This window comes from Vulpes vulpes, chromosome 3 (assembly GCF_048418805.1).
Source record: "Vulpes vulpes isolate BD-2025 chromosome 3, VulVul3, whole genome shotgun sequence".
Lineage (NCBI taxonomy): Eukaryota > Metazoa > Chordata > Mammalia > Carnivora > Canidae > Vulpes > Vulpes vulpes.
This window is the reverse complement of record NC_132782.1, coordinates 47,972,083-49,053,614: the sequence shown is the minus strand read 5'-3', so window position 1 is coordinate 49,053,614 and position 1,081,532 is coordinate 47,972,083. Positions and strand designations below refer to the sequence as shown.

General features: G+C 38.9%; 3 protein-coding genes across 15 annotated transcripts; 2 read left to right on the top strand and 1 right to left on the bottom strand.

The window, feature by feature from the left end:
• Positions 1–208,844: 208,844 nt before the first annotated feature.
• SCHIP1 (schwannomin interacting protein 1) lies at positions 208,845–932,548 on the top strand. Of its 12 annotated transcripts, XM_072752386.1 has the most exons (12): positions 208,845–209,206; positions 382,027–382,091; positions 388,350–388,430; positions 400,880–401,015; positions 811,947–812,153; positions 812,379–812,666; positions 904,121–904,239; positions 923,064–923,181; positions 924,097–924,294; positions 925,129–925,252; positions 927,783–927,876; positions 931,907–932,548. In XM_072752386.1, exons 1-12 carry the CDS (start codon positions 209,198–209,200, stop codon positions 931,956–931,958), a joined length of 1,491 nt encoding a protein of 496 aa, XP_072608487.1. In that variant the 5' UTR covers positions 208,845–209,197; the 3' UTR covers positions 931,959–932,548. The 12 variants fall into 12 exon arrangements, with proteins under 12 accessions (XP_072608487.1, XP_072608491.1, XP_072608486.1 ...); XM_072752390.1 differs by lacking the exon at positions 812,379–812,666; XM_072752385.1 differs by having other exon boundaries at positions 811,947–812,666.
• Positions 932,549–1,016,378: 83,830 nt separating this feature from the next.
• On the top strand, positions 1,016,379–1,024,941 carry IL12A (interleukin 12A). Of its 2 annotated transcripts, XM_026016468.2 has the most exons (7): positions 1,016,379–1,016,706; positions 1,018,305–1,018,459; positions 1,021,714–1,021,827; positions 1,022,377–1,022,418; positions 1,022,494–1,022,535; positions 1,022,632–1,022,775; positions 1,024,268–1,024,941. In XM_026016468.2, the coding sequence occupies exons 1-7, from the start codon at positions 1,016,691–1,016,693 to the stop codon at positions 1,024,421–1,024,423; spliced, it is 669 nt and encodes a 222-aa protein (XP_025872253.1). In that variant the 5' UTR covers positions 1,016,379–1,016,690; the 3' UTR covers positions 1,024,424–1,024,941. The 2 variants fall into 2 exon arrangements, with proteins under 2 accessions (XP_025872253.1, XP_025872252.1); XM_026016467.2 differs by lacking the exon at positions 1,016,379–1,016,706 and having other exon boundaries at positions 1,017,816–1,018,459.
• A 6,356-nt stretch (positions 1,024,942–1,031,297) lies between these two features.
• On the bottom strand, positions 1,031,298–1,065,315 carry LOC112933329 (uncharacterized). Its single transcript, XM_072751266.1, has 19 exons — positions 1,065,259–1,065,315; positions 1,064,847–1,064,939; positions 1,064,301–1,064,734; positions 1,054,000–1,054,034; positions 1,053,794–1,053,880; positions 1,051,566–1,051,622; positions 1,051,209–1,051,238; positions 1,047,938–1,047,982; positions 1,047,523–1,047,570; positions 1,047,309–1,047,355; positions 1,047,158–1,047,207; positions 1,046,667–1,046,884; positions 1,046,297–1,046,547; positions 1,044,354–1,044,488; positions 1,041,328–1,041,466; positions 1,037,973–1,038,026; positions 1,037,625–1,037,705; positions 1,034,544–1,034,813; positions 1,031,298–1,032,802 (listed from the first exon to the last, which is right to left on the bottom strand). The coding sequence occupies exons 1-19, from the start codon at positions 1,065,313–1,065,315 to the stop codon at positions 1,032,783–1,032,785; spliced, it is 2,151 nt and encodes a 716-aa protein (XP_072607367.1). The 3' UTR covers positions 1,031,298–1,032,782.
• Positions 1,065,316–1,081,532: the final 16,217 nt, after the last annotated feature.

The following is a 1,081,532-nucleotide window of genomic DNA, read 5'->3' as shown; positions in this document are numbered from 1 at the left end:
TATAACTCCTCCTTTTTTTTTTTTAAGATTTTACTTATTCATGAGAGAGAGAGAGAGAGAGAGAGTCAGAGATATAGGCAGAGGGAGAAGCAGGCTCTCTGTGGGGAGCCCGATGCAGGACTTGGTCCCAGGGCCCTGGGATCATGACCTGAGCTGAAGGCAGATGCTCAACCACTGAGCCACCCAGGTGCCCCCTCCTTTTCTTTTTCAGTAGCAGAATTCCTAGTTCTTAGCTGGGCACATGGCTGTGCAGAGTGAAGATGTATCTCTGAGCCTCCCCTGCAGCTAACTGTGGCCAGTGCCAAGTCTGGACAATGCTTTGTAAGAGGAACTGTTCCGTGGCAGCTTCTGAAACCCTTTCTTTGTCTGCTTTGCTCCTTTTGGCCTTTCTTTTTCAAGTCTTCTTCTTGCTCACTGGATGAGGATGTAACTGCTGGAGCTCCTGTGACCATATTGGGCCCTGCAGATGAGGAAAGTCATACCTCCATTCACCTAGGAATGAAAGACTGAAGTCTGAAAGGAACCTGGGGCCCTATGTTTTACGGGATTGCCTTGGGCAGCCTACCTCTGAGCTTCTATGTGAGAGAGCAATAAACTCCATCTGTCTGTTACTTTAGGTATCTGATACTTCCAGCCAAACATAATCTTGGCAGACACATCCTGCAAAGTGTACATTTTAAGTGTGGAGAGGACAATATACAGAACAGTGATCAGGCTGGGGAATTGCCATGAGGGAAGGCTTCCTGGAAGCAATTGCTCTCCCTCCCCCAACTCTTTTCTTACCCACTCATTGTTTCTTTCACCTCACCATTTCTTTGAATGTGACGACACTTTCTTCCTTACCTTTGCTCATGTTGTTCCTTCCACAATGCTTTCTCTATGCATCTTACTGCCTATCAAGTTAATTTTATAATTATATTAAATTATATAATCCCCATAAGTGCTGAACACAGTTAATTAGACTGTGTAAACACTGAGTACATTTAGCTGTTATCCTCATTGTTATTACAGGCCAGATTAAATTTTGCCTATGTTCTAAAACCTCTCTTGAATACTCTCCCCCCCTACACCCCCCAAAGGATTGTCCCCTTGATAACCTAAACCCTGGCACTAAACAATAGGGAACTGAACTGTTTGGAAAAGTGACTAGCTAATTATGTGTGTAACTACCTCTCAGGAGGAAGGGAGGGACAGGAGGAATGCAGCCGGCCTTCCAGCATTCCTTCTTTGCTTTCTGGCTGCTTCTTTGACGTTGTGGGCCCTCCCTGTCCCCAGGCTGATGTTTCTATAGCCACTTCTCAGAGGGAAAGCCATAGCAGTTCCTCGATCCTGAGCTTTGCCAACGTGAATCTCATATTTGCTATTTGGGGGGCAGGAGAGTGGCAGCAAACAGATTAGAGTATGGGGCTGGGGACAAGCAAGCTGTGTGTTTGTAAGATTACATCACCTCCTTTTTTTTTGGCAACTATAAGGCACCATAAGAACACCTTTAGGACCATGTTGTGCTGCTCTTTGTTTCCAGCTGTTTCTGCTATGGGATTGCTATGCCAGCATGACCTACATGTGGGGTTTACTCTCAGACACGCCACTCTCAGCTCTGCTCAGGTGTTCTCCATGTACTTTCTTCCCTCCACTCTATGCCCCTTTGATGTCCTGTGGGCTGGGACATGGTCACACAGGTGTCTGTGCAGCAGACCATGGGTGGTACAAGCAAGCACTATGCTGGAGCCTTGATTGGGCTGGCACGGAGATTTCTTAGTTTTTGGGAGTTCAAACACACTAAAAAAAAAAAAAAAAAAAAAAAAAAAAATCTCCCGCCAGGAATAATGAGAGCCTTGTCACTCACAGGATGAGGTGGATTTCACTCCAGATGGTGGTCTTTAGAAAAAGAAACTGTTACTGTCAGATTTGAGGTTTTCAGTCATTGAAAAAGAAGAACTGATTTTGAGAATCATTTCCACAGTCCCTCCCCTCTTTCTTGGTCTTGTCTGTAAGAGAACTGAGTGAAGGAAGATATTCCTTCAACTTCCTCCCATTGGTGCTGACATACTGATCCTGGCTGGATTTTTGCACCATGTTCCACAGTGGCTATGTCTCACTTCCCTGAGGCCAGCGTACGCAGGACGATATTTCATTGTAATTGTCTGTTTCATTGAGGCCTTTGTAATCTTACTTGTTTTATCCAGGAGAGCAAATTCTTCCTTATTTAAAAGCTTTCTCCTGATAATAGGTGATTATAATATTTGCTTCATCTAAGCTTATCCACCTGTGTTTCTCGAAGAACAAAGTTCTACAGGTGAATACCGGCTATCTTTTTTTTTTTTTAATTTTTATTTATTTATGATAGTCGCACACACACACACAGAGGAGAGAGAGAGGCAGAGACATAGGCAGAGGGAGAAGCAGGCTCCGTGCACCGGGAGCCCGACGCGGGATTCGATCCCGGATCTCCAGGATTGCGCCCTGGGCCGAAGGCAGGCGCCAAACCGCTGCGCCACTCAGGGATCCCGCTATCTTTTCTTTTAATAAAGAAGTTGGGAAGATTGAGCTCTGATATTTGAGTGCAATTGTTTTTCTGAGGTCTACATTGAGAGTTAAGGACATATTTTAAAAATACAGTTAGTCCAGGTATGTATGTATATATATGTGCATATATATGTTTATATCATTACTTGCATTTAGTAAACAATACCAATTGAATAGTTGAATTGAAGGTGTTTCTGGGATTGTTAAACTAGAAAATATGCTTAAAAAATCCTCAGCAGTAAAAAAAAAAAAAGTTTCTCAGCATACAGTGTGTAAGGAACCAGTTAATAGCTGAAATGTAAAGTAAGGATATCTGATGTCTTCATATATATACATATATATATTTTTTAAGCTGGATTAAGTTGGGTGTACAGAGCTGGGGGCAAATCTGGCCTCCATGTACTTGGTAAAATGCTTTTGCATTTCACTGCTAAGATCTTATAACCGTGCCCAGAGATCTCATGATCTTCTGAACAGCTCTGTTGGTTCATCGGGACCAAAAATCTTTGCATCTCTTATGTGAGAGATACGTGAGATTAGGGGAGCTAATCATTTCCTTTTTCAAGGAAAGCCTCCCCCCGACCCCACGGCCCTTCCACGCAGGTGGGACCAAGTGGCCCTGCAGGTGGTCCTCGCAGCAGCCCATGCGGACTGTGCCCAGTGCGGGGCGTTGTGGGAGCCACGAGGCAGGCCCCCCAGCATCCTGCCCAGCGGGCCCTCGGCCTGGAGCTTCGGATGGACCAGGGGGGCGACATTACCGCCTCAGGACCACCAACCTTGGTGACCTCCAGGTGGCTGCAGGTGCCTTGGAAGGAGGGAGTTCATGGCTGTAGCACTTCACGTGCCTGTCGCTCTGGGAGCATCCTCCGGGAAGGAAAGGCAGGTACTTGAGTTGCTGTCCCCAAATCAGGGGTCCTGAGAGGGCAGATGTGGCATCCGGGTCAGGTGAGGAGTGAATGTGCTGTTCTCAGAAACTGTTCTTTGTTGGATTCAGCTGCGGAATGTGGAGAATGGGAGTGGAGCTGTTAGCCGGGCCTGAACGGGAATGACCGGCCAAGGGGATTGCATTTCGCTGCGCACCATTCTTCGCACCTGGTCTTTAATGAGACCCGAATCCCAGAGGTGGGGGCACGGCTGGGAAATGCAGAAAATCTGTCAGTTCTTCATTAGGAAGCCTAAGGCTGAGGAACATGTTAGCTGCAGCTGCCGGTTTGTCCTCCGGCCTCAAAACCCGGGGCCCTGTAGGCAGGAGGTACTGGCACTACACTGATCCGGGCCAAAGACAAACACAGGTAGACCGCTTTCTCAGAGGATTATGAAAACTAGTATTTTGGTCAGTCTTCTCAACCCTCCTGTAAGGGAGTTGCTAGCTCTGGTATACAGGCTGGTCATTTTTGTTAATTTGGTTGTTTGGGCATGACCTTGGGAAATGACTGAAAATTAGCCTTCTTACTGTGATTTGCTTTTTCTCCACCTGACTCCTGGGTTGATATAATAGTGTAGCAAATGGCAACTCTAGAATGGCAAGTGGCCCACAGACTTGCTTTCTGTGTATCTTGAAGAGGATTTAACATTTGGGAGGAATTAGTTCCTAATTAGTAAGTGGGAAATTTCCTATAAAGATGATTTCCAACTTTTCCTGAAAAAGTTTCATTTGATGACAAATGAAATGATGTCTCATTTGATGACAGTCAGCTAGTACTGGGCAGTGACTGCCTCTCTTAGCTGAGGCATTTGCTCACCAGTTCAGCACGGCCCACATTTGTCCAAGTTTTGTTCATTATCTGTTCAGCCCCAGAAGGCTTTTGAGTTTGAAACCCTTGATATAGCACCCCCCCCCTTCCCAGTTCCCACACTTTTCAACTTTCCCTTTGCAACCCCTGCTATCTCAGGAGCTCCTTCGATTAGCCTGGTCCACATGTCCCATCATAGATCCTGTACAGCACCCCTCTGTTGTCTTCCTGGGGAGAGCTCTGTGCTTCATTGTCCTGCAGACGTTGTTGCAGGAGTTGGGAAGCCAAGTGCTGACCCCAGGTAACTATTGGGGTTCTGTTGCTGAGTGCAGGTGCTGGTTCTGAGTACTGTGTTACATGGGTCTGGACCTGAAGTTGTTGTTTGCTCCTGAACTCCCTGGAGGTGAGCTCGATTGCGGCCTAAAATCAGGAGCAGTGAAGTCTTTTTTTTTTTTTTTATCCTCTTGGAGAACTGTGGACCTTTCCATATAAAGGTTATAGTAATAACATAATTATATTTATATGTATATATGTGTGTGTGTGTGTGTGTGTGTGTGTGTGTATGATATATAAAGCCTTTTTAGAAATCATTTCTTTACACCTGACCATGACCTGCTTAAGTAGGGATTATTATTGCCTCTGTTTTGCAGATGAGCCCTAGAGAAGGGTCAGAGAACCTGCCCCAGGTCTTAGTCACTCAGCCCAGCAGGGCATCAGGAGCCTTTTAAAATTAAAAAAAAAAAAATTAAAACTAAAAAAATTTTATCTGCACGGTGCAGGGCCACAATTTTAGGCTTAAGTGTTTCTGTATAGAGAAATATATGTAATTTCTATGTATTTACATAAATGTAAAATATATATGTAAATGTCTATAGTCACAGCTTAGCACACAAATATCAGGATTATTACCCATATTCACCCTATCATAGGATAGGCCATTAAGGAACCCCAAGGAGGAAATATCCAGGACTACTTACACCTGTAAATTTCTCAATTTAAACTTTAGGCATACTTAACTATTACACTTTAAAAACAAATACATTTTTAGTAACAAAAAGAAGGCCTTGGCACCTCTTAATATTCAGGGATTTGCAAACCAACATTATCATTTTAACCATATCCACACTCTATTATATTAAGAGTTTTAAATTCCACTTTAAATTGACACATTAAAAATTAAAAATGTTTCCATTTAAATTTGAATTTAAAAAATTTAAAAATAGCCACATCTTAATAAAAATATGAAGTTGGTTTGCTAGTTGTATTTTTTAAATGTCCATGAAAATAAATATATAACTACTAATTTCATTTGAAGGTTCATTTGTGTATTATCTAAAATTGTGGCACATTTGCCACTGTTTGGGAAACTCTGCTTCTGATGGAAAAATCATGCAAATTGTAGCTTTTTATGTCTGTGTCACCAGTGAGTTTCCCTGGCTCAGTGCTGGAAATGTATAATGTATAATACAACAGGCATGGAATAAAATCTTTGGGGGACTTGGCAACATCTGTGTAGTTCTCACAATCTGTCATGTCTTCCTAGGATTTTGTGTGGTGATGGGCAAAGCTGGCTCTTTGGTGGATAAGGGATATGCTGGGCACATATAATGACCTATGCCCTTATGGTGAACCTGCCCCAAGGCTGAGGACCTGTATTCTTCCCCTGGCTTTGTGGAGAAATCTAAGTTCATCCCTGGTTGGTAACCTCCATCTATAAGAACTCCCAATGGGAACAATCCTATGAATATTTATTTTCTCTACTCTAAAATGTTAACTTGATTGGTTTAAGAGATGGTAGGAAAATAATCTTCATGTTTTGAATATTGAATTTAAATGCACTTTAGAGTTGTAGCAGTAACTCATTTATTTTATCTTATATATTTAGACTTTGAGCCTTTTGAACTCAATTAAGCAAATTTATGCACATCATAAGCCAGTTATTAATTTGAACAAAAGGTCCTGATCCTTTTTTAATAGATTTCAAGTACTGAAGATAAAGTGAGAAAATTTTTATGTATTTATTTTAAAATATCTGAGCACTAAAAGCAACACTAAAACCAACAGGAATTCTTGTGGTTTAGGTGCCAGAAATTCACATCGCCTAGATCCCAGTGTCTTCCCAAGCACTGACTTTATTGAGTTATCTATATGGTTCATATTGGTAGGGGAAGATGGAGACATCTTACAAGATCTAGGAAAATAAGAATTTGGAGATGCCCTTGGGACTACTTGCAAAGAAGAAGGCTCTGATAGCTCAGCATATATATCTCTATCTCTATCTCTATCTATCTCTATCTCTATCTCTATCTCTATCTCTATCTCTATCTCTATCTAGCTCAGCCTTTTGAAGACCAACAAAAAAATCACTGTGTGATGGTTTTTGAAAAGCTTATATTCTTTAAATATGTTTACCCATTATAATAGCCATTATAGTCTGAAAAATAATTCATAATTTGTAATTTGAGAGTGATTATATTTTTAGATGTGTACATTCAGTCTAAAATAACTCTCAAAGGATATGCTGCATATATAAATACCAGGTTTCAGACAGGATTTAGATTAACAGACCATGGAGAGCTATTTTTATGGAAAGTTTAAATGCATATTATTATTATTTCTAAACTGTGTTAATAAAAATAACATCCTACACATGTCCAGCATGCGTATGACATTTTACTATTCTACACAGTGCTGTTGCATATATTATCTCATTTGTTTCTCATGGCAATCCTGGGAAGAAAGTTTGGATGTTTTCAAATGTAGACACTGAAATCTTTTGCTGGAAATAAGTCCTAGTAATGGGGGGAAAAGATGCTGTAGAAACACAAGCATTCTTTTTACTATATTTTTGACCATTGGCATAGCAATTGCTTAGATTGGTTTTGGACGTGTTAGTCCCTATGGAGAGACAATATTTCATCACTTCTTCTACCTGGTAAGAAGAAAAAACAGAGCAAAGTATAGGAGTGCTTTCTTAGAGGAAAAATTGCAAGATTAAGGGATCCACTTCCACTTCACAGCAATTAACAGCAAACCTTTGGATTCCCTGTTGAGTACTTCTGTATATCCTTCTTGTTTAAAAACACTTTTTCTGTATCCCTCTTGTGCCAAATGTGGTAAAATCTGGAGAATCAAGTAAGCATGTAGAAATTGTCGGAGGAAACAAACTATTTTGTTATTATAGTCAATAGTGATTAAATCTAGACATATGTATTATTTATGTAATATTTTGGCCTTTCTTGTTTTACCAACAGCAACATGGCAACTCAGATACAACAAGCTGCATGTGAATTGATAGCCAGGCTGGAATAGTGAACCCAGGACTCTGGTTTCCTAGAATCTGTGCTGAGAAATGTTTAAATAGTTTATCATAATGATGATTTCTACAGGATAGAACTTCAGGATTAAATGATAATTTTATTAGACTTACATAAGGGGGAATTATTACTGCAGTTACTTTTAAAGAGCTCCCTGGGTTTGCAGGGAGTATCTGAATTAACAGAAAATGGAGTGCCATTACTTATTAATGGGGTCCAGCTGATTTATTCATGGTATATTTGGCAATTAGCCATTCTGCATAGTCCTTTTCGTTTGACCATTACTTTTTCACTATTGAGTGCAAGCTCAGAGATGAGCACCTTGAACCAATGGGGAAGTCTGCCTGTCAACCTAATAGGGCCTTGCATCATCTTAATGGTGAATTACGATCTGTCTTGAAGGATATTTGGACACACTTAATATCCTTTGGATGACAACCATTGGAGGCATAAGTGAAAGTACATGTTGTCATTGAACCACTAAAAATCTTTATTTAGTCACTAGATAGCCATTATATTATATGAATCTCTGTGGACATTTCTTTTATTTTTAAAAATTATATGCTTGGTTTTGGCTTTTGTGGCATTTATAGAATGAATTGTTGTGAGTGAGCTGTAGCAGAGCAAGTTATGGCCAATAGTATTTATTTGCAAGAGTCACTCTGGGGTGTCTAATTTGTCCTCAGGAGAAATATCTTTTGCTCAGCCTGCAAAATGTTGTAATAAAAATTAAAGATTGATGCTGATTATAAGATTAAATGGCTGGGCCACAGTGGCCAATGTCATAAATCAAAGCAGCCCAAAGTTGTGATTGGCCACTAGAGAAGGTTCTAAGTGGGAGTGTTTTTTTAATGAGTCACTATATTTCAAGTCTTTATAGTATTGACTCCTAAAGTTTCTTGAAACTGTATTTAAAACATCATTCTATAGTATTTTAAATAAGTTTCTAATACAGTTTGATTTTGCTTATCTAAGCATACAGTAGTGGAAGAAAATAGATGAAAATATTCTTCTTGTAGGGAAAACAGTTTAAAAGATGGTTAGCATAATGTTGATTGTTCAGCAAAAAACTTGGTCTTTTCGATCCATATTTTGTTTTTTCTTTCTTGTGTCATGGAAAATGCTTTTTGGATATCGAAAGAATGGACAGTGATAAAAGGTTTGAAGATGGGAGGTGATGTTATAAGAATTCTTCTGACTTTTTAAAAGCGATTGTGTTATACTTGGGGTCATAAAAGAACTTCCCTGTGAATTTTTTGAACTGATGCTCAGACTTTCCAAGGAACTATTCTGCTCCTAGCTGTAAATAAGAGAAGTCTGGTAGTTATAGTTGACCTGGACTTCATAAAGGAATTAGAGGATACTCTTTCTGATAGCTTCTGTCAGCTTATGAATTCTGAAAACACTTATTGATTCCTTATTATGTTATTTTATGTTGCCTATAACAAAAATACCATAGACATCACTTTCTAAAGGCCCCATGTCCTAATACCACCACACGGAGGACCAACCTTCACCATAGGATTTTTTTTGGAGGATACAGCATTCAGTCCATAGCACTTACAGTGGGTGAATCACAGAGGATTCAAATGAATAAAAAATGCTGTCAAGGAATTCACAGTATGAGTGAGAGATTATACATGAATAAATGTGATATCAAATGGGGTTGGCAGGCTATGGTCTATGAACCAAATACATCTTGCCACCTGTTTTGGGGAATAAAATTTTATTGGAACACAGACATATGTTTGGTTTATATATTGTCTATGGTTGTTTTCATGGTAAAATGGAAGGGTTGAATAGTTGCAACAGAAACTACCAAGCCCTTTACTGAGTCTTCTGACCTTGTTAGCAGAATTGCTGTTAGGAATAATCTCAAAATATTATAGAAACATGGAAAAGAAACCAATTAATTGTGGAGGTGGTGGGGTACCTTTGGGAAGTCTTCAAAAAATGGGAGCAGTTTAGTTAGACCTTAATAATATAATGAAAATTCCTAGAAGGCCATAACCCTCTCCCTCTCTTTTCTCTTTCTTCATACTCCAGCCTCCTTATTGTTCTCTATGTATATTCCTCCACCATTTTTTTTAAAGTTGCCTTTTCAGTATTTCATAAAGGTTTGATTCTATATGCTTCATGTTCTAGTCTACTTGGATATGGAAGTCAGCAAAAGTCTGTGAAGTATAAGGCCAGGAAGTGGTATTACTATGGTGAGGTTGGTGGTCAGAAATTCTTCATTTTAGTAGGCAGATATATGGAGAGGGCTCCAGAGTGGTATCTGGAAAAATGGCCTAAGAGTAATGTTATAGCCGCTCTTTGAATCTACTGTTGGTGCAGAGTTGGGTACTATTCTTGGCCATGGTAGACCAGCGTGGCTCCAAAATTTCTTGAAATTCCATGTTGTAGTACGTGTATTTCAAATTAGCGAATCATTGCATTAACTGTGTTTTTATACAGCCTGCCACTGAAGCCATTATCTCATAATTCTAACCTAGCTCCCTTTGGAGTTTCCCTCCTAATTTTAACAGAAGCCTGAATGATTGGTGACATAGCAGTGGTGGCTCTCTAGTCTCTGTCTTCCCCAGATACTCTTTTTCCTGATCAGTGAGATAACTTTATAATCTCTTTTAGCAACCGAGAGAGAATTTTCTTCTGCCTTCCATCTTTCCAGGTGCTAGTTTAAATTTGCAGACAATTTAAGTACAGTGGTCATGTACTCACTAACCACTTCATGAAGCTCAGAACTCATAAACATGGTTCAGAACACAAATAACTTTCTGTTACAGGGTCCATATCATTTCCTAGCAACAAATCCAAGCTTAACCAACACATAGATTTCCAAAACACATTCAGAAGGAATTTAAAAGTTTGTAAGAACAAAATTATAAAGAAGTTTCTCCAATATATTTGTTATTTATTTCAATTATACTCTTGCCTTTTTATCAGAAGCTCTCAGGAATTGAATCCAAAGCAATAAACAGTAGGATAATTTTTGGAATCTGGAAGGATTATAAATAAGAAGGAAGGTTTTCTTTCAGTAGGAAGGGTTTTGTTGCCCTTCAACTGCCATTTTAGGTGTTATTTACTCATAACCAGGTCTTATTTATAATCCCAAATGTTGATAGAGTGAAAATCCTATTGCTCATGGTTCCTGAATCAAATAAGAGAAAGCCACCAGAAAAACCCCAATGGTTCTGTGGCTCTACAAAAATAGAAGTTATGTCAGTTGAGAAAACCTAAGGAACAAAGCCTTTCTTTTCTTAGAACTGAACCACTAGTCGATCTGGCAATAGCATATTCCAACTAGAAATAAGCACATTTATCTTTTACTGTTGAGAACAAAGAAGAAACTCGAGATTGCAGCAAACAACTTTTTTCCCCTTACCAAATGAGTATGCCATGTAGGTTAATCTACTCAGCATTTATTTGTGCAAGGGCTGTTCTGGACAATGTGAAGATGTGAAGGTAAGTTCTAGGTTAGTCCTGAAGAAGTTGATTAGGAGGGCTCTGATTGAATTTATACATGCTTTGCATATGACAATGTAAATTTTGTATCTATTGAAGTAACATTAGAATGTTGGTCTTGTAAATATTCCTTATAAATACAACTATACATCTCTAAAATTATTTACCATAGACTAATATTTGGAAGTCAAATATTTGCTTACTTAGAAAGTTTGAAAAATTCTTTATTACAAATAGCTTATGTTTAGCATTATAAATAGAACAGTGCTTATTAAGGATATTTTAGGAAACAGACAACTGTACAGAAAAACATTTCTTTGCATTCCTATTAGGCTGAACTAATCTGTGTAAATTTTCTGGCCTTTATTTTTTTTTAAATAAGGTGTATATGCGTGTTTTTATGTTCACATAATTAGTTTTACTTTATACAGTGTTTTGTATCATGATTTTCTTCACTTTATATTTCATTGAAACTTCTAGAAAAGTTTATTTTTAGTGGCTACATAATATTTGATTTTGGATCTGAGCCATAACTTATTCAACTTACTCAACCTATTAATAGACATGTTTGCTTACATTTTTGGCGCACATTTAACTTCACCTTTCTGACTTTTCTTATATGGATTCCTTAAAGCAGAATTTCTGGGACAAAAGGTTTGATGCCATCTTTAAAGGTTACTTTAGTACCAACAAACAAATGTTGAACAGTTGAATTGAAGCAGATCTCATTTTTAGAGTCAGAGTATTATATTTGGATTATTTTTCTTTTCTTCTGTTCTCATTTGGTTTTCATGATGCTAGAGTTCTTTGGACTGTAGAACCATGAAGACCAAGATTCAAATTCTAGTGAGGCTGCTTTTTAGCTACTTGATGTTTGTTAATCAAATGCCTTAGCCCCTCTATCCACTGTTCTCAATTATAAAATCTATAAAATGGGATTAGTAATAGGTTTTCTGTGAGGATTGAATGCCTGTCTCTTACTAGAGGCTCAAGAAATGCTCATTCCCTTTCAAGGTGTGTACAGAGCTGGTAAAGATGTGATCATCAATTGGATGATAAGGGCAACAAAAATGCTTGCAGAGTCATATTTTAAGAAAACAGTTTCACATCATTTAAAATTTACCCTAATATGAGTATTTACAACATACAGGGATTAAAACCATATATCATTCAGGGGCACCTGGGTGGCTCAGTTGATTAATTGTCTGACTCTTGATTTTGGCTCAGGTCATGATCTTACGGTTGTGAGATTGTGGCCATACTCAGCCTGTTTAAGATTCTTTCTCTCTCTCTCTGCCCTCCCCCCAGCACTCACTCTCTCTCTCTAAGCAGTTAGGTTCCATGTTGACAGAATTGCTGGAAATCTGCCCTCTGGGGTTCAGGAAAGCATCCATAGGAAGGTGCTATATCTTGGAACTCACTTCAAGGCTACCCCAGGAGAGGCTGGGGAAAGCCATTCATAGACATGTGTTAACTACTGTGAAACTGCCTGAAGGGGTGCTAGGGGAAGCTCTTGGCCACTGGGTCTATCAGATGCTGTACACCACAGGAATTGGGTGCTGGAGAATCTACTTATGCTGTAGGAGCAGATTCTGGTAAGGCCATGTATGCTGTAGGACCTTCATGAGAGGAACATGCCAGACTAGAATAGGAATACCTTCCTCCTCCAGTGTACCTCCAGAACCAGCTGGCAAAGGAGAGATATTTAGAGATCTCAGTACCAAAGAGAAGGCAATAAAAGGTGGATCTACTCTTCAGAGATAGTACATTGATAATTGCTACAGTATAGTCCTTTGGTTAGTCAGCTTCCATATACACTCTTGTATACACATTTGAACTTCTGTACAACAATGAACAAATCCTTTTACGAGTGAAGGTCTTATCCTTTTCCCCAAATGAAGGGACACACAGTCTCAACAGTCATTGTCTATCATTGACTATATTTCTTACTTATCAAATTCTGTCAAAAACCTACAAAATATTTTGTTACTTACAAGTGAAATTCTAAAGTTAACCTCTAACAACTTGTATATAAAATAAAGATGAGAAGGAGGTAGAAGGAGAAAATTGTTAGCATATATAAATATACACATACATATGGCAAGCAAAGAGAAAATATGCAAAACTACTCTAGACCTTGTTTCTCTAAATGGTGATAAGGCTGTAATTGATATCAGTGGCTTCCTTTTTTCACTACCTTTATTATATGTCCTCCTTCATCCTGCTAGACCTCAGCTGTTTGGGGTTCTTTATCTGGTGGAGTAACCCAAACCTTCCTGAAGGCTCTGAATCCTCAGTTATCCTGCATTTTGTTTGGTTGCTATAGTTTTACATTAAGCTTTACTATTGTTCTAGGAAATACTGAGAGACACTTGCAAAGAATCTCTTGTTTTCCAGAAATAGTTCTTTTTGGCCTCATTTGTAGTAACAGCCTAATTTCCCCTTGATAATTGGGATCAATTACTCCAGCCAGAAGAGTAGTCTTTTTTTTTTTTTTTCTTGCTTGTTGGTTCAGTGGCATAGGCCTAAAATGGCCAATCTCATTTTCCAATTTAATGGAACCATTGTTTTGCCCTCTGATTGAAGCATTGCCCCTTTATGAACTAAAACCTTCAAACTAGCAGAGCTCAAGTTGCCAGGACAGAAAGCAACAATTCTGGGAGTGATTAGCTATAATAATAAGTGGAGCCACTCCCATATGTAGGTTCCTAACTGCTGTCATAACTGAATCTTCAGCAAATCATTACACCTTTTAACCAGCCAGTTTATTTTATAAGTCCATTGCTACACTTTGCTGTGGAATAAGTTCTGACCAATGGATTAGCAGCAACAGTATGGAGAATGCTGTGTCTATGAATAATACATTCTGTGGGTTTATGGATAATTATAACTCCACTACCACCTCCCTTTCAGTGGGAAAGGCAAATCCATACTCAGAATAGGTATCTATTGCAGTGATATGAATTCATAGTCCATCCATGTTGGATACAGTTCAATGTAATCATCCTGCCACCTGGTAGTGGTCTGCCTCCTGGAAATGGTGCCTTAACTGAGGTCAGTACTAAACTACTGACAAGTTAATCACACTTAGCCTAGTCATTTTTAGGTAAAGTCCATGTTGTTGAACATATGCATAGCCTTCACAGTCGCTTTGTTTATGGTCCCAGTGAGAAGGCCTTGGGGCATCAGTCACCCTAAGGTAATCTGATGCAAGAGAATGACTGGCATCATTTTGCCATCTGATTACTAAGAGCTTCTTCTGCAGTAGATAAATATGGGGATTCTTGTGGAACACAATATTTTTTTCAGGCACTGGTGTTTGAGAGAGATTGAGGATTGAGAGAGAGGAGGCAATGCAACTGGAGTTGTGTTGAAGAAGTCTGAGTGAACACTGCACTGCTAACCAATGCCGGAGGAGGACTCCAACTACATGGTTGATAGCAAAGATCATCATAAATGCTAGCCACCAGGAATAGAACTCAAACACTTCTACCCCACTATATTGGAGTCACCAAGAAAGGCACAGCACTGTCGTGCACTGGATGGAACAGTGCTATTCTTACATAGAAAAGAGACAGAGCAAGATCACCTCTAGTAGTGTGCTTTGGTCTCTTATGGCTAGTGGCTGCCCCTGGCAGTCAATGCAGGCAATTGGCTGATATACACCTTTGTCATACCTTAGCAGAAGGACTCCTTCCCCACCATCATGGAACCTAAATTCTGAAAGCTAGGGTCATGCCTTTGGGCTATTAAGGCACACACTTAAGGAGAACAAAGGAGGAGACATTGAGCCTGAAATAGGAAAAGATAATACGACATAAGGCAAAAAGCCCAGCACACTGCTGAATGAGCTTTTTATCTTTTGAGGACATGTTCCAGACCCAAGGCCCATTCTAACTTGGCTACATTAGAGCCAAAAGACTGTGCCCATGAGACTGCCTTTACCAGCTCAAATTTTTCATACCTTCCAAACCTTCTTTTTTGTTTTATATGTAGGTTGCTGCTGCACAGGCTTAACCTGTGTCTAGATAGCACTTAGTTCATCGTGGGAAGCTCAGGCCTCATGTTTGCCTGCGGTCCCCTGGTTAGGAGTTCAGTCTCTATCAGGGCCCAATAGCAGGCCAAAATATGTTTCTTGAAAGGATAATAGTTATCTACAGAAAAGGGCATACATTTTCTTCATAATCGGAGTGAGCTGCATTGCGAGTCTCTTATTGGTAGTTGCCAGAGGTTCTAAACAACATCTCCCTTTGCCTCAGAGATTTCAAGTGTCATTGAATTTCCTGGATAATAAAGGTCAAGTGATAGGCTTATACTGCAGCTTGAACTTACTGCAGTGCCTTTTCTTGTTCTGGTCCCCACTTGAAATTGGTAGACTTGTGTGTGGCTCTCCAAAGGACTTAAAGTAGCATGCTAAAATGTGGTATCTGTTGCTTCCAATATAAAAAGAAAAAAAGGGGGGGGGGGGCTCTCAATCATTGTGCCTTTTATTTCGTGGTAGGTAGTATGAAGTGCAAAAATTTTTTATTTATTTTTAACCAGGGAGGAAATATCTCAATTTCTTCCAGATTGTTAAACCCCTAAAAACTTTACTGAAATGGTGGTGGTGGGTTCTGAAATTTTCAGGGGTTTATCATCCATATGTCTTACTAAGACATTAAGTGCTGGCTTCTTTCTGCTCATTAGATCTCATCAGCATAATCTTGTCAATATTGTGTGAAGTTAGTGGAACATCAAGATCTCTGCATATTATATAATGGAAGAGAACAAGAAAATTTATTGGGTATTTCCTTTTTTTACAGTGTGCAGACACTCTAGTAAATGGCTATACGTCTTTTGGGGGAGACTTGGAGGAATTTATAGTGAGAAATTGTGGTTGCTTTTGAGGTAATTTCATCACAAATTTAAATAGCTAGGAAATGTAGTTTCCCTGAAGCAAGACTGTGAAGGTGTACTGTCTTCCCTTTGAAGTAAAACAAACTATTTTTGATGGTTTTTGCAAATTACTATGGGAAGAAAGACATTAGTTACAACCCACGTGACAGACTGTTTATTTGCTTTAGTAAAGATACTGCATTTGAATCAGCAGCTACATTTATAGTCACTACCTGATTAAGTCTGTGATAATCCACAGTCATTCTCCAAAATCTGTCTGATTTCTGCACAGGCCACATTGGTGGATTAAATGGGTGTGTAATAGGTACCACCATCCAGGGTTACCACCTTAGTAGGGAGAGGAAGTTCCCATAGCTTTCACCCCATAGAGATAGTTCCAGTTGCCAAATATGTCTATTCCAAATATACATTCAGGAATTGAAGAATAACTGCAAAGTAGGCCAATGGACCAGATAGGCCCACTGTAATTTGAAATTAATCTATCACATAACTACCATGAGCCCTGAATAGCTCAAAGTGATGTTTTTGGTTTCTTAGAAATTAGTGTCAGTTCAGAGCCAGGGTTTAGTAATTTTTGAAAGACTTGGGTATTTCCTTTTTTCTGGTGTATATACATTGTGGTAAATGGCCAGTCTTTTGGGGAAAACTTGGGGCAATATTTATAGTGAGAACTCATGGTCTCTTTCGAGGCAAATTCCATTACAAACTTAAATAGCTAGGAAATATGTAAGGATTAACATCTTTATCTGAAACTCAGTTTTTTTTTTTTTATAATTTTGTGGGTTTTTTTTTAAGATTTATTTATTTATGTATTTATGATAGAGAGGAGAGGCCGAGACACAGGCAGAGGAAGAAGCAGGCTCCATGCTGGGAGCCCGATGCGGGACTTGATCCTGGGACTCCAGGATCATGCCCTGGGCCAAAGGCAGGCACCAAACCGCTGAGCCACCCAGGGATCCCCTGAAACTCAGTTTTATTGGTTAATTTATCAATAGTATGATAAACATTTCCTCCAAAAGATATAGCAACAGGAGAAAACATTGCCTGACTTTTCCAACTGAAATTAAGGTCTGGGCCACTTCAAGGGCATCATCACTCAAACCCTGGTTCTTTGCAGACTTGCAGAATAATATTTATAACGACCCAGACCTGATATTGGGAACAATAAAATGAAAGCCAAAAGAATCATTCTCTTACAGGCCAGAAAGTGGCTGATTATTATGACAAAGGTCTTTGCAGCCAGCAAAGGTCAACTTGTCACCTTTGCTCTAGCTGCAAATCCTTTTCAACGAGTTGCCTTTGAAAAGCTACTTAGGGCAATAGTCAAAACATGTGCTTCCTGACTATCTGAAAAGACAAAGCAGTATTGAGCCTAGCCATTTTAAATATAAAGGCTGACCAATTTAAGGTGAGCAAGATGCTCCATAATGCTGCAAATGACACATAGGATAAGGGGTTAGTATCCAAAATCTTTAATGAACTTATCAAACTCAATGCCCAAAAAGCAATTAATCCAGTTAAGAAATGGGCAGAAGACGTGAAAATACACTTTTTCAAGGAGGATATCCATATGGCCAACAGACACATGAAAAGATGCTCAGTATCACTCATCATCAGGGAAATACAAATCAAAACCACAGTGAGATATCACCTCACACCTGTCAGAATGGCTAAAATTAACAACAAAAGAAATAACAGGTGTTGGTGAGGATGCAGAGAAAGGGGAACCCTTTTACACTGTTGGGGGAATGCAAACTGGTGCATTCTGGAGAACAGTATGGAATTTCCTCAGAAAGGGAAAAATAGAAGTACTGTATGAGCCAGCAATTCTATCAGTAGTTATTACACAAAGGATACAAAAATACAGAATAAAACCCTTCTGATGTTTATAGCAGCATTATCAATAATAGCCAATCTATGGAGAGAGCCCAAATGTCCATTGACTGATGAATGGACAAAGAAGATGTGGAGTGTGTGTGTGTATATGTGTATAATAATTATTATATATGTATTACTCAGCCATCAAAGTAAATAAAATCTTTCTATTTGCAACGACATGGATGGAACTAGAGTGCATTATGCTAAGGGAAATAAGTCAGAGAAGAAGAGATAACATAGGATCGCACTCATATGTGAATGAGTTTCTTTCTTAAGAAAGAAAACAGAACATATGGAAAGGACAGTGGGAAAGGGAGAGAGGAAAATAAACCAGAAGAGACTCTATATGATGGAGAGCAGAGTTGTTGGAGGTGGGTGGGGGGATGGGCTAGGTGGGTGATAGGCATTAAGGAGGGCACTTGTGATGAGCACTGGGTGTGGTAAGTAAATGATGAATCACTGAATTCTTTTTATGACATTTTTTTAATTGAAGTTCGATTGGCCAACATATAGTATAACACCCAGTGCTCATCCCATCAAGTGCCCTCCTCAGTGCCTGTCACCCAGTCACCTTCATCCCCCTGCCCACCTCCCCTTCCACTACACCTTGTTCGTTTCCCACAGTTAGGAATCTCTCATGTTTTGTTGCCATCTCTAATTTTTCCCACTCATTTTCCCTCCTTTCCCCTGTAATCCCTTTTACTATTTCTTATATTTCCCATATGAGTGAATTCTATTCCAGAAATCAATATTGCACTGTATGCTACTTAAGTAATATTTAAATTTTTAAAAATGACCAATTTAAGGTGAGCAAGTTGCTCTGCAATGTTGCCAAGTTAGGGAAGAACTCAAATCCACACCTGATCCCTAAAGCCTAGTTGAAAACTATATATTTACTTGTTCATCCCATTGCCTATTTTACTATTTCTACAAATTAATACCTACAGCACTTGGCTTGAGGGTCATCCTTCCCTTTTTGAATGTACACTGTTACTGCTAACGAGCAAGGACATAAGGACATGGCTCAAAGTGGGTGAGAATCAAAGAGCTTTGGAGAAACCACAAACTAGAAAACTTGACAAATAATTGACAGCTTAGCAGCCTATGCAAGTGCTGTCCAGAAGCCTGCTCCTCCAAGTACAGAGGCACAGCGTTACTTTCCTGGGAGGAAAAGTGACCTTTGAAATTATGTGCTAGAAGCTTTCACAGTTCAGATTGGGCTGCCCATTCTAGGGAATAATTTATTTTAAATGGCTCAGTTGAAATCTTTGTTGCTAAAGTTCATTTGTGTAAGGCCTCTTTTAAGAATAATCTCATTTCTAGTTTTTAGATAATTTAAAAATCATTGGTTTCTCATCTTTTCTCTGATTTAATAATAGATATGAATACTTATTTGATATTGCATCTGATTAAAGCTTAGATCTGGCTTGCTTTTCAAAACTGTTTCCATGTATTTAAAAATAGTAAACATTGGTGATGTTACATTGCTGGAACTTTTTTTCCCTCCACTCTTCATCTCTGGCCACTTTGCTAATTACAAAATAAGAAATGAGCAGAAAAATAAGACTAGGAAAATGAATTCTGTGACATACCATGCACAGGATGTCACACTTTAGAAACTCATTTATATTTTTAAGAGCCAGGATCACATTAGAATGTTATAGCATATAGCTTTAGTAATCAGCTCTATTGATTTTGAAAATGATAATTATACAAAGACAATTTTCTATACTTAATTTTTCCCTAATATTTTCCATGTAAATGTCTATTTAATCTCTGGCCATAATGTATAGTATAACTTTCAAATAAGTCCATGTGGTGGTGCATTCATTTCAAAATCATCCATTCAACAGCTTTGGACCTATGCTCAATATTTGTCACATACAATTCTGTCTTAAGAAATTTCCTTCTTTTGGCGTAGTAGTAGTATGGTCATTTGACTCTTGGGGGTAGAGGGAGACATTTAATAATAATACAAATGATCAACTTGCTATTCACTTATAGAAATTTGTAATTTGAGGCTCTGTAAAATGCCATTTACCTACTTACCTACTTCAAGAGGAATAGGGATTTATTTTGGGGAATAGAGATAATTATCTTCAGGTGATAAAGGGTAAAACATTAGGGCGAGGAGAGCCCAAGATACACTGGGCATTTATAGACCACCTCTCAGTTCTACTGAATAGATCTTGGTTCCTAAGAAAGCGAATAGAAACTGAAGTAAAGAAGGAAACTGCATAAGTGAGCTGTTAGTTGGAGAAGACTTGGGTAAATATCTTGATTTTGGAGGTAGAAAATAGTAGATTCTAGACACAATAGAATGGAACCAGTATAGATTCTCTAAGGAAGGTCTTGGTAACTTAATAAACAAACATTGGCTAGATATTACAGATGCTTTCACATAGGTTGAATCACATGAAATTGTTAATATTGGAAGCTTTTTGTCTTAGAAAAATGATAATTTCATAAGATTCAGCCTATTGACTACTGTGTTTTGATATTAACAAAACATTTTTTAAAAGCTTTCCGGGATCCCTGGGTGGCGCAGCGGTTTAGCGCCTGCCTTTGGCCCAGGGCGCGATCCTGGAGACCCAGGATCGAATCCCACGTAAGGCTCCCTGCATGGAGCCTGCTTCTCCCTCTGCCTATGTCTCTGCCTCTCTCTCCCTCTGTGATGGCTATCATAAATAAATAAAATTAAAAAACTAATAATAAAAAATAAAAAGCTTTCCCAGAGTGAGGTGATGAAATCTTAAGCTGAGTTAGTTGCATCAGCCCTAGTGTATGGATAATGGCTTAGTGTCACCCTGACTGGTGTCTCTCGAGTTCTAAGATAAAGGGCTCTAACTTTGGCTCCAGCTTGTCCAGTGTTTTCATCAGTGTCTTAGGTAAAGCTAAACAAAGCAGACTATTAAATTTAGAGGGAACATGAATTAAGAAGTATAACTAATGCTGAGTTTAGACTGCAAATGACCTCAACTAACTGAATCTCGAGGCTGATTAAAAAATTAAGTAAACATCAATGGATGGAGTTTCCTAAATTGAGATTTATTTAGTTTAGTGGCTCTTATTGAGTCCCTACCATGTGCTAGACACTGTTCCAGGTCCTGGCTTTACAGTGTTGATGAACAACCCAGCAAGGGTCCTGCTTTGAAGCTTGGACTAAAAAAATAGACAAAGACCAAACTACCCCTCACCAAAAATAGGAAAGAAAAGAAAGATCCTCAATCCAGCAGGTTCTTGTGTAACAATTTTGGTGTCATTTGATCATTAGGAGCTTTAAGGCCACAAACTTTCTTGATGTGTTAGGGGTTGTACTAAAATTGTTAAGCATGTGGTATGTTTGATAAAAGAAAAAGAGCCAATGAAATCTTAGGATTTATTGTCAAAAATGCAATGTTCAGCCCTTTGGAAGTGATTTTCCCACAGTTTTCTGTTTTTCTCAGACCACCACAAGGGTCATTCAGGGGTGGGATGGGAGGGAGGGATAACATTTTAGAGGGAATTTTGACAAACTAGAGTGTACCTAGACAAGGGAAATCAGGATATCAGTGGACTTGGAAGTCATGTATTTTAAGAAACCTGAAGGAACTATAGAAAAACACACACTAAAGGGAGACATGCTAATTGTCTTCAAATATTTGAAGAGCTGACAAGTAGACAGGGAAGGAGCTTATTTTTTGTTGCTCTACTTACAGAAGTAGCATAAACCAATGAAAATTTCAGAAAGAGATTTTTTATTTGGTATAATAATGACACTTCTTAGAGATAGAAGCTGTCCATTACTGGGACACATGGTGCTTGAGGTAGTGAGCATCCTGTCTCTGGAAGTATTTAACCAGAGGCTAGTTGATTCTTGGCCAGGGGACAATAAGACAGCATTCCTGCATTGGATAAGAGGTAGGAGGAGGTGCCCTGGTAGTGTATTTTCAGCTTCATATCTGTGATTCTTGTGGTATAATTTGTATGTGTTTATGCAGAGATGTGAGTGCTGTGTAGGTTTTCTTTTGTCCCCACAGGAAAAAAATACCAGTCTAAGTTGGAGTTGGAAGTAGGTTACCTCCAAATTTTGGGGACCAGTGTAAGAGTTGGAGAATCACTACAAATTAGGTAGAGAAATGCTAGGAAGGGGCAGGGAATGGGCCATGAGACTATTCTAGATGGTTTTATGTCTATGACCATAACAGAGCAAGCAAGACCCAGTACAAGAAGGTAAGATTTTACTCCAGTTACCAACCCTAGACTTTGAGGGTGAAAGTGGGGTACTATTTGGGACTGTTGACTGCATAGACAGAGACTCCAACTCAAATTCCCTTAACTGAAAAAGAGATTTACTGACTTATATTAACTAAAAAGTCCAGGGGTCAATCTGACTTTAGGCATGACTGAATCCAGATGTTCCAACCATCTGTCTCTTTTCTTCCCTCCCTTTTGTTTTCCTCTGTGGGCTTACATCTGCCATCGAGAAGGGTACTTAACAGGGTAGATATCTAGAAAGATTTGCTGAATGCACACATGAATGAGCCTCCACCTGAGCAATCTCAGTTAAAGGCCCCATAACCAAAGTTCCAGATGGACTTCAGTTTGGCCAGACTTGGACATGTGCTTGACTTTAAACCAATCACTAGTGATGGGAAGGATGGACACACTGATTTTAGGCCAGTAGGCTGGACTGACTAGACCTGGGAGTTAGCAGTATCTGGTTGCATTTTATTCTCCATCCTTTCTGTAGATTCATGAAAGGGAGAGGGAAGGCCCTCTTACTTACTTTTTTTTTTCTTTCCTTTTTTTTTTTTTGGTATCCCCGTAGAGACTAGTACTAAGTGCATCATTTTTAGTCAGCAAGTGTTTACTCTTTTTCTCAAGCCAATAATTTCAATATGCTGAAATAACTGAATTGTGGCATCTTTTTTGAAAACTGTACAACAAAAGATTTGAATGAATTCAGAATTTGATATATGGCTTTTTCAGATGATCTTCATGTGATGAATATAAGTGGTAAATAGGAATTCTGAATTCATTCTACTCACCACAGAAAGTTATCCTTTCAGCTGTTTTCGTACAATTAAAGGATTAAAATTGAATGGCTATTTCCTGCAAGTAAAATAATTTTCATGGAAAAATTTCATCTTTCCATTGAAGGTATCTGACTTTTATCCCTGGAACAAAATTAAAGGAATGGTTAAATTTTAAAAATATTCTTTCACACAATTTTTAGTTCCTCTATAGGAACAGGGCTGGGCTGTATGGATACTAGAAAAAGGCACAGAAAAATCAACTTGCGCAAATAAAGAGAACTTTACAAGTAGGGTTGTTTTAAAATATTGTGTGGAGACAGCCACCCGGGCCTCAGGCCACCCCGTCCCTACGGAGGCTGGGAAGTGGAGTCAGTGGGCTATTCTTTTTAAATCTATGGGGAGCTAAATGAACACTGGAGTGTATAGTGATTTGAACTGCAAGGATATGATGGGAAATATCCTGATACAGCATTTAGGGGACTATGTTTTTCTAACAGCAGAAGGAAATGATTCTTTTCCCTCCGAGAATCCTTCCATTTTATATTTGAAATGGCCTTGCCATGATACATCAGGACTACAATCTGTGTAGATTCTTTTTCCTCCCAGTCTAACAGAAAACTAAAATACACTCATGTTTGCTAGAAATTAAGTGCATTTGCAGTGTATTTATTCCACCTGGCCACTCTTTAGTTTTTTAATCATGTTCTTCCCATGTCACTATTACAGTATTCTCGGATACTGTAAGATATATAATGATTAAAAACAACAACAACAAACCATAAGACTGACACCTCTAATGATAACAGGCCTGTCATTATTTTATAGGCAGATCTGGTATTAGAGTGAAAATCAACAGACACTACATTGATATATAACTCAAGCATTCAAAATGAGCAGATATTAAACATCATTTTACTTGTGTATATATTTATCTTTTGTTAAATCTTGTCTTTCTCTGTCAGCTTCTCATAATTGAGATCAGATAACTGCTGGAGGGAATGAAAATGAGGAAAACATTGTAATGCAGTATAGCCAGAACCTGTTGAGAGAGTTTTATGAGTGTTGTTTTATTCGTATTCTGTATTTATATGACAGCAACAGATGTTGCCATTATTCTCACCTGTTAAGCTAGATGACATTTGTGGTGGAAAACAGGTGTATAATTAACTATTTGCAAATACTGTATTTTATAGCTAGATGGAAAAGTCTACTTATTAGGTCTAAGTATCTTATAATTTTCTATTCAAAAGTCTAATTATCTAAAGAACATCAGACTCACTACTACCAAAAGAACTCAACAGGTTAGAGGCATGACTAGTGATTTCCTATTGGTTTGACAAATGATCTTACCATAAGGAGCTGAGAAGTCTGTCTAGGAGATTGACTGAGCGGATTGCTTGTTCAAACCTTCCACTTTTATGCTTGTAGCATTTTGTAAGGGCTGTCAAACGACACTTTCCACTTGAGGAAATCATAGCTTAGTGCCTTCAGAATCTCTACAGTAACCACTTGGGTATTCAAATACTTTTCTAGCTGGGTTTTAAGCTAAAGTGCAATAGGTGGAAAAGGGCAAATGGAACATATTATAAACTCGAACACTTGTTTTTTAAACTGGCCTTTCAGAATTTTTACTGTAATTCTGAACACTAGATGCACTGTGGTGAATTTTAGTAAATAGAAAATATTCCTTCGAACCATAGTTTAATTTTTGAAATATTCAGACACCCACCTTTCTTATATAGGCTAAAACCAACAGATTATCATTTGAAACTTCAGTGATCTCCTACTAAATTGTGCTAAACAATGAAAATTTAGTCAATATTCTTTAGCATTCCTCTTGCTTAGTATAGCATTCCTCTTGCTTAGTAACTTATATTCATTTGTGGCTTTCTGATGTCAACCTGATGGATTTTGCATAATTTGGGTGCCTGTGCATCTTTTAGAAGGAAGGTTTGCTTTCCAGAATATATTAATATTGATTGTCACTACATTGTGGCCAGAGAGATTAATGTGCACTTCTTAGAATTTCACCCCATTTAGTCTTGGTTGACAGAATTTGATTTATGTATAGCTATTGTGGATGGTTCCTTACAGATATTATATGAGGGCGCTAGGAAAGCCCTCCCCAGAAATCTCTCTCATTTCTAGGATATCTGAAATTCCACTTCATGATATTTGTTATTTTGGGTTAAGCATTCTCTTATTTGACTAATCTTCTTTTAAAACTATAAAAACTTGGGGGCCTGGGTGGCTCAGTTGGTTAAGCCTCTGTCTTCAGGTTATGATCCCAGAGTCCATGTCATGACCTCAGGGTCCTGGGATGGAATCCTGCACAGCAGGGAACCTGCTTCTCCCTCTACTTGTACTCTCTAGTTCTATCTGTCAAATAAATAAAACCTTAAAAAAAAAACATAAAAACTTGATAGGAAATAATTTCTCTCAGTTATATTTGTTTTGTGTTATGGAAACACATATCATCTCGTTATTTTAGGACCCCAAAGCGAAGAAAAAGTATATAGGAAGAGTTTTGCTGAAGGTAAATTCAAGCTCCTTTCACAATTTTTGCTAATGGCCAACCTTGATGTGTGAAAGATCTTTTTCAGAAACATTGGCTTTCTTACTTATGTTTCTAATTACCTTTGTTTCTGATTCACCAATAAAATATGTTACAAAACAGTAAACACAAAACAAAAATGACCCCAGTGTTGCAAAAAAAGAAAATGATAAAGTAGGTAACAGATACTGCATATTGAAACAGATTGACTTTTTTTTTTTTGCAAATAAAATAAAAAACTTCTTAATTATCTGAGAAAGATTGAGATTTGGATGGACAGTGATAGAAATGCTACACAGTATACTAAAGAGTAGCATTTCTAAAATGATTGAAATAATGTACATATTAGAGACCTCTGTCTTTTGGAAATACATAGTAGCCCAATTACTCTATGACAGTAAATCAATTTTCTGGTGGAGAACAGGTGTGAAAATAATCTTAATTTCTAGCTTGACAGAGGTGGCTGTGAATTGAGGTTTGAGGCACTGAGGACTAATGATGATGTTATCTCTGGCTTAGAGTGGCCCTGGCCTGAAGTGAATGGAGGACAGTGACACTGTGATGTTCTCCCAGTGGGGGTTGGAGGTAAAGGCAGGGTTTATTAGAATGGTGATGTCTGGTGGACAGTGAGTAGAAACAGAGTCATGTCTAATGCTGGCTTTTATTGTCTGGGCCATCTTTCTGGGTTCTTTAGAAAGATGAGATCTAAAAAAAAAAAAAAGAAAGATGAGATCTGTCTTACTGATGGATAGGTGCTGTACAGGCTTTATATGAAATAAGGACAGATCAGCTATGAAATTGAGCAACAGTACAAGTGTATATAAAAGCAATCATAGAATAGTAAATATTAAAAAATGTTTCTATTATTAAATAAATGTGTGTCCTGTTGACTGTTTTTTTTTCCTGTGATTTGGGATGGACCATTACTTCCTTTTTCCCAAACCCCTGTTATTGTTAATTGTGTGCCAAGTATAGACCCCAGAGGGAAATGAACCAGAAGGTTTGCAGTGGTTACCTTTGGATAGAAGTATTATGGGTGATTTTTATTATCTTTGTTTTTGTTTTTCTCCATTTTCCCAATTTTCTGTCATGAATATTCATTACTTTTGTACTATGTAAAATAAAAGCTGTAATAGTAGTGGGATATTTTGATCTTGACATGGACAGCATGAATGGGTTGAGTCTCATTCTTTTTTTTTTTCTTTTTTTTCTTTCTTTTTTTTTTGTATATATATTTTTTATTGGCGTTCGATTTGACAACATATAGTATAACATCCAGTACTCATCTCATTAGGTGCCCTCTTCAGTGCCCCTCACCCCATCCCCCTACCCACCTCCCCTTCCACTACTCCTTGTTCATTTCTCATTCTGCTAGCCAAGGAGGCTGATTCCTTTGCACAAATTGGACTAGTGGGAAGACAGAGTTACAGTCTTCATAAATGTATCAAATCCCTCTCCACTACTCTAATTGCTTCCCTAAAGGGCTGAAACTGTTAAATTATCAAATGCTTAATTTACTGCAAGGGGTAATTTACTTACCATGTGGGGATTATATCAAACAAACATGTTTTATAATTGGTATTGGAAACCTAGCCCATTTATAAAAGACCAGTGCGCTGAAACTTTGACTTAGAATTTTATTTATTTATTTATTTATTTATTTTGTAGTTTTATGGTTTTATTAACACAAATACAAATGCATATAAGCTGTCTACTCATTTTCTTTGCTGTGCAGCCTGGCATTGGGATTGGCGACTGTGATGGCCAGCTGGGCTGCAATTTCCATAATGGCTTTGTCTGTCTTGGAGGAGACATTGTGAGCAATCTTTGCACATGCAGCACTAAAGAGGAGTGATTTAGAATTTTAAGACTAACAGATGAAAATTAAAAGGGGGAGAGGATTTTCTTAAGAAATATGACTTTTGAAACAATAGCATTAACTTAGTTTTTAAGAACTGCTTTAAAAGAGGTTTTTAGCTCACTGTTAACACAGATGTTTGTGTAGTCTCAGAATTTTTAAAAATAAAGATGAAATTGTTCTAGCTTAGCCAAGATCCTGCCACATATTATGTAGATGTGTATAATACACATATGTGAGTGTATCTTTTAAATATTTTATTTATAATTTATTAATATCCTGCTTAATTTTAGAAAAGGATTCAATGAAGCTTGTATCTACTTTCTATTGAAGGAAGTACAGTTTTGCTTCTTCATATTCCTTTTCTTTTTTTAAGATTTTATTTTATTTATTCATGAGAGATACACAGAGAGAGAAAGAGAGAGAGAGAGAGAGAGAGAGGGAGGGAGGGGCAGAGGGAGAAGCAGGCTCCATGCAGGGAACCTGATGTGGGACTCGATCCTGGGTCTCCAGGATCACGCCCTGGGCTGAAGGCGGCGCTAAACCGCTGAGCCACCCGGGCTGCCCACTTCTTCATATTCTTATTTTCTTTACTATCTTAAGCATAAGTAGCCAGAAGTAGGAGGTCAGATCATGGGCTTATTGGGCTGCAGTTGTGACTGTGTTCTCACAGCAGAATCTGAAAGTGTGTTCCTTTATTTTACCATGCTGGGTGTTCCTCCTCTTACAGGCTTGTTCCAGTCTCATCACTGAACAAAGGCATCTTGCTTTTACTTAATCTGCATTTTCTCAACTAGTGGTCAGGTCTTTACTGAGGTCATTTATTTTGTTCTTCTACCACTTGCCTAGTCTTCTGCCTTTGCCTACTTTTTGATTGATTGCATTTTCTTCTTATCAGTATGTAGTAGCCTTATGTATTTTATGAACAATAATCTTTTATTGTCCATCTGGATTATATTCTTTTTCACTGCCTATTGTTTGGGTTTTTTAATGATATGTTTTGCTAAAACAAATTGGGTAAATTTTTATGTCATCAAATATTTTCCTTTATGGTTTTTAGATATCCTGTCTAGCTAAGAAAGGTCACCTCAACTCCCAGGTTATAAAAGTATTTTCTTACGTGTTTTCTAATTTTAGAGTAACCTATTTATTTTATATATAAACATTTCATTCCTTTGGAATTTATATTTATAAGTGGTGTGAGGTAAAATTTCACTTTCTTTTTTTTTTCAAGATGCATAACCAGTTGTACTAGCATTATTTATTTTATGAATCACCTTTTTTTCATTTTGATTTAAGTACTACATTTATTATTCCTCAAAGGCTAATGCATACTAGAAGAGATCATTAAGACACAGGCTCTGAAATAAGTATTTTGTCCATTCAGTTGATAAATGCAATTTAATGATAAGTGAGATGTACATGCATGCACATAGAAATACTCTCCTAATATGACACTAGCATCTTTTACTAATTGCTCTTAGAATTCATATAATGGACATTGTTCACTAATTAACCTTGTTCACTCGTTTTTATTTCATTTTTAAAAAATATTTTATTTATTTATTCATGAGAGACAAAGAGGGAGGCAGAGACATAGCAGAGGGTTAAGCAGGCTCCCTGTGGGGAGCCTGATGTGGGACTCAATCCCAGGATCCTGGGATCACCACCTGAGCCAAAGGCCGATGCTCAACCACTGAGCTACTCAGGTGCCCCTGTTGACTAGTTTTTAATATGAATTTTCCAAATCATAGCTGGTCCAGGAAAGGTACTTTTTACTACCGGACATTGTTGAACATAGCCCATGCAGCATCAATCATAAAATTTTTTTGACATTGTATGAATTTTAAACAACAAAATCCAAAATCTAAGGAAGGAAATTAGTGTCTTTTTACTGTCTATGTATTTCCTTATTTTAGCTTTATAAGGTTCATCAGATATATTGTATATAATCAATTTGCCTTTGATTTAATGCTATTTTATTATGTATATATATATATATATCTTCAAGTAAATGAAATTGTATTGGCAATATTTCTAGACATAAATATAACCAAAAGTCATGAGATTTTATACACTGATAGAGGGTTTTAAATGGCAGAACTCTTACTTAATGTAATATTCTTGATCTTCTCAAATCAATTTGAGACTTTTTAAAAATTTTTATTTATTTATGATAGTCACACAGAGAGAGAGAGAGAGAGAGGCAGAGACATAGGCAGAGGGAGAAGCAGGCTCCATGCACCGGAAGCCTGATGTGGGACTCGATCCCAGGTCTCCAGGATCGCGCCCTGGGCCAAAGGCAGGCGCCAAACCGCTGCGCCACCCAGGGATCCCCTCAATTTGAGATTTTTATTTACACCACTGTAGCAGTTGATTTAATGAACAATGGTCCTGCAGGTTTATATGTCTCCTATATGACCGGGTTAGAACAAGTTCTGAAAAAAACAATTCTAGAAATTAAGTAGGTATATATAGTATCTTTTTACTAGAACTTAAAATCCTTAATTTTCTCTATTTTGATTTTGAAGATAGCTAATATAAATAAAAGTATAATTAAATTACTCTGTTTTTTCTCCGTTAACTGAGGAATACATGAGATGAAAAGAAATGACTGACTTTTTTAAAAGTTCTTCTTTTTTATTTTATTTAAAATTATTTTTATTATTTAAAAATATTTTATTTAAATTTAATTTGCTAACAAATAGTATAACACCCATGCTCATCCCATCTAGTCCCCTCCTTAGTGCACGTCACCCAGTTACCCCATCCCCCCCCTCGTCCCCTTCTGCAACCCTTAGTTTGTTTCCCAGAGTTAGGAGTCTCTCATGGTTTGTCTTCCTTTCTAATTTTCCCCACTCAGTTTCCTTCCTTTCCCTTATAGTCCCTTTCACTATTTCTTATATTCCACATATAAATGAAACCATATGATGATTGTCTTTCTGTGATTGACTTATTTCACTCAGCATAATATCCTCCAGTTCCATCCATGTGGAAGCAAATGGTGGGTATTTGTCCTTTTTGATGGGCGATTAAGTTTTTTGTTTTATTGAAGTATAATTAACATACAGTGTTATATTAGTTTTTATATTTATTTTATATTAATATGTTAATATACAGCATGATTTAACAATTCTATACTTAGTGTTCACAACAGGGAGTATATTTACATTACTCCCCATCACTGAGTAATGTAAATATAGTATTATTGACCATATTCTATATGCTGTACTTTTCATCTTTGTGACTTATTTGTTTTACAACTGAAAGTTTGTACCTCTTGACCTCTTTTATCTATTTTATGCATCCCCCTTCCACCTCCCATGTGGCAATCACTAATTTGTTCTGTTTTTGAAAGTCTGTTTGTTTGTTTTGTTTTTTAGATTCCACATGTGAGATCACATAGTATTTTTTTTCTCTGTATTACTTCATGTAGCATAATACCCTCTAGATCCATCCGTATTGTTGTAGATAGCAAGATCTCATTCTTTTTTATGGCTGAGTAATATTCCATTTTTTGTTTATGTATCTGTGTATGCATATACTACATTTTTATCTATTCATCTATTGGTGGATATTTGGGTGGTTTCCATATCATAGTTATTGTAAATAATGCTGTAATAAACATAGGGGTGTTTATATCTTTTCAAATTAGGGTTTTCTTTGGATAAATACCCAGTAGTGGAATTATTGGGTCATGTGGGCAGTTCTATTTTTAATTTTTTTGAGGAACTTTTATACTCTTTTCCAAGTTGCTGCGCCAACTTGCAATACAACCAGTAGTTCATAAGTGTTCCTTTTTATCCACATCCTTGAAGTGAATGTAAATGGAATAGCTGGATTCTAGCTTTTCTCCTGGCGTAATGTTCGGTGGTTTTCTAAATAAATGTGTTTTCTTACCCCAGCATCTTTGTCATGAGCCTTTGGGCTAGTCCTCACTGCTACTTATAGACAGCCTAGCTCTCCTCCTGCTGGACACATACCAGGATGATTCCTCTGTGGCTCTGTGAAATTAGGTGTTGTCATGTGACTTGCTTTGGCCAGTAAAATATGAATAGAAGTGACATATTTGCCTCTGAGCTAAGCAAGTGAGAGGTGTGTGTGGCAGCCATGTCCCTGTCCTCCATTTGACCAGGACATTTGTGAGGCTGGAGGCACTGTCAGCCTGGTTCCCAGAATGAGGATGATTTGGAGAAGAGCACCCTACTGACCTGAAGCAGACATGGTGTGTAAGTGGAAAAGAAAAGTTTGTTGTGGGGCAGCCCGGGTGGCTCAGTGGTTTAGCACCACCTTCAGCCCAGGCCTTGATCCTGGAGTCCCGGGATCAAGTCCCGCATCAGGCTCCCTGCATGGAGCCTGCTCCTCCCTCTATCCCTCTGTGTCTCTGCCTCTGTCTCTCTCTCTCTCTCTTAAAAAAAAAAAAAAAAGAAAAGAAAGAAAAGAAAAGAAAAAAGAAAAGAAGGAAGGAAGGAAGGAAGAAAAAAAAAAGAAATCTTTGTTGTTAGAGGACTTTTAAGATTTTGAGGTTGTTATTACAGCATAGTCTAGCTTATTTTTCTAGACACAAGCCTCTTACTAGTATAGTGTTGGGAAGCACTACAAGGCAATAGGTACCTATTTAGATTTCTTTCAAGCTCATTATAACACACTTCTCACCTTGATCCCCACCGACAGGGATGAGCACCTAAGAGCCAGGTTTAGACTATTTGCTAGACCTTGTCTTTTTTGTCTATAGTTGATGGGATACCTCATCCAAATCTGGGACAAATTATCTGTCAGAAGAATTTAGAGAACGCATTGAGAGAAGTGCAGTCCTGGATTTGAGTGTGTGGGTAACAAGTGACACTGACCAGGGGGCTGCTGGGCCCTTGTATGCAGAGAAGCAGAGGACAGCAATTTCAGAGAAAGCTGAATAATGTGCAGAGAGCAGCAGGCCAAGAGACTCTCAGAGAGAGGAAGGAGAGGGAGAGAGGGAGAAAGAGAGAGGAGGTGGGTAGATGTTCCGGGAAATGGGGAGAGAGGGAGAAGGAGGGGGCAGAGAAAGAGAATCTGAAGGAAAGGCTGCTGCTTTGGTTCCTGATTGCTCTTGAGCTTCTGGTTTTTATTTTTTCCTAAGATTCTGTAAGGCACATGCATATTGTAGTAAATTCTCTTCCTCTTTTGTCCCCTTAGATGGTTCAGAATGGGTTTCTGTTAATTAAAACAAAAAATCTTTGGTTAAGGCAGAATCCATTGCAAGTGCTACAACCCAGCCCTTCTGCCAATATTCCTAGGAAGGTTCAAGGCAGCAATTTCCATTTATGTTTGAAGGTCTGCTTTTGTCTGTGAGTGAGGATGTGCCACTCTGCCAAAGGGCTGCTTGGCAGAAAGCAGTAATAAGTCTGTTAATTGTGAAAACAAAACTAAAATAATCTCTTAATTGAATTGTGAGAAAAATAGGGAGTGGCAGATGCAAACAGAGAAAACTATTGAATTTTGTTACCTGTCAGAGATACCAATAGTATCTCTGAGAAAATCTGACTTTAAGACATAAACCATAGAACATTATTATGATGCTAATTTCAGAAGACTCCTGTTGCATATAGGGTTTCTCATTAGAAGGTAAGGAGTGCATGACATGAATACCATATCCAACATAGACCTACATAGTGGTGGGCTCCTTTCTGATACCGTGGGTAATTTTGGGATTTAGGTAGGAAGAAAATTCCTATCTCTCAGGTAACTTTCTACTAAGAAAGGCTGGGTGAAGAAACAAGATTATGCAGTGTCCAAATTGTGAAATAAAGATAATCAACGATGACCTACCCAAATCCAAATTGCATCCCTGATGCATCCAATTGTATTTACAGTAAGACCACTGATTGCCAAATAGTGTCTTGGGCCCAAAATTAGTAATTGCTGCTTTAAATTTTGAATTAAAGGTGTACAACCCAGAAGGGAGGCAGGGGTGTTGATTATGAAAGAAGTGGGAGCAGAGCAAGAATTGTAATTAGGCTTGATATTTACAGTTTTGTAAAAAAAAAAAAAAAAAAAAAAAAATTTCCCACAAAAAATTTGCATTGAAGTTGAGAGGACTCCAGCTAGATCTTATACTCTTTTTATGACTGCTTTAAACTGAAATAAAATTTTATAGTTTAATTAATTTTTTGTTCAGTCATACAAGTTTTTGTTAGGCCTGTACATTATTCTAGATAATATGTGGATCCTTTGATTATAACAGTTCTGTATTCTTAGATCTTTTTTGTCTAATTTGAAGACAAAAGCTGTAAAATTATATTTTGCTAATAAAGAAGTTACTTAAATCTATTCATACCCTATACTATTCCAAAAGGGACTTAAAGTAGGCTCAAAAATTATTATAATTTGCTCAGATGTGGACTGCATTTGAATTATTTAAGCCCCATTTATCAGAAGTAATGCAGACTGCTGTTCTAAACTTCCAGGCACATATGCTTGTCACCTAGTGAATAAATAATGAAAATAGATATAGGATCTTTAAAATTCACAGAAGAAAAAGAAGTCTTTGTTCTGACAGTATGTCTCCCTGTACAGATGATATCATATGACTATAGCATAAAAAGTCCATATAACTGGGAGATATATTTTTAAATTTACTTTTGAGTAGGTAATGCAGGTGCATGCTACACAATCCTAGATATAAAATGGTATATAGTAAAAAGTGAGTAAGTGAGTTTCCTGACTTCTGTCTCCCAGTTACCGAACTCTGTTTGGAAATCACTTTTTTTTTTGTTTGTTTGTTTGTTTGTTTTTTTGGGGGGGGTATTCTTCCCAAGATAATTTTTGCAATTTAAAAAAATAGTTGTACGGGTGTATTTATTAGTTCCTACATTAATGATAGCACACTTCATACTGTTTTGTATCTTACTCTTTTGTTTGTTTAATATATTTTGGAGACTATTCCTTATGTCATACTATCCCATTTTTTCTTTTTACATGGCTTCATTGTATTTCATTTTAAGGGTAAACTAGAATTTATTTACTAGTTACCTATTGTTGGTGGATGTTTAGGTTGTTTTAAATTTTTTGCTCCTGTGAAAAATGTTTCAATAAAGATCTCTGTATAAACATCTTGCATATAACTACCTAGGAGTAGAGCTACAGAGTCAAAGGGTATGTACACTTTTAAGTTTTGCTAGATATTGCCACATTGTCCTCCATATATGCTGTGTCAATTTCCAATCTAACTAGGAGTGCACAAATTTCCTTTTTCTCCAGGCTGTCTTTAATACTTTTTATTTTCAAGTATTTTTATCTTTGCCTAATATATTAAATCTCATTATGGTTTTAGCTTGCATTTCTCTTATTACAAATGAGATTGAATATCTTTTTGTATGTTTAAGATCAATTCATATTTCTTTTTTAGTGAGGTATCTGTTGCTTCTTTTTCTCTTAGGTTGTTGACATTTTTTATTGTTTGTGAGACCTCTTTATTAAAGAAATTGATTATTTGCAATATGAGTTGCAAATACTTTTCTCCAACTGTCATTTTTAAAACTTTATTTTTAACAACTGATAAATTTTAAATATTGGTCAAATTTATTGATCTTTTATTTATATTTTTTCCTGATTTTGTATCATGCATAGTAAGACCATTTCTATTCTGAGATTAGAAAAAATTATCCTGGGTTTTCTTATGCTGTTATGGTTTGATTTTTCAGATATATATCTTTGATCCATTTATAATTAATTTTATTAGAGAGTATAGAAAATTTTATTATGATTGATTTAATTAGAAAATTAAGTTTATTAGAAAGTGTATACTATAGAAAGTGTAATGATCCTATATTCTTATTTTTTCCACTGTCTGGCTAGCCAATGGTGTCACCATGCAGTACTTTGTAAGATGGCTTTAGAATGGTATAAGAAGTTTTTATGGCAGTAAGAGCAAGTGGAAAGACACTCTAGAGGGGCCATGTGATGAGTTCTGCCACTTTTTTTTTTTTTTTGCCTGGATTGTTTCTTCTTTTTCTCCCTGCTTTTACTTGGGCTGCTCTTGATTTTTGTTGGTCTAATCTGATCCCTGGGTGTTTCTACAAGGGTCTTCTATCCTAAGGGTGAATAGAATTAGCCTGTCTTGCTTCCTTTTGGAAAAAAGGAACAATCAGATACAGAATGCACTTATGTCTATGTGGTGAGGCCTTGACAAAACTGAAAGTAAACCTCAGGTGCATACAAGGCTAAATGGTACCTACTATTCGACATTCAAGCTTCTTGGATCTTTGAGTAGAGGCTGACTTCCTAGGGAGGTCACAGAGATGATCTTTGAGATTGAAGACTCCATGTATTTTTCAAGCCATTTTGCTATGACCTAAACAATTATTTATTATAGGACATTATTTAGAAGTTGGTATAACATATACTTAATGAATGTATTTGTATTTCTATGTAATATTTTTTTTATCAGTACAAGTAACTTGTTTTGTGGATTTTTTTATTCTTTGCATAGTTTTTAGTCAATAGGACTCTCAAGTTGGTGCAAAGGTTGACCTTATTTGTGTTATGATAGTGACTTTTCTAGGAAGGCACAGATGAATTAAAAAAATTATTTGGAAGAAAGCATACTGTCTAGAAAGCTGAAACTGGTATCAGGCTTAGTTCACCCTTTTTTGCTCTCGACACAGTGCCTTCTACTTCCTTTTTGACTCCATGCAGTCTCTCATCCCCTTGAATCTGGAACCTTCAACCTTCCTCATCTTCATAGCTTCTACCTTCCAGTTTATAAATACACTCAAATCACACATGTTTACAAAACAAAGTTGTAAAATAATTGCTCTCAACCTTTCAATTCCCCTTTGAACTAGTACATAATCCTTAACCCCCTTGTTATTCAACTTTCTTGAAATAATAGTCTACTCTTGTTACTTTTAATTATTCTTTCCTCAACTTGGTGTTTTCCAGGCTTACCACTATCATATTATTGAATATGACTCTTGTTTGGGCAATGATGACATTCTGTAGTTGCCAGATCTGATGGATATTTTCCAGTCTCTAGCCTTATGGAACATTCTCTGCTGGATCTGTATATTTGGCATTGCTCAATAACTTTTTCCTTCCAATTATGTTATGTTCCCTTTTTTCTCTGATTAGTCTTTCTCTTTCAAAGTTGGACTCCTTTTCCTCTTTACATGTCTTAAATTTCAAGGGATCCCAAGGTTCTGGCCTCAGCCATGGTTCTTACTGCATCACATGCTCTTTGTGGGTGATACCATGCATGCTTTGGGTACCAACTGTTGTACAACTGGGAAAAAACTTTTCCATCTTTATATGTCAGCAGACCTCCACCCTGAGTCCTAGATTAAAAAATCCATCCACCACTGGTGGTCTCATAGGCCCTCAAACACAGATGATGACTGGTCTCATTATTTACAGTCTACGTTAGCTTCTCTTCCTCCCTTCATCATTTAATTCAACAGCATCATCCTTCACTCAATTGCCAAGAACCCCAAACCAGGGCCTTAATGCCTCTTCCCTTTCCCTCACCCTTATATCCAATGAAGCAGCAGCCTTTGGCAATTTTGCCTCCCATGGTTTTTGTTTTTGTTTTTGTTTTTTTCTTAAAGATTTCATTTATTCATTATTTATTCATTCATCAGAGAGAGAGACAGACAGACAGACAGAGAAATAGGCAGAGGGAGAAGAGGCTCCCTGCAGGAAGCCTGATGTGGGACTCGATCCCAGGACTCTAGGATCATGCTCTGAGCCAAAGGCAGATGCTCAACCACTGAGCCACCCAGGTGGCCTGCCTCTCATGTTTTATTTGTTTATTTTTAAAAAGATTTTATTTATTTATGAGAGACACACAGAGAAGGGCAGAGACACAGGCAGAGGGAAAAGCAGGCTCCATGCAGGGAGCCCAATGTAGGACTCGATCTGGGGACTCCAGGATCACACCCTAGGCCAAAGGCTAAACTGCTGAACCACCCAGGGATCCCTGCCTCCCATGTTTTAATTTCTCCTTTCTTTTGCCATAGTTCAGGTTTCTCAATCCCTTTCCTCTGGACTATTTTTAATTGAGTGCTTTGATTCTGGTCAGACCCATTTTTTTGTACAGTTCTCACAAAGGTCTCTTAAAAATGCATATCTTACTGTATTACTTCTCTTATGTGGCTTATATTGCTTTTTGTTAAAGTCAGTCTTTGGACTGTTATCATAAGACCCTCTGATCTGCCCTGACCACCCCTCTACTCAACTCTTGCTATTCCTTGCCCAGCACTCTTTCACATCCCACAGTACAGAATAGCTGTAGTCTCTTCTGGTCTCTATTTCTTTGTACAGGCTGTACTCTCAGTACACTCCACTCTATCCTTGTTTTCCTCTAGGACAACTCCGGTGTCACACCCGGGAAAGTCCACCTTGATAGCTTCTCACTTTGTTTAGATAGTCTTCACAGGAGATTCAAAATAGCGCCTATCTCTATCATTGCACTTATCCTACTTTTTTCCCCCTTCTAATTAATTAGTATTTAGACATAGGGCATAGATGAACATTTTTATTTTGTATCTCCAATTCTGAACTCATAGCTTATCACATATTTTAACATGTTGAATTAATCTTGAATGAACAATTGGATGAATGAATGATTGAAATTCAACTATTTGTATACAGATAAGCAGGACATTGTTGACTTAGAAAATATCTCAGGGAGAATTTTTTATTAAACTGCATCTAAACATAAATGCACATTTTTGCTCATATTTATCAAGAATAAGAAGCAGAGAACCTTAGGGAAGTCTATGCTTCTCTGCCATTTCCTTTGTTCATTGGCTTGATTTTCCTTGCAATTGGTATTTGTTGGGAATTGCTAGGCATACTTGTATCTTTTATTGTGATGCTACCGAAAGACATGGATTGAGGGGGGAATGGAGATGTTGGCAAATGTAGGTAAGGACATTGAAATGGTTTCTTTACAATCTCCCTTCAAGGCTGTTCTAAACTATTTTGATAAAAAAAATTAACCAGCTTTTTTAAACATCCAGAAGGCATAGATACCTTCTTACTCCAGTAACAGGTGATATTACTTGAAGGAAGGGACATAGCAACTATGGTACCTTGTGAATTTCTCTGTGGAGCAATTATTCAATATACTGGCCTAGCTCTTGAATTAATGTGTTACTAGTAGAGTCTCTTAAAAGACTATGTTTATTGATTGACACTGTAATAACAGCACTGAATGCCCAGTGGTTGATATACGGTCTTTGATCATTGTTCCATAGTACTGAACCTTCATCCACACTCAATCAATCATCCAGCACACTCAACTGCATTAGGAAATGAAGGCCAGCTTTTGTTCAGCAATGCATTTGATAAGTTCAATCTTCTAAACCTGGAACTAGGTGATGATATGGCTAGTCTGTGTTCAAATGGAGAATAATTTATTGTGATTTTTGGCATGCAATTTCACCCCTGCTGGTCCGGAAACTCATTACATGGTGGAGATGATTGCTAATCAAAATTTCTGGGCTCTATTCTGTCCCTGATAAGTCTTCCCACCCCTCCTACTCTCTATATTTTATTTCAATTTTAAGCTGATATCAGCATGTAGCATGTCTTGCCATAAGCAATAAAGCATTAGAAAGGGGTATGTGATATTTTTAAATATCAGGGAATAGTTGTAAATCATGTAAAGTGATTTTCCTTTGTGTTTTCTAATCATGACATCTCTGTAATGGGAATGTCTGAATCTGAGGCATTAGAATATTAAAATGGCCCATTATCTGGAGACCTATCTTCTCATTGGTCTATAAAAGCTTGAAAGGTGTCTTATCGTGCCTATTCCATAGCCATCCATTCCTGGAGTCCTGACGAAGGGGAGCAGAAGAGTGCTAGTTGATAATGTACTGTGGTTGAAGCTGACATAGTATTTATGGCTGATAACTGGTATGGGATACTCCCAGAGCATTGAGAAATATGCGGGGGGGGGGGGGGGCATCTGGAATGAGACTTAGAATGGGACCATATGGGAAAAATGTTACATGTATACCATTCAATTATTTCACAGTGATTATTGTCAAAAAAATAAAAATTGCAATATGCTGTAATGATTTGATACTTAAAGCCCTTAACATGAAATTAATAATAGTTAATGCATATATCTCAGAGGGCAATGGCATTTTGTATATTTTGTATATTTTAGACAATACTACTGCCTTTATTATTATCTTAAACAGCTAGTCATTTGACAAATCATAGAATGTGGCTATTCTTTATACTTGGAAGGTTTTTGTTGTTTTGATACCTATGTTTTAGTAAAGTCTTAAGGAATATTATAAGTAAATAATGGGTAGATGGCATACTCACCTAATATCTTACCTGCATACCAGAAAGTATATTATATTTTCACAATTTATTTTTAAATTCATTCTGAGAAGGTTGCTAAAGGGATCCTTAGAGTTCTGTATAGCAAATTCTCACTCCTTAATCAGGACATTTATGTGTTGGGTTTGCTTAAAGCAAGGCACACAGTTACATGTAAAGTTCAAATAGAATTTTAGAATCCAAAAGACAGCATTTCTGAATTATGGGTAAATCCCAACATAAAATTATTTTGTTTTGATTCTTAATGAGATTTTATAGCACAAAGTATTTTCTTCCCCCAATAGAAAATAAATCTGAAGTTGAGAGTCTCTTTAGATGAGAATATTAGAAATGAATTCTCTATTGAGAACACTGTGTCCCTTATATCCCTCAAGGCTCAGGCAGCAGGTCCCTTGGCATGCAAAACTGCACTGCCTGTGCAAGAAGCTTGAGCAGAACCCAGTTTGGTTGTGGGCCTATGACTTGCTGGGCCTCTCCCTCTGTGTACAGGAGCAGCACTTCAAGTTGTGGCTGCTTTAAGTTGAAATTTGCAGTCATAAAATATTCAGGGTATTTTCTTTTCTCAAATTAAAGTGTTTGCTTCATGTTTTACCCAACCCCACAGAGAAATGTGCAGATCGGAAAGCCAGAACCTCATCCAACTTCACTCAAGATGCCACTTTGAAAAATTAAAAAAAAACAAAGGAACTCAAATTATAGTATGAACAAAAATGGCACTTCTAAGGAGTAAGCTGACCATTCTGTCAGATTTTTGTTACTTTAGGAGGTGACTGATTTCACCTTATTTGACGTTTGATAAAATGTCATTGCATCTATGACAGATCACGTACCCTCATCAGGCTCCATTGGTAGAGTTGCTTTCGGAGTAGGGTGATGAATGGCCTTGCCCTCTCTCTCAGTTCCCTTATCCAATCTTCATTGTGGCCACATTTGAAGATTTTGCTGGAGTTTAGAAAGTATGTTGATTATGATCTTCAGCTCTGTGGAATGAGAGAGCCACAGATACCCAAAGGTATTATGTTTGCGTAAACTCAACAACGTTTGGTTGCCTTAGGGTAAGACAGTATGATTTATTTAGTATTACTACTTGGTGATATTACTCTGTATTACTAAGTTTTAGTATTACTTGGGAATATATATACATGCATATGATTGATAAAACAGTAAAAGGAAAAAAAGCAATATGATAAAATGCCAGACAATTTAAACCAGAAGAAAATATATCTTAAAGGCAATGTGTTCCCCTTTCAACGGAATTTTCCAGGTGGTGTGGAGGGCAGTGATTTAGCCTAGCAGACAGTTTGCAGAGAACCTAGATGTCCCTCCTGCATGAGGTCTTTCTCCTCTAATTTCAAGTAGAATGAGAAAGCTAACCTCAATGTTGACAAATGGCAGTTTGTTTAATGATCAGTGGAAAAAATTTCTCTTTAAAACAAGTTATTATTCTAGGTTTAGAGTTCATATATGGAGCTAGGTATCTCTGACTTTTGAAGTTATATGCAAACATTTGTAGGTATTTGTATTTGTGCATATTTCTGGGAATAGGTTTGTAGGTGTGTACATTTTTCTAGGGATGGGTTCTGTACTTTTTATCAGATTCTCAAACTGGTATGTGAACATTCCCACACTGGTCAAACAATCTTGTCCTAAACCATTCAATATTTTAGATCACAGGGATGGTAGATTGTATAATTGTTCAAAACTTTTTTTACACCTGCCTGTTGGCCCCTTCCTCTGGAAGCTTTAGTGTCCCACCCCACTGCTACTGGAGTTGAATTTGCTTTGGCCAATGAGATGTGAGTGGAGGTGACATATGTCCCTCCTGAGCAAAAGCTTTAAGAACCATTGTATAGTTCCATCATTACTCTTTTACTCCTATGTGTAGGCACAACAACAGAGGGGGGTTGTGCCTACTGCCTGGGCTGGGGATGAAGATGGTAGAGGTGAAGTTGACTTTTGAATGTGCTACATAAGTGAGAACTGCACCATATTGTTATAAGTAACTGAGATTTGGGTTTTCTTTGCTGCTTAGCAGCATAACTGAGTCTAAACTGACTGCTCCAAAAGATGGAAGCCCTGAGTTACATTCAGAATCCAACAGGGCACACTGGAAAACACTAGCATAATAATGAGCTTCCTCTGGTTTGGTACATTTAGAAGTGACACATTTCTCCTATGGATTCTGTATGGTCCTTCAAGTTTTCCCCGTGGAGTCAGAAATAAGACGTTAGTCTTGTAGGGTTAGTCTATTAGGATCAGAGAGCCCATTTTGCTGAGTCAAAATCCTTTCTGGTGGAAGGGAGCCACTCTGGTCTGTTTCTTTCATCTACCCAGTGGCTAGTGTGTCCTGGGAAAGAACTACTAGTATGAGGAATGTCTGAGGTCAGGAGCAGCTCTCTGAAGTACAATACAAACTACCTAACACAGTAGATATGAACATATTGAGAAGTTATGGGGTGCATATCATTTGTGGTGTGAAGTATAGTGCAAATTCATTTTCTAAAATGCTCCCTTACTCCAGGCATGACAAGGATGAAGAATAGGTGTTACCATAGTAGAGCACAATGAAAGGCCACCCAAGAAAGAAAACATTTCAGAGGTGACTCATAAACAAAGTACTAACTTCAAGAAAATAAAAAAGCCATCCATTATCCACACAAAGTGCATAATAATAATGACAAGTGCTTCATCACTTCCTGTTTGACAGGTAGAGGTCAGAACTCCCATAAGGGAAACACTACAAAACCTCTTACTTCAGTCAGAATGGGCTGCACCTGAATCAAAGAACTGTTGTCTTTGGAGAGATTAGATTTACTCTCCACCCCCATTCCCTATTCTTAACTATTGCTACCATTAAGCCATTTTTAATAATTTTACTTTTTTAAAAAAAGATTTTATGTATTTATTTTAAAGAGAGAGAGCATGAGCACAAGCTGGGGAAAGATCAGAGGGAAAGGGAGAAGCAGACTCACAGCTGAGCCGGGCCCCTGATGCAGGACTTGATCCCAGGACCCTGAGACCATGACCTGAGCTGAAATCAGACACTTAACCACCTGAGCTACCATGGTGCCCCAACAATTTTATAGTTTTTAAAAAAAATCTGTACTAAGTTAATTATCCTTATGGACTTAAAAATAGAAGATTGATGGCTAGCTCATAAAAGATCTGCCCTGAAGCTTTTAACTCAATAAAAAATAATTCTAGGAAATTATATTGGGATACTTTCTTCCTGATCTAGTACATATAAGAAAATGTTCAGCTTCTTTTCATTATAGATTATAAGACTTTATTTTGTTATTACTCTATAGTATTTATTCACTTATTTAGCAGGTTATTTATTGATTGCCTACTCTTTGCCAGGGATTGTTCTTGGAGACGGATCACAGCAAACAAACTCTGCCCTCAAGGTGGTTGCATTCTACTGGGAGAAAATAGAAATTAAATGCCACCAATAAAAATAAATATGTAATTTGTCAGATGGCGATAAATACTCTGAAAATAAAAAGAGTAAGGAGAGGTAGAGAATTATAGGCATAGAATACTATTTCATAGAGTGGTCAGGGCAGTTCTTATGGTTAGAGGTATTTGAAAGTCCTGAGTGAAGTGAAGGAGTGGCCATGTAAGTCTCTGCTGGTAGAGTGGGGAGTTGGATTTATATCTTATTTTACTCAAATATATTCGTCACAAGTGGTTTGTAAATTGAGTTTTATTTTTAAGCACATTATGAGAATGTCTTTTTTTATAAGGATTTACCCAAGGACATTTTTTTTAAAATTTAATTTCAAAGTTGAAAGTATAAAGTATAACAGTATAAAGTATAAAGTATAAAGTATAACACCCAGTGCTCATCTCATCAAGTGCCCTCCTTAAGCCCATCACTCGGTTACCCCATGCCCCATCCACCTCCCCTTCTGCAACCCTCAGTTTGTTTCCCAGAGTTGAGAGGTTCTCATGGTTTATCTTCCTCTCTGATTTTTCTCCATTCAATTTTCGTTCCTCCCCAGTGGTCTCTTGCACTATTTCTTATATTCCACATATGAATGAAACCACATGATAATTGTCCTTCTCTGATTGATTTATTTCACTTAGCATAGTACCCTCCAGTTCCATCCACATTGATGTAAGTGGTAGGAATTCATCTTTTCTGATAGCTGAGTAATATTCCTGTGTGTGTGTGTGTGTGTGTGTGTGTGTGTGTGTGTGTGTGTGTGTGTATTGCATCTTCTTTATCCATTAATTTGTCAAAGGACATTTCAGCTCCTTCCACAGTTTGGCTATTGTGGACACTACTGCTATATGAACATTTGGGTGCATGTGTCACTTTATTTCACTGCATCTGTATCTTTGGGGTAAATACTCAGTAGTGCAATTTCTGGATTATAGGAAACTCTTTTTAACTTCTTGAGAAACCTCCACAGTGTTTTCCGGAGTGGCTGTACCAGCTTGCATTCCCACCAACAGTGGAAGAGGGTTCCCTTTTCTCCACATCCTCGCCAACATTTGTTGTTAATTTTAGCCATTCTCACTAGTGTAAAGTGGTATCTCATTGTGGTTTTGATTTGTATTTCCCTGAAGACAAGGGATGTGGAGGATTTTTTTCATGTGCCTGTTGGCCATTTGTAGGTCTTCTTTGGAGAAATGTCTGTTCATCATGTCTTCTGCCTATTTCATGACTGGATTGTTTATTTTTTGGGTGTTGAGTTTGTTAAGTTCTTTATTGATTTTGTGTACTAGTGCTTTATCTGATGTTACTTTTGTAAATATCTTCTCCCATTCTGTAAGTTACCTTTTAGTTTTGTTGACTTTCTTTTGCTGTGCAGAAGTTTTTTATCTTGATGAAGTCCCAATAGTTCATTTTTGCTTTTGTTTCCCTTCCCTTAGAGACATGTCTTGCAAGAAGTTGCTGTGGCTGAGATCAAAAAGGTTGCTGCCTGTGTTCTCTTCTAGAATTTTGATGGATTTCTATCTCACATTTAGATCTTTCATCCATTTTTGAATTTATCTTTGTGTATAATGTAAGAGAATGGTCTAGTTTCATTCTTCTGCATGTGGCTGTCCAATTTTCCCAACACCATTTATTGAAGAGACTGTCTTTTTTCCACTGGATCTTCTTTCCTGCTTTGTCGAGGATTAGTTGATCATAGAATTGAGGGTCCATTTCTGGGTTCTCAATTCTGTTTCATTGATCTGTGTGTCTGTTTTTATGCCAGTACCACACTGTCTTGATGATCACAGTTTTGTAATATAGCTTGAAGTAGGCATTGTGATGTTCCCAGCCTTGCTCTGGAGAACGTATTAAAACTTTCTTTTAGTGAATCTCTCTGTGAAATGAAGATCCCATTGATAAAATGAACAATTATGCCTTAAAAGTAATCTGCAATGTAAGTACAAGTTTAAACATATTGAATTCACTTTAAACAGGTTACACTTGTTAGATTAAGATATTATAGAGAAATGATGGACAGGAAGAACAGTTTGAGTGAAAAGTTTTGGTTATATATTTTATAAAAAGATTTATTATTTATTTTTAAATTTAATTTATTATTTTAAACTATGTGTAGTAATAAGCAAATCAATAATGTGTGGTTGAGGCTCTTTGAATTAATCAGAATACTTTGTTATTAACAATGCAAATCACAAAAAATGCTTTCAAAATATCTGAGATCCCTTAAAAATTATTTCTGTAGTTGAGTTGGCATTCTCTTTGTAGTTATATGTACCCTAAGGATGCACTTAAAAAATACAGAATTTTCCAGAACTAATGCAGATATAACTCAGGTCTTGGGCAGGTTATCACAATTTCAAAGAAAGGTGTTTAAACCTACAAGACTGTGCTTTTGCCCCTTAGCTTCACCCTTCCTGGATTCACTGATTGTTTTGAAACAAAAGGAAGCAAAACTGTTAATAGAACACAGTGAGACCAAACTTGTCATCATCCATTTAAAGTAACCCCTGTGTATAAGCTCTGACTTTATAACAAAAAATGCATGATCTCATGGTTGAACTTCAAACCTCAGGGAATATGAGCTCTGATTGCAAATGTTATTTTAAAAAATGAAGGTGGTTTTTAATCTGTAGAAGAATGCACCCATTGTGAAAGTGAGCAATCAATATAAGAAAAAGGATTCCTCATCCACTTCACTCTATGTGGCCTTCCCCTTGCATCCCCTTTCAATAAGTACAGTAAATTTCAGATGCTGAAGGGTTAGTCAGATCTATCCTTTTAGCATTTATGACCAGTCAGGATTGGACATTTCTGGGGTAGTGCTTATATGACACAGTCATTTCCCTTCTCCCCCACCGCAGAATAACTCTCAGTGAATTAACCTGATTACTATGTTTTTGCTATCCCAAGTTTTCAGTGCATAACCATCTTTCCTAGGGTTACCTGAAATGGTGTTTTGCATGTATTTCCTCTGTTGGGTTAAATAACACAGCTGTTACTTTTAATATGTAAAAACATTTGTCTCTTCATGGCAGAATGGTAATTTATAGGCAAAACACTTAATCTTTAATTTACAGGTGTAGCAGACCAAACTCTGTTTTAAAAAATGCCCAAGCTCAAGGTGCTGGCAGGGCTATGGTTTTTGACAAGGCTTTTAGGAAGAATCTTTCCTCACCTCTTCTAGCTTCTATTAGTTGCCAGCAACCCTTGGGGTTTCTTGTGTTGTAGACGTGTCACTCCAATTTCTGCCTCTGTCGTTGTATGGCATTCTCCCTGTGTACTCTGTTTTTATGTGGTGTTCTTTTCTCTTGTGTCCAAATTTTTTCTCTTCTTCTAAGTTTAGCAGTCATTGGGTTAGGGCCCATCCTAATCCAGTTAAGACCCTTGTCTTACTTGGTTATGTCTATAAAGACCCTATTTCCTGAAGAGGTCCCATTCTGAGGTTCTAGGTTAGCATAAATTTTGGGAGGCATTTTTCAACACAGTGCCCATATCTAGAGTTCCTGCCTACAGCTTATTCATGGTTAAATATAATCAATTTTAGTCTGAGGCTTTTCTTTTCATTAATGTTTCATATACATAGCATAATTCTCTTTTTTTCAATTTTTCTTTTCTATTTCAATAGAAAGTTAACATAAACGCAGAAAAGTCTGTAAATTATGATTGAATGATTTCTTACAGGGGAACAAAGTCCTGTAACTACCACTTAGATCAAGAAATAGAATGTTACTAGCAACCAAAAAGGCTTCATCATGCTTTTTCTAATTATTATCCTTCTACAATAATTTCTATTATGACATCTAGCAGCATAGAATAGCTTCACTTATTTTGAGTTTGATATGTATTATTATTTTTTGTCTAGCTTCCTCCCTGCCTCCCAGCCTTATGATTGTGGGTTTCATCCATGTTATGGCACATAGTTGTAGTTCATTCTCTTTGCTACATACTATTCCATTTTATTAATATGTTGTGATTATTTTTCTGTTATTGCTGATAAACATTTGAACTACTTCCAGTCTTTGCAGTTATGAACAATACTTTGTGGATATTTTGATGCATGTCTTTGGATACACATACATATGTGGCTGTGTTAGGTATGTGCTTATGTTACAAATAGAATTATTAGGTCATAGAGTGTGTATTTATTATTAGCAGATGCTGTTTTCCAAAGTGGCTGCATCTGTCTACATTCATACCATCAGTGTGTAAGAGTTTCAGTTGTTCTGTATCTTGGCCTATACTTGAATATTTAAGAAAAAAAATAACCTTTTGGTGAATGTATTTTGAGTTCTCACTGTGTTTTTTTTTTTAATTAATTTATTTATTTATTTATGATAGTCATACAGAGAGAGAGAGAGAGGCAGAGACACAGGCAGAGGGAGAAGCAGGCTCCATGCACCGAGAGCCCGACGTGGGATTCGATCCTGGGTCTCCAGGATCGCGCCCTGGGCCAAAGACAGGCGCCAAACCGCTGCGCCACCCAGGGATCCCCTCACTGTGGTTTTAATTTGCATTTCCCTAATTACTGATGATGATGAGCACCTTTTTATATGTTAATTTGCCATTTGGATGTCATCTTTTGTGTATTGATTTTTAAGTCTTTTGCCCTTCATTTAATTGGATTTAGTTATCATTTTATTATTAATGTATAATAGTATTTTACATATTCTAGATACGAATTCTTGTCAGATATATGTAGTTTAAAAATCTCCTAGGCTGTAGTTAGTTTTCTCTCTCTCTCTTTTATTTATTTCTTTTTTTAGAATCAACATTTATATTGTTGTCTTCTAAATAACATAAATGATATATTCCTCTATTCAGGATTTAGTGACTTTTTTTGTAAAAAAAAAAATGTGTCATCTTCAATTTCTTTCATAAGTATTTTATAGTTTTCAGAGTACAGATCTTTCCTCTCTTTGGTTAGGTTTATTCCTAGCTATCTTACTGTTTTTGGTACAATTGTAAATGGGAGTGTTTTTCTAATTTCTCTTTCTGTTGCTTCAGTATTCATGTATAGACATGCAACAGATTTCTGTATGTTGATTTTGTATCCTGTAGCTTTACTGAATGTGTTTATCAGTTCTAGCAGTTTTTTTTTGTTGAACTCTTTTGGGTTTCCTACATATAGTATCATGTCATCTGCAAGTAGTGAAAGTTTTACTTCTTCCTTCCCAATTTAGATGCCTTTTATTTCTTTTTGTTGTCTGATTATTATGACTAGAACTTCTGGTACTATATTGAATAAAAGTGGTGGGAGTGGGCATCTTTGTCTCATTCCTGATCTTAGGGGAAACACTGTCAGATTTTCCTCACTGAGTATGATGTTAGCTTGGGTTTTTCAAAGATGGCCTTTATTATCTTGAGGTACATTTCCTCTAAGCCTACTTTGTTGAGGCTTTTTAAAATCATGAGTGGAGTTATACCTTGTCAAATGCCTTTTCTGCATCTATTGGAATGGTTTCAATACTTTTTCTTATTGATGTGATGAATCACGTTGCTTTGTTTGTGAATATTGAGCTACCCTTACCATTCAGGAATAAATTTGATTTGATCTTGGTGAATGCTTCTTAAAATATATTGTTCAGCACCCAAAGCTGAAATTCTTTTTAAACTATTCCCTGACGTCCACATTAACTTATATATTACAACCACCACACTATGCCACCCCACACTTCCAAAATTTGCCCTATGTACGTCGTGCATTACTGCTATGCCCCATGCATATAAGCATGTACATATATTTACATAATTACATAAGACATACTATGTTTAATCTTACAATAACCTCTTTCAGGAACATACATAACTGCACGTCACTTAGTCCAATAAGGGATTTATCACCATGCCTCGAGAAACCATCAATCCTTGCCTGCAGTGTCCCTCTTCTGGCTCCGGGCCCATATCAACGTGGGGGTTTCTATCATGGAACTATACCTGGCATCTGGTTCTTACCTCAGGGCCATTCCGCTCGTTCACTCCAATCCTACTAATCCTCTCAAATGGGACATCTCGATGGACTAATGACTAATCAGCCCATGATCACACATAACTGTGGTGTCATGCATTTGGTATCTCTTTTTTGGGGGGGGGGGGGACTTGCTATCACTCAGCTATGACCGCAACGGCACTAACTCTAACCTACATCTGCACTCAGGGAATATGCCCGTCGCGGCCCCGACGCAGTCAGATGATCTGTAGCTGGACTTATTCATTATCATTTATCAACTCCGTGCACAATTCAAGGTGCTATTCAGTCAATGGTTTCAGGACATAAAGGTTTTACACACGTACACACGTACGCGTGTATGCGTACACGCAAGACATTGAGTTAACTCATACAAACCCCCCTTACCCCCCATAAACTCATGCCACTCGCTATACACCTATCTATGCCCTGCCAAACCCCAAAAACAGGACTAAGTATATATGATATTCATAAGCTTCATGTAAATATTGCACAAGTGTATTGCTACTCCAGTTAACCTAACTCAGCGGCTTTACATCCGCCAGATCTCGCTGTCTATCTATAGATATCATTTCCTTGATATTCCATTTTTACCACCCTCTATGATTTGCACCTACAATGCTATAAACAAAAGTTAATGTAGCTTAATTAGTAAAGCAAGGCACTGAAAATGCCAAGATGAGTCATAAGACTCCATAAACATAAAGGTTTGGTCCTGGCCCTCCTATTAGTCCTTAGTAGACTTACACATGCAAGCCTCCGCGCCCCAGTGAGAATGCCCTTAAAATCACTAACGATCTAAAGGAGCAGGTATCAAGCGCACTCTTAAGTAGCTCTTAACACCTTGCTAAGCCACACCCCCACGGGATACAGCAGTGATAAAAATTAAGCCATGAACGAAAGTTCGACTAAGTTATACTAAAGAGGGTTGGTAAATTTCGTGCCAGCCACCGCGGTCATACAATTAACCCAAACTAATAGGCCCACGGCGTAAAGCGTGTTTAAGATGACACAACACTAAAGTTAAAACTTAACTAAGCCGTAAAAAGCTACAGTTACAATAAAATATGCTACGAAGGTGACTTTAAAATTTTCTGACTACACAATAGCTAAGACCCAAACTGGGATTAGATACCCCACTATGCTTAGCCCTAAACATAAATAGTTCTACAACAAAACTATTCGCCAGAATTTTTTTTTTTTTTATATCCCAATTTTATTTACCTTTTCTGAATAGTCACAACATTAATCTACTGGGGATAATCTAGTTAGTCTATTTGAAATTCCATTTATTTTTTTTTCTATTGATATGCATGTGTTACACTTGTATATAATACAGAATTTCCAGTGTTGTTTTAAAGGACTCAGGTTAAAAAAAAATGAGAAGCATGATATACAATTTCAAACAAACCTAGGACAAATTCATAATTTCCAAAATAGTATAGTTTTCTACTTTGTTCCAAAGAAATAAATGATGTTATCATTGATGCAAAAATTCCAGCACAACTGTTATTTTTTCTTTCTGAATTCATACAGTCTTGAACTATTACAGAATCCACTCAGAGCCATCTAGTTTTATGTATAATGAAAATGGAGGGAGGAAGTCATCTCATTCCATGGACTTGTGGGGCAGTATACTTTGGTTCAGTGTCAAAAGTATACTTTACAAATTTAACTTTTAACAAATTTTACACTTGTAATTTGTCTGCCGAGAAGACATCCTGGGTAATGTACTGGTCTTTGAAATTTGATACCAACTAACAGACCAAAACTCTCTAAGGTATGTCAGCTTCCATCATGGAAACCAACAAAGACTTAATTGACCATGTCAATGAGTTCTAAAAATATGAAAGGTGGCCACATTTTCTATAACATAATGGAACTTCTAATAAGACAATTTATGAAAGACCTTCCTATTAAGCTAAGATGAGTAAACCAAGAAGTCTCCCCCATTACATCCCTTCAACTATACACTTACACAATAGGTTACAGAATGGCTATGTATTTTCAATTCTTTTCTCCCTTCACATAACAAATGAAATAAAATAAATGTAGTATAAAATTATACATTCTGTAATAACTTAGGAAAAAAGTACATGTTTAAGGCCTTTAAATATTTGTAAGACTATCCTATAGAACTGAAAAACAAAAATGTTAAAATGACTACAAAAATGTGGGCAGCAACTGATCTAAGAAATTGTTTGAATGAGACAACTATAAGCAAATATTTATAAATTTGATACCAAGGAAAATGAACAATTCTATTAACAGACTGAACAAATATATAAGCATCCAAATAGTCACTGGGAGCGAGCAAGGGACAGTCTATTAAAATGGTAGAAAGGACAGTTAAAAAAAAATTACTAGAAGAAATCTTAAGTGAATAACTCTCAAGCTAAGAAATCAGAAACCCACATGCATCCCTGGTGATTTTTTTGAAACCAAAGGCTACCTACATACTTGACTGCTCACTGCTGATTATTGATGTGATGAATCACGTTGCTTTGTTTGTGAATATTGAACTACCCTTACCATTCAGGAATAAATTTGATTTGATCTTGGTGAATGCTTTTTAAAATATATTGTTGGATTCAGTTTGCTAGTATTTTATTGTAGATTTTTGAATCTGTGTTCATCAGGCATATTGGCCTGTAGTTCTGTTTTTTAGCAGTATCTTTCTGTGGTTTTGGTATGAGGGTATGGCCTCATAGAATGAATTTGCAAATTTTCCTTTCTTTTCTGTTTTTGGAATAGTTTGAGAAGAATAGATATTAATTCTTCTTTAGTTGTTTGTTAGAATTAGCGTGTGAAGCCTTCTGGCCCTGGACTTTGTTTTTGGGAGTTTTTGATTACTGATTCAATTTATTTGACGGGTATTGGTCTTTTCAAATTTTCTATTTCTTCTTTTTTTAAAAAAATATTTATCTGAGGGAGAGAGAGTGAGAGAGTGAGTACAAGCAGGGGGAGTGTCAGAGGGAGAGGGAGAAGCAGGCTTCCTGCTCAGCAGGGAGCTCAAAGTGGAGCTCCATCCCAGGATGAGCTTAATTGACTAAGCCACCCAGGTGCCCCTAAATTTCTATTTCTTCCTGTTTTAGCTTTGGTAGTTTATATGTGTCTAGGAATTTATCATTTCTTTCAGGTTGTCCAGGTTGTTGGCATATAGTTTTTCATACTATTCTCATAATTTTTTGTAGTTCTGTGGTGTTGGTTGTTATTTGTCCTCTCTCATTAGTAACTTTATTTGAATTCTTCTCTTTTTTTGTTGATAAGTCTAGCTAGAATTTTATCAATTTTATTGATTTTTTTTCAGAGAATCAGCTCCTGGTTTCATTGATCTGTTATTTTTTGTTTTGTTTTGTTTTGTTTCTATATAATTTATTTCTGCTCTGATCTTTATTATTTTCTTCCTTCTGCTGATTTTAGGTTTTCTTTGTTGTTCTTTTCCTAACTTCTTTAGCTATAAGGTTAGGTCATTTATTTGAGATTTTTCTTGCTTCTTGAGATCAGCTTGTATCACTGTGAACTTCCTTCTAGAACAGCTTTTGCTGAATCCCATGGGTTTTGGACTATTGTGTTTTCATTTTCATTTGTTTCCCTGTAATTTTTAAATTTCTTCTTTGATTTCCTGGTTGACCCATCATTGTTCAGTAGCAGGTTATTTAACCTCCATGTATTTGTGGTCTTTCCAGTTTTTTCTTGTGGTTGACTTCTACTTTCATAACATATGGTCAGAAAAGATGTAGGGTATAACTTCAATCTTTTTGTTGAGGTTTGTTTTGTGAGCTAATATATGATGTATTCTGAAGAGTGTTCCATGTGCACTTGAAAGGAATGTGTATTATGCTGTTTTTAGGATGGAATGTTCTGAATATGTATGTTAAACTCTTCTGTTCCAATGTATCATTCAAAGCCATTGTTTCTTTGTTGATTTTCTGTTTAGTTGATCTGTGCATTGATGTAAATGTGGAGTTAAAGTCTTCTACTATTATTGTATTATTATCAATTAGTTTCTTTAGGCTTGTTATTAACTGTTATGTATTTCAGTGTGCCTATGTTGGGTACATAAATATTTACAATTGTTATATCTTCTTGTTGGATTGTCCCTGTTTATTATTCAGTATCCTTTTTGTCTCTTGTTAACAGTGTTTGTCATAGAGTCCACTTTGTCCCATATAAGTACTCCAGCTTTTTAAAAAATAGGCCCCATGCTGAATGTGGGACTTGAAATTATGACCCCAAGATCAGGAGTTGCATTCTCCACTCACTGAGCCAGCCAGGTCCCCCTCCAGCTTTTTTTTGATGTTCATTTGCATGATGTTTCTCCATCCCCTCACTTTCAATTTTTTAACAGGTGTCTTTGTGTCTAGAATGAGTCTTTGTAGGCAACGTATAGATGGATCTTGTTTTTTTATCCATTCTGTCAACCCATGACCTTTGGTTGGAACATTTGTTCCATTTATATTCAAAATAATTATTGATAGAATATGTATTTATGTCATTTTATTATTTGTTTTGTGGTTATTTATGAAGATTCTTTCTTTCTTTCTTTCTTTCTTTCTTTCTTTCTTTTCTTTCTTTCTTTCTTTCTTTCTTCTTTCTTTCTTTCTTTCTTTCTTTCTTTCTTTCTTTCTTTCTTTCTTTCTTGATATGCTGACTTTCTCTAGTGATATATTTGGATTTTTTTCTCTTTATTCTTTGCATCTTAGTAGTTTTTTATATATGGCACTATTAGGTTTGTATATAACCTCTTCTGCATATAGCAGTCTATATTAAGTTGATGATCATTTAACTTTGAACTCATTCTTTACTCCTGTCTATGTTTTAGGTATATGCTGTTATATTTTACATCCTTTTATTTTGTGAGTTCTTTGCCTCATATTTTTACAGAATATTTATTCTTACTACTTTTGTGTTTCCTACCTTTATACTGTCACTTTTGGTCCTTCCTTTCCACTCAAAGATTCTCCTTTAATATTTCTTTCAGGGCTGGTTTAGTAGTCATGGACTCCTTTAGTGTTTGTCTAGGAAAATCTTTATCTCTCCTATTTTGAATGATAGCCTTGCTGGAGAGAGTGTTCTTTGCTGAAGATTTTACTTATTCAGCGCTTTGAATATATCATGTCACTCTCTTCTGTCTTGGAAAGTTTCTGCTGAAAAATTCCCTGCCAGCCTTATGTGTTTTCCTTCTAAGATACTATCTTCTTTTGTGTCTCTGCTTTAAATTTTTTTATCACTGTATTTCTGCAAATTTAATTACAGCATATCTTGGTGTTCTGCTTTTGTTGATTTTTGTTGGGAGTTCTCTGTGCTCCTGAATCTGGATATCTATTGGGACTATCTATTGTCTTCCCCAGATTAAGGAAGTTAATAACCATAACCCATGAAATTTGGCCCATCTTGCTTTCCAAGCCAATTGCTATGGGGATTCATTTTCCCCATGCATCCCCCCTGCCCCCAGTGTGCTAGTTTGTCTTTTGTCCTTCTTCTCTACTATGGCTCCCTTTCCACTGCAGTGGCCATGGTCCATTTGTCTCCCAAACTGCGTCTCTACACTTTCTATTCTTCTATGTAGCTTCTTTTCTACCTTTAGTTGTGGAGTTTGTTCTGCCAGTTTTCAGGTCAATTTCTAGGGTATTTAAGATGATTTGATAGTTATCCAGTTGTATTCATGGGATGAAGTGACCCTAGGGTCCACCTACTCTGGCACCATCTTCCAATTTCCCCTATAAAGAGTATTTTTTTTTAAAAAAACTAATTTTTCCAATTGTTGCTTATGTTTAAAATTAAAATTGATTATTATGTATTTACTTTCTGCACACTGATTTTACTAAATTAATTAATTATAATAGTTTATCTGAGATTCTTTTGAAGTTTCTGCATAAAAATAATGCCATGTGCCAGCTATAGAGTTCTACATCTTGCTTTCCAAACTTTATAGCATTTTATTCGTTTTCTTATATTACTATACTGGCTAGACTTCCAGTATAATGTTGAATATAAGTGATGACTGTACACATATTTATCTTTTCAAGAGTGCATTTAAATGTTACATTTAAGTATAGTAGCTATAGAATTTTTTGTGTAGATACATTTGGGAGATTAAACTTGATTCCTATATTCTTAGTTTGCTAGGTTATTTTTAAATTGTTGATGAGCATTGACTTTTATCAATTGGTTTGTTTTCTACATCTATTAAGATGGTCATATTATTTTTCTTATTTATTAGTTAATGTGGTAAATTATACTTTTTAAGTTGTATTTTAGTTTCAAATGTTAGACTAGTCTTAGATTCTTGAGATAAATTCTATTTAGTAATTATGTATTATCCATTAATATCTGTATCTCTATTGCTGTTTTACTAGTGTGTATTTTCATGACAGAGATTAGACTGTAGTTTCTCCCTTTTTGAAATGTTCTTATGTTTTGATATAGAGGATATATTAACCTCTTTTCTATTCTCTTTCTCTTTATTTTATTCTCTTCCCTGAAACTACTTGTTTAGTGAGTGAAACTGTTTTGATCCTTCAAGTACAGCCCAGTTGCCAACTGAATATTAGTGACTGACTTCAGTCAGTGTTGCATGAAGCAGAACTGTCTAAGCTTTGTCTGAATTTATTACCCACAAAAACATAAAATAGAATTATGTGGTTTTTGTTTTTATCAACTAAGTTTTAAAGTACTGGGTGTGTAGTAGCATCTAATTGTAGTCTCAACTTGCATTTTCAAAATAGAATAATGATTTTGAGAAATCTGTGTATATTTCTGACATTCATATATATTTTTTGGTGAAGAGTCTCTTCAAATCGTTGGCTTAAAAAAATCATTGGCTTATTGGTTTCACTGGATCTTTTGTTATTATTGAGTTTTGAGAGTTCTTTATATATGCTGGATACCAGCCTTTATCAGAAATATGTTTTGCATATATTTTCTCCCAGTCTGTGACTTGCTTTTTAATTGCCTTATAAGTATATTAAAAAGAGCAAAAGTTTGAAAATTTTAAGAAGCTCAATTTATAATTTTTTTCTTTTACAGTTTTTCCTTTTTGTGCCTTATCTAATACATCTTTGCCTAACCAAGAAAATTTCAAATATTTTATTTTATTATCTTCTATGTATTTTATAATTTCATTATTAACATTATGGTTATGATCCATTATGACTTGATTTTTATTTATGGAGTGAGATAAGGTTTGATGTTTATATCTTTCCATATGTATATCCAATTGTTCTAATACCATTTGTTGAAAACTATCTTTTTCCTTTGAATTACTTTGGTAGCTTTGTTGAAAGTGAATTGACCATATATATGTACATCTCTTCCTAGACTTTCTACTTTCTTCCACTGCTCCATATGTAAACTTTACAGCTGGGCTATGTGCATTTTTTAACTTTCTTTTTCAAAGTTATTTTGCTATTGTATGCCTTCTGTTTCATATAAATTTTAGAATTAGCTTGTCAAGTTAAAAAAAAATTCCTGCTGGTATTTTGATAAGTATTGCATTGAATCTATAAATCAATTTGGAAAGATTTGATATCTTAAGGCGTGAACATGGCATATGTCTCCTTTTAAGTCATAATTGATTCAGGAATGTTTTATAGTTTTCTGTATACAGCTCATATACATAGTTTAAGTATTTCTAAGAATTTCATGTTTCTTGATACTATTGTAAATGATATTCATTTAAAATTATAAATCTGTTATTCATTTATAGTGTATAGAAAAACATTTAACTTTTGTATACTGATCTTGAAGCCTATAACATTGTTAAACTCATTTTTTAAATTCTAACAGCTTTTTGTAGATTCTTCAGGATTTTCCACATAATTTTTATTTTCAACAGTCACACATTTTAAAAAACATAAAGGATAAAAATGGTCTGTTTCACGTACCCAGATACTTACCATTTTTGTTGCTCTTTTATTCTTGAAGTTCCATATTTTCCTTTGGTATTGTGTGTGTGTGTGTGTGTGTGTGTGTGTGTGTGTTGACCAATAAAAAGAAATGAGAAGTAATTACATAGCCTTTAGTGGGAAGATTAAGTTTTCACTAGTAAAAAATAACAATTACTTAAGTCTGTGTTTCACTTAACGTTATACACACTTTTAAAAAAAGGTTTTATTTATTTATTCATGAGAGAAAGAGAAAGAGAGAGAGAGAGGCAGAGACATAGGCAGAGGGAGAAGCAGGCTCACGCAGGGAGCCCAATGTGGGACTCGATCCCAGGACTCCAGGATCACACCCTGAGCATAAGGCAGATGCTCAACCACTGAGCCATCCAGGCGTCCCTACACACTTTTTTAAAACACATTTTTACATATCTGTTTATCACAAATTTAAGTATACTGTGCTTAGAATCAAAAGACACCCAGGTGTCCCAATCTTTTTAAATCATTTTTTTCATTTTCATATTCTTTGGGTAAATACCCAGTAGTGGAACTACTGAATCATATGGTAATTCTATTTTTAATTTTTAAGGAACCTCTGTACTGTTTTCCACAGTAGCTGCACCAGTTTGCATTATCACCAATAGTGCACAAGGATTCGTTTTTCTCTACATGCTTGCCAATACTTGTTGTATCTTATGTTTTTTATTTTAACCATTTTGACACATGTGAGGTATATCTCATTGTGGTATTGATTTGCATTTCCGTGATGATGAATGATGTTGAGCATCATTTCATGCATCTGTTGGCCATCTGTACATCTTCATGTCATCTGCCCATTTTTATTGGAGTGTGTGTGTGTTTGTGTGTGTGTGTGTATGTGTTGAGTTGTATAAGCTCTTTATATATTTTGGATACTAACCCTTTACCAGGTATGTCACTTGCAAATATCTGCTTCCATTTAATAAGTTGTCTCTTTCTTTTTGTTTCCTTGGCTGTGCAGAAGTTTCTTATTTTGATGTAGTCCCAGTAATTTTTGCTTTTGTTACCCTTGCTCAGGAGGCACATCTGGAAAAGTGTTACTATGGTTGATGTCAGAGAAATTATGTCTGTGCTGTGTTCTAGGATTTTAATGGTGTCAGGTCTCACATTTAGGTCTTTAATCCATTTTTAATTTATTTTTGTGTATGATGTTAAAAAGTGCTCCAGTTTCATTCTTTTGCATTTAGCTGTTCAGTTTTCCCAGCACCATTTGTGAATACCTTTTTCTCATTGCATATTCTTGCGTCCTTTGTTAACCATATAATTGTGGGTTTATGTCTAGATTGCCTATTCTGTTTTATTGATTTATTGTCTATTTTTGTTTGGTACCGTGATGTTTTGATTACTAAAACTTTGGTAGTATATCTTGAAATCTAGGATTTTGGTACCTCCAATTTTGTTCTTTTTTAAGATTGCTTCTTTTGTGGTTCCACACAATTTTTTTTAAGATTTTATTTATTTATTCATGAGAGATAGAGGGGGAGAGAGAGAGGCACAGACACAGGCAGAGGAAGAAGCAGGCTCCATGTCAATGCATGGATCCCGGGTCTCCAGGATCACACCCTGGGCTGAAGGCGGCGCTAAACCACTGAGCCACCCGGGCTGCCCGGTTCCACACAAATTTTAAGATTATTTTTTCTAGTTCTGTGAAAAATTGTGTTGGTATTTTGATAGGGATTCATTAAATCTATAGATTGCTTTGGGTGGTATGGACATTTTAACAATATTTGTTTTTCTAATCCATGAGCATTCAGTATCTTTCCATTTGATTGTGTCTTCAGTTTCGTTTGTAAATGGGATTGTTTTCTTAATTTATCTTTCTGCTACTTCATTACAGAATGATTGTTTTATTTTTATTTTTTATTTTTTTTATTGAAGTTCAATTTGCCAACATATAGTATAACATCCAGTGCTCATCCTATCAAGTGCCCTCCTCAGTGCCCATCACCCAGTCAGAATGATTGTTTTAAAATATAATTGAGATCAATATTCCCCTGTATGTCTCCCCTCTGCATATGTAAATCCTTCATTGTCTCCCTAGTTCACTCAGAATAAGAGTCAAAGTTATTCAAGGGTATTGTAGATCATACCTGGTCATGGCCTCTTTTGATTCTATCTCCTTCTACTCTTCTCTCATTCTTTTCTAGCCACAGTGGCTTCCATGCTATTATTTAAATACAGCGGCAGGGTTCTGCCTTATGGCCTTTGAACTGACCATCTCCTTTGCCTTAAATACTCTTTCTTCAGAGATGCCTGGGTGGCTCAGTGGTTGAGCCTCTGCCTTTGGCTCAGGTCATGATCCCAGAGTCCTGAGATCAAGTCCCACATAGGGCTTCCTGCATGGAGCCTGCTTCTTTCTCTGCCTATGTCTCTCTCTCTGTCTCTCATGAATAAATAAAATATTTAATTAAAAAATATATAAATAAATATTCTTTCTTCAATTGTCTCATACTTAACCTCACCTCATTTGAGTTTTGAAGAAATGTCACCTTCTCAATTTGGCCTCCATGGCCTCTCATGAAAACAACGAAATCTAATCCCATCATCGTCTCTGCTTCAGTATTTCCAATTTGTCTTACCTTACTTTTTTTCTGTAACACTACCAGATTCTAACATACTGGCTATTAAACACATACACATTTTGCTTAGTATCTGTTATTTCTCTCCCACTAGAATGTAAACTCTTCAACGTCAGGGTTTGTTGTTTGTTTTATTCACTGATGCATCCCCAGTTCCTAGAACAGAGCCTGACACTTCATAGGTCTCTAATAAATATTTATTGAATGCATGTAAATATGATGTTCATATATCAGCTGCTTTGGCTCTTCTTAGTCATGTATACATGGGATGAAGTCCACACTCTTTACAAAGTGGAGTATGTTCTTCATAAGCTCCTCCCCTTCCCTGTGTTCACTTTTTTAGCTTCTCCATTCCTCCACTCCCTGAATTCCACCCATACTTAACTAGTAATTTCTAACCAATACAGGCTTTCTTACAATGAGATAGCACTCATTGCTTTAGGGTCACTTTTAGTCATTAGAACAATTTTACATTCAGATGTGAACAAGTCCAGGCCTGTATAAACCCAAACTTTATGATTTCATCCACTGTCAAGCTTTTCTTCCCCTTTCCCTGCTAAAGACATAGACTGAGGGATCTACAATGGAGAGGAGCATGTCATTTACTCTTCCATTTTTAATCCTTTTTGGTCACTCCACTTCTGTTCTTTCCACAGTCCAATGAAGAATGAAAGACAAAAGGTGGAGTCTGTCATTAATTGAGGTAGTAATCTGGCTATCGGTGCCTTCTCTGAGGCAGATGTTCATGTACATGTACATGTCATGCTCCCCTCCCCACCATTAAGGGACCTCCGAGATGCACAGAATCCTGATGTAGGTGACATTTCCTTGACTGATTTCTAGCAGGATGACCCACTTAGTACCTCTTTGCTGGGATAATCTCATGTTGGTAAAAGCCCTGTTGGGCAAGATCCTTCCAAGATGTCTTGAAAGAGATGATGGATATAAAGCTCAACTGCACAAAGAAAGACCTGACCTAAAGATAATTGTCAATACAGTTTATTTTGCTGCTGCTATTCCTGTCCTGAGCCATGATGCAATTAGGCAGAACCTAAGGAATGATTTGAATCTATGGACCAAACAGAGATATGGAAATAGTCCTAGGTGGGACTCAATCAGTGGCTTCTGGATCGGTACAAGTTTATAAACCTTAGTCTTCTTAACATTCAGGTGAACAAATAAGTATATACATAGTTATTCCACCAGTTGTGAGCCATGTGAAGTAACAAATTTAATTCACCTCTGGAACTCCCCATCATCCATAAAATGATGTTGTTGAATTTTTAAGTTAATGTTTATCTGTAATAGCCTATAATTCCCATTGATAATCTTTGTCTATTTCTTGGATACACTATGGAGATTGTGCTTGCAAAGTGTATTAAGCTCCCTTGTTTTACTCTTACTATGAGATAGCAGTTCTGGCATGCTGAAGCATTGCTTTTGGAATTTATATTGAATTATTAATAAAATACCACCTGAAGAAAGTAAGGCTAGAATACAATGAGCAGGCCAAAAAGCATGGAGATCTCAAATAGGGAATAGTCCATTCTTTTGTCTGCCAGTGACAGAATAACCACTAGAGATGATGAGAGGAGCTTGGCAGTGTATGCCAGGCATACCTGCCATAGGTCTTGGAAAACAGAGGCCACTCAGTAGATGGGGGAGATATATCTTCCTGACAAAGCTCCTGCCAGAAGAGAATGTACATAACTCAGCCCTGAGCCTTTCTATGAGCTCCGCCAAATGCGACAGGCAGTTAACAAAACACTGAAAAGAAAGTAATGTCAGTTGAGCCTAGCTATGGCCAATACTACACCTTAATTACTCTACCTAGTGACAAAGCTATTTATCAAGCTTGAAATAAAATGATTTTAAAGTCAGAAATTTATGTGCCAGAGAGTCAGAGGCTATAATTTTAGGGGGATTTGTTTATAAACTAAAATGAAAATAAATTGGAGAATTAAACAATTTTATGTATACACAATAGTTCTATAAGTTTGTCTGCTTCTTTCTGATTTTTCTACCATGTCATTGCATGCATATTTCTAGCCAATTACAATATTTCATCCAAGCCATGATTTCATTCTGATGCCAAAAGGATGACATTCAGTTTTGATTCATTTATCCAACAAATATTTATTGTATTAAATAAGTATAGTTGAAAAGAAGACTGAGTAGTACTGGAGAAATTAATTTCTTTATTCAACAAACACTTATTAAGTACCTACTATGTGCCAGGCATTGACTGAGAGGCTAAGTATAGTGGTAGTGAACAAGACAGCAAAGACTTCTTCATCACATGGGGCTCCCATATCCCATATGTATAAATGAGAACACATATAAACAAGTGAGGAAATATGGATAGTGATAAATGACAATGGTTGGGGAAGGGATGAGGAATGCAAGAAGAAACATGTGAAGACTGGGGACTAGAGAGTTCAAAGTGAAGGGAGCAACACTTATAAAAGCTCTAGAGTAGGAATAAATTTGGCTCATCTGGTGAATGGGGAAAAAAAAAAGAAAAAAAAAAGGTCAATGTGCCTAGAGTGGGAAAGAGTAGAAGCAGATAAAACCAGAGAGATAGGTAGGGGCCACATCAGAAAGAGCTTTATGGGCCAGTATGAAGAATATGGATTTTTTTTTTTTTAAGAATATGGATTTTATTCTAAGTATAGTGGGAGCCATTGGAGAGTTTTAAGCAGGGAGCAATGATGTGACGAACACTTCACTGGAAATGAGGGAGTAGAAAAGAATTTTGCAAAAGAAAAGGCATTAGGGCAGCCCTGGTGGCTCAGCGGTTTAGCGCTGCCTGCAGCCCAGGGTGTGATCCTGGAGACCAGGGATCGAGTCCCACATCAGGCTCCCTGCATGGAGCCTGCTTCTCCCTCTGCCTGTGTCTCTCTGCCTCTCTCTCTGCTCTGTGTATTCTCATGAAAATGAATAAAATCTTAAAAAAAAAAAACTTAAAAAAAAGGCATTAATTACTTACCAATTGATTAAATAAACATTATGAATTTCCCTATGTGCCAAGTGCTGATGACAGAAAGATTCAGAAGATTCCTCTTGTCCTTGGGATGCCTGTATGGCTCAGTGGTTGAGCATCTGCCTTTAGCTTAGGATGTGATCCCAGAGTTCTGAGATCAAGTCCCACACCAGGCTCCTGCGTGGAGCCTGCTTCTCCTCTCTCTGCTTATGTCTCTACCTCTCTCTGTGTCTCTCATGAACAAACAAATAAAATCTTAAAAACAAACAAACAAAAAAGATTCCTTTTGTCCTTAAGATGCTTACAGTCTTTTGATGACAGTCACGTGCATGAATAAGAACATGGCAATGGCCATTTGGGTTGCTTACAAATCTTGTACGTTATAAATAATGCTGCAATAAACATAGGGATGTATGTATCTTTTTGAACTGGTGTTTTAATTTTGGGGGGTAAATATCCAGTAGTGAAATTGGATCAGTCATAAGATGGGGTTCCCTTCACTGTGTGGTTGTGAGATGGAAGTAGATGTTATCAGGAATCTGGGCTTCACTTCATCGGTAAGAGTTGAAACAATTGCTCTGTAAAATCTCCTTTCACTCTATTTCTGTACCTTGGAGCATGCTTTGCCTTGATCATTCATTTTAGGCTATGTTTCTGCCATGATAATACAGAAGACTAACTCAACTCCAATTAAAATGTTACCCCTCAACAGAATTTTAGTCATCTTATTAGTAGATCTCATTGCAGAAAATTACATAGTTATGATTATTATGTTTTGAGTAGGTGAGGGAAATGGGTAAATGTGGCCAAAAAGTACAGACTCCCAATTACAAAATAAATAAGTCCTAGAGATATAATGTATAGCACGATAACTATAGGTGACCAAACCATACTGTACATTTGAAAGTTGCTAAAAGAGTAGATCTCTAAAGGTACTCTTCACATACACAAGTTTGTAATTTATATGTGGTGATGGATGTTAACTGAGTTACTGTGGTGATCATTTTGCAATATATACAAATATCAAATCCTTATTTTGTATACCTGAAACCAAAATGTTATATGTCAATTATACTTGACATATACTGTAATTATATAGTATAACTATAATTATACTCAATTAAAACTATTAAGCACATAAAACATATTAACTATAATACTCCAGAACTGGTAGGGCTATCACAGTTCCTGTGAACTGGCCTGGGTATTAATTCAGCATTATCATATTATTAGCTACCATTAATCATTTTACTATAAAAATATCAAAAAGTATATGAAAGAGTATAAAATATTGTTTTCCATCACCTTGCTCCCAAACTATTCCCACTTAACTGAGTTTTCTGCTGTTAACAGTTTATGTATCTCCCAGACATTTTCTAGGTATATATGAGTATAGTATGTATAAATTCTACAGGCATCATGGAAAGGCTGATATTTAAAGTGCCATTGAAGGAGGAAAGGAAAGAAGCCACATAGTTACCTGGGAGTGTTTGGAGGAGATTGCCAGACGGGGGGATCAGCAAGTGCAGAGTCCTAGGATTAGAGTGTGCTTGGTGCATTTGAAGAGCAACAAAGAGGCCATGGGGCTAGAGTGGGGGGTGGGGATAGGTGGGATGAGCTACGGAATCCACAAAGTTTTTTAGGTCATGGCAGAAACTTGAGCTTTTATTTTGAGTGAAATGAGCTCCATGAATAGAGGCATGACATGATCTGACTTGTAGGGATAATTATGAGGAGGCTGTTGTGTAATAATACAGGTGAAAGATGGTGGTACCATGAACCTTGGTAGTAGTGAAGTGGAGAAATGGTTGGATCCTGGACATACTTCACAGGAATAACTAATGCGATTTGTTGTTGTTGGACTGGTTGTGGAGTATGAGAAAATGAGAATGTAGGGTAACTTCCAGATTTGGTGGCTGAACAGCTAGAAGAATGGGGTTTCAAATTCATGGTGGGGCCAGTATTAAGAACCAAGTCTTCTAAGCTGTAAGGTCGTGTTCCCCACTGCATGTCTTGCCTCCTGCCCACCACACAGCCATGTAACATCATGCTGTGGCAGGATGCTGAGCTCTAAAGCAAAGAACAAAATTTTATTATTACCCTCTATTAAGTTGGGAACTTCTTAGCCCAAATCAGTTATCGTGTTTGAGAATATGTAATATTAGTCATTTCTGGTATTTTCAAGATGCTTATTAGAACCCACCTAATTCATGTTTAGAACTCTGGGCTCACTCGTTGGGAATGACTGCACCAGTTCATTATTCTGGAATCTTGTGTTTCTGCTTTTGGCAGCCATATTCTCTGTGCCCTGAGTTTCACTGTGCTTTCTTGTCCATTGATTACTTTCTGTGTTTTGTAATGCAAATACAGTGAAGACAAATGTGCTATTTATAATTTTCTTCCTGGAGCCATTTCAATTAAAAGTTAATTAAATGTCTTCACATCATAATTTTTAAGTATCCTTTCAGTAATAGCGAGACAATATGAGAGCTGTAAGAATCCCCAAGTCTAAAATAAACTTATGCAAATAACTTCCAAAATGCCGCTGTGTGTGTAGAGACAGCATTACATAAACATGGTTAGGATTTTTATGTCTTTATTAATTTTATGAATTAGAATATTAAAAGGGTGAGCCTGTGATTAGGGGTATTCACTTAAGGCATTCTTGAAGTGTTGGATTATAGCATGGGAGTGGGCTGCTGACCCTTCTGTAGCTATCTTTTCTTTAGAGCTATGGTTCTTATGTTCTACTGGCTGTAGGGAAACAAAGAACCAATAAAGAACACAAAGGCCTGAGCTTTTCTGTATTTCTATTAAGTTTCCAACATTATTCTGATACCCACCAAAGTGTAAGAACCACTGCTTTAGAGCATTATTAAGCTGCTGTAGTAGTTTCAGGTTGATTCTGGACATGATAAACTTTGAGACAAATCTATTGTGCGTTGCTTTAGGTGTGATGCTTTACTCACCACATTCCACGAGAGTGACTAAAATCGGCAGGGGCCTCAAAAACTTCATGCCTAGGAATAGCTCATGTACCCTTTCCTTTAAAGTTGAGCTGTGGAATCTGGAGTTCCATTAATAAGACTGCAGATGTGTGGATTTTCAGGCGATATATTGGTATGTGCCAAAGCAATTCCCTCATTTCCCTGCCAAATGTACCTTTAGCTGTATGATTCAGGGCAGGATTTCTAAAACTTGAGTAACATAAGAATTTCTCTTCAGGAAAAAAATTATAGCATATTTATAGTGTTATGTGAAATTAATCATATTATGTATGCTTTACATTTTTTAGTTGTACAGCTATAAAATCAAAACAATTTAGCAAAACTGAGTAAAGACAAAATTACAGTAGCAATAATATTCCAAATAGTGGCACTGATTTAATGTGATGGATGCTGTTTTGGTGAAACAGCCACAACTTACTGCATGCTTGTTGCTCTGACACTACAGGTTTTTTTGGACATTGTGACTTCTTATTCATGTGTCACTTATCCATCATCCTGCCAAGTTTGTCTAGAGGAGCAAGCACCAGGCCTCTGTTTGTATAGGGGCCTTGACTTGGCCTCCGCTGGGTGCAAAGATGTTATGTTAGTCTGGCACAATTCCATGGTGCTAAAGTGATCACAAAACTAAGCTTGAGTATGCTTGTTGTATGGCACTTCTTGGTGATAAAGGGATTGATTATATAGATGATAAAATGTATATTTACTTTGATTTTTTATGGATATTTATTTGGGATTGCATTCCAGGGGAATGTAAACTCTCATGAGAGCAAGGGCTTTGTTTTGTACCGTGCTATATTCTTGGTGCTAAGAATAGCACCAAGAATGGCTCTGTCCAACTGAAATATATAACAACCAAAAATATGAGCCACATATGTAATTTAATATTTTTTTGGTACCCACATTAAAAAAAAAACTAAAAAAGAAGAGGTGAAACTAGTAATATATTTTATTTAATCCAATATGTTCAAAATATTTTAACATGTAATCAATGTAGAAATTATTAATGTGAGATTTTATATTTTCTTTTTATGCTCAGTCTTCAAAATCTGGGTGTATTTTGCATTTAAAGCACTCTCAATTCAGACTAGCCACACTCCAAGTGCTCCATAGTCACCATAGTTAGTGGTTACTGTACTGGGCAGTGTAGGTATAGAAAATAATAGGCACTCAATAAACATGTTTTAAAAAGAAGATTGATGGATGACTTTAAAAAGAACTTTTAGACCCTCAGGATACTATTTTGATAAAAGCCAGCGCTTCCTCTTATATTACAGTGGGGAGAAGCAGAAGAACAAGAGGATATTATAGCATCCTCCACCTGGTCTCCCTGTATCCAGCCTTGCTCCTGTAATTGTCCACCCTAGGACAGCCAGAGTGCTTTTTCCTAAAATGCAGAACTAATCAAGTCACCCTTCTACTTAAAAACCCTTTGGTAACTTCTCTTCAACATTAAAATCGAGTCCAAGTTTCTTAGCATGGATTATGGGGCCTTGGCCCTAGAGTTTCTCTTCAGGGTATTCACTCCCACTGTCCTTGAACTCTGCCCCAGCCACACTGGGCTTGTTTAAATCCTTCCACATGGCAAGCTGCCTTCACGTTTGTGTCTTTGCACATGCTACTTTTATGCCTGTGACACTCCTTTCTCCACTCTCCATCCCTTCCTCATTACCTGGATAACTCCTACATATCCATAAGGTACAAGTTAAAATGTCACTGCCTTAAGGAAGCTCTCCCTGAACTCTTTGCATTGCTTGGCTGTCTGATCCCTGTTGCTGTGCGCTGCTCTGGTTGAATATTTTTTACTCTTGTCTCTCATGGCAGATCCTCCTTTTCAGGAGCTATGCCCTCTACCTGTTCAGACCTGGGACAATTTAGGGAAGAAAAAGACCAATTTGGATTACAGAAACCTGGGAAACTTTATTGTCACAAAGTGTGGCCAACAGTCTTAGGAGAAAAGGAACAGACATTTCTTTTTTTTTTTAATTTATTTTTTTATTGTTGTTCAATTTGCCAACAAATAGAATAACACCCAGTGCTCATCCCATCAAGTGCCCCCCTCAGTGCCTGTCACCCCGTCACCCCCACCCCCCGCCCACCTCCCTTTCTACCACCCCGAGTTTGTTTCCCAGAGTTAGGAGTCTCTCATGTTCTGAGGAACAGACATTTCTTACCTGATCTTAAAATGTGCATTATGAACAAGGCTTAAATAAATTGCAAAAATCCTGTTCCTCATAGCAACATTTGATAATCTCTTCCTTCTCTTCCATCACTTCCATCAAGGAGCAGGGGATTATTCTAGTTGGGGTCAGGTAGCCATTCCTTTGTCCTTTCCTGTGTCCTTTCCTCAACTGGAAGATGTCCGTTATTGGAAAGTTTGTGACTTGTCTGTCCTTGAATATTGAGAGTTTTTCCAGGTCCTCCCCCTCTTTAATTAAAATGACTCACATAGTAATTATATTTAGTGTACGTATCAATTAGAACAGTGGTTCTGAACCAGAGGAGCGTCTCGGAATCATTGGGGAGTTTTCCTAAAGTGTAGTTGTCCAATATCCATCCTCCCCCAATTCACCTACAGAGCTATGAATCAGAATCTCTTGGGATGGGGCAAATAGATATTGTGAATAGGCTTCTCGGCCAATTCTGGTATTTTATTTGTGGTGAAGAATCACTGGGCTTAAGATAAGAGAAAGGCAAAATAATCTAAAACCAAAGCCATTGCAGATTATGGTAGGTGCTTCTTTAATGAGGGACTACAGGGTGACTAAGGGTGCTGATATTTCTGACTCCCAGGGCACAATTTGGAAGAACTGTCAACCAGGGTTGAAATGAACAGCCAGTATGAAAGGCAAGAGAATTCTAAACTTGAATGATCAGGCTTTATCTGTTCCTATGCAGGTCATGATCTTAACTTTTTATTATTACACAGCTGCCAATTTGATTTTACAATGCAAATAAAAGTCTGATATGTTATGACACTGCATTTATTGCCCATGGTATCTATTAAGAGATGGAAGAGTTTATTAAAAATTCTTCTTAAACCATATTTAAATACCTTTGATAAGCAAGTCAACATAGTAAAATCTGATCATGGGGCTGTAGAGCTGAGGATAAAATGTAATACCTGTATATTTGGGGGCAGGGATGGGGGGAGACACACAGTGCTGGCTATTAGAGTATTTTATATTCACTCAGTAGGTACTTATTGAGGGCCAGTAATATGCCAGGTCCTGTTTCTAGTACTGAGAAAAAATCTGAACCCCTGTCGTATGAAGTGTACATTTTAGTGGAAGAGGTAAAAATAAGCAAAATAAATAGTTACATAAATTAACTATATAGTACCATAGATGTTGTAGTTGCTATGGGAAAAAAATAAAGCATTATTGTGTTTGGAGTGGTGATGGGCAGGAGTGGTGGTGACATTTGAGTACAGACCTAAAGGGAAAAGGGGGATGAACAATTAAGGTATTTGAGAATAAAATGTTTCATATGAAACAGTAAGTATAAAGGCCCAGAGGCAGGCAGGAGCATATTTGAAGTATCTGCAGAATCACCAACCAGTGAAGGTAGCATGGAGAGAAGAGGGAAAACATGGTAGGATGAGGTCAGGGCTTTAACAAGGGAGCTGAGAGAGCATGGAAGGTCACAGCAAGGAGTTTGCTTTTCCTCTGAGTAAGACAAGAAACTATTGTTGATTTTTGACCTGAGGTATAAGAGTTATGACTTAATTTCAAAAAGATCATCCTGATGGTAGATGGAAGCTACGCTCTATAGGAACAAAAGTGAAGCAAGAAGACCCTTTAGGAAATTGTTGCAATATTCTAAGTGAGTGATGGAAGTGGCTTGGGGGCAGCTCAGGTGGCTCAGTGGTTTAGCACCGCCTTCAGCCCAGGGCATGATCCTGGAGACCCGTGATTGAGTCCCACGTCAGACTCCCTGCATGGAGTCTGCTTCTCCCTCTGCCTGTGTCTCTGCCTCTCTCTCTCTCTCTCTCTCTCTCTCTCTCTCAATCTGTGAAAAAAGAAGTGGCTTGGATCAGGGTGGCAGAAGCAGAGGTGGTAAGAAGGGATAAGATTTACAATATATTTTAGAGGTAGAGTAAACAAGATTTGACAAGTATGGGGTGTCTGAGAGAAAGAGGAAAGTCAAGATGAGGCAGGTTTCTGACCTGGGCTGCTGGAGAGATGGAATGGCAGTTAACTGAGATAGGGAAGATCTCGAGGAAGCAGGGCACGGACAGTGCCAGAAGTGCAGGAATTTGATTTAGATCAGTTTATAAAAGCAAGTCTTGGTTCCATTGCAGCACTGATATTGCTACAGCACAGGGTTGCTGATTCTAAAGTCTTAATGCTTCTTATCACCTCACACTGGCTTAGGTCAGATGACTTTGTTGGTCATTTTTTTTGTGGGAAAATAGTTAAGATTCTTCAAAATTTTATTTCATTATCTACTTTTATTCCTTAAAAACTAAACTCTTGTTTGTAACATTTTCCCTAAACGTTATGTGATTAATTTCTTAGCCCCCAATATGACACTTTCCTTTGTATCTAATTAAATATTTCATCTTCCTTTTCAAAGTTCCAGCTTACAAGGAACTGAAGTAATTTCTCTCTTAAGCCATTACTTTTTGAGGTGGTACTACCCAGCTTCCTAACTTATAAGGATCTACTCCTTACTTATACACTTAGTGATGAGAACTTCATTGTAAGGATTTTGTAGGATCACCTCTGGGGAGAGGGGTTGGGGTATGTGTTTGTTTTTTTTACACTCTATTTACTTTTATAGTTTTTGCATATGTATATCATAGAAAGAATGGCCATAAGACTGCAGTTGAATAAATACACAAGATAGAAACAAATCTATGGGCTCACTGTGACACTAAAAATGAAATAAAAAATAAAACTCATTGGTTACCATGGAAGGTTACTAGGGCACTAACTCATTATTCTGAAAACGGTATAACAATAAGGAAGAAAAATCCAACATCTATTTTGCTTCCTTGTATATACTGTATTTGAAATTAACCACCTTATAGGAGAGTTTCAGCTAAAATGAAGAAGGAATTATACAATCACAAATAAATAGATCTAAGCCATGTGTATCAATATGTGGTAAAATATTGAGTGAAGAGCAGGTATAGAACTTCATAATGTATAGGTCAGGTTGACAATACCTGAACCCACTGAGTAGTCCATCTGAGCATTGCTCAAGGTCTAGTGCTAGGTGATAGGTATTGGTGTGTGTGGGGGGGTTCATTGTATTTTTATAAATGTTTTGCACTTTATAATAATATGTTTTTATTTTTAATTCTTTTAATATGTTTTTAAGAGACAAAAATGTTTATACATACACAAAAATATTTTTAACTACAAATAGGATTATACTCTATATACTGCTCTGCATTTTACTTTTATACACTGAATTGATTTTTGTGGGTTCAGTATTGTATGACTTACTGGCTTCTAGACTTTCATAAAGGTGGCTTTTCTGAGGGTTTTTATTTATCAAGACTGGCAGTGAGTATAGGAGATCAAAAGATTAGAGACAGACAAGCACATTTCTTTCCAGATAGGCTTGCAAAGTGCACTCCAGCAGGGACCTCTTGAGTCCTAAGAGGCAAAAAGGAATCTTGAGCAGTGTCAGGGAAACAAAAATACTCAAAGCTTTTTTCTTTAGCAGAGAAGAGATTCACAGACTGTTCACGATGCCATGTGATGCATGTAACCTTGGGAGCAGCTGGAGAAAGGAGGGCTGTTCCCTGGCCTTGGGTCTGAAGCCCTCTCCTCTGTATCTCCAGCTGTGCTGGAAGCCAATCAGTTTAAACCCATTTTCCCTGGATTCTATCTCTAACCTCAGCAGTTCTTCCCAGAGAGTTTGAATCTTTAGGTCTGAAGTCTGACATGCCAGAGGTTATAAATGTGGCCAGATACAAGAGGCAAGGGCAATAGATGGAAATCTAAAGAGGCAGCTCTGTTGAAAGATGTTCTGACAGATAAATGGGGAGAGCAGCTTGATATGTGTGGAAAGAACATGAGCTTTAGAGTCAGGCCTGCGTTTGAAGGTTTGTGTGTCTGTGGGCAAATCATTTAGTCACTGTGCTTCTGTTTTCCTCTTCTGTAAAATACTGACAAAAAAACCTCTTCTTATGGCTGTAGTAGGGCTCCATAAACACTATATAAACAAAAGCCTATGACAGTACCTAGCACTTGGGAGGTACTTACAAATGTGTAGTCCCCACTTCTCCCTTCTAAGAACAGGGTTGCTAGGTGTATCAGAGACCATGTTACAGAGATTGGAGCCGAAGAGATGAAAGTCAAGGGTGATTGGTCACTGAGAGATGGCACTATGTGGACCGAAATCTGGTTTCCAAAAGAGACTGGATCCAGAGCAAGCCTTCTCAGAGCTGAGAAGGCTATTTCAGGGAAGCTCAGCATTTACTAACGTTTCCTATATTGCTGGATCAGTTGTGTCCAGCTGTCATAAGCAGGAAGATCCAAAAAGATAGGGGAAACAGGGAGGTCCAAAATGATAGGGGCCGAAATGTCTCTTACTCACCATGGTATCCTACAGTGCCTCACATGCCACAGGGACTTAGTACTTATCTGTATGTGAGTGAATTAGTTTTAATGGTAGAAATTGCAAAAAAGGAAAATCATCCTTAACCTAATCATCTACACTTCCAGTGCTTTCTGTATGTTAAATTATAAAGTACACTTATAATTTATAAAACTGGTCATTTTCTTTTTTTGATCTGCTTTGTGAAAATATATTGTGAACATTTTTTCCAGGTTGTATGTTTTCCTATAAAATCTTTTTAGTGGCTGCATAGTATTTTTTGCATATACAATGCCACAATTTCTATAATGAACTAATCCCTTGCCTTTAGACATTTGGATAGTTTGTGCAGTATTTTGATGATATAAGCAGCATTATGAGGAACTTCCTTGTAGCTAAATCCCTGATTGAAGAACTGATTAGCCTTCTCCATTTGAAAATCAATTTTCTTCCCCCTGCCTTTTTTTTTGAGGTAATTTTTTGGGTTGATTTTCATGCAGTTTTAAAAAATAATGCAGGAAGATCCCTCATACCTTTCACCAATATCCCTCAATGGTCAGATAACATATTGCATGTCTGTGAGACAATATCATAATCAGGAAATTGACATTGATACAACCCTTCAATGCCTATTTTTAGATTTTGGTTTGCTTTGGCCAGACAGATATTGTAGACATGCTACTGGGAAGGTCTGGTTTTGCATTTTCAAGCACATTTCCTATCTTTGATCAACACCTTTCTCTGCTTTTCCCTTTCTTCAGCTGAGCTGTGTCTACTAGTTAGCCTACCTGGTTGGCAGTATTCCACTTGTCTTTGCACAGGTGTGTGAGTTCTAGATTCTCAGAATTCTAAGTGCTAATGTTCTTCAGAATCCCTGTGAGATAAGGTCAGAGAGTATTTCTTCTGCTTTGAAACTGTAACCATCTGTTGGTTTCTACTCTTTAATACCAATGCAGATAACACCAAGGGTATCAGAGCCGGCAGGCATAATAGATAAAGTCTGCTGCTGATCAGATTCACTAATGAAAGCTGTGAGCCAGACGGTAAGGTTACATTTCCTTTGTTCTTCAGTTTGTATAGTCATATTTTATGTGCATATGAAAGTGTGTCTATTAAATATTAACAAAAATTTCACCTTATGCACAAATAAAATAATGCAAATATTTCAAGAAAAATATCAATAATTGTGTAATTTCAAAGCAGCTTGAGTGAAATGGTAGCTGTGTTTAACTTTGGCTTCACTGGGGCCCCACTTCAGGCCCAATAAATGGACAAACCCACCATGGTTTGTCACAACAGAAACTTCTACAGGTGATGTTGGTTGCTGGTGTGCCTTTATTTGAATATTCACTGTTAGTATAAATGAGTCTTTTTTTTTTTTTTTGTAATCATGAAATAATGTCATACATGTTTTCATTAAGGGTGGTACTGGTGTTGCTGCTGGTTCTAAAAATATGCCTAAAAACCAATAGCTGTAAAGGAAAGTAGATGGTGATAAAACACTATTGAAACAAACACATGCTTCAATACACTGTACTCTTAGTGTCAGAGGGAGTACTTTATGAAATAGTATAGACAGTGCTGAGGAAATAAAAGACTGCTTTACAGCAAAATATTTCTACAATGGTTGTAGATTTATGTGCCAGCATCTTTACTTTGTATTTATTCCAATGGGAAAATTAGTTGTGAGTTATACAACTTTTCATTTATACAGAGTCTTCAGTAATTTATCCCTTACATAAAATACATCCCCCTGTGCTGGATTTACTTTGAACTTTGCCCATGATTCAAGTGGTATGCACATTTAAGATGCACATTTAGGATGGGAGTTTGAAATTTAGTCCTAATGGAATTTCTTTTTTATTTTTACAATTTATTTTTACAATTTTAAGCCAGTTGCTTAAAATTCAAAAATACATTTCTTAAAGAAACAGTCATTAATAGGAACTCACACTTGTTGATTACTACTTACTATGTATGTATCAGTGCTTCACATATTAATTTTATTTTTATCTAGTCCTTACAACTCTGGGGTCTAAATTTGTAGAAGAGACTTCCCAGAATCAGAGAGGTGAAGTCCAAGACCCTATGCCAAAGATGGGAGAGCCAAGATTTAGATATATGTCTGGTTTCAAACCCTGTGTTTCATCTAGGAGTTCATGGGCCCCTGGGAAGATAAGAGGTGGGATTGAGTTCACTGTCCCTAAAATTATAGGCAAAATTTTATTGCCCTGTGTATTGAGGCCTTCTGCTCTGCTCTGTCCATTGTTTTCACCTAACATTCAAGGGGCTTGTTGATCCTTTCTAGTGTCACACTCAAGAACCGCACTAAAATCCCTCCTACATGACCCATACAGCCCTACTAAGCTCTAAGCATGCATCAGCCATTGCAATCAGCCATATTAGATGTTAATTAAGCATTGATGTCTATGTGAAAACATTTGACAGCATGCAGTGCCTTTGGAAATAGGTTTTCTCTCTACTCTACACTTCCTCTCAGCAAGGTGAAGGGTGGGATAAAGTCCATTAGCTGTAGATTGAAACTCATGATGACCCTTGCAACTGCTTTACTCCCTGGGTTTCTAGGGACCTCAACATTGCTCTGGGCATCCATTTAAATATAAATATATAAGACTACCCAAATAAAAATACATCTGATTTCCTATAGCTCTTCATTTGTTTCTCTCTTGTGGCATTTTTTCACATAGCATGTTGCCTTAAAATGATTATGTTCATGCCTCATCTACCCATTCAAATTAGAGGGATTCTGAAAGCAGGTGCCATGTTTTGTTTATCTTAGAGTTTCCCGAATGCCCAGGATCATGTGTGACAGGGAGAAAAAAAAACAACACTGAAGGATCAGACGATCTTTCTCTTCAGGTCCTACTTAGTGTGGAGTCCTCTTTGCTTGCTGCTGTGGTTCCTCACCTCTGTGGTGTGTATGTGGTACTGGACAGGAGGTGCAATACAGCAATGGTGGGGTAGCCGATCAACTTCAACTACCTGTGGAAAAATGGAAACAACCAGGGAGAAAGGGGTAGGGCATGAAGGAATGAGGCGGTGAGTCAGTACAAGCAGGAGGTTTCAAAGGAGAGTGTGGAGATTGGAGGTGTCTGACAGAGAGGCTCTGGGGAGAGATATGACAAAGAGACTTATGTATCCTCTCATCTCCCACCTTCATGCTTTTGTCCAACTTTGAGATTGATTGATTTTCAAGGCTTTGGGATTAGGATTCCTGTTGCATTTATTTTTTTTCCTTTTTTTTTCCTGTTGCATTTAAATGTGTAGCTAGGCTTGTCATGATGGGGGACGTGAAGATTTAAGTTAATTACACATGTCTTTTAAGAGCAGAGTAAATATTAAATGAGAAAATCGATTGGGTTGGATTTTAGCAAATGTGTTTGCTTTTCAAAAAAATTTTTTTTAATTTATGATAGTCACAGAGAGCGAGAGAGAGAGAGAGAGAGAGGCAGAGATATAGGCAGAGGGAGAAGCAGGCTCCATGCACCGGGAGCCCAACGTGGGACTTGATCCCTGGTCTCCAGGATCGCGCCCTGGGCCAAAGGCAGGTGCTAAACCGCTGTGCCACCCAGGGATCCCTGTTTGCTTTTTTTAATTTAAAAAACTTAGTTATACAAAAAAAAAAAAAAACCTTAGTTATAGAACATGATATTTTCATACAATTTAAGCAACAATGAAATATATAAAATGAAAAAATAAAACTTATCTTTCTCTTCTTCTTCTCCTTTTCTCTTCCTCTTCCAGGTAACTTCTGCATTTAAATAATGGAGATTTCCCTCACCATACCTCTTTGTACAGTATTTGTCTTTCTGTGGACAAAGCCTTACAGAGTTTGGAAAAGAAAAAAAAATCTCTTCTTGAGGAACATGAACTCTGTCTGAGTAGTGACAGTCATAGAATTTCTTCACCCAGTTTGACCAGAAAAATATAATTGCTACTTCTGTCACACTTGAAAGACCACTTGTATCTCACTAGCAGGAAACTATCTGTGTAAGAAAGCTGAAGTTTGGAGGATGTGAACTCAGAGAATCACATAAAGAAATCCCTAAGTCTTCATTGCCCTCTCCTGACCACGCAGAAATTGCCTTCCTCCACTGTCATTCATTTGGTTAAGCTACAGCTGCTCTTAGGCCATTTTTCCTTTCTTCCTTTTTTTTTTTTTTTTTTTTTTGGCAGTATCCTCTCAGTCAAAACGCCTTAGTAAATGCTTTTCTTTGCTAAGCTCCCAAGGCCGTGTCAAATAGAGCATCAGGAACATCTGAAATAAAAACAGCATCCGTCACGGTGTTGATGCTGGCTTTAAATCAATGCATTGGCGTGGTTTACAAACCATGGCTGACACTTGTCAGGGGCTGCCCACATACTAGGGTGCAGACTTCTTTACTGATTTTATACATTTTATAAACTCCTAGCACTGTACCTGAGGCCTTTATGGAAGCTCATGTTTGGCTTACCTGTGCTTGTCTTCTTTCAACTCACTGCCTGTATCCTGGTGGGGTCTACTCTCTTGCCTTAGGTCCTTTGAACCTGCTGTGTCTTCCCTGGAAAGCTCTTATCTTGCTCTGCCTATCCCTGCTTGCATGCCCTTCTTATAGGGCTCAGCTTAATGTAATTTCCTCAGGTTCCCCAGATCAGGATAGGTGCTTTTCTTGTCCCTCCTCCCCTTAACAGTATCTTGTACTTCACCTAACACTTTTCACACTTGGAGTTTCTTGGTCAATATCTCTTTTCCTTGATAGGTGGCAGCCTTTATAAGGGTAGGGACGGTATCCACATCCATTTGCTGTATCTCCACCATCTTGCCTAGATTTGGCACAGAGGATATGCTTAATAAATAAGTTGCCAACTAATGGAATGAAGTGAGAACAGAGTTTCCCAAACTTGATTAATCAGAATCACCTTGAGAAGCTTGGTTGAAATACAAAGTTTGGGCTTTTCCACCCTGGAGATTATGACAGCAAGTCTCGGAAATGTGTGTTTTTAACAAGAACTTATTCTGATCTTTGTGGTCAAAGTAACTTGAAAGACTACTGGAAGATCCTTGAGGAGGAGCAGAGAGAGCAGAAGGAGCTTTGGCCTGGGTGTCTGAATATCTCCCACCAACTCTCTTTGTTTGCTCTGGGCCTTGCAGGAATCAGCTTTCTCAGTGTTCATCTCCTCACCATAAACCGTGATGTGGATTGAATAACCTTTGAAGTTCTTTCCAGCTCTGACAGTCCCCATTTCTAAAACCTTTTTCTTTTTCATTTCAGATGAGGAAAGAGGGACTCAGATTGGTTAAATGAGATTCCCACTATCAGATGGTTTCTGGCAGAGTTGGGACTATAAGGAGGGGTTTTCTACTGTTTAGTGCTCTTTCTGCAACACTAGGACTTATCAGATATAGTTGATTTATGTTTATAGGGCATAACAATACTTTATTCCAAATGTTTTAAAAGCCATGTAAGTATATTTTTTTTAATTTCATTTTTTTCTATCATTTTTTTCGATTTAAATTCAGTTTGCTGGGCAGCCTGGGTGGCTCAGCGGTTTAGCACCATCTTCAGCCTAGGGTGTGATCCTGGAGACCAGGGATCGAGGCCCACATTGGGCTCCTTACATGGAGGCTGCTTCTCCCTCTGCCTGTGTCTGTGTTCTCTCTCTCTGTCTCTCATGAATAAATAAATAAAATCTTTAAAATAAATAAATAAATAAATAAATAAATAAATAAATAAATTCAGTTTGCAGCATACAGTATAACACCCAGTGCTCATCCCATCAAGTGACCTACTTAGTACCCATCACCCAGTTACCCTATCCCCCCACGCACCTCCCCTTCCGAAACCCTCAGTTTGTTTCCCAGAGTTAGGAGTCTCTCATGGTTTGTCTCTCTCTCTCTAATTTTTCTCACTCAGTTTTTCTCCTTTCCCTTACAATCCCTTTCACTATTTCTTATATTCCACATATGAGTGAAACCATATGACGATTGTCCTTTTCCATTGACTTATTTCACTCAGCATAATACCCTCCAGTTCCATTCAGGTGGAAGTATTGGTGAGTATTCGTCTTTTCTGATGGCTGAGTAATATTGCATTGTATGTATACCCCACATCTTCTTTATTCATTCATCTGTTGAAGGACATTGTGGCTCCTTCCACAATTTGGCTATTGTGGACATTGCTGCTATAAACATTGGGGTGCAGGTGTCCCGGCATTTCACTACATCATATCTTTAGGGTAAATACCTGGTAGTGCACTTGCTGGGTCATAGGGTGGCTCTATTTTTAACTTCTTGAGGAACCTCCATACTGCTTTCCAGAGTGGCTGTACCAGTTTGCATTCCCATCAACAGTGCAAGAGGGTTCCCTTTCTTCACATCCTCTCCAATATTTGTTGTTTCCTGTCTTATTAATTTTAGCTATTCTCAATGGTGTGAAGTAGTATCTCATTGTGGTTTTGATTTTATTTCCCTGATGGGAAGTGATATGGAGCATTGTTTCATGTGGTTATTGGCCATGTATATGTCTTCTTTGGAGAAATGTATGTTCATGGATACAAAAATTCTTACTAAGATACTAGCCAATAGGATCCAACAGTACATTAAGAGGATTATTCACCATGACCAAGTGGGATTTATCCCTGAGATGCAAGGCTGGTTCAGCGTTGATAAAACAATCAATGTGAAAGATCACGTCAATAAGAGAAAAAAACAAGAACCATATGATCCTCTCAATAGAGCAGAGAAAGCATTTGACAAAATACAGCATCCATTCCTGATTAAAACTCTTCAGAGTATAGGGATAGAGGGAACATTCCTCAATAACATAAAAGCCATTTATGAAAAGCTCACAGCGAATATCATTCTCAACGGGGAAAAACTGAGAGCCTTTCCCCTAAGATCAGGAACACGACAGGGATGTCCACTCTCACAACTGTTATTCAATATGGTACTAGAAGTCCTATCCTCAGCAATCAGACAACAAAAAGAAATAAAAGGCATTCAAATTGGCAAAGAAGTCAAACTCTCCCTCTTTGCAGATGACATGATACAGTATATAGAAACCCAAGAAAATTCCACCCCAAGAGTTTCTGTATTCTTCTGTCATGCTTTTTTTTGCTAGAACTCCTATAGCAATTCAGCAATGTGGCAGGATATAAATTCAATGCACAGAAATCATGACATTTCTGTACACTAACCATTAGTCTGAAGAAAGAGAAATTAAGGAATCAATCCCATTTACAATTACACCCAAAACAATAAGGTACCTAAGAATAAAGCTAACCAAAGAGGTAAAGGATCTATATTCTAAAAACTACAGAACGCTAGTAAAAGAAATTGAGGAAGATCTAAAGAGATAGAGAAACATTCCATACACATGGATTGGAAGAATAAATATTGTGAAAACATCTATGCTACCCAGGGCAATTTATACATTCAGTGAAATCCCTATCAAAATACCATGGACTTTCTTCACAGAGCTGGAACAAATAAGATTTGAATGGAATCAGAAAAGACCCCAAATAGAAGACTATTGAAAAAGAGGACCAATGCTGGGGGCATCACAATGCCTGAATTCAAGCTGTATTACAAAGCTGTGATTGCCACATAAATATTTTAATCCATTCTGAACTGCTTCATTTCTTGAATATCCAGCTCCCTTATCCCAGGTCTTTTCTGTGGCTTTCCCTGACTCTTCCCAACCTACAATGTCCCTAAACCTAACACCTACTTAGTGTTCAATTTTTTATCTTAGCTTAAATTTTCACTCCTCTGAGAAGATTTCCTTGATTTGTGCTCTTTCTGTATTCTTCTGTCATGCTTTTCGCTTCTCTCTATGGTAGGAGCTAACCCAGTCTTACCCATCTCTCCATGGACTGTGAGTTCCCTAAAGTCAGGAGCTATGCTATGCCTTCCTTTAAACACAGCATGTGGATATATTGAACACCTAGTAAAGTTTGTTTACTGATTGGCTAATTATAATGCTTTTTGCTCATGGCTTCAGAAGCCATAATGCTCCTATTTATCTGTGAGTGACATTCTGCTCTAATTCTTTATCCTATTTTGTTTATTTTGCATAATCTGGTCTTGTTCCCCCCATTGTTAAGTAAATCTTAGATAATTCTTTTTTAAAAAAAAGATTTATCTATTTATTTGAGAGAGATAAGCAGAGAGGCAGAAGGAGAGAGAGTCTTAAGCAGATTCTGCACAGAGCACAGAGCCCAACTCAGGGTTTGATCTCATGACCCTGAGATCACAATCCTGAGATTGGACCTGAGCCAAAACCAAGAATCATGCTTAATTGACCATGTCACCCAGGCACCCTTTGACCTGGATAATTCTTAAGAGCTAATGAAGTGTTTTAGACAAAAAATAATAGAAAATGAGTGTTGGGTATGGCACAGAGAGTTCAGCTATCGAAATCCCGTTATTTTATTTTTTTTTTTTTTGGCAAGAACCAGGGCTTTAGGCCATATCATGAAAGCCCTGGATGGTCATATTTTAGATTCTAATCTGAGGGCAGTTATGAGTCACTGTGGTTTTAAGAGGAGATCAGCATGATCAAATGAGTGTAGATCTAAATGGCTGTGCAAGAGTGAATGAGGGATATCTATGAGAAGCTGTTGTTCTCCTGAGAGGGCCTATTGACTTTGACCACAGTAATGGTGGTAGGAGATGAGAGATGATGGTTTCTAGAGATAATGAACACTAGAACTTGTTGACTTTTGGATGGGGATGTGAAGTCCCTACTTGCTTGAGACATTTTGGGTTCTGTTTAAAAATAAAGGCAACCCTGGTGGCTCAGTGGTTTAGCGCCATCTTCAGCCCAGGGCGGGATACTGGAGACCCGGGATCCAGTCCCATATCAGGTTCCCTGCATGGTCCCTGCTTCTCCCTCTTCCTGTGTCTCTGCCTCTCTCACTCTCTCTCTCTCTCTTTCTGTGTGTGTGTGTGTGCGTCTCTCATGAATAAATAAATAAAATCTCTAAAAAAAGTTTAACTTCCAAAAATCTTAAAAATAAATAAATATAAAATAAATAAATAAAAATAAGAAGCCCAGTCCAGAAATCTGTGACCTAAAGAGAACAACTCTTATGTGTAAAAAGAATGGCCTTTGGAGTCAGAGATGTTACTTAACCTCTGAACTTCAGAACATACAATAAGGAAATAAAAATGTCCCTCAAAATTGAATGAGACAGTTATGTAAATGTGATCAATGGGTGGTGACTGCCATTGAACATTCTGAAATATCACCCCCCCAAAAAACACACGCACACTTGTTTGTATCTATTAAGTCTACGCATCCTTCATGACTCAGCTGAAATTGCTACTTATTCCCTGACCGCTCCTACCTGGTTCCTACCTCAGTCTCTGGAGTATTACCTGTATCTGATTCATGATGCCTGTTTCATTTGGCTTTGCTTTGTCTTCAAAGAGTTTATCATATTCATCACATCTGATATTATTAGTCTAAATAAGGCATTCTCTTGCTTTATGCCTTTTAATACTCTTCCTCTTCATGCCCTACCCCTTCAGCAACCATTCCCTAAGTGTTTCAATGTATATCTTTTTGTTCAAACATATTCTTGTAAAATGTCTATTGTTCTATGAACATATATGAGTATTTTTAATTTGTACAAGTGATACTGTGTTCTGTGTCTCATTTTCTTTCCTTTTCCTCAGAACTGAAATTTAAAGCTCTAGTCATGTTACTATGGTGTGCATCTAATTAATTCTATCTGATAGCTGCCCACTCTTCCATGCTAGGCATCCCTCACATTTTTATTTATGCATTTTCCCGATGACAGACACCATGGTGCCTCCAACTCCCCCTTTCACAAATGAAGACACAATGAACATCCTCAAGAATGTCACCTTATGGCAGTGGTTCTCAACTAGGAATGATTTTGCATCTCTAGGGATGTTTGGCAACGTCTAGAGACGTGTTTGGTTGTTTCTACTGGGGGAAGATGCTATTAGCATCTGGTGAGTGCAGGCTAGAGGTCTGAACATCTTGAAATGCACAGGACAGTCCCCCAAACAAGGAATTATTCAGCCCTAAATGTCAGTAGTTTTGAGATTGAAAAAATCTGCCTTGTGGACTAATGGGAGGACTTCTTAGGACAGGTTCCCAGGAGGAGGCTTGCTGGCTCACAGTATATACATATTCTTTATTTCAGCAAGTAGCAGCAGGCTGCTGTCCAGTGTGGCTATACCACGGTGCACTTCCACTGCAGTTTATAAGCCTTCAGTACCCCACATCCCTGACTATGCTTGGATTACCCAGCTTTTAAATTTTTGCCCTCTAATATGTGTAAAATGAGATTTTTATTTTAATTTACATTTTTCTGAATATTGAGGAGTTTGACATCTTTTCTTCATGGTATGATAACTTCTTGGAAGACTAAAATAACACATGGTTGTAAAGCTTGGAGCCTTTTCAACTGTCATTTTGTCTTTTATAAAATTTTCACCAATTACCTGTCTTTCTGAGTATCAGTTTTCTTATCTGTAAAATCTGGAATAAAAATAATAACCTTCTTATAGAATGATTGTTATCTCATGATCAAAATGAGATAATAAAAATAAGGTTTTGCCTGATACATAGTAAAAAAGTGCTATTATTTTAACGATGATATATCTTTCTTACTGAATTATATACCTTTCAGTACTTAGCACATGAGAGTACTTCATACTGTGTTACTGACTAAAGAGCCAAAGGCTGAAGGGAGAAGAGAATGAGGGAGGAGGGATAGGTACTCTTATAACTTGGCCCATTTTAGAGCTGGTGGTTTATTGCTTCCACAGATGTTATAAATCTCAGGGCAGCCCAATTCAAGGATACAAAAGACAACTCCTTTCCTCTCACTTTCTGATAATTAACAGTCACATAGATAGCAGAGTTTGCATCATAAGGGCAATTTTTATTTATTAAATGCCTACCAAGTCCTATGATAGGACATACAAATATGTCATTCGTGACTGCTCTGAAAGGTAGATATTTTTATTCCCATTTCCCTGGCAGTTTATGTAACCTGCCCAAGCCACCTCTTTTCATAAGTAGTGAAGGATTTGAACTTGGGACTTTCTGGTTCCACTTGCAATATTCCCTCTGGTCCTGAACTTAGGGAGGCTCTCAGAGAGTATGTGCTTTAGATGTGCAAGGGATCACACCACAGAGAATATAGCTGGGGAGTCCCATATCTCAAGTTCTTCATTTATTTGCAAATTTATCAGATGTGTCTGAATGTGTGCAAAGGGAAGAACTCAAAAAGGGGGGGGGCTGGGAAACTTGTACCCCGAAGTAGCTATATAAGAATCTCTGTGTGCTGTGATGTGAATTCCTCTAATGGCTCCAGGCAAACACAATACAAGAACAACGACTTGGTGTATATTGGAGGCAATGTTTTAATCCTGCTGCACAAAATGTTGTGCAGCTATGCAAAAGATCTCTGTAGTCTTGAGTCATCTCAGATTCAAAGCAAATTCCATGAACAATTTAGAAATAGAGATGAATATTGTATATGGTTTGTACTTCTGATCTTTGAGTTTCCTTCACAATTGGATTTTAAAAATGCCTTCATAATTCTGGTGATCTGATGGAAATACTGTTTGCCTAATCTCCATAAAATTTGACTTCAAGAAAGGTTAATTCTGGGCTATAAAATGACTAAATCTTTTCTTTAACAAGCTTATTTCCTGTGTAACAAATATAATGAGCTAATTAATAAACATGAACTCAATTTGGCCACTCTTATGAAGCCAGGCAGTCAGAGTTTTACTTCTGAGAGTTACAAAAGGACAAGGCTTTATTATTAAGTGCTAAGTGGAGTCACCTTCCTTTGTGCCTGGTTCCTTGTAACTATTTCTCTTATTTAAAGGGCAGAAGCTCAGATCTGACATCTGGGAAGTTGAAAACTTCAAGACAATACCAAAAGGAAAAAGGGATACTTAATTACTTTTTTGCACCTATCAGTTCCACAAGGAAGGCAGGCCCCAGGATAATGACATCGGCACCCTGAAAATGGTGTCTTTGTGCTTTTCTTTGATAGCCATAAAATCCACTGACATGTTTCACTGCAAATTACTTCTTAAGCCATTAACCATAACCTAATAAAGAGACATTTTGACAGAATAAAATGGGAGAGGTTATTTTTGTATAATGAAAAAACATTTATGATTTGATATAAAAATACAGTTTAAGTGACATACTTTGTCTGCCTCAGCATCCAGTATATATATATATATATATATATATATATATATATATATATATATATATATATAAAGAAGGTTCCTCCTTAGAATGGATTCAGCATTTTCGAATCTTTTGTAACCTGACCTAGGATGAATCACAAATTTGTTTTAGCATAGGAGGTTTTTCAAAGACCCAAGTTGTAGGATGGCTCAAGATCTAGATAATTAGGTGATAACGGAAACTTTTCCCACTTTAGAGCTGCCAAGGACAGTAGGCCTTAAAAAGTTGAACTTTGGATGAGTATGTGATGAAGTAAAGCTGTTAGTGGGTAGATTTCATTTTGTATTGTTTGGGCCTGCTGGCCTCCCAAAGGCTTCATCAGATCTACCACTTAAAAAAAAAAAAAAAAATATATATATATATATATATATATATATATTTATTTATTTATTTTAGAGACAGAGAGTGTGCAGTGGGGAGGGGCAGTGGGAGAGTGAGAGAGTCTTGAGCAGACTCCACACTGAGTGCAGAGTCCAATCTGGGGCTCTATCTCATGACCTGAGATCATGACCTGAGCTAAAACCAAGAGTCAAATGCTTAACCAGCTGTGCCAACCAGGTGCCCCCATGATAGCCATTCTGCAGAGGATAAGGCCAAAGGTATATGGAACCAAATATATTTTGCAGGGCCCTTAATATATAAACAAGTCTAGTTAAAATGTCTTACAAAATTCATGGGCCCATGTGAACTAAGTGTCTTATCAATGAAGATTTAGAATAATGGGTAGAGAGGGCTTATTGACTTAGGTATTAGTTTACTGTCTAGTCTGTGCCAGTGAAGACTCTTTGTGGTGTCCAGGCACCATGTCTTCCTGTTCACACCCAGAAACCATCTCTCTGTGTTCTTTATTGATAAATTTACTCTTCTGGCTAATTTCCTATTTCCCACAGTCTGGAAAATGTGCAGTGCAATTCTTGTTCACACTGCTTGGCTCCTCATAATCTATATGGAAGGCACCATCAGTGGAGAGGATAAGGGAAAATCCTATGGGAAGATTGAGAAGAAGGGCCCATGTGAGCAAGGACTATCCATTCCTCTTCTGGCACAGCTTAGCATCAAGCCGCTATGTCAGTGGGGCCAAGTGAGGACATGGATCAGAAAGGCCTGTTAGCCTTGCAGAGTAGTTGTCTTGAAAGCTCTTGGAGATAGAGGCAGAGCAGAACCTGTGGAACTGGGATGAGGGAATGGGGTCATTACTCTACTTGTCAGTAATGGGGGTTGTACAGGACAGAAGACCCCTGCTGCTCTGTCACTCTTGGGTGCCATGGATATGAGGTGGAACCCTGGTCAGAACACAGACAAGAATTGTAGCAGAGGCCCACACAGCTCAGGTTCACAGGATTGCTGTGACCCATCATAGGTGATGTGTCCAACATAAGTGAGAATCTCTCCAAATCAGTATGTTTGCACTTTTCATGGGTCAATCTTATCCCATGAAGAAACCCTCTTCTGGCCAGATGACTCACTTGGAACTGAAAGCTTCTCTAATAAACTGGAACTCTGGAGCTCTTTGAAGCATGGGGAAGTTTCCACATGCAAGGACTTAGAATAAGTGATCTGAGAGTTCCTTGAAGGAGAGGAATGGGAACTAGAACCATATGGCCCTGGTTCAAGTACGGAGAATGGCACTGTTGTTCCTGGCATGTCCCAGGTAGCAGAGGGATGCTTCTCTTGACTGGTATCCATGCAGGACCTGATCAAGACCTAGGGTGCTTCTCCAGAACAGTACTCCCCCCAAAATGGGGAAACCCTGAAGCCCAGGCCTAAGGTGTAGTTGTGGAGGAAGCAAAGGGTACAATGAACACAACTGCAAAGAGACTGAGCACTGGGTCTGTTGGTGAACACCAGGAAGGACAGAGCCAGGAATGGATGACATTTCAATGTGGATCCTCTTTGACTCACAGGGTGCCTTGTCAAGCCCCAGGCCACTTTGATGCTTGTCTTGTGGCCCTCCAGGGTATCTTGGATTCTGTGCTGTTTCTATATATTTGCTTTTGGCTATCTTCTTCAATGGTAACTAAAGAAATTTGTTTTTGCTTCCCCTATTCGTGTATTCTTATTCTCGTAATTGCACTTCCATTTTCCTTTAAGTAACCGATTATTTTCTTCAATACTTGGTCCACATTGCTGGAGCAGGTTCAGCAAACTTGTTCTATAAAGGGCCAGATGATACTTTTGGCTTTGTGGATTGTATGGTTTCTGTTGCAACACTCAACTCTGTCATCATGTGGTAGGAGCAACCATAAACAACACATAAGTGAGTGGGTATGGCTGTCTTCCAATAACATTTATTTACAAAGGAAAGCTAGATTTGTTCTTTGGATAATAGTTTGCTGACCCTTACCCTAGAAACTAGGGTCTAATGCAACTTTCAAATTATTTTGAACGTGACTTACAGAAAATACATATTTTACCTCACTAGTGTATATGCATATGTGTTGGAAATAAAAGTTTATAAAACTCTACTTATCTTTCTACTTTTGATAAACTCTGATCTTTTCTGTTCCTTTCCCACTAATTCCATTCTCTCTCATATTTAAAACATGTTAGTCCTTGACTTCCTAATTTGATTTCATGACTGACTAATAGTTGCAACCCACCCATTTGAAAAACACTGCCCTAAATGGGGTTGACTCAGCTGTATAGACCAGGAATGGCTACATGCTAGTCAACACATTTTATTTCTTTCTACTCCTGGGTCCCTTTATCATCCAATCAGCTAGGTATTCTATAGTTCATTTCTTTAAGGAAGGGATGGTCTACTGAACTGCTATGAGAAAAGGATCAATTCTTGGCTTTTGATACATCATCTAACTTAATGTAGATTTTGGAGACACAATCTGACCTGGAAAATGGTTTGTAGGGTCCAGTACAAAATGAAACTGTGAGATCCCTTGTTCAAAAACTAAGAATTTCAAATGGCAACAGTTGAGCATTAAACCTGGGGGCCCTTCCAAGAACTAGGTCCTGGGTGACTGCACATGTCTCATACATATTAAGCCATCCCTGTTTGGAGACATAATGAGTTATATAAAAGGTTGCCAAGCTGTGAGAAGGAAGTAATAGGAGAGGATGTGAGGTGAGAGAGGAGGGGATGAAGGATCTGGACATGGAACAGTGTGTAAATCAGATTGATCCAAGTTCTCTGATCTCTCCCAGACTCCTCTTGGGCTGTCCATGAGTGGAGCCTGAGTTAGTGCTAGGAACCAGCCTCCACTTGAGTGTATACACCACATTTTGCGTGCATGGCTGAGCTGTGCGAGTTGCTGTTCCTGTTTGTATCACATGTAGACTTCCCTTATGTAGTAACCAGCATGTCACCATTGGCCTTGGCTATGCTGGAAGATGCCCACCTGCGGTGAAGGACTGTCTTTGTGCTTTCACTTACCACTTATTGGCAACAGCCTCTTTAGCATTCCTGAATGCTAGTGAGCCCTGAGATGTAGGAGGTGCCCTGGTCACTTAGAGGGGTGGTGCCTATGTCTGGAAGGGTGGGGCTTATATTAGTTTGCCAGGGTAATTGTAGCAAGGTACCATAGACTGGATAGCCTGAATAACATACATTTATTGTCTCTTAGTTCTGGAGGCTAGAAGCCCAAGATCAAGGTATTAGAAAGGTTGGCTTCTTCTGAGGGCCGTGAGGAAGAATCTGTTCCATGCTTTTCACGTAGCTTCTGGTATTTTGCTGGCAGTTCGGGCATTCCTTGATTTCTGCTACATTACCCCCATCTCTGTCTTTACCTTCAAATAATGTTCTCCCTGTGTGCATGGCTGTATAAATCTCCCCCTTTTATCAAGACATCAGTCATATTGGAATAGGGGCTTATCCTATTCCAGTAGGACCACATCTTAACTAATTACATCGTCAGTGACCTTATTTCCAAATACAGTCATGTTCCAGGGTGTTATGTGCTAGAGCTTTAACATATGAATTTTGGGGAAACATAATTCAACCCATAAAATAAATTAAATAAACCAGCTTGTTTTTCTCCTGACCTGCCAAAATGGTCCATAACACTTAGAACAGTAACCCTAAGAAGGGCTGTGGCTATTGGTTGCATGTCCAACAGTTACTTCTAATCCTCCTTTTCTTGCCCACTTCCCACTAGAGGCTAGGAAAATCAGATATTATCTGAATTCTCAGCTTCCCTTGCAGTTAAGGGTATCTGTGTGATCTGGTTCTGGCTAATGGCATGTAAGGGAATGTCAGCTGATGATCTCTGGGAAAGATTCTCTTCCCAGGTGAAAGGAGAGAGAGGCCAGTAAGTGAGATTTTTTTCCTTCTCTTGGAATGTTGCTCTGTGAAACTGATGCTTGATGTTGCTCTAGTTTTCTGCCACCATGAGAGAAAGGCCAACAGAATCACAAAGCTTCACACTCAGCACTGTGACCTCCCTGAGCCCTTGGACCAAATAAGGAAAATGTTCTTCTGCACAGTGATATGTGAGCTTTTTAAATGTTTGTATTATTTAAGACATTATTGGCTAATATGGCCATTCATAGCCAATAGCATGCCAACTTTTACAGAAGTTATGTAAAAAGTGGTTAAATAGATTAGGGAAATGTTCAATATTACCATTTCTCTTAAAGCATTATAGTTCATAAAAGCAACTCAAAGGCTTTAAAGAAGTTCTGTTAACTCCAGTGTTTCCTAATTTTTTAAGGGGGAAGAGGCAGAGGGAGAGGGAGAGAGAGAATCTTAAGCAGGCTCCACACTCAGTGTGGAACCTGATGTGGGGCTTGATCTCACAATCCTGAGATCATGACCAGAGCCAGAACCAAGAGTCAGAGGCCAAACTGACTAGCCACTCAGCACCTCTCAAATATTTTTAATGAAAGATTTTCTCTCTCTTCCTCTCCTTCCTCCCCTTCCCCCCTCCTACAGCATCTGTGTCTTTTTAAGTATAACATCTCTTGATGAATCTCATTTTGGAAAACATTAAAAGTATGGTATCAGATATGCTCAAGCTCTTTGCTGCAGCCAGTTTCTGACTTTTTACTGCCACCTAAACTACCCCTGTAAATTACCACCTCCACCTCCAGCACATTCTTCTTCTTTTTTTTTTTTAAATTTTTATTTATTTATGATAGCCACACACACACAGAGAGAGAGAGAGAGAGAGAGAGAGAGAGGCAGAGACACAGGCAGAGGAAGAAGCAGGCTCCATGCACCGGGAGCCCGACGTGGGATTCGATCCCGGGTCTCCAGGATCGCGCCCTGGGCCAAAGGCAGGCGCCAAACCGCTGTGCCACCCAGGGATCCCTCCAGCACATTCTTCTTCCAAAAACAAGCACCTTGCTACCTTGCATGACACTGTGCCTGCACACATTGCCCCCTAACTTTGGGAAGATAACTGACTCGACTTATGCCCCTGGAGTGATCTTCCTAGATGAAGCAGTGACCTATTAACAACTCCTTTACCACATCACTGTGCTTCTCTCAGAAACAAGTAGAAAAATGTTGGATCCAGAGGCTGTCCTTAAAGTGTCATCTCCAGAAGAGCCATTGTCTCCCTGGAGCTAGCAAAGACTAAGTTCAGGAAGAATGTATGTGTTCCCTCTCTGGGAGACAGAATGGAGCAGATGGCCTATTAGCCAGAAAGGAGTTTTATTAGCATCAGCTAAACCAACTATAAAGAAGCAGCTTTCGTGAAAACCACTTGCAGCTTCTGCGGGGACTTAGTTGCTTGTGCACAAAACCCTCTAATTTCCTATTTTATGTTTTATTATTTCTGACATGGCAAGATGGAGAGTGAAGCTAGCTTATGCTGCTTTATATTTTGCATTCCGTGTATATGATGTTATTTTCATCTCCCCATGAGGAGTTCTGTCTGCTATCCCTTCATCATGCAGAGGAAAGTTTACCCTTTTTCACCCCTTAAGCCCACCAAAATTAGAATTTGTATCTTGTTAGTTGTTTAGTTCATTGAAGGGGATACCTTTATAAAGACATTTATCTCGACAACCTCAGAATGAAGTTCTTGTTGAACACAATGAAATTACACTGAGTAATGGATATCGATTCTCAATTTTGAATTAGACCAATCAGGCATGAATGGTGGACCTCTAATATATAGTTTTTTTTGTTTTGTTTTGTTTTTAATATATAGTTTTTAAATGTTATTTTAATTCCAGTATAGTAAACAAAGTGTTATATTAGTTTCAGGTGTACAATATAGTGATTCAACAATTCTGTACACTACTCAGTGCTCATGATGATACTTGTACATTTAATCCCCATCACCTATCCCACCCCCTCACCCACCTCCCTTCTTTAACCATCAATTTGTTCTTTATAGTTAAGAGTCTGTTTTTTGGTTTGTCTCATTTTTCTTTGTTCATTTGTTTTGTTTTTTAAATTCCACATATGAGTGAAATCATATGGTATTTGTCTTCCTCTGAATTATTTTGCTTAGCATTACACTCTCTGTAATGTTGCAAATAGCAAGATTTCATTCATTTTTATGACTGATATTCCGATGTGTGTGTGTGTGTGTGTGTGTGTGTGTGTGTATCTTTATCCATTCATTATCAATGGACACTTGGGCTGTTCCATAATTAGGCTATTGTAAATAATGCTGCAATAACCACAGGGGTGCATGCATCTTTTCAAATTAGTGTTTTTGTATTCTTTGGGTAAGTACCCAATAGTAGAATTACTAAATCATGTTTTTCTACTTTTAACTTTTTGAGCAGTCTCCATACTGCTTTCCATAGTGGCTGCAGCATTTTGCCTTCCCAACAACAGCACATGAAGATTTGGTTTTCTCCACATGCTCAACACTTATTGTTTCCTGTGTTTTTGATTTTAGCTTTTCTGACAGGTGTGAGGTGATATCTCATTGTGGATTTGATTTGCATTTCCCTGATGATGAGTGATGTTGAGCATCTTTTTATGTGACTATTGGTCAGCTATATAACTTCTTTTGAGAAATGTCTGTTCACATCTGTTGCCCGTGTTTCAATTAGATTATTTGTTTTTTGGTGTTGGGTTGTATACATTCTTTGCATATTTTGAGTAATAACCCTGTGTCATATATGTCATTTGCAAGTATCTTCTCTTATTCAGTAGGATGTCTTTTAGTTTTGTTGATTGTTTCTTTTCTATGCAGAAGATTTTCATTTTGGTATAGTCCCAATAGTTTATTTTTGCTTTTGTTTCCCTTGCCTCAGGAGACATATCAAGAAAGTTTTGCTATGGTCAATATCAGAGAAATTATAGCCTATGCTCTCTTCTAGGATTTTTATGGTTTCAGGTCTCACATTTAGATCGTTATCCATTTTGAATTTATTTTTGTATATGGCATAAGGAAGTGGGCCATTTTCACTCCTCTGCATATAGCTATCTGGTTTCCCCACCATTTTTTGAACAGACTTTTTCTCATTGCAGTCTTTCCTCCTTTGTTGATGATTAATTGACCATATAATTGTGGGTTTATTTCTAGGTTTTGTATTCTGTTATTTTTTTTTAATTTATTTTATGATAGTCACAGAGAGAGAGAGAATGGCAGAGACATAGGCAGAGGGAGAAGCAGGCTCCATGCACCGGGAGCCCGACGTGGGATTCGATCCCGGGTCTCCAGGATCGCGCCCTGGGCCAAAGGCAGGCGCCAAACCACTGCGCCACCCAGGGATCCCTATTCTGTTATTTTGATATATGTATCCATTTTTGTGCCAGTACCACACTGTTTTGATTATCATAGGTTTGTAGTAGATCTTGGAATCTGGGATTGTGAGAGTTTTGCTCTTCTTTTTAAAGATTGTTGGGGTTTTTTGTTTGTTTGTTTTTTTGTTTTTGTTTTTGGCTATTCAGGTTCTTTTATGATTCCACACAAATTTTAGGATTGTTTATTCTAGTTCTGTAAAAAATGATGTTGGTGTTTTGATAGGGATTGCATTAAATATATAGATTGCTTTGGGTAATATGGACATTTTAACAATACTATTTTTTCCAGTCCATGAACATGGACTATCTTTCCATTTGTTTGTGTTATCTTCAATTTCTTTCATAAGTGTTTTATAGTTTTCAGAATACAGATCTTTCACCCCCTTGATTAAGTTTATTCCTAGGTACTTTATTATTTTTGATGCAATTATAAATGGGATTGTTTTCTTAATTTCTCTTTCTGCTGTATCTTTATTAGTGCATAGAAATGTAATAGATTTCTGTATATTGCTTTTGTATCCAGTAGCCTTATTGAATTCATTTATTAGTTCTAGTAGTTTTTTGGTAGAGTCTTTAGCATTTTATATGTATAGATCATGTCATCTCCAAACAGTAAAAGTTTTACTTTTTCCTTCCCAATTCAGATGATTTTTATTTCTTTTTATTGTCCAATTGCTATGGCTAGGATTTCTAGTATTAAGTTAAATAAAAGTAGTGAGAGTGGACATCCTGTCTTGTTCCTGATCTTAGAGGAAATGCTTTCAGTTTTTCCCATTGAATGTGATGTTATCTGTGGGTTTTTCATAGATGGCCTTTATTATGTTTAGGCATAATATGTTCCCTCTAAACCTACTTTGTTGAGCATTTTTTTTTCATGAATTGGTATTATACTTTGTCAAATGCTTTTCCTGCATCTATTGAAATGAACATATGGTTTTTATCCTTTCTCTTGTTGATATGATGTATCATATTGATTGATTTGCAAATATTGAACCACTCTTGCATCCTAGGAATAGATCCCAATTGATTGTGGTGAATTATTTTTTTAAATGTATTTTTGGATTTAGTTTGCTTATATTTTGTTAAAGATTTTTATATCGATGTTCGTTAGAGATATTGGCCTATAGGGCTGTTTTTTTAGTGGTGTCTTTATCTGGTTATGGTATCAGGGTAGCATTGGCCTCATAGAGTGAATTTGGAAGTTTTCTTTCCTTTTCTATTTTTTGGAAGTGTTTAAGAAGAGTAGTTATTAACTCTTCTTTAAATGTTTGGTATAATTCATCTGTGAAGCCATCTGGTCCTGGACTTCTCTGTGTTGGGAGTTTTTGATTACTGAATTAATATCATTTCTGGTACTCAGTCTGTTCAAATTTTCTAATTCTTCCTGATTCAGTTTTAGGATGTTACATGGTTCTAGGAATGTATCTATCTCTTCTAGTTTGTCCAGCTTGTTGGCATGTAATTTTTCATAATATTCTCTTACAGTCCTTTGTATTTCTGTGGTGTCAGTTGTTATTTCTCCTCATTCATTTCTCGTCTTTTTTGTGTTCTCTTTCTCTCTTTTAATGAGTCTGGCTGAAAGCTTATCCACTTTGTTGATCTTGAAAAAAAAAATCCACATCCTGCTTTCATTGATCTGTTGTTTTTGTTTGTTTTACTTCATTTAGTTTTGCTAATCTTTATTATTTCCTTCCATCTCCTGGTTTGGGGTTTTGTTTGTTCTTTTTTCTCTCGTTCTTGAGGTATAAAGTGAGATTGTTTGAGATTTTTTTTTTTTTTATGATAGTCACACAGAGAGAGAGAGAGAGAGAGAGAGAGGCAGAGACACAGGCAGAGGGAGAAGCAGGCTCCATGCACCGGGAGCCTGACGTGGGATTCGATCCCGGGTCTCCAGGATCGCGCCCTGGGCCAAAGGCAGGCGCCAAACCGCTGCGCCACCCAGGGATCCCTGAGATTTTTTTCTTCCTGAGGTAGGCCTGTAATGCTATAAATTTCCCTTTAGAGTAGTTTTTCTACATCCCAAGGATTTTGGACTGTTGTGTTTTCATTTGTTTCCATATATTTCTTCATTACTTGTTTGATTTCTTGGTTGTCACATTTATTGTTTAGTAGCATGTTATTTACCCTCCATGAATTTGTGTTCTTTCCAGAATTTTTATTGTGGTTGATTTCTAGTTTCATAGTGTTGTGGTCAGAAATGACACATCGTATGGTTTAGATCTTTGTGAATTTGTTGAGACTTATTTTGTGTCATAATATGTGATCTATTCTGAAGAATGTTGCATATGCTCCTGAAAACAATGTGTATTCTGCTGTTTTAGGACAGAATATTCTGAATACATCTGCTCCAATGTGTCTTTCAAAGCCATTGTTACCATGTTGATTTACTGTTTGGATCATCTATCTATTGATGTAAGTGGGGTGTTGAAGTCTTCTCTTATTTTGTATTATTATTGCTCCGTTTATGTTTGTTATTAGCTGCTTTATGTATTTGGGTCCCATGCTGGGTGCCTAAATATTTGCAATTGTTACATCTTCTTGTTGGATTATTCCCTCTATAATTATATAGTTCCCTTCTTTGTCTCTTGTTATAGTCTTTGTTTTAAAGTCTATTTTGTATGATGTAAGTATTGCCACCTTGGCTTTCTTTTCACTTTTATTTACATGATAAATGCTTTTCCCTACCTTTACTTGCAGTCTGCATGTGTCTCTAGTTCTGAAATGAGTCTCTTGTAGGCAGCATGTATGGGTCTTGCTTTTTTATCCATTTTATCACCCTATGTCTTTTGTTTGGAGTATTTAGTCCACTTACATGCAAATTAATTGTTGATAGATATATACTTATTGCCATTTTTTGATTTATGGTTGTTTTGTAGTTCTTCTGTTATAGTTTGTTGGGTTTCTTTAGTTATATACTTGGTTTTATTTTTCTTCATCTTTATTCGTCTCCATTACTGGTTTTTTGTTTTGTTTTGTTTTAAAAGTTTATTTATTTATTTATTTATTTATTCATTCATTCATTCATTCATGAGAGACACAGAGAGACAGGCTGAGACACAGGCAGAGGAAGAAGCAGACTCCATGTAGGGAGCCTGATGTGGGACTCCATCACGGGACTCCAGGATCACAACCTGGGCCTAAGTTAGGTGCTCAACCACTGAGCCACCCACACATCCCTATTATTGGTTTTTGATTTCTAGTATTAGATTTATATATAACATCATGCTTAGAGAAGTCTATATTAAGTTGATGGTTGCTTAAGTTTGAACCCATTCTTTACTTTTCTTCCCCCTCACCCCACCATGTATTAGGTAAATGGTGTCATATATTACATCCTTTAATTTTGTGAGTCTCTTGGTTGATTTTTGTAGACGGACTTAATTTTACTGCTTTTGTCCTATCTACTTTTCTTTTTTTCTTTTTCTTTCTTTTTTTTTTTTTTTGTGGCTTTAAAGAGAAATTTATTGTCTCAAAGTTCTGGAAGTCTGAAGTCCAAAAATCAAGGGGTCTACAGGGTTGGTTCCTTCTGGGGAAGAATGTGTTTCAGGTCTCTGACCTAGCTTCTGGGGTTGGCAGCAATCTTTGGCTTGTGGCATCCCAAGTCCATTCTCTGCCTCCATCTGCACATGGCATTCTTTCCTGTAGGTTTCTTTTGTTTCTCAGTATCACCAGTTTTTTTTTCTCCACATAAGGACAACAGTTATTGTACTTAGGAAGGACCCACCTGAATCCAATATAGCCTTGTCTTAATTTTATTACCTCTTTAGAGATCCAAGTACAGGGAGATGGAACTACTTTTCTTACTCCTACTTAGGTCTTTCCTTTCCACTCTAAGAGTCCCCTTTAACATTTCTTGTAGGTCTGGTTTAGTAGTCACAAATTCCCTTAATTTTTATTTGTCTGGGAAACTCTTTCTGTCTATACTGAATGGTAGCTTTGCTGGATAGAGTATTCTTGGCTGCAGATTTTTCCTCTCAGCACTTTGAATATATCATGCCACTCTCTTCTGGCCGGCAACATTTCTGCTGAAAAATAATAATAAAAAAAAAACAGTTGATAGCCCTATGGGGTTTTCCTTCTGTGTAACTGTTTTATTTTCTCTTGATGCTTTATAATTTTCTCTTTATCACTACTTATTGCCATTTAATTTCTATGAATCTTGGTGTGGGCCGTCTTTGTTTGATTTTTTGGGGAGTTCTCTGTGACTCCTGGATCTGGATTTCTGTTTCCTTTTCCAGATTCAGGAAGCTTTCAGGTAGTATTTCTTCAAATAAATTTTCTGTCCCCCTCTTATCCTTCCAGGATCCCTATAATATAGAATTTATTATGCTTGACAGTGTTGCTGAGTTACCTAAGTCTATTTTCATATTTTATTATTTTTTTTTCTCTTTCCAGTTCAGCTGGATTGCTTTCTGACTCTGTTCTCCAGGTTGCTGATCCATTCTTCTTCCTCTTGTCTACTATTTATTCCCTCTAGTATATTTTTAATTTATTGGGTTCTTCATTTCTGATTGGTTCTTTTTATATTTTCTTTATCTTTGTTAAAGGTCTAAACTAAGGTCCTCCACTCAAAATTTTCTCAAGTCTTGTGAGTTTCTTTACGACCATTACTTTAAATTCTCTGTCATATTACTTATTTCTGTTTCATTTACCTGTCTTGCTGTGATTTTTTCTTGTTCTTTCATTTGAGACATATTCCTCTGTCTCCTCATTTTGTCTAACTCTCTGTGTCTGTTTCTATGCATTAGAAAAATCATTGATGTCTCCTGCTTTTGAAACTACTGGCCTTATGAAGAAGGGGTCTGCAGTGTCCTGTAGTGTAGTGTCTGTTCACCAGAACCTGGCACTTCAGGGGTGTTTCCTATGGGGCAGAAGTCACTCTGTAGGTAGTGCTGGCCCCTGTTGGTGCTGCTTGTATACATCCACATTTGTGGCACTGCTTTGGATGGGCTCTGGCCAAGGGCATATTGGAAGGAGCAAGTCTGCATGAGAATGCAGGGACTAGACTTGAGGTGTTAGCAAGGTTTGTGCAGTTTCTGCTGTGGAAGGGGACCTGGAGCCACTTCAGAGAACTCCTGCTGTAGGGCTGGAGAGAGTGAGCCCACAGGAGAGTGCAGGGACATTGCCTGTGGTATGTATAGACAAATTTTGAAGTTCTGCTGTGGGAATAGACCTGGAGATGAGGCCTGGTTCAAGGGGCCAAGTCTGCAGGAGAATGCAGGTGGCAGGGTCTGCTGTAGGCAAGTTAGGTGGAAAGTGTTGGCACTGTGCTAGTTCTTGTAGATATTTGTGTGTCTAGGCGAGGGGGCAGGGGCGGGAAATGGCACTTGGCAGGTCCTTTGTTCCTAGAGAAGTTTCCTAAGGATCCCTGCCCTACAGCACAAACTCTGAGATTAGTAAATAAATCTTTCTGTTTACCCGAGGCATTTCCAAACTGCTCCTTCTCTCCTGCTGTGCTATCTCTTTAAGGGTAGGGACTCCATTTCCCCTCACTCTCTAGAGTCTTCCAGAGTCGAACCCACTGATTTTATAAATTATTATTTTATAAAATTCCAGGTATTAAGCCCCATTGATTTTAAGAAATCTCAAAATTCTGCCCCTCTGATTTTCAAAGTTACATATTATGGGGATTTGTCTTCTCTGTGTGGTTCCCCATGCTTGGGGTACTTGATGTGAGAGTTTATTTCTGTCTATTCTTTCGGCCTGGGGTATCCCTTCCTTCCATTGACAGTCCTGGGTTTGTTTAGCTCCTGATGGGGTCTCCACCCTTCCTACCCTCTTTGATGTGGTCTCTTCTCAACATTTAGCTGTGGAGAGTCTATTCTGCCAATCTTTGGGTCATTTTTCTGGATTATGTACATTGATATGGGTATTACCTAATTGTATCTGTGGGATGAGGTGAATTTAGGATCTTCCTAGTCTGTCATTTTTTCAACTTCCTAGACTGTCACATGAAGTTGGCTTCCATGTGATTTTTAAGGAGGTGAGAGTTGTGTTTTCTAAACCCTGGTATCTCATTTGTAAAGTGGGAATGGTGGTATCTACCTTGACCACTCCATTGTATTGTTGTATGGATTCCATTGAGAAAGCTATCTTCAACTTGGCTTGTTCCTTGGCATGTAGGCAATATTCAATAAATGAATGTTGAATGAAAGAATGAATGAATAAGTGAGGATCACTGTTTCCCACCACACTTCTAAATGTTATTCCTAGCATGTATAGAAGTTTGCAATTATAGATGTGGTTGTTTGGTTTGTGGAATTACTTGTTTAATATTTTTGATTTGACATTTGCTTAACTATAAAATGACATATAAATATAATATTTTTAGCACAAATTATCTAGAATCAAGATAATTAAAATAGAAGTTAAGGGGCACTTGGGTGACTCAGTGGTTGACTGTCTGCCTCTGTCTCAGATCATGATCCTGGGTCATAGGATTGAGTCCTGCATCAGGCTCCCTGCAGGAAGCCTGCTTCTCCCTCTGCCTATGTCTCTAACTCTTTTTCTGTGTTTCTCATGAATAAGTAAATAAAATCTTTTTAAAAAAAGAAAGTTAAAAGATTCTAGATTCCTCCTCTCATATTTTACTCAGGTGTTTGTCATAATATCAGACTAATTCATACCTTTTTCTCATATCACACTCTGTTTTGTGTTTACCATTAGTATATGAAAGTTACAGGGTATATAAAACTTCCCAAGTTTAGATCTAGAAGATAGGGATAACAGAGTAATTTTTAGGATATGTTTGGGCAATCATGGGAAGAAAGGAGTGGCAATATTTCTTATTGACATGAAGGTGAAAATTCTTGCTATTTATATATTAATAAATACACTGAGCCCCCCCTTCTATGCTAGGCATTATGCTAGATACTGAGAAAAGGATGGCGAACAACACAGATACTCTCCATAAAGTATAACATCTCTTTCTGAACAGCAATTTTAAAAAAGCTATGTAAATAGGACTTTTTTCAAAAACACACAAACAAAACAAAATGAACCAAAAGCCAAAAGTATAAAGTCTAGTGGGAGGATGAATATTAAGCACATATTTGCACAAATAAGTCTATACATATAAACTATATGTATATGATATAGACATTATATCTAGTATACATATAGTACATATAATATGTGCTAGGAAGGAAATTTAAACAGTGTAATTAAACATTATAATAGAGGGGTGCCTGGGTGGCTCAGTGGTTTAAGCGTCTCTTTGTTTTGACTCAGGTCATGATTTCATGGGTCATGAGATCAAGTCCCCTGTTGGGCTCCACACTCATTGGGGAGTTCACTTAAAGGTTTTCTCCCTCTGACCACCCACCTCTGCCCTTTCAAATAAGTAAACTTTTAAAAAATCTGTAATGGAAAGAGATTTAGATTAGGGGACAGAGGGTGCTGGAGGGCTTGTGTGAGAAAGTAGGACAAGCTAAGGCTTAATGGATCAGTAGATTAGCCAGGCCAAAAGGAAGGATAAGAGCATTCTAGACAGAGGGAAGTTTCCCAAGCCCCAAGGTAGCCAAAGGACCTGCAGCATGGAGAGCAGGAGATAGGTGGTAGATGTTAAGTCTAGAGAAGTAAGCAGGACCAGGTGATTCAGAGCTTTGTAGACAAAATAAAGGGCTTAATTTTTTTAAACAAAATTCCCCAGCTTTTTTGAGATAAAATTGGCATATAATGTTTAAGATCTACAACATTATTATTTCATATATGGATACATTACAAAATTATTACTACAATAAGATTAGTTAACATATCCGTAATTATCTTGTGTGTGTGTGTGTGTGTGTGTGTGTGTGTGTGGTGATAACATTTAGGATCTACTATTTTAGCAATTTTTAAGTATATAATTCAGTATTTTTAACTATAGTCACCGTGCTGTACATTAAAGACCTAGAACTTGTTTGTCTTATATCTGGAATTTTGTGTACTTTGACCAATATCTCCCCATTTTTGCCCACCCCAAAACCTGGTAGCTACCATCCTACTCTCTGTTTCCATGAGTTTGGCTTTTTAGGTTCAGTGTATAAGTGATATCATAAAGTATTTGTCTTTCTCCTACTTATTTAGTATAATGCTCTCATGGTCCATGCATACCATACTGTCACAAATGGCAGGACTTCCTTCTTTGTTTATGTTTGAGTAATATTCCAGTGTGTGTGTGTGTGTGTGTGTGTGTGTGTGTGTGTGTGTGTTATATTCCTTACCCATTTATCTGTTGATGCACACTTAGGTTGTTTCTATATCTTGGCTATTGTGAAAAATGCTGCAGTGAACATGGGAATGCAGAAATCTCTTTGAAATACTAATTTTATTTCTTTTGGATATATACCAAGAAGTGGATTGATGGGTCCTATGGTAGTTCCACTTTTAAGTTTCTGAAGAGCCTCCTTACTGTTTTTCTTTTTTTTTAATTTTTAAATTTATTTATGAGAGAGGGAGAGAGAGAAAGGCAGAGACACAGGCAGAGGGAGAAGCAGGCTCCATGCAGGGAGCCCGACGTGGGACTTGATCCCTGGTCTCCAGGATCACACCCTGGGCTGAAAGCAGCGCTCAACTGCTGAGCCACCTGGGCTGCCCTCCTTACTGTTTTCCATGGTGACTGCACCAATTTACATTCCCATCAACAGTGCTCAAGGGGTCCCTTTTCTCCATATGCTCACCAACAGTTGTTATCTGTTGTCTTTTTGCTAATAGCCACTCTAATGGGTGTAAGGTGATAGTTTATTGTGAGTTTACTTTAACTGCAATTGAGAAGGTATTGAGCAGCTTTTAATAGGGAGTAAAATTTACATTTTTTCAAAGAATGTGTTGATTCATGTGTGGATAATGAATTGGGGTCAAGTAGGAGTAACCAATTAAGAGACCATTGCTATAAATTAGACAAGGAGTGATAGTGTTTTGGATGAGATGGGTGAGGGTAGAAAAAAATGAAAAAATTCAAAATGTATTTTGGAGGAAGTCTCTCTAAGACTGGTTGAGCTATTGGGCATTTGGGGATTGGAGGAGAGGGCGGATCATGGAAGAATGTAGAATTTGGGCCTGAGAAATCGGTTGGATTAAGGAGCTATTTACTGAAATGGAGACCATGGGAAGAGAAGCAATTTGATGGGAAGATTTAGAAATATGAACTCAGGATTTTTTTCTTTCTTTTGTTTTTTAAATTAAGACTTCATTATTATTTTTTAACAGAAATTTTAGATTTTAGGTAAAATTGAGGGAAGATACAGAGATTCTCAAATCACCCCACCATCACACATACATAACCTCCTCCATTCTCAACATTGCTTACCAGTGGGGTATATTTTTTTGCAGCTGATGGACCTACATTGACACATCATAATCACGCAGTGCATTCTTTACATTAGCATTCACTCCTAGTGTTATACATGCTGTGAGCTTGGACAAATGTATAATGACATGTATCCATCATTAGCATACAAAGTATTTTTACTGCCCTAAAAATCCCCTATATTCTATATATTCATTCTTGTCCCTCATCTCCCATCAAACCTTGACAACCAGTAATCTTTTTTGTCTCCATAGTTTTGCCTTAATAATGTCATATAGTTGGAATCATACAGTATATAGCTTTTTGGATGTTTTTTTACTTAATAATGTATATTTAAGATTCCTTTGTGTTTCTTCATGAATTGATGGTTCATTTCTTTTTATTTTATTTATTTTAATTTTTAAAAAATATTTGTTTATTTGAGAGAGAGAGAGAGAGTGTGTGTATTCAGGGAGGAGGGGCAGAGGGACAGAGAGTCTTAAACAGAATCCATGCTGAGCGTGGAGCCCATCAGGGGGCTCAATCTCACGATCCTGAGATCATGACCTGAGCCAAAACCAAGAGCTGGACACTTATCTGACTATGTCACCCATGCACCCCATATTTCTTTTTATCACTGAATAATATTCCATTGTCTGGATGTATCACAGTTTGTTTATACATTCATCTACTGAGGGATATCTTGGTTACCTCCAAGCTTTGACAATTATGACTAAAGCTGCTATAAGCATTTGTGTGCAGTTTTTTCCTACAGACACGTTTTCAACTTCAAGTAGTATCAGTCTTCCTCATTTGTTCTTCAATATTGTGTTGGTTATTTTGGGTCTTTTGCCTCACTATTAGACTTTAGAGTCATTTTATTAATATTCACAAAATAACTTTCTGGGAGTTTGGATTTCTATTAAATCTATAGATTAAGTTGGGAAGAAATGACATCTTGACAATGACAATATTGAGTCTTCCTACTCTTGAGCATAGAAGGATGTCCTTTCTTTAATATTTGGAAATATGTCTGGATTTTTTTTTTTTGGTTCAACTTTCTGTATTTTTGAAGCAGCTACAGAATATATTTATTGAGAAGGGAAATGAAATTTATGTTTATAATTCTCATATTTTGATTTTTAAAAACAAATTTATCATTGGTTATATTATATTATATGTTACATTTCTTAGTAACTGATGCAGATCTTTAAGCAGATAGGAATATATTAATTGCTGTACACTGATTCTGTTGAGCTGTGTCAAGAGACGTGAGAAATCAGTTATTCATAATGAAAGAAAGTCTACTTGTATTATATGACAAGGATGTTGGTTAGATTTCTCAGATTATAGGATATAAGGGTCAATTAAAGTGAAAATTTTTATTTACCTCTTCAGAATATAAGGAAGATTATTAAGAGTCAGTCATATTGGAATATATTTCATATCAAGGAAAGGTTAAAGGTTAGTTTAAGTGTTAAAATTTGCCAGTTTTTTTTTAAAGGTCTCTTTTGAGATTTTACCAGAATTTTTCCATATTTTGCAGCATTAGGCAAAAGACAATGGGTTCCATTCATATAAGGAACTGTTCTTTAGCCTTGAAAAGGGCTATGAGCTGCTTTCACCTCCCACTAAATGTTTACTTTCATGAAGAATGGTTTATTTTAATTCTTAGGCTTATAGATCAGTGCTTATTTACTTGGTAGTGATAAAATACATCTTCTTACATTTCACATAGAATTTTAAAACATTTTTCTTGAACAAAACCCATATTTATAGTTGCAGGCAAAGTGGTAGATTCAAAGAATATCTTTTTTAAAAAATTATTTATTTATGAGAGACACACACAAAGAGAGGCAGAGACATAGGCAGAGGGAGAAGCAGGCTCCATGCAGGAAGCCCGACGTGGGACTGGATCCCGGGTCTCCAGGATCAGGCTCTGGGCCAAAGGCGGTACTAAACCACTGAGCCACCCAGGCTGCCAGATATCTTAGTAAGAATCATATAACTTCATTTATTTGCTAATTGATAATCTGTATCAGATGAGATTGAAACACATTGCTAGTCACATCCTGAAATGTCAGAATTGGAAACCAATCACCACAAATTCTAGTGTCAACATATTTTGGAACATTTAATATAGTCCAAGTTTCTTGTTTATGGATTATACATCAAAACATGTAGTTCAAAACTAGCAAGCTTAAGATCTACTCTTTACCTGTTATTTATGTAATGTAAAAGTTAGGTCATTGTTAAAAAGACATTAAGTTGATATCAAGTTGAGAATGCCATGTACTTTTAAAATGCCTTAAAATGGGGCACCTGGGTGGCTCAGTGGTTTAGTGTCTGCCTTCAGCTCAGGTTGTGATCCTGGAGTCCTGGGATTGAGTGTTGCATCAGGCTCCCTGCAGAGATTCTGCTTCCCCCTCTGCCTGTCTCTGCCTTCCTCTGTGTTTTTCATGAATAAATAAAATCTTTAAAAAATATTTTTTAAAGTATTTAACATATGAAAATCCATCTGTGTCACTGTTTATGTAAAAAAGCTTTTTCTAGTTCCTTGGCAATATTAAGCTTTATTTTCTATGTCAAACTTAATAACCACAAAATTTGGTGCATATATTCAATAAATTTACTTATGAAGAATACCGAGTCCTCCTTGATCAATTAATTATCTTTGAAAACCTCCTTTGGAAATTTTAGATTTTTGAAAGACCATTTAAGAAATAATAAATTTAGAATGGAATGGAAGAGAGTGTAGTTGTAGGTCATAAGCCAAGGTAAAAAATAATTTTGCAATTAACCAGTTCCTTATTGAGAGTAAGCAGTGGTGATTGTACTCAGAATTGATAGACCATATTTTTAAATTTATTGTTGTTGCCTGTATGTGTTAGTTTCTTGGAGTTACTATAACAAAGCACCAGAAACGGAAGTGTCTTAAAACTACAGAAATGTATTCTTTCATAGTTTTGGAGGCCAAAAGTCCTAAATCAAGTTTTTTGTTTTTTTTTAAAGATTTATTTATTTATTTATGATAGAGAAAGAGAGAGGCAGAGACACAGGAGGAGGGAGAAGCAGGCTTCATGCCGGGAGCCCGACGTGGGACTCGATCCCCAGACTCCAGGATCGCGCCCTGGGCCAAAGGCAGGCGCTAAACCGCTGAGCCACCCAGGGATCCCCCTAAATCAACGTTTTGACAGGATTGGTTCCTTCCTAAACACTGTAGGGGAGGATCCTTCCTTGCCTCTGCCAACTTTTGGTTGATCCAAGTGTTCCTTGGCTTGTGGCAATGAAACTCAAATCTCTGCCTCTGTATATGGTGTCTCCCTTATCTCTTTTCTTCTGCCTGTGTCATCTTTTCTTAGGGCACTTGTCAATGAATTTAGGGTCCATCTTGCTAATCTAAGATGATCTTGAGATCCTTAATTATAGCTGGAAAGACCACTTAAAAAAATAAGGTTACATTCACATATGTTGAGACTTTAGACTTGGAGATATCTTTTTGGGGGCACAATTCAACCCACTACAATTAATAAAGAACATTGTGTAAATGTTAATTTTCTGATTTTGATAGTTGAACTATATATGTCTAAGATTAGGAAATCTGGGTGTATGATTTTTACAGCTTTTCAGTAAGTCTAAAATTATTTAAGAATGAAAAGTAAAAAAGAGGGAGAAAGGAAGAAAGCAAGCTAGTTCTTTATTTTTTTTTAAGATTTAATTTATTTATTCATGAGAGACAGAGAGAGAAAGAGGCAGGCAGAGGGAGAAGTAGGCTCCATGCACAGAGCCTGATGTGGGACTCAATCCCAGGACTCCAGAATCACGCCCTGGGCCAAAGGCAGCTACTAAACTGCAGAGCCACCCAGGCAGCAAGCTAGTTCTTTAAACCCCATTTCAAACTTGTTGAATCCAAATCTCCAAGGGAGGGGACAGGAAAATTTAATATTTATCAGTGCTCCAAAATACCCTATGTAGAATCACAAATTTTAATTCCCCATTTAGAGAAAAGAAATATGACATAAAAGAAGTGTCTTATTTTTTTTTTATTTATTTTTTACTTTTTTGGTCCAACATCGGTAATAGAATTGTAGATCACAATTAAGTATATAGCTTTTACAGATAAAAATGAATGATGCCTCCACCAGAGTTGGTGTGGTAGTCCTGGATTTCAAGAAGCTATTTAAGACTAAAATGTCAATGCTGCAACATATAGGAGTTTAACTCCTTATAAGTTTTCATTATCTTGGCAGTGCTGGAATTTACTTCATATTCTCTTATACAATGACTTATGTTTGTTTTATGTCATGACCATGGACTGATTGCTTTTGAGGCAGAGTTTCAACCATTATAGAGAGAAGAGTAATTCTACTTTACTGTAGTTCCCAAATGATAAATTTTTCAGCTTAGGCTGCAATGCAAAGTGTTTATCTACTTAGTTCTTTCAATACCCGGATAAACTATTACTGCAATGACTGCCCTGCAAAGTTACTAACTGGAAAGTGAAAGAGTTTAAAATTCAACCAGCTGTATTGTGGACTTGACATCAACACAATAATTTAACTGAAGTTTTCATTTGAATAACTGAATTTCTAAATTTTTTTCTTCTTTGTGATAATTGCCTGGTAGTTCTGATATCAACAATCTAAGCTTTAGCCTACTCCATAGGTGTGTATCATTTCAGTCCATTGCCTCTTTACAATTACTTTAGGAAGACCTTATCTAGGAGAACATGTAGCACAAGAGATATGTTCACGAAGCCCTTCTCAAATCCAGAAGGAGCTTCTGCATCTGTATGCACTGATGTGGGAAAACTGACCAAAGTATCTATATCTATATCTATATCTATATCTATATCTATATCTATATCTATATCTATCTATATCTATATCTATATCTATATCTATCTATCATCTATCTGTCTGTCTATCTATCTATCTATCTATCCATCCAGTACCACATCAAGGGATACGGTGAAAGGAAAGAATAAAGGAATTTTGCCTGTGTGATTGCATTTTCTTCTTGGAGCATGAATTTAGTTCACAGCTCATCTTATAAGTGAGGAGAGTATGAAGTTAGAAGAGTAAAGATGAAAGGGGGTTTGGTATAAAGGAGATGGAGGAGAGAATTGAGAGTGAAAGAAACCAGGGAGGAGATGAACCTTTTGAGTTGTCCTGAGTAGTCTTACTGTGAGGTAAACTCAAGACCTCCACCTGTATAAATCTTTGAACCCTGATTATTTTATTTTATTATTTTATTTTGTTTTATTTTATTTATTTTATATGTTTCGGTTTTTTTTTAAGATTTTATTTTATTTATTCATGAGAGAGAGAGGCAGAAACACAGGCAGAGGGAGAAGCAGGCTCCATGCAGGGAGCCGGACATGGTACTTGATCCCCGGTCTCCCGCCCTGGGCCGAAGGTGGCACTAAACCGCTGAGCCATTGGGACTGCCCGAACCCTGCTTTTAAATTTCAGTCATAGACTCATTACTTACCTATATATTTGACTTGTTCCATCACTCCGAATATCACAGCTTGACATGCTAGTTGTTTTGAATTGCCGGATAACAGAGTTCAATCCTGTGCTTGTATAAAATCAGCAGAAGGCTTTATAAATTCTCCTTTTGGAATTTAAATTCTAATCACGAATTCTGCAATCTGACAAAGATTATAAGTAACAGAGTATTTTACTCATACATGATATGCTGATGTTGAGCACTTCTTCCTCAGTGTTTATGAGCCCAGAGTTAGTGGTTGTCAAAGTCTTTTTCTACAAAACACAGCCTAGGATACTACTAGGAGGATGTATGGGGACATCTGGTAAGTGGTTAATTTTTTTAGTGCCCATTATAAGATGATGATGTGTATTAATGATTGAAATTAAATTATGTTAACCTGTTAACATATTGGTTATGAATGTGGGTTTCCATAAAAATGATAACTTTCATATTTTGAATCACCTCACATTAAGGATTATTTTTAAATTTATCCATTCCTATAGCACCTCTCCCTTCTTCTATATCTGTCTCAGTAACTTGCACATAGTAGGTCTCAAAGAAATGTTTACTTAAAAAAGTAATAATGGAATAGTTTTCAAAACTTTTAGCTACTACAAATATACAAGGCATATTTTTAGGGGAAAAGCAGGTGTGGAGGCGGAGAAAAAGCCAGGCCATTCCACCTCAAGTTTAGCCTTAGCACAAGTACAGCCATCCCAGGCCCCTGTGAATAAGAGCTGAACTTTACATTACTTCAGTTACAGGAAGAAAACAATTTACAGCTTAATGTCCTAGAAAGCCCCATATTAGAATAAGAACAGAGCTCAATGCCCTTGAAAGCCCCATATCAAAACGTAAACAGAACTTGAGAAATTCCTCCACCCCTTCTGGACCGGTCCCCTAGACCAGCCTATAAAGAACTAAGCTGAAACCCACCTCAGGGTCCAAGTCCCTGCTCAGCTGTGTGGGGTATACTTGGACCCAAGCTCGAGCTTGCAAATAAACCCTCCTGCGCTTGCATCGGTGTCTGCTCCTCGGTGGTTTCTCGGATTCGCAATCTTGGGCACAACACAAGCAGGTTTCTTTTAGGTATTCATTGAGCTAAAATTAGTATAAATTTGTTACATTCCAGATATTCCTGGGAAATCAGTGATGAATGGGACAAGGGCCTTGAGCTTACAGTCAAGTTAGGGAGATAGACATAAACGCAGGGCTATCACCAACTATATGATCCTGTTTATAGGTTTCTAGTTTGCTCAATAAGTGTACTTTCCCCACTCCTTAAGATAAATGGAGGTTTCCCCAATCACTGAGTGCTCAGAATCTCGTGCCCAGATGTCCTTATAGATTTCCTAGAGTGTGGGGAGGTTTGATGGAATGAGAACCAAGTAATATCTGCTGGCATGGGGTGTGTTGGCAGTTGAGAATGAGTACACTCAGAGGACAGGTGAGGGAAGGGAAATGGGGCATCCTCTTTGGTACAGAAGAGGATCAGATGCATAGACCGTGAATGCAGAGGGTGGGAAGCTCTCCTTGAAGATGAAAGCTGAGCTGCCCTTGGGTTTGGACTCAGTTTCAACATGGCTTCCATTGGTTCTCAGGCCTCAGGGACCCCATCATTTTCTATCTCCTTTCCTGCACCTGCTTCCCTTTCTCCCTAGTCCTCTTGGGTCCCATGTTTCCGTCTGTATTCTGCATATATTTTCTTCCATTCTCTTCTCTCATAATAGAACTTACTGGAAAGATATACCCTAAAGTTTCTGGAGGCCAGGAATTAAATCTTCTAATGCCCCCACATAGTCAGGGGATATATTTCCTTTCATTCTACAATTGTAGCAAAAGAGGGGAAGAAAACATAACATTTCGATTTACATATTAAAACAGGTTAGCATATTAATATTTACACCCACATAACAGCCTCGTGAGCTTCAATAGAGGCATACAGAAAAATCTATAAGAACAAAGAGGACAGACTGAGTGCAGCTTTCTCTCAAGAAGTTATGTTGAAACTGGGCCTTGGAAGATGCGTGGTTTATCTGAGGGAGAATTTCAGGTAGAAAAAAGGAGTGCATGGAGCCATAGAGGTAAGAATTTGGGGCAGATTCGAGTAGATTTGGTAGCAGAAAGGTGGGCACTAAGGCAAGGAAGCTAGGAAGAAGCCAGCTTGTGATCAGCTGTGTAAGATATGCTAAAGATTTAAGTCTTGACCTTCCAGGCAATGGGAAACTATTACCTGAAACTCACAAAGGCACCTCTTCCTACCCTCCCTCTAAATCAGTCTTGATGTTAATAGCATTCCCCAGCCTCACAATAAATATGGGGTCGTCCTGCCAACTTGGTCTCACCCTGAGAAGCTAGTGAGCAGCTGTCATCTAGTAAATGAACCACATGTTTAGCAGGAAAAGCTCTGCCTCCTCCCATTCCTCCCATCCTGTCTAGTTAATCAATACTTGTATATCAACAGAGAGCTGAAAAAAAAAAGAAAGGAAGATAAATTATAGTTGTTGAATAAGACGGAGCCTTCAGATTCATGGAGGCCTTCTAGGGAAAAGGAAGGTCTAATCGGCATTTCTTATCTTCCTGGCTTAGACTCAGGTGATAAATGAAAATGGATTGATGGACACAAGTGACAAAGCCTAATGCTCCCAGAGTGATGAACCCCTTCCAGGTTTGTCCACTCACTTTCCTGGAAAATGAGGAGTTGTCTTCACTTTTTCTTTGCTTTCTTTCCTCTTACTGTCAAATCATTAAAAAAAAAAAAAAATTTTTTTTTTAAATGAAGTAAATAGTTATCACTTGTCATGCTGTGGTGGTCAAAAGAGTAAGTTTAAATTTAAAAGTAGTGTTAAGATTAAAATAATCCATTTAGAGGTAAAGCCAAAAAGATGAAAATTTATCAGGAAAGACACAAAAACATTCAAGTTTTACCCTTTTTGGATATCACCTAGGGGCATATTTATCCTTTCAGGTCTCCACTTTATCTACACAATTTTTGTCCTGAAACTATTCTGGAAACTTGCAGTGCTGACCTGGTATATTTACTGTGGTGAAGCTTCTGTAAATCTCTTCGGATGATAGGCACAGCCAGAAATGGCCTGGGTGAATTATGTATGTGAGAGTGAAAATTAACTGTTCACTTGAAGGGCACAAATGTTGGAAGTTACCTGAGGGCATTTTGAAAATGGCAAGTGTCTGTAACTGATTTCAAAAAGGACATCTCATCTAATTAAAAGCAGTAGGCATCACATTAAATTTGCAAATCATATGCTTGGAGTTGCATTTAGAATTCTATTTGAAATTTCATTTACTTGGACATTTGAATCTGAGTGAGGTGAGAGTTGCCTCTGGACTCTATTTTTAAGGGCAGAAATCTATCCACTCCCATTGTATTAACTTCTAAACTTCTCCCCAGCCTATCCTCTCCTGCTGCTGATTTCTTTTCTCAATGATTAGAGGACTGGTGGTATCACCTTTAGGATGCAGATAGGCAGGTAATTGACTAATTACCATCACTGATGGTTGTGGGTGTGGAGTCTAGGAGTAAAGAAAGAGGTATTGCTGTTTCTTTTTTCTTTTCCCTTTCCTTTTCCTTTTTCTTTTTCTTTTTCTTTCTTTCTCTTTCTTCCTTTCTTTCTTTCTTTCTTTCTTTCTTTCTTTCTTTCTTTCTTTCTTTCTTCTTTCTTTCTTTCTTTCTCTTTCTTTTCTTTTCTTTTCTTTTCTTTTCTTTTCTTTTCTTTCTTTTCTTTTCTTTTCTTTTCTTTTCTTTCTTTTCTTTTCTTTTCTTTTCTTTCTTTTTTCTTTTTTTCTTTCTCCACTTCAGGAATAACCATCAAACTGAGGAAACAGAGGCCTGATTCATAATTCATGTAAATAAATGATGTTTTTTGGGGCTTGGGAAGCCAAGGTTCATAGACTGCATGGATTTCTTCCTAAATAGGATAGGAAGTTGCCCATGGGTGATTGCAGACACTGTATCTTGAGTCCTAGCATCTTAAAATCTCACGTGCCCAGACTCATGCTTGAGATTTGGATTCAGTAATTTTGAGTTGGGGGGGGGGGTCCCAAAATCTGATTTTTAAATATTCCAGGTGATTTTTAAAAATGAAATGTTATTTAAGAGAATTTTAAGTAGCCAGAAAAATGGATATAATTGAGGAATGAATCTTTATGCATCCATCATCTAGTTCCATTAATTATTAATATATTTCAATTCATCCATGTCTCCATAAAAATTTTTTTCCTAGATATTTTATTTTATTATTTTATTTTATTTTTCCTATATATTTTAAAGTAAATTCAGCCATTAGGTTATTTCATGAGTAAATATTTAAGTATTCATCTCCAATAACTTTTTTGTTTCTGCATACCACTATGGCATGTCACATCCAACAAAATTAATAATTCTACGTATCAATTAATATTCATTTTCAGATTTCCCTGGTTATTTCAAAGATGCCTTTCAATGATTTCTTTGTTTAAATTTATCCAAACAAGAGTCTTACATTGTAGCTGTCATAAATCTCTGTGTCATAATTCTCTTTATATTGGTCCCAATTTTCTTTTCTTTTATTTTTTTTTAAGATTTTATTTATTTATTCATGAGAGGCACAGAGAGAGAGAGGTAGAGACATAGGCAGAGAGAGAAGCAGGCTCCATGCAGGGAGCCTGATGTGGGACTGGATTCAGGGACTCCAGGATCACACCCTGGGCCAAAGGCAGCCACTCAACCACTGAGCCACCCAGGCATCCCCCGCCCCCTTTTTTAAAGACCCATTTTTCTTTTTTAAAGATTTTATTTATTTGAGAGAAAAAGGGTGAAAGAGAGCACAAGCAGGGGGAGTGGTAGAGAGAGAGAGAAAAGCTGGTTCTCAGGGAGCTCAATGCCGGGCTTGATCCCAGGACCCTGGGATCATGACCTAAGCCAAAGACAGATGCTTAACTGACTGAGCCACTCAGATGCCCATTTTTTTTAAGACATAGATTTGTAGTGAGACCAGACCTTCTCTAACTTTACTGTATGTATGAAACACATCATATGAAATAGATTTGGAATATCTTCATCACCTCAAACAGAAACCCCATATACGTTAGTTGTCATCCCCTTATCCTTATCTGCCTATCTTTTCCCCAGACCCAAGCAACCACTAATCTACTTTCTGTCTCTGTAGATTTCCTTGTTTTAGATATTACATATGACCGGAATTATGTCATCTTTTGTGTTGGCGTCTTTCACGTGGCATACTGTTTTCAAGGTTTATCTGTGTTGTAGCATGTATTAATACTTTATTCATTTTTATGGCTACCTCCTATTCCAATAGGGCACATTTGTATAGTGCATTTTGTTTTTATATTCATCATCAGTTGATGGATATTTGGGTTTTCATTTTCTGGCTATTATGAGTAACACTGCTAAAAAATTCTTGTGCAAGTTTTTGTGTCGACATATGTTTTCATTTATCTTAGAGTGGAATTACTGGTAACTCATATAGTAACTCTATATTTAATCATTTGAGGAATTGCCACACTATTTTCCAGAATGGCTGCACTATTTTTCATTCCAACTAGCAGTGTATGAGGATTCTGATTTCTCTACATCCTTGCCAAAATTTAATTTCCAGTAAAATTTTTTATTCTAGCCATCTAAGTACATGAGAAATGGTCTCTCGTTGTGCTTTTTTCTTTTGTTTTTCAGAACATTGTTATTTATTATTGAAGTGTCATTGACATAGTGTTATATTAATTTCATGTGTACAACATAATGATTTGACAATTTTGTATATTACTTAGTGCTCACCATAAGTATAGTCCTCATCTGTTACCATGTAACGTTATTACAGTATTATTGATTTTATTCCCTATGCTGTACTTTTCATCTCCTTGATTTATTTACTTTATGACTGGAAGTTTATACTTCTTAATCTCCATTATCTAGTTCACCTATCTTCCCACCCATCTTCCTATCCACCTCTTCTCTGGCAACCATCAGTTCTCTATATTTAATAGTTTTTTGTTTTTGTTTTTGTTTTTTTTAGATTCTACATATAAGTGAAACCATATGGTATTTTTCTTTCTCTGTCATATTTCACATAGCATAATACCCACTAGGTCCATTTATAATACCTGTTGGGTCCATTCATGTCCATTCATGTTATCTCTGTATGTCTCTTTAAGGATGAGTTGAGTCTCTTGTAGGGAGCATACCCCCTAGGCAAGATCTTCTTTTTATGACTGGCTAAGTAATATTATGATGCGTATATATACCATTTTTTTAATCCATATATTTATCAATATACACTTGGGCTGCTTCCATTTTATAGCTATTGTAAATAATGCTGCAGTAAACATAGGGGTAGATATATCTTTTTGAATTAGTGTTCTCTTTTTCTTTGGGTAAATGTAGTAGAATTACTGGATCATATGATAGTTCTATTTATAACTTTTTAAGGAATCTCTGCTATTTTCCACAGTGGCTGCACCAATTTACATTCCCACTAACTGCACAAGGGCTCTCTTTTCTTTCCATCTTTATTAACTTGTTTTTGATTTTAGTCTTTGATTTTCCTTCCTCTTCTATTTTTTGGAATAGTTGGAGAACTCTGCTTTGAATGTTTGGTAAAATATACTTGTGAAGCCATCTGGTCCTGGACTTTGGTTTTTTGGGAGTTTTGATTATTCAAATTTGATTATTCAATTTTGTTACTAGTAATCGTTCAAATTTTCTATATCTTCCTGATTCAGTTTTAGAGTATTATATCTTTTCTAGGAATTTATCTATTTTTTATAGGCACTCCAATAATTTTTCGTGATATAATCTTATAAGGTTTTTATTTCTATGGTGTCAGTTCTTATTTCTCCTCCTCCATTTCTGATTTTATTTATTTGAATGCTCTTCTTTTTTCTTGATGAATCTGGCTAAAGGTTTAGAATTTTTTTTTAAGATTTTATTTATTTATTCATGACAGACAGAGAGAGAGAGAGAGAGAGAGAGAGAGAGAGAGAGGCAAGACACAGGCAGATGGAGAAGCAGGCTCCATGCAGGGAGCCTGATGTGGGACTGGATCCAGGGACTCCAGGATCACACCCTGGGCCAAAGGCAGCACTAAACCCCTTTGCCACTGGGGCTGCCCATGGCTTAGAAATTTTGTTTATCTTTTCAAAGAACTTTATCTTGGTTTCACTGATCTTTTCTATTTTGGGGAGTCTCTTTCATTTATTTTCACCGTAATATTTATTATTTCCTTCCTTCTACTGGTTTTGGGTTTCATTTGTTCTTTTTCTAGCTCCTTTAGGTATAAGGTCAGGTTGCTTATTTGAGGTTTTGTCTTATTTCTTGAGACAGACCTCTATCATTATAAACTTGTCTCTTAGAACTCCTTTTGCTGTGTCCTAAAGATTTTGGACCACTGTGTTTTCATTTTCATTAGTCTCTGTGTATTTTTGATCATTTTCTTTTGATTTCTTTACTAACCCATTGGTTTTTTAGTAACATATTTTTTAGCTTCCCTGTTTTTTTTTTTTCAATTTTTCCCTTTTAATTGATTCAATTGATTTCTAATTTCATAACATTTTGGTTAGAAAAGATAATTTTTCAGTCTTAAATTTATTGACACTTGTTTTGTGGCCTAACATGTGTTCTGACCTTGAGAATGTTCTGCATTCACTAGAAAAGAATGTGTGTTCTGCTCTTTTAGGATGGAATGTTCTGTATATATCTGTTAGGTCCATCTGGTCCAATGTGTCATTCAAAGCCACTGTTTTCTTGTTGACTTTCTGTCTGGATAATCTACCACTGATGTAAGTAGAGGTGCTAAATTTCCCTATTAATGTCTTAATATTGATTTCTTTCTTCATGTCTGTTAATATTTGCTTTATGCATGTAGGTATTTTTGTGTTGGGTACTGAGATACTTAAAATTGTTACCTCCTCTTGTTGGATTGATTCCTTTCTCATTAATGCCATTCTTTGTCTTGCTATGGTCTTTGTGTTTTGTCTGAAAGAAGTATTACTACCTTGGCTTTTTTATTTTTCCTGGTTCCATTTGAATTCTATATCTTTTCTTTTTTTCTTTTAAGATTTTATTTATTTATTCATGAGAGACAGAGAGAGAGGGGCAGAGACACAGGCAGAAGGAGAAGCAGGCTCCATGCAAGGAGCCAGATGTGGGACTCGATCCCAGGTCTCCAGGATCACACCCTGGGCTGCAGGCAGCGCTAAACCGCTGCGCCACGGGGGCTGCCCGAATTCTATATCTTTTTCCATCCCTTAACTTTCAGTGTATATGTTTCTTTAGGGATGAATTGAGTCTCTTGTAGACAGCAGCATATATACATGGGTCTTTTTTTTTTTTTTAAGCCATTCATTCATCCTTTGTCTTTTGCTTGCAGCATTTAGTTCATTTACATTTAATTATTGATAGGTGTGTACTTCTTGTTTTATGTTCATTGTTTTCAGGTTGTTTTTTAATTCTATTTTGTTCCTTTCTTTTCTTGCTCTCTTTCTTTGTGATTTGATGGCTTTCTTTAGTGTTGGCTTGGATTCCTTTCTCTCTCTCTCTCTCTCTCTCTCTCTTTTTGTATCTTATAGGTTTTTGATTTTTGGTTACTGTTGTGTTCATATAGGACATCCTCTGTGTATAGCAGTCTATTAAGTTGATGATCACTTAATTTATTACCATTACTATATATTTAACGTGTGAATTTTTTTCCTTTCAGAATTTTCTTACTTCTAGTTATGGCCTTTTCTTTACACTTAAAGAATTCCTTTTAACACTTTTTGTAAGGCTGGTTTAGTGGTGATGGACTTCTTTAACTTTTGTTTGTCTGGGAGAGCCTTTATCTCTTTTCTCTTCTGAATGATAACCTTTCTGGGTAGATAGAGTATTCTTGGTAGGCTTTTTTTCCCTTTCAGCTGTTTGAATATATCATACCACTGCCTTCTGGCTTGCAAAGTTCCTGCTGAAACATCATATGATAGCCTTATGAGATTTCCCTTGTATATAACTGTTTTTTTTTTCTTCCTGATACTTTTAAAATTCTCCTTTTAGCATTCTTTTTTTTTTTTTTTTGCCATTTTAATTATTATGTCTTGGTGCAGACCTCTTTGGGTTCACCTTGTTAGGGCTCTCTGTACTTTCTGACCTGGACATATGTTTCCTTCCCGAGATTAGGGAAGTTTCAGCTACTATTTCTTTTTTAAAATATTTTATTTATGAGAGAGAGAGAGAGAGAGAGAGAGAGAGAGATGTGTGGAGACACAGACAGAGAGAGAAGCAGGCTCCCTTCAGGAAGCCCAATGTGGGACTCGATCCCAGGACTCTGGGATCATGCCCTGAGTCAAAGGCAGATGCTTAACTGCCAAGCCACCCAGACATTCCTCAGCTACTCTTTCTTTTTTTTTTTCAGCTATTATTTCTTCAAAAAGCTTTTTGCCCTTTCTCTCTCTTTTCTCCTTCTGGGATCCCTGTAATGCAAATAATGTAGCTTAGTTCCCTTAACCTATTTTCATTTTTTATTATTCTTTATTCTTTTTTGCTATTCAGCTTGGCTTCTTTCCATTACTCTGTTTTCCAGATTGCCAATCCATTCATCTATATTCTTTAATCTACTGTTGATCACTTCTAGCATATTTTTCATTTCAGTTATTGAATTGTTGAGCTCTATTTATTTTTTCTACTTTCCATGTTTGTTGTAGTTCTCACTGAGTTCATCCACTCTTTTCTCAGGTCTAATAAGTATTTTCACAGCCATTACTTTGAATTCTTTATCAGGCATATTGCTTACCTGTTTTATTTAGCTCTTTTACTGTGATTTTGTCTTGTTTCTTCATTTTGGTCATATTCCTCTGTCTCCTCACTTTATCTAACTTTTTCTGTTTGTTTCTATGTATTAGATAGGTCAAGTATGTCTCCTGGTCTTGAAAGTGGCCTTGTGTAGAAGAAATCCTTTGATGCCTTATAGTACCATCCCCCCCAGGTTACCAGAACCAGATGCTTTGGGGATATCACTGCTGTGGTCTCTGTTTCATACTGTTGTGGCTTAGCTGTTATTCCATGGGCACACTGGTGGATTGGGTGGCTTTCAATCTAGCTGGTGGCAATGATCCACTTTGCCTTGTGTACTATACTGGGCAGGGTTTGCTTTCATGCTATTGAGAGGCCTAGTTGTAGCTCATGGGCTTGCTGGTGGGTGGGGCTGGTACTCAACCTAGTTGTGTCTGCAAGTAGCCTCTTTGCCTCAGCCGCAGGCACACTAAAGATCAGGACTTGCTCCCTATGCAGTCAGCTGAGAGGCTAAGCTGCAGGAACTGTGACCCACTGGTGTGGGGGTTTATTTCCCCTACTCCCCAGAGCAGGAGTCACTTTGGAATGGTGCTGGTTCTGGCTAGAGTTGCCTGCCAGGTGTGATAGGGTGAGGCTACTTTAGTAGGATGCCTGCTGAGGCCTCAGATTCAGTGAGGAAAGTCCAAAGGGGATCGTCTGGATGTAGTGTGTAGTGCTAGAAAAGTGAATGGAGGATATTAGAACTGGCTCCCTCAAGTGTCAGGCTTTTAGGCTGGGGAAAGGAAAGAAAAATGGCATCTGTCAGCACTTTGTTCCTGGAGAAGTCTCCTGCAGATCACTGTCCCCTCAGTACATGTTGTAAAATTAATCAATAAATCTCCTTTACATATACTCCAGGTACTTTTCAAACTGCTGCTTCTGTCCCATATCTTGGGCCAAGATTTAATATGCTGTCTCTTTCATCACAGGGCCTTTTTCTTTTTTTTTCTTTTTTTTAATATAAATTTATTTTTATTGGTGTCAATTTGCCAACATATAGCATAACACCCAGTGCTCATCCCATCAAGTACCCCCCTCAGTGCCCGTCACCCAGTCACCCCCACCCCCCACCCACCTCCCCTTCCACCACCCCTAGTTCATTTCCCAGAGTTAGGAGTCTCTCATGTTCTGTTTCCTTTTCTGATATTTTCCACTCATTTTTTCTCCTTTCCCCTTTATTGCCTTTCACTATTTTTTATATTCCCCAAATGAATGAGACCGTATAATGTTTGTCCTTCTCCAATTGACTTATTTCACTCAGCATAATACCCTCCAGTTCCATCCACGTCAAAGCAAATGGTGGGTATTTGTCATTTCTAATGGCTGAGTAATATTCCATTGTATACATAAACCACAGCTTCTTTATCCATTCATCTTTCGATGGACACTGAGGCTCCTTCCACAGTTTGGCTATTGTGGACATTGCTGCTAGAAACATCGGGGTGCAGGTGTCCCAGCGTTTCATTGCATCTGTATCTTTGGGGTAAATCCTCAGCAGTGGGCCTTGCTTTTTCATGGCCATCCAACTCTCTTGGAATTAAACCCTGTTGGTTTTCAAAGCCACACACTATGGAGATTCACTTCCCAGCATAGATTCCCAGTGCTGGGGTACGAGGTATGGGGTCTCATTCCCTTGCTTCTTTGTGCTTGTGATGTCTTTCCCATTTATAGTTAGCCATGCCACGTGTTTGGTTCCCAACTACATCTCTGGCCCTTCCATCCTTTTATATGTGGCCTCTCTCTATGACTAGCTGTGGATGATCTGTTTTGCTAGTCTTCAGATCAGTTTTCAGAATTTGTTGCATAGATGTAGCTGTTGTCTTATATGTTCATGGGATGAGGTGAGCTTAGGATCCTCTTATTCTTAATTTTCCAGACTGTCATTGTGGTTTTAATTTGAATTTCCCTAACTACTAATGAGATCAGGTATCTTTTCATATGTCTACTATTCATTTGTATACCTTTCTTGTGGGTCTTTATTTTTAATATTTGGTTCTTAAGCTTCATTTATAAGAGGAGGTAATAATGCCTAGTTATTAATAGGATTAAATGGAATGGTACATATAAACATTTAGCTTGTATCCAGTTCTCAGTTGATGATTATAATTATTGTCATCACTTGCAACATCTCTGAACCTGTTTCTTTATTTCTATTGTACTTAAGTTCTGAGATTTTTCCCTACTATACCATAGTTATAAAAGCAATTACTAGTACTTAATATTAAATCATGTTCTGTGCTATATCCTGATGAATAGAATTATTTGACTTCTGCCAACTATGTTTTTGGTATCTGAGATTGACCCTCCCCAACCTGAAGCATTAGTGAATGAAATGGAGGATATCCTGTGAATTCATTTGGAGGCACAGTGTGTAAACGTCATATTCCATTGGGTACAAGGATGGTGTTAAAGGCCTGTGACTGGAATATCACACCAAAAAGCTCAAGAGTAAAGGAAGAACAAAATCTATAGTCATAGGTATGGATGAAAAAGTAGTGCCTAGCTCAGCTAACTCTAGTAATAATAACTGTCACTTGCATAGTACTTACTATCTATCATGCCTTGTTATAAGCTCTCTCTACATACACTTATTTAATCTCCACACAAAATTTTTGTGGAATAAATGAAATGAACAAGTTCTTATTGAGTGCCTACCATGTTCCAGGTCCTGTGCTACATGCTGATGAGTCAAGTGGTGAGCCAAAAGGATAAAATTTCTACCTTCAGAGACTACAATGTAGAGAGGGAAGTGACATTGCTTGAATAATTCCATCAATGAATGTAAATTACAATGAGATAGAATCCACTGGGGGACAGACAGGTGCCATTCAAATGTATCCTGGAGGGGAATTGCTTTTCTGGGGGAAATAATACCTGAACTGAAAGGTGAAAGGAGTGCCTTGGTTGAGGTAGAGGAGTGAGATGCCAGAAGGATGAGCATAAGCCAATGTTATATGATAGGAGGAAGCAAGATGATTTTTGAGAAAGTAAAAGAGGGTGGCTGGAAGATAGAGAGCAAGGGAGGCATGCAGTGAAATGTTCAAGAGCCCTGGAAGTCTCGAGAAGGATTTTGGTCTTAATTTTGAGAGCAATAGGAAATGATTAAACGATTGTAATTAGGATGATAACATGACTAGATTTCTGTTACTGTGATTGCAGTGTGGAAAACAAAAGGGAAGGGGCCTGAGGGGATTTGGGGCACCAGTATAAACAAAGACTTAAGTGTGCAAGTTGGAGAGATCCAAGTTAATAAAGCGGTTGACTCTGCTGGCACGAATCACTTTTGTAAGGCTTGGTTATTTGTCTTCCCAGTCATGCTGCAGACTGTCTTCCAGGTGCCAGCTAGCATCTGACAGGAAAACTCAATTTCCCAAACACATATACTTATGACCCACAGATAAAACCTGGAAATATTGAGCCTATTCTGAATACCATTCTATTATAAATCGTAGAATACCTGAAATATAGGTCCTCTCTCAGTACCATGTTAGTTGTAGGCATCCTGTAGGACCTAACATTAAGTCCATCTCTTTCTTTGATTTCTTTTCCTATCACTTCTCTGAACTTCTCTTGGCTTTTGTAATCTCTTTCTAGTTTGGGCTTTGCAAGGTCAGAGTTTAGTGTCTTTACTGTGGTTGGACCTCCTGCTGTCCCCAGGTAAATATACCTTCTTATGATTTTATGTTTCCAATAGCTAGGTTCTCCACCAGGAAAGTTAACAACAAAGGATAGTAGCATCCATTTCCCCTAAATGATACCCAAGAACAATAGGCATTAGATTGACTTTTATTAGACTCACTGAACATAGATATTAGCTTCTATGAATAATAATTGAATTTAAATAAGCAATTGCCACTACCATTGAGGTAGACACTTTTTTTTTTGGGGGGGGGGTCTGTTCTTAATACTTTAATCCAAATACCTAGAAAAGTACTTAGCATATAGTAGTTGTTCAGTAGGTTTGTTGAATGAATGACTAGATGAATGGATGGATGAGTGGATGAATGGATGAATGAGTGAGTAGATGATTGAATGGAAAACTTTCTACATGTCAAACACTGTTCTAATTGTTTAACTTGGATAATTTCATTTAATCCTTACAGCAATCCTAAAAGTTACTATCTCTGTAAAGCAGGCATTGTCCAACAGAAATATGACGTGAGCCATGTATGGCATTTCAAATTTTATGGTAGCTACATTTTAAAAAGTAAAAAAAAAAGTGAAATTAATTTTATAGTATATTTTATTTAACTTTATACATTTAAAATAATATTTTAACATGTAATCAATATAAAAAATATTAGTAAGATATATAACTTTTTTGGTATTACATTTTTGAATCCCAGTATGTATTTGATATTTACAGAACATTGTTACTCAGAATAGCCACATTTCTAGTGATCAATAGCCACATGTAGCTGCTGGTACCATATTGGCCAACAGAGCTCTAGAAAGTAGGATGGTTATTATGCGCAAAGTCCTGAGTTATCAAGTGGCATACCTGGAATTCGAATCTGGGCCACTGGGTTCTAGAACTATGGTCTTAATCACGTGCATATTGTCTTTTAATAAGTTACATTTTAAGGCATACTTAAAAAACACCTAGATGTAATTAGGCAGTGTATTATCCTTAATTATTATCACATTTTGGTCAGTATAACCCTGTGATTCTCTGAGGCATGAATAGAAGATATTTTCTGTCAAATTTCTTCTTAAAGACAGTTTCTTTGGAGCTTGCTGCCTGATCCAGACTTCAGGCCAGGTTGTTGTTAAAATCCTTCCAAGGGGATGCCGCAGGCATTGTTTCTTTCTGTGATAGGTACAAATGGTACAAACTGTCTGTTCACCTTGCTTAGACTGTTATAAGAAAAGGAAAACATGGCCTTCAGCTTGCCTGGTCCTGACCACTGGATCCCTCCTAGTTTCTTCTCGGCTCCCTATTTCCTATATATTATGATCAAATTAGAAAGGAAGAAAACTACAAAGTTGCCCTGATGAGTGTCTTTTCCACCAGAAAGAAGTCTTTTCCTATAACTTTGAATATAGAGTTGTATCATTTCTATATTTAAACTGAATAATTCTGGGACACCTGGGTGGCTCAGTTGGTTAAGAGGCTGCCTTTGGCTCAGTTCAGTATGGCTGCCTTTGAGCCCCATATTGGACTCCCTGCTCAATGGGAAGTTTGCTTCTCCCTCTGTACTGCTTGTGCTGTCTCTTAAGTGTGCTGTGTCTTAAAAAATAAATAAATAAATAAATAAATAAATAAATAAATAAATAAATAAATAAAATCTTTAAAACATAAACTTAATAATTCCTTGTCAACTATTACAACCATGGTTATAATATTTTTTATAATATAAAGGCTGCTTTTGAAAAGGGAGAATCTTTTTTTGTCTGTTACAAATTAGTGATTATATTTTAAGATAGATAGATAGATAGTAGATAGATTAGATATAGGAAGTAATTTACTGTTTCTACCATTTATCACTTAGTCATTGTTTGGCTTTCTATTGCTGTGAAACCACACCAAACTTTAGAGGCTTAAAACATTGATTTTATTTAGCTTATGATTTTGTGGGAATCATGGAATTTTGGAATGGCTTAACTGGGCATATCATCTCATGACTGGGGAAAGATCTGCTTCCTGGACAGCTTCTTCACCCACATGTCTGGTACTTCTTAGCTTCTTTTTCTTTCTACATGGCATCTCACCTTCCAAGGTCTCTCCAATATAGTTTGGGCTTCATGGAAGAGTGGTTTCATGGTGATTGCTATTCTTATATGGTGACTGGCTTCTAAGAGGTAGGAAGCAGAAGATGTCAGGAAGCTAAGGGTTATGGTTGGAACTGACATAGTATCATTTCTGTCATATTCTGTTGTTAAGCTAATCAACAGGCCCAGCCAGGTTTAAGAGTGTAGAGAAATAGATTCCACCTCTTAATGTGGATACGTTAAGGTCATGTTGATAAGTATAAGAGCATGTGGGATGCGATATATTGTAGTAATTTTAGAAAATACAGTCCACCAGGTATATGCCATTTTTTATAATATCCATTTATCTCATATCTTTTCTGTCATTGAGAGTTATAAGCATCTTCTTATACCCTCTTCTCTCCTTTTCTATAGAGGCCAAAAACCCCATAATAAACACTTACTAATTAATGTTGATTTGCTGAGAGAGCATCCCAAAATAAATCAATAATTGAAATTTTAGGGAAGAAAATGAATACCTATTTATACATTAAATGGAAACTAGTTGTAGCCAAATGGTTCAGTTGCCCAAATATGTTTTGTGATTTTCCTTACTGTGCCTGTTCTCATTACTTCCCACCTTTCTTATTTCAAGACTCATATCATATTATAGCCATCAACTCCATGAGATCTTTTTCAGTTAACTCAGCCTGTTGTATTCTATCCATTATCTCTACTCTAGCCATTTGTGTTGATTATGAAGATATTTTTTCTCAGCTCCACACCAACCCTTCTGTATCCTGCTTTGTGATACTGAGGCTGGCATCCTACAAACTAGATTTCTCTTTTATAGCTGATCTTCTTTCAGATTCCACCAATAGGACACAATACAGGGAGACTGGAAGATAAGAGTGGGATGGTATGGACTTGCTTCTTTCTGTTTGCTTACTCTAAACTTGCCTGGTCCTCAGCAATGGTTGTTACTCTGAAAGCAGTAGCTAGTTCTAGTTTCCAGCTCAGCTACCTATACTGTGGCCCCTCAGAGGACCAGTTCCATTTGGACAGTATCTTTCCTTGGGAATCTCTATCATAGCTCCACCAGGCCATCCCTCTGAGTTCCTAGTACCAGCACTGGCAGATAGTGCCCCCCCCCCCCCCCCCCCATCTAGAGGTCTGGGTCTCCAGTTGATTGGTCCTCTCCTCCAAGTTCCTAGGTCTTATATCTGATATCCTGACTGCTTCCTTTTATTCCTCAGTCCTAGGAATGGTAGCCGTCCTGCAGTTACTAGCTCTGTATTTCATCAGCTTTCCCTTTTTGTTTTAACCATCCTCTAACACAAATCTCTTATATTAACTTATCACTGTTGAAATACCTAGAGTGTTCTCTGTGTGCCTGACTGGACCCTGAGTGGTATACCATATATAATCCTGATTTGATAATTGTTTACTGCTTCGTGGCATGTTCTATGCCTTCCATAAGCTACTGATTTCATTTTTTAAAGATTTATTTATTAGAGAGAGAGAGAGAGAGAGACAGATCATGGGAAGAGGGGCAGAGAGAGAGAGGGAGAAGCAGACCCTACTGAGTGCAGAGCCTGATGGCAGGGTCCATCCCAGGGACCCTGAGATCATGACCTGAACTGCAATCAAGAGTCAGATGCTTAACTGACTGAGCTGTCCAGGCACCTCTGTTACTTACATATTTAATTATTATTTTTCCCATATTCTGCTTCTCTACTTTAAATTTTAAACCAACTTGAGACAAGATACCATGCTTCTTTGTGTTTTACGTGACATTTTATATGATGTTTTGTATTTATTGTTCCTGGATCATAGTGTGTAATAAATGTTTATCAAATTTTTGAATGGATTTGGCACTCAAAGAAAGCTGATGTGGAATTAAAATCTTTCCTGAATGGTCAGGGCAACACTTGATTGCTCATGGGGATGGAGATGTTTTCCTCCTTAACTGTCATTAATTATGAGCTGATGGTGAATGGGAGAGTTACAGAATGCTTATCCCAGGGTTAGTTTGGGAGGTCACAATCTGTGTCAACTGAAATCCTTTAAACCAATATTTGAAAATTTGAAGTAATTTTCTTTTCAAGTTGAAGCAATCCTGGTTGATGGACTCCTTGGTCCTGGAGTCTCGTGTTTTATTTGTTCAGGTTAGTTTTAAAAGTAGTTTGTCTTGAGTACACATCTTACTCAGGTTGTGAAATGTGAAATTATTTAAGTAAATTAATTTATTTAAATCTGGACTACTAAAGGGATGTGGGGTGTGGGGTGATTTTTATTTTGACATTTGTGACATTGTCCTTATTTGACCTTACCAATTTAGGGAAAAAAACTCTTTAGAGTTGTATTTAGTGGTCTTTTAAGACAACATGTGATTCAACATTTACTTATTTTCTTCTTGGTCAAATATGTTGATTAATCTGACTTTTGGTTACAAGATAGAAGTCATTTGAATTAACCTTTCTCTCTCTCTTTTTAAAACAATTCTCAATTCATTCCTGTCTGGACATATGTGTCATTTGAAGAAAGATTAATGACCACAGTTACATCAACACTGATTGTAAGCCAGACACCTGATGAGGAGCTTCTCTTCTGAGTATCAGAGTAAGCAGATAAAATGAAAAACTCTAACCTCCATGGCTTTCTTGGTATTAAAAAGTATAATTTTAATCATCCATTTCTTTATTTTGGCACTACTAAGAATCATGTTTTGTTTGTTTCATTTTGTTTTAATTACATTTTAACTTGAGGGACTATGTCCGTGAAATGAAGTTTATTACCAATAGTCATTATCCAATTTTATGCAGTTGACTACAAACCATCCTAGCACCTCTTCTGTTTGCCTGGAAAGCCAATTCATTTTTTTGTGTTCATAAATAATTTCTGTGCTTTAATAATGTTTGGTGCTTCTGGTTTTAGGGTGTGATTTAAAATAAATCTAATTTATTAAAAATTTAGGGTACTTTCACAGTTGTTTGTGAATCAGGAATTAGTGTTTCCATGGAGGGATAAATCAAGGCATGGAAGGAAAGCCCATGGGCTATTTTAAAGTTAAGAAGAGATGCCTTTATAGCTTTCAAAACTGTTTGAAAATTAAATGTTTGATTTATAAGGGCTATGTACACACAGGGCTCAAATTATTTATGTATCATTTGGAAAATGTAAAATGCTTAATGTTCTGACATTATGTGATAATTGCTATTCTAATATATAGTGTCTACTAAATCTTTTTGGGAGCTGGTGAGGGTGGCATTGATATACAGGAGCACATGCTTCATGTGCTAGTAAATCATTCTTCCATTGAATTAAGGCTGAGGAAAGAGCATAGAGTGGAACTTAAAGTGATATTACAGTATCTGGTGCTGTTCTAATCAAGAAGTATATAGCAGTGCTAGTGAAAAATGGGCAGAAACACACAAAAATCCACTAAGGAGAAAATGCAATCAGAAATTTATCACTGATGCTTTTGGCAAAGTTTCCAAGAATCATGGTCATCACTAGGTAGCTGCTTTTCAAGGTTGATGCTGCCTTAATTCTATCTTTTGCATTGGTACTCCCCTGAAAACATGCATTAAAATCTGCTCCTTGTGAGTGCTTATTAATTAATGAATTAGATCCCTCTGGCTCTGTCAGTAGCCAGGTAGGTGAACTTGGGTAAGTGGCTTTACTCTCTAAGCTTATATTTCCATAATTGTAATAGCTACCTTATGGAATTAGCATGAATGAGATAATTCATGTCAAGCACCTGGCACAGGACATGGCACAAAGTAATCACTTGATATTGATGCTATCAGTATTCACCTTCTGCAGATACCTACCCATAATTATTCTGACAAAAAGTGAAAGGATATATTATAAAAGAGATTAGGGAAAGAATTATGGAAAGACTACAGAATTGGTGACTTTATCCCCGTGATGCCAGTATTTGCAAATGGAACTCCCCAAGTAAACATAAGGGTGTAACAGGCCTAAACCTAATGTATATAAACAATAGTCAGCTAATTACAATTCTTTTTGAGTTATGGAAAAGAGCTCCAGGTGCACATTTCTATATACTCTGGCTTGTACCAATATGTGTCCATGACAGTTTAGAGCGCAGTACACAGGAGAAGGGGAAGTTCCCCTTAGCTACAGTTACTCTCTTTTCTTTTAATCAGAAATCAGAGTCAGGCAGCCTATCCCAATTGAGGAAAGTGATGCGTAGATATGTATTGGATGTGTAGGGATAAAGAGAAATAGGGAACAAATAAGACTAGGCATCCTATGTCACTTCAATATTAGGATGGTAAATTCATTAAGCATTTTCAAGAGTTAACCCTGTGAAGAATGTTTATAATCACCAATATAGGATAAAACCCAAAGATAGGAAAAAATCATGGACCTTCTTCTTGTAGATCTTACCACCTAATTTTTAGAAGTTCTCAGGGGTTCTAGAAATGAGAACATCTCTTTCTCTCTTGTCTTCCCCCTCCCTGACCCCACACATAAACACATAGGTGGAATGACCCATACCTCTGTATGGGGAAGGTGGTGACATTATTCATACCCATCTGGATTTCTTTGTGCTCTTTACCTTTTCCTTGTCCTTTGGTATCAGGATTGTTGAAGGCTCAACTTGTTATTCTTTCAGCTGGTGCTAGGGAGAGAGAAAGAGAGAGAGAAAAAGAGGGAGATACTTTAGACTCCATTGGAACTAAGGTTATTAGCAAATTTTCTGAAATAGTGGTTCTCAAACCTTTTTATCCTTAGGACCCATACAGTCTTAAAATTATTTTATATGTATATATATATTTTAAATAAATTTATTTTTTATTGGTGTTCAATTTGTCAACATACAGGATAACACCAAGTGCTCATCCCATCAAGTGCCCACCTCAGTGCCCATCACCCAGCCACCCCATCCCCCCACGCGCCTCCCCTTCCACTACCCCTTGTTCATTTCCCAGATTTAGGAGTCTCTCATATTTTCTCTCTTTCTGATTTTTCCCACTCATTTTCTCTCCTTTCCCCTATAATCCCTTTCACTATTTATTATATTCCCCGTATGAGTGAAACCATATAATGATTGTCCTTCTCTGATTGTCTTACTTCACTCAGCACAACACCCTCTAGTTCCATCCACATTGAAACAAATGGTGGGTATTCGTTGTTTCTAATGGCTGAGTAATATTCCATTGTATACATAAACCACATCTTCTTTATCCATTCATCTTTCGATGGACACCGAGGCTCCTTCCACAGTTTGGCTATTGTGGACATTGCTGCTATAAACATTGAGGTGTGGGTGTCCTGCCATTTCACTGAATCTGTATCTTTGGGGTAAATCCCCAGTAGTGCAATTGCTGGGTCATAGGGTAGCTCTATTTTTAACTCTTTGAGGAACCTCCACACAGTTTTCTGGAGTGGCTGCACCAGTTCACATTCCCACCAACAGTGCAAGAGGTTTCCCCTTTCTCCGCATCCTCTCCAACATTTGTGGTTTCCTGTCTTGTTGATTTTCCCCATTCTCACTGGTGTGAGGTGGGATCTTATTGTGGTTTTGATTTGTATTTCCCTGATGGCAAGTGATGCAGAGTATTTTCTCATGTGCTTGTTGGCCATATCTATGTCTTCTTTGGTGAAATTTCTGTTCATGTCTTTTGCCCATTTCATGATTGGATTGTTTGTTTCTTTGGTGTTGAGTTTAATAAGTTCTTTATAGATCTTGGATACTAGCCCTTTATCTGATACGGCATTTGTAAATATCTTCTCCCATTCCATAGGTTGTCTTTCTGTAGGACTGTTTCTTTTGCTGTGCAGAAGCTTCTTATCCCGATTAAGTCCCAACAGTTCATTTTTGCTTTTGTTTCCCTTGACTTCATAGATATATCTTGCAAGTTGCTGTGGCCAAGTTCAAAAAGAGTGTTGCCTGTGTTTTCTTTTAGGATTTTGATGGATTCTTGTCTCTCATTTAGAACTTTCATCATTTTGAGTTTTTGTATGGTTTAAGAGAATGGTCTAGTTTCATTCTACTGCATGTGGATGTCCAAATTTCCCAGCACCATTTATTGAAAAGACTGTCCTTTTTCCAGTGGATAGTCTTTCCTGCTTTGTCAAATATTAGTTGACCATGGAGTTGAGGGCCCATTTCTGGGTTCTCTCTTCTGTTCCATTGATCTATGTGTCTGTTTTTCTGCCAGTACCACACTGTCTTAATGACCACAGTTTTGTAGTACAACCTGAAATCTGGCATTGTGATTTCCCCCAGCTCTGGTTTTATTTTTCAATATTCCTCTGGCTATTTGGGGTCTTTTCTGATTCCACACAAATCTTAAGATGATTTATTCCAACTGTCTGAAGAAAGTCCATGGTATTTTGATAGGGATTGCATTGAATGTATAAATTGCCCTGGGTACCATTGACATTTTCACAATATTAATTCTTCCAATCCATGAGCATGGAATATTTTTCCATCTCTTTGTGTCTTTCTCAATTTCTTTCAGAAGTGTTCTGTAGTTTTTAGGGTATAGATCCTTTACCCCTTTGGTTAGGTTTCTTCCCGGGTATCTTATTTAAATGGGATTGGGTGCAATTATAAATGGGATTGACTCCTTAATTTATCTTTCTTCAGTTTCATTGTTAGTGTAGAGAAATGCCACTGATTTCTGGGCATTGATTTTGTATCCTGCCACATTGCCGAATTGCTGTATGAGTTCTAGCAATCTTGGGGTGGAGTCTTTCAGATTTTTTACATACAGTATCATGTCATCCACAAAGAAGGAGAGTTTGACTTCTTCTTTGCCAATTTGAATGCCTTTTATTCCTTTTTGTTGTCTGATTGCTGAGGCTAGGACTTCTAGTACTATGTTAAATAGCAGTGGTGAGAGTGGATATCCTGTCGTGTTCCTGATCTTAGAGGAATGGCTCTTAGTTTTTCCCCAGTGAGAATGATATTTGCTGTGGGCTTTTCGTAGATGGCTTTTAAGATGCTGAGGAATGCTCCCTCTATCCCTACACTCTGAAGAGTTTTGGTCAGGAATGGATGCTGTATTTTGTCAAATGCTTTCTCTGCATCCATTGACAGGATCATATGGTTCTTGTTTTTTTCTCTTGTTGATATGACCTATCATGTTGATTGTTTTATGAGTGTTGAACCAACCCTGTATCCTGGGGATAAATCCCACTTGGTCATGGTGAATAATCTTCTTAATGTACTGTTAGATCCTATTGGCTAGGAACTTGTTGAGAATTTTTGCATCTGTGTTCATTGTTGAGAATTTTTGCATCTGTGTTCATTAGGGATATTGTTCTATAATTCTCCTTTTTGGTGGGGTCTTTGGTTTTGGAATTAAGTTAGCTGGCCTCATAAAATGAGTTTGGAAGTATTCCATCTCTTTCTATCTTTCAGAACAGCTTTAGTTGAATAGGTATTATTTCTTCTTTAAACATTTGATAGAATTCCCCTGGCAGGCCACCTGGTCCTGGACTTTTGTGTCTTGGGAGATTTTTGATGACTGCTTCAATTTCCTTGGTTATTTTTTTTTCAATTTTATTTTATTTCTTTTTTTTATATATTTTTTTAATTTTTATTTATTTATGATAGTCACAGAGAGAGAGAGAGAGAGAGGGGCAGAGACACAGGCAGAGGGAGAAGCAGGCTCCATGCACCGGGAGCCCGATGTGGGATTCGATCCCGAGTCTCCAGGATAGCGCCCTGGGCCAAAGGCAGGCGCCAATCCGCTGCGCCACCCAGGGATCCCTCCTCGTTGGTTATTGGCCTGTTCAAGTTTTCTATTTCTTTGTGTTCCAGTTTTGGTAATCTCTGGTTTTCCAGAAATACATCCATTTCTTCTCGATTGCCTAATTTATTGGTGGATAGCTGCTCATAATATGTTTTTAAAATCCTTTGTATTTCCTTGGTATTCGTTGTGATCTCTTCTCTTTCATTCATGAGTTTATTAATTTGAATCTTTTTTTTTTCTTTTTAATAAGGCTGGCTAATGGTTTATCTATCTTACTGATTCTTTCAAAGAACCAACTCCTGGTTTGTTGATCTGTTCCACAGTTCTTCTGGTCTCTATTTCATTGAGTTCTGCTCAAATATTTTTTATCTTCTTCTGCTTAGTGTAGGCTTTATTTGCTATCCTTTCTCCAGCTTTTTTGGTGTGGGGTTAGCTTGTGTATTTGAGTTTTTTTTTCCAATTTTTTGAGGGATGCTTTTATTGTGATGTATTTTCCTCTTAGGACTGCTTTTGCTGTATACCAAGATTTTGAACAGTTGTATCTTCATTTTCATTAGTTTCCATGAATCTTTTTAATTCTTCTCTAATCTCCTGGTTGACCCTTTCCTCTTTTAGCAGGATGGTCTTTAACCTCCATGTGTTTGAATTTCTTCCAAATTTCTTCTTGTGGCTGAGTTCTAGTTTCAAAGCATTGTTGTCTGAAAATATGCAGGGACAATCCCAATCTTTAGGTAACGGTTGAGACCTGATTTTTTTTTTTTTTGAGACCTTATTTGTGACCCAGTATGTGGTCTATTCTGGAGAAAGTTCCATGTGCACTTGAGAGGAATGTTTATTCAGTTGCATTTGGAAGGAAAATTCTGTATATATCTACACTCTGAAAAATTATTGAGGGCACCATAGAGCTTTTGTTTATTTGTTGTATCTGTTGAGATTTACCTTCTTAGAAATTAAAATATTTATTAATTCACTTAAATTAGCACAAACAAATTCATTACTTATTACATAAATAAAATTTTAATTAAAAAATCACATTTTTCAAAACCAAATAAGAAGAGTAACATTGTTCTAATTTTTTCCCAACTCTCTTTAATATCTGGCTTAATAGAAGGCAGTTGTATTCTCAGATTGGCTTCTAAACTCAGAGTGCAGTCTTACACATTAAATTAGTTCTAGAATGCTCTAATGTACAATTGTGAAAGAATGTGAGTACAAAAGACATTATTTGTCAATCAATCTTAGTATTGATTTAAAAATAGTTTCGGCCTCATAGACCCTGGTGTTGAAGGCTGGAAACATACTCCTTAAACTAATTTTAAATGAAGGAAGAAGGGGGTTATAGTTTGAGGACCATCAGAGAGCTGGCAGGCAGTGTCAGGGACTGGAAGTTAGGGCCATGGTTCTACAATTAGAGCCCTGATACTACCACTGACTTACTAGCCATGCAACCTTGGAGAACTCATTTATGCCTCAGTTTTTCCATCTTTAAAATGACATCCTTAATAGGATTTGCCTCTAATGGCTGTTGTGAAGCTCAGTGAGATAATGTAGGCAAACTGTTTAGCTAACAATAAGTGTTCAATATTCACTTTGTTTCTTTGGTTTTTATTACTATTAATGTGCCAATCCATTATGAACCTCAGTTTCCTCGTCTGCCAAATGAGACCTGTCTGGATGGTCATGAAGGTCTTACCCAGCTTTAACATTCTGTTATTTTGCTCCAAAGTCTTCCTTTCCCACATTAGAGATGGGTATAGGGGGAAGGTATATACAATTTTAAGAAAAGCACTTAATTTTCTTTTGATTTTGATAATTAACCACTATCCCATCCCCTCTTCCCCCTGACATAAATCTATTAAAAACTTTCAAAGGCTTTAAGAATAAAACTTGGTGAAAAAAAATTGTTGTTTCCTTGAGAAAAATTAAATTTAGCCCTTTCAGTTGGAGCCAATATAGATATCAGAGCAAAAAGAAATTTGAAAGTTTGTTTCCAGGTCCCATGGTGGTTTCAGGTCCAAGTCATAATAAAGTTTATCTCGTGTCTAAATTTAATTGAAAGGTAAATGAAACTATTTTGAGAGATGTTGCTGACTCCTCAGTTTATGAAATACACAGAGTAGGTAATGACCTTTTAAATGGAAAAGGAACATAAGGACCCTGGATTCATAGAGCAGGGATAGAGGAGAAAAAACGGAGATGAAAAAAACATATTGAAAGGCAAACGTTAGACCTGCAGTTTGATTGAGGACCCAGATCAAAATAAATCAATACAAATGCTTTGGTGTATTTTTTCTCCATTTTCACTTAAGTAGTAGTCTCTAATACAATGACAAACAGGCACAAAGCATATTAGAAAGGAAATAAGACAAATGGTCTCAGAAGTAATAGGAAGTGTAGCACATGTTGCATGCTTAGTTTAAATATACTGGAGCCTTGTTGCAAGAGTCCTGTGGGAAGGCATGAGGATTTGCATATAAGGACTTTATTGCAAGGGGATCCTTTGAGGAAATCTTGAGAACACCATAGCTAAAGCACTATTGCTTGTCATGGCTCTCAAGAACAGTATAATAGCAAGGCTTGACTTTGGTGTGGAAATGTGCTAGGATCCAAATCATAGAAACTTATATTGATAATAAGAAATAATATCATGATGACAAACATAATGGGATAATGCTAAAATCATACATTTAGAAATGACTATCAGGATAGCAACTTTAGAGATTGTAGATAGTCATTTACCTGAAATGAAATCATATGGGTAATTTTGATACTTCTGACATTACTAGAGTGGTACTTAATGTCAACTTTTCCATCAAAAGCTGTTTGACACAATAATGAAAAACATGACGTCTTGCAGGGTAAGGACTAAGCTCAGATTGAACCAGCAAACCATTTCTGACAGAGATGTGTTTGTGCTCAAAATAAAAGGATAATAACTATAATTAGATAAAATAAGAACTTTTACTTGTAATCACTGAAAAAATGAATATTTTTCATCTTTTTAAAAAATATGTAGATATGAAAGAGCCAAATCTGTTATTTTGCCCTTTGCAACCTGCAATGATTATCTCTTGACCTTATCCTATATGGAACTAGAAGTTAGCCACTTGCAATTTGTTTCCTTGTCAAAGCTGTTATCTGCCTGAGTCTCTCATCTATCCCCGAGAGTATATGGAAAGAGTGCTGATGGCAGAGGGTCACAAGTACACCCCATGGGTCCCTCTTTTTGTGTTAAGCAAATATATTCCCAATTCTGCCCCCACACAACTCTCCTAAACTGGAGACACTCAACTCTGACCTATCCTTTTCAGAGAGCTGGGAAGTGGTTTTGCGGTTACATGGTGCTATGGCAGGTATGAGACACTGATAGCTGTGTCTGGGAGAAGGCGTCCAGACAAGAGCCCATCAAAATGGCAAGGGGGAATGAATAGCAAGAGAAGTAACATCTTTTCTCTCCAGAGGACTCAGTGAATTGACCAGTGGGAAGACAGACCTCTATTGATGCAATTAGAAGGTGCCTGGCATCCTTTTGGACACACTTTTGGTGCTTGAGCATCCTTTTGCTGCTCAAAAAATAGTTTGATTGAAGCCCCAGACAAGTACACTGAGCAGGACACATATATGTAATATATTTCTTTGATGATTAATTCAGAGAAAAGACTACAAACTGGTTTCTTTTCTTTATTTATACAGTAGGCAATCTGCTTCGGAAAGTATGACATTTAAATTCCAGTTCTGTCTGTCCTTTGTGATAACTGGCACTTTAGCGAAACTCTACTGAAATAGGAAGGGTGGTATGTTCACTTTCTTAAAACTGCTGGAGAGAACTTAGAGAGGAGTGTCCTATATTGACTTCAGTATGGATTTGTGAAAGTATCTCAACTTCTCTGTTACTTTTCATATTTCAAATTAGATGCTTTCTTATGGGAGCTATTTCCAGTGCTTAGCTCACTTATATCTAGTTCTTTTCACCATTTGGGTATGTGAAAGGTTTGCATTTTCCAACTTGTTTTGCAGTTCAGTAGGACCATGAAACCAATATTGGCCAACGAGGCATGGGTAGAAGTAAAGTGTGTCATTTCTAATCAGAGCATTTCATTGATAGTGGAAGACCTCTAGTGTTCTTTTGCCTGTGTTGCCGCAACTAGGAATGTTCCAGATGGAGCTTCCATAATCCTGGGTACTAGTGAGAAGCTATAGAACAGAGCTCCTTCCCCACCTTCACCTATGCCGTCGTCAGTGCCAGCTGGATATATAATGTGAGCAAAGAATAAAGTTTTGTTTCAAATCTCTAGGATATAAATATCAGTTGTCACCATAGCATAACTTATTCTGATTGATACATGCCAATTGCTTGATTCTTCAACTAAAGGATTATTTCATTAGTTTTTAATTTTTTTTTTTGACAGGCCCTTGGTTCTTAGGCTTTAGAATGCATCAGAATCACATCCTGCTTGTTTGATTTGCAGATTCCTGGGCCTTACTTCCAGAGGGTCAGACCTGATATGTCTCCTGTGAATTCTAGGAATCTGCTTTTTAAAACAAACAAACAAAACACAGGCTTTTTAAGTTATTCTGATTCAGGAGGGAGGACCACACTTCAAGAAATGTTGTAAATCTGTATCATGCTATAAAGACTCTAGCTGTTATTTCTCAAGTTCTCCTACTCAAATATGTTCAGATATTAGTAAAAGGTTAAAGGCATTTAGGGTAGGAATACGCATAATGAGTATAAAGTTCACCAGCTCTCTTTTAAGGCTGCATGAAGTAAAGATAAAGTGAAGACACAGGAGTAGTGATTAATAGATCCAAATACTTTCTAAATGAGAATTCTAAAGATTGTAAATCATTTGAAAATTGAAGTGATGACCTGGAAAACAAGTCAAAATTAAGAAATATCAAGTAAGAAATGGATTTGAAGAAGGGAAAATAGAAAGCATTGAGATAACTCCCTCGTAGTTGATTTGGGAGGGAGATGGAGAGTAGGAGCCAGAGGGATGTTAGACTCTATATTAAAGGGCCAGAGAAGGAGAAGGTTGTGTTTAGCTCCACTTGTGGGCTTTGTTCTGTATCTAGAATTCTGAGATTGACTCAATGTCTTGATATAGTACTGTCATTTACTAAGGTTGTGGGTTTCTGTGGCTCTCCTGTGTATATGCACAATGCACGTGTTAATAAACTTCTGTTTATTTTCTTCTTGTTGATCTATCTTTTGTCAGTCTAACAGAGCCCTAAGATGTTTTTTTTTCCTTTCCCTAAAACAAGATGTCCTATTTTTTGTGCCATAATTTTAATGATTTTTTATGTACTTGAGAGAGAGAGAGCATGAGCAGGGTGAGGGGCAGAGGGAAAAGCAGACACCCTGCTGAGCAGGTAGTCTGATGCTGTGTGGGGCTGGATCCCAAGACCCAGGGATCATGACCTGAGCTGAAGGCAAATGCTTAACCACCTGAGCCACTCAGGCACCCCTTTAATCTTAATGATTTTTAACCCATATAATTTAGAAGGAAAATTTTTGTTTCAAGAGAGAGAAAACCAAGTTAACCTAGAATATGCAGAAAAAAAAAAAGTGATTGCACAGATGTGTTGTGTGTGCATTCATGTTTAAATGTCATATACTTAGGGATCCCTGGGTGGCGCAGCGGTTTTTGTGCCTGCCTTTGGCCCAGGGCGCGATCCTGGAGACCGGGGATCGAATCCCACGTCGGGCTCCCGGTGCATGGAGCCTGCTTCTCCCTCTGCCTGTGTCTCTGCCTCTCTCTCTATCTCTCTGTGACTATCATAAATAAATAAAAATTTAAAAAAAATTAATAAATGTCATATACTTAAAGTCCAGGGGTATTTGAGTTCAGGTATGACTAGAGTTATATACTCAGTGCTGAAGAATCTGTTTTCCTTAGTCCTGCTTTCTTCTCAGTTGTTTTTCTCCATTAGATTCTCCTTAAGTGATGGTAAATATTCTCTTGACTTGCGTGCTCTTCTAGATTAGCAAAATCAGTGGAAGGAGAGTACCAATTTCTCTGGAATTCTAACAGAAGTCTTGGGCTGATGTCTGTTAGCTCTGACTGGCCTATTTTGAGTTCTATTCCATCCTTGAATCCTTGAATCATTTACTGTGAACAGTCAGGTGGATTATGCTAACTGACCAGGTCTTGGCTCCTCAGTATTGAAGGTGGGGTGAATTTCACCTGAACCATATGAAAAAAGACTAGGGAAGGGAGTGGTTCCCCAAAGGAAAATCAGAATATTCTTACCAGAAAAGGGAAAAATAGCTGCTAGAAGACAAAACTCCAAACTGTCCACAGCAGAAGGTATACTAAAATCTCCTGCTTAAAAGTGAAATTTGAGGTTTTTAGGTTCTAATAAATAGCCAAGAGAGGATAAGAATTGGATTTACTTCTTTCTCACCACTTTATTAACCAGTCCATATAGGAAGTGAAAAAAAATGCAGTTCTCAGGAGTAACATCCTTTATTTGACCTGATTCAGGAATCTTGAGAGAATTTGCCTAATAGGATTAATGTTGCTTCTTATTAGTGCTACATAGGCTGAAGCTCTTCAGGATTTCTATTATAAACTTCTACTTTACTCTAATATTTATAGGGAAGGAAAACTTTTTGCTTATACCCTGCTAGGATTTTTGGTTGATCTAATACTTAAATTGACAGAGTAATAGGAGAAAATTTAATTTTGAATGTATGAGTTCATAAAAATATGACACTCAAGTAAGTAGCTTAGAAAGGCAACTTTTATACTTTTTAAAGAAACAATTATTTGTGAAGAATTGACCAAGAGATTTGGATTTGGAGTAACAAATTAATGAAAAAGTAACAAGATTTGTTTATGCAGCCTTCTCGGCCCTGAATTCCTTATCTTTAGCAATAAAGATACCTTCTATCCTTCAGGTACAGGGACAGTCCCCTTCACATGGGAATATATTTCCTGCTTTTGGGAGGCAAAAGAAGGTCAGAGTGTCTTTCTTGCACCAGGTGTTTAAGTAACTTGAATTAAAAATGATCAATGTGCCAAAGTGGCATATTTTGACGTGGCATATTTTGCTTCTCCTCATATCCAAACTTGTCATTTTTGCCAATGAGACACATATTGTCCTATGCAGAGTTCATCATGTATTTCATTTTTTTATGTCATGCAAGATTCTTCACTGTTTTTTATAATTAAAGGCAGCTTTCATTGTTTCATTATTGTTTTTAAAGATGTAACTTACCTTTATATTGAGGAAATTCCACTGAAAATAAAAACTCTACAGAAATTTTCTTTGACAGAATCTTTTACAGTCTTAAGTGTAGTATTAATAAAGTGGGCTCTGGTTAAACCCCAACCCCCACTGAATGAATTGGGTGACCTTGGGTGAGTTACTTAGCCTCAAGTGTAAAATGGAATAAGATGAGAACCTGTCTCCTAGAGTTGCATGAGGATTAAAAAAGTGAATGCATGTAAAGACCTTACACTAGTGTCTGGCATATTGTTAGAATTTGATAGATATTAATTATTCTAACCTTTCAGATGTAGATGACCTGAATTGTTAATTCCTTTCACACAATTCTTTGATAATTTTATGTGCATGTTTTGGAACTGCTGGTTTGAGATTTGCAACCTAAATATTTCTTACCCCATTCTTTATAAAAAATTCCACACTGGGATGAAGTTTTAAGTGAAGCAAATTCTAACTTCCAAATGGTTATAGTTATCATGAAAAAGAAAAATAACCAAAAAATTGTTTTTAAAAAAAGTGGTTAACTCTTCATTATTGACAAAAATAAAAAACCAGGCATTTAAACACATAAGCAATTGGAGAAACTGATTAACGTACTTAAGATACAAAATATTCAGAAGCATGTGGGTTATGTAGTTTGTTCAGTGTTGGACTCTTGGTTTTGGCTGGGTTCATGATCCTCTGGGTCCTGGGATCCAGCCCTGCTTTGCGCTCCATGCTCAGCTTGGAATCTGCTTGATTTTCTCTCTCGTTCTGCTTCTCCCCAACCCTACACATTCTCTCCCTCTCTTTCAAATTAATACATTAATCTTTAAAAAGAAAGATACAAAACATTCAAAGGTATACATATTGTAAACTTCTCATGTAAATAATTACTCTCAAGGGGGAAGAGATGAAGGAGGAAAAAGAGTAGGAGAGACTATATACCAGTTTGGGGCCTGGTTAATTGTATGTTGATCTCTTCTTCATCTCAGATTCTACTCTTTGGTGTTTCTGATCCCAGGTTTGTGATCTGATGACTTCTTCGTATCTTCCTTTTCTGGCTTCATGATGCTGAACTGCTTCTGAATCTGATTTACTCTGACATAACACTTCAGGCATGTACCCCAAAGTGGATGTTTCAACCTAGGATCCAGTCCTGCTGAAACAAGGAGCACATTTGGTGAGTTCAGAGAAGGAAAAAAAAATTCCTTTTCGAGTTGTTTAACTAAATTGAGCTTTCAGTCCAAGAGAGTGGTAGGCCTGATATTTCCATTAGCAAATAATTTCAATAGACCAGTGAAAATATTGCAATTTAAGAATTCATCTGATATCAGCACAGCATCACGATTAATAAGACCATCCTTCAGTTGGTTAGTCAAAATATCACTTGTACTGAGTTTTTAACTAAATTGGCCCATGTGGTATTTGCTTTTATCTTTTTTTCCTACAAGGTTTTATGCTTGAAATTTGTGGATTTTACCAAGAGAAGTATTTGATATCTTGGCATCAATGACCAGGTTTCTACCAGATCTGTATAAAAGTAGAGCACAACCCAAATAATTTATTAAAGTAAAACAAAATTATTAATGGGTCTCTAACTTTTTATGTGGAAAAGCGATTTATAATATAAGTCAAAATTTAAAGAATGTCTAATGTAATGGGCTTTGTCATCTATTCTTGCTTACTTTACCCTGATTTTCCCAAATCGGCTTTAAAAAGAAAGCTTTTAAAAGTCATTTTTAAGTTTTTTTTTGTTTTAAAATTATAAAAGTGATAAATGTGGAACACCATGAAGCTATTAGAAGCAACAGACAAGATTTGCACATAATATGATATATCTTAATGTAGTTCTGAATGAAAACAGTAAAAATGAAATGAAATATCATAATACCACTTATGTAATTTAAAATACATATATAAAAGCAACAATACATTTTACTACATAGAACAATGATTTCCTATGGGAAAGGAATGGAAGTTAAAAAGATTAAAAAACAAGCAGATAAGAAAGAGGCCTTGTAAGAACAAATAATGACAATGTACATGCTCCTATAGACCAGTAAAAAAAAAATTAAGTGTAATAAATACTTACTATAAAAGGAAAATACAAACTTATCCATTAATTTGGTTCTATAAAGTAATCACCGTTGACATTTATCTATTCATTTACAGCCTTTTCCTTTTTCTTTTTTCAAGAGAAAAATCTCTAAGGCTTTCTATATGGTTTTCTGAGGATAAAAAGATATAGACACATTCATAGCAATTTGAAATTTGTACTTAACTATTACCTCTTTTCAGGTAACATACAAGCTGCTTTACTGTTTTATCTGTTTTCACCCCCTCCTAATTTACCATTTTCCCCCTTCTTTCTGTCTTCATGGAGAACATCTGAGTTGAAATGTTCAGGGATGGCTGAATCTCAAGAGAAGGGCCTAGATGATGATAATGATATGAGTGGTATCAGTTTTTAAATGCCATTCATTTAAGTGAGAGAAAGACAAATACCAAATGATTTCACTCAGATGTGGAATTTAAGATACAAAACAAAAGAAACCAAATGCAACAAGACGAATAAAAAAAAAAAAAAAAAACAGACTCTTAAATACAAATAATAAACTGATGGTTGCCAGAGGGGAGGTAGGTTGGGGGATGGGTGAAATAGATAAAAGTGATTAAGAAATACAAATTTCCAGTTATAAGATAAATAATGGAGATGGAAAGTATAGCATATGGAATATAGTCAATAAGGTTGTAATAATGTTTGGTGACAGATGGTGACTACACTTATTCTGTTGAACACTGGGTAATGTATAGAATAATTTTCTCTTTTTTTAGTAAAGTTGACATTAGTTTCAGGTATGTAAAGTAGTAATTGGACAAGTTTATACATTATGCTAAGCTTATCATAGGTGTAGCTACTGTCTGTCACCATACGTTGACATTACAGTATCACTGACTTTGCTTTTTAGTCCCATGAGTTATTCATTCTATAACTGGGAGCCTGTATATTCTACTCCCTTTCACCCATTTTGCACGCGTACATAAACATACACACACACCACTTTTTCCTTATCCTTTTTTTTAAAAGATGTTATTTATTTATTCATGAGAGACACAGAGAGACAGAGACACAGGCAGAGGGAGAAGCAGGCTCCGTGTAGGGAGCCTGATGTGGGACTCGATCCCAGGACCCCAGGATCATGCCCTGGGCCAAAGGCAAGTGTCAAACTGCTGAGCCACCCAGGGACTCCCCCCTTCCTTATCCTTTTATCTGTTATTGACCACTTAGGTTGCTTTCCTATGTAGGTTATTGAAAAATAAATATGCACTCCTATGTTTACTGCAGCATTCTTTTTGAATTAGTGCTTGCATTTTCTTTGGGTAAATGCCCAATAGTGAAATTACTGGATCATGTGTTATTTCTATTTTTAATTTTTTGAGGAACCTCAATACTGTTTTTCACAGCAGCTGCACCAATTTACATTCCTACCAACAGTGGATGAGGGTTCCTTTCTCCCCGCATCTTCACCAAAACTTGTTATTTCTGTGTGTGTGTGTGTGTGTGTGTGTGTGTGTGTGTGTTTAATTTTAGCCGTCTGACTGGTAATATCTCATTGTGGTTTTGATTTGCATTTTCCTGAGGTAATGAGTGATGTTGAGCATCTTTTCCCATGTATCTGTTGGCCATAATTATGTCTTCTTTGGAAAAATGACTCTTCAGGTCCTCTGACCATTTTAAATTGGATACTATTTTGGTGTTGAGTTGTAGAAGTTCTTTATATATTTTGGGTATTAACCCCTTATCAGATATATCATTTACAAATATCTTCTCCTATTCAGTAGATTACATTTTTGTTTTGTTGGTGGTTTCCTTCACTGTGCAAAAGCTTTTTATTTTGGTGTAGCCCCAATGGTTTATTTTTGCTTTGCTTTCTCTTGCCTTAGGAGACATATCTAGAAAAATATTGCTACAACTGATGTCAGAGAGATTACTACCTATGCTCTCTTTTAAGAATTTTATAGTTTCAGTTCTCATACTTAAGTATTTAATCCATTTTGAGTTTATTTTTGTGTATGGCATTAAAAAACTGGTTCAGTTTCATTCTTTTACATGTACCTGTCCAGTTTTCCAAGTACCATTTATTGAAGAAACTGTTCTTTTCCCTTTTTTTCTTTTTTTTTGTATATATTTTTTTTATTGGAGTTCTATTTGCCAACATATAACACCCAGTGCTCATCCCATTTTTTTCCATTGTATATTCTTCCCTCTTTTGTCATAGATTAATTGACCATATAATTGTGGATGTATTTCTCTCTCTCTATTCCATTGATCTATGTATCTATTTTTGTGTTAGTACTATACTGTTTTGAATTACTTCATTTTATAGTTTATCTTGAAATCTGGGATTGTGATACCTCCAGTTTTGTTTTTCTTCTCAATATTGCTTTGGCCATTTCAGGTCTTTTGTGGTCCCATACAAATTTTAGGACTATTTGTTATACTTTTGTGAAAAACACTGTTGGTATTTTGATAGGGATTGCATTAAATCTGCTGATTACTTTGGGTAATATGGATATTTTAACAATACAAATTCTTCTAATCCATGAGCACGGATTTTTTGTTTGTGTCATCTTCAGTTACTTCCATCAGTGTACTTTATTCTTTTTGGTGCAATTTTAAATGATGCTTTTTAATTATCATTCTGCTGATTCATTATTACAGTATAGAAATGCTATGATTTCTGGTATGATTTTTTATTCTGCCACTTTGCTGAATTCATTTTACTTCTGGTAGATCTTTGGTGGAGTCTCTAGCATTTTTCATGTATATTATAAAGTCATCTGCAATTAGTGATGATTTAACTTCTTTACCAATATGGATGCCTCTTCTTTTTCTTGTCTCCTCTGGCTGGACCTCCAATCCTGTGTTGAATAAAAGTGGCAAGAGGGGACTCCCTTGTTTTGTTCTTGATCTTAGAGGAAAAGCTCTCTCTCTCTCTCTCTCTCTCTCTCTCTCTTTTTCAATTAAGTAAGACTTAGCTGGGTTTTTCATATGTGGACTTTATCATGTCGAAGTATGTTCCCTCAAAGCCTAGTTTGTTGAGAGTTTTTATCATGAATAGATGCTGAATTTTGTCAAATGATTTTTCTTCATATATTGAGAGATGATTTTTATCCTTCCTTTATGTTGATGTATGATGCTGATTGATTTGCAAGTATTGAACCATCCATGCATCTATGGAGTAAATTTCACAGGATCATGGAGAAGGACCCTTTAACATATAGTTGAAGGTGGTTTGATAATATTTTGTTGAGGATTTTTGCACTGGTATTCATCAGGGATATTGGTCTGTAGTTTTTTGGTTTGTTTTTTTTTTTTTGTGGTATCTTTCTGTGGTTTTGGTATTATGGTAATGTTGGCTTTGTAGAATATATTTGGAAACTTTTATTCTATGTTTTGGAATAGTTTGAAGAGTATGGGTGATGAGCCCTGAGGGAGGCACTTGATGAGATAAGCACTGGGTGTTATACTGTATGTTGGCAAATCGAACTTCAAATCGAACTTAAATATTATATAATATTTAATATATACATTTTTTAAAAAGGCAGACACTCCATAAAGAAGAGTGTAGGTATTAACTCTTCTTTCAGTATTTGGTAGAATTCACTTGTGAATCCATCTGGTCTTGGACTGTTATTTTTTGGTAGTTTTTTGATTACCAGTTTTATTACTAGTAATCTGTCTGTTCCGATTTTCTATTTCTTCCTGATTCAGTTTTGGAAGATTGCATGTTTCTAGGAATTTAATTCATTTCTTCCAGGTTGCTTAATTTGTTGGTATATAATTTTTCATCATATTATCTTATAATCTTTTCTATTTCTATGGTGTCAGTTGTTACTTCTCTCTCATTTCTGGTTTTATTTCATTGAATTTTTTATTTTTCTTTGTTTTTATTTTTTTTCTTCTTGATGATCCAGCTGTATATTTAGGAATTTAGTTTTAGTTTATCTTTATTTTTTTTAAGATTTTATTTATTTATTCATGAGAGACAGAGAGACAGATGCAAATGTGAGAGAGAGGCAGAGACACAGGCAGAGGGAGAAGCAGGCTCCATGCAGGGAGCCTGATGTGGGACTTGATCCTGGGGCTCCAGGATCACACCCTGGGCCAAAGGCAAGCACTAAACTGCAGAGCCACCCAGGGATCCCCTTAGTTTATCTTTTCAAAGAATGAGCTCTTGTTGTCATTGGTGTTTTTTCTGTTTTTTTTTTTCCTTTTGTCTCTATGTTATTTATTTCTGCTCTGAACTTTATTATTCCATTTTTCTACTCATCTGGGGCCTTGTTTGTTTTTTTCTAGTTCCTTTAGGTGTAAGTTTGGAGTGTTTATTTGAGCTTTTTATTGATTCTTGGAATAAGCCTATATTGCTATATATTTCCCCCTAAAACTGCTTTTGGTGCTTCCCAAAGATTGTAGACCATTGTGCTTTTATTTTTTTTGTCTCCTTGTATGTTTTGACCTTTTTTGATTGCTTCATTGATCCATTGGTTTTTTAGTATCATTGGTTTAGCCTCCACTTGTTTGTGTTTTTTTTGCAGTTTTTTTCTTGTAACATTTTTAGTTTTATACCATTGAAATCAGATAAGATGTATGGTAAAGATTTCAATATTCTTAAGTTTATTGAGACCTGTTTTATGACCTAATGTGATCTATTCTGGAGAATGTTCCATGTGCACTTAAGAGGAATGTGTATCCTGTTGGTTTTGGATGGCATCTTCTATACATGTGTTAGATCCATCTGGTCCAGTGTGTCATTCAAAGATACAGCATTCAAAGAGACTTGATTCTCTGCGTGGATGATCTATCTCTGCCTGGTGTTAAAGTCCACTTCTATTATTGTATTACCATCAGTTTCTCCTTGTCTGTTAATATTTACTTTATGTATTTAGTTGCTCCAGTATTGGATGTGTAGATATTTATAATTGTTATATCCTCTTATTGGATTGATCTCTCTCTCATTATGTAATTCCCTTCTCTGTCTCTTTGTCACAGCTTTTGTTTTAAAATATATTTTGGCTTTTTAAAAAATGCCATTTGCATGGTAAATGTTTTTGCATTCTTTCCCTTGTACTTTGTATGTGTCTTTGGGGCTGAAGTGGGTCTGTGGTAGGCAGCATATAGACAGGTCTTTTATTTAATTTTAATTCATTCTGCCACTCTGTCTCTGATTTAAGCATTTGGTCTATTTACATTTAAAGTAGTTTTGAGATGTATGTACTTATTGCCATTTTGTTATTTGTTTTCTGGTTGTTTTTGTAGTTCTTCTCTTGCTCACTCTGTGATTGATGAGTTTCTGTCATGCTATATTTGCCTTTCTTTCTCTTTATTTAGTGTGTGTGTGTGTGTCTATTATAGGTTTGGGATTTGTGGTTACCATGAAGTTCACCTATAACATTCTAAGTATATAGGAATATATATTAATTTGATGGTCGTATAAGTTCAGACATATTCTAAAGGGAAAAAAAATAAGTTATTCTTTTTTTTTTACTTCCTCTTCCATGTTTTATGTTGTAATATTTTACATCTTTTTATTTCATGATTTTCTTATAGCCATTTATGGCCATTTCTTTCCACTTAAAGAAGTCCCTTTAGCAATACTTGTACAGCTAGTTTAGTGGTGATAAACTTCTTTGTCTTTTGTTTGTCTGAGAAAGTCTTTATCTCTCCTTTAAATCTGAATGATAGCCTTGGTGAGTAGAATATTCTTGGTTGTAGGTTTTTTCCTTTCAGCACTTTGAAATATAATACCACTCTCTCTTTTGCCCTGAAAAGTTTCTGCTGAAAAATTAGCTGATAGCCTTATAGTTTTCCCCTTGTGGTAACTTTTGCTCCTCTCCTGCTGCTCTTAAAATCGTTTTTTAAATCTTTAACCTTTAACATTTTATTATTATGTATATTGGTATGGACTTCCTTGGGTTCATCTTGTTAGGAACTCTGTGTGCTTCTTGGATGCAGATATCTCTTTCCTTCTCTAGGTTAGGGAAGTTTTCAGCTATTATTTAAGTTTGCTACCCCCTTTCTTTCTCTCTTCTTCTTATGGGATCCCCATAATTCAAATGTTTGTTTGCTTGATTTGTTCAAGAGATCCATTAATCTATCCTTGTTTTAAAAATTATTTTCTCTTTTTGTTGTTCAGCTTGGGTGTTTTCCATTACCCTGTCTTCCAGATCGCTGATTTGTTCTTTTGCATCCTCTGTTCTGTTGATTTCCTCTAGGGTGTTTTTTATTGCAGTTAATGTATTATTTAATTCTGTTTGGTTAACTTTTATGTTTTCTAACTTTTTAGTGAAGGTCTCACTGAGTTCTTTAGCTCTTCTCTCTAGCTTGGTGAGTATCTTTATGATCATTGCTTTAAGTTATTTATCAGATACATTGCTTATCTCCCTTTCAATTTGTTCTTTTTATGAGGGTTTTTTTTTTTTCATTTCTTTTGGAGCGTATTCCTCTGTCTCCCCATTTGCTTGACTTTCTGTGTTTGAATGGATTAGACAGAACAGCTACTTCTCTTAGCCTTGAAGGAATGGTTTTGTGTATGGTCATCCCTTATGTAGGCTGTGTGGTTGGTGACTTTTGTTGGCTGGAGCTGTGGCTGATATGGGCTAGAGGTCCTGGGGCTTTCCATGTAGCTAGTTTCCTGTCAGGACAGCTAAAGCTGAAGTGGATGCAGGCTGGGGTACCCCGGGGTTCTGTGTATTGAGGGTATCCTTACAGGAAGCTAAAGCTGAAATAGATGCAAACTGGGGTGTCCTGGGGCACTCTGTGAAAGGGGACCTTGGTGGGGAAGCTGGAGCTGATGTGTTATATGGGCTGGGAGAGCCATAAGCTTTATGTGCATTGGGTGCCCTGGCAGGATAGCTGAAACTAAAGTATGTGTATGTACATGTCAGGGGATACTGGGGCCCTACACCCAGAGGCCATCTTGACAAAATAGCTGAATTTGAAGTGTACATACACCAGGGTATTTCAGGACTCTCCACATAGAGGGTGCCCTGGAAGGACAGATGAAGTTCAAGGTGAGAGGTCTTGGGGTGATCTGGGTAGAAGGCTCCCTGGCAGGATAACTGAAGCTGAAGTGGTTGTAAACCACATTGTCCTGGGGTTCTCCATAGGGAAGATAGCTGGTGGGACACTTGGAGCTGAATTGGGTGGATCCTGTGGTGTCCCAAGGTATTTGTTCTGTGCGGGGGATTCCCTGACTGGATGACTAGAGTGTAGGCCAGTGCTCATGAGAGTGCTCTGGGGTGTTCCACACAGGTGATGCCCTGATACTGTGTTTAAAGCCAATGTAGGCACAGGCCTGGGGTTCTTGGTGTGCTCTACACAGGGGCACCCTGGCAGAGTGGCTAGATCTGAAGTAGATCAGCCAAGAGGTTTTGGAGTACTTTGCATTGTAGGTGCCCCAGTGAGCTATGTGAGGCCAAAACAGTACTGGAGTGTTCTGAAGGGTGCTTTGCACCTATGTCAACTTGACATGAAGGCTGGGGCTATAGTAGTATAGACCAGGGGTATCCTGGGGTGCACTGCCTTGTGGTCACCTTTGTGAGATGGTTGGGGCTGGCATGGGCTAGGAGCTCAGGATTCACTGAGGCAGCAGGCCAGTTAAGGCACCCAGAATGTAGATTAGTTTGTGCTTTCAAGGTGTAGGGATAGTGTAGACCATGTCTGTCAGTTCCTACCATTCCTAGAGTGTTCCAGTAGCTCCCCTTACTATTTGGTGGAGTTCTAGGGCTCTTTTATATGCCAGTTGTTTTTTTTAAACAGTGGCCTTTTGAATAAAAACAGGAGAAAAAAATGAAAGCATAAAAGAAAACATAAGAAAAAGAAGAAAAGGGGGGGGGGGAGAGAAAGAAAGAAAGAAAATAAAAGAAAAAAACTCCAAGGTTTATTTTCTATGCCCTAGAGTGACTGGGGCTGGTGTGGGCTTGGGAACCTGGGGGTTGCTGAAGTGGCAAGCTGGTTATAGGGACACAACTGTGCTCCCATCTGTGCTTTTAGGGTAGAGAGGAAACCCTGTCACTTTTTTTGGTAAGATTTGTTTATTTCTTTTGGGGGTGGGTGGGTGGGTGGAGGGGCAGAAGAAGAGGGAGAGAGAGAATCTAAAGCAGATTCCCTGCTGAGCATCCCTTCCCAGATGCAGGACTTGATCCCATAATCTTAAGATCCTGACTTGAGCCAAAGTCAAGCGTGGGATGTTTAACTGACTGAGTCACCCAGGCATCCCACCATTTCACTCTTTAATACCTCTGACCCAAAGAGCATTTCTGCAGTTCCTTGGCCCTTTTAAACCACGTCTTTCTGTGCCTTGGTACTTCCAGGGCTGGTATGGGCCTGTGGACCCAGGGTTTGCTGGGAGATCAAGCCAGTTATGATGTCCAAACCTTGTTCCAGTCTGGGCTTTTAAGGTGTAGGGGGAATATAAACTGAGCTCTCCAGTCCCTCTGACCCAGAGAGGATTCCACTATTCTTCTTTCCACTGCTATGTGGTGGAATTCTAGTGTGGTCTCTTTTATATGCTGGTTGCTCTTTACACTGTGGCTCTTTCTCTGTACCCAAGGGCAGAAGAGTCTGTTTCTGGTCCCTCAGTCCTTCCCCACTGTTGTCTGCAGCATTGGGGGGTCAGAGTTTCCTTTGTTACCATGTCTTTGTCTCTCTTGGTGTTCTCTTTTGCCAGTCTTTCTGTCTTTTGTTGTGCAGAAGCTGTTCAGTAAGCCCTCAGTTCTTCAGGAGGAATTGTTCTATATATAGATGTGTAATTTGGTGTGTTCCATCAAGTAAGTGAGTTCAGGGTCTTTCTACATTAACCCCTTGGACCAGAATCAAATGCATAGAAATGTTGAATCATTATGTCACACATCTGAAGCTAATATAACAGTGTATGTTAATTATAATTTAATTTAAAAATATCTTCCATAATTCCATATATAAAAAAATAAAGATCATTCATTTAGCACATAGTTATTAAGCACTCAATTTATTGATTGAAACAATTAATTCTATAGTTATTGAGAGCCAATTATGTACCAAGCACTGACTCACTAGAGGGGAGTAGGAAAGGATTAACAGTCTTATAATTGGCTAATTCTTTCTAATTATTTACTGTATGATTACTAGGTGTTTAGTCCTCTAACTTGCAGTTCTTAAGGTAACTTGCAATTTTTAAAGGTAAAGTAAAAGTGTGTATGAATAAAGTGAATATAAAACAAGTCTTATTGCTGGGAAGGAGTCTTTGCTTGTGGAGGAATTGCCTTCTGAACTCCAAAACACTTCAATCTACAGGTGGGCTATAAGAATTCCCTTAAGAAGACTATGTAGACTTTTAGCTTTGCTTAAACTATGAGGAAAGGGTTAAGTAAGAAAAAATTAACCTGTATACAAGATTGTGAGGGAATGCTTTAAACTACTTAGGGACACTTGTGTGTGTCCTTTAATTATTACTTTTTTACTTTGTGAAAATATACATAACAAAAAAATTATCATTTTAAGCATTTTCAGTGTGTAGTTCATTGCTGACATTGACATTATTGACCATCCATGACCATCATGACCATCCTCCATCTCTAGAACTTTCTCATCTTCTCAAATAAATTTCATACTCATTAAACAAAATCTTCCCATTCCTCCCTCCACCTAATCCTTGGCAATCATCATGCTATTATTTGTATTTATGAATTTGACTATCCTCATGCTATAGATAGAAGTTTTTTCTCCACAAAGTTCATATAACAAAGCCTAATTCCCAGTGTGATGTACTGGGAAGTGGGGCCATTGGGAGGTAAATTAGATCAAGAAGGTGGAGCCCTCATGAGAGGGATCAGTGCCCTTATAAAAGAGACCCCTGAGGGGGTATCTGGGTGGCTCAATTGGTTAAGCATCTGCCTTCTGCTTAGGTCATGATCCCAGAGTCCCAGGACTGAGCCCTGCATTGTGTTCCCTGCGCAGTGGGGAGTCTGCTTCTCCCTCTGACTCTCCCCTTTCTTGTGTTCTTTCCCTCTCACTCACTCACTCTCTCTCAAAAAAATAAAAAAAAAATAGAGAGAGAGATGAGCCCTGTGGATATGGTAAAAAGCTGTCTATGAACTAGGAAGTAAGATCCCACTCGCTGCCAAATCCACTAGTATCTTGATCTTGGATTTTCCAGCCTTCACAGTTATGAAAAATAAATGTTTACAGTTTATAAGTAGTCTATGGTATTTTATTATAGTAGCCCGAACTGGCAAAGATTTCTAGGTACTTCATATAAACGGCTTATACAATATTTGTCTCTTCGTGACTAGCTTATTTCACTTAGCATCATGTCTTCAAGGTTCATTTGCGTTGTAATGTGTGTTAGAATTTCCTCTTTTTTTAGGGCTGTATAACATTTTGTTGTGATGTATGTACATTTTATTTATTTTTTCATCTATCAATGGACATTTAGTTGCTTCTACCTTTTGACTATTGTAAGTAATGTTGCCGTGAACTTGGGTGTTCAAATATCCGTTTGAGTGCCTGCATTGTGTTTTTTTTTGGTAAACATCCAGAAGTGGAATTGCTGGATCATATGGTAATTCTGTGTTTAATCTTTTGCATAACCACCAAATTTTTCACAGTGGCAGTGTATTTTACATTCCCATCAGCAATGCACAAGATTCTCATTTCTCCTTGCCAACACTTGTTACTTATTTTTTGTCATTATTTTTGATAATAACTATTTTAATGGGTGTGCAGTGGTATCTTGTTTTGGTTTTGATTTGTATTTTCCAAATTATCAGTGATATTGAACATTTTTTCATGTGCTTATTGGCCATTTGTATATTTTCTTTGGAAAAACATCTATTCAAGGCCTTTGTTCACTTTTAAATCAGTTTGTTTGGTTTTTTTGTTGTTGGGTTGTAGCAGTTTGTTTACTCAAGATATGAATCCCTTATCAGATATGATTTGAAATACTTTCTCTCATTCTGTGGGTTACTATTTCATTTGCACATCTTTCAAGCATCTTTAATATGGCTTAGAAGCATGTATTTACATGGAAGTATTCAACATTCATTGAGGCACAGAGGCAGGAGAAAAGAAACTTTGCCTTGCACATTTCTCATAATCAAGTTGGTGGAAGAGAATAACAAACATGTAATTAGAAAACAATGTAATAGGGAACAACCAGGGCTAAAAGAGCACAGAGAAAAGAGCTCTGCTGCATTAAGTGTGAAGTGTTTATATCTACTCATTAAAGATGTTCCTCGAAAAACCTCCACTAGGGTTCTCATCCAACCCAGGGTATCAACAAATGCCCATATATGGATGGCCTATCAGAAGGTGAGAACCCAATTTCCATTTCTAGACTGAATTTTTTTTCCCTGGATGTCTTGCAGGTATGTCATAATCTTGTTCTGGCCAGTCTGTATATTTAAAAATAAAATGTGTGAATTTTATTTTATCAAAGAGTGTAATGATTCACCTTTTCATCAAATTCTGATTAAATTTATTTTCTTAAAAAAATCACTGAACTTTCACTTTCAAGGTCATTTTTGTATCTAGATGATGCTTCGATAATACAGAATAAATAAAAAGAAGTAATATTCAGTTCACTTTGTCACTGTCATATTTTTAAAGTTTGATTGAATATGAAACATTATTCACAATGATATTTAGAATTTCACCAGGAAGGTTAGAATAAATTACTTACAACTTCAAGTGATCGCTTTCAATATTCTAGAAAGATTTTGATAGAGTAAATATGTTAGTATTTTAAAAACTGGCAAGAGCTGTTGATCATAAAGAAAACAATATATGTGACTCCACTCTAAAGCTAGACTAAATTTTTAATCTTATCTTTAATTTATTTTAATCATTGAACATTCATTTTACTTATCTATTTAATAATTGATTTTGGATAGCATTATCCTTCCAAGGAGACCAAAACAGAGCAGATAAGTCAGATTTTTCTGATGCATAAGTGCTTTCCTATGAATACATTAGATGTTCAGAATCTATACAAATACCTTCTGTAAGGCTGCTTATTATTCATAGATGATGATAAAAATGATGACTAACAGTTATGTGTTTTTTATAGTTTATAAAGCATTTTTTACATATATTATCTCATTTTATCCTCATAGAAGATTTGTGAAATAGGCATTATTATCATCATTTCTACATTATAGGTGAGGAAATAAAGGCAGAGGGAGTTTAAGCAACTTGCTCAAGGTTACGGGACAAGGGCTTGGCTCTAACCCAAGCCAGCTAACTACAGATTGTGTTCCCTTTCCATCAGTTGTCACATCTCCTCTCATGTCTTTTGGTACATGAGTTTGCTTTTCTTTAAAGTTTTCTGGTGCCATTACCTGAACAAAATCACTTGTGAGAGTCTTCAAAGTTGTCTCACGTGGAGAAGTTGAGCCTTGTCATTCACAGGAGAAATTTGGTTATTATTGTGGAAGGAGTGAATTCTTAATCTGTCAGATGAATTACTTAATTTCGAATTTGTAGTCCCATGTTGCCAAATGTTTTCTAATAGAAAAGTTTAATCAATCAGGATAATATATTCCTTTGTATTTTCAGTCAAGATTTTCTTACACCATCATCTTTCTTATGAAGGCTGCTTCTAAATTCCCAGAGACTTCTCAGAGACTTTTCAGAATCAGGGCATCTAACAAGTGGAGGAAGCATTAGGTCTGTGAGTTTCATTTGTCCAGGCTGGCATCTGCTGAACAGTACATTGGCCCATCTGGTCCCTGAGCATCATTTCTTTCTGCCAGCATCTGCTGAGACTTCTGAGCTCCCAGCTGGCTTCTAGTAATCAGCCTCCTTTGGCATCTGCTGTGGTGTCCTTCTTGTTCTTAGAACAAGGTTCTTCAGAGTTGATTGCTTTTGATGCTGTATCTTCCTGGCTTTTGGCCACAAGGGCCAAAGGTCTTCTGCTCCTTCAGTCTTGCTCAGAAGCTGTGAACCCTTGTGTGCTCTCTGCAGACATAGCAATGCAACTGTTCACCAGCCCTGCAGTGCAGGGGAGCTTCTCTACAAGCCTTGCCCCACCCCAAAGTGCACCTGGAAAAGATATTGCCTTACCTATTATTTCCTCCCTTCTCTCCACTATAGGCCACATCTATGGGTGGGCAGTATGAGGGTTCTTTCCAAGGAATACTCACCATTGGCCATATATCTTGCTTCCCTAAGACTCACTATTCCATTCTCTAGTCCAAAGATTTATTTTTTCCTATGTGATTTCCTTGAATGTTCAACTCAATTTGTTACTTAAGTGTTAAGTACTAATTACTTATTTACTAAATTACTTAATGAATAATTTTCTTTTATCCCCATGATTCCTTCTATTCCTTCTTTACTTATGGACAACTATTTCAACCTATATAATGTATATTTTTGTTTGTATATCTTCTTAAAAATGCATATTGTTTTAAGTGCATTCATTTAATTTACATGGATTACTATTATTTATAATACATAGTAATAACAATAGCATTATAAATAATATTATTAAAATATTACCCTTTATCTGTTTTGTCCTCATAGTAGGTAGGTACTGATGGGGGACTGGCACAAGGAGACTATACATTCTTTTGTGAACATTGGAAATGTTTTTGCTTATTTGGATAGTTTACTCTTCTTTAAACAGATGTTGAGGACTTCACATTAGCTGGACAATGGTGGAAAAACAAATGCAGCCAACTTTTAACAGCATCTAGTCTTGAGTGTCATGTTGAAGCTCTGTGAGAAAAGATGCATGTACTGCCTCAAATCTCATTTCCAGAGGTGAAAGAGAAGCCAGGAAAGCGTTAATTAGTTGAGAAAATATTCCGTCACTAAAGTATCTGCAGAACCCATTACTATAGAGCCCCTGTGAGTTAGTTGGTGTCAGAGCTGCTGCTACTGCCGAGAAAGGAAGTCAGCTAGTTATAGAAAGACTTAGTCCTGGCTTATGTGAAAGAAAAATATTCTAGGAATCAGCAAGAAATTTAAAAACGCATATTGTAGGGTGAATGGGTGATGGGCACTGAGGGGGGGACTTGACGGGATGAGCACTGGATGTTATTCTGTATGTTGGCAAATTGAACACCAATAAAAAATAAATTTATTATTTAAAAAAAGGAAAAAAAAAACGCATATTGTAAATCAAAATTTTTTACCATACTCAAGCTTTATAAGTACTAAGCCTCAAACCTCAAATCCTTGCACTTCTGGGTTGAGTGTATTCTTTCTGCTGCTATAAGTAACACTTCAAGGCCACAAGTGAGTGTGGGGCTATTTAAGTATTATGATAATTAACCATTTTAGCCTCATTTTCTGGTTGCCAATACCATGGGGGTCAACATATGGCTCTTCTGTCTCTGTTAATGTTAACCTTCAGCACAAGGATAGCCAGACCAGAGAGGCAGAGAAGACAAATTTCTGTAAAATCCAAACATGTACATATGCATAGCCTTATAAGACAGAGGGATGGGATTGGAACAGGGTCGGTCCATATGGGGTGGAGTGATGAAGATGTGGTGAAAAGAGGCAAGAATTGCCATTGCTTCATCGGAAATAAGTCTAGCTTTAGTCCTCGAATCTTGGAAATATTTTTTTTTTCATTATTTCTAATGCTTGCTTCCTGAGTCTGAGTACTTCCATGCCACCAGATCCTCTGTGCCCCTTCCAGCATTTTGTGTGCCTGCATTCAGGAAGCATTCAAAACCACATGTAGATCATGCCTTATAAGAATTGTATTATTCCTTCTCTCCTTCCAGGAGGTTTTACATTGTTATTAGGAAATGGGGATGCAGAGCCCTTGGTCTGTGATGATTTGATTTGCATAAAACTCAATCACTTAGATATTTCTGAGATATTATGCTCTGGTAAAAAAAAAATATATATATATATATATATATATATATATATAGTCTGTATTTGGGAGAGCAGGGTGGTTCCTGTAATATGTTTCTGAATTTCTTGAGAAATTCAATTGCAAGGCCATCTGGTTCAGGGATTTATGTCCTTGTCTTGAGATAATTGCATTATCTATACATCAGCAGTGATATTCTCCTTAGCTAACTGAGTCATCTCACAATTTCTGAAAATATTTTGATTTGATCTTTACTTTTGATTAAAGGACCAGAACAATGGAATCCTAGTGGATGGTCACAAAAACATTGAATATAGTATTTTTCTAGCTTAACTTTTTAAAGTAGAGCTAAGGTGGATTTCTTTTGTTTTTTGTTGTTTCTTCCCTTCCCCAGTTAAATCTTTTAGAAAATTTTACTAGGACATAGCAGAAATGCAAACTGGTAAACATTGACTGTAGGTAAAGTACTCATTAAAAAAAATTATAAATGAGTGTAGTGATAGGAAAAGGCTAGAAGAATATAAGGGGGTTTGCAGTTCAGGCATTCAATGAATTGTGCCTAAAAGACAGAGAGACAACATATGTATGTATACTGGGGAACAGAATGAATCACAGTGGACAGACCTGAATGAAGGAAGAAAAATAACTTAAAGGTTAAGACAATAAGGGTACAGACAGGGAGCAGAGTGAAAATGAGGAGAGGTTAATATGAGAAGTTTGAGCCTAAAACATGAGAGAAAAACACCTTCCGATTATAATATAATGAAAATTTGAATTCAGTGTTTGTAATGAAAAACATTAATTTGACAAAAGGAACAAAAAAAGGAAGCAAGTTGAGAAGGAAATCAACCAGAGGAGAATAAGTCATCTGGGATGGTCTATTCATTTTTTATTGGAAACACTGCTATGAACTTGGTTGATATGAAAACCAGTAACCTAGAGTCTAATGCCATTGTTTCCAATTAGCAGTTTTTTAGTCATCATAAGGAAAACCTGAAGTGTAAATGAAATTGATCCAAAATAGCCTGGAATGATCAACTGAATAGGAAACTGAATGAGAAATCTGACTGGTTGAAATGAAAAAGCAGGTACCTTATCTGTTTCTCTAAAGAAGTTTCAAATTTGAAGAAAGTCCATGGTATTTTGATAGGGATTTCATTAAATGTATAAATTGCCCTGGGTATCATTGACATTTTCATAATATTAATTTTTCCAATTCATGAGCATGGAATATTTTTCCATCTCTTTGTGTCTTCCTCAATTTCTTTCAGAAGTGTTCTGTAGTTCTTAGGGTATAGATCCTTTACCTCTTTGGTTAGGTTTATTCCTAGGTATCTTATGCTTTGTGGTGCAGTTGTAAATGGGATTGACTCCTTAATTTCTCTTTCTTCAGTTTCAGTGTTAGTGTAGAGAAATGCCACTGATTTCTGGGTATTGATTTTGTATCCTGCCACACTGCCGAATTGCTGTATGAATTCTAGCAATCTTGGGGTGGAGTCTTTCAAGTTTTTTACATACAGTATCATGTCATCTACAGAGAAGGAGAGTTTGACTTCTTCTTTGCCAATCTGAATGCCTTTTATTTCTTTTTGTTGTCTGATTGCTGAGGCTAGGACTTCTAGTACTATGTTAAATAGCAGTGGTGAGAGTGGACATCCCTGTCGTGTTCCTGATCTTAGGGGAAATGTTCTCAGTTTTTCCCCATTGAGAATGATATTTGCTGTGGGCTTTTCATAGATGCCTTTTAAGACATTGAGGAATGTTCCCTCTATCCCTACACTCTGAAGAGTTTTGATCAGGAATGGATGCTGTATTTTGTCAAATGTTTTCTCTGCATCTATTGAGAGGATCATATGGTTCTTGTCTTTTCTCTTATTGATATGATCTATCACATTGATTGCGTTATGAGTGTTGAACCAGCCTTGCATCCCAGGGATAAATCCCACTTGGTCATGGTGAATAATCTCCTTAATGTACTGTTGGATCCTATTAGCTAGTATTTTATTGAGAATTTTTCATCTGTGTTCATCAGGGATATTGTTCTATAATTCTCCTTTTTGGTGGGGTCTTTGTCTGGTTTTGGAATTAAGGTGATGCTGACCTCATAAAACGAGTTTGGAAGTATTCTGTCCCTTTCTATCTTTCAGAACTGCTTGTAGAATAGGTATTGTTTCTTCTTTAAATGGTTGATAGAATTCCTCTGGGAAGCCATCAGAGAGTTGGAACAAATAATCTTAAGATTTGTGTGGAATCAGAAAAGACCCTGAATAGCCAGGGGAATATTGAAAAAGAAAACCAGAGCCGGGGGAATCACAATGCCGGATTTCAGGTTGTACTACAAAGATGTGATCATCAAGACAGTGTGGTACTGGCACAAAAACAGACACATAGATTAATGGAACAGAAGAGAGAACACGGAAATGGGCTCTCAACTCCATGGTCAACTAATATTCGACAAAGCCAGAAAGACTATCCACTGGAAAAAGGACAGTCTCTTCAATAAATGGTGCTGGGAAATTTGGACAGTCACATGCAGAAGAATGAAACTAGACCATTCTCTTACATCATACACAAAGATAAACTCAAAATGGATGAAAGATCTAAATCAGAGACAAGAATCCATCAAAATCCTAAAGGAGAACACTGGCAACACCCTTCTTGAAGTTGGCCACAGCAACTTCTTACAAGATATATCTGTGAAGGCAAGAGAAACAAAAGCAAGAATGAACTATTGGGACTAAATTAGGATAAAAAGCTTCTGCACAGCAAAAGAAACAGTCAACAAATCTAAAAAGACAACCTACAGAATGGGAGAAGATATTTGCAAATGACGTATCAGATAAAGGGCTAGTATCCAAGATCTATAAAGAACTTATTAAACTCAACACCAAAGAAGCAAACAATCCAATCATGAAATGGGCAAAAGACATGAACAGAAATTTCACAGAGGAAGACATAGACATGGCCAACATGCACATGAGAAAATGCTCCGCATCACTTGCCATCAGGGAAATACAAATCAAAACCACAATGAGATACCACCTCACACCCGTGAGAGTGGTGAAAATCAACAAGACAGGAAACCACAAATGTTGGAGAGGATGTGGAGAAAGGGGAACCCTCTTGCACTGTTGGTGGGAATGTGAACTGGTGCAGCCACTCTGGAAAACTGTGTGGAGGTTCCTCAAAGAGTTAAAAATAGAGCTACCCTATGACCCAGCAATTGCACTGCTGGGGATTTACCCCAAAGATACAGATTCAGTGAAATGACAGGACACCCACACCCCAATGTTTCTAGCAGCAATGTCCACAATAGCCAAACTGTGGAAGGAGCCTCGGTGTCCATCGAAAGATGAATGGATAAAGAAGATGTGGTCTATGTATACAATGGAATATTAGGCATTAGAAATGACAAATACCCACCATTTGCTTCGACATAGATGGAACTAGGGTATTGTGCTGAGTGAAGTAAGTCAATCTGAGAAGGACGAACATTATACGGTCTCATTCATTCGCAGAATATAAGAAATTGTAAACGGGATTATAGGGGAAAGGAGAGAAAATGAGTGGGAAATATCAGAGAGAGAGATAAAACATGAGAGACTCCTAACTCTGGGAAACGAGCAAGGGGTAGTGGAAGCAGAGGCGGGCGGGGCTTGGGGTAACTGGGTGATGGGCATTGAGGGGGGCACTTGATGGGATGAGCACTGGGTGTTATCCTATATGTTGGCAAATCAAACTCCAATAAAAAATATACAAAAAAAAGTTTCAAATTTGGCATGAGAGATATGAGTGATATCTGGATAAGTTGTTTTAGTAATGTTTTTGAGTCCTGTTCTCCCACACAGTTTCAAAGAGTTTTACTTCTCACTCCTCCTCCGCTACCCTTCCATTTTGACTTTTACGTTTTGCAAACGTTTTCCATAAATATAAATTTTTTAGCAATTCTTTTTTTCTAGGATTTTATGTTATTGACAAACTAGCACATGTAGGCAAATATATAGGTCTGATCTTGCAGCATTGTTTGTAATAGCAAAAGAAAGAAACATGTCCATCTACCTGAGTAAAAGGGCAATATTTAGAAAATTATTACTGTGTTTTTCTCTTTCTTCTTTTTGAATGCATGAGCATCTGCAGTTAGTCCAAGAAGCTCATCAGCCTGGGAAGGGAGAGTTCAGTTTCTGACTTGCAAAGTTGGATCATACAGCAAGGTAGGAAGCCAGGCAATTGTCTGAAGAGGATTTTGAAGATATCACTCTTTCTCTCCTTTGACATAGGAAGCAACCAGAGATGATCCTCCGGCCTTTAAAAGCAAAGTGATAGGGCTTTTCCCCCCATATCTTTAATGGTAGAAGGAGCAAGGGAAATCAGAGAAATCCCTGACTATTTTCTACCCTGGGAGATTTGGGGAAGAAGAGAAAAGAAGAAGAGATTTGGGGAAGGAAGGAAGTCAGTGGAATAAAAAAATATGCATCCTAGTGCTCCCCTTTCTGATTTTTGTGATGGGGAGTGGAACATTCTGCAAGAGTTTAACCCTGAGGTGAAAGAGTTCTCTGCTTCCACATCCCAGGTAGGATCTAGAGAGATCTCTGGGCCATGCCCTCATGCACCTGGGTAAGGCCACGTAACTTTGATATCACATCTTCAAATTCTACATGGTTCCAGAAAACAGGGCCAAAAGAACTGAAGTTTTGTTTTTTTTAAAGAATCTCTTAGTGAAAGCAAACAGGGTTTGGTGCTATTATTCTTATCTAAAAGCATTGGCCCTGTGGCAATGAAGCTGAACTTGGATAACTGACCACCTATGTGAAATTTCAGAAAGTAACAGCAATGCTCCAATCCTTATTAGTGACTGCCAAGGGTCTTTACCTATAATTAAAAGGATTGTCAAAGAGATATGGATAAAGTACTTTTCTTTGTCACTTGGGATGGGGTGGGGTGTGCAGTAGTGATTCCAAAACCTTTACACTGTTAATCCTTTTTCTCAGCTTCCTTTTGACCTGAGGCTGTTGCCCTTAGCCAGGACTCCTCCCCACTGCAGTAGGCTGCACTGATATTGCTCTGTGTCAGGGGAATGAAGATAAGTCACCATTTAGAACATTCCAGTTATTTACAGCATCACCATTCTGAGTAACTAAAAGGTTTACACTTAGAAATAAATGATGGTTTATCTTCATTTTTTTTTTTTTTTTTCTGCTGTGGGCTGGTATCAGCACATAGGCCCAACAGCAGCTGCTCTCCAAATGCCTGTACCCAGGAGTCTTTGAGAGCTGGGCTCAGTGCCCAAAAAAGTACAAGCACGAAAAATGAAAATACACACCGAAGAACATTGGGTAGAAAACAACCCTAGCTTGGAATTAATGAGCCCCAGAAGATCCCATTCTTATCAGGAAAATTTCATGTCTACTGTGTCTAGAGGTCAATTTTGCTTTAAAATAAAATTCTGATTCATTTCAAGGAGGGCTTAGAGATATTTATGATATGCATAGTATTTCTGAGCCTAGTGGCAAATTCTGATTCAGTATTCCTTGTCTTTTTTTTTTTTTCTCATTAATCAAGTTCTGGAAACAAGAAAAACACCTATCTCCCTCCTGTCACCCTGAGTTAAAATAAAGCTTAATATATATATACATATATATATTTTATAATTTGTATATTATATATGTTTTAAAGTAAGCACTTTATTGACAAATAGATGGAGAGATTCTATTTGCAGATTTCCCATTATCTGGTTCTGTGACGTTGAGCAAGTCACTTAATCTCTATGGCCTTCAGTTTCCTCACCTGAGAAGTAGGCATAGGCTTTGATGAATTTGCTCCAAGGTGCATTCTAGCCCTAAGAACCTCTGAATTCAGGCATGTACCCCACTCCCCCTTTCTGTGACCTTCTCTACCCTCTAAGATGCTGTTTTATCTTTCCAGACATTCAGTAATTTTAGGCTTGGGGCCTGCCCAGACCCCTGCCCTTTTCTACCTCCATAGTTTTTGTGTTCCCTGTCATCTCCCCTCCCACCTTATCTCAGTTGGCTTAAGAAGCCAGAAAGCATCTAATGTGGAAGACTACTGATAGCATTAGCATTTAACTATTTCAGTTCCTTCACTGAAGTTTTTGCCATGGTCACCAGCTGTAATCCTTTGTTTTTGTGGCTATGTGCTTGGTTAATGCCTGCCTCCCATATAGATAGTAAGCCTCAATGTGGGCAGACAGCATGTGCCTTTGGCTTGCCCTGGCCTGACATTCTTAGTACCCAGCCCAGTGTCTGGTACACAGTTGTTTTCCAATATATATTTGTTTGAATAAATGAATGTTTATTCATTTATTCCTGTTCAAGCAGTGCATCTGAACTCACATTTAGCAGGTAGCATAAGGTGGACCTTATTGGAATCCTTGTTCGTTTATGTAGGTCCATCCTATCTAAAGTAGCTACCAGCTTCTCTCCCTTCCATCCACCTCCCATCAACTTTCTCTATTCTTTAATCCTACCTTATTTTATTACTATCACTTAATACAACCTGAGTTTATTTATTACTTGCTTTATTATCTATCTCTTCTACTGTAATGTAAGATTTGTAAGGGCTAGGACCATCTTCACCTTATTCAAGGTTGTAACTTTAGCACCTAGAAGAGCACATAGGAAGCTTTTAATAAATGTTTTTTGGCTAAAAAAAATGAAAAATGACTTATTATTTGTAGCTCATTTAAGTGACATGGACTTCCTCTAGTTCTTTTTTTTCTCTTCCTTTATTTTAGTTCAATATAAATTATGGACTTCTGCCTCACAGTGTCCCAGACTATTACCAGGTACTGTCCTTTATCCTGCTGTCAAGAGCATATTGGCTTGTCATATTTTTGCCATTTCCCCTACAAGGCCCGGAGCAGAAGCCATGTTCTTGCATGACATAGTTCAGAATAGAGCATCATCTTCTTAACTTGCTCTACCCTCTTTGTCTTTATTGTAAATTTTCCACAACTCTGAAAAGAAAAAGAACAAGAGACTTGGACAGAGTGTACTAACTCCTCAATCTAATAATGTTTCCTTCACTAGGCAGGCAGGCATGCGTGGTACCCGGGCCTCTCTGGTGAATGAGAAACATCTGCCCTAACTAAGCCTGATGTCTTGCAAAACACTCAAGGCTCCTATTGGCTTTGAGCACAGTACCCAGGGTACCTTCTCTGCCTGCTGTTGCTGCTGCCTATTTGGTGGTTGCTTTTTCCTTTCTTTGTGCCCCTGGGTGTGTGTTTTTTGTTGTTATCTATAGAACCTCTGAGCTTTCTTATTGTAAAAGCCAAAAGAGGAATTGCAATAACAGATGTTTTTGTTTTGCTGTATAGAGGAGAATTAACGACTTCCTTGTTCAATAAAGGCCATTTTCACGCTGTTAAATATCTTGCTTAATTATGTTTTAAAATCAAAAGTGTCTCTGTTGGGGCAGGCACTGTTGGTGAGGCACTGGAGATGGGGCAGGGCAGTGGAACATTTGAAATCTTTTCTAAAGAAAGACTTCCTGGCTTCTAAAGATATCATAAACATATTTTTTATGCTTCTTATAAATTCTTACATTTGTCTGTGTAGCAGGCACAAATGAACTTGAATTTAGCCCAAAGTAGCTAAGTAGTTAACCTATGCTGCTCCTTAAAGTTTGAAAAAAGTCCTAAACATTGAGCAAATAAGAAAATAGATTAGGAAAAAGAAAATGCTTACATTGTAAACTGTTTCTCTACAAACTCTCTAATGAGTTTGATAGAATTAGGAGTCATGAAGCACTGACTGCTTTTCTTATTATGTTGGCCTTTAATACTAGCTTTCTAGGGTTAAAGTAAGCTTTAGTTTGGGAAAACATTCCATTTATAAAGTATCATGCTTTTCATGAATGCTTAACTTTCTTAAAATGGGTTATTTTTCTTAATAATACAGTGAATATTGGGAGCAGTTTCTTACTAATTTGATGTGGATTTCATGAAAAAGGCATTGTTTCTGTATACAATGTACTAACTCCTTAAAGAAAAAAAAACTATTGTTTAACCTGTTTACTCACTTGCTTTGTATTGGAATAGCACCATATAAATTATTCCTACGAAGGAATTGCTGTTTTATATGACTTCATTGTTAGCCTTCTCCTTCAGATTTCTTCTATAGCTAATTTAGCAAAACTGCATTCAAATCAGTCCCCGATGAGAGGACCTGGAGTTCACATTTTTGCTTTTAATAGACACATTAGTCTTCCTACATGGTAAGATTTCATAAATGGCTTCTTATTCTTTTCTTGGGAGATAGCTATTATATATCACTCAGTGCATTTCTGGTCTTACCTTAGGGAATTTACAGGGGTTGTCATTGCTTTGGCTTCAGCTGAAACATAAGATGTTTTAAATTAGATCTTGTATTTGTGTTCAGGATTGTTAAAACTCCTCGTGTATATTTTAACAAGAATCGTGTAAAGGTTATGTTGGCTAAGCTAATTTGAATAAGCAAATAATACTTTAATATTTAGTTATTTGAAGGTTGCATTATCCCCACCCCCAGTAAGGAGACTACTGGCAGGGTTATTTACATATTGGCATTGGGGCATAAAAGCTATGGAAAGCCATGAGTAGGGTATTATCCTGCTAGGTGAGAAGCTATGGTAGATTTTTAAACATTACACAGTGTAATTCATGTTCATATTAGAAATACAGATAATGCAAATTAACGAAAATGAGAAAAAAAAGATCATTCATAATGCTTCCATCCAGAAATAACTTAAAATATTGTGTATATCCTTTTGATACTTTTTAAAAATATTCGTTTTTTTTAACACAAAAATGGAATCCTCTCATTAGTTAGTAAAGGGTGCCCAACTAAAAATGTGTATCTTTTATCTGTTGCTTGATAAATACCCTTACTTTATGTCACATATTATACATAGTATTTACAAAGAGAAAATAATGTGGCCACCACCCTAGGTCACTAGCTTCCCAAGTGACTGGTTTGAGATGAATTGGAAAAGCATATGGAAACCCCACAGAGCCTTCAAAAAGAGAGCAATATCATGTAGAAAGCTGCATCAGTGAAGCCTTTAGTTAAAATGAAAGCAAAAAATCCTGATTATGCATGTTCAGTAGACACAAAGCAGGACTAGAACATTTGCATAAAGACTCATACCCAAAATGGTGGAATGGGCATTACATTTTACCTATTTACTTGCCATTTGTCAAAAACTAGAAAGGGTCTGATATTTGATCCTATTTTCAGGCTAATAAGTTAGCCTACTATAGCTTTATGGATGCAGCCATAAGACACAAATTGCCCAGATCTGAGGCAAAGGACTTTATTACTCATGGCACAGTAAGAAGCATGAGCTTCATGTTCATGTCAGTTTCCCTTGTCCCTGTAGTCTCATGACATGACACAGAGAGACCTATAAGTGGGTGTCCCTTATAAAAGTCGGGCATATTTTTTGGTTTATACAAAATGAATGTCCCATAAAACTATGCCCCAGTCCCCTTCTCTATATACATCTTCACACACATAGGAATTTTCCTTACCCTAATAAAATTTTCTGCCCTAGTAGAGTTTTGCCTTTAAAAAATATTGTTATGAAGCAGTTGCTGTATTTCTAAAGAGCCACCAGTTTTGAAGGACAGCTTACCTAAATATCAGTGAATGCAAACAAAACTAGGCAAGTTCTTTCCCTATTAAAAAGGAATGTGCTATGTATCTGGGCCTCCTGCAGAGTTTAGGGGCCTATTTTGGGCCTCGCATGGGGAAAATCAGTGATTAGGTTACTACTTAACGGGATACTAGATCATTAAGTCTCAGAGGAGACCTGGGTATTTTACATTTTAGGCTAACTGCTCCTTTTACGACTTCAGATGGCATCTAATTTGGAGAATAAACACCTTTGTAATTAGCCTAGAGACACGGAAAGGTAGTTGAGGTTTGCACCTTTGTTATCAGCATTGGCTCTGCCAGCCACAGTAAGTTTGAAAACTCTGAAGGTAGAGCCTGTATATATTTAGAAAACTCCATTTAGGGCATCCAGTAATTTAGTATTAATTTTCATCCTGGGTGTCCAATTAATATAATTAATATAGTACATTGTGACTTGATCTGAGGATATGAATTACAGTGTTTCTTATTTCACATTGTGAATTTGGGAGGTACATTTGGGTAGGGTTTGGAAGGTATTATTTCAAGCCTGGGGATATCCATGAGTTTGACTGGATTCCACTTGCCTTGTTGGTGAGAGAATCTTTAAAAAGTTGCTAATAATCTCCAGTCCTAACCTAACCTTCTTTCCCAACCTTATTGTTCATTATTTCCATTAGAAGGATTTGCTCAGCCAGGCTACTTTCTCTCTGGCAACAGAGTCAGTCAGTCAGTCATTCTCACCTTCACGACTTCGCCCATAACTTCTTCATGGAGGTATTTCCTAATAAAGCCCAGTGAAGTCCCGATTCTTCGTAAACCTCTCTATATTCGTGTTCCCTCCTCTTAGATCCAAAAGTATCTGTTCTCTTTACTATTTCATTCATTCATTCATTCCACAAATATTTTAAATCTTTTGCATCCAGGGAACAAGACAGATGCTAGTTCTATTTCTACTTGGAAGTTTATTTTCTAGTGGGAAAGATGGACTCTAAAAAATAATTACAGAATTAATTATTATTGTTATAATTCTGAAAAGGAGAAAGACTAGGTGTAAGGAGATTCTACTCATCTGGCACTTGTTTGATGCCATCTTTAGAGAAAGAAGATAGGCACTAGGCACATAGTATCTCATTCCAACCTGCCAACAGCCTTTTGCACGAGATAATGTTATCATTTTTCATAAGAGGAGCCAGCAGCTAGCCAAAGTAAAGGAATGTTGTCCTGTTAATAAATAGTAGAAATTTGACTATTACTTTTCAGAGCCTGTGTACCTATTTGTTATTGTTGTAGGTGAGTTTCTTAACTCCCTCAATTAGAGATTGAAATTTGAAGACAGGAACTTCACCTTGTGCCTTGTTTAATGTGCTGCCTTACTCGTAAGATCTCAGTGGCCAATGGGCTATCTGACTGGATTGAATTATGAAATGAAATAATCGTTTTATAGGAACTTGAGGAATTTAGGGGCTAATCTAAGAAAAAGATATGACCACAGAAGGTATTTAAGGGATGATCTAGGATAATAAAGGACACCAGCTTTATTGGTGCTTGTACAGGATTGCAGGAGAAGGAAAGTCCTCATATCCAGAGGCTTATGGTGAAGGGATGAGGGCATCTAGAAGGTGAGGAGGACAAGTGAATTCTTGGGGAGAAGGGAATTAGGAGGGATTTAACATCTACATGATGTCCATCAACAGCACAGTTTGGGGAATCTCTGGGTCAGAGAGTTCTTTAGATCAGAGAGCAGTTGTTTGTTGCCTGTAGTTACAAGCCCCTGTCCTAACACTAGGTAACATCTATTGGATTGAAGTTTTGTGGGGTATGCAAAGAAGATAGGCTCTGAATGGCTAAAAATTTGCTAGTTTGGGCTAATTTTAAATAATTGAAAGTGTTAAAGTTTAAGTTTGGCGCTGGCGAAATTTTAGCTAATGGACCTCAGACTGGAGTGAAGAAATAAATAGCCTAGTAGCCAAACACAGAGACCATCTTAAGCTCATTTATATAAAGTAGTGAAATGTGGCCCACATATTCTTCTGAAATTCAAACTCAGGCTAATTTGGTGGATGCTTTTGTGAGAGGAGTTACTTATTCCTGCTGTTGATTGCCAACAGCACCAAAAATTGTATTTTTGTAAGCATACTTACCTAAGAAAAGGCTTTGGGAGTTATGAGCTCTGCTCATTCCTTTTCTTGCTGTCCTTTATGATTATTTACTGGAGATGAAATGAAGGAGGAAGTGGGATAATTGTGGGCACTCAAGGAACTATCTGCTCTTGTTGGGAGTGATCAGTGCAGTCCTGATAGGGTAACTGTGGGTGGTCTTGCCTTTTTGGTGGGCAGAGTACTGGAACAAGGTTTGATTGTAAAAGATTAATCTTCAGGTTGTTATTTATTTTATTTCTTGGCTTCTGCATACTTTTCTCTATATCAGTAGCTTGAGTAGGATAATGCACTTGGCTTTAAAACTATAACCTTCTATCCTTGCAAACTATTCTTTCTCAGTCTGCCTTCTAGAAGGTTAAGGTATTCTGACTTTGACAGCTGCATATTACTCCATCATGTTATTGATGTTGCATTAAGGGATCTTTCCAATTTTTATCTTGTGTTTCTTCTGAGAGACATTAAAACCCAAGAAAAGACAATAGTGAAGCATTAATTATTTATCACTCTGTGTTGAAATAGTCATTGGTTCTATAAACAAAGCATTAACTGAGTGCTGATCATTTCAGTCTTATTCCTCATTCCTCTAAGAATAACTAAAGATCTCTATCTACCCCTCAAAAAAGTTAGACTGAAGAATTTAATTTGTGTGAACTTGCTAAACTACTGATAAACAAATATTTCTTTATTTTAGAGGAAGTGGACTTAATCCTATTGCTGAACAAGAACTAAAATGCTCATGACATGAAGGTTAATTAATTTTTATGTCATTAGTATTTAGAATACTCAGTAGATTTTTCTTATGACCATTTTCTAGTAAATCAAAATGGTATTGATTGGCCATCACTTCATACACTATTCATTTTGGAAAAAAGGACTAGACTAGTTCTTTGGAAAGGATTTGAGGTGATGTGGTAGTCATGTGGCTTAAATAGGCAACGATGTCTTTTCTCTCAAATTTACTGTATTGTACTCATTAATCATATTTCATTTTCTTCTCATTCAGCCCAAACCTTTCTATTCATTTGCCTTTTCCTCATTTTTCTCTCCTTTTCTTTTTTTCCCCTCTCTTTTTCATATTAACTTCCTTCCTCCTTGTATCATCTGTGCTGAAATTCATATACCTAATCCCAGAGTTAGTAGTTCAACATATAAGGGAAAAGAATGGTCTATCCTTGTCCTATCAATTTATCAAAGTGATAGGGGTGGAGGCTACTGGGGGAGGAGGAATGGGAATGGAGGTGATGGGAAGGATTAAGAGCTACCGTATTTCTTTTGCCTTTTCTAAACAAAGCACTCATTGTGGTAGATTACAGAAAAATCAAAATACCTGAGTTTTTCTCTCATTACATGACAGATAGATTCTCATAGACTTTTACACGGGAGCAGGGTGAGATCACTAAAGATGAGTGATATTGAGAAAGGAAGAGAGCATTGTAGGCTGGACCTCTAAAGACTGCCAATAACTGATGTAAGTAGAGCGGAGAAAGTCACCAAAGACAACCTAGGAGATGAGAAGCACACCAGGAGAGCATGAGGTCGTGGAAACCAACCAAAGGGAGTACTGGAAGTACAAGGGCTGCTGAGCCATCAAACATTCTGAGCTTAGCAATGCCTTCATTCCATTAGCTACATGGAAGTCTTTGGTGATTTTGCTAAGAAAGTTCAGAGATATAAAGAGCAGAAGACTGATTGGAGTGTATTGAGAATGAGACAGCTGGTGTGGTCATTTATACTCATTTCCCCTTCCTCTCCAACACATAGATATTTCAGGAGATATCTTATAATCGCTTTCGAGGATGTCTGCCAGCAGCCAGGTGGAGGAATGGATTGGGAAAGCTTGTCAGGACCTTGGGTATGTGTGGACTCAGCCTGGGCAGAAACTTTTCAACCAATTATGACTTCAGCTGAGCTCTGGGTTCTGATAGCAACATAGTCTATGGATTTTGACTTAAATTCCTATATTTAGCTGTGGGTTAAAATGTCTTCAAAAAGGATGAGACTGTGAGTCAACATTGAATTCAAGCATTGTTAGACACCAGAAATTGTTTATGCTAATAGTGACATTGAAGACTGTGGAAATGGCCAAATCTCTAATTCTAGGCTCCAAATTTTCAAAGCTAGGAGTTTAGGAGAGATGATTTGTGCTCCTGGACACCTATTTGTTAAACACATCTGGCTAACTTTCAAGGAAAGCTGTTTAGCACTACATTAAATAGACTTTTTAAAATGAAATTAAAATAATATACCTTATTCATATAATGGCACTTATTTTGAGCCTAAGTTTTTTCATCTAGAGATTCTGAATTACTTTTAGGCATTTTCTTACAGTTATATTTAGCCTTAGGAAGACATACTAATTTTAATAAGCTAAGCCCAAGACTTTGATTTCTTTATCACATATAAGATTTAGCGTATAGTTTTTCCCATAAAGTAGTCTTTCCCATACAATGATGAACTTTACTGACTAATATTTGTTAAAGATTTTTTTAATATTTACTTTTTAATTTAGGTATAACTTACGTTTAGCAAAGGATACAAATCTTATATGTATAGCTGACAATTTATACATATGCATATACATGTATAACCATACTCAGATCAAAATATAGAACATTTTTTGTACCCCAGAAGTCTCCCCACAAAGTAATTGCTATTCTGACTTTTACCACCATAGATTAATTGTGGCTATGTAAATTTAGGAGTACTGTGGCTTCCAGTTTTGCATGTAAGAAGCTTAGAAATTGCCACTTTATCCTAACATTATGTAAAAAGCTGAACAGACTAAAAAATAACAACTCTTATAGGATCTGTAAGAGAAGTGAGGTCAGAGGGAAATTAATGCCCTAAGATTGAGACATAGACAGGGAAATGCAAGAAATTATGTTTTCTAAAGCAGAGACTTATGAGAGGAGACTGCAGTGGGACCAGCGCTGGGGTAGAAAAACCTAAGCTATAATTGACAAATTATTAGGTACTCAGTGTGGACAACTCAGAGTCAAAAACTCCAGAGAGGGCCATAAATAGGGGTCCTTCACAATAATCCAAGTTTTATATCCAGCTCCATCAGGTTCTTACAGTGAATATCAGAGAAAAATCCCTTTATGCTTCTAGCAGGGGAGGGGAAGAGGAACTATTTTGAAATATTTCAGAGCATTCTGTTCTTAACAAAACCTGACCTCTATAGAAACTATTTTACTGGGGCCTAACCTTCTAGATTATTATCAGAGCCTAATTAACCTGGGTGTAGGAAAATACTGAACTCTAGCCCATTATAGTCATCCTGTCCCACCTAAGGGGGAAAAAAAATCTGAAGAACATAGTTCACACTCCAGAGGTATAGGTTCACTAAGAGATTGAGACCTAATCATACAGCTATAGAACACTTCTCCCCTAACACCTCACCAACACATTGCTAAAGTTTATTTATAATGGTTTCTTTTGCCCAGTACACCATATCTGGCTATTAAAAGAACTACAAGCATACCAAAAGACAAAAAGCACAGTTTGAAGAGGCAGAACAAGCATCAGAACTAGATATGGTTAGGGATGTTGGAATTATCAGACTGGGAATTTAAAACAACTATGATTAATATGCTAGGGCTCTAATGGAACATATAAGAACAGACAGGCAATGTAAGCAGAGATATGGAAATCTTAGGAAAGAACCAAAAGGAAATGCTATGGATAAAAACCACTATAACAGAAATGAAAACTGACTTTGATGGAATTATTACATAACTGGATATAATTGAGGAAAAAAATCTCTGAACTTAAGGATATTTCGGTAGAAACTTCCAAAACTGAAAAGCAAAAATAATAAAGGCAACAACAACAGCAAAACAAGCAAACAAGAAAAAAAAAAAGGAACAGAATATTCAAGGACTGTGGGACAACTACAAAAGACGTAACGTATTAAAACATATAAAATGGGAATATCATAAGGAGAAGAAAGAGAAGGATGGGAAGAAATATTTGAAACAATAATGACTGGGAATTTCTCCAAATAAATGTCAGATACCAAACCAGACTCAGGAAGCTCCGAGAGAACCAAGCTCAATGAGCACCAAATACATTCCCTGAAAACTATACCTAAATATATCATTTTCAAAATACAGAAAATTAAAGATAAAAAATCCTGAAATGGATGCCTGGGTGGCCCAATGGTTGAGCATCTGCGTTTGGCTCAGGACATGATACCAGGGTCCAGGATTGAGTCCTACATCGGGCTCCTGCATGGAGCCTGCTTCTCCCTCTGCCTGTGCCTCTGCCTCTCTCTCTCTGTGTCTCTCATGAATAAATAAATAAAATCTTTTTAAAAAATCCTGAAAAAAGCCAGAAGAGGGAAAAATGCCTTACTTACAGAGGAAAAAGAAGATAAGAATTACATCTAACTTCTCAGAAAACATTCAAGCAAGAAGATAGTGAGTGAAATATTTAAAATATTAAGGGAAAAAAATCACCAATCTAGACCTCTGCAGGCCTAAAAGAAATAAAGACTTGCTTAGACAAACAAAAATTAAGGTTTGTTGCCAGTAGCCCTGCTTTATAAGAAATATTTCCTTCAGAGGGAAGGAAAATGATAAAGGTTAATAACTCTGATCTACATGAAGAAAGAAACAACATTGAAGAAGGAAAGTAAAATAAATTTTGTTTTTCTTATTTTTTTCTTAATTCATCTAATGATAACAGGGTAACAGTTGGGAACAGTTGGGAATAATAATAAAATGTATTTGATTATGTATTTATATATATCTTTATCTATAAATGCATATGTGTATGCTTACATGTAAGTTAAATGATGATAATGATACAGAAAGGGAGGGAGAAATTAAGATTATTATTATTATTTTAAAGATTTTATTTATTTATTTGAGACAGAGCAAGAGAAAGGAAAGGCAGATGAAAAGGGAGAAGCAGGCTCTCTGCTGAGCAGGGAGCCCAAGGTGGGACTTGATCCCAGAACCCTGGGACCATGACCTGAGCCAAACATAGACACTTGACTGACCGAGCCACCTAGGCATCCCGAGATTATTTTTTTATTATTATTATAGTGTATACTATCTGTGAAGTGGAACAGTGGAAATTTTTTTAAAAGGGAAATTTATAGCATTCAATGAATATATTAGAAAAAAATCTAAAATCAATGATCTGAGTTTCCTTAGAAATCTTGGAAAAGTAGAAAAATAAGAGTAAATTAAATCCAAAGTGAACAAAAAACAGTGAAGGAAACAATTGACTAAAAAGCAGCCTACAGAATGGGAAAAAATAATTGCAAATGATCTATCTGATAAGGGTTGGTGCCTAAATTATATAAAGAACTTATCAAACTGAACATCCCAAAACCAATAATCCAATTAAAATTGGGTAGAAGGCATGATAGACATTTTTTTCTAAAGAAGACATACAGATGGCCAACAGACAATGGAAAGATGCTAAACGTCACTGATTATCAGGGAAATACAAATCAAAACTACACTGAGATATCACCTCACCTGTCAGAATGGCTAAAATCAACAATGCAAGAAACAGTAGATGTTGCCAAGGATGTGGCAAAAGGGTAACCCTGTTGCACCATTAAGAATGCAAACTAATGCAGCCTCTGTGGAAAACAGTATGCAGGTTCCTCAAAAGGTTAAAAATACTCCTTGGTTGACTACTTCATAGTTTCACTTCTTTAAGATGTCCATACTATAGCTTCTTTTTCCATCCCTACCTCCTCTGCTCACTCAGTCACATATAGCTGGAAGGCAAAGGCAAGAAGGGTTTATGTTTAGAGAATCTAAGGGGTTGCTTCAGCAGTAGAATTTGCCTGCCTTTAATTTCTTTGGTGCCTGATATCACTGCAATGAAGTGTCCTTTCGATTGAATGAGTTGTGTCTAGAGAGCAGCAGTATCAGGTTATTAGTATAAAGCAGCCTATTTGGATTCTTTCTTGTAGAGCAGCCAGGTAACAGGCTTTGATAGGGAAGAAGTAATGGAAAATTGAGTGTTTAGCAAATGCAGTCTGGAAGGAAGGAGTTTCATAAAGAGGAGAGAAGCTGAGTGTGGAGCTGGACAATAGCTGACTCCAGGCTACCCCTTCTCCTAGTCAGGTCTCCTAGGCTCCCATTTCTGATGATGCTGCCACAGGTCACCCTTCTCATGATCTTGCCTCTTTGTCTCCCCTTAGGCACCAAGCCCCTTCTGTTTTTTTTTTTTTTTTTTTTTTAATCTTAGAGTAGCTCCATGAGTTCTCCAATGCCCCAGTCCCCTGTGGTCAGCTACTCAGGGTTGTAATGGCTCAGCACTACTCACCATGGCCATGAAGATTATGGCTGGTGACTTGTGATGTTTCTATCCACAACATCTGTCAGAACCACTGGTGTGGGGAGATGGTTGGGATGTTTCTGTCACAGTGTGAAGTGATTTGAGATTATTTTCTTGCTCTTTAGCTAAAGGGATCCATCTCATTTATAGAAGATGCCTTAGGACTCTTTCTTTTTAAAAAATATTTTATTTAAATTCAATTTGCCAACATATAGTATAACATCCAGTGCTCATCTCATTATGTGCCCTCCCTAGTGCCTTTGTACTCTTTCTTATCCAAGTTTTGTCTTACGGTATCTGGAGAAATGTAACTCATGTCTGGCTTACATCATTGGACATTTTGAGACAGTTCAACTTTATGGCTGTCCTTGGCCAGGTAAAGGGTTGGGAAAATTCAGAATACATCCCTGCTTACTGTTATCTGCATTCCACTCATTTTCTTTAACATTTTTATTTTAGTGATCTCATATTAAAACCAAATGTAACCTGGAGCTGAGAAATGGATATCTCAAAATGGTGTCCAATAGTCTAGAACCCTGCATGTGAGAGGAAAGAGAAGGGGCTATTCAGCGTCCTCGATACTCTCCTTGCTTGATTATGGAACATAAACACCTCAAGTATTACTCTTTTTGGTCAAATATATATATTCTGTTTCTTGTTCCTGAAAACTCATGAGAGTTGTGTATGATACCTTGAATAGTAGTCACAATAGTCTTATTCTAAAGAGTCAGAATACAAAGGGTTTGGACATGGGCTATAGAATCATAGTACCTGGGTTCAAGTAGGTAGGTAGGTAGGTAGGTAGGGCCTCCTCAGAATGCTAAGGTCTGAATAATGAAAAAGGGGCACATATGCACAAATATGGGGGGAGAGCATCCTAAATAGAAGAATACTGCAAGTGCAGATATTGTGAATAAGCATGTCATATTTGAGAAATAAAAAAAGTATGGAGTAGAACTGGGTCACAGTGAATGGGGAGAAAGTAGTTGAAGAAACAGGTGGAGACAGCTTATGTACAGCCTTGTAAGCTAGTTTAGAGATTTGGATTTTACTGTAAATGCAATAAAAAAATTCCTGGAGAGTTTTAAACAAGGAACAATTGGAATTTGATTTGGGTACTTTAGATCACAATCAGTCTAGATGGATTAGGGATGAATAAGAGCAGAATGCGGGGACCAGTTAAAACCCACTGTAATAGTCTAAGGTAAGAGAAGAATGTATCTTGGACCAGACTGGTGAGGTGATGGAGTTAAGTGGAACAGTTTGGATATATTTTGGGTGTGGGTCCACAGAGTTATTCATAGGTTGAATGTGAGAGAAGATGGAGAAGGAGGATCAATGAAAACTCTAACATTTTGGCTTGAGCAATGACTGGGTGGGTGCTACTTATGATAGAGAAAACAAAATTTGGGGGAGAGAAGAGACTATGGGTACAATGTATGGAAATTAAGAGTTCAGCTTTGGTAATAACTGTGTGACATAGAACATTAAACACCTAAGTGGAAATGTCACGTAGGCAGTCGGATATAGGATTTGGTACTCAGCGAGGATATCAAGACTGGTGATATTTGGAAGTCATTGGTATGTAGGTGGCATTTACAGCCTCAGGAATGGATGTGATCTTGGGTATAGAGGGAGAAGAAAGGAGGGCTAAGATCTGAGCTCCAGCAATTTAGAGGTCAAGCAATAGAGAAGAAAACTGGGAGCACTCAGCCAGAGAGGTAAATAAAGTACTTTTTCCAGAGCTTGCCATGTAGTAATAGTAGGTACTATTTCAACCACTACTACTGCCACTGTTTTTATAGAGCTAAAATATATAAAATCTCTAATTTCACTTTTCCCTGTAGACATTATCTTTGATTATACAGTGCCAGCATTTCATGCATGTTCTTTAATTTTCTTATTTGCCTTCACAGTTGAAGACACAGGCAACTGGCTTGAGTCCAGTGAGCTTCCAATTGAGTCTAAAGATTCACTGTTTTTAGCACACCTAGTGATTTCCAATTTTATACCAATTATATTAACTTTATGAGAGCTGTACTCCCTATCACTAGTATTGGCACTTTCATTTCTACATTTCCCACTCATTTTATAAGCCAGAAAAGACAAAATGCAATAAAATATTTGCATAATTGCACAAATTGCTATACAAAGATGGTGACTGCCAAAATGGAACTGGTTGCAAGCAGGCAGTGCCATAGTGCGATAGATCTAAATATTTACTACTCAGTTGAGGTATGAAAATATGCATATGAAGACAGTTTTGTGGGGGCCTATATGTTATCGACAAATGCATTTTTCTTCCAGAAGTCACATATATAAAAGACAAGGCACAGTTGCACTTATATGTTCATCACCAAGTGGACCAACTTCCTTTCATATACTTCTTTAGCCCCTTTTCTTCATAGAAGACAAGGATCAAAAAGTTCGGCCTCCATATGTAGCACTGGTGCTTGACGCAGTAATCAATAGCTCAAAATATCGTTTGGTTGAATAGTCCTCTTGTTTAATAAGGAGTTAGAGATTGGCTAACAAAAGACATCACAGATGGGAAGCAACAGACTTAAAGGGAGCTATGCCAGCCACTAATTACTAAGACATACTTGGAGAGCATTGGTACTTGTCTTAACCCACAAATGAGAACTTCCACTGCTTCAGACTTCCTTCCATTCCAACAGCATTTAAAGCACGGTTTAAAGTCAAATTCTTTAGCAATTGGCTTGGCTTCCCAAATGTCAGGCCCATTTTAACTTTAAAAAAAGAATCTTTCTTATGCCATAAGAGATTAAAGAATTTTAATTTCTGTAAGAATCCCCACCCCCTGCACCCCATTACATATCTGCAAACAGTAGCTGCTTACTGATTTTAATCAGTGCATATTTTCTTTTGGACTCTTTATGTTGCTAAAAAGAAAAAAAAAGCCCTCAAGTTTACTTTTGTGACCCACTTCTGAAGGTTGATCATTGATAAGGGTTATCCCATTTTACAAAATTTGCTGGATATTGCAGTATTTATTTATATCTGGAGTGAAGAGATAACAGCACAAAAACACTTTTTAAAAAGTTTAGAAATATGTATCACATATATACATTTAAAGCACAGAAATAAAGTGAGCATTCATAAACTCATTTCCTGTTTAAGAAGGGGAACTTGACCAATGCTACTGATGTTTCCATGTATCGTTGCCCCTTTCCTTCTTTTTTTGCTATGTCATCTTTACATTGTCAGAGCATGCGGTACTTTCATACTTTTTTTTTTTTTTTTGCTCTATCATCTTTTTTTCTAAGGATTTATTTATTTAAGGGAGAGAGAGCAAAAGCATGCAGAGTTGCGGGGATCAGGGCAGGGGTGGAAGGAGAGAGAATCCCCAATGAGTGGGGAGCCCAACTCAAGGCTTGATCTCATCACCCAGAGATCATGACCTGAGCTGAACCCAAGAGTCCATCACTCAAGTGCCTGAGCCACGCAGGCACCCCTGTCCTATCATCATCTTTTAACCTTAATTCTTTAGTTAAATGTGTTCAATGCTCAATCCATTTTTTATATGCTGAAGCTTGTTCAATAATTTATTTGAAGCTCATTTTCCAGTAGAATACTCAGGAAAAGCTTACAGAATCAGTATGTCTGAGTATTTGTGTATTGATAATTTGGCTGAGGAATTCATTCTTTAAAGATGGGTATAAAATCCTTGGCTTATAGTTTCTTAGAATATCTTTTAGAATGTTGTTGAGTCTAAATTGACTCACAATTGTTCTCACTAGAAAATTTTGCTTTGAGAAGTCTGATGTCAGTTTTATTTTCTGCTTCTCATAAGTGACCTGGTCTATTGTTTGGATGTCCAAATAACGTTTTCCTTTTCTTTAAAATCTAGTAGTTTCCCTAGAATATATCTTGATGTTAACTATTGTGGGATAATTTCCTTGAGTACATGGTATGTTTTGAATAAAGATTTAAGTCTTTTTTTATTTTAGGCATGTTCTTTTAAATTAAAATTTTTTCCCTGTTTTATTTGCTTTAATTTTATTTTTTTGGGGGGGCCGCATTTATGCATATTAGAGCATTTTTTGCTTGTCATTTCTTTCTCTTGGATCTTATTGCTTTCTGTATTTTCCTGTGAATTTCTTTGTTTTCCCTCTTATTATATATTTAGTTCCCCAAATTTCCATGGGTTTGTTCTGAACAAAAGATTCTTAACAGCCATATTTTGGTTTCAAAAGGAAAGAAAATTTTATTATTACTATAGAAACCCAATAGTAACAGAAGAGGAAAGGAATCTACACATAGATAAAGGTAATAGTAGGCAATAAATGAGAATAAGGCAAAGTAACATCAAATCGGGTACTTATAACATCCAGCCTTATTAGCTGGAGAAGCCCCATAGAAACAGTGAGGCCAGAGTCCCAAGTGAGAAGCCTGAACACAGCATCTTTCCCTTAAGTGAGACTTTCAATTGACCAATTGGGTCATATTTATAGGGGAAATAACAGGGTTTGAAATTAAACATTTGTTCGCCTATATGCAGTTTGGAGCAAGGTACATTTAAAAAAAAACATTATTTATTCATGAGAGACACACACAGAGAGAGGCAGAGACATAGGCAGAGGGAGAAGCAGGCTCCCTGTAGGGAGCCTGATGCAGGACTCGATCCCAAGACCCCAGGATCACTCCTGAGCCAAAGGTAGACACTCAACCACTAAGCCACCCAGGTGTCCTGCAAGCTGCATTTCTATGTTATCATGTCTTTATATTTTCAAAGAGCCTGGACGGAGTGTGTCTGCCTCTCTCCTCAGATTCCATTCCAGGCCTCTAGACCAGCCTGGAACAGGAGGGGATATACAACAAGATTTGTAGCTCTTGATGTCCAGAAGAGAAGGGCCAGTTCTGACCTGGAGGCCAGATAATATATTTTAAATAACCAGGTTCCCAAGGTTACTTACATAGCATGAGTCTCACAACCAACATTTCCTAGCCTGCTTGTGTACATGCAAGTTCAAGTGGGTTCTGCACACAATCATAGAGACATCTATCCATATAGATCAGGGATCTATCTCCTCTTGTGTTCCTTTTGATCATTTTTTTTCTAATCTATCTCATCTTTTTCTACATTTCTAATAACAAATGTCCTTGAATTTTGTATTTCTTTTTATGTAATGTTATTGTCTTCAATAAAGAGAATTTGTCAATCGTGAAACAAAATGTAATTTGATTTTTTGTTCATTGAAAGTATTTTTTCACGTAAGTAACAAATTAGGAAAAAATTTATTGGATCATCTATTCTGATGGTAGGGTTGGCAGACAAGGCAGAGGTTAGGTTACCAGTGGAAATTTAGCTTTTAATTACCTTATGTTAAACTATGCTAGAGAGTTCTTCTTCTTCTTCATTGTCCTCCTCTTCTTCTTCTTCTTCCTTTTCCACTCCCCACCCCTCTCCTTCTTCTTTATCTTCTTTTGTTTTGTTTTATTCCCTCTACCCCTAAGACCTTGGGTACAAAATGGAATCCATAAGGAATTTGGGTAATTCAGCTAGGAAAGTGTGGCTTATGTCTTTGAAACTGTATAAAATTTACCAAACTATTTCCTTCCAAAGTAAAGGATAGATTAAAAAAGCACAGGATCTTTCCAAGGTTTTTTGTTTTTGTTTTTGTTTTAACCTTTTGACCCCCTCTCCATGCATTATTCTTCCAGTTCCACTCTTTGCCTGTAGCAACTACCAATCTTGTTTTGTGTCTGTGAGCTTGGTTTTGAGATCTCTTTTTCTCAATGTGTGTGTGTGTATATACACATATTTTTAATTTTTTTAGATTCCACATATAAGAGATTATGTGATATTTGTCTTTCTCTGTCTCACTTATTTCACTTAGTGTAATGCCCTCAAGGCCCATCCATGTTGTCACATATGGCAATATTTCATTCTTTAAAAATTTTTTTCATTCTTATGACTGAATAATATTCCATTGTGTATATATACCACAATTTGTTTATCCATTCATCTGTCAATGGATACTTAAATTGTTTCAATATCCTGTCTCTCTGATTAATGCTTTAATGAACATAGGGGTGCTGTTATCTTTTTTGAGTTAACATTTTTGTTTTTGGATAAATTCCCAGAAGTGGAAATGCTGGATCATACGATAGTTCTATTTTTAATTTTTTACAGAACCACCATGCTAGAGGTTTTCCATAGTGACTGAACCACTTTGCATTCCTACCAGCAGTATATAGGGTTCCCTTTTCTTCATGTTCTTGCCATTTCTTTTTTTTTTTTTTAATCTATTTGATGCTAACAGTTTTGACAGGTAGTTCATTGTGGTTTTGATTTAAATTTCCCTGATGATTAATGATGTTGAGCATCATTTCATGTACTCTTGATCATCTGTATGGCTTTTTTTTTCTTTTTTTGGAAAAAATATCTATTTAGAGCTGCTGCCCATTTTTAAATGGGATTGTTTGTGTTTTTGCCATTGAGTTGTACAAGTCCTTCATATACTTGAAGTAATGACTCTTTATCAGATATAAGATTTACAAATATTTTCTCCCATGCAATAGATTGCCTTTTCATTTTGTCAGCAGTGTCTTTTGCTGTGCCAAAACTTTTTAGTTTGTTGTAAACCCCCTTGTTTATTTTGATTTTGTTACTTTTACTGTTACTGTCAGAATAAAAAGAGGTCATTGCCAGGACCTATGTCAAGGAGCTCACCACCCATGTTTTCTTCTAGGAATTTTATAGTTTCAGGTCTTATGTTCAAGTCTTGAATCCATTTTGAGTTGGTATTTGCATATGATGTAAGATAGTGGTCCAGTTTCATTCTTAAGTATATGGCTGTCCATTTTTCCCAACACCACTTAAAGAGACTATCCTTTTCCTAATGTGTGTTCTTGCCTTCTATGTTATAAATTAATTGATCATATATGTGTGGGTTTATTTCTAGATTCTCTGTTCTGTTCCATTGATCTATGTATGTGTATACTGCCAATACCATACTATTTTAATTGGTAGCTTTGTAACTGAGCTCCAAATCACAGAATGTGTGGCATCCAGCTTTTTTATTCTTTGTCAAGATTGCTTTGGCTATTTGGTTTTTTTGTGGTTCCATACAAATTTTAGGATTTCTGATTGTACTTCTGTGAGAAATGCAGTTGGAATTTTTATAGGGATTACATTCAATCTGTAGATTGTTTTGGGTACTATGGACATCTTAACAATATTAATTCTTCCAATCCATGAGCACAGAATATCTTTCCATTTATTTTTGTATTCAATTTTTTCCCTTAATGTCTTGTAGTTTTTAGCATATAGGTCTTTCACCGGATTGGTTAAATTTATTCCTAGGTGTTTTATTATTTTTGGTGCAATTTTTTTTAATTAAATTAAATTAAATTAAATAATTAAATTAAATTAAATTTAAATTTATTTATTACAGAGAAAGCATGTGTGAGCAGGGCAGAAGAGCAGAGGGGGAGTGAGAAGGAGAGAATCCCCAGCAGACTCTGTACTAAGCTCAGAACCTGACTCAAGGCTTGATTTCACAACCCCAAGATCATGACCTGAGCTAAAACCAAGAAGAGTCCAAGGCTAAATGACTGAACCACCCAGATGCCCCTATTTTTATGCAATCATATATATATATATATATATATATATATAAAGATTTTAAATATATATATATTTTAAAGATTTTATTTATTTATTCATGAGAGACAGAGACACAGGCAGAGGGAGCTGCAGGCTCCCATAAGGACCCCAATTTGGGACTCGATCCCGGACTCTGGGATCACACCCTGAGCTGATGGCAGATGCTCAACCACAGAGCCATTCAGGCATCCCTTTTGATGCAATTATAAATGGAATTGTTTTCTTAATTTATTTTTCTTTTTAAGATTTTATTTATTTATTTCAGAGAGAGGGTGAGAGAGCATGAGCATGAGCAGGTGGAGGGGCAGAGGTAAAAGCAGACACTCTGCACTGAGCATGGAGTCCGATGCAGGGCTTGACCGTAGGACCCCAAGATCATGACCTGAGCCGAAGTCAGGTGCTCAACCAACTGAGCCACCTGCGTGCCCCTTAATTTCTGTTTTTGATAGTTTGTTATTAGTGTATAGAAAAGCAACAGATTTTTGTATATTGGCTTTGTATCCTGCAACATTTCTGTTCTGATATCTAATGATTTTTACATTTTATTCTTTTCTAACCATTTTATTTATGATACATGCTATATTTTTTAAAAGTATGTTTTCTTGATTCCTTTTAGCTCATTTGGATGTATTAAGTTTATAGTTTTCATCTGTTGAGTCTACATTTTTCTGATTTGTTGTCATTGGGATATTTTATAGTTCATTTTTTTCTGTTTTTTTTTTTTCTGGCAATCATTTAGTATGGAATTAGAGAGTATATTCCTTTCACATTTCATGAGATGGGTTTTCTTGGGTAATGAGAAGAAGGTTTCAAAGTGATGTGGGGATTGTCCAAAGTAGTTTTCATACCTTTATAGTTTAAAGGCTTTCTTTTCTATTGTTACTATAAGAGACTTAGGTATGGCTTTTCTGCACAGCTATTTCAAGACAAAATCTGGTTCAGGAAGGTTTTCTGCCCTTAGTTCTGTTTTTCTTAGAGCTTTAGAGACCTTGTCTTCAAAAGAAGTGCTCTTACCTTTAGATGGAGTATTTTTGCTCTTCACTATTACTTGAGTTCTGCTTCCTCTGGACTCTTCCTCACTATATAGTATTTGAAATGTCTTTTTCTGTGGCCTTTCAGGGTCCTGCCTTGCTCAACACTTTTTTTTTGTTAATTTCCACCAATTTTTTTCTTGGATGATGTTCCAATTTTCTAGAAGAGAATTCGCTATTTAATACCTTTTGTCTTAAAATCACTCTTTTTTTAAAAACCGATGTTGACATAGCTACCTCAGCTTTCTCTTGGTTAGTATTTGCACAATATATATTATCCTATAGAGTATTCCCCCTTTTATTTTTTTGTTATTTTTTAAAAAGATTTATTTATTTATTTTAGACAGAGCAAGAGAGATAGATAATAGTCCCATGGGCCCGAATGGGGGGAGGGGCAGACAGAAAGAATCCTCAAGCGGACTCCCTGCTGAGCACAGAGACCAATGCAGGGCTTGATGTGGGGCTCCAGGTGGGGCTGAATCCCAAGATCCCTGAGGGCATGACATGAGCCAAAACAAAGAATTGGGTGCCCAACTGATTGAGCCACCTAGGCACCCCGATACAGTATTCCCTTTTATTCATAGGGGATACAGTCCAAAAACCCCAATGAATGCCTGAAACCATAGATAGAACTGAACCCGATATGTATTATGTTTTGTCTTATATATATATGCCTATGATAAAGTTTAACTTATAAATTTAGCACTGTAAGATGTCAACAACGAATAATAAATAAAAATTATAACAATATATTGTGATAAAAGTTATGTGAATGTGGTTTCAGAATATCTTGTTGTATTATATTCACACTTTTTGTAGGAGATGAGATGAGATGATAAAATGCCTATGTGATGAGATGAAGCAAAGTAAATGACACAGGCATTGGGACATAGCATTAGGCTACTATTAACTGATGATATGTCAGAAGGAAGATCATCTGCTTCTAGACCCTAGTTGACCAGGTAACTGAAACCTCAGAAGTGAAACTTGGGATAAGAGGAGGGCTGCTTTCCTTTTTATTCAACTTTTCTGTAGCCTTCTCTTTCATGTATGTACTTGTAAACAGGCTGCAGTTTGTTTGTTTGTTTGTTTTTCCAATTAGACAACCTTTATAACTGCCAAATTAATTTTCTTCACATTATTTTATTACTAATATCTGGAACTGTTTCAACCATCTAACCTAGAGTTTATATTATACAATTTTTATTTTGCCTATGCTGTTTGTCCCTTCCTCCCTCTTTTTATGTTTTATTTATTTTCCTTTTCCAAGTTTCCCCCCTACAGGTTTGAATTTATATATTAAATTCTTTTAGTGTTTTTATTCTTTTTGACTGAAATCTTGCCATTGAATACTAAACAATCCAAGAAAGTCTAAAGTTCTTTAGTATGTCAGGCTCTTTCTTAAAATAAAAAAACACACATAGACCAAGATGCAATCTGGTCATTCTCCTGACTAGTTTACATACTAATATTGCTCATGATAATTATTTTTAATTTTTTGCTGTTAAAATTGGACTTGACCTTCATATGTTTTTGTTACTATCGTATCTGTTGATACTATCATATTGTATTATTTATGTTTCCATTTTCTTCCCTTACCATTCCTTCTTGCAACTTAAACCTTCCTATTCGGATCATTTTTGTTATGTAGCAATAGCTAACATACAGTATTTTTGATCAGTTATGGGAATTCTCAACCATTAGTTCTTTAGAAGTTTATTTACATTCTCTATATTTTCTTTCTTTGACCCTTCAGTTTGACCCTCCTTATATGATCTTGATCTGTCCATACTTCTGCTTTATATTTTTGACCATTACAGATTTAAGCTGTATTCTGTACCATCTACTGACCAATTATAATTCTCTTTCTTCAGCTCTCTCTTATCTACAATATAACTCATCTATTGTGTTTTTAATTTTAAAGGTATATTATTTATTTGGTATTTATTTATTTATTTATTTATTTATATTTAAAGATTTTTTATTTTATTTATTCATTAAAGACGGAGAGAGAGAGAGGCAGAGACAGAGGCAGAGGGAGAAGCAGGCTCCATGCAGGGAGCCCGATGTGGGACTCGATCCCCGGTCTCCAGGATCACACCCCGGGCTGAAGGCAGGCACTAAACCAATGAGCCACCCAGGGATCCCCTTTATTTGGTATTTAAAGGTATATTACTTATTGCTCAATTTTTTTTCTTTTCAAATTTCCTTGGTCATTTTGATAGTCTCTTATTCCATTCTCATTTTTTATTCTAAAATTTAAAGCATTCCTATTCAGGTATTTATTTTATATATGGTATCTAACAATTTCACTTTAGATATGCTTGGAGGTCTTTTTTGAAGTCTCTTGACTCTTACTTATGAAGGTTTATTTCCATCTGTGTTTGGTGGGTTTTGATTGTAAACTCATATATTACTGAGCTTATCCTGTGGAGATTTTGAGGGCTTAAATTTTAGTTGTTTTTCTACAGAAAAGATTTCCAATTGTATCTCCTGATATCTGGAAGGTATTGCCAACCTGGAAAGCTTTAGCCCCTTTAAAGATTCCTTGTTTAATGTGGGTGTTTAGGTTCATCTCTTTCACATTCTGAAAGGCAAGATTCCTGCTATCTTATCATCATTGGCTCCTGGAAAATCCTGACTTTGCTTCTTTATCAGTGTTAATGGAATGGCATTATGCAAGATTCAGCTCTTCATTTTTCTTTTTTTTCCTCTTGGTTTTTGGGGTTAACTCCTAAGCCTCAAAATGCCTTATAAAATATATTTAAATTAGTCTATGCTTTTGTTCTATTTCTTCAGAGTATCTGGTTCTGGTCCATCATACTCCTGGAATTGGATGTCAGGATTGTGGATCAGTCACTTTTCTCCAAAGCAAATAGTTTCTCCAGGATGTAGTACTTTAAGTATGTAAAATTCAGAGGGCAAAGATATAAGCTTTTGTATTAATAAACAAAGACCTAATGTTAGATCTTCAAAAGAAACCCCACAAGAATCAGCTGATAACATTATTTGTTCCTCTCTTCCAGCATTCCTCCAAGATGCTAATAATTATAATATGTAAATATATAATAATGTATAATTTTAAATTAATTATAATTTATAGTTTCTATGTAGTTTATTAAATAAACTTTTTTCTTTTGGTGTTACATGTGGGCATGGTTCAATAAAAGTGTATATTTTCTAAATTCTTTTTGAGACTATATTTTTAAATTCATCAAAGCAATAAAACATAACAGAAAATTTGGGGGACACAACTACAACTCTGCCTCCTTAACTGAGCTGAGACACCCAGAAAGCACAATTAGAGATGAGTTAGTAAACCCTAAATCAGTGATTCCCCCGATCACAGATCAGTCTGCTGGGGCACATGTATGAGAGGATCCATGAAGCCTCGAAGAAGACACATCCAGAAGGGAGAAGAGAAAAATCTTTCCCTTGATCCATGGGTACCAAAAATGTCAGAATGTCCATTTTTGAATCCTATCCACACTCCTCTGATCAGGATCTGAATTTTTGACAAACTCTTGGAATGACAAGTTGCCTAACAGCAAAGTTTTAGAACCACTGGTCTAAGGTTTCCCACTAATTTTTTAGCAAGAAGAAACGAGATGTTGAAATCAGACTCCTGAGTGCTCTCGGTTGTTCTAATATTTGTGCCTGAGTTAATATGGGATAGACATTTTATAGTTCTCATCTCAGATTATGAGTTCAGTCATTCTTAAAAACGTTGCTTGATACATTATTATGATTTTCATGTAACTGTCACTTTTAATTACAATATGATATTTTAACAAGGACAATAGATAATTTTCTTATGTTGTACATTTAATCCATTTCCAACTTTTGGCCATTATATGTAATACTATAATAAAACTTGATATGTGTGTAGACTTTTTTCTTAAAGCATTATTTCTTTGCACTTAGATACTTAGATTTGGAATTACTGGAAATGAAGACATTAACACACTTAAGACTCTTGTTGAGGATTTCCAAATTGCTTTCTGAAAGGTTATACCAATTCTAACTACTGCCAGCAATGTAAGAATATATTTCAGGGCACCCTGGCCAGCATTGGACATTATCATTTATCTATTAGGCAATTAGTGTTCTTATTGATTTTTAATTTTCTGCTGTTGAAGACCACGGTGTCTACTAAATGAGTCTTTAGAAAGGGTTGGGCTGAGTGAATAGTGAAGAGATGTAGGATGAGGGCATCCCAGTTGTTTGGACATTCATCATAGAATCTAACCAGACCTGTTTCTTCTTGGACTAACAGAATTCAGATTACTTCTCTTCTTTCAGCCTCTGTTTTTTTTTTTCTTTTTTTCATTCATAAAATGAAGAAGTAGGGCCAGCTGTCCCCAAGATCCCATTTGGGTTCAAGATTCTGATCCATCTCTTGGTGTGGACTTCACATTTCAAATTTGTGCAGACTTCTCTGGTTGTCTTATCAATAGCTACAGGAATCTACCTGTCCACCATGAATATTATTTTCTTTTCTTTGGTTTCCTCAGGAGAATGTATTTTAAATTTTGTTCCTCCTCTGCTTCCCCTTCCACTTTTGAAAATTCCAATTAAAAAAAAAAGATAATGCAAATATGGTATATGAATATTTACAATGTGATTTGCATTTAACAAATTACACATGATCACATAATTCCCAATGTGATTTTGCATCAGGGAAGAAATGGCAATATGTATTTTATATTAAATGCATAGTATTTAAATAGTTCAATACAAACAAACTGCATTTGAATATTAATCTCTCCAAAAAAGACCTTGCCAGACACGTTAAATATTTAGAACTTTTCCTTAATACAAAGTTCTCGAACTCCTTGAACATTTTCACTTTTCTCTATTATTTGTAATTTGGAGAATCCTATTTTTTACACATTTATTGTCAATTTTGAATATATACTTATGAAGTTTTTCCTCTACAAGGACAAAAGTGAATTAACAGGCCAAGAATCCCTTAGGGTAGAGAGATTTAACCTGTTATGCTAAATGCAGTAGTGGGGAAAGCTGAATATATGGTAAGGGGAAGGAAATTGGTAAGATAGTCTGATCAAGAATGACAGAAACATTGATTCTTAATATTGGACATGGCCTTGGAAATCATCAAGTTGAATCAACTATCTAATGCAGAATCCAGGTACCACATCTCCAGGCAGTTTGTCAGCCAGTTACTTCTTGAATACCTTCAGTGTTTGGGAGCTCACCACCTCATAAGCCAGCCCTGTCTATTAGTATAATTGGACAGTGTTTGGGAAAGTTCGTATTGTTTTGACTTTAATTCTATTTCTAAATGAGCCACTAATTTTAGTTTATTCTCTTGGAGCAATTACATGTGATTAGATAATTCTCAAAGGGATTTTGTATAAAATAATATTCTACAGGCATGTTCAGTGTTATTAATGGCTAAAAATATGTTTCACAAAAAGGAATGATTTGTCAAGTGTTCAGTGAGGAAATTGAACTCAAGAAGAAATTGGGTGATTTTTTGGATTTTACATCCAAAGCAAAGACAAAAAAAGCTAAAATAAATAAGTGGTACTACAACAGACTTAAAACCATGTGCATAGCAAAGGAAACCCTCAACAAAATAAAAAGGCAACCTACTGAATAGGAGACAATATTTATAAATCATATATCATTATTATAAAGACAAGCGTTAACAGGTATTGAAAGGAAGTATAGAAAAGGGAATCCTTGTGCACTGTTATGGGAAATGTAAATTGGTGCTGCAACCACTTTGGAAACAGCATGGAGCCTCCTCAAAGAGTTAAAAATAGTACTACTATATGACCCAGCAATTCTACTTCTGGGTATATATCTAAAGGAAATGAAATTTCTGTCTTGAAAAGATATCTGTATTCCTATGTTCATAGCAGCATTATTTATAATAGTCAAGACATAGCCACAACTTAACTGTCCATCAATAGATGATTGCATAAAGAAAATGTGGTGTATATACCCAATGGACTATTCTTCAGACTTAAAAAGAAGGAAACCCTGCCGTTTGCAACAACATGGATGGATATTGAGGGTATTATTATTAAGTGAAATAAGTCAGAGAAAGACAAGTATTTTATAATTTCACTTATATGTGGAATCTAAAAAACTGAATTCAACCAAAATAGAGAATACATTTGTGGTTGTCAAAGGCAGAGGGGTGTTAGGAGTATAGGAGAAATGGACAAATGTGGTCAAAGGATGTAAACTTCTCGTTAAAAATAAATTCTAGGGATGTAATGGTGACTGGTTAGCAATGATGTATTGTGTATGTGAAAGTTGCTAAGAGTAGATCTTCAAAGTTTTCATCACAAGAAAAAATTTTATAACTATGTGAGGTGATGGATAAAAGTAAATTTATTATAACCATTTAACAATATAAACAATATCTAATCACTGTTTTACGCTTTAATATGCCAATTATATTTCAATATCAGTAGAATGAAAGATCAGAAGTCAATAAAGAGATCTTTAAATCAGGATTACAACATACTAATAACGACCAGGAGATTGTTAGCTGTTAACAAGCACAGTACTTTCTTTTTTTTTTAAATCCCAAAATATGTTTATTTATTTATTTTTAATTTATTTTTTATTGGTGTTCAATTTACCAACATACAGAATAACCCCCAGTGCCTGTCACCCATTCACCCCCACCCCCCGCCCTCCTCCCCTTCCACCACCCCTAGTTCGTTTCCCAGAGTTAGGAGTCTTTATGTTCTGTCTCCCTTTCTGATATTTCCCACACATTTCTTCTCCCTTCCCTTATATTCCCTTTCACTATTATTTATATTCCCCAAATGAATGAGACCATATAATGTTTGTCCTTCTCCAATTGACTTACTTCACTCAGCATAATACCCTCCAGGGCACAGTACTTTCTCATCAGTAAATACTTATTTGGTTTATTTTTTAAAAAAAACTAGTTAAAGAGTTAACGGTGGTAACAACAACAAAAAATAATGATGGATAACAACAACAAACATCTAGCACTTAGTGTTTCCTCCATGCCAGGCAATGCTCTAACCACTTTACATACATGGAATCATTTAATCTTTACAACCACTTATATGTACTATTATCCCCATTTTACAGGTGAGGAAACTGAGATATGAAGAAATTAAATTTTCCAAGTTATAAATGACAGTGATTGGTTTTAACCATTTTGATTCAGAGTTTGTGTTCTTATCTATTATGCTATGCTTAGAGTGACTACGTTATTTATCGTTCAAACCAAGACGATTTTGAGAGTGATAGAGGGCACTAATAATAAGTACTTCCAGATAGCACCATAGCTATACTGCTTCTTAAATGACAGCCTGAGAACATCCTGAAATCTCTCAATATCACCCTGAGGGGCAGATCCAAGTTTTCTGAGGCCTGGATGTTATGCAATTTTGAGGGCCCTCTTTCAGAAAAACAACATGGTAGCTATGAATACATTAGGTATCAAAATGATTTTTTTTATGAGAAAGGGATCACAACAAATTAGTGAAATCTTGGGGATTCATATATCTTTCTTCTGAGATCTATTTGGGAAATTTACCAGAAACCCTTGTTGCAACTTGGCTTCCCTCCCTCCTTGAACATCATACAACTTACAGATTTCACAGGGGTGGTGCAAACTGGAGCTCTGCGTTAGTTTCATGGTAGGTCTGTCTCTGCTCACCATTTTCAGGTCACTTAGAAAATCAGTTGAACACCTAGAATTCTTGTGGTGCTTACTACTTGATAAGATAAAACAGCATTTTAAAATACATGTCCAAGGGTGACCACAGACATGTCAGAGTGGCCAATTTATAGTTCCCTAATCCCAGTAAGTTACCATTTGGAGCCTCTGGAACCTACTAGAACTGTTCCTATCTAGGCAAGTGTGGGGCGACTTCCTGTGAGTACTGGTTCAAGTTTTAGCACTAGCCAGTGTATTATTTTGACATAACCCCGCATCTCCCTCTTCCTATTCTTGATCTCTTTGACCCTTCCCCCCAGGTCAGAGAGAACTTCATAATCTTTATTTTTTAAAATGTTTTATTTATTTATTCATGACACACACACACACACACACACACACACACACACACACAGATACAGGCAGAGGGAGAAGCAGGCTCCGTGCAGGGAGCCTGACGTGGGACTTGATCCCGGGTCTCCAGGGTCACATCCTGGGCTAAAGGCGGTGCTAAACCGCTGAGCCCCCCAGGCTGCCCCATAATCTTTAATTTCCAGCCTTAGAATATCTGTTTTGTAAAGAAAAGATTAGTGATTCTGCAAGCCCCCTTATATCTAGGAATCTCATAGTGCCATATTCATTAGCAACATTAGATTATTACTAATAAAGGATAAGAGAGGCAAGTGCTCACTTATTTGTAGTCCTATGTAGACTTGAATGTTCTCAGAGATACAAATTAAATTCTTATGAATGTTCTACTACGTGGTGCCAAGTCTGTTCTTATTCTTTTCTTCTCCTTTACCTATTTTCTCCCCACTATCCCTTAATCTTCTAAGATAGTCAGTCCAGGAATCTGGGTTAAGAAAGAGTGAAAACCTATTTCAGTTTTTTTTTTTCATTTTTATGGTGAGGGGATAGATAATGGCTATCACATCTTACCTATTTTTTTTTCTATGATTACCCCTATTGCCTTTTTGTAAAAACAAGTATTAGAAATAGGAATTGGAAAAGTTCCTTCTTACTGTCCCAGTAAAGGACAGGAAGCCTAAAATCTGAATCTAACTACTGCCTGTCAGGCTAAGTTGTTCATTATATTCTTGTTTGTCCTGTTTAGATTATACATCCCCTGGGCAAGAGGCAGGGTGGTTTTATTACAGTACCCATCGTCTGTCAACACCATCTAAATTAAAGCAAACACTCTTCTCAAATGGCAGTTTTTGATCATGCCTCCCTATGCCTTAGGACTGAGAGCTTTGAGTTAGCTATGATACCATTAAAATGGACTGAACCCAAAATGACTAGGATGTTCTTGAGAAAATTCATTTTCTCATCCTGACATGGACTGCAGAAGACACATTGAAGCTGTAAAACACAGCTTGGAAATGACTAGACTAATTTTAGAACCCGTTTACACAGCTGCTCCACTGAAAAGCTGACTTTCATTGTAATTCTTGCTCTGGGAGGGCTTGCTCTGGGAGGGCTTGCCTTTTATTTAATTAAAAATGATCGGCAAGGCAGGCTTTTGATATAGTAATGTCCACAGTAAAACTGCAAAGTGAGTGTGGTTGCAGTAGCTCCCTGACATTCTGTTTTATTAGATGTCAGTTTATAATTAAAAGTTTGAGTGACAGAACTCTGAGTACCCAGCAAAATGGTTTTGAGGATCTTAATTATTTCCAGCCATCTTCCTAGCAAATATATGAGACTGTGAGATTTGACATGGAGGGACACATTCGGCATTTCCCAAACATTCCCTTTGAAAAATGCAAAAATAGGAAATGCTCTAGGGTTTAGAACCCAGGAGAAGGAAATTCATGTTTTGAAATGCAATTGAAATCATCCCCTGCTCAGTGAAAAAGTTACATGTTTGAAGCAGTAGATGTTAGAAGCAAAACAAAGGGAGTCAAATATCCTAGGGAAAGACATCAGTCTTGGTTATGAAGTTAATTAGAAAAACAAAAGTGCTTTTCCCTTCTAGTTATGCTTGTTATTACTTATGCCATGATATTCATTTTATGGAATGCTTTTTAGAAACACCTAAATTTTATTGAAAAGAATGTTTTGAGATTTTTTTTCCCCCATTTATGCAAACTAATGTAACAATACACTAAACTTTGGGACTCTTCAAATGCTTTCTTATTTTGTGACACCTAGGTGCCTAGAACTGAATTAATCACAGTCATCAAATCAAATGTTTTTCTCATAAGGGCTATTTATATATCTGAAACTTCACACTTAGAGAGTGAGCCAGTTAGGAATTTCTGGGGAACCAACCACCTCAATTGTTAATCTTATTAGCAAATTACATAACAGTCACGTGTACTTTATATTAATTGACTCAAGGCTACTGGTAATTTACTTAGGTTTGCTGCCTTCAATACTACCATATTTTAAAGATCAAGTCAAGCTTAACAATAAAACTGTCAAGGTTGCAGTTAAATCTATGTGAAGGCTCTTTTAATGGGTCAAAGTTAGGTTTGTGGACATCATTACTCTTTGTAACCCAGTATTGTTTAATAAAGGGACTGATTAGTTGATAAGGCAGAAACAGTGTAAAGAGAGATTACATGTTTCAAATGACAGATCTGGTGTGGAGTCTTTGCATCCTTGTTTTCTAGAAGGAAATACTAGCAAGCAAAGAGAAAACAGCCATTTTCTGCAGCCATCGCATTAACAAGTGGCTAAAATTTCTGCAAACTAAATTTTAAAGCTAAGTTCAGAAAATATTAAGCCGTATTAGTTTCCAACAACATCAAATTGGCAGATTTTTAGAACTGTCTGCTAATTTAAATGTGAGAGGTGAATTACAGATTTAAATGAAGTACATGTGGTGTTTGGAGATGACTTTTTTAGCATGCAAGTTCCCCACTAATTAGCTCCCAGGAGGTGAATGAGAGTTTTTGTTGTTCTTCTAGGTTCAGTTTTAAGCAAAGTGAACCAGCAAAGGTAGCCAGCCACAGGCATTCAAAGTATTGTTTAAAATACCACCTCCAGCCCCCACAAAAAAGAAAGAATGTTATATAAGTGATAAACTAACTTTGGTTTACAAAATATACTTTAAAATAATGTGTTTATTATGGCATCTTCTTATAATCATCTCATTTACAGAATCATAAAGTTAAATAATGTATTTTCTTCTAAAAAGTCTGCTGTGGCCTTTCAAAAAACTTCCAATTAGGGGTAAGTTCAAGTTGCACCATATTTTGGGAAACAAGCTGAGTCTGAAGTGGAGGCATTATGAAGGATGAAGAGACCATTAAACATGTTGATAGAGAACCTCTCAGCTGGCTGTTAGAGAACAACATCCCTCATCAAGTCTTCATCCAAATTCTGTAATGTCCTAGCCATCTTGGCTAAATCGCTCTCCTCGAGTTAATTAGTAATGTTGGGAAAAATAAAGGACTATTGAAGAAATTATTTACCTTCTGCAGTGTGTGTATGAAAGACCAGATTGGGTTTTAAAATTCTTGGCACAAATTGATAATGTTCTGTGCAATCTCCCACTCTTTCTTCCTTATCATTTTTTTCTTGATGCACAGTAAGTGTTGTAAAGTTTCCTTTAATTCCGTAAAAATAGCACCCAAACTGTATTGAAGTGAATTAAAGCTTTTCCTTTTTTCTAATTTTAATGACTACATGTGTTATATCCTTTAAAGGAGTTGGGCTGTATATTGATGAGAATCACTGTAGTAGCATTGGTCTGTTAATGAATTCATTCAAAGAGAGTTTACTAAGGTCCAACTGTGTGTTATGGATTAGTCAAGGTTCTGGAAATAAAAGTGAATAACGCATAGTCCCTGCCTTTTAAGGGAACAGTGAGTCAGGGCAAGATCTGGAGATGGATGAAGATAATCCACTGTAGTAGTGCTACAGATGGCAGACAATACAGGACATGTTTTATGCTTGAAGGGACTACTATACACACTTACGTGTATTAATGTTAATACGATCCTCACAGAAACTCAGTGAGTTTGGTACTATTATTAACCCCATTTTATAGCTGATAAAACTGAAGCAAAAGAAGTTAAGCAACTTATCCAATGTCACATAATCAGCAAGTAGCTGACCCAGAAAGCCTGGCACATGAATCACTTTATTTCTGCTCAGGAAGACAATGGCTCCATTTTGAACCCCATATTTTTTTATGCTTCATCTTTCTCCCTACTCCCCTCTCCTACACATGCAACAAGCCATTACTCTTGCAAGGCCCACAGGAGTGTGCAGTTCCTGTATTGTCATGACTTTCCTTGTCTGGGCTGGCTTTTGAATGGTCCCCTCGCTTTTTCCTTTCTCCTGATTTTGTACCACAAGACCTGGGTTGGCAGATGAGACATATGGACATCCACTTTCTTATACCTTCTGTATTAGACAAAGATAGACAAGACATGCCAGTAATGTCACTTTGAGATACAGGTTTGAGCTATCAAATAGTATTGGAGTGCATGGTTTTGAAGGAACTTGAGATCTGAAACAGTGACTGAAGTGATTTATGTTTCTAACATTCCCAAAGGTATATAAACAGGGAAACGGTATAATATGCTGATGTAGATGTGGCTTTAAATTTAAGCTTCTCCTTAGGTCCAGAAAGATCCTTATATAAGAGAAGGAAGATTCCGTTTATTCATTCAATATACATTAATGAAGTACATATGTTGTTTTACCTGGTTTTATGGTTTCTTTTCAGGAAACAAGACATGTATACAGTAATGCAATAATAGAATAATTCCGAGTGCCTGGGTTGCTCAGTAGGTTAAGTGTTCAACTCTTGATTGAGGCTCTGGTCATGACCTCAGGGTTATGAGATTCAGCCCTGCATTGAGCTGCATGCTGGGCATGGAGCCTGCTTAGGATTCTCTTTCTCCTTCCCCTCCTGCCCCTCCCCCTTCTAAAAAATAATAATATAGAACAATTCCAAGAGTCGTCTTAGCAACTAAGTGGCATAGACAGTGCTTCAAAATTTGCATTGATAGTGGATGCAAGGTTTCTGATCATTGGCTTATAGTTAGAATGAGAAAGGATCCTAGAAATAATTTAATCCACCATTTCTCAATTCTATGTAATTAGCACCTATATATATATTCTCTAGTTAACGTTTTTTTCTTAAACCAACTTCCAGTTTTTATTTGCATAAATTACATTATATTGTAATCAATTTTATATGCCATAAATAGAAAAAATATATATAACTTAATACAGTAAAGGTAAAGCAACATTTTAATTCTAGCTAAAGGCTGCCTTTGGAAGACTAAATTCAAGGTGTGCCCTCTGTTAAAAAAGGAGATTTGCTGGTATTAGGGAGGTGTCAAAGCTATACTAACACCAAGCTGAGACTTTCCTCTTGACCTTCTTAGAAAGTTAAAAGGAGAATTGAAAAGGAAATAATTTTCTTACTTAGAGATTCAGTATTATTTAATACTTTTAACCAGCTTGTCTACTCTTTCCACTAATAAAAAGAACCCAAACTTTGGGACATATTTTTAAAAAAAATTTTTTTTAATTTTCATTTATTTATGATAGTCACAGAGGGGGGGGGGCAGAGACACAGGCAGAGGGAGAAGCAGGCTCCATGCACCGGGAGCCCAATGTGGGATTCGATCCCGGGTCTCCAGGATCGTGCCCTGGGCCAAAGGCAGGAGCCAAACCGCTGCACCACCCAGGGATCCCCAACCTTGGGACATATTAATTTAATTGCATCTCCTTAGTTTTCAACTAGCAAACCTATATTCACAAAGATAAATTACTGGGCAAGTCAACATTGCAACTTGGGTTCCCTGATCCATGGTCTTTTTCTTGCCCCCTCTCCCTGCAATTAAAACAACAACAACAACAACAACAACAACACAGAAGTGGGATGCTTTTTAGAAGTAATCTTTCAATTTAGGGCAAGGCCCATCTGAACTCTCTTGTAACTAGTTATGGTTGATGCTTTTAGTAATGAAGTAACCATTGTTTTTCTGCCTTCTTTAAGTAGATTTACGATTCCCTTTACATATCTGCTTGCTTATTTGTATATACTTATTTATGTTTAAACACAGTATATGTGGAGTTTGAATTTTGAAGTTTCTCAAAATTAAGAGACTGAATTAAATTCAGCCTAAGCAAGATCCCCTCCTCTCCTGCTATCCCACTACATTGCCTATGATGAAATGATGAACAGCTGGAGTTTTGCCATTACCCTGGGAACAGTTTATTTTGACCTTGTCACAATCTACCTGTTCTCTATTCCTTGTTTAGTACATCCTCTCATCAGAGAACTTGAAGCATTATATTATGCTCTTTAAAATTCAAGCTAAAGTAGGGCTTAGGACTATACCAAAGCAATATACTTGAGGGGAGCAGTGCTAAGGCACATTATTTTCTCTGACACATTTCATCACATTTTAAAAAATATATTTTATACTTTATACCTCATTGTGAAAGAAAATGAGCTATTAAGCTGTCCAAAGAGGGCAGATTTAAAATCACATAAATGTTTTTTGAGTTTTTTTTTCCCCTGAAAATATTGTCCTATTTGGATCTTCTTGTTATTGTTACTTTTATTGTTCTTGGCTTGGGTTTACTTGTTTTATTGATGCTGCAACTAATTTTTAAGAGTACATTTTGTTTCTTTTTTAGTGAATCTGAGATTAATATCAAATAAATATAGTCTGTAGACTTTTAAACTGTTTTACCTTTGGATATCGGTATATTGCTGCTATAAAAAGTTACCACAATCTTAATGTGTTAAAACAACACAAATTCATTATCTTACATTTCTGGAGGTCAGAAGTCTGACACAGGCCTCACTGGCTAAAATCAAGATATCAGCAGAGCTACATTTCTTTTGAAGCTGTAGGGAAGAATCCATTTCCTTGCTTTTTTACAGCTTCCAGAGAGTACTTGCATTCCTTGGCTCATAGGCCTTCTTCTCCATCCTCAAAGCCAGCAGTGGCTGGCGGAGCCCTCTCACATTGTATCATGTTGACACTAATTTTTCTTCTTCCGTCTTCCACTTTTAAGGACCTTTGTCATTGCATTGGACCCACCTAGATAACCCAGGAAACTCCATCTCCTAAAATCAATTGATTAGCAGATTTATTTATTTTTTTAGGTTTTTTTTATTTATTTATTCATGAGAGATAGACAGAGAGCCAGAGACACAGGCAGAGGGAGAAGCAGGCTCCATGCAGGGAGCCCCATGTGGGACTCGATCCTAGGACTCCAGGATCATGCTCTGAGACAAAGGCAGATGCTCAACCGCTGAGACACCCAGGCATCCATGATTAGCAGATTTAATTGCACTGGCAGCCTTAATTCCCTTTTGCCATTTAGTTAGTTTCAAGGTTGTAGACATTTTTGGGGACCATTCATTATTCTGCCTACAACAGTCTTTTCTTCAAAGTATCTCTTTATACTTTTTTAAAAGAGATTTTTTATCTTATTTGTTTGAGAGAGAGAGACTGAGCACAAGAGTGGGGTTGAGGATCAGAGGGGGAGGGAGAAGCAGATTCCCCACTGAGCAGGGAGTCTGACTCAAGCTTGGTCTGAGATCATGACCTAAGCCTAAGGCATCCAGGAGCCCATCTCTTTATACTTTTAAAAATAAAAATATATCAAGCAAAATATGAATCTATTATAAGGTAATTATCAATTAAATTCATTTTAAAATCAAATATACCTCATTCTGTAGATTAGCATTTCCTGGAGACATGCATTTTACAGGCTTAAATTCATTATTAAATCTTCAGTTTTTATAATTAGGATGATATCATTGAAAGTTTTTCCCACTGACCATTCAGTCTTAATCTTTTATATGTTTTTGGTATTTGGATGTGAAGTTTACAGAGATATTAGTCAACTCTTTGGTAGGTGGATTTTATGAAGTTTGGTTGTGATGTGCTTTTCAATCCATTGGCGTTTCCTTCCTCCTCTAGTCTATTCTCTCCACATCATCCCTGTATTTACTTCTATTCAAAACTTTTCTTATAATTACTGATAAAAATCAACACCTCAGATCCTCAGTTTTAAGAAAAGACTTCAGATCCTCAGTTTTAAGAAAAGACTATATTCTCCTCTGGATTTACTTTTAATTTGTTCTGGCCTAATCTAAAAAAGATTCAAAGATTCTAAATTGATTCATCATATCAACAGATATTATAACTTGGCACCTACAAAAGTGTGCAAAGTGCTTTCAAAAAAGTCAAAACATGTATGTTTCTGTTCTCAGAGTGGCAAGATGAAGAAATTAAACTAGCATAAGAATAATGTATTAATACAGATTGACAAGACAAGAAATGTCACAGAGAGCACATGATCAGTGATTATTTGGCAAATCAGTGGAACAGGAAGTAAATATGAGTTCTGAGAAAGGATAATTCTCTTTATATTGTGTGCACCCCATGCCCATATATTACCCATTACCACTGAATTAACTATATCAAGCATGCCCCAAAAGTCACAGTAATTCTCCATATCATCATTAACTTATCCTTGTAAAAGAAAGTCTTAAGTACTAGATGCAAGTAAAGTTGTAAAGCTCATGCCAAGATATGGAGGAATTATGATTATTTTCTGATAACTGGGGTTAATAGGCTTATTTGCAGGGGTGGTCAGCATAAAATACTCAGGGTGAATGCTCAGCAAATATTTATTGAAATAAAATATGAGTCAGCTCTTACTTTTTTTTCAGACTGATGGACACTTTGCTAAAGTTTTCCTATGTATTATTTTAATCTTTTCATGAATTTTATTTAACATTTACTGTGGGAGGGTTTTTCAGTTGTTATGTGTATTACTCAATTAACAATCCACGATGGGTTTAATTTGCAGTGTTTTCTAGTCATTAATGAGTATTAAATACAATCCAACCTAATATAATTTTAAGTAATATTTTCTGTCAAAGGACCACTTTTATTCATCTCAAACCTTGAGATATTATCCATGTTATGTTTATCCATGCTATTGATATTGTTGCAGATACCTGTATAGGATGGGTTCATTTGACTTTACTTATATAATTTTTAGCCTAAGAATTTTAAAACTACAGAAGACTATGTTTTAAAAAGGCATTTTTACCTTATTAATTCAAGACAAAAGTGTAGAGTTTTCACACCATAGATTTTGTTCTTTAGTGATTATTTACATACTGACTTATTCCCTGGTAATCATGGTTTCCTTAGTTGGATATTACTTCGGGAAGTTTTAATTGGACTGGTTTTAGTATTGAAAAAGACTTTCTACAGAGTAATCCAGTTCTATTGTATGACTCTAATTTCTTGCCTCCCTAATGCAGATATTTTCTTTCCATTATTTGTAATTACATTTTATTAAAAAAAGGGGGGGGGGTGAGAGAGAGAGAAGGTATGACAAGGATATGGATACAGAGAAGGTGAGGCATTGGAATCATTAATCTATCACAACTGCTATGGATTACACTAATATATATAACCCTGACAGATGTCAATTTAAACAACTTCAATAAATTGATAGCATTATGTTCTCAATATCTACCTAGAGTACATTAAAAAGACCTCTATCTAGGTATACAGTTGCATTTTAGAACAACAATACCTAAATTTTATTATTGCATATATAATCTCTAAGTGATCCTCACAACAATCCTGCTAATGTGAGATACTGGAGTAAGTAAATTCGGAAAGCAGCTGGTTGCTGACTTGCAGATGGATCTTGTGAACCAGGGAGGCAGATGAAGTGGGCAGATGATTTTCTGTGTATGCAATATTCCTTCCTCATCACAACATATCTCTGCTTGTTCCTTTAATCCATTATAGGTATCTTTCTTGTTCTTGTATTCCCATCTTAGTAAGGTTACTTGACAGTAGAATATGTTTTAGCTGGCAGCAGATAACTAGGAATTCTTCAGTCTCCTGTCTTATATTATTATTAGTGGCAACTATGGCTCAGATAAAGACGACTTTATAGAGAGCATTATTTTCATGCATGCATCTGCAAAGGAAGAAAGCATAGCACTAAGAGGAAGGGGCCTTGGCCTGGTAGAGCCTAGCTAGCTTCTCACCAAATCCTTTGTCCTCATATTCCTGCTGGACTACATTTCCTATTTTCCTGTGTAATAGGTGGTAGTCAAGAGATTAGATGATAGTCAGCGAGTATGAGCAGAATTCGTGTGTGCCACTTCCAGGTTTGGCCCGTTATAAACCTCTTATATGTGATCCTCCATACTCTCTCCCTATCAGACACTGGAGATCTCACACTTGAAGTGAGCTGGAAGTCTTGTTTTGAAGATGGCAGAGATACAATATGGAAGCAGCCTGAGTCCCCTGGAGGAGAGTGCCCTGCTATTCTGGGACACTGGCAATATAAGCAAGACATATACTTCTAGAGTTTGAGTTTATGTTTATTTTGTTATAGCAGCTAAAATTAACTTAATTGATATATGTGGGTCTGTCAAAGTCATTTCTCAAGGCCTCAATTTCCTCTTTTATAAAATGAAAGAATTTGCTATTCTGGCCTTTCTGCTCTTCCCCCAAAACACAGAACATTTGGGACTTCTGCACTTGCTGTTTCCTCTCTCTAAAGACTCTTCTTGGAAACACACTGCTTGCCCCCTGAATCCTCAGTTCAGGCTAAATGTTACCTTATCGGGGCAGCCCGGGTGGCTCAGTGGTTTAGTGCAGCCTGCAGCCCAGGGCCTGATCCCGGAGACCTGGGATCGAGTCCCACATCAGGCTCCCTGCATGGAGCCTGCTTCTCCCTCTGCCTGTGTCTCTGCCTCTCTCTCTCTTTCTCTCTCTCTGTCTCTCATGAATAAATAAATTAAAAAATAAATCTTTAAATGTTACCTTATCAATGAGGCTTCCTTGGCCACTCTCGGTATAACATTTCCCCTTCTCCATCACTCTTTTCTCCTTTTATTTTGTGCTACTTTTCCTTATAATACAGTCACCAAACAATTTATTTGTTTGGCACTCAGTAAAATATTTGTTGAAGAATTGTGTGAATGAGGTACCCTCCAAGGTGCTAAACAGCTATAAAAGATTATGTTTTCTAAATTCAAGAATTTGTAATCTAAGGGGAAAAATAAAACATTTAAAAATCAATTTTAAATACACAAAAAGCATATACACTTTATCAACATTATATTGCCAAATATGTAAGGAAAAATAGAGATTCTAAGTATTGAGTACTCCTTAAGTATTATATACTAAAATTTTCAAGACATTATTTCATTTGATGACTAACGCAGAATTAGCATTATTTTACCTATTTTATAGATGAGGAAACAGGTTAAGAAGGCTGGAGTGGGAGCTTCGTAAGAGTAAGATCACATCTGTCATATTCTCTGGCATTTAGGAAAGTTTCCAATAGTTGGCAAGAAATAATTTTTTTGATAGAAAATGGGTTAAGTAGCTGATCCATAATAGATCAGTTGAGATTAGAACACATATTTACCTGAATACAGAGTCCATGCTTTTTTTACACTCCTAGGATGGGAAATATGTTTCACTTTGATCTAATTCCTGACTCTGGGCTGTAGCTTTTTCTGTTTCCTCTCATGAAAGGCTGTTCCCTTAGTAACCACTAGTCTGAGTTTCCATTTTATCAGACCTCAGCCTAACCATCACCTAGTGGAGAAGCTTTTCAGGCCCCACCCAGGCTTGTTGTTCCAGAACTTGCATGATAACAAGATCCCCAGATGATTCCTGTGCATATCGAAGTGTGAGCAACATGACTCTAGGAGAATAGGTAATATCAATCATTTAGCCTTGGCAGATAAGAACCCTCTTTACCATCTGTGTGCTTATCTATTGTACTTATCCAGAATCTGAGTTCTAACTTTGGCATTATTATATATTATCTCGACTGATTAGGACTGAGTGGAGTTAATGTGGAAATATTTCGAAAATATATCTTCAAGAGTTTAAAAACAAAAAGGTATTGGTTTGCTAAAAATCAGGAAGAGATGGATTCTGGGTCAAAGAAAATAGAACAAGTACATTTGGGATCAGCTAACCATGGCAGTAGATAAACATCTACATGACAAGTTGGAAGAATACTTGATCTAGAGCAGCACTTACCTTTAATAGATGGATATAGAACGGAGGGAAGTTAAAGTAGTGGCAGAATAAACAGATGAAAGTGGCATTAAAGGCACAAGGACAGAACAAGGCCATGTAGGGTCTAGGTGAAGACTGATCTTAGCAGTTAAAAATAGGAGGGGGAAAATGCCAGGGACAATTAAATTTGTTAAGAAGAAAACTATGAGTGTTCTTAGAGAAATAATTATACTCGGTAGTGAAAATTATGAGTGTTCTTACAGAAAATAATTACACTAGGTAGTGAGGACCCAGGTTATAATGTGACAGGTTGCAAAATCAAAGGCTAACAACAACAAAAAAGGCTGATGAAAAAATGAACCATGGATACAGATCATTTACTCATCAAATTTACCATTAAAGGAATCACAGAAGGAAGAGTGTTTAGATGGAAGGGCCATGGGTTCAAGAATTACCTCCTGAGACCTGGGTACCTAGACTCTCTGTGCTGAGTCCTGCATCTTAGAGGCCCCAGTTTGTATCCTTCCGTAGTTGTGCCCTTCCCTATTAGGTCAAGGATTAAGGAACCCAGGAACCTGCTCACCTGGAGTCTCTGGCCCCCGTTTTAGAGTATGGTCTCGTAAACTAGACTTCAGAAATCTCCACCTAAATGTCTCCAAGGTCATTTCCAGGACCCTTGAAGACTTCTTTCTCTGGTCTAAAATCTTGAGGCTAGGACTGCATAACTAGTGTGTACATATTTAAGCCCAAGGGGTGTGCAACAGGGGTGTTTATGGCCATGGTTTGGGAGTGATCTGAAAAGAGCTTGCACTTCTCTGGGTTGTCCACTCACATGCCTATGAGGCCCCACATATTGCTTGATAGAGGTGGGGATATGAAAAGAAAGGGGCTAGGCTAACGGGTGGGGGTGGTAAGTTCTAACCAGGTTATTATCCCAGCCTGGTATGGGATTCGAGTGAGGTTTTCACTCAGTTCTATAACCCATGAATCCTTTTTTTCTAAGAGAAAAGATGTCTTCATAATTTAGGAATTTAATTAATTTTGCTTGAATCATCAATTAAGGAAGTTGAGTAATACACAGCTGAATGCAGTTATATTTACTGATTCTTCAGACATTCAGAAGGCATCAATATGGTATTTTCAATAAATATTTGTAGTCTCAGTGCAGATGTGGGACTAATCAGAGTGCAATAGGGGAAAATATAGATTAAACTCAGCCCCTATTTGTAATGCACTTCCACTTTTAGAAAAGATCTTTTATCATGAGAGCCATTCCTACTATACTAAAATTAACTACCATGCGATTGTAGCATTTACTGTAACATCATGCTTGTGTCTGGCATCTGTGTTTGTCTCCCTGTTAATTCCTCAACCTTTCCATTTATTTTTCATGTTCACAAAGGTTAATTGACATCGACTACTGTTTATATGAGGAATTCCTTGGTGAGTCTTAGTGGTGGCCACTTTGTAAGGTTTCAGTTCAGTTGAGCAAGAATTCTGATCATCAATCTACAAAGCTCTCTGGAAGCCTAGCACTTAATTGAAGTGCATTACCCCCTGACTGGGCTGGATTGTTAGGCATGGGGGGTGGGAGTTTGATTTTCTTGTCTCTCTCTTTCTTATGGCTTAATCCTCCATACACTGATTCCCTCCTAAGGTTTTTATAGGCACTTTCTCCCTTTGCTAAGACATTATGTGGATAGAACAGTAATGATTTACTAGTGATCCTCTGATGCTTTGGTTTGAGGTAGGGCAATAAGACCACAATACATTTGTATGCATACATGTGTTTGGTTTGATATACAAATTGGTACACATGTTGTTGTTTTTCCATACATCAACACCATAAAGTAGTCTAGGTAGACAAAATACCCATCACACTGTTGGGAGATCTGAGGCTAAGGTCACAATGCTAGGTGATGGAGCAGCAACTGAGACCCTAGATCTCCTGACTCCTGGTCCATTGTTTGTCCCCTATCCCACATGGAACATGGGTCCATTTCCTCCGAAGTGAAGATTAACTGTGCTTGCTGTGGAACTCCTTCGTATTCTGTACACTTTGAGAATCACTGCATAGATGTCACTTCTTAATTTTGAGTTGGCAATTGACTCCTAGTCACTTGCCTTTCATACTTTGGATTTCTGTGGGTGGTACTTGCACACTGCTCTCATTTTATTCCACTGGCAGATCTTTCAGGGCTTGAAAGATTGTCACTCGCTGTTATCACTTAAATAATACAACATATTTGTTTTATAGCAAAATATGTAACAATAAATATAGAATTGTGTGTGTTATAGTATCTTGTGATTTTTTTAAAAGATTTTATTTATTTATTCACGAGAGACACACACAGAGAGAGAGAGAGAGAGAGAGAGAGAGAGAGAGAGGCAGAAACCTAAGCAGAGGGAAAAGCAGGCTCTCCATAGGGGGCCCAATGTGGGCCTCTATTCCAGGACTCCAGGATCACACCCTGAGCTGAAGACTGACGCTCAATCACTGAGCCACCCAGGCGTCCCATATCTTGTGATTTTATATCTACGATCACCAGATGGAATCAATGTAAAAAGCTTGGTTGGGGGTAATTTAGCCTAATCACTGTTGCTGTACCAGAGGGGGGAATTATATCAATTTTCCCTTAGGTAAATTAGTTTTTAGGGTTGAGATGTCTGTCTAGCATGACAATGTCTATTATCCTCTCATGAAATCACTTCCTTATCCTTTGCCATTTGGATCCAGAGAAACAATACCCATAATGCCAGGGAAAAGGGACTAATACCACTACCCCAGCTTCCTGTTAGGGCCACAGGCCCAGTAATGGCACCCAGCCAGCACTTTGGCTGGTGCTTCACGCAGACCCATGGCTGTCTGCCTCCCAGCTGTCTGTGCAGGACACCATCTGTGGCTGCTGGCCCCGTGGCAGTGACAACCTCTGGGGATGGGTGGACACCAGAGGCTTCCAAACCTCCAGCTTCTGCCTGAGATGGTAGCCAGCTCCTAACAAGTCTTCCACTAATGCCTCAATTTTATAGTATCTAAGGACCCCTGGATGGGCCTGAAGATGGACATGGGTGCACCATTGCCTGCATAGGCTTTCAGGCTCATGGAGGAAGCTGGGTGGCTTCTTTAGCTTCTTACTGGCTTGATGTATGAGAATTGTCAGGGATCTTCCAAGCAATAAGCATGAATTTCTCTTCATAAAGAGAAGTCACAGGTAGAATGATTTTGCTAAACTGTCACCTATGGTACTGAGGCTTTGTTTTATTTTAAACTCCTTTACCTATGAGTATGAGTGGCATGGAATTGCACGATCCACATGGTCTCATTAGGTATATGGTATACTTCTGCCAACCTCACTTGCAGAAGTTGGGTTCTTATTTAGTGCTGTTTGCATGAAGTCTTATAAACAAAGCCTTTTTTAAAATTTTTTTTATTTATTCATGAGACACACAGAGAGAGAGGCAGAGACATGGGCAGAGAGAGAAGCAGGCTCCATGCAGGGAACCCGATGTGGGACTCAATCCCAGGACCCAGGGATCATGCCCTGGGCTGAAGGCAGACACCCAACCGCTGAACCACCCAGGCGTCCCAGCAAAGCCTTTTAAATCAAAGGAAATCAGAGAGCACAAAAGGTAATCTGCCCTTAAGAGACAGGCCCTTATATTTTTCCATTAACTGTGTTTGTCTTAAATATCTGAATGGTTGAAGGAGCTAGAGAGCATTTGTCTCCCTGACTCTGTCCTCATTAGGCGGGATGAGCACTAAACACACACATGGGTGTGTGCATGCACACACATGTGTATACACATAATAAACCCTGCAGTTGGGTTCTTGTGAGGGTACAGTCCATGTCGCTGTTTACCATTTATCAAAATATGTGAGATCTCTGTTACGAAATGTTCTGTCTCCAAAAACAGATATTTCTTCTCTTTTAGAAAAATATCTTTGGCTGGATCTCTGGTACTTTAATTAAAATCCTGGTTGCTCTTTAAAAAAATGTTATTGCATTTCAGACAGCTTGGATGTAAAACAGTAAGGCCAGGAACCAGAACGTGTTGCCAGTGGGATAGAAGGGACCATGAGGACAGATCAAAGTGCTGCCTGGGCTAGCTAGCCTGACGGGTCTCTGGGGATGGCTCTTGGGGAGAAACCTGCCACTTAATGAGGATTAGCCCATCAGCCCGAGTCCCTAGGCTTGAAGGTAATTATTGGAAGCAGTCCCAAATTTTCTTCCATTTGTGCCCTTGACATTTTCTGGGCTGTTGTATGCAGGAAAAAAAAAAAAAGTAAAAGATAATCATTAAATAATTAATTAATTCATTTATATAGTGTTATGGACTGAATCCTTATGTCTCTTTAAAATTGATACATTTGAAGCCCGAACACTCAATATGATGGTTATTGGGAAGTGGGACCTTTGGGAAGTGGTTAGGTTTAGATGAGGTTATGAGATTGGAGCCCCCAAAATGAGATTAGTGTCCATGTAACAGAAGAAACCCAAGAACTTCCTCTCTCTGCCATGTGAGGTATAGTGAGAAGATGGCTGTCTCCAAGTCAGGAAGAAGTTCTTACCAGGAACCAAATCTGCTGGCACCTTGATGTCAGACTTCCCAGCCTCCTAGAACTCTGAGAAATAAATGTCTGTGGTTTAAACCACCCACTCTGTGGTATTTGTTATGGCAACCTGAGGAGACTAAGACATATTTTATTTATTCATGGCACTTATTTAACTGTTGTCTCCCACAGTAGACTGTGAGCCACATGAGGGCAGGAGCCACCACTGTCTTCCCCATTGCTGTGTCCCTGGCACCTAGCTGGGAATGTGGGAATGATAGATGCTCAAAAAAAACTTATGGAATGGATATGAAGGCACATGGCAGAGTAGGTAGGAGGAATATGAAAATGACTAAAACATAGTCCTTGTCTCTATAGGCTAATGGCATACTGAAGACAATTGGATACTTGGATACTTTTGATTATTATGAGTTACTATTTCTTAAGTAACTTATGATGCCTCAGGAACTTTTCATATTTAAACTCTCAAAATAACTTGATAAGGGGGGTATTTTTTCTTTTACAGAGAAAGAATCAGGATGAGGGAATTTTAAAATTTTTATATTTTTTAAAGATTATATTTATTTATTCCTGAGAGACACAGGAGAGAGGCAGAGACACAGACAGGGAGAAGCAGCCTCCCCACAGGGAGCCCACTGCAGAACTTGGTCCTGGGACCTGGGATCAAGCCCTGAGCCAAAGTGGTTGCTCAACCACTGAGCCACCCATGCATCCCAGGATGAGGGAATTTCAAAGGCTTACCCAAAGACACAAAGACCCTATTTAGAGAATAGTGTCTTCAAACTCAGGTCTGTGTGTCTTCAGTGCTACCATCTTTGGAAATTTGTGCCTTTCCTTCTCTTAGTGTTTCAAGGTCAGGCTTTTCAGACTTTCTTAACTGAGAACCGGAGTAGATAGAAAACATTTATTTTTTTAGTAGGATTGCTACATGAAGAGGATTATATTTTAGTTGGTCACCTGAGCTTTGCCTTAAAAATATCTGCTAAGGTTGGTTTCTTCTTGAGTGAATGAAGGTGGTGCTGAGCACAGGATAGTCAGTGGGGGAAAGAGGCTAAATGAGCCCTCCCTTTTGAGCTATTTTTATTGTCATGGTGAGTGGGCTTGTGGGACATAGAGTGAGCTGTGATGTAAGTCAAAGGGGGCAGGCAGACTGGCCTCTGAGGGTGTTGTGGCCATATTCTTCTCTTATACCTCTGAGGGGTGGCACAGAATACTCCTCCAGGCCATAGATTAGAAGTAGAGCCTAGAAGAGCTGTTCTCATAAGCCCCAAACCCGCCTTCTTAGGCCCTCACGCTTATTTGAATGGGATTGCCCATGGAGGCAGGAGGTCTGGCTATATGACCATTCTGTTTGATGGTTCCAGGATCTGCCATTCACCAGGGAGTCCTCCAGGCTGTAGCTGAGGCAGTTGCTGAAGCAAAGGCTGGAGTTGGCAGACAATATGCTTGTTTTCATGCTCTGAATTCCTCCATGGTTCCCTCTGGCCTCCTCTCCCCCCACCATCAACATGGGAAAATGGAGAAGGAGAGGCCTATGATTCTGGGCCCTAGAGCCTCAGGCTGAAGGTTCACCTTCATGAGATTTGATTTGATGACTAAGGACATAAAGCAGTAAGATAGTAGAAGTTGGGAATTCTAAGTTTTTAACCTCAGGTGTGCTCTTATGCAGGTGTCAATATAGCATAGGACTGGCTTTCTCAAAGAAAGTGCTCATACATTTTGGCAAAGAAATTATAGACTCAAAGCCAGTCCTGACTTCTCATTTTATAGATAAGGAAACAGGCTCAGAGAAGTTAAATGAGTGAACAAAAAGATTTGGGCTTTTTTCCCCCCCTTTCAGCTTTGGCTTCCAAATCTGTTAGAACCTTACAGACTCAGGCTCTGGGCCACACTGATTAAATATGGGCCATCCCCATAGTAGAGAGAGATGAGCAAAGACACAGAAGTACTGGTCAGTTTGAGTAGTTTGAGTCTATATGCAGCAGTGGATGGGATACCCTCCTCTCAGTTACTAGAGGGCTGATAATGATTGTCTTGAATTGCTGTTAGGTGTATGGAGTGGAGGAGGGGATTTAAATCTGAATCATTTGGGGAGATTTTCAAAACTTGTGTACAAACTCTGCTTGCCTCTCCCACCAAAAATGAATCCAAATAGGGGATCCCTGGGTGGCTCAGTGGTTTAGTGCCTGCCTTCAGTGTAGGGCATGATCCTAGAGACCTGGGATCGAGTCCCATGTCAGGCTTCCTGAATGGAGCCTGTTTCTCCCTCTGCCTGTGTCCCTGCCTCTCTCTCTCTCTCTGTGTCTCTCATGAATGAATAAATAAAATCTTAAAAAATGAATCCAGAATAGAAGAAGAGATAGCAGTGAGCATGGGTATTTGTAAATAATTCTGATATGCCTATCCCTCACTGGGACCCATTGTGGTATTACATGACAATGGTAAGCTCCTTGAGGGATGATCATGTCTTAAGTGTCTCTGTATTTTCCAAAGTGGAGTGTCTAATTCACTAGATATTTGCTGAATAAATGGATGAAGCAGATGGCAGTGGAGAGATAAGAAAAAATATCCTAGACAGAAAAGACTGGGCACTGGAACGTGAGGAAGTCCGGAGGCTGTTCAGTCAATATGTGTTTATTGAGTGTGCTTAAAGGTGAGCCCAGCCATCTTCAGCTGTCTTGCCATCGACCTTCTATCAATAAACATAAACACTGTTTTGCCCTTGACTGCAAGAGTTAAAATAATAAATAGCTTAATTGGTCATTATTAATTCCACTTGGAATTTATTATAGATAAATGTGGCCTTGAAAAGAGAATCACTCCTACATTCAGCCCATGCATTTTATCGTCGAGCCTCCCAAAGGTGCGTGTGTAGTAAAACAAATAAAATCGGCCTCCCACCTCCACCCTCCCATCGATAGCACATTTGCTATTGAGTCCAGGCAAATGGCCATTTGCAAGGTTGGATGAGTAGTTAAGCCACACAGGCACAATGTAATATGACAACATTCTTCATGGTAATATCGTCCTTCTCCTCATTACATTTGAATATAGATTGCCAGTGTGTGATGCTTCCAACCTCACTATTCATGAGCTGTGGAATTTTTCAGACAAGGTGAAGTCCATATGTGCTCCCCAGACATTATTGACTTATTTGTAAGCCTAAACAAAATCACAGCTATTGTCTCTAAGAAGTTAATTTGCCAAAGCTCTTTTCTTTCTACCCTTAATTATGTATATATTTATAGGCTTGAGCCACCTGCCTGCTCAATGCTCGTGTATAACCATATCTCTGTGTACCACTTAATGGCTCAGGGCTCTGCCTTTATGCTCTCTTTGCTTCAAATTCAACATTTAAATATCTGTACTCAGCTTACCTTCTGAGTATTAAAACATTTTTTCTTTACTTCCTTGAAAAGCTGCAAACAAGCCTTTTAACATTTTATCTGGACCAAACAGTAGTGGTTACACAAGAAACGAGAACTCTGTAAGTAAATCTGTGTATTTATATGACTAAAGTGCATTATAAAAAGAAGCAGTAAATCCAGTTTTCTACATAAAAGGAATTAGATTTTCCAGTTTACCTCTGCACTGGGATTAATAAAATGTGCAACAAATAGCTGATGGAATGATCCATTTGAAGTTTGTAAAGGCATCTTGGGAAGCTGGCTGGAGTAGCCTTTTTATTTTTTTCAAAAAGGATGCCTTTTAATTTTTTGATTCAGTCTTGTTCTTGAATGACTGTTTTAAAATGAGCTGAGAGACTGTTACCTGCCCATTTCTGCATGGCTGAGCAAATTCACCCGTAAATCCAAGTTTCTCTTCATTTCCATCACTATACGTCTCCAAATTACAGAGAATTCATTCCTGAGCTGGAGAGGTGCCAGAAGTTTCTCATCTAGCTGTCTGTGGGCTGCCTTTTTCTCTCCCCTCTTTGAGGCTTTCTGATGCTTAGAGTGAGCTCAACTCAAAGGTTTCCAGCCTCACACTCGCCTTACATTCCCCCACAGTCACACCGAGCTCTGTGATTCTGAGGAATACCGCGTGCCAGCACCCGATTCACAGTCTCCTTTTACCTGCAGGTGTTCCAGAAACTTCAAAATGCGTCTGGTAATGTATTTGCTTCTCTAAACATGCCACTTTGGCATGCATGATATGCAGCTGCTTATTCTTTTTTTAAAATCTGTCTTCTGAATAACATGCATGCTAAAAAATGTCAAAGGGGGCTTGTAGAACAGTGTAAGCTTAATTATTGGTCTAGGTGTGTGTGTGTGTGTGTGTGTGTGTGTCCTTGTTAATGTAGGCATGTTTGCATAAATATGTATGATTTATGCACATATATGTCTGCACAGGCAGATTTCACTAAAGAAATCTCACTGAAAGCACTACTTTTTATGTACATACAGGTTTTCTAATCAGATCTGTAAACATCTTACACAGCAGCAAGTAGAGGAAAAATACGTTTTTCATCCCCTTGCAAATGGCATGTTTTAGGTACCTATTTGAAAAACCCTCCTTTCTGTCTTAAAAAAAAGGTGATTATGTATGTGTGTGTATTTGGGGTGTGGGGGTGTTGGTTTTTGAGAATTTGGAGAGAAGAGTTATCTTCCTGCTGCATGAGAATTTCTACCCCGTATTACCTGCTTCTTAAAACTCACTAATCACTGAGGAGAAGAGATGTGGTTCTGCTTAGAAGTAACCCCAGGGGGATGTTGAGCCGCAGTGTTCAGCAGGCATTTTAGGTATTCTAAATACTACTGCTTGAATAATAAGTAGATGGGGTAGATTTGCTATTGCCGAGTCCTGCTCTGTTCTCTGGCTTGTAGAAATCACAATCACACTGTACATTTAGGATGTGCGTGTGTTTATTGAACTCTAGTAAAGCAGCAATGAGAGTCTGGGCTCATAAATCACATTATTTATTTGCCAGTGTTGGGTGGTAGATTTCTAAAATTAAGAAATTACTTAGCAATTAATAATACATTCAGCATCCCTTGTCTCATTGGGTGAGATTTACATCCTTGGGACTTGCTCTTCTAGTTATAGAGACAAATGATTTAAGGTTCAAGACTTAATTGCTATTTCAAATCCTTAAGCTAGAAAGATGCTTATAATACTTTATTTAAAAGACTTATTTTGAAAAATGTGTATGTATGTTTCTAACAGTGGTGGTGAGCTAATTATGCCTATAATGTGCTATATGTTTAAGATATACAACTTGATTATTATTCACTTGAATAATAGAAATTTTCTTTCTTCATTTTATAATAATTCTTTCACTTTGCATGATGTTCTTGCTCTTGAGAGATCAATAATTATTATTATAAAGATGAGGATAATGTAGCAACTTGGAATTCAAAGAAAAGTAGGTTGGACTAGCAGTTTTCTGAGAAATTAAATAATAATAGATTTTCCCAAGTAGGTTTTCTAAATGTACAGTGGGTTTGTTATTTGAAAATGGAAAGATCTTAAATGTAAACTTGTTAAGTGGAACAGGCTAGGATAATAGGAATGCCTTCTTGTTATAGTTCCTCACTACAATTAAAATGAGGTAGTAAGTAGGTTATTTTATATTGGCTATTAATTACTTTTGCTTCATGGTATTGATTATAAAACAAACAATTGATTTTTTTTATTGCCTTTGAATTGGAGATGACTGTAAACTTCAGTAAAATAGTTAACTGAATTGTAACAATAAAAATGTATATTCTTGAAAATCAATGTGAAAACTACTTTTACTTTTTAGCATTCAAAATCTAATATTTCACCACTTCTAGAGCTGTGTACTTACAGAAGGTTGTGTATATTTCAAGAAAATTGCCTGTTAATGCTGATTTTTGTCAACCTTGTCCAATTCATAATTACTCAAAGTAGCACTGTAAAAGTGCATTTCAATATGTATGAATGGTCTCTTGAAAGGGCATATTATATTAGGAGCCATTAAAAACCCATGTAGGCTATTAATGTTATACTCATGTATTGCTCTGTGCGTAAGGATTTTTATTTTAGGTACCATTCATTTCCAGTATTTAAATACACCTAAGATTGTGATCTATTTGATGTGGGAACCTTGTCTTTGAGTGTGAATATCTTGATACGGGTTTCAAACTGGATGTATAGGATGGCTGGAGATTTAGTAGCACTTTTTAAATATGTATTGCAATATGTATCAATGCATATATACAAATATTAGGCTACCTAAAAACATTCCTTGCATTCAGCCACATTACAAAGCACTTTCATCTTACCTTTGAAGTTGGTTATTTTGTTTGAAGCCACTTTCATAGGCATAAAAAGAGGTTTTATTTTTCTGAGCCTATATAGCACTGTGTAGTAGCAGGAAAACATTCAGTGCCATTTTGTAGGGAATATTACATCTACTAAATAGTGAGAGGAAAAATGCCTTGTTTCTGTTTCTAATTGTAATTTCCCACTGCCTTTTAGATGTATGGTAGACCAGGACTTTATTGTATAAAACAGATTTGTATTACCTACAATACTTGAAAGGATTGTAAAACACTTCTCCATACATTAGCTTTCCCATTATATGACCGAGGTTGTTTTATAAAACATTTCATTTTTAAAGCTGACATATAGAGAGAGGATATAGAAATATAATTTGTAGACTGACCATGCACCTACAACTGAAAGCATTCATCCTTAAAGTAAGCATTTATTGAGCATACCTTTGCCAAGCCATCTTCTATCCTTGGGCAAAAGAGTGAGTAGAGGAGAGGGGTTCTTATCTAAAGTCACAGGAGATGCTAGTCCTGCTATTTCATCGTTAACAAATATTTATGGACACACAGACACTTTCAACATAGCTTGAGAATTTTATGCATATCCGTGTGGTGTGTTTGTATGTGTATATATATGTATATGTATATATATATATATACACATACAAATATAGTTTGTTTATTTGTTCCTAGTTTCAAGATAATACCATTTTAGAGTTTGCTCATAGAGAGGACTGATCACAGTTGGAATGGGTAGAATAGAAAGGCTGGTCAAGGAAACTCTGGAGAAGGTGAGTTCTCAACCAGGTTTTAGAGGAGATTATTAGCAGGATCTGATAGATATGGGAAGAATAGACATTTGAAGTGAATGGCAAAGAATGATGTTGGCAGGAGACAACAAGGTGATGCCATTACCTGGAGGAGAGGTGCCATATTGGGAGTAATATGGAGGGAAATTGAAAAAAATCACAAGGTTGAGTTTGAAATATTTGAAGATAAAATAAATTGAAGATTTAAGTAATCTTCATTAGCTCTACCATATCCTGTGGAAAATTTTTCTCAAGTAAACATTTCTTCTATTTTATCATAATCAATAACCTCTATAAACAGCATTTCAAAGTCTATTCAGTGAAAAAATGTAACATTTCAAGAACATTTATTATGGGCCAGGCACTGTGTTTAATACTTTCAGTGCATTATCTTGTATAGTCTTCATATACTATTAAAATCCTCATACTGCAAATGAAGATGCTGAGGTACTGAAAAGTTATATAACTTGTCTAAGGTTGTACAAAGTCAGAAGTGGCTGAGCTGGGATTTGAACCTGGTGTCTAGAGCCCAGACTTTAAACTACTACATGACAAGACCACTAAAATTGATCCCTTCATCTCTAGTTCCAGGTCTAGATTGGTGTGATCAATTGCTCATTATATGCATAATTTAGGTCCTCTGAGAACAGTTGTTGAGAGAGAATTATTGAGCAAGTAGTTTATTGGGGAAAACAGTATAAAGATAAAAGGGGAGGAATCAGAATTGGACAGAGAATGCCTTTAGATCTGACAGTCTCATCCAACTTAATGGTAATCTTCAGGGGGAAGGATTGCCTGTTTAGAGGGCCCCACCTTGGACAGAAATTGCCAGGCTGAGTACCCTTAACCTACCTGGTCTCTGACTAGGTGTTCCTAGGAGGGGGTATGGCTGTGACTCAGAAGCTGAGACAGATCTGATCCTGAATGTTCTACAGGTACAGGCTCTTACCTAACTGCACTTTTTTGCAGCTCAATGGCAAGTTCTTTCTTGAAGGGGGATCTGAATGGTGTACCCCCTTAGTTGCCAAGGTGATGTCTCTACAAAATCTGTAAGAACTCAGGGTAAGGCAAGATAGGCACCTAGGATAAAGAATTGAAGGAGGCACTCAACTGCACTTAGTGCTGAGTGGATACCTGAGAAGTTAATTTTGCACCATGATTATTTTGCCTGCCTCACCCTAGTCCTCAGAACCCCAAATTCAAAACACTTAGAATTTTGTTCATCATTTTCCTCCCCCTAACACAGTTCTTTCAGTCTTCTCTCAGATCCAATAGCTGCTTAATGGGTCTTTCCATCTCTAGTCTCCTTGCTCCTCTAGTCTCCACTGCAACAGCACCATGAGGTAAATGCAACTCTAATTTATAATTTCAATGTGTAATACTCTTCATTGGGTCCCTGTATCCTAGAGAATAAATTTCAAGCTTCTTTCTATGGGCATAGAAAGACCTCACATGATCTGATGGTGTGAAAATCTGGACCCAGTGATGGAGGAATTTTAATACTACAGCTAAGTGCTTATTTTTATATGGAGAATAAGTTATATTTAATTTGGGGGTTGAAGGATAGGCAGAAATTTTTAGGACTGAGAAGAAGATATTCTAATGTGAAGGAAGCAGAATGAAGTAATTTGACAGAGATTAGAGGGAATGGGCTGTTTGTATGGAATTTGGAAGTATATAGGAGGTTAATGGAAATGGAAAAGTAAATCAGAACTGATCAAAGGACTGTAGCTGTGGATATATATTTTTCATCTGAAGGTTTTGGAGCAGAGGAGTGACATGATCGAAATGGTATTGTGTGAAGGTGAGTATGATCATGATGTAGGGACTGCACTGAATGGAGAGCAGTCAGGAGTCAGGGAGATCAGTTGGAAGGCTTTTTTGCTATTACAGGTAAGAGGAAATGAAATCTTGAACCAGGTGTGTAAAGAAGAAAAAGATATAAGAAAATATGATGTGCAAAAAAGGATTTCAGGACTGATTAAAGAAAGGGGGTAAGGAAGAGAGTACTCAAGAGGACTTTAAAGTTTGAATTGGGTGACAAGAGGCTGATGTATGGGAACCAGCAAGGGACACAGAAGAAACTCTTTTAAGGGAAGATGACAAGAGTTTCAGAGATCTCTGCAGATGAATCTCATTTATTTTCCCAAACAAATGACACACAGATCTTTCATTTTTCTCTCATCTCCGGCACTGCTTATTCAACTCCTCAAGTTTTGCCTGAGTTTAACTCACTGCCCTAATCCTTTGAATAGAATGTTGAGTCATAGAAGACAAAAATTACGTCTATAGACACCAGCCATTCTAACAGGGCTTAGGTTCTTTTTCTCTTAATTCAACTATACCTTTTTTTTTTTTTAAGATTTTATTTATTTGAGAGGGAGAGAGAAAGAGAACGAGTGAGCTAGAGCAGAAGAGCAGGGGGAGGGAGAAACAGACTCCCCGGTGAGTAAGGAGCCCAATGTGGGGTTCAATCCCAGGATGCTGGGATCATGACCTGAGCCTATGGCAGACATTTAACCGACTGAGCCATGCAGGCACCTCCAACTATACCTTTCTTTGTATCCTGCGGTTTCTAACTGCCAGTTTGAGTGAGTTATTATTAATTTTCAAGAAGACATTTTTGGCTTTATAGACCTGATCCAGGTTAGCAGAGCCTGGCAGGTTGGCCTAATTCATTGAAGGCTTATCTCATGAGGTAAATAGAAGAGCTAACACTGTTATCATGAGATGCAGACATCTTCTCATAGAGAAAACCCTGAAGCCACTGCCTCCCATTGCCCAGCTAACAAAAGGACAGAGGTAATTGATTGAACATAAACAGAAAAAAAGACTAAATTCTTGGCAAATGAAGATCCACATAATATAGGATTGTGACGTATAATTGAAAACATGATTTTTAGTGAAAGGGAAGTAATGACAAAGACTTAATGCTACCTAAGCTTTAGGTAGAGGAATGAATAATTTTTTTTATGGATTTGCAATGCAATGTGAGGAGCTCAAAGCAAATATTTAATTACCCTCAAAAGTAAACATAATAATGGTAAAATCTTTGTGTTCTTCCAGGCTGACTTGTTTTACTGTATAGCATAAGAAAATACTTGTTCTAATATTACATTGATATCCATGGGGTAAAAAAAAAAAAAGTAACTTTTAAGAGATGATCAAATTAATGTCCAAAGCCTAGTAAGCAACCACTCACAGATTTGTGCCTACCAAGATGTGTTTATCCAAAGATAAGCTCTTCACTGTGTTGTTTATTTGTTTGTTCTCAATGATAACATAGATCTGATGCCCCATTTATAACTAGGGCTGCCAGACACAGAAATATAGGAATTGCACACTCTGTTCTTCAGAATATGAAACTATCATAAGAAGATGAGTAGAAATCTCCTTCCCAGCCCCAGACTTAGATATAGGACAGTATGTTTTCCTGATTGCATTAAAACAAAAAAAAAGCAATAAGACACTGAAATATGAAGGCAAAGATTCCATCTCTGTGAACTTGGATGATTCTGTGCTTCACCCTCAACCTTCAGGGAAGTGATCTGTACTAGAAAATATTTAATCTTGTGACAGACTAATGTTGTCGATACTATTGATTATTACTAATTTTACAGATGAGGAAACTTGCTAGAGAGATTTAGTAACTTGCCCAAGGTCACACAGCAGGTAAGTAGCAGAACAAATTTTGAACCCAGAGCCTGTAAAACTCTCATATACTGTGCTGGACACTGGGTATAAGCAAAGCAGAAACAGGGCTTTCCTATCTAGAAGCCTCTTTTCTGTTGCATTTCCTCCTCTTGCTGCTCTTAGCCTCCTTGGATTCTATCTCTTTTCTGTATACTATAAGGAAATATTGTTGTAAACTCAGGAACCAGCACCAAGCTATTTTGTTAAGAACTGATAAGCATCTGCTTGCTAAGATTAAAAATATGTAGCTACCATATTCTTGTGATGCTTTCCCTGCAGTGTGGAATCTACCTGCTTATCCTTGCCCAACTATTTCACTCTTCTTAAAAGGGCTTTGTTGATGTTTAGAATTAGGAGACTATAATTCTGCCTTCAATTTTGGTTCACTTTGGACAATTTGAACTCACACTTTATGGGAGAGAGCAAATTGCCTCTCTATGGTACTGTGTAACCATATGCATATGAATTAAACCACATGCATAAACATTCTAACTTTATAGAACTCTGATGAAGGGAGAACTAGGTGTGATATAGCTCCTGGTAAGCTCTATTTGTTGACAGGGACAACCTCTATTTAGCCTCCTTATTCACCTCATTCTGAAGACTTGATTTCCTTAACTGTAAAATGGGTATCATGACAAGTAGCTTCTCTAAAGAAGTATGGTCCAGTAGAATAAATAGAAGTTTCAGAATTAGACATGTCTGCGTACTAATTCTCCCTCTGTCACTTTGGCAGGACACTTTAATATCCCTGAGGAATAGGGATAAGATTGTTGTGAGGATAAGGTGGTTCATGTGTTATTCCAAGCATAAAATAGGCATTTAATAATTATGTTTAACACATCATAGGTGCACAGAGGCAGATAGATGCATAAGTGGTTAAAAGCACCTCACTCTGGACTTACAACTCTGCAGTTCCAATCTGAACTCTATGACTTATCACCTGAGTGATGTTGAGAAATTTACTTCTTTGTGTTTAGTTTTCTTGTATGTAAAATGGGAATGATAAAAAGTACCTTCCTTATAGGGTTGGCAGGGGCAATACATGACTTAATGTAGGGAAAGCACTACAAATAGTGCCTGGCACATGGTAAGCATGAGTGTTAAGCCTCTCTTTAAGAAATTGAGTTCACTGCAATCTTGTTTCTTTCCAGAATGAGGAGCCTCGTAACTCACAGTATACCTAAAAACAGGAATTTACAATTTCTTGATATGCAGTGTCCACTGAATCATTGATATTATATACCTCAGTCTAACAGTTTCTCATACATTCTATACTGTTGTTGAAGAAAATCAGGCTTTTGCGTACCAATTGTAAAGAAAGAATAAATTGGTACAGCCACCTTTAAAATGGCAATTTCCAACATCTATCACCATTTTATCTTATTTTAATATTTTTATTTTAATTCCAATAAGTTAAAATACAGTGTTACATTAGTTTTGTGTTCAATATAGTGATTCAACAATTTTATATATTACTCAGTGCTCATCAAGATAAGTGCATTCTTAATCCTTTCCACCTGTTCCACCCATCCCACCCATCCCCCGTTCAACTCCCCCTCTGGCAGCCATCAGTTTGCTTCCATAGTTAAGAGTCTGTCATTTGATATTTCTCTTTTTTCCCTTTTGTTTATTTAATTTCCTAAATTCCACTTATATGTGACATATCTAGAAAAATGTTGCTATGGTTTGTGCATATGCTCTCTTCTAGTATTTTTATGGTTTCAAGTTTCACATCCTTTTTGTGTTTATTTTTGTATATGGCGAAAGATAGTGGTCCAGTTTTATTCTTTTCATATAGCAGTCCAGTTTTCCCAGCACCATTTTTTAAGAGACTGCTTTTTTCCCATTGCATAACCTTGCCTTCTTTGTCAAAGATTAATTGACTATGTATAATCATAGATTTATATGTGGACTTACTATTCTGTTCTGTTGTTCTATGTGTCTGTTTCTGTGCCAATACCATACTGTTTGATTACTATAGCTTTGTAGGATATCTTGAAATCTGGGATTGTGATGCCTTCAGTTTGTTTTTCTTTTTCAAGATTACTTTGGCTATTTGGGTATTTGGGGTCTTTTGTGATTCAGTACAAATTTAAGGATTGTTTGAGTTCTGTGAAAAATGCTATTGATGTATCTATTACTGTTTTAAGTGCACATATCTTTCGACCTATCAGTTTTACTTCTGAAAATTTACCTATAGATGTACTCACATAATTGAGTAAAGATGTGGAGTTGTTGCTTTGCAAAATTATTTGTGATGTTAGAAATCTATTCACTAAATATACATATACAGAGAAAAATATTTAAACAATTTATGGTATATCCATGCAATAAAATACTGCAGAGGAGATTTTAAAACTGTTAGAGTCATAGGAGTGGATATGAGACACTGTACAAGTGTATTTTTAAGAGGAAAAAAAGCATTTTTAAGAGCAATCTCTATAGAATGAGTGATATTGTTTGTGTTAAAAAATAGATATATTTATATCCTTTGCTTATTTAAGTATAGAAAAACTCTCCACATATATATGAGAAACCGTCAGTAGTGTTTACTAAGGAGAAGTGGAAATGTACATTGAGTGGGCACTTCAACCTTCCACTGTACATGTACTATTTGAATTGTTTAACACGGGCATGTATTGCTTTTACAACTTAAAGAAGTAGTCAAGAAAAATCCCTTTATTTCTCCTACCTCCAGATATTATTTTTTTAAGAAATTATTCCATCATGCAAATATCATGCTAAGCCTAGGTGTAATATTTTTGAATTATTGAGCCAAGTGTTATCCTAAGTTAAAACAGAATGTGTAGCAACTCAATCAGTGCCAAAGCTCCAATTGCCTCCCAGGGAGCAGAAACCAAAATGACTAAGGAGATTTCCTAACATCAAGTCACAGGAGAGTCGTAAGTCCTGTGACAAAAATTCCTGGTGTTCAAAAGTTCATGCACTTAGAGAAGAAACATGAAGTCAAACAGCATCAGATGGGGGAAGGTAACATCTATTCAGTGACTTTTCCTCAGGACTTATTTAATTGAATGCTAAACATGGGAAAACATTCCACATGGGATTTTTTTTGTATATATTAAGGTTTCTCTGTATTTCTGAAGCCCTTCACACAGTTTTTTGCAAAATGCTATATAAAAGTTACATTGCTTTTGGGTTTTGAGGGCAGAAGTAATTTGCATGGAGAGGTTAATCAAGATTTTTGCCCTTTGTACTTTTAAAAGTGCTTACACATACATTGTCTCATTTGATACTCACAAATGAGGTATTTAAGAGAAGTATTGTAAAACTCATTTTCCACATAAGGACCTGAGGTTTGGAGAGGTTAAGTGACAAGCTTAAGCAAGTCAGTGTGGAGCTGAACACATAAGGACTCTTGGTTATGTCTTGGCCGCCCTTGCCACTGGTAGCGAAGGGCATGGCTGTGTAGCAGAGTCATTTCTATGATTGTAATGTTGGTCTAATACTTTCTTGAAATCACTTTAATTCTGGTTTAGGAAGACCCAGGCATGACCAATTGAACTTTCTTCCCAATGTGAATTATAAACACACTTATTTAAATGGCTAAAGGACATCTAGTAAAATTGAGATAGACTCAAGTTCCCATTTTGATTCTACTCCTTATTAGCTATGTAATCTTGGGCAAATTGTTCTCTTATCTTTAAAATGGGAATAAGGATAGCATTAATCTTTCTGGGATGCTTCTAAGAGCTTAACAAAATAATGTATGAACAGTGCTTGATAAAATGCATGGAACATATAGCAAGGGTCAATAAACACCAGCTACAATAATAATTGTTAATAATACTATAAACAAGAGTTCAGGCAAGACTCTAATAGAGACCAGATCTTTTGTGCACTTGGAGATGACATCCAAGAGCTGCATCCCAGGGTGGACAGCAATCAGTTTCTTTCTTTTTGGAGAAAGCTACCTGGGAACCATAAAGAGCTAACTAAGCACAGGTAGAAAATTTGCTTAAAACTTCAGTAAGCATCATTGCAGGGGCTTGGGAATCTTGGACTTCAGAGACCCTCCCTGACCAGAAATAGAGCTCACCAGTTTTCCAGTTTGTGGTCAATAGTAGGAGGAGGTAGGCAAATCTCTTAAATTTCAACTTCTTAAGTCAGATTTTGGGGGAAATCTGAGAAACCAGAGCTCAGATAATTACAGCTCTGTGTAATGAATAGTGAAGGGATTTATTTGCTATTTAGCTTAAAACCACCTTACTAATTCTTTTGAACTCTTTAAACTTAATTTTCTTTACTATATAATTAATTTATGCATACTGCAGCAAATACACAGAACTTGAACAGAGAAAATAGAAGCTCTCTGAAACATATTAATTTTGGAATGCAGTTTTTGACACTTTTGTAAAAAGTGTATTTTTTAAAGCAAAACTTTACAACAGTCTGTGTATAGTTTATGACCTTCCAAATCCTAAGTATGTATATCATGCACATCTTTCCATGTCAATAAATGCTTTTCTAGAACTTCATTTTAATGATTATATAGTATTCCTTTGGATGGGCATTTCATAATTTAATCTTCTAATGTTGAATGCTTAGGTTGTTTTCTTCCAACAAGAAAAATTCCTGCAAGAAAAATTCTTCTTGAAAAATTATTGTACAAATCCTTAATTCTTTCTTTAAAATATATTCCTAGAAGTGGAATTTCTAGGTCAAATTGTAAATGTATTTTTAAGGATTTTGGTGTCAATTTGTCTTCAGGTTAAATTTGATCAATTTTATCCTTATTATTAGTGCACAAGTGTACTAAAATTATTGAATTTTTAGTATATTTTATTTATTTATTTATTCATAAGAGACACACAGAGGCAAAGACATAGGCAGAGGGAGAAGCAGACTCCCTGTGGGGAGCCCGATGCAGAACTTGATCCCAGCACCTGGGGATCATGACCTGAGCCGAAGGCAGACGCTCAACCACTGAGCCACTCAGGAGTCCTGAGATCATTGAATATCTAAGTAAACAAAATTTCTGTTCATTTAATTTAAAAGGTGAATACTTTTATAATAGCCTGTATTGCTATGCCAGGAGTAAAGAGTATTTCTTTTTAATGCCAACTTCTATTTTTTGTTTTCATACTCCAAACACAATATATCCATAAAATAGTGTGTTCATTTTTCTGGGGAGTTTGATAATGATATCAGTATAATATGATTAGCTTTTGATGAAATGTAACAAAATTTGGAAGTAATTTGGAGGAAAAGTTACTACAAGCACACTTCCACTGCAGTGCATTAATTCTACTCACATACCTTTTAAAGGTGTGAGAATAAAACAATCAAGGACATATAAATCCTTCCACTGTGGTTATCATCACATCAATTTTCTCTAGAGTTGAAAGTAACCCTGCCTGATCCTTTCGGCACCAACTAGGTTTTTCAGAGTGGAAATGTTAAGATTGGAACCTTTTCAGTAGAAATTACTCTTGATGACACCAGCTCTGCTGTCAGAGTAACTCCTGCTGGACAGAAAGTGTCTGAATTAATGGTCTAATAAACTGAGTTAGTGTTTCATTTTAGCAAAGGATTAATTAGGGGAAAAGAAACTAATATTTATTTGGGTTCGTATTTGACATATTACGTTTTTGCATTTAATACTCCCTATAAACCTATGAGGTAGGTATTACTGTGGGCATAATGAAGCAACTAAATAAATCATCTTCCCTAAGGCAGCATAGCTGGTGAGCTGCAAGCGTGGGATCTGAACCTGGGTTACCTGCTTCTGGAACCTATGCTCTTTACACTGCTCTTTCTTACCAGTTATACAGCAAACCTGACTGTTTCTTTCCTAGAATATTCATTTTAAGTGGAATACACTGTTAGCCAACTAAACTGTAGGTTCTCTCGTATAAATCAGCATGTCAGAGACTGGGTCCACTTATTAATGCTGTTTCAGTTAGGATACATTTGTAGACCCCAAACAGAAAACCCACTATCTTGCTTAACAAGATATCCTGAGACAGAGGATTTTTTGGGATATTTGCAGAGGCTTGGGGACTTCATTAGGGATCTACATTCTTTTCATCTTGCTGCTCTGCTACATTCAGTGCTGGCTCATACTTGCCTTTTATAGTTGTGTGGTGATTTCAGGAGCTCCAAGTACATCTTCATACAACAATATTTAGAGAGAAAAATGGAATAGCTCCTTCTCCCACACCTTTTTTTTTTTTTTTTTTTTTTTAGCAAGGCAAACTGCCCAGTAGATTCTCTTTTGTGTCTCATAATACAGAACAGTGTGGTGGGCTCCTTCCTAAACCAAACACTGGCATGGAGAATGGCTTAGGCCCATCAAGATATATCCCCAGGGCTGGAAAGAATGAACCCTGAAACCAGGGCCAGGTAGCAGGAAGAAGCAACTGAAAAGGCTACCAATAATGTTTTGTGGAGATTTTTTTTTTCCCTAAGTAATTGTGTATATACTTTGAGGTTCTTCAATGGGAGAAAAGTATATTGTTGCTTTTTCTGGAGAGATATATATATATATGTATATGTAATATACATAATATATATATATATATTTCCAATTTTCATCACCTTCTTCTAGTAGAGAACTAGGTAAAAGGTATATAAGATCTCTACGTATCATTTCTAACAACTGCATGCAAATTTATAATTATCTAAAAATAAAAAGTGGAAAAAAATGTGTGTGCTAGGGAAGATTTTTGTTTGGAAATGTCGAGTTTGGGGAGCTAAAGAAGCTGAGTAGAATGTTTTAGGACAGTTCTAGGATTTAAGGACAATGTTAAGGATGAAGGGAGTTAATAAATCTGGAGGCTGTTTGCATAAAAGTGGTTAGGGAAGTCTTTGGTGAGATTCCCTGGGGGTTAGAGTAAAGCCATAATAATAATAATAATAGGAGCTCATATAATTGATGAATTACTAAGTGCCAGGCATTATGCAACTCCTTTAGCCCTATAATGTACCTACTATTAATAGATCCAATTTCAGATGAGGAAACTAAGGCTTAGAAGAGTTAAGTAACTTTGTCAGGGTCACAGAGCTGGTAACCAGAGAAACTAGTCTGTGTGACTCCAGAGGTTACTCTACCTCCAACGGTAGAGAAGATCCTCTGTAAAAGCATAAGAAACATGATCATTACCAAATCTTGGCAGGAAAAGAGAAGCTCATGAAAGTGACAGAGATAGTAACCCTGTTTCATCCCGTTTCTGTAGCCTCAGTTTTAATGAGGCTTTATTCTTGTCCTCTCCTTCGGTTTTCAGAAAATCCCAGTGTGCTGGGAATGGATAGACTCTGTGCATGGGGTTGGTAGGTTGGCAGGTTGGTTCTAAAAGTATATGGTCCACAGAGCTGGTGGGTGGGGCTGCTACTGAATCTCTTACTGGAGCCAATGGACCAAGGCCCAAGGGAGGGAAGTAAGACCACTGATCAGGACACTTGGCCCAGGCTGAAAAGTAGGATGCATGCAGTGGAAAGAAGGGAAGGAGAGGAAGTAAAGGTCAGCTGTGAGGAAACCAATGTGCAAGAGGATGAAATTAGATCATTCTGGAGCTCAGTCCGGGGTTATGGAGAGCCTGCAGTGACCTTCCTTTCCATAAGATCTGAGATAGTCAGGGCCCCTCCTTTGAAGAGAGAGCTGAGTCCAACATAACCCATTTGTCTTGTCTCAGGCTTCCTGCCTTTTCTTTTCATTAAATTGGCCAACTGGAAAGAATCAAATTGATCACTTGTCTGGTTTCACATGGGCATAATATAAAAGCCTCACCAGATTTCAGGAAAAATAATTTAATTAATTAATTAATTAAAATTTTACTTAGTTAACATACAGGGCAGTATTAGTTTCTGAAGCAGAGTTCAGTGATTCATCACTTACATATAACACCCATTGCTCATCACAATAGGTGCCCTCCTTAATACCCTTCACGCATCTAGCTTTTAGTTTCTTGAGTGCCGATTTCACCAGTTGATTTGTATCTTAGCTCCTAAAGATGTAGCTTTAAAAAATAAACTAACTCCCTAAAGTATACTGAAAAGAACCAATTGAGGAATTTTAAAAATTATATTAATAATTAATGTTGACACACAATAACCCTAATTTGAATTATTCTTAGTGTTTTCTGAGTACTTCAGCACTGTTATTTTTATTTTTATTTTTATTTATTTTTATTTGAGAGAGAGAGGAATGAGGTGGGAGGGGGTGGACAGAGAAAGAGGGAAAAGCAGACTCCTTGCTGAGCAGGGAGCTTGACAAGGGACTGGATCTCAGGACCCCATTCACGACCCAAGCCAAATGCAGACACTTAACTGACTGAGTCACCTGGGTGCCCAGCCCTGTTATTTTTATAGTTTATCAGTTTTTACTACAATAACATTGCTTAAAAAAGAATACCCTTAGGATAAATGGATGATTATAGGTATAGAGTAGAGAAATGCAGGTGAGTCCATAGTGCCAGAAATCAAGGCAGTTCTCTTCCTGATTTCAAATTACCTTACAAAGCTATAGTAATGAGAACAGTAAGTTTTTGGTGTAAAATCAGATATATAGATCAATTGAACAGAATAGAGAGCCCAGAAATAAACTCAAGCATTTAAGGTCAATTAATTTTCAACACAGACACCAATAGTTCACAATGGAGCAAGGATAATCTCTTTCCTAAATGGTGTTGGGAAAACTAGATATTCACATACGAAAGAATGAAATTGAACCCCTATCTTATACCATACACAAAAATCAATTCAAAGTGGATTAAAGACCTAAATGTAAGATTGAAACCTATAAAACTCCTAGGAGTAAAAAGCTCCTTGATATTGGTCTTAGCAATGATTTTTTTTTTTTTTTTGGATTTGACAATGATACCAAAAACAAAGCCCAAAAAGCAAAAATAAACACATGGGACTCCATCAACCTAAATCTGTATAGCAAAGGAAACAATAAACAAAATGAGAAGATAATTTGTGGATTAGGAAAAAATATTTGTAAATCATATATCCATTAAAGAGTTAATATTCATATAAAATTATATTATTTAATAATATCATTAAATTATTCTATTCCATTCTACTTTATTCAATTATATATATGGGACTCATACAATACAGTGGCAAAAATACCAAAAAACTCAACTGAAAAATGGGCAAAGGACTTGAATAGAAAATTTTCCAAAGAATAGATACAAATGGTCAAGAGGTATATGAAAAATTGCTCAACATCACTAATAATCAGGGAAATACAAATCAAAACCACAGTGAGATATCACTTCACACCTGTTAGGATGTCTATTATCAAAAAGACAAGAGATAAACATAGGTCAAGGTACATGAAACAGGGAACCCTTGTATACTGTTGGTAGGACTATAAATTGGTACAGTCATTATAGAAAATAGTATGAAAGTTCTTTAAAAAATTGGAAACAGGGATCCCTGGGTGGCGCAGCGGTTTGGCGCCTGCCTTTGGCCCAGGGCGCGATCCTGGAGACCCGGGATCCAATCCCATATCGGACTCCCGGTCCATGGAGCCTGGTTCTCCCTCTGCCTGTGTCTCTGCGCCTCTCTCTCTCTCTCTGTGACTGTCATAAATAAATAAATTTTTAAAAATTGGAAACAGAACTATATGATCCAGCAATCCCACTATTAAGTTTATGTCTAAAGGAAACAAAATCACTATCTCAAAGAGGAATCTGTGCCTCCCATGTTTAAATTAGGATTATTCACAATAGCCAAGATATAGAAACAACCTAAATGACTATTGACTGATGAATGGATGAAGGAAATGTGATATATATATATATATATAAAATATTCCATTGTATATGTATACAATAGAATATTATCCAGTCTTTAAAAAGAAGGAAATCCTGGCATTTATGACAGTATGGATTAACTTGGAAGATATAGTAAGCCAGACTAAGACACATACTATGTATTACTTATATGTGAACTAATAGAAATGAACAGTAGAATGGTGGTTGCCAGGGGCCGGGGTGTGGGAGAGGAGGTAAAATGGAGAGAGATTGGCCAAAGGGCACACATTTTTAGTTATAAAATAAATAAGTTATAAGATGAATATAGTAACCATGGACAGCATGGTTACTATAATTAACGATACTGTATTGTATATTGAAATCTGCTAAGAGAAGATATCTTAACATTCTTCCTAAAAAAAAAAAAAAAAAAAAAAAGAAGTAATTGTGTGAGGTGATGGGTGTGTTAACTTGATTGTGGGAATCATTTTACAGTGTATGAAAATATCAAATCAGCAAAATATATTACATTTTTGTTTGCCAATTTTACCTCAACAAAGCTAGAAAAAAGAAATCAAGGAATTTCTGAAAACCTAGAAGTAGCATTAAACAGACAGACACACACAAAGATGATGTGAAGGAGCTCCCTTTGGCAAATTTTGGGACAGTTTGAATATCAAAATAATAATAGCATTAAAGGATTATAGCTCATTAAATAAAATTTTCAAAAGTCCATGGTTTGATAGTGATACTGAAAATAAAGGACGAAAGAGGAGTAAGGAAAGTTGTTCTTTGTAAAATACCAGCTAATCAGTGAAAACAATGATGGAATTAGACTACTATTTTTAAATTTCTAATAAAGTAGTCAAAGATTATCAGCGGATGTGAAAGTCATTTTGAAGACTCAGGACCTTCTCATAATCTTAACATATCACCCCTCAGATGACTTAAATTATTACAAAGGGGAAAATGTGCCTCTAGAGTGGAGAGATTCAGAGGACACCATCGTACCCAAATTAGCATTGCTGAGTATGGGACAAACAGACATTATCTATTTCCTCATGTGTAAGAAGAATACAATATCACTTCCATAGTACTCTTGAAAAAAATGTTAAACCAGAATATAATTATAGAAGTAATCTGACAAGTCCAAAATCCATTTTATAAGACAAGTGGCTGGTATCATTAAAAAACAAAATCCAGTATAGTTAACCTACAGTGTTACATTATTTTCAGATATACAATAAAATGATTCAACAATTCCATATATTACTCAGTGCTCATCAAGATAAGTGTACGCTTAATCCCTGTCAGCTATCTCACCACCCTGCTCCAGCCACCTCTGCTCTGGTAACCATAAGTTCATTGGCTATAGTTAAGAGTCTGTTTTTTGGTTTCTCTCTCTCTCTCTCTCCCCCAAAACCATTAGTTTTGTTTCTTAAATTGCACATATAAATGAAATCATATGGTATTTGTCTTTCTCTGACTTATTTTGCTTAGCACGATACTTTCTAGGCCCATTTTGTTGCTACAAATGACAATATTACATTGTGTTCTATGAGTACAATTCCATCGTATGTATATACCACATCTTTATCCATTCATCTATCAATGGACACTTGGGCAGTTTCCATAATTTGGCTATTGTAAATAATGATGCAATAAACATAGGGGTACATATATACTTTCCAACTAGTAGTTTTGTATTCTGTGGGTAAATACCCAGTAGTGTGATAACTGGGTCATATGGTAGTTTTATTTTTAATTTTTGAGGAGCCTCCATGCTGTTTTCCATAGAGGCTGCACCAGTTTGCATTCCAACCAGCCATGCGTGAGAGTTCCTTTTTTCTCCCCAATCCTCTCCAACACTTGTTGTTTCTTGTGTTTTTGATTCTAGCCATTTTCAAAGGTGTGATGTGATATCTCATTGGGATTTTGATTTGCATTTCCCTGATGATGAGTGATGTTGAGCATCTTTTCATATATCTGTTTGCCATCTGTATGTCTTGTTTGGAGAAGTGTCTGTTCATGTTTTTAATTGGATTATTTGGGAGTTTTGGATGTTAAGTTGTATAAGTTCTTTATATATTTTGGATACTAACCCTTTATCAAGTGTGTCATTTGCAAATATCTTCTATTCAGTAGGTGTCTTTTAGTTTTATTATTTCCTTTCCTTGGTAGGAGCTTTTTTTTTTTCTTTTTAAAAATTTTTTTTAATTTATTCATTTTATGAAAGAGAGAAAGACAGACAGACAGGCAGAGGCACAGGCAGAGACACAGGCAGCGGGAGAAGCAGGCTTCGTGTGGGAGCCCGATGTGGGACTCTATCTCGGGTCTCCAGGATCACTCCCTGGGCCAAAGGCAGGCGCTAAACCACTGAGCCACCCCAGGATCACCGAGCTTTTTCTTTAAATGTAATTTCAATAGTTTATTTTTGCTTTTGTTTCTCTTGCCTCAAGAGGCATCTAGGAGAATGTTAATATGACACATACTAGAGAAATTTGCAACCTGTGCTCTCTTCTAGATTTTTTAGGGTTTCGGGTCTCAGATTTAGGACCTCAGTCCATTTTGAGTTTATTTTTGTGTATGCTAAAAGAGATTGGTCTAGTTTTATTCTTTTTATATAACTGTCCAGTTTTCTGGACACTGTTGAAGAGACTTTTTCCCATTGCATATTCTTGCCTCCTTTGTCGAAGATTAATTGATTATGTAATTGTGAGTTTATATATGGACTTTCTATTCTGTTCTATTATCTATGTATCTATTTCTGTGCCAGAACTATACTATTGTGATTACTATAGCTTTGTATTATATCTTGAAATCTGGGATTTTTATATCTCCAGTGTTCTTATTTCTCAAAATTGCTTTGGCTCTTTAGAGTCTTTTGTGACTCCACACAAATTTTAATATTTTTTGTTCTAATTCTGTGAAAAATGGTGTTGACATTTTGATAGGGATTGCATTAAATCTTTAGATTGCTTTGGGTGGTACAGGACATTTTAACAATACTTGTTCTTCCAATCTGTGAGCTGGAATACCTTTCCATTTGTTTGTGTCATTTTCAATTTCTTTCATCAGTGTTTTATAGATGTTAGAGTATAGGTCTTTCACCTCCTTAGTTAAGTTTATTCCTAAATGTTTTACTATTTTTGGCACAATTGTCAATGGGATTAATTTCTTAATTTCTCTTTCTGCTACATCATCATTAATGTAGAGATATGCAATGGATTTCTGTATTTTGATTTTGTATTCTATACCCTTGCTGAATTCATTATCAGTTCTAGGAGTTTTTTGGTGGAGACTTTAGGTTTTTCTATATAGAGTATGTCATCTGCAAAAAAGTGAAAGTCTCACTTTTTCCTTACCAGTTTGTATACCTTTTATTTCTTTTTCTTGCCTGATTGCCGTGGCTAGGACTTTCAGTACCATGTTGAATAAAAGTGGTGAGAATGGACCTTGTCTTGTTCCTGACCTTGGGGAAAAGCTCTCAGCTTTTCACCATTGAATATAATGATCACTGTGGGTTTTTCATATATGGCTTTATTATGCTGAAGAATGTTCCCTGTAAACTTACTTCGTTGAGAATTTTTTTTTAAATCATGAATGGATGATGTGTTTTGTCAAATGTGTTTTCTGCATCTATTGAAATGATCCTATGGTTATTCATTCTCCTATTGATGTGATATATCACATTGATTAATGTGTGAATATTGAACCACCCTTGTATCCCAGGAATAAATTTCACTTGATCATGGTGAATAATTTTTTAATATATTATTGGATTCAGCTTGCTAATATTTTGTTGAAGATTTTTGTATTTATAGTCATTAGAGATATTGGTCTGTAATTCTTTGTGTTATGTGTTTATCTGGTTTTGGTATCAGGGTAACACTGGCCTCAGAATGAATTTGGAAGCTTTCCTCCTCTTCTATTTTTTTGGAATAGTTTGAGAAAAATAGGTAGTAACTCTTTAAACATTTGGTTGGATTCACCTATGAAGGCTTCTGGTTCTAGACTTTTGTTTTTTGGGAGTTTTTGATTATTGATTCAATTTCATTGCTGGTAATTGGTCTATTCAAATTTTCTATTTCTTCCTGATTCAGTTATGGGAGATTATGTGTTTCTAGGAATTTCTTCTCCATCTCTTCTAGGTGGTCCAATTTGTTGACATATGATTTTTATAATATTCTCTTACAATCCTTTGTATTTCTGTGGTATGAGTTGTTTATCTTTTTTGCTCATTTTGTTCATTTGAGTTCTCTATTTTTTTGATAAGTCTGGCTAAAGATTTATCAATTTTGTTGTTTTTTTCAAATAATCAATTCCTGGCTTATTAATCTCTGTTCCATTGTTTTTTCAGTTTCTATTTTGTTTATTTCTGCTCTAATCTTTATTTCCTTCTGTCCACTGGTTTTGGGTTTTTCTTTTTGTATTCTTTTTTTTCTAGGTCCACTAGGTATAAGGTGAGCTTCTTTATTTGAAACTTTTCTTGCTTCTGAGGTAGGCCTATATTGCTATAATCTTCCCTTGTAGAACAGCTTTTGCTGTATCCCAAAGATTTTGAGCTGTTGTGCTTTCATTTTCATTTGCCTCCATGTATTTGTTTATTTCCTCTTTGATTTCTTAGTAGAGATATTCATTGTTTAGTAGCTTGTATTTCTGTTCTTTCCAGAACTTTTCTTGTGATTGATTTCTAGTTTTCATAGTGTTGGGTTGAAAAAGATGCATGGTATGACCAATCTTTTTGAATTTGTTGAGACTTGTTTTGTGGCCTAATATGTGAGCTATCTGGAGAATGTTTAAAAGAGCGAGTATTCCATTATTTTACTATATTTTAATTTGGAATGTTCTGATTATACCGGTTAGATCCATCTTGTCCATTGTGTCATTCAAAGACACTGTTTCTTTGTTGATTTTCTGTTTGGATGATCGATTCATTGATGTAACTGGAATGTTAAAGTCCCATACTATTTTTGTTCTGTGTCAACTACTTTTTTTTTTTAATACAGTTTTTTTTTTAATTTTTATTTATTTATGATAGTCACAGAGAGAGAGAGAGAGAGAGGCAGAGACACAGGCAGAGGGAGAAGCAGGCTCCATGCACTGGGAGCCCAATGTGGGACTCCATCCCGGGTCTCCAGGATCGCGCCCTGGGCCAAAGGCAGGTACCAAACTGCTGCGCCACCCAGGGATCCCCTGTGTCAACTACTTTATGTTTGTCATTGTATTACTATCAGTTGCTTTCTTTATGTATATATTGGGTGCTCCCATGTTGAGTGTATAAATATTCACAATTGTTATATCGTCCTGTTGGACTGTTCCTTTTATGATTATATAATGTTTTTCTTTGTCTCTTTTTACAGTCCTTGTTTTGAAATCTATTTTGTTGGATGTAAGTATGCTAGGCTGGCTTTTTTTTTTTTTTTTCACTTCCATTTGCTTGATAAATGCTTTTCCATCCCTTCACTTCAATCTGCAGGTATCTTTAGGTCTGAGATGAGTCTCTTATAGTCAATATCCATTCTGTCATCCTATGTATACATATTTTTGGAGTGGTTAGTCCATTTACATTCAAAGTAATTATTGATAGGTACAACTTTTTGACATTTTGTTACTTGTTTTATGGTTGGTTTTGGATTTCTTCACTTCCTTTCTTCTCTTACTCTCTTCTCTGATAGTTGGCTTTCTTTAGTGATGTACTTGGATTATTTTCTCTTTATCTTTTGCATATATATTACTGGTTTTTGATTTGTGGTTACCATTAGGTTTATATATAACACCTTATGCATATAGCAATCTAATAAAATTGATGGTCATTTAAATTTTAACCCATTCTTTACTCCTGTCTCCCCAATGTATTAAGTAAATAGTATCATACATTGTATCCCTTTATTTTGTGAATCCCTTGACTAATTTTTTATACGTGCTTATTTTTATGGCTTCTGTGCTTCCTCCTTTTCTTACTCCTACTTTTGATCTTTGCTTTCCACTCAAAGAGTACCCTTTAACATTTCATATGGTGCTAGATTAGTGATAATGCATTCCTTTAATTTCTGTTTGTCTGCTAAGCTATCTATCCTCCTATTCTGAATGATAATCTTGCTGGATAGAGTATTCTTAGATGCAGGTTTGTTTTTTTTTCTCTCAGCACTTTGTATATAACATGCCACTCTCTTCTGACCTGTAAAGTTTCTGCTGAAATATCTGCTGATAGCCTTGTGAAGTTTTCCTTATAGTAACTATCTTCTTTTTTCTTGTTGCTTTTAAAATTCTCTCCTTATCACTATTAGCATTTTAGTTACTGTGTGGCTTGGTGTAGACCTTCTTGGCTTGATTTTTTTAAGGGTTCTCCGTACATCCTGGATCTAGCATTCTGTTTCCTTTCCCACATTCATGAAATTTTCAGCTATTATTTCCTCAAGTATTTTTTCTTCCTTTTCTCTCTTATCCTTTTGAGATCCCTATAATATAAATGTTATTACACTTGATGGTGTTGCTGAGTCCCTTAAGTCTGTTTTCATTTTTTATTATTTATTTCCTTATCTTTCCTTCTTCCTTGTTCACCTTATTTGCTTTCCATTACTCTGTCTTCCAGGTTGCTGATCTGTTTTCTGCTTCCTATATTTTACTGTTTATCTAATTTACTATATCTTTACTTTCCATTATTGAGTTTTTCATCTTATTGGTTCTTTTTTATGTCTCCTCTATCTTTGTTAAGGGTCTCACTGAGGTTCTCCACTTCTTTCTCAAGTATAATGAGTATCTTTATGACCATTACATTAAAGTATCTATAAGGCATATTACTAATCTCTATTTCCATTCAGGTCTCTTGCTATGATTTTGTTCTTTGCTTTCATTTGAGATATATTTCTCAGCTTCCTTGTTTTATCTAACTCTCTGTATCAGTTTCTATGTGTTAGGAGTATCAACAGTGTCACCTGCTCTTAAAAGTAGTGGCCAAGTGGCCTATTAGTAAGAATAGTTCCTGTCCTGTAGTGCAGTGTCCTCTGTTCACCAGAACTTGGCACATCAGAGGTATTTCCAATGTGTGTTGTGTATACTCTAATGTGGCTGAGCCACTTTTGTCTTCAGTCCAATTATCTGCAATGGCTGTCTTTGCCTATTGTGGGCATGGTTTTATTCCTGTGTTGTTAGTAGGCCAGTCTTGGTCTGCCTTGGTCTTAAGTTTTCAGACCAGGCATTTGCCAGAGATGCAGTACCACCAAACTGCAGGGCACTTTCCCTGTGTTGTCCCCTGAGAAACTTTTTTTTTTTGGTGGGCAGGGCTTGCATTTCATCTATATGGCCTGTGGAGTTGGATGGGTGTGTGGAGACCTTCCTTCCTGAAGCAGGAGTTACTTTGGTGTGGTACTGGTCCCTGTGTTCACTATTTGCACATTGCCAGACTTGTGGCACCACTTTGGATGGGCTCTGGCTAAGGGCATATTTGAGGGGGCAGATCCATAGGAGAATATAGGATGGGATGTGCTATGCCAGTAAGGTCTGCAATGGTCTGCTGCAGGAGGGGACCTGTACCCAGGGTCTGAGGCAAGCTAGATTGGAAGTGGTGGGTCTGCAGAAGTACGTGGGAATAGGGAAAGGTATTAGCAAGGTTTGTGAGTATCTGCATTGGGAAGGGACCTGGACATAAGGCCTGGCTGGAGTAGGTATGTCATCAGGAGAGCAAAGTGGGCAGGGCATTCTGTTAGCAAGTTAGGTAACATTGTTGCTGTGCTGGTTCCTGCAGATGTCTGTGTGTCTAGGCTAGGAGGTGCAGGAGGGATATTGCTTTACCATCTTATTTTTGTTCTTGGAAAAATCTCCCAAAGATCCCTGTTTCTCCATCACATACTCTGAGATTAGTAACAAATTTTCTTGTATACCCCAGGCAGTTTTCAGACTGCTGCTTCTATGCTGTATCTCCCACCCCTACTTTGTGCAAAAGCTGTAGAAAACATTTTAGAGAAAACAAGGGAAATTTAAACATGGACAGAATATAAGATAATGTTGAATTAATGTGATTTATCTTAGCTGGGATATTGCACTGAAGTCATGTAAGAGAATACTCTTATTCTTAGAAGATATATGCTGAAGTACTTAGGGTTGAAGTGTCATGATCTTTAATAACATACATATCAATATCTATTTTCAAATAACTAAATTTTTTTATGGACTTACAATTTGATGCAGTTGGTTTAGATATTTAATTTATTGGTTATTAACTTGGACTTTTCTCATTTCTCAAAGTTATGAGAATTCATTTAAAACCCTTCTATGAAGGATGCCTGGGTAGCTCAATGGTTGAGTGGCTACCTTTGGCCCAGGTTTAGGGATCAAGTCCTACATCAGTCTCCCTGCAGGGGGTCCTACTTCTCCTTCTGCCTATGTCTCTGCCTCTCCCTGTGTCTCTCCGAATAAATAAATAAAAATCTTTAAAAATAAAATCCCTCTATGGTAGTTTGAACTCTGTCTCCCATTTCATCAGTTTTTTTGTTTCTTTTCACCCTCATACTTTCTCAGCAATGATGAAGCAAATGCCTGGATTTGTATTAGCCTCCCGTGTCCTTTAGAATCCTTTCCCTGCACATTGGTATAATAAGCCTGCATGATCCTTACCATTTTATTAGATTCTTACAACAATTTTGCAAAAGGTATTTAAGTCTTTTCCTTCTTTCCAACTAGCCTTTGTTTGAAAATGAATCTATCTCATTAGTTTCCTAGAGAATAATCATTTAGAGAAAAGTCAGGGACTTTTATATCACCACTTCCAATGCCTTTTGTTAACTAATTATTATATAACAAAGGATACATATGAAAATTTTATGTATTTTCAAAATCCCAAGATTTAGCTCCCCCATTTTCCATAATATAGCAGCCACGGTTGACTACATTGCATACTGCCTTCCTAATGGATCTTCACCAAAACTAGTGAAACTGGAGGGACAGGGGGCCACCCTCTTTCTTTTCATGTTGGGGATATGGAGACTAGAAATGAGCTGTGCCACACAAGTAATTCATGGTTAAGTGATAGGAACAGGGTCTGAGCCCCTTGTACTCTAACTGAGGCTTCTTCTTTACATACTTCTCAGTAATGTCCCAGTCCTATACCTTCTAGCCATTCCTGCAATGGTATTTCTGTGAATCACAATTGTATAATGAGAATCTGCTGTATCTTCAGGCCAAAACTGGACATCAAAAACAAAGACAAATGCTTTATTGTCTCTGGCCTCAAAATGCTGTGTGATGAAAAGGACTAGATATTAGATATATCTTATAGAAATTAGGTATATTAGATATAAAAAAATAAGATGAAGAAATTGCTTAAAGTCACTTCTGTGATCTTTAGGATCTTACCTTTTACGTCTCTGGAGTTTTTCAGAGAGACTGTTATCCCTTTGAACAATGGATGTTTCTTTTCACTTTTGGGAATTGTGGCTAAACATGTATTTCTGATGATTCCTTTTATTCTAGAATTAAACCCAGGCCTGGAGAAGTGTCAAAAGAACAGATATCATACCACACCTCACACCATCACTTCCTTCACTTTTGTTTTTTTTTTAATTCATGAGAGACAGAGAAAGAGATAGAGACACAGGCTCTCTGCAGGAAGCCCGATGTGGAACTCGATCCTGGGACTCCAGGATCATGCTCTAAGCCAAAAGCAGACACTCGACCACTGAGCCACCCAGGCGTCTCACTTCCTTCACTGTTATCTTTCTTTGTACTTCTATAAAATGGAGAGAGCCAAATGTGTCATCACTGGATGGGTTCATGGAGGAACAGAGAGTGACAGAGGAGCCTCTTGTGAATCCTTAGAATAAAAGGATGAAATTAATGTTGCTAAAAGATATCTGGTAGTTATCCAGGTTTAAGTTTATGGAATTGTGTTTTAGGAGATAGAATTTGATCTTGGATAGATCAAATCATGAATGATGTTTTAAAGACACTTTCCTTATTATCAACTGTTTGTTGATGTAATTCATTTTCATTATAACTAGGTTGGTATTTATCTAGTATGCACCTGTACAGCAGGGCCAGTGTTGTTACAATATTGATATATTTCCACATTATTTGACAGTAACCATTGCTCTATATAACCACTGCTCTGTGAGATCCCTCATCTCCACTCTCCTTGAACTTCTCCAAAACTGGCTGTTCCATCTTTATCTCCAAAATTCATCAACCAAAAGATGAGTGCTTGGTACAGCAAGGAAACTGGTTGTTGTATATTTTGAATATCTTCCTTTCCCTACTAATTAGAGTTTCTAATTTCATTTCCATCAGTCATTCAGTTCTTCCTCTAAAATATTTTCACAGTTTATAGCTGGAAGAATGTTTAAGACTATTTCAAAATCATGACATTAAGTGAAAACTCAGTCTTAGTGGTTTTCTAATTATGATAGTAAGATTAAATGTGGATAGTGTTCATATTACTGAATGCTGGATAGAGAAAATCCTCTTTTTTATAGTATAGAGAATATCAGTCAAGAGGAAAATTAAGATGGGACCAAGCATGATGTAGTTTTGCATACTGGAGGTATTCCATGCATGTTGGCAGATCATCCTATAGGGAATGAGGCTGTTCTGTGTGGAAAAGAGTGCTGGTCAGTGGATATCAGCTATCTTATCAGTGTGTTTTACTTTAAAGGCAGCCTTCCCCAGTTACTGATTTCTCTTGATTCCATCTTTGTCCAGAGAACTCCTGATAGTGACCTTCAGGAGTTGGCCTTAGCTATCCCTCATGATGCTTTCTCTTGGACCGTGGCCTTAAACCTGTTGAATGTCTTCCAGACCTGGACTCTTTCTGTCTTGTGGTTTCACCAGATATAGCTCAGATCTTTCTGAGATCAACACTTTCCTAATGCTGGTACCTCTGTCCCTAGCCCATGTTCGGTTAAACATTTTTTTAAGGTGTCAGAAAAGCTAAATTCATTAACTTATTTTATAGTTCAAGTGAAAATATTTCTATCCAAATCTCCACGAGAGTGTGTTTTTGTATACAATTTCATTTATCTACTATTTATACATAGCAGCTGCACATATTTAGTGACTGGGATGTCAGATTGCCTTTCAGATTCAGAAAAAAGTAACCACAGCTGGCATGAGTTCTGCAGAATGGCTATCTTTGACTATATTTTCCCTAGCTCTTTCGCTATGATGAATGTCATACCAGTTAAAAGCATGTTTACCTGAAATGATTCTTTTCCCAAACAAGAAACATGACTTTGAGGGCTGTACATCAATTGCTAAGCTAATAAGATAATCCTCTTTTCATTTCAAAGTCTATAATCTTAAAACAGAAGTCTCTTTTTCTCTTCTCTTTGCAACAGTCACTGGATAAAGATTCTGCTATCGTAATCCTATTAAAATGTATTCACTTTTGCAATACACCTTGATAATAGTATTTATTCCTCTAAGCACCTAAGAAGAAGAGCGATAAGAAAAATCTATTTAAAATTTCAGGGAAAAATAGTTGCAGAGGGAGGGGAGATATGTTAAAAGCTTAGAAATGAATGGTAACTAATATCCATAGTAGGAAGAACAATCATTAATTTATGAGTTAGTTTCTATTTAGTCTCTAAGTGGGAAAGATAGTAATTTTCCAGTTGAAATTCCCTATACTGATCATATGTATCCACACAGGCAAGTGTTAGATAAACTGAATTTCCTAAGCACTGAACTAGACACTACTCCTCAACTGTGGCATCTCTAATATATCACCCTTTATGGGTCCTGATGGCTTTAAGGTTGCTAACACCATTTCAGAAATTAAACAAATGATTAGCTTTGACAGGAGGTGTGTAAACAGAGCTATAATTAGTGAATTGGTTCTGCTAAGAACTTTAGGTGGTACTGTCTCTTAAGTTGATATAGATACTGTGCTTTCGCTTCTTCATTTTGTATGGGAGCAATTAAAATTCTGGTAACTTCTGACATTTTTGCCTTGAGTGAGGGGATCTCTCTCTTTCTCTCTCTTTCTTTTTAAAGAAGAACCAATAGTAGTTAAGTTTAGTATTCTATTCCTGATATGATTATGTATTGATCCAACTTCATTTAGTAAGAGCTGCATAAAATGATTTGCCATTTTTTTCTAATTTTTTTTTGTTTTAAATCAAACTGCATTTCTACACACTTATGTATGTACCTTACATCTAGCACTGGGCTTTCATTTATTTTCATAATAGAGTTTAGGCTATCTTGTAGTAGTGTTATATTTGAGATATCTCTGTGGTTCAGATTACTGAGAAAATAGCACTTTTGTTTATAAAGTTTCAATGTGAAAGTTGCTCATAAGTTAGTAAAAACTTAATGCTTAAATTATTAAATGTCCTCTTAGTTGTAAAATGTGTACATAATTATAACTTTGCAGAAAACTTATAGTATCCATTTTATATTTTTAAAACCTGAAGAATTACTTATTTTGTAGGTAAATTCACTTGACTTGTGCTTTACACTGTTAGGCACTGATGTATGATTTGATGAACATTTATAAAGCTTTCTGAAATATATCATGTTCCACTCCTGAGGTGTTCAGTGACTAAAGAAAAATAGAGTCATAATAGCTTGTAGATTGATTTAAAGGTGTTTTAAGATCTACATTCTCCTCAAGTAAAGAACAAATACATAAAGCAACTATTAACAGACATTAAAGAAGAAATTAGCAGTAACACAATAATAGTAGGGGACATTAACACCCCACTTACATCAATGGCTAGATAACCCAGACAGAAAATCAACAATGAAACAGTGGCTTTGAATGACACATTGGAAAAGTAGCAGATACTTTCAGAACATTCCATCCTTAAAGAGCAGAATGCACATTCTTTTCAAGTGCACGTGGAGATTGTATGGTAGATCACGTTAGGCCACAAAACAAGTCTCAGTATACTTAAGTAGATTGAAATTATATCATGAATCTTTTTCAACCAAAATGCTATTAAACTAGAAATCAATCACAAGAAAAAATCTGGAAAGAACACAAATACATGGAAGCTAAATAACATGCTACTACAAATTGAATTGGTCAACCAAGAAATCAAAGAGGAAATAAAAAATAAATAGGGACAAATGAGAATGAAAGCACAATGGCACAAAATCTTTGGGATACAGAAAAAGCTGCTCTAAGAAAGATTATAGCAGTACAAGCTTTCCTCAAGAAGAAAAATCACAGGTAAACAACCTAGCCTTACACCCAAAGGAGCTAGAAAAGAAAGAAAAAAAACCCAAAACTAGGAGAAGGAAGGAAATAATAAAGATTATAGCAGAAATAAATGAAATAGAGACTAAAAAAATCAATACAACAGATTAATGAAGACAGAAACTAGTTCTTTGAAAAGATCAACAAAATTGATAAATCTGTAGTCAGACTCATAAAAAAGGGAAGAAAGAAGACTCAAATAAAACCAGAAATGAAAGAGGAGAAATAACAACTTACATCACAGAAATACAAAGAATTATAATACAATATTATAAAAAATCATATGCCAACAAATTGGACAACCTAGAAGAAGTGAATAAATTCCTAGAAATGTATCATCTTCCGAAATGAATCGGGAAGATATAGAAAATTTGAGCAGACCAATTTCTAGCAAACAAGTTGAATCAGTAATCAAAATACTCCCAACAAACAAAAGTCCAGGATGAGAAGTCTTCACAGGTGAGTTCTACCAATTATTTAGAGAAGTTAATACCTATTCTTCTCAACTATTCTAGAAAATAAAAGAGGAAGGAAAGTTTCTAAACTCATTCGACAAGGCCAGCATTATCATGATATAAAAACCGGAAAAGACACTATGAAAAAAGAGATATAGAGCAGTAAGTCTGATTAACATACAAACAAAAAATCTCAACAAAATATTAGCAAACTGAGTCCAACAAGACATTAAATATATATTCACCACAATCAAATGAGATTTACTTCTGGAATGCAAGTCCCAGGAATATTTGCCAATCAATCAACATGATACATCACATCAACAAGAGGAAGAATAAAAACTATATGATCATTTCAGTAAATGCAGAAAAAGCATTTGACGAAGTACAACATCCATTCATGATAAAAATTCTCAAAAACCTAGGTTAAGAGTAAACATATCTCAACATAATAAAGGCCATATGTGGAAAATCCACAGCTAATATCAAACTCAATGGTGAAAAACTGAGAACTAAAATCAGGAACAAGACAAGGATGTCTACTCTCACTGGTTTTATTCAACATAGTACTGGCAGTCCTACCCATAGCAAGCAGACAAGAAAAAGAAATAAAAGGTATCCAAGTTGGTAAGGAAAAAGTAAACCTTTCACTATTTGCAGATGACATGAAACTATAAAGAAAACCCTAAAGACCACATTAAAAAAACTACTGGAACTAATAAATTAATTCAGTAAAGTCACAGAACACTAAATTAATATACCCTAATATACAAAATTACACTAATAATGAGGTAGCAGAAAGAGAAATCAAGAAAACAATCCCATTGACAACTGCACCAAAAGTAATAATATATCTAGGAATAAACTTAACCAGGAGGTGAAAAAGCTGCACCCCCAAAACTACAAAACATTGATGAAAGAAAGAAAAGATGACACAAATCAAAAGATACTCCATGCTCATGGATTGGAAGAAACACTGTTGTTACAATATTGATACAACCCAAAACAATCTAAAGATTTAATGCAGTCCTTATCAAAATACCAAAAACATTTTTCACAGAACTAAAATAATCCAAAAGTTTGTATAGAACCACAAAAGCCAAAACAGTCTTAAGAAAAAACAAAAAAGCTGGAGGTTTCACAATCCCAGATTTCAGCATATTAATATAAGCTACAGTGGTTAAAATAGTATGGTACTGGCAGAAAAATAGACAGTAGTAGATCAGTAGAACATAATAGAGAGTCCAGAAATAAATCCATGCTTTTGTGGCCAAGTAATCTTCAAAAGAGAGACAAGAATATGCAATGGAAAAAACATAGTCTTTTCAACAAATGGTATTGGGAAAACTGAACAGTTATATGCAGAATAGTGAAACTGGAGCACTTTCCTACACCATACACTAAAATAAACTCAAAATGAATTAAAGACCTAAATGAAAAACCTGAAATCATAAAGATCCTAGAATGAAACATAGGCAGTAATTTCTTTGACAACAGCCATAGAAACATTTTTCTAGATAGGTCTCCTGAGACAAGGGAAACAAAAACAAAACTAAAGTACTGGGACTACAGTAAAATAAGAAGCCCTCATACAACAAAGGAAACCATCAACAAAACAAAAAGATAACCTACCGAATGGGAGAAGATATTTACAAATGATATATTCAGTAAGGGGTTAATATCCAAAATATAAAGAACTTAAACTACTCACCACCAAAACCCCAAACAATCCAATTAAAAAAAAAATGTGTGGAGACATGAATAGATGTTTTTTCAAGGAAGACATACAGATGGCCAACAAACATTGAAAAGAATGCTCAATCATTAGAGAAATGCAAATTAAAATTGCCATGAGATATCACTGCACATTTGTAATGATGGCTAAAATCAAAAACGCAAAAAATAACAGGTGTTGGTGAAAATGTGAAAAAGAAGGAACCCTCATGCATTGTCGGTGGTTTTGCAAACTAGTGTAGCCACTGTGGAAAACAGTATGAAGTTTCTTCAAAAAATTAAAAATAGGATTACTATATGATCCAGAAATTTTACTACTGAGTATTTATCTAAAGAAAATGAAAACACTAATTCAAAAAGCTATATGTACTCCTATATTTTTGCAACATTATTTACAATAGCAAAAATATGGAAGCATCTCATGTGTCCATTGATAAATAATGGATAAAGAGGATGTGATACACACACATACACATGCAGACACACACACACACAATGGACTATTACTCAGCTATAAAAAATGAAATCTTGCCATTTACAACAACATGGATGGACCTAGAATATATAATGCAAGTGAAATAGGTCATATGTGGAATTTAAGAAACAAAACAGATGAACCTGGGTGAAAGAAAAAAAAAAGAGGGAGGCAAACCATAAAAGACAATAATAGAGAACAAATTGAAGATTGTTGGAAGGGGGGTAATCAGGGGGATGGGCTAAATGTAATGAGTAATGGGTATTAAGGAAAGCAGTTGTGATGAGCACTGGGTATATATGTAAGTGATGAATCACTAAGTTCTACTCCTGAAACTAATATAACAGTATATGTTAGCTAACTGGAATTTAAATAAGAACTTGAAATAAGAACAAAAAAATAAAATAAAAAAGAGAGACAAAAAAACAGACTTTTAAATACAAAGAAGATGCTGGTAGTTGCTTAAGGGGAGGTGAGTGGGGTGAGGTGCAAAATAGGTAAAGGGGATTAAGAGTACACTTATCTTGATGAGCCCTGAGAAATGTGTAGAATTGATGAATCATTGTATTGTCCCCTGAAACTAACGTAACATTGTACATTAATTATATTTAAATAAAATAATTAAAAAGAAAAGCAAATACATTTTATAGAGTACTTTAGGGCAAAAAGTCCAAACTAAAACTTGCACTTTTGAAGTAAAATATTTATGAAACATGTTTTGTTTCATGTTTTCCTTTTTGGGGGCTAAATCTAAAATTCCATAATGCTGGTATTTCTTATAGAAGTTTGTGAAGGATCTTCCCAAAGTTGACATTTAATCACCCACTTGTCTGCAGCAGTTTTAAAAATATTTTATTTATTTATTCATGAGAGACACAGAGACAGAGAGACAAGACATAGGCAGAGGGAGAAGCAGGCTCCCTGCGGGAAGCCCAATGTGGGACTTGATCTCAGGACCCTGGGATCATGCCTTGAGCCAAAAGCAAATGCTCAACCACTGAGCCACCCAGGCATCCCATGTCTGCAGTATTTTATATCAAAGTTGGTGACATCCTGGGACAGATGCATCCCTCAGTTCTTTTTACATCAGACAGGGACACTTTATATTCCTGGTAACTGCTTAGGCTAAAATGTGGGGGATATATATATATATATTTTTTTTGAGAAGGAATAATGCTGTTTTAGTTTCCCATTTTTGAAATAGAAACCCTGCAGTGATTTAATTTCATGTATATTAAATTTGCACACACCTATATGGGTTTCTTTGTTTCATTTCAAGAACAAGCTAGTGAGGCAGAGAGAACCTCTGTCCAGATCTTGTGCTTCTTGGCCCACAAGGCTCAGCAGGGATAGTTAGTGGAGAATTGACAGATTAGAAATGAGCAAAGCAAATGTCTGTGATTTTAGGGGCATGTCAAGCTACACAGAACCATTTGCTCTTCTTCAAATGTGCCTTAAGTGTTCTCTAGTTTCTGGCCCTCTCCCACAACCCTCTTCCTTTTGTTCCTTCTCTTTGGACTCAGATTCAGAATTGAGTTAATCTCACTTCTCAGCTCATTTTATGCTCTCATCAACAGGTCATGCAAGGTCCCTTTCTTGTTTTATGAATTTATTTTCTCCTTAATCTCTGATCACCATACTCATTCTCCCTCTCCAAGACATACACTCAAATATGTTTGATGTGTGATTCTTTATAAAATATACAGTCATTGTGTATATTTAAATTCATATAAGTGTTATTGTGTTATAGCTCTCGTTCTTTCTTCCCTTTCCTCTCAATAAATTTTGCATATATATTCATGTGCATACAGCTAGTTCACTGCTACTAATTCTGCATAGGTTTTTATGTTAAAAATTTACCATATTTTACTTACTATTCTCCTAGAATTCCTGCTCACCTCAGTGACCTCCCCATCGTTTCTCCATATCCTGAAGTTTAGCCATATTGACTTCTTTACATTACGCTAAAGTAACAGAAGTCTGCTTCCTGTTGGCTCCCAAGCTCACCACCTAGATAACACCTGTAATTGTATATTCTTTATATTTTTCCTTAAATGTAATTTAGTTCAAGAAGTCTTTTCTGATATCCTGTCTAGAGTATGCTTTATTCCATGTTAATTGTATTTTCCTTGTTGAAATAAAAATGGCACTTTAAAAAAAAATGGCACTTTATTATAATGCTCTACTAGCCAGTAAACTCCCAAGGAGGCTAGATCATATCTGCTGTGCTCACTGTTGGATGGCTAACTTCTCCGTAACTAATTCAATGTCTAGAACATATTAGATATTCTATAAAAATGTTGTTGATTGAACAGACAAATGCATGTATGAAATCAAGACATGACCCCTGAATCCATGAACTCTTAATGCTCCTAATGACACAACACAAATAGTATCCTCATTTTATTGGAAACTGAAGCTCAGAAAGATTAAATAAATTGTTAAAGATATATACAGGTGAATAATGGAGATGAGATTCAAATAAATATATCTTTGTATGTGGTGATATTTTAGATTCAAAAGCCTTTAGGGACTAGCCGATGACTTTTTATTACTGATGATTTTGTTATATTGAGTTGTCTCCTAACTGCAGTTACCTAAGATATTTTTCTAGAGCTATAGACTGAAGAGGAAGATAGCAGATTAATTCATCAGGACATCTCTATTGAGGTCCTGCTATTTTCCAGGGATTGTCTTAGGAGTTGAGAATATAGTGGTGGAGGTAATAAGCAAAATCTCTATTTCATTTGGGATGCCTGAGTGGCTCAGTCTGTTAAGCATCTGCCTTCAGCTCAAGTCCTGATCTCAGGGTCCTGGGATTGAGCCCTCCCCCTCTTGCTCAGCAGGAAATCTATTTCTCCCTCTCCCTCTACCCTCTCCCCCTGCTTATACTCTTTTTCTCAAATAAATAAAAATATTTTTAAAAATTTCTTTAAAAATTTCTAAAAAAATATTGTATTCAAGTTCATATACTCATGAGATAGACAATGAATAAGTAAATATATAGTTTCAGGTAGTACTTAAGGGGCTTGAGAGAGATCTTGTATAGGTAGTAGATAATTTGAATTGATTGATCAAGACATTTGAATACATGACAAGAGTCTAGACACAGAAAAATCCAGGGCAAGAATGTTCCAGGCAGAAGGAAGAGAAAGTATGAAAACTGAGAGAGGAGAACAAGCTTGGTGGTTTGAGGAACAAATAGGAGGCCCCTGAGGTTGCAGCTTGGTGGACAAGTGGAGACACAGTAGATGGTATCTTAGTCCATTTGAGCTGCTATAACAAATACCATAGACTTAGTGGTTTATAAACAGTGAAAATTTGCTGCTCACAGTTGTGGATGCTGGGAGTCTAAGATCAGGGTGACAACATTGTTGGATTATGGTAAGAACCCTCTTCTGTGTTACGAACTGCCAACTTCCCATTTTATCCTACCTGAACAGGTGAAAGAGCTCTTTAATGCCTCATTGATAAGGACACAAATTCCATTCAAGAAAATAAAGCCCTCTTGACCCAATCACCTACAAGGTTTCCATTATATATATATATATAATCACCATATATATATATATATATATATATATATATATAATCACCATATATATATATATATAATCACCATATATATATATATATATAATCACCTTAGGAGTTAGGATTTATCATATGAATTTGGGCCGGGGAAGGACACAAGTATTAAAACTGTAGCAGATTGTTAGGCAGGTGATGGTATACATAGGTCTTATAGGCCATGATGAGGGCACTGTGAATGTGTTAGGAAGTCATCGTGAGGTTTTAAGCCACAGAGTTAACTGATCTGACTTACATTTTAAAAGGATCATTTTGAGTGATTATAGGGGCAAAAAAGGTGAAAGGTGAGATACCAATTAGGAGACTATTGCCATAGCCCAATGTGATAACTGCGGGAATGGTAAGTAGTGGTTACATATAATGGTAAAAAATGGTAAATATATTTCAAAGTATTACAAATAAGGTTTACTAATGCATTGAGTGTGTGTATGGAGGAAGGGAGGTGATTGGATGATAGATATGAGGGAAATTAAGGAACCAAAATAGGCTGCTTATAGGGAATGATGGAGCCACTGACAGAGATGGGAAAGATTTAGGATGGAACAGACTTCAAGTGAAAAGCCAGGAGCTCTGTCTTAGACATGCTTGGTTTGAGATATCTAGTAGACATCTAGGGACCTTATCAAGTAGAGACACAATCCAGAGCTTGAAGGAAAGTTTAGGCCTTAGAATACAAACTTGAGAGCTGTGTATAGATAGTTTTAAAATCAGGCTCAGAGAGTAAAGAAAGAGAAGTGGGTGAAGGATTGTAGTTCCAGAGTACTTCTACACTTGGAAGTCAGGAGGAGGAGGAATGCCCAGCAAAACACTGAGAAAGAGGTAGAAGGGAAGAGAGAAAAAGTAGAGAAAACATCCAAGAAGAATGGTCAGCTACATGATAAACAGGTGAAAAGACATTGATTGCTGGAACTGGCATAAACCAGATTCATGAATGACTTTCCCAAGACCCACTTCCTATAGTATGGCTGAAAAGCTAATGTATATACTTTTTATTTGTTCTTTATATTTTTATAAATCAAGTTTTGCTTTATAGGCATCAGAGGATCCTATTACGAAAATGTCTTTATGGAAGAGAGTCCTTCTATGAAGTCATCTGTTCTGTTATACTGCAAATTAACAGTCCGCCCCCCCCCCCCCCCGTAATTTTTCTAATGTGATTCATGTAGAGGTATCTTTCTTTTTTCTTTCTCAAGTAAAACTCTCATTACTTTACTGGATCTGCCTAACTGCTTGAAATCCTTAAAATCTTAAAACTTATTTTCCGAAAAATGACTATCTACCAGATAATGAAGCTTCTGTCCATTTTGTTTAAGGGCAATATTGTTGAGTCTGATAGTAATATTAATAAGCTGATAAGTAATAAGTAATAATAGTAATAAGTCTGAAAGTAACACTAATAATAATTTATTAAGCATTTACCATATGCCTTGGCATTATCCTAAGTGCTTTCTATTTATTTACTTATTTAATTCTCACAACAGCCTAAGTACTGTTGTTACTTTCTTTAATGGAAAGATAGGCACAGAAAAGGTAAGCAAACTGCCAAAGCTCAGGCATTTAGTAAGTGGAGGTCCTGAGTACCCAAAGCTTTCTAACCATCAAGATAGATTGTCTTCATTTACTCACTCTTTTATTGGGCGATCTTGTGGTTTGGGGCACTAGTAGCAAGGAAAAAGGTATCTACATCCTAAGGACTCTCTGTCATCCCCAACTCCTGCTTACCCAGGTTGTCCCAGAATAGCTGTATAAACTGAGCATATGCATATTGCATCTGTGTGGTTTTTTTAAAAATAATTTCTAGGAAACAACTTGGTGAGTGTGAAAAGAACTTTAATATTGGGGTGGGTGAAGATGATATTAATCTCTAGTTCAAGTAAGTAAATTGAAAACTTGCATAATGTTAAAGTGCCTGCCAGGAGCCCTGAAAATTTGCCATTGTGATTGCTGTTTAATTTAGAGATTGTAAATATTGACAAATTGAGATGAAATTTCCCAGCTCCCCTTTTCTGTCAGCAATAAGGACACTGAAGATATGGTTAAAATTAATTACTTGATTTGCATGCATTTTGTTAATCACTCATTCCCTACAAACCTGATATTTTCCCATCTTGTAGAATAAAATAAAAAAAAATTTAAAAATGGCAACAAGACTAGAAGAGATAGAGGCTTAAATTTATAACTGTTCACAGATTCAAAAGTAAAGGCAGTTCTTTGGCCTCTTAGGTGTTTAATTTTTGCTGTCAAAGAGGAATGCTTTCTTCCCTACATAAAATAGATGATGAAGAAAGAAAACAGCAAAGAGAGGCTTTTTTAGGGGAGGGTGGATTTGTTTGCAAAAATATCCTATATTCTATCTGGTTACTTAAACTGAGTCTTAAAAAAAAAAAAAAAGACTCTTAAGCAGTGATTTACATAGCAGTATTAGCTATAAACTGTGCTGCAATAATTTATTGGTGAATTTCATGCCCCAAGATGGAGCTCAGCAGTAAATCCCCATCATCTTGATACCCTCTCATGCCTACCACTTAGTCACAGAAGCAACTATTTGAAGTCACAAAAACATCGAATGATTATGCACAAAAACACAAAAACTCCTTGTATTTTATTGTTTTTTATTTTTGCCCTCAGATTTCTAAGAAACTACTATAATGAAAAATGGTGTTATTTGGAAGTCTCCACCAGATGGTAGGGAGGGAATAAAATGTGTGGGAAGGGGGTTGGGATCAACCTATATTGGATGCTGCCTGGGCCCAGGACTGCAAGACACTTTGAACACATTATCTAATTTAATTTAGGATTATCTAATTTAATCCTCCCAACAATCCTGTGAGATTGGTATAATTGCTCTTGATTTATCAATGACAAGCACTTAGCTCAACCAGAAATCTTTGTACATGGGCATTTCTGCCTATCTCCAGTCTTAGGGTAGCCTTGAGCTGGGTAGAAGCTAAGTAGAATGAATATAGCACATGACACTTAATGAGTAGGTTGCTAGAAAATTGTTTCCATGCTTGCTGTTTTCGTTATGATTTCCCCTTTTGTTGGGTAGAAGGGATTAGCTCCCCTACAAGGCCTTTCTCCAACTGTGGTAATTTAAATACGTAAATCCACCTTTCTGTCAAGCTCACTTGAGGAGAGCAGGACATTTAAGGAAATGATTTTACAACCTACAACTGTTAACTCTTGGTTCACTAAGGACCCTATGTGAATGATATTTATGTATTCTCAACTAAGGAGACAACTGCACTTCAACTCTCAAATACTCAAATTAAAAAAACAGCAAATAAAATTTCTCAAAGGCTAAGAAAGCACATAGTGCCATAGACTTTTTAATCATATTAGCAAAAAAATATGCCAGTTGTAATTTTGTATTGTTTGCCAATTAAAAACTCTACTTTTTCAGTAACAATCCTATTCCCTGTTATTTTACTGGTTTCTAGAGTCAACCTCAGATCCTATATTTCTATAGCTGGTGTGTGTGTGTGTGTGTGTGTGTGTGTTGATTTCCAAACATGGAATTGGGACATTTGTACTAATAAAGGGTTTTGTCTAATTTATGATTTATTTACACATGACTAACTTATGAAGATGTTCATCATATCCACTTAACTATTAAAAATAATAAGTAAACAAACAAAAAACTACCTTTCCTAAGAAAAATTTTAGAAATTATATAACCAAGATCTCTAATATGTATAAACATTAATAGCATAGCTTGTATATGAAGCATCACTTCTATCTTTTGCAACAACATTTAAGAGAGATTTATAATATTTTATCCTCATACAAATACATGTTGATAGAAATATAGTATTCTAGCAGTCAGATGTGTTTTTCTTTCTCTCTGCTTTCTAATTCATGCTTTAGCAATATCAGACTATTTATAGCTTTCTGAACAGTGGAGCAGAGAGATGGAAATGGAGACCTTGTTCCAGGTTTGATCTGAACTTTGCCACTTATTAGCTGTAGGATCGTTGACAGATGAATCTCTCTAAGGCTCAAATTTTCATCAGTAAAATGGAGATAAACCTGTTATGAAGATTAAATGAAATAGCGCACCTAGAGAGTTTAACATAGTGCCTGGTGCCCAGAGCCATGCAGTGAAGGCTAGCTGTATGTTACCATCATTGTCATCACATTATACAGTTTTATCCTTACGTGCCTTTGCGTCTATGTTTCCTCTGCATCTTCTCCCATTTAGTCTTGTTTCTGGTGAACTCCTTATTGCTTCAAAGCTTGGCTAGAAAGTTAGTTTTTCTAGGAAGGCTTTCCTGACCTCCAGCCCAGGCACAATGATGTGTTCCTCTTCAGTGCTCCTTCCTCATCTTGTGCTTGATTCTACTGTAACATTAGATGCCCTGCCATGATGGTTATTGACTGAGTGAATGTCCTCTCCTTATCTAGATTGTGACCATTACAAGGAACTATTCTTTCTTATTCATTGTGTGTTCTCGGCACCCCAGTGCAGTACGTGGCAGACAATGGGCACCCCATGGATGATTTCTCAGTTGAATTTCTAACACACCGGTTGTGCTTCTCAGTATAAAAGAGTTCAAGGACTGTGAATCTGAGAATTAAGTTTTTTTTTTTTTTTATTGAAGTTCAATTTGCCAACATATAGTATGGCAAAGGGTGCTTAACAATAAATAGTCTTCTCTCCACCTGTTGCAACAAGATGAAATCTGTTTTCATACTCAGTACGCAATCTGAAATTGTGGTTAAAGAAATTTTAGTGCAACGTTGTACACAATGAAGCTTAAATGAAAATGACATAAGAAAATGACTAGGTCCTCTGATAATAGAAGAAACTTAGAGCAAACCTTATCGATGTGGTTTTGCAAATCATAGTTTTAAATGCTTACACTCGGCCCCCCTGGTCTTATTGTAGGCCTCTATGCTGCCAGTATTCCCACCTTGTGGTTTATTTTCACTAGGGACTTATATATACTGCTGCATTGTTTTGATTTACATTTATGATTTTCATATTCCCAGTAAGCTCTAAGACAAAACTTTGTGCATATAGAGTGTCCTCTAATCTCTTACCAGAAAATTAATGGAGTACATTCATAGTAGTGGGTAGAGTTCAAGTATTAAAATGATCTTCTAACTTGAAATTATATAAAACTATCCAACAAAAAGCTCTTCTGTCTTAATCACGTCATATTGAAAATATTTCTTTTTGAGCCAGCTTTCTACTCTAGGATATTAAATGGAAAACAATGAAAAAATAACTTCAAAGAATAAATTGACCAGTATCTTTAAAAGCTTTCTGGAACTATATTCTAGAGGTTATGGTCCCTGTCCTATGACAATCTTTAAAATTAGGGCTTTTGTTTTGATGACAGTCTAAAAGTCAGTCTAGGCATCTTCTGGACCATCTTGTAACTGAACACTGGGCTTACATACATGCGGGTGTTGGGGCCAAATGATCCTAACTTTCTATGGCTGGGGAAGAAGACAAGAAACTGGCAAAATGACATCCCTTATACATGGCAAAGTAGGCTTGCTTAGCCCAAAAGAACTTGTGTTTTAGCAGTCAGTACCACATGCATATTTTCAAAGGTGATTCAGTTTTAGCAAAAGCACATAAATTTGTCACAATAGAATAATGCTATTAATTGGATTGTATTGGTTTTGTAGTTTTATTTGTATTTAATTTTCAAATTTGTTCCCATTTGATTATTGCTTAAAAGAACAATAAGCACAAGGGATTTACTTTTACATTTATGCATATTTAAATAACATTTTTTTAATGTAATGCAATATTTTGTTTTGATATTCTTTTTTTTTTCATTGAGTTCTTTGAAAACAAACCATATAATTAATCCATTTTGAGAAATGCTATAATGGGTCCTACATATGTTGCTGATTTTTTGGGAAGTGTTTGTCAGTAAACTAAGAGCCCCTTATTATATGACATGTTGCATGTCATGGGTGCTCAACAATCCCTGACTACCTGGGTTCTTGCCCTCATTCTGCCACTTACTCTTTGTGCACAAGTTGCAGACTCAGTTTCCTTATCTAACTGACTTTGTGCTTGGATTTAAGGATCTTTTAACTCCTTCCATTTCTAAAATCTGAGCCTACTCCATAGATTTCTGCCATTTGTTTAGTTTTCTACTTCATCACCCAACCTGACCTATAAAATTGGATTTTTTCAACTTTTTAGACATCACTGACAACACTGACATGTTTGACTTCATTCAATCAGTTTTCTTGAAACATGAACTCACCTTTCCTATTGGAAGTTGTAAAGTCTTTTCTTTTTCTTGAAAGAAAACAAATATAAAAACACTTAACCCAGACCTTTGGACATGCAGAACTAATATATCCCCTTTGAAATGACAAAGGCTGCTGGATAGAATCCTGGGTAATGTTAACTGTTCCCTCCTCTCCCTCTGATCTTAGGTCATCCGTTCTCTTAATTGGTGTGAAATCTCTCCAGAACTATGACATACATAGAACCTGATCCATAATCCTGCTCACCCTTATGTTGGGACTATGGGGGAAGCTAAAACAACTCAGCTATGTGCAGCACAGCTGAGGTCCCTTGAACAGACCTTGTGCTTAATGGATAGGTGAGCTTGTCTGAGCAATCTTAAGACATACCCAGATTATTAGTCTCTCTGGGGGTGGCAGGGAGGGAAAGAGCTGGAGGGAAAATAAGGAGAAAAAGGAGGTGCTTTCCCAATGGAGTAAGTAGAGTAGAATGGGCCCTCCTCCAAAGAGGTCACTTAGCCCCAGCTAGAGGCCTAAATCAACCTTTATAAGTTCCTGAAGAAATTTCCCATTTAAGAAAATTCATCTCTAATGTGTGATTAATTCATGGTATTGTGTGCTGGGTGGCAGATTGGAAAAAGGGAATGTAATCTTATAATAACTTTTTGGTTGATGGGTTATAGGTGAAGTCAGGTTTGTTTTTTAAAGCCAAAAAAAAATGCCACAAAGAAAAATGTTTATAGTTGCCATTTGGTTTAAAGAGCCCTGGGGCTCCCATCTTTATTATGAAATATAGTCTTAGAACAAAAATATTTAGCTGTGCTTCGGTAAATTAAAATCTAGTTTCTCCTTAGGCTTATGATTTGAAGTCAAGTTTCTGACTGAAGTGAGATAATTAAAAGGAAAACAAAGCAAGAGGATGATAGATGTGGCCCACAGCCTTGGCATACAGAAAAGTCCCAGCTATTTTTCTTCAGCTCAGCATAGACCGTAGATTTATCATCAGGACAGCAAACATATTCAAGGGGAGGAAAAGAAAGAGAAGTTGCGTATAAGCCTTGTGACAGCATCTGTCACCGAGAAGCAAATGAATATTCGTATAGGGACAGTCCATTTAGAGAATTCCTTTTTATTGTACTCTGAGTTGCTTTATGTTCATGTAATAAGCAACACTGAGTTCAAAGATAGCTCTGCCCTTACAACACTGATGATATGAATATCCTTGGCACCGCGATACAGTAGGCTGAGATAGTAATTACATCATCGGTACCTGTCAGGAACTGGGCACCCAAGTGAAGGCACTGGCTGGGGAAAGCACTTAGGGATGGAAGACCTGCAACTCTAATTAACTACTGCTTACTCTGTGATCTCTGGCAATATAAATTGTATAGACTCGATGAAGCCTGAAGTAGTCTATAAGATGGATGGTGCCATAATAGGGGGATAAGTCGAAAAACATTTATTTTTATACATTCAAAAATTAAGAGACAGTGATAGCTTAAAAACAGATGCAAATATTTGACAGCATAAGCTCACTAGAGACAATAGAAAGTCAAATAATAGTTCTAATTGATTATTCCTTTCAGTCTGTACTCGGCTGCTGAGGGTAATTTTGTTATTATCTCCTTCTCCTTCTCTCTATCTTAAAGAAAAAAAGAAATTAGTCAGAGGTTTGTGTACTTCAGATTGACACTTGTTAATTTGCTGACCTCACTTTCTCTGAGTTGGAGGTGACTGAAGCAGGCTCTAGGGCACCTGAGTGGCTCAGTTGGTTAAGCATCTGTCTTCTTCAGCTCAGGTCATGATCTCAGGGTCCTGAGAATCGAGTCCTATGTGGGGCTCCCTCCTTAGCAGAAAGTCAGCTTCTTCCTCTCCCTCTGCCCCTCACCCCTGCTCATGCTCTCTTTCTCTCTCAAAGAAATAAATAAGAAACAGGCTCCAAGTTCCCTGAGTGCATTTGGGTTTCTGGATAGTCTTGCCATAGAAACAACATTTTCTGGGGTTCTTTGTTGTGTGAATAATTCTTTATATTTCACACTTATCAGTAACATAGGTTTAATTTCACGCAAGACTTCTCATTTCTAAATGGTTTTAAGTAGTTTCTTTGGGCTAAATTCTGAGCTCCTTTACACCCTCAACCTAATGAAAGAAGAACTGGGATATGGGGCTTGGCCTCTGCTTGGCCTCTTTGTTTCATCTGCGAGTAGAAGCTGAAGATGTTAAAAGCAGTTGCTGGTTTCTCAGGCTGCCCAAGAAACACTTTTCTTAGCTTTGCCGCTTCCTCTCTTTTTTCCATCCTCTTGCTCTGTTCCTTCGGTTTAGACGAAGATGAAGACATTTTTCAGTAGAGCCAAACAAAGCTAAGTGGGCAGATGTCCCAACCTCTTCACCCTGGAGTAAGGACCAATATATAAGTGACCAATTCAAACCAAGAAATATATGTCAACTATAAGGGTCTATAGAATGTTCCATAGATTCTATACAGCATTATTGCTTAAAAAAAATCAAAGTCTTGTGTAAAATGTCAATACTGAGATTTCTACTTGTTCCCTGGTATAGTTCATTTTTCTGGAATGGGGCTGAGAGGGATGGGGCTTGGGATTTCCACCCTGATCCACCACAGCAGCAGTGCCATCACTTGTTTTCCCTAATGGCCTCATGTGGAAGTTCTCATTTAAATAATGAGTTTTGGGATGCCTGAGTGGCTCAGCAGCTGCGTGTCTGCCTTTGGGTCAGGTCGAAATCCTGGGGTCCTGGGATCGAGTCTTGCATCAGGCTCCCGACAGGGAGCCTGCTTCTCCTTCTGCTATGTCTCTGCCTCTCTCTGTGTCTCTCATGAATAAATTAATAAAATCTTAAAAAAAATAAATGATGAGAGTTCTGTATCTTAAAAATGCTTTAAAATCAATTCTCTAGAACAATGGCATTCATGATTTTTTAGAATTGTGCATCTCATTAAGTAAAAAACTTTTTTTGAGTATACTTTCACTGTAAGTATATTTATACAGCACTTTACCAACATATTATGCACATTTAAAAATGCCCCCCCCCCCCAAAAAAAAACCCAAAAAACAAAAAAACAAAAATGGCCCAAGGGCAGCCTGGGTGGCTCAGCAGTTTAACACTGCCTTTGGCCCAGGGCATGATGCTGGAGACCTGGGATTGAGTCCCACGTTGGGCTCCCTGCATGGAGCCTGCTTCTGCCTCTGCCTGTGTCTCTTCCTCTCTCTCTCTGTGTGTCTCTCATGAATAAACAAAATCTTTTTAAAAAATGGCCCAAAATTGGTTAATTAAAAATGTAGTTATAATATTTTCATCCTATACCTCAGCAGATCATCTTGCATATCTCCTACAGTGCTTCCCCTCTACTTTGGAGCCCATTCCTAGAGTTATATTCATAGTACAATGACTTCTGTAAAAGCAACCTCAAAATCTTGGTGACTTCACACAAGAAATGTTTTTTTGTGTGTGCCCAGCTTCTGCGAGAGCAGGGCTCTGCCTTCTGGGTCAGGGAACTGGGCCTATTCCTTTGTGTGACTCTTGTCATTTTTCAGGCACTCTTCCTCCTTCACATTCAGCTGGAGTATGGGAATAGAGCTAACATGGAAAATTGCAAAGGAAGGCTTTAATGCACCAAATCTGAAAATGGCATACATCACTCCCTTCCCTTGATTCCCTGGGCACAACTCAGACACATGGCCACATCTGGGGAAAGCTGTGAAATGTGCTCAGCAGCGGGACCAAGAGGAAAACAGGATTTGGTGACACCTGCAATGCTTCTGCCACCAGAATGAATGCTACACTGAGGGGGAGATTTATCCTCTTCTGCCCATTCTCCCCGGACTTGAAGTCTCAATTTTACTTTCAGTTTGTTGAATGAGGCATTTAGAGAGGGAGATATGCGCCTATTTTTCAGTTAGGGATTACGTTCTGCTGAGTGTAACAAAAACCCATCTACAGAGGCTAACTGAAAAGGATTTTATTTTCTCATGTCTTAAGAAGTGCGGGGGTGGGCAGTCCAGACCTGGTGGAACTGCTCGAGGGAGTTGTCAAGTACCCAGGCTCTTTCCAGCTCCCTTTTCAGTGTTCTCATCTCTGTTTTTTTTATGCTCGTTGTCCCCAGATGGCTGGTCTTTCTCCAGATATCTTGTTTGTTTTCTAACAAGATGAAGGATGGAGAGGGGGAAATAAAAAGCACAAGTGTGATTTGAGTTTGTCCTATTTAGCAACTTCCCTACAGCCCTTCTGGTAGACTTTGCTCATATCTCCTTGGCCATAATTGTGTCCCAAGACCAGCATATCCAGCCATTGCTGCAAGGGAGTTCGGAAACTGATTATTTTAAGCTGGATATATTGCTAACCTGAACAAATTTGGGATTCTATTACTTAGAAGGAAGAGAGAAAGTACTCTGTAGCCATTCGATAATTTAGAAATCTCAGTTTCTGCATACGTCCACCGTGGTGAAAGGATACCAAGCTGAGTAGATGCCAAGACACAACTTACGCTTTTACAATTTTTTGTCTAGAGTTCAATTTGGCTGCTGCGATCATTTATAAATGGCATTATAAATTAAGCCATATTTTCTTTGAGGTTGAAATTCTTTACATGTGTATTTCCTTTTTGCTAACTATAATATAAACCTTTTGAAACACGTTTTTTAGTGAACGGGAGCATAAGCATTTAAAGCTCACTGTTGTATTGGTTACCAGATGCTCCTGAGCCAACTGGTGTGTGACAGAGAGCATCAGGGACACACCAGCTCTCTATATTCTGGGTTCTCTAATCTTGATCCCTGCAACGATCCTGTTCTTCAGGAAGCACGTACTTGGCATTAGATTATTCTCCACGTTTCTTGATACACAATTAGATTATATGTGGGGCTAATAATGAAATGAAGAAATTTTTGCAGCCCTTAACATTGCTACTTGGTTTGATATGTTTGATATGACTGTTTGATATTAGTTTGGTAGCAGAGGCAGTTGTGTCTCTTTTAAAGAATAGAGAACATGCTCCTTGCAAGGTCTGAGAGAGATACTTTACTTTGGCTGCTAGGAAACTCAGAGCTAATTTAATGCTCATGAATAATGTCTTATTTCAGTTGCTGATAAAATTATTCTCATTTTTCTCTAAATAGCTTCTGATATCTTTCTCTTAACTTCACATTTCTATCTGCTGTCGTGTAAGGATTTTATCACAAATTTCCTTTTAAAATGTAGAGTAGAAATGAAAACTAAAGTAAAAGTAAATGAGGAAAATCCAGATTGTTTATTAATGTCTTATTCTATCAAAGCGATTTCCTTTGGTAGGGAGTAATTTAGGCTGTCAGATTTGTCTTAAAGTCTTTGGAGTGTAGAATGGCACTTTTACTTTGGAAGTAAATAAATAAGCTACGTTCTTCAGTCTGTTCATCTTTGTGCATTTTAACTGGTGTTTAAATCTTGAGGGGTGTTGGCATGAATGGGTAATTACCACCAAGATGAATGGTGATGATATTTGTTATTACGATAGTTTTTCTTTTACTTGAGCTTTCAGAGGGAAGCAGCGTTTATCTCAGTCAATCATTAAGTTTGGAAAGGTAAGGGCATTAAATTTTTCTGTTATTTCAAAATAGTAAATTTTATTTTATTTAAGATTTTATTTATTCATGAGAGATACAGAGAAAGAGGCAGAGACATGGACAGAGGGAAAAGCAGGCTCCTTACATGGAGCCTGATGCAGAACTTGATCCCAGGACCCCGGGATCACACCCTGAGCTAAAGGCAGACGCTCAACCACTGAGCCATCCAGGTGTCCCCAAAATAGTAAATTTTAAATGTGATGGGCAGTAAGTAAGTTATGCTTAAAACAATACAACAGTGTATTAATATTAATGGGGAATATAACTGGCGTAAAACAAGCAGCAGGTGAGAGAAGAGTTCACAGCACGCACATGAATATATGTCCCTGTTATAGATATCCAGGATATCCTAGATATCCTCACTGTAGATATCCAGGATCGTAGACACTCCTGTCCAATTGGCTTCTGGAATCTGTGTGGGCTGGCCAAAGGACAGCTGCTTTTCCTGAGGGATGTAATGGGGAAGATGGTTTAGAGCTTGGATGAGTGGGCTGGATTGTCCATAGACTTGTACTTGATGTCCTTCGTGACGCAGGGGAAGTCAGAGGATGGAAACAATGAGGCAGATAGACCAGGAACTGGAGACCATGAGCTAAGGGGTGACTTTCCCCAAATATCTACATTCAAGCACCAAACTCCGGAGAGTCTGAGAATTATAAATTTTAATCTTTCAGCTTTAGGTTCTTTTAGGCTCAAGAACCTAAAAGGGCAACGCTGATATGGATGAAGGGTTAGAGGCTCGTTGAGGGTAGAGGTTGCCTTATTTTGAATGAGTTGTGGTGAGGAAAAGTTTTAGGGCATACAGAATTAGGAACTCCATCTAGACTCTTTCCCTGGACCACGAAAATGTTAGGGGCAAGCCTAAAATATTCCTGTCTTTCCTCTGTTCTAATGTGCAATGTCCAAGCTCCTTCAGGGGGCTTTCAGGGTCCTTACCCACCTGGACCCCAATCCTTTACACTCTTGCATCATCCTTTCATGCACCCTGTGTTTCATACCTGTGTTCTTTCAGTGTGTCATTTTCCCTAAATATCACTGCTTTCCATCTAATTCCCCAAGACAGAAAAGTAGAGTCCTGCTTCATGGTTCTGGCTCCCTCACATTCCCAGTCTGTGTCCCACTCTGGAGAGCTTCTGCTTCTCATTTCTTTGTAACCATCTGTCTGGTATGAGTTGGCATAATTATCACATGGATTTCTGCAGAAGCTTGGCCTCCCCACATCTACTCTGACCTCTTTCAATCCTGGCTTCACTCTTGGCTAGGGTAATTTCTTTGATATTTGGTATGGGATCAGGTCACTCTTTGCTTGAAAGTCTGCAAAGGCTACTATGGATAAACACCCAAAGTGTGGTCCACAGGCACTGTTGGTGTGGCTCTGCCTACCTGTGCAGCTTCCCATCATACTACTCTTCTCCCTTACTCATACTGCTCTTCTCACAGTTGCTTCCTTAGCTATGTGTTCCCCAGGGCTCCATTTTTCAGCTGTCACTTCAGAGAAGAAATAAGTAGATTCCCCATAATATGCCCGTATAGCACAACATGACTTATCATTGTACTTGTCATTATTTGGAAGTATATATTCATTTGTGTGATTACTTCATTAATTTCTCTCTCTCGCTTGCTAGATTGCGCTACATTCTATAGGTCAGGGCTGTATTTGGTTTTGCTCATTGTAACCTCAGGGTTAGAACAGTGCCTGGCCTAGTAGGCACAGTACTCCAAACATAGATGCTCCAAACATACCTATAGAATGGATGAATGAACACATGTATGAACAACTATCTCAATGTGCTTTTCCACGGTAGCTGATATAAAAGCAAAATAACAGTAAGCTTAAAAAAAATATATCTACAGTTTAGTCTGTGCCAGGCACTGTTCTAAATGTTTTACATTTATTAACTCAGTGTGCACAACATATCTACAAAACATGTTCTATTATTTGCTTCAATTTTATATCTGAGGAAACTGAGGCACAAAAGGCAAAAGGGCCCATTCTTTTAGTGTGGGCTGCATGTAGTGACTTTCTTCCAAACACTGCAGTATGGAGAAGGGGGAAAAGAATACCTTTACAGGGAGAAACCTGACAAACACTACCTCACCAGGTGGTCAGGCTCAAGATCAACAGTCCTCAACATCAATAAGTTATATTGATAGCATGTTCCCTTGATAGGATGTGATGAAAATGGTGCTTTACCTTTGTAATCTTCCTGTTCGAAACACAAGACTAATCATGGGAAAAAAACATCAGACAAATCCCAACTGAAGGACATTCTACAAAATACCTGATTAGTCCTCCTCAAAACTGTCAAGGTCATTAAAAACAAGAAAAGCCTGAGAAACTTTAACAGCTAAGAGGAGTCCAAGGAGACAAGGACTAAATGTAGTATGGCAGGCTGAATGGGAACCTGGAACAGAAACAGGACTTTAGTTAGAAAGGAAGACAATCTGACTATGAATAAAGGATGGGATTTGGTTAATAATAATGTATCAAGATGTTTGTTAATTGCAACAAATGAGGCATATAATGTAAGATGTTAATAAGGGTGTGGGGAATAAGGGAGCTCTCTGTTCTGTCTTTGCTTTTTTTGCTAGACCTAAAATTATTTTAAAAAGTAAAGTTATTTTTAAAAAACAAGTAGGGTCATAGAGCTATTGATGGATGTAGACAAAATTCAATCCCTTGTTAACTGACCATATTCCCTGCTCCTAACCTATACATTACAAATTCCAGTGTTCAAATTTGGCCCACTCAGTACAAATCTGGATGTGAAATTGTGGCAGTCTTTATACCCACGGGAGACCAATCTGGGGGATTTCCAGTTATAAAAGGGACATAGATGTGCCACAAGAACAATATTTTAACCAGATTAGGGAAGAATTGTAGGCAGTGAGTTGGGGAGTGGAGATACTGCCTACCCTCAGACGAGGTTTGTGTCAGGCTGCAAGTAAGGTAACTTCTCCAGCAACTTATACCAAAAGAAGGGATGAACTTATTGCTAATGTCTGGATGGCACTTACCTCAATCTCCTTCTGTTGAAACCTATGTATCATTTCCAGTACCCCTATTATCCATGAAGCTACTCTGATCCTCTCATAAAAATTAACCCTGGCAGTTTGAAAGAGCACAGACTCTAGAATGGTTGCATGGGCATCCTGTCACTGCTGGCCAAGGTCATGTGACCCTAGGCCAGGTATTCAACTGTCTAGATGCTCAATTTTTTTCTTCTAAAAACTAGGGATAAAAATTCTTTCTTCTTAGGGTTCTTGTGAAAAATAGGAGGAAGGGGGAATATGAAAGCACCTAGCTCAGTGCCTAGGACGTAATAAATTCTAGGTAGAAGTTAACTCCTTTATTTCCTCCACACTGTCCTCTTAACACAGTTCAGATATTATTATTAATTCCTGGTTTTAATCTCTCCTATTAGTTATATACATGACCGTGTCACCATAATCACAAATTTCTTGAAGGGCAGGATCATATTTAATTTATTTATGTTTTTAAAAAGTATTTTAATGATTTTATTTATTTGTGAGAGGCAGAGAGGTAGGCAGAAGGAGAAGCAGGCTCCCTGCAGGGAGCCGAATGTGAGACTGATCCTGGGACTCCAGGATCACGCCCTGAGCCAAAGACAGATGCCCAAGCACTGAGCCACCTAGGCGTCCTTATGTTTTTTATTTTTATTTATTTTTATTTTTTAAAATATTTTATTTATTTATTCATAGAGACACAGAGAGAGAGAGGCAGAGATACAGGCAGAGGGAGAAGCAGGCTCCACGCAGAGAGCCCGAAGCGGGACTCGATCCAAGGTCTCCAGGACCTGCAGGCGGCACTAAACCGCTGCTCCACCGGGACTGCCCAGTCCTTATGTTTTTTTTTTTTGTTTGTTTGTTTGTTTTTGTTTGTTTGTTTGTTTTTGTCATTATGTTTTTTAAAGTTTAATTCCAGTTACCTAACAGAAAGTACATACTTAGTTTCCTATTATGTTTCAAATTTTTATTTAAATTCTAGTTAGTTAACATATGGTGCAATACTTGTTTCAATAGTAGAATTTAGCGATTCATCACTTACATCTAACACCCCATGCTCATCATAAGTGCCCCTTTAATCTCCATCACCCATTTAGCCCATCACCCTACCACCTCCCCTCTAGCAACCCTCAGGTTGTGCTCTATACTTGAGAGTCTCTTTTTTGGTTTCCCTCCCTGTCTCTTTCTTTTGCTAACTGACCATATGTTCATCTGTTTTGTTTCACCCACATCTGGGTGAAGTCATATAGTATTTGTCTTTCTCGGACTGACATATTTCACTTAGCATAATACGCTCTAGCTACATCCATGTCGTTGCAAATGGCAAGATTTCACTTTTTTTGATGGCTGAAAATATTCTATAATTTCTTTATCCATCAGTTGATGGGCATTTGGGCTCTTTCCATAATTTGGCTATTATTGATAATGCTGCTATAAACATTGGGGTGCACATGCCCCTTTGAATCAGTAGTTTTGTATCCTCTGGGTAAATACCTAGTAATGCAATTGCTGGGTCATAGGGTAGTTCTATTTTTAACTTTTTGAAGAACCTCCATACTGTTTCCCAGAGTGGCTGCACGGGCTTTCATTCCCACCAACAGTGTATGAGGGTTCTCCTTTCTCCACATCCTCACCAACATCTGTTGTTTCCTGTGTTGTTCATTTTAGCCACTCTGACAGGTGTAAGGTCGTATCTCATTGTAGTTTTAATTTGTATTTTCCTGGTACCATGTGATATTGAGCATCTTTTTATGTATCTGTTGGCCATCTGTATGTCTTCTTTGGAAAAATGTTTATTCATGTCTTCTGCCTATTTCTTAACTGGATTATTTGGGTTTTGGGTATTGAGTTTGATAAGTTCTTTATATATTTTGGATACTAACTCTTTATCAGGTATGTCATTTGCAAATCTCCCATTCCAAAGATTCCTTTTAATGTTGTTGATTGTTTCCTTCACTGTGCAGAAGCTTTTTATCTCAATGAGAGTTCACTTTTGCTTTTGTTCCCCTTGCCTCCAGAGATGTGTCTACTAAGAAATTATTATGGTCAATGTCAAAGAGGTTGCTGCCTGTGGTTTTCTCTAAGATTTTTATGGTTTCCTGTTTCATATTTAGGTCTTTCATACATTTTGAATTTATTTTTGTGTATGGTGTAAGAAAGCGATCCCATTTCATTCTTTCATGTGTTGCTATCTGGTTTTCCCAACACCATTTGTTGAAGAGAGTGTGTTTTTTCCATTGGATATTCTTCCTTGCTTTGTTGAAGATTAGCTGACCATATAGTTGTGGGTCCATTTTGGTTTTGTCTATTCTATTCCACTGATCTCTATGTCTGCTTTTGTGCCAGTACCATACTGTCTTGATGATTACAGGTTTGTAATGCAGCTTGAAGTCCGAAACTGTGAAGCCTCCAGCTTTGCTTTTCTTTTTCAACATTCCTCTGGCTATTTGGGGTCTTTTGTGGTTCCATACAAATTTTAAGATTGTTTGTTCTAGCTGTATGAAAAATGCTGGTGCTATTTTGATAGGGATTGCATTAAATGTGTAGTGTGCTTTGGAAGTATAGATGTTTTAACAATACTTGTTCTTCCAATCCATGAATGTGGAATGTATCTCTATTTCTTTGTCTTTCTTAATTTCTTTCATAAATGTTCCACAGATTTCAGAGTACAGGTCTTTTACCTCTTTGATTAGGTTTATTCCTGGATAACTTATGGTTTCTGTGCAATTGTAAATGGGATTGGTTTCTTGATTTCATTTTCTGCTGTTTTATTATTTGTGTATAGAAATGTGACAGATTTCGATACATTGATTTTGTATCCTGCAAATTTGCTGAATTCCTGTATCAATTCTAGCAACTTTTTGGTGGAGTCTTTTGGGTTTTCTATATAGAGTATCATGTCATCTGTGAATAGTGAAAGTTTGACTTCTTCCTTGCCAGTTTGGATGCCTTTTATTACTTTTTGTTGTCTGGTTGCTGAGGCTAGGACTTCAGTACTATATTAAATAATAATGATTAGAGTGGACATCCCAGTCTTGTTCCTGATCAGAGAGGAAAATCTCTGTTTCTCCCCGTTGAGGAGGATACTGGCTGTGGGTTTTTCATATATGGCCTTTATGATGTTGAAGTTTGTTCCCTCTATCCCTACTTTCTTGGTGATTTTTGTTAAGAATGGATGCTATACTTTGTCAGATGCTTTTTCTGCATCTATTGAGAAGGTCATATGGTTCTTAACCTTTCTTTTATTAATGTGATATGTCACGTCAATTGATTTGCAAATATTAAGCCACTGCTGCATCTCAGGAATAAATCCCATGTGATCATGGTAAATGATTCTTTAATGTCCTATTAGATTCAATTTGCAAGTATTTTGTTGAGAAATTTTGCAGCCATGTTCGTCAGGGATATTGGCCAGTAATTTTCCTTTTTATTGGGGTCTTTGTCTAGTTTTGGAATCAAAGTAATACTGCCCTCGGAATGAGTTTTGAAGTTTTCCTTCAATTTCTATTTTTTGGAACAGTTTGAAAAGGATAGGTGTTAACTCTTCTTTAAATGTTTGGAAGAGGGCACCTGGGTGATTCAGTCAGTTAAGTGTCTGCCTTTGGCACAGATATGACCCTAGGGTCCTGGGACTGAGTCTCACATTGGGCTCCCTGCTCAGTGGGGAGTCTACTTCTCCTCCCCTGCCCTTGCTCCTCCCCTCTACTCTTGTGCACTCTCTTTCTCTCTCTCTCTAATAAATAAAATCTTTTAAAAAATAAAATATATGTTTCTTAGAATTCCCTTGGGAAGCCATTTGGTCCTGGACATTTGTTCATTAGATTTTTGACTACTGATTCAATTTCTTTGGTGGCTATTTGTCTGTTCAATTTTTCTATTTCTTCTTGTTTCAGTTTTGGTAATTTATATGTTTCTAGGAATTTATCCATCTCTTCTAGATTGCCCAATTTGTTGACATGTAATTTTTCATAATATCCTCTTATAATTGTATTTCTGTAATGTTGATTTTGATATCTCCTTTTTCATTTGTGATTTTTTTTATTTGGGTCATTTCTCTTTTCTTTTTTGCTGAGTCTAGCTGGGGGTTTATCAGTTTTATTAATTCTTTCAAAAAACCAGCTCCTAGTTTCATTGATCTGTCCTATTATGTTTTTATAATTTCAATATCATTTTTTCTGCTCTAATCTTTATTATTTTCCTTTTGCTGGCTTTAGGCTTCATTTGTTATTCTTTATCTAGCTCCTTTAGGTGTAGGGTTTGTTTGCGTATTTGAGACTTTCTTCTTGAGGAAGGATTGTATTGCTATATATTTTCTTCTTATGACTGATTTTGCTGTAACCCAAATAATTTAGGCCATTGTGTTTTCTTTTTCACCTGTTTCCATGTATTTGTCTTATTTTTTCTTATTTTCATGGTTAACTATTTATTGTCCAGTAGGATATTTTTAACATCCATGTATTTGTGATCTTTCCAAGTTTTTCTTGTGTTTGACTTCAAATTTCATAGCATTGTGGTCTGAAAATATGCATGATATGATCTCAAACTTTTTGTGCTTGTTGAGACCTGATTTGTGACCCAGTTTGTGATCTATTCTGAAGGATAACCCATGTGCTTTAGAAAAGAATGTGTATTCTGCTACTTTAGGATGAAATGCTCTGATTATCTGTTAAGTCTGTTTGGTCCAGTGTGTCATTCAAAGCCAGGGTATCCTTGTTGATTTTCTGCATAGATTATCTGTCCATTGCTGTGAGTAGGATGTTAAAGTCTCCTCCTACTATTATAATATTATCAGTGAAGTTCTTTATGTTTGGTATTAATTGTTTTATATATTTGGCTGTTCCCAATTTAGAATAAATATTTACAATTTTTAGATCTTGTTAGGTAGACCCCTTTATTATGATACTATTATGATACAGTGTTCTACTTCATCTCTTGTTATGGTCTTTCATTTAAAATATAGTTTGTCTGATATAAGTATGGCTACTCTGGCTTACTTTTCATGTCCATTAGCATGACATATGGTTCTCTACCCCCTCACTTTCAAACTCCAGGTATCTTTAGGTCTAAATTGAGTCTCTTATAGGCAGCATATAGATTGGTTTTGTTTTTTTATCCATTTGGATAACTTATGTCTTTTGATTGGAGCTTTTAGTCCATTTAAATTCAGAGTAATTATTGAAAAATATAAATTTAGTGCCATTGTATTACTTGTAAAGTTGCTGCTGCTGTAGACTGTCTCTGTTCCTTTTTAGTCTTTGTTAGTTTGGGTCTCTCTCTGTGATCAAAGGGTCCCCTTTAATATTTCTTGGAGGGGTAGTGTAGTGGTCATGAATTCCTTTAGTTTTTGTTTGTTCTGGGGACTCTTTGTCTATCCTTCTATTCTGAATGACAGCCTTGCTGGATAAGGTATTCTTGGCTGGATGCGGTTTCCATTCAACACGTTGAATATATCATGCCACTTTCTTCTGGCCTGCCAGATTTCTGTGGACAGATCTGCTATGAACCTTATTTGTCTTCTCTTGTAAACTAAGGACCTTTGTTTATACCTTGCTTTTTTCAATATTCTTTCCTTATCCGTGTATTTTGTACATTTTACTATGATATGTCTTGGTGTTGGCTGGCTTTTAAAAATTTTGATGCAAGTTCTCTGTGCCTCCCGGATTTGGATGTTTGTTTCCTTTCCCAGATTAGGGAAATTTTCAGCTATAATATGTCCAAATCTTCTACCATGTTTTCCCTCTCTTCTTCTTCTGGCATTCCTATGATATGAATGTATTATGCTTTATGAAGTCACTGAGTTCCCTATGTCTACATTCATGATCCTATATTTTTCTTTACTCATTCTTCTGCTTCTTCCATCTTGTAGTCAATACATCCAGTCATTTTCATATCTCAGTTATAGCCTATTTTATTTTGGTCTGACTAGTGATCAGGTCTTTTATCTGTGCAGTAAAGGACCCCTTGTTGTCTTCTATGCTTTTATCAAACTCAGCTAGTATTGTTTTAAATTCTGGATCAGGCATATTACTTATATCTCTTTTGATTAGATCCCTGTCTGTGACCTTTTCTTCTTCTTTCTTCGGGGATGAATTTCTCATCTTGGCATTTTCTGTTGGTCTCTGCATTTTTCAATGTGTTAGGAAAGCCTACTATGCTTCCTTTTCCTGAGAGTAATGGCTTTATGAAGAAGTCATATAGTGTTCAGGGTCTGGTGCTTCAGGAACTGTTTCTAGTGTGCTATGTGAACTTTGACTGCTGTTTCTCTCATGTCTGTCCTCTGCAGATTTTCTCCTTCCCTATAGTGGACAGTGTTTGGACCTTGTTTAGAAAGTGGTGAGTTTTAACTAGGTATGCTCTAGTCTGCTTGTTGAAACAGGCCTGACACTTTTTCAACTAGAAATGAAGCTTTGAAGCACTCTATGGTTAGTAGACTTGTTGTGTACAGGTGTTTGTGCTGGCCTTCTGGGGGAAAGGCCCATTGCTCTGGTGTCAGTCACACTTGACCTAATAAAGAAGCACCTGAAAGTTCAGGGGGGCAAGAGTTGGTGTACACTGCTCAGGCCTCCAGTGTTGGCACTGTTTCGCTCACTGAAGTCAGTCTGGCTAATGGGCAAGGGAGAAAAATGATGTCAGCTGTCTTCTTTGCCTCCAGAGTGAGGAATTTGTGTCTGCTGCTGTCTGGGAAGCCCTCACAAAAGAGCAAACAATGTTCCCTTGTTTGCGCCCAGCATCCCCCAGGCCCCTTCCCTTCAGCCTGTCTGTTTTTGGGGTTTCTGCCTGCCCAGCAGCACAGTGCATCTGTGTTTTATCTCAGAAATGCCAGTTGAGTTTCAGAACTCCATACTTTAGGTACCCAATGTGGTATGGACCCATGCTGGTCCTCTAGGGGAGAATCTCCTGTGCTGGGGCTGGTGTCAGTTTGTCCCAGAAGGCAGTTGCACCAACATGCAGGATCTTAGAGCCTAGAGTAAAGTGCAGCAAAAGCCTAGGTCCGGATTAGCTGCCTTCAGAAGATATCAATGTCCCTATGCTTAAGGTGCAGGGAAGCACAATGACCTGCTAGAGCTTTTATCCCCTGAGAGGCAATGCCACCTCTCCCAGATGTACTACAAGAAGGGAGAAGCATCTCTCCCAGTAAATCCTGGGAGGTCCTTAGGTTGTTCCATTCACTCCTGGGCCTCTGCCCTCCTTCTTCACAGAAGCACTCCAGCACCTGCCAGGCTCAATACCAGCCATTATACACACCTCTAAAACTCCATTCTTTGAGCTCCACTGGTTATAAGAACTTAATAATCAGCTCCTCTCATTTTCCCAGTCAGTCATTTTGGGTAAGTGTTTTCCTTGTGCTATCTCCTGTGAGTTGCTCTCTCTCCTCCTGTCCCTCCCTAGTCTGTCTCCATGATCGGGGATCCCTCCCCTCTGCAGCAACTATAATCCTTATCTCCATCAAATTATGTCTCTTCACCTCCTACTTTCTACGGTGTGGCTTCTTCTCTCCCTCTAGTTGTACAGTTTGTTCTGTTAGTCCTCAGATGGATTTCTTGGGTGTTCACAATGATTTGATATTTATCTAGCTAGGAGGCAGGCATAGGGTCCTCCTACTACTCCACCATCTTAACTCTCTGCCAGAATCATGTTTAATCTATCTTCATATTTCCAATGTCTGAAACAGAGCAGTGTAGGTTCTGAACAAATGATCAGTTTAACAAAACAGAATTAAATTGAATTAAACTGATTGAAAAGGCTGGGTGTTTTTCAAGTAATTCTTATTGTTAGGGAATTAGATTATAGTTGATAAGCCCACCTAATGATCCCTGGGAGCTACCTAAGGCTTTCTTTCAACCTAGTTAGAGATTGTTTTAGTAAACATACTGACATTTATTTTCATTGTTTGACAAAGAACTTTGATCATCGACTGTTAATAAAATGCTTCTAAGTTAACAGAAATCAGCTCTCCATTGCCTTAATGTACCTATTTCAGCCTGGGCTGATCCTAGTTGGAGGGCAGAAAACTAAGGAAAGCCAGATACCAGTGATTAACACATGGGGGTCAGCCAGTGGTTGACAATTCCTAGCTGGAAACCCTGGCCAGATTCACTTGGCCACTAGCCACACTGGGCACTGGTGCTGTGTTTTTGGCTGCTGTATGGCACAAATTAGGGGGCACTGAGGTGAGGCAAATGGGCATGATGCTGACATGCTTCTGTTAATTTGGTAACAAGGAATTCCATGTAGTTAACAAGCATGTTTTAAGTGCCTCTTGTTGGCAGAGCATCACCATAGACAAGTGGATATGATATTATCTAAGCCATGGCTCATCTGGAATGTGTTCCTCATTTATACAGTAAATAGACAAACTTTCTACTGTACAGGAGTTTTGGGGCTGTGGTAAGGGCACTGACTTTAAGATTCTTATTTGACTCACTGGCTGTGGGTACTTGGACCAGATAGTTAATCTCTCTGTTTATGCCTCTGTATATTATATTGATTTTTATTTACAATGAGCCCTCATGACAATGGTTGTAAAGGCTCCTAGCACAGTGCCTGGTACAAAAGAAGCACTTAGGAAACCATAGTGGTTTTAAGATTCAGCAGTATTTATTCTTTTAATCATAAATTAATCTGTGTTTCAAGATTGAATTTCCCAGTTGTACGTTATTCTCAGGATGAACATCAATTTCACATGGATTGCATTTCTTAAGGCTCTAGAAATTGGAAGACTTATTGTTCTTGGACACAGAAGACATAATAAATCTAGTTGTGTTAATTGAGAAGAGGGTGGCAATTAGAGAATTTTATCAAATCTATTATCAGTAATTACAAAATATAGCTTGAACTATTATTATCAAAACTTTAAAGGAAAGTCACATTATTGATAGCATGCTTATTAACTCAGTGGGAATGACACTTAATTAAAAACCAGTGGGGGGTTGCCTTTGGGTTTTCTGTACACTATGTACCAGAGATTTTGCTGCAGTGCAGAAATGTAATAAATGCTTCTCATTTAATGTGAGAGTTCTGTAACTTCACAGTGCTTATTTACGTGATAAATGGTTATCATTGATCTCTCATAAGTTATTACTGCTTTCTATTTAAAAAGAGACCTCGGTCACTTTTATTATAGTGTATTTGAAAGACAGTAGAGGGAAATATTGGAAATCATTGCTTCCTGGTTACCATCTTCATAAACCTGTAAAGCAACTCACAGGTTGTTTTTTTTTTTTTTTTTTTTCATTTCATTTTGGCTGAATAAACCAGTCTAGTGAGATGGTTCTATTATCAGGCACAAGCAATGTTAAAATTCATGGGATAATAAGTTGAGATTACCAGAGAATACATTCATAAGACAAATTTTGGAGGTTGTAAATTTAAAGTACATTCTAGGACTGCAAATTAGTAATAACTGAGATTAGAGTTGGTTGTGGATATATCTATATATGAGGCAGACGAATGGATAGAAATCTAGACATCAGGAATTAATTTCAGTCTGCCTATGTCATTTCACCGAGTACAGACAAGAATATTCTTATCCACCTGATAATGGAATGGATGTTAGCAATATGTTTTTACTTGTTATCTGAAAATACAAAAACAGAGTTCACAAATATTTTTTTAGTAATGCCTATTGGAATTTCCCTCCTCAGATGTGAGTTTCCTCTGCACATTCCACATTTTTTTTGCAGTACAATGATCCCTTGTTTCTAGACTTACCTCCCTTCTTCTTATGTCTTACCTGGACTCTGGCAGGAGATATTTCTAACTACCATTCTCATCGTCCAGTCCAACAACATTTCAGTCCATCCTTTGTGGTCAAATTAGTTTCCCCAAAGCTCCACTCTGAATGTGTCGCTTCCCCCTTCTCCCTCCAAATACACAGAACACTCTCCCCACAATGCCTTGGGAACAGATTCCTTCTTCTTCATGATACAGACTGACTCATCTTTTTCTCCCTATTTCTCACACAAATATTACATATTCCTCCATGTTTTATCCAAATGAAGTTCACCTTGTTTCCTGAACACATGTGCCCTTTGCTCTTTTGCCTCTGTGCCTTTTTTCCTTCTGGTCCTGAAACACCTTCTTACTTATCCCCATCTTCATCTGCTAATGCCCTATCCATTGGTAAAAATAACTGGAAGTGCCAATTCATGACACATTCAACAACACATTTTTCTATTTTAATTAGAAAAATCACTCAAATAACATTTTGCTAATTTTGGAAAATAGAGAAAAAAATACAATAGAATCTATGATGTAATTATTGATATTTCCATTTATTATGTGAGATAATAGTAGATTCTCATGCAGTTCTAAAAAATAATAAGAGATCCCATATACTTTTCACACAGTTTCCCCCAAAGGTAACATCTCACATAGCTATAGTTTAACACTACCAACCAGGAAATTGGTGTTGCTACAATCCACTGACCTTATTTGGGTTCTGCCAACTTTCCATGCCTTCATTTGACTATGTCTCTGTGTACACATGTGTGATTTGTGTGTGTGCACATGTGTGTATTTAGTTCTATGGAATGTTTCACACATATGTCTGCCACAGTCAAGACTCAGGACAGTTCCATCATAAAGATCCCTAGTGTTGCCTTTCTATAACCACAGCCACCTCCCTCCCCTGCCTTTCCCTAACCTCTGGGAGCCACTAACCTGTTTCCAGCTCTATAATTGTTATTTCAAGAATGTTATATAAGTGTAATTATATTGTAAACAGAAACCTTTAAATAGGACTTTTTCAATTGTTTGCTGGCAAGTTCTGTTATGTAAGCACCTCCTCTATTTCCCTCATATCATCTTCAAGACAGTCTGCGCTGCCCATTGTTGCCTTTACAGCTGAGGCCATGCAGAGACAGTATGTGGTGGAATGCAGATTCCTGGGAACTGGCAGAAGTATTAGAGAGAGCTTTGAGTTTCAAAGACCACAGATTTGATGAATCTTCGAACCCCTCATACTTAGGTCTCTGAAATGGTATAGCATTAGGCAATATTTGACATGGAGTGCATTTTGGTCAAAGCATACATAGCTAGCTGTGTAAGATCAGCTTCTTCATTTGTAAAATGGGGGTGATAATAATGTCAACCTTATAGGTTTGGAATGAGGATGAGATATATACATTGCATACATTTTCTGGTACATGGGGTTTGAAACATAATAGTTCCTCAGGTGTTGCAGAACATCTGCTGCATGCCAGAAGGTGTCAGGGTCAGAGAAAATGGTGAGCAAGGCTAGATGAACCTTTATAGAATATCCACTTTTAGTTAACTAGAGTGTGTTTTCAGATGACATATGGAAGCAAGACTAGAGTATACTCTAGTCTGATCTCCTTTCCTCAAAAGTAGAGGTTTTAAGTAGAATCATACTTCTCTTAGTTAAGATCTTTTTTATAAATTAAAAATATCCTTCCTTTGTTACCATTTAACAATTTTTTCCATGTCATTAATCGACAAAGATTGCAATCCCTTGCTGGTTAGATGCTAGAGAATCAGAAATAGTTTTGTATCACACCTTTAACACTATGTAGTCTACAGATTTACTGGCTGATCTCTTTTTAGAAGGTATGCCATTCAAATAGCAACAGTTAGTTAGATGTTAATTGTTATCTCTGTTTATGAATTCTTAGGGAAAAATAAAATTCAGACTAGTGAAGAAAGATATTTGCAAAGTTAATAAGAATTATCATAACAAACACCTGTTAGTGCCTTTCTCATTTTATATTTCACATATTATCAGTCAGTGCTTAATCGTTTCTATTTTGCTAACTTATGTACCAGGAAGCCCCCACACCCTATTGCTTATTCCCCTCTCTTCTTTGATCAAAGACATTAATTATCGCCTACTTTTTAGAAGAAAAGTGTTAATTGCTTCTTTGATCCTTAGCTCCTTAATCTGTAAAATATCACTAAAATCTAACTTTCTTACCCCTCAAGGTTATTTTAGGGAACAAATACGGCAAAATATGTAAAAGAATTGGTAAATAGCAAAGGGCTTGCAAATGTGAGGTATCAGGAAGAGCAGCAAAAAGGAATGAGCACATACCAGGAACCAGACAGTTCTGTGTCCAAATTCCAGCCCTACCATCTTGTGCTGGTTGTGTAACTTGGAACAAGTAACTTAACTACTCTTTACCTCAGTTCCCTAATATGTCAAACAGGAATGTCATTATATATATTCTTTCTTATGGTTGTGTCTGGTTACTTTCCATGCCCTCCTCCTCACTGCTGAATCTTTTCTCTGCTTTTCTCAATGCTCTGAACATCTGATACCTAATAAAAGAATCATGCAGGCTCCCTTGCCAGTTGACTACCAGTTGAGATTGGCCAGTGGGAAGCAATGACATTCAGATGGTGATAGGAAAGAGATGCCGGGCAACTCTTTGCACTCTTCAGCTTCATTCAGTCCCTAGTCTCTGGCAAGGTTTATACCCTTCCTTGGACTCAGCACCCTGGCCCACCCCTCCCTAACTGTTCCAGTTCTCTCTTTGCTCCAGGAACAGTATCTTTTCCTGGGAGGGTGGTGATGGCTTCCTAGTGTTGTTAGACTCTGGGTACCTTGCCACTCATTACGGGTTCTGTGAACCCCATCTGTACCTCTGTACCCTTCATTAAAATCTGTTCCATTGAACCAGCTGTGCTGATTATTATTCCTGTTGAAATCTCAACCTGTATATGTGGGAAGGGATTAAATTTAAGCATACATGAACATTATTTAGCCTTGGATCTGGCACATAATAATAATAAACAGGGGGTTTGGGGCTTTCATTTGTCTACACTGTTTTGCTTAATTTTTGTGCAGAGAGAACTTCTTTTTGATTCTCATGGCTTACAATAAATCTTTTTTACACTAAACATATGATTTTTCTTTTTTCTTTTAAAGATTTATTTATTTGTTATTGGGGGGATAGGGAGAAGCAGAAGGAGAAGAAGAGAGAGAATCTTAAGTAGATCCCTGTTGGGCACGGACCCTGACATGGAGCTCGATCTCATGACCTGAGCTGGTATCAAGAGGCAGATGCTTAACTGACTGAGCCACCCAGGTGCCCCAAACCTGATTTTTCATACATATTATTCTTTCATGGGTTCTCTTCTGCTATCCCTTCCAGTGAATTCCTAGATCCTCATCCTCATCTAGTTTGTAAACTATAATTTTTCTTGTACTAAGTGCTAAAGATTATGTGTTAGTTAGCCTAGCTTCTTCTGGAGTTTTTATGGCATGTATTTTGATTGGAAAGATTTTGTTGTTGTTGCCTTAAATATTTAGGCTCAGACCTGGGAGCTTCCTGTGGGTCTTCTCCTTCAGCTTCCCTTCTATACACAATCTCAACAACTCTCAGGTACCCTGTCCTTTCAAGCTCTAGGCAATTAAGGAATATGATATGGAGAAAAGATTTTTAAAAACCTTACCACTTCCTCCATGATATCTAGGCATGGATTAATTTGATGCCATTTGAAAATCCTTCTGGTTAGATTTTTCTTCTTTTCCTAAATGACTGAGTGAGCACAATTAATATTAAAAATCTATTTTGATACTAGCAAGTGATTTTTTTTTAAATTATAGGATTTCTAAAATGAAAAAGATTCACAAATAATGAAGTTGCATGACCAGAGACAAATAATATTGTCAGTATTCGGGGTCTAATTCAAGTCTGTTTCCTACCTTTAGATGCTTAAATTCTTGGGATTTTAGAAATAGAAGGAGGCTTACTGATCACCAGTTTTTCCTTCTTACAGATAAGGCTATTGAGGCTTAAATATAATGCACCCATATTACACATTAAATATAATTTTCTCTGCAGGAAAATGAACATGATTTTTAATTTGCAATTTTACCCTGAAAATTATTTAGCTCAAAAGCTCATATAATTTAGAATGTCAATGATTTCTTGTCAGTTATCTGCATATTTGGAAACTTGGGAAAGGAGACCATCTCACCTTCAGATGTTTTACAATATAATAAAAATTTTATACAAAGTTGAACACTTAATGAAGTTGACAATGTTATTTTAGGAGATGTTTAATTATATGTTTATTATTTTCATTTTTGAAGGTTTCTCTGAGAATTTTAGAGTCAATTATTTCTTGTTCAGGCCTCAGTCTGTTTCATTGTTCCCTGAGAATCCATGACCTGGACTTTGTGTCAGTAATATCTGATGAAGAAAAGTGCCCTGCTTTGCTTGCACATTTTGCTTTCTTTAATTAAATTTATAAATTTTCACACAAGCAAATGCCATGGGTACATCAAAAATAATGCTATTAAAAGAAAAGAATGAAAGAATGAACACATAAAAATACCAGAAAAACTGGAACCAAAGACTATAATTCTTAGAAGTTGTTAGAGGAAAAGCAAAGAGAACAAGCAAAAGCAAAGAGAACAAGCATGCATACAGGAGTGTGTACACACACATACATATGTGCATCCGAATTTTCTTTTCAATTGAATAGTGGATCAGCATTCTCAAATTTCTGTTTTTCTTTCCAAAAGAGTCAGTGGAAATGGGAACATTTCTCCATGCTCAAAGTCCTAAGGTCAATAGCAACATGCTTTTGAATTCACTATCCCTAAAAAACTAGAAACAATGTTTTTCCAAATGAGCAAATCAGTTCCTAACTTAAAGCCTCAGTAGCCTGTGGCCTCTAAGAGTATCAAAATACATGGGTCCTTTAAGGGACTTTAAAAAGTAGCAAAGGGATAACAAGTGACAGAAACATTTTATAGTTTGTTAGAATGGGATTGTCTAGCAGTGCCCTGCTAAATCAACATTAGCAGAGTAGAAAGGAGTTGTGGTCACTGTTTCTGTTAAGACTGTATTGGTTATCTCTTGCTGTGTAACAATAAATTTCCACACACTTAGCACCTTAAAACAACATATTAATTATCTCACAACTTTTATGAGTCAAGACTCAAAGGATCATTTGAATGGGTCCTCTGCTTAGGATCTTACAGATTATAGTCAAAGTGTCAACCAGGTCATGTTCATATCTAGTGCCCTGACTGGGATAAAATCTGCTTCTGAGCCCATTCAAGTTGTTAGTAGAATTCATTTTCTTCTGCTTGGACAGGATAGAGGCCCTACCTTCTTGCTAGATGTCAGCTGGAGACTGCCCACAATTTCTAGAGATTGTCTGCTGTTCCTTGCCATGCTTTTTCCCCCCAATATAGCTATTTACTGTATTAAAACCAACAAGGGGAGTTTCTAGAATAATCTGATATGATAGCATGGCAGTCTTATATAGCATAATGTTATTATAAGAATGGCATTTCACTACCTTTGTCATTAGAAGCAAGTCGTAATTCCCTTCTACAGTCAAGGGGAGATGTTTACATAAAAGTGTGAATACCTTTTACAGGCTTCCAGTTATGGAATGGTAAGTGGTGGAGACTAAAGGTATAAAATAAGGAATATAGTCAGTGGTAGTACTGTAATAGCATTGAATGGTGACACATGGTAGCTACACTTGTGGTGAGCATTGCAAAATGTATATAGTTGTTGAATCACTATGTTGTACACCTGAAACTAATGTAACATTGCATGTCAACTATACTTTAAAAAAAAAAAAACGTGAATACCAGGAGGTGGAGATCACTGAGCAGTCACCTTAGAGGTTGTCCAACAAAAGAGAATACTAAGGATCTATTTGTTTGCATGAATTGGTTGGTTCAGTCTTTTTAATTAGGCATTTTGAACAGTCTACTTGTGGAAAGAGTCATAGAACAAACTCAAGAATGACTAGAACCACACTTCTGTAAAAGCTTATACATCTCCCTTTTAGACGTGGCCTTTTCCATCCTTCCTGGAACTCTTGCAGAGGGCTTGCTAGTACCCAAATGGTTATCATTTCCCCCAAAAGTAGCATAGCCAAACTTGCCTTTCTCAGCAGCAGTCCAAGCAGAAGATGAGCCCACCTGCTGTCAGCAAAAATTATCCATACCTGTTCCATTCCCTTTGATCCCTATAAGCAATTGAGAAATTGTTCTTATAAAGCAACAAAACTCCAGTATTCAGAGTTTGATAATAACCTTATTTGTTATTCAACACAGATTGTATTTTCATGCTAATAGGGGGCAACATTATGTCAGCCCAGGGTTGTAAGAATTACAAGCATTTTAGTCACTGAGGCAAGACCACCTGGGAAGATATTTGGGCACATTATGACAAATGTAGGCCTAGAAAATTATACTTCTAGGACAGTTGGCTTGTGCTCACAGAAGCAGGAATTCTTACAAAAAAAGAGAGGAAAAAAAAAAACTGTCTTCTAAGGAATTATTTGAAACCAATTGGACCAGTGCTAGTTCTTATGCCTTTGGCAGCTTTGCTGACTGCAGCCGTCTTTCAGTTCATACTTTCTCCTAAATTTTTATAATTATCCTTTGGATTTGATATTTCTTGCAGGTTTTACATGGTATTTGTCTCTCGTCTCTCCATAACTCTGTTTTCCTTTTTGGATAAAGTATTTCTGTGTCACCCTCATGCTTTCACCCATGTTTGACATCTGATCTCATCCCAAGCCCAGTTTTGGCCTAGCTATCTTCTCTAGGCACTGGAGGTTATAATGACTTTACCCCAGTATACAGCCCCATGCAGGAAATATTGAACTATGTGATGAGGATAGCATTGCTAGCTGCTGAAACAAATCTTAGGAGGAGTATAATACAATAAGAATTTATTTCTTATGGACACAACAAGATCATGCAGGCATTCCTTGTCAGGCAACTCACCCACAGATACAGTGATGTTGGGACCCAGGCTCCTTCCCTCTTGTGACTCTACCATCTTTAACATACCTTTCTCCATTACTGTGTTAATCTGCATTAAGCTGTGGAAAGGGAAAGATTACAGAAGGTTGTTAATAGAAGGATTTGGGGGCAAAGATTGCAGTAATGCCAATCACTTCTCACTTTCACTGGCAACACCCAATGCAAGGGCGTCTGGGAAATGTGATCTATGTGGCCAGAAAGAAGGGAATATTTAGCTGGCAGTTTCTGTCACATGGATTGTTTTGGCAGCCATGAATCTACACTCATATTCATGTTGGGAAAACTTAGTGGGAAGCACCTTGGAGGAAAAGGACAATAACCCATAGTTTATTGATGTAATGTTTATGCAGAACTTCATATATTTCTGATACTGCTCTAAGTATTTTTTAAATAATAACTCATTTAATTCCTATACAACTTTATGGAGTAGGTCCTGTTATTATCCTCACTTATACAAGGATGGGAAAACTAAGTCACAGAGTAGTCTGGTAGATTAGTCAAGGTAATAGCATCAATAGTGGCAGGGATGAGGATTTGAACCCAGGTGTCCTGCTTCAGAGTCTATGTTTTACTATTATACTACATGAGCTCTCCAACTTCATCAATACTGTGACTCTTTCATCAGAATAAAATCTTTATTGGTAAAGAAATTGGATACTTTAGTACAGCCCCCTGAGGAAGGGCAGTATTATTCACATTATATTGATAATGCACTGTAGTCCACAAAAGTTGAGGAACCTCCCCATATCTCACAGAGTGAGTAAATTGCCATATCTCTGTGGGAAGAATTTCACTTTGAATTAAATTTGACCACATCTGGCTTTTGTTGGTGGGGCTTTGAGTGTGCTCCCTTCAGAGGATATTTTGGTGCTACTTTTATAGGCAAAAAATGTAAATGTTTCATCAGAGGTAAAAGACTCATTTAATCCAAGAAGGACAGGGCAAGGGCAGAAGTATGAATTAATTTCAGAGGTTGTCATCTTCAAACTGTCATGAGGTCTTCAGCATGGTAGGAATTAACAGCACAAATATCAAGAATGTTTCTATGTCAGGTATTGCCACCAACCATGTATTAAGGACTGCAGTAAGCTTTAGAAAATCCTTTCTGTGACTCAAGTTTGCTTATTGTTGAAAAATAATGCATAGAGCTATTGATGTGATCTTTGTACTTCTTTATGAGCGAAGGTACAAAGAGTATCAAAGAATATTTCACAGCTAGTAATCTGACCCCTACACTTCATACAGCAGTTGATGTATAATACCTAAGGATTTGTCTTTTAAACATTTTTCCTTGAATATTCAGGTTTTATCAAATTCACCATAGGAAAATAATGCCTTTTAAAACATAAAACAAAAAATTGGGGATAGTATCTGATTTATAATTTTAATTACATTTTGGAAATAATTCTGTCTATAATTTTTTAGCTGCTCTTTATTCTCTTCATTTTTGACTTACTATCTTAGTCCATGCAGGCATCTATAATAAAATACCACAGCTAATCAATAACAGATATTTATTACTTATAGTTCTGGAGGCTGAGAAGTCCAAAATGATGGTGCTGGCAAATTCCATGGCTAGTGGGGACTTGATTCTTTATTGATGCCTATCTTCCTTCTGTGTCTTCCCGTAGTGGAAGGTGCAAGGGATCTGTCAGACCTCTTTTATAAGGGCACTAATCCCATTCATGAGCACTGTATCCTCATAAATTAATCACTTCCCAAAGACCTCACCTCTTATACCATCTTATCATATTGGGGGCTAGTGCACATGATATTCAGACTTTTCCATTTTTATACTACCATACTGGGGGCTAGTGCACACAATATTCAAACTTTTGAATTTTACGTTTCAAGATCACATACGTGGTCTCTTTCTTGGATTAAGTTGTGAGCTTATTAGTGCCTGTTTGTTATAAATGACATGATTCTAACATTATTAACAAATGACTTTGCTTTAGGAAGTCTATTTTATCTCTAATGTTCTCAATATAGAAAGTATAATGAATCTCTTTTAAAAAAAACTAAGTTCTGTTAACTTTAACAATATTTTTAAAAGCAAACTTTAATAACAAAACAGATGGGCATTGAATTTTTACCATTCCAACTTAACCCCTTATATTTCTATGTATTTCACTTCTGTCTTTATATATACCAAAAATCACAGTATTTTCAGAGTACTTTGAAGTTTGGAAATTAATTTCATAAATACTATTCATTCAATATATCCATCATAGTTGTGGGAAATAACTATAACTATAGTTCTCCGTTTACACTTACAGAGACAGAGGCCTGAGATACTGAGGACTTGTAGTGTCGCACAAACACAAGAGGCAGCTTGAGGCCTAGTTTTTTCACAAGGACTCAGGATCTGGATTTTCCTGCCTCTTTCTGTGGGCAGAAAATTAATGTGAGTATTTTCATGGAAATGCCAGTAGTTGGTGTCAGGCCAGGAGTTAAGGGCCTTCTGCATGTTCCCAGAAATCTGCCAGGCATTCAACCTTTTTCAGAAAGACTTTCATCCTCATAATAGCATTTTGGAGTCAGTGTTTGTTTTTTTAAAGGTGAAAACCCCTAAAATTCAGAAAGTGTACCTGATTTACTCAAGTGTTCATGGGTAATAACAGCAAAATCAGAATTCAAGCCTCCAGGGATGCCTGGTTGGCTCAGCGGGTGAGCGTCTGCCTTCAGCTCAGGGAGTGATCCTGGAGTCCTAGGATCGATTCCCACGTCGGGCTCCCTGCATGGAGCCTGCTTCTCCCTCTGCCTGTGTCTCTGCCTCTCTCTCTTTGGTCTCTCATGAATAAATAAATAAAATCTTAAAAAAAATTTAAGAAAATCAATTATTTGCTTTCAAGAATGAAATCCTAAAAACAAACCTAGGATCTGTTTGTCACTTGGCCTAAAATCAAACAGTTATTTTTTTCTCCAATGTCTTGAAACAATGCCTTTCTTTCCTTAAGAAGTCAAACTAACATTTAACTAAATCTATACACTTGGATTCATATATTTATAAAATGAGCTTTCCTGAATAAGGAAAGGATATGAAATCAAGGAACATTTTTTTTTCTTCCTGAGTTCTGCTTAGTAAGCATGTTGGATTTTTATTTAACATTTTTATTTATATCTGTGCACTGACATTGACATACTGAAAAAGTGAATCCTAAGTTCTATCAACACTTTGGCCCTGAAGTAACAAAATTAAAAAATAAATAAATTAGCTATTTTTGGTGTTTATTTCTTTTTTATAGAGCTATATTTGAAAATACTTTATTTAGGGACACCTGAGTGGCTCCGTGGTTGAGCGTCTGCCTTTGGCTCACGTTGATCCTGGGGTCCTAGGATCGAGTTTTGCATTGAGCTCCCCTCAGGGAGCCTGCTTCTCGCTCTGCCTATGTCTCTGCCTCTCTCTCTGTGTCTTTCATGGATAAATAAATAAAATCTTAAAAAAAAGAGAAAATCTTTATTTGGAAAAATACATTTTATGTGATAGTATATTATTAGCTCTTTTACTGTGAGACTGTGACTTGGATGCATCCCAAATTCTCACACCTGTGTCATAGAAAGTTTCTGTTTTCCTGGTGTTATTTACACACATCTTTACTGTCAGGCTGATAAATGATCCCCTTCCATGAGACCTGGTTCCACCATTCTTCTCTGAAGGCTCAAGTCTACTTGCCAAAGTCCTGCTTGGCTGGCTGACCCTGGTCAGCAGCTGGGGATAACAGGTTGGCAATTGTTGGAGCAATTGCTGTGGAGACCAGCAGGGGAAATGCCTGATGGACTTGCTAAAAAGCCCAGCAGCAGTGGGCAGGGACACCCACTGGGGGACAACTCAAAGAAAGACCCTCTTCACATACTTACCTCCACTTGAAGCAACTACTAATGAGGCAGGCCCTGAACAAATATTTATTAATATATGATATAAATATTTATATTTATTTATTAAGAACTTACATTCTCTATTTGGCCTTACATTCAGTGCATTCCTAAAACTGTTATCACAGATCATGTGAGGATTAGATTTAGGATGCTGTTTTATGACCATGTTACTAATGAAGTTATATCATATCATGTCATGTCATATCATATCATTAGACATGTTGCTTAAAGTTTCATATCCAGTAATGATCAGGGCTAAGATCCAAACCCAGATCTTCTGATGAGTACCCCAAAGCCATCTTTTTTGAAAATGGTAGGATAAAATTAAACATTTTGTAAATAAGCTTTAGACAATTTCAGGTTAACAACAAAATTGAACAGAGAGTATAGTGTCCTCTGCCTCTGCCTACACACATCTTCTATGAACATACCCTACCAGAGGGGTACATTTGTTATGAACCTACATTGAAATATCATTATTACCCAAAGTACGTGGTTTAGAGTTCACACTTGATGTTGTACATTTTATAGGTTTTGACAAATGTACTTTGACATGTGTCCCTTATTACGATATTATACAGAATAGTTTCACAAATTTTCAAAAGAACTACAAAAATACATATTCAGACTCCTAGTCTAGTGACTCTCACATTGACCAGCAATCCCAGGAGTAGGAAGGGAAGGCCTGGAGATGGGCAGCTGCAGCTAGACTGCCATAGAGACTGTGTGCAAAGGCCTGTGGGTTACTTGCTGAGCTTGTTACAAATATCTAGCATCTTTAGGTTTTGAATAGTAACTATACTTTTAAAATTTTGGCACATGCCCATAGTTCTAAATCATTAGATGGTTTCCATAGAGATGCCTAAAAGTAAAGCCTGAATTGTGAAAAAAAAAAAAAAAAGAGAGAGAGTTCAATACAGGGGCAGTGATCTATAGGGGTTCTAAGTACAGGCTCTGGAATGAAAGTACTTGAGTTTTTCTCTTGACTCTACCACATGCAAATCTGAAACATTAGGCATGTTGTCTACTGCCCTGGGCCTCAGTTTTCTCATCTATAAAATGAGAATTATGGTGCCCATCTCTATCAGTTCCCCAGGATTGCTATAACAAAATACCACAAACCAGGTGGCTTAAAATGACATTAACTTATTATCTCACACTTCGGGAGGTTATAAATCTGAAATCAAGGTGTTGGTAGGACTATGCTTCATTTCAAACCTGTAAGAGATAATCTTTCCCTTCTCTTCCCAGTTTCTTGTGATTTGCTGGCAATTCTTGGCATTTCTCTCCAATGATAGACCCTGCTAGAAGTCCTTAAAGACATCCCATACACTCAGGCTTTAATTATATTAAGTCATGAATGTATTTGCTTTTATGGAATAAATTACTTATGATGACATATCATTAGAACATGTCCCATTGTCCTTTGATTACTTTGAGTGCATACAATTTAATCAGCCTCTTTGTTATTGATTTAAAAAAAATAAGGGATTAGTGTCCTCCTTTAGAGTAGTTAACTCTTCAGCTGGTTTGAGTAACTCTAGGTATGGCATATTCACTTACCTTGCACTTTGTAGAGTCCTTACCAGTCCTACGTCTGCAGAGTCTAACTACATTATTATCGTTCCCTCCATTTGAACAACTGGTTGTCACAGTTCCTTGAAATGGAGGGTAAATATTTGATTCAGTTTTGTTTTTTGATTTATAGTCCAAGTAAAAAAAAATAAAAAATAAATTAAAAACTATGACTTTAAATTGAACTGATCATGGTTCAGTCTATTTCCTAAAGGTTCCTAAGGATTGTTCAGAGGTGACAACTGCTTATTGTTGGGACACTAGGAGATCTTGTGTTCTTTACAGTAGGCATCCAAGGCCCCTAGGGCAATCAGAAAGAAGGCTGTTTTATTTAGATATTGATGATGGTAAATGCTAAGCAGGAAACTGTCACCTAGAGGCCATTCACTGAGAGGACAGGACTTTTATTTATGCAGTGTAGTGCCAAATGCCAATACTTTCTCTCATCCCATTGAATCTTTTTTGCCTTAATAATTTGATTATTATAATTGATTTCTTAAGTTATAGATATACAGCCTCAAAGGGTCTACAGTTGTTACATATAAGCCTTTGATACATATTTCTGTAATTGATATATATATATTAGGTTTTGGTAGTTTAAGTGGCCATGTGTTTGTCTTCTTTGTGCCCAAAATGATTTCCATGAAAATTACAAGATACAATCACATTTGAGTGAACTATTTCAAGTATATTAATACACATGTTAACTATTAGATTTATGCAGCTACCCACACATCAGCTTTGAGAAAGGAAGTTTTATGCTTTGGGAACAAAACACTGAAGTCACCATCTCAATGTCACATAGCCAATGGTAAGATTTGAAGAAGTCACTCATAGCATTTGGTATGCAATGCTTATAAAGCTGTGGCTTCAGTGGACAAGAGCAGGACTACATTTAAAGAATCAGGGCCTACATATGTTCTTTATTTGTATTTCTCCCACTTAAAGAAGTCCACACAGATTCTTAGTGTTATTTCTACTGTTCAGTAGCCTGAACCTTCCAATAGCATCTGACTCTACCCCCTTCTCAAGAAGAATCTCTGCTCTCATCTATGCTGACTTTGGTTTTTATCATTCTATTCTTCTTCCTTTTATTGCGCTTCCCTGCATGTTACTTCATATCACCGAAGGCACAAACACTCCAGAGACACTTTTTATCCTTAAAGAAATAGGGCAAAAGTTGGGGAAGGGAAGCTAAACAGCAGTTGCCTAAGTGGTCTTTACAGTGTAGGGGAAGAAAAGAAGGGTGTGAAACTCCACATGTAAATAATTGTCTCTAAAATAAATAGTAAAAAACATTTGCTTCAAAATTCTAATCAGTTCTTACTGTGAACTTTTAGAAATAGTGGAGCCAGGAAATACACTAGATAGACATCAGGGAAGAAAGTGATGCTGTCATAGGTGAGTACTCCATACAGGTTTGTGCATTTATATTCACTTGTAGATCCAAGACTAGAACTGAAGCCTCTTGATACTTCACTTTTACTATGATTATGCAAACTAGATGTCTGGAGTTTTCAGTGATGTGCAAGCATTCTAGACTTGAAGGTTTTGTGTACATAAATAGAATAGCCAGCAGACCTTAGGCATAACTTAGGAATCATAAGGATCTCTGATACTGGCTGTAGGTGGAACAATGTTATGGTAGATAAATCCTTTCATGCACATTATCTCACCAGTCCTCACAACAAGCCTGTAAGTTGACAAAAAATAGTCTTATTCGCTGAGGAAATATTGAGGATCAGAGATGCTATATGACTTCTTCCAGGTCACATTGCTGGGTAAGTGATTGATCCAGAACTAATTCCCAGATCTATTGACTTCTGGTCTATTTTCAGCCTTTCTGCTAAATTCTATGTATAGACACACACACACACACACACACACACACACACACAACACACATCCTGTTGTACATTGGGAAGAACTTTGCAGGATCTTGGTATCTTCTTCAGGCAGAAAAAATAATCTTACTAACTATAAGGGAAATAAATCAATGACTCTGATCATTTAAAAAAAAAGATTTTATTTGTTTATTCATGAGAGACACAGAGAGAGAGAGAGGCAGAGGCACAGGCAGAGAGATAAGCAGACTCCCTGCTGGGAGCCAATGTGGGACTCAATCCCAGGACTCCAGGATCACACCCTGAGACAAAGGCAGATGCTCAACCACTGAGCAACCCAGGCATCCCCAATGACTCTTATCATTAAAGAAAATGTCTTTATTCTTAAGGAATTGGGTATGAACAATTGAACGGCCTCATATCAAATAAGGAAAGTCTTCATCCTCTTTTAGTTTCCTTAAATTGTTTCCACCTTTTCTTAGTTTTAATCACATGATTAAACATCCTTGCAGAAAGAAATCTGAGTGATCATATTCTTTTCTTTCTTCATTTCTTTCTTTGTTTCTCCCTCCCTCCCTTCTTCCTTTCTTCTCTCTCTCTCTCTTTCTTTCTTTCCAGCTGTCTTATTCTGAGCTTGAAGCAATGAGATCACCTTCTGGTTCCTTCCACTGGTGTTATTCAAGTTAGTAGAAAAGTCTGTCTCCTTCATCTCCCAAGATCTTCAGTCTTTTGCTTTCTTTGAAATCTGACCTCTGAACAAGGCTGTAACATCCAGAAAATAGTAGCTGAATTGATTTATTTCAGATTGTTGCTATGGTGATTCCCTGCCAATATAGGCAAAAAAATGAAGAAGGGAAAAGAATCTGTTGAAGAGAGTGATGGAAAAGCTGGTCAAACTGAGGAAAAGGCATATTGCAGGGCTGAGGAGGGCATTTATGGTTCATCTACTCATGGATAGAATCATGTCTTCTTCTAAATTTACTGTTAATTCAGCCACAGTGATCATAAACAACCAATTTACATTTGAGAAGAAGCAGTGAAGGTTTTTGTTATCTGGGTAGAAAAATGCATCACAAGTAGCCTTAAAAGTTGCCAGATACTTTTTCTCTAGGAAGAGGAATAGTGAATATATATTGTAAAAGAAATTTTTGTGACAGGAAACATTTTGATTCTTGAAATAGTTCTCAAGGTTATGCTTTGTTAAACATGATTTTTGAAATGATAGGAGAAAGACTTATTTGGAGAAAAAGTAAATGAAGCAACCCATTTTTATGGATTTATTCATTCATTTCTCCAACTTTCCATCCATTTTTCATTCAACAAATATTTATCAATTTTTTATACTAGGCTCCAGATATATTCATAAATTCAATGAATATTAATAAGTTCAGCATATGTTTATTAGGCATCAACTACACCCAAGGCAACATATGGTTGATGTGGGATGCACAGCTGGGAGTCTCTTCTCAAAGTGATTATAAACTGGGGGTAGGATGGATAGTTTAGAACCACAATCCCCACAATGAAGAAAATAATAATCAGAGCCATTGAGTTGCTATTTCTGCCTCAAGAAAGGCTACATAAAGGAGCTATTTGGGAGAAAAACAAGGATAAGAAGGACCTTGATAGGTGCATGGAGGTGGGATAGAGGGAAATGTATACAATCATGATTAAAAGAAGTTGATCACATTGGCCTCTTTTAGCCTTGGAGATTGATGCCATTTGTAGAAATGCTCTTCACTTTACACTTACATTATTGACTTTGGAAGGTAGCTCAACTTGACATGGCTTGAAGAAATGGCAAATTGACATCTGGGTCTTCATCAGCTGTCCCTTAAGCCTGCTCCTACACAGGATTGGTATCACAGATGGTGAAGGGTAAGAGTCAAGAGTACATACATACATGTTTTGAGCCTGGCTCTGATACCTACACTATGTTTAACTTTGGACAAGTCACTTAACTTCCTAGGACTTTTCATATGTCAGGACAAAGTAGTGAATAGTACCCTCAGCCAAGTAGTAGTAGTTCATAAGAACATAATATTAGAAAAGGCTATAGTAGTTTAAAATACATTTTCAGCTGCATAAATAAAAGCTTCAGACATAAAGAAAATATGCTAATTCTTACATGAACCATTAATCCATAAGCTGTGTAATTCTCACTAAGAACTTTGTGATTCCATCACATCCTTCAGCCAATATTAAATAGTCAAGGGCTGTCAGGTGTGTTCAGATTCCTAAGACTTCATTATTATTAAAAATACACTTTGAAGAATTATCATAAATAATTAAAATAAATGTCAGTTATTAAAATAAATGAACAAAGACTGTATCCCTGTTTTTCACACAGAATTTTTCAGCATCTATGAATTAAGTAGCTTTCCTCATTTAATGCCAGGATTTAGCCTTGAGAAAATTCATTTTTCAAGTTTGTATAATTTCCTTTTAATATGTCAATGTAGAATTTATTTTAATTTTTACTGGAGTCAAGCATTCATAGCAAAATGATGTTCCATTTGAGCTCCTTTATTTTAAGAATGGGAGAATGGACAGAGAAATTATTTAGTGGAAAGGAGCGTTATTTATTTATTTGTTCCTGGGATTTGGAGTTTGCTTAAAATATTCATTATGGCATAAAGACTTTGCAACAGGTTGTAAAGCATTATGCTTAGCTGAAGCCCTGTACTTAACATTGCAGTTACTACCTTTGCCCCTCCCCTCCTTCGTGGTATCTTGAGACAGAGTAATAGGTTATGTTCTCATATTAGGGCAGAAAATATAAGACCTCTGAAGTACAAGCATCAATTTCACTGACTTTATCTATTCTCTTTCTTAAAAGTTTATACCCTTGTTATGGGACTGAGTTTGACCTAGGTTCTGAAACATCCTACAAATCTCAGTCCACCCTTTAGCAATTTATCTTTTTGGTGAAGGCTAGATTAGGAGTGAGGGGATTAAGGAAAGAGAAGCAATGTAAGAATTAATGTCATGAAATAGTTAATGTGATTGAACTTTTTATGAACTTAGTTTGGTCCAACATAACTAATACATGAAGTCTTGTCTACATAATTTTTATATCTGAATCTCTCTCTTTGAAACTTATAAGAAAGGACATGACATAAAGTCTCTAAGGATGCTAGCTATAATGAGATAACTATAAAATTGCAAAATCCATTTATACCAGTGGTTCTCAAAGTGTAGCCCCCGAGGCAGCATCAACAGTACCTGGGAACTTGTTTAAAATGCAAATTCTTGGGCAGCATGCCAAACCTAATGAATCAGAATCTCTGGGGTTGGAACCCGAAGCTCTGCTTGTCTAAGTTTTCCAGGTGACTCAGATACCTACAAGCTACAGTTCCAGAACCACTGATTTATAGCATTCTTCATATCCTGGCCTGTTCATTTGTTGAACTAAATTGAATAGCATCTGACTTTGGGAAGGTTAGATTACTTGGCTATATTGTTATATTTGCTTTATTCTTCATTTTCTGTTCTTTTTTCATCCATGGATTCTATGACTCTCATAACTAATCTTAAACCTAAATTTCTCTTAAAACTAACGTTTTCTCTTAAAACTAATGTTTCTTCTTTATTTTTGGCTGCTAGGAAGTTCAGAGCCAAATAGGAGGAGGCCTAGTACAAGATCTCATGGCCTCCTTCCTGGTTCTCTTTTTATTTTATTTTCTAACCCTGTTATCCCTTTGCCACAATCTCCCCACACAATTGTTATGTGTTGAAAATTTTGAAGGATCATGTACTGAATAAGCAAACTTGTTAATTGACAAGGGTCGTAAATGGATAAATCTGATACGATTCCCTGGTGTCAGTTCTCAGTGTGTTTGTTTTATGTACAAACTGAAAACTTCATTTGGGATATTCTTGAGAGAATCTGTAAGACATAAGCTTAAATATTCAGACTCATTTTATCTGATAGCTCCCACATACTGACATCTTTCTAGTACAAAGTGATCCATTAGCTTAAATACATTGAAACTGAAAAGTCCTATTTACCTCTTAGAGGCACTGTCTTTCCCTAATGGTAGTGAAAATTTTCATCAAGTATTCCTTTGCCATCAAAGTCATTCTTTTTGACATTGCAAAATCACCTCTACGTAATGGCTTTATTAACACATTGAGAGCCAAAATGTGATTGTAAAAGAGGGATTTTTCTCACGACTGCTTTAAGATGGATAATGACAAAGGGTTTTTTTTTTTTAATTTCAACTTTTGGGACAGTCAGACATACAGTACCCACTCCTTTGGATGGCTCTGACACATTTTGGCAGCCACACTATAATTAACAAAGTCAGAGTAGAGCCTGATGTCAGCCATGTGATTGGGTCACCAAAGTCCTGTTTTATTTAACTTATGGATGACACCTCTAGCAGTTCTTAATTGTGTCAGATCTGTGTAGCAAACAACAGATATTTAGGGGAAGATTCATCCTCCTGTATATTTTGTAATGAAGCTTGTGAGCCCACTAAATAATTAACATAAAACAAATGAAGACTAATTTGCTTACTTTTAATTTTTACCCAATCCACATTAGTTAATAATTTACAAGGTAAAAATGAATAGAACATCAAAATGACTTCCCTTCTGACTCCCGTGTCGGTGTGATGGTGGAGAGACTCTGCCTTATTGACTGCTCATTTGTAGGAGAAATAACCCCAGAGAAAACAGTGTTCAATTGAACCAGGTTTTAATAAAAGGAGCGGCAGACTCTGGAGGTTTTTTTTCTATTTCCATATAATCCCAGGATCATTTGTCTGGAGCTGTTTTTGAATTATTCATACCAATGGTAGCTCTTTCAGATATTGAATGTGAACAGTTTCTATGGTACAGTTTCACAGGCAGCGTCTTTTTTGCTGGCGTTTTAAAAATAGAACGTTTTATTCTATTCCAGATTGCTCTTGGGTGCTTCTGGGTGGGGGTATATTATTAGCAAAACACTAAACATTAAAAGGCTGTTTGGGGGCTAATTCTAAGACTTCTCCAGGTAAAAGAGGAGAGGACAGAGAGCGATAATGAGAATATGATATTCCTGACAAAGTGTTCTTTGTGTTGACTGGGTTTTGGAAAATCCTGGCATAGTCCTGTCGTAAACGTTGTTCAGGACAGTAGACTTAATATTTATTCGCATTCACTGCAATCTTAAGTAAATTGGATTTATTTTGATGATCTTATTGTTCTAATGCCCCATTTGACACCAAGCTTTGAGTCTACATTTGCAGCCTCAAGTTGAAAACCAAGGCTCTTCATGGAGGCCTCAAAGGACAGGGAGATACAGCTCCTACTTCTCCGGAGGCCTCAAAGGACAGGGAGATACAGCTCCTACTTCTCCTAAGTCACCTCTCCCCACTCTTCACTTTATACCCCAGCCATTCCAAAGTCAATCAAGTTCTCCTTCCACCAGAAGGTTCTTTTAGTCTCTTCTTTTCACTTGTTCTATTTGCCTAAAATGCCAGCATGTCTTACCCACTGACACCTCCATTCTCTTTACTATGACCTATGTCCTCATTCTTTATACTAAGGTTAGTGCTCATCTCTTCCTCCTCAGAACTGGTTATTGATTGCGTGGATTAGAGAATTTTCCCAGAAATAAACTCTGAGCCAGCAATTTGAGAGCAAGTAGTATTTTGGGAAATGATTCCAAGAAGAACTGGTAGGAAAGTGGGTGAGAAGGAGTGAAGCGAGTCAGTGGAAAGTATATTATAAGCAGTTTACTGTGGGCAACTGAGGCTGGAACATGCTGAGGGACTGTGGGAGCCAGTGCAGAATTAGGCCACATAGGAAGAAATGATCTGAATTATATCCTTTAGTTCCCATCTGTCACTGGCTGAGGGCAGAGGACTGCTCCTGGAGTCCTTACTGAATTCTTTATATTCTGGCCTGTGTACGGCTGTGAAAAGAAGAGAATTATAGAGCATTCAGGAGAATGTATAGATATGTCCTGAAGCAGTGAGAACCAGGGGCATATATGTCATATATGTCTGGCACCAGAGCACCCATTACATTGCCCCTGCTACACACACACACACACACACACACACACACACACATGCACACACGTACGCACACTGGTGCTTTGCTTCTATAATTTGAGGGTAAGGAACTGCTTTTTTTTTTTAAGATTTTGTTTGTTTATTCATGAGACACAGAGAGAGAGAGGCAGAGACACAGGCAGAAGGAGAAGCAGGCTCCATGCAGGGACCCCGACATGGGACTCGATCCTGGGTCTCCAGGATCACACCCTGGGCTGAAGACGGTGCTAAACCGCTGAGCCACTCGGGCTGCCCAAGGAACTGCTTCTTATTCATCTTGTGCCCTCTGTATTCTAGCATAGTGCCCAGCACACAGTAACTATGCAGTGAACCTTTGTTGAAGCAGCGAGTTTAGAATGATTGGGTGGCTCTATTATGCAGCCCCTCCTGAGTTTTGATTTCTGAGGCCTCCTCATAAGCACACTCTACCAATCATTAAGGCACCTTCCTCTCCTTCCTTCCTACTCAGTTCTCATGGTTCAAAGAGAGTCACTCCATATGTCAAGTGACTACCCTGATGCTTTTATGTTTCTACTTTTAGAGGAATATGGTGGCCAGTTCCATCCCCTACTCTGAGATGACCTCACTCTGTCAGGCCTTTTCAAATGAGGTAGTAAAATGGTGGAGGAGCTCTGTGGGAAGGTGGTGGAGGGTGGAATTGGTGTCAGGCTTTTAGTTCCTGTGTTGCTTTCCACTTTCCTCCTCTAACACACCAAAACTTGGTGACAGACACTCCCAAAGCCCTCATTTTTTTAAGGAGCAGAACCTCTCTTCTACCAGGAGTTCTCCGTAAATTCAAGGCAAAGAGCAGAGGCCCCTTTCCTGAAAACAACAATCTTAGCCTGGTGATAGGGGAAGCCCACACCCTGTCGTGTCTTCCTTGAATGCCAGTCTACCTTATGTTTTGTATTAAGGGTCTCCTGCTGAGTCCTGGATCCAGCCTACTTGGCCTAGGCCTTCTAATTTAGTCTGAGTGGCTTAGCTCTGTCTGCAGAATTGCTGTAGCCACCCACTGTTGTGTTTTCTCACCGCCCTTTTCCCCACTGTGTTGTCCAGCCTCTCTTTGTCTCCCCATCTTCTGCCTGCTATTCTGGTTGTTCCTCTACCTACCTCCTTTCTCTGTAGTCTGTCCTCTGTGGAGCTGCCTTTCTTGTGGCCGTGGCCCTGCGTAAACTTGGTCCAGTCACTTACAAACAAATAAAAACCAAGGGGGTCAAATTAAGTGATTTTTAAGACTCCTTCTAAGTCTCAGATTCAAATTCTATAACCTAAGATTTTTCCCAATACCCTGGCAGGGAGGGATAATCTCTAGGTTAGCAATCTATGCTCACTTTAATGAGCTCTGAATGGTACAAGGCTTTGTACTTTCTCTACTCAGCTGAGTAGAGAAGTGAGCGAGGTGGACACAAAATGATTCCTGTCTCCAAGACCCACCATCTGGTTAGAGAAATGGTCACTGACTGTTCCTTCTGGAAGAAAAAAAAATGAAGCACTAATCCTGAGACTGTTGGTCACAATATCTGTGAAATCAGATTACAACTGGTATTAGTGGAGCCTTGTGATGGCAGCAAATGCTGAGCTGAAAAAGACTGCAAATCTGACTACCTGTGGGGGGAGGCGGGAGGGGTGGGCTGATGGGAAGGGGGGGTGAAAGAGTGGGATAAAAATATATATATATAAATCTAAAACAAAACAAAACAAATCTGACTACCTGAAGCCATGGTCTCCCTTCTCTGAAGATCCTAACCACCACAGTCTGGTTCTCTTGGTGTCCTACTGTGGTATGAGGGAGGTTGTAGGTGGCTCTTTAAGGTCTTCATATGTCTAAACTAGGGGAGACCACAAGTTATAAAGGCAGACAAAAAGGACCTTGAGTCAAATATTCTTTCAGCCATTGACAAAATGTCGGATTTTCACCTCTTTGAATCTTGATTTCCTCACCTGTATATGGGGATAATATCTACTTCCCAATATTATATAAGAAGAGATTCTAAAAACAGTTTTGGGTTATTTACAAGGGCTCAATTGTTGTGTTGAGCTTGGAGAAAATAGGCATAATCTTTTCCCCACCCCAATTTCCATTCTAGTAGTGAAGATTGAAATAGAAACAAATAATTGCATCATAGTCTGGTAAATCCAACAGTAGCTTTAACGAATTAATAATTTGCTTGCAAACAACGTATGGAAATTTCAATAATATTTATCTCCTACTTGGAAAGAATCTATGCAAAGAGGTGATATAAGGCAGTATGTTGCAGGTTACTCATTTTTGGAGAGCTGAGAGGGCCATTTTGTGCAAAGGCACAAAGGTAGATAGTGAGGTAGAAGGAACACCAGGTCTAGGAGCTAGTTTTGGCTGTGCTAGTTTTTATCTGTATAAATATAGCAAGTCCTTTACTCATAATGAGCCACATTAGATATAGAAATGGACGTGTATTCTCCTTTTTTCATAGGACTGTTGTGTAGATCAGATACAATAATGAACTGATAGAATTATGAAAATTATGTAGAACTGGATATAAACTTTAAGGAAAAGAAAAACCTTGCCTTTCATCCTTAAAATGCATACCTTAATGACAGTAAGAAAATATTCTGTAGAGTATCTCTTAACTAATTTTTCTTTAATCAACTCCCCAAATAACTGAGCTTGGAAGCCATGTCCAAGAACATCCTCCTCCTCGCATCCCACATTGGCTTCTTTGGGCCTCTACCTTCCAGGCAGTTCTAAGGGCTTGACTTATGTCTTTGAGCAAGGCTTCTTTATACTTCAAGATGCCCTTCAGGACTGATACCTCTGGTAGTTCCTTTGGTGGAAAATCTCTCTCTGAGGCTATTGTGAGTTCAGGTAATCTCTAGACAGGGTGTCATTCAGCATTATAGTCACAGCTGTCTGGTGTCATAGCTGGAGCCAGTGGCTATGTTCCACATTCACTGTCCTCTAATATATATATAAATTTCATATTTCCTCACATCATTTCCTTCTATTGCTCTTTCCTCTCTCTCCCCTCTATCCTTTTTCTTTATCTCCCTCTCTTTTATTTTACTTTCTCCTTCACATTTGTCTCTCTCATCCTCTTTTCAGCCTTTCCAGCCCTTCCCGTCCTTGTTTCCACCCTTCCCTCTTCCAGGCCAGTGCAACTGAATTTCCTTGTAAGAAATGTAGCAGAAATTTCTTTCATTAAACACAAGGGTGGGGTTTCTGTGGTAATCTTTGCTAAATGATATTTCTGACTTCTGTCTTCAATGAAGAGCAGTAACTAATCTGTCATTTCTGCTTGCCAAACACTTAGATACTATGGATCCCACCTCCCAACTCTAAGAACTTTATAGAAGACCACATGTTCTCCTTCTAAAATATTAACACTGTCTTTGTGGGGTTTTTTATGGTGTTGCAGATGAAAATATTTGAATACAGGCAATTTTTAAACAAGATAGCTTTTATGTCAATTTTTGACGTGAGAAAGTGAATGCTCTTGATGAATTTCTAGTCACTCAGGCTAATTTTAATGTGCTAATTTTAATTTGCCTTTCTAAAGGATTATTATAGAAACTGAATGTTATAAGGCTTTAAAAACATACAAATGATTTGAAATACTACAAAACAGCCAATATTTTAGGTAAAATCAAATAATCATTACCTTGTAGTTTTTTAAAAAATAATATTATTACTCATTTAACCGAACTAACAACAGTACAGATACCAGACTTGTACTCAGTGAACATCTACTAAGTGATTGTAGATCATCTCTGAGATAGTAAAATTCAGCTTTTCTGGCTAGCTTTAAAATTACCCAACCTATTTTGAATATTGAACTGTAGCCTTAACATATACCTGAAAAGAATGCCAGAGACACTGAACACATGCCATCTCATTTCTAAATATATACACATATTTAGCACTCTTTATGCATTTTAACAACCTCCTGATTTTATCTAATTCCCCACATGTTTTCATCAAATATTTCTTAAGCCCTGCTATGTGTTCGATTTTGGAAGTGAGAGAAATCTAAGATAAAGCTAGATTCTGTTTTGGAGGAGCTTCTAATTTTATTGGGAATAGTGAATATATTTATAAGAGATGAATAAAATGGCCAGTTCAAGTGAGTGTCACAGAAGTGTAAAGGAGTAAGAGTCAGCTGGGAAGACTTCTTGAAAGAAGTGGGCATTGATCAAGGCCCTGGGCTGGGCTTAGAAGACATTGAAGGGTTTCAGCCCTAAAGCAAAAGTGCCAAAACCAGTGCCACAGTCGATGAAAAGACATTAAGGGATTTTGAACCCTCCCAGGGACTAGTAACTTATAAAGACTTACCTCCCAACCTGGCTACCAGACAGAAGCCAGCACGTGGTAATTTTTACCTAGACTCGGTGTCTTCTAGCAGATAACCCAAATGTGGCTTTATACCTGTGCTGCTGGATCTTTGCAGTGGAAGATTTACCTTCTTAATTGTGTTTTGCTTAGTCCAATGTTGAACTTAATTTGTATCCCCGAGGCACACAATGGCTGGACAGTTGGAGGGAGGGGAAGGAGATTGAGGAGAAGAAATGAAGAGAAAGTGTTGTACAGGGAAGCTGGCTCAGGATTTAGAATTTATCACATATCATTTGTACTGAGGACCGTCCTCTCACAGGTAATTATATAATTCACTGTGGTATGGTTAACTGACCAGAGTTGTTTTACAGGTTGCTATATTCTATTCAAAATCAATGTGTTTATAAGTGATTCCCTTCAAAATTCATGAGGATAGGGGTCTCTGGGTGGCTCAATCAATTAAGTATCTGCCTTCAGCTTAGGTCATGATCCCAGGGTCCTGAGACTGAGCCCCACATTGGGCTCCTTACTCATCGGGGAGCCTGCTTCTCCCTATCCCTCTGCTGCTTCCCCTGTTTGTGTGCACTCATTCTCTCCCTCTCTGTCAAATAAATAAATAAAATCTTTAAAAAAATTCATGAGTACAAGTTTTCTGTCTCTTGCCTCCGTCATACATACTTGTTTCTGGTGATTATTTTCTTCAGCAAAAATAAACAAACATTTAATAATGAATCTGGTCAGAGGAAGCTTTAGGCAATATTATTGTGTAAGCAAACATTTATCTTTATACAATGTGAATAATGAACTCCTTCTAGCCTATTAGCAGGTGTGAGATAAAACCATGGAACACTCTCTGAAAGATTTTTTAAAATAGGCATTACATCCATATAATCTTAAATACATGTCTATGGGTATTTATATAGATGTAAGTATGCATAAAGGTAAAAGAGAACAATTTCTCTCCTCTCCTTGTCTACCATTGACGTGATGCCTGTGGCCCCACATGCAGATAACGACTGTTATTAGGTTTCTGTGTATCCTTCTGTTTCTAAATAATTAAAAGAAGTGTTGTGTGTTCAGAGTAGTGAAGCTTCCTAGTGATGTCATTACCCTTGTTTCCTTGGTAGTTGTCTACAAGGGAAGTTTCAGGAACTCTCAGAATCCAGATCTGACCTGAGTATTATACTGGTAATAAGTAAAAAAGACAGTTACATTTGTTTACAGAAGTTCTTACCTTAGGATCATAGGAAGTTAATTAGATCCACTGGTAGTGTTCTAAAATTTGTATCCAAGATTTATTTTACTTCAGTGTAGTAAGACATGTGGTCGTGGAAATGGCTGTCATAAAGGAGTAAAGGAATTTACCAATCTCTAGAAATACAAGGCATGCCACACCATACAGGGTCACATGGGGAATAACTGGGTTGGTTAGGAGGCAGAAGAAGAGAAGGGAAAGCATGGCCCAAAGCCTTTAATGGGGTTTTCAAGGGAAGGAATGGATGAGGCAGGGGTAGGTATGCTGAGTAAACTTAGAATTGGATAGTTTGAATAATTTTAGCAGGCTCTGGATTATAGAGGCAATCCCTAGTTGTCTTGTACCTGGCCTGGGGTGATTTTGGGTAGGAATAATATTGACTTGGTGTATAAAAACTCCTTGATAAAGGAGATGGTTGAGAATGTGGGCTCTGGATTGGTTGGTTTATATATCAAAGATGTGTTTGCAGGGGAGTCTTTTGCTGTCTCTAGGAATTACCTAGTCCTAGAAGGGGCCATATCTGCAGGATCAAGGCCCCAAATGCCAGAGCATCAAAAATACAGAAAATAATTGTACTCAGTACAGCTAGGTATTTATTATTTACTGTGTTAATAATGAAGCACATGTACTACATAATCACAGTTATGCTTTTAAAAACATTTCAATGATTATATTTCATTATAATCAGCTCCCTTTGTAACTCTCTACAATCTACTCTCTGTTTTTATGAACACCGTTCTGAGGAGATCATGGTCTTCACCAGATTGTCAAATGGTCCACAGCTCAAAGACGTTAAGCTCCACAGAGAAATTCAGTTTCTTACCTTGCTAATCGTTCTGAATCTTCTATTTTTCTTTCTTGTGGTCTTAGGTTTATCTAAACTTAGGACTGGAACAAGTTATTGCAAAAGATGCTTCCTTGGTCCCACCACTAACACCTATACCTTTACCTGCTCTTAAACCTTCCAAACGGACCTTGTACTAAATGGAAGAGATATTCACAATGCTATGATTTATTGAACACTTAACTACATGTACAGAACAATTCTATACATTTTATGTATTATTTCATCTGCCTCTCATAGCCATACTATGAAGTGGATATGGTTATCACCATCATTTTACAGGTGAGGAAACCTAGGCATGGTGTGCATATAATCCAACCAAGGTCACACGTTAATGATGGAGCCATATTGAAGTTGGGCAGTGTGGCTACAGTTCTCACATCCTGAAAACTGCATACACCATACCTGAGATACAGGCATAATTGAGATCCATGCTCTGAATACATGTACCAGAAAGAGCAGTTTCTCTTACCAATACTTCATAGTGATTAACTGTCTGAACTTACACAAGCTTGGAAGCCAATCTGAGTGTAAATATATGAGTAGTTAGTTGTTGGGTCCAGAAGGCTCTAAGTCTATAATAAATATTAATGGTGATTTATAAAAAGAAACTCTAGAAATGAATTCAAGGTGTGATTAAGCTGTGTTTGTCAATGAATTAAGTTGGCAAGGTAGATTCACCCTTTGAACCTCATTGAACCTTACTCTATATAACTTATAAGGGCCCATAAAATCTCAAAGTAACTGAATCATTGCAAAAGCTTGTCCCTGACTGCTCTATCAGAGCCAATGATCAGTAGTGACTTTTTTTTTCTACAATAAGAAAGAAACCTCAGACTCCTTGCCTCCTTAGTGACCTGCCTCTTATAGTATTGGGTTTGTATAAATCATATATTTGTAAAGTATGGAGTGTCCACTTACTTTTTTGCTACTGACGTTGTGATACATTGCTTTGTATTATTGTTCTGGAAGTATAAGGGGAAATCATGCTTATGCTCTCTCAGTCAAGCTTTGCCTTATTGTATCAGCCTACTATATAATTAGGCTTAGATTCAGTTGAATGAGACAGAAAACTTAAAATAATTGAGTGTTAAATACAATGGAGGCTTATTTTTCTCTAGTCATTCCAAAGATGTTTTGAAATGTACACTGTGATTAGGTTCCACTATCCTTACATTTGGCCCTTGAATTTATAGTCTACTTGTGGCTGCTGAAGCTCCAGCAATGACATCTTTTTTCCAGGGAGTTGGGTGGAGAAAGAGAAAGCAATGAGTGTCTGCTATCATTGTTTTAAATGAAGTCTATTGCCATAAAATACTGGTGCTTACGTCTTTTGGGGCAAATTTAGGCTCAAATTCACTTCTAGGCAAGGGAGACTGAGAAATGTATGGAGCTTAAAGTTAAAGGTTCTACAGCTAAGGAAGAAGGGGAAAATGGATATAAGCATCCAAGTAGCAGCCTCTGCCATGCATACTACTTGGATGCCTTTATTGTGACTGAAGCATTACTAGGGCAGCATACCATAAGCTCAATTTTCTTATGAGGAAAATAAATTTGGACATATATGTGCAAGCCCAAATACCTAGTGTGACTGTAGCACATATCACAGAGTGTTAAGGTGGTAGCCTTTCAGGCAGCATATCAGGTTGACAGGGTCTTCTGAATATGAACTCTCACCTCAGAGACTGCTTCAAGAGTGTTAACTCACATACTGTGTGTCAGTGGAGGTTTGGAGATGGCAGGACTTTTTGGGTTATTTCTGTCTGAACATAAAGCTGCTTCTGTATTGTCAGTTACAATAGCAACTATACTGAAACAACCTCATTTTGGGAAGAGTGGGCTATTGTTAAATTTTGTTAAAGTACATTTTGTAAAATATAACATCTATTTTTCTAAAAATAAATGCATATATGTCTTTGGAAATCTTTGGAATCTTCCAAATATCCCATGCATTCATTTGAGTCGTTGGCTTATTTTCCCACTTTTCTGATTTGCAAAGAAATAATTTTATTGATGTTTTACTCCAGCAGGTGGAAATCATAACAGCATCATGCAATGCAGGGAGTTGCTAAGCAACCATTTTCAGTGTTAAAAAAAAATCCAAACAAACCTTCCTTTTAAATGTCTGCAGCATGTGAAAAATTAGACAACTCTCCATCCAACTTTAAATGAACTCACACAACTTATAAAAATTACATCATCCTTTTCTGTTTCCTATTCTTGTAACTTTCATCAACAATGCCACAGTCTTCAAAGGTACAATTTTAGACCTGGGTCAAGCTAACTGTGGAATATAGCAAATACAGTCAGAATTCCTCACTTATGGCTTTGCCAGTGTGACATCCAACAGTACAAGGATTCTTGTAATCCATTTTTTAAATTCTTTGAGTTAAAATTATGTTAGCACAAGTCTTGGGTGCTTTTGAAAAGTGGATTTTTTGCTGGCTCTGGATGGTAGTTAAGCTTTAATGCTAGCTCCCTCACTTCCCAAAATAAATCAAGTGATCCAATATGAGAGAATTGGTTCAGGAATTTGGAAATACTACTTTTCTCAGCACCAAGTGCAACAACATAGTTGGGGGCATTTATATATGTTTTTCAGTTATGCTGCTGTGTGAAGGCAAGTGGATGGTCTCTTAGGATTCCAAGAATCCATTATGCAAAGGGAGAGCTGAATGACTTCATCTAACCAGTCTATAGTTGATTTTAGGACCCACAAAGGCTCAGGAGTCTTCCTTGAAGAAAGATGGAAGAGTATTTTGGTATCCAAAATGCCAGCTCCCCTGGCATGGCTTTCTAGAGGTCATTGGGAATGACCCCTAGAAAACTGGGGTAGATCTTGGTGCCAAGGGGCATGTAGCTAATACATGTGGAAATGATGGAAACCTACCCTTAGCCATACCATAGAATTAAATTCCGTAGGAGGCAACCGGTGTATTTCCTAGTCTGGTTGGTGGTCTTACACACACAAGCTGCCTTTTATCAAACTGGAAAGTGGCAGAGTTTGTGTTTGACCCCTATTTATCTCCTCTGCTGTGTCAAGTGAGAACATTCTAGTTACCTAAAATCCTAGCACAGGTGTCTCTTGCCATCTAAATGTGAGCCCACTGGATTCAGCTAGCGAGAATTGCTGTATATCTATAGCACTTTATAAAATGAGTTTTCACATTCCTTATGTCGTTTGCTTCCCACAGCAATCCTATTAACAAGGCAGGGCGGAATACTTGCTTCACACTTTCCAGTGAGGAAAACAGGTCATCTACTTGGTGGAGCTGGAATCGGAAACTAGAATTCCCCACTCTCAGTTTTACCAGAGTTAATTCACAATCTCTCTGTCTTGTGTCTCTTTCAGTGGGCTCTGCTGAGTATTTGATTAATTAATATATTGAAATAAATACAGTACATTAATTAATACATCAAAACTCATTTTTTAAATTGAGTTCAATTTTCATTGGGTCATCTTAATGTAAAGGATTGTTCTTTATAGACAATGTTTGAATCTCAGTCTTGGAATATAATGCCATGCTTCGCGAGAATTTCAGGTATCATGAATTCTTTAGAAAACAGAAGATGGTATTTTCAAGCAGAATTCTTGAGTTAATTAGTAAGTCAATATTAATTGAGTTTCTACCATGTGACAGGTTCTGGTATTGCAATCAGAAATAAAACAGACATGAAAAAAAAGTAATAAAACAAACATGATCCCTACTCTCATGTCTCTTATATCCCAGGCAGCTCATTTGTATTCACAAAATTAGTATATTTTGCCTTTATACAAAGTTACCTCTGATGTGAAGGCCTCGGTAAGATAATTGGATCCTGACCATGACAGAGAAGAAGAAGAGAAAACACAAGAGATTAAACTTTATTGTACAGGGTACCAAACTATTTGGGGGTCATTATTCTTTTCAGGGAAGTTTTGTATTACCTGGATGGGCTGGAGAAGGCAGGAAGGGTAAGGAAGCCTAGTGGATGCTATAAATAAAATCCTTAGTCAGAGAAAATAGCCTTTTATTTTATTTTATTTTATTTTATTTTATTTATTTATTTATTTTCATTCTAGGAATATGCTTGGCCTCAGAGAGGAGGATGCAGTGCACAGGGAAATTTTTTTTTTTTTTAAGATTTTACTTATTTATGAGCGAGAGAAAGAGAGCATGCACAACTGGAGGGTGGGGAGAGGGAGAAACTCTCCTGCTCAGCAGGGAGCCTGACCCAGGACTGGAATCATGACCTGAGCCAAAGGCAGATGCTTTACCTACTGAGCCACCCAGGAGCCTCATAGAGAAGGATTTCGATGTTGTTGAGGGAGCAGGTTGTGAGACCAGCCAGTCCTGCTTGAGGCCCATCATCTACAGAAGAGGTGTACTGTTTTGGATCCTTGCTCACTCATTTCCTTTCACTATATACTGTGAGCTTGAGTCGGAAGTCTTCAGAGAGAAGGACTAGAATGAGAATGAACTTGAAGAAGCTTCTGGAAGGAAGTCCTACTAAAACATGAACAGCAAAGAGCAGAGACTCCTATAGTATAGTCTTCCTATAGTATACCTACTATGTAACTTGCAAATGCTTTACAAAATTACTAGTGATAACTTTTAAAACCTTCTGTCAATTAAACTTGTAATGTAAATTTTTATAAGAACTCGGTGAAATATAATAGTGGTTTCCCATCTACCACAATAACCAGTAAGAAGTGATCTTAGACATGGTTTCACGGGGCATAGCTGACTGTACACCAGTTTCACAAAATCACCACGTTTTGAGAAGACATATAAATGACCGACTTTTTCACAGTCTCTAAGTGCATTTGTTATTTCATCATCTCCCTTCAGGGTCTTAACTATAGCTTAGATTACTTGGGCTCAATTGTACTCCTTGACTTGAGGGTAATTTGGGAGGTCAGATTTGGGGGGTATACAAAGGCAGTACTGAGAGAGGGAGGGAATAGCCCCAAGATGTTTAGCCATTTTCAAATATCCTTCCTGGGTGGTTTAGGGAGGGTGAGATGTGAAAATTCTGACCTGTTTGATACCATCCAATGTCAGACCACCACACCTCAGCAACTCACCATCTGGTTCAATACAAGTAGATCGTTTCCCACCGTTTCTAGAACTGCCTTCTTGATATACTTTGGAGACTCAATTAGAGAAGGAAGTTTACTTTATGTCAGCAAGTGGTTAGCAGCCTTTCTTGGTGGCCAGATATCTTTGATCATCCCTGTGATCTCCCACCTCAGAAAAAGAGGTGTTTGCATACAACTCATTACTTATGATGCTAGGGTATTCAGAGACCCTGTACAGCCTGTCCACGCTTCCACTGAGAGGTCAAGGAACCCAAGCTAAGAAGAAGTTTTCAGGTATATTTGTTCAGTGTCAAAGATGTTTTATTTTTTCAGAATATTTTTGAAGATTACTAGGTAAGTTAGAAAGAAAGGAAGAAACAAAGGGAGAGAGGGTGGGGCAATGAGAAGTCAAACAATATGATTCCCTTTTTATTTTTACTTTTTCTTTTTCTCCAGTTAGAGTACTCACTTACGTAAATAACTTTTGAGGACTTGTCTAATTGGGGCAGTTCTAATGACTAGGAGGGACCATAAATTATTTTGGCTGGTTTGCTATTTTGAAAGAGACTATAGCCAATGAGTCCTTTATATGTTTTAATGGGTTAAACAAAAATTTAATAAGTAACAAGAAAATGAAAAACTGAGCATCCCTTCTGACTCATAGCCTGATGCTCTCTCACTCTTTCTTTCCTGTTTCCTCCCTTTCCCTTTCTCTTTCCTTTCCTGTGTAACTTGACTCTGGTGGTCTGAATCAGAGATCTTTCCATCTGTGACCCTTCTTGCCATCATGGACAAGGGAGGCAGTGAACCTTGTATGTTCTGTGCCTGGTGGCAGCTTGGCCCAAAAACCTTACCTGTGGATTCCTCATCAGCTTTCTCCTAAAGCCCAAGTTTAAAAAAAAAAAAAAAAAAAAAAGAGTAGTAAAAGCAAAGTCATCTGTCATTTTAGTATCATCTAATATTAGCTTTCCATTCACAGTTAATTAAGGTGCAATGTTTTCCACATTCTTTTAGGCATTATTGTATTTAAATAACTTTTCTGATCTCTCCTTATGCTTGTGGAAAGTTTTGCCTCCTTTTTCTTTATAAGTTAGTCATTTAGTAATCAGCCAATTTTTTTTAAGTAGGCCCTCCAACACAAGGCTCAAACTCATGATCCTGAGATCAAGACCTGAGCTGATACAAACTCATGATCCTGAGAGATATCAAGAGTTGCACACTTAACCAAATGGGCCACCCAGGCAATTCTTTAAAGTAATCAGCAATTCTTTAAAATAAATAAGTAAATGTGAGGCAAGAGTCCATCAAAATCATAGAAGAGAACACAGGCAACACCCTTTTTGAACTTGGCCACAGTAACTTCTTGCAAGATACATCCACAAAGGCAAAAGAAACAAAAGCAAAAATGAACTATTGGGACTTCATCAAGATAAGAAGCTTTTGCACAGCAAAGGATACAGTCAACAAAACTAAAAGACAACCTACAGAATGGGAGAAGATATTTGCAAATGACGTATCAGATAAAGGGCTAGTTTCCAAAATCTATAAAGAACTTATTCAACTCAACACCAAAGAAACAAACAATCCAATCATGAAATGGGCAAAAGACATGAAGAGAAATCTCACAGAGGAAGACATGGACATGGCCAACATGCACATGAGAAAATGCTCTGCATCCCTTGCCATCAGGGAAATACAAATCAAAACCACAATGAGATACCACCTCACACCAGTGAGAATGGGGAAAATTAACAAGGCAGGAAACCACAAATGTTGGAGAGGATGCGGAGAATAGGGAACCCTCTTACACTGTTGGTGGGAATGTGAACTGGTGCAGCCACTCTGGAAAACTGTGTGGAGGTTCCTCAAAGAGTTAAAAATAGACCTGCCCTAACGACCCAGCAATTGCACTGTTGGGGATTTACACCAAAGATTCAGATGCAATGAAACGTCGGGACACCTGCATCCCGATGTTTCTAGCAGCAATGGCCACAATAGCCAAACTGTGGAAGGAGCCTCGGTGTCCATCGAAAGATGAATGGATAAAGAAGATGTGGTTTATGTATACAACGGAATATTCCTCAGCCATTAGAAATGACAAATACCCACCATTTGCTTCAACGTGGATGGAACTGGAGGGTATTATGCTGAGTGAAATAAGTCAATCGGAGAAGGACAAACAGTGTATGTTCTCATTCATTTGGGGAATATAAATAATAGTGAAAGGGAATATAAAGGAAGGGAAAAGAAATGTTGGGAAATATCAGGAAGGGAGACAGAACATAAAGACTCCTAACTCTGGGAAACGAACTAGGGGTGGTGGAAGGGAAGGAGGGCGGGTGTTGGAGGGGAATGGGTGACGGGCACTGAGGCGGACACTTGACGGGATGAGCACTGGGTGTTTTTCTGTATGTTGGTAAATTGAACACCAATAAAAATTAATTTAAAAAAAATAAAAAAATAAAATAAATAAATAAATAAATAAATAAATAAATAAATAAATAAATAAAAGATTCTATAGATCAAAACATCCCAACTTTATATTTAAAATCATTATTCTTAGGAATCAGTAGGTGAACAAATATGAACCATGATTAGTCTCACTAATTACAAAAATATGATAAAACCAGCAATGAAGTATCTTTCAAAATCTTCCTCCAACCTTGAAATTAGCCAATACTACTTCTTTTTTTTTACTTTTGTTTCAAGTTTTTTTTAATTTTTATTGAAATTCAATTGAATTAATATATAGTATATTACCAGTCTAAGTAGTACTTAGTAGTACTTGGTAGTAGTAATTAGTAAGTACTAATTAGTAGAATTTAGTGGTTCATCAGTTGCATATAACAGCCAGTGCTCAATTCCCTCAAGTGCCCTCTTTAATGCACATAACCCAAACACTCCATGCCTCTATCCACCTACCCTACAACAATCTTCAGTTTGTTTCCTAGAGTTAAGAGTCTCTTATGGTTTGCATCCCTCTCTGTTTTTATCTTATTTTATTTTTCCTTCCTTTCCCCTATGTTTATCTGGTTTTTTTCCTAAATTCTACATATGACTGAAAACATTGATATTTGTCATTCTCTGGATGACTTATCTCACTTAGTATAATACTGACTAGTTCCATCCACATTGTGGCAAATGGATATATATATATATATATATATATATATATATATATGCCACATTTTCTTTATCCATTCATCTGTCCATGGACAGCTGGGCTGTTTTCATATTTTGTCTATTGTGGACATTGCTACTATAAATATTGGGGTGCATGTGCCCCTTTCGATCACAATATTTGTATTCTTTGGATAAATACCTAGTAGTGAATTGCTTGGTCATAGAGTAGTTCTATTTTTAGCTTTTTGAGAAACCTCTGTACTGTTTCCAGAGTGGCTGTAGCAGCTTGCAACCCATCAACAGTGTAAGTTCTCCTTTCTCGACATCCTTGCCAAAATTTGCTTCTGGACTTGTTGATTTTAACCATGTTGAACCACCCTTGTAGCTCATGAATAAATCCCACTGGACAAGGTGAATAACTTGTACTGTTAGGTGAATAATAATAGACTGTTAGATTTGATTTGTTAGTATTTTGTTCAGAATTGTTGCACTCGTGTTCATCGGGGATGTTGGTCAGTAATCTCCCTTTTGGTGGTATCTTTGGTTTTGGGATCAAGGTAATTCTAGCCTCATAGAATGAGTTTGGAAATTTTCCTTCCATTTCTAATTTTTGGAACAGTTTCAGAAGAACAGGTATTAATTCTTCTCTAAACATTTGGTAGAATTCCCCTGGGAAGCCATCTGGTCCTAGACTTTGGTTTTTGGGAGATTTTTGATTACTGGTTCAATTTCCTTACTGATTATGGATCTATTCAGCTTTTTTACTCCTTTCTATTTTAGTTTTGGTAGTTTGTATGTTTCTAGGAATTTATCTCTTTCTTCCCGTTTACCTAATTTGTTGTCATACAATTGCTCATAATCTATTATAATTTCTTGTATTTCTTGCTTGTATTGTGTTGGTTGTGATCTCTTTCTTCTATGATTTTATTTATTTGTGTCCTTTCTCTATTCTTTTTGATAAGTCTAGCTAGGGCTTTATCTATCTTGTTAATTCTTTCAAAGAACCACCTCCTAGTTTCATCAATCTGTTCTGTTGTTGTTTTTTTTTTTAATTTCTATGTCATTGATTTCTGCTCTAATCTTTATAATTTCTCTTTCCTGCTGATTTAGGCTTTATTTGCTGTTCTGTATCCAGCTCCTTTAGGTATAAGATTAGTTTATGTATTTGAAACTTCTTTTGCTTCTTGAGGAAGGGTTGTATTGCTATATACTTCCCTCTTATGACTGCTTTTACTGTATCCCACAGGCTCTGAGCTGTAGTGTTTTCATTTTCATTTCATCCATGCATTTTTAAATTCTTCTTTAATTCCCTGATTGACTTGTTCATTCTTTAGTAGGATGTTCTTTAACATCCATGTATTCATGGTCCTCTCAAGTTTTTTCTTGTGGTTGACTTCAAGTTTCATAATATTGTGGTCTGAAAATCATGCATGGTATGATCTCAATATTTTTCTACTGGTTGAGTCCTAATTTGTGACCCAGTATGTGATCTGTTCTGGAAAATGTTCCAGGTGCACTCAAAAAGAATGTGTATTCTGCTGCCTTAGGATGAAATGCTCTGTTTATATCTGTTAAGTCCATCTTGTCCAGTGTATCATTCAAAGCCATTATTTCCTGGTTGATTTTTTGCTTAGACGATATGTCCATTGCTGTGAGTGGGGTGTTAAAGTCCCCTACTATTATTGTATTTTTATCAGTGAGAATTTTTTAAGCTTTGTTATTAATTGATTTATGTATTTGTCTGCTCCCAAGTTAAGGACATAAATATTTACAATTATTACAGTTAGTTACAATCAAAAAATTCTTTTTGGATAGACCCCTTTAATATGATATAGTGTTCTTCATCTCTTGTTACAGTCTTTCATTTAAAATATGTCTGATATAAGTATGGCCACTCTGGCTCACTTTTCATGTCCATTAGCATGACATATGGTTCTCTACCCCTTTACTTTCAATCTCCAGGTATCTTTAGGTCTAAACTGAGTTTCTTTTTTTATTTTGTTATTTATTTATTTGTTTATTTATTTATTTATTTATTTATGTTTCTTTCTTTCTTTATTTTTTTAATTGGAGTTCAATTTGCCAACATATAGCATAACACCCAGTGCTCATCCCGCCAAGTGCCTCCCTCAGTAAACTGAGTCTCTTATAGGCAGAATATAGATGGGTCTTGCTTTTTTATCTATTTGGATACCTTATGTGTTTTGATTGGAGCTTTTAGTCCATTTACATTCAGAGTAATTATTGAAAGATATGAACTTAGTGCCATTGTATTACTTGTAAAGTTGCTGCTGCTGTAGACTATCTCTGTTCCTATTTAGTCTTTGTTAGTTTTGGTCTCTCTCTGTGATCAAAGCGTCCCCTTTAATATTTCTTGCAGGGCTGGTTTAGTGTTCATGAATTCCTTTAGTTTTTGTTTGTTCTGGGGACTCTTTATCTCTCCTTCTATTCTTAATGACAGCCTTGCTGGATAAGATATTCTTGGCTGCATATTTTTCCCAGTTAGCACATTGAATATATCATACAAGTCCTTTCAGGCCTGCCAGATCTCTTGGACATGTCTGCTGCCTTCCTTATATGTCTACCCTTATAAGTTAAGCACTTCTTGTCCTGAGCTGCTTTCAGAATGTTTTCTTTATCTTTGTAATTTGCAAGTTTCACTATAGTGTGTCAGAGTGTTGACTTATTTTTGATGGTTCTGAGTGGAGTTCTCTGTGCCTCTTGGACTTGAATGTTTCCTTCCACAGATTAGGGAAGTTAAATGATTAACAGCTATAATTTGTTCAAATAAACAAATTATAAAGAAATCTGCCCTTTTATTCTTCTTCTGGGACTTCTATAATGTGGATATTATTTTGTTTTATGTAATCACTGAGTTCCCTAAGTCTACCTTCATGATCTAATAGTTTTCTTTCCTTCTTCTTTTCAGCTTCATTATTTTCATAATTTTATCTTTTATCTAATTGATTTGCTCTCTTGCTGTATTCATCCTCATTTGTATAGCCTCCACATGAGACTCCATCTCGCTTATATCATTTTTAATTTTGACCTGGCTAGATTTTAGTTATTTTATCTCTACAGTAAGGAATTCTCTAGTGTCTTCTATGCTTTTTTCAAACCCAGCTAGTATCTTTATAATTGTTTAAAATTATAGTTTAGACATCTTACTTATATACATACTGATTAAATCCCTGGTTGTGAGTACTACCTCCTATTCTCTCCTATTCTCTATTCTCTCTGGAGTAAATTTCTCCATCTCATCATTTTGTACAGAAAAGAAAAGAAGAAAGAAAAAGAAAAAAGACAACAGTAACAATAACAAGTAAAACTTCAGGAAGTATTTCTGGTATATACCATGTTTACTATGCTGTTGCATTTTGGCTACTCTTTTGCACTGGCCCATCCTCTACAGAGTTTTTCCTCGCTTATAGTGGGGAGTGTTTGGACCTTTAACTAGGTGTGCTTTAATTTGTTTATTAAGATAGGCCTAGGGGGAAAAAAAAAGCCTGATCCAAGACAACAGAAAAGGAAAAGGAACAAAAATGCAAGTAAATAGACAAACAAAAAAACTGTAAACCTGATTGCAAAGAATAAGAAAGAATAAAGAATAAGCAAAGAAGAAAAGAACAAAAGTAAGACATCTGATCTGAAAAATAAGAGAAGGAAACAAACCAACAAATGAAAAAAATATTATAAGCCTGATACCAAAACAAAACCAAAAACAATTTGGATATATATATATATATATATGATAAATAAAAATAAGAAATGGAAAAATTAAAAAATTTAAAAATTAAGAAAAAATAAGAAGCAGTCCTGATCCTATTTCCATAAGAAGCTGGTGTTTTGGAGCATTCTCTAATCAGTAGACTTGGTACATGTGGGAGGCCTTTGTTGGTCTTCTGAGGGAGAGGCCTGCCAGCTAGCTCACAAGCTGACTTGCCCTTATAAAGATGCCCCTGACAGGTGCAGGGGGATTGGGTTTAGTGTAGGGGACTCCAGCCTCCCTTGGAGCCAACGGGTTTCTCTCTGAAGTCTGACTATCCTGGTGGGTGTGGTGAGGGAGGGGTGGTGGAGGAGGGAGAATGTGGAATCACCCCTTCCTACTGCCCTCTTGTCCCTGGGAGTGCAGGGGAGCTCCTGGCCACTGCTGTTCAGGAGACCCTTCAGAAAAGTGAACAATCTCCTACGTCCCAGGCTTTCAGCAGTTCCCTGCCCTTAACCTGTCAGTTCCCAGGCCATTGACATACCCAGTGCCACTGATGTCCTGTATTTTATCTCTGGTTGTTGGCTGGGATTCAAAATTCAGAATTTTAAAGGGTCTGGCAAGGTGTAGACCCACTCCTCCCTGGAGGAGAGACTTACAGCATGTCCTGCACTGTCCTATCCTAAACAAGCAGTCACACAGTGCACACAGGGATGCTAGAGTTTATTGTGACGTACAGCAAAAAGCTACAACCAGGTTATCTGCTGACTGAGTGCGATTCAGTCACCTATTCCATGCTGTCCCAGAAAAGCAGTCACATAGAGGTTTGAATCTATTGTGGCAGAAAGCAAAAAAGCAGGGGCCAGGTTATCTGCAGTCTGCCCGTGTCTGCTCTCTGCTCAGTTCTGTCCCAGAAAAGCAACCACTGGGCATGCACAGGGTGGTTTAAGTCTATTGTGGCTTACAGCGAAAAGCTGCTACAAGGTTATCTGCCTTCTTTGAACACCTCTGTCCCTGCTGTTGAGCACTGTTCAATGGCTCCCAGCTGGCCTTTGTCCTTGCATAGGCAAAATATACTCTTCCAAATATACTCCAGGAAGGGGAGCAGTCTCTCCTAGTGTAACCCAGGGGATCTCCTTCCTGTGGTTTGTTGATCCCTACCCACTATGTTCTCTCCCGCTCTCTCCCTCTCTCTGACTTTGCTCCACAGAAATGGTTCTCTTCCGATGGAGTCCTGTGGTTTCATCTCCCCCAGTTCATGGTTCCAAATGTCACATCTGCCACATTCTCTCCCTCCAGCTCTACAGATTATTTTCTTAGTTCTCAGATCATATCCCTGGTTGTTCAGAATAGTTGAACGTTGATCTAGCTGTGTTTGAGAGATGAGGAAAACAATTTAGTGTTTGAGGTATAAGGCAAGTTCAGGGTCCCCCTATTACTATGCCATCTTAACTCTTCTCTCTGAAGTTTTAATTTAAATTTTAGTTAACATATAGTGTAATCTCGGTTTCAGAAATCTAGCCAACAACACTTCTATCTCTATCTTAATCTCTATTTTTCCGTATCCTTGTATTTATATACTTCTCAGTTTGATTACATGCATGAATGTACCTATACATATGTGCATATGTATATATGATGTGTATGTAAATGTAATATACATACATATATTTATGTATCTTCAAGAGCAGGTGATTGATTTAATAAATTAGTGATATATCCTCATAATGGAATAGTCATTAAAAATGATAGCTATAAAAAGTGGCAATATGGAAAAGTGTTGTGATTTAAATTCAAATAGAAAATGTATAAATGCTATGATTCTAACCATGAATTTATATTTGCACATGTACACATAATTGTATAGGCATTTGTGCACCAGAGCCATTGGACACTTCTTTTCCAAACATTAGACAAATGGTTCCCAAACTTTAACATCTATCAGCATCATTTAGAAGCCTTTTTAAACTCAGACTCCCAGACCCCATCCCAAGGATTCTGGGGTAGGGCCTGATTATATATATATAATTTACCAGACAAATAAATCAGAACTTCTAGGAATGTGTCCCAGGCTTCAGCAGGTTCTGGAAGTTCCATAGGTGATTCTTATGTGCAACTAAAGGTGAGGGTCCAAGCTTTTAATCTACTTGATTAACCAAGTTCTCAGACTTGGATGCACATCAGAATTGCATAGAGGGCTTTTTTGAAGCAGATTGCTGATTCAGTAAGTCTGTGGCTGGCCAGGCAACTTGCATTTCTAACAAATTCCCAGGTGATGCTGATGGTGCTAGTCCAGGGACCATCCATTGAGAGACATTGCTTCAAAGTTTAGAACCTCATGGTCTGTGCTAGCTGACTGAATCTTAACACTTCCACTAGTGTCACTGAAATTGCAACATTTTGGAAAGTATTGTAACAATATGTATTAAGAATCATAAACACCTTTATGACTGTTGGTCTAGTAATTCCACTTTGGGGAATCTATCCTAAGAAAATAGACTAGATATGGAAAATAGCTATAAGCTTGATGTTTACAGAACTGCCTTTTATAATGGTCAAAATATCACATAGCTAAAAATGTCCAAAAGTAGGTGATTGGTTCAATAAATCATGGTACCTTCCCATAATGGGATAGTCATTAAAAATGATAGCTGTGAAAGTTGGCATTGTAGAAAAGTGTCGTGATTTAAATCCTCATAAAAATGTATAAATGCTTATGATTACAGCCATGAAAAAGGACACATAGGAAAAAAATATCAGAAAGATATAAACCAAAACAATATATGTCATCTCAAGATGATGGGATTTTTTTTTCTTTCCCTCATTTCCAAATTTTCCATGACTATGTTTATCAATTTTATAACTACAGTTATAACTACTCTATACATATATACATTTTTATACTTAGCATCAAATTACTTATCGCCACTTCTCTTCATGATAATGTGGTTTTATCTTGGTCTGAGGTAAAATTTCTAAGAATTTTGTATTTGCCTGCAGATCCTAATTGCAACTTTTCCTGAGTGACAGCACATGCTCTGTCTCCTACAGTTTCTGTTCAGATATTCTCTGAGTGATGTTAATTACCTCAGAGGTGACATTGAAAGCTTAAAGGTTCCTATTAGGTAGAGAGCAGCCAAAGAAAGAGGCAGGGGGCATGTTGATGTTTCCTTTTTATGATAATTGATAAGGCATTCAAATGAAACTCATCTCTATTCATTATGCCTGCAATATCTAAAGGATTGGTAAGAAACCCCAATTATATTCTTTGGTACTGTGCTGGTTCACCAGAGGAGCTGAAAGTTATTTTTTAAGTCACTGTATAAGACAATGTATAACACGTCAAATCCCATGACTGGAAATATAATTTCAGGAGATTGTTAACTATAATTAAAATAGATCTCAGATGTACATGTCTTAGGGCATCTTGCTCTGCAGCCTTATTAAGACTAGATCGCCTGCCATAAACACCCCTGCCATCTTCAGGAGTAGACTGAGGATAACCCTTAGGATGGCACACACACAACTCAAATTGACAAAAGTTATTATATTCCGTGTTTGGGCTTTTAGTATTTCTTAAAATACTGAGTTTTTGTTTTTTAATTGTATTTTTTTTATAGTTTCTTTTTTAAGCTATTGACATTAACAGTGTTCAGAAATGAGATTTCCTTGGAACTCAGGATGATTTTTCACATGTTAACCCAAGGGTTTCCTGTGTTTTGGGAGGGTATATTTTCTTTTATATTATTATGTAAATAGAAATATCTCGATTTGTAAACAAATTTTGCCAATTTCATTGCTGACCATTGTCCCTTTTATTTAATTCCAACATTCCAGGATAATTTTTCATCTTGCTCATGTGCACTCCTTCTTTCAGATATTTGTGGTAATAATTCTCTCTTCTGCACCTGAAAATATCATTATTTCCATTCTCTCTAATTAGGGTCAAGAATTCTAAATTTTCCTACCATACTTTGGAGATATTCTCCATTGTCTTTTGCCTCTTTTGTTGCTGATGAATCTGCTGCCAAGTGATTGTCATTTCTTCTGGGCAGCCTTTCTTTTCTGTCCATAGCTCTTTTTCCTTGATATTTTGCCATTTTACTATAGTATGTAGGGATGCGAATTTGAACTATTTATTCTGCTTGTGTGTTATGTGATCTTTTCACTTTGACAGCTCATGTTTTTCTCCAGTTCCAGAAAATTCTTAGCAATTACCTCCTTCTGAAAATTCTGTTAGACACATCTTAAAACTTCTCAATAAATCCTCCATATTAATTCTCTTTCATAATTTTCATCTCTTTATATTTCTCTGCTGCATTATCTGGGATTTCCTCACTTCTGATTCATTAAATCTTTTGCACTTCTTCTTTAATCTACTTACCTACTGAGTTTTAAACATTTCAGTGACTGCATTTTTCATTTATAAATGTTTTTAAAAGATTTTATTTGATTATTTGAATGAAAGGCAGCACAAGTTGCAGGGAGAGGCAGAGGCAGAAGGAGAGGGAGAGGGAGAAGCCGACTCCTCACTGAGAAGGGAGTCAAATGCTGGGCTCCATCCTAGGACCCTGGAGTCATGACCTGAACCAAAGGCAGACATTTAACTGCCTGAGCCCCTCAGGCACCCCACATTTATAAAATTTTTAATTGCTTCTTTTTTATATCTCCTAGTTCTCATTTTGTATTTTCTTGTTTTTGTTGTATAAGCCCTATTTGTGCTTTATGGGTGCTATCTTCTCCTTGATTTCCTTAAAGATTTTAAACAACAATATTTTCTGATTGTTCAAGTACTTCTCTTTCTTTAAGTATAAAATCTTCTTTGGTTATAGTTTTTACCTATGTTTTGTGACTAAAGATAGCTTTCAAAATTATTCTTTACATTAAACAGGAAATATATCCAATGTACAGAGATTAGTACAAACACCCATATATATACCTCCAGCAATAAAAAATGTTAAAATTTTGTCATAAATATTTCAGATTATTTAAAAAGTATAAGCATTATACTTAAAATTTATGTTTAAATATGCTATTTATCTTCAGTTTCCTTTTACTGCCTTATAAATTATGGCTAGCTTCTGTCCTAAAGTGTGAGTTATGTTTCTTACGCAATCTATATTATCCAATAATGTTTCCATAATATTTAATTTTGATATTTCTTAAAATTTGCAAAAATAGTTTATTATGCTATTTTGCAATATCATTTTTTTCATCTTAGCCATGTTTTTGATATCTGTATTGGTGCACACAGGGCACACATTCATGTACATATTTCAACATGCACATGTTTGAGAATTTCTCAGAAGGTATTTATTTATTTATTTATTATTTTTAAATATTTTATTTATTTATTTATGAGAGACAGAGAGAGAGAGAGGCAGAGACACAGGCAAAGGGAGAAGCAGGCTCTATGCAGGGAGCCTGACGTGGGACTCAATCCTGGGTCTCCAGGATCACACCCTGGGCTGAAGGCAGCACTAACCTGCTGAACCACCCAGGCTGCCCTAAGTAGAACCTATTTAAAGTGAAATACCTAGGTCCTAAGCTGGGTTAATTTTCAACTTCACTAGGTAGTATAAAATTGTTATCTAAGTCATTGTACTGATCTATATTCCCCTCAACCAGCAATGTGTGAGAACTTCCATTTCTTCTCATTGTCATTGATAATTTTATTGGTGATTTAACTTTGAAAAAAATCATCAAAAAAAAAAAAGAAAAAGAAAAAAATCATCAGCTTTATTTTCAATGAGTTTTAACAGAAATATACACCTTACTACAATTAAGCTAGACATTCCCATGACCCCAAAAAGTTATTTCTTGCACCCATGGTCCCTAGCCACCACTGGTTTGATTTCAATCATTAGTTTTCCTTTTCCTAGACTTTTGCTTAACATCATGTGTTTCTGAGATTAACTCATGTTGTTGCATGTATCAGTAGTTTGTTTCTTTTTCTTGTTTAGTATTCCATATAGATAATCTACATATTAATGGAAGATTGATGGAAATGAAGATTTTTCCGGTTTGAGGTGTTATGAATAGAGGTAATAGTCATCTATAAATTGGTGTATGAATTGAGTAAATGCCTAGGATTAGAATTTCTGAGTTGTATGGTAAATATATATTTAACTGTATAAGAAACTGCTAGACTGTTTTTCCAAAATGGCTGCACCATTTTGTATTCCTACTGCTAATATATGAGGTCCAGTTGCTGTATATTTTTGCCAACACTTGAAATTGTCAGTCTTCTTAATGTTAATCATTTAAGTGGGTGTGTGCATTGCCCTAATGACTAATGAAGTTGAGCACTTTTCATGTGCTCATTTTCCATTCATGTAGGCTGTTCAGTAAAGTTTTTGTTCAATTTTTCCCCTGTATTGAACTAAATTGTCTTCTCAATATTCAGTTGTAGAAATGTTTATGTATTCTGAATAAAGGTCTTCAATAAGATATATATTTTACAAATATTTTCCTTGGAGTGCCTTTCTGTGGATGACTTTGGATTGCCTTTTTGTTTTCTTACAATGCCTTTTAAAGAACCCAAACTGCCTTTTAAAAATTTTTCTATTTTTAATTTTATTTTTACTGTTTTGGTTTTTATTGTCTATTTCATTTTAAAAAATATTTTCCTTAAAAATTTGATATGACATATCCATTTTAGAAGAATACAGATATAGAATGAATGAGTCTTTAGAAATCTAATATTTAATTAGTAAATATCTAACTACTCTTATTACACTTAATAATGGCATATATTTATTTAAAATTAATACTAGATATTGAAATGCCTTATATCTGTTGAAAATCTAATTAAATTTTAACTCTCTTTAGCAATAGCAATAGTCCTGTGTTCTGTAGCAGTATCATCTAACAGAAATGTAATACAAGCCACAGATGTAATTTAAACTTCCCCACTAACTACATTAACAGAGTAAAAGAAAAAGGTGATGATAAGATAAGCTCTGGGTGTTATACTATAAATTGGCAAATTGAATTTAAATAAAATTTAAAAAGAAAAAGGTAGAAAAGAAAAAGGTGAAATTAATTCTAGTAATATATTTTATTTGACCCAAATATATCTAAAAATGCTGTCATTTCAATATATAATCAGTATGAAAATTAATGAGATATTTTAGATTCTTTCATACACTGCTTTATTTTATTAAAATGTGGCACAAGCCACGTTTCAAGTACTCCGTGACCACATGTGACTAGTGGTATGTCATATTTACTGGCTGGTACAATTCTAGAGGAAAGGTAAAATTTATTTCAATTTAATAATATCCTATAGTATACATAATGCTGTACTAAATGTTGATAAAACATATGAGATTCAACTGGGTAGCCAGGAGAATACAAAAAAAAACAAAAAAACAAAAAACAAAAAAACAAAAAACCACAATTTCAGCTTTGAAGACTTCCTGGAAACACCATTGGGTAGTTTATTAAAGCTCTATTTGTTTATTACATCCTGGAAAACGGATGTAGGTCTCAAAAATTCTGTGAGAAAAATACTTTTACCATTAAACAGAAAACAGGAGGGAGGCTTTTGTTTAGCAACTGCACACCCAAGTTTCTTTCTACCGGCAAAGTAATTAATAGTTTATCAGTGTTATTGTTCAATGACCCATATTAGTGGGGCTCCTTCTGAATGGTCTTCATTCGTTTAATTATCACATTCCCACACTATATAAGAATCTGGTTATGTGTTCTTCTTTCCTATCCCTGTTCAACAATCCACATGTAGCAATTTTCTAGGTCACTGCATGCCTATTAGAATTCCTGGTGAAAAACAACAATTAAAAATACCAATTGCTAGAAGGTACATGGAGCAACTGAAACTCCTACACAGTTGGTGGGAATGGAAAATGGCATAGCCACTCTGGAAAACACTTTCTTATGAAGTTAAACATATTTACCACCTAACTGAGCAATCCCACTCTGAGGTGTTTACTGAAGAGGATGAAAATTTGAGTTTGCACAAGTTGAGGAATTCCAGGAACTAGAGGTGGGGGAAGGCAATGACTGTGAAAAAGCATAGTAGAATTTTTTGAGGTGATAGATCACTTTTTCATCTTGACTGTATTAATAGTTAAGTAATTGTAGGCATTTGCCAGACTCAAAGAGTCATACATAAAAAAGAGTGACCTTTACTGTATATATTACTAAAAGAAAAATATATTGGGTTACTATTAAATGCTAGGACCAAAGGAGGGACAAAGGTAAGAGAGTATAAATGTGATACAATACCAGTTCACACAAAGTAATGGGATTTGATCTGGAAACCAATATGACTTTGATTAATTCAACTCAGTAAATGCATATTGATTGCCTACCCTGTGTCAGGTACTCTTTTTGGTCAACAGACAGCTGCTGACTTCAAGAAGCAATCTACTTTTTTGTATGCTATGCAGCCATAAAATTAACATGTTTCTAGTTTATTCTCCTCCAAAGTTAAGTAAATACACTTCTAAGCATGTTTGCTTTAAAGCAAACCCCAGGAGAGACACCTGGGTTGCACAGTCAAGTAAGTGTCCAACTCCTTATTTCAGCTCCAGGTCATGATCTTAGGGATGTGAGATCAGCCCCCAGTCGAACTCCCAGTTGAGGCCCAGATGAAGCCCCATGTCATGGAGGCTCTGTGGTCAGCAGGGTCTGTTTCTTTCCTTCTCCCTCTCCCTCCTGCTCCTCCCCCACGCTTGCACTTTCTTTCTTTCTTTCTTTCTCTCTCTCTTAAATAAATAAATAAATAAATAAATAAATAAATAAATAAACAAATAAATAAATAAATCCTTAAAGCAAACCCAAGGAAGCTGTTCAGAAGGGACATAAAGCAGTAGCAGTTTTTGAAATATATGCTCATTTCTATTCCTTCTCATGTTTGGGATATCAGTACCCTTAGAGTGAATTAACCGGGAAGTAGGTGATATTAAGTAGAAGAGTGTCTTGCTACTAGGAGTAATAGGAAAAGGCCCATCACGGGAAAGTGTGTGCTAAGATATATCATACGTCTCTAGTGCTGATGATTCTGTTCAAGATTCGACTTGACTGACAGCTACTTAATCCTGGGTGAATGACTTGTTACCTCCTAATGAAACCACTCATTCTGATGATGGAAGCCGTTGCAATTCTGCAATCAGCCCAATAAAGTCATTCCTGGTGGGGATGAAGCAGGAGTCTTAGCACAAGTGAATATTTAGAGAGTGACAAAAGCATTATCTCACTGTGCAACACTCTCTGGGTGGCTTAAGGTTATACCCACATGGGCTTTATACCAATACCAATTTTCTTTATCTGTTCCTCATATTCTATCCCTGGGTTATGTACTGTCTAATCTTTTCATTGTGTTCTGCTCTAAAGGGAGCAGATCTGTGGGACATCCAAGTAGAAAATAACCTCTATATTTGCATAGTGTTTAATGGCTATAGAGCACTTTTTTCCTTTTTAATATTCTATTTAAATTCAATTAGTTAACATATATATAGTATATATATATATCATTAGTTTCAGAGGTAAGTTCAATTAGTCATTAGTTGCATATAACATCCAATGCTCATCACATCACACGCCCCCCTTAATGCCCATCACCCAGTTTCCCCATCCCCCCCTCCCCTCCAGAAACCCTCATTTCAGTTTCCTATAGTTAAAAGTCTCTTATGGTTTGTTTCCCTCTCTGATTTTGTCTTATTTCCCTCCCTTCCCCTATATTACTCTAGTATCTTAAATTCCACATATGAGTGAAACCATATGATAGTTATCTTTCTCTGATTGACTTATTTTGCTTAGCATAATACACTCCAGTTCCATCCACATCCTTGCAAATGGTAATATTTCATCCTTCTGATGTCTGAGTAATATTCCATTGTATATATACCACCTTTTCGTTATCCATTCCACTCTTGATGGACATCTGGGCTCTTTCCATAGCTTGGCTATTATGGACATTGCTGCTATAAATATTGAGGTGCAGGTGCCCCTTTGGATTTCAATGTTTGTATTCTTTGGATAAATACCTAGTAGTGCAATTCCTGGGTCATAGAGTAGTGCTATTTTTACCTTTTTGAGGATCTTCCATACTATTTTCCAGAGTGACTGTCCCAGTTTACATTCCTACCAACAGCATAAGAGGGTTCCCTTTTATTTGTACCCTCGCCAACAATTTGTTTCCTGACAGTGATTTTAGTCCTTCTAACTGGTGTGGGGGTGGTATCTCATTGTGGTTTTGATTTCTATTTACCTGATGCCAAGTGATGTTGAGCATTTTTCATATGTCTGTTGGCCATTTGTATGTCTTCTTTGAAGAAATGTGTCTGTTCATGTCTTCTGCCTATTTCTTGACTAGATTATCTGTCTTTTGGGTGTTGAGTTTGAAAAGTTCTTTATAGATCTTGGATAGTATCCCCTTATCTGATAAGACATTTTCAAATATCTTCTCCCATCCTGTAGGGTGTCTTTTGGTTTTGTCAGCTGTTTCCTTTGCTGTGCAAAAGCTTTCTTTTTTTCCTTTGCTTTGATGAGGTCCCAATAGTTCATTTTTGCTTTCATTTCCTTTGCCCTTGGAGATGTGTCTAGCAAGAAGTTGATGCAGCCAAGGTCAAAGAGGTTGCTGCCTGTGTTCTGCTCTAGGATTTTGATGGATTCCTATCTCACATTTAGGTCTTTCATCCACTTTGAATTTGTGTATGTGTGTGTATGTGTGTGTATATAGTGTAAGAAAGTTGCCCCATTTCATTCTTCTTCATGTTGCTATCCAGTTTTCCCAACATCATTTTTTGAAGAGACTGTCTTTTTTTCCATTGAGTATTCTTTCCTGTTTTGTCAAAGATTAGTTGACCATGGAGTTGAGGGTCCATTTCTGGGTTCCCTATTCTGTTCCATAAGTCTATCTGTCTGTTTTTGTGCCAGTTCCATATTGTCTTGATGACGATAGCTTTGTAATATAGCTTGAAGCCTGGCATTATGATGCCAACAACTTTAGTTTGCTTTTTCAACATTCCTCTGGCTGTTTGGGGTCTTTTGTGGCTCCATACAAACCTTAGCATTTGTTCCAGCTTTGTGAAAAATACTGGTGGTATTTTGATAGGGATTGCCCTGAATCGGTAGATTGCTCTGGATAGCATAGACATTTTAAGGACGTTTGTTCTTCCTTGGACAGCCCGGGTGGCTCAGCGGTTTAGTGCTGCCTAATCCTGGAGTCCCGGGATTGAGTCCCCCATCGGGCTCCCTGCATGGGGCCTGTTTCTCCCTCTGCTTGTGTCTCTGCCTCTCTCTCTGCATCTCTCTGTATCTCTCATGAATAAATAAATAAAATCTAAAAAAAAAAATTTGTTCTTCCAACCCACGAGGATGGCATGTTTTTCTGTTTCTTTGTGTCCTCCTCAATGTCTTTCATAAGCATTCTATAGCTTTCAGAGTACAGATACTTCACCTCTTTGGTTACGTTTATGTCTGGGTATTTTATGGGTTTTGGTGCAGTTATAAATGGGATTGATTCCTTGATTTTTCTTTCTTCTGTCTCATTGTTATTGTATAGAAATGCGACTGATTTCTGTGCATTGATTTTATATCCTGCAACTTTGTTGAATTCCTGAATGAAATCTAGCACATTTTTGTAGACTTTTGGGTTTTCTACATACAGTATCATGTAATCTGTGAAGTGAGAGAGAGTTTGACTTCTTCTTTGCCAATTTGGATGCCTTTTATTTCTTTTTGTTGTCTGATTGCTGAAGCAGTGGTGAGAGTGGACATCCCTGCCATGTTCTTGACCTTAGGGGAAAGCTCTCAGTATTTCGCAATTGAGAATAATATTCACCATAGGCTTTTCATATATGGCTTTTATTATATTGAGGTATGTTCCCTCTAGCCATGCAATGTAGAGAGTTTTAATCAAGAAAGGATGCTGTATTTTGTCAAGTGCTTTTTCTGCGTCAGTCAAGAGGATCATATGATTCCCATCCTTTCTTTTACTAATGTGGTGTATCATGTTGGTTGATTTGCGAATGTTGAGCCACCCTTGTAGCTCATGAATAAATCCCACTGGACAAGGTGAATAATCCTTTTAATGTACTATTGGATTTGATTTGTTAGTATTTTGTTCAGAATTTTTTAATATATTTTTTTATTGGAGTTCGATTTGCCAACATAAAGTATAACACCCGGTGCTCATCCCATCAAGTGCCCCTCTCCGTGCCCATCACCCAGTCAACCCATAACCCCACCAGCCTCCCCTTCCGCTACCCCTTGTTTGTTTCCCAGAGTTAGGAATCTCTCATGTTTTGTCACCCTCTCTAATTTTTCCCACTCATTTTCCTTCCTTTCCCTTACAATCCCTTTTACTATTTCTTATATTCCCCATATAAGTGAAACCATATGATGATTGTCCTTCTCCAATTGATTTATTTCACTCAGCATAATACCCTCCAATCCATCCACGTCAAAGCAAATGGTGTGTATTTGTCATTTCTAATGGCTGAGTAATATTCCATTTTATATAAAGACCACATCTTCTTTATCCGTCTATCTTTTGATGGACACCAAAGTTCCTTCCACAGTTTGGTTATTGTGGACAATGCTGCTATAAACATTGAGGTGCAGGTGTCTCGGCTTTTAACTGCATCCATATCTTTGGGGGTAAGTCCCCAGTAGTCCAATTGCTGGGTCATAGGGTAGCTCTATTTTTAACTCTTTGAGGAACACCTCCACTCCAGTTTTCCAGAGTGGCTGTACCAGTTCACACTCCCACCAACAGTACAAGAGGGCTCCCCTTTCTCCACATCCTCTCCAACATTTATTATTTCCTGTCTTGTTAATTTTCAACATTCTCACTGGTGTGAGATGGTATCTCATTGTGGTTTTGATTTGCATTTCTCTGATGGCAAGTGTCCAAAATTTTTGCATTCGCTTTCATCAGGGATATTGGTCTGTAATTCTCCTTTTTGGTAGGATCTTTGTCTGGTTTTGGGGATCAAATCACATTAATTTTTTTAATCCTCAAAACAGTGCTGTCTGGTAAATAAAATCAATATTATTAGTTGTAGAAATAAACAGGAGTCTGAAAGTGTTGTAAGTTGTCCAAGTTGCCCAATAAGAATGGGATGGAATCAGCCCTCAGTTTTGAATCTTCTGATCCTTAGTCCAGTGCACTTTGGGCTCTATCATGATACCTTATTACTAATTGTGCTGGCTCTTAGTCTAAAAAGCTATGAAAGATGACATAGTTTTGTTTCATTTTAAATGATATTCTGGAGTACAGGATATAGATCACACAATGACCAAATTGTCTCTATCTCAATGCCCATGAGTATGAGTTACACAGAACCAATGTTAAATGAGGAATTATGTCTATCTCCTCCTTTGATCCAAACACTATATAACAGTTGTCTTTATGTCACTTGGTTTATTAACATACAATTCAGATGGAATAAGACATAACCAAGGGCAACAAGATGGCAGTTGCCTGATCTGCGTTTAAGAGGCTGTGCTGGATTGAGGGGCAGAGGGAGAGAGAATACAGGGCTCAATTCCACAACCCTGAGATCATGACCTAAACTGAAACCAAGAGTCAGACAGTTACCTAACTGTACCACCTAGGTGTCCCTGAACTGTTTTGACAATGGTCAAGGTTCCTACAGAGCCTCTTCTTCCAACAGCAGTGATCCTGGAAGTTTTGTGTCCACTCTGATTTTTCCTGCTTTCAAACTGGTAACTGGTTGATTGGCTTGTAGAAATACTGATTTTAACCAATTTAAGTAGTAGTTACTGTGATGTAGTTATTTGAGAAAAAATGGACAGGCTCTTCTGGCCTGAACTGTCATGTTACTGGAATATATACCTGTTCTTAAAATTCTCACATTTTTTCTTCTTGGCTTAAAGTATCTGCTGTAGATGTTGGGGGGAAAGATGTGAGATACTCTGCCAGTGTCAGCTACTAATAAATTAGTATTAATTAAGTGAGTATTTAGTGTATACTTCTATGAAAAGAGATGATAATTACTGTAAAATAACTACTTCTTTAAAGTATTTTTAAAGATTAACCTTTAATACATTATTTCTTTCACTTCCACAACAAAATTATGGGGAAATTTTGAATGAGGAACGGAGACTTAGAGGTTAAACAACATGTTCAACTAAAAAATGGAAGAGCCCGAATTCCACTCCAGATTTACCTTTGCTGTGATTCTGTGGGCAAGACACAGCCCTCTACTCAAATAGATTCAAGTGTACAAGGGATCCTGAGAAAAGACTAAGCAAGTGGAGAAATAACAGTTCTGGGAAATACAATGGGGTCTGTAAGAGGAGAATGAGCAAATATGTCTTGATATTTGACAAGCGTAACTCTCACCTGGGTTAAAAGCAGAAGAGGCTTCGTGAAGGATGTGGCATCTAAGGTGGGCTTGGAAGGAAAGATAGGACTATTGTGGCATATGGGGACGTTTATCTGTGGACTGTAAATGTGCATGAATAGAAATGCTGATTCTGCATTATCAGCAGAGAACAAAACATGGAAATTCTGGTTCCTAAAGTTTTATTTGAAATCCTTTATTCACTCACGTGTCAAAACTCAGAGCTAGCATTCTCACATGCACTCTCTCTGTCTCTTTGTCTATCAAACACATGCATGCACACACACACACAAGATAATCCTAGTGATTGCATGTATACACACACACACACACATAGTATAATTAGTGTAATATAAAAAATTATCCTCTTCAAAATGTTCTTTTTCTCAGGAGGAGTACTTAAAGGCAAAGGAACATAATATTTGCCACTTAAAAATGATCTAATAAAAAGTGTATATATGTGTATATATATATAATACATTATATATGGACCATCCTTAAGGAAGAATAAAGTAGAGTGCATGGATGTATGTATGAATGGATAGATAGAAAAATGGGTGGAGGGAGAGAGGGAAGGTAAGAGAGAGGGAGAGAGAGAGACTAAACATGTGAAACTTGCTAACAATTAGTACATATGGTTCTAAGTGCAGAGTAGGTGAGTGCTCATTATACTATAACTCTTCTTTGCTTTGTATTTTCCATTAAAAGTTGGGAGAAACTATGGAGGATATAAAAATGGCAAAAGAAGTAAATAAAAACCCCCCATGAGCCCCCAGTCTTATATAACCACATTAATGTATTATAACATTTGAGTGAATTCTCTTCCAGTTTTTTTTCTAGATATATGGATGTTTTGCCTAATTTTGTCATCAAGTTGTATGTATAGCTTTACAACATGCTGTTTTTCATTTAGCATTATACCCCAAGCGTTTTCTCACAACAGTAAAATCTTTACGTCCAGTCGATTCTTAAGGGGAAGGGAATTAGTTTCTAACTTTTTAAAATTTTATTTATTTATTCATGAGAGACATAGAAAGAGAGGCAGAAACATAGGTAGAGGGAGAAGCAGGCTTCCTGTGGGGAGCCTGATGTGGGACTTGATCCCTGGAACCTGGGATCATGACCTGAGCCAAAGGCAGATGCTCAACCACTGAGCCACCCAGCTGACCCTAGTTTCTACCTTTGAGGAGAAAAGTAACATAGAATTTGTGGACACATTTTAAAACCACATTTTAAAACCACAGTTACCTTTTCCCATCAAGGGTTCACAGAGTAAGGGGATTGTCAGGATAGATACCATTTTACAGTAGATGTTGATTCAATAAGGGCTAAACTTTGGGGTCTAGAATAAATCTGAGGGATCTAGATCAGCCTAAATGATTATATATCCCTAGTACCTAGCACTATGTAAATGCCAAAATACATGGTAGACACTGAATGTTGAATGAGTAAAGGAGGGAAAGACTGATTCTGAGTGGGTGATGGCTTGGCTGGGTGAACGAATGTCAACTTTTAGGATCCCAAACCATAATTAAACTAACCCTTCAAATATGATGACTCAGTGAGCAATCTGGTTGTATTAGTTCTAAATTACTTCTTTAACAATAAGACAACTCATTTCAAAACAGTTCACAAAACTCAAACATTGTGGAAAGCCAGGTTGAAACACTCATGTATATGTTCAGGATTTATAACCAGCAAATAGAACCTATAGTCAAGAGCAAGTCAATAGTCCCACGTACTCTAAATATTATTAGGAGACAGCCATTGCTTTTGAGTAACAGAAAATGTTCTCACCCTCTAGGCTCAACAAATTCAGATGGGAGGAAAGGTGACTGTTACTGTTCTATCTTACTTTCCCTTTTCCCCAGCTTGAATCACTTGCTATTTTTGAGAAGTTGCTTCCTGTCTAGCAAGATGCAGATAATGGCAGAGCAGCAAATTTCTCACTCATCCATCTGAACTAGCAGGTCTAAACCAGCATAGCACTTTTGAGAGAACTGGTGAGACAAAACGGAATGACATCCGATTGGACATCTTTGAAAGATTTTTGTGACGCACTTGGCTAGTTTTCTGAAAAGTGAAAGCAAGCCTCAAGGTGACAGAATTCGGTTGCTTAGCTAGAGAGTTCTGAGAAATCCACTGAGCTCCCCTTTAACACAGATATTCAGCAACCAATCTTGGGACTTGCCTCAAAGTTTCTGTTTTGAAGACACTGGATTGGACATGCTGGTATAATAGAATATTTTTTTAATCTAGAGGGATTATTCCACAGTTAGAGGCAATTTGCAGCAATTTATTTATTCAGCATATATTTAATGAGCTCTTATTAGACACTTGCTGATATGCCAAGCCCTGAGGATACAGGGTAAACGAGAGAGAAATAGTGCCTGCTTCCATAAACATTAAGGTCCAGCTTTTTATTCTTGACTGAAAACTCAGTGGCAAACTCAGAAAAGACTTGACCTTTTGAGCTTTTCTTGGTCTTGCCAAGTGGAGGAGAACTTGATTACGATAGACTTTTTGCAGTGCTTGCTCTGAGGGAAACTAGCTATCATGTTGACAGAACTTCTCGAGGAGCTCCATGGAGAAGTCCACATGGTTAGGAACCTTCAGGTAGATTCAAAATCAGCAAACACTATAAAGTTGAGGCTAAGTGTACCCTTTTATTTTTTAAAAAAATTTTTAGGTTGTATATGTTTTATTTTTTTATTTTATTATTTTTTATTGGAGTTCAATTTGCCAACATATAGCATAACACCCAGTGCTCATCCCTCCATGTGCCCCCCTCAGTGCCCATCACCCAGTCACCCGAACCCCCTGCCCACCTCCCTTTCCACTACCCCTTGTTCATTTCCCAGAGTTACGTGTCTCAAATGTTTTGTCACCCTCACTGATATTTTCACTCATTTTCTATCCTTTCCCCTTTATTCCCTTTCACTATTTTTTATATTCCCTAAATGAATGAGACCATATAATGTTTGTCCTTCTCCGATTGACTTATTTCATTCAGCGTAATACCCTCAAGTTCCATCCATGTCGAAGCAAATGGTGGGTATTTGTCGTTTCTAATGGCTGAGGAATATTCCATTGTATACATAGACCACATCTTCTTTATCCATTCATCTTTCGATGGACACCAAGGCTCCTTCCACAGTTTGGCTATTGTGGACATTGCTGCTATGAACATCGGGGTGCAGGTGTTCCAGAATTTAACTGCATCTGTATCTTGAGTCCCCAGCAGTGCAATTGCTGGGTCGTAGGGCAGCAATTTTTAAAAGTCTATTTTTAAAAGTCTATTTTTAACTCTTTGAGGAACCTCCACACAGTTTTCCAGAGTAGCTGCACCAATTCACATTCCCAGCAACAGTGCAAGAGGGTTCCCCTTTTTCCACATCCTCCCCAACATTTGTTGTTTCCTGCCTTGTTAATTTTCCCCATTCTCACTGGTGTGAGGTGGTATCTCCTTGTGGTTTGGATTTGTATTTACCTGATGGCCAGTGATGCGGAGCATTTTCTCATGTGCTTGTTGGCCACGTCTATGTCTTCTTTGATGATATTTCTGTTCATGTCTTTGCCCATTTCATGATTGGATTGTTTGTTTCTTTGCTGTTGAGTTTGATAAGTTCTTTATAGATCTTGGATACTAGCCCTTTATCTGATACGTCATTTGCAAATATCTTCTCCCATTCTGTAGGTTGTCTTTTTAGATTTGTTGACTGTTTCTTTTGCTGTGCAGAAGCTTTTTATCTTAAGTCCCAATAATTCATTTTTGCTTTTCTTTCTCTTGCCTTCATGGATGTATCTTGCAAGAAGTTGCTGTGGCCAATTCAAAGAGGGTGTTGCCTGTGTTCTCATCTAGGATTTTGATGGATTCTTGTCTCACATTTAGGTCTTTCATCCATTTTGAATTTATCTTTGTGTATGGTGTAAGAGAGTGGTCTAGTTTCATTCTTCTGCATGTGTCCAATTTTCCCAGCACCATTTATTGAAGAGACTGTCTTTCTTCCAATGGATAGTCTTTCCTGCTTTGTCAAATATTAGTTGACCATAGAGCTGAGGGCCCACTTCTGTGTTCTCTATTCTGTTTCATTGATCTATGTGTCTGTTTTTGTGCCAGTACCACACTGTCTTAATGATCACAGCTTTGTAGTACAACCTGAAATCTGGCATTGTGATGCCCTCAGCTCTGGCCTTCTTTTTAATATTCTCCTGGCTATTCAGGGTCTTTTCTGATTCCACACAAATCTTAAGATGATTTGTTCCAACTCTCTGAAGAAAGTCCATGGTATTTTGGTAGGGATTGCATTAAATGTATAAATTGCCTTGGGTAGCATTGACATTTTCACAATATTAATTCTTCCAATCCATGAGCACGGAATATTTTTTCCATCTCTTTGTGTCTTCCTCAATTTCTTTCAGAAGTGTTCTATAGTTTTTAGGGTATAGATCCTTTACCTCTTTGGTTAGGTTTCTTCCTGGGTATCTTATGCTTTGGGGTGCAATTGTAAATGGGATTGACTCCTTAATTTCTCTTTCTTCAGTCTCATTGTTAGTGTATAGAAATGCCACTGATTTCTGGGCATTGATTTTGTATCCTGCCACACTGCCGAATTGCTGTATGAGTTCTAGCAATCTTGGGGTAGAGTCTTTTGGGTTTTCTATGTAGAGTATCATGTCATCTGTGAAGAGGGAGAGTTTGACTTCTTTTTTTGCCAATTTGAATGCCTTTTATTTCTTTTTGTTACCTGATTGCTGAGGCTAGGACTTCTAGTACTATGTTGAATAGCAGTGGTGAGAGTGGACATCCCTGTTGTGTTCCTGATCTTAGGGGAAAGGCTTCCAGTGTTTCCCCATTGAGAATGATATTTGCTGTGGGCTTTTCATAGATGGCTTTTAAGATGCTGAGGGATGTTTCCTCTATCTCTACACTCTCAAGAGTTTTGATCAGGAATGGATGCTGTATTTTGTCAAATGCTTTCTCTGCATCTATTGAGAGGATCATATGGTTCTTGCTTTTTCTCTTGTTGATATGATTTATCACATTGATTGCGTTATGAGTGTTGAACCAGCCTTGCATCCCAGGGATAAATCCCACGTGGTCATGATGAATAATCTTCTTAATATACTTTTAGATCTTATTGGCTAGTATCTTGTTGAGAATTTTTGCATCTGTGTTCATCAGGGATATTGGTCTATAATTTTCCTTTTTGGTGGGGTCTTCGTCTGGTTTTGGAATTAAGGTGATGCTGGCTTCATAGAACAAGTTTGGAAGTATTCCATCTCTTTCTATCTTTCGGAACAGCCTTAGTAAAATAGGTATGGTTTCTTCTTTAAACGTTTGATAGAATTCCCCTGGGAAGCAATCTGGCCCTGGACTTTTGTGTCTTGGGAGGTTTTTGATGACTGCTTCAATTTCTTCCCTGGTTATCGGCCTGTTCAGGTTTTCTATTTCTTCCTGTTCCAGTTTTGGTAGTTTGTGGTTTTCCAGAAATGCATCCATTTCTTCTAGATTGCCTAATTTATTGCCATATCGCTACTCATAATAAGTTTTTAAAATCGTTTATATTTCCTTGGTATTGGTGGTTATCTATCCTTTTTCATTCATGATTTTACTAATTTGAGTCTTTTCTCTCTTCTTTTTAATAAGGCTGGCTAATGGTTTATCCATCTTTTTAATTCTTTCAAAGAACCAACTCCTGGTTTTGTTAATCTGTTCCACAGTTCTTGTCTCTATTCCATTGAGTTCTGCTCGAATCTTTATAAGTGTACCCTTTTAGATGAACTTGGCTCTGCTATAGACCCAATGACTTCCAGCATGGAAGGAGCTTCTCATGAGAAGGGGTATTCCCTTTTCTGCTTAGTCAGGTGGCCACCATGGGCAACATTTGGACTGTATACATTTGTAGGTTTAATTAGAATTTTTCATATTGCAAAGGGCAGAAGTCCAAACATTGTGCTGTCCTTAGGAGCAGTCATAGGGAAGATTAAACAATGGCAGCAGGCCAAGTTTCTCAGTTTTGCTTTCTTTGGGTATGAGCTATCTTATCGCATCCCTTGATTTCATTCTTCATGGGAACAAGATAGCTGCAGCCTCAGAAACATCATATTCTCACACCCTGATCCAGAGAAAGAGTAAAAGCTATTTTTTCCAATGGCCTCAGGAAAGCAGCTCCTGGAATCCTACTGCTCTGGTTGGTTACATGGCTAAAATTGAACCAGTCATGTTTGGCGGGATATGCTAACTGGCTTAAAACCAGTTAGTGGAACAGCCTTAGTAAAATAGGTATGGTTTCTTCTTAAACGTTTGATAGGATTCCCCTGGGAAGCCATCTGGCCCTGGACTTGAAGAGTCAAAACTCTTCACTCAAGCTGGAACAGCCCCACCCAAGCTAGTCACTGAGGTTAAGGGACAGGTGATTTTTTTAAAGGAAATTCAGGCACAAATAGAAAAATAAATAGCTATGCATGCTTTTGCCATGGTTTTGTCTTTGGCATTCTCAGCCTTCTTTTATTTTCATTTTTATACTTTATTTTTTAGGACAGTTATAGATTTACAGAAAAATTGTAAGCTGGCACAGAGGGTCCCCAATATACTACAATCCAGTTTCCCCTATTATTAACACCTTACATTAGATGGTAATAAACCAACACTTGATACATTATTATTAAGTAAGGTCCGTAATTTATTCAGAGTTTCTTATTTTCATCTACTGTCCTTATGTTCCTGAATCCCATTCTGGTCACAACATTACAATTAGATGTCATGTGTTCTTAGGCCCCTTTTGGCTATGGCAGTTTCTCAGACTTTACTTGGTATCCTACTTCACCTTATAACTTAAACCAAGTGTTACCTTTATAAAATCAATGTGTCCAACTCATAGTAGGATTTGAAGAAATTACTTGTTGGATATTTGAATTAAGAAAAGCTGACTTTTATAGTCCTAGTTCCCTTTGTGGCTTTAGAAATTTTTCCTCTAGGGGGATATGCATCTTAAACTGGAATTTAATTTAAATCACAGTAGATGATACTCTAAGCATGAAATTACAGGTTCATTTGGGGAAGGTGGTGGTGATGAGATTAGAGAAGAAGGAATGTGTTATTTAGCCATTGGGGATTTCAAAGCACATCTTAATTCATACTATGGAGACAGGTTTATGTAAAATCTCATGTCATGGGTAGATTTTTGACATAATAGAGGACAGTATTCAGAAGACAGCAACTATATGGGATGTTTGGGAGGGAAAATTACTAGTTAAAGAAATAACAGCTACTACGGATTACTTGCTTTATCCTATTGAAGGAAAGGAAATTTGGAAAGGGAGACTGAGACTCTTGTAGATGATAAAAGGTGATTATTTATTTATATATCATCTTTAATAGACCCTGAGGCTGGAGAGAAGTACTGATAATTTTTTAAGCCTGGCTTATCTATCTGTAATTAACAAATTATTATTTAGCCCTTCACAAATTTACTAATAGCCACCTTTAGCTCTGGGACATCTAAGTCCAGGATGGTTCTAGCAAATTATGGCTCTTTTCATGATTTTATGCTGCCCATATTCATCCTCTTGTACTAGAGGGAGATAATGACAGACCATTCCTGAAACTAACAGAGAATGTCAGAGAGTCTCTAAAAATGAATTGTGTGGGATTTGCTGCCCTAGGGCAGTTAGTGCTTAGTCTTGGTGAAGGGTAGGAGTCTTTTACAAGAAGACTCAGGTTGGAACACCTGGGTGGCTCAGCAGCTGAGCATCTGCCTTCGGCTCAGGGCATGATCTCAGGGTCCTGGGATGGAGTCTCGCTTCAGGCTCCTCATGAGGAGCCTGCTTCTCCCTCTGCCTATGTCTCTGTCTCTCTGTCTCTCTGTCTCTCTGTTTCTCTCTCTCTCTCTCCCTCTCTCTCTCTCTCTCATTAATAAATAAATAAAATCTTTAAAAAAAAAGACTACTCAGGTTGGGGTAAGTCAGGGAGGCTGTTAGTGGCTTGCCCCTTCTGTAAACAGGAATGGAATATCGTAATGGGCCAATCTCAAGCTCAGACCAATCCTGAGTACCCTTGTGAAGCAGGCAAAACTGATGTTCCATATCCCAGTTGTTCTTTTTCCAGCTCCTTTCTCACTGATGATCCTGATCCCACCCTCCTCAAGCTGTAGGGCCTTTATGCTAAGGTTCTCACACTCCATTGTTTCCTTTTCAAAACCCACTCTTAGGAAAAGGCCTAACAAACCCATTTATATCAGAATATGAATATCTGCAAATGCTCAACCTTTGTCAAGGAATGAACCTCTGGTTGTAGAATTTCAGACACCATGCAGTATGGGTAGGGTGTGAAGAGTGGATATGGTTTTAGGTAGGATCCCTCCTATCCTAGTGCTCCTGAAATATGGCCTTAAGTACCCGGATCTCACTTTGTGTACCTGGGAAGCTCTGAGCTGGGAAGTGAGATCAAGATTAGTACTCTGTGACTTGGAGAAAGCCCTACTTTCCCGAGTTAGACTTTTCTATTTGATACAAGAATCTGGCAGTTCTTTCAGCATATTATTGAAGAAAACAGCCACTTGTCTCACTGCTCTGTATTTCAGGTGCATGTGTTTAGTTCAATAAGTATTTCCTGAGCACCTGCTTTTTCCAGGTGATGTGTGAAGCTCTGAGCTAGGTTAGGTAGCACTGACTTCTCAGGCTTATGGTCTCATCTGGAATGCCTACACAGGAACAGGTCATTCTGTTAGGAGGCCCATTAAGGAGTTCATTCTTCTCTGGCTACAGAAGGAGAAGTGAAGGACAGAATGAAGCTGGGAGATGAGGGGTGAATCCTGACTAGGAAGGACTGCTTCAGAAGCAACAGGGAGTTTAGCAGTGCCTTGTTGGATTTGACAGGAAAAGATGGAGAAAAGGAAAATCATTCCCAACACAAAAACTAGTCATAAAGTACATGACTTGGTGAGGCTGTAGCCTGAGAAGCACAGAAAGGAAAGGGAAATAACTGTCAGCAAAATTTTGGGACTTGTAAGGTTCTAGCACTGACCTCAGATAGCCTGGGTCCCAGGTTTGGCTTCACTGTTTACCAGCAATACAACCTTGGACATTTTATTAACTTTTCTGTACCTCATTTTCTTATCTGTGAAAACGGGGATAGTAGTAGTAGCTAACTTATAAGCTTGATGTCAGGATTACAAGATATATCTAGAGTATATTCTTGGAAAAGTTTATGACACATGGCAATGACTCAAAAAGTGTTCTTATGGGGATCCCTGGGTGGTGCAGTGGTTTAGCTCCTGCCTTTGGCTCAGGGCGCGATCCTGGAGACCCGGGATCGAGTCCCACGTCGGGCTCCCGGTGCATGGAGCCTGCTTCTCCCTCTGCCCGTGTCTCTGCCTCTCTCTCTCTCTGTGACTATCATAAATAAATAAAAATTTTTAAAAAAAGGTGTTCTTATATAGTTAGGGTACCACTAGACTTTGCACCAAATAAACCTACAAATTTCAGCTCTTAATACAACAGAGGTCTATTCTTCACTCATATAATGGTCCTAATGGGACATGATATGGGACCTCCTGTTCTCAAAGGTTTATCAATTCAATGACTTCACCATCCTCTAGGATCTATAAATGCCCATGGCATTTAGTCAGCATATGGAGGTTGGAAAACACAACTCTTCTTAACCTTTACTCAAGCCTGAAGGCAACACATATCACTTAGTGAGAACAGGTCCCATAGCCCTACCAGGATGGCAATTGCTTCACAAAACAATTCTATGCCCAGGAGGAGGACATGGATTTTGGTGTACAATTAGCTGCCCCTGCCTCTGTTAGTTAGAAAGATGAAGAAGAAGAGGAGGAGGAGGAGGAGGAGGCTCAGGTCTGATCATGGAGTATCTTGGCTCTAGATTAAGGTTCAAAATTTTGCTCAAACATATCATGGTTTGGTGGGAGCAGCAGTGATACCCCCATCATACCTCTAAAATTCAGTGCTCAGTTTCTTGTGTCCCCTCAGGTGGGAGTCTGACACTTCCTGAAGCCCAGGGAACAAGTGGTCATCTTCTTTTCCCTGTCATTGTTGAAATGAAATGGGTGATGGGATTTATAGCTTATATAAGGCTTTTGAGTTGGTTTATTAGAGTGAGTTCATGCAGAGGGTTAGCCAAATAGCCCTCCAAGTTGAAAAATAATAACACTGCAGCTTTATCTCTGCTTTTATCTGAAGAGCTACAAAGCACTTTACAAAGCCTGACAGCATCCCCCTGAGGTAACTAATATTATAGCTATTTTAACAGGGAGATTTTATCTCTATTACAAGTTGGTATAAAGCTATTCTGAAAACACTCTGGCCAAGGTTAAAAATTCTATTCAGGAAAAAGAAGCAGTTGGACACAAACTCTGTTTTCTACTCTTCCCATTAGGGACTGTATAGAGGTCTATATTTTATCATTATGATGATTTTCTTGGCTCTATCTCTGGTACATTTCTCCATACAAGAGACCAATGGTGCCATTGAAGCCCTTTCAAACATTTTAGGAGAAAATTATTTCCCTTAAGAAGCTAAAATTTTCTCCCTAGAGGAGTGACACTGTCCTATGAGTCCAGAGGGGAGAGAGCAAAGTCTTCCCTTTTAACTAAGCTCACACATGAATTTATGCTGAAAGCATTAGGGGGCCTTTGCTGTTTAAGGTATCTTGGTAGATGCTCTTGTTTGGGAAAATCAGAATTTTGGCTCTTAAAGGGATACTTTCTCTGGAATATCTCTCTATTTTATTTTTATTAATAATAATTATATGCTTTGGAGACAAACATCCTTTAGAATCCTGGCATTCCTATTCTCATCAAGGCTGAATTTAAAGTGAAGAGAATTTCTCTTATATCCATTAAGTGCAAAATCCTTATTCTGGTGCTATAGATCCACTCCTCGGACTGTAAGATGGATAGTTGCATGTCAGACATTTACAGAATAGTACTCTCATGAATCACTCATATGAGGGAGTGAAGGAAGGAAGATTGGACAGAGGGAGAAGTTGAACTGTGAAGCAATTGTAACAAGGCCAGTACCACTGGGAACTTGAGAACTAGAATGGGCCATCCAAGTTGTCAAGAGTTAGGTCAAAGGGCCTAGCTTTTATATCCTTGCATTGACAAGCCATTGGATATACATTGCCTTGGGAAGCAGTGTAACTTTGAGCAAGGAAGCCCTCTAAGTGAAGAATAATTCCTGGGAGGAATTCTGCTGTGTGCCACCACTGGCCAATACTCTTCACACCTAGGGGACTGTATGTGTTGTTTCTGAAGGGCAGCCTGAGCACTACACCATAACATCTACTATAAGTTCACCTCTTACATGCTCAAATCCACTGTCTTCAAGTATTAAGTTCATTCCATTTGGGAAAAGATTCTCAAGAATTATGGCTAGTCTCTTTCAAGGGAAAACTTATATGAGGAAGGTTAGAAGATAAGCCTCAGCTGCTATACTACAGTTGGTCTCAGGGCAATAATGATACTCATCATTTCCCTTCTCTACTACCCACCCCTCACCCTCAAAACTCTTACAGTCAAAGTAGCATATCTTGTGTGAGGCAACCCAGACCCTCACCTCTGAAGGGTCTGAATCTTTGGGCACCATGCCCTTCTATATCTGTGACTGCTACACGTGACCTTCAGAATTGGGCAGGAGAGTACCAAGAGCTGCCCTGTAAGTACCTCGTCAGAGAGAAATATTACAAGCTAGGATTTGTAGACCTAAATAACCTAGAGCTGTGAGGATGGGAGATACAACTTCCCCAAGAAGGTAACTAGGAGTAATGATAGTGATGCCATTCCTACTTCCATCCTTGTGTTCCAGATCCCTGTGTTTTAACTATTGGTAGCATACTGCCCTTAAGGGCATTATCTCCAAACTGATAGGTCAGTGAGCCTCCCAAATGTCAGCTGGGCCTAGAAGTTTGTGAGTTGTACAGGATGTGATTAAGAGTGCTGGATGCAATACTTATATGCTCAGTACTCTACCTTCTTTGCTCTAAAGTGGGTTCCTTGGTTCAATGTGATGTTATGTGTGATTCTAAATTGGTGGATCAAACATTCTGTAGACCCTTGGATAATAATACAGGCTGAGACCCTATGGATAGACAAAGCAAATACATACCTAGAATATATGTCAATTCCAGTCAAGGTTAATCATTATGCTTTTAAACAGAAGAGGTTTAATGTAATCAACTTGCTACAAAGTAGATATTTGATCTTCTCATAAATGGTGCCATATGAAGCTCATTGGTCTTTTTTAATAGAAGACGGGACATTTGTCAGCAGTGAAAGCTAGGTATGACTTGGTGTGAAGGATCTTGTACTGTCAGGCCTATGTATTCCTTCCATCCCTGCCATCATGGCTACTTTGTTCATATGGTCGTGCCCAAACTGGCATGGCTAATGACAGAGGCTGATTGTCATAAAGTGCCTGAGTCATTCTGTCTTCTTAGTTATGAAGGGTTGTCAATATTGGAAGTCCTCAAAATGTGTTGAATTTATTTTTTTCTTTCCTCAGTGTATGGCTACCTGAGTAAATGGTCACAGATCCCATTGGGAGGACTGAGGAAATACTACCATATGCAATTTCCATGGTGTTTCAGGATCTTTTCTCCTGGTAATTCAGCCTTTCCTACAGCCAATGGGCTATAGGTCTGAAAACTTACTCAGGCATGAAAATTGTGTGAGAAATTTAAAAAGTGTGTTGAAGAATTACCCTGGACTTCCTGATAATCCATTCTTACTTTATTTATTAGCTATGCAGTACCCTGTGGGCTGCCTAATTATCTTGCCCCTGGAGATGGTGTGTCTTATTAACCACTTCCATAGCTCTCCGTGGGTAAGTACCTTTGGAAGCCACTCTGATGCTCTGTTTTCTGGAATAACTGTACCTACTTTGTTTCTGATGGTTTTAAGTGTCAACACTGGGCCTCTATTATTTTGGGAACTGGTCAAGTCTCTTGTTATAAAGGAACCCAATTCTATAACAACGTCTGTCAATAATTCTTTACTATAAAGGATGTGTACTCCTCAGCTTCTCACTGATTCTGATATCAGCAGTACATTCCTTATCATTATGACACTCAGAGTGACCTGTGAGCTCTCTGAGTCCACTGAACATAGTTGACTGAAGGTTTTCCTAGCTTTACATTGTATACCCCTTCTAGCATGCCACTATTCTCAGCCATTTGATCATTTCTTCCATCTTATGTCATGACAATTAGGCATGATTTGATGGTATGATCATGCTTCCTTGAACCATTCTATCAGCTAGCACCATCTCTGAAAATCCTTGGCAGGGTTTTAAATCTTGTATCACAGGATGATGTCCCTATATAAAGTCTATAAAATCTTCCTTATCCAAATTTATGTTCTCTTCCTAGAGCCAGTATCCTTAAGATTCAGTCCTGTCGATCCTCTCCTGAATCCTGCTGGTATATATGTTGCTAGGTCCTGTATCTTCTTCAGGGTATAGTGCCTTTCCTCCCTCAGCTGGTTAAGTTATGGCTTGATCCTAGTTATTGGTCAGGTGACCAGTAGGGGAGATAGGGATAGACTCTGAGGAAGCATATGCTGTCTTTCAAGTCAAAGTTCTTTGTAGTATTATTACCAGGCAATGGGGGAGTGATAGCTGCCAACAGGGAGAGGTGGGCCTCCTCTATAAGTCCAGATGGTTCAATGGCATCACAGTTTTTTAAATTTTTTTAAGATTTTTAATATGTCAAACCAGGTGTCCTTAGCCCAAGTCTCATGGTACCATTCCCCCTCAAACAGGGCTTTAAGCTTTCTTAGCAGACGTGCTAGGGTAGTGAATTCAGGATTCTCTAGAAATCTGCTACCATTGTGATTAAGTCTCCAACCTGAATACATCTCAGGTTATTCTGACCTCACTCTTCCTCCCCACTCCCAACCACCTTGGAGAGGAAAATCTTTATATTTTGCCCAGGAGGCCCTCTGAATTTTTTTAAATTTATTTGAGAGAGAGAGAGAGAGAGAGAGAGAGAGAGAGAGAGAGAGATTGAGCATGCACATGTGAACAGGGGGAGGGGCAGAAGGAGAGGGAGAGAGAGAAGCAGACTTCTTATAGAATGTAGAGCCTGACCTAGGGCTTGATCCTACAACCCTGAGATCATTACCAAAATCAAGAGTGGGACACTTAACTGAGCCACTCAGGTGCCTCTGCCCTTTTAATTTTATACTTCTCTTTGAATTAGTAGTCAATCACCCTTAGTCTTTCTTTTCACACTGTCTTAGCTCAGATTCCCTGAGAAACAACTCTGAGATGAATGTTCTTCTGCAGAAAATACATCTGGGTATGTTTTTCAGGGACAATGCTCATGATGGAATTATGGAAATAAAGGAGAGGGGGAACAGTGAAAAAATTGGTACAGAGGCTTCAGCTGATCCCACTGAGAACTCTGGAGTGATGATGTACCATCAGAGATGTCTTAAATTGGGGCACCTAGGTGGCTCAGCAGTTGAGCATCTGCCTTCACCTCAGGGCATGATCCTGGGGTCCTGGGATAGAGTCTCACATCAGGCTCCATGCAGGGAGTCTGCTTCCCCCTCTGCCTATGTCTCTGCCTCTGTCATGAATAAATAAATAAAGTCTTTTTTTTAAAAAAGAGAGATGTCTTAAATTGATACAGAGGATTAGGTCTTGTGTCCCTAATTAGGCCTTGTGTTGACCAGTCATTGAATGTAAATGACCCCCAAAAGGCTGTGTGATCTTGGTGAAAGCAGTTCCTCTTGCAAGGGCTTTCCAAACTGTGAACCAGCACTTGCGGCATCAGGAAAATGAATGCTTTGGTCCTGAAAGAACATCTCAGGAATGTACTACAGCATCCAGGATACTTGGTATAAACCTTCCTAGTTGGGCCTGAGACACAAGAGTTTTCACTCCCACACTGAAAATAAGCACAAGACTCAAAACTCAAAGGTCTGTCAGATTATGTCTCAAGAGGAAAAGAGAGCATTGATCTTTATTTTTGTTGACAGGCCTTCAATAGTAGACAAGACACTAACTAATATCTCTGTAATTCACCCTGTTACTTATAAAGATCACAATACACTGCCTGGATAAGTGCTCAATAATGACAATAAGAATAACGATAGCAAATTTTATTAGATGCTTACTCTATCTTAGGCACTGCTCTAAGTTCTTTTCACATAATAATATTCACCCCACAAATAACTATGTGATCATGATATAATACTTATTCTACAGATGAGGAATTAAAACACAAAAAGATAAGTATCTTTCTTATATTCACACAGCTAAGTGAATGGTAGAGCTATGATTTGAACCAAGGCCTAATTTTAGAGCCCATGCTCATGATTGGTACATTATTTTACTCTAATTGCTAGCAAATGCTAGCTATTATTTTTATTATATCTTTACAAGTCATGAACATATAGTAATGTTATAGGAAAGGGATTGTGGGATTTTACAATTAAATCTACATTTTGATGGATGTGGTCCATTTTAAAATGAGAAATCCTACATCTTTTGTGTTTTCCTATAGGAATGTGGTTCTCAAAATTGGCTGAGCATTAGAATCATCTGGGTAAAAATATTAAAATTCCCAACATTCAGGCCACATGCCAGAACCAGATGCCAATCAGCATCTCTGGTGGTGAGACCCAGACATCAGTATTTTTTTGGAAGTGCTCCAGGTATTTCAAATGTAGCCATATTTGAGAACTGCTGTCCTAGGGCTCCATCTGCCTCTGTGCCTCCCAGCAAGGGTCTGCATTTGGCTTTCTTCCCTCTCCATTGTCTTTACAAAGAAGCACATTCATTGTCCATGCCTGTAATGGCTCAGTGTCTCTTTCTAAGGTCTCAGACTCACTCCTGTACCACCATTAAGAAGTAGGCATGATTGTTGACTTCAATTTTCCAGAATAAATTAAGGCTATGAGAAGCTAAGTAACTTACTTACCCAACGTCACACAGGTAAGAAGTAGCACATCTAAGATCCAAATCCAGGCACTCTAGTTCTAGGGTCCATGTGATTTACTGTTATACTACATCACTGGACATCTCTATCCATTGTTTGAATTTTACCTGCCAAACTAAACATCTTCCACCTCCAGCCTTCTCCCATGCCCCACTCTTCAAAAAGAAAACTAACATTACCCATTCTCTTGCATTGTTTGTATTCTTTAAAGGCACCTAAAACTTAAGGTTCAACTTGAATACCTCCATTTCCTTTGGCTCTTATATGTAATAAACCTATTAGAATGTTAGCCAGAAATTAGAAGATGACCAATAGAGTCTGACTAAAGTGAGGAGTGTGGGTTTGGAAAGTCCAGTTAGATTCATGGAGGAGATAAAGGGTAGATAAGTACTAAAATCCAATTAGTTGTTAGCTCCTATTGATTCTGCCTCCCTCTAATCTCCCATATCTGGCATTTCTCCACTGCTATAATCCAAACCACCGTTCCCCCTCTTCTAAACCAATGCCCTTGTTTTCTTACTCTTTTCTCTCTACTCCAGTCCATCTTTGTTCCAGGTAAAACTGGTTGAAACATAGGTTTGGTCATGGCATCTGAGCCCACCCTAGATCAGCTTATAAGAGGCACATTCTCAAATATGGTAATGATTTTCATAGAATATTAGAAAACTGAGAATATAATGTGACTTGATCCAACAGTTTCTCCTGAAGGAATAGGAACTATGAAAATAAAAACATAGTTATGCCTTAGAGGCCTAGAATTCAGAATAAGAAGCACAAAGTCATTTGCCTACAGGAGCCAGGCAGAGAATATAGATAAGCATGTGGATTAAGGAGGTGGGAAGCTGAGGCAAATAAGAGCTTCTGCCCTGTGCAAAGGGAGTGACACATCTTCACCTTGGGTAAGATGGGCCTGGTGTGGCCAGCTTTTCTCAATTCTCTCCATTAGCCAGAAATTCAAATTTAATATGATATCTCCTGGCTTTTAAATGTTGGAAACCAAATCAAATTTTTTACTGCCATAGTACAGACAAACAAAGTATGCCCATGGGCGCTGATGTGCTCTGTGGCCTCTGGTTTGCAACTAGTGGTCTAGGGAAAGTTATTTTCTCCTTTATGTACTCTGACTCTCTGGTTGAATTGTAAATAACCTAAGGCCTTAAATTTTAAAAGTAAGTCCTGTAAATCCTAATGAAAAGTGCTCTCCAGCAATCTCTGAAATGAGCTTTATCATTTTAAACAAAGAATGTGTGGCAGAAGTGGAGACATCTCCTCAATGGTTATAGGGTAACTAGATCGACTGTGAAATTTTAATCAAGTAGAAAAGCATGTGTAGTTCATTGCACCAACATTTCCTCATAGAAGCATTTTCCCCTGATTCTAAACAAATGGACAATTGAAAGAGATAAATCGAATCTAACATTACTGAGTATCTACAATATACAAAGCATACTACTAGGTATAATAACTATGGTGTCAATTCTCCATATGACCTTAGAAACATAGCTGGGTGAACACTTGCTTCCCCTGGGCACATTCGAAGTAATAGTTGACATGGTGACGTTAAAACAACAATGAAAAGCTATTAGCTTTGCCAATAAGATGTCAGTGGTTAGGTTGTGAGATACATGGAAAAGATAATCATGGGTAAAGTTTTCTTCCTTCCATCCTTCCTTCCTTCCTTCCTTCCTTTCTTCTTTTCTTTCTTTCTTTCTCTTTCTTTCTTTCTTTCTTTCTTTCTTTCTTTCTTTCTTTCTTTCTAGGTGTATGGGGGCGGGGGGGGGGTGGGAGTAGTTCAAAGTTCAAAGAAATAAAGTAACTCACCAGAGATTAAATAGCCAGTAAGGGGATATACCCAGGATTCAAACACAACTCTATTTAATGCTAAAATCTGTGCCTGTTCCGTTGCACTCCACCAGTTCTCCACTTTTAATAAAAGGAGTCTTAAAGTTGGGTGGTACTGTTATGAAATCAGTGATCTGAAGAATATTATAAATGAAAAATCATGGGATTTTAATCTATGAAAAGAGACATAGCTCCCAGGTGCTTCTTTCTACTACCTTTTTTTTTTTTTTTTTTTTTTTTTGGAGTTCAATTTGCCAACATTTAGCATAACACCCAGTGCTCATCCCAAGTGCCCTCCTCAGTGCCCATTACCCAGTCTACTACCTTCTAATACAGACTAGAGCAAATGGGGCAGTTGTCCCAGTACTCATTCTCACTTTGGTGAGCCGATAAGCCAACCAAAATGAATATTTTCATTTTCTTCCTGAAAACAGAAGTAAACTACATTCCCTCACCTCTCTTATAAGCCAGAATGGCAATATGACTAGGTTTTAACCAATAGAATTTGAGCTGAAGAGGAATATATCATTTCTGGACCAAAAAACTTAAATATATGTCTATGGTTCCTATCTGTTTTTTTTCCCCCTTTGTGTGAAATAGATGCAAATTGATGGCAACTTGGATCAGGGAAATGATGGCAGGGCCACAAGATGAAAAGAACCCAGGCCACTGAATTATCTCATAACAAAAAACCACTCACCAACCTAGAACACTCACATTGGACTATGTCAACAAGAAATTAACTTCAATTGCATAGGAGACCTCATACCCTTTGACATCTATTTGTTACAACAATTTACAATGCCCTAATATAGAAATTGATACCATAAAGCCAGTACTGCTGTATAAAAGCCTAAAATATGTGGTTCTAATTTTGCAGTCAAACAGTAAAGAAATAGATATTTCAGACTGAGAAGTTGGAAACCCAGTGGTAGAACATTTGGTAATGGTTTTTCTTGCTTCATTAGATAAGACATTCAAGTAAAAATTGGCTGTTTGAGATTAAAAATGGAAGGGAATATGGAGAATCCAGAAATTTAGGGCTTCACTGGGCTTGAAAAGCCAACTGCTTCTGAATTTAAGCAATAAAAGATCGACTAAGGAATGCATTGAACAATAAAAACTCATACAATTTTTGTAGTTAATCAGAGGAATCCCAACTCGTGATTTCCCCTTCTTCTAGGTGTCTGCTTCCATGTCTCTGCCAAAGTCAGAGGGAGAATTTGCCCCTTTAATAAATATTTATTTAAAATAGTCCAAGAAATACAGAATTCCCTTCATTATTTCTGGACTTAGCTATCTAAAGTGTTTTCCATTGTGGTAGCAGGTTTAGCTGTTGTGTATTCAGACTGTGTGGTCTGTGTGTGGAGGCATAATAATGGCCTCCAAAATTTTCCACATCTTGACCTCTGGAACCTGTGAATATGATATTTTATATGGCAAAGGGGACTTTAAAGATATTATTAAGGACCTTGGGATCAGGAATTTATCCAGGTTGGCTTTAAACATAATAACTTCCTTAAAAGTGTCAGAGATGCTATAACCAAGAAAAGCATCATATTCAGAGAAAGATTTAAAGATGCTTTACTGTTGATTTTGAAGTTGGAGGAAGGGGTCATGAGCCAAGAAATACAGGAAGCCTCTTCAAGCTAGAAAACACAAGGAAACAGACTTTCCCCAGCATCTCCAGAAGGAACACAATCCTGCAACACCTTGACTTTAGCAGTGAGTCCTATGTCATACTTCTGACCTCTGAAACTGTGAGATGCTAACTATGTATTGTTTTAAGCCACTAAATTTGTGGCAGTTGGTCACAGAAGCGATGGGAACAGACAGTTAAAGTGAAGATTTTAGGTAGGGCAAGGAGAGAGCTTTTCCCTGGCTTGATTAGATAGTCTCTGAGAACATCACTCAGAACATTCATTGGGAGCTGAAGGGAGTGACTAAAGTCTTTCAGATAGGGCTAAAGTTCAAAACAATCTCATGTGGAGCAGGGACAGTCCTCAACTCACCATACTGGGTCACAGTGTTCTACAAGTAGAGTGTATATCTTTTGCAAGAAGAAACTAATTATGTTCAAAGTAGTGAAATTATAACTGAGAGAAAAAGATACCCAAACCCAAAAAAGGCAGTATGGTGTAGTAGCTAAGCTATATGTAGTAGCACATATTCTTTGGATTTTTTTTTTAACGGGGAAAGCCTGTTTTTTTGTTTTTACTGGAGGCTCAGGTGGCACATGACAGTTCATAAAATGGCTTCAGAGGTAGGGGCTGGGGTTTTGGTCGGGGAGACAAAAAATAAACTGGGGTGGGAAAGAAAACAGCCAGGAGGAGGTAAGAGCTGGCTGGTTCCTTCTCAGCCTGATTTAGGGGAGGGAGCTGGTGCCTCTGAACAATAGGATGGATCCCTTCCTTTACCCCTTGGTAGGGGAGAGAGAAAAAGCAAAAGGCTATTTCATATCTGTGTGACGTTGAGCAAGATATTTAACCTCTCCATGACTCAGTTTTCCATCTGAATAAGAGGATAACTGTAGTATTTTTACAAGATTATTGTGAGGAGCAAATGATTGTGTATCTAAAGCACTTAGAACAATGCCTGGCACACAGTAAGTGCTCAATGAGTGTAAGCACTACTACTTGCTACCTACAGGATGAATAAATATCATTGAGACTCATAGTCGGTTATTGGCACAATCAGGATCAGTATCCAGATGTCTTGGTCTCCTGATTCATGGATTTCTTTTCCCATTAGACAGACTGACCTTCTGAAATAGCTGGTAGAAAAGAAGCATTAACCATCTTCTAGTGGTATGACATGGCCGTGGCATTAGAGAGGAAGTGAAGTGGTCTGGTTTAGCCTGTTGCCTGGATTTCTTTATGAATCAATAAAGATTCTTTGGTTGCGATCATAGAAACTGCTTGGCTGACGTAAGTGAAAGGGACCTGATTGTCAGGATTGGTAGTGGTTGGGGTGCTCTCAGGATAGACCTCAGAAGCAGGAGCATAGCCATGATCCCCTAGCAGGAAGGGCCAGGTTAGGGTGGGACCACTGATTGAGTCTGATACGTGTGTCCATTGCTCAAAGTTTGAATTCCAGGAGGAGAGCATCTAATTTATTAAGCTCTAGCTACATGCCCTTCCCCTAACTATAATGTGGCAGAGAGGGAAAGGATGTGATTTCTGGTCTCTCATTCATATCAAGACTATACACAGGACTACACCATATCTTTACTGGCTTCTAAAAATCCTCATGAACAGATGAGAGGAGAAAGCTAGAGGAGAGGATCCTATCTAGGCTTATTTGGGTGATATAGAAGTATGCTGTGGGAGAGGTAGTTAAATAAGGAAGCATAGGGAGTTCTCTGTCCTGACAAGGAGCTGCCTTGGTTTAATAGCAATGTAGAATCTGACAGTGAAGAGAAAGATAAGTGTAAGAAAGAGATGAAGAAAGAAATAAAAGTTAAGAGAAATTCATCAGTAAATCATACGGAAGTGTTAAAAATGGCCTGGCTGGATCATTAGGAAGTGAAAGAGCTGGAACACATATGTTTTTGTAAGAAGAAAAGGCATCATTAGTATAGAAACTGAAGGCTAATTGGCTGATTACATTTAATCATTATATGAGGACCTGTGCTTATTATGTATATATATACATACAAGCTAAAATTAATTGTAACCTGATTTAGTAGTTCTACAGAGACCACTCTGTTATTTTGAAAAGTGAAGCTTTGGATTTTATATAGTAGTATGAACTAGAAAAACCTAACCAAAGGTATTTTGTGAATAATTAAGCATCCAGTGGGGGGAAAAATGTGATCTAGAAAAAACAACATCATTAAAATGTGATTCTATGATATATTTAATGCCAATGCATATATGTAAGCATGCCTGGATAGTTCTTTATGGATGTGTGCATGTGTATGTGAAAAAGCATTTATTTTGGAACAAGTCAAATAGAAGACCAATTCTGTCAAGAATTTTGGGTATAAAATGCCTTGTTTTGTTGCTGTTGATAATGGCTTTAAATCTGGGGGAGGGTTTGTTTGTTTTGTTTTGCTTTGTTTTGTTTTGTTTTGTTTTTTACTCTTCTCCATCATTGAGTGAATGAGTCAATTATGGTCTAGGTTGGAAAGCACAACCACCATGGTCTCTTCCTTCATGGGGCTAATAGCTTGGTTGACTCAGTTAAGAGACTGTTTTTCCTATGCATAGAATGTAAAAGCATAAACATACCACACTGGAAGCTGGGAAATGCGGATTTTGTGCCATTCCCTTTAGCTCATGTGTGATCTTGAGAAAGACACTTCACTTCTAACACTTCCTATTCACTCATAGGTTTCCTGAAATTGTATGTAAAATTTGCGTGTAAATTCATGTTCATATTTTTGGGGAGAGAAAGTCTGTAACTTCATTAGCTTTTCCAAGATCCATTTGCAACTTGAAGGACCCTTTAAGATTCTAGTGGTTAAAACTTACTCTCACATATAAACCCTAGTTTTTCTTTTAGAATGTTCCAAACCAAGAATAGTTCCCAGTCTGAGAACTAGAAGGGAAGATAACATCATTTGAAGGATCAACCTCATTTTCTAAACATGAAAACTAAGGGCCAGATGGTTTATCAAAACAGAAGCAAATTGAAATATAAAGATTTGATTTAACAGCAGGTTTCTCAGTTTATGTTCCCTGAGGTATTTCCATTCACTTGACTTTATTTCCTGGATGCCTCCTGCAGATCCCCACACAGTCTTTCTTACAGGTCCAACTTGATTTTCTCTTGAAACAGATAAGGATAAAACAGTTGCTGGCTGTTCCTTCATGTTTTTTTTTTATCTTGTTGGCTCTCCCCAATATGCACCCCAACTGCCAAAGCATAGGGAGGCTGTATGGTGGCGAGCTAAGCAAATTGTAAATACCCAATCACCACGCTTGTTCTGGGGCTGTCTAAGCAGCAGTAGAGCATAATTGTGCAGATTGCTGTGTGTGCCATTTGGAGAAGGAGGGAGCTGCCTCAGTCAGCTTTCTTTTTAGCTCAATAATCGCAGCTGAGCTAACAGACAAGTAACACAGATTCTTTTTGATAAGATACAATGGGTTTTTAATTGACTCTTACATTTCTAACTGCTTTTTGACCCATACCTGATAGTTGTTAGTGGATCCAGGATTCTAGGAAATGTATCATTTACTAAATCCCTTTCTGTTGGCTGTTTATTCTTACTCAGAAGTTAGGTAACATGAAGACTTTTCCTCCTTTATTCAAAATGTAAACTCCCAGCATCACGGAGTGAGTTAGGGTGTTCTGCCTCTTTTTCACTAGTCATTTAGTATAGGGTTGTTACTGAAGGGACAAGAGACACTAAATTAAACATGTCAACAATGGTTTTGGAGGGTACAGTCTATAGAGTGATTATGCCCATTTTTGTTATAAAGAAACTACGCACTGTGAAGTAAGGCCACTTGTCAAAGACAAGAATGGACATTCTAGATCTTGAGTTTTCTGGTCAGTATGTACTCCTTTTGTTACAGTATGGCCCCAGACATCACCCTCAAACCTGACTCATTTGACCAACAATCTAATCCACCACTGCCCTTTTCTCATAAGGGGTCTGAAATATCTATCATTAGAAGTCATTTATATATCAGACTCCAAAGGTCACATCATAGGCTCTACAAGGCCACTGTTAAGTGTTAGTTGTAGCTAAAAAGAGAAAGACAGTGTTCAAGGGGGCTGCTGGATCTTTGCATGTATGTGTATGAGGTGAGGATGGGTGGAAAGAAGGGAGGGAGGGAAAGACTGAATAATTCTCAGAGAGAGAGAGAGAGAGAGAGAGAGAGATCTGAGCATGGAGGGCAGGCCATCAAAATGAGCACCACTTTCCAAGTGGGCATAAGAGAATGGTTTTTCAGGTGTAGGAGAGCTCAGTCCCCAGATGGGGGATGTTTCAATCCTTGTACATATGTTAATGTTAGTTTTTTGTGGGGTAAAAGGGTGCATCCCTGTGTATGAAAGGGCTTTGTCCCTGTGTGGTGAGAGGACAGGTACCCCAGGTAGGAGAGGATTGAATTCTTGTGCATATAACAGGATTGGTTCTTTGTGGCTGTGAGATGAACGCAGCTCTGCATATGAGAGAGAACCAGGTTCCATTAGGCATGAGAAGGCAGAGACCTATGTACGAAAGACTGGGCCTCATTTATGAAGGAATGTTACGGTTGTCTATTGTTGTATAACAAACTTCCTAGAACTTAGTTTCATAAAATAATTATCCTTTTATTGTATCTCACAGATTTATGGGTCAGAAATCTTCACAGGACATAGCAGAGATGGTTCACCTCTGCCCCTGCATGACTGTGGCCTCAGCTGGGATGGCTCAGGCAACTAGATGATAGAGTGTCTTTCCTGGGTCATTTATCCACTGTCTCAGTTCTAGAAGTTTGTTGCTTCTTTACATTGCATTTGCTGTTGCTGGAATGATCAAGAGGGCTTCACTCTTGTGTTTGGCTGGATTCAGCTGGCTGGAACAGTTGAGGCTGCCCAGTCATCTTTCCAAGGGGTTAGCTTGAGCTTCTTATGTGGGGGCTGACTTCTCTGGAGCTAGTGCTCTAAAAGATATGAAATTTAAGCTGTGTTTCTCAAGGCCTGAGATCCCCAAAATGGCAAAGTCACTTCTGCAATGTTCTTTTGATTAAAGCAGTCATACAGCCTTCCCAGATTAAAAAGAATAGAGCATCCCATCTTTCATTGGGAAAAATGTCTGAAAATTTATGGTCATTTCAAATCAGCTGCAATGATGGGTGAGTCTCCGTGTGTGTAGAGGGCTGGATCCTTGGGTATGTAAGAGGACAGGATCTTTTTATGCATGTGGAGAGGTAATTTCTGTTGGGTGGACTCCAGAGATAAGTGACCAATGTGGGTGTGCTGGAGGTAGGAGAATCTGATAGAACAAGGAGGTTTCTGAAAAGGACTGAGTGAATGCCATGCCTCTCTACTCTGCACATTATAGGCTATACCTGTCATCTCTGGTGCCCTTGGGTGGCACACTGATGTAAAGGGTGGCTTGCCAGGCAGGTCCTGCTGTGGATCTCAAACTTAGAATTCCAAGTGGCAGGTCTTCTTTAGCTTCCACTCTGCTCCTGCCCCCCTGGTCTCATGTTTCTTTTCAGGTCAACAAGCAGGAACCATTTTTACAACATGTAGTGTGCCTCTGTTTTGCCAACCCCCAGTTTCAATAGTTTGCTAGAAGAATTCACAGAACTCACTGAAACATCTTGGTATACTCATGGTATAGTTTATCCCAAGGAAAGCATACAGGCTAAAAGTCAACCAAGAGAAGATGCACATAGGGAAGAGACAGGGAAGTGTCAAATATAAGTGTCAAATTTTTTCTCCCCATGCTTTTCAGGGCATATTATGTTCCCATCACCAATATGTGACAATACACAGAGAGTATTATCAACTAAGAAAGCTCATCTAAGCCTTGGTGCTCAGAGTTTTTATTGGGACTCTGTTATATTCATATGATTGATTAATTTTCTGTGCTGTTAATCTTAGTCTCAGGGTCAACTAATATTATATAATCCAAAGTCCCCACCCTAAATCACACTGATGGTCTTTCTGGAATGGCCAGCCCCTACCCTTATTCATATTGTTAATAATTTGGCTAGCTCAAGGACCACAACCAAAGATTGTCTTACAGGAGCTGAAAGAAAAGGCTAGACCTCTTTTTTAGTAAGGTTAAATTATTTACTATACAATTTCATGTAGAGAAGGCAGCCCGCAATGTGGATGGGTACCTCTCACCTACAGAATACTCTGAAAATATATCAGAGAAATACTGAGTGACGACCAGGAATTAGGATAACATGTTACTCTGTTAGTATGTGAATTCTGGCAACTGTAATGTTTTCTGCTTCAAAATTATAAAATATTTCAGGTTTTCTTTTCTTTCTTTTCCCAGCGTTCTCTGCAGCTCCTCCTAACCTTGGGAACAACCTTTTATTTGTTAGAAAACATTAAGAAAATGAACTGGGTGAGCAGTGTCTCAATTTATCTCCACCAGAATATTTTCCTTCTTTCCTTTTCTTCTTTGTTCCCTCCTTCCTAATTCAGAGAGGAGAGTGTTGGCCTAGGCCATTCCCTCCACCCTTGGGAATCTATCCCCCATCTATTCCTCTGGACTCAGTTATTCATCTTTTTTCAGTTTCAGTTTCTCCTTCTTCACTGGAATATGCTTAAACACACCAATTCCTCTAGCCACCATCTTGTATATTTTGGTAACTTCCAGTTTAAATTTCCAATTTAAGCTATTTCCTACTTTTCCTTTTTTCCCCCTAATTCCTTCCACTGGTAGTCATAATGATTGTAACTGGCATTTATGTGGTGCTATGTGGATAACCAAACACTGTTACATACCACGGTAGGATCCATTGTTTTTGTGTTCTTAGTTAGCTATTTCTGTTTTGTCAGGTAATAACACCCCAATTTTGCAGAGCGATGTCTTCTCCATTAAGGGCTAGTAATCTACTAGGATTGTAAATCAAGATGCCCTCCCTTTTCTTGCTAAGGAGTTGTTATGTGATCCTGGCCAGTAAATCAGGTATTCTCCTCCCCTGGAACAGGAATCTTATCTGAGTAGTACAAGATTGAAAGTGGTTAGCATACCTTCATCCCTGAGACTTGTTGGAACATGCAGACCATTAGATTCTTCCCCCTGCATCCTCTAACCTTGCATTGGTTCATGTATTTTCCCGAGACCTAGCTCTTCAGCTTTTCTTTTAATTCTATTATCCTTTTGAGAAATTATTTCTTTTCCCCTAACTTAGCCTGTCAGTTTCTGCCTCTAGCAACCAAAGAATCTTCATGGCACATTTTGATTCTGTATTAATCTTGTAAAGTTTGGGGGAGGGTAGGAAAGCTAATATTTACTGAAAAAAATTTTCTAGTTTAGCTAATTTATTTATTTATTTATTTTAAATTTTTAAAAATTTGAATATAGTTGCATACAATGTTGCATTAGTTTTAAGCATAACAATATAATGATAATTTAAGTAAGTTTAAACTCAGAAAGATTGTATACCTTGTCATAAGTCCCATATAGTTTTAGGGGTGCCTGGATGCCTCAGTTGGTTAAGCATCCAACTCTTGATTGTGGCTTAGGTCATGATCTCAAGGTGGTGAGATTTAGCCTTACATCAGGCTCTGCACTCAGCAACAAGTCTGCCTGTCCCTCTCCCATCCCTGCTTGTACTCTCACTCTCTCTCAAATAAAAAAAATAAAATCTTTTAAGTCTCATTTAGCTCTATTACTCACAAATTTCTTGAGACATCTGTATTCACTACTCCACTATCTACTCCTCTCTCAATTCTTGAACCCTAATAATTTGGTTTCTCCATCTTGCTCTCTTATAAGATCCCAAGATATTATTACTCAATGGCCAACATCATAATAGACTTCTATAACTCTATAATTATGATACAAAGACTTTGAGTCCAGAAACTATAATTCAAATTCAAGATATTATAAAATGATCAAAGAGAAAAATAAATGTCCAATACACTATTTTTGAAAAATAAATAAAAAGATGACTTTGAAAATCACTGTTGCATTGATGGGTTTCAGAACTATTGCTGCTCTGGTGTGATGGGGGTAAGGAGGCCTAAAGAAATCATATCCCCCCTCACAGACATTGTAAATAAGATTTCTGATCATTCATCAAAAGTTGATGAGAAAGGAAGTTCAGTTTTGGGGAATACAGAAAAAAAGGCCAGGAAATTGTTTTTGAAAATATGTATCTTTTTGGGAAAATTTGTGGTAGTTATTAGAAATCTAGCTCCATCTGGTTGGTGTTGGGAGAGGTAATAGCTAACTTCATCTTGAACCTTTAGGGCACTTGGAAATTGCGCTGATTTTTCCAGTATGCACCCTGAGCTGAACAAGCTGAAAAACAAATGCAGCCACATCTTCTGACTTCATTTGTACACTTGCTAAGAAAGCAAGCATACAATAGTTTGGAGGCAATTAGGGCTGTGGTGCAGAGCAGCATTATTTTAAAATTTACCCTTTAGCACAGTTGTGACAAGATAATGAATGTGAATTTGCTACTACGGGAGTGGAGTAACTTAGAAGGAAGGAAAAATGAGCTCATTGAGTGTTCATGGACCATCAAGTCCAGAGCTCTTTCAATGTGAAAGAGCCCTTTTTAAGTGGGTTTTTTTTGGGGGGGTGGTGGTGCTCCTGACAGATGATAGAAAAGGGCCCAGACTATTCTTCAAGGAAAAGCCATCTCCAGAACAACCATGCCATGTTCAGCCTTTGCTCCCAACTTCACCTGGCCCGGCTATTCATACTGAGTACCTTATGGTTTCCATGCTAGTCTACCCTCCTCCCTCATAAGAGAAACCAGGTCAGCAGTCACCTGTCCCAGTGCACGCACCAGGAAAGGCTACAAATTGCCCTGTCCATACTCTGCCCACCCATAGTATTCTCTGTGATACTCTCCTCTGGGCAATACCGAACACAAACCTGAGCCTCTCTTTCTTGGCCTCTTGAGTTCTTGGTACTTTTCAGTCTCTTTCCAATGATCTTGACACCAGGATAGAATTCTTGGTCAGTAGGATAAAAATCAACTCAATTTTTAACAGTCCTCCTTTTACAAAGGAGACTTCTTTTTTGTCCAACTTCTTATCTCTGGGAGACTCTTAGCTTGCCAACACTGTCACTGCCTGTAGTAGGTTGAATAGTGCCCCCATCCCCCAAAGAATATATTCATTCCTAGCCCCGAGAACCTGTGAATTTAACTTTATTTTTAAGAGGAGTCTTTATAAGTGTAATTAAAGATCTAGAGATCTCTTGAGATGAGACCATCCTGGATTAGGGAGGGCCCTAAGTCTAAAGACCAGTCTCCATAAGGAAAAAACACAGATATGAAGAGGAGAGCATAGAAAGAAGGCCATGTGTAGACACAGAGAGAGATTGGAGTTAACAGATGCAAGCCAAGGATTGCCTGGAGCCATCAGAAGCTAGAAGAAGCAGGAAGAATTCTCCATTAGAGCATATGGGGGGGAGTATGGCCCTGCCGACGCCTTGATTTTGAATTTCTGGCCTCCAGGTCTGTGAAAGAATAAATTTCTGTTGTTTTAAGCTGCCAAGTTTGTGATTATTTATGCAGCAGCCTTAGGAAACTAATACTTTGTCTGCTTCAACCCGGGATGGGCTTGGATGAAGCTGCTCAATACTAACTTGGATTTATACCATAATAGTTGGGGTGGGCCTTAGTGGTGAGGATAAAACAAATAAGTGAAGAGTAGTGAATTCCCACTTTGAGGTTGAGAAGGTTGAATCTGCCTCCTCCTTGGGGACTTTATGTTCTAGTTTTTAGCACAAGATCTAAACATGCTTGTTTTTTAATGTCATGCTATTACGAGTTATCTTAACTGTAAAGACAGACACAAGGCACATCAAAATAAACTGATAAACCCAAGGAAAAGTGGTCCAGAGCTCAGAGGAAGGAGCAGTTGGATGGACTGAAGGGACTGCCATAGTCTTATGGAAGCAGTGCCTGACCAAGAGTGGGCTAGTAGGAGCGGTCGGTCCAGTACAGGCAAAGAGTGCATAGTTTGTATGGAACTAAAAAATAATATAAACCAACTAAAAGTCAGTCTGGTTTTTTATTATCACCGTGGGCCGATAATTAGAAATTATGTCAGTGAGATAGTACTACTCCTCACAAATCTTTCATTGGTATAAGTTTTAAATAATTGCTGCAGTATTGATCTTAAGATTATATATGTATGTTTCAAAATAGCACATTTGTATTGCTTAGCCTTTAATAAGCATTGTGTTTTACACTGAAGTTAGTTCAAGCTATGACCCCTGACATACAGGGTTAACTACATGTACTTGTTTTGAGAGTCAGTGTACACAGTGAGGAATTGTTTGAGGTCACTTGGGCATTGTTCATGTCTCCAACACCTGGTACTACATATTCTTGTGTGTAAGTAGTACATTCATAAGAAGCAATGATAGCACATGGATTCTAAAGACAAAGGGACAACTTAAGTTACTTCCAATTCTGTCATTCTATGCAACTACTTTGAATTTTTATTGGTAATTGATTTTAAAACAGTGAAATGGTAAACACAAACTACTTTTGTTTGGTAAACACAAATTAGTTGTATTTCACACATGAAATATTTCACTGAATTTGAATATCTTTAAAATTGAAATGAATTATTTTTAATTATTGTTTAAAAGCCAAAGAGCAAATCCAGAAAATATGGTTATTACTCATTATCAAATGGTTATTTCTGAAAATAAATTTTATTGTATTGGTAAGGTATTAAAAATGTTGTATTCTGGGTGTCAGGTAAAATACATTATTGTGTGGATTAAGAAAGGCAGATGTAGAATTTGAGGAATCATGGGTTTTAAGGCATTCCTCCAAATTTAAATCTGTTGCTTAAAATTATCCTGGTTAATTTAACATTATCTTAACAAATATTTTACAGAAAAGAAGGAAGTTATGTAAATAATTAAGGTGGCCATATGTCCTGGCTTGCCTAGAACACTTCTGGTTTAAGCCTGTTACCCAGCAGTATAGTTAATAGAAGCTTCTTTCTGCTCTCCAAAGTGTCCCTATTGGTAATCCCTTAGATAAGTGGCAAGTTGTTCTTATACAGAACCAAGTTTAGAAAGTATTTGTTTGTTTTTCTAAATATATGGACTTTAGGAACCATCTATTAATGAGTAGCATTTGGGGTGCCTACCTGGCTCAGTCAGAGGAATGTGAGAATCTTGTTATTTGGTTGTGAGTTTGAGCCCCATGCTATGTGTAGAGATTACTAAAAAATAATAATAATAATAAAATAAATTTTCAAAGTCTCCTACTTTAAAAAGAAAAGAATGGCAATCAATAACTTTACTATTAATTATGAATCATAAATATAAAAAAACAATGAATAATGAAGGGAGATTATGAGTACATTTAAATGGCAATAAATTCCCTTTTCATTGGTTGGACATTCAGAAGCACTGGTGCACGTCATCAAATTTCTGTTCCTTTGGAAGTATGCCATAGTGATGACACACAAGCTAGACAGAAGAGAAATTTTTGAGGAAATTTGAAAATTCTTAGAGCTGGAGTAAAGACAGGCAGCATGGAAGGGAAGATAGTGGAAGGTGTTAAAGGAGATAAAGATGTTCTTGTGGTGGACCATATGGGTAAAGGCAGCTGGAGTTCAGTAGAAGAGAGACTATCCAGAGAATAAATCAACAAACCAGATTTAAAATAAAAGGCATAATCTGAATTAGATAGCAGTTAAGATTGGGATGACATAAACCATGTGATAATTTTTCCCCAGGGTAGTTGTAAGTGATAACCAGCATAATTGTTTATGTTCCCACATTTGTTTTAATGCATGCCCTTTCTTGGATTAGGAATAATTGTTCCCATCTTATCCAGTGAACAAATTCCAAGCTGTCTTTTAAAAGGCAGTGGAGAATGATGGTTTTAAGCCCAGATATTGCAAGCACAGTTCCTGGGTTCAAATCGAGCATTATCACTTTCTAGCTGTGTGTTCCTAGGTAAACACACAGGAACTCTGTTTTTCCTTCTTATCTGAAAAATGTGGGTTAGTGGGGATGTGAAGGCAAAATGAGTTAAATGTTTAGTATCTGGAATGGAAGCTGGTTCCTAATAAGTGCTGCATAACTTAACTGCTATTATTTAAAACTCAATTCATAAAATCAACTCCTCTTGTGAGTGCTTCCTGATTCCACTTCCAAACTATCATAGGGCATCCTCTCATAAGGCCTTATGTACAGCCTGCCCTGTGTTGTAACTGTTTATCTGCCTACTTATTTTAAACTCCTTTTGTTAAAGATTGGGTAATATAGATTCCTACACGCCACTGCCTAGCTGAGTTCTTCATAATAGTACGTTCATGATAAATATTGAATGAACAAATGAATGAATGAATGAATGAATGAATGAATGAATGAATGAAGAGTGCTGGCAATTCATCTCTCCAAGTAACTAAGCCAACTTTAGCAGAAGAGGACTCTAGAAAGAAGAATTTACTTCTTAACCACTGAAATCTGGCTTTTCCCCTTACTACTTGACTAGAAGACAGAAGTGAACCTTACTGTCACCACAAACAACCTCGTACTTGTCAAGACCAGTAGATAGCTTTAAATTATATTCTTTTTTTTTCAATTATAATCTTCTTAATCATTGGTGGCCTCTTATTGGAAACCCCTTTTATGATCCTATTTTCTCCTCGTACTTCACTGGCTACTGATTTTCAATCTACTCTGTGGACTTCCCTTTATCAGTTCAGTCCTTGAATGTTCATGTCCCTCAGAGCTATCTTTATTTCTCATTTATTCTTACTTGACACATTTTCCCTGGGAAATCTCATTCTTCCTATTACTACCTGTTGATACCCAAATTTCTTTCTCTATCCTGGACTATCCCCTGAGTTGCAGACATGCCTTCTGGGAGAATCCACTGGACCTTAAATGCAACAAACAAAAACACAAAACTGGACCTATTATCACCTCTATCCCTACTCCAACCTGTTTGTTCTCTCTCTCTCTCTCTCTCTCTCTCTTCCCATTCTTATTAATGACATCTGTTACTGGAGTCAAAACCTTAGGAATTATTGTAGACAGCTATCCCTCTTTCCCTGATCCTATCAAGGGCTAGTCCTAGTTGTTTGGCCTTCTAAAGATCTCGTGGCTCCATCTTATCTTTTCTAGATCCTTACTGCAATTGCCTAAGTTCAACTTTCAACAGATTTTGCTAAAAATATTCCCAAATCTTTCTATTTGGGTCCTCACAGGATTCACTGGTTCTGCATGGTTTTTAAGCTTAGTTTCTTGAATTGAGGCTTCTAATCAAATAAATGCTCAAATTCAGACCTTTCATCTGCATAGCATAAGTGTTAGGTCCCTACCTGTTCATGATGATTCAGTTTTTCCATGTGGCCAAGGGCAGGCTGCTTGCAATGAGTTTCCCCTACGCATACATATATCACAACTTCTTTCTGGCTTCCAGCCCTATAGAAGAGACCTTTTCTACCTTATCACCAAGTATTGTGCATGCACAAACATAAAACCCACCTGTGAGAGATGCATTAACCCAGTGCCTCTGCACGCTACAGGATTTTCGCTCTAGCTCATAGCTGTGGCTGTTGGTGACTTCTTTGTTTCTGTCAGCTGGAGATTTTCCTTCCTTAGTTTTGAGCTTGGCTGTGTATCTACAATTGTTTTTAAAAAGTTTATCCAGCAAGTCCATGTGTTTGGAGAGAGAGGGGATATTGCTACCCATTCTCAGTCTGCCACACTGAGGAGAAATCTACTGTTAAAAAATCGTTCCAAAAGAGTATAAAATCACAACTCTCATATAGAGCTGCAAATAGACATTTTAAGGATTTTGTTTAACTCATTCCTGAGAAAACCAGCAAAGATGTTATACCAAATCAAAGAAGAAATTGAAAACCAGACATATTTATAGAACAGGAATATCGAAAGAAAGGTACAAATGGGAGTAAAACTAACCTCTTACATAGTAGAGAGAGAAAAAAGTCAGTTGAACTGCCATTGGACAGGACAGAGTTTACCTGTCTGTAGGCAAAGATTATTTTGCATTGTTTACCAGTTATCTACAATTTACAGAGTTGTGAAATAGCTGAAAGGCAATGAATAGCTGGAGGATATGTTAGATTTAAATAATGCATAGTGGGCAAGGACCCCTCTCACATCCGAGAGCTTTCTCTGTATCTTTACTTAGTAAACTTCTATCTCTTTACTCACTAAAATCAATCAAGCAAGCAAACAAGCCTAGTTTTTCACTGAGGCACAATTCCCCCCCCCCGCCCCCAGCCCGCCATACTTGCTATAATTGTTTGTTTCATGTCTTTTTCAAGTTTTTCTCAGTAACAGGGGTTGTGTTCAAGTCATTGCTGAACACTCAGTGCCTAGAATAAGTTACATTACTTGGAAATCTCTCACTAACTGCAAATGGAATGAATGAAAACTAAATGTCCCCTGTAGAAACTAGAGGATTTTCTCCCCTCTCTTAAAGAGGGAGAATTTTTAGAAAAGAAAGGAGAGGGGAAAAAAACATGTATGTTTATATGTATATACATATACATGCATACATGCGCGCGTGCACACACACAAACTTGGAAGAGGATCTGAGATGCCTTTGTCCTCTACTTTTCTTTCTCGCTAACTCCAGGCATTAGCTAGACTTGCTACTAATTGCACAGTGTCACTGCATCATTGATGCATGGCACTGTTGTAGATGAACTGCAAATAAAAGATACTTCTTTTTAAATTGTCTGTCATCAGGTCTAATTTCTTAGGGCATATTTGCCAAAGTATCTTTCTTTTGATAAATAATGCCAGCTCTTCTCCTGGAGTACATGTAAATAAAATTCTTAATTTTCTTTTCAGATGATTCTGCATCTAAATTGCTTAATGACTGCTGCCCCTTAGGTCCTGCCTTATCAGGGGGATCTTAGGGGCCCTGCCAGCAACACCATCAGTCAGGTAATTTACATGAATAGTTCTTTAATAAACATCCAGCCCCCTTATCACTGTTCCCTGCAGGATCCTCATTAGTCAGTAACCTAATTCAAGCTTGAAAGAGTTCCATTATGGTGCCCTTTGTTTCCTACCCATTGCCTAATTTTCTGTTCAGCAGGACATTTTTTTTCTGCAGCCCATGACTTGTTTCTTGACTGACATACATGTATTTTTTTTCTTCAAAATAAATGAGTGCATAAATGCACACTGTCCATTTCCTATTAATGGTGTGTTCAGTTTGGCAATAAAATAAAATGTCAGAGGGGTTTTATCAAAACAACCCCTGATATTATCTTTAAAAACAAAATAAAGTAATAAAAAAATAGAAGTCAATAACTTGACTGTGAATATACATGAAGGTAGAAAGTCAATCCAAACCACACAATCAATTTAATCATTAAAATAATAGCTCCCATTTTACCAATTTAAGAGCTTGATCATCTCTACCCTTTTTGTCCAACAAATTTGAGTTGAAACAATAATCTAAATTAGAATGTTTCACTTAATAGGAAAATTTAGAATATTTCAAAACTCTTTAAAATCTTACTCTTTAAAATCTTTAAATTACCTAAGTCAGTAATTTTCATCCCTGGCTGCACATTACCATCACCTAGGAAAATTTTAAGACCTGCCAATGAACTGATCCCATTCATAGATATTCTATTTCAATTGGTTTGAGATGAAGCCTAGGAAAAGGTAATTTTTGAAATCTCCATAGGTAATTCTAATGTCTAACCAGGGTTGAAAAACTCTAGACATTTTGTTGTATAGAATTCTTATAAATAACATTAAGTTGTGATTTTCTTATTATTGGATGACTGAGTTGTCATCTAGATTTCAAGGTGGTCTGTCAAGACATTTTTCTTCAGAAAAATAAAATGATATATTTTGTATTAGCGGAGCATGTATGACATGCTTGGCTAGATTTAATCATGGTGGCCTAAGAGTTTGTGACTATGTATATTCCTGTTATATAGGAATCAGAAGCATGGATTCCCACTCAATCTCTATTACATAGGAACAATAATCTTGAATTTGCATATTATGCTGAAAACAGGATTCAGTTTGCAGTGTTTCAGTATATCAAGTATCTAACCTAATATACTGTCCTTCCTATACATCCTGTCCATCATGTAGGGAACATCCTTCTACTTAATTCTCACTACCCACAACCTCCTCTTGTTCTTTTCTCTTTTATGGCTGTTCCACATCACAGCATCTTTCTCTAATTCTTCCATTTACCTAGCCAACTTCTTTTGTTTTCCAGGTCTCAGTTGAGGAATTACTTCCTTAAGTGACCTTACCTAACAGTATCCACCTCTAGGGTTCTGCATCCTCCTATGTGCTCCCAGAGCCTGTCCATTTAGGCATCCACCCTGAGTCACACTGACCTCTTTTCTTACCTGACTCTCTCACTAGAAAGCTCCTTGATAACAGGGGCTGTGTTGTCTTCACTATTGCAGCATTGGTGGCAGTTGCTGTTCCAATTACTTGTCTACTCTCTCCTTATAAATCTTACAAACAACTTTTTCTGACAGTTATTGCTATTATTCCCATATTAAACATGATAAAATGAGGCAAAAAGGTAATTAACTTGAATATCAAAATTCACACAATGTATGAAGAGGAGTTGGTAGAATTTGAACCTGAGCAGTCTGACTTCAGAGTCTGAGTTCAATAAATATACTGAATAAACAAATATGTGTGAATGAATACAAAGTCACAGGGGCCTAGGGGCATGGTGAGTGTAGCTCCAACTTAGATGTGCCCTAAGGGATTATGCTGAAAGATTGGGAACAGTGATAAATATATTTTCCCAAAAGAGAAGTGTGTGTGTATATGTGTGTGCGCTGGGGAGGCTGAAAAAGAGAGAGAGAAACAGAGACAGAGAGAGAATGAGAACATATCGTCAAACACAAAGAAAGATGCAAGATTTTGACAAGTCAGCCAATGACATGTCTGGGATAGGCCCAAGGGTCAAGTCAGAAAAATAAAAATGCAATATTGTATCAAAGCTTTATGAACTGTTTGTCTTTTATGTAAAAGAGAGCAAGAAGAAGTGTCATAATCTATCTGTGGTTTAATTGGAACATTTGAAACTCCCTAGGTGACTTGGCATGAGAAAAAGATTTGAGAGTAAGTTTCAGAATGGTTTCTGTTGTCAGTGGGGTAAATATACAGTGGACAGAATTCTGTATTTTATTTTTGTTTTTTTCTTCAAGTTTTTGTTTAAATTCCAAATACAGTGTAATATTAGTTTCAGGTGTACAATGTAGTGGTTCAACACTTAACTACAACATTGGTTGGTGCTCATCACAAGTGCCCTCCTTAATCCCCGTCACTTAAATAACTCATCCTCCCACCCACCTCCCCTCTGGTAACCATCAGTTTGTTCTCCATAGTTAAGAGTCTGTCTTGGTTTGCTTCTCTTCCCCCCCGCCCCACCATATTCATTTGTTTTGTTTCTTAAATTCTACAAATGAGTGAAATCATATGGTGTTTGTCTTTCTCTGATTGATTTAGCTTAGCATAATACTCTCTAACTCCATCCACATCATTGCAATGGCAAGATTTCATTCATTTTTATGGCTAAGTAATATCCCATTGTGTACCCTATGATACAGCAATTACACTACCAGGTATTTACCCAAAGAATACAAAAATACTAATTCAGAGAGATACACACACACCCCAATGTTTATACCAGCATTATCAACAATAGCCAAATTAGGGAAAGAATTTAAATGTCCAACAATGGATGAATGGATAAAGAAGAAATTATGTGTATAGACACACACACACACACACACACACACACAGGAATATAACTCAGCATAGAAAAGAATCCTCTATTTTAAACCCGATTTGGAGGCTGTATGGGTAAAACCTTTCTATTAGTTTTTTTTTCCATTGCTGCTGTAATAGATTATAAATTTAGTGGCTTAAGCACACAAATGTGTTATCTTACAAACCTAATGGTCAGAAGTTTGAAATGGATTTCAGTGGGCTGAAATTGAGTGTGGAAGTCTGCATTCCTAGTGAAAACTTTAGGGGAGAATCTACTTCCACCTTCTAGAGGCTGCCTATATTTCTTGGCTCCTGGGCCCTTACTCCATCTCCAAGGTCAGCAGTGTAGCATCATCAAATCTCTTCCATACTCTGACTACCCTATCTCCCTCTCAGAAGAACCCTTGTGATTGCATTAAGCCCACCTGGATAATCTAAAATAATCTCCCCACCTCAAGATCCTTACTTTAATCACATTTGCAATGTCACTTTTACCATGTAACGGAACATGTTCATGGGTTTCAAGAACATCTTTGGAGGCAGAAGGCATTATTCTATGTTTTTCTTTTAAGTTTATTGACCTGTATCCATGCTTTAATATGAAAGGGCTGGTCTCATTAGGAGATATGTGTAAACTGGTTCATTTTTCTGCATTTGAGAAATGACTTCTGGTCCAGGCTAAAAAGACTTCTTCAAAATTTCCACTTCATGTTGAAGTCTGCAATATTCTCCTATTGTCCATCCCACCAAATGAGGCCCTGGGTAAGTGGAGAAGAAAGCCTAGTTAAACAGGATTGCATTACTCTGTATTCAACAATATCTCTGAAGAAGTTTGACAGAGAAAAACAGAGTCTGTTTTTCTTTGCTCTTTATGTTTTTGAAATTTTTCTCTGTTGAGGCATGAATGAAACCTAATGGACAATGAATGAGTCTACAATGGGTGTATTTCTGTTCACACTAGATCTCAGATTTCCATTATATGTGCTCCTTGATAATTCCTTTTTCATTCTCATATTGTCAGCCTTTTAAAGGCAGTCTCTGCATCAGCCTAAAAATAGGAGTAAGGTTATTGAATTTTGACCCCTCCAAAAAATGCATATATCGAAGCCCTGACCTCCAGTGTGACTACATTTAAAGATAGGACTTTTAAAGAAGTTATTGAAGTTAAAAGAGAACATAGGGTAGGGGGCCTAATCCAATAAGATTAGTGTCCTTATAAGAAGAGACGCAGATACCAGCGAAGTATGTAGACAGATGAAAGGCCACGTAGGGACACAGCAAGAATGCAGCCATCTGTGGGCCAAGGGGAGAAGTTTAAGGAGAAACCAGTCCTGCCAGTACCTTGATCTTAGACTTCCAGGCTCCAGAAATGTTTGTTGGTTAAGCCACCCAGTCTGTGTTATTTTGTTATGGCAGCATTTGAAAACTAATACAATCTCTTCTTCTAGTCATGGGGACAGGAAACACTTAAGACGGTGGCTGTTTCATTGGCCAGAGCCCCCACATCAGTGCAGTAAAGATATAGCATCCTAACTGTGGATCTGTGATGAACATGAAACATGAACAAACATTAACTTTGTAGTTTTAGAACACTAAGATAACTATGCCATGTTATATACATACTAGTTGTCATTTACATGTTTTGTTTGTAGAAGAGGGAAAAAATATTTTGTCTCTATTCATCTTAGGTTCTCAGGCCCTGTGTATTAGCCTGACAAAAGAAAATTTAACAAGAAAAAAAAAAAAAAACAAACAGAAGTTGACATTGCATTGCATATATACATTGGAAGTAGTCAATGATGAATAACTCAAGGGAGTGGTTAGAACTTGGGCTTTGCATCTCAACAAAAGAGCAAGACATTTTTAGAGAAGTGATAAGAACGTGGAAAAGCACTTTGAGTTTCTAGGGCAGCAAATTGTGGGAAGATAAATACATGGGAAAACTAGTAGTAGATAAGGCCTAGTTTTAGTAAGATGAGTTAAACAGACTCCTCTGGTGGTCACTGGAATGATAAGAGTCTAGAATTGTCTCTGAGGGTTAATTTCTGTCTTTTCTGGTAGAGAGGAGAGGGGAAGCTCCTTTGTAAATTTGTCTTGCTTTTAAGTAAATAGGGGAAGGGCCGAGTGCTTTTTAAATGTTTCATCTTCAACTGCCTTCAGCTCAAATAATCAGTATACCAAAGTGGCATATTTTTTGGATGGCATATTCTGCTACCTTTCAAATTCTTTCAGAATCTGAGAAGCCTAATGATACAAAGGAAAAATCTTATGGAGAGAATAATTCAGGTTGCCAGCATTTGAAAGGTAACTTAGAATAAAACAGCAAAGAGCAGGTAAATTAAGAAGTCAGGGAGAAAAAAAACAAAAACTTCGTTTTTGTTTTTGCTGCCTTTTCAAATTTCAAATAGAAGGTAAAATTATTTATGGTCTTGAAGTTAGAACAAGCCTGTATTCAAATACTGCTCTCTGTGTAATACTAGATAAGTGCTTAAATTCTCAGATTTTTAGTTTCTTCCGCTTTAAAATGGTGATGATTAAAATAGTTTCATGACCTTATAGGGGAGAATTTAATTGTATAATAAATATAAGGTGATGCAGAGTAGGTGCTCTGTCATTTCCAGGCCCCTTCCCTAACACTACAGATGCTTAACAAGAGACTGTCAAGGGTTAAGTTATGCTTTTCTGAAAAGTTATTCTCAAAATGATCTCTGCTGCAGTCCTAGAATTCTGGAGGAAAGGCCCTGAAGGTGATTGTCCCTGAGTGTTTTCCCGCAGAGAATGAAGTTATTATAAATTACGACAATTTTCTCTAAGTAGAGGCAAACACTGTGGCTTTACAAGGCACATAATGTCCTGCTCAACATCTCAAAGATTTCATGGAGATTTGAATATAGAATGCCTGTCAGCTTTTTGCTTAGTCCAAATTCCTCCAAGTAGCAAAAGCCCCTGCTGTCTCAGTCCCTTAAGCCAGACCAAACTAGCTTTTAAAAGAAGTTTCAGCTCCATTCACTCTTGCAATCTGGTGGGCTTATTCCTGGAGCCAGCCTCTCTGCTGGGGAGGTGATAGAAGCCAAGAAAGAATTAAGAATGAAAGAAAGAAAGAATTTCAGAATTGAACACTATACTAGAAGACACAGAAAAGTGAATAAGCACGTAGTGCCTTAAGAGAAGTAAAAAGTGAAAAGGAGGAAAATGCTTAAAGTCAAAAAACAACTAAGGAATAGAAAAAAGATTTGAGAAGGAAATATGGCCAATACTGTAGACATTGAAAGAAAGATTCAACATATTCAATCCCTAAAGAAGAAAATGAAAGCAAGGGAACCAAATAATATAATTAATCAGGAAAACTTTCTGATTTGAAATTACTTATTGAAGAAGGACTCTGTGTACCTGAGACTAATCAGCCCAGAATGGCAAATACCAAGACATATTCTAGTAACTTTTTGAACTAAAAAGAAAAAGAAAAACAGCCATTGGATACTGAGGCAAGAAGAACATGTGAATTATAAGGGGAAAAAGTTATATTATTTTCAGATTTTTCATTAGACACAAAGAAAATGGAGTAACATATTTAAAATACTCAAGAAAAGAAAGATGTTATATACTTGAAATCAAAACTCCAAAGTATAAAGAGCACTATAGGAGAGGAAAGGCTTTACCCTCCTAGGTTTGATGCCTGGCTATGAAATAAACTGACAACAGGTAGGTTAATGAGAATATTAATATAATAAATAAAAATTTATTAATTTTTAATATATTACATGCACAGGAGCATCATGAGGGGAAAATGAATAGCCAAAAAGACTGTGAGATTTGAGAGTTTATATATCATCATAATAGGGGAGGGAGAGAGAAGATGTAGGCAACTTATGGGAGAACAAATGATTTTTAGGAAAGATAAATGAGTCCTTAGAAGAATAGATGGGAGAAATGATAGTTTACGACAAAGTTTGTCTGGGTGTGGTATAGACATCTAGTCTTCTCTCCTGTAGTAAGAGTCAAACTTGCTTGGTTGATGAAACTCCTGGGGGAAGGGATTTATGGATTCCTTTTGGAAGATCTGTTGTTGGGCTGATCAGAGGAGCTCAGAGAAGACCTGTCCCTGCATTTGCAGTTTTTCAAGTGTCTTCAGCTCAAAATAATCAATATACCAAAGCAGCATGTTTTGGGGGGCATGTCCTGAACTCTTTGAATACAAATTCTTATAGACATAAAAGAACTTAGGGAATTTTGCTTCTAAGCAGAATTTACTAGAGAATAAGCTTCAGACAACCAAACTGACTAGAGACAAATGAGCTGATGGAGCCGTGGTAGTGATAAATATATGCTTACTGAAAAATAAAGATTAAATAAGGGTCAAAGAGAGAGACTATACTATATAATAGTCAACAATATATTATATACAACATATAGTATATAATATGCAACAATGTAGATGTAACAAAACCATGAAAATAAGTGAGGGATTAAATTATATTCTAGATATGATTAATAACTCTTTTTATACAGATTGCAATAAATTTTCCTACTCTAAAAAAAGAAGTGAAGGATAAAAAGTGAGGATAACATATGTAAAGAATTATTTTGAGTAATCACAATGGGTGGTAGTAGCATTAGCAATGTACATCTATGTTCTTATATATAATGTAATTATGGAGTGAACAATTATGCAATATTCTAATTCTGTTACCTCCTATGTCCTTGAGAACCAGGACTTTGGTGTGGAAATGGAGATATAGACATATTATTAAAAAGGTTAGGTTAAAACTCTGCAGTCCTGAAATGGAATTGGAAGTCTCAGTAAGAGCCCATGTGGTATTTTATTTTATATCCTAACTCTGTAACTGAGAAGTCTTAGAAACAATGACCAATGCAATGGTAATGAGCATTCCTATTGCTGAGATCATGATATTAAAATATTATTTCCCACTAAAAGAGACCAGGGCTTCTTAAAATAATGGCTGATTCCTGGTTTCTTCCAGAAAATGTATAAGTTTGGATGATTTTGTCAGAGCAAATAGCCTGGCAGTTATCAGAAAGTACTGGGTTTTATCAAAAGGACTGAGTAGTCAACTTGAAGAAACTCTCACTGCCCCAAAATGGGATCATTTGAGTTTTAGTGATAAGAAAAATCATAATTAGAAATACGTAACTTTTAAGAAAACCAATCAAATTTGGTTATACTCATAAATTCTTAGTGATATTTTAAAAATTGGCCACCTTTGCAGGATGACAGAGAACTACTTCATCTAGTAAACTGCTAAAAGAAAATAAAGAAGATTTATTCTGCCTCTTTTAGATGAATGTACTAGTGGGTACGTCAATAGTAAATAAAGTTTTTTTATAAAATTATTTCATATAATAAATATAATAAAAGTATATAATTAGCACATAACTATTTTTAATCCCCCCATTAATGGATGTAAACTCTGAGCATCAATAGTTGTAAGCACTGAGCTTCAATGGTTCTATCACCAGAGATACAGAGATCACCAGACCATTATGAATCTTTTGATGAGAGAAAATGCCTCTGCCTAAGGCCTTGCCAAAGGAGTCAAACTAAACTCTGATCAAGCTTTTGGATCCAGCTAGAGAACTTGAGCATGAACTTTTCCATTAGCATATAAATCAGTAAAATCCAGACTGGGAAACTCTGTAGTTCAACTTGTCTGAGTTTTTCAACAAACGTATTTTAAGGGAAATAAAAATATGGAAGAAGAGTCTATAAATTAAAAGAAATTTAATTTACCAAAATTGTGAAAAATGGGAAACACAATATACTAGTAAGGGTGTAGAGAAGGAGTCTAACTCATGTATTGCAGGTAGGAATGTAAATAGAGTTATTCTAGAAAAGAGTTTAATAATTTCTTCTAAAATTAAAAATTCACTAACTCCTTTCTATGATCCAGAAACTGCATTCTTTGGCATTTATCCCAAAGGAGTAAAAAGTTATGTTTACACAATCATCTGTACACAAATGTTCATAGCACCTTTATTCATAATAGCCACAAACTGGAAGCAACCTAAATGTTCTTCAGTGAGTAACTGGATAAATAAACTGATACATCCATAAATGAAATGCTACTCAACAACAAAAAGAAATATTACTATTATTACAGACAGCAGTGTCAATGGACCGCAAAGAAATTATGTTATGTGAAAAATACATCATGTGTGGATCCATTCTGGAATATTCTTGAAGAAATCATAGAGATGGAAAATAGATTAATAGTTGCCAGCGTTGGGATTTGGGAGAGAAGAGGGTTGTGTCTATAGAGAGGTAACTTAAGGGAGCCTTGTAGTGATGTTAACAGTTCTGCATCTTGATCACAGTGGTCGTTACACAAAGGTACACATGAGATAAAATTGTATTGCGCTATGAGCACACATACACACATAAATGAGTGAATATATAATTGATTAAATTCCAATAAGCTCTGTGAATTGTGTCAGTGGCAATTTCATGGAGCTCGTAGTGTACAGTAGTTATGCAAAAATGCTTATATTGGAGAATAAAGAGTGAAGGGTGAGTGGGACCACTTTGCATTTCCACAACTTTCTGTGAATCTATAATTATTTCAGAAAAAAAAGTTTAAAAATGGGCAAGGCTGAACAATAGTAGTTGAGAATGCACATTTGGGTGAGAATACTATAGTGAAATGTAAAGGAAGTGGTTACTATATAATTTGTGATAATGGTGGTTAGTTTTGGAGGGAGGAAGGGAGAGAGTTGTAACCAGGAAGGGGCATGTAAAGGGGCTTTGGTGAAGTTCTATTTCATGATTTGGGAGATAGTTATAGGAGTTTACCTTATAATAATTCACCAAACTGCATTTTTTGTGCAAGTATTACATGTTTTGTATGTACATGTATATATACTTTCTCTAGATTTACTTTTCTTTGTGGACCAGAGGAAAAGGTGAACAGTGGCCATTTACGTGCACACAGTAGATTGCTTTCAGCTAATACTAGACAGCTGCTGAAATTGGGAGGCTTAATGAACTGGTGCAACTCTCTTAGGTTTATGTCCTTGCATTAACAGGGAAAATCTCCAAATGATCCAGGTTTAAGTAAGGGAATGCATTCTGAATTGTTAAATTAGACTATTTTGGTAGCAATGAACATAGAAAACGCCATGCTTCACCTTGAGAATGCATGTTTTTAAAGATACCAGGAAATCCATAGGTTTGGCTGTGGTGAATTATAATCTAATGAATTTGCCATTATCATAAATTATTAAGCCTCCACAAAATTGTAGCTAATTGGATTCCGAGGTCTATTAAAGCTTATAACCACTTATATTGATAATTTCAAGACCCTCTTACATAAAGTGAGCATCTTTATTATTTTAATTCTGAGCTTCTGGGAAATATCAGGACTGTTTTTTTTTTTTAAGGAAATGTCCCAGAATGTATTTGATTTTACTCAACTTGCTCTGGGCAAATGCTGGGATATATTACAATGACCTTTAAATGTGGCATTATGGATTTGATGGCTGTCTCCCCACCTTAGCACTTCAGTGCTCCTGGTGGCAGAAAATGGCCAGGTCCAGAGTGAACTCTAAACAAATGCTAGCTGGATGAAGCCTATTGCGTGCATCAGGTTTTTCTCAAAGGTATTTTCCCGTAGCATTATTCAAAGGGGATTTGGCCAGATTTCCACATAGCAAAGGGGAAACATTTACCCAAAGAATATGGAGTAAATGTTTTATCAAATAAGGAATGCATTTTCAGAAGAGCTTCCGATCAATACAAGTAAGAACATGGATGTTACAGCTCAGGTGTAAGAACACAGTCATTGGAGAATTCTGGATGAAATCCTCAATTTGAAGATTTTCTAGCTATTGAGAGGGACAATTTCACATTGAATATAAGGGTAAATGTAGCTGGTAAGGCAATTTGATGTAAATAGGGAGAAAAGAGAAGAGTAGTCTGGTAGTCTAGTCACCAGGCTAAGGATGGGAACTTCAGGGAGCTGAACGCAGGGGAGTTAGTAGTGCTCATCAATTTAGCGATCCTGGATGGTAGAGAATGCCATTTTGTGTTTTATTCCAACAATTTGCTATTCTCCCCTTTCTCCCTTTTTCCCTTTCCTCATCCTCTATCTTTAGAAAACCTCCTCTGTTTCCTCCTGTATATTTCCACACAGTTGTTAGATAACAGTCATGTCACTATATCTTGAGTACACAGAGATTGCATGTCTAAAAGATATAATAGTAGTTTTAATAAAGAGAGCTCAACTGAGGTTTAATTTCCTCTTTGGGACTCAGCATTCTTTCTGAATAGTCTGCCGTAGCTGTGTGAGGGAACAATTTCAATTTTAACATACCTTGGTTTAGAATAAAGTACTTCTTATCAAGATTGTTCACCGACTTATTATGAAGCAATTGGGGCAATCACTAAAATCGTGAAATCTAATGATACAAATCTAATGGGGAATTTCACATATGAGCAGAATAAAGTCATCTCACTGGGAATTTCTTGTTGGTTTAGAAAAGCAAAGCTCTGTTTATAAAATATTTTCCCTTCCATGTGGATTCCTCTATTCATGAAAATTAACCCTTGGTTTAAAATAGATAAATCTATAGGAGAAAGACTTCTTCTTCTGCATGATCCGGCCTAGACGTGTTCCTAGACACGTGTGGTACTCAATTTTTAATAGAATATAATATGCAGGGGTAAAGTGGCATTCTTATTTGTAATGATGTCATGGCTCATCGCATGACAAAACAGATGTGGACACACTGTCTTTTTGTTTTCTTGTCTATCTGCCTTGTGTCTTCCTCCTTAGTAAATGCCATTCTTATTGAATAAGCCGTTAATACACGCATTGGAATTTAACGATTCAACTTCCGTGGCATTTCTGTCACCGATTTTACATTCTGCACGCAGGCACACCATTCTAGTCAATTCTAGCAATTGTCCCACCAGGAGCACACAGATTGGCAAATCTTTTCTTGGCCCTCTCTAGAATATCATCTTCTAAACTCTGTTGTCACATACACACAAGTCAGGCTTACTTATTTGACTGATCTGTTATTCTGTCCTGAATGGCAAAATGTTTAAACCAGTTTTTTTGGATAAACACAGTCATTGACAACTCTGTGACTACTTAAAACTCATCTTGAGATGCACAGGTGGCTCAGTCAGTTAAGCATCTGTCTGACTCTTGGTTTTGGCTCAGGTCATGGTCAAACCAACAAACCCACGTTTGGCTCCACACTCAGTGCAGAGTCTGCTTCAGATTCTTCCTCCCTACCCCTCTGCCCCCTCTGCCCCCTCTGCTATCTCTCTCTCTCTCTCTCTCTCTCAAATAAATAAATAAATAAATACCAAAAAAAACTCATCTTTCCTTCTCTGGTTGTATTGAGCTTTTCAAGCTGCAGGAGGACAGGGCTGTGCCTGCTTGTCTTCTCCCCTGTCCCTATTATATCCTCACATCCAGCACAGTGCTTAGCACATATGACTATATTTTTGTTAAGGGATGAATAAACAACAAATAATGATGAAAGGAAAGTTTGCTGGTTTGCAGTGCTGTTTTTTTTTTCATGTTCTCTTTCAAGTTCTGCTTTCAAGTTTATGCTTTCTGTGTTGTAGCTTCCATTCAATCTCTAAGTATCTCTTCTTTCCTTTAATGAATTTTATTGAATATTCCTCTTAATACCCAAGTTATTGCTGTGTGCCAAAAATTATGCAGGATGCTAAAATTTACCGTACTTGATGTGCCCATGAGATCATAATCCAAGCTCAGAAAGCTCAGCATCCACTGAGTCTGGTGTGCAATCAGCTGTAGAAGTGAGTATTCCTAGTTTTGTACCATTGTGTTTGGAAAATATTTGTGGTATGATTTCAGTCTTCTTAAATTTGAAATATTTGTTATGTCACTTTTTATGTGATTTAACCAGGGGATTCTTCTGTGTGTACCTGAAGAAAAGAGTGTATCCTGCCATTCTCAGACGGAATGTTTTATATGTATGTTTTAGAACCAAGTATTCTGAAGTATACTTCAACTAAAAAATGTTCCTGTTGCAAATAATAATTTTAAGTGAAAGTACTTGTTTAAAATAAAGCATATCAGAGGGGAAGTGGGTGGAAGGATGAGTGAAATAAGTAAAGGGGATAAAGAGCACACTTATGATGAGCACTGAGTAATGATGTATAGAATTGTTGGATTGCTATACTGTACACCGGAAACTAACACAAAACTGTATGTTAACTATCCTGGAATTAAAAGAAAAAACTTAATAAAAAAAACAGAAGTGAATTTTCCCTCCCCTAGTATAGTAACGCCTACTTTATTTGCTGTTATATTACAGACATACCTGGGTTCAAACTTCTCCCTCTAAAACCAATGATTTCCATTAAAAAAATGGAAATAAAGTCCTATGGCATTAAAAAAAAAAGAATGTTACTCTTAGAACTACAAATTTTGTTTGCTTTATGCAGTATTGATAGAAATAATACCATTACATACTTCCAGCAATTTTAACTTAAAAAATACCTGATATTAACCTTCCATCCTGACTAGGGTAGTGCTTATTAAATTCTCCACCCAAAGGGATGCCTGGGTGGCTCAGTGGTTTAGCACCTGCCTTCAGCCCAGAACGTGATCCTGGAGTCCTAGGATTGAGTCCCACATTGGGCTCCCTGCATGGAGCCTGCTTCTCCCTCAGCCTCTCTCTCTCTCTCTCTCTCTCTCTCCATATGTGTGCGTGTGTGTGTGTGTGTGTGTGTGTGTATATGTGTCTCTCATGAATAAATAAAGTTTTTAAAACAATAAATAAATTCTCCACCAAGAAATCTTGAAGGCAGAGAATAGCATGGGTATTATTGTTGGAGGGATGTAGGGAGAAACAGCCATTGCAAACCTAAAACTTTATTTGACATCTCCTATTTTCAATTTAAAATTAATGCAAACTTTGGACTTCCTTTTAAAACCATGTATTTGGTATTCATGGGGTAAAACTGACATCCTGGGTATATCTGTCCTGATCTAAGGCTTCACGTACCCCTCACCTATTGCTGACACACCCCACTCTGTGAAGCCCAAAAATAGGGTTTTTGCAGGTTTGAAAGATATTTAAGCTTACTGAAAAAAACAATTCTACCCCTAAACACTTAGGCTATATTAAGGAAAATAAAATACAACTTAAATGGGCAACATAAGGGCTATTCTCAGCATAGCCATGTAAAGCTGTAAGATTATCAAGAAGCAAAATTTACTTCCAAAGGGGGGAACATCCAGGAAGTTTTCAATAGGAAGCAGCATTCCAGGCAGTTAAGAATCTTCCTTTCTGGGGGATCCCTGAGTGGCTCAGCAGTTCAGCACCTGCCTTTGGCCCAGGGTGTGATCCGGAGTCCTGGGATCGAGTCCCACGTCAGGCTCCCGGAATGGAGCCTGCTTCTCTCTTTGCCTGTGTCTCTGCCTCTCTCTCTCTCTCTCTCTCTCTATCATGAATAAATAAATAAAATCTTAAGAAAAAAAAAGAATCTTCCTTTCTGTGTTCAGTGAAAATATAGATGAAGATCTACTTTTTAGTTTTCTGTTTCCTCCTCCCACATCTAGTCTGTGATTGCCTTACCTCCTATCTTTTGATAATCTTATCTTTAATGAATTATTGCATTTGCTACAAGTCAGGAAACAAAATTAACCTTGTGTGATAATTGTTTTCTAAAGAAGGCTCTAAGTGAAGACTTTCAGGTAAAATGGGTGAGTTTAGGGGCTGTGTGAGAGGTGTTTGAGATGCAAGGAACCAAATATCCAAGTATAAAGATATGTTTCAATGTATACAGTTCCCTGAGATACCACTCTCCAGATAATTGAGGTAATGCTTTGCTTATTATTTATCAATAACATGTACACTATATTATTACTCTTCTGTTTGTTTCAAAAAAATTATCTTTATTGTTGTTTTATTTCAAGTCACACCTGGACTAACTCATTCCAAGTATTTGAGCACCTGATCTTAACTCATGGTTTTAATGACATGTTGATGTTCCAAGAGCATGAAGTTGAGTGGAGGTGGATCTGTTAGAGAAAGGGAGAGGTTAGGGATGGGGCAGGTTACACAGCACCATCATCACAGACCCTGAGGCTTAAGGTCTAACAGCTGGTTGAAGGGAAGCAAGTGACTGGCCTCATGATGAGGTTGGCATTTTAGGTTGCTCACTCTGTCAGAATAAATCCTTAACTAAGGACAGTCCAAATAGAGAGGGTGTACTCTGGAGACAACTAGAATATAGAATTGACAGCACTGAGTGACTAATGGAAATGAGTTTAGAGTGAACCAAGAGAAGTTATCTAGGTATACTCCCCTGGTTTGGAGGGGCTAGAGAGATATGATAACAAAAATTTCATAATAATGAAAATAACATTATTGAGCACCTACCATGTACCTGGTGCAAATTGAATGCTTTACATGAATTTTTAATCATCAAGCAGCATAGCAATTCTTGGAACTTGGTATAATTAGTGTCTCCATCTTAAAGATGATGAAACTGGGGCTCAAAGAGGTTTCCCAGCCTGAGATCATAAAGCTAGAATGGAGCAGAGGTGGGTGCGACAGGAGTAACAGGTGAGGTATGATTGCTGTCCTCAGTAAGACAGGCACTTAAGGAATCTCCTTATGGATGGCCAGTACTTTATTGTACGAGGAATGCTTTTAAATATATTATTTTGGTTGATCCTCACATAACACTATGAAGTAGGCATTGTCATCATCATTTTACAAATGTTGAAGCTGAGACCTAGAAAGAGTAAGTTTGTTGTCTAAGATGACACAGCAAGTAGATGACAAGTCTGGTTCAGATAAGAAATGTGACTACTTTGCAGAACACTACAGCTTCTTCTCTATAGGCCTCACTGGTGAGTTACTGCCATTGCTCATTCTGTTGCATGTTCCATGGCATTCATGGGAGGAGTGAAAAGGATAAAGTTTAGATTCTGGAATCAGACTGCTTAGGTTGGCATGCCATTTTTCCTATAAGACCTTGGTCAAGTTATACAATCTTTCTGAGTCTGTTTTCTTATCCAGGGAATGGGAATAATAATTTAACCTTTTGCTATTTTTATGGGACTGCAGTCATAATTTTAAAAAGATAATTTATACAAAGTGCCTGGGACCTAGTAAAATTCAATAAATGTCAGTAGTGATAACAGTAGTTCAAAGAAGTGACATGACATTAATTATGGAAGGAAAGATTAAAATTTATAAAATTGCATTTGAAGTGAACTTTAAAGGATTTCGGAAGGTAAAGAAGGAGCAATACTGAGGTTATGGAATTAAGAGTATTTTTAATCCTGGATATTATTTTTGTTTAGAGTTTATGAGTAGGAGAGCTAAATTACTGGAGTGTACTTAAAGAAAAGCAATTAGGTAACCCAAGTTATAGTTCTGGTGAGAGTCCCTAAGGTCCTGACCATGGGTGATAGTGGAAGGAACGGAAAGAGGACAGATCTGAGGTACTACAGAGCATGTAAGGAGAGCTCTTCCCAGTGTGCATTTGGGTTGCTTCCCCACAATATTACTTGGCAAAAAATAAAAAATGCAAATTCATTTTCCAGTGGGGCTAAGAAAAAATCTAATCTGGACAGCATTTGCTACACCAAAATGAAATACATTCCAGAATCAGGTATAAATGATTTGGGAGTTACATAATGTTCTGATTGCCTGCACTTTGTTTTTGTACTTTGGCAGAGGAAAACTGGAGTTGGTGTACAGATTCACTAATCCACCTTTGCTATTGCCTGCATTCTGGGAGGTGTTTATTTGATGACTTATATACTTGTGTGCATGTGAGTTTTCCACTTGAAATGGTATCTAGGATTCCCCCCTCCCCCCCAGAATACAGAAGTATATAAGATATAAAAATATCTATCCCTAGTAGTTTTACTTAGTATTTTAATCTCAGCTGAGTTTTCATGGTTGCTAGCTCTTAAACTGAATTAACTTTGAGTAGAGTGATTTTTTCTTCAAATTTTATTTATTTATTCATGAGAGACACAGAGAGAGGGACAGAGACATAGGCAGAGGGAGAAGCAGGCTCCCCATGGGAAGCCTCATGCGGGACTTGATTCCAGGACCCCAGGATCACAACCTGAGCCAAAGGCTGATGCTCAACCACTGAGCTACCCAGGTGCCTCTGATTACTTTAAAATTATTACTAATAGTGTTTTAATTCCTCACATCCTAGATTGAATAGGAGTAGTTAGACTTTTTGTAATGATCTGAATATTCATTTTATAATGATAACTTTAGAATGTCTGTGATCTAAAACTAGCAAATTTCTTGAGACCATGCATTATCTTAGGGAAAAGAGAAAGGAGACATTTAAGCCTAAGTGGTATTTTTCAACATATACCTGTCTGACAATCCTGGGGTTGGTTTATTATGTCTGACAGTCCTGGATCCACTGGGGCCATCCAGCTGCATGAGGTTGTAGGCGCTTATTCATATTAGAGCAAGGGGTGACATGGATGGTCTGGTTGTAGGTATATCCTTCCAGATGAGTATCCTTTTACACATCTACTCCAGTAGAATCTCAAGGTCTGAAATCATCTCAGGTCCAAGGTGACCAATGACTTATATGGTCATAACTGGGTTTTTACTTAATATGTTTCTCTTTGGCATCTGTTCAAATGAGCTCAGATGTTTGGCATTCTCAGAACTGGCAATCAAAGACTTTTTTATATCCTAATGCCTATGAACATAGCCTGGTTGGTCAAACAAGAATAAAGAATAGGCAATCACAACAATTCCCATCATCATATCTTATACTGGTGAGTTTGTAAGTTTTATTATGTATGAGGTAGCAAATTACAATGCTACAGAGAACTGGCATTGTGAAGCCTAGAACTACCTCACTCTATCGCTATAAAATCACAGCCCCTCTGCATCTCTGTCGGACATTCAAAATGTCCTTAAAGTGCTAGAAAGAGGCAAATCTGTTTTTAAGTCTACTACCTCATATTTGTTCCCATAACTTATCTGAATGAATCCTTTAAATGAGCTGTTGATGTCCTATTAGCCACTTTTTCCTCCCAAAGAAATTCATGTTCAGCTGCAAAACAACTTCCTGTGTGAAATTTACAGGTCTGTCAGCCATAAAAAGCATTAATGCATAATACATAAACAAAACGTATGCTCTTTTTGCAAAAAATCGCAAAAGAAAAAAAAGAAAGGAATTTAGTCTCTGCTTTCCAAAAGGAGAAAACATGTATCTTGCATTTTTATTTTTGATGCCGTTTTGCCTTAAATATATGAGATGACTATTAATGCCCATATTCACAGCAGGAGTAGAAGGGAAATGACAGTAAATTGTAAAGCACATTTACATTATAACAAGGCCCATGGAAGCATTGTAATTCACACAGTTATTTCAACAGAGGTTTGGACTCCCTCCAATTTAATTTTCTGAAGTTGGGCTGTGCAGCTGGGTCATTCCTGGTCTAATCTGGGAAATGTATCTCTTAAGGCTGTGGATCAGAATGCCAGCCTCCCAGCTGTCACCAAGGAGCATCATTTACAGCCACTGAGGTCTGAGGGCAAAGCATCAGAATCACTTTATGTGGACACAGCAGCCTAGCTAGATTTATAAATTCTGTTGCAAAGAGCAATAATCAATATTTCATGTTTAATGATGCAGAGCTAAAATTAGTATAGATTTTATGTCTTCTACTTTTCCAAATTATGCAAACATTAGTAACCCTTTTTTTTAGTGCCCTTGTTACATTTCCATTAAAAAAAGCCCGTGGTTTGGGGGGGCGGGCAGTGAGGAAGGTTGGTGATGTTTAATGATTGAATAGTCAAAAGTGTCAAAAGTAATTTCGGCTCTTAATTTTTGTTAAATAGTCACCTTTAAGTTAACATAAAATTATTTCCAACACAAAAAATAATGTATGTCATTGGCACAGGTTATGTCACCTATAGCTACACAATGAAGTAAAATATATATCATTTTCAGTTTTTAGTTACTTTAAATGCTCTGGGATACACAGGGAATAAAATGGCCAAGGCATAAGTCAGAAAAGTTAAAAGGTTGGTGTTTAGACACAAGTACGCTTTAGAGAAAAAGTAATTTTTAGTGGATTTCTTATTTTAAACTTGTTCAAAGTAATAAACAAGCAGGCTTGTTTAGACAGTAGAAGTGGCAGCGACAGAAAAAGAACAATATTTTGTTATTGGGTAGGTTAAAGGGGCTTAAGTGGCCATAGAGATGAGCTTTATCTAACCTTATAGATATATTCTCCTATTTGTGACAGGAGAAAAAACCTAGGATTAAGGTAGGAGGGAAAGCCAGATACAGAAGAACAAAATCCAGCTTCTGCCATCCAGGCTAACAGCTCACACCCAAGTAACTTCAGAACAAAACTCTATGACAGTGGGAAGCATAGCCTTTGGCAAATAGTCAATCAATTATGCCCCTTAATAGTATAGCCTGCATTTCAGAGCCACCTATAACACAAGTTTTATTTGGGAAAATGGGATTAAGGATATGGAATGCTATATGTCTGCATTGTGCTTAAATCATTAAGGTTGTGTTTTGCAGAGAGGCTTAGCCAAAATTTCAAAAAAGACAGAGGTTAAATAGAGAATGGTAGAAATTATATTCTTATCCTGTGAATCAAATGGAGTCAGAAAATTGGGGCTAGGCCTTTCAAGCTGGGACAACTTCTCCTATAGGATCAGCCATCAAACAGACATATTCTTCTATTATTCAATATAATTAATTAATTGATTAATTGAATTTGTGGAATTACAGAAAAGGAATTGCAAGCGAAAGCAAATTTAGGATCCTTGAGTCATGTCAGCCTGATTCTAGTAAGAAGACGGATGACTCACTTAAAAGGGTGATTGAAAGAGTTAACAGAGTGGTTACATAGGGAGGGTGTAGGGAAAAATCATAAGGGATGGTGATGCATCTGGGTCTATCAATAGCTGGAAAGGGTAACAATAGGGAAGGAAAAGGAAGTGAATGAAAGGAAGAAAAGGAAAGAAAGGCATTGGAGGGGCAAAAAATGAGAACAGTTATGAGACTATGGCAAGAACCACACCTTGTTGGAGAGGCCACCCATGGGAGCTGTGGCCTTAATTATACCAGTCTATGCTTTTAGTAAGAGATAGGAGAAAAGAAAATAAATACTCCAACTTCTTTCGTCTACTAACCTAACCACTGATCTTATGCAGTGCCTCCCACTGCTCAAATCCTACCCAAAGGACAGAGGGGCTTGGTTGATAAAGCCCAAAATTTTGAGCCTTCCAGAACTCAGAGGAGAGTGGAGATGAGTCAAGAGTATGAATAGGGAGATGTTGGTCAAGTGGTACAAAATTTTATTTATGCAAAATGAGTAACTTTTAGAGATCTAATGAACAGCAGTTAACATTACTGTAGTATAGACTTGAAATTTGCTAAGAGGGTAGATCTTGAGTGTTTTACCACACCAAAAACAAAAACGACAAAAAGAAAAAAAAAAAGGAAAGAAAAAAAGAACAAAAAGGAAGTGGTAACTATGTAAGGTGATAGATATGTTAATTAGCTTGAGTATGGTGATTATTTCAAAATGTTTACATATGTCAAATCATTAAGTAGTACAACTTAAATATATATAATTTTTAATTGTCAATTATATCTCAATAAAGCTGGAAAAATATAATGTTAAATAAAAACGAAAGTTACCGAATGATTATAAAGGTGCATTAGGAGAGGTAGAGAAGAATCTGCAGAAGACATACAATTTCTTGGGAGTTGGGGGGCCATTAAGCAACTAAGATTTCTTTTCACTTCAGTTAGAATAATGCGTTTGATACATTTATAATTCATTTATTCAACAGATATTTATTAAGCACCTCCTAAATGCCTCACTGGGGAATACGCATCTCAGTGTGAGCAAGTCACCATTCCTGATTTCAAGTATCTTAGTGGTGAGGGAGCAGGGTACATCAATCAGGTAGAGAAGTAATGTTAAAATAGGGATCACTGTGAGTAGCAGGGTGGGGTATCTGGCACTCTTGTTGAGTTCAGAAAGCTTTTATGGACTAGGATAATGTTGGGAGCTTCCTACATGAAGAGTGGGAGTAGGAGAGTAGAATAATTGGGGACAGACTATCATTGAATGATCAGTAAGACAGGATGTAAGTTCCAGGATTATGTGAAGTTTCTTATGACCACACTTAGGAAAGGAGTATGTGGGGCAGGGCTCATGAGGTGGAGTGGGAAGAGACAGCTGGGCCCTGTTGCACCAGACCTCCCTGGCTGAGGAATTTGGAATCTATCCTCAAAGCACTGGGGAGCTACTATTGGTTTCTAGTAGGGAAGTGGCATTGCCAGATATGGAATCAGAGACAAAAGGAACTAGTAGGAGAAATTAGTGATGAAAAAGACCAATTTGTATATGTTTTTAATGGCAAATTGAAACAAAACTTTCTCAAAAAGTGAAACTCCAAGTGAAGATCTGTTGAGCAAGCAACTTCCGTATCCATTTCCAAGAAAATGAGGACATGGTTTGGAACTTCCAGGCCAATTGAATTGAAGTGTTTTTGTATAGTTAGCTTAAATAACCAAATGATGAAATCAATCCTCCAAATTGTCAGCAGAGCAGCTGTTCAGAAAGCTCTTGTTAGTCATTGACCTTATGTTTAATATGATTTCCTAGAACGTGGATAGTCAGATTGAATAAAGTACTGCATCAAAGCCCTCCCCACGCAGCAAGCTCTCTGCATTAAAAGAACCAAGGAAAGGAGAGTGGCTGACACAGAGTGCAAAAGCCCTTTATTTCCTATACCCCAAATCCCCAGGGGAAAAGGAAAGAAGAAAGCACGCCACAGGCACATCTTAGAGAAGAAAGTGTTGGGACTACTAAGAGCCCTGTATCTTTCCTAATCATAGTGCAGGGGGTAAAAAAGAACAAGTTTATGTCCTAAAAATCCTCCTTTGGTTTTCAAGAATAACTGTGGATTCCTTTTCAATCTACTTCCTTTCTGTAACAGCTGCTTCATCTATTGCTTATGTCATGAGGTGGGATGGGATATGATGAAGGACTGGGTGGGAGGTTTGGGGGAAAATAGAGGGTAAGTGTGAGGACTTGTTCTTAGAATAAGAAACCAGTGTCTTTTGTGCTGGAGAACTAGTTTTACCTTGAAAATAAAAAGCCATGTGTAAATGCTAAAAGGATGTTCTATCAATCTGTTTGTCTACCTGCTTACCTATCTATCGATCATCTTTATCTTCCTACCCATTTATCATATATATACTCTGCCTATACTGTACTGGCTTCCACTTACTGTGAAAAGCACACATGTAAAAGAGTTAAAATAAAATTAAAGAATTTCACACAGGTGAAAGAGAGGGGTATAATTGTACTAACATCATGGAAAAAGTAGTTCTGACAATTTAGCTTAAGTTTCAAGGCAAAATAGACAACTTCTGTAAGACTTACTAGATGTCATTGTTGATGAGAAGAAGTGTACTATTGTATCAGATGAGATCGGGCGCGTTCAGGGTGGTATGGCCGTAGACTGTACTATTGTATCAGAAGGGGAAAATATACCTCATAGTAAATCCTAAAATTTTATTCTTTTTATGAGAGAACCTGTAGCAACATGTACAGTGTCTAATATAGCAATTTTACAAAAGATACAGAGATGTTCTTCTTATGAGGTTTGTTATACCAATATTGGATATAAAAGCAGCAGCCTTTAATAAAAAGAAACTGAAGACCATGATGTGCTTCAGCCTTTGTTCTTCTGAATAACACATTTTTAAGACACCGACAAAACAAACAAGAACTGGTCAGTTCTGAACTTTTATAGTTCCATGTCTCATCTAAGTTAGGGTTTTATATACAGTAGCCCTAGGTTATGGCTCATACCGTCACTTCTGAGTTTGGATTCTTTCAACTTAAAGAAAATAGAAATCTCAACCAAAAGTGCCTTAAATTAGAGAATCTATTGGGTCATGAAAGTGAAAAGTCCATCAGTATGCTGGTTTCAAGCTCCAGTTTGACCCAGAGGTTCACAGCATCACTAGGGCATTGGTTCTTTAGCTGTTTTCCTTGGCTTCCATCCTCTCTGCTATGTTATCTTTTTCTTCCAGTTAGTAGCTTTTAGCATGGCAAATACTTACGTTGAGTTCCAGAGTTCTTCATACTTAAAAATCCTTATACTGTAGAATTCAGAGGGAAAAACTGAAATTCTTCTCTAGTTAACCAAAGTGAAGTTTAAAAAATTACCATTGGTTGAACAACTAATTTCAAAATATAATGCTGAGTGAATTATACCAGGTACAAAAGAATAGATAATTTTATATGAAGTTCTACAACAAGCCAAATTAATCTATGGTGATAGAAATCAGAACAGGATAGGGGAATTGAGAGAGAAGAATTCAAAAGGAAACTTTTTTTTTTTTTCAAAAGGAAACTTCTAAAGAGAGAAATGTTCTTTATTTCATTTTTAGATAGTGGTTCTGCCAATGTATGCATTTGTCAAAAGTTGTGTGTTTATGATATGTGCACTTCACACACTTGGAAATGAAAGCCTAGGTACTAACCTGTCATGCTGGCTGATGTAAGGAGAATTGACTAAAATGAAATTAATATGGGAAACAGAGATGGGAGACTCACAGTTGGTCTAGACCACACTGAGAAGCAGAGGTCAAGTTCTGGATAAATTTTAAAGTTGGGATCAACAAATTAGCTGATTGATGGTATGTTATGAGAGAAACAAAGGCCTACAAAGGCTACAAAGGCTGAATCCTACTACAAAGGCTGGCTCCTAGGGTTTAGCTCTGCATATCTAGGTGAATAGTGATGTCATTTGCTAAAATGAGGAAGAAGTGGTGAAGATAGAGTTTTGGGTTGGAGGATAGAGGCCAGGAAATCAAGACTTTGGTTTTGAATGTGAGATGCCCATCAGATGTGCATCTGGAGCTGTCAAGTAAGAAAGTGGATGTAGAAGGCTGGAGTTTAGAAGAGAGGTCAGGTGCAAATATAAATTTAAAGCCTTGGGACTGGATAAGACCTGAGGAATGAGGATTGATATGGAAGAGGGCAGAAGCCTAGGATAAACTGCTGGCATATTTGCAGAGGAGCTAAGCTTTTGTAGGAGTGAGGAGGATCTGGGAGAAGCAATGAGAAGAAGATGGGGTCTCATACCTCCTTTAGACTGTGCTGGGTATAGCATGTGGAAAGAACTGGCCATCTCTTAAGCAGACTTCAAGGGAGATGGTGTGTTTAGGGACTCAGCTAAGTTTGTCATCAGCAAAGTTTTCTATATCCTAAAATTCTTTTCTAAATGACTCTATGATTTTCTTGCTCTAACAAAAAACTTAGCCGTTCCCAGAACAGTGAGGCAGGGTACAGTCAGAATAAGTTGAAGGGAATGTTCCAAAAAGTTGAGGCGATAGAGGATTTTGCTAATGACAGACTGTGAGTTCCAAAGGTCTCAGTGGAAAGGTTGGAGGGATTGGGGAAAGGTGAGTGACTGGGTCAAATTTTGGAATGCACAATGCAGTATAAAGTTTAAGAAATTGAGCATGGGGGATAACCTAGGAGACTTGTATATCTAGGAACTTAGAAGTATGTTGAGACTGCTTAAAAGCCAAAAGACCTCATGGTCTTTTTGGGACAAATGTGTAATTCTCATTAGAGATTCCTCTTGGTACTTCAGCAGTTTTTGTGAAGAGGCAAGTAGAGGCAACCAATCACTGTAGCCTGGAGAATGGAATTACAGAGACTATGGATGCCTGAAATGCAGGGAAGGGGTGTGTGTGTGTGTGTGTGTGTGTGTGTGTGTGTCTGAGCACGGTGACTAAGGGATGAGGTTACCTAGAGTTACCAAAAGACAGGAGGGGATGATTGCTAAATGGCTAAACCCAGCACATGCTCATTAGAGCCCTTTACCCAGCAACCATCAAACATAATACTGTTGACAGAGTAAATCTGGGAAGAGCATGAGTGGATCCATGTAAACACATCCTCACTCAGCAAAAATAACAGGAAGCACTATCTTTAGTGGCATAAAAAATTCATACAATTTGAGTGGCAGCATTGTATGTTAATTTGATCAAGAATCAAATTGTATTGTATGTTTAAGCACTTATCCATTGTTAAGTCCAGAACTCTCAACAGTTATCTCAATTTTGCAAACAATTGTTCTCCAATATTATTACCCACAAGTACATGGGGTCAATTTGTAAGTTACTTCTTTTCTTTTTCACAGGAAGAAATGAAACGATTGCAGAACCCTTTAGAACAAGTTAAGGATGGAAAATATTTACTTGAAAAGTAAGTAAAAAATACCAAAGGAAATTAAATTATGTTTGAAGTTAAAAAGCTTGCAAGAAAAAGAAAAAACAAAACACCTGGCAAGGCAAAAATGAGTGAGTAAATTTGACAGTTTCTTTATGATACCACTGTGGTCAGGACCCAGGTATATGGCTCATTTGAGATACAGTTAGGTAGATTTATGGCTAGTTGAGGTGTGATACACAAGCTACACTGATTAACAGAATAATATGATGCATGGTGCTGCGTCTGAGGGCTTAAAACTTAACAACCTTTCCCTGTTTTTGGCTTTTAATCAATGACATGTATGGAAGGCAGTCATAAAATTTGCAAAAAGCATAAGGGTAACACTGACTAATAGAATGAACATTTAAAATAATACTACAGAAAGGAACAAAAGTGCTCTGACCTCAGGAATCACGTGATCTGCCCCCTCATAACCCCTGAGAACCACTGATCTGTTTTCCATTGCTATAGTTTTGTCTTTTTGAGAATAAGATCTTTTGTACTGAAAAAAAAGCAAGAAAGAAAGAGATGAAATTTAAAAGATACAAGTGAACTTTTCATTTGTATTTTCAAAAAATTGTACAATTAGAGCACGTGAGAGATATATTCTGATTTCAGTTTGTGTGAATAGATGCTTAGAGGTTTTATCTGATTTTAACACAGACCGTGATTTTATATGGCTTCTAAAAATATTGTCACAATATTAGACTGATCAATAGACATGCATTGTCAAGATAAAAGAAAAAAACGAACATTTACTGAGCATTTACAATATCCTCCATATTAGTGAATGCTTACAGATGTTTCCTCTAGAATTCTGATAACAGCCTTTGACATAGGCACTGTTTCTATTTTATAGATGGAGAAAGACTCAGAGAGCTTTCAGCACTTATCTAAATATATTTAGCTAAGAGTAGTGAGGATGAGAATTTGGAAGCCACCAGTGCTCCTGCTCTCAACCACTGGCTAAGCCCCAGTGCCAAGCCCATGTGGATGCCACCGGTGGCTCTGGTCACCACATTTAAAAAGCACATAGAGGGGCATCTGGGTGGCTCAGTTAGTTCATTGTCCAACTCTTGATCTTGGTTCAGGTTTTGATCTTAGGGTCGTGAGATCAAGGCCTATGGAGGGCTCTTCCGTGGGCATAGAGACTGCTTAGGATTCTTTCTCTCCTTCTCCCTTTCCACCCACTGCTCACATAATTCTCTCCCTCTCTTTCTAGAATAGAATAGAATAGAAAAATTAAAATAAAATAAATAAAAATATGCATTGACCTCCCACGAGTATCAGAGGAGATCAATTAAAATTGTGAGGGATCTGGAACCACATGAAACTATTACAAAAAGCTGAGGATGTGAACTTGGAGAAAAGAAATCTCAGAGGGAACATAATGGCTTTCCTTAAACATCCAAAGGAATTTTCCTATTTAAAAAGGAGCTAAATTGCTCTTCTTGCTCTAGAGAGCATAGCAAGAATCAGTGAGCAGGATTTATGGAGAAACAGCTTTGTGACTTAGAAAAAGAATAACTTTTGTGAAAATGCTGCCTGCCCAACAAAATGGACTTCTTTGTTAAGGAGTGAGATGACAGAAAGTAGATGTACCCAAGAAAAGTGAAGTGTCCATCCATTTGAAGTGCTAGTGAAAGCATTCCTGAAAATGGAAAATCTTGGATGTGATTCCTCTTTCTGATTTTATTCTAGCTTTGTGAGACTGGACAACTTATATAATACACACACCCCCGAACCAGCTTCCTCATCTTTAAAAATGAAGACAGTAACAGTGACTGGACAGTCTTAGTGAGACCATTAACTGAGATACGCACAATAGCACAGTACCTTCAATGTCAGCGCCTTCTCTTTCCATCCTGGTGGCTGTTTGGAAGACAGTTCAGGTTCATTCTGTCTCCATGATTCTAAGAAGTTGCTTTGTCATCGCTTGAAGGACAGTTCCAGCCCTTTGATCAAATGAAGTTTCTGAGTTAACTTCAGATTTAATTTATCCTCGTCATGTCTACTGTCATTAATGTGAATAACTAAGAATAAATTAGTTCAGCACCACCCCACCCCATCATCACTAGCAATATTGTAAACAATAATAACTAAAAATGTTTTGACTGTGTAGCTAGAAAGTTTTTCCTCTATGGAGATTAGTGTGGTAATGACATTAGATCAGTAGTTCTTCATACTGGATACCCTTAGAATCACCTGGGAGTTAATAAAAATGACATAAGCCTTGGCATAACCTCCAACCTAGACAAATTGAATCTGAATCTCTGGGGATGAGATTAGTATTTCTTAAAAGCTGACTTCATGTGATTCTAATGAGGAGCTGGGGATGAGAACCAACAGTCTAAGTGCATTTTAGATTCCTGTTGGTTATTCAATAATCTCATGTAGCTTCATTCTCATGGGACACACTTCTCTGTGACCTTCAGCCCTTTTGATGAGGGGACACTGAGCAAATGGTCAAGAAAGAGTTCTTGAGACATCTTTGGTGCCAAAAGATGCTTTTATTAAATCAAGGGGACAGGGCCCATGGGCAGAAAGAGCTGTCCTGTGATCTTGAGGAGCCATTGATTATATACATTTAGGTTATGGAGGGAGGGTGGAGATAAAGGAAGTCTCTAAAGATATTTCCTTATGTTAAAGAAGACTTACAGGATCCTGGAGGTCTGGCTGTTCTCCAACTAAGGTTGCTTTTAGCCTCTAGCAAAACATCAGCAGTATTAAGGCAGCTATGAGTTCCTTGAGGAATGTCACACTCTGCATGTCTCAGGTATTTGTCAATAGGCTGCAAGTTGTAAGGAAATTTATCTACATTTGCCTTTGCTCTCCTCATCACTTTCATCTATTAAATTTGGTTATGCTGATATTTCATTATTGATTTTAATATAAGAAGTGAGCTCCAGAAGTTTTTTTCTCGCTAATTGACCACAACTCTGTACTAAACTTCTCACTAATACCAGCATGTATCTTTCCCAGCTCTCTGCTCTCAGGAAGATTTGTGAAGGTTAATGGCAGATATGTGGGCTTCTGTCTCCTTCCTCCCCTATTCTTTCCTTCTTGTTACCCAGAAGCCTGGGAAAGCTAAAAGCTTTTGGAAATAGCCAATCTACTTTGCATGCCTATTTTTCCTTATCATGATTGAGGAGTTCCAGAGATGGGAATTAAAATCTCCCCTCAAAGCAAACAGGCCTGTGGGGAGCTTCCCTTTCATGTTTGTCCAGGACAGAGAGAAAACAATGGCTCCCAGCCCTAAAACTATGCTCATTTGCCTGGAATTCTAGAGATTTTCCTGGTTGGCTTTGGGGCAGGGCTGTGTCCTTGAAAGCTGTCAAATTTGATTGAAAAATTGGTGTACTTTGAGTGAGCAGTTAGGCATTTCATTATGGCTGTAGCTGACTTAGGTGCTGATGTAAATCATCTCAGCTACTTGAAATGACCATAAGTTAAGTGATAGTGGTGTCATAGCAGTTGATCAGTTACTCCCCCTTGGAACATTACATTTATTCTGAATGCTCAACAGGGTTTTGTGGTAGACAGTCAGTGTGAAGGGAGGGGAGGCTGCAACTCTGTTCTACTTGAGACTATGTGCAGGGCCAGGCCAGTGCATTTGTATACACATACATGCACCTACTCAACAAAGCTTTCTCTGTGCCCATAAACAGAAGAGTAATGAGTAAGGCCATTAATTAAGAGCCTGCTTATGACTGTATTGTTTTTGATAATCATTCATTAACTTAAGTAAGACCTTAGGCTGACTGCTATTTGTTGTAAATATTGAATCAGGCTGGGTTTCTGGTGTGATTTGCAATCACACATTCACCTCACATATCATCATTTTATTACCCACAGGTAATTATTGATGGAATGAGCTAAGCTATCCAATTAAACCTACAGGTATTCATAGTTTATAGTTTGTTGAGGTTGTATAAATTATAACCCCAAATTAGCAAAATTTATTAATATATATATATTTTTTCTTTTTATAAAAACTTAAGCTTTGCCTTTGGTTGCTGAATAACTACAAGTCCCACACCACCTCACATGCATCTCTATCGCCCAGTTTGCTAAGATGCTAGTAAGGTGTTCAATTAACAACATTTTAAAGTATCTTTTCTGTAAGGCCGTTGTCCCTACAAGATCATAGCAATGTACAAACAAGACTTTTTATGCCCGTCAACCCTGGATTAGGTTTCTTCTGTGTTTACCCTTGAATAGCATCCATCACACTTGTAGTTATTAGTTTAATATCCATCATCTCCTTGATTGTAAAACCATAGAACAGGGATTGTGTCCAGTGTTTTCACCATTGTATCATTTGTGTTCTGCATCATTTCTGACACATAGAAGACATACACTATATTTATGAATGAGTGAATAAGGATGAATAAATAATGCCAGAATATGAATGGCACAGAGCACACAAGAGTAGTTTCTTCCTTACCCCCTCAACACCCCAGCTGGGTAATCACAAAGCTATATTGTGCTGATGGCACCATCTACCGGCCATATAGGAATTTATCTAACCTATTGTGTGTTTCCCCACCTCTTGGTTATTCTTTACTAAAGAGGAGATAATCCTAGATATCTTCTGCACAATTTTTTTTAACCTTTTTCTTTTCTTTTCTAAAACCACAGTGCTGGTCCTTGATTATTGAACCAATTTGAATACCTTCCTGAATATTTTCCATCACTTTCCTTGCTCACTCCTACCAAAAATCACCCTTAAGCATCCCATTCAAGTTTCCCTGCTCCAAATATTTTAGGTGTCCCTGCAGCAATGTTTTTCACACTGTTGGTAACAATTCATTGACGATTTGTTAAATTAATTTGATGAGTCACCATTGAAAGATAATTTTAAAAATCTGAAATATAAGATTTTATTTATTCATTCATGAGAGACAGAGAGAGAGAGGAAGACATAGGCAGAAGGAGAAGCAGGCTCCTCGCAGGGAGCCTGATGCAGGATTCGATCCCAGACCCCAAGATCACACCCTGAGCTGAAGGCAGATGCTCAACCGCTGAGCCACTCAGGCATCCCTGAAAATCTGAAATATAATAAAAGATATCAGCATACATTACATGTAGTTGGAGAAATAATATTCCCTGATATTTTTGTTTCAGTTTTAAACACATGTGCTTACACATGTGCACACACAGACCCTTAGCACATGCATGTAATGGATTGGGATGTCAAATATTTGACCTGTGAAAACCACAATAAGTAGGATCAAGTTTAGTAAGTATGATATTATAATCCTTCAACCACTATTTTGTGGTTGTGAGACTCAAGTTTTAATGTGGTTTCTGCTACATAGTGACCTGAGCATAATTTCTTTGAGCTTCAGATTCTCAACTGTACAATGGGGAGAATAGATAATTGGTAGAGGCTACTGTGGGAATTGAATAATATAATGCATGTAAAATGTCTCTGACACTATTTTATATATATTATGTAGCTGATGACTATTAGTTTTCTGCTTATCCAAACTTATTTCCTACTTTTATCCTCCATTATCACCAAATTGCTCCTTTTTGTCCAAAAATAGCCTGAATTTTTTCACCTCTACTCCTTTGTTTTAGTATCCCTCTCATATGTATTATCTTTCACATCTCAATTTACCTAATTCCTGTCCATTCTTTAAAACCCACATCAACTACCACCAAATCCATAAAATCTTCTTTGATCATTGTAGCACCCAGTGATTGCCTAATAAGCTCATTAGGAGCAGTGATCAAATATCTATAGACTCCTGCCAGCAGTTTTCCAGGGTGGAGATTATATTTTGTTCATAGTGGGAGCTCTGCAAAAGCCTATAGAATGAAAGGAGGAAAGGGTCAATGGCAGTGGCACCTTTGGGGTGAGAATGAGTGAGATCCTCTCTTGGGCAATGCCATGGGATTTATAACACTAGCCTTATGTTTTTCTTCTCCTCCTGAAATGGCCCAGTATTCTGCTTTCCTCTTTGCTTAAAGGAAATGACTTTCATGCCTTAAATATGAATGTTGAGCTGAGGAGTAAAAATTAAAAGAATGCAAAGGTAAATAGAAAAATAATATTTTCTTTTCATGGTATAGTTGTTTATCCTTTATCCATCAATAGCAACCTTTAGGCCTCTGTGAATTAATTAAAATGAACAAGATCAGATGTATATCTGCTTTTTCTAATAAATATAAATTAGCAGTTTTATTGCTATAAAGGTTAACTATATAGACTCAGCTATACTGAGACATTATTTCTGTTTCTAGTCACCAACTGGCCATGGATATGGAGAATAACATTGAGAAATATCACCTCAATCTACAGCCCCTGGAATCAAAGGTGAAAATGTAAGTTATTTCAAAGTTTACATTAAAGCATTAGTTTTACAGTTCTTGTTTTATGAAATTCTAGCCTACTCTGGAATTTGAGGGTATAAGAATTAAGAATTTATTTATTTCACATCTATGTGTTAAACATTATTTCCTTTGTGCTGGGTAGCAACAAAACTGTTTTGGGCAAACATCACCACCTACTGGATATTATGGAGAATTATTTGGTTGTCATCACATCTTCATTTCTTGGATTTTTCCCGTTCTAGGCAGCGTGCAGCTCTTCAGCATCCATTAGCATTTTTCACTGTCTTTCATCTTAGTAACTTGGTTAATCCCACCTTGAAACAACTTGGCTCTTGTTCCAAGCTATTTCTTTATTATACACACACATATTTTTAATCCTCTTCCTCCTATTTCTATTCCATCTCTCATCCATATATTTTGGAAAAATATCTCTTCTTTTTCTCCTCACTTACTGTCATTTTCCTTTTTATTCTCTCTCTTTTTTAAGATTTTATTTATTTTTTCATGAGAGTCACAGAGAGGCAGAGACATAGGCAGAGGGAGAAGCAGGCTCCTCACAGGAAGCCTGATGTGGGACTGGATCCCCGAACTGGGCTCACACCCTGAGCCAAAGGCAGACATTCAGCCACTGAGTCACCCAGGTATACCTTTAGTCTCTCTTAATAAGACCAATCCCCTTCCCACTACAAATGACCAATGAATAAAGATAGTGCTCAGAAGGGATTCCTGGGTGGCTCAGTTGGTTAAGCCACCAACTCTTGATTTCAGTTTAAGTTATGATCTCAGGGTCTTGAGATCTAGCTCCACCTTGCCCCCCACCCCCCCGCATTGAGGCTTCCAGGTTAGGGGCCTCATGGAGTTTGCTTGGGATTCCCTTTCTCCATCTCCCTCTGCCCCTTCCTCTGCTCACATCCTCTCTTTCTCAAATAAATAAATAAATCCTTACAAAAAATAGTGCTAAGAACACCTCAATATTAACAAAAATGAAACTAGTAACTTCCAGAGTGAAACAGGCTATATTCTAGAACAAAATAGCAACTTTCTAAAACTATGTTTAAGGAGAGAAGGAGTCTATCATAATCACCTTAGAAGCAATTTTTAACTATATTTGTTTTCTGTGATCCTTTCCTCTTCTGATCTTCCTTCAGAGGTGCATATAAGAATTTTCAGTGAGGTCATATGAAATCTCTCTCTCTCTCTCTCTCTCTCTCTCTCTCTCTCACACGCACACACACACACACACACACACAGAGCTTAACACTCTGAGAGGCATGTATCCGAGAATTTAAACATGTCTAAGCTGGCTAGGATCACTGATCATTTGCAGAAAAGCCCAAAGAGGAATCTTTTAGAAAATAAATCACCCTGAAGAAGGGAGCCTTGAGGTGTACAACTTTGAAGAACAATAAGCTATGGATTTAGGAACTAAGACAGAAATGATGCAGCCATATAATATCCTACTGGATAAAAGCAAATATTAACATAAACCCCTGTCAACTTATATTAACCCTGGTTATCAATGAAAAGCTTGTTTCTGAGCGGAAACATAGAGATACCTTGAAGATAAAATTCAAATATGGCTTCTGAACCTGTTGGGTCCCCCATTAGGAAGTTCTGTGTCATGCTCATTAAATGAATAATAAATCAGGCTACCAAATTTTATGCAAGCAATGTGTCAGCCTTGCTATACAGGATTTTAGTTTGCAAACATAGGTTACTTTATCCTTAGGAACTTTCTCATTAAGATAACCTTCTCTTAAATGAAAAAGTGCTGGAATTGAAAGTTGTTTGTGTGAAAAATTAATTAGACTGTTTGATTTGAATGCTGAAATGAAGCTAGGAAACCTCCCTGGTCTTTTTTGGTTTTCATCATCCCCAATATGTAGAGGCAGAGGGGCAGATGCCTGGAGGAGGAGCAGGCAAGAAAAAAATATCTCTGGCTGAGATTCCAGCCAGCTCAGAGAGTCTGGGACTTTCTGTGTAGCTAGCTTAATGGAGGAGTCTCAGTTCAGTGAGGTGCAAACAGAAAGGTTTTATCTCTTCTAATAACTCTGAACCCCGTTTCCACTCACTGGAGGGGGATGAGGGAGAGAAAACTTAATCTTGTCCAATAATGGAATTTGAGTCCCATTGGAGAATTTAGTCCAGTTCAGTGACTCTTGTCTAATCTGGTTATTAAATTCTTAACTCTCATGACAGTTTGAACATCTCCCTTCTACACACATTAGATCTTTCCAACAGCTGTGCAGCTTGCTCTCCTTTCTCTGTATTCTCTCCTCTTTCTGGTTGCCCCTTCTCCTTGGTATCATCTCTCCCACCCTTCATGTGCTGAACACCCAACTGCCCCAGCATGCCTATTAATGGTAAACACTTAGCTTCCAAGCAGTTGTTTCCTTAAAAAATAGCTCTAAGGGTTGGGATCCTGTGAGAAGAAAGGTCATCTGGTCTCCTGTGAGTCCCCACTGATGTTGTGGGCTGTGCCTCTCATTGTGTCCCTTGTTCTGGAGGGGGACCGTCTGCCGCAGACTGACCTTGGCATTCTCATCAGGGTGGATCTTGGCAAACCCTCATCCCCACTTCCCAAGGGATTTTCTTTAGCCCTGAAGAACATTGGATATGAAAGATGGGTCCTTGTCTCAGGTTCCAGAGTCACTGTCAGACTTCACAAGCTTTCTCTTACGGTCTTCTGGCTTTTGTTGGCGGGACCCTGCTGAACATCTATCTTCCTCTGGTAGGTAGAGAGAAGTGAGGGAAGTGAGGATTACTACACTGTAAAATTTGTTTTCCTGGAAACTCTCCTCTGTCTTCCCTGACAAGGAGGAGAGGGTCAGTAGGTCCCAATAAAGGTTTTTTTGGACAGTCCAACCTCTGTAAACCTGAGGTGGGATGCTCCTTGGCAGGCCAATCTTTGAACATAAAAGACAATAAGACAGGATGAGAACTGTTCTCAAGTGTGGGCTGCCTCCATTGTATACCTGCACTAGTGAGAACCTGAGGTGAGGGTTGGATGGGGCGGGAAAGACTCTCAATTGTTTCTTCACACTAAGGCCAACTAAAAAGAATTTGATAAGAAAGCCTAAACCTTTACGTGGATTGCAAAATATCAGTGGAAAGAAGTCAAGACCTGCAGGGAAAGAACACATGTGAGTGTGGGGGTGGAATTTAGAGGAAATGTCAGGAAGGGCACATTACCTGGTTCATGAATGTAACCATTAACAGGTAATTTTGAGTTTTTGACTTGAAGGATCAAAGGACTGTGTCAAAAAGGAAAAAGGAATCAAGATTGCACAGCTATTAATAAAAAGTCATTTGGGGGAGGTGAAAGGCAGGTTTTCTGAAGATCAAGCAAAGGCAAGCCTCTCAAGTCAGAAAATTTAGTGAAAGCAAAAGTAATAGTGAAAGCACCACAGTGAAGACTCTCAATCCAACTGGACTAACGACAAATGTATTCTTAAGAGGCAGGGCTGGAATGTGGGCCTGGGGATAAAGGCACACATCAAAGGAGCTTTAGCATAAAGAGGCTTTAGCACAAAGGCCTGGCTGCCAAGGAAGGAAATGGGCTCTCCAAATCCCATAAAACTATTACCCTTCACATGGAGGTCACACCTTGCATGTTGTGGTGAGATCTAAAACACAACTTCTGAATACAAACCATCACTTAACAGGTGTTCATTAACTATGTGCAAGCCCTCTCCTGATGTTTTAACAACATATTTATTTTGTTATTTATTTATTTTGTTATTTATTTATTTTGAATACAAGTTATCTTTTGAACACCTGCTCATTAAATGTGTCTGATTCATTTTTTTATTACTGTATTTGATGATTTAGTGACAAAACAACGTTTAGATTCTATAAAAGAGAGGGAAGGAAAGAGACAGACAGGCAGACAGACAGACAGATAGACACACTCGAGGAAAAAGACAATTCCCAGAAGAATTTCAACAAATAAAGCCTTGTTAAATGGCATTTGTTTGAGAGTAACGCCTATCAACATTAGTCAACGTTTTAATTAAAAGAAGATAGAAGAATGGTTGAAAGCATGGGCTTTGGAATTAGAGCAATAGAAGAAATCCCAGCTCTGCTCCTTACCCACTGTATGATCTTAGGAACACTGCTTACCTGTCTGGGCCACAGTTGCACTCCTCTATAAAATGATAACACTAATCATCTCCAAAAAGATTGTAGTGAGCTTTCAGTGTGAAAATTAAAAAAAAGATTGACCTAATGTGTCTTTCCATGAGTTATACTGTTTCTAAACATGTTTTTATGCCAAATTGGGCTAATAGAATATTGCCCTTGGAGCACCTGGGTGTCTCAGTGGTTGAGTGTCTGCCTTTGGCTCCAGTCGTGTGACCCCCGGTCCTGGGATTGAGTCCCACATTGGGCTCCCCACAGGGAGCCTGCTTCTCCCTCTGCCTCTCTCTGTGTGTCTCTCATGAATAAATAAATAAAATCTAAAAAAAAATGTTGCCCTTAAGGATCCTTAGGAATCTAGTATATCATATTGATATATATGATTAGCACGTTACTTACAAATTTTTTAAAGTGTTTTATTTTCTTAAGTAATCATAATGCTTTATCTAAGACCTTTATTTATCGAGTTTGAGGCTGACTTAGATATCTTATCCTGGATTCCTTGCCCAGAGGTTATTGCTATTCCTATTTTTGGGGTAAGCACAATATAGGTCAATAAGTTCAGTATTTTGCCCAAAGAACACAGCTAATGAGAAGTAAACTGAGCAACAACCTATATCTCTAAACACACGTAGTTTCTGGGGAGTTCCAGTTCAAGATGGCTATGCAGGAAGATCCTGAATTCACCTCCTCCCGCAAACATACTGATTTTCCAGCTATATATGGAACAATATCCCTTGAAAAAAATCCTAAAAACTGGCAGAGCAACCCCTTTTACAACAGGCAAATAAGAGGGACACCACATCGAAACAGAAAGGAAAGGCTGGGATGTAATCTTGCAGTAAACTCCACCCCACCCAGGGCGGTGCTCACAATCAGGAGGGAACTCAAAACACAGAGCTTCTTCCTGAGGAATGAAGGATTATATTCTACATCAGGCACCCCAGCTACTAAGATCAGCACCTGAAGGACAAGCCCCCAAAACATTTGGCTTTGAGGATCAGAGGGGTTCCAGTGCCCATGAGACCTGCAGTGCTAAGGCCAACTGAGGTAGGGCTCTTCAAGGGCCCATGTGCACACTCACCTGTCTCAGGGCCACATGCAGAAGTAGCCCTTTGAAAACTGCCCAAACTTAATGTGAAAAAGACTGATCTCCTAGATTTGAAGTTTGGGTCTGAGAGCCACGAGCCTGCTTGGGATACTCTCTGAGGTCAGAGAATGGTGGAAGCCGTCTCCCACTCTCTGCCTTACTAAAGCTAGCAGGCACCACCTTTTAAATTTTTTTCTTTTCATTTCTTTATTTTTTTCTCTTTTCTTTCCTCCTCTCCCTCTCTTCCTCCCCCTTCTCCTCCTGCTACTCCTGCTCCTCTTTCTTCTTCTTCCTTCTCTTTTTTCTCTTCTTTTTTTTCTGTTTTTGGCAGGTGCCATCTTACACTCCCCATCTTTCTTGCTCCAGCCAGTGAGCACCATCTTTGTGTTCTCCTTCTGCTGCACTCCAGAAGACCAGTATCTCCCAAAGGATGGCTTCTACACAGATTTGATAGCCTGGTGTTGGTCGCTACCACCCAGGGACACCTCTTGATTACCTGGACCTAGAGTCCTGGGGGTTTGTATTCCTGGGTCTCATGGGACTGTGGCAATTAGAGAGACAGTTCTTGGCAGACCACCACTCCCAGGACACTGTGTAGACAGCAGACTGAAGTACACATCTGCTCTTTTTGAGAAAGAAGTCTATTTGCTGGTCCAGGAGCTTTGGCCTGAGCTTTGAGCCTACATGGGGGGTCTCAAGGAATGGAAGCCAGTAAGTACAGTCTTTACACTGTCCCTCCTCTGCCTTGCTCCACCTCACTAGAATCTTTGAGGAAGGAGATTTTACCTTTGTTGGGGGCCCTAATTTTTCCTGCTGCTGCTGCTGCTGCTGCTAGGGGATACCTCTATACTACCTGGCTCTAGTGGCACTTGCAGTCCCCATAGGACTGTAACCAACAGAGAAAGAGTCTTAAACAGCTATCACCTCCAGGGCATGGCAAGAGGCAACAGATCCAGGAGCTCAGTATTGATGTAAAAAAGGCCTATTAGCTTATCATTATAGCTGCAGCCTGAAGGGCAGGCTTTTAATTAAACACACATCGAAGGACTGACTGTAAACTTTTTCTAAGACCTCAGAGGGTAGACACTATCTTTCAATTTCCTCTACCACACTCCAGAATACTAACATATCTTGAAAGGGAGGTCTTATACATGTCTGGTGTCCCAGTCTTTACATCTGGTGCCCTGGATTTTGTGGCTGCTGCCTAGGGGATACTCCTTGATCACTTGGCTCTGGTGGCCAGGGGGCTTGCATTCGTGGGTCCTATAGGACAGTAACAATTGGAAAAGCAATTCCTGGCAGGCTACCACCCCAGGGCCCTGAATAGACAGCAGATGAAACACACCCGTGGCCTCTCTGTGAAAGAGGTCTATTTGCCTACCTGAAGTATGGGCCTTAGGGGCAGACTTCAGATTTGGCACACATCTATAGGCTACAGAGATGCTCTCAGGGAATATAGGCCTGGAGATACCATCTTTGTGATCTCCCTAACCCTTACTGCAACTTACACAAATCTTCCAGGAACAAAATAATACGCTCATCTAGAGCCCCAGATTTTGCTACTGCCACCCAGGGGACATCTCCAGATCACCTGGCTCGGGAGCCCAACAGAGTTTACAATTGCAGCCCCATAGGAACGTATATATTCTCATATTTTAAAAGCTACTACCTGAGAGTTTGGCTTCCATTCAGCCTGAATTTAGGTTCTGATTATGATCCTACCCCTTTGGACACTGCCTGGTCTTGGCATACCTTCCACTACTGAGAGCTATTAAAAATAAAATAGGCTACTTGGACAATCACAAAGGTTGAGAGACAGCCAACAGCTAGGGCAAGGTTGAGCAATAAGGTTCATCTGCCACACAGGGCTAACCATTTAAGACTCAGAGAGGTGGCTGTTGCACCTAACACATAGAAACCAGTAGAGACTGTCAAGCAAAATGAAGAAACAGAGGAACATGTTCCAAATGAAAGGACAAGATAAAGCCACAGAGGGGAAAAAAACCTTAATAAAACAGAGATAAGTAATTTATATAGTAAAGAGTTTAAAGCAATACTTGTACAAGCGCTGACTGACCTTGGGAGAAGAACGGGTGAACACAGTAAGAACTTTAAGGAAGAGAAGAATGTTCTGAACAGAAGTCACAGAGCTGAAGAATGTAATAAATACATTTAGTTTCTAAGCACATTTCCTCATGAGTTAAAACTTTTTCTTCTTTGAGGATTTATTGAATTATTTCTGGTACAAATTTTAGGAGAATATATCTCCTACTTACCATATTTCTAGAACTGTGGCAATATGGTGGACACATGTAGTTATTGCCCTCAAGGGATTCATAATCTAGTGGAGGAAGACTTATTGGAAAAGAGTTGTCTGGATTAGCCTAATCTGACACCCTTCTTTTGAATGGTTAATATCCCCGAGAGCAGCTGTTCTCTTTCATAGACTCAGTAGGCCCTGTGTACCTTATTTCTAAAGCGCTTTCTCAATGTTGCCCAAAGTTGCCCAAATTCCATCTATGAGGAAGTGAGGAGTTGCTGACTGTTAAGGTGGTCATAGGTATTGGTGAAGGAACCTGCAGAAAGATCCAGAAAAGCATAAGTCCACGATGCTTAGGAAGGACCAGCAATCAAAGTACCAGCAATCTAAGTAGAAAGTACCAACAATCAAATGAAGTCAGGAGTTAAAAACCAGCCAGAAATTGGAATGGAGCGGAAGCAGGCTAGAGATACAGACAAATGCTGTGGAAAACTTGCCTGTTGTATGTAGCGGCCCTTTACTAGTGTTTGGGCAGGTTTGTATCAGGATACAGGGTTGAGGCAGACACCAAATAATGAAAACATGGTTTATCTGTTAGGATAGCTTTTAGTCACACATAGAAAATTTATCTAACAGGCTTAAACAAATAGGAGTTCTATTTACCTACTCAAAGTTAGTATGTGACAAGCCAAACTCATCACTTTGTTTTCTGTCTTTTGCTGAACCATGAGGAGGAAACACAACATAATGGAAAGACAGGGGATCTGGTCCAAATGTCAGATCTGTCAGTTAGTTCCCATCTTGTTTCTTGAAATTTTCAAGGACTCTTGGTTGCAAGTAAAAGAACTCAACTCAAACTGACTTATGTTTTAAAAAGAGATTATATTGGATCACCTAACAGCAACATGCAGGGGCTAATGTGCTTCAAGCGTATTCTAGACCCAGATAGTCAAGCATCATCAGACATCTCTTTCCTCCTTCTTCTATAAGCTCTGCTGTGCACATTATTACTTCATTCTTGTGCGGGCTCTCCCAACATTGTGGCCATGGGTTGGTGGGTCCCCAAAGAAAAATGAGTGCTGGAATAAAAAGAAGGAAAAATTAATGTTGGGCAGGCAAAAACTGTCACTATGCTAATAATAATGCTTTCCTCACATTCCACTTGTGGTAAGAATTGAATGAGAAAGTACAAATTAAAAGAGTAACGTAAAATAAATAAATAAATAAATAAATAAAAGAGTAACGTAATGTAATGAGTTGGTTATTTTCCAAGATACTCAGCCTTGTGTCCTCTTTGATGCTGTCCTTTTTTTCCATCCCCAATTTCAAACATCCTTGAGTAACCATGTATTTTGAAGTTGTAAACATTATTTGGTAGCATTTAAGAACAAGTAACTTTCAGGGGCACCTGGGTGGCTCAGTGGTTGAGTGTCTGCCTTTGGCTCAGGTCGTGATCCTGGGGTCCTGGGATCCTGGGATCGAGTCCCACATCGGGCTCCCTCTGCCTGCATCTCTGCCTCTCCCTCTGTGCTTCTCGTGAATGAATAAATGGAATCTTTTAAAAAAAAACTAGTAACTTTCAAATAAAAATCAAGATTTCTGACTGTTCTGATACATAGTAAGATTTGGCCACAATCAACTGTGCCACATTGCGGTTCCCCCTCTTAAGAGGCAGATACTGCCCAATCTGCCCCCAGACCAGTCCTTGGAGACATCTGGGATCCTTCTCGTATCTTCACAGCTTCATGCCCTATCACTTTTCTCTAGAAACCTCCTACCTTCTGCCCAGTACCTTCACTTCCAAGGCTTTGCCCAAAGGCCTTTCCTTGTCCTCCTCATCAGTCCAAATCCCATCCATCCTTCAAGGCTAATAAAGTACCAGGACTCATCCCAGTTCTCAGAGCTCTGTCTTCTAAGTAAGGACATGTCGTGTATAAGGACATCCAGTGACAACCAGGACTGCACTGGCTGTGAGCCCCTAAGTGGTTGTGAGTGCAGCCACGGGCACTGTAAAAGAGACAGGGATGTACAGAGAAATGTCAGAGGCAAGCGATGACACCATCCCTGAGATAGAAGACAAATAGGAATTGAACAGACAAAAAAATTATTGAAAAATGCATTTATCATCTACCTTGAAACAAGCCTCTGTATTTATAATTCAAAATATAGGAACACACAAAATGTGCTCTTTTACTGCAACCTGCCTTTAAAGAATTGTTTGATAGTACAGCTTTGTTTTAGAAGTAAAATTGTTCATCACCCAGTCACCCCATCCCCCGGCCCACCTCCCCTTCCACGGACACTAAGGGGGGCACTTGATGGGATGGGCACTGGGTGTTATACAATATGTTGGCAAATTGAACTCCTATTTAAAAAAATTACAAAAAAAAAAAAAAAATAGAAGTATAAGTGCCGAGGTGGTGTTCAGGGCTTTCTCTGTAGGCTTAAAAGAGACTTGTGAGTAGGAATTCTGGTACAGTTAGGATAAGAAGGCTGAAAAGTGATTTCCCATGACTGAGGGATGAGGTGCTTCGTCATTTCATTTTAATTCACTCTTTTGGTAAAATAGCATTTGGAGATTGTATTCAGAGAACTAATAATAGAACAATTGAATCTGCAAAGTTCTCATCGTTGTGGTCAAATGGGAGTAAACAGTGTGTAGTGTAAGTAGTGTCCTATGATTCAGAGAGTAATAATAGCATGATTTCACCATTCAAAAAAAATATCCAGTATAGCAATTTAGATAACAGTGATGTGACTGGCCTCTCATTTTTAACGTCTGAGTTAAAAAAGAATCAAGTATAGCATAATATGATTTCAACTAAGTAAAATTGTTTCCATATATGTGGAAAAGGATCATAAGGTATGTGTTCAAAAATTAAAATAGCTTTTGTATTAAGGAGGTAGGGGGCTTATAGGTGATTTTCATACACATTTTAAAGGTATTTAATTTTGTCACATTCTCTGTCAACAAAAGAGGATATCCACCCACCTGGAAGAAAGGAATGTTGTCTTCTTAATATCTGGCTTAAGGAAAACTGACATATCACTTTCTAGGCACCATAGAACTAGGAGGTGAAAGGGGAAGCTTTAAGTGCAAATTCACCTTTGCAGGTCTCAGATTTTGCCCAGCAAAATCTATTTGGTTCTTTAAAGGTGTCACACTGCCCCCTGGTGTTCAATAAACTAAAATGTAAACTATCAAACGTCTATTACATTTTCTTTCTGTATTTTCTGAATTATCAAGACCATGAGGGAGCAACAGAGAGAGAGAGAGAGAGAGAGAGAGAGAGAGAGATACCTTGAATATAAATTTGTGGGTATTCTAAAAATATTTTATATTTTTAAAATAGCCTTTATTTACAACGTCACTTTTTTTTTTTTTTGTTAAGCCTCTGATGGGCAGACTTACTAGCTTTAGGTGCCCTCCAGTGGCAGAACTTGTTAGAAGGACTCTGGGAGACCCTAAGTGCTTCAGAGGATGTCGAAATTATTGACAATTTCCAAAAGTTTGCTACCCCCTACTGAGATGGGTCCCTGAAGAAGCAATGGGACTACCAAACTCTTACAGAACTTTCTTTGAGATTCTGTTTAAAATCTTTAAACCAGGACGCCTGGGTGGCTGAGCATTTAAGGGTCTGCCTTTGGCTCAGGGTGTGATCCCAGGGTTCCAGGATCAAGTCCTGCATCAGGCTCCTTGGGGGGGGGGGGGGAGGGGGCGCTACTTCTCCCTCTGCCTATGTCTCTGTCTCTCTCTCTCTCTGTGTGTCACTCATGAATAAATTAATAAAACCTTTTAAAAAATAAAATAGACTAAAATCTTTAAACCAAAGAAAAATAAATAAATAAACAAATAAATAAATAAGGTTGTATTTTGAGCAAGGATTGTATAATAAAGTAGTAATCACATATAATCCAAAACACAGCCATATGCTTCTTTAATAGAGTCTGAATTGCATATATAATTTGGAGTGCCCTTTAAAAAAACCCCAAAAGATATCTACTTTTGTAATTTTTTAAAAAAAGATTTCATTTATGTATTCATGACAGACACAGAGAGATAGAGGGAGAAGCAGGCTCCCTGAGGGGAGACAAATGTGGGACTCAATCCTAGGATCCTGGGATCATGACCTGAGCCGAAGGCAGATGGTCAACCACTGAGCTACCCAGGTGCCCCCTATTTTTATAATTTTTCAAAAAAGATCTTTTATATTTATTTGAGCGAGAGCACAAGCAGGGGATGGCAGAAGGAGAGGGGAAAGCAGCCTATCCATGGAGCAGGGGGCTCCATGGGGGGCTCAATCCCTGCACCCCCTGGGGACTATGACCTGAGTCAAAGGCAAATGCTTAACTGACTGAGCCATCCAGGCACCTCTACTTTTGCAATTTTATACAAACCATGAAGAGCCCCTCTTGGAAGGGTCTTGGAAGAAACCCCTGGCCTGTAAGAGCCCCTGAAGCTTATGCTTCATAGCGTCAGAGGAAATTGGCCTCTGATCCAAAAGTATTGGCACCCTCTAGAGCTGCATTGTAATCACTGTCTAGAGCCTAGGGAGGACAGATTTTGGCACAGGAGAGTCTTTCAATAAAGTTATATTAGTGCATGAGTAAGTGATATGTCAGCCTATTTATTATTCTCATTTGAAATATAGGATGAGAAATGGAAATATCTTGCATTCTGTAAATCAAAGTACATTTACATGTGCAAACTAGCTTCACTTTGATGCCTCTAAAATGACCCCCGTAGACTAATTTAGCGTAGTGGAGCCTGTGAACGTGAAACCAGTCAAAGAGAGAAACAGTACAGGTCTTCTGATTTCCTCTGTCACATTCTATGTGTTACATTTTCTCTGTCTCCAAAGCCAATTCCTTCAGACTCCTTGTGCTTTTCTGCGTCTGTGGGCTGTGACTGGGTACTGACGGTGCATGTGCTGTTTTGTTTTGTTTTTCTAGCATTCAGCGGGCCTGGCGGGAGTACCTGCAGCGGCAGGATCCCCTGGAGAAGAGGAGCCCATCCCCACCCTCTGTGTCCTCAGAGAAGCTGAGCAGCTCGGTCAGCATGAACACCTTCTCAGACAGCAGCACCCCCGTGAGTGCCATGTTTCCTTTTTATGGCCTAACTGGCCAATCATTTATTTGATCACCAGGTCTTTGGTTCCAAGGAAGAAATCTTGAGATGTGAGCAGGTGGTTTGTTGTTAGGAGTATCTGCATTGCTTACTTGCTATATTTGAACCCATGGTGAGGGTTTTGTCATCTTAGAATAGAGACATGATTCCTAAGCACTTCATCAAGCCTGAGAGAATCGGTTCCATTTGACCTCAGCCTAAACTACTCATTTGCATGTTTGCATTTCTCTATTACCATCTTTTTCCTTTCCTTTGTAACAGTGTGTTTCCTTTAGTCTGTGCCTCTGGTGGAGCTTTGTGGTGCTAATACGATAGAAGATTAGCTTGGTTATAAGGATTATAAAAGAGAACTTATATAGGAAGAATTGAAAGGAGTCACAAACTCAGGGGTTGTGACTCAAATGCCTACAGGGGCCAGGTAAGAAACCCATGTGGCTGATGTGGACTACGCTGTGACTAGCTACTGAAGAACACAGGCCTTACCTAAAGGGGTAGCCCCTTGGTTCCTGGATATGTTGCTATGTGGGGATGCAGGACAGACACTCCCAAATGTGATTTCTTCCTTCAAGGGATGCCGGAAATTCAGATTTTTAAATGTTGGCAACTAGTAAAAAATATTTTAATGTCACTAGACCATGCCTACAGATCACAGTTGTCCAAAGGCCACCTGTTAAGGGTTAAGGAATGGGAACCTCTGCTGAAAATTTTTATTAAAAACAAACAAACAAACAAACAGACAAACATATCAAATGTGGTAGGAAATAAATGATTAGGCAACTGTATTACTACAGAGATTTTTGAATATGGCCATTGTGATTATGTATGATAGTGACTGGAATACACAGATAGAAGTTGGGAAAAGAAAGGAAGTAACTATACAAGTGTATTATTTAAAAAAATATATTTCTTGACTACTTTGTGATCATGTTTATTCGTTGGTAAGAAGGCTCCCTAGTGGCCAAAATGATGTATTCACATTGGGATCAAGCAAAGGTTGCTTTGACATGTTTTCAGATGATTGCATAGCATGTTCTTTAATAAACGGCTTTATCTGTTATGGATTCTAAAGAGAGAGCAATAACTTGAGTGCAAGTAACAGTATCAGAAGATGTATTTTTAGCAGATACCAGAAATTGAATACTCAGTGAATCTGTGCCTTTTTTAAAACAATTTTCAGGGGAGTAGTGATTTGTCTGAACTGGTCTCATGATCACTAGAGGGCACTGATGAGCCACATTAGAAAATGTCAAAGTAAAGCCTATTTATTTCATGATTTGCAAGTCAAAAATAATATGAAAATAGAGTGTTTAGGATGTCTTTGCTGTGAATAACAATAGAATTAATTTAATAGAAATTAAATGACTGAAAATTTTATTTGAATGATGGAAACTGAGTATCTGAAATCATTCTACCTAAGAGTTAAAGGTTTGGATTTACTGCCTTTGTACTTTCTCATTAGCCCCGATTCCTGACAGTATGAAACCATTGCTGTGTCCAGTGATACATGATGGATTTAGTGTTGCTGTAGGGTAGCTAACCTCTGGGCTTTATTGAAATTCTGGAATAATCTATGGGTTGTTTTTTTTTTGTTTTGTTTTGTTTTGTATTTTAAATATATTTACCCTGCCACACCACTTATATTCTAGCCCCTTAAGTATTGGTGTGCATAAATGCACATTCTATCCCCATGGGCCATCACATAAATGTGATGTGCGATATCTTTTGCACAGCTTTGCTAACAGTTCTACCTTATTTAATTTAGCCTGGCCTCTAGGTCCCCTGATGTTTCTTAGTAAAGCAGATTTCCTCTCTCACATGTCCCCAGCAATTTGGTTTCCTATAAGGTGTCTCAGAATGAATTGGGAGTGGCATCCTGCTCCACTACTGTATCATCGTGCCTTGTCTCTGTGTTCATGGGACCAGGATAACTCTCTTCATTATGTGCAAGTCTCACTCAACTCCTGATTGCCTATAAACAGTGAGAATCAAAAACATTTTCAAAAAACATTATTGGAATTAGCTTCAGAAAGCAAGCAGATCCTGTCCAGAATTCTAGTAGAGGTTATTGATTATAACAACTTTGGCATTGATGGTGGCAGTAGCATGACACTAAATATGCAAAACAAAATATGAAAATATAAGTTGCTGGAACATCCCCGAGTCTCTAGTTTGTCAAGCAGGTAAAATATCCAATATATAACTTTTTAAAACTTTATTTTAGTTGTTTGGAGCTGGTATATCTAGCTAGGATTGTTCTATTTCTCATAATCATCCCTTTGCTGGGACCTCTTTCAGTAGATTCACTCTTACATCTTTTGGTCGTCATAGCCCCATGAAAGCAAAGTGACTTTGCTCTGCCTTGATCAGCCTACCAGACCCACTGGGTTCATACATACTCTCAGGGTGTTCCAAATAGGAAGGCTTGATTTTAACTACTCTCTGATGAGTAGACCTGAAGTTTATGGAGGGGATAAGGATGATCCCTGGCCCACCTGGGCTAAGGCTGTCATAAAGAGAGGAGTTTTCCCTAATAACCAATGAGTCCATTTGGAACTTCAGGGGTAAAAGCCTTCAGTCCAAGTCAAATGTTTCCAATAAGGTGTTTCCGTAGGTGATTCTCTGGGACCCTAATTCCTATCAGATATCTCCAGCTTGCTGAACTCAGCCCTCTTTCTCTGGGCTTGGTCTGTCACTGTTGCTGCCTAGACCATTCTCTGTCTTCTTGAATTTGATCAGCTGCCTGTCTTGTCCCAACTACTAGCCTCTACTGTCCTCTAACACAGCCTCAATTGGAGACCAGTCTGCCCTTGTCTAACCCCTGGGTCTTTCTAGCTCCTCTGCTTCATGTCTATCATAACTGCAATTATTGCCCATAGTAGCTGTCTTCCTCATGCATGTGCTACATGGGAAGCCAGCAACCTGAGCTGGGTGAGTCCCTGTGCTTAGCTGAGAATGATGCTCTTGCATGCTTTTTCTCTCTTTTGGCTAATGGTTGATATAGTAGTTCTGAGAATATTTCTGCTCTAAAATATATTAGAAAGTTATGTTTCAGTATGAGCTCTCAAAATCATCATCTTAATAAGAGCTGAGCACTTGTTGTTATGTGACAGACAACTTGCTAATGCTTTCCGTGGATTATTTCATTTAATCTTCTCACTGACCATATAAAGGAGGTATATTATTATCGCCATTGTACAGATGATGAAAATGAGACCTAAAGAAATAACTGACTTGCCTTGAGTTACTCATTGGGCTGGAGCCATCATGCTACACTATTCTTCTATATTATACCATTTGAAAATAAGCCTTCATTTAGACATAGTCAAGCAGAGGAAGAAATAACCTGTGTATCAATCCATTTCTAAGGTTGTTCCACAATTTAGTATGTATCAACAGTGAATGAAATAATCGAGAAAAGAATCCTCATTTGGTTTTATAAATTGCCGCATTCAGTGCTCTTTGATTAAAACCTCAAACCTCAGCTGCTCAGTGCCAAATTAAACAGCAACAAGAGGGAAGATTTATATGAAGTTATATTACTAATTTGCATATTAAATATCCTCATATCACAATGTATCATGAGATAACAGAAAAATTTATTTTAAAAATAGCAATTTTGAGTACAAGTTATTTTGAAATGGAGCTGTGGTTATCAAAGTGAGAAAAAACTTTTTATCATAAAAGTATTAGTTATTGAGTGGAGTACAATAGTGTAAATGATTTGTGTATTCTTTATTAATCAATTTCATATGACTAAGTGCTTATTCTTTTAGTTCTCAGCTCTGAAAAATCTGCATTTGTCTAATAGAATATCATGGACAGAATCCTAAATGATTTGGTAACCCTTTCACAAATCATTAGCATATGTCTCAGATAAATTCAGAAAATCTTTGGATTGTTTGGAAACATTTTCAATCCCATTTGGCTCTAATTGGTTCTGTCTGCCTGAACCTGCCTTCCTGGCTTATTCCCATGGGTTCCCATGTTATGGTATGGCCTGTAGAGGGCTCTGTGGCTCATGGAATGAGGCCTTGGCTTAGTGAGAGGCTGTGACTTAATAGTAGTAGCTCTGCCACTATTTTTCTGAGTTTGAGATGTACCACTTGAGAGATCATTCTTCATCTGCAAACTGGACACCCACCTTAGAGATGGAATTGTATCTCTGTGAATATTAAATGGCACTACATATGTAAGACATAGCACAGTGTGGGACCCAGAAGGCTCTCAATAAATGTTAGTGGATTCTGTATCTGCTCTTGGAAACACTCCATGTGTTCAAAACTGCAAAACTTGTGAAGAGCAGAAGTGGAATTTTTAACTCTATTCACATTGAAGGGCACATTGCTTGCTTCTTACATGTATATACAGATATATATGTATGTTCTGAGATTGGACCTGTACATTACAAAAGTAATACATCAAGCATTTGTTTTTCTTTTTCTTTTTTCTTTCTTTCTTTCTTTTTTTTTTTTTTTTTTTTTTTTTTTTTTTTGCGTCTCAATGAGTAGGCCTCTTCTGAGAGACCACACCCATGTACATAGTAAAAGCAAGCCTAGGTCACTCTGCTCCCTTCAGATCTGGGGAAAAAGAAACAGGGGGATCTGTAGCATGTTGGGGTGAATAGGGTTATGTGGCCTCACTTCTCAGATAAGTCAATGCAAAAGCACCCTTGCAGTAGACATGACAGCCTGCACAACTCCAGCCATAAGGCCTCCTCACTTCACTCCTGGTCAGGAAGATTATAGTTCTGAGCAGGTGCAAAGATCAGTGGTCTGGACCAGCTAAAGACCCCATTATGTCAGTTGTCTTGGAGAGAAGTCGACGGAGCTCTCCTATGTTTGGGGCTGCTTGGGTTACCCTAGCTTTTAGCAAGAGTAGCTGGATAGTTAGCAATAGGCAGCCAGGTGATCCACCACACCTTCCCAAATATGCTATCAAAAGCCTGTACTGCTTCTGTCTACCAAACATGACACGTACACCTGCATTCAAACTGCTTTATTACCCTCAAGTTTTATTACCCATTTTGAGATTTACAACTTCCAGCTTCAAATACATCAGGAAAAATCCTAGGAGTAAAAGGATAAAGGCTTCTTACAAAGTCACACTTGTTTTGAGGGGGAGCTCAGATCCTAAAAGAGGATTACCTGGGACTTCTTCCAGTACAGTCTTGAAAGCTATGAAATTGTAGAGAATGTAAGCCTTGTGCTACTTAATAATTTAATAACCTAGATTTTCCAGGTCAGGGACAAGTTACAGTATTATGTCCAGCTGTTGTTATAAACTTAGGTCCTGTGAGTTTTAATGTTCAGAACCCAAACTCTATCTTTTATCCAGCCTCTCAAACCCCAAGATAGCACAAATTGTCAGTCTGTTCCTCCCAAATTTTGGTTCAGAGACTATAGTAATCATATGTAAAAAGAGAAGACTTCTTGGTATTTACATAAAAGTAGATTTAATTCTCTTTTCTTCAAACTAGAGTCTTAGAGAACAAAATTTTCCCCCAAAGTTTTATAAATTCCATTGTGCAATATATAACCATATATGATAGTTTGAATTGATAAATTTTTGTTATCTCTATGCCAAAATACTCCTTTTTATGTCTTTGAATATTGATTGGTATAGATTCTTTTTCCCAAATTACCCTTTCAAGTTAAGGATTTGAGGACATTGTTCTCAATAGATTTAAAAATAAGTCTGTTGTTTGGGGATTACATTTTTTTTTGAGGACTGCTAATACTGATCATTTTCCAGGTTCAGATTGATAAGCAAAATCGACAATTTCTTGTTTGATATCTGACTCACTCATCCATAGTAATATAATCAATCCTCCTCAGTAGTCTCAAAGTTGTTGACCTTTAAGCATAGATGCAAAGGCATTAAGCATCTCACTTTTGCTAAAAAGAATTGAGAAGGAACTTGTTTTCTTTCCACTTAACTTCAAGTTCAGTCTGAGTATTTGTCCTCATGTAGATCCTGTCCTTATTCTACAGCTTTGGTGAGATACAGTGTTAAATCCCCTTATTTAGACTCAGAGTGCACCCGTGTCCTAAAATCCAGTTCAGTATTACAAATCAGTATTTCACTCATTGAGTGAGTATGAAAGATGCTTTAGGGTCCAAGAAGAAGTTGGATATGGTAGCACTAGAGTGAGATCTACTATTGTTTTCATTTTATTCTAGAAACTTTTGCTTGAGGCTCTTTTGGACTTTCTTTCTGTCAGTAAGACATCATTGGGGAGGAGGGTAGTTATTCATATCCCTAGATTGGGTCTATATCATCTGTTCACTCATTCAACAAATATCTGAGTGCTTACTGTGTGCTGGGCCTTTGCCAAGCACTGGAGATACAATCACCCAAACAATGGTGCCTGGGTGGCTCAGTGGTTGAGTGTCTGCCTTTGGCTCAGGTCGTGATCCTGAGGTCCTGGAATGGAATCCTGCATAAGGGTTCCCAGAGGGAGCCTGCTTCTCCCTCTGCCTATGTCTCTGCCTCTCTTTCTCTCTCTCTCTGTGACACTCATGAATAAATAAATAAATAAATAAAATTAAAAAAACGTCATCCAAATACACATATCCTCTGCCCTTACTTAATTTACATAATTCCCCAGGAGTGGTTGGCAATTCTTGTCACAGTTTCCCTGGTAAATTATAGGAGATAGTGGTATTTTATTAATTAATTTTATAGAAGGTTTTTGGTATTATTATTAATAAAAATCCAACTGCTGAAATATTTTCTAGAGCAGAATTTTCCATAATGTGGTACCCAAAATATTAGTTTCATAGGATATTGGTGGATGTTAATTGCAGGAAGGGTGAAGTAAGCTAAATTATTTATATCAGGACCGTTAAGAGCCTTCCCAAACTAATACACATTTTGAATTTGTGGGAGGAGTGCTGGCTGTTACTGTTTTTCATGTTTTTCAAACTTCTTTGATCATGAAACCCAATAAGAATCACATCTTGGGATGCCTGGGTGGCTCAGTGGTTTAGGGCCTGCCTTCAGCCCAAGGCATGATCCTGGAGTCCCAGGATTGAGTCAGGCTCTCTGCATGGAGCCTGCTTCTCCCTCTCCCTCTGCCTCTGCCTGCCTCTCTCTCTCTGTGTCTCTCATGAATAAATAAATAAAATCTTTTTTAAAAATTACATCTTATTAGACTATTAATACATGGAACACTTCAGGAAATGGTGTTCTAGAATTAGTACTTATTGAAGAAAAATTCCAAGAGCTAGAATTTCTATGTGGCTCAATAATAAAATTAATATGAGTTGAACAATGCATTTTTAAAAACTTCCAATGAAATTTTTATACTCCTTTTTATAGGCCTGTATCATAGAACTATATTATGCAAATACAAATATTATTAAGCTACTTCACATGTAACACTTGTTATAGTAACTGGCTGGTAGGGTTTAAATAAAAAGAACAAGTCTGGTTAACAATGTTACAGTATCAGAGATGTAGTTTTAGGAAGCCAATAAATAACTCCTTTTCCCCATCTTGATTTATGAACTTATTTCAAAAGTCAAGAGATTTAGGAAAAGAGATATCAAAATCCATCTTTATTTACTGTCAAACCTAGATTTGAGGGTGTAACTCTGACTTGTGGCACCACTGAACATCCTATTACTGACCTTTGTAGAGAAACCTACCAATAATCATGGGAAGCACTGAAAATTGCCAGCCTCACCCACAGATCTTGTGCAGGGAGGTGGATTCCAGAGAAGAATGGAGAGAGAATGATACTGGGCTGCCCAGTCCCTTCGCCCAATCCTCTCATCAGGGTTTCTTGTTCCACCTTCAGGATTTGAGTGTGAGAGTATTTAGGAAAGTTCTTCCTCATGGAAGCCTGAGGACATGAGGAGAAGGTAGCTCCCAACATTGGATGCTTCATGCAGCAACAATTTGGCCTTTTATTATAATAAATGTCAAATATTTTTACCCATTTTGGTTTTTATAAGATTGTATACATTGTACTATATTAATCATTGCAATATTTTCCAAATAAGAATTACTTTGGGAATGTTAAAATATATATATATATATATATATTTTAGAACCACAGCAGATCTATTACATCAGAATATCTGAGAAGAGGCCTGAGATTCCATATTTTTTTAAAAAATGCTCCAGGTAATCCTCATCATCATTAAAGTATAAAAAAAGCAGAATGTTATAGGAATTGCAAAAAAAAGGTATTAAATTTTATTTGGTAACCTTACATAAACAGAACACACAGGTGATTGATATTTCTTCCATTTTTTATTTCAACGTTTTATCATGGCATACATCTACATGGGGAGGTGCTGAAGCATCTTTTTCCTGATCTGGTACCAAAACAATTACTATTGTTTTAGTGGAATTTTTCCAGTGGCACTGGTTGTATAGAAAATCCCATCTTCTCTTCTTAGGACTTGTGGTTCTGTAAAAAATGTGACAGGGTATTTATACTATGCTCTTCAAGGAAGTTTTCTGTTATTTGATCCATTTTGGTTTTTATTAAAGGGGATACATTCAATAAACTCTGATTAGTTTCATGTTATTTTCTGCTTTGATTGTGAAGATTATTTAGCTGGAATGAAAGGGGATTAGATTATTTAACTATTCACTGACAAGAATGTCAACTATGACCGAAATCTTCAAATATAATGTGTGACTATATAGTTGAGAAAGATAAAAGAATTCCATTAACAGATTAAAAATGGACATTTCTCATTATGCATTCTTTATTTTTTTTTTTGCATTCTTTAAAATAGTATCTATGTATCCTATCACCAGTTACATATACAGATGATAGTTAAAATTTTAATTGTTACTTCATTCAGAGCTAAAAAATATCTAAAAGCAATAAGTTAAAGTTTCCTTACCAACATTTGAAACATAGTCAGATCCTTGAAGTAAGATTGTTTTATGGCTTTGAAACATTTTAAAATTGGGGGGGGGGGTCCCTGGGTGGATCAGTGGTTTAGTGCCCGCCTTCAGCCTGGGAGTGATCCTGGAGACCCACATCAGGCTGCTGCATGGAGCCTGCTTCTCCCTCTGCCTGTGTCTCTGCCTCTCTCTGTGTGTGTCTCTCATGAATAAATAAAATAAAATACTAAAAAACAAAACAAAAAAAGAAACATTTTAAAATTTTAATTGCATAAAATGTTAGAAGTCAAAGACAGTTGCCTTAGTTTTTATTTTACAATTTTCATGGATTGGTTTTTTAAAAGAATAAGTTTTTTTTAACTTGTTAAATATTCTAAAAGATTTTTTAGTATATTCTATGCCTCTACAGTTCCTCTAGTTCCCATAACAGCTCCTTCTTCACTATATTCACCATGAATTAATTACAATTATTCATTTCCTAAAGCAGCACCAGAATCTGATTTTAACTGAAACAGACATGCTGCTTCACATGTAAGCAATAAATTGATTTTCTCTTCATGGCAGTATTTTGATAGGGTTAAGTATATTGATAGAAGACCATCCTATTTAATGCAAGTAGATTTTCAAGAAAATCACTATGCCAAACACTTCTCTAGAAGGACTTCATCTACATACAGCAGCAACTGTGACCTGCTTTAGAGATGACATCATTGGGTGTCATGTGGCTCTTTATACGTTTCAGCTTCAGAAAGAGATAATCTGTGAAAGCCACAAGAGCCTGATTTCTGCTGTGATAATCTTCAGCAGACAGAGGCTAAGGCTACAGTGAGGCATACCTGCTTACATAGTGTGTGCAGTGCCTCGTTGAATTCTGAGCTTTATTTCGTTTTACTATTTTTTATCAAAAAAGTAGATGCAATGATAGGATGAAGTGAATTGGATGCTTTGGACTAATGGGAGCTTATTTTCTGCATGAAGAATGAGAACTTTTATGGAATCCTCTGTTCTCTGGGTAGCCTGGTATTCTGTAGGGGTGTGTGTGTGTGTGTGTGTGTGTGTGTGTGTGTGCGTGCACGTATGTTTTCAATTTGAAGAACACTGAAGAAAATCAGCAAACTTCATTTCCCGAAGAGCTCTCTCTTTTTTGCAATACTTGAAGATTTCTGCTCCAAAATACTCTTTGAGCCGCCTGAGCATCGTGGTTGGTAACTGAAGGGCAAAGCATCTCCTTTGTAGCATGTGTTACAGAAATTCTTCAGATAACTTTACTTGCTAACACAGGCGACTCTTTATGGATTTCTTTCAAAGCCAGTTCGAATAAATAACTCTTTCCTCTCAAATGGGCACGGGTAGCTCTTCAGCACCATGGAGAGGTCTGGGCAGTGTGGGACTCCGTGGGACTGTGACCAGAGCAAGCCATCTGACAGTGTAAGTTCTCCAAATGTCTGTTGTCTTTTTTACATGCATCATAGCTTTGCATACATAGAAAGGAAACTCTGAAGTCTAACTGAGCTATGCTAAATTTAGCTATACAAAGTGATGGCCTTCATTACATTTCAAATTCAGTATTAATTACTTAAAGATACCATATTAGGAAGCGTTAATATATTAATTTGAAATATTACTTTCTCATTGCAACAGTTGGTATGTGAATGTTTGGCGCCTTGTATTTTGAGAATCAAAGTTTTTGTTTTAATTCACCATGAATTAATTTCATTGCAGTTAGACAAAACGATTGCTTTGCAAATAGCATATTTATGCACACATTAAAAAATTCCAACTGTACAGTTTGTTGTCATTTGTAAAAAGAAGACTCTTTTTGAGAAGTAGTTTCTGATTTGTGTTTAGAAGGGCAGTTTTAATTTTTTTAATTGCAGTTCATACTTTCAGTTACCAAAAAGAGCATATGTCTAGGTACACTAATGTTTACACATAGGGGATATTTGATAACTTATAAAATTTTAAAATTACTGGTATAAAATATATACAGTAAAAACCTGAAGTAAGTAGAAAGGACAAATCCTTTTATAAAATGACTAGGTAAGGGATGCCTGGGTGGCTCAGTGGTTGAGTGCCTCCCTTCGGCTCAGGGCATGATGCTGGAGTCCCAGGATTGAGTCCCATATCGGGTTCCCTGCATGGAGCCTGCTTCTCCCTCTGCCTGTGTCTCTGCCTCTCTGTGGGTCTCTCATGAATAAATTAACAAAATATTTTTAAAAATGACTAGGTAATAGACCACTAAAAGACACTTTTAAGCATCATTGGAAATATTTTATTAGTTTCAAAATAGTCCAAATTAAGTGTTCAAACCAGAAATTAAAGCAACTGTTTATCCAAAAATGTCTTGAATACCCTCCTTTAGACTGTCAAAGGTGTAGTTCTATGATATGACATTACATAACCAATAAAGATAAGAAATTTCAAATTGCTCCAAGAGTGACCCCAATAGATATTTTATTAACTATTCAAATTTATTTAAGAGAATAGGGTCATAAAAAAGTAATAAAACAAATAATTATATTTTCTCAGGTCAATTAAGTGAGGCTTGGAACATTTTTTATAATGAACCATTTATTTTAAAGTTTAATAAAGCTATCTTTTTATATATTGTAATATGGAATTTATTTCCCTCAATAGTTCTTCTCATATGTAAAAACCAGTGGTAAATGTAATTTACCTCTAATTCAAATATAACTAATTCTAAACCCCAATTTAAATATGACTAATTCTTCTTGTTATAAAAAATTTCCAAGTGAATTTGCTGCTGCTTCTTAACTCTTTAGTAATTTGGCATTTGATTTTTAGATAAATGGCATTTACATTTCGACAGTGTAAGAAGTGCAAGATTTGGGAGGATGTGACTTAATTTTACATTAAGAAGATCTTGTTACACATTTTTGCCTGCTTAGCTGAATAGATCCACTGATGATTTCTTTAATTGGTTTCAATATTTAAAAGAAATCAGTTTTTGAAAGGAGTGAAAGGTAGAATTATGATTCCAGTTCTTTTTTGTTTTCTTTCCCCAAATTTTAAAATCCTGCTTTGATTTTTACAGATGTGTAGTAGTGCCTTTCAATTTTTTTTGTATATTTTTTTTATTGGAGTTCGATTTACTGACATATAGTAAGTACAACATCCAGTGCTCATCCCATCAAGTGAAATACTGTTGGGTGCACTTCTGTGATTTTAAAACTTTGATTGTTTCTATATGATAAACTGCATTCACTTTTCTGCTGGTAGTGGACTTTGGACAAATCATTCTGGTTGATTAAACTGTAACATTCTAATTTGGAATATTTGAGACTCATGTCATAAAATGCATCTGCTTTATGTCCTGAAATGAGTAGAAGTGTACCTGATTCAGAAATTTATTCTCTGTAAATTTATTCTCTTTGTCTCTGTATTTCTCTCTCAAGGATGTTACTCACTTATGATATTATCAGAAATGTAACATTTTGTATTTCTTTTTGCACACATTTTAGTGGTGTATTTATAATAACAGCTATCTAGCACATACATTTTGTAGTTGAGATATGGTTGTCTATGTGTTTATTTAACCAAAAATTATTCCTATATGACAAACTATAAACATGTTTTGGCTTCTGCTTTGAAAGCCTTTCAATCATTGTTGAAATAGCATTAAGTCATCTGAACAATAGAAATACATTTGGAGCTATTTAGACTATGAACCATTCACATTTCTTCTTCTTCTTCTTCTTCTTCTTCTTTTTTTTTTTGTTTATAACATTCTGGTGGTAGCAGATGTGTGTGAACAATCTTAAATTTAGTTGAGTGACATTTTGCTTTTCTTGCCAATATAAAAATATGTTCATGGATCTCTTTTTTTATGGTCCACCCACCCTTGCAAAAGCTAGATAACCTTTGACTACAAAGGATTTAAGGGCATATTTACTTAGTTGAAAGCCACCCTAGTTAGGATGCATTGCAGTGTGGCTCAGTATAGATGCAGCTGATTGGCAGGTGTGGTTTTTCTTTTTTTCAACCTATTTTTGGAACTAAGAAAGTTAAGTTGATTTTGGAAATTTTTATTACATCCCAGGTACAGACTCACTTCTATTGCACCAGTCTCCATCAAAGCTTCCAACTGAAAGCAGCTCTTGTTACTAGAGTCCCAATAATACTAGTTTCAGTAGAGGAGAGCCTGAAAGTAGAACATGTTGGAAAGTCCCAAAGGGTAGTTTCTTATAGGGAGATAGAGATTCTTGAGATTATTGTAGTGAAGCAGGACCCTAATTGGTTCCAAATGGATTCTGGGTTTTAGTAAGTGTTTGGCATTATACATAGGGTGACATCAGATGCGCAAGGGCAGTTCTTTAGCTTCCTAGAGAATCACCCTGGGTTGATGCTTCTACACAGAGATTTCCATCAAGTGGTTTTTGGTTTTAGTTGTCACATTTTACAATTAAGTGTTCCTTCCTCTCCCAGTTTTACTCACAAGACACATTCTTACTTTATAGTACATGTTGGGCCAGAGTAGATATGACTTAAGTGATATGAAATTAGTATTAAATATTACTAGAAACTTTGCAGTAATCTGAAATGTTTCAGAGAACTGAAAAGGACTCCGAGACTTTCTAAGGAAGATATCTGAGTAGTTGAAAGAACAGAAATAACCTCCAAAGAGAAATAAATCTGAATACCATGCATTTCTCATTTTAACTAGTGTTTCAAATCCCAGTACCTCTAAATGAATCTGGCTCCCTCCCATAAGTAAACTCAAGCCAGAGCATGTAAAATACAAGTACATACCCGGGCAGCCAGTTACTGGGATGAATTCAGGTCATTTCCATCTTGCCTAATTTGTTTTGTGCTCCTAATTTTCATCTTACTTGGATCTTTGACACCATCTCATGGGCACTTCTGTACTTGACACGCTACATTTCATAGTGCCTAACATCATTAATAAGACCCATCTTTGTGGAAAACTCATTTTGAATTCAACATTCTGCAGTGATATCAATAGCATATCTCTCCAGGATGCTCTTTTGGTGCCTGCTCTCTGACCCCTCTGTAGCACAATGGCAGGAACATTTCTCCCCCTGGATTTTCTTTGTGGGTGCATTGGAACTGATGGAACTATACTGGGCAGGTCAGAATATTGGCATAGAAAGCAGGTCTGTTGATGATCCATGATATATTATTTATATGTCTTAATAATTGTTCAAAGGTAGACTCAGCCTAACAACTTGAGGATAATTAGAAAAGAATATCAAACTTCAGTGCCTTAGAGCAAGTCATACAAATTTATCCATTTTAAGTTTTATTGGAATTACTAGGAATATTAACAAAGGCATTGTATCTGGACTTCAGTATGACTTTGAAGTTTCTTTTCCTGTTATCTTTGAGAAGATAAAAAACTGTAGATGAAATAATAATACAAATTGGTACATTTCTACTGATTAAGTAGCCTTATCAAAATAGTGTTAACTAGGGATGCCTGGGTGGCTCAGCGATTGAGCATCTGCCTTCTGCTCAGGGCATAATCCTAGGATCCAGGATCGAGTCCCACATCAGGCTCCCTGAGAGGAGCCTGCTTCCCCCTCTGCCTACATCTCTGCCTCTCTGTGTCTCTCATGAATAAATAAAATAGATGTTTTTAAAAAGTGTTAACTAATTAATCAGAGTTAGCCTGGAGATAAGTTTCTAGTGATGTGCAATAGGTTTCTGTTATTTTTATCGATGATCTTAAATATAATTTTTTCCTACCTCTTATTTTATAGTTGAGGAAATTTCATTCAGGAGAGGAGAAACATGCTATCAAAAGTCAGATAGTAGGACAGCCGCAAAGTTGGAGCTAGCAGGTTTTTTGATTACCAGGCAAGGGTATGTGGGGTATGTGGTCTACAAGGAACCCCAATGCTAACTAATTGGTGGAAATTTTATAAAGAAATGTTTTAATTTAAAATAAGTGTAACTTTTTAAACTTTGGAGCTCTCCTTCAATGATATTAGCCTCCTTATACAGCAATGAACTTCTCATCATCAGAAATATGCATGAACAAACTGGATATTCTACATCAGAGATGATGCAGAATGAGACCCTATGGTGTGTGTGTGTGTGTGTATGTGTGTGTGTGTGTGTGTGTGTGTGTGTGTCTAGTAGTTGGACTAACTGATCTCTAAAATCTCTTTCAACTTGAACATGGAAAGGGGACATTAGTGCACTGTTTTCTCCTTTAAAAAGAGAATGAGAATAATTTCTTCATTCAACAAACATATATTGGGTGCATGTTCAAGGCATTGTGTGATTGTCAGAACTGATATTACCCAAATTTGACTGAGCCCCCTGAGAAACTACTCACTTGAGAAGGAGTAAGAAAGGGGGAAATTGAGAAATGAGTTAAGATGGAGGATGGGAAAAAAATCATTAAGGGAAGTGGGGTAAAATGCATCATTTGAATCTATTTGGGAAGGGAAAACAAGGTCAAAGGGGAAAAGAGTAGAACCAGTGTTATAATTTATATCTCTGACATGGAGATATTTCAATGAATTAAAAAGACCCAAAGATTTTAAATTTATTGATCTCTAATAAATTCTACAATTCTATTCAGAACTGGCAAATCTCTAATGAGCTTCTTTGCTTGCATCCTTTCAACCTGTATGCTGTAGTTACAAACCTACTATTAGAGATTTCATCTTAACTGTCATCTGTTCTTTTCCTAATTGAGGGAAATTTCATCAATTCAAAGATTCAACATTTACCTCTTATGTCATAGTTAAATAAAAATAACAGCCTTTCCTCTGGCCCTGCTCTAAATTTGAATTTTTTCTTGACCAACTAGTTTGTGTTTGTTTGTTTGTTTGTTTTTACCAAATGTAATATATATTTAGGCTACGCTATAACAAATCGATATCCAAAAGTATGATAGCTCAAACACAGCAAAAGTTTATTTCTTGATTAGAGGTATCAATAGCAGACTGATGAGTAGGTCAGTGAGGCAATCTATCTTCATATAGTCACTTAGGCTCTGCCATCTTCAACAAGTGACTTCCAAGGCCACCCTAAATTCATCTACATTCCAACAAACCAGAAGGGAAAAGGAAATGGAGCAGCACATGTGGAAGGTTTTAGTGGGCCAGGTCTGAATGAGGCACGCATCACTCAACTCACATACTTTCTACTGAACTCAGTCAGATGACATACTTAACTGCAAAGGAGACTGGGAAACATAGTCCTATTGGATACATAAAAATAAGACAAGAGAGCGGGTATTAGACCATTTAGTACTTTCTGCCATACCTGGACTTCCTCCACCAGGAAAAAATTATTCCTCCAAACCTATAGTTCCTGCTGCTACAAACTTGACATATGCTTCTGCATTTGCTTGATGTTAGCTTCTCTACATCCTTGGCCACCGCCTATTTCAGTCTTCCAGGTTACAAATCAGCATACCCTGACCCTAGTTAATTGCAGCTAAAAATGAATTTATTAGAATAATAAAAATTTATTCATTAGAAAAAAATTAATTTGTTATCAGCTATCTCACTGAATTGACTGGAAGACTAGAAAATCATGCTCAGAAGAAAAGAGGGCACTAAGAGAACATGGTTGACCAGAACCTCAGAGAAAGGCACATCTACAGATGGACATTGTTTCAGTGCAGCTGGCCTCATGGGCCTTTGATGCAGTGGTCATAAAGTGTTCTAAAACATCCCTTGCATCCCTAAGATGCTTCCTCCAGATTCAGAGCCCTGGATAGGTTCATCCCCTTGACTGATTGACAGATTGCTAGGAATCAGGGAAGGAAAGTTACTTTTGTAGTTGGGGAATAGAATCCTATTTCTTGCTGTAACTTTCATTAAGAGTGGGTTCTATAATTATGGAATGGGGGTTCAGATGCACTAAACTAAATGAAAGAAATCTACCATGCCTGCTGTTTTAAGATGCCCTAATGCTGCATTAGATCTATTGACGGCCTTCACCGATTCTTACTAACTGGCCTCATGCCTAGACTATACCTTATTGCTATGCCTAGACTGTGCCTTGTTCCTCCTGGGATGTGTTTTGATCACTTTCACCAGTTTATTCCCTCAACCAACCTACTATTCTCTGTGAGACTTGCTCTAGTCCTTTTTGATATTAGTTGGACTTGTCAGAGTACTTTGGCATTGTTTTGAGAACTAAATTCAGACCTGGGACCTATGTGATAAGTCTTCATGGCCAGGGCCCAGATATTTGACCCACCTCCTGTGGGGTTTTCTCATCTGTAAAATGAATGAGTTGGCTCAATTCCCATTAGTCTCAAAGGGACACCAAGAGGCTTAACAAGATGGTGCTTTGAGATATTTGGAACACAGGGTGGCATTATCACATTATTATTTTCACAAGCTGTTCACCTGAAGCGAGAAAATAAAGAGTGGAAATTTAATGCCAGGGAGGTTTTTGGCACTTTGTCAATTCGACATTAGCTTTGAGGGCTTTTGGAATTTTGCCTGAAATTTTCAGTACCAAGCAGCTAAAAGCTGTGTTTTTCTGGGCTTGTGATATTTCTGTCCCTAGGGATGGCATTAAGCATTTGTGAGGGATGAACTGTGCCAGACCCATTTTCCAGTGTCCCACCAACAGACACAAAAAAAGCAATGCACACTCTGTAAATTGCTGCTCATACTCACGTTTCACACTTGGAACAGCACCTCTGACTTGTGCCAGTAGAAAAGGGATGGGATATATGCATGTGTTAAGGAAGCTCCCTGTCTGACACATAGACTGTTTATGGCTGGATGGCTTCTATTTGAATGATCAGATGAGCCCTACTGAAGGCCACAGAACCTTTTTTAGACCTTTGAAAATCATCCCCATCATAGTCTTCTTTGAAAGAGAGCTATTGGTTATACAAATGTCACTTTTGCCAATTAAACCCAACAAGCTGATTAGAAGATAGGGAGGAGAAATACTTTTTTTTTTTTGGAACTTTTATTAATGATTATGGAAGGAAGAAAAAGGCAGGAAAACTTGTTGGAGTCCAGGGAAGCATTTATTTACGTGACTGAAATTTAAGCCATGTGATAATAATTATATGGGAAGGTTCTAAATGGTTTTCTTTATTTGGACCAGAGTCATTTTCAAATACAGGGGCTTCTACATATGTACCTAAAATACATGTTTAAGTATATTTTAAAAATAATAATATGCCATTTATATGTTCAAATAAAAGAGGTTAATAGGAATTGTTCTGTGCCAAAAGCTAAAAGCTCCAGCTTCAAATCTGCTGACTCTTATGTGAGTATGTTTTGCATCTTTATAAAGACCAACAAATCTGAGCTTTGTCAGGAAGGGTGCTCCTTGCATTTTTAAAGAAAGTGTAGAGCACCTGGGTGGTTCAGTCTGTTGAGCATCTGCCTTTGACTCAGGTCATGATTTCAAGATCCTGAAATCCAGCAACACCTTGGGCTCCCTGTTCAGAGGGGAGTCTGTTTCTCCCTCTCCCTCTGTCCCTTCCCCTGCTTTCTCTCTCTCTCTCTCTCTCTCTCTCTCTCTCTCTCATAAATAAATAAAATCTTAAAAAAATAAAAGTAAAGTGACCACTAGTTTATCTAAACTTTGGAAGTGAGGCTTCTACTTAAGTGAAATCTACCAATAATGGCAGGATACCTTTTTTGGGTTTTTCCTATTTTTAATGACAATGTTTCTAATTACATTATAAACTTCTCTAGCTTATTTTATAACAATGCTTCTTTATTTCTAATTTTAATGTATATCTATGCTCATTTTAAAAAATATAGAGTTTGGGATCCCTGGGTGGCACAGAGGTTTGGCGCCTGCCTTTGGCCCAGGGCTCTATCCTGGAGACCCCGGATCGAATCCCACGTCAGGCTCCCGGTGCATGGAGCCTGCTTCTCCCTCTGCCTATGTTCTGCCTCTCTCTCTCTCTCTCTCTCTCTCTGTGTGTGTGACTATCATAAAAAAATAATAATAATAAAATCTTAAAAAAAATATAGAGTTTAAAAATATATCTCACCCTTAAGAAAAAAATATCACCCTTAATCCAATAGATCTAAACTATCATTGTTAATATTTTGGTGAATTCCTTAGAGTTATACATATAGACTAGAAGTTTTATATGTATGTATACCTTAAGAAATATTTACAATATTTTGAGCTGTTGAAATGTAGTGTTTTAATTTATGTCATTAAAATTCCTCAGTCTGATGAATGTTTGTATAATATTAAATCATACAGATAGATAAGCTATAATTCATTGAACCATGCCACTATTGATATCAGCATCGATATTGGAGGTGTTTATGTACTTTTACATTTCTGTTTCCTTACAAGAGATTACTCTCAGTAGAATAAAAATTTTTATAAGATTTTCTAAGGATCTTGATTTATCACATTTCTAGAACTGTTCTGCCAATAGCATGAATCTGATAGATCGAAAATAGCATGTGTTTTAAATCAGATTTCTTTTTTAAATTTTTGTGGTGTAACATTTTCACATATTTAGTGGGTACTTAAATTTATTTTATGAGCTGCCTGGCTACCTATTGTTATATTGAGGTTTCATTCTTTTCAATTATTTGTAAAAGATCCTTAAATATTATGTGTATTAATCTTTTGCCTTCATATTTGTGGAAAATATTTTCTTTTTTTTTTTTTTATGATAGTCACAGAGAGAGAGAGAGAGAGGCAGAGACATAGGCAGAGGGAGAAGCAGGCTCCATGCACCGGGAGCCTGACGTGGGATTCGATCCCGGGTCTCCAGGATCGCGCCCTGGGCCAAAGGCAGGCACCAAACCGCTGCACCACCCAGGGATCCCTGGAAAATATTTTCTTAAATTGTATGCTTGTTTATGTTATTTCAATGTATAGAATTTTAAATAATTATTTAAATAAAATCAAATCTATATAGTATCTTTTTTTACCTACATTTTTTTAAAGGTTTCATCTTTAACACTTGTCTTAAGTTCATTAGAAATTCTGACATATGGTAAGAGGAAAAGAAATAATCTTATTTTATCCCAAGTAGTTTACCCATTTCCTGAACGCCATTTACCAAATAGTCTTTTGTTCTCTACTGGTTTGTGACATGATCTTTTTCATATATTAAAAATCTATCAGAATCTCTTTCTGAACTACTTTCCTGGTTACATCTGCCAATTCTAGCAGACTGTCTTACATATTACTACCTTGTTATAGATGTAATATCCGGTAGAGAAATTATCCATTTCATTTCTTTTCATGTTCTTAGTTGGTCATTTCATTCCAGATAAACTTTAAAACTGTGTAGTTAGCTTCCAAAACACATCTTTGGCAAGTTTAATTGTAATTGTACCAAATCCTTCAAGTGATATGGAAAGAACTGATATCTTTGCAAATTTGTTCTGCTATCTAGGAATACAGCATATGTAGATAAGTAAAGATGTAGATATAGATATCAGGAAAGATCTGAAATTTCACCATAAACATTTCCTACTTTTTAAAATAAGATTATTCCTATTATAAATTGGTTCCTGGACGCCTGGTGGCTCAGTGGTTGAGCATCTGCCTTTGGCTCAGGTCATGATCCCCAGGTACCAGGATCAAGTTCTGCATCAGGCTCCCCGTCTGCCTCTGCCTATGTCTCTGCCTCTCTCTGTGTGTCTCTCATGAATAAATAAATAAAATATTTTTTAAAACGTTTTTTAAAAATTGGTTACTTTTTCTACCTCTAAATGATTATCCCTAGAATATTGGAAGCAATTACATTTTAAATTTTGATTTGTATGTTAACCTATTGAAAACTTTAAGTTTAAATTTAAGTCTTTAAGAATTTTCAGTTGATTAGAGGGGGGTTTCTAAGTATGCAATCTTTTCATCTGCAGAAAATACTAAAGATGCCTCCTTTCCAATAGTCATATTGTATTGACTAAATAATCCAGCCCAAACAATGTAAGTTGTCTCATTAACTTTACTTGATATATGATGAGTTATGTTTTAAAAATTAAAGATTCTTGCATTATGTTATTCACTGTTTGGTTGTAATGGGTACTTCCTAAGTCGTTTTTTATTTCTCTTTTCTGGTATGTTAAGTTTTCATAGCTCTTTTAATAAAATAAAATTAATCTATAGTTTGAGATATTTTTCTCAAGTTTTCAATTAGGGCTATACCAGCTTCATAAAATGTACTAAGAAGCTTCCCAGATTTTCTTTTGGCCTCTAATATTTATGTAGCATGGTAATTATGTGTTCCTTGAAAGTTTGAAAAAAACTTCTTAATAAAGTCATTCATACATGAAGTCTTTTCTTACAGGTTTCTAAAATAAAATTTGCATGTCTTCCATGATTGTTGTATATTCAGGCTTTCTACATCATGAGCTAATTCCGGTGCTTATTTTTCAGGATATATCAGTGAATACTTTGAGACTAGTTAGCATTTTATAAAGGTTATTTTATTTTAGAAATTTCCCTACATATATTATTTTATTACTTTCCATATTTCTAATTTGTTAGTTTTTCCTGTAACAATCAGCAATTGTATTAATCAATTTCTCTGTATCTTCTAATGATACATTTCATTGTTTAAATTTAATGTTTACTTTGCCTATTAACTTCAAGGATATTTTGTCATTTTACTCATTATTTCTTCAGCTTAATGCATAGTTAACTTATTTCATTGGATTAATATTTTAACAGTAAAATTAAAGTCTTGAATTTGCTTCTAATTCAATGTAATCTAATGAGCAGTATCTTCATTTTCCTTATCTTTTTTTTTTTTTTAGACTATTGGGGGGGGGGCAGCACAAGCAGAGCAGCAGGCAGAGGGAAAGGGAAAAGCAGGCTCTGTGTTGAGCAAGGAGCCTGAGGTGGGGCTCAATCCCAGGACCCTGGGATCATGGCCTGAGCTGAAGGTAGACACTTAACCGACTGAGACACCCAGGCATCTCATTTTCTTTATCTTCTAAAGATTTTCTATTTATATATTTTTCCTTTGACTCAATTATTATTTACAAAAATAATTAGATTTTTTAATATAGTAAGAATTCCAAAATTTTTAATTATTGAAAAAGTAATTTCTTACTTTAGTAAATTGAGACCCTAAAATATAGTCCTTTTATTTTTTTTTTATTTTAAATATTTTATTTATTTATTCATGAGAGACACACAGAGAGAGACAGAGACACAGGCAGAGGGAGAAGCGGGCACCCTGATGTGGGACTAAATCCGGGGTCTCTAGGATCACACCCTGGGCCGAAGGCAGCACTAAACCACTGAGCCATCCGGCTGCCCTAGTCCTTTTATTTTTTATTTGGGAGCATTTGTTTAGGGATTTTTTTGGTTTTCATATGGAAATATGATTAATTTATGTGAGCATGCTATGGCTGCTTGAAAAGGAGTTGTGATCTTTATTTTAGAGTACAAAAGTTACTATATTAATTATTTATATTCTTTATCCCTACTTAGTTTTTATGTTTCTCTGATAAGTAACAGTTACAAAATTTGTTCTCAATATTTGAGTCATTTTGATTTTACTGATCATTTTATAAGCAGTATGTAGTTGAATTTTGTTTTGAACAGTAATATAAGTCTTTTTCTTTAATCAAGGGTTTATTATAATAACCATAGTAGCAAACTATTATTAAATTTCATTTTCTCTTGCCTTGTTTGTTGCTTTGTATTTTTCATACTTCATTGCTATTTTTTTTTGCTTTCTCTCTCTTCAAGAATGAATATTTTCTTTTATGTATCTTATAAAATGAATTGGGATATACGCATTCAACTTTTATCCTGTGATGTTTAATATGTCTAAATTAAAAAATAAAAACTGAAATTGCAACTGTATAATACTAAATTAATGTTCACTCATTCAATAAATATTTATTAAGGACCTAGTTCTTTCTAGGCACTGAGCTGGGCACTAGCATTAGTAATACAGTAGAAACTAGGATAGCCTCTGTTCTCATTGTTTTTGATTTCTCTCCTATCTTATTATCCCTTCTCTCACTGCTCAATCTTTATTAATATCTGGGTCATGGAATCCAGATGATCATTTCTGTGGTTTTTTATGTGGTTTTTTATATGAGTTATCTTTTGACATTAACTTTTAGTTTTATGACCCTTTAACTAATTACATTTAATATATATTTTATAGTCATTTATTTTTTTTAACCACTGTCTATGCTACATTTTCCTCATTCTTATTTTTTTTAAGATTTTATTTATTTATTCATGAGGGACACACAGAGAGGCAGAGACAGAGGCAGAGAGAGAGAAGCAGGCTCCCTGTGAGAAGCCTGAGGTGGAACTCAATCCCAGGACTCTGGAATCACGACCTGAGCCAAAGCGAGACAAACAACCCCTGAGCCACCTAGGTGCCTCCTCATTCTTATTTTTATTTTTGTTTTTATCCTATACTAATTTTTTGAGACAGCAGTAAGATTATTTACTGGAATATGGGAGAATATGTTTTGTAGCTTTTGTGTGTGAATTCTAGTGTAACACACTTCTGGTTTAAAATGATGCCTCGAAAAAAATTAAGAAGATAAAATAAAATAAAATGATGCCTAGTGGGTATCCCCTCATGTAATTGCGTCTATTTTCCCACTAAAATACCTATGAAGTCCAAGAAAGGATGAAAATGAACATCAACATTGAAAGCCTACACTGACTGAAAACTTTTTGCTGGAATCTTAGAGGAACCTGTACTGCCAATGGAACAGTGCAAGTGGACAACCTTGAGGGCTGACACAGGTATCAACTCACAAAGCAGCTTCATAATGTAAACTATCAAGGAAGAAAGGGAATGATTTCTTTGTGGGAAGGGTGTTCCTATTTGGTAATTGGAGCATTGTTGCATCCTTCCCCTCACACATACACATACTGTACCATCTTTCTGTAATCTTGTCAGTAACCTGTTTCTCCGTCAACTTTCCCCATTTCAGCAAATTGCTACTGAGATGGTCAGGAGAGAGCTCTTGAAGTCATCCTTGATTACCTCCCTTTCTTACCACCCATTCACATCTAATCCACCAGGTTTTGAGTCTACCTTCAAAAATATCTTTTAATCCATTCAGCAGTCAATGGACATTTGGATTCTTTCCATACCTTGGCTATTGAAAATGAGGTAGCTATAAATATTGGGTGCATGTATCCATTTGGATTAGTATTTTTGTATTCTTTGGGTAAATGCCTAGTAGTGCAATTGCTGAATCATAGATATACAATGGAATATTACTCAGCCATAAAAAAGAAATGAAATATTGCCATTTGGAATGACATGAATGGAACTAGAGTGTGTTATGCTAAGTGAAATAAGTCAGAGAAAGAAAAATACCCTATGATTTCACTCATATGTGGAATTTAAGAAACGAAAGAGATAAGTATAGGGGAAAGAATAAAAAAGAGAGAGGGGGGCAAACCATGAGAAACTCCTAACTTAGAGAGCAAACTGAGGGTTGCTGGAGGGGAGGTGAATGGGGAATGGGCTAAATGGATGGTGAGTCTTCAGGAGGGCACTTGTGATGAACACTGGGTGTTATATATAAGTGACAAATCACTAAATTCTACTCTTGAATCTAATATTATACTCTATGTTAACTAAGAATTTAAATAAAAACTTGAAATGTAAAAAAATTAAAAATGAAAGTGTTAAAATCTAAAAAAAGAAAAAAAAAAACCAAAAGGCAAATAAAACAAAAGTGTCTCTTCATTAGTACTGCCAACACATTGGCCTAAACCACCATCATCTTTCCCCAGATCACCACCATGGCCTCCAATGTTGAGTTCCTCTCCAGCTCTCACCCAGTTTCCACAAAGCATCCACTACAAAATCCAAATTTATTGAAACTTAAATTGGATCACACCATCCCTTTACTTCAGTAGCATCCAACTGTACATTAACTAAAATGCAAACTCCTTACCCTGATCACACACTTACATTTCTTGCTCTGGCTTTCACCTGTTTCTAGTCTATGGTCTGAAACTGCATTGCAATTCTGACGTCCTTGTTGATAATGCCAAGTAGCAATATATCTGGAAGAATTATAAGTAAGGCAAAGAGCAGGTAGTTAATGCAAAAGAGATCTCAGACAAATAAGAGGCATGTGTCGTTTCTCCCTCCATACCTCTGTTTGTTGTCATGGATATCAAATTAGCCGTTGAGCTTTCTTGAAAGCCTAGTATTCTCAGGATGTCATTTAGACAATTTGACTCAATAGTTATTGAATAGAAAATAATACTTTATCTTTCTTACTCTGTGGGAGGGAGGGAAGTGAGAGGGAAATAGAGCTTTCTTTCAGATAATTATTTTCATAAGATGAAAATTTAAGTAACACGGCATTTCCAAGAAGCAAGGGGCACAAAGATTAGAGTTAGATGTAACGTCAGAAACTACAAGACAGTGATCTTGGGTTCATCCTAACTCCAAAGACAATAGTCTTCAGGTGCCATGTCTTAGTGATCATCCATCTGGAATGAATCTCCTGGTGCTGAACAATGTGGATAAGTTATTTAACCACTCTTGGACTCAGTTTCCACATTTACACAATGAGGAGGTTGGATTAATTGTTCATTAAGTTATTTGGCAAGTACACTCTGATGGCTTGATGTACTAGGGCAAGTAGCATGTTTCCAAAACCCACAAACATTTGTTTTAGCAGCATTTGATAAATGAGGATTCATTTTATCCTATTACTAGCAGAATGTCAGTGCAGTTCCATCTCTTCATCAATAGTAAATGACAAATACTGATATTATCAATTAGATTTGGTATTTTCAATGAGAAAATCCTTATAAGCTTTTAAGATTTTCAGTGAGAAAATTCTTATAAGCTGAAACTGCTAATGAGATGCTGTTAAAATATCCTCCTTTGTATGGTAAAACAACTTCAAAAATGATAACTTGCAGATCTATAAGTATTTATTTATAGCCTACCTTTTGGCGGATATTTGAGATGACATTTTTTCTTTCAACAGAACTCTCAAGTAACATGCCATGATTTATAATTTTATCTGTTTATTGTCTGCATATGCTGCAGAAAGTTGAAAAAATATTCAAATCCTGCCAAAAAGTATTTAGAGTTATTTTTTTTTCTGCTACTGAAATGTCCACCTTCAAAACATTTTGAAGTCTTCATATAGAATCAAGGTTGGACTTTTTAGAGAAAAAAAAGAGAATGAGAGCAAGTTTTTATCTTTATCCAAAGAAACCTGAAGTAGATTTTAGAGTCTTCAAATACTATTCAAAATCTAGAGTGATAATAGATTTCTATTTAGCAACTTGAACTGCCTTGTCTTCATAGGTATTTCATACCTTTGTCCTGCTTGTCCATAAGAATTAGAAATACTTTTTCTAAGTAAATTAGAATGGATCAGAACCAGACCATTCACAGAGGGAGAAAGATAGTTTTCTCCTCCTTATCTGACTTTATCAGTGTCCTTTTGCCAGCTGACCCAGATTCAGGCTTTGGAAATAGAAATGTCATGTATCCTGTAGCATATTTCTATTACCCTAAGTGATTCAAGATAGAAGTCATACCCTACATAAAAGGAGTGTCCAATAAGGAAGTTTACAGCTGTCCCAATTGTTCCTTTCATTCAGTGTCACTTCTGATTTCAAAATAACTAAGATTTGCCCATTTAAAAATATCATCTTCTGTACCCTTTACTCTCCTGCCCCCTTTCTCTCCTTTGGCTCCCCCTAAATCTCACTTCTGTCTCCGGCAGGAATCCTCTCTGTCCCATCTGACAGAGAATCCTTCCTCTCATGAGACAAGACCCACTTCAAGTTCTAACCTCTCATTCCTCTGAGATATAGCGCTTTAACACCCCCTGCTCTTGTGGCACTCTCCTGATAGATCTCCATTGCCATGTTGCCACTGCTCTGTGTTAGAACTCTACATGCTTGTTTTTCCTTCTAGATGGCAGATGTGGTTGGCTTTGACCTTTGTATTTCTCTCAAGACACTTATACCTAAAGTTATCCCATAACATATTTTGAATTGAATTCACTAGTATGTAATCATTCTTAATATATAATTAATATTGTTCCCATGTCAATGATGGGAAAACACTAAATAAAATGATGGTTAAATATGAAAAGGGTAGAAACTTCAGGGATTATCAATGTTTTCTTTTCATACTGGATTGCACAGTTATGTTTCATTGCCCCAAACCTCAATTTCCAATAATAAATAATGTCTTTCCTGAGACAGGAGCTAGGGATGGATAGAGGGGCAGGGACTGTTCTTGGTGACCCAAGCCAGACATTATACTTCTCATTTTTTTAGGTTTTATTTTAATTCCAGTTAGTTAACATACAGTGTTACATTAGTTTCAGATGTACAAGATATCATTCACCAATTCCATATATGTTCCCCGGTGTTCATTACAAGTTCGCTTTTTAATCACCATCACTTATTTCATCCATTCTCCTACCCACCTTCCTTCTGGTAACCAGCAGTTTGTTCTCTATAGTTAAGCATCTGTTTTTTGGTTCCTCTCTCTCTCTCTCTCTCTCTCTCTCTCTATCTCTATCTCTATCTCTCTCTCTCTCCTTTTCCCCTTTGCTCATTTTTTTGTTTCATAAATTTCACATATGAATCAAATCATACAGTATTCATCTTTCTCTGACTTCTTTTACTTAGCATTAAACTGTCTGCTCCAACCATGTTGTTGCAAGTGGCAAGATTTCATTCTTTTTTATTACCATTCTTATTTTTTAAAAATAACTTTATTTTTTATTGGTGTTCAATTTACCAACATACAGAATAACACCCAGTGCTCATCTGGTCAAGTGCCCCCCTCAGTGCCCGTCACCCATTCACCCCCACCCCACCCCCCACCTTCCTCCCCTTCCACCACCCCTAGTTCGTTTCGTCAGGAGTCTTTATGTTCTGTCTCCTTTTCTGATATTTCCCACATATTTCTTCTCCCTTCCCTTATATTCCCTTTCACCATTCTTATTTTTAAGGGAGATTAAGTCACTTGTTCATCCCCTCATGGTCAGTAAGGGCTAGAACCAGAATCTGAACTCAGGGCTATCAGAAACCAAAAGCCTGGCTCTCCCACCTTGTTGCACTCACTTCTAAACAATCATGACTTTAAAATATTAACAATGAAAGAAAAAATGTGCAGATGCACCAGGTCAAAGAAAGCCCATCTTTCTTTTGTTTGTTTCCATGTGCCAGAAGCCTCAGATTAACTAAATTTGAAAAGGGTGGAGATTATTTCCAATCAACTTATTCTTACTGTAAGACCTTTCATGTTATCAGAAAGACCTTTCTGATGACTCTATAAATTAGCAACTCCATTCCCATCTACCAAGCTCTACCCCCTACAATGCTGTATTTTTCCTCAAAGCATTCATCCCCATCTGACACATTATAGTACATTTGCTTCTTTGTTTAGTGCCTGTCTTCCCCATTCTAGAGCCTAAGCTCCATGAAGGTGGGTACTGATGGATCCCCAGCATCAAAGGGTGCCTGGCACGTGCACATAGCAGACTCCTGGTACATATTTCTTGAAAGGATGAACAAACACAGAAGAGAGGACTCTACAGTTCACCTAACTGATTCAAAATAGTTACTGACAATACCTCAACGATAGGAAAATCTGGAGTCTTTTTTTTAAATTTACTTTCCTACAGCCTAAAAGATTTCTACCTCTGCTCACCATCCTACTTCCCAAACTATCTCCTGCATCTCCTTTTCTCTTGTTTCTGCCATAGGCAGCTTTAATCACAAGTCATCCATACAGATCTAGAGGTGTTAATACTTATTGCAAAATTTCTTGCAGCAAATCTTATCTGTCACCCAGGGGCTCCCCAATGTCTTAATTATACTACTGCATACAATTCAGCACATACTTTAGAGGTTTAAAAAAACTTTAATTGCCAAGGTTTCTCCCCATTTCTACTCCAATAGGCTTTAGTAGTCTAGTCGCTTATGCTGGGAGCATTTAAGGGACCTTTAAGCTAGGTGCAGATAGAACAATGAAAGGAATGGACACTCCCTCATTGCTTGCAAAGTGGATCAGTCCTAATCCTGTGAACCAGGTCTGCACCTAAAGCCACTTGAACACATGATGCTCAAAACCAAGGGATTGCAGAAACCTCCATGGAGGACAACATGAAAGTATTTGTAAAAGACCCACAACACTGAAATCCAAGCACCAGAAGTAGTGAAGGAGGCTAAAAGCATAGGAAATAAAATCTAAAAATTAAGCTTCAGTCTTTTTTTTTAAGATTTTATTTATTTATTCATAAGAGACACGGGGGTAGGAGGGAGAGAGAGAGAGGCAGAGACACAGGCATAGGGAGAAGCAGGCTCCATTCAGGGAGGCTGACATGGGACTTGATCCCAGACCTCTAGGATACGCCCCGGGACGAAGGCAGGCGCTTAACTGCTGAACCACCCAGAGCTTCAATCTTAAAATAAACCTGGTTGCCCTATGCCACATCTTTGCTAGAATTAAGTATTTTGTTAAAGTTAATTTTTGAGACTTTTAAATATTTACTTTCAGTTTGTGTACTCTGGCCCTCATTGCATTTCAGTAAATGCCACCACCAGCATCTGCCAGATGCTTTAGCCAGAAACTCCAATGTCCCTGCCTCTCTACCTCCAATCACCAAATTTTATTGGTTTGTTTGTTTATTTTCATTTTAATAATCTACTTGGCCAGTACTCTAGGAAAAACCTGGAATACTGCAATGACCTCTAGTATGGTCTTCTCCCATTTTTACAGATTGAATTGTGTCTCCCCAAAAGATGGTGAAGTTCTAACCCCCAGAACCTGTGAATGTGAAGTTATTTGGAATTAGAGTCTTTGCAGAGAATCCAATTTAGATGAGTTTATTAGGGCAAGACTAATCCAATAGGACTGATGTCCTTATAAAAAGGGGAGATTTGGACTCAGACACAAACACAATGGGGAGAACTCTGAGCGAAGATGAAGGTAGAGGTCAGGGTGCATCTACAAGCCAAAGGAATGCTGTGGGCTGCAGCAAACCACCAGAAGCTGGGAGAGAGACATGAAATAGATCCTCCCTCATAGCCTCAGAAGGAACTCGCCCTCCTGACACTTTGACCTCAGATTTCCAGCCTCCACGATGGGGGGATACATTTCTGTTGTGTAAGCCACTCACTCTGCAGTACTTTGTGGCAGACACCTTAGGAAACTAAATCACCTGCCTTCTCATTATCTCAAATTCTACTTAAATTTTTAAAAAGTTATACAAGTAACATATTCTCCTTATAAAAAACACTCACATTTTTTGAAAGCATTCTTTAAGTACCAGAGACTAAGTAAGTGCTTTATATATTATTATATCATTCAGCCCTTTTATCAGCCCTATTTTCACCTTCATGTTACAGCAGATGAAGACACTGAGGATAGGAGTAACTTGCCTGTGGTCACATGGCTGATGTATGAGCTGGGATTCAGGACCACATGGTGTGGCTCTAGAGGCTGTGTGTTCAGACACCTGGGTCTAGGCCTGTTGATTACCACTTGATACCTTCCCCAAACCCCTGAAAGTAACCGCTGTTAGCTTTTGTGTATAATGCACATATATGTGCATATATGTATGTATACATGTATATGTGTATATGTGCATCTCTATGAAAAGTATACAGCCTTCAGAAGCCTAAAAGGATCCTACATCTTATAACTTGCTTTTTTCGCTTACTTTATCCTAAACACCCATTTTTTAAAAATTTATTTATGATAGTCACAGAGAGAGAGAGAGAGAGAGGGGCAGAGACACAGGCAGAGGAAGAAGCAGGCTCCATGCACCGGGAGCCCGACGTGGGATTTGATCCCGGGTCTCCAGGATCGCGCCCTGGGCCAAAGGCAGGCGCCAAACCGCTGCACCACCCAGGGATCCCCTAAACACCCATTTTAATGAGTGCATATATTCTTTCTGCTTAATAGCCCACTGTATTGTTTTGTATCATGACTATTTATATTTGTGTGCTAAGATGGGGGTGACAGCTTTCAATGTCCTTGGAATGCCTTCCAAGCAGTGGGAGGGGCAGGAAGACACATCAATGTCTGTGACATGGTGGCTTTTGGAAGGGAGGGTAAAGAGAGGATGGGGTGGCCCCTGACCCAGATTGGGGGGGGGCGGCTGCTGGTTTCTTTAACATCAGTTTCTACTGAGACTTAACTTTGGGAAAAATCATATAAGCCTGGAAATCTCAATATTTGGGATTTATATTCAACTAGGCTTCACTAGTTGAGTCACTTATCTTCTCTGAGCTTTATTTATTACTTGTATGTAGAAAAGCAGAGGTCATAGCTACTGTTCTTCCTACTTCCTTCCTTTCCAACATTTCTGTAGGAAAAAATTAAATGAAATATAAAAATGGCTTGCAGACATCATTGTTTTTATGATTATCATTACCTTCATACTATTTCCAGGTACTAGATATCAGAAATACTGTTTTGTAGAGTCTTTGGAAATGAAACCACTCTTTGGGATAATTTTTATTGCTTTTATGGGACTGTTTTAAGAATTAAATGAGTATTACATGTGAAAAGACTTCAGGACAGTGCATGGAACATGGCAGGCATCATGAAGTCTAAAGTCTTTCTCTTCTCTCTTCCTTTTTTACCCCCGATACATTCAGTGCATGACTGTCCTTACCACTTAACTTTTTGTTGACAGTTCCGGATCTACCTTTCCATGATACAAATTCTAAAATATTTATGAATCAGAAATCTTTCAAGCCTTCTGACAGAGACAGCATTAAATCATTAATTATAAAACACACAGTGTAGCAAATTATTCATTGATTTTACAAACAAGATTACTTGGCCACTTATGTGTGTGTACTTTGCTCTCCCTAGATTGTCCAGTTATTTGCACAGGAAGACATATCCCTTATGTTTTGGCCCTTAAGATCTCCTTTATCTCTGATAGTTTGAGCTTCAATAGGACTGTCTTCCTAGGGAGCTTGTACAGGTACTGCTTTGAGTAATAGAATTCACAACAGACCCCACTTCTGTTATCTCAAATTGAGAAAAGGATACAGATGGTTCTTTGTATATAACAAAAAATGAAAACAAAAGAGTAAAGTTTGAAGAGAAACCCATCAAACTACAGAGATGGGCTCGCATAAGCATTTACTATACCAAGAAGAGAGGTTCTTTAGACTGATCACCAGAGCTTAAGAGAAATGTGTGTTTTTCATTTTCCTGGCTTTGCAGCTGATATCCTTGACATCTTTATTAGGGTTCCTGTTGCCATTGCATTATTTTTCACACAGCATGGTGTGATCTGTGTAGTGTCATCCCTTTCTGGCAGTCTAAGTGGGTCCCACCATAGGGTGAGGGTTCCTCACTGTGACCCCTAATTGTCTGCAGGCCACTCCTGATCTACCACAATGTGTTTCTGATGCCCACAAATTACCAGAGAATAGTTTCTTCTCTGATGTGGCCTTTGTTACCCTTTTAAGGGAATGAGATCCCTTAAGTTCAACCTCAAAGAAGGTTTAAACATACATTCAGTGGTTCAGGCAATAAATACAAACCCATAGGGGAGGATAGGAAAGGTATAATTGATCCAAATTGATCCTCTTATGCCTTGCAATGAAGGAAGATCTTGGGAAGGTGAGCCCTAGAAGTAGGAACTTGAGAACAAGACTGTAGGACTAATTTCTACTTCCCCGAACCACCTTCCTGCCTATTTTTCTGCAGCCCTTTCACTTAATATTCTTCCCCTCTCCTAAGAAATCTGCATTTTAACCAACATTTTAGTAGATTGTAAGGTAAAAACTCTGAGGAGACACATACTTTGAGAAATGCCAGTCTACATAAGGAAGCCCAGGTCCTTCGTGTGATGTTGATAGACTTCCTGGCCTTTCCTGGCTTTCTTTGGCCCCCCTCTTCAGCTTCTTCTTCTGCTCTTCTCCTGTACTCCTTCACCCAACCCTCAACTCCATGCAATTGTCCTTTGACCAAAACTGAACTCTTAACATTTTTCAGACACATGGAGTTACATAGAAATTCAGAGCTTTTGCACCAGCTGCAATGGCTTGTTCTCACCCTCAGGCCTTACAGAGTTGTACTTACCCTGAGAGAGCCACTGAGGAGATATTTTGTCATATGATGTCCTCACAGCCCCCTTTCATCCCCTTTTGCTCCCTCTGCTCTCTTCCTCAAGTCATAAAGTTTCATCTGTGCCTTTGCTGAGGCACTTCCATATTTGCTTATACTTCTCATATTGGCTAGTTCTTCACTCTAGTGAAGAACTCTACTTCTCTTATCACACTACTTAAAATCCAATTCACCTCCTCCTTAAAGTTTTCCCTGCTCTCCAGAGATAAGCTCTCTCTTTCTTAAATATCCATTGCATGTCTTCTGAAACTGTATATGTCACCTGTCACATTCAATCTTAAAATTAATAATAGAATACACATCTATAATGCTTGCTATGTGTCGGGCCATATTCTAACCATTTTATGTAAATTAACTCACTTAAGCCTCACATCTACCTTCAGAAGTAGGTGCTACTATTCCCCCTTTTTTCACAGATAAGGAAATGCAACACAGAGAGGATAAGTGACTTGTGAAGTTTCCTACTACTATGGTTCAAATCTACTCAGTCTGGCTCAAGATACCATGTTCTGAACATTTGTGTGTAATCTGCTCTATGTGCTTTATATTTTGTAGTTATCTGTGTAAATATCTTATAACTTTTTATTTTCCATCTCTGCATACCGGTGTCTCCTAGTACATGGTAGGCACTCTCCAGATGCTTGAACGATAGAATTACATGGGGATAATTTTTTCAGGAGATCCTTGAATCCTAAATTTCAGTGAACCCTAGGAAAAAACCTCCAATATATCTGATAATGGAATTTTCAGTGTGGTAAAGGTAAAAGCATAGGTCCCTTTTGGCAGTTAGCATTTTCTTAGGATTTTTGTTCTCCTACCTACCTTACCAAGCAGTTTTCATTTTATTTGTTTTACTTTTTCTTATGATATGTTCACACTTATATTTTAAATGATGGAAAGAAAAAGATCACTTGCAAATGCCAACTGGGAAAATGTTTATTTTAAACAATGCAGTTCCGTTGCACCAGCTGCAGTTGCTATGCCTGTATATTGGTTGCTAGGGGTAGTGAGGAGAGTTAAGCTTGTGATGTCAAGGTGACAAGTTGTTTTAACCCAACATTCTATTGGCTAGGATTTTTCTGAGATCAGGAATCCTCAGCTCCAGGCAATTAGAAAGGCACTAGGTTTTAGCTTGCAGAAATAACTTAAAACAATGAAAGAATTAATAATCTAGGCATTTTTTAAGTGTGGAAGGAAATCTGGTAGTTTATGCAGATTTGGAATTTGGACAAGAGTTTTTAAAAGTTTGCTTCTTCCCAAAGGATGATGCAAATCATTACAGAAGGCTAATAGTATTATAAAATAAAAAAGGGGAAAGCTACCTTTACTATCAGGACACATTATCTGCCCCAAACAGGATTTGTTTAAATATATCAATTATCATATAAACACAGGAAAAGAGATTTCATCATTTTAGAAATTGTCCCACTGTGAATGCTAGTTTGTAGATTTATGTTTAGCAGGAAGTATTTGTGTGTGCTTGTCTTCATTTTGCTTGTGTGTGTGTGTGTGTGTGTGTATTTAAGGATTTTATTTATTTATTCATGAGAGACACAGACAGAGGCAGAGACATAGGCAGAGAGAGAAGCAGGCTCCCTGTGAGGAGCCTGATGCAAGACTCGATCCCAGGACCCTGGGATCATGACCTGATCCAAAAGCAGATGCTCAACCAATGGCCATCCAGGCATCCCTTGTTTGTGTTTTGCATGCAAAGTCATTCCATAAGAAATCCTTAAGCACCTACTACATGTGTAGAACATCATCTTAGGCATCAAGGCAGAGTGACCAACCATCCCAATTTACTTGGGATTTTTCCCAGTTTTAGCACTGAAAATGTCATGATTTAGGAAACCCCCAAGTTCTGGGCAATCACAGACAATTTGATCATCATACAAGGGGGAAACAAAACAAGACAAAAATAGTCTCCAAAAACTTTTGTGTGTCTAGGAAGACAAGCTGAATAACCACATAGTCAAAGAACACAAATAATGAAAGCTTACATTTATTGAGTGCTTATAAAGTAAATTCCTTCATTATCCCCATTTTAAAGATCAGTAACTAAGACACAGCAAGGCTAAATAACCTAGTTGGAGGAGGCAAAATTTATACCCAGGAAGTTTGGCTTTAGAGCACATACTATCATTAAGTCCTGTACAGAAAAGCTATCCAAGGGGAGTGATTGATAGAGGCAGGAGCACTAGGGAAGGCATCACAGGGGAGTGGATGACTACACCTTGACTCTGAAAAGGGAGCAGGAAGAAGAGAGGAAAACATCATGAAAGAAAGAAGGAAAGAGAGAAAAGAAAAGAAGAAAGAAAAAAGAAAAAGAAAAGAAAAGAAAGAAAAGAAAAGAAAAAAGAAAAGAAAAGAAAGTGAAAGGAGGAAGGAAGGAAGGAAGGAAGGAAGGAAGGAAGGAAGGAAGGAAGGAAGGAAGAAAATCACACAAGCCATGGTCTAGAGTGAAGAACTAGCCAAGCATTCTTTCTCCAGACACATAAAGGAGTTTGTCTTGGGAAAGAGGATGGAGCAGATATTGCAGATAATTAAATGCAAAGGCAGAGAGAGAAGACAGAAAGAACGTGGATTTCCCAGGAGAGATTTGGCCTCTCTGGTCAAAGGCAAGGTCACCTTCTGGGTGAGGAGGACGGATTGAGGCTGGAAGCAGGGAGTGAAGATTTGCAAATTCCTTTCTTCAGCTGTTTTAGGAAGTCTGCCGATGAGTAGGAAGTTGAAGTAGAATATTAGCAATTTTTGATTTTAACATAGTCATATAAAAATTCTGGAAAACTGGGTGGCCTAGCAGTTTAGCGCCTACCTTTGGCCCAGGGCACAATCCTGGAGTCCTGAGATCGAGTCCCACGTCGGGTTCCCGGCATGGAGCCTGCTTCTCCCTCCTCCTGTGTCTCTGCTTTCTCTCTCTCTCTCTCTGTCTGTCTATCATGAGTAAATAAATAAATCTTTAAAAATAAATACATAAATAAAACTCTGGAGAAAAAAAAAAGAGAAATTTAAAAAAACCACTGTAATTTTAGGTCTGTCTTAGGTCTGTTTCTTATACACTTAGAATCATGGTGTAGCTGTATATCTGAATCCTGCATTTGATTTTACCTAATATATTAGAATGATTTCCCATGTTGTTCTATATGGTTCTTTGTAAACATCATTTTAACAACCAGATAATATTCTATCATAGGCGATGGCACAATCTCCGTAACCACTATGTTTTGTTGATATTCCAGTTTGCAGTGTTTTCCTTTCACAAATAAAGCTAGAATGACATCTTCATGTTTACATTTTTTCCCATGGTCTAGTTCTCATATGGGTTTTTTATATTGTCTTTCTTTAGCTGCTGTGAGGCTATGACGCAACAAGATTCATTTTTCACACAAGCATACATGTGTTAACATATCCAAGTGCGTATTGCTTCTTTATTTTTTTTATTTTTTTATTTTTATTTTTTAATAAATTAATTTTTTATTGGTGTTCTATTTACCAACATACAGAATAACACCCAGTGCTCATCCCGTCAAGTGTCCCCCTCAGTGCCCGTCACCTATTCACCCCCACCCCCCACCTTCCTCCCCTTCCACCACCCCTAGTTCATTTCCCAGAGTTAGGAGTCTTTATGTCCTGTCTCCCTTTCTGATATTTCCCACACATTTCTTCTCCCTTCCCTTATATTCCCTTTCACTATTATTTATATTCCCCAAATGAATGAGAACATACACTGTTTGTCCTTCTCCGATTGACTTACTTCACTCAGCATAATACCCTCCAGTTCCATCCACGTTGAAGCAAATGGTGGGTATTTGTCGTTTCTAATGGCTGAGGAATATTCCATTGTATACATAAACCACATCTTCTTTATCCAGTCATCTTTCGATGGACACCGAGGCTCCTTCCACAGTTTGGCTATTGTGGACATTGCTGCTATAAACATCAGGGTGCAGGTGTCCCGGCGTTTCATTGCATCTGAATCTTTGGGATAAATCCCCAGCAGTGCAATTGCTGGGTGGTAGGGCAGGTCTAATTTTAACTCTTTGAGGAACCTCCACACAGTTTTCCAGAGTGGCTGCACCAGTTCACATTCCCACCAACAGTGTAAGAGGGTTCCCTTTTCTCCGCATCCTCTCCAACATTTGTGGTTTCCTGCCTTGTTAATTTTCCCCATTCTCACTGGTGTGAGGTGGTATCTCGTTGTGGTTTTGATTTGTATTTCCCTGATGGCAAGTGATGCAGAGCATTTTCTCATGTGCATGTTGGCCATGTCTATGTCTTCCTCTGTGAGATTTCTCGTCATGTCTTTTGCCCATTTCATGATTGGATTGTTTGTTTCTTTGGTGTTGAGTTTAATAAATTCTTTATAGATCTTGGAAACTAGCCCTTTATCTGATATGTCATTTGCAAACATCTTCTCCCATTCCGTAGGTTGTCTTTTAGTTTTGTTGACTGTATCCTTTGCTGTGCAAAAGCTTCTTATCTTGATGAAGTCCCAATAGTTCATTTTTGCTTTTGTTTCTTTTGCCTTCCTGGATGTATCTTGCAAGAAGTTACTGTGGCTGAGATCAAAAAGGGTGTTGCCTGTGTTCTCCTCTAGGATTTTGATGGACTCTTGTCTCACATTTAGGTCTTTCATCCATTTTGAGTTTATCTTTGTGTATGGTGAAAGAGAGTGGTCTAGTTTCATTCTTCTGCATGTGGATGTCCAATTTTCCCAGCACCATTTATTGAAGAGACTGTCTTTCTTCCAATGGATAGTCTTTCCTCCTTTATTGAATATTAGTTGACCATAAAGTTCAGGGTCCACTTCTGGGTTCTCTATTCTGTTCCATTGATCTATGTGTCTGTTTTTGTGCCAGGACCACAGTGTCTTGATGACCACAGCTTTCTAGTACAACCTGAAATCTGGCATTGTGATGCCCCTAGCTATGGTTTTCTTTTTTAAAATTCCCCTGGCTATTCGGGGTCTTTTCTGATTCCACACAAATCTTAAAATAATTTGTTCTAACTCTCTGAAAAAAGTCCATGGTATTTTGATAGGGATTGCATTAAACGTGCAAATTGCCCTGGGTAACATTGACATTTTCATGATATTAATTCTGCCAATCCATGAGCATGGAATATTTTTCCATCTCTTTGTGTCTTCCTCAATTTCTTTCAGAAGTGTTCTGTAGTTTTTAGGGTATAGATCCTTTACCTCTTTGGTTAGGTTTATTCCTAGGTATCCTATGCTTTTGGGTGCAATTGTAAATGGGATTGACTCCTTAATTTCTCGTTCTTCAGTCTCATTGTTAGTGTATAGAAATGCCATTGATTTCTGGACATTGATTTTGTATCCTGCCATGCTACCAAATTGCTGTATGAGTTCTAGGCTGGAGTCTTTTGGGTTTTCTATGTAGAGTATTGTGTCATCGGCGAAGAGGGAGAGTTTGACTTCTTCTTTGCCAATTTGAATGCCTTTAATGTCTTTTTGTTGTCTGATTGCTGAGGCGAGGACTTCCAGTACTATGTTGAATAGCAGTGGTGAGAGTGGACATCCCTGTCTTGTTCCTGATCTTAGGGGAAAGGCTCCCAGTGCTTCCCCATTGAGAATGATATTTGCTGTGGGCTTTTCATCGATGGCTTTTAAGATGTCGAGGAAAGTTCCCTCTATCCCAACACTCTGAGGAGTTTTGATCAGGAATGGATGCTGTATTTCGTCAAATGCTTTCTCTGCATCTAATGAGAGGATCATATGGTTCTTGGTTTTTCTCTTGCTGATATGATGAATCACATTGATTGTTTTACGAGTGTTGAACCAGCCTTGTGTCCCGGGGATAAATCCTACTTGGTCATGGTGAATAATTTTCTTAATGTGTTGTTGGATCCTATTGGCTAGTATCTTGTTGAGAATTTTTGCATCCGTGTTCATCAGGGATATTGGTCTGTAATTCTCCTTTTTGGTGGGGTCTTTGTCTGGTTTTGGAATTAAGGTGATGCTGGCCTCATAGAACGAATTTGGAAGTATTCCATCTCTTTCTATCTTTCCAAACAGCTTTAGTAGAATAGGTATGATTTCTTCTTTAAACGTTTGATAGAATTCCCCTGGGAAGCCATCTGGCCCTGGACTCTTGTGTCTTGGGAGGTTTTTGATGACTGCTTCAATTTCCTCCCTGGTTATTGGCCTGTTCAGGTTTTCTATTTCTTCCTGTTCCAGTTTTGGTAGTTTGTGGCTTTCCAGGAATGCGTCCATTTCTTCTAGATTGCCTAATTTATTGGCGTACAGCTGTTCATAGTATGTTTTTAAAATTGTTTGTATTTCCTTGGTGTTGGTAGTGATCTCTCCTTTCTCATTCATGATTTTATTACTTTGAGTCTTCTCTCTCTTCTTTTTAATAAGGTTGGCTAATGGTTTATCTATCTTATTAATTCTTTCAAAGAACCAACTCCTGGTTCTGTTGATCTGTTCCACAGTTCTTCTGGTCTCTATTTCATTGAGTTCTGCTCGAATCTTTATTAACTGTCTTCTTTTGTTGGGTGAAGGTTTCATTTGATGTTCCTTCTCCAGCTCCTTTAGGTGCAAGGTTAGCTTTTGTATTTGAGTTCTTTCCAGTTTTTGGATGGATGCTTGTATTGCGATGTATTTCCCCCTCAGGACTGCTTTTGCTGCATCCCAAAGATTTTGAACGGTTGTATCTTCATTCTCATTAGTTTCCATGAATCTTTTTAATTCTTCCTTAATTTCCTGGTTGACCCTTTTATCTTTTAGCAGGATGGTCCTTAACCTCCACATGTTTGAGGTCCTTTCAAACTTCTTGTTGTGATTTAGTTCTAATTTCAAGGCATTATGGTCTGAGAATATGCAGGGGACGATCCCAATCTTTTCGTATTGGTTCAGACCTAATTTGTGACCCAGTATGTAGTCTATTCTGGAGAAAGCTCCATGTGCACTTGAGAAGAATGTGTATTCAGTTGAGTTTGGTTGTAAAGTTCTGTAGATATCTGTGAAATCCATCTGGTCCAGTGTATCATTTAAAGCTCTTGTTTCTATGGGGATGTTGTGCTTATTAGACCTATCGAGTGTAGAAAGCACTAGATTGAAGTCACCAAGTATAAGTGTATTATTATCTAAGAATTTCTTCACTTTGGTTATTAATTGGTTTAAATATTTGGCAGCTCCCACATTCTGGGCATATATATTGAGGATTGTTAAGTCCTCTTGTGGATAGATCCTTTAAGTATGAGATAGTGTCCTTCTTCATCTCTCACTGTAGTCTTTGGGGTAAATTTTAGTTTATCTGATATAAGGATGGCTACCCCTGCTTGCTTTTGAGGACCATTTGAGTGGTAAATGGTTCTCCAACCTTTTATTTTCAGGTTGTAGGTGTCCTTCTTTCTAAAATGAGTCTCTTGTAGACAGCAAATAGATGGGTCCTGCTTTTTTATCCAGTCTGACACCCTGTGCCTTTTGATGGGGTCATTAAGCCCGTTCACGTTCAGAGTTACTATTGACAGATATAAGTTTAGTGTCATCATGATATCTATTCAGTCCTTGTTTTTGTGGATTGTTCCACTGGACTTCTTCTTAAAGGGGAATTTTAAGAGTCCCCCTTAAAATTTCTTGCGAGCTGGTTTGGGGGTCACATATTCTTTCAGCTCCTGCCTGTCTTGGAAGCTCTTTATTTCTCCTTCCATTTTGAATGAGAGCCTTGCTGGATAAAGTATTCTTGGTTGCATGTTTTTCTCATTTAGGACCCTGAATATATCCTGCCAGCCCTCTCTGGCCTGCCAGGTCTCTGTGGAGAGGTCTGCTGTTACCCTAATACTCCTCCCCATAAAAGTTAGGTATTTCTTGTCTCTTGCTGCTTTAAGGATCTTCTCTTTATCTTTGGAATTTGCAAGCTTCACTATTAAATGTCGAGGTGCTGAATGGTTTTTATTGATTTTAGGGGGGATCTCTCTAGTTCCTGGATCTGAATGCCTGTTTCCCTTCCCAGATTAGGAAAGTTTTCAGCTAGGATTTGTTCAAATACATATTCTGGTCCTCTGTCCCTTTCGGTGCCCTTGGGAACCCCAATTAAACGTAGGTTTTTCTTCCTCAGGCTGTCGTTTATTTCCCTTAATCTGTCTTCGTGGTCTTTTAATTGTCTGTCTCTTTTTTCCTCAGTTTCCCTCTTTGCCATTAACTTGTCTTCTATGTCACTCACTCATTCTTCCACCTCGTTAGCCCTTGTCGTTAGGACTTCTAGTTTGGATTGCATCTCATTCAATTGATTTTTAATTTCTGCCTGATTGGATCTAAATTCTGCAGTCATGAAGTCTATTGAGTCCTTTATGCTTTTTTCTAGAGCCACCAGTAGCTGTATAATAGTGCTTCTGAATTGGCTTTCTGACATTGAATTGTAATCCAGATTCTGTAACTCTGTGGGAGAGAGGACTGTTTCTGATTCTTTCTTTTAAGGTGAGGTTTTCCTTCTAGTCATTTTGCTCAGTGCAGAGTGGCCAAAAACAAGTTGTATTGGGAAAAGGAGAAAAAGAGAGAGAGAGAAGGAAAGAAAAGAGAAAAAGAAAAAAGAAAAAGAAGAAAAAAAGGAAAAAAAAGAGAAAGAAAAAGAAAGGTGAAAAAAAGGGGCGGGGGAAGCAATCAGAAATCAAAAAGAAAAAAAAACAAAAACCACGGGGGAGTATCTTCTGATTCTGTATATTTTAAGTACCTTGACTTCCTCTGAACTGGTCCGTCTAGCTGGTCTTCTGGGGGAGGGGCCTGCTGTGCTGATTCTCAGGTGTTGTTAGCACTTGGGGGAGCTGCTCTGCCCCCTGCCTGGTGCAGGGCTCAGTGGGGGTTGTTCACCCCGTGAGGCCCCGGGAGGAAGCCACAGTGGCGGGGGCAGCTCTGCAGCCCTGGAATCAGCCCCCGCAGTAGCTCCGGAGCTCTCCGTCTGCAGGGCCTGGAGACTCCCAGGCGGGGCCGCTGATCTGCTCAGCTCGGGGCAGGAGCGTCCTTGCTGTCCTGGGCCCTCCCGGCCTCTGCCTGTCCCGGGGGAGGCCGGATCCTGGGCTGTGTCCCGGCGCCCTGTGCTCCGGGGCCTACGCTGTTGGATTCGCGCTCCCGCCCCGCATCCCCCTCCGCGGAGCCGCCGCCCGAGCCCCTCCAGCTGCTCCGGGTCCCGCCGTGCGCGCTGCAGCCCTTAGGGAGCTCGGGGCGCTCTCCCGGGGCGCAGGTGCCTGTTAGTGTCCCAGGGAGCCCGAGGGCATCCCCGCCCTCCTGGGTCCTGTTCTAGCTCCCTGCGAGGCCTTTCCACGGGGAAGGTTGGTGCAGCTCCTGCTCCTCCGGGACGGGGCTCTCCTGTCCTGGGGACACTCGCCCCGGCCTCAGCCCGGCTCCTCGCGGGGCCCCTCCCCCTTGGAGGCCTTTTGTTTCTTTATTTCTTTTTCCCCGTCTTCCTACCTTGATCGAAGCGCGAACTCTTCTCACTGTAGCATTCCAGCTGGCCTCTCTTTAAATCTCAGGCCGAATTCATAGATTTTCAGGATGATTTGAAGGTTATCTAGGTAATTTGGTGGGGACAGGTGACTTGGGGACCCTACTCTTCCGTCATCTTGCCCCTCCTCTCCCCGTATTGCTTCTTTAAAAGTAAAAAGGTTTTATTAGAAGTATTTACTTATTTCATTGGCATTTCTAATTAAACATTTGGATTTGTTTCCTTCTCTTCAGAAATAGCCTGAATTGCTCCCCACCCCCATTAGTCTTGTATCTTATCTATAGTTTCATATCTTATTTATAGCTTTATATTATACAAGCTTTATAGGATATATTATAAGCTTTATATTATAAGCCCAGCTTTAAAAGAGGACTGGGCTCTGAATAACACTGGGCTGGAACCAAGCCTTTGTTACTACCTAGAAGAGTTAAGCTTAGAAATCCCTGCCTCTGCCTCCTAGTTTCTGCAAACAGCCCATCTCCCTCCCCAACCCCACTGTGTCTCTTCCCTACCCCTGTTCCTCCATGACTGTTGCTTTGTGAGCTCTGTTGAGGTCTCTGGTTCTTTGACGCATCCCCTTTCTTCAAGACTTTAAGCCAGCTCCTGACTTCCTTTCGTACCCATCACTTCATCCTCTTTTGCAGCACCCTCCTATCCTGCCTCATCTTTCTACTACCCCTGCCCTGCTGATTCTGATCCTTGGATCAGTTCAGCTAGGGTGCCTCCTCCACTCCCACATCAGGTGCAAACCCTGCTTGGGTTGGGTAGAAGTTGATCACTTTACAAATGTGATCTTGCACCAAGCTGAGTCCTCAGGGCTTCTCGATACTCCTCTTTCAGGGCTATTCCAGGCTCTTCTCTCCCTCAGCTCCTAGCTCTTGAACAACTTTTGTTTAACAGTGCAGAGAAAACAGAGGCTTTCAGGTATGAACTTCTTAACTTTCCCATCCCACACCTGTTTCCCACACCATACCCTCTGAGAGGAAGTATTGTTCCTCTTCCTGTCCAAAGCTAATCCTTCCACCTGATAATATCCATTCCAGATTCCTCTGCCTACTAATAAGTTCTCTTTCATCTTTACTGGCTCCTTCTTTCAATATGGACATACATTTAGGACTCTCCCATTTTTAGAGGGCACTTGATGGGATGAGAACTGAGTGTTATACTATATGTTGGCAAATTGAATTTAAATTAAAAAAAAAAAGACTTTCCCATTTTTAAGCATGAAAGGAAGACAGGTTTGCATTAAGCACCTACTATATGTTGATCACTAGAGAACATATTATCTCAAATACTTCTCATAACAATTTTATGAGTTATTTGTTATTATCTCCATTTTTTAAAATAAGAAAGCCAAGACTTACAGAGATTAAGTTAGCTAATGTTTTAAATTAGTAAACTGGCTTGGTCTGTGGCAAAACCATGAGTGCTACCTCTATTAGTCTACTCCAAGTTCCCTTTGCTTTTCCTTCAAAAACATATTTCTTAGTCAATGACAAATTATTCACTTAAATTACACTTCAACATAGTTTACTGGTGAATTGTCTGTGTGGGAATTATTTAAAACATCTGCACATTGAATATGTACTCAGTGGCTTCTTAATCAACCTAGAAACACAGTATCTAAAGTGTTACAGAAAGAAACCTCACTGACCTCTTGTTTCTTTAACTACCCACTCGTGGATACCCACTATCTGCAGCAGTTATTTGCAGAGGAAAGGTAATACATATATGAATAATAATAGTGGTATGGTGGCAAATGATTAGCAACTGTTCTCTGAATAAAAGTTGTTGATTAGTAATATTTGCCAATGTCTGTGACATAAATATTCCCACCATGAGAGTTATTTAATAATGATTGTGTTTAATAACTGTCTTACAAAATTCCTAAAAATGTAGCAATCACAAGCGTACCTGAGCTGCTTCCAGCACGTTACTGAACTAGCTAACAGTTACTGAGTGATTGCTAAGTGTTGTGCACCACTCTAAGTGCTCAGAGGTATTATCTCAGTTACTACTACAATACATTATTTCCATGTAGAAACTGAAAGATTAAGAAAATTCCCCAAGGACAAGCCATTTAAGTATGGGGCCTGGGATTGTACCAGACACCTAAAAATGCTATCTTTCTCTATGAAAAAAATACATAGATGTTTGACTTCTTTATTTCTAATAACTTAGAAGAATCTAGAATTTTGTCATCAGGTGACTTATGAATAAAATATATACTTAAAATAAATATGTAATTTTCTACTTCTGTAGACTTAAGTACCTGGAAGACAGGAATCTGATCTTCTGGTGTTTTTATATCTCTAATGTTCAGCTTAGTGCTCAGCAGGTAGCAAAAACTCATAAGGAATATTGAGAGAATGTAATATAATAATTTTTAGCCCTTCATTAAAAGTTCTCTAAAATCTGGAATCCCTGGGTGGCTTAGCAGTTTAGCATCTGCCTTTGGCCCAGGGTGTGATCCTGGAGTCCCGAGATAGAGTCCCACATCAGGCTCCATGCTTCTTCCTCCGCCTCTGCCTCTGCCTCTGCCTGCCTCTCTCTCTGTGTCTCTCCTGAATAAATAAATAAAATATTATAAAAAATAAAAATAAATAGAAGCTGTCTAAAATCTCTATAAGATATATAAGTATATTTAAAATAATTAAATATTTTATGTTTATATCCCTTGACAATATAATACCAGTCCTGGGAATTTATCCTTAGGAACTAATTCAAAAGGAGGAAGCAAAAAAAAAAAAAAAAAAAAAAAAAGTAAGCAAGGAAATGTTCATTGCAGTGCTGGCTATGTAAGTAAAGAAATAAAACATACATGAATATCCAAGAATAGTGAAACAAGTAAAGTATGATACGTTTATTCAAACAAATTTTGTGCAAGCAATAAAAACGATAAGTTCATTTGAAATAAGATAGAAAAATAAAGCAGGATATAAAAGCCCACTCATGACTTGATCATATAACACAGCAGGCCATGTTACAGAGTGACTAAAAGTAGAGGCTTTGGAGTTGGACCTACCAGAACTCATTTCTAGGATCTTCCAACTTGCCACACAACATAGAACAAGTTGCTTAACTTTCCTAGGTTCAGTCTCCCCTCTGCAATGGGGATGATTCTCTCAGAGACATTATGAGGATTTAAATAAGCAAATACAGCCAGTGCTCACTGACACACTGATCTATTACCTATATGTATGGCAAGTACTGGTAAGAAATATGGGCATGGAAAATAATTGCTGCTTTTGGGGGTATGTGTGTTTGTGCATTATGGATCAATTTTTTAAATTTTTTTAAATTTTATGACATATGCAATAAAGAGCAACTGATAGAAAAATACAGTCATTTTTACAATATCCTACAAATTAGGTCTATACTAATTCAGACCACCTTCAGCCCAAACAAGTGAATTGACTCAATTAGTGCTGTAACACTCCTCTCAGAGACCTCACAGGCAGGACTGGTGCTTCTGCGTTCTCTGATGCTCATGGGTTGCTGAGACTTTGCCATCGTTCACTGGTTCACCTAATTTCCACCAAACAGATATAGAATTAGACTCATTTTCATGCTACAAAGAAATACATGGAGTCACGCTCATCTGCTAATGATAATCCTGTGGCCTGGTCCTTTAGATTCCCGCTCATGCATGGAAAGTATCTTGTAACCTTCCAGGTTATCAGATCACACACTACTATTTCTCTTCTTCCTCCTTGTTCATCTTCCTCTTATCAGGCTGAATTGGTAAAGATGAATTAAAGATGCCTCCATTATCCTCCAACCTGCAAACAACTTGGAATGTTTCAACACCTAAATTTTAGTTGTAATAAATCATATTTAGTTGAATACCTTGTCAGATCCACGCTGCAATATCTGAATTGCAATTACACCCAAAGCAAAATTTTTGGGTGCATAATATATCTGAAGTCATTATGATAGAGTTCCGTGCAGCAAGAATCAATAATAATTATCTTGGCATAAATTATTTTCATTCTTTAGGACCTCAAGATTCAGAGAAATTTTTAAAGAGATTAGTCTTCTGTGTCTTCAAATCAAGCAGAAATAAAATCCAGAGTTCAGTGTAAGCTCAAGGCTTGTCACCACCTGCTCAAATGTGAGAGCGGCACTTTAGGCATGCCCAGGTCTGCTTAGCTTATTCTTATTAGTGGGGGCATTTAATTAAACCAAGACAGTTTCTCTGCCTGACCAGGGCAACTACTGATGAGAATAAAATTGATGGGAGATGAACAGTTAACAGCAGGAGATACATGGGAACAAGAAATAAAAGAGCCATAGTCAAACTGAAGAATATTGCTCTAGTATATTATATTTGACATTTACTGCTGTGTCTAATAATGCATCCCTTACTTCTCTCCAGCAGCCATGTTACTTCATTATTTTAAATTTTGGGGAGCTTTTGTTTTTGAAAAATGACAAAAGTCTCACTTCTCCATTCCTCATTAGGGTGCATATTTAATTGTGTTCCTCTGTTCATTATATTTGAATGTTGCCATTCAACCAGAAGAGTGCTGGCAAAATCATGTAAATGGCTATGCCTGGCTTTTCCAAGGTATTTAAAATTCTATCGTTGTTTCCATAAGCCACAGACAGTGGGTTATTTTTCATGGACAGACAGTGCATTCTTCTCTTGGGGTTTTTATGGACAGACTGTATAAAATGATAACACAATGAATGGGGTACCAGCTCTACTATATCAAGGGCTTAAATCAGCTATTTCAGACAGAAACTCAATGTGGTAGAGCACGTTTCAAATAGGTTTGCAGGTACAGGCTATAACACAAAAATTTCGACATCTTTTGTGATTAATTCTTGTGAAAGGTTGATGACATTTTTTATAATAAATTAGAGCTAAGGTGAGGGAGATTTCAGTAATGTAGGCTCGGGTGGCAACCTGAATAAAATCGATAAGATTTGCATGCTAGAATTAAAATAGAGATGTAATCTATCTTCAAAATGGCCAGAGTTTGGATTATTGTGGAAGATATAGCAAAGGTGAATCTTCTACTTGCCTGTTCATAATCCCTTCCATGTCATGTGATAGTTTTTATGATTTCATAATACCATATTCACTATAGCTCATTTCACATTCGCCTTTCCTGAAAGAGAAGTTACTTCATTGTACTTGCTTAAAAAGAAACTATTTTTAATGTTAATTTCTAATTAACCCTAACTTAATCATAGTCATTAGAGCTTCCATTTTGTTGTTTCTTTTAAAACCCGTTGTGTTGACGGGATGAGCACTGGGTGTTTTTCTGTATGTTGGTAAATTGAACACCAATAAAAATTAATTAAAAAAAAAAAAAAAGAATGTGGCAGAAATAATGGAATATCATCTTGTGATGCTGGTTAATAAAAAGATTTTGGCTTCTGTTTTAAAAAAAAAAAATAAATAAAATAAAACCCGTTGTGGAAAAATGGTCTAAAGTGATTTCTTAAACCGTCTCTAAGGAGTATGAAGAAATGTCTATTTGCAGTTAATGATCCAGAAAATCAAGAATTACCCCCAGTTTGCCAATGAAGAATATTTTTATCAGTTTGAAATTCTTTTTAATGGGAAAAATTCACATGGAATTAATTTTTAAGCATAGCCTTTGATGCAAACTTAAATTCCCAGCTACCCAGGTGTAACATGTGATCCAGATCTCTTTTCTTGTTACATTTCTTCTGAGAATCCTAAGTTTATATGTAGATTCTCTTTATCCAAATTATTATGGCCACAGTTTTATAATTATTAGTATGTAATAATGGATTCATTACTCAATAAATGATAATAATATCATGTAACAGACACCAAAATAGTTTGGCTTAAATCACTTACAGAATTTCAACATTATATTCTACAGGTTTCCCGCTCAATTTTTATCTAATCAGTATGATTGATAAACTTGTAAAGAGATGATGTTATATGATACACTGGAGACAAAGTATCATATTTTTGTCTATCTAAAAAATAATAGGGAGAAATGCAACTGCAAATACTCATAAAATATAATGCTCCTCATGATAAACCTATTTTATTTACTCTTTTGTCTCTTTCACTCCCAAAAAGAAGATAAGGTGGCCTTATAATTAGAGTGACCATATAATTTATCATCTAAACTTTCAAGAATGAGAGTATTAATATTAATTCATATTGAGTCATAGACATAAACTAGCTCTATCCCGGAAATGCTGGAACATATAGTCACCCCCGTTATCACAAAGCTCAATACAATAAAACCATAGCCTAGACAAGACAAGACAAAAGGAAAAAGAAGGAATAAGAAGGAATGGGTAGTAAAAAACTATTCAAGAATGCCTGCCTAACTTTGATCTATCTAGACAGAACATATATCACTTAGCAGGTTGAGAGTTAGGAATCTCCCATATCACTATTTACTAAATCATAAGGAATACTATAATAGTCATGGTAGGCTAATTGTTGTAATAAATCCAGAATCTTAGTGACATAAGATAATAGATGATTATTTTTCACTCACATTACTGTTCAGTATAGATTGATGAGGCAATAGTGATTGGTGGGCATGGTTCAGGAACCAAGGCAGAGGCCCTTCTCTTGAACTTGGGACAAGCAAGATAGTCTTGGATAAAAACACCCAGTCAAGGGATGAGAGAAGAAAGAGTGTGGAGGATTGAGCTTTTGTCATATGCATATTCTGAAAATGATATGCCTTACTTTCTCCTATATTCCATGGCCAAAGCTGAATTATAATGACCCCACCTAACCTCATGAGAGGCTGGGGAATGTGCTCTGGCTGTTCACTAAGAGGAAGTGGACATGGTGTTTGCTGGACACATAACAATCTCTATCACTCTCCTCCATTCTGGCTACCAAGTACTTATATCACTCTTCCTCCTATATACAGAATAAGGAAATCTCATATAGTTTCTGCATGGAGTTCAAACTCTAAAATCTCTGGGAGGTGCCCAATTCTCTTTATCAGTTTCTGATGTGACTCCTTATAATCTGCTAACCCATGAACTAGAAAGGCAAATTACCAGCTCCTCAACATCCTTCTTTATACATTTAGTAAACCAGAGTAGAATAGGGAAAGACATCATTGTTGATGTTTTCTTTAATGAAAGATAATTATCAATTAGAAGGCATTTTTCTTACCTTTGTTTTATAGAAACTTGCATTATTTTTTAACTTCCGTCACAAATTTCATATTTCCTTTTCACTGTTACTCCTCTTGAGAAATCACCCAAGTGTTTGTACCATATTAAGAATATATCAAATTTGTTTGTTCTCTTGTAGCTCAGATTAAAAACGGCAGCTACTGAGTAAGAACCTTTATAGTTCTTATTCTGTATTTTTTAAAAAAGATTTATTTATTTATTCATGAAAGACACAGAGAGAGGCAGAGACATAGACAGAGGGAGAAGCAGGCTCTCTGTGGGGAACCCGATGCGAGACTTGATTCCAGGACCCAGGGATCGTGACCTGAGCCAAAGGCAGGCACTCAATCACTGGGCCACCCAGATGCCCCTATAGTCCTTTTTCTTTAAAGTATATGATAGAATTAAGAGAAAGAGCTTTTTTTTTTATCAGTGATTATAAGGATTATGGAAGTTTTATAAGCATGAAAAAGAGTTGAGAAAATTACTTCTCAACCAAGATATATAGAAGAGAAGGAAATAGTATAAAAGCAAAGTTATTGGTTTCCTGACATTCAAATTTTATTAACTGGCTTATATCTTTCCATGTCTCCCTAAACTTGGGCACATTCCATTTGTTTGTTTTTATGTTTAGTGCCTAGGAATATAAAGATATCTATCCCTTCATTTTGTTGGCACAAACGTTACCACTGTAGAGAACTGGGAAAATAAGTGAAAGTCTGATAATATTTATTGAAAATTTTGAATCCTGAGATAAAAATAAAAGAATAGCAAATAAACAGGTTAAAAATGTTTTATTTCAAAATAATTTTAGACTTACAGAGAGTTACAACCATAGTAGAGAGAATTCCTGTATATCCTCCACTCAGTTTCTCCTAAGGTTAACATCTAACATAACCATGCTACAATTTTCAAAAGTAAGAGATTAATTTGGTATAATACTGTTAACCAAACCACAGACTATTTGGATTCATTTTTTCCACTAATATCCATTTTCTGTATGAGTATCTGATCCAGGATCCCATGTTGCCTTTTATTACTATGTCTCAGTCTCCTCCAATCTACGTCTATTACTTATTATTTCCATATCTTCCATTACCTTAACTTTTGCAAAGAATATTTCAGGTATTTTGTAGAATATTTGACCATTTTGATCTATATGAGTTTTTCTCAGGGTTAAAAATTAAGGTTATGGAATTTAGGGAAGAATGCCACATAAGTAAAGTGCCTGCTTTATTGTCATTTAGGGAGCCATATGGTATCAAACTGACTTATCACTAGTGATATTTTCTTTTATCACTTGGGTAAGTGGTACCTGTCAAGTTTCTCTACTATAAGGGTACTATTCTCATTAGTAAATATTTTGGAGGAAATACTTTGGTCACTGTTTGTGTCTCATCTCAATGCAGACACTTGCTTTCCGCCAGATTCTGAGTAGTTAGTTCTCCGGAACCTTCAGCATGCTGATGGGTAAAAGAATTTGTGAATTTGCTGTTTATTCAGCATTTTTGTTGTGAGTTTGAGAGCTTTGTTGTTTCCACCTCTCAACAGAAACCAAAAATCCAGTATTTGTGGTTTGAATAAATACTCCTTTTTAAAAAAAAAAAAAGATATGTATGTATGTATGTATGTATGTAGAGAGAGAGAGAGAGAGAGAATGAGTGGGGAGAGAGGGGCAAAGAGAGAGGGAGAAAGAGACTCCACACACAGCAGGGAGCCAAACACAGGGCTCTATCCCAGAACTCTGGGATCATGACCTGAGCTGAAGGCAGATGTTTAATCAACCGAGCCACCCAGGTGCCCCTAAATAAATACTCTTAATATTAACTGCTACTGTTAGTTGTCCTAATGGTCAGGACTTCAGTATCTGGTCCATTGCAGAAGATCAGTCTTAGTCAAATTCTATCCGTTCATTTCCCCTACTAGTGATTGGTTTTAAAATAGAATGTGACTCACTTTCAGCTAATGAAATTTGAGGGAAACTATGCTATGGTTCTCCTAAGGAAAGGTTCTCTTTTTATACAAGAAATTTGTAAAAGGTAGTTCACCTTTTTTAACCTCTGGGTGCAACTATTTCTGGATGTATTGTCTGAGACTTGATCACATGATTGACCACCATTTTGTTCCTACTATGAAAATAAAGCCAACCCTGAGGATAGCAAAACATAAAGAACCTGGAAAGAACTTGATTGCTTACTGGCATTTTTCAACTGCTGCTCTAACGACCCATGGAACGAAGCTTATCCATAAAGTTCTAGTTATATGCAATAGTAAATTTCACTATTGTTTAACCTCAATTTTATCCTTGGTTTTTCAATTACTTGGATCCATGTCTTATAACTCTTATCACCACTTAAAGTGAAGTATGATTTTTATGCAAATATACTACCATCTTTCTGTCTGTTCCACTGTTCATGGGCATTCAGATTGTTCCCAGTTTTTAGTTTTAGAAACAGTGGTGGTATAAATGTTTTAATGCGTGTCTGTTGGTGAATATATCCACATTTCTTTTCAGTGTATGCCTAAGAATGAAATTGCTCAGTAATAAATTTTGTGCATGTTCAGCTTTAAAAATGATGCAAACAAATATTTTTTTTAAAGCTGTATCAATTTAGCTTCTCACCAGAAATTTCTGAGAGTTGCAATTGCTCCATATCCTTGCCAACACTTGGTATTATTAAACTTTTTACTTACGCATTTTGATTCATGTGTATGTGTAGTAGTATCACATCATGACATATTTATATATGTCATTAATATATATTAATGTTTATATTCATATTCATTCTATATCAATTTCTTTATTATCATTTTAAAATCATAGCCTGGATGCAAATTGTTGGGAAACTATGAAAAGACAGTTAATATTAATGCAAATTAAAGGTATAGTATACCTTTAATGCAAATTAAAGGTGTACTTTATACTGTTACTTGGAAGTAAGGTGATGAAAAAGGAGTGACATTAAGCTTAAGTGTCCATTGATTACAAGTTATCCATTGAATACGCTCTAGTCCATTTCTTTTTTTTTTCTTTTTAAAAAGATTTTATTTATTTATTTACGAGTGACACAAAGAGAGAGGCAGAGACACAGGCAGAGGGAGAAGCAGGCTCCATTCAGGGAGCCTGATGTGGGACTCAATCCCAAGACTACAGGATCACGCCCTGGGCTGAAAGCAGTCACTAAACTGCTGAGCCACCCAGGGATCCCTCTCTAGTCCATTTCTAAGGGTAGAATTTTTTTCTAAAGTAGAATATCAAGATAAAATGAAAGGCTTCAGCTTATGCCATGCAAGAAATGAAACGTGTCCAATAGGAGAGACAAAAAAGGCATGACACAAAGAAGGGTTTCATCAAATCATTTAACTCTTTATCAACTCACTATAAAGTGAAGAATAGAATTAGATGGTTTCCATATTTTTCCATCCATCTATAACATTCTATGGTTATTTATTTTCTCCTCAAGAATTTTATTTATTTTCGTTTAATCCAAATATTGGTCATCATCCACATAAAACCCTAAGACCAGCTGTGGGGTCAGGAGGGCTCTCTGAAGCTTGAGTCATTGCCCATACCCCCTAAAGAACAGGTGCCTTGTTGGAAGGATCTCCTTGATTCACATTTGAATATGGGAGGTGGTGATATGAACACTTCTCTACAGGAAAAGTTTCATTTTCTCTGTATCCTGAAACTTGGACTTGTGAGTAGTAGTAAAGTTTGTCAGTGCTCCAGAAGTTGGAGTATGAAAATCCTTAGTTGTTGGTTTTGAGTGAAGAGGGCTAACTATAAGACAGACAAATAGCTATTTGGGCCTCAAAACCCATGACAAAAGCTTATCTGCCTGTAGATAACCTAAATGCCTGTTACAAATATCTATGCAGGTCTCTGTATCTATTTAGGGTGTGCTTGTACACCCATGGATTGTGCCTGAGAATCAGGCCAGATCTTTTGTCCAGTGAATATGTTTAAGTTCCTTTAAGGTGTCAGTGGTGACAACCTCTTCTTGGGCAGTGATGTTAATAAAATCTGCTTGTTTAAGTAGTTATCTTAATGCCTTATTAATGACATTAATGCCTTATTTACAATTTGCTTTGAAATCTATTGCTTTTTTTTTTTGTTTGAAAGCATTCATCCATGTGTTGGTTTCTAGTTTTCAAGTGTAATTAATGATAAATGCATTACCTCTTCTTTTATAATCATGGTTTTCTCTTCATTTGAATCTGTCAGACAGTACTTAATGTTGGCCAATTAAGTGTTTTAGCATGTCACAGGTTTGCTCTGTTAGTGCTATAATAGCATCCCCCTGTGGCACAGAAAATGAGACGTGGGTTTGCTTGGCAACCTGGTTCCAGTAGTTCACCTCTGACCATCAATCCAATGCAGGCTCTTGGTATTTTGTACTCAAGGGCCATTCATTTTGGACAGATGGTGGTGAGTCCTGATTTTTCTTTAGAAATGGTAATCATCTTGGTCATTCCTATTTGTGAAGTGCATTTTTTGTTTAAAGAATATTTTTTTATTTCAATAATTTTCAAAAATGTGCAGAGGGCAGCATGGAATGATTATACATCATGGACTATCCTAGATGTGCTTCCAATGCCAGCTTTTCCCTTAATGACAATTTTTTTAGTGATTGGTCCTTGTATACACATATATATATACCTCAAACTCTCATTAGTATTTGTACAGCATTCCATCTATTGATGAACCATAATTTGTTTGCCATTCTCCTATAGATGCACATTTTAGTTGTCTTCAGTCTTTTGCTACATAAAGTGATGCTAGAATATGTGTGTGTATATATATATATATATATGTATATATATATATAGGCACACTGTTGAAATAAAGACCAACCAAATGAAAAAAACAAAAGCTATCTTTTCAGTCTTATTATAGCTAAAGGAGAAGCCATTTCTACTTCATTTTGACAGGGATTCAAAGGCAGGTAGAAGAGTGGAAAAGCTTTATAGTGGGGAAAAAAGGAAAACTGCAGGTGTGCTCTGATTGGAGACTGGTGGCATAAGGAAGCTAGAGGTAAGTTAAGCAGGGCATACTGTAATGGTTAGAGGAGCATATTTGGCTTTTTCTAATTGGTCTTACGTTGGAAGGAGAGACAAAAATTAGAGAACCTATCAATTATTAGCAAAATCCTAGGCATCTTGAACTGATTATTACAGAAGCTTCTTAGATTGTTACTAGAGATAGCTAGTCCTGCTTCTTGCAAGTCTGACATATAGCAACCTGGCTTCCTGGGCTATTTATTGCAGATATATATATATATCTTTGTTATACCCCATATTTTTTTATCCATTGATCCATCAGCAGAAACTTAGGTTGTTTCCAAGTGTGTGGGCTTTGTATTTGAGCAACCAAAGCTGTATTCCCAATTCATGGCCTTAAGGGAAGCAGTAACCTTTCTCATCTTCCTCTTCCTTACTGGTCCAATGGAAATATTTTTTAAAAATTTTTTTAAAGATTTTATTTATTTATTCATGAGACACACACACACACACACACGCGCGCACACGCACACGCACACACACACACAGAAAGAGACAGGCAGAAGGAGAAACAGGCTCCATGCAGGGAGCCTGACGTGGGACTCGATCCCAGGTCTCCAGGATCACACCCTGGGCTGAAGGCGGCGCTAAACCGCTGAGCCATCCAGGTTGCCCTGGTCCAGTGGAAATATTAACACCCATTCAGAAGTTCTTGGTGGGGGGGGGGGTGATTTTTAGCATAGTTCCTGGAATGTTGTAAGCACCCAGCAATTGTAGGCTCGGGTAGTCTTCTTTGGGAATATAGTGGACTTTCTAGCCACCTGAAAACCTAGGCAGAACTGAGATTATTAGCAAAAATTTCAAGTCACATCTTCACGAATATGAGTTACAGACCCTAAAGCTTTCTAAGTTGTCAGGACTTCTTTAGAGTCCTAGTAATACTGGGGAGGGGGAAAGAGGAGAGGGGATGAGAGCCATGGTAGATGTGTGTGGTGTAATTTTGTTGCAAATGCACATTAGTTTTCCTGTCATTTGCTAGCAAGCCCACTGTTTATAATAACTTCATAATGAATCAGGATGATATTTTGTTCATACATTTTCCCTTGAGGCTTTAATAATTCTGCTTCTATGTTTTATGGTTACATGTTGTGGAATGAGACTCTGGTGGAAATACAATCCTATTTTATAGCCTCTGTAGAAATGAGAGATAGAAATAATAACAAAGGAAGCAAATTAGTGGTCAGAAAGAGTTCCAAGAAAGAGAGGAGTGCTCCTCCAGCTTTGCTTGAAAAGTATATGGGGAATGTTAGGGATGGTCCAGAAAGTCTCCATCAATAAGGTAGCTGAATGGAATTTGAAAATTCACAAAGGCTCTTGGGCTTGGTTAGGTGGAAACCTTGGGTGACCTCAACTGAATGGCTGTACAATTCAACAAGTAATTACTAATACCTACTATGTCCCAAACCCGTTATTAGCTCTAAAGCTGCATTATCCAGTATGATAGCCATTAGTCACATGTGCCTATTTGAATTCTAATTACTTAAAAACTAAATATTTAATTAATTAAAATACAGTTCCTCAGTTGCACAAACCACATTTCAAATCATGTGGTTGTGATAGAAGCATGTCAATATATTTTTGTAGGGGTTGAGGCTAGGGTAAGGAGGCTTAAAAAGGATGGTGGACAAATAAGAAGATGAAAGAAAAGCAGCTGTTCAGGAAAGGCTTCATAGTGGATGAAGAAATGACCTGAGTCATAAAGGTGAGTGGATTTTTCCAAGTAGACAAGGGTAGAGGAGAGCATTATACACAGAAGTAAGTAAGCAAATCAAGGAAGTGTGAAGCAGTGTGGAGTATTCAGAAAAATGCCTATAGTATAGTATGGCTGAAGTGTGCAGCCAGGACAGACCTCATGGAGGTGGATTAGTCCAGACTGGGAGGGTTTGGGGACTACACCAAGGGGTCAGGACTTTGTCTTTTGGGCAATGAAGAGAGAGTGAAGAGTTTTAAATAGGAGAGTGAATTATATGGCCAGATTTATATGAATTGGAATGGAAAAGACTTAGAGTTTGTTGTCAAAGGGTAGATGTTTTAAATGCTGCACATTTCACTGTATCTGTGGCTATTTTTTTCTCTCAGTTGCCTCAAGTATAAAATGAGGCTTATCTCCACCTGATAGGGATAATAATGAAATAATATAATGTAGGTAAAGTACTCAGTATAGCCCCTGGTACATAGTACATGTCCAAGAAATCTTAAATCCTTTTCTTTTGGCCTATTGTTGTCAAGGAACAAAATGACCGATGTCCATCTATGCCTTCAGAGATACATGGATAGCTTAATTAACTGATGTCCCTTAATGTTCAGGAGGAGTGGGAATGTGTATATGAGTAAGACATGGACACAGGTGACTATGGTAATACCCCCACCCAAGCACAGTCTCTCTAAGGTGATATTCTAAGCTACAAAGGGGTTCTAGCATCAGGTAAACTATGTGTGGGAGGGGCTGTTTGTTGGGGATTAGTTTTCAGTGTTTAAAAGCAGAAAACTGATTGAGCCAAGAAAGTAATGTTAAAAGAAAGAAAATAAAGGTGGTCCCTGGTACAGTTATAAGGTAGAAAGAGATGAAGTCTACAAAACACTTACTAAGCTCCTTACCTAGAGACTGTCATGGTGGCTCTCCCCTGGAAGGTTGTATGAAGGAAGGGCATGATGGATTCTGTGTGAGGGGTGCAAGTCTAGGTTGTAGAACACTGTGGAGCTAATTGGATTTCCTATTTACTTATATGAAAACTTTCTCTATTCCAATTTTATAACAAATCTTCTTTTTATGGCCATCATCTCTCTTCCATTTTTTCTTTCCAGCATTTCCTGTTTTCTCTTAACAGTTGAAAATTGCGTTTAGATAGTACATTAGACTCTAGTCCTGCTTGTAAATCTATAGCAGTGTTTCCCACTTGAAGACCTTCAACCCCACATGCCAGTGGAAGAAAAAGTGAGAGCACAAGGACCCTTAATAATTTTTTAAAAAAACTCTTTGGCTAGAGTTCCATCAAATCAGGGGTGATGGCTGTGGTTATGTCCTAATGACTGAAAGTTCTCAGTGGATTCATTGAATAGATTTGGTTACCTCTGATTAACAAGACATTGGAAAATTAATTGTCAATATGTGCCATTTGTTGCATAAAATCTTTCAAAATACCTGGGGAATTGAGAGGTGACCAGACCAGGAATCACTGGCCTATAGCAGGACTATTGTGGGACATGGAAAGATAAAACCAGCTCATTGTCTTTTCTTTAAGATTGTTGAAAGATGATCACAATTTTAGACAATTTTCTCCTAATTTGGAGGGTAGTTATCAAAGTATACATAGATCAAGAATGCCTTTTTCTATTTCTTTGCATTATTTAGATTTGTAATTGGAGAAATGGTATCCCATAAGATTGTAAACTAGTCTATAAATTGTCATGAGAAATGTAGTAAGAATGGCAGATTACTCTAGTGTCCAAAAACATGAGACCTGTTGTAGTCCTAGATTTTCAGAACTAAATTTTCTTCGAGTAAAATTAGTAATTTGTTTGTTTTTTTTTCTACTGGTGTAGTTAAGGTACTGTAATAATATTCAACTTAGAACATTCCACTTAAAATTTTTAATCTTTGTAGATTTATAGTATTGCAATTCTACTGTCAAAATGACAGATACTGGCACGTATTTTAAGGTAATTTTATATGATTATTTTTCAGTGCACCATATCAATCAATGACCTGACAGGTCATAAAATGTTACAGCTCATAAAGAACCAGTAAATACTCAATTTTCAAGGTACAGCAGAAGAACTATAAATTAAATTGATTACATAACTATAAAATAATTAGTCCAGTATTTCTAGCAACTTTGTTTGAGAACTTCTCTGCCACAGATCATTATTTGAAAATAAACAGGTACTTATTAATTCTCTCTGGTTTTCATATGCTTGAGTTTGTTTGTTTGTTTATTGTCCCAATATCTCACCTCTTCTCCCTTCCTCAAAATGAGTTCATTTCTTCTTCTGGCCTTAACAATTTTACATAGGCTTATCACTTCAAAATTTATATCTCCTACCCAGACATCTCTTTCACTATACAATCCATACACCTCAGTTGCCTACTAGGCATGGCTTAGATAGGAGCTCCCATTATAAATAGATCCTGAGAAGGAATTCAAATACAAGTAGTTAATTTGGGAGGATATCTCAGAAAGCTATGGCAGGGCAGTAAGGAAATAATAAAGGAATCGAGGGTTCATCATGAAGCCGAATACTACTTGTGTGCAACTGGACTTCAGTCCTGATGGGGCACTCTGGGAGACAGTATAGAAGATGTCTTAGATTTATCCTTCCTGAGAGGGAAGAGGGAATGGAGTGGAGTATGTATCCCTCAACTGCCTCTGTCATGGCCAGAAGGCAGCTTCAGAGACTAACTCCCCATCATGTTGGTTTGGATGTCCATGCATATGGAAGAGAGGAAACCCTCAGGTCGTAAGTCACAGGTTCATGCACAAGAGATTATGGTCAGTGTATTGCAGTATCTAGGGCTGCCATTATCCATGGAAATGTCATACAGATCTATCAAGCATCCAAACCTGGTTCTGCAAATTTGTTTTTCCTCTACACCCTAGAAATATGCTATAATTTACTCCATGATCCAGACAGGAACTGAGCCCAGTCTCCTTCTCAGGGACTGAATCTTATCAATTTTACCTCAGTAGATCCTAACTATCCTTTTTCCCCTCTCAACACTTGTTAGACTCTCATTATTTTTCCCACATTTCCTATATTAGCCTTCTAACCAGTCTCTCTACTGGTCATACTCATCTACCAGCCTTCCTCCTTCCAAATGTGAGAGTTCAGAAACAAGGTATTCAGAATGAGTTCCAAAACATACATCTATCTGACCATGTCTTTTCTCAGCTTACAACCCTTAATTAATTGACCAGGGTGGAGTTTAAATTCTGTCATACTCCTTGTGAGGCTGTTCATGATATCGCCATTCTCATTCCATGTCACTTCACCTCACTATGCACTCAGGCCTCACTGAGCTACTGCAGCTTTAGCATCTTTGAATAGGCCGTGTGTGCTCACTCCTGGTTCATCTGTGAGGTATTTGTTCCTAAGGACGCCTTATTCTGATTCCTCACCTCGCAGTGGCTGTACTTGCTCACATCCCTTAACACTAATGTTATGACTACGTATTTGTCCATCTTTTCAACTTAGCTCCAAGTGCCCCAATGTCAGTTTCTCTCTTAGTCTCAATCTCTAGTATCTAGCACAGTACCTGCTCATAATAGGTGTTCAATAAATATTTGTTGAATTAATTATTTTGCCAAAAATATCTTCCTTATTCCTCAAAGGTGTCCTATGAGATTGATTGTTATCTTTGCTTCACGGATAAAGATTTTGAAGTCAGTAGATTAAATATCTTGCTCAAGATCACAGGGCTAATAAATGATCAAATCAGGATTTGAATCCAAATCTGCCTCCAAGGCCCATACTCTTTCCATTAAATCATGCTAATTTTTACCATTGCAAAGCACTAAACATTTTCTCTATTTCACACTTTATGAATTTCAGAAAAAATGCTGAATTCTAAATTTTTTTCTGGAAATAAATGTATTTACAGTTAGCTTCTTCTAGAAATGAAATATTCAACTACCAGGAATACAAATCCTGTGGGGTTTGGTGTAGAGCTCATTGAGAGTAGCCTGTGACTTTGTAGGGGAACTTTGATTTTATATATGGAGGTTAGATCATGGAAATGAATATCCATGGTTAAATTGTGATGCTTCTGAGCTTGTGGAATTTAAATAAGCATCAGTCAGTTTGACAGTCAAGAGGATATATGTGAGGGCCTGGGGGTTGGGCAGAGTGAGGGGATTTGGAAATATAAGCAGTAAATTTTCATACATCACTGATTGTGGAAGTGAAATGATTATCCATCAATTACAAAGCAGTTAAATGGATATGTTTCTGGGTTTTTACTGCTCTGTTTATGGATCCTAGTCTCTTGCAAGAGCTACTTATGCACCACAGTCCATGCTTGACAGTCAGCATCAGTTTCAGTATGCTGGAAATACAGAGCGCTTATTGGATTTAGAAATAAATAATCAACAGAAGAGGAGGTAGTACTGAAAGATTGTTACTTTTAAAATAAAGCATGTACCTTGAAAAATTATAAGGAAAAATTTTTCCAAGATGACATTAGGTCATCCTCACCTGAGTTTTTTGTTGTTTGTTTTTTGGTTTTGCCTTTATATTGTGGAACTGAAAATACAAACTTGCTTATTTTAAAAGGTATTAAATTATCTATAATTCCAAAGTTGCAAAAGTATGTTTTCTTTACATCCATTTAAGCTCTGGGTCAGTTGGCTTCCTGGAGCCAAAGATTCAAGAATTGTGTGAGAATCTGTGGGAGAAACTAAATGAAAAGCTGAATATAAGACACTTAATGTAGTACATGGAATATAGTAAACAATCAATACATGTTTGCTGTAATTACCATTAATATTATTATAAGAAAAGACAATTGCTGAACAAAAATCTATTCCACTCTAATGCTGGTATTAGTCAATGTCCAGCTATTAGCAACTACCTTCTCTTTTTTCACACACATACACACACTCCACTGAGTTTTCTATGAGACTGAAATTAAATTTCATGTGATTTATCAAGTACTCACAATTCAGTCCTGAAAGAACATAGCAGACATGAATGATTCATAGAAGGTACTAAAAACTATTCTTGTACATATAGACCTTACAATACCTGCTTTAAAGGTATTGATCTGAATTCAACCTTTAAGTTGATTTTTTTATATTAGTCTGATATTATCAACATGTGACAGGATCCCTTTTCCTTCCACTCTGTCTGTAAAAAATATATATTAAGTTGGAAAGTACGGAAAGTACTAATATTCATGAGATTTCTCAAGTAAACATTGAAATTTAAGAAGTGATTAACAGGTCTTTTGTCCTGATATGGAGGACTTAATGGCCCAAATGCTTAACGCTAAATTTCCAGAATGAATGAAATCCTTCGAGTGAGCTAAAAAAGATAGTCAATATAAAAGAAAGCATAAAACATAAAGACATACCTACCAGTTTTGAAACACGCACTCAGTAGCTTACTCAAATATATTGCTGAAGATCATGTTCTGTGGAGGAAAAAAACCAGTATTACATATGCCATAAACTTGTAAAGCCACAAGTGTAATTGAAGAATCAACTTCATCACATGGAAATATTGCTTGATAATATCTGCTCATTCTAAATTGGCCTTCTGATCATGTGAAGTATATAAAGAAGTTGTGGGTGAGACTGTCTTACCAGTTTTTGCAATGGTCCAGGGGAGAGGCAAGTGAAGATGATCTATAAAGATCATGATCCAAAAAAATAAAAAATAAAAGATCATGATCCCAGGATCCTGGGACTGAGTCCTATGTTGGGCTCCCTGCAGGGAGACTGCTTCTCCCTCTGCCTATATCTCTGCCTCTCTCTGTCTCTCTTATGAATAAATAAAATCTTAAAAAAAAAAAGAGGCCAATATTTTATTTTATTTTTTAATGTTTATTTTTTTATTTATTTTTTAATAATAAATTTATTTTTTATTGGTGTTCAATTTGCCAACATACAGAATAACACCCAGTGCTCATCCCGTCAAGTGCCCCCCTCAGTGCCCGTCACCCATTCACCCCCACCCCCCCGCCCGCCTCCCCTTCCACCACCCCTAGTTTGTTTCCCAGAGTTAGGAGTCTTTATGTTCTGTCTCCCTTTCAGATATTTCCTACCCATTTCTTCTCCCTTCCTTTGTATTCCCTTTCACTATTATTTATATTCCCCAAATGAATGAGAACATATAATGTTGGTCCTTCTCCAATTGACTCATTTCACTCAGCATAATACCCTCCAGGTCCATCCACGTTGAAGCAAATGGTGGGTATTTGTCGTTTCTAATGGCTGAGGAATATTCCATTGTATACATAGACCACAGCTTCTTTATCCATTCATCTTTCGATGGACACCGAGGCTCCTTCCACAGTTTGGCTATTGTGGACATTGCTGCTAGAAACATCGGGGTGCAGGTGTCCCGGCGTTTCATTGCATCCATATCTTTGGGGTAAATCCCCAGCAGTGCAATTGCTGGGTCATAGGGCAGGTCTATTTTTAACTCTTTGAGGAACCTCCACACAGTTTTCCAGAGTGGCTGCACCATTTCACATTCCCACCAACAGTGCAAGGGGTTCCCTTTTCTCCGTATCCTCTCCAACATTTGTGGTTTCCTGCCTTGTTAATTTTCCCTATTCTCACTGGTGTGAGGAGGCCAATAATTTAAATTAGAGACTGTGTCCCAAGGTTTCTTGACAGACAATTTGGACTGCCACTGGTGGTCCCTAATGGTATAGAGACTAGAAACCTGATAATTAGAAGAAAGAGAAGCTATTAAGTATGGCTAAACTAAAGAAGACTGACTATGCCAAGTGCTCACAATAATGTGGAGAAGCTGGATCTCTCATACAGTGTTGGTGAAATGCAAAATGAGGCAGCCACTCTGGAAAATGTTTTGGCAGGTTCTTATAAACCTGAGCATATACTATTTGGCTCAGCAATTCCACCTTCAGTCATTTACCCAAAGGAAAGCTTACATTAACAACAACAACAACAACAAAAAACAAAACACCTATACACAAATATTTATAGCATCATTATACATAATAGCAATTCAAACATCCTTAAGAGAGAGAATGAATAACAAATGGAGATACATCCATACCATGGAATACCACTAAACAATGTAAGGGAACATACTATTGATACACACAACAGCATGAATGATTCCTGAAACGTTATACTAAGAAGCCAGTTTCAAAGGGTTACATATTGAATAATTCCGTTATCTATGACATTGCAGAGAAGACATAGGGATGAAGAATGGATCAGTGGTTACCAGGGGTTAGAGATTGTGGAAAAGTACAAAGAGGCAGCATAAGAGAATTTGGGGGGGATAGGACTCTTCTGTATCCCCACTGTGGTGATGGTTACCTGAATCTATTAATGTGTTAAAACTCATAGAAGTGTATACTAAAAAAAAATGCTGCATCTAATTAAAAAGATAAATTCAGGGATCCCTGGATGGCTCAGAGGTTTGGCACCTGCCTTCTGCCCAGGGCGTGGTCCTGGAGTCCCGGGAACGAGTCCCATGTCGGGCTCCCTGCATGGAGCCTGCTTCTCTCTCCCTGTGTCTCTGCCTCTGTGTGTGTGTGTGTGTGTGTGTGTGTGTGTTTATAAAATCTTTAAAAAATAAAAATAAAAATAAATAAAATAAAAAGATAAACTCAGCTATAAAAAATAAAAAGACAAGACAAATCAAAATTACCATATCATCTCATACCTGTCAGAATGGCTAAAATCAAGACACAAGAAACAACAAGAATTGGCAAAGATGTGGTAAAAAGAGGACTCTCATGCACTGTTGTGGGGATGCAAATTTGTGCAATCACTTGCAGTATAAGTGGAGAACAGTATAGAGGTTCCTCAAAAAAACTAAAAATAGCAATACCATATAACCCAGTAATCCCACTACTGGGTATTTACCCAAAAGAAATGAAAACACTAATTCAAAAAGATATATGCAAAAAAAAAAAAAAGATATATGCACCCCTATTTATATTGCAGCATTATTTACAATAGTCAAAATATGGAAGCAACTTAAGTGTCCATCCATAAATGAATAGATAAAGAAGATGTCACACACACACACACACTGGAATAGTGCTCAGTCATAAAAATGAATGAAATCTTGCCATTTGCAACGATTAGATAGAGCTTGAGTATTAGGCTAAGTGAAATAAGTCAATTAGAGAAAGACAAATACATTATGATTTTACTTATAAGTGGAATCTAAGAAACAAAACAAATGAACAAAAAAAAGAGAGAGAGAAACCAAAAACCAGACACAACCATAGAGAAAAAACTGGTAGCCAGAAGGGAGGTGAACAGTGGATGGGTGAAATAGGTGAAGGGGTTTAAGAGTACTGAGCAATGTATAGAATTGTTGAATCATTATGTTGTACCTGAAACTAATAGAAGACTCTATGTTAATTATACTTGAATTTAATTAATTAATTTTTTAAAAAGACAGGGCAGGATTTGCCAGCAGCGGTCCTGGGGCAAGGCTGAAGGCCTATCAGGTGCCATATCAAACTCGATATAGAGTTGTCTCTTATTTTTAGGTTTTTGAGGAACCTCTATACTGTTCTCCACTTAGGCTGCTTCCACAGTTTGGTTATTGTAAATAATGCTGCAATAAACATGTAAATAATGCTGCAAACAAAAATAATGCATGCAATAAACATGCATCCTTTCAAATTAGCCTTTCCCTATTTTTGAATAAGTATCTGGTAGTGCAATCTGGTTGTGCAATTACTTGATCCTATGGCAGTTCCATTTTTAATTTTTGAGGAACCTCCATACTGTTTTCCAGAGTGGCTGCACCAACTACATGAGGGTTCCGTTTTCTCCACATCCTCTCCAACCCTGGTTGTTTCTTATGTTTTTGATTTTAGCCATTCTAACCGGGGCAAGGTGAGATCTCATTGTGGTTTTGATTTGTATTTTCCTGGTGATGAGTGATGTTGAGCATCTTTTTGTGTGTCTGTCAGCTGTATGTGTTCTTTGGAGAAATGTCTGTTCTTGTCTTGTGCTTATTTTTAATTGGACTGTTTTTTTGGGTGTTGAATTGTACAAGTTCTTCATATATTTTGGACACTAAACCTTTATTGACTATGTCATTTGCAGACATCTTCTCCCACTCCATAGGTTACCTTTCAGTTTTCTTGATTTGCTGTTCAGAAGCTTCGTATTTGATGTGATCCCAATAGTTTATTTTTGCTTTGGTTTCCCTTGCCTCAGAGGACCTATATAGAAAAATGTTGCTAAGGCCAATGTCACAGAAGTTACTACCTGTACTCTTCTAGGCTTTTTATGATGTGGGGTCTCACATTTAGGTCTTTAATCCATTTTGAATTTATTTTTGTATACAATGTAAGAAAGTGATCCAGTCATATTCTTTTACATGTTGCTTTCCAGTTTTCCCAACACCATTGTTGAAGAGACTATATTTTTTCCATTGGATATTCTTTCCTACTTTGTGGAATATTAATTGACCATGGAGTTGTACATTCATTTCTGGGTTTTCTGTTCTGTTCTATCGATTTATGTGTTCATTTTTGTGTCGGTACCATATTGTTTTCATTTCTACAGCTTTCTGATTTAACGTGAAGTCCAGAATTGTGATGGCTCTAGATTTGTTCTTTTCTTTTTCAAGAATATTTTGGTTATTCAGGTCTTCTGTGATCTATAAAAATTTTAGAATTGTTTGTTCTAGTTCTGTTAAAACTGGTCCTGGTATTTTGATAGAGATTGCATTAAATGTGTAGATTGCTTTGGGTAATATATACATTTTAACAGTATCTGTTCTTCCAATCCATGGCTATGAAATGTCTCCTCATTTTTTTATGCCACATTCAATTTCATTCATCGGAATTTTATAATTCTCAGAGCACGGGTCTTTAACCTCTTTGGTTAGGTTTATTCCGAGGTATCATATTATTTCTGGTACAAAATTTGTAAATGGTATCAATTCTTTTATTTCTCCTTCTGCTGCTTCATTACTGGTGTATAGAAATGCAACATATTTCAGTACATTGATTTGGTATCCTACAACTTTACTGAATTTGTTGATCACTTCTAGTAGTTTTTGGTGGGCTCTTTTGGATTTTCTATATATGGTATCATGTCATCTGCAAATAGTAAAAGTTTTACTTCTTTCTTACTGATTCCAATTCCTTTTTTCTAAATAAATTTATTTTTTATTGGTGTTCAATTTGTCAACATACAGAATAACACCCAGTGCTCATGCCGTCAAGTGCCCACCTCAGTGCCTGCCACCCAGTCACCCCCACCCTCCCAACCAACTCCCTTTCCCCCACCCCTAGTTCATTTCCCAGAGTTAGGAGTCTTTCATGTTCTGTCTCCCTTTCTGATATTTCCCACTTATTTTTTCTCCTTTCCCCTTTATTCCCTTTCACTATTTTTTATATTCCCCAAATGAATGAGACCATATAATGTTTGTCCTTCTCCAATTGATTTATTTCACTCAGAATAATACCCTCCAGTTCCATCCACGTTGAAGCAAATGGTGGGTATTTGTCGTTTCTAATGGCTGAGTAATATTCCAATTCCTTTTTATTTCTTTTTCTGTCTGATTGCTGTGGCTAGGGCTTCCAGTACTATGATGAATAAAAGTGGTGAGAGTGGATATCCTTGTCTTGTCACTGACCTTAGGGAAAAAGTTTTCAGTTTTTCCCATTAAGGATAATACTAGCCCTGGGGTTTTCATATATGGCTTTTTTATGTTGAGGTATGTTCCCTCTAAATCGACTTTGTTGAGGATTTTTATAATCAATGGATGTTGTGCCTTGTCAAATGCTTTTTCTGCATCTATTGAAATGATCATATGATTCTTATCCTTTATCTTATTGATATGATGTATCATGTTAATTGATTTACAAATATTAAACTACCCTTGCATCCCAGGAATAAATCCTACTTGATAATGGTGAATGATTTTTTAAATGTATTGTTGGATTCCATTTGTTAATATTTTATTGAGGATTTTTGCTTGTATGTTCATCAGCTATATTGACCTATAGTCCTCTTTTTTTGTGGTGTATTTATCTGGTTTTGTATCAAAGTAATGATACCTCATAGAATGAATTTGGAAGTTTTCCTTCCTTTTCTTTTTTTGGGGGAATAGTTTGAGAAGAATAGATATTAATTCTTCTTTAAGTGTTTGGTAGAATTTGTCTATGAGGCCATCTGGTTCTGGACTTTTTTTTGCAGGGATGGGGAGTTTTTTTATTATTGATTCAATTTTTTGGCTGGTAATTGATCTGTTCAAATGTTCTATTTCTTCCTGTTTCAGTTTTAGTAGTTATATGTTTCTAGGAATTTGTCCATTTCTTCTAGGTTGTTCAATTTGCCGGCATAGAGTCTATCATAATATTCTCTTATTGTAACATTTCCATGCTATTGGTTGGTATTTATCCCTTCCTATTTGTAATTTTACTTATTTAAGTCCTTCTTTTTTCTTAATAAGTCTGACTGGAGAATTATCAATTTTACTGATTCTTTTCAAAGAATCAGTTCCTGGTTGCCTCTATCTGTTCTATTGTTTCTGTTTGCTTGTTTGTTTTTAGTTTCTATATCATTTATTTCTGTTCTGATCTTTATTACTTCCTTCCTTCTGCTGATATTGGGTTTTGTTTGTTGTTCTTATTGCTCCTTTAGGTGTAAATTTAGGTTGTTTTTTTGAGATTTTTCTTGCTTCTTGAGGTAGGCCTGTATTGCTATAAATTTACCTTTTAAAACTACTTTTGCTGCATCCCAAAGATTTTTAAACATTGTGTTTTCATTTGTTTCCATGAACTTTTTCATTTCTTCTTTGATTTCTTGTTGACCCATTCATTGTTTAGCAGCAGATTATTTAATTCCATGTATTTGTGGTCTTGACAGTTTTTTTGTTCTTGTGGTTGACTTCTACTTTCATAGCATTGTGGTAAAAAAAAAAAATCCATGGTATGACTTGGATCTTTTTTAATTTGTTGAGGCTTGTTTTATGGGCTAATATGTGACCTATTCTGGAGAATGTTCCATGTGCACTTGAAAAGAATGTGTATTCTACTGTTTTAGGATGGAATGTTCTGAATATATCTGTTAAATCCATCTGTTCCAGTGTGTTATTCAAAGTCACTGTTTCCTTGTTGATTTTTTGTTTGATCTGTCCATTGATGCCTTTCCTACATTTTAGATGCATAGTGTCTTACATCCTTTAATTTTGTGAGTTCCTTGCCTGATATTTTACAAAAATATTTATTCTTACTGCTTTTGAGTTTCCTACCCTCATACTGTCACTTGTGGCTTTTCCTTTCTACTCACAGTCCTCTTTAACGTTTCTTACGGGGATGATTTAGTGGTCAGGAATTCCTTGAGTGTTTTGTTTGTTTGTATGAGAAGCTCTTTCTCTCCTTCTATTCTGAATTATAACCTTCCCAGACTGAGTATGCTTGGCTGCAGATTTTTCCCATCCAGCATTTTGAATATATCATACCACTGCCTTCTGGCTTGGAGTGTTTCTGCTGAAAAATCCCCTGATAGCCTTAGGGAGTTTCTCTTGTATGTAATTTTCTTCTTTTGTTTTTCTGCTTTAAAATGTTTTTCTTTATCACTATATTTTTTAAAAGATTTCATTTATTTATTTACTTGTTTGTTTGTTTGTTTGTTTGAGAGAGAGTGACAGACCACACATGCAGGGGGAGCAGCAGAGGGAGAGGGAGAGGCAAGCTCCTCACTGAGTAGGGCTCAACATGGGGCTCAATCCCAGGACTCTCAGATCAAGACTTGAGCCGAAAGCAGATGCTTAACTGACTGAACTGCTTATGTGCCCCTCTTTATCACTATATTTTGCCATTTTAATTATATCTTGGTGTGGATCTGCTTTTGCTGATTTTGTTCAGGATTTTCTATGCCTCTTGGATCTAAATATCTGTTTTCTTCCTTAGGTTAAGGAAGTTGTTAGCTATTATCTCTTCAAATAAACTTTCAGTCTCCTTTTACCTCTCTTATTCTGGGACTTTTATAATGAGAATGTTATTACATTTGATAGAGTCACTGAGTTCCTTAAATTTATTCTTGTTTTATATAATTCTTTTATCTCTCTTGGTCAGCTTGGTTACTTTCCATTACTCTATCTTCTAGGTCATTAATTCATTCCTCTGCTTCTTCCAACTTGCTGTTCATTCTATCAAGCATGTTTCTTATTTCATATATTGAGCCCTTTATCTCTGCTATGTTATTCTTTATCTCTGTGTTAAGGGTCTCACTCATGTCTTCCACTCCTTAATCAAGTCCAAGGAGTATCCTTATGATCACTGCTTTAAATTCTCTATCAGGCATGTTACTCATATCTGTTTCACTTAGATCTCTGGCCATGACATTGTCCTATTCTTTCATTTGGGATAAATTCCTCTGTATTCTTTTTTTCTAAGTCTCTATCCATGTTTGTGGGTGTAATGAAAGTCAGCTACTTCTCCTGTTCTTGATAGTAATGATCTCATGAAGAAGAGGTCTTATAGTGCACTGTAATGTAGTATCCCCTGTTCTCTAGGGCCTGGCATTTCAAAGAGTGTCTCCAAAGTATGCTGTGTATGCTTTGCTGTTGTGTCTTGGCTGCTTTATCCTTCACACTAGTTGCCTGCTGATTCCTATTGCCTGTTGGCAGTGTCTGGTTCCTGGCCTAAATGTGGAGAGTTTTAACTACATGTGCTCTTTTCTGCTTAAAATGAAACCTGTCACCACTACTGCCAGATCTGAGGCCCTGCAAGATTCCCGTGTTGGGAAACACATTGAAGCCAGGGATTTGGGCCAGTCTTCTGGAAGAGAGGACCCTGTGCTGGGACTGAGGCAAGCACAACTGGGAAGGGTGGTTCCACAGGAGGGCAGGTGGGGGGAGGGAGGTGAGGTCAGGGCTTGGTGTAAGGAAGTTAGGTTGTGAGTGTCAGCCATGTGCTAGTTCCAGCAGGTGGTTCTATGTTTATCCTGAAGGTTTGGGGGAGCAAAATGGCACCTGCCATTCCCTTTGTTCCCGGAGGGGTCTCTCTGTGAATGCCGCCTTTTTGGGACATGCTCTGAGATGAGCAAATAACTTCCCCATTGTGATCCCCAGGTGCTCTTTAGGTCACTGTTTCCATACTGTATGTCCATGGCTGTTTACCCTGTCTTCTCTCCAAGAGTAGCCCCAATGTCTTTGGGCTCTCCCTGAACCAAGCCTGCTGACCTTGAGAACTCCAGGCTTTAAGCCCCATGGGTTGCAAGATCTCATGAAATTCAGCCCCTCTCACTTTCCAAGCTAACTGCTATGGGGATTTGTTTTCTCCATGTGTTCCCCTGTGTGTTAGTCTGTTTCTTGCCCTTCTTTCTGACCATAATTCCTTCCCTATCACAGCTGCCACAATCCATTTCAGAAGAGTATTTCTAAAGCAATTTCAATCTATCACATATTGCTTGTGATAAATAATACCTCAACCAGGTGGTCAAAATCAACATAAACAGTAATAAGTCTTGTTGAGGGTGTGTACTTTTTTTAAAGATTTTATTTATTTATCCATGAGAGACAGAGAGAGAGACAGAGAGAGAGAGAGGCAGAGACATAGGCATTGGGATAAGCAGGCTCCATGCAGGGAAGCCCAACATGGAACTCGATCCCAGGTCTCCAGGATCAGGCCGTGGGCTGAAAGCGGTGCTAAACCGCTGAGCCACCCGGGCTGCCTGATAGTATGTACTTTTGATATGATATGCTGAAGTAGCACTTTATGTCTGTGGTATTCCTCCCAAAAGACACAACCACAGATAAACATCAGTAATGTTCCAATAGAGGGACATTTAACAAAATACTTGACCAGTACTTCTCAAAACTGTCAAGATCATCAAAAATAATGAAGGTCTGAAAAACTGTCACAGCTAAGAGGAGCCTAAAAAGAAATGACAACAGGGCTGTGTGTGTATATTTGTAGGTGGTACCATTGATCCTTGCTGTGGCCTCTTGTTCTATCTTCCTGTTGCTTCTTTCTGGACCCACATCTGTCACCCTCACCCTTTGTACTTCTGGCTACACGAGGAAATCTTCTATTACTTTGAGCCAATTAGAAAAGGAGCATGGACAGGAAAGGGCTAAAAGGGGAGCCTAGGCAATGAGGATAGTTCTTGAAACATCCCAGGTCACATAAGAAGAAGCTGGCTAAGAAAATTTGAGAAATTTTCCAAAACTATTGATGATACGGCGTTTATGAAAAACACTATTAGTTGCATCAAAAAATGAACACCCTTTCAGTATTTTCTTTAGTCAATAAAACATTCAAAAAAAAAGATTTGGTTAGATTTTGATAAAACTGAAATGGCTTCTAGTAGGAACTTTCTCTGTCTCTCTGTCTCTCTGTCTCTCTCTCTCTCTCTCTTTCTTCCTATATTTTATAGTTTCTCTTGAGAGAAACCATGACATCCCATTTCTGGTTCATATGTTTTAGAAAAAAAATGAAAGCATATTGTCAGTCATGTAATTGATATACAGTGCTTCTTGACATGTCTATTTTTAATTAAAGCACATTTTAATTAAAAAAGGAGAGAGCAATTTTAAGAAGAGAAGCTCTCTGCCAGATGGTGATTCCTAATTTACCTCAAATGTGTTGGGAGCCACATGATTCATTTTTGATTAGCTTGGGTTTGTGCATTGTAGAGAATAGCAATTTTATTATAAAAAATAACCACCCATAGCACCCCTTTCTAAAGTTGTTTTTTTAAAAAAAGATTTTTTTAATTTATTTATTCATGACAGACACACACACACACAGAGAGAGAGAGAGAGAGAGAGAGAGAGAGGCAGAGACACAGGCAGAGGGAGAAGCAGACTCCATGCAGGAGCCTGACTTGGGACTCCATCCCAGGTCTCCAGGATCATACCCTGGGCTGAAGGCAGCACCAAACCACTGGGCCATCGGGGCTGCCTATAAATGAGGCAAGTAGGTTTGTAGGGGCATGGTCATTGGCATTAGTGAGTGTGTCATACAGATATTCACCTAGAAATTCTAATGGAATAAGTTTTTTGTGTAAAACTTTAATGTGTGTACTAGTGCTTTTGTTAATAAACACAACCCCTGCAATATCAGATTTAAGTTTGCAAATGCAGGATCACATTTGAGTGCCAGGCTTCAGGGCCTAGAAATACTGCTGGACAGCAGTTCACTCACAGGATTTCTGGTAAAGGAGGATGGGATGAATAAAACTCTAATTATTTCTCTCTAAAACTTCATAGCTCACTGGCTTCATAACCAAACCTGAATTCTTCACATGCTCTATCCTCCACAAATACAAATATTTCACATGTTCTGCATCTATAGACTACAGTAAGTATATATATTACTATCTGATAGTACTGTCTTTAGTATACTATATATTAGATTAAAGAACTATAAAGTAGTTATAGAGTAAAGAACTATACCTATAGTTCTATATGATAGACTACCCTGAGAGAAAATACGATGGACCAGAGAATAGTAGTTGTTAGAAAGAATTTTTCCCTGGTTAAAGTGGCAGAGTGAAAGTAACACTGAAGCATTCTAATTCACAATTACAGCATGTACTTAAGCCACGACTAAACTATCAAAGTTTAAGTATCAGAAGAAACCAGCAGTAGCATTCCCTGAATGTGTGACTTGGGTGAGCCAATTAACCTCTCTGAATCTTTTTCCTTGACTGTGAAAGTAAGTAATAATACTCATCTCCTATAATAATTGTAAAGAATGAATGGAATAATGACAATTAAGACAATTGGTAATGGTCAAATAGCATAATATGTTTTATTAATAGTGAATTCAACAACACTGTTTTTCTTGGATTTGAATATTCTACTGTGCAAAGAAAAAAATCCAATGGCATTGATGATGTTGTTGTTGTTTAATATCCTCTGTGAGACTAAGGAGGAATGAAGCAAAAGAGAAAATGGTTCAGGTATTTTGGGATTTTAAATGAACCTAAATAGTTATCATAATGGTTTATAATTTTAATCATTCATGAATCACTCATAGTTTCCTTTTTCTTGCCCAGATTCAGTTCCTGAGTCATGTTCAAAATAGCTCTAAAAATGAGAATATAAATTGAAGACATTGTCAGAAACAACCATAACTTTCAAAACAAGATATCATTTTATTTTAAAACCCTGTGATGAAGTATATCCCAATTTGAAAAGAGAAAATTGTTTAATGGAGTCAATGAGAAGATAGTGCTTTCTAGTGTCTTTTAAAGAATGTTTTGGTATTTAAACACTGAGCTTCTGACCACAATTTTAAGAAAGGACAGAGTTAGGATATTGCATTGATTCTTACAAAGTATTATAACATAGTGAGATAAAATTGATTGACAAGTAATAGAAACAACAAGTTTCAGATTTAAAGATTTTCAATAAAATAAAAATTTAATCCTCTTATAACTCATATTCACTTGTGACATATCCCTTAAATTTTCCATTGACTTTTGGATGCAGCAAAGATACCACATACCCTCCATCATAGAATTTATCAATGATGAAAATAGTGTAAGAAGAGGGAGTAGGAAAGTTAAGTGTCTTTAAGTATACCTTTTAGATTAAAAGTCAGATATTTGACAGATGTCACATATATCTTGAGGTTAGTTAACATTAATCTTGCCAAAACACAGTTTTACTTCTAAATATTAAAGTGTATTTACACAAAGGCTATAAAGACATGGCTCATTACTTTTACCAAAATGTAGTTGATATGACACTGCTGTAATTTATCTATCTAGCTCCTACTTTTTATATTAGTTTACTTTGCATTGGCATGATTTCTAAAGTGTTCAGATCTTTTAAATTTGCATTTCAAAGTAGCTATAAAATATGTATTCCATTGCAAAACATTAGCATAAAGCGATTCGGTATTATATATTCTGTCGGAAATGCCAGGAAGAATTCCACAACTATTGCATTTCCATCTGGCAGCATCTTCCTACACTGAATATTTGCATAAATATTTCAGCAATAAAGTAAAATTATGAAACATAAACTCTTTAGGTTATATTCCAAATTGATAACCTCTTCAAAATTTAATAAGCAAAGGAACTATGCAATTGCAAGGAAATTGCACTATGGTGCTTTCCACCTATTTTGAACTGTCCTGGGGAAATAGTTCCTTCCTCAATATATTTTTCATTCATATCTTACTCTTTCTGTCCATAAGGAATGAGTGCTCAGTGGTTGAAAAAATGAATTCCTACCCAATATAGGTATGAATGTTTAAGTAGTCTGGCGGCCTTTTCCAGAACATTATTCAGCCTGAATGAAAGAGTTACACGCTGAGTTAATGACAGGTGACTGTCATGGAATTGGGATATTATAGAGCAAGAACCTTCTATTTTATTTAAGTGAATGCTATCTTTTTTACTGCAAAGATAACATTCATCCTTAGAGCTATCTTTTTCAAGATTGGTGATGATTGGTATGCTAACCAAATTGCCAGAAGCTCATTTATTTTTCACCAGTGATAATAGATAGTACCTATGTTTTCACCCATATGGTGGAGGGGATGTTCATATTTTCAAGTGTAAGTGAAGATAGAGATAGGGAAGGTGCCTTAAGTGGTACTTTAATAATCTAACTGCAAGTATTATTATACATTAGGATGTGGCTAAGAGTCCCTCAGTGGAATCAGACAGAACTAGATATCAATTTAGCTCTGCTTTTTATTGATTCTGTGACCTTGGGTTTGTTCCTTAAAGTCCTTTTGCTCATCTTGAAAAGAGTAGTAACAGTAATGCTAATTAGTGGGGTTGTTCTGCAAATGAAGGGTGATGTGTGTTACTTGCTCACTCCAGTGCCTGGCATGGATAAAGTTTGAGAAGATGTGAGGTATTACTATTAAAACTGTTCTTGCTTTTATTAACATTGAGTTATTACCTATATGCCCAAACTTCACTATCATATACAATTATGTCTGATTTAATAGAAAAAGCAAAAGCTTGGAAGTCAACGCACCTGGGCTCCAGTCTCAATGCCACCACCTACTGGAATGTTCAGGTCAGTAGTTTACATCTCTGAGCCTCATCTTCCTAATTTTTAAAGAGGGTTAAGCTTGAAGATGACAGGCAAAGAAGGGTTCAGTTCTTTCTAGAAGACCAATTCTTACAGAATTAAGCAGTTAAGCTTTACCAAAGCATCCCAGCCACCTTTCCTCCGACTCTGTGAGCCCTGGTCCTACTTTTGTCAGTGTGTAAATGATTCCATGGAATAGCACTTAGCCTGAAATTAAGGAGGTTTCACATTGTCCAGAAAAACCACAGAATGCTGAATAAGGCTGTCTCTACATGCTACACTGGTTTTACTAAACTGTTTTTGTTTTTTTAATGTAAATCAGCAAAACAATAGAATCTGTGGATAGAATATTGAACAGCCAATTTGCCTGAATATTTTTGTTTTTGTATGTGTGATTTTAGCATCACACAGACACCAAGAAAGGACTACTTTCCTGAAGAATGCTTTAGACATTCAAGTTTATGTATTGAAAGAGCTGATTGGCTTAAATATCCTTTACCAGGAAATACCTGAATATAATACTTGTCACTATTTATGAAGGGCACACTATATTCTATAGCTCACATGTCCTACAAGAGGGACACAGAAGTATTAGAAAGAAGAGAGTTCCAATCTGGTGAACTGGAACCTTATAATATTTACTTACTTATTTTCTTTTTTTTCTTATTTATTTATTTATTTATTTATTTATTTATTTATTTATTTATTTTTAATAATAAATTTATTTTTATTGGTGTTCAATTTGCCAACATACAGAATAACACCCAGTGCTCATCCCGTCAAGTGCCCCCCTCAGTGCCCGTCACCCAGTCACCCCCACCCCCCGCCCGCCTCCCCTTCCACCACCCCTAGTTCATTTCCCAGAGTTAGGAGTCTTCATGTTCTGTCTCCCTTTCTGATATTTCCTACCCATTTCTTCTCCCTTCCCTTCTATTCCCTTTCACTATTATTTATAGTCCCCAAATGAATGAGAACATATAATGTTTGTCCTTCTCTGATTGACTCATTTCACTCAGCATAATACCCTCCAGTTCCAACCACGTTGAAGCAAATGGTGGGTATTTGTCATTTCTAATGGCTGAGTAATATTCCATTGTATACATAAACCACATCTTCTTTATCTATTCATCTTTCAGTGGACACCGAGGCTCCTTCCACAGTTTGGCTATTGTGGACTACTTATTTATTTTCTTGTGTGTTTTATTATCTTAGATTGCCTGATTGTAAACTTCAGGATTATAATGCTACTTGCATATAAATATGACATTTTCATTGCCTACCTCTACTAAGTATTTGCAGAGGGGGTTTTTTTGACAAGTATTTTTCCCATTTTTGTCAACCCTGGAAATCTGAAAACCACTATCAAACGATATTACTATCTATCATTTAATGATCACCTTACTACGTGGCTATCACTGTGCTACACACACCCCATTACCCAGAAATCCTACTCCTAGTATATACTTAATAGAAATTCATATGTATGTCCAAAAAAAGCGTATATGAGAATGTCTGTAGCAGCACTTTTTGTGTTTAGCCAAATACCCATCTACAGTAGAGTGGATAAATCATTACTAAGGTCACACTATACGTAAAATTCATAGAAGATGTGCTTTATATGCTATTATTACTTAATAATCTTCAAAACTCTGCAAGTATTATTATTCTGTTTTACAATAAAGCACGTGGAAGTTCTGAAAGCTAAACTGATTTGTCTAAAAGTATGCACCTAGTAAAGTATTGCATCCAAATAACCCTTCCCAGAAGACTCCCAATTGAACCCCCATGTCCTCTTAATAGCTGCCATTCATTAAGCACTTTGTGTTTGCCTCTTAGATGCTTTACATATAGCATTGCATTTAATATCATTTCATTTTAATTTCATAATAACTCTACAAAGTTAAGAAATTCAAACTCAGAGAAACAAGAAAGTGGGGAAGTTGAGATTAAAATCCAGCTCCTTTCAATCTCAAAGCTCACATTTGTTGTGCCATGACACATCTCACATGCTTTAAGCTACCTTTGTTTTTCTTTAAATAAATTCATGAGCTTATGGTGGAAATATTTTATTTGTAAAATCAGAGATTGTATAGAAAAAAATTCTTATTATTATGTAAATATTTATCCTAAAATGTAAAATTAGGTCTATTCAATGTGACAGTCAGTTTTGATATTTTTCCCGCTCACTTTTAATTAAGAACGGTGATGGAGAAAAAAATAGAGAAAATTAATATTTTCTTTACAACGAACTTAATACTTTAAATGTTTTTTTTTTCAAAAAGTAATTATAAGACTACCTGATGTTTTTATCTGGAATTTATTGGAAAAAATTGATGAATATTTTCAAGGTTATTTTTGTTTTACTTTATTTTTTTATTTAGTTTTAAAGATTTTATTTATTTATTCATGAGAGGCACAGAGACAGAGGCAGAGACATAGGCAGAGGGAGAAGCAGGCTCCCTGGGGGGAGCTGATATAGAACTCCGTCCCAGGACCCCCCAGGACCCCCGGGATCACGACCTGAGCCAAAAGCAGATGCCCAACCACTGAACCATCCAAGTGCCCCTTATTTTATTTTTTTTAAATCCATACATTAAGACAAAGTACATAATATAAAGACATAATAAATTTTTAAAAATACCTGTACAATGTTTCAAAATTAGGTCTAGGTGAGAAAAGCATCATATCAGCTCTTTAAAGACTAAAGGACTCTCAGAAAGCCATTGAAGAGATTGATGTACCCACTGTGAACAGTTCCTGAAACCTTCCTGCACTTATAGCTCTAAAGAGCTGAGTATATACAGTTTTAATTTACTGATACAAAGTTAATAATAAAGAGAGAGATCTTAAGTACAGATATTTTAACATTTACTTCATCAAGGCAATCTTTGTAGTAAATTAGAATAGGTTCTCCACTCAAAATGTATTTTATCTTCTGTCTAGTAAACTAGAGCCAAGTGGGGAATCTGAAGTAAATTTTGATTTACTTGAAGAAATACAACATCAATTCCATTAAATACCACCTTCTACTCTGTGGTACACAAAGTAGATATTCAATAAATATTTGTTGGATACTTCATTGATTTAATTTAGGATAACTTTTACTAGTTTAACAATGAATCTAAAAGTTACAAATCGTTTCATTTCCCAGTGAATTGCATTTTATGAGAACCAACTGTTAGCGCGAAAGTTATTTTAAATTTTTATTTGTTTTCATTTCCCATGAACTTCTAAACAACAGCAAAATTGAATGAAAAATTCTTCTACTCACTGACTTACAACACTAAAAACAAATCTGTTATTTCAACTAGATTCACTCCATAATTTCATTACTTTCTAAAAAAATAAATTCAGTAAGCTTTTACTGAAAATATACAGGGGCAATGGGTTGATGGTACAGTTAGTATAACCTTTAATACAAGTTATTCTAATTCTGGCTCTTAATATAAAATAATTTTGTGTTTGAGAATCTTGCTTCATCTTAATTAGAAACATCACACTACTATATATCTAGAGGCTATATCTGCAGTATTTATCACTGCATTAATTCATAGGAGTTTTCCCTGAATATTATGAAGAGAGGCAGTGCATATTCTCTTTCAGAAAGATGCTTCTGGAATTTCTCAATGGCTATTTCAGGAAAGAAGAAAGCTTCATTTCACGCTTTACATTTTATAAGCTAGACTTCTATAACATTCTTCTTACTTTAAAAGTTTGAGGAATCTAAAGTATTTATTCTCCAAAGGAAAGAGCACATGTGAAAATGGCTTAATAGTGATTTAAAATTAAATTGCAGAAATACTACTGAGGCCAGGGTGACCCTCTCTTTCAAATCTGGTAGGGGAAAAGGGGGGAAACTATACAAAAGAACCACTAGGGCTAGCATTTTAAAACTTTATGCATACTAAACACAGTAGCTATTTATAAGAAATGAACTTGCAGCATTCATTTCACATCTAGTACTCGAGCTATGTTAGCCAGGAAAATAAGACTGTTTTGATTCTTCAGGACAATATTTAAGCAAAGAACCACAGAAGAAATGGATTCTATTGGAAGAACTTCTTGCCTTTTCTGTTCTGATAACATGCTAACTGTAAACAGATTGGCAAGACTGAATCCATTGCCTTTTAAGGGTCAATTGTGCTTTTGTCTCTGTTTATTGACAAAACCTTTGCAAAATCCGCTAGATCTGGCACGATTGTACACAGTTTACAGGTTAAGGGAGGCATTGGGTCACATCACCAGCTCTCCGCAGCTGTCCTGCCCTGCATACATTACAACAATCCAAGCTGGACAGTCTGGATTAGATGCCTTTATCCATACACACAGGCAATACAAGCGCACACATACACTTCCCTGAATTTACTGGGAAAATGTTTAAAGAAACTGAACAAGTCCCCGAAAAGGACGAAAAGGAACCTCATAATTTACTCCCTGGAAGTCTGTCAGAGGGCATAAATCAATGACACTCTTCCCAATATAGTGTCTTTCTTGCATTGAACCCCCCAAAACCATTACTGTGTCAGATCAAAAACAAGGAAATGACTAGATCAAAACAGCCAGGGTTGAGGACATCTATCTTAGTCATTAGTGCACAAGAAGGTGATGCTGTATAAGATCAGATAGCTATGTGCTCAGAAATCTGAAAATCAATTTCCTCAGATGCATGAAATAGAAACTTGATAAATATCTATTGTGCTTCTGGTACTCAGTATTTATCCTGCATTCAAAATTGTATTTAGTTTCTTGGAGAATTTCTTTTTCCCCTACTCTTAATTCCCAGCCCCTTTTCTGTGCAACCTACCCACCAACACCCTTCCGTCCCACCCTCCCTGGTTACCAAATCTCTGGCATTTCCCACCTTACTTTTCCTGATGAGGATAAGTTTGACCTGGAAATGTTTAATTTCTTTAGGAAGATTACAAACCTTAGTGATAGTACTGCTCTTTTTACTACTGCTTCACTAGTCATTTTTTTCACTGCTTATTTTAGAAACTGAGAGTAGTTTAATTCCGAATTCTTTAGTGAAGGCCAGTCTGTTCTTCAAAAAAATTCCTCTTAGAGTTGAGTACTGTATTGTTTAGTCCTATGTTACCCCTGGAATACATTTTTGTAGGCAATGAAAAAATCTCCACATACTCACAGAAACATATGTCCTTCTTGGCCATCCCAGTCTGCCTTCTCTTCTATAATGAAACCTTAGTAAATTCTCTCAGAATGGTAGGTTAATGTTCAGGCTTTCATGGGGATTCTTTGTTTTGTTTTGGAGGGTAGTGGTCACTATTTAGCAAGTCCCTGTTCTACTTCTCTCTTGAGAGTAGTAGACAGAGAAACCTGACAAAAATTTTTATTTTTGTCACTAGAGTTTGAATTAGCCATTTTAATGTGGAAAAAAATAGACTGAAGAAATCCTGAGCTTAACTACCCCTCATTAGCTAGTTAGACAACTTTGACAGTAGAATTGAGTTTCTTGAGTGATTAGCAACTTAAAAAAAATGTCACTTAGGATCTGAAAGAGTTAAGCATCCAAAGATGCCCAATTTACTTCCTGGGAGTGGTTTAGGCCCTGGAAGCATTTTGACTCATAGTTTTTAACTTTCTATCTGAAGGAGCAATTCACATAGAGAAAAACAGAACAGAGCCCTCATTATAGTAGAAACATGCATTGTGAGCCCCCTTTATGTCTTGCAGAGACCATACAGGAGAGAGAGCAGTTCTAAATTATACTTCTCACAATGCTTCCCAAAGAGAACATGGCAAATGAATTCAATTCTTTTAAAGCAAATTGAATATCTAAAGGAAAATAAATCCGGACAACTAACCTAGTTTTATGTGTTCCTTTCCCGTAATTTTACTGCATTCCCATTATTTGAATTGGGTTAGATCAAATTTAAGATAAAGCACCTTAACACATATTTGTTGAATGAGCTTTTAAAAGAGAAAGAGAGAGAGAGACTTGTTTTAGGATGGAGAGACAGCTTTCCTATAATTGAATATCACTTGTATTCATAATGTTTCACTGTGTAGCAATGATGGTTTATGTTATTAAAATAAAGCTAAGAAAATAAATAAATATTCAGGAGAGAGACCCCACAGAACCTGCTAAGATATTATCAGATGTCCACATATAAAAATGTAGAATAGACTGAGGATAAAGCTCTCTTTTCTTATATGTATCAAGATTGCTGATAATAATTGAAATTCTAGGGAAATATAGATTTTTCAAATAATGGGTTTGGCACAATAGCTGCACACACACACACACACATATACATATACATTGACGTATACACAGACACACTAACTGGATAACTAGTCAAGACAGACTCAGATCAGACTCAGATGAGTTTTATCAATTAGAGGACAGGAACTATTGCCCTTTGGAACAGATTGTTTCAGGGAAAAAATACTGTGTAGACTAGGATGGCTCAAATATCTAACCAAAGGTTAGGAATAAATTCTAATAGGGAATTTTCTGGAACAAAGCATTTATTCATCCTGTTTTTGGAGTCAGCATTCTTATTTCATTGGAGTTTTTTGTTTTTAGGTTTTTGTTTGTCTCTGTATTATACTAATATGCACAAAGCCCTCTTAAGAAGCAGTAAAATGGTATTTATTTATATACTGAACCAAGAAAACAGTTATTGAGAATTTACTAAGTACCAGGTACTGTCCTGGATATGTGGTGAAAACACAGGTAAGTGCAACACAGCCCCTACCTTTGGAATCTCACCTTCCAGCAGGGTTACAAGATACAATGAACTAAGGACTGAGGGAAGAGTACTGTAAGGATTCATGGGCAGATGGTCACAGGAGACCAGGGTAAGAACAACTGATTTTGCTCTCCCCAGGGGATAGACAGAAGACGGCTTCTCATAGGGTGGGAGGGTGGGAGTGGTGGTATTTGAACTAATTTTGAAGATTAAAGTTGGTATCTGGGGAATGTTGGTGTTTGAATAACAGCCAAAGAACAGTTAGTAGGAGCATGATTTACTACAAAACCAGGATGAAACAATGGCTGTCATGGTGGGAAACGTAGAGTCCAGGTAGAGGGAATTAGGAGGAGTGAAGCAGTCAGATTAGAAATTTTTATTGGACAAGCCTGGCTGATCCACTGACTGTCATTATACGTACCACCTGATGTAGTATTTTCCACCTCTGCAAACCCCCATAAAGGTAAATGGAGGTATCTGGCAAGTCCCTAGGACAAATGAGAGAAAATAATCCAGGCAGAGGGAAAAGCCTACGCAAAGGCTAAAACGCAGTATAATTGGGAAATGGCAAGTAGTAGTTGTGGCTTGAATTTAGAGGATGGGTATGAGTTGCAGTACCACAGTCCTACCTGTTAGAAGACCTGCTTGTCTTGATTGCCTTTTCTGCATGACAAGGGCTCCAAGGGGCCAGTGGGAGACCCAAGGCCCTAATACAGTCTGCATTTTCCAAAAAGTGTATTCCAAAAGTATTAATAAAACAGCTTCAGTGAGAACTTTGTTGGCTTTTTAGCTTCCTAAGCTAATACTTCATAGGGTGCCAAAGACATGTGCCAAAAACAGGCCTCTAAAAACCAGATGGAACCATAGTTGGCATGCCATGTTGATTTAAAATTATGCAATCTGTAAAAAAATCCACAAAGCAACCTAGAAAATAGGTGAGATACAGGTGACTAGGAGATACTAAGGTTGCCCTTATGATAGGGTCCCTTGGGAGTGGAAATAATGCAAGTGCAGTGTTGTAAGTTGAATTGCACATGGAACTTCATAGGATATTTATAGTCAAATGGACATTTATGTAGTCAAATGTCTATATAATTTAGTGCTCAACAATCTCGTAAAGAAAAAGGTGAAATAGAACATGGCTGGCTGTCCCAGCTCCCATCTTTGTTGCTCCATCCCCCAGTTTCCCCACCACCCCTCACCTCACTTTCACACTGGAGATTTATCTCCTTTGAGTTCCCACACATCAGGCTGAGAGGATGGGAAACGCCTCTGGGAATGGGTCATTTTGGGAACCCAGGAGCCACTGGGTCCATATTAGGAGCCCAGGCTGGCGTTTTGTAGCCTGACACTTCAGATCCATCCACCCTTCTCTTCTGATCCCATGGGGCCAGAGCCTCACCCAGGCCCCTCACCCATCTGTGTCCTTGGATTTCTGGGAAGCCTTCCTCTCCCCGCCCCACTGAGGCCAATGCCTGGGCCTCTGATCCTTTCTCCTGGAAAAAAAAAAAAAAAAAAAAAAAAAAAAAAAAAAAAAACCTGATAGGTTTCAGAATGGCATCAAATGGTGTGAGAATTCATTTTTTTTTTTTTTTGTAAAAGAAATGAGGATTACGGATTCCTTATACATAACAGAAATCTAGTCCTTGCCATGCCACTGATGGGTCATGTGACATGGAGAAAGTTATTTAGCCACTTTGAGTCTCTGTCCTTATTTTTAAACTGGAAATGATACTATGGCCTATGAACTTTATTAATTACAACAAAAATTAAAAGATGCCACAGAGATAAACGTATATGGTAAACTGTGTGATACACATTAAAGATAAGGTATTATCAAAACAATTAGTGTGGTAACTTTAAAATATCCAAGATAGAGCTCACTCAAAAGTGAGTAATACATCATATGAAGTGGGGATTAGAGTAGAACAAAAATGCAAGATGAAGGTTGGGTAGGAATGGTAGAAATCAGAAAGAGGCTCATTCTTTAAACCAGTAATCCAAGACTGAACTTACTCCAAAAAAATGTTCTCCTGTAAAAGAATAAGTCATCTAATTCATGAGTAGGTGAGTCTTATAAGGGGAAAGCAGATCTAGTCTGACACAGTTATTAGATCAGCAGGCCTGTTGTGAAAACGAAGGCCCATAAGTGTGACTTTTGTGTAGGTCTCTTGTTTGTTAGCTGACAGCACAAGTGTGGAAGTGACAGGCCAGGGAGGTTTTAATAAATGACACCTTAGAGCAAACAGATACCAGAACTTTTCACTGCCAAATAGTGCATGACTGGACAAATGTAAATATCTGGACCCAGAGGAGCCCTCCCTGGTTGTCTAAAGATGCTCAGTGCAAACATCATAAGGAGCCTGGGGACCATTAAGCTTCCACTTTCTTTCAAATTTATGAGTGTGTAGCCTTACAGCTTAGTTTTTAGCAGAGCATCAGCAGTATCTTGTAAATGAGGAATGTCATTTTAAAAATTTACATACAGTAGTATTCATTTTTTCTGATGTATAGTTCTGTGAGTTTTAACAAATACAGAGATACTGTGGCCCCCACTACAAGTAGAAAACAGACCAATTCTGACACCCTTTGCAGTCAGACTTTTCTCCTATCCCTAACCCCTGGCAATCACTGATCTGGCCTCTGTTCCTGTATATAGTGTGCATTTCCAGAATTTCCTATAAATTGAATTAATCAATATGCTTTTTTGTTTGTTTCACCTTTACTGGCTTTGGTTCTGAGCTATGAAAAGTTACTATAAAAGTGCATGTTGACCAGCCCATCTAAAGAAGGCTAAGCTCAGATTCAGGTGGAGATAGAATTAGTTTTTATGAACCTTGTGGGTTTTTTTTTTTTTTTTCATTCTTTGCTGTAAGAGATTGACAGGATTATGTTCTCATAAATGCTTTTTTGCATTAGGCCTTTCTTTCTTCCAAGGGCATCATTAGTTTTCTATCACCTATGGAGCCTAACTTTATTCCACAATCATTTACTGACAACTTTTTTTTCTCTTTATTTTTTTTCAAGTTTTTATTTAAGTTCCATAGTTAACATATTGTATAATATTAGTTTCAGGTACAATATAGTGATTCAACACTTATTTTGAAATCATGATGTGGTACACAAAACTGGTGATTTAGAAGGCTTTAAAAGACCTTATTTATGCTATGGAGAAGCAAGAAGTTCTCCATCAGCTGCTCCCTGGTACCAGATGTCTATTATGGAATTCTCAATTCTCCTTAGACAATACCTGACTTATTTTCACCTTTATTTATTTAACGTTTGAACCTGTGCTGTGTTGCCAGGCATCATTCTTGACCCTGGGAATTAAAATAGTGAACAAAGGACAAATTTCTGTTTTAATAGAATTTATGGTCTAGCTGGTAGAGACAAATAATAAACCATAAATGTAATAAATAAGCAAGTTGCATGTTAGAAAGTGAAGAATGGAAAAAAGGAAAGGTAAGTGAAATAAGGGAGTGCCAGAGGAGGGTAGAGTTGCTATTTGAATGATTAAATCTAGAAAAGATGACATTTATTTGATAGAGATGAGATGAAACACGTTATCTAAAGAAAGAACATTTCAGGCAGAGGACACAGACAATGCAAAGGTCCTTAGGTAGGAGCATGCCCCATGTGTTTCAGGAAGAGCAAGGAGAACAGAAGGGCTAGAACAGAGACAAATGGAGAGTAGGAGATAAGATCATAAATGTAACTGGATAATGGTGACTGAGAGCATGGGGGGGCCATGGAGGACATTATAAAGAATTGGGTGGTCACTCTGAGGGAAATAGGAACCATTGCAGGGTTTTGAGAAGAGACATTACCTGACCTGACTTTCATGTTAGAAAGAATTCTATTGCAAGTGTTTTGAGAATAGATTTTAAGGGGCAATGGAGATATAGTAATCCCAGAGAGGGACAATGGTGGTAAAGATCACAGCATTAACAGTGGTGGTCAGAAAAGCTGGATTCTGGATATAGGTAGATCCAGAAAAGCTGGATTCTGTTAAGGTAGATCGAACATGATTCTCTAAGAATTTGAATGTGGATTATGATTAAAAGAAAAAAAAGCATATTCAAAAATGTCTCCATTTATTTTTGCCTCGGGATTGGAGTTTGAAATTCTCATTAAATGAGTTACGGGAGGGCATGAATATAACAGATTTGGAGAGAGAAACTCAGCATATGCTGAATGTAAGATAGTTACTAGATATCCATGAAGATTTGGGTTATGTCTGAAGTTTGGAAGAGAAGTATGAGAGTATGAGCTAGAGATATAAATATGAGAGTTGTTGGCATAGAGATGGCATTTAAAGTCATGACTAGAATACACAGAAAAGGTACCAGATAATCTTCTTGTCTTGGCTTTTATAGCTAAAATGAACTAGAAACCAGAAACAAGAAGGGAAAGTCTCATTCTCTCAAATATTAAACATTTCCTGCAATTTGACCTACTTTTTTCTTAGTAGTGGCTCTCCCTCCCTTGTTCTTTCCACTATGCTTTCTTTTTTTTTCTGCTTTCTTTTTAAATTTAAAATTAAAATTTTAATCAATTAATTAATCAATTAATTTTTAAATTAAATTAATCAATTAACTTATAGTATATTATTAGTTTCAAAGGTAGCATTAGTGATACATCAATTACATATAACACCCAGTGCTCATTATATCAAGTGCCCTCCTTAATGTCCATCACCCAGTTACCCCAATCCCCCCACCCACCTCCCTTCTAGCAACCCTCAGTTTGTTTCCTATAGTTAAGAGTTTCTTATGTTTGTCTCCCTCTCTAGTCTTATTTTGTTTCTTTCCCTTCCCCTATGTTTATCTGTTTTGTTTCTTAAATTCCTCACATGAATGAAATCATGTATTTGTCTTTCTCTGACTGACTTATTTCACTTAGTACAATAACCTCTTGTTCTATCCATCCATGTTATTGCAAATGGCAAGGTTTCATTGTTTTTGATGGCTGCGTAATATTCCATTTTATATATAAACCATCTTTTCTTTATCCATTCATCTGTTGATGAACATCTGAGCTCTTTCCATATTTTGGCTGTTATGGACATTGCTGCTATAAACATTGAGGTGTAGGTACCCCTTTGATTCCTTGTGTATGTATGCTTTGGATAAATTCCTGGTAGTACAATTGCTGGGTTGTAGGGTAGTTCTATTATTACCTTTCTGAGGAACTTCCATACTGTTTCCAGAGTGGCTGCACCAGTTTGCACTCTCACCAACAGTATGAGAGGGTTCCCCTTTCTCTACATCCTTGCCAAAGGCTGTTGTTTCCTGACAACAATGGTTAATTTTAGCCATTCTCACCAGTGTGAGATAGTATCTCATTGTGGTTTTGATTTGTATTTTCTTGATGCCTAATGATGTTGAGAAATTTTTCATGTGTCTGTTGGCTGTGTGTATGTCGACTTTGGTGAAATGTCTGTTTATGTCTTCCACCCATTTCTTGACTGTATTTTTTTATTTTTCGGGTGTTGAGCTTGATAAGTTCTTTACAGATTTTAGATACTGGCCTTTTATCTGATAAGACATTTGAAAATATCTTCTCCCATTCTGTAGGGAGAAGTTTTCCTTTGTTGTTCAGAAGCTTTTTTTTTTATCTTACTGAGTTCCCAACAGTTCATTTTTGCTTTTGTTTCCCTTGCCTTTGAATATGTGTCCAGCAAGAAGTTGGTGTGACTGAAGTCAAAGAGGTTGCTACCTATGTTCCCCTTTAGGATTTTGATGGATTCCCATCTCACATTTAGATCTTTCATTCATTTTGAGTTTATTTTTGTGTATGCTGTAATAAAATGGTCTTGTTTCATTCTTCTACATGTAGCCATCCAATTTTCCCAGTGCCATTTGTTGAAGAGACTATCTTTTTTTTTTCCATTGGATATTCTTTCTTGCTTTATCAAAGATTAGTTGACCACAGAGTTCAGGGTCCATTTCTGGATTCTCTGTTCCATTGATCTATGCATCTGTTTTTGTGCCAGTACCATACTGCCTTAATGATCACAGCTTTGTAATACAACTTGAAGTCAGGCATTGTGATGCCTCCAACTTTAGTTTTCTTTTTCAACATTCCTTTGGCTATTTGGGGACTTTTTTTGGTTCCATACAAATTTTAGGATTATTTGTTCCAGCTCTGTGAAAAACGTTGATTGTATTTTAATAAAAGAAAGGACAAGAGCCATACGATTCTCTCAATAGATTCAGAGAAAACATTTCACAAAATACAGCATCCTTAAACAAAAAACAGGGATGCCTGGGTGGCTCAGTGGTTAAGCATCTGCCTTCAGCTCAGAGAGTAATCCTGGAGTCCTGGGATCAAGTCCCACATTGGGCTCCCTGCATGAAGCCTGCTTCTCCCTCTGCCTATGTCCTCACCTCTCTCTCTCTCTCTCTATCTCTCTCTCACTCTCTTTCTCTCTCTCTCTCTCATGAATAAATAAATAAAATTTAAAAAAATACATACACACACAAAAACTCCACCGTGCTATCTTATCCATCAGTACCAACTTCCTCCATTCAAAGGATAGGAAGAAGAATAGAAAAATAAAAGAGGGAGAAAAGGGGAAAGGATGTTTGTATACTTTGATTTGATCATATAATCCCATTTCTCCTATTTTCACAATGAAATACTTGCCAGTCACTAAATGTATATAAGGCTTAGTTAATAATGAGGATGATATTTAATTATTCATATTTAAAGAGTCAGGAAGCCCGACTTCCAAATTTTATTGAAGAAGATGGTAGAGAATTTTCTAGTCCTTGCTGTGAAAGAGAAGGCTTCCAGTGAGTTTAACTGAAGTACCTATGCACAGCATGTGGAGATAATTGCTTATTTTCATTGCACATGCCAATTCTCAAGTATTTGGGCTGTTAAATTTGCCTCATAGGGCCAAGAGTCAAGAATAAGACAGATTTTTTTATAATGTGATATATGATTAGTTACATTTAACCAAGACCTGCTTTTTCTGTCCCCTGAAACCAAAACTAGCCTCATGGATGGCTAGGAATCATGTGGAAAATGTTCGTGTGTTCACCATTCTGAAGTAACTATTCCTTCTCCACTTTATCTTGGCTGTCCACAGGAAAACTAGGCAGGCTCAGGAAAAGCTCCATTTCATATATCAAAGGCTAGGATTTGCACATCTGACCAGGAGTTTGTCATTCGTAACACAATACACACAATACACACCTCAGTCATGGGAACCCTTCTGCTTTCACCCTGTTCATTGCCTCTCTCAAGACTGTTTTCTCTACGCCACTGGGTCCTGAGGGTGATCCCTCTAGTAGAACTCTCCTTGCTACTGTTCCTGCCTCCCCCCAACTTGGTGATGCCTGTCGTCTTCTCCTGTACCAGGGTGAGTGGGCCCTTCTGGGGAAAATTGCACAAACAAAAGCAGTGTCCAACAAACCTCTATTACACCCACTACGTAACCTGTTTCACTCTTCCTCATCTAAGTTTCCTACTTCCAAATATTCCAAATTATATTTTGGAAATAAACTCATGCTTACTCTTCTTACCTTTAGTGTATATAGTTGGTCTGTTTGAAGGAAGGTTGACAGGGAAAATAAATAACCACAGTAGAATTAAATACATTAAAAAGTGAAAGAGTAGAATAAAAAGATTAAAAAAGAAGAAAATTGGCCTAATAGGTTAAGTAAATCACAGTAATAAATAGTATTTTATATGGTATATAAAAAAGTAAAAAATGATCAAAGATAGTAAGCAAAATTTGTATTTAGATAGTAAGCAAAATTTCCTCATTCTTAAAGAGCAGAGTGAAATATAGATAGAGAGATGATAAATAATCACAACAGCTGCTATGCTGGTTTGAAATCTAGTGATGTGATAGTAATAAACCCAAAGGATGATGGGCCCTTGAAGGTTGTCCAATAATAAAATATTGAGTAAATACTGCAGAGATTGCTCCTCCCTACCAGATAGATTCACATCTGTGCAAATAACCATCTGGCAGACTTTGGTAGATAAAATTATCATGCTTCATTATCTGGATTTCTCTGAGACCCCTAACAAAACATCCACTACCTCAATCACCACCCAAACAACTATTTTTATCTAGATACAGGATTATTATCTGGAATCTCTTTTCCATTGACCCTAATGTCTGGCCAGGCAATCCCAACTCACATCAAGGGTGATTTTTGGGATTGCAAATTGACATTGTCTTGTTGAAGGTCATATTTCTCCCTATTCTGCCAGAAAAATAAAATTAGAGTTTTTGTTTTTGTTTTTTTAAAGATTGTATTTATTTATTCATGAGAGACACACTCAGAGAGAGAGAGGCAGAGACACAGGCAGAGGGAGAAGCAGGCTCCATGCAGGAAGCCTGATGTGGGACTCAGTCTCAGGACTCCAGGATCATGCCCTGGGCCAAAGGCAGGCACCAAACTGCTGAGCCACCCAGGGATCCCAAATTATAGTATTTGATACTGATAATGAGTTCTGTAGATACCTGGGGAATAATAAAGAAGGAAAATAGACTATACCTAAAACCAAATAGGAAAATAAATAGAAGGTCTTCAACTTTTGTGTAATGAAAACTATGAATTTCTTTGGACAAACTAATTCTAAAATAGCCAAATTTACTCCTCATTTTTCTCATGATGCTGCATACCTATTTTACAGGCCAGTGGTTCTGATAATAGTTTAATACAAAATTTGTGAACTTTCCAAGGGAAGAACACTTTGTGCTATTTTCTGTTGACAGCATATCTTGCTATCACCACTCTACTTTCCATTGATCTCCAGATAAGAACTACTTATTAGCAAAGCTGAGAAACAGGGATTTGGAGTTTGATTCAGCCTTCTAGAAGACCAATAACACATAATCTAAAAGAATGTTACTTTCAGAAGTTGAGCACATACTAGATACCAAATAAAAATACTTTCTGATTTGTTATGAAGGACTCTGTGGCCTTAAAGAAATAGATTTCCTAGAACTAACAGAATAGGAATCAGAACAGCATATAAATGATCAATAGCAATAAAATCAAGATTCAAAGAGAAGGGAATCTTTGTTTCTGTTTCTTGTACTGCAAAGAAAAGGTTTGTGTCTTTAAGACTTTGGGATTAGCACATAGTAGGTGCTCCATGAACATTTCTTCAATTAATCTATTAGCAATGACTGTTTATAATATTCTACATATGGCTTTCTCAGAGGCAGTATTTCCTCAATTCTACTACTGAAGATTTAAAAGTACATTGCAGTTTGGTGTGAAAAGAAATTGCATGTCACTTCTGCAATTTGGGTGGCAGAAATGAAGGATACAGCTAGTAGAAAGACAGGCAGAACGATGTGGAAGTGACTCATGAGTTCAAAGTTCATCATAAATCCTCCACTTGACTAATTAATCTCTGCTCTCATCATACAGGTATTTATGTGACCCTTTCCCTCTAGGGTGAAATAGAATTGAAATTGAGGGTTTATTGGGATGCCTGGAGTGGCTCAGCAGTTGAGCATCTGCCTTTTGCTCAGGGTGTGTTCCCTGAGGTCCTGGATTGAGTCCTGTATTGGGCTCCCCGCAGGGAGACTGCTTCTTCCTCTGCCTGTGTCTCTGCCTCTCTCTGTGTGTCTCTCATGAATAAATGGATAAATCTTTAAAAAAATGAAATTGAGAGTTTATAAAATCCATAGTCATCAGATACCTTTATAGTTAATGCATATGTGTGCATAGGATTGGGGGAGGAGGTCCATGCATTTCCTTGGATATTCTTGGTTTGTTGATAATATATCAAAACCATCTCAGTGCAAAACAAAGCACCTAATAGGCTTAGAGTTAAGGCATCCTCTTCACTAGCTCTTAAATTTGGTATTTAGTCTTACAGCAAGAATTGAGCTTGACAGTGATGCTGTGGAACAATGCCTGTATCATGCTGAATTCATTACTATCTCCACACCCTGAAGAGCAAAAAATTGGGGCAGATGCCCAAGAGATGGCAGACTTGACAGGACTGTCTTCTGATTTGAAGTATAATCATATTGGTCTGTCTCTATTGATATTGCTCTATAGATAGATATTCCACTTTTAGAATATTCTGTAACAGAAACTGCATGTCACAGGTTATTATATGATGCTGCTCTCTTATGGTGTGGTATGTTGAAATGTACTAAATTTCTTGAGAGCAGGAGTTGAGTGATGGTATATATGATACATTTTACCACTAAGTGTCTAAAATAGCATCCACTCTATTTCTCCCTACCCCCTTCATCTTGATCACTTTCTCATATTATATATTTATTGTTTCTCCCTCACACTAGAGTGTAAGGTTCACAAGGGCAAGAGGTTTGCCTGTTGATCATTGTTCCCTGGTGTCTAGAACCGTGTCTGGCATATGATAAACACTTAAAACATTTGTTGAATTAATAAATGATATACTCTGTGAGAATCCTGTCTGAGCATGGGTCCCTTTGCTTTAATGTCTTTTCTGTGCACTGCCTCAAGTGGTTTATCTGAGTACTCTTATTCCACTGAATTCAGTGATCCAGTTTGGTTGAATCAGTAGCCCTCTCTTTCCAGTGTGTCTTCCAGCCAAACAACTCCATAAATAGCTCATTTTCCTTGTCTCTAATGGCCCCGTGTTGGCCAAAAGTAATGGCTCCTATGCCTAGCCTCTTCTCACATCAAACAGAGTGAATTATCCTTGTATCTTACTATCACCCCTACAATTGGCTAAGGACCCCTCTCTTGTTTTTAATTTATCCTTTCGCATTTGTCCTCTTGGCAGTCTTTTCTGTCCTCGAGTTTTTTAACAACCACTTAAACATTAATGAAAGTCAGAATGGTGAGTAAGAACTTGGAATTCAGGCAAATCTGGGGTCAAATGCTGGTGTCAGCACTTGCCAGTTTGTTCCCTAGGCAAGTAACTTAATCTCCTGATGCATCTTTTCTTTTTCAGTATCTTGAGTCTTTCTAACTCCTTTGATCAAGCCTTTCCACTTCTTATGTACACTGAATACAATGATTTTCATCAAGTACCACCTTATGTTTGTTAAATCCTCTCTAATTTGTCACAGATCCCCAATTACTGACTTACCTAGGGTCCTTTCCCAGCTGATTTTGGGCATTGCCTCTCTTATTCCTTGACTAAACATTTCTCATCCACCAGTCAAACCCACCTCCTTTCTTCCCCTCCTACCACATTTATTCTCTCATTCTGATGTCTAAACATGGAGATTTTTTGTTACCAGTCCTAAATATCTTGTTTGTTTTTTTCGTTTGCCTGTTTGTTTTAAGAATTAAGCTTCAATTCTTAGCACTGGCTTAAGAGTCAGATGACCAAAGCTTAAGTCCTAAAGAGCCCCATACTAGGCAACTTTGAATAAGTCACTGTTCCAGTGATAGCCACAGAATAAAATGATGATTCTGAAAATAAGTACTTTAAAAAATTCCATTACCTGATGAAATAAAAATTTGGCAACCCTATGAAGTAGGCTTTGTCCCTAATAATAACAGCAAAATGTATCTTTTTGAAATGTTGTTGACCCATGCAAGCCACACCTCTGACAACTCCTAGGTTTGTGGACCTGCTGGTAGATGTGGGCAGGCAAACAGTGTAGCTTAGCTTTTACCAAATGATGCTTAACATTAAATCCAGAGGGACCTGTGAGAGATGGGTCTGGAGAATCAGCAAGTAGTTAAGCTTAGAGAGACATGTCTAGACACAAACTACTAATTATAATAATAGATAAGTTATTAGCATAACCAAATTGATATATCAACAAATGAGATGATGTATATGACTGTACTTTGTAACTTCTGAGCTTGATATAAATAAGTCGATAATACTACCATTTTGTAGCTGATTATATCTTACCCTTTTGATGGAGTTCCTGGTGTTTTTAGACAAGCAATGGAAGATGACTACAGAATCTGGGTCTAGGTTATGGCCTGATGCTGACCCACTGGAGGGCTTCTCCTGTCTGGGATTTTATGTTGGTATCTGAAAAGTAGCCCTTTTTTTCTGGCTTCAAAAATTTAATGATATAGTCTATGAACAGTTATATACCAACAAATTGGACAATGTAGAAGCAATGGATAAATTCCTAGAAACCTGCAACTTACCAAAACTGCGTCATGAAGAAATAGGAAATATGAGCAGACCAATTACTAATAAGGAGATTTAATCAGTAATCAAAGCCTCTCAATGAATATAAGCCCAGGACTGACAGTTTCACTAGTTAATTCCACCTAACAGGTAAAGAAGAATTAATGCCAATTCTTCTCAAACTCTTCCAAAAAATAAGAGGAGGGAATACCTCCAAACTCATTTTATAAGGCCAATATTATCCTGATGCCAAAATTGGACAAGGACACTACAAGAAAAGAAAGTTACAAGTCAATATCCTTGATAAACATCAATGCAGCAATTATCAGCAAAATATTAGCAAACCAGCATCAGCAATACATTAAGAGGGTCATATACCATGATCAAGTGGGTTTATTTCAGGGATGCCTGGATGGTTTAACATCTGGAAAACAATCAGAGTGACAAATCACTTCAGCAAAATGAAGGATAAGAATTATATGATTATCTCAATAATAGATGCAGGAAAAATATTTAACAAAATTCAATATCTACTTATGATAAAAACTAAACAAAGTGGATGTGGAGGATATGTACCTCAACATTATAAAGGCCATATATGGCAAGTCCACAGCTAGCATCATACTCAGTGGTGAAAAGCTCAATGGTGAAAAGATCAGAAATAATAAATACAAGGATATTCACTCTCACCACTTTTATTCCATATAGTATTACAAGTCTTAGCAAGAACAATTAGGCAAGAAAAAGAGATACAAATCATCCAAATTGGAAAAGAAGAGTAAAACTATCTCTATTTGTAAATGACATGATACTATATATTTATATATATATTTATATATTTCTATTGAAATCTCTGAAAATTCCACCAAAAACAGAATAAATGAATTCAGTAAATTTTGTAAACATTAATGTACAAAAATCTATTGTGTTTCTATGAACTATGAGAAAGAAAAATTAAGAAAACAGTACCACTTACAATTGCATCAAAAGAATAAAATACTTAGGAATAAATTTAACCAAAGTGATGAAAGAACTATATGCTGAAAGCTATACAATATTGATAAAAGCAATTGAAGAAAGCATAAATAAATAGAAAGATATTCCATGCTTATGGATTGGGAAAATTTATATTGTTAAAATGTTCGTGTTACTTAAAGCATTTTACAGATTCAGTGCAATCTCTATCAAATTTCCAATGACATTTTTCATAGGAAAACAACAAACAATCCTAAAACTTATGGAGGCATCATACTAATTTTAAACTATGTTACAGAGCTAAAATAATCAAGACAGTATGATGTTGGCATAAAAATAGGCACATAGATCAATGGAACATAGAGAGCCCAGAAATGAATTCACGCGTATATAGTCAGTTGATGTACAACAGAGGAGCCAAGAACAGACAATGGGGAAATGACAGTCTGTTCAATAAGTGGTGCTGGGAAAACTGGATCCTATTTTACATCATGAATAAAAATCAACTCAAAATGGACACAAAATTTGAACATAAGCCTGAAACCATAAAACTCCTAGAGGAAAGCATAGGGGATAAGCTCCTTGAATTGCTTTTGGCAATGATTTTTTGGATTTGACACCAAAAGCAATGACAACAAAAGCAAAAATAAACAAATAGGACTACATCAAATCAGAAAGCTTCTCTACAGTGTAGGAAGACATCAATAAAATGAAAAGGCAACCTACTAAATGGAAGAAAATATTTGTGAATCATATATCTGATAAGGGGTTATTATCTAAAATATATAAAGAACTTATAACTCAATAGAAAAAACAAACAAGCAATCCAACTAAAAATGGGCAGAAGATCTGAATAGAAAATTTTCCAAAGGAGACATACAGATGGGTAAGAGGTACATGAAAGGATACTAAACATCACTAAATATGAGGGAAATTCAAGTCAAAACCACAATTACATATTCACCTCACACCTGTTAGAATGGCTATTATCAAAAAGACAAGAAATTAAAAGTGTTAGTGAGGAGAAAAGAGAATTCTTATGGACTGTTGGTGGGAATATAACCTGGTGTAGCCATTATGGAAAACAATAGAGAGGTTTCTTAAAAAACTAAAAAATAACTAGCAAATGATCCACCTAAGCCCACTTCTGGGTATACATCCAAAGGAAATGAAAATAGGGTCTAAAGGAGACATCTGTACTCCCATGTTTATTGCAGCATTATTTGCAATAGCTAAGATATAGAAACAACCTAAGTGACCATCAACAGATGAATAGATTAAAAATATACATTTGCAATGAAGTAATATTTAGTCATGAGAAATAAATCCTGCCATTTGCAACAATATGGATTGACCTTGAGGACATTATGTTAAGTGGAATTAGCCAGACAAAGACAAATACTGCATGGTACCATTTATATGTGGAATCTAACAAACAAAGAGCCTCAGAGAAACCCTGCAAAACAAAGTCAAAATAAAATTCAGCACCTTAGAGTAGAAGAGTTGTTGCTAGGACCTGATGTTAGGGGAAATTATGAAGAGGTTGTTAATGGGTACAAACTTTTAGCTGTAAGATGAAGGTCTGAATATCTAATATAAAACACCATGATTATAGCTGATAACACTGTATTGTATAATTAAAGTTTGCTAAGACAGAAGAATGTAAATGTTCTCAGACATGCACAGAAAAGATTAATACATGAGGTGATGGATATGTTAATTAACTAGGAGGGAGGAATCCTTTCATAATGCATATATATATATATATATCAAATCACCATGGTGTACATTTTAAATACCTTATAATTTTATGTGTCAATTATACCTAAATAAGGGTGAAATTTTTAAAAACCTAATGATATGAATGGCAATTAATTTTTATTTTTTAGTCCATTGTCTTTGATGAAAACCCATTAAATATTTTCAGCTCTTCCTCTGTTAAAATTCCTATCTTGCATCACTTTTATTTACCTTAATTTTTTTAACCATTACTCATGATAATTTTTTGCCAGTGAAATGATTAATATAAATATGCTGTTCCAAAATTTTATTTCAATAATGACAATTTAACAATATTGTAATACTAATAATACCTCATGTTGTATATCACTTATCAGCCTTCAAGTGGATATTCATCCTCATTTCAAGAATAGAGGTGGAATTTCAGGGAGAAAAGTGATAAATATTACGTCTATATAACCTAAAGACATCAGTAGCTAACGATTCAAATATTGGGGTGTGGGGAGAATAAAATGAATTTGTTTGATGTTATTTATGTACAAATATATATAGGATTTTTTAAAGAAAATTATGCCATACAGCTATATGGCTTTCAAATTCTTAAATAACTGACCCCAAGTGTTTTGTCATGAATATAAATCAAACTGAAGAGACCAGTGGTGCACAAATAACCCAAGGCCAGCCAAATCAAAAATGAACAATTCATTCTCTCATCCAATTGTATTGTATGCACAATGACAAACATATGCACATTTTAAATATTCAATGTATTGAGAAGTTGAGGTTATCCAGTTAAAATATCAGGATTGATTGATTTTATTTTTCTTACAAGTAATCAGCTGCCCCTAGACATAATCAATGAGTAATTTAAAGGGAACAAAATCATTTTTTCAATGATTTTCACACTCCTGAGAGCTATCAGTGGAAAGTGTTAGAAAAAAGAATCACATAGGCTAAGGAGCTTGAGTTCTGGTCCTTTATTTTCCAAATACTAACTGTATGACTTTAGGCAAATGCTTTCTCTATGCATCAGTTACTCCACATGTACATTCTTTCAACAAGTGTGATCTTGATAAAACCAAAATCAAATATGTCACTACTCTGCTCTAAATCCTCCAATGGATTTTTAAAGTTTAAAAAATTTTAATTGAAGTATAGTTGGCATAGAATATTATGCTTAGTTTCAGGTGTACAATATAATGATTCAACAATTATATATATTGTACAATGCTTACCATAATCAGTGTAGTTACCATCTGTCACCATACAAGTTATTACAGTATTACTAACTATATTCATTAACTATGCTATGCTTTTTATCCTCATGACTTATTTATTTTGTAACTGAAAGTTTGGATGTTAATTGAAGTAAATACCACAGTTTTGGAACAGTGTTTGAGGCTGTAGATCTGGCTCCCTGTGTCTCCTCTTGCTATAGATCTGGCTTCCTGACTGATTCTCGCTTGCTCACTCCATCCCAGACACACTGAACTCCAACAGACCAAGTACACTGCCTCCTGCTTTCCCCCCCATTTATCCAAGTGGTTTGCTTCCTTCCTTTCTTAAATCTTTACTTAAATACCACATTCTTAATGAGGCAGTCCTGTCTCAACACTACTTGTATTCTTTCCTGCTTGATTCTTCTTAATAATCATCAAGCATACCATTAAGATTTCCTGGTTTATCTTGTTTATTGTCTGACTCTTTTCCTAAAATGAAAGCTTCACAAGAGTTTTGTCTGTTTTGTTCACCGTTGCATCTCCAGCACCTAGAATGATAGTTAGACTCAAAAAGCATTTCACAAATATTTGTTGAATATTTGTGAATTTGTTGAATAAATAAATTGACCATGTATTTCCTGAGCACAAGTAACTTGCCATACATCATGCTGGCTGCTGAAATCCAAAGGTGAATAAAATTGCAATCCTAATCCTTAGGGAAGTCACATTATGCACTTGTGAGTCAACTCTTGCCAAAAAGCAGTGTAAGTTTAATAAGATACCAGGAGTACTGGTCACATGGAGGTTGAAGAGTCAAACTCTTGTAGAGACTGAGGAAGGCTCATAACGGAGGAAGACTTAAACTGAGATGTGTAGCATTCCATCCATTGGATGAAGACAAAGACAGAGGATAAGTTTAAGGGCATTCCCTAGGGATGCCTGGGTGGCTCAGCCTTAAGCGTCAGCTCAGGGATCCAGTCCCACATGAGGCTCCCTGCAGGGAGCTTGCTTCTCCCTCTGCCTGTGTCTCTGCCTCTCTCTCTCTCTCTTTCATAAATAAATAAAATCTTTTTTTTTTTAAAAAAAGAGCATTCCCAATATCACAGAGTTTAAAAAAATAAAAGGAAACAGTGTATATGGAAGTGCTTTGCAACTAGTGCAATAAAAGAGTGTGAATTATCATTATTTACCTGTGTTGATTTTTCTTTTCCCATTGGTATCATCTCACAGAATATTTCATAATACATTATGGCAAAAAGACAATCATGCACATTTGAATTTTACTGGAACAGATCATCAAAATTGAGAGATTCATATTGGTCAAAGAATATATGAGATGTTTGGCATGCCTAAGCATTTTTTAAACCTGTTTTTTCAGTAATTAAATGCTGTTATCTCTAATTTTTCAGGCTGACTACAAATTAAGTAGGACACTCTGAAAAAAGTCTTAAAATAAGCCATGCTATATTTCTCAAGTGTACAAATTGTTAATTAGAACCGGGAAGTGAACAGAAGGGGCTTAAAATAAAGACCTTCAATTTCAAATTAAAACTGAAAATGGACCATGCTTGACACTGACATTAAAAAAGAACTTAGAATTATGAGGGCTGAAATAAAAGTTGAGAATTTCTGAAATATTTAAATAAGTTTGACTTTAAATTTTTATATGTATTGATTAAAATGTGTATTTTGCCTTTTTGTTTTAATAATTTTGAATATTTTAGAAGAAAAGTAACTTTTTAGAAAATAAGAAAATATTTTTTAAATTTACTTTACCTTACATTTTTTATAATATACTCAAACTTTATATATTTTGAAATCAATTGCATTTTGTTTTTCAATCATTTAGATCAGTGGTCAGCAGGTTATGTCCTGCAGACCAAATCTGCATCTGTTTTTGTATAGTCTGCATTTTAAAATGTTTTTTACCTTTCAGTTAGACAAAATCAAAAGAACAACAATATTTTTGTGGCATGTAAATACTGTGTGAAATTCTGATTTTAATTTGTTCATAAGTAAAGTTTTATTGGAACACAGACATATTCATTTACATGTCACTTATGGTTGCTTTCACTTTACAGCAGCAGAGGTGAGTAGTGAAGACAAACTCATAAGGGCCACAATGCTGAAAATATTTACTATTTGTCTTTTACAGAAGAGTCTACTGGCTCTCGCTTTTTATCAATACTATCACTAGAAAAATTATGTGGACATCTTGATTATAAAAATGTAGTATATATTTTTAAAAAACTTATTTATGTTTTAAATACATAATAATTTATCAAGGAGACTTTTTTATTTTATTACCTTTCTAAGTATCACTGGCCCATCAACAGAACATAGCCTTGCATGAATCATTTGCATTTTGGTGTTTTCAATGTGTTTATCAATAGGGGAGAAATGAATGTATTTTATTTAACAGATTGTTGACTTGATTTATAAATTTAAGTATTTAGACATATGGTATAGGTGGGGCTCCATTTGTACTCTTGCCTCCAGTTCTATGATATTAGGGGAGTTGAGGAACCAAGCAACCATTAAGAAGGAGAAAAGGTAGAGGAGGTAACAGAATGATGGCTAAGCGAGTGACTTGATAGAAGACACTTTTAAAAAAATTGAGCAAACTAGAGTCAAAAAAACAAGCGTGTCTCTGGGCCCTGTGGGAATCTGTGGCCCCTAAAAAGGTAGCTTACCTCCAGGAAAAGCTTCCTCTTCCTAAGTGACTCCATACATCACACAGGAGCAGAATAAAGCACAGTGAGATGATTAGTCATACTGTTATTATGATGATGCATAACTAACTAAAGCAATCCATGCATCAAGGAATCGTTAAAACTCCAGAGATTACAAAAAGACTTAATTTCAAAATTATCTATCATAATGACCTTACATGGAAGTTTCAACTTTATGGCATTAAAGATGCAACATTTAACTCTCCTTGGGCCTTAGACTCATTTGTCAGCAGCATTTAATGAATACCTTTCAAGTTCCAGACACTGCACTAAAGAACAATGAAATAGAACTATACAGTTCAACATGGTCACCACTAGCCACATATTGAGCACTTTAATTGTGGCCGGTACAAACTGATGTGTAGTCCATGTGTAAAATACGCACTGGATTGGGAACACTCACTATGAAAAAAATATATAGAAGTTTCAGTCATAATTTTTTATGTTGGTTACATATTGAGAAAATAATATTATAGGTATATTGAGTTATACAGATTTTTATTAAAATTAATTAGAATAAGTGCCCTCAAGGAGCTCACATTTTAGGCAAACCAATTAGTAAATAAATAATGGCAGATGACAATCATAAACACAGACTACTTTGGCAGCATCTAGGTAAGGTGCCCAGTTGAACCCGGGAAGGTCAGAGGAGTGTGCAACAGGAAATGATGCCCAAATGAATCTTCAAGGATGAGCAGGAGATAACTTTTAGTCGAGGCAGAATGTTCCAGGTAGAGAATACAGCATGTGCAAAAGCATAGCTGTTTGAAATAGCTTGTGTTTGAGAAAATATTAATAGTTTGGTATATTTAAAATTGGGGGAGGTTTACAGGAATGGGGGAAGCAAAGCTAGAGAGGTAGTCAGGCCTCTAATGAAGGGCTTTTGAAAGCCAGGCATTAAGGAATGTTTGAAGGAAATTTTGGACCTCATCTTATGTATGAAAATGTGCCATCTTCCACAAGTGCTTGAAAAAGCACTTATAAACTCAGAATGAACCTTCTCCAGCACAGCCTAATGTGAAGTGTAGAAATTATATTGATTGTTCCTTCACATTCCATCCAGGAATCAACTAACTTAAGGCCAGTCAAACAGAAGAGGAGTGCCCAGCCTATTGTTGCATATGTATAAAATATAGATAATGCTTAGAAAGGTGCTTGAAAAGTCAAAGGCCCTGTTAGGTGACGGAGAAAATAGTTTTCTAGAGGAAACTAGTTTTCTAGTTACTCAGACAAAGGCTACTTCCTTCAGCTGTAATCCACTATTTATGCAAAAAAGCAAGCAATATTCCCTTGTCTAGGAGACACTGAAACTTTACATGCTCTATGCAGTCTTCATGAAAGAGACAGATGTTTATAATATCAGGGACTTTGTAAAAGAATCATGTTTCAGGGCCAGTTCTGCCTCAGGAACTGATCATCCTGGCATAAGCATTGCTTGGCTCCTGCTGGAAGAGTCCTGTTCTGCCAATATCTATGGCCACCTGATTCCCCAACAAAAGCTTCAACGCTACCTCATCCTGGTGCCAATTGATTCCTAAGTAAGGAACACTTTAAGGACCCCTAATTTAGCATATTACTTAACTAAATATTGCCTCATATGTGTTCTGACCTTGGATTCCAGGTCTAGTAACAAGACTTTGAAAAAGCACTTCCTTGAACCTCAGCATCTTTTGAATGAGGCACCTGCCATTCTCCTTTATCTTATCCAACTGCTGTGCTTCATATTCTTGGCTGGACCTTCTTCCTCTCCATGCCTGTTCTATGCTGATAAACATGTCATAATTCTTAGACTTGTTCCACCTCTGGGCCAGTGTAGCACAGTTGATGGACCTGGGCACCCTCCGTCTCTACATCAATAGTGCCAATTGTAGACTCCACATTGAAAATGCTCCCTGAGAAGAGCACACTATTTAAGAAATTGGTAATGCGCTTGCTTCCATTGAAAAGACTGTTTTTGACCCTTAATATTATAGTTTTTAGATGTGGTATCTGATTGATTTTATGAGCTTGAACTTTCTCTTCACAAGCTAACTACTCCATTGTAACACCAAAGTTGAATTTTCAAAGGTGGCAATAATCTTCTATTTTTACTTTTTTTTTCAGTTCCTTAATTCTTTTGAACCAAAAGGTGAAATGCTAGGAGTTAGAGGTGAATTAACTAATTGTTTGGCTGGATTGTGGAACGTAGAATGAATACTTCTGAAAACCAAGAACTCCCATTGATACAAATAACCCATTTTCTATATGCTCCTGTTAATTTTCCTGATTTCCAATCTAGACTAGCTGGACAATTTTAGCCTGTCTCCAAAAGGCCCAGGATCTGATCCTGGTCCTCGTTTCCTGAAGAACAGCATGGCTAAAGTATTTTCTCCCAAGTGCTTTCTTCATGGTCACACTCTGGGTTTCACAAGTTTACCTTTTTCTTTTTCAGGTGATTTGTTATAGCTTACATATCTATATCCTATAAGCACTGGGGAAATAAAATAGAAAGAATAGGCAACCATAAATCTATTGCTTTGCTCCAACTTGTCAGCTACTGTCTCAGTCATCTATTTTTTGGTAGTCTTTGAAGATGCTGAGTAATTGGAAGAAGTGACTGATTTTTTTAAGTAATTGAAGAATAATACCTCTCTTGGTGATAATGAGTCATTTACATTGGAGTGATTTTTATTTTTTTATCTGGAACTATATAATGCAAAATTAATTTTGGTGGTTTTTTTGTTTTTTGGCCTTTCATCAGCCTGTGGTATTTAAATACTTTTTCAAAAGTGTGTTATTGGGGCACCTGAGTGACTCAGTTGGTTAAGTGTCTGCCTTCAGCTCAGGTCAAGATCCTGGGGTCCTAGAATCTTTAAATCTTTTTAAAAATCTTTCAAAATCTTTTAAAAAATAATAAAGTCTGTTATTAATAAGTCAGCTTACTAGGAGAAATCTTATGATTTAGAATTTATGAACCAAAGGAAGGGCTGTAGGAACCACAAAGACAGTATAAGAGAGGAATAATAGGAGTAACTATGCCATCCAATCTGAAGGAGGATGAACATATACTGAATCTTTTGTTATTCTCAGTAGTGTACAGCCTTTGCTCAATTTGCTGCCAGGTTCTTTCAGGTGGGGTGAAATGCGGAGCCAGAGAATAGGAATAAATTTTAGGAATGATTAAGAGCTTAAAAAGGCAGAATCAATGACTGTACCATTCTCCCTTTGAAAACAGGATCCATCCCTAACAATGAAAACTCTTCAAAAGCGATAGTATTTTCTTTGGTGACTTCTGACTGAAAAACAAAACAAAAACTGCTTTCAGCCACCCCACATGTCTGCATTGTTATTACCTAATTTATGGTAGTTAAGGAAGCATCCCAAACAATTTTTAAGGTTAATCTCAGTATTTATGTGCCATCAGTAATTCACTCTGCACTGCTGGGATTTACTGAGCATGGCCACATCAGCCAGTCAGTTCTCGCCACAGTACAGTGGCAAGAAGAGATACCTGGACAAAAAGAATAATTCTTCCTGGGGTGATGGTGTTGATGGTCAGGAAACCTTTTCTGAAGGAATGATATCAAAGAGATCATCCACTCATAGGGTGGTTGTTTCTGTTTGTTTTTAACTTCCAAAATATTTGGGAGCTGTTACATCTAATCTCTGATCACATCTAATCTCACAAACTCATTCTCAAAGGAGGAAGCAGTAGTAAAATTGTATTTTTCCGTTGTGTGATCGCCCTGATTGGTGTCAGGTCTTGGGGCTTGTGAGGGCAATCTTGTTTTTATGTCAGGTTTACACTGTACTCTTTTTACTCCAGGTACAGCATTCTCAGGAAGACTCTGAGCTATCTCAGGCAGGAAAGTAGGTAATTGAAAAAAACTCTGGAAAAAAAAAAGAGAAAGAAAGAAAACAACTCTGGAAGGTGAATCTGCTCACCATCATCCGTTATTATCACCTAGACACAGCCTCTCGTGAAGCCTTTGTATCTGAGAAGTCTGCCTCCAAAGTCACGGTGGCAATTAATAATGTCCACACCTAAATAAAAATTCCTACCACTGCTCTTATTGGTAATGTAAGATTCCTCCTGTTTCTTTCATAAATTAGTTGATAACTGTCTCTGCTTCTCTTTTGAGTGAAAGGATTTTAATTACACAATGCACAGAAGCACAAAGCTTCATCTCACAGGCAGCAGGCAATGGAAGCTCATGATAAAAGCACATTAAACCTTCATTGAGGTTGTTTATACATTTCTGACAGTGGCTGTGGTTGTCTCTGATAGCAGGGACAATAAATCAAAACCTCAGGATGTTCTTTTCATTAGCCAATGATTTTATAGCCTGTGGTAGTTTTTTAACTATCTATGCATAAAATGGAGTGATATAATTTGTAATTACTGGAAATAACTAGTTTTAATTCCCCCAATGGATATTTAAACCTTTTATTTGATTTGGATGATTCAAGTTGGCTTCAAAATAATGCATTGATAGTCCCCTATTAGTTGACACAACCCACTGTGCATGCTGAGAACTTCCAAAGGTTTCTTCTTCAGCCCTGTACTTGGGGGTTACATTACTCCTATAATTCAGAGTGGCCACCATAGTGGTAGGGTTGATCCCAAACAGATGACAAAAAGAAAAGCCTCCTCAATTCCTGGGGAAGAGATAGGAACAGGAAATGAAATGTGAGGAGAAATGTGGAGAGAGAGTTCTCTCTGGGAAAGCAGAAGTGACTGTATTCTCATCCTGGCCGTATCACATACCATGTGTATAGACTTTGGTTTGTAGTCTAATCTCTCCTATTTTTAGTTTCCTCATATGATGGAAGTTATGACGTTTGTCTCACTCAGAGGACCAGTGAGACAACGTCTGTGACAGTGCTGTGCAGTTGCTGATTCAGTAAAAGGTGCTCAGTAAATCAAGATTCCTTCATTTGTTCATCCTCAGTGTGTGCCACAGAGTGGTCTGAGTTTTCCTTATCTCTCTTCCAAAAGAGCTGCATGAAAAATCAAGAATGCAATAATAATAATAATAATAATAATAATAATAATAATAATAATAATAGAAAGAATGCCGTGGTCTCTTTGAAGTCCCCAGGTGTCATCCTTTTGCTTTCTAGCAGGAAATCACAAGTGAAACTTTGAATTTCAGAGCTTTAGTTTGATGCTTCAGGTGTGGATATTACTTAAAATTTGAATCCAATCCCAATCTAACCAATCAATGTTAGAGAAAAAAATGGCAGAAATATATCTAGTTTGAAATGCTGAATCAAGTTTCCTTGAGTGTCAGAAGTTCTCTGGAAATATTTGCAAAATCTTGTCATTGAAAAACATTGTGATTATAAGAGATAAGCAGTCCTAAAACCCTAGAGTGAGTGACAGCACAAATCCCATTTGCAGGTGGGCCTGGGGTAGAACAATCTTTCTCTTCCAGCTCTTGCAGTTGTGACATCACATCAGTAAATCAGTGTTGGTCACCTTGTTTAATATCAGTTGTTGAAGTGTTTAGGCTGATACATTTTCAATTGCATATCTCCTAGTGATATAGGCCAAACAACTAGTGATATAGGCCACCAAACTCCGGACATAACATGGTCAGGTAGAACTTTCTTATTTCTTCTAATAAAATATATAGAATTAATTGTGCTTTGAATCTGCCTTAGGTGTCATTGTCATATTATTACTATTATTCTTATTTTCATACTTCAACCTAATTAATATATCCATACCAATATTAAAATATAGTAACTTTATCTGCCAATATATAATAGCAGTCATTAATACAAGTGTATTACATCTTATGATAATATCTCTATTTGCTTAGCACTTTTCACGTGCCAGGCTTTACATATGTTATTTTAAATCCTCACAACATCCAAGCAAGACACAAATTGTTGTCCTGAAGTTATAGGTAAGGAAAGTTGAGTGAGGTTCAGAGACGTTTAGCAAATTTTTCAGGGCTGCATAGCTAGTAATTGAAAGCTAGGATTCAAATTCAGTCTGACCTAATTCCAAAACCCAAGCAATTTTGGAGTTGCATATCTTCCTGCATCTTTTTCTTGGAAATTGGACCACAATCTAGTATAAGATGTGTCATATATGGAATAACACAGTCCACTGCAGTTCACAACAGAGCCTAAAGAGTGGTTGCTATTTTAGTTTCTGTTAATGCCATAAATGTGCCAAATAACTGTCACTTCTATGTGGGCAAATTTTAACTACCACATGAACTACATTTACAAGAAGATGCCTAATGTACTGTGGGTTGTTTATGGGAGCTTTTGAGTAAGGTGAATCATTTAGGACAGTTTATTTTCACAGTTGGACAAGGAGTGGATTAATAAAATACGTTTAAACAGAAGAATTGTAAACAAACTCAGTATAAGGCGGACACAGCAAATTATGAGGCTAAGAGAGCCAAGTTTTGAACTTAAAGACCCACAATTCCTGTTTGTAATCCTGATGCAGGTATCACTGGCTTTCATTTCACCAGACCGACTTTGTTGTAAATGTAAAGCTTTTCCTTTAAAAAACCTGAATTGAACCTTATTTACTACAAGTTTGCTTTCTTTCTGACTTTTTTTTTTCTTTCTGACTTTCTACTGTGCTGAGTTTAAGCCAAAAAACTTGGAATCATCCTTGATTTCTTTTTCTTATATCCCATACCTGATTCATCCAGAAACCCTGACGTCTCACCTTAACGATTCATTGAGAATATAAACACTTCTTACCATCTCTGGAGGTACACTGTGGTCTGAGTCACCATCATTTCTTGCCTAGATTTCTGTGATAACTTCCTAACTGGTATCCCTGCCTCACCCTTGTCCTCATGGTCTGTTCTTAATACAACAGCCAGAATGATCCTTTTAAAACCTCAGTCAGTAAGTCACTCCTCTGCTACAACCCACCATTGGCTCCCTATCTTTTTCAGGGCAAGAGTCTGTATACCCCGCGGGACCTTCTTCCTCTCATTATCTCTCTGACCTCTTTTTCTATCATACTTCTTACTCCTCCCACTTTGTGGGCCTAGAAAAGTGCCTGGCACATAATAGGTACTCAATAAATATTTGCATAATGTTTAATAAATAAAGATGTGATGTCAGTATAGGGAAAGGAAACAATGGTTCTACCTTATGTTTTAACATTCGGCAGATATTCTATAAACATAATGTATGTTTTTGATAGTAGTTAATTTCATACTAGACAAAGCTGGCATTTGGCCAGCATTTTGGACTAAAGTGGCTTTGGCATAATTGCCTCATCTCTGGAACAAATGGCCATTCAAGGAATATAATAAACCTTTGGTTCTTTCTAGGATGTAGAAGACTGACCTGGGTCTGCACCAGGAGGGTCTCGTGCTCTCTGAGCTAAATGACATTCAAGAGAGACAGTAACTTTTATGTTTGCCCCTAGTCCTACATTTCATTGCCTGTGGTAGCAGCAGCTCTTCAAACAGCAACATAAAAGGACAAATACGAATATCAGCAGCAGATGTAATAGATATTCCTTAAAGGAATAGTTATAGAGTCATACAAAAAAGTAAAGTGATTCAAGAAAAATTTAGTTCATAGATCTATCTTAAAAGATCATCAATAAAAACAGTAATAAGAGGATCACTATCTGTAGCTAACCAGTTATAAAAGATGAAAGCAAAGAGCAACAATGAACCCTCGTACAGACTCTATATTATAGTTCCTGCAGTCAGATTTGTTTTGATCTTATTTTTATCAAGTTGAGCCAATGGTTTTGACCAAATTTATCCAATATTCATAAATTTGTGCTCATACTGCTTATACTCTACCTACTTCCAAGAGACACTAAAAAATAATGAAAATGAGGAGCAGATTACTTTCAAAGGTCCAAGTAATTACACTCTTAAAAATAATGAAAACTAAATACCATAGAATAGGTGTAGAAACATACTCTTTAAATGATACATTAAGCAACTTCACATAACATCTAGGTATCATTTAAGATATGCTAGGTTATGCTGCAATGGCAAATGATCTCAAAGCTTCCATGACTTCATACAATATAAATTTATTTCTTACTCCCATTATGCATCCAATATGGCTTAAGAGTTACCTATAACTGATCAGTTAGAGATCAGTTAGAGAGTTTGCCTCTAACTGATCAGTTTTAGATTCAAGCTGACAGCCTCTACCATCTTCTAGAACTTATCCATGGCTTTCTTGTTTAATATAACTGAAGAAAAAGAGCTAAAGACTTGACATCCAGCAATTAAATGCTTTAGCCTAAAAGTGACTCATATTACTTCTTGTCACCGCTCCTCTGGGGACCAGAATAAGTTGTACAGCTAGTAAGTTATTCCTACCTCCAAAGAAACAGGGAATTATAGTCTTCTGTGTATCAGAAATAGAAAAGAACTAGATATAAGTGAATATACTTAATAATATCACAACTTAGAGCTAAGCTACTTGGCAGTGAAGGCCAAAAAATGAGTGTTTTAAATAGCTCTCTTGGCCTAATAGAAGATCAAACCACTTTATTAAGAGAGAAAAGCTTTTACTCACATCTCTCCTAACTTGGTTGGATTTTGGCCCTTTTACCAAAAAATATGCTGTTTTACTTAGGGGCATTTCTTATATCAATCTTTGACAAACATGCCAAGGGATTAATTTATAATTTTGTAAAGTCGATTTTATTGAGAAGACAGATAATCCAGATACAGAGAATTCTGGTAATTTGTTTCAAAGAGTAACCAAGTAGAGCAAATATAGAATAATGAATATCTGGCACATCCTTCAGAATCTCTAGGGTGTTAATTATTTCCTTGGGATATTCTGATGTATAGTTTGTTAATTTCTGCAATTCACCATCATTAGAATAAACATTGCTTGCTCTAAATAATACCAAGTGATATGAATATAGATTTTAAAGGGAGTGGACAAGAAAGTCAATTATCCCAGTAGTTGCCATTTTCCCCCTCATAGATCCATTCCCCAAAAAAAGAAGAGCTATTAAAATCATATAAGAAATAACTGCATTAATGGCAAAATACTAGAATCATTTCCGCTAACATCAAAGTAAAGAATATGATAAGAATGTCTGGCATTACATACATTACGCAGTGATGTTTTGCGAATCCCAACCAATGGAATAAGAAAGCAAAAGAAATGTGGTATAGATATTTGGAAGACCAAACTAATAGTATTTATAGGTGAGATGATCCTTTACCTGGAATATTTAAGAGAATCAGTTGAAAAACTTGTAAAATTAGAAAACCAATCATGAGTTACACACTTAAAAACATATTTCTTTGCCATATATCAGCAATAACAGTTATAAAATGTAAGGGTAGAAGATTTCATTCTTAAAATGGTCAGAAACTAAAAATTCCAAGGAGTAAATTTAACACAAAATGCATAAAACCTAAGTGGTAGGACCACAAGACATAAAGACATAAGATAATACCTGAATAAATAAAGTGGTGATTGGGTTTCTGGATAAAAGACTCAGTAACTTAAAATTTTCAATTTTTTCCAAGTATATTTTTAAAATCAATTTAAACCCACTGAGAAACCTTATAGGCCTTTTGTGAAACTGGAGAAAGATGATTTTAAAATTCAGTGGGAAGGTGATATGTGAAGGCAGAATTAAGTAAATTGTGAAAAAGAGGAACATTGAGAGGGATTTGCCTTTCCAAATAATAGAACTCCTATAAAGCTACACTAATTAAAATAGTGTTATAGTTTCAAAAAGTAAGCAATGAATCAATGATACAGAATATAGGTAGACTCATGTAGAGCACTGAGTAATATATAGAATTGTTGAATCACTATATTGTTCACTTGAAACTAATATGACTCTGTATGTTAACTACACTGGAATTAAGATTTAAAAATATAAACTATTTGATAAATTATCTTTACATAACTAGTTTATCCATCTGAAAACAAAACCATAAATTTACATCCTTTCCTCATTCCATATGTGAAATAAATTCCAGATGGACTAAATGTCTAAATATATAAGAATTTATAAGAGAATTAGAAAAATATTTTTATAAACTTCAGTTCAGAAATAACCATTAGTAGGAAATCATAAAATCCTGGACTCAGGAAGGGATATCTTATACATATACACACACATACACGCACACATAAATATGTATATATACATAAATATATATGTTATGTACACACACTCATTTAGGTCAAATATCTCATTATTTTCCTTTCAAAGTGAAAATTTTTCTGGAACAATGTTCCTCAGCTTTTAAAAGCTCTTTATGTATATCTTTGATGAAGTATGGAATCAGATAATAAAAATAGTAAGAATTTAAATTAAAAAAAAATTTATATTAAGTGTTAGCAGAGTTTGAGGATGTGGTCACCCCCACATACTTTTCATTAGGAATAAAATTGGCAAAACATTTTTGGAAGGCAATTTGGCTCTTTGGTTACTCCTTAAAATGATCATACTTTTTGACCCAGTTATTATACTTATGGAAACTCTCCTGCATAAATACTAGCAAATATGTATTAAAATATATGCATAAGGATAATCAGTAAAATGTTTCTCACAGACAAAAAGTTGGAACAATATAAATGTTGCATTACTCTAACAAATCAAGAATGATGCAGGAAAATGTGATGACTTTCTTATCTTAAATTATCTTAAATTTCTTATCTTAAATTAAATGTTTGGTTGGGGCACATGGGTGGCTCAGTTGATTAAGCATCTGAATCTTGATTTCAGCTCAGGTCATGATCTCAGGGCTGAGCTCCTCAACTGGCTCTGTGCTGGGCATGGAATGTGCTTAGAATAGGATTCTCTCTCCTTCTCCCTCTGCCCCTCCCCACACCTCTCTCTCTCTCTCTCTCTCTCTCTCTCTCTCAAAATTTTTTTGGAAAAAATGTTCAAGAGTAGGAAATGGGTAGAAGAAATTACTAGGTATTCTTTCAATGGAGTGTAGAGGTTGTCTAGTGGACTCTCCATGGATTATCTGATTCTATAAATGTGTGAACCTTATATTTCTATTGACTAGACTATTTTTGTACCTTTGAAAAGACAGAAGTTAAGTTGTAGAAAATGAACATTAATACAAATGATTCTTGTCCGGAGAATGCAAATGAACTCCAGTTTTGCATCTATCAATTTCACCATTTCTGGTGAAATTGCTTATTTACATATGTTTGTTCTTTAAGTTCTCCTTTGAACTAGTCTATGCTCTGGATTCCTCTATTAATTTATTATTGGAGATGATCTTTGATATGTGATCATTTTATATTTGCATGAGAGTCAGGATTGTACCTTTCTGAAAAGTATACATCAGCATGCGTTGAAGTAGTTGTTTTTTATGAGGCAAGAAGTTCTTTATTGCATGGTCTTTGCTATGGCTTTAACCATGTGTTTTTATTCAAAATCAAAGGAAGTTTTACTATACCATGGACAAGAATAAGATGTATTTGGTGATACTGTTGAACTCTATGTTGAGACAAGCATGAGGTTTTTCTGTTGTGCACAAGAACCAGATAAGCCAAAGAACATTTCCTAGAAGTTCTATAATCTTTCATCCCAAGGCTCTTCAACAGAGACTTTATGTGAAATTTATGCTAACGAAGAAAGGAATTATAGCACCAAAAGATTGAGGCATTGGAATGAAGTCATAAAAAAAAAAAACCCAGCTTCCTTGATAATTAAAATATTAGGAGTGGTCCTTGAAAGTTTTAAAAAAATAATTTTTACTCTGCCATGATAGAAAATGCATCATGAGTAATTTCAACAAAATACAGCTATGCCCTATACTAATCCATTTTGCCACATGTAGGCTGCCAACACTGGTATTTGTTGAGGCAGATGTGAAGACACAATAGCATAGACTTTGTCTTGCAGCCAACTCATTCTTCTTGTGATGTATGCAGTGCCTCAGGGAAGAGAAAAAATCAAGGTGGTTAAGGAAAAAAATAAAATAAAAAAGAGAACTCAATCTGTATAGCTCTGTGAAGTACCACTTGCTTCTTTCCTCCATACAATCAGTTAATCACCTTATAAAATGCCGAAATCATCAGAGCCTGAGCTGAAACAGCGAATTCAATTTTTTCTCTCTTTTAAATGTCTCCATTTCAGTTATACAGTATTTTATGAAAAATTGATGTCTTGCTAGTCAACATGATGAATGTTGGGACATGCAGGGAATAGTTTAAAGAGTTTGTTTTAACAGTTATGCATTTAAATTGTCCTATTATAGTGGACATGTTTCCTCTGCCAACAAAAAATCAGTTCTTAAAGGTCCAGTTCTCCTAGAATTTTTTTGCTGCTTTCAATCATTTTGATAGCAATCCTGATGAATTCATGAATTAAAATTATTTCATCCAAATGTTAGATTTCAAGGTGGCAGTTCAGAGCCTCTTTTTCTTTATTGTATGGCTTTTATACATGATACTGAGGGCATTTACAGTTTAAAAATATGACACATTCTCTAAGGAAACCCTTTAGATATCTAGGCTCAGTAGAGCATTTGTCTGAAAGCAATTAAGTTGTGCAATGTATATCTATATAAAAGCCACTTCTGCAACTTGATGTACTTTTGCTTAAGTCCAGTTCTTAGGTAAAGGTTCTAGCCTCTGATTTTGCTCCTAGTAGATACACAATAAATATTTATTAAACAAAAAAAGAAAATATTACATATTTGAATAAATATTTTAAAAAATATTTATTAAAGAAATGAGCACATAGAAAACATCATCCATTATGCTATTCCATCAGTGGGAGAACAAAGATAAATTGTCTTTTGCCATCCTTATTTTTCTATTTGCTCCAGAATCATGGATTTATAGAATAATATGGCTGGACTTTATGAACCATTAAAGCAAATTTCTACTTTTTACATATGGAGTAACTGAGGCCTGGAATTTTGAAGTGCTTGGTAAAAAGCTACACGCTTGATGGCATGACAGCCAGGTGGTAAATCCAGTCCTTCAGACTGTAAATCCAATAGTTCTCTCATTGTGTCAGCTTGCCTTTCAGGTATGTTCCCATAATACCGGTGAAAGGTAAACCAAAATTAGCGACCTGGCTAGGCTTTTTGGCTTTTTCTTTTCTGGAGGAGAAGAGAGATCCCAAAAGACCTTTTGGGTTTTTTTCTTTAAGTATCCATACTCTTGGAAGCATCCCAGAGCTGGTATATCTTTCCTTGGCTGACGGCCTGTCATAAGCTATTATCTATTTCAGTTCATAGCAGGCAGTGCCATTTCTGGGCCCTCAACAAAGCAGGATTATGGCAATGTGATCGCATCAGTGTCTGAAATACTATTTTAATAAAGACAGGTAAACATAACTGAAATTTAAGACAATGTCCTTGCCAGAACTCTTCTCAAGGTGCTCTATGCTTACAAGTTAGCAAAGGCTTTGAGAGCTGTGATGAAGCTTCTGCTAGGTTAGTCATGGAAGAGTTTTAAGTTGGAGAATGACACATGGGATCTTTTGACAAAGTAACTTTAGAAGAGTAACTGTGGCAATAGAATTGTAGCATGAATGCAAAACTAGATGCAGAAAGAACAATTAAGAGGCAGCGGCTATGATCCTTGTGGTCTGTGTATATGACTCAAGCTCAAAGGTAATGGAAATGTAGAGACCTGAAAGAATTTGGGAGGTATTTTGCAGAGGACAGTAACGACTTGAAAATTAATTGAATTGGTGAAAGGGGGAGTGTGGATTCAAGAGATTCAAAGATGACTTTCAAGTTTCTGGTTTGGTTGACTGGAGAAGCCTGGAGAAGGTGCAGGTGCAGAGAGTAATACGTTCAGTTTTTGTTCATGTTGAGTTTGAGTATTTTAGAGCATCCATGTGGAATACCTTAGATGATCAGATACACTACCTTCAATTTTGACATGTAGAGGATTATTCAAACAAATGAGGACAATATGATCAGGCTACAGCACAGCTCAGAAAACTTGGTCCCACTCTAACCTTATATTTTTGTGCCTACACTTACCCTCCTCTCCACTACAGCTACACTGGCTTCATTTTTGTGGCCCACCACATAGGCACACTATAGCTTAAAGACCTGTGCAGTGGCTGTTTTCTCTGCCTGGAATGTTTCCCCCAAATCTGTGTCTAACTCCTTTAAAGATTTGCTCATATCTTTCCTTCTTAGTGAGACCCTACCAAGATCACACTACTTAAAATTGTGATCTTTAGGCACCTGGGTGGCTCAATAGGTTAAGTATCTGACTCTTGGTTTCAGCTCAGGTCACAATCTCAGAGTTGTGAAATCGAGCTCCAGGTCAGGCTCTGCACCAGACATGGAACCTGCTTAAGATTCTCTCTCTCTTTCTCCCTCTACTCCTCTTCCCTCCCTCTCAAAAAAAAAAAAAAAATAGCCTTTAAAAACTGCTAATACAAAACCCTTAATTCCTTATTAAACTGAGGTCTATGAAGTCACATGTCATTTATTCATACAATAAAACGAAACACCTACATGTCTGTACCAGTTCTCAGGCCATTATCTGAACCCTTATGATTTGGCACTGGGCCACACAGATCATATACCGATAATCACTCTCATGTTACCTTGTAATAGCAATTAGAATTAAGCCCTGTGTTCATTAAACCTGAAAGTCACTTTGTAAAGCTCCAGTTACTGAACCAGACATCATTCATGAGGCATGAAGACCAAGACTGTGAACCTTTATTTTAGGGAAAATGGAGTGTAACCATAAAGAAAAGTCCAGAGTTGAAATGAAAGAGAAGAGGAAAATCATGGCAAGAAATGAAACCACTTACCACTTACTGCAACCATCAATATGTTATTGTTATTATATAATAATTATCAAGTATTTATTATGTGCCTGGCATTGTTAACTGCTTTGCAAAAATTATCTTGTTCAAATCTCAAAACAAACCAATAAGGTAGTTATTGTTACCAATACCCTAATTATAGCTAAGAAACTGAGGTGTACAAAGGATAAGCAACTTCTTTTAAAATCACTTAGCTAGTGCATGGTAGAATCAGAATTTGAACCCAAAGTCTATGCTCTTAACCACTAACCAATTCCATTACTCTATTCTAAGCTCAATGTCCTATCAAGTAATTTCTTATTAGAGGTCCTACATCGCTTAAAAAAAAAAAAAAAGATTTGATTTATTTATTTATTTGACAAAGAGAGAGAGCAAGAGAGAACACAAGTAGGGGGAGAGGCAGGCAGAGGAAGAGGGAGAAGCAGAATCTCTGTTGAGCAGGGAAGGCAACGTGGGGCTCAATCCCAGGACGCTGGGATCATGACCTGAGCCTAAGGCAGATGCTTAACAGACTGAGCCACCCAGGTGCCCCAGACTATGTCTCTTAACATAAGACTTATCACTCAAACTGAAATATTTTTGACAGTAAAAAGGTGCACTCCTTTTTGTTGGGCATTCACCAGGATTGTCCCAGGGAAACAAGGACATGTGGTCAGCCTATTAAATATATTTCTGCTCTACATTCTGACATGATACAGATATAGCAAGCAAGAATTCAAATACCCATTTGTAACTGCAGTTGAGAGTACAGGCTTAGATGGCATACCACAAACACCTGCAGGATAATCATTATGATATATGTATGTCGATATGTTAACAGGCCGCTAGTGCACTTGAAGAAAATCTATTTTCCTGGTTTGAAGGGGATCAATCAATTGTATGGGTCCAAAATAGTGCTTTGGGACTTTGTGGAGCAAGGTTGCACTACAAAATTTCACAGAGGTAAGAAACCATTTTGATGAATGGCTGGGACCCAGTTACAAAGCCAGTTCCCTGACATCCCTGGCCCAGCAGAAAAGCAGTTCTGCTAAACTAGAGAAAAGACACAGCTGCAGCATCTGGATGGGTCCAGGCTGGACTGACTAGGATGTCAGAGAAGCACCAGAAACAAGAAAGGTAGAGGCATAGAGATTGGGGGTGAGTGGGTGGGTTGGAGAGACAGAGTAAAATAAGGCTTCAGGGCTAAGCTGGGGTATTCTCAATGTTAGTTATACAGATTCCTTTCAGACATTGATCATTTTGTGGGAATTAATCATTTTTATGAACTGAAAAAGGGACTTTTAAAATTCTTCTTCACAGATATTCTTTTAAACCATCACAAAGCATACTTATCTCTGGCAGCTGAAGATTCCTATATTCATTCAACAAATATTTTTTGAGACCCATGAAGTGTCTCATAAAATCTTCTAGGAGGTGAAGATATAGTGGTGAATAGGACACATTCCCTGACCTCATTCTTGAGAGTATCTAAATGCTTTTATGGAAAATGGCCCCTTTAAAAAGGTATTTGTGTAAACAATATTTTCATGACTTGGCAAATATTGTTTATATAAATACCTTTTTAAAGGGGCCATTTTCCTCAGTTCCCTCAAGTGCAAAATGAAGGCACTGTGACCGGGATACCTTCCCAGGCCTCTTCTAGCTCTAAAATCCTATGATCCTGTTGTCATTTTCATCAGGTTGGTGTGTGAAGGGAAATGCGTCTCTTTATTCAACTTTTCTATCACTAATATTAAAAATCTAAATCCACCTCAAAGCAACATATTTGATGTTTTTCCATATGCTTAATACAAATCAAAAGGTTAAACACATAAATCAACTGAAGAGCTACTCAGGAGGTATGGTAATGCACCCAACATATAACAAACCTTCCCACTGCCAGCTACACAGAAAAATCTTACTCCTCACTTGGTGAGCCTTATGTAAGTAAACCGTAGAGAAACCATACGGTGGCATCATGTCACTGTTAAGGGAGAAATTTTATTTTCCTTCTTATTATTCTTGAATCTAAAATGGAGAAAGAGGGGATCCCTGGGTGGCGCAGCGGTTTAGCGCCTGCCTTTGGCCCAGGGCGCGATCCTGGAGACCCGGGATCGAATCCACGTCGGGCTCCCGGTGCATGGAGCCTGCTTCTCCCTCTGCCTGTGTCTCTGCCTCTCTCTCTCACTGTGTGCCTATCATAAATAAATAAAAAAAATAAAGTTGAAAAAAAAATTTAAAAAAAAAATAAAATAAAATGGAGAAAGAGACTCCAAAGATGGCAACCCTTTTCCAGAATAAGAAAATATCACCATTTCAAGACCAGGCCTGGTAGCAATTAGCAAGCTAATGTAGGGAGGGGAGAGAGAAAATGAACATTAATGTTCCCATTCTACATGTCAGCATAATGAAGTGACTTACATATCTCTCGTCTAAGGCTCATAGGAAGTCTATCTGGTAGAAAAAAAAAAAAAAAGAAAAGAAAAGAAAGAAAGAAAGAAGAGAAAAAAAAAGTCTATCTGGTAAGCCTTATCTCTTTGCATTGTAAGATGAGGGCACTAGGAACTGTTCACGATTATTTTTGAGGATTAAATTAAAATTTGCAAATTCAACATTGAAATTAAAATATATAAAACCTCTACTATAATACCTGGCACATAATAAATACTTAAACATTTTTATAATTAATTTAAGAAAACATACTTTGATAATTAAGTTATTAAAAAGAAAAAACAGTGATATTTTCAATGCACATGACAAAGGTCTACTTTTGTTTTGCTTTGCTTTGCAGGTATATTCTCATTAGTGAAAGATGCTGATAGGGTTATAATGGGCTGAAACCCTTCCAATGTCAGACAAACAGCCAAACTGATAGCCTTTTAGATTTCACATGATCTAGGCCCTCCTAACTCTCTGACCTTATTTCCTACCTCTGCCCCCTTCATTTACTATTTTTGGACTCCCAAGTTCTCCAACCCTGTAGCTTTACATAAGCTATTCCCTCTTTCCCAAAATCTTCACATGGCCAATACTCTCTCATTATTTGTGTCTCAGAGCAAATGTGATCCCTCCAGAGAGAGAGACTCCCTCTGACCACCCCATCACAGATCATGGCCCTACCTCTACCCATTACTGTCCAACCTTTTACCCTAATTTTATTCACAGTATTTATCACTATCTGAAATTATTTCAGTTATCTATTTATTATTTAGTTTCTTGCTTATTGTCTATCTTTACCCAGGGAAATGTCAGCTCTATGAGACAGGTATCTTTTTATTTCCACTGTGGTATCCCCAGGGCCTGGAACAGTATCCAACACATAACAACCTTTTAAATACTTGTTGAATGAATGAATAAGCAAAATTTCATTTTGTTGCCTGTAATTTCTTGAATTGTTTTACTCTAATAGAAGAAAACCCATAAATAGTATTTGTTCATTTAATTGTACTTTAAAAATTTTCTGGTCATCTAGAAACATTTGATAATTCATCAAACATACCTGAGTAAATTTTAGATTTGAATTGATTTCCACATTTAAGATTTTGATTTAATATATTTATTGTAGAAGAATTGAATGAAAATAGGAAGTCATTAATTGCACAATTTCTTGGCATACAACAAATGCATATGGTATGGCTACATGGGGCTCCTTAGCAGGGCATTAAATTACATAGTAATCACAGAATACTAATAGCACACCTGAGGTTTCATCAGGCAAAATGATCTATTCACTTATGGTTAGTGCTATTTCTCCCTCTAGGGAAAGCACTCTTTAGCTTTGTATAAGGCCATTGTAGGTTTCTGACAGAAAGATGCAGCCAGACACAATCATGTTTAAGAAATATAAATTCTGTGATGATCCTAGCCAACTTCAATCTGTAATGTGGCTGAAAATAAACAGAGGTTGGATATGGGATTTCAGGTCAAAAGTGCTTCCCCAGCACTGGCTATTACATGTGTCATATTTCAATCCCTTTAGTCTACTTCATTTGGCAGGATTTGTTCAAGACAAGTCTGGGGGTCATTTATCTTGCTCACTAATGAGCTATCCCTCTAGCAGAGTAGCTCTTCCCGAACCGGGGACCAAGTCATTAGCAGAAGGATCTGGAGGACCATTTAAATCTTGGGAGACTGGTTTGACAGAAAGAATTTGGGGTTCATAGTCACTTAATTGTGAAGAGTCACTCTGAATCTCATAAGCTTAGACACCTTAGTAAATAGACATTTTTAAAATTTTGAAAATTAATTTTTTATGATAAGCTTACAAATTGTGTAGTCCCAGAGGATGAGAAATGGATTTAAAAATCTATCCCACCCACCTTCACAAACCTACAAACTTTAAAGATAATCACTAGTATAAATTTCCTTGGCATCCTTCTAAAAATTTTGTAGGTAAACACGTATCTACCTATGCTAATGCTTAGGTAAATAGATGATTAGATAGTAACGAGATCAATAAATGAATATTATATCCTCTAGGTATATAGTGTGGCAGATTGCAGTGATGGCCCCAATTCTTCATTCCTTCCCATAACTTTGCAGCACTCTCCTGCTGTGGGTAGTTGATCTGCCCCATCTCCTAATACTAGACTCATCTATATCATTTGCTTTGGCTCCTTTCTGATAAGGGACACATGGAACAGAGTTGAGTTGTCCCAGATTCCCTAGCCTAACCCAGCATGGACCAGCCAACAGCCTGGCAACCCTTAGATATGTGAGTAGGCCCAACCAAGATCAGTAAAGACTTCTGACTGCCTTTCCTCTCCCCATCTCACACCAGATGCTTGGGGAATGAACACTTGTTATATGGCCACTGATGTTGGTGATTATTAGTTAAGCACTGTTTTATGACAGTAGGTAATTGATCTATATGTCTTGTAGCTCTTTCCATAGTGGCACATAAGAATCTACCCCCTTTGTTTTAACTACTGAAAAATATTCCATTGTATCTAAGTACTCTAATTTATTTGATTCATTCTCTCTATATAGGCATTTATATTGTTTCCAGGTTTTTGCTAGTCAAGCAACACTACACAGAACATATACAGATAGATATCTTTGTATACTTGGCACATTGATCCAAAGAATAAACTCCTAGAGGTAGAATTACTGGGCTAAAGGACAAGTGCACTTTAAATTTTGCTGATGGTTGTCATAAAAACTTGTTTCTAAAGTGTCTGTGCCAATTCTTGATTTTATTTTAAAGATGAGAGTGCCTTTCAGCCTCTTCTAGAGTGATACATCTTTTTGAAAGAATATTATAGGAATATGATATTTATTAACTTCTAAATTTTATTAACTCTGGCTTGTAATGTTTTTGCCTTCAAATGATACAAAATATTGAGTATTTCCATCATTATTTATGTTTCGATATGTAGAGCTTTTTTTCCCATTTTTAAATTCAAGAAATTATATCCTCAAGGTCAGACTTCATTTGCTAAGCATGTCTGGCCTGGAAAATTTCCATGAAAGACTGGTAGCCCACGTAGACTTCAGTTCCAAGATGTGATGGTAACATGAAGGCTTAGGGGAAGTTGATGGTAAGGCTCAGTGGCCATCAACATTGCATCTGTCTGCATAAGAGTCACATCCCAGTGGTGTTAGGTAATGGAAAGAACAAGGTTTTAGAGTTCACCCAAATTCAGTTTGTATTAGGATTTTGTCCTTTATGTACTGTGTGAATTTGAGCATGTTATATCTGTGGGCCTTAGTTTCCTCACCAACAAATCTTCAACAAGAAGATGATGAAATATATTTATTCACCATTTTGTGAAGTCTAGTCCTCTTATGATATGTATTGCTGCTTGGGAACAAACAAAAACACCACTGGAGCAACTTATACCACGGGGAGGAGGAAGCCTACAGAAGGGGAGAGAACACCATAAACCTGAGTAGATAGGCTCAATTTGCCTCTCAGTGGCTGAGTGATCTTGAGTGTAGTCAGTTCATATCACCATACTTTTTTCCTCTGTTGTAGATGGAAACTTGGAACCTGAGTTACAGGGCTGGTCTGAGAATTAGAGGTACTGTGTATTGAAAGACCTAGCACAGGACCTGGCTCACAGTAGACACCTAATAGGGATACCTAGTATTTTTATTTGTGGGACTTTTATGACCATAAATAAATGCTTGTTACTTTACCTCACTCTTTTCTCCTACAGTATTTTATATAATTTAAGGAGCATAGTTTCCACATTTTCACATCTCTAAAAATGCTCTATGGCTTAATATCAGTGATATTTTGTGAATGCTGTCAGCCAGACTGCAGTCACAGTGTAATTGTCGTTGCCTGTGCATGGGGAACTTGATGACGTGAATGGAGAACTAGAACCTCTCAGGTCTTGGTTCACAGATCATTTAAGGGCCATTTGAAGAAGGACTGGGATTTCCACTTATCATCTGAAAGCTGGTTATTTCCATTAGTGCCAATTTTTCATTACCATCAGTAATACCCACTGTTTATTAAGCACCTTACAGGTAAGGGAATCTGAACTAAGATTCAGAAATGCAAAGGCCTGAGGGTCTTACAATATCACCAGGGAAATAGGGCACAGACATAAAACATAATTAACTGTACAAGGCAGTCTGTGGCTGGTGCCAAGAAATAGTGCAGACACCATTTAAATGCTTCAGGAGGAGAGAGAGAGAGAGAGAGAGAGAGAGAGAGAGAATGGCTGGGAGGGTGAGGGTTCAGAGAGCCTCACAAAGAGGAAAATCATCATGAGGCTTTAAAATGAAGATAAGACTTAAGAAAGAAGGGAGATCTTTCTGGCATGGGGATAGCTGGAACAAGGGAGCAGTGTAAAAACGTGAAAGGGTATGAAAAAATATTAATGGCATCAGGTATCAGATGAAGTAGTGTGGCAAAGAAAGGTGAGAGAGTTAGGTTCAGGCTAGATTCTGACCTCAATATTGCATGGTCTATCCCTCCCTATCTTAATTCATAAATTAATGATGTGAATGCTTGGGATGATTGCCATTTAGGCCATTGAGAATAGGAGGGAAATTTCTTCTTCATGGATGATTTGATCTGATTATTCAGAACTAGAAGAGGTCTCAGAAGACAGTTTGTCCTGCTATCTGACTATTACTGGAAACAATGGCATAATTATCAACCACTCAAAAATGAAGATCATTATTTTTGGCAGATGTCCTTTAAATGTAATTGGTTCAATTTTATAACCTCAGGAAACAAGTTGATTCATTTGGTTACTGAGAAGCTTTATAGAGACGTTTCTGTGGCTGTGGTAGGCAATTGTTAATACCTGCTTTGAAGATCACACAAGGCCATATCATCCTGACCATATGGTGTACAACTTTTAAATATAAGCAGTTATTTGTTTATGCAGTAGATCCAGGCCATTTCTTAAGACAAGCCTGCTTGATGCTGAGCAAGGGAGCCCATAAATCTAAGAGTCTCACCTTAGTAAGGTCCCCTAATGTCCATCAAAGATGAAACTCGCCTTTTCAGTGAGGCCTGAGATCTGGACCAATCTATAGAAATTGCAACCTGTCCCCTTCCCACAGTGGCCCCACTTCTAGACTCCTACCCCTGATGTTTTTTGCTCCTATAGAATGTGTCCCCTTCTAACATGCTATATACTTGTTTACTGAATTTATTGTTCATTGTATGTCTTACCTGCTGAAATGTATGCTGCAAGAGGGCACAAATTTTATTCTGTTCTGCTTATTACGATATCATGGGGGTCTAGAACTATGCTTGAGGAACTTCAACTATCTAAAGAACTATTACTTGGATGAGTGATATCAGGAACACAAATCTTGAGGTATTGTAAAGACTGTCACACATTCTCGGGATCAGTTCCTCATCTGCTTCTGTGGATTCATTGTTTCTTTATTCTCAGAATCTATGACCAAATACTACAAAAAAAAAAGAAGAACCATTAAAGTTAAATTACTTTTAAAAATATTGGTTGAGATGTGACACCTGCATACCAATGTGTCATTGGATGTATCTAATGATACCCGATCAAAACTTTTTTTAATTTAGAAGAGCCAACACAAAAGGACATGAACATAGTCTTCTATCTCTCAGTTACAAAAATTGACTCTATATTGCTTTTAACCTCTGGAGTTTGCAATTGAGATTGTATATACTTGCAAAATAACCAAATTGGATATACCAGTTCATTTACTAGATTCAACTCTTATGCGGAATTCTTAACCTACCACCACCCACTACTAGTAACTAAAGTCACATTGAGTCCACTGCATTTCTCTCAAGCCCTTCAAAGGGCACTAGTAAACCATGGTGCAATTTTATCAGCCCTATGACACTTCAGAGAGAAGCTTGAGATGGAAAGTAAGTTAAATGAAGACAAAATTTTCCAATGCCAGTTGTCTCCTGAGAGACAATACTATATATTTAGGTGAGAGTTGCATTATATTTTGTTATTCAGTTGCTGAATTTAAACCCGAGGGTCATTTTCAGCATATTCTCCATATGGGAAGACATTCAATAGATGTTTCATCTGATATAGCTCTCAATTTACCATGTGTAAATAGTAATATGCCAAGCAGAAATCTAAGCTGTCTTACTCAATTTCATTGTTGGATGGCTAGCTGGGGAATGGGAAGAGTGAGAGCATGTTATCTACTTATCCTCTGACTCAGGTTTTTTTGAAAATTCTTACTAATTTTGCAAAAACAAAACAAAACAAAAACCTCTCTCAATTTTTATCAGTTTTTCCAGATACATCTAACAAATACTTTGCTATGCTAAGAAGGTATAGGCCAGAAATAAGGAACATCTGGCACCTTGGAATCCAAAAAACCTAATACTAGTGGATCAATTAGTACTATTTTTTTTTAAATATTGTATTGAGATTTGTTATCTAAAAAGGGTTAAAGTTTACATAAGCTTATAGCTCAATGAATCTTCACTACCTGAACACATCCGTGTTAACACATAAATTCAGAAACAGAACACTGTCAGAACCTCAGAAGCACCCCCCTATGATCTTGTCAAATCACTAACCATCCCTCAAGGTTAATCACTATCTTGACTAATAACAACACAGAATCATTTCTCCCTGAATTTTTGTTCTTTTTTGTTGTTGTTGTTCTTTATATCAATGGACTCATACAGTATGTATTCTTTTGTGTTGGCTTCTTTCATTTTTTATGTTGGTGATGTATACATTTTTGTTGAATTTAATTATAGATCATTAATTCTCATTGCTGTATAGTAGTCCAGTGTGTGAATATGACACAATTTATTTACCATTTCAGTTCTTCAATGGGAATTTGGACAGTTTCTAGTGGGAGGCTATTGCAAATAATGCTTCCATGAACATTCTAGTGCATGGACTTTCAGTGGAAATATGTAGACATTTGTTAGTTATATACCTAGAAATGGAACTTCAGGTACTAATACTTTTCTGTAAGTGAACTTTGTTCTCTGTAAAGGAAAACATACATAAGAATCATCGAGAAAAGAATATGTGTATGAGAGTACAGTGATAGTCATAAACTCTTGATGATTTCATAAGAGGACTACAAAGCAGCTTCTATAGAGCCCTCCACTTCTGGGTGGGGCTGTGAAGATTACAATTACATGTCCTTTTTAAATTTTTTTATTTTTATTTTTTTAAGACTTTATTTATTCATGAGACACACACACACACACACACACACACACAGAGAGAGAGAGAGAGAGAGAGGCAGAGACACAGGCAGAGGGAGAAGCAGGCTCCATGCAGGGTGCCTGATGTGGGACTCAATCCCGGGTCTCCAGGATCATACCCTGAGCTGAAGGCAGATGCTCAACCACTGAGCCACCCAGGCATCCCCAATTACATGTCCTTAACACCTTTCCTTACCTCTACCCACAGAGGGATGGAGAGAGATATAAATATTCCTATCACCACAAAAACTCACAGAGAACTTTACTCTCCAAATCAAAGCACCTGAATGATAAGTTAGACCATTACTTCTCATCCTAAGAAATTATCCTATTTGTATCTGCCAAGGAGGGCAGAGAACCATAATTAAAATTCACAGTTGCATATCACTCTCCATCTGCAAAGTACTTCATAGATATTAACTAATTAATCCTTTACCTCTCTCCTTCTGCTCTCCCACCCTTCCTCCCCACCATGAAGCAGGTGGCATCTCCATATTATGTTGCCCATTTGCAAAAAGATAAACACAAGAACAGGTTATGCCATTCCCTTGAAGAGGTCCAGGAGTGTAAAATAAATACTTTGCTGCCTGGGGCCTTTGTGAAATAAAATTACCACATACTTTAAGCCTGGAGATCTAAATTGCATAAATAAAGCCTCTGAAGATTTTTTGTCACATATGACAGGAAAGATGGATTTATCATCAGGTTTGTTTACTAAACTATCACAGTGGTTGCTCATGAATATCAATGATGCGATTGCTCCTGGGAAAGCTGTGTAAGAACCCTAAGAAGGAAAAATTACTAAATATTTTCTAATATGGGACCAAAAAAGGCTGTTAAGGTGGTTACTCTGGATTTGTTTCTCAATCCAAAGAGAAAAAATTTTAAATTGGTTAGACAAAAGAGCATGAGAGAAATTACACTAAAATTTGCAAATATATAGAAAACAAAGTCAGATCTATTCCTTTATGTGTATGTGATTATGTGTATGTGAAATGAGCATTTGGTTATGATTTTTTAAATAACAATATTACATGTAGATTCTAATTGTTTTTATCCAGATATTAACTGCTAATCAAGTTGGGTTTATTATTTTCCGATGGGACAAAGCCTAAGCCTGTGGAAATTTTCTGTCATTTCATATTTATGATTTATAAAAATGGATTAATCTACTTTAATTTTAGATACAACCTACATTTGTAAAACCAGGAGCCAGGAAAGTTATCAGAACTAGTGATTATGCTAGACAAAAAAGAATTCTTCCTGAGGCTACATTCTGCTCTGGTTCTATGCACGCAGCTTGCTCTGGTTTCCCAAGACTTTTTTGTGCTTATTGAGGGCACTGTCGGCTCCTTAGGGTATTGAATAGAAAAAAATAAAAAGGGGAAATAAACAGTTCTTAAGCTTGATAAGTTTGTTCAAAAGAGAAATTAAGATGCTTAATATTTGATGTTTTTTCTATCCGTCTGAGCACTGCTAGGGTGAAAACTCCAGATCAGAAAGTACCAAAGAAGAATAAAATAGAGCACTGCCCTCAGGGAATTTCTATAGAGTGGCAGGAATAAATCAAATATACATGTGTCTAAATTATAAGACTAAGATTATAGTCTTTAGCGAGAGTGGACTTGTGCAGTGCAGCTGCTTAAGAGCGCCCCCATCCCTTTCTCTCCATGATATACAAAAATGCCCCCAAACAATAACACATTTAACAGAAATGCAGAGCAATTCTTCAGGCAAGGAAAGGGTATCTTGAGATTCTAGAAATGAAGAGGAAACTTCAAGCTAGAATAATGAGTAGAAATTGAAAACAAAGTCCTAAAGAGAAAAATCTACCTTAGGGCCAGGACTTTTAAGACTAGTTTGAAGTATAGGTTGAACATCTCCTATGGAGAGGCTTTTAATGAGTTTGAGGAATAACTGAGGTAGGAAAACAAAACAAAACATCATCCGAAAGGAGAACCCCCTGAAGGAAGCATGAGAGGACCAGGCGTGAATGGGCAAAGCCAGCTTGGCTTAATTATGAATACAGCAGGGGCAGAGGGCCCCTGGGCCAAGCTACTATTTTCTAGTGCCTCCCAGGGTCGTGGGTAATGAAGTCTGAGAGGCCAGTGGGTTTGCATTTGACAATTAGGAAGTCTTTGGTGATGCTTGCGAGAGTGGTGTCAATGTGGTGGGGACAAGATAAAGTTCAAAAGGGAGTAGTAGTAGTTGAAGAGAAGTTGCTGGGAAACACAAAAAAAAAAAAATGAAAGGAAAGTGAGATCAAATAAAGAGTTAATTTTTTGGTGGTTGCTTCATTGTTCTAGGATAAAAGACATCTTTGTATGTTTGTAGGCAAGAAATCATAGAAAGAGAAATTGAAATGCAAACAGCAGTAATAGAGCAAAGATCAGGAGGAGGCGTAAAAGATGGGACTCTTAAAATAGATATTGTATTATCTTTAGGCATTACGATTGCTGGTGAGAAGTCTGTCAGTCTGATGTCATTCCTTTGTGGGTCATCTACCTTTCTATTCTGTCAGCGTGTTAATTATCTGTTTTTGCATAGCAAATTATTCTAAATGGTAGTAGCTTAAAACAATAAGCTTCTGTTATCTCACACAGTTTCTGTGGATCAGGAGCCTAAGAGTACCTTGGCTGCGTGGTCCTGACACAGGGTCTGCATGATATAGTAGTCAGTATGTTAGCTGGGACTGAAGGCTTGCCTAGGTCTACAGGACCCCCCTCCGAATGGTTTACTCTCACACCTGGTAACTTAGTGTTGGTTGTACCTCAGTGTTGGTTGTTGGCAGGCGACTTAGGAAGTCCACATGAACCTCTTCATAGGGCTGCTTGAGTGCCCTCAAAACATGGCAACTGGCTTCCCCACAGCAGGTGATCCAGGAGAGAGAGAGGGAGAACAAGAGAGAGAAAAGAGTCCTTTAGACTTGGAATCCTTTAGACTTGCAAGTCACACACCTTCATGTCTACTGCATTCTTCTGTTCATTAGAAAGGAGTCCTTAAATCCCTAAACCTAAGGAGAAGGAAATTGGGCTCTACCTTTTGAAGAGAGAAGTACCAGAGAATTTTTGGACATTTTTTAAACTACCCTGGCAGTTAGAGCTTGAGGTGGATACAATTAAAAAGTTTGGGGAATGTCATATTGAAGATGACTGATCTCCTTAAATGATCTGAATTCATTAGATGTGAAATAATGAAGTACATACATACCATGTCATGTTATTCTGCTATATATACCTGAGGAGATCTGTGTCTTTCTGAGCATATCCTCAATAAATTGTTATCTTTTGTAGCATCTACAAGAGTACAATGCTGATATTGATCATAGATTGGATGACAAAGGGAAAAAGTGGATGCATCCATGGCTCTACTTGTTACTTTATTTCCTTGCAGATCTCCTCAGTGAGTGCTCTTTCTTGAGTTTTGTCACAGAAGAAACAACAATGTTAGTCACAGAATTTCTGTAAGTTCATACATCACTTGTCCAGCTGGTCAATCAGGGCAGCCTTTTTATGAGTGGAAAGAGCCAGATTTGAAGGGAGGTTCTAAAACAGACACATTAAAAAGAGAAGAATTTGCCCCCAGTTTTGTTTCCTTTTCCTTCTATAAGCTTGGAAAGAAGGAAGAAGGAATTAATGAGATTCATTTTGTATGCAAGGGTAAGCACAGTTAGTGTTGAGCTAAGTCTAGCAGAAGCTGAAAAAGCATATCTGGCACAGCTAAGTAATTAGACTTCACATTTCTAGAATTTCGTAAGGAAAAAAATGTCCTTAGTGGAAAGTGTCTTTAAACTCATTTTCCACAGACAGAGAAGATTTTCTCAGCCCAAACTCAGGCTTGGTCCTTTGTTGACCACATTTAAAATAAGGATGGAAATTGATATAGTCATGGTTTGTTATTTGCATGCTCTGCAAGAAAGGGGTGACTGCTTGAGGAGGAAGGAACACGCTGGTGCTATGTTCTTGGCTAGAATTAAAATCCAGCAAAATGTGTGTCCAAATCAAATGCAGGAGCCAGGGCAGGGATGAAAGCATCTATTTCCATTTTTCTCCAATGATTGGAAATATTTACAGAGCAGTGAACATGTCTTCCAAGTAGTGGCTAATACCTGCTCTCTGGAACCAGATGGTCTGGATTCGGTCCTGGCTCTGCCACCCACTCTCTGTGTAAACTATTTTCATTTTTCTCTGTCTCAGTTTCCCCATCTATAAAATGGGCAAAAGAATAGTACCTACCTCATCATGTTGTTGTGGGGAAGAAATAAATAAGTATATGTAAGTCACCAAAAACAGAGACTGGTGCATTATAAGCACTATAAAGATTAGCTATTTTTATAGTGGTTATTAATTATTACCAAGAATAATGTTGTGCACAGAGTAGGTATTGAATAAATATTTGCTATCTAAACTGAACACTGAAGATGAAGAGCAGGATCTGTGAGGAGAGTAACTCCATCCTCTCCCTGCCTCCTCTTACAGCATTAGTTACTCTACTTCCCATGCCCCATGACAGTTATAGTACTCCTGCTATCCTCTGTTATAGCACTTCTCATATTGCATCATAATCAGGTGTCCAATCTGCCTCCCCAGCTTGAAGTATCAGCATATTAAAGGTAGAGTGCAGGTGTTGTTTATCTTTTTATCACTAGCATCTATCTTAGTGCCTCACACATAATAGGAGTGCACATGAATATTTGTGGAGAGATCAATTAATTAAAATTTATCAGCAAATATTATTAAGTACATACCAGGCACTTCGCTCGGTATGGGAATACAGCAGTGACCAAGACAGACACCATCCTTGCTGTGAAGAAGTTCATGTTCTAGTGGAGGTATTTCCAGAATCCTGGATCCTTCCAAGACATTAAAAGAGAGGAAGGGAAAGAAGGATTTAATGTTTGCTGATATCTGCTCCACATCAGTTAGCATGCATTAGACTGCAGATATTGAGAAACACAATTAACAGTGGCTTAAAACTTAAGGACACATATTGTTCACGTAACAAAAAGTCTGGAGTTAGGTGGTTCTGAAGACGGGTCATTAATCTTGTCAGGTTTGCACGATAGGTTCGTGTATCAGCAATTCTACTGGCCTTTCCCTCAAAGTAGCAAGAAGACTGCCAAAGGTGCAGGCATCATATCCTCACATCATCATCTTCAAAAGGCAACAATAATGGGCTTCCATTACTCTCTTTTTAACAGAGAGAGAATATCTTTCCCCAAACCACTCCAGCAGATCTTTTCGTACATATCATTGCCCAAGATAGATTCACTTGGCATCCCTATCTTCAAGGGAAGCTAGGGAATTGAGTTTCTATTTGTGCAGCTTTGTAAGGAAAAATGACAGAAGAAAAGGAGGGAGGTTAGGAATGACTTTTCAGTGGTCCACCAACAGTGTCTACTGTGCTCTGATTACCCCAACTCTTTTCTTTTCCCTTAACCTTGAGAAGAACATAACAGGTACTGTTTGATACTCTGTACCCTAACAACATCCTGTCCTCCACCTGTAAAATGAGAAGATAGTGTAGATGATCCTTAAGGGTTCATCCAGTTTTGCTTTTCTAGAAGCAGTTGGATTATGGATTCATAATCATGGACTGCAAGGCCTGATCACAACCAGCTTATACTTCTAGGTATAATTACTATGTGCCAGATGCTTTATTAGCATGGAATATTTGGAGTCAAAAGGTCTAAATGCTAATCCTAGCCTTGGATTTTGGCAAATCACATGTCTTCTTCAAACGTTAAGAGTTCTCATCATTTAAATAAAAATTACTCCCAGCAAGGTTGTTCTGAGGTTTAAATGAGATATTCAGTATGATTTGCATCTTATTTATTTGGGGTCTGCCATTTCAAAGAGGGTTTGAGCTGGATGTTTTTTTTTTTTTTTTTGTAAGCTATTGCTATTATTACCTCTTTGTTTAAAGAAATGTAGCTTTATTGAGATATAATTGATATAATCAGAACTGTGCCAATTTAATGTATACAGTTTGACATCCATGATACCATCACCACAATCAAGATAATATGCAAATCCAACACCTACTGGAATTTCTTTATGTCTCTTTTATTTTTCTCCATGTGATAAGAACACTTACTATGAGACCTATCCTCTGAACAATTTTGAAGTGCACAATACTATATTGGTAACTACAGGTGCTCTGTTGTATAGCAGATCTCTAGAACTTATTAATCTAGCATAACTAAACTTTATATCCATTGAATTATAACTCCCCATTTCTCCTACCTCCTAGCCCCTGGCAACTACCAATCTGTCCTCTGTTCCTGTGAGCTTAACTATTTTAGATACCTCAAAAAAGTGAAATCATGCAGTATCTGTCCTGTGATTGACTTATTTCACTTACTCATGTTCCTCAAGTTCATCCATGTTATCTCAAATGGCAAGGTTTTCTTCTTTTTTAAAGATAAATAATATTTGTATCTATCGTTATTCACTTACCTGATAATAGAACTCCTACAACTCAATATCAAAATAGAACAAAACAAAACAGGGACACCTGGATGGCTCAGCGGTTGGGTGCCTGCCTTCAGCTCAGGTCATGATCCTGGGATCCGGGATCGAGTCCTGCATCCAGGCTCAAGAGGAGCCCGCTTCTCCCTCTGCCTGTGTCTCTGCCTCTCTCTTTCAGTCTGTGTCGCTCATGAATAAATAAATCTTTTTTAAAAAGCCCCAAAAAACAAAAAACAACTAATCTTATTAAAAACTAGACAAAGAAAAAAAACTGGACAAAGAGAGGCTCCCTCATGGCTCAGTCAGTTAAGTGTCTGCCTTTGGTTGGGGTCGTGATCCATTGGGGAGCCTGCTTCTCCCTCTGCCTCTGCGCTCTTTCTCTCTCTCTCTCTCTCTCTCTCTCTCTCTCTGTCTTAAATAAATAAATAAAATCTTTTTTTAAAAAAGAACTAGACAAAGAACTCGAACAAGCATTTCTCCAAAGAAAATATACAAAGAATGTATAAGCAGGTATATGGGAAAATGTTCAACATCTTTAATTAGCAGGAAAATGCAAATCAAAACTAAAGAGAGAAATAAACCATAAGAGAATCTTAACTTTCTCTAGGAAACAAACTGAGGGTCACTGGAGGTGAGGTGGGTGGGGTTACTGGGTGACAGGCATTAAGGAGGGCACTTAAGGTAGTGAGCATCAGCACTGCAACTGATGAACCACTAAACTGATAAACCTCTGAAGCTAATAATACACTGTATGTTAATGGATTTTAAATAACATTTAAAATAAACAAAAAAAAACTATGAGAGATCACCTCATATTTATTGGGATGGCTATTATTTTTTAAAAAGCATTGGCAAAGTTGTGGGGAAAGAGAACCTTTGTATACTGTTGGGGAGAATGCATAGTGGTTAAACCACTATGGAAAAAACTATGAAGTTTCCTAAAAAAATAAAAATAGAACTATCATATGATCCAGCAATACCACTCCTGGAATTGAATCAGGATCTTGAAGAGGTATTTGCATCCCCCATGTTCACTGCAGCACTATTCACATTAGCCAAAATATGGAAATAACCCAAATGTTCATTGATGAATAGATATCATTACCTCTTTACACAACTGTGCTATGAAAAAAACCATATCAAAGTAACAGAACACTCAAAACAAGCCCCAAATATTTCCTTCTGCACCTATAGTGACAAGCACTAGCTCTCCTGGGGAACTTTGAGCTCATTGCCATCATAGTTGCCAGTTTTCCGACTACATGTGCTAGCACATGAGCTCTTGTTTTATTGTATCCCCTTGGACTTCTGAGATCTTCAAAATGATTAAACACAAACCGAGAAAGGCAGGTGAAGAACTTTGCCTTAGGCACCTCACAATTTCAAGGTTCATTCACAACAGAAGATACATTAATTCAGTCAGTATGCATGTAAATGTAGTCTTAATTTTGCTAAATATTTGAAACATGCTAATAAGAAGGCTGTGTTCATCTTCAGTTATGCTCATGGAAATGCCACACTTTGCATGATGTCTTCTCCCCAGACTAAGTATGTGCTACTCCTCACACTAAGCAGGTGTGAACTTCTATACTAGGCTCATATCCTTGGAGGTATTTGAGGAGAGGGGGGAGTATAATAATTTTCTAAAATCTAACTCAATTTCTTTACTAGCCAAGCTTATTGAATCATATCACCCAGCAGGAGATACAGTCAGCCAGGCCAAACAGGAGAAGAGCAGATTAGTTCTGTTTGCATGATAAGAGCCTCCTAAGCGTGTGTCTTAACTGATGGAATCTGACAGCCCAACCTGAAAGCTTCAACTGGAAAATGATAGAGAACAGAAAGCTACTAAAAATGTTCTATAGATGTGGTCACCTAAAGTAACCCTGCAATATTATAAGTCATTTAATCAGTACTGGTATCCAAGTAAGAGTGTGGAATTTTCTGCACATCTATGCACATAATTTCTTTAACCTTTTCCAATCTTTTAAGATAAGTTGTGTATATAGAATTGTAGTGTAGGCTTTGCAGTCAAGCAGACCTGGGCTTGGATCCCTTCAATACCTACTTGTAGAGTGGTATTTACTTCTTTGCACTATAGTTTTCTCAACCGTAAAATGAGAAGTCTACCTACCTCACCAGCTTGCCCTGAGGTTTGAGGGAAATAATCTCCAGAGAAAATCTAGCAGGGAATCTGCCTCCATAGTAAGTGATCAATGATAGTCAATAATAGTTCCTTTCCCTTCCCTTCCTTTTCCACCGGGACTAGAGAAGATTGGTACCTTGTTTTGGCTGTGCTCACTTTCTATTTCCAAATATTAATGCCTAATATAATTAATTTTGAGAAAAGCTCATGAACACTCTAGTTATTTTATTGGATTTTAAACTTGGAGAGTGGAGCTTATTTTGGCCAGATTATAGAAGATAAAGAATGATCGGGACCCAAGGTTACCTGAAAGGTATTTGCAAAGGGAATTAAATTCCAAAAGGGCAAGTGGCATATTTATTATGTGAGCAGTAAGGACTTATGTGCCAGGTACAATGGAATGGGATTTCTCAGCCTAGATGTCAGTTTGCCTTCTAGTCAGTGCATATGACATATTCTAGGAGTCTATCCTTCATGGGGATTTTTATCTCTAGAGCCTATCTCTGTCCCCTAGGCAGTTTTAAGGAGCTACTAGGTAACATGAGCCCTAGTGAGCATGACCGACTCCTAACAATCCTTAACCTTGCATTACAGATACCCAATTATTGTTGATTGATTAGTAATAGAAATACTGTTCATCCTTTCTACTCCTAGTTACTATAGTGCTCTGCTAAATCCATACTTAAATTAATGAGACTCCCTATTTTCTTTATAGATAAAAATCCAAGCTCCTTAGTATATGAGGTCTTCCCTTACCATCTCCTTGGTCTTCTCTTAAGTCATCTTCATTGATACCCCAGACACTTGATAGCTTCTAATCACACCAGCTATTTTAAAGGCCCTGAGAAATGTGTTATCACACATGTGCATGCCTTTCTGTTCCACTTTTAGCCATATTTGCCCTATTCTGCTTTATCTATCTGGATAACCTCTCCTATGATGTACTTCTTCTAGGATTCTCTCCTGTCTTCTTTATTGACATGTCATCCTTGCCTGTGGCTGCTTCAGGACTTATTCTGTGAATTAAAATTTTCATTTCATTCTAGACTCTGAGGTCCTTAGGGTCAGGAACTGTGACTTCAGTTCCCTTATCTCCACTACTTAATTTGGTTCTGGCCTATGGCAGATTGTCAGTCGATGTGAAATGAAGGGAGGGAAGAGTGAAAAAGGAAAATTAATCCCTATTGTCTTTCAAAAGTATACTTCCTACAAAGGGAATCCAAAGTCATTTTCCTGCCCACTTTTAGCTAAAGGGCAATCACCCTGGATTCTTGCACAAAGAAAGCTCCTAATGGAGAATATTTTGGATACCCAAGTTAGTTTTATGTCACAAGGTTTGTATTTAAAGATGAAACCAAGTTTTGATACTGGAATCATGGAATCTTTGAGAAAGACACTGGTGAGAAGTAATATAACATAAGCATTAAGAATGCCAAACATGTAACCAGACTGCCTTGGTTCATATCCAAGCTCTGCCACTTACAAGCTTTATGAACATGGGCACATTGCTCAATAGCTCAGTTTATCCAACTATAAAATGGAGGCAACAATATTATTTCACAGGAGTTGTTCTGAAGATGAAATGATTTGTATGTAAAACACTTCGAAAAGAACCTGGCACATGGTAAGTACTATGTAAGTGATTGTTCTCATTCACAATTGTCTGGATCAGAATTTTCTTAAATATTTAGCTATAATCTTTGGTTTCACACAATCTTACATGGAAGCCATTTATAAAACATATAGATGCAGAGCTGTTAAGTTGAGATGGGGGAAGGGAGGGCTGGGATGGAGCTCAGAGCTTCTTCCTGTCTACTCCTGAGGGCTTTTTTTCTTAAATTCTAGGGCTATTGGAGCCCAGTTGAGAAACTCTGATAATACCCCAAACCAGTCATTTGGCTTGATTTGTTCAGACCACAAGGTCACCTGGTTCTCAATCCAGGTCTCTCTCCCCCAAATTGTGGCTCCCGGAGGATTCAGAATTTAGATAGGGGAGCTGGATACCACTCCACCTTCTGCAGTGATTTCTGAGTGGTCACTCAAAAATTTTGCTCAATGATATGGCTGCTCCTCTTTGTCTTTTGCCTAATAGAAGAATGCACTCCTGCAGACTCCAAAATGTGTATCTTAGAGGCTGTACAAAGAAGGATAGCAACTGAAGATGTGCTTTTACTATGCATTTTTCCCTGCCTTTTTGGGTAAAATTAACACTGGATTTCCCTCATTGTTTTTCTTCCTTTTTCCAAATGTCTTAAGAATCTCTTCACCCTTAAGTCATCACCAAACATATCTTTAATCCTAATTTGCTATTATTTGAGAACTCACAATGTCCCAAAACAGATAAGCTATGACCATACTGTATACATCTACACCATTTAATAAATCAGAAATTTTATCTTATTCTAGAAATAGGTATATGTGCGGCACGTGTGGCTCAGTCAGCTAAGTGTCTGCCTTTAGCTCAGGTCATGACCCAAGGTCCTGGAATTGGACCTCACATTGGGTTCCCTGCTCAGACGAGAGTCTACTTCTCCTTCTCCCCCTGCCTGTCTTCCCGCTACTTGTGTTCTCTCTCTGTCAAATGAATAAATAAAATCTTTAAAAAAAATAGACATATGTTCACACCAACCCAGCCTTTCCTGAAGTCCCTGTTGCTCACTTGGTTGACTCAGCAGAGATGTTTGGAATAGGTCAACATCCTCACTCAACTCAGTGGCTCCTTTACTAGTAACTGAAGCCCACTTTGATGGAGAAAATAATATATCTTTGTTTCCTAGAGCACAACTCTCTGACAGAGTAGCATACTGAGCTGTATGTGCTATTTTCTCAAGAAACAAAATTATCTTTGTAAGTCTGGGTCCAGCAAACGATAAACACCATGGTTGTAGGGTAGGCTCTTCTAGCTTTTTGTTACCTAGGAGATCACGTGGAGTGGTCACAGAAAACCAATCTTTCCCATTAGTTTGTTTTGTTAGACTCTGACCAAAAGAGAGGCTGTAAAACTGTGTGCACACGTGCATGTGTTTAGTTTCTTGGACTATGTGTTTTTTCCCATTACTTTTAAATGACTCTGCACGTTTCATTTGTGCATTATTTGTTTTCATCAGGATGGTAGAGAAAGCTTGAACCTGTTCACTTACTCTTTTAGCAAACACTTATTGAGTACTCAGTGGTGATGATTCCTGTCTCCAGCTTCTAATTTACCTTCTAATTTACCTTTACTCCTGTAAAGGGCCATTTTATAGGTAAGTCAATGTAGAAAGCTCAAATGACTTACACAAAACCAAGCAGTCAGTCAGGGAAGGAGGTTGGGATTTGAACCCAGGTATGTGAGACTCCAAGCCATTATGCTAAACCACCACGTGTCATGTCTCCATCTGACAGAATTTACATGTGGTGATGAAGATTAAGAATACCAAGTGATAGACTCTGCCTTTGGGAATCTTGTACACACCAATACATAAGTCTGATAAAAAATGATGTGGAATAAAAAACTGCAGGGCCCTGGGCTGGGGAAGAATCAAGTTGGCCTGGTAGAGATCAAAGAAAGCCTCACAGAGAGCCTCATAGAGAGAGGCCTTTGATATCGGCCTTGAATGGTTGGTGAAAATTCTCAAAGAGGAGAAGGAAAGTCCAGTAAGAAATAGCATTAACAATTATGTGGCTCTGTGTTGTGTCCAGGGAGTGGTGATTGGGCTGGTGTGGCCAAAGAGTAGTGTGACAATAGGAAAACTGGCAAAAGCCTAGATTAAAAGTTGTTATCCTGAAGCAGTGGTGAGCTATATCACCCAGTGTTCCTTGCTTGTGAGCAAGAGAAACAGACTCTACATTAAGCTAAAGTAAGCTTGGGTGGCTCCATGGTTAAGTGTCTGCCTTCGGCTCAGGGCATGATCCGGGAGTCCCAGGATCAAGTCCCACATCCAGCTTCCTACATGGAGCCTCCTTCTCCCTCTGCCTATGTTTCTGCTTCTCTCTCTCTCTCTCTCTCTCTCTCTCTCTTTCTCTCTCTCTCATAGATAAATAAAATCTTTTTTTAAAAGCTAAAATAAACTCATGGAGAGTGCACAATGAGCTTACAAAGTCTACAGGGAGGCTGGAGAATCAGCCTTGCAGGTTGGCCAGAACTGTTTGTAAAATAGCATCTCCAGAGGGCCAGAAAGAAAAATATCAGTAGTAGTATCCTAGCAGGAAGAATCTGGTCAAGATATCCAACACACATCAATGACTTACAATCTGGAAGAATAAACCCCAGCTGGTGAGTTTAGGTCCCTTGTCCTCCATGGGCCTGAGGAAAAGGGCTATGGGAAGAGCATCCAGAGGCCCTTTCAGCTTTTCACACAAAGGGAAGAATAACTGCCCAGAAAGGAAGAAGAGAGATCTGCTGGGAAGGGAGAGTGGATATAGGGTAGATTAAAACAAATTCCTCTGTAGGTACTACATGTGGTTTCAGAGAGGGCAATGGCATGGTTACATCTATGAGATGGGTGCTCCATGACAACATGGTGGGTAGCTTAGAGAAGTTTGGTGGAGAGCCGGTGGTCTGGTTAAGAGGCTGCTGCTTTGGTCCAGGTGAGAACAACAGCTGCCTTCAGAGTGGGTTGCAGATTGGAGGTAAGGAGACAGATTCACAGGGTAAAAGGAACAGTACTTCACCTCCATGCTTACCTAGAACGTCCCTCACTTGAACAGTGTTACATTCATTTGATGAGAATATTATTGATCTAATGAGGGATTATCCCAAGGCTTATGATGTTATAAATGAGAAAATAACACACACTCCAGGGAGACGTAGCTGTTACATTAACAATTAATAGGAAAATCTGACAAAGCCAAGGCTTGGAAGTCATGCTTATCATGAATAATATAGAGCTGGGAGAGTTGGTCTGAGCCCAAATACATTCAGAGTAATTTTCCATAAACCTGCCACCTCTAGTTTGAAAATATTTCATGTGTGAGACTGCAATTTTCTCTGACAGGCTAGGATAGGAAGAAGAGGAAGTTGGAAAAGTAAATTGCTCTTTTTGTAATGGTAAAAATGTCATTACTGTGAAGAACATTAATCTTTCTGATCAGGTATTAGATTTTGAGGTGAGATTCTGGTCCTGTAATTCTCAATCTTATTAAGCAAGCATGTTTGAGAACTCATGAGTATATGATAACTGGTTTTATTTTACTATCCAAACAGTAATAGGTGATTTTTTTCAAGTCGTTCAGTATAGCCAGTCACTTTCTGAAACACTGGAGACAGCAGTAGTTTCAAGGTCAGGTCATTTTGGTCACAACCCCAGCTGGTTGTGGTGGTTTCAGTGAACTTCTTCTACTGGCCCTGCCACTGATGTCTCTCGTTTTCTCTGGACAAGTTCTATGTTGTAGGATCTGCTGGAGATAATGAGGCCAGTTCTGTGCTGGTCAGTTAGATTTACTGTGTTCCATATTCTAATCCTAGATCTGAGTCCCAGAGGACTGTAGGGAGAGGGTAGAAATGGTGTAAGTTTGGGTCCCCCACCTGCAGACTCTGAGACAAGAATTTGGGAGCAAGTAGTTTAATTAGGAAGCACTGGTGAGGCACTGGTGAAGTGAGAGTAGGAGAGGAGCAAATGAAAAAGTATTCTTCACAAATGAAGAATACATTTGTGAGCAATACAACTGTGGCCAAGGACCCTCATAGAGACTATAGGACACACTTCAGAATTGTCCCACTGAGGGTGGAGGAAGCTGAGGCATTTATTCACCAACTTCTCCCTTGTTGAAAGTCATTCTTGAAGTGCTAAATCTTTAGTACTTTGGGCCTGCCTCCACTCCAGTGCAGGCCAAGCCTTCCCCTGCAGTCAGAGAATGCCCCCCAAGAAACTATTTGCATGCATAATAACTGTCTACTTCCAGACAGACAACTTCCAGGGTAGGCCCAGAGGATATGGGCAGGGCACAAACAGCAGGTGATACAAAATGAACTGAGAAAAACTAATTGTTGTGTAGAAAAAAAACAAAACAGAACTCTAACAATAAGTGTCCTTAAAGAACTTGCCATTATGTTAAATGAGGTAGATTGATTTCTTCTCTGAGTGAGGCACTCAGAGTAGCTATTCAGCCATGGATCATACTTTAAACCACTTACAATTTAATAAAGGAGTTAGGATGCATTTACAAGTCAGTCTAATACAAGAAACAAAGTGCTGAAAGACCTAACAAGGGATGTACAGAGTGAGAGATGGGAGGAGAAAGACTCAGTAATGACTTCTTAGAGAAGGCAGCACTTGGCTTTCACATGCAGAAATGAGGAGGGTGGACATTCCATGAGAAGGAAACAGAATCACAGACATAGAGGATGGGAAGAAAGGGAGAAAGTTTGAGTCAATCTAACCTGAACTTGGGGAAAGGAAGGTGAGCAGTTGGAGGGCAGTAGAAAGCTCCTTTGGGCACAAATTTCTAAGAATCTTGAAAACGAACCTCAGGTTGTTGAGCTTTGCCCTTGTAAATAGAATACCAGGCACATGGGGGCACCAGCAACCCTTAAAGGTATGCAACACTTGTTTTATTAAAATAAAAACATTATTTCCATTGCAGCAGACACACACACACACACACACACACACACACACCACACTCTACTCATACTGTTATGATGATATGTTTTAGGTAAGCCTAGTGGATTATGTGTCAGAGTGGAGGGCAGGGTACAGTTTGCAAGGAATGAGTAGAGAAGTACAACAAAAAAACAAAACAATATTAATTGAACATGAGAGAATGCTGCCTGGTATATATATAAATAAGCATAGGCAGAGCAATAGAGAGATCTTAAAAACCACCTCAAATTCAAAAGGCAACTAAGTAAATAATTTAGTGACAATAGATGTAGTCCACTCAATACTTTGAGCTGGGCATTTGCCCCTTTCTCAATTTTAATACTTAGAAGTATACTGAGAAATGGAAGAAGGTTATTAATTATCTTAAGGCAATATAGAACCATTCTGAAGTTTTTCAGAAGGGCACATCACATCTGACCTTGGCTCTGTTGTTAAGAGCATGAGCAGTGACATGGGTTGTCTGTGGTTCTCCATGGGTAAGAGATTTTCTATGCATACAAATAGGTGTTAGGCTATTTGCCACACTGCTTATGCACGTAGTAAAGAAGGAAAGAAACTAAATAAGATATTCTGAGATTAGAGAAAAAACTCTCTCTTTGATATAAGAGTTGGAGAAAGAACCTAGACTCTTACCTCAACATTCATTAATATGCATTGGACAATTATGTACTGGACATTTACTGTACACAGTCTGGAAGCACAAAGAGACATACTCTATGATCTTAGTAAGGTACTCATCTTGGTTTCAGTTTGTTCATCTGTAAAATAGAGATAATAAGAGCTGCTGTACAGAGTAATTGCAAGGATTCAATTTTTAGAATTCTTGACCCTTGGTAGAAGCTTAATAAATGAGAAATTGTAGACATTTTATCAGTAGGTGCCCTTAGGAGCAGATCTTGAAAGTCCTTCAAAACAAAGCTCCAAGAAATTCTGGATGAGATGGAATATCTCTTCAATGAACCTATGGTCTTCTATATAAAGGAAGTTCCTAGGATATGAAAGGTGATTTAATTGCACTTGAACGATGCAGAGTAAGGTGTGCTGATTTCTGCATAGTCAAAATATGTGTATAACTTTTGACTCCCTGAAAACTTAACTACTGATAGCCTACCACTGTTAACTGGAATCCTAGTACTGTTTACTGGAAGCCTAACTACTAACATGAGCAGTCAATTAATACATATTTTATATGTTATATGTGTTATATGCTGTATTCTTATAATAAAGTAAGCTAGAGAAAATAAAATGTTTAAAAAAACATAAGGAAGAGGCAATACATGGGCAGTGTAGTATGTACTGAAAAAAAATCATGTATAAATGGACCCCCACAGTTAAAACCCATGTTGTTCAAAGGTCAACTGTATCTGTTAACTTTGGGTGTAGTTCTTATAGAAAATGGGATATATGTCTCTATATAATCTTAAATGTAACCATGAGACAGAAACTTAAGAGAATTAGTATACTATTATAGTTCTTTAATTTACTCTTTCTAAAGCACAGTATGTTATATACTTACTCTTTTCTTTAATCATTCATTCTACAACCATTTTTTAAGCATACACTATAAATGTCAGGTATGAAGAAGACAAGCTGAAATTTCTTTAAGTATCTTACAGTCTATATGTAAAGCCAGACTCTCTGTATATAATATTATGTATACAATGCACATATAGATTATGCAGGCTAAGTAATACTGCTAGACAGTATAGATTAAGAACAAAGATAAAGTGTGTGATAATGAATATTGTAATTATTTAGAAGTGGAAATGATCAGTTCGAGGTGAAATGGCAAAGACTGGTTCACAGACAGAGGGCTTAACTTGGCTTTGAAGAATGGCTGAGATATTATTTAATAGGGAACAAGAGCCTGACTTCTGATGAATAAACTGGACAGTTAGGAAGTCAAGCCAGAGAAGAGGGTTATGTTATAGAAATCAATGGAAATTAAGGCAGTGAGAGTAGCAGAATTCAGGCTGCTGAAAGATTGTGTTGCTAGACCAAGTAATCTGGCCTACAGATCAAGATCATAAACCAAAATGCCTTCAAGAGTCAGTAAATGTTTGAGGTGATCAAGGTAAAAAGTAGGGAATGGTGGAGACTGTGGGAGCTCTGGAGAGTAAAAGTCTTTAAGTTCAAAAATATTTGAAACACGGGGCTCTCCAAACAAAACATGCTTCCAGGCCAAATTCTGTTAGCCAGACCTGGTTTCTAGCCACTATTGTAGACTATTTTCTGGGCTACCCATTGCCATGCCACATAATTAGCAGACATTATCAAGCAAACTAATCACAATTTCTTACTGAGTTTAGGTGATCCCTCAGAATCTTTCTCGGTGTAATAGGTCATGAGCATTAGTTCTATATTGATTCTTCTCCCATCCTGTTCCTCAGTCTCAATACAACTGTCATAACAAGCTTGTGATGCACATATTTGCAAAAATACATTAACTTATGAGTGAAGGGTGGTAGTATTTATTGTATAAATCTGTAGTTTCTTGATACCCTCTTACTGAAACCCGCCAAACTTTTTCTTTTGCATTTGTTTTCAAATATGTATTGTTTCTAGGGTGTTGGGGCTTTAAGGTTATCCTCTCCTAAGATAATCGAAGTCTCATTATGTCCTATGCATTCAGGAGTTTATGATCCAGGCAGGGGGAGGCAGGGAAATAGAGTTATTTAGGGAAATGAAAAACTGATTCTTGGCTCCATTGCCCACCAATGTGTAGTGACTTAGCATTTGGGTCTCAGTTTCCTCAGTTCCCAGCGAAGGTAATCATCTCTTCCTTGACCACCTGATGATGTTATCAGGTGGATCAAATAAGTTCATGGATGTATAAGGATTTGGTAAACTAAAAGCCCTTTAATATTATTCTCCTGTCGGGATCCCTGGGTGGCGCAGCGGTTTGGCGCCTGCCTTTGGCCCAGGGCTCGATCCTGGAGACCCGGGATCGAATCCCACGTCGGGCTCCCGGTGCATGGCGCCTGCTTCTGCCTGTGCCTCTGCCTCTCTCTCTCTCTCTCTCTCTCCCCCTCTGTGACTATCATAAATAAAAATTAAAAAAAAAAGAATGCAAAAAAAAATATTATTCTCCTGTCTATTCCTCTCATTTATCAATCACAAGGGAACTGAGGGCAAGTTTAAGGTGTGCACACATGTCCGATGAGCCTATTATGTGCTGATGAAGTTGTATAATTTTAAGACTTACCATAAAATATATTGTTTTAAAGGGTGTCCAGGAAGCCAGGAGAGCTTTCTTTGCAGGGAATCATGTTTGATGATAATAAGCACAAATAATGGAAGTAAAACAAAGAAACCATTATTTTGCAGTTTGAGTGTATTATCCTGTGCTATAGATAATGAAACTTGCTCTTCACCACCCTCTATCATCCCAGCCACCCTTACACACTCATGAACTCATGTGGTCCTTATAGAGCACCATGAAGCGGTCTAGGAAGAGATGATTATCCCTCAATAGGAACTGAGGAAATCAAGAACAGAGAAGGGAAGTTACTCATGCCTGGTCAGCAGGAGCGCCAGAATTTGGATTTGGGTTTTCTGACTTCCTTTAAAACCCCACCAATTTCCCTATGTTTCCCTATCTAAAAATATTTATGCAACTCGTGTTCCAAAAGGATGATGAGAATGGTAAAGAAAAAAAAAGAAATCAAAATATGGCTATTCCTCCCCATGTCTTCAGTTTAGGACTAAGATTGCACTCCCAGATTTTGGCTACCCTTAGCTTGCATAGTCATGCCCCACTTTAATAATTTGTGCAGAAATGGTCTTACTTGCAACTAATCTAATGCCCTTCTGCTTTGCCCAAATGCTAGAAGGGATGGATTTACACTTAAATCAATATTTAATCTAATGTACCTCTCTTGACTCCATTTGTAAAATGGTGTGTAGATTTTGGATAAGAACACAGGTCTGCCTGTGAGCTGAATCAAAGCCTTTTGTGAGGCAGAGAATTCAAGAAGGGGACGGTAATACATGGTAATACATGCAGAGGAGGGGAGGTTTCCCTGACAAGGACCAATGTATTTTCTTACCTCTCCCCCTTTTTATTAGAGATATGGAAAAAAGAGTCAATAGTGATTTGATTGTACCTTGTTGCAAAAGAAGCTCAGGATTCCAATAGACCCAAAGACATTAGCAATAGTAAAAACCAAAACAAAACAAAACAAAAAACAAACAAACAAAAAACCTTAATAACATGGGTAGGGATTCTTTTCAGTCAAATATCTTAGTACTCCACAGGGTATTTTCTTTATTTGGAAGATAAAAGTCCCTTATATGTATGTCATTTGTCATATTATAAAATAAGAAATAAACACAAGGATACTAAGTTAAACTTAGACCCAACTACTTCATTTATTATGTAGAACCTGAATCCATGGGTACTTTGTAAAGAACCCTGATATAAAATGATTTGTCTAATACCATTTAGACTGTTAATTTCAAACTATAAATGAAATTTTCAACCTGATATTTCAGAAACAGAACTTGAACTTTAGTTTTCCAGCCTATGAAATAAACTGTCTGTGTAATGGAGATGGTGAAGTGAGATCGAAGGAAGAATGGAAGGGGGGGAAGAAGGAAGGATAAAAGAAGAGAAAGAAAGGGAAGAGAAAAGGAAGGATGGAGAAAGAAGAAGAACAGAGAGGGTAGAGTGTATCTTTAGTAACCGGAAGGAATCAAAGTCTCTCTTTTTTTTAAAGAGATTTTATTTATTTATTCATTAGAGACACAGAGAGAGAGAGAGAGAGAGAGAGAGAGAGAGAGAGAGGCAGAGACACAGGCTCCATGCAGGGAGCCTGATGTGGGACTCGATCTTGGGACTCCAGGATCACACCCTGGGCCGAAGGCAGGTGCTCAACCACTGAGCCACCCAGGGATCCCCAAAGTCTCTTAACAGTAAGCTTTTATATCTTTCTTATTGGCAAAATGAGACTTATTTTTAATTAAGAAATTTTAAGAAAATTAAGATTTTAAGAGTAGTGAATTGGTCTACTTAATTTAAAATGTTTTCACCATCCCTAGGCTAAAATATTGTCCCAAATTCAGTAATGGTCTTCATGACCATGGTTTTGATTGACAATAAAACCACAGTAAGGGATTCATACCATAAACTTACAATTAAGTGACTCTATGAGGCATATGAAATGAGCAGCATTTCATCAGTGAATTCTATCGCCCACATCTAAGCATCAACAAAGTGCCTCTAAATCCAGGTTGCCTTTGGAACCACTCATTATGTCAATAGAAAACTTTATGTGCTTCTAACTACACAGTTCCAACAAGCAATAGCACCTCTCATAACTAGTATTGTTAATATTACTAATGGTAACTAAGGCTTTTGGTAGTCAACCCATATTTGGAACAAGAAGCATGTTTTGATACACAGCTGCTACAGAGCTTGAGCTTAGGATTTCTATGGTGGTTAAATGCCTTCTTATATTCTCCTTCAGCCTCTGTCCCAGAAGCCTCCTCAAATAGATATATAAGAAAGCAGAAGTGTGATGCTTGCTTTGCAAATGCAGCTTCGAGCCAACTGGCTTTCTCACCTTCAATCTGATGGCATCCCCTAAGATCATCCTATATCAAAATTTCAGAATCTTTACTGGAACAAAACCAATGTTTTGTTTACATTACAATGTACAAAATACCTAATTTTATTCAATTAGTACTCTTATTGTGGCTATGAGATTTTGTGTTACTTCTATTAATTAATTATAATAAGCTGAGATTTTGATACAAACATACAATTGAGAACAGCAGTCTCTATCTGGAAGGTAAATGCTATAGTCCATGGGAGTGACCATTTGTTTGTAAGCTACTGCTTACACTTCCCTCTTAACCCTGATGACACTTGTCTGATTATATTAACGGGCAAGAGAGTGTTGGACAAAGCCACTGTGGTCAAAATAACAGAGAGAGCAGAGGGATAAACCACATGAGAATCATAGCCATTTGTCTGTATCCTCTTTAAGAACACACATTTCCACTGTGAAGGTCTGATAATGATACTTACTTTGTCATTTTAGGTTTAACCAAACAGGCAGTCAATTAGAAAAGCATGAACTATGCTTTAACTGACCTTCATTGTAAATTAGATTATACCACTTCTGTTGTATCCATCTGAAAAGATTAAATCAATGCTTTCTTTAAAAATGCACCTCCAGGAATTTTTAGTTGACATCTGAATCTATTCACAGCTGTTTAAGCACTTAGTCAACACATGTTTATTGACTGAATAATCTGTCTGGTGCTATGGAAGATGCAAAGATAAGACCGTCTGCCCATAGAGAGTTTAGAATCTAGAAGGGAAAACAAGATGCACATAGAGACCCATGATATGAAGCAGAACATACTAAAAGGAATACATAAGTGGAGTGCTATAAGAGCTGAGAAGAGGGTTTGACTGGAGCCTGTCAAAAGATGGGGATCAGAGAAGGCTGAAGGAACACATGGAATTATGGTAGCTATTTATCATTTATTTTAAATACTCTTTTTTTTATAATAAATTTATTTTTTATTGGTGTTCAATTTGCCAACCTACGGAATAACACCCAGTGCTCATCCCGTCAAGTGCCCCCCTCAGTGCCCGTCACCCATTCACATTCACCCCCACCCCCTGCCCTCCTCCCCTTCCACCACCCCTAGTTTGTTTCCCAGAGTTAGGAGTCTTTATGTTCTGTCTCCCTTTCTGATATTTCCTACCCATTTCTTCTCCCTTCCCTTATATTCCCTTTCACTAAACATTATATGTTCTCATTCATTTGGGGAATATAAAAAATATATTTTAAATACTCTTGAGGCAAAAAATAAATACATACATATATACATACATACTCTTAAGGCATTTATTTATTAAAACATTCTCTGCCAAGATTTCACATTAGCTTAAAATTCAAATCAGTCTTTGCATTTCTCTACTGAGGACCCCACCTGTGTATGACACCTTCTCCAGGAGTGAGTGCTACCGGCGTCCACACAGTGAGTCCCATGGTCAGCCTCTCTGTTCCCCAGGTGTCCCAACTAGATGTTAATACTGCTCTGCTATGGGGTAAAAGCTCCTAACTCAAACTCATTAGAAAAGGGGCGAAATTTCTGCAAAGTGCACTTTAAGAAGAGGTACTATTTGCTCATGAAAAGAAACCAGCGGGCCCTCTAAGAATAATAGAAGTGGGTATTTTACAGGTAAGCACATGATTTGGAGTGAAGAATTTGGATGTTGCTCTGCTGGTCCAGGCTGTTAATACTCTTCTTGTTCCTCCTGTGGGCCCCCTTAGTCAGATATCACAAAGCCTTCATCTGTGGCATAGAGAATGTCCACTATCCTCTGCAATACAGGGTTGTTTTCCCCTGCGTTTTCCTGGCAAATCAATTCAATGTTTCTTAGCTTTCCAAAGTAGAAATCTCTCTCTTTCTCCAAGTCTTCGACGGTAAGTTTCAATACATTGACCTGCTGCATCAATTCGGCTGCTTCATCATCCCCGTTGCTCACACCAGGATTCTTTCGCACCACACCCAGGCCAGCCTTAGGGGTTGCAGTAGTTCTGTGTGTTGCAATGGGCCTCTGTGGAGCTGCACTGCTAGAGCTGAGAGGTTTCTTCAGTTTGTTCAGAGCTGGAGCAACAAGGGAGGGAGCCACTGCAGTTTCTTGACCTTGTCTGGCAGCTACAGGATCATAGTCTTTTCCATCATAGTTTGCATCAAAAAACTTCTTGAACCACTGAACAAATTCAAAATTGTCCTGAAATTTTCCTTTTACTAATTTGTCCACAGGAATTATTTTGTCAACACCCATTCTTTTAAAACCTGCTTGTAGTATTTTAAAGTTCTGGATGCATTCTAGCCTGGAATTTCACTTTCTTCAAGGCAATGGAGCTAGGGAATAGGATGTCCATAAACTGACAATAGGCAGCCTCAGAGCGCAACTGTTCAATCTTTGTCAGATTCAGCTGCAGAGACTGATCCAGGCCAGCATGTCATGTTGACTCAGGTTATCACTGGTGATGGACGTTGAGTATACGTTCACTGCCATCTTCGGCTCTCGATGGGACCTCGTCCACTGCCTGTGCCCAGCTTCGGTTCTGTCTTCATCTCATTCAAACCACCCAACCTATGGTGGTTATTTAAAAGAGAGTTGGATTTTGATCCTGAGATAAACTTAATTCTTTCCCCTTTTGAAAAGGGAATCCCAGCTTTCATAATCTTACTATGAGGATAATTACACAAAGAAGTGTTCAAGAAGGTGAATCACATGAGCCAAATGGTCTGTGTTGTGTGCAGTTATTTCACCTACATACCTAACTTCATGCAGTCACGATAAGAAAACACCTCCTCCCCCCAAAAAAGAAAACACCTCCCCCAAAAAACATGAAACATCTCTTATAACAGATTTTCTCTACTGTCAAAGCAAGAGAGAATACAAAAATTCAGAAATAAAGTTAGTAAAACATTAGATGGCAGAGGTTAAGTTGACTCAGAATTCTTAGAAAACCAAACTTTTCTCTATGTAACTTCATAAAACTTGCCATATGGAGCTGGCCTCTGAATTAAATTGGGGACAAAAGTCACAACTGAGTCCTATCCGTGCAGGACCTCCCAGTCAGTAGCTCCTCTCTCTTCATCTTTTGCTACTCATTCAAGCTAGGGACTCCAAACCAGTTCTACTTGAGGAGCCAAGGGTGGCCATAAGTGGAAGTAGTGTGGGACCAAAAAGAGAGTGCTCACCTGGACCTGGAGTCAAGACTCTCCCTTGTGACCCTCAATAAATAACACCTTGTTTCTGAGCCTCAGTTTTCTCATCTGGACAATGTCATGCCAACATTACATGGTTGCTGTGCATTCCCAGTGAGATAGCTACATGAGAGTGCACTTTAAATTGTAATGTGCTGCTTAAATATTAGTGGGTGTCTGTGTCAGCACCATCACCATTAGCAGTTGATTTTTGCCTCAAACAAGAAACTTACCTTATAGAGGCAAAACACTTATTTTGTCACCAAGACCATTATTGCTACATTTTAACTGTGTGACCTCAAAGACGCCACTAGACTTTTTTGAACCTCACTTTTCTTACCTACAAAGTGAGCATTGAAATTATGCCTGCTCTTAGAGATTCAGTACAATGATCAAATAAGAGAAAGGGATATGAAAGCAATTTGCAAACTTAAATAATCCTATAAATATTCATTGTTATGCCCATACAAAGGCTCCAAGCCTGCCTTCCTAACCTGGACTCCTTGACTGGGTATCTGGTTCTTATTTTTCAGACTACCTCCCTGGATGTAGCTTGTCACCTGTCCTGACCTTTAAGCCTTCAAGCCTTCTGGTCATCCTTCAAGCCTTGCTTGCTTCATTGGTTCTAGCCTACTGAGTGCTGATATAACACATACCCTTACTCTGAAGTGCCGCACTCTACCCTGCCCTTCATTTCAGGAATCCTACAGCAGAAGCAAGCAACTCTATGCTGTGGCCCTGACCCTGATCTCCAGACAGGCGAGATCTTGTCAAGTCTTGACAATTCTAGACCTCTTTTCCCTGAGCCTATAACTCTCTGTTGCTTATACTTTCAAAATTCCTAGCTGTTTTCATCTCACTTCATGCTTAGAAGGTTCATAGAGGGTAGTGATTCTCAACATTGGTTGCACATTGAAACCATGTGGACAACTTGGAAAAATATTGATGCCTAGACCCCACCTTCAAAGATTTTTATTTAATGGGTCTTGAGTGTAGCTTGAGCATTAGTATTTTTCAAAGCTATCTGTGTGATTCTAATATGTAGCCAAGGTTGAGATCCACTGAACAAAGGATAATTCCCAGCCAAGTTGTAACCTGATATGGGAGTGAGGCTTGATGACAATCTATACTTCATCCGCATTAGGTATGATGGCCAAAACCTACAACTAAGGTGAGCGACATGTTCAGTGTTCACAATCCCAGTTCTGAAGCTAAGTCCTAAGGGGACTGATTCAAAATGGTAGCTTAGTCCAACTGACCCAGGTCTTAGGTAGCAGAACTCACCAAAGAAAGAGATGGTAGTGGCAAGACTAAATCTGGCCTCTACCTTAGGCATTGTTTATACCATATCCTGGGTTGAATAAGAGGTCAGGACCCTCATAGTTAAACAATGGACACATTGTTCCTTAAAGTGGGCAAGAACAGGATTTTTATGGGTCCCAAAGTCAGCTTTTAGCTTATTCTTATTTGTGCATATCTGCAAGTTTGGACTCACTCTGAGTCTAGGAATACTTGGTCTTCCCATGTCCAAAGTCTTTGATAAAGAACCAGAAATGAAGGGATCTCTGGGTGGCTCAGCAGTTTAGCACCTGCCTTCAGTCCAGGGCATGATCCTGGAGTCCTGGGATTGAGTCCCACATGAGGCTCCCTGCATGGAGCCTGCTTCTCCCTCTGCCTGTGTCTCTGCCTCTCTTTCTCTCTCTCTGTATCTCTCATGAATAAATAAATAAAATCTTAAAAAAAAAAGAACCAGAAATGAAGGTGGCAATAGCCTCAAATGGCAACTTTTTCTTTTTACCTGTGAGGAAACTGGGACCCAGAGAGGACAATGGCTCAATGGCTTATCCAAAGTTAGACAGCAAGTCGGAGGCAGAATTAAGAGTAGGGTTTAGGTCTTTTGTCATCACCTGACAATAGGCATGGAAACACCTTGTGTATGATATATTTAAATTCAAGTCAAGAACTATGTAGAAAATTCTCTTAAAGTAGATTATGTTTTTCAGAAAATTCCTGATGATGAAGATAAACAGGCGGGTACTGATGAGGTCGGGTCTGGGGATGGGGGCACATGGAGTGGGTGATGACTCTGCTCTCTACAAGTAGTATCTGGGATCCTGTGATTCCCAGTGTCCTCAAACATCTGGGTACCTATACCTGTTCCCACCTGGAGCTGGAGGTGAGAAGCCAGTGGCAGTAGATACTTGTGTCTAGCTGCAGCACAGGGGTGGGGTGGTAGCTGCCAAGGCAGAAAGGCACACCCAATGGTTTCTAGCCCCAGGGAAGAGAAACAATGCTAGGGCTGAGGATGGATAAATGTGCTATGCACATCCCAGGAGCTTCAGGGACTCCCTCTGCATGGCTTGATTTGAGTGAAGGATATATTTTAAACACTTCCTACATTGTGAGACTGTAGATCAAGATACTTTATTAAAAGTGGGGGCTCAGGGGCACCTGGGTGGCTCAGTTGGTTAAGCATCCAACTCTTGCCTTAGACTCAGGTCATGATCTCAGGATCATGAGATCCAGCCCCTCATTGGCATTGGGCTCTGCGCTTGAGACTCTCTCCCTCTGCCCACCCCCTTCAAATAAATAAATAAATAAATACATCTTTTTTTTAAAAAAAAGGGGGGGCCCAGCAGGTGAGAGCCAGGTGCTTGCCACTTATATTAGAAGACAAAATTAATCTGGGTTTGTTTTGTTTCATTTTGTTTTGTTTTTTCCAGTTAGCTAGAGAGGAGGAGGTTAGTGAGCATTTCTTTTTTTTTTTTTTTTAATTAATTTTTATTGGTGTTCAATTTACCAACATACAGAAAAACACCCAGTGCTCATCCCGTCAAGTGTCCACCTCAGTGCCCGTCACCCATTCCCCTCCAACACCCGCCCTCCTCCCCCTCCACCACCCCTAGTTCGTTTCCCCGAGTTAGGAGTCTTTATGTTCTGTCTCCCTTCCTGATATTTCCCAACATTTCTTCTCCCTTCCTTTATATTCCCTTTCACTATTATTCATATTCCCCAAATGAATGAGAACATACACTGTTTGTCCTTCTCCGACTGACTTATTTCACTCAGCATAATACCCTCCAGTTCCATCCACGTTGAAGCAAATGGTGGGTATTTGTCGTTTCTAATTGCTGAGTAATATTCCATTGTATACATAAACTAATATCTTTGCTCTGTGATTGCTGGCGGAGTAAAATTGGTGATCTGGGATGCATTTTTCACCTAGAGGTAGGGTATTGGTCTAAGGACTCACTCTGCAGCAGATGTATACTGTTTCCATATAGGTATCAGGCCAAGGGTGAGACACCAGAAGACCCATCTCCCTGAAGAATTTGACTAAACAGGAAAACAGACAAAGCAATGAAAATAATACATCACATTGCATTTCACAGATTATAAAACACTTTTAGGCATTGCTATAGCCATGTCTTAGAAAAGTATATAAGTCAAGCAAGGGTCACATAATAAGTGAAAACAACTGAAGTTATTTTAAGAGAAAAAAAAAAAGACACTTTAGGAATGCCCTGTGGTTTGGAAATAACCACTTCTTAGGTGTCAAAACTGTTCAGCAAGATCATGTAACTTATCAAGATGACAAAGAATAAAAATGACCAAGTTTCTTATTTCATATTTAGAGTCTATTTTACTATTACATAGTATATGGCAAAGAATGTTAGACAGAGTGAGGCCAGGAGGCCAGAAGTTGACAAGAACAGCTCTAAGAAGCAGGTTTGGCAAGCCCCAGTTGCTAGACTTGGTGTGAGGGTTCCTGGGTTCCTGGGTAGTGAGGGGTGTAGAAGTAGAGCAGATGGCTGGGGCTTCAGTCGACTTGATGGAGGCAGAAGTGCCATTATCAATGACTGTTTCTGGGTTGTCTGTATGCCCAGGTTATATTTGTACCAAGGGACATCTAGCCAGCTGAGCTAAGTCTGTCTCTGAAAAGATCAGTCAGATAGCCTTGACCTAATAAAATAACTTAATGGAATTTTTCACTCTGATCAGATGGTTTCGGGACCAGTTAGGATGACTGATCACATTTCCTCCTCTACTCCCTCATCCCCCCTGCAGCTGAACTTGTTGGATTGGCTTGTGGCAGGATTTGAATGATGTTGCCTTATGGTTTGCATCTCTATTTAACTTGGATGAATATTGTGAGACTTACAAAAATTGTTTAACATAAAGAATAAAAGTATTTCTGTGCCTTTTCTCTACACTGAGAGAATAGTAAGATAGAATAATGGACTTCATTTTAGAGAAAATCAGATAAATTGATCTTTTCATTTGTATGGATACTGGGAGCTTTTATACTTTGAATTAGAAATATGAGCCCAAACTCATAACTAACTAAATGCCTCATGCCCCAGAAAAGTCTCCTCTGTGGAAAACTAATCTTCTAAGAAATCTAAACCACGGACTTTCCAGCCTATGAATATTGTGATCATTTTTCATAAAGTGATATGTTTACACATCAATTAATACAAAGGCCCTAATGTTGAAAAATAAACCATGTGTTTGTGAAAACAGGACATTTCTTTAGTGCAGACTCTGGTGCCTGAACATCTGAGTTCAAATTTCACTCTGCCACTTACGATCTGTGTGTCTGTGGGCAAGTTACTTAACATCCCTTTGCCTCAGTTTTCTCCCATTTTTCTATAAAATGGGAATTATCTATAGGATGGTTAAGAACATTTAGTTAGTCAATTTGTGTAAAGCATTAGAGGGCCTAGCACATGGTAAATATTCCACTGTATCATTTTAGTGGTCTCCTTATTCTTCTGATTTTCTTCCCAGTTTCTCGCTTATCCAACCCATTCTATATCTGGCTACTAAACAGTCTTCTCATTTAACAGCATACACAACTTACCTACTCCAAAACTCACAATGAGAAGGTCCTTTTGCAAAAGAAATCGGAAAAACTTTCCCATATTGTAGTTTACATGTAATAAGTAATTGAATCATGCTTATGCCTGTATAAACTATCTAGATCATGGGAGGGAATGAGGAAGAGGGAACAGAAGAGCACATGAAATTTTAGGGAAGTTATTAATAGGTGTTCAGAATAAGATTAGAGTTTAACAGGTAACAGACTTCCACTTCATAAAATAATTCATTAAAATCTTAATGGGCATTTTTCTACCCCAAACCTGTTGGTCATCCTAACCTGGCCATAAAAGTATCAAAGTATCAAAGAGTAAGAAAGGCACATGTAGCCATTTTCAATAAGTATGTATATTCATAAAAATAAGTAGAAACTTTTAAAGATCTTGATTTTTAATAAAATGTTTTATAGAAGCAAACAATTATACCAGAAGAGTTGTTAAAAACAAAATAATATTGCCTTCACACAGTATGTATTTATAAATCTGAATTTATATAATTAAAGCAAAAAAACCTTTAATATAATTATGATTAGGGATCCTTTTAAAATAAGAATTTTGCCATAAATTAACTAGCCTATAGACACAACTATCTCCTTTGTCTATGATATATGTATATGTGTATACACACACATATGATATTTTTAGAATAAGAAATGATGAGAAATTTTGGATATGGGTACAACCATATCCAACCATGCCTTTAATTAGCTCAACTTTCTCATTAGGAAAATGAGACAACACTGCTCTTAAAGCATAGGAGATTGCCAAGAATAATAGCTTAACTAATTGAAGATCATTATAAACAAATTAGAATGTATTTGTGAAATCTGCTAATGATGCATGTTAAATGTATGAAGTGATATCCTGGTGTGGAAATATGGTAAATCTGTCTTTCACATTTTTAGTAATTGTTGTTTTCTACTATATATGCATTATTTACATTTTTTAAATATGTATATCATTTTGGGAGTAGGAAACTTACAAAATTGGTAATGTGCTTTAGGAGAATTTTTCTAGTAAGCAAGTGTAAGTTGATTGGTAGGGAAAGGAAGATCTTAATGGGAGATCCTTTAATAAAGGGAAGGGAAAAGGTTGTAAAGAAAATGTTAACTTTTGGGGTGCCTGGGTGACTGAGTTAGTTAAGCATCTGCTTCAATTCAGGTCATGATCTCAGGGTCCTGGGATCAAGCACCACAATGAGCCCCACATCAAGCCCCACATCAAGCCCCAAATGAAGCCCCACACTGGGGCTTCTCCTTCTCCCTCTCCTTCTTTTCTCAAATAAATAAATAAAATCTTTAAAGAAAAAAAGAAAAGAAAATGTTAACTTTTATTAATATCTGATTTAAAATACCACATATCAAATGTTGATTCAGGAAAATTTTATTGTTAAGAAAAATATGAAATGTCAAAGGAAAACATTTTTAAGAAATGCTAGCAAAATATATTAAACTTCAATATTAGCTTAGCAATTAATAAAACTTTTGAAGATATCTTCTATGTAGGGAATTTAAAGCACTTTATCATGTATATATTTTCAAAGTGATGCAGAGTTCTGAGGAAATCATCCAGAAGAAACTTAAAAGGAAAAAAAATAATATGAAATCATCATGAATTATTTTCATGCAAATGTATCCATCTGTATGACTCTGTGGCACTGATCCAGTGACACCCCTCCTGTCTTTACAGTGGTGGTTCTTTCTCAGGAACAGATGGCCAAGCCTGCCCCACAGGCATCTCTCTCCTAAAAAAAAAAGGGTTCACCTTTTTCCCAGGCCTTCCCTCAGGCCCCCAAGTACACTCCTTCATGTAGTCAAAAGGACTATACCCCAGGAGGACAATCTCATGAGGCAGGCTGGGTAGCAGAAGGTTTTCCAGGCACAAGAGTGACCTTTGAGCTCCTTTTCTTCTCTGGCTTCTGAAAACAAAGGATAAAGGAGTAACTGGACTCAGCATCAGTGATTGTAAAATGTTATACATTTTAGTTCAACCTCATAACAGATGAATTGACTTTTTTTTTAAGTTAATGGTTTAGGATATTGTAATAGCTCCTTGTAAGAGGTAGTAAAAGAGTTTTGTGGATTGAAGCAAAACTTACCTTCAGTGGAAAAGCACATGAAGGTAATTGCTCAGAGAACTTGTACACTGAAGGACAATTCATGACATTTTACCACAATAAATGATGGTGAAATGCCATTCAGGAATTAATCTCTACTCCTAGAGAAGTGAAAGAGAGAAGAATAAAATTACTCTTTTATCTGGCTTTGGAATGAAAAAATAAAGTCTTGGGGGAAACTCCATTTTCCCTGGAAAGTATAGCACTTCCCTGAGATTGTGCTCGGATTTAAAAAAAAAAAAAAAGTGCTTTTAAAAAAATGCACTTTAACATACACCTTCATGTGTACTTCTGCATTTTTTCTAAATATCTTTATGCTATTTCTGTGAGCACATTATTCACTATTGTTCTAAACTTTGGCATCTAAAATTACATATATATTTGACAATTCAAAAAGATAATTGTAAGTTTCTTTTCTCTCCTTTTTTTATTATGCAAAATATAGTGAAGGCACATTTGCTATTTCTATAAACACAGTACTCAATCATGTTTGCTGTTCCTGCCCATTATTCTACTACTTTAAAAGTTCCCATGCTACTTGATTGCTGCTGTCCCAGGTGCTTTGTCTTCAGGACCCAGTGGTGGTTTTATAATACTGGGATCAAAGCTCAGTGATTTAATTGTAGCCGTTTTAAGGTTATGGCCCAGAAAATACTAATCAAAAAGTTAATAAAATGAATAAAATGAAGGTTGAGAGGAGCACTTCTTAGTCTTGCTCTTCCAGGGTTCTTGCTCAGAATGATAATCAGTGTTTAGTCATTTTACAAATATCTAAGGGGCTAGAGATAAGGAATGTGCATAATAGAGTCCTTGCATGAAGAAGTCTACACATAACCAAGTGCAGTAGGTTGACACCTGAACAAAGTATTGCAGTTTTATGCAAAAAGTGCTATATAATAGAAAAAAATGAGATGTGGCTCTATCAAATAGAAATATTTCAATGCAAGTGACACAAAGTAAAACTAAAATTCAAGGTATCCCAAACAGCAAAACTAATTTATTAGCTTACATAACAAAAACAGATATTTCTGATCCAAGTTCAGAAGTAAGGCAAAGGTCCTGTTTTTTCTTTATCTTTCTGTTCTGCCTTCCATAGTGGGTATGTTATGGGTTGAGCTGTGTTCCAAAATTCATGTCGATGTCCTAACTGCTAGTACCTAAATGTGACTGTGCTTGGAGATAAAGGGCTTTAATTAGGAGTTTAAGTTAAAATGAGGTCATATGGATGAGTACTAATCCAGTGTCACTCGTATCTTAAAAGATTAAGACATAGACATATATAGAAGAAAGACCATGTGAAGACACAGAGGGAAGATGTCAATCTACAAACCAAAGAGAGAGGCCTCAGAAGAAACCAGCCCTGCTAACACCTTGACCTCATACTTCTAGCCTCCAAATTGTAATAAAGTAAATTTCTGTAGTAAACTAAATTTGCTTAAACTGCCCAGTCTGTGATACTTTGCTACGGCAACCCTACCAAACGAATACAAAGTACCATCTCAAGCTTAATGGTGGCTCTTATCAACTCTTAGCATCACCCTTGGAGCTACAAGATCAGCGGTGCCAGACTTTATAGCTTGTCACTAAATCATCCAAGTGTCACAAGAGAAAGTTTCTAGTAGCTCTCCACAAGTTTTAGGATTCTCACTCTTTCCTATGCTTTTGTCTGAACAGTTGCCATGCTTGAAGAATGGGATTCATGGATTGGCTTAAGCCAACCAGAACTACCCCTGAGGACGGGTGGAGTCACATCCATCCAAACCACAGAAGGTGAAGTCCTCAAAGGAAAATCAAGTTATGTTGGTGAGACACACAGCTATGGAGATCACCAACAAGTATCCAAAGAAAGGGATCAGATAAGTCCATCTAGGAAAGCTGAGCAAAAGTAGCTCCGAGGGCAACTGGGATGGGTCTTGGAAAAGAGAAAACAAAGTGATAAGCACCGGATATTTAGAATGATCTCATATTCATAAAAACAATATATGTGTATTTTCATCTGTATGAAAATATATAGGAAAAGTGCCCAGAAGATACCAAACTTTTAAGAGTTACTATCTTGAGAATATCTGGTAGAAAATGGGGGTGAGGGGAATCCTTTTACTTTTTACTTTACATAAATCTCCATTGTATAAATATTTATAGAATAAACATATATAGCTACTTTCCAAATAAAGATATATGTGTTCACTATACAAATTTTCAATTGCAGATAAACATAAAGATCAATTAGAAAATCATCTGACATTTTACCACCAGAGGTACCACTATAAGCAGTCTGAAAACAGTCTATCAGACCTCTCCCTGGACCCCTGTGGACACAGACACAGAGACTGCACTTAGAAGCTCACCCCAGCCTGCCTCAACACCCTCCCTGATGCCTACGACCCCAGTATGTTGCAAAGAAGGCTCTCCTACCACTCGTCTATCTGCAGGGTGTCTGGAACCTATCCCTTTCCATTTCCATAACCATCACCCTTGCTGAGCTCTTATTAACTGGCCCCTGCTCTGTGGCAGTAGCCTTCTAATGGCTCTTACTTGTTTCCTCTCTACCTCCTTGTATCCAATTTCCCCACAGCATCCAGATGAACTATCCTAAAACCTAGTTCTGATCATGTTAGCACTTTGTTCAAAAGCTTTCTGTAAAAGAAAGGCCAAACTCCATGATCTGGACTGAATCTAAACTTTTCATTGGTCCCTTGGGAACGTTTCTTCCCTTCAACTCTAGTTCATATTGTTTCCTCTGAAAGGACAGGAGTACCGTGTTACCCAGGTATTTCCATTAATTAAAATTCCTCTCCTTCAGATGCTTGCCCATATATGAGAAAATGTTTGTACAAGGATATTCATTGTAGTCAACTCTATAATAGAGAAAATTAAAGCCAACATAAATGCCCACCAATAAGAGATTGATTAAATAAATTATGGAAAGGCAGGTTTCCAGTGAAATAGTTACAGCTGTTAAAATGATATAGATACAGCTTATTATAAAGAGAAAGTCAGAATATTGTCCATCAAAAGAGTAGGTTATATAATAGTTTATAAATACCTTTTTGGGGCAGCCTGGGTGACTCAGTGGTTTAGTGCCACTTTCAGCCCAGCGTGTGATCCTGGAGACCCGGGATCAAGTCCCACGTCAGGCTCCCTGCATGGAGCCTGCTTCTCCCTCTGACTGTGTCTCTACATCTCTCCCTCTCTCTCTCTCTCTCTCTCTCTCTCTGTCTCTCTCATGAATAAATAAATAAAATCTTAAAAAATATAAATAAATAAATACGTTTTTTAAAAGCATACATATTTGTAGAGCTTTCTGGAAACACATCATCATATAACAGAAGTAAACTCTAGGTGGTTGAATTTAGTTGATTTTTACTTTGTTCTTGGTACTTTTCTATTTAATTTGGATTTGAATTTTTATAAACATAACCACAATTATAGAAGTGACCATTTGTTGAGTGCTATTTGCCAAATACTGTGCTTGCATTTAATAATTTATCTAGTCCTGGGACCTCTGGGTGGCTCAGTCCTTTAAAGCCTCTGACTCTTGATTTTGGCTCATGTCATGATCTCAGGGAATGGAGCCTGCTTAAGATTCTCTCTCTACCTCTTTCTTTGCCCTTCCCATCCTCCCACCCTACTTGAGTGCACTCTCTCTCTCTCAAACCGGTAATAATAATAATAATAATAATAATAATAATAATAAATAATTTATTTAATCCTTACATCCAAACTTTGAGGATGGTTAGCATCACCCTCATAGAAGAGTAAACTGAGGGCTAGGGAGTAAAGAGATGCTTCCAGAATCACACAACTAGTAAAAAACAGAGATAGAATTCAAATTCCAGTCTTTCTACCTCCAAAGACCATATTATAGACATTATATTACATAATAATGAAGTATCATTTTTACAAAAAGAATAAAGCCATAAATAAAGAATAAATAAAAGAATAAAATATGTTTCCCCAGTCATACAAGGTCACATTCAATTGCTCTACTCCCCAAAACCTTCCTTGTCCCCATATCCAGAAGTATGATATGGTAGGAATATGAGAATAGAAAGATATATCAGAAACATATATAAAAGTTTTTGTTTTTTAATATAAGTAGTATCATTCTGTATATTATTTTATTAATATACTGGACGGTTCCTACCTAAAAGTGCATTGTGAACATCTTTATTATAATTTATTTTTTGGATATGCTATAATCATTTAGCATGGGTGGTCACTTACATTATTTATAAATTTTGCTATTGTAAACAATGCCAAAATGAGCATCCTCATCTAAATTTATGTCTGTGAGATTGTTTGATAAATTTGTATTCCCAGAAATTGACTTGCTAGTTCGAAAAATATATATAGGGGTCTCTTCCTTTTCCTGTATCAGAATTTCAAAAAGTTTTAGCTGTCGTGAGAGAATCTGATCTAGGAGCCAGCTGGCTGGACTCTTATGGCTTTGTTTCCCTCTCACAACCTCCCTAGGCATTGGGAACTATCTTCACACATGTTATTCCATCATCTCCAAACTGACTTGCAGAGGAAAAGAAAACCGAACTGTGAATTGCCTGGATTCTGGCGAATGCTTGACCACGAAGTTGCTTTGTGATCCAAGCAGTAAATGATGCCCCTGGTGACTTACATTTCTTCTCTACAAATAAGATCCTTTCAGTGCTACATTCCACTTTTCCTGACTCTGAAGACAAGAATAATGTTTTGTCATCCTGACCTCTTAGATTTTGAAAAATAATGTACATATTATAAAGGGTTATGTTGCCTCATTGAAAGTTCAAATGATATGGCAATAAGACCATATTAAAGGCATTTATAAAAGTCCATGGTAGAGTTCATTATGGTTCATTAAATCCCCTCGTGCTTTTATCCACTTTAGTTACTGTATTTCCTGTAAATGGAATTTATGGCAGGGCCACGTTAACACCATTTCATATTCTGCTGTGCTATTACCCATTGAGTTTGAATCAATTGAATGAAAGGAGTCTTTTCGAGTGTATTGATTTTCATTTATTCAACCTCATCTGTTTGCTTTGCTGCATGCTCATCTATGGGAATAGTGCACAGCTGAACTTCTCCATGGTGTTACTTTTTTCCCTTAAGCATTTAATACTAGAATATGCATATGACAAACACTGGTATAAGAACTGCAGAATATTTGCTGGAAGTATAGTTTTCTATGGATGATATAAGAGCCTGGATTTCTTACTCAGGTCAGAACGAATGCTTCCTAAAGCAAGATACTACAGCCTCCCAGCAACCAGAGGACTCAGTCCAGGGATTTTGACCTCCTACTTCCAAAAACAAGGAGAGGAGTATTGTCAAGACAGTGATTCTTCTAAATGTAAAGCTTTGCTCATTGTCAGGAAGCTGAGTATTCTACTGCTGCTCTGCAAAGAAATACTCCTCTTTCTTTGGCCAGAGATCAGACTGAAGTCTGAACAAAAGAAATGTGTAATAAAGAAAATCTTTGAATGTACATTTTACTGTCCTTTCTTGTAACAACCAGCTTGATGTGTTTGAGTGAGAGAGAAAGAGAAAGAGAGTGTGTGTGTGTGCATATGTGTGTACGAAAGAGAGAATTAATTTTGACCCATAGTTAGGATTTTGGAGGTAAAAAGCATTTTAACAGTCTTGATTGAATTATTCATACAATGGATAATGTGTGACCACGTGATGTAGTATTAAATGATATGTCCTAGACTTATAGTAAATAGGTCTTGATTTCTGCTCAAGTAAATACTGAAATTTATTTACCAGGGAGAATAAATACTGGCTAAGGCACAGCCAAGGTCAATATTTCCTTTGTGTTGTAATAAATATTTCTAAACCCTGAAATAAGATTTTACATTATAGTTAATGATTAAATGTTATCCAATGCCACAGGAGAAATAAAATTGTCAGGCTAATTCTAAGGCATCTTTGTTTTATGTTTAATGCTGTAAAGGATAATCACTGTTGGTTTAAGCAAGATCTGATGGTAGATGTTGGCATAAAGGTTGGCTTGGCCTGCGTCCCCATTGTGAAATAGAAGATGAAGGAAATTCATTTATGAAAAGCTCAAGTTATTTAAATAGACCAATGAGTAGGAATTACTGACTTAAAATGAATAATTAACGAAAGTTTAAATATAACACTAACAAATAATTGAGCTAATTATTTTCCCTCTGCATTCCATATTATGTGCAGTGTTATACAACTTTATTTATAGAAAGAATTTTTTAGAAAATAAGTATTTTCTTTTCAAAAACAATTGAACCATAGTAAGCAAAAAAAATTGAATATTACTTGGTTAGAGACTAGGAACAAGATTGAGACATATATTCAAGATCATAATCTAACTGGGGAGAATGGAAGATAACATGCAAATACAATATTTTGTAGTCATTAAGAATATGAGATTTGAAATCTTAATGAGTTTGAATTCCAGCTCTAACACTGTGATTTCCAACAAGATTTTCTAAGACTTAGTTTCCTAATCCATAAAAATGAGGTAAGAAAATTTGGCCTCAGAGGATCATAGTAAGAATTAAAACTCTGTAAAGCACTGAAAAGGTGCCTAGCAAAAGGAGAGCCCTCCAGACGTAGAAGCTATTTTAATGGTGTATTGCTTAAGTGGACAGATGAAAATACTCATGGAAGTGACTCAAGGAGGTCCACAATTACTGAATTTGGAATGAAACATTATTTTTGCCTTAATTTCAGAAAAGAGAGCTCTCTTACTAGTGGGTTGAATGGTAAATCCATTCTTCAAAGGATAAGTAGGATTTGAACTAGAGGTTGAGAGAAGACTAGGATTTTATTAGTTGGTAGATAAAAGTAGAGGTAATGAAAATTACAACTGCAAATAAAATAGCAGTCATCTACTCAGCCATGGCCCTGAGCACATCCTCCTTAATTTTGTCTCCTTGATTAATTAGCATGTTAATATTTCCTCCAGTTTTTACATTTTTTTCCCATCATTTTTTTCTGGGTCTCCCTTGTTAGCACCTTGTTAGCACTTCTGTCCATTTTCTTTTATATTCTTCGACTGAAAAATAACTTTAAATGATAAGTAAACAAAATAAAATAAGTGAAAATCATCCAGTCTCACTTTTTAGTTAACATATAACCCTCTGTTAATATTTTGATAAAAGTCCTTCTTCCAAAGCTTTCTGTGTCTCTTTGCCTTTCTGTTTGTCTCTCACTATGTGCATGCATGTGCACTCGCACACATACACACATACACACACACATACACTTAATACGAGCTAAATAAGATCATACAGTACATGCATTTTGTCATTGAAAAATTTGCAATATGCCATAAAAATCTTTCCATGTCAAAAAAAACTTTATCATATTTCAATGAGCTTATCACATTTGATTATATAAATATTAACACAATTTTAAAAACTCTTTAATCACAATTTATTTATTTACAGCTTTTCTCTATTAAAAAGCATCACAGTGCTACAATTAACATCCTTTTACATTCATTTTGGACCACTTATATGATTACCCCTTTAAGAAAAATTCTTAGAAGATGTAGCATATATATACAATGGAATATTACTCAGCCATCAGGAAGGATGAATACCTACCATTTGCATGGACATGGATGGAACTGGAGGGTATTATGCTGAGTGAAGTAAGTCAATCAGAGAAAGACAATTACATGGTTTCACTCATATGTGGAATATAAGAAATAGTGAAAGGGACCATAAGAGAAGAGGGGAAACTGAGTGATGAAAAATTAGAGAGGAAGACAAAACATGAGAGACTCCTGACTCTGGAAAACAAAGGGTTGCAGAAGGGGAGGGGAGGGGATGGACTAACAGGGTGACAGGCATTAAGGAGGGTGCATGATGAGATGAGCACAGGGTGTTATACTATATGTTGGCAAATTAAATTTAAATAAAATATTTTTAGAAATAAAAATTAAAAAATTAATGTTTGAAACTAAAATTTTAAAAAGAGGAATACATAATTAGAAGTAGTTATATGTGCTTCTATATAAGACAAAGTCTTAACAATAGAAAAAAATTAAGGGAAAAAAATGATCAAATTGGCTTTGTTGTAGAAAGTCTTGCCAATTAAACTGACCAAACTTTTTCATTTAAATACTTGACTACACAATTAAATCAGTTGGCTTCTAGGACAATTATCTGACATTTTGATAAGTTATTGTGGAATGTTGAGCCAAACTGATCATTTTATGTCTCTCTTACATAGAGAACTTATGAGCTGGTAATAATTTAATCCATTTTATGCAGTTCTCTCTTCTCATTTCTCCTAAGGCTATACTGAATAACTCATTTTTTAGTCATCAATTAAGTCTTGTTGTCACATTTATGTAAGAAGCTTCCCATCAGTATGACCTCAGTCTTTCAAGTGTGTCATTTCTTCCCTATTGTACTAGCTGATTTTGCTAAATTTGGTTTATTTGTCAGAATCTAAGTCTCTTTTTTAAAATTTAATTCTTAGTTCTACCATAATAAACCAGATTTGATGATTCTGTCCTTTTGGAGTATGTTTCAGATATCAAGCCAATGGTTTGCCTGAGGGAGGGAGAGGGAACTGGCTACAAAAGGGCATAAGGACACTTACTAGAATGGTGGTGGTTATAGAATTATTTAAGTTTGTCCAAATGTATAGTACTATATGCCTAGAAATAGTGAACTTCACTGTATGTAAATTATATCTAAGTAAATCATAAAATAAAACACAAACACATGGTTAAAAGGGAAAAAAAGAAGAACCTTCAAATGTCCCTTCTGAAAAGGAGTCTTTTGCCTCCAGTTCTATAAGATATGAAACTGTATTTGAGGGGCACCTGAGTGGCTCAGCGGTTGAGCGTCTGCCTTTGGCTCAGGGAGTGATTCCAGAATCCAGATGGAGCCCCACATCAGGCTCCTCCCAGGGAACCTGCTTCTCCCTCAGCCTGTGTCTCTGTCTCTCTTTGTGTCTCTCATGAATAAATAAATAAAATCTATTAAAAAAAAAGAAACTGTATTTGAAAGTAAAAGAATTAAAGCAGTGATTCATTTCCAGAAGGATAGGCAGATCACTAGTAGAGGAGATATGAGCACAACTTACTCTACATGATAATTAAATATATGGTAAAAAGTTTTCACCAGCCTAATGGAGACAAACAAGAGTTTTCAGTAAATTGTTATAGAATAGGAACTGGTGAAAACTTTTCAATTTAGATTTATACTTCACATATAAAAGTAAATTTTATATGGATTTTTACATAATCAGTATCAAATCTTAAATAAAATCTAAAAAATAAAATCATTTCCCAAGACCCTAAAAATTTAGAAATATTATTAAGTGACAAAAGTAGAGCCAACTGTCTAGAACATATTAGAGAGAGTGACAACATGAAAGACTCCTTACTCTGGGAAACCAACAAAGGTTAGTGGAAGGGGAGGCAGGTGGGGGACAGGGTGACAGGCACTGAGGGGGGTACTTGATGGGATGAGCACTGGGTGTTATACTATACGTTGGCAAATAGAACTTCAATTAAAATATATATATATATATAGGAAAAAGTAAATTTAAAAAGAAAAGTAGCAAGTAGAGGAAGGTATTCATTCCCAGAAAATAAAGAAAAGGCTTATATATTTGCTATCCTGCAGTACAACGTAATTAATCAGAATATTAAACTGTGTAGTAGATATTTGGGCAAAATACTTAATCACATCAGCCACAGAATTAAATACAACCATCAAACCAAAATTATGGAAATATTTTAATATGGTAAATATAAAAATGCATATTTTAATCATAAAATCCTATTGTGTTATGTGTACAGTAATATTGATGAAGTCTTTTCTTGCTTTTGATGGTAAAAATTTGTACATCCCATTCTAAAAGACACTTTGGAAATATAAAAACATTCACTCTTTTGGTCATTTTTTACCTTAACTAACATTTTAAATAAGGGAAAACAATATTTACATAAATATATTTATTATAACAGTATTTATAATAATGAGAAAGGGAAATCAATTTAAATGTTAGCCCTTGTACTAGATAGAATATTATGCAGTCATTACAATTTTAATTATGCAAACTATGAAACACCATGGGAGGTAATTGTTATGATCTTAAATGAAACAAGCATAAGACAACCTTGTGTACATATTATCCATTCAACTATGTTTTTAGAGAGTCATGGAGTAGAGAAAAAAGACAGAAAACATTACTCAGCCATGAGAAGCAACAAATACCCACCATTTGCTTTGACGTGGATGGAACTGGAGGGTATTTTGCTGAGTGAAATAAGTCAATCAGAGAAGGACAATCATTATAAGGTCTCATTAATTTGGGGAATATAAAAAATAGTGAAAGGGAATAAAGGGGAAAGGGGAGAAAATGAGTGGGAAATATCAGAGAGGGAGACAGAACATGAGAGACTCCTAACTCTGGGAAACGAACAAGGGGGTGGTGGAAAGGGAAGTGGGCGGGAGGTGGGGGTGACTGGGTGATGGGCACTGAGGGGGGCGCTTGATGGGATGAGCACTGGGTGTTATGCTATATGTTGGCAAATTTAACTCCAATAAAAAAATAAATAAATGATAAAAAAAAAAAAACAGAGAAAACACTGCTGTAGGGATAATAGCAAATGCTATACAGCTCACAGGCAGTGTTCTAAAATCTTTTTGTGTATTATCTCATTGAATCCTTACAATTCCATGATTTTCATTTGGTTAATTAGGAATTTTGCTACAGAGAAGTTAATTAACTTTCCCAAAGTCACACAACTATGAAGTGCAGTCTCCAGTATTTGAACTCAGTGTTAGCTGTCATCCTATATTGCTTCAATGTGACTTAATCCCTGCAACACACAAGTGGATGTTAATTGTGTGAGGCTGTACTTGTGATAATATTACTCATGACTTTTACCTTCCAAACTTTCTGTAACATTCTTAATGAAAGATGCCTTTTAAAAATGTTTAGGTGGAAGGCATTTAAAGGCTTTATGGGAAGGGATGGAAAGTATGACAGAGAATGAAGGAATCACAACCACCAGTCTAAGCCAAAGGAAATTGCCCTCAGGCTATAAGGCTGAGGGATCCATCAGTCTTTCTGACCTGACCAGCTGGGAAGCCAGTGTGTGCTCTGCATGAGTATATGGGGCGGGTGGGGTGGGGGGGGGGGGGCGGGCAAGGGGGTTAGGGAAGTAGCAGGGCTGTCCTGTTTCTTGATTGAGTCTCTCTGTTAGACTCAGTGGAAAAACCAAGTATATCCTGTGGAATTACATAGTGGGTTGTGATGCACTTGAATCAAATGTTTGGTCCTCTCTGATTCACCTAAGCTTAACTACCAATACAATAGGTCGCAAGAAATGTGAATTGCTAGTCCCAGTCGTGATTTTATATCATATAGAAAAATGAAAAAAAATACTGGAAACAGAATATGGTTGTTTTCTCAACTCAGTAAAAAGCATTGTCCCATGTTCAATTGGAACAGTTATATTAATTGTACATATAGCTATAGGCTATATGGCTTATTAAAGTCTATCAGAACAATATTGACTAAAATTATGTAATTTATTGCCAGTTATAGAAAAAGATGAGGCCATTTGCTGATAATGCTTTAGGCTGCAATTGAGGAAAAAGATCAGAATTATAAAAATTGCCTATATTTTTTAAAAATACCACTAGGAACAAAAAACAACATTAACTCTCTTATTTTGTCATCTAAATATAAAGCATGTTTCTTTTTTGTCAGAAAAACCAGCAATTCTTGTAATAAAACCTACCCTGGAGGGTATGTAAGAGTAAGCTTAGAAAAAATGTGAATAAAGGAAATCATAAAGAATTACTTGGAGCTATAGTTGTTGATCATGAGGATTAGGCTTGACAGGAAAATATGTCCTTTGGGAAAATCTATTAATTCTTAATAGCAAATTTTGCTACAACCTGTAAAATTGTTGCAGTGTATCTGCTGCTGAAAACCTATTTTACTTGAGAAACAGAGGTTTCTAATGTCCTGAGATCTACCCTACATGAAATGTGACTATTAAATTCTAAATATGAAGATAAAAACCAAAAAAAAAAAAAATCTAAAATCCAAAAGTTCATAAACATTGAATGGACAGAGCATCTGGACTTACAGACATTTACTTTTGACATATTTATATACTGAATTTCAAATAGAGATTCACTGAAATCAAGAAGAAACTGGTATGACTAATATTTCAAGTGCTAAGTAGATTATAAAACATATTTTAAAAAGATTCTCTTCTTTGTGAATAATTTGATTCCCTCTTTTTTTTCCCACCACAGTTGTCTTTCAGTCTTCAGTGCAAATAGCCTCTTATTCCAAAATACGGGTTAAAATTGTGTCTAAATAAAAAGTGTCTTGTTTCTGATGGACACAGATGCACTCTGAAACAGGCTATTTCTTATCTCTTAGTAAGTGTATTGATCTTCTTTGAAGCGTTTTTTGGTAATCTTTAGTCTCCACTATCTATTTGATGTCCTAGAGTCCTGTTATTACAAATACAAAACCAAAATATCCTAGTTTTAAAGGACCTCTAATGCTTCAGTGATTTGGTTTTATAAATGTGATTCCAGCTATGCCTTGTTTCAGACCATTTCATGGAATCTATCAGACCATGAAGTCTTTTAGCAAACCTCAAGATTGCTGAAAGCAATACAATTAGGTAGGATGGACTATGTCTGCAAGGTGTGTTCCCAGTGGTCTTTGGACAGTGGGCTTTCACAATCCCCAAAATAATATGCCCAAAAATGCTGCAATGGGAGAAACTATTTTAAGGCCCTGATTCTTAGTATAGCCTATAAATTAAGTATGTAGGTTACCTTAAATTTTGCATTTCAGATAACTTAATGTCCAAAACTCAATATTTCAAAAATTTCCTAAACTATATCCAGATTCATTGTTTTGACAGTAATGGAATAAAGACATCCAAACATAGGAAGTATAGATGAGGTCCCAAATTTATGCCCACAGTTGTGAGCCAGGCAAGTAACATGAAGGGATGAATCCAGACACATGATAGCTAAAGTGAGGGAAAGCTCTAAGGCATGTCTCCCAGGAGACATCAATAAGAGACCTCCAGTACAGATTATCAAGTTGAGTGTGTCCTATACCCATCCTAGGATGTCTTTTGACTATTACTTTTAAGATTAAGTCTTGACCACAGTGAGATACCATTTCATATCCACTAGGATGGCTACAATAAAAAGGATGGACAATAAGAAGTGTTGAGGTGGATGGAGAAAAATTGAAACCCTCACATATTGCTAATGGAATAGAAAATGATACAGCTTCTCTGGAAAACAATTTATCAGTCACTTGAAAAGTTAAAACATAGAGCTACCATATATCCCAGCAATTTCATTCCCAAGTATATACCCAACAGAATAGAAAACATACATCCATACAAGATCTTGTACACTGTTCATGGCAGCATCATATAAAAGCAGAAACAACCCAAATGCCCATCAACTGATAAATGGATAAACAAAATATGGTGTATCATACAATGAAATTATTCAGTCATAAAACAGGAAATGAAGTACTGCTACAACATGGATGAACTTTGAAAGAAATAAGATGCAGAAGGATGCATATTGTATGATTCCATTTATATAAAATATCCAGAATACATAAATCCATGGAGATAGTAAATAGATTAATGATTATCAGAAGCTGGGGAAAAAGGGAAATGGAGCATGACTGTTAATCGGTACAGGATTTGTTGGAGGAAGTGAAGAAAATGTTCTGGAATTAGAAATAATGATTGTACAACTGTGTGACTAAATACCACTGAATTGTATACTTTAAAAGAGAGAATTTTATAGTATTTAAATTGCATCTCAATAAAAATAAGCAGTAATATGAGTTTATTTACTTACTGGTTTTCTCTTCTTTTCTTTATCTTTTAAAGATTTATTTATTTATCGGAGGGGGATAGGGGAAGAGGGAGAAGGAGAGAAATCCCCAAGCAGACCCCCTGTTGAGCACAGAGCCCAACACAGGGCTGAATCCCAGAACCCTGAGATCATGACCTGAGCTTAAACCAAGAGTCAGACGCTTAACCAACTGGACTACCCAGGCAACTTCATGCAGGCAAATATAGAACTTTCTCCTCCTCAAACCCACTTTTAAGTTTCTTGTTCTTAAATTTTTCATATATGTGGTCTCAGTTCTGTGTCTCTTTTTGGCAACTTCAAAAACGTTATTCCATTATCTTGGAGTCACTCCATTTAGAGGTAATTAGGAAAAGAAGAATTTGAGAGCTCTGGGAATAGAAAAAGGAAGTAAGGTCAAAGTTATGGCTGGAGTTGAAATTTATAGTGAAGTCTTGGGAGAAATAAAGGAAGCTGTGGACAAGTAAAGCAGGCAGGGATCTGCACTTTTGTATCTGTAGGAAGGCAGATGCTGAGCTGTGTAAGCCAGAGACTGAGGGATTGTTCCTCAAAGCTGCCATTCTGCACCTGGATAGGACATAGAAGCCTCTGGAAGTTAACAGCTCAGAGTTGGAAAAACTCAAAGCATCTTGAGTTGAAGGACCGGTCAGAGAACAACTATGCCTCGCAGTGGGCAGACCATCTGTGACAATTCAAAATAACTTTACAGGCATTTTAATGAGACTTCAAGGAGAATCCAAGATGTTTCAAGGCAGTCTAGGGATGATAAATCAAATTGGTTATATTGTACCCACTAGCATTAATTTATAATATATAGCATGCCATTGATATGATCCTGAGGTCATAGTGGATAGAGTTGATTATCATCAATATTTATCATGTCTTTAATCTCCAGCCAGCAGCCCTATTGTTTTCTGAAAGTTAAATTCTTCAACTAAAGATTCTTTTATAGAGGGCTTTTCACTTGTGGTTGGAGAGGGTACAGGTTGACACAGGTTCTAAATAGCTGGGTACAGCAAGGTTTTACAAAAGCAGATTCAGTGCTTTTAATTTTTATTTATCATATGCACTGTGATGCATAGACAATACCACCAAAAATAAAAACAAAAATTCGCTCTATTTATGAAAAAAAGGACATTTCCTAAAATCCCAACATAAAGTATTGTCATAAATTATGATAAATATATGTAATGAGATGTTATGCAGCAGTTTTACAAAGATTGTAAAAAACATGAGGAAACCCACACATATTAGTATAATATTAAGCCAGAGAAAAACCTGTCAAATGTTATATATTATGCGATGCTAACAGAAAAAAATTGAATAGACACTAGAATTTATTTATTTATTTTAGACACTAGAATTTAATGTCAAACTTTTGACAATGCATTATCTCTAGAGAATGGGATTATTACTTATGTTTCCTTTTATATTTTTCTATATTTTATAAATTTTCTCATGTTTTACTTTTTTAACACTAAAAAAACCCCAAAGTTTGATAAAAATAAAGTTCAAAAATTTAAGATCTGGATCTGGGAATACTGAATTTCCCAGGTGCCATTGGCATAGTTTTAGATCATGTACAAGAAGGGTAAGACAGCAGGAATATGCATTCAGGATGTGGAACAGCCTTTATATCATAAATTTTGCAATATTCCAAGAGGGCTGCCCTTTTTATTCCCTATATATAGTCAGATTGAATCTGTATATGGTTAGACAATTTGCTTAGCTTTTAAATAACCAAATCACTTATTTTTCATAATACAAAATATACTAAATACTAAACTGAATAGTTTGTTTTTATGTGATTAAATTACATTTTACACTGGATATTTAGACTTACAAGCCATATCTTAAAAGAAGGATTTCACTGAATGTCAGGTCAACACTCCCCTACATCTCACAGATGAGAAATCTGAGGATCAAGGAAGTTAGTCAGCTGGCTCTCAGGCAAAAGTCAGATTAGTGAGAGAAGGAAGACTAGACTCCAGCCATCCTCATTTGGCAGCTGACAGGATCTATAGAGCAAAAGATGACAGATGAAAAATGATTAATATAATTTAAAAGTTAGTTTCTCTGTATATTGAAGATTGAAATAACTTGCCATTTTCTGATGTTTAAAGCAAATGCCTACAAATGAGGTGTGTATTTTTGGCCAGAGAAAAAGCTAAAAAGGAAAAGACTCAGCAACTATGAAGAGACATGTGTAGGAAATAAAAATGCTCACAAGCATTTATTATTCAAAGTACCCCTGATAAATTGGGTTTCGTGGTCCACAGGATCTAAAGTTCATTGAGCCTCTGTAATATGCAGGCTTTCTATAGGGCTCCTTTCCCTACACCATCTCTTGGAACCTCACAAGCATGCTATATTAAAAAAAAAAAGTGTTATTTCCATCCATGCTTTAGAACTGGGGAAAATTATTAGGCTCAGAGAGGTTATAAGGATTTCTCAAGGTCACTCAGCTAATATCTAGCCAACCCAGATTTCCCATGTAGACCATGTAGACTCGGAAGTCTACCACCCTTCTGAACAGAGAGAACAAGAGGCCCCATTGGCTAAGCTTGTGGCTTCCAATAACTACAACCCTTGCATATGGCACATTTAGCCACCTGCCCCAACTTGTAGCTGCTTAGGTGGATCATGGTCAAAATCCATTTTTCTTTGATGTTAGGAATAAAGAATGCTCTGTCTTGAAATAAGTAAGGTTGGAAGATATTCCCTGTCTGATATAGTGTGTCTATATGTATAAATTATCTCATGACCTACTATTTTTGCAAATGTCTAGAAACTGCTCCTCCCTCAGAAGATGCCAATTGTAGTATTTGGTCTTAAGAGTACTCATTAATTGTTTCACATGTCGCTTCCTTGTCAAATTATAGTGGGATACATATAATTTTCTTATTGTTTGAGGCTGACCTCAATATAAATCAAGGCTTATTCAGAAGGGGTTAGATGGATGATAGCTTTGGAGAATTGTTTCTGTGTAAAGAGCCAAGTATCACCTCTTCTCATTTAGCAAGAACCACATCAAACAGTGTCCTCTTCTTTTCTCCATCTTCCTCTTTGGGTAACCAGGCTCTTTCAAGGTGTAAGATTGACTCATGATGACCTCAAAAAAAAAAAAAAAAAAAAAAAGTTTACCTTGATGTCTATTATGACCAGCAGCATCAGCAGCATCTGGGATCTGACTAGAAATGAAAATTCTCAGGCTCCACCCTAGACCTACTACATCAGAAGTCCTGGAGATGGGGACCCACAAAACTGTATTTTGAAAAGCCCTTCAGATGATTCTTTAGGTATCTTAAGTGCAAGAGCTATCTACATATAAATTATTTTTTTAATGTTTTAGGTGATACAGATCGGAGCTCTAAAAAGATCACTAAGAGTGAACCTAGTAATCTAATTCTTATATATTCAATTCATGTTAGCAAAGTAAATATGAAATTCCTGTTAAATGTGAATTTCAGATAAATAACAAAAAATGTTAATATAAGTTTGTCTCAAGTATTGTATGGGACATACTTATTCTTTTAAAAAATTGCTGTTTATCTGAAATTCAAAATTAACTAGGCACTTTGCATTTTTATTTGCTAAATCTGGCAATCCTATCACCAACCCATTCTTCTACAATTGAGTCCTGAGAGGTAGGAGTAGCTGCAGTTTGATGGGACTGGGTGACCTCCTTGTTTTGATTTTGCAGCAGGTCAATCTGGGAAAAAGGAACCATGTAATTCATGCCTGTCCCTTTTATAAGCATTTGGCTGCATGCTGTGATTTGGGAAAACAGTAATTACTACACTTAACATTACTTGTTTATTTTGTATCACAGAAGAAGATAATGCCTTTTCCCCCACTTTTAACCTAATAGCCTATTAGGAAAACACAAGGTGTCCTCCCCATTAGTCCCTCTAGGGAATTTCAGAAAATTGGCTGAGTGAGACAAAATAAGTTGGAGGTTGGGGAGGATGATTTATAAAAGAGCTACTGGCAGCCAGCCTGCTTTGAATGATCTAGGACTAAGTTTTTAGCCAGTTCTGTGTGTGTAGGTGTGCCTACACATAGGTGCATCCTTGGATGGGGAATGAGGGAGGAATCCAAAAACAATTAGGAAACTTTTGCTTATTGGGTTCCTACTCATGTCAGGCATTGTGCATGGGTCTTTACATAAATTATACTTCATCTTGGTGTTATTATAAAAACATTCTTTGAGAAAGGAACATTGGAGAAAAGGGAGTTCAGCTCTAATGTCAATGTTACACACACACCCCTATGCTACAGCCATTATCTCTGTTTTGCTCACTTAGGTAAAAGAATGTACCTAACTATATTAGGTGCATGCTCTTCCTTCTGGAAGACATGAGTATCTTTTTAAAAGAGAGAAAATCCATCCTAAACTGTAAATAGTTTAAAATTAAATTCTGAGGGTTTTTTTTTGTGTGTGTGTGTGTGGGAATCTTCTAACAACAAGTTACTGAAGCCTTGAAGGAGTCCATGAGATGCAATGGGAGCTAAGAGAAATTCAGCTGAATGTGGCTCATGAATTTAATTATCCTACTAAGTACACTGACCTACAGGTACTAATTATAAAGCAGTGTGAAACTTATGGCAGAAGTATTCCTTAATAACTAGTTTACATAAATATGTATTTCTTAGCTGGCAATAGAGATAGTTTATATTTTGAATTTGTTTTTCTAGTATATGTATGCTTTTGCTGCTATGGATTAAAGAAAGAGAATAAGCAGCCACATATCCATCCCATCCCCCACCTCTAAAATGCAAGAGAATTTAAGATGGAAGAGTGATTCATGCATAGATCAACATGGAGATCAAATGGCCTCTTCTATCCTCCAGCCCCCCACCTCAGGACAGTGGAAAAAGGGCAAGCAGTCACATTTCTGCTTCTGCCTGATAGCGAGTAGTAGTACATTTTGTTCAAAGGCAAATGACCAAATGCCCGAGCAGTGGGATCAGGGGCCATGGGGTAACAGAAGGGGAGAGACAGGAAGGGAGCCTGCATTTTCTGGACTGCCTTATGGTGATTGAAGAAGGAGCAGGTCAGGACTCCTACCATTTGTAACTTTCCATAAAATTTGATCAATATATTTTATCTGTCCTCAAAGCAGCCTCCCAAGCAATTAGTTTAGCTGCAATTTGGGGATCGCTGACATAGCTCCCACAGTTTTTCACTAGCCATTAACCAAACAGCTGTTTGGAGGGATTTTTTTTTTCCTAAACTAATTCAGATTTAGGAATCACTTTTATGAGCACTCAAATTGCTCTTGTTATTTCTCCTTCTTGTCAAAGATGCTATTTTTGTGATTTCTAACTGAAAGACAAAGGATTGCTTGACATAATTATTTCCTTTTCCTTACTGGGTCCAAATATAATTCAGTTTAATCTGCAGAAAGTGGTGGGAATAGTGAGAACAATATAATGTTTTCCAGAAAGCTTATGAAATATATTTTTTAAACTCGCATTCAGCTCCTACTAAATAGAGACACACTGCTATTTGGAATTCGTTGGAAATAAAATCTGTGATAAAATTGATAGTTTTTCAAATATATATACTCGCCTCCCATATAAATGAGTCTTGATGTACTGTCTATGCAGGGCTGTATGTGAATTTATGTATGTAAATAAATGTAAGTAAATATATATACAAACGTTATGTATGCGTGTATATGTATATTATATATAAGTAGTTTTTAATGTATGTTTGTAATGTTCTGACACATTACAGTTGATCAACAAATAGTAACTACTATTATTACTGAGCAAAGCCAAACCCCATCATGATGAGGTAAGTAGAGTCAAAGTCCAAATCTGGGATCACTTTGTTGTGCAGTGCATTAAAAAAAACAGTATTTTCAACTGGTCTGTAATGTTCCTCAAAAGCCCTCAAAAATGAAACAAAAAGAGTGAAACTTCTATTATACGTACATACCATAATGTGAACTAAAATAGTTTCAAAGAGGCATCATTTCCTCCTATATTTAAAAATGAGGTTAGGGGGATGCCTGGGTGGCTCAGTGGTTGAGCATCTGCCTTCGGCTCAGGTCATGATCCCAAGGTCCTGGGATCAAGTCCCACATCGGGCTCCCTGTGGGGAGCCTGCTTCTCCCTCTGCCTATGTCTCTTCCTCTCTCTCTGTGTCTCTCATGAATAAATAGATAAAATCTTTTTTCAAAAAATTAGGTTAGAAAAAGGACCAGAATCACTCACTAATCACATTACCAGCATAATCACAGGGGTTTATATTATACTCTGATTAGTTGAAAATTATGACTCATACATGTTGTATGTTAGCTGATAAACCAGATCATTCAACTACTTGCCTCATTTCTCAACCATTTAATACAGATTAAAATTTTACTATGATTTTATTGAAAATATGCTAATTTTTACTCTTAGGCTATATCAATTTGACATCATTTAAAACTGGATGAAGGGACACCTCGGTGGCTCCACGGTTGAGCATCTGCCTTCGGCTCAGGACGTGATCCTGGGGTTCAGGGATCGGGTCCCACCTCAGGCTCCCTGCATGGAGCCTGCTTCTCCCTCTGCCTGTGTCTCTGCCTCTCTCTATGTCTCTCATGAATAAATAAATAAACTCTTAAAAAAAAAACTAGATGAAAAGTGAAAATTCAGTTAAAGAACTAATCCGTGTAGTTAGATCTACTGTGGCAGAGGTAATGATGGCCAGAGTTCAATGTCTCATGGTAGTTGGGGTCTTCCAAATGCAGACAGAAATCTCAGGGACATAAAATGGCAATGGCCAATTGATGCCAAGAAATTTTTCCAAATCACAATCAGAACTCAGTGTCATCACATGGTGTGAAGGGACCTCATCCATATTTTGTTGCTATAACCCAAAGGAAAGTTTTCATTTTCTTAAATACAGACATCTATCCTCTCTGAAAAATCAAATGAGAAGCACTACTTAAGTATCGCTCAAGTTGCAGCTTCTGTTAAAAAAAAAAAAACAAAAAAAACCCTGCACAAACAGTTGCCGAGGCTGATTAAAATCACGTATTATATGGGAATTAAAACTATTGACCATTTAGGGGAATAATTACAAAGCTCCACAACACACTGGCACAGAATTCCATCAGTGTTTTTTGCCTGAGCCAAAGCAAAATGACTCTTTCGATTCCTACAGCTCATTAATTTCCAAGCTGGGTTATTAAGGATGATAACGTTTAGTTTTTCAATGTGTTGGGTTTTCTTCTCCCTTTTGGTTTTTAAAGAGTAAATGGACATTTTACATCCAAGACATAGTGATTTCACAGCTTTGCCTTTAGTACCTTACATATTTGACCTTGAGAAACATGCCCCAGCCTTCCCCCTTGGGCCAAACAGAACCAGAGATCTTAAAATCAGATTTTGTTTGTGAGAAAATTTTAGGAAGTCCTTTCTCCTCTGCTCTCTCACAATTCCTAGGCAGCCATCCTCCCCCACACCCTCCTTACTTCCAAATGGCATTATAGTGTCTGAAAGGCACAGAGGTGATGAGTCACTGATGAGACTCGCTGAGGAGCCAGCCTACCTGGTTCAGATCCACAGTTACCCACTTACTCCTCTAGGTGACTTTGAATAATTGCCTCATCTCTGAGCATCAGTCTCCTCATCTGTAAAAGGTACGAGGCACCCACTAAACAATAAGTTTTAGTTGAGGGGAGGGGTGCATTCCAGAAATCTCTGAAGGGCTACATTTTGGTAGAGTAGAAAAAGTGGTGCTCTTGGAACCTAAAATGATTGGTTGTGTTATTTGAGGACTGTAACTAAACATCTCTGAGTACTTACTTTCTCCTATATTAGATGGGAAATATCCTTATAGGTTGGTTATTAGGAGAAAATAAAGTAATATACTCATGGGAAACAGTCTTGAGAGAGCATAGGTTTTGGCATCCAGCGGGGGATTTGAGTCCCAGCTCTTCATTTACTAGCTCTGTGATCTTGAGCAAGTTACTGTCTCCTTAATTGTAAAACAGGCACCATAACACCTCCACTGTAGAGTTGCCATGTGAATTTACAGTTAATTTCTCTAAAGTTCCTAAGGCATAGTAGGGACTTGATAAATGTCAGGTGTATTGTTTTGTGAAATATCCTGCACAGTAATCTATGTAGTACTATGCAGCTATGAACTGCCAACCTCATTCTATTTTTGCTCTTCTGGAAGATGGGTCAATAAGCCCTTTCCCTCAACACGCATATGCGGTGTGCAGAAATCTTTACCAGTTGCTACTTCCCAGGAATGCTAGGTATGTGCACCATCAACGTTGAAACCCAAAGTTCTGATTACTTTTGAAGTCCCAGAAGCACAACGCCAAAAGAAAGCATTGCCTCAGGAAAGTGGCCCAGTCAATGATCTGCTTTCTGTAGCAAGTATCAGAAATCCAGACTAAACACGTAAGGATTTATTGATCTCACATGGAAGACGTGGGGAAAACAATCCAGAGCAGGTTCAGCCACTCAGCAGCACTCTCAGCGACATGAGCTGCTCTAAGTACCTGCTGTTTTCCTCCTCGATGTATAGCTTTTGTCTTCGTGGCCACTGCATAAACACATTCCGGGAAGAAAGTGGATGGGATGGCAACTTCTACTCATATATCAGAGGCCAGAGCTGGGCCACAGAGCCACCCCTAGCTGCAAGGGAGTCTGGAGGGAATATTTAAGTGGACGTATTATTGCCCCTGATGAAATTGAGATTCTAGTAGTAAGGAAGAGAGGAGAGTAGATATCCTTTGACAGCTAACACTGTCAACCACAGTGGTGTGGACTTGTGAAAGGTGTGCCAGTGACAACGAGCTGAGAGCACGACAGAGGTCCAGCAGGACAGAGGTCTGTGTGTGTGTGTGTGTGTGTGTGTGTTAACAGACAACATGAGATCTATTTTCTTAAATTTTTAAGTGTATAGTATGGCATTGTTACACGTGGAATAAGGTACTGTTTGTTTTTCTTGCTTTACTCACAACAAATGGGAATATGCCAGTGTGCATCTGAGAGAAGCAGGTCATGTCTATGGTGACTGGTTTGGTTTGATGATTTTGTTTTTCTGAGGTTTGCAACTGCAACTGGCACACTTCTGTCAGCTCCATGCCCATGGTCAATGGCTAGAAGTCTGTCTCAGCAAGGTCATTTTTCCTAAAGATTTTTTATTTATTCATGAGAGACAGAGAGACAGAGACACAGGCAGAGGGAGAAGCAGGCCCCATGCAAGAAGCCCGACTTGGGACTGGAGCCCGATGTGGGACTCGATCCCGGGTCTCCAAGATCATGCCCTGGGCCGAAGGCAGTGTTAAACCACTGAGCCACTGGGGCTGCCCTCCCCAAGGTGATTTGAGCGCATTCTCCATACTGTCCTGGACCCCTCTGGGCTCTCTATTGCAGTTTGTGGAAATCCTGCCAGACAGAGCGCATGCAGGTCAACCAGCAGTAGCCCTGCATTTCACAATAGGAGCTGCTTTCTTCTTTGTGAAAAGGGGGAACACTTGACTACAATATAAATCCTATTCAGATAAGCTTGTCCTTACTCACACAGGCCATAGGTATTGCTATAAATTCTCTGTCTGGGAAGGGATGATAAATCAAGTACGTAAAACTGAGATTGGTGCCGTAAATACAAAAAATAAATGTTAACATACGTAACAGTTCTGTGTGATATAAGCCCACCTAAGAAAAGTGTTTCTTCTTGTTTGCTAGAGGGGATCTCAAAGGGGGGTAGAGTCACCTTCTTGGTTTGAAAGTGACCCTCCACACTAGTAAAAATAAAAAGGACAATCCACTGGCCTTAACCCAGTGGCTAAAGTTTTTCCATTACTTAGCCTCATAGATGCCTGTTAAATTATGAATGCCTAGAGGATGTGAGTTATTGATTAGACTTTGTCTTTTGTAACACTTGATCTTAGATAAGTTTATCAAGTTAACTCTAGAAAATTCCACTAAGTTGAAATTTTCCTGCAAGTGAGAATTGGATTCTCTCTGTATCCAAAGACCTGGCATGATGTGGGCAGCTGGGCACAGAGCAGACATCAGTGAATGTTGGCTCAAGTTAGTGGAAAGGATGGGGATGTGGGAATGGAGGAGGGGAGCATCTGAGAAGGGCAAAACTGACGAGGCAGATGGCTCTCTAGGGGCAAGCACTGGCAGCTATTAGGAAACTAGATATCTGAGGAGAGAGCACAGAAAAAAACCCAGAGCAGCCCCATAAAAAATAGGCATTCTATTTGCATGCATTTGGCAAGAATTATGCTGCCCTTTGGTACCATCAAAATGGAGATCAGGAACCAACTGTGCAATGCCACAGGAAAGAAACACCATGAAAAGGATAAATATTTGTCACCAGGTCCAGTTCTGGCATCTGCTCTGGATTTATTTTTAAATAAAGCAGGTCTTATGAAAGTAGTTAGCCTAGCTGTGAGAGTTTTGCCACTGATTCTAGAGTTCCCAAGATAACAGAGCACATGTTGAATAAAAAGATAATTCTAAGCTTACATGTTTCTCTAGGGTCCTTTTTTAGTACATGCTTATTGCCCAAATTCATAAGTGTTGAGCTAATGTAATATTTTAATTGCTCTTGCTCCTCTGAATGGAGTGATAGAATGCAAGCCATAACACTGATTAAATTTACATTTTGATTAAACAATATAGAAGTTCTTTCCATCCTTTATTTTAGTCATGCAATACTTTTAGAGTATATTCTTTTAAAATTTTGTTTAAGAATTAGGTGCTGATATTCATATCTTGATGAATAGTGTTTGCCCATGTCCACTCCCTCTGTCTCTATGAATTTGTGTTCTTAATTAGACATAACCACTGATTCAGAAACATTTATTTATACAAGGAGACTTTTAAAGATTTTATTTATTTGAGAGAGAGAGAGACAGGGAGAGCATGTGTGTGCATGTGCAAGCACAAGTTTGGGGAGGGGCAGAGGGAGAAGGCGAAGCAAACTCCCTGTTGAGCAGGGAACTGGGCTCAGGGCTGGATCCCAGGACGCTGACATCTTGACCTGAGCCAAAGGCAGATGCTTAACCGACTGAGCCACCCACCTGCCCCTGAGTAAGGAGACTTTTAATATGAGTCTGATATAAAGGGGCCAATATCTTTGCTAACTTATCATATTACATACATAAATATATACACAATCACTGAATTTATCTGGTCACAATTTATGATGAGATAATTAATCATCTTCTTCTTTAGAGTGGAAATGCCTTGCTCTAGGATCCTGATAAATTATTGGTGAGAGTATAAATAATTGGCAAAGCTTTGAGGGAAAGCAATGTGGTGGCATGTATTAACATTTTAAGCATGTATGCTCTTTGACCAGCATCTGTGCCTAAGGATGTGTCCTACTTAAATGCTTGCACATCTGTACAACAATGAATGTTCAACATTGAAGTATGGCTTATGACAGGCAAAAGTCAGGGAAAAAATCTGATTATTGTTCCAAGCAAAGTGGTCAAATAAACTACAAAACAACTACACTTCAGATTATTCTATACCCATTTAAAAAGATGGTCAGTAGGGTGCCTTGGTAGCTGAGTTGGTTGTGCATTCAATTCTTGGTTTTGGCTCAGGTCAGAGTCTCAGGATTGTGGGATCAAGACTTGCATGGGGCCCCACACTCAGCACAGGGTCTATCTGAGATTCTCTTTCCCTCTCCTTCTCCTTCCCCTGCTTCCCCTCCCCGTGTTTGCTTATGTGCTCTCTCTTTCTCTCTCAAATAAATAAATAAATAAATAAATAAATAAATAAATAAATATCTTTTAAAAAAAGAAGATAATCATCGTGTATAGAGAATACTAAGACATGCTGACAAACAGAATGGTAGTAGAACAACGCATATGGTATGGTCTCCTTTATATGAAAAATCTGTGTATTTGTATATGTTTATGTATGTATATAATTTTGGAGAAAGGAGATTAGGAAGGATGCACACCAGATTGCCAAATCTAGTTACTTCTGGGGAGCAGAGTAGGATTGGGGAGATTGAGTATGAAGAGAGCCTTCAGCATTTTGCTAGGATACTCTTTTAATAATTTGATTATTTTACAATGAGAATGCTTTCATGCTTTTGTTGAGTAATTTGTAAAAACATCTTGGATTTGGGGGATCCCTGGGTGGCTCAGTGGTTTGGTGCCTGCTTTCAGCCTAGGGTGTGATCCTGAGGTCTTGGGATCAGTTCCACATCAGGCTCCTTGCATGGACCCTGCTTCTCCCCCTGCCTGTATCTCTACTTCTCTCTCTCTCTCTCTCTCTCTCTCTCTCTCTCTGTCTCTGTCTCTCATGAATGAATAAATAAAATCTTTAAAAAAAAAAAAATCTTGGATTTGGGATCCCTAGGTGGCTCAGCATTTTGGCACCTGCCTTTGGCCAGGGCGTGATCCTGGAGTCCCAGGATTGAGTCCCACATCAGGCTCCTTGCGTGGAGCTTGCTTCTCCCTCTGCCTGTATCTTTGCCTCTCTCTCTCTCTCTCTCTCTCTCTCTCCCTCTCTCTCTCTCTCTTTCTCTCTCTGTCTCTCATGAATAAATAAATAAAATCTTTTTAAAAAAAATCTTGGATTTTACCTTCTTCAGATTTAAAAATAAAATAGCATGCACAATTTTTAGTTTCAAAAAATAATGAGCATTTTTAGGTATGACAAGTTGATGTGCGAGAGAGAACTATCAGGAAGATAAAACAGAAAGAAGAGTAATTAAATGAGTTCTTATAGTAACATGTTTACCAAACAGCACACATGCATGAGCACGTTCACACACAACACATACACACACATATATATGCATACCCATTTCATTTAACTTCATTCAGTCACTTATCCAACCGATATTTATTATGTACTGAAACTTGTCAGTGCTAAGAGAAATGTATAAGTGCATGAATACAAACATATAAACACTGAGGAAATAATGAATGTAGAAATTAGTTGATGTTCTATTAAGGTCTACCAGACTTGTGGATATAGAAGGCTATGTATGGGGAGGAAGTGAACTCTAAGATTTATACTGGAAACTCCACAAGAGGAAGGTTTGGGTGTCATAGGGAGGAGTGAGGGGGATTAATCTTGAGGCTTTCATCTATAAGATAAGTGGAAAATGGACTAGTCATACAGGGAGATGCCAAGAAGGAAGACAGTATTGGTTCAGTACTGGCTCTTACTATAGAGTTCTTACTTGGCTCTATGCCAAGAAGAAGTTTAGAATCTGATTTTTAATTTCATTTTTCAAATTTCAGTTTTAAGGAAGTAATTCAATAATAAGAAGTCCCATTTGACTCACAAGTTCATAAACTTATTAAAATTAGTAGTAGTTTGGAAGTCAACATTTTGCAAGCTCTGGGAAGGGAGAAAGCAGTTTCAGGACTGAGCCCCAGGTACAACACTGAAGAGCGTCAGACGTACCAAATGAGCTAGGGGTGAACTCCCTCCACATTTCAAGGCTATGCCACCCTTCATATGGAGAAAGGGCTTTTGTAAATGTTCTGTCACAATGTATTTCACATTATGAGATAACAGTTATCCTATACTGAGGGCCTAATATGTGCCTGTCATACTCACTGCCTACATAGACCATCTCACTTAATCTTCAATATCATCCTGCCAAGTATATTACCATGTTCCTGTGGAGAAAACTGAAGCCCAGTGGGGCAAACTGCCAATGTGATCACATAGCAGAATTAAGATGGCAAACAAAGCCTAATTTCAAAGTCAGTATACTGTCTCCTAAAAGATGAAGAGGAAGACAAAGACCAATAAGGGGATGGGGGGAGGAGGAGGGATAGAGGAGGAGGGAGAGACAGAAAAGGAAGGAAGGAGGAAGATATTATCAATTACATTGTTTTACATGTTTAACATTGAGGACCGGAGAGATTAGTTGAGTTTGCCAAGGTCTCAACTAGAAAGTGGCAAAACCCAGAGCATACCCAAAGTCCTCTTCCCACTAGGTCACTGCTGTCTCTCCAATGTCAGGAAATAATGAAATCATGATACAATTCATTATGTGCTCATTTTACATCTGTATGTTTTCTCTAAACTAGTACTGGAAGTGTAGAAAACTGATTCAAAAATATTTTTTATCTCTCCCTGATAGAAATAGTTTTTCTCAATCAAGCTATAATGCAAAAGTGAACAAACTATGTATTATACATTCAAATTACAGTGAGCAATAAATAATCCTCAAAGGAAATAAGCAATGATTTCCAAAAATTCAATTGACATCCCAAATTAGATCTTCATAAGAAGATCAGCCAATTAACTCTGCCAACAGTTCTTCCTATTTTGCTATTCTCACTTGCATTCTAAAATTTTGTTTATATAATTACTCCAGAACCGTAGGGGAAGTAAACTCATTTTTATCTTTTAGGGAATAATTGTCTTATTCAAAGGGCAGCAATTCTATCCATGAATATGAAAAAGATGCAAAAGAAGAATAACCAATAATTCCTTATATTACGAGAGAAAATTGCTTCAGTTTGCAAAAGAAAGAAAAGGTTGGGAATATTAACTAAAAATAATCTAATCATTTTACCTCTATAAATGTCAGAGAAAAAGAAGTAGAATTAGCCTTTGGTTTCTCCTTTCTAAAGCAATAACTCACAGAGTCGGTGGAAGAGGAGTTTGCAGTGTGGTGGATTCTTTATGTAGAAATTCAGGAGTGTCCATTTTCAATATTGGGAAAGAGGGACAATGAATGTTGTGTTCCCACCTACATATTTTCAAAATAGCCTTTCCTCCAGACCATGTCACACTTTGCTTAAAGAAATAATCAGTTACAGAAAAATTTTGAGGGACCAATGTGCTCATAGTAGTCCACTTTGTAATAGCAACAGCTGGAAACTATGCCCAATTAAACTATGGTACAAATATATGCCATATTTCTTTGCTTTTTAGATGTCTTTGATTGTGAGGTACAACTTCACAGATTTGTTTGGGTGAAAAGAACACAGTATATTATTTATTTACCAAATATTTTCAGTTAACCAACATTGTAATTTATCTGTACAATTACGCACTCTTAAAATTGAAGTCAGAGTCTTCTTTATCCACTTTCATAGGATGAAATTTCATTTGAGTCCTGTGAACCTGGGCAGCTTGTGTGACTCGGGATGGACATTTAGCTTATCTAACTCAAGCCCTGATTTTACCCCCACCCTGTTGACAGTGTTATGATTGACCATTTAATTCCTAGGTATCTGAAAAAGTATCTGAGTCTGTCTGCATTTCCTCTCTGGTTAAACTTGGAGTTCTTTCCTCTCCTGAATTACTCATACCATATATTCAATAGCTTCTCTTCAAAGCAATTTGGAAGTTTTTGACAGAGCCTCATTGCTTGATGATAGACATCACAATGCATAAATCAGGCACATCTATTCTCCCAGCTTTTAAAATACTATGATCCACACCAAAGAGTTTGGCTATTTCTACCACTTTTAATTTCATTATTTAGGGTATGGCAGGCTTTCTTCTACATAGACAATATGCAAAATATTCCTTTCAAAAGCCCAATCATATTGTGATATTTTTTTAACTCATTAGGAAATCATTAGGAATCTGTATGTAAATTAAAATTCAAATGTTTTTGCAAATGGCAAGATTTCTTTTTGATGGCCAAGTAATATTCCATTGTATGTATATATACCACATCTTCTTTATCCATCCATCAGTCAATGGACATCAGTGGATGGACATCGATGGACATCTCTTTCCGTACTTTGGCTATCATAGACATTGCTGCTACAAACATTGGGGTATATATGCACCCTCGGATCACTATTGTTGTATCCTTTGGATAAATACATAGTAGTACGATTACTCAGTTGTAGGGTAGTTCTATTTTTAACCTTTTGAGGAACCCCCGTACTGTTTTCCAGAGTGGCTTCACAAGGCTACAATGATGTGGACAGAACTAGAGTGTAGTATACTAAGCAAAATAAGTCAGAGAAAGACAAATACCATGTGATTTCACTCATTGAAATTGAAGAAATTGAAGAAATAAAATAGATGAATATAGGGGAAGGGAAGAAAAATAAAGTATGATAAAAACAGAGAAGGGGGCAAACCCTAAGAGACTCTTAGCCATAGGAAACAAACTGAGGGTTGCTGTAGGGGAGATGGGTGGGGGGCTGGAGTCACTGGGTGATAGGCATTAAGGAGGACACTGGACATAATGAGCACTGGGTGTTTATGCAACTGATGAATCACTAAATTTTATCCCTGAAATTCATAATACACCATATGTTAACTAACTTGAATTGAAACAAAATCTAAAAAAATTTCAAATGTATTTGGTGTTGCCGAGTTGACTAAGATGTTACTCAAGAGGACAGATATTTTCTACTCTTAGGTAGGATCACATAGTCTCAGATAATGACAACTATTTTACTATATACTCCTGTCTGGCCACCTTCATGTTCCTCTTGAGTAACATCGATCACTTCCTAATTTCAAAAGCATTAAAATATTTTTTAAAATTCTCAAAAATAGGAGCACCTGGCTGGCCCAGTCAGAAGAGCATCCAACCCTTGATCTCACTGTCATGAGTTCAAGCCCCATGTTGGGTGTAGAGATTACTGAAATAAACTTTAAAAGTTATTAGAAAATTTAAAAAAAACTAGTAGGAGAATCTCATTCAGCCATTTTGAAAAGTTACGTCTAAAGACTTTTCAATCATAAGTGAAAGTACTCACCACCTGTTGCACCTGGGATGAATTACTTAACCTCTCTTTTGAAGTAATATTACATAAAACAGGGGAGTTTGATGAGGATTTAATGAAATGATGCAGTAGTTGTGAAAGTGTGGTCTCTGGGCCACCAGCATCAGTACCACCAGGAACTTGTTAGAAATGCAAATTATCAAAAAAAAAAAAAAAGAAATGCAAATTATCTAGCCCCACCTCCAGGTGACTATGATCTATCATGCTAAAGTTTGTGAACAACTGGGATCAAGTGTTCAAAACATCTAGCACATAGTAAGAATCATAGCTATCAATTTCTAATATGTAGCATGTGGAAAGCATTATGCTAGGGTTTTACCTGCCAAATATCACTTAATCACCACAACAATCCAATGAAGTTTCCATTTTGTAAAGGAGAAAATTGAGGCCTGGGGAAGATAAGGAGCTCAGGTTTGTTCTATGCTCAGGTTTCTCATTTTGAGACATCAATGTAATAAGCCACAGATTCACTCACCTGGTCAATCATATGCTTATGAGTCTCATTTAGCTTATCACCTCATTTTATAGGCTAAAAAAAAAAAAAAAAAAAAAGTGATTCCCAGAAAAAGAAATTGACTTGCCAGGAGTCAAATAGTTAATGGAAGAGTGATAAGTAGAATTGAAATCTTGAAACTTCTAGTTTAGGGCTATTTCCATCACAGCACACAGCCCTTAAATTTGGATACTCTGATTTCAGAGTAACAAAGGATACACATAAAATGTTACTCTCAGAATGATTTTTGTTCCAGAGGTGAATGCTTTTTCCACTCTCTACCTCTCTCTTATCCCCAGACTACACAAGGACCTCAGCTATGTAGGGCATTTTAAACTGTTCTCTCCAGTGCCCACTTGTATTAAGATCTATATTGTTGACATTTCTTAAGTAGTTAGCTTACTGATTCTATCAGAGTGTTCTTGTTACCTTGAAAACAAGTATTATTATTTCATGCCCTAAAGAAAAAAAGACCAAACATGTTATTGACCTCAGTGTCTGCTAATAGGTTGAAAACTGTTGGTAACTTTTTAGCAGTAGGATGTTTACCTAAAAAGCAAAATGTTATTTGGATGCCTCTAAATTGCATTTTTCATAATTTCATCATATACTCATATGTTGAATTGTTTACTTACAAATTCAAAGCTGGGCTACTTGTGTAGACTATCATAATTTCCAATCATAAATTAAGACTTTATTTTTCTAATGTTTGTTTTAATCAGTTAATTAGTAGTGATGCCCTTGATAGAGATACACATATACAAGCAGTTATTTATTTCAGTATTTGGAATTTTTCAGAAAAATAGATTCTATAAATTCAGTATTTTCCTGGAAAAATCTCAGCAATCTGGGGCCAGGACAAAATAACTTTTTATACTTTGGGGAAAAAAAAAACTGTGTTGTCTGTTCATTTTTCAAACCAGAAACTCATGGACTAGGACATCTATTGTTGTGACTTCTCATGGCTTACTGACCCCCAGCTGAAGACATTTATTTTCTCATCTATTAAAAAGGATGGTATAGGTGCCTGGTGGCAGTCGGTTGAGCGTTTGACTCTTGATTTCAGTTTGAGTCATGATCTCAGGGCCTCTAGATTGAGGTCCTGCTCTGCACTGAACATGGAGCCTGCTTGAGATTCTCTCTCTCCTTCTCCCTGTGTCCCTCCCCCCAGTTACAAGCATGCACGTGCACTCTCTCTCTTTCTTTCTCTGTCTGTATTTAGAGAATAAATATTTTTTTAAAAAAATAAAACATTCCATACACATAATTATTTGGTTCTCACACAACCTAACGTGATGGCTACAGGGCTTCTCATTTTATAAATGAGGAAACTGAATGAGTTTGATCTGTTCATTGTCACACAGCAAGTTTTGACTCAAGTCTCCTGATAACTAATTTCTTTCAAACTTCAGCAGTCCATCATTACTTTATAAGTTAGGTCACTGTCCCTTCCACTAGTCATTTGCACTAACAAACTTGGTAAAAAAAAAAAAAATTTCAGCTTGTAGAAAGTCAGTGGATGTGAATTCGGGAAAATAAAGTTTATATAATGGTGCTAACATGTAATTACAAAAGAGAAAATGAAATCTAGCCAGCCACTGGAGATACACCAGCCTAGTGATGCTGGTTACTTCTGGGGAAAGGGGGAATGGATGGGATGTAGACTCTAGGTTTTTAATATTATACTGTGTGTGTGTTGAGGGTGTGTGAAGAATTGGTATCTATCATGTTGTTTACATATAGATGGGCCTAAGAGGTGATTGTAGTGTTGGGAGTATGGGTGAGGTGGACAGTAAATGACATCCCATATTCTCCTCCCAAAATTTTAACCAACTGAGCCATAAAGGGCAGACACAAAATGATCAAACTCAGTTTTATTACTGACAAGGTCTGGGAAGGTGCATGCACCCTAAATGTGTGACCACATGGCCTAATATGTACCTCTTAATTAGGGTGACTTGCCCAGGTACAGGTGCATTTGGATAACCACAGGCTCCCCCACACAGGGGCAGAATGAACCCTGCAGGCTTTTACATGAAAGGGGGAAAACACAAGCAGATGGGCTGATTGTAAGGACAGACATTCTGAAAGGGGCATGGTCGGTTCCTTCTCCAAACTCACCGATCAGAAAATTTATTACTTCTACCCTGGGAAGACACTGGAAGTGATCTTCCATACTTTTCCTTCTTGAGGAATAGACTATTCACTCCATGGAAACACAGAGGGCTACTAGAGGTGAAGTGTTTCTTCCTACCATTTATCAAAATTTGGGGATGTGAATAAGTATTGCTTACACACAGGAGGCTCCCTAAGCTTAGTGCTATTTAGAAGTGCCTCCATCTCTTCATTTGGGAAGCATGGTAACATGTCTTTTTGATAGCTCGTAGAATTTTTTACTTGCTTGCTCTCTTTTCCTTGGCCAAGTCCCAGATAGATGAGACAATATGAAACTATGGCCTCTCCCCAGTTTGCATCCGTGAAATAGTTTTTGTTTTCCTTTCATCAGTCTTACTATACATGATAGATAGTAATAAAGACTTTCAAACCATGGAAGGACATATGGCTTCAACTTTTAAAGATGTTATTTTTCCAGTGCATGTACATATTCCTCTGGCAATATCCTAAGATTTCAGTGACCACTGTCATTGCATTAGGAATCTGACTGTGGAAGCCATGAGGGGATCTCCCGGACTCAGACCTACTAGCTCAGCCACAACTCAACCCTCTCATGTGGTGTCAGTGTTTAGCCACAGGAGTGGCTGTTAATGGCATAGCTCTCAAGAAAAAATGATAATTGAGAATTTTACTAAATTAGTTTCCTTTTGATCAAATAACACCAATTATACTTTTAAACACTTGTTTAAGACATTTTCAGTTTGATGTCATCAGTAATCACTCAGAACTTAGAGCAGCTTTCCTGAGGAGTTGCATAAAAGTAATTCATCTAACATTTACTGACTAACCATTCAGTGCCAGGCATCATAGGTAAAAAGAGGAATAACACAGGGTTCCTACTTTTGAGGAACTCACAGTCCAACTAGGGAGAGAATTGTAAGTGAATAATTATGATAAAAAGTGGAAAATAGGAAAGTCAGCAAAAATTAGAGGGCCTTCTATGCTGAACTAGAACTTGACCCTTTAGCCACTAGCCATTCATCCCAAGATGTTAAAGCAAGGGCTATTTATATTTGTGTTTTGGGACTCTTAAGTGTAGGGGCAGGGAAGACAATGGGCAGAGGAGAGAGAAAGAAACCTTGCAGTAATCTGGGGGAAAGATAGTAAGAGCCCACATTCCGGCAATGAAAGGAATGAAATGGTCACTTTCTTTGTTTTTAAATCATGTTTAGAAAGCATGAAGTTCTCTACTAAAGATTAAAACTGTCATTAAGGAGTAATGCAAGGAGTCTTCAACCTGAGGGCTAACAAGAAATTGCTTTGCCAGAATTCTTCTCCCATAGCATACCTCACATTTGAAGCCAGAATCAATTCCTACCTGCTGCGAGATTAGAGTTTCTAAGAACTTAACAGATCATGGTAGTTGCTGAAAATATCAATGGAAGTTTAAAATATAATATATATTTAATGTACATTTACAATAACTTAAAGTGCCATAAATTATAATAAAACGAGATACATGTAATAGAAAACTAATTCTAATAAGTCCGAGAAGCCTGCTTAACACAATAGCACTTTATACGCTAATCTTTAATCCAATAATTCTTACATTTTATTTTGTATTATAATTTATACATACTAGTCTAATCAGCCCACCAGACGGTAAGCTCTCTCCCTGAGGGCTCAGTCAATTTTTTATATCCCCAAACTGCCTGCTACAGAGACTTGCTTCTAGTTGAGGTTCAATATTTATACACACAACCATATTTTTTATCAAGTACCAACCAGGTGCCAGATGCTGGGAATCCGTCAGTGCTAGGGAGACTTCCATGATGAACTGACAGTCCATTAGGGACAGGAAATCTCCGTATGCTGTGAGGAAGCTTATGACAGGAGGTGTGGGAGATGTGCAGAGCACAGCATGGAAGCCACATGTAAGGAAGGGGGCAAGTAAACCTTCTCATGGGAGTAAGACTCAAAGCAAGCAGAAGTTAAGGAGATGGAGAGGAAGCAAAGAGTGCGCCACCCAGAGGGAAGAGCATCTGCACAGACCAGGAGGATGGAGGACAGCATGGTGCACTGGCTCACAGGAAGGGGGTCCTGATGGCTGTAGTACAGAGAGCCAGATGGTGATGTGGAGGGGTGAGAGCAGCAAAACAAGCCAAGCTCAGATCATGAAGTTGACTAGACCACATCAGCACAGGGGCTGGCACAAAATAATATGACTTTTCCCATTTCTTATTTCATTTTTCCTTCTTAGGAACATTGTTCTAGATGGAGGACTTAGATTAAGTGACTTTCCTGGGCCAACTAATTGAATGACGGAACCAGGACTGGAACCAGCTGTTTCACCTTCACCATGGCTTCCACCGGCCCAGCTGCCACTCCATGTGTGGGAAAGTACTCGTGCCATGGTGACTGAAATAACTTGATTGAAGGGAGAAAGGGGCTCCAAATTGCTACAAATAGCGCTCTCCAGACAGAGCAGAGCAGATAGCATGCTTCCATAGCAGATGCTGATGGTCAGTGGGGTCCACTAAAGCAGCTACAGAAATGCATTGACAAGGTGAAGGGAGCCTGAGTGCCCTCCCTCTTCACACATTTCAAGGCATTAATCCTAACAGTCACTGTCACTAGATTGCAGTGTTCCAAATCCCCACTCAGAGCATGATTAAACATTGGTCTCTTTAGGTGTAAAATATTGTGTCTATTTGACAACAGCATCCCATAAAAACAAATTAGATGAGCTGGGTAGTAATTCAGGTGCAAGATGTAAAATGAACCAAGCATTAGGCAGAAAGACATGATAATGGTTTCAAAGTGGAATTAACTTACGGACATCTGGGAAGCAGCTCTTTTTTCTTGCCCAAGCACCTTTCACAGGCAAACCGGCTTCCCCCAAGGGCAGGCCCAGAACATAAGGGTTCAGAAAACTGCCACCATCGTTGAAAGCTACAAATATGCATCAGAAAGGCCTTTCCATTTTCGTTTAGCAAAGAGAAATGCAAAGAATATATCAATTGATGATACACTGAAATTTTTATTTGCTGACACATTTTCATAACTATTAGGCTCGTGGAATTAGTCACTATAATGCATTCAGCTAGTTCAAATGAACTCCTGAAAGGAATTACATATTTGTTCATAAAGTAATTTATAATGAATTATTAACAAGATTCCAGTTCAGTACATACACGGTTTATTAGCAAATTGAGATTGTCCTTCACTGAGCAGAATCAGCATGGCTACCTGACAGTCCTACCATTTTGAATGAATGGATTAACCATTGCTTCTTAGCTGAGAAAGAAGTGCAATGAAGCTGTGGCTCACTTTTTCTCATGTGATATCTCTAAGTTTCTATAATTGCTGACCTTCTATTTTAAAAAAGATGAGGGTAGCCAGAGTATTTTGCATTAAAAATTATTTCTATTGAAGATGGTTTGTTCATTGCTTCTAAGCATAACTGGAATTTCAACCTTCCCCTTGGCTTCAAATACAGCTAATATGTTATACTTTACTCCACAACTCCAGGCTTGGGTATCCAACTGTCTACTCATCATCTCCACTAGGATATAGAATTGATGCCTTGATTTTACTATGTCTGAAACCAATCATCTTACTTCTTTACCAAAACTGCTTCTTTAGCAGTCTTCCCCAAATTGATTAATGGCCTGTTCGTTGCTCAGGCCAAAACCCTCAGAGCTTATCCTCCAAGGGCAGGCCCAGCACATAAAGGATCAGAACACCACCATCATGGAAAAATAAAAATGTTGATCAGAAAAGCCTCTTCAACTCCTTTCTTTCCTTCATATCCCATCTCCTTATAGCCAATATTTCAGGAAATCTTCTTTTGTTATCTATTTTTGAAACATATTAGGAATTTGACCACATCTCGGGCACCTGGGTGCTGCAGTTAGTTAGGCCTCTGACTCTTGGTCTCAGCTCAGATAGTGATCTCAGGGTTGTGAGATTGAGCCCTGCATCAGGCTCCACACTCAGTGCAGAGTCTGCTTGAGATTGTCTCTCCTTCTCCCTCTGTCTCTTCCTCTCATGCTCATTCTCTCTCTAAAATAAACAAATTTTGAGGGGACTGAGTGGCTCAGTCAGTTAAGTGTCTGCCTTCAGCTCAAGTCATGATCTCCAGATCCTGGGATCAAGCCCCAAGTTGGGCTCCCTGCTCAGGGGAGAATCTGTTTCTTCCTCTCCTTTTGCCCCTCCATCTGCTTGTTCTCTCTCTCATAAATAAATAAAATCTTAATAAATAAATTAATGAATAAATCTTTTTATAAAAAGAGAATTTGACCACATCTCAACACCACCTACACTGTGACCCTGTTTTAATCCACCATCATCTGTTGCCTGGATTATTTTAGTAGTTTAAAAACTCCTGGCCCTTATTCTTCCCTGACTCCCCATTAGTTTGTTCTCAACACAGCAGCCAAAATGCTTCTTCACACTAAGACAGACTACAGAATTCCTCTGCTCAAAACCCTTTAATAGTTTTTCATCTCACTCAGCATAAACCAGACCTGGACTCCCGCTACCAACCCACCTCATCTATCCCTATCCCCACTCCCTTAGCCTGTTGGACAAAATCCATGAATGAATGAATCATGAGTTCTATTTCTGGGTTTCAAGGTCAGCATAGTCCTATGGCAAAGGCACAGGTCAAAGTTGAAATTCCAATTCAGCCACTTAATAGTTTACTTAGCCAAATTACTTAATTTCTTGATTTCCTCCTCTGTAAAATGGAGATATATACATGGACTACAAAGTAAATTATATAAGCTGCCTGCCATATGTTTTGTGGTCAATTCAAGAGAGCTATTTTATAATCATTTGTCTTTAATGGAGATATTTGTTTATTATAGTATAGTTTTGAAGCTTATGTGTAGCAAAAACTGTTTTTTATTTATTTGAGAGAGAGAGATAGCAAAAGAGAGCATGAGTGGGAGGGGGTAGGGCACAGGGAGAGGAAGAAGCAGGCTCCTCACTGAGTAGGGAGCCCACTGAGGTGTTCAATCCCTGGACCCCTGGATCATGACCTGAGCCAAAGCCAGATGTTTATCAAACTAAGCCACCCAGGCACCTCTGCAAAAACTATTTTAAAAACTATTTTAAAGTAGTGGTGAGCCTGGGTGGCTCAGTCACTTAAATATCGGACTCTTGACTTTGGTCAAGTAATGATCTCAGGGTCCTAGGATTGAGCTCCAACATAATGTAGTAAATTTTAGTCCAAAAGTGCCCAACTGAGGGGTTTTATGAATTATCAGTAAGAGGAGAATTTTATTTTTTTTAAGATTTTATTTATTTATTTATGAGATGCAGAGAAAGAGAGAGAGGCAGAGACATAGACAGAGGGAGAAGCAGGCTCCATGCAGGGAGCCTGATGTGGGACTCGATTCCAGGATTCCAGGATCACACCCTAAGCCAAAGGCAGACGCTCAACCACTGAGCCACCCAAGCATCCCAGGCTAATTTTATTATACTTGCTTGATACTGAGATGAACAATAATCACAGTCTCTGTACCATACAAAAAGTTTGGTAAAAGACTTGGCAAATTTAAAGCTGAGTTGGCATTACTTTCTTTTAAATAAATAGAATATTTTAAGAATAAAAACATAGAAATGCTTTCATTGTTAGAAGACGTTATAGCTGACTTGATGTGTTTCTCATGTTAAAATGCTTCATCTAGGGGGCACCTGGTGGCTCAGTCTTTTGAGTTTCTGCCTTCGGCGGGGTCATGATCTTGGGGTCATAAGATCGAGCCCCACATCAGACTCCCTGCTCATTGGAGAGCCTGCTTCTCCCTCTGCCTGACACTCTACTTGTGCTCTCTCTCTATGTCAAATATATAAGTAAAATATTTTTTTAAAAAAAATGCTTCATCTGTATGCTTTAAAAACTTGGAAAATAATTTTCTAATCTTAAAAACTTTAAAACTTTCTAAATAAACATTTTCAATACTTTTTTAACACATTTGTATTTTGCGGGAGGCGAGGGGGCAGGGAGTTCATATATATGCATATCTCATACCAAAACCTTCCAAATAGTATCCAGAAGCAACTGATTGACATTCAATGGAAGTACATATTCAGGGAAGGTAGCCAATTTAAAAAAAAAAAAAAAAACAGAAAACTTCAGCATAACTGGTGGTAAGATTTGAAAAAAGACTTAGTAAATGCAGCTAACAATGCACTTTTCTATTTGAAACTACATATCTTTGAGCAAATGTTCAATGGGGCATTGTTAGTAATTGCAAAAAAGATGAATTAACCTAAATGTGCATCACTATAGAAATGGACAAATTTGTGGTCTATTCATTTAATGTTATTCTATACAACTGTAAAAATGAGAGAACTAGAGCTATATGCAATCATATGGATAATTTTCAAAAAACACATTTTTGAGCTAAAACAAGTTGCAGAAGGATATATAAATGTTGAGACCATATATGTCATTTAAGAACGTATAAAATAATATCAAATGCTGAATTTATTGTTATAGGCATGTCCATATGTAATTAAAGTAAAAACATATGCAAGACAGTGAGACACACCAAATTCAAAGAATGGTGGCTCCTGAAGGAGAGGAGGGGAATGGGATGTCGGGAAGGTTCTGTAGGGGTTTCAGTGATTATTTTCGTATAATTACTCACACTGGGTACTAGATACATAAGTTTTTCTTTTATTATTTTCTGTACTTGAAACATTTCATATTAAAAAATGTTTTCTGCTATTGAAAATGGTTTTCTTATAAAATCCCTTTGAGGAAATTACAGCAATGACAAATTTGTAGACTTATATCTGTGGCAAAAACATTCTGAGATGCTCTATTAATTTTAGGAAGCTGACATGAAACTGCTGTGGATTTCTGAAAGTGTGGATTATCATCTTTTCTAACCATTGAGGAAACTCCCTCAGAGTGTTAAATATAAAATACCAGAAAGCCAAGCAACCTAGAAGGATATAACCTCTCAGAAACTAAAAGCAGATAAAAATGTAGGGGAGGAGAATGGTAGCAGATCAGTATTTTTGACTTTGAACTCTAAGCATCTTTCTATGCCTCTAACGATTTCTAGTACCACAGTGTCTTCTATATTCATAAGAAAATCAAATAAAAATGCATTAGTAATGATAAAACAATCTATTCTCATTAAATCATGTCAAGGATGATTTCAGATTAGATTTTCCAAGAGACCCAAAAAAAATTTGGTAGAAAATCTATGTGCCTAAGCCAAGATAATGAAAGCTTTCTATTTGTTTAATTTGGGGAAATGTTTCTTTTCAATTTATTTAATAGATTACTTTCATTTAAGAAACCAAACTCTATAACATTAACATTGTTTACCTATATCTTAAAACTCAAATAGCAATATTTAATTAAAAATATAAATAATAATTTACCAGAGGTATTCCAAGTTTAAAACCTTGTGATTGAATCTCCAACTCAAAGGTGAGGTGAACCATAGTAAGTGAAGAAATGTGGATTCAAAGTCTCCTGAAATAATCACATTATCACCTTTTAAATAGAAAAAGAGACACAATTAAAGGAAGCTTTCAGGTATGATATAAAGGCGTGAGGATTTGTGGTCAGAAATATCCAATTATATGCATGACTTGGACAAGTCATTATAACGCTGCTTAGCTTCACTTTTCTTACTTGTAAAATGACAATAATAAGATTATTTTGAGGATCAAGTGAAAAAAAGTCATTTCATTATTACATAACAGTACTTGATTTTAATGTCAATTTGACCAAAATGTCCAAAAAGATCCTAATATAAGTGCAAATGATCTCAACAAAAAACCCACTGTCATTTTCCAGATTGCTGCACTCATATCCAAATTATTTAGAAAGAAAATCACAGAAAACTCACTTTATATAGATAACTAGTAAAAAATATTTTTTTAGAAAAAAAATGGGGGTTTTTGGGAAATAATTAACAACATATGTTTGTTAATGGCTTTATCTTTCTTTCATTTAAAAAAAATAAAACAAAGGCCAGACTTCAAGAAGTACCTCAGATTTAAAGAAGCATTTATATCATAAAAATATATTGTTATTTTTAAAAAGCTGTGAGCCTTGAGGTTGTAAAACTAGTATCTTGGACACTGAGTTTTAGAGGTTAGGAGAAGGACACTGGGAATTTACTCTCTACAAAGACAGAGCAGGGCTTCAAGGCATTTTTAGTATGAAAAAAAAGACAAATATATACACGAGATTAAAAAACTATTGAAGTCCATGGCCACCACATAAAATTGTATAGTTGGGGCACAGCACACCATCTGGTACAATTCATACACACCACGATGGAGAAAGTACAATGCTACTTTCTTATATTGTGTAATGAATAGTGTTATTTCCAGAAACAAATATGAGGAAAATATCATTTCCCTCATCAAAAAATTCCCAGCTCAGAGGAGAAGACAGTGCAATAACAGGCACATAAACAGATCATTACAAAAGAATGTGGGAGTGCAAAGACAGAAATAGTCACAGAAGAAGAAAACTTAACACTGCTTAAGATTTACAGAGAAAACATACCTCAACTGAACCTGAAATCAGGAGTAGCGGTTAGTAGAGAGAAGGTAGGACAGGAGCTTTCTAGACCCATGGGTAGTAATGACTGAGGTATAGAGACAAGAAAGAGTCTAGTATATCTATAGAGTTGCAAGCAGTTTGGTGTTAGGTCTGACTGCTCAAAGAGCCAGATCTGACATGTGTGTTGTGGTCTAGCATTACAGCCACAGAAATGACCACTAGTCTTAGAATAGTCTGAATCAATGAAGCCCTGCCTTTAAAAATAATAAGTATTGGCAAGGATGTGGAGGAAAAGGAACACTTGTGCACACTGTTGATAGGGTTGTAAATTTCTGCAGTAACTATGGAAAATAGTATAGTGTTTTCTCAAAAACCTAAATAAAGAAGTACCATATGATCCAGTAATTCCACTACTGGGTATTTACCCAAAGAAAATGAAAACACTAATTGAGAAAGATACATGTACCCCCATGTTTACTGCAGCATTATTTACAATAGCCAAGACATGGCAGCAACTTAAGTGTTTGTTGATTGATGAATGGGTAAAGAAGATGTGGTATATATACACAATGGAATATTATTCAGCCATAAAAAAGAATGAGATCTTGGCTTTTGTGACAATATGAGTGGATGTAGAGGGTATTATGCTTAGTGAAATAAGCCCTATAGAGAAAGAAAAATACCAAATGATTTCACTTACATGTGGAATCTAAAAAAACAAAACAAAAGAGCAAACAATAACCAAAGAGAGAGAGAGAGAGAAAGGGATGCCTGAGTGGCTTAGTGGTTGAGCTCTTGCCTTCAGCTCCAGGAATCATCCTAGTCCTGGGATTGAGTCCCACATCAGGCTCCCTTTGGGGAGCCCTGCTTCTCCCTCTGCTAATGTCTCTGCCTCTCTCTTTGTGTGTCTCATGAATAAATAAATAAAATCTTTTTTTAAAAGAGAGAAAGGTGGATCCCTGGGTGGCTTGGTGGTTTGGCGCCGCCTTTGGCCCCTGCCTTTGGCCCAGGGTGCGATCTTGGGGTCCTGGGATCAGGTCCCACGTTGGGCTCCTGGCATGGAGCCTGCTTCTCCCTCTGCCTGTGTCTCTGCCTCTCTCTCTCTCTCTCTCTCTTTCTCTCTCTCTCTCTCTCTCTATGTCTATCATGAATAAATAAATAAAATCTTTTTTAAAAAGAGAGAGAGAGAGAGAAAGACTCATAAACATTGAGAACAAAGTGGTGGTTGCCAAAGGGAAAAGGAGAATGGGCAAAATGAGTGAAGAGGATTAAGAGGTACAAACTTCCAGCTATAAAATAAATAAATCATGGGGATGAAAAGTACAGCATAGAGAATATAGTCAATAATATTATAATACACTTGTGGTGAGCATTTCATAATTTATATAATTGTTGGATCACTATGTGGTACACCTGAAACTAATTTAGTATATGTCAACTATACTTCAATTAAAACTTAAAAAAAAAAAGTTTTAAGTGAATAAATTCCTGTCTTCCATATGTACACTACCTAGTCCCTTAATTAACCTAGAGCTTGATGTTCTGCTTAGGACCATTTTGCCTTCTAGTGTGCCTTCCAATAGATTTATTAGTCCTACTCATTACTTTCTTTGTCTTGGCTTACTAGTACTTTCTTGCATTATGTTCCATTGATAACTTTCCATTTATTCCCCATCCCAATGAATTAGACCTAGAGTTTCTTTATGATATTTTACAACAGACAATCAAATGCTTTTTCTGTATTAATTGAGAGGATCATATGGTTCTTTTCTTTTATTAATGTGATCTATCATACCGATTGATTTGTGAATGTTGAACCACCCTTGCATCCCAGGAATAAATCCCACTTGGTCATAGTGAATAATCCTTTCAGTGTCCTGTTAGATCCTATTGGCTGGTATTTTGTTCAGTATTTTAACATCCATGTTTATCAAGAATATTGGTCTATAATTCTTTTTGATGGGGTCTTTGTCTGGTTTTGGAATCAAAGTAATGCTGGCCTCATAGAACGAATTTGGAAGTTTTCCTTCCATTTCTATCTTTTCAAACAGCTTCAGTAGAATAAGTATTATTTCTTCTTTATATGTTTGGTAGAATTCCCCCTGGGAAGCCATCTGGCCCTGGACTCTTGTTTCTTTGAAGGTTTCTTTCAAAGAACCAGCTCCTCATTTTGTTGATCATCTACTGTACTCCTGGTTTCTGTTTCACTGAGTTCTGTTCTAATCTTTATTATTTCTCTTCTCCTGCTTGATTTAGGTTTTATTTGCTGTTCTTTCTCCAGCTCCTTTAGATGTGAGGTCAGCTTGTGTTTTTGAGATTTTTCCACAATGAGATACCAACTCACATCAGTGAGAATGGCTAAAATTAACAAGATGGGAAATAGCAAATGTTGGTGAGGATGTGGAGAAAGGAGAACTCTCTTACACTGTTGGTGGGAATGCAAGCTGGTGCAACCACTCTGGAAAACAGTATGGAGGTTCCTCAAGAAGTTAAAAATAGAGTTATTGTATAGATGCTGCAATTACACTACTGGGTATTTACCCCAAAGATACAGATATAGTGCAACAAAGGGGCACCTGCACCCCAATGTTCATAGCAGCAGCGTCCACAATAGCCAAACTGTGGAAGGAGCCAAGATGTCCTTTGATAGATTGATGGGTAAAGAAGATTTTATATATATATAAAATATTTTTATATAATATATATATATTTAAAATATATTTTTAAATATATATAATGGAATATTACTCAGCCATCAGAAAGAATGAATACTTACCATTTACACTTATGTGGATGGAACTGGAGGGAGGGTATTATGTGGAGTGAAATAAGTCAATTGGAGAAAGACAATTATCAAATGATCTCACTTATATGTGGAATATAAGAAATAGTGAAAGGGGCCATAAGGGAGGGAGGGGAAACTGAATGGGGAAAAACCAGAGAGGAAGACAAACCATGAGACTCTCAACTCTGGGAACAAAATGAGCGCTTCGGAAGGGGAGGTGGTTGGGGCATGGGGTTATTGGGTGATAGGCATTAAGGAGGGCATGTAATGAGATGAGCACTGGGTGTTAGTTATACTGTGTGTTGGCAAATTGAATTTAAATTTAAAAATATACTAGGTACAAAATTAAATAAAATAAAATATAAATCAGTATAGAACTAATTGTCTTTCATTTAAAATTATATTTATCTATGTTTAATTGTAGCAGTGATGTGGTACATCATGATTTATTTGACCAATTTGCTATTTTAAAATTTGTTTCAGTATTTATATCATAAATTATATGAGGTGAACAATCTTATATGAACCTGTATGATTTTAAACACCATGTCATTTAACATCTGTGATTTTTCTCCTGAGAATACATCAAGTATAATTGTTAAGCAAAAAAGTGTATTTTTTTAATTTAACATATTGCCAAATTGCTGTCCATAAAATTGTTCCAATTTATCTTCCCACTCTCATGTGAGGGAAGTGCCTGTTTCTCCATCTTCCTAGTTATTTTCAATCCACACTGCTAGGCTTAGGCTATAAAGTGGCTCCATATCTTGCTTGGGCATATGTAGTCAGCATAGAGAAGTTCCTGTGAGATGACTAGAGACAGATATTCTTATCCTGATTAGAAGAAATACATTCATGTATTGAGAAGTTAAGCAAGTTGTGGAAATTCTACAGTAGCAAGCAGTCAGAGGCATAGTCCTAGTGCTGCTTATCCTAAATCAGTGTGTTTGCTCCATGCAAACAAGCATGACTTCTTTTGCCTACATTTTCTAAATCAGGAAATTTAACATAATAAATCTAGATTTATGGCTTTTGTAGAAAAAAAATAGAACATATGGAAACAGTAGGCTCAGCAGGTACAACCAACTAGAGCTAAGAAACGCTGCCCCCTACAGACAGGGCAGGTACCTCCAGGTGATCACATACATATTCTACCTACTAGGCTTCACTCATTTATGTTACCTGCCTCACCCCTGTCAGCATTTGAATTTGAAATTCTACCCTGAATACTATCTTTTTACAGAAAAACAATTCTGTTGGAACAGAATTAGATCAAATTGTGACCTCTGAAATATATCAACAACAGTAGGTCTTCTGAGTTGGTGCATATTATACAGTTCTACATTATAAAAATATTTTACCATAATGTGTTTACATAAACATATACATAATCCTTATATGAAATGTGCATAGCAACAAATATAATTGCTAATCTATTATTAGAAATATATGTAACAATAGACTTAAAACAAGAAATACTAGAATTTTGTTCACACATACTTTCCAATTTAATTCAAACTCATACTTCAGTAAGCTTACTTGGAAAAATAATAGCCAATTAAAAATTTTAAATATCTAGCCCGTGATCGGAGGATAGAATTATATTCATTTCATTAAGTTCAAAAGTGTAATTAGACATATATCTGTGCATGGTGTCAGAATTCTGCAGGCAGTTAGTTATGCAAGACCATGCAGGAATTAAAGCCTGTGAAATAGGTGTTCTGAAGTCTTTTCAATTGCAACATAAATATAGTCGTGCAGAGTAAAGATGGCAAAACCCTCAGGAAAAAGCTGAACAAATGATAGGGGTATAAGCACATACCTTTGTTAGAAGAAATAGGCCTGAGGTTTTATTTTAGTAAATCTTAGTTAAACATATCAAGAGGATTTATGCTAAGGTTTGCAAGTAATATAGAGTTACTTTAAAGCACAAGGCATGGGTCTTAAGATGTCCTATATAAAGTGATTTATATGACAAGTAAGAAAGAGAATGTTTTAAAGGTTTGTTTTATTTCAATGACTTCTAAGATAAAAATAAATGCTTTCTTCACTGAAGCATCTACTACCCTGTGAATATACACATATAGCAGCAAAAGATTAAATGAATAAAGAATTTCGAAGTGTGTCAATCTCATTAACTTAAAACATAATAGTGCCTGCTATTCCAGCTCTCCAGATTTTAATATCTACTTTAGGTTTTTTTAATTTCTTAATTATTTATCAAGGAGAATTTCAAACATATATAAAGATAGAGTGGCATAAGGAATTCCATGTACCCATTACCCAGCCTTAATAACCATCAATTGTTGGCCAATCCTGTCATACCCACAACCCCAACCACCTCACCTCTTTTGAATTAATTCAAAGCAAATCCCAGATATTATAACATTTTACCCATAAATGTTTCAGTACACATCTCTGAAAGATAAGGTTTCTGCTCACACCTGAAAAACAAAATAATTCCTCAATATTGTCAAATATCCTATTAGCATTCTAACTTCTAATTGTCTCATAAATGTCATAATTCTTATAACCTATTTTTAAAATCAGGCTTGAAATAAGGTGCTTACACTGTAATTGTTTCTTTATCCTTTTTGTTGCTTTATATCATTAGGCTACTCCTCCATCCCTTTTTTCTTGAAATTTATTTCATAAAACAAATTAGGTTTTAAAATAAACTATAACTATAGGAAATACAATTTAAACTTGGTTTTTGTTTTTCAAAAACTTAATATCTAATTAAAACACATTAGGTTTTAAAATAAACTATAACTATAGGAAATACAATTTAAACTTGGTTTTTGTTTTTCAAAAACTTAATATCTAATTAAAACAGGGGAAAGGGAATCAATATATGGTAGAAATGTGTATAAATGAGTATATATATGGGTGTATGAGATTCGGCATCCCTTTTAGGAACATTTAGCAACAATGCGATTACTCATTTACTCTTTCAGAATTCATTTGTTTACTCTTCCATCCACCCATCCATCCGTCCACTCATCCATCAATCCACTCATCCTATTCATCAAACAGCACTCTCTAAGCACTCTATATGCCAGCATTCCTATAGCTGGTAGGGCCTACCAATAAGGCGTTACTCCTTGCCCTCAAGCTACTTGCTCATTGAAAAGTCAGAACTACAAATACAGTGTGACAGGCGCTCCAGTTGTTTCTGCAGCCCAGTGACACAATAAAGAAAGAATTGCCCCCTCATGCTCCATTTCTAAAGCTATACTTGACTTCTGAATCCCCCAGTAATCTGAGTCAATGTGGACATTCTATGCTTTGAGGATTATTTCCAGCTCAGCACTTCCTCACACAGGAACAACAATACCCTCTTATTACAGAACTTCTGTTCTTCAGAAGGCGCTGATTCCAGTCCTCTATGTCTGCACACATTATCACCTTCATCAATTAACCTCATGTTTGTAAGGCATCCATTGAGCTCCAGTTCACTGTGCATGATGTATAAATGACCAGCTGCTGCACCAGGTGAGCACATACAGGCATATACTCAGTGCAAATGTGACCTCACTGTGCCCCCAGGAGCTATTCCTTCACACTCTTAGAACAAAAAGTTGGCTTTACAGTATTGACTTCTTCATTGAAAAATGAAAGGCCTTTTCTCCCTCCTCAGTCTATCTGAGAGCTTCATATAATCCTTTCTAAGAACGCACAGGAAATTTTGATGCATCCTTGTCAGGTCAGGAAAGCCTTGCAGCCAGGTCTCCTCTCAAACAGGGTAAGACTTCATCTTGCCCAGATTCTGCATCACTCCTATCCAAGCAGTCTGCAGTTAGCTTCTGCTTAAGCATACTAATCTGTGTCAGTAGACCCAAAGACCTATAGCATACTCCTCCAGAGTTGCTGCCTTCCTTAAGCATCCTACCTCATCGATATCCAAGCTATCCTTTTTAGGAGATGGTGGGAATCTATAGTAAGCCTCTGAAATATGTGACTCTGAGAATTGTGTACAAGGAGAAGTCTAAGCCCAAGAGAAATATGGGATCCCCGGTGATCCAACAGGAAGTAGCAGATGCAGGCAGTCAGGGAAGGTACAGAGGCTGGGGAGACATGGTGGGCTAGTAAATTAGCTACCCTACATAGAGTCGGTCTTCCTCTTAACACTATGTATCCAATAAACGGTAAATCCTGCGGGTTCCTCCTTCAGAATATTTCCACGATCTGACTCCTCTTCCTTATCCTCACCATATACACCATACCTGCAGCCAACATCATCTCCTAACTAGATCAGTGTCATGGCCTTCTAACTGGTCTGCCTACTTCCTCACCAGATATTGTCCTGTCTCTGGACCTTTGCATTTGCAGTTTCCTCTGCCTGAAGTTCCTCCCTAACATGCCCTGGCTGCTCACTCTGCACCTCTTTCAGGTCCTTGTTCAAATGTTACTTTGCTAGTGAAGCCTTCCTCCAACCCCCCACTCTTAGAAATCACACACACACACACACACACACACACACACACACTCCCATCCATTTCTCCCTGTTAACTTCCCTAGCTAATTTTTCTTCACTTTGTTATACGCCGTATTTTTTCTTTTGCAGTTTGCTTATGGTCTGTTTCCCATCTTCTCCCTAGAAGGTTAGGTAGCTAATGAGGATGTGAATTTTGTCTTTTTGCTCACCTCTGTGTTCTTACTGCCTATAAGTACCCAGCACATAGGAGCCTGGTAAATGCTGAACGAATCAATAATCAATGACTTCCCCTTTCAAAGAGTTAGGGAGACTTCTATGTGACACCTAGTTAGGCGTAACTCTTCTCTTCTAGATACTGAAACACAGTGATACTTTAATGCTGATAGCAAAGGTGTATCTAATAAGCTTATGAATTGAATTGGGAATGTTAGCTGTTGGAGGGGGTTCTTGGTAAATTGGGGCAAGACTCAGCTAAAATTCTTAGTTATACTAAGGTTGCTCAGAGTAATAAGGAGAAAATACTAGAGAAGAAGGAGGCATGGCTATATGCCATTGCAGTTTAGTTTCGTTTTAAACCTGGTGGGGCACCTGAGTGGCTCAGTGGTTGAGCATCTGCCTTTGGCTCAGGTTGTGATCCTGGAGTCCTAGGATCGAGTCCTGCATCAGGCTCCTTGAAGGGGAGCCTGCTTCTCTCTTTATCTATGTCTCTGCCTCTCTGTGTGTCTCTCATGAATAAATAAATAAAATCTTTAAAAATAAAATAAAATAAAATAAACCTGGTGACCTGTCTAGACTGAAGTAATGCTAGGATTTTGGCTCCAGCATCTGGCAAGACAACCCAGATTTCCCTGTGGACAGCTGGGATGGGCTTATTAGTCGATGCCCCCTTAAATGATTATTTTTCACATATTTGTTCAACATTCATTTAATGAACATGTGGAAAAAATACTTTTATTAATAAAAATTGCAACCTTTTTATTCAAATTCAATATGAAGTATCACTTATTTTATTCCTTGATATACCGCCATATTTTAACGTATTTAGAATTCTTCACATCACAGTTTTTCTACCACTCACAACTAGATAGTATTAGTCATCTAACTCACTGAAAATAAACTTCACTTACATGGATATGCTCAAAATATATTTGTTTTCTTTACTTTTGGACTTCATGTTGACAAAATATTTCTCACATTTCTCTCTGACTTTAATATATATTTCTTCAAGTGAGACAACTTTTTGAGAGACATAAACTTAAGTGGATGAAATCAATAATTTGTTCCTCACCAGTAAATACTTTATCCAGTTTCTGTTTCAGCTGACTACAACTTCTGAGTAGGGGACTGTCAACTGGTGGGTTGTAGGATATTAGATGCAAGTCTGTGATTCCAACATCCACAGCAGACATAGGTTGTATGGAGGGTAAGTGTCTCTTTTGTTTTTGAAAAGTATAGTTTTCCGACTGGTGCCCAACCTGTTGGCATGTTGCCAGTTTTGTAAGTTGTGGCATTTAGAAACCTGAGTTAGCCAGTTTTGTGTCCAATTATCTTATGGAGATAACTGGGCATTCTGAACAGTTCTCTTTTTCCATTCTTATTGCTGTGAACACTGTTATGCAATGTAACCTGGCAGTCCAGGACTGTAATTTTTCAGAGTAGAAGAAGGAGCAAGAGGAGGTCTCTCTACCAGTGTTAAACTCTGAAACTCTTCTTTGATCACCTATGTCACCATGCTCCTGTGATCCAATGTTATAGCTCTCCAGTTAATACACACCTCTACCCCTACCCACCACACACACACACACACCCCTATATTTTCCCTGTGCTATGTTTCCAACTCTCACTAAAGAATGTTCCAAGTACCAACCTTTTGTTCAGATGCCCTCATCCTTAAGTTAAATTTTATTTTACAATTTTCTAGGATCTTCTTTTCACAGTTGACTTCTAACAGGGGCAATTCTTGCAAGTGAAACACTGAACCTCAAAACAGAAGGCATCAAAATCTCTGTTGAGGAAGTCCCTTGGCCCTCATGCAAGTTTTCACTGTTCTCTCTCCACAGATATTTGATTTTCACAACCAAAACGGATGTGAAAACAGGGCAATTGTTAGTCCAACAAATGTCCAGTTACACCCTTCCCCAGTAGAGTACCACTTGCCTATGTGTCCAGATCTAAGAGGGAACACTCAGATATTCCTTCCACAGAGACCTCTCCCCACAAGGTGATGTTAAAAAACAAATGACTAAATGACCAAACAAATTCTCTTAGCTGTGAGCGTGTATGGATTTAATGCTGAATATTCCCACTGAATTAAACTGTTTACTACTGCATGCTTCTTGGTATATCTGTTTTATAAAAACAGAAGTTTTCTTTGGACTCAACTATCTATTAATAAAAAAATTTTGACAGCAGTAAGGGCTTGAGTTTAGGTATGGCCAGTTGTTGCCTATCTTAAATGGGGCAGAAAATCTATTATGCTAATGTGCATTTGGAATAGGCAAATTTTGTAATAAATTGTTTGTGAATTAAGTGGGTTTTAATTGGAGAATGTGAGTGATGTCCAGTGTGATTGATCTTATTAAAAGGATAAATCTTTCATGCATGAAGTTTTAATATTTCAACCGTGAGATTAGCACTGTTACATTGCAAATCTCATTTAAATTGTTTGCCAAAGGCTTGAATTAAAAACAATTTATGATAATATAAAGTCATCACAGCCAAAAAGCAATGACAGATAACTTTTAGTGAGTTCAGAATAATTGTTCATTTAACAAAATGGTTTCCAAGTCGAATTTGATACATCTGTGAAAGAAAATGCTTAGTGGTATGCTAATTACCTTAGGTGGTTTATTACTTTTAAAAAGTGTTAAAATTAGTTGTATCTAGAGAAGGAACTCCAATTCCTTTGTTGCAATGAATAATGCAAAGGTTTGTTTAAATTCAAGCACTCCTATTTATAAAAGAACACCTGGGTAGCTTTATTTTGAGCTTAGAACAAAACATAAAATTGTTGAGAACATGATATTTAAATGTACTCATTTACATTTTTAGGCAGATCAGCAGCGGTAAAATAGCCTTGCTGAGAATATAGAAATCTAGATCAATGATGCTGTAACAACCAGTAGCCTTCAATGAGAGGAAAAGAGGAGAATGTTAAGACCATCAGGATGCAGGTACTGATCCTGTCTCCCTTGTGGAAGGAAAAAGGGCCAGATCACCCCCTTAAGTGATGGCAGAGAGAGAACTGCTGGCCACAGGGCCTCTACCTTTACTCTTCTTTCCCTGCTGCCCTCCTTTCACCCACTCCAGGTGCAAAGGTGTCCCATCCTGCACCCTCTCCCTCCACCACCCACCCATATGTGCACATATACACACCCTGATATCTGCTGAAATCTCCTCCCAAAATTCTTTTCCCACCTTTTTGGAGACAATTGGTTTTATGAGCCACAGCCAACCTCAGAATATCCCATACCCTGAGCTGAATCAGAGGTGGGGGAGCTAGGCAGCTGCCTGGAGCACCAGCCCATAATGGGAATGAGATGTGTCACCTCGAGAATAAATCTGACACATGTCCACACATGACTCCTTAACCTTCACAATGTAATTTGGTCCTGCTCCCAGGGCAGAAGAGAGATTCCTCAAATGAAAAGTGGAAACCAAAACAAAAATCCTCACCAGAACACTCCAACCTCTGTTAAATAAGATTTCTATGTGCACATGACAATTTCTATATTCGGAGTGGATCACCAAAGTGAGACTGGCTACCCAATAGCCTCTGATGCCAGCAATCATCAGAAACTGAATACTGCTGTTTACCACTAATAAGCCTTAGTACCCACATCCATGTACATTTCTACTATGATCACAGAGTATGAATGCCGAGCACTATCCAGGTATGCATGACAGAAAAGCTATAGAAGTAAGGTGATATCCAAATGAGTGAAAATCGTGGTAGCTTCAAGGCACATCAATCCTTTATTACATACATACTACTTTTTATTAATAGAAAAATCACCCCCTCCCCTCCTTAACTAAATGGATTTGAATGAATATTGAATCAATATAAGATTGAAGGAAGACTAAATCACTAGTCAGAATAGAGGCCCACAGCATAAATCAGAAACTAGGCTGGAAGTAAGGCCACGACACCTGAGCAACTGACGAAACCACCCACCTTTGCTGCCTCCCACCTACTCTCTTGCTCTTCCAGGCTGGTGGTCACTCCCAAGTCATCTGAGGTCTCAGCAACCTGCCTTTCTCTAAATTCCCTCTCCAAAATGCTTGGACCAGTAGCTTCAAGTCCAGGCCTGAGAGCAAGTTGCTGAAAGGAGGTCGGTCTAGCTTGACTGCCGTCTTAAGGCCTGGCATCATCACCATTTTTGCATAGTACCCTCATTCGAGATTGGGGGATTAGGCCCATTTCCTTCCTCTTATATCCCAGCAGAGAGCCCACTTCTTCCCTACTAGTACCTACAGTCTCTTCCACCACTAGCCTTCCTGTTTCCTGGAAATACTCATCTCTCCCCATTCAGGCCACCACTTCCCCATAGCACTCACTAAGCAGATTCATCCTTGGATTTCATTTGTAACTTCTCTCTGTTGTGTCCTTGGAGTGCTATCATGGAAGCCCACTATGCAAGTAAGAGTAATGAATTAGTCGTGAGCATTGACAGAAACCCATTTCTTGTTTGTTTTTTTTAAACACATCCAGCCCATACAGGGGACAGAACCTCACATTGCTCCTCCACATGTTTGCCCTCTATTTGTGTCCCATTTGGGCACTGCCTTGCCCAGAATATTATTAGATTCTGCTCACCAGAGTCCAGGAGATTGAAACCACACACGAAAGGTGGGGAGTACTCTTCTTTGTCACCAAGGGAGCAATAATTTTTACCGTGGTAACAACAGCCACATTTCTGCCTCTAAAAATCCCCAGAAGTAAACCCTGTTTCTGACAGTTCATTGCCCTCATTCAAAGCCTCACCATAGTTGAACCTATATACTGATTTGTGATCTATAGTACTTAGATTAATCCCTAGAGACCCTAAAAGATTTCAAGATTATATTATAATGAAGGTTGAATAATTTTTAATTAATAAAATCTTTATGGAATAATTTTTAACTAACACTCATGAGAATCAGACACTACTTATAATGATAAATTATCATTTAAAATGCAAACTGTGCAGACATACTAGGGAATAACCACATTAATTACTCACTACAAGCCATTAAAATGTTTCGTAGAGATGCTTCATGCAGTCTCCACCACCTGGGATGTCCTTCTGCTTTCTCCCTGATAATTCAAGTCTATTGTTCCCTTCAAGACCCAACTTCAATCTCACTTTTTGCAAGAAGACTTCTCTTTCCAGCTCCACTAGCACATAAATGCATACAGGTCACTCTATAATTAAATTCTTTAGGTTTAACACTATCTCTTCTATTTTGTTTTCTTTGCAGAGTTTAAATACAAAATATTAAATACCCCACAGAGTGCAAGATACCATACTGTCCATGCCAATGGATAAATACCACGAAAGTCAATTTATCAGTTAATCAGTCAATGCATAAAGCCATAAATTTGGAACCCTGAAAGTCATACACTGGAGCTTAAGTTTACCAAATAGTATTATTCTTGCCTAAAAGGTATAGATTCAGATTGGAAGTAATGAGATAGGAGTTCAAGCTGTGTTTGGCCATTTAACCAAACATTAGACAAGTTATTTTACATGTCTTAGAAATCATTTTCCTCATTTTTTAAAATGCAATACTAAATTAAATGAGAGAATGAATGAGCAAAGATCTCATAAGTGATGTGTTAGTCATCACCAGTATTACTTAAATGAAGAAAAAAGAAATTAGGCACAGGAAAAATCTGTGCAGTAAGCTTGGTCTAGAGATTCTGAAACATGCACTTAGAAATATAATATTTGAACCAAACAAAGGTATTGTTGTTCCTTAGTATTCAGTGTATTTGTATTCTCTAGCTTATTATTTTGTAATTGATAGCAAAGCTATAAATGGCTTTGGGGATTGCTTCATATCTCACATTATTTCCTTGCCGTGGAATAACGTAATCAAGTGGAAATAGAGAAAATTTTTTGTCAAAGATTTTTTTCTCTAGGCAAGATGCTGCTTCTTTCTAAGTATCTTTTGGCTGTTGACTATTTTATAACAATTGGTATAAATATAAAATGGTAAGCAATGTTTATTGTTTGCACACAAGTGAGTCTGAATTGGGGGCTTTTACTGCCAGTCATTCCCAATGCAATCTCAAGAATGTAATAGGCAATCAGACAGTGATTTATCTGACCCATTATTGAAAAAGAACCAAGAAAAATCTAAACATCATTTGGCTCACTCAAGTGCACATTGCAAATGCAAAACAGTGAATTATCTGAGCTTTGTCATGATTTTCTATGCTATAAACATATTTAGTTTTTGAAAATTTGTTTTTATTGCTGCCCTTAATTTTTCTTTGTTCAACTATAGAAAGATAAACAGGAGGAAAATAAATGTAATGGAGTTTCCTAAAGGAAAGATATCTAAAAATCAAGCCAGTGGCTGCACTAGAAAATTAATTTTATAGGCTTTCGTGGGGTGAGGTGTATTGTTGCAATGTCATGACTAAATTCCAGCTAGGGTGATTACTTCCGTCTATACTGCCAGCAGGAAATGCCTCCCGTGGTCTGGCCATTGGACTCTATCACACCACTAAAACTGTTGGGTAAGTGGTCCACTGAGCAGCCGTCACGTGGTTATATTTCAACTGAAGGTGAAGTAGGCTTGTGTATTGAGTGTGTTTTAATTCCAAAACAAAGGCCAAATCACACACTATGCTTTTAGTTATTTATTTATGATGAACGATTATGTTATTAAGTTCATATAACCAAAAAAAAAGTGCATATAACAGTGCCGTGTTATGCCACATAAAAAGAAGCCACAAATGAATTACTTTACTAGTTAGTTTAGTAGCTAATTAGCAGTTGCTTGTGTGCCCGTCTCACGGCTTCCTAGCCTGGTGTGCAAAATGGACTTATCCAACTCATGGTACAAATGAATGTGTGAACTGCACAGTGAGAGAAGTGATACAAAGGGTAAAAGCAGGGTTCAATGAGAGCACATAGGCCAATGAAGCTGACAAGGGTAATTGGTGGGGGACCTCAGAAGAAACTTGAGACTGGAAGGTGGGGAGCAGATAAAGCAGGGGGTTGAAGAGAAGCACAGCACACAGCAGGTTTAAAATCTCCCCAGTGAGAGAGAACACATGCACTGAGAGAAGCCCAGAGTGCAGAGGTGAAGGGGAGGTGAGAAGGAGGCAGGAGCAAATCATCCCAGGCCTTGTAGGGCTGATGCTATTCCTAGAAGGTCTTTTACCCCTGATTTTTAATGGACAACCATTTGTAAGGCAACCACTGCAAATACAATGAATTTTATAGAATTCAGATAGTGCTCCATTCCTTTTCACTATATTTATTACCTTTATTTTTTTAATAAAAATAATTAAAGATTAGGCACTACCTTAGGTACTTTAATACATCATTTTGTTTTCTTCTCACAGCAAACAACAAGGCAGACGTTTTTCCAATTTGGGTATTGAAGGCACAAACTTTGTAACCTGCCTGAGGTTCGCAAGTAATATGTGGCAAAGGAATAATTCACACCTTAGCTGGCCTGACTCCAGAGCCTCTTTATTGATCTGTCTGCCCACATTTGTTCTCTGGCCCTGAATACTGAAGTGGTGTGTGGAACTATTTGGTCATAGTTTCAAGGAAATATTAGAGTATCCCTTCAGATCAATGATGGGTTGTTAATGCTGCAGTTTTAATATTATGGTTTTCAGTGGGCATAGTTAAGGCCAATTAAAATGTGCTCTGAATTCTGAAGTTTCCTAGCTAAGCAAAGAGGCAAGGAGGCAACTTTTAGTGTGTAACGTCTTCTGTAAGCCCAGAATCGGCCAGATATGTGTACGTCAAAGTACCACAATGTATACTTTAAGTATCTTACCATTTTATTTGTTGATTATACATCAATAAAGCTGGAAGAATGAGAATTAGGCAGAAAAATAGATTGAAACACTTTGCAACAAAACTCTACAACAGCACTAAATTAGAGTTGGAAAGTCCAACCATAGCTTCATGTGCAGAAGCCAACCGTGATCCTCTGTATAATTGCAAATGGTTTGGTCATCTTCATTCCTTGCAAACCACAACCAACAGCAAGGCCCATATGGTGAAAAAAAAAACTGAACAATAATCTAAAATAACTGTTTTTTCAAAATAATGGTTGTTATATATACTTAATTCAAAAATTCTTTTTTGAAAAGATTTTTTTATTTTATTTATTAGAGAGATCACAAGTTGGGGGGGGAGGGACAAGAGAAGGGATAAGCAGACTCTCCACTGAGCAGGGAGCCCAAGACTAGGCTCAATCCCAGAATGCCAAAATTATGACCTGAGCCACCCAGGTGCCCCCAAAATTCTGTCTTTTAATGGTTCTTTTTCAGTGGTCTCTGGATTATTATAAGATTCAGTCAAGAGTCAGTTTCTTTCCAGGGAAAAATGATCTGCTCCTACTTCAGAATTTTCTTCCAAATGAAAGAACCATACTTAGTCATGCCAGTAGATGAACTAAATAAGTAATGTTTCATGGTGTTGATATTGAAGCAAAGTAGGTGGGGATTTGTTTAAGTGTATTGACTGCTATGGTAGACAAAATCTGAAATCTCAGTGTTTTGACTCAGTGTCTTGCTCTCAAAATTCCAACAGTGGCAGGAGGTCAGCTATGTTCCATGAATTCCTCAGAAAATCAGGCTGATGGAGGCTCTTTCATCTTCAACGTGTGCTTCCCGAGGTCATCCTGGATGCAACATCCAATTACAGTTGGGAGAAAAGGGAAAAAGTAGAGGATGATGTGGGTTTCTGTGGACCCGCCCTGGGAGGGAACTTTCTGCCATAGTCTATTAACCAGAACTCAATCACACAAACACACCTAAGTAAAGGGGAAAATGGTATATGTGCTCTAGCTGTGCATCACAGACGAAAGGAAACGGGAAACAAGTATTCAGTCTCATACAAGAATTTAGGAGAATTCTTTCTTTTCTAAAATTTCTATTCAATCTGATAATTTGGGATGTGAGAGACTATAATCCATGCCTTCACACTAAAGCCAGTTTTGTGTATCTATGAAGGCTTCTCTTCTTCATCAATTCCCCAAATCAACGAACACTCCACATTTCTCCCAATTCTCCCTTTGACAAGAAGGAGCTTAACAACTCATCCTCTCAGATATAGACCGAAGCCAACACTACTGCTCTCCATTGTTCAGTTTCCAGTTTCCTCCACTATAAAACAAGTATGATACTTAACATTTATTGGGCAGTTTTAATGTACCATGACACAGAGCTAAACCAGGCAATGTATTGTAGAAAAGACAATGGTAACAGTGTCATGTTAGAGGCAATTAAAATTGCATAATGTATTTATACACACCCACAATGGGGCTGAGCACGTATGTATTATGGCATCCAGAAATTCTTAGTAATTTCCCCCACTTTTCTCTCTCTCAGAATCTTAAATTTTATTTATTTATCTATTTGACAGAAGAGAGAGAGAGAGAGCACAAATATGGGGAGCAGCAGGCAGAGGGAGAGGGAGAAGCAGGCTCCCCACTGATCAGGGAGCCCATCGTGGGGCTTGATCCCAGGACCCTGGGATCATGACCTGAGCCGAAGGCACACATTTAACCAACTGAGCCATGCAGATGGCCCTATCTCTCAGATTCTCAACTCATTCATCAGACCTTCATTCTTCCAGAGGCATATATAGTCATAGCCATTATTTTAGAAAGACTTTGCAGGTTCCTATTCTAACTTTGGAAGCTGGGCCAGCTTAAGTCCTGTCTGGAGCCTTGGCCCTGCTGCAATTTCAGCCTAAACTGACTCTGAGCTGGCAGCCATGAGGACCTGTCCTCAGGTCCTTGCTTTTGCTTCTGCTCTCACATGGCCCTTTGATCCCCAGTCAATAGGCCTATGTCTTATATGTGGCTTCGCTCTGTTTAGTGCCTGTCTTATATTATCAGTACCAGGACTCCCCTATGTTAGCCCCGAAGGGGACCTCAGAGTAATAGAAGACACAGACTAGTCTGGATTGTAGAATCTTAGGAAAATCTACTGACCTCATTATGCTCACTGTCATTAGAGAATCAATTAATTACAATGTCTAGAAGAAAGGTTAACAAACATTTTTCTATAAAAAGACGCATAGTAAATATTTTAGGCTTTGCAGGTCACATGCAGTCTCTGTCTCATATTGCTTGTTTGTTTTTCTTCAATTATTTAAAAATGTAAAAGCCTTGGGATGCCTGGGTGGCTCAGTGGTTAAGTGTCTACTTTGGCTCAGAGCGGGATCCTGGAGTCCCAGAATCGAGTCCCACATTGGGCTCCCTGCATGGAGCCTGTTTCTCCCTCTGCCTCTGTGTCTCTCATGAATAAATGAATAAAATCTTTAAAAAATAAAACAAAATAAATATGTAAAAGCCATGCTTAACTCACTGGCTATACAAAAACAGGTGACAGGCTGGATGCGGTCATAGCTTGCTGACCCTGGGCCTAGAGTGGCTCTGTTCAATATGGTGATATCTAGCCATGTATGACTATTTAAATATATAATTAAGTGATTTTAAATTGTATAACATTCTTCTAGTTGTATCAGTTCAATAGGCATATTTCAAGTACTCAAAAGCCACATGTAACTATTGGCTACTTTATTAGACAACAAAGCTATTGAATACTTCCATCATCACAGAAGATTCAATTGGACACCACTTATCTACAGCCTGGCTCAAAGTAATAAGCTTTTCCCAGTGTTTTGTTTAGACTAATCCCTTCTCCACATTGTAATCCCCTCTCCGCATCTATTCCATTCCTCCCAGTTAACTTACCCCCCATTGCCATAATAATCTACATGATTTCCTCATGAGCAGTGGGGGCTGTAATCAGGAGAAATGAAACAGCAATCTGGCAAACTTGAATTTTACCGCAAGTTATTTGTTTTATAATGCTCTGGGCTTTTAATAGAAATGAGACAATCAGCCTTTGAAACCTCTCTTCTAGATCAAAGCACTTGCACTTCTTGGTATTATCTGTACCCTTCCCAACTTCTAGCATCAATCTGTAAGGCCAACACCAAGATGCTCTTGATCCCCCCAGCAAATAGAGGGAAAGTGAGGAATCCTAATTCTGACACTCTACCTGCATCCCAATCACAAAAGAGAATGGAAACAGGGAAGGTGGAGCTTTCCCTCCAAGAGCCAACACCCAGAGTGCAAAGCAGGGAGGGGAGGCAGACAAACTAAGGAGGGTATTTTAAGGGGAGCTTGAGCCAGCTCCATCTAGTGTATGATATCCAATTGTTAAATGTTTAGGAATTCTTTGAACCTATTGTTAAACAGCGATTATTTAAAAAGAAATTATATAAACCATAATTAAGTAAATTAAAAAGAAAGGTAATAAATGCATAAACTCATCTCTTCCTAACTAGTTTACTACATTTTACTATCATCTATGTTCTTGAGATTATGTATGTCTATTGTATATGTGTGATAGAAATATTACATAATAATTTGTTGTTGCACATCCCAACTCTGTGTCCAAGGATGTCGTGTTGGTAGTTTAAAATCGGCCATGATGGGAGTACTTAGACCGCAGAAGAAGACAAATACTACAATCGGAATTGTTTATTTGTTTATAACCCAGAGAGTGAGTTGTTAAACATGTACCAGAATACCATGCTCCTCCACAAAGCCAAAGAGAAAGAGAGAGAAAGAAAGAAAAAGAAGGAGGAGGAGGAGGAAGAGGAGAAGGAGAAGAAAAGAGGAGGAGGACTAGGAGGAGAGGGAAGGGGGAGGGGAAAAGGAAGAGAAAAAGAAATGCAGAATATTAGAGAAATATGAGACACCATCAAGGAAGGGCAGAGAAAAGGAATTTCAGACCAGGAATTTAGAAAATTTCTGCTAACTATAGACCTCTGCTCCTGAAGGTGAGTGCTGCTTAGAATTCACTCAATTCTAAAGAAGCATCCCCCCAGTTAGAATTTCCCCTACACCTTGAACCAGTCTGCCTCAGTGCCTTTCAACCAGGATACCCATTGCCATGCCTCCTTACTGCCAAACACCTGTCTTATGGGGCCTTTGTCAATCACTTGCCATTTTGACCTGCCCTGATTCCCTAATCCATCATTACTTAGATGTCATAGGTTATGGATCCTCTTCCAGTCATAGCTAATAATGTTTGCTTTTCTCCCATCTTTTTTCCTCTGGATTAACCTCATCCTTTCAGATTTTCTTTCTGATAAGAAGTTCTTGCTGTTCCTACGGGAGTAGACACCTGTCATGCTGCCCTCACTGGCCCTAGCTTAACCTTACAGACTGCCCACCTGACCCTAACCTTTCCTGATCTGACAGTCCTCTTGAGGCCCTTTCCAGGTATCTTTCCATCACATAGGCTTGGATACCAAGCTATTAATATGGCTTCTATGGAAGACAGAGAAAGGCTAGCCTCGATATAAAACTCTGAATGACATCTTAGCACAAGATTAACGTTTATGCTTTATCCAAGTTTGGAAAAAGTATTTTTACAAAAATAGAGTGCCATTTTCAAGGAGCTTAGAAGAAATTAATTATTATTAGTTTTAAACAACCAAGCCTAAGTATAGTTAAAGATAGCGGAAATGTACATATGTATTATATTAAAGGCAGTTCACAGAAGATCAAATAATGAAATAATCAAAGTGATGCATAATATAGAATCTAACAGACACAGACTGATTTTGCCCTTGACACAAATTATGAAATATCATCCTTTTCTTGTGACCTCATATGTACCCTCTCATGGATCAAGGGAGATTAGCTATGTTGCTGGAGTGAGGATTTTGATGTCCTCATTGTAGAAGGAAACTGCAGAATCAGAGCACATCACTTACATGTAATTATAATAATTACAATGAGAAGCCCTTGAACTTAAAAAGGAAAACCATGTAATATAAGAAGTCACTATTCTAAGCAAGATAATCCAAGCATTAGTCAATATTACTGAGAAAAGGGAGGAAAATTTTAAGATATAGTTATAAATAATTCAAGTACAAAAAATAATTCAAAAAGTTACTGTAGCATCTTGTTGATGAGAAGGTAATGTTGAGCTCAAAGTTTTATTATTTTTCCCTGCTAGTGATTTAAAGAATTGATTTTTATCCCCATTATTTTCCTTACTTATAAATTATTTATGAAATAATAAATTAGCTAAGTAAAATATATTTTTATGTCCTTTTGCAAATTCTTTGTATAGAACTGTACTTGGGAATTTTTCAAGGGATATTTTTTGTTCCTAAACACTTAAAACTTCCTCTTGTGTGACAGAAGCAATAATTTACTGTATATAATACCTTGCATTAGCCAAGAAGCTAAGGAAATATTTCATAGCTTCAACCTTGACACAGTGAAAGCACAGTCATAAAAAGATAAAAGGAGCATTGCAGTAGCCTTAGGTATTTAAGTTTTAGAAAGCATTGGTTTTGTGTGTCTGTACCTACCGGTGATGCTGCTGTCTATAAATACTGATTTTAAAACCATTGAACATTGAAAGCCACTATTATGGTTATCTATACCTATAAATTTTATTTATTGATATTATTAATTGAAAAGTCAACATTATTTTTATTCTTGTTGGGCTTCATTTGCCTATAACTGTCTATAATTTTATTTATTGATGAGATCATTAATTGAAAAGTCAACATTATTTTTGTTCTTGTTTGGGTTCCCTTTCCCATTGGAAATGGTTTCTAATGAGCAGATTTTTGATGCTTTATAGGATATTTGCCCTTATTTTAAAATAATCTCTTGCGTATATCCTATCTATACCTCTATGAGAATACGCTTTATCCAAACAAAGTGACCTCATGGACAAGGCCTCTGGTACACTTATGATGCTTTTTCCACCTGATCTGTGGATGCTTATACAAGTACATGTAAATTCCATCCAAACAGTATACATCCCTACGAATACCTGCTAGTAAGAATAGCCTTGAGTTTAGGCTTCAAGATAAAAACCACTGCCTGTAATGCTATATTGATCCATAAAGATAGTACATAAGAAAGTACAGTGCCCACTGGAAATTAAAATCTATGAGTCTATCTACATCCTGAAACCTACACTTTTTCCAACATTTTTTGGTAGTCAATAATATTAATCAATATTCAAAGATGAGCAATTAACTTAGTGTTATTATTTTTTATTTGTAACATTGTTTCAAATGGAATTTAGAATATTCACAAACATGTGTGCAAGGCAACAATAATATTAGAACAGTATATGTAGGGACGCCTGGGTGGCCCAGTGGTTGGGCATCTGCCTTTGGCTCAGGTCATGATCCAGGATGGAGTCCCGTATTGGGCTCCTCACAGGGAGCCTGCTTCTCAAACCCTGGCCTACGTCTCTGCCTCTCTTTTTGTGTCTCTCATGAGTAAATAAATAAAATCTAGAAGAAGAAATAAAGAACAGTATGTGTAATGAACCACTGAATGTTTGTTTCAAATGTGGTGAGTGTATTTGGTACCTGTTTTCTCCCCCGTCCCCCTTCATAAATCTTCTCAACAATAGCAGGTCCTTGAGGCTAGATATATACAGTCCTTGGGTATCCACAGAGTGCCTGTACTATGTCATGGGGCCACTGTAACTCAGTGATGATATAACAACAAGATTTCACTTTCCATTCTGGCTTTTTCTGTTTCCTTTTGCACATGCTTTCTCTTCTGCATGGTTTCCCCTAGTTTCACTTAATCATTACTGTATACACTACATAAGAAAGGGGGGGAGAAATTCACTATCGCCATAGCACATACATTACAACAGATAGGAACTAAAAAATATGTTTGCTGTAAATCTTAAAGTGAGAACAGTGCATACTCTAAAGAAATGGTTCCTCTTCAGAGACAACGCCATTTCATGTTATTCTAAGGAGATGAGAGTTTCTTTAAAATTAGGAAAGAAATGTAATTCTCTACTGTCCCCACTTTAAATTCAAAAATCTAATTAAAATAAAATTAAGAGTATATACATATAAATGTATTTATTCTTCCTTTCTTTTCTCTCTTTTCCTCATCAGGATCTCTAAAGTATAAAAAATCTAATATAATTTTAAGTAGGGAATTCTTTTTTTTTTAATATTGTACCGATTTATTCACAAAGACATAGAGAGAGAGGCAGAGACACAGGCAGAGGGAGAAGCAGGCTCCATGAAGGGAGCCCGACATCCTGGGACTCCAGGATCCTGCCCTAGGCAGAAGGTGGTACCAAACCACTGAGCCACCGGGGCTGCCCCAAGTAGGGAATTCTTAAGAGCAATACATGCACTGCCTTTCCTTATGTCACCTCTAGCTTATCCATTCCTTGATTTTTAATGGTGCCTATGCTATAAAACAAGGTATTTTTCATTTTTTTATTATTTTTTAATTTTTTTTAAACAAGGTATTTTTTCAAAAGAGCACACAATAATGCATTTCTGTCCAAGAATTGTCAATGTCTTGGCCATTTTTCCTCCCCATCTTCTTAGAAATGCATGAGAAGTCTTCCTACCCACAGGAATTTCCCTACCTGCTACCAGAAATAAGGTAATTAAGGGCTAGGCTCTCATAGGAGCACATCGAACAATTTTTGAACTCCCCGAAAATTAGTTTCACGGTCACTTACAAAATTTGGTCCCTCTTCCATTTTGCCCCCTCCGGGTGGCTATCTTGAATTCATTTCAGCAAAGTTTCCAAAATACTGAACTACTCATAAAATTATATTCAGGAGAAGTGGTCAAGCATCCCATTTTCAGAAAATTTACAGGAGAAAAATCAGTATTATCTTTACCTAGAAGAACTTTAATGCAAGTAAAAGAGTAGCTTTTTAAATGAAATAATGGAGAAAGGCAAGGAATATAAGCCTTTGCTATATTGCCTAGATGTAAATGGCTTAAACATGTTTGTTTGTTTATTTTTAATATAGTGAGTGGCCACAAGGTACATGAGCATCTTTTAGGATTTATGGAAGCAGGATAAAGAAACTCATTAAACTATTTTAGTCATTTTCTGGTGTCAGCCAAATAGATTTTCTAAGCTCAAACTAGAAACACCATTTGCTCTTATATTTGTTCTAGGTTTCTGAGAAAAGCTTTCCCTAGTCTTGCAAGTGACTCCAGCTGCGTCCAAATCTACAAACTGGTGTCATTGTTTTATCTCAGACAGTCTGGTAACTTTTAAAAAAAGAAAACTTAAAATCCTTAAAACTTTACTATTTGCTTTGTATAGTTCATAATGCAACATAACATCACACAAGGGTAGCCAATGAATACCTCCAACTATGGAGCTTTTTCAAAATGTATGTTTAGATTTAAAAATAACTTTAAGCAGAGAATTAAAAAGTGGGAAAAAAACTCACCCTGTCAAGCTATTTCTGTAGATATGAAATATGTCAAAAAAAAACTGGGAATATGTAAATAACCATATAAGGCAGTTTACATCAAATTAAATAGCTCTGAATCAGAGTTCAGTCCATATGTCAAATTATAACCATTTCAGAGAGGACATAGTTTTCATTCAAAAAGTGGTCCAATCTTCTTGTTATAGGCTTTATTAAAATAACTATAATAGCATTTCCATTTTGTAGAAACTACTCTGAATTATAGCTTAAAAATATTTTTTGGTCTTTGCTTTTTCCTCTTCCTCCTCTGTCTTTACATTTATTTCCTTCATCTGTCCCTACCATCCCTTCCACCTTCCTTCCCTTTTACATCTCTGACCATTTCAGTGCGTTTTAGGGGGTTCCATCCTTCCTTCTTCAGAGAAGGGAAAAGTTTCACCATTTGCACAGTGCCCAGGCATGGTTTCAGAAAAGGAGCCCAATCATTGGTGATGACCTAGAAATGTACTTTCTCTCCTCGGACCTGTGAAATTTTCACTGTAGGAACACTGTAATATAGTGTACTTTCTAGCAAAGTAGCTAAAAGGAGGCCAATGCATTTTAACCATCACCTGTATAAATGAGCAAAATTGGGAGCTGAAAACTGGTGATATGATAAAAATATTTCCGACATATTTACAGTATACTTAACCCCATATGGGCCCTTTGTCCCAAGGGGAAGCAGATTTTCTAAGTGGCCTAGCTTATTTTCAGAACATACAGACAACATTTAAGTAACTGTAAGAGCACCATGGTGCCATTTTGACCTCAGCTATGTCCCCTGGCTGGAAGGGGCCAAAAAGGTTCTCTTAGTTTCTGGCAACATGACTCATAGAGGGTTAGAAGAGAATTTTACACTAACCTTTTCTTTTACTTACATATAAGGTGCAGGTGGAGACGGCTTGATGAAAAGAAAAGGGAAATATGGTCTGGGTAAACATTTACATTTTAATTTTCTCTTAATTTCTTGAGGCCCATTATGTGTTTATCAAGGCGTGTAACAGCTTTAAGTTAACAATGCAACAATGCATCGTTAAACGTACACCAGATGTTTCTTTTCTGGCACCTATTACTGAAAGCCCTCAACTTGCCTGTCAAAGAGAGGAAAAAAAATGTGTGTTCTCCTTTAATAACGAACACTAACCCATCAAAACAAGAAGCAATAACAGAGAGGCTCTGACACATTGCTTTGATAAAATACTGCCTAGAAACTCATTAGTGTAACCGGCTGCAGATGAACCAGCGTACCCACTCCTCAGCCATATTCTTGAGTTGCTGAGTAATAAAGACTCTCAACAGAAGGTTAAGCCTAAGGATTGAACTGCTGATGCAGTTCCAAATGGTGGGCATATCAGTTGCCCTTGTGAATCACAAATATGGAAGACTTGGGAGTTAGATGAAATTGACAGCGAAGGGTATCAGCAAGCCCACTCAGAAAACTGGTAAAATGTGTTTTGGAGATCATAAACTAAAATGATACAAAGAAAGTTGGAGCAGATGGCTACAGGGGCATAAACGTTCTAAAATGTTGTGGGTTTTTTTTAAGCACTTTTATGGAAGATGTGCTGTTAGATCTTGGAATGGATTAAAAGTGGAGGAGTTGTAACTAGTTCTCCACTTTTCCTTACTTGATTAATTTACCTCCCAGAGAGAAGTTACTTAAACGGACTTTCATAGATCCACTGTAGCAAATCCTGTGAAAGATGACAAATTTCCCCTGTGGCTAATAGATTTATGGATATTTCTCCAGATTAAATCTCAGCCCGGAAAACTGTTTTCGGGGGGGAAGGTAAAGAAGGGAAGTAGTTGGGAATAAATGTATACATGAAACTCGTGCCATTCCTTAACTGATTCAAATTAATTAAGACAAGTCTGCTTTCTGGTTTTGAAGGAAATTTTAATGAATGTTGAACTGCAGATGTCTTAGAAGTAAAGTAAAATCAAAGCTTCTTCCGGTGTTGAACTGTTCCATGCAGTTTGCCTTCTATAAGGGAAAACATTCTCTTTTACCCACACTGATAAACTCAGGGTGTATTCTGAGAGAAAAAAAAATGGAAATAATAAAATTAGAAGGAGCTGTAAAATTGCTTTGAAATATGTAGAGCACACATTTTCAAGGCTGAAGCTTAGCTCAGAGTTTTATGATGATACAGCAAGAAACAGAGAACCTTTGGTACTGGGGGTAGGATATTGGGATTTCATTTCTCCTCTCCTTTGATTCTTCCTTCCTCCTATTTTCCCTTATAAGTGAAAACAAAATGCATCCAAGTTTGTCAGTGTTGTGTCCGTGAACTGAAGCTCTGACCTCAGCAATGAAATGCAGAAATCCTCTGTTGGGCAGTGTCCTCCAGGGGATGCTGAACCCTCTATTGAAAAGAATCTAGGAACTGAGTTGGTGTTAGAAGGAATCATGCCACCCACAGGTCCGTTCAGCAAGATGCATGATGGGATGCTTAATGATAAGTTATATCCTCCCACAAAGGAATTTCTGAACCTGCCATTTGAGAACTTTGCCAATGAGAAAATAGAAGCTCTGCTTCCCACTGAGTGACCTGATAGGTCTTTCAGTACTGAGAACAAAATAAAGGAATTAACACAAATAGTGCAGATTACAAGTATAGTTGTTGCCACAACAAAATCAATAAAAGCGAGTGTCCCAGGTGTTTTTGGACCTTTTCCAAATTCTGTTGGATTGAAAGTTTTCAAAAGATTATTATTCTGAGCACTAGAAACTAGGATACTAAAAGAATGGTTTGGAATAAAAATGAGTTCAGAGCATTTTATATATATAAAATATATAATAATATAATAAGAAAAATATATACATGTAATTATATATATTACAGAAAATGTTTAATATATATAATACATACAGAAAAATCATAAATGACATGTGAACAAATCAATGAATGAAATTAATACAACCTTGCAAACACCAGTTAGATCTAGAAATAGAACAGTATTGGCACTCAAACAGCCCTAGGAGGTCACCTCCCAACCATTACCCCACCCTTATCCTCAAAGGTAACAAGTAGGGCAGCCCAGGTGACTCAGCGGTTTAGGGCTGCCTTCAGCTCCAGGTGTGATCCTGGAGACCTGGGACCGAGTCCCACGTCGGGCTCCCTGCATGGAGCCTGCTTCTCCCTCTGCCTCTCTCTCTCTCTCTCTCTCTCTCTGTCTCTCATGAATAAATAAATAAAATCTCTAAAAAAAAAAAAAAAAAAAAGGTAACAACTAGTCTGACTTCTATCACAATAGTTTAGTTTTGTTTTTGAGTTTTATAAGACTACCAACATCCTTAGGTTTTGTGTATATGTGTGTATATATGCTTATACATTTATATATGTGTGTTTATAATATACATATGAATAGATATCATATATGTGTGTGTGTATGCGTGGGTGTACCTAAACTCTTCCGCTCCACATTATGTTCATGAGATTTCTCCATGCAATAATTTTTCATTTTCATTGGTATGTAAGCTCTGTTGAATTAATATATTAGAATTGATTTATCTATTTTAATGTTTAAGAATGTTTGAGATTTGTCACATTTATGTTCATGACTAAGATTGCTAGAAATTGCTAGAAATTGCCTGTTTCTTTCACTTCCTTCCTTCCTTCCTTCCTCCCACCCTCCCTCCTTCCTTCTTTCCTTTCTCCCTTCCTTCCATCCTTTCTTTCTTGCAATATTCTTAAGGTGTTAATTTTAAGGTTATGCTGGCCTTGAAAAAAATAAGAAGTACTCCCTCTTTGTGCTCCGAAAGAGTCTGTAAAAAATTGGTTTTATTTCTCCCTTAAATGTTTGGAAGAATGTGTTAGAGAAGTCATCATTGCCTGAAGTGTCCTAAAGGTTTTTATTTACATATTTTATATTTTAATTTCTTTAGTACTTAAAGTATTATTACATATTTACTATTTATTCTTGCATTTGCTTTAAGAAGTTTTTTTTTAAGAATTTAAGTATTTAATTTAAATTTTTAAAGTTATTGTCAGGAAGCTGTTCATAACATATGTTCATTCTGTTTTAAGGGAATCTGTATTACTAACCCACTTTTCTTGCTTCTGTTGGCCACTCTTCTTCTCCCTAGCAGAGACCAAATTTTTTTTCTACCCCATTCTCTCTACTATCTCCTTTTGGAACTCAATGACATGTATCTTAGACCTTTTGATATTCTCTCATAGGTTTCTGAAGCTCTGTTTATATATTTTCAGTTTCTTTCTAGCTTCTTTATATTGGATTATTTCTATCAATCTCTCTTTAAGTTAACATAAACTTTCATCTGTCATCTCCCTGCTGCTGTTATGTACAACCATTTTTTAAAATTTCAGATATTGTGCATGCTTTAAGTTCTAAAATTCCATTTAATTGTCTATAGTTTTCTCTGGTGAAATTTCTTATCTTTTCATTCATCGTGAGTATATTTCCTTTTCATTCTTGAGCACAAACATAATAGCTGCTTTACAATTAGATGTTGCTGATTTCAGCATCTGAGTCTTCCCAGGTTTAATCTCCATTGATTTTCTTTTCTCTTGAGGGTGGGTCACATTCTTTTGCTCCCTCATATGTTGAGGATTTTGAATTATATCCTGAAAATTGTGATTGTTATGTTGTGAGACTCTGAATTCTGCTCAGCTCTTCAGAAGAGTATTGATGTTTTTATTTTAGCAGGCATTTAGCATGGTTGGACTGAAATTGCAAACTCTATCTTTTGAGTAGCTGTTCAAAGCTCAATCCAACTCTTTTATCCTTAGCTGGAGTCTGTCCCATGCATGTGTAACCCAAGGGTCAGGTAGAGATTTGAGCAAAGATTATATGGAGGACGTGAGGCTCCCTTTCTCAGGTCTTCTCCAGGATTCTCTACTCAATTTTTATTTTTTTTATTTCTATCCTTAATTCTATTATCTGATTTTTAGGCAAAAAGACTATGGGTTTTCTATTAGAGTCATAGCTACCCATTTGGTATAGACCGAATGTTTGTGTCCCCAAATTCATATGTTGAAACTCTAACCTTAGTATGTTTATATTTGAATATGAGTCCTCTAGGGAAGTAATTAAGGTTAAATGAGGTAATAAAAGTGAGGTACTGATCCAATAGGATTAGCATCTTTATAAAAAGAGACCAGAGAGCTCTCTTTCTCTTCATACACACACAAAGAAGATGTCATGTGAACACTCAGTGAAATGGCAGCCATCAGCAACCCAACTAGACATTGATTCTGCTAGCACCTTGATCTTGGAATTTCAGTCTCCAGAACTGTGAGGAAATAAATTTCTGTTTTTTAAGTCATTCAGTCTGTGGTATTTTGTTAGGGCAGCCCAAGCAAACTTATATACCTGTTGACCTGTTCTCTGGCTAAAAGCCATAAAACTAAGGAAATCACTTTGTGTCATTCCCTTCTCCATATGTTGGTTTTCTTCCAGAATCTGCTTGGTAGGCTTCAGGTTGTTGGTTTCTGTATCTTGTCCAAAGTTTATACTTGTTATCTGAAGAGTCAGGTCTGGTACGAGTTTACTTGACCATACGAGAAACGGGACCCATCTTGACCAATTTTATTTCTCTTTTCAAAGAACTATCTTTTTGCTGCTTCCCTACACTATATATTTGTTTTCTATTTCATTATTTTCTGTTTTTATCTTAATTATCTCAAGATATCCTAAGATGATTATCTTAATTGCCCTTTTTATGTTTGTGTAGGAGGCTTAGTTTATAAGTTTTTTTTTCCCCAATGTATGGAAATGGACTAAGATCATTAATTTTTTTTGCACATAATGTTAGCTGTGCTTTTCTAGTCTTTTATATTGTTTGTTACATTTTTTAAGTGCTTGTTCTATTATTTACTAAACAAAGTTATAAGAATCTTATGGAAATGTCTATTTCTTCTTTTAGTTATGATTTACTGTTTTGTATATTTTCAGGGTGTAAGATTGATTTTTCCAGACTTTAATTGTTCTATATTCTAGAGACTTATCCTTTTTAACAGTGTGGCATATACTTCTTTTATTGCTACTAATGCTTCTTGTTTTAAAGACTACATATCTGATATTCTTATTTTTTAAGATTTATTTATTTATTTTAGAGAAAGAGAGAGAGAGAAAGTGGAGTGGAGAGGAGCAGACAGAGAAGGGGAGAGAGAGAATCTCAAGCAGACTCCCTGTTGAGCACAGAGCCTGATGAAGGACTCAATCTCATGACCCTTAGATCATGACCTGAATCAAAATCAATAGTCAAATGATTAACCCAACTGAGCCACTCAGATGCCCCTGATATTGTCTTATATTCTGTTAGGCAACCCAGCTTCTTTGTGCTTCTTGTTTACATAGAATTTTTGTATTCCATTTCCAAAAATAAAGCAAAAGCTATTTTCTTATATTTAAGTCTTTTAAAAATTAGCAGCATAAGAAAAAAATGTTTTTAAATAAGCAGCATAAGTTTAGAGTCTGTATTTGTATCCATATTTGTATCCAGCTTGGTTATCTTCATCCCATTATTGGAATACTGAGGTATTTTGTCTTTTTACATTTAATATCTGTACTTACATATTTTGTCTTTATCTAACTGCTTTCTATTTGTCCATCCTGTTCCATATCTTGTTTTTTCTCCTTTCTTACCTTTATTGGGTTAACTAATCAAGTATTTTTTTTAATTTATTTCATTCTGTAGCTTGCTAATTATACATCCTGTTTAATGTTTCCCATAATTTTACTTGAGACGTACACTTGCGTTCTTGACTTGGTAAAGCTAACATAAGATTGTTCATTTACCATTCCCCAGATAATGTAAGGACCTTAGAACAATTTAAATCTTCCTCCCCACCTTATATCTCATGTTTGGCTGTTATTATCTTAATTCTACACGTACTTAAAAGCTCACAACACACTATAATTATTACTTTATAGTGTCAAAATCAATTTACATTTACTTACCCTTTCTGTTGCTCATTGTTCCATCCTATGTTTCCATGCTTCCATCTGGGGTCATTGTTCTTCTGCCTAAAAATTCCTGTTAGTATTTCTTTTAGTGCAGATTTACTATTAACAAATTCACCTAGTTTGGGTTTTTATTGGTTTTATCATATTTTTTCTGAAGAAAAGTATTTTGCCTTCATTTTGGCAGGATATTTTTGCTCAGGATAGAATTCCAGAAGGCATTTATTTTCTTCCAGTTTTTGAAGTTATTCCAATTTTCTGGCTTTCATTGTTTCTATTGTAAACTTTACTGCCATTGCTATTCTTGCTCCTTTGAAGTAATATGACTTATTTCTCCAGAATCTGAAGATTTTTTCATTATCCTTAGTTTCAGGAATTTGCTGTGATATCCTTGGATGTAGTTTTCTTTGCGTTTACCACCTTATTTTTCATAGCTTCTTGAATCTAATGCTTTATCCTTTGTCAATTTGGGAGAAATTCTTAGCCATTGTCTCCTCAAGTAATACTTCTTTCCTATTGGAACAGCAGTAATATGTATCTTAAACTATTTTATCATATCCCATGCTTCACTTCAATTCTTTTCTGTATTTCCATTATTTTCTATATCTACAGTTCAGCTTACATGTTTTGTCTAAACTACCTATTAGCTCAGGCATTCTTTCTCTATCCAGGTCTTATCTTCTGTTAAATCCATTTATGAGTTTTTAATTGATTTGATGCCTTTTAGTATTAGACTTTATATTTGGTCTTTTTAGAAAATAATCTTCAGTATTCTGCTAAAATTATCCATCTTGCCATTTAATTTCTAAGTCCTTTTTTGATATCTGCAATATAAGATTTTCTGATTCTATTTTTTAATGTCTATTTTTTCTCTTTTTCAATTCTTATTTTTAATATATTTGTTTAGGTTTTATTAATTGTTGAATGTTGTGTATGAAAATTTTAGTGATATCCCTGGGTGGCTCAGCGGTTTAGCGCTGCCTTCAGCCCAGGGCATGATCCTGGAGACCCGGGATCGAATCCCACATCCGGCTCCCGGCGCATGGAGCCTGCTTCTCCCTCTGCCTGTGTCTCTGCCTCTCTCTCTCTCTCTCTCTCTCTCTCTGTGACTATCATAAATAAATAAAAAAATTTTTTAAAAAAAACTGTGTATGATGATATTGTCCTTCAATGAGGATTTGCTTTTCTTCTGTCAGGTATTTGAAGGAGTTACTTACGAAGCAAGCATTGTATTTATTTAAAGCTGAGCTCCAGCGTTTGTGAGAATTGGTCAATTTTAACTTTACTCTTAATCTTGAAAGATAGCCCTTCAGGAGTGCACCTGAATGTCTAGAGTGTTCGGCAAGGTTACTCCTCCTTGGTGAGCACTGAACTTCAATTTTTGGTGCTCTCAGTTCCCTGAGACCACCAAAATTCTGGGCTTACTTCTCAGTGTCTCAGCTTTTACATTAAAATTATCAAATGCTTTGCCAAATATGAGACTCATCTCTCTAGGCTTTTCTTGTCTCTGGGATTTTAGCATCTTAAATTTTTCTTTTCAAATCAATTTTTTAGTCTTTATTTTCCTTTCACTTTTTCTACTTATCTTAGGGGTAGGGCTCAACTAATAAACTTAGTCTACCACAGATGGAGTCTCCAATCTATTTTAATGAAGAAATTAAATTTCTTCTAAATTAAAATTCTCCAAAATATTTTAATGAAGAAATATTTTGCAAAACCTTATGATTTTATCGAGTTTACCTGAATCACAGACTAAAATCTTTAACTTATGTTAAAGAACTAAGTGTTAATCTTTTCTGAATTGTGACCAAATTTGTTTAAATATAGCCAGTAAAAAAATTAAAGCAATGACTTTTACTTTATCATTTAATTAGCAAATATTATTTGGGTCATGAATAAAGACAAGAACTGTGAGTTGTACAGTTCACCCTAGGTAGAGGGTTGAGTCATTGGTACAGTGGTGCACAAGACAAAGTCCCTCTCTCACACAAGTGAAGATTTTCTAAATGTATTGAACTGCATGTTTTCAGCAGTGACATGGCTGTTACAAGGAAGGAAGTATAATGGAATCATCCTTTCCTTCTTTGTGTGAATCAGTTTTAGCTTGGGAACAGCTACCAAGAAACCTTTTCATTTTTGTAGAATAGGCATAGCTTGGAGGTACCTGAGTAGGTGACATATGGGCCCAAAGCAGAGAAGCAGATCCCATATCAAGTAAAAAGCCATGACTTGATGAGGAAAAAGAAAAAAAAAAGAAGACCAAAAAAGAGCAAGCATTCAGTTGACCATATTATAAGGTAACAAAATCGATTGAACTCAACCCTCTACTTAGGGTGAACTGTACAACTCACAGTTTTTAGGAGCAGACTTAGTTAACTATTTTATGAAAAACTATATTATGAGGAAATGGCACCTTGACAGACATCAGCATTTAATAAGACTAATATGTGGCACACATAAAAAACTAAAGAAGTTTAAAGTAGTTAAAGAAGAGAAATCTTTACTGAGCCAGACCAGTAAATCATTAGAAATTAATACAACCCCCACATATAATATTTCTACTTATTGAAAATAATTATTAAGTATTGGGAGTTAACTTTATATTCTTTTATTACATAGATTATTTATTTATTCTCAATGAGATCTTTCTATTATGTTAATAAAGTCTCAAGTTAAAGAATGACTCTAAATTATCTAATACAACAGAGATTATTGAGGTCCTTTTTTTCTTTTTTTTTTAATTTAAATTCAATTAATTAACATAACGTATTATTGGATTCAGAGGTAGAAGTCAGTGATTCATCAGTCTTGTATAATACCCAGTACTCATTACATCACAGTCCCTCCTTAGTGTCCATCGCCCTGTTACTCCATCCCCCATCCCCTCCCCTCCAGCAACCCTCAGTTTGTTTCCTACGATTTAGAGTCTCTTATAGTTTGTCTCCCTCTCTGATTTCGTCTCGTTTTCCTTTTTCCTCTCTTCCCCTATGATCTTCTGTTTTGTTTCTTAAATTCCACATATGAGTAAGAACATATGGTAATTGTCTTTCTCTGACTGACTTATTTCACTTAGCATAATACCCTCTAGTTCTATCCACGTTGTTGCAAATAGCAAGATTTCATTTTTTAATGGCTGAATAGTATTCCATTGTACATATATACCACATCTTCTTTATCCATTCATATGTAAATGGATATCTGGGGTCTTTCCACAATTTGGCTATTGTGGACATTGCTGCTATAAACATTGGGGTGTAGGTGCCCCTTTGGATCACTACATTTGTATCTTTGGGGTAAGTACTTAGTACTGCAATTGCTGGGTCATAGGATAGCTCTATTTTTAACTTTTTGAGGAACATCCATACTGTTTTCCAGGGTGGCTACACCAGCTTGCACTCCCACCAACAGTGTAAGAGGGTTTCCCTTTTTCCACAGCCTCGCCAATATTTGTTGTTTCCTGACTTATTAATTTTAGCCATTCTGACCGGTGTGAGGAGGTATCTCATTGTGGTTTTGATTTGTATTTCCCTAATGCTGACTGATGTGGTTTTTCTATGTGTCTTAATACAATAGGGATTTTTAATACAAAGTTGACAGACCCCTATTAGCAGCTATGTATAAGCTGAAATTCTATACCAAATTTTGTGTGGATGTGTGGCTAAGCATTTTTCTGGGGAAAGGGATTAAAGCTTTTATCTGTTTCTTGAGAGAGTCTATCACCCCCTAAAAGTTTAAGGACCACTACTATTTCACCAGTATCTAGATTGTTTTGCCCAGAGTGAATGAAACATGGAAAGCAATGCCCTTACAGAATCTTGCCTTGACAAGGTTTACTTTTAAAAGTGTAATGCCAAATTTTACAATGGGACATGATCATTTGCACCACGCTAAATCTCTTCTGAACTATTATTTCAATCCAACCACCTCAAATAGCCTGCAGTTTTGGCAGTTTTTTATAAATTTGGGTTCTTCTCCTGCCTTATCACCAGCTTTAGTTTACTGTGGGGGCAAACAATCAAGACTGAAAATACTGTTATTATGAAGGAAAAACAGTCCTCTTCCAGTAGAATCTATAGCTATTAAGATTGTTCTTCCACTACTAATTTTAAAAATAATAATGAATTATAAAATAGTTTTATTTTAAGGTGTATGCCTTGCTCAATAGAAATATTTACAGCACATGTATTTTTCAAATATGGCATTTGTTGAATTTCACCACCATTGAGATTTTATCATTACAATGCTATTAAAATGTTTTTTGTAGCTTTCTAATTATTTTCTATTAAAAAAAAGATTCAACAAATTTCAATGAAATTGGCTAAAGAGTAATCATGAGGTTAAATTGGTTTGCATTATGTCGGTACATGAAACCACATTAGAGATGAGATGCCAGAATTCAGATTAGAGGCAAGTTATCCCCAGTTGACACTAGTGTAGTATGACATTATATTATTTACAAAATTAGCTTTTGGCTAGACATTTTGTGATACATACAAAGAGAGAAATGTCAAATTACCTAATTTGCACCTGCTTCTGGTATAGTAATTTTATGTGAACCGATATTCCTCTAGGCTACCACATTGCATTTTAATTAGGATCTTTCATTTTTGGACAATGACCGAGGAGTAACTCAGCTGACCTTGAGTTTCTTAATCTTCACTCTCTGGTAATGAGTGAATCAACAAAAGGGAATAGTTTTAGTTTTCCAAGCCTACATCTAAATGTGACATTACATCCAAGTTAAATTGCAGTCCATTCAGTTTTAAAAGACCATTCTACAGAATAGCTAGGGGTGAATAGAGGCAATTTCTGGAAACATTCTTTACATAAAGTCAGCATACCCCTGAAAACAAATGCTAGGGCAGAGGATTATGTGATTAGTATTTTTAAGAAGCTTAATCCATCCTTCTTGCCTTTCAGTTATTTTTTTTAAAGAAATTACTTTCCTAAATATAAGCAGATGCAGGTTTAGAAATAGTTGAGATAAAATTATAAAATGGCATTAAAATTATATCTGTAATCAAACTCCAGCACCTTATGTAACCTTACCATTGATTTGAAGAACTTCCTTTATTACCTGACAAGCTTGCTCATTCTGTACATTTATTTCGATTTTGTTGGGCTTTCAGCCATGCCTGTAATGTTGCTGAGGAGTAAAATATCTTTCATAACCAGAATCATAAATCTTTCTTATAACCATGAGACTATATCTTTATGGCCATAGATCATTTTAGTTACTGTCAAAAAGTGTCATCATATCACATTACAAATTAGAAAACTGAAAGACAGTGTATGGTTGACAATACCTATTAGGTGTGGGCAAAGAAAATAATTTTCCTTTCTCATAAACCAACATTTCTAATTACAAGTATTTTTTTTTAGACAGAAGTTATTTGGATATGTGCTTTAGCCAAATTTTGAAGAACAACAGGTTTAATGGGAGCAAATAAAACTGGTATTTATGAAAAAATACTTGTTCAAATAGAAAAGGTTAAAAAAAAAGCCTGGAAAAGACCCTTTTACCTTATGAGGGATGAGAGAAAAAGATTACCTTTTGGATTTCAATCTCCGACACAAATGTTGAATGCAGATTCAGTAATGGCTTAACTCTTGAGTTATTTCTTGGCAAGAACTGATGATTGTCTAAATGTTCAATGTGTGACCTTTATTGATATTTTGAATTATGGTCATTATTAAGTTACTCTTCCCAGGAAGGGAAAATAAAAATTCTGATAAATAGAGCTTTGTTTATTTTGATTAATGGAATTTTTAACTTTTTTGTTATTTTAGTTAAATTCTCCTCTTGCTCTCAACCTTATGTGACAATAGTTGTATTTTTAAAGCACTTTGCTTCCTTAGAATTCATAGTATCTGCTGTATCCTGATTGTGCTGTTCTGATGAAAACTGGATGTTATAAAACCATAGAAGAGAGTTAGCCACAGCCTTCATATATTGTGCCTGTCTTCCCCAACACATCTATGCATAAAAGAGCTTTTATATAACCAGGGGGCCTTGAATGGGGGCAGTGGAAAGAGAAAGGAAACTCAGGCAAGCTTTTGTACCCTAAATACATTTCCCACCTTCCCCCTGCTTTGCTCTATATTGCAGGGTACTGACCCTGGAAATTATGTTCATTAGACCCTTTTGCCAACTGTCTTCCAGCTACCTTTAGCCAATGGCAGATACTAGAAGCAAATAGGATGTAAAAGAAAGTAAAAAGCCAGGCTGTTTCTCCTCTTCTCATGCTATGATGACTACCCTAGCAGCAGCTATTTCTGCTCAGTGGTTCTGCCTTCCTATAGGCAGAGGCACTGTGGTTCTAGCTTCCTGACTTTAATGTACCACTTCTCTCCTTTGTCTCTCCAGCCCTAGGTATGGTGTTGGCACCCTGAAGCTGCTCATATCTGGGCTGCCTCACCTATCCCTAGATGCTCTTTTAGTCCCTGTATCACCTTTTAAACTAGGGCATCTCCACTTTACTTTCCAACGTGTATTACAAATACTAGGCCTACTTCCCTCTGTGTGCTCCTACCTCTATTTCCTTTATTGAATGAAAAGGAACTTTCAATCCTAGGAGAGGAAGAAGAAAAGGAAGGGACCAAAATGTATGTGGATATAAAATGGCAAGGAAAAGGAGAATAAAAGCAAAACCGGTATTTACCAGCACAATGCATGCATGCAGGCACACACAGGTGCACGCGCGCACACACACGCACACACACACATTAATTGAAAAAAGAAGATGCTTAATTTTCTCTTTATGACTGGTCCTTCCTGACCTCTGCTTTCCTGTAAGTGAAAACTCAGATTACTACTGTGTCACTATTTAGAATACTACTGTGTCACTATTTTCCCATCTAGGTCCCTAGGTCCCTGGGTAGAGTTAATTCTCCTCTGCATACTAAAAGATACAAGGAAGATTCAGTATTGATAGTGACTCTGGCCTTGGTTGTAGTGGGAGGTTAATGAAGCCAAAGACATGTGCTTGGAGAGCCTAAAACTCCCACTGAGAGTTAATTTTGTTTGCCCATTTCCTAATGGTCTTTGTGGTCATTAGGCTTACTGCTGTCTGGCACTTGATGCATTTTCTTTTTACTTTTGGCTTTTGTTATACTGGGTTCAAAGCTAAAAGCATCTACTTCTTAAAACTACTGAGTGGTTTTCTAATGGTCACAGCGTGTAGGAACTGGGCATTCTGCAAAGCTAAATGTCATTTGGCACAAACTATATTGAGTAATTTATAACAAGTATAGCTGTTCTTTCTTGATGAGCAAATTGTGTGTGTGTGTGTATGTGTGTGTGTAAATGTATATATATCGTATATGTACAGGGAGTGAGTTAAGTCTGTTGTTTTAAGTTAGACTTTCATTCTCTATCGGAGGCATGAATTGACCTGAAATTCATAACGATCCTTATGATACAAAATAAATATGATTATTGTAATTCAAATTAGAAAACCAAGAACATGTTGTAATCTGAGCCACATGTGTCTGTCTCTATGGTGATTGTTTTCCAAACCAAGATCTAGGACACATGTTATGGCAACTAACTCCCTTTAAAAATGTCCTTAAAGCTTATGTATAGAATTATTCTTATAAGGGTGTAAAAATTCAATAATGTTTTATGCACATCTCACACTTTTTAAAGAAAATAAAATTTTTGTAGATAAGAATTAGTTTAGGAAGGCTATGGCATTTTGAATCAGAGGGTATCTTCTCTTTGCTCCAAGGAATGATTCTATTTGTTTAATTTGCCTTGCTTAATCTGCAAAACTAGGCAAGAATAGAATGGTCACCAGTTTATCCAGAAAACAATAAAACACTGGGATAGTAGGTGCTTAAGCATCAAAATTCATATGCAATTAAACTGGAAGCTGGGGATTAGATCCTTTAAAAATATCTTCCATGTTCTGAACTACAATAATATACTCCCAAGAATTCAGAAGAAAACAGTACATAATCTTTGCCTATGGAAGAGATATAAACGAGCCTTTTCCAAAACCAGATTGAAATCAATCTAGTAAAAATAAGTATACATCTTTTGTGCAAACAAGTTTTCCAAGTCAGCAAAGGCTTAAAAAGGCAGTTGCCGGGTAGAATATAAAGGCTATTGAGCAAGGAGTCACTGGCCAAGGGATCCCCAAGAGGTAGCCACCCATTTGGGAACAACGTGAGCCTAAATGAGACGTGCCTTGTAATCTCCCTCTGCACCTTCACCTGGAATGTTTGTGTAAGAAAGAGTCTGTAGCACCAGATATCAAGAGATCAGAAGGAAACAAGCATCAAAAGCCATATGGTGGTTTGAGGGACTCTCCTTCAGGAATAAAACTAGAAGGTAGTTCTCTATGGTTCCTCAATACCAGCTGGTAAGAAAAACAGACAATATATACATCAGAAACTTTGACCATGAGAAACTATGTGACTTCTTAAACCTTTGTAGCTTCTCCATGTCTATTACTTATTCATCTATTTTTTAATAATAAATAAGAGCAAATCCCTTAAAAGGAAGTCTGACTTTCTCTTGTTTCCAAGACAATAAGAAAGAGACTTGGGGGAGACCACATCTAACTTGGTATGCCAGATTGAGGGAAGAAAAAAATCTGAGGATAAGAGAGGAAAGAAAAGGATAGTAAACCCTTGGATATTGAGGAAAGGTCCTAAGGAGGGTAATTATAGGCTGAGGACACAGGAAAGAGAAGAGCCCAAGAGTTAAACATCCAGAAATGGATGCCTTTCTTCACCCAGGGGTCTCATCAGTTGCCCCGAGCTCCCTGATGCCACAAATGCAACAATGCCAACACAATCTGTAGGAGAAAACACTTTATCTTAGCTATTTTGTTACTAGGTCATTTAACCTTATTTTCTAATCTACCTCTCCAGCCCCCAATACAATCCCTTGAAGAGCAGAAACTGCTCCATTCATTTCCTTTACATTCTGTATCATTTATAACTATGGCAACCACATACTTCTCATGAATGTAGTAATGATATTTCTCATGCTGCCCTTTCAGTTCAATGCCTTCTCCAAAAGTAATCGACAAAAGAATGTCCCAAAAGGACAAAGGAATAGGACATGGGCAAGATGGATTGGGACACCAAGTGCTTGATATATTTTTTAAAAAAAGAATTTCTCTCCTGGAGACCCAACTTTGCTTAGGTGGAAAACTACTGATTTGGTCTCAAATTTGCATTAAAAGTCCAGGTCTCAACCCAAAATTCTTTCATTTTAGAGTTTAGAGTTGTCTGCAGTACAGAGTCATTTTCAAAGAGAGATAATTCTTCTTTTTCACTACCAGCATTTTATTATGATTTTTTTTTCAAATTTACAACAAACAAAAGCATTTTACTGTTAACACCCACATACTCGCCACCTGGATTATATCACTAATATTTTACTATGCTTGCTTTGTCACATATCTATCCATCTACACATCTGTCTAGCCATCAATAAACCCACTGTTTTATGCATTTAAAGATGCAGACATCAAAATATTTCTCCCCTAAGTATTTCAACATAAAATATTTAATATTTTATAAAAATAAAATATTATAAAATATCTAATATTATATAAGAATAAAATATAAAACATTTTTATTTTATAAAAATATTATAAAATATTTAATATTTTATGTTGGCTAAAATTTAATATTTGTTTATAGATTTTAATGTAAAATTTGCATGCAAAAAATGTACAAATATTAAGTGTATATCTGCTGAGTTTTTTAATCTGCTGAGTTTTAACATTATGTACATCTATGTGATCCTAACCCTTATCAAGATATAGTATTCTATATTATATTAAATTCTGTCCAGTTTTGCCATCATTCCAGAGTTCCCTCATGTCCTCCAGTAAAATCTCCCAGCTCTATAACTCTTCTGATTTTTTTCTTAGATGAGAGTATTTTTCATGCTCGCTAAAAAAAGTCATGTAAATAATGGTTTCAGAGATAAGCCTTGGGACGCCTGGGTGGTTCAGCTGTTTGGCACCTGCCTTTGGCCCAGGGCGTGATCTTGGACACCCAGGATCAAGTCCCACATCGGGCTCCCTGCATGGAGCCTGCTTCTTTCTCAGCCTGTGTCTCTGCCTCTCTCTCTGAATAAATAAATAAAATCTTTTTTTAAAAAAAATAGAGATGAGCCTTTATGGTCAGTCACACTTTAGGGACATTTGGCTTTAACACAAGAAAAAATTAACATTTCTAAATGACTGATTATTGTAGATAAATGAGTAAAAGGAGAATCATTCTATTGCATAAGTCATCTTCACTTCTTGCCCATTCATATCTAATAGCCCGGGTAAGAAATAAAGCACACATTGTCCTTGCTTGATAAATCAGCTATTTCATTTGTCTCACAATGGAGGGTCAAGGTAGAAGTTCTCCAGGTCCTGGATATGGTCCCCATGTGATTATAGACTCAAAATATGAAGCAAAAGGGAACAGATTATAATACTACCAGTGAGCTCCTTTGGGCATGGTCACGGACACTCACTTATTAATATTATGACACCCTAGAAAAACATGTAAATGCAAGAACTACACCTTGCCAAATGGCTAACCACTACTGGGTGGAAGAAAAGAATCATGAAAGGTGCCTTTCTTCCTCTAGGCTGGCAGCAAGCTACTTTCACTGTGCTCAGTAATGATACCCTAATGGCTCATGAGAGTGAATTCTACTCCTAAAGTGGCAACCGCCTATAGAAAGTAGCTTTCTGGCCCATTGTTTTGCAAATTAAATGGAAAGTTTCTGACCACTGTGGCATCTTTAGAGCCAGGGCTTGGTCTTTTCTCAAGTGCTTATTGGTTTTGTTCTCTTATAGCTAGTATCATTCTTCCTCTTTATCATATTGAATCTCTTTTCTTTCAAGTTTCCTTTACCAAGGCTTTTGGAGCGCGCGCGTGCACACACACACACACACACACACACACACACTTTCTTTCCCTCACTTCACTGCACATTTGATTCCCCTCATCGAACTTGGCTGCTTCTTCATGTAAATTCCCACCCCTCGCATTCTCCCCATTGCCACAGTAACCCCCCCTTCACTTATTATGCTTTTTGTTCCTCTTTCCTGCTGCTTAATGATTTTTCCTGCTGATAAGCTGTGCCCAAAATACTGAGAGGCCTGAAGCACTTGCAAGACAGTTCATTGGGCTCATTGCTCTTTGCGTGTTCCAGAGCAGATGGAAGTAGGGCTCCAGTCATGCTCATCGCAGCACAACTTTGTAGTGATGTGTAAATCTTGTAACATTCCATCAGCATTTTGGTTAATGAGCCTATATGCTTCCCATTTTTATTTCCCTTTTTTTTTTTTTAAGTTGGAGCATGATACTTTGGAAAATATTTTCCTGTTGGAGACTTACTTTCAGTGCCATCTTTTGGAAGCAGAAACAAAACCCAATGTTTATTCACTTTACAAACTGGAGTCAGGTGTTTTTGTTATGATTAACACTGGGATAAGAGGATAATAATGACTGTTATTTGTATAGCTTGGTTCTTTGTCAGTGTACTCTTGTACATTGCTCTGCTTGAGGCTAATAGCAACCTTAGCCATTATTTTCAGGATTCTCACTTTCTTACTTAGATAAGATATGTCTGCAGGCGTTATAGCAAGAGAGTGCTAGGAACAACTAACTATACTTAGGCTGTCAGTACAGAAGCCAACCAGGAGAATATCTCTTTCAATAAGGCTAATACAAAATTTGCCTTGCTCCTTCTCCTCTGGGTTTTCCTCCCCTGTATCAGCATTTACAATACAAAACTTTCCATGAGGCTGGTATCTTCTTTAAACACCCTGTAGTGGTCAGGAAGTTGCTACTACAATAAGTCATCTGACACCAATACGATGTATGCTGGGGCATTTACCCACACTGACGACCATTATGAATATACAGGCATTCCACTCCTGACCCTGAAGATGTGCTCCTAGAAAAATTGCATGTAGATCAAATTATGGCACATAAAATCATATTGTAAAACACACCAGGGTAATTTGTTATTTAAAGAAATCCTCCAGTTTATCTTTGTGTAAAGAATTCCTTCATGATGCAAATAATCCATATTTTATTTGTAAATTTAAGACTTTAGACATGAGTTTGCATGAAGTGAAGGACACATCAATTTTAATGGGCTTAAGTAGATGGTGGTCTGAGACACACTTTTTTGAACCACCTAGGGGATCCTAGCAACCGTTCAGTGAGACAAGGGGACAAATTAGTCCCTCTGGAACAATAGAACTCTGCCATTATTCTTAATATAAGTTGATATGAGAATAGGAGGTCCTCTCCCCTCTCCCACAGTGGTTTTACCTTTCCCAGTAATTGTTTCCTCAGAGTAAACTTGAGCTTTATATTTGTGAAAAGCACAGAAATTCTTTTCTAGCAAACCACACGAGCATCACATACCCTTGAACTAAGCATACAAGGGTACACAAGTGCTTTCCTTGCATTTCCGAGACGAGGTTCAAAATGTTACCTTTAGTCTCTGAATGCTCCTTAAGCAGGCTTTGCATTTCCTAACTTAGAACCTTGGAATCAACTCTAAATTCCCTCAATCCTTTGTCCCTATTTCCAGTTCATGGACAGACAACTGCCATGCCCTTGGATTATTTTCTTCCTTTTTGTTTTCAACAACTTACGCCATACTCCACTTTCATTAAAGAATTTCATGTCTATACAATAAACAAACACCATCCTTGCTGTGAAAATTATTTCTAAAATGCTCACTGCTGAGGAAAGTATAACACATAGCCAAATTGTATTATAGGGGTTGTGCCATCTCCAGTGTAGGTAAGTGTCTTTCCCAAGGTGTCAACCTCAAGACTGTTAGAGGAAAATGTTCTTGAGGAGAGAAGGAATCCACTCATTATCCATCAGTTGCATATAAAAACATGCTGAGGATAGAGTAAATTTGTTTCGGCTCTCAGGATCCTTTGGAGCTATGCTGATTCCTATGGGAAAATCTATCAAGAGAGAGACTTTGTCCAGATATGAGGAGATTTTGTTGGCTATTTCGAGTTGTACCCTACACCTTAAGAGTTAAGTACTATCTTAGTCCATGTCCAGGAGGGATATTTTCATGGAGATTTTATAAGTTCTCAACTTGAAATAACTTCACAAGTTCGCTCCCAAATTCTCCCCCTGCCAAAAGCAACCACATGAGAGAAGATATGGAAATTATACCAAGAGAGACAAAATTAGTGAATTTGGTTCTACAATTGCTGCAATTTTTACCTTTTTCATTGGAGATCTTTCACCTTACCTTATTCTGTGACTGAAGTCCAGTCTTTGGTATGTAGCTAGACCATGGCCAAAATCCTTTGCTCCCCATGTCACACCTCCAAAATCCCAAACTCTAGATTTGGCAAAATGTATAGAAAAAAAGCAAACATTTTTCACCTTTCTGATGGATACCTTTATTTGGGAAGAATGTGATTTGTAACTGGGTTAGAGATCTTTAGACATTTTGTTTCACTAGAGATATGATAACTCAGTTTGTTGGAAGGGGAAAGGAAAAAGGGATTGCATCATGCAGATGCTGTTTTTAAGATAATGTCAGCCCTGTGGCAGCAAGCTGGAATTGGGAAATATGCAAAGCTTAAAGGTCTCCTGACTCATCCAAGATTTTTGCTTAAATTCATTCTAAAAAATATTTTATTTATTTATTCATGAGAAACAGAAAGAGAGAGACAGAGACATAGGCTGAGGGAGAGCAGACTCCCTGCAGGGAGCTGGATGCGAGTCTTGATCCCAGGACTCTTGGATCATGACCTGAGCCCAAGGCAGATGCTCAAACTCTGAGCCACCGAGGCGCCCTTAAATTTCTTTTATGTTAAATTTCCATAGGATTAATGTTAATCCTCAAGTTATGTCTACACAATTTTCCATATAGAAACACAGAGGCTCCTATAATGTTATACCAGGAGAATGGAGTTTTAAGTGATTTTTTTCCTTTATACTTCTCTATTTTTAAAAATTTTCCATAAATATGTAGCATATGCTATCTATATAATTATATGTATAATTATACATATTTACCTATGTTTATATAGAAGTATTTAATTATTATATTTATATATAAATAAAAGTAGCATATGCTACCTATAAAATTATTTTAAAAAAATTAAAAATGGTGAAAGGAAGAATACCAGTTCCCTATTACAACTCAAAATCTAAATTTCTTCCCCATTGTGTCTCATCATATACACTCCTCTTTTTGTATCATTGTTGGATTTCCACCTCAACAAAGCAGAAATCCGCATGCCCTCTGCATGCCCCATTTTCCCTCTCTGTAATATATAACACACTTATTCCTACTGTTTTAAGCCACCCACATTCTTTAGCTGAATCTCAAAATTCACCTTCCTCAACCAATCTTTCTTTATCAGCCCCATCCCAAAATTCACTTTGCCAAACTTCTGTACTGTGCACTCACATATACTTGTCCATATGTTGTTTTTTGAATATAAAAATTTTACTAAAGTATAATTCACAGACAAGTGCATAAATTCTAAGTGTGCAGTTAGATGAATCTTCACAAAGTGAAATCCAGGTCAAGAAACAGAGCACCATCAGCAGCCCAGAAGCCCTCATCATGCTCCATTCCAGTTGCCTTTCTCTCACCTCCACCAAGAGGAACCACTATCTTGAAATTCAGTACCAGAGATTATTGTCATCTATACAGTCTATATTTTTTCTATGTTTGCCTTCTTTCACCAACATTATAATTGTTAGATTAATCCATGTTGTCCCATATGGCAGTACTTTGTTCATTTTCATTGCTATGTAGTATTTTCTTAAATAATTTTTCCTGTCCATTTGAATTTTGATGGACATTTAATTTCCAGTTTGTAGCTATTATGAGTGGTGCTGACACAAACACTCTTATACATGTCTTCTGGAGAGCATAACATTTTTCTCTTAGGCATACCTAGGAGTGAAATTGTTGGATCACATATGTGCATATGCTCAGCATTAATAGATGATTCCAAATAATCCTTGAAACATGTTATATTGATTTTTAAATTCTTTCAAGCTGGAGTTCCCCACTGGTCAGTCATGAGTAAGCAATCAATGTTGACATCCAGCCTAGTGGACAGCCACACTCAACACTCAACTCCCAGTGTTCAGCCTATTGGTAGGTAGCCACCCACTCATGTCTCTATGAGTGCATGTGGAAGAATTTCTTTAGGGAATATAATTCCCATGTCCTAAGGGCTAGTATAGCTTACTTCGTGTCATCACCACAGCTAGGAAAAAGGCAAGTCATTTTTATCTATGTATTATACTCATAACCAGCCATAAGCCCATTAAGAGCAAGAATTTTATACTATTTTAGTTTTTAGAATTTCTCCTCAACTCATCCATCCCACCTTCCACCTCCCTTGAAGAATACAGCTTTAGATGTTTATAATGTGATATTAACACCCACCTGACTATGGACTTCTGCCTTGGGCATTGGTGTGTGCCCTAACTTTCTAGCAGCCCATGTTCCTCTGTTCCGCCACGATAGCAACATGTCAATTCTGTCTCTCTCTCTTTCCCTCTCTTTTTCTCCAAAAGACAGACAACAGTTGTGGATACAGATAGGCTGTGTTTGTTAAAAGATTTTACACTAAGGGGGCTTCTTCATCTTCACATGGGCTTATAAGTTCTGTTGACACTAATAACCATTAGGTGTTCCTATGGAGTATGCAGGCCTCTGTATTTTATAAGGAAAAGCTCAATTATATCTTCCTTTAAATGCATTTTTCTTGTCTTCATAATAGGCTTTAAACACAGTGAAATAAAAGGTCCTGCTTAATGAAATGATACCATATTATGTGGTTACAGTAAATGCATGTAATGTACAACATTTATATTCTCAGCATTCTTCACAAGCCTCATATCATGAACATCTTACCATTAGAATTCTCACAGTAAAATCCACAGTAGGGTAACCACTTACCTTATATGCATTAGAGCAGGCATGACTCAGAGGCTTTGGCATTCTATTTTGCTTGAAGTAATTCTTATTTAGGAGATAAATCGAAATTCCTCTCCGAAGTAATACATTTTGTAGAGATTACGTAATATTTAAAGGAATAAAGTTATTTGCCATTCTAATATTTTTCTTACTAGTATATATTGAAATGTGAAATTTATTCAAGTTAGAGACAGGGGAGCTTTCTATAGTTGAGACTCTGCTGGACACTTGCTCTATGACTTTGGACAAGCTTCTCTCTTCCGTATCTCAATTTCATTTCAGTTTACAAATGGGAATGTTATTTGTCCTACCGTATTTCACAAAGCATTGGAAGGATTACAAACAATACTGTCATAAACATTTTATACACCTTTATTCATGTTTATTGAGCATCTACTATGGGTCAGGTATCATTCTAGGTACTAGGGATACTGCAGTGAACAAAAACAAACCAAAACCCTACCCTTATGAACTTCCATCCCATAAGCAACAAAATTTACATGATGTTCATAATTGCTAAGGTGAAAAAAAATTAAATTGGGGAAGGAAATAGAGATTAAAGAGGTAGGAAGACCTCAATGAGAAGCTGACGTTCAATCAAAACTGGAAGAAAATGCAAAAGGAGACATGGAGATACCTTGAGAAAGAGCAGTCCAGGCAAAGAAAACAGCAAGTGCAAAGGCCCTGAGGTAGGAATGAATATACCTGGTGTGTTCTAGGAATAAGGAAGCCAGCATGGCTGAAGCTGAGTGAGGGAAGAATAATAGAAAATAGGATCAGAGAGGTAACCAGGAGCAGACTACACAAGGCCAGGTCTCTGTGAGGGCACATGCAAGAGTTTCCTCAGGATATATAACCCAGAAGTGGTATTGCTAAATTGTAACATATAAGCATATGTAATTTTGCTAGATACTACCAAATTGCTCCTAAGTGTACAATTTTACACTTTCATGAGCTTTTATTCGAGTTCCTGTTGTTCTACATCCTTCCAACTATTGATTTTTTTCAGACTTAAATTTTTGGTCTTTGGACAGATAGGAAATACTATCTGTTGTAGTTTCAATGGATATTTCCTTAACAATTAGTGAGTTTGAAGATCTTTCCATCTGTTTCTTCAGATTTCTCCTTTTGTAAATCTTGTTCATATTCTAATTTTCTCTTAAATTGTTTTTTTCTTGTTGACATGAACTTCTTTATATGTTCTGAGTATTAAATACTTTGTAAATTAAATACGGTGTTATTGTATTCTCCATGTCTGTGGCTTTTCTTCTTTGTTCTTATGGTTATGTATTGATACATAGAAGTTTTAAATGTTAATATGTTCAGTTTTGTCAGTCTTTTCCCTTATGGTTTATGCTTCTTGTCTTGTTTAATAAATCAGTTCCTATACACAAGATATCTATCCCTATACTTTCTCCTAATGAGCTAAAATTTTAGTTTTTAATCTTGGAAATTATGTCTTTCTGGGATAATATGCGGTAGAGATTTTTTCTCTTGCTGTGTGCTGGGCCAACCATCCTAGCTCCACCTCCCTTCTGAGAGAAATGGCAATTTTCTAATTTATTATGTTTCTATACAAGTGTGGGTACCTTTCTGGATACTTTAACCTCTCCCATTAGTCAAATTTTCTTTCCCTAAAATGGTAGCATGTTATTTTAGTTGCTATGGCTTTATAATAAACCTTGAGATAATATATTTGAACAAGTGGGCAATTTCTCTTACTCTTCTTCAACGTTCTTGGGTACTCTTGACCCTTTGCTCTCCAATGAAAATATTTAAAATTACTTTGTCAAGTTCCATAGAAAAACCTCTTGGCATTTTTACTGGAATTGCACTGAATTTAGGGGTGTGGATGTCTTTATGATACGGAGTCTATTACAAATGTGGTACATCTTTTCATTTATTTAGGTATTTCTTAATGGCATTAATCAAAATTTTGCAATGTATTTCATGTACATTCATTGTTAGATTTATTCTTAAGAACCATTTTTGCTATTGATTTTAAATGGTGCTTCTTTTTATATTTTTATGTTTTGTCATTATTTATTCCTAGTGAATAAGGAATGCAATTTCTTACATTGATCTAGTACCCAGTAAGCCTACTGAACTCTCTCATTAATTCTAATAATTTTATTATAGATGCTCTTGGGTTTTCTATGAAAATCGTGTCATAGATTTCATATCATATGAATATGATTTCTAAAAAATCATATCACCTGAGACTAAAAACAATATTGTCTCTTCCTTTGTAATTCATATATATTCTATTTCTTTATCTTATTTTAAGTCATTGGCTAGGTCCTCAGTACAATCTTAGAGCAAAGACGGGAGTATTTTTGTTTCATTGCTAATTTTAAAAGGAATAAGTCTAATATTTCATCATCGTGTAATTACTAGAAGAATTTATACTGTTTATTAAGAATAGATAATGTTATCAAATGTCTCTTCTGCTTTTGAGATGATCATGTGGTGGGTGTTTTGGGTGAGTATGTGGTTTTACTTTCTAAATTTTATAGGGTAAATTTTACTAGTGAATTTTTTGTCATGATGTACTTTCTAATGGATTGCTGGAATAGATTTATTAATACTTTGTGGTCAAGTTTTTAAATATTCCATGTTGTTGAGGGGGTGGAAATGTGTCTTTTATTAGTGGGTACGAGTCTATGTGTGTGGCCAGTAGATCAAGGCTCTTAATTATGTTGTTAAAATTTTCTATAGCCCTCCCAAATTTTTGTCTGTTTCATTTATCGATTACTATGAGTAATATATTCAGATCTGCCTCAACAATTGTAGATTTGTCAGTTTCTCCTTATAACATGTAAATTTTATCCCTGAATATTTTTTACACATATGCAAGTTAGAGATGTTATATTTTTCTAGGAGGTGAACCTTTTATCATTGTGTTGTGATTCTCTTTAGGTCCACTATGCTTTTTGCTTTAAAAACTATTTTATCTAGGGGCACCTGAGTGACTCAGTGGTTGAGCATCTGCCTTTGGCTCAAGTCATGATCCCGGGGTGCTGGAATCCCCACATCAGTCTCCCCTCAGGGAGCCTACTTCTCCCTCTGCCTATGTCTCTGCCTCTCTCTCTCTCTGTCTCTCATGAATAAATAAATAAAATCTTTTTTAAAAACCTTATTTTATCTAATATTGATTTAGCAGGAAAAGCTCAGTTTTGGTTAGAATTTACCCAATGTATCCTTTTGTATCTTTTTTCTTTCAACATTCCTGTGTCCCTGTATTTTAGATGTGTCCCTCAAAAGTGGACTATAGGTGGATTTCTTGTAATCCAATCTCACAACCTGTCTTTTCACTAGCAGATTTAGACTATGTAGATTTATTGTAGTTTCCACTAAATTTGGGACCATATTATTTTGTGCTAGTTTCCCTGATATTTTCTGTTCTTTTTTCCCCTCTTCTCTCCTCACTAATTAGATTCGATTATTTTTATTCTATTTTTCCTTCTTTCCTTGCTTGGAATGTTCACTTTTAAAATCCAAGTTAATCAGGGGCGCCTGGGTGACTCAGTTAAGTGCTCAACTCTTAATTTCAGCTCAGGTCACAATCTCAGGACCCTGGGATGTAGTTCTGTGTGGGGCTCCACACTCAGCAGGGAGCCTACTTCAGGATTCTCTCTCCCTCGTCCCTCCCCCTGCTCACTCATTATTTCTCTCTCAAATAAATAAAGATTAAATTTTATTTTTTTCTTTGAGAGAGAGATAGTGAGCAAGAAGGAGACAGCATAAGAGAGAGCATGAGCAGGGGGAGGGGAGGGACAAGCAGACTCCCCACTGAGCAGGGAGCTGGATGTGGGGCTCCATCCCAGGACCTTGGGATCACAACACAAGCTAAAAGCAGACACTTAACCAACTGAGCCACCCAGGTGCCCCTAAATCTTAAAGAAAAAAAAAGCTAATCAATACTTCTACACTCCACCTAATAAAAATCAACCTTGATCACCCTTCTCCCTTTCACATGCTATTAAGTATTTTGCCACTATGTTTCTGTACCACAAATGAGTCATTAATATAATTTTTGTTACTGTTTTATATAATCAGTATTTGTTTATATTTAACCTCATGTTTTCCAATTACTCTGTTCTTTTGTCCTCCCTATACCTGCATTTGTTCTTCTAGATTCAATTTAATTTTTCAGACAGTACATTCTTTGGGGGTTCATTTAACGATTGCCTCAGTTTTTTTTTTTTACCATGAAATGACTATTACACCATTTTACTTGAATGATAGGTTGATAGATATTTCTTTTAGTACTCTGAGCATAGTCTTCTGCTTACTGTATTTACTATAGAGAATTCTGCTATCAATCTGTTATTCCTTTGAAATAATTTATCTTTTCTCCCAGCTGCTTTTTTGATCTTTCCTTTTGTCTTTTATCTTCTTTTATTAAAGATGCGCTTTTTGTTCTTTTATTAAAATTACACTTTAATGTGTCTATATGTGGATTCATAATTATTTATCTTCTGGGATTTGTTATGGCTCCTGCTTCTGAGGGTCCAGTTTGTTATGGCTCTGAGGGTCCCATTCTGCAAAATTGTCACCCAATATCTTTTTGAATGTTAACTATCCCCAATTCTTTCTGTTTTCTCAATCTGGCATTCTAGCGAGAGACTTGGTCACCTCCTTTTACCTGCAGACAGAATTTTTTAGTCTACCCTTTCACTGAAGTGTGACCCCTCTGTGATCCTGTCTTTATGAAAGGGCCTCAGTTTCACCTTCTGATTTCAAGTGGACTCAAAGCTTTGCCTCCTTTCACACACCTACCCCCACATTCCGCATCTGTTTAAACACCTACTCTACTACCATAGGCACATACCCTGAGAGCACCAGCAGCTAACACTAAACACCATTTTGATTCTGGTTTTGCTTCTGGGGTTTCTCTTACATTCCTATGACCTCACGTGTACATTTGAGGAGGTATCTCTTGCATTTTATTCAACATGTTTAAGTCCTTTGTAGTTGAAAGGTACACATATAAAATCTAGACTACGATATCACCAAAAACAGAACTCTAGTTTTTATATTATAATTTTAAAATTCCTCAGCCCTTTCCCTTGTCTTCGTCATATGCTTAAGTAATAAATAACATTGTCATTACTCCAAAGCACTTTCCAAGTATTACAAAATGTTATGGAGCTTGTTCTTCCCTACTGTCAGCTAAGGATTTATTTCTCAACTTCTCTCCCTTCAACCAAAGAGAAAAAAAAAAAAAGACTTGAAGACAAATTACCAAAGGATGAAGTGTGAGCCCTGTGGGATTACATTCAGTTCCTTCTCTTGCCTAGTTACTGAAGTTCACCTGAAGTTTTAAATGGCACTCATTTTGTCAAGTAATTCCACTAACATTTCTAAGCATCCAAATTTATTGCTCTCAATTTGCTGATCAATCACTCATCTTAAAGTATGAAAATCGTAAAATTCCAGAGAAGGGATGCTGGCTACCCTAAGGAATTTAGAAAAGACCTTTAACATTATTGGCAATTCCTTTTTACATATGAACAGTAGGGTTCGATGATACTGCACATGTCTCGTGGACTACTTTCCATACTATTATGAAAAGCAAGGGAGGATTTGTTCTCATGCATTCTCACGTGGGGCTGCAGGTCTACTCAATGTGTCATACTAGCTTTTGAATAGACTATTCTACTTTGAAGGCAGCTACAAGAAATACCACATCTCATCCCTTTGCAAGTGATTACCTTAATAGTGGTCCTTCACAGTGAAGGACCAGATGAACAGCAGAATTCTCTGCAGCCAATCCTGGGTTTTCCCAACAAGCTAAAATGTTACAAAGAAATGATCAGAAAGTACTGACCACTTAAGAAAGAGATGATTAAAACAACATTTAAGCAACTTTTCACATGGACAATTCAAGCAAAAAAAAAGTTTTATCCAATATCTTGAGTATTGCCTCTCAAAATTTACTAAGCATATGGATCACCCAGGGTTCTTATTAAAATAAACATTCTGCTTCCATAGATGGGAGGTAGGAAGGGGATCACTGAGATTCTACTAACAAACTTGTCAGTTAACTTCACTTTGAGAGACAGGGACCAAAATAACTGAGATAAAATGGGTTACACTTGCATAATCTGGGTCTGGACTATGCAGTACAATAGCAATGTACTATTGAACAATTGAAATGTGGCTAATCCTAATTCAGATGCGCTGTAACTAGAAAATACACACTGAATTTTGATGACTTAGTAAGAAAAATATTTATAAAATGTCATTAACTTTTAATTTTGATTACATTTTGAAATAATATTCTGGACATACTGGGTTAACTAAAATACATTATTAAATTAATCTCAGGGTGCGTTGGGTGGCTCAGTTGGTTAAGTAACCAGATTCTTGATTTCAGCTCAGGTCATGACCTCAGGGTCTGAATTTGAGCCCTGAGCCATGCTTTAGGCTCAAATTAGGCTCTTGCTGGGTGTGGAGCCTGCTTAAGATTCTCTCTCTTCCTTTGCTACCCGCCCCCCACTTGCACATGCTCACCCTCTCTCCCTTCTCTCTCTGTCTCAAAAAATTAATCTCACCTTTTATTTTTTACTATATTTAATGTGACTACTAGAAAATTTAAAATTCCTTATGTGGCTCATATTTGTGACTCCTATTGTTCCTGTATTCTTTTTCTATTGATGTTGAATGAATTATCACAAACATAGTGACTTAAAACAAATTTACCATCTTATATAAGGTTCTGGAGGACAAAAGTCCTAAAATCAAGGTGTTAACAGAGATCTAAGGGAGGCTTTGTTTCCTTGCCTTTTCCAGCTTCTAAAGGCACTTGAATTCCGTAGCTAATGGCCCCTGCCTAAAAGCCAGCAGCAAGCACAGTATCTTCAAATCTCTCTCTGTCTCTCTCTCTCTCACATGTATACACACATGCGCGCGCACACACACGTCTGCTTCTGTCATCATATCTTCTCTCATCTTGACTCTCCTACGTCCTTCTTATAAAGACTGTGATGACACTGGGCCTACCTAGATAAGTCAGGATAATCTCCCATCCAAGATTCTTAACCATATCTGTAAAGTTCCTTTTGCCACATAAGATAATCTATTCACAGGTTTCAGAGTTTGGGGCATGGATATCTTGGGGGAGGAGGCATCATTTCTACTGGACAGCATTGATGTACATAATTCATTAGTTTTGCATTAAATAATAGCCAGTTGTGTGCCTTGATCACTATACAAATGGAGATAGGAATATAAAATAAAGTATTTTATTATTTTGGTATTACAATGTCAAACATTAGGTTAAAACAGATTTATTTTTGAGTGAAGTACTTCTGATTTCAGCACAGATTCAATGTCATATAAACAGGTTTTGTGGTTGTAAATATTGGCAAAAAATCCAGATTTCTGTATTCTCCTAATTCAAGAGATTTTCATTGCCCTCAATTAATTCCCCCTATTAATTGGCACATGAAGAATAATAAATGTAAATAATTAATGAATGTAAAGGATAAAATCTGGATAGATTATTTGAAATCCAGTGATAGTGGAATATAGCTGAAAGACAGTATCTTTGGGAGTCGATTTAGCTTGTAGATTATTCATAAATGTACTCAACAAATATTGGGGGGACTGCTATATGAAAGCCATTATAGGAGGATTATAGTTCCTGTTTGGACCCTAGAACTTCACAATCTAGCAAGAAAATAAGATGTGAACACCAGTGGCAGGCATCCCAAATAGCAAATGATAAATATCACCTGTGTGGTAGTGACAATAAAGATTTAAGAGTGAGGAAAAACTGTAGTCGGAAAGTCCTCTTAGCTCAAAATTATCAGGGAAAATTCCTGGGAAGAAGTAGACTATGACCTGGGTCTTTAAGAATAGAAATTAATCTGGATACCTTAAGCATTAATTCCAAACAATTCTGTGACTCTTCTGTTTTGTTTAAAAGGTACATTTTTAAATATTGCAGTTAATACTATTGAGTTTCCCTTTTCTCCCATCTCTTAAACATTAACCTTGGAGGTTAGATCAATGAACTGAAGGACACAGAAAATGAGGGCAAGGGAAAAAAAGAAGAAATGGAAATTATTGCTGTTTTTTCCTCTGCATACTTCCTGTATACAATACAAAATAACCTGTGCTTAGATTTGAGGAATACAACCATAAACTAACTTGTCAGAATAACAGAAACTGGCCGATTTTCAGGATACTGAAGGCATATAGTCTAACTTACTATACATTTCAAAACATTTAAGATTCTGCTATGGTCTAAATATACCACTTGTGTAGCAGATTTCCATATTCATAAATTATACATGGACCCACATTATCATCCTATTTATGTATTCATCCATCCATCTATTAAAGCAACTTTATCCTGAGGGTGCTACCAGGATTCCAATTTGAAGAACCTGTGGGGAACAGCCTAAAAATCCAAAGCCCTATTTTGTCATGGTTATTAATTAAGCATCCATAAGTGCCAGGCATTTCCAGAACCTGCACAGACATAAGGCCTCTCACTCTGGCTTATACTGGAGCTCATTTGACTGGACAATAATTGGTCCCAACTGAAAGAAGGAGTAGATGAGGACAGTGCCTGTACTGAGCTGTGATAGAGAGGACTAACCCAGGGAGGTGGAGCTGCTCCTGACACTCCAGAGTAGCTTAACAACGACTATCTCTTTACAAGGCTATTGAGATGTCTCATAAAATATTTATTGGATGAAATACAGAAAGTCCCATGAATGCTATCAAATATTTTCAACAAAAAATAATAATAAAATAAGACTAAAGTAAAGATGCTCACTTCCATGGAATTTCAGTTTGGTCAGGTCAGAACCTCAACAAATGGGTTTCTTCATCACTCTCCTGAGAGCAGCAGAATTTGGCCACCTTATGAAGGGGAAAAGACATAGTTGTAAGTGCCCAGTGATCTCCATATGGTTTCATCTATCAATGGCTTAGGGTTAGTTTGAACCTCTCAAAGAGATGGTTTTCTTTTCCAGAATTAAAATTAGTGGTAGGAAGAGAACTGAAGCCAGAACTCCCTCAGCACTTCCCGTGATCTTTGGTACTTCTCGGAAATGTGAACCAAATTAGCATCCGTGCAGCATTTCATGGAAAAGATGGCAGGGAATTCTGAAAACCTGGTTTGTTGTTGTTATTGTTGTTGCTGTTGTTTTTAGAACTTCAGCCTACTGCCCTAAAAGCCTGCTATCGAGTTCTGCCTCATCGTTCTTTACTACCTTCTATTTTACAATTTATGTTAAATACTAAGCAATGTTGTAGCACTTTTTTGTAGATAAATATTAAAAATTATCAGAGGGAGGACCTCTGCTTTAGGGAATATGCAGCTGACATACTTATCCCTAATCCTGTCTGTAAGTGCGACCAGAAACCCTTAACGTTATACATTCAACAAACATAAGAAGGCATTGAAAGGAGGAGAAACAAAGGCAGAATGGCCTGAGACCTCAGGACCCACAGAATGGAACAACACAACTTCATTTCCCACATTTTCTTTTTGCCTCATATGTCCCAAACTTGGTGCTGAACAAACAGGCAACCAGGAACACTGAGTGGGTACAGGCAAGAAAAGCTCAGCAAAGGCTGGCTCTCTCTAGCCAAGGGAATGGCAAGGGCAACTTTGTAAGACAGAAACATGTAATATAATAACCTCTCTACCTTAGCCTGACCCTACTGAAAAAACTATAGCCCCATGCCCACCCATATCATCAAAGAATGAGGGAGGAGCCCAGACTTCCACCCTCTTGGGGTCATTATTCCTTTTCTTTTTGATGAATTTATTTTATATGAAAAATACTAACTGGGGAGTTGAGGGGTTTTCTCCCTATACAAAATCTTCACAAGTGTAATGAAGATGAATTAAAACTGAATTATGGATCATATTTATGTAACAGCCTTCCAATTTTTAGATAATTTGAATATGAATTGTAAAGTTAAAATCCAGATGCAAAGCCCAAATTTAGTCAACTATCTAGACAGCTTCAACTACCTAGATTATCTAGATAATTTTGTAATATGACCAAATAAGAACAATTTGTAAATTCAGAACTAAGGATTCTATTTATAGTTGTACTCTGAAGTAATTTAAGTGGAACCCTGTGTCTGAATTACCTGTGACAACGTATAATAAGATTGAGATGGTCAGGGCTACATTGTAAAATATACATATAATATATATAGCACACATTTTTTCTTAAAGATTTTATTTTATTATTTATTCATGAGAGACACAGAGAGAGAGAGAAGCAGAGATACAAGCAGAGGGAGAAGCAGGCTGCATGCAGGGAGCCTGATGCGGCACTCGATCCTGGGACTCCAGGATCACGCCCTGGGCTAAAGGCAGGTGCTAAACCACTGAGGATCCACCCAAGGATCCCCATATAGCACACATTTTTTTAAGGAAAAAACATACTCTCAAAATTCACAGCCATCATTCTTAACTCATGGGAACTAATTTTCATTCAGGACAGCTCACTAAATGCAAATGAGCATTAATTAATACAGTTGGTAATTGTTCAGTTTTAGTCAGTAAGCACACTATCCAACTGGTTAATTCAGTTTTACTCCTAATGCAATAATTTATTGATGTGTAAACAGTCAGTTTATTTAAAAGCTGTGTGTCCTTCAGCAACATCTCTGCAAAACTGTGTAAATTGTGATCTTCATATATAGATAATACAAATATCAAACATTTGTGGAGCATTTGAGGATTTGAAACACATTTACACAAGCCAACATTTACCTCCAACAACCCTTTAACTAGAATCATTATGCAGACTTTCCAAGGAGTGTAAGTGATTTTCCTAAGGTCACACAGCCTTGGAAAAGTCTAACGTGCACATCATAGCCTCACATCAAGCAACTTTTGCCAGTCACCAAACTGACTTTCTATAGGTGAATATTTCAAATCGACAAAGTAGTCCAATTGATTGAATAACACTTTCATTCGGAATTGATATTCCTGTGGTAAAACATTCACAAAAGATTAATAATTAAAAAGTGGTGCTCCATGATTTCTTTTGATAAGTATAATATCAGTATACATTATGGGCGCTTATTTGAGAGGTGGGCTTAGCTGAAATGGATAGCATATTGTTCCTTTGACTTCCATTGGAAAAGGGGTATTGTCTCTGAACCCAAAGTGTAACAAAGCAGAAACAGATGAAGAGAAACGCACGTATCTGAAAATACCTTGGTAATTGCTCCAAAATAGGAGACGCTGCTTTATAATTTAAATCTCCCTAAGGCCTGGTATTCTTTAATCATTTGTACTCAGAAATCAGCATCTCTGAGTCAATGAATGCTTTCAACTGCATAGGCTTCTCCATGGTAGGAACAGTGAGTGTTTGTCATAAGGAAATGATCACATTAGTTTCGTGCATGTTTTTAATCATCCCCCAGTTGTCAGAGCATGTCTGTGTCCTAGTTATTTGCATTCCTAACATGCCAATTGCCTCTTTATTCTCTTGCTGAGTCCCTCTTTTCTAAGGTGTCCTAGTGATGCATACTTGCCCAAGCCCAGCCTATAGATCAAACTCCCATGTAATTTGCAAAACCAAGTAAATACAAAGTAGGTTACATGTAATTCAGACTTCATCTTCCAATGATTAAATTCTCTGATTCTAGCTTTCACATTTTCCTGTTTTCTGCTTGATATTCTCCTCCTTATCTCTTTGCAACAAACACCGTCAGGTCATTTCGGTTTTTTGAACGATACTTCAGCTTCTCTTTAAAAACAGTCACAAATTAATTAATTAATTAATTAAATTTAAAAAAAACAGTCACAAAAATCTTTTATTATTTAGAAGTCTAGAGGATTTCTTGCCTCTTTTTCCTTAACTTCAGGGTGCTCTCCTGAGGAGGATACACTATGGCACTCTAGGTCTTTAATCTTCCTCTCTTGAGACACAAACAGAGCCCTGTACTATTTCAGAAGGTATTAAATCAAGCCAATTTTGTACCCTATAGAAAGGCTTTTAGTGCTTCCTAACATTATCTTTAAGAGGCCCAAATTTGTGTTTGTAACAAAGCACTCCACAAATTCTGGTTCAGTAAATAAAATAAAGTGTGATTATGGCAAGGCTAAAGAGATACCACTGTGGCCGAGAAATTAAATCGGAAACCTTATCAGAAGTTTTTCTACCCTAACTTGAGCTGGGGGTCAAACATGTGCTTCACCTGGTTGGAAAGATGAGACTGATGCAGGGCTTCAGGGTGATCTGTGGGTGAGCGATCCAGTCCAAAGTTCCGTAGGATCGGGATCTCGGGCAGACTTTAGGAGCCCAGGAACACTATTAAAACATGTGTAAAATAGGGTAACTGTATTCTAGGAGAGACGTTCTCAAGGCATGTTTCCCACACCAGCAGTATCAACATCACCTGGAAATTTATTAGAAATGTTAGAAGGTCTGGGTGCGTGCCCACGGGAGCCGGTGTTTTCCCAAGCCTTGATGCATGCTAAAGTTTGGGAATCACTGTTCCAGAGAAAGGATGGCTCGCTTTCCTCAGGTTGTCTGATCTCATCTCCTGATGAAGTACTGGAATATAGGTGAGGTCCAGAGCCGACGACAAAGAAAGAATTCTTGAGACACCTTTGGTGCAAAATGATAGTTTTATTAAAGCATGGGGATAGGACCCATGGGCAGGAAGAGCAGCTGCCCACCGGCCTGTGAGGGGTGGCTGATTATATACCTGGGAGTTGGGAGGGGTTTGAGGATAGCGTGGTCTCTAAAGAATTTTGGAAACAAGGTTTCCAGGACCTTGAGGGGGCTAGCTATTGCTGGGAAAAGGTCACTTATTACCATCTAATAAAACCTTAATCACAAGACCCTTCAGGTGTATATCGGTGGGCCATGTGCTTGGAGGATGATTGCCAATACGCACCTTGGGTGTTTAGAGATTAAAAAAAATTTCTAAAGGAATTTTTATATGTTAAAGTAGACTTATAGGATCCTGGGGGTCAGGCTAAGATTGCCTTTTGCCCTTAGCGAAGTATTAACATTTAGGCAGTTGAGTCTGTAGAGGAATGTTCCTTTGCCTGTTTCAAGGACTTGTCAATGTGCTGCCTGGGCTCATGCTTTGTGCTCAGCAAGCCCTGTGCTCCCCCATCATCTCCTACTCCTCTCTGCCCGGCTCAGCTCCAGCCACACTGTCCTCCTTGCAACACCCGAGGTATGTTCTGCTTTGGGGCCTTGACATTGGCTGTTCCCTCTGCTTCCACGTCTCTTCCCTCATGTACCTAGGCAGCCAGTTCCCTCATCTTCACATCCTTGCTCAAATTTTACCATATTAGTGAGGGCTACTCCTATCACCTTATTTTAAATTAGGTACCTCCCCACCCCCACCAACACTCCTAACCTCCTTACTGTCTACTCTTTTAATTTTTCTGAAGCATGTAATACTTCATACTATTAGATAATTCACTTGTATATTTCTTGCTTATCGTCTATCCCAACCCTCAGAATATAAGCTCCAGAAGGGCAGCAATCCCTGCATTGTCCCTGAGTGCCTAGAAAAATGTTTAGCACACCGTAGGTGCTAAGTAATTATTAAATCAATGAATGAATATTCAAAAGGATCCATGACCCTAAAAAGTGAGAAAAACACTGTTCCAGAGTCAACTGGGTCATCTTTCACAGAGGAATTCTTTCTTGAAAACAATGTGTTGGGGCACCTGGGTGGCACATTTGGTTAAGCGTCCAACTCTGGTTTTCAGCTCAGGTCCTGATCTCAGGGTCATGAGATCAAGCCCTGCACCGGCTTTGCACTCAGCAAGGAATCTGCTTGGCCTTTCTCTTTCCTTTTCCCTCTGACCCTCCCCACCTCAAATAAATAAATAAATCTTAAAAACAACAACAACAACTATGTGTTTACCACATGAATCTAGGTGTGCAGCACTTGGGAACACTGGAGGAAAAAGCTGTAGAGATGGTTCAAGAATGATGTTGGGCAGAAGTTAGAGGTATTTGTGTAAACTCTCTGTTTGGTTATACTTTGCCTTACAGGTTATCACTTCTGAGTTTTTAAAATAAAGATCTATTAATTCATCTAATCTTCCTAGAAGGTAGATACCTCACTTATCCTCCTTTTATAGATGAGAAACTGGGACATGGGAAGGTTAATGTTTTGCCCAAGTTTTTACAGAAGATATAGGGAAAAGACAGGATCTGAACCTGGCAGTCTGGCTTGAGCGTATAGCTCGTACAACTATACTATATCAACTTAACCTTCCAAAGTTAATGAATTATACCTGTGTTAGCATTTAAAATGTTTTATTATAATTTTTATAGTTCTATCTTTTCTGCTAGGCTGAACAACCTTAAAAGGGGCACCATTTCATATTTATCATCTCTATTTGCACAGTGCTTAGCATAATGTTTCTGGAGGATGGATGGATGGATGGATGGATGGATGGATGGATGGATGGACAAACGGACAAAGCTAGAAGTCTGAGGCTGGCTGCTCCATTCAGCTCTAGGATAAACAGTCCCTTGAAACTGCAGAAATGAATTAATCAGCTTTGGTTTTTCCTCAACTTCAATCTGTCAAATAAGCCTGAGGTTTTGTAATTGAAAAAATGTGTAGGTGATCAGATAAGGGAAACTGAATGATAAGGACATTTGTCTCCAGTTCCTTTTGGCCACAGGAGTGTCTGTCCCCCCCACCACCATCCTGCCTCCTTCCCCAGAAGATAAAGAGCAGCATCAGCAGGGGAAGCAAAAGGTTGCTAGGCTGTGCCCTTTTCCTCTCTCTGTGAGGGATGAGCTTAGAGGGATGAGCCAGCTTAGCCCAGACTGGGCCCTGATTTGCATATGTAATCAGGACCCAATGATAAAAGTAAATTAAAAAACTATGCCTAGAATTGAAAGAATGCAAAGGGAATGCAAAACGCTCCTGGCTGCCTGGCCCCCTAATGAGTCCTCTAGCTCTATTCTTCCTTCTTGCCTCTGTCTCAGTTTACAAAATGCTGCTTCATAAGCCATTTTGTTAACATTTAAACCTAAATTCTTACAAGTGGAAAACATCTCAGCAGAGTTCCTCCGGATGCTGTAAGGCTCAGCCCTCTTACCCAGATGGCTCCTACTTGCTGGGCTCATTCTCCCGCCTCCACTCCTCTGGGCGTGGCTAGAACAAGGACTGATCCCACTTCCAGGTTAGGCCCGTGGCTCATCCAAGGCCTTGCTCCCCAGACCCTCAGCTGGAATGGTGAGGCTTGGAGCCCTTCTGTCACAGATTCCAAATATCCCTTTTAAAACACTTCAGTAACTCTTCCTGAAATAAGCACAGTGGCGCAACTAAAGGTACCGGCATTTAGGAAATTTACTGGGCAGCAGCTAACTTGAGAGAGGTGGTTATTTATCCTCATTAGAGTTGAATTGCCTGCAAGTCAGCACACAGGGGGGGTGTCTCTCCACACCTGGGGAGCGTGTGCTGTTTCTAAGTCACTGGCTCCCAAATGCCAGTCCAAGGACAAATGCCACTCGGCTGCATCAGAACTACTTGGGAAGCTCTTCAAAAATATACAGATTCTGGGCCTAGCTCTGGAAATTCTGACTCACTAGGTCAGAGGTAAAACCCAGGAATCCGTCCGCATTTTTTAAGAGCCTCTCCTTTATTTTTTTTTTTTTAAGATTTTATTTATTTATTCACGAGAGACACACAGAGAGGGAGAGGGAGAGAGGCAGAGACACAGGCAGAGGGAGAAGCAGACTCCATGCAGGGAGCCTGACGTGGGACTCGATCCAGGGTCTCCAGGATCACGCCCTGGGCTGAAGGCGGTGCTAAACCGCTAAGCACCTAAGAGCCTCTCCTATGAGCATGATGCCCAACCGAGTATTGTCCTCCACATTTATCATTGTCTATCTCATCATTTTCATCTCTTTTTCCCTTTCCTCTGCATCCTGGGGGAGCTTCCCACATTTGCACAGGACTTGATTTTATAAATCAGTTCCGCCCTTACCGTGTCCCTATGGATTTCATTTTGCCATTGCATTCTTAGCATCCTTGCAATCCTGACTCATCCTCCCTGTCTCCCTTTTTTCTCTCATCCTGCTTCTACTTTACCTCTTCTTATGGTTTCTGCTTTCATTTCTTATCGTACTTACCCCCAATGCTATTCTAAAACGTTCTTCTGGTTCCTACAGCCTGGCTGGCTATTGGCCAATAGAAATTGAGTGTGGATCACCCTTGGCCCTGCCTGGGGGCTCGTCAAAACCCTTGCTCATATCTACAGCAAAAGCAGGTAGGTGTGCTGGCTGCCGTCTGCGCTACCCACTATAGTAAAGCTTTCATCTTATATATGGGTACTGTCGGGTTGAAATGGGACTTTCTCATCCCTCTAGTTCCTGTTTCTTTTACTTGCTGAACAAAAGGAATCTATAAAAATGTATTATCTCAGATGTGCTATGCTCCCAGGACTTTTCTTCTCACTTATTTACTTGTGGGCAAGGGATTTCCCAACATGCATTTGCTCCAAAATTTTCCTCACCTCTCTGCCTCTCTCTCTCTCTGTCTCTCATGAATAAATAAATAAACAAAATCTTCAAAAAAAAATTTTGCAGTTCAATTCTCCAGGCCTTTTGGTTGTATTTTGGTTTTCTTGATTAACCCTGGCTTTAGTAATGCTATGATTTTCAATCTTTTGATGAGTTTCCTATCTTCCTGGACATTTTAGATCAGAGGAAGCTTTCCATTTGAAAGCAGAACTCTGAGAATGTTTTAGCTTGCTTTATTTTAAGTAAGCAACTTCATATAAAGAAATTTCAGGGTCACCTGAGTGGCTCAGTGGTTGAGCATCTGCCTTTGGCTCAGGTCATAATCCCAGGGTCCCGGGATCAAGTCCCACATTGCACTTTACGCAGCTAGCCTGCTTCTCCCTCTGCCTATGTCTCTGCCTCTCTGTGTCTCTCATGAATAAATAAATCTTTAAAAAAAAGAAAAAGAAAAATTGATTTGATTGGAGTAACATTAATTGAACCATTACTAGCAACAACAAAAGCCCCTTGATAGATAGATGTAAGTCAGGAAGGATAAAAGATACTTGAGACGCCTGGGAGGCTCAATGGTTGAGCACCTGCCTTCAGCTCAGGTCTTGATCCCAGGATCCGGGATCAAGTCCGACATCAGGCTTCCTGCGAGGAGCCTGTTTCTCCCCTGTCTATGTCTCTGCCTCTCTCTCAGTCTGTGTCTCTCATGAATAAATAAATAAATCTATAAAAAAAAAGAAAAAGACAGAGATACTTTGCTGTGTTCTGTTGGATAGTAGTAAAATCATTAAACTGACCTTACCCTAATGCATTGTAACATAAAAGCCCAGAATATAATAGAAAAAGACAACTGGGGAACCTCAGGGTACATAACGCAATCATCAATGTGAAAATATCTTGGTTTCAGTGGTTCTGTGCTGGATCCAAATATCCTCAAGTTATAAAGTTTTTAAATTCTTAACGAATTATAATTTTATCTTACACTATAAATAATAGTTAGACAAGCCTTCCAAACTTCTTAACACACTTTAGCGTCCTTTCTCAACTGGTCCCTTCCCTTCTTGTCTTTAAGATCCCTACCTGCATCCCTGACCGGGCATAAACACCAGGCCTGGGATCCCTGGGTGGCGCAGCGGTTTGGCGCCTGCCTTTGGCCCAGGGCGCGATCCTGGAGACCCGGGATCGAATCCCACGTCGGGCTCCCAGTGCATGGAGCCTGCTTCTCCCTCTGCCTGTGTCTCTGCCTCTCTCTCTCTCTCTCTGTGACTATCATAAATAAATAAAAATTAAAAAAATATATAAAAAAAAAAGAAAATTAAAAAAAAAAAAAACCACCAGGCCTCTCCTTTCTGTGAACACATCAAGACCTTTCTTATCATCCTGCCTTTTGTACCTACTCTCCTCTCTGTGCAGGTCCTGTGCCCTCCTGCACCTGGACAACCCTTACACACACTCAGGACCCAGGTACCAGGGTTTTTTTCTGTGAAATCTCTCTTGTTCCCCAGGCATTGGTGGCTTCCTCCACTTTTATTTAACACTTGGTACCAAAACCTCTCTCATAATGCAAGTCATGGTCAGTTGTCCCTACATGATGTTCAGTATATACTGAATTAAATGAACCGAGAAGAAATAACAGGAAGCTGATATTTATGCTCATCTCAATAGCAAAAATGGTCCCTACTGGCCCCTCTACTCTTCCAGACTGGCTGACCTTCCCTGAATTTAGTTTATAAAAAATAGAGGGAACATATGAGCAATTTTTTTGGTATTACACTGAAAGGCCATCCTGAAAGAAGATGAGAAGTCTAAAGTCTGTCACTTTTTTTTTTAAGATTTTATTTTATTTTTTTAAAAGATTTTATTTTTAAGTAATCTCTACATGCAACACGGGGCTCAAACTCACAACCCTGAGATCGAGAGTCACATGCTTCACTGACTGAGCTGGCCAGGCACCCCCAAAGTCTGTCACTTTTGAACTGTATGCCCTTGAGCAAGGTTCTTACCTGGTATTCTTCATCTACAGAATGAGGATAATAGAAGTGTCCTTATAGGATTGTTGTGAAAATAAAGGAGATGCTATTTTAGAGTCCTTAGAAGAGTTCCTGGCACATAGTAAAGGTTCAATAAAAATTAGGTATTAATATTATTCAGTTGGAGAAGACAGACAAATTGATCATACCAGGGTCAGGCCTAAGTGGAATCACAGAGAGGCACTTGGCCTGATTTTGGAGTCGAGAACCAACATGCCAGAGGACATGACCCTTAAAAGAAACTTCCACAAGGAAGCTCCCCTCCTTGACATGCAGGCTGCCCTCTTTCCAGCATTTCTTTCAGCCCAGCCTACCTGCAGGACTAATCTGATTTAGGGCCCTTAGCTCTAGGGTCAACTGCTGCAGCCCAGAATATCCCAGACTTTGGACAAGAGTAAGGATTATGGAGGAAGCTGCCTCTGTCACCAGTCAGCTGTGTGAGCCTGCAAAGCAGCTCAACGTCTCTGGGCCTCCAGGGCCTCATCTGTGGTGCTCCTTCCAGGAGAGGTAGTGGAGCAATGAGAAGTCCCTAGGGTATCCGCCTCAGCAGATGTGGTGACCTAAGGCAAAGCACAGATCAGTGAGGGCCTTCCTGGACAGACAGACCCTGACTCTTTTCCCTACCTCCCTATGTGGATGAAGAGATCTGAAAGAGAGGAACAGGACTATAATTGGAAATGCTGTGCCCTTCTCAGCAGGAATCAGAATGGAAAAGGCAAGAAGTTGTATGGTGAAAGTATTTGCATAGATATTATTTCTGGACACCCTGTTTATTTCTTCTCCGGATGTTTCCCTCTGAAGTAATGAAGGGCACAAGCCAGAGAGCTGTGTCCAGAGCTCTTGGCTCAGCTTGGCAGATGTAATTCTCTCTTGATTGCCTCTGTGGCATCTCTCCCACTGGCCCTGTCCCTTACCTGTACAGAATAGGGACCTCCCCACTCACTTGGAGCTGCTCAGAGAATGCCCTCTACTGACCCCCGGCTGCTCCCAGTGTGCAGAAAGGAACTCTGACATATTTCCAGAAACCCATAGAAGCCCAGGATGCAGCTGCCTCCATCTCTTTGTCAAAGTGTGGGTTAGATTAATTCATTGGCTTCCTGTGTTTACAGGGCTGGAAAAAAAAAAAAAAGGTAACTTTGTTAAAAAAGGAAAGTAGCCAAACAAAAGGCAGGCTTTGATGGCTGGGAAATAAATTAAGAAGAGAAAATCACCAATTAATTTTTCCCAGGCATGTTTGCTTTGTCTTCGAACATTTTTTCTCATGTTATGTCAATGGGTTAATTGCCTTCTGACACTGAGTGACAATAAGACATGTTTGCCTGCTAAGATAAAGGAAAGTTAATTGAGGAAAGTTAGTAATGAAAATATTGGACTTCATCCATTCTAGGTAGAATATGACACTTGAAATTATAGCCAAAGTGACTCTTGCAGTCATACATAATGTTTCTAAAAACTTAGCCTCTAAGAAACCAGCTATCAGTCACCCAGAGTTCCATGTCTGTCACAAACAACCACTGTGGGAATCAATGAACCATGACTCCTGAGCATCACTGGAGTACAGAAAGCTGTGGCGCTCATCTCTAGAAAATCCATTACCAATGTCTTCAACATAAAGGGAAGCCAATTGTTTCTATATTTAACCATAATTTTATTTCTCAATATAAACTCAGATGGCTGAGTGCATTCATTTCTGAAATATGCTCACCCCAAATACAAATTGTTCAGTACGCTCCGTCCTTCAGAGATGGTAACAGTGTCTGATAAAGCACAAAGCGTGGTTGTTCATTTAATTGGCTGTTGTGTTGTTGGATCTGCAGAGATGAAAAATGAGGAGAATGTCAGATCTCCAGCCCTGTGTTTACCAAGGAGCTCCAGAACTTAATTCTCTTAAAATACCAAAAATCTACCAATTTCTGAAGCGCTCTTTGGCCAGCATTTGTCATAAATTAAAAGGAAAGTACTACAATCACCCCGTGAGCAATGAAGCAAATAAGATTCAATTAGTCACTGGCTGGAGCATCATCTGCTGGTGATGAGAATTGCATGCATGCAACAACATCTGTAAATGCAGGTCCAGGGGGAGCAGCCCCTGTACTGCCGACCCAGTGGGACTCTGCTGAGAACAGTTCTCAGGCCTACTGACCTTTCTATTTTCTTACTGTCTTTAGAGTGGAGGGACATGTGTCCATGGCTCTCAAATCAAGCAGTTCGGTGGGGAATATCTATATTAATTGTCTGGGAGTGTTCTTTCATTATTCAGTGAGTGCTATCCCTTCTTTGATGGCAAAGCCATCAAGACTTAGCAAACAGCCCTACATGAGTGATTTCAGAATATTGATTAAGGTTCTTCAACTTCAAAGGGATCCATCAGCTCGGACCCAAATAATATCTGAAATTTACGTGAGACTGGAGCCTTTAGTTCTATAATTAAAGACAAAATTTGAAAGGGTGAAAGATTGAAAGGAAGGTGAGCTAGGAAAAGATATGGCACCTATTGAATATATATATATATATATATATATATATATATATATATACTTTGCATTCTGTGATATATCTTACAAATATATTCTCATTTAATTATCACAGTTGTACTTCCTGATAGGAAAGAGGTGACACCCTTAAACTAGTACTGAAAAGACCATAAAGACATTATTTACAAGCATGTATAGCACGGTTTAGGAAAACTGAAAACAATAATATCCTGGAGGGAGCAAAAGTGAGGAGTGTCCTCCATCTAGGCCTGCAGGAATAAGAGTTCAGATGGTTACCAGCACCCAGAGAGTAGATGTATTGAGAGGGCCACCTGACAAGAGATATGGCCAAATAGGAGTGACCCAGAGTGGGAGCCAGGGGAGTAAATACCCCACCTCTCTCCTACCATGCTCCAAACTCCTGCTGGTGCTCTCTGCTGGCTAAACCCAACCAGATGGCAGAGGGCAGGGAGGCCTATTGATGATGTATCTTCTAGCAAAATAGAAAAAAGTGAGAAGTGAGTCTGAAGAAGCACTTGGATGACACTCAGCACCATAGGTATGCAATTGTCCCTGATTCACAGATAAAGAATCTGAGATTCATAGAACACAAGGCCCACAGTCAGCTAACCAGGATTCAGATTCACAGCTGCCCCACTGAGTAAAATGGACAGGTTCTGAGTGAGACGAAAGCAGACTTAAATTCACACTAAAGCTCTAAGTGCCTGATGGCAGAAGGGAAAGGGAAGATAAGCAGATACGGAGAAATGACAGCATGCAGGGAGGAGGAGCTCCAGAGGGTGAGGAAGGATGTAAAAGGGGAGACCAAAGTATCAAGTCTGGCCCTGAAGAGGTCAGCTTCCTTTCAAATGTTATGAATGTTATGCAAACCTGGGTCCCAAGGCATTAGACAATGGTACAGTTCCACCATCAGACACATAGTCAATAGGGTCCTTAAGTGAAATTTCAGATTTTCAAGCTTAGGTATCATTCCCCCAAAGCATTATTGTTTGAAGAAAGAATACCAGAAGTTACATATGGAAAGATAAACTGCTTTTGTTCTAACCTAAAAAGGAACATTAACGAGCATCTTTGCAATAAGGTCAGTATTTGCCATGAAAATGCCTGGCACTCAGTTGTCCTTGGGACAAACTAAAAACAACACATCAAATCCAAGGACCCAGTTAGCTTCATGGCAGAGTGAAAACAAGCCCTAGGCTTGAATTCAAAACCTGGGTTGACATCTTGACAAGTCATTTCCTAACCTACCTCAACTTCCTCCCAACACCAGTTATTTTCTACTCTTATGAAGTGGGGGAAAACATTACAAGCCCAGTGCACACCATAAGGATTTATTGTGGAAATCATTGTAATAAGATATAGTTGTAAATGATACAATACACAAAATATCTTTATATTATACAGACCTTTCTTAAATAACATACAGAGAGAGAGAGAGCCCCAAAACAAAACAGGGGTTGTGTTGGGAGAAGTCTCTATAATCTTTTAAGAAATTCATTTCCAACTGAATCATTTTCAACTCCACCCACTACTTATGGCCCCACGATCTAGTACAGGGTTGAAAGAGAAAAATTCACCTAAAATGTAAACTTAACTATGACTCATTTCTTGGCAATTTTCTTGATACATCTGAGTGAAATGCAATAACAAAGTAACATCTGTCTTTGTCTTTTCTCTGCCTTGTGCCTTTCCTTAACCCCACATTTCTAATGACATACTAGACAGCCTGCGAATTCCGAATTCCTTTGTGACTTACTGTAGCATCTTATTTTGAGTAGATGTAGTGTGGAGACCCAAGAAAATCATTTAGATGAGCGAGGCTCACATCTCCCTCTCCCTAATATCCTCTGATGAGAAGAACTTAGTTACAAGAGGGCAAAAGAGTGATACAGGTACCAACAGTGAGTGCCTCCTCTGTGCCAGGTATTGTACCAGGGGCTGGGGATACTGACATAAGTAAAGGCAGATGACCACAGCCTGCCCTAGAAGCACACTCACACTAAAGCTCTAAGTGCCTGATGGTGGAAGCGTAGGGGAAGTTATTCAAGTAAGCCAGCAATTGATGTTCATTATGATCTTACCATGATAGGGGTAGAAACAAGCAAATAAATTATATCTACATTTGAAGTGGTTTCAGCATCTAAATACATTTAAAGATAAAAATATCAGACCTTGTTGTCATGTTTTGCTAACTAGTTATTGACAATCCAGATGTTTCTCATCATTCAGAATATTTGGCATGACATGGATCCAGATCCAGATTATCATGGTTTTTACAGTAAAATGTTCCAAGAGGCTGGGATGCCTGTGTGGCTCAGCGGTTGATCTCTTGGTTCAGGGCGTGATCCCAGAGCCCTGGGATCAAGTCCCCACATTAGGCACCCCCGCAGGAAGCCTGCTTCTCCCTCTGCTGTGTCTCTGCCTCTCTCTCTGTGTTTCTCATGAATAAATAAACAAAAATATTTTAAAAAATTAAAAATTAAAAATAAAATAAAATGTTCCAAAAGGTTATTTGAACATAGTGTGAACACAATCCAAGGAAGTTGATTTCCTATAGATGATGATCAGTAACCTCAAACCATTAAAATGATCCAGTCTTATTATGAAATAAAAATAAGCCACTCCTTGACCAATAAATTTTCAATGACATTCAGTGACAGAGTCACTGATTTAATTAATTTGTTTCTTCTACCAGAGAAAAACAATCAAGGGACAGAGGATAAACCAAACATGCACCCAATAGAGTGTTCCAAAATGATAAGCAGGGAGGCCCACACTGGTGAAGCCAACACTGAGATGAGGCTAAAGCCAGGGACAGTTCCACCATCAGAGACAAGATTTAAAAGGGTAAAGCATTAGAAGGAGGGTGGGCTGGGAAACAATGAACATAGGCCTTCGGGAATCACCGTCCTTTTAATGAGGATTTTAATCAGATATGTTACTAATCTTCCAAATTAGATTTCACAGTGACACATGCACATGCATTAAAATGCTAGCAAAGATGAATTAAAACCCCACTAATTAATGTAGGGTTTGAACTGGTTTTGAACTCCTGAATGAATTCAGAACTGGCAAATAATTGAGGCTCATATCACAGACTTTAGAACTGGAAAAAAATTTAGAGATCTTTCTGACCGACCCCAACATCACTAAGATGAGGAAACTGGGTATCTGAGGGGTTACAGTCACTAGGTAGTTCATTGCCTTGACAGAATTAGAAAACAGAGACTACACTTGAGGGTAAGTATAAAAAATTTACAAGTTAAGACATGAGATAACAGAGCCCCAATATGGCAATCACATGCATAGAAAAAACCCCAGCTGTGTTAAAGTTAAGGAAGTAGAGCTAATCAAACTGATGAATTAACGTTAAGGCTTATTTTAATAAGCAGTAAGAATTATTTAATTGAGGACAACCATTCCTGTTCACTCTGATCATATAAAGATATTCTCCTCAGGTGAGCATGTAGCTATAGGATCCCAGAGAGGATGCCTAGAGCAGCCTACAGCCCTGGAGACTCACTCTTCAGGAAAAAATAGCACATTCTGCCCGTGTCCCTACTCCGGGTTGGTGGGAAACCCAGACGCAGGCCCTACCATCCAGGGTTCTTCTCTGGGAACCTCAGATCTCAATCGCAGCTTTTCAGGAGGAAAACACTGAGCTAAGATGCAGCTGCACCTACACCAGGGAAGCATTAGAACTGTGACAGCAGGGGCAGAGCAGTCTTACGTGAACTTCCCAAGGTAATTCTGTTCACAAAATGCTGCAGAATTGGCAGTCTCTGTAAACATCTTTCTGGTGATATCATTCATAAACATTATAAATGGCATAGAGTCCAGTGGTCCCTTCAACCTTTGCATTTTATAGACTAGTACATTTTCGTATCAATTCTAGGCAGTCACTGGTAACTTTCTACTTTGGCAGGTAAAGGCATTTTAAAAACATACATTCATATCATGCAAAAAGGATCATTTTAAACCCCAGAAAGTAGAAAGGAAATGTGTAATAAAAAATATAGTACAGTTGTCACAGTTATCTCCAGTCGGTCCACAGATGGCATCTGGAGACCATGATCTTATTCCATTAGAAAATACCTCTACCACCACATATATTTATCCAGAATATCTACTCACCTCTTAAAAACAAAACAAAACAAAACAAAACAAAACAAACAGGGCAGCCCGGGTGGCTCAGCGGTTTAGCACCGCCTTCATGATCCTGGAGACCAGGGATCAAGTCCCACGTCCGGCTCCCTACATGGAGCCTGCTTCTCCCTCTGCCTGTGTCTCTGCCTCTCTCTCTCTCTCTCTCTCTCTCTCTCTCTCTCTCTTTCTCTCTCTCTCTCTCATGAATAAATAAATAAAATCTTTAAAAGAAAATTAAAAAAGAAACAGATCCCAAGTAAGAGGAATTGAGAGATTTTACCAGCAATACTACTTAGAGGGGTGTGGGTAGAGTTAAGGACCCAAGGGTGATGACAAGTTCTAAAAAAAAAATGCTGTTATAATTCACAGGCCTGAGGGCTACTGGTAGTGTTACCAGGACCCAGGAGAGCTGGTTCCCTAGAGGAGGGACCAGGCAGACATTGTAGTCATATGGTAATATGGCCACTTTCAGAAAATGGAAGGAAAGGAGTGGGGAAGGCGCTGCAAAGGTATATCTTGACCTCTTTCTTATCCTGTCCTCTGGTTTCCTGCTGAGCCTTTTATTGGCCTAAATCTTCTGGAAGCCAGGAAGCAAGAGAGGCCAGGTTACCACATTGGCTCAGCCTCTGAGGCAGCCAAAAGTAGAAATAATAATAAAGAATAAATAATATAGAATATAGAATAAAGAAAGGATCTGATGGTAGAGGGAAAGGGAGAAAGAGAGAATAGCCAACATAAAGTTAATAATCCCAGAATTGTAATCTAGGCCATCCTTCTACTTTTGAAGTCCTTCAATTGTTAGAAACTTAAAAATTTATTTTGTGGGCTCATCAGCAAAAGAATAGATGCTTTCATAGCTTTCCCTTTCTTGTCCCAGTGTTTTCTTTCTAGTCCCATTTTTCTACTAAAAATTTCAGTGGGAAGTATGAATCAAATTCTAGATACACATAAACTTTGTTTTGTAAAACTTTTTGTCCCAAATGTATCTGTGATGTATAACTATTAGTCATTCAGTTCTAATAATTGTTCATGCACTTTCTTATTGACTTATTCTCAAATCATATGTAGTGATCTTAGGGAAAATTTCTATGTAAAACTAAAACTGATTTTAGCATTTCTAAGGAGGTTGTTAACATAATTCACATCAGCAGAATGTTAAATCTCAAAACCATAACAGAGACTGATGAGAGAGGGATAAAGGAAATACTCAAATGTCAGAGCCTCTGTCAGCTGTTCTGCTCATAAAAGGCTGAAGCTTTTCTTTTCTCTCAGCATATTAACAAGGTTCTGGGTATCCAAAGAGAGGCCCAGGGCCACAGAGAATGGACGCACAATGGCTCTGCATAAAGATGTGAAAAAAAAAATGAGCTTCTAGAGGATGTCAAGAATTAGAAAATAGAGGAGGAAAGAGACAGGAAAACTAAGTGAAAGAGGGTGTGAACAACATGGCAAAAAATTGAATAGTAGCCACCAGTGGTGGGAGAAACAGAGGGCCAATGAAAAACAGGAATGAGTATTATTTAATTCTAGTTTGTTTCATATTTTATAATGCAATGCTTACTCCATTAACTCAAACTTCACGTATACATATAAATGTCTTCTAAGGGTGGTCGGAGGGAAAACCAAATATTGGTGAGTTGCACTTTGGCTTAGCAGGAAGCAGGGGAAATCAGCAGTTGTGGAAGGAGAGACCCTGGCATGATTGAGAATCCAGAGCAGCAGACACTAGGAGCTCTACGTAATCAAAAGAATATGAGCCCTCAGGGATTCACAGAACACTGGTGGAAGCCCCTGGACTGCCTTCAGAGAATCAGATGGTGGCTCAAGCCAATGCTAGCTAGTTATTTTATTTATTTGTTTGTTTATTTATTTATTGAGAGAGATTGGGGGGAGAGGCAGAGGGAGAGGGAAAGAGAGAATCTTAAGCAGTCTCCATGTCCAGCAGAGAGCCTGATGCGGAGCTAGATCTCATGACCTTGAGATCATGACCTGAGCCAAAAATCAAGAGTCAGACACTTAAGTAAGTCACCCATCAAGCCAATGCTATTTAAATCTCAGTGAGATAGAGTAATTATACTGCCTATCTAAGTTAAACACTAAATTCCAGAAATTCAAGAATATGGATCTGCTATTGGTCAACAGGATCCAAGTTATTCAATTTGCTACCTTTATGGAATTGTAATAAAATCTAAATTTGTGGAAATTTTTATACTTTCTCCAACATTAATATTCTGCATTTTATAATCACATCATTTAAATTTATATTTGCCAGAAATTAGCCCCTAACATATATAGATGTAAATAGTCATAAGTAAAAAGAAATAGTGATCTTTCAGTTTTCATGAGGCTACAAAACTAGTACACTCTTTGGACTAAGACAGATACTATTTGCTTTACACAAAACACCGTTCCCTTTTACTCTCCATTTTAAGCTGTAGTGTATCAGATTATGGTTGAGTTTTAAAGCCTCACTAACTTACTCAAGGTTTTGAAAATTCTTTAAAGTAAACCCACCTAACCTCACTATCAGCCTGTTAAATATTTCAATATTTGCAATCACATATGAACTTCTTTTTAGAGTGATGAGATATACTAGAAATAGGTTTATAGAGAAAATCTGGAGATTTCAGCAAGAGTCTGGTTCTGCTTTGAAGACCTGGATGACCAAGAGTACATTTCTTACCTTTCTGGACTTTCCCATCAACAAATGAACAGATTATTGTCTAAAACTCCATGAGCAAAAGGAGGTTGGTGTTCTAAATAAGTTCATGAATGACTCCAACTTCTTTTATTTTTTCTTCTTCCATGTATTTGCTCTGTCAACCTACGATCAATGATGGGGCAACCAGTGGTCCACCATCTTAACCATGTAGCAGTTAATGTGCAATCACCAGCTTGATTGTTCTACTTTTATTTATACGTCATCCATTCATCATATCTAGACTAGATATGAGCCCAGCTGATGCTAGGTTTTAGGGATTCAAAATCAGAATAAAATAAACCCCTGCTCTTGAGGAGCTCCAGCCTAGAAAGAAGGGGGAACCATAAATAAAGTTCTGTACTTGAGTTATAGATAAAGCCCATGGGAAGATAAGTATAGTTACTATATTTTCCAATGGAGTGAGGGCATCAGAGAAGACTCCATAAACAAAGGGCTATTTAAAGTGGTCCTTCAGTGAGTAGGAGCCTACTGGGTAAGTAGAGGAGGAGCACACACGTGCAGAGGTACTAGGGGCAACATTTCTGTTGGCCTTTCTGACAGCTTAATGTGGCTATGTGACTAAATTCAAGCCAATGAGATTATAAGAAGTGGTAATTGCCATGTCCAGAATGTTCCGCTAAAAGCATGTACAAAAGTTTCCCTGGCCCTGTCCCCTTCCCACTGACTGGAAGATGGAAACAATAGGAGTAGCCATTTAAAACCTAGAAATGGTAGATTTGTCCTGCTAGCCCTCGACCGCTCACCCTGAATGTTATACGAGACAGAAATATCTATCCTGTTTAAGCTACTGTACTTCTAAGCCTTTTTGTTACAGCAGATTGCCCTATTCCCTAACTAATTCAGCCACATTCTGGAATTTAGAATTTGTTCAGTAAATGGTAACAAAACCATAGAAAATGAGGAGAAGAATGACCTGATCAAGCACATGTAGGTAGTGGGAGAATTGAAGTAGATAGACGCTAGAAGCAGAGAGACAAGGGGTGGAGGGACCTATACTGTGAGAGGTTTCTCTATGCCAGGTGCGGTACCGGGCATTTTACTAAAGATTGTCTCATTTAAACCTCACACAATAGCTTTTAGAGATAATATTATTATTTCCAATTTACAGCTAAGGAATCCCAATTTTTTTTAAGATTTTATTTATTTATTTATTTATGAGAGACACACACAGAAAGAGGCAGAGACACAGGCAGAGGGAGAAGCAGGCTCCATGCAGGGAGCCCAATGCGGAACTCAATCCCAGGACTCCAGGATCATGCCCTGGCCTGAAGGCAGGTGCTAACCGCTGAACCACCCAGGGATCCCCAGGAATCCCAAATTTAGACAGGTTAAGCATACCCAGTCTCAGAGGTCATAAGCTGCAAAGTTGGAATTCACATCCAGGTTTGTCTGTCTCCAAAGCTGATATTTTTCCCTCCACACCAGTCTGCCCCTAGGGAAGAGAGGACATGGGGGTGGGCACGAGGGAGAGTTGTCCAAACTGGGATGATGAAGCACTGTGGTAAGCAGAGAGCAACAGATGATTTGAAATACATTTCAGAGATAAAACTGATAGGCTTTGGTGACTAACTTAGAAATTAAGAATTTCTTTTTTTTAAGATTTTTATTTATTCATGAGACACAGAGAGAGAGGCAGAGACATAGGCAGAGAAAGAAGCAGGCTCCCTCCGGGGAGCCTGATGTGGGACTTGATCCTAGAACCTCGGGATCATGCCCTGAGCCAAAGGCAGATGCTCAACCACTGAGCCACCAGAAATTAAGAATTTCTAAGAAAACAAGGATTATTCATTCACTGGTTCATTAGCCAGGAATGGAGCCAAGATTTTGTGGATATTATGGCCTGTTCTTATTTTTTTTCTAAGTTGGCTTGAGTTTTTTGTTGTTATTCCTTTCAAAGCTCATTCAGTTTATTTAGTTTATTTTTGTTTCTCTCTCTAGAAGTCTGGTTTCTTATTGTCCAGAGACACTTGTGATGGGTGTTTCCAAAGACTTTCACCTCTATGTCCATTAGGGTGTCCCTGTCTCCTTTTCTTTTTCTTTTTTTTAAGATTTTATTTATTTATTTATTCATGAGAGACAGAGAGAGAGAGAGAGGCAGAGACAGAGGCAGAGGGAGAAGCAGGCTCCATGCAGGGAGTCCGATGTGGGACTCGATCCCGGGTCTCTAGGATCACACCCTGGACTGAAGGCAGCTTTAAACTGCTGAGCCACCCGGGCTGCCCCTCCCTGTCTCCTTTTCCACATCAAACACATACCATGTGGAGTTTGCAACCAAATTTACTGGCAGCCTTTTTGAAAAGATGGAAGAAGCTTCTTTTAGTCTGTGCCATCATTAGTGGGCATTTCGTTCTTTGCTCAGACCAGTGTTCTGATATGGAATGGCATTTCAGAATCTTCATTGCTAGTTCTTGCTTGTGTGGAAGGTAGTTTTCGTTGAGATTGATGTTGTAAATAATGCAGTAACGCTGAGATAATAAAATTCTGGTCAATGTTCAGCCAAGAGCATGGAGAAACACCCAGAGGAAGATTTTGGAAAACCAGGTTAACTTTCTGTGGCAGTTGTGTTTGTATTTTTTGAACAGTCAACTTCATGCATGATGTATCTAGCACTTCACAGATTTCAACACGATTTCATATTTCTTATGACACTTCACCCTCTTAAGAACTCTAAACAGGCAAGGTAAGGATTATTGTCTCTATTTATGGAAGAAGAAATTAGCTCAAGTGTTTAGGTGACTTGCCCAAGCCCGCTTGGCTAGTGCCATCTTAGAACTCAGAGGTCACATATCTCCTCAGTGTGATCTTTACTTTCATAGCCACCAACCATAAATATGGAGCAATATGTAGGAATATGGGAAAGCAGAATATAGACTTTTATATTAAATGATGGTCTCCGCCTTCACACATTTGCCCTCTTTCAAACATCCCAGATCATTTTGCAAACACATGTCATTATTCTCAAGAAACGAAAGCACCTGTAATATTAGAGAAACACTCTGCTCTTAGGGGAACTAAAAGCACTTTTAAGATAATAAGGAAGGTGATAGAGTATTTACAGACTGGAATGTTCCCTCCCAGAAGCTGGTTTATAGGGAAGGAACTTGAGTGACTCGTCATGGGCTACATAGTAGAAAGATTAAAAGGCAGGGCAGAAATGTAATTCAAAAGCAAAATGCTTCTTCTCATTTTAAACTCTGGATAGACCATCTCATGAACTACTAGAAAAATATCTCAGCTCCATCACAGTCTGGTTCTGGGAGCTGAGCTGACAGCCCCAGTTCTTATGTTTGTCAGAGAACAGACCATTGGCAAGTTGTATGACATGTTCAGTGCACAGTTCTATGAGCTAAGTCTCTCTGGAACACAGACGCTATCTTTTCATCTTTGGATTTCTAGTGCCTTGGACACAAGGTGCTCATTAAATGTGTGGGGGATTACAAGTAATATCTGATGAAAAATATGAGTTTCTGCCAGTATTTTGCCAAAGGAACATAGATGAATCCCCTCTAAGTCTTTACATATGAATATTTTGATCCCAACAGTGCACTGAAGAGAATGCCCATCAATATACCAGAAGATCCTCTGCTTCTTATCTAATCTCTGCCACTGGGCCCTACTCTGCTGTCCTCTCTGCTCCTCTTTGCCTTTCTCTTCAACTCCCTGTATCTGCATCATTCACTCTCCCTCTTTATAAAATTCCTTACAACTTTTCTCATTGATTATCTAAGAAATAAACAAAAAATATAGTCATTTATAAAATTCACTATGAAGTAAGCCTGGTAGGAATGATTAATATTACTGTTAGAATCAAAACTTTATAAGCCCTAAAACTATCCTCAATAAAATGTGTTACCAAAAATTAGTGAAAAAATCAAATATTACTGAGAAAATTTAGTTATGAAAAAATTGACCCAAGAAAATTGCACCTTATAGAAGTAATAGCCATTAAGAGAAAAACTCCTTATGACCAAAGCTATAATCATTTTTAAAATAACAGGGCAGCCCGGGTGGCTCAGTGGTCTAGTGCGGCCTTCAGCTCAGGGCCTGATCCTGGAAACCGGGATCGAGTCCCACGTCAGACTACCTGCATGGAGCCTGCTTCTCCCTCTGTCTGTGTCTCTGCCTGTCTCTGTCTGTGCCTCTCATGAATAAATAAATAAAATCTTTAAAAAAATAAATAAAATAAAATATCAATGACAAAATGAATACTTGACATAAAATTTAAGTGAAAAGAATTGATCTTGGTGAAAATAATTTTAGTAAAATAAAAATAAAATAGAAAGAATGAAGACTATTAAATGCACTCTATAGAAAATTCAGGGAATTAAATATTGTCCTAATGGTTTTCACTCCAGAAAATGCTTTCTTGAACCAAATTATTCAATGTTGGTATAATTCTGACTGAAATGTTCATATTTAAAGTGTCCTTGAGTTCAAAATGTTGGGTCAAAACAGCAGGCACTAAAACCTCTCTACCAGAGACGTGGTTAATCCGAAAGCCTGCGAATTGTTTCCTTAGCCAGGAAAATGTCTGCTCTGAACTTAAGTTTTCATGTCTTTCAGATGAAGATGTTAGAATAGATTATTTTCCCCTTGTCTCTCAAGTTCTACAACTCTGATTAACCAGATAAGTGTTAAATTCTTTAAATTTTTTAAAGTAAATTCCAGGTCAGCATAAATAAAAAGATCATGAAAGTAAGTTAGAAAGAAACACAGGCAAGATTCCATCTTGAACACATAATATGAAAAGTTATACAATTAATCGTGCAAATGGCATAGTTAAAACCATAAAGATACTTTGTCATTTTGACAAATAATAAAAAATTGATTTGCTTTATAAACTGAGGGGAAAAAAACATTTTTCTTTCATTTCTGAAATTCTGTAAGATAGAGTATAACAGACACTGTTGGATATATGTGAAAATCTGATTTTTCCCATATTTTATGCTGCTGGACAGAGAGAATATTTAAGTTATACTTGATATTGAACTTGACACTTTCTCCAGAGCAATCATAAGAGAATAAGTCAGTCAGGCAATTCACAAACAAAATTTTATACTGTCAGTATAAAATTAGGTTAATTAAGTATTCAAGAGTTCATGAACATTTTGTGTAAAACTTTTTTTTCTTCCAGTTTTACCATTTACTGTATATCTTCTTTTGTTTGAAACATTGAATGTTGTTGAAAATATTCCTATTTGAAAGTATTTACATTAATTTACATTTTCTGTTAAGATGACTGTCATGACCAACATATTGAACCTAAGGTGCATCTTGACTACTCTTAGCAGAGTACAAAGAGCATTCATTCAAAGGTCACTGCCATGGGACAAACTGTTAGGTTAGAGTAGCCAACAAGACACACTACCCAAGGTTTGCTGTCTTGGTTCAGATGACTACCAGCCCATCCTCCCATTCCCAAGCTGGATAGAGTTGTAAGCCATCAAAATGAAGTTAAAAAGTGAATGTGGCCATTTCTACTCATTTTTCTGTGTACATAATACAGTTGATTATGAAAAACTAAGCATTCAAACAAAAACATGGATTTCATGGAGAGTCACTTACAAAATAGTCTCAGAGGCCATTAGAACTACATTGCTTTGCTGATTTTAATGATTTTTGGCTTTCAAATAACAATAATTTCTTTAAAAATAATAATGACAACAATATCAGCTAGCAATTACTGAAACACTATTCCAAGCTTGTATGTATTTAATCTTTATTAAAACATGGAGTAGATGCCATTTTACAGATGAGAAAGACTTCAGAGAAGTCATATAATTTGCCTCAGATCATACACCTAGAAAATGTCATACCCAGGATTTGAATATAAGCAGTATGACTCTTAAAACCTAAACAATGCAGCTTCCCCAGCAAAGTATGGGTTTTGAGAACAGGATGACTGCATGTAGAAATTTAAATTCTTTTTCTATAGCAATTGATGAGAAATTTAGGCAGAAGTTTTCTATTTAATATGGAAGTCAGCTACCTATAACTGTAAATCTGAACACCATGATTTCTCAGGTTAAATTATAATATGCCCTTTCCTTTGTGGGATTTTCTTTTCTCATTTTAATGTTTCCCTTGCCTGTTTGACTACAATTTAATTGCTGTTTGGAGTTCAGTGTCCCTTAAGAATTCTAGGTAAATGTCCTTATCTTGTTTTCTTCATTCCATTTGTGGGTCACAGCTGCCTTATCTCTTTAAACATAGCACAGTCTTGTTTTTCCCATTTGCATTTTGGGAGGATCCGGTGAGAGAAGTGATGGAATAATACTGGCATACTCTTATGTTTCCTTCATCCTCATCTTCCAGCTCCACTCTTCACAATTTAGACAAGTCTCTGAAAGAGACCAGATTCTGAAAAGCAGTTTTGTAGTTTAAACCACTGTGTTTAGGGATCCCTGGGTGGCGCAGTGGTTTAGCGCCTGTCTTTGGCCCAGGGCGCGATCCTGGAGACCCGGGATCGAATCCCACATCGGGCTCCCGGTGCATGGAGCCTGCTTCTCCCTCTGCCTGTGTCTCTGCCTCTCTCTCTCTCTGTGTGACTATCATAAATAAATTAAAAAAAAATTTTTAAAAATAAATAAATAAATAAATAAATAAACCACTGTGTTTAAATGAAAAGGTGAGACAGAAGCTTAAAATTAAAATAAATTCAATTTCTGTTAAATTTCACTGAAAAACTCTGCATTCTACCCCTAAGAATAAAATCAAACAGAGTTTTATCTGTGTATTCATTTATTGAACAGATATTTAAGAAGAACCTGCTCCCTGCCAGACTGCACTCAGGGCTGGGGATACAAAGTGAAATAAGGCATGGCAGGCTGTGTCACCAAGGAGGTCAGCCAGACAAATGTGAGAATTTAAAATGCACAGGTGCCATGATGGTAGTAGGTTCAATGAGGGTATGAAATAGGAAGAGTCAGTTCTCCTTGCTGATGGTCAGGAAAAGTTACATCAAAGGTATGACGCTTTGGTTGAGTCTCAAAAGAGAGTTTTCAAGGCAACCCAAGAATTGGGGTGAGGGAGTAGGTATATTCTAGGCAGAAGGTAGAGGCAGACAAAGATCACAGGGTCTGTTCTGGGTTCTTCGAGGAGCTCAGACAATGTCTGGCAAGGCAGGGAGGAGTGTACAGGGAGGGAGAGGCTAGAGAGATTACCAAGCCCATATCACAGGAGGCCTCATAGGCCACAGTAACAAGTGCATAGTTTTTAAGGGCAGAGGACAGCCCTTTAGGTTTTTAAGCAAGAGAACGCCAACTTCAAATTTGTCTTTGTGAATGATCACTCAGGGTATATAGCATGGACAGGAGGAAAAGGGGCAGAGAGGCCAATTAGGAAGTGGTTCATTAGTCACAGTGAAAGGCATTGAGGGTCAACTAAAGCAACTGAAAGAGCTACAGTTGGCTTACCTGGCAACTTTATGAGGTTTAGAAAAAGGTACCCCCTCTAGATACTCTTAGAAAAAGGCTCCCCTCTGGGCCACAAAGCCCACTATCTGGGACACAAATAACCCTCATCAACCTCAGCTAGGCCCCTTGCCCAATGCACAAATAACTCAGCACATGTGCTAGCCTTAGCAATGGTGTGAAAATGAGGAAGAAAGAGGTGACATGATGGAATGGATGGGACATGGGAGATGAGGGGAAAATGAGTCTAGGATAACTCCCAGATTTCTAGTTTGGGTGAATATGTGAGTGGTGATAGTATCTACCAAGAAAGAAAATTTCATAATTAAAATAGATTTGAAAGAACAGAAAACCACATCAGAATTAACGTTTTCAATGTGCTAGAGAAACCAAATATAATTGTCTATTGGGAGGGCCTTCTAGATGATCAACAGGGCCTAGTCCTCTACAATAGAGCTTCCTCTGTACCTACAGCTGCCCGAAGCTCTGGAAAGGGTCAGTATCCCATTCCTCACTCCATCAAATCTGGACTTTTTTCTCTTTTCCCTGGTAAGTTGTGAGAATGTGGAAAACTCAGAGGACAAGCCCTCTCATGGAGCCAATGACACATCTCCCACCACTTCCTGAGAGCTGACTTAGAATACTACGAGCAGAGTCTGGGGTTTCCAAGTCCAAGGTAACATTTCTGACACTGCCTCATATCCATCTAGGATAGAACAGGCCTATTCATCTTAGGACAGAGCATAATAACCACACCAGAAACTGCCAAGGAGATGATCAGCCATGTGAGGGCTGAGGTCATAGATGATTTCTTTCAGGAGCTCCAGAACTAGAGACAATAGCATATAGAGGGGAGTGTAGCTGAGGAATTACTATGGTATATCAGTCAGGATAGGATAGGCTATGCTGTGGTAACAAATGACCCCAAATCTCAATGGCTTAGAACAATAGAGGTTGTTTTTTACTCATGTTACATGTCCCTGGCCACCTGGTTGGGACTCTGCCCTACATCATCATCATGTCCTCCCTCCTGGACTCCAACTGATAGAGCAGCCACTACTGGAGCTATGCTACCCAACATGGTAGTCCTTTAGGCACATGGGATGGGTTGCTCGTATTTAAATTAAAATTAATCAAAATTCAATGAAATTAATTACAATTTATCTTTCATTTGTACTTGCCATATTGCAAGTGCTCAATACAACATATGGCCAGTAGCTAGAGAACATTTTCATCATTATAGAAAGTTGTACTGGACATGCTGAGTTAAAGCGTTGGGGCTTTAAGGGTCTTATATTAACAACTAAGTGTGATGCGGTACCATCTAACAACCAGGATCCAAACAGTAGCAATTCTACCCTGTGCCCAGAAAACAGAGAGCCAGAAATATTCAGTGAGCAGCATTAACAAACACCCATTTGTGCCTTTCAGAAGAGCTCACAGTTTCCCCCCTTATCTTTGTTGTCATCCAAGATATGAACAGGGAAAGAAGCAATCATAATTTGGAAATGTGAAAAGAGAACAGAATATCACAAGTCAGTTGTGAGTTCAGACTTAAATGAAAAGAATGACAGAGTGATGACATTTCACTGAGCTCTTCCTCTAGGTTATATGCCTTATTTATCTTCACAATGACCCTGTGTCGATCTATGTTACATATATATCTAAATATAACATTATATGTGTGTATATATGTATACACATATATACATATATATGTAGATAGAGATCTATATACATATAGAAAGAGATATACACACACACAATTCCCACTTTCAAAATGAGGAAACAGGTTCAGGGAGGTTATGTTACTTGACCAACAGATGTCTACCTGACTTCAAAGCACTAGAAATGCTTTATATGGAGATAGAATATACTATTTCCCAAGTCTTTTCATTTTTGCCACGCTGGTCGCCTCTCAGTGGCATCCCAGAAGCCATACTCCAGAGGTCCTCCACTCCTCTGATTGGCCAAATAAACCACATCCTGTCTCTCTCTCTCTCTTTCTCTCTCTCCCTCTCAAGTACTCCATCTCTCTCTCCCTTTGCAGCATTCCTTAGCAGAGTCAACAGCGCCATTTCAGCAATTTTAAAGGTGACTTCTAATAAAATATGTATGCAGATTTACCTCGGAGTTGGTAGGCTGAGCTATAAATTTATACCTGGTCAACCATGCAAAGTCCTTCAATTAAAAATGAAGAAAGAAAATACACAGAGTAAAATTTCTATCGACATTTACCTTTGAATAAAAAATTGTTTTTTTTTCTTTTTGTTCTTGTTTTTTTCCTTTCTTTTAAAAAAAATGTAAATGCATTTCCTCTCTCTTTGTTTTTAATAGAAAAGACCGAAAATGCCAAGTGAAGAGTAATGACTTAAGGATTTCAGTAGCCTGGTGTTTAAGCCTTTTTTATAATGCCTGGAAATAGAGAAATCCTCAGTGTGGCCAACATTGCTTCCTTCACACAGACCCTGGTGCTTTGGACTGCAGACGTGCATGCCTAACAGTCTTCACCTCTCGGGTGCAATCTGCAGCACTGCCATTGGTCCCCTCCCCCCTCGTTTATGAAAACTGAGGGATTAGCAGAGCCCGAGACAGATCCCCGCTGAGCTGCCAGCATCAGTGGGCTAGGCATGTTTTTTTTCCTCTTTCTTCCAAACCTCAGCACCCATCTCTTTCAAGGAAGACTGTCTTCCCTCCCTGTAAATGGGTGACCTTTGGCCTCCGCCAAACAAAGGCTGCAGATTGCTTCGTGCTTCTCGTTTGCCAAGAATTTATTGGAGCCCATAAGACAATTCCTGGAGCTAAGGAAACTGTACCCTTTTTGTTAGTCGTTACTGTTGTTTTTAATCTAGGCTGCAGTCCAAAGTTTGCAGCATGAGTGAACTACTATGCTCTGCTTTCTAGTTTGCGTTTGGCCAGGAAAAAGCAAACAAATAGCAGTGCTTTGTGTAACATTATAGATTAGAGGTCTCTGGTGTTTGGTATTTGCCTTGTCATCCTCAAAATAAAATCTTAAAAAGGGGGAATACTAAAGCATTAAGTCCATAGTGTATAAAGCAGTTTTTTGCCAAGTTGCAAAGGCATGAATAAAACCAAATTCATCTTCACAACAAATTGTATCTAGTAAGTGGAAGAGATGTTTATCCCATTTTATGGATGAGTATACAGCCTAAGCTTACCGCTCATCTGTTCTCAGGTCACACATTTTAAGATCACAAATTTAGCTACAGATGGATCAGGACCCTTGTCACTGTCGCTGATTCTTGCCCCCATGCTTGCTCCCTGCCTTACAGGATATTGGAGATTATTTTAAATGTTTTAAAAGATTTTATTTATTTATTCATTTAAGAGAGAGAGAAAGCAGGAAAGCAGGAGCAGATTGGGGAGGAGGGAGAAGCAGACTCCTGGCTGAGCAAGGATCCCAACCTGGGGCTGGATCCCAGGGCCCTGAGATCATGACCTGAGCTGAAGGCAGACATTTGGCCAACTGAGTCACCCAGGCACCCTGAGATTAATTTAATTTTGAAGCAAAATACTTCATGTGAAAGGCACTATAGACAAAATGCTTTTGTTTTAGTCCAAAACAGGAGTGGAGTAACAGAGAGGAGGAGAAAAATGACACTTAGAACTACAATGATAGGTCATGCTTCCTTCTGTGACATAGCATACTCCTTTGAAGATGTCATTCATCTGGAAACCATGACATGTGTAAAGCCCCATTTCAGCTGGGGAAGGAAACAGACCATGACACTCGGCAGAGTTTTGTGTTGGCTGGAAAGATGTAGAGTAAAAGTAAGAGAGCAGCCATGTCCCTTCTCTCCTTTGATGCCCAGACTCTTTCAAGTAAACTGACCCTATAATCCTTGGGAAATAATGCACTTTGCAGGATGTTGTGAGAAGGGGCCATTGGAGGCAGAGCAGATGCTATGGACTGTGTCCTCGTGCCTGGCACATTCTGTTGCTAGTGGGTGTGTGGTGCCTGCAGGTGACTTACTGGGTGGAGAGAGCAGCTGGCCATGTCAAGGAAGTAATAGAACCAGAGAAGCAAAGCCTTTTCCTTCCCTTGATTGTAACTTTAGGTTTTGTTAAAAAAAAAAATCTTATGGCATTCTTTAAACTACCTAAGCATGGAATTAGCCTGGCAATCATATTCTAACTCTAAACTCGTATTTTCTGCTATCTTCACAACTATGTTAGGCACATAAAATACGTTACATTGCAATATGGTCTTTTAAGCAAGTGAATGCTCAACCCCTTCCTGAGGTATCCCCACTGAGTCATCTGTTGCCCCTCTCATTCTGAGGAAAAGCACAGTCGGGTGGAGTGGTAAGGAGCACTGGCTGATGTGGGATCACCCCATCACCGCCAGGCGTGCCCCACGCTGCCACCTAGAAACCTGCAGGTTCCTGGCAGGAGGTTTCCACAGCAGATAGAAAGGCAGCAAAGGGACAAGCCTCAGTAAGGGCTGTACATGCTCCCCGGGAGCAACAGCTGCATCCATCCTGAGCACCCCACGAATGCCACACATGGAGGACTGGGGAATTTCAAACAGACGTACGAGAGGCTTCCTCTTCTGGGGGCATGCCTGAAAAGACTCAGGGCTTCCCAAGGGCCAGAGAAACTATGCACAGGCCCTGAGGGTTCTTAGTCTTTGGAATTCCATGTCCCAATATAACTCAAGTGCCTCCCTCTTTGGCCCTATTCACTGGCATCTCTGGAACCCACAGTAAGGCCAACTTGGAGTGGAACCCTTGTGTTCCCCAGGAAGGATGCTAATCCTTTCGTCTTCTAAGAAGGTCACAGCTCTATTTGCTTCTTCCTAAAAAAGCAGCTGAGGCAGAAGGGGCATGCACGTGTGTCTCACAGGGACATCTGTCTCCTGGCTGCAGGGCCCCAGCGCGGCCTCTGACCCCTCCCTGCAGGAAGCCGCCGCAGCTTCCCATTTTATCACAGGGGTGGGAAGGTAAGCAGTTCCTGAGATGCAGAAAACAGCCCCAAAGCAGCTCTGCTTTCTGTCTGCATTCCTGCACACCCGCCCCCCTTCAGGCCTGGGCCTAGCAAGCTGATGAGGTGCTCCCTGTGCAGCAGGTGCCCCCTGAGCGCGCAGGGCCGCGGCTGAGCGACCCTAACCCTAGCCCTAGCCCTAGCCCTAGCCGGGTGCACCTGCAGGCCCACAACCTCAGCACCTCTGTCAGCCTGCAACCATCCCAGCCCTGGAGAAAGGGCTTGACAATTTCGTACTAACATAATTATGTAAACAGTGGCTTCTGTAATCAAAGAAAAGTTGTCCGATCTGAAGGAAGAAGGGCTGTTTGTTTCTGATGATTTTCCTGGAAGCTAGATGGAGCTTTATTTCTCCGAGTAATGTATGAGGCGATCAGGATAGCTGGAATTCTCTTTATCCAAGATCTGAAAGAGACCTTTATGTCTTTAATTTCATTAATCCTCACAAGTGAATGCTGTAAAACTTTGACTTCTTTATGAATGTTCCTGCCTTTTGACTCAATAATCTCAAATATAAGAATTTTTTTGCAAGGGGATAATGCAAATGAAGGACATGTGTGTGTGTGTGTGTGTGTGTGTGTGTAGATACATATACAGCCAAAGATTCCTTATAGTGTCATCTTTAGATTAGAAACAGCCTGAATGTCCTCTTAGGAAAACATTAATTGAACTATAGGTAAATTCTCTCAATTGAATAATGTTCAGGCATGATGGGGATCCTTGGGTGGCTCAGCGGTTTAGCGCCTGCCTTCTGCCCAGGGTGTGATCCTGGAATCCCAGGATCGAATCCCACGTCGGGCTCCCTGCATGGAGCCTGCTTCTCCCTCTGCCTCTCATGAATAAATGAATAAAATCTTAAAAAAAAATGTTCAGGCATGACAAATAATACATTTGAAGCTATGGTAGACTTGAAAATGCTCATGATGTAATAGATATTTAAAAAAATAGAATGCAAAAAAATTATGCTATTCCTTTATAGCATTTTTACAGAATTGTATACTAATTGTTATTATTATAATATACTAATTCTGTAAAAATAATAAATGTTTATGGACAACGCCTGAAAGGAAATATGAAAAGCAATATGAAAAAGTGTGTGTTGGGGTAGAAGGGGGATCTTTATATATAGGAATGGAAATCTTGAGAAGTATCTATTTCTTTTTTTTTAAGATTTTATTTATTTATTTGAGAGCAAGAGAGAGCACAAACGGGGGTAAGGGGGGAGAGGGGAGCTCCTCAGTGGCGAGCCTGACCTGGTGCTCCATCCCAGGACCCTGGGATCATGACCTGAGCTGAAGGCAGACACTTAACCATCTGAGCCACCTAGGTGCCTAAGAAGTATATATTTATTTAATGTCTTTATAACATTGTTTCAGTAATGAAAGAGAAAGTAAAAACAATAGTTTTCCACTTTACCTGGTAACTGCTTCCTACACTATCTTTAGTGGGAAATGTAAATGTTCAGGTGCACACTGTAGGGTGCTGTTAACTTCTGAGTTTTTTTGAAGGCATAAAATTTAGAAGGTTGTAGATAAAAGAATCCTGCAGGGAGAATATAATGTATCCCAGAAAACCCTGCTGGGAACATGTTTAAGCTCTGTCTTGATTTAAAAAGAATCTGTTCTACTCACACCCCATGCTCTGTCTCCCACGAGGACAGACAACTTTGGAATGCTAGGCCAGTAAGCAAAATCCTCCCCCAACCCCACTAACTCCCCCAACCTGAGTCTTAACTTCTCACTTGTAGGAGGCTCGGAATGTTCCTATGTGGCAGAAGGTTGGTGTTTCCAAATGAATGTGTAGCTAAGCAATCAAAGCATAAATGGTTAATGAGCATCTCATACATCAAAGACACTTGTGACAATTATATATGGTGCTACATGACGAAACAATTATAATGGTTAATATTTATTTGGCCAGGCATTGTGCTGATCATTAGACATGTGTTATTACATTTGATCCTCACAACCACCCTCTAAGATATGCTCCATTAGCTGTCCCATATTATAGGTTAAGAACATGAGTTTTGAAGATCAGTTGTTAAATGAAACCAAAATTATGCAGTCTGTGACTCTGAAGCCATTCTCTAACCGACTTAGACTCTCTACCTTCCCAAAGTAGTCATCCAGGTACTTTTTAACTTTATACATTAAAGCTCATGAGACTTTCCTTAGATAAATCAGCAATTTCCTTTAACTTGTAGATGTTGATAATGTGAACCATGAACAGGGGACACTGTAGAACTGGGGTCTGGGTCCTCCCAGTGTGGAGGTGATCTCTCTTCAGAGCAGATAACTCCTGCAGGATACTTAGAAACCACACAGAAAACAAGAAGCTTGCAGAGGACAATAATAGCTGAATGCAGGGGTATGTGTTATGACCAAAATTCATGAACCATGGACTCATACACATTAAAATGTGATTCCTAAGGCCATGGACATTGGAGGTAGAAGACAGACACATCCTTACCCAGATATTGAAAAGATAGCTACAAATAATAGCTCAGTTTGGGTCAATGAAGCATCCTTGAGCTAAGCTATTAAGAACCACCATCTGGAGGTTCAGAGCCTCAAGGAAGGAATAGAAAAGCCCTTAGGAAAAAAGCTTGTGGGCAAGTTTAGGCAAAAGCATTTGAGGGGCTTATTCAAGATGTGGGGCTTTGGGAAAACTCCCTGAGTAGCCGGAGTCTAAACTCACAGCTTCTGCTGGGTGCAAGGTTTGTGCCTCCAGAACCCTCACACCAAGGTAGAAGTTAGCTGTGTACTTGAACCAACACTGTGTATTGGACTATGGGATAAAAGGAGGGCCGCAAGAGAGGAAGAGGCAGTTTGAGAAGGCAAAGATATGGGAACTGGGGTTTGAGAGAGGAAATGTGTCCCCTGGGTGGAAGCAATGGATGAGCAACTGAAGATGACACAGTAATCTCCTGGGTGCTAGACCTTTGCACTGGGTCCCAATGGAACCAAGGTGCGTGTGCAGGCATGTGGCGAACCAACCATGGGTGCTAGACCCAAGAAAGACCAGGTTCAGATCCTGAAGTGCCCTAGAAGTATGACCTTAAGAAAGTTACATCAAATCTCTGACCCTACATTTCATCATGTGTAGAATGAGACCAATTCTAGTGTTGTTGCCTCCTAATGTTATTGTGTTATTGTGTGCTATTGAACAACACACAGTAGGCGAAACCCCTGACACATAACAAGGACTCAACACATTTTGGTTTCTTTCCCTCTTTCTTTCTGAGAGTCACCCTTATTAACCAGGGAACTCATTTGGACCATTTAGAATAGCATTGTATTTTTAACACCTAGTTCAAGAGCTCAAGGTAACAACAGGATTCTTCAGTCTTATTTCTCAAAGAACATTAAAGGCAATTAAAATACTAAATCTTTTCCTTCCTCTTTACTTCCCTCCCACGCAGTAGTATGCTGAATTTTTCTATCCAGTATACTTTGCATTGGTAGCCTGCAGTCAGCCATGATGAGATTCTTTACGCCATGGAACTTGGCAAATGCTACCAATCAGGGCTCTTTTTTGTTTCTAAGAGCTGGTTTATCAGTGTACCATCACTTCAGCCCCACAGCTGCTCCAAAGCCTTTCTCTTCAACTCTCAATTTCTCCCCTTCCCACCCACTCCCAGAAGAAATTCGTCTTCCCCCCGCAAGCTTCACAGATCCCTTCCTCCCTTCACCCTCCACGTTCTGCCTCAGCACTTGAACATGTGGGCTCGCTATGCTCCTCTGCAGACATGGACAACAGAGGTAGGACAAGGCTGGCCAAGGCAGGACTGTCTTTGGTGGAATAGGAGAGAGATGCTGTCAAAACCACTCTGGGTTAATAGTAGTTACCCCAGGAGGATCTGACATCAACGCTGATCATAGGCATTTTATACCAAACTTGTAGCATTTTCTAAAACTAACGCTGAAGGTTTTCCATTCTGGATCCCAGCCCATAGTGTTTTTACCTTAAAAAAAAAAAAATCAAAGGAGGGCATCTGGGTGGCTGAGCTGGTTCAGCATCCAATTCTTGATTTCAGCTCAGGTTATGATCTCAGAGTTGTGAGATCGAACCCTGCATAGGGTTCTGCACTGGGTGTGAAGCCTGCTTAAGATTCTGTTTCTCCCTCTCATTCTTCCCCTCCCCCTCCTCACTGAAAGAAAAAAATCAAAGGAAGCAAGTTATTTACTTTGGAAATGAAGCCTTGTTGAGTCCATCTTCACTGGGGTCTTCACGTGACCTTCACAGAGGTCATGTACCCTTTCAGCTACTGCATCAGATGGGCCCTGGAGAACCCTCTTACACTGTTGGTGGGAATGTGAACTGGTGCAGCCACTCTGGAAAACTGTGTGGAGGTTCCTCAAAGAGTTAAAAACAGACCTGCCCTACGACCCAGCAATTGCACTGCTGGGGATTTACCCCAAAGATTCAGATGCAGTGAAACGCCAGGACACCCGCACCCCGATGTTTCTAGCAGCAATGTCCACCATAGCCAAACTGTGGAAGGAGCCTCGGTGTCCATCGACAGATGAATGGATAAAGAAGCTGTGGTCTATGTATACAATGGAATATTACTCAGCCATTAGAAATGACAAATACCCACCATTTGCTTTGACGTGGATGGAACTGGAGGGTATTATGCTGAGTGAAATAAGTCAATTGGAGAAGGACAAACATTATATGGTCTCATTCATTTGGGGAATATAAATAATAGTGAAAGGGAATGGAAGGGAAGGGAGAAGAAATGGGTAGGAAATATCCGAAAGGGAGACAGAACATAAAGACTCTTAACTCTGGGAAACGAACTAGGGGTGGTGGAAGGGGAGGAGGGTGGGGTTTGGGGGTGAATGGGTGACGGGCACTGAGGGGAGTACTTGACGGGATGAGCACTGGGTGTTATTCTGTATGTTGGCAAATTGAACACCAATAAAAATAAATTTATTATTATAAAATTAAAAAAAGAAAATGCAAACCAAAATTATAAAATATCAGTATAGAACCATTAAAAAGCTTAAAATAAAAAGGCTGACAAATCCAATTATCAACAAGGACGTAGAGAACACTGGAAGTCTCCTATATCTCTGGTAGGAATGCAAAACACTGCAATCACTTTGTATAATAGTCTGGCCATTTCTTAAAGAGTTAAACATAGGGCACCTGGGTGGCTCAGTCCCTTAAGCATCTGCCTTCCACTCAGGTCATGATCCTGGGGCCCTGGGATTCAGCCTGCATCCGACACGTGGGCAGGTGCTCTCTTTCCCTCCCTCTCAAATAGATAAATAAATAAAATCTTAAAGAAAAAAATAAAACATAGAGTTAACCATAAAATCCTGTCTAAAGAAACAATAGTAAAAAAATTTTTTTAAATAAATAAAAAATAAAGAAACAAACAAACAAAAAAAGATGGGCCCTGGAATCCATCATTCCTGCCTATCTTCTTTGGAGGATCTACCCAGACATGATTTCACCAACTCCCATTAGTGGTCCACCAGAACACGAGCGACCCATTGAATTATATAATAATAAACTAACTTCTTCTAGCAAACAAAGCTTTTTGGAAGCAAAATGGCTTGAGAGTATAGATAACAATTGACTTTTTCACACTGAGGTCAAACTAACAAGACCAACCAGTTACAAGAAATGTCCTTTCATACTGGTATTCTATAAGCTGTTATAAGTTTTTCTCTCAGATAGGCCCTAAGAAACCTGGTCTAGATTGTATTCCTGCCTCTCTTTTGTACAGACTTTGAGATCAGAGGTGTCTGAAAGAAAACAGTGCTGGCCGTCAGCTGCCATTTAGCAGTGGGATTTTTGTAATCACTAGTGAAATATAGATCATGGGCTTTCTAGAGACACTGTGGAAGGGAAGAAGTTTTTAAGTTCTTTAAAAATATTTATTTGTCCTTTTTTAAAAAATTATTTATTTGTTTATTTATTTATTTATTTATTTATTTATTTATTTATTTATTTAAGAGAGAGAGATAGAGAACCAGTGGAGGGGGAGTTGGAGGGAGAGGTGAAGGGAGAGGGAGAGAGAGAAGCAAGCAAGTTCCCCACTGAGTGGGAAGTCCAGTGCAGGGCAAGATCCCAGGACCCCAAGATCATGCATGACCTGAGCTAAAGGCAGACATTTAACCAACTGAGCCACCCAGGTACCCCTGTCCTTTTTTTTTTTTTTTCAACTCAACTATATAGTGAGGCAAATGTATTCAATCCATAGGGATGGCCATAGGCAGAGAAAGGCAGGAAAGCAACATTTACCTGGCACTCACTGTATGTCAGGCACTGTTCTTAGCATAGTACCTCATTTAAACTGTATAGCAACCTCATGAGGAAAATATAATTCTAAAGGAAAAACACACTCCTGTGTGTGTCTCCTTTACTCTCACACTACCATACTACTTCATTTCTGACATCAGATGTGTGGGTTTTCCATACATCATGCAACTGTCTGACACCAGCTGGTGTCCTATACTTTAACTCAATTCTGACCCTATCTACCTGGAGAGAGCATCAGATCCCATGGATTAAAGTCTCAGTCCTACAAGACTGCCCCCTATTTCAGATATCAATGGCAAGTCCAGGTTGTTACTACTGACGAACTATAAATCAGAGGATCTCAAGACCCCCTCTTTGGGCTCTATAAATTTGTTAGGGTGGCTCATAGAACTCAGGAAAAGCTTATTTACTTGACCATCGGTTTATTATAGAAGAATGTAACAGTAACAACCATATGGAAGACATGCATTGTGTGAGGGGTAGGGGGAAGGGCACAGAGCTTCCATGCTCCCTCTGAGTATAACACTCAACCAGCACCTTTACATGTTCACCAACCTGGGAGCTCACTAAACCCAGTCCTTTTGGAGTTTTATGGAGGCTTCCTTACATAGGCATGATTGGTTACATCACACATCACTGGCCATAGGCAGTTGCGCTCGAACTCCAGCCCCTCTGCCTCTCCCTGAGATTGGGAGTGGGGTGGGACTGAAAGTTGCTGGGGTTGCTAGGATTTAAGGGCCAAGATAATGAAAAGAAGAGAAATTCACTGAAATGGTACCAATATGGTGTGCTTTGCTATAGTCCTTAGGGCATTTGCTCATTCTTAAAAAGTTTAGGCCTGAATGCAGCTGCTGAAAGGTAGATAAGCCCACAGAACTCAAGGAGCTAGAAAAAAAAGGTTTGCTAAGGCAGCCAGAACTTCAAGAGCCAAGATCCAAAGAAAGAAGGATAGTGCATAAAAGTGAGCCCAACATTCTATGCAAGTTTTGATTTCAGGGTATTTGTTCATTCTTAAGCTACACAGAGCAAAAGGCTAAGAAGCCAAATAGAACATAACTAGAAATTGAGTGGAGCTTTTGGCAGTACCATAATACCAAAGACACCAAAAGGAAAATCAAGTCCTACCAAAGAAGAGTCCTGTTAAATACTCTAAGCACCATAGAGAACTACATTCAAGAAGTGTGAGTGACCAAATAAGAAAAAAATAATAATAAATTTTAAAACCCAGGCTCAAGTGATTGAATTGTGGTGATTTGCTACTGCCTGACAGCACATGACTTTTCTCTGAAGACAGGTAACATCATCCAGAACTTTTATAATGCTTCACTGACAGTGTCTAACATTCAATCAAAAATTACCATGCATGTCAAGAAATAGGACCAAGAAAAAAAAGAAAAACTAAACAAAACAGACAATGAAAGCTGATACATTGGTGATGCAGATATTGGACTTTTCAGATACCAACTTAAGAAAAATGATTATTAGGTTCAAAAAATAGATAAGATATGGGATCTTATCATAGAATTGGACTCTATAAAAGGTAATCACATGAAAATTCTAGAAATGGAAAAACACAAGAATGGAATATAACTGATATGTGAACCCAAACTCATTAATTTAAACTCAGAATTTAGGAAAAGTGAACAACACACATGGACACAGCTATCAATAGGCATTTTCTATGTATAAAACAAAGGCAATAAAGTAGGGTCACAAATAACAAATCACATAAATGCTTGGTAACATGGCCATAAACTTGAAATATTAAAGATATCGCAAAGCAGCACCTGACTTTGTTTTTTTCAAATTATTTTTAATATTTAAGAATTTCCCTTTTCTGGATAAATCTTCTCTATTTGCTTATTTCAGAGATTTGCTTTTTCTTTTTTAAAGATTGGTTCCCCCTATCCCCTTTTGTTAGAAAAACTTTCAGTTTATCTTTGAGCTGCTGAATTAAAATTTTATTCCCACCAAGTCTTAATTGACCAGAAGCTGGGAAATTAACTTAAAGGATAAATCTTGCTTTGGCACTTACAATCAGCAACAGTATGATTTCCAGAATGAAAACAACCTGCTATGGTACAACACTCATCAGTTGTGTGACTTTGGGCAAGTCAAAACCTCCCTGAGCTTCTGCATCTATAAAGTGGGGTCAATTCCAGTTCCTTAATGAGGTTGTTATAGAGATAAAACAAAATAGAGCATATGAAAACCCTTTGCAAACCACAAAGCTTTTTTTTTTTAATTGTTAGTTGTTGCTACTTTTGTTCTCTGATCCCTGTACAGAAGGAAGTAATTGAACCTCATTTATGTTTGCAGACAAATACTGTATGTTTTTAAAAACAAATGTCCACATCTCCTTCACACAACATTCAATATACTTTTATTAAACATCTGTGATGTTCCAGGATCCCTGACAGGTACTGAAGATGCAAATATCAATAAAGCAATCACTTTGCCCTCAAGGACCTCATAAACTGAGAGGGAAGATAGACAAGTAAATAAATCATTACAATACATTGTGATGTGTGGTGAGACCAAAAAGGGGGAATTATTAACTCAGCTTTAAATGTCAGGGAAGTCTGGGTTTTGAAGGACAACTTGGAGATCACCAGGCAAATAAAGGAGGTTGGGAAGACCATGGAAGCCAGAGGGAGTGCAAAGACCCAGAAGCATGATAAAGCATTTTAATTTTTCTTTGATTCAAGTATGAGGCATACATAATCTTGGTCACTTAAGGGCTTTGTATGATAAAGGAGAAAAACATACAAACAAGCAATCTTAATAGTTTTGTGGAAAATTCTCATCTATGGAATTTTTTAAAGTATATAAAAGTGACTAAAAATAAACAAAAGAAAAACAACCCAATTAAAAAATAAGCAAAGAACTTGAATAGTTATTTCTCTGAAAAAAAAAAACACCATACAAATGGCTAATAAGCACATGAAAAGTTGCTCAACATCATTAGTCATTAGGGAAATGCAAATTAAAACCACAGTGAAATACTACTTCATACCCACTAGAATGGTTATTATTTTTTTTCAAGAAAGGAAAAAGAAAAGAAAAAAATAGCAAGTATTGGTAAGGATGTGAGGAAATTGGAACCATCATGGAACCTTTGTATATTGCTGGCAGGAACGTAAAATGGAACCTCTATTGGAAAGCATTTTGGTGGTTTCTCAAAAAGTTAAACATAGAGTTCCTAAATGACCCAACAATTCCACTCCTACATATAGACACAAAAGACTTGAAAATAAGAACTCAACACATGCTTGCAGACTAATGTTCATAGCGGCATTGTTTATAATAGCCAAAAGGAGGGCACCTTGGTAGCTCAGTGGTTGAGCATCTTCGGCTCAGGTTGTAATCCCGGGGTCCTGGGATCAGGTTACACATCAGGCTCCCCACAAGGAGCCGGCTTCTCCCTCTGCCTATGTTTCTGCCTCTCTTTCTCTATATCTCTCATGAATAAATAAAAATAAAATCTTATAGTAGCCAAAAGGTGGCAATAATCCAAGTTCAAACAGCGGATAAATGAATAAGCAAAATGTAAACATTCCATTGAAAAAAACATTTTGATAAACAAAATGGAGCATTGTTCAACCATAAAAAGGAATGAAGTTTTTATACATACTATAGCATGGATACACTTTGAAAATACTATGCTCAGTGAAATAAGCCAGACAAAAAAGGACAAATACTGTATGATTCCACTTATGTGGGCTCTTTAAAAGCAAATTCATAGGGACAGAAAGTAGAATAGAGATTTCCAGGATATGGAGGGAATAGAAGATAGGGAATTATTGACTAATGGTTACTGATTTCCTATTTAGGGTGATGAAAAATCCTGGAAATAGATATTGGTGATGGTTACATAACACTGTGAATATACTTAATGACATTGAATTACAACACTTAAATATGGTTAAGATGGTAAATTTTATATTACATTACATTTATATTATATGTATTTTACTACAATGAAAAAATATTTCTTTTAGGATCAAGCAGTACACCTCTACAATATGGCATAGCCTAGTCTCTCTCTCTCTCTCTCTCTCTCTCATGCACTAATTTGTATTCTCTACATTTTCCCTAATGCATACACATTCTACTTTTTACTTTAAAAACCTTAAAATTTCACTTTTCAAAAAAAGAAGCAGACAAACCATTATGGTAAGAAAAACAAAGCTGTCTTTTCTCTATGCACAAAGTACCTTGGGAATACAGAGGACACCATCTGGATTTTACTTGGCCTGGCAACCGCCTTGCAACTGGCTCGTCTGGAGGACTCATAAAATGTGGCTGTGTGTCATCTTGCCCTAGGAAACCTCTTCTGGAAGGAAGGCAGCTCAAGTCTCAGTTATTTTGATCATTCTGCAGAGCTTTAGCAAGACGTAGGGCAAGACATCTAGAGCTTCCAACTTCAAAGAGGCACTTCGTCCTTGGAATGCAGCTGCCCAGCTGGCCTGGGGGACTCTGTAGATTAGAAGGGCCAGACAGAAACCCTCACACACGGAAGAGAAGAGATAGAGATACCAGCCAGTTTCTTCCCAGGACTCCCTCTCCCTACGGGTGCTGCCAAGGCATTTCCTCTTTTACTTTAGGGAAAGAAGAGAAGCTGGTTTGTTGTCCTAGTAAACTGGCCTCTGGCCCCCACTGCCCTTGGCTTTGTCAGAGAGAAGGCACAAACAGTATTCTACTGTATTGTAGCCATGTCTCTCAAACTCGGAACAAAAGTTTTGGAACTGGGCCCTGCTTTGGAATTGGATCATCAGGCAAGGCCCTGAGGCACGGCTAGTTTGCCCAGGATTTTGCTCTAACCTGATTTGACTTGGGGGCCAACTAAACTGCTAGGGGAGGTGGGAGATGTGCTGAGCTCCAGTAAATCCATCACTTATGCTGATGTTGCTCACAAAGGAAGACAGGTTTAAACGGTGGGTCAGGGAGATGCAGACCCTTAATTTGAAAGCCCCTTAACTGTTAAAGGGCATACATGTGAGACTTCTCTTTAAGGTGCTGAGGATGAAATTGTCTTTCCTTCTGGGATTGTACCCCCAGAGGGTTGAATTTGGATTTAGTTCAGTCATCCAATAGGACAGCAGAGAACAAGCACCAATATGAAAATCTCCTGTGTCTCAGAAAACTTGTGGCCACACCCTGGAATTTCATTCTTTTGTTTTCAAACCTCGAGGTCCTGTGATTTCACAGTTGAATTAAGAGTTGGGACCTGGAAGGGATGTCTGGGTGGCTCAGTGGTTAAGCATCAGCCTTCGGCTCAGCATGTGATCCTGGAGTCCTGGGATCAAGTCCCACATCAGGCTCCCCGCATGGAGCCTGCTTTTCCCTCTGGCTATATCTCTGCCTCTTTCTCTCTTTCTGTGTGTGTGTGTGTGTGTGTGTGTGTGTGTGTGTCTCATGAATAAATAAATAAAGTCTTAAAAAAAAAAAAGAATTGTGACCTGGGAATTTTTTTTGAAAGATTTTATTCATTTTTATTTGAGAGAGGGAGTGAGAGAGAAAGCACAAGGATGGGAAGGGTCACAAAGGAAAAGAAGAAGCAGGCTCCCCACTAAGCAGGGAGCTGAGGACTCAACTCAAGGGACTCAACCCAAGAGTCCAGGATCATGACCTGAGTCAAAGGCAGATGCTGAACTGACTGAGCCACCCAGGTGCCTTGGGACCTGGGAAATTTTAACACTAAACCCTCATTTCCCCATGTATTTTTCTCCTTTGCAACATCCAGCTCTCTTTTGCAGTGACTGACACACATACAAATATATTTAAAAGTTTATTCTCTAGGGAAATTGGAGTGGAGACTCTTTGGACTCTGGTACACAATGGTGTGCTAAAGACAGTGCATATAAGGGCTTTCAATAGCCAATTGTTCACATCGCTTCCCAACTCTGTTCACATATTCATGGCACACTAGTAACTTGAAAGCAGCCAAGGAAGGGTATTTACACACAGAAATTAGCAAAAACTAAAAACCTAGGTTAGTGTTTATTGTTTATGGAGACCAAGTGTGAAGCTCAGAACTAAAGATAGAAAGATTAAATTAAATCAGCATGTTCACATAGGACTCTCAAACCACCCTCTTCCCTTTGCCTTGACCCCAGAATGCAGCAACCAGGCATTTACTACCAGGCAGGGGATTAGAAGCTTCTCTCTAGAAAACTAAATGACCTCAGAGATAAATCCATATCAATGGTATAATTTGGGGTTCCTTAACAAACAAACACAAAAAGCTGATGTATCACTCATGGCCAGTAAGTTCCCCAGGACTTTCAAGTAGCAGTTTAGTCCCTTGTTTTAATTGTGAACTTTCATCCAATTTTTTTCAGAGATTTGTGGAAAATCTCGGTCATGAAAGCAATAAAAACATATTTTTTAAGTAGAGGAGACAATAATTAGGAAAGCAAAGAAATCTTCAGAAAGATAAGAGATGATGTCACAACCACAGAATAGTAGGTTGCTGTATTCAGTATTCATTACTACATAACACATCACCACAATTTAGAAGCTTAGAACAACATCTCATTATTTCACAGTTTATGTGGGTCAAGAGTCCAGGCACGGCTTAGCCGGTTTCTCTGCTCATGGTCTCAGTAGGCTGCAACCAAGGTGTCAGCTGAGCTGTGTTCTTTTCTGGAGCTTGGAGTTCTCACCCAAGTTCATGTGGTTGTTGGCAAAATTCAGTCTCTGGTGATCGTAAGAAGTTGTTGGTCCCTGCCTGCTCCATCTCCCTTCTTTAAAAAATTGTTAATCTTTTATTATTAAATATGTGGTCAGTACACATATAACAGACATCCCTGTTCTCTTGTTGCCAGTAGCAGGAGCCTGCTTTCAGCTCCTGGAAGCTGATTGCAGTTCTTTACCAGGTGCCACTCACCTAAGCCCTCTCACTAATGGCAGCTCCTTTCTTCCAGGCCAGGGAGGATCTCATCAGAATGTCATCAGACTTCTCAACAGCAATCCCAAAAACTAGAAGAGAAGGGAGTAATGCCTTCAGAATCCTGAGGGCAGCAATTTTAGCATGAAATTTGAAATGAGGCATACAAAAACTGAAGTGTGAGGGCAAGAAAAGACTTTTTTCCATATTCAAGGGCCAAAAAAACTTACCTATTAAGCGTTCTTGATTAGGAAGTATATTGAGAATTCATTCTTGGCAATATAAACAAGTAAACCAAAAAAGAGGAGGACACAAGGCACAAGCAATGAAGGAATCTAAGTCAAAGAAAGATGTAGGGAAGTTCTGGACATTAGCATATAACAGGCTTGTGGAGAAGCAGTCAAGGTTGGAAGAACAACAGAGGATTATGGAAGAAAAATTCCCTGTAAAGAGGGAGTATTAGAATGATTAGATTATCTGACATGGTGAAATATTTGGAAAATATTAGTGATAGGTATAGATTTGAAAAATTTTATCTGACATGGTGAAATATTTGGAAAATATTAGTGATAGGTGATTTGAAAAATTTGGAGTGGGAGAAAAGTAAATATAATAGTGGTCCTACGCATAACGTGGGGGGAGGAGGGGCAAGGTAGGGCAAGTCTTAACTCCTGAAATAAAATAATTAATCTCTAATCTTATGAGACTCCTTAGCTCAGCAGTGGAGTAATATTTACTCAAAAAATGTAAACTCTAAATATACACTTATCAAAATATCACAAAATGTGAAGAAGATAGGATATGGGGAAGATGAGGGATTTGTTTTTCAAGGGTTTGGGGGGTAGGTTCGATTGCTTAATGACAGGAAAATTGACCAAGCATGCTAGGTTGAAATGTGAAGAGCTTGTATATTCCAAAAGAAAAGGTGGCGAAGAGAGTTGAAATGGGATACCTCTGGGAGGTATAAACGAGGAGGAATGGAAAGAGGATTGGTTTACTTTTTTATTCTGTTCGTTACAATAAAAATAAGGAACAGAGAAAAGAAAGCCTATATAAATATTATTTTGGATTTAAAATATTTATTCTTTTACTAGTGTATCAGATTTCATCAACATCTGTAAGAATCAAAGTTTTCCCAGCCAGAATAAACAAACAGGAAATGCTGAATGAACAGTTAGAGACAGAGACCTACCTCTCGGTTTAGCCCTTGGTTTAAGAAAGACAAACAAACCAAATTTATCTTCCTTTTGTTACGAATTCCACGCTGATTTTGACAGATTTCCCTGAGTGCCTATGCTCCACTACAAATTACTTATTTTTCTGAGTCATTCTCGTCTAGACTGCAAGAGCAGTCCCTGCACAGTGTTTGGCGGATAGGAATTGTAGGTTCTGCTCAGATTTGTTTGTACAGCACTTCCTCCCTCACGCCAAGTATGCATTATATGTGAATGAGGCTCTTCACAGCTCTGCGTAATTACCGCATTTGGAGCCATTCTTCTCTGCAGAGGTTGGGTATTTTTTTTCTTTTCTTTTGATTTCTTATATTTTGCAGCGACTGTCATCATTATTTTGATGCTGTGGTTTAATAGGGGCTTCAAATGCAAATTTGACAACACAAGCTGAAAATTATGGGTGGCAAACAAAGGAACTAAACTTCCATGGTGTTTTGAGAGGCTCCACCTGATGTATAAAAGCACAGAAGTTTTAGTAGTAAGCCCAGCATACAACCTTGGCTTTTGTAGTATAAGAACAAGAATCTTCTGAAGACATTGTCCAACCTGGCCTCTAAAATGGAATCCTAATTATTTTTCCTTACCCCATATTTTACAATCCTGACTTTGCAAATGGTTGAGATCCAGTTGGAAACTCCATGTTTTCCAGTGAATCTGTTGTCCTCTTTGAATCATTTGTCCAAGGGTGAAAAACCAAATGTTTCACAACTGGCAGTGCCCAAAGGCTAATCAGAGCAGGAGTAGAGCTGGAGCTCCTAGTTGGCACCTGTTTTACACCTCTAGCTACTGGACCATGAGAGAAATGATTGGAAGGGGCCCTCTGGCAGGGGGCTGAGGGACTCAAAGGGTATATGGAAAACCTGGAAAGCAGCTATCACTAAGCAGTATGGGGGTATTTAAATGTTTGAATAACTGATAAGGCAGTATCCGGGCTTTCTGAAATATCACCCTTGCATGGTTCACTTCCTGTCTGTAGCAGTTACTTGTGTGCATGCCTCCTAAGTCTGGCTTCCTTAATCTTGACATAAAGAGTGTTCCCCATTGAAATTAAACATACTAAAATTTAGGTAGGGACATACTTTTCATAAACACAAATCTACTTGTTTGGGGGGACAATGAGACTTGGAAATATACATATACAGGTCAGACTTATTTCTTGAAAAAAGTTATCATTGGCGTAATGGATATTTGGGAGAAAGAAGAAAGCATGTTCTTTGTTAATTTTTTAGTTTTGTAGGTGATATGGAATACAGAAGGAAAGACTTGTGCTAAAATTTTTTCTTTTGAAAAAATGGGGACTTCTTTGGCAATATTTTAATTTTGCAATAGTTTAGGTTTAAATTCTTACAGGAAAATCAAACCTTAAGCATTACTTTGGCAAGTCTTTGTTTTCCCTGCCAATGCTAATTGAAGAATAGAAGGGGAGAGATCCATAAAGAGAAGGAAATTAGATTTTTTTTAGATCAGTTCTCAGAACCTAAGAAGTTATCAAACTATAAGGATAAGGGATTGTAAAAGAATATGATTTTTATCAAGGCCATAAAATTTACAGTTATTTTCCTTCATTTAATTTAAATGTAGAAGCGATATGCATCTATAATGTGTCAACCCATTGGGATCAGAAACATGGAATCATAGGTTAAAACATTTATTTTTCATCCAAAAGGAAATTGGCATGAAATACATTTATCAAGGGACTACATTTCTAAAGCATGCCTTGCATGGCTGCCTAGGACTAAAAAAAAAAAATCTAGTATATTAAAGTAATAATTCCTTTTGAACTATAGGTATTAATGTAAGATGATAGAAACACACCAAAATAAACAATTTTCAAAGAAGAGACTGAGGCCAGAATATCATCTTGCCTCTCTAATACTTTATTAGTTGTAGTTTTAGTAACTCATGTTCTCAAAAGATAATTACCTAGAATTCTCTTAGCTCACTCTAAAGCTCTACGCAGACTTGTCAATAACACACTGTTGATATGAACCAAATGTAGGATGTTTCATTCAAAACAACTGAATGGTTTATTTATATATTTTTTTAATTTTTATTTATTTATGATAGTCACACAGAGAGAGAGAGAGAGGCAGAGACACAGGCAGAGGGAGAAGCAGGCTCCATGCACCAGGAGCCCGACGTGGGATTCGATCCCGGGTGTCCAGGATTGCGCCCTGGGCCAAAGGCAGGCGCCAAACCACTGCGCCACCCAGGGATCCCTGAATGGTTTATTTAATACAAGAGCTGTTGATCATTTAAAGTAAATTACCATAACTAGTCTACATTAGACTTTAGGTTATTTTTAGTTGTACTCTAATAAGATTCTGAAAATAATTTGTGTTTCTCTAATAACATGTTTCAGAAGGTACCATGTGCTAGATAGACAACTGCTAGGCACTGAAAATCTAGAAATAAATAAAGAGGATACTCTCTTTTCTTATCCTGGACCTCAAGGCTTAGCATAGGGAATAGACAATTCCACAGATAATTTCAGCAGAGCCTGATAAGTACTCCAAAAGAAAAAGACTTGTTTTCTCTGCTAAGGGGGGGAGAGGCAGGAATAGCCAAGGGAAAGTCTCTAAAGCAACCCCTGATCTATATCCAAAAGGAAATAGAGACATTAGCCAGGCAAGAAAGACATTTTAGACAGAGGCAATGGAAATATGGGAAATGCGTGTGGTATTGCAATCTGAGCAATAAACTCAAGACTGGAAATCCTGAGAGGAAATGTTTAAATTAATGGACAGAGGCTAAAAAGCTTCCAGAAAAGTCATACAGAGTAAAATAATTAACACTTTCCTTTTGAGAGTTATCATTGCATTATGTTCTCTGTTGCTTTCAATAAAAATAAAAAATATATGGGAAACTTCCCAAGGATTAGCCATAAAAATGCTTGGAAAAATTCCAACATTGGCCATTAGAAAAAATTTCTATAATATATAATATTTCTGTCCTGAGAGGATAAATAAAATGTTAAATGACTTTATCCCACAGAATAAAACCAATATTTGCTATATTTGAATATTTTTTGGAGAGTTAGATGTAAACCATCCATGTAACACAATGTGGACTTTTCAAAATTGTGTCCTCATAATGGTTTTCCTACATAAATTGAGAAAAAAAGCGTGCAAACATGAGTCATGTGGAATTTGTGTTCCTTATAAGGTAGAACATTTTCTGATTCTCAAGTATCAATTTCTTTTTCTGAGTCCATCCAAGAGTTGGACTGGCCCAGAAGACACTGGACTATCCTTACCTCCTGCATTAATGAGACAAAGTCTTATATAACATAATGTTATATAATATTCTGACTCTAACTCTGTGGATCTTAGTAAAATGAGAGGGTGAACCAGATGACCTCCAAGCTCTTTGAGCTCTGACAGTTATTTTACAAAGTTTTTTTTTTTTTTTTTTAATCTCATGCTTGATAATGGCAAACGTGGCTCTGTAATGACTTCCCAGCACCAGTCAATGAAATCACTTCGTCAGCATGCATCTCAGCCATGGAGATCAAGGGTCTTATTAATTGTGTCTTGTCCATCTCACTTAGGTCATAATCATATTTCTCCACCCCCCAAGTGGAACACATTAGACTGAGACCATCTTTTATTGGCTTTTAGTCAGTAAGAGTAGCTCATTCATCTACATCAGCCTAAGTTCAAGTCAATAGTGCAGAAAGAACATGAAAGACTCAAAGATGGTATACAGCCAAAGAATTGAAAAATTTATTCCAGAAAACCTCCTATGACTGTATTTCAGGAAAAAATAATCACCTAAAGGGGGTGCTTCATCTGCATTCTGATAGCAATATATTGTATATATTGTCCCTGCTCTACTCAGTCTTGCTTGACTGGAGGGAGAGCAGATCCTCAAAGATTTTTGATCACCCACCTCATCAATTAATATAGTTTATAGACATAGTATAGATATTACAGATATAGTATATTCTTATATTTATATATTATGTATGCTTATTTATCAATTATAGTCTTGTAATATTGAACTAATAGGTTGTATAGATTATAAAATACCTATAAAATAGAAACTTTAAAAGGAAGAGATTTTTAAAAATTAATGGGAGTGGAAGTTACAATATTCTTCCCAAACCCTTGTGGTTTGTTTTGAGTGCCCGACTTTGAGACAATTGCTTTAAAATTCTGACTCTTCTGAATGAACCAGACATTTACATTTTAAATCTATTCCTTTCTAATCTTTTAGGGATCTTAGTAACCTCTTGTTTGAAATATTAAAATATTTAAAAATTTTAAATCCTGAGTTTTGATATGTGTATATGAGGTGGTCAGTTTCATGTTTTTCAGTGGAAAAAAAAAAGAGGTAACAGAGGGAAAAGTTTACTGGGCAAATAATATCAGATCAAGTTGTTACCAACTTGATCCTTGAGCCATCCCAGCTCTCCAAAATCTCATCCTCATCACTCATTTTTCTCTACCATTCATTAGACCTTGAATGTGATCTCCTTCAATAAAATTTCTCTCTCCTTTTTTACATGCACATGAGGTAAGACAGTAAGATACTAATGCTCATTCAGAAACAGATGCCTCAAGAAGTACAGAATTGTATTCTCAATATTTGATGATCAAATTTCTTTTCTTTTCTTTTATTACCCACTTAAATCACTCAATTCGTTTATTGGATTGAGCCATTAATAACTTGACTATTTCCCAAAATCACACCCTTACAAAAAAATGAGGTTTTTGTCTGAAGATAAAAGATCAAAGATTTCCAGCCCAGAGATTGTTTAAATTGATGTGTCCTGGAATTCTGGCAGTAAACTCAAAGAGGACTGAAGGCATCTTTATAATCAGTGTATAAATAATTTACATATTAAAGGGAAACATGAGCCTATGGTTTTTAAAAATCTTTTATTTCATCATAGACCCTCATCAAAGATCTCTCCACCCAGGTTGGAAAGCAGTATGGTGTGCTGAACAGAGCCTTCAGAGGATTTTAAACTAGAGTTCCAGCCTCCACCCATCATTAATTGTCTGTGTGACCTTGAACAACTGGCTTAATCTTTGAGTCTCCCTTTCATATTCTGCAAAACAGGACACTGTCTACCTTTTAACTTGCTGTGAAGATCGAGTATTTATAAAGCTCTTAGGACAGTTCCCAGAATATAGTGGAATTCAATAAATGGCAAATGTTTTGGGTACCCTTTTAAATCCTTAAAGATTCTCTCTCTCTTCCTTTTAGTAACTAGCATAATATCTTCTCTGGAGTAAATATCAATAGTTTTCCATTGACTAATACAGATAATCTCCTACACTTTGATAATTTTACTTAACTTTATAGAAGTAAATGATGCTGTGATGCTTTGTATGTTTTGGAGATTAAAGATAAAATAGTTTGACAACAATATAACAATAACAACAAGAAGTCTGTCTGTGCAATCCTGTCTACTTTTCCAGCACATAGAACATCGATTCCCAGGGTCTGAAGTTATCTTGAGTTCTGAGGTACGAATGAGAAATAGAGGTGCACAAATCCTGATTATACCACTGACTGTGCGTGATAGACCTGCAAATCCTTTCTCAGGTCAGTTCCACAATGCAGGTCTCTGCATCTGGGAGTCAAGTCTAATCTTCTCCAGTTGGCGATTTGGGTAATCCTTTGGCCTTCATCTTTGGGGATAAACCTTATCTTTTTCCTAAGAGGGAAGCAGGGAATGTGTTTTTCTATCCATATGGGGCCAGATTAGATTCTATGCGAAAGAGTGCATGTATACATGAAAGAAAAGCAGAGACAGTCAACTGACTCTTCTACAACTCTCTGCCTTAATTTGTAAGGAACCTGGGCCTGAATTTTAATCATTAGCCCCAACACAAGAAAGCAGATTCCTCAAAAATGGCAAATAGGAAAAAAAGTACAGCCTTGAGATCCGACGTGCAGAGGCTGTCTCCCTGAAATACGTGGCCTACCCTGGATATTGCTTGCATCGCCACAGAATGGCCAGGAAGACCCACATTCCATGCCTCTGTGGGGACAGAAACCCTTTCAAAAGAGCAGCCAAGCCTCTCCAGTTGGTAGCTCCCTCTGAACAGAAGTACAAACAAGGTTAATGAGTTCTGAAGCGGTTCTTTTGAATATTCGAAAGACAATAGTTAAATCTGCATGTTCTGTTAGGGAAGTGACAAGTGGACAGACATTTGGCTTAGAATCAGATCCTGGTGCCTTTCAGTTACTACTGATGTGGCATTGAATCAGACACCCAATATGAACTCCAATTTTCTGATATGTAAAATGAAAGATGTAATATCTACCTCGTAGACTTCTTGGAAGAACTGACTGAAAGAACAAATGTAAAAAATGCCTAGACAGCAGCTATTCAATAGGTATTGTTGCATCTGCAACATATAATGAAGTCAAGTTTCCTGTTTTGGATGATAGTCCTAGATCTCTCTTATCTCTTCAACCTGGAATTTTGACAGAAATCTTCTGCTTTTAGAATCATTTATCACTGATTTGGATTTAGATTCTTTTGGAAATTAATTACTTAGCATTAATGCTTTTTGCTGCTGCAAAGATAGATTTGGAAGATCTACCTCTGTGTGAGTTTTAATAATTATGATTTCTGCTCATATTTGCATAGAGCTATGTTCTCCAAAAATCTTTTCTATTTTTTCATTTGTTCGAGGCTTAATGCAGTTATGCTTTTAAATTTTAACATCAATTTCATGGAGATGAGTTTAAATGGTTTTCTGTGGCTGGATACAAATAGGGCTTTTTATTTTCAAATCTTCATTTGAGAATGGCGACCATAACCCATAACCTATCTCAGAAATGACACCCAAATAGGGCAGTGTTTCAAAGGAAATTCAGAAAAATTGCAAGCGTAGATTACGGAATGAGCATCTGACATTTGCCTTGGCTCCTAAGTGAATGTAATTCACCCGAATGGGTGGCACGTGTGCAGTTTGCAGCACACTGGGAAATACTCAGAGGCCCACTCTGCACAGCGGATAGACTGCCAAGGAAGAAAAACAAATGGCAGTCTCTAAGAAAGGAAAATATGGTGCTAAATTCTTTATGGACATTTTATTGTAGTACAAGGAAGTCTGCATTAAAGCAAAAGAAGGAAATGATTTTGTTACACTTTTACATTAAATTATTTTTATCATTTGTGATCTCAACTTGAGCTGGGTCTCCAAACAGAGTTCATTTTTGCTGCTCTATTGTGTAAGCAGTACAGCTGAGGGGAAATGTGGAGGAGGAGATTTAAAACCCAAGGACTTGGTTTTGAATCCCATCTCTGCCATTTACTGACTCTATGATCAGTGGTTTTTAACTTTTTGGAGCTTCGGTTTCCTGTATGTAAAATAGCAAAACACAATTAAATTACTTCGATGTTTATTAGGAGGATTAAATAAGACAATACATAGGAGTAGCCCTTCATGTACTGTAAAGCGCTAAACAAACTTTAACATCAATGTAGTAATATTACTATGAACAGGGATAATAATAATACTGGTACCAAGGTTTTTGCATTGCGTTCAAACCTCCCTGCCCCTATATATACACCCACTTCTGCCTCTGTGAAATTTCTATGTATACCTCCCTTGGGTTGTATGTGTAACAAACGTAATTCCTTATTCACACAATGACACTCAATGCATGAAGACTTCACTTCCATCTTCATAAGGCTTTTCCTCTAATTTTCTCCAGAGTGTTTATAGATTTCTCAAATGGTATGGTTATTCTGTCAACAAATGAATATCAGATGAAGGATTATCCCGTGTAAGCCTCTATCGATGGCACTGCCCAATCACCTATCCCAGACAAGCAGAGGTTCAGAAGCTGTAAGATTCAGGCTGGAAATAAAAACCAAATACTACATCTGAGGATGTAAAACATTAGATTGGACACGGGAACAGAGTACTACTTGCCCGTAAGCTACAGATTGTGGAGCCAATGGGTGAGATGGCCTCTCAGACCTTATAAAAGTCAGCAAGCCAAGGGTACTTGGCAGAGAGGAGACAGTATGCAGAACAGGAACTCAGAAACAAAAGTAGAAGCAAGGGTGAGGTCTGTAGCATAAAGTAGGAGGAGGATGGAGAAATGACTAACAGTAGAATAACTGCTCTTGAGTGGGGGTGGGGAGATTGCTGAGGAAGGGACTAGTCCTAGTTGTGTTGGTGGGGTGGAGGGATAGAAAAGTGAATAAGCACTGAACATGAAGATGATTGGGTAGTCAGATCTAGGGTGGTCAGGAATGGGCTCTTGGTGAAACTTCTATGTGCTGGCTATTAAACCAAATTTATCCCTTCAAGAAAGAGAAGTCAAGATTTGATGAAGTAATACCTAAAAATCAAATGACGGGCAGCTCGGGTGGCTCAGGGCAGCCCCGGTGGCTCAGCGGTTTAGCGCTGCCTTCAGCCCAGGGCCTGATCCTGGAGACCTGGGATCGGGTCCCATGTCGGGCTCCCTGCGTGGAGCCTGTTTCTTCCTCTGCCTGTGTCTCTGACTCTCTCTCTCTCTCTCTCTCTCTCTCTCTTTCTCTCTGTCATGAATGAGTAAAATCTTTTTAAAAAATAAAAATAAATAAATAAAAATAAAAATCAAATGACTACACCTGCTATGGGTATTCACAAGAAGGTTATTGTTCTGGTTTCCAGAAGACTTTCTTGTTTCCCAAGAACTCTCAATGAAGTGGAACTTATTACCTAGGTGAATATACTGTGATCCAGAGTCTGTGGTCTGCTCTGCAATTTCTTTTTTTTTTTTTTAATTTTTATTTATGATAGTCACACACACAGAGAGAGAAAGAGAGGCAGAGACACAGGCAGAGGGAGAAGCAGGCTCCATGCACCGGGAGCCCGACGTGGGATTCGATCCCGGGTCTCCAGGATCACGCCCTGGGCCAAAGGCAGGCACCAAACCGCTGCGCCACCCAGGGATCCCATGCTCTGCAATTTCTAAAACCATATTCTGTAAGCACATCAAAAGTGGCTCTGACCCTCCAGGGCAGACTCATATTAGCCAAGCCCATAAGATACAGAACGCCAACAGACTCATTTACAATGAAAGCCATTATTGTCACACATCCCAGAATACTCAGATGGCACACTGGCACATTCCTTCCCGTAGGCCAGCCCACGAGGGAAGTCAGTTTGTAGTCAGAAGGTAGCTTGGTGAGCACAGAATCAGAACACAAGGAAATAGATGATTTAAATGTTTAATGGCATCAAATTACAAGAGCTGGTTGTATTCTTCAGTCACAATAGAAATGCCCCTGACTATCTGTAAAACTCTATAACTTTAGAGCCCTTCTGTCTTGGACTGGGCTTGGCTAGGCATGATTCATTGCTTCTTCTGGGACTCATTTTTTTCCATGTCCCCATCTCTCTAATGGATGCTTTCTTCCTCAGACTTGTTTAATGTATATTAATACTTTATAAATAGCACTTTATATACTGTTTCATAAAGCCTAGGATCTCTCTCTTCTCATTCAGTTTGTGTTGACTTTTATGGTTTGACTCTAAGAGATCTATCAGATTTCCCTACTTTATCTATCTATGAGCAGAGGTGAGTGAACAGGGCAGAGGATACATCATAGCCCCCTTTTACTATTAACAATTACAGTGAATTTGAACTCTTACCTTTCCCCATTCAACATAGGAATATTTCTAAGTTGTCCACAGCCATCTCAAAAAGTCACGCCTGGAATTAAACACAATATTTCTGCTATGGTTCGATAGCACTTGCAGAAGCTGCAACCTGTCCACTCATTTTTCTCAGGCATTATACTCTAGGTACCCTAGGTACATTAGTTTTCTCAGCAGCAAAATTGAATTGTTGATTTATCTTTTTTGTTGTTGTTGTTTTATCTTTTTTTAAAAAAGATTTATTTATTTATTTATTTATTTATTTATTTATTTATTTATTTATTCATGAGACACACACACACACACACACACACACAGAGGGAGAGAGAGAGAGGCAGAGACACAGGCAGAGGGAGGAAGCAGGCTCCACGCAGGGAGCCCGACGTGGGACTCGATCCTGTGGGACTCGATCCTGGGTCTCCAGGATCACGCCCTGGGCTGAAGGCAGGCGCAAAACCACTGAGCCACCGGGGCTGCCCATTGTTGATTTATCTTAAGCTTCAAATAAGCTCTCTTAAATTGTCTTTTTTAAAAGCTACATATCTGAAGCTTTTCAGTAGTATTTTTCATTTGTTCTAATTATATTTCATTTTGCATGCTTTGACCCATCATTACAGCCTACTAAACATGTTAAAACTGGCTTGTCATTGATCAGGAACTGTGTAAATATCAGAGTACATATTATAGACTGATATTGTACAAATGGTTATTTTCTCTGCTTTATTTGGGCTATCAGTAATCCTAGGGTGATAGAAAGGCATCTGCCACATTCCTTCTTGATCTTTTTCTCTTTATCCAATCGGAGCTTTGTATGAGGCATTTTTCTTTCACACTGGTGACCACAGAAGGATTGAAACAAGATTAGCTCATCTCACACTGATCAATAGGCAGGGCTATAAAGGTACTTATTGTTCCAAAATAAACAAGGAAGAGCACAATTCTGCAGACTGAATAATGCTCACTAAAAGCTAACTTCATTGCTTTGCAAAATCACAAGGTTATCTGTTAGGAATTTAAGGGAATAAAAACTGAAGCAGACAAAGATTTTGCCCCTCAAAAGCTAACATTCCAGTTGGGAAGAAGACTGTAATGAAACTGTTGAACTTAATCTTTGTGCCCCCAAGTGACTGAACCCCAAAGCATAGCTCTGCCAGCAGCCCCCAAAAATTGGAAATAGAGAACGTCCACCATAACCAAACACATACATATAACTTGATATTGTTTTCTGTTTAATCTAACAAACCACTATTCTAATGGAGAAAAAAAAGGCTAGTTTTATTTTTAGAAATTTTTAAGAGGATAGGACAATTCACACAGGCCAGAGTTGGAAAAACCATGACTCAAGCATGAACTTGAAAAAGTTTATCCTTCCGATTAATACCCTACCTCACTGCCACCCCAGCTTGGCTCTCTGATCAGACTTACCTGAAACATGAAATGCTGCCTATTATACTCACCAAGAATAACCCTGCCATGACACTGACTTTTTCAAAAACAGTGAGTTGGCTTTTGCCTTATATCTACACAGGCAGGGACTCCTTGGTGGCTCAGTCAGTTAAGCATCTACCTTCAGCTCAGGTCATGATCCCAGGGTCCTGGGATTGAGCCCTTGGGGGGTGGGGGGGAGGAGGTGGGGAGGGAGGTTTCCTGCTCAGCGGGGAGCCTGCTTCTTCCTCTCCCTTTGCTTGTGCCCCTGCTCATGCTTTCTCCCTCTTTTAGATAAATAAACAAAATACTAAAAAAAAAAAAAAAAAAGGATTTATCTACATAGGCAAGAGAACTCAAAAGATACTTCTCAGAACAAGGGAGAGGCACTTTCAAAGTAAATCTTATTTTGCACTGTAGAGTGGAAAGACTGCTCGCAACCTCCGGAATGACCGGTGTGCCTTCCCACAATTTGCAGATTCTACCCCCACAGACACCCCCTGTACTTTTCGATAGCCCATTCTGGGGATCCCTGGGTGGTTCAGCGGTTTAGTGCCTGCCTTCAGCCCAGGGCGCAATCCTGGAGTCCTGGGATCGAGTCCCGCGTCAGGCTCCCGGCGTGGAGCCTGCTTCTCTCTCTGCCTGTGTCTCTGCCTCTCTCTCTCTCTCTCTATGTCTATCATAAATTTTAAAAAAATCTTAAAAAAAAAAAGATAGGTCATTCTGCCTGCAGAGTGGAGGACAGATTAATGTAGGGTATTCTGGAGGCCAAAACCAGTAAAGGAACTGTTGTCATAATCCAGCAAGAAGTGATGTAGCATCCAAGTCAGTAGGATTGGAGAGGAGATATGCATCTGAGAAATATTAAAGAATGAAAAGAAACAGGATTCAGTCATGTATTGATGTACAGAATAAGGATAGGAACCAAAAGGTAGTACCCAGGGGCCCCTGGATGGCTCAGCGGTTGAGCATCTGCCTTTGGCTCAGGTCCTGATCCTGTATTCCAGGATCCTTGCAGGGAGCCTGGTTCTTCTTCTGCCTGTCTCTGCCTCTCTCTCTCTCTCTCTCTCTCTCTCTCATAAATAAATAAAATCTTAAAAAAAAAAGGTAGTACCCAGATTTCAGGCTTGGGTAAGTGGGTGGGCAGAGATGCCACTTGCGGCAGAGAAGGGAAAATCTAAATGAAAAGACAAGATATTCAGTTTTGATAATGTTGTATTTAAAGATTTTTGTAGAATATCAAACCGGATTTGTCCATGTCTTAGGTTGGGTTCTCTCAAACAGCTTATGAGTCAAGAATTCATGTGCAAGTTATTTTTTTTTAAGATTTTATTTATTTTGAGAGAGACGGAGCAAGTGCCAGGTGGGGCAGAAGGAGAAGGAGAAGCAGGCTCTCCACTGGGCAGGGAGCACAAGTGTGGGGTTTGATGCCAGACTCGATCCTAGGACTCTGGGATCATGACCTGAGCCGAAGGCAGACACTTAATTGAGTACCCAGGCACCCCATGTGCAAGTTAGTTATAAAGGAAGTGGTCCCAGGGGAGATTAATAAGGCAACACAGGCGTTAGCCTAAATTCTGATGGGTCAGATACATCTCACAGCTTCCTTACCTGTAGCAACCAGTTTTTTTTTTTTTTTAAGATTTTTATTTATTTACTCATGAGAGACAGAGACAGAGAGAGAGAGAGAGAGGCAGAGACACAGGCAGAGGGAGAAGCAGGCCCCATGCAGAGAGCCCAACGTCTCACTCGATCCCGGGTCTCCAGGATCAGGCCCTGGGCTGAAGGTGGCGCTAAACCGCTGAGCCACCTGGCCTGCCCTGTAGCAACCAGTTGAACAAGCACCTAAGTCCTCTTTTCAAGAATGCAAGTAACTGTTAGCAATTAGCTATTGGTGCTTTCAGCCTTAGCTTTCCAGCTGAGAGAACATATGCCTCCCAAGCAGCCTCTAGCCTACTGAGTACAGAGGTATAATGATAACAACTCACCATTTCTGGGACTCCTCTACAGTCTTTGCGCTAGAGCATCCCATTGAACTAGCTGAGATTTTCTCAGCACTGCACTGCAGTCTGAGGCTCATTCTTTCTAATCCTCCTTCTGTCTCTCTCTCCTTTCACAGATGTCAGACCTGTGAAGATTTTCTCTGCCTGTCACCTTCTCTGTCCTTTACCTTCACAGGTATTACTGTGCAATAATTCCTTCCACTTTTAAGTCCACCTTGGTGTCTACTTCCTGGCAGATCCAACACACCACTCAATACAAGGGAGCTGGGCTTTCATACTCTGTACCCACCAGCCATTGGTTAAGAGTGACAATGAGATAGAAGGCAAAAATGAAATAGATGAAGCCATAGAGGGAGGCAAACCATATTAGACACTGAACTCTAGGAAACAAACTGAGAGTTGCTGGTAAGGAGAGGGATGGGGAATGGGGTCACTGGGTAATGGGCATTAAGGAGGACACTTGATGGTAATGAGTGCTGGGTATTATATGCAACTGATGAATCACTAAATTCTACCCCTGAAATTAATACTACACCATATGTTAATTAAACTGAATTCAAATAAAGAATTTTTTTTAAAAAAGAATGACAGTGAGGCAGAGTGAGGGAAGGGGATGGGCATGCAACAGCTCTCCACGTGTGTAGGCACAGCTGCTCTGTAATCCCAGACAGCCCTCTGAAAAAGCCATGAGGGCAAGCTTGAGGAGTAGGGTATGAACCTATGACACACAGAAATACTAAAAGGGACCCAAAGGAGTCTGGGCAGAGTACCAGTAATGTGCTACATCCAGAAGGAAACTAGGTATCCCTATGGACCTGTAACACAGGAGAGAGACCTGGGCTAGAGTTTGGATGCCTTAGTGTGCAGCTGCTGGGTGGAGACTAGAAGGTAAGGTAAAGTAGACTGAATAGGGAGAGGGTGTTAAGGGAGGAGAGACAACAGCTACGGAAAGAACCAGAAAGCAAATCAGAATTTAAGGGGAAGCAAGAGAGAAGAGAGAAGTTAGTGAAAGGGGGAAAGGCAGGAAGGTAGAGGAAAATTAGAAGAGAAAGAGAAAGAGAAAATCCAGAAATAAGGGAGTGGTTGATATTGACAAGTGCTCCTGAGGTCAAGCAAATTCCCAAGTGAAATGAGCTCAATGGAGAAATTAGGGAGGCTGGAGGAGGAGGGGGTCAATGTGTCAGGGACTCAGAGCTGAATGGGAAATGAGGCAGAGACCCCAAGTGCCCAGTGCTCTCTCAGGAAACCTGTCACTGAACTGAAGGAGATAGGGTTGTGGGGAAAAGGACTAATATATCCTTCTTGGGTTCTTTGTGATTAGAGGCACATAAGGTGCTTGTGAGAATTTTCAGTGATAACAGTAAACTTCAGAGAGAAGAAATCAATGACAGCTCTGGCTTTATACAAAGTACTGGCCACCAGTGTCTGTCAGAACAAATGACTTTACTAATTGTGTGTCTTCATAGCCATTGCACTTTGCTCTGGAAAGCCATTACAGCTAATGTTCTGATGCTTTATACTACTTTTACCCACTGGACTGGTCCAAGATAATACAGTTGTTCAGCACCGTTCATTTTCCTATGTCCTGTCTAGAAGCTCAATTACATGTAGATGCTGACAGAAACAAAAATGGAAAATCACTCAAACTAAAACAGAATTTCTTCCAATTTGGTTTCAAAGCAGGAAAGAATTTATAGTTTTAAGTACATTCTCTATCTTCAAGAAGCTCCTCCCAACAAATAGGCTTTCTTTCCTACAGGGTCATGGGGAAACCGATTTATCCAGAGATCTCTGCCCAGAAGTAAGCTCATGAGGCAGGTAAGAGGTAAACCATGTCTTTACCTAAATCCCACCAGACCAATGAGATGGACCTGCCTGTGGCTCAGGTTTCTCAGAAAGTGGCTGCCGGTCAAAGGTCAAATCGGCACTGAGAGAGGAAGCTGCAAGTGCCTCTTGAAGGGAACAGGAATGGATGGTGGAAAACCAAAATTTTCACATGATCCCCAGCACATTCCTCTCTGCTCCCAGCCCCTAGTTTCCCTTTCTTAAAAAAATGGGAAGAAAGAGAGTTGGACTGGCTCTTGGCAGGAAATTCGAGTGAGGCAGCTGCACACCTCCACCAGGCACTCCTGCTGACCCATGGGTAGGAAGTCACGCTGTGGTTGAGAGCATGACTACAGGGCAAAGCAGAATTGTTTAGAGCCCCATGTCTATCGCTTGCTGTGTAATCTTCAGCACAATCTTTACATCTGAAAAGGCCCAAGGGCCTTTGCCTCCAACCCTTAAACCTGCAGATGTTTTGATCCCTCTGTGCACTCAGGAAGTCTGCAATGATTCCTTAGGACTTTGATGGTCTGTCTCCATTCCCTATTGGTCTCTCTTTATCACAAAAGTGCTCACAATTTTATCATGGAGTAGCTAGAAGATAAAGGCAAACCACCGTCCAAATTCAGGATAAACAATGAATGTTGATGATTGAAAAGTCAACACAAAACTGACGATGGCTAAAACTGTAGGTTGTAAAAATTTAATATTGAATTAAAAAAAATAAAAATGATAAAAGAACCAAATCTTCATCACAAAATTTAGACCTACAAAAGTAGCCTCAAAAATGAATTTTACAGAGGTCATATCCATCAAAAAAAAAAAAAAATGACAGCAGAATCAGTGCAATTTTATACAGACAGAAAACTGATAAATCAAACTTATTCAACTTAAATGGAAAAGAATTGAAATAATTTCAGTAAAATAAAAATTTAAATTGAACAAAAGAGATATGATGTAACTACATTATATAGAAATTTGACTAAGAATTGCATTTGGTCTAATGAAGTCCATTTCAGGAATAGTTTCCTCAATGAAAATTTATCACTGTTGTTATAGTTCTGATGAAGATATTTATATTTAAGGTGGCCTTTGAATCAAAAGGACAAAATGGATAGGGTCCTGCATCAGGGTGTTACCTAAAACAGCCCTGAATATACAACCAAGACACAAGTACACTGTACTTGTTTTTATAGCATGGCTACATTTTTTTTTCATAGAACCACACACAAGCCCTACAAAATCACAAGCCAACATCTTGGAATTTGTAACTTGATTTTTTTAAATTCATAATCTCAAAGAACCATTGAGCTGGAAGGGACTTTAAGAGATCATCTGGTGTAAACTATCTAGGACAGATGGTGGTCTATCCCCCCTTGATCCTCCCTGGAGCATGACAGAGGCAGAAGAGAATGAATAATAAGAAATGAACACTGTTGGCGAGGAAAAACAAAAACTGTACATTTGAAATCAGGAAAAAGGGGAAAATTCCAAACAGCCATTCATAATTCTACCATTTAACTATTTTACTTACGTTCATATAATCATTTCATAACTGGTTCACAAATGTTGTCTCAAGAATAGAACCAAATATCAAAATTATGAAAGATTTGTTATAAAAGTTACATGTTAACAAAATTACTTTTATTTAAAGTATTAGGTAGTAAGAAAAGTCCTAGAGTCGGGATGGGTACTCTGATTCACTTTCAGTACAGCTATAAATTTTCACAACCTTTGTGGGTAATAGACGGGTAGTATTTACTTGGGTTTAAAATGTGTGCATATTCTTTGACCCCCCCAAAAAAAGCCCAATTCTGAGAAAAATAAAAGCACAAGTGCATGGATAATATTTTAAATATTAAAAATAAACAAGACCATTTATTATTTGTAATGACAAAAATAATAGAAAAATTTGCGTGTTCATCATAGGAGAGGAGTGGAACAAAGTGTGATCTATCTACCCAATGGAAAGCAATGCCACCAAGGCACAAGAATGTCTTAGATCTATCTTAATTGCCTAGAAAAAAGCCAAAAAAGTTTTAGGAAACATATGATTCAATCCCCTAAACATAAACCAACAAGAAAGCTAAATGTGGGGAAAAAAAGCTTAGTAATTAAGACTATCTGCATTTGAATGTTATGTGGGCCACACACTAGGCATGTGATCTTTGGCAAATTACTTGATTCTCTGTGCCTCAGCTTCCTAATCTACAAAAAGTAGTGATTTCTTATACTCATTTCATAGGGTTATATGTATAGCATAATAGGTGTCCGGCTCTTAAAAAAAATACCTAACTTATCCTAAGCACTACAAGAGTGTTATTTGCTATTATTTCTATCAGTATATCTAATGTTTATGTTTATACAAGCAAAGGACAAAATGAATTTACAACCTGAATATTTAGCATCGTGTTATGTGAAGAGTAGAATTAGAGACAAAGAGTTTTATATAGATACTTCACTTTTGTTTGAACTGCTGCAACAAATATGCATTACTTTTGCAACTCAGATGACTGAAACTTAAAAAAAAAAAAACGGAGAATTTTTTTAGTAAAGTATATCAGGTAAATGTCAAAATGTCACCATGCGTTTGAATGTCTTATAGGTGAAGAGTGTAGACAGCCAAGCTCCTGGAAGCCTTTTATAACAGGAAACGTGGCCATCTCTTCCCCAATTTGTAAGAGTGTGACATCCTAAGCAGTTTCACTACCATTAACACTAACAATATATTTGTTTGGGTACTGCCTCAAACACATTAAATTGCATTTTTGTTTCTGTAAGTGCATTAAAGGTTTAACAATTTCCATTAGCACCTCTGTGAAGAGCAATTGCAAGACAAAAGGCAAATAGTATAATTATGAAAGCATTAGACCCAATTTTTCTTATCATTTTCTATTACTTTTTAGTAAGCAAACTTTTAATTTCCTAAAAACTCTAACATAAAGTAAGTTTGAAAGCCTAAGGCATCTTACTGTGAAACTATCCAAAATATTACCTTGTGCAGAGCAAAAGAATACATGTTACAATTTAACTTCAAGAGCCTAGGTAAAATGTGCCTTTGCAACTTCCTTGTATAGTTGGCCCATATTTTCTTAATAAAAGCAGTTTATTCATTATTGAGGCCATCACCTTCATTAGGTTCTGTTAGAATCCTCAAGATATTTATTGCGCATTATCAAAGGAAAAATTATATTTGCATTTATTATCTTTTGCTAAGGCAGTTATAGGTGGTCTTTAGCACATTTAATGTAGTAATAGCCTTGTTAAGAATTACATACACTTAAACGGAAATAAAACCAACCAAATCACTATTAGTCTTCAGGTTTCGAAAATTAGCTTTACCTCAGCCAGTGGTAAACCTGCTCCGTTTTCACTGGGTGTCTGCTCTGTCAGGTGATAAGTCAGGGGTAGTCCACGGCCCAGAGGCACTTGCGTCCTAATGGGAGAGAAATAAGGGAGCAGATACATAAACAAGACCATTGCAGCCTATGATGAGTGTCCTGAAGGACATACTAAGGGTGTTAAAAAAGAAATGATCATAGGGATGTGTGTGGGGTGCCAGGATGACTGCCAGGGGATCTTTCAAGGGAAATGATAATCTGAGCTAAAATCTGAAGGACAAGAATGAGGTAGCCACATAAAAGGATGAGACATCTTACAAGTCATGGTACAAACAGGGTGAAGTGATCTTTAAAATTAACTGTTTAGGATTAGCTTCTAATAATCATTCATTCTTACCTCTATAAAAGTGATCAATTTAGGAGTCTAAGCTCAGATTCTGCTAAAGAAGCCTAAATATACCATTGTATATTCTCAGGAAATTGTTTTTAATATTTGGTGTGAGTCACTATATCCTGCCCTTGTCATTCTCAAATTAGAAAGTTTTGTTCTTTAAGTTGCTAATGTAGGGGCACCTAGGTGGCTCAGGCAGTTAAGCAATTAAGCTTTCACCTCAGGTCATGATCTCAGGGTCCTGGGATTAAGCCCAGCTTCCAGGCTCCTCAATCACATTACCCCTCCCCCTGCTCATTTTCTCTCTCTCTCTCTCTCTCTCAAATAAATCTTTAAAAAATAAAAATTAAAAAATACACTGCTAATATAAATACTTGGGAAGATAGTCACATGCAAATCACACAAAGATGTCAGAGACAATCCCCAACTCCAGCTTCTGAGTTAGGAAACTTTAAACTTAGTAAGCCATGAAACACCTTTTACTTATCTGGCACCATAGGTTCTCTCTTTGCAGCCTTGCTCACCCTCTTCTATTTGCCACTTCACTTGCCTACTCGCTCAGACTCGACACTTGCTTTTCACTTGCCTTTTGACTCTGCAGATCCAGTGAACTTGGACCCCAGTGTCCTCTATAGAACTAGGCGGTTGGCCCAGATTAAAGTCTCTTTCATTTATTTTTTTTTAAGATTTTGTTTATTTGAGAGAGTGAGAGAGAACACAAGCAGGGGGAGCACCAGAGGGAGAGGAAGAAATAGGCTCCCTGCTGAGCAGGGAGCTCAGTGAGAGGACCCTGGGATCATGAACTGAGCCAAAGGCAGATGCTTAACCAGCTGAGTCACTAAGGACCCCATAAACCCTCTTTCATTCCTAGCAGTTTATGGTCTACAATTCACTATCTATAAACCCTAGCTCTTATGATTGGTCTTGTCTTTAGCCCTGTCATGTGCATGGGCCTGTATGTGTCTGTGTGCCCATCGTCTGAGGATATGGGTCTGTGGGAAGGGGGGTGGGGAACGGAAGCAGGTGCAAGGAGGAGCTTGGTGTATGAGCATGTCATGGAGGTAAGAGGAGGAAGTCAAGGCCCATGTGGAGTTGTGGTGTGAGCATGGATAGAGTTACATGTCTCTTCCATTTTAGTTACTTTATCCTTCAAAAAATAAGAAGTAACAAAATTTGGGTATCAAAATTCCTTGTAAATCATGCAAAAACAATCTTCACACATTAAAAGTGATGCATTGATTTGTCACCCATCAGTGACAGTGAGCCGTACTGACCAGAAGTGGTGGTACCAACCACATCCCACCTATTACATCACCTCAGAGCCTGCTGCCCACTGACTGCCTCCTTTCATAAAACAAGAAGGCTGGGACACCTGGGTGGCTCAGTGGTTGAGCGTCTGCCTTCGGCCCAGGGCATGATCCTGGGGACCCGGGATCGAGTCCCACGTCGGGCTCCCTGCATCGAGCCTGCTTCTCCCTCTGCCTGTGTCTCTGCCTCCCTCTCTCTGTGTCTCTCATGAATAAAGAAATAAAATATCTTTAAAAAATTAAAAAACAAACAAGAAGGCTTTTCTTTTAGCCCCTTATAGTGTCTGTTCAGGGCAATACAATACAGTAGTCAACAGGATGCCTTCTGGGTTTGAATCCTGTCTCTACCATGTGTTTGCCACATGACCTTGAGCAAGCCGTTTGGATTCCCTGAACCTCAGCTCCCTCATGTCTAAGATGAGGACAACAATCATATCTCCTTCATTGATAACCATATCTACTTCACAAAAATCAAATATCAAACATCTTGCATAAAACTATTTTCATTAGCTCATTCAAGTCTCGAATATACAGAGCTGCCTCCATTTTACAGATGAAGAGATTGAAGCTCAGAGAAGGTTGTAAACTGCCTAGTCACCCAGCTTCAGAGTGTCCAGAGCTGCCCATGTGGAGCTTCCCTTCCACAGAGCCCATGTGGCAATGTGTTCCCATGTGCTTTCCTACTTCTACTCGGTGATACCTGAGGACCTTTGAGTCACATGGCCTGCCCTAGTGTGTGAGTTGGTGGGGCAGGTGGGGGAAGGGGAGCTCCTTCCTTGGGATACTGCCAGTCTTCAAGGTACACACCAAGGAAATGACTAGAAACATCATGGGTTTCCCCTGTGTTACCACACATACTGTAATAGGCCCGCACATCTTGAAAGGGCCGGAAGCTAACATCAATTATTTTAGCTAAAATAAACTTGGAAGCTAGGAATCGCCAAAAAGACATGCAAGTGACCATCCTCAAGCAGAGATGGTGCCAGTAAACAGTGCAGGACACAGATCAGTGACCCCCACAACTAATCTAGGTCCACCTGAAAGCCTGGGTCAGCTGCCGAAGCACATTTACGGCTCTCCCTGGACTCGTGCACGGTGGTGGCTGTGGTGTTCATTTACTTTCGCCTTCATATAATTAGTCCACAGATATTATGAGATGGTGATAATGTACACGTACATCACGCTCCGTTTATAGGCTTGTAGTTAAGGTCGTTAGTCACGCTCCGTGTGACTACAGCCAAATCTGTCACAGAGTCTAAACTGACCAATAAATCCATGTCAAGTGGAGAGAATAATTTAAGTGATAATAAAAGGCAACTGGTTTAGATTTTGATTTTATTGGCAGGAGTTTCCTGCTGCCTGAATGCCATTTAACTCTTCAGGAAACAGTGCCGAGGGTCCTGAACCTTCTAGTCATAAGTGTAAAAGTGGGGATTAAAAGAGGTATTAGCCTTCTGAAGACAAGAGAATGGTGAGATCTGATTTTAAATTAGTGTCATCAGTGGGGAAGAAGCAACTGAAAGGATTCAAGGGGCACCTGGAGGTATATTGTGTGGCTGCAGTTACTATGGTGATGGGTTTGTTCTCCAAAAGACAGAAGCTGGGACCCGGGACAGATGTGTGGGATCAGAATGTCATTGTCTGCATGAAGCCCTTTACCCTGACCTGTAGTTATGAAGTTTCCAGGATCCCATCAAAGACCATTTTGCTTCCAGCATCGTCTTGGCAGAGCCAGCGGCTTGTGGGCTAATGCTCTCAAAGTCTGGCAAATGTTCCAAGAATGGTGCCTGGTCTACTTCCTCCCACCTGTAAAGGACAGCAAAGTGCCTGTCAGTGTGTGTGAGAACAATGCACGGGAGCCCTGATGTCCTCATGCAGAGTGTGCGAATTATATCGTAAAGCTCTGCCGTTCCTAATACTGATGTTCTTTCTGATTCAGAAAAAACAAACAAATGAACAAACAAAAACATGACACCTGGCTTGTTCACAGTCTCTCTTCCATGATGGTAGTGTCCAGATGACAATATTGTGGAGTCACTTGTAATCAGACCCTGAGGAGCAGGGTTGGATTCTAAAGTCAGTGAGAAAGATGAAAAATGGCAAACATCAAAAATAACTGTTGCAAATCCCTTAGATTGCAAATCAATTATAATGCATCAGTTTTATATATTCTGTTATATATTCTGATTTTTTTCTTTTTTAATTGAGGGATAATTGACCTATAACATTATATTAGTTGTAGGTGTACAATAGGATTCAGTATTTGTATACATTGTAAAATGATCACCACAATGGGTTTGGTTAACATCCATCACCGTACATAATTACAATTTTTTTTCTTTTTTTTTGTGATGAGATTTTTAAAGATCTACTCTTCTAGCAACTTTCAAATATGCAACACAGTTTTATTTACCATGCTGTACATTACATCCCCAGTACTTATTTATTATTCAGATATTGTTATGTATTAAACTTTGAGAATGCTTGAGACAGACCAAAGAAAGGAATGATGCCCTGTCTTCAGCTGATTCCATGACACCTCACTCCTAATGGCCCTGCTGGCTTCTCATTTGCCTGATTTTTGTAGATTGAACTGCCCCTGTTAAGCCTTGCTCCATTCTTAGAAGTCCACACTCCCTTGGAGATCTAACCCAGTCTTACAACTTTAAACTTATCCCCCTGCTGACTCCTTCCAGGTAGGTATCTTTAACACCCTTGGACATCCCACCCAAACTCAGATTCATGCATCCAACTAACTACTCAACACCTCTGCTTGGATGTTGATCTGGTATATCAAGCAAGCCCCAAACCGAATTTCTAATCTTTCCCTACAAACTTGGTCTTCCTATAGTCTCCTCTGTCTCACTAAATAATTCCATTTCAGTTGCATGAACCAAATTATTTGTCATTCCTAGTTGGCATTTCCTGCTATTTCAGGCCCTTGAGCTTAATTTAGCCCCTTATGCTGTGGTGATCCAATTGATCAGAGTAAAGAGCTCCACGAGGAGAGAGACAATGCCTACGTTGCTCTCTGCCGTGTGGCAGCAAAAGGCCTGGCTCAGAATGGACACATAAGAAACTCATCAGAGAAGAGAGATTGCTAGGGAATGAGTAACAGAGTCCTTGGGATGAGACTGGACCCTCAGCATATCAAAATGGTTCATCGTTTCTTTTGCTGGGTTATGAGACTGTAGCAAGCGGATGAGCTATTTACCCACATGGTACGGCCTCGAGCACTGTTAAACCACAATGTGGCTTCATTTCAAAGTGCCATCGTGTGCCTACTAGGATTGTTCACGACAGCCCCCTGACGGGTATAATTTTCAGTGCCTCCCTCATTGAACATTCAGTACTTCTAAAATTGTGCTAAGACTGAAAATAATGAACTAAAAATATAAAAATAATATCCTTGTTAATGAAGACATTAGCCTTTTTGTGGTTCTTCATGATTCTAAAAAATCGGAGAAAGCTAGATGAAGGAAAGTCATGACATATTAATGATTTCAAATGTGTGCTGGAATTGGCAGAACAGAAAATGGCATGAATAATTCAAATAAGACACCAGCGTGGGGTTTTTTTTTTTCCGCTCTCGCAAAAGGTTGAGGCATGAAAACCAAGGAAGGGGGGCTTCTGAAAAGACGAAATCATACATTGTGTTGTCCAGCGATCTCCTTGCGTTTGGAAGGTTAACGCAAGTTCAAGCAACCTAGGACACCATCTAGTTATTTTGAGGGGATTATATTGAAATCTTTTGACACTACATTTAGTTCTTTCTGACTCTGGCAGCTGCTGGAGAGAGTTAAGACTGAATGTTTGATGCCCAGTGAATTAAAGTCTATTTTTGAGCTCAAATCTCCAAATCCTAAAGGAATGGCCACTGAGAAGAAAGAAAAGCAAGAAGCAGCCCCAGGGGCAGCTGGTTTGGGGCAGTGTCTCCTTATCTCTGCCACGCAAATGACGATGGGAATCGGATATGAAATGGTCTGAAAGGAAGCTTGGGGTATGGATGATGACTGTGAGTAGGCCAGGAATAAAAGCCAAAGCCCACACAGCTACCTTTTTGCTTTAATACCTTTTCTCCCTTGTCTTTTTACCTTTAAAAAGACAAGTTTACCTACAGCTACTTACTATACTACTTACTTACTTACTTTTGAAAACATAGCTATAGTGTGCTGAAGAAGAGCAAAGTGTCCTTCAGCTGTGCATAGACTCTCATGACTGAATATGTCCGAGTGAGACTGAATTTCTGTTCATATCTATGGGATATATATTGCATATATACACACACACACAAATATACCTATACATATAACATGTGCATGCACCCATATAATGAGTGTATTTTAACAGTGCAGGGAAGAAATATTTTAAAAGAAAATTGCTATGAGTAGGCTCAAGGCTGAAATTAATGAAGAATGAGGGTTTAAGTGACTAGGGTAAGAATGAACCTCAGGATGACCATGAATTTAAAGGTTTTCAGAGGTTCAGTACAGAAGATAAATCAATAGGTACTTGAATCAATCCATAAATTATCTGCTGCAGGTTGTCTTTTAGAGGTTGGCCCAAAGGGACTAAAACAGAAGGAAAATTAGAGAAATCAGCCCACAGGAAACGGTAATCCATCCACCCATCCACCCGTCTATCCATCCATATACTGGGTGTACACTCAGAATAAAACTCAGAACTGCTCTCTTCACTGAGCTCTCAGCCCAGTGGCTGACAGAAGCAAGGAAACACAGAATCTGGTTGCCATTCACTGAGCTGTGACAAGGCAGGAGTAAGGGGCTCTAGGTATGCAGAGAGGGGACAACTATCATTCAGGAAGAAGCCATCTGAGATTTCAGACTTTCGAGAGTCAGAATGCAACCCCTTTCTGTAAGGATTAAACTCTATGAAAGCTAAATGAGCTATTTTAGTTCCTTATTTACACCACATAATTTATATAATCCTTTCTACATGTTTTAGGGGCATTTTCCAGTAAGTAGCTCTCTACATTTAAAAACTGAAATAAATATCTGATTTTTAAGCTCATGCCCAGCTATGTGCAAATTATAGAAATAAATTTGTTAAACACCTTATACATTGCTTAAAAAACAGACCATGCTCATAATCAAATAAAACTTGCAGTTTTTAAATTAAGCACCTACTATGTGTTGAGCCTTGTGCTAAAAGTTTCACATAGTTACATAGCAAAAATCCTGTAAGAAAACATTGTGATTCCTATTTTACAAAAAAAAAAAAATATATATGTATATATGTATGTGTATATATATATATGTATATATATACACACACAGACACCTCTATGCACTTAGGAAGACTAAGACTTGGGCTCTTAGCTTTTGGTTTCAAGTTATTATTATCATTATTACCATTACTGTTATCCTCATCTTGCCATCATCATATATATGATAATGTGTTTTACAGATATATATTTTAGTCATTAACAGCTTGCAACATAATAATACATATGACAAATATTTTTAGTCTAGGAAGACGTTAAAGATTACCTATTTCAGGGTGACCTACAAATGAAATTTGTCTTGTCGGCCAGCATAGTATTTTGTTTAGTTTAATTTGAATGTGAATATATCCCTTCAGTGTGTGTGTAGGGGGTGCAGGTGCCAGGGGTGAGGCAGTAGGACTGGTTTTCCAGGGCATCCACTCACAGCCTGGTCCCAAAGGCTTTGAGTTAATGTTCCCTGAATCTTGGCATAAACCCTTCCTTTAATGAGTGAGGAAAAAATGCCCAAGAGAGTTAATTCACTTCCCAAAGTCATAGCACTCGATGGCTCAATGGCCTTTACTCAGGACTTTCGCATGCAGATACGGAGACAACCTAAATCATGGGAACCACATGCAAACACTGGTTGTGCTCTGAATCCAGCATGCATCAGACTCATCTGGGCAGCTCTTGTTTATTTGTTTTCTGATTTAAAAAAAAAAAATCAAGAGGATACTCTGCTTGTCGTTGGAGGAAAAAGTAATAATGTACTTGTTTTAAAAGAATCAAACCATTCCAAAGGGTATATATTCAAAATCCTAATTTTCTACTCTCTAGATCAAAGCTGTTAATAATTACTTTGCATTCCTCTGAAAATTTCAAACACATAAAAAAGTAAATATATATCTTTATATCTTCTCCACTTCTTTAAAAAAAGAAATGACACCACAATGCTTTTACTCTTTCAGTTATTGCATCTTGTGACTAGTTGATAAGGTTCTATTGTTATATGTAAGGATCTATCTTACTCTTCTAAAAGCTACATGGTACTTCACTGATTGGAAGTTCCATAATGTATTTAACCAATCCCCTCCTGATAGACATTTAGATTATTTCTAGTATTTCATTGTTATAAATATCTTTTTAATGTATCTTTGCATATATATGTGCATATTGTTAGGATAATATCTTAGAATTTCTGAGTCAAAAGGACATAGAACTTTTAAAAATATTCTGATAGTGGGACACCTGGGTGGCTCAGCGGTTGAGCCTCCACCTTCCACTCAGGGCGTGATCCCGGATTTCCGGGATCGAGCCCCACATTGGGCTCCCTGAGAGGAACCTGCTTCTCCCTCTGCCTATGGCTGCCTTCTCTCTCTGTCTCTCATGAATAAATAAATAAAATATGTAAAAAAGAAATATTCTGATAGAGATTTCTAAATTGCCTAACATTGGTGTGCTGAAAGCAGCCTGTAACAGTTCACAAAAGCCAGTTGGTAGATATGTAAGAATTTTGTGAGCCACTTGTCAAGCTTATAACTTGAAATCATGGTGGGAGTACTAATAGGAATCTGGGCATTCATTCATTCACTTATGGCAAGCCAGTTTACCAGCACACCACTGCCTATAAAGATAATTAACACTTATTTAGGGAGGGAAATTTTTCGAGGGTAAGGCCCCATTGCAGACCTACAGAATCAGAATAGGAATGTCAATAGGAACGGAGACTCTGGACGTCTAGAGACTCACAGGAGTTCAGTAATCCAACTGGAACCAATGGTGAGGAAATCTCAGCATTGTTCAGAGAAGGGGAGGGAAGTCAGAGGAGCTATTAGGAAAAAATACTAAATTGGAACTTGAGGACTGTTTAGGAGTAAGATATATGATGGATTCTAGAGATGATCCAGGTGTGGGAGGTGTTTTCTTCAAATATATGAAAAATGGACTTGCAGAAAGCAGAGGTTACATGCAGGGGTGGGGGGCTCCTCTCACTCAGCTGTTCACATAGCCATCTGCCTTCTACTTTTTGTTAGAGCTTACCTCAGAACTTCCCCTAAACTTCTCCCCAGTTGTTCTACCAATTGCAGACTCACATACACACCCCAAGGATGAGTCAAGCTTTTACCTCTCTCCCCACCTTCAAAATCCTTCTTCAGATGTAATTGAGTTAAACTTAAGTGAATGACCTCAAGGGCATCAATATATACTCACACCAAAAGGGACTATCTCCCTGGATTAGGTTCTGAGCTGCACATGTCCTCAGAGACCTAGAAGTCTTGGAGGACAGATAGGATTTTTCTGACCAAGAATATCACAATGACAAAACAAAAACAAACAAACAAAAAAAACTAAAAATACCCGACAACTCACTCCCCAACTTCCAAAAGATCTTAGGAAGCTCTCACCTGAGAGCTATGATAACCTTTCCACCCACTACACACATCCCCCACAATACCCCTCCACTGTTGTTTTAGCTAAAGGTGGAAAGGAGACTAGCTATAAATAATTGCAACACAATTCAATGAAAAGTGAAAATTCCATTGTCTAGATTGTTCTACTATTTTTTCTTTTTATTAGATGACTGGTGAAGCAGATTCAGATAACCAAAGAGGCACTTTGGAATGTTAGTATAGGGCATCGATTCTAGAGTTGGACTAAGCTCCTATCTTAGTTCTGCCTTTTATTGGCTGCTTGACTTTAGCTTTGTTGCTTAACTTTTGTGTACCTCAATTTCCTTATGTGTATACAATAACAGCACCTATCTCACAGGGTTTCGTGAGGCTTCAATAAGGTAATATATGTGTAATATCTGGTACACACCTGTACACATCGCTTAGAACAATGACAGCCACACTAATTACTTCTATATGCTGTAACTATTTTGTTTGTGTGGACAAAGTCTTTCAAATATTCATTCCTCACCTCACATTGTTTCCCTCTAGGTGGACAAACCCTGGGACAGGAAAATTAAAGCCAGTTTCATTGCAACAGGAGGAATATATACTATATGATAGATGAGAGAGAGAAAGAGAGAGAGAGAGAAAATAGAATGCTTTAATCATATTTTTCCAGCAGTTCCTTGCTCACAAAAAACACATCAAAATTATTCATTTCAACAAGCTACCATGGGATATAAGGTTCAAAAATAATTGCTTTAGACCTCAATTTTGACAGACCTTATAAGAGTTTTCCTTACTTTTAAAATCACTAACTCAGTGTGAAAAAAAAAGTTTAAATTGGACAATATCTCCTCTTCCATCACTTAAGGTTTATTTGCTTTTCTCTTTTTAGTTGGCCCATCTGAAGGGGTTTAATGGAAGCAATGGGAGCCAAGCAGGGTAATAAGGCTCTAACTGACCAGGAAAACTTGCACAGAAAGTGCAGGAGGAAAGGGCATTTCATTCATCTCTTTCCCCGAGATCAGCGCTGTCTGTGCCCTTTCCCCAGAGGCAAAGTCACCAGGAGAGAAATGAGTCTCTGGCTGAATGTGGGTGGAGGGCGGAGAGACCTAGAATCTGTTTTGTATTTACTTATCCTGATGTATCCTGACTCGATGTCACATCTGTGGTGACAATAATACAGCAGTTCTATTTCCTTATTTGCTCCTTACAAATTAGGGATTTTTTAAAAAGGCTTATAATGACGTAATGTAAAATGTATTCAAACGTCCCAAGTGTTGGAAAAAAAAAAGTACAGCCATAGTTTTTGTATTTATCTTAGTATAGGAAATAAAACCTCATTTGATGGAAAGCTACATGTCGTAGAAGTGTATACATTAACATTACAAATTCAGTGCAAGTTCCCTACTTTACATTTGCTGGAGGAAACCTAATGCCTATTAGTGAAAATTGAATTATAGCCTCTTCTGAATGAAGTGTGTTTTGTGATGTCGGAAGGTGTTGCAGGCAAAAGAAAAATCGTGTTCAGAGACTTACAGGGTAGAAGGAGCACAGTGTCTTTATTAGAGGAACAGAAGTTCTGGATGGGTGGATGAGGGTGTAAAAACGGTGAGAAGCAAAAACAGGGCTTGTGATAGGTCATTTTATGCATCAACGTCACTGGCCAAAGAGATGCCCAGAGAGCTAGTAAAACGTCATTTATGGTGTCTGTGAGGGTATTTCTGGAAGAGACTAGCATGTGATTCAAGAAGACTGATAAATTGCCCTCATCAATGTGGGTGGGCAGGATCCTCTAACTCATAGAAGGCCTGACTAGAACAAAAATGGCAGAAGAAGGACAAATAAATCTCTCTCTTCTTGAGCTCAGATGTTCATCTTCTCCTGCCCCTAGAAGTAGGGCCCCTGGGTCTCCAGCCTTCAGACTCTGGGACTTACACCTCCCCTCTCCGTCCTCAAACTGGCTCTGAATTATAACCACCAGCTTCTCTGGTTCTCCAGCTCGTAGATGGCAGGTTGTGGGACCTCTCAGCCTCTACAGCCATGTGATCCAGTTCCTATAACAAATTTCCTCTTATATCCAGTAGTCCTCCCCACCTTACCTGGGGGTTCACCTTCATTGGCCTCGGTTACCCACGCTCACCTGCAGTCTGGGCGCAGACGATCCTCCTTCTGATGTGCATGGTCAGAAAGTCAGTAATAGCCTAGCACCATGTCGCAATGCGCATCAGTCCCCTTGCTTCGTCTCATCCCGTGGGCCCCATCTCACGTCATCACAAGAAGAAAGGCAGGTACAGTACAATGAGATATTTAGGCGAGGTATTCACATAACTTGCATTACTGTATATTGTTGCACATGTTCTATGTTGGTATCAGTCACTATTGTTAATCTCTTACTGTGCCTAGTTTATAAATTAAATTTTATCATAGTTTATGTATGTACAGTTGACCTTTGAACAACACAGTTTTGAAACATGCAGGTCCAAGGCCTGCATGTGAGGGTTTTTTTCAATATCGGTACTGAAAATGTATTTTTCTCTTTATTATAATTTTCTTAATAACATTTTCTTTTCTCTAGCCTACTTTATTGTAAGAATATAGTATATATTGAATCATGATATTGTACATCTGAAACTCATATAACACTCTTGATTATACTTGAATTTAAAATGATAAATTAATGAAAAAATTTTAAAAAGAATACAATATAAAATACATATACAAAATATGTGTTACTAGATTGCTTATATTTCCAGTCAACAGGAGGCTATTAGTAGTTAAATTTTTGGTGAGTCTAAAGTTATATGTGGATTTCCAAGTGCATAGGGTGCCATTGCATCGTTCAAGAGCCATCTGTACAGGGAAAAACATAGTATATATATATGGTTTGGTGCGATCTGCAGTTTCAGGCGTCCCCTAGGGGCCTTAGAACACATCCCCCATGGATAAGGAGGGACTATTGTATCTCTGTATATCCTAGTGGCTCTGTTTCTCTGGAGAACTCGAATACAAGGTTATAGAGGACCCCTGAATGTGAATCCTGAACAGTTGTGTCCTCAAGATATGGCTTGGAGTTTGCAACATCAGCATCACCTAGGAAAATGTACATTCTAAATGCTAAAAATGTACATTCTAATGCTAAAAATGTACATTCTCGCCCCATCTCAGATCTACTGAATCAAAAACTGGGGTTGGGAGGGAGGGTGGTGGGAATGAGTAATCCGTGTTTTAACAAGCTATCCAGGTGCTTCTAGTACTTTGATTCTATCTAATGGTCTGAGAACCAGGAGTATGGACCATACTCAAAGGTTTACCCTGCACATCGGAATCAGCTGGGAAGCTCTAAATATTGATTTCTGATCCCCACCCCAAACAATTACATCTGGGAGTCCAACTCTGGCATAGGTATTTTCTGAAAGCTCACCAGCAGTCCTAATATGGGGCCAGGGTTGAGAATCACTGCCTCAGGCTGACACTTTATAATCTGTAACATTGTAGGGCAAGCTTCACTCTCAGAGGGAATTCTTTGATAACCATATCTCTTCTACGTTAAGCCTTAGTGACATTGGTCTATAATTAACATCACCTATTTTCTAATGGCCATGCCCTTAGCAAACGTATTTCCACCACTCTTAATAACAGAAAGTCCTCTGAGCATAGATAGCATGAGGTAAGCTTCCTTTTGGCGCAGACTAAATCATCAACTGAAGATTCAGAGAAATGGGTCCAGAGTAACCAGATTTTTTAAATTGAATTTACAAAAACAATTATTTGGGAGGGAAGCTGGGAGAATGGGAGGAAAGAGGGGAGTGGTAGGGAAGGGAGGGACACAAATAGCTGTGAAGAAAAATAGAGCTTTCATACTTGTCTTATGAACTAGAGAAATAAAGTAGCCATAGTCCCTTTGGTCTAAACAGGCAGCTATTTCTTAAATTTCAAATATCACCTTCACTTGTCACACATCGTTGAACACTTGTTAATTGGGCAAACTTTGATAATGAAAAACTACCAAGTATTGAGCGCTTCTAGTAGGATCACACCCTAGGGGAGGCAGCTTAGGTTCTAAAGTTGGTATATGAATCGAAAATCAGTCACAAACACCACTGCACATCCCTTAATAGCTGAGATACAAGAGGCACATAAGAAACAAGTCCCCATGAGATCAGCTGATCACCTCCAACCCCATGTTCCTCTGAGTTCAGCTCTGTCACCCATGGATTGGATGCTTGCTTCAAGGTCCCCCCTCCACCTCTTGTTGGTGCTTTACAAGCATTGTCTTTTTTAATCTCCATCACTGTCCCATGATGCAGAGATTATCATTAATATGTTATTGTTATCTCTATTTTCCTATTTTACAAATAACTGAGATTTGGAGAAGTCAATTGCCCAACGCTGGGTACTGGTGCCCAAATTAGGACACAGTGTGTGCAACCACAGGACTCAGAGCCACGGCTTCTCTATAGCAGAACCAATTTTAAAATGATTTTTCCTTAGTGGGGTCCTTTTATCCTCATATCATTTCCAGTGACAACAAAGCTTTTCTGAGCAATTAATTATGATCCCAGCAAGATTGTTGAGCCAGTGCTATGGGATGAAGGCAGAACTTCGTCCCTGCCCTCGCACCCTTTCCCAGTCCCTGCTTGGTCTCCAGAGAAGGGAGCCTGGGATGAAAAGACTCTCCTCGCAGCTGACAGGTCACATATATAAGCATCCCAACGTGAGGCTTTGGAGGAAGAAACCGTGGAGAATGCCAATAGTTTGAAAAGTTATCACATCCTCCTCAGCATCCCTAGGCTCAGCTAGAACCTTCTTTCCTTTCTAGTAAGAAAACAGACTCTGTGAAGGGGCAGACATTTCCAATTAATGCCCAGAATAAAGCCAGAAGAAACTCGAAAGAGCTTCTCGGATGATTGATTGCCTGCTCAGTACAGCATCTCCTTGGGCCCAGTCTCCCCCTCCTCCTGCCTCCCGGCCTCTGTGCTACTACGCACAGAGAGCAGAGAGGGGCTCTTCTCATCACCCACATTTCCTACGACTTTAATCCAGAGCAGGAAGGAATAGTTTTGTCTGGAAGAGAAACAGAAGCAATGAAATACCTCCCTGTTTCAAAGCCACTACCTCTTCAAATAATTCAAATCCCAGTCAGTAGTTAATTGATGAAAAGCAGAGTTGTGTGAGCCCAATTAAACTCTTTGAGCTGCTGCACACAGATGTGCAGGTTGCACACTGAGCAACTGCATAGATTGCAATGTGAATGACATCCCCTGGACTTGTACAGTGCATAATCTGCATGGCCATATGTGGTGGCCCTGCCAACTATCCCTGAGGCCGTCCCAAGCCTACTTGATGTAGTGACAAAGCTTGCAGGCACGGAAGCCAGCTGGCCAGGTTCAAGTCCCACTGAATTGGGGCCAGTTTGTTTCTTTGTCTGTAAAATGGGGGTGAAATGATGCCCACCCACGCTCTGGCTGTGAGCATATGTGAAATAGTGGTGAGGGTGTGCTTAGTGTAGCATCTGGTTCGCAGTAAGCCCTCAAAAAATAGTAGTTCTCATTACTGAACCCCAGGTGGGGAGCTAAAGCTTGTGGATAGGATCAGATTCTGAAGTTACCACACTGAGACGTCCAAAAAAGGATGCATGAAGAAACAGGACAGGGGGGCCAGGGCGAGGAGACTTCTGGAGACCTTAGGAGAGATCCTTCATACTCTTGGCCCTTTGCAAGGGCGTCCACCCACTGAGGCAAGCCTTTGCCTTTTTTTAAGATTTTATTTATTTATTTGAGATAGAGAGCACAAGAAGGGGGAGGGGTAGAGGCAGAGGGAGAAGCAGCTTCCTTGCTGAGCAGGGAGGCCCACATGGGTCTCAATCCCAGGACCCTGAGATCATGACCTGAGCTGAAGGCAGATGCTTAACCAACTGAGCTACCCATGTGCCCCTGCTTGTTTTTTTGTTTTGTTTTGCTTTTTTTGTTTTTTTTAAAGCATCACACTCTGCAACCAGTGGAAGGCATTGTAAAGTAACAGCTATTAGCTTGGCAATAGTTGTAGTGAAAATGCAGAGGGACCTGTATGTATAGTAAGTTCTTGATTCGACCTTACATGGATGGCCAGGGCTGCCAGTGTTCTGGCCAAGCTGGAGCTTCAGATTTGTGCATCTCATGGGTAGCAGGGGGAGGGATGAGCTGGCACAGGTAATAAACATGGGGCACAGAAACCAAAGTCCTAGTCTTGAGTCAGTTAGCTCCTGGAAGGAAGGAGTGTTTGAAATGTTGAATCTCAGAGGCAGGCACAAAACCACAATGACCTCCAAAAGGAAGGGGTAAGGGGGTCTGACTTAAAGAAGAGAAGAGCTGGGAAAATAGAGGCTGGAGGACTCCCTTAAGGCAGTACTTTTCAATTTTTCAAGCCATGACCCATGGCGAGAAATCTATTTTGCATCACATCCCGGCATACACATACACATAGAACCCAACATAATTGCACAAATTGGTGCTTGCGCTTAATGCATGCTGCACGCCGATATTATTTCCATTTTACTTCATTTTTTAATGCTGTTTCAAAAACTCTGCTTTAATGAAAAATATGGGAAGGGCCCTTTTGGGGGGACCCTGGGCCCAAGATTGTGAGAGAGAAGGTTTATTGGAATAGATGCTTAGTAATGGCCAAGGGTTTCATGATGCCGTGTGGCAGCAAGTGTTGGACTGTAGGGGGTTAAATCAATGAGATGCCACTAGACTGGATCTTTTTTTAATACCACAAGCCTTGGACAAAGTAGGCATTCAAAAACACTGATTTTAACCAAACTTAACCCAGTCTTAGTCTTAATTAGACTGAAATTAGCTGCCTCGTGTATATTCTAGTGAACTCAGTGGAACTTGAAACACCTGGAGGGGTAAATGGGTGGAGTGTCCCATTACTTTCCTTAAATGTCTTTTCCCAACTGGGTTTGCCCAGAGGCCTTGATAACAGAGATGTCAAGTTCACATGCTCTGGTGGGGCCTGGAGCACTGGGCTTCTCCAAAGATATTCTCTGCGGGGTGTTCAGGACCCAGCAGTTCCCATCAGCTGGAAAGAGCTGAGTAGCTATTTAAAATAGTTGTCTACTAAGTGAATTTTCTAGAAATGTTTTCCTTAGACTCCTTCTCTATTTCCTCTCTCTGCAGAAGAGAACTTCTTTCTTCCTTTTCCTCCTTCGTGTCATTAGACTTGTTCAATAAGAAAAGTTCCAGTGCTTTTTTACAGGCAAGCGTATGCTCTGGCTGTTGCAGAATGCTAATGCTTACCGAGGAGAAAAACATGTTTATGAGACAGTAGGTTCTAGCATTTGCAATTTCCATTCCAAGCAATGCAGTCCTGGTTCTTCCCTCAGCTCTTGCCTCGACGCTCCCAGAGGACTTGATCTTTCATCCTGGGTGCTCCCGTGGGCAAGAGGGGTTACCCAGGCCCAGAGTTACCCGCAAAGGGAGGGCTGCAGTGGGGTGCTGTGAGGGCAAGCTGTGCCTGGACAGCTCCTGGCCTTTCATCTCTTCTTCAGGAAAAGTGGGATCATGATAAGTATCTCCCAGTGTTGTTGTAATGGTAAGAAGCAACGTATATACAATGAAAAAGAGTGTAAGCCATGTGGAGATACTTAAACAGAATTGTAGTAGCAGGAGCAGTAGTAGTTTTGTTGTTGTCATCACTGTTATAGTTACAATAAATTTCTTCTTAGATGAACTCAAAGAAAGCTAGACTCCTTTTGACCAAAACCAAACAGGAAATGGATTGTTACCATTGTCAGCATCATTAAGGATTAGTGCATCGGCCTTCCTTCTGCTCACCTCATTTATTAAGAGTATTAGGGCCCGTGTCTATCTAATAAGAAAGTCTTAAGGTGGATATAAGTGAGGACATCACAGGAAGGAGGAACTGGGCAACTGGCCTCATCAGTACAGATTTTAGGCAGAGCTTCTCTGTCCTACTAGCTTATGAGCCCTCTCACCCTATCCAGGTCAGAGGTTCCATTTCATTTGTCTCCAGTTTCTCCCCAGCCTCTCACCTTGCCTGCTCCATACACAAAACAAAGCTTTGTCAGGTGGGTAAATACGAGTATTAGTTAACCCTATGAGACCACATCAGATGCCTACATAGTTTTAATGCATTCTTGGTGATTGAGGGCAAAGAGCCAGTGCCGAAGCCCTTTGAAGTGTTAAACACATTGTGGTTGGTCCTTGAGCTGTGGGAGGGAGCAGTGGGTGAATCTTTTCAAGGCAGAGTTGGTAAGAGGCATATGGGAGGAAGGTGGTGCCTGAGTTTGTCATAAGTGAACCTGTGAGTCACTGTCTATTGCAGGCAACTAGCTCCTTGCTAAGGGGCCCTCTAGGGAAGAGAGATTTATCAGACCACAAATTCTGAACAGCTAAAGAAGCATTCACCTTGAGGGAGGATGTCGACCAAAACTCTAAGAGAATGATCTGACTTACAGAAAGCTTGTATCTGGAAAAAGAACTCGCTGCTCCACTTGTGGGCAAAATCTTGGTTGTGCATCTGGCTGCTTTTCTCATGGATTAGAACATTCAAGGTACTAAAATCAGTTGGTCCGCTTGAGCTAGGCTGAACAAACAAACTCATGACAAAGAGAAGCTCAAGGGCTTCTTCTCACTAATTTTCAACAGCATTAAAGTTAGACCTCAGAGCCTCAGTGTCCCATTGTTTTCGTTTCTCAACTAATCACACATAAAAGGGCACCTTCATTGCTCTTTCACAAAATATACCGATTTTTAGTTGGATTTAAACAGCCAGGGGACTCAGGTCGTGATCCCAAGGTCCTGGGATTGAATTCCACATTAGGCTCCCCGCAGGCAGCTTGCCTGCTTCTCCTGTCTATGTCTCTGCCTCTCCTCTCAGTGTCTCTCATGATTAAATAAATAAAATCTTTAGAAATAAATAAATCAACAAACAGCCCAGAAAGCTCTCTAAACTAAAGAGAGACCAACCAGGGCAAGGTGAAAGCTTCCTTTTGCTGTCCAGAATTCAAATGGGGAGTTGATTAAAAACTCACCAGGAATTGTTACTTCTGCTATTCTAAGATGCTTCTTTCTTTTTGATTCATAATTTGATGTTTCTTAAATTAGTGTAAGTTGGATATTTTATGTGTGTAGCTAATGAATTTGTCTCTCTTTGAAAAAAAGAAGCTGCCACTAAGCCAAGAGAGTGCCATATTTGATATCATCTTAGAATTAAGGAAGTAGGGGATGCCTGGGTGGCTCAGCGGTTGAGTGTCTGCCTTTGGCTCAGGGTGTGATCCCAGGATCCTGGGATCGAGTCCCACGTTGGGTTCCCTGCAGGGAGCCTGCTTCTCCCTCTGCCTCTCTATCTGTGTCTCTCATGAATGAATGAATGAATGAATGAATGAATAAATAAATAAATAAATAAATAAATAAATAATCTTTTTTTAAAAAAAAGAATTAAGGTAATAAGATACTTCACCGTCTCCTCTAAGAACTTCCAGCACAATGTCTTGTGCACAGCCCTTGAGTTACTATGAGCCCTTCCCAAACACTCCCATCCTCCCTAGGTCCTGGAGTAATATAGAGATGGCACATCAAGAGACACGTCAGGACAGCATATGCTGCCCAAGGCCAGCTATGCAGTTTGTGGATCCAAGTGCAAAATGAGAATATGGGAACCGTTGTTTAAAAATTATTGAGAATGTCAACAGAGCGACAGCAGAGCATGAAACCAAGTGTGGGCCCTTCTGAGCATGGGACCCACACAACTTCACAGATCCCATGTTCATAACACTAGCCCACTGATGGCCAGAGGAGAGGGCTGTGCTGAGCTTTGAACACTGTGAAGTTCCCACACTTTGCAGAAGCCCTCCCTCACTGACACTTCAAGCAATCTCACCCCCACATTCTCGTACAGCCTACTAATTCTGCATATGTCCAACTAACCCAGACTGTCTTGAGGAAAGGTGCTGAGAGTCTTGTGGGCATAGTGAAGCCTCAGGAGACCTCTCTTCATGGATCTAGTAGCATAGCCCCCGCTCTGAGCCCTGGCCATTTTGGGCTTCTCCTCGTTGATTCCTCTTTTTGTTTCCCTCTCTCTTTTTCACCAGTCCAGGGGCTTCTGTTTGAGAACTAGCATCCCTGCTCCATTCTTTCAGGCCCTTATTTCTCTCTATTCCATGTTCAAACCATTTTATTTCATAAACCAGCCCTCAATAGCACACTCAATAAAGATTTTCAGCCTGAGTAATTGATCTGAGTCAGAATTCTTGTCTGTAGAAACCATAATACAGTTTGGTGTATTATCAAGTTATTAGATGAACGTCTGAGCCAGCCTTCATTTATTTGGAGCATGATGCTGATGCCTAAGCTTTCTTCTGCTGGCATTGGACTTTTAATTTCTGCCCCTGAAATGATCACCATTAAGTCATTGGCTTAACTTGAACTAATGCATTTGCAATCACATTTTGTTTCCCTGAGACTATGACTTTGATTTAGAAAACACCTTTAAAACCTATGGCTTTTTCAGAGAGACAGTATTAAGGAACCAAGAGTCTGACAAATGCAAGAAGCCAGTTTTTAACTGATTCCATTTTCCCAGCAATCCCCAGACACTCCCCTGGGAGAGGGTGACATGCAGTTCCACACCAAGGGAGTGCCTGGTACCAAAAAGGAAGTGTGATCCTATCAACTAATTGGTTGACTTCATGAAAATTGTTCAAAACAATCCTTTTTTGACAGCTCAGGCCTGACCAAGTACATTCCATAGTTGGGGATAATTGGAATCGTAGATGTTGCTAAAATCTAATATCTCACAAGGACTCCAGACTTGAGCTTTGAAAAATTATTAGCCATTGCAGAATGCTCTCACGCTGCTGTAATGGCAAAATTTCCTTTTCTGAATCTATTTTATTATATGCTGAGTCTGCAGGCATATCATTCCTCACAAAGTTGTGGAGATGATTAAATGAACCAATGTGTATAAAGTGCTTGACACATTTCTTTGAACATAGTAAGCACTCAATAAATGTTAGCTATTATTATTATGTGCTTCTTTACTTTGAAATGACATTAATTGCTGTAACAACTAGAATACATGAATTTTTCTACTGCCATGTAAGGCAGTCTCTTCACATGAGTGCTCATGTTTACATGTGAATTTCGTGTCCAGCTAAGAAAAGAGTTGGCTTTGAAGACAGATAGATTTGGATTCAAAGTCCAGGTGAGCCACTTTCTATAAGCAGTGATTCCTCACTAGGGACAATTTTACCCCTCAAGGGCCTAATTCCCAGTATCTGTTCTTGGCATGTCCAGTAAGTGAGCCAGACACAACAACTGTGAATCCAGGCAGTCTTTGAAAGTCATGGCCGCACTCATGGCAGTTGTCTTTGGAGAAGACCTGTCCATGCACAGCAGAACCTTGAGCTGCTATCCTTAAATATAGGATCAAGATTCAAATCTCCATAAAGGGTTGGGAAAAGCTATCTCTTTAAAAACAAGAGATTTGAATTGAGAGCAAGATAAGAATGGAGGTGTGATAGGAAGGCACTGAGAGGTAAATAAGAACCTAGAAAAAAGAACCAATTCCATAGGCTGGGCAAGTTCCAATTAGGATATGACTCAGGGGTACCTGGATGCCCCAGGACATGCCCATGTCTCCTTACCAATAATAACTCACAAGGGAGGGGTGAAAAGCAAGAAGAGACAATGAAGAGCCTGACTGTGGTAACAAGTCTGCAGAGCTCAAGTTTGGGAGCGACTTTGTTCCAATAGCAGCAGGAGGGAAGAGGAGGACATAAGGATCAATTGAGCTCCAAATGGAGCTCCAGCCCCAGCCACGGATTTGTACTTTAGGGGTCTGTGCTTTGAGGGCGTGGCTTTAGGGCAGAAGTCCAGATGGAGAAAGCAGTACAGAGGCAGCTGATTTGTATGACTCTAGATGTGCAGAGGCAGCAATGTTGAACTTGTTGGTTTGACGCACTTGTGTATGTTTTGTCCAAGACTAAAAAAACTGCTAAACTTAGAGGGCAGAGCTTCCCTATGCTCTGAAAAATCATGTTTAGTATTAGCTGATGATAATGGGGAAGGTGAGAATGGCCTATATTAGATTACATTGTCCTTGCAAGTTAAGGACAAGTAGAGCCACAGACAAATACCAGTGCTTCCCTGAAACACTCATTATAATATGAACGTATTAAAGGATGACATCAGCTGCATCTGATAATGAGTACATCAGCTTATGTGTATGGCACATCCTGATCTTTGTTCCTCACACTCTAAAAATAGTTATCCTGAGTAGGAGAGACACAGTGTGCGTCACTCTGAGATCTTTGGGGATTGTCCAAGCAAAAGGCCAGGAAGCTGCCCCTCGGTCTGCATGGACTTGGTCTACACCATGGGTTTGCATAGGACTCTGTTTAGGCAGCTCTGGGGAGGGCAATTCAGGAATGCTGGTAGCCCTAAACAACCTCATTTGTTAGTGCCAGTTTGACTTTCATAAAACTCCTCCCCAGCACACCTGAGAGAAAGCAGAAATCCCTCCTCTTTGGAAACTAAAACCTATGCAAGAGAAATGATGTTCGTTCGTGGCAGAAAATTTGGAATAAGGTCTGGGCTCAGAAGTGCGTGTTAATATTTACATATGGAATTATAGGTGCTGCTGTGGATATGGAGGGGCACCAGGCTCTAGAAGGATTTGCCCTTTACAATTCTTTCTCAAAAATAGTCTTTCTAAGGAAACAGATGGTGGCTCCCTCTATCTACGTCGAAGTTCGAGAGTAGTCAGTTACTCAGATTATTATGCTGTAGATAAACAGTGTTATTCTATTCAGTTCTTCAAATAATCTTCTATTTAAATCATAGCTAATTACTATTTAGCAAATTAAACTCATTGAGCACTTCAGAATTGTCTGTTTCACTGTCAAAATGAAAGCTTTAGGGAGCCCTTATTGCAAGGAGCTTTTTTCCATTACGTGGAATATTATCTAGTTGGCCTGAATCGGCAACAAAGAGTTTTTTCTCGGAGCCCCTCAAACAAACAAACAAACAATACGAATCGTTTTTGAAACTCCAAGTCTTCAAGTAGGCATTTCACACATGGACTTTCCTGAGTAAAACAGAAAGACCTTGCCAGTGTCCTAGCTGTGGGCAAGGCCCTCAAAAAGCAGATGTCAGTCAGGAGGTTAGGAGTAGAGAAGTGGAGGGCTTATGGGAAGGTGTGACTCTACCGGCTGAGTCGGCTGGACAGCACTCTCCAGGAGAGCTGCTACCTAGGCAGTGTGCTCCAAGATCTACAATTGTGCAACCACTCAGTTTCCCTACAACTTTTAACTCAAGACTTTACACAGTCGATAGTAAGGATTCCTTGAGAGCTCAATCCACATTATGCAATGAAGTGCATTTATTGAACAACTACTAGATGTGAAGTGAACACACTACTACGCAACAGAAGACAATGACTCCCATGGGATTATACCTACCAACAGCACTGCCCTTAGACCAAGGCAAGAGGGTCTTTAGAAGGTCCCTGAAGGGCCACATGCTTCAGAGGATACCTCTCTGGCCATCCCGTAGCCATATGTCTAGCCACATCTCCACCTCCCATAATGAGTTCAAAAGAACAAGGGGTCTTGTCTACGCGGAACTCAAGCCTTCCCTTCCAGGTGATGATCCAAGTACTCAGGACCCTGGAATTCCCTGCTCAAATGATCCCAAACCTACATCCTGACCTCCCTGACCTACATACAACCCTCTTACCCCTCATTCTTTTTCTCAAGAGCAGACCGTGTCACCAAAATACATGTTCAGAAGCCCAAGCGATGGCCAGTTGTGGGGAGATGGGATGGAACCAGTACATGGGATATGATAGAATTTGGACATATATTAAGGGGGTGGGAGGAGGTCCACACACACACACACAAGCCCCATGGTTCAGGCGTGGAAAGAGGAGGGAGTCAGACTGCAGGCTGAGCACCAGTAAGCCAACTCTTCTGAACCATAGAATCCCAAATTTGAACCTAATATTCCAGATAGTTTTGAAGGTATATCTGTCAGGATAGGAGATATGTTAGATAACATATACATATTTAACAGTTTGCCAGACTAGTTGACAGCTTCTAAATATTGTAGCATAAAGTAGGTGAGCCTCCATCCGCACTCCTGACCTGCGGTCCCTACCTAGGCTGGTGGAGAGTGGGAAAGGCTAGGGCAATCTCCACTGGAGCTTGGCGGATCTCCTGGCCCTGGGGGGCGGGGGGAGGCATCCTCTTCTATAACATCACCTGGGTCCGCACTAGCTGGTGAGCTGCTTCCCAATCACACCTCCGTCCATCAGTTATACTGATGCAGAGAATTCTCAACATCTTCAGTTACTCAAAATCCATCTTTGAAAGAGGGACCTTTATCAGATGTGTTTTTAGTACTCTAGTTATTTCACAAGCCTGTGCAAGCTCTAGGAATTGAGGCAGGAACATTAAATGAATAAATCTTACCTGTCTTTTGTGTCCATTTCATCTCCTCTTTTGGACCTGTCACTTTTGTGCTATTCTCTCGCTACCCAGCGCCTCAGCTACACCACAGCATTCCCACCTGAGCCAGCATCCCCATAAATCGCCCTATTCTCCCTTCCATGACTCTGTTTCAAAGTCCGCCTTCTTCCCTTGAAGATGATTTCTCCTGTTAAAAGCAAAGTAGTCTACAGCGATTAATTCATACTAAGGTGTGAATGATTAATAGTCTCCTTACCATGTCGAGTACAATTGACTATTTCAAAAAATTCTACTTAAACAAAATAATTTCAGCTGCCAGATGTCATAGACAAATTTTAGAAACAAAGTAGGTAAGGATTTTTGCTTTTTTATTGGTAAAAAAAAAATTGTATTAGCAAAACTTTATTGGCATTGATTTAAATGTGATTTTTAAAATTTTATAATTTATCTATCTATATTGAAGACCAAAATAGTAAAATACTCTCATATAATAAATATCCTAATAAGGGAAAATAAACTAATTAAGGTTAATTGGTTATTTATTGGATCAATGACTCTGGCTGGCAAACAGGAGAAATTCACTTTCTCAATATTGAACATTGCCCAAAGGATTCTGTTGATGAACTATTTCCTCTGACTTCCAATTTAGTTCTCAGAGTATGACTTTAAAATTTAGTAATTAAGTTTGAATCATGACTGCCTCTACTCCTGAAGCCTGCATGAAGGTGATTTCAACTCAAGGGAGTTACTTTTAAATTTAGAGAAGGCTTGCTGGCAAACACACTATAAGGGTGAAAAAAATTCCTCAAATGGATTTATAATGTATCTAATACCTTGTCAAAGACAAAAACAGAATAAAGAAGGAAATTTATTTTCTGCTCCCAGCTGCCATCAGGAGAGCACCCCAGATGCAAAAATCAGAGCACCTTGGCAGCATAGTTTCACCTTGGGCTTGTACAGGGAGGAGCAGACAAGTTACAGGGAACTTGACTTTCCAACTGGGATGCTTCTGTCACAAGGGCAGCTGCAGTCAGTGAGGAAAGGGGAATGTTTACCTCTGCGTCTAGCTGGTTTGGGACGTACAGTAGCTAATTACAACACGGAGAATGGAAATCACAAGGGTCTGTGTCTGGCCTTGTCCTAGGTAAACAACAGGGTCATCCAGACACCACATCTAAGTCATATGGTGAAGGATGGTTCTTTGCAGTAAGCCATTTCCCAGAACACAAAAGGAGGTAGGGAGGATTTCTTAACCAGCACTGTTTTCAGAAGAATAGGGCTCAGGGGAAGTTCACCATTGTTCACCCATTTGCAAAAATGTGCACTTCCTTCCCTGTCTCTTCCCCCTCAGAGCAGCATTGCACTCGCCACCTGCTCACCCGGTACCAGTCTTGGCTCTCCTTCACCAGCACACCAGGCAATCTCACTGCAGGGCCTTTGTACTTGCTGCTCCCTTTGCCTGTGGTGCTCCACCTCAGAGATACACAAGCCACCCTCCTTCAGATATTCTCACGCCCCCCGGTCTCATGAGATCTTCCCTTCCTCATTGCCTAGCTCCCCTGTCTTTGCTTTTTCTCTTTCGTGTTTGTAGGCTTCACTTACCTGCCTACTTTATTCTATGACTTGCCCTTAGAATATAAACCCCATGAGGACAGGGCTTTTTCACTACTGCATCCCTAGCACCTAGCACGTAGTCAGCATGCAATAAATGTTTTTGAATAAATATGTTAAAATAGTGTATGCTTTGCCTCACCACATATTATTAAAGTTATGTATTACAGTGATTAATATCCTTGGGGACTTTATACCATGTAGCATGAATAGCACAACCTGGGAGGGATAGCATTCCTGGATTTGTTCTGAATGCTTAGTCTAAAAATAGGTATTTTAACTTTTATTTTTATTCTGTATGATTATAACTAAAGATCCTAAAGCCAGGATAAAGCTACATATGTTCCAAATATCAACTTTCAGAATTTTGGCCCTGTAATTCACTGCTCTGACTTATCTGAAAGAAGGCAGCAAAGTACTATGTCAAGAAATGACTACTGATCCCCCAGTGTCTCCTAATCTGTAGATGCCAGGTTTTAATCATATACCACACGTGGTTCAGGTGCATGGGTATTAAGCTCTCTGCAATAAGTGAAGTTTGCACAATTTAATCAGAAATTACTTTTTCCCCCCTTTCTCTTTCTTCCTTTTTTTTTTTTCTGGTAGAGGAAGCAAATGTATCATCAATTTTCCAAACCTATTACTATCTTGCAGAAGTTTTGGGTTCCCAGAAAAGGAAGAGGGAAAAAGTTATTAATTAATGAAGAATAAAGGGAAGTTAAATTCTCAGGTGATATCTCTTTATTTTACTTTTTTATTGTGAAATTGACGTCATTTTTGAACAGCCTTTGGTGAGTCTATGGCCCTAATCAAGATTTGGTTTCATTATTTCATATTTCCCTCTAGTTCCTGCTCACACGCACATGTAATTTTTCATATAGTTTCCATCATAGCAGAGATAAAATTTTGTATTTTAGGGGTTTTTTTCCTGCTTAATGATAGTCTATAAACATTAACCATATTATATCAGTGTTTTCAAAATATCATATTTTTATACCTGAAGAGTATTCCATTGAGCTGCTGATGTACTGCATTTACTGTTCAGGGGGAGTTTCCCTTCTTTCTGAGCTATTTCCCTCTTCTCTTCATTGAACTTGTTATCAGTTGGACCTTAAAAATATCTTCCAATTTAGTTACCTAACTTGGCCTAAATTAGTGTTACCCAAACCAGGTTCCACAGACCTTCCCATGAGCTCCTAATAGTTGTCCAAAGCCTGGAGTGTGGGGGAAGAGGAGGATAGTGAGAAGGGGATCCTGTCTGCAAATGAGTGTGGGAAGCTCTATATTTAATATACACATCTGGATCCCTGGGTGGCGCAGCGGTTTGGCGCCTGCCTTTGGCCCAGGGCGCGATCCTGGAAACCCGGGATCGAATCCCACATCAGGCTCCCGGTGCATGGAGCCCGCTTCTCCCTCCGCCTGTGTCTCTGCCTCTCTCTCTCTCTCTGTGACTATCATAAATAAATAAAAAAATTTAAAAAAAAAAAAATAATAATATACACATCTTGGAGTTTGAGCTTTATACTAGTAGATTAAAAGCCCTGAGAAGTCTTTCAGAAAAGGGACTTTAATTCAGCTTTCCCAAACTTTGATCACCATTGTACTCTTCCCCGAGCACATTCTGAAAATCTGAAGGAGCATTTATTTGCATTTCCTAGAACCTGGTACAGAAGCACTGTTCAAACGGCTCTCTCTGACCAGGGTCCTCCTAGTCCAGGGACACTTTCTATATCTCCTTTCCTGCCCAAAAGCTCCTCTCATTGATTTCGTAACTAGACTCCCTAAAGAAGCAAATGGAAACCTACATTGTCTTAATTTAGAACTAGAGGTGGTAACAGGGCAAGTGCTCAAGAACTGGAGGTCTGGTTTCTGCTCCCAGTGTGGTTAGTCTCTCGGTATGACTAGGCGAATCACTACTCCTTTTGCCCTGCTGTTCACCCCATCTATAAAGTGAGGGTTTGGACTAGATAGATTCTGGAAAGGTAAAGCTGAATGCAGCCTCTACTGTCTGCAGGGATGCCTGAGGAGATAATGGGAAAGACAGAGGGTAGCCTAAGGTATTCTCATCTGAGTGTCTCAGGGATCCCAGCCCCTGGACTTCCAAGAAGGGGATGTTGTAATTCTCACAAAGAAGCTTCCACACTAGCCTAAAACCTCCAGTAGAATGTATGCATTATTCTCAATAGCCAGGGACATTGTCCATGGCTATGCATCTTTTCTATTTTCTTTCCCATTTAATTTCCTCTGTTGTCTTGCTGTAAAGGAGCTTAAGCAACTCACCTCACTTCTCTAAATCTATACTTATCTTTTCTGAAGGCTGTTTCCTCATCTTTAAAATAAAATAATACAAATTCTCATGAGATAACATCTTTAAGAGGATTAGTACATAGTAAGCACTCAAATAGTTTTCTCTCCTTCCCTTTTCCTTTCCCATGTTAAGTAAATACCAAGTGTCTAAAGAAGACAACTGCTAAGGTTCAGTAGTTGCTGCCAGAAAAGCCAGTTGAGCATGAAATGCCTCTTCGGGAAATACCTCAGCTCCAAATAAGTAACATGAGAAAGCAGCTGGTGCATCTTGTGTGCTTGATCACTTAATGTGAGTTGCAATGATGTCAATGAACTGTATAAAAAGAAAGAAGGGGCACGTAGGTGGCTTGGTTGATTGAGTGTCTGACTCTTGGTTTGGGCTCAGGTCATGATCTCAGGGTTGTGAGATCAAGTCCCACATTGAGCCCAGGTCAGGCTCCACATTCAGCAAGGAGTCTGCATGAGATGATCTCCCTCTTCCTCTGCCCCTCTCTCTGTTTGCACACACACACACACACACACACACACACACACACACACACATACGTTCTGTCTCAAATAAATAAATAAATGCTTTTTAAAAAAGAAAGAGCAAATCAAATCAAGAAAAGTTTAAATGAATGTGTGATAAATTAATAACAGGATGATTAGAGTATGCTAAATCTTTGACAATCTAGATTTTAGAGGGAAACTATGTACTTCTTCTAATCCTTCTAAAGGATATTATCATAGAAAAATGGATGTACAGGACTCATCATCTGGTGACCTAAGTAAAACAGACAAAATAAAGCATCTGAGCACCTCGATTTGGGCACCTTGGCAGCTGAGATAATTTCTACCAACACACTCCACATAAAATGTCCTTTGGGCTCAGATTTCATAACTGACATTCAAAAAACAGTTGTTTCATTCATATACTCCACTGATGGCTTCAATTTAATACAGTATTGACTGAAGTAGTTTCTTCTTCCTTATTCTTGGTATACTTTTAACTGTAGAGAAAGAGGAGGAAAGTAGAAGTGAGAAATATTCAGTTATAATAATATTTCTCTAAGTTTGATCTTGCATCAGAATTATCAAAGATGCTTGTTAAAATTCAGATTCCCAATAACAAATATTAGCAAGAATGTGGAGGAAAAAACCCTTGTACACTTTTTTTTTGTAAATATAAATTGGTGGAGCCACTATGGAAAACAGTGTGAAATAAAAAAATTAAAAATAAAATAAATTAAAAATAAACAAAAAATAAATAATAAAAAAATTAAAAATAGAAATTCCATATGATCCAGTAATTCCACTACTGGGTATTTATCCAAAGAAATCAAAAACATTAATTCAAAAAGATATATGCACCCCTATGTTTATTGTAGGATTATTTACAATAGCCAAGATATGGTAGTAACCTAAGTGTCCACTGATGGATGAATGGATAAAGAAGATGTGGTATATATAAGTACAGTGGAATATTACTCAGCCATAAAAAATGAGATCTTGCCATTTAAAACAATATAGATGACCCTTAGGGTATTATGCTATAAGTGAAATAAGTCAGAGAAAGACAAATATCATATGTTTTCACTTGTAAGTGAAATCTAAAACAAACATAAACAAACAAACAAAAAGCAGAAACAAAACCATAAATACAGAGAACAAACTGATAATTGACAGAGGGAAGAGGGTGGGGGAATAGGCAAAATGGATGAAAGGGAGAAGGAGATACAGGCTTCCAGTTACAGAATGAATAAATCATAGGGATGAAAAGTTCAGAATAGGAAATATAGTCAATGATATTGTATAGTATTATATGGTGATAGATGGTAGCTACATTTGTGGTAGGCATAGATAATGTATAAATTTGTCAAATTACTGGTTGTAGTTTGACATTCAGGTTGTACACCTGCAACTAAGGTAATATTGTGTGTCAATTATACTTGTATTAAAAAAAAATCAGATGCCCAAGCTTCATCTCAAACCTATTGATTCAGAATTTCTGGAAGTGAGATTTAGGAATCTGCATTTTAAATAAGCTACCTGGATAATTTTTAAAACTGTCCTATAATAAATCTCAACATCCCTTTCCTGTCTGCACTTTATTTCCTTTGTGTGAAATCCTTCTCCTCTCACCTACTTTGAGGCTTCTTTGTCTACAATCCATGACCCGTCCATCACACTTCAAAACCTTGCTCAAGATGCAGCTGGGTCCTACTTAACCTGCCAACCTCAGGGTTTTTCTTGTCATCCTGAGCTCATGTGAACTCACCACAAGTGGGGTCGGTTTCTTTCCCAACTTGTCAAATTATAACCATCTCAACAATTTCCTTTATTCAACAAATATTTATTGAACCACCACTCTGGCAGGACCTGTGCTTGGCCCTGAAAATATAGTGGTGAACAAGAGACAAAAGTCCTTGCTTCTTGTAGAGCTTACATTTTTTTGTGCATGTCCTCCCCAAAGAGACTATAAGTTTCACAATAGAAGTCTGGTCTCCAATTAGTTTTGCATCTTTCCATAGGACTTAGTAAAAATTAAACACTAAATTCACTATAGGAAACATGACATAAAATTCAGGACAAAGCTATTTCATGTCTTAATGTCAAAACCTAAAGTAAAGGATTTTTTTCTGGTTATTTTTTTTAATTATGAATAATGGCTCATCTGTTTCCTGCCTGTGTTTCAGATACTGTTTAGAATCAAAGACCCAAAATTTTGGAGGAGGGCATAAAATAAATGATAATTATTTACAATTCTTTAATTCTGCAATCAACACGATGTACAATTTTTCTCACACTTCCTTTTTAAATAGTTCTACCACTCTTATGAAAAGAGCTTGTTTAAATTCCCAAACTTACCTAACCAATTTGCTTTACTTGCAAAAACTATAAGGAATGCAAAAAAGGGAAAATATCACTCTATCAGCTTTCTTAATCCCTTCTGAAATCCACAACACTTTTTTTCTTGCCTCACAATAGATACAGTGAGCTTGAAATTTTATACTCATATAACTCAGGTATGACTTCTGATGCCCAGCAATGATGAGATAATTTATTCAGAGCAATTCTCCCACTGAACATTGCTAAAAATACTGAATAAAATATGCTTTCATCTTTATTAAAAACATCAATAAGCCAAAACATAGTAAGGCGTAAGGCTTTACCAAGCCAAAACCTAGAATAAATGAGAACACAGAAAAGTAGGCCAAGCACTAGGAGCTGCTTTTGTTCCAAGGCCATTTGCCTATTTGGACTGTGAAACTGAGCTGTGGCTTCAATGGATTCCTGGGGTGAGAGGGATGGAAATCAAATCCCAAGACCCACAAATGTGGAGAATGTAATAGATGAACCTCATATTAAAGTGGAACATGAAGGGCCACACCAGAGGGAAGACCATCCCCTCCCATCCCCCTCAAAGAGCCTTGGAAAGTTGCTTTCACCCAAGACAGAGCAGGGCAGAAGGAAAAGAAAAAGGAAACCTTGCCCTGAGAGTCTGTAGCCATAGGAACATTTGAGGTCTATGCAGCCCCAAATTTGTATCACTGCAAATAATTTAGTTTAGAGTAGTATTAGACTGACATTAATCCCAAGCCTTCTCCAAGGGGAAGATAATGTCATCTTAGTGATCCTCTAAAAATTCGTACATATACTTTCTCAAGTGGTATGAGCAGCACAGAAGCACAGGTAACCAAGTACACAAAGAAACAAAGCACCATGAGCAAGAAGCAGCAGGAAGAACAGACAGCAGAATCAGACATTCAGAAACTTCAGATATTGAGCTATCACATTCAGATTATTAAAAGAAGACGTTTATTATATTTAAAGAAATTTTTAAAGTGAAAAAATGCCTGAAAGGAGCAATCTTTTAAAATTACGAAAGCAGTTTCTAAAAAGTCAAATAGAATCTCTAGAAATTAACAATATAATAATGAACACAGAAAGATAAATATCGTTGTTTCTATAATTGAATTTAGCTCCTGGGCCCTTATTTCTGCCAATAGTGGAAATTTCAAATGTATTGATTAAAGGTAATTCAGTCCACCTCCAGGTTACTACTCAGTCTCTTTGGGTAAATATTCAGTAACTCAGTATTCAGTAACTCTGAGCTAACATAAATTTCAGGCCTTTGCACATCTTAGGAGAGGGATTGTCTATGGGAGCTGTCCTCTCCTGAATACTAGCCCTGGTTTTTTCATTCTTAGACATTCATTAGCCTCTCTCCTCATGTATCTGCTATAGAAGCATCCACACTCACTTCTGCATCTCTTCTTCTAACTCTTATTCATCCCAATGATAAGGTCCCTTTTGGTCCACAGACCTGCACCTAGTCCTAGGCTGTGTCTTCTACAAGACATGGAAATTTCCAGCTGCTAGGCTACCCTTGGGGCCATATGATCTGCCTCAGATCCTCTCTGCCCAAAATCTCACCTGAGAAACTATATTTTCCCAAACAGGAAGTGGGGCCCAAATCCCCTCTACACCCAAATGTATGAACTTCTGTGAGTGTTTTGTCTTTCATGATCCCACTGCCCTCCCTACTAAGACTCAAGCAAAATGAAGAAAGCTCTCCCTTTCTCTTCTCCCTCTTTGTCAAGCTTCTCCTCCATTCCAGATTTGCTTGTCTCCTCTCTACAATGCAGGAAAATGCTCTGTGTTTATTGAAGAATTCTTCCTGTTTTATGTTTATTGTATCAACTCTATGTTCTGAGACCTCCCTACTCTGTCTTGAAATCCAAGCTTTGGGGATTAAACAAACGAACAAATAATAACATTGAAAATGTTTCTCATATCCAGAACCTTTCATTCAGAGTCAAAAGCTCTGGCTTTGAAGACTTTATATGAAAAATCAAAGCTAAGAGTATGACTGTGTTCTCACTAGCTTCTTTGGAATCTCTCTTGTCTAAGTTGTGTGTTTTTCTCAGGCTGAGGGGAAAGGGGAATTACTAAGATAGAAAAATACATCCAGTAACACTTCAAAATATTATTCTACTACATCAACAACTTTTCTTATTTAGTCTCTACAAAAAGAAAGTATATTTAATAATGAACTTGGTATAACCAAATTATCCTGTGGCAAATATGTGGGGACCATAGCGTTTTATTATATAAGGATCTGGTCAGCCCATAGGTTTCAAACACAGGCTGCCGGCAAATTATATTGATTTACCCTACAGTTCTCACAAGTCAAAACTAGTGTTACTGAGATAACTGAAGATTTGGAACAAAAATTTATATTTACTTTCACAGGTAGCTATGAAGTTAGAATCTTTTTTTTTTTAATCTTGAAATTGGGTGCTATGCTGTTTCCATGATTACATCACCCCTAAATGTCAATAGGCAGGGATTTTTTTGTCAATGAGAATTGATGTCATAAATTGGCAGTTCAAAAAATAACTCATTACCTAAAAATATGACAATATTTAACATTATTAAAAAGTTTAGGTTTCATTGAAGCAGAAACAGTTTTTACTCACACAAAAAAATGCAAATTCTAAGATCTTTCTTTCCTTCAAGGATAAAAATATATGTATATAAAGTGAGAGTAGATGAAATCTGCCAACTTTATATTTGGAAAGAAATTCAGAGATGATTTTCCTACCAGAAGTTTTGGGTATAGACCAAGTGGATAAAGTTATCTGAGAGGATTAAATGGCTCCCAATCCATATGTAATTGAGCTACCACATTGGTACGCTGGCTATTGACGTTTTAGACAAGGGAGTACAGCGCCTCTTTCAGTTAGGATTAAAATGTCTCCAAAGACTAACTGTAGAAAGCATTAAGAATACATTAAATATTTTGTTTGCATAATCTTGATTGTGACTATAGATAGAGCCCACATCAGTCCCGTGAAATCAGCATCTATTCTGTACATCTGCATTGAAAGCAAACAATAGCAAAATCCTCTAATTTTAGAGCTTTAGGTATGCAGAAAAATTTACCTAGAGCTGAAATTTACAAAAACCATAGAAACTTCCCATTTTTAAGTATTTCAGGTAATAAGTTTTACAAATTGTTTCCAAAAAGTGAATCCATCCATTATTAAGTCATTTACAGAATGTTAGAGCTCAGGGTACATGTGTCATGAAGATCAGTGCCATGGTTTCCACAGCAACTACAGCTCTGTCTCGCTTGAATCCTCACTTTGTGCTTTATTCAGCCTGTGCTAGTAAATTCAGGCCCATGGCCACGGTGAGAACAAGTAGGTGAGTATAGGTGCATACACACACCTGTGTGTGCATAGGGTCTTTTCCATAAGAACTAGGTTTTCCTTTTTATCATGTGATGATATACTTAACCTTCAAGCTTGATATCAACAGATCTTTTTGCAGGGCTTTCAATTCCCAGACATTGTACTAAACTGCTTTTGTAATGAAAATTATGACCAAGTGAATGTTAAAAAAAATCAAATGATCATATGTTGGAATAACCTGAATCCCCTAAGTTTATGCCTGAGCATCAGTCCTGTCACTAATTCAAGAGAGAAATATCTCCTCTTGAGCCTACTGCTAATTCCAGAAACCAGACTAATAGAATAAGGGGATATTTCAGCTCAATTTGCCTGGAAACCAGGTATCTGGGGTTTACACGGCAGTACTTCCATCCCTTCCAACTGAGCTTCTCAATTGCTTTGTGATTCTTGATAGATTAGTTGACTGTGCCCAATGTATCTATCACACCAGGTCCCAGTGCTTGACTGATTGCTGTGTAATGCAATTAGCAGGCCATCAAGTTAGAAGACTTGTCCCACCATGAAAGATAAGCTCCATTATGACTACTCTAAAACTTCTTGCTCCACTGTTTTCCATAGCAAGATTTCCTCCTAAATGAAATCTGTTTGTATCTTTGGTGTTCATTTATCAATACATCCAATACATATTTATAGAGTTCCTGCCCCCTGGAAGGGGCTGTGCTGGGCACTGGAGACCCTATGCTGACCCTGTAACTAAACACCCTGAGTCGGATCTAATAAGAACTCATAGCACAGTAACAGTGTTAGAGGAGGGTTCCCATTCCTGGGCCATTCCCAGCTACCAAACCCTTAAAATGGCTTCAAAAAAGGCCACTACCATGTTTTCTTCCATTATAAGCTTTCATCTTACATTCCAATGTCCTATCCTACTACTGACCTTTCCTCGAGAGTCCTCCTTCCTCCCTGTTTTCCTGGTTGATTCCCATTACCAAATACATTTCCACTTGATCCCCACTCTCACCCCAATCTGGCTTTCAGCTTCCCATTCCTAGAATTACCCACCTGCTCTATCTCAGACCTATTTTCATTTTTTTATGCCTTTATTCCTCTTCTCAATAGAGTTTTGAAGTGTTCAAGAGACAGGGAGACCCAAGGCACCATGTGGCTTTTGTCTCTCAACAGTTCAGGGCTTGATGGGGTTCGAGGAATCAGGGATTCAGATTTGAGCCTCCTTAGCTACATTCTGGTTTAAAAAGCTTTGTGGTTAACCTTATGAAGATCTAGCCACTTTTGTCCTATTGCTTCTCTTGGTAAATGTCTCCATGTTCCATACAATCCATTACCTTCTTCATCCACCCCTGCCCCCCAACCAGACTGAACATTTAGTGAGGAGACCACTATTCATACATTCACCTGAAACAGAATCTCACTAACTCTTCTTTATCCTCTCCATTACCAAGCCCTATGGGTTTATCTTCACTGCCGCTACATCATTTAAACTCTTACCACTTTGGGCCTAAATTATTACCCTCTTCCACCCCCCAAATAATTAGTCAAATCTACCACCCATCACCACTTTCACCCATCAAATTCATCTTTCTAACTGCAGCCATGGTATTTTTTTTTCAAAATATATGTCACTTCCTGGCCTGAATCCCCATAGACTTCAGAATAACATTCAAACCATGACACATGGTTCATTATTAGGTCCTGCCTACATTCACAGCTTCCTTTTCCAGCAACCTACCATCCACCCATGTGCTCTTTATTCCAACCATATAAAACAGGGTGCAGCTCCTATAACTTCTGCTTCTGACTCACACCTCCATTATTTCACAAGTGAATGTTAAAAAAAATCAATTTTTTTTTCTATTTAGAGTCAGATGTTTATTTAAAAATCTGATCCACTAAAACTTAGCGTTTTCCACCAACTCAGGGTGCGGAAACCTTCACAGGCTTCACAATCTTTTGCTTAGGTGCTGCCTTTGTGGGAGCCTTAGCAGCAGCCATTGCTGTCTTTTTAGATGCTTGCTTAGCCTTTTTTGCTTCCTTGGCAGCCCTGATGGCCTGTTCTCGTTGAGCCTTCCTAACTTCAGGTTTCTGATTCCTCTTAGCCATTATATCAGCAAGAGATGCCCCAGTGATGGCCCTCTGGAATTTGACTGCACGGCGGGTTCTTTTCTTTTGAATTTCTTCCGACTGTCCCGACTGTTGCCTCTACTTGGAATGCCCTTCATCCTGTTGGGGAGGAAAAATTAACTTCACCTCCATCTTTCTAACTTGTTGGCTGAGGCCCCTGTAACAAAAGACAGATTAACAAGAGAAAAACACAAAGAAGTTGATTAAGATGTATACCTCATGTATACATGGGAGATACCAAGGGAAAAATGAGTAACTCTTACAGAGGCAGCTTAAATACCATCTTGACTTAAAAAAAAAAAAAGTGTGTGAGAGGCCAATTATGGGGAGATGAGCATGAAAAGTTGAGTTTGCTATGCAGATTTTGGTTCTCTTAAATCTCCATTGATAAGAGTTTCTAGTGATTTAAAGCCATCCTTCTCTGAGAGAAACAAAGAGACACAGATAGAAACAAAGAAAAAGAAGAAGAAAGGAGACTTCCTTTATAAATATATTTTTCCCTTACAAAGGGCAACTTTTACTGCTTTCAAAGCTTCACCTATGTCTGCTGTTTCTCAAAATAATCCTAATGCCTACAAGGCACATTTTGGGGAGGCATATTTTGCCACCCTTCTCCATGAAGCGTCAAATTAACTCTTATTAATCTTATTCGTGCTTGAAACTCAGTTTACTGTGTGTTGTGAACTGTACAAAGAGCAGTGTATGTGTTCCTTGAACCTCAACTCCAATTTAGATGTCCCTCAGTTAGGTTCTATAGCATTCTGTGATTACTTCTGTTAGAGCATCTGTCATAGATAATATTTATTTGCTAAGTCTCATTTATTCAACTTTTATTTACTATGTATCATACAATAGTATAAATTTAGACAAGTTTTCTACTCTCCAGTCTTCCAGTCTACCAAGGAAGAAAGACAATTAAGGGATGACAATAAAGTGAGTATCAGTGGAAGGAAAAGTAGAAGGTTCTGAGGGTGATAGGAGTTCTTGACACTACCTAGTCAGGAAAGGCTTCCCAAGAGAGCTATCCTTTAATTGAGGCTGAGACACATTCTAGGAAAAGGAAGGCCCACTACAGGCCTGGAAACGAGAGAGCAAATATATGGGGCCTCATTTCAAGTAACTAAAAAGAAGTTCAGTACAAATGGAGACAAGCAAGAGGTTGGCAAGACACCAAGATGAGGAGGTGATAGAGGCTCTGGCTAGTGGAGGGCTCAGGAAACCTTATTTAAGCAATTTAGATTCTTATCCCCCAAATAATAGGAAGGTGATTAAAAGATAATAAGAAGGGGGTGACATGATCAGACTTGCCTTTTAGAATGATCACTGTGGGGAGCTCCCCTCTTCTTGCTAGATGTGACGCTGTCTGATTTGTGAATCATTTCATAAATCCAATTAGAGCTTTAAAAAAAAAAGAATAATTACTGTGGCTGCCTGTGAGAATGAAGTATTTGGGGGCAGGGAGAAACTAGATACAGGAGCACTAATTAGGATACCGTTCAATCCAAGAGAGATGATAGTGACCTAAACTAGATAGTACCGGTAGGAATGAAGAAATGTGGACAAATTTTAAAGCTGCTTAGGAGGTGAAACTGGCAAATGTATTGGTATATTAGAAAAAGACAAGAGGGAGAGGAAGTCAAGGATAATCCCAGATTTCTGGATTTAGATAATTATGGGTGCCATTCCTGTCATTGGGAGTGTTTGGATGGAGAGACAGTTTTGAGATGATAAAGTCCGTTTAGAACCTGCTGATTTTAAAGAGCTGTCCTGGAGGTATTTGCACATACATGGATCTAGGGATCAGAGAAGAAGAGGGAGATAAGTCTGGAAATGGAGATTTGAAAGTCATTAGCACATATATAGATTGTAATTAAGGCCAAGAGAGTGGATATGATCCCATAGATGGTAGGTCTAATAGGGCAAGGGCCATACATTATTTACCTCTGTAATTGCAGGGTCTAATATTAACTATGTCTGGAACAGAGTGGGTGCTTTGATAATTTTGTTGAACAAATAAATGAACAGTGTGAAAAACTGCCTAAACATAAAATATTAAAGATAGAAATTTGTAGGGTATTGGTATGCATTAAGCAACTTTTTTTGGAAAAGCAAGGAATGGAAAATCTAAAAAAAAAAATAGATTAATAACTACTTTGAAGACAAATGAAATGCATTGCATTTGTACAAATTAAGGCAGAGTTACAGTCCAAAAATTACCAAAGCAGATTGCAAATGCTATTTTATCATCATTTGTATGGTGTCTGTGACAGTGCAATTAAAATTTGATAATCATATTTGTCTACGCATAATAATTAGCAAGAGACAAAGAGATTAAAGGGATAGTTAAAGAGAAACAAAAAAAAAACGAGGAACCTTTAAACTGCACATTTGGCACTGCGGGATCCTGCTTTCAGCAATGGCCTGTCATGGTGGCTTGCATTCCATTTTCCACTTGCTCCCCTCACAGAACTTGAATGTGGGGATACAACAAAACTCCTCTAGTGTATTATCATGGTAATTTTGTAATTATTTTCAAAGGGAAGTCTTTGAATCTTTTTGTTCTTTTATTGAACATAACATTTAAATGTAGGAATACATTTCTCTGAAACCAAACGGTGCCTGCCAGCAGTGGTAATGGATATCAGCTCAACTACTCAGAGAAAATGCCCCCAACCACTTTTTAAGTATGTCTCTTTTTTCTCTTGATTCTTTCATTTCATTGGAAAACATAGGAGATACATCTCAGAGATTTTCTTTCCCAATTTTTGCATCATAATCTCAATCGTTAGTACAAAGCCAAAAGGTAATGAAGTGATCATTATCAAGTGAGTGAATTGTGGAGGAAAACAAACTGGCCAACATCAGACATGAGATCACATTACCGTGTACCTGCTCAGTACATAGAGGAACTTAAAGATCGTTCCAGGGGCGCCTGGGTGGCTCAGTGGTTGAGCTTTTGGCTCAGGTCGTGATCCCAGGGTCCTGGGATCGAGTCCCACATCAGGCTCCCTGCATAGAGCCTGCTTCTCCCTCTGCCTATGTCTCTGCCTCTCTCTCTCTGTCTCTCATGAATAAATAAATAAATAAACTTTTAAAAAAAAAGAAAGAAAGAAAGATCATTCCACCTGTCTGGGCCTCAGTTGTCTCATCTATAAGATGAGAGATTGGATTTGGTTACCTCTAAGACCCTTCCAGCTCTATAATTGTATTATTCTATCCTCAGGAACCTTATATTACTTTAAACTATGTAGGTTTTATTAAACTTGACTTTGCTTCATTATTTTATTGTATTTGTTCTCTATTTAACACTAACCTTTGACATCTTAACTATGTCTCCAGGCCCATGAGTATTCCCACAACCATGCTAGGTCTCTAGTATGAGTGTGGGAATATGATAACACTAAAAACAACGCTTCCAATCTTTGGGCATTTACCACAGGGCAGGTATTATCCTAGGCATTTCACTTTATTTCATTTGATCTTCACAACACAACCTTATGTAGCAAATATTAATATCTCCATTTTATAGAAGATGAAACTTGACAGCTAGAAAGTGCTATAGCTTCATTTCAACCCCAGGTCTGCCTGCCTCCAGAGACTGCGCTCTGTTATAACACTTTGTTATATCTGGATTCCAGGCTAGGTTCCACTCTGAGGATTGGCATGAACCCAGCAGAAGCAGGTAGCCCTAGTTGAAGAGGGTTTAATGGAGCCATCAGGGTGTTTATCCATAAAAATTCGACTTGAGAGATGAACAAGGAAGGGAGAACCAAAGTTGTGCTGGAGTACTGCTCCCATTGTGATCATAAGACTGCATGAAGTATCACGTCCAAGGGGAGAGGCAAGGTTGGATTGGGGAAATGAAGAGCGACAATGGCAGCCAGGAGAATCTTAGGAGAATTCGCTCCAAGCCTTCTTCATTAAGGCCAGACATGACAGAATTTTGTGGAAATTCTCTTTCAAACAATATTTCGTGGTGGCAGAAGGAAATAAGTGAAAACATCTATAAGACAATGGAAATGGACCCCAGGAAACCGGTGGCAAGTAGTTTGTGCTGGAGCTTCTCTCAATGGCTCATGAAAGGCACATTAGAGAGGCTTTCCAAATTGGTCAAAGAAGGAAAGGAGAGTTGGGTAAAATGTACTAGGCAGAGATCTCATGCGCCTGCTCTGTACAACTAAGCAATAAAACAAGTGGATCCCTAGGTGGCTCAGCAGTTTAGCACCACCTTCGGCCCATGGCGTGATCCTGGAGTCCCAGGATGGAGTCCCACGTCGGACTCCCTGCATGGAGCCTGCTTCTCCCTCTGCCTGTGTCTCTCTCTCCCTCTCTGTGTCTCTCATGAATAAATAAACAAAATCTTAAAAAAATAAAAAGTGTTGTTGGTCCGGTGTTCTATAATGCCAGGCCATCTCATTCCATGGTGAACACCTCAGAGGTCCCATGCCCACTCTTCAGAAAGTTTTCAATCTTTACAAAAGATGATACTGAAACATCAGAAGTAAGTGGGTTGGATTCGTCAGGAAAATACAATTGGCTCTTATTAAGTATTCTTGCTTAAAAAAATGAATGGGAATCTAATCAAAACACTACATTAATTAATAAATAGCAAGTAGAGGGGATTAGAAAAAAATAAATGATATCACAAGAAAGTAATCAGCCAAATCCTGAATATAGAATATTTTATAGGACAAGTGATCCAGTTTATCCAACTATAAATGATTTCAGTTTCTCCAACAAATTAATGGCATGACATAGGGGAGATATGTCATATAATAAAATATTCTTCATAGATATTGATTTTAAAATAAGTAATTGGGGGCACCTGGGTGGCTCAGTCAGTTAAGCATCTGCCTTCAGCTCAGGTCATGATCTCAGGGTCCTGAGATAAAGCCCCACATTGGGATCCCTGCTTTGTGAGGACACTGCTTCTACCTCTCCCTCTGCCTGCTGCTCCCCCTGCTTGTGTGCTCTCTCATTCTCTCTGTCAAATAATTAAATCTTTCAAAAAATAAAAGAAGTAATTGATATACAACATCTGGTCATTTCAAGTAAATAACTGAATAAGAAAGTATAAATGTATGCATGTGGGTGTCCATTGCTCTTTTGTTTGTAATGGTGGAAATACTAGGCATCCACTGAAAAAGATGTAGTATTGAGACAGAAGAGTGAATTAAAAGTGAGGGAAAAAAAAGCAGGTTACAGACAGTCTGTATGGTATGATATGCTATGGTAATCAGAAAACCTAGATTTTAATATAAGGTTACTTTCTACTGTTAGAACTTCAACAAATTAATCTCTCTGAGACTCAATGATTATAGTTCCTGTCTCATAGAGATACAGATATCTCATGGAGATGCTACAAGAATTAAACATAGTAATGTTAAGCACAAGGCCTGGCAAAGTAAGCATTTGATATATCCCTCTATGATATAGAACAGACTTTCTAGAGTAGTGATAGCTATCTAGAGAAGAAATTATGGATTTCCCCTTTTTAATTTTAGATAAACTTTCATTGTCACTAAACTATAAAATTTGTATTATTTTTGTTGTGAGAGCCTGTGTGTGTGCATCCTTTTTCAAAAACATAAACAAAGATAACTTTTTAAAGCAGTTGTAGGTACCTAGCAAAACTGAGTGGAGAGTGGAGTTCCCATGTCCCTCCTGGCCTCACACACATACAGCCCTCCCCACTATCAGCCATATATCCCTTTGAAACATGAGAGTTTGGGGTGTGATTTTAAACATTCAAATAAATGGGATTTTTAATAATTTGATAATTGTTTTATCACTAGAGAAAATGGGCTGTGAGATCTCCATTCCATAAGAATTTTTATTTAAACTTCCATTTTCCTATGTAATCTAATATATGGTAAACATGTAAGAAGAGGCATATTTTCTACATACAGGGTTCTAGATATTTTCTATATGATTTGTCATTTACCTTTTAAATTTTCTTTAATTCAAGTATAATTAACATACAGTGTTATCATTTTCTTATATACATTTAAAAATTGGTGATTATGATTGTGGATTTGTCCATTTTTATTATAATTCTTCTTGTATTCTCAGGGCTATGTAGTGGCCATCTTAATCCTTATTGGTCTTCTTTGCCTTCTAGTCTATTTTCTTATATAAACAGTTTACATATGGTAGCACAGGAGAAAGGGTAATGGGGAGATTAGGAAGACTTCAAGCAGTATGAAACCGTGTGTGGTAATTACTAGTTCTGAAGCTTATCATGTCTCAACCTCAACTTCCTCATCTGTAAAATGTGGCTGATGATAATAATAGTACCTACCCCAATACAAATCTACACCTTGAAGTGCCTTGGGGTAAACATTGGGGCCATTGAAAAAATATTGACAAACTTCCTAAAACCCTTAATTGAGAAATAAATCAACATTGATTCTGCATAACATATGGACTTGAGAGAGTTTACCTACTTGTAGTAATAAAAGAAAATTATAAAAATTATTTCCCTAAAGACACCTGGCTGAATCAGTTGGTAGAGCATAATTCTTAATCTCATGGTTGTAAGTTTGATGTACATGTTGGGTGTAAGGATCACTTAAAAAAAAATAAAATCTTTGGAGCATCTGGGTGGCTCAGTTGGTAAAGTAACCAACTCTTAATTTCCACTCAGATCATGATCTCAGCTCCATGCTGTGTGTGGAACCTGCTTGAGATTCTCTCTCTCCTTTTCTATAAAAATAAATAGATGATAGATAGATAGATAGATGATAGATAGATAGATAGATAGATAGATAGATAGATAGATAATAGATAAAATCTTTAAAAAAGAAAAAAATTCCCCAGCTAAGCTGAAATCCCCAGTGGTCATTGTAGTGTGATTGGTCAGTGTTCCTGAATCAAGGGTTTATCACCCCAGTTTTCAGAGGTACTAGAGGAGCTTTCCTCAGTTCTTATTTTGTGAATAAATTCTAACTAAGGTAAAATAGTTTTTAATTCCATCGTAGTATTTCTAATATCTCAAGAAATTAAAAGTAGTTAAAGTAAAATGGGATTTTACCTACTACTTGATCCTTTCCCTACCTTATATAAATTACATAAGATACTCTGTCAATCTCTTTTTTGGCAAAAGTACATGAAGCCAAGACCTAATCTTCTCTTGACAAAATACAATGAAAGAAGTAAGCTGTAAAGTCTGCAAATAGCTAAAAGAAACATTTTGTGTTGAATGGACATGGTTTATAATGAATGTTGAACTTTTCAAAGTGTCTAGATCTAATAAGTTTGTCCAGCTCTGAAAAAACACACTTCTCTGGCCCTCCTTTATCCAGAGTTAAGTTGGGTTTAATAACAAATATTTAGGCTTCTACTATGTGCCAGGCACTGTTCTAGACTTTTGGGGAAACCAAAATGTGTAAGACATGGTTCATGGCAAAGGGAACCCTAACCTGTTTAATAAACAAACAAAGCAAGAATTAATACAGATTCATACTAGAGGTTGAACACAGGTAGCCTACAGACATTTGGCCCACATGGCATTTTAACATTTAATCCAGAAATTTTATTTTATTTTATTTCATTTTAAGATTTTATTTATTTACTTGTGAGAGAGAGAATGAGAGAGAGAGAGCATGTGCAAGACAAGAGCACAAACAAGGGGAGCTTTAGGCAGAGGGAGAGATAGAAACAGGTTCCTGGCTGAACAGGGAGCCCAATGTGGGGCTCGATCCCCGGACCATGGGATGATGAACTGAGCAAAAGCCAGATGCTCAACCACTGAGCCACCCAGGTGTCCCTAAAGACGAGATTTTAAATATACTAAATATACTTATTTTAATAGATACAAAAGCCCATGTAGCATTAATAAGGCTGTAGGAGACCCTAGCGCAGCAAGGAATGATCTTGAGGTTTCTGTGGTTAAAATAAAAATGTACTAAATATACAAAACTATCCTCAGTGAGTTGGACCAGATTACTCTATTAAAGATCAGTTTCTGAAGTGATGTTTTTTCACAACGGCAAGGCTACACGTTTATAATGCTTTGAGATCTTTTCAGCAAATAGCCTATAAGTTTTGTACCTGGGTAAGGAAAAAAATATTCGCTGTTAAGCAGGGAACATCTGTAAAGTTGTCGCCCGTACCATTGTGCTGTAACTCCAAACGTGTGGTACAGAGCTCTCTACATCTGAAAAAGTCAGCCACCAGAAGCAAGAAGTTAAACTGAATTCTGAAAAGAAAAAAATGCACCCTGAAAATAAATTGCCCAGGTTCCTCCTAGCAAGTGAATGTAGAATCTGATGTTAGTTTCTGATTGAAAATTTCAGAAAATGAGTACAGCATTTGAAACCAAAAGTACAATTGCATTATTGCACTTAATTTTCCAAGGCTCAACTATGCAAACTTTATTATTCATGGTTTTCACATTTCAAAACTTTAAAAATGTTTTTTTCCATCTATATTTCATATGTTCATATATTTTTCATATTTTCATTAAGAAGGATTATTTTCAAAACCAAAGTGTAGCAAGAGTTTGTGATGACCTTTTGAAGCAAGTAGACTTATCAGTTAAAAGCAGTCAATGATTTAATTTTTCTGGTGTTTCCATTTATAGAAATGACAATTCTTCCTTAAACAATGGTCAGTAAAATTGGCAGAGAATATGCATTTATTCTTTCTCTGTTTGCCATTCTCCGAGTACTGAGGCTTAAGGGAAGAGGCTATTATTTGGGACCTTGAACTGAATTCATCACTCTGATCTTCATTTAGCCAGTGATTAGAACCCAGTGTAGTACCTTCCTGCTTGGCCTGGAACAGCCAAAGAAGATCGGCCAAAAAGGATCAAGTGAATAAAGAATTCGAGCTGCAGCACCGGGTAGAATTACAAGGTGCTCATAGATTGAATGAAAAACCTTCTTCCATTAAACATTTGCACTGAAGGAAATTGTTTTCAAATTTTCTTCTGTAAGTGTTCTCTTTCCAAAATCATTTCTTCCTTATTAACCTAAGAACACATGGTTGAGAAAAAGTTGACTTAAAGCTTGACAATAAATGATGTCTGCCAGTAGCTTAGGATAAATCTTGCCCAAGATATGTAGCTGACCCACTGTAGAGATATGGGGAAATTATGTCACAAAAGAACCTGGAGGACTGACCTAGAGACCCCACAGCAAGAACTACTGCCATATTTTTACAGAAGTAGGATCTCCAAGCAATTCTAAAGCCAACCCCCACCTCTCTACTTTCCAGGGCCCTGAAACATTTCTGAGGCACTTGTATCTCTCAGAATAATGTAGGTCATCCATACCAGCAAGTATTTGAAGGGTTTCCACTTTCACAGTCAAGCTTTTATTTTTTAAGAAAGAAGGAACAGGGATCCCTGGATGGTTCAGTGGTTTGGCGCCTGCCTTCGGCCCAGGGCGTGATCCTGAAGTCCCGGGATCGAGTCCCACATCAGGCTCCCTGCGTGGAGCCTGCTTCTTCCTCTGCCTGTGTCTCTGCCTCTCTCTCTCTCTCTCTCTCTCTCTCTCTCTGTCTGTCTCTCAGGAATAAATAAATAAAATCTTAAAAAAAAAAAAAAAGAAGGAACACAGTGTACAAGGGTTCCCCTTTCTCCACATCCTTGCCAGCATCTGTTGTTTCCTAACTTGTTAATTATAGCCAATCTCACTGGTGTCAGGTGGTATCTCACTGTGGTTTTGATTTGTATTTTTCTGTTGCTGAGTGATGTTGAGCATTTTGTCATGTGTCTGTTGGCCATTTGTATGTCTTCTATGGAGGCATGTCTGTAAGGGGAACCCTCTTACACTGTTGGTGAGAGTGCAACCTGGTGCAGCCACTCTGGAACAGTATGGAGATTCCTCAAAAAGTTGAAAATAGAGCTACCCTATTATCCAACAATGGCACTACTAGGTATGTACCCCGAAGATACAAATGTAGTCATCCAAAGGGGTAATGCACTCCAATGTTTATAGCAGCAATGTCCATGATAGCAAAACTATGGGAAGAGCCCAGATGTCCATCAATAGATGAATGGATAAAGAAGAGGTGGTACATATATACAATGGACTACTACTCAGCCATCAAAAAGAATGAAATCTTGCGATTTGCAACAATGTGGATGGAACTAGAGGATATTACACTAAGTGAAATAAATCAATCAGAGGTGCAGTGCGAAAGAAAAAAATAAATCAATCAGAGAAAGACAATTATCATATGATTTCACTCATATGTGAAATTTTAGAAACAAGACAGGTCTGTCTTGAGGAAGAGGGGAAAAAAGAAAACAAGACAAAATCAGAGAGGGAGACTGGCACTGGACTCCAATAATGATGGGCAGTCTTCTGACATTGACCATCCTCACTCCCATCAAGCCTCTTCCTGTGGTACTTCACAGGTACCTCAGGTCAGATCCTTTTCTCTTTCTTTCCTGACCTCAAGCCCTGTCCCATCTCTGTATCTGTTGATTCTTCTTAGGAGGGGTGGGAGCTGGTGGCTTCAGCTAATCTCTGAAGAGACTCTTAATCATAGGAAACAAACTGAGGGTTGCTGGAGGGGGGGTTGGGGGGATGGGGTAGCTGAGTGATGGACATTAAGGAAGGCACATAATGTAAGGAGCACTGGGTATTACATAAGACTGATAAATCAGTGACTTCTACCTCTGAAACCAATAATACATTATATGTCAAGTAATTAAATTTAAAAAGAGAGAGAGAGAAAAGAAAGAAGGAACACAAGGAATTCAGAGAACTTGAGTTTTTTCTTGTGTGTTGAACTGTATTTGGACAAAAGCCATTCTACTTGACCTAAATCTGTGTACTTTTTCATTTCCCAAACATAGTCTTGCTTCTCTTGAGTCTGTGTTTTGTATGTTCTAGAGTGTCCCTTTCACATTTCCTAACTTTCTTAAGTTCCCACTCATCCTTGAAAGTAAAGCACAAGCTTCACCTCCTCTGGAAAGTCCTCCATGACTCCCTCTCTCAAGGCCTTCTTTGTCTATATCAAATAATCTTAAATATACTTTAAAGTAATTATTGTTATCTGTTTACCTGTCTACTGCACAGTGAGTGCAGGTGTCATGTCTTTCCTGTGGTTAGTGCCAAATGTTGAGTTGGGGCTCAGAAAACATGTCGAATGAACAATTAAGTGAATGAATATATCCGTATCCATAAAATCCCACTAGAATGTTAGATCCTTAGAACAGAGACTGTCTTATTTATGACTAACCAGATATTGATTCCTATGATTCCCACGTACTTCCTCTTTCTTAATTTTTTCTTCCTCTTTCTTTAAATAACAGAAATGGAAGGGCAAACTTCCTGGCACCCAGCACTAACTTAATAAATATTTCTTGAATGAATGAACATTTTTTTAAATTAAAGACTGTTTTTTTTATTAGGCAATTCTGATGGAAATTAAAAATAGGATTTCTTTTACAGAAAATAATCTCTTTCTTCAACACCCAAAAGACCTCCATTTAAAAGTATTTGGATCCTGATCTTGAGGCCAAAAGAATCAATAGCACAAGTATAGATAGGGCTAGTAGCAATACCATTGTAATGAGATAATATCTTTAAAAATTAATTTGTTGCTTTTTTCCCCCAACTTCTTTTTATGTGACCACACTATCTCAAAGATAGTAGAATGATTAGATCAAGAATAAAAGAGAAGAATGGTACATGTTCAGCTTTGCAACTCTGGAGCAGACTTTTGAAAATCAAAGGACTATCATGAGGGAGCCCAGAGATCATGACATAAAAATAGAAAGAGATTAACTGAAGCCACCAGCCCCCACCCCTCCTAAGGAGAACCAAGAGCTATAGAGATGGGACAGCGCTTGAGATCAGGAAATGAAAGAGAAAAGGACCTGACCTGAGGTACCCATGAAGTACCACAGGAAGAGGCTTGATGGGAGTGAGGATGGTCAATGTCAGAAGACTGCTCATCATTATTGGAGTCCAGTGCCAGGAGGAAGCTGAGATCACTAATCACCACTTTGAAGAGCAGAGGTATAGACAGAAGAACTACTTTGTTATTCCTTCTACCGACAGATGTCTTCATGCCACCTGTGGTTTGTCCAGCCTAAGAACATTCATTTGTACCCCCAGACTTTTCTGAATTCCATCTATACTGCCACATATAAATGAGTCCCATTTTTTGATTATTCAAGACACCCATGAGCCTCCTACGCATCCCTTAAGGAGGTGCGTGAAACTCCTAGGCTTCTAGTGAGGCAAGGGGAATAGCGTGTCATGGAAGAGAGAGGTCCAGCACAGGTACTTGGGAAACACTAAATGGTGATTAAATAATCACCTCCATTATACACACTCTATATCAGTCAGACATGAGATTCAGTTAGCATAATCTTAGTTTAAATCTGTTCAGAACATAACTAAAGTTCAGATCTCCATCCTAAGTATGAAAACACACATTCAGAAGAATGTGGACAAGATGATCATATGCAAATAGTCTAAAGTACTGGATACACACAGCTTGAAGAAGAGACTTGGGTAAAGGTTTCTTTTGGGGGGACCAGAGGGAGTGGATAGCACTGGAACTCATTAGTGTGCTCTTCTGAACAATGGCTGGCACTAGTAGTCAGAGTGGTCCAAAGATGGTTCAAGATAAGTTGCTTGACCACTTGATTACAATAATGCCACAGGACTTCTAATGGATTAGTTGAAATAGTTAGCAGTTGGGGTGACTGCTGACTCTGAGAATCTATAATTCTATGAAATGAAGATAAAAGAATTAATTCAATCAAACATTTATTGATCACCCACTATATGTCAGCCATTGTGCTATAAGTGCTAGAGAAGTAATGGGGCAAAATGGCCTCTCTCATGCAGCTTATAGTCTAGAGAAGAGAAGACAGACATTGATCAAAAGATCACACAAGCAAATATAAATTTCAGTGGTGACAACTGTTACAAGTGAGAAATCCACAGTGCTATGAGAGTGTTTATGAGGGGTATACCTGGGCAGGGAGATGGGGACAGCTCCCTGAAAATATGACTCGATCAGAAATCGAGAATGTATAGGAGCTCTCCAGGAGAAGAGGGAACGGAGGAGCAATCAAGATGGTGACTAGGAGCATCCCCCTCTTTCCTTTTCCAGATGGAAAACAATACAACTCATTGAGAATTGAGAGGAGATACAGCATAATTATTAAAAGATAGACTTGAGTTCCATATCCTCCACTTATGAGTTGTGTGTCCATGGACAAATTATTTAGGAATTCTGAATTTAAAGTTTCCTATCTGTCAAATTAGGATAATATCTACCTTACAAGGTTTTCAGCTAAGATTAATAAAATAATGAATATAAATTGATTAGCCCAAGCCTACTTCATAGTGTTTATTAAGCTTTGGCTATAATCCATAAATAGGCATGACATGACAATGAAATTTTATTCATTGAAGAAGAACATAATCCTTTTATAAAGATTTTTTAAAATTTATTTATTCATAGAGACAAGAGAGAGAGGCAGAGACATAGGCAGAGGGAGAAGCAGGCTAGCTGTAGGGAGCCTGATGCAAGACTCAATTCCATGACCCAGGGATTATGACCTGAGCCAAAGGCAGACGCTCAACCGCTGAGCCACCCAGGTGCCCACAGAACATAAGCTTTTTAAGCTGCAAACTAGTAGATTCTGGGATTGAGTAACCCAACAGTAAGGCTGGGAGCACCAAAGCATTGATGGTAGGGAGTGTGAACTGTGGTCTACAAACTTTAAGAAAAAAATCTCGTGATTCTCCATTTTGTTTTGAATCTAATTGAATCTTACCCTCACCTAGATCAAGAATTTTTTTTTTAGATCAAAGAATTGTGCTAGATCAAGGAATTCAATCTCAGATTCTAATCTTCAGTGCATCATAGTCATTTGATTAATTCACTATCCAAGATAGCTTCACCCCTTGAAAGGCAACTAAACTGGCCAAAGTCTCTGTCCATTTCCTCATCTGGGAACTTTCCTCTCTGGTGGTGGTAGTAGTGCTGCTTCTTCTTCTTCTTCCCCTCCTCCTTCCCTTTTCCTCCACCACTACTCTCCCCCCATAAGGCATAGGGGGAGAGTGAATGCACAAGGGAATGAATATTCTTACTCTCCCCTCACTTCTTCCATCTTCTGCCAGCATCTCATGACTGACTCCAACTGGAAGCCACAGAACAAGAGGATCTGGTATAGTCCTCAAAGATCAGCTTTCTCAGGCACAGACTAGGTTAGAGAAGGGCTGATAATGAATCAAAGTTGGGGGTGGGTGGTGGTACATGTCGTGTAGTCACCTATGATGAATATTTATGCCGTCAAAAGAAATGAACTATTCTTGGAATGACAAAAGTATAGAAATGGAGAAATAATTAATGGTTGTCAGAGGTGGGGTTGGGCAGGAAACAAGTTGGCTATAAAAGGGCAACACAGAGATCCTTCTGGTGACAGAAATGTATCTTGACTGTATCTTGACTGTCTGTATCTTGACTGTCCTGATACCAATATCCTAGACATGATGTTGTTCTATAGTTTTGCAAGATATTTCCTTTCAGGAGAATTGGGTAAGATGTACATCAGATTGTTCGTGTTATTCTTACAACAGCATGTGAATTATAATTATCTCAAAATAAAATATTTAATTATAGTGGAAAAAAACAGGTTAGCCAAAGATTAGATAGGTACTGGATATTTCAAAAGTATAGTCTTCTGCTTCCCAATAAGACTGTCTTCCATTTGGTTTACACAGAAATCTCCTGGGATTCTTAGTAGAAAAAATATCACTGAACAAATTGGTTTTTGCTAAAAGTTCTTCATTCTTTGACTTGACTACATCTTGAAAATTTTTGTTAGATTGCAAAATCCTGAGCATATTCAAGAATACCTTGGTTTGTTAAGACATTGGCAAAAGTACATAACCAAGACATGAAGCAGAGAGAAGTGAGGAACGGGTGTCTATTTGACATAATAAAAGGAATAGAGCAGAGGAACTGAAGGCAGTTTATTTAAATATTTATTCTTCATTATGTTACAAGAAGGATTTAAAATGGATTTCAAACTTCCTTTTTTTTAATATATGAAGAAATCTCGTGGGTGCCTGGGTGGCTCAGTGGGTTAAGCATCCAGACCTTGGTTTAGGCTCAGGTCACGATCTCAGGGTTCTAGAATCAAGCCCCACCTCAAGCTCTGTGCTGAGTGGAAGGTGGAGCCCATTTAAGATTCTTTCTCTCCTGCTCATAAGCTCTTTCTCTAAAATAAATGAATAAATCATATATATATATACATATATATATACACACACATATATATATGAAGAAATCTGGGTGAGGAGAAAACCAGAGTAGTAACAATGAGACAGGAGTAGGGGAAGTCTGGGTGGCTCAGCGGTTGAGTGTCTGCCTTTGGCTCAGGGTGTGATCCTGGAGTCAGGGGATCGAGTCCCACATCGGGATCCCCTCATGGAGCCTGCTTCTCCCTCTACCTATGTCTCTGCCTCTCTCTGTGTGTATCTCATGAATAAATGAATAAAATCTTTAGAGAGAGAGAGAGAGAGAGAGAGGAGTAGGATTAGTACAGAGTGTACAAGTATGAAGTCACAAACACTATGACAAGTCACCACTCAGGTAGCCTTTAGCCCCACCGTTCTAAATGCCAACACACACACACACAAAAAAAGCCAATGCAAAAGCAAAATGTCACCTATTACGTGATTACAAGATAAAACTTGACTTGAAAGAAACCTCTTTGCTGTGTCCTCCTATCATAGAGGAGACATTACACTTTACTCAACAACATCCTTAGGGTTAACAAAACAACTAGTTTCATAGTTCAACAAAAACAGTTCCATCAGGGACCTAAATAATGCAGTTCGGGTGTATAGCTTTCGAGTTTTGACTTGGGGACATTTGGGAATATTTTTAGAATGGAAAGATTGCGTTCTTTAGAAAATCAAAAACTATTTTTCAAACATGCTTTAAGTAAGTATTAATGGGGTGGCAAACTAAAATCCCTACTGGGTCCAGGGAGGTAATCTTGTGTTCAGGATTGGGTAACAGAAAAGGCGGATGTCTGTTAAAAACAAACACGTGCTACAAATAAAGTGAAAAATGACACTTTACAAATGGTCTCCAGTTGGGGGCTACACGGGGGTATGTACGGTAGGATTTCCGCAAGTTGGAGCCTACCGTTCATTACAAGCCTGTTGTTACCATAACCCAAAGCAGGGCCAGATGTTACCAGTTTTCTTATTTTTCTTGCACATTCGTCAGAGTTCTGCTCCAGAAAACAGAAACTACTCTAGCTATTTTAAGCACAAGGGGCTTCAAACAGGGAATTAGGTGCTTACAGGGTGCTGAGGCTGGGCTTCCAGGACTGACGCCAGAGGGACAATGAGGAACCCACCCCCAAGGACACTGCCAACTCTGCTGGTCAGGAAGATGGGAAATCAGCAAGTTTCCCCTGCACTGTTAACTCTGGGGACAACTGAGAGATAGGGAGCTACTGAGGCTGTGACAGTGGCCCTGAAGCCAGGCTTCACCTGTTAAGTCCATCCTGGCAACAAAAATAACAACAACTCAAAGATGCTGCTGACCTCACTTGTCGATCACACAAAGCTGGTGACAAGAATGCTCCTGCAGAAACTCTCAAAGCATCCTTGATCATGCCTGCCACCAGGGGCGGCTGGGATCTCTGCCTTTTAAATCTCACTTCAATGCATCTGCCCACTCAAAGCTAAGTCACTTCCAGATGCTCAGATTCCGAAGGGCGTTTTTAGCTGCTCAGCCTCTGGAGGGTGTGAAGGAAGAGGGTGGGGGACATGTGGAAAGTATACAGAGCAATAATCCATTTTAGCACCATATTTTATTTTTATGCAGAAATCACTTGGGCTTTTAAATGCTGATAATCAAATCATTATTTTTTAATTAATGGGCAGGCCAATAATGTGGGAGTTGATAAGATACGCCTGTGAACAGATTTGGCTTCATGGCAAGTAACTGGAGGGTAGGTGTCGGTCCACTTCTGCTCAGGGAAGAAGAGAAGCTCAAGCCCTGGCCCCTCCCACCAGCCGATATATGAATAACGGTTTATATAGTGCTATGCTAGAGTCAAAACACTTAAGATGTGGTTACTACTAGTAAATGCTTGATGAAATAATATTTCAACAATACACAAAATCATACAGCAAAAATTTATTTTTCTCCTCTCACTTGCACTGTCAACTCCTCAGATGTAACCTTCAATAACATTGTGAAATAAATCAGACTTCGCTGTGCTTGAATTGAATATTCTAGAAGCACTCTTTGTTTCAGGTGGTCTACGGGGTGGTCTACTAAGAGAAAGCTAGAACCAAGTGTTTAAACTCATGAAAGAATCTGTCCAGTTTATACACGGGGGGGTTAATTGCCGATGAGAATCTATCCAATATAGGTTGCTGGTGAGTCTGTTGACTGAGGAACGGGTTTACTGTCCAAAGCAGAGAGTTCATATTCAGCCTGGAAACAAATATAATTTCCCATAACATATTTTACAGCCAAGCAAACAAATATATTTCCTGTATCAGGTGTATTTTACAAGCTTTGCGGTAATCTCAGACTTTGTGGTTAATGGCCATATTTATTGCTAATATTTGAATATCATAGTGCCTTCCTTTTCCCAATGAACATTCAAAAAGAAGGCAATAATTTATTCTAAAACACTGCAGGCAAGCATTTAAATTTAAATAAAACCGTTGTTTCTCTAGCTTATCTCTTGACACTGTTCCGTGTTTATTGTGCTCCTGTTTTCACCAGCAAGTAAATATTCTCTAACCTTCTCTTTCTTATCTTATGGAGAAGAGTAATATTCAGCACCTCTCAAAGTACTTGGGTCAATAAGACATTGTCCTCTCAAGGCAGCTCATCAAATCCACACTGATCTATAATTTCATTTACATTTGGCCAAAGTCAAAGCGGGGGTTTAGTCTTCTCATTATTATTTCCACAGTTTGATATATACACTTGAGACATTTGTAGTGTGTGTGTGTGTGTGTATATATATATACAGTGTGTGTGTGTGTGTGTGTGTGCAGAAAGAAACCTGTGTGCACGTGTGTATATGCACATTTGTATCAGATCATTTTTTTCAAACACTTTCACGGATTATCTTATTCAATCATCACAAAATCATATGAGGAAAGTAGGTTACCTATTTTTTAAAAGATTTTATTTATTTATTCTAAAGAGAGAGAGAGCATGAGGCAGGTGAGTAGCAAGGAGCACAGGGAGAGGGAGAAGCAGACTCTGCACTGAGCATGGAGCCTTGATGCAGGGCTCAATCTCAGGACCCTGAGATCATGACCTGAGCCGAAATCAAGAGTCAGATGCTTAGTAGGTTACGTATTATTATCTCCAAAGAGGCTCAAAAAGGTTTAGTGCCTTCATTAAGGTAACTCAACTAGGTGCTCACTTCAGCGGCACATATAATAAAAAAGGTAACTCAACTAGTAACCCATCAGACTGTTTTGGGGTCCTCTGTGTCCAGTCCTCTTTTCCATACACTGTGTGCCTTCATATAAAAATCAAAAAATATAACTGAAGGGCATTAGAGTTCACATCCCAACTCCTGGAAAGTGGGGAACACAAAGAGCAGATGAGGTGTTTCCTCTCAATAGCATATCTTCCTCTCCTGGTTCTGGCACTTAGAATCTGCTGTTGCTCATGACCAAAGCCTGTGTGTGTTTCCCAGTGCTCCAGGAACTGGGTAAATATTTTTGCAGCCTCTCATCTGAGTTCTTGACCTTAGTTCATCCAGAATTTAGGTTCTACTTTGGTTTTCTTCAGTCCTTTTCTGAGATTGGAGAACTATTCCTTAACCTTAATGTTTTTCGTATTAAAATACTTTTACATGCTAACTAATTAATTTAGAAAAAAAATAGCTTCATATAGGTAAGAAAATAAAAATCAGCAGTAATCCCACCACCCAAATATTTCTACCACTAAAGTTTTGACATATATCTTTTCTTAGTCAGTTCAGGCTGCCATAACAAAATACCATCGACAGGGGGGTTTAAACAATAAGCATTTATTTCTCATGGTTCTGGAGGAACTGAGAAGCTGAGAAGTCCAAGATCAAGGTTCCTGCAGTTTCAGTGTCTAGTAAGAGCCCTCTTTCTGGTTTGCAAACTCCCTTCTTGATGTGTCCTCACATGGTAGAGAAAGAGAAGGCTCTGGTTTCTTTTTGCTCTTTTTATAAGGGCATTAATTCCATCATGTTAACACCACTCTCATGACCCCATCTAAACCCAATTATTTCCCAAAGACCTCACCTCGGGATACCATCAAATTGAGGATTAGGGCTTCAACATATGAATTGGAGTGGGAGGAAGGGACACATTCTGTCCATAGCACGCTCTTTCTTTATAAATGTAAACTTTTAAAAGTGAGCTTATACTGTTTATTCCCTTTTGTGACGTGTTTATTTGGAAATAAAAATATGTCGCAAGTATATTTCCATGTTGTTAAATAGTCTTTAATGACTATCTCACTACATGGTGTCAGGTGCATAGTTCACATACTGGTTGGGCTTTTAAGTTATTTCTCTTCTTTACCATTCTAGATAAACATAGCGTATAATTTCCTGTCTCTTATGGAGTATACAGTACCAAAACCTAACCCCACATATAGCCTCTGTAAGAAGTAACCCTATGGGGACGCCTAGGTGGCTTAATTGGTCAAGCATCTGCCTTCAGCTCAGGTCATGATCCCAGATCCTGGGATCAAGCCCCACATTGGGCTCTTTGCTCCACAGGAAGCCATTTCTCTCTCTCTCTCTCTCTCTCTCTCTCTCTCTCTCTGCTGCTGCTGCTGCTGCTGCTTCTCCTACTTGTGCACTCTCTCTCTCTCTCTTTCTGTCAAATAAATAAATAAAATCATAAAAAAAATAAGAAGTAGCCCCATGCATCCTTATGACAGTTCTCTTCACAAACAACAGTCATTGGATAAAGCCAATCTATCGGCACTCAGCAAGCAATTAGTCTAAATCAATCAAGAATTTTAACTTAAGAGACCCAGAAAATGTAGCAGAGAGGAGGCATTTTAAATGAAAGATGCCTTGCAACCCAATACCTGTAACCAAAAGAATCATGTCGAAAACACTGATGAAAGTTTGATGCTAAATCTTTTTTTTTTTTTTAACTATTCATGATTATTTCTTTAGAATAATTCTTAGGAAGGGCATCTGGGTGGCTCAGTAGGTTGGGCATCTAACTCTTGCTTCAGCTCAGGACGTGATCATGTGGGATAGAGCCCTGTGTCCAGCACCAGGCTCTGCTATCAGCAGGAAGTCTGCTTGAGGGTTCTCTCCCTCTGCCCCTCCCCCTGCTCTCTCTCATTCTTTCTCTCTGATAAATAAATAAATCTTTTTTTAAAAAAAGTAATTCTTGGAAATGGGATTCTAGCTCAACGTTATACATTTTTAAAGACTTGATGCATATTACCAAATTACTCTCTAGAAATGGTATTCTTCTCCCAACCACCACTAAAGGTTAATTGATCCAATTTGATTTCCAGGATTGTATTTCATTGTTTTAAGTTGCACATCTATGATTTCCAAGTGAGCTTTAACATTTTCTATGGATATTGGCCATTTGTATTTCTTCTTTTGTGAATTGCCTGTTCATATCACTTGCTCATCTTTTTCTGCTGAAGTAGTCATATTTTTCTTACTGATTCAAAATAACTTTATATATTACAGACTTAAATCCTGAATTTTTGTTGTTGTTGTAAACTGGTGGGAATCAGAAGGAAGGTCAGGAAAAAGTGGACCAAGGATTTCAGTGAATGTCTGCAGCCAAAAGATCAGGTCCAGGGACACTCTATCTCATGACTCTCTTTCCTCACTCCTAGACTTGTTTTTAATATGGAGTGCCAGGTCACATGGGGCATTCACAGACTTTCAAAAGGGTACATAGACCCTATTTTTTAAAGGAACTAATTTCCAAATCTCCAAATTTTGTGTAACATGTTCCTAAGATAGACTGCCTAAAAAATCTTTTCCTACCTCTCTTTTGCTGGAGTGTTTCTTTTTACAAGACTGCACTATGGTGATTTGCACTTGGGTATGCATATAGCTCGATGGGAACTGAGTGACATTTGGTATCCCCGCCTTCATTCCCATCTACATGAGCAAGATTTCTCAATATTTTTATTAAGAGATGCATTTTCAATAATTGAATTTTTTTTCTTAATAATGATCTATCAAAAGTGGCATATGTTCATGTTGTTTTAATCAATTTTGCCAAATATCGATCAGGATAGTGTAATAAACCTAAAACTTCAGTGGCTTAACACAACAAAAGCTTATTGCTCCTGTACATCAGTCTGGTACAGACAAGGAGGCTCTCCTTCAAGATAGATCACTCTGCTTCCATCTTGCATCTCTGCTGAGTTCCCAGCTTCCAACTGGGAAAAGAGAAAGAGAGCATAGAACTCAACCCACTCATAACTACTAGGACAGGAAAAAAAAATACATCATTTTGGCTCATACTCCCAATGAGAAACCGAGAAATATAAACTTCCTATACCTGTAGGAAGAGAAAAAGGAGTGGTGACCACAGCATTGTCTCTGCCACACGTACTCCAGATAATACTGTAATGACAAATTCAATCCAGATGAATGTTTCTTAAGAGGGTCTTATGGCTACAAATTTTAATTCCACTTTATTTTTATAGACAAGTATACAAAGGTAAATAATTAAATACTCTTTAGCACAAAAATACATTTTACTAAGATGAAATTCTGTAAAGGAATGGAAATAAGAATTCAAGAGGGAACCAAAAAGAGGTAAAATTTGCCACTCTTACCTGCTGATTGATGGTGGGTATCAAGTTGCTATAACATTTACATTCCATTGGATTTATTATAACAAGTTGGGTAATAGTACCCTTTAAAAAGCCAACATTTACAACAGACTGTAGATTATATTCTTTGCTACTCTTCAAGCTTCTGATGAAATTTCTTTTACATTACAACATAAAACTGAAAAAAGATGCATAGTTTTTCAAAATTCCTCTTGGAGATAGTGAACAAAAATGTTGAAGCCCAGTGCCCTACACTATCTTTAGGGAAACACCCATTCAATTTGATTTCATTTAAAAGCTAACAAGAAAGAAAGAAAAATACATTGTTAGCAGGACTATTTCTGCTGTACTGGATGTGCAGCTGCCAGGGACTGCAAACTGCAGTCATTTATAATGCCAACTTACCAGGAAATCCAGGGATAGAGGGTTCCAGGTACAGAAATGTATTTCTCGGGAGAGTTCACATGTCAAGGTAACAACCAGACCCACTGCCGGCCACACCCCCCTTAGCTTTGTGGTCAAGCTACCTTAGGATTTAAGTCTTCCACCTTGAAATTAGCGAATTCTTATTGCCTTGCTCATCAGCTGGTCATAACGAACCACTCTGCCAGCTAAATAAACATCCTACCACTTTCCAGAAGAATCCAAAGAAGCCTGTCTTTTTGACTATGGAAGACAGCAGTTTTAGACAGGGGTCTAGCTCTCCTTCCTAAAAAGGCCCATTGACCTTTATTGCAAGTGAAATAGCTTATGGGAACAGTAAATGACTAACCTTACTGTACCATAAAATAGAGCTCCCGACAGCCTCTCCTCTCCGTGCTGGTGAGAGGCCTATAATAGCACTCCTCATAAAAACCTCCGTGCCATTTCTTAGGTGCAAACCTTTAGAGAAGTACAACTAGGGAGTTTCCAAAATTGCTTGAAGAGAAGATTATCTAAGAATAATACCAACTATTTAACAGATGTTTCTTGACCAGAATTTGAGATCAGTTTGTTTCTGCATATGCTCCTTTGGTATAAGTGACAACTGGCAGTATAATGGAAACATAGCAGGGCAAGCTTACATTAAAAGGCCATTGAAATGCTATCTAATTTGGAGATTAAAGACCAAATCATGCTTTCTGAACCAATAAGGTTAAAAGCCATAAAAAAAAAAAAAACTTGTGTCAGGTTTCAAAAAATAAATAAACAATCCTCTAATTTGCAAGGTGAGGTGCTATAGGAAACCAAGACTAAAGATGTGATGAGCTTACAAATCAAGAATTCAGAAAGTCCTTTCCTGATCAACATGTACTTACTCCCTTCACATATCCTATTTTATCTTTATCATGGAATTTATCACTACCTGACGTTTTCTCCTCTATTTCTTTATTGGTCTGTCTCGCACAAGAATGTAAGCTCCTGGAATGCTGAGACTTTGCCCATTTTGTCCATGGCTGCATCCCCAGGGTTCTGAACAGAGCCCAGCATGACTTTTAGCAACCTCATCAAAGGATAAGTAAATTCCTACCCAAGAAGCAGTGTGGACTCAAGAGAGGGAAAAATGAAACCCCAAATATCAATAATGGTCACGTCATCTATTCAGTAAAAAGAAGTTCAAACAAAGTAATAGGGGCTTGAAGAATTGACAGATCTTAAAGAAAGAATCAAGTATCCTAGAAAAGATAATTAGATGGGACCTCAATTTCCTGGCTTCTGTGGGACTGGGGGGCAGTGCACAGTGTGGAATACACACATAAGGAATACTGGTTCCATGCCTATGACTTTATCTGAAATGAAGTGTTGCTACTAAAGCCTTCATGATACTCAAAAACTCAATTAGCCTTTGTTCAGGACACTTCCTGTACCCTGCAACATGCACTGGTCAGTCCTTCCTCCAAATGGGTGTCTAGTTTTGCCTGCTTAGCTCAGGTCACACCTGTGGCATCTGCAAATCTTAAAAAAAAAAGTCTTTAAAAATAACTCAGTCTATAATCTAACAGTAATTTAAAGAGGCCTTCACCAGGTGTTAGCTCCCAAAAGCACATTTAGAACTGGTGATCTTCATGATGTCCGGCTACACCGGGATTGTCCTGCTGGTGCCTTATGGACAGACCATATGCCTATGAATGAGGGATGAGCACTTCCTAGAAGAGAATGGATCTTCTGACTATCATTCTAGAAGTTATCAATCCTGGACAGAAAATCAGAACTCTGGAAGTGGGCTTTACATTTATGTAAGAGATTCCTCCCCTCTCCGGGCAGGTAGTTAGTATTGTCCAAACTCCAGGAGGAAAAGGTTTTCTTGACATCTAGAAGCAGATGAAGATTGGGGCAGGTTACCATCCCACAGGGGATCCCAAAGACCAGTCTGGGATGTGTGATACTATTTCTCTTCCAATTCACTTCCTATTCTACTATTGTCTTGTTATGTTTAATCCTGATACCAGCTGTCTTGTGAGATTAAGGGAGAATCTGTCTCACACTGGTTGGGATGATGGAAGGGAGAGGAGGTCCCTCTCATCCTTGGTGAGATCAGCATGGGTCAGCTGCATTGGTCACCAGTAGAGGAAAGCTGGGCTAAGCAGCATTTTCTGAAAGTCTTGTGGTAGTGATAGCAGGGCACAGAAAATAAGGAGACCCTGCCTGCCTTGGGTATGTTTGAAATGGCCTCTGAGAGCACCTGGAAACCTGAATAAAAAGCTGAGAGACAGTGGGAAGGAGAATTTTCCCTAGCAGTCAGGACAGGGGGTGTTGGAGCTACCAAGTTTAGTCATTAAAAATTAACTGGCTCCAGATAAACTCTTAGTCAAATTGAAATTTTACATATCAGTTATTTTTATAGAGGTAAGGAGCTATCCATTTATTCTAGTTTTTTTTTTCTAAGAAAGTGACTTGATTTATGGTGAAATACAGAAAGGTTTTTCCTTAAAGTGTAGAAAAGATAATATTGTTAACACATTTAACTAATATTATTTAAGTACTACCCAATTAAATTAAAAAATGTATAAAAAATTGGAAAGGATGAGCCAAATGATAACTATTTTTTTAAAGATTTTATTTGTTTATTCATGAGAGACACATAGAGAAGCAGAGACATAGGCAGAGGGAGAAATGGGTTCCCCGCAGGGAGCCTGATGCGGGACTCCATCCCAGGACCTCGGGATCACAACCTGAGTCAAAGGCAGACGCTCAACTGCTGAGCCACCCAGGTGGCCCCTGATAACTATTTATGGATGATATAATCACATAACTAAAAGAGAGCAACATGGAAAACTTTTGGAAACAAGTTAACACAGCAGGAAAACTAGTTGTTAAATGCAGTAACAAATAACCAGTAACTTTAAAGAACCACAAGTTAGAAAATGAATTGAAAAAAATCCCATTTAAAACAATATTTGGGGGATCCCTGGGTGGCACAGGGTTTAGTGCCTGCCTTTGGCCCAGGGCGCGATCCTAGAGACCCGGGATCGAGTCCCACGTCCGGCTCCCGGTGCATGGAGCCTGCTTCTCCCTCTGCCTGTGTCTCTGCCTCTCTCTCTCTCTCTCTCTCTCTGTGTGTGTGACTATCATAAATAAATAAAAATTTAAAAGTAAATAAATAAATAAAACAATATTTGGAGGAATAAAATACCTTAGAATAAAAATAACAATAAACATGAAGAATGTATATGACTGAATCTTGAGAGAATAAAATGGCATTTGCTATGTGCAAATTAAAAATTGAGTATTATAAAGATGTTAACTTTCTTAAAATTAAATTATTACCTGAATGCAATACCAGTAAAAATGTCAACAAGATTTTTCTGGTTATTGTTGAAATCACATATGGGAAATAAAGATGTTCATTACAGAATTATTATAGTTGCAATAGCCTTGAAACAATCTGAATGTATGTCAAGACAAAAATGGGTTAAATTATGGCCTATTCCCAAAGAATACCATTATGGTATCCTCCTATTTAAATACATAAGGGAGATATGCAGGCCGGGATATGGAATAATCTTTAAGATATATTATTAATGTAAAGATCAAGTTGCAGAAGCACACACACACAAATGACATATCTATGTGTATGTCTACATATATATGTATATGTGTGTGTGTATATATATGTACACGTAGAGAGAGATACATACAGAGAGAGAAATTATGATTTAATTTGTGCACTCATAAACACACACACACACACTTCAAAGAGTACCCAGGAAACTTTGCCACCAGAGGTGTGGAATGGGGAAAGGGTAAAATATATATCCATATATATCCAAAATATATATCCATATATCCTTTTTTGCCATTTGGTGTTTTTATTATGTATATGTCTTAACTTTTCAAGAGAAAAATCATTTTTAAGCAAAAAAAAAAAAAAAGGATTAAGAACATAAACCTAAAACAGAGCACTTGTTTAATTTAACAGTACTTACTAACATGAATGCAATAAGAGCAGTATTTAGTATTTCCATCTACTGAGCTGGTCAACTTCTACTCGTAGCCTAGAGAAATTGTTGCCCATGTGCATAAGTAACCACATAGAAGGATAGAAAGGCATGGCATGGAGGGGGGAGAAACAGCTAAAACATTATGTTTCTCTGTGGTACCTGCTATTTAGAGTGCGAATAAATGTTTATAATAACAAAAGTTGGAAATTAATATCCATCAGCAGGGTAGGGAGATGTTTAATAAATTTTGGTACAGCTAAGTATTTTGCAGATGTTAAAAGGAATGCAATAAATGCATACATAACATGAAAGATGTTCAGGTTATAATGTTATTAGGTGAAAAATCAAATGATAAAACAATGTGTGTAGTAGTAGTGGTAATTTTTTGTATAAGCATAGAAAATGTATGGAAGGAAATATATCAAACCATAAATAATAGATGCCTAAGTAAGACAGTATTTTATTTACTTCCAAGCCAAACCTGCTTCTCCTCATCTCCTTTCGTGCTGCCTCCTGAGGGAGTAGCCGTTTCTGATCTGTGAATCAGCGTCGCTGATGTAACCTTGGTACCAACCTGGCCTTTTGCAGCTCCTCATTGGGGTGCAGAGCTCACTTATAGCCACTAGCAACGTTATTCTCTGGTTTCCATTCTGCAGCTCCTCCTGTGTATTGGCTCCTGGGGAATTTTGCGTAAGGGAGAAATGACAGGATTAATGTGTTTCTGTGGTTCCACCATAACCTCTAACAGATACCCTCAGGTATTTTTAGAGAGGATTTCCTCTTCTCACCTTTTATACTTTTAACATCAGCACCTACATATTTTTTTAAATTTGTGACACTATAAAATAAACAAAAGTATACAAAGAAATTTTCTAAGGAAAGCTTAGCCTTAAATTTAAACATAAAAATAACACCTATACAATGGTATTTACTGATGTCTGTCACTGTAATGTGCAAAGAATTTGTAACCACAAAAAGGATTAATGACCATTGTATTAAACCTAATGTTTAGTTTGGTTTTTAGTTTTTAGTTTTAGGTTGGTTTTTTCCTTATACTTGTTTTGGGTTTTCAAAAATGGGTGATATACTATTACATCATATGTATTTAATTAAAAAGAATATTAAATAAATTAGATCAATTTACATCTTTAACAGATAAATTTTAGCTTACACTATTACCATTTGATCAGGAAAAAGAACAATTACTTTCCTTTAAACATATTATTAAGTTAATGAAAATCTCAGTTTATGTATTCATTCATATGGATTCACATGATTTTCCCTCCCCTTCCTCTCCTTCCCCCATGAGAGAAAAATCTCTGAAATAATTTTAGGAAAGAAAATATGATATTTCAGAGAAATATGATATTTCAGAGAAAAATCTCTGAAATAATTTTAGGAAAGAAAATATGATATTGGGGGCAGCCCAGTGGTTTATCGCGACCTTCAGCCCAGGGCCTGATCCTGGAGACCTGGGATAGAGTCCCACGTCAGGCTCCCTACATGGAGCCTGCTTCTCCCTCTGCCTGTGTCTCTGCCTCTCTTTCTCTCTGTGTCTCTCATGAATAAATAAATAAAACCTTTTAAAAATATATGATATTGGGTCAAAGGCTATAAAAATATTAATGCCTCCTGATGCAAGTTTTCAGTTTGCCTTTTATAGCTTCCCTTCCTTGAGTTTGCAATACCTTATAGGTATAAATGTATTAATTTAATACAACCTTCAACAGCTGTGAGCATTTTACATAATTTTTTAATTGCTTGTTAATTTATACCAAAATTTTCTCCCTTATTCATTGAATAAGCTCATCTTCTGAGATGTGTATTTGTTTGTTTACTGATAAACGTTGTCAAATTTAGAACCCTTGCTGCTGGAAGCCTTCTCACATAAGAAAAATTTGGTAAGATACTTTTTTTTCAATGTCACTATAACATAATGCTTTATCCTAGCCAGGCCCACAAATCATAAAATTTTAGGTAAAAATGGACATCGTAAGATAACACTTTGATATACAGTTAATTCAAGGGCAAATGGTAATGTAGATATGCACTGTGTGATGCTGTGGGCCCCATCTCCAGTTACAGTGAATCATTCAGCTATCTGAGAGCTTCTTCAGGGATAATGGCACCATCAAGAGAACCTCTTGACACAAGGCCTATAGCATCATTTAAAGGACTAAAGCAGGATGGATGAACTAAGAGCAATAAGAACAGTGACAATTGACATGATATTCTATGTAGAAAACCCAAAAGACTCCACAAAATTTGCTATAACTGACACAGGAATTCAGCAAAGTTGCAGGATATACAATCAATGCACAGAAGTCAGTTGCATTTCTATACACAAACAATGAAGCAGCAGAAAAAGAAATCAAAGAACCAATTCCATTTACAATTGCACCAAAAGCCATAAGATATCTAGGAATAAACCTAACCAATGAGGTAAAGGATCTGTACTCTGAAGACTATAGAATACTTGTAAAAGAAATTGAGGAAGACACAAAGAAATGGAAAAATATTCCATGTTCATGAAATGGAAGAATAAATATTGTTAAAATGTCTATGGTATCTACAGCAGTCTGCACATTCAACGCATTCCCTATCAAAATGCCACCAGTATTTTTCACAGAGCTGGAACAAACAATCCTAAAATTTGTGTGGAACCAGAAAAGATCCCGAAGAGCCAAAGGAATGTTGAAAAAGAAAACCAAAGCTGGAGGCATCATAATTCCAGACTTCCAGCTGTATTGCAAAGCTATAATCATCAAGACAATATAGTACTGCCCCAAAACAGACACATAGATCAATGGAACAGAATAGAGAACCCAGAAATGTACCCTTAACTCTATGGCCAACTAATCTTCAGCAAACAGGAAAGAATATTCAATGGAGAAAAGATAATCTCTCTTCAACAAATGGTATTGGGAAAATTGGACAGCCACATGCAGAAGAATGAAACTGGACCACTTTCTTACACCATACACAAAAATAAACTCAAAATGAATGAAAGACCTATATATAAGACAGGAATCCATCAAAATCCTAAAGGAGAACACAAGGAGATCCTTGACCTGGGCCACAACAACTTCTAGCTAGCCACATCTCCAAAGGCAAGGGAAACAAAAGCAAAAATGAACTATTGGGAATTTTTCAAGATAAAAAGCTTTTGCATAGCAAAGAAAACAGTCAACAAAACTTAAAGGCAATCTATAGGGGCACCTGGGTGGCTCTGTCTGTTAAGCAACCACCTTTGGCTGAGATCCTGATCTCAGGGTCCTGGGATTGAGTCCCATGTCCTGGGATTGATCCCTGCTTGCCAGGGGCCCCCTTCTCTCTCTCCCTCTGCACCTCCTCCCTGCTTGTGCGCCCTGTCTCTGTCTCTCAAATAAATGAAATATTTTTTTAAAAAACCTATGCAGACATTATACAAAAACCCTGGATTCCAGCCAAGTGATATATTTTTTAAATATTTTTAAAATATTTTATTTATTTATTTGAGAGAGAGACAGAGTATGAGCTGGAGGAGGGGCAGAGGGAGAGGAAGAAGCAGACTCCTGGCTGAACAGAGAGCTCTATGCAGGGCTGGATCCCAGGACTCTGAGATCAAGACCTAAGCCTAAGGCAGATTTTTAACCAACTAAGCCACTCAAGAGCTCCCATCCAATTGATATAATTGAACAAGTATTTCCCAGTCTACTGTATGGTTCCATGCTAGCTGTTAAGCAGGGTATGGAAGACTATGGTCTTTGTCCTTAAAGAATCAAAATCTCTGTAAGAAGCTAAGATGTAAGAATAGTCTGATACTATATAATCAGGTGCCAAATTGAATTTTTTAAAAGATCTTAAATATATAGTATAGATACTAAGTATTAGGCATACTGGCCAGGCTATAAAGAAACAATATCCAGTTGGCAGTGAAGAAAAAAGTGTATAACCACCCAAGTGATAAGTAAATTAAGTTCCACTTTTTTCTTAGAATCTAACATTGTATAATCGCTTTTTTTTTAAAGAATTTATTTATTTATTCATGACACACACATACACACACACACACACACACACACACACAGAAGCAGAGACACAGGCAGAGGGAGAAGCAGGCTCCATGCAGGGAGCCGGACTTGGGACTCAGATTCTGGGTCTCCAGGATCACGCCCTGGGCTGAAGGCGGCGCTAAACCATTGAGTTACCCAGGCTTCCCTATAATTGCTTTTAATCCACCCCAAACCGCCAGGACAGACTTGCATTTGAATATCATCAGGAGAAAATGTTTGCTTTTGCTAAAATATCTTCTCATCTCTGACAGATGTGAGCTTCAGCTGCAGGAGCCCAGGCCTCAGGAGTGGACATGGCCTTGGTTGAGAACTGTGTGTGTTTATATGTTTAGGAAAGGCCTCCACCAGCTGAAATAACAAAATCATCTCCACTTGACTCATTGTCAGGGCGCACTACTAATATGTCTTAATCAAAATCTTACACCACAAGCTCCTGAGTCTTCTTTCTTTTGTCTCCAAGTCAGGAGGAAAGGGATCTCCGGCTCTCCCCTTTGTGATAAGCAGGAACTTTGGCTTCCAGGAAGCCAAATCTGAAATAGAAGCAGAAGCCCTTTCATCTAATTGAGAAAGTCTTCCCAGTCACCGTAAATCTTTCTGTAGGGAGACAAGCCCCATAGAAAGGATTTTCTGGCCTTTGAAAGTGGCCTGCCAAACACCATTCTTGTGCCTTATCCAGGTGTCATTAAGCTGCCTACTAGGTGCAGATGCCAGAAAACAGACAGCCTCCAGATTTCTGTGGAAGGCTTAAGCCTCTGCAATCATCAAGAGAAGGAACTGCTTTGCCCAAACAGGCCCCAAAGCAGACAAGTGAAACTGTCTTCCTTATATGGTGAAAAGTGCCCTGTCCCTTTAAGGCCAAGAGACTTGGTTGCAGACAGTCCCTGGGAAGTTTGCCGGCAGCCCCATCCTTGGGTCTGATCCTTGCAGCTTTGCAGGTGAGTTCCCAAACCTTCCTTCCCCAATTTGCCCTCTACAAAATCTCTTGTGACACGGCAGTTTGGGAAAGCTGTTATAAGAGGCCTAGAGAATTTCACGGTCAGCAGGGATGGTGTTTGGAGAAGTTTAAGTTGAAGGAAAAAACAAGGTTACTAGGGTAATGTGCAGTAATGCAGCCAGTGAGGATGCTTCTAAGTTCCAGTGGGGATGAGGCATCAAGGTTACTGAGGGCCCTGGGGCATTCCAGAACCGGGCAGGGGAAAGAAATTCTGCAGAGGAAGAGGGAAAGATTCTAGGTAAAAGCCTGCAGGGTTAATTAAGTTTAGGATCCTGAGCAGGAGAACCTGGTCAACGTGGTCAACTGCAAGTTTAAACCAAATAGCTGGGAGAAAAATAATGTTTCTGCAAGTGTTAAAGGCTTTGCAGGAGCTGGAGCTACCGGGCTGACTGCAGATGAGAAAGTATACCCGAATGTTTGCAACATCCACTGGCATGGAAGGCTGCAGCCTTAACCCCTTGTTTGGCTGGCTGTTGAGCAGGTAGGGGTTGACTGCACAGAGCAGAGTGAGGATGGGGCTGCGGGTGCGTGTATGGAGCGCTGCAGCAGAAGACTAAATAAATGAATAAGATGATGATTGTAGAAAAGCATCTCTGGTATCCCCACAGTACCACCTGCAGAGAAGAGAGGTTTTCTAAGCTTGCAAATTCTGTGTCATTCGCCAGCAAAGGGCTGGAAGAAATCTCATTTAAGCTGATTACTGCTCTGTCATTTACTAATTCAGCTCCCTATTTCCACCCACCCCCCACCCCACCCTGGCCTAGAGCCGCCTAAAATATTAATTTGAAATTAACCATTAGAACTTTTTAACAGGGAAGGATGTGCTAGAAGTGTGTCTGTGAAAGGCTGAAATGTATACAGTTGGGGCTAGGATTTTATTGACAAGATAAAAAAAGAGGTGGGCATGACATATGAGGAGAAACGCTTGATGGTCATTTTACAACGTATCCTAAAGCCTTTAACTGAGCCCATCGGTCTGCTATAGCCAAAAAAAGAAGTCCACCCAGGAATTTACAAAGGGAGATGCCAAATTACAGGGCTTGGGGTTGTCTTCCCTCCTGGTTGGGTATGGGGCCATTCATCACTCAGAGGCCAGTGATTTCTTTACAGTTGTTGTGGGGGGCAGTGAGCACAGAGGCTGGATTAACATTCCTTAAATACTCCATGCCTTTAAAAAATATTCATTCATCTGAGTATTCACTGACAAATTCTTTTTATTATTAACTAACAAGTGCTCAATCCCTTGTTTTCTGAAGGCAGATTGTTCGTGGAAAAAGATTGCTTTATCAACAGGGATCCTCTAGTGCAAGAGTTCCTCTTTTCTCACTTCCAATGGGTGGGCAAAATGGTGATTATTGCTTGCTGAATAGAAAGATCTATTGATTCTAAAAAATCACAGGACTGCACGCAGGCCTTACTCCTTTGGAAATCCTGAGCAAGAAGTTAACTTACGCACTGACAATTTGGAAGAGAGCAGGGTGCGTGGGTCTAACTTCGCTTCATTTTGTATCAAGCTAAATCCAGAAAGCAGTGTCAAATATACTGCTTTCAAATATGAATGCTGCCAAGAAAAACAAGATCCCATCCCCAAAGCTGGAAAATCTCTAAAAGTAACATACTGTGATCTTTCATAAGCTAAATCAAGGCATGTAAAAGGAAAAAAGATGTGGCTTCCTGAACATTTCACACAGTGACCCTCAAGTCTCCTATTGCTTATACACCGTCGGGCAAGCTCTCCATTTTTTCCATGCATCAGTGTCTTCACCATTAAAATTGTGCCTTCTTGGGAGGGACTTTCATTGGAATGGAGAAATCAGACCTGGGATGGAACAGACTGGGTTAAGTTTTCAGTTTCTTCTTTATTCCATAACCTTAGGCGAATTCCACTGCCAATCTGAGCCTTGGTTTCCTTATTTGTAAAGGGAGTAAATAATTAACAATATCCAAAGAATTTGAGGAACCCAAACCCAGAAGAGCCTCCATAAATGTGATCTTTCTTTCTTTCTTTCTTTCTTTCTTTCTTTCTTTCTTTCTTTCTTCTTTCTTTCTTCTTTTTTTTTTTTTTCTATGACTTAGGGAAACTATATTGTTCCTTGGGAGAGGAAATGTGTTTTGAGAACGGAAACCAGCTCCACAGCACAACTTTAGCACCATAGTTAGTTCACTCCCTCTTCTCACCCTCCTTCAAAAAAGGATGCCCTCTTCCTGGGAAACCCACTCCTAGTTATTAACCAGGTTCATTGGAGGGTCTTCCTAAAGCAAGCCCACTTCCACGTATGTTGTATTCGGAGACATGAAAACAGTTGGTTGTTTTCCTTTGGTATAGAAGTATTCCATATGTTTGCAGAACAATAGCCAGCCATCTTAGAATCTCAGCGAAGGTGATCTATCCATAAGTAAGTTTCAAAGCATTTTTGAGGGAAATTTTTTTTGTTATTATGAGACACCCTTTTCCAGTGTTTCACTAACAACCAATTGCTATTTTTTGGTAAAATCTCCTAATACCTTCACCCAGCTGTCATTAAGAACATGGTTAGTGTTGATTTTAGAGTTTTCATTGTTCACTTCAAGCCAAGAACAGGTTTGCCTTACTTGTAAGAGGGCTGTGTATAACACACTTTTAAAATGAAAACATTCTCTTCACTAGTCCGGAAAGGTGGTGATACATTTCAGCAGCAGAAACATTCCATTGAAAGTACAAATCACAGCACATATATCAGCTGGGAATTGAGAACTGTCATTTTAACTAAATTAAGGAAAGGTCACCCCTGTGGCTGATCATCTTGTTGTAGATTAGCCACCACCTCTGTCAGGACACTGGTGTTTAGATCCACAGCTGGCCACTTAAGGTAACTGTGGGACCCTGGGCTAGTTCCTTCCGTCATACATTCTGCATTATGGAAATAACAGTGATATGTATGCACGTGATTGTGGGAAAGGCAGGAAAGGTGGCAGTGGAGGTGCTCAATAATTATGTTGGATCCAAATGTCTGATAGTCTATAACAAGATCCTTATACTTTAATAAGATACTGGCCTTAGATCTCATCTACACCCTTTAGAACATTCTGCAAGTGGGTATGTGTCTAAGGATGTGTAAATTAAATTTTTAATGAAAATTTAAGTCTCTAATTAGGTGGAACCAAAGAAAAATAGGTGGTAAGGCAATCAGAAATCTTGCTGCAGGGGTTAACTGTGAAAACAGGTTTAAAATCTGGTGGGTCACATGGGACTTCAGATTAATTATGTTCTTTAAAAATATTTTTAATTTTTGACTGCATGGGAAGTACTTCTGTGTCTGGCAAAAAGAGGTGGCTTGGGGAAAAGCAAGTGGTCAAGATTGAACAGGTGGAGTAGAGAAATCCTGGTGGAGTTGCATCTCTTGACACACCTCCTCTCACCCCACCTCCCATTCACCCTGAGCTGTCAGATGCAATTTGTTCATGAAATTGCCAAGCTGGGGAAGCTTGAGGAAGTGTCTAGCTAGACCAGCTTCTTGCCCTCAGTCGAAGCTGCATCTGAAATAACCAGACACAATGGCCACCTATCTCTGCTCAAGAAAAGAGTGTTTCAAGTTCAGTCTATTTTCTACCTGCACTAGGGCTGCATTTGGGGAGTTATCCCTTTACCTAACATTGTAATTCAACGTTGTAAGCCCATTTTCTCTTAGCATGCCTCTGCTCTGTCCTGTGTAATTATGGCAAGTTCCTATCCTGCCTGTAGGACATTGCCTCTGGGTTTGGGAGTGCGGCTAGGACCACAGCTTCCTTGAGGGGCAGCACTCCTTGTTCCCTCTCTAAGTAACCACCAGGTGAGCAGACATTCTTCCCCCACTGACTTCATCACTTCTATTTTCCTTCCCTGTCCTTGTCTCTATTGTAGTAGTTCCTAGAGACAGTGCGCATCAGAATTACCTGGACAGTTTGTTAGCACCCAGAATGCTGGGACCCATCCCTAGAGCTTCTGATTTGTCAGTCCAGGCTGGGGCCTATATACCTGCAATTTGTAACAAGTCCACATGTGGTCTGGGAACCACTTTGGGAACACTCTGCTAGCCCAATACTAAATCTCACTCTAGTGTTTCTAACGATCTGCCGCCCTCCCACCTTCCAAAACTATACCTGCTCCATTCTTGGGAGTGAAACAGAGCCTTCTCCTAACCACAGTTAAATATTACTATTTATTGAATTCGAACTGTAACAAGCCCTGTGCTAAACACCCTACATCTGTTAGTTGTAATTTCCTCAACAACCCTACAAGTTTGGTCTGATGAAACAAACAGAAAGAGGGTAAAAAGCCAAGGTCTCATAAGTGACAAAGAACAGGTATCGTATTTAAACTCAGATTTATCTGGAAAGATCAGCTCTTTCTGCTATTTCAAGGCTGGCAATAGATGTTTAACCTGTATGTCAAGTCTGATTCACTGGTAGCAGCTGCCTAGAGCACTGAGATGCAGAGTCCCACGTGGAATGGGTGGTCAGCAGCAGGGAGTTCTGGAATTGGTGAGCTGTACACGCCGGAGGTGCAGGAGTAGAGGGGGCAACATGGGTGTTGTGTATTTGCCATCCCTACACTATACTTCATCCATGGATCAATTTTGTTAGCTATAAGACTCAGATGAGGATGAGTATTTAACTTTGTTCCATAGGGAACAATATAATGTATTTCCTTTTCCCTCCCCTCCTCTGAAGGTGAATCTAAGTTTTTGAACCTAGATTTGAGAAGGTATAATAACCTGTAAAGTAAAATGAAATGCAACTGGTATATAGATAGTGGTCATCACATGGGCATTTAGCCTTAAAGTGGTGAGGGAAAGGGAATTACGTTAATTATATCTTTTCTGTTATGTGTCTTTTTGTGTGACCTATACAATGGATTTCTTTATACCAAATAATCCACTGTAACTTAATAAGGAGGTAATGACATTTCTAGTTTTGTTCCTCCCTCCATCATTCATATTCAATGTGGGATTTGTTATTTTTAGCATCTCAGGGCTTTATCTGAAAAATGAGTTTGATAATGCCTTTCTGCTTCTTACTAACATTTATTATGTATGTGATTAAATGACATATAACTTCATGGCATCTATTTTATTCAGTCAATAGATATTTATAAAAATTTATTCCTGGGTACTGGGATATAGCAGCAAACAAAACAGACTACTCTTATAGAACTTAATTCTAGAGGGAAGGAGAGACAATAAACAAGAAAAAAATAAAAAAGAAAATTGTATATAGTGGTCTGTGCATAGTGCATTGTGAGAGTGTGTGTGTGTGTGTGTGTGTGTGTGTGTGTGTGTTGCTGTCTTAGATAGGGTGGTCAGGGAAGGCCTTTCAGAGGAGGTAACATTGAAGCTAAGACTTGAATGTGGAAAATGGATAGACTGGGACTGGAGCAGTCCAGCCAGAGAGAACGGTGTGTGCAAAGATCCTGAGGTTGAAGGTAAGCAGGGGCCAGATCAAGTAGGCTAATAGAGGTTTTCAGCTTCAGATGGGACCACACCCATTCCCTCACTGGAGGGTGTTTGAAGAGTTGTGAGTGGTGATTTGGATACAAAATGTTGGAGTTGAGGACAGAGTACTACTGACTTTCAATGGGCAGGGATCAGGGATGCTAACAGCTTGCCCTGCTTAGGACAGACTCACACGGGACTTGCCCTGCTCATGCTGTGCTGCAGATATTGTCCCTGTGGAGAAATCTCAAGAGCCTCTAAGGCCCAGATAAGAAGTTTGAATTGTATCCTAACTACACTGGGAGGCTATTGGAGAATTGTAAGCTTTAAAAAAATGATCTTTAAAAGACTACTTTGGCTACGTAGTGAAGAGTGAAACCGATAGGGACAAAGGTGAAAGCAGGGATGGTCAGTAAGCAGCTCTTTGCGTAGTCCAGAGTAGAGGTGATGGTGGCCTGGCCAGGGGTGGAATGGTAGGGTTTGGGGAAGTATTTTCACCTTCAAGAAGACTGCTAGATAAATGGAAAATGCTGTTTTCTATGACACACCTATGTTATCCTTTTTTTTTTAAGAGACAGAGAGAGAGATTTTTCAGTTTCAGAATCAGCTGGCTTCTCTATATTCATTTAAGAGAATCTTTGTGGCACCAAATGACAGAAGACCTTGCTCTTTCAAATGCAAGTCCTTATCCTCTTGCTCTTTAACCTTGCAGATCCGTGCACATTTCAAGTTGTTCATAACTCAGGAAGGTAATCTATTTGATTTGAGCTTCTAAAAAGAGAGAAAATGACATGTGCTTCTTGAATAACAATATATGATTTCTTTCTCTGAAGGGTCAATAGGAATTAGCCTACCTATATCATTTTACAAAACCAGTGCCTAATCGCATGGGTAACAGGGACCAAGTCTACATTTATTCCACTGAAAGAGAAGCATTAAGAGAACATCAGAATCTCTTGAAGAGATTGCAGGCATTGCAGTACTAATTTTCCTCAAGCAGTAAAGCCTCGCAAATAGTTTTCAGGTGCATCAGCTCCTCCCCCACAAAGGCAATTCAGCTTCCAAAATTTTAGAAAATCCCCCTCACCCCTGTCTTCTCTCTCCTCATTGCCATCTCTTCTCACTGCACCCCCACTGCATGTGGCCCCCAGAATGGCTCAGGGTTCATCTCCAGAGGAACCCCCCCCCTTACATCCTTGGGGACTGAGGAGCATCCTGGCTCCCAGGCTGACCTGAAGGGACCTGGAGAAGAGAGAGGAGGCAGCTGGCTTGAGGCCAGAGCCACACTAGTGAATGGTTTCATGGAGTGTGGAAGTCAGGAGGTCTTCCCACCAGAATCCTGTGTTCTGAGAACAGAGGAGGGCAGCTACCAAAGGAACACAGGGGTCTGGATGTGGGACAAGTGGAACAATACACCACGGCCTCCAACTAGAGCTGATGAGGCAAGTACTCACCAAACACATCCTGCCTTCCAATTTCTAGGTGAAACTGAAGAAGAGAAATAGAAACCATGGGAACCCCCCACCCACCCACCCAAATTAAATCTTTGAAACCATCACCCAGTCACCATAAGCCAAGCTCCCAGGAAATAAAATATCAAGTGATCTCACTTACCTGTACAAGCCAGGGAAGAGGAAGTTCTGCCTCCATCTCTGGGCCCACATGTGGTCCTGCAGGAGGCGGGCCACTTCACTGCCTACTACGAAAAGGGAAACCAGACTCATGTATTAGGAAATAAAGAGCAGGGGCAGCCCGGGGAGCTGGGCAGTTAGCATTGCCTTCAGCCCAGGGCCTGATCCTGGGGATCGAGTCCCACGTTGGGCTCCCTGCATGGAGCCTGCTTCTCCCTCTGCCTGTCTCTCTCTCTCTCTCTCTCTCTCTCCTCTCTCTCATGAATAAATACATTTTAAAAATCTTTTTTTTTAAAAAAGGAAATAAAGAGCAAATGGTTTGCATTAATAAGTCCTGACCCAGCTACCAACTAGCCATGCAACTTTGGACAAGGTCACCTTCTTGAACTTGAGAAATAGGGTTGATCAAAGTTCTTTCGGGCTATGATGTGCTCTGAGCCTATACTTCATAAGTCAGCTCAAGATTTTCACTGCTTCCCTGAGTCCTCTTGCAAACCAAACCATCCACCTCCCCAAGTCCTGTTTCTCTCTCTAATTCTGAATTAATAGCTTTCTCCATGCTGTTCCCATTGGCTCCTGAAACACCCCCATAACACACCTAGAACACAATTACTTTTCTTTCTTTCTTTGCATATCTCCGTCCCTCTACGAGATCTTAAATTCCTCTGGAGAGAGTCACCAGTGCCATAATTGTGTTTCTCTTTAGAATCTCCAGTGCTTGGCACTATACCTGACACTTATTGGATGTTCAATAATGTTTGTTGTTGAACAAATGGAAAGAAAAGATATAAAAATGGAGAAGACCGAGCCCAAGCCAATTCAAAGCTTAAGAGCCAGCTTTTGCTAAAAGCTACATGTTCTGCCCATAACATCCTGGACTTCTCAGAATTAAAAAAGAGAAAGAGAAAGAAAGGGAGAGAGAGAAGAAAGAGGGAATTTTAGATATTATAGCAAAAATTTCAGACATCATAGCTTCTAATACACTATGTCTCCCCTGAGCTATACCAGTTTCACAGGATTTGAGAAATACTAGAGTTTTACCTAGCCTTATATTTATAAAAAGCTTATATAAAACTGCTGAGTAGGTAGGTAAATGGGGTTAATTGTATGGTGGTGGATGGTAACTAGACTTGGCGATGATCACTATGCAGTGTATACAGATGTCTAATTATAATGTTGCATACCTGAAACTTATATAATGTTATAAAAAATTCTACCCGAATTTTAAAAAATGATGAGTAGAAATTTCCAGATTTCTCTCTATAAAACTTCATGCCACTTTAAGCTGTTCCCAGAAAAAAAAAATCAGAAAGTTTAAAACTGCCTGCATCTTATCTTAGAAAGACAAGTTTTGATCCTTTCACTTATTTAATATTTGTAAACTCCATGGCCCCATAATTGCTAAAGAACCTAGGAAGGGCCATGTGGGATGAAACCCCTGGCTTGCCTAGCCAAATCGCTAACACAGTTAAGCCTTGCAGGGGTGGTGCTGAGAAGGGAGAGAGTGAGGACTCACAGCAGAGGTGGCCTGAAATAGGACAAATCCAAGCCTGGTCTAGTTCCAGGAATTTGAATCTGAAGGGATTGAGATAGAGCACATTGTCAGAACTTTTGGACAGTGGCCAAATGTTCCATGAGTTCAGGCTAACCAGGGAGGACCAGGCACAAGTGATCTGGCCTCAAAAAAGGGGCCAAGGGGCACCTGGGTGGTGCAGTCAGTTAAGCAACTGATTCTTGGTTTCTGCTCAGGTCATGATCTCAGGGTCATGAGATTGAGCCCTATGTCAGACTCTGTGCTCAGTGTGGAGCCTGCTTATGACTCTCTCTGCCCCCCACCAAATAAATAAATAAATAAATAAATAAATAAATAAATAAATCTTTAAAAAAAAAAAGAAAAGAAAAGAAAGGGGACCAAAGGAAAAGGGAACATGTAATAAACATCTCCACTTCATCATGGTAATGTGTCACGTATGGTTCATCCATCCATTCTTCTCAGCCCCATTTCCAACCTCAAGTTGGAACAAGTGTCATGAACTCAATTATTTTTAATTGTTTTGTCTGTGTAAAGAAGCAAGTCTCTTTGGCCCTTATTAGTGCTGTCCTGGGGGTGGGAGAGAGGACCACCATGAGTATGCAACTGTAGACTTAATGACAATAATAAACCTCATTCAAACTAAAAAGAGCAGAGTTTTGGTAAGTTCCATGGGATCTCATCTAAGGGATCACACCATGAAAAGATCTTGGGAAGCAGGGGAGACTCCCATCATATCAGGAGCATGCGCTGGCTCATGACTCTGTGGGCTGCTGTCTAGGGCATGTGATTGCCCAAAGTGGCTCCAAAGTATCAGTTGAAGACCCCACAGGCCACTTGGCCAACAAGATGGATGAAAGGCAGCAATACCACAGAGTAACTTAGCCAAACTCTCAATACCTTACAGTTAAACCATAAGGAAAGGCAAGGGATTAAGGTCAATTCTAAGATAGTGTCATGAAGTGGGAGAGAGACAGGCAGAGAGAAAACGATCAAGGTAGGATACTCAGAGGGCTTCAAGGGTGCCAAAATGATGTGACTTCAAATGGAGAGATGGGGAATGCTGCTGTTCATTTTATCATTATTCTTTAGACTGTGCATATATGTGTTTATGTCCTGCTTTGCATGTATGATATATTTTAAAATAAAGAGACAATTATCATATGGTTTCACTCATATGTGGACTATAAGACATAGTGAACTATGGAAGGGGAAGGGAGGAAACTGAGTGGGGAAAAATTAGAGAGGAAGACAAACTGTGAGAGACTCCTGACTGGGAAACAAACAGGGTCGCAGAAGGGGAGGAGGGTAGAGGGATAGGGTGACTGGATGGTGGGCATTAAGGAGGGCATGTGATGGAATGAGCATTGAGTGTTAGACTATATGTTGGCAAATTGAATTTAAATAAAATATTTTTAAATGGTAAAAAGAGAGAGAGAGAAAGAAAGAAAGTTACCTACTTCCAAAATATAAACACTCAGTGTCTGAAAGAAATTGATTGGGAACTAAAAGCAGTTGCTGAAATAAAGCCAGTAAGACCTTAAGTGAAATTTTAAAACAGAAACCATAGAACCAGTACAGATGTCAATCTCTCCCCCACCACTGCCCCTACTTCCTCTCTCCCCTCTCTCTTCTCTCCTCTCTGCTTTTGCTGGCAACACTTTCACTGACTGGAGAAGAACTATGGGAGTAAGGAGCATTAGCACATACCTACGAATTACATTCAAGAGAAAATACATTCCCTGGGCCCCCCATCCTGCTGGCCAGAGCGGGAGTGATTTAGCACACTTGCTTTTCCAAAGTCGAAAGGTTAAAAATAATATGTACTCTCTGGAAGCTGTTGTTCTAACACAAGGTAGCCATTGAACAGAAGCCTGTTTAACTAACATCAGGACGTATGCAGTGGGGCTGTTGGGCCGAGCGGAGCCACGTGCACCTTGCCCTCCCTCTGCCTGCCTTTCCCTGTGTAGCTCTCCATCCTAGGGCTCTCCATGATGCTCCACACACCAGCTCAGTAGTCCCTATTTTGCTCCACTCTTTACATGCCTCGAACAGCTCATTTTTTCTTGAGCCCTGGCTTAGCCAAGTCCCCCATATTTGGTTCCTTTGATCTTTCTGTTAAAATCAAGCTCTTCCTCTTAATTATTTTCTGTTCCACTTCTTTGAACCCCTTCCAGTTGCCTCCATGTCTCAAGAAGCCAGGTGTTTATTAAGAATCTGGATGAGGTTCAGGCAGAAACAGGTAAGATGCAGCTGCTTGCCCTCAGGTCACTTGTGGCCTCCTCTCTAAGCAGCAAAGGTGGCTTACCAGAGGCACGTGACATTCCAGAGCGGTGAACACGGCCCTGCACGTGGCAGGTGCTCAGTAAGTAATTACAGAATGGAGAAATTAATTGGGATCTCTTTTAAATGGGCTAGGCTGTATTCACACTTATACTTAACTTGCTTCCCCCATCCCACTCTCAGGCCAGGTCTCTTTCTGCTTTCAGGTTTTTCTTTCTCTTCTTCTGGTTATTTCATAGCTTGTTTCTTTGATGCTTTACACATTTTAAAATTAAATTTCTTTGTGTTTCCTGCCCATATATTTAACTTCATTAGTTTAATTCATGTCGTAAGATTTTGCTAGTAACCTTGTTTACCAAATTAGTGTTATTTACAAGCTATTCTATTTTAGCCCATCTTTAAATAACTGATAATCATTTTCATATTGTCTTATATTTAATTTCTGTTGATTAGAGTAGACTTTGCTTCTATATTTGTCAATTTTCAGTGTTTTCCTAATTAGGCATGGTACAAGATTCATCATATCCTGTGATCCCAACACAGGTTTGGGTTGAGAAAAAAGACCATTGTCTTCAAATGATATGATGTATGAGAGATTTCCTTCAAAATAGCCTAGTGGGAGTGGGGAGTAGGAGAGTTAGAAGGGAAATAAGATTGCCATGGGTTGATAGTTGCCAGACCTGGGTGATAGGTACGTGAGGGTTCTTTTTTCTATTCAATTATGTTAATGTTTGAAGCATTTCCATAATAAAAATTTATTTTTAAAAAAGTCAAAAGAATATAGATATAGAATGAATCATATGAATTATCTTAGGCCCCCAGATGTCCCTTGTCATTGTCATTTATTGGTCAGCCACCTCTCTACATTCCTTGCAAAGCTTAACGCTTGCTTTTCCTCTTCCTTTCTTTCCAAACTCTCCTTCTCACCCGGGAGATTTCATGGAGCTGGTGTAGTGTCCAGTGCCTCACATCTGCAATGCTAATCATTGCACCTCTACTCTTTTTCAGCAGCGCACCATCCCTGGTCATATTTTAAATCATTTCTAAAATGATGCAGATCTCTGCGTGCTGTCTAGCACTCTAGCTAAGGCTCTCAGGCTGTGTTTTGATACAGAATTCACTTTTTCTCAATGATAGTCAAAACATAAAGCACGTATACAATCCAGCCATTTCTGGCTTACAATCCTTCAGGTCCCTACCAATTTCAAGTTCTAATCCAAGCACAATATTTTCCACATCCAGTTCCTGCTTTCCTAGCATTTCTAGCCTCTTTCTCTACTATTCTCCTATACATATTCACACTGTCTTTTCTAGTTATACCAAATTTCTTTTATTTGTGGGTAACAGACCATGCTTTGTTACACCTCCAAACTTTTGACCATACTATTCCTTGAGATTGGAATGCCCTTTCATCAGTTGGCCCCTAGGGAACTTCTGCGACTTATGTTTGTACCTCAAAACTCAATCAAGCTTCACTCCTTCGCGAAGGCTTTCCTGAGCTGTCCTCGTTGAGCTAAATGCTCCCTCCAACATCTTTTCTCATAGCACTCTTTGACTATGCCCACCCAAATACTTTGAAACCCAACTGAAATCATGTATATTGTTTCCTTTCTTAACTGTAAGCTCTTTGACCTCTTTCAACTCTTTCTCTCCAGAGTCCAACCCAATCCCTGGCACACAGTAGTTATTTGAATGAATGAGTAATTGAAAGAACGGAGGAATGGATAAACGGATGCTATTGCCTCCTTAAGGTAGCACTCCTTACTCAACAGCCTTCTCTAGGGGTCTGGGCCAATGCTCTTGGTCCTGGGCAGCTCCTCCAGTCTTTGCCTCCTAACTGCCCTTCTCAACCCACCTGACCCATCTGGTTCTAGCTGTACTCAATTGTTCCTGTTTCCACTGATTCCTTCCTATTTGGTGGCTTCCTCCAGGTGACTGTTTCCCAGTGTGTGGTACATAATAATTTTTAGGTGATACTCAGACAAGTGTCTTTCGATAGTCTTATATTTATATTCGTGTATATTTGAGGAGGGGAAAATGAGCACATAAAACCTGTGATATCACAGAGAATAGGATAACACAAATGTAGGTAGTGCCATGGTAATGAACTGTACCTGGACCTCATAGACCAGAGGCAAGGTGTTCAGACATAATCATCAATGTTCCAAGCCCTCAGTAACCAAACCCTCAACCATGCCCAATAGAAGTATGGACAGTCAGGAATAACACCAATAGAGAGGGCTCCTTAAACACTGAATTCCATAGGCACCTCTTTTTTATTCAGTGATATGTCAAAATGTCATTTCCTGAAGTTGCAGAGTATATTTATGTACTCTTAAATATGTTATATTTTACAGATAAAATAAATATCTATTGAGCTGTCCAACCATATCCTCATGCAAGTTCAGATTTTTGTGTGGGCTAATATAGAAACTGACAGATTTGTCTCATTGATGTGGATCCTCATCTTTGTTGAAACCATCAACCAGAATATCTAGCTATTTTGATCAAAAAGTGCCATTCCTCTCAATAAGAAACTTATTTTTATTATTTACTTATTTTTAAAGATTTTATTTATTTATTCATGAGAGACACAGAGAGAGAGAGAGAGAGAGAGAGAGGCAGAGACACAGACAGAGGGAGAAGCAAGCTCCATGCAGGGAGCCCAATGTGGGACTCGATCAGGGACTCCTTGATCACGCCTTGAGAGAGAGAGAGGCACAGACACAGACAGAGGGAGAAAGCAAGCTCCATGCAGGGAGCCCAATGTGGGACTGGATCAGGGACTCCAGGATCACACCCTGAGCTGAAGACAGATACACCGCTGAGCCACCCAGGCGTCCCAAGAAACTTATTTTTAGCCATATATTTTATATGTCAATTTGATTTATTCTGTTTTTCGCCTGGCATTTTTACTTTTAATGTTTACAAGTTTCATAACATAATTTTTATAGAATTTACTATATTTCATCAACTCTAATATACAATTGATGTGTAAAACACATCATTATTTTATGTGCTTCTAAGAACAATAGAGATGTTGCTAATTATAACTGCAAGATGCCATTGATTCTAAGACACATCCCAATTTCAGAGGTGTTAAAATTATTTTTTAAAGTGTGCTTAAAACTTATAAAGTGCGATATATGTACACTTCACTGTGTTTTACCCGATAATACTTATATTCCATTTATCATAGTGATATAAAGTTTCTCTTTTGAATGAATTAAAAAATGAGTTGGTTTAATAGGAATATGGGTAAATAAGAGTAGACGTAGAATATAGTGTGGCAAAATCCTTGAGGTGACAGCCTAGTCGTTGTGACTTGGCCTAACTGCCAAGACTCAGATATGCCTGTTGGCCCTATGCAGGAGGTCAGGCCACCCCCACTGCCCTCCAGTTCTGTGTGCAATTTCTACCTAAGGGAGAACCTCCTCCATCAAGCACGGAGGAGGGATTTGGGCAATTACGCCTATGCTCAGATAGAAGAATGTGGCAATAAGTCACTGAAGCCATTTTATGAGAGTGAAAATGAATTCCTAAGAAATAGACTCATTATAGGTATTGAAATAACCTAGAGTTGCCTCTGTTTAAATAACAATGTACTGAGAGGTTTCTGTTTTGTTTTGTTTTTAACCAATTCTCCATGAAGTAAGGGGGAGAAAAGAGCATTTTAGCCTTTTTTGCTGAGTAACTTATTTACTAATAATGGCTAACTAAACGTGAAACAGTTTCTTTTTTTTTTTTTTTGAAACAGTTTCAATGATTATTAAACCAGAGAATGGTCTGCTTTGTTTTTCAGAATAAATATATCAGTTATAATTATGAACAACTTGAAGCAAATTGTATTTCATTGACAAAATACAGAAGTGGCTAATTTCCTACTTCCAGGATGGAAGTGAAGAGAGGATCATTTTAGATAGAGTTGGATAAAACTGTTGACTTTCCACTGGAAAAATGCTATGCTTTTGCACATTAGCTCCCTGACTGTTGCTGTGGATCTGTGTTCATCATGCTTCCAGCTCCCACCCTGTACTAGATCTAGTCCTCAGAATGCTAGGCACTATATGAACATTTCCCCAAGAGCCATGCAAAACCCTTTGATTTACTTGGTGCTTATTCTTGAAGGTTATTGTGAATCATTAGCCAGAATGCAATAGAGCAGGAGGTCACAAGTCATACAGGCTCCACTGCTTGTACAGAGCCTGTTTTTGCAAACCTAATTTTGAAGGTTTTAATGTAGGTATAATTGAAAAGATAAATTGAACACATATGCATATCCTAATAAAGGTATTCTTCAGAGTCAGCAAATAGTCACATCATACAAAGCATCAATGAACCTATTATAGTATAATAAAAAGGAAAGGTCTTATAAAAGAAGATTATTTATAGGCTATTAGTTATTAGTATAATTTTAAAAATATAAGCAGTAACAATTAGCAGAATTGATAGTATTGGAGATGCAGCTGTTTCCACTCACTGGTACTAATAATATTAGCAATAATTCTATATAGTAATGTCAATTGAAAGCTAAACCTCTTCCAAGTTCTTTGTTTATCCTTATGGGTCCTTTTATCAGATCATTGATGCATAATTTTATGAAAAACCCATTTCCTAACGTTCATAAAAGTTACTGACATCATACACTAAACTTTGAAATTTATTCATAGATTGGAATAAAATGATAAGTGTCATGTGGTCTAGTACCCTTTCTCCAAGCAGATAGTGGTCTGAAAGTCAAATATATTTAGGAAGTAGATTCAAATATATTTAAGAAGTAGCCTTGGTGTTTTAGGTCAGATTCTCTAGAAGCAGAGCCTGAGAGAGGGATTTGGATGCGGGTGGTTTATTGAGAGATAAACCTATAAGGGAGTGAGAGAAGCAGGATAGGGAAGGAAGAAATGCCAGGCAGGATGTGGATCAGATGGGGATGCTTGGCTTGATGAAGGTGGATGGATAAATTGCACCGTAGAGGATAGCTGTGAGCCTTTGTAGCCAATATTCACAGCAACTGGGGTGGGGCGGTAGGTGTGGTGGCCAGGACTGGGGACCTGCCTAGAGTACCAAGAGCTCTAAGTACATTTGGTGATGGAGGGAGAGTGGGAAATGGAGAGGGGGGAATAAGGATGACCCTTGGGTTGGTGGCATAGTGAATAGATTCTTGAATGTAACAACAGCACACCTCATAATACCAACAATCTAAGATTGCAGAAGAAATACGAAAAGATTCTCATTTTACAAATAAATAAATTTGCCTTTAGCTTTGACTTTCTAGGTCAAAAAAATATCAACTTCTTGGCATATTTGCATTGGGTCAATTTTCTACTAAAGATATATAAACTTTAAAAAAAAGAGAGATTTTTTAGATCTTTTCCACATACTCTGCTTCACATTGAAAATGAACCCAAACTGGTTCTAGTACTCTAGTAACTGAAGATTCACCTGGCTACAGTCCCAATATCACGTCAGCTTTTAATGAAAAAGTATTATGCATTATTCTTGTGCATTCATCCTTAGTGCAAAGGTCAGTAGACTATGGGTTGTGGGCCAGAGCCAGCCTGCAACCTGTTCTTGTATGACCGAAGAGCTAAGAATGTTTACATTTTTAAAGGGTTGCTTTAAAAAATGCTGTAGACTAAATGACCACAAAGCCGAGAATATTTACTACTTAGCCCTTTACAGAAAAGTTTGCTGACCCCTGCATCAGTCCATTAAAACCCCAAAACTTTTTTTTCAGAAGTGTGCTGACCCCATCTACATTTTGAAATAAAATCTGACATTCAGAAACTTCAAACTAGTAAGTGATTTACGGAACCAGAAAATTATTTGTCTTATAAAAGGATTTGTCACAGAACTCATACAAATAAATTCTAGTTCACCTGAACAATTTTTAAAAAAGATTTATTTATGTATTTTAGAGGGAGGAAGAGAGAGAGAGCACGCAGGGGGGTGAGCAGCAGGAGAGGGAGAGAGAAACACAAGCCGACTCCAAGCTGAGCATGGTGCACCCCCACCCGAAATTGGATCTCAGGACCCTGAGATCAGGACCTGAGCCAAAACCAAGAGTTGGACGCTTAACTGAACAATTGTTTTTAATGGGATTCTTCAACAAATTCAGAACCATTCCTTTAAAGTAAAATAAATATGCATGATTTTTCTTTGTTTCATAAAAATATTACTACCCGTTTTGTGATTATTATAAAGAAACTGGAAAATCCAAGTAGATACAAAGGTAAAAAAAAATCACCTGTAATATTACCATCTATTGTTAACCACTATTAACATGTGGCTACGTCTTTTCTAGGCATAAAAACATTTAATTTTTCAAAATCTGGATGATGTTGTATATATGATAGTATATCCTCTTTTATTCATTTAATGTTCTAATTTTCAAAAGCATCTGATTTGACTGCATTTATTCCACAGAATGAGTATGTCACAATTTATTTAAACATCTCACCATTTTTTGACATTTAGGTTGAAGCTAATTTTTCACTATTGTAAATGCCACAATGAGCGTCTTTATGCATAAATCTAGATCCTCATCTCTGTGTCCTTAGGGTAGATTTTTTAAAGAGTAACTATTGTCTTCTTACCCCATTCTGTTCCTTATCTTTCTTACAAACTCATTCTTCTTCTAGCTCTATAAATGACGATGGAATTCCTCCAGGCTAGAAAGTTGGCCTTCTCGTCTCACTCTGTCTGCAGAAGGTGTCACCGATACCCAAGCTTTCAAATATACAATGTCCCATATTTATATCCCCAGCCCCAGATCTCTCTTCTAAGCTCCGGATGCACATATCTCCAGATATCTACTTGTCATCTATACTTGTATGTTTTATATCATCTCAAATAGACAATGTCCGAAAAGGATTCAATATCCTCCCTCTTTCTGCTCCCCACCAAACCTCCCTCCGTATTGCCCATTTCAGCAAAGAGACATCCACCTTTCACTCGGTTGCTTATGATACGAAGCTGGCAATCATCAGTGACATCACTCTGTCCCTCACCACCCCCACTATTCAGTCTTGCTAATTCTCTCATCTAAATATATCTCTAATATTTCTATTTTTCTCCATCTCCGCTACACCCACCTAAGCCACATTTATCTCCTCCCTGGACTACATATTTGCTTCCTAATTGGTCTCCCTGCATCCACTCTGGTCCCACTCTGTCCTTCCATCCCCTTTGTAATTTTCTGCCAAGAAGAACATTTCTAAAAATGTCAGTGTGCTTTTACAAGCCTTAAGTGGCTGTGAGGATGAAGATCTTAATGGCACAACCCCTTCTCTTGCCACTTTTCCCCTACTCTCTTGCTCCAACCTATTGCTTTCCTTGCAGATATTCGATGGAGGTAAGCTTCTTCCAGCCCCAAAAGCTTTATTTCAGGGGTTTGTCTATTCAGCTTTGAACACCCTCCCTCTTCAGCTGACCAGACCTTTTGCTGATGCATCCCCCAACACGCATACTACCTACCTACGTGTTCTCTCAGCATCGTATGAGTCTACTTTTGGGGTACTTATGACAAATTGTAATTGAAATTGTTGTGTATCTTTTTTCTCCCATTGTGCCTGTTTCTCCACTAGACTGATGTTTCCTTTTAGGCAAAACAGTGTTCTTCTCTTTTCACCACACTATAACCCAGTGCCTCCCATGTAGGAGTTGCTCAATAAATACTTGCTGTGTTATTAACAGGTTAGGGGGTATAAACTTTGGGGAGACATTTATCAAAGAGTATTATCAAATAATGTTCCAGAAAGTTTGTATATTATCATTCAGTGTTATCCAATGGTATTCCAGAAAGTTTGTGTCAACCAATTTATTAAGCTCACCAATAGTATATATGTCTGTTTCTTTGCACTCATTTTGACAATGACTATTAAAGTTTTAAATAACTTTAAAACAGGGTGCGTGGGTGGCTCAGTCAGTTAAGTGTCTGCCTTTGACTCAGGTCATGATCCAGGGTCCTGGGATCGAGCCCTGCATCAGGCACCCTGCTCAGGGGGGAGTCTGCTTCTGTCCCTCCCTTTGCCTGCCACTCCCCCTGTTTGTTCTCTCTCTCTCTCTCTCTCTCTCTCTGTCAAATAAATAAATTAAAAAATATTTTTATAGGCAGTATGTTACCTCATTATTATTAAACTTGCGTTTCTTTGATTACTAATGAAGTTGAACATTTTTCACATTCTCCCTTACTTTGAGTGATCATATAATTTATCACATAAAGTGGGACACTTTTGAGAGTGAAGAAATGTGCTGTTCATTATTATGGCAGGACGACAGGTATAAAGCAGGACCCTCCTACATAAGCCAAGATGGATGGTTTCCCTAACTCTTCCATTTTCATGCAGTCTTAGAACTCTGGGCATCTAGAGCCAAGAGCAGAGGTCCAAGTGGTGATCCAGGAATAAACTGAAGATAAAAATGTTTTTATTCTGAATTTTAATATGGACGCCTTTGTGCTGTGCTGTCCAGTGACTCAGTGACATATCCTGGGACTCCCCGCCACCCATACTGCCCACTTCACTCATTTACCTCACCTGCCTAACCCTTAAGACACCTGACGATTTCATGTAACTCTCCTTCCATAATAAGGCCGGTGGCCCGAGGAGCAGCAGGGACTGCCTTGCCCATAAATGTAGAGCTAAACAGAGGCAGAGCCAAGGCTCTTGGAAGAGTTCCCTCCTATTCCACCAAGCCGCCTCCTTCTGCACGTTCACATGCATTCCTCCTGCCTGCATGGCACTGACGGGTGCCAGCAGTTATTTTCTGATCTGATAACACTTCCAAAGTTATGTCGAAAAGTGACCAGAACAGAGTTTTACTTCCTAGAGCATCCTGTGAGGATGTTCCTCTTTGACAAACATAACACATCAAAGTACAAGGCACACAATTTCTGAGGCAGTTCATCTTGTACTGGGGTCATGGTCACATGGTCTCAGTGCCTGTCACTTGTAACGCTTCCCTGAGCTCACGCAACGGGTCTAGGAACTTCCCTAGCTTTCCCTAAATGTCCTTTTATGTAATTTATGCCCTACAATGAAGCCCAAAAAATAAACTCAAGAGTTGCTTACAGACTTGCATTTTCAAGAATTGCTAGGAACTTAAGGGAAGTAGAATATGATGACAGAGACTCTCTAGAAAAAGAAAGACAAGAGTTTAAATAAGTCGAATTCTTGTCAATGCCGTCCATCCAAGGTAAGACTTTATTAGGAAAAGAATAGCAGCCTTCCTCTTCCAATCTCATCAAAAAATTTCCTTCCAATGGGATTCCCAATAGAGCCTCTGTGTACTGTTGTGCAGATTGCCTGCTGCGCAACCCTAGGGGGCGCCATTCACATCGCCACCCGTGCAAAAGGTGCCAAATGGTTAACCTCCTGGCAGGCCCTGTAGTGCAGATCAGGAGGGGCCTCCTGGCACCAGACAGGGCACAATCTGTGTGGCCATATGTTGAAGTCCTGACTGACACCTCTGTGCAACTTTTCCCTGATAAAGACAGACACTGTCCCATGCTGCAGTTAGAGTTGCCTTGTTCACCAATGCCTATTGACTTTTTGGAGTAATCTTCATTTCATACATTCACCTAGTTTTTGTAAGCACTGTAGTATCTGTCAAGCCAAGTGTCCTGGTTTCAGGTTTAGAAAATAGGTCATTGGAGCTATCTTTTAAGGGCTGAGGTTGCCTAGATTTTGCCATTTCAATTTTCTTGAGGGAAATGCAGGAAAGAAGTGCACTCTCATGGTTTTCTAGAGAGTCAAAACATTTAAGATGTTAATGTTTTTTAAAGGAATGTTTTCCATTAAAATAGAGCTCTGTAAATGAGAGTAAGAAAAAAATTACTTTAGGAGGATATAGGATCCATCTCCAAAATGTCTACATTTTAGACCAACATTTAGAGACCAAAAGTTAAGATTGACCACTGGCTCTACAGAAATACAGGAGAAATACTATGCTTTCAGCCTGCCTAATGGAGATAGACCTTGGTTTCGAATTAGTGGAGGAACCAACTTGGTAGCTTCCAACGGGGAAGGCGATAAGACCATTGAGAGATATTCTTATGCCATATTTCCCATAGCGTTTAGGATGAAATCCAAAGGGTCTTTAAGCTGGAAGAAGACTTTTGGTTCATTCACTTAATCATTCATTCAATTAATTCTTACTGTTTGCTTAACACTGTGATCGTGCCATCTAGCCCCTTCATGAGGAAACTGAGGTCACAAAGTTGGTTAGAAACAGGGCTGGAAACTAAGCCCAGATGTTCTATATCCAGGACACTTGGCCTCACAGTGCTGTTAAATTCAGGTGATGAAATGGGAGAGCATCTGTGTACTGCATGTGACTTGCATGTAATTCATGTAATAAAGATGAAATACAAACCTCTTTGCCAGCTATTTCTTTATTACTCTAAATGCCACAACTTAGAGAAGGTGCAGCGTTAGGGGCAATCATTTCTGAATTAGTCTGGAAATTTTGCAGACAAACCTTTTCTTTCCTCTATCTGCTATCTGCACTCCTTAGGATTTAAATATTTTAGCCATGTCTTTTCACACGTGTTGCCCTGATAGATTAGAAACCTATAAATAGCCCTGACCTCTGAGAAACACGCTCTCATCCCTACCTTTTGGGTATTATTCCAGTTTTCTATTCATGACAAAAATGAAAATCCCAATCTCACAATAACTGCCTTCTTAAAGGGTCTGTTTGGCGGGGGTACTTAAAAGCATGGAGTTCATAACGAGGTGAAATTTCATTTTCTGAGGTGTCTGTTCTCTGCCTTTACACTATTAAGTCACCCAACTCGCTGAATATTGCTGAACTTGTTGATGGTTGAGCAGGTGGGGCAATGTGAGCACTGGAGAGCGAGCAGCTGCTCTTGCCAGCTGCCTTCTTCTCCGCCTAGACAGAAGTACTGCCCAAAGAGCCTCTGCAGGGCAGCAGACTGAGAACTCCTTTGAAGTTGCTGGAAGGAGACCCTTTCTGGCATTTTGCTTGGTAAATGTATCCATATGCACACAGACCAAAGGGCACGGAGCTTTTCACTGAGTGACTTAGAGCCAGGATTCTGAAGCCAAGCTACCTGTGTCCAAGCCCTGGCTAGGCCACCCCACTTTCCCTCTTTTTGACATTAGGCAACTTACTTGAGCTCACTATCTTCAGCATCCATACCTATAAATGGAGATACTAGTTTCTTCCTGAGAGTTTTCGGGAATTCAACGACTTAAATGTTATTATTCATAATTCCAGCAACAACTATCGATGAAGCTTCTATTCCATTCCAGTTACCATGAACAAAATATTTCTATTTTGGAGCTTACAGTCTTTTTTCATAGCAGGAGCCCTGATCCCTCTAAGGGTTATAGAATCAATGGTGATGGGTGGGCAGGTTTTGTTTTTAGTGAATCAGGATAGGATTTTACAAAAGAAGGGTTTGATGAAACTTTTAAATATTTTTAGCTGTATGTGTGGCCTGGGTCTTGACATAAAATGGTTTTCTTGAGTCTAGTGGAGAAGATAAGCAATTAAACAGCAACCTCAATAAAGTGTGTGTGGTAAGTGCAGCGAGTGTCTCAGGAGCATGGGAAAGTTACCTGATCCCTTTTGGGGGTACAGAGAATCAGGAAGCCTTCCTGGAGAAAGTGACATGTAAGCCTAGACTTAAAGGATAACTAGAAATTTGCCAAAAGAAGTTGGGGGAGGCTGGGCAGGAAGCAGTTCCTTTAAGGGCAATGAGGAGCTAAGGGGGTTTTGATGAAATGACGAGAGCCTTGTTCAGATTTGCCTTTCAGAAAGGCACTCTGGCTGCACGCACACAGTGGGCACAGGTCGTAGGAAGCCCATTTAGAAATTTCCGGACATAGTGATCTAGACTGGGGGAGGGAGGCAGTGAGTATTCTAGAGGGACAGAATTTGGTGATTGATGGCAGACGGTGCTGGTCTGTGATGACACCCACTTGACTCACATTTCTGATGTCTAATGTGCAAAGACTGCAGGCGACAAATCTAAATCTGTATGCCCCAAGCTTCTAACTGGGAGAAACGGTCCTCTAAACAGGAAGACAGGACCTTTCAATCACTTTCCAAATCATCTCTCCATCCTGCTGGACATATCCGTAGACTGTCGCCGGCCTAAGAATTGGCAGGGCTTCCTGTTCCAAAATGGGACAGTTCTTGGCAGGAGATGGAAAGCTGGAAACAGAATGGAAACTGGGCTAGCCAGGCACCTTGCACGAAGAGGAAAGAAAAAAGGAAACCTGGTACTTTCCCATCTGATCCAGAATATCTGGTCAGAAAATAATTTAAAAGGACAGATAATTCAAAGAGGTTTCTATTTGGCTTTGAAATGCCATGCATTTTTGGCAGTGGATTTACCTTGCCAAATGTTTTTCTAAGGCCTTATTTTGCATTCCCTGAACATGGACCATCTGGGCAGCAGGGAGATGAGTCGGAGCCCAAGAGGGAGTCTGGGTGGGTGGGTGAGGAGGTCGTAATGTTTAAAAATTGGGGCCAAGACCACAACGCTTCTTCATCACCTCAGCTAATCAATACTTCCCTGTCTACCTGTGTCCTGCCACAGCGCAGGGAGCCCTTCCTGACCTAAACCTTGCCAAATCACATGGTGACTTGAAAAGCAGCTAGCTAGTTCCCAGCACGCAATGTTTCCTATCCACATCTCCGAACACTCTCAGGGCCACCTCCATCCCACATGGGGGCAGACAGCTGACCCAGTGCTTCACAGCAACCTCAAAATCAAACCATATTTGGAGCCCAAGCAGGCTGTTTACAGATGTTACCATAAAAGACATTTTAAATTACAATCAGTCCTGTTTTTACAGAAGAGCTGTAAAGGGGCTAGAACAGAGGCCCCTTTTCCTGTATTCATAAGACCGCTGCTTCCAGACAAGTTAAAAGATTAGTTTATCTTCCCTGGTTCAGGCCTACGGAGCACAGGAAAGAGTCACACTTCACTGAAATCACTTAAACAAAGGGTCTCTGCACCAAGTCCCAATTAGGACCTAGAAGAAATGTCAGGGTGGCAGCCACTCCCTACTGAAGAATTTCTAGCATTCCCCTGTTCCTCAATCTGGAGGGTGCAAAGCCCCGGGTAGTGGCCTGGTCCAGGCTTGAATTCACTGGGAATAATTGGAAACAGTACAAATCTGGAAGTTCAGGGAAACTGGTTTTCCCCAATCTGTTGTAAAATTAAGTGCTGGGCTTTTTTTATTTTTTTCTTTTTGAAACTTTTCAGCTTTATTGAGGTATAACTGACATATAAAATTATAAATATTTAGGGATCCCTGGGTGGCGCAGCGGTTTGGCGCCTGCCTTTGGCCCAGGGCGCGATCCTGGAGACCCGGGATCGAATCCCACGTCGGGCTCCCGGTGCATGGAGCCTGCTTCTCCCTCTGCCTATGTCTCTGCCTCTCTCTCTATCTCTCTGTGACTATCATAACTAAATAAAAATTAAAAAAAAAAATCATCCTTTTAAAAAAAATTATAAATATTTAAAGTGTATGCCCTGATTATTTGATACAAACATAGAGTGGAAAGGACCCCCCCCCATCTAGTTAACACATCCATCACCTTACAGTTTTATTTTTCTGCCTGTATGTGAGACCACTGAAGTTCAAAGTACTGTTTTTCATAAACACCAGAGAAGGGGGCAGTTCTTAGCTTCCCAGTTCTTACAAGTCTGAACCGGTGGGTGGTTCACTGGAAATTCTTAACCCTGAAAAGGTGTTCGATGACCCATCTACGTTTTTCAAGTGTTGCTATCTTTCACTTCGCGGAACCTGTTCCCAATTAGATGAGCTGCCAAACTCGGGGAACCAGTGTGTGTTCGGAAAGAGCCAGCATATGTTTCTCTGACTCGGTTTCCAGAAAAATTTGAAGGCGCAGAGCCAGTGCACGTGCCAGGAGGGGCAGGTCGCCTGATACCCACCTCGTCCCCTCCTTTACGGTCTCCTTGGTCGGAGGCGGCCAAAGGGGGCTCTGGAGGTTCGCCTGCACCTTTGGCACAGATTCTCCTCCCCAATTCCAGGTATCAGGCCCATCCTACGCTTGACCCCTCCGTTCCCCAGACACCCTGGTCTCCGAGGCCAGCGTGCGGTGCGGCCCGGAGGGGGAAGGAAGCTGAGCTAAAGCAAAAGCAACAGGTTCCGCCCACAGCCTGAACTTGCAAGGGGAGCCGGCGAGGCGACTGGAGCTGGGCGGTGGAGGGAGAGGAAGTGGCCGAGGAAGGTGGAAGGGAAATGATGGTGCATGACCACTGAGCACGCGTCGCTTCGGGCTCCCACATGGGCTATGTCTGCGCGCGTGGGGCGGGGGGGGGGGCTCGCCGGCTCGCTCGGGGGCTTCCGCGTGGGTGAGGATGCGCCGCGCCGGGGCCGTGGGGTACGGCGAGGCTCAGGCAGGGTAGCGCGCCCCGAACGGAGGGCTGGAGACGCGCCCGGGAAATACTAGTGCGTCCGGGGTCGGAGTCCCGCGGCCTCCCAGGGGGCGCGCTGCGAAGTGGCCGAGCCTGCATCCCGAGCCCCGCGCCCGCTTCCCCCGGCCTCTCTCCGGCCCCTCCAGCCCCATCCCCGCGCCGCCTCCCGCCCCAGCCCGCCGCCGCGAAAACCGGGAGAGCGGCCTCCGCCGCGCCCGGCAGCCTCTGGGCATGCTCCGTGGCGGGACCCGCTCCCCGCGCGAGGGCGCGTCCTCCCCGCGCCGGGCGCCCCGGGCCGCACACCTCGGCGGAGGCGAGCGCCCCCCACCCCCGGGCGGTCCGGCGAGCCGGGGAGGGGAGGGGCGGGGCGGGCGGGCCCGGCGCGGGGCGGGGGCGGGGGCGGGGCGCGGCGGGGCGGGGGCGCCACCTCCGAGCTGCCCGCGGTTCTTTAGAAAGTGGAGCCCGGCTCGGAGCGGATCGCGGCTGCCCGGCGGGGCGGGGCGGGGCGGGGGGGCCGGCGCCCCGAGCGAGGTGCGGATTCAGGGCCCGCCCGCCCTCCGCGCGGTCCCGCCCCCGGGGAATCCTAATTCTCTGCCAAAGTGCGTGGTTCCCGGAGAGTCCTCGGGGCGGGGTGCTGGGCGCCCGGCGCAAAATGGTCACAACAAAGTCCATGCGCGCCCCGGGGCCCCTCTGGAGGAAAGTGTCCGCGCCCGCGGCTGGGCTCCCCCTTTGCTAACCGGAGGGTCAGTCGCTGGGAGGGAGTGGGGGGCCCGAGCCTCGGGGGCGCAGCTCCGGCCGGGTCGGGGTGCTCGCGGCGGGCGGCGGGGCCGGCTCGGGGCCGGCTCGGGGCCGGCTCGGGGCAGGCTCGGGGCAGGCTCGGGGCAGGCTCGGGGCAGGCTCGGCCCGGCGGCTCACTCTCTGCCTCCCCCCAGGACTACCGAGAGGATGGGATGGATCTCGGCAGCGACGCCGGCAGCAGCAGCAGCAGCAGCAGCAGCAGCCGCGCCAGTTCGCAGTCCAACTCCACCAAAGTGACCCCTTGCTCCGAGTGCAAATCCTCGTCGTCGCCGGGGGGCAGCCTGGACCTGGTGTCTGCCCTGGAGGACTATGAGGAGCCCTTCCCGGTCTACCAGAAGAAGGTGATTGATGAGTGGGCGCCGGAGGAGGACGGGGAGGAGGAGGAAGAGGAGGACGAGCGCGACGATGCCCGCCGGCCGGCCCGGGAGCCGGGGGGCGTGAGCGCCAGGACCCGCGGCGGGGGCGGGGGCGGCGGCGGCGGCGGCGGCGGCGGGGGCACGGGCGCCAGCACCGTCATGCCGCCTCCCGTGCCCAACGGCAACCTGCACCACCCGCACGACCCCCAGGACCTCAGGCACAATGGCAACGTGGTGGTGGTGGCCGGCCGGCCCGGCGGCTCCCGGGGCCCCCGCCGCGCGGTGCAGAAGCCGCAGCCCGCGCGGGGCCGACGCGGGGGCCGGGGCCCGGCAGCTGGGGCCCTCCCGCTTCAGCCGGCGGACGGCGGGACGTGCGTCCCCGAGGAGCCCCCGGCGCCCCCGATGGACTGGGAGGCGCTGGAGAAGCATCTGGCCGGACTGCAGTTCCGGGAGCAGGAGGCGCGCAACCAGGGCCGCGCGAGGACCAACTCCACCTCCGTAAGTTGGCCGGGCGCGTGCCCACGCGCGCACACTCGCGGACGCCCCCCGCAGGCCCGCGCGCCCGGCCCGCTCCCCCGGGGTGCGCCTGCGGCGGCTGCGGGCGGCGGGTGCGCGGGCGGAGGGCGGGGCGGGGCGGAGGGAGGGGCGGCCGGGGGGCAGCGGAAAGTCGGGCTGCTGGGGCCGGCGACTCATTTTAATGGAATTACTTGCGGAGACGAGGTTGTGAGTCACTTGCACGAAAATAAATCCGGGGAGATCTTGGCAGCGGAGCCGGGGCCCTGCGGGTGATATTTCAAGTCGGTAGTAGTCGTGGCCGTGTCGGCCGTGGCGGGTCTCCCTGCGTTACCACCGGGGTCTCGCCCGTGCGTGGGCTGGCCCCGTGCACACGCTCCCGGCCGCCTGCCCAACCTCGGAATGGCTCCTGCATTCGAGTGGGTGACGCCCCCCCTCTAAGACTGGGGCGGGGGGGAGCCTATTGTGGACCTGGGGGATGGGGTGATTGACCTGCCCCGAGGAGGGAGCGGTTGTTGCCTCTGTGGCCTGCACCTCGCTGGGGAATCCTTCCTTGTCTTGCTGAGGAGCCCCTGGCAGTTCCTTGTCAGAGGCCACTGCCTCAGTTCAGGAGATCCCGAGAGGGAGGGGTGCAGAAGTGGAGGGGAGAGACGGAGAGAAGGAGGGCTGCATCTATAATAAGAAGCCCTGGCAGGTTTGCACTTGTCTCAACATCTCTCCTGCCCCCGAGACGGGAGCAGATAAATGACTTAAAAGAAAAACATCAGGCGTGGAGCTCTGCTGTGTATCACTGCTTTGAGATAAAGCAACAGTTGTAATTTGAAATGGTTAATGATGTCCCTAAATGGGGCTGAAGGGCACGCAGTGGCACCGAGCTGCTTTCCGTGTGTGGCAGCTGTGCCGGCAGTGCGGGAGAATGCTGGCTTGCAGGTGTAATTTTTTGGCTCCAGGGCCCTGGGGCTACTGGAAATTGGGTGCATGCACTTGTGACTTCAGGGGTGAGGACAGTAACCGTGATGCACGGAGAAGTTGGCACGGTTTCTATCAGACAGAGCTCTTGGCTGACAGAGCCCACTGGTTAGTGTCCCTTGGGAAACTACCTATTAAATTAACACATTCATTTTAATCCCAGCTGTTTACCAAGTCCACTAGCAGATGTGGAATCTTTCCATTACAACCAATCCTCTCTCGCATACTTTGCAATGGAAAACACCCCTTTCCCACTTAGTGCTTGGGAAAAATACCTGATTAAGCTCCCTGGACTTAAACAGTGACTTGAAGATAAACACATTTCGTTTACCATTGCATGACATTTTTACATTCCAGGAGAATAATTGCTGTACGTGCCAAGCTAGGATTTGACGATGACATCAAGCTCCATTATTTAAAAGTTATTAAACAAAATGTTATGGAGCACCTGTTTGCTATGTGCTAAATGCAAGGTCTAATCCTCCGTGCTGCAGTTACACATGTGCCCATGTGAGACTTGAATTTTGGTGTGGGAAGATAGGGATGCAGGCTGACTCCCCTCTAGGAACTTAAAATTTAATGAATTACTTAACAGCATCCCTTCCCTGCCCGCCCCCCCCCAACACCAGACACGCCCACAGCCTTGTTATTGTGAGGACTGTGAATCTTGCCTTCTCTGGCAATCTTTGAAACCAAAGGTGTCTCCTCACCTATTGAACAATTTACATATTTGGGTCCCCCTCCCTGCACCCCAGTGCCCCTGAAAATGCCCCCTCTGGGCATTTCCTCCACAAGTTACACAGAGAAGTTTGGAACCCATTTCTTTAAAGCAAATATGAATACAGAAGAAAAGGGGAAGGGAAGAGCTTTTGAGGGTGTTTAATCAATTTTACCATTTTTTTGCTTGTTAATAACAAAATTACTAGCCAGTGTCAGTTTAGAATAGTGATTTTCATACTGTAAGTTATTGATGAAATCACCTTAGCATTTAAAAAAAGAATGAAATAAAATAGAATATACCACTATCTATTGCAGGTAGTTACCATAAGTTTGGTTTTAAAAACTTTTGGTTTTATGTAATGCTGGGTCGTGATGTAAAACTTATTTCGCACTGTGGGTTGTTGTCATAAAATTTTAAAAGCACTGATTTCAATACTCTTTACTCCTGCCTGGAATAAGTGGGAGAATTTATACCTATGAGGACAGAAACTTGAGAATAACAAAGCAGTCATCTAGAAGAGAAAGCCTATCTAGAAGTTGTTCAAATCAAGTATTTTTGCTCCTCCTTAAAAAGTTGTGTATATAAATGGAATTAATACAGACTACTGGGAGGAACGGTATAAAGTGGAAAAGATGAGTGTTTTCTCCTTTACCTTTGAAGAGAACCAAGTAACCTTTTCCCACCTGAGGGAAAACCCCCAGTAGGGTTGCCTGTATTGGAATCTAGTGGCTGGTTCCTTCTATCATTGCAGATGACTCATCCCAAAGTAAAGTAAGGCACTCTGGCATGTTTTCTAGCGCTTATCACTACCTGACATTCTCTTGTTTGGTTTCCCTTCATTTTTGGTTTCTCTAGAATCAAGTTGTAGTGTAGAAGTCTTGCCTGGCTTTTAATTGCTGTAACCTAGTGCCTGTGATAATGCCTGGGATACAGTAAGTCCTCAAATACTGAATGAATGAATGAATCAATCAATCAATCAATCAGTCAATCAGACAATGGTCTATTAGGCACACATGCCCCAGACCTAAGCCAACCCCCTCATATAGCAGTTGAGAAAACCGAGGCCCATTGAAGTTAAGTCACTGGGCCTAAGGGCCCACTAAGTAACCTATGAAAGACTTTCTTCTTACACCAAGACTAGGGGGGTTTTGTTTGTTTGTTTTTTCTCATTTTAAGGCTAAAAACAATTTGAAGTAAAAGGGAAGGAAAGGTTTCCTAATGACAAGTCCCCCCTTCCCTAGTGTATATTAAGGACCTAAGTAATTAAGAAATAATCAAATCCCATTAAGTATGAATCTCTTCTCACATATATGGTTTTAGTTTTGGTCTGTTTCGTTGGAATAGGCAGCAGCAAGACCTCAAAGTGAAGGATGAGATCCCAAAAATGTGTTGGCCAAAAAGAAAAAAAAATGTGTTGAAAATCAGTCATTCCTAATCTAGGCAAAATTTAGAGGCAAATTTAAGAACACACAACATCTAGGTGGGATTTAAACCCTAGGGCTGACCTTTTCTTTGTGAAAGGGTTAAAGCAGCTAATTTCTCCCTTGGTGTCAACCAGGAATGATGGGCTTGGATCCTGCCAGGAACTTTCTTTGGGGTCAGAGCTCTAAGGTGCCAGAGGGAGTCCTGAAGGAAACATTTTGGTGACCTTACATCCTGCTACCCCTCTAGACAGGCTTGCCTCTAGTGGCCCAACCTCCTCCTTGATGGAGCAACCCCCACCTCTATGTCAGAGCCTTGAGGGTAGCAAAGTTTCCTTTTCCACTGCCTTATCCCCAGTAGCTCCCTCCTGCTTGGCACAAATCCCTGACACACAGAGGGAGGGAGCCATTCAACCCAACAGCCAGAACTACTCCCAGAAGTGCCCGCTCCAGTTGGCCAGCCCCTGCTCATCTAGTACCTACCTGTTTCTCACAGTCCTGCCCTGGGCCTGCATCACCCACTCATCAAGGGCCACACACAGTTAAAGAGTAAAAAAAGATACTGGAGACTGGTGCCTTTGATATGAAATCTAGAACTAGTGTGGCAAGTCCTACTCCCTGATATTCATATTCACCCCAAATTCTCATTTCCCTGCCTACTGTGTTTGGTAAACAGGGCAATCCTAGGGAAACCCAGCTTCTCTCTTCTCATTGCAAACCTCAGCAGTCCGCTTTCTCTTTTTGCCTGCCTCTTCTGGATCTTACTTTGTCTTGGGATCACTCTTTTGCCGATTCAAGGGTTCCCCTCCCCTTGGCCCAGTGGGGTGGGAGTGCCCATTGCCTCAAGGTACTCCTCTTCCTTTTTTTTTATAATTCTTTTTTTTTAAGACTTTATTTATTTATTTATGAGAGACACACAGAGAGAGGCAGAGACACAGGCAGAGGGAGAAGCAGGCTCCATGCAGGGAGCCTGATGCAGAACTCAGTCCCAGGACCCTGGGATCACAACCTGAGCCAAAGGCAGATGCTCAACCACTGAGCCACCCAGGTGCCCAAGGTGCTCCTCTTCCTAACTGGACTATAATTCCACCTCTTCTTCTCAATGCTCTTTCTGTGAGGTTTTTCACTTCTTAGGGTTTGAGTCCTCCACATTGAGCCTATTTCATCTCTGGGAACTCACCCTCTATTTTCATCCTCTTTTCTCACTTTGGATTCTTTAAAAAAAAAAAACTATATAGGTTGAATTGACAATCCACTGCACACATCTGAAGTGTGCAATCTGATGGGCTTTGATACACGTGTACACTTGTGAAACCATCCCCAAAATTAGATCATGAACGTATTTCTCACCCCAAAAAGTATCCACGTGCCCCTTTGCCATCTCTCCATCCCATCCCTTGGCAACCACTGGTCTTCTTTCTATCATTGTAGGTTAGCTTGCTTTTTCTAAAATGAATGTAAGTAGAATCATATAATATGTACTCAGTTTTTGTCTAGCTTCTTTCACTCAGCCTGTAATTATTTTGTGATTCATCTATGTTGTTTTGTACGTCAATAGCTCATTACTTTCTGTTGCTAGGTAGTGTTTCATTTTATGGATATACCCTATTTACCTGTTGATGGACATTTGAGTTGTTTCTAGTTTCCATGACTCATGGAAGTGCTGGAATTAATTCATAGCAACATATTCTTTCTTTTCTCTTGGGTAAATACCTGGGAGTAGAAGGGTTGGATCATATGGTAGGCAACTGTAGAAGTTGCCTGTTTTCCAAAGAAGCTGCACCATTTTATGCTTCTGTCACTGTGATTATTCATGTGCTCCCTGTAACCTTGGCTTCCTGTCCCACTGGTTGCTCTGTTCCATCTGTGTCCTTGGGGACTTGCAGAACATCTCTCTCTTCAGGTGACTGGGGTGATTGCTTCCCTCTCTCTTGAAACAGTGAGAGTACCAGGATCACATCTTGCACCCAACTGGAGTCATTATGCCCACTGTTCAAAAATACCCATTTTTGAATTAGAGAAGAGTTCTAGTTGTAGACCCAACACATTTTAATTATGGTTTTATTATTTTTAGTGCCTGTGACAGGTGTATTTCCTCTTTTAATGAGAAGATAAGAATAATTTTAATTGGTGTGTTAATTGAAAGCAAATTCTCCTGATGAAGTTTTTTTCCTAAGTACTTGAAAACAATTTGTCTTTTTATTTGTTTTTGCTATTAACTAGTAGCAAACTTCAAATCACCTATATTTTTTCCTAGAATGGTAGTAATTACAGGTTGTTTTCAGTGTATTATTCTGTGAGAATTCCAGCCGCGGTCCTCCTTTCCCATCAGTGACACCACTGACGTAGCTTGAATGGCTGAGTAGCTTGTTTCTCTAGTTATTTGGGCTATGTTTAAATTATATGAATTCCCATTTTTATAGACTGAGTTAAGAGGTCTTTATTACTCCTACAAAATATTGTAAAATTTGTAAGTTTAATAAATCATGTGATATGGCAGCCTGGGGCACAGCAGTGAAAATATTCTGTGTGGTGTACAACTATCTCTTATTCCTGTTAGAGGACACTACATGATATTGTTAAATCTTTTTTTTTTTAAATCATAATCAGAAACTACCAGGACTAAATGTACCCTGTGCTTCAACCTTTTACCTTGAAATGTTTAGTGTCATCTTTGCCTGTTTTTCTGATTTATGTTGATATTTGTTTAAGAGCTGCAAAGGCTGCTCTATCCATTAGTGTGTACTCAAGACTTTAAAGAAATATATGGTTGGCTTAAAAACAAATTAGATTGCAAGTGACCTACATGTTCCAGGGCTCTGTGTGTATTTAAACTACCATCACATGGCCCATCCTATAGTAGAACAGCCCTTTTTGATAGTGTCATAGTTGGACTAAAGGACATCTTTGCCTACCAATTGGTCTGCACATAGTGGTCCTTTAAAACATCCTAAGGAAAACTTTTAGAGTGCATATCTGAGAAACAGTTGTAGACATTCTCATCACACATTCATTGAACTCTGTGAACATCTCACCACTGACACCCTGTCACCTTCCTTCCTTTTCCGGCTCTGCCACACTTCCAACTCCAGATCCTTTGCCTGGCATTCCTTATTCACTCAGAAAGACCTGGCATGAGCCCCTTGCTTTGTAGCAGGTCTAGATGCTTCTGTCCACCAAATGCCCAGCACTTGCTTCTCCAAGGCCTATTCTGACTCAGGGCCTCACCTCTTTGGGACACTGTATCTGATCAGCTCGCCTTTCTGAACTTTTTATTCCACTTGTGTACCACTTCTGCATACTTAGGTTTTGAAAAAAGGCTTTCTAGTTTTAAGTGTTTTCATCTTATCACATTCCATCCTCATGACACCTAAAACTTGAACAAGGCAGTAATTATTTCCATTTTAAAGATGATAATACTGAGGCCCAGGAAGATTCAGGGGATTTACCTGAAGTCCCAAACCTGACAAAACTCAGACCAGACCTGTCAATTCTGACTCTGCTTCAGTGACACTGTCTTATATTCTCAATTATCTGTTCATGAGTATGTCTCTTATCTACCCAAGTGCTAGTAATATTAATTCCAGGTCCTTTCTTAAAAACTTATCTAAACTCTATGACATTACATTTGCATTTAAAAAGAGAAATTTGTTTTTACTCCCAGACCTTTGCCCCTGAAGATATGAATGGTCTTTGTTTTCTTACTTTCGAAATTCAGTCCCAGGTAATTTAACAAAAAGGGCCTTTGCAAATGCTTTTCTTAACCACTTTTTGCTCCTTGAGCTGGACCAGATGATGCTTTATAATGCCAGTAACTAGGGGATTATTTTGCATACAATGTATGTAGAAATTCAAGTGTCAATTATGAAATTGAACATTTTTAATAGAAAAGTAATAGAATTTTAAAGGCAGAAAGGATCTAAGAGGTCATCTCATCCAACCCTTCCCATTTTCAAGAGCAGAAATAGGTCTATGGAGATTAAACACCTTCACCCAACTTCACCCAATGTCCTCAACCCAAGCCTCCCCAAGTCTGGAAGTAGATTCTACTTTTTAGCACTTGATCAGAAGTTTTCATTTTATTGTTTCTTTCTCTTTTTCCTTTGTTAAACCAACATTTTCAGGCAATTATAAATTGCTTTCTTCCATTCAGACTTCGGCTCATCACTGTGTATATTTCCACCAACAGAACAGTGCTCTCCATGAGCCAATGATATTTTCTATCAGTGCTCCTTTTCCTGTCTGTGCAGCCTCCTTGCCATCACTGGGCCACACGGTTCTTCTCTCTTATGGGGCCAGAGGATGGCTGGCACTTGAGAACTTTGCAAGGAGCCTCCTGAGTTCTAGAAGACGGAGAGGGGAGCAGTGGGAGAGTTCAGGCTCACCCTTGAGCAGGTCACTTCCACAGACAAAGTCCTCCCGTTGACTGTCAGGCCATGAGGTGGAGCCAGGGTTCAAGAAAGATAGGGGAGAAAAGATCTCTGTGCAGCTCACCCACAAGTGGAAGTACAATTTTAAGTGAATAATTGATTGCAAGCCTCCCAAAGGGGAAAATAACAACCAAGAAAAAACTAGAGAGAAGAGTATTTGTGGTGTTCAATAGCAGCCCATGAAATCGTCTCCATTAGGACATCAGGTTTTGTCAGAATGTGGGTGAGAACAAGGAATGGAAAAGTAGACCTCAGGAAAAGGAGATGTAAAAAAAAAAAAAAAAAAGGAAAAGGAGATGTGTTTGGGTTTTTGTTTTGTTTTGTTTTTTTGTTCAAGATTTTTTATTCATTTGAGAGAGTGAGAGCATAGCAGAGGGAAGGGTCAAGGGGAGAGGGAGAAGCAGACTCTCCACTAAGTGGGGAGCCTGATGCTGGGCTCGATCCCAGGACCCTGGGATCATGACCTGAGCCGAAAGCAGATGCTCAACCCACTGAGCCATCCAGGTGCCCCTGTGTTTGGTTTTTTATGATCCCCAAGTGATATTTCTTAGTTTCCCACTTAAATATGTAGAACTGAGCCATCGCTAATTCTTCTTGTCAGGTCCATGACATTTGTAATAACCATTCTCCTTCACTTAGCCAAGCCTCATCAAATCTGTAAGAGCCTGCACTGTTTCAGATGTTCTTGGTTTATTCCTTTGCTTTGTTTTGTTTTTGGCTACTACTTCCTTTTGTGATGTTATTTTCCTTTGGTGAAAAGTAAAATATTCAAAAGTATTCTACTTTGGTGGTATTTTCTCCTGAAAGTTAATGTAATTTAAAGGATGATGGCTTAGGCCATGAAATACTCAGGTTATAGGAATGAACTCAGCCAGTGTTTGTTCAGCTCCAGGTTGATGGGTTTTTTTAAAAGTACTTGTAAAATATTTTTTAGTTGCCTGTAACGGATGTGAAGTTGTATTAAATAAAGTAGAGCTTACTGGAAGCAAAAGAGGTACCAATTTTTTTCTGTCTAGCTTTATATATCAGATTTCCTAACAATTGCCACTTGTATCTGTACAGTCTACTGATACCCTTGAATCTCCACCCAAATATTTTATACTAATTTGTAATTGAATGACCTTTTTTTGGTATATCCATCATCAGCAATATCATATTCATCTTTTTTCTTCTTTTATTTCCTTCCATTTTTCAAAGTTACTCCTTGGCATTTATGCTTCTTGAAAGTGGTTGTGGATCTTTCTTCCTTGGGATATTAGCATAGTATATATATTTTTTAAAAAGCTTCAGTTTTTATGGGTTACAAGAAGCCATGCATTAGTCAGCAGCTGATTTCTGCAAGTTTATCAGTTCAAGAGGGTTTTATTGCCCATGTCCTCATAGAGATGATTGATCCTTCAAAATTCTTTCTTATAGAAATGAATGTCTGAGTTGTTTGTAGAGTTGGGTTTTTGTTTTTGTTTGTTTGTTTGTTTTTTACAAAAAGCATCTAGTAAGAAGATGTGAGGCTGGTGTTTAGGGTGCTTGAAAAAGGACAGAGGACAGAGCGCAAGCTCTGTAGCCTCACAGCTAGGCCTCCAGGTGGCAGATTGCCTGCCAGGACTTCCTTGAGCTCCCTGGAGCTGATGTGTTTCCCCCTCAGCAATGCACACCCATTGCTGCCTCCTCTAGGATCCCCCCACTGTGATCCTCAGCCTGTGGTCTGTTTCTTCTTTCATGTGTGTGCGGGTCCCTTGTCTTTAGAGAACCAACTCAAAGTCTGTATGAAAGTGGCTTCTCCTCTGATGACCAGGGCCCCTGGACAGTTAACCTCATGGATCACCTGGTGATGAGGAGATTAGGACAGGTACTCCCCCCCGCCCCCGCCCAGGCCTGCTAGCAGTGGCTGAGGTCCCCTCAGTCACAAATGGGTCATAGGCATGTTCAGAACAAAACAACAGGTAAGTTGTGGCAACTACTAAACTAACGTAATTTGATTCTGCTTCCTTCTGGGTTTGCCATATATGGAAAGAATTTTGCTGTCTAAAAAAGTTTAAAGGGAGTGAGGTAATTTCCTTATAATTCCTAAGATCTCCAGCAGCGTTGTAAATTTAGATTTGAGGTTAGAGCATTAAAAAATAAAAACAGAACCAAAAAAGCTGCTATGTTATGAAATGCTGGGGCATTTCTGATGTCGGGTCCAGCAGCGTAATAGCTCATACCCCCCTTCCCCCACGTACAGAAAGAGTAGCATTAAACTTATTTCTAAAATAAGAAGGGCCTGGACCTCTGGGAACCTGCACAGTGTCTTCTTAGAAGAAAACTTAAAGGCTAATCTCAACTCCTATAAAAATAACATGTTTTCAAATAGTTTCAAAACTAATTTAGACTTCTGTTTTTCTCCTCATGGCACCAGTAGCTAAAAATTATACCACTTATGAAAATTGCAGACAATTTTTTTTCTTTGTGCAATCTTACATAATTTTTGGTCCATTTTGACCTGGTCTGACATTTTATTATGAGCAACTGCATCTTAAGTGCTCTGCCCTTTTTATTACCACTCTAAAATTGGTAAGGAGTAAGGGAGAAGACCACTGGGATTTTATTTTTGAATACTCAAATTATGCAACCAGTGATCTCCTGCTAGAGTCGTTACCCAGCCTACAGTGGCCCCATGGTCTGACCCAAATAGCCCTTAAAGTCAGATCTTGTTCTAGAAGAAAAACTTTGGGTAGCAGTAACTTTAGAACTTTTTTAATATACCTGCTTTACTGCCGTATGGTGGTTTAGATATTAGAAATTTTTTTCTTGTGTTTCCTACAGAAACACTCAACAAAGCAAAGGTATAACTGTTGGGTGCCTACTGACATACAAGTGAGACCCTGACAGAAATTCCAGTGTGCTGGCAGCCTAATTAGAACTCGGCTTTACTAATAAGCAATCACACTGGGAATGAGAATTATTAGAGCTGGGAAGGAATCCACCGCAAGGATGGCAAACCCAGATGCTTCCAGAGGCTGCGCAGGTAACTAATGAGGGCAGTGGGTCAGGGGGAAGCAGGGCCTGGGTGAGCTAGAGAGCGTGTCCCAGCCATAAAGGGGCAGCTGTTCTTTCCTACTGGCTGATTTGTTGCCATGCTGGGATACAATCTCAGCATTCTGATATATCAGGAGAAGCCCAAGACCAGGCTTTTTTTTTTTTTTTCCAAGACCAGGCTTTTGTGAGAAATATCTTGAGTATGAAATTTTGGCAAGTAACTTAAAAAAGAAAAACCACACATAATTTTGTAGGGCTAACAAGCATATCAGCTCTTCAAAATACAGCTCCTGGGCTACCAGCTTCCCTTCCTACACCAAACCCAATCTCTTCGTTTTACAGATGAAAAAAACTGAGACCCAGAGAGATAAAATGACTTATCCTCAAGTGAGGGTGAGTTGGGTGAGTTGGGAGTAGCTTGCTGAGAAGTCTGGTGAAATACTAGAAATGAGAGATGCTAGGGAAGAAAACTCAGGAAGAAATGTTCGGATTTACTGACTACCAGAAGTCACTTCCCCTACCTCTTTCAGTGCTTAAAATAATTTGAAACAATAACATCCAGAGGGACAGAAAAAGAGATAACAGTATACACTTTATTCTGTTTTACTTAATTTTTATACACATCCCATTACTTAGGATTTGCTTTTCTCTTTCATCTTCAAAGCAGTTCAGAAACTGATTTCTTTTATTTGGATTCAGGGAAATATATTATGATTTCTTTTTTTATTACTTATGAATAATGAAAAAGGAAGAACTCTTTAAGAAAAAGTTACCTTAACCACACACACATACACACACACACACACACACACACACACACACATACACAGTAAATGGTCTCAGTTCTTTTATCTGCTGGAAATTCATCTGAGACCATTTAATTCAAGGGATAGTAGTAGTAGAAGTGAGTTTTGATAACATTTCTTGTTATTATATAGAATCTAATGAAAACCTCAATATTACTGAATCATATTTAATTTCATCTGTTACTACCAAATATAGTGTTGGAAATATAGAGGTTAGGAAGTTTTTTGTTTTTTTTTTTTTTTTTCTTTTTCCTCTTTAGAACTGCTGGCTCTAAGTACAAAGTCAACACAGTTTTCAAACAAACAAGACAAGTTTGGGGTCTTGATTTACTTTCCTTTAGAAAAACAGGAAACATTGTTCATTTAGCTTTTCAAACACGGCTTTTTACTTTGGAATAACTTAAGATTTACAGAGGAGTTACAAAGATAGTACAGAAAGCTCATAAATATCGGTCACTAGCTCCTCCTGATGTTAACATCTCGTATAACTGGCACACTCGTCAACACTGAGAAACAAACATTGACACTATATTATCACCTAAACTACAGGCTTTATTTGGATTTATATTAGCTTTTACCATTAAAAAGGTATTGCAACTAGTCACCAAAGGTAGTAAGTAATAGATCCTTGTCGACTGTGGCTTGAGAGGGGGAGAGCTAGGTTCTTCCATAGTCTCCCTTACTTCCCCACAAAGTCATCCCAAGCGAACATGAAGCCTAAGCAAATATTCTGCTGTGTGTTTGCCTGTAAATGTGTTGTGTGTGTGTGAGTGTGTGTGAGTGTGTTTTTAAGATTTTATTTATTTATTCATGAGAGAGACAGAGACATAGGTGGAGGGAGAAGCAGGCTCCCTGCAGGGAGACTGATGCGGGACTGGATCCCAGGATCACAACCTGAGCCAAAGGCAGATGCTCAACCACTGAGGCACCCAGGTGCCCCATGTTAATGTGTCTTGAAGACCATTCTCCTAGCTTCTCTCCCAACCGGGTTGCCTCACCGGGTCTCTCGTAGGTGGGAACTCTGTGGCTGCACTGTGGGGAAAGCATGTGCAGTGAAACCAAAGAGCAGGACTAGTAAGGAGAGAAGCGTACACAAACTGGAAGAGGGTACCACCCCTCTCATCGGGAGGAGGTTGTGAGGGGCTATGTTGGGATTTCTCAACTATAGTATAAGTTACATACTTGGCCATCGTCCCTTTCCTTTGGGCTGTAGAATGGCCGTAAGTTGTCATTGTCCTCTGGAATGTTATTTGGTTCACTAACATCCAAGTCATTTGTCTGTTTGTTTGTCTTTAGGAATCAGCTTTTCTGCTAAAGAAGGCGCTTGTTCTTTAAAGTTAAGCTTCTGGTGGAATTGCAAAGGTTCTGCAAGTGGTATGAAAGTTCAGGCAGTAGGGAGTGAGTTGACTAGAGAGAGCTGTAAGTGATCTGGGGGGTGAACACCACTCAAGATGTGACATGAGTGATACGTTGTGGGAACACATTTGAGAGATTTCACAGATTAGAAACAATAAGGTAATGGGTATGAGACTCTTGCACTCTTGCAGGCCTGGAAAAAAGGATTGACCTATCAGGATGTTTAATATTTGTTGACCGAATCATCGGAATTTTAAAAACTAAACTACTACCAATGGGCACCAGACATGGTTTTGTCAGCAGTAGGCTATCCCCGTGACTCAGTGATTTCTCATAAAGAGGGCTTCCTAGTTAGTCATTCTCTGCCTTTGGTGGCCTGGCTTGGCTGACAGGATCGGTGATTTCCTCTTAGGCTTGTTCAAATTTCCCAGAATTCTTTTACTAATTACATGTTCAATGTACTGTGGATTATGATACTACTAAGTAAATGTTTCTTTCAGCAAAACCCATAAAATCACATTGGGAACTGTGCTTTCTAGACCAGAATGTTTTGAATAAATACATCAATTTACATACTCTCTTGGAATTCATTAGATGCTGTGCTGGAGGACAGGATGTTTTGGCATCCCTGACCTCTATATTCTTAGGTTCGCCCTCACACATGGTGGATGTTCATGGACTTTGTGCCCAGCATAAGTTACGCTTCCTGATAGCGCCCAGTTTCCTTTTAGGGAGTTTCCCTTTCCTGCTGTGTATGATTTTGGTGGAAGGGTAATTGAAAATGTCTGACTCATGTTCTGGAACCTCAGCCCTAGAATCTCCTTGCCCTGGCTCTGCTGCAGGTGGAAGAGCTTCCCTGGGACTTTGGGTCTAGAGCGCTCACTACAAGGCCCTCAGAACAGCTGGAGGCCCTCGCAGTGATGACTGCTGCCAAGCCCTTGCCGTGAGGGACCATGGCCTGCTTCTGCTGCCTGACCTTCCCTGTCTCCCTTTCTTTTTCTATGTCTCTAGTTGCTGCCCCAGTGTCTACTTCCTGTTGAGTCTGAGAGTTTAGATCAGCTGGTGTTGGTTTTCTCGCTTTCAAATCAGGAACCCTAACTAATAACACCACTGACTTATGAGTCAAGTTCATAAATGGTATCTGTAGGCTCATTATCACTAAATAGAAGTCAAATATTTTAGAGTCTCTCACAGAATCATTGAATATCAAAGGTGGAATGGACCTTAAAGCTCATCTGGCCCAATCCCCTTCATTTTACAATGAGGAAATAAGTACATAAAGCAAGAGAGAGACTTTGGAGGTGTCATAAACAGAACATTGACATCCTGCACGGAGACCTCCTGTCTTATCCACCCTGGGCATCTTGTCCACACACCCTCATTCTACTCCCCTGCCCCGTGACTCATGGTACCCATTTATGGGATGACTGGGCAGATCCAGGGGTGACATCAGTAGCCTTGGAAAGGATCAAAGTTAACTCACATACGGTTCAACCTATGGCTGGTGATGCTAATACCAAGATTCAAACACTGGGCTGAAACATCAGCAGGCATTACTCCAGTTCCCTCTGATGCCAGTCCAAACGTGTTCTTGTGATGCAGCCGAGACTTTGTATAAGGAAGTAGTTATTAGCAGGCTCTGGAATCAGACAGACCTGGCCCAGAATAGTAGTCGTAGCCTCCTAATGATTATTAGTATACAAACTGGTATCTTGGTGTAAAATCTCCTATAAATGTTTAATGTGAATTAGAGAATATCTTCTAACCATTCTTTATTTTGTAGAAACTATGCTCTTGTTTGATCTAAGTGTAGCCAGTCTCTGAGTTTTAAATAAACTTTTTGAGTTCATTTTGGAATAAGAGCTAGATTTTATTTTTTTAATTTTTTTAAAGATTTATTTATTTATTCATGAGAAACACACACACACAGAGAGAGAGAGGCAGAGACACCAGCAGAGGGAGAAGCAGGCTCCTCGCAGGGAGCCCTATGTGGGACTCCATCCCGGATCCTGGGATCACACCCTGGGCCTAAGGCAGAGGCTCAACTGCTGAGCCACCCAGGCGCCCCAAGAGCTAGATTTTAAAACTGCTTATGTGAAGCTTTTCAGCAAAACATAGTCCATAAAATGATGTCTGCCAAGTCCTTCCTAATATATGCCATTATTTTTTTCTTCGTGGCCTATTCAGTCAATAAAGACATATTGAACGCCTACTGTGTGTTAGGTATGGAGGAGGAGGATGAGCAGATGCTCACTTGGAGCTGTCATGTCATGAGGCTTCTTGCCCTCATGGAGCTTGTAGCCAAGTGGGGGAGGATGACCTAAATCCGGTAAGCACACAGATATGCCAGATGCTGCTGGAGAGGGTGATGAGAAGTAGAGATAAACATGTCAAACCTGTTTTAATGATAATAACAATAGCTATTACTTACTGAGTGCCGGGATCCCTGGGTGGCGCAGCGGTTTGGCGCCTGCCTTTGGCCCAGGGCGCGATCCTGGAGACCCGGGATCGAATCCCACGTCGGGCTCCCGGTGCATGGAGCCTGCTTCTCCCTCTGCCTGTGTCTCTGCCTCTCTCTCTCTCTGTGACTATCATAAATAAATAAAAATTAAAAAAAATAAAATAAAATACCTTACTTACTGAGTGCCAACTATGGGCAGGTACTGAGTTGACTGCTTTTTACTTATTGTGCCTAATGCTCACAGTGAGGTGAGGTGGATGCTGTTACTTCTATTTTATAGATGAGGGAGCTGAAGCTTATATAAGGCAGGATCACAGAGCTAGCGTGGGTCTCGCTGGCTCCAAGGGTCGTGTGCTTTCCACTTTCAACTAGTAAAACTGCTACACCAGATACTTGGAATTTAGGCTCTCTGACATTCATTACATGATAACTGCTTGTCTTTGCTAATGACTGTGGCCACATCTGAACATCTGTAATCTCTGGATATACAATATCTGCTTATACTCACAAGGTGCTATCTGAGCCTTCTTCATAAATGAAAACTTTTATTTAATTAATTAAAAATTCATTCAAGGGGTGCCTGGGTGTCTCGGTTAAGCATCCAACTCTTGATTTCAGCTCAGGTCATGATCTTGGGGTCATGGGATCAAGCCCTGTGTTGGGCTCTGTGCTCAGAGTAGAGTCTGCTTATGCCTCTCCCTCCACTCCTCTGCCCACTTGCATGAACTCTCTCTCGCAAATGAATAAATAGGGTCTTTAAAAAAATTAAAAGTAACCCTATGACCCAGCAATTGCACTACTAGGTATTTACCCCCAAAGATACAAATGTAATCATCCAGAGGGGCCCCTGCACCACAATGTTTATAGCAGCAGTGTCCACAATAGCCAAACTATGGAGAGAGCCCAGATGCCTGTCGACAGATGAATGGATAAAGAAGAAATGGCATATATATACCATGGAATATTATTCAGGCATCAAAAAAATGAAATCTTGCCATTTGTCACAATGTGGATGGAATTAGAGGATATTATGCTGAGTGAAATAAGTCAATCAGAGAAAGACATTTATCATATGATCTCACTCATACGTGGAATTTAAGAAAACAGGATCATAGGGGAAGAGAGGGAAAAATAAAACAAGACAAAATGAGAAAGGGACATAAACCATAAGGGACTCTTAATCATAGGAAACAAACTGAGGGTTGCTGGAGGGGAGGGGGCTGGGCAAATAAGGCAACTAGGTGATGGGCATTAAGGAGGCCGTGTGATATGGTAATGAGCACTGGGCGTTATATAAGACTGATGAATCACTGAACTCCACCTCTAAAACTAATAATACGTTGTATGTTAATTAATTGAATTTAAATTTTAAAAATCAAAAAAAGTAAAAAAAATAAAAATAAATTCATTCGAACATAAATACATAGGTTTATGTTTCTTCCCTTCTCTTTGAAGGTTCCCAGGAATACCCCTATTGCTTGTTTCTAATAAATCTGTCTAGTCCATTAAGACTAGTCAAAAACTTGCCCTACATGTTGGTTTGAAGGAGTCATAATAATCCTCTGGTTGAGCAGAGGTTCAGAGAGATAAAATGGTGCATTCCTGCTCTCTTGACACCCAGTCCTGAGCTAGCTGCTCCTCATAAATTGTTTTGCCTCTAGAATGGGACTGTGGGTCACTAAGTTATTGGCAGCCATAAATAATGGAACAAGCCTCAGAGTCTTTGCCATGTGATGGGCAACACACCCAGAGAGCTTTCCTTGCAGAAGTCCTGGTACCACTTTCAGCAGTAGCATCATCTGGGGCATCTGAAGTAAAAGAAATGACCATCTTAAGGCCCAGGAAGGATAACAAGGTCGGGTAGGGTGAAGTAGAGGGGGCTCAGGCTACAACAGAACCCAGTGCCTCCTGTGATTTTTTTTCTTGCCCAATCATGTACTTATTCACTTAACAGCCACTTATATCCAGTAGCTGCATGTTGCTGGACACTAGGGAGATGAAATGGCTCTGAGCTATGTCCAAGTGGCATATTTATTTTGATGAGAGAGGTGGACATTAAACAACTTCCTCAGGTAGTTATTTAATCTCTGAGGTAAGTGCTGTGAAGGCAGGTCAGGGAGACTAGAAGCCTCTCCCTCGGCACCTGCTGAGGCAGCTGCAGGTGGACAGCTGACCCAAGACCTGGAGAGAAAGGAACCCAGTGCAAGATGGGATGGCCAGAGCTGCCCCAGGGAGCTGCGGCAGGTGGGGATGGGGGTGAGGGGGCCAGGGAAGGAGTTTGGAAAGGTTTGTGGAAATCAAGTCAGGACTAGTCTGAGGAAAATTGCTCTCCTTCCTAACAAACACACCCCAGACATCTGAGTCTGCACTTCATTTATGGAACTTTCCACCATTACTCCTAAAAACCACCTTTTATACAATAAAATAACCGTGCAATTTTCCTGTAGTAAATTTAAAATATTTTTTTATGCTGCAGAGGGTTTAATGATAGACACAATGCTTGAAATGCCATTTCCTTGTACCCAGAGAATTGGGGTACTGTGGCGAATGGAGCCTTTTAGGGAATTAAGTGGGAAGAAGCTATTTGAATTCAGTAGTGAATTAATGTTAAACTTCTCAGGCACCAGGAAATTCTTGAGTGTTTTGGTTTAGAGGCGTTGACATATTTGTGGGGTTCGTTGGCGTATTTGTGGGGTTCGTATCCTCTGGGCTGGGAATATGTTAAAAGGGAGTCCCAGCCTTGCTCCTTTATGAGCTCCTTGGGATTTACCTGAAGCTTTAGGCACACTGACCTGAGATGGGGCCAGAAATGTTGAAATGCCAGATGTTGACAGGATTGGGGGCAAAGAGTCAGGCATTCTAATGTCAGCCACGTGAGCACTCAGTCCTGGGACTTCCTCACAGAAGCGTCCAGAGCTCTGCAGGCAGGTTCAGGGAAGTTAGGGAAACCCCTCCGTTCCCCCAATCCATCTCTCTCGTCTGCCCACCCACAATGAAAAACTGTTGAATGTCAAATAGTTTGCAACTTTGAAGTGAAATGTTTCCTGCCACATGTCATCCAGTTGAGCAAGTCCACACCTGTTCATCTGGTCGCTGGTTAGTAGAAGGAATGAAAGAGAAGAACTCTGTGCCTTTGAGCTAAAGCATTTTAAATACTTATTACTCTGATTCACCTTCACTGCTGGTTTCCTTTTATCTTGACACTGTAAGTAATGCATGAGCCTTCCTACGGAACATTGCAGATCTCATTTAAATGGTAAAAACGTCTCCAGCCCAGGTGATCAGCTTGTTAGAAGAGCCATTTGCTACACAAGAAACATGAAATGTTTTTGTCTGGTTGGAGCCTAAGGACTCCCTATAACGTGGGTGGCACCCATCAGTTTCTATTACTATTTTTCTTTTACCATTGGCTTCTGTTCCTTTAGTTATCCTTCCAAATAGCATCATGCTGGGTCTAAGAAGATTATTTACAAATCTCTATCAAAAAACAAAACTGTGCAGGTTTTAACATTAAGTGGAAGTCAAAAGAAATCCGGAATTTTCTCCTTGGCATGGTTGCTTTGCTTTATAACCCAGACTGACCTAGATCTAGGGGTTATGAACCAGATAAGTATTGTGTGGTTTTTCTCTAACCCTTCTCCGTTAAAAAAAAAAAAAGGCTTTAGAGTGAACCCAAAGGCTTGTAATACATTGAAAAATAATCACAATTATGTATGATTCGTTTTATATACCTATTAATGGCAATACACTTAAAACGCCATAGCAGACCCGTTGTGCAACTTCTCAATTTGATAGCTTTTCTGAAAAGCCTAACCATGCTTCTATAAATGTAATAAAAGCTTTTTTCATATTAAAGGCATGTATTGGGAGATGGAATGTTTCCTTCTCCCTACATAACTGCACAGTGATTAAATATTGACTAAGAGCCAGGAGTTGACAGCCAGCGGCCTCACCCTGGTAAATGCTGATGTGTGCGGTTGAATGTAAATACAGAGCCATCCATCCCCCCAGGGCCATGGCTTTTTGTTGGGAAGTGGGGAGCAGCAAGTTGTGAGTTATGCACAAGGTGTCACATTTGAGTGCTACAATAGAAGGATGTAATTTGAAACAAGTAATTCCTTTAAAAGCAACCCAACTCTGTCAAAAGAAAAATATATTTTCCTAATCAATCTGAATAAAGAGGATGTTAGTCAGAAGTTTTAACAAAACATCCAGGGTCCCGCTGAACGCTGCTGCTTGCAGAAACAAAAGAGCTGTCTGTCACTGGAACCGCTATTCTCTCACAGACAATGATTACTTAGTTTATATGACACAAACTGGTTGAAATCATCAGATTTATTTTTGTGATACTCATTTGATTGGGACATTTGCTCATTTGATTGGGACATTTCAATACATCTTCTATATTTTGGTTGTATGTGTATTTTCTTTTTTGTTGTGTTTTAAACAGTCTGAACCTTTAAAATACACAATCAGTTTTTTCTCTCCCTCTTTGGGCGGGGGGGGGAGGTGCAAAATAAGATGTTTTGCTTAGTTTCGAGAAGAAAATACCTTTCTTTGCATTTTTTTCTGGTTAATAAGGTTCATTATAGATCTAATTATTTTCATTCTAAGACTTTTACACTCTGCAGCAGATACCTGGCATGTGTTTCAGAGCAGCTCCCTGTCTGGGTTGAGCCTTTTGTTTGGGTTGTCTTTTAAACACTAGAACTTGCTGAGGCACCTTCTTCTAATTTTCCCTTGCCTGTTTGTTTACCTCATGCATGTTCACACAGACTTGGCTCAGGCCTATAAATCCAGTCTGTGGAAGCTAAGTGACTGTCAGCCTGCACCAGGGCCTGCTGCAGCGTCTGCCCCTTGCTAAGGGTTTAGGGAGTCAAAGGGATACGCTATGAAATGTGAATCCATTTCCTCAAATTCTGGGGTTTTGTTTTGTTTAGGTGAATGGGAACAAATCCAACAAAATAATTCTTAGTGTTTTCCCTTTGTAGTTTAACGGTTTTCAAAGAGTCAGCCTCAGGACTGACTACTTTGTTGGCTCTAGTCCTCCTTTGTATAGCCTCTGCCTACATTTAAGACTGGCTCCTCACTCAGCCTGAAGCAGTCCAGCAGCACTAAAAATCTGGCATATTTTCAAAGCAATTTGACTTGGTCTTCAGAAGGCAAGGGTGGAGGTGAGCCAAAGAATGTTTATTTTTTCTGATTTCATGTGGCAGATAGAATGACCATCCCAGACTTTTCAAATAGTCTGATCAAGATGACTTTTGACCCTCAGAAACAATCCATTCAGCCTAGAGACTAAGCTGTGCCTCTGTCCTTAGCTGCCTCTGCTGAGCATCTAACTGAGATGTGGCGGGGAGCGTCCTCGTCCATGTGTTCTGTTCTTATCACTCAGGAAAGTACATTCTTTAGGTTAATGTATTGGGGCAAACACTAAAAGTAACAGTATGTGAGACTAGGTTTTCAGTTTCACTCTTTTCAGAAAAAACAATGTAGTGATAAGAATCTACTCTAAAATCATGCTGTAGATTATAAGGCATAACAGAAATGACAAGATGCAGTCACTGCACTCATGCCACTTAAAACAGTGGGTCCTGTGGATAGAAAGGAATCTTAAGAATAGCCTGCTGAGTGCTGAGCATCCTTTCATTTATAAGAAATTAAACCCAGAAATACTAAATACGGTTCCTGAATATGATTTCCTGTTGGTTATCTATACACTCTAGAAGATTCCTGAGGAGATGTTTATTGCTCACAGGAATTTAGGGGAGGTGTCCTCAGGGTTGACTGTTTTCCAAGAGCCCCCTCACAGGGGCAAATTATCCACTTCCTTTTCTCAGTGGGTTGACCACAGTTCATACATACATCAAAAATATAGAGAACCTACTACATTGTAGGCACTGAAGCATACAGTACTGGAAAAGAGAATCCTAGTCTAATGTACACACACATTAAACCTGTGTTAGGGTTTTCCAGATAAACAAAACCAATAGGTATGTGTATGTTTGTGTGTTTGTGTGTGTGTGTGAGAGAGAGAGAGAGAGAGAGAAAGAGAGAGAGAAAGAGAGATTTATGTTAAGGAATTGGCTCTTGCCGGGATTGACAAGTCTCAAATCAATAGTGCAGGCTGGCAGGCTGGAAATTTCAACAAGAGTTGGAGTCTTCAGTCCAAAGTCATTCTGGAGGCAAGAGTTCCTTTTTTCTATAGGGGACCTCAGTCTTTTCCCTGCATCCATCAGCTGTTTGGATGAGTGAGGCCTACTGTATTATAGAGGGTAATTAATCTGCTTTACTCACAGTCCATGAATTTAAGTGTTAATCATAAAAAATACCTCTATTAACAACATCTAGACTAGCATTTGACCAAGTAACAGAGCACGATGGCCTAGCCAAGTCGACATCTAAAGTTAACTATCCATTCCCTACCCACCCTCAAATAACTATGTCATTTCAATTTGAAGGCTCTCAAACTTGAGCAGACATCAGAATCCCCTGGAGCGCTTGTTAAAACAGAATGCTGGCCTTTACCCCCTTCACTCAAGAGATTTGGGGTTGGGCCCAGGAATTTGCAACTCTAACAAGTCCCAGATGATGTTGATACTTCTCATCCAAGGACCACACTTTGAGAATCATTGCTTTATGTAATCCAGGATCTGCCCCTTAGCCTCGTGGCTCAGAAACATTTTGTGATTATAAGAAAGGTAGTTTTATTTTTCAGAGATGGACTCAAATAATTCAAGATTACCAAGCTGATGTGTAAAATATCAGTGCAAATTTATTGACTTCCGATAAGAACTAAAACCATGATGGTGAGCAGAATAATCACATCAGCTTGAGGGAAGGGTAGTTCCTCCTAGGGCAGCTCCATGGGACACTGAGCAGAAGGAGATGGAGAATCAGCCAAGGAATGGGATGGTTGATTGTTTGCTGCACACACACACACACACACACACACGCACACACCCAAGGATGGTCACATTCTTATCAGCCAAGGCCCTCTCTCCCTGGACTTTGTACAAGGATTAGACAGGGCCATTGTTTGGGGAATGGATCCTTTAAGTGGAAAGCTTTAGTTTTTACCAGTCTGATGTAAGTTATTCTCTGTGCTGCAAACTCTACTCAACAGTGGGGCTCAAAGTCCACAGAGATTGGAAATACTTTTGGCGAATCATTAAACATTTAATTTTTATAGTAAGATTTCATTAGATGTAACATATACTGTTTTTATGAAAGAGGAATGTGGGCAGCATTAGAATGTGTTAATGTGTGTCCTTTATATGTTGAGTTTCCCTTCTTGGTTGTTAATTTGAGTAAAGGTACAATCTCCCCTTTACAAGATTATTTCTATCTTTCTTTGCACATCTTCTCAAAGTCAAAGGAACTTGACTTTGAAAAAACATTTATACATTTCATATATTCAAAATGTTCCATGTCCATTTAGAAATCATTTTTCCCGAGCTTTGGCGTCCTGCCTCCATTATACTATTTTTAGATTTCACATTAAGAATGGGATTCCTTTCTTAATAAAGATATTTGAACCAGTTGTGTTGTAAAAATATTGTGTTTATCTTATTTGTTTTAATGTTCTTATTTTAGAATCCTTCAATTGCCCTTATCAGTGTTAAAAATTTGGCCCCTTGGATAAAGACAGATCCTTAAAACTGGTTCTGAGAAATCAGAATATGGGCTGAGTCTGCATAACCCCTCACACCATGCCTACCATGAACTTCTTGTAAAAAAAACATTTGAATAAATAGCCTTAGCCTTTGGAGATAGTGCATGGAGATTTAGTGCATGGACCTCAGTGTAGACAAGTAGTAGATCCATACCAATCTCAGTGACATGGCACAAAACAGGTGCATTCTCATGTTTATTAACCTTCTGGTTTCATTGTCATACTCTCCCAGGGTCCAGTCAGCAAACAGAAAACCATTCTACAAGTTTCAGGAAGTAGATTTAATACTAGAGAATTGGTTATGCAAATAAAGGAAGAACAAAAAGTGGACACCAAGGTAATCCAGAGACTAGTAATGGCAAGAAGCAACCACTACCTTGAGGATTGAGGGAACAAAAGGGAAGAGATAGTGTTACCAGAATCTTCCTTGGAGATGCCTCATGTGGATAGGCCCTAGCCTGGGATTGTGGTAGAGGGGGTGGGGGGACATAGCCATGCTTGAGGACCATCCTTGGGGTACATCTGGCAGCCACAGTTCACAGAAGGGTTGTCCTAGGACTGGTGCTCTCCGCAGCTGCAGGAGGAATGCCCCAAAGGAGCTGGACCTCATGAAACATCTTCCTCCTCTGCTCTCATTCATCAGTCCACTGGTGCCTCCTGTGGGCAGGATCTAGCAGGGAGCCAGGTGGCAAAGAAGCCTGAGAAATGTGGTTTACAGAGTCTCAGCCTCAGCATCATAGAGCAGAGGCTCATGGCTTTCTTTGCTTCCCTTCCTTCCTATGTGGATCTTTACTATCAGTTTTACTCACTTATTTCTATTTTAAAAACTCAGTATCTTGAGTAAAGGTAGTGTTTGTGATAAAGGGATCTCATGTAAAGAACAGCGGAGGGGATCTGTTAATCTATTTAGATTACCCTACAGATTGTTCCCCAGTCGTTAGGAAATGCTTTTATGTTAATGAAGGAAACAGAAATCTCAGCTTATTTTTAATATCACATTTAAGTTTCTCAGAGAATAGAATGCTGGGTAATACTCTCATTTTACTTTGAGATTTTATTTGAAGTCATGTTCATATTTGGGTGTAGAAGTCTGTCCTCCTAATAAGTATTCTTATCTTGTGGTGTATGTGTCTTGTGTGTAGAAAAAAAATGAGTCATTTTCTCCTCAAGATTAGAATTTCATGGTATCTCTTTTTGCTATAATTCCTTTGTGTGTTCATTTCTAGGACTGATGGAGTTGGTAATGAAAGTGCCCTCCCTCTATGGTATTCAGAGCAGTTCAACAGGCCTTTATTAAGAGCCTGTCAAGTGCCATGGCTTTGGGCCATAGGACCCTGAGATCATGACCTGAGCAGAAATCGAGAGTTGGATGCTCAACTAACTGAGCCACCCAGGTGCGCCCTAGTTGTTATTAATTATTACCATTTTGATAATCATTCATAGTTTGGGTAGGCATTTTAGACATTAGTAAATTTAATAGCAAAGTTTTCGTTGTTGAGATATTTGTGATTCATTTGCACAGTTAATCATCGTCTTGGTTGTCATTGGCCTGGAAGGGAATTTTTCTTTTAAAGTTATTAGTTTATTTAGGATTTATGCAATTCCCTCTCCTACCTCCAGAAAAGATTTAGGTGGCTGGCTTTTCATTTCTAAAGTTTTAATAAGAGAATTAAAAATAAATAACTCAAGTGCCTTAACCATTTTTCAGGCCCTGGGTTTTTCGTGCTTGCTTACAGGTTGACAGTTTGCGAATCGGAATGGAGATTTGATATAGGCTGGGGTAAGGAGATGGATTCTCATCTAGTGACTAGAGTACTGAATTGAAATTTTAAAAAAAACTTGGATTCTTTGTTTAACTGTGTCACAGATTTGCCATAAGTGTAGGCAAACTATTTGATTCTTTGCTTATTTTTATTTTGTGTTTGTAATCTCCTTGATTCACAGTAGCTTATAAGAATTAATATGAATGTTTATAAATAGCATATATTTACCTTGGATGAAAAGGGCTATGTATAAACTATATCTTATTCTATTTTTGTTGGTTTGGGGCAGGGTTTTTAGCCTTATCTGCATATCACAAACCCTGAGAGCCTGTAATATATTCAGATCCAAGGCATCACTCTCCTATCCTAAGAGCCTGATTCCTTTAGGACCCTAACATTGTGTGTGTGTGTGTGTGTGTGTGTGTGTGTGTGTGTGTGTGTGTGTGTGTATCTGTATCTATCTATGCCTGTCTGGTTGTCTATTTATCTATCTACGGATCTATCAAAACTCCACAGGTGATCCTAACTTGCAGCTAGTTGGAAATATTGGCATAAAAGAAACACCCAATCTGTGTACTTGGTTCTTTCTCTTACACTGTGTCTATTGACCATTTTGTTGCTTATTAAATATGGGCAGATCTATTAGTTTTCTACGGCTGCTATAACAAATTGCCGCAAACTTAGTCACTTAAAATAACACATTTATTATGTGATAGTTCTGGAAGTCAGAGGCCTAAAATGGTTTTAAAAGGCTAAAATCAAGTTATTGGCAGGGCTGATTCCTTCTGGAAGCTCTAAAGGAGAATTTGTTTCCTTGTCTCTTCTAGCTTCTAGAGGCTTTCTGCACTCTTTGACTCCTGGCCCCACATTCCTACCTCTGCTTTTGTCATTACATTGTCCTCTGATTTTACCTACCTTCATCTACAAGGACCTTTGTAATTACATTAGACACACCTGGATAATACAAGATAATCTCCCCATCCCCTGGAATACAGGATAAACTTCCCATCCAAGACCCTTAATCACATCTACAAAGTCCCTTTTATCAGGTAAGGAAATATAATCACAGGTTCTGGGGATTAGGACATGGACATATTTGGGAGAGGCTATTGTTCTGTCTACTGCAGCAGGAAAAAAAATTCAGACCCTCCCATTTTTCTCATTTAAGTACAGAAAACTCTGAGTCAGCCACATCTCTTTTCTACAGTTGCTGATAAGCAAGAGAGGGACATTTTCAAAGGCTGGAAGTGATGATACCATATTTAGAAATTTGATTTTATTGATTTTTTTAGAAGGCTACCAATTTTTAAATTTTCACATGCCTAGGAACTTGTTTCAGAAATGGATTGCATAACATTTGAATCTCATCAGCTATGAAATTGTGCATTGCTAAAGTTTCCCTCAGGTAGAGTACTTTTCCGTCACTAATACAGTAATTCTCAACAGAGTGTGTATTCAGCCCCTAGATAGGAGAAATTGAGATTCCTGACCATAAGGTCAAGGTCAAAGAACTCACTCCTAATGGTCAATATATTTGTATTTCAATATAACTGATTTCCTTGTAATTCTATGTTTTTTGCTATATGCATATAAAAACATTGTTCTATAAAGGGGTCCACAGGCTTCACCAGAATACCAAAGGGGTTCTCATGGCATTAAAATGATTAGGAACTCCAATGAGAGACCAACAAACAGGATCCTAAGAGAATTGTAAGTGTCACCAAAAAGATGATCATGGGATGGAGGAAGCTGCCCAGGGGAAGGGGAAGCTCCTGGCAATGGTTTTTTCAATTCTCACTGCTTATTGAGATGATGAGCAGAAGGTGGGTAGTGCCTCTTAAAACTACCAGTGCCTGGGACACACGAACAGATTCTGGTTTGATTGTTCATGGGAGGGTTCTACATCTGTCGTGAAAAAGTGATGCTGAGTTTGGTCTTGTGAAAGTGAAGTAGAATGGGAAGACCTGTGAGAGTATGGCTGAAGTTAAGGGCTCAGTAAAGGCACTGGAAATGGTTACACAGACACCGGCAGTAAGTCCATTAGCTCCTCCTGCCTCTGCCCTGGTTCTGCTGCCAAACACTGTCTGCTGAAGACTCTGTGACCTATGAGCAGGATAGAACCAAATTTAGACACTTGGCAACTCAACCACTTAGCCAGCTCATTTCCTAGTAGGGAATACAGGTTTCTAATAGTGAAGAATGTGGGCCTGAGCCAAACTGCTTGGGGGCTAAAACCCTGCTCCCCTGCTTATTAGCTATGTGACATTTGGAAATGTGCTTAATCGCTTTGCTTTAGTTTTCTCACCAATAGAATCACTTCCTAAGATAATGCCGACAGCTAAATGGGATAGGCTACTTTTGTTGGCTCCATTCACAGATGGCACTTAGAGATAACAATATCATAGCTGGTGTCACTGACTGAATGTGCCCCCCTCAATGTACATATGTTCAACCCCTAACCCCCGATGTCACAGTATTAGGCAGTGTGGAATCTTTGGGGGGGGGGGGTAATTAGTTTAGATGAGGTCATGAGAGTGGAGCCCTAATGATGGGATTAGTGTCCTTATAAGAACAAAAAGAGAGGTGGGGATCCCTGGGTGGCTCAGTGGTTTAGCACCTGCCTTCGGCCCAGGGCATGATCCTGGAGTCCTGGGATCAAGTCCCATATCAGGCTCCCTGCGTGGAGCCTGCTTCTCCCTCTGCCTGTGTCTCTGCCTGTGTGTGTGTGTGTGTGTGTGTGTGTGTGTGTGTGTGTGTGTCTCATGAATAAATAAATAAAATCTTAAAAAAAAAAAAAGAAGAAAAACAAAAAGAGAGGCCAACACTCCTCTCTCCACCATGTAAGGATATAGGAAGAAGGCTCTCACTAAGTACCAAATGCTAGCACCTTGATCTTGGCCTTCCTGTCCTCCAGATTATGTGAAATAAATGTCTATTGTTTAAGTCACCCATTCAATGGTAGTTTGTCCCAGTAGACAAATGAACTAAGGCAGCTGGGAAGGGGGCAGAGCTGAGATTGGAAACCATGTTTTGATTCCCAAATAGAGATGCTTAACATGCAAACCATCTCGGTATTGGTTAACATATGTGCTAAAAGTTTGCACTTAGGCACAATGGTGGCCCAAAGGAAGGATTCATTTTATTTGAGTAGAGCAGAGGAAGAGAATCTTAAACCTGGATTTGCCAAGAGGATGTGATAGAGGGCATTGCAGGCAGAGGGAATAGCACGTGTAAAATTATGAAGATGTGGAAGAGCGACTGCATGGGGACTATGACCATGAGGTAGGATGTTGGAGGCAAGCCAGCAGCGAGAGGGAGGCTGTGGAGCAGTGTCTGTCTGGGGTGTACTGCATGAGGTGTGCATTAGAAGCCCTGGATATGCAGTGCAAGCACTCCTGAGTGAAGATAGAGGGTGGCAATGGAAGAGAGAAGGGCAGAAATACAAGCCATGTAAAGCATGTTGAATCATCAGAATCTGGCAAGAGATGGTCTGTGTTTGGGGAGCAGGGCAGGAATCAGAGAGGAGTCTGGGCCATTGGGCTGGCACAAAGTGATTGGTTGGAATCCAGTGAGTCTTTGATGCACTACTACTTGCAAAGGAGACCGGCCAGGGTGGAGCGATGACATACCCATCCTTCCCCTGCTTCACAGAGGAAAGCAGAGATGAAAACAGCATGACTGGGCAATGACATCTGGGGATAACCATGAGAAACCCATCTGCATAGATACAGTTCCCCTTCCTCTGTGACACTTAACTAGGCAATGATAACAACTCTAGAAGAGAATTTGGACATGTGGGACCTAAATTTCAATGCAAAGAGTTGAGAGTCATGGTGCCAAAGCAAAGTACTGATGTACAAGAACAGTTTGGTGAAGAGAAGCCTTGCATTGACCATAGAGAAATGAATAATCACTCTGACAGCATACCAAGGCTATGAAATCATGAAAGGGAGATAAAAACTAAAACCACACACTCTGTCTATCAAGAAGGGAAGTGACTGAAACTTTCTGGACAAGCACCAGAGTGTTTTTCTTCTAGATGATGTCATCCAGTTAGAATAAAGACTTAAACAACCAGCTACTGAATTATCCATTTTTCCATGACTAACTGGCTTTTCCTGTTGTGTTTGGTCTTTGGCTTTCTGCTGCTCGGGAGAGCCACATTTTCATGTTCAGCCTTAATCTTGCAAAATTATTAACATAAAGGACTGTTTTTTTAAATTTCTCTAAATTGGTAGGAGGCTATGATACCACTTAGTTCTGCAGCGATGGTGTTGATGAGTTGGTAAGGTCGTTGTGTGTTTTTGAAACTGACTATTTTGCCTCTGTTAGTTAACAGTACCCAGCAGGTCACTATAAAACTTTATTTTATTAGATGTTCTTAAATTTCTCTTAGGTTAAAATGTGGAACTCCGACATCCACTTACTTCCTAAATCTTTCCTTAAATTCTTCTTCCAAGGGGTTTTTCGTTTTCCTTTTTTTAAAGATTTTATTTATTTATTCATGAGAGAGAGAGAGAGAGAGAGGCAGAGACACAGGCAGAGGGAGAAACAGGCTCCATGCAGGGAGCCCAACGTGGGACTCCATCCCAGGACTCCAGGATCACACCCTGGGCTGAAGGCGGCGCTAAACCACTAGGCCACCAGGGCTGCCCTTTCTTTTTCTTCCATTGGTATCTTAGAAGGAATTAAGCAGGGCGCTTGCATGGCTCAGTGGTTGATCTGCCTTTGGCTCAGATCATGATCCTGGGGTCCTGGGATCGAGTCCTGCATCAGGCTCCCCATAGGGAACCTGCTTTTCCCTCTGCCTATGTCTCTTCCTCTCTCTCTGTGTCTTTCATGAATAAGTAAATAAAATATATTTTTAAAAGGCATTAAGCATTATATCAACTGTAAATTTCTTATTGTAGACACATTTGTAAGATATGAATTAGTATTGAAATGTTGTTGAACCAGTTCTTACCACATTTTACTAAACATGTTAATCTATTAGGAAATGTAATTTATATTAGTATTATACAAATCAGAAGGTTGGTACTGTGTAGTAGGGCAGGACAGATTTTGGAGCCAACTGGGCTAGGTTCTAATCCTTTCCTGTCCCTTCTAGTTATATGACCTTGAGCAAATTACCTGACCTCTCTGTACTTTGACTTCTATTATCTGTAAAATGGGGTATTAATAGAACCTAACTTCACAGGGTTGTTAGAGGATTAAATGGCAATGTGGATGCACACCTGACCTGAGCCGTAGCTAATGTTTACTCAGTTTTCTGTGTCACTGTCATCATCATTTACTCTCATTCTCCTAACAGCCAAACAAGGCTTATTTTTTCCAAAGGCCCTACTGCAGTTTTTTGTACCTGGTTGACTCTTAATAAATTAACAAGTCTGTACTACTGAATTAGAATGATAAAGAAAGTGGTTGTTAAAATCCTTTCCTTGATTTCTTGAGCCTTTGCTTTTAATGATGTTACAAAGCTGCTGGAATCTTCCACTTGTGACCTTACATGTGCAGTGAGAAAAGTTGGGTAATAGAGGGAGACGCCGGGCAGGGCAATTTATTTGACCTACATTCCTTTACTCTGGTGTTCAAGAGGCTTTATTCATATTTGTGCATGCGGTCTTGAGCAACCACCAAAAATTCCATCTCCTCAGGCATTCCTCCTTCCTGAGGTAATAGATGCAAGCAGCATCAAGCACGCTCAGACTCAGGTATGCTGTCTGGGCTGCTCCTGTGGAGGATGAAGGCCAGGTGCCACCACATGGCACCATAGAAAGGAAGCAGGCTCTGGAGCCCACTGATTGGAATTTGAATCCTAACCCCAGGCAAATGACTCCACCACTCTGAGCCTCAGCTTCCTCATCTCTGAGAGTATGAAATGGAGGATCACAAGGTGCATGGCACTGAACCTGGCACAAAATAAAACATACTTATCCAGGAAGGTTTCCTCACTGCCTCCTTTGGGCCAGACCCCCTGTTGAGCCAAGTGCCAGGGATCAAGATGACAAGACATTCAAGCCTGACCGTGATAACTAGCCAGTAGACAGATGGCTCCACGGGTTGTTGCACAGGAGCATGGTAAGCATCATGATGGGGAATAAGGGGCAGTGAGAACACATGGAAGGCTCACACTCAGACCCGATGGATAAGCTAGGAGTTTGGTCCCCATTCTGGTGGGAGATGGGAAGGAGGGGGATGCAGGAGAGTGTTGGGCACACAGAGAAGTTCAGTAAGGCTGGCCATTAGAGAGGGATGGGTTGAGGTCCCATTTAAAAATTTGGACTTTGGGATCCCTGGGTGGCGCAGTGGTTTAGCGCCTGCCTTTGGCCCAGGGCGCGATCCTGGAGACCCTGGATCGAATCCCATGTCGGGCTCCCGGTGCATGGAGCCTGCTTCTCCCTCTGCCTATGTCTCTGCCTCTCTCTCTGTGTGTGTGTGTGACTATCATAAATAAATTTTTAAAAAAATTAAAAATTTGGACTTTATTCGATTTTTTTAAGATTTTTTTTATCATTTTTTAAAGTAATCTCTACACCCAACATGGGACTAGAACTCACAACCCAGAGACCAAGAGTCACATACTGTACTAACTGAGCCAGCCAGGCACTTTAGACTTTATCCTAAGAATAAGAAACCTGTTGCAGGGTTTTGCATGGAGAAGTGATACAATAGATTTGGAGTCTAGAAAGATAATTCAAGGTAGAGATTAGAGTTGAGGAGGAGAAACAGAGTCCTGGGGTCTGATTCAGCTGAGACACAGTGGACGTCCTTTTGGTAAGAGATGAGGGCAGCCTCATCTTAGGAAGAAGAGGCTTTCAAGAAGAAAGAAGTGGTGTTTTCATTCATTTACTTATTCTACAATATTAACTGAGCATCTTTTGTGGCTATGTGCTGCGCTAAGTCCCATGGATGCAATAGTGAACAGTCTTTGCCTCCTGGAGCTACATTCAGCATATAACACAATTGAGTATAAATGAAACACACACACAACACCTGATTTTATGACCAAGCTGATGCTTACCTCCCTGATCTTACTCTTAGAAGGAAAGATCAAGTATAGTTGAACACACAGTTCTCTGTGGGCCGGCCTCCCTCAATGCCAATATCTCTGACCATGATAAGGGCATGCCTAAGTCCTAAAAGCCAGAATTTTCTGATCTCCCCCAGGAGTCGTTCTTGCAAGTTGCCTCTTCCCCCACTTAAGAGATCCAGGAAAGGGACCGATTCAGAGCTACTCCAAGCCAGGCTCACAAACTAAAATACCTGCAGGGATAGAATATCATTATCAACTGTGTTACCCAGTGGTATCTGGTGCTGGAAGGGAAACTGCAATGAAACCATTGGGTCTGAGAAACCCCAACCTCCACAGTGATTGCTGCTCTGCAGCTATATGACATAGATTCTCCACGTGTGGTCTCTGACCCCTAGTAGACAGTGAGGGTCCCAGTGACAGAAGGAGAACTCAACCATGCCAGATCTTTCTTCTGCTACTGGAGGCCCATAATCTACAGTTGCAGTCTTTCATTTTTACCTAGGACAGAGGTGTGTGTGCACAAGCTCGAGATACCTTCAATCATATATGCAAGTTAATATGCATTAAATAAAGGAACCCTTACCCCACCCTAAAAACTGGAGACAGCAGACTTAATCTCAGAGAACCTAGACAGCACTATGCACAATCAGTGACTTGTAGCTGTGCTGAAATGAAGGTCATGGGATTTTTATGTGAAAATCCCCATTTTTAAATGTTGGCAACCAAGGACATTTTTTTTAAACACGCAGTTTATAATCATCTCCTTCTTCTCCTTCTTCTTCTCCTTCTCCTTCTCCTCCTCCTCCACCTTCTCCTCTACCTTCTCCTTCTCCCTTTCCCCCTCCCCCTCCCCTTTCTTCTTGTTCTTCTGTTCTTGTTCTTGTTCTTGTTCTTCTTTAAGAGATTAAAGGGGAGAGGGGCAGAGGGAGGAGAGGATCTTAAGCAGGCCCTATGCCCAGCGAGAGGCTCCATCTCAGGACTCTGAGATCATGACTTGAGCTGAAATGAAGAGTCAGATGCTTAACCAGCTCAACCACCCAGGCACCCCAACTGTTTGTAATCTTCTGTGGACTAGATTGTTCCCTGTTCAGGGCTGTCCTGCAGAAACCTCTGCTTGTAGCATCACTTTTTTTTCCTTTTCACTCCTCACTGAGTGCTTTAGTCCCTCAGTATGTTCAATAGGAGTGAATCAAAATTGGGCAAAATGTTCTTACATTTTTGGAAGTCATATACAGATTAAGTATATGTATACACAAGGATTTTATATAAGGAAGAATTTTCAGCTGGGGTGGTAGCAGTTACAGTAAGTTAGATACAGTTGTAAAAGTTTCTCTGAAGTGACAAATTTCTGAATCCTGGTCCATTTACAAGCACATTATGGAACACAAACTTTTATTTACAAATAAAAGAAAAAAGTGCATGCAGATGTATTAAATATATATTTACACAAGGAACATATGAGTACATAATATATTTTTCTTAGGAATTGTCAGAAACTTACTTTTTCCTGTATCAAATGATGAGGACTATTGAAAGTAAAAAAAAAAAAGAGAAAATTCATATATTCAGCATGGATATTTTCTTACCATTTTTATGGCAAGGAATAACTTAAGCAGGTGCCTCTATTCTGACATTATATAGCTTTAGATTGCTTTTTAAATTAAATGCAAGTTTCAGGAAGGAACAAATTTTTTGCATCCCTTTTATGATTGTAATCTTTGCTTTCTAAAAATTAAGGTATTTTCTTCTAAAAGAAGTAATCTATTTGATCGATACTACTATTATGTTAGTAGGTACCTTACAGTTTTATAAATTTGTTTTACACACAGTGTCCTAACAATCAGCTTTTCATTTTATTTTAAGATTCTTAAAAACATCTCCTGGAGGGAGAAAATACAAGTTTTAATGAAATAATGAAAATAAAAGATTTAATGCAGTGCCTGAAATTTGATAACCATGCAACGCGTCAACAGTTATTGTTATGATTAATGGTATGACTGCTGTTGTAAGCCTTGTTGACACCTAAAGAAACTGAGTCTTAAGTAACTGAAGCCCACTATTGTTATAAAACTAGTATGATTTAGGGGCGTCTGGGTGGCTCAGTCAGCTATGCATCTGCCTTCAGCTCAGGTCATGATCCCAGGGTCCTGGGTTTGAGCCCTGCATCAGGCTCTCTGCTCAGAGCCTGCTTCTCCCTCTCCCTCTGCCTGCCACTCTACCTACTTGTGTTCTATCTCTCTCTCTCTCTCTCTCTCTCTCTCTGTCACATAAAGTCTAAAAAAAAAACTAGTTAAGTTTTAAGAGACAAAAAACATTTTAAGACACAGTTCTATTGACCTAAACTCCATAGCCTTTCATTCATAACAAAAAAGAACAAACAAGCAAACAGACTCTTATGTTTATTAGAGCACCTATTTATATGCTAGGTGCTTTGCCCCTATGCACTTGATTTTTTTTCAAGTACAGTTGACCCCTGAACAATGCAGGGGTTAGGAGTGCCAACCCCCCTGCGGTTGAAAATTCGCATATAATCCCGAAATTTAACTACTAATAGCCTATTGTTGACCAGAAAAGAAAATGTTAAGAAAATCTTTTAAAAAGTGAATACACTGGGATGCCTGGGTAGCTCAGCGGTTGAGCTGCAGCCTTTAGGTCAGGTCGTGATCCTGGGGTTCTGGGATGGAGTTCCACATCAGGCTCCCTGCAAGGAGCCTGCTTCTCCCTCTGCCTGTGTTTCTGCCTCTCTCTCTGCGTCTCTCAGGAATAAATAAATAAAGCTTTTAAAAAATACACTTACAGTACAGTACTTTACTTACTGAAATAAATCTGTGTATATGTGGACCTGTGCAGTTCAAATCAGTATTGTTCAAGGGTCAACGGTATTGTATGAGGTTTCATTTTATAGATGAAGAAACTGGAAGTACAATGGGGTTAAATCACTTATTAAGTTCACATTGCAAGTAAGTGGCAAAATCAAGAAGAGCTCCTAGATCTGAAGCCAAGGCTCCTGCCTTCTGGAAGAAGTTCCAGAGTATATTGTCTCATACTACTTTGTTTTCTTTTTCTTTTTTTTTTTAATTTTTATTTATTTATCATAGTCACACACAGAGAGAGAGAGGCAGAGAGAGACACAGGCAGAGGGAGAAGCAGGCTTCATGCACCGGGAGCCCGACATGGGATTCGATCCCGGATCTCCAGGATCGCGCCCTGGGCCAAAGGCAGGCGCCAGACCGCTGCGCCACCCAGGGATCCCTGTCTCATACTACTTTGTATCTAATTGATGCTTGCTAGTAGTAAGTATTTTATTTTTAACTAATAGTAAATATTTGAGAGGTTTAGGTTGCTAAGAAAATAGTCTTCGTTTGATGAAATTGCTGGCTAAAGTAGAAGAAAGCAGTCATCTTGAATAGAGTTTTCTGTAAAATAAACAAAAAGGTTTTGTTCTTGGCTTTAAAAAAAAATCTATTTCTTTCCATGTCTGGGAGGTGACCTTTCTGATGTTACACCGTGGGTAGAATTCATTCTGTAGGATGTGAGTGGGATTTGGGGAGTGTGATGGGAATGACTGATGAATCCGTACCCCCTTCCTAACTGGCTTGTCATGCTAAAAACAGTGCCGTTATGGTCTCACAGATGAATGGAGAAAACATAAACGATGGATATAGGAAAATATCAGTTCGGATTAGGTTTAGCTGTGAGTGACAAAAAAAAAAAAAGCCTCAATTGCCAGTGCTTCAAAACAAGATAGAATCTTATTTCTCACACACGTAAAAGAAGTATGGAGCTCAGGAATTTAAGGCAATTTCAAGATGACTGAAGATTTTTTCCTGTTTTGCTGCTTCATCATCCTCAATATATGTCTTTCTTCCTCATGGTCCAGGCTGGCTGCTTGAACACCTTCTATCACATGATAATCCAGCTGGTAGGAAGGAAGAAGGGCACACCTCCCTTCCTTTAAGGACACCTTCCAGAAGTCACACACAACACCTTTGTCTAGATCCAGTTAGCCAGAATGTATTCACGTCATGTACACGTGGTTGTGACCACACACACCTGGTTGCAAGAGAGGCTAGAAAATGTGGTCTCATCCTGGAGGGTGGGGGTGAGGACATTTCCTATCAATGAGGAAGAGGAAGAAAACAGATACTGGGAGACTAGTAAAGTCCACCACAGAAAGAATGGAAAGGTGATCATGGGAAAAGATTGCCTCTGGTCCTCTGTTTGAGGATACCTTATGCATGCTTTGCCTCGGATGGGAATCCTGGAACAAATGCTCAGATGTGAGTCCTCACCTTTTACTGAGTATGAATGATACTTTGAATAAATGATAGAAATCTTTAGGAGCCCATTATCTTAAAAAAAAAAAAAAAAGCAAAGATGACCATTTTATCACTTTTAGTAGCTCCTTTGCACGCTGCTTCCCTACAAATGGGACCCACGTAAGGAATTGCATCATTAATGAATCACTAGCTCAAAACCTGCATTTACTTTCAGAAGCTTGCAACTCCCATTTGAAGGTCTGAGCTCCCTGACATAGATACAGACTGCTCAAGGGACATGGATTCTGAGGTTCTTGTGACCTGTTCTCATCAGCACATCTTGTCATGGGTGGGAAATAAATATATTTAGAAGGATGGGAAGAATGTTTAGGGAGCTGGCTGCTTTTCAGCTGTCTCCTTGTCATAGGGCTCTTTCCTCTCAAGGTATATTGAAATAATAATCCTAGCAACTATTTTTTGAGAGCTCATTAAGTATATGTTAAACTTAAAAAAAAAAAAAGTCTATGTTAAACTTAAACTTCAGAACAGCTCCGAAAGTTAGGCTTTATTCGTTCTCATTGTATAGACGTAAAAGCTCAGTCAGATAACTAGTAAGGGGAGTTGCTGGAATTTGAACTTGGGTCTGATGGACTCCAGAATCCATACCCTTTATCATACCCTTTATTAGGGTATCCTAATATTCATATCCATACCTATTCATATCCATACCCTTTATTTAGCCCCTCATCTTTAAAAAATACAAGAAGTACAAGGACCCATTCAATGTTTCTTTTTGCGTAAGTGGCCTAGGGAAAGTGGAGAGGTTTTTCCTGGTCCTTGGACTTGTATGGCGACTCCCAGAACCCTCTCCTTGGTTCTTTACTGAACCAGTGAACTCTAGGAAGTGTCACTGCGGTAGAGCCGGAGGAGCAGACTGCTTAGAGCTCTCCAGGGGAGGGAGGTCAGGAGCAAAGAGCTGGGCTGGAGCCCTATTCTTTCCCCAGCTTATTGCTTTCCAGAGGTCTTGCTCTTACCACTCTGCTGGGGTTTTTTGTTTGTTTTTGTTTGGTGTTTGTTTTGTTTTGTTTTGTTTTTGCAGTTGCCTTCATCTCATAGCTGTCCCTAGTTACCAGATGACTATGTCCCTGAGGCTTTGGGTTTCTTCAACCTCATGGGAGGTGGCGGGTGAGGAGGGGGAGAGAGGGTAGTAGGGAAGGAGTAGAGGGAAAGGAGGTGGTTAGAGAAAGAAGGAAAACTACTTTCCCTGCCATTCCCAGCAAATTTCTCCTCAGTCTTTATTGGCCCAAATGGGGTCACATGTTTGTCCCTGGCCCAATACGTGAAGCTGGGAGATGGGATCATGCAAATTAATTTTGAGCCACAAATCCCACTCCCAGATTAACTTCCCTTAAGTACCTGGTCTTTGCATGAGAAGCTGAGGCTACCAAATAAAAGTAAAGATTACATTTTATAAAAGACTAGGACTAGGGTTTGGGAAAGTTTCATCTATTGGACTCCCCCTGTTGTGAGAGAATCAGCCACTACCCGTTTCTAGCAGCACCCCAAAACCCCAGGTATTAGGGCTCTTCCCTTGACTCAGGACTTTTGGAAGGCTGCTGACCCCTAGTGTTTAAAGTAGAGCATTGGACAGAGAATCCAGAGATCTGGGTTAACCTTTGAAATGAGAATCACAAAAGCTGTGCCATCCCCCCACACAATGAGAGTGTGAGCAAAATGAAACTTCTAGAAGTACTTTAATGAGCACAAAGCCCCCAGCCACTGGCACATCAGCGTTTAGTGACTACTTGTGTGAGTAAATGAAGAACCCAGATGCTACTCAGCTCTCCTGTCCCCCTTCCTAGCCACTGCTTTCACTAGTAGATACATCAGCCTACTTGTGTTCACAAAACAACTACCGAACAACCAATTGTATCTGGAATGTGTGCATATAAATATGAAAGTATGCTAACAACCCCAAATTCACATGTTTTGTGATGTGGAATGCCACTACATGCTAGGATAGCAGAGAAGACATTCGTTGTGCAGGGCTTTTTATTTTAAGCAAATCAACAAGCATTGCTATTATGAGCTCTATTTTGAGCTGTGGGTGAAGCTGTGTTAGATGGGGCTTTCCCTTGGTCTTGTGCTTTTGAGGTAACAGGATATTTCCTATGTTCCATGTTTTGGGGATAGATGTGGAGGGGGAAAGCGGGAGAATGTTAATTATAAGATGAATCTCAAGAAAATAGAATGTTATTATTGTCTTAATTTTGTTTTGCTTTCAATTGACTTCCAATTCAAGTGTAATGTGGCAGCTCTCAGGGTAAGAGAAATTTGGCACAAACCTATGAGTAGAAATGAACTGTCATTGACTGGAGAGGGCACCGAAGGCCAGAGAGGATTTCTCAATCTGAGGTCTGGGGGAGAGTTCTGGGAAATGGTGGCAGCCACAGCTGTAGAAGTTCCGACAGCTGTTTGGTTTTGGCAGGCCAGGCTGCTGCTCACTGAAGAGAGCTGTGCTCGCCTGACATGCAGCCTGGAAGATCCCTTCCAGGAGAGGAGTCACAGTCTTTGCATAGGGAGAAGGAAAATGGGCGGGTTAGTGCCATCGTGGTCAGATGGATCATGGATGGAAAAAAAAATCAAACTATATCCTTATGTCCTGAAGTACTATACAAGTTTTGCTAGCCTCCTCTTGTCCCTTGAGTAAAGGAAATGATACGTATTGTCAAGACTATCATTATTGATACAATTTTGTTGAGAATGAAGATAGGTAATAAATATTCTAGCTTCCAGTTGATAAATTACATGATTCTACTTTGGATTCATTCTTCTAAGATACATAGTGTTCCTACAGAAATATGGATTCTATTCAGTCAGTGTTTTACTGAGACTTAGAGAGCTACTTACATTGCAAACCAATCTCAGCCAGTTTAAACAGTCCTATTTTAAGCTGAATTTGTGCATCAGGGGGAAAGTGGTGGAAGGGGTTCCATATTGGCTGCATGGGACTGATGTATGAATAATGGGCAAGTAATGGATGACCTGGGGTTCGTGCCAGCAGAACCCCCCTGCACATCTGTTTTCACAAGCACTTGACACAGGCTCGGCATTTTAAAATGCGCCAAGTGCATAGATTTGGTTGGTGTATCTTTCTAAGTGCTCTGTGACTCTATAAAAGGAGAATTAACAATGAAGAAGGCTACAACACTGTGTAGAGAAATAAAACTATTTTTAGAATGTTTCTCCACAGGTTAACTTTTAGTGTCAATGTGTTTTCTTTGGTTTGGTTTGGTTTGGTTTGGTTTTTGCTGCCTCTCCCCCCATACCACCACATTTGTGTGTGTGTGTGTTGACTAGATAATAACTAATTAGCAATGCCCTTGAGAAAAAGTCTCAGCCTGAGAAATGTGGAGAAACCATGGCTGGAGAACTCTGACACAGCTGTTCAATTTTGGCAAGAAAAAAAAAAACGGAGTTCTCGTTGTTTGGGTGTATGAGGCACCACTGTACCATTCTACAGTGTGATTTGCGATGGAGGGAAGCAAATACATGGGAACGTGCTTTATACCTGCTGCCTTATTAGTCCTCAAATAACCCATTGAAGCAGGTGTTTTTACTCTACTTGTAGAGATGAAGAAGTTGAGGCTTAGATGAGTTGCGAAGTTTGCACCAGGCCTAGTTTCTAAAGGGTGTGGCCGACTTTTGAATCCAGACATTTTTTTTTTTGAAGATTTTATTTATTTATTCATGACAGACACAGAGAGAGAGAGAGAGGCAGAGACACAGGCAGAGGAGAAGCAGGCTCCATGCAGGGAGCCCGACGTGGGACTCGATCCCGGGTCCCCAGGATCACACCCTGGGCTGAAGGCGAGCGGCACTAAATGGCTGCCTGAATCCAGACATTTCTAAACTCAAAGAGACCCTGTTCCTTCTACTGTACCAAATGGTGCCGTCCTCAAGTTTTTGTCTTTGAAATAAAATACATGCAACAATGAGCATTTATTCAGTTGAGTGTTTCTCAACAGTGACAGACGGTTTCTCTGGAGCCCTTATGTTTTCACTGAGATTTTGATTGCTTTGTTTTCATTTTGATAAGAAACTATTAATAATAAGCATATTCTGGATCACCTGGATTATCACTTTATAAGCGAGTACTACTCTATTATGGAAGCAATTCTGGTTCTATTTGTGTTTACACTGACACCAAGAAGTATTTCTCCATCCCAGAGATTGCGAGGTGCTCTACCAACATCCATTCTCCCCTTCTTTACTAACAGAACCCTCATTTGACTGCAGGGGACAATATTTTTGTATTACCCAGACATCCTTGAAGTTGAGAACGGCCATGTGACACTGTTCTGGCCAATGATTTGCAAGTGTTATTGAGTGGGGCTTCCCAGAAAGGTTCTTAAAGGTGGCTACTTAGCAGGCTAGTGCCTTTTGCACTCTCTGTTCTTTCTTCTTTTCTAGCCTGGAAACAGACTGAGTTATGACCACAAGGGCAGGAAAACATGCTAGGGGTGACTGCAAATGGAATGAGTCTGAGGTCTCTAATGACTGCAAAAAAACCAAACAAAAAACAAAAAGCAGAAACACCAACAAACATCATGACGACTGTGGATATGGCTATCTACAGACAATTTATTATATGGGAACAATAAGCTGATTTTTAAAATAGCCTTAGTGCGGGCAGCCCTGGTGGCTCCGCGTTTTAGCGCCGTCTTCAGCCCAGGGTGTGATCCTGGAGACCCGGGATCAAGTCCCACATTGGGCTCCTGCATGAAGCCTCCTTCTCCCTCTGCTTCTCCCTCTGCCTGTGTCTCTGCGTCTCTCTGTGTGTCTCTCATGAATAAATAAATAAAATCTAAAAAAAAAAAATAGCCTTAGTGCGATAATAATTTACATACCACAAAATCCACCTGTTTTAGGTGTACAACTCAGGGATTTTTAGTGAATTTTCAGAGTTGTGCAAACATCACCACAATCCAAATTTAGAAAAATTCCACCACCCTCAAAAGATCCTGCCTGCCCAATCCTACTCCTAATCCTAGGCAACTATTCATCTGCTATCTCTATAGATTTGCCTTTTCTGGACATTTCATGTAAACGGGATCATACGATGTGGAATTCTTTCCCATCTGGCTTCTTTTGCTTAGCTTACTGTTTTTGAGGTTTATCCACTTAGTAGCATGCATCAGTAATTTGTTCTCCCTTATCGCTAAATAATGTTCCATCATATGGCTATCCCACGTTTTGTTTATCCATTTGCCAGTTCATGGACATGTGGATTGTTTCTATTCCATTGATAGGAATAATGCTACTATGAACACATACATGTCCTTGTGAGACATGTGTTTTCATTTCTCTTGGGTGGATACTTAAGAGTGAAATTGCTGAGTCATCTGGTAAATTTATGTTTAACTTTTTTTTAAAAACTGCCAAATTGTTTTTCAAAGTTGCCGCACCATCTTACATTCCTTTTTTTTTTTAAGATTTTATTTATTTATTTATGAAAGACACACAGAGAGAGAGAGAGAGAGAGAGGCAGAGACACAGGCAGAGGGAGAAGTAGCTCCATGCAGGGAGCCAGATGCAGGACCCGATCCTGTAACCCCGGGGTCATGCCCTGAGCCAAAAGCAGATGCTCAACCACTGAGCCACCCAGGCATCCCATCCATCTTACATTCCTACCACAATATATGAGAATTCCAGTTTTTCCATATTCTCACCAATAATTATTTTGTCTTTTTGATTATACTCATCCTAGTAGTCATGAAATTGAACCTCACTGTTATTTTAATTTGCATTTCCCTAATGACTAATGATATTAAACATTTTTTCGTGTGCTTATCAGCTTATTTTTTAATGAGTTTGTCTTCTTATTCATTTGTGAGAGATCTTTGTATATTCTGGTTGCAAATCTTTATCAGAAATAATTTCTGCACATATTTTTTCACAGTCAATGGTTTTTATTTTTACTTTATTATTGATAATTTCTGAAACAACAGTTTTTAATTTTGATGAAATCTATTTTTTTCTGTTATGGATCATGCTTTTGGCGTTATATTTAAGAATGTTTCTCTGCATCCTTTGTATTTCCATATAGATTTTAGGATCAGCTTGTCGATTTCTGCCAAAAGTCTATTGGAATTTTGATAGGGACTGTGTTGCATCTTCAGGTCAATTTGAGGAAAATTGCCATCTTAATTGTATTGAGTCATCTAGCCCATGAATATAGACTGTCTCTCCATTTATTAGATCTTCTTTAATTTCTCTCAGCAATAATTTATAGTTTTCAGTGTATAAATCTCATACACCTTTTGTTCCTTAGTTTCTAAAGTCACTGTGTTTTGGACTTTCTTCCGCTGAATTGAAGTCCTGATTCATGTTCTAATTGGCAGATAAAGTAGAAAATTAAAGGAATAGAAGTAGACTTAACATACATACATAATATTTTTCTGTGAAGGCTGCATCCTGTCTTGGTGGATTAATGAACAATCAGTTTCACAGTGGACAATGGAGACAGGGGTAAGGAAACTGAATGAGCCCTGGCACGCAGGACATCCACACATACAGCCCGAGTGAACTTTCACTTTGCAGTTAGTACCAAATGTGTAAAAGCCAATAAAGTGACATCATCTGTCACAATAACTCAGCATTTATTCACTGTAATTAATTGATTATCATGTTTGTTTATATTGGTGAATTTGTTTATTCCATGTATTATCAGCATGAAAAATTTATACCTAGTTTTACATTTATTGACCCAATATTTTTCCCTTTAATGAGCGTCTAGTATGCAACACGGGAAGACACTGATTTTAGTTTATTAGGTTACAAAGCATTTTCAGCTTACCATTTTATTATTCTCATAGCAACCCTGGAGCTTTGGTAAAATAAGGGTTTTTATTATTCCCACATTATAAATGATGAAACTAAGCCTCACAGACATTAAATGACGTGCATAACTTTATACATCTATATGTGGCAATCCTGGGATTTAAAATTAGGAGTTCAGGCTCCAGATCCCTTACCCTTTCTGCTTCATATAATAGTGATTATTGATCATTTTCTTAAACCCTCCTAACGACACAAGGGAAATATAAAACTTTTGGGAGGCTCTACAGTCTAGGTAGCGAGGTAAAACCCATGAAACAGGCTAAAAGTAAAGTTAGTGTGAGGAGCCCACAGCCCAGACACTAAGTTCTATTGGCATCTAGAGAATGCGGACAACTATCTGGACCTGAGGAATTGAGTAAGAGAGCACGGCCTGAACGATGCAGAGGACATTATTAGGCAGCCTAGAGCCATGACACCACCCCACCCTCCTTCAGAAGTGGAGCACTCATTTCCCCCCAGCTTCTGGGAATGTTAGCAGGCAACAGTTCTCATCTGGGAGCCTCTTTGAGGATTGCCCATGGCCAAAGAAGCTGCCTTGCCCAAGGTCACATGTCCTTCTGAAGGGAAGCCCGTATCTAATGCCTGGTTGATGCTGGGACATAAACGCCTGGCCTCTTTCTCCCAACTTGGGTGAACTCTGAAGGGCCAGCCTAGCCCCAGAGCTCCCTTACAGGATCAGGTAGGCTTTGCTGCGGCTGCATCAGAAGCCAGCTTCTCCTCCCGCCCTGTATTACTTCTCTGGCCCCTCCCTGCTGTAGGTTCCCAGTGTGCTCCTCGATAAAGTTCCTGCTGGTGACCTCCACCTCAGTCAACTTCCTGGGGAACCAATCTGTGCTGAATGATCTCTGAGGTTTCCAAGAAGCCAAAATGTCATGAACAAAGGCCTACAGGCCAGAATTCTTCTCGAGACCGTAGCAGATAATAAAAGGAATAGAGTGTTTTATAGGAGCTAGAAAACAGGGCCCAATGGTAGAGGACTTTGAAAAACAGGATGAGACATCAATCAGGCTTGATGGAGAACACCCCAGAAAGCCTTAGCTGACCCATATCCCCAGTCAGAATATTGGCGCTGACCCTGACATTCCCTTGGTAAGGTGAATATGTCATTTAGATATCAGCCCAGATCCTGAACATTTACCGCCATTCATCTGATCCTATGAACTGTGCCCTGAAGTCAGAAAGGGAAAATAAGAATTTAGGATCTCCCTTGCCAACTTTGTTCTTATGTGATTTTAAAGCTTCTCTGACTCATTTGGAAAATGGGTATGTTTTGGGGATTGAAATACTCCTTATTTCAGAGGCAATTCATTGGTATCATGTGACAGGAGGCTTACATGGCCAAAATAACTGAGTGATACTAGGCTAAACTAAGTTAAAGGGAGACCTTTACTGTAGGATTTCTTAGTCCTTAATATGTTGCTGTGTCTTAGAGTCTCAAGGAAGAGGATATAATCTAAATCCTCTTACTCTAATTCATCAGGAAGACCTTTCCCCACTTCTAACACCTTCCAGGAAGCATCTACTAGGCTTGTGTCCTGTTAAAGTCATACTGAGAAACCCTGGTCCCTTGCATAGGCAGTTAGTAAATGTTAAATCAGATTATATGAATTAACCATGGTCCGCCCTGCCTTGACCTCCAACTAAGGAATCTCTCAGAAATTGTTAAGACTTCCCATTGACTTTGGTACTCAAGATCAATGTGGTCTTGCTTATTTAATTGTCTAGGTATCCTCCAATTCATGACATATATCTTTTAAAGAATGGTACTCTTTCAAGTTTTTCGATTGGGAAGAAACATCGGATTCCAGTACATGTACTCTTCAATGAATGGGTAGTAGCTACCCTGATGTAGCTACTGAAACATCTGGTGGCTGCCTTGCAGGAACAAAACAATGTGTTGAGAAGGATGCTGAAGCTGTGCTTGGACTGTCTGAGCAAGTACGCTCTGATGGATCACTAATCCATAACGTCCATTAATATATTACTTGCTATCTTTATTTTAGACCATAGTTTAACTTATACATTCCTTTGCCTGTTGAAGACAGTGGGAGGATAAATAAATCAAAAACCATCCCAAATGCAGCATGTTCAAAACAAATTCATTATCATCATCTTCTCCTCTGACTTGAGTCTGTGCAGACTCTCCGATAATGGCAGTGGCCTCTACCATCATATCCGTGATATTCATGACCACTCAGTCACTAAGTCTTGCCAATTTTGCCTTCTAAATGTGTCTCAAATCACCCCCCTCCCCATCACAACTACCACTGCCACTCTACAAATGCTATTGATTCTCACGCACAGCTTCTCCTACCTGGTCTCCTTGCCTCCAGTCCTGTATCCTTTAAACCCCTCCCCCCAGTTTACCTACCTGTCTACGTGTTCAGGTAGGTCTCCTTCTCAAACCCATTAATGAATTCCTCAGGGCAAAGCCTAAACCCCTAAATGTGGCATTAGAGGCCTCCCATGTCTGGATCCTACTTATCTCTTAAGGTTTCATATCTTGCTATTCTCTTATGGTCTATCAAAACCAATCTGCTGAACTGCTTAATTCATGCTGTTTTTAGCCCCCATCCCTTTGCTGTACCTTCTGCCTAAAATGTCTTCTCTAACCGCTTGCTCTGTCCTTTAACTGCCACGTTAACCCCTACCTGTCACTGGAGCTCAGCCATCACCCACTCCAGAAAATCTTTCCCAGACTAACCAGTTATATATATTCTGTCTAAATCATATCAATCTGTAATGTGTAATTGTCTGTTCATGTGTCTGTCTGCACCCTGAAAACAAGGATGCATCTTATTTCATATCTGTACTCCTTGGACTGTTAACATGCCTGCTTTATCTTAAGCACTCAATAAACCAAGGAATGATATGGACAAGTGAAGGAATTAAATACTATGAGGAATAAAACTAAGCCAACAGCAGCTCATGGACATCAAGAATGTAACTCATGCTACGTAAAGAATTTTCTTTGTGGATTAAGAATGACTGCCATGCATGGCTGGTAAGGTCTGAAAAGGCAAAGTGGGCACCAGGGCATCATCATTGAAAATAGCACCAAGAAGATTCTAATAACCTTAAGTGTCCCATAAAGCAACATGGACACTAAGTTGTGTCCTTCTTTCCCTGAAACCAAAGACTTTGAGAAATGCTTAGTAAAGTAATTTTCCAACTTTGTGTGTGGCCATTCTAGATGCCCATATCTGTCCTTCTGTGGCTACCTTTTTATTTATTTTTATTTTTTTATTTAAAAGATTTTATTTATTCATTCATAGAGACACACACACACAGAGAGGCAGAGACACAGGCAGAGGGAGAAGCAGGCTCCATGCAGGGAGCCCGACGTGGGACTCGATCCCGGGTCTCCAGGATCGTGCCCTGGGCCGCAGGTGGTGCTAAACCGCTGCACCAGGGCTGCACAGGGCTGCCCTGTGGCTACCTTTTTAAAAATGCCTACAATTCGGCTTATTTTCTTCACGGATTACTTTAAAAGGAACACCTTCCCACTACTGATTAGATCAGATTTAAGTTAACCCAAGTGACCCTACGGTGAATTACCCAGTAGATTAATACTTCTTTTCATGTAGATGACAATAGTGGAAGAATTGAGTAAGTGGAGGACTTCAGTAAGCTATCAGCTCCTGGTTGTATTCCTCACTTGTACTTTTGTTGCTGTTTTCTGCCATTTGTAGCCTCTATGCCTTGGTTTTGAATGGCCTCAGAATATGGTCTTCCAGACTCTTTAGTGCCCTTATTGTTTGGATTTTCTTTTTTTATACACATGTACTTCCAATGTGCTACAGTCTAAGAACCTGAATATAAAATAAACATGCAGTCCCCTCATTCATCTGATAGTGAGACCTTCTGCAACTATATTCAGCTGAAGCCACTGAAGCCGAGACATACACCCTAATATCAGACTGCACAGTCAATGGTGATGAGCAAGAGTGTTTGTAAAGTCCATGTATATTAAACTCCAGGAGCCCAGGAGCGTGCACATAGGAGTAAGTGGCCATTGTGTGAAAATCTCACTCATCCTCAGAGGATGCGAAATAAAGAAAGCATTTTACACCAAAGCAGTACCTTCAGTGCTCCATCACGTGACCCCCGTCAGAGTGCTATGTCTAACACTGATGTCCTAAGGGTAGAAAGTAGTTGGAAAGCTGGAAACAATAGGTGGTTATGCTTTAAAATGGGGAGAGTAACACTCAGATTCAAAACTCATGTGGAAAAGAGTGGACAAGTAGTGTAGCAGGGCTGACCACTTGTAAACCTCCTGAATCGCTTGCCATTAGCTTTTCTCTGCTGTCTTCTCTCTTAGCACCTCGAATTCATATCCTCTTCCCCAGGAAGGGGCAGTGTGGAGCTGTGGGCAGAGCACTATCTAGGAGTCTGCTGGGCCTTTGTGCATCTGCAGGCCAGCCTAGGGTACAGGAATCCCTGCTGTTGGCCCCCCCTGGGCCAAGGGCTTTGCTCCCTTGAGCTCACGCAGCCCCCCATAACCACACTGAGAAAGCACTGAAGCTTAGAGAAGCCCTGTTTCCGGACAAAGGTCACCAAGCAGGATCAGGTGTGACCGACTTAGAGGCCCTGCCCAGGTCTGCCCAGTGCAGATGTCGTAAGTCCTTTTCCTTTCTGGCAAATTAAAATTTGGCTAATTATAAAGAAAGTTCTATGTTTCAAGTTCTTAATTTAAAGATGAAAAAAGTTTAACTGTGTGGTCCTTACCCTCTGTCTTAGTTATCTATTGCTATGTAACCATTTACCATAAAATTAAACAGTTTAAAACAACAAACTTTTATTATCTCGCCATTTCTGATGGTCAGGAGTCTGGGAGCCACTTAGCAGGGTAGTTCTGGCATAGAGTTTCTCCTGGGGTCACAGTCAGAATGTCCATCGGAGCAGCAGGCCCAGAAGACTTGAGTGGGTCCTCTTGCTAATTGGCTCAGTCATGTGGATGGAGGCTGGAGGCTTCCATTCCCCCACCATGTGGCCCTTTCCATAGGTTCCTTGAGTGGCCTTACAGCATAGTGGTCAACTTCCCCCAGTACCAGTGATTGGAAGAAAGAGAATAAAAAAGAGGAAGCAGATGTGTCTTTCTAAACCTCGTCCCCAAAGTGGCTGGTGTGTAGCTTCTGCTTTCCTTTTCTGTGGAAGAAAGTCACTAAGTCCAGCCCTCACTCAGGCAGAAGGGAATTAGGTTCTGCTTCATTAAAGGAAGAGCATCAAAGAATTTGGGACATGTTATAAAACCACCCTACTCTCTCCAATCTTCTGAGGAAAACAAAATGAAACAGAAAACAAACACACACCACCTCTTGAGACTGCATTTTCTGTCTGACTGTCACTTGAATGCCCTTACCACCCAGCAGCTTCAGTTAAGAAAACATTTCCCCACCCCTGAACTGCCTCCTAAGGAAATGATTATTTGCATAGCTGACAAATCTTTGCTTTTCCAAGGAATTTACAGGGACTGGAAAATGTACAGATAATGCAGCTTTTCCTTTTGATAACGCTCTGATGTAAGCCAGGTGCTTGATCTAGAATGTGCCTCCCACTCTTTATCTTGTAGGCCAGTGACCTAAGAGAGGCCACCAGAAGGCTGAGGCCAGGTACCTGGGGCTCTCCCACAGATTGCCCCCCCTCATATTTTTCTCCTGCTGCAGCCCTAGATGAGGCCTGGGCCTCAGGGTGGGGATTAGCCTGCTGCCTGGTATTCTCAGCCCCAGGACAGATGGCTCAGGTCATTAGGTCCTGGGAGCCATCTCTGCCTGGGCCAGTTGATCCTGGTCGGGCTCAGCCAGCTATTCCCAGGTTTGAACGAAAGCTGTACTAATTATCAGGGTCGCCTGGCAACCTGGAGAACTCTGCTGTTGGCCATTCCCAGATCTCTGACCACACTCCAGGTGGGTACTCTGTACAGTCTTCTATAGATCCAGGAGGATCTAAGCTTAATTCTATATTTGAAGTGATTTTTTTCTTAGAAGAAGAGAGCAGGACCAGTTTTAAAATCGATGTGTTTTTGCCTTTTCCCCACTGCATCTGCCTTAATTGGATTGAGTATTAGGAAATTCTACTGCTTAAGTCAGACACCAAGACTAAACACTTGAAATTATGATATGTTCCTAGGGAAGGAAATGATTAAAATTTCTAAAAATTACAGTTACAGACAAGTTATGCTTAAAAAAAAGTGTGTGTGTGTGTGTGTGTGTGTGTGAAATGCAAGTATCAATATAGAGCATCTTAAAACCTTTAGCTTTCAGTCTGCCTGAAATTAAGGGAATTTTACCCTAAAGGGGTAGAGGAAGTTACTAGGACAAAGTAACTGAAACCTGAGGAAAACTAAGAAAAGAAAGAAAATATGTGCCTCTCTTTGATCATTCACTCCTAAATGTTCATTCAGTTGACTGCTACGGTTAATTTTCTAGATGCTGGGGACAGCTTGTAAACAAAACAAAGTCTCTGCTATTCTAGAGCTGATATGATACTGGGAGTGAAACAGTAAACAGTCAAAAACGTGTGTAGTACTTTAAATGTGGTCAGTACTACCGAAGAAGACAAAGCAGAGGCCGGGGGTAGGGAGTGTGGGGGTAGGGGGAGGTGGCAATTAAGAATTTTAGATAGGGTGGTCAGGGGAGAGACCTCAATCCTCAGGCAACATTTGAGGAGAGATCTGGAGAAAGCATGATAGCAGGTCACAGGCTATCCAGGGTTAGAGAGTTCTAATCAGAAGCAGAGAGTACAAAGGCCCTAAGGTAAGAGAGTGCTGAGGTTCATCAAGGATATTGAAGAGGGCTTTCCGGCAAGGGCCAGAGGAAGGGAAGAACAGGTCCTGTGGGTGCCAGGAGTAAGATTATAGAAATCTCTGCAAGTTCTTAGCAGGGCTTTGGCGTCTACTGTAAATGAGATGAAGACTCTAAAATGTTTTGAGCAAACCTGAGAAATGATATAATCAGATTACCTTTTAGAAGTATTCTGGGTATTTTGTTGAGAATTTACCCAGGTAAGGGTGGTTGGAAGGACAGAAACAGAAAGTCTGGATGGAAGACCTTTGCAATAATCCAAGTGAGAGATGATGGTGGTCCAGAACAGAATGATGGCAGTGGAGATGGTGAGAAGTGGGCAGATTCTGGATATATTTGAATTTTCAGCCAAAGAAGATTTGCTGGTAGACTGTAGGGTATGAGAGACAGGGAAGAGTCATGGATGACCCCCAGATTTTAGGCCTGATCTTCTGAAAGCTTAGAGCTGTCATTTACCAAAAATGGGGAAGACTGCAGGTGAAGACTTTGCAGGAGTCGGGTGTTGGGAAGGTGGGAATTTGTTTTAAGCATAATAAATTTAAGATATCTATTAAACATGCAAGTGGAAATGGTGAGTTTGCCGTTTGCCGTCAGATGAAGGAATCTGAGTAAAGGGATCAGGCCAAGCTAGAGGTATAAATTTTGGAGTCCTCAATCAAGAAACTGGATGACATTTCCAAGAGAGCGAGTTCCAGATAAAGGACAAACCCAAGAACTGAGCCTTGGGTATTCTAATGTAGCACTGTCCAATAGAACTTTCTGTGATGGAAATGTTCTCCATGTGCTCCTTCCAAACACAAGTGGCTATTGAGCACTCTAAACAAGACTAGTGCAACTAAGGAATTGAATTTCTAGTTTTTTTGAAATTTTAGTTTAAGTAGCCACATGCAACCAGTGGCTACCATATTGAAGAGCGCAGCTCCTGTAGCTAAAGGTAGACGAACCAGGGAGGGATCAGTCGAGGGCAGGTTTTAACACAGGAAAAGAGCCAGAAGAGAATGTTGTCTTGGAAACCAACTATAGAATAAATGCTAAGAAGTGCTCATAGATCTAGTGTGAGGAAGACTGGAAATTGATCTTGGGATTTAGGAAGGTGTAGCCATGTCAGCGGCATGGGGAAAACAAAACTGACTGGAGGGTGTTCAAAAGAGAATAAAAGGGCAGAGGGAAATGTAGACAGTAAGTCTGGCCGACTCTTTCAGGAAGTGTTGTGGTTGTCTAGGAGAGTGTGGGAGTGAATGGACTAGGGAAATATAGAGGACACCAGGCAGTGCCAAGGGCACACTTGGGATAAGCAGTCATGAATTTAAAGTGAATGTGGTTGTATACTTTTTTCTATCCACAGTTATCAGCTTGGAAATAGGCACAGGGTAGCAAAGAGCTAGATTTAATCACAGTTGGGATTTAACTGAGTATGATGTTGGTGGTTATAAGGATGGGCCATGGAATCGAAGGTGTGTAGAGAGAGAAGGAAGGACATGATGGGACTGAGGGGTGGGAGGAAGATGGGCAGTGTATGGGTGTAGGGCCTAGTGCGCTTGAAGAATCATTGGAATTAGAATACTAGAGAGAGTTAGCTGGAGTGAGAAAATGAGATTGTTGGAGAATAAGAGGATTGACGCTGAAATTTTGGAGGTCATGACATTGTTGATGATGGTAAGGTCAGGATAGGACCATGGGAGTGGTTATGACTGAGATAGAATGGAAGAGGAAGGAAGCCAAGGAACTTACAGGCCAAGATTTTGGAGGGATGTCCAGCTAAGATGGAAATCCCCAAGAATTAGAACTCACATCAGAGAGTGATTCTACAGGGCATGAAGCAGGTAAGCTGAGAGGAGGTGACTGTGGCTGGGATGCTGATTAGGGATGGTATCAGGAATCTGATGATAGGAGAGTCAGAGAGGGTGTTAGGGAGGAGCCACAATTGTCTGGAAGCAAGAGAGGAGCAAGGAAGACACCTACCCATCCAACAGGCAAGATGGAGGCTGGAGAGAAAACTATAGAGGAGACAGGGCCTTCAGGCTCTGTTGAAGAAAGACAGTGAAGGAATGTTCCAAGAAGAGGGCCCCCTGGAAAGGCCATAGAAGACTCGGGGGCAGAAGTCTGAGGAGTAAGGCATATAGGATGCCATATAGGAAGGCACTGAGGCAGATGAGCAGTGACCTGGGAGTTGACGGGGCATAACTAGGCATGGAGAGATCCTATGGTTAAGGCTGGATGGTCTCCAGGACAAATAATGTGGAGGCAAAGGAAGAGTTCTGGGGTTTTTGTTTGGGCTGATTGCAGTGAGGGTGAGTGATTTTTTTTTTAAGATTTTATTTATTTATTTATTTATTTATTTATTTATTTATTTATTTATTCATGAGAGACAGAGACACAGGCAGAGACACAGGCAGAGGGAGAAGCAGGCTCCATGCAGGAAGCCCGATGTGGGACCCGATCCTGGGTCCCCAGGATCAGGCCCTGGGTTGAAGGCGGCACTAAACCACTGAGCCACCCGGGCTGCCCAAGGGTGGGTGATCTTAAGCAGAGGATGTGGGTCAAGAAAGAAATCCCGTCCAGAATTACCAAATACCCCCAGGTGACCCATGTCTGCATCCATTCATTAACCTGCTCTTTCTAAGCTTAAATTCATCATTGGCCTCCATTAGCTTCTGCTATTCTTTTTTTAAAAACTTTATTTATTCATTCATGAGAGACACAGAGAGAGAGGCAGAGAGAGAAGCGGGCTCTGCAGGACTCGATCCCAGGACCCCAGGATCATGACCCAAGCCAAAAGCAGCCGCACAACCACAGAGCCACCCAGGTGCCCCAGCTTCTGCTGTTCTACTGTGGAATTAATCCTATGCTAGAGCAAGAAAACTCCAGGCCTGGCAGCTGGCATATGTTAGGGGCTTCGTAAAGGTCATGTCCCTCTTCTCCCCCTTCAGTTCAGTTTTGTCTCCACTCATACTGAAGGGAGTTATGTCTTCCCATTGGTATTCACATGCCAAAAGTCAGAGATGCTTTTTTCCTCCAAAAGCAGGAACCCACATAATTCTCCAATGAAATGACTATGTCCGATTCCCTTCTCTTCACACATCTGCCACCCAGGATGAGCGTCATGGTTGTGTATCCTCTAAAGTCACACAGGGCTCTTGGCTTCATGTCCTGCTGTTACCACCCTGAAATTCTTAATTTTTGAACAAAGAGTTCTTATTTTCATTTTGCGCAGGGTCCCCCAAGCCATGTAGCTGGCCCTCTGCTTATCCTAGGCACCCCCTCCCAAAACAAATAACATAAAATATGGCCAAGGCGGAGTCAGGTCATTTGATTTACTATCCCATCTATGTGTCAACGTTTTGGTGATAAAGGGGATTTTGAAAATAATGAAAAACACCTTAACCATATCATTTGTAAATAAGAAAATAATCGAGTTCATCAAAAACCTATGAACACCCAGTTTTTAATCCTTTTTTTCCAACCTGAGGAACTAGCATCACTTTCAGAAGGATTCTTCATCTATTGTTATTACCTCCACATATTAATGAGTTGAAAATCTGAAAGTTATTCTTAACTCCAAGTGAAGCATGACTGAATTATTATTGTTCATGCCAAAGACAAGATTGAATCCTTCCTTGAGAGTATTTCATGCCTGCAGGTAGGAGGTCTCCCCTTGTCTTTACGGAAGACATCCACTTCCTCTGGTGTGTGCATTTGAGGGCAGTAGCCTTGGGTGAGGTGACGCAGGCAGGGCAGGGCAGGACAAGGATGCATAGTAGACAGAATCATCATTTATCTGGGGGCGGACGGCAGACCTGCCTCATTGCTCTCACCGTCTAGGGAAAGCAAACCCTTGCACAGATTAAGCCATCGAACCTGGATTATGGTAACTGGTGTCAAATGAAGAGTCCACACAGGCTTTCTGGATTCAACAGTGCCAGACCCGTACTCGATGCACTCTTGACCTGGATTCAAGATTAATTTGTCACCAAGACCGGGCAAGGTACCTGGAGCATTGACAATGTAGTAGTTTTTTTTTTTTTACTATGGAAATCATAGTCGATGATGATGCTGTGATACACAATAGCAAGTATTTTCTACAGAGAGGGAGCGTTTGGATTAGAGAGACTTGAGCCACATCCAGCATTTCTTCTTTAAACATTAGAACACTTTCTGGGAAGCCGCAGCCTAAATTGTAGCTTATTGCTTGTTTCTTAGCTGTCATTTCTGTTTGTTTTCTTCTAAGAAAGTAAACATGCTAAAAATATATATATATTTTGCCTTTTTTCCTCCAGCCTAAACCTCTATGGTGGACACATTTAAAAGTATCAGTCCTAGGGTGCCTGGGTGGCTGAGTCAGTTAGATGTCTGCCTTTAGCTCAAGTCATGATCCCAGGGTCCTGGGATTGAGCCCCACGTAGGGCTCTCTGCTCAATGGGGCGTCTGCTTCTCCCTCTCCTCCCTCGCTTGTGCTCTCTGTCACTATCTCTCACTCTCTCAAATGAATAAATGAAACCTTTTAAAAAATAAAAATAAAAGTATTGGTCTTTTACAAACTCAGTTCACCATCCTACTGGTCATTTTTACATCTATTGTTTTCATGAGAAGACTAGTTGGAAAACTAGCATTCCTTAAATATAAGTATTATGACTTTTTACTCTTACCAGTATCCTTCTTTGAGGTGCACAAGTTGACAATATGAAATTATTTGCTGTTTTGCCCGGCTATCCTAAAGAAACAAGAACCCATCACACAAGGTAGCCAGTTGAGAAGGAGGAAAACACACTAGGCTGTTTTTTTTCTTCTTACTGATTTTGAATTAAATCGGGCCAAGAGTCTGGTGGATTCAGCTTAGAACGTGTTAACCTTACGTGGGGATCTGTAAATGATTATTTGCCCTCAGGTTCAGCTGGCCTGTCAGTCCTCCCCCTGAGACACATCAGCAAGGTGAGGGGGCCCCCACTGAGCCTGCCAAAGCTATACTTCACAGCGAGGAGGGAAATCTTGCCAAAAGGCCCCACCAAGTTTAGCTCACAAGCTGGCTGTCAGCCATTAGCCGTCCAGGTGAAGCTTCACTGTCTTGACATGACAAGATGGGCACTTGACCAGCTTTACTGCAGTAATGAATTGAGCTAATACCAGCTGCATGCAGGCAAAACCTGCCCTGGAGCCCAAGGCTCTGACTTGAAAGAACTTCGAGAATTCCATGCATTCATTCAAATATTGGTTGAACACCTACTAGATATGCCTGACACTGTGCTAGACGCTAGATCTGTAATAGTAGACTTTGTAGATATGGCCTCTGCTTTCTCATGGACCATTCAGGCGAGTGGAGCAAGTCAACATGAACACAAATTGTGGTAAGTGCTAGGAAAGAAAACATAACATGCTGATTAGATTTGAGGCCGGACTTTATTTAGACTGGGGGCTAGGGAAAGGCCTCCAACTTTCAGCAGGAGAAGTTACTTGGCAAAGAGGGAGGCATGGTCAGGTTGAGAAATAGCTCATGCTAAGGCCCTGAGTCAGGGGCGAGCTCGGCTTTTCTAGGAAACTGAAAGGCAGCCAGTACGCCCAGAGCAAAGGGAGCAGGATTGTGAGCGGTACAAAGGAGGTCTGGAGCGTTGATCAGGACCTAGGGGAGGAGGGATAGAGAATTAGTATTACATGCTAAATATTTCATCCTAATGTGCTGCTGGGAAACCCACTAAGAGTTTTAAACCAAGATGTGACATAATCTGATTTTTGTTTTTAGAAGTGCTTTTCAAATTCACAAAAGGTAAGGCTGCAAGCACTCAATTTTTATATAACAATCTGGGAACTAAATTGAAAAGCATGAAGCTATCAAACAGGGCGACTGGGTGAGTGAATGAGGCTTAATTTCTTTTAAAACGATGCTTGATTAATGTATGCCATTTAAAATTAGGGCCAGAGGTCTGATCACCTTAGTTGTAGTGACAGCTCTGCTAAAAAGATCACTTCTATCCTTTGGGAAATGGATTTGATTTTAAAAACCTCAAAACAAAACACAAGTAGCTTAAACTATCAGTATAAGTTTCCAGGGCTGTCTGCAAAGCAGATGTGTGCCTTTTTTGCTGGCTGCTATTCCTCAGAGTTACCCTCGAAGTCAGAGGCCGTGAGACAGAGGAAGCGTTGGTGTCTGGTCATAACAGATTGTGTTTTATTTTCCTAAGGTTTTTTTTTTTTTCCTTTTTTTTTTCTTTGCTTGCCTGTTAAGAATGAAAGCAAGCCAGTTCTACTGTCTCAGATGAAGGGAGAGGAGAGGTATCACTGAGGAGATAGGGATTCATTGGACTCAAAAGAACTTTCTATCTTGACTTTCTCAATAAATAATGAAAACACCAGGGACAATAAGTGAACATTTTGTTGGCCTAGCCTTTGTTTCTGAAAGAGGCTCTCTTTGCTATTTGCAGAGGAAAACTGGCTTAAGTTAGAGAGTTTTAGAAGAGTCGGGATTAATGCACACATTACCTTTCCTGCTTATGAATAATCCATGATGGATTTTCAGCTTCCTCTCCAAGAATGAGTCCACTCATTGTCCACTGTCCTGAGGTGCGTAATTTCCTAACCAGTACCTTTACCCTCAGAAAGAATTTATTTCTAAAAGATGAGAAACTTTCATAATTTAATAGCTTTAAGATAAATTAAGTGTATGAAATCATTATATGAAGTTCTAGCATCTTTATTACACTTCAGAAATACTTTTTAGACCAATGTCTGCTTTCCTAACCTTTTAGCAAATAGAAGTCACTCAAACACCTCTTTTAAGAAGTGACTGTTAGATTGTAAATTCCAGATTGTTGCTTAACTGGCCCCAGGAAAGCTGGTTAGAGAATGTATACCTAAGGAAGCTTTTAAGCACTAAATCCCATTATAACTAATAGCATCTCAAAACTACTCTTGTATTGGGTGGGTGGGGGGGGGACAAGAAGATTTAAGGACCACTAAAGAATTTTAATAGTTCCTTAGAGGTTATGTTAATAGAGTTTAATCATCAATTATGCCTCTTTCCTGTGTTCAGTGACACACTAGGAAAATATGTCAGTTGATGAGCAATTTCCAGAAGAGATACATGATATAAATTATGTCTCTTTTTTCATCAGTACTTTGTTTTACTCTTTGAAATAAATCTTTTGAAAATAGTGGCTAATTTTCATAATAAACTAAAATTTCATCACAAACTGTTGTCCTAGCTTTTGAAATATTTTTTCCACAATGTAAAAAAGGAAAAAAAAAATCAGGGCCATTACCCTTATTACATTTACAGAGGGAAGACTTTGAATTGAAATCTAGTAGTTTTTTGTTGACTCTTCACCCAATGCCAATATGTACCATGATACTAATTTTGTTGTTATTGTTCATTTGGAAACCTCAAGATACAAAATAAACTTAATTTTAAAAGATAGGTATTTAATAGCCTGAAAATAGTAGTGGGGGTAGTGGATTCAAGGAGATGACAGTTTCTGAGTCCAAACATTTGGCTTCTATTTTTTTTAAAGATTTAGTTAGTAATTTATTTGAGAGAGAGAGAGAGAGCACATGCATTCAAGCAGTAGGGTGGGGGGAGGCAGAGGAGAGAGAAAGAGAATCCTCAAGCAGACTCCCCGCTGAGCACAGAGCTCTACTGGGGGCTCCATCCCAGGACCCTGAGATCATGACCCGATCCAAAATAAAGAGTTGGCCACTTAACTAACTGGTCCACCCAGGTGTCCCAGCAAGTAGAGACCCTTAGATATGAAGCTGTTGTCCAAGCACATTTGCCCAGCAAGAAGCACAGTTGAGCCCAGAACCCAGGTCTGTGACTCCTGATCCAAGGCTCTGTCAAGTCCAGAACCATCAAAGGCAGCCAAGATTGTAACTGTGGATGTATTAGCATTAGTGTAACTTTTAACTCTTTGGTTAATGTCACTGGAGAGTTATGTATTTACGTTTATAATTGGTATTAACATTATCACTGAATGACCAATAAAACAATCAAGCACACTTTTTAACATTTTTGTTTTCTGATGCTATTCACAATTGGAACTGGTTTAAAAACACAGTTGTCCACTAGAGGTCACCTTTCCTCAAGATGAGGGTCAGTCGCCTTCCCCAATACTCCGTTAACCTAGTTTTAAATCAACCACCACCACCTTGGAGAAATGAACAGCCTTTTCTGCCGATGTGGGGGGGGGGATCCCGAGGAGTGCTGTAGCTACATGCACTTGTATGGGTAGGTGAAGCTGTCTGGGCTACTGAAAATCCTGGAAGGATGAAGGGAGATGGTGCCCCCTGCTTCACCTGTGTACATGCATGCACACACACACACACACACACGCTTTGTGCTAGTTATGGCTTGACTCCTCTTGACAGACCGACTTATTTTAATTTGAAAGTCTTGTTGTTAGCCCTGGCAGGTTTATACTACCTTTCAGTTTTTTGCCACTGTTTGCTCTCTGGGACTCCAAATGCTGGGAAATGGAGACAAAAAGAAATGGTCCTTAAAAACTGACATAAATTTGGGATGAAACCATGTAGACTTCACCCAAATTTATCTGAGTCAGTTACTATTTTTCTACAGCGTGCAAATTTCAGTCAGCATTGGCCAGAAAATACTATGGGGAGAGGACTAGGACTGTGTCCAATAAACAAGCACTTTGGCAGATTCTATTGAAATATAAACCATCGCATTATTCTAGAAGGAGAGGGAGGCTGCCTGCTATAGCACTGCCTGACGCATCAGGTTTCAAACTGTGTCTGTAGAAACCCAGGGTCGCAGGAGATATTTTTAGAGGCTCACTTGCACCTGTTATTGGAGCTGCTAAACATCTCATCCCCAGTACCCCAAAAAATCTAGTTGGTAATTGAAGAGTTCTGAGATGTGAAAATAATTCTGAATAGAGTACAAATAAGATTGTCTATGAGACTTTAGGCTTTTGGAGAAAAGTGGTCCCAAAAAGCTGTGGTAAGAAGAATATAATATTTCAGCCCAAATGTAGTGATTCATTCCCTCATATCTATGCAAAGTATTTTACCCCACCCTCTTTTGACATCAGCATATTAATTTATCCCTCCAGGTTAAGTAGTCTTATACAGTCCTTAAAACTGAACTCGGAAATGTGTCATTGACTTGTAGGTGGTATCTCTGTACTGATCTTGCTGAAAAGTCATGCCTGTGTGTGTCCAAGAAGGTCAAATTATCTGAGATGCCCAAGGGGCCCAGCATAGTTCAGTTCCAGGTTGGGGTCAAGCAAATCCACTGGGCACATTCCTTCATCAAGCCTAATAGGTAGATAGCACAATGCCATGTGAATGCCCGATACCTCAAATGAGCAAGTCTGGTTCTAGACACATGACCTGTTGGAAGTCAGGGCACTGTGTCTTTTCTTACCTGTTCATTATGACAAATGTGAACAGTGGCTATATATTGTTAGTAAGTCAATCTGGAAATAAATTTCTTCTTACTTTACTTTCAAGCTTCTAGATATGTTTAATGAAAAATATCAGAGATTGCAACATAAGCTGTTTAAAAAAATGACTATCACCATGTCCAACTACTTATCTTTGTGAAACCAGATTCTCCAGATGTGGTGCAATCAAAATAAATAAATAAATGTAAAAATACAGTTGGAATAAAACTTTAACTGACATCTATAAATTCTGTTTTCAAATACTTATGTACAACACAACAGCCTCATGTTCCCAGTAAAGGATATAATGGGTAAATATTAAAAATTTGAGCTAAAAATTTTGTTGATTAAAAACACATCTGTTATTTTGCCTATCAATTTTCATTCATTTTATTTTTTTTAATTTTTTTTTTAATGATAATCACAGAGAGAGAGAGAGAGGCAGAGACACAGGCAGAGGGAGAAGCAGGCTCCATGCACCGGGAGCCCGATGTGGGATTCGATCCCGGGTCTCCAGGATCGCGCCCTGGGCCAAAGGCAGGCGCCAAACCGCTGCGCCACCCAGGGATCCCTTCATTCATTTTAAAAACAGATTCTGATACTTCAAAAAAAGAAAAGATGAAGTGACAACCAATGACTTACACTAATAATTTGCTCAGGAAACTGTTTTTTTAATACCTGGTATAAAGGTAACCAGGGTCAGAATAGTCAAAACTTTTGAGTAAATTAGTTTATAATGTTCTGTAAGACTCCCAGGTAAGTTTCTTATTTATAGTTATAAGGCTAAAAAAAATTATAACCCATCTCATTTTTGTCCTTCTCTCACTCCCCATTTCTGGGCCTCAGAGCATGTGGGAATATCCTGATACCAAGCATCCTCTCTGCTGTGTGAGAAATGACCTTGATCCAACAGGAGCCTCCAAGCCCATTACAGGCACTCTATCCCCGAAGTCACAGACAAATCAACATGCTCAAATCATAGTTCATTGAATCAAATTAAAATGCCTCTCCAAAAGCAAGGAAATGAGGATGTATGACATATGTTGGACCACACTTCCTGAGTCTTATTTTATGTCCAGCCTTTCTGCCACAACCACCTTCCCTGTCATTGATAAGGTTGTGAGCTGAAGTTTGAGAAAGGAGGCCCGATTAGACAAAGGTGTCTGCCAATGGACAGGCAACTTGCTTTATCAGAGACATGGGGCAAGTTCCTCTGGCTTCCTCTGTAGCTTGCCGCCTCTCCTCATGAGCAGCTATGGATTGTATTTGCAGTTCTTGGGCAGAGGACACATGGGCCAGAATGGATGTCACCAGTGGACAGTGTACAATCTAACAAATATTGAATGCCTCTGGCTATTTAGTGTGTTGTGAATATTAGGTGCTTCTTTATTCTTTCCATGTCTTTCTGTGCCCCCTACACACATGCTTGATCCATGTCTAACACATCCAGATTACTTACTTAACACATACGGTGAATTCTGCCTCTGTCTACTTGCTTACTCATTGTCTAAATCTAAACATCTTACGCATTTCACATATCTCTGAAAAGCTATTATATATTCATCATCTATTCTTAACACCTCCTATAAGTTTCAACCGTACCATTTGTTTTCCTTATTCTTCTACAGTTAACTGAATCTTCTCAAGTAATACAGCAAACTCCCTACAAAATCTCTTGGAAAAGCTTTCCACCGTATTGTATTGTCCAGACTCTCTGATCCCACTCAAGTTCTCTTTGCCTTTCAGGTCTTAACTACCTGCTGCCCTCTTAACGGCCCAAAGATACTCCCCACCTGTGCTCCTGCATCTTTCTCCATCTCCACCATGACCTCCTCCTTCCACAACACTGCTTCATAACTTTGCTCATCCTATCTTTAGGTCCATGGCTGAATGAAAACCCACCATGTGCTCCTGGTCTAACTCCAGGACTTGGCCCTTTTGATTATTTTTCACCCATTGCCTTCTGTTTCTCCCTTCTCACTAGCTCCTTCCCCGCTGAACACATAGATGTTTGGTTCTCCTCTGTCTTAAAAAGCAGCCACAACCAGTCACTCTGATTCCATTATACACTCAATCTACCACCCTAATGCTCTAATTCATCAACAGACTTCCTTACAAACTGCTTTCTACTCAGTCCTTCAACTTCTTAACCAATTATGACCTGGCTTCTACCCTAACACACTACTACTGAGATTATTCTCTCAAGAGTAACCGATGACTTCCTAATAGAACTAATGGCTCTTGGTTGTGTTTACCTTCCAACCTACTAGTCTTATCTGCTTCCCTGCAGAAAAATATTTGAAGCAATCAAGCTCTGCCAGCAACCCCCCCCCCCCCCCCATTAGCCCCTCACTACACTGGTTTTCATTTTCATCTCACCCTGTTAACTATACTTGTTTTGCTTTCTCTTGTTCTGTATATATGGGCTTTCACCCAAGATTAGTATTTCCTGTTGGTGCTATAAAAATTTACCCTGACTTAGTGACTTAAATCAATACAAATAATTATCTTATAGTTCTGGAGGTCAGAAGTCCATAAGGAGTCTTATGGGACTAATATCAACATGTCAGCAGGGCTGTGTGCCTTCTAGAGGCCTTTCCCTTTCTAGAGGCCTCCCACACTCTGAGCTCTTCCTTTGTCCTCAAAGCCAACAACACTGAGCGGAGCCTTTCTCACACTACCCTCTCTCTATTCCTTCCTCTTCGGCCTCCTCCTTTTACTTTAAGGACCCTTGTGATGACATTGGACCCATCTAGAGAACCAGGATAATCTCCCATCTCAAGGTCAGCAGATTGGCCACCTTAATTCCCCTTTCCTGGGTGGGGGTCAGGACATACATACTCTGGCAAGTCATTATCATGTTTACCACAGGGATGTCTTTGTTTCTTACTAGCTCTGTCTCTACAGTCTCTCCCTTCATCTAATTTTCTACAGCTCAATTATCCTTTCCCTGAAAAAAAAAAAAATTCTATCTGTTGGCCTGACTTCTCTCTGCATCCCCAGTTGCCCCCTATACCTTCAACTCAGAACCTTATGGGGAAAAAGAAAATAACTCATTACTGCAGCCCAACCCCCACCCCCGCCCCAGAATAAGGTCCCCCTTCTGACTTCCCTGTTCCTTTGCACAGCTCCAGTCTTCCTCCAGTCTTGGTCTCAAAGCCTCATGACTCCTTGTCTTGTTCACTCCCCACCTCAGACTATTCCCACTATCACCTCCATCGTTCAGGCCTCTCTTTGTTCTTGACCTGTTGCATTGCTTTTATTAGGAGAAGGGGAAAAATCCATTTCTGTTCCTCTCCTGAGCACCTAAGAACTGTTCTACATGTTATTCTCATTTCATCCTGTCAGCAATCCAATCAACAAGGAATTAACATCCTCAATTGCTAGAAGAGGAAACTGAGGCCGGAGATCAATGAGGTGACTTTCTGAAGGTCATGGTCATTTATCCATTCATTTAAAAAATATTGATTGAATGCCCATTATATGCCAGGTACTATTTCAAATGCTGGGAATATTAATACTGAATAAACCAAGCAAGATCCAAGTTCTAAGGAAACTTAACGTTAATCTAGAAATAGAAAAGATAGGTATTCAAGAAGTGAACAACCAAATGAACAAGATTATTGCAGCCTCCTGGCTTACCCTAACTAAGAATTCTCTTCCTCCCCTGAATTCCTAGTGAGCAGACAACAAGATCTCTTTGAAGGCATAAACCATTCATCGTTACATAGTACAATCATGTGTGTACTCCCTTATTTCTCTTCCTTCAGGACAGAAACACTTTTTCACATGCCACATAATGGAAATCTGTTTCAACTACCAGGTTGTAAGACTTCAGGGAGGTGTTGTGGAAAGTAGTTCGTACACTAAAGAGCCATTTTCTAAGGTTTGTTGTCTTGGTGATGCTGATTGTGTTCTTTGGGTGGGTCCAAGGACCTAGTATCCCCGATGTGGCCAGAAATTATTTTTCTTATAATTCCCTTTTTTCCATTGTCCTGAAAGAAGCACAGCTGAAAGCTATATAAAATGTCCACCTGCTTTCCCAAAATTCCTAAGGAAAAGCTTAAAAGTTTAAGACAATGCTTAAGACAATGGCTTCCTTGCTCATCTTCCCCACCCCCCCATAACTTTGTTTTTTTCCTAAAATTTCATTACAAACATTTTCAGACTGCATAGTTCTCAGGTGAATAATCATTTATGCCCCATCCAGACTCTACAGGTAAAGTTGTACTAAACTTGCTTTGTCCCAGCTTTCCATCAAACCATCTCCTCTGTCTATCCATCAATTCATCTCATTTATTTGATGCATTTCAAATGCCTGCGTATCATTAACTACAGTTCAAAATTTGCTAACCAGACCTTTTTTATTCTTTTCAGGGAAATTTTGCATACGGTGAAATGTACAAAATTTAAATGTATTGCTCAATGAGTTTTGGCAAATGTACCTACCTGTGTAAGCCAAGCCCTTATCAAATCACACAGCTTGTGCCAGAAAGTTCCCCATGCCCCCTCCAAGTTGGCCCCTAATCCCAATAATTCACTTTGAAACTGTATGTTCACATGACCTGTAGATGTGACTTTTTATCGCTACATTTGTTACCCCAAAAATCTCCTTCATTCTATTGCTGTTAACTGCCACCGTTGAAAAAAGTACTTTCCTGGATTTACAGACACCAGAGTTTGCTTAGGGGCAGAAAAATAGCTTAATCAAGAAATACTCTAATTTTTCTTCCTTTTAAGCATACCTTTGATTCAGATTTTGGTAGAGCCATAATTAGACCTCTTACTTTATGGTAGATTTTAATTTTGAGGCCAACCTACATTGGCTCAGTCAAAAAGGTTTATTTCTCTAAATCTAGTGGGCCTTCATTTAGCATTGTTTAGTAAGAACACATTCACAGGAAATGAACCTAGAAAATCTGGAGGTTTTTTTTTTTTTTTTCTTACTTTGATGCCTTGTTGTTGTTGCTTAAGGACAAGGAGGATTTATATTCTTGAGCATGTCACAACTTTCCTAGGCCTCATTTTCCATATCTGGAAAACAGCAGTGTTTCTCTTAGGGTTCCATCTAAATCTGAATCCCAGTACTTTTTATGGGAAGGAAAGTTGTGTAGACCTAAGAAGAAAAAAGAATCTCTATGCTACATGGACCATACTTAAAGAGTTGGCCAATATTTTTTGGTCCAAAAATAACAAGTGTTACTGTAGTTTGGTAAGTTATTATAGCTAAAATGTTTTTGGAACAGCTGGTTTCTGTTTAAAGTTTTTTGTACTAGCAAATCATAATTTAAATTGTAACACAAAGTCCTTTCCAATGAATGACTATAAAGAGAAGCTTGCTTGATATATGACTTTTTTTAATCTTGTGTATACTGCTTGAGAGGGTTTTTTGACAGGATTTGGGATACAATTGTCAGAAATCTGTTCTCCCCAGAGCCACCTCTGAGTCACTTCCACTATTTATGGAACAGCAACTGTGAAGTGTGGGATCATGTTTAGGCTTTTTTTTTTTTTTTAACAACACATGATAAATGTTTTTAGGAGCTTATGTAATCTATCCCAGAGCCTTTCGTTTTCAGAAGAGAACAGTCCAGGGAGCAGCTTTTTGGGCCTTGTACAGCTTGAAAGCATGTTCCTGAGTCTTTAGGTCATAGATTGTCAAAGTAGTAACTGGAGTAGTTTTGACAGCCTTTGAAATTAAAGCTGTTCTATCTTGGAAAGTTGGGGTAGGCCTTCTATATTAGGTATAGGATTTTCATTTCATCTATTTGCTTGCAAAAGGAACTTTTACTATGACCTACTTTTCCTTACACATATTTAGGATTCCGGAATCTTTATCTCGGTGGTTGTATAGCAAGCCCCTACCCCACCCAGAAGTCTCTCTGTCCTGTGTGGTTGGATTACTCAATAGAGAAGGATGGGAGTTTGGGATAAGGATGTACTGAATATTGTTTCCTTTCCCTGAAAAGTTTCCATCCCCTTTCCTTCATCCTACATTTAAGAAGACTCAGGATCTAGCTCAGGCTTCTGCTTCATTCAACAAGCTTTCATTGTGCCACCTGCCAATGAACAGGCTTAAAGAATCCTGCAGTCACAGGACCTATCTTTCTCTTGTATTCCACAGAGAAAGGCTGTGAGCTTCTGCAGGGTACCTCTCCAGAGCACATTTCGTTGGGACCCCACGAACCCAGTGCTGAAATAGCAACCTGTGAGATCATCAGTTGGGCCTTCCTTTCCACCTTTTTCACTCCCCTGACTAGGAGACTGAAGCCATGCATGTGAGCGTGTCCCTGGAGTTGAACTCAAGTAGCAAACTTTTCTCCTGTTTGGATCTCAAATATTGAAAATTAAGAATATTTATTTAAAAAAATTGGTTTTTCTCCTTCCAAGCAACAGAGGTGTTGTTACAAAACTGTAAGTGTTTCACCGTATATTCCTATCACAAATTCCCACCATTCCTTAAGATTGGGCTTGATGCAAAAACTTGTCAAACATCTTGATTTCATTCCTCAGGCATAAAGTATTTGTTTTTCTGTCACTAGCATACTGAAGACTGTGTGGTTAATAGTAAGAGTTTTTGAGGAAGTATATAGATAGGTAAAAATGAATTAAGAATAACATCTCTATTGGCTTTTTTTAATTTGGTGGTTTAAATTCAGCCAGGTTTTCACTGAGTACCATTTATGTGATCAGGGCCATTTTATTAAAAAACAACAAAACAAATTGTCTATGGCAACTGAATAATATAGATAAGCAAATTTTATTTCTGTGTGTTTATATTCTTAATTTCCTGTCACTAAATTAGCTTCAAGAATTTACAGAGCTTGTTTCTTCCTATATATCCTAAAATCCCAGAATGACTCTGCGAAGCATTTCAGACATTGTCCGCCCCCTGCCACCCCCCACCCCCACCCCCCCGCCCAAAACATGTATTTCCTTTGAGCAACTGTCTCCCAGTCCGGAATTCTTTCCATTACAGACTCTTAGGTAGAATGATCTGTCTCTGGGATCGTATGTCCTTTATGGGGGTGTCTATATATTCAAGTCCTGACATTGGATTAGATGGAGAGAGACCCTTACCTTAAAAAAAAACAAAAAGCAAAAAAAAACTTGCAGTTTAGTCACATTTTCATGAAATGAACGAATGATACTGACTGTCCTACCTTAAGGAGCTCCCTCCCTAAGCAGAATTTAGGACTGATTATTTCATTCGGTCTGTGGGTGGCTTGAAAGGCAGCTCAAAGCCAAAAAGCAGCAAGAGGTTGGAGGGGGGGGGGGATGGGATCCAAAGAATCACAAAATAACCCTCCTGTGAGTTACAAAGTTGCCAAACACTTCAGAAACTCAACATGCAAACACGCCCCTTGGGGGCCAGCACTGGGGGGGGGGGCTGTGTCCCGAGGCGCCCCCGCCCCCGCAGGCAGCCCCGGCCCGGCTGCAGGGATGCTGCTGCCCCAGGCCCGCGCGTGCGGCCGCAGCATCCCGCGCGCCCGTGAGGCTCCGTGTCCCTCGCCGGCCTTCCTCCCTGCGCGAGGACTGGAATGTCTCCGCACCAGTTCCCCGCCTCCGTACAGCACCAGAAGGTCACAGCAGCCCCAGCCCGAGCCTTCTCTTTGTGCCTATAATATAATTGGCTGATTGTGCCCGCGATGAGCGCGCCCCCTCCCCCGGCGCGGCGCGGCTCCACGTTGGCGAGCGCCGGCCCCGCGCAGAGCGGCTCGCGGGCCCGCGCAGGTTGCTCGGCCGAGCCGCGCCCGTGCCCCGCCGCGGGGAAGCCCCTGCGCCCCCCGGGCCTGCGCCCCCCGGGCCTGCTCGCCGCCGCCCCGCCCCCGCGGCCTCGCCTCGCCGTGCTGCGCCGGGGTGTGGGCCCTAGGATGCACGGAGATGGTCCACCAGGACAACTGCTCGTACCAGGTGAGCCCCGGAGCCCGGGCGAGGCCGGCATCCTCGGCCCGGAGGCCTCCTCCCCTCCCCAGCGCAGCAGGTTGCCTCCCGCCGGGGCTCCAAGGGGGAGCCCGCCGCCCCCTGCGCCCGGCCTTCCTCGCCCACCGTCCCTGAATCCTAATGAGGTTTTCTGGGGAGTAATGGGGCAGAAAGCGCTGCTTCCTTGGCCTCTAAAGCGTATTGTGAGATCCGCGGAGGTGATCCGTGCTTTTTGCACGCTCCCTGTGTCTGTGCCAGCAAGGGGGACTGCTGTAAACTGTGATTGAATCTGGGGGGGTGGGGGGGAGCCTCACAGAGGGAGAAGCCTGGCCAGGAGTCACCCGGGTGCCATTGCAAAATGCGTTTTGTTGTTGTTGTTGTTGTTTTTTATTGTTTTTTTTTTTTTATTTTTGGTCTTTTTGTTTTGCTCACTGCGTAGGATGGGAGTTGTTTGACATCCAGTGCATAGGATGATCTTTAAGGAAATTATGTACCTAAGAAGTAGTCACTGATGACCTGAGAAACCGTTTGGAAAATCCGGCCAGCAGGCACTTGATGTGCGAAGTTGCACTTGCATGTCTTCCCCCAACTTGTTTTTACTAGCATGTTGCTTTCAGCCGTGAGTCCGTAAGAATGAAGGTGCTGACATGCATTTAAAAAAAAAAACAAAAACAAAAAAAAACTCCACATGGAAAATTTTTTAGTGTTCCATATTCATCTTTGTGCTAATCTGCTGTGTGGAGTTTTAAATTAAGCAGACGATTTCAGAAGACCAGAACTAGAGTGGGAATAACTCCTTCCTGCGACTTGGACTGTCCAGGCAACATTGAAAGGGTCCTCGTTGTAAGCAGACGAGAATGTTCTCGGAGTAATTGCTCTTTGCAGCGGCCGGCATGGCTAATCCAAGTCCAGGGTGGTTACCATTCGGGCATTACCCAGCTGACCGAGTTCAGAAGCTCTAAGGGACCAATTCTGAAATTTAACAACGCCTCTTCCTCCTGTGGGCTGGGTTACCTGAGACAAGCAGGTGTTTCTCATGAGGTCAGGTTTCCCAGAGGTAAACGCATGGGGACAGAATCCTACATTTCACAAGGCTCAGGACAGCGGTTTCTCAGCTAAGTCCAGTGCACCTAGGAAATATACTTACGCACTTTTGTCTCTGCCATGACTGGAATTTTGTCATTACAGGCTCGTTTTATTGGATTTTCATTTCACAGTACATGTAGGTCCAGAGATCCTAAATATTGAGATTTGCGCTTCACAGGAATTCTTCCCCTGAGAAAGGGAAGATGCCAAGGAAAAGCCAAAACTTCACTTACACACAATTCAGAGGTTGAGGATGGAGAATGTCACACCTCTGTGGAGAGCCTCGCCTAGTTATGGCATGGCTCCAGGTGACTCAGTTACTATAATAATTAAAATAATTTTTCTTCTCTCTTTTCAGAGAAGCTATATAATTTAATTTTTGAAAGGCAGACTACTGTGAGATTATCCTCTATACCTTTTCATTACGTTGATTCCGAAATCACTGGTTTTATAGGTCAAAAATTGGTCAGATACCAGCAATTTCATCTGAGGAGACAGGATTTTGTTAGCCGACTGCTTCTGAAAAAGACAGATTGATTTTCTTTTGCATGAACTACAACATATAACACTGCCATTGTGTGTTTAATAGCTCTGAAATATTTGCTTATTTGCACAATAAAATTAAGTGTATTAGGCAGATAATAAGAGTCAGTAGATTCTGTATCTCCCTGGGGTTTTGGAATACAACTACCTTCATTTATCTATTCTTTTGAAACACCCTCCCTTTATCCATAAATCAGTAAAAAACAGAAACATTAACCGTGAATCCAAATCTCAATCTACTTAGAAACCTTAGTTTTAGAACTCACCTGGCACCACACGTGATTGGATTCAGAAAGAGCAGTTTCTCCATGTCCTTGGCTTGATGTTGTCATAGTCACTGGTAATATCGACAGTATGATGTTTTTCAGAAACCTTGCCCTTTTTCAGATGAAAGCTTATTGATTTGTTTGTTTTTAAGGATGAAAATGCAATGATTAGAGCAAATTCCGTAGGGTGGCATTTTTAGTGAGTAAGTAGGATTTACTTCTAGGACTGATTCCTTTCTTCTCATAAATGTATACCAAGTTTTCTTTTTTTTTTTTTTATACCAAGTTTTCTTAATGGAGAGTCCATGAATGGAGCTCCAGGGCCCATTCCCCCAAAATTAAATGCACATTTTGGTGCATATGTCTAGGTGTATGTTATTATTACAATCATCATCATCATCAGAGCATTAACAGCCTCCTAACAGGTCCTGCTCTTACCCTTCCCCCGCCCCCCCACTGTAGTCTAATTTTCAACGCAGTATCCAGAATGACCTATTAAAACCTCAGTCAAAGCATGTCACTCATCTCAAAATTCTCCTCCTCAGAGTAAAAGCCCACATCCTTCCAGGTTCCTGGCGCTGAGGGCCTTGGATCAACCCGCCCCTGCTTCCTCTGGGACTTTCCACATTTCCCTTGCCTTTCACTCCCCTCTTGCTATGCCAGACTGACCTTGAACTTGCTGTCCCTCTGCTGCTGTATGCTTCCCCCAGGTACTTCCATGTAAGGCTGCCAGATTTAGCAAATAATCTGCAGTGTTTGGAACATGCTTACACTAAATATCACCCTCTGTTTATCTGAAATTCAAATTCAACTTGGCATCCTGTATTTTTCCTGTTAGTAACTCTCTCATTTCCTTCAGGTCGTTGCCGAAACGCCACCTTCTTGGTTGGGCCTTCTCTGGACCTAACCCTGTCAATTTCCACCTCCTCAGTTCTATCCCAGTGTTTCTGTCGCACTTGTCTAAGTTACTTTTACACCTGGCATTCATCACCACCTATCAGATACATATTTTACATATTTTCTAGTCACTGTCTCCCTCACTTTATGTAAGCTCCATGAGGGCAGGGGTGTTCGTATTCATATTCACCTGCTTTCCCAGTGCTTAGAACAAACCCTCAAGTCATACGGATGGATATGCCTACTCTGTGTAAAATTGACTAATAAGGGACGCCCGAGTGGCTCAGTGATTGGGTGTCTGCTTCCGGCTCAGGGCGTGATCCTGGGATCCGGGATCGAGTCCCACATTGGGCTCCCTGCATGGAGCCTACTTCTCCCTCTGCCTGTGTCTCTGCCTTTCTCTCTCTGCATCTCTCATGAATAAATAAGTAAAATCTTTTAAAAATAATAAAATAAAATAAGAAAAAAAAAGGCATTGTAAACATACTGTGGCCATCATGGTTTCTTATATTTTGATAGCCACTGGGATATCTTTCAGCCTTATTCTAACCACCACTCCCCCACCTCACACCCCACACACATCCACCATTAGCCTGCACTGTTTTCATTGTCTGTGGGTCAGAATATCCCTTTGTTTATTGTTAGTTTTCTCATCTATGAAATGGGATTTTCCCTAGTTGACATCTGGCACCGTTCCTGCCAGAGGCCACCTTTCTGCATGAATAAGTCAGTTATGTGAATTAAGAGTCACCTTCTTCTAATGCTCATCAGGGCCTCAGTGAAGATTGTAAAGCTGCCCCAGGAAAACCATGTATCACTTCATGCCCTGATCATTTGCTGCGAATGTGTGGTTGTATAATCGATGTGCTGCTTTTCCAAATAAGTGATTGTTTTGAAGAAGAGAGTCTCACTGCTACCAAGAGCTTGGAAACTTTTGTTCGAAGTGCGTGGACGCACTGTGCTTTGCACAGGTTAACCCAAGGAGGGGTGCACAGGGGGAGATTCTCAGACAGGATTGTTTATGGTGGTTTCGTTTTGAAAGGTTCTCACGTTGTCATCGTCTCCGTGTACTTCTCCCTCGCAGGATTTACATTAGCCAAGAGGTTACTGAGGCATGTGTTGTCATTTTCGGTTGTAGCCGTGTTAAAAGATAGAGCGATCGACCTCCATTTTCCAGTCTTGGGAGGAAGCCAATCTCTTTAGGAAAGAACCTTGCCCACAGCTTCATAGGCCTGGCAGCCTGCAAGAGGCCAAATTCTTCTAAATGGTCTCTGAGAGCAGGCTTTGAAATGCTGTTAACTTGAAAGCACAAGTTTAGGTCAAGGGGTCCGTTTTGCTTAAAAGCTCCTAAATATTTTCTCCTCTTTCCCTGCAGTTGGTTTTTTGGGGTTAGTGTGTTTATAAAAACAATGACATGCTTTCATCCCTTTCTTTCCATCGCTTAAATTCCTCTATGACCTTAGATATAGATCACACCCTCACATTCTTAGCTACTGTGGGAATGAAGACTTGAAAGAAAAAAAAGGGAAATGGTATGTGAATGACTCTCATCTCTTTCCTCCCTTGGGAACATAAAGAGCCGCTTCTTCAAACACACACCTGGTCTTGAGGAAGCACAGTAGAAATCCTTAATGTTCTCCCATTTTTGTTAGGATGTATTCCAGACCCCATTGTGTGGATTCAGGAGCTGACTATCATCCGAACCCTGGACAGAAACACTCCTCCCTCTAAACCCTACACTCCTGCCCCCATATGGCCATGAGTTCTTTGTTTTGCTGTGGTGCCTCAGCCTAGAATGTCTCCCACCCACACACCACCTGCTTCTACCTATTGCACGTTGATGCAGCTTGCGAGGCTCACGTGCCGCCTCCTTTGGGGAACCTTCCCCTTGCTTCCCCCACTCAAAATTTCTCCTCAGTGAAAAAAAAAATTTCTCCTCAGTGGACTTTGTTTTTCTTTCTAATAGAACCCATTTACAGCTAGTGATAATCTAAGTCTGTCTCCCCCATTAGACAACAAGCTTCTTGAAAAGAAGGATCTTGTTCTAGGTCCCTAGTGTATACATGGACTATGTGTTCAATAAATGTTTGTTGGATTGAATTGCATTTTCTGCATCTGAGTCCCCAGGATCAGGATTGCCCATCCTAACACTAGAGAGAAGCTCAGATCTATGCACTGCAACAGGGAGTTGGTGAAGCTGACCGCAGTGCTCCTTGTATCTGGCTCGTGAACCTCTTGGACAGTTACCAGCATTTCAAACATCCCGTATGCCAAAAAGGGGGATGTAGTGCAAAGAATGAAATAAATGAGACAGACATCCCAGCCTTCCCAGAGATAATCCATTAAGAACATACCTCTGTACCTATTTCTCCTTCACCCAGAGAATTTTCCCAGGGAGAATGAACCTCACGGTCTGTCCCCAAGCACTTTTTCAATATACCTCTGGGCAGTTGAGACAAGTGCTCATCCCCAAGCTGCCTTTCTTAATATATCAGTTTTGCAAAGTTTCAATACATCTTTTTACCATATAGAGCAGTAGTTCTACTGCCTTCTGAAACGTGAAATTTTTCTTGGGCGAAACGTTTCAGTCCAATTGAAGTGTCATACCCAGCACATAGGGTAAAAGATGCCCTGTATTGATCTTAAACAACAAAAGTAGGGAGTATATCAGTTTAAGTGGTACATCAAGATATTTCTTAAATTCTTGCTGGAAAAAGCAGTAAACATGCCAAGATTCTACTGGGTTATTTAATAGTTAACAAAGGAAAGGAAATATATTCTATCCCTACTGACATCAGGCCAAGTGAGGGCTCATTTCCCAATCCGTTCTTCCTGTGAATGAGAAAACAAGATATCAAATTTGAGTTCATTTAAGATTCCACCCAGTTTAAGCCACCCAGTTTCATCCATACCCAGGAAGAAAAATATATTGACCTAACAGAGAAGGGAATTTGAAAGCATTTTAGTGCACTATTTGATGCGGGCTTTTAAATATAAGTTCAACAAAACAATGTTCTTAGTCTATAGATTTTTTTTTTTACTGAAAAAAATTTTTCCAGAGTTCATAGTGTTGAAGAATACTTTGTCTTCGTTATTTTGCCTAGTTGATGTATAGTTGCATTTTTGGGGGGAGGAGGTAATATATATATCACCTTAATTTAATTAAGAAAATAATTCTGGATATGTAAATTCATCTGCACTTGTTTTTAGCCAATATATCTGAAAATCTAATTTATATGTTTTACCACAAAAGGAACACAGTGATAAGTGCACAGATGAAAAAAATCATTTCAACGGGGTTTCATTACGGGCCTGATCTGAAATAGAAATTTAGTACAACACATCATTCCTATTTAAAGTAGCACTTGGGGCTTCAAACATCATGATTCAGACATCAAACAATTTTAAGAAATAAGTATGCAACACATTTCAAGATGAACATCTAGTATTTACTCTTGGAAAGGGGTGCAGTGAGGGATGGGAAGGAAATAGGAACATCTTCCTGGTAAATACCAGTGCATGGATGGTTTTTAGATAGTAGAGACCCCACATTCACATACAGACACACGTACATACACACACACACAATCTTGGGTGACTAATCACAATTTCACATGCAGAAGCTCAACATTAATAGAGCCATAGCCCAATTAAGCCATATCCTATTATTTATTTATATCTTCTATACCAAGGGAAAATTTGAAATCTTGATGTACTTACTATTCCCCAAAGTGCAGTATACAGATGCATCAGAAACTACCAAACTTCCTGAAATAGTGAGTCCTTTGACAAACTACTTGAATTCAGAAGGAAACATCAGAAAGGTCCGTGACAATCAATATAAGAGAGCCATTAATGGGCCAAGAATGCTAAGAACACAGAGAAATGTAATGAGGATATTAATACTGATCCCACTTGGAAGCTGTGCTGCGGCCATCAAAGTGACTGCAGTTGAGTTTCTTATACTCAGGTTTTCAGTTGGACAGAGAGATCCAACTGACAGAGAGATGCCTGTGGTGCTCAGTATTTTTGATATGAGTAAACATCTGATAGCCTATCCACTGCCAACTTTTTCAGCTCCTCCACCCCATACTCCCAGTGCCATTATTTTAATTGTTTTAGTCTGCACCAAAAAAGTCTATTTAAAAATTGCCTGTGGGCAGGTGCCTGGTGGCTCAAACATCTGACTTTTGATTTCAGTGTCAGGTCCTGGTCCTGGAGTCCTGGGATCAAGCCCTACATTCCTGCTCGCTGCTCAGCAGAAATCTGCTTCTCCCTCTGCCCCTCACCCTACTCATGTGCTCTCTCTTTCTCACTCAAATAAATAAATAAAATCTTTAAAAATAAGTAAATAATTAAATAATAAAAAATTAAAATTGCCTGTGGGGCACCCCATTGGTGGCTCAACCCGTTAAGCATCTGACTCTTGATTTCAGCTCAGGTCTTGATCTCAGGGTCATAAGATCAAGCCCCACCTTGGGCTCTGGGCTGAGCAGAAGTCTGCTGGAGATTCTCTCCCTCTGCCCCTTCCCCCTGTGCATGTGTGCTCTCTCTCTCTCTCATAGATAGATAGATAAATAAATTACCTACGTGTTTTCATAGGTTACCTAGCTATTGTAGTAAAAAAGCAATTTTAGATAACCTTTGCACAGAAGAAAAAAAATTTTTTTGAAAAGAGATTATAGGTAGGCTTCGGTTTGTATAGCACATGGAGTTTGGATGTTAAGGCTGAAGGCAAGGCAGTGGGATGCTGATGGGTTAATCAGAATGAACTAGAGTTTCCATCTATGAATAGGAAAACCTTTTGACAATGCATAAGTGATTTTTCCCAGTAATGCAGTTAATGTTTTCAGAGTCGATCATTTCCACCACTGGCCGATAATGATCATTTAAAAGCATTAGCTCACGTGACCAGTGCCTCTTGCAATTCAGATTATGGCTTGACAGGAAACTGAAGCTCTCCATTCTAGTACTTAAATTTCAGGGCAGAGGGTAAGAAGAGGCCATCCCAAGCTCAGGCACTGTGAGTGGCTGTGTGTACATTTTCCAAAGGAAGGTGTTAGCATCTGAGCCCATGTTATGTCAGCACAGTTCATTTTAGAGAGCTCAGCAGTAGAGGAAAGAACTAGGGGAAATTATCTGTAGGAAGGACAGAGGGGTTGCTACCCCTTTGTGTTTGAATAGTTACTGCAAAACCATCTGAACATTATGCTCAGGTCTTCCAAGGTGGTCTTTTGTTTGTTCCTTTCCTCTACTCATTCAGACCTCTTGGAACTAAAATTAATTACAGTGTTGATCCCAAGCATCTAAAGTCAGTGTCTTGCCACCATGTCTGGCAGTATGGTCTGAAATAGAAGGATAATAGCTTATAGTGAATTTTCATCAAGGTCCAAAGCTGTGCTTCTGAAATTTAAGGTGCATTCAAAATTCCTTGACTCTTTTAAAAATGAAATTTCTGATTCAGTAAGTCTGGGGTGAGACCTGAGAGTTTGCATTTCCAGTAAGCTCCCAGGTGATACAAATACTGTGCTCCGAAGGACACACTTTGAGTAGCAAAACTCTCGAAAACACCAAAGATCGGTCCCCATGGTAGGAAAATAGTAGATATCTCAGGATGGCCCATGCCATTCAGATAGCAGTAGTACAACTCCTTCTGGAAAAGGTCTAAGTTATGAACCTGTCTATGTGCTGAATACTCTTTTAGGTGCAGGTACAAGGTGAAATTCTCCATTGGGGACCACCCTACAAGCTCTTGCACCCATGTTTTGGGGGAGATGTTCTATCAGTTGCCTCTCTGTAGTACTTAGTAGAGAACCACTTACGACAATAAATGGCAAAGGGGTTAGAGGAAGGGAATGGTCTCTAGTACTTTCTTAGTACTAATCCTTGTTGCTGTTGTTTGGCTGGGAAATTTCTATCTTAGATCTTGAGGTGCCCTTCTCCAAAAGATGATATATTAATAGTATATGTATGTATATGTATGTATGCAGTCGATATATTACTAGTATGTATATATTAATTTGAATATATATAGTTAATAGAGTTCAGTCATTTAACATACATACATAAAAAAATAACATACATATATAGAGATAAATAGAAAATAGGTAGATAAATAGATAGATAGATGATAGATAGTTTGTGTATGGACAGTTGCTCCTCTTTGTCCAAGTGTGTGTGTGTGTGTGTGTGTGTGTGTGTGTGTGTGTGTGTATCTCCACCCAGCTAAATTTAAAGTAAAAAGATGTAGTCATTAGACTTATATAGTTTTATGTGTTTTACACAGTCTTGTAAATCTCTAGATTTTTTATGATTTCATCCATGTTAACTCTTGATTATAAAGAGCTAAGTGGACTAGGATGCTAATCTAGGCAAAAGATTGAAATTCCTAAAAAAAAAAAAAAAAAAAAAAAAAAAGATTGAAATTCCTGAAACCTGTGGTAGCCTCCATCCCTTCCACCCAACTAGACCCATTTTTTACCTTTTGAACGTAGGTGGTTTCCACAGAATATTTCAGTCAAAAAGTACTAATATGAGCTACCAATGTTTCCTACCGTGGAGCATTTAGAGGAAACATTTTAAGTAACATACATTTCTCCTCCCTTCGTGTATGTATTCAGCAGCCGTTCGCTGTCCACTTAACGTGTATAAGGCGTTGTCTGGATTCTCTGGAGAAAACAAGATAGATAAACCAAAATCCCTGCCCCCTTAGGAAAAAAAAAAAAAAAAAGCTTGAAACAGCTGTTGGAAAGAAGCCGTAGCAGTGATTAAAACACCATGGTAAACGAGAAAGGAAAATTCACTATACAGTGTGTTAGGTCATGACCATCAGGGAAGGAGCTTTTATTTCATTCCTTGAAGCCTAATCATCAGGGGATAGCGGTGATCCATGCTGGGTGTTCCAGATGTGTGATTTATGAAACATTTTAGTACGTGATACTCCGTGTGCTGCCAAAATTCTCTCTGTATTAAGCCCTAATTTTTAAAAGCTATGCTTGATTATTTGATTGTGTGCCGTTGATTCTTACTGAGGCAACCAGCAGGAGGTGGGCCAGCACACCCATTGAGAATGTGAGCCCCAGAAGGGGAGGCCCCAGGTTTCAATTCTGGCCTGACCATTGGCAAGCTGCCACACCGTGGGCAAGTTACTTAACCTCACCGTGCTCTCACTCGGCTATAAAATGCAGTTGATAATATCTACTCCAGGGGGTTTCTGTGAGGACTAAACACATATGTAAGAGGCACATGTAAAGTGCCTGCCAAATAGGGACCCCTCCACAAAGGGTAGCTACTGTTATTATGTTAACATATGTCATAATAAGGTGCATAAGTGCTTTCTTCACTTTAATGAACCTCCTTTGTCAGGATTTAATATATCCAGGGTCCTTGAAAGTAGAGAGCATTTTTACCCAAAGCCTCAGCTTTGGAGAATTCTTCAATGTTGGGAACACCCCTGCTGGGGCAACGCTGGGTGGTCAGCATTGCCTTCCAGACCTGGAAGATATTCTGCATGCACACAGTAGGACCCTTGTCTAGAGTGAAGGCCCTGGGGTCTGGAGGAGAGTAAGATAAGGGGGAGATCTCCTAAGCCCTGCCCAAATGCAAGTGTGGCTTATGAGGGACAACTTGTCATCATACTGTCTGGCAGACATGCAAGCCATTCTCTCAGGAGCTGAGCTAGGGAGATGAGGGTGGGCTAAAGGCAAGATTGGGATTTGAGTCCGGGACTGCACAGGATAGTATTTGCTTTACAAACGTAGGGCTATAGTCAACTACATTAAGACACATTTATGCCACAAGTCTTCCACAAATTGAAATGTGTGGGTTTTTTTTTTTTTAATTTCTGGGGAGAAATGCTGAATGTGAGCGTGTCAAGGCTATCTTGAATGGCATTTTTACTTGAGAACTCTTGTCATAACAGCATTGAGGTTGGCCAGGAATTCATATCGGAAAATGAGGAGGACATTTGCTGCTCTTTGTCCAAGCATGTCAGAGTATAAGATGGTTTGTTAAACGGTGGCTTGGCCTTTGAATTCTCCTTTGGCCCCTTTCTCCTGCAAACAGTAACTTTTTAAAATAAATAGTGGGAATATTTTTAGTTTATGGTAGTAGTAATTTGATAATGACGAGTATGTGCTTGTGTGTGCACTTCTGTTTGTGTGCTTCTTGTGGCAAAACATCCTCCAGCTGTGGGCCTTCTCCTTCCCTGTATGTAAAGACAGTAAAAAAAAAAAAAAAAAAAGCCATGGGAAAAGGGTAAAGAGAGCAGCAAAAAGGAACATTCTCTTTTGTGAAAAAGCCCGCCACTGGCTGGAGTTTTTTTTCCCCACTGACTGGATTTTAAAGAAAAGTTGATGGATCTTTTTCTCTTGCCTATATGGATAGAACAAAGCACTGATCTTGAGGCAGAGGGGTCCTTCTCTAAGATGGAAATAAATGTCCTTTTGCTGGGGCTACTACCAGAAGATGTGATTTTCATATCTGATTTTAAGAAATGGTTGGTTATAGGAAAAGGGGGGAGGGGAGCAAACATCTGTCATCTTACAGGTTAGTCTTTAAATTATACGGTTTTCATTTTGTCATGGGATACCCGGCTTTTAAGTCACTACTGAAGTCTGGGAGGCTGGGGTTTTGCATCTATTTTTATCCCTCACACTACCGTGGTTCAGAATAAGGTTGCTGGTTTCCTCGCAGGGCTCCAGTCCACACTCAGCCCTGAACTGGGAGTGGGGGGGGGGGGGGGTCGAATCAGCCCTCCCTTGATTGGGAGGAAGAAAGGTGCTGTGGAGAGAAATCCAGGCAAGATCACTCAGGGGAAGGGGACAGCAGACGGTGGGAAGGCTGGACATTCAACAAGCTGAGTGTCGAGGCAGAGTGAGCCTCAGAAACAGCAGCTGCCCCTGTGCCAGAGCTGAGGACAGAGCAGGGAGGCCGGGCAGGGCGGTGTCTCTGGGACAGAGTAGGGGCAAGGACATGCATAACGAGGCACAGGCTCTTAGCTGGCTCTCCATGGCAGCATGAGCAAGTAACTAGGGTACTGGGCGATTGGCACATCAGCCTATCAGAATTCATGGGAGGTTATTTCTTAAGTGAAATTCTAAAGAGTTAAAGGATGAATTTGGACAGTGATGGAATGGATGACATCATCAGTCAAGAATCCCCATTGGATATGGAGGGGAATTATAAAAAGGTAAGGGGTGGGGGAGAGCTCTTTTGTTTGTAAACAATTGGACCATTTTTCTAACTGGGAGAAAGATCACCCTTGAAGAGTGGCCAAATTCCACACTCAGTAGCCATTGCCATAACATATTCAGGAAAACTAAATGCACAGAAGTAGAGGCATTAAGTTAGAAGGGTTCTTCTTTCTGCTTTTCTTGGCTTGTACTCATTAATATATTATAACAGTAACTTGAATACATATGTTGTTATTCTGAAGTTGAAACAATTCTATCATGCATTTAGTTGCTAGGCAGTCTTTTTATGTAAAAGAATAATTCAAAAAATTTTTTGACATATATTGCTAATTTACCTGCAGTAAATTATTACTAGAATGTTTAACCAGTCTTTTTTTTTTTTTTTTGAAGTACAGAATTTTATTTAGAAACTGTTTAAAGTAGGAAAAAACCCTGTCAAGAAAGACAAGGTGGAAAATGGGTTCCCAATAAAATGGAATTTTAGGGCAACAGAAGTCTAAAAGGCCACAAAAGAGAAATAGCACAACTGTTATTTGAACAATGGCTAGTTACATGCATTTTTTGGTAACCAGTCTTCTAAGTTTGACTTCTTTAACAATGAAAAATATAGTTTTACTAAGAGGAGGGTGAGTGGGATTTTGAAAAATCGATAATTATCTGCTAATACTTTGCTAGCCTTTTCTTTAGAAAGACAGTAAATATATTTTTGGAATGTTTTATCTGGTAATTGTCGGTAATAACAGGCCCAAGTAAAAATAGCTTTAGTTATATGGGTGAGGTCATGAAATTAAACTACAAGTATATGCTTGTCTGTCCACAGAAGGCTAAACTTAACACAGTATGTCCTTCCCCCTTATTGTCCACAAGTCAAGGGTAGGTCACAACACAGTACAGTGTGAAGAATAAGGGTCCTTCCGTCATGGACCTGGAGAATAAGGCCCTTTGCCTTCAGAGGCAAATATGGCTAAATACTGCCTCTTTGAACAGCAAAACTTGCTGCTCAGTTTTCAGTTTGATCAACTAGGTCATGAACTTTTTTCCCCCAGAGTAAGATCTAGAAAGTTCTATCATGATAGTTTCTTAAGTATAAAAACATGAAGTATGGCATTTTATATATTAAATACTAAATTGTGTGTGAGTGTGGGGATGTTTTAAGTATGTACTTTATTTCTTAGAGCAGTTGACAGTAGCTTATGCTCTTTTCTTCAGAACCCCAGACTTTAAAAGAGGTTTAAATGACCTGCCATGTTGCCCTATGCATTTTTCTTCCCTAGCACTCCCCAAGAAGAGAACGAGTGCCCAAGGTAGTAAGTGTGCAGAATACTAAAACTCTGACACCTCTCGGTTATCCCCTCCTGCGAGAAGCAGGTGTGCAAAAGTGGCAGAGGACGCTCAGCAATCATAGTGGGTCGCTTGCCAAGCCCTGTCAACCCGTTTCTCATGTAGAAAAGTGTAGGTCAGTTTGCACTTAGGAAAAATGAAAGACATACCATGGCCACTGCAGTAACAACAGAGTAATGACCACTGTAGTTTTTTTCCCTCCTTGGAAACTGAGAGAGCCCACATGCCTGGAATGAGCAAGCGATGATTTGCAGGCAACCTGATACAGCACTGACTAAAATGGCAAACATGTGAGGCTCAAGTGGCTTTAAAACATCACCAGCAACAAAACAGAGTTGCATTGTGTAATTCTTTATCGAACTAAGGCAGGAAAATGCCACCTGTGATTTCAGGAGAAACAGTATCTAATAGGTTAGTACAAAAGACCACTAGATGAAACTACTAGGTATGTAGGATGCACAGAGATCAGTCTGTATTTTTCAGGCCCCTAAACATGGGAACCAGTCTCTTGTCATTTCAGCTTTTTAACTAAAGTAGTGCTTGCAAACTAAGGTACATATTGGGTACTCTGAAGGCTTCATTATGTTAAAAAAAAAAAAAAACACTATTGGTCATTTCATCAAGAACTTCTAGTGAAGCAGAGCAACATATGCTTTCTTTAAAATACCAAGAATAGGAAAACAGTTACCTAGTATAGAAAAATCACTTTTCCTAATTCATATCTTCCTTTTCTACATTTTTCTCTCTAATGTTTTTGCTGTTTGGTTGACTGGGTAAAAAATTAAATTAGATGCCGTAAAGCAGTGGTCTGCAGGCTTTTTGGCCTTGGCTCCATCAGCATAATGTTTCTGAGCCCATACACCTATTTTATTCAAAAATTATACATATATAAATATGCTGTAAATATATATTTTGTATGTATAAAACCTATACACCTATTTTATTCATAAATTATACATATATAGATATACTGTAAATGTATATTTTGTATGTATAAAACCTATACACAAGTGGACATTTTTAAAACAAAATGTTTCTAAATATGAAAGTTTTAATAATTTCTTCTTTCACCTCCTGTCACTTTGAGGTCAGTTGTCAAAAACAGTTGGAAAATTGGTATACTCCCGCCTAGGTACAATACAGTTTCCTCTGCCAGTCACACTAATAAATACCACATGTGTGTAGGGATTATTTTGCAAGGTTGTTTTAAAGTCAGGCAAACAGCCTTCAGGGGGAAAAGGTCACCTTCCCATGTCTAAAATTAGATTCCACCTTGGCAAAGGAAGGAAAAGAGTACACATCTGTTCCTATTCCTTGGGGGAGGCCCTGATGGTGAAAAAGATGTTTCATTAAGGACCTCTGGTTTATTCAGGAGTAGTCGAAAAATGGTCCTCAACAGAAAGCAGCTCTTAGTGTGTGGGGTGGAAAGGCTGCCCTGTGGCAGGATCTCAGGTGTGTATGTTGGGCCATAATCGTCCTGCCTCGCCCTGAGCAGCCTCTGACCTTCTAATAAAGCCCCACACAGCCGACTGTCCTCAGGACCCGGGTTGCCACCCGGGGATCCCCATGCAGCCCGGGATCTCTGTCCCGATTCCTCAGCTGTCACCCCTAAGAGCCCCTTCATGTCCCTGGCATGGCGTGTGGGGCCAGAGTCACAGAAGGGGGCCTGGGCTTTGCCTCCAGGAGCTTGCAGCCCCAGCGGGGAGGCACACAAATAAGCTGCCAAGGGATCGATGCTGCCCGGAAGGATGTTCGGATCCAGCGTGCACCTGGGAGACGTGCATGCAGCCTTGGCCGGCGCAGGACCCAGGCAAGAGCCACCGTACGTTGAGGGGAGGCCAAGAAAGGAAAAGAAGACAGTTTCACCCAGAATGCCGCGAAAGGCCGGCCGCCACTTGGTCCCGGGGCAGAGCCAGCCCAGGACGCTGCTGCGTCCCCAGGCTGCTGCTTGCAGAAGCGGGAGCTGCGGACGGGCCGCGTGTGGCCAGAGGAGGGAGAGGCCGGCTCGCCCGCTTTGTTTCTCTGAGGTGCTGTCTCTGGTGTCGTGCATCCAATTATGGTGAAAGATTGGGGAGGAGCCCGTGAAAAAAATTAAAAGGCTGGAAGGAACAATATTTAAAGTGAAGCCACAGCTGCGCCTCATGTTTTTTTTAAAAGGTGAATGGAAATGACTGCTCGAGATAAACTGCAATAAACAGGAAGACAGAATGCCAGCTGCCATTCCAGACAAGAGCTCTGCCCTCCCCACACAATTAGGAGGAAAAGCAGCCGTCGACCTCCATTAACCCTCACGTCTTCCTGCCTGGAAGGGCTGGATACGCTCGAAGAACCCTGTCGAGCTCCTGAACCCTGGAGCCTAGCCTCACCTCGGCCACCTGGGGACGATCGGTGCAGCTTTCTGGGCCACCGTCTCCTTTTCTTTCAAGGGAGGAATTGGCCTGGTTGGTCTCAGATGCTATAAATATAAAAATATTAAAGCCTCTTGGCTCCTGGTTCAGAGTCCTTTCCATCCTGTCACCCTGGTAGCACACCTCCATTGGCCAGCCTGGTCAGGGATGCGCTGTGCAGGTTAGCTGGATTTTCTAGAGAAACAGTACGTGAGTTACCTATCGGGGTGGGGGTGGGGGTATTTTTTTTTTTTTTTTTGAGAGAGAGAGAGAATTCTTATATATGAGATGTAATTCACATACCATAAAATTCGCCATTCCATACTGTACATTTTGATGGTTTTTAGTATATCCCTAAGTTTATGCAAACCCCTGCTAATCCCAGAACATTGTCATCACCCCCAGAAGGAAGCCCTGTGCTCATTAGCAGTTACGCCTAGTTACCCCCTTCCCCCACAACCATTAATCTACTTTCTTTCTTCATAGATTTGCCTGTTCTGGACATTTCTGGCTCTTTTACCCTTTTCTGTACTCTTTTCACAAGCTTATCCCACCCCTCCCTTTAATGTTAACAACAGCTACCATTGAATAAGTTTCTGTCTGGGCCAGGCACTGTGCCAGGCCCTTTCTATACAGTATTTCATTTAATCCTTAAAACAACATATGAGATAGGTATTAGTATCCCCCCCCTTTTCTTTTCAGAAAAAGAAACTGAGGCTTAAAGCATTTCTGTAATTTGCACTAGTAAGCATCAGAGTCAAGATGTTAACGTGGGTCTTGACACCAAATGCCCTAAAGTCCCTGCCTCCTTCCTGGTCATGCCTGTGTCTGGTTCGCCCGGATCCTAAGTCCACCCTGACGTGGGAAATTGAGGACATCAGCTTCCTGGAAGTTGACGGAGGTTGCACTGTTTCATAACCATGCAGTAGGTCTTTTGAACCGTTGTGTTCTCACTGTGATACTGAATGACAGTGCTGGTTTTAAAGACTTCTAAAATGTCACCTGTTAGAAAGAGTTCCCAGACAACACTGCCCTGTGTTAAAAAGTAGTCTCTGTAGCCAATCACATGAGAACCAGAAAAAGCTCAAGATGCTTCCAGCAGGGGCGCCTGGGTGGCTCCGTCAGTTAAGTGTCTGCCTTCTGCTCAGGTCATCATCCCAGGGTCCTGGGATCGAGCCCCATGTTGGTCCCTGCTCAGCAGGGAGTCTATTTCTTTCCTTCTCCCTTTGCCCCTCACACGCACACTGTCTCAAATAAATGAATAAAATCTTTAAAAACAAAAACAAGATGTTCCCAGAAGTTCCTGTTTTGGATATACCACTCATAGGGGAGGAAAACTTTAGTTTCCAACTGTATCCCCTTAGGGCTTAATGTGAAACGCTTCCACTACGCAGTCTCTGTGGATTGCACCTGGGGCTCCTGTTACCTTCACCAGAGTTCCCATTCAGCCAGTAATTGGCTACTAAACTTCAGCCCTAGGTGTTAGATACCTTTGTTCTGGTCCTTAACAATTAAGAGTAGTCAGGGATGTTAGGGACACTGCACAACAGCACCTGTGCCCACCTACTTCTGTTCATATTGCCTCCCCATAGCATGAAGAGAAGGAATGCAGTCAATAGGCAAAACGAAAAAAAAAAAAGAAGAAAAAAAAAGAAAAAAAAAAAAGAAAAAGAAAAAAAATAGGCAAAACGTCCTTAGGGTTAACTAATTTTAAACAAAAATCTATACCCTCTGGACTGGCATACCCCACACTTTTAATGTCAGGCAGGTCTCTGAAATAGGTATCAGAAGACCCTGGGCCCTACAGTATCTTCCCCTCAGGTGCCCATCCTGGACTTTAGGTCTCCAAAGCCAGCTCTCTCATGAGTACTGATGCTGAGCAAGCCCACCCCTGGCCTCAACACTGCCCAACAGCTCAGCCTGACATCTAGTCCAGAGGATTTCTTTAGACAGATCGGTGCAAGGATGCAAAGATGAGAGATTTCAACAGCTTTTCAGGAAATCTTTCTGGACTGATTAGTTTAAGTGTCTGACATGGAAAATATCAGAAATACAAAAGGGAAAGAAAACGTCCAGAGAGTATCCATTTAGTAATACAATGGAAAGATACTAGGTTATTTAACTTCTGTTTCCACTAAGAATTGAAAAGGTCTTCCCAGGGGTAAAATAAGATGCAAACATTTGAGAAAAAAAAACCTGCACAGTACTTTTAAGCATTTGACATCCAAAAGTGCACAATTTATTTTCTTATAGAATGATTTCATATTTTGACCTTGTGGCAAACCCATGGTTGTTTCAATAGAAAAATAACTGATATCAGTATACTTGGGTTTTCTTTTTTGTTTGTTTTTAAGAAAATGCAATTTGCCTAATGAACAAATAAGTTCTATACTTCTGGTTCCCAATGTTTAAAAGCCTCAGACTCCTCCACAATGGAATGCTGCCCGTAAATGTTAGAGTAAAGCTGTCTTCCTTACGAGCTGAGGAGAGAAACAAGAGTGGCTTCTGTTTTCCTAAAGGAAGAGTGCTTTTCCACAGGGAGCTCCAGAATCCCAGATGCATTCCCTGGTGGATGCTGCTAATGGGGATGAGGCTGGTATCACTAGGCAATAGATTGCACTGAAGCGAGGGCTTCATTAATTGCTTCAAAACAGGCATCCTGGCAAGGCCGGGCGGCTACAGATGAAATCCACCTGGATCCAGAGTGTGGCCATCCACATGGAACAGCTGTGTGCTCAGTTAGGGAAGAGCCGACTCTGGGTTCCATCTAGCTACTTGATCTGTTCAACTGCTTAAAGCCAGGCTTCTCAAAGTATCTGCACCAACAGCATCGGCGGCATCTGGGAACTTGTGAAAAAAATGCATTTTCTCAGCTGCACCCCAGACCTTCTGAATGAGAAAAAATAGTCTGTGTCTTTACAAGCCCTTCAGATGATGTTCATGCATAATCAAGTTTGAGAACTACCAGTGTAAAGAAATTTGTGACAGAGAGAGGGCCACTTGGTACGCGTGCCCAGCCTCTGCAATTCTCCACTTGGCATACTGGTGTTCCAGCAACCTCCTGGCATCCTGAGTTTCTTTATGGGCCATGGGGGATCAGCTTATGGAATAATGTGGCCCCAGTTCTTAGGAGGTTTTTCCTCAGTGGTGATTCACATGCACCCTAAAGTGTGTGAAGCACTGACCAGCAGCAGTTGAGCAGCGCAGAAAGGAGGATGCCAGGAGAGGTATCTTCCAGGATCAGAAGCGAACTGAGTACTGAGAAGGTTAGCATTGTAAAAGCACATCCAATAATAAAGGGTTCTGCTCCCTGAAACAAGTGGAACTGGGAGGAGGAGGAAGGTCAATCCAGGGAAAAGATGGAAGACGGGAAATTTGGGGGAAACAGTTTTCGTTCTCCTCATCCCACAGCTGAATCCCATTCAGGCCAGGTTATTTCTGTCCCCAAGCTCACATCTGCCTTTATTCCCATAGACCGGTATGCCATTCACATCGGCCAGGTCCTGTGATTTTTCTGGACCAAACTTCTTTACACGTCTTCCTCCTTTGGGAAGTTTAAGGAACTCCTTCCTTTTCATCAGACAGGCCCTTTCCGGCTACATGGGTTTCATCATCTCTGCAGGAGTCAGAAGGAAACATCTGTTTGCAGTGTCCTGAATACCAGCTGGGTTTAAGTTTAGGGTGTTATTTCCCAAAGTGTGCTCCTGAGAGGCCCAGTGGCCCCACAGCTACCCCCACAAAAATACAGTGTGTCACACTAGGTGTTAGAAATGCGCAAGATACTCCCAATCTCCCATTTACAAATGTATGTGCAGGTTAGCATGTGAAAAACTGGGTGGCCCCTGCTTCAGAGACCCGAGACACCTTGATGATTCTGGCAAGGTGAACTGGGCCAGAGAAGTTGAAGGCAGGGCCAGAGGAGGGGGCCTTAGGAATGGTATTGTGTATAGGGGACAATATGACCCCATCCTGAAGAACCCTTGGAAAGGACATGGGGACATACCAGATTTGGAAAGGGACAGTATCTACTCAAGCAGAACAGTATGCTTTTTATTTCTTTTACCAAACACCCCTCTTTGTTCTTATCAAGCCTGGGGAATTGCAGCAGAACAGGGGGCAAGGTGGGAAGGGCTGAGCATCGGTGCTTAGGGTCTGACAGTGCTCAGTGGTCTGTGTTCTGAGATCGTGGCTCACATGGTAACCTCAGAAGCCATAGTGAGTCTTGTCTGCCTGGGCACAGGGGGTGGCAGTAGGGAATTCAGGGACAGGCGAGGATGAAAACTAACTGCCTGTGGCTAGACAATGGTGAATTTCTAAGCACATTTTTACTCTCCTCTTGGTCTTGAATAGGCTTGTTGTCTCACAGTGATGAGCCACTGTTCTTCAGTTGCCTGTTTGTTTTTTGCAAGTGGTTTTACCATGTTTTACCAGGGTAGTTCCTGGAGCCATTTTAGGAGTGGACGTAGCTCCACGTGCCATAAGGCCAGCCTACAGTGTAGTCTGAAGTCTGCCTCTCCCTTTTCCTGTACACGTCCCTGTTCCTCACCCTGGGACACATTTGGGCTTTTGAGGTTGGAGGACATCATTGCCCTACAAGTGTAATTCTCTAGAAAACCAAAGAACTTTGAAACCACACCCACATACACACACACACACACACACACACACACTACACATGTGGGCAACCGAAAGGAAAATAATTCCAGTTGTTGAATTTTAAGAGAAAAACTGTTTTATTAATCAGTTGAATCTGGTTACTTGAAATGTTAGGACTGGCATCTGTTCCAAAAGGAAGACTAAGCAGTGATGTCAAAGAGAGAAGATACTTGTTTTGTTAATATTTGCAGTCATGACTGGGCCTTGGTGTGTATATTTTCTGCTTTTCTGAAAACACACCACACCCATCTCTGGAAAGAAGTAGATCCATAATTCATAAGTCTCACATCATATCTCCAACATGGCACCCACTGTTACTTGCCCGGACACCTCACTTATCAGGTGGAAGGACAGAAAGATCTGGCACCAGGAGGATGGACTTGAATCCTAGGTCTTCTGTCTAACAAAAGGATAACCTTCCTTTACCCTCCAGTCCCTCATCTTCAAAGCAGGAATTGTTGGAGGATTAACCATAATAGCTACCATTCATCACACATTTACATTACCACCACCACTGCTGCTAAGCAATTTCCATAAATTTCCTCATTTTCCTCCCAACATCCAGTGAGATCTTTTACCTCTGGCCTTGGAAGGGCTTTCCAAGCACAGAGCTTGTCAACAACACTTCAAAGAAAGCAAGCTACTGACTTAAGGATGTTAACACTTCTGCTTAATATAAAAATTTCAAAACTTCCAATCTTTATTGAAAAGTAAAAGAAGTAATTCAGAGAAAAGCAAGTACAGTACCTAAAAAACTTAAGATCACTGATAATCAAAGACATTAACGTAAAAAGAATACCACTTTTTGCCTATCAAAAACAATAGTATTTTTTTTAAGTGAAAATAGTGTTAGCCAGGATATAGTGAAAGCCACACTCTTTTATGTTGCTGATGGGCATATGTAAATTGGAACAGCTTTTCTTTGCAATGTGACGAAATGTGCCAAGAGCCTCAACAAATGTTCACACCCAGTTGATCTGGTAATTCCACTTCCAGGAACTTATCCTGAGGAAATAATCAGACACGTGGGCAGGGATTTATGTAAAAATGCTAACTTCTGTGTTATTTTTCATTGGATACACCCCAGATGACTAACAATAGAAGGTGCTCTATAGGATAGAATGATGTACAACCATTAAAAATCGTGTTTCAAAAAATATTAAATGAGAGAAATTTTCAAGGAAAATAAAAAGTATGATCCCCGTTTTATAAAAAGGAAGAAATACATACATAAGATAAAAAACTAAAAAGAACTATCCTCCACAACCCAAAATGTTAACAGTGATCTGTGTCTAAGCAGTGGGATTATGGGTGTTTATGTTATTTACACTTTTCTAGATTTATTCATTTGGATACAGAGAGAGAGAAGGGGAGAAGTGTGAGAGATGGTGTATTATAAAACAGTCCTCTTCAAGCTGGTCATGAAATATCCAAGTATAGAGAATTGTAATTAATGTCAACAGAAATATCTTTAAGGCTTTCTCCAATATCTCTAGCTCTAGTGCACCAAGTAAATCAGGAAAGATAGACTTAGAATCAAGGGCACGTTCACACATTTATACCTGGAATAGGTATTTTCTTCAAATAAAACCTCTTCTAGGCTAATGTTGGACATATTGTTGAACATTACTCATTAACACTCATGTTATCTGCTGATTTTATTTTTGGATATTCAATTTCACTCAACAGTTTTCTGACTAGAGAGATTGTTGGGTGAGAATCTCTTTTGTATTTTATACGAATTAAAAAACAGGTTCACTACCTACACTAAATCTGCATAGGAGATACTGGGATTTTGAAATGAACTTATAGATGTCAAATGATACCAAATGGTTCTGTTTCGGCAGAGCCATCACAAGTACCAGCCCTGCATATTTGGGAGGGTGGGTCACTTTTTTTTTTTTTTTTTTTTTGGTGGGTCACTTTTATTAAGGTTTCCAGCAGCACCGTTGCAAGTGGTTAGTAAAATTAAAGGCCTTGTTGTTTCCCTTTACAACCTTATGGGTTTTTGAGGCTTAGCACTATGCTAACCCAGCAGACAATATATCAGCATGGCATCTGTAACTATATAAAAGCAGTCTTTTACTTTGTGGCTATATTGCACACACACACACATGCACTGGAGCTCTTCAGTATGACACGGTTCCATTGGTACATGCCAATATGGAGAGCTATCCAAATAAACAGGTACAGATAGAATCTGTTAAGTGTGAGAGTCGAAAGAATGCTGTGGTTTCCAAAGATTAAAAAAATGCTAGGGAAAAGGAGACTGGAGATGAGCTGTCCTTGAACTAGAAGTTCAAAAACCCATTAAAACTAATTATTTGACGCTGGAGCCTGGGGGTGCGTATTTTATACTTGATCTCAGCCAAAAGATCGAAAAGCTCTGGGGATGTGTGTGTGGTTTTTTTTTTTTTTTTTTTTTTTCTTAAATTTATTTGTGATAGTCACAGAGAGAGAGAGAGAGAGAGAGAGAGGCAGAGACATAGGCAGAGGGAGAAGCAGGCTCCATGCACCGGGAGCCCGACGTGGGATTTGATCCCGGGTCTCCAGGATTGTGCCCTGGGCCAAAGGCAGGCGCCAAACCGCTGCGCCACCCAGGGATCCCGGGATGTGTGTTTTAAAGACTGCAGGAGATTCTGATGCAACCAGTTGAAGCGGGGCAACTGAGAACCATGATCTTAGCAGCACTACTGTCACGTATTTTACTCTGCTCTGGTTAATATGGTACCCACTAGCTACCTGTGGCTGTGGAGCTCTTGAAATGCAGCTGGTGTGACCGAGGAGTTGAACTTTTAATTAATTAATTTTTAATCTAAATGCCAGTAGTCACATGTAGCTAATAACCTCCATGTTAGAGCAGCCTGAACTTACAAACATTGCCTTCACTTGGGGGTAAAATGAGGCTGGTTTTGAGCCCACCCATCCCACAGATTGTGTGTTTTGTCACTGACAGTGATGCTCAGATGATGGCTCAGAGCTTTCACATGCAGCTTCTGGGTACTGGTGGCAACAGATGTGGCTCCTGTGGGGGAAATCACGGGCCATCTTGCCTTCCAGAGCCACACTCAATCATGTGAGCCTCATTTGGTAATATAATTTGCTCATCATCATCATCATCATCATCATCGACGTCAGCCCCCCCGCCCCCACTCAGAATATCCAGTGGTGCTTCTCCCATCCTTCATCATCCCATAGAACAGAAAACCAGGCTCTCATTTTAACCCCAGGATTTCTAACTCATTATGTTTGTTTTTGTCGTTGTTTTATTTTTAACTAAGGAAATCATTTCTAATCTTCTCCCCTGTTGTTTAAAGGGTTTGAAAGTTCAGCATGGTGAGTTTTTATGGGACTTTTATGGGAAGCCAAGTGTTGTAAACATATCCAAATTATCACAGTAGTATAGCTTCCCACATCCTTTTGCTACGCACACCGACCTGACTTCCCTTCAAAATATGAAACAGATGGGCCCAATTAGAATTTTCCAGCTACTCTAGGCCCTGTGTAAGGGTTTCTCATCTTCTGAACCTGGTGAGATCAGAACTCTTGAACAGAAGCAGTAGTTCCTGTCAAGACTGTGAGCTAGGTGCAGGCAGGGGCTACCGATTGTCCAGCCCGGGCTGGGTACAGCGTCATATTGTGGCACCTGCCATCTCCCAGAGGCTTGGTTCATATTGGTTGAATGAATTAATATTCTCGCAATAGAGAAAGTGGGCTGCAGGGACAGTATAAGGAAGAGAGAAAACAAGATCTAGGGAAAGGCCACATTTGGGATAAAAGTGATTTGATTTTGGGCAAAGTGCTTGCCCTCCACTTTATTCTTTCATATCTAGTAGGTAAGAAGAAGAAAGATTCCAGCACCCAGTAATCTAGTTCTCTCCCAGTGACGATCATTTAGTACCCCCATGGTGATTTCCTAGACCCGTGATCATGAAAGACTCTGAAGAACTGGAATTGCTTGCAGAGGTGAAACCAGGAAAGATTGGATAAATTTCAGCTCCTCATAATTCTCATGCTCTTGTGCTGTGGCCTATTCGTGTTTCGTCTAAGGTTGCAGTTCTAAGAATCTTAGCAGTTAGACCGGCTATGGTTGTGATGTATCTGCCCGCTTATCAGCATTTTTTATTTTCCTGAAATTTTAGGCACAGAAAAATGAGAGAGAATCTATCCGACAGAAGTTGGCACTCGGAAGCTTCTTTGATGATGGCCCAGGAATTTATACCAGCTGTAGCAAAAGTGGGAAGCCAAGCCTTTCCTCTCGGTGAGTGTTCTTTTGAGTTGATTTTCTGATATGTACCTAATGGATTTTGTCATCCAACTATACATTTAATAAAAGATATCTTTTAAGCCCTTGAGTATTTTTTCCCCATAATACTACCAGCTTTATTTGAATTCTAGACAGCCCCCTCCCCACCTATTGGGTTTGTTTTTTGCTTTTTAGTTTTTGCCCAACCACTTAAGGCCATATTTCTATATTTCTTTTTTTTTCCCCTAAACACAACTCTGATTTTGGACTGTGATGGGGGAATCAAGCCACACTCTTAAGCCGGCTGATGCTTAGAGAAGTGTGGCAGACCACCAGAATTCCCATTAAGCAGTCCCAAAGCATCCAGCATCCCCCTCCCCCTTTCATTTGATTGCAGTGAACACTGGTAACTGAGAAATACAATTCCCACTTTGATCATTCAATGTTTATTACAGTATTTAACCTGTCCTCCAGGCATTTTTCCTTTATCTTAATTTATTTCAGGATATCATTGCTCATTTATTGTAATTTATTTCAGGATACCATTGGTCATTTGCATAGCTTTTAATTCTAGTTGAAATATATTAAAATTATAATTTTACCTAGAAAACGGGGCTATAGACCAGAGCTTCCCAAACTTTAATTATGCATATGAATCACTCCCTGTATAAATACTGGCTGTGTTTACCATGTTAAGCCAGGTGTGGGAGCACATGATCGCATTCATGCATTTATTCAACCAACGGATTTCCACTCTCTCCTCCCTGTATTGCCCAAAATTAGACACTTTAAAGTCTATTTAAATCTATTCTGTCTTTCAATAAGCCTTGTCCTCAGTCTTATTCTTAAAGACTCACCTAAATCAGCAAAAATCAGAAAGCACGCACACGCTCCTATGCACATATAGGAGTTACCACTGTGGGTTCATGAGTGGAGACAGGACATACAGAGTCACAGCCTCTCCTCCTCCTCCAGGTGCCAGCCTGGTCTCCTAGGATTCCCTCACTTTTCTCACGTGTCATTCCAGAGCTGGAAAGCACCTGTTCCTCCCCCTCCCCCCAACTCCCTTAGGATGTGGCAGGAGGAGCTCTGGCCTAGGGACCTGGAGATTGAGGATTAGTCCTAGTCGTTTTCTAATTTTGAGACTCTTAACAATTTTGTTTTGCCAATGCCTCAGTTTCCTTGTTTTTGTAAAATTAGGATATGTGACCATATAGATCTCTATTGCTTTTCTCTAATATTCCCCTAAAGCATCAAAAAGTTTTCTTCTAGATACCCCATCCCTCTGCTCAGCAAAGTCACATTCATCTGGCCCAAATGGGGGGTTTTGTTTTTAAAATCAAAGTTACTGGGAATCCCTGGGTGGCTCAGTTGTTTAGCGCCTGCCTTCGGCCCAGGACATGATCCTGGAGTCCCAGGATGGAGTCCCATATCAGGCTCCCTGCATGGAGCCTGCTTCTCCCTCTGCCTGTGTCTCTGCCAATCTCTCTCTCTCTCTCTGTGTCTCTCTGTCTCTCTCTCTCTCTGTCTTTCATGAATAAATAAATAAAATCTTTAAAAAAAAAAGTTACACACTCACATGCATATATGGCTCTGAAAATAATAACTACAAGATGTATAATAACAACACAAAATTAAAATTACAGTCCCCTGTCCCATCTCTCTCTATCGTGTCCCACTCACCAGAAAGCGTAACTTTTAACTCCTTGGCTGTTTCTTCTGGTAATTTACCTGTATATCTCTAAGTAAGTCTTTGCTTTAAATAACCATATATTGGGGTTGCCTGGGTGGCTCAGTCAGTTAAGCGTCTGCCTTGGGTTCAGGTCATGATCCCAGGGTCCTGGGATAGAGCCCCCATGTCGGGCTCCCTGCTCAGTGGGGAGTCTGCTTCTCCCTCTCTCTCTATTCCTACCCCCTGCTGTGTGCACTCACTCTCTCTCTCAGCGAAGTAAATAAAATCTTTAAAAAGTAAATAAATAACCATCTACTACCAATTATAGAAGATTGCAATTCATATCTTTTACAGCCCTCCCATAAACATCATTATAACTCCCTCATTCTCCATTTATAATTATTTCATAATTTGGGGTCCAATAACGGTTCATTCTTTACATTATGAAGATCATTGATTCTACACTGAACCATGTCATAAACTGTGATTACTTGAGAAACATTATTGTTTGTCTTGAAATGAAAATTGCCTCATTTTTCCCTTTGCCAATCTGTGGTTTTGACTGCTATATTATATTCCACTGTGTGAGTATATCACCGTTTACTTAGCTACTCTTCTGATTATAGACATTGAGTTGTTTCACAGGTCTTGCTCTTGTAAACAGTGCTGCCTATGAACACCCTTGCCCATGTCTTCTGCTGTCCACGTGCAAGAGTTTCTCTTTGGTGTACACCTGGGAACAGAATTACTAGGAAAATACATGAATGTTCACGTTTAGAAGATAATGCCAAAAGTGTTCTCCAAAGCGGCTGCAACAAGTTACACTGCTACTAGCAATGTTGCAGAGATCCTATGGAGATAGGATTATAATATATAAATGTTATATAAATATATATAAATAAGTGTTATATTGCCAGTCTTTTTCATTTCTGTTAATCAAATGGGCATTAAATGGTATTTCATTGTGTTTATTAGCCATCATTGTTTCCCTTTCTGTGAAATGTCTATTTGGGTCTTAGGTCCAAATTTCTATCAGATTCTTTCTGCTTTTGAAAATTGATTTATCAACATTCTTTCATTATGGTACTCATCCTTCATATGTTGTATGTATTGCAAATATCTTTTCCCAGGTTGTAGCCTGTCTTCTCACTTCCTCACTGTCTTTTTAGACCAGGTTTCTTTTTATCAAACTTTCATAGGCCATGCTTTCTGTGTCTTGCATAAAAAATCTTCTACCCCAAGGTCCAAAAGACATTAACCTAGATTTCCTACCAAGAGTTGGAAGTGATTTTTTTTAAAGCCAGTAATCAACTGGGAGTTGGTGTCTTGATATGGTTATGGAGGAGATGTCTAATTTCATCTTTTTCTATTTACATGACCATTTTTTCCATCCTGTTTATTAGACAATCCCTCTTTTACTCATTGATCTGACCAGTTCTGTACACACTATACATTAATGGGAATGCATTCTGTTTCGTCGGTTAGTGTTTCTATCCCTTCACCAATACCATACAGTTTTAATCATTGTAGCCTCAAAATAAGTCCTAATATCTGAACAAGCAAGCCCCCCCTCCTCTTTTCTTTCAGAAGTATGCTTCCTGTTACTGCTTTTGTATTCTTCCATATAAATTTTAAATCATCTAATCAAGCTCAGCAAAATACTCTCTTGGGATTTTGCACTGAATCTATAAATCAATTTAAGGGAGAATGCATTTTCACAGTATTGTATCTCCCTACCCATGAACATGGCCTTTCTCCCCTTTATTTAGATCTTCCTGAATATTTCTTAACAGGTTTCATAATTTCTCATTTAGAGATGTTGTATATCTTTTGTTGTTTCTAGATACTTGGCGAATGCATTCTCATTGTTTTGCTGCTGGTGAGCAGAAATGGAGTTTAGTTTTTATACTATAATTGTTCCTACTAGTTGTCTGCCCCCTTGTTACTTCTAATAAAGTTGTTTGTAGAATCTTTGGGATTCGTAAGTGCTATGATCTGAAAAATAGCAGCTTCATTTATTGCTTTCCAATCCTTGTGCCTCTGTTTTTTTCTTTTATTGATGGCTAGGGCCCTAATATATTGAGGTTTAAAAATGATAGTAGTTGGAATCTTTAGCTCATTTATCATATTCAATGAATACTTCTGATGTTTCCTCATCTAGGATGATGTTAATTTTACGTTTTCTTTAACATTTCTTTTTATGAGTTAATCATATTCCCTTATATTCATAATTTATAAAGAATTTTTATTATGAATAGATCTGTAACTACCACATGCTTTTTTTACATCTGTGAAGATCATTATATGATTACCCCGTTAATCTATTAATAAATTATATGTAAAGAGTTTTAAAATATTAAATAATCCTTGCATACTTAGTATAAAGCAAAATTGGTTGGATTATCAGACACTATTAAATTTTATTTATAATATTTTATTTAGTATTATATTTATATGCATGAATGACATGGGTCTGCTGTATTCTTAGAGTATTTTTTTTATTGTTTTTGTATCAGGGCAATGCTGGCTTAAAAATAAGGTGGCTGTTATTCTTCTTCCATAATGTCTAAGTAAAGCCTGCATAATATAGGAATATGCTATTTCTCACCTGTATAACCATCTGCGCCTGGTATTTACTTTGTGTGTTTGCTTTAATTGCTTCTAGTTTTTAGATGGTTTTAAGATTATACATGCTTCTTACTTCTTCTTGGGTCAGTTTTGGTGGGTTGTATTTTTCTAAGAATTTGTCCTTTGTTTAAGTCTTCAAAAATTTTTGAAATGACACTTTCCCATTTTATGACAGGTATTAATTATATTAATTATAGGTAAAGTGTTTAAAATGTTTTCTTCTGATTTCTACACTGTCCATGATTTTTTTTCTGATTTATTTTTGTTTCTTTTCATTTCTGCCCATCAACGATAAGTGTAAAATACTAAATGCTATAGGTGAACCCTGTGGTTGGGGTTTGTGACACATATTGTTGCCCCAGAGTGACCTTTCCTGACCACTCAGTTAAAAAGTAGACACCACACAAACCTCTCATTTTCTCTCCTCTTACCCTGATTGGTTTTTCTTTGTGGCTTTTATCACTACCTGATATTGTATTATATTTTTTCTTTTTTTAATCCATTCTTTGTCTAACACTAAAATATGGACTCCAAGAGAGGAGGTCTTTGTTTTATTCACCACCAGAACTATTGACTAAATAGTGCCTGATATAGGGGTGACTGGGTGGCTTAGTCAGTTAAACCACCAACTCTTGATTTTAGCTCAGGTCATGATCTCTGTGTCCTGGATTGAAGCCCACATCAGACTCCACACTTGGCGGGGAGTCTGCTTGAGGATTCTCTCCCTCTCCTTCTGCCCCTCCCCCTGCTCACACGCACTCTCTCTCAAATTAAATTTATAAAAAAAAAAACAAAAATAGTGCCTAATACATAGTCACTAGACATTTGTTGAATTAAGGAATGGTGAAAAAAATGCAACTATTTCATTAGGGTGCCTCCAAATAAAAATACATAAAGCTCTTTTCTTTTAGGCTATAAGTTGCCACAGAGAACTTTCCAACCGCATCCTGAGGAGTTTTAAGCCTGGCTGGCAGTATTTTAAGTCTCTGGCAGGAGAATGGTTGAAGGTTCAGCATGGAGAATGTTATTTAATTCCTTTGATGTTAATAAAGGCCTTTCATTTGATACTTCAGCTATGTCTGAGGGTGCCCCATTTCAGAGCTCCTCTGGTTCAACCTCTCAAGATAGTAAATGTCCTCATTATGCCAGGCCAACAGGTGGACAAGGCAAATAGAGGGTCTGCATAGTCCTTTCAGTTGTTCAATCAAGCTTCCTCTGTGTGCAGTGCTAGCCCACTCCCCGGCCTTCCCGTGTAGCTGAGCATGCCTAGACTCAATAGTGCAAATGCATGCGCTTCCCCAACCAGCCAGCCCTGCAAGCACCCAGTAAATTGAAATGTTAGGTCAAACACCCCTCACCCATCTGCATTTTATCTTCCAACATTTTTTCACACTCTCTTGTGTGCTGTTGTCTCTGATTCCACTTTCTTTGTCCTTGGAGAAATTATACCTTTTTCTTTGTCCATGGAGAGTTCTACTTTTTTTCTTCCTCTAATATTATTTCACCAGGATTTTAGAAGAGAGTGTCAACAGATACCTGTTTTCCAAATGCCATGTTGAACTAGAAGTTTCATGAAGGTTTGGGCCAGATGGCTTCCCAGGGGGTGGTTTTCATTATTTCTAATAGCAGAAGTATCTTCTCAAATAAAATCCTCTGCAGAAACCCTGTGTGTAAAACCAAGCTGTCCTCCTGTGCTTCAGGAAGGCTGAAGAGGGTCTGGGGTACCCCTGCCCAGAAGATGCCTCCCTGTCATTTCCCTGCAGTGCACCTTCCCAGGTCCCCATATTAGCACCTCTTTGCATCACTCCCTACATGCCCCCAGAGCGCACCTGAAACTCTTCAGGCAGAACAAAATTTGAAAATCACCGAGTCATCTACCCCCAGTGGTGACACAGCTATCTAAACACATATGTATTTCACAGTAGTTCATAACAAGCTATGCTTGGTGACTCGCCATAAGGAAGATTATTTATATCCTGTTTTTTCAGATGTTTTCATCTCCACATTCTGGGATGAGATCATCCTCTGTGAGAACACGATGACTTTTTGGATACCCTTTAGGATGATGGCTAATGATGAGCCTTAATGTTTCTAAGAAATATGACTTTATCCCTGTAAATTTAAAGTCTGCAAAGACTCATTTCCCCTTGTCAATAGTAATGGGAGAGAAAAGCCTCAGGAAACGTTCAGTTGCAATTGCATAACACACATTGGCCATCCCTATTAGAATTAATTTTTTTTCTGATGTATTACAATCCTTGAAATTCTTCATTGAGCTAGAAATAACCTTTTACTTACAAAACGACTTGAGGGATGTTAGAACTTGGAAGTCCTTTAATATGGTGCTCCCAAATGCACCTGAGTCCACGTGCTGACTTATTAAATAATCAGAACCAGGTAAATCTTTTTGACTGTATGACTGCAAAGAGCTAAGTGCTCAATCTTAAATGAGGTTGAGGACTTAAATTAATTGGCCAACCAATGGATTCTGAAGTGCTGAGCTTACTTTTAAGACAAGACCTCCCCGAGTTAAGTGGAACCTTTGGCAAAATCACGGAGTTCTACTTATGTATTTTAAAGAACGGGTATTTACCTGTAAAAATCAACTTCATACACATTGTGTGAGAAATTTTGAAGTAACATGAGGGTCTTCTGGAAGACATGCATGAGCTCCTCCTGTGTAATTGCTCCACATTGCTCTTTGGGTTTCAGCCCCACTGAATTTTTTTAATTGGTGCTGTCTTCCAAAGCACTTTTTAAAAGAGTGACAAGCTGATAAATGTAAACGAGGCTTACAATAATCCCATAAAGACATTTCACGCCTAATACTGCCGCAAAAGAATTGTTGATACTGCTTCATAACTCAGCTAATTAAATTTGACTTCTACTAAAATGCAGCAAATATAGGAAGCACCATTTTTTCTTCAAAATGTGCTAATCCACACATAATCACCTTTTTTAACTGAGACTGTATGACCTTTGTTATTTTTCCCCCATTTAGAAATGTTTCAGCAAAAGCTTTAAAAAAGCTTCATAGGAAATGAAAAAAGTGAATTACCTACTCTACTTTTGAAATAGGTTTCTAAGAAATATTCAGTGTAGTCATGTTCTTGAAAAAAATTCCTTTTCTCTTATTACTAGTATAATAACTTTCCTATAAAATATTTTTTCATTGACCAAAGTAATCTTCAATCACCCTTATATTTCGGATTTGGAGTTTATTCAGCTCAGCGTTATTAAAGGAATGGAAACTGGCTTGGCTGCCATGAGACCATGAGACCGAGCACGGTCATTAGTAATAGACACTGAGAAACCTTTCATTTTTCAGATATTACAACGTGATCTGCCATTGTGGAGAAAACAATGCAGGCTTCTCCATTCTCCTTTCCTCAGACTAACCACAAAATAAACCTGACTCCTCCCTCTCTTCTTGCTTTACCCTAAGATAGATTTTTTATTTACATACATAAATATATATACAGTCTTTTTCATAAAGTATACAGTGGGAAGCTGTAACCTAGAATAGGCTATACCCTTCTCTCTAAGCATTGCAAATATTACGAAAAAGAGAAATTCCCCAGAGAGCTTTTGAGCAGCTGGTTTGAATAATGATTACTGTTTACTCATCTGAACCATTCCAACCTCCCCAAGTCAGAACTCATTCCTTTCTTATTCTTGTAGGTTTCTTGGTGAATGGCTGAGATGAGACCTAATAATAGATACCTGCCACCTTCTTTTGTGTTTGGGCTGAGGATGCTGGCTGGGGAGGCACCTGGTCCAGGGAATTGTATCAACTGGACAGATATCAGTGATCTAGAGAGGCTTTAAAGAAATTGGATCCACAGGAGCTTTGCCTCTGAGGAACTGAGAATCTGTATATATAATCTGACACAGAATCCCAAGTTGAACAAGTATCGTTTTTCCAGGAAAAAAAAATCATTCTTTTGTCTCTAACAGTAATAATTTTTGCATCATTTCCTGGCGAAGGAAGCAGCGTAGTCCTATAGACCCAGTATGGGTCAGAAAAGAGGTGGTCCCATTTCAATACAATGAAATTTGCTTTCAGGGGCGTCTTTCTTGAAGTAATAGGTACATATTGTAGCAACCTATTTATAACATGCAACATATCTTTTAAACTTCATATTAATCTCATACACGTATACCAATAATTTGCTTAGGAAACGCTTCATGTAAGTCATTCCAAGATGCATGTCCTTATAAGTGGTAGTTTACAAATTATTTTTCTATACTGTTTGGAAAATGATTAGGTAATCTACAGAAAACCTATCATTTTTTTATGTCTTCCTCCAAGGATTACCTCTGCTATTCTAAAATATCACACAATTTTAGGTGTAAAGCAGGATTTGAAGTGGATCTTTTGGAGTAATAAGATTAAAAATGGCAAAACAAATTTAATTATGTAAGCAATTCTTCTCTTTCACAAACCTAAAAGAAAAGCAAAATGGTATTTGTGAAATTTTCTTTGTCTAATAAATAGCCTCACTTTACAATAATGCCAATGACCCCAGTTTAATTAGGTGCAATTAATTTTGCGCAAGTGAAATTTGACATCTTGCTAGAGGCATAACCAGCTGTACCCTGTCTTATGAATTTTTTTATTATCACCAATGAGAATTCAATTGTCAGAGCTATTGCAGAAGGGTGGGAGGCAGGGAGAAAAGGCCACAGGGCTGCATTTTATATTTAAAAATGGCTCCAGTGGACAGCTAAATGTTTAATTAAAAGAACTTCTAGGAATGATTTTTTATTGGCGCATCATCTCTGACAAGTTATCATGACTTTATTACTGCAGTTTGCACTCCCTTTGGACAGTGTTCCCCCACATGTGTCTGGACTCATGCAATCCAAATGAAGACCGGGCTCCTTTGAGAGTTTACAAAAGCATTTGCTGCTACCAGAAAACACTCCTACTGACTGCAAGTGAGCTGTGTCATCTGGAGGTTTAACACAGTCCTTTTGTTCAATCTTGTAAAATTTCTGTGCCCCTCACATTGTTCTCCTTCTTATTATCATCTGCATTAAAAGCCCATGGAAGATGTTTTGAAAAACCACTGCCAATTTGAAAGGTGACACATGCCTCCTTGACACTTAGAATTTTTATTTTAGTTGTTGAAATAAATCTTTATTGAAAGACTTATTTCAACATGCACTTTTATCACCTGTGATCTTATACCTATAAAAATAAGAAGAAAAAGCAAAATACATTGGATAAGATAGCCCTACACACTCTTCACGCTCAGAATCCCAACTCTTCATTTAATCATTTTCCCTCTGAGTTGTCAGTCTTTGCTTTTCCCCACCGTGTCACCCTCTGTGCTATCAGGAGATGCTATGCATCACCTTCCAGGCCATTGGCCATTGTTCTGCAGGTTTTATGCTGGAGCTTTTTTGTTCTTTCAGAAGGCATGAGTACCTGAACTATCAGATCCCACCTCTTCATGAGTGGTCCTTCACTGGTTTTTTGGCCAAGGGGGTGACAGGTCAGTTAAACCATCATGCCACCAGCCACCGGGGTGGCCGAGATTGTGAGACATATGACTTTAAAGATGGTAAAATATGAACAATTACGTTTCATAGAATCAATGAAATTCAGTAGATCTGCATTCTTTTGAATGACCACATATAATTCAGATGACCCCAAATTAAGTCATGAAAAAGAATGTCTTTGGGATAAAACTTACTCTACAACCAAGCCTAAATGGTCACCCAGATTTTTCTAAACATGAATCTAAAAAGTGGTGAAAGCAGTGATTCTGTGCACAAGAGACTAAAAGAATTTGCACTTGAGATTGTCACCAAATCCAGTCATACCCCTCAAACACATGGACAAGCACTAACTCTCCAGCTGCCATATCTTCACCCCAGACACATGGACATTATCATCTATCTGGAAGCAACAAGCAAATCTCCTTCTCCAGCAGCTGAAATTCATCAGCAGATCAGACAAATAGAAGTTTAAATTCTGTCTGGGCTGAGGGGAGTAAATAAACAGGCTGGCTTTAAAAACACAGACACTTAAATGTATATCTGTTACTATAGTCTATAATCTACTGTAGATCCAAGAGGGAGAATGGGATTGAGACTGGGCCTGGAAGGGTTGTCAACAGTTGAATAAAAGAGTCCATCTCCAGAAACATTCACTTGTAGGGAACCGTTCCTTGCTGCCCTCCAAGAGTATCTCCCGCCTCCAGCCCCCTGCCAAAACCAAAAGGCCAGCCTGACTCATGTGTGAGTCATGCTCCCTGCATAGCCACCATCTGAGTCAGACACACAACCATCCTCTTCCAGCTGTCAGACAGTTCATCCTACTCACCTTTTCTCCAACACACAAGCGCTAATCAACTCACCCATTTTCTCTCCTTTTCCCTTTTTAATTCCTGCTAAATGCCCACACATGACAACTTAGAGGAGCTCAAAAGAGAAAAAATTCAAACCCAACTGAATTTCTTCCACCAAAAAATGTCTGGGTAGATTTCCTGCCATTTTTTTCTATGCATAATATATCTTCACATTTTTGTTTACAAAATTAGAATTATACTGTACCTACTGTTTTATAGCCTGATTTTTCTTCACTTAATATATCGGGAACATTTACCCATGTTCATAACTGTTCTTCTATCATGTGTATTTTTACTAGCTGTATAATGACCATTCTGTAGTTCACCAAATATATTCAATCTCTTATTATGAGACATTGGAATTATTTCCAATATTTTGTTTTGGTTTTGTTTTGTTTTTTTCATCTTTTCTTCCATTCATGAATTTATGCTTCTTAAAGTGCCCTGGCCTCTCAAAACAGACTTTTCAAGAGTAAAATACCAGCTTTGTGACCTATGCAATTTAACCTCTGAGTCCTAGTTTTCTCATATACAAAATGAGGGTCATCATACCTACTTTAAGCATATCTGAAGAGTAGAGGTAATATATATGAAGTGCCTTAATACAAAATAGATGATCCAAAATGGTAGTAACTCTTGAGGCACGTGGGTGGCTCAGTCTGTGAAGCATGTGACTCTTAGTTTTGACTCAGGTCATGATATCAGTGTCGTGAGATCAAGCTTGCATTGGGCTCCATGCTGGGCAGAGAACCTGCTTAAGATTCTCTCTCTCCCTCCGTTCTTCCCCCCACTCTCCCCCACTCAGAAAAAAAAGTGATTATTTTAGAATACAAATTACTGAGAAATCATTTGATTTTAAGATAAAAGTAGACCACATTTGGCAGCTAAGAGAGATGACTGTTTCTATTCTATCATTATTCCAATATCAGAAGAGGCCTCATTCTGGTCTTCAATTCATGGTAGAAAATATTTCGGGTGAAATGCATTTTTTCAACATTAAGATCCTGTAATTCCAAATTTAATTACATGTAAGTGGTCATTAGTGAAGAAACTGGACACTGATATGAAATTAGAACTAACAGCTGTCTGGGGCCTGCAAGTATTTATAGCTCTTGAGAGAGTCAGGTTAGGATACAGGGGCTGTGATGCTTTACCAAAGAAAAGCTGGTGGATGCTAGTTCCCCTTTTCTATCAGCTTTTCAGGTGAAGAGAAGATTCTGTGGCCATGTGGTGTTGGATGCCTACCAGCCATCATGTGAACATGTACAGATGGAAGGTCCAGAACTACCCTTATAAAAGGAAGCAGAAAAAGAGATTATGTACAGGATTAGGATGAAAAAAAAAAAAAACCTAGAGGGCCATTCACATTACTCCGGCCACCTTTAGAGCTGCCTTCCTCAGCTTTTGCAGAGAAAGCCAAATGCCCGAGCCTGTAAGATGTGGGATCAGGGTGGGACATAAAGAGACATGAAGTCCTCTCTTTTCCCCAATGCTCTCTTTGGTATATAATTTGAAACTACCGTTAACTTCTCTGGGCACATGCCTGCTGGTGGGTGGGCTTTCCCATCTCTCTTGCCTTTATTTCTCCTACCTCTAGTTTCCCAACACTTCCTTTCTTCTGCAGTGCCCTGCTCAGTCACCCTTCTTGGTTAATACCTTATTTACTAGTAGATGTCCAGGTAGTAAAAGTATTCTTATATATAAGATCTACAAAGTGTTTCGAGTTCTCTTCTGATGCTCTATATATTCCACATTTCTGCTTGCACATTATGATTTAATGATCCAAGCACTTGGTACCTGTTGGAAGACTCAGTACCTGTTAAAAGGCCTGATTTCTGTTCCTAGTTCAAGTATTAACTGTGCATCCCCTTAATAAAGGGATCATGGACTACAAATGCTGTCAAAGGCCAGCAAGAAACATAATGAGTGAAGAAGCCCAGATAAAAGGCAATAGGGAGTAGTGGGGACTGTAGCAAACTAGAAACAGTACGCCCTGGCTAAAATGGACAGCAGCTACTTGGCAGTAGCCTCCTGGGGCCATGGAGTTTATCTAGATGGTATTACCTGATTCTCAAATGAATAAATGAGCAAACAGTTAAATATCTCTTCTCTAATATAAAAATCATTTCTAGTACTTTTTGTGTGTGATGATATATGCTGGACCAGCCATATTCACACCTGTTATGTAAATACCAGTCTTTTCTAAAAGTCCAATAAATGATCGTCCCTTGCATCGCACGCTGCTAGCAAAAGAAATTAACACAATCCTACTAAAGTAAAATAAGAAATAGCATTTTAGAATAGTATTTGGAAAAAGTCTTTTGTTAAGGAGTATCAGCACCTCATTTTAACCCATCTCAGCACACTCTATAGAGACCCCTGTTACACATTCGGGACATCTGGAGCTTACCAAAACCTCAGTTGTTCCCACATTGTTTTTTCATGATAAATCCTTAGAAAAATGAAATGTGTTTACAACTACTCTTGGGTAATTACAACCCACATTTTATATTCCTTCTCCTTTGAAAGTATCATGAGACAAAGATATATTATAAAAATATTTTTAAAATAAAATATTATTTATTATGTATAAAGTCTTTGAATAATGCACCAAAGACCCATTAAGATACATGTAAATAACATATTTTAATGGCCCAGTCACAAACTAGTTGGGGATATTGGGCGACAAATGATAGAGCAGGGTCAGTGGTGCTCATAGCCACTCTGGTTGTGGATAGAAAATAAGCCAGGCATGTTTGAAATCCATAAGCATATGGGTAGTTCCTTTTCACTCTGCTTCTTGAGGAAAACCAAACAATCACCTTAGAATTATAAGCAACTGGCAGAGGTATAAGCCCACGAAGATTATATTACCAGACACACAGGCAAGATCTAATAAATCCAAAGCTGATTTTAAATATAATATGGGGGCAAAGGGCACTGGATTCAAAAACCAGACATTCAGCCTGTAGTCTCTTCTTTGTGACCTTGTACCAGGTATCCATTGCCACAATGATGATGTGTAATCCAAAAAAACACCCCTATAAGTGGCATACAGTAATAAACATTGATTTCTGCTTAGGAGCCTATAGGTGGGCCGAGCAGTTCTACTGGTTAGAGAGAGCTGGGTCAGATGGGCTTACTCACATGTCTGCGGTCAGCTGCGGCTTGGTGAGGTGACTCTACTGTCCTTGGCCGAGCGCTCTTTGTATCTGGGACAATGCTGATTGGACTCTGTGCCATGAAGTCACTCATCTGCCAGCAGGCAAGCCTGGACTTTTTCTGAGGGCAGTGGCAGGGTTTCCTGAGGGGTGGGGAGCGGTTGGCATTAGAACACTGGCATTTCCTGTGCATCCTGTTGGCAAGACAGGTCAGGAGGCCAGCCCAGGGGGAGGAAGAAGCTGCAAAGTCACAGTACAGAGGGGGCAGGTGCAGGGAGGGAAGGATTGGGACCGTTTTTATACATCAGGCTGGTACAGGTCTGGGAACGCATTTGACCTCTCTGAGTCCATATTACGTTGCCTGTTATCCACAGGTGGTTGTACAGCCCAACAAGGGAACACAAGCAAACATCATTTTTTTTTAATTTTTATTTATTTATGATAGTCACAGAGAGGGAGAGAGAGGCAGAGACACAGGCAGAGGGAGAAGCAGGCTCCATGCACCGGGAGCCCGATGTGGGATTCGATCCCGGGTCTCCAGGATCGCGCCCTGGGCCAAAGGCAGGCGCCAAACCGCTGCGCCACCCAGGGATCCCGCAAACATCATTTTAAACTCGAATTCAGTGCAACAGATAGCTCAAGTGAAGCTGAAGTTAATGAAGTCTGAAGTTAATGAAGGGGTGGCATAGGGGGTAAAAAAAAAATCTTAAATATTTCTGTGTAGACACTGGTGGTCTAAGCTGGTCCTGGGAGATTGCTATTTCTAAAATCAGAAAACATCAAGTAGTTCTGGGGTTCAGAAATAGCCTCAGGACAGCCCAGTCCCATCACCTCAAACCAAGGCCAAGGGCAAAGGCCAGATTCACAGTGATTACCACTCTACCTAGAAGTCACAGCGAACTTTAGGATCATCAGTCATATTATTTCTCTCAGGGAATAAACTGGTCTTGTCCTTGTGTTTTGCAAAAAGTATTATCTTTATGCTAGGTTATATCACGACTTGACTGACTAGGTTTTTGAGATATCATCCTCTCAGTGTTGTGCATATTTTAATAATATCCCCAGTAATGCTAGTTGGAAGTCAGCACAAGCATTTTCCAAGTGATGGTCTTTCTCGCCCTAAATGCCAAGCAGACGTTGGTGCTGAATGTCCTCTTGACTAAACGCCTTCGTGCCACTGGCCAGTAGGCCCTGCCACTAAGAAAGACGTTCCACTCAACACCGAGAGGCCCAGAAGACTTAGTCTGTGTGTCCTCATATTTCTGAGCATTCTTCCTCCAGAACACCCTCTTTTCAGGTCCCGGGGCTCCCCATCAGTCACTCCGGGCTGCAGTGTGGTTTTTCACTGCCTCGTGGTGCATGAGGAGAAGAGGTTTCCAGAATAACCAGGACACAGACGCCTCAGCTCTAATATCCACAGGCAAGGCAGACGTCAGGCGGCCTTTGGCATGCAGCGCTCTGCTACGGGCCACTCGAAACATCAAGAAACCTTGACTTGGACACCTTAAGGTTATATCACTAATTAAAAGATGAGGATCGTGTTTTGTTTTCACCTCTGACTATGCTTGAGAGATCCAGGCAAATTCGACCCCTGGCAGCTTGGATTTTGCAAGACCGTGGAGCCCGGTTATAAGTGAGGCCCGGTGCACTGCAGGGCAAGGGATGGAGAGGCCAGGGCCTCCGGGCAGCTATGCTTCCCCAGGGTGGGAGGGGGCCCAGCACAGGGGTTATCATTTCTTGACCCTGTGACACAGAGCCTTCAAGAACACCAGGTGGCCCCACGCACCCCCCAGCCAGGCTGCTGCTTGAGATCTGTGCTTGCGTTTCCCCAAAGCCGTCTTCATCTTAAAACCTGCTTAAAGGCTAAAGGCAAACAAATCCTTCTTGAAACCTCAGTCCATTTTAAGATGTCTTTACTAAAATCCCCTCTGAACCATTAGTTGTTATGTCATATAATTTCCTTTTCCTGAGAGTAACATTCTTGGTGATTACCGCTATAAGGAATTATAAGTCTCACCCCGTAAGAAGCTCTGTTCAGTTTCCCACGGTGATAATGTGCTACTAAGGCGATTTTCTGAATTTCTACCTGAGGTGTTTTTTCATTTCATTCAGACTACTAAATCTTTCCCTTTTTTTTTTTCCTTTGCTTTTCCTGAGTTGGAAATGCTATATGGTTTGGTTGATTGTGATCCAAGTTGACCCTTCGTACAAAGGCCAGTTGGAGGCAGAACAACAGAATTTATGATCAGAGTTTCTTCAGAATGAAAATATATTAAAAAAAAAAAGAATGAAAATATATATCCCTAGGTGTTTTAAACCTTATTTTGTAATGGTATACTGAGGGGTTTTTTATATGTATAATCTCTGTGTCCAGTGCCCAGACACTTCAAGACTTTAGCAGTTCAGTAAATAGAAAATGCTGCATATTCCTAGATTCAAATTAGGTTTAATTTAAAATGCCTCCTTAATTTTAAAATATGCTTTCAATGTATGTTTTTTTTTAATTTTCAGTTTTACTTCCCACTATTTTCCAATCCATATATCTTGAGTTTTAGATTAAAAATGAGTTGATGGGGGGGGGGGGGCGGTGACAAACTACAGATAATTAATTTTAAAATTTAATTTATGTGGGATCAAAAGGTAACCTGAATATATTAGATTTCTCCCGGAAAAAGAAAATTCCAATGGAAGAAAATTAAAAAGAGATAAAGTCCAGCTCAGCAGAAGTCCAACCTGCCTAATAGACAGTTGAGGACACTCTCTTAGGTATTCAAAGCCAGGCGAGGTATTCAATTAAGTGACTCTATTTTTTTTTAAAGATTTTATTTATTTATTCATGAGAGACAGAGAGGCAAAGACATAGGCAAAGGGAGAAGCCGGCTTCCCATAGGGAACCTGATGCAGGACTCGATCCCAAGACCCTGGGATCATGACCTGAGCCAAAGGCAGATGTTCGACCACTGAGCGACCCAGGTGCCCCAATTAAGTGACTTTAGAGGTCCATTTAAATTCTATATTCCTTTGTCTGGGCCTTCAGAAAAATAGAGAAAAGAAGAATATGAATATGTACAGAGCACCTCCCCTGTGCCCAGCTCTGAACTATTTTCATCCTTCTTTACAAAACATGGAATTATTCACCCCTTTCACCCCTTTTTACCGATAAGGAAACTGAGGTTCATAGAGCTCAAGTAATGGGCCCAGAGACAGAAGGGAGGATTCAGAACCTAAGTCCCATTGGCTCCAAGCACCCCGAGCTGATCACGGCAAAACCTGTGCCTTCTGGGCCTAGCGCGGTCCTGCTTCCTTGTCTGCACAGGAAGGTAGGCCGGGCACAAAAGCAGCTGAGGGGAGGGCTGCCTCTCCTTAATGGACTTTCAGTAATTGCAGAAGGTAACAATAGGTGGCAGTACATACACATAACCATGACAGCGCCTGTGTTAAATCAGTAGATTTTCTTTTTCTGGGTTCCCTGTCATTTTAATGTTAATTCTTTATTTTTTTATTTGATGGAGAGAGTGTGCACACAAACACAGGGAGCGGTAAGGAGAGGGTCTGGAATCATGACCTAAGCCAAAGGCAGATGCTTAACAGTCTGAGCCACCCAGGCGCCCCCCCCACTTTGGTTTTCAAACAATCACTTTATATGAATCATCTGAGCAATTTATACAAAGCATCCCACCCCATTGGAATAAAAAAAGATGATAATGTTAACTCTCAGACGAGTTGCTCTGCATTGCTCCCTGTGACAGTAATAATGCCAGAGCAATTCAGTGTTTGCTTCCTAAACCTAGCTTAGACAGTCTCCTGAGGATCCCTTGCTACTTAAGAACCTCCTTTGCCTTTTCTTCTAAGCTTACAAACGACTGGGACTACTAGGGATGCTTGAAAAATTACTTCTTTAAAAACTTTTTATAGCCAAACAGTATTGACATGTCTTGAATTTCAAAAGAAGGTGAGGACAGAGTTGCACCCATTGTCCAGCCTCACATGTAGCAGACACACAGCTGGGTGACCCCCTGTGGCCACATCTCCAGCAACATCACTCATGGAGCTACAGGATTCACCACAAGCAGAAGGAGCTTCTGAGAAGTCTCCACTTCTGAGGCTCTTCGTGCACCAGTCTGCTATGTTGCAAGCTAGTGCCTTTCTGACTGGGTTTGGGGTTTCCTTAAGTTTCTTTAGGTGTATTTTTTTTTTTTAGTGACATAAATGAACTCCCTTGGTTACACTAAATGATACCAGGCAGCTTTATTTGGCTGAGGACCCCGTTCATCTTTATCAAAAGGAATGTAAGCTCAGTGGCTCCACACATATTTATTATGCATCAGCTATGTGGTTGGTATTGTGCCGGGTGCTTTTATATGTTGCGTTAAATTAGCTTTCACTTAACATGAAATCGGTGTAAAAAAATAATTTAGCAAAAGTTCTCATTTTATCATTTATCAAGTTATGAACTGGGGATGCTTGGGTGGCTCAGTGGTTTAGTGCCTGCCTTCGGCCCAGGGTGTGACCCTGGAATCCCGGATCAAGTCCCACATCAGGCTCCCTGTGTGGAGTCTGCTTCTCCCTTTGCCTGTGTCTTTGCCTCTCTCTGTGTCTCTCATGAATAAATAAGTAAAATCTTTTTTTTAATATTTTACTTATTTATTCATGAGAGACACAGAGAGAGAGAGGGGGGCATAGGCAGAGGGAGAAGCAGGCTCCATGCAGGGAGCCCGACGCGGAACTCAATCCCAAGACTCCAGGATCACACCCTGAGCTGAGGGGAGGTGCTAAACCACTGAGCCACCCAGGGATCCCATAGAATCTTTTTTTAAAAAAAAGTTATGAACTCATTCAGTTATCGTCATTGTCCTTTAGTAGAAGTTATCATTTGTGAGTTGGGAGTAATATGCGTCACTCGCTTCTCCATGTGAGGAACACACAAGATTGCTTTCTGTTAACAAAGCCAGACAATCGGAACGAGTGCCACCAGATAGCAGACAGCTGAGTAGAACTGTCCTGTTTGCTTTTGCCCAGGCTACAGAGTGGGATGAACCTGCAGATATGCTTCGTCAACGACAGTGGCAGTGATAAGGACAGCGATGCTGATGACAGTAAGACGGAAACCAGCTTGGACACCCCCTTGTCTCCCATGGTGAGTCCAGAGCCACCAACGCTCTGTGCGTGTGCTTTCCTGCTCAATTAGCTTCTTTTTTTGTTGTTAGTCAGGGAAAGAACATGGCAGAGATTAAAAGAGGAATGTCTCTTGCCATAGCATGCTCCTAAAATTTGACAATGAAAAATCAAAGCTGTGATCCCGTAAGAAGACATAAGCTCTGTTAAAGTTAGCGACTACTTTCATATGAAACCCTGAGGGAAATCACATATGCCCTAAAAAATTATGCCAGCTACCAGTCCTTCTCCACTGGGCTTCGAAATAGTAAGTGCAGAGCAACAGTGGGACACATTTTTAAAAGGCAGGGATGGGGATGCGGGTGAGGATGGGAAGGCTAGCACACAGCGATGTTGCTCAGAGAAACCAGCAAGATAATGTGTGTAAAACATTCCTCACTCATTCCTTGCACACGTATTATGAAGCTTGGGGCTTACTGCTGGAATTCTTTACTCTGTATCACTTTCCTTACCAAAGACCAACCAACAGGCAACCGTTTGGTCCATGAATGCAAGGCCATGTCCGAACCTGATTGGGTACCTGAGACCCTGTCCACACTCTAGAGGACAGCACGCTGCCTTAGCTCTGGTTAAATATTTTGCTGTGTGTGTGATCACTTCAGGAATGTTTGAGACCAAGAATCAAAGGAACGTCTCAAGTTCATCATCAGTAGATTCTCCCTTTTGTTACATTATTCTGCTAAAGTCAGAGTCTATTCTTGGCATTGAAGAAATAAACCATCCTCTTCAATGTTATTTGAGCTTGGTACAGGCCAGATCAAGTGGTGAGTCGCATTGATGGAGGGGCCTCTCAGTCCTTCCAGGAGGGAATGCTGTAGCCCATCTCCAAAGATAGTACCTGACAGAAAGCTCAGGGCTCTTCTTTTTCCCTTCACAGAGCAAACAGAGTTCTTCCTATTCTGATAGAGACACTACTGAAGAGGAATCCGAATCTCTGGATGACATGGATTTCCTCACAAGGCAAAAGAAATTGCAAGCCGAAGCCAAAATGGCCCTCGCCATGGCCAAACCAATGGCCAAAATGCAAGTAGAAGTGGAAAAACAGAACAGGAAAAAGTCTCCCGTCGCTGATCTCGTAAGCAGCAAATACTGAAATGCCAGAGAGTGTTTGGTGGCTGCAAATGGTTGACGCTGTCCCAGTTCTTTCCCAGAGTTATGCAAACTTGGGTTTCTACAAGGCAGTTTGTAAAAAGTACTGTCATTGAGAAATAATGAAGTTCGTTTCTTTTTCCTTCCTACTGTACCACTAAAGATATATAAGCAACACATTACATAAAAGTAAACCCTGTTCTTGATTCATAATAACTGTATTTCTTAGAAGCAAGATTAGCTGTCATGGGAATATGTGCCATAGTGGATGAAGGGCCCTGGTCTTTGAAGTTCAGCTCTGCCATCAATTTGCCGTGAGGCTCTGGGCAAGCTACTAAGTCTCAATTTTGTCATCTCTAAAATGGGAATAGTAATACCTGTGTCAGAGCATGGTGGTGAGAATTCTATGAACAAAGCATTCAGAACACACAGCGCAGTGCTTATAACGTGGTGCAAATTAATAAAGAGCTGATACTATTAATTTTATCCATGTCATTGATATTCCTTGAGCTCCCTGGTCATTCTTTTGTGGACATGATCATTGACTCACAGTTATCACAGCCTTAGTCCGAGACCAGTCTGCAAGCTTTTGATTTAAGTAGCATAGCATTTTGATACCAGTAGTGTTTTGGACAACATGGTGTGTGAGGCCAGGGTGGGGCGAGGAGCTTGCAATGGGGAGGTTGGACTGGGAAAGCTCTGGAGCAAAGGACCTCAATGGAAGTGGGTGAGAGTGGGTCTTTCAGGAGGAAAATGGGTCTTGTGCTCAGTATCCTGGCTGCTCTGTTCACACCTCCATTTCTTCCCTCTGTATCTTTAGCTGCCACACATGCCTCATATAAGTGAATGCCTGATGAAAAGAAGTTTAAAGCCCACTGACCTGCGGGACATGACTCTCGGGCAGCTACAAGTGATAGTCAATGATCTCCATTCCCAGATAGAAAGTAAGTGTTCAGTGTGCTTGAAATTGGGGTATCAAATGTGAAATATCGTGGGAGAGTACTGCCTCCTTGATTCACTTCCTTTGTCCGTTTCATTGGTTTCCTCCTGCGTGCTGCAAGAGAAGGAAGATAATCACAAGGCTCTGTTTTTGTTTTTGTGTTTTTTTTTTTACCATAAAATGTTCAGAAACTTCAAGAATTATTCAACGTTCACAGAGGTGATAGGTTCTTTTTATTAATCTCAAATCCCCAGCACCTAGCAGCACAATGCCTGGTGTGTATTTGGCTCACAATGTCTGTTTCTATGCTACAATTTGGTAGTTACACATCATTAATTATGCAATTATACCCTCAACTTTACTTGTGTTATATTCATTTTAGGTCATCAAATCAAATTCAACGTACATTGTGGAACTCTGGGGGGGGCGGGTGGGAATATGTATGACCAATTCGTGAAATTTACAGGATGACAAATTATGGGCCTTTTTCCCCCAGAATAAAGAAAGGCCTCTAACAGCAGTGTGCTGAGTAGGTGACAGATGAGTGGCTCTCACTTGACATGGCTGGTTGTACAGAGAAGGGCAGTTAGTTGCTTAGCCCGAGAGAGAGAACATAAGACACTTGGGCAGTATGGTTAGTCCAACTGAACCATGTGCCCTCCAACCTTTGGAACATATGATTCTATAAAATCCTGCAGACTTACGAATTAAAACTACCTAAGGGACCCGCGAACCAAATGCATTCACACAAACTGACTATAAAAAAACATTTAAGAGCCAACTAAGGAATTTGTATACTGTCTGAATGTTTCATTAAAGATGTATTTATGGGGCACCTCGGTGACTCAGTTAAGCACCCGACTCTTGATTTCAGCTCAGGTCATGATCTCAGGGTCATGAGATAGAGCCCCACATAGGACTCCAAGTATGGCATCTGCTTGAGATTCTCTCCCCCTGCCCCTCCCCGCCCCCACTTGCATTCTCTCTCAAAGAAAAATTTTGTTTAGGTATGATGTCTGAAATTTGCTTTAAATTAATCTGGTGGGAGAAGGAGAGATAGGTGCGTCAAAATTGGCCACGAGTTGATAATTTTTGAAGCTGGTTGGATGCATGAGGATTCATTACATCAGTCTCTTTTTGCTTTTGTATCAGTTTGAAAATTTCCAGAGTAAAAAATGAAAAACTTCATATGGGAAAAAATTTGTCCATGTACTATGTGGGCCCCCTACTGAGTTCTAGTATAAAAGAAACTCTAGTGGAATTTTTTTTTTAATTTTTTAAAGCTACCCTAAGAACATACTGAAAAAAATTAGAATTGGACATATTCAGAGTTAGGTTAATATGTTCAGTTTTAAAATCAAGGGAAAGGGCTTAACATTCTAATTAAGAAACCATAGATTCACAGGATTTTTTTTTAATTCTACTATATTTTAATTTTAGTTGAGAGTAAGTTACTAGGACTGTAATTCTTTCAAGGACCTAAAAGGCTTTCTGATATTTTATGGCTGAAAGATCTTCCTTAGACTTCTAAATACTAAAATTGTCATCTAGCTCTTTTCAGTGGTAGATGAATTTAGCCTTCTTTGTATGATTTCTTTTTCTCCCTTTTTTAAATTGGAAACTAGTCTGAACTAAAAGCAGATCAATGCATCATTTGAAGTCAGGATCTCCAAAACCATTTCCAAGGAGATCCTAGCTGAGTACCTCCTTCCTTTCTGTTTCTGGCCTCAAAGTTCTTGCTGCTAAATGAATGTTATCACCCCTGTGTCTGTGTGTCTGGACCTAAAAGCTTCGATCTAAAGGTTAAAAAATAAGAGAGCCCTGGCTTGTTCGTATTTTTCAGGGGCAGAAGCCAAATTAACCCAGTGCACTGATTTTTGGAGGATTAGAAAGGGTAATATCCATATATGTTCTATTCCCAGTATGAACCCTAAGGAATATTTTCCTTGGCACCCCTCCAGAGATTTTAAGAGTTACTTCTTCAGGTCTTACACGTCTGGCTTTCCTGTATCTTTAGATATGACTTGGGTATTACTGAGAACAGCCTGCACGTAGGGCTGCTTCCTCTGCGGGCCACAGACCTTCGAGCACCCCTGGGGCACCTTCTCCTGCTGGGTACCTGATGTAGTGATTCAGGTGCCATGGTTCCCTCCAGCTGTCAGGTGATGAGAGCAACCTCATGATGGAAGGTGGAAAACTTCATGTGGCCCTGGACATATTTGTTCACACTTCTTCAAAACAAAATCCTGCTTTTTCTAGCAAGCTATTTTCCTAACAGCTAATGATTTCTTTTCCCACTTCAATATGAATATAATTGGAGATACCTCATACTTTATTCCTTTTCTTCCAACACTTCTCTAATTGTGCAAACTAATCATGCTCTCACACTGAGGACTTCTCCTGGATTTGTGAAAAGCTAATATTAGGATCCTGAATTTTAGCCAAAGTAACTTGTGTAAGGGTCCATGTAGCTGCACATTTTGACTTAGATGCATTTTTTTCTGCTTTTAAATGCTCTCTTTTCTTTTCTCCAGGCTTGAACGAAGAGTTGGTCCAGCTGCTCCTCATCCGAGATGAGCTGCACACAGAGCAAGATGCCATGCTGGTGGACATTGAAGACTTGACCAGGTCAGTGATGCCTCACCCTTTCCAAAGAAGGAAAGAAACCCAGGATGGTCTTAGGTTAAGAATTAAGGCAAGAGTGAGCTCTAAAGAACAACTTCTTCCCCTTACTTCCATGAGTAACTCACCTCATCTCTGCTGGTGTCAGCTGTTCAGATGCAGGGGAAGTGGCTAAAACTCCTTTCCAAATGCATTGCTTAAAAAACAAAACAACACCCCACAAATGCATTGCTTTTTCACAACCATCCTCCCTTTGTGATGGATTGTCAGTGCATTAGAATTTCTTACACCCCCACCAAAACCAGGTCAGCAGTTGTGGCCCACAAGGACTTTTTCCTGAAGGACTGTTGCCCTGGGGAGTTAGCCCTCAGCCCTTCCATGCTGGCATGTGTCCAGCACATGTGCAGCCATGTGGTGGGTGCCACAAAGTGGCATTTGCTGTTATGTGACCCAGCTCTCAATCGCATCTGCCATGTCCAGAAGGCAGGGACACTGGCATCCTTCCACAGCACCAGTGCCACCAGATTGCTCTCACCATGGGGAAACTCCAGGACTTTAGTTTCTAGCTGGGCCTGGCTCCAAGCATCCCCCTCTAAAGAGGAAAAGAATGTTACCTCCCCTAGGGGATACGGAAATGAGGCGAATGCCCATCAGGATCTTGCATTTCTTAGTATTTCCTTTGTGGAAAATCCTATCACCATAAGTATATGAAGTATATGAAATACCATGAGCATTCGTATGATCTCATATTTACTATGATACCTAAATGATTACTAAATACTATGATTACTAAATACTATCATATTTACTATCATATTTTCTCTGAGACAGTACATAAGAAGGCTTTAAACCAAGAGGTAAAAATTACTATTAGTCCTAGAAATGGTATTCAGAGAGTAGAAGGCCCCCCAAGGAGAGAAAGAACACTGCTTGTCACAGTAACAGAAGGAATTAACTGTACGATCCAGAACCACCCAAGGGAAGCATTGAAAACATATGTAGCGAAAATGTACTTAGCACCTACCACAGAACCTCTTCCCGATGTGTAATGCTGGGTAAAATATTTTTCTAAATTCAGTGTTATAAAAATAGTTTGGGTAGCAAAATAAATGCTACAGAACTCTGTTGAGGCTTTTTTTTTTTTTCCCTCAAAAAAAGACCTATGGGCAGCACTCTGTGCTGTATGCTTTGGAGATTGCCTCGCCCCTAGTAAAAACCAGAAAGCTAGAAGGCCTCATGCCTGCTTAGTATATTCGCCTGTATCTCAAATATCACAGCAGCACTCACATAATGTTATTGCCATCTACCGATGTATGCAGGCACTGCCACAACAGCTGTAAGACACATCCCTTTTTGTCTAAGACATTTGTATATAGGTATTAAGATTATGGGAAATATAAATCCAACACCTGCATCTTCTAAGAAATATGTGAACCCTTTCATAAATTCTGTGACTTGCCTGTGACAGTGGAGACCTTCTCTTTGCTCCTCAAAGCCGTGCTGGCATTCCTCATTGCAAGGGGGACGCCGTGGGGCTCCTCTCTTCCCTCAAAGTGTTAAGTTAGCACTTAGGTTGGCAGCGTCTATTTTTTTTTTTAATACCTTTCAGGTGGTGTGATCATGGGACACGGGGCAGGCAGCACCACGGGGTGAAGAGGAGAGGAGTTAGTAATTTAAAGGTGTCAGAGGAACCCTTTAAAGTGGAGCGGGTGGCGAGAAGTTCCTGTGTTCATCCCTGGCTGCAAGCTGTAACCTTGCTGGTGGAGGGAGGCGACTTAAACACACCTAAAGGCAGAAATGTCAGAATTTTGCAGCCTGATCCCAGAGGGTGGAGAGCAAGGGGCCAGGAGGTTCCATTCACCTGTTCCCTCTACCTGTCCAGTAGATAATGGGACCCTCTGCCATCCCAGGTGTCAAGTCAGATTAGTGGTTCTCAAGTTCGGCTGCACGCTGGAGTCACCCGGGGAGCTTTTATAAACTAAGGATGCCTGGGTCCCACCCCTACAGATCCTGATTTAATGATTCTGTGGGGTGGCCTGGGCCTTCGGATTTTTTAAAGACTCTCCAGATGATTCCAGTGCAGAGCTGAATTTGAGAAACACCGGCTTTAAGTCAAGCCTCTTTAGGAAGGTGCTCCCTGACACCACCCACCCACCCCCCCACCGCCCAAGACTAGACTAGGACCCTCTTCTTGGTGCTCCTGGCAACATGGCATCCCTTCCATGTGGCGCATAATCATGTGTGAAATCGTCCATCTCCAGGAGAGGCCTGCCCAGCACAGGTCCTCCACACAGGTCCTCTGCAAGGATTGTTGCTAAAAAAGGAGTCCTTTAAAAAAAAAAAAGGAGTCCTTGTGGGGCATGCGTCAAACAAATGCTAATTAAAGGACTTTCATAGTTGATGAGAACCTTTTAGTTTTATACCCTTTCCCTCTTTTGTTTAAAATATTAATGAAACTCATGCTTGTATGTCTGTCTCAAAATAACAACCAACTTCCAATATTTTCTGAAATTACTTCCTGTCCTTCCCTCTCAGAAAAACCCTTGCCGTGCGTGATACGTATTCTTAAACTGCTGTAGAAACTATAGTTTGATTAGCAGCAGTGGAATCTTAGCTCAGTGAGCACCAAGATATTTCTTTTTTTTTTTTTTTTTTTTTTTTTTTTTTCACCAAGATATTTCTTGAGCTGAATTGGAGCAAGGCCCATAAGCTACTCGATGGAAATGATCCAGGCTGTTTTATACACATAAACAGAGCCATGGCAGGATCTGCTGAAGGGCGTTTTTGTTTTTGTTTTTGTTTTTGGAATAAGGGGCTGATATCTCTTTCTTGAGTTCTTTCATTGTTAAATGAATATCGCCAATTACTTGTGGGCTGTTGAATGTGGCAAGGACACTCTTGTCACTTCCCTATTTCTGAAAGTATTTGTGGTTTGCCTCCCCTGTACCATTGATAGACATTCTGCACACAACCAATGAGTAAACTTGACGTCATTGACTATCCAAATCTAGGCAGCACCCAAAAACTACCCCTGAAGCTTTGATTGCAGCTGGAAACCACAACCTTTAGATGCTTTCTCTTGCCAAATTTATAAATTCCTAAAACTGTCCTTCAAAACATCCGTCTTTTGCAGATGTCAAACCCTATCGCTCTCTGAGAGAATGTTTAATTAGTGCACATTGAAGTGATGTCAGCAGCCTGGCCTTTCTTCCCCCTCTGTCTCCACTGGCTGGCTGCTGCGTTGGCTGAATGTGGGGCTCACAGGCCATAACAGGGCTCGATGACTTAGAAGACTCCCTCTCCTACTTTCCGCTTACCTTCACCGCCATGGTCATGCCATTAGGACGAGTGTAGGGGGGACCGTAGGCAAACATGAAAAGTCTCGGCATCTACAAAGACCCACAGTTTGTCAGGAAGACATTAGCTTTTGCAAGAGGGGAACTAGATGATTGGCTTCAGTTTCTGTCAAAGAGCTGTTTGCAGGCTTAAGTTTGTGTCCATGTGCGTGTGTCGTCACATGGTTCCCTTCTATCGCAACACCTTGTTTGGACTTTCTGCTTAGCACCCATGTTCTATCTGCTATCTCCTTCTTTGCTCTCCGTTCCATCTTTGTCCCTCTCCACTGGAATATACGTGCCCTGGAAACAAAGACATCACTCTGCTCACCACCAGATCCACGGTGCCAAGAGCAGTACCTGGCACGTAGAAACATAGTAGACATTTATTGGATATATTTTCCCCAGATACTTATCTCTCTCTCCTTTTCTTTTTTTTTTAAACACAGTGCTTTTTCTTCTCAAAAGTAGCGACATCTACCATCCTCAGGTTAATCTAGTGACTTAATGAAAGGAATCATGCATGAGATATAAAAATTAAAGAGGGCAAATCCATTTGAATTAAGGACTGTGTCTTAATTCTCTGGATTTCGCGATGAGTAGCTCTGAACCTCAGTTTGGGGGATTGGTCTAGCTCTGGATTAGAAACCAGTTTGGGTCTTTCCTGTTAGCACTAATTAATGGTATGATTAATCTTACAGACATGCGGAAAGTCAGCAGAAGCACATGGCAGAGAAAATGCCTGCAAAGTGAAAGAAGCCATCCGACCAGAGGACGAGCTAGAATTTCTTTTGCTTCTGTGGTTGTACAAATGCTATTGCTAAAGGTGGCGCAGAAACAAACGAATATCAGTGTTAGTCATTGATAATGTCTGAAGCTTAACGTCCAGTGATTGGCCTTTGCTTCTTAATTTATTTTAATTTTTTTACTGTGCCACTAAATATCAGGCATTTTAATAAAATATTGTTACAAAAAATGTACAGTACTGACACCATCACAAGTCATGGTTATCAAAGAGGGTAGTTTTAACTTTATTTTTATTTGTTTAGAGATTTTAAGTTGGAGCAGTATTTTACCACTGACTACTTTCATTCTTCACTGTAGTTTTAAAGAAGAACTGTAAATGACGGTGCTATCTATACAAGTCAGAAAATACATGCCTGCCTCGTAGTGAAGTTGTAGCTCTCCGTAATACGTACATTTTAATCAGTTTTCAACATTTTGTGAATGTTGACTACCTGAAGTTCATTTTTAGATGTGCTATTAACATTCTGTTGGATTCAGAGGGTTCCTTGAAAGTTTTATGTATAAATATGTAAAATAAAAATTAAAACTTTGTTTCATAGGATATGTCTTTTTGCTCACTAGCAGGCCCGTTACTGGCTCTCTTTCTAACCTCTTCACACTTCCTCAGCTGAATTCCCCACGATGAAGCGTTTGTCAGTGAAAAAATAAAGTGCTCCAAGGAAAACAATGCAGAGCATTGCTAGGAAGATTGTGAAGGGTGTGAGAGAGTGTGTGCGTGTGAGTGAGAATGTGTATGTGAGTGTATGTGTGTGTATGACCCAAAAAAGACAACCTCAGCAACATCAGAATTAGCACTTCCATCAGCACTGTTATCAATCTGGAATGTTAGCACTCCACTATTTACAAGCTCCTGGTCTTGTTAGAACCTGTTACCACATCAAAACTGCATTTACACAATTTGCCACATGAACAAATGATGCTTGCATTTACTCTTTTCCCAAGGCCAGTTGTTGCCATGTTTCAGATTTTTAACCACTTCTCTTTGGTCTCCTGAAGAAAAATGTCAAGTCTAAAGTAGATGACAGACTGTTCCCCAATAAGTAGAGTTTCAAAATTGACTTAATTAACTAATGTCCTTGCAGGTATTAGATCATAAGCTAAAGCAGAGATATGCAATCAACATTCCAGAACCAACCACAGAACACCTGGTTTCATTATTAGGTCCGTGATGTAATCTGAAGATAGTTTCATTCATTCATTCATTCATTTTAGTTTCAGGTGTAGAATTTAGTGATTCATCACTTATATATCATGAAGACAGAAGTTTAGACAACTGTGTACCTTTCCCTTTCTCAAAAATATCCAGATAGATATTTTAAGGTATGAAGAGTTGCCAATTTCCAGTCTTCTCTTTAGCAAAATAGGTTATCTAAAATTGTAACACTAATCATTTTTACGGGCCTCAGTCAAATTATTTTCATTTGGAACAGAAAAATAATGCAGCCCATAAATATGTTTTGCCTTTTGTGAGTTGGCTGTTGAGCAGGATAGGCTGCTCATCACTGAATGAAGGGTGAGGAGCCCAAAGAGGGATCCTCTCTAAGTGAGCTTCGGAGGCCTGCGCCAGCTGTCCATGATCTCCCAGAGGGACCTCAGCCCTGAGAACAGGCTCAGCTTCCAGACCTTTGCTGGTTCAGTTGGGTGACAGTACTGGTCAGTGAGCCAGTGGGCCTCACCTTCAGCTGCTCAGTGGAATCACCTGGAGAACCATAGAAACCACTGGGGCCTGGGGCCCAGCCCCACAGATGCTGATTTAATTGGTCCGGGATGTGAGGCCTGAACGTCCCGATTTTCAGTGATACTCATATTGAGAACCACTGCCTTACACATTTTTCTTTTTTAACTTTTCTCTAGCCATTTTTAAAATATCTAGGTGTTTGTCTAATTAAAACCTATTCCTACTAATTTGAAATTTCTGGAGAGAGCCAAACCAACCTAAGAAGAGTGCCACAAAAAATGCCTGTGCCCACATAAGTGCAGTAGCATGACCTAAACCTCCTATGTCATCCACAGCCTCAGGTCTCCATCCTAAAGCTCAGCCCACCAAGAGAAATTATCCTATTTTGTTTCTTTTCTTTTTATTAGAGAGAGAGCGCAAGCAGGGGGGAGAGGGAGAAGCAGGCTCTCCGCTGAGCAGGGAGCCCAACATGTGGGGCTTGATCCCAAGACCCTGGGATCATGACCTGAGCCAAAGGCAGATGCTTAACCAACCAAACCACATAGATGCCCCCATTCCTAGTTTTTTAAATCCTTGCCAGAATTGTCAACTCCAACAAAAATCTAGAAATGAGCTTTTTCTTTGTCTTAATGCTATCCCTGGCTAGAAATGTGTTCTGGGAGAAATCCATGGCCTCTAAATTCTTCATTTGTTGGAAGCCCATAATCATAGCTAAGAGCTCCTAGCTGGCAAAAGAAGAGAGTAAGCTGACACACACGAGGGCCCCTGAAAACACCTCAGCTGGGGCAAAACCAGCTAAAAGTAAGAGCAGTTCTTCTCCCTGAGACCCTCAAAGAAGATTATACCCAGTGTACTTCTCTGCCCCCATAGGGATGTCACCAAGTGACTCATCACGAGGGGGATTCTTTCAAGATTGGGTCTTTCCAGTCCTTTCACTTAGGTTTCTCAGCAAGGACTGGGATTACTCCCAACAGGATTCTTATCTGCTCTAGATCACCCTTCTGTTCATTAACTAAGACCCATACTAGTTAACCAGGCTTACCCAACCTAAGAAGTAGGGAATGGGGCCACCTCTCTTTTCAATTTTAGAAGAGTGAAGCACAGGCAAGAGCACACAGGCTCTGGGGCCAGAGGTACTGAGTATACATGCTTACTCCACCATCTTTCCAGTGATGTGATGCCGAACAAGTTACAAAAGCTCTGTTTTCTCTTGTTGCATCATCTGTAAGTAAGGTCTCTTGGGATTATTCCAAACTTTGAATAAAATAATGTCCATGAAAGCAACTGGCATGCAGGAGAAACTCAAAAAATAATTATTGAAAAGAGAAGTAGATGATCAGGGTTTGGATGGAGGAAGCATTCTGTATTTTACCAGTTTCTGAGATTTAACACATCCTTGTGGGGTTTTCTCGTGTTTATTCATCATTAACTTAGAAAACAGATACTTAAGGAAAAAGTTAATAACTCCAATCTTCAAGACCTCCCTCCTCCAAATATCAATGTTAAAATTTGGAATGTCTTCTTACATACTCTTCTCCGTGCTTACACAAACAAATACACACATATAGGTTTTGTGTTTCGTTTGTTTCCAGAAAGGCGGGATCACATAAAACAGTGTTATACAACCTGCTTTATCCATGGGCGTTCTTCCAGGTCGGTATATACAGATCTAAGCTATTCTTTTTAGTAGCTATATAGTAATCCCCAGTACGGCGGAAACTTTCTTCAGCCATTCTCTTAAACGATAGACATTAAGGATCTCTCCAAGTTTCTGCCACTAAAAAGTGATCCAAGGAGCATGCATGTACTTACATCACCTTGTGATTTTATTCTGTGATGACCTCATTTCTCCTTCACTGTTACTTGGTATCATGTTTAGATACTTCAGAGTACAGAAAGCTAATTAAGGTAGGAAAGACCAGGTGAGGCCATTGCAGAGAAGTTCAGTTCCTTACAACAAAAGGCTTAGACGTTTTTTGACAAACACCAACTCATTTTCATCTGTCATCATTTCATCTTTAAAGACCATGGTGTCTGGGATACCTGAGTGGCTTAGCAGTTGAGTGTCGGCCTTTGGCTCAAAGATCAAGTCCCGCATTAGGCTCCCTGAAGGGAGCCTGCTTCTTCCTCTATGTCTCTGCCTCTCTCTCTCTGTGTCTTTCATGAATAAATAAATAAATCTTAAAAAAATAAAGATTTTTTAAAAAGAGCATGGGCGTCACTTCCTTGACACAACTGTTTCTCTTTGTGTATGTGTGTGTGTGTGTGTGTGTGTGTATTACACAGCCTGTAAGGACTCTCATCCTGAATACAGGTTTTTCTCCATTTCCTGTTTGAAGGTTGAGGCAAACCTCAGCCACTCTGGTAACTATTGCCCTCAGTACAGAACCAAGCAGAGAGGCTTCCCTTGAAGATACAGTCTCTAATCGTTGGAACCCCTTTTTGACACTTGAATTAACTGGTGGCACTCTACTCTTCCTGATGTCTGATGCCTCTCCTCTTAGCTGAAGGATGAGACCCTTGGCCTGGCCTATACCCGTTTTAATCTGCCTGTTCTCAAGCCTGCTTCCCCATTTTGGGTTGACTCTTTCTTACATCCTTCACCTCTCCAGACTCTTTATCTGCAATCCTGCGACTTCCCTTCCACCAAATGTATCATCTCTGCTGACTCTGATAAGCAGCCCTATGGCAGATAGAGCCAGCCATCTGCCAAAATGCATCCCTCCTCATCATGTTCATAGTTACAGAGTTTTGCCTGGCAAGCAGCAAAACAGACAGGGACTACATTTCTCACTCCCCATTCCCTTCCATCGAGAGTGACCCACAATAGATTTTCACCAATGGGATGTTGGTGTGAAGTATCTTCATTCCAGCTGAGGCTTCTAAGAAGGGGTTTGCATTCTTCATGTGTTCTCCTTCTTACACCAGCCATAATCACATGGACCTAGAGGGAGGTAGAGCCACAATATGGAAGGAATATGGGTCCCTGCGTTCATTGCATGAACACAGCTGCCTGCCGCTTACAGATTTGCCTCAGGCGGTTACAGGAATGAGAAGTGACTTGAAATATGTTTGAGCCATTACACTGCATCAAATCTCCTTGTTACAATGGCCAGCGTTACCATCACTAACTAAAGCAAGTCCTAAATAAATAAATAAATAAATAAATAAATAAATAAATAATAAATCAAGTCCAAACAAGTACAGCCACAGTGCTTTAAGAAAGAGCTGAAACACAAACCCAGGTCTGTGAAGACAAACCCTGCATTTCTTAAGGATCATGCCATGTGACTGCTGGAGACCCACCTCTTTTCTCTAGAAGATCTTCTAAGTCAGTGACTTATCCTTTCTCAATTCATGGACCTCTTCAGTTTAGTTGAAATCCTATCCCCCAGTCTCTCTTTTTCTCTAGCCTTTGGGGCAGAAACCAGACAGGGCCAAAATGAGACTTGTCATGAACAAACAACTCATGCCAGAAACAGGAAACCAGATTTTATTATGATGCTAGACATAAATATTTATCAAGTGACTACAGGATACTTCTACAAGTGTCCATCTGGAAGAGCCTTAGGTTTCTACAATCCTCAAGACCACATTTTGATTATTACCATCCCAGCTGAATTCTCATGCTTAGAAAACCCAATTACCTTTTGCGCTGACAGTCATTTATTTTTTCTAAATAAGATATGACACATTCATTATGAGATAGGTTGATGGGTAATGAGTTTTCCAGAATATTTTAATTGAGGTTTATAGTCCGTAGTCGGTATAAATTAATATTATATTAAATAACATATGAATTCATGGTCTGGCTATGCAAAATGAAAGTGTCTTCCTAATTTCTGAGTGAGAATCCAAATATTTCATTTAATAGCTTTGGTAGGAAACGAGTCACCAGAATGAATTGGTTGTAAGAAATTCTTTGCTATAGTGTAATTTTCTTCATACCTTTCTCAATTCTAGAATAGTATTCTGCTTGTGGTTATAACATGGCCTTTGTTTAAAAACTATTGAATCCATTTCCCTGCACCACTATATAAGTGCATGAGGTAGAAAAGCAATACTTAAGGGAAAAGAGATTTTATTCTCACCCTCCAGACTAAGCATTCACACTTTCTCGGTGATTATTTACTACTAGAGTCTCTCTTCTTTTATATTCAATCAATATCTTATTTGCTTTTTGGCTTTGCAGAAAATAGTGGCATGTATCCTGACTCTGGTAGAACATAGCAAGGCTGGAAGTGAGTTCTTTAATTTTCTGCCTCATAAAATCACTTCGCTCCAGATGTCTCTTAGTTCTTGGTAGAAATTACAGTCTGTAATGACGTGTCATCTCACCTTGTAAGGGGGATCTTTAGGTCACAGAGCATCCCCACGTATTAGAAATGGCATTTCACAAACAGCCAGGAGCCCATACTTCACCTTAGGAGCAATTTAGATATAAGAGTTAGAGGTGAAAACGGTGTTGACTCTTAAGGCAACAAGGAGAAAGGACTTTACTAATTCATCACAAAGCGTCTGTTTCCTCTTTCCAGTGATGTGAAGGACTCTCGTCCCTTCTGCTTGAGGAGGCTGGTTTTAAGAAATGTCATTTTCTCAGATGCAAATCAGATTGAGAATGAAGTACCAGGCAACTCTGTCAGGCCAAGTCATTTTTTAAGGGAAGTAATAAATGCCTCGGGAGGAATAACTAGGCGTGGGATGTTCTGTATGGGAGTGATAAATCCATCTCCCTGCAGTTCTGGATAAACCAAGAGTGGGAGTGGACGAGAACGTGGGGCTTCTCGGAGTTCCCACACCAGTCTCACACACTGCAGTGGGGGTACCGGTCCTCAGGGACACGGAGCTTTCACTTCCTGCCTCGAGGCCAAGAGCAGGAGAGGCGAATGTGAGGACTGAGGAGAACAGAAGTGCTGTTCGGTAAGAGGCCCCCAGGCCCCGGCAGCATCTGCTGAGGGTGGCAGCTCCACTCCGCGGGGCCTTGCCTCCACTTCCCCCAATGCATTTTGGTGCCTGGAGCCCATTTGCCAAGGAGTTGCCTGGGGGGATATTGCCTCTGTGAGAGTCAGAGCTAGAGAGCCACCCAACATGCCTTTCAGGGAGGGGCCATTTCTGTGAGGACACATCTTGAGTCACCACAAAGAGACCAGGTGAGCCTTAGAGCCAGGCCTACCCCAGGATGCTGAGGCCTGGAAGGCATTTGTCAAAGGCAACCTGAGAGGGCCTGAATAATTGAGGTTTTTGTCTTATAGGCAATACATAAGCAATTAAAAACCTCTTTTGAGCTGCCCCTACTTCCCAAGCTGATTTAAGGGCTACCTGCCTACAAACAGGCAAGAATCATTAAGGAAATATAAATTAATGAGGTTTGCAGGAAAGGGGCAAATCCAACAATAAAAAATTAAAAATAAAAGTCTTTAATTAGGCTCTCTTTGACTGCATTTGAAATTTGTTGTCCATCTGCCCCTTAAAAAAAAGCGCCCTAGATAAATCACCACAGTTTTGAAATCTAAATTGTATTTCAAGTCTGATGTTGTCTCCCTCTTGCTTCTTTTATGGTCAACCCAGCCCCCTGATTTGCATAGCTGGTGTGCCAATATAGTACTAACAATACTATCCCCAATACACTAAAATAAAAATTCAAAATGCCCACTTCCTCTTTTGAAAAGTACACACATGTGTATCACTTCCTAAATTATACTCATTGTCAAGAATTTCAGACTATAAAATCATCCAACAGTTGTTTTCATCTGAGGCCGTTAACTACTTCTTTAAAACATCACAGTTGCCTTCCTATATGTTAGGAGCCTCTGTATTGACTAGTGGGAGCCAAATACACACATTCAACCACAGAGTCTTGAATTTCAAAGAAAGCAGGAAGTTCACATACAAAGGACTCTCATTTCAGGTGTGTGCATGGATTTTCCTCCACTACCAATTAAGTAGGCAAGAAACATTTCTTTCACATCACACCAGAAAATGAAAGCCAAATCTTAGGGCTACTTCAGATTTCCGAGACAAGCAGCTATGGTCATTCCCAACTCAAAGTTACCCAGGCTTCTTGGCTCAAGATGAAAGCATTTACACTGGGAATTCCTTTGGCTTCAGTTTCCAGGCTAGTCATGCAAACAATTCAAAAACATGGATCAGCCTCACTGCACCACAAGCAAGGGTTCTGAGTCTTTAGGAAGATGGTAACTTTACTTTCCAAGTCCTAAAGCCAAGAGCAGGGAAGGGTGAATGTGATGATTTGCCCAAAGAAGACTAGAGGAGAAAAAAAAAGAAGAAGAAGAAGAAGACTAGAGGAGAATGGAAGGGGTATTTGATAAACTAGCATAAGAGGCACCTTATGGGGTGGGCGGGGGTGGGGGAAGATGCCAAAGTATCCTGCTATGTAGGTGGAGAAGTGTGGAGAGGGATTTGGACCACTGGATTATGTATATCTCTTCCAGAAGTCCTATATGCAAATGCATTTAGGGGCCAGACTGGTAATACAAGTAACTGAAATAATTGGGTGTAAGACACTAAGGAATGATGGGGAACTCATACCCCTGACTAAAGGGATTCACAATAAACGCTAATCCTCATCCAACTTGCTGAGTTCACTTGGCTTCTGAAAGACTTTTCTAAGATTTCAAAATATTCTGGATTTGTTAGAGTACTCGACTTCTCTTAACTAATGTTTTAGCTATATGACATTAGCCACTACTGAAAACCACAAATATCTTATTATGTTTACTGACAGAATGATATTACTACAACCTTATACAATGACAACTTTATGAGTGCCTGAAGAGAGATTCTTTTCAAGTTTCAGAATCAATAATAATCATGTTTCTCTGATGATCATCATAAACTTTTTTTAAAAGATTTATTTGAGAAAGAGAGAAAGTAGATGTGCATGCATGCACCTGCGCATGCCAGGGGAGAGACAGAGAAAGAGGGAGAGAGAGAATCTTAAGCAGGCTCCACGTCCAGTGCAGAGCCTGACATAGGGCTCTATCTCACAACCTGAGATCAAGACCTGAGCTGAAATCAAGAGTCAAACACTTAACCAACTGAGCCACTCAGGCACCTGATAACTGTCAACTTTTTGATTGATCATGTTGCCCTCTTTACATTGGCTTCCAGGAAGCAAAGAACTATATTTGCAGTCCACCTATAAAAAATTGGATAAGAGCTTGGGGTACTCTGACCTTTAGTTTACTTTATCATCCCTGTAAGTTGCCTCAGATTCTTTGGGGAAATCAAGAAAAGTATCATAAACAAAAAAAAGAAAAAAGAAAAACATTATCTATCATCTATCTATCAACTATTTTGCTTATTTATTTAATTCTATTTAGCCCTCTCTGGATACCAATGCCTGCGATCTTCTCCCAGTGGCAGCATCTGGGTAACTGCCAAAGACAGAAATCCATTTTTTTTAGAAGATCAATTGATTAAAAACCAAGGCTCGATGTCAGTTTCAGTCCCTGAAAGCCTATTTTGTCTGTTGCCTCTTCCATATTTCCACTGCCATGTTGTAATCAAATTCTGCTCTTGTGGTCAGTGGGAGCTACACTTTTTATAGACCCAGTGCATGTTCCCATTCTTCTTCTAGTTTCTTTGGAGATGTCTTTCCCCACTCTCTGTGGTTCTGCTGGGGCTGTCGGACCTGGTGCCTGCCCCTTGGAGCACAGGAATGGCCCAAGAAGTCACATAGGATAGAATTCCCATCACCTCAACCTCCAGTAATAATTGGTTTATTATTGTGCATGTGACTCCACAGAGGCAATCAGAAACTTCCCTGGCATTGCTATATGGATATTGGAATTGCTAGACTGAGAAAATAAGAGTCTGGCAGCCATCTGTTTACTCTGGAGAGACAGTAAGAATCAGAAGCTAAGGAGAGCAGTGGAACTGAGAGACAGAGGGGCACAAGGAGAAAGAACTGATGACAACCTATGAGTTCGTGCAGCTAGTGTGAAGCCAGATCCTCCGCCTGGTCATAATATCCCATTTTGCTTCTACTTGTCTTCCCATGGAGCCTAACTCAAGCCATTCTCCCTCTGATTGAGCGGGTGACATTTGAGCTTCTTGTTGATCCCAAGCTCCCCCTGGTCTCCAGGGAGACATGACATTTTTTATTCTTGAAATGACCTCCTCCCTGCTTTGAGCTCAAACACCGTCTCCTCTGGAATGTCTTCCTTTGACTTCCTAGATAGAATTTGCTCTTTATTCTCCTTTGCTCTCACGGTGTCATGTGGGTAATTGTACAGTATTGCCATTGTTTTCGCCTTCCTGCAACCAGAGGATGCGCTCCCTGAGAACGGGAAGGGCATTTATCTGCAAATGGCACTTGACAAAACCTAATATACATTGAAAGAGTGAATGAATGAATGTGCTAGCCCATCTTACGGAGAAATCCTACTCTAGCTTCTCTTTTCATATGCAGTTCCCCACCACCATTTCGCCACAAGTTCTTAGGTTTATGCAACAACTTAAAACTCCATGACTTTTCAAGATCGTAGGTGGCTTAAAAGTCCTCATTTGAAATTCAAAGTTCTCATAAGGCTTCTGAGGCACAGCCAATTCCAAAGCACATTAGGCCCCCTGATATCACAACCTAATGAGTTTTATGAGCTGGGAGGAAAGGACTTGAATACAAGATATGTCAGATAATCTACCAAGCTGAAGGGGCCCATGTGGCGAGGATTGACTCTCCTCAGTTACTTGAATAGGTGTTTACAGTGACAATACTCAGAACCTCAGACAATATTCTCTGGACTATGATACATGATCCCATAGCCTTCTGGGAAGGTATTTAAGGCTTGTTGGCTTTCCTGTTGTAGAGTCTATGTTTCTCATCCTGACCACCAGAGTAGAACCTTGCACTGTGCCCTGAAATAGAGCTAGGTCTCTTCTTGCTAACCCTCCGATGCAGAGATGCAGAAACTAATCCTATGGTGTTAGATTACTTTCGTGAAGTTCCAATGGCTGAATCAAAACTGGAGGAAATAGGAAGCTACAGTGAAATAAAGGTAGTAATAAGAGTATCTTTCATGCATACTTTCTGGGGAACTAGTCAGTATCCTGTTACCCTTGAAAAGTTATTAAAACTTCCCAGAGATGTCCAATTTGCCCCCAGGAAATAATTTAGACCTTTCACATTATTTCATTATCTCATATGAGCTCAGAATTTTCCTGAGAAAAAGGGAAAGTAAGCAGGTGTGCTTTTTTTTTTTTTTTTTTTGGCAGAAAGAGAAATGGACAGAAAGGGATTGAGAAGGGCATTTCCCAAGGCTTGATAGCAACCATGCAGCCAGGATTAGAATGTCTCACTTGTATTATTAGCCCAGTACTCTTTAAACCTGCTTGGGTAGGTTCCCCCAAAATGTTTAAAATAACATACTCCATAAGGGTGCCTGGGTAGCTCAGTCCATTAAGTGTCTGACTCTTGATTTACTTCAGGTCATGATCTCGGGATCTTGAGATCAAGCTCCATGTCAGCCTCCATGCTTAACATGGAGTCTGCTTGGGATTCTCTCTCTCCCTCTCCCTCTGCCTCTCCCTTTGCTCATGCAGATAGTTCTAACTCCCTAAAATTAATTAATTAATTAATTAATTAATTAATAAACATTAAAAAAAATCCTCATACTTTACTATATTCACTTCAGAATTTTCCCATCATATGTTTAAAGAATTGCAAATAATCTAATTTCCAGAACTTTCTAAACATTTAAAAATATACTTGGTATAGCCAATGGAATTTAAATACGAAAGCAATTTGACTATCACTTCATTTTTAAAAACTGAATAAATGAGAAAGCTCTTCCTTAACTTTTGGAAATCTCATATTCATGTCATTTATTTATTCTTGAATTTATATTCCCATTCCACTTTCCCCTAAAATTTAGTCCTAATGTAATTTTATTTCATTCTTTGAAATGTTTTATTGATCATCCTATCCAACTTCTTTGCACAAAAATTGTATATAAATATCAATTTATTTTTTTTAAGTTTCCTTTGACTATAAGTAATAAAATTCTTCTATACTTCTATTACTAATCAGTAAAACAACATAATAAACAATATATTATAAACTTTGAACAAGTATAGAATAAAAAGAAAATTGTATTGGAAAAGCACTTTTCTTGAGAGGAGCTTGTTTAAATTTCCATTTTGTTCATGTATTTAATGTTTATTAATTATTAACAGAGTAAGACAAGAGTTCTCCATCATTTCTATTTCCATTTTTATGGGGTTTTTTTCCATTTTTGTTTTTATAGATATAAACCTTGAGAAAACTTGTTCATAAATAAGTAGGTGGAAATGGAAAGTGTCTTATTACAGCAACGTCAATCAGTTGAGTTCCCTTTGAAATATATGCCAAATATCACATTGTGATTGATCTACCATCAAAAATTCTTTCTAGCCATCTATCAGATGACAACTCATTAGGTTCTATTAAATATTGTTGACAAAAGAATTGAAGACCACTTGGCTTGCAAAAATGCATTAGTCATTAGGGCTGTTTACTGTCTTAAACCCAGCCCTATACCCCCAGGCATTTTTTCTCAGGTACTTTTTACCACCTAGGGGAATGCATTTCAGTAAGATTAGAAGAAAAGCCATTAATTTATTAAGAGAAGACTATAAAAGGGAAGATGGGGGAAATGCCAGCAGGACAACTTTTTCAGCAGTTCCCAGACAAATCAACTCTGAGAAAGGGTTGGTGTGGTAGTTGAAGTTTCCGGAAATTGATTTCCCTAAAGCAATCTATCCCCATCCATTTCATGGAAAGTCTTTGTAAAGTCTTTTGGGATTTGCATACTGAAGTTTGAATACCACTATATTAGCTCATTCTTCTACTGCTTTTAAATATATCCTTCAAATCTGTGCTCCATCATTATACCTTGTGCATCAATCGCCAACAGTGTGGTGGGCATTATTCCAGTTATTGGAGATACAACAATCAATAAAAGAGACAAAATTCCTGTCCTCTGTACTAGTAGAGGAGATAGATGATAAATTATCAGAATTTGACTCCATTTTACAGCGAGCAGACTAGGGACATAATAGAGTCAGAAATAGAAAGTTCAGGCCATTGCTGGTTCTGGAACACAGCTGTCATGTCTCCCTGTAGCCTGCAAGGGACCGGCACTGTCACCTTTGTCCTACATTTCCCCAGCACCGAGTAGAGTGCAAGCACATAACTGACTCTCTGTACGTATTTGTTTAATTAAATGACTGAAATTTCAACCCAAAGAAATTGCATTTATCTTTCCAAAGTGTATGGTAAACTGTCTTTTAAATGTGAACTACTATAGGATCATTTATAAAATCACAGCATTTTTAGATTCAGAAGGAAACTTAGTGACTCCTTGATCCCATTTCTCCTTTGCTTTATTTTTATTTTTATTTTTTTTATTTTTTTAGGAAACTGTTAATTTTCCATCAACCTTATTTCCATTTCTGGTTAAGAGTCTGTGGAAGAGCAGCTTAGGATCACTCGAGGGTCATTACTAGCCATTGAGTGGCCTGAGCAGTGGGAGCTGCAGACCAATCCTGAGCGAGAGCTAAACTGAAAACCAGTTTTCAGTAGGGAACTACTGGACAGACACAGAGACCCCTGCACACCTTCACACCATTTGAGACCTGAGGTTGAGTAGCAGTAAATTTGGGACCTGGGGCAGTCCATTCACCTGGAAATTCCTCCTTGGTCAAGGCTTTTTCAGGAGAGACCGGGAGTGGCCTCTCATGGGTGTTCACAGGAGGTGGTGCCACATGCATGCAGAACCTCCCAGGCCAGCAACCACTTCCTCCGACCCACTGTGTGAGCTCCCTTGCTGTCGTGTGGGATGGCAATGCCCATACAGTGCAGAGGAGACGGTGAGTTACGCAGGGCGACGGTCAGCAGGTTAACATAAGGTGCCTCCATGAGAAATGGGTGGTCAGCCCTGGGATCAGTAATCACCAGAAGACAGCTCCCTACAGGCTACCTGAACCTGGCTAGTGAAGGTTCCAGAAGTGAAGTGGCCCACAGTAGGAGAGGCTCCACTGGCAGCAGCCAACTTCAGCACAGCCCACTGGCCACTGTTCCTGGAGGATATGACACCTAACTCGCTCGGGTGTTTGACAGCAACAATGGTACAAGCTACAGGAAGAAGCTTCTCATAAGATCTCTCTAGATTTGTAATATGCCATCGGTTTCTCTTTTATAGATGGAATGTATCATTTTGAAGTCAGGGTTGGTGTCACCTAAGTGGGTTCCCGCCACAAGGAGTTAGAGGACATCCTCCTCCCTTTGCAGGAGGTCAGGGTTCTAGACATTGTGGAAGTTTCCCTTTAGGTTACATGGGAACCCAAAATGGTATGGATCCTCATATGGACCCTCAGCACAGAAAGGCCATTTCACTTTTTCTTAAAGGAAAGAAATAAAGCCTGGAAAAGCAAAGTGACTTGTCAAGGTTATGAATCTAGTCAGTGACAGATCTTGTATTTGTGGCCAGTGGAAACTCTCTAGATCCTTGCAGTCCAGGCAAATTCTGCATCCAGTGTCCTTTGACATATCTCAATTTGATAGCCCCCGCTGCCCCATACCCACGTAACCTCCAAAAAAGCCTTAGCATCTACATGAAATGTGAAATAAGAAAATGTTTCTACTTCATTAATTCCCTTGGAATTCACAGGATACATGTATCATAACAGAAACAGTTGGTCAGTTGGCTCGTTTAGAGTAGCTATCCATATAACCCAAAATGTGGCTTCTTGTTTTCAGCTTGGAGAGTATGAATGAAATCTTTAATGAATGGGATTCTTCACAGTTTCACTGTGAATTTAATATCTATAATGAAGCCCAGAAGCCAAATTTCCCATTAAGGGTTAGCAGAATTAATGGTCAAGAAGATTCCCTTAGGCAGAGAAATAATAGTTCAAGTGGAAATGCAATTGCTTCTGTTTTGAGGTCTCTGGGGTAAGTCCTTGAAGTGACTGCTGCTACTACCAGAGGGAAGTCCCTGGTGGCCAAATAAAGAGGTTCCAAGTAAAAGAAAGAGTTGTTTAACTACACTGGCACAAATGGAAACCAAACAAGTAAATAAGAGAATCTGAGAGGAGAATTTGTTGGTTCGGTTTCTGAGTCTGCCCCCAATGGTTTCATTTTGCATATCTGTGGCATTTGGTTGAGGTGATGTGTGGTGAGAAGTTTCTGCTCATGGCTTTCCAATAAGAAATCCTGGAAACCACACTCAAGGGTAAGGACAAAAGAAACCCAAAAGAAGAAGTCCTTTCACAGCTATCCTTCACTCTCTACTCCTAGATAATAAGTTACTTCCCTGAGCTCTCTTCTGCATTCCAAGCTGGATTTCTCACCCTCCTCCTGCAAGTCTCTACATGAAACTTCCAAAGACAACTCAAATCTATTCTCATTGTCTTTGCCCTGAAACTGCTCCTTCTTCTATTTTCTCTTGCTCAGCAAAGCACCCTACCATTTACCCAGGTACCCAAGTCTGAAACTTAGAATTTCTTCTTAACTCTTTCTCCTGCATCACTTCAAACTCAGCCATCACCAGGTCCTGTCACTGCTGCCCTCTAAATAAATTTCACGCCTTTCTCTTTAGAAGGTGTTAAGGACAGTGCCTTAGTGGATCATTAGTTCTCACCAGAGCTCCTATCGGGCTCCCAGCCCCCCTTTAGTCCCCTCCAGTCCAACCTCCACATTGTTCCTTATGGTCTTTCAAAATTAAAGTCCAATTTCATATCTTTTCACTCCTTAAAGTCCTTCAATGGCCCTGGCAACAGAAACATCTATAAAATATAGTGAAACAAAGAAGAAACATGTAAGCCTGGACACAAGAGTAGGAATTCGAGCCCTGTTACTCATCTTAGGTAATCACTTAACCTATCTGAGCCCCCATCTCCTTCTCTATAAAATAAGACATTTTGAACTAATACAACGGATTTAAAATTTTTTAGTCTAGGACCAACAGTAAGAAATACGTTTAAAACCACAACACATACACACACACACAAATGTATGCATAAGCACATATACAAATGCACACACAAAAAGCCCATATATATGCACATGGAGACCACACATGTATAGGTATGCACATAAGTTCATACACATAAGTACAACAAATCATATTGTAAAACAGTTTCCCAACATGAAACATAGCCTTTCTATGTACAAGGTACTCTGATACTTTGTTTTTGTCTATATTATTTAATTTTTAAATTTTTAGTGAATGAAATAATGCTAGTTTGACCCACAAAAATAATTTCAGAATTCACTGAAGGCTGTGACCTGATAAATATTGAATTACACAGTTTCTAAATTTCATTCTAACTCTGAAGATTTAGATCAGCCAAATCAGAAAAGAGAAGAGCTTCTAGAATATAGTAAGAAAGGCTAAGAAGGATCCCTTTTAACTAATATCATAAAAACACTTATAGCAATCGCATAACCTAGTCAACAGCTCACTATTTTGCTGCTTGCAAATATGGAAACCACAGACACTAGTTAAAAATTAACAACAGGGGCACCTGGGTGGCTCAGTCAGTTAAATGGCTGCCTTTGGCTCAGGTCATGATCTCAGGGTCCTGGGATCGAGCCCCATGTCTGGCTGCCTGCTCAGCAGGGTGGGGGTGTCTGCTTCTTCCTCTCCCTCTGCCCCTGCCCCCATTTGTGCTCTCCCTCTTTCTGTCTCTCTCAAATAAATAAATAAAATCTTAAAAAAAAAATTCACCACAGACCTCAGTTTAAAGTTGTATAATTGGCTTTATGATAGTATCCACAGCTCCCTGTCTCTTTAGGCAACCAGTCCCTTTTAAAACAACCCCAAAAGTGTGGAGAACAGCTTTTTCTTAATTTGATTATATATCTTGCATATCATTCTATGTTAGTATATTCAGATATACCTCCTTTGATGGCCGCATAGTATTCCATTTCTAGACAGACATTTATTTAATTAATTCATTACTGATGGCTGTCTATACCAAACCACAAACATCCTAGAAGTATTTAAAGACAAAGAATACATGCAGTTTCCATTTGCTAGATATTACCAAGTTATCCTCTGTGGAAATTTTACTAATTTACACCCCAGTGAACCAGGTATGAGTGCCAGTTATTCCAGATCTTCACCAGCATTTGCTTGAGAATCAGCCACATGGATTCATATTTCACCTTTGGCATAAGGTGTGGGATCTTGAACAAGTTGCCTCAGTTTCCCTGTCTTTGGGCAATACCCACAAGGATTAAATGCAGAAATGAATGAAGAAGATATTTTATGATTTATCAGAGGTGTTTGGCAGCACCTTATTTACTACCAGCCCTCCCCAGTAATAGTAATATAATATTTAACTTTAACATACTATTGCCAATTAACTTACAATTTTAACAGTGTAAGCTCCCTGAAGGCTGTCAAATTTAAACAGTATGCCTCTCAGCCTTCGTGGCAAATTCTGTGTTCAATCAATGTTGACACATGATGTCTCAGAACACACATCTTCATCTTTAAACATATAGTTCTCAAGTGAGTCTTACTTATTGATGGTCTTAGAAATTTAAGGCTTCCTAAGCTCGAATGCAGTGCATAAGGGACCGAAAGAAATCATTGTGGATGACCATTGTCTATTACCAAAAATAGTTCGGTTTGTTCTGGCAGAGGCTGGTTTTGCAGTGCCATAATACACCAAAGGAAAATTGTCAAAGCAACATTCTTTAGAGTCATTTACTAGAACTGAATTTTTTTTCTTAACAGCTTTACTGATGTATAATTTACATATCCTAAAATTGACCTATTTTGAGTATAAAATCAGTAATTCTTGGTAAATTTACAAGGCTGTGCAAACATCACCACAATCCAGTTTTAGAACATTTCTAGCAACCCCGTAAGACTCCCACATGCCCGTCCACATGTCCTCTCCAAGCACACCGTGTTTGTTAGCCAGGGATGAGTAGAGAACTTGGATCCTCTCTGCTCCCACACTGCATACTCTCAGAAGGCAGCTAGGGTGTGTGGAGAATTTTTCAAGTCCCTCCGTGATTGTCTCATTTCCAGGATCTCCCTATGAAATTTCTGGCTTTTTGGCCATAAGGTGGGTTTTTCCAACCCCGACAACTGCCTGGTGGTGAATGAAGTGCTGCTGCCCCTATTCACTTGTCACCAACATCCTTTAACTGATGGCAAGTCTGGAAGGTGTTTTCCACCTTTTGCTGGAATTCAGTTGTGCTCCCTCCAGCAGCAAAGCTGCTGTACTTGCTTTTGGCTTTGCTTCCTCTGCTAGAAGCTTTGTACAGACTGAGCCCAGACAGAGGAGGGGTGAGGTAGAGCAGTGCCAGGCAAGAATGCCACACCCTCCCACCCTTCTTACCAAAATATAGCAGTTCTGGATGAAAAGATTCCTTCTCAGTTCGTTGCTTGCCTTTGGTCAATTTCCAGAGCCCTGAAGTGGATGCTGTTGACAATGTTGTCTAGTTTTATTATTAATTTCTAGGGAGACAACATGCTAACTTGCTCATTCCACCCTACTGGAGTCTGGAACTTGAATTTGAACATGAACAGCATCCTTCTACCGGGCTCCTCGGTGTTCCAGCAGCTCTGACCCTTGGCCATCAGTGGACATTACTCTAAGTGATGAATGCTTTGAAGGGAGAGCAGGACCCAATGTCACTGTACCAGACCTGTCAATCATCAGGAGTGGCCGGACAGCACTCAGCATATATAGTTTGTCTTGGTTCTTCAGAGAAACTTGATGGACAAAATGAGCCCAATAAGACAGAAGAAGCAACAGTAAAAATATGTATTACATGTAAGACTCTTGTGGCTTAAAAGCTGAGAACTAAACCCTGTCCCAGCTCAGGAAAATCCAGAGATGGACATTTGGACAAAAGATAACCTCATATAGGACTGTGCAGTTAGAACTCTGGGAGACAGCTATAGGGCAGAAAGAAATTATTGACTTGAGACTGACTATTTTGTTGTAAGTACTATAGAAAATTTGGTGTCTTCTTATATCCAGATAAAGGAATCCTTTACTAATATACCAAGAAGGCAGCACAGCCTGATAGCTTGATGTGCGGAGTCTGGCACCAAACTCGCTCAGATGGAACACACACCCCCTTCTATCTATGCTTTTTACATACTGTGTGACCCTGGGACAATTTTCCTAAGCTCCTTTCCCTCACTTGCCATATCTGTAAACAATACTTGCCTCAGAGGATTGGTACAAGTGGAAGGTCTCTGAATCATTCCTGACCTATGGTATAAGCTCAATAGATATTAGTTCTTATTAATGCTTTTAAACAATGTTTGTAGGGTTCTCCACCCTTCATGAGAGATCACTGGCCGTAAAATGTCCTTACCAGCTCTGGGATAGAGGAGGGGAGTAGGAGCAGAAACTTAAGAATGGCGCTTTCAGATGCAGAATTGTGCCCCCCAAATGGTAGCAAGTTCACTCAGAATGAGCTGCTGGCCACCCCGCTTCTCAGACAGGTGTTTGGGAGCTCCTCAGGACCATCCCTCCTCCACCCCCAATCCCTGAGCCATCAGGCCCCACTGTGCCTGGGCCACATGCCTACTGACCAAGCACCCCTTTCCTCAAGGTGGGCATCCAAAAGTAGGAGGTCCCTCAATTCTCCTACCTCCTCCCTTCAGCTCCCATAGCAGGTCCTTGGCAGCTTGCACTGTCTCAACCAGCCTGCTAGCTCCGCCTGGCTCCAGGCAATGGCCAACATTCCCTAAGGTGACTCTTAAGAACCCCATTAACAGCAGGTATCTGCCTTTCTGGTTTTTTAGGATTTTATTTATTTATTCCTAAGAGACACACAGAGAGGCAGAGACACAGGCAAAGGGAGAGGCAGAGGGCTCCGCGGGAGCCTAATGCTGGACTCGATCCCAGGACCTAAGGATCACGACCTGAGCTGAAGGCAGACCCTCAACCACTGAGCCATCCAGGTGCCCCATGCCCTATATCTGCCTTTCTGATCATCTGAGCTAACTAGTCACCAGCTTGCTAAAGACAAACCAATGAAAATATATACATGCCATATTCTTAGTATAGGTCAAAATTATAATTATTCCAAAATTTGATTTCAGTTATTGTTTAGGGCCACATAAAACACCACAGTGTTTTAAATAATTTTTGATCTCTTAGAAATATATGCCAATCCCATTTGGGGAGCTCAGGATTAAACACACTAAGAGTCCTTATCACACTGAGTTTCCGTTTTCTTGCTATCGAACATAAACTCACATCTGGCCATATGGGTTTAAGTGATAAAATCAAGCTTAAGACAACCAAACCAAACCAAAATAAAACAAAACAAAGCACTAAGAAAGCAGTGTGCATAGTGGCTTAAGGTGCAGCTAGTGAGTAAGACTGCCTGAGGTCAAAGACTTGCACTTCCCCAGGCAGCTGGGTGAGGTTGGACAAGTTAATTAACCTTGCTGTCCCTGATCTTTCATTGGGAAAATAGGGATAATCATAATACCTGCCTCATCGGGTTAAGAACTAAAGGGTGTCACGTGTGTAGCACACTTAGAAAAGTACCTGACACACTGTGGATGCTTATAAAGTTTAGCTATTCTTCTATTTGTTCTTATTATATTTTTTGCTGGTCAGATAAATCAACATTTCCTAATTGCTGGTCCATGGAACTCAGAGAGGTCACAAAATCTTACCACACTAAATGGACTTCATTTTTAAGACAAAAACTCACATTGCACTTAATCAGTAAGGTAAATTATATGTTAAGTCAACATGTTGGAAGCAATTTGTATTTTCAGTGATAAATAAATAAAGGTATTATTCAAATATTTTACTCTCTTTATTGTAAATTTTCATAAGAAGGAAGTCAGTTCTTGCACACCTTTAACAGTCTGAAGAAAGAATTTTTTAATTTGACTCATCCACAGTAATCCAGTGTTGGGAGATGTTGTAGGAGAATAAGCACTTAGAAGGAGGCTGCTAAAAAAAAAAAAAAGAAAAGAAAAAGAAAGAGGCTGCTAAGCTCCTTAATTCCCACATGAATTTATAGCCACAGTAGATTAATGACTGTCCCTGGACACACTCAACATCAATACCAAATTAAAATAATTAGAAAATAGTTATTTAAAAGAGTGTGCTAAATATCTTCGTAATACATATAACAAAGGCACAATATTTGCAGTATGTTAAAACATCTTATCAATAAGGAACAGGCTAACAATGCAATTTATAAGTGACAAAAGAGAATAAATGGACAAATTATAAAAGAAATACAAATGACTACACACTATGAAAAGGTCCTCAACTTCACTAACAATAAACAAAATGATATATTTACTCCTAACACGTTGGCAAAGACAAAAATAAATAATTGATGTCACTCGGGATTAGTAACAGTTTGGAGGCAACGTGAACTAGCACAGCTTACAGCAAGAATGCTGCAAGAGCTTTCTCCCTCTCAGGTTCAAAACCAGCTGGGAAAAGTGCCTCTGAGTTACATCAAATCCCATAGGCTCTAGTCTCATGTGCATCCCTAAAGCAAGCCCCGTGGCTGAGGAATACAGCACCACAGTTGGCTTAGTCTGAGCCAGTGTTGGAAGCCCACCCAAAGGAGACAGAAATTTAAAGTAACAGGTAGCATTTAAAGCCACAGAAATGAATAGGATCACTCAGGGAGAAAATTTCTTTTATTATTATTATTTTTTATTTATTTATTTATTTTTATTGGAGTTCAATTTGCCAATATACAGCATAACACGCAGTGGTCATCCCATCAAGTGCCCCCCTCAGTGCCCATCACCCAGTCACCCCCAGGGAGAAAATTTAAAGAAGAGCCCAGCACCATACTGTGGGAAGCTACAATGTGACCACAGATATTGTTGTGTTCCATGGTTGTTCCATGCTTTTACATTCTTACTTATGTACCTATGTTTTGTTTTGGTAATAAATAAGAGGTTACCTCACGTGTACCGTTCTATACCATATTTGCTTGTTTCTCTCACCAATATGTCCCAATTTCCATGCCTGGTATCCCCAAGTTTAGGGCTTCCCTAGTCTGTTTCTCTGAATTAACTCTTGATTGGAGCCAAGAAGAAAGGGCTCCTTATGCCCCAACCCATCTCACCCCTACCTTCTCAATAATGTTACCACCATTTCCTGAGACTTGGCAGGAAATGTTTTATGTTCTTATATTTTATTTTTTGTTATCCTTTCCAGAATTTATTATCATGATTTGGTCTTTTTGGGGGTATATCTGTGCTGTTGTTTCAATGAGTTTTCCAGAGAGTAAGTGTCTAAGTCATATGGTCAGTCTGCTACAGCAAAGCAAAAGTCTTCATAATGTAATTTAGGAGATAAAAGCAAGTTACAGAAATATCTACATCTATGTATATAATACATATGTTTACATATAATACCATTTTTTAAAAAGCTTTTATTTATTAATTTGAGAGTGAGAGAGAGAGAGAGCACAAGCAGGGAGGAGAGGGAGAAGCAGGCTCCCCACTGAGCCTGACATGGAGCTCAATCCCAGGACCCAGGGATCATGACCTGAGCAGGAGGCAGACACTTAACTGACTGAGCCACCCAGGTGTCCCCATATAATACCATATTTAAATTAATAAATATATACTCTTTATGAAGTCAAGTAAGAAATTTCTATAGTATACATCTCTATATTTTAAAGCGTTTTTTGGGACAGCCTGGGTGGCTCAGCGGTTTAGCACCTGCCTTTGGCCCAAGGCATGATCCTGGAGACCCGGGATCAAGTCCCACGTCAGGCTCCCTGCATGGAGCCTGCTTCCTCTCTCTGTGTCTCTCATGAATAAATTTTTAAAAATCTTTTTTAAAAAAGTTTTTTGAATGGACATTGAGTATTTTTACAAAGAAATATTTTTTAAAAATCAGTAAGCTGATTTTTAATTTTTAAAGAGAGAACATGGTTATTAAAGAAATCATTAAAAATTCAAGAAGGAAAATGGATTTTAGAAAACCCTCCATAAAGTGTGGAATTATTATATTGTACATCTGAAACTAATATAACACTGTATGTTAACTGGAATTAAAATCAAAACTTAAAGAAAATCCTTCCATAATTGTCTTTCACTTTGGTAGTAACTATTTGTCAGATGAATATGAATAAAGGGCTTGTATGCCCTTTATCTCTTCTCCCTGCAAGTATGCACATACTTTTTCTCCTCAATGGAATAAATCTGAGCATAATGATGTTTTCTCTTAACAAGATGTCATGAGCATCTTTCCAAATCAATAAAGAAGTATCAGCTAATCTAAAAGAATAGATTTAATATTCTTTTTCCACAGAGCAATGAAATTAGAAATCAATATGGAAAGAAAAGGGAAAATACATTTAAAATTTTAAAGATATCAATCTAACAGTATATGCATTGAAGAGGAAATTACAACATAAATTCAAAAATGGTGGATACTAAAAGATAACCAAAGCTCTACAAATCAAGAATTGTAAGATGTAATGAATGTATATTATGTTAGTAGTCTTAAATGCATTTATTGGTAAATAAGAAATCTTTAGTAACTAAGTAAGATTGAAAATAATTTTATCGGGATGCCTGGGTGGCTCAGTGGTTGAGCACCTGCCTTTGGCCCAGGGCGTGATCCTGGAGACCTGGGATCAAGTCCCACATCAGGCTCCCTGCATGGGCCTGCTTCTCTCTCTGCCTGTGTCTCTGCCTCTCTCTCTCTCTCTCTCTCTCTCTCTGTCTCTCATGAATAAATAAATAAAATATTTTTTAAAAAAAGGAAAATAATTTTATTTTTAAAATCTGTGTGGTAATTACATGACTATTACATATTGGTTTTTTGCTTTTCTGGGCATTTGGGATAGCTCATATATTAAAACTTTTTAAGAAAAATAGTTAACTCAGGAAGCGTTTGACTCAAAGTAAACTCAAAGAAAGTAGGAAAAAGGGAATAAACACAAAAGCAGAAACTAATTATGATCAATAAAACTAAGGGCTAGTTTTTGTTTTTGTTTTTTTTTAAATTTTTTATTTATTTATGATAGTCACAGAGAGAGAGAGAGAGAGAGAGAGGCAGAGACATAGGCAGTTAGAGAAGCAGGCTCCATGCACCGGGAGCCCGACGTGGGATTCGATCCTGGGTCTCCAGGATCACGCCCTGGGCCAAAGGCAGGCGCTAAACTGCTGCGCCACCCAGGGATCCCCAAGGGCTAGTTTTTGAAAAGACAATAAATAAGCTGCTGGTTAGACTGATCCAAAAAAAAAAAAGAGAGAGAGAGAGAGAGAGAGAGGAGAGAAGACACAAATTAGGCACAAATGAATATTAGAAATGATAGGAAGATATAACTACAGATGCAGTCAAAAGTTTTAAAAAGTGTAAGAGAAAAATGTAAGTTTGGAAAACATAAATTAAAAATATATTCAAAGAGAAATAGAAGACTTGAATAAACAAACAACTATTTTAAAACTTGAATAAGTTGCAGGGGAGAGAAGTGCCCCTTTCTCCTCTCACAAATGGCACACTATGGTTTCACAGGCAGGTTTTTACAACATTCAACAGATTATTTTGTCCAGTACAACCACCACAAAAAAACAGAATGCTTTTAAAAGAAATAAAGAAAGCTAGCAACTTAATACCCACATAAAAAGAGTGAAGTTGGACCCCTACTTTACACAATATGAACTCAAAATAGATCAAAAACCTCCATGAAGAGCTAAAATTATAAAACACTTAAAAGAAAACAGAGGCATAAATGACCCAGATTAGGTGATGATTTCTTAGATGTGACACCAAATCACAAGCAACAAAAGGAAAAATACACAAAGTGGACAGCATCAAAGTTTAAATTTTCTCTGCTTCAAAGAATGCCATCAAGAAAGTGACAATACAACCCACAGAATGGGAGAAAAATTTTGCAAATCATATGCCTGATAAGAGACTTCTATCTAAAAAAATATAAAGAACTCTTACAACTCAATAATAAAAAGGACAACCTGGTTCAAAAATGGGTAAAGGATATAAATAAGCATTTCTCTAAAGAAGATCTACAGGTGGCCAAGAAGTACATGAAAAGATGCACATCATTAGTCATTAAGGACATGCAAATTAAAACTATACTGAAATACTACTTCTAACCCACCAGGATGACGGTAAGTCAAAAGTCAGATAATAACAGTTGTTGGTGGGAATGTAGAGAAATTGGAGCCCTCATACACTAATGGTGAGAATGTAAAATGGTACGGCTATTTTGGAGAACAGTCTGGCAGTTCTTTAAACACTTACCATATGACCCAGCAATTCTATTCTAGATTTATACCCAAGAGAAATAGGAAAAGGATTGAAATTTTGATATATGCTATAACTTGGATGGATCTTAAAATCATTTGGCTTAGTGAAACAAAGCAGACATAAAGGACAAGTACTGTATGATTCCATTTACATGGGATTCCTAGAATAGGTAAATCCATGGACAGAAAGTAAAAAACGGGCTATTAAGGGATGGAAGGAGAAGGGAATGAGTACTGCTTAACGGATATAAAGTTTTTATTGGGGATGTTGAAAAGGTTTGGGATACAGATGATGGTGATGGTAACACAACATTGTGAATGTATTTAATGCCATGGACACGTAAACACACAAATGGTTAAAATGATAAATTTTGCATTATATATATTTTACTACAATAAAAAAAGAAATGAAATATTGATACATGCTCCAAAATGGATGAACCTTGAAATTACACTAAGTGGAAGAAACCAGTCAGGAAAGGTCACATACGGTCTGATTCCATTTGTATGAAATTTTGGAATAGGCAAATTTATAGAGGCAGAAAGAGTAGTCCTTGCTTAGGGCTCAGAGGGAGGGAGAGCTTAGGTGTGTGTAGTTTTTTTTTATGGGTTGATGAAATGTTTTAACAACGATTGTGATGACCGTTACATAGCTCTGTAAATATGGTAAAGCCATTGCATTTTACAATTTAAATGAGTAAATTACATGGCATATGAATTATGCCTTCATAAAGCTGTTACAAAACACCAAAAAATTATTTAAGTTATTTAAAAATAAGAAAATAAAGAACAAAAATTAAAAATAAGAAGAAAGAGAAGAATGCAAAGAAGATACACAGGAAATGGAAGAGAGAATGAGAAGAAAGAAGTTCTTTTAATCAGTAAGTAAACACAAAATCATTTGTTTATGATAGAAGAGTAAACTCTCAGACAAACTTTTTAAATGTTGCTGAATCCAAGCTCAATACACCAAAATCAACAGCAGCCTATACTAGGCTGAATAGTTGTCTCCAGTGATATCAGTTTCTAATCCTTGAAACCTAATAAGTGTTGCCCTGTTTGGAAAAAGGATCTTTGCAGATATGATTAAGTTAAGGATCTTGAGATGAAGAGATCATCCTGAATCATCTGGGTGGACCTTAAATGCAATCACATGTTTCATAAGAAGGCAATTCCACACATACACACATGGAGAGGGAGAGAGAAAAAGAGAGGGAGAAGAGAAGACAACATAGAGCAGAAAGGGATTTGAAGACTGACCTTGAAGACTAGATTGATGTGGTCACAAACCAAGGAACACCACAGCCTCATCCAGAAGCTAGAAGAGATGAGGAACAAATTCTCCCCTAGAACCTCTGGAGGCAGTATAGCCTTGCCAACAGCTTGATTTGGGCTGTGGCCTTGAAATTGTAAGAGAATAAGTTTATGGGTTTGTTTGTTTGTTTTTAAGATTTTGTTCATTTGTTTTGAGGGAGAAAGCTTGTGGGGAGGGGCAGAGGGAGAGAATAACCCAAGCAGACTCTGGGCTTAATCTCAGAACCCCAAGATTGGACTTGAGCCAAAACCAAGAGTTGGACGCTTAAACAACTGTGCCATCCAAGCATCCTTAAATTTCTGTTGTTTTAAGCCATCAAGTTTTTAGAAATGGCAGCCCTGGGAAACTAATGCACAGCCCTATAGTACCCACCAGAAGAAACTAATTAAAAGACATAATGAACAAAAGTTCCCACTCATAATAGCAGTAAACACTTTAAGATACTTAGGAACAAATCTAATACCATTTAGCACTAATCATAGTTTCTGGTGAGGCATCAGGCCTTGCTTCCCTATCAGACTAAAAAGTCCTTTGAGGGTAGAGAATACATTGTTACTTATAAATGATGTGTCCAGTGCCTCCTATGAACTGGTTAATCCACCAGGTACTAGAAATTTAAAAATCAACAGCAATAGAGTCTGACCTCACAGCAAACAGACAGGTAATAACACTAGAGTGCAACAGGTATTTCAAGAGTAGAATGAACAGTTCCGTGGAACTTTAGCAGAAAGAAGAGACCCTACCTTGAAAAATTAAGTTTCACAAAGGAGAAAGCTTTTGAACTATCTCTTCAAACTTCAGGCCAAGAAGCAGTGAAGCAAGAACAGTGCAGGTAGAAGGAATAATGAGCATAAAGATAGTGAAGTATCAGGAAAGAATTGGACATGTTTGGGGAATGGTAGAGTTCACTCTGTTTACACTGTGGGCACTGCTCTGTGTGTATTGCATACTTCTTAAGGAAAAGGCTGGGGCAGTAGGAAGAGCCCAGATCAGAAGGAGAAGGAGAAGAAGAGGAAAAAGAAGGAGGAAGAGGAGGAGGAGGAGGAGGAGGAGGAGGAGGAGGAGGAGAGGAAAGAAGAAGGAAGAAGAAGAAGAAGGAAGAAGAAGAAGAAGAAGAAGAAGAAGAAGAAGAAGAAGAAGAAGAAGAAGAAGAAGAAGAAGAAGAAGAAGAAGGAAGAAGAAGAAAAGAAGAAGAAGAAGAAGAAGAAGAAGAAGAAGAAGAAGAAGAAGAAGAAAAGAAGAAGAAGAAGAAGAAAGAAGAATGCCTAATGAATGCCTAATGAATAAATGTAGTATGACTCCCAGTTGGTAAGGTGGAAGGTAGATTCGATGGTGAGATGAAGCCACAGCAAAACAAAATCAGGCAAATACATGGGAGGAGGAATCAATGTGTGGGCAGAGTGCAAGTTTATTTGAGTCCTGCTGGTTTATGTGCTTGTAAGTGGAGATTTTTGTCTGGAGCTCAAGAATTTGAGACCATTGGGAATAGATGAAATTCCCAGGTAAAAGCATCAGAGCAAGAAGGGATAAGATCAAGGATGGACCTCACCCTTCCTTCTTCCACCCTCATTCCCTCATTTATATTGGGTTTTCACCAACTCTCAAGAGGTAGATACTCTCAAGAGGTAGTCCGCAAAAGAAACTCAGAAGCAGCTCCAGATGTAGGAGGAACATGTTCGCCTGATGCCAAGAGAAAAGAGTTGATCAGGAAAGAATGTTTATCCTCTCATGGGCTACAAAGAATCCAAGTAGGATGGGAACCACAGGAATGGCAATTAGGACACTGGATTAGTCAGCTGGGGCTGCCATAACAAAATACCATGGATTGGGTGACTTAAACAACAGACATTTATTTTCTCACAGTTCTGGAAACTAGAAGTCTGAGACCAGGGTGCCAACATGGTTGGGTTCTGGTGAGGACTTTCTTGTGGCTTGCAGAGAGCTGCCTTGTCTCTGTGTGCTCACATGGAGGAGAGAGTGGGAGAGGGAAAAGGACAAAGAGAGACAGAGAGAGAGGCTTCATTCTCATGACCTCATCTAAACCAATTTTACTCCCAAAGGCTCCATCTCCAAATACCATCACATTGGGGGTTAAGCCTTCAAAATACTAATTTTGGCGGGGACACAATTAGTCCATAGTGGAGATTGTTAATGACCCTTGAGGGAGCAGCTTGAGAAGAGTGGGGAGACCAGAAGCAGATCATAATGGTAGAAAGTGAATGGGAGTAACCTTTGATAATTTTAGGTCTTTGTGCCCGGGGTATAGTAGGACCTTTACAGATAACATTAAATCAGTGTGGAAGATTCTCAGAATTTTACCTGCCCCCTTCCTAAATAAAATAGTTACACCCTACCTTGAGTTTCTCCTGAATCCTTCTTCCAAATCCCTCTGGACTAACTTTGCTTTAGATGTCACAATTGTTCTGCTGAAAGCACCTGATGACCACGGCCAGGAGAGCATGAGGCAGCAGCACGTAAGGAACCTGAGCGTGGAGACACTTGCATTAAACCGAGGAGTGTTCCCAGGTCTAAACAGGGTTACCTCTACTCAGTTCCAGTCAACTGTTACTATAAAGAATTATAGGCCCAGAATTCCTGTACATTTGTATCTTCTATGAGAAGTCATAATCTCAGATTATATGTAAAATCACCCAATTTTTCCATTAGCAACTAATTCAAATTAGTGTCAGGGGTTCAACAAAGTGCACCAGCAGGGCTATGAGACACTCAAGAGGCACGCAACCCTCAAATCATCGTGTTGGTCCCTACGAAGACTTGCAAGAAGTAAATTAAACATGAATGATGAAAAGTCTGGGGCACCTGGGTTTCAGGGGCTGAGTGTCTACCTTCGGCTCAAGACATGATCCCAGGATCCTGGGATCAAGTCCCGCATCGGGCTCCCTACCAGGGAGCTTGCTTCTCCCTCTGCCTATATCTCTGCCTCTCTCTGTTTCTCTCATGAAAAATAAATAAAATCTTTTTTAAAAATGATGAAAAGTCCTGCTACTACATAATAAGTCATAAAGTTAAGAACCTCATCAACTCCTAGGCATGATTTGGGTTGAGAACAAAAATAAAACTTTCCCTAAATCATGGAAACATAACCCAAAATAGAATTGCAGAGGGCACTCAGAGATGTCAAGTAACATTCCTAACTGATCAAGAAGGACAAGCAGGCTGTTGATAACACAGTCCTTCACGTCCCCATCAGAGCAGCCCTCCATGAAGAGAGGCCACAGGGCAGTAATGTCACTCAGATCTAGGCTCTCCCTAGGAGCAAGATTGGAGGGGAGTCAGGAAAAAGAGGACCAGATTCTGTTCCCTTGACCTCTTAGAAACCTGTTTCCTCCTTTATACAACCAAGAGGCTGCTCCTGGGACGCTCTCCCCAGTCCCTTGTCCTCTGCTGTGTGCACCGAGTAGTGGGCTGAACGCGTGTCTGTTCCCTTGTGACACAGTGTTGTTTTCTGGCCCCAGGAGCAAGCGACACCTCTTCCACTGGATGAAAAGCTGTTGTCTCAGGCCTCAACCAGTCAGCTCTCTGAACCAGCACCTTGGGGGAATAAACAGTGTCAGAAATTCATCTTCATAACTAGTAAGTGAAATTTGGGAAAGAAGAAAGACAAGAGTCAGACAAAGGGAATCATTTCTTTTTGTTCTGTTTTGTTTTGTTTTTCCACTCAGCATCCCTTCCCTTATTGAAATGAGAGAGACAGCTTAAGAAAAAGTCTTGCTCTTAGAAGAATAAATTGCATTCAATTTATTCATTCAACCATTCACTCAACTAATATTTATGGAGTGCTTCTGGGTGCAGCCCCTGTCCCAGGTTTAGGGATACATATACACATATATATACACTTCAGGGGATATAGATTCAACCCAGGGGTAAGTAGTACGTAACCTTGAGGGACTCCCCACTGTTGAGTGGCATAGTCAGGATTTGAACCCAGGCAGTCTGACTCCATATGTACATGTTATGAAAGAAAGGCACTGTGAAGAGGTGCACAGACAGCCTCCCTAAAAATGATTCGTAAGCTGGAAGGTGGAGGAGGAGCAAGTCACAGAAACTGCACAGGGAACTCAAAGAATAGGAAACAGGCAAGTCCAAAGAACTGAGTGCGAAAAAGCATGGCAAGTCCCAGAAACTCTCAAAGGACCAGCTGGCCAGTAACTTTTGGGCTGCTAACAAAAGAAAGCCAGTAAGCAGATTCCAGGATTACTGGAGAGGTGGCCGCCAATCCGATGGCCATCGTGAGGAATTTGGATTTTACTCCAAGAGCAATGGAGAGCTGTTTTTAAAGGGATATAAATAGGGGTTGACATTATCTGATTTTTGCAAAGATTCCTCTGGCTGTGGCATGAAAATTAGATTTCGGGAACGCAGGAGAAACCTGATCATGAGATGGACACAATCATTCAGGCCAGGGATGGTGGCTATGGAGAGCCGTGAACGGACAGGGATACATCATGGAAGCAGAACAGAGAGCATGGTGATGGCTTGGATATAGGGGGAGTGGGGGATGGGAGGCAGTGACAATGGCTTCCAGATATTTGCTCTGAAACACAGACATTTGTGGGTCCAGTTTACCACGATGGGGAAAGCTGGGGCAGGAATGGGTCCAAAAAAGAAAACACGGTATTTTAGTAAGTAAATGATTGGGCTTGGGAAACACTGTTTTAGAAGAACCCCTTAAATACAATGTCCCATGTCACAGTGCTGATCAAGTCATTGCCCTGCCTCAAACACCTCGATCCTTCTCTAGGCATCGAGATGAAACACAGAATAGCACGGCATTTAAAGCACTTTATGGTATGGACCCAACTTTATTTCTCCAGCTCATCTCCTTCCACTTCCTACCTGTATTCCTCCCCCTTTCATCATCATCGTCGTCGTCATCGTCATCGTCGTCATTGTCATTCCACATCATTTGCAGTTCCTTAAATATGCCTTTCTCTCCCCATTCCTTTTAGCCTTGTTCTCTTTCCCAAAGCATCCTTCCCTCTTCGTCCGCTTGCTGAACTCAACTCAAAAGTGGTACCTCTTCATAGAAGCCTTCCTTGATTGCACCAGGCTGAGTTACGTGTGTTTTCTAATAAGGCGGCATAGTATTAATGCAGAGCACAGAACCTGGAGCCAGATTACCTCCGTTCAAATCCTGACTGTACCACTCAGCAGCTGGGAGTCCCTCAAGGTCAGGCACTACCCCTGGGTTGAATCTCTACGCCCTCAAAGTGCCTGCAACAGTGGTGGCACATAGTAGGGGCTCAGGAAATCTAGAATGAATGAATATGTGCCCGAATATTGCCTGGGGAAGATCTTGTGAAGAAGCATAAATGACTTTCTTTACTGTTCTCATTAGGCTTCAAACTCCCAAACCAAGTTTTCCAATCTCCCTTCCAAACTGAGAGAATATTTTCCAGAGACATAGATCTGTTCTTCAGAAAAATTTCTCTACGGTGAGCCCATTATCTACCCTCAGTAAGCATGTAATGTGTGCTTTCCTGGGCCCCTCGCCCGTGCATGAGCTGGACGCCCTCCAATGCTGACGACGGGGCCAACCGGCACATGGGTCCTCTTGCTCTGTTTCCACTTCCCAGTCATGGCAGCACTAGCCTAAGAGTTTGAGCCATAATCACACACACCTCACATATATGTCCTCCAGATTTCTTCTTTATTCAACTACCCAGCTAGATATCACGTTCATCTGAAGATCTGTGCAGCGTGCTGGGAGGCAGGGGGGAAAGAAAGATGGCAAGATTTGAAGTCTGCAAATCTGGGCCCAACTAGTTCGGCGATCTTGGCATCCACTCTGAATCAAGTCTCCTAAATGAGCACAAGGAAGGCTCCTGCCCTGCAGGGGTGTTCTGTGTGTGGGAAGGTATTGTTAAAAGCACTTTGGAAACTAAAAATGTCTGTGGAAAACATCACATAACTGGGCATCCTAAGGAAGGCAGAGAGAATCATGGATTTAGTGACGCTCCTAGTTATCCATTCTCTCAATATTGTGAGAAATGCTTTAAAATTTATGGCCTCTTTTATTAAAATTGATTGTCTGACATAGTATGTGCTCTGTTCCAAGGCATGTAATAGAGCAAAGTGGGGTTGGATTCACACTCTGGTCTCTGGGTTCTGAGTCTACTAGTTTTCCCATTCTGCTGGACAGCTGGGGCCCAGGTCAGCTGGGGGCCCCTCTCTCTCTCAGGGGGGCCAGGCCATAGCCATGATGAGTTCCCCCACATATTCCTCTACTGTGATTCACCCAAATTCCTGTTGCCCTTCTCTTCTTGATTTCAGTCCTCCTCAAGACCACAAATCCATCTGCTAAGAGAGAGGAGGCCTCTCTTTCTTTTGGAAGGCCTTGGCCCTTGGCTGGGTCCAGCTGTTAGCAGCAAAGGGAAACCAGCACCTATTGCTTTAGAACAAGCCTCTCAATCTCTTCACAGGAGCCTCAACAGGCAGCTCATGTACACATACCAAATTTCCTACATACCTAAGACATGTTGGACACTGCCCCAGGCCCCTTGTGGGTACAGAGTTGACCTGGGTCCAGTCAGCCCCTGGCCTGGAGAATACCCAGCTGGGTAGTGGTAGAGTCAGGATTTGAACACAGGCAGGTCAGGAATTTTATACAGAAAGGGTTCTCAGAGTTCACGAGGTCTAATATTCTCACTTTACAGATGACAATGCTGTTTCAGAATTTACTAGGTGCTGGGCAGTTTTCTAAAAAATTTTTTAAAAGACTTTATTTATTTATTTGACAGAGAGAGCGAGAGAACACAAGCAAGGGGAGTAGCAGAGGGAGAAGTAGGCTCCTCGCTGAGCAGGGAGTCCGACTCAGGACTCGATCCCAGGACCCCGGGATCATGACCCAAGCCAAAGGCAGATGCTTAACTGACTGAGCCACCCAGGTGCCCTATCAAAGGATTTTTTTTTTTAAATGTGAGGTAGGTACAAAGGAAAACATGGAGCCTAAAAACTTTTAAGAAACTCACCTAAGATCACATGGCCAGGAATAAATGGCAGAGCTGAGCTTCAAACCCAGACAGTCGGGCTTCCACATCCACACCCTCAACCTGTCTTCCTCAGTGAGTGAGGAGTAGCATGTGGACCTCCGCCAGGTGGCCAGCCCTACCCCACACAGCCATCAGGATGCCCCGTGCCCACCTTCCAACCGGCCAGACAAGACCCAGTTTTGAGCCAGAGGGTGGAGATGCTGTCAGTGACGACCCAGAGAATGAATAAGAAAGGACTTTGTTTTCTGGTGCTGTTCGTAGAGAGTGGTTTCCCGGCATCTCCCAAGTCACAAAGGAAAGCCCCAAAGACACAACAAGGACCAAGCAAACAGCTCCCCATCCTTCCAGCTGAGCCCTCTCCACTCTTCTCTCTCAAATCCTGCAGCCTCCTTTGTCCTTTACCTGACTTTGAGGGAACAAATCCTCAGTCTCCAGTTTGAGCCAACATTTGGGTGGAGAAACTTCAACAGATGGATGGAGACAGATCTGCTGATTGGATCCGGGGGGGAGGGGGTGAATCATGCAATGTGATGTCAAAGCCCCCAAGGCTCCCAGGCAAAGCACTCCAGCTGGCCCTGGGCAAGACAGGCCCACAGGATCTGGATCCTGCCAACCCTGAGTCTGCTGCAGACACACTCTCGTCTTCCTGTCAGTACATTTTTGCAGCTACTTCCTACTACAGGAGAACAGACTCCAGTGTTCCCTGTGCTGGGGTTTCCAGCTCCCATCTTTGTCAGCATGAGCCCCTTTCATACCCTTGAAATACAAGAGATCAAAACTCTGACCCTGGTGCTGGTTTTGGGGCCTCACAGTTGCTTTCAAGCCATCATCTGCTCCACATTTATTGAGCATGTACTAGAGGCCAGGCATTATGTTCAATGCCAGAGATCAAATGATGAATAAGGCCAATGTGGTCCCTGCCCATGAGGAACTAATGGTCCAGTGGGGACACAGGCAATCATGAACCAGGACTATGAAGTAGAGGGCTGGGGAAGCTAGCTTGAGTGTGTGGTCAGGGAAGGCTCTCTGGAGGAAGAGATATGTAACCTGAGGTCTGAAGAATTAGTGGAGTTTAACTAAGCAGAAGTCAAAGGAAGGAGAACTAAGTGAGAAAGTGTTCTAGGTAGAGGAGCATGTGCAGAAGTCAAGGGTGAGAAGAAACCCTTGACTTCCAAGGAATGAAGGTTGTGAAGGACGGGAGCAGTGGGTTGGCCATGGAATGTGGGGAAAGACTGGAGAGATTACAAAGGCCCAAGCTGGATTTATGAAGAAAATAGAGGCCATTACTGTGTTTTATGGAAGCAAGAGTGTGTCTGGCTGACCCCGCATGGTACCACAAGCCATATTCGAGTCAGTAAGTGACCTGCACCTCAGCTCATATGTCACCTTCTCTGAGAAGCTGCCCTGAACACCTTAGCTGGCACGCAGAGAGGCACAGAGCTCAATTTGAGTGAAAGCTGGACATTTTGATCGACATAGGCCATGGTTAATAAGCCACAGGACCTGGCTGGGCAAAATCCTGAGGGGGGACTGAAGAGATCTCAGTCACAGCTCTCGGAAAAACTAAAGCCCTTCCAACTTATAATCAACAGGTTGAAGCTCTTCACTCGAAATAGTTCCAGTCAGGGACTCTCTGGTCACTTGCCATAGCGAACACCAGAGGGAACCAAAGCCAGTCATTTGAGGAAGAAGTAGGAGGAGACTGTGGGCGTTTCACATAAAAGGGTAAACCAGAACTTTCATTTTCTCTTGGCCTCAGAGCAGGTACGAACAGCAACACCAAAACACTGAAGCATTTCACCAGAAACAGCATTTCTATCACAAATAAACCACCCGGATAGAGTCTCATTACTCAGGTTAATGGTTTAAAAACCCCACATGGCTTAGCAGTAACCACAAGGGAAGTGACTCAAGGGAAGACCTGTGAGCTCACCCCAGGTGGGGATGGTGCTGCAAGAAGTCAGGCCCTGCCCTCCATAAGAGTGGGCCTGGGCACTCACTTTGGAAACCAAAATAAAAAGGAGATGCCAGCATGGAGTTGGTTGGAAAAAAAGAGGGAAACCAAAAAATCCCACCACTGTGAACTGTGGCTCCGTGAGCAGAGCTAGGGTAAGTGGAATTTCCTCTTGCTGTTCAGGAACGAGGATTTCATGAGGCAGATCTCCGGACAAGACAGAAAGTAATGATTCATCACCTCAACATTCTGTTTTTGCCTGCCTTCAGCTCAAGGAAAAATGAGGCCCTAGTGCTTCAAAGTTCCCATTAGTCTTACCCTTGAAAGGCCACTCTGAAAAGACTGATGAAAACCTGACAAATGTAAATGTGGACTGTGTCTTGAATGATGAGCATTTCTCAAGAAATTAACAGTTATTTTACAGATGTGTAGAAAGTAAAGCTCACCCTGTGGAAGCATGTCTTGACATCTCTAACACCACAGCGCAGGTGCCTCTGTTTGCAGGTCCCCAGGCTCTGGGCTCCTGAGAGGAGAGTATTTCTTGATGCCGATGAGACTCATACAGACAGGCATGGACCAGCTTTGACTGTTCTGGCTTCTCAAAATAAATTCCTAAACCCAGGGACTCTTGGTGATCACTGAAAATGATAAATGGGTTGGAAAATTGATCGTTATGTGGGAAGGCTCCAGAAATGATCTGAAGAAATAAGTTGAAGAAGAAAAGCTGGGGGAAGCTGAGGGAGCCTTGGGGAGGAGAGCACTTGGTAACAGTCATCAGATACATTAAAAAAAAAAAAAAGTTATGTGAAAGATGGTGAGCAAGAGCTTTTCAAATCCACAGAGGGAAATGAGAAAATGCACTTAACTAGCCACTTAGCCCTCTAACCTATTTTGCACACTCCCTTCCCCCAACGACTAAGCTCTGATCCAAAAGCTACTTACAGAACCGAGAAGTCTGTGTTTCAAGACCACCTATGCTCTTAATTCATCCTATGCCTGTGTCTGTGTAGCTAACACTCTATGACTTAATGACTGCCAAACAGCTGTTGACCACTGTTTAACAGAATATGAGATCATTAGTGAAATACAAGATTTTGAGAGAGTACACACATTACCTTAGCTATCACTTCTGTCCCTCCAAGTCCCCACTACCCATGGCCAAGGTCACTGGCACATTATAAAAATGGTGATAGGGGATCGCTGGGTAGCTCAGAGGTTTAGCACCTGCCTTCAGCCCAGGGTGTGATCCGGGAGTCCTGGGATCGAGTCCCGCATCGGGCTCCCTGCATGGAACCTGCTTCTCTCTCTCTCTCTCTCTTTTTCTCTCTCTCTATCTCATGAATAAATAAAATCTTTTTTAAAATTAAAAAATAAAAATGATGATAATCAGGCTTCAAAGATTTCAAGAACTCTCTGGGCTGCTCTCACACTACATTTGGTGTCAAGCCCTCTTTCTCTAGTCTGGCTCCTTAAAATGCCATTCTGTTACCCCAAACCTGGAGTCTCCACAGAGCCTCTGGTTGGGTGACTTGGTTGTCCTGAAACTTTGGTTGTTTTTTTTTCCAGTCCCAGTTCATTGGCTGTCCAGCCTTGGTTTCTTATCTTGCAGCCTATCAGCAGATCCCACCCAGTGTTACCCATCAGCCCCAATTCCACAACTCAGCTCCCCGAGGAAGGTTTCTATTCTCTGGGAGGGGAAGCCTACAAGTAATACTGGCAGGAACGCTAACATGAGATCAGGAAGACTGACCAACATTGTACAAATGGTGTTTTTTGAAACAAGTTGGGTTAGTGGATTATACTAACACCAGGACTCCACTTACCAGAGAAGGAAGGAAAATATTAGGCTTATCACTCTACCCTAGTGACACACAATAAATATACAGTAAGTACTGTTAATTGAAAACATGAATTAAATACATATCTGCAAGAATTCTCAAAAACTTTGAAGTTCTGGTGTGCATTATAAATCTCCAAGAGGGTGACAATTTGCTCAAAACTTGCTCAAGGGATCCCTTTCTTATTTTTCACTGAACGCCAATTAACATTTAATGGAACACTATTCTACTGAAGAACTCAGTTTGGGAAATGCTGACCTACTTCCTTTTTTCCCTCCAATGTGACTTATTTGCTGTGTTTTAGCCAGTCACATCTTTGACTCAAAACTATCTAAAAACAAATATGTTTATAATGTATATTTTTCTCCAAACCATGAATGTTTCCTACCTATAGAATCAGTTTTTCATGTAACCCCTGCAAAAAGCACCACAGGAGAGAGTTATTGGCCTTTTATAGGATCCATAGGCCTTAAAGAACTTGACTGATTGGTTAGTTGGTTTCCAAATAGTAGAGACTATTTGGTGATTTATCATTATTTTCTGGCCTCAGATACCTGATTCAAATACAATGAGGCAGCCACAGGTTTTAATGTCAGTATGGTTTTCATGCAATAGTTTTACTTTGAGGGGCATGTATCCTAGAAGCTTGAGTGCCAGTTCACATTTAACAGAGCTGTGTCTCAGTTTCCAGTGCTTCTCTGGAGACATCTGCCTCTCTTGCCTTCTGTGGATGCCAGGAAAATGCCTGAGCCAGGAGAGGCAAAAGAATCTACAACTTTTCATGCATCTATGCCTTATATGTATTCACAATTAATTAAAATAATATTGTAAACATCTAGAAATCATCATAAGAAGCAAACAAGAAATACAAAGTTGAAACAGTCTGAGTGACCAAGAGAGACATTTATTTCATGATTTATGAAGTATATACATCTCCGTCATTGCAGTGATCTTCATACTTTCACTTAGAGCCAACTTATTTTTATCTCATACATGATTCTAACAAGTGTGAGGATTTGCTTAAAAGTTTAAGAACAAGTTTAAAAGTCTCAGAATTTTTTTAAAAAACAGCAGTCTGCTGGGCATGATGGGAAAATGGCCCTGTTGCATGATCTGCTCCTTGTCCTAGCATCCCTTTTGTTTTGATGGCTGTGGGCTTTATGTCTTTATACCCATAAGGCTGGCTGGTCTCTCAACTGTGGAAGCAATCCCTCTTGGGAAGGACAGGCAGGATAAGGAGCTCAGAGCCAGTCCCTCCGTGGCCCAAGCATCACACTGGGTTTAGAGTCTCATTCTGACAGTCGTACCGCAGTTGTCCATCCCTAAGTTCCATCATGACCAAAGACACATCCCTGCCTTATACCAGTCTGGTCCCCTTTTGAAGTCTGCTTTGGGTCAGTCTACCCTTAGGACACTCTCATCTGTAAGCTGATTTTTTTTTCCCTTTAAGTATGATGATTCCACTTTTCAACACCAAAAAGTAGGACATAAAGTCTGATGACAAATAATTTTCTGATTTAGTGGTGCATCTAACACATTATTATTAAAGCCAAATCCATATAAAAAGATAAATTCAGCTATATATATTTACTATATATGTATTATTAGCTATACAATTTTTAAACATTAGAAGTTGGAATTTGCCCTTTAAAATCTGGGCTATGTGGCCACCTTTGTTCCACGTACCTATAGAAGGACATAATTGTTTCTTGAATTAACTTTATTTCTCCCTGCTGTGGGGATATTTTTGCATATAAAAGCATGTCGAAGCATTTTAGTTTCTATGGCACTAGGAAAAAATTAATCCCATTTTCTTTATGAAAAAAAAAAGTAGCCAATTTCTATGCATGTAGGCATATGTGTCTCCCTCTGGGGAGAGGAATGCTGGCTTCCTGGCCAAGTCAAACAGGCTGGTTCAGCGCAGAGGCCTTTTATAGTCTGGAGATCTGGGCTGCATTTCCCTCATCTGTAAAAATAAAGCACAAAACAGGGCTACTGTCAGTTTCAAATGAGATAATATGCGCGCTAGTGCTTTGAGAAGGGCTATAAAAATATAAGCCATATTATTACCAGTGGAGTGGGGATTCCAACTAGGCACCATGGTAAGTGTGGTCACGAGATCAGGGGTAAATGGTAAAGACTCCTAGAACGCCCTGCAAGACCAGCCCCCCAACCCCACCCCCAGTTCTTAAAGCTGCAGAGAGGTCCCCACCCTCACCCTGGCAGGATGTGAGAGTCAACTTATCCTTTTCCACTTCTTGTGGCCCTAGAACTCTGTTCCCCCAACCACTCCCTGAGGACAAAGTAGACAGCAATAGGAGAAAGCAATGTGTACTCATTCTCATGAGCCTTTCCTGGGACAGTAGATTTATACCTATAAGTCTGGCTGACCTCTCAACTCTGGAAACAATCCACCTTGGGTAGGATGGGGCAAGATTTGGAGATTTTATACTGCTCCATATATTGTTCCTATTTTTTTTAAAAAAGTATTTATACATAAGACATATATATTAGAGAGAGAGAGAGAGAGAGAGATGCAGATATAGATATATAAAATCAGGAGTCTTGTATTGGTGCTAAGCCAGCCCTTTCACTGGAATCATGCTTTGTGTGTTTCTACAGTTCCTTTGAAGTCTATTGATGAGCTAATCCAGTCAAAGAATCTAACTAGTTCTCTGCCAGGACAGTGTACACTGAAGTGAAATAGTCCACTCATGGCGACTTCAGCAGTAATAATGCATCTTAAGTCAAGACTAATTTTCTTAGTGTTTCCCTGTATACAAAACTTCCCACAAATGATGAATTCTTTCTAGACTATATGTCTACACCCTCCACCCCCCACCTCCCGCAAGGTTCTATGTTCTATGCCTGGGTATGTGTTCTTCAATCACTTCTTCATTCATTCAACAAACATGTATTGATTTCCTTCAATGTCTAGTCAGATTTGCCTAAAATATCCTTTTCTTTAAAAAAAAAGAAACACGTAAACCCTTGCCTCCTCCTCTCCTTCAGAGCCAGCCCACATAGCACCTCCTTGAGGCTACCTTATTTGGGAATAACTACTCATTGACTTTATCATACTATACTTTGCCTACTCACACACCTACCTCCCTTACAGGTTATGAGTACCCTCAAGGCGGGACTCAGTCTTGATTATATTTTATTCCTAGTTCCAAATATAGGCACATACTAGAATGTTTGTTAATTTGAATTCTATGTGACAGAGCCTGGGTCAGACGTGAGGATCAAAGAGCCGAGTAAGACAAGGGCCTTGCCTCAAGGAGCTCACAGCTAGCTCCTTCCAGTTAGCCTAACCTACACCTGGGAAGTTTTCATTCCTCTTTCTTCTTTCCCTTCTTCTTTCCAACCCTTATTATTAGGCAAAATAAGCATTACTTAATTGCCCAGGGAAAGGGGGCACCTTGGGCTTTTCCTGCTAGTGCTAATGCCCTTAACTCTTTCACCGCCATTCTTGACTCGAGTGGAATTTATTAATAATTGTCTTTATCTTCCTATGTTCAATATTAACCAGCTTTATTTATTTATTTATTTATTTATTTATTTATTTATTTATTACCAGCATCATTTAAAAAGCATTTTCTGGGTCCCTGAGTGGCTCAGTCATTTAAACATCTGCCCTTGGCTCAGGTCATGATCCTGAGGTCCTAGGATCAGCCCTGCATCCAGCTCCCTGCTCAGGAGGGTGTCTGCTAATTCCTCTGACTACTCCCCCTCCCTGCTTGTGCTCTCTCTCTAATAAATAAATAATTTTTTTTTTAAAAAAAAGCATTTTCTTTGGAACAGTAAGTGACTCCACTTTAAGTTTGGTTTGAAGGTGTTGTTGGATATCAGACTTTTTTCCATCTTTCATGCCATGAGTGTTTCACTTCCAACCAGTGATTTGTATAACAGATCCTTTATTTGAAGTGATGGAAGAGCCAAGGGGGCACCATTGTTGACTATGTATAGAGCATCAGTTGACCTTCATCTAGCTGTGGTCCTTCATTACTTGTTAGTAACTCTAGTGAGTTTGCTGGCTTGGTACAGATACATGAAATGTCCGGATAAAACAAGGCATCTTGGTTATCAAGTACAATCTGGCCCCCATCCAACCACTCAGTCTATTTTCTTACATGGACCCATCCCTGTGCTCCATTCCACTTCCATTCTGACACCCACTTTCTTCCAAGGGCACTCTTCCCACTCCCCACAGTATAGACTTCCTCACTATCCTGTTCACTTATCTAGAGTTCACTCCTAGGAGAACCCAACTCCAGTCCCACCTCCTGTTTGCACAATGTCTAGGAGTCACAGCACATTGTGCCAAGTACTAGACATGGAGTGCCACTATCCAACAGCCCAAGAGTCCTCCTGAGTTATTTTTAAATGTGAACATATACATATGTTCACATATACATATAACCCTCAATTAGATGGCAAGTTTCTGGAAGACTAAGCCTGTGTTTTTTGGTATAGGGTAATGTGAGCAGTAGGTGCACAATAAATGTTTTATATTATGTGCTCTCCAGATTTCAGCTATTCATGGGACCCCATCTTCCCCCATTCTTTCCCATCCCAAATCACAGATCAGTACTGTCACTCTTTAATACAAATTCAGGCAGATTTAAGAGTCCTCTCTCACTGTCTCTCACTTAGGGGCGAGTCTCCTGCACGGAGGACATCCCCATGAAAATTCAAATAAGGATATTTATGGGAAGTTTGAGCCTGGCACCCTCGCTTACGTACCCTCCCGAAGAGCAGGGAAGTTCCACTTCCTTGTTATTGTAAAAGTTTTCTTCTGTCTTTCAACAAGGGAGGGAGATCACCTGGGGAGGAAACAAGTAGGATCTAAACAAGGAAGTCTCAAAATGTCAAGTATCTATAGTCAGCAAAACTTTCTCCAGGAGTCATGGGCAGGGACTGCTGACTTGAGAGGGTGGGCAAGGCAATGAGCTGGCAGTGGTGTGGGATGGTGACACCAGTGAACCTCAGCAGCCACAGCACATCTGCCCTAAGCCAGGCACTCTGCAAAGTAACCGTCACCCTCTCCTTCACTCCTCACCACACTCCCATGAAAGCAGAACTAGTATTACCTCCATTTAACAGGTGAGCAAACTGAGGTTCAAACTGTTTCGCAGCATGCCTGACTTCCAAGCATAAACACAACCACTATACCACACTGAGTGGTTTTTTTCTAACAACTGCCGAAGCTCAAGCCCAAGAAATAGTGTTGAACATGAGCTGAGTATTCTTTAGGCGCACGAATGGATTCTGAAGTTGCTTTTTCTAAAATGGCTCCAAATGCAATTTGAAGTAATTTCCAAGTGTTTAGGTTTATTGTGTCAAGGAAGTGCTGAGAATTATAGAATAAAGTTGTTACATGATGCACCAAGACTAGCTGCCTACTCTGGTTAATCTTGCAAGCTTCAACAACCACAGGCAGAAAAATAAATTTGCCCAATTATGCAGAGCATAAGGGTGCTCCAGGTGAGCCACCTTGACCCGGCCAGGGATGCCCATCTTGACCTTTGGGCTCTAACTGCCTTTATCATAGACATGTGGGCAAGCCTGAAGATACAAACATAACATTTAAATATGAGTCACTTAACTGCTATGAGGGTATGGTTGCAATTCAAAGCTTTTGGTTCAGTGTTCTAGAGCTGAGCTTTTTTAAACTCATTAGTTATATGTTAAATCTATTTAGTGTGGGTGGCCCAGGTGGCTCAGTGGTTAAGCGCCGCCTTCAGCCCAGGGCATGATCTTGGAGACCCGGGATCGAGTCCCACGTCGGGCTCCCTGCATGGAGCCTGCTTCTCCCTCTGCCTGTGTCTCTGCCTCTCTCTCTGTGTGTATTCTCATGAATAAATAAATAAATTTAGTGGGTAGTAACCATCAAGAGAGAAAGGAAAGGAGAGAAGGAGAAAAAAGAGAGAGAAAATAAAGTGCACTCCACACATTATGAGCAATATTGGTTTGTGAAACAAATTTCAGCTGGAAGTCATTTTTTAAATATATATGTTTACTGGAACATGATATAAAAATCATAGCCTGAAAACACTTGAAAAACACTAAACTTGGGGCACCTGTGTGGCCCAGTCACTTGGGCTTCTGACTCTTGATTTTAGCTCAGGTCATCATCTCAGGGTTGTGAGATCGAGCCCCTCGGTGGGCTCTGTGCTGAGCGTGGAGTCTGTTTGGGATTCTCTCTCTCCATCTCCCTCTATCCTTCCCCGCTCTGTGCTCTCTCTCTCTCTTTCTCTCTCTCTCTCTCTAAAACAAATAAAAGTCTTTTCTAAAAAAAGATAGATACTGGCCTTGATTCTTGAAGCAAAGTTTCTTCAAAATATAGACCATTGAGTTTCCACAATTACTGAGCTAAATGGAAGCACCTCCAAAGTTGTCTTTCTTACCAACCTCACTGAGCCCACTGGAGAAGTTTGAGAATATTTCAGGTATGGTTACTGCTTCAGCAAGATTCCCTCCTTATCCTAGATCTTCAGAGGCACAGAAAGCACACGAGTGACTAGTTCCTTTACCCCTGTTCCTAACCACTCTTATAAGAAGGTTTACATTGTCCTAAATTTCTGATCCTTTCTTGGCTTGGGCACTGAGTTTCAGCCCCGCTCTGCTCCCATCTTGGCCTGACCACCATCTCCTTCATCTCTCACCAGACTGTGAGCCACTTGTGCTTGGAACTATGTATGATCACTGCGTCCCCACAGTGCAGTGTCTTGTTTGCAGTGGGCCTTTTGTAAACACTTGGTAAGAAAAGAGTGAATCTGCTATCAGTTAAGATCAACCAGGGGAAGGACCACATTTAACTTTATTAGGGCCTTTCATTAACCAAATGGTTAATGAGATCTGCTTATATAATAAATGTCTGGCTTTGAACCCAATTAACATTCATTTTCTTCTGATTACCAGGGCTAAGTGAAGGTCTCCAAATTACAGGAAAAGAGCTAGGAGACATGTGTTCCCATCTCATACGTGGTGAGCCCAGCAAGAATTGCCAAGAGACCACTTATCTGTCTAAGCAGGTGAATGACTGTCAGAGGAAAAAGGATTTTATATTTGGGATGGAGACGGCTGGACAAGGATGGAAGGGTGAAGGTAGGCTCAGCCCCTCAGAGAGAAGCTCACCCAGAGGCTGGAGGAGATGCCAGGGTGTCACACTAGGAAACAAATGAAGGCTGGTGAAGAGAAGCATTTCTGGGTGCCACTCGTATGACACTTCTCAGCTATCCCCCAACTTTACCCCAGGAAACTTAGTGCTAGTCCTGGAGAGAGAGGGCTATCAGAAATCAGGCCATATGGCTCCCTTTCTGTGCTAATTCAGGAGGTGTAACTCAGGGCCAGAGTGATTGTGGCCTGTCTCAGTCCACAAGGGTGAAACCCCCCACAGTACTGACATCAGAGAGGTGGCCTTGGGTTAATCCCTGAACTGGAGGAAACCGGCTACAGCAGCTCTTCTTCAGACTCTCCAGCACACACCATGTGTGGAGCTTACACCTGCTCCAGAAATGCTCTAGAAGTCACCATGGAGAAAAGGGAGGCACTCAGTGACCAAGGAGAGAATCCTGAGGTGTGTGTGGGTCCAGATGGTTGAGTAGCTGTTCGACACTAAAGTTAGCTTTCATTCCTATCACTATTATTAGCCAACCCTTCATTTGACCTTTCCCACTGATGTGGCTTGGCAGAAAATGGGGCTACACAGCATTGTGGAAAATCCTTCAGCATCAATCACATTTTTCCAGAGAATTCACATATCCACCAGCCTGACCCTGAGGGGCTCATTCATGTCCAGGAAATGTGCTAATGAGTCAGGCCCTGCTAGCCTAATTTCATTATTAAAAAAGGTTCCTATCCTATGAGGAACTATAGATCTGGACTCTGTCTCTCTCAGCCTATTCTAATTTTAGGATGTGGGGTTCCATGGTGCAAAGCACACTTCTCTATAAAGCCACAGAAATCCCTTCTGAAATTACAGCTGGGTAATACTTTTTTGTTTCTATTCCGTTATCACATCAATTCACTGACAACATGTACCCAAACATCTAGGAAATTTTCAAGCTCTGTACAGCAGTTGAAGAGACTTATGCAGAGCAATACTGTCGCTGACTCATGGTTTCCAATAAGAGGGGAAAAAAAACAGACTCCTTATTTCTTAGGAATAATCAATCTATCCATTGAAAGGTCATCCACTTGTTTTGTAAAGACCTCCAATGCTCACATGTTCTATAAGCTCTTGGGAAAGTGGAGTGTGTTCTCGTGCAAAAAGAAAGAGAAAGCATTACGGGTCTTAGGTTTTTAAGATTTTAATTTCTATGCTGCGTCCTAGAATGGAAAAGTAGCAAAGGAGCCACAACAACATTAATAACAGTTGTTTATTCCATATTTACCATGTGCCAAGTGCCTTATATGCAGCGTCTTATTGAATCCTCCAAACGATCCCATGAGCAGAGCTGACATTCAGCCAGTATGCAGCAGTAGACCGTGGAGTTATCGAAGTGCTTCTTCACTGGTTGGTATATATTCACTGCCCTGAGACCACTGAGTGACATTGCTCTCCTTCTCCATGCACACAACACTCTATTAACACTTTCCTCCTTCCCTGGGGACATCTGGGACTATTCCAGGACTAAAGTATTGATGCCAGAGACTGTTGTGATTGGTCAGTGTCCATGCTGTACTCGTGGTTAAATATTTCTAATGTCACCCTGACTAATGAGGTGGATATGATGATTCTCATTTGCGGATGAAGAACCAGAAGCTTTCAAGAGTATGGCACATTCTCTTTTCTAAAGTTGACTGCAACAGTATTTCCATTCATACATGTTCTTCAAGAACTTTGTCACTTCACCATCAAGAGTTGGCTTCTGTTTGTCCTCCCCTAGAAACTGGGTGAGCCTGTGCAGCTATCTCAATGAATAGAACGTGCCAGAAATAATGCTGTGTGACTCCTGGGGGCTAGGTTAGCAAAGGCAATGCACTTTCTACTCAGCTCTCTCTCTTGGGACACTCATATCAAAATACAACCACCATGTAGAAAAAGACCAAGCCACATGAAGAGGCCATGTGTAGGTGCTCTGGTAGATAGTTTCAGTTGAGGTCCCAGCTGACGGCCAGCATCAACAGCCAGATATGTGAGTGAATGAGCCCCTAGATGACTGCAGCTCCCATCTATCAAATTACCCCTCAGCCTTTGAGTCTTCCAGCTAAAGCCCCAGATATCAGATAACAGAGACAAACTGCCCCAAGATACCCTAACTAAATTTCTGACCTTAAAATGATAAATATGCAAAACAGAGGGAATTTGTTACATGGCAATACATAATCATAGAGAGGTTAAACCACCAGGTGACACTCATCCTGTGGCCACAACACGAAGAGGCAACATGGCAGCATGAAGATGCCAACTGAACCACCTTTCAATTAGATGTATGGAGTTGATGGATATGCCAGGGCTGTCATCACTCTCCATGGTGTTAACCCACATGCCTTTTATTCTGTGGCTCTGCTGTACATGGTTTCCATTTCCAATATCATTTCCTGATCCAAGATATCTACTCCAATTCTAGCCAGCACATCTGTATTCTGGTCATTAGGAAGACAGAAGGAAAAAAACATGCAACCCTCCTTTCAAGAAAACTTTCTGGGGCAGCCCTGGTGGCTCAGTGGTTTAGCACCGCCTTCAGCCTAGGGCGTGATCCTGGGATCCCAGGATCGAGTCCAGCGTCAGGCTCCCTGCATGGAGCCTGCTTCTCCCTCTGCCTGTGTCTCTGACTCTCTCTCTCTCTCTCTCTCTCTCTCTCTCTCTGTCTGTCTTTCATGAATAAGTAAGTAAAATCTTAAAAAAAAAAAAAAGAAAAAAGAAAAAGAAAACTTTCTGGCAAGTGCAGACACTATTTCTACTTACATACCACTGTCCAGAATCTAGCTGATGTCGGGTGGCCTACTGCCCAGCTAAAAACTAGAAGCATATTTCTTAGATCCTAGAGTATAGAAGAAGAGATCTGATATCAAGACAACTAACAATAAATATTTAATTTATTATTAAATATTTTCCAAGGATTTGCACTGATTTTGCTGTGAAAGCTTTGAATGCCCTGAGACAACAGGAATACCCTGGCTGTGCTGCAAGGGGAAATTTGCCATAAAGATAATCTGGGTTCAGTATACTGTGGCCCATCTTCCTCCAAAGGAATAGCAATGCTGAATAGACTGAGAATCAAAAAAATATATATAGTGTCATGTTCAGGCATCACACCACAGAAAGCCACATAGGATTAGCTGATGGTTTTGGCTTGGTTGAGAAATAAAGGTCACAATGAACTTAGAACTTTGAGTTTGCAAAGTATATTTTCTCCCCTCTTAAGTGTACATCTAGAAAATATTTCAGATGATGCTTTCTCAGATGACTACAATGCTGAAACTGACTTCACTTATCCCCCCCTAAAATTTGAATGTCTCCTCTCTTCTTCATTTCCAAGACTCTTCCCAACATGGAAATCATTTAGGTGGGTGGAGGTGGAAAGCAGTCTCTTGGACTAAACAAGCACATCACTTGAATTTCTCATGACAAGCCTCCAAGGTGTATACATTTTTCAGTGCTTGATGATTCAATCACAAAGAATTTTTTAAAGAAGGGACCTGAAGTGCAACAGCCAATGGAAACAAGTTTAAAGGAAGGAAAATGATAGTATCCCCAATATACAAATCTGTCTTTACATCATCTGGATGAAAATTTGCCACATGTATGTAAATAAAACAGAGAATCCAGGATGGCTTAGCAATAGAGAGAAAAGACTATATATAAAATATTCTGTTGGCACAAAAATGCAAAATCTGCTTTCTGAATTGAAGTCTATCTGATCTTAATTACAGATGTCTTCAACGTGTTTCTGCAAGAAACGAGACTACAGTTTGTATGAAATGTTTCATCCAGGCTTCCAGGGGAGCTTCTTGTGTAACAAGAAGACCTAACCCTAAGAATTTCTCCCTGGAATCTAAAATCCTGATCCTGAATTAAAACTGAGTAGGAACTCTGTAACCTGTACTTTCTGATGACAAGGGGGGCAAAGGTTTGAGTTCTGCCCAAAGGGGAAGAGGGAAAGCTTGAATTAGGATGAATTTTGCTATGGATGCTTCCATCAACCACACAGAACGCCACCAGAACAGAAAAAAGTAGCATAAGTCTGCCCAGAATTTTGTGATATACACCTACATTTCACCCTTAACAGCTTGTAGAGAAAACATATCACCCATATAATTCTGATCGTGGAAACCAAGGTTCAGAACACTTGTGATTTCCTAGGAATCACCAGCTTGTGAGTGGAAAAGCTGGCACTCCAGCCAGGTCTTCAATACCAAAGAGCTTATTCTTTCTACTACTTCACATTTTTCTCTCTCTCCACTTCTCCAGGTGTCCACTGTGTAAGGACACACAACATAGGTTTTTAAAATATGTGCACAAATTCTTCAAAACTCCTCCTTAAGAAATAGGGCCTACCAATTCTTCTTCCCTTTAGCATGAACTGACTTACGCATGAACTCTTCTCTAACAAACAGAAAAGGGAGAAATGACATGTTGTAACCAAGTCATAGAGGGCTGCTACCGTGTCTGCTGGTTCACTCATCTGGGGGAAGCCAACAGGAAAGTTGTGAGGGCGTTCAAGCTGCCACCTGGAGAGAACTAAGGCCCCCTTTCAACAGCCAGCAAAGAACCGAGAGCTCCTGACAATAGCCTTGTGAGTGAACCATCTTGGAAGGGGGTCTAGCCTAGTCCAGTGTTCAGGTGACCATAGTCTTGGCTAACATCTTGACTGCAACCTCATGAGAGGCTCTGAGCCAGAACTGCTCAAAACCCACTTTCAAACTCCTGACACATAGAAACTGTGAGGTAACAAATATTTACTGTTTCAAACAGCTAAGTTTGGGGGGTAATTTGGTACACAGAAATAGCTAATAGTGGCACCTGGGTGGCTGAGTTGGTTGAGCATCTGAATCTCGATTTCGGCTCAGGTCATGATCTCAAGGCTGTGGGAAGAACCCTCATGTCAGGCTCTGTGCTGGGCTCCTGCTTGGGATTCTCTCTCTTCCTCTCCCAATGCCCCTCTCCCTCTGCTCATGCTGTCTCTCTTTCTCGAATAAGTAATAATTAATAAATTAATTAATCAATTTTTTAAAAGAAATAGATGAAAAATAAACTAGAGAACTCATTCTGTTCCTTGTTTCCCAAAGTGTATTCTTCCCACTATACCATGTGTTTTTGTTTTTGTTTTGTTTTTATCTTTCTCTACTTTACAAGGAGTCCAGACTGTTTAAGTAAAAACAACCCAGGGGACCCCCTCATGCTATTCCTTGGCTCCCAGAAGCCCTAACTTTTGGGCACATTTTCCTAAATTCATCATTGCCTTTAGCTATTCTGCTTATCTAATTTGAGTCCGCATGTTAATGTTTAATAATGATTATCACCCCTTCCAGATATCCTGTTTGTATTTTAACAGGGAACTTGAACCTTTTAACCAAAAGGGCAGTTGCAACATAAGGTAGAGTGGGAGGGGAATTTCTGGCCCTTGCGTAGCACTCACCGTATTCCACTGTATTCTCTCTCTGTGGACACTCTACAGGCTATGCTCACTAGGTGATTACCCAAGATCTCTAGGGACTCAAATCCTGGAGTTGAAAAAGATCCAAGTAATTGAAAAATGGAAAGTCGAAGGCTGAATCTGAAAAGGCCATATACTGTATGGTTCCAACTCTATGACATTCTGGAAAGGGCAAAATGATGGAGACAGTAGAAAGATCCATAGTTGCCAGGGGTTGGGGGTGAGGGAGAGATGAATAGGCAAAGCACAGAGGATTTTTAGGGCAGTGAAAGTATTTGGTCAGGCACGATAGTGACAGACACATGTCCTTATGCACTTGTCCAAAGCCACTGAATGTACAACACCAAGCGTGAATCCTCGGGTTAACTATGGACTCTGGGTGATAATGATGTGTCAGTGTAGGTTCACTGATTTTAACAAATGTACCACTCTGGTGTGGGATGTTGACAGTGGAAAGAAAAGGACATGCGTGGGAACAAGAGGTATGTGGGAACGAGAGGTATGTGGGAACTCACTGTACTTTCTACTCAGTTTTGCTATGACTCTAAAACTGCTCTTCTAAAAAGTCTATAAAAACATAAAAAAATATTTTTTTTATAAAAAGTGTGTTACTTTTTATGTGTGTTACTATGTGCCTGGGTGGCACAGTCAGTTAAGATCTGACTCTTGGTTTCGGCTCAGGTCATGATCTCATGGGTCACAGGATCAAGCCCAGCATCGGGCTCCGTGCTCAGCAGGGGTCTGCTTGAGGTTCTCTCTCCTTCTCCCTATCCCTCTGCCCTCTCCCCACCCCCACCACTAGTGCTCTCTCTCTTTCGATAAAATAAAATAAATAAATATTTAAAAAAAAGTGGGTTAGTCTAGATTCATAGATTGTGTAGAAGAGAGGTAGACAGCAATGGAGGAGACCACAGTTTTAAGGAGGGCCTACATCTAACACCAGAATCCTTGATGCCCAGGCAATGAGGAGCCTATATGGCACCTCATCAACAGCAAAGTCTGTTTCTGAGTTATTTGTTTTCTGCCTAGCCTTGGGCTAGATACTGGTAATACAGAAGTTACAGATGGCTTCCCAGATCTACAATCTACTTAAGGAAACAACATAACATACAAGAAGAAGAGGCAAGAACAACTAATGCAACCCAGGATGATAGGGATTGCTGACATGTGCGGTGGTGAAGTTAGGTGTGGATTAACGAGTAAGACAGGGATGTGAACAGTGACTGCAGTGGCGGTTAAATGATGCAAGGTGCAGAAGATACGAGATAAAAGGTGCAGAATCAGGCGGGAGGAGTAGCTATCTCGATGGGGATTCAAGTGAAGATATCTTAGAGACACTGAATTCTGAGTGATGCTTTGGAGGAGTACTGCATATGGATTTTCAAAGAACTAACTCTACTATCTATGAACTTGATCTTATTCTCCAAAGGCTCAGAAAATGGAGAGAACTCCCAGAGACAAAATGGAACAGAAATGTGCTCCCTGTGCCTGCATATAGAGACCTGCCTGGTGCTAAGTATCACTTTTGCAAGAGGACCTGGTGTTTCCACAGTCACGTACTCTACTCCCAGACCCAGGCAGCCTGTGAAACCACTCATCTGACCCCAGTTAGGGGTTTCAGAGGCCCCTGGGTGCTGGTGAGACAGGGCTGTTTTGTGGGTGGCAAGCCCAGGGCACTCAGAGACGAGAATCAACTGCCAGACATAGAATGGAAATGAAGGGTGAGGGGGTGTCACTAGGGAGGAGGCAAATCAGAAGGCAGAGCCAGCAAGATAGAGAACCTCTGAGATGAGAACCTCAAAAGCTGAGACCTTTTTATAATACATCATTCTTAAATGGGAAGAGAACTGCTAAGGTACAGCCCTTCAACTGTGCTTCTACAGGTCACAGCTGTAGAACGGGGATGATAATAGAGCTTGCCTCATAGCGTTGGTATGAAGACTGGTGAATTCAAACACCTACAGTCACTCACAATGATGCTGAGCACACAGCAAGTGCTTAATAAGTATTAGTTGTTGCTGCGCTTGTTATTAAACCCAGGCAGAGGCAGCAACAGCTCCTGGAAAGAAAGTTGCCAGAGGAGCCCACACAGCACTCGGTGACAGATATGCTTCTTGACAGCATGCTAGAAACCCTTTCAAAATGCATTCTGCTGAGCTGACTGCCCTCTCTCAGCTTCAGGGATGGCACATTATGGCCAAGCCCCCAGGATCCTGCCAGGGGCTGTCCTGCCTCACTGTCTGTTTGGGGCTGCCCAGGACTGGGGCCCCACTGTCCTCTCAGAGACGTGCTGCGGGGACCCTCCTGTGGCCATGCAGCCGCCACAAGCCTCAGCCCCCAGCATGTGGTTGGCAGGGAAACCCAGCCTTCGTCCTTGCAGGGAAAGATGTGACCCGAGAAAATCAGGTTGTCATTCTCTCGGGCCCAGTCGCCCCTGAAGCCTGCATTAATTCCCTTGGCTTGGTGAAGGAGCAGTTCCCAGGGTTATCTTTAGAATTCACACTCCAAAAGCTTTAGCAAGGAGAGAATTTTACTGGTTAGTGAGGGGATGAAATGGGTTAGCTCAGTTGTCACAGTCCCAGGAGGGGCCTTGTGTCACTAGGACAGAGAAAGTTAGCATTTAAAAAACACTGATGGCATCTTGGTGTTTGTCTTTTGCCCCGCCAAAGCAGCTCTCCTGGTCACCATCCCTGTTTTATTGTGGCCAAGGGTGAAAGATTCGGAAGTCCTGGGAACCTTGTGCTTTTCTTTAGAGAGACCCTCCTCCCACAACTATTCTTGTGCTAACATCTGTGTTCCACTCTGGCTCAGCGGGCCTCTAGACTTGGAAGCATCTAGCCATGTTGGTCCCTCGTTCAGAAATATTTATCAAGGGCTTAGCATGTGCCAGGCACTGTACTAGGCCCCGAGGGTGAAAAGATAACTAAGATAAACTGTCTGTGCTCTAGGGTCCCCTGTCCACCTGGTGAGGTCATAACCATGAAAAAAGGCAATATAGTAAATTCTATATCATAGGATAGTTATATTATTTTAAGACTTCACAGAGTCTATGTGAGAGTCTATACCCATAACCCACCCCCTGATGAATGTCTTAGAGTCTACCCCTGTCAGGGAGAATTACGTTTTAATAGAAGTACTGAAAGATAGAAAGACTTTTAAGACAAAAAGGGAATTAATCTCTCTGGCAGACACTCTTTATTGGTGAGAGAGATGGGGGTAGGAATCTTCTGTGCACTTTTCAGTTGTCTGATTCCATCTTCCTGAGAAGCCCACCCACAAACCGAGATTATAATTCAGGTGCCCCACCTTCATGCTAAGTGTCTTATCAAAAGAATCACCTATACTAAAGATTTCTCCATGGAGAGGAAAAGGCTTGCCTGCTGTTAAGAAAAACATGTTTTTTACTATATCTTTACACTAAGGACACAATCTCTCCCAAGATTCAAACCCCTTTTCAGGGAACCAGATGTCAGAAGTCTGTTGTTAATGCATCATCATTTATCTGTTAAGAGATACTGATGGGTTCCTAGCCATGGAGGTGGCCTTACTGTGGGTCTGCCCTGTGGCATCAATTAAAATTAGGCTTTATCTCAGCTGGAAGAATGAAAGCAATTTGGGATGAAAAGGGATATAGTTCTTACCTTTTTACAAGCCACTTCTGGCTAAGAATGACTTCACTGGTGATCTCAACAGTAAGGAAACAGGGAAACACCCTACACATTTTGGGCATCCTGGGAAGAGCTCCCCTGTGAACGCTGCCCTGCCCACTGCCACTGACCACGGCCAACACTAGGGCCAGACTGTCCTGAGGGTCGACCCCTGCTAGGAGCAGACACTCCTTTAAAAATAAACAAGACAGGAAAAATAAATAAATAAATAAATAAATAAATAAATAAATAAATAAATAAATAAACAAGACTGGAGAAAAAGCTGTTGGAATTGGGTCTGCAGGTCAACTGACTATCTACAGGACAAACATGGTATGAAGGGATCCAAGAAAGAAGACCAAAAGAAATAAAGAGACATGGAGAGTTAACGACCCACCTGCAAATTCAGCTCATAGAATGGACACTATCTAATAGCCCCCTCTCCCGAGGCTGCTGAGTGACTGAAATACTAAATGCTATAAAAGAGGAAGGAGCCAAGAAGGAAAGTGTTTCTGTGGGTCCAGGGGCAAGAAGTCAAAGAAAGCTTACAGAGGACATGGGACTGGTGCTGGGACCTTAGAGCTCAGACCAAAGTAAAGTAAAGCAATCTTAGAATCAATAATTATAATTCAATTAAACAAAAAAAATAAACAAAAAAATAATTATAATTAAAATGACATTTTTCAGATATATGAGTCAGGGATTTGAATTGTACACATGAGGTGTATAGCACACTAACTTACTGAAGCTTGAGCTGACTCATGTAGTAATTTTTATTAAACTATGAATTGACTTAAACGGGGAATTTGTTTTTATAAAATGACCAAATCAACCCAAATGGAAATAAACAATATTTTTCTAATATGACCAATAAAAATTAAAACAAAGACATTCATTCATTCATCTGACTCCTCATTTGCTCTTTTGACAAACACTGAGAATCTACGAGTACCAGGCAACATTCTAGGAGAATAAGACACAGAATGTTCTTGTCTGTGGAACTTACAGTTTGGTACAGGACAGGGGGGAGACAGACAATAAAACAGATTGAATAAACAAGTAAATATCAGGAAGTAATAGGATGAAAATAAAGCCAAGTTATGTGCTAGAACTACTAATTCAGATTGGGTGGTCATGGGATTTTTGGGTGGAAGTAACGCTTGATAAGAAAAGGAAATGATGAGTAGGGGCTGGAAGGGCAAAGACAGGGTACTGGGATGATCATTCCAGGCAAAAACAATAACAATAAAAACAAGCATGAAGGACCTATGGTAGGAGCACTTAACGTGTTCAAAAAACCAAAAGCAAACAAGGACTAAAAAGTTATGGGCAGGAGGAAGGTGGTATAAAATTAGTTGGGAAAGCTAGGAGGGCACATCATGGAAGGCTTCATGGGCCAAGGTCAGAGGCTTGGACTTTGCTTTAAGTGTGATGAGCAGCCATAGGTGGTGTCAGCTGCTGAGTGGAAAATGGGCTGTACAGAGTGAGAGGCAGCAGCAGGGAGACCACACCAGGGGCCATGGCAAGTAGCCTGGTGAGAGAGGGTAATGGTTTGGACTATGCATGCATGCCAATTGACCCAAATCTCAATTTTTCCATTGCCATCAGGGGAAAGCATCAGCAAGCTGTTCTGAAGTTACACGGTGGTTGAAAAACAAAATTGAATTCTCCCAAATACGATTCAATCAAACCATGTAGGGATGCTTGTTTCCAACAGACCACGCAGTTTAGTTGGTCTCAGACAAAGGAATAGACCAAACAACGCTTTTAGTGTCCTTGAATCTTTAATAGCCTTGGAATTTGGGAAGATGAGTTTGAACTAGCTGGACTGGGTCTTGGACAGCAGAGATTGAAAGGGAGATTGGCTGCCATGCTGAAGATGCAGGGGACACCCCTGCATCTCCAGCTACCTAAATTAGCAGTTACCTGTCCTTCCAGTTTAGGATTATTCCTGTGAAAACTCAGTTTTGTCTTCAAAGGACCATAGACAGTAAGGTTGGAGAACAAGAGATAGGATTTGAATCTGAATCTCCTCTGCTAACTCCTGATACCAAATCAAACACCAGTCTAAAGCTGGTTCTTCTTGGCTAGGTGAGAGAAGAAAGGGTTAGACTTCATCAGTCACTATGTGCACAGAATATTACATAGTGTTCTACAAGGTACACAGAAATTGTAAAAGGCATATTATTATTTGCCGGATGCCAATTGTGTTTATAGAACTTGATTTTCTTGGTTAGTGATCTCCATTTTGTAACTTAGCTCAAACCAATAAATCAAACTCCATTTCATGCTATGAGAGAGCTACAGATTAGGGTAGCAAGCCCTGTGTGGGGCTCCTTATAAAAGAGTAAGAGAGTCAAACTTGTGTTCTTAATGCCTATTTTATATGCATGACTTGAGTTGAGTTCCTTATGCATAATTCATGTGGTCATTTCTAAGCTTTTTCATGACTCCTCCTCTAAGAGTTAACTAACAAAGGACGTTACCAGCCATGGCAACCAAGATATTATGCAAATCAATCTCTGAGCCAACAGAAAAGGGTGTGGGTTGATTAATTAAAAAGATAGAGGAGGAAAGAGGGGTACACATTCTTCTTGATGTTACTCATCATTTATTAATGCATTTAACTGAAAAGAATTTTGAAGGGTAAATATGTGTTTGTGCATTTCCTCTGAGGGTGAAGGCACTGCTTAACCCTGTGAGCAACTATTTGAATGGATGCAAGACTACTGATTTCATTCATTTCATTTCCTCTCCCTCCATGGAACAGTGTCATGAGAAGGTGGATTTGGTATCAGGAGACACCAGATTCTTGTCCCTTTAGTCCATTAAACAAATCAAGTCATCTCTTTGAACAACTCAGTTTCTTACATATGCAGTATAAATAAAAACACTTGTCCCTGTTTATTTACCTTGGTACAGGGTGGGAGAAAACGACACAAGGGTATGAATAGAAGAAGGCAGCAATTATTGGGAGTCATCTGGAAGCTGCATGTCAGAAGCAGAGGCCAAGATAAGTGATTTTTCCAGAGACACTAAGGTGATAGACAACGAAGTCAAAGCAAAGATGCAGCAAAGTATTCCCACGACAAAGCTCCTGACATAGCTGGTTCACTGAATTGCTGGAGGCAAACAGTGGGATCCTCTCACTTGCCAAATGAGACTTCAAAATTTTCATTTCCAAAAACTGGTCCAAAAGCAGTCATAGGATCTGACTCATGAGTAGTTTAAAATGTTTACCCTTAAGCTGAAGAACAAATGTTTCCATCAAGTGCAGCTATAAAGCAAGCCTGAATCAAGAAGCAAATTAGTCTCTCTCTCTTCCTCTCTCCCATCCTCGCATTCCCCCACCCCCAACCCATCTCTCTCTCTCTCTCTCTCTCTCTCAGTCAGGGATCCTAACCAGGAGAATCTTCCACAAATAATGAGTGAAGCCATTAAAGGTTTTTCTGGATTCTATAAACAGTCACAGAGTAGCTTCAAGTTAATGGGTGACTACTCCCTAATAGAATCCCTGTGACAAGGCAGCAGCCAATTTCTCTGTGAGCTGCTTGGCTTTTGACCTTATTTCCTGTACCTGAGAACTGAAGATACCTATTCCCATATCCTGAGTATTTGCTCTTCAGTACATTCCATTTTAAAATTATGGGGTAATTACATTCTAATACTACATTACAAAGAATTTGTGGGTTGTTCTGATTCAGCTGTGGAGCAGAGAGCACCTTGTTGCTATTCCAAAATAACCTGTTATTTTTTTTTATTATACAAATAATATATGTTTATTGTATACATTTTAGGAAACAAAGAAAAGTCTGAACAAAGAATTAAAAACTCTCTGTCAATATTTGATGTGTTTTCTTAGTGTTTTTTTTCTCTGTACACATGTGAATACATCTATAATTACAACATTAAAAGCATGGTCTATTTCCCCATAGAAAAAGTTATAATTGGGGTTGCCTCTGATGTGGATTTCAGCATTTCATCCCAGGGTCCCAAATGATGTGCCATAAAACATACCTACAACAACCACTTAAAATTAGTCTTCTTAAATGAGTAATGTTCATAATTCCTGCCAATATCCCAGATTACAATGAGGTCACAGATGTGTCCAAGCCACTAAATGTCACTACTAATTTTTTTAAGAGGTGAGCATTCTTTTTTTTTTTTTTTTTTTTTTTTTTATGATAGTCACAGAGAGAGAGAGAGAGAGAGAGGCAGAGACACAGGCAGAGGGGGAAGCAGGCTCCATGCACCGGGAGCCCGACATGGGATTTGATCCTGGGTCTCCAGGATCACGCCCTGGGCCAAAGGCAGGCGCTAAACCGCTGAGCCACCCAGGGGTCCCAGAGGTGAGCATTCTTACAACTAAGAATTCCCTTCCCAACCTTGCTGAAAGAGGAATCTCCAGAACTATGGATTTTCAGAGCTTTGCTGTTTTCCTAGCAAAGCTAGTGCCCACAATCCTGGTCTCTAAATCTGACCAGTTTTTTGGACTGATATCACTGGGGTCTTTATCTGTCCTCTCTGGAAACTAGAAGCCAGTTAATCCCATAATTCCTATATCTCTAAACCATAGTAAAAAATAAATAAAAATTTAAAAAAAAACACGCAAGCCTCTCCTGGTTTCTCATATCTCACATATTCCTAATTCCGTATTCCTTAGAGCTTCTTTCTCGTCTTTTCCTGCCATGATTTTTTTTCTAACAAAATTTCCTACCATTCCCTCAGGAATTCTCTCTGTCTCTCTCTCTCTCTGTCTCTCTCTCTGTGTCTCTCTCTGTCTCTGTCACTCTGTATATATAAATAGAGAGAGAGAGAGAGACAGACAGACAGAACCTGTGAACCACCATTTATTTTTTTTAATTTTTTATTGATGTTCAATTTTCCAACATATAGAATAACACCCAGTGCTCATCCCATCAAGTGCCCCTCTCAGTGCCCATCACCCAGTCACCCCCACCCCCCACCCACCTCCCTTTCCATCACCCCTTGTTTGTTTCCCAGAGTTAGGAGTCTCTCATGTTGTCTCCCTTTCTGATATTTCCCACTCATTTTTTCTCCTTTCCCCTTTATTCCCTTTCACTACTTTTTATATTCCCCAAATGAATGAGACCATATAATGTTTGTCCTCCGATTGACTTATTTCACTCAGCATAATACCCTCCAGTTCTATCCACATCGAAGCAAATCGAACCCCCCATTTCTAGTAATATTATAGGTTATTTGGAACAACTTCCTGCTAGGAAAAAAAAAAACAAAAACAAAAAAAGAACTGAATTCACTTTCAAGTCTTTTTGAAAGAATCAAAAAAGGCAGCAAGGAATTATAAAACTGAAGAGAAATTCTGATAGACCAGTGAGTGCAATAAACAGAAAAGTTACTAAGAGTATGTGCTCATTCTGAAAAGTTTAAACTTTGATTTTAATGGCCTTGTGGGTGAAGGGCATGTTTTTCAATCCGTGGACCTGCACAAGGCAGAGGATCTAACAGGAAATACATGGACAGGTTCCATAGTAAGCTAGGACTTCCAGCTTCGGGACTACAGCCTCAGAGTGAGGCTAAACTGGCTCACTCTGGGAACTTCCATTCTTAAATTTGACAAGGTGGCCATAGGTTGTTAGTGACCCAAGATCCCAAGCAGAAGCAAAGAACATTCTTTTTGTATAATTCATCGTAAGCTTTAAGTTGTTATTACAAATTTTTTTCAGCTATAATGACATGCATATAATCACAGCTAACAACTTCAGAGCAATAAGCAATAAACAAAACCTCATGTGCACAACTTCAGATATTGACAATATCAGATAAAGACTATAAAACAATTATGTTTGTGTTTAAAGTTTATGAAAGACGTGCTTGAAGATATCTGCAGGGAACATAAAACCATAAAAAGGGCAATATAACGTATTTAGAAAAAAAACAGAGACACCTGGGTGGCTCAGTGGTTGAGTGTCTGCCTTCAGCTCAGGGCATGATCCCGGGGTCCTGGGATTGAATATCCCTGTGGAGAGCCTGTTTCTCCCTCTGCCTATGTCTCTGCCTCTCTCTGTGTGTCTCTCATTAATAAATAAGTAAAATTTAAAAAAAAAAGAAAAAGAAAAAGAATCAAACAGAACTTCTGTGAAAGAAAAATGCAATAACAAATTCATTGGATGCATTCAAAATGCATTAAAAAATGCGACAAAAATTCATTGGATGGTTTTTGATGCTTCTGAAGAGAGAATTAGTAAACTAAAATATGGGTCAGAAAAACTATCCATAGTGGACTATAGAAAGACCAAAAAAGGGAAGTTACAGAAGAGAAGAGAAGAGAAGAAACATCGAAGACAGAGGAAGAAGTTTTAACGTGCATTTAATTGGTGTCAGAAGAAGCTAGATATTATGGGGCCAAGATAGTATCTGAAGAGATAAAGGCTGAAAATGTTCCAGAGTTGGTGAAAGATGCCAATCCAGAAATTCAAAAATCACTACAATATTTAGCAATATAGCTTAAAACGTTAGACACAAAGTGAGAGTACAGAAAACTAGAGACAGAGATAAATAAAACTTTAAAAACATCCAGAGTAAAAAAGGCATCAACTTCAAAGAAACATCAATTAAGCCGACAGCCAATTTTTCAACAGCAATAATGGAAAACAGAAGACAATGCAGTCCTATCTCTAAAGAGCTGAAAGATCACTACCACCTAAACTTTACATCCGATAAATATATCATATGAGAAAGAATATGAAATAAAAAGATTCAAGACCAACAAAAACCAAGAGATGCCACCGCCATCACACTCACGGGAGAGGAAATTCTAAAGGATGGATATACTTTGCACTGGAGGGGAACAACTGCAAATAAAAGGTCTGAGCTACAAAAGGTAAAAAAAAACAAAACAAAAAACAAACAAAAAAAAAGTAGTAAAGTGTCGATGTAAGGCTAAATGAACACGACAGCCAAAAATAATGTCTTAATGTTTTTAAAATATAGATAATTAAAATATATCATAACAATAGTATATACGTCAGAAAAGTGGTAAATGGAATTCGAATTCCTATTTGTTTTTATTGTCCTTTGGGAGGGTAACAATTAGACACTGATACATTAAGGATATAAGTTGTCATAGCTAAAGTAATCTGTAACATCCAAACAAGTAGAAAGGAGGAGTCGAATGAACAAAATAATAACTACAAAGAAAAGAAAGGAAGTATTGGCCCCAAAAGTCAGTACAGTAGTTAATTCCAGGGTTGAGGGAAGGGGATGTGGTGAGGAGAAAACACATAGAGTGTTTCTGGAGTGCTCGCACTGCTCTATTTCTTCAACATGTTGGTGGTTACATGGCCATATGCCCTACAATTATGTGTTATACTGTACATTTAGGTTTTGATGTACTTTTTTCAATGTGTGTGTTATATTTCATAGTAAAAAGAAAGGAAAAGAAAAACAGAAACTCCCCCACGCGTTCAACCTCTTCACAAAATAAATCACTCAATCTCACTGTGTTGGTGGATATCTGGCTCTCTCGTCCACATCTCTCCTCTCCTTTTAGGGCCTGCTACTGCTTCCAGAGCATAACTCTTTTATTTTCCACTGAAATCCATGCCATCTAGCTCAATCACCCATGATCCATCTTGATTTACACACACACACACACACACACATCCTCACCTTGGTCCATTGATTGAAGACATTGGCCCTGACTCCAGCTTTCTCTCTGACCCATCTCACCCCATCGTAGTGAGTGACTTCAACATCCACACGACCCAATCAGCTCACAACCCACCCTTCAACTGCGGACACCACCACCCCAAACCCGCAGTTTCGACACACTTTGATCTTAACAACCCATTCACATGGTCATATCCTGGACCCTGAAATGCTGTTTTAAATATTGTATCTTATTTTTAAAGCACAAAAACAATACAAACTCACTATAAAAGAAACAATGTAAACACTATTAACTTTTTTAACACTATTAACTTTTTTTAAAAAAAAGAAAGAGACAAAAAGAAAATTAAAATTGCCCATGATCCCACCCTCTAGAAATAACAGAACATGGCTGTGCATGTCTGCCCCTAGGTGTTTGAGTACCTAAGAAAAAGACAACCCGTCTTCCACAGCAAAGGCCTGTCCTCTCAACTAAACCATATGCTTGTCTGCACCATTTGATAATGTCTCTTCTTGACTTGTTAGCTGTCAAAAGTTAACCAGAATTCTGTTCTGAACGCACATAGACCATTGCTTTGACCTTAGCAAGCTGCCTCCCCTTTCCGGGTTATACTCCCTTTTCTATGGAACAAAAGCATTGAATCTAATGGTTTCTAAGGTCTCTTCTAATATAGGATTTCTATAGTCTTAAGACTTCTCTAAAAGCAAAACTTGGGGGAACATCCAGCCTCAGAAAACATCTACAGGGTCAGCCTCTGCAGCTGGGTTGACTGTACCATCAGAGCGAAAGGCCCAATCTGACAGACACTGTTACCATCCAGGAGACCCGCTGCACAGATTCACAGCCATGGTGGTATTACTGTGCATTTTTAATCAGCAGCTATTATGATGAACAGCTTTTTCCCATTTCTATTTTCTGCACTCCCTTGACACCTCCATTCCCATTTTCAAAGGATACAGAAACAGCTCGCTTCACTTCAGATGTCAGTGTTTATTAACACCAGGGCAGGGAAGATGTGCATCTGAACCGGCAGAGATTAAATAATTGAGACAGACATAAAAGCTTTTTATGTTGATGTTCTTACATATCATTTATTGACAATACAATCCTGTTTAATGCTTTCCAATCTCATTTCGGGGGTTTGTTGGGAGCATGCTGGGACATTGTTCACTAGCCATTTTTGTATGGATTCTTTGGCAAGGAAACGAAAAATCTTTGGAGGGTAGCAGGCTAACAGTGGCCATAACAGGAGAATTCAGCCCGTGATTCTGTGCGTGGTGCCCAAAGGGCCTCTGCTGGCCGAGGCACATGGTTCAGACAGCTCCCAGGCTCCATGCCTGAGCAAGGTCTGATCATCACCCCTCACTGAGGCCCTCCTGATCACTCATTTTTCTTATTTACAGGCTGTGATGAATGATTGGCAAAACTCAGGACTCTGATCCAACTCTGAAACAAGCAAGTGAGACAGACACAACACCTTGGTCTATGGGAGCGTGGGATCAACACCAGACATCGCGATTTGGTGAGCACATAGAAGACTACAAAAAGAATACTACAATCCCAAACAAATGTAAAAGCAATGTTTGCATGGTACATCCAGCCCAAGGTCAAGTATATCTGAGCATAAAGAGAGCAGGAGCTGAGAGGAATACCAGAGAATAATCAGAGAACCCCTGACCCACATCTACATAGCCCACACTGCATATTTAGTATAGAAATCTATTCAAAAATGGTTGAAGCATATTTAACATCCAGTTTCTTCACATTTACTGGAAGAGTATATAGAACAGTAGTTAAGGACTCAGGCCCTGGAACCAAGCATAACTACGTTTAAATCCTACCTCCATGAATTACACTTTTCTTAAACCAAATGGGAAAAATAATGATAATACCCCTTTCCTAAAATAATCGTGAAAATGAAAAGGAGAGATGCACATAAGGTACTGAATATAGCACCCACCACATCCAGGAGCTCAAAGTCATAAGCTATTGTCATGGGTTATAGATGAGTTCCTTTATGGCTACTTGAGATAAGTGGTTAGAGATTAAGTCAGTTTCCTTAAATCTCTACCAATACCAGCAAACATATTGATAAGATTAGTTACAATACTTGTGATTATGATTTTTTTCAATTCCACCTGTCTTCATCTTTACTTATTTATTTCTTGTTCTGTGATGTTAAGGACCATAGTTTTTGGTAATTTTATATAATTAAAAGTCCCTGTAGAAATCCAAATGGTCATATTCATTTTTTAGTTCTGCACTCCTGAAGTAGCTAGCACATAACAGAGTGTTTCTTTAGAATAGGAACTTGTCGTGTGTCAAAATTATTCTTTAAAACTATAAACTTCGAGATCCCTGGGTGGCTCAGCAGTTTAGCACCTGCCTTTGGCCCAGGGCACGATCCTGGAGTCCCGGGATCGAGTCCTGCGTCGGGCTCCCAGCATGGAGCCTGCTTCTCCCTCTGCCTGTGTCTCTGCCTCTTTCTCTCTCTCTCTACGTCTATCATAAATAAACAAATCTTTAAAAAAATAAATAAATAAAAATAAAAGTATAAACTTCTATACAATCATTGGGGGCTATTTGAAATAAGTCATTTTTTCTTTCAATAATTCCATGTATGCACAGGGAGAAAATTCATAGTCCGAAAGGGCTATCAAAGTTCAGGTGGCCTGAGGACATGGCACACTGTCAGGGCTTAATAACATGGTATCTTTATCATTAACATTGACTCTTTCTTCATTTTTAGAATTTTATAGAAACTCTTGTATAGAAGATGTGCCAACTGGTGGGGATAGCTGTGCAAAGTGCTTGAATGTGGAAGCTATAGACGTTCACAGTGTCATCAGTAAGGTCCTTGCATACCAAGTAGATGGTGGGCGATTCCAGAATTGGTTAATTCAGTGCTGGGTCACCAAAGACCCAGATTCTGTATTTCCACTCTGCTATCTATCTTCACTGGGTCACCTTCATTCTCAGGTTGTTTGCCTTTCTGGTAAGTTCCATCTAGATGTAAGGGTACCCAAAGGGAGAAGAGGTATCTACCTGGCTTATGCATTATGTTTTAACTTCCTTCTGTGGAAAAAAAAAAGATGTCACTTTCTTTTCTCACCAAACACATGTCCCTTCCTAATCCTCCATTCTCCCAATAGAGTTACATCACAACTCTGGTTAGAGAGATACTCAGTGTTTACACTCTGATGATGATTTAGACATTATTCAGACTGAGTCAGATGTTATCCTATGATTTATATTCTCTCTTGTACAACTTGGTGCTTTCCCTGGCATTAACAACTACTTGTTTTTATTTACTTAATTTTGAACATACTTACTACTCACTCAGCCAAAAGGTTCTCTGTTAATCACCTAAATTCCTTTCAAGACGTTCGGAAGCATGAGAAATTTATCAAATCATATTCCCAAAGAATTTCCTCTTGAAGACTTCTGCCTAACTTGTTCGGATCAGAGCTGGCTGCCATTTGGGGATCCTTGTTAGCATCACCCTAAGATGTTCTTCTTTCCCTGTCCCTTCTTTCAGCAACTTTTTTTGGTGTGTGGTTTACTACTGAATTTTTGTGGTGCACACCTGTCACCCTTCAGTAGCCTCTCTCAAAAAAGGAATGGATCAGAGGTAAACTTATGAGATCCTGAAAATGTCCTCCTCTTCATTTGCTTGATAGCTTGGTGGGTATATTATTATATATTATAAAACATTTTGCTTCTGATATATATGAGGACAGTTCTCCATTTTCTTCTAGCTTGCAGGTTTGCTGGTGAAAAATCCAGAACTGTTCTGATTCATCATCCCTTGTTACATAATCTGTTTTCTTTTCTCTCTAGAAACTTGTGGGATTGTATCTACATCCCTATGTTATGAAATTGAATGAGACGATGTCTTGATAGGAGTCTGTTTTCATCTATGTTGATGACTATTCAGTGGGCTCTTTCTATTTCCCTTAGTTCTAGAAAATTTTGTTGAACCTTTCTTTGTTGATTTTTTTTTCAGTTCCACATTATGAACTTTTTAAAATTGCCAGTGTAATGAGTACAGCAGATAAATTTTTGCATGTTCGATTTTCATTTCTTTGGTTATGGCGATATTGAGTATATTTTTATACTACCTTTACTGTTTTTATTTCCTATGTTAATTATCTGTTTGTGTCCTTCATCCATTGCATTTCCTTTCTTTCTACCAGGGCTTTCCCTATTGTTAGGTGAAAGGTTCTTCAGCCATTATAAAAATATTTTTAAAAACAAGAAGAAACAGGAAGAGAAGAATTCACATGGTGCCATCACCCGAAGATCACAATAGATAATTTGGTGTTTTCTTCCATTTTCCTTTGCTTTTTGTTCTGTGCATAAGATTGTGGACCATGTCATTACCTGACAAAGTTGTGACCATCCTGTTTGTACAATTATGTGCTCTACAATTCTTTTGTTTTTAAAACTCTGAAGAAGGCACTTTCAAATGTGTGAAATTCTTTTAAATTTTTTTCTTATCAAGGAGTTCTCCCCTATAAAATCCTAATTTTCACTATGCCCACATAGCACTTGCTCTGAAATCAAGGCAGGGAAAAGGCTATACGTCTGGAGACATGTGTGATTGGAAAACTTAAAAATAGTTCTGTGAAGAAAAGGAGTAGGTTTAAGATAAGGGTTGGGAACGTCTAAGATTCCAAGCTCAGGAATTCCCCACTCTTGGCAGAGCTTCCGGATTTCTCTGTTTCTCTTTCCCTCAAGAACTGTACCTAGACCCTCTTAATCTCTCCTGCCAGCCCTCAGGTCCTCACCCCATCTTTCTTTCCTCACTGCCCATTCTAGATCCTGGTGGCCTAGAGGCCTTCACCCCTGGTGAAGAAATCTCCAGATTTCTTCCTCCAGAAATCTTCATGACTCACTCCCACACCTCCTTCCTGTCTTCACTGCCTGATCACACACACCCACATCCACCTCAGACCACACTCCCAATTCCCCATACCTTACTCCATGGTTTCTTTGGTTCCTAACCACACAGATGTATTGTCTTTATTATTTATTCTGTGTCCCCTATCCACCCCACACCTGAAGTTAGAGAACTCTGTTATGTTCACTAATGTACCCTAAGAATAACTAGGACAGTGCCTGGCACACAGCATGTGGCAATAACTTACTCCTTTTGTTGAATGAATAAATGATGGTTCAAACAAGCACTCCACATGCCTTTACCACCTGGCTTTCTCCTACCTTCACTGTGTCAGTTTCTAAACTTCAATTTAGCTAACACTCACTTTTTCAGCCTCTGATGCTCTGGTTTCTGCTATTTTCAGGCTGCTGAGAGTCTGCCAAGTGGATCCACCACAAAATCATACTGCTAACCCTCACATGTGCCTTAAATCATACCTAACCATCTTTGTATTTATTTCATGTTGCCTCCCTAACAAATTCCACCCTGTGAGGTTCTAGAGCACCTTTCCTTTTTGAATTTTCAGAGAGCCAGATTTGTGGCTCGCCCATAGCCAACATTCAGACTTGAGCAATTTTTGCAATACGTTTTTTCCAGCTCTTATTTTGTCTGTACTCTTTTTGGCCTGTTTCCTTCATCTACTTCTAACTTAGGCAAAGTTGCTGAATTTTCAATCTATTCACAAGCTGCCGTAAATAATTTTAACAGAGACAGTTGTAAGTTTGGGGGGGGGGGTGTTTATGTTCTTAGGTGATTTTTAAAAGCTCTTTGTAGCTTAATCTTTTAAAAAAAAAAAAAGATTTATTTATTTATTTATGAGAGATACAGAGAGAGGGAGAGGGAAGCAGAGACACAGGCAGAGGGAGAAGCAGGCCCCATACAGGGAGCCCGACGTGCGACTCTATCCCCAGTCTCCAGGATCAGGCCCTGGGCTGAAGGCGGCACTAAACCGCTGTGCCCCCCGGGCTGCCCTTTGTAGCGTAATATTAATGGCTATTTTATATTCCATTATATAATAATGTACTTAACTTATCCTAGTGTTGGACATACATATATTTCTCCATTTATTTTGTTGTCATAAAAACCTAGAGACATAAATCTTTATTTTGCACCTCTGCAAATTCCTTATGGTAGATTCCTAGATTTATTGGGATCAAATGGTATAAATATCTTAAGATTTATGATAAATTTTGCCAAATTTCTTTTCAGAAAAGTTGTACTGATTTATGTTCCTAGTCTCAGTGATCATTTCATCATACCCTCACCAAGACTAGGTGTTCTCATTTTATCTTTTCTTCCCCAACTGGATTGACAAAGAACAGTGTTTATTTTAACTGCATCTCTTTGATCATTCATATTATATATAACGTCTTCACATATTCATTAGCTATTTGTACTTGTCTCTTTGCAAATTGCTTATTAATGTTTTTCTCATTCATCTATTGAGCTATTCATGTTCTTAAACATTTTGTGTGTGCACTTGATAAATTCGGTGTAGTAATTATGTGTAACATTTAGCAAAAGTAATTTTCCAATTTGATGATTGCCTTTTCACTCATTTTTGTCTTTTTAAAGGTATTCACTGTTTTTCTGTTTGTTTTTAAAGACATTTATTTACTTGAGAAGGGGGTGCAGAGGAAGAGAGAAACAAGCAGACTCCTTGAGAGTGGATCCCAACGTGGGGCTCAGTCTCACAACCCTGAGATCACAACCTGAGCTGAAATCAAGAGTCCAATGTTTAACTGACTGAGCCACCCAGGCGCCCCAGTACATAGTTTTTAAATCTTGTTAGAGGGCATCCCTGGTGGCCCAGTGGTTTAGTGCCCCTTTCAGCCCAGGACGTGATCCTGGAGACCCGGGATCGAGTCCTACGTCAGGCTCCCTGCACAGAGCCTGCTTCTCCCTCTATCTGTGAGCCTCTCTCTCTGTGTGTGTCTGTCGTAAATAAATATTAAAAAAAAAAAAATCTTGTTAGAGCCATGTATATTTGCCCTTGGAATCTTTGCATTTGCCTTCACCCTTGAAAGAGTCTTCTCTGATCCGGAAATTTGATACTGCCGCCTAGTTTCTAATTTGAGTTTGAGATTTACAAAAGTTGTCTTCATTCATATACTCAGAAGGCACATGTTGTTACTACATACATTTTTCCTCCAACTAGCCAAGCACTAATGTTCCAGTTTTTGCAGTTTTAGCTGGACGAACAAATAACACCATTTCCCCCTCATGAGTCAGAAACTACTTAAGAGACAAAGATATAACGTGGACAGATGTTGTCTTCTTATTTCTGTAAAGCTGATGTAATTTTAACTAACCAGCCCAAACACTCTGCTAACACACCTCCTCCCTGGATTCAGCTGCCTCCACACCCAGGCCCTGATAGACCCCCAGAAAATCCCAGAAGGGCAGGAGCAGGAACTCCCTCATTAAGAGACCCCAGTGCAGAGCGGGGGGGGGGGGGGGGGGGGGGGGGGGGGGGGGGGGGGGAGTCTCCAGTTTATCTGTAGGCTGGGCAGATCCAAATGAGGAAAGAGGGGTTTGAGCCACCTGGACTCCTTTCTGTTTCTACACTCATCAGTCAGGTATTTCCCTCCACCTCTCCTAGAAAGGAGAAAGCCAGGGCTGGGGAGGGGAGTGGGCAACGTGACTCTAGTTGATGACCCTGTACCTAGAAACACACACTCAGGGAAACAGCTTCTCTCTACTTGTTCCTCTGACCCCCACCCCACTCTCACCCCCACTGACATCCAGCACCATTCTCTGGAGAGCCCTTCACTGGCGACCTGTTCTGTGACGCTGTCTTTATCATCACTCTGTATATTCCATGGGCTATTTCTGGTCTATCCTGTTTCACTAAACTGTGCCAACAGTAGAAACAAATTGATAACATTATTGTTCTTTTCTGTTGTCTTTTACTTTCTGGGAAAGCTGATCACTTCTCACCACGCCTCTACTTTTTTTCCCCCCCTCAAAATGTATTAGTTATATTGTCTAACGTCCTCTAGATGCACTTTAGAATGATTTTGTTATTTTCCACAAAGAACCCTTTTGGGATTTTGATTGGAGTTATATTATAACTATAAATTAATTTGGTAGGAATTGACATCTTTATAATATTCAGTTCTCCCATCCAAGAATATGGTATGGTTCTATTTATTGAAGCCTTCTTTTATATCTTGTAGTAAAATCTTGTCATTTATTCATATAAATTTTTCATATTTCTTGTTACGTTATTCCTAGGCATTTCATCTCTTTTGCTGCTATTGGGAATTCTATATTTTTCCCATTATGTTTCTTCACGGGTTATAGCTAGTATGTAGAAAATCTAGTAATTTTCAGATATTTATCTTTATATGTGTGTGTGTGTGTGTATCTTTCACATACTCTTTTCACTTTTTTATTAATGTCAGTATTCCCCTGGGCCATGCTACCAAAATCATCTCAGATCTCCTTTCAAAACCCTGTGTCTTCTGTTCAGTCCTCACCATTTTGATATCTTTGCTGACCACTCTCCTCCTTTTTATTTTATTTTTTTTAAACTGTATTTTATTTTATTTTATTTTTAAACTTTTTATTTTATTTTATTTTATTTATGATAGGCACACAGTGAGAGAGAGAGAGAGAGAGAGGCAGAGACACAGGCAGAGGGAGAAGCAGGCTCCATGCACCGGGAGCCCAACGAGGGATTCGATCCCGGGTCTCCAGGATCGCACCCTGGGCCAAAGGCAGGCGCCAAACCGCTGCGCCACCCAGGGATCCCTCACTCTCCTACTTTTTAAAAAGCTATAATTTACTAAGTACCTCTTGTGAGTCAGGAATGGTGCTCCCCATTACTTAGATTCATGCATTTAGTCCTCATGATAGCCTTATTTCGGGTAGGTTTTATTCTACCCATTTTACAGATGAAGCTGAGACTTGGAAGGATAAGCCAAATCCCTCCAGGTCACACAATAAGTAAGGGGCAGTATCAGGCATTCATATGTTCAAAACCTTTGCAATCCTTGGCTGTCTTCTATGACATTTTGTTTGCCTTGTTCCTTTTATCCTGTACCTCTGTTGTTCAATTTTAAAATTTAGGACACTTTCAGTCATTTTTCTTTCAAATATGTTTTCTGAAGTTTCCTCTTTCCAACACTCTTTCTGGGACTGATGACATGAACTATCAGACCTTTCCATATTCTCCCATGGGAGAAAGGGGCTCTGCTCTTCCTATCGCCTCCCAATCTTTTTTTTCTGTTGTTCAGATTGGACGATTTCTATTGATTTGTCTTCAAATGTGCTCGCTCTTTCTTCTATTACCTAAGGCCTGCTATTCGGTCCATCTAGAGAGCTTTTTGTTTGGGTTATTGTAATTTTCAGTTATAAAATTTCCATTTGGTTCCTTTAATATTTTCTATTTCTTTGCTGAGTCTTTCTATCTTGCCATTCATTTCAAGACTGCTTCCCACTATTTCTTGGAGCATTTCTATAATCACTGTTTAAAAGTTATAATTTCAAAATCTGTGTCATCTCAGCAGTGGTACCTGTCACGTTGTTTTTCTTCTGTGAGTTGACATTTTCCTGGATCTTTGTACGATGAGTAATTTTGGATTGAACCTTTGCCATTCTAAATGTATGTAATGAGACTCGAGGTCAGACTTAAATCCTATGAGAAATGTTGATATTTTTGTTTTAGCAGGCAATTGACCTGACTGGGTTCAGTTCACAAGTTCCAGCCAGCCTTCTGTGGGTTGTAGCTTCAACAACAATTCAGTATTCAGTGTCTTTGCGGGGCTATTCAGACCTGTGACTGTGTGTACCATCCAGTGACCAGTGAGGGACCAGCATGGTTTCAGTCCATGGATCAGTTCTCATAGTCCAACAATCTGTTTAGGATCACACCTATGCAGGCCCAGGTGAGGCCAGGTGTTCATAAACAATCTGATGGGGTTGATTTCATGAGCTGATCCATCTCCATGATCTTCTTGATACTTTTTAATTCCTGGGGGCTTCCCTTTTCAATCTGGGTGTTTAGATTCCTCCTATGCTGTGTACTTCCCACAACACAAAGTATGTGTTCCCAAACATGAAATACACACTTAATGTGATAAGGCCAGTTTGATGTTCTCTGTCTGGCCAATGTTAAGGCCTCCTCTCATTTCCTTGCCCTGAGATTCCTCTTCTCCATAATTAGTTTCCTTAGCATTGTGATCAAGTCTCTCCCCCATCTGCCTTCTGCCTTTCCATAGTATCTGTTATGCATGCCCCTGGGGTTACCAGATACCACTTTGCTCCACCTCCACCCCATCTGTTACATATGACTGAATGTCAGTCCTTAAACATACCTTGCATTTTCTGCCTTTTGTTCCAGCTCTGTCTTCCCAAAAGACCATTTTAACCCAATCACATTAGCCAAGGCCCACTAAACATGCCATGTTCTCCCCAAAGGCTCAGAGACCTTACCAAGGTAGAATTTGTCTCACTTTCCCCTTAGGTTTTGTGGACCTCTCTACTGTAGCTCTTGATCACATTTGCCCTGAGTTCCACTGTAGTCTCTTTCACCAGGGTGTGAGCTACTTAAGATGCAAGACCATCTCTTAATCTCTTTTGTAGCTCACAGGGGTCTGGCCCAGTACCTCAGATACAACAGATACTCAAGATACAGTTGTTTCATTAGATTCACTTAAATGAGTTTGAATCTTTAGCCTCTAGTGTAACATTCTTGGGATCAATGCTATCCAGAAAAAGAATTCTCCCTCTAATAGACTTCTGTGGGTATCTTATTCAGAAAGGAATTTAATAAGAGAAATTATTCTTTCCCCAACATAACCTGGGCACTCACCTCTATGCCATTATAATTCCCTATAGTACTTCTCATTTTATATCTTTAATCATTGTTTAATTATTTGGTCTATTCCCCCTCCCAAACTCTGATATCATTCTTTGAAGACAGATAATTATTGTTTTTCTCCACTGTACGACTAACACCTACCACAATTTCAGGTTTGCTGAAAGCAAATATTTATTCCTTGAGTGGAGTTCAATAATTAAGAGCTACTGAGAAGAAATAAGCAGAGATTTAAGTCTGTTACATAGCATTGCAAATTGCAGTGATAAGAAATAAACTCAAAAGTCTAGAAGCGACTGAACAACAGGAAATGAGAAATACCATAAAATATAGCCTGTCTTTATCAATACAACCTCAGACTTTTCCTTCTCCCATTCTTTTTTGCTCTCTTTCTTAATTTCCCTAATTCTTTCATTCTTTCTTTTCCGTCTTTGCTCAGACATAGGGATGGGGCTGCCAATTGTCTCCTCATTTCCAGTTTCATCTTCTTACATGTGAATAGGGTTTTTAGCTTGTCATATGGTTGCCTAGGTAAAGTTGATCTTTTTCAGCTCCCCTTGCTGCTTAGTTGTAGTCATGTGACTAAGTTTTGGCCAGTAGGATGGAAATAGAACGATGCATGCAACTTTGGGTCACATCTTTGAGAGAAAGAAGTATATTCTCCCTTTCCACTTACCCCCTTCCCAACAGCTGAAATGCAAGTGTGATGGCTGGAGCTAGAGTAGTCATGTTGGCCCACAAGGTGGAAGCTGCATGTTAGGGTAGAATAAGAAGATAAAAGTAGCCTGGATCCCTAACCCCACGTAGCCACCAAACTCACCTTGGCTATTTCCACCCCCATTGTTAAGAAAGTGAGCCAGAGAAATGCCTACTTTCTTTAAGCTGCTGCTATCTTTGTCTTTAAAATAACAGTAATATTGGGCTGCCTGGGTGCTCAGCAATTGGATGTCTGACTTATCTCAGTTCATGATCCCAGGATCTTGGGATTGAGTCCTGTATCAGGCTCCCGCAGGGAACCTGCTTCTCCCTCTGCCTATGTCTCTGCCTCTCCCTCTGTGTCTCTCATGAGTAAATAAATAAAATCTTAAAAATACATAAAATAAAATAAAACGACATCAATATTTACATCCTTAATAATACAGTGCATGGTCATCTTTATGGCCATTTTTCCCAACAGCAAAAGAAAAAGGATGAAGGTACTTTTTGAAAGATGCTACATCCTAGACCAAAATTCTTGGCTATTTACCTTGTGGCACTACTTCTTTCATCTGGAACCTATCTCCAGTAGAAAATGGTATGAGCTGTAGATGCAAGATATCTCATTCTCAAAGGATAATGTATGTTAACACAAGGGAATTAATGCAAGCATAAGACACTTTGCAGGAAGCAACCCATGTCCATCAATAGACAAATGGATAAAGACATGGTATACACACACACACACACACACACACACACACACAAACACACACAATGGATTTCTCAGCCATAAAAAAGAAATGAGATCTTGTCATTTGCAACAACATGTATCGACCTAGAGGATATTATAATAAGTGAAATAAGTCAGACAAAAACAAAGACCATATGATTTCACTTACACGTTGAAACTAAAAAACAAAACGAACAAACAAGAAGCAGAAACAGACCCATAAACACAGAAAACAAACTGATGGTTGCCAGAGGGAAGGAAGATTGGGGGATACATAAAATGGATAAAGGGGAGTGGGAAATACAGGCTTTCAGTTATAGCATGAATAAGGCATGGGGATAAAAGGTATAGCATAGGAAGTATAGTCAATGGTACTATAATAGTGTTGTATGGTAACAGATGGTAGCTACACTTGTGGTGAACATAGTATAACATAGAGACTTGTTGAATCACTATATTATACATATGAAACTAATGTAACATTGTCAACTATACTTCAAAAAAATAAAATAAAATGTTAATAGCAGCTATCATGTTAATAGCATGTAATAAATGTTAATGCTTTAAAAAAAGGCATTTTACAAAGTTTTATAACATTCTCTATGTCTAAAAACTTACAGAGGCTTGCTATTTTGTGATATTTCTATTAAAAAATAAAGTTGACCTTTCAGTATCTAAGTGAGAAAGAAAAGTTATAATTGAATGTCTACTGAGAATCATTTTGGTTTTAAGTAAAAGGTTAGGAGTCTGTCCCCATTTGGACTTTTGGGACCAGAGGGAAAAAAATCCGGGAATAGCATTACAGATTATGATTTAATGTTACCTTGAATAGATAGCAAAAGGGGTTCTACTGAAAAAGACTTTTGAATTATGTTTGTCTCTCGGGGTTCTGAATCTTTCATTTACTTCCCCCCCCACACACACACACACAAAAGAAATAATATGTAATTTAAGGTCTGGAAAAGCAAGGGAAATAATTGGCTAAGGATCCCTCTAAAGGGGATCCCTGGATGGCTCAGCGGTTTGACGCCTGCCTTCGGCCCAGGGTGTGATCCTTACCTGGGATCGAGTCCCACATCGGGCTCCCTGCATGGAGCCTGCTTCTCCCTCTGCCTGTGTCTCTGCCTCTCTTTCTCTCTGTGTCTCTCATGAATAAATAAATAAAATCTTTAAAAAAATCCCTCACTTAGGGTGAGTACTGAGATAGTGTGCGCATTTCATTAATTGAGCTGCTGAGAACTTTGCTTACTAATAGTTATGCAACTTTTCAAACTTATTAATGATAATAACTTCATATTTTATATTTAGAAGAAACAGTAGACTTGGCATTCTTCAATTTAACCTCATGGTTTTTATCCTTGAAACACATGGGAAATGCATAATATGACATGTTCTTACATTTTGCTGCTTTCATAGAGGAAATCATGTCCTAGAATGATCCATTTGACAGGTTCACAAAGGAGAAATGTCAGGATCTCACCTTCAGAATTATGACTATCCTTTCTCTTCAGCAGGAAGCTTGCCTGGTTCAAAAGACCTTGTTCATCAGAAATCTGGGGGCGGGGGGTGCCTCCTTCTATAAATCCTAGAGTTTACAGTGCCTGAAAGACCAAATGAAGAGACCATCATCTCCTTTCAAAACCATTTGGTTAGTCATTAATAATAGAGAGAAGCAAGTGTTAGTTACTGATCCCTTTTGTTTACAAATTATTCTCTTGCTAAAGGGATAGAGAAAATATTGCTAGTATATGTGCATTTTGGAAGGAAGACTATCAATCAAGAGATCTCAAAAGAGTGAGGCACTTCTCAGTCTCTTCCTGGATTAGAAGCTCTGGTGCATTCATTGTTCTATTCAAGAACCTAGCCTAAGGTCAGGTGCACAGGAGGTACGCAACAAATATTTGTTGAATGAATAAATAAACCAATTTTCTAAGAAGCTAAGAATCAGTACTGATTTTAAGTACCATAGCTTTCCTGGAAGGTAGTTCTCTAAGGCTAGACGAATAAGTTGAATGTGAGTTGAGCCTTAAGAGAAGGGAGGAAAGAGGAAGGAATTCCAGAGAGAAAGACAGGCATAAATAGGTAATGTAGAGCCAAACATACTGAGCAGATATCAAGGCAGGAGACAGTTATGGTTGAGGATGAGGTGAGAAAAAGAAGCAGGGGCTTTGTGTGGAAGACCTGAGCCAGCCATCTGGGAGCTCTGACTCTCCTATGGGTCACAAGGAGTCACTGTGGTTTGCTCCACTGGAGGAGAAAGTCAGGAGTGGGCAGGAAGACCAGTTAGGAGGCAATTGCTCTCTGGTCCGCATGTCCAGATGAGAGTCTAACTTAGGGTACTGGCGGGGGCAATGGAGAAAGGAATTATATGGGAAACACAGTAAACCATCCCTGTAGGATCTGTGAGATAAACTTGCAACTCTTTTCGCTGGAATCACAGGAAGTGAATCAGTTAACTGTGGGCTGCTTTGACATAAAGTACGCTAGAATAAATTTCAAAGCAGAAAAAACTTTTCACATAAAACTATTGTATTAGCTTTGCTTAAAAGCTTTTTCAGAAATCCTCAAGTTCATTTAGTTTAAAAAATACACAAGAGTGGGGCAGCCCAGATGGCTCAGCGGTTTGGTGCCACCTTCAGCCCCGGGCGTGATCCTGGGGACCTAGGATCAAGTCCCACTTTGGGCTCCCTGCATGGAGCCTGCTTCTCCCTCTGCCTGTGTCTCAGCCTCTCTGTTTCTCTCTGTGTCTCTCATGAATAAATAAATAAAATATTTTTTAAAAAATACACAAAAATATACAGAAACAAGGAAAAATTACCTCCAATCCCACTCTCACCCACTAAGATGACTGTTATTATTTTGGTGAATACCTTTCCACACATTCTTGTATGCACAATATATACAAAGCATGATAGAATTTTATTAATTTGTTCCATATATGCTGTTCCAGAATCAATTTTCCTCACCCCTTAATATGTTGTAAACATTTTTCCATGCTGACAAATATTGACCTACTTATCATAATGTCAGTTAGTCTCCCTATATCACAATGTTCTGTTACTGGATATTTAGATTCTCTCTCTCTCTGTGATACCATAAACAATCCTGTCATTAACCTTATTATGCATATAATTTTCCATCTGTATGATTATCTCCATAATACAAATATAAGAAGTTGAATTGGCTAGGTCAAAGTATATATAATTTAATGTTTGTTTGGATACATATTTCCAAACTGCTCTCCAGGAAAGCACATCCATTGATTTATTTACTCATTAACTATTTCTTGAACATCTACTCTGTACCAAGCATTATATTATATGCTGAAAATACAACAGTGAATAACATGGACAAAGTTCCTGCCCTCAGGGACTGACATTTTAATGCAGAACAACAGACAATAAACAAACAACTAACATAAACACTGTCAAGTAGTGATAACTGCTAGGAAAGCAAAATGAAACAGTAGAGGGCTGGAGAGTCACAGAGTGGGCAGAGAGAGTATTGCATTTTACACAAAGTGGTGAGGAAGCAACTAGGAAGAAGACACATGTGATCGGACCTGGGAGGATAACTGAGGGTAACAATGGTACAGTGGAGAAGGAACAGGAAGTGCAAAAAATCTGATGTGAGAACCTCCCTCACATGTTTCAAGGCCAGAAAGGCAGTGACTCTGGAGAGGCATTGGAAATGTGGGTGGAGGGATCCCTGGGTGGCGCAGCGGTTTGGCGCCTGCCTTTGGCCCAGGGCGCGATCCTGGAGACCCGAGATCGAATCCCACGTCGGGTTCCCGGTGCATGGAGCCTGCTTCTCCCTCTGCCTTTGTCTCTGCCTCTCTCCCTCTCTCTCTGTATGACTATCATAAATAAAGAAAAATTTAAAAAATATATTTAAAAAAAAAAAAGGAAATGTGGGTGGATAGGTAGCCAGGTCAGAACAGAGAATGCACACCAGGAGCAGTGTCCATGAGGGGCTTCGCAGCCATTCATAGAAGTGTTGGGATCCATTATGATATTCGCCAAAGGGATCTGAGATTCTAGTCTGAGAATACTAAAAAAGAAAGGAGAAAGATGGAACCTGGTCTACTTTTGTGTCTTGTCTCTTTTTGGTCTTCTATTTATTAGACATTGTTTAGTGGATGTCTGTATTCCTCTCTATCCTCTCTTCCATACACCTGGGGTCCAGTGAGAATGGAATACAGGTAATACTACTTGGGAGATAATTTAAGCTTTCCTTAGGTTCATTTTACAAGTCTTCTTATGAGGTCTTACTATATACCTCCTAACTTTAAGCAGATGTGAAAGCTCCTTTTGCCAGCTTCTTGACTACACTGAGAAATTGTGTGCTCCCCTGATTGGAGACCTCTGTCACCTTTTTATTATTTTTAAGACTTATTTATTTGAGAAAGAGAGAGAGAGAGAGAGAGCAGGTGGAGAAGAGTCTTAAGCAGACTCCTCGCCCTGAGTCAGGGCTCAATCTCATGATCCTGAGATCATGACCTGAACCAAAATCAAGAGTTGGACACTTAACCAACTGAGCCTCCCAGGCATCCCAAGACCTCTGTCATCTTAATAAAAATTCAGACAGCAACATGGGCTCATTACAGCTGATTTATATTAATTTTCCCCAAGCCATCTAACACAGAATCTTTAACACAGAAGGTGGTATAAATATAAATATTTGCTGGCTAAATAGAAGAATGTATTGACAAATCTTCTCTAAGAGTATCTTTACTTTGTAGGTGCTCTTCTATGACTTTGACTAGCATCAATTTCAGAGGACCCAATTCTGAGCCCTGCCTTTGGGTGCCTTCTTACAGCTGCTGGGAAGATCCAAGGAATTTAAATGTAACAAAGGAGAGTACTGACAGTATTTGGGACACAGGTTTGAGTAAATCCAGGTTTTCACTCTGCACCAAAAAATCTGCCTAGGATCACGATTTATTCTACTGTGATACTTTAGAAGTCACACAGAAGAAAATAAGCTAAATAATTGCAAAAGAAATATCCAAAAAATTAACTTCAGGAGAAAAGGTGACTTGCTGACAAGGGAAATTGTGATGTTGGTTAATTTACTGTTCTTTAAACAAAATTAATGATAACATTTCCTTCTGGTTATAAAAGTAATTCATACTCAATGTAGAAAAATGTTTCACTACTGAAAAGCATACGGTAGAAAATAAAAATTACCCAATAACCCATTATCCAGGGACAGTCACTGTTGAAATTTTGTTGAATTTCCTTCCATTTCAAACATAATTAATGATCTTACTATACATACATAGTCTTACATCTTTCTTTCTCCCCTGACAACAAATTCTGAACATTTTCCCAATAGCATGTTTTTTAAAAGACTTATTTATTTGAGGGGAGGGGTAGAGGGAGAGAATCCAAGCCACCCAGGTGCCCCCTAATAATATGCTTTAATATTATTAGTAAAAGATACATAATGTTCCAATTACGGCTTTGTCATAATTTATATGCCTATTATGGACAATTGTTTTCAGCCTATAATATAAAACCTTATAGTGTTGGAAAGAATACTCTTATATATGATGGTTGTCCAAATTTCTTATCAATGCCCTGAACTAGAGCCTCAGAAATGTAACTGTTTGGCCAAAATATATGATGTTTTAAAAGTGTTTTGCTAATTATTTCAAAATTACTTTCCAGAAAAGTCATATTGATTTACACTCCCTTCCTACTACCCTCAACCATCCTTGTCACCCCAGTATATACTAAGAGACTAGGAAAGATATGCTGGGTTCAAATCCCAGCCCCACCCTCTTAGGAAAGTTATTCAATCTCACGAAATCTCACTTTTCTCATCTATAAAGTGGGAATAGTAAAGGTATCCACCTCATAGGATGTTATAAAGTATAATGAAATGATAACATGAAATTGCCTACTGCAGACCTTGGCACATAACCAGTCATCAATAAATGTTATCAACTTGTACCAGTAACCAGTAAAACCACTCTTTCCGAATCACTCCTAGCCCGTGTAAATATTTGGGTGCAAAAATCCCCTAACACAATCGGAAAAAGTACCAAGCTTCCCCGTTTAATAAAACTGTTTATAGCTGAAGTCACGCATTGTATTCACACACAAAGCCTCAGTATTCTGAAAATAGCAGCCTCTTTAGTTACCACCTGGAAACAAAGAGGATCTTCTGAAAGGTGTTTTCTGCCCTTTATACATTATTTCCACAACGGTATTTAATATTTTTCTTTTATTATTTCAAAGGAAACATATTTACTTAAGGGGCAAAGCTAAAAATTGGAAAATATTGCAGCTCAAACATTGCTGCATAAATCAGCAGCAGCGGGCCTCACAGTATATGATAATCTACTACATTTTGGTTGTAGCCTTTTAAAAGAAATCAATGTGGTTTTTGTTTTAATGTCCCTGAGCAACTTCACTAAGAATTTCATTCCAATTAATTTGAAAGATCTGCTGGAACTTTGTGTGGAATTCAACGAGTTGTCATTTGGCTGTCCCAGAACTTTTGGTTGAGGTGATCCCAAGATAAATGAAATCATTTGTGGAAAGCCATTTATCAGATGGAGCCCCAAAACTGTTGCGTGAAATCAGTTTAGCTCTATTTAAATCCAAAATAGATCATTTTCAATTGTTTTACAAGAATACATTCACTTAATTTTTTATAAAGATATTTATTGGGTATGGGAACATTAGTATTCAGCTCTAGAGAGAAACAACTCAAAACTGTTCTGTGTTTCTTGTCTAAGAGGGTATTACCACCAGTGGAATAAATATACAATGTGTTCTAGGTTCTTTGAAGTTCCTTGACATTAGGTAAATTTGTGTCATTATTTAGGAGAGGAAACCCTGGGATATTTCATGCTGTAAAAACAACAGAGGAAATGAAATTGTTGGATATCAGCAAAGGTTCAGGCTGCTATTATCACCTGGGGTTTCTTTGGAAATCTACTAAATAAAAAGCTTTGGTTTACTGCCAAAAGGTAGCATTTGGGAACAGAAAACTGATTCAACTCTTCCCTTTCTGAAGTATAAATAAGCCCAGTGTTTGCCTGTCCCACTTTCCTTCTCCCTACACTGAGATCAGTGTTATCAGACCCTATAAATTTCTCATGCAGTGGCTCACCAAATAAACAGAGGCATTTGATAACACACGGTTGGGTTTAGATGTCTTCCTGTCTGTTTTGGCCAGAAGAAATGGGTAATGCCCCCTGTGATATGGATTAGGGGAAAATTCTGACTTCAAGTTGTCCAGAACCTGATCCCACCTAGATTGCTTCCAACTCCCCACTGCTACAAAGAATGACTTGCTGGACATCCTCGCCTATGTCCCTTTGTGAGCCTGTGTAAGGGTCTCTTTGGGATAGACACCCAAGGTAGAACACTGCGTCATCGAGTGTGCATATATGTAACCTGGCACAGCCAGATGACAGAACATAGCTGCATCAGTCTACTCGCATTATATAAAGTATTCTGGAACCCAGCATTTCCCCCCAACACTTGTCAGTATCCAATATTCTAATTTTTGCCAATCTAATAGGTATAAAGCAATATCTCCTTTTATTTTTGTGTGTGTTTTTTTCTGACTATAATATATCCGAGCATCTCATTATGTTGGTTAGCCTTGGGGATTTCCTCTCTGTAAATCACCTGTTCATAAGCTTTGCCCATTTTCACTGGGGTTTCTGTCTTTTTCTTATTGACGTGCAGGAGGTCCACGTATACTCTCCTATTAGACATTGCAAAATATCTTCTCCCAATCAGCCAGCTGTCTATTAACTGTCCATGGTTAACAGGAATCCATACTACGGAAATTCTTAGTTGTTATGTAATCAAATTTATCAGTATTTTGCCTTATGGCTTGGGGCTTTAATGTTTTTAAGAAGTCCTTCCCATCCTTGAGTGACAAAGACAGCCTCCTACATTTTCATCTAGTACTATAATTATTTTACTTTTCCTATTTAGTATTTAATCCACTTCTGAGTAGATTTACATGAGTATGCTGTTTTAGGTTGGAGTCCAGTTTTATATTTTATCATATAGTAAACATTTTCTACTAAACAACCCATGTTTTCCTCATTGACCTGGTTGCCATCTGAATGTTATACGAAATACTCGTACGTACAAATCTGTCTCTAATCTCTCTATTTTGTTTCAGTGGTCTATGTGGCTGTTCTATTGCCAAACTATTCTTCTTACTGTTGCTTTGGACACTGTCTTTATAACTAGGGCTACTCCTCCTGTTTATTACTCTTTTACAAGTTTAGTTTAGATATTCATGGGCTTTTATTCTTACATATACATTTTAGAGGAGGCTTATTATTAACTTCCTCAGAAAATTATTTGTAATTTGCATTGGGATTGCATTGAGTATATGAATTAATTAGAATAGACTTGAGCTCTTTATATATTAACATCTTCCACCCAAGGGCATGGAATGTGTTTCCATTTAAATTAAATCACTCTATGTTCTTGATTAGACTTTAAAACTTTTTTTCCAAAGACTATTCCATACTTACACTAACTCATGTAATAATCATAACAACCATTTAGTCTTTTATTATCATCATTTTCCAAATGAGAAAATTGAGCCCAGAGAAATAAGGGACTTGCCCAAGAACCCCCAGCAAGTAAGTAAAGTAAGTAACAGAGCCTATGTTCAAATAGTTTATAGTCCATACTTTAACCACAGTACCATCTCTCAATTTACAGGCAGTTATTTTTTATTGTTTGGCTACCACTGTGAATAGCATCTTCTTTGTATTATCACTTATTTATTATCTGGTGTATTATTTTTATTATATTTTCTAATTGATTGTTGAAGCTGTAGAGAAATGGTCTGTTTTTTTAAAGTTTAATTCCAGTATAGTTAACATACAGTGAATGTTATATTAGCTTCAGGTGTACAATACAGTGATTCAACAATTCCAAGTATCACCCAGTAGGTTTTTTTTTTTTTATTTTAATTCCAGAAATGTAGTTGATTTTTAAAGCTGATATTTGCATCCAGGGAAGTTGCTGATTCCTCTAGCTAGTTCTATGGTCTACTATTTCCATTGCTTTTTTTTTTTTTATATCAACTGTCAATAATGACCATTTTATCTTTTTCTTTCTAATTTTTAACTCTCTCATTTCTTTTTCTTGCCTTATAGCATTGGCCCAGACTTCCAGTAAATGGTAGACTCTCTATAGTAGTGATCATGGGCAAAGAATGTCTCTTAAAAAAACGCAATGCTGTTCCAGAAGGTTTACATTTTATCTTGGTTATAACACATACAGCTATAACATATACGCAGCACATCAGAGAACTGTTTTACAAAAGCATAAGTTAGAAATAGTGTCTCATGGTCAAGAATCCATTCTAAGCAGATAGGCCCTATGCTTATCTATGCCACAGAAATTACTTTTCTATAAGAGATAGCCCTTCCAGGGGAGACATAACTCAGTTGTGATAAACTTGACTTCATTCTGACTTTAAGTATATTTAATTCCATCCTAAAGCCCTATAGCAACAACACAGATCTGCACCTGCCACTTGCTTCACACAATCTGCTAAATGCAATTGTTTCTGACAACACATTGGTCTCCATCCCTAGGGGGGAATTCACAGACTGTAGCATTGGAAGGAGGCTTAGAGATCAACTATTGCTCTCACTTTACACACATCTAAAAGTCCCTATAGTGGGTACCTCATTAACCTTGAGAAGATGACCCACCTTCTGGGGCTGATGCTAACAACTGAGAGAGCTTATATCAGAGACCAGGGGCTAACACTGCTTTCTCCTAATTGGCTTCATCATTCCATCTTCAACTGGCCCTGCTTAGTGATCATGGCAGCATCTCAAGGTTTCCAGCGATTCATCCATCCTGACTTCAATGGGGACCTAGAGGAGAGAAAGAGGAGGCATCCACTCTTCTTTCTTGTATCCCAAAAACTTTTCCCTGTTCAAAATTGACTCATCTGCACAAAAGTGGGCACCAGCGGCTCCATTATGTAGTCCTGAGGCCTGGGTACACTCAGACCCATCAGAAGCTCTGAGTAGGTGGCCAAACACACCCCTCCCTTTCACACATACCCAGGGTGACTAACACTTGTGGTAGAGATGAGTGAACTGAAAAGCCCCACAGAAACCTCAAACCCATTACATCCAAAATGGAACTTCTCACCGTCTCCTCCAAACTCACTCCCTCTTACAGTAACCCCGGTCCAGGCCCTGGAGCAATCTCCATTCAGCCATTCTCAGCACCTTCCTGTCCGACACACCTGAGGAGTTACCAAGCCTTGGCCACTCAGCACCCTGAGGGTCTCTCCTGCCCACTCTTTCCTCCCCATTCTGATTGGGGCCATACCCTCCCAGCTGCTCTTCTCTACTCCTGACTCCTAGGATCTACCTCCATCCTACTGCTGAAGGGAATCTTCCCATCATGCCTATCTAACCATGTCTCCTGCCTGAAACCTTAGAAGGCTCCCCACTACACTCAAAACAGATGCTCCTTAGTGTGGCATCTACTACCCTCATAGCACAGCCTCACTGCTCTCTCCAACCTCACACCCTGATGGCAGGACCCCCAGATCTCCACCTCCCTCTACCCTCCCTGCCCCTGCTTCTGATTCTTGTTGCATCACCTCAGAACCTGCATCCCATTTATTGGGAACAGTCTCGTGCCCCTAGGAGCATGCTGGGGAGCCATGGTCCCGGGAGCCTCACCCCCTTGTCCTGCTGAGGTGCCCTCTCTCTGGGCTTCTCCCAAGACCCGTGCATCCATCCCGGTAAATGATAACGTCCCCTCTGGACGCTGTACGGAACTGGATGCTCTATGACAGTAGTCATTGCATAGCCAGTCTGGTTTCACCCCTTTTCGTATTTAAGATCGAATAAAATACATGGAGTCAGATTTAGTGTGGGAGTGCCCCCACCGGGACCTGTTCACCACTGGGTGTCCCTCGCCTAGCGCAATGCCCGCCTGGCACACCGCCTGGCACACCGTGGACCATGGGAATGAAGCAATGATGAGCGGGTGGCTGCTGAATGAACGCACGAGCTGCCCTTGCCCTTTCAGGACCCCGTGGGAGTCAGGATCGCGGCCCATCCTGGCCCACTCCGCGCTCCGTCGGAAGGGGGCGTCTGAGGCCCGGGGACCCAGGGTGGCCCGCAAGGTGTCGGGCGTGCCCGGGGGACCCTGCGCCACCAACTCTGCGCGAATTTCGCTTTCGCTTCGGGCCAGCTGGAGGCGGCGGGGCCGTCCCCGGAACGACTGCGGCCGAGCGCCCGCGGAGTTAATCCGAAAGCGCCGCAAACCCCGCGGGCCCAGCTCCACGTGTCACCGAGAAGCTGATGTAGAGAGAGACAGAGAGAGAAAGCAGGCTGGACCCCGAGTCCCGGGAAAGTCCTGGCGCGCCTCGGGCCAATTATAAAAATGTGACCCCCGGGTCGGCCTCCCACCGCCGCCCTCCCCTGCTGCGTCCGCAGTCCGCGTCCAGCGCCCGCCCGGGGTCCACGCAGCGCCCGCCCAGCATGTGCCCGCCGCGCGGTGAGTAGGGTCCGCGGGGGCTCGGCGGCGCCGGGGGAGGGCGCGGGGACTCGGGGGCGCCCGGGGAGGACGCGGAGGCTCGGCGGTGCCGGGGGAGGGCGCGGGGACTCGGGGGCGCCCGGGGTAGGATGCGGAGGCTCGGCGGCGCTCGGGGAGGACGCGGAGGCTCGGCGGCGCTCGCCCGGGGCAGGACGCGGAGGCTCGGCGGTGCCGGGGGAGGGCGCGGGGGCTCGGGGGCGCTCGGGGAGGACGCGGAGGCTCGGCGGCGCTCGCCCGGGGCAGGACGCGGAGGCTCGGCGGTGCCGGGGGAGGGCGCGGGGGCTCGGGGGCGCTCGGGGAGGACGCGGGGGCTCGGGGGCGCTCGGGGGAGGACGCGGGGGCTCGGCGGCGCTCGGGGGAGGACGCGGGGGCTCGGCGGCGCTCGGGGCAGGACGCGGGGGCTCGTCGGCGCTCGCCCGGGGCAGGACGCGGAGGCTCGGGGGCGCTCGGGGCAGGACGCGGAGGCTCGGCGGTGCCGGGGGAGGACGCGGGGGCTCGGGGGCGCTCGGGGAGGACGCGGAGGCTCGGCGGTGCCGGGGGAGGACGCGGGGGCTCGGGGGCGCTCGGGGCAGGACGCGGAGGCTCGGCGGTGCCGGGGCAGGACGCGGAGGCTCGGGGGCGCTCGGGGCAGGACGCGGAGGCTCGGCGGTGCCGGGGGAGGACGCGGAGGCTCGGGGGCGCTCGGGGCAGGACGCGGAGGCTCGGCGGTGCCGGGGGAGGACGCGGAGGCTCGGGGGCGCTCGGGGCAGGACGCGGAGGCTCGGCGGTGCCGGGGGAGGACGCGGAGGCTCGGGGGCGCTCGGGGCAGGACGCGGGGGCTCGGCGGTGCCGGGGCAGGACGCGGGGGCTCGGCGGTGCCGGGGGAGGACGCGGGGGCTCGGGGGCGCTCGGGGCAGGACGCGGGGGCTCGGCGGTGCCGGGGCAGGACGCGGGGGCTCGGCGGTGCCGGGGGAGGACGCGGGGGCTCGGGGGCGCTCGCGGGGGCAGGAGCACAGTCCGCCGCCTCGTGCGGAGGGGAAAGACAGGACGACTGCTCCGTAGGACATCGCCTCCTCGTCGGGAGACCGACCGCCTCGCGGGCTCTCCTCATGCCCACTTCGCAGATTTGAAACTGAGGCCCCACGGGCTGCCTTTCTCTCTCTGGGTCCCTCAGTCCCACGGCTAAAAGAGGGCACATCCCAGCCAGCCTCAGAGGGAGGCTTTGTCGTCCCCACTGTTTCCAAACCACGGGGCCACGAGCCTGGGCTAGTCCCTTCACTTCCTGGCCTCAGTTTCCCTGCTGGTGAATTAGTGGCTTTTTCGGGGTGAGCTCTGAATCCAGCACCCTTGTCTGAGCTCGTTAGGGGGCCCTCTCAGGGAGCCGGCGTCTGGCCCTACGGTAAAGCCCCGCCTTCCAAGAACCTGATTCATTTCTCAGGTGTTGAAGGAAGATGGGAAACGGCGGAGGGAGCTTGCTGTCGGTTAAGATGTGGACGGGTGGACATGACCAGAATGGATGGAAGGTAGAGGCAGGCCAAACCAAGCTGACAAGCTCAGCCTGCTCCTTGCTTCCTTTCCAGGCCTCCTCCTTGTGACCATCCTGGTCCTCCTAAGCCACCTGCACCTCCTTACTTGGGCCAGGAGCCTCCCCACAGCCTCACCAAGCCCAGGAATATTCCAGTGCCTCAACCACTCCCAAAACCTGCTGAGAGCCGTCAGCGACGCGCTTCAGAAGGTGAGTCTTTCAATATTCTTGTTCCCATTTTGCAGCCTATCTAGGGAAGGAGTTTGTCTGAACCCTCCCTCACCTGAAAGAATTGCAGAGAAACTTAGGGCGTTAATCAGGAGCTGTCAAGAGGGGGAGAGGGAACTTTACAGTGGGCCCAACTATTAGCCAACAAGTCTCAATGAAATTGTGTCTCCAGAGAAACCAAGAGTGGTAATAAATTATAATGGCATTCATTGTGGCTATGTCTACACAGAGGAAAGTGGATGTTTACAGTGTTCCCTGTAGCCTGCCAACAGAGATGGAATTGTGTCAGGCCTACACTGTTTCTCTGACACACTTATCAATCCAGGAAACCGTTATTAGGTGCTGCCTCTGTGCTCTAGGGGCTACAACGATGAATTAGTCTCGCCCCTCACACTGCTCATCAGTTTCTGATGTGCTGATGCAATTCTTTGAGCAACACATTTCAGGGGGCCTGTGACAGTGTGTCTCAAGCCTTCATTTTCTAGGGAGATTGTTGTCTAATATTATTTACAGTTTCATTCATTTTTTTAGGTTTCATATTTTAATGCAAAAAAATTCTTTTTCTTTTTTCCTTTTAAAAGTGCTTCTGTACCTATAGCTCTCTGGAACAGCCAAAGACTGATGTTTTAAAAGCTGTCTTTTGCCTTCCTGTTCTCTAGTGAATCTTTCCTGAATATTTTCTAGCTTGTTGTTTTATGGGTATCTTAAAATAAGCTCAATACCACAAGGCCTTCTTAAAAAATTCTTTTCACCTTCTAATCTTGCACAATGTGCTGCCAATTGCTCCTCATAGTTTAGTCAATCTTAATTAAAAAGGCAGCTCACCAAGTGAAAACTGCAAAGTCCTTTGACTTCTGAAGAAGGTTTCAAAATGGATAAAATTTAGGAGCTGCAATTTAAATAGAGGCTTTAGGGGCACCTGGGTGGCTCACTGGTAGAGCACCTGCCTTTGGCTCAGGGCATAATTTATCCCAGAGTCCTGGGATGGAGTCCCACATCAGGCTCCCCGCAGGGAGCCTGCTTCACCTCCTGCCTGTGTCTCTGTCTCTCTCTGTGTCTCTCAAGAATAAATAAATAACATATTTTTAAAAATAATATAAAAATAGAGGCTTTATGTGATGAAGCTAACTCTGGTCCTCAAGTACAACACTAAAAGTCAAAAGATTACAGCATGCAATTTGATATTTTTTTCTATCATTCCTTTGTCAAATTTGCTAGAACAAATGATCTGAAAAAAGAGGTGGCAAATGCATGCAATTCACAACCCACAGATTTGTAGTTTGGCCTATCTATTTTCTTTTATTTTGATTTTGGGTTTGATGCCATTGAAAAAGTAGACCTTTCATATAAGAATCCAAATTTCTGGCTTCTCTAGAAAAGATCAGAAGAACTACAATGGAGGGCCCGTATTTCCAAATTTAACTCCATACCACCTGCTCAGTATAGTGGCTGCCCACGTGTGTGTGAACACCTCCAGGAAGAGTGTATAGTTTCTCTTATACATTATTCCTGTTGCTGCTGCTGTAACAAATTACCACAATGAAAGTGGCTTTAAACAACAATTTATTATCTTACAGCTCTGGAGTTCAGAAATCTGAAATAGGCTAGAATCCAGGTGTGAACAGAGTTGTGTCCCTTTTTGGGGACTCTAGGGGAGAATCCATTTTCTTGCCTCTTCCAGCTTCTGGGGGCAGCCCACATTCCTTGGTGTATGGCCCCCTTCCATCTTCAAAGCCAGTAATGGTCAACTCAGTCTTCTTCATGCTGCATTGCTCTGACATTGACTCTCCTGCCTCCTTCCATTTATAATGACTCAGCAATTATATTGGACCCACCCAGATAATCCAAGATAACCTCCCTATTTAAGGTCAGCTGATTAATGACCTTCATTTCATCAGCAACCCTAATTCCCCTTGGCGGGGGAACACATTCTCACATTCCAGGGATCAGGAAGTGGATGGCAGGGTGGAGGCATGGGGCATTATGCTGCCTACCACAGACAGAGGTTTTACTACTTGTTTCCAAACATGTTCTGCATCTCAAGCCTTCATTATGGGTCATGTGTTCCCTCTGCCTGAATTTCTCTCTCCTCTGCCTATCGAGCTTCTCCTCCTCTTAATGCAGATGTCCCATCTCTGGTGAGCCGTCATACCCCTCTCAGTACTTCTCACCCGCTGACATGACTCCTAGTCGTTTAGGCACTTTCCTGTCTCTTTCCTGGAATCTGGGAAGGGAGCAGGAGATAATGGTCCTCTTCCTTAGTACAGTAAGTCCCCCCTTATCCAAGGGGGATACTTTCTGAGACCCCCAGTGGACTTCTGAAGCTGCAGCCAGTACTGAAGCCTATATTGTGTTTTAACAATATGTTATGTGAATGTGCTCTCTAAATATCTTACTGTATTCACCCTTCTTTATTTATGTGATGTGAAATGATAAAATACCCATGTGATGAAATGAAGTGAATGACCCAGGCATTGTGACGTATAGCATTAGGCTACCAGTAACCATTTGACTACGCATTGGAAGGAGGATCATCTCCTTCCAGAGCACAGTTGCTGTCACATAACTGAAACCAGGGAAAGCGAAGCCACATATCATAAGAGGAACAACTACTCACACACCTTAGGCTTGATGAATGAATGGCATGAAGTGATTTCAATCTTCAGTCAAATTTACTGACTTTTTAGAGAAATTTCCTAAATATGTTCAACGATGCTTTCCAGCATGTTTAGAAGATGATACCTTTGTGTGTGGCTGTGTGTGTACGTATACTGCGAACTAAATCTCCACTCATCTTTAGGGCTACATGTTTGTTATATGCATCAAGTTGTGACCTTAACAGTTCTGCCTTTAGAAGTTATACTTTAAAAGGATATTCATAAAACACTGGTGCTTTGGCAAAATGAAAAAACTGTTTTCACCAGAAGCAAGTGTCACAGTGTGGCATAGATGCTGATTAGCATAGCCTGTTGAAATGATTTATAGTGTTTACATAATGGAAAAACATATCATCCAGAGAAACATGTTCTAAGCAAAGGGAAAGGAGGGAGAGAGAAAGAATGTAAATAACCTGTTTCCTTTTGTCTTATGAAGATCTCAAATTTCCTACAGGTCAAAGAGATAGATGTCAGGGGCAGCCAGCTCTCTCTTTGCTGGCACCCTGCAGTGCCAGCCTCATCTGAAGCCAGGTGCCTTATTAATATTATAAACTGAGTTATTCTTTATGTTTTTTACAGGCCAGACAAACTCTAGAATTATATTCCTGCACTTCCGAAGAGATTGATCATGAAGATATCACAAAGGATAAAACCAGCACAGTGGAGGCCTGCTTACCACTGGAATTAACCATGGTATAGATGATTTTCTTCCCAGAGCATGTAATACAATTAAGAGCTATGCACCAAACCTCATCTTCTTCCAAAACTGTACATGTTTCTGGTCTCCATCATCATGAGATTTTAACAGGTTCCCACTTCAGAAGTTAGATTTGAAAATATATATATAAAACAAATATGTGGGGATATGGGTGGCACAGCGGTTTGGCGCCTGCCTTTGGCCCAGGGCACAATCCTGGAGACCCGGGTTCGAGTCCCACGTTGGGCTCCTGGTGCATGGAGCCCGCTCCTCCCTCTGCCTGTGTCTCTGCCTCTCTCTCTCTCTCTCTGTGACTATCATAAATAAAAAAAAAAGAAAAAAAAAAATGTCTTTTACAACAATGTGGATGTGCTTAATACTATTAACTGTATACTTAAGAGTAGTTAAAATGGTAAATTTTATGGTATGTGCTTTTTTTTTAACCATAATTTTAAAAAAAGATACGTTTGGGAAAAGTCAGGAAAAGTGTATGTTAAGAATTGATACCGTTGATGTGATTTTTTTTTTTTTTTTTTTGTCTCTAGAATGAGAGTTGCCTGGCTTCCAGAGAGGTCTCTTTGATAACTGTAAGTCAGAAAATTAAAAGTTTCAGCCCATATGATGAATTCATATCATTGATGTCTCATTATTTTTTCTTCTAGAACGGGAGTTGCCTGGCCTCTGGAAAGGCCTCTTTTATGACGGTAAGACACAAAACTCTTTCTTTCCTCAAATGCAATGCGGGGGAAACATTTTAAGCCATCTCAATTGTTTCTTCCCTCTTTTGTCATATCACTTAGGTCCTGTGCCTTAGCAGCATCTATGAGGACTTGAAGATGTACCAGATGGAATTCAAGGCCATGAACGCAAAGCTTTTAATGGATCCCAAGAGGCAGATCTTTCTGGATCAAAACATGCTGACAGCTATCGATGAGCTGTTACAGGTAACATCTTTGTACTACCAGTAAGAGCGCCTTCTTCATGCTGAGACAGGGTCCATGATGCTATAAAATCACCCCTTCCTAGATTGGGAGAGGCCTGCAATCCCCTTCCTAGATCTCCTGCAGAGCCTCTTGACAATGGGCATTTGTGAGCAGGTCACGGTAAGAAAAGCAGACTCCCACTTGTTGATCATGTGGCACAGACCAGGCTCTCTGCAGATGTTTTCATACCTTTTCTTTTATGGTCCCACGACAACCACATGGGGTATATCCAAAGGTTAGACTTAGCCCCTTATCCACGTGGCTTGTAAGTGGCTGAGCTGGGATTTAAACCCCCATCCAAGGGATTTCACTACTTATCTTCTCACTCACTTCCAAAGGCTCCAGGATGTGCAGTGAGGGACCAGCATGCATATCTGCAAATATTGTCAGAGAAAACAAGTGGGGCTGATGCCTGGGTATGACCCATTTTGAACTAAAATGTGTATGAAATAAGAGTGACCTATCATATCACCTAGGACATCCACAGTGTCACCCATAGACAAGAATATGCTTTGTAATTTTCTGATGCTGTAATTTTCAGCATGTGATGCTAATACAAAACATAGAAATATCCACTTGAGAAAGGGCAGGCAGGGTACATTCTGTGGTGACCAGGGCATGGGATAAAAATAAGTGTGGTATCAGGAATCACTGTTTGAAAAAGAAGTATTCCCCTTTCTTTCTTTCAAATTACCATTTGAAAGGCAACGAACTTCATATAAATATCAAAGAATGTTCCCATCTAGAGAGTTATTTCATTTTCAGGCCCAAGAGTTGGGTGATTTGAGCTTTGGAATCCATTCTACCAGGAATCAGAAAACCATGCCCAAACCATTCACCTCCTCTGGGACTTGTATTTTCCTTTGTAAAACTGGCATGACCTTACCTACCCTACCTTTTTCTTAGCCTTTTTGCAAGGAACAAGTAGAAGTATTGATCATTGTGCAAATGTAAGATCTTGCATCGTGTTATCAAATTAAAAGGTTAAAAGTGAGAAATGCATTGCCAGGTTTGTTACCTGGCACACATGAGTGTCTGGGGCAAACAGGTCTGTTACTCAAGGAGTTCTGATCAGTAGCAATCCATCACCTCTCTATTCTAAAAAGGACTTAGCTTCTTAGTATGACATATAAAAATTAATTAGATATTGCAGCAGATGTCATCTTAACAGAATTGTTCCTTTCTAAAATGCAACTCCCACTGATGATTTTCTAAATAGCTTTAAGGGTCTTTTCAGAGCTCACTGAAGATACATGTGCTTGGATAATGAGTATTTCTTCTCTCAGGTCCTGCCTGGCCATCTGGCTGGGAGTGGATTTGGGTCGGGTTTAGGAGATGTAATGAGGGAGTGGGTTGCAGGCTCTGAGGCATGTATTGGCTTCACCCATTTTTACAGATAAATGTTTTAATTTTGGAATACCATATATGTCATCCTTAATATTTATCCTCATAGGCCCTGAATTTCAACAGTGTGACTGTGCCACAGAAATCCTCCCTTGAAGAGCCGGATTTTTATAAAACTAAAATCAAGCTCTGCATACTTCTTCATGCTTTCAGAATTCGTGCGGTGACCATTGATAGAATGATGAGCTATCTGAATTCTTCCTAAAAAGTCTCTCTCAACTTTAAAGTCATTCTTATAAAAATGTGAACCAAAAGAATTTTTCATAAGATAGGGGTTAAGAACCAGGGAGGGGGTGGCTTGACCTGGTCCTACTTAAGCTAGTACGATAATTCTCATGCTTGTTTACATTAGTTGCCACTCAAATTTTGAAAGATGTGACTGTTATATCCACACGATGCCTTTGACCAAGTATATTTCACATTTACTATGGATAAGTTAAGTGTTCGTGAGCAAATTGCTAAAGAGGAAAAATGTCCTCACCGAACATGTTTTTATTTTCCCTTTAATAGAAGAGCAAGACTTTATAAGCTATTTCTGTACCAAACTGTTTGTAGAAACAAACACTCAAGCATAATTTATTTAAAAATACTTATTTATATAATTTTGTGTTCATGAAAGCATGTGAATTAATTTATATTTATTTATGTTATATTTATTAAAGTATTTATTATCAAGTGGATTTGGGATATCTTATGTTCTAAAAATAAAATGATTGAGTAGAATAAGTCTTATACTTTTTTCTAATGTAGTTGAAATACATTGTGGGGAAAAAAAAAAAGAAAAAAAAAAAAAAAAAAAAAAAAGAAATACATTGTGGGAAAACTGAAAACTCCAATGTGAACAAATTTCCCCGGGGAAAGGATGCCCCAATGTTCTTACCCACGTCCTATTTCTTCTAATCTCTTATTTTGAAAGGAGACTCGTCAGACTAGATATGCTTTAATACTAAGGCCATCGAGTGAGTTATGGTTATGAGAGGATGTTTTGTTCAACATCTGCATCCCAGAGTGAAATACCTAAAAATGTTTTCCCCCATTAACCACAGCTCCGTAACATACTGTGCATTAGACAAATACATAATAATATCCTCTGACTGGGGAAAACATCATTAAAAGGCCTTCTAGTTAAATTATTCTAATTTTTGTGACCCTTTGGGCCCTCAGGGGAAACTGTTTCCAAATTACAATGAGAAAAACTCCATTTGTTTTAAATTATACAGAACTTCTGTCTGAACCACATGGATAATTGCCTCTCTTTGACTTAAGAGATGTGCTTTTAATGACCCGATATTAAATTCCATCTTTTTAATTCTCTAAACCACATGAATTTTAAAAGATTCACCTGGCAGTTTACCATGTAATTTTAGTGCTCTGATAATCATATTCCTCCATCTGAAAAGGCCATAAGAGAGAAACTACTTAGGGTGTCCTGCCCCCTTCCTCATGTGACCCCTCCCCACCACAGCCTGGCTGGAATCCCTGGGGTGTATGGCCACCCCAGGTCCCCTCATCTGTGTGGGCGACGGACTCCTCTGTTCAGATTCTCACCACTTGATACCCAGTTCGATAGAAATCATCAGAAACTAGATCCCAATACATATCCCCTTTTCCTTGAGCGATTCCTCCACAAACTTGAATGATCTGCAAGTGATACACAAACAGGAGTTTCTCGCCGTTGAGTGTTGGGTTTGGCCTTTCATCAGCTTTGGTTCTTTTTTTTTTTTTTAAGATTTTTTTTTTATTCATGAGACACAGAGAGAGAGAGAGGCAGAGACATAGGCAGAGGGAGAAGCAGGCTCCTCACAGGGAGCCCAATGTGGGACTCAATCCCAGATCCTGGGATCACACCCTGAGCCAAAGGCAGATGCTCAACTGCTGAGCCACCCAGGCGTCCCCTTGAACCATCCAGGCATCCCAGCAGCTTTGATTATGAGAAAGCTCAATGGCTTGATGGGGCTGGGGCCATAGAGTTGCTGCCCCCCTGCACTTGGTATGATGACTCATGTGTTGTCTGGCCAGTTGTCTGTGCCCAGAAACAAGGAGAGACAAGCAGATCATCTATGGACAGGGTTTGTAGAGAGGAACACAGATGTTACTTTGGTTCTAGAAATTACCATGACCTATGCTTCAAAAACATGACTGGCCCAAGAAACCTCTTCACAACTAATTCCATTATTACACGGGTGGTTTTTCTCTTTTGTCTTTTGATCCTGGGCCTATAATTTACAAGTTTAATAACATGACCAAGTTGTTTTAACCTCTCCTCTTCTAACTCTTCTAATAAGTGATGCTTCTAATAAGACGATGCTTGAACTACCTCAAAGGATCAGAGTGAGGCTTTAATGCAACAGCTTGTGCAGAGGACCAGCACAGCACCTGACACATAATACGTACAGCATAAATGTGAACAGTATCGGAAAATTATTATTAGTCTTTGGGCTTGGTGACTGAGCCAAATTGGTTAAACCCTCCTTTCCTACAACTTTCTTATCTGTGAAAATCAGAAAACTGTAGCCCCTATCTCAGTGCTATTGTGAGGATTCAATGACACAGTACAGGGCTGGCATCTAATCAATGTTCAACGTCAATTTTTTTAAAGTGTTAAGATTGTTTAAAGATCTCAATGATGCCCTGGCCCTGCACAGCCCTCAGCACGTCACAGGTGTGCACCAGGCATCTGGTGCAAGCGCCTGCCTTCTTGAACAAAGGATGGGGAGCAAAGTAACTTAATAAGACCGAGGTCCTCCCCTACTAAAAGTATTCCCCAGTCCCAGCCTGTTAGAGATTCGTTTGATTAACAATTCATGTTTTTATTTTTATTTTTTTAAAGATTTATTTATTTATTCATGGGAGATAGAGAGAGAAGCAGAAACATAGGCAGAGGGAGAAGCAGGCTCCCCAAAGGGAGCCTGATGCCTGCAGGACTCATCTAGGATCCCAGAATCACGCCCTGAGCCAAAGGCAGACGCTCAACCGCTGAGCCACTCAGGCGTTCCTGATTAACAAATCACTTTTAAAAGGAAATAAGCAAAAAAAATAAAAAAAATTAAAAAAAAATAAAAAAAAAATAAAAGGAAATAAGCAGTGAAAGTGTTTCTCTCACCTGAGAATGACTGAATCAGAAAATTAACATGAAAATAAACAGCTGACAGCTGCCCCATCAAGGACCCAGAGCTTTAGGAAAAGCAAACAGTTCTGGGGAGCGGTCTGGCCAGACATTCACAGGTAGGAATTGGTCAACTCAACAGATGCAAAAGTCCCTCAGACATCCTAATGAGGAAAGGAAACATGGGAACAGAAAGAAGAAAAACTAGCTTTGTCTGGGGCCAGCATCAACAGAGACTGGTGAGTCCCCTTGGCCGCATCACCCCCAACCATTCAGGTACTATCCTTGTTTCAAGACTAAACACCTGGTTCTAGGTAGCATGATCTGGCTTCCTAGTTTAAGGCAAAGTGCCTTACAATACTGCCACAAACTGAATGTTTGTGCCCCCTTAAAACTCCTATATTGAAGCCCTGATCCCCAAAGCAATGATACTTAGAGGTGAGGCATTAGGAGGTGAGTTAGGTCATAAGCATGTTGCCCTGATGATAGAATTAATGCCCTTGTAAGAAAAGATTGGGAGAAAACCCCAACCCCTTGGGGCAGACACAGGGACAGGTAGCTGACTACAAACCAGGATGAGAGCCCTCACCAGACACCAAATCTGCTGGCACCTCCCAGCCTCCGGGACCCTGATAAATGAATGAATGTTTGTTTAAGCCACCCAGTCTGTAGTATTTTGTTGTAACAGTCTGAGCTGATGGAGAAATCTATTTTAAGTAAGAAAAAAACAAGCCAGTTTTCAAAAATTGAGTTGTATCAATTTTTTGGTTGAAATGTATTTGGTGAGGACAGGTCAAAAACAGTTGTACTTATGTATCTTTGATTATGATATTAAAAATATAAATGTGAAGGGCACCTGGCTGGCTCAGTCGGGAGAGCATGTGACTCTTGATCTCAGGATGGTGAGTTCAAGCCCCACACTGGGCATAGAGCTTACTTAAAAAAAAAAAAAAAAAGAAATGAAGGGGCACCTGGGTGGCTTAGTCGATTGTCTGACTATTGATTCTGGCTCAGGTCGTGATCTCAGGGTCATGAGATAGAACCTCACATCGGGTTCTGTGCTCCACACAGAGTCTGCTTAGGATTCTCTCTCTCCCACCCTCTGTCCCACCCCCCGCTTGTTCTCTCTAAAAAAATAAATAAAATCTTTTAAAGCTGTGGATGTGATTTTATGACATCAACTTAACATCAGAGACAGTATATTCATGTGACCTTTTTTAGAAGCAGTATTAACTAATGCTTATAGGTGCTAACTAAATGCTTGTCATGTTCCTAAGTGTTTACCACAAAGGCATAAAATCCTCCCAATAATTCTAAGGGGAGAAACTATCACCTTCCCCTTTTGATAGATAAGGAAACTCAGGTAAGAAGCCATGTAAGCTAGCATGACAAGTAAGTGACGCACCATGATTTGACCCCTGGCCACCTGTTCCAGCCTATGAAGCCAACTCCAGGCTTTCACTTCTGGTAATAAGGGCCCAGTAAGTCAAGGGACATTTCCATCACAACCATATAAACATCATCATGGTTATTTATACATCTCTTCCCCTCAAAACACCATGAAAACCTCAAGTACAGGAAATGCCATGTTACTCATGTCTATGTGTTCTCAGGCCCTGGCACTTAAATGTGGAGGAAAGTGAGAGATGGCAAATCTTGATGGGCTCTCATATGTCTCTCATTTCTTTTTCTAATCTAGGAATAAAGAAGAAAGTTTTAGTCTTCAAAAATCAAAGTATTCGGGCAGCCCAGGTGGCTCGGCGGTTTAGCGCTGCCTTCGGCCCAGGGCCTGATCCTGGAGACCAGGGATCGGGTCCCATGTCGGGCTCCCTGCATGGAGCCTGCTTCTCCCTCTGCCTGTCTCTCTCTCTTTCTCTCTCTCTTTCTTTCATGAATAAATAATAAATAAAATCTTAAAAAAAAAATCAAAGTATTCCCCATTACCAAAAAAAAGCTTAAACTTATAAAGAATGCACATGCATGCTTGATTCAAAACAATTTTACATGCTTATACTGGGGGAAAAAAATCCAAAATTCATAAGCATGTTGATTTACGTAATCCACATACCTAAAGTTTGGCATCATCACACTGGTGAACCAAAGAGTGGTCCACTTCCCCTTGCACACATCTTACACACAAACCCCTCAATGGTAGTTTCAAGAGGACCAGGCAATCATCTCATTGGCTGGTTCCCAAACTGGCCCTGACAGGAATGGTTTGCAGATCCAGCCAAGCTCCTTGACACCGCCCCCTCCCCATAGCCCTCAGTAACCCCCCACAAGAGAAGCTTCACTTCTGAACACTTTACCCATGCAGGTTACAGATAACATTTCACAAATGGCTTTTACAGCTAAGGAAAAATTAAAAACTCACTTAACTATCCAAGTTCCTCCTACAGTTGTTTTTATAAGTAACAAAACCATCTCTTAGACTTCCCAACTTGCTTGAAGATAAAACACTACTGTAAATGCACAGAGCATACCCTCTTCTAAAAATGAAACTCAGGGCACCTTGGGGGCTCAGTGGTTGAGCATCTGCCTTTGGCTCAGGTCCTGATCCTAGGGTCCTGGAATCGAGTCCCACATCAGGCTTCCCACAGGAAACCTGCTTCTCCCTCTGCCTATATCTCTGCCTCTCTCTGTGTGTCTCTCATGAATAAATAAAATCTTTTTAAAAATAAAATAAAAAATAAAAATGAAACTCAAGCCAGAGGTTACAGCCAACAGCAAGAATGGACTTCCACAGAATAAAGATGGCTGACTAACTTCAGGATGTCTTGTCTAACCAGGAATCTACATTGACTGGAACAGACTGAATCTAACCCCCCTGGGGGGCTTCAGGGCAGAACTGGAGGTCCCCATAATGAAGCAGAAAAAAACTCAGAACTCTGAGCTCAGAATTCAACCCCAGGACCTCAGTTCAAGAGCCGCTATCAAAAATATTCAAACCACAGGATGTGGGCAGGAAAAGACACAATCTCTGCAGTTATCCAGTCGGGATCACACCCTTCGGCAAGCAGCATACTGCTTTGCCCCATGAACTTCCAGCAATGAGCAATGGGGCTGGGCCTACAGCTGAAAACCACCACCCTCATGAGAACCCCTTTAAAAATCAACAACTACAATGGCCTCTTCAGAAAATGGGAATGGGACGCCTGAGTGGCTCAGTGGTTGAGCATCTGCCTTTGCCTCAGGTCGTGATCCCGAGGTCGTGGGATTGAGTCCTGCATCAGGCCCCCCATGGAGGACCTGCTTCTCCCTCTGCCTCTCTCTGTGTCGAAAGAAAGAAAGGAAGAAGAAAGAAAAGAAAGAAAAGAAAAGAAAAGAAAAGAAAAGAAAAGAAGAGAAAAGAAAAGAAGAGAAAAAAGAAAAGAAAGAGAAAGAAAAAGAAAAAGAAAGAGAAAGAAAGAGAAAGAGAAAGAAAGAAAAAAAGAAAGAAAGAAAAAGAAAGAAAGAAAGGGAAGAAAAGAAAAGAAAAGAAAAGAAAGAAAAGAAAAGAAAAGAAAAGAAAAAAGAAAAAAGAAAAGAAAAGAAAGAAAATGGGAATGAAAATGTGCTTCCACATGACAAAGAAGGGGAGGAAAATTTTTCCCTAAAACAATTCAATAAAATTACAAAATGAGTCCCCGACACACAGAAAAATCCCATAGGAGATGCCCAGGTGAGGACCTACTATGAATCCACCTGGTTTTAAATAAAAACACACCTTCCAATAAGAAGGCGGAAGGGGTATAGTCACATGCGCCATCATTCCCAGAGTGAGGACAGTTAAGGGGACGTGCAGGTTCTTCTGAGTCTCTGCAAACTCCTGGGTGAACCAGCTCCCCCTGCTTTATACTGCCCCAGTCCAAGAACTGGAGAACTGGCTACAAAACCAACTAATGCCCAAACAGCCAAGACAACAGCGATTAAGAAATATGATGCTTTCAAAAATAATTTGTAAGTAAATAATAATACAAAGAAGACACATTAGTACTATACAAATGCAGATTTATTTTGCTTCCCTTCATCTATAGTATGAAAAAGGTTGAAAATGTTAGGAAACCAGCTTACATCCAAAGCACCTCTGAGATTATGCTTTTCTTCAGAAAACAACTTATAAAAAATAATAAAGATTTAAAAATTCAAGTCCTTTAATAAAGTATTTTACATTCCTGAATGTTAAAACTCCTTGTGTTTCCTAAAATATAGTACAATTTAAAAAAAAAACAAACTCATAAAGTGACACTGATTTGAATTCCACAGGATCCCTGACAATTAAAAATATGTTCTTCCTTATAAAGTAAATTTGTTCTTCACACGCAAAACAATAAAGCGTACTTCTTTGATTAATTCATTGAGATATATCTTATTCTCCAGCTAATTATTACAGAAGACTAATGGTAATTTATAGTTTCTTTGAATAAGTTAACAAAACATATCCAAAATGTTAATCATCACACACATGATTCTGGGAGAGCGACAATATCTATACATACCAAAAAAAAAACAAAAAAAAAACAAAATAAAACCCATTTCACCAATTAACAAGAGCCAATGTGGCTCATTATTCCCTGGGGCAGGTCTTCTTCAAGAAGACAGGACAATCTTCCCTTGGTCCTGCTATGGCTATTTCTGAGTGGCATTCTTTTCCCCCCAGAAAGTAAATAATCCCAGGGTGAAATTCAAGAAATGTAGTGCTTGGCTTTGTGATTTTGGAAGGTTGATGAAATCTGCAAGGACTCCCCAACCATCCATCCGGTTGAACTTCGCCATGTGAGATAAGATCGCTTCTGAATGTGCACCCCAACATGTGATGGGGACAGGATTACATTCCTTTCTCATCACTCTAGGACCAGGTAACATGACTGGTTCTCCGGTTTGACAAACCACTGGCCAGACGGGAAGGTGATGTGAACTATGGAAACCATCCCACCTAAGAAGATATATTGTACCCAGAGACCTGTGCGTCTGTCTGAGAAGAGGCTAAAAGAACAGGAATCTTTCCTCATGATTAACGTCACTGTGAAAAAAAGCCCAACTAAATTAGTTCAAGTTTAAGCATACTACCACTTAATTGCTAAAAAGGTTTCGAAAGCTTGATAGGAATTTCATAGTTCACAGACTCCAAAAGGAATGTTACCGCATTTCTCACCTGACTGAGTGGAGCCATTGGAAGCACCTTTGGATAGATGTTGAATGGGGAAGCAGGGCAGGATGGTGTGAGCAGGAGGTGTTAAAAAAAAAAAAAAAAGATCTTAATGTTATAGAGGTGTTTTTCTTCCTTAAGTTTTCCAAGTATTTTACATTTTCTGTGCCCCTGAATAATGTGAGCTACAGAGTGGCTGCCTGTGTGAAAGGAGTTGCCTCCAGACTGTAAGTTCAAGGTCTCATCAAGTCCATACCCAATTACCAGATGAAGTGGTCTCTTGCAGATGAAAGCTCCTGAGGCTTCCTTTTTCAGTTCATCTTCCAAACTTCACCTTTCCTGTAAGAAACCTAACAAAAGAAAGAATCGAACAAATTCAGGGATTCACTGTTGGGGGCAGGGGGGCGCGCATGCTTTTAGAGCAAATCACTTGGCCATTTCAAAAAAGATTTTCTGCAATGGCTGGGTTTTCCTGAGCTGAAGACAAGCCACTGCAATTTCAAGACTGTGGTTACAAGATATACTAAAATATTTCCTGATAGAAATACAAAATTGCACCAACTAACTGGATATCCCAGCCACACAAAGGCACAGAATATTGGCAAATTTTGATTTTTTTTTTTTGCTTGTTTGTTTCTAACTCAGAAGAGTTTTGTTTTCCTGTTTAATGAGGGAATTGGACTAATACGCTGGTTTTTATTATCTCTTTCAGCGCCAAAAAGATCTCACAGACCCATTTATGGTTCTAATGTAGCAACAGGGGCAGTCCCGGTGGCGCAGCGGTTTAGTGCCGCCTGCAGCCCAGGGCGTGATCCTGGAGACCCTGGATCGAGTCCCACGTCAGGCTCCCTGCATGGAGCCTGCTTCTCCCTCTGCCTGTGTCTCTGCCTCTCTCTCTCTCTCTGTCTCTATGAGTAAATAAATAAAATCTTAAAATAATAATAATAATAATAATGTAGCAACAAGTCAAGCATCTCCTGAGATCAGGAGCAGACACAAACAAAAAAACAAAACAACAGCCCATTGTAGTTTGTGAGAGAGACTTTTCAAGGCTTACTCTGATGGAAGAGGCTGTGATTATGACAGCACAGAGGCTATAGTTGACAAGAGGCAGAGGCGCCTATATGCAAATAAGCAGATTTCCACACGTGGGCCTCAGTGATTTACAAAATTTCAACATATCCAGGAGCGTGAATGAAAAATTTGGCACTGAAACTAGATATCCTATTTGCTTGAGGTTTCTGCATCCAAAATCTATGGGGGAAATATGCCCACAGTATCTCAAAGCATCCTGACAGGTCACAGAATAATTTTACTCTTCATACAAACTTATGGGGCATTTACATTTTTTTACATTCTTTTTGGAATAAAAAGTTGAAACAGAATTCCAAGAAAACCCTCTCCCTGCGGCCTTGGGGAAGTGACACTACATTTGTCAACTATGGTAACAATACATTATGAAGTTTTGAACTGGTTTGACCAATGTGCCAAATCAAGCTGCACACACAAAAAAGAAGTGTTTAAGACAAAGGAAGGAGCTGTAGAGATTTCTGGATTAGGACTAGAAACTTTAGCCCTCCTCTGGGCTCTCCTTTTCCACTTCTCTTCTCTGCTACTCGAGGTTCACTGGTGCCACCCAGTGGCCTCCCCCAGCACCGCTCCAGGCCACCAGGCCTTAGAAGGCTGAAGGTCTCAAGAACCACAATGAAACATTCTTGGCCACCCCTTAGGGAGCTAAATACCTGGAGCTGTCCACGCGTGATCTCCTTTTCATTCCCACAATAAACCCAGGACAGAAGGGTTTTTGCACCCATTTGCCAGATAGGAACAGAGAGTCTTAAAGTTAGGTTGAGGATTTGCTTAGTCACAAAGCCAGCCAGCATTTGAGACGGGATTTGAACCGTTCCTCTGACCCCACACACAAATCATCTTTACTTAGATTATGGCAGTCCACATGCTTACCCTACACTTCTGTAATTCTCTGAACCCAAGCTCACGAATAAGCAAGCAGTACATTCTATGGTAGAAACTTGCTACGTGCAAAGACACAGCTTGATTCCAAGTAAACAACTAAGATAATTTCCGGCTCACCTTTGAGCACATCTTGGACTTCAACAGAAATGTTTTTCAAGCAGTTGTATAAATTCTCGGCCGTGGCATTACTCTGCTCCTTTTCTTGCCACTTCTTCAGCATCCTAAAGTTACAGATCGTAACATCTTCTTTCTTCTCCCGGATAGCATCAATATCGCTAATCTCCAACTCCAGGTTGGCAATCGCAATTTTTATCCACTCCTTCCCCAGCTTCGCAGCAAGGGTAATCAACTGTGTGTCTGTTAACAGGGTCCTGGTCTTCGCTCCATCTAAAAGCAAAACAGAAGTCTTCTGCTGAGAAGTTCTTCTCAACACTTCAATCACTTATAACAAATTATAATGAAAACGTATTCACCTTATATAAAGGAGGACATCATGATTTGTAACATAAGCTGCCTTTAAAATACATTTGAGTGTCAAAAACTCCCTGCTTTCCAAACTATTATAAGGATTGAGGGAAACTATTTCGTGTAATAACATTAAACCAGGGAATAATGTTCACGATGGTAATTCAGGGAGTGAGACTTTTACAAAGTGGCACAAACTGGGTTGGAATAAAAAAATCAGACACCGAAAATAATTTATATGGCTCAAAAATAAAAATGTAGTTGTTACACCCTTGCCCAGCTCTGTGTCTTTATTTGAATGTTAGTGCCACATAGAGATGCTACCTTAAGGGCCACTAAAGCAGGCAGCAAGACATCTGACTTGCAATCTCCATTATGCCATCTCCTGGCATTAGGGGAAAAACGGCACCCACAGAAAAGTCATGAGATGGTATATGTAATATCTGTTGATCTCTTAAGAAACAGCATCATAATCTTGGAGGAACATGTATTTGCCACTGTTAAACCTTCAGCCCCATGAAAAATATTAGCCCTATCACTAAGCTAGATTTTCTCTTTTCATGTTTTTTTTTTTTTTAAAGATTTTATTTATTTGTTCGTGAGAGACACAGGGAGGGAGGCAGAGACATAGGCAGAGGGAGAAGCAGGCTCCCTGCAGGGGAGTCAGATGCAGGACTCAATCCCAGGATCCTGGGATCATGCCCTGAGCCAAAGGCAGATGCTCAACCGCTGAGCCACCAAGGTGCCCCTCTTTTCATGTTTTTTAGTTGGTGGCAAAACTCAGGGGTCCTCTAGATTCAGTGAAGGATCATAAAGGCACTACAGATAATAGAGGTGAAATCAGAAGGGAGTGAGAGGTGGAGTACTTTCTGCCCTTCCTCCAGGACCACGATACCTCTGGCTCATCTATAACTGACAATTTACTACTATGAATCTAACCTTTGTCCTGGGACCCTTCCCCACCTCACAGATCCCTAACCTTCTAGATTGAAGAATGGGTCTAAGCGATGCCTGCGCCCTCTAGTGGCTTCTCGAGACGTGGTGCATGCTCCTAGCTCTCCCAACTGCTGCTGCAATGAAATCTGCACAGGGAACCTAGGGAAAATACAAGTTCTCAGGACCATCCTCAGATCTACTGTTTCTGATTCTGAACCTAAACTTTAACACGATCTCCAGGTGAGTCTACTGAGCCTGAGTGGTGAGCATATTTAAAAAGCATCACACTGATGGGGTGAGTCCAAAACCACCAGGACTGTGGTGACTCAGTATCTCAAAGAATGTTGTAGAAATACCTAAACAAAAGTAAATCCTTATTAATTTATTTAGATACCATACTTTCAACTCCAAAAAAAGGCTGGAAAGCCTTAATCTTTCTAGGTAGCATTTAATAATTTTAATCCTATTTCTAGCTACTTGATATTGGAGCTCATTTTAAATAGCCAAAAGTAACTGCATGTGACAACAAAAACTTTTCCATGTATCACTGTAATATAAGTGTGTCCCGGTTATTAGATGAATAAGGTCTGAGGATCTAATGAATAGCACGATGACTAGAGTTAACAATACTGTATTATATACTTGAAATTTGCTGAGAGTACATCTTCTGTACTGTCACCACCAAAAAAAAAAAAAAATGTGAGGTGATGGATGTGCTAATTAACTTGATTGGTAAATATTTTACAATGCATATGTATATCAAATCATCACACTGTACACTGTAAATACACACAATTTTATTTGTCAATTATGTCTCAATAAAACTAGAAAAAACGTATTCCAATTTAGTTAGGTTTTTAAAATAATTCTAGAGCCTCACTCATTTCGATGTTTACTTAACAAAAAATAACAATAACCATTTCTATAGTGATGTACAGTAAAATCATCCACGTCATCCTCACAGTCTCCTGTTCTAGAAAGTAGAGAACATCTTGCTTCCCTTTATAGAGAGTTTATCCGCTTTCAGAGATTCGTACCTTATAATAATAGGAAAAGAAAAGGTATTTTGATGAAGCAGTTAATTTAGGAAGTTGAGGCCCCTGAAGCCTTAAGGCCTCGACTCTCATATAATTTGAGTCTGTTTTTAAACTTAGGTTTGTAAATTCTGGTTAGACTGGGATTTTGAGCTAGAGACTCCATCTTCTGGTACCTTGGAGTACTGCGTGAAGCATTTTAAATCTCTTCTTGTATTTTCACAACTATCAAGCCTTGGTCTCTGCCATTTAATTGGAAGAAACTGAGACCTGCCTCCAATAATTGAGCTGGAGGCTCTTTACCCCAGATGCAGCTGGTAACCGTGAAGCCAAATGAATGCATACATAGACATTTACTATTTCATTCATTCAATTGACATTCATTAAAGCTGTCATCATTGACATCATTTTATGTCATCACTGACCTAAAAAGCTCCACACTCATTGCTACAGGAAACGTAAAGATGGATGGTTCATGGCCCCTACCCCTACATGCTTAATGGGAGCTCACCCTGGTGCCTCATTCTATTTAGACTGAGTGAAGAGGTGGAGTGGGGGCTCTAGCTGGGAAAAGGGTGAGGCCGACCAAGGAGGACCCTCATCCGGGGCCTGAGGAGCTGGCACACAGGGAGAAGGTACCCAGGAGGGCAGGCACACCTGGGATGCGGCTCCAGAAGTCTGACCCAACAGCATGGGCTTGGATGATAATCAAAGGGGAAATCAGGGAAAATAATGTAAAGCCACTGATGACACTTTTACACACCTGAAGTGTCAACCTGCTTCATTCTCTTGTCATAAACGTCCTCATCAGGTAAGCTGCTGGTCATTTTTCGCCGCCTGTTACCTTTAAAAACAAAAACATCAATAAATTGGCTTACCCTTCTATTTCTTATTTTCCACCTACCTTTAATGAGGATTTTTAAAGTAAACATCATTCGGGTACAAACAAATTGAAAATGAATACAAAGGTTGTCTGGATGATTAAGAGAATTACAGAACACTTAGCAGATCTTTAATGATACATTTGCCCAGCGAAAGAAAAATTCTAGCAGATAGAAGGAATAAAAGAATAGATTAAAACCCGTTCAATGTCCAGTTAACCAGCACTTACCACTTGTGCTGCTTTTTGAAATGTTCTGATTCTGATCATGCTGAACCCAGTCACCTGTTAAAGTGTAATAAGCATCAATTGGAAATAGTACAAAATTTGATTTAAATCAATTTATGAAAGTATATGAAGCTCTAGAGTCTTGGAAATCTCTCTGAAGTTCAAATATGAATTTGGGGTTTTAACTTGGTATGTACGCCAATGCACCTATTTTTGAGATCGCAGGTCCTACAAGTCAAGTGTTTCCCAGACTCAAGTCATCTGCATACAACTATCCCGATTCTTGCCAAACCCATATGCCAGGTGAAATGTTATTATTCGGTATTTCTTTATATCTCTAACCACTGTAAAGAGAACACTGGTCTCACTTGCTATATGGATAAGGAAGTCAGAAAGATAAACAATGTTTTGTTTTGAATGTATTTATGTATACTCTATCTAAAACGATCTCATATATTATCATTCTGTACTTTGGGAATACTGTACTTGAGGAGTTCTTTCTGAACGCATCATTGTTTTTGTTTTTTTTTTTTTAGAAAGTTTTTTTTTTTTTTTAATTTTCATTTTTTATTTTACGATAGTCACAGAGAGAGAGAGAGAGAGGCAGAGACATAGGCAGAGGGAGAAGCAGGCTCCATGCACCGGGAGCCCGATGTGGGATTCGATCCTGGCTCTCCAGGATCGCGCCCTGGGCCAAAGGCAGGCGCCAAACCGCTGCGCCACCCAGGGATCCCTGAACGCATCACTGTGATTCTACACCACCTTCCCGGTCTGAAATGCAGTCCCTGTTCTATAAGGTGTCTATGCCTCACGCAGGCCTTCTATAGGTCCCTATAGTGAAGATGACTTCGTAGTATAGGTCCCTGTAGTGAAGATGACTTCATAGTAATAAGCAATCTCAATTAACCATTAGTTTAGCCCCTCTCCCCCTCAAAACAATGGAGACCAGAAACATCTTTTAATGCAGGGTATTATTAAATATGTTTTTAAAAACCAAGCATAAGAGGTCTTATAAAGTGGTCTTTAAAATGACCAAGCAACTTATTCTTAGTCCAGATAATATGTTATTCAGATCGCTACAGGTTACATACCTCTATTACTTTGGCATCATCTGACCAAAAAGTGACATTTTTCACGTTCATTTACTTGAACAAAGAATGAATACCAAGAAAAACAACACAATCACTGACACACAGTCCCAACTATTTACAGGTAAATAAATTTTAGCTCAGATAAAAGGGCCTGGAACTCAAGAGTATAATACTGAGAATAAGAATCAATCCCATCTACTGAAAAGGCTCATACTTAAGCAAAGACTGAGAATTCCAAAATGTGTAAATCGGGTTTCACAGCTAAAGTATAAAGACACGACAGAAAATGCAGACTCAGGCAGCCCAGGTGGCTCAGCAGTTTAGCGCTGCCTTCAGCCCAGGGCTTGATTCTGGAGACCTGGGATCGAGTCCCATGTCCGGCTCCCTGCATGGAGCCTGCTTCTCCCTCTGCCTGTGTCTCTGCCTTTCTCTCTCTCTCTCTCTCTCTGTCTCTCATGAATAAATAAATAAAATCTTAAAAAAAAAAAAAAAAAGAAAATGCAGACTCTAACAGATAGCCATCTATATGTTGGAAAGACATAAATGTATGACCAGCACACAGCACTCATTCTATGTCTTTAGCAATTACCAAATTCATTTGTCTATACATAACCCAATGGAAACAAAAGAAACTAGCTGAGGGATCCCTGAGTGGTGCAGCAGTTTAGCGCCTGCCTTTGGCCTAGTGCGCGATCCTGGAGACCCGGGATCGAATTCCACGTCAGGCTCCCGGTGCATGGAGCCTGTTTCTCCCTCTGCCTGTGTCTCTGCCTCTCTCTCTCTCTGTGTGACTATCATAAATAAATAAAAATTAAAAAAAATAAAAAATAAACTAGCTGAAAATGGGCTCAAATGTTGTTCCTGACATGGGACTCGATCCCAGGACCCTGGGATCATGCCCTAAGCTGAAGGCAAATGCTCAACCACTGAGCCACCCAGGCATTCCAACTCCTTCTGTTTTTTGGAATGACATTGGATTATGTATAATACCAGGAAAGAGTTAAGGTATTATAATTCAAAATGCAAATGATGTGGGGCACCTGGGTGGCTCAGTTGTTGAGAGGCTGCCTTTGGCTCAGGTCATGATCCTAGGGTCCTGGGATGAGTCCCACATTAAGGCTCCTTGCAGGAAGCCTGCTACTCCCTCTACCTATGTCTCTGCCTCTCTCTGTGTCTCGCATGAATAAATAAATTTTTTTTAAATGCAAATGATGCAAAAATAATTTCTACTACAAACATGTGGCATTGGCAGGAGGAACCTCAGTGCCATTTGCAGCTGAGGACATAGCAGCCACAAAAAGGTTGAGAGACTTGCCCACACTCCCACGCAGAGCTAGCAGTTCTAGGGCTAGAACTAGAACCCATAGGACCTCACTCCCAACCATTCGTTGGCCTCCCTTTGGCTCCAAAATGTGTTCACTATACACATGTCTGTTGTTTTAATAACTTCCTTCCAAGAGAATTGGAGGTCAAGCTCAGACCTGCCTGAGGAAGCAGCCAGGGGCAGCTACAGGGTGTCCCTTCACTGCCTCTCCCCTCTTCCAGCAGCAGCCCTCTCCAACTCCTCCCAGGGCAGGAGAGGATGTTAAAGAAGTGGTTGTCGGGCAGCCCCGGTGGCACAGCGGTTTAGCGCCGCCTGCAGCCCAGGGTGTGATCCTGGAGACCCAGGATCGAGTCCCACATCAGGCTCCTTGCATGGAACCTGCATCTCCCTCTGCACCTCTCTCTCTCTGTGTCTCTCATGAATAAATAAATAAAATCTTAAAAAAAAAAAAAAAAAAGATGTGGTTGCCAGAGGACTTCCCAGCACCAGACTCTTAAACAAGAGGAATGTGTTCCTATAGCAGAGCTGTGATCATACAGAGCAGGAGCTGCCAGTTGCAGGTCAAATAGGCAGGCTGAGGCAAATGAGACAGGTAATCAGCCAAAATGCAAACATACATCCAGGTCCTGGAACAGACTTTGTCAGGACACCCTTAATTCACAATGAAATATCTGAGATCCAAACTTTAGAATGGTAAGGGGAGAGGGGATCTTCTATTGGCTAAGCCCACCTACTACCTGAAGCTTCCACACACTCGCAGAACTACCCCCTGACCAAGGGGTCTGGACATGAGTGCCTGATAACCAGAGCCTCAAGAGGGTCTTTGTGTCTCTTAATCAGATTTCTAGATGTTATGGTAACAGAACAAACAATCACTCTACTTGTTTTTCTACCCCAACCACCCCACAAATCAGAATTTTCATTCAAGACACAAAACACTTACATTCTCTCAGTTTTGCATTCCATACAATTTCCTCAGAATCCGTTTCGACCAAAAGTAATTTAAACTCCACTGGTTGCTCCAAATACACTTCAATGTAACTTTTCAATTTTAAAAGTGAACCATCAACAAATTCAATTTCCTTTAAAAAAAAAAGTGATTTTTTTTTTTAATAAAAGCTGCAATAGTTGACAACATGAAATGTCAAATAAAGAATAATAGAAGGGTCAGTGCTGACGTGAATGCTCACTGAAATTCTGATGCTGGAAATCCTATTCCTTAATCACAGACCCTCTTTTTCTCTGGCTTCTTAAGTCCCTCTTTACTCTGACCTTCTTTTCTCCTTTGTTGAGGCTTCCAATACTTTGGCCCTATTTTTTTAAAGCATAACTTTTCAGCCCTTTCTTTGTTCACTGTTTTGTGTTCCCAAACTGATCACCCTATTGTAAGTGATTTTAATTTTAAACTTCCTCACCATCTTTCGCTTCGATCATTCCACAACCTAGAACTGATTCAAGGCATTTACAGGACTACGTTGTGTGTTTTGTTCATATTGCCTCATTGACCACGACTTTGCCCCCAAACAAATCCTTTCATTGATATTTCATGAATAAAGAATCTCAGAGAAACTAACTAACTTGCCCAAATTCACATCTGGGAAGTGGGAGAACTGAATTCGCATCACACGTCCTGACTCAACCACTACATTTAACCACTATAGAGACCGTCCCATGCCCTCCTCTGTTCTTCTCCAGACTGGCTAGCAAGCCTGGAGGGAGAAATCTCCTTAAAAAAAAAAAAATCATTGAACTGCACTGGGCATCACCTTTAAAAACCAATACTCTTACAAAGCCAAAGATCTCTCTCCCCCAAAGCCCTCTGCAATCCCATTTACCACACTCATTTATCTGGTGCCCTGAGCCCAGCAGCACATCCCCATCACCTCACTTACACATTTACAGCTCTCTCTTCCAGGAGGGCTGTGTCTCCTGGTGAAACCCTCTCCCTTCAAATCCAGAACAAAAGTTACCATATAGAAACCCTTCCTGGATACCCGTTGCACCCATCTCTATGGTAATACCACATTACATGTTAAAATTATTTCCTGACATGCCTATAGTATATCTCTCTTTGTAATGGTATCTTTTGAGGGAAAATATCATGACTTACTCATTTTTTAACTCTTACCCCAGACTCATTTGTATTAGGCACATTTGAGAAATGTCAGTTAAACAAATCATTAATGGCATGAAATCAATAAGAACACCTTAGATTTTTTAGCAGAGTTTCACAACTCTCAGAGTAGCCCAAAACCATTACCTTATACAATCATTAGGGCAATACTGGGAGATCATCCCCCTTAGCCCAGAAATTTGGTTAAGAGGGAGTACACAATTGGTGACAGGACTAGACAACTTAAAGCCCTCCCACTATCATCATCTTGCAGAAGCGAGAACTCTGGGGACCATCTCAGTCCCTTCCTAGACAGAATTATCCATTCAGTGTGTATTATCCCCTCTCCTAGTGGCTCTTAATCTTGGCAGCACATTACAGTCACCCTGGGAGCTTTAACAAACCCAATGCCAAGGCCACTTCCAGACCAATTAAGTCAGTATCTCTGGAGGTGGGACCCAGGCCACAGACTTTTTTAAAACCTCCCCTGGGAATTCCATTTTGCAGCAAAGGCCAAGAACCACACTGTCCTAAGCAAACCCTTCAAATTTAATTCCACCTTCCAGACAAGACTGCACTTGGCTTCTAATGTTCATTGTTAGGTAGCACCCGCCAGGGCTTGATCAGCCCGCAATGGCTAAGAATTAACCTCTCAGATCCCAGTGGAAAGACTGTCATTAGGAGCCAAGGAGAGGCTGGGCTTAGGGCTAGGCTCTCCTACCACCTGGATGTAGGACCCGGGCAGCCTGCTTGCCTGCTTTGTATATTAGTCTCTTCAGCCTCACTATTGTGAGCCTTTTTGTGAGGCTCAAAAAAAAAAAAAAAAAGAAAAAGAAAAAGAAAAAGAAAAGAAAAGAAAAGAAAACCCAAGTGGAAAGAAACCCTTAGAAACTGGAAAGGGGGATCCCTGGGTGGCGCAGTGGTTTGGCGCCTGCCTTTGGCCCAGGGCGCGATCCTGGAGACCCGGGATCGAATCCCACATCAGGCTCCCGGTGCATGGAGCCTGCTTCTCCCTCCGCCTGTGTCTCTGCCTCTCTCTCTCTCTCTGTGACTATCATAAATAAATAAAAATTAAAAAAAAAAAAAAAAAAGAAACTGGAAAGGAAGGTATGGAAAGCTGTTTGATCAACCTGACTGCTTCTACGGGGCACAAGGCCTCTGATGATATAATAAAATTATACCTCTGCCATCAGCTCTCCCTTGCTTCATATTTTAATGTAATGGAATCAAAACATGTTTTCAATCTCTCACAAGCTATAAAACAAACAAAAAAGAGGTGTACAAAAAGAATTTCCACACAGATGTCTAGTTAGATAACCTACAGCACACATTGAGAGCACATAATGAAAATAAGTTTTAAAAATAACTTCATCATTTACAGGAAACCAAAATCACTTACAAATGTCATAGTGTGTACAGTGACTAGTTGAAATCTGGTGACAATTTGTTCCCATAACTATTTTTCAAATGGCTTCTAATAAAAAAAAAAAAAGCCAATATCCTTGTTAGCAACTCTTTTCCATTAACCTTCAGTGCTCTGAAGAGCTTAAGAGGTTAAGGTTTTTATTCCTTTGAAGCTAGCATTGTTTGAAGTATTTAATAAAAGGAACTCAAGAAAATCTAAAACCTTTTTAAGGGGAAAAAGATTAAATGATCTCTTTCTGCAATGGTGGCAGATTAATTCTGAAACTCAACAGCACTTTGGAATAAGGTGCAAGTTTAGCAAAACAATTGCTTATTTATTTGTAAATAAATTAAAAATGAAAACAAAATGCATTCTTTTAAAACCTTCAAAATACTCTATCTATGAAACATACATCCCTGTTGCTACTCCAAGTGTTTTTTAAAATATATACCTCTGGGGTAATTTCAGCTTCTGGTTCACTGATCAGTCTATATTTCTTCCCATTCTGCAATAACTTCTGGCAAACAGGAGGCTTGTCAATTTTCATGAATTTCTTAGAGGAGTGCTTTACCGACTTGGAAATATCCTAAAGGTAGAAATAGGTTTTGGCTTTGAAATGCATCAGCAACAACTCTAAGGACCATAAGCGTCCAAGCAATGCACATGCCACCCTGCATTATCTTCATTTCCTCATACAGAATAACATCAATGGAAAAACCTTTCACAGTGCTCTAAAAAGAGATGCCACAGGGGCTAATAAGGCACCTTTGACCCATGCTTCAGGCTCCTAGGTCTCCAAACATCTTTCTGCCCAAGCATTACAGCCAAAAGCAACACACACACTCTGCATGACACCTAAAGCTTGCTTCTAAAGGATCTCAGAAAATTAAATTAGTGAAGCATTATACATTTGTATTGATTATCTGCCCATAATGTGACTAAAAAGCGACTTATTTTATTGTACACAGTTCTGTTTTACCCAGAGTTTGTTTCAACCTTTCATTTGTGTTTCCACCTTTCATTTCACAACTATTCCCAGAGGGGTCACTGATTTTATGTGCATGGTTCAAAGGCCCCAAAGAGGCAAATGGAGATTTTGGCCCAGCTTCACATGTAAAGCAGCTGTATAGCTGAACATGAAATGTGGGTTTCCTGAATGCAAAGTGCAAGGACATTTTCCTACAAAGAAAAAAAATCAACCCAAGGAGGTGTAAAAATACAGTGTCAACAGGAAGCACATCCTGCCTTAACCATGCCATGCTCCCTATTGTTCAAGTGATGTCCTCCTCTACATATCTGTTGCTATAATTGGCTCCTCACCCCAGCTTCCCAGGAAGTATAGATAATACCCTTTTAGGTAACTGAATTTACTTTTAAGAAATATAAAATTCATTAAATAAGGGTACTTAATTCCAAGCCCATGCTAATTCTACTTTACATGGGATTATTTGTATACCATTTTGAAGACTAGTTTCCCAACTGAAAATATTAACTTTAGTGAGAAGACAGGAAGCATATTTTACTTTCTTTGAAAGTAACTAAAAACCTATTATTTAACAGTTTTTAAATATTAATATATATCGCCAATTGTAATCGATATAACTTCTGTTTAAAGCTATCAAAACACTACAGCCTAAAGACACCGGAAATAGGTAGTCTGATGTTGTAGGGGGCCAGGGGCAGGCTACCCCAAAACAGGCCACTTTGGCATGAAGATTATTTTTAGTTAAAAACAATCAAGGGTGGGGAGATGAGTGAGACGGGTGAAGGGGATGGGATTAATAATATACTTATCGTAAAGAGCCCTTAGTAATATACAGAATTGCTGAATCACTATATTGTACACCTGAAACTAATGCAACGCTGTGTGTTAATTATACTTGAATTTTTAAAAAAATTAATTAATTCAAACAATTTTTTTAAAACAATCAAAACCCAGCCAACTCAGGAAAAGCTCCTTACCTCCCAATAACTGCCTAAAAGAACTGGATAGCGGACCTGCTCCGGAAGAGAACTATCACCATAGGTAACTACACAGTGACATGAACTGGGTGTGGTAGACAGGGAGGCACCTGGCAAGGCCTGTTTGTTTGATCAAAGTCCTCGTGTCCCAGGGCTTCGGAGTGGCCCAGCAAACATTTGTTTACCAAACATTTACTCTTTTTCATTTTCCTATGAATTGCACTTCTTCCCTTTAAAGTCCCAGACCCATGCCCCCTTCTCCTTAGTTAAGAATGACCACAGTCCATGAATCTGAGGACCTGGCACTCACCCTACAACCTCTATAGATGAGTGCCAACTGAGACCTGCAGTGGGGGTACACTTAAATCAACAGGGACAGGAACCACATAAACATGGCATTCAACATGCACTATTCATTTTCATTAACTTTACCTTGATGAAGGACTCATTATTGGTTGCTATGTACACTCGAAAGGACAAGGATGGATTATGGTCAATGGCTTTGTAGAGAATCACAGCCCCGTGGTGGTATACTGTTTCTTCACTTTGAATAACAGGTCCCACAGGAGAAAGAGAGCTCACATGCCATTTGACATGGGTTGTAGAATGATCCACAGTAGATTCTAACGAGGCCCCGGAACTTTTAACGTGTAAGACTTTGAACGTCATATTGGCATCGTGGTCTGTTAAGATACGAAGGTAAATTAGTGATTAGTGCTCTGGGCGGTACATAGGTGGCACAGATACACACGTATACACACATGCACACACTACTTAAGACTTGTAGAAGATGAGTACTTACGACCCAAACAGAGGGAATGTGGAAACTGAATGGAGGTGAGACAGGTTGGGTCACATTTAACATCAAACAAAGGTCCTCCAACAACCCAGGGTTTAACAACCAGGTCTGCGTATTTGCTCCAGGACAAAACGCAGTATTTGATGTCGACTTTTCTGTTCACCTCGAATATCAGACCAGTTTCCGTGCACTGGTAAATTCCTTCTGTGTCCAACTTCAGTCTGCATTGGGCAGATAAGAACACCTATTTAGTCCTACTACTGGGTCAGGAGAGGGCTACTAAAAGTTATTTACATTTTTACTTCCATTCAAAAGCACTAATGAGATTCTATAGCATTTTTAAGAAGGTCACCATCAAAGAATATACTCCAAGTAATTACATAAAATGTGTGAAATCAGTTATGTTGCTTTGTGTGCCCTCTCCCTGGGGTCATTTTTATGTACAAAGTCAAATTACTGATGATATTGAGACTTCTCTATTTACAACTACTTACAAAAACTGTTCCCGGGAAAGGAGCCTGGGGGTCACTTGTTCATTGTGTTTCTGGAGAAAAAGTACATACGTATAAGCAAGTAATACATACGTAAAAGTTGTTTTCTTTAAGCAAATTAGAAAATCATGTTCTATAATTAAAGGATACTTACATTTTCAGCATTACAGTGGTCACAGTAAGGTTGGATTTTATGAAGTTCTAAATGATAGAATACAAGTCTTACTTATATGAATGGGATTGGCATTTTCAAATAAAAAAATTTTTAATAAATATATGTGATATGACCAGATCACAAAATTCAAAGGTACATGCCCCTCAACAGTAACAATATGTAAAAGAACATTTTGGAAAATGTAAGTTTATACCTGAATGTAAATGATCTTTGGGCGATTCTTTATCCTCCCATTCTTCCTCTGTGAAAGATATCATCACACACACATCGGCACAAGTCAATGACAGGGTAAATCTGTACTCCTTAAGCACCCACCTTCAGCTTCCCAACCAAAAAAAGTTTAGACATGTATTTAAATGCTTCCGTGAGTCAATCCAATGACACAGGACATGTCATGTTTGTCAATCCTACCATAGGTCTAAGGTATGAAAATGAGTTTGAATGAGACTCAAGTTTCAGTGCATCCCACTGTGGCACATAAATTGTTATGTGATCTTTTTATGGAGCAGGTCATCATCCTTTACACCTGACCTACACATCCTCTTCTCACACAAGCATGGGAGAGAAGCAAGGAAAGTGGAGGGTAAAGCACATTGTCTGGTTCTTACTTTGAGCAGAAGCTTCCTCGATGGAAGACTCTCCTGGCTCCCCATCTGTGGAGACAAGAGGGGCATGAGCAATCTTTTCAGTCGTTATTCCTCACCTAGGCCAGTGTCCCAGCTGGAGGGTGGTAGCCCCCACGGAAGATTCGTTCATGGCCCAAGATGATGCTTGGCTGGCATCAGCCCTCCAGCTGAGGATTAGAGATTAGCTTGGAAGAAAAGAAATAATGTCTGATATTTAAACCGGAAGGACTGTAAGAGTCTCTGATGTAGCATGCAGATTCCTGCCGTATGGCGCAAGGCCCCATCTGGTCTGGCTCCCCATTACCTCCTCTCCTGCCTGTCTCCCTGCGCCTACTGCCCTGCAGTTACTACTTGCCATCTCTCCACTCCCAAGCACACACCTGACTTGGGGCTTTTGCACGTCCTGTCTCTTCCCACAAATATTCACGTTGCTTGCCCCCTCACATCCTTGTGGTCTCTGCTCAAACGTCCCCTTTTTCTGAGAGGCCTTCCTGACATACACACATGCTCTCCCTCCCTGAAACAGGGCCTGCCCCACATACTCACTCTGCCCCCTTCCTTTTCCTTTGGGGCATCTCCTCACCAGGCACACTGTGATTTAGTGTTTCCTGCTTCCTGTTTCTCTCCCTACTAGAATGTAAGCTTCATGAGGACCATATCCCTAGGGCCTGGTAAGGGCTCAGTGACTATTTTCTGAAAGATTTCAATTCCATAATACAAAAATGTATTAAGAAAAGGAACAGCGATGAATTTTTCTATTATCTACACTGGCCACTAGTTGTATGAGCTTGGGCTCTCGGGTTATATTACTAAGTCTCCCCATGTTTCACTTTCCACATCTGTCAAATGAGGATTAGAATACCACCCCCCAAAATTTAGGAAAATTAAATTACCATTCCCTAATGCTCAGTAAGTCATAGATAATTATTATTATCTATTATTTTGCTATGGTGATAGGTGGGACTCATTAAAAAATTCAAGAATTCTAGACAACAACTCTGTCACTTAAAGCAAAACCTAATGTATCAAATGCTTGGTTTCATATTTTAAAGGTCTGAACAACCTTTGAGAGGTTCTCCCCATGGGAAGGCATTCCTCAACACATATGCAAGGTCCTACGCCATCACCAATGCCCGGAAGGTACAGACACCCCTCAGGATAGCACTCCAGCCCAGGACACACAAGCTGCCTGATTTCTCAGCCTACTGGGGCAGTGTCCAGGGGCCAGGGTTTGCAAGAGAGAACCAGGTTTTAAAAACAGCATTAGGGGGACACCTGGGGGGCTCAGTGGTTAAGTATCTGCCTTTGACCCAGGGTGTGATCCTGGAGACCCAGGATTAAGACTCACATCAGGCTCCCTAAAGGGAGCCTGCTTCTCCCTCTGCCTGTGTCTGCCTCTGTGTGTGTGTGTGTGTGTGTGTGTGTGTGTGTGTGTGTGTCTCATGAATAAATAAATTAAATCTTTTTTAAAAAATACATATAAATAAATAAAAACAGCATTAGAATAGGGTCGCAAATAGAGACTAAAAATATTCAGAGTCTGGACTCAGAACACTATAGATCCAAAATATTGACCCAACTTCTGCACCACACAATCCTCCAATCATATTTCCTCAGGCATTGTCCTATAAAGGATCATAAAATTCTAAATTATTGATTGGCTGTATGCCTACATAGTATTTTATCCACTTCCCATGTTTTTCTGCCTTGGGAGCACAGAAAGTGAAAGAGATCAGAAAGTCCTAACTAGCTGGCGAGCATGGAGTCTCTGACCAGGTCTTCCCAGCTAAAGCAGAAAAACTGATGCAATTCTCCCCAACTTATAAACCACAGTGTCCCTCCAATCCTTATGATGTGGGTGATCCCAGAATTCATGCTTGTGAGTAGAAAGCACATCCACTCAGGAGGATAGGTAGGATAGGTAGGCCTGCATTGCCAGCTAGCCCACAGAGGAGCAAACACTGCAAGGTAGCCTACCTGGTCTTTCCACCTGACCTGAGAATGGAGGTGAATGGGAGGGTACCTCTCTGAGATCTCTCCTAATGGGAAGGATAAAAGACCTTTTAGCATTAAGAATAATCTTGGGGGAAGGGGGGAGAAGGCCTGACCTAAGAGACCAAGCTGACCCCACCCTCCCACCCAACTTTGAGCCTATCTTGAGCTTCACTGACCCCAAATGCCTTCCACCTAGGTTGCCTGCCCTGGTGAGGCCCTGGCCCAGGCCTAGCTTCTGGACTCCTGAGGGTCCGGACTCAAGACTCCACGTCCGTACGGCCCCTTACCCAGTTATTAACAGGGATAACATCAGAAACCTGATCCCAAGGCCATTTTTCTAATTTCATTTCTATCTCAAGCCAATCTATGGAGGCTGGACTTTTGACTGCATTTTGAAGGATGAAATTATCCATAATAATCCAATGTAGAATTGGGGGTAAGAGGGTTGGCACCCATTTTTTCTTTATGAGTATCAGAATATGACATCTCCACAACAGTGATACACAGATTACTGCAGGTTCTTATCAATGTACCACAGGACTGCAAGAAACTTATAGTTACCATCCCTGGTTCTCCACTGAGAAACTGCAGAGAGAATCAGATTATATTCGGGACTTCTGAGTGAAGAGACTTCATTTATTTAATAGTATTGCAAAGGAGTCCTCTGACTGCCTTGCTACAGTGTTCATGGGCAGGTCCCAGTCTAAGAATCAGGGGAAAAAAATCCTACAGTAAAATAAAATCACTTAAAATACAAGCTTAGTCACTCACAAAACTTTAGATGAAAACCGTATTTTATATTTAGAATCTATGCCCTTAAAGTGGTTTCATACTCGAGTTGTTCATAAATAGCTAGAACAGCATGCCAGAAACTCTAAACCACAAATGGTACATTTGCAGCAGCAAATAGTTCACTCTGCCATAATCTGTGAGCAGCGACCACCACGGAAGGAAGCTAGGGCCGCTTGTGGCTGCACTACAGATTATGGTCGGCCTCTCGATCTTTCCTCCTTAGGGAAACTAAGAGCAGAACCACACTCATACAATCCTGGTATTGACGCAAATCAAGAGCATATTTTATTCCCAGTGTTGTGAGCTCAAATTTCCAAAACACTTAGAGAAGTTTCCTAATGTTTACCTTAATTTTGCACAAAAAAAAGATAATGAACAAGCAATTGGTAACTTAAAAATCCCAAAGGCTATCCTCCCCTTTCTTCTCCACAACAAAAAATAAAATTGAGAGGCAGGATACACTCACTTGTTTTTTCTGGTTCTGGTTCCTCGTTATCTACAAAAAGAAAAAAGGTCTAAATCAAATTCTTTTGACAACCAAGAGGAAACACGGCCTAATGGGAGAATAGGTGAAATGTTTGGCTTTCACCAATAGCAACGGTTTCCTGCCTTTCTTCTTCAGCTCATCCTGTTCTCCCACTTCGCTTGCCAACTAGAAAGTATTTACCATGTACATGTACGTATTTCTTCAGGGCTTTACAAAACCACGCTAGTAATATGTCCTCAGACAATATAAGGGATGTGTGCATTACTTGAAAATAAAAATAAAGGCTCATATGTTTAACTAAAATTCCGTAATTCAAGAAAGGAATACATTACTCACCAGATTCACTTTGGGAGCTGTTCTCAGAACTGCTGTCCTCTGAACTGCTGTCCTCTCCTGAAGAGAAACATATGTCGCGGGAAGTACACAGTGAATAAAAAATAAGAACTATTTTTCTTTTAATTTATAAAATAGATCGAAACTCAACTAATTTTTTCTTAATTCATTATATTCTCATTGAGTCCAAAACTCGTTTGGCTCACGTAAAAGGGGGCTTATTTTTCTTTGGAAGTGGATACAACAGACTTGAGCTGTAGGAGCTGTAGGAGCTCCCATCACACTTTGGCTGAGTAATCATTTCATTAGGCTGCCCCTCCAGCACCCCCCCCCCACCACCACCACCACCCCACCCCAGAGCCGTGACTTGCCCTCACTGCTCCTGTCCTGCTCCTGCACTTGCACATCCAGACCGTTTGCAGGCACAGGCTCAATGACACAACCGTGCTAGAAATACTTCCGTGTAAATGGCACTGACTGAAGCACAGGGCAAACTTTGTCCCTATTACTCAACTACTTCTGGAAAGGGTGGTCCCCAAGAATGTTCCCTCCACTTCCTCACCCCAACTCACCCACTGCAATCAGGTTTCTGTTCCCACAGCTAGTTGGAAGTCCTCTCCCTGATGTCCCTAAATCAGGACCACTAACCCCCAGAAAATGACTCCTGCCCACATGGGCCCTTCTGTGAGGTCTGTCCTGGTTCCCCTACCTCTCCTACCCTCCACCTGCCTGGCAACTCCTCTCTGCCACCCCCCCCCCATTACTAACGTCCCAGGCCCCATCCCCATCCCCAGCCTCCTTTCCACCTCAAGAGCCCAAAGGAGGCACTGTACCCACTACCCAATCAGATTCTGATCTCCACCTGCAGGGGCACATGGACCTCTCCTGACAGGCCCCAGAAGCTCCCCAGGCCCAATCTGTTGACCAGGTCCATTCCCCCATGCTCACTCCTCATTCTCTCCTCCTCTCAGGTTCCAGATGCTGCTTCACCCTCCACGCGGGCCCAGAATGCAACACGTACATACATGGAAAGCTATTAGCATTATGCTCAAATCTCCCCCCGCCCCCCGCCATGTCCATAATGAAGGATTGGCAGCAGTTACACAGAGGAAGGAAAAAAATCTGAGAATAATGAGAATAATAACAGCAGGTAAGAGCTGATGATAGCAGCTTGTTGTGAGTGTTCCATGTGCCAGGCACCATATACATGTTTACTCATTTACATATACTTACTCATGTTTATTTATAAATTTTGTGTACGTATACTTTACATATATTTATGTAAAATGCTTCACGTATATCTACACATTAATCCTCATGACTATCCAGTGATGTGAGCTGGGCCCCTGGGAAGTCTATAGCTAAGATTTCAACTCAGGCAGTCTGGCCGGAACCTGCACTCTCAAGCATGTTATTACACTTACAAGCACACTTATTATTATTCAGCAGGTCAACCCCTAGAAATTGGTGACTGACTGGACACGGCCGTAGAGAGGGCATGAGAGGCAGATTCCTGCAGGAGAGAATGCCTAGGTGAGGACGAGGCACTATGTCAGGACAGGTGCTGGGAAATCAAGTGATGGGATGAGGCCTCAGTCCTCCAGGGCTGGAAGCACGGAAGAGTGGTTCTCAACCTTGACTACACCTCAGAATCATCTGGAGAGCTTTCTCAACACATCCATGCCTAGGACTCAGCCCTCCCCTTAGGTCTGATTTAGCTGGTGTGGGGTGAAGCCTGAACGACAGTATTTGTCTTTAAAGTCCCCAGGTGATTGCCATGTGCAGCACTGGCCTAGAATCCATCTATTTTAACCACAAGCCAGTCCCAAACTTGAACACCAGGATGGATGCCACTCTTTCCTCTCCGGATACCTTCTCACTGCCTGGAAGTCCCTCCCCCAGGCCCCACCTCCAGCATTCCCAGGGATCCTTCAGACCTAGCCCAATGTCACTTCCACTGAAAGTCTCCCTCTACCCCACCGAGTCAGCCACGCCTCCTCTGCGATCCCTCCCTCACATTTCTCCGACTGGCACACAAGGGGCTGCTGGTTTCTTTATTGGTCTTTGAGGCCCGGAGGATGGAGGCCACATCTTAGCACCTTGATTCCCCAGCATCCATCCCTTTGTAGATGCTCAATGAGTGAACGGACACTTGCCTGGCTTCCAAGTACCAGGCAGACCAAGACCAGCCTCCACAGTGAGTTCCCTTGCTTAGGAAAATTGCCACCTACCAATCTGAAGCGGTTTGCCCCCCTCTTCGGTCTCTCCTTGCTGTTCCTGTAAGGTGGCCAGCTTGCAAGCCAACAGTCGGTAAATGCCTGAATGTAACAAAGCAGCTACAGTCCATAAGGAAAATAAACGATCATTTTCTAAAACTGCAAATGCTTCAACGGTATAAGTTTTTTAAGAACTCAACATGGACTCAGGAGTACCGTACCTTTTTCTTCTGAAGGCGCATTGTGATGATCATCACTAGAACAAGAAAAGAGAAAGACTCTTAAAAACGGATACTAATATCATACAACATAATTACGAAAATCTTCAAAATGATCAGTATGCCGTTTCCTCGGAAATGTCACGTGTGAAAGAACTCCCTTCCTGGTTTTCCTGCCCCTCCGGCTCTCGGCCAAGGCCTGAGTCCACCCATGGCCAAGCCGAACTCATGGTCCGGGGCTTCTCGGGTACGCACCTGGCCACCCCTCGGCCCACCGCACCTCCAAGGCCCCACGCCCAGCCAGCTGGCCTTCCTCTGTCGCACCCTAGGCGCACAGGCCCATCCTGTGCCCATCCTGCGCTGGCCTCCAGGCCTTCCATCTGGTTCCGTGAGTCACCTCCTCCTCCCAGGTCATCCCCTCGCTGCTCTGGCCTCCTCCTCATCGCTGCCTGATGCTCTGCATCCTTCTCACCACTCACAAGACAGCACGTGGTCCCCACTGTCTTGGACTCCGAGCCACCTGGCGCCTGCTCTCCCAGGCTCCCCGGGACCCCTGGCCCGGGACCCCTGGCCCACAGGCCCAGTGGCCTTCTTCATTCCTTGGTGACCCCGCCTCCCAGGATGAAGCTGGTGGCTGGCATTCCCACGGCTTCCACGTCCTTTCTCACCTGCTCTGCTGCCACCCCCCACCTTCTCTCTCTGGGCTTCATGCCCCCCCCCAGGCTCCTCTGGCCTCACACTGCCTCGGTGCTCCCCTAAATTGGCACCTCCGTCCTGGGCCTCTTCCACGAGCTCAGATGCCCGGAGTCTGGGGGGCACTCCAGCACTTTAAACACGGTCAGTACTTAACTAATCCTCACTTTCCCTCTTCCTGAGAACCTCCTCCTGACCCACCTTGGCAGAGAAGCCCATCACTGGGCCACCCACCTGGAACCTTCCGCCATCACCAGCTCCTGCCCCCTTTTCCCCATCAAGCAGCCAGTCCAAGTGGTCCTGAGCCTCCCTCTAGACATCTCTCCAATCTGTCCCCTCCTTGACATACACTCCCTCTCTCAGTTCAGGTGTGCTCCATCCCCCTCTTTCTTCCTCTCCTCCTCCCTCCCTCTCTCTCTCTCCCCCCACTGGCTCTCACCTGGTTAATCATAATTTTCTCATAATTATTATACATGCCAATAGTCTCACCCTCTTGGCTCATCATGTGACCACCAGTGTGGTCGAATCACGTCTCTGCTTATAGCCTTCTGTGGCTTCTCACTGCTTTCTGGCTGAACCTAAACTCCTTGGCACTGCACACAAGGACCTCCACCCTGCTCCCTTGTCTCCCACCTGTGTGCTCCCCCAGAGTGAGTCTTCAGTGTCCCAAGCACACCCTGGCTCGCTCACACACACACACACACACACACACACACACACACAGCACACTCTCTGTATCACCACCCCCGCCCCCCACCCCACCCAGGGTCACTGCCTATGGCCTTGCAAGTCATGTGCCCCAAGGACATGTACTATGATGTTGGAGTTGTGTGTGCATAGAAGTGACGGTCCTGCCCTTCCTTTGATGCCAACTCCTGTTTGTCATTTAGGAACAGCACTTCTCAAAGTACAGTCCGAGGACCATTAGAGCACCATGAGGTAACCTCTATAAACAGTTTTCCTGGGCCCACTGAATCAGAAACTTTCATGAATAAATGGAAAGACAGGAAGAAAACAACAATGACCTTATTTGCACTTACACATGTTTAAAAATCTTTATTTTCTCATTAATTGCCCCAAAAAGCCATTTTAAGAATGCAGAGAGGTGCAGACAGGTTAATTAACTCCCTCAGGGTGACAGGGCTCACATCTAGAAAAGGAGCACTTGACTCTGGGCCATTATAACTTCAAAGCCCATGTGCTCACCTGGTACCATGCCTTCCTTCACTGCCCACTCCCCCCCAAATCCCAACCTGGTAGCAACCTGAGGACGAAGACAGCAAAGCCGCAGACCAACTGCCTTCCCTTTACCTCCTCTTCTTCCCCCAAGTCAGTTGGGACCCCCAGATGTTGTAAACCTTCTTGACTCAAGATTTTATGCTGGTAAACTTCCCCAAGTATATGTGGTATTTCCCAAGTGCCATAGTTCTAGGAAATACACACATTCTCGTTTTCAGGCTTAAATGCTCTTGTTTTTTAATCCTCAACTCTTGCTTCAAAAGGTCAGGCAGTGGTGATGAACCTGTAATTGGGAAATGCTTCAAGAAACTAAGAAAGGCTAAAATATGGTTTTTAATGAAATATGTAAAAGAACGAGCCAAACATTACATTTTTTTCTCTAGACTTCTACCTCGTATAATGCAGCCACAATGCCTTTTAATTTGGAAATAATTTTGAGAACGTGGATTGGAAGTTGACCATTCTTACCATACAAAATATGTCTGGTTAAAACCCACTTCTGTGTTCTCAACAAAACTGTTGTTTTTCTCCTGACTAGCACTTTCATTTTCCCCTTTCTGCCGCTGCTTATCTCTGTTTCCAGACATGTATCAATCTGCTTAGATATTAGAACTTTTGCTAAGACCCAGAAAGCCTCTGCATAAAATCTTTATTTTCTCCACGAAGAAAGTGAGTGGCACCCAAGATGAGATTAGTGAGGCTGTGGAGTGGAAGGCAGCTCCCTGCAGAGAAACACTGGACACCAGACCGTGAAGGGGGAGGGGCTTAGACCTGAGGAGGAGGAGGAGGAGGAAGAGGAGGAGGAGGAGCAGCAGCAGCAGCAGCCCCCCACCCCCCAACCCCACATGCATAGACCCTGGAGGACGCAAGGGGCTCCTTGCCACTACAGGAACGCTAGATCCCCACACTCTTCTTCCACGTGTACTGCTGTAGAGTAAAACCACAGCAACCATGGAGAGAGCGCCCATTCCAAATGTTCTGTGTCATTCAGGGACTGAAAATAAATAGGAAAGGGGCAGGTGCATCCACTTACACTTGAAACTCCTTAAATTTTGATGTGGACTCAATCATTATTACTGCAGCTCCGACATTAGCATCAAATATAAATGCTGCCTCTGGGGTGCCTGGGTGTCCCAGTGGCTGAGCATCTCTGGCTTAGGTTGTTGTGATCCCAGGGCCCTGGGATCGAGTCCCGCATCAGTCTCCCCACAGAGGACTTCTGCTTCTGACTCTGCCTATATCTCTGCCTCTCTGTGTGTGTCCCTCATGAATAAATAAAATCTTAAAAATAAAATAAAAATAAAAAATTAAATGCTGCCTCATACCTATCAGCTTCCAGGCCCCAAACTGGTAAAGCCCCTTTCCCTTAGGGGAAGGGGGAAGGGAACAAAAACACCCTGCATCTTGGCACAGTAAAGTCCCTGAGCTGCTACAGGACCAAAAGAATGGGCTTAAAACCTTAAAGAGCTAATATTAAATGAGGGTGATTATTGCATGCATGTTGGAAAACGTGGATTACATGAAAGTATGTGCAAAGGAGTAAACCAATTATTGTTGGAATTAAGTCAGAGCTGCAATGAAATGTAACCTGAGACCACCACCTAATCCTCATGCAGGTGCAGGACCCTAAAACTGTCAAAGTGCTTTCAAATATGAGAGCACCAGCCCCTCACACAGACTCAGCCAGGAAGGCAGGCCAAGGAGCACCATCCCCACACGCAGATGAGGACACTGCAGCTCAGAGGTGTTCAGTCCTTGGTCAAACCAACACGGGCAGGTGAAGGTGTACTAGAACCAGAATGCAAGAACTCCAGTCTCTGAAGAAGCGCCTTCTCCCTCCTCGGCACCCAGCTTGACTCTGTGCAGTGTGGACAGATCGATAACTAGGCGTCCAAATGATTTTACTCCCATCTGGCTCATAAGTAATAATTCTCCACTTAAAGATTTTTAACAATCTTTAAAGTAGAAATAAAACCTTAATATTATAATGGCCTATCTATGTTCAATGTTTACGGTGTGCTGGAAATTAATCCAAGGACTTGGCATATGTCAGTGAGTTCATTTAATCATCACAACAACCTTTTAAGTGCCTGACACTGGGCTAGAATTTTCCTCCTTTCACAGAAGAGGAAATAATGCTCAGAGATCTTGGGTAACTTATCCAAGAATCCTGGTCCATTTGATTGCAGAGCTCAAGCTTTTATCAGTACGGTTTTACAAAAAAAAAAAAAAAAAAGCTAAAAAGACTGCCACGCAGATAATGACGAAACACCAGTCTTTTTTCCTATTAAGGATCCTACTGCCTATGAAAGTAATTCTCAACTACACGTAAACGGAATTTTTTAGGCATAACTGCACCCATAATAATCCCCAAATCCTCCTCTAACTTTTCACCAGAATTAAACCAAGCAGTATTTTTTTTTAAGATTTTATTTATTTATTCATGATAGACACAGAAAGAAAGGTGGAGACCCAGGCAGAGGGAGAAGCAGGCTCCTCACAGGGAGCCCCATGTGAGACTCAATCCCAGGACCCCGGGATCAGGATCTGAGCCACCCAGACGTCCCAAACCAAGCAGGATTTTACTTCTGTTAGCTCCTATCAACCCTTTAGAAAACACACCGTAACCAAGTAAAACCCGTAAGTAAATCGGTTAAAGAAAATGGAGAAGATTTCATGTTAGTCACAAAGTTGAGTTAATATGGACAATTGTGAAATAACTATACCTCCCAGGCCATAATCCCAATGCCAGTAATATTCTCCATAATATAGATCTCTTCCATCAACTCAGATTAACAAACACCTAGCTATTTACCATAAAACAGGTGCTGTGCTAGGCAGAGGGGATATAAAAGTAACACAAAGCACAGGAATCTTGTCCCCAGGGGGCACCTGCATGGAGGCAGGAGACAGATCAGGAAACAAATACATATGCATATGATGCAGGAAGAAGAAAACAAAAACAAACATAAGCTATATTGTTAGCCCAGAGCAGGCTACAAGCAACTGGGAAGAACTGAGCTTTTATGCTAAGATCACAAGCATGTGACTAATCACACAGCCAATTAAACATAATGCTAAAGCCATCTTGCATTTTCAGAGAGTGCTGCCTCCCCACCAACAGGATCCTCTAGCTGTTAGGTTCAGAAAAAATTGAAAACGAAAGGAACCCACAAGATCTTACAGCCTGATGCATTATTTTACAAAGGGAGATGGGAATCTAGGAGAGGGTAAGTGAATTAAATATCCAAGATCACACAGCAAGTTATAAGGAGAGACAATTTCACAACTTGTCTCAGGTCTCCTAGTTTCCTCATCAATTCACTCATCAACTAACATGTGTGGAGTGTGTGTGCCAGATACGAGTGAACAAAGCAACCGGCCTGTGCCATCAGCCTGATGGGGAAGCCTGACTTCCTATATCTGAGACAGGAAGTGCTTTTAGAGAATGACAAGAGAGTTCCTCTAAGATTGAGGAATTGGGGTGGGCTCCCTGGAGAAGTGATATTTTTTTTTTTAAGACTTTATTTATTTATTTATTTGAGAGAGAGGGCACATGCACAAGTGGGTTAAGGGCAAAGGGAGAGGGAGAAGCAGGCTCGACCCCAGGACTCTAGGATCATGTCTTGAGCCAAAGATAGAGGCTTAGCCAACTGAGCCACCAGGAACCCCAGGAAGTGACATTTAAGCTGAGCCACAAAGCATAAGAAGAAATGGACAATACAGAAGAACTGGGAGTACTGAGAGCAGCTCCCATCTGAGATAGGGAGGAGTGGATCAAGGTCGACGGACAGGAAGAATGAAAGTGTGGTCAGGGGGAGAGAAGCAAGAGATGAGGAAGGTCAAGGAGGTAGAGGAATCCTAATTCTGTAACCAAAGTGGTGACAACCACCAGGATGCTAAGTGGAAATTCTTCAGTCGGCTAGGTAGTCTCTGTATTTCCATCTTGGGAAGATTTAAAACTTGAAAGCAGAGGAGGAAGTCAATAGTGCAGGGTCCCAGAATCTGCTGTCCTCAGCTTCTTACAGGCGGACTGCCTGAACCTGTGTGACCCTCTGACAACTTGCAGATTAAGACACTGCTTCTGTTGAGTCCAGAGGCCTAAGCATTTCACCAAAGAAAACCTCCATCCCCCAGGCCACAAGAACCAGGCCCCCTGCCCAGGAAGTTGTAGTACAAAAAGCTCCCGGGGGCTACATAACTTTAAAGAACAGTCCAAGGAGACTGTCTTCATTCAGAACTGAGCTCTGGAAGGCAACGTCTCCTCCATACAAGCCAGGATGGAAAGACTTCCTCTGAGCCAAGCCCTCCAGGACTAGCCCTAGGGTAGACCAGAGACTCAACAAAGGGAAAGTGGGGGAAGGTGGGAGGTGAGCAGAAGAGATGTGGAGACCCTGAGCCACCAGCTGTCCATCCCCTGATCAGGATACCTCCTGAACGAAGCCAGTTTCCCATCATGACCTAGTTTCTTTTCTTCTTTCTTCCCAAAGATCTCTACTTCCAATCAGCTCACTCACAAAAGAAGCCATCCTATGGTGTCTCTTCTTCACTGGTCAGGTCCCTGAATGGGAGCAGTCTTCAGTTCCTCCAAAAGTATTAGCGATGGCAAAGATGGAAAATCCACAGGGCTGGCTCAGCAGGCTGGCTGCTCCACCCACCACTTTCCCTTTTTAAGTCACTCCAGTAAAACAAGACAGTGGTGGAACTGGTAGGTCTTTGGGTAGCAAAAGGCTAAAAGATTCATTGCATATTATTTGTATGGCAGAAACTGGGAACAACTACCACACTCATCAACGGTAGAAATGGATGAACAAAATGTGATATAATCATAGAATGGACTAGTGTCAACAATGAGAAGGAAAAACTGCTTACACACAGCAATGTGGCTCAATCTCACGGATGTAATGTTGCACAAAACAAGCCAGATGTGAAGATTATATGCTGTACGATTCTATTTTTATAAAGTTTACAAACAAGCAAAATTAATCTCACTCCTCTGAGGAGAAGAAATAGGACTGTGAGTAATCAGAGTATGAGAGGGGCTTCTAGGGCACCATTTTTTATGTCTTGACCCAGATGGTAGCTACATAGATGTGTTCACTTGTGAGATGCCACTCAGGATGCTTGTGTTTTCTGTATGATTGTGTATGTACACACACACACACACACACACACACACACACAAAGGGTTTTCAGCATCTTAGGAAAGGAAAAGGAAAGTATCTAGGATTTGGCTTTCTGGGCCACGTTGTGAATGGAAAATGAGCCTGGCCGGTGGGGGAGCCAGGGAAAGAGGCTAACTGCATGGGGGAATGTGGCCTAAAAGGCAGCTGTAGGGTGGCAGGAATTGGGGAGAACAGTTTCAGGGTTTATTGCCTTCCCCCTCCCTGTACCTGTCAGGGAGAGCGCTGCACAATGTACTCCAAAGGGAAGTGGGGCCAGGAGAGGAAAGGGCTGTAACATCTCCAGCGGCAAGAAGACAAGGAGGGAAGGAGGGAGAGAAAAGAGAAAGAAAGTGCCCAGAGGGAACAAGAAAAAAAGAGTTTACCGGAGCTGGAGATGTGTGGGGCAGGGGAATCCCCATGACTCAGCCCTGTAGAAGCAATTTCTCTACACCTCTCCCTGAGCCAACATCTGATATACACCTGGATTAATGGATTTACTGCCCTACTCTGCTGTAATCTGTTTACAAGTCTGAGAACTGAAAAAACAAAAAACAAAACAAAACAAAACAAAAAAACGAGTAAGAGCGTGAGAGGGCATGTGTATAGCCAAGGATTCCACATCCCCAGCATCCAACACATGGCTTGGCCTATAATCTGCACTGGAAAAAAAAAAATGTTCATTGAACATATAAACGACAGAAAGAATATGGTAGCCATAAAGACTCTCCTCCTCGGTATTTAAAAAAATCTATACCAAACAGCTTAAATCGCCAAATATGTGAGAATGGAATGCTGTGCGGCTACTAAAAATTACAAGCAACAGTAGCCAACATCTGTGGGGTGCTTTACAGTTTACAGAGAACTGCACCTCACCTTGGTCTGATACTGAATTTTACGGGACTTTGTTGCCAGGCTGAAACATGAAAATGACACATTAGCAACAGTCTCCCTGAAGAGGCCAGAAAGATCAGAGATGGTGGACTAACAAGTTTTCGTGGAAAGAGGTGGGGAGGGTCCATATCTTCCAGTAATACCAGCAAGGGTGGGTAGCTCTGGGTGGCCGGCAGAAAAGTCCAGGCAGCTCTGTTTGTGGAAAGGACCGTGTTAATGTCACATATTTCAATTCACTTCCTCTCTTTAGGGTTTTCTTCGGAGGGGAAACTTTACAAAAGTAAAGCCATAATTTAATTCAAAAACTCTCTTTAACAACCATTCCCAAGACCTGCTGTTGGATGAATACCCCTCTAAGAAGAGGGTTTGATGTTCAATGTGTCCTAGTGGTTTTCTTCATGATCTTGGTCAAGAAATCAAACAGTAAAGCCTACCTGCACACAGACTTTTCTAGGCTGCCTTCCTGATTGCAACAGTGTTTTAAAGAAAGGACAGTGGTGGAAAAACAAACGTCCCTCCTCTCTGAGAAACCGGGCCTAATGTTTAATGATGCACGAAAAGCTGAAGTGGTGGACATTTTAAGCCGTGGCAGCCTCTCCTTGCTCTAGCTGTTCCTCGGGTTTTGCAGCAGTCACCATCCTAGAAGAAAATTCTCTGCAGTCTGAATCTTTGCTGAGCGTTTCTGCACTGCTTTAGGTGGCTTCCTACAAGCACTGAACTAACGGCAGTGAGAGGATTGCTTAAAGGGTGTATTTTGCAAACCGCCCATCACACGACTTGCTGAAACACCACATCCAAGGCCCAAAGCCTCCTTTTGCAGCTGACGGCAACTGTGGAGAACACGCCCGCGATCCCGCCAGAGGATCCCCAAACCAGCTCTTCACAAACATCCCCAGGTAACAGCTGCTGCTGTTAAAGGTCTGGTGACCAACGGAGGCACTGGCTACCTCTACCGAAACAGCAGAAAATCCTTCAAGCAACGTTGACTGGAGCCCTCCGTGCATGAGACGTTCTGTTAGCGCCACCGGGGGGTGGTCCACGCTGGGGCGGGGGGGGGGGGGGGCGTTAAGGGAACCAATCCCACCCTCGATTCAAACAGCTTAAAAGCCGGGGAGCCAAAGTGCCAACAGTGTTCGGCAAAACCCCAGGCATCCGCCTGGGGCGACCCCTCCCCCCAAGTCCTCGTCCCGGTGCAGAGGGCGCGGGGGCTCCCCCTCAAGTCTTCCTCCCGGTGCAAAGCGCGGAAGGCCCCCCCCCTCCCAAGTCCTCGCCCAGGTGCAGAGCGCGCAGGGCCGCCCCCGGAGTCCTCGTCCTGGTGCAGAGCGCGTAGGGCCCCCTCCCAAGTCATCGTCCCGGTGCAGAGGGCGCAGAGGCCCCCCAAGTCCTCGCCCCGGTGCAAAGCGCGCAGAGCACCCCCCCCAGTCCTCGCCCCGGTGCAAAGCGCGCAGGGTCCCCCCCAAGTCCTCGCCCCGGTGCAAAGCGCGCAGGGCCTCCCCCCCCAAGTCCTCGCCCCGGTGCAAAGCGCGCAGGGCCCCCCCAAGTCCTCGCCCCGGTGCAAAGCGCGCAGGGCCCCCCCAAGTCCTCGCCCCGGTGCAAAGCGCGCAGGGCCTCCCCCCCGAAGTCCTCGCCCCGGTGCAAAACGCGGAAGGCCCCCCCCTCCCAAGTCCTCGCCCAGGTGCAGAGGGCGCGGGGGCTCCCGAGAGCTGAAGCCCGGGAGCCGGGGGCAGACGAGGACAGCAGAAACCGAGCCTCGGGGGCGGAGAGTCCGGCGGAGGCGGGAAGGGAGCGGGGCCCCCCGCGGGGAGCAAGGGGGGGCCTCGGCGCGACCCGCCGGCCGCCGCAGCCGCCGCAGCCGCCCCCACCGGGGGCCGGGAGCCAGGGGGCCCACCTGCCGCGGCCGCGGCGCCCTGCAGCAGGCGCCGAGGGCAAGGCGGCCGCACCAGGCGCAGCGCGGCCGGCAGGCCCCGCCTCTGGGCCGGGAGCGCGGGGCCTCGGGGGCTGCGCGCCGCCGCCTCCCGCGCGGGCACCTGCGCGCGACCCCGGCGCCGCCGGCGCTGCCCGGGTGGGGTCCGCGAGCCCCCGGCCTGGGGCGGAGGCGCGGAGCCGAGCGCGGGGGGCGCACCGGGTCCCCACGCCCTGAGCCCGCGCGGAGCCGGCGCCGCCGCGGCGGGCTTTGTTTGCGCGGCCGGAGCGGGGATGCCGGGCCGGGGCCCCCCCCCAGGGCCGCCCGCAGGGGCAGGTCCCGGGAGGGGGCAAAGCCTCTCCGCGACCCGCCGACTTGGGCCCGGCCGCCCCCCGGCCCGCGGATGCGCTCACCTGCTCTCCACGACCCCCGGGCCGCGGCTCATCGTGCCTCTGCAGCTGGGAGGGGGCGCCACGCGCGCCCCGGGCTCTGCGCTCCGTGCGCGCCGGGGCGGCCCTGCAGGGGCTCGCGTGCGGAGCGCGGCCCTGCGCCCTCGGAGCGGCCGACGCGGCGGGGGAGGGGGGCGGGGGGCGGGGGGAGGGCGAGCGGGAGCCGCCGGGGGAGGGGACTGGCTGGGAGGGGGGCGGCGCGCCTCCGCCGCTGCAGCCGCGGCCTCCGGCTCCGGGGCTCCGGTAACGGAAACGCACGCTCGCCAGCGGCCGCGCGCGTGCACACCAGGGTGCACACCAGGGTGCACACCAGGGTGCACAGCCGCACACGTGCGCACGCCCGCCCGGCCTCGGCTGCCTGCTGGCGTCCTGGCCTTGCGGGAGCTCGGCTCGGGACACTAAGCCGAGGCTTCTGTGAAGAGGGACCAACGTCATTCTTTCAGGAGGGGTCAGAGAGCTCAAGCCATCCTGATTGGGGCGGCAACCCCAGTATCTGGGGATTTTCCCCACCACCACCACCACCGCCACCGCCACCACCACGGGGTTCCCAGATTTGCTTCTTAGGGATCTGTAAGCCCCCTGAAACTCTGTCAGGTTTTGTGTCTAAAATACAAGCGCCTGGAATGAGGTACCACAGCTTTTATTGCATTAACAGCTGCGTGACTCCGCCCCCCGCCGCCAAAACCATAAAGATGGATGGATTAAACCAGTGGTTCCCAAGCTTTGCAACGCATTAAATCACCCAGGAAGTTTTTTAAAAAGTGATGCCGCCAAGTAGCATCTCACACCGGTTCAATCAGGGAAGTGGGACCCAGGCATCAATATTTTTAAGTTCCCAGGTGATTCTAATTAATGCTCAGGAAAGCGTGGGAACTACTGCCTAGATTGTTCGTGGCCCTCATCCCGCACTGTTGTCTTTTACCCCATTTTTCAGCATGAAGTGGTGGGTGTCACAGCATCTAGCCCGGGTCGGCCTCATGGTAGCGCTCACTACAGGGCCACTGCAGGAAGGAGGCAGAGTCCAGGATGGGTCGTCTAACTGGCAGCCTTCTCTTTGTTGTTTCTGAAATTCTCTGCAGACTGAAATACCCCAGACCTCATGGAAATGGCCTCATGTAATGCCTGAAGCTGGGGAAGAAAGTGGCTCATTGCAGCTTGAAGAGACACCTGTCCTTTAGATTCATTCCTCCAAGAGTCTCAGCCTACCTGCCTGCCTTACTGTGACTCAAAGGTCCTGAATGGGCAGTGTGGGTGAGTACAATAAAAGTCATAACCCCTCTGGGTGGAACACTGGAGAGTCCAACACTGTTAGTAGGTACTTTAGATTCTAAGAAAGAGCTACTCTGGCACTGTCCCTGGGCCTTGGTGTTCTCCTGTTGAACATAATTTCACAGAACACCAACATCAGACAAGTCCTCTCTGTGACCATGATGGATCAAGGCAAGAACAGGACCACTCGTAATCATGTCTCAACACAGACAAAATGTGAACATTGTCCGAGCCACAGAATACCAAACATACAGCTCTCCTGGCTAAGAGGGACTGCTGCTTCTTGGCCAGTCATGGCCTGAGCCTCACTCTAGTCTGCCCTCTCTGTGGCTAAGATTTATGAAGATACACATTCATAGAACCACCCCTGCTTTCTGAAGCTGACCCCCATGTCAGTTAACAAGAGCCCAAATCCTTTAATAATATTTTCTAACACCCTGTCACTGAGACATCTCCATGGTTTCCTATGGTGTACATTTCCCTCACTGCCATGAGTAATAAATCCAGCTTGTATAACTATAGGTGTATTCCAAGTGGTCTTTGGCAAGAAGGCATTAAAAATAAATTATCTTTAATCATTGCAATAACAACACAAGGTAAATATTACACCCTCTTTTCGTACAGGCTAACTGGGATTCTAATAGATCATATAACTGGAACTCACACAGGGCCACCAGCTGTCAGTGGAGAGCTGGTTCACGTTCACATGGGCTTCACATGGGAGCCAAGCTAGTGTGTTGCCTACCTGCACAAACTTGGGCTTCCAGATGAGCCTGAGCTCTAACCCCAGCTCTGTCTTCTAGCTATGGGAATTTGAGCAAGTTTTTTTTTAACTTTTCTCAACCTCAGCTTCCTTGCCCACTCACACACCCCAAAAAAAGGGAGGGATGTCTAGGAACTGGTATTTTTTTAATTGAGATATAATTGACATATAATTTTGTATCCGTTTCGGGTATACAACATGATTCAATATTAGTATATATTGTGAAATGATCACCACAGTAAGTCTAGTTAACATCCATCACCACACGTAGTTACAGATTTTTTTCTTGTGGTAAGATCTTTTAAGATCTATGCTCTTAGCAACTTTCGAATATATAATACGTTATAATTAACGATAAGGAATTGGCATATTTTTTATAAGCTCCCCAGGTGGCCCAACCCAGCACCTGCTGGCCAACTCTGGTTTGGGATCTACTGGCCCAGTCACCCTTTTCCTCCTTCCCATTCACTTCTCAACCAATTCTTTTTTTTTTTTTTTTTAAGATTTAATTTATTTATTCATGAGAGACACCCAGAGAGAGAGGCAGAGACACAGGCAGAGGGAGAAGCAGGCTCCATGCAGGAAGCCTGATGTGGGACTTGATCCCGGGTCTCCAGGATCACGCCCTGGGCTGAAGGCAGTGCTAAACCGCTGAGCCCCCCGCGCTGCCCTTCTCAACCAATTCTAACGTTGTTCCTGACCCACTGCCCACTCTTACTAAGGTCAGCAATTAACCTTGCAGCTGCTAGATCTGGAGTACACTTTTTCTTATGCCATTGACTCACTTGGCCATTCTCCCCTTCCTGAAATTCTCCTTCTTTAGCTTCCAGGAGGCCCACATGATATGATAAGCAACGGAGACCCAGAGAACTGAAACTCCTGATCCAACAGCCTGTGAGACACCAAAGCCTGAAAACCACCATGTGAGTAAGCTTGGAAGTGGATCCTTCACCCCAGGTGAGTCTTTTCATGCCTGCAGCCCTGGTGGTCTAAGCCACTTCCAGATTCCTGACCCACACAAACTATGACAGAATAAATGTTTGTTGTTTTAAGCTGCTAAATTTAGGGGTAATTTGTTATGCAGCAATAAATAGCTAATACAAACAGGAAATAAGATCCTATGGTTCGTGTAGTAGAATCACATCATTTGCACTTCAACTTAGGTAAACTCAACCTTACTCGGTCTGCAAAAGAAGGAGAGAGAATAATTTACATGGTGTCAACCATTCTGCTTGCTATTCCAGTGAAATGACATGATCAGATGAAAGAGGCACGTCTGGTTTCATTAATCAGTCGCTGTTCCAGTCCTGGGCACCTCTCATAGAGGAGAAAGTCCTCATGCTGGCTATGCTGCTCATATTTTTAACCATCCATATTTTGTACAAAGTGGGGGAAATGAGGCTAATTCACTGATTTAGGTTCTATATAATATAATGAAAATAACCCCTGAAATCCCTTAACTCATCAGGACCTGAGCCCAGGAGTCCCCCAAGCAAAGAAAAATACTGACCTTAGGCCAGGGCTAGCCCTGGACCTTGTTTCAGAGGGCCCTTACCTCCATTTGTACCTCCCACAGGATGAGGAGCCAATGAGGCCCAAGGGGTTTGTTTGCCCTTCTGGACACTGACCTCCCACTCCAACTTGTAGAACAAATTTAGGGAAGGAGAGACCCCAGATTCTCTGACCAAATGGTCCTGAGACCACTTCTAGGGCCTGCATAGGCCTTTTTCCCAGGTCCAACTTTCTATGGGTGGAACATACCACCAACATACACAGGCCAGGGTAAGGAGAGACCAAGTTTAGCTCCTTAAAGGAATATGGATGGAGTTTAGGTGGTCCACATTATGGAAGCTGAATGGTCCACAAGTGCAGTGCAGACAAAGCAGGCCCTTCACAGTGCAGACAAAGCAAGCAGTGGAACGCCAAGAGGACGGCCTATGGACCCCAAGCCAGCCCCTAATGCTGCCTCACACTGGTGGTAGACTGAGAAGTCTAACTTGACCTGATCTTCCACACCATTTTACAGGAATATCTGTCAAGTCAGAAAAATGGAATGTATTTCAGTTAACAGTGAGCTAACTTGATATATAACTTCTAAATATTTAGACTATTACATGTGGACATTCATTGGTACTGTAGCCCTGGGTCCTGCAAATGATTGGGAAACCCTGGCCAAGTACCAAATTGCATTTACTTCAAATTACTCTAGTTTGGGCCTGTCTTTGCTCGAGGAAGTGGAGACCAAGGCATCATTTGAATGGGAGAGGATAGCAAGGGATAAAGTGATTACTTTCTCCTTCTCCCTTTATTTAAATATATTTATTTTCTTTTTCCCAACACATTTGGTTAAATCCATGAAGATGGTGTGTCTTCCCTCTCTGAGGGCCAAATGGGGCTTGTTCTTGGGAAGCTCTGTTGGTAAAGCCCATGCTTGGATTTTTTTGTTTTGTGGTGGTTGTTTAATCCTCTTCCTGAGGTAATGACTTGGCTCAGTTGGGAATATTTATTTCAGAACATTTTCCCCAAAATATTTTTATATATTATAGAAAATATCATTTTTATGTATGTTTGTCTCAAAAAGTGTGTGATATGTGCTCTGTTTCTCAGTTTGTTTTTGCTCTACATTGTATCTCAAAGGTCTGTTCATCTTAAGAACAAGTTTCGCTATTTTTTATTTAGCAATATTTGCTTTATATGATTTTTTATCTCCTATTGATACTAAAGATACTATATGAAATTTGTATGTGAGTCATGCTTGTTTTTAGATTAACCAGTGAGTTTATTTATCTTAATTTTTGGAGAATGGAGTGTTAGTAGAGAGAGATTTGAAGAGAGAGGATTTCTGAAGACATCCTGGAGAATTCCTCAAATACTATAATCTCAGGGGGACTTGGATGGCGCAGCCAGTTAAGCTTCCGACTCTTGGTCTCAGCTCAGGTCTCAATCTCTGGGTCATGGTTTCAAGCCCTGCACTGGGCTCTATGCTGGGCGTGGGATATACTAAAAAAAAAAAAAAAAAAAAAACGATTTTGTAAGATCAGAGTGAGAATCATTTCTTGAAGCTGTGAATAGGAGAAGATCGGGCATTTCCTGATTTAAGTACGCCAAGGACTACTCAGTTTTCTCCATAGCTGCTTTCTCTGTGTCGTAGACTCTTGTCTTTCTCTATCAGCCCTGGGAAAGCAAATGCAGCCAAGATATCAACACTAAGAAGTTCTTTAGCTACTGACGTTATCCAGTGGAAATCTTTTGTTATGGATTCAAACAACTCTTGGTTTTCTTCCTAAAGGCATTGATTATTCTCTTGGGTTCTGAGCTACCTTGGAATTTACAATGTTTGTTTTCTAGAATGAGGGCATCCCATTTTTTGTTAAAGATGCTTTTCATGGCATCCTAGGATTTTTTATGCAAGCCAGTTTCTCCAAATGACAAAAGAAGCAATCCTCCAGGTTCCATGGGGAAGGGAGCATTTGCCTATTGCTCCTCTCTCAGCCAGAGCTCACCATGGTACACTTCATTCTGGTGAAACACACCACAACTGACAATAGAGCTCTTTGCCCAGAACTAACAGACTTCCAGCATTGAAGTTAAATCATTTATCTTGAAAAATCTGTATCTAGTTGTAATGGACTGAATTTTTGTGTCCTTTGCCCACATAATTTAGATGTTGAAACCCTACCCCAGGATGTGGTGGTACTGGATGTGGGGCCCCATAGGAGGTAATTAGGTTTACATAAGGTCATGATGGTAGGACCTCCCCCACCAAAAAAAAAAAAAAAATGAGACAAGTGTCCTTATAAAGAGAAAGACACCAGAATTCCCTTTTCATCTTATGAGGAAATAGCAAAAAGGCAGTTACCTGCAAGCCAGGAAGAGAGCTCTCATCAAAAGCCAATTCTGCTGGTACCTTGGACTTTCCCAGCCTTCAGAACTGTGAGAAATAAATGCCTATTGTTTAAGCTACCCGGGCTGTGACATTTGGTTATGGCAGCCCACGCTGACTCAGACACTGGTCTTTAGATGTCTATTGTCAACAAATGTTATTATATTTTTGTGAGGACTATTCCTTTTCTGCCTTTACCCAGCAGAATTTAGCTGGATTTATCTTTATCTCTTTGCTTTATTTACTTAGAGACAGAAAGTGTGTGAGAAGGAATTTGAGGAAAGTAACTTCAGCTAGGAAGTTACCAGTCTTCCCTCCTACAACCCCTTACATCCCCATTCTAATCACACACCTGAAGATGTAACTACTCAAAGAGTGATTTCCAGATCTAGTTTTATAATACATCATTTCATCTCCAATTAACTCTAGGATTGTTACAGAACAATAAAATATTGCTCAACACAATTTTAACTTGCCTTAATTTTTAAAATTAAACATCATCTGGGTCTTTTTTAGAAGACAATAGGATAATTGTCATTCTAGAAAAATTGGAATTTGTCCTTTTAGTGTGTTTTAGTATCGTTTTATCTATAAACCCTGCCTTCCCCTTATTGATGATAGAATCCATAAGTATAGGTCAGGATGTTAGTTTGAGCTGAAAATAAATTTGATAAAGACCTTGCTACACAAAGGAGATCCACAGGCTAGCAGCATCAGCATCACCTGGAAACTTGTTAGAATGCAGAATCCCAGGCCCACTCAGACCTACTGAGTGCCAATCCACATTTTAACACAATCTCCTCGTGATTTGTAAACAGGGCACAGTTTTGAGACACATTGATTTAAAGATACTGGGTACCAACTCTGTGAAGAAAGTCCATGATATTTTGATAGGGATTGCATTGAACCTGTAAATTGCCCTGGGTACCATAGACGTTTTCACAATATTAATTATTCCAATCTATGAGCATGGAATATTTTTCCATCTCTTTGTGTCTTCCTCAATTTCTTTTAGAAGTGTTCTGTAGTTTTTAGGGTATAGATCCTTTCCCTCTTTGGTTAGGTTTATTCCTAGGTATCTTATGCTTTTGGGTGCAATTGTAAATGGGATTGACTCCTTAATTTCTCTTTCTTCAGTCTCAGTGTATAGAAATGCCACTGATTTCTGGGCATTGATTTTGCATCCTGCCACATTGCCTAATTGCTGTATGAGTTCTAGCAATCTTGGGGTGGAGTCTTTTGGGTTTTCTATGTATAGTATCATGTCATCTGCGAAGAGGGAGAGTTTCCACTTCTTTGTGGAATGTCAATTTGAATGTCTTTTATTTCTTTTTGTTGTCTGATTGCTGAGGCTAGGACTTCTAGTACTATGTTGAATAACAGTAGTGAGAGTGGACACATATAATCTTAAGATTTGTATGGAATCAGAAAAGACTCTGAATAGCCAGGGGAATATTAAAAAAGAAAACCAGAGCTGAGGGCATCACAATGCCAGATTTCAGGTTGTACTGCAAAGCTGTGATTATCAAAACAGTGTGGTACTGGCACAAAAACAGACACATAGATCAATGGAACAGAAGAGAGAACCCAGAAATGGACCCTCAACTCTATGGTCAACTAATATTCGATAAAGCAGGAAAGACTATCCACTGGAAAAAAAAAAAGTCTCTTCAATAAAGGTGCTGGGAAAAAAGATAAATAAATAAAGGTGCTGGGAAAATTGGACAGCCAGATGAAAAGAATGAAACTAGACCATTCTCTTACACCATACACAAAGATAAACTCAAAATGGATGAAAGATCTAAATGTGAGACAAGATTCCATCAAAATCCTAGAGGAGAACACAGGCAACACCTTTTTGAACTCGGCCACAGCAGCTTCTTGCAAGATACATCTATGAAGGCAAGGGAAACAAAAGCAAAAATGAACTATTGGGACTTAATCAGAATAAAAATCTTCTGCACAGCAAAATAAACAGTCAACAAAACTAAAAGCCAACCTACAGAATGGGAGAAGAAGATATTTGCAAATGACATATCAGATAAAGGGCTAGTAGCCAAGATCTATAAAGAACTTATTAATCTCAACACCCAAGAAACAAGCAACCCGATCATGAAATGGGCAAAAGATACGAACAGAAATTTCACAGAGGAAGACATACACATGAGCAACAAGCACATGAGAAAATGTTCCGCATCATTTGCCATCAGGGAAATACAAATCAAAACCACAATGAGATACCACCTCACACCCGTGAGAATGGTGAAAATCAATAAGACAGGAAACAACAAATGTTGGAGAGGATGTGGAGAAAGGGGAACCCTCTTGCACTGTTGGTGGGAATGTGAACTGGTGCAGCCACTCTGGAAAACAGTGTGGAGGCTCCTCAAAGAGTTAAAAATAGACCTGCCCTACGACCCAGCAATTGCACCGCTGGGGATTTACCCCAAAGATACAGATTCAGTAAAATGCCAGGACACCTGCACCCCATTGTTTATAGCAACAATGTCCACAATAGCCAAACTGTGGAAGGAGCCTCAGTGTCCTTTGATAGATGAATGGATAAAGAAGATGTGGTATGTGGGCAGCCCGGGTGGCTCAGTGGTTTAGCACCGCCTTCAGCCCAGGGCGTGATCCTGGAGACCCAGGATCGAGTCCCACATCGGGCTTCTTGCATGGAGCCTGCTTCTCCCTCTGTCTGTGTCTCTGCCTCTGTGTGTGTGTGTGTGTGTGTGTGTGTGTGTGTTTGTGTCTCATGAATAAATAAATAAAATCTTAAAAAAAGAAGAAGAAGAAGAAGAAGAAGAAGAAGAAGAAGAAGAAGAAGAAGAAGTGGTCTATGTATACAATGGAATATTCCTCAGCCATCAGAAAGGACGAATACCCACCATTTGCTTCAACGTGGATGGAACTGGAGGGTGTTATGCTGAGTGAAGTAAGTCAGTCGGAGAAGGACAATCATCATATAGTTTCACTCATACGGGGAATATAAGAAATAGTGAAAGGGATGATAGGGGAAAGGAGGGAAAATGAGTGGGAAAAATTAGTGAGGGTGACAAAACAAGAGAGACTCCCAACTCTGAGAAACGAACAAGGGGTAGTGGAAGGGGAGGTGGGCGGGTGTTTGGGGTGACTGGGTGACGGGCACTGAAGGGGGCACTTGATGGGATGAGTACTGGGTGTTAATACTATATGTTGGCAAATCAAACTTCAATAAAAAATAAATAAAAATAAAGATACTGGGTAGTTCAAAGACTCTCCAGGAGGGCCGGAGAGCCAGATTTGGGCTATTGCTATCTGAAACAACACCCAAATCATCGCACAGAGCAGCTCAGCAAGAACAGGAGCCTGGACACTCACCACTGGGCAGCAGATACCATTCACCATTGGAGCCCATGTGGGTCCAGCACCTTCTTCATCTCTTTAGCTTCCAAGCCAAGACATAAGGCAGAGGCAGAAAGAAAGTTTCTAGGGACCAGCAACTTTCCCCCAGCTTAGGGAAGGCCCAGAAAGGGAGTGGCATTTTCAGTTTTAGTAATGGTAGGAGGGGTGTGCCTCCAAAGGGGAGAGAGTCTTCAAAACATAAATGAGAGGTGCAGCTGTTGGGTGGCCAAAAAGAACCACAGATCTCTACTCCCTGTGTATTTACTTTTGGAGAAAGGGTAGAGCCCAGCTCTGCCATTACCTGCCCAGTCACCTTTAGCAAGTCCAGGAACATCTCACAGCCTCTGTTCCCTCATCTTTCATATTATTTTAGTATGATGGTTTTTAGTCACACAGTGCTTTACAGTGTGCAAAGCATTCCTACACATGTTTTCATTTGAGCCACAGAACATCTCTGTGTAATAGATAAGGAAGGTAGTGTTATCTCCAGTTGAAAAAGAGAGGCACAAACCGACCTGTCTGCAAGTGCTGAGACGACGAATCTTCAAACATCAAGAACTGTAACGTGTAACCACAGTCAAATGAGTTAATGCATGTGAAAGGAAATTGAAAGTGCAATGTGTTAATCCAGTAAGAAGTGTTCCTTATCACTTCGGCATTGTTCCACAAATACACTTCCTGGTGAACGGGATAAACACCATGATTCTGTTAGGCCAAGAACTATTGCCAAGAAAAGTTACTAATTAATATCAGTGGTGGTGTGGATATTAATGAGCAATACAAAATACCACAGGAACTCAGATGGGAGAACAGTCTAAACTAAAATTGTTTCATTGTTTAGAGTCATCTACAGAAAGGGACCGAGAAAATGTTAAATGCTTTGTTTGAACTATTTGTGATGAACTAAAATGGCTACCAATTCAATTATTTGTTCTTTGTCTTCATACTTTATAAGTTCTTCTATAAGATCCCGTGTCCAATTCAGACCAGAACTCAGGTCTTCTGTTCTCAAAATCAATGTTTATTTTGAGTTTCTAAATAATGAGTCTTTTCTATTTTCTTCTCTAGAAAGACACAACAATTTCCTTTTCTCTCTTTTTTGACAGTAGGTCACACCCTATGGTTCCTTCATCATCTGTTATGAATTCCACTAACTCCAGTTATTTCTTTGTCACTGATGTTACATCAAGTGAAAGATTTTTCAACAGGGTTTTTAACTGGGTGAGGTCAAGGTCAAATGTCTTTGGCAAAGCTGGCCCAAGGAAATAAGTTTTCAGCTGAAGTAGTAGAGGAGAGATTATTACATTTATTTTTTTTACTATTATGAAGTCCCTGCTGTGCAAATATGTGATAATAAATGATATCACTGTCCCATCTAAACTGAAATAATTTTATTCACATTCATTTTTTTGCCTTTTTTGGGGAGAGTGGGGTTCTTTACTATTTTGGATATGTATGGATGGATAATAATGGCCATTTGTGATGTGCCTACTAAATGCAAAAGATTATGCTAAATATTTTTAAATAATTTCTTTATAACTTTTATTTGTTAAGTAATATCTACCTCTAATATGGGGCTCAAATTCACAACCCTGAGATCAAGAGTCCTAGGGTCTACCCACTGAGCCAGCCAGGTGTCCCAAGACTGCTAAATTTTAAATGCATTATCTCAAATCCCCTTTGGTACTATTAACAATGTTGTCAACATTATACAGTTGATTATATGGTTGAATAATAATAATCACTAATTTTTATTGCCTTTTTAGAGGCAATTGTGTCTGAGTCAAGCTCTTTCACATGTATTATCTTGCTTAGTCCTTGCAACCACCCTATCAAGTAGCTGCTATCATCGTTCCCATTTTACAGATAAGTAAGTATTAGAATCAACATCCATCCCCAGGTAGGTTTATTACCAAAGCCTTTTTGCTTCCCAAGAGCAGGTTACCTCTGAGTTCTGCTAAATTCCCATAAACACAGTTGCCTTTGAAAGACATTGGAAAGCCTAGCTTAGCACAGGCAACAGCATCAGACAGACTTGGCTTCCGATCCCAGTGAATTAGATTGGCAATAACCATCAAGGTGATGTCTCTGACTTCTCCCAAGTCTACTTTCCAGCCAGTGGGAAGGGAAGAAAGAACAAAAGCATAGGCCCCTTCCTTTCATAAATGACTTCTCCATGCCATTGGTCAGAACTTCGCCTTATAGCTAGATCCAAGGGAGACAGGGGAATGCAGACTTTACACTTGGCAGCCATGTGCTCAGCTATAGGGGATTTTTACTAAGAAAGAAAGGAAGGAAGAATGAATGTTAGGACAACGGGGAGTCTTCTCCTTGAAATTCACCATTCTGCAATGTTAGGCAAGTTACTTGTCTTCTCTGAGCCTCAGTTTTGTTCATTGCAAAATGAGAATAAATAGAATCATGAGCATAGTGTTAGGGTTTAGCTGATGCGTATAAACTAACTATTCAGTGCCTGGCATAAAGTGAGCACTCAATAAATCTTAACTACTGCTAATACTGAAAAGGATTGTATAATTGAAGCCCTAGATTGGAGCTATAATGGAGAGAACCATATGATGACTAAAAAACTTGAATTAGAGTGTCAGCATATGACAAGGATTATTTTGCTGGGTTTTGTATCATTGCTGAGTTTTCTCCTATCTATGTTTCAGGTGATTCTGGGAACTAAATGGAATATTAAAATTAGATAGTTTCAGATTCTCAGACAACTGAGGTTTAATTTCTCCTAGGGATGCCTGAGTGGTTCAGTGGTTGGGCGGCTGCCATTGGTTCAGGTCATGATCCCGGGATCCAGGATCGAGTGCCGCATTGGGCTCCTGCGAAGAGCCTGCTTCTCCCTCTGCCCATGTCTCTGCCTCTCTTTCTCTCTCTCTCTCTCTCTTTCTCTCTCTCTCTCTCTCTCTCGTGAATAAATAAATAAACCTTTAAAAAATAATAATAATAATTTCCCAGGTAGAAATGGTGACCACACTAGAGTTGTATGTGTGTTATCCTGCATTATCTAGATACAATATCTAGATAGTAGCCTAGAGCAATGACACTCAGCCTCAGTTTTACAAAACTCTAGATTATCTCCAGTTATTTGTAATGAATTCTTCAAATTGAACTTAGCTAAAATAAATTTTTATGCATGCAGTATACACTGTGTTCTGACATTTTATACAACATTTATTGAGCTCTGACTCAGCACCTCGGTAGGTACTGGAGATACAGTGACAAGTGAAGGTAGACATGGGCCTTGCCTTCCTGGAGTGGACAATCTCTAAGGGGAGATAGACTTTAATCACATAATCGCACAAGTCAATGTTAAAATTGCAACTCCGGTATTATGAATAGGAGGCACATGGTGCTCTGAAAATATACAATAGAGGGGAAAGGCTACAAAGGAAGATGGGGAAGGTTTTCCTGAGGAAAGTCATGCCCTTTTGCCATTTGAGGCATGAGGAACATAGAGAACATGTTCTGACGCAATCTGGAATCAATCCAGATTTTGTGGGGTCTAAAGAGTATAAATTTTGGGAATCCCTCTTTCAGAAAAAGAATACAAACATATCTTACTTTGGGAATTTTACAAAAACACACTGACCATGCAAACATACTGAGGGCCGCATGTAAGTGAACAGCTCTGAGGCTCAAGCTTCATCAATTATAGGTAGCCCTTTCAGGATAAGATAGACTAACTTGGTGGTGATTTTTGAATGAGCAAGGAAGGGAAGTTTCCAGACCATCCTGAGGGAGACAAGTACTCAGATTCCCTCTTAGAGCTAGGGACCAGTGAGAACTTTTAAAGCAGTCTCTCTAGTAACCTCAATTTTTAATTAAAAGGCTCAAAAGGGTTTGCTAGGTTACTCTAGGGCCTGGACTATAACTTTCAGATTTTTCAAAAGCAGTATTCATGGGCAGGAGAGATCCCTCCATCCTTCGTGTCCATGATGTGCTGCATCTAAAGGCAAAACCCAAGTAGGGTGACCAACCATCCTGACTGGCCTGAAACTCTCCCAGTTTTAGCACTAAAAGTGCCTCAGCCTGAGGAAACCCCTCAGGCAAAAGGGAACAAACAGTCACCCTCACCCAACAAAGGTCAGCTTGTGAATCCTTACCACTGGGATGCCTCTTCTGGTGAAAGTGGGTGTGACAAGCATTATTATTGCTCACTCACTTTCTGTTCCTATTTCCCAACCAGAAGGAGGTTTATACCTCTCTGCTCTTTTGAAGTTAGGTGATGTCATATGACTTAACTTTGTCCTATAAAACATGAGTGGAAAAAAATGCTTGTGACTTCAGGGTAGAAGCATTTAAGAACCAGTATGCGTATTTCTCCATATATTTTCCTCGTGCTATGACACTGGCAATGTCTTAGATGGTGGAGACTTTGTCAGCCTGAGTCCCTGAGTAAAGATGACATGGAGCAAAGCCCCCCACCAACCCTCAAAGTCATGTGGTGTGTGTAATCAGCTAGTGTTCTCTTAAGCCACTGCAATTTGGATGACTTTTGTTATTGTAGCATAAGCCAGTCCATCCTAACTGGTACAGAAAGTAAAACCAAGACCCTAGTTAGAGTCTACAGTAGTAGTATGGTTTTAATGATCTTATTGTGGAAAGTAATAATAAAACTGTTGTACATATCCTGGTATGGTACTGAAAAGAGAGAAAACCAGTGTCACTTTTCTAAACTGTCTGGCAGGAGAAAGGTCCTGGACTAACCCGAAGGCCTAGTGACAAAAACCCTCTGGGTTTGGGATTTCTCTAACAGGTGTTGCCGTCTTGACCTCACAGGATTAGGCAGGTGCATGGTACCCAGCCCCTTCAGAGAAAATGAGGCTCTGCCACGAGTGTGCTACGCTACAGATTACAAAATTGAACATGCATTCTGATTGTAACAGAGTTAAATTAGATATTACATATATATATGTATATATATAAGTTTATGGTGGTATAATTTACATACTGTAACATAATTTTAAGTGTACAATTTCATGATATGTAGTAAGCTTGCCAGGTTCTGCAACCATCACCTTGTCATTTCCACCACCCCAAAAAGATCCCTCTTGCCCAATCACAGTTAATACCCACTCCCTCCTCCACCTCTAGGCAGCCACTAATCTACTTTCTATCTTTACAGGTTTGCCTTTCCTGGACATTTTACATAAATAGAATCATACATTATGTAGTCCTTTGTGTCTGGCTTCCTTCAGTTTATATCATGTTTTTAAGGGTCATTCGCATTGTGGGATGTATTAATACACACACACACACACATAGACACACACACATCAGTATCAGTATATATAATTTTACGTAGACATATATTTTTTTGAAAAGACAGGGTATGGTGGAGAAACCATAGGCTTCAGAGACTATGAAACATGTGCTGAATCCCAACCCCTGGAAGCTCTCAATCTGGCAGTTCAATTATTCCTCAAATCCTTAAAGGTGTAACAAAGTCTCTGTACCTGAACACAAGTATCCCTATCATTCCCCGACATCTTCTTTCTCAAGGTTTATATGGAAAGGTGAGTGTACATCAGAAACGGTATCTCCCTGTGCAAAGATGTGGAGAAGGGGCAAAATCCCAGAAACTTCACAGTAGCCATTTCCTCCTCACCCTACACAATGTCTCCTCAGCCCTGTAGACAGAGCACCTGGCACGGTCCCTTCCTCAGGTCGGGACCATGCAGGTCGGGAGCCCTACAGTAAACTGCCCGGAGACAGGCCGCAGAAGGAGGACAGGAAGGCAGGAGAAGAAAAGGGCAGGGTAACTCATACATCCAACAGAGCAGCAGCAAACGATGTTGCAGATAGAGCCCAAACAGCCTTAGAGGAAAAAAATCTGGGCATTGGAGTGTGTGCTTAAGCTACAGATACCAAAAAAAAAAAAAAAAAAAAAGCTACAGATACCAAAATACCCATCATACATAAAGCTTTTTATTTCCTCACTATAGATTTTATATATCCTGGCTGCTCCCACAGTGCATCAAATATTTACTCTGCTAAGAGATAACACAAATGTAATTAAGAAGACATGATACTGCAGAAAGCATTTACGCCCTGAGCTAAGGGAAACTGCCAGGGAGACACTTTCGAAATGCCCTATTCTGGTGGCGCCCAGCCCTGGCTGCACATCGGAGTCACCCAGGGAACTCTTAAAAACACATAATACCCAGGCCACACCCCAACTGTGTTAGTTCCCTGTGACTGACAAATTACCACAAGTATGATGTTTTACACAAGAGAATTTATTCTCTCACGGTTCTGGAGGCTAGAAGTTTGAAATCAAGGTATCAGCAGGGCTGCACTTCCTCTCAAGGCTCTGGAGAATTCTTCCTTGACTCTTCCAGCTTCTAGTGACTCAAGGTGTGCTTTGGCTTGTGGCTTCGTGGTTGCAATCTCCACTCCATCTTCGCATGGCCTCCTCCTCTTCTCCTTGTGACTCTTCCCTGGTGTCCCTTAAGGGCACTTGTCAATGGATTTAGGGTCAACTGAGATAATCCAGGATGATCTCATCTCAATATCCTGCACTTAATTACATCTGCAAAGACCCTTTTCCAAATGAGGTGGCATTCACGAGTTCTGGGAAGTAAACATACCTTTTTGGGAGCCTCCATTCAACCCACAAAAAAACTGCTAGAGAATGAATGTTTATGTGTCCCCAAAATTCCTGTGTTGAAGCCTCATCCCCAGTGTAATGCTATTTGGAAGTGGGGTCTTTGGGAGGTGATTAGGTCATGAGGGTAGAGCCCTCTTAAATGGGATTAGTGCCCTTAATGAAAGAGGTCCCAGAGAGCTACTACACCCTTTTTTACCATATGAAGACACAGCAAAAACACACCCATCTATAAATCAGGAAGTAGGCTCTTACCACACACTGAATCTGCTGATGACTCGATCTTGGATTTCCCAGCCTCCAGAATGATAAGAAATACATTTCTATTCTTTACAAGCCACCCAGTCTATGGCATTCTGTTTAGCAGCCTGAATAAACTAAGACAGAAATCAACCCATTAATTCAGACCCTTTAGGATGGAACTGGACATTAGCATTTTTTAAAGTTCTCCAAGTAATTTCAACTTGCAGCCAAATTTAAGTATCACTGATCTGTTTGAACTATCACTTCCTGACCAGAAGAGGCCCTGGAGTAGAACAGAAGAGGCCCAAAGAGAGCCCAGACAATGTTCCTGTTCCTCAACACATACCTGAAGCTGAGCAAGATTAAGTGGACTCCCCATCACAAAAAGAGGAGAAGGGAATGTTCAGAAAGAGGGAATCCCTATGAAATAATCTAAGAAATGGCCAATGGAATAGGAGAAGCTGCCAGCTTTTAAGGTTTAGAATCTGTTTGTAGGAGGGAGTTTTGCTAGAGGTTAAAGGCAAGACCCTGATGTCAGATAAGCCTGGTTTCAAATACTGGCTCTGTCATTCTTTTGCTGTGTGACCTTAGGCAAGCTACCTAACCTCTCTGCCCTTTAGTTGTCTCATCTCTCATAACAGAAAGGAGTCAGCAGCTACACTGCCATCAGTTACTGGAGGTAAAGGTTACCAATGGAATTTAGAAATGATAGACCAAATTCCCAAAGAGCTGGCTTCCATGGGTACAGGGGAAAAAATCCAAAATGATGAGAAAGAAGTTTAATATACAATCCCCTGGCTATTTTTAGCTGTAAGAACTAAAGTAAAAGTAAAGGGGAGTTGGGCAGCCCGGGTAGCTCAGCGGTTTAGTGCCACCTTCAGCTCAGAGCCTGATCCTGAAGACCCGGGATCAAGTCCCATGTCAGGCTCCCTGCATGGAGCCTGCTTCTCCCTCTGCCTTTGTCTCTGCCATGCTCTCTCTCTCTCTCATTAATAATTAATTAATTAATTAATTAAAATAAAGGGGAGC

What these genes read in the sequence shown, in the direction of transcription:
- SCHIP1 (XM_072752385.1), top strand. An exon ending in CGAGGACCAACTCCACCTCC is followed by an intron (nt 812,667 to 904,120) that starts GTAAGTTGGCCG and finishes CTGAAATTTTAG; the next exon opens with GCACAGAAAAATGAGAGAGA. An exon ending in ACACCCCCTTGTCTCCCATG is followed by an intron (nt 923,182 to 924,096) that starts GTGAGTCCAGAG and finishes TTCCCTTCACAG; the next exon opens with AGCAAACAGAGTTCTTCCTA.
- IL12A (XM_026016467.2), top strand. Translation starts at nt 1,018,241, where the DNA reads ATGGAAGGTAGAGGCAGGCCAAACCAAGCTGACAAGCTCAGCCTGCTC. An exon ending in TACCACTGGAATTAACCATG is followed by an intron (nt 1,021,828 to 1,022,376) that starts GTATAGATGATT and finishes TTTTGTCTCTAG; the next exon opens with AATGAGAGTTGCCTGGCTTC. An exon ending in CTATCGATGAGCTGTTACAG is followed by an intron (nt 1,022,776 to 1,024,267) that starts GTAACATCTTTG and finishes TTATCCTCATAG; the next exon opens with GCCCTGAATTTCAACAGTGT.
- LOC112933329 (XM_072751266.1), bottom strand. Translation starts at nt 1,065,315, where the DNA reads ATGAGGCCGACCCGGGCTAGATGCTGTGACACCCACCACTTCATGCTG. An exon ending in CTTTCCCGGGAACAGTTTTT is followed by an intron (nt 1,046,885 to 1,047,157) that starts GTAAGTAGTTGT and finishes TGCCCAATGCAG; the next exon opens with ACTGAAGTTGGACACAGAAG. An exon ending in GAATGCAAAACTGAGAGAAT is followed by an intron (nt 1,038,027 to 1,041,327) that starts GTAAGTGTTTTG and finishes ACACTTTAACAG; the next exon opens with GTGACTGGGTTCAGCATGAT.